The sequence below is a fragment of the Pogona vitticeps genome, chromosome 4, assembly GCF_051106095.1.
Source record: "Pogona vitticeps strain Pit_001003342236 chromosome 4, PviZW2.1, whole genome shotgun sequence".
NCBI classification, from domain to species: domain Eukaryota; kingdom Metazoa; phylum Chordata; class Lepidosauria; order Squamata; family Agamidae; genus Pogona; species Pogona vitticeps.
This window is the reverse complement of record NC_135786.1, coordinates 29293761-30447193: the sequence shown is the minus strand read 5'-3', so window position 1 is coordinate 30447193 and position 1153433 is coordinate 29293761. Positions and strand designations below refer to the sequence as shown.

Genomic DNA, 1153433 nt, shown 5'->3' with positions numbered 1-1153433 from the left:
AAAAGAACAATTCATACAGGACCCTGAATGGTACATGAAAACCTAGGGTACACAACTGAAAACACAGGTCCTTAATGCTTTGCCTTCATTTGGCAGAGGCAAGATACCACCTGCATATATAGGCAAACACTGACAGATGGTGTTGTAATGCTTTGTTTAGTGCACTTCTGGAAAAAAAAAATTAGAACAAGTTGTTGCTTCTGTATTCCATAGAAAACAGAAAATTCTGCTTTAATGTCTGTTCTCGGAAGGAGGACGATTATGATCATGCTTCAGGCCTGATTCGTTCTTCACCATCTTTATCCCCATGCAAGAGTGACACCATAGATATCAGCTGTTTTGTTCCCAATTTGCAGTGGCAAGAGCAAGAGGCGAATCAGCCCCCAGGGCAAGAATTTTGCAGGAGAGGTGACATTGTTTCAGGAATTTACAGTAATAGCAATTATCTGAATAATGAGAGGAGTGTCCAAATGGGCTTTTTAACCAAGCCCACAGCCACTATTAGGATGATGAGCGATCGAAATCCTTTACACAGAAGATACCAAGGGACTTTCTGGAATTAAGAAGGCAGCAGGACTCCAGGGACTTTCTTGTAGCAATGTTACACTGTGTGCTGTAACCATGTGTTACAGTAAAAATATTTCTTTTTCTACCTGACTCGCCTAATGAGCAAAAACAATACCAGGCACCTCATACTAGGCTTTCTTTTCCTTCTTTCCTTCTTCTTCTTCTTCTTCTTCTTCTTCTTCTTCTTCTTCTTCTTCTTCTTCTTCTTCTTCTTCTGGTTCTTTCATTAAGATACAGTATTTGGTGTGAATTAGTTAAAGCATTTACTATATATAAGCCCAGTGATTTTTAAACAATGAATTCTCAGCTGATTCAAGCTGACCCCAGATGAATTGAAAAGTCTAATTAGCAGCTTTGATTTAATTCTGTTTTGGAACAGAATCTTCCACTCACAGAATCTGCCATGGTTTTCCTGTTCTGGTCTACCTCTTTTACCATCGTCATCTGATTTTCACCGATGGAAGTGAAAGAAGCCGGATGGTAGCCAGTAGGATGGGCAGTGGACCTCAGCATGTCTGTGATGTTGGTTTCACTATAGTATTATCTATCTACCAATCTAATTTGCATTTATGTATTTATTTTGGTAATTTGCTTCCTTCCCATGATTCTAAAAAGATTTTAATCTATTTTGCCTCAAACATTTTCCCACTAGTCCAGCCCCTGATTCCTATGATGTGAGAGGCCACTCTGTTAGGCCCTGTTTTCACTGAAAAGGTGTACCTGAAATGTCATAATCCCCATCTGCCCTTCTGCTAACCTCTGTGACCATCTGTTTAATACAAACACAGCTTCTTATTGTACCCATAATGCTCCAAGTGAATGATGGCATGTCCAGGTGGTGAAAATTGGAGCAGTCTGGTTCGTGCTTAAAATGTTCTTGTCTTCAGTGTGATCTATACAGTGGTGCCTTGACTTATGAACTTAAACTGTATTGGAACGGTGTCCATAAGTCAAAACGTTCGTAAGTCAAAGCAGCTTTTCCCATAGGAATGCATTGAAAACCATTAATCCGTTTCAGCTGTTTTTTGTCCTTATATCAAGGCACGGTTCATAAGTCAAAGCATTAGTTCCCATAGGAACTAATGCAAAGCCGGTTAATCCGTACTCTACCACTATGGGGAGAATTTTTTATTATTTTTCTTTTAACCTAAGCATGAACCCAGGTCAAAAAAAGGGCAGGTGGTTTTTTTTCGTTCGTAAATCAAAGCTCCATTCGTAACTCAAAGGAATATTTCGCATCCAGAGCTGTTCGTAAGTCAAAATGTTTGTAGGTCATGGCGTTCATAAGTCCAGGCACCACTGTATTATGTCTTACTTGAGTCATTCCAGACACAGTGATCTACAGTTTTTCTCCCCTGTGAAGGGTCCAAGCAGATCCTTGGATAGCTCCAACTTGTTCCTCTTTCAATTAATGACTTACCTTTTCCTGTGGCTGCCATTTAGTAGGCCTCATCAACTTTGACATTTTTTTTTGTTAAATAAAATAAGTGAGACAGCGAAACAGCAATGAATCAACACAGCATTATACATATAATACCACCCATGTATCTCATTCATCTAGAATAGCTCTGCATCAACAGGAATACAGTGAGATGGGCACAAATCATGTTTTGGTGGTTTGGCCCAGTTCAATGAGGTGCCCACACAGATCTTCTGTGGGAGCTCCACATTTCCCTTCCCCACTTCCTTCACATGATCACTCATTTACCACCAGCAGCCTGCTTCCCTCCTCCACCTCCTCTTTGCCAACTCACTAGCAGCAGCACATGCTTTTCTCCTTCTCTGGTGTCTACCTTCTCTCCTTCTCTGGTGGCTACCCACTCAGATGAGGAGGTGAAGCAGGGAAGCCTGCGCTGCTGCTGGTGAATGCATGATTGTGTGAAGGAGATGATGGGAGAATGGGTGAGGTCCAGGAACAATAGGGGGAGAGATTCTGGAGAGACTTGCCAGACACTCATGTTGTGACTCCCTCTGCATGACTTCACACTAACCGCTTCCATGATGTCCCCAAAAAAGACCCCCTAGTCAAGAGACTCAGGACTAGACATATTTGGACATTGCCAACATACTCTGTTGTTGCCTCTGTGGCCCCCTGATTGAATTAGAACCATTTGAAGTTGTTACTGAGAATTAACTCCCTCAGTTAGTAAACTTCATTACACTTAAATATCAGCTATATCCTCGTGTCTCTTAAGGGGCAGAAGATTATGGGAGGGGAGGAGAAATCCACTCACAATGGAGATATGGAGAAGAGTATAGGTCCAGTATATGACACCCTTTCCATGTGTTCCTGAATATGTAAAGGAATAACGTCTAAAGGATCACTTCTCTATATGTTGTGGGTATGGTACAAGACGTTGTGTTGAGGGAATTTGGAAGATCGTGTTTTATATTGTCTCAGTCTTGAAAAAATTCCCCTTTGTAGCATGAGTCTTTTATAGGGCCTGTCTAGCATATTCAAATAACTGGTCTTTCTTTTCAAGCAAATATATGTTCACCACATAAGGAAAGGCATTATTTGCTAAAGCAGCTGGAAAGATTTGCAGTAAATATAGTCAGGCTGTGGCTCTAAACTATGAAGCTGATGATCTATTAATCTGAAAAACATGAATGATAACCTTTGTTTGCCTGAAGCAATCCTTCATTCTGTAGTTTTTACTTATTTTTCTATATTAAAACACAAGATGGTTTATATTGTGTCTATGTTTTGTTTCTTGTTAAAACAGTATTGCAATTGGATGTATTTTATCTATTGTCGTTTTATTGTCTCAGCTGCTTTGAATTCACCTTGTCAATAAAAGCAGGATGCAAGTTTCTAAATAAAAATGCATATTGATAATTATGAGTAATAAGCAATTAGCTATTTTTTCTTTATTTCCCTGGGGATGAATAAAATTTTCTGGCACATCCAAAATATATAACAGAGATAAGGAGAAAAAAGAAGGGACAAATAAAGATGCAATGAAAAATGTTAAAAATATTGACAATAAAAAACTACAAATAGAATATTGGATCTGTTTATAGATTATTGTACACATGCCCAAATCCCTGGGTGTGGTGAGTGAGTGGGAGTTTGTAAACAGTATAAGCAAAAGGAATTAAAGGGTGAAATGCACACCTAGTGGTAATTATCTTAACACTGGCCTTAATATAAGTTAATTGGGTAGCAACTCAGACATTATTGCACTGACAATAAATTTCGGCACTTTAAGGACTAACAGATTTGATTGCTGTTGTAGGTTTTTTGGGCTGTTTGACCATGTTCTGGAAGCTTCCTAACGTTTCACCAGTCTCTGTGGCTGGCATCTTCAGAGGAGAGGAATTAGAACTCTGTCTATGTTCTGGTATAGTGTGTGGGATAGTTGTGTATTTGTAGCTGTGGGATCAGCTTTTTGTCCTTTTCAAAAGATCGGGTGATTGTGGTGATCAGAGTGTTTTTTGTTATGGGTGTATTTTTGTGATTAGTAGGGAGATTATCTGTCACTGTGATTGATGGGTGTTGTTAGCTAATCTTTTGTGTGCAGTGATCACCAGTCCTTGTAAGGACCGGTGATAACAAACAAAACGGGTGATAACAAAAAACAGCCTGTCACAATTCCACGTGACTCATGTTTGTTTCACCAAACAAAGGAGCCCACGCTATGTGCCCCTCAGTTGCCACCAGTTCATTTCATCAACAATACCTATTATTAATAATCAAGGTTCAGGCCATATGTCATCTTTAAAAACCAAATAGAAATTGTTTATTGTCACAGATAGAATAAGCAATGTTATTCTCATTTATCCCTCTCAACTGCTACTCTCCCACCCAAGCTCTAGAACTTTCAATCTCTTCAACTCTAACTCCCTATCTCTCTATCTCAAAACCCTGTCTAAATTCCTCTTCCTGCTGCTAGTCTCTTATACCTTGTGACTCTGTCCCTCCAGCAATCCCATTGGTCTATGCAAATAACATATGAATAGTCATGACCTGGGCAATTGCCTGATCGCCATAATCACTCAATATCCTGAAAAGTACAAAAAGCTGATCCCACAGCTACAAATAATTAACTATCGCACACACTACATCAGAACACAAACAGAGTTCTAACTCCTGTCCTCTGAAGATGCCAGCCCAGAGACTGGCAAAAAGTTTGGAATAAAAACCTCCAGAACATGGCCAAACAGCCTGAAAATCCTACAATAGCCATCAGATCCTGACCATGAAAGCCTTCAAGAATACAATTAACACATTTATCTCAGTGTGAGGTTTTTGTAGAAAAAAATCTCAGAATGCTCAGTGATATCATCTCCATGGTAATGGGGATCATGACCCAGTGAGGGATTAAATAATACTGTTTTGTAAGTTATGTCTCCAAGAGGTGCTTATGTGACCTTTTAAATTTAATTTTCTGTAATTAAAGACTTCCTCCTCCTTTACCATGATTTGCCCCAACAATTTCATCATGTAGAAATTACAACAACCAAAGAGAGAGGCAGTCTTTCTGAAAGATTACAAATAAAATTCTTCACCAGATGATGTAATTAGAGGGGGCATTTTCAGTAATCAAATATTCCTTCCTTCCTTCCTGAAGCTCCCTCAGCTTCCACATGATGAAGAATAGTTGTGAATCAGAAAAAAAGGAATAAGTCTTTAATTACTGAAAATCATCCCCTGCTGATGATGTCATCACCCTTCCATAGGTGTAACTTTTTTAGGCATCCTTCAGTCTCAAGAGACTGTGGCAACAATCTCTGAATAGAGGACTTGCAACAGCATCTAGTACAGCTGAGGAGGCCAATTTGAAAGTGACACTGAAGACAAATACAATTTGTCCCCTGTCCAGCTCCCTGATTTTGCTGATTGCCTCTTTGCCTCAACCTGCTGGACAAGTGTCTCTTTGAAATTGGGAGAGGCCATACTGCACCACCTGTCTCCAGGCTGAACGCTCAGATGTCAATGTAATTCTCCATACAAGATCTCTTTTGGAATCCGACTGTCAGCCATTCTCATGACATGCCTGAACCAACATAGACGTCACTGCTTCAGTAATGTATACATGCTAAAAATTTCAGCTCATTCTAGGACTACTCTGTTTGGAACTTTGTCCCGCCAGGTGATACCAAAAATGCGTTGGAGACAATACATATGAAACGTGCTCAGCTTCCTCTCCTGCCATGCACAAAGGGTGCAGGACTCACTGAAGTACAGTGGGGTCTTGACTTGAGAACTTAATTCGTATTGGAAGGCACTTCTCAAGTCAAAAAGTTCTCAGGTCAAATCTGCATTTCCCATAGGAATGCATTGAAAACCATTTGATCCGTATCTGCTCTTTTCCGTCCATAGAAACTAATGGGAAGCTGCTATTCTGCCTTCGACCACTAGAGGGGGATATTTTGTTTCTTTTTTTCTTAGGTCAAGAAAGGTTCAGGGAAGGCAGGGAAAATACAGTCCAGGCAGTACAGTACCAGGCAGTCTGAAGACTGTCTCCCAATCCACTCTCTAAATGCTGGGAGGAGTGAGGAAGCAGACAGGCACCCTTTTCACTGGCCAACAGTTAACTGAAAGTTCAAATTTTGCACTTTCCCTGCCTCCCATGTGGTTTTTTTTCAGTTCTTAACTCAAATCTAAGTATGTAAGTCAAGTCAATATTTTCCTATGAGAGCAGTTCTTAAGTCAAAATGTTCTTAACTCAAGCCATTCTTAAGTCAAGACCCCACTGTACAGGAGTGTACTCAGGACACAGGATTTATAGACCTGGATCTTGGTATATGCTGCCAGCATCTTATTGAGCCATACTCTCTTTATGAGTTAAAAGAACATGGTAGCTGTTTGTCAATGCATTTATCCAGCGCGGCATGTAGAGGGAGAGTGTCAGAGATCGTTGAGCCAAGGAACACAAAGGTATAACTTACACAACAGCATTCCAGCCATAGTATACATTGTAAGTAATCAACATATCCCAAAAAATGTAATTAAAAGTAAATAAAAATTGACAGTCCCATTCATGTGTTAATGATGCCATGTTACTTTGTTTACTATGCAGATCCTCAACTAGTTATGATTGTATCATCGGGGTGATATGTATAAATGCAAATACCATAGAATAAACCCTCCACATTGAAACACTCTTGGTTTAACTTCTGCAGCATAAGGCTGACGAAGTCATAATGTTGAGCATTTTTTAAAAATAAAATATTTTGCCCTCCCAACCCCAGAATAAAGACGTGAGACAAGAATTGTGGGTGGGTGCCAGGAAAGGAAGAGGGTGGGGAGAGGGGTGAATGTCCCTTAAATAACCTAACGTTCCCCCTCTCTCCCAACCACTCTTGTGAGACTGAGGGTCTCGCGTTATCCAGGGAGGGAGGCAAAGGCGAGCCTCACTACCAAAGCTTTAGCTCAGCAGTGGCTCGAGCACTGCCTTCCCAACCCCGGAATAAAGACTCGAGATGAGAATTATGGATTAAAACATGGGCCACAGGGTAAATCATAGAGGTCTCAAAGGACCACCCCCCCCAGCAACAAATGGGCGAGTCCCTGGTCCCATGTTTTCGCAGTCTTAAAGACTGAGAACCCAGCTGGCCACAATTTGACTACCCCTGGACCTCAAGCCGGCTTCTCCTTGTTGAGTGTTGGTCTGGTTGTGGTCTCAGCACATCTTTCCCCCCAAGCACAGTAATTGCACCATCTGCAGCACTGGGAGATCAGATGGGCTGTAGCTTACCTGAGTTTGCAATGGGACTCACCAGAAAACCTGTTATATTCACACTACCTACCACAGCATAGGGACTAGCCATGCTAAGTCCCATGCCCACCCTCAAGTTCAGCAAGCAGGCCCCCCTTAATGTCTTCCAAGAAGACATCCAAACACAAATTGGAAAGATGTACACCATTGTTCTGAAAAAACTCAAGGCCTATCCAAACAGATCCTCTGTTGACCAATCACCAATCCAAGGCCACTGCAGACCACTCTGCAGACCTCCCACTTAACACACCTGTGTGCTGTGTTAATGGAGAAAAATTCCTGGCATTTCTCCATGCCAACCGAGGGACAATCGTCAACCACACAATATGCATGGCTGGTTACATGGCCTTCAACCATTTCAGTTTGCATAAAACATCCAGGATAAATGCCTTTCCATGATGCCTGACCAGATCATTGCCACCCAGATGTATTACCAATAAATCTGGTGGAAATTGGCCAAAGGCCACTGCCCTGCATAGCTGACTCCACAGCATTCTCCACAGCATTCTACGCAGCCCTCTCCAAACGACGTGGGCTCTGGCTCCAAGGCCCAGGTTGCTCCCCCATGGGGATGCAGCTGCATATAGCGCTGCCCAATAAACATAGCTGTGGCCCAAAATCAAAACATGCTTCTGCCTTGCTGTCGCCACAAGACCTGCGGAGATATAACAAAACCAGCCCCCTGCCTAGATATTAGGAAGTGTTCTGATGTATCTAAGATAGTTGGATGAAGACCACTGACCCAAATGCTTAATTTTGTCTGTGTTATATCCTAAGTCTGCAGTGGTGCACCAATTCTAAAGGAATGTGTGCTAAATCTCATTCCCTGCACGCCAAGCTTATCCAGAGCTACATCTGTCAGTTTCCAGAACTGGTACTTTGTTAGTGATGAATTATCTTCATATTTAAATAAATAACCTTGATCCTGTCCCCTAACCACTGAGTGTGCAATTGTGGCTTTCACAGGGCAAATGCTTTCCATATGGCAATGCACTCGTATAATTTGAGCACCGTTGCCGATGTTTGGAAAGTGTGAAGGCAAGAGGAGAAGGGGGCAACAGAGAAAGAGCTGGTTGGACTGTGTCATCAAAGTTACCAACATGAATTTGACCAAACTCCATGAGAGTCGGACTTGACTTAATGACTAAACAACAACAACTGTGATAAAGAGCCTTATAGGAGATAGAATTGGACCTCTTGATGGATTCTTCTTCAGCTGTTTCACTTTTACTTTACTTTTATTGGACTTTTACCCCGCCACCCTAGACAAAGTCTATTCGGAGCGGCTTACATGAGTGATAAAAACACAACTGTATAACATATAACATAACGTACATGATAAAATCCTACAAAACGTATTTCTATACAGATTGCTAAGATGGAGTGATCAAAGAAACAGAAAATGGGTTAATTGACTGGAGGGAAGGCCTGCCTAAAGAGCCAGGTTTTTAAATGGCTTTTGAAAACACCCAGCGAGGGAGCCAGACGGATTTCCGTAGGGAGGCTAGTCCATAGCTGAGGGGCCACTGCCGAGAAGGCCCGGTTTCTTGTTCTTTCTTTCCGGGCTTTTCTCGGCGTTAGGCCATCCCTGCTGGCTTTGTCGAGTGATTCGGGCAGACCTGGGTGGGAGAGGATGATCTGCCAAGTACCGAGGTCCCAAACCGTTTGGAGGCATTATATTTGACAGTGGCCACCTGAAGTTCTTTTGATGGTGAAGAGTTCCCCTGAATTTAGAAATAGGGAGATGAAATCCTAGTGCTAGTGCAACAAGGTGAAGTCCAACTATTCCTTAACTTACCCATAAACATACCTTTTCCAGTCTTTTAGCTAGAAACAAATTACCAAAATAAATGTGTAAATGAAGATATGATTAAAGGAGTCTGGAATAACTAGTTGATACCTATGTGTCAATATGTCCATGCTGCTCTTGCACTCACTTTTCACTTTCATTGCAGCAATATATTTCTTCACATGAGCAATGTAATGTCTGACTGTCAGCTCTTTCTGAAGTATAGTGTGAAGCTTCAGAGTTTGCAAGGCTTTGCTGGCTGACATCCAAAAACTATTATAGTCATATGTGATACTGCCTACATGTGTAAATGATTCCTGTGGGTGTAAATATGGCAATGTGTGAGTCTCATCTGACAAAGTCCTAACCCACAGACTAATCACTGCGGCTGATTGTAGTATTGTTAAATAATTGCTATTGCTACACGTATGACTTGTTTAAATGCTAAAGATATTTCTACAGAGTCACATTGTTGTTTATGACACATGCAATTTGTGAACAAGTCCAGGAACATCAGTGCTAAAGCCACACCATCCAGAGAGGACCATCTAAAATTGATCAGAGTCTTCTACAGTAAATAGGTTCAAGGATGCAGCATCAGGATGCTTCCGTTCTGATGTTCCTGCAGTTGCCGGACTTCAAGGGGAGAGAGCCAAAAGGCAGCCTTGAAAAGGAATTGAGATGGCAATCGGAGAGCAAATGAGAATAGACAGTTGGAATTTCCCACAGCTAAGTACTTGCGTGCAGCACATTAATACTGTGTAACAGCTCTGAATCTGCCACTGCTGATAGCCAAAGGGGAGCGAACTGAACAGCTGCCATCTGTGATTTGTAACTAGCTGGTTGCAATCTATTCCTCCCCTGCCCAAGTGAGAGTGTCTGTGTCCCACTCAGAGTCTTTCATGACTTGGTTTAACCGAAGACACAAAAGAACAGCTGAAACAAGTGAGGAACAGAGAGATGCTTTTTGACTTCTAGTTCTATCCATTGCTCACTCCCATTATGAGCCTGAAAAACAGCACAATGACTTTTCCATTTCTGAGCTGGAGCTTATTCACTATATGTGCATGTGGTAAACCTATACACAAAGGTTTTTGAAGGACTCAGAAGGACATGGGACAGTGTTCTCTGCCCTAGGCTAGCCTGATGATCATACAGATGCAAATCGAAAGATGGGAATATACGTGTGGACGTTTGCCAATTAGTTGTGTTTTGCATTGTGAAGAAGTAATGAGCTAAAATATCCCCCATACATCTTTTATTCCCTAGAAGGACTGGGCTTATCTTTGGCATCTACGAATTCAAGAGTATCTCCAAATGCAAAGTGTTTGTTTGTTTGTTTGACATGTGGAGGGCATTCAGTAAAAAGAAAACATAAATATTGCACTTCCCTCCTACAATATCTGTGGAGAAATTTTCTGGTGGGGTGTTGCCCAGAGGAACTGAAGTGCTGGAAAGAAAGGGTGAGAGCAGAATAATTATTTCATTAGTAGCTAAGATTCAAGACAACTCTCCAGATAACATAGAAGTAGAAGTCAAAGGATCATAGCTGTATAGCTGATATATAGCACATTCAGTTTTTTAATGATATATTGTTACCCTCTTCCTGCATCTCCTTGTTATCTGTAGAAGAAAAGATAAAAATAAACTTGAATTCCCAAATAAAAATGTATAACTGGATAAAAATCCCTCATAAAACAATGAGGAGTCGTAGTTTTAGAACAGGTAGCCGTGTTAGTTGGTGCTAGCATGTCAGACAAAACCAAAAGTAAAATAAAAAATTAAGCAGACAAAAAGGTTGTGGCAACTTAATAACTGCTATTTTTTAATGTGAACTTTCATGGACAAGTTCACTTCCTCAGATTACGAGGAGTCAGGCTTTCTTAATAATAGCCCCAGACTAGGAATCCTTCAGTCACGAGAGAGTATGGTAACTCTGTATGGAGAACTTGGAACAGTGTCTAGTGTGGCTGAGAAGGCCAATTCATGAGTGACAATCCCTTCCACACTGAAGACAAATGTAATCTGTTCCCTGTCCAGCTCCCTGATTTTACTGGTTTCAGGACTACCTCTTTGCCTCGGCCTGCTAGACAAGGGTCTCTTCAAAATGGGAGAGCCCATGATGCACCGCCTGCCTCCAGGCTGAATGCTCAGATGTCAGGGTTTCCCATCTGTTGAGGTCCATTTCCAAGGCCTTCAGATCCCACTTGCAGATGTCCTTGTATTACAGCTGTGGTCTCCCTCTGGGGAGCTTTCCCTGCACTAATTCTCAATACAGGAGATATTTTGGAATCTGACCATCAGCCATTGTCACGACATGCCCAAGACAATGTGGAAACAAAGCAAATGGGTGGGGTTTTGATTCTTTGTAAACTATCAGAGTAGTGTGAATTCATTAATTGGGAGTTATATACATGTATTAATTAATTCAATCACTATAGTATGGGACCAGCCGTTTGGCTTAATAGAACTCAAGGCAAAGAAATTATGGTGTAATTATCAGATAAATTAATAATCAACAATGACTCAAGGGCATGTAAACTGGTTGTTGTGGGTTCTTTGGGTTCTTTGGCCATGTTCTGAAGGTTGTTCTTCCTAACGTTTCACCAGTCTCTGCAGCCTGCATCTTCAGAGGACAGGAGTAGCACGCTGTGCTCTGGTCAGTTAGTTGGAAGTTGAGTATTTATAGCTGTGCTACTCCTGTCCTCTGAAGATGCTGGCCACAGAGACTGGTGAAACGTTAGGAAGAACAATCTTCAGAACACGGCCAAAGAGCCCGAAAAACCCACAACAACCATTAGATCCCAGCCATGAAAGCCTTCGCAAAGGCATGTAAACTGTTGCGGTCTTTACGTGGTGTTAAGCCACTTCCAGTTTATGGTGAAGCTATGAATTATTGACCTCCAAAAAGCAGGTAAATGAGGAGACATTTGTTTTCCAATATATAATTATGAAGGTTCTGCAATATATTATTTTCATGCCATAAGCACTAATCTACCCAAGAAAGGGCTTTCTGTGTGTATGTCCTTATTACTCTTAATGGAAATTGCAGTGAAGTTGTAGTTGTTTTTTTCAAAGCAGGTTTTAATGTTACTCCATAAGGCGGAATAAGTCAGGGAGAGGAACCAGAAATCTTTTTTATTGCCTTTCCATAAAATGCTCTTGACAAGTATGGTCTTTTCCATGACTGGGTTAATTTACTTACTCTTCCCAGGACACGTCTGAGAACCTTTTTCATCAGTGTTGAACTGTATCTCAACACCTATTTGGAAGATAAAGGTATTAAGGCAAAAGCAGCTATGTTTCCTCCTAACGTAAGTACACAGAAGGATCAGTATCAATGATATTATTTGTCAGAATGCACATATACTCTCAGAATTCTTCCCATGATAGCTGTTCATAGATTTTCTTTAAAGTCACTCATTCTCAATCAGTAGTTTAGAGCACTGGTTCTTAACCTTGGGTTACTCAGGGGTTTTGGACTGCAACTCCCAGAAGCCTTCACCACCAGCTGTCCTGACTGGGGTTTCTGGGAGTTGCAGTTCAAAAGCATCCGAGTAACAAAGGTTAAGAACCACTGGTTTAGAGTGAGTATCACAATGAACTGGGGATTTGAACCAAGAACCTTATATATAGGGGTGTTGGATCAGCACCCAGTTCATGGAGATTTGGGAGCCAAAACTTGGGAACAGGGAATGCACCCTCGTTGTGTCAGTGAAACAATGATAACCAGTACTGAAAGGAAAGGTGCAATGTCTGCTGAATCAGCTGATTGTGGAAATATAGGGAATCCAGGTAAAGAATCAAGGTACAACCATGTTAGTGAGGTAATAGATGAAACCTTTGGCAGCTGCGAAGGTGGCAACATGAACCCAGCAGCTTTAGTGGATCCTGTCATTCATTCTAGGGCTTGTGTCTCACACTGCCTTATTTACCACACACATAATGTGTAGGGACTTTTCACTGACCTTATTTTGTTTCTGGATATGTGGAAGGCCCACCATGGCAGAGTTTCCTTCCATAACTTATGTCTTTGTTAGTTCCAGGTAGTAATACTACATGCTACAATGGACATAATAGACCTAAATGCAGGCTTTCCAGGCTTTCCACCTTCTCCACTCCCTTTGCTCCTGGATTTTTCATGCATTAATGTTGCACATACACAACACCCCTATAAACAACCTAGTGCTGAGGCAGTGAGTCCTGGTGAAAACTGGAAACAGGTAGAGATGAATGCAGTGGCTTTAAAGCCACCTTTCTCACACAGAGAGATTAAACTTCTCAGTTGCAGTCGAAGGTTGGTCCCTTCATCCAGAGACTTGAGGATGTGTCGCAATTCCATGAGACTTCTGAGATCTGGTAATCCTGAGATGCATATGGTATGTTGTTATCCTTGTATCTAGGTTGCAGTGGTAGGGAAAAATGGATAATACTATCATAATTCCATCCCCAGCATCATATCAGATATGGTAAGTCCTTCTCAAGTCCTGCTACACAGTTATATTTAGGCATTAGGATTGTAGTCTCCACAACATTTGAAGCAAAATAATAGTTTAAGGGGGGCAGATATGGTTGTATGGCATACACAGTTTTGTTTTCCAACTGAGCAAACACCTAAAGAGCTTATGAGGAAAAGCTGTTAGGCTGACACTGTTGACCTAATATCTGCCACCTGAGGCAGTCAGCTTACTTTGTCCAGTAGCAGGACCAGTCCTGGTGGAAAGCAAGCCTGTGAAGAAAGGTTGAAAGAACTAGGTTACGTTTAGTCTGAACAGAGGGATGAAGGGTGGAGGGAAAGAAAACAGATGGATTGCATGATATAGCTCTTAAAATACCTAAAGGCAAATATTTATTCCATGCTGTCCCAAAAGCAAGATGATATTTCATGGGCTAAAGTTTCAAAAACATACATTTCAGTTGTGCATTAGGAGAAATCTCTTGACAGTAAGAGGAGCTGGGCAATGGAATGTAAAGGCCTGGTGTGTCAAGATGTGAAAGTCTGAATGTATATCATGCTAAACTAATTAAGGGTGGTGTAGAAAAAGCAATCCTGAAAATGTACACTGTCCTTTAAAAATAAAGTGACTAAAAGTCACTGGAAAAGTCACTGGAAAACAATCAACCAGCTCCAAGCAAGTATGGACGCAAATGCCTTGCAAAGGAATTTCTTTCATGCCTGCAGTTGAACATGCTTCTTGTTATGTGCTGTCAAGTTGGAACCAACTTATAGTGACCCTAATAGGGGTTTCAAGGCAAATGTGTTTTACCAGTATCACACCTAATGTGAGTCTTCATAATTGAGAAGGGAATCCAGGCTCTCTGGATCATAGTCCATCACTCTATCCTTTACACCACACCAAGAATGAACATATTTACAAATGGACAGTTGTATTAAAAGGGTATTGAAATAATTGGTTTATGTTATATAAGATGTCACAATAAGTTAGCACTTGCCAGTTTAGTAACTTATTCTACCTCTATTTTACTCCTTTAGTTATTTACACCTAGTATAATCCATTGGTGGCAGCTTGCTTCTAATTTACCGGAATTCTATTTTACAGTACTTGTAAAAGCAATTAATATTTCCACTATGTTTTTTTTTTACTGTGCATCTGGTCCTTGTAACTTACTGCACTGGCAAAAACGATCTGTTTACAGTTGAAGGGAAATGTGAACAGCTGAGAGAAGTATAAATATTGGAAGGCAAAAGACACATGCATGCAACAGAATTCATCGCCATGCCACAACATTGATACCAGGCATCCTCAGGCATCATGCAGAAGCAGCAGAAACAGTGATATCAGTTTCCAAAAACATAGATTTTCCTCCATAGATTCAAACTAGTTTGGCTGGGTGAGCATTTAGAGTAATTTTCTGTGTTCTTATAATATGTATAAAGGCTAAGAAAATCATTATATTTAATATATTCTTTGTTTCAAGAATGTTGATATTTTTAGAGTTGCATTCTCTGCTTTCTGATCCTGCATTTTTAGAATGTAATTACAACATTACTTTTGGAATTTTATTGTATTTTTATGCACCTGTATTTTGGATTGAATTCTGACAAGTATTTGCCTGCAACTCAAGTTTAGTTTTTATTTATTTTTTTAAGCAGTTGTGCTTCTGATTTTCTATAGCTGCAAGATTGGGATGTTTCCAGCAAACTGGAAGTATTTTTGTGCATATGGAACATAGAAACAACATAGATGAATAAAGCTTGTAGAACTATATGAGCTAATGTTGCCTGGAATCACTGCAACAATGAAAAAACTTGATACCCAGATTAATTTTGATATGATTGGAAATGGTTGTCTGATTGAACTGTAAATGGAATAAATGCCAGCTGTGATTAGTGCAGGCTTCTGATTTCCACCTAGAAGTCTATAAAGTTTTGCAGGACTCTTGGGGAAATGTTCAGATGTCAATCTCTTAGTCCTGCCAGGTGGGCTATCTGCTACTGGAGAGCTTCAAGCACAATCTGGACAGCAGTCTCATGGAAAACTCTGGCTCTGGATTATCTGCATGTGACAAGTATTGGCCTAAAGAGGCCATATGGCCCTTTCCAACTGTGTGTCTATGAAAATTTAGGCAGAAGAACTGTTACAGAGTAGTCTCAATGACCTGAGCATGATCTCCAGTAGACTCCAGACCACTTTGGTTTTATGCATACCTCCTCTTTTCTTACATGACAACTACCACAGAAGATACAATGCAAATTATGCAATATCATTTTGTCTCAATTTATATCATTTATTCACTTGTGCTTTTGTTGGTGCACAAGAAAATCACAAGTGCATCTCACACCCTATGATGCACCCTCTTCTACACACACACACATGTGATATAGGTTATACTACCCCATATTTCATGTATCTGTATATATTTCTTTTTATTGCTAAGTGCCAACAGCAATGACAAACCAGCGTTTTTACAGTTAGTGTTGACCAGCTATCTGCTGTGCATTAGGAAATGATGGTATTATGTATTTAAAGAGGATAGAGTTCTATTAGCATTTCCCTCTCACACTCCTTTTTTGGGGGAATGCAAGTTATTCCTTTGCCTTGATTGGCATCATCTCTTTTCATAGGTTCATTTGGTGCAACACGGTCTCAAGCTTGTCTGAATCTGGATGATAAGCTCTCCTTGTTAAAAGCCATTATTTTCACTCATAGCTGAAAATAATTCTGATGGACTGCCACATAGTTCTCTTCTTCAAGTAATTGAATTCATATTCATCATAGAGCAATGAAAAATAAATTGTCTATATACGTGGGTTTTTCCCCTTTTCATAAAGCAAGGCATGCTGCTGGCACCTTCTCATAATCTTCCTCTCTGCTTTATTGTAATAGAATTCTCAGAAACATAGAAGCTGAAATTGCATACTTGTGACCCATGTACCAGAAGAGGTGTATTTGACTGCCAAGCTGAAATTGTTTCTTTTTCTGATGCTTAAGGCTGCTTCCTATGCACACTAACCTGGGAGGATGTCCCTTGACTATGGGGCAGACCAAGGATGTGCTCTTCTGAAGCAACCATGAGGCAGACCAAGGAGCTGTTCTTCATCCCTCGGATGCAACAACATGACAACAGATCCTTCATATCCTATTCATCATTCACAGGGTTTCATATATTCTTCTCCAAGCCAACAAAGGCTGTAAAGTACTTGCAACTGTTCTCCATAAATTTTTCACAGCAGCGAGAATGCTATCTCATGCAAATTGGTGATTTATTTATTTTTTCACAAAATTTGGCAGATTGCCTAAAACTAGGATATACTGCTTTATTTTAAGGACAATGAAACATTTCAAGCATTGGATGAATTACTTGTATCTTTGCTAATAACCAGTCATTCTTTGCTTTTTTTGTTCACTTGCTTGCTATCTTTCGGTTTTTGTTTTTGTTAAGTTTGCTTTTCAAGGGGAAAGGAGACTAGTTTTACAAATATATTTTGTACAAATTATAGAGACAGAACTCCCTGATTTATTGAAGGCAAGATATTTCAAAGGACATTCAAATTTAGCATCAATGTGTTTTGTCAAGTAGAAACAGCTAAGTTAGAAGGAAGAATTTTGCACAAAAAACAAAAGGTATCTGTTGAGATGACATAAAGGAATATAAGAATGGCTCTTCTAGCAAAAGATAACAAGGACACCCTGTGTCCTCTTTTCTGTGCAACTCCCCATAGTTTGCATAAGAGATGCCAATAATATTTGGTGAATCATCATGGTAAGGATTCATTATTCTTACTCTTACTTTTATTCTTACTCTTAGTCTTAAGCCTTATAGTGTTCTTTATGGAATTACTAACTATTCCTGATGTGTTTTTGCTCATTTTACCCATAAAGAACTGAACCTATGATGCCCAAGGCCACTTGGCAGTCATTCTGGGTTCTACCTGGTCATCTCCAACATGGTAGAACAATAGCTTTTCTCTCTGACTTTTCTGAAGACTACATCTGCTATGAGAAGAAAGGAAATTCTGACTCTTAGATCAAGAAACTTCAAAATCTACAATTCAGAACTTCACATATGAATAATTTTGTCATTCACTTGTGGTCAACAAATCACTTTCCTTACAAAGGCGATATGTGGGGTGTCCATTCCTTCTCAAAGGTGAATGTGTGACTATGACATTAGGCAGTCCATCTGGTACCCTTCCTCAAGGGCCACAAGAAAGCCGTCTCTCTGTGCACATAATTAAGTCTGATAGGATTGCTGTAGCCGAGGGAATAGCTGAAAGTGCTGTCAGATCCTTTGACTCTAATAGCATAATTACATTCAACAATCTTAAAAATATCAGATCTCATTCATGCCTGTTGGGGAGATAATTAATGCATCAAAAACAGACATTAAAAAACCTGGTACAACAGCCCGAACCACCATTTTATAATTATCTGAAGGAAGGGGAGACAGGACCACATGGAATGAATGTCCCTGTGGAAGAAGCCCATATTTCATTTTTTTTCCCAAATAATTTTTCATCTTTCCATCAGCTAATAGGGTGCTAGAGATTGCCTAGTAGGGAAATCACCACTGGCTCCTTGAAGCATAAGATCTGGGTGTCAGAGAGTACAAGGGAGTGTTTTCTTCTCCTAAATCATAAATATCTTCTGTAATTTAATGTACATAGATGGATGCAATGTCAACTTCCTCTGCAGAAAAAAAAAGTCCTGAAAACACTCTTGAGTAGAGGCATTTTAAAATCCTAATTCTTCTTTTTATTACAGGGTACTGTGTATTTGACTTTCACATGTGTGTGCATGCATGGGCAGGCATGCACTCTCTCACACACACACATCTGTTTTGCTATGCATTAACAAACTGCTAGTTGACACATTAAAAAGCTTAATGATTGTTTCAAAAGTGTAGACTGAGGTAAAACAAACATTTCCCTGTTAAGGGCCATTGATCCACAAGAAGGGTCTATGGTATGGGGAGCCAGTGTTGGTTGAAGGATGATTAAAAGCAGATAGAGGCATAGTCAAAAACATTTTAGCATTGTGGGGGTTTATTAATTACTGTTGTGCCCAACTTTCCTTCTAATGAGCTCAAGGTGTCCTGCATGGTTCTTAAACTTCATCACACATTTTTCTACAATTTGAAAGCTTGGTGAACATTGGATCATGGACCCCTGAGTTATATTGTCACAAAGAGCCCCCCCCCCAGGAAAGCTTTCCCCAGGTACTTAGAGACTCCACAATCACAACAGAGCTTCCTATGTCTTTTCCCAACATGTCTGCCAACTTTGGTGAAGACTGGATATCGGAACTCCGAGTTATTCACTCACAAATTTGGTCCCCCCAAGAAAGTTAACCCCATGGCACAGAAGCCCATGGTATTGAGGGAGTTATATTTAGCCCCAGCACAATGAGAGGTCCCTTTGGCAGAGGAATGCATAAGGCATCAAGTTTGTCTTCAGCTCAGCACAACATTACATTTGCCAGTGAAGTAGAATTTGCCCTCAGGAGGACTGGAGGCAAGGAGATATTTGGCAGCACAGCAAGCTTTTTGGCTCCGTCGGGCACTGAGACACACGGCAGCATCAAAGTGGCGTGTGCTGCCCCATCGGGCACTGAGGAAGTTGGCAGCAGGAAAACAGGCTCTCTTGCCCACATTGGGCACTGAGGCAGTTGGCAGCAGCAAAGTACCGTGTCTTGACCCATGAGGCACTGAGGCACATAGCAGTAGCAAAGTGGCGTGTGCTGCCCCATCAGGCACTGAGGAAGTTGGCAACAGGAAAACAGGCTCTCTTGCCTGCATCAGGCACTGAGGTAGTTGGCAGCAGCAAAGTACCGTGTCTTGACCCATTGGGCACTGAGGTAGTTGGAAGCCAGAAAGCAGGCTTTGGGGCCCCATTGGGGCACTGAGGCAAAAAGCAGCAGAACGTATTCTGGTCTTCTTCAGCAACGTCAGATTTACCTGCAAAGGAAAGGCAACTGAGGTTGCTTGCAACTTCCAAAATCACCAGCAGCACCATCAGATGAACAGGGTCGGTGCTATTAAAAGCAGTTAATCCGTGAGGCTGTCAGAAACAGATCAGCTCTGCAGTCTGAAGCTGTGCAATGGGACAATGGGGCGACAAAGATGCTTATTTAAAACTAGAAAGCTGAGGATTGCAACTTGGCTGCTGAGACCATTTGGATATGATAAAGATAGCCCTTGGAGGTTTGGGGGGAGGGGCTGAGACAGGCCAGCCCTCTTGGCACGTTCAGGATGCCGGGACTGGCTTTGGGTGTGCCAAGAGGGTTGGCTAGCCCTCTTGCCACATTTGGGGTGCCAGGACCAGCCTTGGCTGTGCCAACTGCCAAGAGGCCTGGCTGGCCCTCTTGCCACATTCAGGTGTGCCAGGCTCGATGAGATGTCTGTCTGGGGCAGGTATGCTGGTCTGGTTTAACCTGTGCCAAGAGGGCCAGCCGGGTTCTGCCCCACCCAAAGCCTTTCTGCATGTCACCTCATCACCAAATTGCCTGGCTTTAGATTGCTGGTCTGATCTGGTTTAACCTATGCCAGGAGGGTCGGCCCCACCCACAGTTTGTCTGCGCATCACCCCATCACCAAATCGCCTCACTTCAGATTGCTGATCTGATCTGGTTTAACCCATGCCAGGAGGGCCGGCTGGGCTCTGCCTCACCCAAAACCTGTTTGCATGTCATCCCATCATCGGCCCGCTAGGCCGACTTGACTCAGTGGGCAGGCAGGCAGGCAGACGTTAATATAAAATTGGTGTGCTGGGGCTGATGTTCCTGTTGCCCCATGCAAGCATTGTGCTCCCAGCGCCCTGCAGACCTCAGTGAAGAGCTCCGTTCTCCAATCCTCGAGGTCTGAGGTGCATGCTACCAAGCCCCCCTTGATTTGAGGATCACAATGGCAGGACATGTGGTAAGCTCTGTCGCTGTAGACAGGATGGAGTCACTTCTGCAACCTCTTCATCAAAGCCCTGGTCCATGGAAGGAGGGAGGATCCTGGTGCCACAGCAGTCTCCAGGGACCAATTGAGGGCATGAATCAGGGGGATGACCTGCCCCAGGCTTGGTGTATAACCACACAAGATGTCTGTGGTTTCCAGAAAGGACTTGAGCACCTCCACCATCTGGGAGAGGGCCAGCCAATCCGTGGCACTGATGCCCACCTCTCTCACCCCCAGGCAGAATGGGCATGGAGGACATGATGTCTTCCAAAATGGCCTTCTTCTCCACCAGGCAGGACACCTGACCCAACTCCTCCAGCCTCTCACACAGCCAGCGGGCAGCTTTCAGGCTGTGGGAAAAGTGGCCCACCAGTTGGCAGCATTGCTCCAGGAATACCCGCGTGTCCCAAGTGCCTGTGTCCCACTCAGGCTTGACGTGGCTGCCCAGGCCAAGGTCACTGTGCACCACAAGATGCAATTTGTGTGCCATGCATACGGCGCCCTCAAAGCCTGCCACATTCAATGCTGCCAACATGTTCCACCCAGCATCTGTGAACCATGTGGCCATGGGTCACCTCCCCCTCCAGTGCCCACTCCTGCAGCGCAGACAGGAACTCATTGGCGATGTTCCTCCCCGTTGCCTGAGCTTCCATGTGCTGCGCCTGCAGCAGAATGGACCTGTAGCCTGGGGGCAAGGCAAAGGCTACCCCAAAGAATTTGATCCACAGCCTTCAAGATGATTTATAATTGAAAGCTCAATGTTTGTTTTCTCTTTTATATTCTTAATGGTTGATTAAAGTTATAACCACAACTTGCACATGTATAGAAGAAAAAGAAGAAGAGATAATGAGGATGTGATTCCAGGTTGAATTGGAGAATCAGGATCACAGTACCTATAGCATCACAGGATGCTGAAGCCCACATGAGATTAGTCTGAGGGCTTCATTTACCCCATAGGCCACAGGTTCACCATCTCAGCAGTGGACTGTGGAACTTCAGACAGATCATAAATCTCTTTTGATTCAGCCTCAGGTTCCTTTGATAGTGAACCCTTTGATAATGAGCTCAAGCTGGGATCTTTTCTGGAGATCTCATATTCTCTGAACTTTTGGGACACAGAGTCACTGAAAGACAAGTTGTGAGCATACTACCAACAAAAGAAGAGCAGCTCAAACCTTTTGAAAGAGTCTAAAACCTTCAAGGTTTATGAAGAGGTTAAAGTAAATACATGAAATAAGTAGTAGGTCTGATCCCTCTACCCAGAGATTTACAAGATGAAATCCCATGAAACTTCTCACTTCCATGTGAGAGCAAGAGAAAGTATTGCTTGTTTTAATCAGAAACTCTAATTTGTGTGAACTGCATAAAACTAGTGTTATATCCATTTGAGAAACCAAACACACTCACATGTGTGCATGCATGATATCTCTCTCTCTGTCACTCACTCACACCCACCCACCCACCCACACACACACACACACACACACACACACACACACACACACACACCAGAGCAAATAGAGAAACCTCTATGCGGATTTTTAAAGGGGCAGAAAAAAACCTCTCTGTTCTTTCCAATCCTTAAATGTCCATGCAACGAAACAGTATCATCATACGTCCATGCAATTTTTCAGGGTGATAACATTCATCTTGAGGTTTTTGGGCTTCTTGTGTGAGGATGAGACATGCAAGGGCATTTATGTGGTCATAAGCTGATTAATTTGTTCTGTGTTGTCATCACTCAGGGCCATGAAATATGACAAGCTTGCTTTGTAAATATTTTTAATTTTGGTTGGTTTGATAATTTTGGGTGTTGCTTTGCAGTAGAGGTCTGTTTCAATCTAATTAAGCTCTAGGCCTTTCTACTGTTTAACAAGCAGTTTCTTACATCAGTTAATTGCATATTGTGTACTATGATGCCTCAAGTTAGTGCATTTTTCTTTTTCTTAATTTGCTTCCTTAAACTTTATTATATGATTCTTTGTTACTGGTATTAAAAAGAAGAATATCAGTTTCTGTTTGCATAAATGGACTGAGCATTTTTATGCTTTGACGGTTATTGTAGGTTTTTCAGGATGTTTGGACGTGTTCTGAAGGTTGTTCTTCCTAACATTTCACCGGTCTCTGTGGCCGGCATCTTCAGAGGACAGGAGTGTGTTCTGGGTCTAATTCTGTATTTGAGAATACATGTCGAAATTTGTTGAATGCAACAGCAAGCTAATAAATATTTGTTTCCATAGATTTCAAAATGTGTTTTCATGCACAACAGCTGATTGACACTTTGATTTGTATTGGCGAAACAATTTAGGTTCACAACTAGTATGTACTGTATATCTAATAGATAGATTTATATTCCCCAATCACAGAAATGTCCAAGAAGTTTTCTTTCAAAATGCTAACTCTTATTCCAAAGGTGCTCATATGAGTGCTCATAATCTATGGGATTAGAGAATTTTTTTAAAAATGAAACAACAATGGTATTATAACACATAGGTTTCATCATGTTCAGAAGCGATCCTTCAATGATGCTTCTTTTTTCTTGTTTTTCCCCACTGTAGGTTGGACCACACCCTTGTCATTTTGACCTCGGATGTGGCAGATTAAAACAAAGATGTAATTATGTATCCACATTAGTCTTCCAGATCATCAGTCCTTTTTCTGAACCTTTCCCCTCCTCAATTTATTTTAACTTGGAAAAAAAGATGTAATAATCAACTGTTTTCATTTCTAATTGTGTGACTGAAGTATCCTTGCTTTCTGCATTCTAGGTGTTTTATGAAATTCTAGTCTTTATTCATTTGCATTAGTACTTCATTGGTAACTCTCTTAATCCAAAAAATTCTTAGCATCTGCAATAAATCCATATTGTAAATGATTATCTCTTATTTTAAATTGCCTGTGTTAAAGTCCAGAATTCCATGTGATCTGTCCATGTGCCTGACCCTCCACTGATCTGTCCCCTCTGTCTGTCCACCCATCCATGCATTCCAATGAGGGAAAAATCGTCGTCTTGTGAAAATGGTCCATAGAAAACATCGGCTTGCGAAACGCGGTTCCCCATTGGAATGCATTGAAATCTATTTAATGCGTTCAAATGGGGAAAAACCCGTCTTGTGAAGCATCAGTCTAAAAAAAAAACCCAACCCATCTTGTGAAGCATAGACTCAAACATTGTCTTGCGAAAATCGTCCATAGGAAAAACTGTCTTGTGAAGTGCAACAGTGATCGCAAAAACCAATCGTCTTGCGAGGCACCACTGTAGAAGAGGAGGATATGGAGGCAGTGACAGATTTTACTTTCTTGGGAACCATGATTACTGCAGATAGTGACAGCAGCCACAAAATTAAAAAACACCTGCTTCTTGGGAGGATCTCTTCAAACTGGGAGAATGGGCAGTAAAATAGAAAATGCATTTCAATGTAAAAAAAAATAAAGTAATGCACATTGGATCAAAAAAAATCAAAATGTTATTTATCAGCTGATGGGTTCTGAGCAGTCCCTGATGGATCAGGAAAGAGATCTTGGTGTGCTGGTGGACAGCTCAATGAAAATGACAACTCAGTGTATGGCAGAAGTGAAGAATGCCAATTCCATGCTAAAATGGGGATTGAAAATAAAACAGACAATATAATGCTATTGTACAAAATGCTGGTAAGGCCGCACCTGGAGTATTGCATACAATTCTGGGTACTGCACCTCAAAAAAGACATAGTAGAACTGGAAAGGGTCCAGGAGAGAGTGATTAAAATAATGACTGGGCTGGGGTACCTTCCTTATTAGGAAAGGCTACAGCATTTGGGGCTCTTTAGTCTAGAGAAAAGGTGCCTGAGGGGGGGCATGATTGAGACGTATAAAATTATGCAGGAGGTGGATAAAGTGGAAAGAGGATAGCACTTTTCCCTCTCATGCAGTACCAGAACCAGGGGACATCCACTCCAATTGAGTGTTGGGAGAGTGAGAACAGACAAAAGAAAATAATTCTTTACTCAGTGTGTTGTTAGTCTGTGGAACTCTTTCCACAGCATGTGGTGATGGCATCTGCCCTAGATGCCTTTAAAAGGGGATTGGACAGATTCCTGAATGAAAGTTCCATCAGAGGTTACAAGCCATGATGGGGATGTATAATCTTCAGGCTTAAAAGGAAGGTACCCTGAAATTCCAGATGCAGGGGAGGGTTATCAGGAGACAGGTGTCTAGTTGTCTCATGTGCTCCCAAGGGCATCTAGTGGAGCCACTGTGAGATACAGGAAGTTAGATGGGCCCTTGGCCTGATCCAGCAGGGCTCTTCTTACATTCTTATGTTCTTATGTTACCTCTCCACTGACAATGATGCTATCATTTGAATCAGGAAATGCTTTTCTATAGATGTTCTTGGAATAAAAATTGAAAAGCAGAGGCAACAGTATGAGTCATTGTTGTGCTCCTTCAGATTTATAGTTTGTCTGTTATCTGATCTTTAACTTTCACTGAAGCTTTTTTTTCTAATAAAGGTGCCAGTTATACAAATAACCCTTGTATTAGGAGTTTTGTTTATCAGCAAATCCATCAACTTATTATGTTGCATTTTGTCAAAGGTTTTCTTTTAGTCAGTAATCAAAACATATATATTGAAATCTAGGTTATGGCATCTCCTCTCCAATTATATGTAGACAGAACAGTGCTTTCCTGGTTCCAAATACTGTACTCCTTTGAAGACTGTATGTCTCCTTCGCCTTCCTTGCACTTACGCATATTAATTTTAAGTTAATGAGCATTAAGCTTCTTGTTCTGGGTCATTATGACTCTGACAGTTTCTTTTTTGGGTAATGTAATAAAGTTTAGTCTCTGAATGATTCTTTTCTAGTAAATGTGAATGAAAAGATTCACTAAAACAGCTAAAACTTCTTTTATTACCTTTAATATTTCTGCAAAAATGTCATTGAGTTCGGGTTTTGCCTTTTTTGTTAGCCATGTTGTATTTCAGACTTATTTGCTTCTTTACCTAAATAGTGGCATCTAGGACAATAAATTCTGTTGTATTATCATAAACAGTTATTTAATCTGCTAATCCACAATATGACATCAAGTACTGCCGCAACATCACATATGGCCGGAGTTTAATATGTAGAGAGTACTCAAAAGTTATTTCTCTTCTTCTGGAGACACTCTGGGCCTCTGCAGCTTGTCCCAGGCCTTCTTCTGAGTGGCACCTTGGGGAATTGAACTCCCAACTATTCAGCCCATGGCCAGAAACTGAACTCACTGAGCTATCCAGTCATGTGATTTTCTTCATATACATATCTTGCATTTTGCATGGCTTGCTTGGTTTTGGCTGTTGAGTGGTAAACATGAGCTTTCTTCTCAAGAATGTTTGGTGTGGCAGCTATAGGTAAGGGAAGACCATTGTGGGAGGCAGAACAGGTTGATTGTAGGGAAAACATATTTGCCTTAGTTTGAGGTTAAGTGTGTATATCATTGGAGATATCCTAGAGGTCTCAAACAAAATATTCATTGCTGCTAGAAATGTTGGGAACTGTAGCTTTAACTTCATCATTTCTTAGCAGATTAACATACAAAAACAGATTCTTCATGAATTCCCTGAAAGAGTTCTGAAAGAGTGGACTGAATATGGATTGATTTACTGGTGATGTTCCTGCTCACCCATCACAAGCAATTTCCAGATCCACATTATTATGCTAACTGGACAATCAGTATGGAAGCTCTCTTTTCCTGGTTCCCAAGCAGTTCATGCACACAATAAATATTCCTTCTAGTGAAGCAGTAACTGCTCAGTGCCTAAATGCACATCAGTTCTCTGATGCTTGAACTGATTGCATCAGCCATCCAACTGGTTTGCCCATGAATACCACTGGCCCTGCATCCAATTCATTTGATCTAGTCATCTAATCAGCTACCATTGAGCAAAGGAACAATATATTTTAAAGCACATTCACCTCCAAGCTTGCTCGCTGCCAGCACTTACTTCTGTGAGGACAGCAAAATCATCTGAGGTTAAGAAGCCAGGTAGTTTTGTAATTGAAATGTGCAGTTGTGTATTTTTTTTTTAAAGGACAGTAAAGTGCTGCAGGCAGGGTGCATTCAAATAGGGAATTTGATTTGCACATATTAGCATGTTCATAAAAGTTTAGCCAGTGCTGCGTTTTCTGAATTACAATGTGAGTTACTGTGTTCCTGAGGAAAATGGTAAATAAACAAAATAAAACAGAGAAGCTGGACCTGGAGGCCTTCTGCTGTTACTGCGGCATAGTGCAGATAGCTAGTGTTGCAGGCAGAGGAGACAACTTTGGGTAACAGAGCAGAAGGGTGAAAGCAAAAGGTAGCTGTGACTTTGGAAAGGCAAATCTCCTCAGTGAGAGGAATTGTTAGGGAAAAAAAAAAACCCACTGTGACATCAGCCAGATGACATCCAGGATGTTAGAGAGTGATACACCCAATAGAATCATAGATTGAAAGATGCTCATATTGATCATGTTACCCATGCTGTTGTCATAGTTTGAAAGAAATCCAGCATGCCAAAATTTACTAGCATAGAGTGTGTTTAGTACCACCCCTATTCCTTAAATAAGGATGGGGGACTTGAGATACTGCACAGGTGCTGCTGAATGCCAACCTTCACAAGCCCCAGCCAGCATGGCTAATATTCAGAGATTCAGATGGGTTTGGAGTCTATTGCAGTGGTTCTTAACCTTTGTTACTCAGATGTTTTTGAACTGCAACTCCCAGAAACCCCAGCCAGCACAGTTGGTGGTGAAGGCTTCTGGGAGTTGCAGTCCAAAACTCCTGAGTAACCCAAGGTTAAGAACCAGTGGTCTATTGAAATTAGGAAGGCTGTAGGTTCCCTACCCCCATTGTTGATGAATGCTGAACACTGAACATTATATAAAATGAGCTAATTACTCTCAAAAGATGTTAGCTATTCGGTCATGGTCCAGTAACAGAGGGGGTATTCGAGAGGGTTTGGGGAGTTTTGCAGAGGTTGGTATTTTGCAGGTCAGCTACTACTTGCTCGAACAAAGTACAAATGAAAGGAGTCTTTAAAGTGTGGTTGGAAGAATGTGTTCAAGGCATTACAAGAGAAATATATTTAGAATGTATTCTATTACGGTTTGATAAGATTATTTTCTTACAGAGATAATTGAAATGTTGCTGTACATAAAAGGTACAGACTCATGGGCTAAGGGTAGCCTACCAAGGCCACCTAAAGACTGGCTACAGTTCCACCCCCTACTTCTTGTGCCACACAGAGTGTGGAGGGAATGTAATCCCATTTGTCTCACTTCCAAGCATTACTGGGCACTCAGCAATCTACTAGAAGCAAAAGGTGTAAGAACATTGTCACTGTTGTAATTGTCATAATCATACACTGGATTCTGGAACAGTGTACCTTATAAAGAAAAAAGGCTGGAATTGGGTATATAGACAGAAGATATTTGTGAAGATTCTCAGTCATCCAGGTGTAATTATCTGGAAGTTGGCTCATGACAACTGGATTTCTTTCTTGTTAGGTTAAAATGTTTCGCTACTTAGACTGAAGAAGCTGCTTCGATGAGTAGCAAAATGCTTCAACCTAACAAGAAAGAAGACCAGTTGCCATGAACTTTCAATTAGACAGAAGATGCATTGCTGTTTTGACTCCTACCCAAACCAAAGTGTGCTCCAGCAGTCTGGCCTTGGAATAAATGGCACTAGGTCATGGAGATAAGGTTTCTCTGGAGAATTTGGGTGGAATTGTCCACATGATTCCTTTGCTCAAAAAAAGAGACTGGAGGATTCTGAAAGGACATTTGTGCACAGCTGTATGTCAGACAACAGGAGGTACTAGAGGAATCACACTATATTTTAAATATTATGAATAAGAACATCATAGAGAAGACATAGCTAGAACCCATTCCCCTGATTTCTTGATTTCTTGATTGACTATTCTGTATAGCAAGAATTTCTTTTTCTACAGGACATTTCCACTCTCTGCCATGCTTTTGCAAGAGCAGCACCATTCCGAAGCAGGTCCAAAGGAGACAGGTTGTGTGTGTGTCTGCTGAAAACTGGGGTGAACCTGCCTTCTGAACTTCTTCACATTGTTCTGCTAATGGCATTGACATTTATAAGCAGAGCTGGCAAATGTCAGAAGTTCTTGATGTCATCCCTAATTCTAATAAATGCATAAGATTTCTAAGCAAGTCTTCTGGAAGTGATTCAGGGTTATTTTTCCCTCTTTAGAAATAATTCAAAGATTAAAAAGATTGATTTGTAGCACTATTTACACAGCAGTGGCATTTTTTTAAAAAATTAAATGCTATTCTTAGGATTGAAAAAAAGAAATGGAATTAAGTTCTTATGTAAGAATTCTAAGTTTTTGTTTTGTTTTATTTACTTTAAATAAAAGTAAATTTTTCTGGTTTACCAGAAAAATCATTGTGGTTTTACATTCACTGATGCACTCATGGAAAAGCTAGCCTGTTCCATGCCACGTAAGCAGTAGCATACGTTATCCTGTCATATTGTATGGTCCTGCAACCTAACTTTGATGGACACATGGAGTTTGGAAAAGTTATTTTCCAGACCGAGTTCCCAGATTCCCCTGGCTAGCACAGCCAGCTGTAGGGCTTATTCCATTCAAACTTTCTCTTGTTTTTTTTTCAATATCAGTTCTTTCTGACTCCAGATTGGGGACACTGCAATCCATAGAAACTTGTGCCAAATAAAATGTGCAGGTGCATGGAGAGAAGAAATACAGTACACATTTGCTTTAGCCACTTTCTCCAATAATGCTCTATAGGGCTCCTTGATTTTGATTCACTCCACTAGTCAAGGTCCTGTTGTCTATGATACCATGTTGTGATTCACCACTCAAGAGTCCTGATCCTAATTATAGTACTGCGTCTTTTGTGTGTACTGGCCTATAATTTGAACCCCCCAACACTTGAGTGTGTAATGAAGCAAGGCTTTCTGGCTCATGTCCTGACATGCACCACTGAGCTGCTGATGCGTTGTTTCATGCAGACTCCAGGAATACAAAACTGCACTTGTTTAATAAAAAGAATAAAAATAGAACACCAACAAATATGGGGTTCTTTTGGGTGGAAGGAGAAAAATGTTATTAGGTTGGCTTTTAAAGCTTGCTTGGAACATGTTTACTTTAAGAGATAACCTGCAAAGTCTGGACTTTCTTTTTCAGTTCTCGTCACATCACATATTCTTGATCTCTGCTGGCCCAGAGCAAATACTGCAAGTAGGATATCAGAGTCATTTGTGCTACTGACTTATCAAGACAAACCGCAAACATGCACATACATCGAGAGACACTTGCTGGTGTCTGAATGCCCTTCCCCGAGGATGGGTAACAGAAATTCCCTGTCTTGCTTCTATAACTTCAAGGCTGAAATGCCAGCTTAGATCGAGAGTCAGATTCAGTGACTTCTGGTATTGAGGACTTTGGCTGTTTTCCTTACATTACAAATTACACACTACATTTTTACATCTTCACTTATTTTCTTCTTGCACATGAGAATGACTAATGTGAAAAGTATTCTTCCTGGTGAACCAGATGCATAATGTAATTTGTTTATTTGTTTCTTTGTGTGTGTGTGTGTGTGTGTATTTTGCATTTTGGTCTTTTTTTTTTTTTTGCAAAAATAATAATCACGGACTGTTTTGTGCAATAAGCACCTATTTTGTGCAAAAAAACCTCTTCCCTAGTATCCTGTTTTCAAATTTTACAAATATATCTTGAATGTGGGGTTGCGCTTTTCTGGAATTAGCTGCCTGCTTCCATGCTGCAGCTGCTTTTCAGCTGCCTCTGAGAACAATGTATGGCGTCAGGGGTCTTAAGGTTTCACAGGCCAGGGCATTGTGGGAGGGAGACCTTTCTCACATCTCTGTCTGCAGACCTGGGGAGTCAGGCACTGAGCGAGAAGGAGCTACACTATGGGGGCAGGCAACTGACCTTTCAAAGAAACAAAGCACCTTTTCTTTTTTTTCTTTTCTCCACTTCACGAGCATTGCCATGTGGTGGCAAGGGAGGTGAGAGAGTGAATGGAGTCAACACCCACAAAATTTCATGACTGTGAACAGGATCTTGCTACAGTCAACCATTTTTTCAGTGGGATGAGTGGATGTGTCAAGACACCCTATTTCAGTGGGGATGAGAACTTTTGGTAGTTTGTTAAAAATTGCTGGTTCATGTTGGTTCAGGTTCATCAAAACGGACAGACCCAAACCACAAATCTTTTTTGCAATTTAACAAATTTCCTGGTTTGTTCTCCCCCCACCTTCAAGGCATGAACATTTTAAAAAACCAAATCAGTCTGTGGTTGGTTTGTTTTTTTAAAAAAAGTTCAGATGCTTCGTGGTTTCTGGGTAGCCATGAACCATCATTTTTGTTGTTCATGCCCATCTCCATTGTTTATATATTACTTAGCATCCTTCATGATTAGTAGATGATGATTGGTTGTAAATGTATGCACTGGCTTCAAAGAAAAGTATTCAAGTAAGTTGGATCAGGAATATTTGTCCAATTCTCAATCAGCTACATGGTGGTTCAAGAAGCCACCAAGTGCCATTAGGTTAGTTGACCCATCCCTACAAACCACTCCGGGGATTTCTTTAGTTAGAAATGCTGAAATTTCAGGGGGAAAACTTGGTGCCAGTTGCTGTAGGAAAAGAAAGAAGTTCCAAAGTGAAAGTGAAAACCTCATGTAAAAACTTCAGTTTCTCTGGGAGGACTCAGACTGACTCACTGTATTCTCTATATATTCCATTCACCTGCTCAAGCAATCATTTTGCAAAAGGAGTTGATAACATCTCTTACTAGACTACCCATGTTCTGAAAGTTTCTTCCTTTTTTCTTTTAGGAAGCTACACTGAGTCTTCATTACACTTTGGATTGAGTGTGCGTATGTGAGATAGATGGCTTACTCTTTTGTGTGGGCTTTGACTGGGTAGAATGAAGTAGTGCTAAGAATTTTCTCTCCTCCCCCCCCCCCATTGTTTTCTATTTCATTTTATTGCTTAATGCCTGTTTCTGGCTAATGCCAAGTGGACCCAAGGAAAGGCTGGAGCAGGGTAAGCAGATTATATGGCTCTGGGGAAGAATGAAAGGAAAGAAGCAAGCAAACAAGGGAGCTGGTAGAAGCATTGCCTACATACTGAACATCCACCATATTCTCAAAATTGGTGGTGCCGAGCAGCATCCCTCATCCCAAGGGATAGCCCTTTGTTTTGACATTCACACATATTTTCTCTCAATCTAGAAACAAATAAACACATACAAATACCAGTGCAAAACTGAGAACAAATGGGTTAATGCCACCTCCAAACCAAGTTGAGGTATGTGTGCCAGTATCAATGTGTAAAGCAAAGGTGTGGATGCAAATCATATTGGACAGCACTCACACATCCCTCATTGATTGCTTTGGTCTTAGACTACTTCTTCTGTAGCTATAAACAAGATAGAATTGCTGGATCCTCAGGGCAGTGGATGGAACTATATGCAAAGGTTTTTCAGATATGGTTATAGGATTGCCAGATCCTTCTTATTATCTTAAATGAAGGAAATGGTTTGACTAACCAAAAAATAGATATGAATGAAACATTATTGTTATTTTCATTATTTACAAGGGGAAATGAGAAACTTGAAAATAAAGAATTAGTTGCAAATCTTATAGGCACCGCAAGATCTGAGATCACTAGAAATTGGAAAAACGCTCAAGGTCTCTCATTACAAGCATTTATGAGTAAGATATGGCATACAATGTTGATGGAAAAAATGACTAATAAAGTTAGACTATTTATTTATTTATTTATTTATTTATTTATTTATTTATTTATTTATTTATTTATTTAGCTTATATGTCGCCCATTCTACCCAAAGGTCTCTGGGCAGCTTACAACAATTAAAATTCAATTAAAATATAATAAAAGATAAAATGATTAAAATACAATTAAAATTGCCATCAGGACCCACAGTCCATGTTATTTCAATTAAAAGCCTTCTCAAACAGTAAGGTTTTGACCTGGCACCAAAATGTCATAAATCAATTCACTGAAAATTGGAAGCCTTTATTAAAATATGCCAATAAAATTAATTTCGAGACACGTGGTTTGGAAAACAATTTGGAGCATTTAGATCGTTGATCGATATTTCTTTAAGATATGACGCAGAATGGTGTAAGTGTGATTTGGAGAATTGTGTGGAATAGTCATTGGTGTACAGTTAAATTATATAACAATGTAAGCTGACAGTTGACTATGTTAAGCTTTGTATTTATTATTTGTAATATGATGGATTGTCTTTAGGAATAATTTAAAAAAATAAAGAAGAAAAGAAAAAAAAGGAAATAGAGCTCATTCCAGAACTACACATAAAGTGTAGAGGAATGAAGACATAAAACTGTCCTCTACTTCAGAAAATTGCATTTCTGGAGACAAACATTCTCATGTCAGAGTGTCCTTATTTTTGAAGCTTGGTCCATAATACTGAATTAGAAGAGAAAAGCAAATGTTATGCTTTATTTGCAGGCATGAAGCACTTTCTTATCTCCTGATTTCTAAAGAAACGTTCAATTTCTGAAAGTGCATTGTTCTAAGAAAAACTCTAGTACTGCACTGAGCCCTTTGACTGTCCAGACTAGAGATGGGGATGAACTGCCAAAATGGTTTGCCTTAGTTTGTGGTTCATCAACCACAAATTTCCCCAGTGAAGCAGCAAACCATGAATTTTTTTGTCAGTTTATTGTTGTTGCTTTTAGGCGGCTTGTGGCTGTATATAAAAAAAGTTGAGCCATAAGCCCCCTGCTCCCATAGCCTGCCCCCCTGCCCATTCCACTCCATCGCATGGATTCGATCTTACGACTGCTGGTCTTCTGACCCTGCAGCACAGGCTTCTGCGGTTTAGCCCACAGTGCCACCATGTCCCTCCAGTTATTTTATATGTATACATATATGTTGATTTGTATATGACAAGTTCTCACAACAATGAGTATACTTGTCACGTGTTTTATCAAATCATCTGGGAAGACCAAATCAAAACAAAGACAATAGCCCAACGTCTGTTGCTTAGCAATAGTAAATTGTACTTGAGTCAGCCCACTGAATCAACAGAGATTTGCTGTCAGCTCTTCCATAAATTCCATATATTCAAATGGCCCTGCACTAACTGCAATTTACTATTCTAATATTAGTTGCAGTTAAAGTAGGCCCGTTTGAATCAATATAACTTACACAGGCTACGCAAAAGCCTTTGACTGTGTGGACCACAGCAAACTATGAAAAGTTCTTAAAGAAATGAGAATGCCTGACCACCTTATCTATTTCCTGAGAAATCTCCATGTGAGACAGGAAGCAACAGTTAGAACTGGATATGGAACAACTGATTGGTTCAAAATTGGGAAAGGAATACGACAAGGCTGTATATTGAATTGATTCTTTTGAATTGTGGTGCTGGAGGAGACTCTTCAGAGTCCCCTGGACTGCAAGGAGAACAAATCTATCCATTTTGAAGGAAATCAACCCCGAGTGCTCACTGGAAGGACAGATCCTGAAGCTGAGGCTCCCATACTTTGGCCATCTCATGAGAAGAGAAGACTCCCTGGAAAAGACCCTGATGTTGGGAAAATGCGAAGGCAAGAGGAGAAGGGGATGACAGAGGATGAGATGGTTGGACAGTGTCACCAAAGCTACCAACATGATTTTTACCAAACTCCAGGAGTCAGTGGAAGACAGGAGGGCCTGGCGTGCTCTGGTCCATGGGATCACAAAGAGTCGGACATGACTCTTAACAACTAAACAACAAATGTACAGAGGAGGTGACTCACCCAAACCCACTGGTTTCAATAGGCTTATTTAGTGCAATTTTCTACATTAAGCAGCAGATTTTGGGCATTCTTTCATACTTTCATTCTGAATGGGCAACAGTTCTGCCTTGTTTTGCATAGGGGGTTTGTGTGTCTCCAAAATGCACTGCATTTGAAGATGGCATTTATCCGATGTTCAAATAAAAGATCTGGCACAAACATGACATGTATTTAAAAATTATATTCAAAGATGTCTGCTTATGAAAGTTGTGTTAATTAATAGGTGAAATTAGCCAGCAGCTCTTAACAGCATAATTGTAAATAATTTCCTGATGATTTGCACACTTTATCCTGCAAATACAAAAGCCTTGCTAATGATAATCTGGCAACCTCCAGCAAAATGACAAACATTAATTATGGACTATTATGATGTAATTTTCAAATGTAAGAGATTTTGACATTTGCAAAAAGAACCAGATAGAAGGACTTGTCTGATGACCTTCCAGTTCTCCAATACATCCTTGTAGCTGATGTTATTTTCAGCCTCACATCTTTGCCACTGCCATGATAATAGTACAGATTATTGGAGGAGAGAGAGTGAAATAGTTTGTAAGTTGGGTGCTTTTTGGAGTTAAAAATATATGCAGAAAGTAGGATGGAATATAATGGATAATGATTAGAACACTTGCCTAAATTTTCTAAATCTCCAATTCTACAGCTCAGCATAATCATCTTGCTTGTGAACATGATTGCTGCTGTGATCTTGGACCACGTGGGGTTATAAACGTCTGTCAATAATGACCTTATCACTTTATATCAAGTAGTCTATGAGTTGACGTGGTTTCCTTAATATGGTTTTATTTAAGAATACTTATGTAATTCTTCCCACCACCAGCCTTTCCCTATCTTCTTTCTCAGTTACAGGGTTCCAAATTTTCTGGCCCCCTGTATAGAGTGGCATTGATACATCAGCCTTCGTCCTTTTTTAATTTTATTTTTAAATTGGTGCCTGAGTTTAGCACTGGTTACTGTTCATGCTCTGATTACAGCAGGTCCTGGTTTCTTTATGATTTTTTGTTTGTTTGCTTATTTACCTGTACACCTCCTGCAACTAATGACATTGTGTGAATAGTGCAAAGCATCTATTGCTATCATAAGCCTTGCATTCTTGTGCTGCACATCACAGTGCAAACTATAGAATATGGATACAAGTGAACTGTACTGCATGGTTATTATGCACTGCATTGGTAACCAAACTTGGAACATGGGAATAAAATCAATAAATATAACTGTAGAGTTGTTATATCCTACTTTTGCAGTTTCAGCCCAGTCCGCAGGCTGGAATAAAAAGTCTGTTGCTGGACAATGAGATAGGATATGTGTAAATGATTCAGAATCTGAGCTACAGTGTTCTGGCTCTAAATCATTTACAAGTGATTTGTTTTCTCTCAGCCCAAACCCTTGCCAAGCTGCAATATGGGGACAATGGATGACATTTCTTTTACAATATGCAGTCCTTTTATTTTTTTTAAATAAAAAATAAATAAAATAAAATAAAATAAAATAAAATAAAATAAAATAAAAAATAAAATAATAAATATAAAGTGGAATTTATAAAATGCTTCATACTAATTAAAAGCTGAGGTGACCTCTTGCCATGTCTGCTACCTAAGGATTGAAATGGCATGCTAACACTCAGTCCTTTCTATATTAAAATCTTGGATTTCTCCATTGATTTTTATGGGCAGTTGTTATGTTTGTCCATGATGACACTTAAAAATATCTACTCAGTTCAGCCAGGAAGTGATATATTCAGACAATAAAATTATTCCTTTCCTTCATCCTTTTTATAGCCATGTGTTTCTCCTTTTGCTCTTCCTTTCCAGCCACTTAATTCACTTAATACTCTGCCTACTGAGCTTGCTCTGTTTTCATAGAGCAGGATGGAGAAAGGGGAATGTATTCACATTTCTGAAGATGCTAAAGTTCTCAGTGTGTCTTGCTTGCATGCCATTTTGACTATTTAATCAAAATTCGGATATATATTCACTTGTGTTTCATGAGAGGATATCAGAAAGTCTTCTTAGTTGCAAAATAAAAAAAATACATAAGTGAAATGGTGGAGACCCTTTCAAATTTGGCAGTTCTAGAGTTTCCCTGGGCCTACAAGGCCCATGAATTCTGTCCTGTGATTGTGAACAGGAGGTCTGCTTAAGTCGCATTATTTGAGTGTAAGCCACTTCCATTAACATGCTATGGATTTTACTATGTTGTAGCCTATTTCAAAATTCATCCATATATTTGATAGATTAGCCCGAAGCATGAACATGAAAAACCTTATCTCCACTTTCCTACATCACATATTTTATATCAGCCAAGGACATTATTGTTTAAAATGGCAGAGATGATCTTTGATAGGAAATGCTTTGCTATCTTGGGAATCTGTGCTGCTTTCCTCAATATTTTCTGCCTGAAGCCTGATAAATCATGCAATTGCATTCATGAAGGGTTAAATGCTGTACAGAGATTATATCTCCATGAATACTAATGAAGGAACATGTGACTGTCCTCATTCCTTGTGTACAATGAATCAACCACAGGATAATTACAGAGTTGCTATATTTATAGGAGTAGGGCGCTTTGTAATTGTTGCCTCCATATGGACCCGCGTCCTATAAATAACCGTAATTGGGAATAATCACTGCTGGAATCACTGACTAGAATTGCTAAGACACAAAAAGGCATACTGAAATTATTGCTGTTCAATTATTATTTTTTTAAAAATGTGTTATTCAATTAATTTTTTTAATGGGGCAGGGCGGGGTAGGGAGTTCAACATTTTAGTGCAAACCTATCCATGTTAGTCAGTGGAAACTTTGAAGCAGCCTTAATAATTGAACAGCTTGTATCTCACTAAAGCCAACACTGTCTAGGGAGCAGGACAGTTTACTACTTTTTGAAAATACTTGGAATTCAGCACACTTTGGATTTGCAGCAGAGTTTTAGCTTTGCCATTTAATTGCTAGAGGTTCATTTTCTGCATTTAATTGTCTTCTTTTTCAATTTACATTGCCTGGTATGTATAATAAAACTCAGGACTCTTTTTTAAATCACATCTAGATTAGCAAATGGAGTCAAACAAAAGCAAGGGGAGGTGTGTCCTTTTTCAGTATGCTGTTCGGATACATCTGATATGTCACAATGACAACTCTGTCTCTTTAAACAAGGTGGTCTGTGTGAACAACATAAAACAGATTCCAATCTGTGTATGGCATCAGTTCTTCAACAAGAGCGTTCGCCAAGAGAGAAAAAATGCCCCCTGTGTTTTTTATGTGAAAAATTTATTTTGTATTTTAAACCCTGATTTATTTTATTCCATTTTTTGCAAAATGCAGGAGTTTTAATGCAACATATAGGTTGGGGTGGGTTTGCACCAAAAACACTTTTTCAAAAAAAGTGGCAAAATATGAAAAATTTACAAAAGTGCTCATTTCACCTAGAGGACAGAAAATGTCATTTTCATTCATGAGAATGAAAAAATTGAAGACTTACATTCATACTGTGAATTATCTGGGGGTGTTTTTTTGGGGGGTTTTCTTGGCCAATTACCTTGCTTGAAGTATTCTCATGCTGGATAGCTCGGTTTAGGTGTCTTTGGCTGTGGAGCCAGAAGCTGGGAGTTTGATTCCCCCACTGGGCCTTCTTTAAGGGGCTGGACTTGATTATCTATAGTGTTCCTTCCAGGTCTGCAGTTCTAAGATGATTATGTGTATCTCCAGGTATCTGACAATGTCAGAGGAGAACAGCCCCTTGGCCCTATAGGCCTCTAATCCATTATTAAGCACTGATCAGTGGAAATAGTTGGAGTCTCCAGAGCTCACTCAGTAATCAGTGGCTGAAAACCTGTTGCACAGTTACACAAACAGTGTAATATTTAGAGATGAATTGCTTTACATCAATAGGTCTCCACAAGCATTAACCATTGCATATTGAGTCATGAGACTCATAGTATAAGAGATAATGCCTATAGAGATTTGTTAACATAGCAGCTAATAATAATTCAAAGCTATGCTGTCTGCATAACTGTCTAACAGGATTTCACCCATGGATTCATTCATTGAGATCCACACTTGATATAATAGTCTCCGAATACTAGCTCCTCAGCCACACTAGACGCTGTTCCAAGTCCTCCATACAGAGCACGTTACCATAGTCTTTCGAGACTGAAGGATGCCTAACTAGCTGCTTTCATGATAGATATGAAATAAAAAGCCTAGACTGGTTTTTGGCTGATCTGAAGCCAAAAGAAAGGATGGAGTTGCCCAACCACAAACCAGGTGCTATTAACAAATTTTTTTTTAACTAGTTAAGGGCTGCTTTAATCCAGATTTATTATCCATTTCAGAACCTTATTAATAAAACTGCAACCCAACCTACTTAACTCAAAGAGTTGTCTCATGCCTCCATATGATTTAAGCTAGTTTGGATGTCCACTAGTAGTTGGGCACAATCCTTTGGCTGAGTTCTCCAAAGCATTTGAACTAGGGCACCAAGTTTGATCCATAGCTCCACATATATCATCTACATCTTTCGTCAATCTCTTTCTTACAACAAGCAATATTCTCTAATATATACTTCAAGCCAAGTGATTTGAGAAGTCTCTGAAGTATCTGGCTCTGTTCTAAACAAGCCAGATTGCTTGCAAACTTACCAAACTATTGGAGAAGTTGCCTACTATTTTTTTTTTAATCTTATGGAAGTAAGAAGTTGATAGGCTACCAAGATGGCAGGCAAACATGTCCTTTTTCTGGGTAGTAACTCCACAGCCATTTCCTTTCATGGCAGCTAATATTTTTGCACCATGCTGAGATCCAGCTGCATGGCCTGAGCTGAGCGTGTGCATGCCAGCACCATCCAGTGCTGTAGAGCTCAGAACAAGGCATCTGAAACACACACAACTGGCTTGGATCCTAGAAGCTCAGCTTGAATTCAGCACCAGCCATCTAAATGATGTGACTGCCATTACTTACACAGGCCCTAAAGACAGGCTTTTAAATACAGGATGTTACTTTTTCTATAATTTCAGTTAAAGGATTGTTTTTCAGGATCATCATGATCTTAATATGATAACAAAATGCCATCATTTCCCTTTCCGTAGCCTCTGAAATGATGGCAGAAAGGATAATTGAGGTTTGCACTTGATCTTTTAGATGAAGTTGCTACCCACAAACTTTGATGACACTCAGTTGTCACGTGATAGTTCCAGCAACGTCAGCTGTTCCCTCTATTCAGAACTGGTTAGGTCTCATCTTTAGTACTGTGTTCAGTTCTGGCCACCACAATTTAAGAAGGATGCTAACAAACTGGAACAAGTTCAGAGGAGGGCAACAAGGGTGATTGGAAACAAAGCCTTATGAATCATACAGTGTGGAAAGGCTGGAAGAACTGGGAATGTTTAGCTTTGAGAAAAGACGACTAAGGAGAGATACAGTTTGATAGCTCTTTTCAAATACTTGAAAGATTATTATACAGAGGATGGGAAGCACTTATTCTTAGTCATCTCAGAGTGCAGGACATGTAATAATAGAACTGTAGAACAATCTTGAACTGTAGAGCTGAAGAATCATAATAACCCTGTAGAATCATGATGGGTTCTAATAATAGGAAGCCAGATTTTGGTTGACTATCAGGAAAAACATCCTAAATATTAAAGCAGTACAACAATGGAACCAATTACCTCAGGAGGTGGTGAGTGCTCCAACACTGGAGGCACTCAAGGGAAAATTAGATAACTATCTGGCAGATTTACTTTTATTTGGATTTCTGCACTGAGCAGGGCGTTGAATTTGATGGCCTTATAGGCCTTATAGGCCCCTTTGAAGTCCATTATTCTATGATTTATTATTTTATGTTGGCTCATCTCAGGCAATCAGATAAAGTATTGATTCAATTACATTGCCAATGGTAAACATGTGCCAAAATGTCTGTGACAGAAGAATAGTGAAAGCGTCAAAGTAACCTCTCAGAGTATGGGAAAGTATCCATGTCGGGTGAAGAGAATTAGACTCAGAGAATTGTAGTCCAAAAAACAAAACAAAACAAAAAAAGTTCTCAAATTCTGAATTACAAAAGTTTTCTTAGCTCTGTATCTGTCAGAACACAGAACCATTATTCCAAAAGAGGTGAGATCTCACTGTTGTTTCTCAGCTCAGGTTTTCTTCACAACTGCTCAACATCCTAATGAATGTTAACATATAGTCAAATATGAGGTTATTCTACAATTCTTTTGGCAAGCTGTATTGGTATGTACAATTTAAAGCCATCTGTTCAGCCAAGAGCTAGTACAAAACCCATTCCAGGGCAAAGAGAGGAGTGCTCTGGATACAAATTGAGTGAATGAATAAAAAATTAAAACCAGTGGGCATGCACATGTGTGTTAATGTGTATCCCTCTGTGTCTGTAAGACAGAACAGAAGGGCATGTTGATATGAAGTGCAGACTAAATTTAATGCATAATTGTCAGTCTTCCTACCACCAAAAACAACAACAACCCTAAGGTATTTATAACTGAAGGCAGAACAATCTGAATGTAGAAATGCTTGAAAAGGTTGAAGGCAATAGGAAAAGAGGAAAATCAAATTCAGGATGGATTGATTTGAAAAAGGAAGATGAGATGGACACGAACGGGAAAACCAGCAGTTCATGTTGGTTCATGATTTGTGGCTACCAATGAACTACAAACCACAAATTTTCATAAAGCCCTCCAAAAACAAACCAGTTTGTGGTTCATTTTTTGGGTTTGTGCCAGGGGGAACCACAAGGAGCTGGGCCTGCTTGCACATGTGTCCTTTGCTCAGCTGATAGGTGGGCACATGTGCACAGCGAATATGCCCAGCTTCTGTGCAAGGAGCTAGGTTTGCTGCCTCTCAAGATGGCAGTAACAGTGGTGGTGGCGGCGGCAGCATGTTAAAGACAAGGTAGGGAGCCAATGTAGGCAGGTGGAGGTAGAGGGGTGAGCATCCATTTTGCTAAAGGAAAACGAAGCAGCAAGTGGAAAAAAAGTTTGATGGTTCACTTTGTTTTGGTAAAATAGTTTGCACAAACCAACAAAACAAACCATGAACCAACCCAGTTCATGTCTTTTTTTTTTTTGTGGTATGTAGTTTGGTTCATTCCCATCTCGAAAAGGAAGCCATGATCTTTAGTTTGCAAGACTGAGTAGAGCTGGGAAGTAATTAAGAGAGTCATTGTAATTTGGAAACAGCTTGACAGTCCAGAATAACAACAAAAAAAGGCATTAGCTCCCCCCAGATCTTCTTTTCCAGTCTCATGCAAGGAAAAACTGGGAGGATCACATCCACCACCTTTTCAGTGGATGTGTCATTCTCTCCCCTTTCCATCTCATTGTAGTGTGTCTGCCATTCTTCCATGGTTTATTTAATGCATATATTTGGGCTGATCACATGGTAACAGTTTGCAAGAAGACAATTATAGATTTCTTCAGCATGTCTTTATCTTCCTGAGTTCTGCAGTGACGTAGTGGACACAGGACTCAGAATGTTGTCTTCCTTGCAACTTGTATTGGCAGGCCCATGATCTCATCTGTAACACACACACACCCAGCAACAATAATGCACCCAGCAACAATAATGGAAGCATTGTGCAATAGTGATTTATCAAGGAATGCTATGAATTTTGTGGATTGAGATCAAAGAAGAAATGCTAAGGTTGCTATAGAAAAGGCTAGAATACTGTAATATTCTGCTGGGCAGCTTTCCAGGAGTCTCTCCTCACAGCTACTTTTGGATTCACATTAGACAATCATCCAAGTCAGGGAAGTAACAGTCACTGGATAAGTAGTGTAGTTACTGTAAGTCCAAAAGCCAAAGGACAGGTCACTGATGGGGGAAAACAAATGCTAAACAGAGGAAAAAAAATCTACACTAATAATTTGTATCATCATTTTCAGAGATGAAATGAGAGTGATTCAAAATCATGTGACAGTCATGTTGTTTGAGTGACAGAGCCAACTCACAGCTGTTTGGCCCTGCCTGGGAAGTGGTGAGAAGCAGCAGAGCTGAATCTTCCCAACTGGGAGGAGGCCCCCTTTGCAATCCCAGCTGAGGGATTTGGCTCTGTGGCTTCTCACAGCTTCCCAGGCAGTGCCAAACAGCTCATGGTCAGCCCTATGGCTGCTTGAGGCCAATTGGAAGAAGCCGTGGCAGGGAATCCCCCATTTGGAAGGAGGCCCCTTCCTCCAACACTGCCACCCACCAAACAAGGTTAGCCATGGGCAGCAGGGGGGGGCAGGCACAATGGAGCAGGGAGAGGATGAGAGGGAAAGGAAAAGCGGTGAAAAGGGAAAGTGACAGCACAAGGTGAGGGTGGGAGGGCATGGGAGCAGGTGACTGAGGAATGGGCAGATGGCACTGCACTGTATCAGACGGAAGGAACTTTTAAGAGGCGGCATGGGTGTTCACATGTGTGGGATCAATTTTTTTTGGCATTTCAAAGAATTGATTCCACATCTGCCACAAAATAAACAGACCTTTGTCAGATGAGCAGAAAATCTTGCTCCCTTGGGACAGTAGTCTGTGCGTGCACGAGCCTCGTGTGTTGGCTAACATTTGTGTCACATTGTTTTAAAGAGAACTCAGTACAGTGAGATCAGGCTCGGAGTCAACCTGATGTCTATTGAAGCAAGGGCCCACAAATGGTAACAAATCATGAGATACAATCATTGTTCCCAGCAAAGAAACTCTGAATGCGGCAGTTCTTTTATCAGACCTGATGTCAATCCCTGGCCATTTCAGGTGCATCTACTTTGACTGTTCTTTGGTGCTGGAGCTCTCCCGAGTTGTGCTGGCTGGCTTGATGATCTTGCTCCAATACCTTAATCAACTGCTGCTTTTAGGGCAGGTGGGAGGGTGGGAGTTTGGCATCTGCCTTGCCCTCTTCCTCATCCTCCTGTGTCTGAGCTTCTCTTTCAGCTGATCTGGATCCTCTGATCTGCATCCTCCTCTCATCTTCCGAGTCTTTGGCAGGTTGGATATTACAGGTTGGAAATTAAATGCAACAACAAGAAGAATATGAAGTATTTGACAGTGGGTTTTCTTGACATGGTGCCGCTGCGGGTTAAACCACAGAAGCCTCTGTGCTGCAAGGTCAGAAGACCTGCAGTCTGAAGATCGAATCCACACGACAGAATGAGCCCCCGTCGCTTTGTCCCAGCTCCTCACCAACCTAGCGGTTCGAAAGCATGTAAAATGTAAAATGCAAATAGATAAATAGGTACCACCACGGTGGAAAGGTAACGGCGTTCCATGTCTAGTCGCGCTGCCCACATGGCCACGGAAGATTTTCTTTGGACAAACACTAGCTCTATGGGTTGGAAATGGAGATGAGCAGTGCCCCCTAGAGGCAGACACGACTGGATAAATTGTCAAGGGGAACCTTTACCTTTACCTTTCTTGACTGAGATATTAAAATCCATTAGCTTTACAAAAGACTTGCTTATTAGAAAACTATAAAATGCTACAATTATTTTAATAGTTACTGTTGGTTTAATATAAACATAGCTAGCCTGCATTTGAGTCTTCTCATTCAGACTGAAAACATAATGTACATAATGTACCACTTTGTCACTGCCACTGGTATTATTTCACACATGATAGTGCCTTACTGAAAATGAACCAACTTCCAGTCAGCCCTTTGCATCCAACCACACATGCAAGGGAACAGGAAATTTCAATTGATAAACATTCTACTAGCTCAAGAGCTGAGGAAACCAAAGCCAGTTTGAAATGCAGAACACATTGATTGTTTATGAAATTTCAACTTCCTTTTAATAAAACTGGGTGTCTAGAATTAAATGTCAACAACACAACAAAGACGATTATTGATTTCTCTGTCATATATTAATTTGCAGTCTCCTGAATACAAGGGTGAAAGGCAGCAAATTGAGAGCTCAGCCAGGATTGTAGATGATCTCTTCTAATGGAACAGGCCCCTGTCCTTGCAGAAAAGTGTGTGTGTGTGTGTGTGTGTGTGTGTGTGTGAGAGAGAGAGAGAGAGAGAGAGAGAGAGAAGGGGGATGATGGGATGATCTATGAGTCTCAAGCCACAGGGGATTCCTCAAGGACAGCATGAGATGCTAGTTCTTAGCAAGGGGGTAGATTTGGTAGTCAGAAGTCTCACTGTTGGACATGGTGGCGCTGTGGGTTAAACCGCAGAAGTCTCTGTGCTGCAAGGTCAGAAGACCAAGCAATCGTAAGATCGAATCCGCATGATGGAGTGAGATCCCGTTGCTTGTCCCAGCTCCTGCTGACCTAGCTGTTCGAAAGCAAGTAAATGTGAGTAGATAAAAAGGTACCCCCTTGGTGGGAAGGTAAACAGCATTCTGTGTCTAGTCATGCTGGCCACGTGATGATGGGAACTGTCTTCGGACAAAAATGCTGGCTCTATGGCTTGGAAACGGAGATGAACACCGTGCCCTAGAGTTGGACACGACTGGACTAAATGTCAAGGGCAACCTTTACCTTTACCTAGTCTCACTTGTATCAAGAACTTTGCATTAGATGACTACTCTAGAATACCAAGCTGTCTAAAAGTGAAATAAAATATTGCCATTATGAACAGTGGGTTGTCTGTTGGCATTTTCTTATTCTTTCCATAAATACAGTGTGCATGCGTTCTTCTGAAATGACATTTTCCAGCATCCTACCCTATCTTTTTCTCTTTCTGCTCATAATCATTTCTCTAAGTGTTCAAAGGCAGCTACCACAGAAAATACATCCTTGCTAGAATAAATTTAATGTCTCAAAAAAAAAAAACCTTCTGGTTTAGGAATGTAGGATTTTGTGCTTCTGTATCCATGACTCAGAACACCAGGAAATGGCCTGATATTGCTGCACAATATTGTGTCCATGTTGCCAGCAGGAAGAAGGATGCCATATAATGAAGGGCAGCCTGAATGATGACAACACAAAGGGCAACAGTGTACAAGATGCCCTCTTGTGTTCATTAAGCAAGAGAAAATCCTAGAAGCTGATTCCTTTTTTTAATCAGTTAACCACTTCTCATACAACACAAAGCAACTGTCAGGGCTGTTTTTTGACAAGTGTGAATGGTAGTGATATACATGGGTCATAATATATGTTGAAATACTTTTAATATGCCTTACAAAAGTGTACACTTAATCCCTGGAGATATGTGGCAAAATGTCACGTTCCAGAGCACTGTCGCTCCAGTTATTTTATTTAAAGTCTAGAGATGCTGTCACTTGCTGTCCTAGAAGACTGACACAGAGGAATTTCATATGATGAAACAGTTTGTTCCTGTGACCAAAAATCAGTTGAAAATTTAGAACATGTCACACTTCACTGTCCCATTTGTGACAGAGTATGCAAGACTCTAGAGATTGTTTTTTGAAACAGTACCCAGGAAGATCTGATTGAGACAGGATAAGACATTTTCCAGCATTTTCCAGGCAGCCAGTACTCAAAAGTGGTTTGCCATTCTCTTTCTCTCAGGGCTATTTGCTGTCATAGGCTAATATTAATCCACAATACATGAATAATTGTGATAGCTGATGGCAAAACAGAGAATAGTCCATGGGATATGGGTAGCCCTGTCCTTAAAATATTGAAATAAATAGAAATGAGAATGTTTTATGCTTTGCCACTTTGAAAAAGTACAAGAAATCTTAATGGACAATCAGTTTGCAGTGTTATACTGCAGAAAAATCCATCGGCTTTTCTCTTTCTAAGCATCTAGTGTTGGAGATCTGTCAAAGACAGGACAGTTAACTGGATTTTATTCAGATGTCTGTGGAATGCCAGCACCTGAGAAGTAATATGAGAGGAAAAACTAGGCTCTGTGACAGAACAAAAAGTGAAAAACTTAGGGAACAACTGAGTGTGACAGGAGCCACTGAAGAATCACATGCTCTTGCCAAGCAAAAAGTATTCTGTGGGAAGCAAAGAGACAGGAGGAGACAGGAGGAACTGCTTTTAGTCAGACATGTGTATTGTTCTGTTTTTTCTTTTTTCTTTTTCTGGTTTCTAACAGCCTATGAGTAGAATGGCTTTGCTGCACATATAAATATTCATTTCTCACTAATAACCAAAGCGTCACTGGACAAAACTTCAACAAGGCTCTTTTTTTTCTTTTTTTTTCCTTTTCTTTTCTTTTTTCTTTTTCTTTTCTTTTCTTTTCTTTTTTTTTTTTTTTTGGTCTGCAGTTTCATCTACGAGCAATCAGGTGAAACCCACACGAGGAGGTAAAGGACTAATGACAGTTCATTTTCTTCTTATCAAGAAAGCAATATCTTGTTCACTTAAATGTGAAGAGAGATATACTGCATCACATTGCTGAGAGGGAAACAGAAGTTTTAACAGAGCTGAGAAAGGAGCTATTGATATTAAGTAGATACAGCGAGCTGAGAAACGGGATGTCATTGTAACAAAAGAAGGCAACTTGGAAGTGATGTTAAGGCTTCCCTTGAAAGTTACAAAGTGCATCAACGTTAAATGTCCTGACCGTTACAAGGTTGAGCTCCAAGCAGTAGACCTTAGACATCTGTGACTGGGCCTCATACAATCCTAAACAAAGATGTAGGATTGAATAGGAGGTCTTTGGCTAGGCATCTGAATAAAGGAAATATAACTTCACACGTTACATTGTAAAATCTAGGTGTGATTAAAAACTTTCATATGTACAATGACATTCATGCACATATCTTGTCACAAAGGCACAAAGAAAATTAAGGTTGCTATAATCCTAGATAGTTCAGTGGCTTAGGTTGGGCCATATCATTCATAATGTTGACTAGGCTGAGGCCTAGGGGCCCTGCAGGAATTTGGGGCTTGTCAATTGACCAGGCTCAGGCTGTCAGTTGTAGCGGGGTGAAAGATTGACATGCTGAAGGGGGCTGAAATACCTGATAACCTAGGGGCCCATCCATGGGTTAACACAGCCCTGAGTTTAGGTATTTGGCTGTCGAGTCAGAGGTTGGGAGTTAGATTCCTCACTGGGAGAAGAGCTACCCTATGTAGTCATGGACAAGTCTCACAGTTGCAGGGCACCCTCAAAGACGGAAACAGTAAACCACTTATGTGTATTCTTTACCTAGGAAAGCCTGGAAAGGGTCACCATAACTCAGAATTGATGTGAAAGCCCACAATTATTTATTTTCATAATTCTAGGTCATACAGTTACTATTCTTCCTAGTAATTAGAAAGTCAAGTCCAATTGTGCACCTATTGAAGCTATTGAACTATGACTTGTTTAGTCGTTAAGTCATGCCTGACTCTTCGTGACCCCATGGACATAACCCCAAGGACCAGAGCACACCAAGCCCTCCTGTCGTCCACTGTCTCCTGGAATTTGGTCAAATTCATTTTGGTAGCTTCAGTGACACTGTCCAACCACCTCCTCCTCTGTCGTCCCCTTCTCCTCTTGCCTTCACACTTTCCCAACATCATGGTCTTTTCCAGGGAGTCTTCTCTTCTCATGAGATGGCCAAAGTATTGGAGCCTCAGTTTCAGGATCTGTCCTTCCAGTGAGCACTCAGGGTTGATTTCCTTCAAAATGGATAGGTTTGTTCTCTTTGCAGTCCAGGGGACTCTCAAGAGTCTCCTCCAGCACCACTATGAACTATGACTACAGAGCAATTAATGAAATAATGTTCTGGTTCCCGTAAATTCTTTAAACCAAATAAATATTGACATTTACTAATTAGCTACGCAGTTAGAAGGTGATAAAATGTTATCCCTCCACCTTCTGCAAGGGATACATTCTTGAAATCTGTTTTGTTTCCGTAATTACCATACAAAGAAATGCTGGAATATGTCTTCCAATGAGTGATCACTAAATGAATGAAAGCAAAAACAAGCCAACTTGCAACTGGTAAACTTGCTGGGGGGGTGATCAAGGTAGCTCCTCACTGAGGTGTTGCCTCTGACTGTCCATACTTGGCTGTCTCTGAATCATCACAGGCTCCATATATGTTGCCATGCCAAAATATGACAAAGATTGAAAACTGGAACTGGCTTGTACACATATAATTTCAATCCATCTTAATTCTGCTCAATAATGTTGAAGCAGAAAGTGATAACTTAATACACAGAGCAGTAGGACATCATAGGAGTGTATGGAATATAACTGTCTCCTGCTTTAGTTAAAGGAAAGTGTTAAATATATGTCATTTATAGAGACATAATTCCATGGGCATTGTGCCTTGTTATGCAGGGAGAGCCGCCCTTCTGTCCTGCTTTCCAAAATGAAAAATGTTTCAAATGGCTGGACCTCGCAATTAGTTAGAGAGAGGAGGTCAGATAGATGCACACATACACAAGCTGTCACCTGCTTACTCCACATGGGTTTTGCCCTCTTTGTTGATCATTTGAAGAGAGGAGGCTCATAACCTGAATTATCTCTGGGGTGGAAAAAAAATTAAACAAATATACACACCAACATAAAGGCAGAATATGTCTTGTGCCTGGCGCTCTGCCCCCTGAGGCGAAGGGCAAAAAAGAAGCAAAACCAAATCAGAAGGAGACTTTTCATGTGTCCCCTATTAGCAAAAGTACCAGACTGACAGGCTTGGAAATGGAAACTGTATTTCTCTGCTGAAGAGGAAGAGCACAGATAGCATCTGTTTATTCTTCCAATACATCCAAACTCCTGCTGTGAACTCCAGCCTTCATCTAAACAGAGCACACAAGATTGCAGAGTTGATGATATGTGTGTGGGTCAAAATAATGAATATATCCTCCAGAAGCCCTATATGCTGGAATGGCTCTGGATTAATTCTGATCTTATCCAGTTGAGTCATTTGTAGGCAAAATAGTTTACCTAAAACCTGCTGGGAGCCTCAAATTTCAAATAAGAGCAGGATATTGGATTGTACACTTGATGATATAGCTGTAGACCAAATTTTGAATATCTCCTTGCCAAATGCGCATACCCTTGAATTGCTGTGGGATAATGTTGCTATTATCAAACTCAGCTTTTTTTCTTCCCTACGGGGAGATGTGTTTTCTAAACTCCTGCTATTTTGTAGGATCTTTTTTTTCTATTTTATTTTCATGCCATCTTTTTTCCCAGCCTGCAATATCCAACAGTGGATATCAGATTGCACATTTGTTGATAAAATTGGAGCATGTGTGTGTGTGAGGGTTAAGCCACAGAATCCTGGTTGTAGGCCATTAGGCAAGAGAGATTTTCCTCCATCAGGAATAATGGGGGAAGGAAGACATGTACACAGATGCTTACTCCTTTCTGTGCTGAAATGTCAGATGCTTGGCCAATTGGTAGAGTTGACATGCCACTTTTTTAAGGCAAGTAACTTCCCACTCAGCTAGCTAGATAGCTCAGTGAGTTAGCTATCTGCTTGTGGAGCCAGAGGCTGGGAGTTCAATTCCCCACTGTGTATCCCAGAACAGCCAGCCTGTGTGGCCGTGGGCAAACTGCACAGTCCCAGGGTGCCCACAGAATAAGGGAATGGTATACCACTTCTGTGTATCATCTCTCTGGCAAGGGTCACAATAAATCAGAATTGACTTGAGGACGTTCGTTTAGTCGTTTAGTTGTGTCTGACTCTTCGTGACCCCATGGACCAGAGCACGCCAGGCCCTCCTATCTTCTACTGCCTCCCGGAGTTGTGTCAAATTCATGTTGGTTGCTTCGCAGACACTGTCCAGCCATCTCATCCTCGGTCGTCCCCTTCTCCTCTTGCCATCACACTTTCCCAACATCAGGGTCTTTTCCAGGGAGTCTTTTCTTCGCATTAGATGGCCAAAGTACTGGAGCCTCAGCTTCAGGATCTGTCCTTCCAGTGAACACTCAGGGTTGATTTCCTTTAGAATTGATAGGTTTGTTCTCCTTGCAGTCCAGGGGATTCTCAAGAGTCTCCTCCAGCACCACAATTCAAAGGCATCAATTCTTCGGCGGTCTGCTTTCTTTATGGTCCAGCTCTCACTTCCATACATCACGACAGGAAAAACCATAGCTTTGACTATTCGGACTTTTGTTGGCAAGGTGATGTCTCTGCTTTTTAAGATGCTGTCAAGATTTGTCATCGCTTTCCTCCCAAGAAGCAGACGCCTTTTAATTTCGTGGCTGCTCTCTCCATCTGCAGTGATCATGGAGCCCAGGAAAATAAAATCTGTCACTGCCTCCATATCTTCCCCTTCTATTTCCCAGGAGGTGATGGGACCAGTGGCCATGATCTTAGTTTTTTTGATGCTGAGTTTCAGACCGTTTTTTGCACTCTCCTCCTTCACCCTCATTACAAGGTTCTTTAATTCCTCCTCACTTTCTGCCATCAGAGTGGTGTCATCTGCATATCGGAGGTTGTTGATGTTTCTTCCTGCAATGTTAATTCCGGCTTGGGATTCCTCCAGTCCAGCCTTCCGCATGATGTATTCTGCATATAAGTTGAATAAGCTGGGGGACAATATACAGCCCTGCCGTACTCCTTTCCCAATTTTGAACCAATCAGTTGTTCCATAGCCAGTTCTAACTGTTGCTTCCTGTCCCACGTATAGGTTTCTCAGTAGATAGATAAGGTGGTCAGGCACTCCCATTTCTTTAAGAACTTGCCATAGTTTGTTGTGGTGCACACAGTCAAAGGCTTTTGCATAGTCGATGAAGCAGAAGTAGATATTTTTCTGGAACTCTGGCTTTCTCCATAATCCAGCGCAAGTTAGCAATTTGGTCTCGAGTGCCTCTGCCTCTTCGGAATCCAGCTTGTACTTCTGGGAGTTCTCGGTCCACATACTGCTGAAGCCTACCTTGGAGGATTTTGAGCATAACCTTGCTAGCGTGTGAAATGAGTGCAATTGTGCGGTAGTTGGAGCATTCTTTGGCACTGCCTTTCTTTGGGATTGGGATGTAGACTGATCTTTTCCAATCCTCTGGCCACTGTTGGGTTTTCCAAACTTGCTGGCATATTGAATGTAGCACCTTAACAGCATCATCTTTCAAGATTTTAAATAGTTCAACTGGAATGCAATCACCTCCACTGGCCTTGTTGTTAGCCAGGCTTTCTAAGGCCCACTTGACTTCACTCTCCAGGATGTCTGGCTCAAGGTCAGCAGCAATTATTATAAATAACATTCAACCCAGCCTCTTTATGACTCACAGTAGAATGCAGTCCCCATCTTGTGTAGTCACAACCCAGGTCTACCCGAATCACTTGACAAAGCCAGCAGGGACAGCTGAGGGGCCTTACGCTCAGAGAGGTCCAGAAGGAAAGAACAAGAAACCGGGCCTTCTCAGCAGTGGCCCCTCAGCTGTGAAACACTCTCCCAACAGAAATCCGCCTGGCTCCCTTGCTGGGTGTTTTTAAAAGCCATTTAAAAACTTGGCTCTTTAGGCAGGCCTTCCCTCCAGTCAATTAACTGACCTTCTTAATTATCCCATCTTGATAATGTATGTATGCATCAGTTTGTGGGTTTTTATCATTATGTATGGTATGTTATTTTATTGTATTTTATCTCTCATGTAAGCCGCCCTGAGTAGACTTTGTCTAGAGGGGCGAGGTATAAGTCCAAGTAAAGTAAAGTAAAGTAAAGTAAAAGTCACCTCAGAAGGTTACTCTGAGGAGATGAAATCATTTGGACAGCCATGGTGAACTCATTAAGACCCCTTTACAAGGAGATGAAAACATCTTCTACGGACTTGCCCTTTAAGTTCTGGGACTCAGAAGTGGGAAAGGGGATGACCAAGAGACAGCAACTCATCAACAAACTAGTAATCCTGGTTTGCACAGGTATGGCTCTCCTTGAGCTCAGCACCAGGAGAAAGGCAGGATTCAAATAAAATAAATATACTAGGACATCGGTAGTTCACCATAGGAACCTCATAAAACTGTGTGTTGTGGAAATAGTTGAGATAAAGTACCCCATTTAATCCAGCTACTGACTTCTTTCTTTCAGATGAGGGTAGATATGGCTATTGATTGATGTCTATCTTTATTCAGTATAGAGTAAGATAGAATTGCCCCCACTCCTGTTCTTTTTTGTGATTATTACTGTTATTACTCCTATGCTCCTCTATGTTTCTTCAGCATGTTATGTCTGTGAGATATTACACATGAGACGAAAACAAAATGTGTACATCTGGGATAAAATCACCACCAGTGCCTTATGCAGGCTGTAGGAGGCCATAGCTGCCATAGCTCCAAGTCCCCTGATCAGTTCCTCAGTTGCAATAACGTCCGTTCTTGCCCATTCTCACAACAGGGAGCTCATGGAGTTATTGTCGGGAGACTAGGCTGGGGCTGGCACCAGTGGAGGGAGATCTGGCAGCACTCACGGAATCTTGTTTGTCTTAGAAAGACAGTGAGGCATGAAAGAAATTGAAGATGGGAGGAACAGATCAAGAAACGTGACAACAGGAATAGGGGACGGTTTTGTGAGCAATGTCATGGAGCAAACAGTCACTGGTTCAGGCTTAGTTGGATGAGTTCAAAATGGCTTGAGATAGATATTTGTCTGGGTGGGTAGGTAGATAGTGAATAAAATCTATTCCAAGCATAAGGAGAAGCAGCAGCAGTGGGTAGTACAGAAGCAGGAGAAGCAGCAGTAGAGGTCAGTGGCAGATGAACAGACAGGGCAAATGGCAGATGTGTCATCCAATTCATTTTGGCTCTGCTTCCAAAAAATATTCATCAGAGAGATAAAATGCTGCAGCATTATTATTGTTAAAGGAGACAATGTGTTCCAGGTATCCTGCTGGTAGCCAGTAAGCCTGTGTAAGAAGAACTATCCATCATATGCCATCTCTTTTATAATGGTGTCAAAACGTGCCTCATTTGTTCACTGGTTTGCAGAATGGTCATCTTAAATTCAAGCTGGGAGCCTGAGGGGAGCCATTAGAAGAAATGTTAAGTCAGTAGTGGGCATGTGGAAGTGGCTGAAATAAAGTAAACCTGGTACATTGATGACTGCCTCTCTCCCACAAGCAAATCCATACATAACGCCAACACTTCTGTACTGATGCATCCTCAACAGCAGATGTTATTTGGAGTAATGTCATTTACAGCCTGCTCTTTACAAAGATCTTTAGAATCAGAAAGCAAGGATAGGTCCCTTTTCAGATTTTGGGATACAGGGAAATAGAATTCAGTGGTTAGAAAAAGCAAAATTCAAAGTATAGTGTGCAGGCACTTGTAGTGCACTTGAACACATGGTTTGGAAAAGAGAAACCAAGAGCATTAAGAGCATTTGTTGTCACTGTGGCATATAATAACATACAATAATAATATCAATGTTATTACTGTAATCTCTCCTTTAAAAATATGTCAGTTCTTATTTCATAAAACCCAAACCTAAATTACTTTATAATGGAAAATCACTGCTTATGATCTGGAATTTAAGTTTGTCAAAGTCATGCTTGGTCTTTAGAAATGTTTCTGGTTCAATAGAATGTTTCTTACACAGTACAGCAAGGTATGTGACTTTTATAATAAATTAAGTTGTTTCCAAATCGGATGTGTTAGTTTATCGAAGGGCATGGATTGAAGCTGTAGATCAAAAAAGTTTTCATCATGATAGGAAGAAGGACCGGTTCATACCACAGTGCAGCCAGCTTTAGGTTTTGGGAGAATTCATGGGCCAGGTATCTTCATCAGGCCTTCTCGCTGTCACTGCAGGTATTCATTCATTCATTCATTCATTCATTCATTCATTCATTCATTCATTCATTCATTCATTCATTAATATGCCACCTTTCTCTTAAAGGATCCAAGGCGCCTTACAATATTTAAAGAAACACCAAAAGCTAAAGTAATCAATTATTACAATATTTAAATAGATGTAAACAATATAATTCACAGATGCAAACTTAGAAATGATTTTTGTAACTTAGATAATGTCCATGCATCTCACCTGAGTGGGGAAAACCTGTTTGCTTGCTGAGTCTAGTGCCTAGAAGGTAACCATATATGGCGTCCCTGATCTTGCTTCTTCAGGAGTTTTATCTTTGTATCAGACTTGGACTGGATAGTCCTTGAAATGAAAGATTGCTTGAAAGTGAAGGAGAGTCCTTCAAATGGAGAATGACTTGAAAATGGAGGGCCCTTCAAATCAAGGATAGCTTGTCCTTTGGCAATCTTTCAAGTAGAAATCTGCCTTCCCTAAAAGAGGACATGTTGCCACCCTCCCCAAGGAGCTGTGTAGTCTACAGTGCACTAAATGTTGATGCATGAGACTTTGAAGGTGCCATACAGCACTAGCGACCACATCCCCGGTGTCACTCCTACATATGAATAAATTGGGTTGCATCCAGACATAATCATGCTGAGAGCAGACTTGTTGAAATTAATGGCATAAGTTAAATATAGTGCTAGTTTTATTCCACTGGATAGAAAATGAGGGGAGTACTTTACACATGATTAACCTACTGTGGGAATGTGTCATCGAATCCAGTTTCAGGACTTGCTCCAAGCTGGACTCAAATGGGGAAAAATCATGACCATTTGACCACTAGAATAAGTACAGGATTGTGAGTCAGGATACCTTTCAAATTAATGACCATGTAAGAGAAATCGTGGAAGTACATGTGGCTGTGTGGTGAGATATGTCTGGTCACTGCTACCTCTGTTAATGATCCAGCCGCTGGAGGGTCCATGACCTCGAACAGCGAGGCTGGCCTTGCCCTCCACCCGGGATATCGCGAGATGGGCCAACGCGACTTCCGGGTGGGAGGGGAAGGCCCTGGTATTTAAAGGGCCTTCCCCCTCCGGAACGCCCTCTTCTTTTCGGGCATCCGAGCTGGAAAGAGAGTGGTTGGAGCACAGCGATTTCACCATTTGAGCGGGACAAGCATTGCATCCATCTTGCGGCGGAAGCAGTGTGGAGGCAGCGGCGGAACAGATCGGCAAACGGAGCTTCGCTACGGCACTTCCTTCGGAACGGGAGAAGCATCTGCTTCTCCTACAGGCTGAGTAAAGCGATCGGAAAGGGAACCCTAACTGGGGGCTAGAGCGGCCACCGGGAACTTGCTGGTCTCTTCCCGCCTATTCCTTGATTATAGAGCAGCCCCGGGAGCCTTTCCCTGTCCCCCCCTTGCGCGGTAACATACTCTAGCGGCGGCGGCGGCGGCGATTTAGTACAGCTAAGCCTTCCCCTGGGAAGCGGCGCCGCCAGCACACCGGCTCTTTCCGTTGGGGGGCAGCGGGGAAAAAGGCTTGGGATCGGGGGGGTTCCTTTAACGTCCGCTGCTACTCAGCGCGGTCGGAGAAAGCCGTCCCCCACCCACCCACCCGTACTTTAGATCGCCCCGGGAGTCTTGCCTTTGGGCTTTTTTCCTTGGCGCCGCGCCGGGACGGGCTACACCGCCTCGCCTGCGTTAACAATCTATCGGCGGAGGCGGTGATTCCCTTCTGCTCGAACCGCTTGCTTATTAGCAGCGCCGCAAGTGTTTGCCGCACCTAGCCCGCTCTAGGATTTCCTCGTCCTCTGCGCAGGAACTGCTTATTCGGCTGCCCTCTTCCCTTAGTGCATCGCTCAGTACCGCGGCCGGCACCTAAAGGGCATCGATCCGCGGCTGCTTACGGGGCTTTATTTTGTCCGGTCGGAGCGCCGGCCGCCATCGCAACTTCAAATTTCCCGCCAATTTTTATAGCCCCGCCCACCCGCCTTCTCATTGCGGCGGTGCTGGTTTCCGGCCGCGGCTGTTGAACGCAACGCAATAAACGCTGCGAGCGTTCCCGGCGCTGCCATAGCACTTTGTTTACACAGCAGTGGGCAGAAGCACGAATTGTTGCTGGATTGTTGCACTGATTGATAGCAGATAAACATATACTGACCATTGCTTAGTTAAGGACAGCGTACTTGACTTACTCTTACCTAACGCATATTGTAATACCTTCATTTAGCCTTATTTGATACGAAGAGCTGCATTAATTGGGTGCTTACTGCAGCATAAATTGGACGCATTATAGGAGGAGCAATTACCTGCACACCACTGTATTTGCTATTGATGTTATATGCATTCAATTAGGCTTTGTTTTTAAATCCATAAATTGGTGGATTAATTGGCTGGTTGAATAGGAAAACCTCCATTGGGAATATTAATTGATTTAACTGTATATACAATCAACCTTGTGCAATTCATTTTATGCATTGATTACTTTTATAACTATATACATACATACGAATTAATTGGCTGGCTGCATAGGGAAGCCTACTTTGAGAATAGTACTTGATTAAATCTTTCAGGCAATCAACTTCATCTGCAATTAATTTTGTTGGATTAATTGGCTGGTTGAATAGGAAAACCTCCGTTGGGAATATTAATTGAATTAACTGTATATACAATCAACCTTGTGCAATTCATTTTATGCATTGATTGCTTTTATAACTATATACATATATACGAATTAATTGGCTGGCTGCATAGGGAAGCCTACTTTGAGAATAGTACCTGATTAAATCTTTTATGCAATCAACTTCACCTGCAATTAATTTGGTGCATTGATCAGTCTTACACAGCCATATATATAAACATTCGAATTAATTGGCGGGTTAGCGAGTAAAGCCTAAGGTGATATATAATTTAATAAGGTATCACACCCAATCTCAAAAACAAAACAAAACAAAACAAAACAAAAAAAACAAAAAAAAAAAAAAACACCTCAAACAAAGAGGGGAAAGAGGAGAACACGCTCTAGGGTTCTCATTCGCGCCAATCAATTGGTGGAGCGTGCCTTAGCCTCAAGGGGGGGCTGGAAGCAACAAAGTAACTATACACCGAGTGTAGCCCAGCCCTTGCTAAGGTAGCATAAGCACCTTGCTACATTTTTGATTGATCGTTCCACGCAAGGGCGGCAATCCAAATACGTAATTACAAAAATTTTTCTATTGGGTTTCTTACATAACCTAACCCGGCTAATTACCACCCAAGTGCGACTTGGGCAGCCCTATATATATAAGAAATCGAGCACAAGAGGGTAGGAGCAGTAGCACAGTAACCTCGCGATATGGCGCCACGAAAAGGGGTTGGAAACAAGAAAGGGAAGCAACCGGCCCAGAGGATCCAGGTAACCCATGCGTCACCACCTCATTCCTCTTCTGATGAGGAATCATGGCCGGTCTGGCAAAAATTGCAGGATAAAATTGAGGCCTTGGAGGCTCAAACAATGGGAAAGCAGCCTGCTCAACCACGCGGGGTGCGTAGATCGGCTAGGGAGTCCAAAGGCCACAGGAGAACTAGGCTAAGGGTCATGGCTCGCGAGCTAACACAGCGATGTGCTGCTATTGAGTCCACACAGGGCACGGATGCGGCTGCGGGGCAGGATGAGGATGGCGCGGTGCTCCCCGCAAAGAGGCGACGGACTACCGAACGGCGGCAGGTACCCCGGGAGGAGCAGGAACAGGAATCGGTGGTTTTGGAGGAACAGGAGGACATTGAGGAGGTTAACTGCGAAGCCCCACAGCGCTATGATGAGCCGGGCGGACCGTCAACATCATATGGTGAGTGCTCAAACGGGTCAGTCACACAAACGCTTCCCTCGGCATGGCCCTGGCCTGCGGGTACACCAGTAACATATCCAACAACCGCACCCCAGATAGCGATGGGCCCAGGTTTACCCAACACCCCCTGGCCTTATGCCACTCCGCATCTCACGGGTTGGGGCTGTCCTTCCGGGGCTCCTCCCGCGCATGCCCTGCCCGGGGTTGCAACTGGCTCAGGGGCCTGGCCTTACCCGTCGGTTCCCAACACGGGCTATAACACCGTGCCTATTACAGCGCTGCCCTATGGGGACTATTCGACGCCTCTGGGCGATCATTTGAGCCCGGCAACTAAGGAAAAAATTTGGAAAGGAGAGTACATAGATGTATTTGAACTGCTTAATAGGGAGGTGGAAAAGAAGGACCTAGAGGGGGAGGACGAGAAGGATAAGGAAAGGAGAAGGAAAAAAAAGCCGGAGAGAACGTGGGCTAATTGGCTCCCTGGGTACTTAATCTATGCTGGGGTTATTGTGAAGGCTCAGCCGTGGAGGGCGCAGGCCCTCTTCCAGTACCTGGACATCATATATAGGGCTTACACTGACTTTGCAGGGCAGGCTTGGTTACAATATGACCAGGCCTTCCGCATGAGGAGTGCAATCCAACCAAACCTGAGGTGGGACGAACCGCAACCAGGGCTCTGGCTGCAGCATATGGCCCCTTCTAGGCCCAACACTGGGGACCGATTTGATAGTGGGCACCTCAATAGGAGAGCGTTAGTCCCACAAGCCGCCCGCGCAGGTGCGGGGCAGGTGGTTCAACCCCGCCTGCCTTGTTTTCAGTTTAACGCCAGGGGCTTCTGTAGCAAGAAGCCCTGCAAGTTCAGACACGAGTGCCTCACATGTGGTGGGCAACATGCAAACTCCTCGTGTTTTAGGGCGGGGGCCCAGAGACAGAGCAGGAACGCAGGGGGGCCCAGGAAGCCTAACAACGGAAGTGGGAACAATGCAAAAGGGGCCCAGCCCAATTAAAGTACAGGTTTTGGAGGATTGGCTGAGGACCTACCCTCGCCACGATGATGCTAAGTATTTATTGGAAGGTTTCAAATACGGGTTTAGAATACCAGCAGAAGGGGAACGCAAGGCCTTCATGGCCCGGAACCTCCGATCAGTGTTAGGTATGGAAGACATAGTACGACAAAAAATTGACAAAGAGGTCAAGGAGGGCAGGGTTCTAGGCCCCTTCTCAGAACCGCCTATGGCAAACCTCCGAGTGTCACCGCTAGGTATAGTGCCCAAGAAGGCCCCAGGGGAATTCCGGTTAATTCACCACCTGTCCTTCCCGGAAGGGGCATCGGTGAACGATGCTATTCCTCAAGAGTTGTGCACGGTCAGGTACACCTCCTTCGATGATGCTGTGAGAATGATCAGGAAATGTGGTGTAGGAGCTGAACTGGCAAAATGTGACATTAAATCAGCATTTCGGCTGCTGCCAGTTCACCCTCACGACTTTAACTTGTTAGGCTTCCACTTTGGTGGCGAATTTTTTGTGGACAGGGCCCTACCCATGGGTTGCTCCGTGTCCTGTGCCGCATTTGAGAGGTTCAGTACTTTTATTGAGTGGAGACTTAGGCGCATGGTGGGAAGCAATTCAACAGCGCATTACCTCGACGACTTCCTTTTCTGCGGAAAGGGAGGCACAGGTAGATGCGGTGTCATACTCCGTACATTCCAAACATTAGCCAAGGAATTAGGGTTGCCCCTAGCGGAGGATAAAACGGAGGGTCCAGCGACATCCCTAACCTTCCTGGGTATAGAGCTCGATACGGTGCAGCAAACATCGAGGTTGCCATGGGACAAGTTGATTGACGTGAGGGCTCGAATTGAGGCTCTATTACACAAAAAGAAAGCTTCCCTTAGAGACCTGCAGGAAATAGTTGGGCACTTGAACTTTGCTTGCAAGGTCGTGGCACCGGGCCGAGCATTCCTCAAGCGCCTATGCACAGCTATGAGGGGTCTCAAGCGACCGAGCCACAGGACTAGGGTAACACGGGGCATGAGGGAAGACCTCCAGGTGTGGAGCATATTTCTCAAATCGTTCAACGGGGTCTCTTTCTGGAGGTCCCAGATAAATCTTAAGGCGAATTTCCAAGTACACTCGGATGCCGCTGGGTCACTGGGATTCGGTATATATTGCCAGGGCAAATGGTGCTCAGGCCAGTGGCCACGGGCATGGCACCAGGCTGGCATTACAAGGGATCTAACCTTCCTAGAATTCTTCCCGATTGTAGGGGCGCTATGGCTATGGGCGGAAGAATGGGCAAATTCTGTTGTACGCTTTTGGTGCGACAACCTGGCGGTCGTGCACATCATAAACAACCAGACAGCTCAATCGGAGCGGGTTATGAACCTGGTGAGGGCCTTCACGCTTAGGGCCCTGCAGTTCAACATAGTGGTACATGCCAGACACGTCCCCGGGGTAGACAACAGCATAGCTGATGCTTTGTCACGTCAACAGATCGCGCGGTTCAGGGAACTGGCTCCAGAAGCCAGGGAGGCGCCAGACGTCCTTCCCCCGGAGGTCTGGCGGATTGGCGTGACGTCGCATCCGCGGCAATAGGGATGGCCCTTGCGGAAAGGACAAGGAAGGGCTACTCCGCAGTGAGTACGGAGTTCATGCAATTTAGAAGGAGGGCGCATCTGGACGAGGCTTGGCCGGTCCCGGTGGAACACCTGCAGCAGTTCATGGTATACCTGTATAAGAAAGGGTTAGCACCGTCCACCATACAGGGTAAGCTGTCAGCTGTAGCATTCCAGGCAAAAAGCAATGGTTACAGGGACACCACCGGCGATTTCCGCATTAGGAAAATGTTAGAGGGGTGGTCTAAGGAAAGGGGCAGGACGCAGGACACTAGGGCACCCATATCACCTGGCATCTTGGAGAGTATCTGTACGCATTGGAGGACATTGTGCAGGGATGAGTATGAGGCAAGGTTATTACAGGCTGCATCGCTCATAGCCTTTTTCGGTGCCCTGAGGATCAGTGAATTGGTGGCTCAGGGTAAGGAAGACAAGGCAAGGGTAGCCCTGCAGTGGGGGGATGTGAGAGTGCAGGGAGCGACAGTGGAGCTGTTGATTAGAAGATCTAAAACTGATCAAAGGGGGAAGGGCAGGCAGTTAGTTTTAGGCCAATGCTCAACCAAGAGCATATGCCCGGTTAGAGCAGCTAAAGCGTATGTGGAATGTAGGGGTAGTGAGCCAGGTTATTTTTTCCAGCATGCTGATAAATCTCCACTAACGAAATACCAGTTCTGGACACTCACAGGGTTAGCCCTACAGGCGGTTGGTATCAGGGGTGCTAGGTTTGGCACGCATTCATTCAGAATCGGAGCAGCATCCACGGCGGCGGCCATGGGCTACAGCACACAGGACATAAAGCGGATAGGGCGGTGGGCCTCTTCCTGTTATAAAAGGTATATTAGACTCTTACCTACAGCGTAGGCGGGTGCCTGACCGATGTTTTCACAGGTTGCTCAAGCGCAAGTACACGGAAGCACATCTTGATCATCGGCCATAGCTATATATACTGGGCAGAGCGCTATGCGGCAACATCGCACTGGGGAAGCAACCTGGGGCTAGGAGCAAGGGCAACCATTACATGGCGGGGGCTGCGTGGCATGCAATGGGGTCAATTATGCAGAGCCACGGCGTTTGATCACTGCCCTCCTGACCTTTTACTAATACATTTGGGTGGCAACGACTTGCCCCGGCTGCCTGGCAAGGCATTAATACTGGACATTCTGCGCGACCTTAAGAGATTGAAGACGACATACCCGATGATGCGTATCATATGGTCTACAATCATACCTCGGTTAGCCTGGCGAGGCTCTGTGAGGTCCGCGGCAGTGAACAAGGCCCGGCGGGGCGTCAACAGAGAGGTGTGCAGAGGCGTCTGCAGCGGTATTGGAGCCGTGATAGGGCACCGCAGGATTCAGCCTGAGAGGTCACAACTGTTCCGGAGTGATGGCGTGCATCTATCGGATGAAGGCTTGGATGTATTTTTAGAGGATATACGGGGGGGCCTGCTTGCTGAGCTCACAGGGCTCTGTGGCGGGCATGGGACATAGCCAGGCTAGTCCCTATGCTGTGGCGGGTAGTGCGGAAAATAGGCATCTATGGTGGGTCCCGCAGTAACTTCAGGTAAGCCAACAGTGCATCCTACCGCCCGGCACTGCGGATCGTGCGATTACAGTGCCTGTGGTGGAAAGATGCACTGGGACACTCCAGACTAACAACCCTCAATCAAAGGGGGATAAAGGTCTGGGGGCGTTCGGCTAGCGGCCGGCCAGGGCCCCGCTATCCTTCGCGGTCGCGGGAGCCTGGGGGCCAGGGACTCGCCCTTACGTTAATCACTTTAAATGTTTCCGCACTACAGCAGGCCCCTCCTTCAGAATAAAAAACTTGATATATATGATTGTACAATTAATAAAGTGTGGCCCGTATTTAAACCCATATTATTTGTCTCGCGACTTATTCCGGGGTTGGGGGGGCAATGATCCAGCCGCTGGAGGGTCCATGACCTCGAACAGCGAGGCTGGCCTTGCCCTCCACCCGGGATATCGCGAGATGGGCCAACGCGACTTCCGGGTGGGAGGGGAAGGCCCTGGTATTTAAAGGGCCTTCCCCCTCCGGAACGCCCTCTTCTTTTCGGGCACCCACCCGCCCTCCCCTACTCCAGTGTGAGTGATCCTGGTCGCCGTTATGGGGCCGGATAGGAATTTTGGCCCCCATCCTGATTGGCTGGTGGAAGGGGGAATTTTTGCCTATCCCACACTGGACTGGGTTTTTTGGGGGCATGCAGGTGAGCTAGCTCCGGTCACACTAAGGCGGGTAGTGCGGAAAATAGGCATCTATGGTGGGTCCCGCAGTAACTTCAGGTAAGCCAACAGTGCATCCTACCGCCCGGCACTGCGGATCGTGCGATTACAGTGCCTGTGGTGGAAAGATGCACTGGGACACTCCAGACTAACAACCCTCAATCAAAGGGGGATAAAGGTCTGGGGGCGTTCGGCTAGCGGCCGGCCAGGGCCCCGCTATCCTTCGCGGTCGCGGGAGCCTGGGGGCCAGGGACTCGCCCTTACGTTAATCACTTTAAATGTTTCCGCACTACAGCAGGCCCCTCCTTCAGAATAAAAAACTTGATATATATGATTGTACAATTAATAAAGTGTGGCCCGTATTTAAACCCATATTATTTGTCTCGCGACTTATTCCGGGGTTGGGGGGGCAATTATCTTGCTCATTCACTACTTCAAGCAAGATGATGATTGAAAGCAACAAGGTGAGGGGGTGATTGCCATCTTGACCTCTCTGGTTTTCTGTAGATGACCACTTATATATTGTTATTCTTAGGTCACTTCCTCCATAGATAACTTTCACATTTTTCATTTCTTTTGTTTTGTATGCAATGGATGATTGGCCCAAAACCCAAATAATATACTTATCTGAAAAAATTTGCAAATCAGTTGAGGTAGACCAAATGTTTAGATCAAGGTATTTTTAGTTTCCAGGCAGAAATGCCAATTTACATTGCAATCGTATGCATTTCTATACAGAAAAAAAGTCCCTTTGAGTACAATGAGACTTTGTAAATGCAGATGGACTGCAGCCTTGGTAAATCCTCTCTTGAAAATTGTAATGTAGGGTTGACTATACAGCAGAGGAAACCTAGCTTGATTTCAAATAGTGAAAAATTTGCAAGTGAAATCACTGTAGCTGTGCAGGTGTATACAAACAATTAAGATGCTGCAAGAGTCAGCAGGGGCAGAAGCAGAGAGCTGTGCAAGCAGATCAGCAGGACCAGCCCTTCCCTTCACCTCTTTTTGTTTGCTTGCTTGCTATTTTCCACAATGACATAGAGCTAATGTGATGCATTACTAACTTTGGAAAACATTTTGAGAAAAAAGAAGCAAACACTGTTGGGGAGAAAGCTGAGAAAAGTCATGCCAGCTGAAGCAAAATCTATCTATCTATCTATCTATCTATCTATCTATCTATCTATCTATCTATCTATCTATCTATCTATCTATCTATCTATCTATCTGTCTGTCTGTCTGTCTGTCTGTCTGTCTGTCTGTCTGTCTGTCTGTCTATCTATCTATCTATCTATCTATCTATCTATCTATCTGTCTGTCTGTCTGTCTGTCTGTCTGTCTGTCTGTCTGTCTATCTACCTATCTATCTATCTATCTATCTATCTATCTACAGTATGTCTCCCTCCATGCATACATATACTTGATTATAGCTATATAGGAAGTGCTGACAATAAGCACCCAGTTAACATAATGATCAGCCAGTGCAAAATTGTTGAAATTACCTAATAAATAACTCTTAATATGTAGAATTGCCATTGCTCATAAATAAATTACTCATGGCAATTATGGGGCATTTCATCATAGTTGATAGGTCTCAAATCAACCTTTAGGAATTGTTCATTGCAATTCAGTAGATAAGTTATAACAGGATCAGAATTTAATGAGCAACATGTACCAAAGTAATACAGCTGAGTTAATTGAGACAGCTGTGGGACAACCAAGTTGATTGGAGCAACCAAGAATAAAGCTAGCCAAGCTTGCAGACACAAGTTGTTGGGTAGTTGGTGGTTGTGTAGTTGAGAGCTGTTTATTTGATTGTGGAAGAAATTTATGCTGCATCGCTGGATGAAGACTTGCTACATTGCAAGAGGAAGGTCCTGGAGGAAGACTATCTCCGTGGTGAGAGGAGAAGACTTCGTGGATGCTGGACTATTTATATTGGTAACAATCTTTGGATACTGAACCTGTAATTTACTATTGCAAACTGAAGAACTACTGTGAAAGACCAGGACTGTGTAAAGACCAAGAGAAGTTGTATCTTGTACCTGTATATATGAACTTTAATGTAAATAATTCTACCTACACTACAACAGTGTCTGTTTGGTTTCATTTCTGAGCAGTTCATTTCACCATAACGCCCCCTGGCATAGTCTGGTAATGCTGCACCTCTGTCAATAGTTAATATGGAAATCTGTATAGGAAGTTCGCTAAGCATTGTAGTTTTCCCACACACTTAATCATGGGGGAAATCTGTCATGGCTTTTTTTTTTCATCTGTTCTGAAATATGAAGGTAAAGTACTTCTGTATGGCATCTTCAGGAATGTTAATTAGTGACTGAGGAAAGTGATTTGCTTAATGAACTTTGAGGGGAAAATGCACATTTATGTTTGCTTCTTTTCTTCTTCTGTCCTTTCCCCTATTCTTCATCAGGTTCAGCTGTTGAGCAACATATATGAGTAGCATATATAATACACGATGTAATCATTTCATGTTATGCTGTGCAATGTAATCTAATCACCCACACAGTCCTCTAGGTATTTAAAACTGATTGTTTCATAATTTCCTTTAATATCTTCCCACATAGCCAAATTGCACTCCTTGCTTTGTTATTCCCTGGCTCACCATTCTTCATTTGTGGAAACATCACGAGTCCCACATTTACTGCTCTGTTCCAGTCTCTGATGCTGTCATTCTCCAAATGTTGCTTTCAAGCTAAGTTTCCAGCATCTTTTGTCCAAAAAATAATGTTATCATTAGGGTTGTGCACAGACTTCAGAAGAAGCCCCAAACAATAACTGAATTGGCTTGATTCAGACTGATTTTGATGAGTTCTAGAACAAAGCAGACTGGCCAGATTCATTTCTGGGGCAAAATGAAAGGTACTAGATTGCTTTCGGCTGATTCAGAAATGCTTTCTGACCTGTAAAATGGCAGAAGTCAAGCGGTGGCTGAAATTCTGTGTGGCCAACTGTATCACATAAGGTTGCCAGCAAAGTCATCCCAGAAATTAAATATTTTCCCCTCCATCAGTGATGCAACTGGAAGGGAGATGGCTTTGCTCACTAACAGCTCTAACACGCAATCTGAGGACAGAATCTTACCACTACTCTTCACTCATCAGGTTTGCAGGGAGGTATCATTTGAAGTCAGTAAAGTGATTTTCAATTATCCCATGCAGGGATTTTTTGTCATTTTTTTGCCACTTTAGCAGTATTACCAATCACAGTGAAAAACTTAAGAACATAGTTATGTTGACTGTAGTCTGAACTCAGTCAGAGTAATCTCCCTGTCTGGTGTCTTGTTAATTTGGCTTCAGTAGCATTTTGCTTAATCTTCCCTTTGCTTTTCTAATTTGATTATCTGAGTGGTAAGATTTATTTATTTTTGTATGCATCTCTCCCTGTGTGTTAGGTAATGAATCTTATTCTGTTCCTCAAGCTGCTAATTCCATTGGCTCTAATTCTTAGGTGTCTGGTTGGCTCTCTCCTTATGGTTCATTAAAAAAACAAATCTGTTCCATTTCTTTTCGTCCTTCAGCAACCTTTACATATATGCCACATAGTAAGGGGACTCCGTCTACTGAAATTATCTTTGATTTAGCTGATCATTTGTATCTGTTCACCTCTGCCAAGCATTGCTGCATGTCTGCCTGCCTACCCAGTGTCCACTATGTTGTCTTCAGTGCAGTAATGTAACCCATTTTCCCAACTCTTCGTATGTTTTTCTAAACTGTATCTTCTTATGTGCCATACCTCAATGTTAAAATTTGGGATTTTCCAAGAGATCCAGGGCACAAATTGTATCAAACGTAGCCTGAATCACTTTGGAAATAGGAATCATCTTCAGCCATAGATTTTATGCTTCTATCCCACTTTTTCTTTAGACAGTTTATAAATGCCTCTATAGGGATCTCAGTATGTGGCACCAACAATACTGTCTGACTGCAGTAAAATGTTTTCACACAACTTATTACACAAATTTATCTTAAATTCAGAACTGTGTATATGTATTTTTAGCAGTGTTCCATTGCATATCAAGTTTGAAATTAGATGTTATGTTGAGATTCTATGATTGGAACTCCGGATGTAGTTTTGTTGTTTCAGAATCGACCATGTTGGGTATGTGTGCATGCACATGTGAGTTCCTTTCTCATGAATCCTGGGGCCTGCCTGTGCCTCCGTGCATGTCCCCATGTATACCTTTAGGAATGTTTATTGCTGTAGCTCTATGGGGGAACACAGGAGGGTGGCCTTGGGAAGGGGCCTCTGGAAGGGCCTAGACAACATAAAGCCAGAATACACATTGCGTATCAGGGACAACCAGCACTGTCCTGAAACCAGTTGAAACCTGTTGTCCAGGCTTTGCCTCTAGCACCACCCCAAAAATACCCTTAAGTAATTAGTATAAAGAATAAGAAACCTATAAGAAGGGGCTTTTATTTTTGTAAGGGGTTTTTTTTTTGTTCACCTTTAGAGCATAGCCACTAGCATGTATCTTTTCGCTTTAATAAAACTGTGTTGCACAATGCTGGTCTACTTGTTCTTGCACCAGGGATGGTTCCTGCCTAAAATTGGGAAACACCTAGACTTGCATGTACCATAACCCTGATCCAGTTTTCTTCCCTCTGATTTTGCTCTTAGCCATAGGAGAAAATCATATGGGCAGAACAGGGTGGAATTTAAGCTGAAGTCTTAGGACCAAACCACAAATTACTGACAATGTGTCCTTGGAAGTTAATAATCCTTTCATCTAATGAAGTTCTATCTGTGATATATATTTTAAACCTTATTCACACTAGTAAAGTCTACTAAACCCAGACTTTTGGAGGCAATTTATTCAAAATGCTGAACATCTGCTGTGCTCTGTCTCCCCCCCAAAGGGCACATCCTGTGAGGGCTGTCCTAAATCCCCCACTTGTAAAAGAATTGCAGATGTGAAGAGATAGATATGCTGTGCCTCCCTTCCTTTACATTTCTGTGTCCCTCGCAATAAAGGTGCAGCAATAATTTTATGATTTATATCCACTCTCTTGCATTCTCCTTTCAGCACCAATATATCTTATATATGCTTCAGTGTACAGGGTCAGAGATGAAAGATTGCCTCATATAGTTTCCCTTTGTCTTAAACCACACCACTGCATCCTATGCTTTCATTTTTCAGCCTTCATTTCTCCAGGATAAGAAATAGGAAAGTTATAGCAAATTCTGCATTGTGTGGAGGGAGAGGGTGAAATGATGAATGCCTGTTTCACCACTTAATTGGTATGACAAAATTTAACGTAAATGACAGAACTTGAAATTTGTCATCAGTGTGTGCTAGATCAGTGGATTCTTTTACTGCCCAATTACCAGGATCACCTTCAAGAACAGCTTAGATTGCAGAATTCCAGGAATGGTACTACAAGGATCCCCCACAGCGATGTTCTTCCTATATCAATACTATCTTGCGATAACATCCTGATGCTTGTACCACTTAGAGGTAGCCATTTAGGACTTGGCCAGCTCTGTGGAGACCTTTGTGCCAGCACTGCTTCTCTCAAAAGGCAATAGCAGCTAGGTAACTGGGAGCTAAAGGCAAGGCAGGAAGATGGCTGCAGGTAAGCAAGATGATAGAATGAATGGAAGGAAGAAAGAGAGCTAGGTAAGCAATAAAAGAGGAAAAGATGGATGTTATCGTGATGGCAGTACTTCTGCTTCCATGTAAGGAAGAGGGAGATGTTGGACAACCGCTGAATGTCTGGAACAATAAAGCCTGTGTAAGCATAGTCAAATGAAACAAAAACAAAGCAAAAATAAAATGTATTCTCGAAGGCTTTCACATCCGGGATCTGATGGTTGTTGTGGGTTTTTCGGGCTCTTTGGCTGTGTTCGGAAGGTTGTTCTTCCAACCTTCAGAACGTGGCCAAAGAGCCTGAAAAACCCACAGCAACCAAAAATGAAATGCTGAAATATTGTGGCACCTTAAAGATTAACTTTTATATTCCATTGCATGGATTAAGCCACTTCGTCAGGTATATTAGAGTGGAATGAAACAAAACTACATGCATATACAAGCGAACACAGGGAGGTGATAATGGCTTTACTGACACAAGCAATTAACTGAAAGAACGTTGACTGCATATGTATCCTGGTTTAAATTACTAGTTTCATAGTTGTGGTGGGGTGCAAAGGCAGCAGATGTTTCCCTCTAGGGTCAACTCTTCCAGCAGCGGTTGATTGTTTTGTTGGTGTTTTTGTGAGGGCAGGTAACAAAAACTTATGATGACCGTAGAGATGAGAAATATCCAACATGTCCTATTCTAAACAGTCCTGCTCAACTCATCAATTGAGTACACTCATGCTTGTGGCTTTCTTTAGAGAGTCAACCAATCTCGCATGTGGTTTTCCTCTTTTCCTGCTGCCTTCAAACTTTTCCAGCATTATTGTCTTTTCCAGAGAACCTTGCCTTCTCATGATGTCCCCAAAGTACGACAGCCTCAGTTTTATCATTTTTTGCTTCCAGAGATAGCTCAGGCTTGATTTGATCTAGGACCCACTTGTTTGTCTTTCTAGTAGTCCAACACCATATTTCAAACAAATCATTTTTTTTCCTGACAACTTTATTTATGTCTGAGCTCTCACACTCATATATGGTGGATAATCTTGGTCTTGGTCTCCAGTGACACATTCTTACACTTGATTATTTTTCCTAGTTCCTTCACTGCTGCCTTTCTGAGTCTCAATTTTCTGATTTCCTGGCTGCAATCTCTGTTTGGATTGATGATTGGACCAAATATATAACATCTCTAATTATTTCAATTTCTTCGTTACATTACAATATTAAAGTTGTAAAGTTCTTTTGTAGTCATGACTTTGTTCTTTTTAATGTTCAACTGTGGTTATGCTTTGACACTTCCTTTTTTCAATTTCACTAAAATTTATTTCAAATCATTTCTGTTTTCTACCAGTAGAATGATATTATCTGTTTATCCTAAATTATCTTCCACCAATTTTCACTCCTCCTTCATCTGGATCTTGTCTGGCTTTTTGTATGATACACTTTGCATACAGATTGTGGATTGTTGCATAAGTGGATAAAATGCCAACTAGTCTAACACATTTGCCTATATGACACAAATCTGTCTCTCTGTATTCTGTCCTTACCTTGTTACATATAAGGCAAAAGCTTTTATTGCAACACCTTGAGCATCACCTTGCTTGCATGGGAAATTCAATGGTCCTCTGGTTACTGCCCTCCTTGGCTTCTCTTTTCACAGGACTTGGAATGTATATTGAATGTTTCTAGTCTGTGGGCTGTTTTGTTCTCCTTATATATTGGCATATTTTTGTTAAGATTTTGACAGATTCAATTTCTGCAGCTTGAAACTGTTCTATTGATATTCATTATACCCCTGGTGATTTATTTCTTCCTAGTGTATTCAGAAAAGCTTTCACCTCAGTTTATAGAATTACCATTGTTGGTTGTTTTAGTGCCCTAATAAAAATATCACTCAGTCTTGCCTTTGGATGATCTGGCAAAGTGTCTGATCCATGCAAAATATTGTTGGCGAACTACTTAGTAATATGTATATAGACAAAAGAAACCCTCATTGACATTTAATCCCTTTTTGACACTCTGAAATTTATTGATGAATCTGATTTCAGCTAGCTCTCTTTGTAATTTTTTTTGGTAGTTCCACCCCCCGCCCATAACAGTAACTTTCATATCATTTACTGAATCTTGGCAAACTGAAATGTTCTGAAACAAATTTTTGTTTGTCGCAATTTTTAGATTTATGCCCATTATTTCTCTTGTGTAGTGATTGTCCTATTTGTCTTGTGTAGAGTGCAGAAGGACAGTCCTGGCAAAGTATGGCATACATCACATAGTCAAATGTACAAATAATGAGCCTCTAAAATGATGTGTGACATTGTTAAAGCCTATGATTGTGCTGCCAGATTGGATGTTAGGGCAGAGTTGGCATCTTGATTTGTAGCAGAGTTTAGTTCCTCTATCAATGTTGCATAGTCTGTTGTGTCTCAGTAGTTCTGGGAAGTTGTCTGTAAGCAAGTACAAGCTGGTCTCCAAAGGCTTGCGACTGTGAAGTCCTGTTGTCTAGAATGGTTTGCAGATCATTGACGTTACATGTGAGTGATTGCAGTTATGAACTGAAGGTGATAAACAATGGGTTTTGGTAATTTTTTTCTTATGGGTCTGTCTTTAGTACGTTGTTTCTGGGTCTCAGTCTTGCCCTGTTAACCCGTTTAAACCATTTTGGGTGGGTATTGTAGTCTAAGTACTTTTTGTACATCTATGAATTTGGGGTCTCTACCCTGTGGATCTGAGCGGATGCTCTCTAAGGGCTTATCTGTAGAAAAATAATTTCTGGCAGGTTTAGGGTGCAAGCTGTAGTGATGTAAGTATGGCACTAAACATGGTACAGCATGGTACTAGCTTCAAAGTGGTATCAGAAAGTCCATCTGCTGTGTTCACTTGGTCCAGGCTAAGGTTGATTTTATGAGTAAAGTTACTGACATTCTTTTGGAATTTTTCCAGTACTTTTCTGTGGGTCCAGATAAGTAAAATGCCATCAATGTTTCTCAGATAGAGGAGATATTTTGGGCACAACAGTTTGAAAAATAAAGAATATTGTCTATGCATCTTCTTTCATGACCACATATTCAGGAAAACTTTATTTTTACAGGAACAGCCTGTTTAAACTGTTCTGATGAATAGTCAGTGGTTCGAATCTATACATGGGAGGTATATACAGCCTTTCGGCATTAGAACTATTACAGAAGAAAGAATTTATGATGAACATAACAAGGAGAATCTCTTTCCATCAGCATTAAATATATGATCTGTTGTTTTAATCTTTTAATACTATCTGCTGCAATTTTTAATCTTGTCCTGCTGTGTTAATATTTTAATGACTGCCATTTGTTATTTTTAAGTACTTTAGTTGAGGATTTTTCATTTATAAAACATTAGATTAACCAATATTTAATTAACCAGTGCTACATTTCAGATGTAACTACCAGTTCTAACTGTTTGTTATTACTGATTTATTCTTTTTAAAGCTTTGTACTATATGTCTTCTGTAAGCTGCTTTGATTTTTTTTTCCCCTTTGGAAAAAGTGAGATATAAATATTAAAAACTAATGTTCAGGCTTCTTGCAATGGTACCTAGCCTAGCTAGTGCATACCAGCAGAGAAGTGGATAAAGTAAATTTTCTCCTGGTCTTGGTAGGGAATCCCTAAGACATATGGATAATAATGGATTTGATAGGGTGGAGCTTTTTGAATGCATGCACATTGTCTTGAGACAAATGTGCAACATCAGGTTATTTTAGGGGAATTTGAGTAATTTGGGGGCAATTGTAGTAGGGGGAAGCAAGGAGTCCTTGTTCACTCCCAGGGAGGAGCAACACCAAAATAAACCTTTATATCCTATTCGTCAAGAAAAGGGTGAGTGATTTGAACAGAGGAAAGGTGAAATTGAACAGGAGAAACTGAAATAATACAGAAGAGTGAGCAGCCAGTGCTAAAGGAGAAGGCAGGTTTTGGCTGAACCCCACCCCTCATGAAGCCTCATATCTCCCCTGGACATTCCAACCACTGAAGTGCTTGAATTTTTAGTGGATAAAAAGCATATTTTTATTATGTTGTTTTAAATCTGCTTTAATTGTTTTATATTATTGGTTTAAATAGTATTTTAATATAAACATCTTAATTTATTGTGATTTGAAGGATATGTATTTTTAGCTGCCGTTTGCCTCCTTGAGTCCCTTGACTGGGACTGAGATAAAATCAGCTTCAATAAGCATGGAATTTATTCGTGTGCACAATGTGTGGACTTTTCACATCCCCATTTTCTTCATTTTGGGATGGCTGAAGAAGATCCATACTATCATTACAACTATTAGGCAGCTGAAACTAAGAGATGACAGTTGATTGATAGTCATTCAAAGAGCTTCATGGGTGAGCCAAGTCTGGAACTCTATGGTCCAGCGTCATGAAGGGTACTAGAGACGGACACAAATCACTAGTTCAGTGATTCATGCTGGTTCATTTTTTGGCTGAACAGGTGTTTGGTGCTTCCCTGCCCCATCTCCTCCAGCAGGCACACACTCAGGCAGTGCCCAGAGAAGGTGGGGGAGGGAAGCCAGGGTGCTGCTCCTGAGTGAGCACCTGCTGGAGGAGGCAGGGCTGGAAAGGAATGAGCACCTCTTTGGTCAATAAACAAACCCATCTTTAAAGGGTACCACACTGCCCTAGAAGAGTGAGGAAAAGCAAAGAACTATTTGAAAAACCTGGCTCAGAAAAAGGAAAATGGGAAGTATGAGGCTTCAGGCGGTATAGATTCCTAATATGAAGCTGTTACTCATGTTCTTTGGAGTAGAGGGAACAACTCTCACATGCAGCAGTTTCATCAGATTTCACGTGAAAGTCATTTAGTAAAATTACTTATTCTCATAATAGTTCCACTAAGACTTGTTTTTGTTAAGAAAAATAAAATGTTCAGCTCATAGACTGGGTTTTTTTTTTAAAAAAAAATTAAACATGATAGAGAACATGTTGTCTATATTTTGTTTCACCCTTGAGGAGTCTCAGCCCATTCCCTCTTGAACTGGGAGAGGTTTAACTTTGACAGTGTGGAAGTTGCTGATCTCCACCAGTGTTAGCAAGGATTTTATCATTGAAGAATGATGAAGCACAAAGATGTGATAACATTAATCATTCTGGAAGTCAGAGAGAACTTGAAAAATATAACATTATGGATACATCTACAAAATGCATTTCACATTATATATGACTAACCGTTGGTGTTTACTTTTGTGCATTAGCGAAAATTGTAAGCATAAATCATGGATGCTTATGAATTTGTTTTTCTCCTCCTTTTCATGTTTGTCAAAGAAAAGTAGCTGTATTAGATCATCTTCTAGCATTACAGTGTTGGCAATTTTCATGATCACAGCAGCTCGAAAAATTGCCACCCTGATTATGGGAATTTCATATCTTGATCCAACTTCAACAATTTGTCTCCTCAAAGGGAGGCCAGGGATTGCTCATGGGGTGCAGAAAAGGTTTCACATACATTAGGTTCAATGAGTAGTCCAGTCAAAAATCACTGTAATCTTTGGCCATGCTTTTTAAAATCCTGCTTCCTTACTAGCTGTTTCACCATGTGTTTTGATTACAGTGCAACCAGACTTCCCAGTTATAGGTAGCAGATAATGGGCAAAATCCTATTGGCATAGTTACACCAGTATAAACTGGGTCCAGGTGCTGGAAATAATTCATGTAATTAATTGAAAGCTTTCCTATTCACTTCCACCACCCCATACCTCAGGTTCTGGGGTTCCCTAGGGCTCCTTTTCGCCCTGAGGAAGCACTTAGAAGCCTTGAAATAGGAAGGTAAGCCTTTAATATTCAAGAACAGGGACTGCTGGCTGTGATCTGGCAGCAATTGTTGTTGTTGTTATTGTTGTGGTTGCTGCTAAATGCTTCCCCACTCATCATGAGGTTCCCAAAGATTTCCCCAGGGCAAGATGGGGAAGAGGACTTGGAATCTGAAGAGAGGAGTTTGATAGGAAACTTTCAATTAGTTAAACTAATTATTTCCAGCACTCAGAAATAACTATACCAACAAGATTTTGCCCAGTGTGTACACAATTCTTCATTTCGTTTAGTCGGTTACTCGTGTCCGACTCTTCATGACCCCATGGACCAGAGCATGCCAGGCCCTCCTATCTTCCACTGCCTCCCGGAGTTGTGTCAAATTCATGTTGGTTGCTTCGCAGACACTGTCCAGCCATCTCATCCTCGGTCGTCCCCTTCTCCTCTTGCTGTCACACTTTCCCTACATCAAGGTTTTTTCCAATGAGTCTTCTCTTCTCATGAGATGGCCAAAGTACTGGAGCCTCAGCTTCAGGATCTGTCCTTCCAGTGAGCACTCAGGGTTGATTTCCTTTAGAACTGATAGGTTTGTTCTCCTTGCAGTCCAGGGGATTCTCAAGAGCCTCCTCCAGCACCACAATTCAAAGGCATCAATTCTTCGGCGGTCTGCTTTCTTTATGGTCCAGCTCTCACTTACATAGATCACTACAGGAAAAACCATAGCTTTGACTATTCGGACTTTTGTTGGCAAGGTGATGTCTCTGCTTTTCAAGATGCTGTCAAGATTTGTCATCGCTTTCCTCCCAAGAAGAAGGCGCCTTTTAATTTCAGGGCTGCTGTCTCCATCTGCAGTGATCATGGAGCCCAGGAAGATAAAATTTGACACTGCCTCCATATCTTCCCCTTCTATTTCCCAGGAGGTGATGGGACCAGTGGCCATGATCTTAGTTTTTTTGATGTTGAGTTTCAGACCGTTTTTTGCACTCTCCTCTTTCACTCTCATTACAAGGTTCTTTAATTACGCATCACTTTCTGCCATCAGAGTGGTATCATCTGCCATCAGAGTGGTGTACATGATCCTTATGTGTATCCATTTCCAACATTTATGGCATTGTGATGTAAAGAATATTCAATGAACTCATCATTTTTCACTGATATAGGTGGTCTTGGCTCTGCAATATAACTTAAGAAGGAATCTTCAAGCCCTGCACGATTGCTTGCTTCTGAGAACAAAATGAGAGCTGTTTCCATAATCTATGCAAACTATTCATCTGCAAAACTAATTTCCATTTCTTTTGAAAGGCAATGCGAACACACAGCAAGAAAATAAGAACTAACTGATTCGTGTAAAGCAGCAACAGGCTTCACTGCTTCTAATCCACTAAAGTCAATGTGACAAAGCCAACACCTTCATCATTTAACATACAGTAGTTTGCATTAGTTACATTAAACCGTTATTTGTGTTAAAGTGCAAATTTATGGAAGTTTGTTTAATCTGCACAAAAATTCTCCTTCTCTTCCACAGCCAAGCAAACCACAAAACATCCTGACCTCTCATCAAGTAAGGAGAATAATTTTTCTGTTCCTTATCCTCATGTGTAAAGATGAGACAAGCAAGTTTTATATCATTGCAGCACACTTTTGCTTTGCTATTGTGGAAAGAGATTAGCAGTAGTTCCCTCCTTATAACTTCTGGCTATGTTGCTTCTTGAGACTAACTCTTCTTTCTTGTATGACTAAGCCTTAGTGAAGATTCTGCTATAATATATGGAGTTTTTAATAGTATGTGAAATTCAGAGGTGGATGACAACTTATTTTACGGCTACACACAAATGGTGATGCAAAAGTACCCACTGTATTTGGGGGCACAGAAATTTACATCACTGTGTTCCTTCCAGAGAGAAAAGAAATTGGCTCACATTTTCTTCTCAGTGAGACCAGTGCATTTGTTGGTACTGTAGCATTTTATAATCTTAGAAGATATGTTATAATTTTAGAATTTTACAGCTGGAGGGGACCCTATGGATCGCTGAGTGCAGCCCCTGTCAAGCAGGCACTGTGGGGAATTGAACTCCTAACCTTTGGCTCCACAGCCAGAGATCTAAATCACTAAGTTATCCATATTCAAAAAAATGGATATTTCTTCTTCTTTTTATGTTTTCCCTCCAGCAGCACAATCTTCTTTTGTTAAATGCATCTCAGCAGAGGTGTAAAACAAACCATATCTTACACTCCATTGATCAATTATGCTTCTGCTTTTAGCATGCTTTTACAATCAGATTTGTTTCACCACTGGATGAGGCATTATTTCTAGATATACAGTCAGCATCTTACCTAGTTTTGCCATGCGTTCGCCCTAATAACTTGTCTTGGAGGTAATCTGTGGCGGCTGTCTCCCACCAAATGATGGAGAATATGCAGAGAACATTCTGTAAGATGGCATTCTTGGGTGAGGAGATGTTGTGTTCTGGAGAGCACACACATATTGGTATTGGAACAATGTTAACTTGTTTGTTCAGTTCTTTGAAATTTGGAATACATCAGCTGAGCACACTTACCCCTTTGTAAAGGAATCACATACATATTTCTTTATAAGAAGTAAGAAAGCTTATGTTTATTAGAGAAATACAGTAGGAATAGAAAAAGAGATAGCTAAAACTAGGATTTCTAACTAAATTGGAGATGCCAGGAGCCATAGCTGCCCCTTTCGCCTATAGAGAACAAAGACAAGATGTCTCCTCCTGGAAGGCATATGAGAGAGGTGTGAAAAGAAAGGAAGTGATACCAGCAACTCTGAGAATAGCAACATATGATTGAAGGAAAGTTAGCACGGGTCACCACAGATAAAGGACAGTCTAGAAAATCTGAGGTGGCCCTCTCTGATCTTTCCTATGCAAACACATACATTTTCTTCAGTATGAGCTGAGTTGCACCCAGAAATCTAAGAAAAATAAGTCTTCTGAAAAATTTCTGCTTAACTCTAAATTACATTTTGAAATACATTATGCTGATTCGCAGACGCAACATGTAAAAAAAAAAAAAAAGAAATAATCTACATGCATAGGGATTTTATTATGGATGTTATTTTCTTACCACTTCCAAAGCAAAGGCAGTGAAAGTAACAAAGAAAATCTCCCCCACCAGCAACTTCCTTTTGAACTGTATTTCCCCAGTGTCTCTTTCTTCTACTACCGCCTTTGAAGAAATAAGGGTCTTCTCCTCCCACCTGGGATGCTGGTTTCCGCTTGACAAGCTGAAGAAATTTGAATACAATTAAAGGGGGGAAGTAACTTACAGATTAAAATAGTATCTTTGTTGTAGACTGAGGAAGAAGACTTCAAAAGAAAGATTTGGGGGGGGGGACTTGTCTTGCTCCACATTTTAAGGTGATATGTTCTTGTTTAAGCATCATTGTGAATCTTCTTATTTTTGCACATAACACACATTTCTTAAGTTAGTTATCATTCTGTGATCCTTGCCCTGCTGTCTCATAATTTTGGACAAACTTGTAATGGTTTCTGTGAGGAATATGCAGGTCTCCTGACACATTGTGCATCCAAATAAAGAATACATGAGTCAGAACCAACTCGCACAATGCCCTTTTCGAGACAAGCTGACCTGATCCTTATGGAAGTCTATTATAGTATTTTATGTTTTCACTTCTCCAAGAAGATCTTCTTCCTACAAGTGGAAAAATATGGTGCACACAGGACAGATGGACATCTGATCAAGGCAGTGAGAGTTCCAGAGCTGGACCTTCTATTTGATTTGTAATGTTTTCTTTTTATTTCCAAGCTGCCAAAAGAAAGCCCAAAGTAGTTTTCTTAAGGAAATGGAGCAAGGTCTTTAAAAGGTCAATGGGTATACTTGTCTTTGATTCTTTTTTCAAAGGGCAATGCAGGGGGCTTGTATTTTTGTCTGTGCTCTCTGGCTCTGCTCTGCCTGCATCGAAAATTAGTAGTGCTGTGCCCACAAGGTTTGGTCATTTAATATATTCGCGAAGGCTTTCACGGCCGGGATCTAATGGTTGTTGTAGGTTTTTCAGGCTCTTTGGCCATGTTCTGAAGGTTGTTCTTCCTCACATTTTGCCAGTCTCTGTGGCCAGCATCTTCAGAGGACACGACAGAGCACAGACTGCTGTCCTCTGAAGATGCCGGCCACAGAGACTGGTGAAACATTAGGAAGAACAACCTTCAGAACACGGCCAAAGAGTCCGAAAAACCCACAACAACCTTTGGTCATTTAATCTACAACTTTGCAACAGATGAGGCAAAGAAGGTTCATTTCTAAGCAAAGAACATACCTTCATCTTTCTTAGTTTTATTTCCTCTTCCCTTACTTCTAAATACTTAGAACACATTGGAAAGTTGATTGACTACATCCAAGCTGCCAATGAAACCCACTCCAGCTGGGCCTCAACAGAGTCCATCAATTGCAGGATTTAAATAAGGCATTTCTCAGACTTCAGTACTTTGCATCCAGAGATGTAAAAGAAAAACAAAACAAAACAGATCAGAAGAACTGACTGGCATTTGGGAACAATCTTCTATGGGAAAAATCCAACACAGGTGACTTTGTTGTAACTTATAGCTAAAACGAATCCACCATATTAGTAGCGGTCTGCAACCCATTCTGGACAGTGTCATTTTTTTGAATCTCTGTGTGGCCTCTGGAAGATCTTTGCTTGCGTGCAGACAGTCACCCAATCAAATAGATTACTTGTCATCATCAACAACAAATGATGTAACATACACAGAAACCAGACCCTGCTGCAAAGCCAGATGCAAACTCTTTTCCCTTGTTCACACTATTGTTGTGATGTGCTATCAGGTCAGAGCTGACTTACAGTGAACCTAAGAGGGCTTTGAAGGTAAGTGAGATGGTTAAGGAGTGGTTTTACAAGTTCCACTCTCTCAGCTTCCATGGCTGAGTGGAGATTTTAACCCAGGCTTCCTGAGTCCTAGTCTGTCACTCTTATCCATTACACCACACTGGGTACTCCCACATTATTACAGAACCTGAAATAACATACTGAACACCATCAGAAATTGTCATACCTCTTACTGCAATGCAGAAGATGCCATCTTTTGCCAGCATTACCATATAATTTTTTCTTAGGACAAATGGTCCAGTCTTTTCTTACCAGTTTATTCAAGAGAATAAAAACATGTGACACTGTTGTGGGTTTTTCGGGCTCTTTGGCCGTGTTCTGAAGGTTGTTCTTCCTAACGTTTCACCAGTCTCTGTGGCCGGCATCTTCAGAGGACAGCACTCTGTGCTCACCAGAGCAGAGTTCTGTCCTCTGAAGATGCCGGCCACAGAGACTGGCGAAATGTTAGGAAGAACAACCTTCAGAACATGGCCAAAGAGCCCGAAAAACCCACAACAACCATTAGATCCCGGCCGTGAAAGCCTTCGTGAATATATATGCAACACTGACATTAGAAGCTGCATTGTTCAGAAACAAGTGGGGGAAAAGTATTCACTATCAGGGCTACAGCACACAACAGGTCACTTCAGCAAAGGAAAATTCTAGAACAGAAATCTGTGCTAGTAATGATAACACAACTCTACACTTCACTGTTCTCCTACACAAAATGGCTGGTGAAGCAGCTGCACAGGGATCTATAGCACATAATTGCCTCAGTCTAAACCCTTATTAGTGCCTCGGTGGTTGGAGCATCCACAGGAAATCTTGGACTCAATTCTGGGAGTCAGCTTTCATTCCTTTGGTCCAAGAAATGCAATCTTTTCAAATTCCATCTATTCAAGTCAAACTACTTGGTATCTTTGCTAAAAAGCTTTTTAATGCGACAAATGCCACATGGATCAAGAAGATTTGTGTGGATGATGCTCCACCCTATGGGTGACCTGTGGCTCTTTTTTCTTCCCCACAGTCTCCTTGATTTGGTCCATTTTGCCCAGTGCTCCAAAGACTACTGTGTATTTTGTTGTGTCAAGTCTGAACCAACTTATAGTGTCTCTATCAGGATTTTCAAGGTATATGAGATTTCAAAAGTGGTTTTACCAGTTACATCTCATAATGAGTGTCCATGGCCAAGTGGGGATTCAAACTTTGGTCTCCTATGTCTTTGTCTGTGACTCTCTTCACTATACCACAATGGGTGTCCTTTCCAAAGACAGTAATCCCTCATAATTAGTATTTCTAGTATCTCATTTTCTTCCATCCAGTCCTCATAACTTTAAGCAGTGTGCACATAAACCTGAAGCTTATTTATTGTATTCAGTGCATCTGCATCTGTGGGCTATAACCATGAAAGTTCATGTGCAAATAAAATTCCTTAGTCTTAAACTTTCCAGAAGATTTTTCATTGCACCTAATTCAAGCATCTGCTGAAGAAAACTGAGTTCACCTGATCTACACTATATATCTTGCGAATGCTCACTGACTAATCAAAACTTTTCTCTCTCTAATGTGTGTAGCTCTGCCTTACCCTGCAGTCTACCTGTCAATAGATATCTCCTTATCCCTGCCTTGAGCTTTCTCTAGGGTCTGGTTAACCTTTACGCACATTGAACGAAGTGTTCTAACTTGGCAAAAAGAAAAGATCACCAGAAGACACTCAAGCCTTTTGAGGAACGAAAAGGCACACATCCAATCCAATCAGTTCACTTGTTCCTGGCTTTACGTTATTTGTGGAAAGAGTGAACTCCACTCTCTCTGCTTCTGGCAGTACAGACTGTGGGCAGCTATAGTCCAAATGCAGCAGAGGTGCTGTGAACCAACAAATATGTGAGAGTAGAAAGGTCAGATTGTAAAACAGATAGCTCATTTTCACTATGTTGGTAAGTTGACTCAGGCACAGAAATGGGCTCATCCATTCTGGCATGTGTCCTGCTTTAAGATAGCGGCTGGATAACTCACTCATTTGGGAACCTGGCCTTGGAGTCAATGGTCAGGACTCTGATTCTTTGAGGAGAAAGGGCCAAACTGTGCAATCTTGGGCAAACTACACAGTCTCAAAGTGTGTCCCAAGTATGCCTTTTAAAAAAAGGACTTGGTGCCAAGTGCCCCCCCCCAAAAGTGATGGAATTATTTTTGTAATAGAAGTGACTTGGGCACAAAGAAGGGCAGTAGACGCAGTGGGAAAGGGAGTGAAATAGATGGTGAACAAGAGTGAAGGGGAACAGGAAAGAGCTAGGTAGGTTCTTATGAGAAACTCTTGATGTTTACATCATTTATCTGTACACAAGGACCAGAATAAAAGATGTATGGATGCACAGAGTGATCAGTGCTGTCATGAAGTGTGAAGAAACAGTATAGAGATTGAAGAGTTAGGCACTTCAGATCACCCCCACCTGCTTCAGCCCAATGGGATAACTGCTGCGTATTCTACATGGGAACACACAAAGACCTTCCTGTTATTCTTTTCTGGAGAAAATCCACTATGTTGGGTGTGCTGATTTTGGACCAGAAAGCTCCTGTTTCAAATTACACATTTCCTTCCTTCCTTCCTTCCTTCCTTCCTTCCTTCCTTCCTTCCTTCCTTCCTTCCTTCCTTCCTTCCTTCCTTCCTTCCTTCCTTCCTGCCATTTCATTTCTATGTCCCCTTTCTCCCAAACGTGGTCACAAATGGTTTTAAAAATACAACTGAAAGCACAAGAAATCAAAACATGGAAAACTATTAGCTTCATAGCAATCTTGCAGCAATGTAAAAACAGTTTAAAAAAACAATAGGCATGCATTCTTGCACAACAATACTTATTTCTTCTGTCCAACACAATTGCTAAAAGCCTGCCTTATCTGTCACCTGAAGCACAGCAGGGAAAGGCCTAACCTGAGTTTCTGAGGAAAGACAGGAGGATACACTGAAAAGGCTGTCTCTCACATCTTTACTGAATGTGCTTGTGACATGACAGAACAAATGAAGGGGCTTCCTTAGAGATCTTTTAAAAAGAGACAAGTGCGTATGAAGACACACATTTGTTAATATAGCCTGAACCCAAGTCATTTAGGGATTTTTAAGTCTTGACCTAGCACCTTGACACGGAAATGGACCAGCAGCCAGTGAGGTTGTTGTTAATAGGGGATTTATAACATTCCCTGCAATTAGCCTGAGTCAAGTGTCTGTCTGCAGTATTTTGGACAACCTGAATCAGGAGTATTTTCCAGAAATACAGGGTGGTGAAAAAAGGCCAGATGTACTCTCTCTCTCTCTCTCTCTCTCTCTCTCTCTCTCTCTCTCAGAAACTAAGGAAGATTCTGAGCTGTGTTCACAAAGAAAAGTCTCCATCCTAGGAATGAGTCTTCCTTGCCTTTCATGCTCAAAGTCATTGATTAATCATCAAAGTCCACTGCCTAGAAACTTGTTTCTTCAGTTGTCTGTGTCTTATGTGTGCCCTCACAATCACAGCTGCAGTGGAAGAGGGCCACAACACCACTAATTTCAGATCAAGCAAGGGGGAGGAAGAGGAAGACAGGAGAGGACAAAAGAAAGAACAGAGTTTGTAGAGATACATTTGGAAGGTTTCTTCCATCCTCATTTTTCCATAGAAATAAAATGTTCAGTTTTTTTCCCTCTTGGATATGTCTATTTATTGGGCAGTAGAAAAAAACATGTCCAAAAAAATAGGGGGGCGGGGGGGACAGGATGAGATGAAATTGTTAGAGAAAATTATAATCTTACCTGCAACCTAACACTGGATTTCAGTAGGAAGCAGGCTTTATAGTCTAACATAACTATACCTTGTATTAACCAAGCAGCAAAGTTTTTCTTTTCCTGTTTCTTTTCTTTTCTTTTGTTGCTTATTTCTTCTCTTCTTCTCTGGTATCAGACAAAAACATACATGCAGTTCTCTGCTCTTGACCTCCAACCATATGTTTCATAATAGATTGAGTAGCCCACATGGTTGAACTCTAATTTCTTTTTCTTCCCCCCCCCCCCCCGTTTCTTTTATACTTCTAACTGTAACTGAAGATTGCAACAGGGAATAAATAAATATTTTTTCTGCTTAAAATGTTTTTAGAATGATTCTTGTTCTGCAAAGTGCTGACTGGTATAAAAGGGAGGTGGCTCTGGGACTTGAACTGGTCTCTTAAGCTTTCTTTGTGCAGTTGTTTATACAATGGTACCTCGACTTTTGAACTTAATCTGTCCCAGAAGATGTTCGTAAGTCGAAGCAGCATTTCCCATAGGAATGCATTGAAAACCGATTAATCCATTCCAGCTGTTTTTTGTTTGTATGTAGAGGCGCCAGTTGTAAGTTGAAGCATTAGTTCCCATAGGAACTAATGCAAAACCGGTTAATCCATCCTCTACCACTGGGGAAAAAATATTTTTAACCTAAGATGACTTAGGTTTAAAAAAGGGCAGGAAAGGAGGGAGGAAGGGAACGAACACCTTTTAAACAAAACACCTTTAAAACCAAGCAGATTTAAACCAAACCAATAACCTTTTAAACCAATTTTTACATTTCAGAATTACAGTACCAGGCAGTACCAGGCAGTACCGGGCAGTACCAGGCAGTCCAAAGTCAATTTCCTGCTTTCCCCGCATTTTTTGTTCGTAAGTCAAAGCTACGTTCACAAGTCGAAGCAAAATGTTGTGAATGGAGCTGTTCGTAAATTGAAGTGTTCGTATGTCGGAGCATTCGTAAGTCGAGACACCACTGTACTTTAAACTCTGTTAATTATAAAAGAGATAACAGTTTTCACAACAGAAAGTCCAGGTGGTATGAAGAAAGAGCAGGACCTCTACATTCCTGTTTTACAAAGGAATCAGAGAGGATCTTCCCCTTTTGAGTTCTTAACTTACTCCCTTCCCAGTGACTATCTCAGAAAGCCTCTATGTTCACTGGCAAGGTGACAGATTTCTCCAGAAGTCCAGGAAAACAAGAGAGAGGAGTAAGCAGAAATCCCAGCTCTGCAGATGGCCACTGCCATTGACAGAAGCTTTTCTTGTCCTGCCTGCACTTCAGGAACTCTCAAAACTTTGAGACTTGGTACAGCGGCAGAGCAATGGGTTTGTCCTAGAGATCAGGAAATTCACAAATAATATTGCGGACCTAGACAAGAACAGCAACAGTACTTCAAAAATATAGTTTATGCATCAATTAGTGTGGCCTTATTTGAGTACAGACCAGATGAGACAGCCAATACATATGTCTAACTGGAACTATTTTTTCCTGCTCATTCCTAAGCAAAATGCATGCATCTTAGGCTGATACTAAAGGTCTGACCATTCCATCTTGTTAGGAACCTGTACTCATAAAGAAGTCTACTCACTTGACAGCTAAAGTGGTTAAATGACTAGACTGATGCTTTCACACTTTAAACATATCATGAGAAGACAAGATAATTCTAGGAAAAGTTAGAGATAATAGGAAAGTAGGATAAACAAATATGAGATGGATTCACTTAATAAAAGAAGCCCCAGGCTTTAGTTTACAGGATCTGAGCACAATGTTGGTGACAGGCCCTAATTAGTTCACAGGATCACCATAAACACAAAACAACCGGATGGCATATCACAACAGGAAGCCATGCTTGCCCATTGCAGAAAAAAGAGGAGTCTAGATGCATGTTAAAGATCAATGTAGCACAAGCTTTTCTAGGCTACAGTCCATTTCATCAGGTGCATTTTGTGTTATCTGGAAATCCACGTATATAGACGGCATACATTGCTGGGGCTGAAATTGTTGGCCATGAGATCAGAGGGCAACAAAATGTATGAAATACAGACAGTCAGAATTTCCCTTTCAGCCATTCTCTAAACCTGTTGTCAACACAAGCATCCAAGTACTAGGTCAGCCAATTAACACATGTAATGCGCTAGGAATCAATTCTCCTAATCAATTATCCCGTTAGACTGAACCTGGCTTGTGGACTGTGACTCAGCAGCCCTCCCTCCCCATTTCTAATACTGGATATTTCTTTGCTTCACAGTAGGTACTTTAAGGTAGCTGTCAGTGTGATCATACTGTGCTCTCCCTGAAAGTCCTCTTGTGCAAGAATATCCGTTGAGTGAAACAGAGATTTTCACAAAGGAAGTCTAGTTAATCAAGCAAATACATTAATATCAACACAGGATACAGTCAAAAACAACAGAGTAGAGTGAGTTAGACATCAAATGCCAATCTAAAAAAAATGTGGATTTTTTTTTCCTTTAAGTCATTTAGAGTGGAAACAGATCACAACTCAGAAGGGAGTGACTCCCATAACCTGGAAGGCTCTCTCCCACATCTTGTTAAACAGGCCTCTGAAATGTTTATTTTTTTAAAGAGGACCTTTCCTGAAAATCTGGAAATCCTGATAATGAGATGGTCTTTTTGATAGCTACAGCCAATTAACACCATTAAACACATGCCTGGTTCTGTGGGTGGTATCTTTGGGTCTCATAATGGTGTGGCTTGAATTGGCGCCTTGAATTGCCACAGAGTCTGGTAATGCTTGTTGCCTGTTGTCGGTTCACCAGTACAACACAGAGACAGAAAGACATGGATAGATTTCCATTGCAGGATATGGCTGTAAAGAGGCAGAATAAATTCTTTCTACACAGATTCTGGGCTGCGAGCCACCGTAAATGCAAATTGAACTGGGTCCGGTAAAAACAAAGGCCCCCACTGTCTCTGCTAGCGGTGCTATTGAAACTTATAATGTATTTGCTCGTGTACTTTGAACACGGTGTGTAAATCATTAATGTATGTGCAATGAGCTCTGACTTTCCCGCCAAAACTGTAACCTTTTCACAATTAAAACCAACATTAATTCAGGGTAAATTTCTCTGTTCTACACATGCAGGGTCTGTATGATGGCCCTGACTAACCAGCCAAATTCTTCCCTTTTTGTTTCTTACTAAGGATGGGCAATCCATGACTTTTTGTTCCTATTAAAAATTTGCAAATTTTGAAGAAAGGACATGAAAGACAAAAGGAAATGAGGATGTGCCTTTTTCTCACATTCTCCAAGGTTTACTCATTGCAGAAGGGTGCATTATGACTCATGATGTGTGATACACAAGGGGAAAATAGAAGGATAATGTGCCCTTTGCCTTGTGCCAATGCACTTTTGTGACACACATGTATCAAAAAGTCAGGGATGATATGAAAAATGGTGACACAACAGAGTTTTTGTGTGATTTCATGATGTCGAATGTAGCTGACCACCACACAACAGAATTTTGGACTAGACAGGCCTTTGGTCTGATTCCACATGGCCTTTATTTTTTTATGAGTTGTGATCTGATTGCTGGATTTTGAACTATAGCCATTTACTTGTTACTCTTGATCAGATACTTATGCTGAGATTAAATTGATTAAAGGTATCTCGCAGCAGATGATTTAATCTGTTTAGAAAGCAAAGACTCTTGTCTGAGCCCCAAGAATGGCATCTAACCTGTTTATTCCTGCATCTATAGGGGGGAAAGCCTAGTCTATTGGGCAGAAAAAGTTTTTAATGCTTTGATCATTTTTTTCCCTTCAGTTTTTGAAGCTTTGTTTTTGATAGACCTCTAAAGTTTATCTGATCTTTTTCAAGGCTGCTGTCTTATCAATTAGTCACTTTATCCATCTCTGCAGTTCACTTGGGATCTGCTGGGGAAAAGGGGAAAGATGCCCTAGACTGGATCTCCTGCACCAAGGAAATTATAGCAAATTTTCTTTCTTTTATCACATTTTGCTTGTAGAACGTATTTAAACTCCTGCACAAATTAATGTTGTGTGGCAATGGCTAAAAAAATTATAGGGTTTATACATGCTGTCACAAACCACTCTACGAGATTGCAATCCATTTAGGAGTTCCAGGAGCATTGCAAAAGAACTGAAAACACAAGTGTTCCTTTTTCTTCTTCAAAGTGGCTCCATTGTTTAAATTCATTAATCTAGAGCTTCTTTCTTGGGGAGGAGGGGCTGGTTAGATGGAGCAGAAGCATTGCATTTTCCAGTGAAAAATAGAACTCCTAACTCTGCTCCCCTTTTTTGAAGGCCAACTCAAGACCTGGGGAAAAGGGAAGGTATAGGGAGAGGAAGACGTGCTAGTTCTCCTGGGTGAGCCACTAATTCTCAAGCCACTTCTAATTTCAAACCAAAGCTCTGTTTTGGCATTTGAGATGAGTGCACGGAGGTGGGAATCAGGGTTACTTGCAGTAGTTTTGCTTCCCAATTGATACAGTATTGGCTGCAAAGCGGAAGTAGCTGGTAGCTATTGGTAAGATAGATGTCCTGCTAACCTAAAGCAGATGAAGCCAGGAGCAAAGGTGGGTATTCATGAATACACATAGTATAAACAAAAATAGGTGGGCAAGCAGACATTCACCCCCTCCTTCATCTTCATCTCAATCAGGTCCTCCATACAGTTCCACAACACAGCTAAAAACAGTAAAATACACTGTGTCCCAAAATACGAAAGAGTCTTAGCTGCTGCTTGCTTCTGTGTCTAGTTTGAAAACTAGACAGATTATTCATACACATTTATTCTCTCATCTTCTTTCACTCAGCCATTCCCTCACATATATACTTAGACCATTTCAAGAGGCTGATAATTCAGCAGAAGGGGAACACAGAGAGCCCTGCAAGTGTGCATCTCCAGTAGTTGGACAGGTAGGAAGGTGCTGAGGAAGAACAGCCTGAAGTGGGGCAGTGCCCCATTTGTCCTGATTGATCAGACCCCACTTGTTGCTGAAAAACCTACATAGCTGAATCTCCACAGGACCCATACGTCCAATCCATTCTCTGGGAAATGGTGTGAACATGTAGGTTCCTCAAATACACAGAGAATTTATCTATGTTTGAGTATATGTATGCGTCAGCAGGTGATATTCAGTGTCACAAGGACACAGAAGAACTGGATCTGAATCCCTGCTCAGACATGGAAGCTTGTTGTTGTCTTTGTGGTGGAACTGATAAAAACAGATCTTTAATATGGTTGTTGTGGGTTTTTCGAGCACTCTGTCCTCTGAAGATGCTGGCCCGTGCAGTTGGCATTATTCTTGTCATGTGAATTGTGGAATTAGCCTGTCTGGTGCTTCCCCGCCTCCCCATGCAGCTGACCCCTCAAGAGCTGAGCGGGGAGATTCATTATCCCACTTCTTCACCAGAGTGATTGGCTGCATAGGGAGGCAGGGAAGTGCTAGCTGGGTGTACTTCCTCAATTGGCATGATGGGAACAATGCTGGCCACACATGCTGCGTGGTGACCAGTGATTGGACCTGCTGGTTTGAGGGGGGGAGGGACTTCCTAGGCACTTGTAGTGCCGATATTCATATTTATATTCCCAGGGATACTAATACAAATATCCCGTGCTAATCGCTGATACAGAAGCATAATATCCAGCATTCATAAACCAGAGGTTCAGAGTTGTTGTTGTTTTAAAGAATTGAAACAGCACATTGTCAAACATTTGCTTGGTTTATAAAGAATATAAACAATGTGTAGGGGATGCATAAATAATTGCTTAGCTGAATCACATATGATCTACCACTTAGGTGCTCAAGCCAACTGTTGGTTTCCTTTTTTTCAATGTTTCCATGAATGTGGATGTCAATGTGATTGGGCCATGCATGGTCCTTATGAGGACAAGTCACAATTCAATACACAATAATTCAGCTCACTTTAGTGCTGTGCATCATGTCTGTATTCAGAATAAAGTGCTTGTAAAACCCACTTCACCATAAACAACTTTTATCATACACACAGGAAATAGAACTTAATCCAGAAAGAAAAATAAACATTTGGACATAAATGTAAAGGATGAGGGAACCTAGGTTTTCACTAGTGTGACTGTTCATTCTGGCCTGGTTTTGGACTATAAGTAATGTCATGTGTGTGTGTGTGTTTAGTCGTTTAGTCGTGTCCGACTCTTCGTGACCCCATGGACCAGAGCACGCCAGGCCCTCCTGTCTTCTACTGCCTCCCGGAGTTGTGTCAGGTTCATGTTGGTTGCTTCGCAGACACTGTCCAGCCATCTCATCCTCGGTCGTCCCCTTCTCCTCTTGCCATCACACTTTCCCAACATCAGGGTCTTTTCCAGGGAGTCTTTTCTTCTCATTAGATGGCCAAAGTACTGGAGCCTCAGCTTCAGGATCTGTCCTTCCAGTGAGCACTCAGGGTTGATTTCCTTTAGAACTGATAGGTTTGTTCTCCTTGCAGTCCAGGGGATTCTCAAGAGCCTCCTCCAGCACCACAATTCAAAGGCATCAATTCTTCGGCGGTCTGCTTTCTTTATGGTCCAGCTCTCACTTCCATACATCACGACAGGAAAAACCATAGCTTTGACTATTCGGACTTTTGTTGGCAAGGTGATGTCTCTGCTTTTCAAGATGCTGTCCAGATTTGTCATCGCTTTCCTCCCAAGAAGAAGGCGCCTTTTAATTTCAGGGCTGCTGTCTCCATCTGCAGTGATCATGGAGCCCAGGAAGATAAAATTTGACACTGCCTCCATATCTTCCCCTTCTATTTCCCAGGAGGTGATGGGACCAGTGGCCATGATCTTAGTTTTTTTGATGTTGAATTTCAGACCGTTTTTTTGCACTCTCCTCTTTCACTCTCATTACAAGGTTCTTTAATTCCTCCTCACTTTCTGCCATCAGAGTGGTATCATCTGCATATCGGAGGTTGTTGATATTTCTTCCGGCAATCTTAATTCCGGCTTGGGTTTCTTCCAGTCCAGCCTTCCGCATGATGTATTCTGCATATAAGTTAAATAAGCTGGGGGACAATATACAGCCTTGCCGTACTCCTTTCCCAATTTTGAACCACTCAGTTGTTCCATGACCAGTTCTAACTGTTGCTTCCTGTCCCACATATAGGTTTCTCAGGAGACAGATAAAGTGGTCAGGCATTCCCATTTCTTTAAGAACTTGCCATAGTTTGCTGTGGTCCACACAGTCAAAGGCTTTCGCATAGTCAATGAAGCAGAAGTAGATATTTTTCTGGAACTCTCTGGCTTTCTCCATAATCCAGCGCAAGTTAGCAATTTGGTCTCGAGTTCCTCTGCCTCTTCGGAATCCAGCTTGTACTTCTGGGAGTTCTCGGTCCACATACTGCTGAAGCCTACCTTGTAGGATTTTGAGCATAACCTTGCTAGCGTGCGAAATGAGTGCAATTGTACGGTAGTTGGAGCATTCTTTGGCACTGCCTTTCTTTGGGATTGGGATGTAGACTGATCTTTTCCAATCCTCTGGCCACTGTTGAGTTTTCCAAACTTGCTGGCATATTGAATGTAGCACCTTAACAGCATCATCTTTCAAGATTTTAAATAGTTCAACTGGAATGCCATCACCTCCACTGGCCTTGTTGTTAGCCAGGCTTTCTAAGGCCCACTTGACTTCGCTCTCCAGGATGTCTGGCTCAAGGTCAGCAACTACATTGTCTGGGTTGTCCGGGATATCCACATCTTTCTGATATAATTCCTCCGTGTATTCTTGCCACCTCTTCTTGACGTCTTCTGCTTCTGTTAGGTCCCTCCCATTTTTGTCTTTTATCATGTTCATCTTTGCGCAAAATGTTCCTCTAATATGTCCAATTTTCCTGAACAGATCTCTGGTCTTTCCTTTTCTGTTATCTTCCTCTATTTCTTTGCATTGTTCATTTAAGAAGGCCCTCTTGTCTCTCCTTGCTATTCTTTGGAAGTCTGCATTCAAGTTTCTGTAACTTTCCCTATCTCCCTTGCATTTTGCTTCCCTTCTCCTCTCTGCTATTTCTAAGGCCTCGTTGGACAGCCACTTTGCTTTCTTGCATTTCCTTTTCTTTGGGATGGTTTTCGTTGCTGCCTCCTGGACAATGTTACGAGCCTCTATCCAAAGTTCTTCAGGCACTCTGTCCACCAAATCTAGTTCCTTAAATCTGTTCTTTACTTCCACTGTGTATTCATAAGGGATTTGGTTTAGATTATACCTGAGTGGCCCAGTGGTTTTTCCTAATCTCTTCAGTCTAAGCTTGAATTTTGCTATGAGAAGCTGATGATCAGAACCGCAGTCAGCTCCAGGTCTTGTTTTTGCTGACTGTATAGAGCTTCTCCATCTTTGGCTGCAGAGAATATAATCAATCTGATTTCGATATTGCCCATCTGGTGATTTCCATGTATAGAGTCGCCTCTTGTGTTGTTGGAAAAGAGTGTTTGTGATGACCAGCTTATTCTCTTGACAAAACTCTATTAGCCTTTGTCCTGCTTCATTCTGAACTCCAAGGCCAAACTTCCCTGTTGTTCCTTTTATCTCTTGGCTCCCTACTTTAGCATTCCAGTCCCCTAGAATGAGAAGAACATCTTTCTTTGGTGTCAGTTCTAGAAGGTGTTGTAGATCTTCATAGAATTGTTCAATTTCAGTCTCCTCAGCAATGCTGGTTGGTGCATAAACTTGGATTATTGTGATGTTGAATGGTTTGCCTTGGATTCGTATTGACATCATTCTATCATTTTTGAGATTGTATCCCATTACAGCTTTTCCCACTCTTTTGTTGACTATGACAGCTACTCCATTCCTTCTACGGGATTCTTGTCCACAATAGTAGATATGATAATCATCTGAGCTGAATTCGCCCATTCCTGTCCATTTTAGTTCACTGATGCCCAGGATGTCGATGTTTATTCTTGCCATCTCCTGTTTGACCACCTCCAGCTTCCCAGTGTTCATAGATCTTACATTCCAGGTTCCTATGCAGTATTTTTCTTTGCAGCATTGGATTTTCCTTTCACTTCCAGGCACGTCCACAGCTGAGCGTCCTTTCGGCTTTGGCCCAACCACTTCATTAGCTCTGGAGCTACTTGTACTTGTCCTCCGCTCTTCCTCAGTAGCATGTTGGACGCCTTCCGACCTGAGGGGCCCATCTTCCAGCATCATATCTTTTAGCCTTTTGTTTCTGATCATGGGGCGTTCTTGGCAAAGATACTGGAGTGGCTTGCCATTTCCTACTCCAGGTGGATTGCGTTTAGTCGGAACTCTCCACTATGTCCTGTCCGTCTTGGGTGTCCCTGCACGGCATAGCCCATAGTTTCTCTGAGTTACTCAAGCCCCTTCGCCACGACAAGGCAGCAATCCATGAAGAGGAAGTAATGTCATGACATGTTTGCTTCCAATGATGTAAAACCAAAAAATATGCACATTTTCACTAATAGACCTATGAATAAATTTGTTAGGCAGTCAATAGCCATTAATTCCTTTTCCATCCCTAGACATACAGAACATGACTAAAGAGGAAAATGCTTGAGTTATATCCAATGTAAGCCAGTTTGGGGAGCAGCCATGAGGGGTCAGTGATGGGAGAAAGAGGGATTTCTCCCCTTTCAGATTATTGAGAACATCAGCTCATACTACCTGTTCTTGTTAGGCCTTACTTAACTGCTGAGAGGGCCAAAGAAGATTGTCTCCAGAATTTGTGCCTTCTCAGTTGTGGCCCCATCCATGGGGTACCGGTAGAAGTAAATCAGGTCCCTTTTCTCTCATCCTTTGAGATCATGCTAAAGAGCTGCTTCAAGAGGCATTTTAAAACATCTTCATAAATGATTCTATATGTATTTCTGGTATTGCCATGATTTGGAGGTTTGCACTTATTGCTTGTTTGAGATGCTTAGTGCTGGATGGCTGGATGCCTGGCTTACTGGTATATTGTGCTACTGTAACCCACTTACAGGGTAGCTGGGGCTCGTCAGCCATGGAAGGCAGCCCATCTAGGAGAAGAAAAACTCCAATTTCAAACCTCCACTGACTTGTGGCTATATCCACTCATGGAAAAGGCTTCATGAGTTAACCTAGAGGCAAAATCCGGAGCTGGAGTCCCGAATACAACTTGTGTCGTTCTGCCAACTCCTGCGACGTTGCTGGAACCAGTCGTATTGGCTCTTGCCTTTCCATTGGACCATTTCAGCAATGTGGAGAGGGGGGATCTGCTGCTTGGGTAACAGCTTATCCTCCATATTACTTTACCCGAGCTTCATGCTCTGGAGAGGACACTCCTCGATTCAGAGCATGTTACCATAGTCTCTCTAGACTGAAGGATGCCTATGCTAAAGTAACCCACTTACTTTGTATTAAGTCAGCAGTACATACAGAGGTATTTGGTGAGAAAAGATTATTTCTGATTATTGGGGAGACAAGATTATCACTGAAAAGTCTGTGTCATTCAGGAGTACACAAATGCAAGAGTAAGGGAAAACTCTGCCTGCATTAGTCACAAGGACCTTTGAGATGACTACAAACTCACAAGGTAAAACTAATAATTTGACTAATTTGGCTATAATTGGCTGCTTTTTTATCTGGTAACTAAACTCAATTATAACCCCAACCTTCTATGTCTCTGCATTGTTTTTCCACTCCAACCTCCAGCCCATAAGAGTCTTTTAGTGTTCAGGGAGCACACAATATATGATAGGGGTTTTTTTTGGGGGGGGGAGGCAGTCATAAAAGTAATTTGCAAGGCCTTTGTTTGGAGTTTGGGATAGAAAATTAAAAGAGACAATGCTGGAAACCACACTTCCCAAATGACTTTACAACTTAACTCTGAATTCACCTCATTCCAGAAAACTCATCATGGACATCTGCCATGAATTTCTAAGACTCTAACTTGCAATTTTTCTGTACTATCTATGGAGGGATGGTGCCCAGGTTGATGAAGTGGGATTTTATCCATAGAAGCTTGCAAATTGTAGGATTTTTTTAAGTGCTTCAATAAAGATATCACCTTATTGTTGCAAGATTATTATTGTGCATGGTCCTACTTCATCCATTGTTGAATGGCCTTTTGATAGTATCCATATGGACTATAGGTACTAGCCAAGCTCCTCAACATGAGTAGCCAATTCATATGCTTTTTTCTTTTTTAGTACAGGGTTGAAAGGGAAAAATCAGAGCCTTAATATACTTTTGTTTTCATTTCTCAGCACATTTTATTCAATTTTATTAGGTCATTTAGCAAATAATTTTAATTTTCTGCTTAGATCTGAGTTTCTGGGAGTAATGTACTGTTGTACAGTTAATGAGTCTGCTAATAAGCTCCAAGAAAATGTGATTTGCAAATCATTGCCTGACATAACTGTCACTCAGACCCGATGCCGATTAGCATAACCGTTAGCAACTATCCCCTAAGAGGTCCTTGAAATTTAAATGAGATTTCCCCAGATCCCTCTTTACCATGATAGAAGATTCTTTCTTATATAAGGCACAACTAGAAAAAAAAAGTCACTCATTAATAAAAGTATAGCTTTAGAGGTAAATGGCCACCTGGGCTTCCAACCACTGAGCTGTCTTAATATGCAATGCATGTTTGTTTGCCCTGTTAATGATGTTAAAAGTGATTGTGGCTGAATAACTAATTGAGCTGCACATGGAAGCACAGCTCAGATAAGAGATGCATTTTATAATAAAAGAAAAGACACATTTGAAGCTATGTTCTACAACTATATTTTGTCAAACAAATACAGATTCCAGGGGAATTCCATCTATCTCTGGAAATTCAGAAGACTTTCACAATGACCAACAAGCAAATCAAATGATGATAACTGTAAGGGCTCCTGGAATAATATGCTGCACTATATAGTGCCCGCATTGCCAGCAGGAAAAAGGGTGCCAAGTTGTACATTGCAAAGGCCAGCCTGAATGCTGATAACACCAATGGCGGCAGTCAAGATGGTCTATAAGATATCCTCTTGTGCTCAAAACAATTTACAAAGTGACACCATCTCAGAAGATTACTTCATCAGTTAGCCACTTCTCACCTAAACATGACACAATTGTCAGGGCTGTTTTTCAACAAATGTGAATGGTAGTCTGTCTGCTACAGTACATCTGTGCCAAATTTGGTGTTGATCTGAGGTCCAGTTTCAATTTTATTTTTTTTTCTTTGTGATGCCCCCATTTTTGAGTTGCCTTATGAAACACAGCTGCACGATATCTATTGCTGCATTCGCCAGTCTTCCAACAATTTCTCCACCATGATTAGCAATCACTAATAGCACCTACTCCCTATTAATTTATTAAAGACCTTTTTAAAGCTGGCCAAATTAACAGGTATTGCTGTTTCCAGGAATAGCAGATTCACAGTTCAAGTAGCCACAGTATGACAGAATACTCTCTTTTCTCCACCCTGAATCTTGCACTATCCAGCTTCAGTGGACAGCCCTGGATTCTAATAGTACAAGAGAGGGACAGAAAATTTCCTCCGTGGTGCCTTGGGAATTCTGAGAACTGTAGTAAAAAAAATATAAATCTGCACACCCCCTCCTAAGTTTATATATCTTATGCTTTTTATTATGTGGCTTCTTTCCCTGCTAACCTCAAATGATGTTATGTTTCACAGGGAGCCTCTCCAGCCATTAGATCATTTTAGCTGCCCTTTCCTACACTTTCTGCAGTTGTGCAATGTCTTTTCATAACTGTCATGACTCATGAACAAAGTGTAGCCAGTTTTCTAAGTGTGTTGACACCATAATATAATAATAATTGCTTGCCAACAAGTCTTCTGACATACGGTGACACTTCCCAGGGGTTTTCTAGTTAGAAGGTACCCAGAAGTGGTTCACTGTTGCCTTCTTCTGGGGGCACTTTTCGACCGTGAATCTTGCCCAAGACTACAGGCTGATGCTTCTCCTGAGAAGCACAGGTGGGAATCATACTATACCTAACTCACTGAGCTGTCCAGAAAGCTATCAACCATAGTTATTCTACCATAATCATTATCGTTAGGCATCCGTCAGTCTCAAAAGACTATGGTAACATGCTCTGTATGGAGGACTTGGAACAGCGTCTAGTGTGGCTGAGGAGGCCGATTCGAGAGTGACAATCCCTTCCACACTGAAGAAAAATACAATCTGTCCCCTGTCCAGCTCCCGGATTTTGCTGGTTTCAGGATTGCCTCTTTGCCTCGGCCTGCTGGACAAGGGTCTCTTCTAATTGGGAGAGGCTGTGATGCAACACCTGCCTCCAGGTTGAAAGCTCAGATGTCAGGGCTTCCCATCTGTTGAGGTCCATTCCTAAGGCCTTCAGATCCCACTTGCAGATGTCCTTGTATCGCATCTGTGGTCTCCCTCTGGGGCTATTTCCCTGCACTAATTCTCCTTACAAGAGATCCTTTGGAATCCGACCATCAGCCATTCTCACGACGTGCCCAAGCCAATGTAGACGGCGCTGTTTCAGTAATGTATATATGCTAGAAATTCCAGCTCATTCTAGGACTACTCTATTTGGAACTTTGTCTTGCCAGGTGATACCAAAAATCTTTCATATAAAAGCAACAGGATCTGGGCAGTTTTATTGTTGATTATTTGTCTATTCTGCCTAAATAATCTCTCTCTTTTTTTAATGGTGCACACACCCTAGACTGACATTTGGGTTGTTCTGCTTACTCAAACTCCTACATTCGTTTCTTGGTTAGCTGCTGCCAGCTCAGTGGCTGTCAATATATATTTGAAATTGGGGCAACCCCCCCCCCCCATGTGCATCATATTATACTTCTATAAAATGAATTTTATTTGCCATTATAATACTAATGGCCTAAAACTTGAGATAATATTTTGGAACTCTTTGCACTCTGTTGTTGTTCTAACTATCTATGAGGGATTGGTAAGATTTTCCCCTCAGTTTGCACATCAATGAGGAATTATTAAATTCACATTTTATGAACCCAAATGCAACTGAGAGCACTTTTTGACCTCAGAATTCCTGTACAAAAATTCATATATTTTAAACAATTCACACATAAACATTTGCAACACCAGCCATGTGAATTCTTCACATCAGCCAGAGAGAACCAGAGTATGAACTTACACTGACCAGATAAAAACATTGATGTGACTTTCAGTTTGGTGCAATTGGCTATTTCTAACTGGTGAATGAACCAAGTTGTGGGTCCTCTCCTGATTTGTGCTGAAAGCTGTTCCATCTTTGTGTTGTCTTTTCCTACCCACACAGCTAAAGAAAACCTTTTTTCAAGCAAGCAATGGGGGGGGGGGAGAGACAATCACAGGATAATTCATAGCTCTTTGGTCTCAAGAGCCAAGGTGCAAAAATTCCAGACCTTGCTACAGAGACAGTAAGAGACCCAGTCTCACAAGAAGAATTGACCATCCAGATAAGTTACATCAATTTCTGGACAATTTTTCTGTACATCTGTGAAAGGGATGTGCTTAGAGACTGAGGAAGCAGATTTCATCCATGAAAGCTTACTATTTGTGTTATGTTCAATGATCCAATAAAAAGTATCACCTACTCTTGCATTTAGGTAAAGGTAAAGGTTCCCCTTGACAATTATTTTGTCCAGTCGTGTTCAACTCTAGGGGGCGGTGCTCATCCCCATTTCCAAGCCATAGAGCCAGCGTTTTGTCCGAAGACAATCTTCCGTGGTCACATGACCAGTGCGACTTAGACACGGAACGCTGTTACCTTCCCACCGAAGTGGTCCGTATTTATCTACTTGCATTTGCACGCTTTCAAACCACTAGGTTGGCAGGAGCTGGGACAAGCGACGGGAGCTCACTCCTTGGTCTTCTGATCCTGCAGCACACAAAGGCTTCTGTGGTTTAGCCCACAGCGCCACCACGTTCCTATACTCTTGCACTGACATAAACACAAATGAGTGTATTTTGAAAAATGCACATTAGAAAGAGGGTGGAATGAGCAAATGAAAAAAAAAATAAGAGTATGCATCCATGGTATAACCCTGTGACACTTGGCACCTGGGTGAGGCCATCAATTGTGCAACAAGCCCTTTTTTCAATGTGCAACTTTTTATACATCTTTGGGACTGCACTCACCCTGCTCCGATGCATATATGTTTCCTAGCTAGATTCAAGTATGTATGATGGAAAAGGACATTTGCTGATGGTTGCATTGGGAGTTTGTAACTCACAAAATTTGGATGTCTTTTTTTATCGGCGGTATGATAATGTGAGGAATAAAGAAGATAGCCATCTGAAGTCACTTTCATTCCTGGGAACTGTTTAATAACCTCTCGGTGTACGAGTTGATAGAATCTTCAACTCTGCAAGGATTTTGATTGGAATACTTTTTATCTAAGAACTTCAATCACTGAAGTTTATATTTGTATTTTGAATTTCTTTAGCATCAGACAGGAGATTTGCACACCCCTGGTAGAAATAATTTAACAGGAATGTAATTGGAGAGGGCCTTCAAATAGTTTCTCTCTTCTATAGTGTTTTTATTTCAAGACAAACAAATTCATGGGGGCTCATTTATCAAAGTACCCATAAAGAAAGAAGCATTAAAAGCGGGTGTTTTTTTCTTCTTCTGTTTTTTTTTCCTTTATTCATTGAGACAACAACAAAAAAAGTACATTAATGATGCTTTGCCCTTCTGTAAATCTTTTCATCTCAGGATCTAAAAGTCTTTTGCTATCATTAATTACAAGCAGAACTTTGATAATTAGCACTAATGAATGGGGAACCTACTCTAGATGACTGGATTTTTGCAAATCAGCAATTCAATGAAAAAGCTTCATTTAGCTCCAAATAAAAGATATAGCATATGTTGTCTAATTTTGCAGAATTCTTTACTCAGATTAGGCTAGAAATAGATTTTGAATATAATGCTTTTTTTTAACAGAAAGAGAGCTTGGGATTTTATCTCACAGAAATGTAGGAAGATAGAGGAGTGCACCAGCATTTGACAGTTTCTTCAAGTGGATCAGGACCATTAATGGAACAGTGTAAAAGCTGGACACAAGCCCTACTGTGGTTTGGAAAAGTGTGGCTTGGGCACCATTTTTGAACAGCAGTATGGTTTGTGTCATGTGCAGTGGCAACAGTTACTGCAACTTCTACCTGTTTTTTCTGAAGTATGTTGTTTCATCTTCAGAGATCTGCTGTGACAAGTCTTTGGGCCACTTTTCTTCTGGGTCAAATTCAAAGTGATAGTGCTTGCCTTTAAAGCTGTAAACTGCTTGATGCTCAAGCAGCATCTGTTGCAGCATCTCTTCCTGTATCAACCTGAAAATCTTCAATCTGCTCATGTCTTGTGATCCTCAGGGCTGACTCATCTCAAAGTACTCCAGAAAAGAGAGTCTTTTCTGCTACTGTGCCTCTAATTTGTGGAATACCCTCTCCGGCATCCAATTAAAACTCTCTTTTTTTTGTTTGCCCATGCAACTGTTTAAAGAGATATTAACCCATCTGTAGCAAATCTCTGATTCAAATAAGGGGTCAACTTAGGCAAAACTGTCATAGTAGCAAGAGACCTGTTCAAATAATGGCAGTCCTAACTCACAATACCATGAATGATCCCTGATACAACCAACTAGACCAGCGATGGCAAACCTATGGCATGTGTGCCACAGCTGCCATGTAGAGCCCTTTCTGCTGGCATGCGAGCCATAGGTTGCCAGATAGCTACTACTCCCCCCCCACACACAGCCAAAACTGAGGAGGTGGCTGCAGCTGGTGCTGGCACTTTTGCAGGTGGATCCAGAGCAATTGGTATTGACATTGGAGGGGCCTTGATAGGGAATGGCAGTGAGAGAGTTAGGACAGTGAATTGAGAGAGGTAAGACAAGGATTGGAAAGTTGGAGTGTTATTGAGAACAGGAAAGAATTAAAAGGAATAGCGAATAGATAGATGATTAAAGAATATTGTTAAAGACGTTACTGTGAATAGAAACACATACAAATAAATGTGTAATCAAATCCAATTTAATGAATGATCCTCAACAACTGTGATTTACATCTGTGATTTACATACCAAATAAATGATCAATAAATCCTGTTGTGTTGGTAGTATGTGTCTGAGATATACTGAGTATAGTGTGGACTAGAGCCACTGGTGGCAGCGTAAAATGAGGCAACACATGAGGGTAGACCTGAGTTTGGGGAGAACAAACAAATAATTCTCCCCTGAGTTTGGGGAGAACAAACAAGGGTCACTAGGGGGATGCGACACCCCCTTCTGCCACCACTTCTGGTTCCGGGTCAGCACTGACGGTGTTGTTGTGGAGCTGGCACACCGCCCACTGTTCTTTGTTTTTTCCCCCCAGTTTGGGCACGTGAGCCCAAAAAGGTTCGCCACCACTGAACTAGACTATACATGTAAATTCCTTGAAACTTAACTAATCTCTCTGGTCAAGTGTTCGGGGAGGAGATGATGGCAGACCTCATTACTTCCCTCTTTCTGCTAGCAAGTAGGCCCATTGGTTGATTGCTGTTGTTGAGAAGTGCTCCATATGTCTACAGCACCTATTCTTTACTTTATCATTGCAAAGTAACTTTCAAGCTCTGAATGAGACCTCATTGTTCATCATGCTGCACACAATACTAGCAAATCTACCAATAGCTTTTTGAATAGCTTTAAGGCTAGTAAGTTTTATTTGTTATATGATTTTGTGGACTGTTTCTAACATCATCACAGCTTAAGTACATACTCTAATCGATTTCACTGCTATTTTCTAGAAAGAGCACATATTTTGGTTTTTAGGTACAAAGGCTGAGCTTTCTCAAGCTCTGCCAAATGAGTGAAAAATAAAATTTAGTTTGTATTTGTAAACTAAGAAAAACAGATCTAAAAGGAACAGATGGGGAATAATTATGGGACATGGCAAGGCCATTCTATAGCCGTTTTTCGTGACCGCTTTTAAAAGGGTTATATTGGATTCCAAGGTGGTTCAGTGAAAGCACATTATTGTGCCACAATCATTAATTTCAAAGAATTCTGCAGTTACATGAAACATTTGATTGTTTAGTCCAAACACAACTCAGATGTTTAATCTTGTATCTTACTTCCAGTTCAGGGGACTTCAATGTTTATCTGCCACTTTATTTGTAAAGGCTACATCACAGTGGAAAACCACTAAAATGGCCTTAAACAATGTAAGCCTCTATGCTTTTATGATAATGTCTTTGTCTTAAAAAGCACCAGAGAAATCATTCAAGAGATAAGGGATGAACCATCTTATTGCCATGATTTGATTCTTCAACTGGACCGAATCAGAATGCAGATGATAATGCTAAGACTCAGGTTCCCTCTCCTCCCTCCCTCTCAGTAGAATAATTCATCTGTGGTCCTGGTATTCCAGTTTTCCTCTACATTAGGGCTATTTTTTTGTTGTGAGAACAACTATGAGAGTGCTTAGAAAGGACACAGGGAACACAACATGCCCTGCAGGTCAGTGCCAGTGTGGACATCCTGTTTGGGAGAATTAGAGTCACAGTTAGGCAGGTTGAGGTCATTTCTTGAGGTGGTCAAGGCTGGGATAAGGTAGCATCATGTCTGAAAAGATAGCAGTGTGCATGGCTGGCTCTACGGCTTGGATAGCAGTGTGCAACGCTGGCTCTATGGCTTGGAAACGGGGATGAGCAATGCCCCCTAGAGTCTAACATGACTGGACTAAATGGCAAGGGGAACCATTACCTTTACATATCTTGTTTGCAATCATATGAGGCTTGTTGTGGGTTTTTTGGGTCCTTTGGACGTGGCTTGGGAGTGGAGTATTTATGGCTGTGAGATAGGCTTTTGTCTTTTTCTGTAAATGGGTGATTAGTGTGTCCTGTTGAGGGTGTATTGTTGTTGACCGTAACATTTGTTGTATGTACAGACTGCATGGGGAAACGTTTGAAAAAACACAACCTACAAACAGTATTCATGCCCACCACAAAAATACAACAAATGTTACAGTCAGCAAAGGACAGAAGGGACCACTTCACCACTGCAGGAGTATGCCGGATGCCTTGCAGTTGGGGCCAGGTATATATTGGAACCGCAAAATGAAGCATACACACCAGAATCAAAAAACATGAGAGATACTGCAGACTAAAACAACCAGAAAAATCTTCAGTAGCTGAACATGCCCTAAAACATACTGGACATGAAATTCTATTTCAAACTACAGAAATACTGGACAACACCAGCAATCATTACGTCAGACTGCACAGGGAAGCCATTGAAATCCACAAGCACCAGCAGAACTTCAACAAAAAAAGAGGAAAGTTTGAAACTCAACAAAACTTGGCTCCCAGCTCTCAAAAATACAGAGTGCAAAAGGTCAATGAACTCTACCCAGACAAAAGGACCGAGGATCACTACACACAAAAGACCAGCTAATGACACCCATCAGTCACAGTGACAGATAATCTCTCCTCCTTATCACAACAATACACCCACAACAAGACACACTAATCACCCATTTACGGAAAAAGACAAAAGTCTATCTCATAGCCATAAATACTCCACTCCCAAGCCAACTACACCAGAGCACAGAGTGCTGTCCTCTGAAGATGCCGGCCACAGAAACTGGCGAAATGTTAGGAAGAACAACCAGAACACATCCAAAGAGCCCGAAAAACCCACAACAACCATTAATTAGATCCCGGCCGTGAAAGCCTTTGCGAATACATATGAGGCTTGTTTTGCAGAGCTGACTACAAAGCTTTAAGCAGAAGTTTCATACAGTAAGTGAATTCTTTTGATTCAACTAGACTATCACTGAAGTGCTGAATAACTTATTGAAGATTATTTTTTTTAAAAAAATCTTTGCATTGTGTGAAGTGCCTATTGAGAAACTGCACACAGCTGTTTCATGGCAAGACAGATTTGAAATGCATACAACGTCCAGTTGGGAAGGGTTTACTGATTATGCACGTAGGTTTCTGACAGAGTTAACCCTTTATTCCCCCCTTATGTTGTGTCTCCCAACATTCTTTATTTTTGTTGTTTATTGTCCAGTTCAATCCTAACCATTTTTCCAAAGAAATAAACAAAGAACATTGTTTGTATCTCCAAATGCCTTTTAAACTGCAGGGACATGAGTTTTGTACTTTTGAAAGCTGGAGTGGTTTTAGCTACTGTGTGGTTTCTTAACCCAAAATTATCTTGGAAGAGTACATATTTGTGTCTGACCAGAAGAATCAGTCCAAATGCCATAGTGCACTTCCAGAAGCACTTTTCGAGCCTTAATTAGCCTGATCCAAGGAGGAATAATTTCTCTGTGTAGACACACCCAGAAAGGAATTAATTATATATTTGAGGAAGCTGATGTAAATTGCTCATTATTATGTTTTACATACAGTTCCACAATATAGGCTCTTGGGAGGGTCACTCCACTAGCTCAATGGCAGATTTTTACAAAAAAAAATTCTTGCTGAATATAATCAATATGGTACAGAGATCAAAGAGACCCACTTGAATGCTGCTTAAAAGTTGAAAAACTCTAATTTTGTCAATAAAATAATGCCTGGAGTTAAATTCACTGCTAGGTATTATCAAGTATAGGTTGCCAGTTTTAATGCAATATTCCTTGCTATTCATTATTTCAACGGCACCACACAATTGCAAAACCTGGAACACTAATTGATGGCTTTGCCCAGTTCTCCAAGATCATCTCCAATCAGCTACTGTACTTTGTTTCTGAAGTTTAAATTAGGCATGTGAAAAACCTCTCCTTTTTTAATTTTGCTGCATTCTTCAATACCTGCTGCCAACCTTGTTTCGCATCTAGTTGTGAGATGTTTTCCTTCATTGAAATTCATACACATTTTCCTGCATTTTAGCTAATGTGAAACCTACTGGTGCATTTTATTTATTTTAGAGTTTTGTCTCCTTTAGCTAAATTCTGTTTCTGTGCCTTTTCCCCCCCAGTTACTGTGTTATTTTAGCCATTTCTTTTGAGGACACATTGTTTCTGTCAAACAGCCTGTAAACCTCACCAATTTGCAGCTTCTCGAGGCAGGATGCGTTTCTTCTTATGAAAAGTCTTAGAAGGTGTGAAGGTGTTACTATCATTGAGAAGGTCAAATCCAATGAAATACTTTTCTGTCACTAGCTTAGATGCACTTTTATAGGGTGCTTGGTCTGCAAGCTGTCTGGTATTAATTTATAGTGATCTTCACTCCATCTTCTTGTGGACGCAGAAAATAATGGTATCTGCCCTGGCTCAAGGGGAACTCACCAATTATTCCTGTCTTTTTTCGTACATGTTATGGAAGCTCCAATAAAATTGTCCTCAAAATATCCAGGGTTGCTCAGAGTGATATGCTAGTCTTCTAGAGCAGTGTGGCATACAGAAGTAGTATTTTTATAACAATGACTGAGAATTCATTTGATCCCCATAACTTTTTGCAAGTGTGATATGCCATGTTCTACCAATCTTACATATCATATATTATCTATCTGAAACCTTTTGAGATGCTAGTAGCAATTTTGGATACTCTTGTTTTTCTCCTAATCCTGTGTCCCCCCCCCCCTTTATAAATTTACACTACAAAAATGGAAAATAATATAGGAATAATAACAAAATGGTTAGATTCCTGTCAGGAATTTGCACCAGCAGAACCATAATTAGCTTAAATGCAGCAGCATATTCTCTCTAATTAATGAGTTGCCACTCACATTCTTGGTCCCGTGCCAAGTTGCAAAAATGGCACATGATCAGGAATGCAAGTGGCAACTCATTAATTAATCACCATTCACCACTATGAATTATGCAATTATATATAACAACAACAACTACTACTACATGCCATCCACTTGATCCCAATTTATGCCAATACTTTTCAGGGTTTCTAGGTAAGCAGTTCATAGAAGTGGTTTACTATTCACTTCTTCTAGAGATGCCCAAGGATTGCGCAGCTTACCCATGACTACACAGAATGGCTCTTCTCCCAGGATGCACAATGGGGAATTGAACTCTCAACATCTGGCTCCACAGCAAGGTACCTAAACCACTTAGCTGTCTAGCCAGCTTACACGAGTATAAATCCCCAATAGGATTCTGGATAATGCCTATAAACCCACCAGCCTCCTTCTATGGAAAAGCACGCTTTCTGTATTTACCAAGGTGGACTTGATTTCTTTGAATTCAAAGAATCATTTTATCAAAGTAGAGTTTAGAATACCAAAATCTGAAAACATTGGCCACTGGGTGTACATTCATGGTACACCCAGTGGCCAGTGCAGCGGCTGCAAAAGTAACTCACCTCTCTCCACTTATATTGTCACCTCCATTTGATGGCAACTGCATGAATGAGAGATCTCCACAATGTCCTGTCTTCAACAGCCCTGCTCTGCACTTGTAATCTCAGGCCTCTGTCTTCTTTTAGGGAGTAAATCCATCTTGTATTTGGTTTTTTCCTGCTGCCATCAACATGATAGCCCAGTAAGTTAGGCATCTGGCTGCTGAGCCAGAAGGGAAGTTCTCTTCCCACTGTGTGTTCCAGAAAAGCCAGCCTGTATGGCCTAGAGCAAGCTGCATGTTCCCAAGATGCCCCTAGAAAAAGAGAATTATAAACCAATTCTGAGTACTCTTTGTCAGAATATAGAAATTTTGTAGGCCTGAACATGTATAAGTGTATCATTAACGACCTGCCATTATGCACAGATATGAGAATGCTGAATCACTCTGGAGATGATGCAATGTCTTGAAACCAGAAGAAGACCAGGTGCAAAGGATGAAGTCATCTGTCTTCTGATTGGACAAAATATGCCATGTACATGTATATAAGTGGACTGTGTCTTTGTGTCTTCCTCTTCCTCTTCCACCACTTGCTGCCATGCATGCTGTCCGTTTGTATAAAGAGTTCCTGCCATGCTGTTGAGATGCCTGCCTGTAAATAACTGTAAATACGTGTAAATACAACCGTCTTGCAACAAAGAAGAACTTGTAAGTGTCTACAATAACTCTGTGTATTTCTACTGTCACCAAATTCCTGACACTCTTTACCTAGAAAACCCTGAAAAGGGTCACCATAAGTAAGAATTGATTTGAAGGCACACAATTATTATTACTCCACCTATAGGAATATATCAAAGCGAATCAGCTGAAGCCCTCAAGATATCACCAAGGATCCTAGTGTTCACATTTTTCAGAACTCTAGCCTACAAATATGATCAAATTTTGAGAACAATATTAGCTCAGTTGATTCCTGGATTTTCAAGTTGCATCCAGAGGTAACTTCCCCCTCCTGTCTGGACTCTTTCCTCTATCTTTACTACAGATGGCACTGGCAAAGCACCATCTGGAGCAACAGCTGGGATGGTGGAAAGGAGGTGTGCAGTTGGTTTTTGCCCACATAAAAAGTGAAAAGTGCATTGAAGAAAGAGAGCTGAACTAAAAGAATAAATCCTCCTGAGCAATTTTCTAGGTAATGGAGGAACAGAATTATAAAAGTAAATGATTGACAAATTAGAAGCACTTTGCACCTCATTTTAATGTGCTCAGATCTTGGGAGAAGAAATATGTTAAGTTTCACATTACTCATCTTGCCGGTAGCTGCCATCCTGAAAATCAGCAATAATCTCTGTGCTTTGCACAGAATTCTATAGAAACAAATGGTTCTCCATGGTACATTGCCCTCAGAAAATGGCTTTATTCGGAAATTCAGCCAAGCAAGTTAATTTAAGAAATGCAGCTGGTGGCAGCAGTCAAGCATCTATTGCAAAGGAACATCAGGTACGCTAGGATTTATTTATTTTTTAATGATTCTCTGGAACATGAAATGAAAGAGCTGGGAAAACCTCATGGACTCACAGTTTGACCACAGGCAGGATTCTCCATGGTTGACATTCTGACAACTTGGAGATGACCTAATACTATCCGAATTATGCATGGCCACAAGCAGAATGCTAGAGCAACTAAGGCAACATAATGAGTGCCTGAATGATAAAAAAGATTATTATGAAGCACAATTAGTATCCAAAGTACATTCTAGGGCGATAGGCAGTGACATAAGTTGCCTTTTCTGTTTTAGTTTGTGGTGTTATGCATTTTGATTTTTTTGATTTTATTAATTTATTTATTCATTTTATTCTATTTCTATACCACCCTATTAGTGTGAAAGCACTGTTCTGGACAGTTTAACAAATAAAATCCAAGTGCGTTAAAAACAATTTTAGTTGTTGTATGCTTTGTACGATTAGGGGACTTGGTGGCACTGAGGGTTAATCCACAGAAGCCTCTGTGCTGCAAGGTCAGATGACCAGTAGTCGTAAGATCAAATCCAGGTGATGGAGTGAGCCCCCGTCACTTGTCCCAGCTCCTGCCAATCTAGCAATTCGAAAGCATGTAAAAATGCGAGTAGATAAATAGGTGCCACCACGGTGGGAAGGTAACAGCGTTCCATGTCTAGTCGCGCTGGCCATATGACCATGGACACTGTCTTCGGACAAACGCTGGCTCTACGGCTTGGAAACGGGGATGAACACCGTGCCCTAGAGTCGGACATGACTGGACTAAATGTCAAGGGGAACCTTTATCTTGTTTGATTATGTAAGCTGCCCGGAGTTGTGTTCTCACTAAATCAGGCAGTCTGTAAGCATGAAAGAGAGACTGAGAGAGAGAGAGAGAGAGAGAGAGAGAGAGAATAGAATAGCTGATAAGAGACTACATTTCTTAATTCATTCCTTGGAACAACATCTAAGACATTTCTGCATGATAGCTACTTCTCCATATTACATTTATACCACACTCTCTAGAATGCTTATATGCCATTCGCGTGAAGTGTGGTAAGCTGAAACATTATGATAAGCATAGGGAGACTTTGGGCTTGTTTACACATAGCAATTGGAGTGAGCTGGAGCAGGCTTAACAGGGTCACTAGGAGGTATGGTATGTCATTTGATGCAACCCTCCCATCCAGATGGCATACAGAACTCCAGCAACCCTATTTGACTGAAGACTTAAATAGTTAGGATGAAGTCCTTCAGCCGTGCTTTCTGTTTTCTGAGCGGTAATTGCGAACAGGGTCAAGGCAATTGAGAAAATGCTTTAAGTGTCATTACTGTAATCAGACTTCTCAGAATCAATTATAATGCTACATGCAGGAACAAACTAGCAGAGAGACGTCAATATCAACCTTTCCCATTCTAAGGCTCAGAATCTGGAGTAAACAGGACTGCAATGCACTGGCAGTTAGTCAACACTGTAGTCAAGGTAGCCCATCATCGGTGGAATATTTGTCTGTAAAGATTTTAAGTAATATACTGTATAAAGAAAATGCAAACAGGATTTCTAAGTGTAGTTCAAATGGGTTGTTTATTTATGGATATTGTAAGGGACAGCAAGTTTCATTACTTCAAGCAGAACAAAGAATTGTATTTAGTTACGAAGACTGAGCATTCCACCAAATCTTTCCCTAGCCCCCAGTCTTTGCTGGAATACCATGCTGGAACATATATTGTTCCACTTTGCAGGACCAATTCAGGTGTCAGGGAAATGTGTTCTGTCAGCACACAAGGAGGTGAACATGTTAGACCTATCCCCTCTCCTTTCGTATGAATTGTCTGATTGTATGGTTCATGCATAAAAGACAACAATTCATCTGGGATCTTTTCCCCCTCACTCAATGGAAGAGGGACAATAAGGGCTGCAGCGGTGTTAATAAAGAGAGAAATGGCTTTGTCCTTCCCCATATCCTTGCTAATTGGAAGCAACAGAAATGGAGGCCTGTTGCAACTGAATATATATATTAATAACCTTTTCACACACTCCCCCACAAGTGGTGAAAAACACCTCCTTGATTTGGCGTGTTATGATCTTCATCTATGTATTTTATATCTAGCATGTTTTGTTTTGTAATTAATGACTAGAAGATAAATACAAGCTTCATTTGCAAGTCTGAAGCCTGCATGCCTGATGAAATTCCATTGTGGGAAGGAAAACACCTTAACTATAAGAAATATACCTTTTCTAACATGTAGTTTGATCTATTGGTCATTGCATTCTTTTCCAGCTAGATCAAGAAAACTCAAAGGTAGACTGAAAGTGTTGCATCACATCCATGCAAATGTGTGGAAATTGCCAGCTAACTAAATCAAAGTACAGGTTGAAAAATAGAGGGAGGTGGACTGGTGATTTCATTAATCAGAATGTTACCTTAGTGGGGAATTTAATTCCTTTCACATTAAATTTGAAAAGACAGGTGAGGTTAATGCACATTTTCCAATGATACATTTACGCTTTGTTTGTGATGAAAATTGCCATAGTTGACATTTTAATTTAAATTGCCATCATGTATTTTATTTTCCTTTTTTTTTTTGCTGCATTGTCAATTTGAAATGAATTTGCTTTCTCTTAGAAACATTGTGTTAAGCATTTATTTTTAAAAAGATGTGGGGGGCCAGTATTTTAATGGCTCTAAGTTCTCCAGATGTTTTTTGTGTGTGGAATACTTCCAAGCTTGAGATAACAGGAGGCCCTGAGTTCAATTTCCACACATTTACTAGCAACGTTACATTTCATACATGCATAGAAATGCTGGAAAGTGAGCATCCAGTCTGGCCAGGATTGTATTCAACGCTTATCCTGGTCATTATGCCACTTGGACATAACTGCCAAAACATTTTGCTCTCTAGGCAGACCAGCAAGTGCCTTTTCACACCAAATCACATTGCATAGTATCCAAAACAAATCAAGCTGGTTTCAATCATGAGGCAGATTATCCTAAAAACGCCTCTCCTCACATGTGGCAATGAAAACATAATCACAAAGTAAAAAAAAAAAAAAAACCATTTGCTGCCCTTTAACGGTAATCAAAGCCTTCCACCTTAGGCAACTTCCTTACTCTGCCTCACAGTATGCCAAGATCTATATGCCACCTCTCCCCACAGTTCTTCGTTCTCTTTTTCATTCAGAACATTTTTAACTGTATAATAATATTCTTGCTCTGTGGTAAATTAAGCAAATTGATTTCTAGGTGACAAATTAAATATAAATACCTTCTGGCCTTACAGAAAACAATTAGAAGTCTTTGCTTGTATCTGTGTATTTATCTATGGAATCACTGAGCTATAAAAACTCTGGAAGAGAAGGATGGAAAAAAAAAGTCTAACAGAAATGTTAATATGATTACCACTGCTGATTCATTCCAATCCGGCATATCATTTACTAACAAGGAGGCTGACAGAATGTCTAGAAGGGTTTCCTTCCACTCATCTTCCATTCTGAGCCAAATTAGTAACTGATTATAAGTCCTCACTGATGGTTTCCTATTATTTGGATACTCCAAAGAATATGTAATAGATAAATCTTTTGTTTCCCAAGTGCATAGCATTTACTTCTCATCAAACTGAAGTATCGACCCTCACAGGCACCATTTTATTTGGAGTGATGAGTCTAAGAATCTTTGTCCACTCAAATCATATTTTTGGGACACTAATTATGAGTTTCAGCTATGAATGATTTTTGAGAGTTCCAATTTGTTCATTTTCTTTGGTACATATCAATGGATGAGTACAACACCACTTAGGAATTGGAGCACAGGGACTAATACACAGTAGCACATTGCTCTCAAATGGGGCTGTGATTCTCATAGTGGATAGAGACAATTCTGGTTTTTAAGAGGCTTTGTATGTTCAGAATTGGAGATCTATAATATATTGCTTTTTAATGCCTTTCTTGTTTGTCTCAAGAACAAAGGGAACAAGATAAGGGTTATTTAGAGTGAAAGCTCTACCTGATCAGAGCTTAGAGATAACTACTTGCAAGTAACCTAGTTAAAATGATCATGTATCATCAGGTCAGTTCTGACTTATGAGTAACATAACTACAGTGGTCCCTCGACTTACGAACTTAATCAGTTCTGGAACTCCGGTCGTAACTCGAAATGGTTGTAAGTTGAAGCACCATTTCCCATAGGTACGCATTGAAATGCAATTAATCCATTCTGGCCGAAGGGGAGGGGGAAGAAAAGCAAACAAACCATGTAAGACCCTTCAGAAATGCAAAAAAAGCAAACAAACTATGCAAGACCCATCCGAAATGCAAAAAAAGCAAAGCAGAAAGCAAACAAACCGTGCAAGAGCCATCGAAAATACAAAAAAAGCAAAGCAAAAAGCAAACAAACCCCGCAAGACCCATCAGAAATGGGGGGGGGGAACCAAAAAAACAAACAAATCCTGCAAGACCCATGACAGCAGAGAAACATAATCCCACCACCCAGCCCAAAACCACGCTGCAAACCCCACCCAGAACAGTTTTTTTAAAAAGTAGAAAGCAGCACCTTACCTTACCAGGCAGTCCAAAGTCTCCTTCGATCGCACACTCTCTAACTGCTGGGGCGAAAGAGCTACAAAGAAGCAGCCTCTTCGCCACCAAAGGTTAACAATTTGAATTCCCCCCCCCCTTTTCCTCTGCCTTTTTCTGGTTGTAACTTGAAGCTCCGGTAGCAAGTAGAAGCAAAATTTTGCGGGCAGAGCTGGTCGTAACTCAAAATGGTCATATGCCGGGACGTTCATAAGTTGAGGCACTACTGTAATTAATTTTAAAGTAACAAGTGATATAACTAATGGTTACAGAGTTCCATTTCCATTCTGAAGTGAGCAAAACCTAGTTGTTGTTTAGTTGTTAAGTCATGTCCGACTCTTCATAACCCCATGGACCACAGCACGCCAGGCCCTCCTGTCTTCCACTGCCTTCTGGAGTTTGGTCCCGGAGCAACACCTAGGTCACTTATATATAATCAGTGATATTGAGTCATTTTCTAAAGTTACTTTTAAATAAAATTTGTAACCATATTTAGAGGCACTTTGACTGGAATGTGTCAGGCATCACACTATCAATTGAAAGTATCCAGGGAAATATTGTTTTTGTTCCTTTTATAAATATTTCCAAAATGCAATATCACAAGTTGTCACTGGACGGAATTAGAGAATACTTCCCTGTATTCCTCTGGCTGGCTGGTGATAACAATGGATTGGCTGTCTGTTTTATATGGGTCAGGCAGACCAGTGCTTCCCTTCTGGCTGTGAACCTTAGGATAGTCATTTCCTTCTCTCAAGAAAGTGGCAGTGGCAGCAGTAGGAGATTACTGACCCTCACATCTGCAGGTGCCAGAGTGTGGAGCAAACACAGGAAATTGGTAGAATAGCTTCACAACATATGATACAGTGCCAGCTTTTCCCTTGCAAACTAGGTCTCTCCCCCCCCCCCAAACCTCGTTGATCTAGTGTGTCATATAAGAGTCTGGAGCTGTGACCTAGAACCTTTGCAAGATGTTGACAATACAGTGCATTAATAAGGTGTAACACAACACATTGCTTGTAGCAGTGTTAAGGATAATGTGAACCCAATGTAGTGTAGTGGATAGAGTGATGGACTAAGACTGTGGAGATCCTCCATGGAAACTCACTAAGAGAGTGGAAATGGTAATACTCAAGTAGGCATGCTGCCTGCAAGGACCAAAAATGACCCAAAAATGTGGGCCAGGGAGTGGGGGTTCCTCCAAAAAGATCAAGGGAAAAAGGGCAAAAAAAAAAAAAGCATACAAGATGGAATCACAACATGCTGCAAATCAAGATGTAGGGCACCAAGGGCTCAGTACACATTATTCCCAAAAGGAAGTAATGAAACAAAGAGCACTCCTTACCGGGTTACAGGTCCTTTCACAAATTCAAAATTCCCATTCCCTGGAGATATTCTGATATGCTATAGATAGCCCCTGCAATGCTATTGGATGAAAACTTTCCCAGGTGATTTGGCAGAAAAGGGTGAAAGGGCAGCAAAAGGTACATGGACAAGAAGCACAAAAGAAATACAACACTTTTGTGTATATCTCCTTCATTTGTGCTTCAAAGGCTCTCTTTTGCCAGTTGTTGAAAGAACCACTCTCACAGGCACATTTAGATGGTGGCATGGGAGAAGGCCTTCTCTGTCACTGCAGCCAGACTCTGGAACTCCCTCCAATGGGAGGCCAGGCTGGCCCCATCTTTGTTGTCCTTTCACAAGCAGGTAAAGACCTTTCTCTTCAGGCAGGCTTTCCTTTAAATGACTGGTTGACCAAGGGAATTTTTGAAAAGGGATTATTGTACTCTGTTGTTTAACTTTTGGGGACCAAGTGATGCAGACAGGCCTGTTATCTGGATAACTTCAAGCCTTAATAAAGTCAGAGAAGAGAGTTAGTGATGCTTCATAAAGAGGCTACTAGGTGCACAAGACAGGCTGACTCAGGAGGAAACAGAATATAGACATACACCAGAATGAAAAGAATGGTTGTCTCACACCTTTCTATGGGATTCTTGTGGTGATTTGGTAAATTGATGTAAGCCGCCCCGAGCAGACATAGTCTAGAGGGGTGGGATAAAAAATCTAATAAATAAATAAATAAATAAATAAATAAATAAATAAATAAATAAATAAATAAATAAATAAATAAATAAATAGACTCAGAACTTTTGTAAATCATACTATAGATATCTTCGCTTTCTCTCCTGGTTCTAATCTCATCATAACCTTGCACATCTGGCTAATCCTTTATAATGGACAAAGCACCAGCAAACAATAGAATGGCTAATGAACAGCCACCTAGCTCTTGCTGGGAAATAACAGATGATATTATGCTTCTAATAACTTTGGCCTGCTAAAAGCAGAATGGAGGCAATTTCTTAGTAGAAGTTCCTGCCATAAGCAGTTTTTGCCTGGAAGATACTCATGTCTAATATCTCACTGACTGCGCTATCTATATTCTGGCAGAATCCATTGAATGGATTGTTCACAGTTATATTTTCTGTCATTTTCTGTGTCTTGGAGGCTCATCTGATAATCTGCTCAGCAAGACTTCACCCTTTTCCCTGTTTTTTTTTTTCCTTCTTCTTCTAGTTTAAACTTCTCTGTTCCGGGTCTACAGCCTCCAAAGTCATTCTTTCAAATAGTTCTCTAGCATATCTATGCAATGCATGCACACACAAGCGCACACAGAAGACATTGGCAGAGATAAGACTTTGTAGGGCTGCTGTTCAAACGTCATCATTTGGTAACATTGATCTGTTTTTATCTTTTAATTATGCTGGTCTTTACCTGAATTTTGTTAACTGAATTGTGTGCCATTTTCTTGACTGAACAGTGAGATAGATAGATAGATAGATAGATAGATAGATAGATAGATAGATAGATAGATAGATATAGATAGATAGATAGATAGATAGATAGATAGATAGATAGACAGACAGACAGACAGACAGACAGACAGACAGACAGACAGACAGACAGACAGACAGACAGACAGAGATAGATAGATAGATAGATAGATAGATAGATAGATAGATAGATAGATAGATAGATAGATAGATAGATAGATAGATAGATAGATAGATAGATAGATAGATAGATAGATAGATAGATAGATAGATAGCTTCTCAACATAAAGATTTATCTGGACCCAGTGAGGAGTGCTCTTCTTTTCTTTGGGTTTTGCATTGACCTGACAAATGCTTGTGACTGATATAAAATATACCCCATTAGACAAATATTCCTCATCCAGTGAAATCTGATAGTGTAAGACAAATGGAGAATTGCCCCCAGGTTTCCAGTGGAAGGAAACATTGCAGAGGTTGACTCAAGCCACTCAATAGATTGGTTAATTCCATACTATGCAACTGGGGGTGGGGAGTTTGTAGTTACAGAGGAAATTCTGAGCAAATGATGACACATATGGCTCTCCTTTTACCCGGCTCCTGGTTTCCTTTGCATGTAGCACCAAATTGTTTGGAATAAAAGGAATCATTTGGATCATACCAGTGTAAATGTTGCTCAGATTTTAAGAATCATTAACCCATTTGATAATGCATAGAAATTATATACTGTTTGACATGCATACCAGGGCTTCTCTGAATAATCAGAGCCAGAATATCTCTATCAGTGAATTATAGGGCTTAAGAGAAAGGTGGAAGGTTATTGGAGCATTAAAAAAAGGAGGAGGTTAAAATGTAGTACTGAGTCTGTTAAGAACTCTTCCAATAATGTTTATCTGAGGAAAAGTCCCTGCAGCATCACCTGCCAGGACTGCATGTCAAAATTCTGCCTCCCACTTTCTACATTAGATATAAAAGATTTGGTAAGCTGAAACTTGAATCAAAGCAATTACTTGTGTGGCTATTATTTTAGGGTTGTCTGAGGCATAGCACTCAGAGAAATTGAACTGTCAGAAACTAATACAGGAATAATAAGGGGGGCACATTTCATCATCATTGGACACTAGAGATGAATAGCTGGCAACTTTGGGGAAGAAATCAAATTGAATATGCTTTTGGCTTTAGTTTTTGTTAAAGGACTATAACATGAATAATGAATATATTAGAGAGAGAAGACCAGGCCTTCAATTTCTTTTAATAATGTTAGTGTTGTATGTACTGAGTTTGAATAAAATACATTTCATATATAACACCTACACACAGCACAGCAAAGCATTATGGATGGTCCCTCTTGAGAGATCACACACTGCTTTCAATTTTAACATAGTGATACAGTAATAATAGAAAATTCAGTAATAGTATGCAGACTGCTTCTCTTTTTTTAACCTTTCTTATTCTCTGCACTGTGCTGAGTGAGCACCAATACACTCTCCAGATGCTTCGCTCACCGATCCATGTTAAACTGTCGGCGCAGCGGCAGGGGGCCTGAAGGGTAGCTGGAGAGCTCCATCAAAGCCTTGTCAAAATCCTTCTCAGCTGGAGGTGAACTCTCTCCTTGCATCTTGAGCATCCTAGTGATGTGTGGTCAGATCTCAGAAGTCTGAAGGAAAGAAAGGAACAGCTCAGATGCCAGTTTTCTCATCATTACAGTCAAAACAAACATTCACGGAGCACTACACAAATGTGACAAATCTGCAGTTGATTTTTCAAATCCATTCCTATAGTACTTCGACCCATAAAAGACTGAAATGAGAATGCTTTCAGAGACCATTCCCACAGTTCAATGCCCTGTATCCAATTTTTAGTCCCATCTATAGAAGAATGAGTAATTGGTAAGTTGAACTATATATAAATCCATAGACTCAATGGGTCTATTCGGTTTGGGACTAGCATTTGGATTTAGGTGTATTATGTCCCATCATATTTTCTTCATATCAATAATGATATCTGTTTCCTAACAGCACAATGGATTCACTTGCACACGGCTGTTTGTGTAGCTCAGAATTCTTGGGGGGTCCAATTACATCCATTCCAACTCAATATTTTGTTAGCAGAAATTGGGCCCTCATGGCACCCCTATCCTACTAACACCACATTTTTAAAAATCTTACTTAGGAAACCGATCCTTCCCTTTACCCCTTCTCACCTCCACATTTGAAAAATTGTTTTTGAGTGGAGTAAAATTCCCCAAATCCCCTGTGCTAGTTGGGGGATTCTAGGAGTTGTCAACTCCCCAACATAACTTTTCCAAGTCCTTCCCTTTCTCCCACTGCTTCATACAATAGGTTTCTTCACACTACTGTATAGAAGAAAATATAAATCCTGATCTGATTTATCCCCTTGAAGTAAATGAGGTACCATATCATCTTCTCAACCTGAGTGGAAAATATAATATTCGTCAGAGAGAGAATTTGCTCATTTTCAAAACTTATTTTTGTGCTTTTCTGTAAATGTGCAAAAGTTAAAAACAGCTTTATACATCTCTGCTTATTGCCTATGGCCTATTAAAAAGGCATAGAATTGGATGAGTGATTTGCATCTTTTTGATCAATCTCTCCTACTGTGTTTTCTTTCAGTGTACATTTGGCTACACAAAGAGTAAATATGTTATTCTATAGAGGGACATTTTTGCACAAATTGTGGAAAACCTGACACTCCCCACACCCATTATATGGTGTCTCAGTATTATACTAGAGGGGATACCTCTTATAGGGCTTATCAGAAGCCCAAATGGTGACTTGTTTTGACTTCATGGCCTCACCAGCCCTGTTTTCCTCTTGTATCAAACCTCACTAAGGGACATTATTTGTCAGTCTTTTCCCTTTGAAAGAGACCAGTGCACACATTCTTTGTTGACTTGCAGTAATCCAAACAGGATATCCATCATTTGATACTGGTCATGTAGTCATTTCACTCATGCTACTTCCCAGTGGCATTTGCTTCAAAAAGAAATATGTCTGTCTTTAAGAGAAACAGCAATACCGAACAATACACTCTAGGCAAAGTAAAAGGAGCATGCAATAAGCATCTCTAAACATTTGTTATTTTTCCTGTATCAAACATTATATTTCCTCTGCCAGACGGCTGAACCAATTCTATGTGACACTGATGGCTAATTGCATACAACAACGTACAAAAAGTAACTGTACAGGGTAATTTGACCCCATGAATCAATTTTCAAAGAGCTAATGCAGGAGCAGAAATCAAACTTGTCCAATGACTGTCTCATTAATGCAAACAGCACTGTTAGTGATATAATTTATTTGCTTGAACAACCAGATAGAAAATGTTCCCACAGAGTCAAATGTAAATGGAAAACAAAACATTTTAAGAAACAATTAGCCACATATGCTGCGGATTCCCCCTTCTGTACATCTCCACCACGTAAAATCAGTAGTGCAAATGTCATCCTCAATGCTAAATTACAGAGATGAGTCTGAATATGTGCATTCACATATTTGTTAGCATTTTACTATGCAGCACTTTGCACATTTCACATGGAACTATTTGGAATTCAATCCAGGATTTTGTTGGCATTTCTGGACACATTACAGCCTTAAGTGCCTATTTGTTCTAGCATATGCTTTGTCTTATGCCATGCTTTATCTAGCTGAGTCCTCATCGTAGATGAGAAGAAAGAGGAGGTGGTTTAGGAGTTTCAGCCAGTTGGAGGGAGCGTCATTAAATTCTTGTAGTTCTGGTAGCATCCCTCAGAATATCAGGAGAGCAAAGAATGTGTTCTGCCCTCTGAGGATGAAAGATCTTGAGCCTTCCTGAACAAGACCATCTTGTAGGCTAAGAGTGTGGGAGAAGAGAAAGCAGAACGAATCACGTGCATGCCTTGTTTGCAGAAAATGTGTTTTATATGGATTTTATTTACCGTTTTTAATAATAATACTGGTGTAATTCTTTTTTAAAATATTTGTATACTTACTGTTTTTGTTGTTGTTTAGTTGTTTAGTCGTGTCCGACTCTTCGTGACCCCATGGACCAGAGCACGGCAGGCCCTCCTGTCTTCCACTGCCTCCCGGAGCTGGGCCAAATTCATGTTGGTAGCTTTGATGACGCTGTCCAACCATCTCATCCTCTGCCATCCCCTTCTCCTCTTGCCCTCACACTTTCCTAACACCAGGGTCTTTTCCAGGGAGTCTTCTCTTCTCAAGAAATGGCCAAACTACTGGAGCCTCAGCTTCAGGATCTGTCCTTCCAGGGAGCACTCAGGGTTGATTTCCTTTAGAATGGATAGGTTTGTTCTCCTTGCAGTCCAGGGGACTCTCAAGAGTCTCCTCCAGCACCACAATTCAAAAGCATCAATTCTTCGGCGGTCAGCCTTCCTTATGGTCCAGCTCTCACTTCCGTACATCACTACAGGAAAAACCATAGCTTTGACTATTTGGACTTTTGTTGGCAAGGTGATGTCTCTGCTTTTTAAGATGCTATCGAGGTTTGTCATTGCTTTCCTCCCAAGAAGCAGGTGTCTTTTAATTTCGTGGCTGCTGTCCCCATCTGCAGTGATCATGAAGCCCAAGAAAGTAAAATCTGTCACTACCTCCATATCCTCCCTTCTATTTGCCAGGATGTGATGGGACCAGTGGCCAGTGGCTTACTGTTTTAGCTCTTAAATATTGTCTTTTTAATGATGTAAGCCACCTTGGGTCCTTTTTAAGGAGAAAGGCAGAATAAAAATATTTTAAATAAAATAAAATGCCTTTTTAAAAATCTTAACTGCAAATCAAAAGCATGTGGAGGTAAAGGGGAAGCTATAAACCTCCCTCTCAAGGTATGGGTGATTTGCTGATGGCAACAAATGTGGCTCTTGGCCTCCTTGCTCTAAATTGCTTTGCCATTCTCCTTTGCTGCAACCCCTCTGTATTGGAAAGATACCTAGCTATGACCAACCCTATGGGCCTCTGAACTTTTCTGAATTTTGGCCCTTGTGGGCTTTGCATACTTGCCCACACACACCTTATTTCTGCATCTCACAGTCCAGTCTGCTTTGTATTGTGACTGGTCTTTGGAAACTGTTTTCTGTTTGTTAGTCTGATTGCTGAGGCATGTATCTCTGATGAAGATGAGCTGTGGAAGAAGAAAAATATGTGTCAATATAATGAAAGCAGGAATTGTTGTACAGAGTGAAAATAGTGCTGTATACAGGCACGGTGAAATCTGAAACATTCAAATGCTCAAAAAGCAACAGGAAAGAACTCTTTTTCTGACATTGCCCTCCAAAATAATCTTGGACTACATACAGTATGTCCATGATGCATGAAAGTGAGGGGGAGAGGAAACGAAAATGTATAAAAGTCATAATCATCTGCCTCTAGCTACTTTTGCAGGTAGATAGAACACTATATTGATAATCCTCTAAAAAAAAAAAAGTGCCCACAAAAGAACCTTGATGATTATGGAGAGCCCAACTCTCTTACTAGCACATTTATGGAGTGGTAGTATAGATGTGCAAAGACATTTGACAAGTTTTGTGCTACCTAATGTGTCATAAATATTATCCTTAGAAAACATTCAGTCAGTTATCTCTACTACTGAGCAAAATTTAACGCATAGGTTTTTAAATGCAGCCACAGTATGCAAAACCAAGGAGCCACTCTGCTCAGGAGCTGCTTACTCATGATCTGGACCTAAATTCAGTTATCCTAGTTAGAACAGTCCCAGTGGGTCAATGGAACTCATGTAAGTGTTGACTGATAAGCTCCCATTGATTCAATGGGTCTACTCTAGCTGGGAACAAAAGCTGGAATTCAGTAGTTGGGGACAGAAAAAAAAGTCATATACTGCAGTAGGATAAAAGAAATGAGAACTCATACCAATGATTTTGAAAGAAAAAAAGTGTTTTTATAGATCTACTTAGGGTGAACTGTTGCTTGGTATAAGAAAAATAAAGCAAATAAAGTGTCCCCTCCACAATATTGGGTGGATGTATACAAACACACACACATACACTAAGAATCATGACTGGAATTTGTTATTTATTGGCTAGGAAGGGATTGATTTTTTTTCCATTAAGTAACAGGATTTCAGTCATAGTGTCTTAAATGTTAAATTATGAAAAAATAAATATATGAAAAAAAATTAATAAATTGGGCAAAATCCAGTTGTGTGACTGCACAGGCACAACTTAACATTATGTTTGCTGTTGTTATTATAGCAATCCATGAAGCAATTCTACCAGAATATTGCATAGTTGGTCCTGCCAGCAAATTGTGTAATTTCCTGTTGTCAGGAGTAATGTCCAGAATATTTCCACTTTATGTTATGTTGGCATGAACAGGATGTTGCCCATTCATTATGAAATGTGTATTGCAGCCTTCTTTCACTAAACATGGATGGTCCTATTGGTTACCCCATTTCATCCCCATAACAATGTCAGTTAGGTGTTTAAAGAGGTTGTATCTATAAAAGCTTTGCAACAGGACTCCCGGTTTCAAATAAATCATCTTCTGCTAGCTTAAAATGGCGTTTACGTTGTCTAGGATTTCCTCTTGAGTAACCATGTGCTTTGTTGATGCAAAAACAACAAAGCGTGATTTATCCAGTGAAGAGGGCTACAGTCCATGAAAGCTGATGCCGTAACGTTTTAGTCTTCATGGTTCCGCAAGACGCTTTGTCGATACTTCCCAGACTCTCCAGTTGTGCCTCTTTTGTTCAACCCTCAATGAACTTAACGGTTTTACATTTTGACAAGACTGCCAGCTAGTCTTTGCACTCACTTGAACCATATAGACTTTGTATTTGATTTCATTCAGCATCACATGCTATTATCAGTACTCTAGAGACAGAAAACTTACAAATGCCAGTGATAGCACTCTGAGCAATAGAATTATTGTAATTCAAAAGGGAGGAAGGCATAGAAAGAAAATAGGAGGAAAATCTCTCTCTTCCTCTGACCTCTGCCAGTGCTTTTCTCTGGTGCTGCCTTTCTGCTGAGCCTTTTGTAGCACGGTAATTCAGTTAAGCTTTATTTTCTATTCTAGTAGGATACAGCACCATGATGGTCCAATTTCAGGTTTTAAAAGCAGAGTTGTGCTGGTGTCTCAGAAATGCTCCTAAGCTATCTGATGGCATTCAGTGCAGTCTATATGTGCAATGGACTTAGTGGGAAACAGTCTTGAGCATACTAATCAGTCTGAGAACATCATCTGGTGGTAGGTGATCTTCAATTCAGTAACCAGAAAGCAGTGTGAATATAAGAAAGCATCTAATACAAGAGATTTTGTTTGAGTTTCCACCACCCCTATTATAGATCAGGACATAGCAGGGAATATCAGCAAGCCTGGCTACCTCATCACTGAAGAGCTGCATGGAAAAAAGGAAAGATGTGGTTGTATAAACCTAGACATTTAATCCCCTCAGAGCCTTCAGTCAAGCAGATTCTAATGATAGTTGAGAATGGCAGAATATAACTATATGATGGCTAATGGATACAGAAGTCAGTACAGAGGATAACTCAGCTCTTCTCTCTGTGGCATGCAGCTTCAATTCTATGGCCTCCTAACAGCTGAAATGCCCAAGTTCTCAGTCACTATGTCCTTAGGCAGAAACCTGAGGCAAAGCTATAAAGCTGTTCCTGTCATAGGTGGACAAAGCAAAAGCAACTAGCAGGTGGGGAGAGGGACCACAGACCTGCCAAGCATGAAACCCATGAATGCATTTTTTAAAAACTGTTTGGGGCAGAACAAAGATGAGACATTCAGAGTTAATCATTATCTGAAGGATGCAGAAGGTTTTTGTTTAATTTGGTGGTCACAAGATCGCCACATGGAAAAATTACTTTTCATTCCTTCCCCAAACAAAGTCTGTTAATGTGCATAATGGGCTGTATAAAAGTCAAATTAACAGAGGATTTAACATAACGAATGCCACAATTTAAAAGTGGCAGTTTTATGAGATTGATGCAATCCTTCAAATAGCCTGGACTCAAGCCATATAGAAATTTATATGTAATAACTAGGACTTTGAATTCAGTCTGGAAACAGTAATCCAGAGAAGAGGCATGTGACACCATGGCCAGATAAAACTTCTCAAGGAAGGGGCACAGCTCAGTGTTGAATCGAGGAGCACAGAGCACAGCAAAGCTGTAAACTTGACTTTTTCAAGGAACAACTCCATCCAGTACAGGCTGGATCCCCATCCCCTGATTTGCCTTGTGACTGACTAGAAGCACTTCTTTCTTTTCTGGATTAAGCTTCAATTTGTTGTCCCTTGTTCATTCCATTACTGACAACAGACACTGGCTTAGGGACTGAACAACTTTCATGGAGTCAAAAGAGAAGGAAAAATAGAGTTGGGTGTCACCAGCATTCTGCTGGTATTGAACTCCCAAACTCTGGAGAACCTCTCCCCGCAGTTTCATTTAGATGTTAAATAATATGGGGGACAGAACTGAACCCTGAGGGAATACCACAAACTAATGGTTAGGCTGTCAACCAGGATCTTCGCAGTATCACCTTTTGAGTTTGACCATCCAGGAAAGATCAGAACCATTGTAAGACTGTACCCCCAAGATCCATCTCAGAAAGGTGCCCCAGAAGGATACCATGGTCAATGATATTGAAAGCTACTAAGAGCTCTGGCAGAACCAAAAGGAACACACTCCAATTCCCAGTATTTTTCATCCACCCAGGCAGCCAAAGCATGCCTGTTCAACAACCAGACCTGAAGCTACATTAAAACAGAACTGGATAATCTACTTCACCTAGGAACCTCTGGAGATTGTCCCCCCTCTCATCTTTCCAGTGACGGGTAAAGGCATTTCTTTTTTCAAATAGAGTATTAAAGCTGGACTTTCCTGAGATCTTGGGTATTGTGCTTTTTAAAGTGTGTTTTACGGGTTCTTTTAATGTTTTTAGATGATTAACAATTAACAATTGTAGGCTTAATTGTTCTTTAACTAAATAATTTATTGTATTTCAAACCTTGTATTTTCATCTCTGTGAGCCAGCTTGAGTTCCTTTATGGGAGAAGGAGAAAAGAGGGAAATGATATAGATAGGTAGATAAATAGACAGAATAATATAAAACAAAAAATATGCCATAACAAAGTTGAAATCTATTGTGCAGTTTGTTTGATCAAATCTGCAATTTTAACCTTGTATCACAACATTAATACTCTAAAAATGTTCTATTTATTTATTTTTTATTTATTTTAAAATATTTTTATCCTGCCTTTCTCCTTAAAAAGAACATATTCAAACTCACCTATTGATAAGCATTTAGAAAGTGGCACAATAATATGCATAACATTATTGTGGAAGTCAGTGAGGCTTGAGTTCTCAACAGATAATTACAACATAATAGAGTTTCTTTCATATACATATAAAAATGTCTGAGAAGAACACAAGAAGGTTTTTAGAAAAAAATAGATTCACAACATGCTTTTCAGAGAGAGGAACAACAAGGATAGCAGTAGCAGCTTTCACTTTTTTCTAGAACAAAGTAATATAAAATGCACACAAATCAATGTATTTGCGAAGGCTTTCACAGATGGGATCTAATGGTTGTTGTGGGTTTTTCGGGCTCTTTGGCCGTATTCTGAAGGTTGTTCTTCCTAACGTTTCACCAGTCTCTGTGGCTGGCATCTTCAGAGGGCAGCACACGGCCAAAGAGCCCAAAAAACCCCACAACAACCAGCACACAAATCAGTTTAGCTGTCTTCTTTTTCAAATGCAAGGGTGGAAAAATCAAATGTTCGAAACATGAAATTTCTATGTGAACCATGTGGCTGATTGATCCAGATTAGAACCAAAAATTTTGACTCACAGATGCCTGTTCTGCAGGTTAAACCATTATTATTTGCAGCCTGTAGATCACTGGTTCTTAACCTTGGGTTACTCAGGAGTTTTGGACTGGAGCTCCCAGAAGCCTTCACCACCAACTGTGCTGGCTGGGGTTTCTGGGAGATGCAGTTCAAAAACATCCGAGTAACAAAGGTTAAGAACCACTGCTGTAGATGATGTGTGTCTTCTAGAGATGTACACTATCTTTGGAGAAAAGTTGAAAAACAGACTGTCTGAGGTATTTGTACCTTTTGCATTTGATTACAGGGCAGTGCAAGATGTTGTCAGTCACCCCTAAGGCCAGCCATCTACCCTGAGAGATCATGTATATTCAGCAGTATTGGGAGTTTTCTATGAAAGGAGGATGCATCATAGAAGAAGACTGCTAGCTGAATGAGCAACGAAGCCCCACAGCTCTTCTGGCAATCAAACCACTGAGATTCTGGTAAAAGCTCACAGTGAGGTGGCTGGAGTCTATCCGATCCGTCCATTGGCTTCAATCAAGGAATGGCTGTGGTAAGAAGACTTATGAGGACTCTGCCCTTCTGGCTTTTATCACCCCTCCAGGACTAGAGAAGAGGCAGAATGGAATGGAATGGGGTGGTGTGGAGTTGAAGCAGTGTGGGATATGTAGTCAGATAAATGTAAGATGGAGTCAGATGATTTGAGAGACATTGGAATGTGTTTTTCTAAGTGCTATGAGAGTGTTTTTCTGAAGAACGGTACAGCGTGGTTCGAGATAAAGCTGAAGGTCGGACAAAGAGGCCTGTGGAAGATCCAACATTCTGAGCTAATTGGAGAAGAGATAAAACACCTGGATTTTCATGGGAATTGAGGGCGGAGGGCGGTGTTACAGCCCCTTGAGGCTAATTGGTTAATAGACATGAAGTGTCAAGAAGAAGGGAGGAGTTAGAGAATGTAGAAAATGGACGATGGGTTATGTGGGAGAAGTTCAATTCCATGGTGATGGGAGAGAAAAAGAACTTGATGGTTTGAGCATGCAGCTTGAAGGAGAGAGAATGTAAGTGAAGAGAAAGAAAGAGGTGGGGCTAGCCCAGCTTAGCCCAGCTTAGTAGTGTTTTTTATTTTAATGGGGATTAGTTATTTTATTTAACTGTAATAATCTTTGAATATGTTCTTTATGCTAAAGCTTGAGGAATATAAACTGATTCCATGAAACTCTATTTTTCTAATAAAAAAATATAAAAATTCTTACAAAAGGACTGGTCTCTTGAACAGCAGGGTCTGGCTAAATCCAGAGAGTGGAGAGGACCACAAACTAGCTACCTTTAAGAGTCCTACCTAACTGAGCTGTTGTGAGTACTAAAGAATCACAAAGTCCATATGTCTGTACTTGCTGGGTAAAAGTAAAGTGTTCTTTTAAGGTCAGACTTGTTCAAGGGGCTTACGCTATGCACTGCTGAGGTCTCGGGACTTGCCTCAGTGCAAGGTTGGTAGGTAAGTGGCCTGTCGAACTCTTTGCCTGAGTGCTAAGTGCTCCTTAGGGAGGCATGGGCTCCCTAAGTAACAGGATTTATTTAATAAAACTTGAGGCCAAAAATAGTGGGCTCCAATGGAAAAACATCAGAACAATGTTTTCAAACTCAAACCCTTTTAAAAAAATACTCTTTCACTTGCCCTTGATTGCCCCAAACTTGTGAGAATGGAACACAGCAGCCCAGAACAGAAACCTCTGAGTAAGATAATCAAACTGAATTCATGACACATCTAGGAGTAGATGAGGCAGATATAGCAAGCCACAAATCCTCCTCATGAGCAACATTCCAGTATGCATTCTGTACAGAACATCAATATTGCGAGAACAGCCTGTTAACTGTCACTTTTGAGTAGGGCACACCAATGAAATTCACCTGTCCCATCCAAGTAGAGGTAACTGGTGCAGCCAAACACAAAACAACCCTGAGAACGACATTGCAAAACATGATTTGGGCAGAAACAACAGCATGCACCCTTTCAGTCTTGTCTTCTCCAGGCTAAGCCAAAATGATAGACCTGGGACAACTGGCATAAAGCATACAGCCACAATCTTTTTCTTTTTGTGGGCTGTGGTTCAGAGCAAATATAAATAAAACATATACATTGAAATCAGTTTGTCCAGTGTTCTCTATGTATGCACTCCCGAATGTCCAGTGAGAGCAAGGGTAGAGCAAAAGTCATGTGTTTCTGTGTTTCATGATAGGAGCTTCCCCTGGAACTGCTTATGGCCACAGTGATAGTGAGTGTGATTACACAGGGAAATGTGCTCCAGCCTGACCCCAATCTATGGGGCTTCTAATTTGGACAGCCAGACTAAAGCAAAAAGCGTGCTGCTTATATACTGCCCCATAGCACTTCAAGCACTCTCTGGGTGGTTTGCAAGTTAATTATGCAGGCTACACATTGCTCCCCCAGCGAGCTGGGTACTCATTTTACCGGCCTTGGAAGGATAGAAGGATGAGTCAACCCTGAGGTGGCTACCTGGGATTGAACCCCAGATTGTGAGCAGATTTGGCTGCAGGAGAGCAGTTTAACCACTGCGCCACAAGGCTCTTCTAGTGTGATACCCGAGCATTGTGGATGGTTACCTCAGTCAGATGGGATGGGTCAATATCATTGGGCTATCTTCCTCAGAAGTCACCATTCCAGGCTGGATTTTTTGTTTTGTTTCATTTTGTTCCCCCCCCCCCCAATATTGTCCACTTGGAACACATACTAGTACGTTGTTCCCAGGGGCATTTTGGGGTTGAATGCATTGGTTCCCTGTAATCAGGGTAAATTTCATTGGGTTGCCCCACTCAGAAGTCACAATTCTGGGTTGTTTTTTGCAATATTGATTGTTTGAATGGAGCAGGTACTGCAAGATGATTAGTGGCTTGCTGCATCTATCTTATCCAGTTACACATGTGTCATGAATTTGGTTTTATTATGTTACTTGGAAGTTGTTGTTCTGGGCCATTGTATTTGTATTTAGGGCAATGAAAGGTTTTTGAGCAATAAATGATGAATGAAAGAGTAATTTGGGGGACTTTAAAATATCATTCCTCTACTTTTCCATTGCATCCCAGTATGTTTGGCATCAGTTTTTAATAAGACGTTCCTGTACTGTTCCATTTCATTTTTTTAACCTAGTTCCTTTAAATTTTTTTAAAATGCTTTTAATCTTGACTAATGTTTAATTATTCTTTAGTATAATGTTGTATTTTAAACTTGTTATTATTGTGCCGTTTTAATTGTGTGTGTGTGTGTTTATTCCAAATATGAACATGGTCCTCTGAAGAGTATTTATGCAGTGTTCTGTATTTTAATATTCATTTGGTTTCATGGAGCATTTTTATGTCCGTGGAAGACTTGAGATTAGATGAGTAAAAGGCTTAGCAATCTTCCTCCCATGTGTACTTATTTCCTACCCATTGTAGAATTCTGGCAGCATAGTCAACCCATGGCATTTAATTGACTGGAACAGAACAGCAACTGGTTCCCTATTCCCCCCCCACCTGCCCCCAGCAACGCAGTCAAGTCTCATAGCACTCTAGGTTCTTTTGGCATCTGAAGCAGAAAATTTCACAACTGCCTCTTCCCACTCTTGATGGTAAAAATACAACCACACTGACTACTAACAATTTGCTTTTCTTTCATGATGGCCAGCATCTAGGCTGCCAAAAGCAGCCAGTTCTTTATGTCTAATCTAATAATAGGACCAGCTCTTTCAAGCAGCCTTCATGTGCGTTCTCTGATAGTTTTCCACTCAGCCACCAAACCTGCTAAATTTCAACGAATGTACTGCATCACATGCTTTTTGAGCATGCTTTCACAAATTTCTCCCACTGAAATACAACAAGCCCGAAGACATGCAGGGTTTCTAACCCTTCCCACAGTGATCTGGATGCACTCCAACCTCCCTTCAAAGCTGCTGCTTCTCAGAATAAAAGGAAATGTTGAAAGACCCAGTCAGAATTATTCTATATTACATCTCACTTGCCTTTAAAATGTTTCCTTGTTGGGATTTCTTGAGGAGAATTTTGTTTGTTTGTTTGTTTTCCTGAAAAACTAGAAACCCACATGACAAAACATTCACATAAGCTTCATACACAGGAATGGAACCTTTATTGAAATTTGTATACTTAGATTTCTTGGTGCAAAATATAATTATTTGTTACACAATTATTGCACATTCTTTCTAGTCTCAATAAAAGTTTATATAATACATAATTTCCTATTTTAGTAATCCAGGAGAAACAAGGTAAGAGAACCTTACTAATAAAGAGAACATTACATTATAAAGAGTGGTCATATTGACCAGATAGGCAGGGTATAAATTAAATAAATAAACAAATAAATAAATTACACATACAAGTGCTCAATACATTTGAAGAGTATTTCTAAACTGCTGCTATTCTTCTACAGTTTCCTATTTGTATGGGTCTAATAAGAAGAATGTCCCATCCCTACACACACGCACACACAAACGTACACCCCTCATTTGCTGGACAGTGCCAAGACATATGTCATGGAAAGCACTATTTGTTACGGGATTTGACACCCCTGCCAGACAACACTAAAAGAAAATGAGTGATTAGAAGAGTCTAAAATGGTTGCTTGGAGGGGAAGAACTGAGGAACAAGGACAGCTATTTTTATTCTCTCCTCCATCAGTGGTAAAGCTGTCGGCGGCTTCTGCAGTGTTTCATTTGCGTTTGGCTTGATCGCTGTCTGCTTGTCCTTGGGCCTCTCATCCACTGGGGTTAAAGTAATAATCCATGTCCCGGAAATGCCTTAATTAATATCAGTCAAATAAGGAACTTTGGCTGCAATCCACAAACTACTCTTCGCTTCCAAAGTAGAGACTAGAAGCCAAACATATGAGGAAGTTTTTCTAAACAGGGACATTCATCCAATTGACGTGTCACTTGGTACTGCATACTTTTACCAAGACAATACCCAACTATTCTTCAAAACCTCCAAACCAACTGGCAGTCTAAAATATCTTTGGCCATACCAAGGAGCCATCTGCTGATATGCTCCCCAGGTTATAGTGCTATGACTTAAAGCCTTTATGTCTGGGAATAATTTTACAGACTGATACAATCTGGTGTGAAAGAAGATGAATAATTTGCATATTCTGAGGAGAATCTAGCACAATAAGCTCATTCTACCTGCAAGTAGGATGCAAAAGATAATTACTGAAGTATTCTAGCCAGGGCCAAATGATATGAGCTCCCAGCTTTGCAGTTACAAGGTGATAAAATATTATTTCTCCAGAGACAAATCTGTTCAGAGCTGCTATGTCTATATTTATCTCTCAATGCCCATTCAGAAAACAAAACTGACTCAGTTTGGAACTTGCTGAGCTGCAGAAACATGTAGCAGAATCAACAAGTATCTTTTACTTCTCAAGATAGCTCTGCTACTAATGATGTGGTAACAATATCATATTGCTTGAGTCCTAGAGGCTCCCACAGTCCCCAAACCAGGCAGCAACTGTGCTGAGTTGATGAAGGTCAGTGCATACACCCAAGAGTGACTCTCAAGATGCTGGAGGACTGCAGCTACCATTAGCTTTAGTCTATATAGTCAATGAGGAAGGTTGAGTGCAATTGCAGTTCACCAGCCTCTGGAATGGCACCTGTTTTCCATCACTAGTAAACTTTGGCACGCAGCTGCTGACAGTGCAAACCCCAAATTGAGAACTGCACTAGAGAACACAACAAATAACTTTAGAATAAGAACAGCTGAACTTTTCTGCAGGAACAAATCACACATAGATACTGTGGAAGTGAGATGAGATGTCAGCAATTAGATTAGACGGTCAGACAATTAAATATCAAGAACAAAGAGATGTTATAGTGCAAAGCAATGTTTCCTTAATTCATTTAAAAATAATTGAATGGAAATTGGTTTTATGTAGGCCACAGATGAAAGAGCAAAGAGACTCTGTTAATCATTAGCCCAGATTTCCATACTGTTTGACATTTCACAGATAAAAATAGGGACATGCTTGTACTACCCCTATTCTCACATCAAGGATTGCTGCTGTAGCCCCTTCGTATATTATTTTATACATTGCTAAAACCTCTAATGGACATGGTGGCGCTGCGGGAGAAACTGCAGAACCTCTGTGCTGCAAGGTCAAAGATCAGCAGTCATAAGATCAAATCCACTCAACAGAGTGAGCTCCCATTGCTTGTCCCAGCTCCTGCCAAGAAAGCATGTAAAAATGCAAGTAGATAAATAGGTACCACCTCAGTGGGAAGGTAACAGCATTCCGTGTCTAGTCGCGCTGGTCACATGACCACGGAAACTGTCTTCGGACAAACACTGGCCCCACAGCTTGGAAACGGGGATGAGCACCACCCCCTAGAGTCAGACACAACTGGACTAAATGTCAAGGGGAACCTTTACCTAAAGCCTCTAATGCTGCTTCCATACACAGTATTTGTTTACTCTGCAATAGAGTAGTCCTATTTGTGCATTCTCCCAAATATGTGAGGACTAAAAGTGGTAATTGCATACAGAAAGGAAAGGCTGGGCACTGTTGGAAGGATTAAACATTTAGCCACAACATTCCAATACAGAACCAATCTACAACCGGTCAGTCAACCTACAGAAAGGGGATGTAAAACCCATATATTGTGGTCCAATCAACACTCCATGAGCACATCAGCCAGCTTCTGCAATGCCCTGCTTTTCTGAGGCTATACCGTCATGCAACCCATATCAGAGGTTGCCCAGTTTAGCCAGGATAAGCTACCAAAGTGTTTATCCAAATATTGCCATTATTCCCTCCTCCTACTTTTGAGTTCTACCTTCTCCCCACTTCTTTTCCTCCCCACACAGTTGTGACAAGATAAGCTACATATTTAAACAAACATCAAAATTAATACTATTATTATATATTGTCATGTCACTTCTATCATATGGCAACCTTAATAGGATTTTCAATTGTATATGGAATGTTCAAGGAGTGATTTACCATTGACACTATTCCCCATGAGTTTCTAGAGCTAAGGAAGAATTTGAAACTATGTCTTGTGAATCCTGGTCCAGCCCCTTATCTACAATATCAGAGTAGTTCTCAAACACCCAAACTCAGTAACTTTTGTTATTTCCATTGTTATATGAATTAATTTTCATAATAATGATAAGTTCATAATTATACTTACAAAAATCATTATCTAAGTGTAGAAAATATTACAAGCTGGATAAAGATGTCCCATGAATGATGAAAAGACTTGCCATCTCTTCTTTGGGCATGCAAAATTCCTTCCCACACTGCAGTATCATCATCATCATAGAACTCCCAAACCTGCAGCTCCTCAAGCAGACATCTAAACCACTGAGCTATCCAGCAGTTTGACCAGCATCTGCCCAGGATGACCCCAATGTAGTACAGCGTAGTAACGCTGCTAGCTTTATTTTATTTTAATATCCCACCCCTCTAGACAGGCGTCTCAAAACATATTATGCACAAACAAATAAGACAACAATTAAAATCTACAATAATAATATGATCAAGATGGGAGAATAAAGAACAAAAGCAAGAAAGTACAATCAAGAATTGGCGTAATTGACTCTTAAAAAGTCAATCGACTCTTAAAAAGTCAACTTCACCTGAAATGGCTGAGGTCACATATGGGCTTGCTTTATGTGGGCCAGTTCACTGCAGTTCTTTCAAGGCACAAAAAAATCTGTTCCACATCTCACTGAGATTTCACAAATGCCAGATCAAATTATTATCACAAGGCCCCAATCCTGGACAGTAGTGTTGTGTATGAGTGACCCACATATGAGGTGAGAAACCACATCTCAGCTGCCATATGCAACATCCTTGCTCCACAGTCTAGATGGCACATATAACCTCAATCCCTGTCCCTAGTTCCATTCCTCAAACGTTTGGAAGAATGCATTTATATGCCTTCTATTCTTCATGGTTTTTTAACAAGCAGAGAAGTTTGTTCATTTTGTTACACACTTGAAAAACATCACTGCCATATAATATGTTATTAGAAGTTCAGCAGCTGCACTGTGTTAAATTAGTTATGCCTGAGTGTTCACATGGATGCTTCCATTTTCCACTCAGATATTTAAGCTTGCCTTTAAAAGCTGTTATTTAGTTTTCTATAGACTTCTTTCCAACTGACTGTATTTTTTTCAGCATTATTTAATGTGAGGGTTAGGAAGCTCAGGGCTCTGCTAGCTTCTCACCTAGATATTGTGATTCTCCTATAAATACATGATTACTGGAGCATAATGCAAAAGGTTACAATATGTTATTGTCAAAGGGATTACGTTACAAAAATTTTGCACAATTTCGCAACCTTTTAATTGCTATAGTTCAAAAACTGGTTGCTTTCCAGAAAAGACAGAGGTTTTATTGGTTCGGAATCCCCTGGACTGGTTGAAAGGTCATCTCTCTAGAGTGGATGGTTTTACACTTCCTTTTAGGTACAGAGTGCATGATTTTGGGGTGATTTTGGACCCAGTCCTCTCTTTGGAACATCAAATAATGGCCATGGTGAGATCAGCCTTTGTCTGATTACCCAGTTATGCCCCTATGTCAACAAGGGTTCAATGACCACCTTACTTCATGCCCTGATGATCTCAAGGATCAACTACAGCAATGCTCTCTATGTCTGGCTCCCCTGGAAATGGGGACAGAAAGTACAATGAATGAAGAAAATTTAAGAAATTGCTCAAGACCAGTGTCTTTGAGCAGAACTATAAAAAGATTACCTCTCCATGCTTACTTGGAATATGGCCCATCCATCTATGTATTCATGTATATTTGGGATTTTTGGGGGGATTATGCTGAATTTGCGTTGTTGGAGATTTGACTGAGAAGGTAGGGTGGTGGAGTGGGGTTTGATATTAGTGCAGATATTTATGTATATGATTGTTAACTACCCATAGTAGTGTTATTCACTAAATCGGCTGGCATAAATAAATAAGTAAAATAATAGTTGGGGCCAAATTGCAAAACCCATTCCAAAATTCTAAAATTTAGAAGAACTATTAATCAAAGGAATTACAGAATATTTTGTACTGAAGTCAAATATACTTCTATGTGGTGATTTATACATAGTATTGTTGTATGTCTCTAGTATAGGAATCTTGTTGCTTAGCAAAATAAGTCACACTAGAATAGGCTAATTAAGTAAGATTTGATGAATCAGTTCCACTGTGAGTTCCACTGATGCAAATGGGCTTACTCTAGTTGTGACTTACTGTGCTGAAATAAGTTGCAACTTTTTTGTTGCTATGTGCTGTCAAGTCATAACCAAATTATATGATTCTAATCAGAGATGAAGGGACATGGTGGTGCTGCGGATTAAACCACAGAAGCTTCTGTACTGCAAGGGTGGAAGAGCAGCAGTTGTAAGATTGAATCCACGTGACGGAGTGAGCTCCCGTCGCTTGTCCCAGCTCCTGCCAACCTAGCAGTTCAAAAGCATGCAAATGTAAGTGGATAAATAGGTACCACCACAGTGGGAAGGTAGCAGTGTTCTGTGTCTAGTTGCGCTGGCCACATGATCATGGAAACTGTCTTCAGACAAACACTGGCCCCACGGCTTGGAAATGGGGATGAGCACCCCCCCCCCCAGAGTTGGATATGCCTGGACAAATTGTCAAGGGGAACCTTCACTTTAAACAGAGATGAGGACATTTATATTCGTAAACAAATGCGAATATCTGGGGGCAGGAGGAAGAGTCTCCCCGCATGGCTGCTGAGTGGTCATCCAAGTGGACAGTGGGGCTACTGCCACATTTGGTGGGATGAGCAGAGCCTTTGCAGTGCCAGGATGCGTGAGTGGAAAGAAGTCTATAGAAAACTAAATAACAGCTTTTAAAGGCAAGTCCAGTCCAGTCCCAGGGGCCAGACCCACATTAGCTGCAACAGGAATGGGAATATTCGTATTTGTTTACAAATACGAATATCCCCATCTCTAACCCTAATAAAGCTTACAAGGTATGTGAGATATTTAAGGAGTGGTTTACCAATTCCACACCTCCAGTTAGCTTCTATGGCTGAGCAGGGATTGAACCCAGGCCTCCTGAGTCCATTATATAATACTGGGCATCTTACGCTGCAATTTGCGTAGACCTATTTGAAACAAAAGACTGTATGTAGGAATTACCTCACCAAGTCTCCACTGATGGAATGGACTTAGTCTAGTGTGACTTACAATGTTAAGCAACAGGATTTTAGCCTTAAACTGCTTATTGATGGCATACACTATATTTATAGGAGACAATTTAGAATTAATATATCAGACAGATATATTTATATTAACCTGTCTTTTACTGAGATGCAAAGTCTTTTTGCAAAGCCAGCTTGATCCAGCAGGCCACAACCAAAAGGTAATGGGTGTCAAAGAAATATACTAAAGGTTGGTTTGAGTGGCTTACTAACAGCTTTACCAGATGACAGCATGTAAAATTCCCAGTTATGTGTTGAGCAAAATATTATCCTAACTGAATGACCCTAAACTGAGGTTCATGAAAATTAACGCTACTACTTCTTATTATTTCTTATTCACATGACCATTGTCAGCAGCATGTGATGAAAACATTAACGTTAGGAGTAAAACTAGACAGTAAGGTTTTATTCATTTATCTTCGGCTGTCTATTTTAGTGCTGAAAAAAAAGAAAGAAACTCTAGTACTGAGCACACAGGAAATTATTACCCTTTTTTCGGTTGTTGCCATCCTTGACTTCTCCGTTAATTTCACCCAAAAGTAATTAGCACCTTTCAAATTAGTGACACTTTTTAATTTAGTGTCATTTACCATAGAGGCAAAATGAACACAACTGGCATCAAAGAGTGAATAGTCAGTGTCTTGCCACAGATTAGTTGTTAATGCGTTTAAACAGCACGGTCTTATATGAAGTCAAGGGTGCTAAAAAGTGGCAAAAAGATTTCCCCACTCTGTCAGTTCTTGTTCATGTACTATAAGAAGCTGAATGGAAGGAAAAGCAGCTTCACATAATCAAACTGGTATTGAGAGAGAACTGCTTCATCCATGAGCTTTTTTTCCCTAACTTTTTCATGTATATGTATAAGCCTGGGCGCCCCAGTCCATTTCTACCTGGGGCCCAGATTGTGGTCCAGTGAGACCTGGCCTTGCCAAAGCAGCTGCCAACATCTTCCCAGGAGGCTGTGAGAGCATCACGGCAGCTAGGTTTTCCTGTAGGATCCTGAGTGAACCAATCAGGAGAGATGGCTGGGAGCCTGAATCCTACTTGGTAGACCGAAAGGGAGCAACTTTCAATCCAAAGTGGTATATTAAGGGGTCCCTGGCTCACCTCTAGTCTTAGAGAAGACTTTGCCCACCTACCCCTTTTTAGTTACAATGGTTTGTGTCTATAGCTGTGATGGGGAAAAGGGAGAACAGCAGGGAATGTTTATGAGTTGCTTTTCCTGGTGGTTATGTGTAAGTAAATTTAGGTCACTGAATTCGTTAGATGCAGTGGGGGGACATTGTGTGTGTGTGTGTGTGTGTGTGTGTGTGTGTGTGTGTGTGTGTGTGTGTGTGTGTGTGTGTGTGCGCACGTGCACGCACATGCACACACGCACGTGCACGTGCACGCGCACGCGCATAAGAATGGATTCTTGATGAGGGAGATGGGAAGGGCACTATTCCAGGTTTGAGATCCCTTAGAATGATGGGTATCAAGGAATGTTGGGGAGCCTGACTTGGGAGGACAGCCATAGCACCCTCTCTCCACTAGGGATACTCAGTGGTTCCCTCTAGTGCTCTGGGAGGTAGTTTTGCAGGGTTTTGGATTTTGGTCAGAATCTTTTAGCTGTGCAGCAGAAGTGCAGGGACTGAAAGAGCAGAATTAGATTCAAGTGTCTCCAGAGTAGACCACCCTTTTTCTGCAATCAATTGGCACTTACAGTCTAAATAATTCACTTTGACACATTGGTAAGAGAAATAATATGTGTTTCATTTATTCGCAGTTTAACAAATCAAAAACATAATACTGTACAAAAATGACTGTTTGGAGCCTCGTGGTGCAGTGGTTAAACTGCTATACTGCAGCCAAAACTGTGTTTACGATCAAGGGTTCAACCCCTGGTAGCCAGCTCAAGACTGATCTATCCTTCTGAGTTCGGTAAAATGAGTACCCAGGTAGCTGGAGGGAGTGGGGCAATGTGTAGCCTGCATAATCAACTTGTAAACCACCCAGAGAGTGCTTTAAATGCTATGTGGCGGTATATAAGCAGCACAATTTTTTATTGATTGATTGATTGATTGATTGATTGATTGATTGATTGATTGATTGATTGATTGATTGATTGATTGATTGATTATTATTATTATTATTATTATTATTATTATTATTATTATTATTATTATTATTATTATTATTATTTGCAGCAACAAGGACTCAACAGATCCCAACTCTGGGATCAGCTTCATCTCTGGCCGCTTTGGAAGGAAGCTCAAACTTTGAAATATGATGCACGTTCCTAGAAGTCCATCCTTGTATGTCTTTACAGAGCAGAAATGAGATGGCTCAAAGAGAGTCACAGAAAGGCCCAACATGTAAACAGGCTATTTCCAAATGTGACTGTAGATGATGACTGAGAATCCCTCTTTTAGTTTACAGTGCCAAATTTGTGGAGCAGGATATATTCAAATGAGAATTCTGTTGTTTTGGGTGACTTTACCACATAAATCATCCTACAACACCTTTCCTTCACATGAACCTCCTAAAAACTCAACTGTAATGAACAACACAAAAGTACTGGGTTTTACTCAATAACACATATGATTGAGCTTTGGCAGTGCGGCTTGCCCTTGCCTTCTTCCCCGGATGAAGCGAGACCTCACAGCCTCACATGAGTAACTCGAAGGTGGGAACAGTAGGTTACTTAAGGGCCATTCTCCCCTCTCCTGTTCCTCTTCCTCTGATGGCAACCCAGCTGCCCGTCCTATATTCTAGTGTGAGTTTAGCTGGTTGCCTTGGGGGCCAGGTAGGAATTTTTGACCCATCTCCTGATTGGCCTTTGGATGCGGGGATTTTTCAGTTATCCCACACTGGAAGCAGTGCACGGGAACTTTGGCGGGGGACTTTCGGTCACACTGGCGGGTAAGGTAAAGGTAAAGGTTCCCCTTGACAATTTTTGTCCAGTTGTGTTCGACTCTAGGGGGTGGTGCTCATCCCCGTTTCCAAGCCATAGAGCCAGCGTTTTGTCCGAAGACAATCTTCCGTGGTCACATGGCCAGTGCGACTTAGACACAGAACGCTGTTACCTTCCCACCGAGGTGGTCCCTATTTATCTACTTGCATTTGCATGCTTTCAAACCGCTAGGTTGGTGGGAGCTGGGATAAGTGTCGGGCGCTCACTCCGTCGTGTGGATTCGATCTTACGACTGCTGTTCTTCTGACCCTGCAGCACAGGCTTCTGTGGTTTAGCCCGCAGTGCCACCACGTCCCTACACTGGCAGGTAGTACAGACTGGCGGGTAGTACAGACTAAACAGGTATTTTGGTGAGTCCCATAGCAATATCAGGTAATTATAGCTCATCTGAACTCCCAGCACTGTGAATCATGTGATTACAGTGCTTCGGGGAGAAGTATGCGCTGGAGACACACCCAGACCAACAGTAAACAGGCAGAGGATGGATTGAGGTATGGGGGTGGTCCAATTTGGGCCAGGGACTCACCCAGTTGTTTGTTTGTTAAAGGGTACATGAATCCGCATTATGGCAGGACCCCCCCCCTTTTGCCAAAGGATTGACAACATTGATTGTTTTCAATAAAGTGTGGCCCATGTTTAATCCATAAATCTGTCTCGCGTCTTTATTCCTGGGTAAGGGGGCAAAGAGAATTTTATGTATGTCCATTATCCATCTGAGCAAAAATCTTAGGGATCAAGTATTTTATTTTAAATAATGTACAAGCAGATCTAGAAAATCCTGTTTAATCTGTGGATTTGTATCGTTTGCTGACTACACTGAGACTTTTTTTTGCTGCACTTAATCCTTCAGCTTCTGAAGATAAATGGTTTATTTAAATATTTAGCTGCACTTTGTCAACATGAGAGGAGTTGGGAGGCGGTGAGGAGAAGTGATGGATGACAGCAATTATATAGGGTGCATCTCCATTAACACACCATTTTTGTCCAGGTATGAAGTCTGCTTCTCTGATGACTCGCTTAATGATGAGGACTCAGAAAGAATTTTAATGACCACTTTAGAGCGATCATGCCTATTTGCAGTTGGCTTTTAGAGTACTTGAGAATGGTAGTTATGGTGGTCGGATCTCTTGTGCAGTTTGTGCTGGATGTGAACTTTGCTTTTCTGCTTGACAGAATTGATTTGCAATGCCTGGTAGTCAAAATAGGCCATAACCTATTAGAACATAATAAATGTGATTTATGTGTTTTGTTGGGTTTTGTAAAGAAGGGTTTGTATCAGGATCTGTCCCAATCAGAGAAATAAAATTAATGCTCTAGAATTCTTGTCCCCCCACAATCCCTTCCTTTCTGTGGGACTTATGCTGATTCGCAAGTAATGTCTGTCAAATTGAAGTCTTTATGTAGAACACTCTATGTAGGACTTTTTAAAAAATCACCATCCTCACACCAGGATTGGGAAACCTTTTGACTTCATATGTTCTTGAGCAACACCCAATATTCTTTACTGTTGGCCAAGCTTCTGGGAATTGAAAACTAGGATATAGGTTCCCACCAACACTTTACCCCAATGATACAGATATTCCCCATAATTCTCTTCCTTTCAATTCCTCCTTAGATTCATATCTCCCATCCCCTCTTGCTGATATCATATATAAATTCTTAAGATTCTTTGTGTTTGGCATATCAACTACATATCTTTGTAGTTAAAATATTTTAAAAATTAGCAAACTGCACATTTTAATGGACCACTTATTATTTAAAACCCTCTGAATTTTTGCCAAATTAAAAAAGTGATGAATCTAAACCCTTGAGTTCAGCAAATGGAAACTATGCTAAATTAATTTCTTCAGATGATTACTTTGGATATAAGTCACAGTGGCAAATTGAGGAACGCATCGGTTGCTATGGGCAATTTTAATCAGTTGGCACAGCGCTCTAACTCAATTGTGTATTTCACCTGCTGCTATGATGAAACATACAGTGGCCTCCTTAAAAAGTAATTAAAGCCAGACCTCACAATATATTTGCCCAGTCTTGCCATCCATTAATGGGAATGATGGATGCTCTGCATTAATCTTGCCACAGTCACAACCCTATGTCAAATGCAGAAAAGAGCACTGTGATTCAGTAAAGTTACCTCCTGCAAATTGTCTCCATATTTCACCCAAGTAGCAGAAATCCTGTGTTGGTGAACTAATTCTCACTTTAACTTTTTCAATGCTTAGCAAGAGATGTAAAATTTCTGAGAATGTAGTCAGGGGCAGCAAAGATTTTGGCAAGCAAAACAGGTCTGACACTGAACATAGTACTCAAATTAAAAAGGGAAAAAGAAGGGGATCTTTCATAAAAACCCACAGCCCTAACGTCCATCAGTTCTAATCAAATTGTGCCTCCTGGTAGGCTTTCATTGTGCCTCCTGGTAGCAGAAGGGGCCGTAAGAAAAATAGGCATGTAAATCCTTGCAGATTTCATTCTTGAACACAAAAAGGGAAAATATAAGTAGTTTTCACACTATTTAGTAATGCATTGTTTACATGGCAGGGCTGGGCTGGGGAGCAGAATTCCCAACAGTAGTTTTTGTACAAAAATATTGGACTTTTTAAAAGTAAAAACTTTATATTATTGAAATTCTGTTGCTTAGTGTAATAAGTCACACTAAAGTAGGCCCACTGAAACAGTGGGGATTTGGTGAGTCAACTCCTCCAGGAATCTCATTGATTTAAATGGATATACTGTGTACAACTTCACAAGCATCAGTGCAATTTTGAAAGGGGAATGGTGCTCCATAGGAAAAGGAAGAAAGATTGTAAGTCCCATATTGCCCTGGGGGCAGGCACATGATTTATACTTTTTGTATTTTTTAATAAAAAATACAAAAAGTATAAATCATGCGCCTGTCCCCAGGACCATATGGGACTTACAACCTTTCTTCCTTTTCCTATGGAGCGCCATTCCCCTTTCAAAATTGCATTGATGCTTGTGAAGTTGTATATCCATTTAAATCAATGGGATTTAAACTGATTAAATGGGCTTACTCTAGTGCAACATGCCATGCTAGAATTTCAGCCATTATGTCTATAAAATTTATATATATATAAATGGATAGTTGTTATTTTCCCCCCTAATGCCGCTGATTATGCAATAAAACCCTGGTCTTCTTGTTCTAATTCAAGAATGAGAAGGCTTTCGGCCATTGAACTTTTTTCCCAACGGCTTTTTCAGTGTCTCAGGAAAGCTTTTTCTATTGAAGATAAGAAAATTTATGAGCATTCATTATGGCTATAAACAAAAGGTAAGGGGCCCAGTAGCCTCTGGCCCCTCTGTAATTTATGCACTAATCAAAGTCCTTTCCAGACAAACAAAAACAAACAAACAGGCAATAAAAGGAGGAATGGGAATACATCTTGCTAAATTACTTTTTTTTGCTGAAACAGGCTGCCTCAGCATATCACCTGTCAAGAGTTTGTTCAGTGATATGGCTTGTCTCTAGCACAAGACTGAGACAGCAAACCTTTTTATTGAAGTTGTTGCAACTTGTGCAAAATTTGTCTGTACAGAACAGGTGTCTTTTCCCCTTGTATATCTAAGTTTGCACATGGCAAATATTCAAGGACTGGACATGATTGATCAAAAGAATTCAAACAACCTGTCTGATACTTATGATTTTTCAAAGCGTGAGCCAAAAAGAAGCTGCTATCATAATTTAGCTGTACAATTCGTGGAATTTGTGCAGTTTAAGTGATAATCATTCTTAGAAATGCAGAGACTCTAACCAAAATACTGGGTATCCGAAGAAGTGGGCTACAGTCCTTGAGAGCTGATGCCAAATACCTTGTTATGTTTGTTGCAACAGCCTAACACAGCTACCTCACCCTGAAAATATTGCTGGAGATTTTACAACATCACATGTTACCTTTAGCAGGTTTGGCTAAGAGGGACCTTTCTGGGCTGAGATGACTATCAACCTATCTAGCACTAATATTCCTTGCCTCTTAATTCAAATAGAACCCAGACTCTCTGCTCAGTGGTTTTTCTCTCTCAGGAGTCTGTTAAAGTCTGCTGCTGAAGGCGGTCATGTTTGTCAGTTTGCTGTTTGATCTGTGCACAACTGTAATAAAGAAAACTATTTTTATTCTGTCTGCTACTAATGTTTTAAAGGGAGTTATTGAGACTGTAAATGCCAGTTAATGAGAAAAGGGGTGGACTGCTCTGGGGATGTTGAAGTTGTTCTGTTCTCTGAATTTCTGTACTTCTGCTGTGCAGCTGGAGGAATTTAACCAAAAATCCAAAACTATGCAACAAGTATTTCACATGAAAACAAGGTTTTCAAGGAGAGTAATAAGCAAGTTTTTAGTTCTAGATACAAACATGAAAGGCCAAAGTATACGTATGAAATATGGAAGACGTGCACAAAAATATAGAGGAGTGGCTTAGCCTAGACAAATGTGAGACAAGAATAGATATGCAGTCTCTGTTTTATGGACAGGGCATTTAAGCATTGCTTTAAGTGAGGAAAGGCAATACCAAAAGTTAATCCTTTCCCCCCACCAAAAAAAGAGGAGGGGAGGACACCAATTAGCACAAAAGAAGTACATCCTGAGTCATATGCATAGGTGAAAACTTGGGTATGATTACTATAATCTACACGAGGAGTTGGAAAAGTTATCATTGGGAACTTTAACTTCCAGAATACCCCAGCCAGCATTAGATTTTCTGGTTGCTGGGGTCCAAAGAAACAGCCTTTTCAAGCTCAGATTTAAACCGAAAGAGTAGAAGGAAGAATGGGAAAAACTGTGAGCAGATGATCTCTATGTGTTCTTGCTCGGTCACCTGTCCATATGCAAATTGCTGACGGTCAATATTGCGTCCACCCAGTGTCCTTAGGTTTATTTTCTCTAAACACAAGTCCACCTTCTGAATGCATTTCCTCTCTTCACGCTGCACCAATCAACCAGTGGATCTTATCCACACTATACCAAATAGATATATCTTAAACACGTGCTGCCAATGCAACAAGTTTATTGATCTTATAGTAGTTATGCAAATCACAGCCGTAAATCGCAGATGTTTAGGATCATTCATTAAATAACATTTGATTCCACGTTGGTTTGTATGTGTTTTTATTGACTTTAACAATATTCTTTGACTATCTCTTTATTCTCTATACTTTTTAACTCTTTCCTATTCTCTCAAGCAATCCAACTTTCCAATGTTTGTCTTAACTTTCTCAATTCAATCTCCTAACCCTCTCTCTTCAATTCCCTATCTCACAACCTCTTTTCTCCAACTGTCCCTCTAACTGTCTAACTGTTCTTTTGGTTCCGCCCCTCCTGTCCTATCGTAGGCTCCTGCCCTTGAGCTCCCCATCATGGACAGGTGTGACGTGGGGCATTCCGCCACAGTCAACTTCTCAATCTCTGCCTTTCTTTTCTACATTTATTTGTCTTTAAGTCAAATTTGGGCTGGACAGCCCATGAAATACCACACACCTTGAAATAGAGGAGTGTCATCTATTGATTAAATCACATGGTCTCATTATGTATGGCAACAACATAACAATAGTATCATTGGCTCAAACTAGCATCTACTGGACTTCATGCAATCTGTGACCTCATTTTGCAAACTTTTTTCCATTTCTCATTAATCTAGCCATGTTACATTTCTTTTTCATTTGAAACTTCACTCTCATTCTCATTTGACTTATTCCCAGCACACATTTCTCAAACATTTACAGTTCTTGAAAGTAAGATTGATAAGTTGCCCCATTAATAAGCACTTTGTTGATTACAGGATACAATTGTCATCTTAGTGGGAAGGCAATCAAAACATGGAGAGAGAAAACTTTCTAGTACTTGTCGATTGTCCTTGATTAAAAAGGAAGCTCTTAGATATCCCAGGCAGAATGAAGGAAGTAAACAGCTAGCCTAGTGATAAGGCACGTGTCACATTGTTGGTCCTGAACTGGGCACTCATTTGTGTTCATGTCTGAGTCATCATTCAAAGCCACTGTAATGTAATTATTAAGAACTACACATTTTATATAGCAGGGCTGCAGAATTTATTTGGAAAACAGAGCAAAACAAGACAATCCATCAGTTTCCAAGCTGATCTAAAGGGAATTGGGAAATCCCAAAGCAGCACTCCAATCAAATTGGGGTTTTCTGAAGGGCTGAATATTTGGCACTTTGGAGATTTTAAAAAGCTGAAATGTTTTAGGGAATAAAAAACTTTATGCCATAAGTCTCACTCAGAAAATGAGAGTAATATTTAAACCAAATGAGGAAGCTCAAAGATTGACAGCTCAAGTGCCAGGGAAAAGCACAAGCTCTCCTGGAAACCCCAATCACAGAGCTCACACGGGTCAGTTGCCCTGTCTCCATGTGGCAGGGTGAGGGAAGGGTGTTAGACATGGAGATTCACATTGCTTTACTTTTCAGTAGCATGGATATCGTTCTTCTTTTTTTGTAGAACATTTTATTTGTTTTGGACTATAATTTAGAATACAGCTGACTGAGTGGATGTATCATGTAAATGTACCATGGATGTCTGGAGTCTCTTGTGGGAGATCTTGGGGAGGGATAGGTGACAGTAGCAATAGGAATAGGACCTACAGTCAAACCTCGACCTACGAGCTTAATTCGTTCTGGAAGGGCATTCGTAGGTTGAAACGTTCGTAGGTCGAAGCACCATTTCCCATAGGAATGCACTGAAAACCAATTAATCCATTCCAGCCAAAGAAACGGAAGGCACTGAGGCTTTAAGAACGGGGGAACCTCCAACAATGAACAGTAAAACGACCTCTCTTGTTGACACTTTAAGAAGGGGGAAAACCTCCAATAACAAACAGTAAAACAACCTCCCTTATTGAGGCTTTAAGAAGGGGAAAACCTCCAAAAACACACAGTAAAATAACCTCCCTTGTTGAGGCTTTAAGAAGGGAGAAAACTTCCAACGACAAACAGTAAACTCAGCTCCCTTGCCGAGACATTAAGGGAAAAAAAGCCACCAACAAAACAGCACAGAAACATATCCTCCCCAGCAAAACCCACATTATCTCCCCACCCCTTGTACTTTTTTATGCATGCTGCTGCCTTTTATTTTTGCATCCTTTTACCTTTTCTTTCTTTCTTTCTTTCTTTCTTTCTTTCTTTCTTTCTTTCTTTCTTTCTTTCTTTCTTTCTTTCTTTCTTTCTTTCTTTCTTTCTTTCTTTCTTTCTTTCTTTCTTTCTTTCTTGATATACCTTCCTGTGTTCCAGAAGGGATGGGTGACAAACATAGCAAACAAGAAAGTGATAAGGTATTCTATCCACTGATATGTTGAAGTTCGTATTTGGGGGTATTCCTTCTCCCTTCAACAAACATTTTTGTTAACTAAAATTGAGTAAACTGCATGGCTTCTAGTGAAGGGAAGGAAGCAAGGAAGGAAACTGGTGGGTGCTTGGCCAGCATGCTAGAGACTGAGCCATAATTGATGGCACTGAGTTTCACCCCCCGCCTTTATTTTCCTCATTTTTATGCTTCCCCCCTCCACTATTCAGACACATATATGCCAATATTTGAAATATTCCGGGAAAAATCAAATTGGAAAGGCTACAAATTGGCTCAAAGCAAATCAGTTGTGATTTGTAGGACAATGAATCCATAGGAATAGTATTCACATTGTTATACTGTTATATGTTATATTCTCCACACTATATATTGGTATCACACTGTAAATATTTACTGAAGCTTGGAAAATTAAACTGCAAGCTTCTGGTACAAAACCTTAGCTCCTTCCTTCCACTTGTTGAGTAGATATCACTACACTACATGGTCAGAGCAGTTTGGTACCTCTTTAGCTTCTGTATTTTATTCTTACTGCTGTAATTCAAGGGAGAGTGGTAGAGCTATTTAGAAGAGAATTCAAAGTCACTGGCTAAACTATAGATCCCTGGATTCATTAGGATGGACCCATGGCAACTGAAATTATATCAAACTGTTCTGATCATATAGTGCAGTGGTCCCCAACGTTGGGCCTCCAGATGTTCTTGGACTTCAACTCCCAGAAATCCAGGCCAGCAGAGGAGGTGGTGAAAGCTTCTGGGAGTTGTAGTTCAATAACATCTGGAGGCCCAAGGTTGGGGACCACTGATATAGTGCATATTCTTTTTTCCCCTTGCCTCATCATTTTCAGTAAAACAACAGGCAGCAGCACATGACAGATCAGAAGCCAGCACTTGAAACACCAGCTATTCCTCTCCCACCATTATCACTGAATCATAGAATCATAGATTCATAGAATAACTGAGTTGGAAGGGGCCTATAAGTCCATCTAGTTCAGTGGTTAGGGAACAGGGATAAATTACCCCAAATGTGGTAAAAATGAAAATCCTGGGGGTAATGAGGACGGTCACAGCAGGCATTTTACACCTAAGCATTTTATTTCCAACAATGTTGTGTGTAGGTGGGTGTTCCATCATGGGGACAGCAAGCCCTGGTGAGGAACTGCACAGGGCAGCTGCCTGTCCTCCTCGCCTCCAAAGTGGGGGGGGGGGAGGGCGGTGTACCAGGCCAGCTGGAATCTTTGCCTGGTGGAGCCCTGCCTGGGGCTCTCCTTCCTGCCCATGCCCACCTGCCCAGTGCGCTCACCTGAGCTCATGGCCAGTGGACCTGCCGGCCCTGCGGTGCCCACCTCCCCTGGCCAAGGATGCACTTTCCCAGCAGTGTGGCAGCTCCAGACTGGCTGCCCGGATGGTGGCCACAGGTCCCAGGCGAGCACAGAAGCGGGGCGGGGGCTGGCCATGGACAGCAAGACCGGGTGTGTGTGTGTTAATGTCAATGTATATAAATTTGGGGGGGAGGTAAAAAAGTTCCCTGACCCCTGATCTAGTTCAACCACCTTGAATACGTCCTTTCAGCATTGGAATGCTCACCACCAAGGTAATTGGATCCATTGTCATACTGCTCTAACAGGTAAGATGTTTTTCCTGAAAATTATCTAAAATCTGACTTCCTGTAACTTGAGCCCATTATTACATGTCCTGCATTCTGGGAGGACTGAGAACAGATCCTACATCTCCTTTGCATGATTAGGTAAAGGTAAAGGTTCCCCTTGACGTTTAATCCAGTCGTGTCTGACTCTAGGGGGCAGTGCTCATCCCTGTTTACAAGCCATAGAGCCAGCGTTTGTCCAAAGACAGTTTCCGTGGTCACCTGGCCAGCGCGACTAGACACAGAACACCATTACCTTCCCACGAAGGGGGTACCTATTTATCTACTTGCATTTACATTCTTTCAAACCGCTTCTGCATGATTACCTTTCAAGTATTTGAAAAGTGCTAATATAACCCCTTTTCTGAAGCCACATCTTTCTAATTGTACAAATCCAAAAGTTACATTGAATCACCTTAATTTTACTGTTATTTTACTGTTATTTTATTTCAGACTGACTGATTGTAACTGTTTTATCTTACCATGGTCTATGACTGGTACAATAAACAAACAAACAAACAAACAGGGGAAATGTTATCCCTCTTTAAGTTGCAGCCTCAATGTAATATAGTCATACCTTTGTTATAGGAAAAAGAGACAGATTGCAAGTAGCTAGTTATTTGGAAACAGTTGCTTCCAATTTCTGAAGTCACATCTTCTGATATGTTTCTTATTTGACACATCTCTGAAAATAACTTTCCAAAAGGTTATTTTTCCTAGCATTCATTAAGAAACATCCTCCTTAAACCTCCTCCCATTCTGAACACATAACACTTCCTGTAAGGAGAGAAATGTCCACTGAATGTTCTTCCCTGATAACACTTCAAAGAGACAGTTCCATGACTTATTTCATCCATTACAGATGTAGTGAAAGCAGAGTGCAGCTGTGCAGTACTATTACAGTCAGTCAAACTCTCAAAATTGAACAGTTTAAAAGTATGGCAGCAGGCAGAGAATCTGTGTTAATTTGCTGAGTACTGAAGATTTTGCAAGAGGGCTGAAATAGAGTAAATATATCTATGTGGAATTTGGGAGTCATCAAAAGGGCACAGGCAACATAAAGGTGCAACATTCAATTAGCAAAAAAAAAAAGGTGGGGGGAGTCTCTGCCAAATTCAGACAGCAAATCTTGAGAGAATTTTCAGTAAAAATGCTTTCAATTTTCTCGTCCTCACTTCAGAAGGATGAAAGAAGAGCAAGTGTCATGTTGGTGTTGATTTTGTACTGTTACAACTCATTGTCTCTCTTTGAAGAAGACATGCTGTTGTACACTTTGAAAGGAGGACAGTGGGATGATAACTGGAAAACCAAGTGAGGTTTCAGATTGCAATTGACAGGATCTGCCCTGAAGGAAGTGTGTGTGTGTTGGGGGAAAGAATGAGGAATTAACATCAGGTGTAGAGACTCTAAAATGTTTAAAAACTTTTAAAAGAAACAGAGGATGCAACCAGATGGGGGAATGGTTTGTGCTTTGGACCACATGTGGCACAGGCTGGTGTGAGCTATTTCTCAGGGGTCATATAGCTTACAAGGAATAGAGATGCAGCCCAACCCTAATCTGGGCCCAAACTGGACCTTTTTAGTCCAGTGGCAGGGGTCCTCTTTTTGGAGTTGGGTGGTTGTTGCTTTGGTTTACATACCAGCCCCATAGTGCTATGGCTTTCTCTGGGTAGTTTTCAATGTAACTACGCAAGTAACACTTTGCACCCCAACAAGCCGGGTAGTCAGTTTCAGTAAACCTTGAGCAAGCTCCTGAATCCATCGGGACTGAACTCAGGTCATAAGCAGAATCTTCACTGCAGTACTGCAGTATAACTATGTACTACAAGGCTCGCCAGGTTGAAGCAGAGGGTCTCTTTAAGGGAGATTGCTCCCAACAAAACGACTCTTTCCAGTATGATCATATGCAATCCTCTCTCACTATCTGATTACCTCCTAATTTTCCTTTGGAGATTGGGAGGTTGACAGTGCAAAATGTTCAGCATGGTGATGGTCCTTAAATATAATTTTGCAGTCTTTTGAACATGACAGATACAGATCTTAAATAAAGTTAACTTAAATGAAGTAGCAGAAAATCTTGCTTTTGTTTTCTGTCCTGTTTAACTTTTTATTACATGCTGTAACCACCCTACGGGAGCCACATTTCTTCTGAGTGTGACCCACAGTATCCAGAAGAGGCATTATCTTTTGCATTCTGGTTCATAAGAGATGAAGTGGGGTCATCAAGTATGCCTCCCACTTGCTCTGAAAGGTTGTGTGAGGCTTTTAGAGAAGTTTGAAAGTGATATTGCAGACCACTTTTTAATTTCAAGTTAATAAAGTGGTGGCATTTGTTCACCCACAATGACACGAGTCTTCATCCAGAGATCAAGCACAATAGTTTCCCAGTAACTTCTACAAAATGCATCTTAGTATCTGTATTCTCAAGAGCTAAATGTGCTCCTAAATTAAATCTCACTATTGACTTCCTTTGTGGGAAACCTAAATTCAGATTTGTGCACTCTGAACACTTCAATAAAAGCTTCCAGCTTCTATCATTTGCTCCATTCAGATTTTAATTGAAATCAGACTTCAGTTTGGACTAGTTTGATTGGTTTGACTGGACTGTTTAAAACCAAACTAATTGAAGTCAAAAGATGAATGTCATTAAAATTCAGTCTGAGTATATGTAGACCTACAAAGACAGTCACAAGTTTGAAAGGTTCCAGCTGGGGAGTGATTGTCAGCAACTCTACTGAAATCTTAACTTGCCTGGAAACTTGGGTGAATAAGATCTAGGTAACACCTTGGCTGCTATTGTAACTAAAACCATATTCAGGTCTTATAGGTTTTCATAGAATGTGTATTACCCCCAAGCTTCACAGTCTCAGAGTGTTCCCATAAGAAGACAATTTCTAAGTAGTCTATGCTACAGATGAGCATGAACCACTGGTTCAGCTGTTCAACACAGTTCTGCAGTTCAGCGCCCTGCCCCCTTTGGCAAGCGCCCACTCAGAGGCAAGCACCCAGAGGAGGCATGGCAGGGATGCTAGAGCACTGCTTCCAAGTGGGTGCCTGCCGCAGGACACCTGTTGGGCCGTGCTGAACCACCAAACCATAAACAAACCACACTGAGCCACCAAACTGACAGTTGGTGCCTATCTCTACTCTACACCCAGACATCCCTGTTCCCACTGCCCCCATTACACTCTACCTGTTGCCTCCTCTTCTTTCTACGCCTCTACTGCCATCTTGATACAAAGTAGGCCTGACTGGGAGCTGGGACTGCAGTCTCTGTGCATACCCCCGCCTATCAGCTGATAGGCAGGGCATGTACAGAAACTGCAGGCCTGGCTTCTGGAAGGGAAGCTCAGCCTGTATCTCAAGATGGCAGTGGCTGTGGTGGCGGAGGAGGAGGAGATGACACTACCAGATGGGGGGTGACAAGGCCACTGGGCAGGCTGTGGAGCTACAAATGACTGATCTAGTGCTATATGATGCTGGATCAGGGCCCCACAGCACTGAATCCCCCATTTCCAGGCATGGAGGAAGAGGAGGATGTGGCAGGACCAGGTAGGGAAGTTTAGTTTCCCCTCCTCCAGACACTAACTTTTTTAAAAAATGTTCTCTCTCTCTCTTTTTTTCTTTCAAGTTCATGCGGTTCATGGTTCATGGGTAACCACAAACCACCACAAATCACCATTTTTGTGGTAAATGCTTATCTCTATTTGTAACATTGATTTTTACATAATATTTTAAACTTGTTTTTAAACAATGTCTTAAAACTTTTTAATCATTTTAATCTGTTTCTTGTTCATCTCTCTGAGAAATCTGATGGTCAGGAAAGCTGGAAACAAATACTTCAGATAATGAGGGGAAAGAGGGCCATATCCCATTACTCAGAATATTTTTGGTTTTCTTCGAGCGCAATACTTCACATTCTTAGGGACCTGTTAGATTTAGTCCACTAGCTTTGCTGGCAAGCTGACTGAACTACAAAATCAAAGTGACTCCTCAGTGTATAATGAACAACTCTGCCAAGAAAGGGACTGTTGTATCAGCATACTTTTCAACACACCAGTGTAGAAGAGCTTGGCTTCCAAGCATGACTAGCAGCCATTGTCAGCCTCCAAGTTTCAAAAACAGCAAAGACTAAAAGCAATAAGAAAATGCTTTTATGACCAGTAAAGGGTTGCTGAGATTTGATCTGACCCAAAGCTTTCCAGGAAATAAAATGCAAAGGGATGCATTAACATGCTGCCAAACGTTTTGAAAGAACATCACAAGGAACATTTGACAGTCCTTGATGAATTTGAAAACCTTTTTAAAGAGATGGATCCTCATTTTTAATAAAAGGAACTCTGTTTTGCAGTTGCAGCACTAATATGTAGATTGGAAAACATATCTTTCCAGTTCTAGATTTTCGTGGTTCAGTTCACAAGACAAAAATTGTGTACTGCAGTGAAGTCTCTGTTCATGGCCCGAGTTTGATCTTGGAGTCTGGCTGAAGGTCGATTCTACCTTCCATCCTTACTAGGTTGGTAAATTGAGTACCCAGCTGCTGGGGGACAATGCGTAACATAATTAAATTGTAAACCACTCAGAGAGAGCTTCGAGCACTATGGGGTGGTATATATGCCCCATAGCATATATAGATAGGAACACTGTATATGAAAATAAATATGAACTTTTGAATCTTTTACATAAAATGTATCCCAAAACATACTACTTGGCCCTGTAACTGAATTAATTTGAGATTCTTGTAGAGGTTGATTTGTACATCCCAAGTACTACCTAGTCTAGCATAGTGTACTCACCATGGCTTACTTACTTACTTACTTACTTACTTACTTACTTACTTACTTACTTACTTACTTACTTACTTACTTACTTACTTACTTACTTACTTACTTACTTACTTACTTACTTTATTTATTTATTTATTTATTTATTTATTTATTTATTTATTTATTTATTTGATTTTTACCCCGCCCCTCTAGATCATGTCTACTCGGGGCGGCTTACAAAATAAAACAGAACAGTATAAAAATATATAAAATCATAAAATTACAACTACAATTTCAATTTAAAACAATTAATTTAAAGAGAGGATTACCAAGATGGAACAGCAAAGAAAAGAAAAAAAGAGAAAGACTTAATTGACTGGAGGGAAGGCCTTCTTGAATAACCAAGTTTTTAACTGGCTTTTAAAAACACCCAGCGAGGGTGCCAGCCGAATTTCTGTTGGGAGGGCATTCCACAGCCGAGGAGCCACCGCCGAGAAGGCCCGGTTTCTTGTTTTTTCCTTCCGGGCCTCCCTCGGCGTCAGACCCCTCAGCCGCTCCTGCTGGCTATGTCGGGTGATTCGAGTAGATCTGGGTGGGAAAAGACGGTCTGCCAAATACTGAGGTCCCAAACCGTTTAGGGCTTTATAAGTGATCATTAGCACTTTGAAGTCAACGCGGAAACGGATGGGCAACCAGTGCAAAGCAGCCAGGGTGGGGGAGATATGCTGGTGTTTTCTCACCCCACTAAGGAGCCTGGCTGCTGCATTCTGGACCATCTGAAGTTTCCGCGTCAGCCTCAAAGGCAGCCCCACGTAGAGCGCATTACAATGGTCTAATCTCGAGATTACGAGCGCATGGACTAGAGTAGTGAGGGCCCCCCGATCAAGATATGGTCGCAGCTGGGCAATCCGCCATAGATGAAAATAGGCGGAGCGGACCACGGACGCCACCTGGGTTTCCATGGTAAGCGCCGGGTCCAGATGTATTCCCAAGCTGCGGACCTCACTCTTTGAGGCAAGGGTCATCCCTCCATAGGAGAGGGAGTCACCTATGCCGCTGACGGAAGGGCCGCCCACCCTCAAGACCTTCATGCCTTTAGGTAGCCTTGAAGTAGGGCATTTTGTTTTTAATTTCTGTATATTTCAAGTGGAAAGACTATGTTAAGTCTCTTGTAAATAAAAATAGATCTAATATAGTTAATGAATATTAAATGATAATGAGGACAATAGCAACTTGCCCTTCGTGTTCCCAATAGCTTATATTGATTGACACAGTCTCTGATACTGGAAGTCATATATAGCTGTCATAATTTGTAATTTTCTTGTTGTAGTTATTGCAACCTTGCATGCTGACTATTGTAGGTATGCCTAAGAGAGACCTTTCTGGACTGGGGTAACTGTCAATCTATCCCGCACTAAGCAGTTGTTCCTTCCCTGCCTCTGGTTTCAAAGAAAGCTCCGCCTCTCTCCTCAGCTGTGTTCCCTTCTGTTGTCTGGTGGAACTCAGTTAGTCTACCGAAGTCTGTTGCTCCACACAATCACCCATGTTGGTAGCTTGCTGATACTTGTTCAGAAACGTAAGTATTTATTCTTTCTTCTTACTAATGCCTCAGTTAGTAAGAAGTAATTACCTGTAACTGTAATTACCAGTTGATGAGAGAAAAGTGGTGGTCTGAACTAGGGGACTTGAAGGTAATTCTACTTTGTGAATCCCTGAACTTTTGCTGCACAGCTGGGGAATGTAACCAAAATACAAAACTCTGCACCAGTTTTATTCTCCATGAAATTGTCTAACCCTCTTATAAAGCAAGCCGCATTCAGGGCCACCCTTAAAATAGCATATTCTGTAGTCATCCAAAACTCTGTGTGAAGTTTTCCCCTCTTGCAAGCTTGAATCTCTCATAATTTGCCTTCCGTAGATAACATGGGTTCCAGTGTGATGAGAAAAAGAAAAAAAATGAAGTGTCTCCAGACCATGCATAACTTTATACACCTCTGTCTTTTACTCTGCCCTAAGTCAGAAGACCAGCAGTCATAAGATCAAATCCATGCGACAGAGTGAGCTCCCGTCGCTTTGTCCCAGCTCCTCGCCAACCTAGCAGTTCAAAAGTATGCAGATGCGAGTAGATAAATAGGTACCACCTCAGTGGGAAGGTAAAAAGGTGTTCCTTAGTCACACTGGCCACATGACAACGGAAACTGTCTTTGGACAAGCGCTAGTTCTACGGCTTGGAAAATGGGATGAGCACCGCCCCCTAGAGTCGGACATGACTGGACTAAAAATGTCAAGGGGAACCTTTACCTTTACCTAAGTCTTTTTGGGAAACTAAGTTGTTCCAGCTCCTTAATCATTTTAATGGCCATTTTCTGTGCCTTTTCAATTTCTGGAACATCCTGTTTAAAGTGCAATGACAGGGAAAATATGCAGTATTTTATATGTGGGCATGTAACTATGCCACCATCCTCTCTTCCATTTCTCCTTCAAGAATTACCACTCCAAATATAAAACCCTTGAACATTTAGTAGCCCATCTGGAGTCTTCATTCATTCATTCATTCATTCATTCATTCATTCATTCACCTTTCTCCCAGTAGAAGGGGCCAAAGGGGCCCTCTACTTACTGGAGTGGTGTTGATCCCAAGAGATCAAGACGCCCAACAATTTTAGTAGAATTGCACAGGTGCAGCAGTGACGAAGTTAATGTGCCCTTCTTGATTTTTTTGCCCTAAAAATAAATTGTTCTTTTTTAGAAGAAAAAAAAACCCAGAAAGGATGAATAGATCTCTCTGTGTGTTTAACAGATTAAAACAACCTTTATTGCTTCATTTAACTAAAGCATTTTTCCAGGCAAGTTCCCTTGCTCAAATGCTCCTTCTAATTACCATTTTCTTTTTACAATATGTTGTGTCACACTGTTTGGAAGGACGCGCATAGCGAGAGACAGCACCAGGGTTGCAAGAGAAATATGCCCTGGCTATTAGAAAGTTCAGTGAAGCACTGATTTTTATATCATCATGTAGGGATGGGTGAAACGGTCCAGAAAAAACTACCCCTAGCTGGGCTCCTAGGTGGCCTGGGGAAAAAATGTAAAACTCTCAGTGGTTGCTTCTTTTCTTGGAAGGAAAAACACACCAAGATTTCTCCAACAATTGTAAAGGGCTTTTGTACTCTCTGTAATGGTTTCATTCTAACAGTGTGAGTCCATGTGATGGAGATTAGCTGATACTGAATTTATATAGCCACTCTTATACATCCCTTCAGTTATGTTGTTTTATGCAGTACGTACTGCTGAGCCTCTCATTGGGGTGCACAAAAGACTTCTAAGAAGAAACAGTCTTATAACCCTGTCATATGAATGTTTGCTTCAAAGTAAGTGGTGCTGTCTTCAATGTGGCTTACCTCCAGGTCAACAGGATAGGATTCCAGTCTTACAGAAACAGCGTGATGCTTTAATTCACACCAACAGTCTCAGCTATGCGCAGCTGTTCATTTTACAGCAGAGCGTATTCATTTTCTTATGGCCACAGCATCTGCTCCAGTGGTGAGCTGAGACAATACCAGCTCCCATTAAAAGTAGAGAAGCCATGGGAGTTCGCTGAGTAGAGCCTGGAAGTTTGGACTCAGCATGATACCCTGGCTTCTATAATGTTATATGATCTGAGACAAGAAGTTCCTCTCAGTCAGATCTCAAACTCAACAAGAGGGAGCCATTTGGACTCAGTGTGGCTTGAGAATGTATACCAGTTGAAGATGCACAACAGAGGGTAGACATCATCAGCAATACAATTTAGGGAGACAAAAGGCCCATTATCAGGACCACCATCTTCCCAATTCTTTTCATTAGATATAAAAACAGATCACTTCTCAACTTCTTTTAAAATGCACCTTTTTTAAAAAAAAGCTCAGTTTTGGATTTTGCTTGAATTTTTATTTCCCTTAAACAGAAGGACAGTGATGGCCTTTCAGAACAGCTTTTGGTGTTGCTCTGAACATCTGAGTCATTTTTATGTAGCAACAAAGTAAAGGCTTCGACAGGAGTATTAGCACAAGGACACTCTTTGTAGAACAACTATGCTGCAGCAGACGTAACCCTGAGACAAATTATGAAGATGTAGGATGCCACACTGAACATGACTTCAGTTTATGTATATGGAAGAAAGCAAAAAAAAAAATAAATAAATAAATAAAAAAAAATTGTAAGCTGTGAATGGCTCAGTTCTGAAACTTTTTAAAAAAAGCATTTAGATGGAATGGGCCCTTTGACAAAGTGTACCACACTAGAAAATTCTTGTAGCTGGGAGCCAAAGGAAATCTCTTCCTTTGCCTCATGAAGGCTATGAGGTTTCACACAGATTGGGAATTTCAGGGTCCAGTGTTGCCCACCCCACATCTTTCTACAAATGAAAATGTTTCTAAGACTTTGCGCCTCACTCAGCAAAATAAATAAACAAGCTTGTTCAGGTTCTAGATATCCAGACACTGTGCTTCAGCAGTGGATATGTCAAGCTGCACGCCATTCCTACGTCAAGCTCCATTTGTTTTTGTTTCATTTCCTTAAAGTCAGTAAAGGTTTTAGACAATACCTGAAATACATTTTATAAAGCAAATTTAAGTGTATGTATAGCCATTCCGCAATTCATTTCATTCCTATTTCACTTTCTGCACTATTTCACTTTCTGGACTGTTTTGACATTTTATTTTTGTTCTTGGGGACATAGCTAGACAAAGGCAAAATAAAAACTGTTCATACATACTGTTTAATGGTATTTGCTTTGCCCTCCTCTCCCCTTTCCATGTAGGCTTGTCACCGATGTTGACACATAAGAATGGAAGAATTTTGAAAGCTGCATTTTAAGAAAAAATTATTTATTTGTTCAATTATTAGTCTTTCTTTTCCTGCTTTATTTGTGCCAGAGCTTTGCACAATTAAAAATTATGAACCTATGTTAAATATGAAAAAAATTCAAACAAGTTGAAATATTTAAATTATAAGACTATTTTTGACCAAAAGCAGGATACTTCAATAACATTATCTCGGCCATTTGCTAGGCCCTCTTTTGTGCACATGATACCACTCTGATGGCAGAAAGTGAGGAGGAACTAAAGAACCTTGTAATGAGGGTGAAAGAGGAGAGTGCAAAAAACGGTCTGAAACTCAACATCAAAAAAACTAAGATCATGGCCACTGGCCCCATCACGTCCTGGCAAATAGAAGGGGAAGATATGGAGGCAGTGACAGATTTTACTTTCTTGGGCTCCATAATCACTGCAGATGGAGACAGCAGCCACAAAATTAAAAGACGCCTGCTTCTTGGGAGGAAAGTGATGACAAACCTTGACAGCATCTTAAAAAGCAGAGATATCACCTTGGCAACAAAAGTCCGAATAGTCAAAGCTATGGTTTTTCCTGTAGTGATGTATGGAAGTGAGAGCTGGACCATAAAGAAAGCTGACCGCCAAAGAATTGATGCATTTGAATTGTGGTGATGGAGGAGACTCTTGAGGGTCCCCTGGACTGCAAGGAGAACAAACCAATAAATTCTAAAGGAAATCAATCCTGAGTGCTCACTGGAAGGACAGATCCTGAAGCTGAGGCTCCAATACTTTGGCCATCTCATGAGAAGGGAGGACTCCCTGGAAAAGACCTTAATGTTGGGAAAGTGTGAAGGCAAGAGGAGAAGGGGACGACAGAGGATGAGATGGCTGGACAATGTCTGCGAAGCAACCAACATGAATCTGACACAACTCCGGGAGGCAGTGGAAGATAGGCCTGGCGTGCTCTGGTCCATGGGGTCACAAAGAGTCGGACACGACTAAACGACTAAACGAACGAAAGAACTTTTGTGCACATGGCATGGGATAAACTGCATGCACATAAATACTGCATTAATTGAATTTCTCCACATTCACAGAAAACATTGTCCTAAATCTAAATAGCTCCATTTTACTTGATTATTCTTTGATCTTCCTAATCCACGTCAACATGTATTAAGTGTTGAATCCAGAATCTTGTCCTGGTTGGAAACAGGTATTCACCCATTTGAGAAGGTGTGTTGTTTTTTCTCTCCAGACGTTTAGCTTAGCTTCTTCTGGTTTAACATTCAGAGATTGAGATGTGTGAAGAAAACCTTTCCTCAATTTTAACCCTCATCTAGAGGGTTGGTTTCATGAAATGGATAGTTTTGGTGCGGTGTTACTGTATTTTATTTGTTATTTGGTAACACCTCTTAGTGTACTTCCAGAGTGGCATTGTTGGCCAAATAACAGACTTTTTAAATCGAGATAGGTTCCAGGCAGCCAGTAATAATCCTACATGATTTATTAAGGAGTACCTCCACTTGTTTGGCATATCGCTGATTTATAACATACAGCACTAAGATATTCTGTTGTGGAGTAGCACAGGGGATCTGGTTGAGGGGCAATCAGAAGCACAGCTGCTTTTAGCTTTGTTGCAAACTTTTAGCAGTTGGTTTTTTAAAAATATATATTATTATTATTATTATTAGTGGGAGCTTTATGTAATGGATTCACTCTTAGAGAAAATGATTGTTTTTTATGAGACTAGATTTTCAATGTCACTTTCTAATACTTACCAACAGGTATTCATAGGGCACAGAACATATTATAAAAGGTTGCAATAATGTACAAACTATGAAAAAAAGAATATTTAACATCTGCAAAATAAATAATCTCCTCCCAGCTTCTAGCAATACTTACAAACATGCAGGAATGTGAGACAAAGTCACTTGCATGACTGCTTCAGGTTTTTGGAACTTTCTGCCAACAGAGACCAAACCAACTCTTATGATCTTTGGTGGCAGCACAGATGGTCGTACTCAGACAAGTCATGGCTTTTAAGGTAATTTTATTTTGTTCTAGTAGGTTTCAGTCTGTGAAAGTTGCTTATTTCTTTCCTTGTGTATTTTTTATTGACATAATTCAAAATGTTTCTTGATGGCTGACTTTTATTCTGATTATAATGTTGTTCCACCTTTGAACACTATTTTTTTAAAAAGCCTGGCTATCTTGTCGTTTTTGATCCCTTACCAGATGATCAGGCCTGATCATCACTATTTAACTTTGGATGTGGTAATTTAGAGTAGAGGTGGGGATATTCGTATACGAATATCCCCATCTCTAGTTTCGAGCTACCACATTTCAGAGCTCTAGAAAGCACATTCTGTGTTTTAGGTGTATGTGGCCTTAGGCCAAAGGAGATCTTTTGGCTCTCCAGATGTTTTGGACCAGAACTCCCTTATCATTTTACCTTTGCTTCTGCCAGATTACACTGATGAGAGCTATAAACCAAAATATCTGGTGGGACAAATCTTTTCCACCTTGGTCCTATGCAGTTGCTGTTGATTTGGTTCACACTAAATTACACTTTGCCCCAAGATTAGTACAGTACATCAGAGATATTGAAGCCATTTTGCACAAATAAGTTAGCTGAATCAATTTTTATAATCCTGCAAGAGGCAGCTAAAGAGTGTTTTTCATAAAGTCTGCAGGAAACAGCAAGCCAGCATTTATATTAAGTCTGGTTTATGAATGTGGGATATTGTGCTTCTGTACCTAAGATTCAAAAGGCCAGGAAATGGCCTGATATTGCTGCATAATATCATACCCAGATTGATAGCAGGAAAAAGAATGCCAAGCTTTACATAGCAAAAAAGTAATCTGAATGTTGACAACACCAATGGCAGTACTTAAGATGGTCTACAGAATAACCTCTTTTGCTCATATCCATTCACAAAGTGACACCACACAAGGGAAAATCTGAGAAGTTAACTCCTTCTTTCAACAGTTAACTATTTCTCACCCAAACACAAAGCAATTGTTAGGGCTGTTTTTCAACAAGTATAAATAGTAGTGAGCAGAAGAGAGTATCCTGTAGACCATCTCAACTGCTGTCTTTGGTGTTGTTAACATTCAAGCTGCTCTTTGCTATGTAAAGTTTGACATTCTTTTTCCTGCAGCAGTATGGAATGCTAAATTCTGCTCTCACACAATATCTGTTGCTACACTCTTGTGCAGCAATAATGTCAGCATCTTCCTTTCTTTAGCTCTTACTGAAGTTCATCACAATAGCAGTAACAGCAAATATATATGAAAAACCCACTAAATCAGCTGTGATGGGATGAGGGCCAGATGTTGAACAAGGAAGAATATTTTGTGTGGCTACAGTTAGCAATGGCATTTAAACCTGAGCAGGAAAAAAAATCCAAGACATTGCTTTTCATTAGCTTTGCAGAAATGATAGTTTTGCTTTTCCTTTTAAACTGTGTTTATCCAGGAAAAGTATGGGAAAATTGCAGCAAAAGATGTCAATGTCGGATTTTAGCTCCTGAAACAGATTTTTCATTTGTCACATTTTTCTTTTATATCCCCCATTCCTTTACTGCAAAGAATTGGAAAGTGATAAATGCTTTTGCAAAGGGATGAAAATTTGAGTTTTACTCTGTGACATTTAAATTGGAATTCACATTTGATGCCATGAAGAAAATGTAAATTTATGCCATCAATGCAGCACTATAAAGAAGGTTTCTTAAATGCTTCCACTCCTTTATGGCTGCTTTTACATGTGCCTAGAGAGTGCTTTGATTCAGAAAAGCCATTCAAATAAACATCAATTATTGTTTTTTTCCCCTGGCCTGGAACGTAGATGCCTTTATATGATAAAACATATTCTTGGCACTATGTATGTCCAGTGTCAGGTAATCTTATGTCCTAGGCTTTTTTTAAAGTTCAAAATCTAAAAAGTAAGAAAGAACTATAAAATTCACTAAAGTATGTACAATGCTACGTTTTAAGCATAATACTTAAAAACTATATGCATATTTTCAATTATTATTCCAGTATAAAATAATTATTGCCTGTCCCTGAATGAAATGTAGCTAAATTCAATATAAAGGCTTGAATTTGTAAGAAGTTGGTCACACATATATACTATTGAAAATATTTAGGAGATGGGAGCAACATTTGGTTTGGTCTGTATTTTACACTCTAACCACTGTGCCACACTGACTCACACTGGTGTTATCTCACCCCTTTCATATCCATGTTGCTAGCAGTTAGAATAACATTTTTGGGAGCAACACAGTTAAGGCTGGAAAAAAACCCCATAGTCATAGGACTTATAGCTTGTTATGGTTCACTATCATGTGTTTAGGCCAAGTGAGAGAAACCTCTGGCATGTGGGTCTAACCCACAAAGATTTGGCCCACAGGATCCAAATCTGGCTTGTAAAAAGGCCAGTTCTTTTGTCCCCTAATTATTGAAGTTCTTCCTCAAAGGTCTACCCCATTACAGGTGAGAAGATTCCCTCACACGGTGCTTGCCTTCCAGCTGATAAAGCAAGTGGCATATGAGGTGGAGGAATTATGCTGTTACCTCTAATCTTAGACAGGGGATAACAGTTTCTACATCCCTCCATTTTCATATCCCTACTGATTCAGCTATTATCATTGCCCTTGGATCTCAAGCCTGAATATTTGCAGGTGTGTTGTTGGGGTTTTTTTTACAAGTCTATCTTTAAAGCTCTTCTTCTATTATAAACTAATAATCCCATTATTTCAAGCAGTACAGAACATTTTTTTTTTGTTTCTCTAGGTTAGTGGTTCCCAACCTAGGGTAACCCAGATGTTCTTTGACTGCAACTCCCGGAAATCCCAGCCAGCACAGCTTATGGTGAAGTCTTCTAGAAGTTGCAGTCCAAGAACACCTGGGTTACCCAAGGTTGGAAATCACTGCTGTAGATATCTCTAAAGCATAATGCATTTTTCCTACTTTAGGAAACTGGAGGAACCCCTGCTGAAATAAAAACTATCAAAACCTCTGGTTCTGCTTGGTATTCTGAGCATAAAATACACTTTTTTTTTAACTTGCTTAGTGAGTGAGGTTTTAAGTGCTTTCCAAAATGCCGTCTAGGGTACATAGGTTTCCTGGAAGTTATTGAGCCTTGAGAGCAAGGGAGCAGTGCAGTCTCTGACCTTTCTACTCAACCTTGGGCTAGTGCCCTGATATAAATTACTTAAAGTAAAGACTGATTTTTTTATTTGATTTTTTATTTTTGTATATAGTGTAGACCCCTTTAACTGTACCTATTAACAGTTCTGGTAGGAACAATAAATATCTCCAGTGTTGTTACAGAAGTTGACAAAGAATCTTATGAAGACTATGAACTTATTTGGAAACTTGACTGAACATGTGAGAAGGGAAGGAAATGGGGCTACACATATACCTGTGTATTAACCCCTACAACCCCACATCTACCACCTGCCCTCACTGTACGGTAAACTCAAAGCCCAGGTAAATCTAGACTGGAGGATCTGGTTTATTGTTTATCCAAAAACTTCTCTAAAACTTGCCAAGTGGTGTTCATTATAATCCTTTTTTTTTTAAATGAATGCTGCCCATCCAGAAAAGAAAACAACTATTTCAGATCACAAGATGACAAGCCTCATAAGATATACTTTCTATTGCCAGGTTTTGATGCATCCTTTTTTTTTAAAGTAGCATTAATGGGGCATTCGTTTCTCCACCTTCTTGTTAAAGATTGTAGTGTCTGAACTACCGCAAGGTAGAAATGCTGAAGAATTGTGTATATAGCCCCTGAAATTCATCTCATTTAAATATGACTTAACTGGATGTAATCAGCATACCATACCTTGCAAATCTCTATTCATTTACCACGCAAACAAAATTATTGGGATTCCAAATGAAATCAGAGTGGCTGATTATTTTATCAATACAACTAGACCAGCAACAGATTCTCTATCATTTGATCTGTTGTGTCAGGGAGAAAAAAGTCATAAGAAAAACTGGACCAAGAAAGCAGTCAAGCAAATCAGAAAATATTGTAATCCATATGAAAAAGGTTCAAGTTTCTGATAAAAGTTATTTTCTGAGTTGCAATGTCACCTTGAGGAATGTTCTCTTTGTGTAAACAAAATGTCAAGAAAAACCGGAGAGGGAATTTGAACACCCTTGTTATCTTCTATTTCAGTCTGAGGACAAGCAGAGTCAAGTTAAAGCATCTTAACGAAGAAATGGCTACATATGTGCTAAAGTTAAAACTTAACTATAACTGATGGAAGAAATAAAAGCTATAAAGATACAGGAACAGATGAATATAGAAAAACCTCAGATTAATCTACCAAAGGTAACATGGCAAAATATCAGTAAATGAAGACTGTTTCACTTCGCTCATATAATTTTGCCTTTGGGGGGGAATACAGAGATGAAATATTTGATCAATAATAATAATAATGTGAATCAAGTCAGTTCTGGCTTATTGCGAGTCAAGGCCATGCAGGTTGGCTTTACTGCAGGAGCCAGTGGTGAACTGAACTCCCAACATTAACCACTGAGCTATCCAGCCAGTCTATTTGATCAATTACATATACATAAATCCTTGTATTGTGTTTTACAGCCACTTCCATCACAAGAATGGCAACAGAAGAGAGAACAAAGGTGAAAACCAAGAAATCTCTTCTAGAAGATCTGAAAAATCAAAGGAAAATTTATTCCTAGATTAGGAATACTGAATGACCAACAGGGAGGCACACTATCTGACCAGGAAAAAATAAAGAGAAAGTGGAAACAGTACACTGAATACCAATATAGAAGAGATAAAAGGATGGCAGACATCTTTGAAGAAGACTCCTATGGCAAAGAACCTGTAGTTGAAGAAAATGAAGTAAAAACTGCTCTGAAAACACTGGAAGAAATAAATCACCAAGGGTAGATGGAATAGCAATAGAACTATTTCAAGCCACAAAAACTGAATCTCATTGAGTAGTGGGTTGGACTTGACGGTCTCAAGTCCAGATAAAGGAGGTCTGAAAATTGGTTGAAGAAACATCAGTAATTTAATATATGCAGACAATATCATCTTATTAGCAGAAAGCAGCAATTACTTGAAATGACTTTTAGTGAAAGTGAAAAAAGAAAGTGCCAAAGCAGGATGGCAGTTGAACATTAAAGATACCAAAATCATGTCTACAGAAGAATTACACAGCTTCAATATCAACAATGAATAAACTGAAATAGTGAACATTTTGTATACCTTGGTTCAATCATCAATCCAAATGGAGAAATAAGAAGGAAACTTGGAAGAGCAGCAATGAAAGAATTAGAATAGATCACCAAGTGTAGTGATCTGTCATTGGAACTCACGACCAAGACCAAGATCATCCAAACACTTGTATTTCCAGTCACCATGTATGGATGTGAAAACTGGACAGTAAAGAAAGCTAATAGGCAAAAAAGATTTGTTTGAAATATGGTGCTGGAGGAGAACTTTGCAGATACTCTGGGCTGCCAGAAAGATGAACAACTGGGTCCTAGAGCAAATCAAGCCTGAACTGGATTTCTGAAGGAAAAACGGATGAAAATAGACTGTCATACTTTGGATGCATCATGAAAAGACAGGCTTCTCTGGAAAATACAATGGGAAAGTTTGAAGGCAGCAGGAAAACAGGAAGACAAAAAAAAATAAGAGATGGATTGACTGCCTAAAGGAAGCCACAGGTTTGAATTTATGAGAGCTGAGCAGGACTGTTGAGGACAGGGCATTTTGGAGAGCATTCATTCACAGGGCTACCAAAAGTTGGATATGACTTCATAGCGTGTAACAGCAATAAACCATCACAAGTACATGAATTAAAATTATAAGTCTGCATAACATAGCATCTCTACAACTGTTGTCCTTTTTAAAAAAATGGGATTGTGAACAATGTGATAGGAATATATGGAGTCTGAAGAGATGTCTGCAAATGCAGGCCCAGTTGATACCTTTAATCGACCACTAAGTACATAAAAACAAAAAAACAAACAGTGAGTTTTCCATGACAAATGATCTCCTTCAAGGCTGTGCATCATGTTCCTGAGGTAGCTTCAAATTTATGTGTTGTTATTAATGTCCCAAATTCACATGGCTGATGGTATAGAGGCCGGGCTAGCTTCTTAGATAGAAATAGCTGCAGTATCCATGTTGATTTCAAACTCCTTCTCCTTTGGAATTTATGGCCCATCTCTTAAAATCATGGACAGTCACAGGCAATCTGTGCCCCCTTCTGCCTTTTTGAAACTAAAAGAGTTTCTTTTTCACCGGAGGAGGGATTATGTCTGTTATAGGCGGATGATATAGTGGCTACAAGGAAGGGTCAAGAGGTTATATAAGTCCTGAAACTTTCTATAAGGTCACAGAAAAGACCCATTCACAATTTTCTAACCGTGGTAACTTTATTTATCACAGTTTCATTTATAAGAGAGACTGCCGCTCTGTGACAGAACACATGCATCCCGACGTCTCCTCTTAAAGAAGTCTTGGTGAGAAAGAATTCTGCCTTCAATCCTGGGATGCCAGTGCTGCGTAGAGCATGATGATACTGAACTAGTAGATGGACAAGGAGTAATATCTGATGTACAGCACTGAAAACTGCTCTGGTATTAGTGCCAAATTTCAAAAGAGATAGAAATTCCCTTGTTCATATTATTTGTTTAAAGGATGTTAAAGAAAGATCCTTTACAGATACTGAGACTCAAGTTGTGCAGCAAACCCATGGACTCAAGTCCTGAACATATGAAGGAAAGGTTAATAGATGCAGATGAAAGAGCAACTGATGCTGTCAGAGAGTGATTAAACTGCAGAATAATCTTCCACCTGGAGCTGTCAAGCTGTTGCCTGATGTTCCAGTCAAAGAAAGCTTTCTCCATTCCTGATGAGTAAATGACAAAGAAGACTTGAATTAGTGCTGTAGCTGAGGCTCAGTGCTGTGACACATTGAGGTTTCCGTTACCTCCTGATGTTCTTTCAGCAATGCTGATCTATTATTAACACATTTACGATTTCACATTACAGGTGAGCTATTATTGTGGACTAGTAGCAGGTAGCCATCAATGCAGACATGTGTAGTTCTGGTGATGACAACTGCCTGTGTTTATTTATAATTTTATTATAAGAAAGGCAAGAATCTTTAGGCTGTTGATAAGGGAGTGACAAGCAGTTTGACTGAACTCCTACATTGTATCATAGAATCACAGAATAATTGAATTGGAAGGGGCCTATAAGGCCATTGAGTCCAACCCCCTGCTCAATGTAAGAATCCAAATCAAAGGAGATCTGACAGATGGTTGTCCAATTTTATCTTCAGTGTCTCCAGCATTTGGAGCACTCACCACCTCCTGGCTTAGACATACTCTACATGTTTGTATTTTTATGGTTTCTTGACTTACACATTTCTTTTTTATGCATCATGCCCATGAAACTTCACAAAGCGTCCTGTTGACCAAAGCCTGTTTTTCCACTTCTGGCAAATCTTCTTTTCAGTGGTGTCAAGTCAGTGAGTCTGATGCCTGAAAAATCTCTAAGAGCCCTACTGAACTTTATAGACCTCCAGGGAACCATCAGAAGCCTGTGTTCATCACAGCTGGCATTTATTTATTTATTTTATTTATTTATTTATTGGACTTATATACCGCCCCATAGCGCTACAAGCACTCTCTGGGCGGTTTACAATTTTAATTATACAGGCTACACATTGCCCCCCCAGCAAGCTGGGTACTCATTTTACCAACCTCGGAAGAATGGAAGGCTGAGTCAACCTTGAGCCGGCTACCTGGGATTTGAACCCCAGGTCGTGAGCACAGTTTTAACTGCAGTACAGCGTTTTAACCACTGCGCCACGAGGCGTCATTTATTCCTGTTAAGGGCTAATTCCAGAATGAACTCAATCATTTCCAGTCATACCAAACTTCATCCGGGTATCAAGGTATAAGTCCTTTTAATTTTTGAACTAATTCCAGGCAACATCAGCTTGTCTAATTCTGCAAGGTTTATTTATCCACGTTGCTTCTGTGTTTCATATGCTTGCATGTACTTCAAAACGAAGTCAAAATGTATTGAAAACTTTCTTACACGTATGAGAAAATCTGTAGGCACAAATCCTTAAAAATATATGAAAACTAAAGCTTCAGGCAAATATTTAAGTCAGAATTCAATCTGAAATACAGTTAATGAGCATGTAGCCCGACAGTGCATGAAATCAATCTGCACCCCAATTCCAAACAAGCAGCACTGGTCCATAATATGCCTACTCATTGTGGCTATCCAACTGTCTACAGTAGCATTCCAGAGGGAATTTTTTAAAAAATAAAATTCAGTATAACATTAAATAGAACCATACTGAATATTTGTTCAGTCCCACAGGCAGTGAAAAGATCATCCTGATTGTTCATATCCTAAGAATGCAGAACAAACTACCTCCAACGCCTAATATCAGATATAGTCATCCAAATGAATAATTATTGTTCTCTATTTGAACACAATCCCTTGGGCAAAGAAACAATTTCAGATGGGCAGCGATTAATTTCTTTGGTCTCAGAACGTAAAAGAGGTAATAAGACAAAACTCACTGAAGAATTAAACATCAAGAAACAGCCAAAAGACCTGGATATTATTAAAGCAGGTCCACAATATCCAAAAGAAAGACATGGAAACATTTCAGCAAATCAAATAGCCCACCAACGCCTCATGTGACAGAGCTGAACTTTGCCATAGGAAAGCAGAACTTGAAAGAAAACAGCAACAGTTTAGGTGGATTGGAAAAAGCTATTTGTACATGTAACTGGCTGGATAGCTCAGTGAATATTTGGCTGCAGAACCAAAGGTTAGGAGTTTGATACCCCACTGTGCCACCTGCAAGAAGAACCAGCTTGTGTAGTCATGGGCAAGCTGCACAGTCCCAGGGCATCCGAAGAAGAAGGGAATGGTAAACCACTTCTGGGTATTTTCTACCTGGAAAACCCTGAGGTTACCATAAGTCAGAAATGACTTGACAGCATGCAATTATTATTTGTAGGTGGAAAAATAGCAAGGCAGAAAAGTTGGATGACATCTGTGTAGAACAGATTAAAATGTTTGGTACAGTAACAACAACAAAAAGCTCCTTAATTTATTTAATCATTGCCTTGACTCTCTCAGGATTCTGAAAATTTTAAAAAAGCATGAGTAACTGCTATTTTTAAATCTAGTTAAACACTCACCGGCTCAAAAAGCTTCAGGCCAATCTCATTATATTGTCATCTTTATAGTCCTGGAAATAATGATTCTTCACCATCTAATGGAAGCAATGGAACCATCTCTCATCCCACAGAAGGCTGACTTTAGACCTGGAAAGAATTGTTCAGCAGAAATTCAACATTTAATACAACATATTGAGGATGGCTTTGAAACTAAGAAGACATCAACAAAGGAGTAGTCTTTATTGATGTCTTGGCCACCTATGACACTCTTCATTGAGTACTACTGTAAACATTCTATAATCCAACCAAGGATTGTAAGATAACTCTCAAGAAAAGTGACCATTGTTTCAGCAGCTGTGAAGGAATAAATTTGAATTCTCATATATTATTTGGACTAACTAAACAAAATGGTAAATGTATTGTAATTCCCCCAGAACAGACGGAGCAAAGTGAGCAATTAGAACCCTAATTCAGTATACATGTCACTCCTTTTCATCTTGTGGTTTGTGATTTCAAAGTGCCTTTGAAGTCAACAGTATTGTCCTGTGTGTACACTAAATTTTTTGTCCCCCTATTGTGTCCTTCGGCTGTGGTAATTGAGATAGCAGCACCCAGGGCCCAGGCTTTTGTTACATTCAACTTGTTGACTTCCAGCTGGGTTAAAAGAGGATTATAGGTAATTAATAGCTTGGCCATCTTTATATTAACTGAATGGAGTGTGACTTCTTGGTCTCACTTCCTGGGCTGACAGAAAAAAAATCATTCCAAGGAGGGAGTCAGAGGCTTGATTCTATGCAAGTAGTAATTCCCTGTAACTCGCAAGGAGACCTATTGTGAGAGACTTGTCTCTAGGTTAGAGTAAGTGAGAACTGGGGATTTCTGTTCTTATGTGTTACCCAGTCCTTTTCCCTTAGTCATTCAACTAGTTTATTTTTATCATTTTCCATTTAGAAGATATTGTAGTGTGTAATGAACAGGCAATTTGTAAGCAGTCTGAAATCTGTACTTGCCTTGGTGCATTGTAATTTAGCCCTGAACCCAGACTCTGCACTGTGACAACATCTGGGAAGCACCACAGCTGCCCCTTTGAAACACAGGCCTTTTTTCACCACTTTTAATAGAATATAAAATTTTACAATTGTTTGGTTCTTTTCCAGTAAAAGGGTTGTTGATACTCAAAACCAGACCTTGTCTTGAACATCTATTGGGAGCCTGTGCATTTTGTGGGTACTTTTGGCATTTCTACCTTGCAGGGTTGGCGGGAGAGCCGAAACACACAATGTTGTGGATTTTTGGTAACTCCCTGGATGACTAACTAGTTTGGCTGACTTAAGATACCAGGAGGGTATGAGGGAGGAATGTTTTCCCCAGCCATCAGCACATTTGGCCCTCCTAGAATTCACCCACACAAGGAAAGTCTGGACAATATGGCTAAGTGGTTAGTTTGAGCTGTTCTGATCCAGCATATTCTTGACAATAACTGAAGTAATAGTAAGACTTCTGAAAAATTGCAACAAATGGAGGACTCAAGAGAATGGTCTACCCTCAGAGCAGTGTAACGGCTCCTGTTTTGTTAACATGTACATCAATGATCAACAACTCCTTCAAAGAACGAAAAGTCTCATTGATCAACTGTGAACTTGCACCTTGCATGTTGGGTTTCCCCAAGTGAATCAGCTTTAGTCAAACAGACAGGAGTCAGCAGAGATAGAGGAGGAAATTGCCAACCAGTCCTTGTTCATAGCTTGATAAGGCAGCCATTCAGGTTTGCAGGAGACACAGATATAGAGACCTACCTTTAAAAAGCTGTAAACAGCAGCTGATTGCCATTTTCCTTCTCTCTCTCTCTCTCTCTCTCTCTCTCAATTTCATTAACACAAGGATCAGCTCAAAAAAGTGTGTTTTTGCTTGTGAGAGAGAGACAGAAAGAGAGACACAGAGAGAGGGGGGGAGAGGGAGAGAGGGAGAGATGGGATAGACCTTTGAGGCAAGGGGAGGGGAGTCTGCATTTGGAAAAACTGGAATGTTGAATTAGGAAAATAAGGGGTGCTCCGTTGACAGGAACTGACACTTCCACAAGTGTCCCTTTATTTCCTTTACATCCTCTCTCTCAATTCAGCTATCCCTAACACCCCTGCACATGTTTTGTCTGCATTGTTGCAAGCAATCACTCCACCTGAACCAATGTAAATACATCTGTATGCTATAGATATATATTGCATACAGATATATGTGTGTGTGTGTATATATGCATATATGCATATATGCATATGCATATATATATATATATATATATAGATATAGATATAGATAGATAGATAGATAGATAGATAGATAGATAGATAGATATAGATAGAGATAGAGATAGAGATAGAGATAGATATAGATATAGATATAGATATAGATATAGATATAGATATATACAGATGTATTTACATTGGTTCATGTGGGGTGATTTCTATGTTTGCATATAGAAGATCCAGCAGCAGAGGAAACCCTACAGATTAGTAAAGAAAATCTCCAGGCTGAATCACATTGTCTTCTACATAATGTAGTCAAAGGAAAACTATATTAATCTGACAATCCCAAAAAGAAACATGCTCATTTGCCACCTCTTTGATAAGAAAGTACAGTGGTGCCTCGCATAACGAGGTTAATCTGTTCCGGATTAACCTTCGCTATAGCGAAACATCGCTAAACGGAATAAAAAAAGCCATAGAAAAAAGCCATGGCTTGAAAACTCACCGTTAAGCGATGTTTCTCCATAGCGCCGCCATTTTCGCGCCCTCGGTAAGCGAGGGCAGGGCGCGAAAATGCGGCGCGGACCTTCCGGTGGCCATTTTGGAACCGCCGATCAGCTGTTCTCCCCCGCTTCGTTGTGCGAAAATCGCTAAGCGAATCGCTTAGCGATCATCGCACAGCGAAAAATCGCCATAGGGGCCATCGCTGAGCGAATGCTCCAGCGATGGCCCAGAGCGCCTCGTTAAGCGATTTCATCGCTCAGCGAGGCACTCGTTAAGCGATTTCATCGCTCAGCGAGGCACTCGTTAAGCGATTTCATCGCTCAGCGAGGCACTCGTTAAGCGATTTCATCGCTCAGCGAGGCACTCGTTAAGCGAGGCACCACTGTAATATAAAGAACATTTGGAGGTCTAGCATATCACTTCCATGATTGTCCTGATATTTTTTCTTATGTGTAGATTTGTTTTTGTTTTCCAGTTTTGAGGTTAAGTACTTACCCCTCCAGCAATGAAGTACATGTATATGCCTTTGTTCTAATTAAATGCACAGGGGAGAATCAGACAATTTACATGCATGCAAGCTATCTGATTCTTCAGTGGAGCTACTAGCATCTGCATGCATTGTGGAGACATTTGCAATACTTTACTAGCTTCAGAGGCCTCCGCTACTTATGAATGGACACAACAAAATATAGAGTGCTATCAGTGCACATTTCAATATGGGGGGGGGGAAGTCTTCTGAGGTCTTATTATATAACTTTCAACAGTGAAGAAGACAATCACAATAGAAAAAGAGAGAAAACAAGAATAGCAAGGGATGAACCTTGTACCTCTCTGTTTAGATAAGTTTCTCCAAGATTTTTGCTTCTCTCCTCCCCCCCCTTCATTAATAATAATTATGTGGCATCAAGTCAAATCCAACTTCTGGTGACCCCTTCCATTTTCTTCTTCTGGTGAGGGGGTTGTCTGGACACAGTTCATCCAAGTCTATACAAGTTGGCTCTCCTCCCAGAAGGCACAGTGAGAATCAAATTCCTAACCTCTGGCTTCACAGCCACGTACCAAACTTTGCAGCCATCTGAGCGAATTATTTGTGCTTCATTTCATTGTTTCCCTCCTTGAGTTAATTGCATTTATTGATTTGATTTGATTTTATTTACATACTGTTCCATTAGTGAAAGCACTACTCTGGGCAGTTCACAAGTCAAAACTTAAAACCCCATAAGACCCCACATGACAACATACATTTGAACAATACGGCAATACACAACTATAACCCATATGCCTTGACATATATATTTCATGAAGCTCAGTGCATATAATAGGAGCATCATATGTAAATAAACACCAAGTTTCTTCAGGTCAATGACTTCCACTCTATAGTGACAGTTATGTGCCTAATAAACTTTCTTATTCCACAACTGAACTAACTTAACCAAGGATAGTTTCTAAACACTGTTTACTTACTCATATTTCCTGCTGATCAAGAATCAGGGAATTTTAGCTTCTACTGCACACCCCTTCACGGATTGCTGCCCCCTTCACAGATTGCTGCCTTGTCGTGGCGAAGGGGCTTGAGTAACTCAGGGAAGCTATGCGCTATGCCGTGCAGGGAAACCCAAGGCGGACAGGTCATAGTGGAGAGTTCCGACTAAACACAATCCACCCGGAGGAGGAACTGGCAAGCCACTCCAGTATCTTTGCCAAGAACGCCCATGATCAGAAACAAAAGGCTAAAAGATATGACACTGGAAGATGGGACCCTGAAGTCAGAAGGCGTCCAACATACTACTGAGGAAGAGCGGAGAACAAGTACAAGTAGCTCCAGAGCTAATGAAGTGGTTGGGCCAAAGCCGAAAGGACACTCAGCTGTGGACGTGCCTGGAAGTGAAAGGAAAGTCTGATGCTGCAAAGAAAAATGCTGCATAGGAACCTGGAATGTAAGAACTATGAACCTTGGAAAGCTGGATGCAGTCAAACAGGAGATGGCAAGAATAAACATTGATATCCTGGGTGTCAGTGAACTAAAATGGACAGGAATGGGCAAATTCAATTCAGATGATTATCATATCTAATATTGTGGGCAAGAATCCCGCAGAAGGAATGGAGTAGCCCTCATAGTCAACAAAAGAGTGGGAAAAGCTGTAATGGGACATAATTTCAAAAATGATAGAATGATGTCAATACGAATCCAAGGCAGATCTTTCAACATCACAATAGTCCAAGTATATGCACCAACCACCATTGCTGAGGAGACTGAAATTGAACAATTTACAACACCTTCTAGAACTGACACCAAAGAAAGATGTTCTTCTCATTATAGGGGACTGGAATGCTAAAGTAGGGAGTCAAGAGATAAAAGGAACAACAGGGAAGTTTGGCCTTGGAGTTCAAAATGAAGTAGGGCAAGGGCTAATAGAGTTTTGCCAAGAGAACAAGCTGGTCATCACAAACACTATCTTCCAACAACACAAGAGGCGACTCTACACAAGGAAATCACCAGATGGGCAAAACCGAACTCAGATTGATAATATAGTCTCTGCAGCCAAAGATAGAGAAGCCCAATAAAGTCAGCAAAAACAAGACCTGGAGCTGATTGTGGCTCTGATCATCAGCTACTCATAGCAAAATTCAAGCTTAAACTGAAGAGAGTAGGAAAAACCACTGGGCTAGTCAGGTATAATCTAAACCACATCCCTTATGAATACACAGTAGAAGTGAAGAACAGATTTAAGGAACTAGATTTGGTGGACAGAGTGCCTGAAGAACTTTGGATAGAGGCTCGTAACATTGTACAGGAGGCAGCAACAAAAACCATCCCAAAGAAAAAGAAATGCAAGAAAGCAAAGTGGCTGTCCAACAAGGCCTTAGAAACAGCAGAGAGGAGAAGGGAAACAAAATGCAAGGGAGATAGGGAAAGTTACAGAAACTTGAATGCAGACTTCCAAAGAATAGCAAGGAGAGACAAGAGGGCCTTCTTAAATGAACAATGTAAAGAAATAGAGGGAAATAATAGAAAAGGAAAAACCAGAGATCTGTTCAGGAAAATTGGAGATATTAGAGGAACATTTTGTGCAAAGATGGACATGATAAAAGACAAAAATGGGACAGACCTAACAGAAGCAGAAGACATCAAGAAGAGGTGGCAAGAATACACAGAGGAATTATATCAGAAAGATTTGGATATCCCAGACAACCCAGATAATGTGGTTGCTGACCTTGAACCAGGCATCCTGGAGAGTGGGCCTTAGAAAGCTTGGCTAAAAACAAGGCCAGTGGAGATGATGGCATTCCAGTTGAACTATTTAAAATCTTAAAATATGACGCTGTTAAAGTGCTACATTCAATATGCCAGCAAGTTTGGAAAACTCAACAGTGGCCAGAGGACTGGAAAAGATCAGTCTACATCCCAGTCCCAAAGAAGGGCAGTGCCAAAGAATGCTCCAACTACCGTACAATTGCACTCATTTCCCGCGCTAGCAAGGTTGTGCTCAAAATCCTACAAGGTAGGCTTCCGCAGTATGTGGACCAAGAACTCCCAGAAGTACAAGCTGGATTCCGAAGGGGCAGAGGAACTAGAGACCAAATTGCGAACATGTGCTGGATTATAGAGAAAGACAGAGAGTTCCAGAAAAACTTCTGCTTCTGCTTCATTGACTATGCAAAAGCCTTTGACTGTGTGGATCACAGCGAACTATGGCAAGTTCTTAAAGAAATGGGAGTGCCTCACCACCTTATCTATCTCCTGAGAAACCTATACGTGGGACAGGAAGGAACAGTTAGAACTGGATATGGAACAACTGATTGATTCAAAATTGGGAAAGGAGTACGACAAGGCTGTATATTGTCCCCCTGCTTATTCAACTTATATGCAGAATACATCATGCAAAAGGCTGGACTGGAGGAATCCCAAGCCGGAATTAAGATTGCCGGAAGAAATATCAACAACCTCCAATATGCAGATGATACCACTCTGATGGCAGAAAGTGAAGAGGAATTAAAGAACCTTGTAATGAGGGTGAAAGAGGAGAGTGCAAAAAACAGTCTGAAGCTGAACATTAAAAAAAAAAACTGACATCATGGGCACTGGTCCCATCACCTCCTGGGAAATAGTAGGGGAAGATATGGAGGTAGTGACAGATTTTACTTTCTTGGGCTCCATGATCACTGCAGATGGAGACAGCAGCCACGAAATTAAAAGACGCCTGCTTCTTGGGAGGAAAGCAATGACAAACCTTGACAGCATCCTAAAAAGCAGAGACATCACCTTGCCAACAAAAGTCCGAATAGTCAAAGCTATGGTTTTCCCTGTAGTGATGTATGGAAGTGAGAGCTGGACCATAAAGAAAGCAGACCGCCGAAGAATTGATGCCTTTGAATTGTGGTGCTGGAGGAGGCTCTTGAGAGTCCCCTGGACTGCAAGGAGAACAAACCTATCAATTCTAAAGGAAATCAACCCTGAGTGCTCACTGGAAGCACAGATACTGAAGCTGAGGCTCCAATACTTTGGCCATCTCATGAGAAGACTCTTTGGAAAAGACCTTGATGTTAGGAAAGTGTGAAGGCAAGAGGAGAAGGGGACGACAGAGGATGAGATGGTTGGACAGTGTCATCGAAGCTACCAGAATGAATTTGACACAACTCCGGGAGGCAGTGGAAGACAGGAGGGCCTGGTGTGCTCTGGTCCATGGGGTCACGAAGAGTTGGAAATGACTAAACGACTAAACGACAGCGCACAGCCCAGAATCCCAGCAAATAGATTTGTTTAAAACAAAAATTTGGTTTGTGCACTTTTGTTTTATGTGAAATATCTACCACTGCTACAATCCAACAAATCACAAAGGACTTCCAAATGACGCACATGGGTGAATGCACCAGTTGGTATAAGAGTGATCAGGATGTGCCTTTAATGCCGTAAGAATAAATCTAAACCTTCTACAGTACATTAAGTTGAAACATAAGACTTTCCTTGACTTAAGTAACCCATCTCCTATAATCTCCTGGAGTATGGAGGGCGATTCACTCCACTGCTCTATCCTTAGCTTTCCTTAGCCTCTCATTTATATATGCATTTGCTTTTCTCTTTATCAGAATCAGTGATATTTCAGACTTTAAGGAGGTCATACCAACCGGAACTCATTTCAAGCCATCTGTCTCTAATATCTAGGCTGCTCAAAAACAAGAAATTGCTTTATAACCTAGACCCATGATCTCCCTAGCTGAGTGCTATCAGTGAGAATAGGTAACAGCAATCAAGATGAGCTCTCTTTCCTGGCAAATCCCAGTAACTCCATATGCTTCTTTTCAGCTTCAAGAATTAATTCCTGAATATAAAACATAAGTAGATTACCATCAAGGAAGGAAGTGGTATGGATATATAAAAGTTACTCCTCAACTGCAATGCCCTCTGACTCTTCAAAAGGCACAAAGATGAAGGTGGGGTTTCATGATTTGGAAGAAATTACAGCAATGCGGTGATATGTGGGATGAAATTACCTGTATTTTCAATTGTATTCCTGCTTGCCAGGGCCACATTTTTTCTTAACTGAAAGGCTCCAGGGATACATGAACCTAAAGTAAGGAAAAGCAGGAAAGCCATATATAATGCCTTGAGCTCTTTAGGGGGGTTGTAGGATATTAATATAAGCAAGCAAGCAAGCAGATAAACAAACAAACAAACAAACAAACAAACAAATAGTCAGTAGTAGGCATCCTTCAGTCTTGAGAGACTATGGTAACGTGCTCTGAATAGAAGTCTTGGAACAGCATCTAGTGTGGCTGAGAGGACCAATTCGAGAGTGACAATCCCTTCCATACTGAAGACAAATTTAATCTATCCCCTGTCCAAATCCCTGATTTTGCTGGTTTCGGGACTGCCTCTTTGCCTCGGCCTGCTGGAAAAGTGCCTCTTCAAACTGGGAGAGGCCATGCTGCACCACTTGCCTCCAGACTGAATGCTCAGATATCAAAATTTCCCATCTGTTGAGGTCCATTCCTAAGGCCTTCAGATCTCACTTGCAGATATCCTTGTATCGCAGCTGTGGTCTCCCTCTGGGGCACTTCCCCTGCACAGACAGACAGACAGACAGACAGACAGACAGACAGACAGACATAAAAAAACAGTGACTAAACAGTGAATGGACAGTAATTTAATAAATCTCATGCACACACCCACGTGTCCTTATACCTTTTGAGCTGACAAACATTTACTGGCTCATAAGTCACAATCTATGCATGAGCAACATATTCACACATGATGCTGTCTACATCATCATGTGAAAAGTTATTCAGGTCAGTAATGTCCGGTTATTTCATTTGAGAATAGTACTTTTCTTTTTTTCTGCACCAGAATCTCAAATGCAGTTTACATTAAAATAAGACATGAACATTTCCCCTTCAGCATAGCCTAAAGTAATTCTGTTCAGGGATTATTTTGTCTCCTTTAAAGCAGATTTGTTTGAACATTTTCAGGTGGGCATATTCTGAGAGATGTTGTGGTGGTGGGGAGAAATATATTTTCTTCATTTCAGAAAACCTTCGGCATTCCCATTTTAGGGAAAACTGTTACCATCCATTTCAGAAGTTTAATTGTGTCATATATAATTTCCACACATAATATGATCAATGATGTTTTGTCCATTACAGCAAATGGGACATGTGACTGTTTTAACTCACAGACATGGCTCGAATAAGGCAGCACTCCTGTGTTTTCCCAAGTAACATTCCTCTGTTCTCCCCAGAAATGTCACTGCATCGCCTTCCAACTTCTCTCTTCACTTTTGAACTGCCTATGTATTGTAAAGTACTTGTCATTAGGCCTCGTTGTCAAAGGTTGGCCATTTTGGAAGTTAGTGTCACATGTTAAAACTCCTGGAAGGAGTCTGAAAGACAATGAGGCTCTGTTCCCTGTTGGAATTTCTCTTCCTCCAGTCTCTCCTGGTTTTCCTGATTTACCACTGTCCTCCACCGGGTGAATCTTGGCAAGGAGCAGCAGAGATAAACATTTGAACACTTGGGAGCTCTGCTTATTTATACGGAATAAGTAGAGGTAAAGAAAGTAGCACAGGAGCTGAGCCTCATCTGGAGGGCAAGAGACTGTGCACCATTGATTCTTGCCTTATTGCTGCTTGTTTTCCCCAGAGGCTAAAGCATGGATTTGTAACTTCAGTCCCCCATGGTTATTGACTGGCCTTCACTTTAATGAGCACTCGGAGGGCAATTCAGTATTACCTTGCAGCCAAAAGGGCACAGCATCTGGGGAGATTTAAGACTTCACACCTTCTTTTCCACGAACAAGCCTGCTATAATCTTTAATCTTTTGGTGGCATTAAATAGGGAGGCTTAAGAAAAATAAGTTTGTGTTTCGTGGTTGGAATGCGCAACTCTGAACTCTCTTTTTGCAAGTCTATAATCTCTTGCAAAAATTCTTGCTTTTGCATTCTTAGGTTTTATTTTTATAAAACCAACAACCGCCACAACAAAATAAACCAGTAGCCCTATTTCACAGGAGACGTCTGTCCATATAAGCAGTCTTCCATAAGGCTAGCTGAAGTGAATTTATATCTTCTACAATGCTCATACAGGTTCAAATGAATCAGCTGGGACATGTCCATGTTTTGTAGACATCTTCATCATGTGGCTAGCGGCTCACGAATAGACCTTTATCCAGCCAGTAAGTTTTCATGGTCATAAGGAGCTTCCCATATTGTGCCCCTGAGTAAATAAAAATCAAGACAAACAAAAGACAACCATAATATTCCAATTTTAATGAAGGTGATCTCACTATGCTTCCGTATGTTACTATACTTTATATCCATCCCAATTTTGCAGTGCTTAGTAATGCTTGGGAGTATTCATGCTAATAAGTGCTCTTCATCCTCCATTAACTTGCAAGAGAGAAAATGAGATTATTATGCTATGATTTAATTTTTTTGAGTTCCATTGATACAATATTTTAGAGAAATAATCCTTTTATTGTATTTCAACTGTAGCGTAAGGCACCTTGGCTTTGAGGACATGGCATGGAAGCATATGTTTTGAGAAAGTTAATGAATAATAAACCAACTAAACAATAAATAACTAAATTCAATAACGTAAGTGTCTTTTAGAGATGATATTATCTCTAAAATATTAGTGTAATAACTAGAGATGGGCATGTACCACCAGTTTGGCTGTTTGTGCTGGTTTGTTTAACAGTTGAACAAGTGTTTGGTGCTTCAAAATCCTGACTCCTCCATTGGGCACCCACTCACAGGCAGCACCCAGGGGAGGTAGGGCAGGGAAACTAGGCTGCTGCCTACCAGGGGTGCCCACCAGAGGAGGTGGGGCTTTGAAGCATTGAACACCCATTTGACTGATACCAGTACAAACTGCTGAACCAGTAAGAATCATTATAATGTCTGGAACAGTGGTTCCCAACTTTGGATCCCCAAATGCTCCTGGACTACAACTCCCAGAAATCATGGCTAGCACAGCTAGTGGTGAAGGCTTCTGGGAGTTCTAGCCCAAGAACATCTGGGGACCCAAGGTTGGAATGACTGGTCTAGACAATACATTGGTTTAGTTTGTTTTCTGATTGTATGACTCAATGTAATATGTTTGGTTCTTCTAAAGGTGTGCTAAACGGCTTGGGCCCTGGATACCTGAAGGACCGCCTCCTTCCATATGAACCTACCCAGCAGTTAAGATCTAACCAGGGGGCCCTTTTGAAAGAGCCATCCCTTAAGGAGATAAGAGGGAGGGCTTGTAGAGAAAGGGCCTTTTCGGCAGCTGCCCCCAGACTATGGAATGCCCTCCCGACTGAGATTCGTCTGGCGCCGACGCTGATGACATTTCGGCGCCAGGTCAAAACCTTCCTGTTCCAAATGGCTTTTAACTGAAATAATATCAGCTGTAGGTTTGATGGCAATTTTTAGAATATATATTTTAATTGCATTTTAATTATTTTGCCCTTTTATTTTGCCTTTTTATTGTATTTTAAATGCTGTAAGCCACCCAGAGACCTTCGGGTAGTGTGGGCGGCATATAAGTTAAATAAATAAATAAATAAATAAATAAATAAATAAATAAATATAGTGGCCAGATTTCAGAAAATGTATGGCTTGCTCACAGTGAGACCAAAGTTGTATGCAGCCTGAAACTGAAAAAGAACATCTTCAATTTTAATAAAGTTTACTGCTGGTGGCAACTTCATTCCTGTTGCATAGGCAGAACCTGGTCAACATGATTTCAGCCAGTGCCTTATTTGACCCTGATTCAGCAGGGCACCAAAGCAGGCAGGTATGTCTCTGCATATTAGAAATAATTTTAAATATATAGGTGCCTGCATGGGAGATTTTTCACTGTACTGAAGGAGAGCATTTGGTTAACCGTGCATATGTTTAACTGCAAACCTGGCACTGGCTTTAAGAAATGGCGCTTTGTTAATGCTAAGTGGAGTCACTTTTTAATAATCCTTAAAATAAAGTAAGGGAGGGAGGGAAGGAATGCAAAGATGGAAGAACAGGGAAAGAGAAAGTGAATTTCCAATAATCATTAACTGCTGGACTCTCTTTGATAAACTGGACTTAGTGAATCTGTTTACCAAATGTTTACTAGCGGAGACACTACACCTAATGGGATCTCAGGGGAGGCATCTACTTGCCCGCTGATAACACATGGAAGAGACAAAGCTGTCAGCTTGCTCTGATTTACTGCTTTCTCTTGCAGAGAAGGGAGATAAAAGTTCACATATCTCCTAGCAAAGTAGGCAAGTGGTTCTCAAGCAGCTGCACTACCTTTGGACTGGAAAAACAGCACATGTCTGCTTTGAGAGGAGAGGTGATGTGAGTTTTAAACAAGTATGGAGGCCAAAGGGGGGAGGTGCTAAATAGCTTCACTTACTCATCCAAGTTATAACATAATGAAGCCAAAAAAATTCTCAGGCTATGTGAAAGAGTAGAGGTCATCCAATTCATACAATAATTGTTGACGTTGGGGATAAAATAACCACAAGGCGATTCACTTCATCTTAATTTTCAAAGCTCATGTATAGTTAAGACTATATATATATATCCTGCTAGGGAGATGCTATGGTCATAAAGTCGTTTTTTTCAGGGTGAGGCTCATCCTTTGCATTCCACATGTTCAGACTGTTGCAATTTCCCCAAATGTGGGAAACTCAACTGCATAATTTGTGGGCACTAAAAATGATGGCACTATGTTGGCTTATCTTGACAAGGATACTACTTATTTGAAAATTGAGGGAGTAAATAAAACCTGTGGTGAAAACAAATAGTAGCAGGGATTGACTTCGATTTAAGGTAGAGTTAACATGGGGTTCCTCCAGACACAGTATTTGTTCTCCATTTTGGATCTGGCTCACTGCTGATATTATGGATACCTTCCCACCCATTCATTTATCTCATTTCTTTCCAGGGTTCAGTGCTATGGCACTTCTTTCATTTTTGTGGTCAGATCTTCCAGTTAGAAGTTTTCAAGCAGGATGCCAATGAATTGAACACAAACACACACACACACACACACACACACACAGAGAGAGAGAGGCCTGCATCCTAATGGTGTTTGCATAAGTTTTGTTTAACTTGCTGTGACTAATTGATGAGGTACTGGAGTGAATCTTGGTTGCCCAACTGGGCTGGAATTAGCCACATAACCAAGATGTGCCCCAGCACCTCATCACTTTGATGCAATTAGCTGCCACAGATTATGCAAACCTTATAGAAACATCAAAGGGATTGGAAACGAAAACATAATCATAGAGGAGCTGTGCCAGCAGAGGAGAGGATTTCTAAATATTTATTAAGGATTTTCTTAAGATTTCCAGAAAACAAGAGGATACTGGAGGTGTAGGTTTTTAAAAAATGAAGTTTGCATTTGAATGCCAGCAAGCTTCATGCGCCTTTGTGACCAACCAGGGTTTTTACCCTCTCCAGAAGAGATCAGGCAGATAAAGAATATATATTTTAATATTATTTTGTCATTTTGTTGTATATTATTCATCAGTGGTGACAGGAAAAGAAAACATGAATTCAAAGATAATAATTGTAAATAAATACTCTTTTTCTTTTTCTTTCTTTCTTTCTTTCTTTCTTTCTTTCTTTCTTTCTTTCTTTCTTTCTTTCTTTCTTTCTTCTTTCTTTCTTTCGTTCTTTCGTTCTTTCTTTCGTTCTTTCTATCTTTCTTTCTAACATTTTACACCACCTTTCTCTTTAAAAACAACACAAGGCAGCTTACACCATTAAAAAGACAATGTTTAAAAGCTGAAAGCAGGAAGTATACAAATATTTTAAAATAATTAAACATCTATTTATCTAAAAATGCTAAATAAAACCAATATTAAAACACATTTAAAAGCAACAGGGCACACTAATCCATTAAAAATAAAAACCCTCCCAGATAGCCAGTCACTAAGGGAAAGTCTGCCTGCAGAAAAAGGTCTCATCTGTCTCAGAAAGACAGCAAAGAGGTGAGCAGCCTGGCCGCCTGTGAGAGGGAGTTCTAGAGTACAGGTGCAGCAACAGGTAAAGCCTTGTCCCCTGTTCCCACCAAATTCACTTGTGAAGGTTTTCACAGATTGTTCTGGCCACATGGGCTCCTCAGTAGCTGAAGCTGTTATCTGGTCAGCAGGACATGCTGCTGCCTCCTGACACTCCACACACCTGCAAACAGAACAAACATGGCCAACAAACAGCCTAGAATGCGAGCACACCTGGACCTCCTGGTGGTGTTTATCTAAGACCCAATGGCCCATCATCTTAATGCACCTAAGATATCATCCAGGGTCCTGAGCTGCTAGCCACACGATGATGTCTACAAAACAGGGACATGTCCCAGCTGATTTGAACCTGCGTGAGCATTGTAGAAGATGTAAATTCACTTCAGCTAGCCTTATGGAAAACTGCTTATATGGACAGACGTCTCCTGTGAAATAGGGCTACTGGTTTATTTTGTTGTGGTGGTTATTGGATTTATAAAAATAAAACCCAAGAAAGAAATAAGAAAATAAGAAGAAGAAGGTGAAAGAAAATAAAAATAACTGGATATTCGGTTATTTATTAATTGAAAGGGCGCAGGATTTAAGTACCGAAGCAGGGTCTCAGTTTGGTTTTATCAACGCCTTTGTTACGGGCCTCCCCCCATCGCTTCGAACCAATTTGAGCGAGAATGGTTGCCCGCTTCTCAAGCCTCCTTTACCACAGTTTAATCGGTTGTTCTCGCCCCCTTCATTCCTTTAATTGTTTCAGAGGCATAGGAGATTAGCGTACCGAAGGGTCAACTATCCCAATAATAATAATAATAATAATAATAATAATAATAATAATAATAATAATAATAATAATAATAATAATAATAATAATAATAATAATAATAATAAAGTAAAACAAACAGAAAATACAATATTTTTTAAAAAATAGACCAGGGGAGAGCCTCTTCCTATATGAGTAACTGCAATGTGCTATAAGTGCTCCACAGAGCTGTCCAAACCAGCTTAAGTCCCTCCCCAAGTCCAAATTCTTGGAACTCTGTACTCATGGCCGAATGACTCTTGTGCTTCCTCGAGGCCAGTGCCAACCTATCACATGCCCAGCCTCCTCCTCCCAATTTGCCAAACCTCTGGAGGCAGAGAGTCAAAGCACATCCCAGGGCAAAAACCCTGAACGGCTCAATCTGTTGACGGAACAGGGCATTGATGATACTGTTATTCAGCCCCAGGATATGTGGCGCATACACTACAATGTTAAACTGCAGGGCTTGCAAGTAAAGGCCTGAACTAGGCTCACCCTGTTCTAATCACAAAGTGTGTTGTTAATGATATGGAAAACTGCTAGGTTGTCACACCGGAACCAGATGACAGAATTGGCCCACTCCCATGATTGCAGTAAGAATGCTCCTAAAATAGGGAAGAACACCCCAAGTGTCAGGTCTTGAGTGAAACCTGTCCAATGCCAGGCCACCTGCCACACACCTGCATACCACCATCCTTTAAAATGAATTCTATACACTGATGAACTTGCCACTTCGGTCTGCTCCTGGAAGTCCGCCCCCAGGCGTATATCTGTCTTTCAGAAAGAAAACCCATTGAAGCTATCCAAGAATTGCACCCAAACCTGGGAGTCCTGGCATATGCCTGTTATTATGTTTGTCATATAAAACAGTCATACACCGTGCATGGTCTTGACCAGCCTCCAAAGGAAAGCTCTGCCTGGCACCACCACTTGGCAAACAAGATTGAGGTTCCCGAATATTTCCTGCAATTCCCTGAGCATCACTTATTTCCTATCAATGAGGATACCCAGACACTCCTTGAAAACTATACCAATTTGCTGTTGGGTAGCCTACATACCTGGGGCTGTGTGCCCTATTCTATTCATGAAAAAGTCAAAGAGTAAGTGGGGTCCTCCTCTTTTGCTCTGCCAGTGGCATACCCAACTCCTGGGTCAACAATTGAAAATCTTCTGAGAGAAGCTTGCACCATCCCAACCCCCTTACCCCACAGAAAAGAAAGTTATCAGGAAGATGGTCATTACTTGTGAGTCCCACCCTGCATCTGAGGTCCCATTCAAAAACTGAACTTTAATGTTCCAACTCAATGTGCGAGATGAGTAATCTAAACTGCCCTTAACAAGAAACCTGTCAAATCAAAATCCTTCTAGGTGGGCAGGGAGAAGGCGAAAGGCCGACCTGATATCGTACCTCACCACTTCTGCTCTGAAACTGCCCGCTGGAATGAAACACACTGCACTCTCAAATGAATTGCAGCGTGATGACATACTTCCCACAGAATGGCATCATTGAGCCACTGAGCCACCACCTGATACAAGAAATGATAAATCAGCTTAACCCCCCTTGTGCCCTCTGAATAAGGCAACCAAATAATCAGTTGCCCCAAGAGCTTTCCAACTTACACCTTCTGAACCTCCTTTATCCTACTCAGCCTTCTTCTGTAGATCCCTGGTATTAATATCCTTTCAGTTTATTCACCCTCATCCAATTCATAACAGGCATTAGACATTGATCTAGAATCAAAACTTCTTTGATTTAGATAGAAAAGAGAGGTAGAGTTGGGTGTCATCTGCATATTGGTGAGGCTGAACCCTGAAACTCCAGACAACCTCTCCCAGTGGTTTTATGTAGATGTTAAATAACATAGGGGACAAAACAAAATCCTGAAGGACACCACAAGCCAACAGCTTAGGTGTCAAACAGGAATCCACCAGTACCACCTTCCAAACTTCCCCCTCCAGGAGAGATCAGAGCCACTATAAAACAGTGCCTCTAAGTCCAATCCCAAAGGATGCTATGGTCAATGGTATCAAAAGCCACTAAGATCACCTTGCCCACAAATAGAACATTAGAGACTGGCTGGTAATTATGCCCTTACCACTCCTTCTACCTATTTGGCCAGTCCCTCTCTGGCAGCTTTTATAAGCCACGAAGAGCAAGGGTCCAACAGATATGTGGTAGCCTTCAAGACCCTCTCCAAGGGTCTTGTCCAAAGACGGGCATGAACCTTAGTTCCCTTCCCCTGCCTCAGCTGGATCCCCTGCTCACCAGCCAGTGTGCACCCCTCTCCTCTTCCTCCTCTTCGGCTGTTCATCTAGTTTCCAGTTTCCCTACCCCACTGCCTTGGCTGACAAGGAGGAAGGACAAACACACCCATGCTCCTGCCAGGGACTGGTTGAACACTAAGATGAGAAGAAGATGAGTGTGCTTTGACTGGTGAGTGGGTAATTGGCCAGGGAAGGGGTGGGGGAAAGAAATGTATGGCACCCATTGTGCTGCACATATGAACCAGCTCAAACCTCCAAATTAAGGTCCCTGCATATCTCTAGTTTTGTCCACACCATCAGACTTCAAAAATTGGAACTTATTCATTAATGCAGGAAAAGTAGAAGACATACTTACATTTGCAGGACATGTGATTTTCCCTGTATAGTGTTGTGCAAATTCGTCATAGTGGGCTACAGTGTGGCCTGCATTCTCTTCCTGTAACAGGCCCTTGATCACTTGAAAGAGCTCTGCCAGATGACTTTGCAGACACAGTAGTGGCAGAGAAGAATGGAATCCCCCCCCCCAACCCCAATGCCACGGAATAAGCCTTCCAATGTGCCCTAGCTTGTGTCTGGTCAGCTTCACTCTAAATTTTCCACCAACTCTTCCATCTATAATACATTTTTAAAAATTGAAATGAATGTTTGCTTTTTAAAAATAAAATGAGACAATTAACTAGCTATGAAGTGGTTTACCAGGAACCTAAATTTTTTCCTGCCTCTATTCTGCACTTACAAACACATGCCTATATAAGTTAAGAACTCAGTCGCTAATAACTGGACATATTTGGCCTGGATGAACGAATCTGTCAGTTTTATTTTACTTTATTTTTCACATTTCATGTTTTATATCTGAAGGTCTTTCCATCCTAGCAATGGAACCCATTTGTAAATTTGTATAAAAGTGAACTAAAATGAAATGTTCCTCCATCCCTAAACTCAGCTTCAGACAAACAATTTATGTGTTGAGCAACATCCACATGTTGTACGTTCTTGGCAGCAACCAAACATCACCATATCATTAGAAACTGAACAGTATAATAGCAATGCTATTGAAAACTGTGTGGCTTTACAAATCTATGTATGACTTACTAGGCATCATTATTTATTACTTCCCCACCATGATTACCATCCTAATTCTCATTTCTTGCCATTTGTTTTCTGTACATTAGTCACTTAGAGAATTCCGACAGACTTACTGTCTGTACAATAGAGCTTAATTAGGTATAGTGTCTCTATAGAATTAAATAAGAGCAGGCGAAGAAGCTGGCACGATAAAAATTATAGAAAGCCACAATGTAGTGGATAAATCAAAGCACTGATTTGTAAAGCCATTAAGAGAAAGACAGAAGGGAAGAAATTAATGGTCACAGTCAAGGGAGAAAGATGTGTTGTGAGAAATGAAAAAGCTGTGTAGCCAAGAGGGGTAGCAGATCTAAAGAACAGAAGAACTCTTTAGTTAAATGGTATTTCTAATTAATCCCATGATGATATCAGGAAACTGATAGTATTTTTATTTATTTACCCAGTGCCTTTATATATCTTCCTCTGTAGTGCAAAATTACATTTCCGGCATTCAAATGGCAGGTGGTCTGGTGTTTTTAAAAACCATGTCATTACCTGCTTTTTTGTTCTTAGATGTTTCAGAAAACATTTTGAAATGGTTCTTCAAAAGGCACGCAAGTTTCAGTGAGTCTGACAAGCTCGTGAGGTTCCGCATTCATGAGACCTAGAGCTGTGGTCAAACAGTACAAGTCTGTGGCATTCAGGTTCTTTGTGTCTCTTTGTATCTCTCCTACTCCATTATTTCAGACTCAATAACAGTGTGTGACAAAGGATTCAGAACACTAGAAGCTAAACTGTCATGAGCCCCAAAAGGGAAATATTGCAAGACCTTTCACTTCTCTCGCTCTCCTTTGCTTTCATGTCAGCCTGCATAGTTTCTTTGCCCACATTTTCAAAGCTATCGACCAATTATACAGAGCTCAGAAGTCTCACATTTTTCTGGTAAGTTGGGCCGAAACTCTCTGGTATAGCCATAAGGAGAGAGGTATTTGAGAAATGATGGTCTAAAAACAAAACAAAATATATCCAGTTTTGCATTTAACCATCACAGGCCTTTCAGGATTGATTTATAGAAACATTTTTTAAAAAATAAAAATTATAGCAAATTAAACAGAGGTTGCATTTCTCTATTCCATGCTTCCATAACCACTTATGTAACAAAGATCTGGAGGCCACCAATTAACTTCTACTCTTTTTTCTCCCAAAAACCATCCTAACCCCCATTGGAGCAATCCTAATCAAATACTGTTGTATCTGTTCCAGAAGATCATGGAAGACACAAAAAAATGTCTAAAGCAAAGCATGATGCTTATATACTGCCCTATAGCGCTTACAGCACTCTCTCTGTGATTTACAATTTAATTACGCAGGCTATACATTGCCCCCTCCCCCTGTAGGCTGGGTACTAAAATTTACCAACCTCAGAAGGATGAAAGGCTGAGTGAACTTCGAGCCAGCTACCTGGGATTGAACCCAGGTCGTGAGCAGAGTTTTGGCTGTAGTTCTGCAGCTTAACTACTGTGTCACAAGGCAGAAGGTAATTCTCACCCTGTTCTGGTTATTTACAACATTTGAGCGGGAAATGTTTCGCCCCCTCACCCATATCCTTCCAACCCACTCCAGTTAGCTCACTGATGTCTCTAAATGTGTCTGCAGACCTCTTTCCTATGTTTCAGGCTTAAGCTTTCCTGTAACATGACTGATGGGGAGAATTTAGCTTGAATAACGTGCAGTGAAAACGTGACCCAGCTTGAAACTTTAAGCCATTCTTGGTCTGATTAATAATGATATGATTGTGTTTTCTGATTGGTGGAGCACCTTTGTAAATTACTATCATAGAATAGATAGAGAACTTCTCAGAAATAGAATTTTGAATCAATAAAACAACAACATTGTAGCAATTCATAGGCTCATTATGATGTGTTGCCAGAAACAATGAGAGGACAGGAAGGGGTCATACAGGGTACGATGCAACAGCATCATGTATTTTTTGGCTTTAAGGTAGGTGAAGGAAAGAAAAAAAGTTTTACTACGACTATTGTTTTGTGTGTAAGCAGGAATCTGGAAAATGGGATGATGATTCAATGGTATAATTCTTCCAAAAATTCTAAGCTCATGGAGGCAGTATATTTGCCAGTTAATCTACTGACATATTGGTGAAAAACTTGTGAAGTTCTTAAGAACTTAAGAGTTTTGGAGGATCCCAAAGGCAATGATGGAATTAAGAGGACTTTGGGATTTCAGGACACTTACAGATCAATGCTGAAATGATACACACAAGAAAAGCACATATCCAGTGCTTGATTAAGAAAAGCAACGAGCTTTGTATTAGTCTTCCAAGCCAGAGTTACAGCACTTTGTGTATAACCTCCTTCAGTCCTCATGGCTCTCACAGCCAAGTGAAAAGATGGTATAATGAAGTCTAGTAACATCAGGAGTGGAGAAAAGCTGGGGTTTTTATGTTCTCAAGAGGTCACATGCTAGTTGAACAGCAGATGGGAATCACTCACTGTGAGATGCTTTAGCTGAAAGCTTCTATCATTTGGTGATGAGAGACCACTACAATTGCCTGATGCAGCTATATCTCTGCACTGTTTTTCTTCCTAGGCAAAAGGAAACTGCTTGGAGCCATGCTGCTGGGGAACTCATAAAGTAGCAGCAGAACATGGCTTTCTGGAAACAACACATGCTGAGAAAATAAAGTGCCTCTATGATATGGAGGATTCGGGGTTTTTTAGTACTGATCTTACAAATTGCTCCAAAAGTGGCATTTGCAGTACTATGGCAATCAAAACATTTGCATGTGACTAACTCCCAGAAGTACAAGCTGGGTTTCGAAGGGCAGAGGAACCAAATTGCTAACATGTAATGGATTATAGAAAAAGCCAGAGAGTTCCAGAAAAACGTCTACTTCTGCTTCATTGACTATGCAAAAGCCTTTGACTGTGTGGACCACAATAAACTATGGCAAGTACTTAAAGAAATGGGAGTGCCTGACCACCTTATCTATCTCCTGAGAAATATATATGTGGGACAGGAAGCAACAGTTAGAACTGGATATGGAACAACTGATTGGTTCAAAATTGGGAAAGGAATACGACAAGGCTGTATATTGTCCCCCTGCTTATTTAACTTATTTGCAGAATACATCATGTGAAAGGCTGGATTGGATGAATCCCAAAACGGAATTAAGATTACTGGAAGAAATATCTGAGTAAATGTCATTGGTGCATAATAGCAGTTCCACAGTATTATTATTTTAAAAGAACCCCACTATTTATTTTGAAAAGTGGCAGGTCATCCCTACCAGTTTGTGTACTGACCTTTCAGGTGATAAAGATGCTGCTGGATTTGGGCCACTATCACAATCTGGCATGATCTTCTGCAGCTCCTGATTGAATCCTGATGCCATCCAATTGTGTTCTTTTAAAATTGGAGAATAATCCATCATGCCTTGATTGGGAGCAGCATTAGATGTTGACAAACGAGATGGTTGCAGTGGTTATAATGGACTGATTGATGAGGGGGGTTGGAGAATTATAGCCACCAGGTCTCTTGCTTGTGAATAAGAAGGTTTGGCAAGATGTCATTGGAACAATAGCAAGCCATGCTTTTTAGAAGCTAAAATTTCCTATCTAATGTAATGAGAAGGTGAACAAAAAAAATTGAAACCAAAAGTTGGAACCAATCAGTCTTCTTGCAAAAATGTGGCAGAGAAATATTTGGAAGCAATATCCTGAGCCATGTTGTATGAATACCTTGAAGCCACATGAAAAAAAGGGGCCATTACTTCATCAGTATTGCCTGATAGCTCATTGGCACAGCAATCCTAACGAGAGATGAGGAGGCCAGTGAAGTGGCAGGTAATTTGGTACGCCTAGAGCCCTGTTAGATAATGCCAGCCAAAATGAGGGTTGCCAGTCTCGGGGGACCAGCTGAGGTCTTAGATAAACACTATACTTCCCTGCAAAAAGACAGATTTCCAGGCAGAGAGGCACATTTCAGGTTGACTTGAAGAAGTGAACATTGGTTTTTCTGTGTGTGATGGTGTTAATTCCTGCCTGAACACCCATTTCCTCATCATTCCCCACAGGTACTAGGCCTCACTGGCTCAGGGGGAAGGAGTGTGTACTGTGATTGCTACCCTCTCTGATATGACAAGGATTCATTTGTATGACATGACAAGGTCTCAAAGTCTCCCTACTCTGTCATCTCATGTTTTGGCCACAAAATCTCAGGGAATGGAGTGCTGCTGACCTGGCACACATACACACACACCACCACGACAGGACATTTTGAGCCTATATATCCCCCCCCTAGGAATTTACAGAATGCTTGCTAAATTCTTCATCTGTCTTTATTTATGCTGAATGCCTGCATCACCCACTGTGGAACACACATAGATAGCCACAGCAAGGAAAAATGCTTTTGCAAATAAAGCCCAACAGCAGGCATTGGAGGGGGTGTGAAGGGGGGGGGGGAAGAAAGTGGTGGAGGAGTTGGTGCTGCTTTGACATATCTGCTCAAGGCCTCCAAAAGACATAATTATCCATTACATGTTTTCTCACACACACTCAATCCCAAATGTGATGAAGATTTGTTGTAGGCATCCTTCAGTCCTGAGAGACTATGGTAACATGCTCTGAATAGAGGCCTTGGAACAGCGTCTAGTGTGGCTGAGAAGGCCAATTCGAGAGTGACAATCCCTTGAAGGTGATGAAGAATATGGATGGGATTTTCAGATTATCTGGAAAAGAAATATCATAATTCTCCATCCTTGGAGGCATCTGACAAACACCTCAATGTAATATACCTGGAACAACGACCTAAAAAAGAAAACTTTGAGATTTAGATAGACCACGTTCCTCTCAAATGCCCTGTTCCTGCTTAGGTGGTAGCTAAGAGCTGTTTTTCTGAGGAGGAACCTGAGCAGAGTTTTGTGGTTCAGAAAAATCTGATGCTTAAGACTCAGTATAGCTTCTTAAAAGAAAACACAAGAAAAATCCAGAATACAGGTAAACAAATCAGCAATGTAGGACCCTCTCCATGCCATGCCTGGAAACAAAATGGCGATTCAGTTGGGTGGCTGGGGGAAAAGTGAATGAGATGAGGTCAAGCCCAGCCCTTCCCAGGACTCAACAATTGGAGTTTCAGGGAATATTTTAGTTTTAATTGTGGCTTTAGTGGTAAAACTTCTTCTTTGGTTCTTCTTACTTTTCCTACAGCATCTGGTGTTAAGTATTTTATTTAAGGTTTAGCATTTTTTAATCTCCAAAATGCCAGAAAAAGCTTCAGTGATTTGCCAACCTGAGTGCATCTGGAGGCTACTAGATCTGTCCTGATGTGAAAGTGCACAAACTTCCTTGCTCGGCCACTTTGGGATTCTTTTTTCTAAAGTTGGTGCATATCCCTACGATTTAGGTAGCCAATGTCATAATCAGGAGTCCTCCCAGACTTCAGATCTGATCGATAAGGTGTGTGACACCATACGAAACAAACAATACACTAAGCAGTCAGATTGTTTATCATTTCCATCTCATATGGACCAAACCTTAGCTTTTGTCTTCATTCAATACATCATACTCACAAACATGGGAACACAGAGTATAGCCTTAGAGTGTAGTCAGACCTTTGCTCCAATCAGAACTGTAAAATCTGGTTGGCAGAAGATGCCCAGGGTTTCAGGGTGGATTCTTTCCTAGTCCTCCCTGGAAATTACTGGTTTCCTAACCTGGTGGTCTGCCATCCAAGTACTAACAAGGCCTGACCCTGCTTTGCCTCCAACAGCAGTTGAAATCAAATGTACATTATGGTGGCACGTCTCAAGGGAATCATTTCCCACACCTGGAATTCGATCAAGAGAGAGACTCAGAGGCTACAATGCTACACTTTATCAAAGAAAACATCTGATAAAGCTCTAGGTCTAAGAGGACACCCTCACTTCAAACTTTAAGAAGCAAAGTGTTAAACAGAATTTGTCATCCATACTATACACTAAAAATAGAATCAAAGGATACTGAGAAACTATGAGGGACTGATGTTTGGTAACAGATGATTGCATAAGAAGTCAGATATAGTATGTGTCCTATCTTTTAATTGGATCTCATTTTTTCACTATAAATATATATATATATTCTTCCCTCAGACAAAAGATTAATTTCTATGCATAATGACAATATCTATACTCAGATAAGTTAAAATTGCTTGCTGATATGCATCCTCATATGTAAAGCATATAATCCAGCCATCGGTAATCATGAGAGAGGTAAGGAAAAGAGATTCATGTTAGATGATTCTTTCAGTTTTTCTGACTAAGAACATTTTTGCCCACGATACTGACAAAAATCATGGCTATTGTCATGATACTGCATTATATGGGCCAGATGTTCTTATATTCTACAAAAGTATACACAAATGGTATACACATACACCACTCAAAATAGAACCTTTCTGCACACTATACACACCGTGTACTGTGGTGTATACATTTTCTCTTGCACTAGAGTAGTTTCAAGTGGACAGGGGCTTACAGTGATCACTCACACAAGAGAGTACATTACTGCAGGCCCTGTGCATGTAACCTTGTTTCCTGCTTTCTCAGCATTAATCGATCCATTTTGTTTTATGGAACCTGAGGATGTGGACAGGAGAAGGAGGATGTAGACAAGAGAGCCACCATGTGTATTTCTTGCCTTTTACAGATTATAAAAGTAGCTAGAGAATAAGTGGGCTGAGTGAGTAAGGGGAGTAGTGAACATCTGTTTAGAGCAGAATAGTTCTGTCTTGGCTCAAAGAGGTATTTGTGAGTCTTTTACTGAAAAAGCCCTCTCTGAACCCCAGAGACAAATACCAGCCAGTCTCTCCAATACTCCATTCTTGGGTAAGATTCTAGAGCAGGTGGTGGCCTTTCAGTTCCACACTACTTGAAAAAGGTAGTTTATGTAGAACCATTTCAAATGGGCTTTAGGCCTGGTTATAGAACAGACAATGCTTTGCAGACGATTCAGGAGTGGGCAATGAGAAGATAGAGATGATGCCAATAATTTAACCCAGTGCATCCATACATTGTATGTAGCAGCTGAAAAAGAACTGCCACCCCCCTCTAGATGTTGGGGAGTATATAATTTTTGGTAAATCTAATTTCCCCCCTCCAGCCACCAGGTTGTCTATTTATGTTTGCCAGTTATGAAACTGAGTATTATCTGGTTCAGTTGGGATGTTTGGAATAAAAACTAGACATCTTGGCAGGATAAACATTTTGACAATGCCAAAGTAATGACAGCCTCAGAGAAGCAGCATATCTTGACCACAAATGAAATGTTCAGAAAATACTCAGATCATTTCTTCACACTTCTCCCTCCCTCTCCCTCCACCATGTTTTTGTGATGCTAAGACTGATGAAGAGCTCAGAAAGATCTGAAAGCTTGCTTTTGAGGTCCACAACAGTTTTTTTGCCCAACTCTGATTTGCCATTAAAAGTAGATTTCCTTTCTCAAGCTGTCATTCCCTGATGAAAACAAGCCTTGGTTTCATTGTTTCTTCATTCTATCAAGCCTCCTGTCATGGCCCACCTCCAACGTTCCCTCTGCACTGCTCTGGTGCGCGGCCACACAGCACCGCATCGGTGCCATGAACCCACAGCCACTGTTACTGCCCATTGGGTTCTGGTCACCACCAGAAGCCTGTGCATGCAGGACAGGGGGCCCACCCAGTGCTGGTGGAAAATTAGAGGGAGTGTTGCCCACCTCACTAGGTTCTGCCATTCTCAAGCAAGAGCCTCAGAGAAGTAGGAGTTCTCTGGCACTTTCCCTTCTCAGAGGACTGCTACCTTAACACAGCTTAATAAAACAGCTGTTGCATTAGGTTAGTGCTGAGGGAAAGGCAAATCAAGCTCCTTTATATAACTTTATAGTACTATGGATGATAATAACCGTAAATCAGTTAGCAAGAAAGGATGGGGATTAGCTGGAACATAAACATGAATTAAAATCACATCTGCGAAAGGAGCCCAGGTGTGAAGTACTTCAACTAACAGTGCTAAGAACATAAATTGAACCCCTAAAACCATGACCTAAAAAGTAATTCTAGTTGTTCTAATAAAGGAGTAGCAGGAGAATTACAGGTGTCATGGAAGATTAAATATGTTTCTTGGTCTTGGACAGACAGTAAACAGTTATTGGATTAGAAAAGAAGGGAAAATAAAACATTTGGGGAGCAATTCCATTAAGTAAACGGTATTTGCCCAGAAGCTAAACTGGAACAGAAGTAATCCAGAGCACTTCCCTCACTAGTTCTTAACTGAGGCTGACTGTAGTAGGACAAATCATCATTCTAGCTCAATTATTTGTTTTTAAGTGGTGGTAAGAAAACAAGATACTTCTTTTAAGAACTACATACAATTTTTAATGCCAGGAGCCAGAGGGTTGTTCTCTTGATGGAACTGCTCCAATCAATGGAATCAAGAGGAGGCAAGTTACTCTTCTTCTACGGCCTCTAACATGGATGGGGACTCATGACATGCAGTTGAGTCCAACTTAATTCGCACTGTCAACTTACCTCAGATTTGACTTGGGTTGTTGTTTTTCAAGACTCAGACTCAACTTGGACCCATTTTTCAAATCATGTTTTTTGAGTCCCTATTGTTTTAATGGAGACCTGAAGGAGAAGCAGGCAAATGGCTCTCCTGCACGTCTCCATTAAAATAATAGAGACTAAAAATGTGACTCAGAAAATATGAGTCTGAGTTGCAAGCTGAGTCTCAGTCTTTAGAAAGAAGGAGGATGTAGCTCAATGACGGAAGCTTGAACAGCTGAGCTCCACCCTGTTTTTCCAAGCAGAGGCATAGCCAGGCAGTCATCCATCCAGGCAAGCCAAAGGGGATGGGGATGAGGTATTTATTTGAGCCTCTCTCCGTCCACTGGTGACCCCTTTCCAAGATGGCTACCTTGGTTTCATGAGATTGAGATTCTCCCCTCCTCTCACAAGATCAAGCTGAATCAGGGGAATCCCCAGTGTGTGTTTTTGGATGGGAGTTTTGCCGCTTTTGGCCAGTCTGTTGATATGCTGTGTCGGAGCTTTGCGGGTAAAGGGTCTGCTTTCCTTCTCCTCATTGGGCCCCTTGGAGTAAGGCACATCCCTTCAGCTCTCCTAGAGGGCTAAAAGAGGGGGGGGAGAGGAAAAAAAGGGGGCTACTTGGGAGGAGAAGATGGAATGTTTGGCCCATGAACTTAAAAGCGTTTTAATAAAAGAAAATTTATGAAAATTTATGAAAATTTATTAAAATTTAATAAATTTAATTTATTAAAAATCTTTTTGATAAGCACTTGGGACTTGGACTTAAGGTTTGGAATTTGGGACTTGGACTCAAAGATTCAGATTTGGGACTCAAACCCAAAAGACTTGGCCTCTCAAGTCCCTTTCAACACTTTTCTGGAAAGCTGGAAAACTTCCTGGAGCAGATTTTGGAGAGGTGTAGCATCGTGCTGAAGGAAGAAAAGGGGGAAGGAAGAAAGTCCTGCTGAGGTAGTGGACATCTTGGGTAGTGTGCTCTTGGAATTAGGCATTAGTCACATTGTTGAAGAGTATATGTGTGTTTGTGGGTACACATTTCTTACTGAGCTTCTAATAGGCTACAGTGCTGCATTTTAATAATTAATTATAATTGAATTAAATACTTTGTGTAGCTATGTGGACATAAACTCAATATACACCCACAGTAGCTACAATAATGCCAAGGAAGAAGTGCTATTGATGATGCATGTTTGCCCACACATTGCACAACAATCACAATGGGAATCACTCGACCAGCTGCACAATTGAATTGCAAAACCCCATTGCCACACTTTTAAACAGGCATAACTTTATTTTTATTTAATGCCTGTGTTGTTCCTGTATCTGCTCAGTATGTGTTGTCAAACTGATTCCAACTTTTGGTTGGTGTGCTCCAGAGTGTTCCAGGTAGAGATGGGCACAGACTGCCGGTTCAGCAGTTTGTACCAGATCACTTATTGTCCAAACATGTGCTCGGCACGTCAAAGCTTTGCCTCCTCTGGTGGGTGTCCACTCAGAGGCAGCACCCAGAGGAGGTGGGGGAAGGGAAGCCAGGCCGCTGTCTCTGAGTAGGTGTCTGCTGGAGGAGGCAGGGCTTCGAAGCACCAAACACCTCTTCAGCTGATAAATGAACTGGCACAAACCACTGAACCGACGGTCAATGCTCATCTCTATTCCTAGGTAGACTCAGACATGGTTTACCGTTCCCTTCTTTGGGGGATGATCTCAAACTGTGCAGCATGTCCAAGGCTGTACAGGGTAGCTCTTCTCCTGAGAGGCATAGTGGAGAACTGAACTTCCAATCTCTGCTTCTGCAGCCAGGTGCACAACTCACTGAGCTAGTCAGACAGTCAGAAGTGTTAAAAAGTGGTATTAAATGCATCTACTTCACAAAAAGAGTAGCACATCATTTTTTTTTCTCTGCCTGGCTTTATAAACAGACCTAGTACTCTTTCAGGTAGAGAACAAATAAGTATCTGGCATATTTCACAATTTAAAAATGTGTCAATTACTGCATACTTCAGATTTTCACACCTCAGGAAAAAATTAATATTTATAGTGCCATTCAGGTAGTAGTTTTCCATGGTTTCACACTGCTATTCATGTCATACTAGAAATATGGAAAGCAGGATGGTATTAGAATTTGATAAATAGGTAACTATCTCCATCCTGTGTCTTCTACTCCACGAGATGGACAACCCATAATTTGGTAAGAGCGGAAACATATGTAATAGTTCATTTGTGATTAAAGCTAAAACCACATTAGTGTTGGGAAGCTGTGAGGTAGTTCTTAATGTTTGAGAAGAGAGACTTCAGTGAAATCCTGGGCTTAAGCCCCAGAGATCAATCACAAAACCATGCAAGCGAATTTTCAAATTAAGTTAGGTATGAAAAACTGCTCTGCACTCTGATGTCTGTTTCTAATCTTAACTACCGGGTTCCATGCATATCTGCCCCTTGTTGTATGGATAGAAGGATGTCTTTTGGGGGAGGGTGTCTAAAAGGGGTTGGCTTAAATTCTTTCTTTTATTTACTGTAATAGGGACAATGATGCTTAGCTAACTCTTCAAAACACAGAATAGTGTTCTGTCATCAAAAGTGGTACAAAATCTATATTTTGTAAGTATTGAGTATTTGAATTTACTCAGAATCTGTCTGGTTGGTGACAAGACAAAGCTAAAATGTAACATGTATTACAGTGCATTTTTATCTTCAAAATGATTGACAAGCAATTAATTAATCAACTCTCGAGAGTCCCTTGGACTGCAAAGAGAACAAAACTGCCCATATTGAAGGAAATCAACCCTGAGTGTTCACTGGAAGGACAGATCCTGAAGATGAGGCTCCAATACTTTGGCCTTCTCATGAGAAGAGAAGAATCCTTGGAAAAGACCCTGATGTTGGGAAACTGTGAAGGCAAGAGGAGAAGGGGATGACAGACGACGAGATGGTTGAACAGTGTCATCGAAGCAACCAACATGAATTTGACCCAACACTGGGAGGCAGTGGAAGACAGGAGGGCCTGGCATGTTCTGGTCCATGGGGTCACGAAGAGTCAGACAGGACTTAACAACTAAACAACAAAGATCAATCAATGCTCCCAGTAGATAAAGATCATTTCAATTACACACTGTGTATGGGAAACCAAGTCAATCTATGGATAAGAAATGCAACACACTGTGTTGGGAAGGCAAAGGTTTGAAGTTCACACAGAAGGCTGAAATGATCTATAAACACAGTCACACATAGACAAACAAACACATATATACACACCTCACAGGAAATACTATTCCATAATGCAGATAAGGATAAAGATTGTTAGCACTGACTGGCTCATTCAGAGGTAAGAAAAGAATACCTTCATACTTCTTAGGAAATGCCTATCCACTTAGTAGTATACAATTTTTAGGAACATAATGCTGTGTCAGGGACTTTACAATATATTTCTGATACACTAAACTTGTGGGCATAATTCATCCTCCCTGCTGCCTTCAGGTATGAGAAAAATATATACTCTGGTGTGTGTGTGTGTGTGTGTGCGCGCACACACACACACGCGCGCGCATGCATGCTCATGTTTGTCTACTTGCTCCTTCATCCTCAGCAACCTGTGCCCAAATATATAGAATCATAGATAATTCCTTATATTTTACTTGTCAGCTGCTGGAGTTTATTGTGAGACTAAATGGCTTGGAGAAAGGGGATGTACAAATGTAATAATCAAAACAAACAATTTATGGATTTCATGCTCGGCGCCTACTCCTCTTGTTAAAGTAAATGGAGGGAAATCACAGGCTGTTTGGGAGCACAATGGTGGTCACCCTTGTCTCCTAAAACCCAGAAATGATGGTTGCAGCCATTAGTCAACAGCAAATGACAGCTTTCTAGAACAGATATTAGGTGCCAACAGGCTGGAAGGCAGAAGCTGATAAATGGATGCCTTTGAACTAAAATGCAATCATCAAACCATTAGCAATTTTTCTGATAAGGTCATGGCTAGCAGCAGGAGCACTGGGGGGAAAAAACACCCTCTGACATCCAAAGAAAGACACTCCCTGGAACTCTCTGCCAGTTTTCAGAGTCTGGCCCTTCTATCACTCAGACTAGCCATGGGCATTAATTCTCTGATTTAGACTGCCTTGAGGAATCATCTGTCTAAATGTCAGTTTCTGAGTAAGGACAGATAAGTCAGAGACAAAAGTCCATGTGGTTGAAGAGTCCTGTATGTGTGAAACTGGAGAATGCCATGCTATAAAACAGCAGTATCTTAAAGCAAGGCAGAGTTAAACAGAAACTAGTACAGGCTTATCAATTTCGCAACCTTTTCTCTATCAGTATTAAAAGATTAACTTAGATACACTCTTTAAACAAAGGATATTGCTTGGCAGATGGATTCGCTTTGTGTTCCAAACTATAGGTAGGTAAGGGTAAAGGTTCCCCTTGACAATTTGTCCAGTCGTGTGCGACTCTAGGGGAAGGTGCTCATCTCCATTTCCAACCCATAGAGCTAGCGTTTGTCCTAAGACAATCTTCCATGGTCACATGGCTAGCGCAACTAGACACTGAATGCCGTTATCTTCCCACCATGATGGTACCTATTTATCTACTCACATTTTGCATTTTGCATGCTTTCGAACCGCTAGGTTGGCATGAGCTGGGAAAAGCGACAGGGGCTCAATTGTCACGTGGATTCGATCTTACAACTGCAGTCTTCTGACCCTGCAGCACAAAGGCTTCTGCAGTTTAACCCGCAGCGCCACCACATTCCTTCTACACAATATATCTTGTATTAAAGATTGTGAATACTTAAAATGTGTGCAACAGTCACAAGGACATACTGGCAGTTCTTCACTCATCTGGTTACTGTCTAAAAATGGAGATATTGTTTATATTCAGTGACTACAGTTCTCCTACATGGGCATTCTAACTCATAATTACATTAACACAGGAGTTAGAGGAAGAATAAGCATGTTAGGTCCACATATACTTTGCTGCTATTCTTTTACTCCCATTTCATGCACAGGGTGAACTTTCGCAGTGGGGAGCTATTTGTATGCATAGAAATTCCTTATATGATGTAAACCCTGATTTCCCAGCATTCCAGATCACACAGGATGGATGCCCATCAACATTTATTATCCGTACAGGAAACTGAAGCAGGATATTCGTATTGAAATGATAAAAAATTACTCCTAAATTTACATGTATATATACAGTACATAAATTATTATTTACAACGTAAATTCAAATTGGTACCCTGTTCTTTTATGACTCTTTTCCTCCTTTTAGATGAGACATAAGTGGCTAACCTTGTATCCTGGGACAGCAACTCTACTAGTGAGTCTCCCCATCAATCAATCATTCCTTTATTTATTTTCAAAAACAGACATGCACGGGTGAGCATTTCATCATTCATAATGTTGAACCAAGTCCTTTTCTGCCTAGTCGATACATGTCCATGTTCCCAAATGTATTAGCTGGGTCCCTCTTGCATACATAGGTCTGGGACTGATAATGCCAGTGCAACGAAGACTCTTATCATCCATTTTTTAAAAGATATAAAGCTTTATTGGATGCCTTTAGATGCCTCTCTCAGCAAGCATAAATTTGCTAATTATCCCTGTCTTGGATGATTGATAATTGATTAGGAAGGCAATGGGATTCAAACTACACACAGCATGCCATCTGCAAGAGAAAATGGAGTACAAAATAACACCAGTCAAATGTAGAAACCCGCCTTACCATAGACCTAAATTGCTCCCTGTCTCTAGGTCCTGATATGTGCTGTGCATCAGATCTTCCTGCTGTATTAAATGTGTTAACACTGAGCTTCAAAAGCACTATGGCAGCTGAGACTCTGTTCTTTTATTCCCCGTTCAGACATGACTCCAATGCCATCCTTTATACTCCACTGTGCTTGGAGGCCCAAGAAACTGTAATTAGACATCATAAGAATAATGATTTCATTAAGACTTATTGGATGGATTAAGTCATGTACAAGGCAGGGTGTTGTAAGACACCGTCACACAGTTTATCTTTCTGCTATAATTGGAGTTGCAGGGATTAGAGGGGGGGAAAAAGCACCAAAAGGTAATTTCCAATTTGGTCAAGGCTTCCCCTTGATTCCCTCCAGGACTCAATTATCATATTTCTTCTTCTCCAAATCAGATCTCTTTTTCTGTTCTCAAGCTGCTTTAAGCTCAAAGCTATTAACAGCGAACTCTAATCCTCACACACAGCAGCCATCTTTCACTCTAAACGTTGCTTTATATTTACCCATGAACATCAAGAAGGATAGGGAGACATAGAAGGAGCCTCCTCAAAGAATGGAAGGCATTGCAAGTATCCTCGGGCACCCCCTGGGCAATGGCATACAGCTAGCCAATCCGTCACTTCCAGAAGCATTGCACTGCAAACACGCTGATGAGTAAAATGATTCAAAAACAGCCCTTTTAAGACCACAAATGACAACAATTTTCTAGCATTTTAATCTGTTCTTAATTTTTACCTATAATTCATATAAAACCATAATTTTAAAGTGTGCAGTGTTCTGATACAACTAAAGAAAGAAAGCAGGATTGCTGCGATTGCTGGCAAGGCATCGCCTTTGGCCGAAGCAATCGACCCTTGCTATCCACCCGGGATGGAGCGAGACTGCATTTAAGTCTCAGGAGAGGTTGTGCAAGAGGTGGGAAAAGCCCTGGGTACTTAAGGGGCTTTCCCCCTTGCACTACCCTCTTCCTTTTTCAGGCTCCCACCCGCCCTCCCTTTTTCTAGTGTGAGTTTGTCTGGTCGCCTTTCAGGGGCCGGATAGGAATTTTTGACCTTCATCCTGATTGGCTTTTGGATGGGGGGATTTTTTGCCTATCCCACACTGGATAAGGGTTGTTGGCATTTTGGTGGTTTAATTTTGGTCACACAGTCGGGTAGTGCGGAAATAACAGGTATTTTCAGTGTGTCCCAATTGTAATCTCAGTTAAGCCAACAGAGCATCCCACTTCCCAGCACTGCAGATCATGCAATTACAGTGTCTGTGGCAGGAGGATACTCTGGGCCACTTCTGGACCAACAGTCATCAGCGAAAGATGGCTTGAGGTCTGGGGGTGTTTTATTAGCGGCTGGCCAGGTTCCTGCTGTCTGGAGACCGCAGGAACTTGGGCCCGGGGACTCGCCCATTTATTGATTATGGGGTGTCGGCATACCCCTGCCTTTCACCTGTTTCTGCACTACAGCAGGCCCCCTCTTTTGGCAAAGGATTGCCATTATCGTATTTTGATGTTATCAATAAAGTGGCCTATATTTAATCCATATTGTTGTCTCGCGTCATTATTCCGGGGTTGGGATAGCAAGTGATTTCAGGTAACACAGAGACACACAAAGTACCCTGTCACTGAAAAAGCCACTTAGCATATGGTTTTAGATAGAAGTATACATTGGCCCTAGACCTGCATTATGCTTGTCTAAGGGTGCAGAGATTGGTTCTTGAGCCCCTCCTTCATGCCCTATTGGAAACACTGTGATTTGGTCCAAGCCAATATTTATGAGGTTATGGTTCTCTGGGAAGACCTCATTCCATTCAATGGTGGTTGGGCCAGGTCACAGGCTGAACAGTGCAGGCAGGACAGAAAGACTTCTAGTCAAGCAGTGGCCATGAGCAATGCTGTGTACTCTGTTATATATTTACAAAACCCTCTGCCTTTTTCCACTCACCAGGAGCAAGGCACCCTCAGCCACTGGAAGGGAGCTCAGTGCAGAATTTTAAAAGGTTGACTGGCACAGTTTTGTTTCATTACTGCTTAAAAGTGCAGCCTGCAGTCGTCTGCAATACTGTCCTTTTATCTTCCCTGCACATCCTTTTCAACCTCCCTTGTTCTGAAATGGCCACATAAAGGTCTTTGATGATTTTGCTGCAGAAAAGGCAGTAAAAGAGCATGCTCTCCTTCTCCTTTGCCACCAACTCAGTCTTGACCTGCATTTTTCCTTCTCTTTCCATACTTCTAGTTGTGATGTGTACTGCAAGGGGATTAACACAAGGGGTCTGTGGATGTGCCACCCTGCTTTGCCCTTTATTGCCCCTGTATTCTTTACTCCACTGTATGGGCTTCCCAGAAACTCAGAAATATTTTGGTTCAGTTTGTTTTTAGAAATTTTGCTGAAAGTAGCATTCCTCTCACATTTTGAATTTCATAAGACTTTTGGGGCTGACATGGGACCAGGTTGCTGCTGATCAATTTGAAAAGGGCTGAGATTAGATTCTTACCAAATACATCTAAAACTGTGTTAAAACGTTGTTTAAGAGCAATAGTAATTGTTATAGCAAAGTAATTTTGAATCCTGCCATTGATACTCGTTTCGAAATGTACCATCATTACAATTTGTCACCCAAAGGTAACTAGTTACTGGTAATTACATGACTTGTAATTTGTTCCATTCGTGCTCTGCATAGGTCACCTACAGAACATGAAAACTCTGCCTTAGGATGAGAAGCAACCAAGAGAAGCTAAAAAAAATCTTTCAGTTAATCTCAACAACTGTACTTTTATTAATGTTACTATCTGTGGACTTGAATGTACAGAAAAAGTAGTAGGATTTGGACTTGTTGGCTCAGACACACATGGAGTGTCTATTTATGCAATTAGGAACCCCGCAGAAAGCAAGGTCTCTGATCATGCAGCGAGGCCATATGTTCAGGCAATTTGTAGAACAACAAGATCTGTTCCAGCCTTTGGATGACAGCAAGGAGATCTGGTTGGGGGAAGTAGGTGTAATCAGCTGGCAGGTTGTTGTTGGGTTTTTATTTCTTTTTTTAGTGACTGCTTCTAAAGAAATTATAATTGCTTTGAGACTGACCTAAATATAATTGCTAGTCCTAGTTAGAGTGGATTTTTGAATGTTAAGTAAACATTTATGAAAATCCCATTGATTTAATTGAGTTATTCTAATTAGGACTGGAAACTGAAATTAGGCCTTTGATCCCACTTTGAATTAGCTTTAAATTCCGAGTGGACACAATGTAACCAAATCTGACTCGGTATTTATTGTCATAATTTCATCTCATTCAGTATGAGATTTTGACTTAGTTGTGATCATCCATGAAGACTGATCATGAAGAAGATGCAATAATGAGAAAGGAGAAAAAGGTTGACAACTCACCAGTAAAGAGGCAACACAATATTTATTTATTTATTATTTATTTATTTATTTATTTAAAATATATCTATCCAGCCTTTCTCTCAAAAAAATGACCCAAGGTGGCTTACATCATTAAAACAGTATTTAAAAGCTAAAACAAATATTTAAAAAGAATTAAACAAGTATTATATTACAATGGCAACTAAGATCAATAAAAAAACATAGTGTGATGGCAGAGAAAGGAAAGAAAAATGCTTTCTCACAATTTCAAGAAAGGAAATAGTTCCCCACTCTATGCATAATCATTACTTGCAGCTTAAAAATTGAAACAGGAGAACATTCAATGCAGTCTTGATATTCACAGCTATATGTGGCATTGACACTGTTTCTCCATATCATATTATGTTTCTGAAGCTGTCTTACTGGCACTTTTATCATTGCATCATTAAAGATCATGGCTCTGTCCGGCTCTTTTAAAATGATCTTCAAAACTTTCATTGATGAGGAGCTTCCAACAGACAACAAGAAATAAGTACTGAACACTAAGCCACTCAGAAATGGAACAGCATATCCGAAAAGGGCTTTGAGGAAGCCTTTCCAACGAGAAAAAGAAGAGCCAAGTTCAATAAAGAACAGTTTATCCATTAAAGGACGTGACATGGGTGGAAAGCACCACCTTTCAATAGAGGGACTCATTTAATGTATCCATTTAAATTGGGCACAATTAGAGCTTGGCTGTTCCCCCCCCTCTCATTTCAAAGCTGGGGTTTGCCAAGTTAGTCCATGTCAGACTTTGCTTGGCTGAAACATTTGAAGATGAATACTTCTTTGTGAGATGTCACAACTGTCTATGGCAAAAGTATCTGATTTCTCTGGATGAGTGTTAACCTCTGCCTTCTGGATAACTTAGTAGGATAGCCATCATACCAGCTTTATCCTGTATTCAGATCATCCTACCTCCAGGTCTTTGCTTGTTATTTAACTGGATTGTATTTCACTTGACCCTTGTCAGATTATTATTGTGGCTTGTTCTTGCTGCTATTCCTGCATTTGTTGTATTTTTTATATTTTATTTCAAAAGATAGAAAAGTTATTTACAGAGACTACAGTGACATAAAAATGAACAATGCTACATCCACTACAAAACAGAAGCATACTTGTGTTGTTCACCCTTTTAACCTCTTGTAAGACCAAAGCTTCAGCAAACTTACTAGCCCTGTCAGCCAGAAAATGCCCCAGAGGTTTCAGGAAGTTTTCATGTCATGTAGAGCTTTTAGGTGTCCTGAACTCTTTGTGAGGAAGGGTGAGGTGTATATAATAAAATTAAAACAGCTGTGATGCTACCTGTGTCCAGGATGTGTTGCAGGCAATGCACCAGCCTTCCGTAGTGAAAGATGCTTCATGTGTCACTAAATCTGCTTAAAAAAAAATAAAAAGACCCTCAGCTGAAATTTATCAACTCTCCCTAATTTTGTCTAACTAGCTCTAGGTTTTATTGTTACTTGTAACCCATTTTAATTCTGTTAACTGATTAGTCAACACATCACCCATGGTGTGCAGTGAGATGACGTTGTCATCGTCATCGTCATCGTCATTGCCATCATCATTGTCATTATGATGATGATGATGATGATGGTTGTTGTTGTTGTTGTTGTTGTTGTTGTTGTTGTTGTTGTTGTTGTTGTTGTTGTTGTCTTTTCCCAAAAATAAGACAGGGTCTTATATTAATTTCTGCTCTAAAAATACATTAGGGCTTATTTTTTTGGATTGTTTTATATTTTTCATGTACAACAATCTACATTTATTCACATAGTCATGTGATCTTCTGGTTGCTGCACAATGATGGAGGGTGGAGTTTCACTTAACTGGTTTTTATTTTTGGGGTAGGGCTTATATTACGAGTATCCTGTGAAATCATACTAGGGCTTATTTTCAGGTTAGGTCTTATTTTCGGGGAAACAGGATATTATTATTATTATTATTATTATTATTATTATTATTATTATTATTATTATTAGTAGTAGTAGTAGTAGTAGTAGTAGTAGTAGTAGTAGTAGTAGTAGTAGTCGTCGTCGTCGTCGTCGTCGTCGTCGTCATCGTCGTCGTCGTCAAAAACTCCAGGCATAGTCAAAATTATAAAAACATTGACTGGTATTATATAACAGATATAAGTTTTAATGAAAAACTTAAGTATCTGTAAAATATTGACACAGTATGCATGCTGTTCCTAATATTGCCAGTTTTTGTAGCTCTGATGGTGTGATTTCTGACATGTGCAACTGCTTATAGTACTGTGTGAAATTTCTTGATATTGTTCCCAAATGACTATGGGGACCACTGAAGTATGTTTTGTCCAAAGATTAGATGTTTCAATTGCCAAGTCTATGTACTTTGTTAGTTTTTCCAATTCTTTATTTTCAGCTCTGGCATCCCCTGGAATTGCAGTGTCAATGAGCCAGACCTGTCTTCCTTCTATTACTGGATGTCTATCAGTTTGCATCCAGAAACCCCACAAGATTTTGACTTCCTCACTTTCTGATACCTTCTCTACCTGATGTTCCCATGAGTTTTCGGAGGCTGGCAAGTTATATTTTTCCATAATGACCAGTGCACTAACTTTGACACTCTATCATGTCTAACTTGATAATCTGTTTCTGCAGTCTTTGGACATTCACAGATGTAGTATGACACTGTTTCATCTTTTTCTTGGTGGAGTAGATGTTTGCTATTAGCACTGATTCCTTGGATCTTAGCTTTCATCATGTTCGTTTGGAATGCTTGTTCTTGTGCAGCAAAAATCAAGCCTTCAGTTTCTTTCTTAAGGGTCCCCAGTTTTAGCCATGCCCATGTTGAATTATGATAATGATATCCATCAATATTTCTCAAGTGTTGTCCATGTAGTGGTTTGTTTTTCCAGCTACTTAATTTATTTTCAAGTTGTTGTTTCTTATATTGAGTCTTTGTTTCTGTTGTTTTAAAAATATTCTCCATTTTCACTGCCTTAAGTAATTTTTCTCTGCTTGTACTGATATAATCATTTCTCTTTTTTCCACCTCTACTACCTACTGTATTTGCAGTAACCCACAGCCTCCAATTTTTCATGGTAAATATAATCTATCCACATCACTTTTGGATGTAGTGTGTGATGCATGTCCATTAGTTTCCATGTTTTTCAATCCGATTCTTCTAATTCGTTTTGAGTCCAATCTGTTATTTCAGATGGGTATATAATTACTGGAACAGCCCATGTGTTCATGGCTTTGATTGTATTTCCCCCATTTAATTTTGATTTTAAGATTTTCTGCAGTCCTTTGATAAATTCCCTTTCTATCAGTTCTTTAAATTTTGTGTGCACCATGTTATCTGGTTCTAGTATTTCAAGGTATTTATAATTTTCATTACTTGAGAGTGATTTTATAATATTGCCATTTTAAACTCTATTCCATCTAGGTTTTGGATCTTGCCATGGTGTATAGACAGAGCTTCACATTTGTCAATTCCAAATTTCATTTGGATATCTTCACTGAATATTTGCACTGTGTTTAGCAGGATTCAATCTCCGTGGAACTTTTTGCATATAGTTTTAGGTCATCCAGGCCATCCGCCGGGTCCTGGATTCCCCCTCTTTATCAGCAGATTGAGCTGGGACGTCTGCTGCTCTGCCTGCCGGGAGAACCTGATACAAGTTCAGCCAGTGACATCAGCTGAGGTTGACAGGGTGCTTGACTGCTGTAGGGGCACCACCTCTTCACTAGATCCTTGTCTGTAACATTATATTGGGCTACTGCCATCATCAACAGGTCTCTTCTTGAGGGCAGGGTGCCCCTTACCTTCAAGGAGACACTCATTAGACCAATTCAGAAATTTGAAGTAAGTGGTTGAATTGCACTGCTATATGTTGATGGAGACTTGTTAGATGCTTTAACCAAACTCTGTGCAGCTCATCTGGACCAGGTGCACTCCACTTTTTCACATCCTTTACTTGCCTCTTAAACATTTCAGTTGTTATTACAATATCATCCATTTGTTTTCCTTGACTTTCTTTACAGTTATTTTAATGCTGCTTTTATTTTTTATACTCTGTAAGCCACCCAGAGGAGATTCCTGAATCTAGATGGGTGGGGTAAAAATGAAACAAACAAATAAATAAATTTACAAAAGTCTTTAATCTATGATGCACTTTTGTTATGGGCTTTCCCACATTTCTTTCCAAAATTTTAGAGCATCATCTTTACATGGGCCTTATTTCTTTTGCTCTGCATTTTCTTCTGGTGATGTATAGAATAATCATTGGTTATTTCAAAATACTATAGTGTGTTTTCTCTATATTGTTTCAAGTGTCCATCATATATTTCAATTTTATTTGTTGTAGCTGTTACCCGCTGTTTTAATTGATCCATAGTTTCAACAATTGTTTTCTTTTGGCTGGCTTTTACTTTTCCATTTTTACGTTTTTGAGTCTTTCAAGTGTTTTAAGTTGCTAATGTCTGCCTGCAGTTAGTTTATTTTTCTTTCCTGCCAAATTTTTCCATTTTGGAGTGGCACAAGTTTTCTGAGTTTTTATGCAGCTTGTAACCAAGTTCCATGGTTATTATGGTAACTGTGCTATACATGAGCTGGTTTGTTTCCTTTAGTGTGTTGGTTGGGTTGTTCTGATAACAACATTTACATAATTCAGTAGATCTTCTACTGGTTTACTTTGTAATTGAAGCAAATTGGGGAGCCTTTGTCTTTCTGTGTTCTGGCTAATATGGGTTACTATTTTTCCCCTCAGTGATGTTTGCCATTCTGTCAACTCATAATTTCTGGGTTGTTCCATAAGTTGTTCTTCTATTGATGTTTTCTTCCAGTATTATGCCTCTACCACTCATTTGTGGTTATTGTTCTGGGTTGATTTTGCCACCTTTTCTTGCAATTCCAGTTCTGAAAACACTTTATTCCAGATGATAAACCTTTTCTGGTCCATTAATCATTGTTCAGTTATGTCACTACTTGATTATTTCCTTTTCCAAATTTCCATCTTTCTTTTTTGAAAACCACAGGCTGTTGGGTTTGGATCATAATAACATTTCATAATTTCTCAATTTCGGTGGGAGTACAAGTTTTGCGTTTATGTTGTTCTAGTAGCTTTGCAACAGCCTGTCTTAGTTCCTCAACATAGTCTGCTTAGCCCTGTAGCCCATTTGTCATCAGATGCCCAGGGGCTATAGCATCTGACACAGTCCTTCTTGACCCAGGCGATTATCAATTTGGTATGGATTTCCATTTATTCTGTCTCATCATAATTAATGGTTGGTGGATACAATTGGTCTGGCTTCTCAGCTGAGACATATCTAGCTTGGGAGACCCTTAAGCATAGGTCTCAACCTCACTGAAGCAAGCAAGCCCCTCCGCCTCAAGGCCTGTGCCCATGGAGGGGATGATGATGATTTCAATTTTCTATGGCTTATTAATGATCAAGTATTGTGTTATGTCTAGGCATACAATTAATTAAATATTCATCTAAGTCATGATATGGTGAGTATTTATATTTTAGTAATGCTACTTTCCATTGTATGCATAACAATAAAGTAAACTTAACCTAAAATGTTATTCCAGATCATACCATGGGTATTTAGAGGGTTTATCATATTTTTTCTTTTTATAATTAAACATATGTAACAATAGGAAGGCAAACCACAATGATCCTGATGCTATGTGATCTTTCTCGAAGAAAGTATCCCTGATTTTATAGCTCAAAAGCTAACAATGGCCATCTTTCTGGCGAACATGGCATTAAGGTGGTCTTAATTATGGTGTTGAGCTGAAAAACTTTTAGTAATTTTTAAAAAAATAATAACAGTTTCTGCCGAGATGGCAAGCCATGGGGTTCTACTTCTTTAAGACTTCTGCATTTTTCTGTTCATGTCACATGTGTAAGATTTTAGAGGGGGGGGGTAGGAATCCTGCTAAAGCAACAGTGCCTTGACAACGCTTGCAACTGAAAACATCACTTAACTTGACAAACAATCTGTAATAGCTCCTGAGAAAATGCAAGGTTAGACAGGTACAGAGATAATGTATGAAGAACATGCTGAGCAAATAATAGCCTTTTGAGACTCAACATTAGCATAATTGCTAAACATGGATAATTGCTGAAATAGCATTTGCTGGCATCATTTATATTTTCAAGAGCTACATTTCTGCCTCCACCCTGACTTATGTTATACTAGAAGCAGGAATCCAGTTTTAGTAGAGAACTTATCAAGAGGGAATTGGCACCATTCAAAAGTTGGAGGCAATGAGAACAATCAATTAGTTAAACAAGTCTGAGCCCAACTATCTTTTCAGTCCCAAGTTGTCATTTCCTGCATTCTATTTTCTGAAAAAATCCATATGCAACACCATGTCCATCAATACTTGATAAGGCTGGACATTTTTGAATCAATTCCTATTGATTTCTTTCTACTAAAATTGGATAAGAAGATGGCAGAAACAATGAACATTTAGTAGAGTGTATTGAACCAGTCCAAGAGTTGGCAGAAGCTTGGCCATAAAACAAGAGAAACAAATGTAAGAATATGCAGGGGAAACTTTGGCTGCAATTGCCATAATAATTTCCTTTCCTTTCCTTTTCTTGAAAACAAACAAACGAACAACCCAAAGAATAAAACAAAACAGCCCACAGACCTTTTTGGCTATTTCAGTAGCAATAATCAGTCGCAAAAATCCACGACAAAAGGCAAACATATAGGGGAGGGGGATATAGGCAGAAACCCTGTTGCTAAGCATAGTAAGTTGCACTAGAGTAGATGCATTGAATCAGGGTGGATTTTGGTGAGAGAACTCCTCTATAACGTCCGCGGATAACTTCCACCCTAAAATAAGTTGCAACTAGAGGAGGCCGATTTGAATCCATGGAAGTTACAGATGAGTTGACTTAACAAATCCCCACTGATTCAAAGGGCCTACTCTAGTGTAATTTTCTACACTAGCAACAGGATTTCAGCCACTGAATATTTATCTAAAAGCAAGAGAATGCCAAATTTAAGGTTGCTGACGACAAAAATACATATACCTCTGCTGTTTTCAGTAAGGGCTATTTCCAAAATTCTCATTCCTATTTAAATTTTCTCCAGCAGGACAGCTGAAGGAATTATGATGATGATGATGATGATGATGATGATGATGATGATGATGATGATGATGATGATGATTTATGATTATTTATTTATTTTATTTATATCCCGCCTATCTGGTCATTGCGACCACTCTAGGCGGAAGTGATTGTGGATGTCATCAGTCAGAAATCCTACTACATCCACCCCTGAGCACGGGCAGATTTTCATTTCCTTTTCACTGAAATGGAACTTTGAATGCATTGTAGAATGAATGTGTGGTCATGCTGAAGAAGCTTTCTGTGTATCAGAACACATTCCACTGGGATGGAGAGTGAACATCTTTCTGATAGATGTGAACATAATGAATCTGGATGAAAAGACAGAACTGGAGCGACTGTACATGTAATACAGCCAGCTCAACAAACAATGAGCACAGCACAATCTAACCATGTAATATAAAACCAGGCTGTCCCCCTGATAGAAATGGTAAAGCAAATTTCCCCATGTACTCAGAGAGCTCCATCTGCCATAACTGGCCATATGAGTCCTATGCACATGCTGGGCTTTGCATTGCGATCATTAGGGATGGTGCATAGCAAAACCTTTCATTTATGTTTCGCTTCGGCCTCTCTTTGTGGGTGCCTTTTTCATTTTCAGCTTTTTCACACACTGGTTCTTTTATTAAACATGAAAGAGATCAGCTCTTTTGGATCATTTCGTTTTGTGTGGTTTCCCCTCCTCCCCCTCCCCATTCATGTTTCTTAGCACTAGTAGTTCAAAAGCTCTAAAGAACCCTTAAAAACCACTCCAAAAAAGCAGGGAGTGCCATCCAACAGAAAAATCAATCTTGTCCAAAAGTGGGCAGCTGTAGATGAGAAAGAAAAATTATTTTTTTAAAAACTCCACCAACTTGGCATCATACCTGAGGAAACTGTGCCCAGACTACATTGACCATCTATAAACTTTTGCTGGCATGCACACAGATACAAGGTTAAATGCAGAAGCCAATTGTATTTTTCAGATAGAGGAGTGTCCTTAGCTTTCAATATTTCTGATTTTGGCCACTTATTTTTGACATGCTGGCAGCCAAAAGCTCCAAAAAATTATCAAAATATTGTTCGGGGAAATGCTATCTATTTCCAGTCAGAACATGTGCTAAAAATGATACTTGCAATATGTTCCCTTAGTTGCCCTGGGAATATTTTTGACTGGCCTGCTGCAAATACCATTGCCAACAGGAGCACAGTATTTTTTTTTCTCTGTGGCTCTCTTTCTGAAATTAAAAGATGGTGTTTCCTCTTACACGTCGCCTTGCATGTGGCATTAGATTTCGGCAGCCCTTCTTACAAATGTAACTATTGGTCTGCAGAAGCAATGTCAGTGAAGATGATGCCCACTGGCAGGAAGCTTCTACACATAGAGAATTTGAACTGGAGGGACAGAAGAATATGTTGTTGGAACTAGCTTGCATTAAGTTCCTCAGAGAATACTCTATGACTTTTTGCCAGTATGTTCACAAAGAATGTTGGTCACCTCATAGATTATCTCTATCAATGAGACTCATGATCTTCATCAGGGACATTGACATTCCCCCATTAACTATAAAGGTTGGCTTGGCCCGCTGTCCATTATTTGTTTAGTGCCTTTCCTCAGAAGGCATGTGGAAAAATCTCTGACACTCAGAAGGCACCATGACAACACAGACATTAGGCACCATGTGACTGTCAAAGCCTAAAAGTAGCCTCTATTCCTCCTCCCTTTTGTTGGCTGCTTTGGAGTAATGAAGATATATTCCCCACGCAAATGACCTAAAATGTCCACTGAGGTAGCTGTGGTGGAGGCAGGAAGGGTCTGTTGGTGGGTTGACCAATGGATGAATCTCTTGAGTCCTCCCTACCCATGGCATTCCACATTGCATGGAGGAATAGGTGAGTCTATTAGCATCTCTGATTGTGGTGGACAGCCACAACCCAAAAGACCTGGTATGCCCAGAAGTTGGGTCAGAGGGAGAACCTTGTCAAATGATTAGCCAGCAGGGTGACCTGAGTAGAGCAGGTCCACAAGCTCTGACTCCATGAAGAACTGCCTGGAAGCAAGGAGCACTTGCTTTCTTTTTTTTGGGGGGGGGGGGGAATCTATAAGGCATAAAAAGTCAGGAGGCAGAGGTAGAGTAGAGCTGGAGGAGAAGTGGTGGCAGCTGGTGGTGACTGAAGAGGGAGGAGAAGAGGAAAGCTTGGTCAAAATCAGTGGCCATGACATATCCCATCCCAACACTGATGATGCAGTGGAGGAGGTGGCAGGGTCAAAGATTGTTTTAGTTCTTCCAAAAGAAGACTGAAGATGTTCAGACCATGCAAGGGCAGCCTCCATCCCCAAGAGGTTGAGGCAATCACCTGGTGCAACTGGGATGAGCACTCCCACTGACACTGCAGTCTGCAGAGGGTAACATGAAGAGTTCCCCATGAAGGACTAAGGACTGTGAGGACCTAGAGGCAGATTAGCATGGGGTCCAAGTTAATCCTGTTCACATTGTGTTACTGCTGGAGCTAGGAATAAATATTGGTGCTATATTCCAGCTGCATCTTCAAGTCTCATGTCTGGAATTGGGGCCTTCAACACACCTTTAGCAGTGGAGGACTTAGGGAGGGGCACACAGTAATCTATACTTAACCCCCCTATGAGTTTTCAATGAGGAAATTTCTGAAGCCAAATTGCAAAGATCCATTTCTTCCTAGGACAACATGAAGTAGTTGAAGAAGGTGCTCTTAGATGTCCATTGTGAAGGAAAAAGTCCTGCCTAGCCCTTAACACTCAGTTGGTAGAACACTTCAGTGAGCTATGAGATAATATTGGTTAGGTAGATCAATGGACTTAATAGATAAAATGTAATTTATAATATTTCTCCCTTACATATCTAGGAAAGAACAACAGCTCAGCTTTCCTTCTCTCAAAAAGAAAAAAATCACCCCACGGGCTGAAGCCCCATTGTCTAGCAGACATTACTGAACAGACTTTAGCCATGATCTAGTCCAGGTCATTGAAAAAAACATTTTGTTGTATCTATACTTTTATATATTTCTTTGTAGAAGATCAGTCTTTTGCAGTCAGTCATAGAGTTCACCAGACTAGTATTGATAGTTTTGTGACCTGTGGAATACTCTAATTGTTACAATAGAATAACACCTGGATGCTGTACATGACACCTCCTTTCAAAAGGCTAAGAAAAGGATTACATAGATCTGTAATGGGTAGATGCATTGATTTCTTTAGTGAACTGGAATAAGAATGGGATGAAAATTAAAAGATAACGGAGCCTGCAATCCTATATCCACTTACTAGGGTAAGCCCCAATGAAATCAGTGTAGCTTACCTTGAGTCAACTTGAATTAGCTTGTGTTGTAAAACACAATATTCCTTTCTGCTATTTCACAATAACTCTTAAAAGAAAGAAGAATGCTTCTTTTTAAGATTTCAAAATTATCTCAATTACCATGAAATATTTTTGTTGTGCTATTTGGTCTGACTAACATCTTCAAAATCTGCCCAGAATTAAATATCAAGCAACACTCCACTTGAATTACAATGATCCAAAATTGAAAGTGCCCCATAGCACTTAAAATACTCTCTGGATAGTTTACAATTTAAATATACAGGCTACATATTGCCCCCCACCCAGGGAGCTGGGTACTCAATTTACCAACCTCACAAGGATGGAATGTTGGGTGAACCTCAAGCTGGCTACCTGAGCCCAGGATTAAATTTACGTCATGGGGAAAGTCTTTCTTTCTTTCTTTCTTTCTTTCTTTCTTTCTTTCTTTCTTTCTTTCTTTCTTTCTTTCTTTCTTTCTTTCTTTCTTTCTTTCTTTCTTTCTTTCTTTCTTTCTTTTAACCCTGCCTTTCTCCTTTAGAAGGGCCCAAGGCAGCTTACATAATTAAAAAGACAATATTCGAAACTAAAAACAGTAAGTATACAAATATTTAAAAGGCTCAAACAAATGCCACACAAAAAGACAGCAAACGAAAACTACCCCAAAAACAGCAGCAAAGCACAATTATTCCTTTTAAAAAAATCCACTCTGGTAGCCAGTCCTTAAAGGAAAGCTTGCCTGAAGACAAAGAAAAGAATGTATTGTTTATACATACTAGGTGCAGCCAGAATTCAAGTGGCAAAACAATGGAAAGACAAGGAGGAACCATTGGAGGAGGATTGTTTAATAAAATTGCAGGAACTAATATTAATGGACAAACTAACAGACTCATTGAAAGGAAAGAGTAGAATGGAGCACGAATCTCAACGGGGGGAAGTAAAGAGTTATCTTAGAGATAAATGGAAGAAAGACTCCAAACCTGTACCAAGTGACTTAGGTTTAAATTACCCTGTTTTCCCGAAAATAAGACCTAACCTGAAAATAAGTCCCAGTTAAGTGAAATCCTGCACTCCACCATTGTGCAACAACCAGAAGAAGATCACACGACTGTATTTGAATAAATGTATATTGTTGTACATGAAAAAAGTAAAACTTCCCCTAAAAATAAACCCTAATGCATTTTTGGAGGAAAAATTTATATTAGACCCCGTCTGATTTTCGGGGAAATACGGTAGATGCAGAACTGATCTCAACAGAAGTAAAAACAAAATAAAGCAGATTGTTAATATGAATATAAAATAAGAATTAAGAAAGGTATTATTAAGGTTGCAAAGAAAATAAATGTCTGGTGAAAAATAAGAAAGTAAAAATGCTAAAGAGACAACAGAAAGTTATTTTGTTTATGTGTAAACATTGTGATAATTATTTACTTATTTTTATAATTTCTTTTTTAAATGCAATAAAGATTAAAAGTAAAAAGTAAAAGTAAAGGAAAAAGAAAAAGAAAAAGAAAGAAAAGACATATACCTTGATACTCAGATGAGTAATCGATATGTTTGGCAATGATTGTCTGATTTTATTCTGGAAATTAATCCTTAACTGAGATATATGCCAGCTGTGATGAACACAAACTTCTAATTTTTCCCTAAAGATCTATAAAGTTCTGTTGAGCTCTTAGGGATGTTATTTATTTATTTATTTATTTATTTATTTATTTATTTATTTATTTATTTATTTATTTATTGTGTTGTGTTGTGTTGTGTTGTGTTGTGTTGTGTTGTGTTGTTTTGTTTTGTTAGATTTCTATCCCTCCCATCTAGACCAAAGGTCTACTCTGGGAAGTTTACAAATTTAAAAACAATAAAACCAATAAGCATATATTATAAATCCAAGATGGCAAAGGTATAAGAAATTAAGATATGGCAAGAGGGAAAGCTGCCTGATGTTCAGGCATCAGAATCCCTGACCTGACAGCAGAAGGAATGAAAGTGAAGCTAGAAAGTAGGTTGCACTAATATGCCCATATGTTGAGTGAGGGCCTTTTCACTATTTGGAGTATAGTCTGATCCATAACCTTTTCCTTAAATTGAAGAAATTCTCATTCTCTCTCTCTCTCTCTCTCTCTCTCTCTCTCTCTCTCTCTCTTTAGGAACAACTATGTTCATTCCAAGTATGAGGTGACCCTTGCAGGGCCATAAGTTGTTCTTCAGCTCAAAATGAAAACAAGGAAGTATACAAGCTCAGATTCTGCCATGCCCGGCTTCTATCTCTCCCCATGTCAAACACCAGGTTTGCTGCTCTGATACCAGCAATAGAATGAAGGAAGGTTCTTTTGCTGGCTTGCCCCTGGCATTTTGCCCTTTGCATTTTGCTGTCACTGCCCATTGGGTATCCTACAGGAAGCACCAGTATAAGGATTTCCCAGTGTCATTGATGTATATGAACATTATACAGTGGTGCCTCGCTAGACAGTTACCCCGCATGACAGTTTTTTCCCTAGACATTGACTTTTTGCAATTGCTATAGCAATTCACAAAACAGTGATTCCTATGGGAGATTTTCGCTGGACAACATTTGGCCCCTGCTTCGCAAACCGATTTTTGCTAGATGAAGATTTTGACAGCTTCCTCCGCACTCACAAAACAGGTGTTTTCGGGACCTAAGCTTCGCAAGATAGCTATTTAAACAGCTGATTGGAGATTCGCAAAGTGGCTTTCCTATGGCCGATCTTCGCTAGACAACGACAATTCTTCCCCACTGGAATGCATTAAACAGGTTTCAATGCATTCCAATGGGGAAATGCTTTTCACTAGACAATGATTTAGCTAAACAGCGATTTCAGTGGAACAGATTATCATTGTCTAGCGAGGCACTACTGTACTGTAAATCTCATCATTGGAAATGATGAACTATTTAATTCTACATCAGCAAATCCTGAAGGAATTAAACAATAATTGGAAAAGTTAATGATTTTGACAAGAGCTGCCTGGACCACCATCCACAATTGCCTAGAGAAGTGTGGAGGTTCTAGACTAAAAAAATAACTTCTCCATGCTCTGGAGAAATCACATTGACAGTGCAGGCCCAGATGTGTTCATGTCAGCATGTCAGAAATGGAGAGACAATCCTCTAATTTCAGAGGTTTGCTGGTTGCATTTCTAGTTCCTCTCATTATAAGTTAGTGAACATGTGAGAATGAGGTAGGAGAAAGGGGTGATGCACTCTGGAACCAAGATGAGCCAGAGAATTTCTGCAATGGACCAAGTCCAGCTTTCTTTTGACCAGTCCCACTTCTAACATTCTTCTCCTTCAGTAGTGACTAGTTGCCTTTTCAGTTTATGCTAAAGTACTTTGTACACAGAAGTAAACATACCCAACTCATTTCTATTAATGAGAAATATGTCAATCAAGCTGTTGATGTAGCTCTGTGAAACAATTATCATGAGTTGTTTTGACTTAAATGTCTTCCAACTCAGACACACAGGCAAATTCATGATAGACTTAAAAATAAAACACGACCTGCTCCTATAGATAAGTTTTTTTTTTACAACAGTGCATGAGGGTATCAAATGACACCATGAGACAAGTGAAGCATGCTTATGTCACATTTCCTATTAGCTACAATCCATTTTTAATGAGATTCAGACTACACTCTCACATTTGGTGAAACAAGACACAGGTCTCATGACAAACAGCACCATGAACAGGCAATTTTGCAGTGCGCACCTTTCTGAAGTGGCTCATGTGCAAATGGCTTGGCTCTGAAGGGTCTTCAGAATGAGCTATTCTGAGGGAGATCACCACCAGCATGGAGGAGGTCAGCTCTACTGTGGAAGAGCACCTCAGACCCAGGCATTTAATATAAATCTATCATACTACCATGTTCCATGTTTATATATTTTTTTACACTTTTAACTGCATTTATTGTATTGTAATTTCATCCTCACTGCACTTTATGACTTTTGATTTACGTCCCTAATGTATTGATGTTGTTATTTGATGTTTTGCTACTTTGTAGTTTTATGATACTTGTTGTAAACCATGCAGAGTAGCCTTGGGTGCCAGATAGGCAGCATATAAATCAAATAAATGTGCTGGCCGTTTAGGGAGAGTCGGTCTGACCACTTTGTACAGCAGTTGATAGGCTGCACAAAATTCTGCTCATCTCATCTTGCTTCCAAAAAAAAAAAAAAAAAAAAAAAAACCCCACCCACAGAAAGTGGGTGATGATGTCAGGGTGGGTGATGCACTGTGAAGACAGCAAGAGTGAGGCAAAGTACAAAGTTATGTTTCTCTTCTATTATGTTGTAGGAGAGCTTGGTCTACCACTGACAGTCATTTCATAAACAAAATTCTGTTGACAGTGCCAGAGAATTCACTGCTGTCCTCATCAGTGAGAAGCACATTACCGTTCCCTCTCCTCATATATGAGAATAGATAAGTGAAGATTTACATCCCTGGTGGAAGTATAATCTGTAAGGAAAAGTACAATAAATGAAGCTGACCAGCCCAGGCTTGCCCCTATGCATAATTGGTTTTCATCAACAAAATTACTCCTGCTGTTATATTTGCTGCTGCTTTTGCCATTCAGCTAAAATGAGATAGTGACTCATCAATAATAGAGCAAATATGGCAATTACTAGAAAAACAAGAATGGAACACTAAAGAGCATTAATGATTTCCCTTTGGTTTTGCATCTCTCTAGGGCTAGATTTTACAAAACACCTTTCTGAGAAAAACTGGAAGCTACAACAGCATGCCATTAGATACCCCAGCTGTTGACCCAGAATAACTCAAGGAAATGAGGCTACAGGATTGAATGTTCACAAGGGAACATTGTTGAAGGACAAATTACTGGATAGGGTAAACGGCAGGGGGTTAAAATAAATTACTTTTGGGAAAAATGGAAGTAGCTACCAAAATTTAAAATATGGAAAGAAAAAAGAGGGCCTACCGCATCCTTCTTTCTCTAACTCAGGCTCAGGCTCAAAGAGACACCAGAGGTAGGCCATAATTAAGTATATTGATGTTCTAGAGAAGTGATTGAGGGAGTCTTTCTGAGTTTGTGAAATCAGGTTGAAAGAAATGTCATACATAAATCCTAGAGACCAAGCAATGCAAGCTAATCTATGCATTCCTAGAGGAGAAAGAGATTTATGTTATGACAGAAATACATTCATATTAGTTGAGGATTTCCCTCTTCCAGTCATGGGCTGGCTCTGATTTGTTTTTCTGCTTTGAGTCTAATCATTTGATCAATTCGATTGCACATCCTCGGATGTGTTTTGTTGATTCCAATCAAGACCAATTCCATGTCTTCACTTTAAGTTTGGGGGGTGGTATGGCTACAATGGCTGAATTTGGGCTCCAAATATCTACTTCAGTGTCAATCCACTTTTGTGCATGGCATCTATTTCATTAATAGGGGATGTCTCGTATGCAAATAAACTGAACAAAAGAAAAGTAGTTTTGTCATAATGTGGAAACTCCATCCAGTCAACTAGCCTTGCTACTAAAATATAATCAAAAGCAGATTTTAAAAAGATAACATTATATACATTATTTTCATGCCACCTGCAGAAGGGAAGTAGAGTTTGGTTTAACCTTCTGTTTTCTCTCTTTACTTGCCAAATTCCTGAGATGAGCTTTTGAACTTCCTGTGAGCTCTTCTCTCTTTACAAATGCTAAATTCCTGATATTAATTTTTGAGTTTGCCAGGAACTTCTGCCAACATGTCTCTCGTGTTCAGTACAGCCTCCAAAACAAATAGCGAGTGCAACCATTTTACAATCTTCTAAATGTGACACAAAATGGCCGAAGGTTTCTGTTACATACACCAGAAGAGTTGCAATCATTAGAGGCACTTTTTGACTGAAAAAGGGAGCTCATAAAGTAAACTAGATGATGTCTTAAATTTTAAAAGAGATGTTAATATTTTGTCTTCAAATTGTTTTTAAAAGCCATAATCTGGAGTTAATATCTGAACTTAGTAAGGGACCTTGGAAAAGGACCATTCAGGAAATAAGAACATTTAGGTGGGGTGTAAGAGAGAAGGAATAAGCATGCAAATAAGCACAGGCCACAAAAATTAACTCAGAACCACATTTTTTTGCGGTTGCACATGTGTACCACAGTCCTATGTATTTTGGAAGAGAGGAATCTTGAGCTTTGATATAAATCATAACCTCCATTTCTCTTCACCAGACACCTGTATGTGTGTGCATAAACTATAATGTGAACTATATAGTTTGAGTTCTCTTCACGCTAAGATGCTGCTACATAAAAAACCAAACAAAGCTTAGCATACTTTCATGGGAGTATGTCCCACTGAAAGCAGCAAAAAGTGTCTCTGTGTAAACACCCTACAGATTACTCTGTATAACAGGTATGGGAAAGCTTTGGCTGTCCTGACATTGATGCACTCCAATGCCCATCAATGGTCAATAGTCAGGGTCAATAGTCAGGGATCGTGAATATGGAAATCCAACACCATCTGGAGCATTACACTTTCTCCATCTCTGCTACATTAGACTACATCAGATTTTTATTTGTTTGATTTCTTTTTATTATTATTATTATTATTATTATTATTATTATTATTATTATTATTATTATTATTATTATTATTATTATTATTATTATTATTTTGTTATGCCTTTCAGCTCCAGACCAGCGATACATATTTATATACACAATATGAAAGATACAGGCTGAATTAGGATTGTATAAGTTGCATAATGAAACTTATAAGGTGGCGTACGAAGAATTGTTTCCAGTCTGTGACCCCCTTCAAATGTACCAGGGCCCCCAAGGGGGTCATATGGCCCCAGTTGAAAACAACTGGCTCAGCTTATAAAAAGTTAATGCAGACATTTGCTGTTGTGCCCCAAGTCATGTGACTCACTACACAAAAGCAAATGTTTATGCTAACTTCATATCTTAATGGAAGTTTTCCAATGAGACTTACTTCAATTGTGTTATATTTGCATAAAAAATTAATATGATTTTGATTAATATGTTTAGTATGGTGTGGAACTACTGCTTAAATTTCATGCATAGATGCTAGTGGAAAAACAGAGCAGCTAATACAGTCGAGGCAGTCCAGTATAAAAGGAATCTAGCTATCCTATTACTATTGAGCAGGAGGCTGGACTCGATCCATAGAGCAGGGTTTTGGACTCGATGGCCTTATAGGCCCTTTCCAACTTCATCATTCTGTGATTCTATGAACTATAATACCTTTTCTGTACTATTTTCTAGATAATCTTGGGAAAAGATTAGAAAATTTGCTTTTAAAAAGGAAGATTTTTTTCTTTAGCTTGACTGCATCCTTCACAATAATCAATAAAAATGAAATTTCAGATCTTTAAGCAGACTTATTGTCTTGGCATTCTGTCTGACTTATGATCTTCAAAACAGAGTCATTCTCAGTGATTTGTTCAGAAACCAAATGTCAGAGAGTGGGAAAAGAGCGACTGCCAAGTGATAATTTACACAGAGAGGAAGATGACATAATGAGAGAACAGTTCGATATTAGGAGTTGAGTCATTAAATGGCTGAGAAGATGGGTTGATGAGGTTAAACAAAAAATGCTGATAGCTTTGATGGCAAGCCTCTGAATAGAATATTGATAGCAACCAGATATGGGAAGAGGAAAGAAAGCTGGGGGTGGGATTTTTTTGGTGTTTGATAAAGACCCATTGTAGCTCTTCTTTAATTTCTCTCCCCTCTACTACTAAAAAAAGGAAGAAAAGAAGAAGAAAGCACAGCAGATTTTTACCGGTTTGGTCTATATGTTGGCATATCTTTATATATAACCCTTTTCAGCGTTTTCTAGGTAGAGAGTATTCAGAAGTTGTTTCTGGGGGTGCCCCAGTCTGTGCAACCTGTCCAAGGACACACCAGCTGGCTCTACTCACAGGAGGCACAGTGAGGAATCTCTGTGTCTCGTGATATCCTGGGAAGAAGATAATGGCGCCCCGCGCTGGTGAAGAGATCTCACCAGCGGACCGAACATTTTCTTCCTGTTGTCTGAGTAGCACTATTATCTAAGAGTATTTAAAAATGGGAAATACACTTGCATTTTTTAAAATGAATGTTATAAACAGTGGTTGTTGATGTCTTTGTTGTTGTTTGGCTCTAACCTGTTAGGAATATAGCTACAAGCGTGGAATAGTATGTGGAGGGAGAAAAAAAGTCATCTACTTAGTAATTATAGAAATCATAGAAATCATAGAAAAATGAAGTTGGAAGGGGCCTACAAGGCCATCAAGTCCAATGCCTGCTCAAGGCCATCAAGTCCAATGCCTTTGCAGGGAAGACCAAATTTTTCAAGGTTGAGCAGGGCTGAATTTTACACTATGGCCAAAATCTTGTTGCTTAGCACAGTAAATCACACTAGAGTAGGCCTATTGACTCAGAGACTTATTGAACAGAGTTTTAGTGAGTCAGCTCCTCTTTAACTTCCATTGATTCAAAAGTGCCTATTTTAACATCAATTACAGTTAGAGTAGGCCTGTTTGAATCAATGGAAATTACAGAGGAGTTGACTGAAAAAATGCCCATTGATTCAATGGGTCTGCTTTAGTAAGATTGACTGTGCTAAGCAACAGGATTTTGGCCTAAGCTAGGGTCACTTATACTTAATATGTCTCCTTCACAACAGGATAAAATGTAAGGGTAAAGCAGCCAAAGGAAAATATTGGTGGCCTTAATTATTACAGACACAATTTGTAGGCTTAGGTTATAGTTTTCATTTTAAGTTTAATTGGGAGATCGTTTTTAACAGTCCTAGATCTATTTAATAGATTGCTAATTTGCTTCCTTTCTAAGTTAGTGCAGTTTTATGTCAGTGTAGTAAAAGTGTTACATTGCTAATATTACATTAAAGTGTACCAATTCCCATTATGCTAAAATATGTTCTAACATTTTATCCCCTTGGTAAGATATGACAGAGATCAATTACACAACCATTAAACATCAATTAGTATATTTGGAAACTGTATACTGAATGATTTTCTGAGAGCAACCTTGTTATATGCCATTTGTATGTGGAAACGCTGGTTAAATGTTTAATGAACGTGTGGGGAGAGTAATTAGCCAATGCTCTGTTTATAGCATAGAGTAACAAATTCCATTACAGTTTGTTTAGACTGCACAAAATATAAGGACTAGATATTTTTATTTCTGGCTAACAGTGGAGGCTAATTGTGTGGGTTTTTAAAAATGATTCTTTGCATCTCCTCCACCCCCCCTTCTTTGCCTTCCTAAAATAACATAAAATCTTTATCAGTGTTTCTTTGTATATGTTAGTAAGCACAAGAGGGGATCCTGCAGACCATCTTGACTGCCGACATTGGTCAGGCTGCCTTTGCAATATAAACTTGGCATTCTTTTTCCTGCTGGCAATGGAGGCATGTTGTTTGCAAAGTAATGTTGGATGGTTTCCTGGCATTTTGAATCACGTAGCAAGATGCTTCTTGTCGACCTTCTCCCCTCAGCCAGGCACTCCCTCGAAACAAACCCATTGGTAAAATTGCTCTTCTTCCCAATTTTTCTTTTTTATTATTATTATCTATAGCCCGAACTGGCTGCCACTCAGCCCACAATCAAACCCGGAAGGACAGCCAGTGCTGCCCTTCGTTCAGCCGACACACTCTCTCTCCCCAGCAGATCTAGTATGCAGCAAATAATGAAGTCATTTGTTGAGTTGTGGACACTGCCCCCTTGCTGCCACCCCCTCCACCGCTGTGCCGCCTTAAGGCAGGCTAAGGGTATCCAGGCTGCCCTTTGCAACGAGAATTTCGCTAGTGACGCAGCTGATGCCAAATCCACCAGCACTCCTCTCTGAGCAGTTGCCTGAAATGAAGAGGAAAATGCGGGGTGGAGCAGTCTCTTAAATAAGCTAGTCGCTCCACCCCAAGCACGCTACACGCTCCCATGATGCCTTGGTCTTTCAGGGGTGGGCGGCAAAGCCAGCTTGCATGCTCAAAGCCCCTCAAATCCCTCTGGACAGGCTTCTGTAAATATATGGGCACCCTACTTTAAATCATTCATATCCAATACTGAGTAGGAGGTCCACTAGCCACTAATAGTAAATCACAGCATAAGACTGGAAATAAAGTTATGTGATTCATCCACCAAAGAATTCAGGAATGGAGCACATCTATTGCTGATTAGGTCTGAATCTAATGTTCCCAGCCAATTTCAAATTCATCAGGTCTCATTAATTTGCCTGACGTGAATTCAAATACGCATATTTCTCAAAGGAAGTAATGCCCGAGTTTGATTTGTGCATTTGAATAGCACTATTCATTTCTGGTGTGAACTTCTAGTGAGATGAATTGCATAGGTTTGTGCGGCACAACTCTGAAGTAGGGAATTTATCACAATTATATGGTTGGAAAGATCCTGCCCTAAATGTCACCCAGTCCAATCTCCTGCACTAACACCAGATGTCTCATACCAAAGATTTCTAAATGTATTTAACCCATGCAGGAACAATGAGGGAGACGATGGCTTGTGGCTTATAGAAAAATTTGAAATGTAAGAGAAAAAGTGGTTTTGGTTTTTTAACAGGACTAACATAAAAAGGAACTCTCAGTGATCGTGTAGCAGCTATAAGAGCTGACTTTGGTAAATTGGTTTCTTATCTGATGAATGCCAGCTTCATGATCACCATCACAAGAGATGAAATTAAAATGTTACTTGCTTTGATAGACATGGCCTGTTTATAAGTCTCAAAACACTTTTAAGCAGCCAGGAAAAAAAGCGCTTTTCTGTACGTTAGAGTGTCATTAACTAGTCTGATGCTTAAAACAAACAAATAAAATACCCCAGAAAATTATGAAAAGTGTGTTTGGCTGAGAGTTTCCTCAACCCTTTGGCCCAACTTACTAGAACCACATTTTTAGACAAAATAATGCCATTTGAAAGGGGATGTTTTGAATTCTTACCAAAAAAGTGGCAGTATTTTAATTGTTTTATCTTTTTATTGTATTTTAATTGTTGTAAGCCACCCAGAGACCTTTGGGTAGAGTGGGTGGCATTTAAGTTAAATAAATAAATAGAAAAATAGTGTCCTCCAGTGACAGCTGAATTTCAGATCCTAGCAAAGTTATTTATTTAATCCACTACTTAGCTCTCATCCTCCTGAGATATCTCATTTTATCTTCTAGCCTTGTTAAGTCTCAGAAACTGAAATGGAACATGATTCAAGTGTACAATCAAATCTGGAAACCGTGATGGCTCCATATTTATGTTTCTCAAATAGCAGCTGTCCTCTCCCCTGCCTAGTGTTATAGGACAAATCACATGTGGTGTGTGTGTGTCTGTGTGCGCGTGTGCGCGCACGCGCGTGTGCATGGGCATGTGTGCGTGTGCGTGTGTGTATGTGTGTGTGTGTGAAAAGCATTGATGGAAACATTGTTCAAAACTAAAAAAAAGGGAAATCTGTGTTTTCATTTGTTTAATTAATATGCTACTTTTGTCTCAATGGCATGAGTTAGGACAGCTTATGTTCTCCTTCTCTCAGTAATGGTTTACTTACAAACGATACCAGTGCAATAAGTTGCAGGGATAAGTTGCAGAAAACTGTTAATCACTCTCGTCTGACATTTCTACTTCTGGTTAAAAGTCCCCCTCTCCCAGTTTTTAGAATTTCTGCCTCCCATCTTGGGATGTGTTTAAATCTTTCTAAATTACTCATTCTTGGCAAGACATGCTGGTTTGACACCCCAAGACAGCTTGCTGGGTGTTCATTAACCCCTGTAGGATCTCACATCAAGCATGACAGCTTGAGTGAGACCTCTGTGATGAACCCTGTGTTCAAGCACGGGGAACACAGAAGGACTTCCTGGTTGATCGAAAAGAAATAAACAACTCACATACTGCCACAAGGCAGTATTGTCATAGTCTAATTTGCACAATTTGACCACATTCTGCAGTTTACCATCATTTGTGCAAATTGCACAAAAATTGTTCTTGCAAATGTGAAAAATTCTGTCAAGACTGACTGAAAGCTTGGTGGTTTCACATTGCCACAGGGCACAATGAAATGAACAAGGATTTGTTTCCTGCTCCACAAATAAAATGAAGATTGTCATCAACGGCTATTGGGAAGGCACTATCTATTTAGTCTTATTCACAGGTAGAAAATTGCACAGACATCTTGAGAAGGAAATAAGATGAACTGGATAGCAATATCTTACGTACTGTGCGATCTAATGTAGTAATTTTATCATTTAGAATTGTTTACTTGCATTGTTCTATATTATTTTATGGTTGTTAGCCGCCTAGAGTGGTCCTTTCGGACCAGATAGGCGGGGTATAAATAAATAAATAAATAAATAAATAAATAAATAAATAAATAAATAAATAAATAAATAAATAAATAAATAAATAAATAAATAAATAGTGGAGTCGCACCTTGTAAGAACAAAGCCTTGAGGTTTCTGTGTCCCAGTAGCCACACGTTCCTCCTCATGTTCTTGAAAATAAAGTGGTGTTAAAATGTAGCTTTATTTTAAAGAGGTGAGTCCAAAATTACTTCTGGCAGAGGCAAAATAATAATTAAAGAAAACAAAAAGTTCCTGCTCGGCATTCCAGGCTAATGACCCAGGACATCCTCACACCCCTACAGGATACAGGATGCTTGCCAGCATGACTAAAACAACCGTATAGTTACCTCAACAGTAGGTAAAGGTTCCCCTTGACATTTAGTCCAGTCATGTCTGACTCTAGGGCACAGTGCTCATCCCCATTTCCAAGCCATAGAGCCAGAGTTTGTCCGAAGACAGTTTCCGTGATCACGTGGCCAGCGCGACTAGACATGGAATGCTGTTACCATCCCACTGAGGTCCTACTTATTTATCTACTCACATTTTGACATGCTTTCAAACTGCTAGGTTGGCAGGAGCTGGGACAAGCGACGTGAGCTCCCTCCATTGCATGGATTCGATCTTACGATGGCTGGTCTTCCAACCTTGTAGCACAGAGGCTTCTGTGGTTTAACCCGTAGCACTGAATAGAGCCTAAATTAAACTTAGCCTAATGAGTGTTGTTAGGGAAGATTGGCAGGGGGAGGAGGGCAAGGAGGATGACTAGTGCAGGCCTGGCTCTGTTACTATGGCAACAGAGGCACCTCTACTTTTATCAGAATGATCAAAAGGTGTACTTTAGGGTGTGTTCTACATATGTTCAACAACCTGAGAAGATGAACTGTAGAATTCTTTGCAGGGTCAGAGAGACCAAAAGATAGAAGAGAGTTTGGGAGAGCAGGAAGAGATTAGTGAATAATTTTAAATTACTCCTTATATTCTGTGGCCCAGAGCTGGGAAGTCATGAGTTGCAGATAACCTAGTCACCTTTTGGGATAACTTTAATCATATTTTAAAAAATATAACAATGAGTAATATCTTATTTAATTTACTAATGTAATGAAAATTATTTCTGAGTTACTTTCAAAGCATCACAACAAAAAGACCCAACTTACTTTATTATGTAATAAGTAGCATTTCCTAATTACTTTAAAAATTAATTTCAAATATCACTTTAAGAATTTTTAGAGGTCTTTTTCTCCCCAGGTTTTGTGGATCTTAAGGTTCCCATTAAGGAAAGTAACTGAAAAGTAACAAGTAGTATGATAAATTATATTATTTTTTCACTGTTGGAATGTGGAAATCAAGAAGTAAAGTTTTGCTCCTAGAGAATTAATACAGAAAAATAACAAGCAGCACAAGTAAGATAAAAAGTAACTTTTTAAACACTGTAGGGAGCAACAGAAAGGTTGCTTTTCAGTGTCATGATTAATGGGAATAAATTGGTTTCTAAAAGTAACTTCCCACTATTTGCTGAGGCATAACTTCCCACTATTTGCTGAGTCATAAACTTAGGTGGCAAGAGCACAAGGGGGTGTAATGACTCCTTCCCAGTACTGCACCATCATGATTACCCAATTAGTCCCACCTCCAAAACTGACTAATAATTTTCCCTTTGAGATTCAGCCTTAACCAGGTTCATGCCCTGCCAAACTTAATCCACCCAACTAATTAGCTCACACAGAGGTAGCACAGGTAACAAGGAACTGAAGTCCCAGAACAGTTATTTAATAAAGCCGTATCCTTAATTTAATTCCATATCAGTGTCTTTTCTCTTTATTCTCGGGTGAAGAGGCAAGTGAACACATTTTAAGTAGTCTATGTTTAAGTATGAAGAAACAGGGAGGAAATGACTAGGGAACTAGAAACCAAAAGTGTCTGCTGAGCAAACAGGCTGATTACGTCAAGGGACAAGAGGAGCAGCACTTGGAAATCAATACAGATGAGGCTTTGAAAAGGTTGACTGAGTGCACTGGATTAGCTATCGATTTTTGTCATTTTCACAGCTAGTGCTGCACTCTCCACCCGCTGAGGCCATTAAACACAGAGACCTTAAACCTCTAATCCCTTGCTAATAGCAAACAAGACAATGGCCCTGAAAGCGAAGGATCTAACAGAATGTCCAATAGCTTCAGAGCCGCATCGAGTGCTCTGCTGCCCAGAAAGCAATCCAAAAAAAAAAAAAAAAAAAGCCCAGGGACACTGGTTAGAAACAAAATGCAGCTGTGGATAGAGCCATGGATCATTAACCCAGAAACTGGAGCTTAACGTTTCACTGTAACCAATGTGGTCTGTTTCCCGTCCATGTACTTTGGTAAAGGTGTGACATTTTCATTCTCTGGCAGTTGACAAGGTTGCTAACTCTGGAAATTAATACATTCAGGTGTCTGGAGGGGGTCTGAAAGAGATATTTGGAGGCAAGTTAATACTGGACCTCATAGGAAATCAGGGAGGAAAGGTAGGTCCCAAGAGGGTGGCCAATCATTTTATTTTATTTTATTTTATTTAACAAGGGGTGACAAAAAGGAAAAGGGGAACTGAGGTTAAATGGGAAGAGGAGAAACAATAACATACTAACGTCCATTCTATACATATTGCCATATCAAAATTCCAAATTGCTCTTTTTACTATTTTGTGCCTTCCAGATTTAAGTTCTCATTTCAATATATGCTCTTCATACGCTGCCTGTTGACTCAATCCATTTGTAGAATAAGTCCCATCTTTCTGTTGCCTTTTGTAAAGGACAGTCCTTCATCACTTCTGATAATATGTCCATTTCCGCTGTTTCCCATATCTTCTCTATAAGGTCTTCTTGTTTCGGTACCACCGGACTTTTCCAACTTTTGGCATAGAGAATTCTGGCTGCAGTAACTATGTACAGTGGTGCCTCGCTTAACGATTGCCTCGTTTAGCGATGAATTTGCATAACGATGTGTTTTTTTAGAAAATAATATGCATCGCATAACGATGTTTCCTATGGGCGATTTTCGCTTAGCGAAGTTTGGGACCATGCTTCGCATAACGAATGCGATTTTAGGTCCCCTGCTTCACTTAACGATGTTTTTTTTTCAATTTAAAAAGTGTCTTAGAAGGGTCAAAAACGGTTCTAAATGCTTGGATTCGTTAGAGGACCCCTTAAGTCATGTGCAAACCTGATTTGGCTTTGATAATAATAAATAAAAATTTATTGTCATTGTAAGTATATACACAGTATACCATACAACGAAATTGATCTGACTTTTCGTTAATGTTTTGTGAAATTTTTTTTTTGGCACATAGGAACCAATGGACCTGTCAAAATCTGACAGCTCCATGCTTTCCTATGGGGGAGAAAACAATTTACAAAAAATTAACGAAAGTTCAGATCAAAGCCAAATCAGGTTTGCACACAGCTTAGGGGGTCCTCTAACGAACCCAAGAATTTAGAACAGTTGCTGAGTCTTCATTAATTTTTTGTGAATTTTTTCTTCCCCCATAGGAAATAATGGAGCTGTCAGATTTTGAAAGCTGTCAAAAGTTGGGGGGAAAAAATTCACCATAAATTAATGAAAAGTCAGATCAAAGCCAAATTAACTTTTGCATCCGTTTTAGAGGGTGCAGAAGCTAATCCAAGCATTTAAAACCATTTTTTACCCTTGTATGACACATTTAAAATTGCAAAAATTGACTTCGCAAAGTCATTAAAATGTATTGAGTCAGCTTCAATACATTCCAATGGAGGATACATTGTTTCGTTTAGCGATGTTTCCTATGGGTTTTTTCGCTTAACGATGGCAATCCGTTCCAATTGGAACGGATTAACTGGTTTCCAATGCATTCCTATGGGAAATGGTGTTTCGCATAGCGATGGTTTCACATAGCGATGTTTTTTTGGAACCAATTAACATCGCTATGCGAGGCACCACTGTATATAACTATATACAGTGGTGCCTCGCATAGTGAGGTTAATCCATTCCGGATTAACCTTCGCTATGCTGAAGCATCGTTGAACGGATCAAAAAACCCCCATTGGAACGCATTAAACATCGTTTAATGCGTTCCAAATGGGCCAAATACTCACCGTTCAGCGAAGCTTCGTAATGGCCGGCAGCCATTTTCGCACCCTCGCCTCGCTTAACGAGGGCGCGAAAACACTGCGCGCGGCCATTTTGGGCCATTTCCGGGCTTCCGGCGGCCATTTTGGCCGCCGAACAGCTGATCGTCAGGCTTCGTTTTGCGAAGATCGGTAAACGAAACGCTTACCGGTCTTCGCAAAGCGAATTTAGCCCTATTCAAAAAACGTTAAGCGATCGCATTAGTGATCCGAAAAAACGGATCGCTATGCGATTTCATCGTTATGCGGTGCGCTCGTTAAGCGAGGCACCACTGTATTCCTTTGTCTTATCTATGTTATCAAGTATCATACTCAGTAAAAACAGTTCTGGGGTTAATGGCACCTTACAAAGCAATATTTGTTGCAACACAGCATGTACTCTTTTCCAATACTGTTTCGCTACTCTACATGACCACCACATATGATAATAGCTTCCCACTTGTGCTTCACATTTCCAACACACATTTGATACATCTGTATACATCTTCGACAGTTTTTCTGGAGTCATATGCCACCTATAAAACATCTTGTATATATTCTCCTTAAAATTAGCCGATCTTGTAAGCTTTATTTTATTTTGCCATATTTGCAACCATTGATCAATGTCAATATTATGCCCTATGTTTTGTGCCCACTTAATCATGCATTCTTTAACCATTTCATCTTGCATTTTAATTTCTAACAGATAGTTATACATTTTCTTAACAATTTTGTCTTTTGAACCTAATAAAAGCTTATCAAACATTGTTTGTTCTGTGTAGAAACCTTCTATTTTGTCTTTTATATATCCAGATTCCAGCTGTGTTCTGGACCATCAGTCTATATAGATATTCTGTTTCTTTACCTCTTCTTTAGACCTTAATTCACCATCCTTTTTAAATAAATCTTGATATCTTAAAAGTTTTGCTTTTGTCATGAGATTAGGTTGTGTAAAGGCCTCAATAGGTGATACCCATACGGGTGTTTTGTGATAAATTTGTTGTATAATCTTTCTCCACATTCTCAATAAAGCTCTTCTTCTCATATGTAAATTAAAATGCTTTTGCTCTTTATCCTTTTTATACCATAGATACGCGTGCCAGCCTAATTGTAAATCATGTCCTTCCAAGTTAAGTAATCTATCATTTTCCAAAGTTATCCATTCTTTTATCCAATTTAAAATACAAGATCTATAATACAGAACCCAAGGTGGCCAATCATTTTTAGAGGGTCAAAACTGTTAACGGTAACAATAGTTCTAACAATTCCAAAAACAGAATCCCCACACCTTCAATGAACCCCATAAGCTGTCAGTGCAAAGGTTCTCCATTCATAAAAGGCATATAGAATAAACAGAAACTGAACACTCTTGTTTCTCCAGCTACTGCCTCCAAAGCATATCAATCAATCCTGCCACCCAGTTTATTTCATGAGCAACTAGCAATCCTAGCTGTTAGCAACTAAATTTCTTGGTGGGGCACTGTCAAAGTTTTTATTTATTACTTTATTAATAATAGTATGAGATTATGCAGGTGATTCCCAGTGTGATGTAGTGGACAGAAGGAAGGAATAGGATTCTGGAGAACAAATCCCTACTCAGCCATGGAAACTGACTGAGGAAGCTGAACTGGTAAAGCTACTTCTTAAATATCTCACTTTGAAATCCCTGTTTGGGTCAGTGTAAGTCAGTTCTGACTTGATGGCAGGGGACCAACACACACATACAGGTGACCACTTTCTCCTTTCTTCACCAAACCTCACTACTTATTAAGATCATAGCCACTGACCCACAGTAAAATGTAACATGCCTTCACAGTTATTTTAAGTTTTACATTTGGAGGAGCTTTCCAAGGTAACTTTCAAAGTATCTGTTGTAGCACAATCCCATGCATATTAGCTCAGTAATAAATTTTGTGATATCCATGCATGCTAGGAATGGGAAAAGAATTCACTGAGTTTGCATTTTCTTGGGAAAATAATAATTTCACTTTGTTGAGACTGACAACGGAAGGAGCTGCATCTCGACTCAGAAGCCTGTATATGTCAAAAGCATGCATTTCAGCAAAAATAAAATGGGCACCAAAGACTGGAATATTTGAAAAATGAATACACACAACTAAAAATATGAGTATCTGAAAATATGTAAAGCCAAATACAGTCAATAGGAAACTTTTTTAAAAAAATGATTTCGCAAAATGTGGGTTACTCAGAGAATTTGCCCAATTTAGGCCCATTTATTTGAAGTATGAACTGAAGCAGAAAGGTCAACGCAGTTTAACGTGATTCTGTGATTTTGACATCTGAAATGTATGATGAAAAAGACTACACTGTGTGGAGAGATTATGTGAATGAGAGATGATGATGTGGTTGGGAGAGAAAAGAGAAGAGGTGGTAGCTCTAAAATGCCATCTGAGGCAAGGATTTTAGCACCTATTGCAGTGCTTGCAATTAGTCTGGTACAAGGCTATACCACTTCTTGAAGAGGAAAGTGTTGCCAGTCCCTTTCTCCTTCCCCCCATTGTCACCCATGGTACAGTATGACCCACTCCTCAGCTAAATAATGCCTGGCCCCAGGACTGTCACAACCAAGGCATTATTGGGACTGTTGAAGAAATTGTGTGTGAGAGTGGCTTGGCTTGGCTGTTTCCCCTCATAATGTCAGAACTTTCACAATCTTGAGACCAGGCACTATTTGCAGAGCTGGCCAAACAGCATCTCCGCTAAATATGTGGATGGTGACATAGGGCCACCTCCCCGACTCCTTCTCTTCTTCCTTCTCCTTTGAGAAGCCAGCTACATAAGTGACTGTGCACAAACTGAGAAAATGAATGGGCCAGACTGAGCACTCAACTGTGTACTTTCTAAGAATTGTATTTGCGTTTTCTTTTGGAAATGCTAAATTTAAAGGTGGCTGAAAAACAAACCCCTGAAGCTAGTTGTTTGAAATCTGCCACGGTTACCCCCCTCCTTAGAGTCTATTATCTGTCCAAGTGTTACATACATCAGTGGAAAACCAAAAAAGTTATAGACATTTTGGTTTTTCCAGCACAGGACAATGAGAGATTGACAATCTGAATTTCCATATTGATCAGGATCCAGGGCTCAGACTGAATGAGATGAGGCACCTCTAACCCCAGACCAAATCTTGGGAATCACTGAGAAATCCTAAATGGCCTCTGAACTGACCTGGGGAAGCTGTACATAATCCTTATAAATTGCATACAAAAAGTATACATTTCTGAATCTTTATGCACAAGATATACACAAATTCTGGGCAGAAAGAAGTCTTCCAAAGATGTATTTGGGCATTTAAGAAATGGTTAATTTGAAATAATGAGCAGGGCAAAATATTTAACCTGACTGTCTGGTGAGAGGGACTGTCTGCAGACATGGGATTCTTCTTGTGCAGTATGGGATCCTGAAAATCAGGGTTCCTTGATGGCACATGGATGTTCCATGTACAGCAGATTTGTTTCTGTTTCAGATTATCCTCATTCGTGACGGAAAAACACGAGACAGTGGGTGGAGGTAGAACCCGCTACCTGCTCACACATTTAGATTAATCCTTTTAAAAATGCTTGAATTTATTCTTCTTTATGGTCCCTGTCACCACCACATTAACACACTAGTCCATTTCTGTATTGTTCAGAATTTTTTAATCCACATAAATTTGTAGTTAATTACTTATTTGAGTATCTTAAAATATGTTTCCTCGACACACACATTTCTAAATGCATGTTCTTGAGACAAGAACTGCATCAAAATTTTCAACACATATGGGAATCAGTAGGGAACAAAGTCTTGATCCTCATTTTACTTGAGGGAGTGAGGATCAATTAGTTAATATCAAGATGTTACAAGACTGAATACTTCAGGCATCTGTGTCTTAATTTTCAAACTGTAAAGAATGTTAGAAATGTATCCTGGAGCACGTTTTAGAGGAGATAAGTCTGGATTCAGAGCATTTAACTGTGGCTAGAAGTAGTTTTCTCATGTAGGAATGTGGGTAAATGTGCCAAAGGAAGAACTATGAAGGATGATAGACAAAGGCAAAAACATGATTATCACAATATTTTTTAAAGCAGTCATCCCAACAAGAGAAGGGATTCTATTTCTATTCTCCTAGTAAAATATCCTACCAGTAAAACAACTATTTGCATGTAAATCAGAAAGCTTCCATGGTCATTCTTATCCACCATTCTTATGCCAAACCCCCACCCCAAATCATTTTATCAGATGAACACCATATAGTAGCTTTGAACTAGCATAGCTCTTGATTTCCAAGTCTGTATGGCTAAACTGATGATTGTCATGTCATGGGTGCTTCCACTGGAATCAAGAAGAAAAAGCTGAGAAAGTCTCGTTGCTGTATGCATGCAGCAAAATGCTCAGACTAAGGCCAATGTCACAAGCTTTATAAGACCAAGTGAACTCCAATTGGCTCCTGGAAATCACCTGACCTCTGCAGAGCTGGAGCTTGCAATAACATCCTTTGGCCGTATGTACCTACTAATGGAGATAAAGAACTTCCAGTTTTTATTCCAGTTTTAGCACAGTAGCACAGATCGTTTGTCTTATGTGGATGTCAGCATGTGACTAAGAGCTTTTAAATCACTAATTTCCCCTCCTTCCATATTATGGGAACAGTAGATATAAATGGAGAATCAGCTTCAGCTGCCTTCAGATGCATGTGATTTTTGTATTTCTGGGAGCCTGATGGTAAATGATGACAATTTTTATTCCTCTCCAATATTCATAGTTATTGTAAGGGCCTCTGCGGCAAAAGAATAAAAAGGGATTATTGCCACTATACAAAACAAATAGGTTCTGCTAGAATTCATCATTCTTTGGAAAAAGAGGAGTTAATGCCTTTGAAATAGCAAGCATCCCTGGGCACCCAAATGAAAGGATAACAAAGGCAACTTGAATGCATCTAGTGACAGAAATAATGCCTGTGTGTTCACAAATTGCTCTCAAATCTATACAGTGAAAGGATGCTCGGTCCCTAGATTTTCATTCAGACGGAAAAGAATGGTAACAAAAGTTAAAAAATGTGAAATACTCCTATTCTGTTATGATCTGCAAATGAGTTTCATAGAACTCCAGCCATTTCAATTTCAAGCTGTTGTATAGTCGTTAAGTTGTGTCTGACTCTTTGTGACCCCATGGACCAGAGCACACCAGGCCCTCCTGTCTTCCAATGCCTCCTGGAGTTGGGTCAAATTCATGTTGATAGCTTCGCTGACACTGTCCAACCATCTCATCCTCTTTCATCCCCTTCTCCTCTTGCCTTCACACTTTCCCAACATTAAGGTCTTTTCCAGGGAGTTTTCTCTTCTCATGAGATGGCCAAAGTGTTGGAGCCTCAGCTTCAGGATCTGTCCTTCAAGCTACTTAATTGAAACAAAACAGCTATAATTTTCCTTGGGTTAATGGATCTGCATGCCGACCAAATAGTTTAACAGCCCGGAGTGAACAACAACAGTCTAAGATGGACTGGCGATTCACAGCAAGTCTTCACCCCCTGCCAAATTGTATGTGCCACATATGGGACAGACTGCTGTGTCGGCAGTGTGCAATAAAAGAAGAGGGTGTTCACATATTGACTTTGTGTGTGTGTGTGTGTGTGTGTGTGTGTGTGTGTGTGTGTGTGTGTGTGTGTGTGTGTGTGTGTGTGTGTGTGAGAGAGAGAGAGAGAGAGAGAGAGAGAGAGACTTGTACTTCATAGTAAGTTTACAACTGAGAATAAGCACCACCAGGAGCAATTAAAAAGAGAGAGAGAAAGATTGGCTGTGGGATATTATTTATTATACTGAAAGCTTGATGTTCTTTCGAGTAAGTCATAGGTTTTCTAGCATTTTTCTCAGAAAGTAGTTCTTGAGCTTCACCTGTGCTTATAAATGCTTGGGGGTGGGAAAGGTTCCCATAAGCATTTTGGAGTTGGCAAAATGCAGCATTTTCTGAAATATTCTCTGTGAAAGGTGCAAGAGTTTGGGGAAAAAACATGCTCAGAAAATTCTGTTCTGACAAATTTCAGTCCTGTGAATACTGAATCAAACCACATTGGTAGTTTTTACTGATGACAGAAAGAATATGTCAGTCAAGAGATGTGGATGGTAAAGAGTGGGAATGAGACCTACTCCTCTCCTTGAACATGTTTAGACCAATTGGCCTGGCTCCACAGCCAAACCACAGTTAGATCCACAGCTCTAGACTGTCCACTCTGTTCACAGGCAACAAAATGTATTGGAGAGATTTTACAAAATATTGTGAAGGGTAGGGAGATATTCCAACAATTCAGGAAGAAGATCTTCCAACAAATTCTCAGATATTTTACCCATACGTTGTTTTTGGCAATGTTTGGACTCCCTATCTACTGCTACAATACAAAACAAAACAGTGATGCATGCCTGTGAACACACATATAGACAACACCATACACTGTTAATTAGAAAGCTAATGATCAGAATATTTTGGGATTTCAGTTACAACATGAAAAAGCAGCTCTTGGTCCCCAGATATTTATGACCATTGTTATCATCACAGTATCTTAAGCACATGTGTTGCACGGATATGGCCTTATCTGCGACATTCATGATGTTCCCTTGAGGAGAGAAATATTCACATGCTCTGTTCATCCATTTGCATGCTCCCCCCACACGTACACACTGAGGATGAACCGACATTCATGCCCATCCAGATTGCATTGTGCTCTGAGGCTCCAAAAGCCACAAGGTAACAGCAACACGCAGATCACTATTTATTTCACAGGAGGTGGAGCACATTTTTGTTTTATCTCTTTCCAGACAGTTAGCTTGGTTTAATGGACTGTCTTTCAGCCTGTGCATAATTCTTCTTCAAATTAAATTCTCTTAGAAGCCCAACATAATACACACCAGGTTGTCAGCTCATTACTTTTACATCCTTTCTTGTTCTGTTTATGTGAGCGGAGGTTTAATTAACAATAATCTACTGTGTAGGCAAAGGGAAGGAGCCTACCTGAAGGTGAGTATTCATGTCCTATTATTTTTGCAGCTATTTCTTACAGAGAAGTGATTTGCCTCTGTAGATGGGCAACTTTTTTCATTTAAAAAACCCTGCCACAGAACTCCTGGCTTTCCTCCTTAAAAATATTTTTTTAGTTAATCCAGTATGTTCTTAATACAGCCTTGGCACTAGCCTAAAGCTATAATCAGCTGATGCCTTAGCCTTGCAGTGTGAACATTGTCCTAAGGATTGGCAATTTGCACAACAAAATAAACAAATGTTTTGATTTTGTCAGGGCAGACTAGAAAATTGCCCACACTTAATAAAGCAGGCATCCTTACTCACAGGACACATTAATATATCCAGCCTAGTCAAGAAGACAGCAAGAAAATCAGTGACAGATATCTTAAAAATATATACAGTATAATACATTGCATTTCAACAAAATATAATTTACCCATTGCTCATGACTTGGCTTGCAGCCTTCCTTCTTTCCATGAATGTTAACAGAATTATCTATAGGTGAGTATGACCAGACAGCAAAGTATGATAGAAGGTGATAGTTCCCTACCCACGTTGTCCAGAAATGACTAAAAGTGGTGCATATGAGTAGACTGTCCAACAAGAGTTTTGGGGCTAGCATTCATATATTTTGCCACACAGAGAATACAATGATGGTGCAGCTTCTATCAGGATACTAGTGTGGAGTGGAAAGGCATACAGAGACAGAGAGAGTGGGGGAGAGAAGGAGAATGATTAGCTCAACCACATTCCTGTTCCTTGCCCAAATATGTTGTAAACTGCCCAGAGAGTGCCCTGGGGTAGTATATAAGTCAAACAAACAAACAAACAAACAAATGCTGTTTATATACTGCTCCTTTGTGCTTAAAGCAGTCTCTGGGCAGTTCACAATTTAATTATACAGGCTACACATTCCTCACCCCCCACCCTGAATGAGTTGGGTGTTCATTTTATTGACCTTGGAAGGATGGAAGGCTGAATCAGCCTCAAGATGGCTGCCAGAATCTGCTGGGATTGAGCAGAGTTTTAACTGCAATACTACAGTTTAACCACTGCTCCACAAGGCTCCCTAATTAAGATTGAAGACTTCAGGGTTAAAGTCTGAGACAAGAAGAAAGGACGCTTTGGATAACGCCAAAGTGGAGTCAGCAAGGGCTGAGAATGGTGCCAAATTGTTTTGCAGCCAGGTGATTTGTAACTGAAGCAAGAATTTCCAGAATCTGAGTAACCATTGACCATGATGATTCAGAGCAGGCTGAGTAGTGGTGGTATTGAATGCATGCACACACACACCCTTCTCTTAACTTTAAAAAAGAATAGGAGATCCAATAAGCCATGTCCCATTATCTTATCTAATCTTTTTCTCATCTCACTTGACCTTTATTTTGAGCTTGATGGTGATGGTATATATCTAGAAGCAAAATTAGCCCTATTCAGGTATTAAGGTTGAAAATACGGAAGGCTGAACTCATGCTGGGGAAGATGGCAGACATCTAAGCCTCTCCCTCCCCTCTCCACACAGAAGTAATGCAGACTTTTGGGTATTCAGTGTGAAGCTCTGCAGAAGCCCTTGTGAACATGTTTGCTTACTTCTTTGATTGGGACCCCTGCCTTATTATGTAAAAGTCTTCTTCACATGCTGGAGGGATAATAGGATGGAACGACATAGTTTCCCATATTTTTGCTACCCATTTAACTCTTCACATTTTCAGACTTAATGTCTGAACACCACTAGTTTTTTAGTGCTGTGGGTGCTTATTAAGAACCACCCCCTTCCAAAGGCTACATTCCCCAGAAAGCTTCTAACCATCAGTAAGAAAGCTTGTACTACATGGTCCTACAGGAGTTAGTATGTCCATGTAAGCACCTCATATTTGTTTCTCCTTTCTTTCTCAAGTGTAATAACCTGCTTGTTTATCCTGACAGTGTACAGCTCTTTACTTCTCACTGAAGACAACAGGAACTGAACGTTGAACTCTTCAGGCACTAGATGCTTAGCAGTAAGCAAGATTAGGCCATAAATTCCAGGCCATAGTATTATTAGCAAAGGAAGACAATATGAGGTATGAATTACGGAGCATCCTTCATTCCTTGTGAGTTATTAAGTGTAAGGCTAGAAGACTAAAAATATTCTCAGCACAAGGCCTTGTTTAATAAACCATAATTCAAGGATTGGAGTGTCTGATTGCAGGCCTGGAGCACTATGAAGTGTGATTGTGTGTTTTTAAAGCAGTCATATATGTTAATTAAGATGGTGGTGGGTTCAGAGTAATAAATTACTTGTGTTATTTCCACTGCCAGTACCTCTCATTAGCCTGTGCAGTTGCCTGATTTCTCCAGCTTGCTTTGTAGTACAGCCATGAGGAGAATAAACTTACACCATGTAAGTTATTCATGAGTTGCTTCTCCTGTACAGAGAACATCATAAAGACATTCACTGAAAGGACAAGTAAGCCAATAGCCCACACATGCATACTCTCTTCACAGTGAAGTAAGATTGTAAGAGTGTGGCCTCTATTTCTCAAAGTCACACATGGATCTTGAGTTGTAAGGCGAAGGCCTGCACATGGATGTGTGATTCATGCTAGCATGTCTCTTCAGGGAACAAGGGATGACAACACTCTTGAGATAGCATAGAGTGATTGACTTTGCTTATACTTGTGGCTTTGGCATCATACATTATATGGTGGGTGCAAGAGGAAGAGAGGGGTGTGATCATTTTAACCCTTATCTTTGATTATAGGGCTATGTTCATAATAGTAGAAATATTTCAAAGCAGTAGGATAAGAGGAAGACCCAACATGTGACGAATAGACTCAATAGACTGCCTTTTGTTTTCAAAATGTGAGCAGGACTGCTTAATCATTCAGGACCTTTTGGTCATAGGGTTGCTATAAAACAGAAATGATTTGATAACGCCTGCCAGCAACTTGCATACAGACATTTTCACCCTAAATGAAGGAGCCCTGGCACCAGTTGAAAGTGGGGAGGAGATGAGTGTCCTGGCATTAAAATCACCACACATTTTTTAAAAAAATCAAATTATCTCATTTTTCTGCACACCTTCCCCTAAGATTTATCTCCCTACTTAGGAGACCCAGAGAAGCAAAGTAATTTATGAGATGTCAGCCACTGTCTGTGACCCAGCAATCCCAGTAATAGCCACCTAACTTAGGAAACATGTGTAATCAAGTCAGTGAGAAGGAACAGGCAGGTTTCCATGAAGGGAAGGAGAGTTTCCCTTCCCTTCCCTTTTAAACAACTTTTTGATGACTACTTCGGCAATGTGAAGCCACACTTCGATAAAACAGTGAGCAAAAGAGCCACATCAAAGTAGCCTTCACTAGTGTGCTTGTGCCCAATGGAATCACAGAGATAGCAGAGGGTGGAAATATGTGTATCAACGAAGGAACATATAGCTATGGAACAATGTGCATCTGCCAGTTTCATTTTGGAACTTCATCTGGCTTAATTGGGATTCAAGAGGAGTAGAAGACAGAGGAATGTGAACCCGTGGAAGAATTAAACAAAGAAACTGGCAGAAATCATTTATGCCTCATAGCAAAAATAGAAAGAATATATGTTTGTCATCAACAGGTGTCAAAAACATATACCCCATGCGTTGGAATTAAAGAACTGTGAAATGAAGCAAAATATATGCATGACAAACACATGTAATAAAGGTTCCCCTTGACAATTTTTGTCCAGTCGTGTTCGACTCTAGGGGGCGGTGCTCATTCCCGTTTCCAAGCCATAGAGCCAGCGTTTTGTCCGAAGACAATCTTCCATGGTCACATGGCCAGTGCGACTTAGACACGGAACGCTGTTACCTTCCCACTGAGGTGGTCCCTACTGATCTACTTGCATTTGCATGCTTTTGAACCACTAGGTTGGCGGGAGCTGGGACAAGCGATGGGCACTCACTCCGTCGCATGGATTCTATCTTCCGACTGCTTGGTCTTCTGACCCTGCAGCACAGGCTTCTGCGGTTTAGCCTGCAGCGCCACCACGTCCCTAGGAATGCATGTAGTACAGTATTATAACAGGTTCTTAACTTCTCTAGCAGTTTCCCTGCTTCAGCAAATAAAAGAACATCATTGGCTTAATTTAGCTTTTCTTGCATTAACACCCTAGCACAGGGCGTAAAACAGCTCTTTCATGAAGAGGCCTTTGGGTCAAACTTAATTGCTTCAAAGGAAAGAAGAAGAAGAATCTCTACAGTTCTAACAAGGTTACAGTTTTTTATGTGTGTGTAAGTGATTTTTTCAAATGAAAAGTTAATTCAATCCATTTGACCAGAAGAGAGAATCAACCATTTATCTTGGAAATTTAACATTAGTAAAGTTTGCATGCATGTTGATTTATGGGGATAATCTATCTGTAGCATTCAGGGAAGAACAAGTAGGAATATAGTCCATACTCTGAAATATAAAGGTCTAAAAAGACCAAGGGTGGAGACCAGAAGTCAACAATTGCCAGCTAGGGGTAAAATTGACTTACCCAACTGAGTTAGTTTTCTGGACAATGTTAAGGGAAAACTCAGTCTATATTTACATTTCTATTATGTATTTACAGTTAGAGATAAACTGAAACTTAAGCTTGTTCCAAGTTACGTTGGAGCTTAAAACTGTTACTTTATTGCACTGAAGAAAGAGAAGTAGCACTGTTCCTTGCAAAGATACTGAGTTACAAACTGCTAGATCACTCAGTGATTTAGGAGAGACAGAGGCTGGGAGTTTGATTCCCCACTGTGCCCCTTCATGAGAGGGGCTGGACTTGATGATCCATAGACTCCATTCCAACTCTACATTTCAAAAATTACAATATTTACTGACTCTCCATCCTATCCCTGTGTTGAAGGCAAGAGAGCAAAAGTTAGCTTGGCTTTGGTATGGTGCAACATTTTGTACGAGGGAGACAAGTGGATATGAATTTGTCACTGGATCAGGATTGTTATGGATTGAAGATACAACTGCATTGGCTACTAGTCTGTTTCCAGGCCCAATTAAAAAGTGCTGGTCTTTACCTATAAAACCTATACACTTGAGTATTAGAAGATTTACCTGAAGAACAGTATCTCCCCATGTGAGCCTTCTTGGTGCTTAAGATCTTCAGAGGAGATCTCTTAGTCCAATTGCCAGCACAGTCATGGCTGACAGGGACATAAGAGACGGACTTCTCTGTGACAGCTCCCAGTTTATGGAATGATCTCCCTCTGTAGCAACATATATATAAACGTTTTAATCTAACAACTTTTCTTGAGAAGTCAATTTACACAACTTTTAGCCCCTCAAAATATATTACAAACAAAATTAGCTAGCTTATCTATGTGCCCTCGACCAATATGCCCAACCCATTAGGACTGGCTGTGTTCAGATGATACTGTTTTCTCTTTTATGTCATTGAGATTATGCATGCACACATGAAGCAATGTCATGTAAAGAAGGCATTTGGAAGAGATGACTGTTAATTATCACCCCACTTTATCACCCTGGATAATTTGAAAATGAAATTAGCATGAAATAACCACAGAGAAAATATGATAATGAATGTCAGTTACCTTGGTTGCCATAGAAACATGACCACTACTAAGTAGAAATTAGGGATGAGTTCAAGGTGAAACAAAAATATAGGTGCTTGACAAAGTGCCATTTCTTAAGCTTATTATACTTCTAGCCCTGAAGGCTACTAAGTGATTATCAATAGGATCCAATCCATTTAATAATCCAGCAATCATGTTAATTCAGTTTGCTTGGCAACACCATGCAATTAGTTGTCCAACTTAGTAAGCAGTTATCTTTTAAACAAATAAAAGTTGTCTTCTCATTCCATATGAAGCAGTGGTTTAAAATGCATTATTTCCTGCTGAAGAAAGGTGAACGTAGTAAATCTTGGTAGTTAGAGATGCATCATTTTAGTGTTACATATTCTTCTCATGATCTTTGACAGATACCAGCAAAATGGAGCCAAAGCAAATAACCCTTTCATATTGATGAAACAAATGTTATTGCTAGCTTTTTCCTGAGAAATAATTAAATGTATGTTAGGAAGGAAGGAAGGAAGGAAGGAAGGAAGGAAGGAAGGAAGGAAGGAAGGAAGGAAGGAAGGAAATTTCCAGGTCTGCTATGAACATTGACCATACTTACTGGGAATATTGGAAAGAAGAAAATTAACTTGTGATGCTTCTACAGAAGGCTTTTATCAAGCAATCACCTTGTTTTGTTCACAGCAATTTACTGGGGTTGGGTGAGAAATAAACTCTCTTGATGGTTTTCTACTATTCTTTAGACTTAGCAGAAAAGTCTATTGAGGAAAGAACTGCACAATGTTTTTGACTGGTAGTAAGAAGAGACAAGAGTAAGAAGAACTCTTAGAGCAAAAAGTTTATCAGATACAGCAATGTGACAATGATAAACCTTAATTGTGCTAATGCTGGTTATGAAATGGCAGTCTTATCTGAATGCCAAGAAAGGTTAATGGTTGTAATCAAGTGGTGTCAAGTAATCTCTGACAAGATAATTCTATCAATTAGTGGCCTCCGAAATGCCTTGTCTTCAACAGTCCTGCTTAGTTCTTGTAAGCTCAAGGCTTCCTATATTGAATCCATCCATTCAATATTTTGCCTGCCACCTTCAACTTTTCCTAGCCTTGTCTTTTCCAGCCTTCTCATTATGTGCCCAAAATTTGATAGTTTTCAACTATCAAACTTTGGTTTCAACACTTTTGCTTCTAAAGAAAGTTTAGTCTTGATTTAATCCCGCTCCCACTTACTGTATTTGTCTTTCTGGTAGTCCATAATATCTGCAAAGCTCTTCTTCAGCACTATATTGCAAACTATTTTTTTCTTCCTATCAGCCTTTTTTAACTGTCTGGATTTTATGTAGTAATAGGGAATACAATGATGAGGATGATTTTGGCCTCAGTCTCCAGTGACCTATCCTTGCACTTAACAAGCTTTTCTAATTCCTTCATTTCTGCTCCTCCAAATCACAGTCGTCTTCTGATTTTTCCCCCCCACAGTCTCCATTTGTATTGATGCCTGAACTGAGCTTTACAAAACCTTTAACTGTCTCTATTTCTTCATGGTCAACATGAAAGTTAAGTAGTTTTTCTGTAGTCATGATTTTTGCGCTTTTTATGTTCAACTGCAATCCTGCTTTGCACTTTTTTTTTCACATTCATCGGGATGTACCTTTCAAGTCACTGCTGCTTTCTAATGCTAAGAGAGTATCATCCCTCTGTCTTACATTATTGATGCTTCTTTCACCAAATTTTACTCTTCTTTCATCTGAATTTAAGACAGCTTTCCATATGATGTGTTCTGAGAATAGACTAAACAGCTAAGGAGATAAAATAAAAGTCAGATGCAGTTTGGTTTCCATATTAAATTTCCTCCCAGATATCTAGAAATGCACAAACAGTGGCATAAACACGGTCAAGGGTTGATGAGATTCTTTTCAAAGCACATAGAGTTGGTCATGCACCAAACTCTGTGCTCTTATTTAGGCATGGAGTGTTGGGGGGGGGCATATCCCTAAATTTAGGGATCTTCTCCATGCAAAGTATGCACTATACCATTGAGCTGTGGCACTTCTCCCATTAGTTAAAAGGCATAGCCCTTTTCTCCTCACTAAAGGGCTTGTTTAGAACTCAAAGATGGTCTCCCTCATGCCAAAGTGGGACAATCATGTTAATAAACAGGCAGAAAGAGTGTGGAGCATTCAGTCAAACACCTAAACTCCGGCTGCTCAGACCGACTGTCATTTACACTCTAGCCACCTAGAGTGGTCAAATTGACCAGACAGGCGGGGTATAAATTAAATAAAATAAATAAATAAATAAATAAAAAATTTACATGGATTACACGAAAACACATTGAATAACTGCTGACAGATTTTCTAAGCCACGAGCATTTCAGTGTATGGGGAGTCCACAGCAGTCAGGGTTTAGGGTTAATACTGCATGTATAGTAGGTTTTGTATTTCTAGAGTCCTCTAAAAATTAATATTTTCTCCCTTCCCCCTCCCAACGCACCAAATAGGGCCAATCCTCTTCTCAATAGTATGGTCTGGTGAAAAATGGTGTGCAATTTTTTATTTTTTTATTTTTTGGTCCCTGAACATTGTACTGCCTGGGACATTTGTGGACAATACTTTTTGGGCTGGTCATTTCTTTTGTTTTTGTTTGTCTTTTAAAAGAAAGCATTTCCTCTGGCAAATGCATGAAATGTGATAACATGGTTTACAATCCATCAGGTGGCAATGGCTGAAATTCTGTCGCTTCGCATGCTAAGTCATAAATAGGAACCCATTTGACTCAATGGAAATGAGAGAGGGAGTGACTCACCAAATCTCATTGATTCAATGAGCCTACTCTAGTGTGATTTAGCACACCAAGAAGAGGACAATGCCATAAAATGTCTTTCTTGTGGATCTAGTTTTGCATGAATTTTGCAACAAAATGAGGCTCTAGGGGCTAAAATATCCTGTCCGTATGTGTTAGGAGGATAATATAATGAGTAAATAACACAACCTGGATACTGGACCTTGCAACTCTGAGTAAGTTACACAACCCTAATGCTGGACCACTCATCTCTTTGCCCCAACAGATCAAAGTTGCAAAGCTATTGTCCTCACACTAATTGAAAAAGACCCTATAGATTCTCATGCACTACTACTAAATGCTCCCTCGATAGTCCTTTAGCATGAGGCCTAGGCACACAAACTGTGAATACAGTAATTATGGCAATTAGTTGGTGCTGTATGTGAGAGAAGTTTTTCTGGCCAAAATTTAGCAAACTCTTAACACGAACACATTTTGATATGATATTGATATCCCCTACTACCTTGGTCCTTAAAACAAATGGCTTGTCTCAAAAGCTGGAATTCCACATTCATGCACTTACAAATGAATAATTGCAGTTCCAATAGCAATCATTGTTGTGAACCCCTAATCGGTATAATGTTTAAGGCATGAGGCTTGTTCCCAATAATTAGTAATTAGCAGTAATTGTTTTGTGGCACATTTGATTATTGTTGTTCTGTCATCTGACATGACAAGTGGAAACTGCTGTTTTTTGGAAATGAAATACAAATGCAAGAGATTGGCTTTCAGTGGCTTTAAGTCCATCATAAATTCAGGGGCATGAACAGGATTAACCTTCATAGCTCAAGGGTAGTGTTTTCAGGAACTGACAAAAAAGTAGAAGGCTAGCTTTTCCTCCATCCTATTTTAAGATGGTTGGATAGATCAGTGGTTTAGGTATCTGGCTGCAGAGCCAGAGGTTGGTAGTTTGATTCCCCACTGTGTGTCATGTGAGCAGAGTCAGCTTGTGTAATTTTGGGCAAGCTGCACAACCCCAGGACACCCCCAGAAGAAAGGAACAGTAAACCACTTCTGTGTATTCTCTACCTGGAAAACCCTGAAAAGATTTGCCATAAGTCAGCATTGACTTGACGGTACATTTATCATCATCATCATCACCACCACCACCACCACCACCACCATCAAGATGGTCACTTGTTACAATTTCTCAGTGGAAAGGCAGTTATATGTGTGTGTTTTTTGGCAGAAAACCTGATACTGTGAAACAAAAATAATCCATATAATGTCCATCATTAGGCTTTGTGGTATAATAGGCACCAGCAGTGTGGTATAGTGGATAGAGTGATGGATACGGACTTTGGAAAACAGGGTTCAAATCCCCATATGGCCTTGGAAACTCACTGGGGGAGGTGAATTGGTAAAACCACTCCTCAAATATTTCACTTACTTTGAAAGCCATATTGGGGTTCCAACTTGACAGCATGAAACATGCACAGTCACGTGTCCAAACTGAAAATGAAGATCTATAGTAGTGATGGGTGAAATAATAATTTCACTTTATTTCTTATAAGAATTACTAACATTTCCAAGTTTTGTTTTGTTTTTCCTATCTATATTTGAGATGGAGAGAACTTGGTGAAAATATAACAATAACTCATTGGCCAAAATCCTACTAGTGTTTGCGTACAGCTTCTATAACTTGCCATGGATAATTACAGCTAATTGATGTGTTGTCTTTTGTTTCTGATCATGGGGCATTCTTGGCAAAGATATTGGAGTGGCATTGCCAATTCCTACTTCAGGTGGAAAAGACCTTGATGTTAGGAAAGTGTGACGGCAAGAGGAGAAGGGGACGACAGAGGATGAGATGGTTGGACAGTGTCATCAAAGCAACCAACATGAAATTGACACAACTACGGGAGGCAGTGGAGGATAGGAGGGCCTGGCGTGCTCTGGTTCATGGGGTCACGAAGAGTCGGACACGACTAAACAACGATGTGGTGTCAGGGCACATCTGAGTCTTGTTCCTGGTCACAGGCCTTATATTACAACTGAGATAAACTGTGGCATCTTGTTGATTAGCTACATTAGGTTACTCAAACTGTATGTGAACATCAAAAGGATGTAGGAAGCTTAAAGATTTTTCTATTATAGGTTTGAGTGCTTACCTCTTAAAAGACTAGGTTTGAAACCATATGTATTCATGTAAACAGCTCATTTGTTTCCAGTTGTGTCGATTCATGTTTATTGTTAAAATAGTCCGAGCTTTCAATGGCAATATCCTGTGCCATCTTTGTCAGGGAAGGCAAGATATCAGTGCAACCAAAGCTAACCTTAAATGCCTCCAGATACAATCAAAACCAGCTGGGTGGACATTTAAACCAAACCCAGGCAGATTAACATTAAAGAGCCAGTCCCCCACATTGGCCAGCCTTATATAAGGGCAACCTGCCAAGTCTGTCCAGTTTACTAAACAAAGGCCTCCAGCAGTTACTAAAAGTAATGCCACTATCTCTGTTGATGGAATGAGGCTCAATTTTTATTAAGAGAGGCTCAAGAATAATTATCCCAAAACTGACTGGTTTTAGTCAATACTTGTACCACATTCCATGGGGGTTGATGACCATACTTGATACAATGCTCAGCCAGTCACAATTTTTCAAGCTATTCTAATCTAATATATTGTTAATTTTATGATATTTTTTTCTGTAACACATCTTCCAGTCTGGCTGATATAAGCTTGACCACAGCAACAAGACCCTTGTCCAGAGGGTCTTTAACTGGACAAACCATTTGTTTGATTTTGTTAATAGGATGGAAAACAGGTTTGAAAGGAAGCTTGCAAGCCAATCTTCCTATCTTTGCTGAAACACATCTGTAAAAAGGAAAAATGACACGTGTAGTCATGGTAGTACTGATTTAGGGCGCTACTTTTCTTTTTCTGAACGATGCCACATCATGAACAGTTCCATCTCAGACTGTTTTGGTGGGAATTTTTGCATCTCATGACTTTGGTTTATGCAAGCTGAAGGAAGATTTAGTGTCACTTCATTTTTGAAAAAAATTGCCAAAATGTGCATATGCTTTCTTCGTATAAAGAATGTGAGATTTTAAAAAAGTTAATGTGGAAGAAAGGGAAACTGACAAAGTTTCCCATCCCTATTCTGGAATGCTGAAGCAGTCTTCTAATAACAACCACTGCTGTCATCTGTAAGGATCCATGAATGAGCCTGCAATACATTGTTCCTGTGTGTTCATGTGTATTTAGATTGCATACATTTCTCTGTACGTCTAAGTTGACTGCCTGGTATATTCTAAATTATATCTCTAAGGAGATTGATGAATGCAAGCTTGGCAAGATGACAAAAGTAACTATATTCAAAACTGTAACTTTCCAATCTCTCAAAAATGTGGAAGGATGGATAGATATGAAGAGAGCAAAGTATTGTTCTCCAGGTGCCAATTTTTAATCTATTTTCTTTTAGGAACCTAGGAACTACACTGGGTTTGTGGAACCAGGAAAGGCTATGAAGCAATGCACTGAGAAGAGGACTTTAGCTTGAACTATAAATAGCTATGCTGTATTAGATCAATAGTTTAGCTGGCATAGCATTCTAGCCACACAATGGCTAACCCATTGCCTCTAAGAGGCATGTAACACATGGGTGTTACAGCTTTCCTTTTTTTACTGCTTTTAGACACTATGGGCATAGTAGGGTTGACAGATGCCTGGATTCCATGCAAGCACACAATTTAGATTCACTTCCCCTGATACTTTAGAACATTCCTGCAGCAGCAAAGGTATAATGAGAACTTCAGATGTGTCTTCTGTAATGATGAAGGATGGGATACTTTCTTTTTTGCTGGAATTAATGAGGACTCTGAGATAAGACAACACACTAGCAGTAAAAACCACCAATTAAAACACAAAAGGGAGAGAAGTTTTTTTAAAAAAGTTTTCTCCATAATTTTTCAAATTGTGCAGTGTAACCTTAGATACATTAAATACAAAGAGATAGATAAAGTTTTAAAACTAAATAAAAATAAGATACGTGAAATTGGGTTTAATTTGAGATTTTCTTTGGAGAGACTACCTTTAAGGTCTCAGTTATGAAATAATACAGATAAGCAATCTTAGCAATTATTTTCTGTCAACATATATATTACAGTACTTTATATGTCAACATTTAATTCATTGTTCCCGCACAATGTTATTTTTTATTGATGTCTCAATAGGACAGAAGGCTCACATCTAAGATGCTGACAATAGATGTTTTCCTTGTACTTTATTTTAATATGCTGTGCCTAAAAATACAGGTATAACTGTTTCAAGGTCTTCTAAGTTCTAAGATGGATAATGATATAAACTATTGTATGTTGATTCAAAGCATGATATTATGTGTCAATAAAAAGGGGAAGATATGGAAGCAGTGACGGATTTTACTTTTTTGGGCTCCATGATCACTGCAGATGGTGACAGCAGTCATGAAATTAAAAGATGCCTGCTTCTTGGGAGGAAAGTGATGACAAACCTCGACAGCATCTTAAAAAGCAGAGACATCACCTTGCCGACAAAGGTCCACATAGTCAAAGCTATGTTTTTTTCCAGTAGTGTTGTATGGAAGTGAGAGCTGGACCATAAAGAAGGCTGACCACCAAATAATTGATGCTTTTGAATTGTGGTGCTGGAGGAGACTCTTGAGAGTCCCCTGGACTTAAATGAGATCAAACCTATCCATTCTGAAGGAAATCAACCCTGAGTGCTCATTGGAAGGACAGATCCTAAAGCTGAGGCTCCAATACTTTGGCCATCTCATGAGAAGAGAGATCTCCCTGGGAAAGACCCTGATGTTAGGAAAGTGTGAAGGCAAGAGAAGAAGGGGACAACAGAGGACGAGATGGACATTGTCACCGAAGCTATCAACACGAATTGACCAAACTCCAGGAGGCAGTGGAAGACAGAAGGGCCTGGCGTGCTCTGGTCCATGGGGTCATGAAAAGTCGGACATGACTTAATGACTAAACAACAACAAAAAGCTGAAATGATACACTTACGGTTTTTTATTTCAGTTGGAACATAGGTAGAGTTTGGGCCCCTGAGTTTCAGGAAGCAAGTTAAAACCTGACTCTTCACCCAGACCCTTGAGAAACATGCCCGTTTTTAATTTTATTCATGATGCAATTATGTGTTGGCTCTCTGGAGATTAGTTTACTGTCTAATGTTTGATTTCATCATTCTTACTGCCGGCTTGAGATCAAAGGACGCCTGTTAGAGTGATGGTTTTAGTGTGGGTTTTGTCTGTATGTCTTGTTGTAGCTCAAGCTGTAAATTCATGTGATATTTCTGTAGCCGCTGACTAGATGGACAGGATATAGATAGATAGATAGATAGATAGATAGATAGATAGATAGATAGATAGATAGATAGATAGATAGATAGATAGACAGACAGACAGACAGACAGACAGACAGACAGACAGACAGACAGACAGACAGACAGACAGACAGGAGAAATGGGCTCCCAAGGAAATAGTGCAGAAGAAAGAAAATAATTAATTCTTCTGGTTAACTGATACAGAATCAGTCTTTGGCTAGGATAAATTTCTAATAAAAACAGATTACTGGGAATGTGAGGGGGGAAATGAATGAAGTGTTGCTGTTTAGTTGTTAAGTCATGTCTGACTCTTCGTGACCCCATAGACCAGAGCACGCCAGGCCCTCCTGTCTTCCACTGCCTCCCGGAGTTTGGTCAAAATTAGCTCTGAGATGTTTTTTACCTCAATGAATGAGGTAAAAGACTATAAATATTGGGAAAGAATTCATAAGATAGGCATTCCTTATTTCTTGATGTACCTTGGGCAGGGGGTTCTATTTTTGCTCCATCTTGAGGCTTTGCTCTACAGCATGTACTCAATAAGAAACTGTAGAAAGAGTTTTCAGTTTTGGATGTTTTATCTAGATCTTTGTTTCTTCTGTTTCTTTTGTGAAACTTTGCATCTGTTTTCTAACAGGGTTTTATTATTTTGTCTTTCCTGTTTTTTCTTAACACTGTGAAAATTTTGCCTGAAAAATCTATATTGAACCCTCCAGGTTCTGCAAGGCTGTGTGTTATAAACTGATACTGATTTATAGGAATAAATCCTACAATTGGTCCTTCATTTCGGTCAAATATAACATCTCAATGCTAATTTTGAAAGCCTGTTCAGATACTATTCTGAGTATTTATGATCTAGTTCCTTTCTTCTAAAGGAACTGAAATCTGGCTGATTACAAAATCTTCATTTCTTTTTGCTTTTGGTAGAGCAAAGCATGATCCTTTTGTGTGTGTGGTTTTGTATATGCCTTCAAACTGATGACCTGGCTTGCTAGCAATGTCAAGGGCTACAACCTGAAAACGGTGTGCTTTGATGTCCACTGGGCTTGCTGCCATAGCCAATTTCTTTTCCTGTCTCCTATGCACATTCAGAACTTTATCTCTGGGGTGCAACACATTATAACACCAAGGCAAAGAAGGAAAAAGAGGCTACCTTTAAAACATAATGGAAACAAATGTCCTTCCCTCCAACAAACTTCAGCAATGCTCTCTCTCTCTCTCTCTCTCTCTCTCTCTCTCTCTCTCTCTCTCTCTCTCTCTCTCTCTCTCTGTGTGTGTGTGTGTGTGTGTGTGTGTGTGTGTGTGTGTGTGTGTGTGAGAGAGAGAGAGAGAGAGAGAGAGAGAGAGAGAGAGATTTGGTCACTTTTTAAAGTGCTGTTAGATCAAAACATATTTGTAAATAACAGTCAGGCATCCAGTGACCTAAATATTGCAGGCAAATGTAAACCAATCAAAACTCTGTCTCACAGCCTTTTCTAATATAACTAAATCATTAACCATTGTATATAATTTATGATCTGTTAATGAAAGTGCAGGCATATATTTCGGTTTCCCAGCATTGGAAAGAAACTCAGATTCTACTTCCTTCTTAAATTGTATACAAATACACGTGCACCATTAAAATGTGTATGTTTGAAAAAAATGTGCAAAACACACTTGGGGTGGGAAAGTGTAAAAATGTTTACATAAGCGATGTCCATGCCAAAGTCGCATAGATTAATGTGAAGTTAATAAAAGGGGAGCTTGCATCTGTCAGGGCGATTCAAATGGCTGCATTGCCGTCCTACAGTTGTGGTGTGTCCATCCTGCTTTTTAAAAAAACTTTTTGATTTGTTACATGATAAATAATGACAGTGTTAATTTAAAGGAGGGCAGCTTGTTTTAAGACCTAGAGAACTGAAGTATAGGATTTTCTGGAAAAGGAACCATGAGTAAGGAAGAGTGGAGATTAGGTAAATGCTGGAATGGAATGAAACAGGAGGAACAAGAATTTGCTATAAATAGTGGGATGCAATGGATAAACATCAGAACAATATTTTAGACCTCCAACCTAAAAAAAACTCTTAAAGAAAATCAGTGTTCTGGCTTTTACCTAGTCCCATATATTTGACACTGTCACATATCATTTTTCAGTGGTAATGCCAACAGATTGAGGGAGTGGAGGAGGATACAAGATAAACCAACTTATTCTAGTGTCTTCCTTATGATTTTTTTTGTGTTGAACATTCTTTTTTCTGCTTTTGTTCAATCTCAGTGAACATATGTTTTTGTCTTAGAACATGAGATCTTAGGTCATAGGACTCTTTTGTGAAAAACATGGGGGGGAGCTATAATAGAATCACAGTATCCACAATGGATCAGTTCCAAGCCCCCCACTACATAAATACCTGAGCTTATTACATTCACATGATAATTCAAGTAGAACAATAATAAGTAAAGGCTACCTTGGCTGAATTTAGAGTGTTATTTCCAAATCTTAGAACCAACAACAACCTATCCTTAAGGTCATGTGGGTAGCTTGGGTATGCCCTATTCTTTTAGATTCTTCCTTACACTAACCAGATAACTGAACACTCATCAGAGTGAAGGTCAGTGTGAGGGAATCTATTCCCACCCATGAAGTGGATTTTTCTGTACATCCATCCATTAAAGTTCAGAGGAGTACATCTTCTTTGAAGGGGGTTATTATTCTGATGTTTGTGTAGATCCAGTTTTTCTGGTTTTATCTGCATTCCCTTCTTTCCTCTCCTCTAATTATCTAATTACAGAGCTTGAACTGGAAAGGAAACTGGACAAGGCCAGAGTAGGCAGCTTGTCAGCAAAACTTCTAACTGTGTGATTTCCTGCCTCTTTCTGGGTGACAATGGGCAGAACCATTCTTGTGGGTGCACTGACCGAGGATGGGTCTTCATGGTGAGTATCCAATGTTCGTTTCATCCACCTCTTCCTTATGCAATCCTGATGCAGATTGCTTTTTCATTGTAGCAGGGCAAGGACAATTTGTATGAAATGATGGTGAGATTTTACAGTAGGAAGTCTAGAGGCACACTTAGAGAATTAGTGATCTGCAGGTTGTGGAACACATTATCCCAACACACTGGATTTTCTAATATGCCTAGGAGTATGCCTTGGAGTATACTTAAAAGGGCAGTGAGGCTGCAATCCTTGGTAGAGTTACCACAGCTGGCTGAAGAACTTGGTAAACCTAATTTTCGGGCAGTTGCTTCTTTCCAATGTCCATCACATACCGACATAGAATCACAGAATAATTAAGTTGGAAGGGACTGATAAGGCCATCAAGTCCAACCCCCTGCTCAATGCAGGAATACAAATTAAAGCAGATCTGTCAGATGCTTATCCAATTTTCTCTTGAATGCCTCCAGCATTGGAGCACTCACCATTCAATACTATATACTGTACTTCTACGTTTCCTTTCCATTCTAGATTGAAGAAGAGGATAAGTGGAAGGGTAGATTCAGAAAGCTTTTCTGCTTGTGCCTTATGTTTCCTTCATTTTCAACGCCTTTGGGGAACAGAGTTGGAAAGCAAAGCCTGAGCAAGGTGGGTGTTAACTGCCAATGTTTAAAGAGCTTTGTAGTGAATGGGCTTTTAAAACATCTTGAAAGCCAACTTCTCATCTCATTTCACATCTGTTGAACTTTCATTAAATTGCCACCCTGGGTTTTTCAAATGGCTTCCAGTTCCCTCTCTCTGTGATACCACTCAAGGAAGCCATGCAAAAGAAAATGAGGAAATAAACTTCAGACATTTTTTGTCCCTCCCTCTGCTGTAACTTTATTGAATCCAGTAGAAATGTGTTCCAGTAGTGGAGATGTTCATCCTATACTTTAAGGCTGTCAAGGAACAGTAACCAGTGAGAAGAGAGATTCTGATTATTTTGTGGCTGTTGAAATACATTATCCATATCGCAGCCATAAACATCAGCTTGCTTTCTTTTGTCCCCTCCAAGCAAAATAAAACTTTAATGAATTTCTGTGTCTTACATTTGGGAGATTTTTTCCCAGACAATAACCCAAGACTTAAGGGTAGCATTTTTAGAGTTACAATAGGCAAGAATGTGCTTTGGAAAGAAATTTCCCAAAGCTGCTGTTTATTAATAAACTGGACAGAAAGAACTTGGCATTTCAAAAAAATTAAAATTTGTGTGTCTAGTTCTTCAATTTGCATTTAAATCTCTATGCTTCAAAACAAGACATGCAGTGGGGTTTCATGTATGCGTGTGTGTGTGTTGTGTTATTTTTTGCTGTTCTGTTGCTAATTCATTCCCAAAATCTGGAGACCCAAAAGAATAATTGTTAGCATCACAACTACAGAAAATGAAAAATTTCTCAGCGGATCATATAATCCTACTGTATGTTTGTGTATATGTGTGTTTAGTCGTTTAGTCGTGTCCGACTCTTCGTGACCCCATGGACCAGAGCACGCCAGGCCCTCCTGTCTTCTACTGCCTCCCGGAGTTGTGTCAGGTTCATGTTGGTTGCTTCGCAGACACTGTCCAGCCATCTCATCCTCGGTCGTCCCCTTCTCCTCTTGCCGTCACACCTTCCTAACATCAGGGTTTTTTCCAAGGAGTCTTTTCTTCTCATGAGATGGCCAAAGTACTGGAGCCTCAGCTTCAGGATATGTCCTTCCAGTGAGCACTCAGGGTTGATTTCCTTTAGAACTGATAGGTTTGTTCTCCTTGCAGTCCAGGGGATTCTCAAGAGCCTCCTCCAGCACCACAATTCAAAGGCATCAATTCTTTGGCGGTCTGCTTTCTTTATGGTCCAGATCTCACTTCCATACATCACGACAGGAAAAACCATAGCTTTGACTATTCGGACTTTTGTTGGCAAGGTGATGTCTCTGCTTTTCAAGATGCTATCAAGATTTGTCATCGCTTTCCTCCCAAGAAGAAGGCGTCTTTTAATTTCAGGGCTGCTGACTCCATCTGCAGTGATCATGGAGCCCAGGAAGATAAAATTTGACACTGCCTCCATATCTTCCCCTTCTATTTCCCAGGAGGTGATGGGACCAGTGGCCATGATCTTAGTTTTTTTTGATGTTGAGTTTCAGACCGTTTTTTGCACTCTCCTCTTTCACTCTCATTACAAGGTTCTTTAATTCCTCCTCACTTTCTGCCATCAGAGTGGTATCATCTGCATATCGGAGGTTGTTGATATTTCTTCCGGCAATCTTAATTCCGGCTTGGGTTTCTTCCAGTCCAGCCTTCCGCATGATGTATTCTGCATATAAGTTGAATAAGCTGGGGGACACTATACAGCCTTGTCGTACTCCTTTCCCAATTTTGAACCACTCAGTTGTTCCATGACCAGTTCTGACTGTTGCTTCCTGTCCCACATATAGGTTTCTCAGGAGACAGATAAAGTGGTCAGGCACTCCCATTTCTTTAAGAACTTGCCACAGTTTGCTGTGGTCCACACAGTCAAAGGCTTTCGCATAGTCAATGAAGCAGAAGTAGATATTTTTCTGGAACTCTCTGTCTTTCTCCATAATCCAGCGCAAGTTAGCAATTTGGTCTCTAGTTCCTCTGCCTCTTCGGAATCCAGCTTGTACTTCTGGGGGTTCTCGGTCCACATACTGCTGAAGCCTACCTTGGAGGATTTTGAGCATAACCTTGCTAGCGTGTAAAATGAGTGCAATTGTACGGTAGTTGGAGCACTCTTTGGCACTGCCTTTCTTTGGGATTGGGATGTAGACTGATCTTTTCCAATCCTCTGGCCACTGTTGAGTTTTCCAAACTTGCTGGCATATGGAATGTAGCACCTTAACAGCATCATCTTTCAAGATTTTAAATAGTTCAACTGGAATGCCATCACCTCCACTGGCCTTGTTGTTAGCCAGGCTTTCTAAGGCCCACTTGACTTCGCTCTCCAGGATGTCTGGCTCAAGGTCAGCAACTACATTGTCTGGGTTGTCTGGGGTATCCAAATCTTTCTGATATAATTCCTCTGTGTATTCTTGCCACCTCTTCTTGACGTCTTCTGCTTCTGTTAGGTCCCTCCCATTTTTGTCTTTTATCATGTTCATCTTTGCGCAAAATGTTCCTCTAGTATCTCCAATTTTCCTGAACAGATCTCTGGTCTTTCCTTTTCTGTTATCTTCCTCTATTTCTTTGTATTGTTCATTTAAGAAGGCCCTCTTGTCTCTCCTTGCTATTCTTTGGAAGTCTGCATTCAATTTTCTCTAACTTTCCCTATCTCCCTTGCATTTTGCTTCGCTTCTCCTCTCTGCTATTTCTAAGGCCTCGTTGGACAGCCACTTTGCTTTCTTGCATTTCCTTTTCTTTGGGATGGTTTTCGTTGCTGCCTCCTGGACAATGTTACGAGCCTCTATCCAAAGTTCTTCAGGCACTCTGTCCACCAAATCGAGTTCCTTAAATCTGTTCTTTACTTCCACTGTGTATTCATAAGGGATTTGGTTTAGATTATACCTGAGTGGCCCAGTGGTTTTTCCTACTCTCTTCAGTCTAAGCTTGAATTTTGCTATGAGAAGCTGATGATCAGAACCGCAGTCAGCTCCAGGTCTTGTTTTTGCTGACTGTATAGAGCTTCTCCATCTTTGGCTGCAGAGAATATAATCAATCTGATTTCGATATTGCCCATCTGGTGATTTCCATGTATAGAGTCGCCTCTTGTGTTGTTGGAAAAGAGTGTTTGTGATGACCAGCTTATTCTCTTGACAAAACTCTATTAGCCTTTGTCCTGCTTCGTTCTGAACTCCAAGGCCAAACTTCCCTGTTGTTCCTTTTATCTCTTGGCTCCCTACTTTAGCATTCCAGTCCCCTAGAATGAGAAGAACATCTTTCTTTGGTGTCAGTTCTAGAAGGTGTTGTAAATCTTCATAGAATTGTTCAATTTCAGTGTCCTCAGCAATGCTGGTTGGTGCATAAACTTGGATTATTGTGATGTTGAATGGTCTGCCTTGGATTCGTATTGACATCATTCTATCATTTTTGAGATTGTATCCCATTACAGCTTTTCCCACTCTTTTGTTGACTATGAGGGCTACTCCATTCCTTCTACAGGTTTCTTGCCCACAGTAGTAGATATGATAATCATCTGAGCTGAATTCTCCCATTCCTGTCCATTTTAGTTCACTGATGCCCAGGATGTCGATGTTTATTCTTGCCATCTCCTGTTTGACCACCTCCAGCTTCCCAAGGTTCATAGATCTTACATTCCAGGTTCCTATGCAGTATTTTTCTTTACAGCATTGGACTTTCTTTTCACTTCCAGGCACGTCCACAGCTGAGCGTCCTTTCAGCTTTGGCCCAACCACTTCATTAGCTCTGGAGCTACTTGTACTTGTCCTCCACTCTTCCCCAGTAGCATGTTGGACGCCTTCCGACCTGAAGGGCCCATCTTCCAGCATCATATCGTTTAGCCTTTTGTTTCTGATCATGGGGCGTTCTTGGCAAAGATACTGGAGTGGCTTGCCATTTCCTACTCCAGGTGGATTGCGTTTAGTCGGAACTCTCCACTATGTCCTGTCCGTCTTGGGTGTCCCTGCACGGCATAGCCCATAGCTTCTCTGAGTTACTCATGCCCCTTCGCCACGACAAGGCAGCAATCCATATACACACAGACACACAGACACACAGACACACAGACACACACACAGACAGACAGACAGACAGACAGACAGACAGACACACACACACACACACACACACACACACACATACACAGAGTTAAGGTGGGATTCAGTGGGAATTAGTTCTGTACAACTGTACAAGGGACTGCTGTGCAAATCACACTCCTCCTAATTTCAGACCACTGTTTTAAATGACAAAAAACTAATGGCTCTTTACAGATAGAGGTTAAAATCCTGTTGAGGGGAAGGAAGGCACACACACACATGGGAAAGTGAGGGAATGGTTTCTTGTTGGCAGGTGTCCTTTGTGTGATCAGTTACATGACTGGTTGCCTGTCCAATTTTGCAACCAGTAGATGATGACCTGAATGAAAAAGAAGCCAGTTATCATCCTTCTGCTGGATATTTCTTCAACAGGAATCTGGACATAGTTGCCAACTTTTCAAATTGCTGCAGCAGCTGTTGCTGTAACAGCAACCTGATGTGGACATGTTAGCAAGTAAGCATATTTTTCTCCATGCCTTGAAAAGTATCATGGTTTTATTTCTGCATATTAGGCTGTTTTCAAATGAACAGGCGCAAACCAGTTCCCCCCTCCCCCGGTCAGTTGGCAAGCGCCTTGACACATATGGCTTGGCTTTTCTGAGATAAACAATAGCTCATTGCATGGACATGCCTCCCTGTATTTGTGTGCAAATAAAGACACTGAAATTGAATGGCAGACTCCAGGGAATCTCACCACACAATTTCTAATTGAAATAAGCAGTCAGACCTCAGCAGCTCAGCCTCATTTCATAAATGGACTCCTCTTTTCTTTACATTAGGTTATTTCCACAGCCTGCCTCCCTGCTGGCATTAAGTGATTCTTAGAGTTGCTCCCATCTTCCTAATAACAGCATGCTCTAGAGTTAATGTTGGACTCTATAGGACTGAAGAAGTCATGTCACATTTTGAGCATGTCAGCCACAAAACCTCTGCCATCTGCCTGGGGAATTTCACTTCAGTTTGCACTCAGTTCAGCTTTGTCTCCTGAGGTGAAGCTTCATTTCAGTTTCTGTAGTTCCACTTGAACAATTATAGCTAGACATCAAGGGCTTGTTTTTATATGCGCCGTATCGCTTTGCATGAAACAAGACACATTCAGTTGTCAGCCCCTGCTGAGATGACCCCAGTTAGAGATTAAGGAGGGAAATTAAAGCTTTCCTGTGGAAGCGTTTGTTTAAAGAAAAATAATAATAACAGAGAGAAAAAAAACTTCATCAAAAATATCTTAACAATTAAAATCAACCTTTTCAAAAAATACTCATGCTATTGAGAGACTAAAGTAAACTGAAAAAAGTTTTTATTAATGGACAAACTAGCCCATATTCATATTACACTGATTTTAATGGTTGCAAAGGACAGAGTTGGCCGTTTGTATTCTTTCCAATCCCAAGGGCAATTTCACTTATAATTTCCTACAATTTGGCTAAAAGGGTTGGGTTAAAAGACATTGCCAGTGCTAAGAGGGGCTTTTCTCCTGAGCCCTGAAGTCACATGGTATACAAGGGGACTATGGGTAAAACTAGAGCTAAAGGGAGGACGTAAGTTCCCCTTTCCATATACATAGTCCCATTAATAATGGAAGGCCCTTCTCCCAAGCAAGTTGAAACCTAGATCTTTGCTTTGGGTCAAGGAACATGTGACCTTCCATACTTGGAGTATAATATCCACCAGCCCTAGTAGGTGTAGCCAATTGTGAGGGATGCTGAGGGCCGGATATTACACATGGAGTGGTGTACCGAATGGAGTGCTGGACTAGGATTCAAGAGACATGGGTCTGAATCCCTGCTTGGCTGTGGAAAGTCTTTGTGGGGTGGAACTAGTAAAACCACTCCTTAAAATATCTCATTTACCTTGGAAACTTAAATAAGGTTGCTATAAGATGGTTCCAACTTGTCAGACCGTAACACACACAAAGTATTTTGAATTAGATTATTCCTTAATTTCTATTTAATTAATTAGATTTCAGCCCTAATTAAGAAATCTTGATAAATGTTTTAGCAATATAAAGAAAGAAGCAGCATACAATTACAGTGGGACATCGACTTACGAATGTCCCTACATGCAAACTTTTCAACTTATGAACAGCTCCATTCACAAAAATTGTCATCAACTTGAGAACAGAGCCTCGACCTATGAATGAGGTCAAGGCTCTGTTCAGATGTCAATGCCATTTTTTGTGAACGGAGCGATCGGTGCCTTCGGAGGTCTCAAGGGGCTTTCCCCCCAACATCGGAGGAAGCTGTTTGAGACCTCCAAATGCAAAAAAGGCAGTGGGAAAGGGCTAGAAATTCGACTATCCCACCCTTTCCCCCTGCCTTTTTGCCTTCAGAGGTCTCAGACAGCTTCCTCCAATGTTGGGGGAAAGCCCTTTGACACCTCCGAAGGCGCCGATTGCAGTGGCAGGGAACCCCCAGGGAGGTCTCCCATGGTGGCGGGCAAGCCACACATATACCCACTCTGTTATTTTATCCAACATTGTCAATGGGAAAGCCTTTGGGACCTCCTCCATCCAGTCTTTTTTCTCTTTTAAAGTATATCTGTAGTCTTTTAAGTGATTGATAAAGATAGGCTCGAAATGAACCACAAAGTAAGCAAACAAACAAAAAACCATGAATTGGGCTGTTTCATGGTTCATTTCAGGGCACTTTGGGAAATGTGCCTGCCCAGAACAAAACAAAAAGCCATACTATTATCAGCGAAAGCTATTCATATCCTTTGCGGCTTGTGAAATTTGGGATTCTGGGAGCGGTAGAAAGGCCACCACACAAGTTAGAGAAGCCAAACTCACAGCAAATGTTCGATTGAAGCTCCTCCCCACCCTCTCCATGTTTGGCACAGATTGAATTCAGGAAATCCCACAAAGCAGCTCCCCCAAGGAAAGTGCTCTTTAGAAGCTAGTACAGTAGTTTTTATCTTGTCTTCCTCCCCCACTACCACCTAAGAATGGAATATGGCATTCATTGCTTTTTATTCCCTTCTCCATTTATAGCAACTTTATGAAGTGGGTTTGTTTGAGAAAAAGCATCAGGAAAAGGTCATCAAATGAATTTCTAGACTTAGTCCAAGAAATCAGTCATCCTCAACGGGGACCAAAAGGACCCCTGAGAGGCCCTGGCACATTTGAATGGGTCCACAGACTGAAAAAAAATGTGAGGAGGGGATTTTTTTTATTCATCTGTACCCTTGTTTGACAAGGTCCCTGGAACCTGAGAAGAGGAAAAGGACCATGGCCAAAACTCACCATGATACAATCAAAGCCATAATTATAAATGTTGGTACCTGTGGAAAATGGTATTGTCTATCAATCACTCAGCCCTGAAGCATGAGCATGAAATCTTACAAGAAAAAAGGAGTGGATTGTGGTGGCCCCAAAAGAAAGAGAGGGGTTCAGCTTTCAAAACAGGGAAGTGAACAGGGTGGGAGGTATTGCCATTTATTTCTCAAGCACTAACCAAAAGAGTCATCTGTAGATTTTGGCATCCTATAACTGTTGGCTATAATCCCCACTTGCCCTGCCCTCATTGGTAAAGGTCCCCCTTGACATTTAGTCCAGTCGTGTTGGACTCTAGGGCGCGGTGCTCATCCCCGTTTCCAAGCCATAGAGCCAGCGTTTTGTCCGAAGACGGTTTCTGTGGTCACGTGGCCAGCACAACTAGACACGGAACGCCATTACCTTCCCACTGTGGTGGTACCTATTTATCTACTTGCATTTGCATGCTTTCGAACTGCTAGGTTGCAGGAGCTGGGACAAGCGATGGCAGCTCACTCCATCGCGTGGATTCGATCTTACAACTGCTGGTCTTCTGATCCTGCAGCACAGAGGCTTCTGCAGTTTAACCCGCAGCGCCACCCCGTACCTGCCCTCATTACAGCCCATCAAATTGGAATAGTGTTAGTGTTCAACTGTTGGTGTTCATATAATGCTTGCATAACTTACTTTGGCTAATTGACAAACTGTGCCTTGGTCACATGCATGGTCACATACCCAATTACACAACCAAGGTATGCCTCAGCACTTCCTCAGTTAGTCATAATTACTGCATTGACTTACACCAACTTTATGTGAACACTCAAAGGATTTTGGCCACAAACCTTTAAATTTAATTAGTAGAATATCCTGAGCAAGCACTGAACCCACATACCTCTCTAAGGTCAGCCTGAGGACAACACCTGAAATGAATGTAATACATTTTGAAGAAGTGTTGAAAAAATATTTAAAAACAGGGAATTTGCAAAGATAAGCATACAAATAGTTTCAGATCATAATATTATAATTGGTACTGTAACTGTTATGACTTGTTTTACAGTATTCTGGCTTTCATCCAGAGAACTGTGAGCTGTAGGAAAAGGCATATTAGTGCTAGTCGCATTAGTACTTCTAGATTTCAGCACCCTATAAATGTTGATGCCCTGAGGCAAGGCTCCGGTTATCCTGCTCTAGTTACTGCTAGTCCATAAAGTATTCTGCAAGCTAATGGAAGATTTCTGACTGTGTGGGACAACAGTGGATCCTGTTGCAGCACAAGATATATATATGATCAATAAGAAAAATAATATGTGAATTGCGGTTGGCTATAGAAAGGTCTTGAAAACTAGCTCGAGCAACAGAAGAACTTCTGTGGATTTGGCATTACTATATTCACTGAGATCCAAACAGATGAACACAGTTGTTTATTTATTTATTCAATTTTTTATACCGCCCCTCTGGCAAATTGCTACTTTGGGCGGTGTACACAAAGTAAAGCAAAAAAGGCTAAAAACACATTCTGAAATACAAAGATTAAAAACAACCAAATAAAACAGGTGGCAAGAAACTATTAGATGGCATTCCTCCTCCTCCACTCATGCAGTCAATTCAGGAGGACCTCCCTAAAGGCTTTCTTGAAATGCTGTTTTGAGTGTCTTTATGGGACAGAGGGAGGTGTTACTTCTGTGGCATCACATTCCATAAGGAAGGTGCCACATCAGAGAAGGCTTGCCTCCTGGTTCTTGTTTTCCAGGCCTCTCAAGGTATTTATAGTCATAGGCACATGGTCTGTGAGGACCTAGTTAGGCTGGCAGTCAAACATGGCAGAAGACATTCAGAGACATTGCAAGGACCTAAACCATTCAAGGCTCCACAGTGGTGCCTCGCTTAACGAGGATAATCCATTCTAGTGAAATCGCTGTAGAGCGAAATCCTCGTTAAGCTAAATAAAAAATCCAGTTGAAACGCATTGAAAACTCGTTCAATGCATTCCAATGGGCTGAAAAACTCACTGTCCAGCGAAGATCCTCCATAGGGGGGGCCATTTTCGGTGCCTGTAAAGCAAGGAATCCATCCAAAAACACAGCAGGAAGCCATTTTACACAGCGGGTGGCCATTCTGAAGCCACCGATCAGCTGTTTTAAAAACGTCGTAATGCGAAGAATCAGTCCACAAAGCAGGGAACCAACTGTCACAAAGCGGATTTTGCCTATTGAAACATTGTTTTGTGATCGCAAAAGCAATTGCAAAAGAGTCATCGTATAGCGGTTTCATCGTTTAATGAGGTAATTGTTAAGCGAGGCACCACTGTATATGTTAGAAAAACCAACAGCTTAAAACTAACATGGAAGTGGACCAGTAACCAATGCAGGCTAGCCAGGATGGGGGTGACATGATCATATTTCTTCACTCTGGAAATCAGTCTGGCTGCTGCATTTTGGACTTTTTGAAACTTCTATGTCAGCCTCAAGGGAAGCCTCATCATTAGCAGCATAGTGCCCTGAAATGATAAAAGACACCCAATAGTTCTAGCTCAAGCTTGCTTTACTCTGCATTTTGTTTTGTGATTGGGCATTCAGAGGAAAACACATGCTTCATTTACAACTCTGATTGTGGTTTAAAGGAACTGCCTATCTGGAAGAAAATGTCATATTAGGTTATACACAATTTCCTTAAACTGTGCTTTGACTCTGAGTTGCCCTTCTACTGAGCTCAAAACAGCCATTCTGTGAATTGAAGAGGCTTTGTATTATTGAAGAGCACCTTGGGATCCTAATAATCCGCAGGTTTTTTGGGGGTGGGGAGAAGTGTAGAATTCAGTTGATTTACAACATATTCTTTCCTTAGAATTTTTAGATAACTGTGATTCTGTTACAGCAAACTGAGATGGTAAGCACTGACATTCTCTTATCTTTATCACTCCTTCATAAGAACACCTTTAGTGATCTTCTGAGCCTGGCAAACAGTCTCAGTCCTGAGGGATTTATGATACACATGATTAGGTATGAAATGGACAAGAAGCTTTATTGTGGTACCTACTGGTGATGTTGAGAAATCAAATTAATGAGGACAAAAGCAAAGCAAAAGCAAAGCGTGCTGCTCATATACCACCCCATAGCGCTTCAAGCACTTTCTGGGCGGTTTACAAGTTAATTATGCAGGCTACATATTGTCCCCCCAGCGAGCTGGGTACTCATTTTACCGACCTTGGAAGGATAGAAGGCTGAGTCAACCTTGAGCCGGCTACCTGGGATTGAACCCCAGGTCATGAGCACAGTTTTGGATGCAGTACAGCGGTTTAACCACTGCGCCACGAGGCTCTTGCTACTTGTGGTTTGTCAAATTGGATGTTCCAAATTTATAGAAAAAAAGGAGAACTCTGTTATTCAGTCCTATTTGTCCTTACCTAACGTGTCTCCCCATGCCAAATTATTTTTTATTTATGGGAGTAGGAAGGATTTTCTGGTTCAGAAATGAGATCTTGTCTATTCTCTGTATGGTATATAAATAAACACAGAAAATATCCCACGTTCTGTTTTCAGACAAAGACTTTCTTTAAAGAAAGATCGATGGGCAAATGAAGCTGTTGTCTAGAGGTGCAGAATGAGATTTCTTTTTATTAGACACTTCTATAAAACATATATTTTAGAAGGTGATTGGTGTTCAAAGCCCATACAAAGGGCATGAAAGCTGATTGAAGGAGGCATTATTACAATGTTTAGAGCTATAATGAATTTGCCCCTTTGAAGTCTCCTGAAATTGTCTCTCAGGAATATTTATAACCAATATTCACTGAATATTGGATATAAAAATTCTCAAGTGGATCATTCTGAAAGGTTTCGCTGAATATTTGACCGTGTTCAATTTTATTACTTTATATCCAGTCATTGATGCTTGACAGCAATGAAGCTTAGCATTAGAAATTAATTTTTTTGAACTCTGAAAGTGCTGGATGTTGCTTTATTTGATGTGACACCAGGGGAAAGGCATGGCTCCATGCCTCAAGCGTGATGCTTGGGGTTGTATTTTCAGAAGGCCTTTGAGGATTCAGCTTTAAATTTTATAATCATATCAAGCTAATGTAATTCTGAAACTCCATAGAAAAATGAGGGAAAAAGTGATGATTTAAGTATCTGGTTGCAGAGCCAGAGGTTGGGAGTTTGATTCCCCACTGTACCTTATTATCAAGGGCTGGACTCAATGATCCATCGGGTCCCTTCCAGCCCTGCAGTTCTAAGTTTATGAAGAAGAGGAATATGGCAAGCAATAGGCTTCCATTTCTTCCATTCAAAGGTGAAAACCTAATTGGCGATTTCTCCTTACATTTGTGAAATTGCTAAAGTTGTAGTCATCATGCTGTCATCTAAAGACTTCTCTCTGTGTGAATCCAAATGTTTCTATCTTCACCAGACAGTCCATGACCTACATCTTGTTTGCAACCCTGTGTGTTGCATTATTAAGAGGTTTCTGCTAAATTCTAGAGATGACTTTAGAGGGTGGGTGAAAAACAATGGGTGGAATCTAGCTGGTGATTTATGCTTGCATAAATGAAGCTATATAAGCCCTAGAAGCAAATTGCCATTAATTAATGAGTTTCTGGTTGTGTTCCAGCAGTGGGGGGGAGTCACACAGCTGTACCCCAAAATGCAACCAGCATCTCATAAATTACTGGTATGTTGTGGCTACAATTTACACAATTTCACTTATGGAAGTGTACCTCACCAGTTGGATTCTGCCCTTTGAATTCATCCTGCATGAGTGGAAGCCCATTGCAGGGCATGTTCACACTTCTTTTCTCGTTTTTGTTTTGATTTAGGAAACCATGTTGCTGAAAAACAGAATTGACTTATTCTGGTTGTAAATAGGTTGGCCCTATTCAGGGGAGACACTGCATTTTTTTAGTGGTTCAGACATAGTCTTTAAGCCCTAGCACTATGAATAACCTTGTCCTTACTGCTAATTTTTAACACACTGGAATTCTCATGAGATCAGAAGAAACCCCAAAACTCAATGAGCGCAATAATAATAAAAATAATCCTGGTAGATTACTGAACAATCAAGAATTGCATTATAACATTCAAAAATTTGCAAAATGTTGCAAATAGTTCTTTCTGATCCTCATGTTGTCCAAGACACATAGAATAGGTAACTTCACACAGAAATTTGCAGATATCAGGTATCCTTATTCCTTATTTCATCTCTCAGGCTACTCACACTGAGAATTACACTCCAAAAATACTCTCTTGCATTATCTTTTTGTCCTATTATTAATGCATCTAATTGATCATAATAATTTCCTATTCATATGTCAGTTTCCATTAATTCTGACTTACATACACTGCATGACACAACTAATATGTTTGTCTCTTTCATTGTATTCCAAAGCTTCGTGCAATATAAATGCTTTGTTGAAACAAATCTACCGTAACCCAGTGATATACATAAAAGAATACAGAGGTAACCAAAGATATATTTTCTTTAAGGCATTAGAAGACAAATTCTACTCACTAAGTATAATCCTATTGAAGAAAATTAATCTACAGATAAAAGAAAGAAGCCCACACAACATTAGCATGACATGGCTCTAAGTGACTTCCTGTTTAGTGAAAACTTCAAATAATGGTCTAGTTACATCTGAATACGAATTTGTCCTATCCAATCCTATTCACAGAACAACATTCGGGATTTATTTCTTTGTGACTATTTTTCCCCTTTCTTTCTGAGTCAATACCAACTGCTAGAGGAAAGTGTGGACAATCTTTGCACACATGTCTTCAGGTGGTAGAGAAATCATTTCTTATTTGCTAGGAACTCCATGTGTGACAGAACCAGAAAAACAGGATCAAGAAGACAAGAAAGGAGAAGAATGATATTTGCTAGGCAACTTCATTTTAACCATACAGACAGACATTCAGAAGCACAACATGTCCAATCAGAGAAGAAGTTTCCTTTAATAAGCTTTCAAATAGAGCAATGCCCTATGCAAGTAAGACACCTGGGCAATTCTGCTTTGAACAATTTTGAAGAATGTTGGGGGGTTTACACATTTCACATTGGATGTGATGGGCCCCTTTGAGACCTAGATAACAAGCTGAAGATGGCACCAGCTTGTGGAAGTGCCCCATTACACTACTAGGCTAGAGTGTTTCTTCATTCCAATCACCACTTGGTGATTGCATTCAAGAGAGCTGCCTGTGGATCAGAAGTAGAAATATACGCAAATGTGTCATCACAAAATTTAATGAAGACTTCTCACATCAGCTGCCTTCCACTGGGCATGTGTACCACTCTCTGGATTCTATAAGGATATCGTTTGTTTGTGTGAGTATTGTAAACAGACAAAAAACTTTCCAAAGAAGTGAATTCACATTTCCCCCCCAAGTAACAGAAAAACAACAGGAAAAGAAATACAGCCCAAAGTGGATGCTACACCCTTAAGTTCCATTTACCGACACTTGGCCAGGGCATGAGTTGTTTGTAAGGAAAAATGAAGTACTGTACTGCAAATGTCTCTTTGAAGTAAAATGGGTCAGGAACAACATGTCCTCAGGGAGGAAATCTACAGCACAAAGGAAACAGCTCCAGATGTACAATCTTTAAGGTCCTAAAATAAAGTGCAAATTCAGATGCAAATAAATAACATCACTACATAGATTCAACCTTTCGGCTCCCATCCTGCACAAACATATTGAAATTCTATTCCCTAAGCTAAGCTGATCAGAGCCTATATTATTCTCTGGGGTTGAACAACAGCTCCTACCCTCTTCAGCTCTCCTTCTAAACTGAAATTCTGAATAACAGCCTCTTTCCCCACCTACTGGGCTGACCTAATTCATACATGGGGGTCACACATGCAGGCTGAGGATGATGGAAACTATGGTTCATGCTGCCTGGAGAACTCTAGATTGGAGAAGACTAACCAAATTGGAATTAATATAGATGCCAAAGTAACCAAGAGAGTATGCACACACATGAAAAGGTTATTTTTTAAAATTTTATTTAAAGGATTTCTATCCTATCTTTCTCCTTAAAAAGGACCCAAGGCAGCTTACATCAGTAAAAGACACATTGTAAAAGCTAAAAAGAGAAATATAGAAATGTTAAAAGAAAACAAAAACAAATAAAACAGTAAACAAAATCAACGCCAGACACATTTAGCCCTTTGGGCCAGGAAAGGGGCAGATAGTTTGGGAGAAAGAAAAGTAAGGCAAAAAACCTGCCATAACATAATGTGGAAAAGCACTGTTAATGATAGTCACAAAGGAATTGCTTTATATGTACAGGTTAGACAAAGTTACAAAGGAAAATGTAAGTCACAGTCAAATAGCATGTAGGGTAGAAGAAGGTTTGTAGGTCAGTTCTGAAAATGTAAGCAAATTAAAGAACAATGTGCCCAATTTATATGAATTTAAGCAGCAGGGGCTGATAAATTGCACCCCAGGAAGCTGATGAAAATTGTTGAGGAAACCAAGAAGTTGTTAGCATTTATAATTGTATACTCACTGGGGACAAGAAAGGTCTCAGATGGCTAGATACAAATAAATATAGCTTTTTTGCTTTTATAGAAAGGGAAAATATGGGGCAGTTGCTCATTTCATTTCCCCAAGGCTGCAGTCAAGCATTTTATTATTTTAAGAGCTCTTTAGTATGTCAAAAACATTTCAGGTTTCCCTCTACATGTTGGTAATCCACAGCGGTAAAATGTGGGCCATCTCCGCTGGCCCTGTTTCCATTTTCACACTATCTACCGGTCTTGTTAATGTCATTAGGTCTCAAGGAAACTGCTGTATTTTTGTAGGTCTTCAGGTGGGTTGCCAGGTCTCAAAATCAAAGACAATCAGGATTCCTATTCTTGTGAAGACAACCTGTAGCTCTGCATCTTCCTTTATATATGCTCATTTCATAGGAATGTTGAGTGCATGTTTGCCAAGGAAAGGGCATGGCCAGTGGGCATGTTAATGCAAGGGCATGGCTGAAATCACTTCCACCTCCGAGATGTTTCATGTCATCTGTGAGCTGATCCTTTCAGTGTATCAGAAACAGATCCAAAGATTTTGTGCCTGCATAGCGTGTGCATGAAGAGAGCTCTCCTCAGCCAGGGATGAATGACAGCAAATAGAAAAATGGCAGGAAAAGAACAGCAGCAAGAGGGAGGACAGTGTTAGTAACAACTAACAAGTGCCCAAAAATCATTGGGAATGAGAGGCACTTTTCATCACTTGTGAAAATGAACACAAAACTAGGTGAGTAGTTTCATCTCAGTTAGCTTCTCTATTTCAAAGAATCCAAAAACCTTGAAACTGTATTGTAGAACATGGCTGTGAAAAATCCAAGCTCTTGTACAGAATTGATGCCTAAAAGTGTGATGTCTTTCTCCAGGCACTGAGTAGCAAGCACCCACTCACCAACAAACGGAGCAGGTCATTTGCTTCCAAGCCAGATAAAATTTTCTAAAACTGGGGGGTGGGGAGGAGCAAATGACATTCAACAATAATAGGGGGCTAACTGACCACTAACAACAAATTTAAAACACACTGCTGTATGCCTTGCTAGCACCCTCTTCTGCTTTGCTGTCAGGAGCAGAACAAAATCCATGGGGCCCGGCTTAGCTTTTGTTTGCTCGAACAGCTTTTATTATGGTACAGCATTGTTTCCCTCTGCCTCCCCTCCTCCCAACAGTCTCACAGGACTAAATTATAGTCTCTAACCTCTCAGGCATCACATGCCAGCTTGGGGACCCAATTACCTTCACCAGAGTTCCCTGGAGTCCATGCTCTGGAAAGCAGGAAGGAGAGGAGAGCTGAGGTCGAGGAAGCATGCCTTTTAGGGAAGGTTTGTACAGGTGAACAAAAAAAGTTAGGCTCTGCAGCTGATCTCTACCCATCCCCTCCTTCAGCATGCCTGTCACTTGCCTCTCCGGGGTTGCCATGGTGTCCAGACTAATTTACCGGTAGCCTTGTCCATCCACATGGCTAGTGTCTGACTCCTGTCAAAAGGAAGCAAATCAGGTAAGGGTAGACAGCTTCCAGCATTATACTCTGTAGCATCCTTTTCTTCAGATAGACAAGGACACTCTACCTTCCCAGTCCTTCCCTTTTATTATCCCTGACCCTGCCTCCCCCATCTGCCTCTCATCAGTGAACTACCTTTCCTTCAGCTGTGCTGGCCTGCTCCTGAGAAGACTTGGCCTCCTCTCAGCAGCCTGATACTTGTGTGCTGGGGTCAGAAGCTCGCTAGGAGTGCACGCCTGCATCCCCTCATAGTTGGGTCTAAAAAAACCCATCACTTGTTGCTTCCTGAAGTTCCAAAAAAAGAAAAGAGTAAGCCATTCTCCACGAGGAGCCTCATGGCGCAGTGGTTAAAACCGCTGTACTGCAGCTAAAACTGTGCTCACGACCTGGGGTTCAAATCCCAGGTAGCCGGCTCAAGGTTGACTCAGCCTTCTATCCTTCCGAGGTCGGTAAAATGAATACCCAGTTCGCTGGGGGGGCAATATGTAGCCTGCATAGTTAAACTGTAAACTGCCCAGAGAGTGCTTGGGGCGGTATATAAGCAGCACGCTTTTTGCTTTGCTTTTGCTTTTTCCCTTTGGTGTATCTCAAAGGTCTTTTTATTCAGTAGACCTTCCACAAGACATTATAAGCATGTGTGTGCCCATGCCTGTGCATGCACACGAGTGTATTGTTTGAAAACAGGCATCAGAAAAGGCAGTTGGAACAGGCTATATAGTTTCCCCCGATATGGAGAACAAAACTCATCATCCTTTCATGTTCAGAAATTGGGAAGAGAGATAAAATAATGTGCTTTGAAGCAGTTTTTTGGCAGAACTAAACAAAGCTATCTGTGTAATGTGAGCTCCAAAGTGAGCCTGATTTAAAGTCCAGTAACTCAAGCTGTGATTATGAGGGCTTGGATTGTGGCATTAATGGCCATCTAGATTTTGAAAGGAGAGTGCTCAACTAAAGTGGATTTAAATATTACTCTCTCTCCCTGAATGTTACCAGTCTGGGTTGAAGCATAAGAGAGTTTAGCAGATGCTGAGTGAGCTAGATCTTAATTTCCAGCACAGTCCCTCATTTATTCAGCTAACAAAGGATGCCAGCTGCAGTAAACCCAGACAATATAGTAAAGAATTTATTTGCTGTGTCTTCTTTGTAAAGAACTTCAATAAAAAAAAAATTCTCTAGCAAAGTGATGGCTTTAAAGATATGCATTATGTTACATTGCCTGGTCTGAGATAAATGCTGTCTTCTGACTTTCAAGGTACTGGTATCAAGACCAGGGAAGTGAAGAATGCTCACTATATCCCTTATCTTTGTTGGCTTAGGGTGCTTCTTGGCTCAACAAGACACCTCAACAATGATTTGAAAGTCTGGGAATATTTGCTGCCTCATCCAATATCTTCCTCTGATTTAGATGGCAAGGAGAGAGAAAGTTGGGTGTAATTGCATACTGATGACACTGAACCTCAAAACTCCAGACAACCTCTCCCAGAGGATTCATGTAGATGCTAAATGACATAGACAAAAAAGAGCCCTGAGGGACCTTGCAGGCCAGCAGCCAGGGTGTCAATCAGGAGTCCCTCAGCACCACCTTACGAGTTCCCTCCTCCAGGAAGGACTTGAACCACAGTAAAATAGTGCATCCAAGTACCACCCCAGAGAGACAGACCAAAAGGATATCATAGTCGATGGTATCGAATGCTGCTGAGAGGTCCAGCAGGACCAACAGGGTCACTTCCTCATCCACCAAGGTGTCTACCAAAGCAGTCTCTGTCCCATAACCGGGCCTGAAGCTAGACTGCAATGGATGTATTTTAAATAATACTGTACATCTCATCCAGGAAGCCCTAGAGCTGAGAAGTCAAAATCCACTCAAGCACCATGCCCAAGAAAGGAATATCAGAGACTAGCTGATAATTATTCAGTATTGTGAGAATTGCCTTAGCCAAATATAAATTTATTTACATGATATTGGATGTAGCCCATAGCCAATATTGTCTGACTAGTCAAGAAAGCAGCTGTTTAGTGAAAAGACTAGCAACAGGGACTTCTCTGTGATAATACCACTGATAGCTGTGGAAGTATAAACTCCTTTTTCCTAGTATTCACCATGCCTCTCTAACATTACTTTTTCTGGTGTATTAAGTTTGTAGATTACACAATGTGAATGTAACAATAACCAAATCTCTGTGGGAATGTTACTGATTATTTTCATGTGTTGTATGTATTTTAAATTTTCCAGATTGCTCCAGGATGTTCTTTTGTTGTTACCTAATGTAAACAAAAATTGCTCCTGCCCAATAGCTCACCAGAGCTTCCCAGATATATTGTGTAGCAGCATCAGTAAGAAAGTTGATCTGTTCTGTCTACAACCATTACACATATATGCTGAAGGGAACAGAATGCAGAGTTGGGGGGGGGGGGGGGTAAATGAAAAGATTAATCAGTGCATCAGATCATAGTGGTCAGGATTAGAATCAGAAATTAATGAACATATTGGTCATGGAAACTTCAAAGGATGCTGTAGCAGACCAGAAAAATAGCCAGAATGTATGAGATTTTGAAATGTCTGATACCATGTTCATTTGATAAGGATTATCTGAAGAATAACGAATAGCTTGCAACAAATGAGCTTCTGGAGAGTAAAAAAAATAAGGAAATTGGGTTATTAAAATAAGGGGAACACAACATCTGAGAAACTATACTTAAAAATGCAGGACTTGTTGCTTTTTGACAAAATGTACTGAAAGTAAATTGGATTTAATTACCAGAAAAATTGTAGAGTTGACAGGTTCTAAGGACCGGCTAGACATTTATTTCAGTGGAAAGCATCATCCTGAATGTATAGTGGAGAGGGATCTTTTCTAAAAGCATGTTACCTGTTGTACATTATAATAATGAAATAAATAGAACATCTGATGAAGCTTACTTTTAGGTGACTGAAAACTGTTATTTGACAAGAAATACAGTAACTGTATTTATATGACAAAAGGAAATTAGCAGTGTTGCTTTATCTGAAATGTACCAGAGCAATGGCCAACTGGCAAGTATATTTGTTCATTGTATATAGTAGTCATAGCTTTGGTCTTCATGTGTGCCATTGTTCAAATAGCTACAGTTGTGCCTTGCAAGACGAACAGCCCATGGGACGAAAAACCTGCAAGATGAATGGTTTTTGTGATCGCTGTGGTGCCTCGCAAGACGGCTTCTTCTAGGGCCGTGCTTCGCAAGACGAATGTTTTTCGCAAGACTGATGCCTCACAAGACGAATGAATTATTTTCGTCTTGTGAGGTTCCCATAGGAATGCATTGCAATGGATTCCTATGGGAAACCACTTTTCAGAAGACGAAAATTTCGCAAGACATAGCTACTCGCAGAATGAATTCCTTTCGTCTTGCGAGGCACCACTGTATTTGTTGTATATCCAATCATAAATAAAATAGTAGTTATAGATCTAGGTGGTACAATAATGACGGTGGCACAGCAATGCAACAATGATGGCAGCATCGCAACATGAGCAGGTAGGCCCCCCCCCAGCACAATTCAAAAACTGAACAATAAACCATTTGGTTCTGGTTGGTTCGTGGTGGTTCATGGCTAGCCACATAACACAAACCATCACAAACCACAATTTTTCAGGTTTGTGCTCATCTCTAGTTGTTATTTTTCTCAAACAATAGGGCAGAGAGAACGTAAGACTGAACTTGCTCCTTGCTTGCTTGGAGCAATCAGGGATACTAGACTAAATTTTGGCACTAGCCATATTAGTCTAAATGCCTAGGTCAAAAACGGTAGCTGTTTATGGGACCAAGACCTTCAATTCATGAGAAATTTGAATGTGCTTTGTAGATAAGTGAATAAGAACCCTTTTGGCACTGATTAAGGCTAGTGCAGTTCTCCCTTTAAAGCTGTTGATAGAAAATGAAGAACAAAGGGGAAATGGCTAACGAAAAACAAAACAACTGGAAAGAATGCACAGGAAAGCCATTATTCACTAATTGCTCAATTGGTACTATTCATTGACATATTAATTGTGGCACAATGCCAAAAAAAGGATTGCTGTCATTGCTTTTTCCCCCTGTCTGGATTTCTCCACTGAGATGATGATGAGCACCTGATTGCATGATTTACAGAGTAAGAGAAGAGCAGGAATGTGAAAGCAGGAAATTGGGGTTAGATTTGCTAAATGGTCTAATTCTCCTCAGATTTAATGGAAATGAATCAAGCTTGTTGGGTAGCTTGGGGACACAATTACAGGGAAATAATGTAAGCTGTCTAGTGAAGCACTGATGTGGGGCTTACCAAAAATGATGAATGCTAACTGCCAGCTCCACTTAATAAGGACACATTTTGCCAATGTTTCCATGGACCTAGTTGCTCATTTACAAGGCTGTTCAACATACAACTAAATCCAGTTTGTGGGCTTTCCACTGACCATTTATCTTAATTGGGTAAATTGTGTTAACAAAAAACAAACAAAAATGCTTTTTGTATTTTGTACTTGTGAAACACAGATGTGCTCACATTAAAATATAGCAGTTAGTCACTCAGACTCAGACTACATAATTTGAGATTGTCTGCTTTGATAACATGGACTATAATCTGAGGATGTTGCTATTCTAGAGACAAAATTCTGTTGTGTAATGTTACACAAATGTAAACTGGAACTGGCGTTGGAAATAATTAATTTAAACTAAATGAAAACTTCCTAATGCCCACTTTCAAGTGGGCGCCTCAGGATTTGAATGTGAGTTTTCATGGACAAGTCTGAAGAAGTAGATTTGTTCATGAAAGCTCACATTAAAATATAGCAGGTAGTATTTAAGGTGCCACAACATTTTTGCCTTCTTCATTTTTTATTTTTATTTTGTTTTTGGCCTAGTATGGTAGACATATTTATTTGAAAACAAGTGACCATGAGTGAACATTCCAACTCCAGAGAAAACACTTGTGAAAAAAAATGTGAGTTTTTCTTAATATTATCTGAAAAACGTCAAAAATACCAAACCAATTCCAGAATGAGCAGGCACAAGGAGTTCCTCATCAGTATGTCAATCATTTGCATGAATCTCCTAAATAACCAGAGGTCTCTTGTGACCCTTAGATCTTTATGGACATTGAGTCTGATTTTGAGCATTATTTCCAGATAATGAGAGGTTTTTTTATACAGAATCTTCCTTGAAATTAAAGTATTTAGTGCGTTAGCATTTTCAGCATCTAATGCTCCCAAGTTAGGGTGCAACTACACAGTCAGGGAAATGCGATTTCACTCACATTCACTCACTGTCAACTTACAGTGGGAAAATGGGGTCTGTTCGACTGAAATGTCCACACTGAAATGAAACTTCTTGCAGTTCTACCTACAAATACAAAAATCTTACCTTTAGCAAGGCTCTAACATAAAAATAAAATCAGCCTAAAAGCAGAAATACTAACCTGCAGAGCTGAACTGAGTTATATATTTGCATTCTAGTTTTGCCTGATTGCTATGGTTGTTTAATCACTCTGATTTCCTTTCTACTTTTTTTTTTCCTCTCAAAGATCTCTAACTATGTATTGCAAAACCCAGTTCTGAAATAAGTCAACTATACTGAGATTAGCATATCTATTTCAGACAGCTCTTGGCTATTCATAAAAGCATCCATTGTATCCAGTAAATGGAGAGAAATTATATTTGTGCTTGTAGCAGCCATTGTGTGTTACCTACTTATTTTGATATCCGGGTTGTTGTTTATGCTCTGTAACTCACAAAAAATGCTGCCTCATCCCGAAAGGACTGCATGTTTTTGTTTTTATTTTGGGGTGAATATGATCAAATTCTATGCTGAATTTTAATTGGCTGCATGAATCAAGTTTAAATCCTCCATGCTCAATTATTAAGAATGTATATGATATCTTCGGAAATATGTTGTTAAATGTAATATAAAACATATTTTTAAAAACATTTCTGAGCATGGATTTTTCAATGAATATTCATTCAAACTATGGAAGTTTTAGTTTTGCAAGCCATGTTACTGTGAATACTTCGTCTCTTGCCCTTCTTCTTGTATATAATAAATTATGTGACTCAGTGAATCATAGCAGACTGCTGAACTCTGCTTTTATTTGCAAATCAATTATTTCTTACTACCCAGCCAACTATGATATATAAAGCAGCAATGATGCTGTCATTGAACACTGCAGTGATCTTACATTAATTCTAACCTCCACATCTGCAGGAAATACAATACATTTTGAAACAAAACCTGGTATACCAGAAATTGAATTCCTGGTATACCACAAATCGAATTCCTATCCAAAAGAATACATTCATATAACCCTGCTGTATGTTTTTTACTCATAATTGTCCAAGTATCCTTCAACCTGAAAGATATTTGGGGAAGCACTAGAGGGATTCTGGCTAGGGATTTTGATGTCTTTGATGGCTCATGGTTAGGTGGGAGCATGAGCACATGTGTCACTGAACAGCTGGCATGAGAGGTGGGGAAGGAATATTTTTGTTAGGCACCAGACAACATTATCGGACAGTGGGATGCATCAGCACAATCAGTTTATTACTTGGGGGGTGGGGAGCAGAGGGCCCAGCCTTGGACTTTTGTCAACTGTGAAGCCTGCTTGGTTTGTGGCTTGGCCACTTGATCTCTGGCTATCTATTGGTAGGAGATCCAAGAGGCTGGGGAAGTAGACAGGGATGCAGGTGGCTCTGGCATGAAGCCAACACTTGCCAGTTCCTTTGCTTGTATCTCACCTGGGGTGGTTGGGGCCCATTTGGACAAACAAGTAATGAGTTTGGCTGCACGGACCATACTCTCTCTTCTCCCCTTCTTGACCACAAGTAATGTTGCAAACTAGAAATGGAAGTATAGAAGTATTAACAATATTGACATACGGCTGATCCCATTCCCCCCCCCCACACACACAAAATCTGAGAAGTGCCATGATCACAGTTCTAAAATGAGCCATTGGAAGTCAACCCCTATTTTTGCTATTAAGCTCAATGTTAAAAAGGAAGGTCAGTTCCTTGTGATTTTTCAAACCATATAAATGCAACCTCAGCTGTCTTCTTGCCTCTCCCTCACACATCTTGCCTCTTGTCAGCTAGGCACTCCTCATCAACAAACACTCTCTGGAATACTAACACCTTTTAAAACCAAATGACTACAGACTCTAGGAGGGGTAAAACAGGCTTCACCCAGAATGTGGGACCTCGCTGTGTACAAATGTCCTTTCAAAACTGCCCATGAGACTACTAGGAAAAGAAACTGTGCAAACCGTTTCCTTGAATTTCTCCAGAAGGAGGGAAATTCTTCATAAATTTTCCCAGACATGGAGCTCACCATTAGCAATGTTTGAAGCACAGCTCTGTTTTCCCCCACCCCAAAGAGATTTTGTTTTTCCCATTACCACTGCAAGTGATAGCAACAGCAGCCATAGGGCATCCTAGCTGCCATTTTGTTTTCTGTACATTACTCTCTATCTAATGTCATCCCAAGGCAATGTGACAGCATTGAAGAAGCCATCAAGAAAATGGTGGAAAAATTTTGGAAATATCACTGCCAAGTGACCTTCTGTGGGGAAAAAAAAATCTTAGAACATTTCTCAAAAAAGAAATGTCTTCTGGGAAATTTTGGCTCACAACTTTTTGTCATGCTTGAGATTTTTTTGTTTTTTTCCAGCCCTACCTTTTTGGGGGAGTCTCTGTCGGCACATTTTGTCCTTACTGCAAATGCTTACAATGTGGTTCCTTCTGTGTGAGTCCTGTAGTGAATATGAGGGAAGGCACTATTGTGTCTAGCTCCAGGAAAAGAGTACCATAGTTTTCCTTCCGATTCCCCAAAAGTTTCATTTCCTCATGAAAGAGGTTTCCATTTGTTTGCCTCATTCTTGTGGCCTTTTTGTTGCTGTGTTTCTTTCTTTCACTCTGGTAATATCTTTCAGCTTGCCATAGGTTTGTAGGGTGCTGGGTTAGTTTTTTCTTTCTGCTACCCATTTCATTACCTCTGTGCAGCTTTCCCAGCTGCTCACCTTTCCTGACCTGAAAAAGCTCTGTTATGACATCTCCCTCAGGCTTTAACTGACATGGGAGAAGCAGGGAAGGCTGCTGGCTGACACATAAATGATTGCATCTGAAAGAAGACACAGACACAGCACTTCTCAACCACTTGAAATATGAGATTAATACAAGAACCCAGAGCTTCATCCATGAGAATTTCTTAGAAATTTTATCACTTCAAAATTCTTTTCAAAATGCGTTCATTCTCTATCAAATTGATTAACATTAGTCAAAATGGCTCAAAATGCTGCAGCCAGAATGCTGATTGGTACTTGGTTATAGAGAGCATGTAATTCATTTATTACAACATAATAAGGCTTCATTGACTGCTAGTCTGTTTCTGGGCCTACTTCAAATGCTTGTTATTACCTATGAAGTCCTATAGGTCCAGGCTATTTAAACGATCATATCACCCCATATGAGTCTTTTCGGGTTTTGAGACCTTCCGGGGAGGTTCTTTTCTTGGTTCCACCTCTTTCCCAGGCTCATTTGGAGAGAACACAAGAGAGGGCCTTCTTAGTGGGTGCTTCCAGACTTTGGAATGTACTGCCTCAAGAAGCCAGGTTGGCCCCTTCCCTCTTGTCCTTCCATCAAGCAAAGATCTTTCTCTTCAGGCAAGCTTCTAAGCAGTAAGTGTCTCAGGAATGCTTGTTTACTAACTTACAGATTTTTTAATGTTTCAAAACATCTCTTGGGTTTTTGCCAAATTCTTCAATGTATAGAAGGACAAGTAGCTAATGTTATATGTACCTATTTCACCAGATTTGGAAGTATACAGAATTTGTGTTTGTACGTGTAAGAAAAAGAGAGAATGATAAACCCTTCTCTGTCTAGTCCATAATCCAGTTATGAAGTGTAACCTGGTCCACTTTATTTAATATTTGTATTTGTGACTGTCACACCCCCAGCTCCTCTATACGTTCTCCCTAACAAAACAGATTTGCCTTTGGGTATGACAATTTCTCTTGTCTCCACTTCCGCTGCCACCAGGGGAAATCCTTCCTCAATTAACAATTAGGACCACAGACTCAATCGTGTCACATATAACGGTGTTTATTAACACATTAATATATTTAAGAATCAAGGCAATCATAGATGGTATTGTATTTGATGTTCATTAAACTTCTTTCAACTTAGAAATATGCTGGTTACTGAGTATTTAGTTTCAATAATTTTATAATGGTTTATTTATTTCTTATAGTTTTCATTGCATTCAGTTCTCTTATACGTTTCCTTCCAAGTGTTACTTTTTGACTTTAATAATCACTGTCTCTCTCTCTCTCTCTCTAAAATCTTCTCCTAGTCCTAATTCTTCATAACAGTTCTTCCAACTACCTAACTCTTTCCCTAACTCCTGACTAACTGTCCTATCTCATCACTAACTGAAACCTTAACTAACTTTTAACTGTCCTCCATTCTCTTCTTATATTTCCTTCGTTCTGCCCTCCTGCTCAACCATTGGTTACTAAATCAGTGTTCCATTGTGATGGACAGGTGTGGTTTCCGGCCTGTCCATCACAGTGATGTGCCCCAGCATGTCCCCAGCTTATTTCACTAGCCTGAGGCCCATGACATGTTCTCTCCTTTACTCTGCCACCAGTTGACCTCTGTCAACACCCTTTAATTAGAACTATTGAGGTTCATGCTGAGTGTAAAGTTGAACCAAACAGGTTTATTGGTTACAGATCACATAAACAGATTCTTCAAAGAGTTAAAGTATTCAGTAGTTTTGTAATAACTTGTTTCACTCTTAACTCTCTTAACACTGTATAAGTTCCACACTCTTAACTTACTCCCTTAACTGCTAACTCTACCACACTCTCTAACTCCCACAGACTAACTCTTCACTTTAGTCTCTTATTCTGACTGTCACTGACTCAAACTGACTGACTGAACTAAGTCCCTTTTCTTTGCCTTACCCCTCCCTTCTAGTTTCTCTGGCTCCTTTTCCCAACAACTCTCATTGGTACATGCAAATAACGTAATACCTGAGCCAAAGCAGGGTGATCGCCACAGTATTGTTCTGCCTCGTACACACAGTTCAGGCAAAACATGGGCAGATTTGTACTAATACTGAAGAAAGTGATAAACTTGAACATTTCAAATAAATGTTAGGAGTAGGAATTCCAGTTCTCAGAGTATAAAAATAACTATCATAAAAAGCTATCCTGAAGAAAAAAAATATTTTCACCTTTAACCAGCTGTTTTGTCTAAATAACAAAATAATAAATAATGAAATAAAAACTTCTCCCCCAAGCAAATCAGAGTCTGAAAGAACTACTTTGATGAATCAGGGAATTCTGGAGGCAATAAGGTTCATAAAGAAACTGAAATAAATTCCATTAAAAGCCCCACAGATAGAGCCATAATTGTGTTTCAACTGACTGCAAGACAGGCTTGGTTGATTACACTTCTTCCCAGTTATGGTGTCTTTGGGGATTCTAATGAGCCAGTAGTTTACTGTGTATCTGTTAGAAATACAGCTATGCACTGTATTGATGCTTTTGAATTGTGGTGCTGGAGGAGGATCTTGAGAGTCCCCTGGACTGCAGGGAGAACAAACTTATACATTCTAAAGGAAATCAACTCTGACTGCTCACTGGAAGAACAGATCCTGAAGCTGAGGCTCCAATATTTTGGCCATCTCATGAGAAGAGAAGACTCCCTGGAAAAGACCCTGATGTTGGGAAAGTGTGAAGGCAAGAGAAGGGGACAACAGAGGACAAGATGGACGGACAGTGTCATCGAAGCGACCAACATGAATTTGACCCATGACATGTTTGCAATAGAAGACAGAATAGGAGGTCCTAAAAAAAAAAAAAAAAAACAGGGGGGCCTTGGGTTGGCTGGTTGTAGGAACTATTTGTATGTGTGTGTGTGTCTTTGTGTTTTTTGTGTGTGTGTGTGTAGAGTGCACCTATGTCCACTTACAAATCCACTCCATCCTGTATTTAAATTAATCTGCAAAATTTTAAAAGGGGATAAACATTGTACAAATATTTAAATATTTCCTTTCCATGGAGTTGATTTCAGTGACATGTTTCATTTCCCCCATACACACTCTCAAGACATTTTTAATGAGCCCAATCAGCCAAATGAATCTTTCAATGTATTTCTATTAATTTTGTTTTAGCAAATATTGATGTCAGGATCTGTTCTCAATCATTCCAGAGTACAGGACAAATAATAAGGAGCTGAAGTTACAGGAAGCCAGATTTCAGTTGGATATCAGGAAAACCTTCCTAACTGTTAGAGCAGTACAACAATGGAACCAATTACCCTGAAGGTGGCGAGCATTCTAGCACTGGAGATATTCAAGAGAAAGCTAGATAGCCATCTGTCAGATAAACTTGGATTCCTCCACTGAACAGGATGCTGAACTCAATGGCCTTATAGGCACCTTCCAACTCCATTATTCTTTGAATCTATGATTCTATCATAAAAAGAGAAGAAGTATCTAATAACTCGCTTATTTTCCCAGGAGGTGTGGATCAATCAGGCCAGTTCACATCAGAATTACATCAGACTCCATAAAAATTGAAGTTCTGTTTAAACAAACTGTTGAGATAAACCCTGTGTATAGCTGGTTCCAGAAGATGTGGGAGCTGTCACACTTACAGCTATATTTATTTGTTTATATTACATTTTTATACCCATAGTACGCTTGCCTCATTCAGATGCAGACTGAAAATGCGTAATATTGTATCATGAAAAAAAATGTATCCATTGCTATTTTATGTGAAGATTTCATTTTCTTTGCCTCCCATTCTTCCACAACTGCTTGTTACCTAACAGATATGTTGAGTAATCCTGGATAAATCTTTGCCAGTTCCCCTTTTGGATACTATTTAGCTGAAAAGCCATATCCTTGTATATTCATTTATGCTAAAAAAAAAATCAGTTCTGTTACTGCCTAACCTTTCACTCCTCAAGACACAACCTCATGTAGCTATTTAACAAAATGTCATCCTGCCCTATGCATGCCGTACATCTCATAATTGCAAGTGCCTCCGCTTTCTCTTCTGTCCTGGCAGATGCAAGCCCACTCAGTCAAAGAGCTGTCACCCAGCTATCAATAAATCAAAATGTCATCAGTGGTACCAACCACACATATGTAAGCAGAGCATTGCTTGAAAGCCTTCTTAGCATTCAATCCTCCGTGCACTGTTAGAAAATACATTACAGATCAGTTCTTGCCTCTTTTTCTAACAGTTGATAATCCATCTAGAGCACCTAAAAAAAGAAAAGAAAGATCAAATGACAATCAGAGGATGAAGCTATGCAAAAGAACACTTTGTTCACACTTACTTTGGGACATATATCCTATTATTGTTCCTGCCTCTCTATCTTCTGCTTTGCACAAACAGAGTAATGCCCAGTGGTGGATTGAATGAACAAACCTCACCTTCCTAAATTAAAAACTAGGCCTTCTATCCTACTGATGTCAAGTTGCATAAATGTTGTGTATTATTCTGAGAACTGCGGAACTAGAAGGGACCCTATGGATCATCGAGTCCAGCCCCTGTCAAGGAGGCACAGTGAGGAATCAAACACCCAACCTTACCTAAACCACTGAGCAGTTCAATTGATTTCAATATTGATTGCAATATTGATGCAGGGTTGCACAACATATTGGGTGTCAGTAGGTCTTATCTAGGAGGTCATCCTTGAAAACCTTTGTAAGAGATGTCTCGGCAATAAAGTTATTTCTCCTGCCTACTAGACTTCCATTGTGCCTTTACTCTTTTTAATATATTACTTCATTATAGTCAAATCTTTGGAAGCATTTTGGTTTTAGAAGATAAATCTTGCTGCTATCCAGTTGGCTAATTATATTTGTCAGCCCCGCTTGATGCTACTCCTGTTGCTTTTAAAGAGATGGTTTAATGTGTTTTTAAAAGCAATTTGCATAGTATTGTGTATTGCACACATATTTGCATTGAATGTACTGATACTACCCCTAAACACATACATATCTAAAAGAAAATTATAGAGTAAATACTTTGGAGGAAAATCACAGTTAAAAAAATAATTCTTTGAGGTCAGCTGAACACCACAAGCATTCAGTTGCTTAAACTCAATAATTGTTGGTAAATATTCAATATCATTTTGAACATATAAAGCAGGAAAATGATGGGTTTAGGTGGCCTCATAGGTTTTATCAGCTTTAGTGCAAGTCCAAAATATATTATCTGAAGCTTAAACTATGTTTTCAGGTTTTTTTTTTTTCTGGTAATGAAAACAGCTATTATGGACTGCTGGGTGGAAAATTCTTATTTTAATATTAACCATAAAAGCCTATCAAGTATCTCTTAGTGCACTAGCCATGTGCAGAATTTATGCACAATATTGTATCATTCTTACCAATATGGAGTACCTCTAATATTCATTCATTCATTCATTCAGGTACTTAAATATCATCTTAATTAGTACATTACAAGAGCAAAATAGCTAAAACGAGGAACAAATAGGCCACAATGCCAGAAAAACCAGCATAAGCCAGATGGCACTAGAAAAGAAAGTATCATCTCAGAGATAAAAAAAAAATTCAAAAGAAGCTGTCTTCGAAGGCCCGTTGAAGATAAATGTCCAGCAGCCTCTTAACACTAGGGTGGGAGAGGGCCAGCTGCACCAGTATAATCAAACTTCCAAGGATTCAACCCTGTACAATTTAAGCCTACGGTGCAGGAATGGGAAATTCTGTGGATTTGATTTGGGGGGCACAAGGGGGGCACAAAGGGGGCACAGAGGGCACAGAGGGCTTTATCATAAGGAGGAATGGAAGAAAGGTCTGATTCTGCTGCTGTTGGATATAGAAGAACACCAATGTTAGTTTTTGAACTACAGCTCCCAGAACACAACATGACAACTGCTGAGTTTCCCTAAAAGTAATATGTCTGCTAAACAGACCAATGATCTGACTTGGTACAAGTCCTCTGGTCTACTATGTAGTCTCTTACCTATCCACAGAGCCATTGAGCTTAACTTTGCTCCTTTGGATGGAATAGAAAGCAAATCTATCCTGGAAAGGTAATACAATTTATTGGTGCAATGGTGACAGGTGTATTTGAGTGATACTGGAGATATTTAGGATCATACGAAGCTTCTTTACATGAGGTTGGATAATTTGACCAGCACTAGCAGTAATTCTCCTGGGTTTCAGGCAAAGGCCTTTCTCAATAATTTCTGCATTAAAGTTTAACTAGATATGCCAGAGGATTGGACCTGCAAATTTCTAGATAGATAGCATGTGTTCTACCTCTGACCCACAACTCCCTACCTTAAATAATTTAACATCTGAAGTTATCCACACTAAAGACAGAGACCAAATAGATATGTAATAAATTTGTGCCAGTTCCAGAATAGATGATATATTTTATTAGACCAATGCAAAATTTAAACAAAGAGCAAACTTTAATTAATAAAATCCACTTCCTCACGCACTAAGAACACCCCCTTCATCGATGGTGCAGAAGAATTTTCCATAAATTGATATTACATATTTGGGAGACATGATCTTCTTGTGAGGTTGAACTTTTACTGTCTGCAGCAAGATTTGGAATTTTTGCTCTTGAGACCAAAAGGTTGTAGATTACCCCATGACCAGCCCACACTCTCACACACACATTGTTTGCTTGAAACAAAGTTCTCTTTAGCTATGGAGGTGGGGAAAGACAAAACAAAGATCCATCAGCTTTTAGCACAAGTTAGGGTTCATAATTTAGTTCATTCCTCAAGTAGAAGCAGCCAACTGTGCCAAATTAAAATTCAGACTAATGTTTTTGCCTAGTGAGTAGAAATGGGCATGAATTGAAAAACAAATTTCAAAATTCATTTAAAAATTGCTAATTTGTCCATTTGCATTTGTACATATCAATGCCCATGACAAATAAGAATCAATGAATTTTTAGTGATTTTTATTTGTCAATTTGTTGGGCTAGAAAATTGGCCCTCAGACACCTAGAGGTACCAGAATTACTGGTTAGCTTCCTCTGACTCTCCTCTACAATCCCTCTGAGTTAGGTGAAGGTTGGATTTCAGATATCTGAGTTATACACCTTCAACACCTTCAAAAAGGCACTCCCAGGAAAGTTCTCCCCAGGCACCTAAAGACACTAAAATCACACAGAAGATTCCCATGACTCTCCTCTATGATAGCTCCCAGTTTAGTGAAGATTGGGCTTCCCCAAGCCAGCTGCTGAAGGGCACTTCCCTGGGGGAACCAATTTGTGAGTATATACCTTGGATGTCTTGTTACCCAGTTTTGGCGGAAACAGTCCCTGGTGCAAGACCAAGAAAAGGAGATGCAACATAATTTTATTGAAGATACACACTAGTGACTTTGCTCTAAAGTTGTGGGCATATAACTCAGACACTTGAAACCCAAACTTCACCAAATTTGCCGCCTTGTAGAGAAGAGCCAAAGAAAGCTTCTATGCTATTTTAGTGCCTTTAAGTGCTTGAGAGCATTTTATAGGATTTTAAAGGCAAAAATGAATTGACAAATCAATTTTTTGACTCATCAGAAAAAAATATTTGCTATTCATGATTTGTCACGTTAATGAATCATGAATCGAAACAAATCACAATTTTTCATGCCCATCTCTACTTGTGAGTATAAGTTCATATTCAAGTCATCTGTGAAGAATTCAGATGGCTGGTTTTGGGAGTCCATGATATCCTGTTGCTGTGTCCAGCCATAAATAATTTTTTTATGTAGTCCAGGAAAAAAAAGAGGGGGGAGAAAGGGCCAGTGTGGTCCTATTATTTATTTATTTATTTATTTATTTATTTATTTATTTATTTATTTATTTATTTATTTATTTATTTATTTACCACCCATCTGGCAGCGTGGTGAGGGACCTGGGGTCAAGGCAGGGATGTAGCTGGGCAATCCGCTTTAGGTGGAAATAAGTGGATTGAACCACAGACCCTATCTGAGATGTCATTGATAGTGATGGGTCCAAAAGCACACCCACGCTATGAACCTCAGCCTTCATAGAAAGAGTGCCCACCCAAAAGATAGGGAAGCACCCAGACCACAGACACTAGGAATCCCTGCCCACAGGATTTCCATCTTGTCTGGGTTCAGACTCAGTCTTTTGTTCCTCATCCATCCCAGCACCGCATCCAGGCAGTGCTCAAGGGATGAGACAGCATCCACTGCAGAAGGATGGAAGGAGAGATAGAGCTGAGCGTTATCTGCATATTGGTAACACAAAGCTCCAAAACTCTTGATTACCTCGCCCAGTAGCCTCATATAGATCTCAAATAGCATTGGGGATATGATTGACCCCTGCAGGACTCCACAATTGAGAGTCCACGGAGCAGACATCATCTCCCCAACTCTCTGAGGATAGTCCTCCAGGAAGGATCAGAGCCAAACCAAAGCCTGACCACCAGTCCCCAACCCCAAGAGCCTCCCCAGGAGGATACCATGGTCAACAGTATCAAAGGCCCCTAAGAGGTCAAGGAGGACCAATAATGACGTATTGCCCCTGTTGGCGTCCCTGAAGAAATCATCTTGCAGGGTGACCAATGCTGTCTCCATGCCATTATGCGTCCTGAACCCAGACTGGAATGGATCAAGGGCATTGGTCTCCTCCAGGAGGGCCTGAAGCTGATTGGCCACTACTCTCTCCACCAGCTTGCCAATAAAGCAGATATTGGCAACTCAACAAAAGTTATCTTGAAGATTACACAAATGCAAGTGTAAATCATATATTTTATTGGACCACTAAAGAATTAAATAAATAGCAAGCTTTCATTGATAAAATCCACTTCCTCAGACTATAAGCACATCTTTTCAATGGATGGTGCATAAAAAAAAGTCCAGCTATTGATCACATATCTGGGAGAGATGATAAGTGTGTGCAGGTTACCTTTCTCTTGGAATAATTGAAATATATCCAATACAGCTCTTTTGCTGTGACTTTAATGAAGGATATATGCTCTGCAAGTATACCCTGTGGCTCTTTTATTTGCTACTTGGCATTTTGCACTCTGAATGCTCATGCAGAAAGGATGCAGATAAAAGTCAAAGTAAGAGGGACTGCCTACTGTACTCGGTACATTAAACAATAGCACGAGCTTTTGATCTATCATGGCATACTGTTCATTTTAAAGAGACTGCTATTCCTGACATCAGCCATGTCTGGGATAAGTGCATAAAAATCCAGAAATAAATCATAAGCAGTTGATGGAAAGCTTGGAATGAGTTACACCACAGTTCTTCATTTAGAAAGTGATAGATGCCGGGTGTCCGCCCATGTGTATCAGTGAGGCTATCAAGAGCGGATGGCCCAAAGAGAAATGTGTATCGCAGAGCAGTGGTGAGAAAAGAAAACCTTGAGTACAGGATATGGAAGCACAGATTTGCCTCTGTTCAGGTGTTTCATATTGGGAAGAACTGATATGAGAACACATCAGAGCAGAAGAAATTGTGAGAGGAGTAGACACTAAATTCTTTTTCAGTAGATTTTCCATGAAGAATATGCTTTTATATGTGTATTCAGTGGAGATATAACAAATGTTTGTCTTGTTCTCATCAATTTAGCCCAATTAATTTCGTTGTGACTGAATAGGTACATTTACAAGAAATTGTCAACCCCCATGAGGTTCCTTACTTAAAGTTGAGAGGGGGAATTTCTTTTTTCTTGTCAAAGTCTCTATAATTTCCAAAGGTCCCTGTACAAACCAAGTTTTTTTATTTCACTTCCAGATGTAAAGCACAAACCCAGGGCAAATGGAATGCTAAAAAGAGAAACCAATACTGTATATGGTACTCCTCTTTGGTGCTCCTAATCCATACACATCCATGGAACAAAACAACACCATAGCTGTTTTGCACAATTGGTACAGCATGTTACAGACTTGCTTGCATTGTTTGTGCCAAAAAATATATCTTTTTGTCTTTTCTTGCAAACACCACAAAATAATTCACTTTCTTGCATGCCAAAAAGAATAATTTTCCAACTCCCTGTTCTTGAATAAGAGGATGAAATAAAACCATAGTGTACCTTTCTACTACAGAATATTGGATGATAAAAGTGGCTACCATCCTGTCTTCTTCTGTGTAGATCTCTCTAGAACAGTGATCACGTTGGCAAAAATCTGGCATGAAGAAGATGAAAGGAGGCATACACTGAAATATTGACCGAACCTTAAGAAATCTTCCAATTTTTTAAGTGACAAAGATAAGTATAGATGTTATGAAACATCTCTCTGCTTTCCTCTAGACCTTCTGAAAACAGAGAAGCTTAGTAACAAAACAAATATGCAGCTGGAAAGATGTATTTGGTTACAAGGACTGAAATACAGTGTGGTTTTATTGACCCATGCACATTTTTATATCCCTATTCAGTTCTTTTTATTCATGCCATAGCTCCTTGGAGAAAGAAAGAGTCATATAGAGAACCTACCAAATTGTGCCTAGTACTTATATTTTACATGCACTTCTACGGTACATGGATTTAATGTGTAGTAATAAATACCATAATAACATCTACATTTCTATTGCATCTTTTTATATTCCCCAGTCTATCCCACTGCAATTTGCAAATGTTGGGGCTCATTTTTCTTCCCATGTTAGTTATCCAGGGTCTATAGATTTTAACAGAGTTACACTTGATTGACGTTGGTATGAGAGAGATTGGAATCGGGCTCTTGATATGCAGGAACTACTCTATGCAGCACTGAAGGTGATTATGGAACAAGATTGTCCTGCATTACAGACACTCGAAACAGCAGTATGTATTTAGAAACAAACATGGGAAATTACAACTACATTTAGTTTGACTAAGATTTCAAGACCAGTATCAAGATCAGAATTGGCCTTACTTCTTGCACTATTTTAATACAGGACTTGCCATATTTTGTATTTTTGCATGAAAGGAGTAATCAACCATTACAGTCCACCTGATTATAGATTATGTCCAACTGTTTGAACCAGAGATAATTAATGTCAATGTCCACCTCCTTGTGCAGTCTCTTATCCCTTCCATTACACTTTTTTTTTTTGCCCTGGACAGTTGGAGGACTCAGCAGAACAATGGCTGTGGTAGATGCAGAAGGAGCAGGGAGCCATCAAAGATCTTGTCCAACTTTTGGACTTTTCTCAGTGTAATTCAATTCAAAGAATGTTGTTGCTTTTTGCAGGGGGGGGAAGGGGGAGCTATTACTTTTATTTTGTGAGAAAACATTTATATTATTTTCCCTGCACTACACTTTTTGAGTTCCAGAGTAAATGGAATTTTGACATTTTGATTAGCAAGCTAATTAGTTGTAGACTCTGTCAGATAGATACATGGTTGATTAGAGAGAGTTGATTAGAAAGAACCTCACCAATGGTTCTTTGAGAGGAGGTAACAAGTGAGGTAACACAATGCTCAGTCCTGAGCCTAGTGCTCTTCATCAGTTTTATTAATGGCTTGGATCAGGGGATACAGGGAATGCTCATCAGATTTGTGGATGACACAAAATTTGGTGGAATAGCCTGAAAGACAGAAACAAAATTCAAAAAGATTTTGACAAGTTTGACCACTAGGCTGAAAACAATACCATGAAATTTAATAGGGACAAGTGCAATGTGCTATCTCTGGGGGGGGGGGGCAGAATTTAGTTACAAGACAGGGCAATACTGCCAAATGAATCCCAGTTATATTATTTTGGCCATTTTAAAGATCATTTGATAATTTTCCAGTCACATGACAAACAGCCAACATTGTTTATTTTGCCCCAGCAATTGGTTTATTTCTTTCTTGCCAGGACGATTGTTTTACATTGTAACAATGATGTATTGCTTCATTCCTTATCATTTCATCATGTGTGAATGTTGCTGTCAATTTATTTCCTTTGTGAAGCTGTTGGGGTTTTGGGTGCTGTAGCCACTTTATGGCAACTACACTTGTGCTCTTTTTTTAAAAAAAATCTTTGAATGAATATTGGTAAATCACTAGTACTACTACTAGTGAAAACAGCATGAATACATTGCTCAGAAGACAGCTCAAAAAAAAACAGCCTTCCTCCTTCCCTTGTGGGTGAAAGAGGGCTTGAAAGAGGGACATTTCCTACTTTGAATTGTAAAGAAAGGGATGTAGCATTAACATCTACTCTCTATCCCTTTTAAAACACTGCTCTCCATGCTACTTTGAAGACCTTTACAAAATCTGCTTCCTTTTCCTGATGCTGTGTGAAAATGAAAAGAAAAATGAAAGCCAAGAACTGAAGAGGGAGGGATATGCAGGGAAATATGGAAAAGGGCATGAGTGAGCAAAGGAGGGAAGGAAAAAGTAGAGAAGGCTCGTACCATTCCATTGCTGTACTGATATATCACCTTTGTTATTTTTTAAAAAGGACAAGAGGGGCCCTGATTGCCCAAGAAACAGTGAAGAAAAGGAATCAATACAAAATAAAAACAGTGTAGCCTGCTCTAATGGTTCAAATAGCAAGAAATTAATTGATGCAGTAAAAATAATGTGAATGCTCCTGCCAATATATATATACCATGTGACCATTGGAAAAAAAATGTATTGGTACATACAGAAGTACGAAAAGAATCTATAACTGAAGTTCTTTTCTCATGTGTGGTCAAGTTCAATATTACTATGGCTGAGAATTGGAATTGTGGTAGATCATGAGCTGAAAACGAGTCAACAGTGTGATTTAGTTGCAAAAAAAAGGCAAATGCTATTTTGGGCTGCATTAACAGTCTCCAAATCCCGCGAGGTGCTAATTCCCCTCTATTCGGCACTGGCTAGGCCTCATCTTGAGTATTGTTTCCAGTTCTGCACACCATACTTTAAGAAGAATACCAACAAACTTGAACAAGTTCAAAGGAGGACAACAGAGATGGTCAAGGGACTGGAAGTCAACCCCTATGATGAAAGATTGAAAGAATTGGGCATGTTTATCCTTGAGAAAAGAAGAGTGAGAGGGGATATGATAGCACTTTTCAAATACTTGAAAAGTAGTCATACAGAAGAGGGTCAGGATCTGTTCTTGATTATCACAGAGTGCAGGACACATAGTAATAGGTTCAAGCTACAGGAAGCCAGATTTAGGTTGAATATCAGGAAAACATTCATAACCATTAGAGCAGTATGACAATGAAATCAATTACCTCAGGTGGCGGTGAGTGCTCCAAAACTGGAGGCATTCAAGAGAAAATTAGACAACAATTGGTCAGATACTTTGAGTTGGATTCTTTCATTGAGTATGGATTGGACTTGATGGCCTCATAGGCCTCTTCTAACTCTGTTTCTCATCAAACTCTCTGTAATTTGTATAAGGCTTCCACACAAAATTAGCGTTCTTTCCTTTCAAGAGAAACAAAGAGGAAAGGGGCGACACAAAATAAATAACTTTTTTTTTTGGAAGAGGATATAAACAATTCTGAATGCTTCTTGTTCTTAAAATTCCATACAACATAGCAGCAAGGATAATCATTTTCTGTAATTCCTATTAAAGCATTATTTGTGTTAATTGGGATAGATAGATAGATAGATAGATAGATAGATAGATAGATAGATAGATAGATAGATAGATAGATAGATAGATAGATAGATAGATAGATAGATAGATAGATAGATAGATAGATAGATTAGATTAGATTAGATTAGATTAGATTAGATTAGATTAGATTAGATTAGATAGACAGACAGACAGACAGACAGACAGACAGAAATGTTGCTTAATTTGTGAAAAAGAAAATCTTATTTTCTCATATTCCTATGTTAAGAGCTCCACAAAATATTTTTTGGTTCTTACATCAGGTGTGTTACGATGAGACAAATAAAGATTTACACCCCAATGGCAAAATACAAGAAAAAGCATATGTACATTTCACCTTTCTTATTGCTGTTCATGTTTTGTGGGCGCTGATCCTTGTTAGGTCAGCTGGCAGGTGGTGAGGCCCTGACTAGTTAAATCAAAATATACAAGCAGGCAAACTACCTTTCAAAGAACTTGTTTGTTTGAGCGACTGCTGTATAAGGAAATAAAACACAGACCAGGAAGCAGCAATAAAGCAGCTGAACTGGTGCAGCCAACTTCCCAGGGGAGCAATTGAGGAACGCTTGTGATATGTAGAGGTCTTTCTTTTCAGTTGACATACTAGGCTTATGATACTAAATGAGACTTCAAACTGGCTGGGTGAGACTAAAAGGCAACTTGTTGATGAATTGATTGAAACACTACCTCATTCTCCCTGGAGAACTCTTGCCTTGGAGCTGGTGGCTTTTGGTTTTGATGTGTTTGTCTGGTTACATGTGTCTTGAAGAAATATCCTCAATCAAATCTACAAGCTATGAAATTTTGAAATAGATGGTTAATTCTTTAAAATCAGGAGACAGGTATTTTATTTCCTTAGTTTGATCCCTAACCACCTTTCTCTAAAATCCTACTTACAATAAAGCGAAGGCAGGGTTAATGTGACACAGATGTATATTTGTATTAATCTAATCACATTCCCAAAAATACGTTACAGGCGCAAATATGTCAGATGAAAAACTCATTCTCAGCACACCAGAGCTGCCAGGTTAGTAGCATCGCATTCCTTGAGATTTTAAGCCTTTCTAATTTTACCGAATCAAATGTGTGAGGATCCCCCCTTTCTCCTAAAAAGCCTTTGTGTTGTTGTTGCTAGGACTTGTGATACAAGAAGTCTCGTGAGTCATGATGTTAATCCCTGTCCTTTTCCATATGGTACAATGGACCCAGGCTTTGACATATTAAGAAGGTTGAAATAAGAAGCAGAAACTGGGGAGAGAGATGGTGAATTGTGCACTTGGGCCCACTGTGCACAGACAAAACCATTCATGCTGAACCAATGAGTTCTGGCATCAGCTGACAATAGGTGGGGATGGGTTCTCATATCAGCCTATGTCTTTTTCCAGTACTGCTCATCTTGAGTGTTATCTCCCTGCCTGGAGAAGCTGAGCTATATACTGAGAATGGAGGCGGGGGGCAGATAGGTGCCCAGGGTGAAGCTTCAGACCTTTGCACTCCTGAGTGACTTCCAGGTTGGGAGGAGATACAGCAGGGCTTATGTGCATGCCCATTCATCATAAAGCTGAAACTGAAACGGATGGAAAAGGGTCCCAGTGTCAGAAGTTATCCCACCAACATAGAAAAAGTGGAAAGATCTGAGTATTCATTTGTATTTGGGTTGATTACTGATCATTATGTAATAACTGGAACGGGTTACTGTTAGTTCTAACCAGCTGTTCCTTCTTCTTGTTGTTATTCTTGTTCTTGTTCTTCTTCTTCTTCTTTATTAGCCTAATGACATCCAATGTTGGATATAGGTCACTACTTTTTGCTTTCACAAATTTCAGTTTTGCCACTATTCTAACCCATGCCAGTCCTACTGATCGTTTAATATCATCCATCCATCTATTTTATGGTCTTGCTCTACTCCTTGTGATTCAAGGTCATAATTGATGTAGTTTTTTATTTCATCATCCATCTATTTGTGTCATGGTGTGACCCACCCATCTCCATTTTAATTTTGTTATTTGTGGCATTTTTAATATATACATCTATTAAAACATAATATTTTTGCCTGACAAAAGAGAAAAAATACTGGACATAAAAGAACCAGATGTTTAAGATGAAATTATAAAAATTGCCTCCGGTAATATAAATTTCATTATTGTAGCTTTTTAAAGTGGAAAATTTTCTGTTTCTGCTTGAGGGCATGTCAGTGCAACAAAAAGGGCCTACAGCCCCCCTTTGGCCTCACAAGAAGAATGTGGATGGGCATCTCTCTCTCTCAAGCCTTACTAAGGGAGGCCGTTGGTATGCTACAGCTCCTGATATTCCCTCCAAGGGACTATAGGATTACACAAGGGGTGGGCCACTTTAGCGAGCTAGTAGGCCAAGATTTCATTTCCATCACTTATCATGGGCTACATCAAGCCCAAAAATGCCAGTGAATGGCCAATATGGGGTGGCGTAAAACCAGAATTGCTTAAACCTTTACTTCACATTTAACTTTTTGTGATACATCAAACTCAATGAAGTGGAGAGATTCAAATTGTTTACCTAGAACATTTCTGGGGCAACAGTAATAAAATTTCTAAAGGAGGGAAAAATCAGATTTTACCAGGAAAAGTGATGATTTTACCAAAGCAACAACTGAGATACACATTTAATTTCAGAGAAGGTTGGCTCCAACTAGATGAGAGGTTGTGGGGTTACAGATGCTTTCAGTGTTGTTGTCTATTCTCTGGTACCAGGGATATAGCCTAGTGCTACAATTACTTTGATGATGAGAATGCCTCATTATCATTTGCCTAACTATAGGAGCATGGCATCCTCCACGTGACATGACGCTCCTATTTAGAGAGAGCAGTGCAACTGAAGAGAAATGTCTCCACTGTAGGTGGGCAAGATTCTGATTTTCCAGGGTATCAAGATTAAAGATGGGGTTTTTCGTATACCCCTGCACAGCTGGATGTAATGAGGGTCTCTGGGGCTGGACCATCCACTCACTCATCTGCTGCCGGCTCCACTCTCCCTTCCAATTGCTCCGGAGCATGCAGTTGGCTATCTACTTGTAAGTCTTGCAAGGAGAGTGGATCTGGTGGTGGGAGCAGATATGAATACGAATACCCCCATCTCTAATCAAGATACACGGAGAGCCCCATGGCTAGCAGAGAGAGCACTCTTCTCTTCAGACATCACTCTTCATAGGAAACAGAAATGGAAATAGTGAGCACTTTATTTTACCTGGGAAGAATACACATTTTGCTAAGAACTGAATAGGGCGTAGCAGTTAAAACTGGGACTTCAGTTTGCATAGATTTCAGTGATTCTACTCCAAGCATGATATAAGTCTGGATCTGACCAATAATACATAACAGCTGGTATTTGGGACATAGCCTATGGCATAGTTAACAAAGAGATGAGAGCAACAAAGGAAGTGTATCTGCATGACAACAAGGGAGATACACTGCAAAATGCTATAGATGTGACATAAGCAACAGTAAGGCTTAGCTAGATAGAACAAACCTGGCAAAATATAGGGACAGGACTAGTACTTGTTCTACAAACTATTGGAAGTGCAAATAACCGGAAACATTTCTTTGCTGGTAAGAAAAATATCTGAATTGGGTGTTTAGGTCATCCAGTTCAGGAGTGTCATACTGCAACTATGAGTTACATGTCTGTGAGATAGAGAGAGAATGTGGAGGAATGGGAGGGAGATATCAACTCCATTCAGATAGAGAGTTGCAAACAATTTAGGAAAGTCTTTATTGAGGGTCATCTTTTAAAAGAAATCCTTATAATTCAATGAAACATCAGAAGGGCTGAGATCAAAATTTCTGTCCCGGAGAGTTTCATGTCTCACAAGTAAAAGTACAGTTGAAAGAAAAACATGCCACTTCAAAAGTATGGTTTCTCTTTGAGCTTCATTTTCTTACCTATTTCTTGATTTTTCATTCTCTCTGTCTCTGAAAACACAATATATATTTTAATAGAATCTCTTTCTCAGCAGGAAATAAAGAAGGTTGTGAGGAAAACTGAGTCAACGGAAATGACAGGGTTCCTTTTCAGGCAGGTGAACAGCTTTCCTGCCTTGAGATGGGTTTCTCTCTGATGAATTGCAGAAAACACACCAAACACACCCATTTTATTATTTCATGGGAGAGTTTCCAAAGGAGTGTAGAAACCAAACTGAAAACATTCTGAACTCTTTCTAGTGTGAGCAAGATTGACATGCTGGAGGTGGGAGAAGAGAATGTCTACAAAGGAAAGTCATTTTTCAAGGAATGTAGCAAAGCTGCAGTTGACTGTTCCATGATTTATTTAGCTGATATATGTATCAGAGTCCATTAATTGTGTGATGTTACCACCAGAGAAAACAAAAGAAAACTGAAACAAAGATAAAGAATCTGTGATGTATCATTAAGGAAATAACTGCCAAGTGTCTAGTGCTTGAATTAGGAATGTTTTGTTCTTCTGAGGCAGGAAATAGTTTAATGAATTATCCAGAATCCAGGATTACAATACATGTTAAGACAGAAAAAAAAATCAGAAAAAGGCTGTGTGGCCTACCTACATACCCAAAAATAATACAAATTGATGAGGAGGTGATACCTTTTGTTGGACCACTAAAAAATCAAGTAGACAGATAGTTTTTGATGATAATTCATATTCCTCAGGCTGTTCACCAAGATCTGATGTACAATTTATAAAAAAATATACTTTAGAGTCCCAGTGTTTCATGGTATGGCTGTTGTTAATGCCAAGCAAGTTTTTTGAGGTGAGTTGAGAGATAGTCTGCAAAAACCTGGTAGTTTTGGTAGTTAGAAACTCTTCCCCAACCAGCATTTTGGAATTTATCTCCCATCTCTTCTAATAAAAAATTACCAAGCAATTTGGATCCACTTCTCTCCCTCTCTCCTGCAATTGCCTTCTTTTGAATCTCAAGATTTCTGTTTGGCTGGAGGGGAAAGGTAATACAGCCATGTAATGGCGTCTGTCAGAGAGTTGGGATTCAAATTTAGTTTATCCACCAGATAAAGTCAATTTTAGCCAATTAAATAGTGTTACCTGGTTGGTGCTGATGTTTTCTTCATCATACAGTACTGCTTGGCTGATGTTAAAAGTCCATATTTTTCTCCAATTGGTGCCCCAGGGGTATCCTCTATAATTCAGAAAAAAAGTTAGGTTTGTGAACATTTTCTTCTGTAACATCACTATGCCTTCAGTGCTGTAAAAGTACTACCAAACTGGCCTGGTTTACACAACAGCCCTGAAGAGTGTTTTGCCTAGACATGTATGTGCATGCCACAGACAGTTTTAGCTGGAAAACTTGTCAGGCCAAGGAAAAGTATAGGTTAAAAACAGTGGCTGAGAAGAAATAACCTTAGGCCTCAAGGTAAGCCAAGCTCCCAAGACAAAATGGCAGAGATATAGCTCAAAATGACCCCTATTAAAATTACATAGAAAAAAAATTGATACTCCACCCATGGAGTCATCTCACAGGATAGGCTCCCTGTAGAGAGGCCAGATAGATTAGATCACCCACTTTTGTTTGTATGCTATAAGGATTGTCTGGAGTTTTGAGGAAGCAAGCATCCTAGAATGGCCTGCTCATCTTCTTCTTCCTGTTTAATCAAATGACCTATTCTATCCACATCCTCAGCCATGTGGGAAGATAATGATCAATACAAGAAAGGACACACGACTATAAAGGGTCTAAATCACTTTAGTCATGGTTGTCTTTTCCTGTAGATGGGTGATAGATCACCCAAAAGCCTATCTCACAGCCATAAATACTGCACTCCCAAGCCAACTACACCAGAGTACAGGTTGCTGTCCTCTGAAGATGCCGGCCACAGAGACTGGCGAAACGTCAGGAAGAACAACCTTCAGAACACGGCCAAAGAGCCCAAAAAACCCAGAACAACCATTAGATCCCGGTCGTGAAAGCCTTCGCGAATACACTTTAGTCATCCTTGCCAAAACTACATTAAAAAAAGGCACGCATTAAAAAAAAGGCACGCATTAACCGTATTGAGTGTTGGAAGGAAATTATGGTGTGAATCTTTCTGCCTGAATTCAGGAATCCAGGATTTAGCCAGAGATTCCTGCTAGCCAACATTGCTCTCCTGAATTCCTGTATTTCTGGCTTCTATTGGCTTGTTTTCTTTTCTGATCCCTGCACAAGAACTCCCTCACATTGGTCCACATGGAGTTCCAATGCTCCCCAACTACTCTGGAGCTCTCCTGCAATTGCCTTCTACTATTGTATTTAATAGTCCAATACACATCTCTCAGGAATCATGCTTTATTATTTAAAGTGCTAGAATGGTAATGGATAAAGAAAATACAAAAAAAGAGAGAAATAAACAATCAAGTCATACTGATGGATACACAGTGTACTAATGAAATAAAACAAGAGTTCAAAGGCTAAGAACAGCACCCTGGTATTTATGATCCTCAGTCTGTGACCTGAAAAGACGTCTCATTAACCATGAGATGTGATATTGACAGGCTGTAACATTTGAAATAAGTTTATAAATGATTTACAGTAAAACGCAAGTGACAACTAATTATGACCACCCAGCACAAACTGCCTGCCTAATTCTTCTCTTGCCATCAATCCTCCAATTCTCTGCATGTAATTAGAACTCATATTGACTAGCTATAAATTTACTTCATTAAACCCAGAAAGGAGCCTTCTGCTTTTCCATAAACCACATCAGATTCAGACATTTAAACTGGTGGGATTGGATTGATACCAAAGGTAAACTTATTGCCATTCATTCTGAAAGTAATTGGGTTGGTTAGGGTAGGGATGTAGGGATTTGATGTTACTGACTTGAAGCTGGAATAGTAAATAATTTTTTCTCAGCCAGCTCCACTCAATTATTAAATTGGTAAAATTTTCAGATTCTCCCTGGACATCTCAAAAATTAGTCTGAATTTCATACTGAGAAAGCATTGATTTGATGATGGAATCATTGCAAAACAGTAAAGGTCATAGCAGACTGAGCCTTCTGATAATTTCATTTCTCATCTAATAAGCTGTGGACATCATGTGGGGTAACGTGTGCACTGAATGGCATCAAGGAAATCTTTGCTTTGTTTCATAACAGAGTGTACCCTGATCAGATACTACAAGTACATCATGTGTTGCGGGACAAAGGAATGATTTACTTTCTATGGATAATGAAAGGTGGTGTAATTCTGAAATTGATGAGGGCAGTATTAGTCCATAACATTTTAGAACAAAGATGACATTGACCACAAATTAGTAAATGAGTGTTATCAGTTTTAAAAAAATATATTTGCACTGTAGGAAGCTCTAGAATACAGAAGAAAACACACCATCTAAAATGCAATGTGCAGAAGTGTTTCAGCTTATTTGTGAGCAACACCTAATTGAAGTGTTCCCCAATACTTTTACTGTGTTTAAGCTGCACTTGACAATGCCTATCACACGCTGTAAGCAGAAAGGAATTTTTCAAAGCTATCCTTTATTAAAAACAAAACAAAACAAAACAAAACAAATTTCAGTCTACCATGACTGAAGAGTGCTTAAATTCGTTATGCACATTGTCTCTAGAAAATGACATTACAAGGAAGCTTTCATATGACAAAACTGTACGTGAATATGTCAGTAGGAGAAAAAAAAGAGAATATTTTGTAAAATGTGCTTCATGTTGTATGTATTCTCAGAGCTGTTCTCATTGTTCTATGATGCATGTATATAAGACTTCTCTCATTTTTATACGCACACACCATAAAACAAAAACTACAAGCCATGGGACATTTTCATTCATACCTATGACTTTGATATGTGAGATAATGTAGTACAGCAGTTTTAATCAAAATCTGAGATGTAGTGGCTAAATTTAAAAAAAAGTGGTGATCTGTCATGAAACAAACCCACTGAAGAAGACAGCAATGGTTACTCCGACTTCATTGTTGGTTGTGAAGGGGCCCTCATAACAGCTCAAGCTTCACAGCCCCCAAAAATGTAGGTCAACCACTGGCCAGAGATGGCAAAAGGCAATTCATCCTACACCATCTGAGGTGAAACCTGATGTCACAAAGTGATGCGAAGTGATGCAACTCTGATGGACAGAGTTTCTACTCCAGTCCTCTGAAGATGCCGGTCACAGAGACTGGCAAAACATCAGGAAGAACAACCTTCAGAACACGGCCAAAGAGCCCGAAAAACCTACAACAACCTATGATGCAACAAGCTTAAAGTTTCCATCTTGGAATATTTTTTCTACAGAGAACAAGATCAGTCTGTAATTGACAATCTGAATTGAACAATCAATTGGAATTAAAATATCCCATAATCTTCAGACCACAAGCTTTGGCACTGCCATGTCTGTGCCAAAATCCTAATTCATTTTTATGCTTATATAAGAAGTCTTACACAACATTTACATTTCCTGCTGGCATATTCCACTTAATGCAAATAGGCAAATGACCATTAATGCAATCAGTGTGTGCCTGATTGAGCTAAGGAGATCTTGCTGAAAGTGGAGAAAAACGTATGCACTAGTCATTACATGATCATGTAAGGATCCTAACTCAAGAGTCTAAGCTTGGGCAAGAGAATTCTATTAAACTTTTCTGTTTCTCCAGCACTCCTTCAAGCCTTGCAATGCCGAGACTGAAGATGGTTCTAGACATGAAAGCCTGCTTTTAATATTTCAGTGATGTAGTATTTCGTAGTCTTGTTTGGGAGTTTGACCATATGACTTTTTTCTTTTTGGTATGTCTTGCAAGGTAAAATATTTAATATCAGGCTGCAGTTGCCCAGTGAAATGAATATATGAATAAATAAATGAAGCCAGTGCTAAGAACGAATTATAGCCTATGCTATGCAGTGGGATTTAAGTAACCGAATCTACGTACTGTAGCTTGCTTTCTGTTCATAGTCATTTTTCACATGTCCTTGCCACAGTGATCTCTTCTCATTTTATAGATTTTTTTTTTTTTTTTTTTGCTGGGGGGAATGTTTTTTATGGGAGACTAAAGAGGTAATTTTTGCATTGACTCCATTACCTGTGTATAATTAAACTCGTAAAAAATCTGTCTCTAGCGCAAAAGAACTTCCTCCGTTATGCTGGAGAAAAAGTTTCATAAAAAGGAAGACATCATCAGAATGTGCCACTAATTCTGTAAAATAAAAGAGAACATTTTTGGGGGGTGGGGAGTTTTATTACAACATTAGGGATGAGTTATCCTTTAGCTTTCCAATAGCTGTACAGGTAACACAAGTGACCAAACAACTGTTTTAGGGAGTTGCTCACGTTCTTATTCATGAAGATCACTGAAAGCAATACTCCGCATTTGGCTAAGGGTGTGCCCACACTAGCAGCAAGGAGCAAGCTAATGTGAGCCATTTGGGAACAGTGGAACTTGATAAGAATGATTTAATAAAATCTGATCATTCACACAAAAATGGCTCCTGCCAATATAATGAAGTGGCTTAAAAACTGCCCATACCTGAAGCCACCACCAACTGTAGGTGGTTCCTGGACTGGCCATTTGAGGCAAGATAAAGAATATATATATCAGCAATAATTTGCAACTAGTAGAAAAAAAGTTCAGTGATTAATCTGTTAATACCCTGAAGTGGCTTGCTTATTAAGACACTTCACGATACCAGCAAATTGGAAGAAGAAGGCGATGCAGGGAATATTTGGATTGGTTCCAGTGATCACGAGCGTTAGAACTGCTGCAAACAAAAATGATTCTACACAGACTAGAAAAGCAGAAGCCCCTTGACAGGAGCCTGAAAGTTGTGAGTAGGAACACTCAGGAGGCAGGCTTGTGTGCTCAAGCAAAGACATTGTCTGGTGATGTCTGTAAGAGTACACGGACCATCTCTGCAGTGCTCCAAACAGCAGGCTAAACAGCTTGTGTTTAGACTCTAAGCAGATTAGGCTCTCCAGGTTGTCAGCTGCAGTTTCTGACCTTGATGATACATATTCCTGTTGTTCAAAAAACAAAACAAAAACAGCAAACAAAGAAAAAGTCTTATAGACTGTTTTTAAATGTTGTGCTGGCCAAGATATCTGGGAATTGCAGTTCTCTAAGATTGGGAACCAAGGGCTTAGGCAATTCCGGCTTTGTATAGGACTTGACTGTATATTGTTACAGATAACATCAATGGGTTGCAGATGAAATTGTGCAGATAGATGTTTAACCCAGTTAAAGGAAGTTTGATGAAGGGGGCTATTGCCTTCTGAGCACAGGTAATACAAAACAAAATAAATCATCCACTGCCCTTGTTTTGAATGCAGTAACCGTTCATATCTAAATAGTGCACTAAGGACAGCCCATGAAATAGCAAGCACAGCAGAGACAGTTTTGTATTAATTAAATCAATAATGTGATACATAAGAATTTAATTTAATTTAATTTAATTTATGTGTGCGATGACAGTGATGAAATGAAACCTTAACCAGTGATCTGGTGCTGGTGGTAATTGTGTTCATGTGTACTAACCAAACCCAGAAGGTCTCCTATGAGAGGAATAGAAGGAATGGCTTTGTTTTGTTTTTGCTTGTGTCAGAAGCTGGGAGGGGTATCCATTGTCAGTTGCATCACCTTCTTAGTTGTTAACACAGTCCTCGGCTTATTCAGTTAAGTTTTACATTAGATGTTGCTCTGTGTTGTGAGGGATTGAATCAATGACAGTTAGTGACATAAATAAAACTCTCTGGCATGATTGGCTGCGATGCCAGTATGTCATGAAGGGACACAGAAGGTGGAAACAATCCTCGTGTCTGTCACAGGAAATATCCTGACTGGGAGCCATAAAAGAGCAACTGCAGTTTAATGCAGTGAACAGGATTTACCCTTTGCCTTCAAGGCAGATTTCTTAAGGGTTTCCAAAAATACAATCTATCTCTGAAGAGTTGGCTGGCTGGCAGTAGCTTGAAGTGAGGCACATGCCCTAAATAAGCAGCCCCCAGTGCCTATTGAAATTCTATATGGTCTGTGTGAGGTAGGCTTGGTACATGCTTTATATTTGTAAACACTTGTCCTACTGAAACCCATCTCTTTGCTGAATTTGTTTTCAGTATTTGTGCAACACAGATCTGTAAAGTTGAATGATTCTAATATTATCTGGAAGGAAGGAGTACCAGCTTCTGAAGTTGTCTGAAGAAAATGACAGCTCTTTTCAGTGAGCTTCAGTATTGCCTTTTTACAGAAAGAAACTGAAAGTAAATCACTGGAGTCACTGAATGTGAATCTAACATCTTGATTTTTGTTTTCATATTGGAAATAGAAATATTTATTGTACTTTTGTGACTTCTTTCCATCACTGCTTTCAGCCTTGCTATTTATCCTAGATTTGGCTTTGCTTTATCATTTCTTACCATTTTTATTTAGAACTAATCTTTTCTGCTCGTTCAACATGTATGGGAGGCAGGAGATTAATGTTTGACAACCAGAAATTCAACACGCAACTCCTGCTTTGAATAAAGTAGTCGCAGTCTGAATCTGTTTTTCTCTTATTAGAATTGGGCTTCACTCACATTGAAGTTGTAATGGAAAGTTGCATGATCCCTGGCTTCAAATAATGGAAGTTCCCACTTTCTAACCCCATCCCCATTGGAAAGGAGGAAGTGTTTCCATTCATCTGTTTTGTCCTTTAGCATACAGTGGGGTCTTGACATGAGAACTGAATCCGTATTGGACGGTGGTTCTCAAGTCAAAAAGTTCACAGGTCAAATCTGCATTTCCCATAGGAATGCATTGAAAACCATTTGAGCCGTATCTGCTCTTTTCCGTCCATAGAAACTAATGGGAAGCTGCTATTCCGCCTTAGACCACTAGAGGGGGATATTTTGTTTCTTTTTTTCTTTGGTCAAGAAAGGTTCAGGGAAGGCAGGGAAAATACAGTCCAGGCAGTACAGTACCAGGCAGTCTGAAGACTGTCTCCCAATCCACTCTCTAAATGCTGGGAGGAGTGAGAAAGCAGACAGGCACCCTTTTCACTGGCCAACAAACTGAAAGTTCAAATTTTGCACTTTCCCTGCCTCCCACGTGGTGTTTTTCAGTTCGTAACTCAAATCTAAGTACGTAAGTCAAGTCAATATTTTCCTATGAGAGTGGTTTGTAAGTCAAAATGTTTGTAACTTGGGCCGTTCATAAGTCAAGACCCCACTGTACATGTGTGTGTGCTAGGCTGGCAAAAGAAGACAGTCAGAGGCTAAGAAAATAACCCCAACTCTTCACAAGTGTGGGAAAATGTACATGCCCTGGGCTATGGAGTTCTTGATGTGTAAATGCTTGTCACCCTGTGTGCACTGTGACAAAAGCATGGAAACACCCTGTTATTCTTTAGCAGACAATAACAAATAACATAAATTTTGATGCTCAATGGTGCTGTCAGAGCAGGACTTCAAGACAAAATATATGTTTCTTATTCAGGAGAATGAACAGGAGGACCTCTACCATGCTCTAAATGGACCGGGTATACTTGTGATGCTCCAGATCCTGTTGGACTGCATCTCCCATCATCTGTAGACAGCACTGCCGATGGTGAATGATTGTGGGAGGTGTACTTCACCAACAAGGGATGAAGTTTCCAGCCACTACTTTAAAGAATGTAAAGTCATACATATTACAGTTTAAAGAACAGGCTCTCCTGTAAGATCATCAACTAAAGCATCTAACACCACCTAACTACGCTGGTGCTGCCTTGCGGTTGCCTAGCATCTACAGAAGGTAACCTTGGAGTCCATTTCATTCCAGTTTCATTAGACATGTCTATTTTGTTTTACAATGCTATAAACATGGGCTAGGCACTCACTGTTCCAAAAGAAAAATGTTCTGCCTGATTCACCCTCAGAAGACCTTATCCTACTGGAGGCATCAGTCTTGAATCTTAGAATCCTGTGGTCTTACCTGTTAATATAGCCTGAAAGTCATTGCTTCCCAAGCTTTAGGAGATTCATAAGGTCACTCTTCCTTTCTCCCCCTGAATTTGCATGTTAGTAGACTTAAAAGATAAAGGTAAAGGTTCCCCTTGACAATTTTTGTCCAGTCGTGTTCAACTCTAGGGTGCGGTGCTCATCTCCGTTTCCAAGCCATAGAGCCAGCGTTTGTCCGAAGATAATCTTCTGTGGTCACATGGCCAGTGCGATTTAGACACGGAACACTGTTACCTTCCCACCGAGGTGGTCCCTGTTTATCTACTTGCATTTGCATGCTTTCGAACCGCTAGGTGGGCGGGAGCTGGGACAAGCGACGGGCGCTCACTCCATCACATGGATTTGAACTTACAGCTGAAGATCTACAGATCTTACAGCACAGAGACTTCTGCAGTTTAACCCGCAGCACCACCACGTCCCTTAGTAGACTTAAGGACAAGCAAATTCTTCATCTGTTTCTCCCTTCCTTCTCTTCCTCTTTGATTTCAGATAAGGATATAACTCCAGACTTCTTTCACCTTTGTGTGGTAAATGAAACAATACAAAGCTTTTTTCTCCTCATTGTTAAACAGTGAGAAGAAAAACAACCATGGATGCAAAAAAGTGTAGTGTGCATAGTAAAATAAAATAAAATAAAGGTTTACCTTATAACTGGAATGTCTTGTTGCATTGGCTTTACTAAGAATAGTATTTCTGGATTGGTTCTTTGTATCTTTGTATTTAGTCCGCCTGTCCTTTTGTTCTTATATGTGTGTGTATGTGTGCATGTGTTTTCATATACAGTGGTGCCTGGCTTAACGGTGATAATCCATTCCAGGAAAATCGCTGTTAAGCAAAATTAAAAAGCCCATTGAAACGCATTGAAACCCCTCAATGCGTTCCAATGGGCTAAAAACTCACCGTCCAGCAAAGATCCTCCATACGGCAACCATTTTCGGTGCCTGTATAGCGAGGAATCCGTTCCTAAGCACAGTGGGGAGCCATTTTAAGCACCCGGTGGCCATTTTTAAAACCCGACAATCAGCTGTTTTTGATCATCGTAAAGCGAAAATCGGTTTCCAAAGCCGGGAACCGATCATCACTAAGCGAAATTCCCCGATTTAGACCATCGTTTTGTGATCGCAATTGAGATAGCAAAAACATCACCACAAAGCAGATTCGTCGTAATGCGGGGCAATCGTTAAGCAGGGCACGACTGTATGCGTTTTGCTTCACACAGGAATTCTTGATCACTTCTGTTTCCATGTCAAGAGAATGTCTTGAATAAAACCAAGACAATTGTGAAATTTCTTCATGTCCATTGTCTCCAACTCCACTATCTGACGTGTAATCCTTCAGTACTACCTTGGTGTGACTTCTTGTTCTTTCATGTCTTGCTACCTCTTCTCCACTCACCCTTTCTTCTCTTCTGGGGTAATCTTCGGTAACTTGACTGCATTTTTAAAGATTTGTATTTTTGCCTTAAGTTGAAACAATTTATAATTGAAACCTACTTGTCTTTGTCATGTACTGAAATCATAGCCCTGTTCTCCTTCACTAAGGACCTTAAAGGTCACCACACACTCTAGAGAAAAGTTCCAAGTTGACTCCTGAGGGCACTGCTCTCAGTTTCCCAGACAAACTCAGGCCCCCTCACCCTGTTAAAATATGCATCCAAAAGCGAGCGCCTAAACTCTGCTCTAGTGAATCATGATGATTTTTGGGATAGTTCTATGCTCACAACAGTCTACCCTCCATAAAAGTAGAGTAGAGCTTGGAAATGTTAGCATTTGAATCTGTATTCACAGAATTCTCTAGCCAGGCATGGGCGTGGGGATTCTGAAAATTAAGACTTCCAAAAAGAAATTGTTTAAGCCCTGGAACAGAGTAATAGCAGGAAGATCTTCCTTTAACAGCAGATCAAGTTCCCCCAACAACTGCCATTCTTTTAACTCCAGACTCAGTTTCTAGATTCTGTTTCATCCTTACACTTTCAACAGGGAGAATTGTCTGGATGTCTGTAGAGGAGTGAGTTTCAAGCATGTGTGTGGTAGCAGCAGTCATAAAAATGAGGGAAGCATATGTCCGTGTCTAGCTATACTTGACATTTCAAGCACATCTCCAAACATTCAAAACTGAAAGTTTTTAATTTTTAAAAGTAGTTAAATTTGAAAAAGTTAAATTTATTCAAGCCAGACAAGATGTGTGCGTCTGTTTACATTGGCTGGTGGCTGTTTGTGTTGTATGTGTGAGCTATGGGCCCAATTTAGAAACATGAGCAGATAACTGAGCATCCAATTACTGGCTGTGTCAGCCACAATTTTTTTGGGGGTGATCTGCATTGCATTTAGATGAAAGAAATTAACTCTTCATGTGGCCATTTTTAGAATGTATTGCTCACTGAAAATAAAATGGGCTTTAAAAACAACCTATAACAAAAAAAAAACCCTAAAACAATTACTTTAATCCTCCAGAAATAGTTTATTCTTCTCCTAGAGACCTGGAAGAATGACAAGACCTACCCAAGAATCACATCATTTCTGATGTTTATAGTATGTGTGTGTATAAAATAATACTAATATTTGCATGCGGTCAAGTCAACTTATGGAGATTCTTTCCAGGGTTTTCCAGGTAGAGAATACACAGAAGTGGTTTACTCTTCCCTTCTTCTGGGGGCGCCCTGGGACAATACAGTTTGCTTAGGGCCACATAGGCCAACTGCTCACACAGTGGAGACTTGAACTCCCAATGTCTGTCTCCTCAGCCAGACATCTAAACCACTGAGTTATCCAGTCATCCTGTGTGTATAAATGGTACTCAAGTAACTGCTTAAAGACAGATTCATCATAGGCATCCTTCAGTCTCGAGAGACTATGGTAACGTGCTCTGTATCGAGAAATCCTCTCCAGAACATGAAGCCTGGGTAAAATAGTATGGAGGATAGGCTGTTACCCAAGCAGCAAATCCCCCCTCTCCACATTGCTGAAATAGTCCAATGGAAAGGCAAGAGCCAATACAACTGGTTCCAACAACGTCGTAGGAGTTGGCAGTAGCTGTCATATATTGCCAAAATTATGGATGTGCTTCCAGAGGGGATGGCATGGATTACAAAAAAAGCTGTGTTGTGAATTATTTGTCCACTGCTGTTCTGATCCACAAAGGACTAGGTGTGGTTTATGCTGTTGCTTAACTCTAATAAAGAAGCAGTTTAACAGGAAAGGAACTCCTTTGGGGTGGGGGGAGTGAAAATGTGATACCCCTTTAACAAACTTGTAACACAGTCTTCTACAACAGTGTGCCTTTCAAATGTCCTAGGCAATGTACCAAGGCATCAAGCTGGAGCAGGCTGCTTTGTAAAGATGGACTGTAGTCTAGTCAGGCATGTGTGTCTACAGAAGGTTCTAGGTTCATATCCTGGCATGATCTGGTAGGACTCTGTGTCAAACGCTTCCAATGCACAAAATATTGGTTTTGCATTACGGTCACTGGCCATGCCTGCTGGGGAAATTCTTGAATCTTTATTCCAGAAGAGTAACTTCTTCAAGTAATGATCAGATTCTGCTGTGGAGACAGATTGTTGGCTGGACAGTATCCTTCTTGTGGCAATACACTAAGTATGAAGATCCACCTCAAGGAAGTCACTGTGGCAATCTTCTGTAATGTCTTCATAGATGTTGATTAGGGATGATTCCATTTTTTATATATATATATATATTTATTTTGGAACAGGGATACAAAAAGAAAGAAGGGATAGAGAAGGGAAAATGGTTTTGGGGGATAGGAGAGCTTAAAGTATAACATCATCCAATCAATTCATATTACTAATATATATCAACTTTTTGCTTTTTCACAGTTTGATTACCCTCCTGCTTTTATCTTATCATTTAATTTTAATTTTATTCTATGTTATTCCAACATTGTCTGGTAGCTGCTGCCATTTATACAATACATCCCATCGTTCATTTTCTTTTTGAATTGAACAGTCTTTCAGCCCATCTGACAGAATATCCATTTTTTTCACTTCCCATATTTTCACCATAAGATTGTCTGGTTTCAGTATCTCTGCCTCCTTAAGATTTTTATCATAATGCTTTTTAATTTTGGAAGCTGCATGGGTCACTGGATAACTCTCTACTGCATTCATATTACCTGGTGTCATGTCTAATACAGACGATTCTAAAGTTTGTACAACTTCATTTAAGTTTTGTTTGGCATCTACTGTCCCCTCTTTCGTCCCTTTCATCAAATCTTCTATTTTGCTAAGACCTGCATTCACTTGCTGGAACCCTGATAATATTAGCCTTTGTATATTAATCTGCCATTCCTTTTCTATTTCTTGCACCACTATTCCAGAACTTTGGGATTGAACAGACCAAGTCTCCATTTGTTCTTTTGAATTTTTGGGGTCCATCTCAGGCTTTGGGGTTTGTATAAATACCACAATAATCACCCCCTAGAAATCCTTCCACAGTTTCCACAATTTTATCAACAATTCAAACCCCTCATCATAATCCTCCCCTTAGATCTCCCTCCAATCTTTATCCAAATATTGTAATATAAAAATCAACTTTTAGCCCAGCAAATACAATATCAAATAGAACCGTGACGCAGTTATTTCTTCTTCTCCTGGGTTCAGCAAGCTTCTGTTATTAGACACACGTGGTCTGCAGTCCGGCAAACAAAACAACAATCGTAAAGTCTCAAACTGTCCAGTAGATTGTCCTTGGAGCTCGTCTTGTGATCTTCATTAACCCCTTAATGCTCCTTAGTCCAGTTGGCCACGTCAGCTCCTTCTCCCGAAAACCACCAAATTCTATTATTTATAGTTCCCAAAGTCCAGAGAAGGCAAAGAGTAACGTATCCCAGCCACACTGCATCCACCGAAGTCTCTTAAATCCAGTCAGACGGTGTTGCTGTCTGGGATTCTTTTCCAGAAACATAAGATTTATTTTTCCATCTCAGACTCTCGGCTTTAGAATCAGCCTGGCGTTTTAACAGTTCACTTGGAGAAGCTTAGTTTCGCTTTTGAGTCAGACTGATAAGATAAACCCGCCGCTGCATTTATTCTTTCAGCCAAATATTTTCATTCTTATTTCAGCTTAATGAGGCTGTTTCATAAATCAGAGGCTTCGGCTTACTTACTTGTTATATATTATTAGTTTATATTGATTGCTCTCCTCTCCCCCGGTAAAGGGTTCCTCGCGGCTCAGTGCCAAAAAATGGCACCCGCTCCAGTCCGTGCACGGTGATTTCTTCAGAAGAAAAAAGTCCGGGTCTGCCTCCCTTTCTTCTCCTTCTGCTGCTCACCATCTGCTTCAGAGAGACTTCTTCTAGACTCTCCTTTGATCCCCATTTCAAAAGGGGGATCCCGGGCCGGAGGGTTCCAGTTTTTTCCAGAGAGCTCCTCTCTGGAGTTGCTGGCAGCACCGCAACAAAGCCCCGCCTCCGATTAGGGATGATTCCAGACGAGGCTTGCATTGCATAATAGCCCTGAATCAAATATGGAATTTTACAAGGGATCTAATGTTTGGTTTTCCTGCTCCTGAGCAAAACCCTTGCATCACATATTCTGTCTTTCTCACCAATCTCAAACACCAAGAGGAGGAGGGAGGAGGAGGAGGAGATCAAGGAAGAAAGACAGGGTAATTATACAATATCTTTTGATTGAAAGCGCTAGTTGCTTTTTATTCTCCCAAGCTGCTGCTCTATTTTAATTCTTGTCTGACAGTGAATTTGTTTTATTGCCTTCTTTTAATGGCCCCTGGTTTTTTTATTGTAATGACATTTTAATTTCTGTAAATCATCACAGAGAGAATTTTTAGAGCTCAAAGGTGGTATATACATATTATTTAATGAATAAAATATAAACAGATGAAAGTTCCCCTTCAGCTCCCTGGAATGTACAGTTCTAAGAACAGAGCATGTGGTAAGCAAGCAAATAAGCAGGCTGCTTATACCAGATTGAACCTTCCTGCTGTGAGGCTTACCTAGATATAACCCACAAGACTTGCACATGTTTTATGCTCGCTTGCTTTGTGCGAGGAGAAGGCTTGTAGTGTGAAAAAGCCTCCTTTTTCACCACTTTCAGTTTCAGGCATTGATTTCGGACAGAGATGTTTGGAGGTAAGGGAGTGATGGTTAGGGTGCAGCTCAACACAAAATGTGTTGTTTAAAACAACTATCAGTTGGAAACTAGTAGATGTCCTATTGAGGAAACAGGGTTAAAATAGGTTTTGTAAATCTATTTAGTGAGAACTTGACAGGCAAAACCATGTAACACACATTTTAAATGAGGGTTGAAAACATTGGTGAAAGTAGTATCAATAATTCAAGATATGTAGATGACGCTACCTTAAGGAGCATAAAGCAGCAATGACTTGAAATGACTTTTAGTGAAAATGAAAGAAGAAAGTGCCAAAACAGAGCTGAACCTGAACCTCAAGAAGACTAAAATCATGACTACAGAAAAACTACACAACTTCAATGTTGACAATGAAGAAATTGAAATAGTCAGAGATTTTGTATACTTTTGTTCAATCATCAATGCAAAGGGAGACTTCAGCCAAGAAATCACAGCTCAGCAGGACTGTCGAAGACAGGACATTTTGGAGATGGTTCATTCCTGGGATCACTAGAAGTTGAGGGCAACCTGATGCCACATAACAACAAGAAGTGCTTGGTTTTCATGCGTAAATCAAACTGCCCAAATCATATTGGAATAACTTATATACTTACAATGACAATAAATTATTATTATTATTATTATCCTGGGTTAGAATCTCATTTTCTTCACCTTCACCAAGTTTGCAGGCCCTACAGAATACAGTAATCACAGAGAAAGGTGGGAAAGATGTGAGCAGAAATTTAGGCTTTACTTGTTCTTATGTGCTGTCAAATCACCTCTGAGTTATGGTGACCATAATTTCAGGGGAAGTCTTCCAACTTCTTGGACCACAAGCCACTTATATCAGTAGCCTCCATTCAGCATGATTGCTCACAAGCTGCACAGCCTTCCAATTTGTATTTTGAATCAAGTTTCAAGAATGTTAAGTTAGGAACATTATAGTGCTAAGGTGCCTTGTTGTCTTTTGTTCTTAATGCAAATGTGCCACTTAATTTATTTAAAATATCCAACCCTTCTTCATATCCCCAGTGCACATCTCTAGCCAGATAGTAATTTATTGGAACTCTGCAATCTATTGAGGGTGTGTCTACATGGTCTCAAGGGAGCAGGCTGGATCAGGCCAATTATGGTTGCAGAAGATCCAATATCCCATTTGATGTGACCCTTACATCCAAATGGCATATGAACTTCAAGCAATCCTATTGACAGCCTGCTGCCAATTTGGCAATATCATGAAGTAGCTGAAGAAGAGAGCCACTTCAGAATTTTGAGAAATAAAACACTTCTATAGCTCCCAGTGTGGCATAGTGGATAGAGCAATAGACTAGGACCTGGAGAACAGGGTTCAAGTCCTTACTTAGCTATTGAAACTCACAGGGGAAGTGGAATTAAATATCTCACTAACCTTGAAAGTCCTACTAGAATCACTATAAATTGGTTCCAATTTGATGGCATAAAACACACAGAGAGAGAGAGAGCTGTTTGGATGGGCTGAGGAAGTGAAAACATGTTTTGTGTTTTATAGCAGGACATTTGTGCTAACTTTTAAAAAAATAAAAGCCAAATTGGGAGGAGACAAAAGGGGGAAAGGAGGTGGAGTTTACTTGCCTTTCTCTTTAAGGTCTTATTAAGAAATTGGCCACAGATGGAGACGGCAGTTCTCAACCAGAAAGTTGAAGCCCTTTGACAGGGGCCAGAAAGGTGTGGGTAGGACCACACTGAGGATGGCCTGGTTTGCTCCAGCAAAGACATAATCAGGTCACCATTTTTAGGAACAAACAAACCCATCTCAGCAGCAGACCAAAAAATGGGCTAAATACCCATGTAGCCAGCCCCTGAGTTTACATTTCAACTCTCTTTGATGCTTTTATTTCCTCCAGTACAATGATGATACCATTATTGTTGCACGTTATAATATGGAGATACTACCACCATGAATATTAGATCTCAAATTATGGCTGTCTGGGGCAGTTTGAAGTTTATAAAGCAATGTTTAGATACAACTAGAAATGAAGAACTTTTAGATGCTCCCAGTAAGCACAAAGGGGCTAAGCCAGTTATGCAACAGTGAATAAGATCAAGCCATACAGAGCTGAAACCATAGGTCAGAACCAAACTCATCTGGCACCGGCAAGCATCAGCTGAGAAGAGGAAGAAAGCCAGCCAAACACCAGCTTAGAGTACTTTCTGGTTCTTGAATGAAGCCAGGATCTCAGTGGAAGTGCTGGGTGGAAAAGCTCCACATGCTGTTTTGGTTGTATATTGCATGTCATTAGAGGGTGTGATCATGGCTTTGATATCTCTGAGTTACAGGGCTGTGCAGGAGAAAATCTACCCCAACCTGATATGGTTCCCCTTCCTCAGTGGTAAGGAAACAGAGAGTTGTGTCCTGATATATACAAATATTTCATGATGTGTAAGCTATTAAAACCTGGCACACCAACAAGTCTTAGCTTTGGAAAGGGGGGGGTTAACTAGTAGTGAGGACACATTATGCACATCCCATCAACTTTGTCCTAAGTTTGACATTATGCTTATGAGCACAAAGGTATAGCTTTATTTTATGCTGCTTTGGGGAGAAAATTAGCAAGGAGGGCTAGAGGCAGGAAAAGAATCTAATGAATCCACCAGGGGCCCTTTTGAGATAGGGGAAGCGTGTACTTTGAGTTCTTCCATTTGCATTAGCTTCATTACCAAAATCTCAGGTAAGACACTAGGTGTCTCCCAAACAGCATGTCTTTCATGAGAGCAGGGATGAGAATGATGTAGCTCATAGGCCTCACATAGCTCCCCAAGGCCCTTCTTAAAATCCTGAACAGCCCTGAACACATCATCACAAAATTTTAGCAGCAGCTTGTGCCATTGGAACAAGAAAACCCACACCCATATACTTTTCAGTGGGGATGTAGTGCAAGTGCTCATCATGATAGCCCCAAAGCAACCCACCTCCTTATCACAAGAGTCCAAATAAATAAATAAATAAATAAATAAATAAATAAATAAATAAATAAATAAATAAATAAATAAAAATAAAAATAAAAATAAAAATAAAAATAAAAATAAAAATAAAAATAAAAAAAATAATAATAATAATAATAATAATAATAATAATAATAATAATAATAATAATAATAATAATAATAATAATAATAATAATAATAATAATAATAATAATAATAATAATGAACCTGGATAAGTCCATATCTACAAATGAAGATAGGTCTTTTAAAAAAAAATTACTAATTTTTAATTATCAAGCCAAACCAAATCACCTGCAAGTGCATTACAACAAAGATAGCTGGCAACAATGTACTGTTCTTGAAAAATAAGCTCAGGTTAGAGGGAACAGTCCAGTGGATGGCAGGTACTGTATTTAATGAAGGCCTTGGCAACTTCAGTAGCACTAGGGCCAATATTCTGCTTCTAGGACAGGAACCTTGTGGTAGAGTCTACCCAGAGTGGTAGTGTCTACCAGATGGGCGGGATATAAATAAATAAATAAATAAATAAATAAATAAATAAATAAATAAATAAATAAATAAATAAATAAATAAATAAATTGTGGCACAGTGCTTAAACTGCTGTACTGTAGCCAAAACTGTATTCATGACCCAGGGTTCAATCCCAGGCAACTGGCTCAAGGTTGACTCAGCCTTCTGTCCTTCAGAAGTCAGTAAAAATGAGTACCCAGCTTGCGGGGGGGGGGGGGGAGAACGTGCATCCTGCATCATTAACTTTTAAACCATTGAGAGAGTGTCTTAAGTACTGTGGGGCAATATATAAGCAGCATACTTTGCTTTTGCTCTATGTCTCTCCAAAGCTGGCTGGATACCTTAGTAGTTTAGATATCTGGTTGTGGAACCAGAGGTTGGGGGTTTGATTCCCCACTGCGCTTCCTGTGAATAGAGCCAGCCTGTGTGGCCTTGGGCAAGGTGTACAGTCTCAGGGCACCTCCAGAGAAGGGAATGATAAAACACTTTTGAGTATTCTCTACCTGGAAAATTCTGAAAAAAGTCACCGTAAGTCAGAATTTACTTGACAGTACATGATAAGGAGGAGGACTCTCCAAAGTTTTCACAGACTGCCAGAAATTCTCCAAAAGGTACACAATGAAACTGGAAGTGGTTCAATGTGAAATCTGAGGTTTTGAAAATTTGATGTCTGTGGTGGTATGGGATTGTGTATGGGGGAAAGCAACCTGTTTAAAGGGTGAATTGCTGCTAATGGAGCCTTCCAGAGGTAGCAAATAATCTTTTCTTGCCCAATGCGTAGGGGATGGGAAGAGCTGAGTTAAAAGAAGCATTTTAAAACTGATTGTTTGATTTAAAGTGTCTTTTCATAATTTGCCACCAAATTCCAGCAGCAAACCTCAACAGTGCATCTGAAGCCATTAAAACACATGTCTAAAAATATTTTTCTGACCATTGCTGCCAGATTTTCCTTATAGCTCTTTAGGGGTCCCATAACTGGTCTGAGTTCTCCTACTTTAAGGCTTTCCTGCCCCTGACAAGGTGGTGGAAGTGCTGGGTGCACTACATTTCCCCTTTTGTCAGGGGTTCGGCTCAGGAATCCTCAGGGCTCCCTTCCAGCTTACAAATCTTGGATTCTGATTCTGCAAGGAAAATCCCAACATTCTCACCACTTCCCCTTTGTACTGGCAGAAAGGGGTGACTCTGTTGTGATGTAGGCATCCTTCAGTCTCAAGAGACTATGGTAACGTGCTCTGTATGGAGGACTTGGAACAGCATCTAGTGCGGCTGAGAAGGCCAATTTGAGAGTGACAATCCCTTCCACACTGAAGACAAATGCAGTCTGTCCCCGTCCAGCTCCCTGATTTTGCTGCTTTCAGGACTGCCTCTTCGCCTTGGCCTGCTGGACAAGAGTCTCTTCAAATTGGGAGAGGCCATGATAAACCGCCTGCCTCTAGGCTGAATGCTCAGATGTCAAGGCTTCCCATCTGTTGAGGTCCATTCCTAAGGCCTTCAGATCCTGCTTGCAGATATCCTTGTATCGCAGCTGTGGTCTCCCTCTGGGACTATTTACCTGCATTAATTCTCCATACAGGAGGTCTTTTGGAATCCGACCATCAGCCATTCTCATGACATGCCCAAGCCAACGTAGACATCGCTATTTCAGTAACGTGTACATGCTTAAAATTCCAGCTTGTTCTAGGACTACTCTATTTGGAACTTTGTCCTGCCAGGTGATACCAAAAATGCGAGGGAGACAACACATATGGAATGTGTTCAGCTTCCTCTCTTGTCATACACAAAGGGTCCAGGACTCACTGCAGTACAGGAGTGTGCTCAGGACACAGGCTCCATAGACCTGGATCTTGGTATATGCCATCAGCTTATTATTAAGCCATACTCTCTTTGTGAGTCTAGATAACATGGTAGCTGCTTTGCCAATGCGTTTATCCAACTCGACATCTAGGGAGAGAGTGTCAGAGATTGTCGAGCCAAGGTACAAAAAGTCGTGAACAACCTCCAATTCTTGCGTGAAGATGGTAATAGAGAGAGGTGAGTCCATGCCCTGGCCCATGACTGGCCAAGGGTGACTCTGTTAGCTTCCCCAAATATCTTCTTGGTATCTTGACAATTCCCCAGTGAGCCTAAGCACCAGTTTCGCAGCTCATCAGTATACAAAATTCTTTACAACTCCGACCCCCCCCCAAAAAAATTAGTCCCAGAGGTGCAATAGCATAGCAGCAGTTTTGTCTTTTGCTGTTGTTGTTGCTGTTATGACTGACTGTCATGCTTCATCTTCTGGAATTTGATGCGCTTTCAGTTATTGCTCTAAATCAGCTCGTGTCTGAGAGTTGTTTTGATTTGAGCCAGATCCCTAGTGGCATCCCAGCATGCCTATTTGTTTGCAGATAAAGATTACAGACGATTCTGTTTCTTGCCTCTTTAGGTTTATCCTGTGATACAGATTTCCCCAATGTCTCCCATCGTGTGTCACATATAAGAAGCCCCACCAAAAAAATACAGGTGCTTTCAGTACCGGCAGAGGATTGCATGCATCCTCCTGTCTCCACAGAAAAGATCTGGGCATAGTTCTATTTGTGCTTTTTCTCCTGTTTTATTTTAAGATCCCTGCAGGCAGTTGCTTGATTGATGACATCTGAGCCGTATGGTTGAACTATCTCAGTGGATATCCTTGCAAAAACTGTATTGTACTGCAAAGTGGTTTATAGCTGACATTCACAGTTCCTCGTCTGAAAGCGCCAAGAGGTTGATACCTATTACAGTAAGGGCTGGGCCAGGTCTGCTGGGACACTTTACTTGTAGCGGAGGGTAGAGTGTATTAGCCATTTATAGGACCACGGCATTTTATGATGACCTTTCTCTAGTGTGGCCCTATCTTCATTGTTGCCCCAGGGGCACTTTGAACATAGGGGCTTGCATCACAGGGAGCTATTCCCAATCAACATGCTAGGTTCCTCTTTGAATTTTCAGTTGTTTCTTCTGTCACCACCCCCATCACCACTCTGTTACACTCTGGATATTGGTGCATAAAAGTATCAGATTCTGCAGTGAGCAAGCCCAATTTAGCAGGCTAAGAGATTTCAAATTTCCCCAATGTTTGTCGCCAAATTGGTAAATAGGTTTAGGTTATGTGGGGTATGCTGATACTAAATGTATGTCGGTTTTTATTTCTTTCATTTATTAGCTGTAGTCTCTTCTTCAGGTATTTTAACCCAGACGAGCTTTTGAATTTGGCAGCACTGATGATCTTTTATGAGTCCAGCCATTACCTCTGCTCTGATTAACTGTTCCCTCCTTTAAAATTGGGCTGAAAACTAGTCCGCAAAGTGCACAAATTATCCTTTGCTTCCTTACCACACCATCTGCAGCCTTGTGGCCAGGTAGGCACACTGAAAATTATATCTGGAGATGTGTCAGTGTTTGGTAAATGCCTCAGGCCTTCTGCTGACATTTCTTCACAGGAATGAGGGGGGGGGAAGCAGCCCTTTACTGGACTAGCTTTTCTTCTACATTCTTAGCCCCCGGTTGGTAGGAAATGTCATTGGGACCCTAAGTTCCACTGAAGAAAATGGCACCAAAAGAGCCATTAAAGTTGTTGCTAAACTCTGAGGTATTCGAGAAGGAACTCACAATGACATTTGAGTATAGGCATTTTCTTTAAATGTGGTAAGCGTGTGTTTTGCTTAGGCCTCGTGTTTGTCCTTTTGTCACCTCTTGATTCCCCCCCCCCCCGGTTTGCAGCTTTTTAAAAGATGCAAAAAGAACAAAGATCAACTCTTTTTGTTTGTCATTCCACACTGATGTGGAGGGTGGCATGGCAGAGAGAGAGAGAGAGAGAGAGAGAGAGAGAGATTTGCAATCCATAGCTGCATAGTTGTGCCAAATATTTGCTTCAGGAGTGGCAATTCATGCTGCAGCTCTGCCTTATCTACAGAGCACAGAAATTTCAGCAGGTTTCTAGAGGTCTTCTGAAATTTAAATGTGGACTTTTCCCTTCAGTGTTCATCTACCTGCTGACATACTCCATCTCTGGTGTGGTTTTATTTTCTCTTAAGAGGGGAATGGGAGCTCGTCACATTGTTATATCTGTAGATGATGAAAAGCGAGGAAGAAGAGCAAAGTTTATGAAGAACAGAATTCAAATTCAAAAAGAATGGGAGCAATGTAAGATATTTCACGGGAAAGGAAGCTCTTAATATTCTTTTAATGTCTTTATTTCCCTTCATAACAAATAAAACATGAGGGTAGTGGGAATAAATAGTATAAGAATCTTTTTCTGACACCATCTCAGGCCCCTTTCCTGCACTGACTTCAGAGCTCCCAGTTATATATTGTTTATTAACTACTGACTGTAGGGGATAACTAGGTTCAAATAGGAGGCAACACAAAATCACACATCTGTTTCTGAAGTTCCTTTAGAAACATGCTCAGGGGGCAGGGAACAGCAAAAAATAGACAATTGCAGCATCTGGAAAACTCCAAGAGTGGTAACTCTCTTAAAATAAACCAAACTCTGTCTTGCTTAACCCCCTCCCGAAATGTCATGGTACTGAAAACTGCTCTGCCAGAGAGCTGCAGCCTCCATCTTTATTTAGAGATGGACCAATTTTAATGATGCAGTTTCCTCTCAGCAGCTCATTTTGTTGATCTTACTTTTTTTTAATTAAAAATATGCTGACATTTATAGTTTCATTCAGGGGTTTAAATTTGGTTTTCGTATTCCAGCAGTTGGGATAGGATTGCCACTTGGGCTGATAATCTAAAGTCAGTTAGGGGATGGGAGGGAGGACATAGTTTGTGCAAAGATTCTAGAGGACAGAATTTTGGGTCCGTTTTTGGCACCACCGGTGGAGCACTTGCAAGTGTCTCCCCTGGGGATGGTACCAAAAAGACACCTGCTGAGTTTAGGTTGACTCACCATCTGTCCTTCCCAGCAGAGGACTCAGTTAATGATAAAATCCCACAGGAAGTGTGTGATACACATTGTCCCACGCTGGCGTACACATGGTGAGGAGTTGTGGAAGGGGGGTGGAGCTGGCAAAGTGTGACATTAAGTCTGCCTTCTGGCTGCTTCCAATATATCCAGATGACTGCAACCTTCTAGGTTTTGCCTTTGAAGGCAACTACTATGAAGACACGTCATTACCTACGGGGTGTTCATTGTCCTGTTCAACATTTGAGCAATTTAGCTCATTTCTAGAATGGGCACTTAAGCACTGGGTGGGTCTAGCATGTGTAGTCCATTATTTGGATGATTATTTTGTTTTGTGTATATGCCACTTCACAATGTAGGTACCTCATGGATGTTTCCAGGACTTAGCACAAGAACTGGACATTCTATTGGTGGAAGAAGAAAAGGAAGGCCCTTGTCAAGTTCTAACCTTCCTAGGAATGGAGCTGGACACTAATCATAATCCAGTCATTTACCAGAAGTAAAGTTGGCAGAACTAAAGCAAAAGTTTTAGAGTATCTTGCACAGGTCAAGGCTACCTTGAGGGAATTGGAGAAGTGGCTGGGCACCTGAATTTTGTCTGTAAAGTAGTCGCACCAAGCACACAGGTGCTTCTTAAAGCACCTGTGTGATGCCATGAAAGAACTCACTAAGCTGCATCATCGAAGAAGGCTGTCTAGTGGAATGAAGAAGGATCTGAGAGTGTGGTTGCAATTCTTAGACGGTTTTAATAGGGTTTCTTTTTGGAGGGAGGAGTAGTGTTTAAGGTCTGAATTTCAAGTGCAGATGGATGCAGTAGGATCGCTAGGTTATGACATCTATTTTAGGGGAAGATGGTGTACTGGGACCTGTCCACCTGAATGGCAAGTAGCCGGCGTGCTAACAGACCTTACTTTTTGGGAGCTTTTCCCAATAGCAGAGGCCCTGTGGCTATGGGCAGAAGTGTGGGCCAACTCAGTCATTACCTTCTGGTGCAACAACCAGGAGGTGGTGTGTGTGGTTAACTCCCTGACTGGGTTTAATCAGGGCCTTTACACTGTCCTGCCTGCATTTTAATACAGTTTTCAAGGCCCACCATGTTCCTGGGGTTGACAACGCTTTGGCTGATGCCTGTCCCATCAACAGATGGGATTCAGAGTGTTGGGACCGGGAGCACAGGCTCAACTGGATGTCCCACCAGAAGAGGTATGGAGGATTGGAGAGTTGAAGCCAATAGGATTATGAGTTTGGCAGTTTCCCCCAGCACTCACTGCAGCTACTTGGTGGCATGTGCTAAGTTCTTCATGTTTTGCGAAGAAGGTGGTCTAGGGCATGCATGGCCTCTCCCAGCTGAACACTTGATGCAATTTGCTGTTCATTTAAATAGGAGAGGATTGGCACCTAGGTCTGTACGGAGAAAAATGTCTGCTTTGGCTTTTTATGCTAAGGCACAGGGGTGCAGAGATCACATGTTTGACTTTCACATTTGGAAGATGATTGAAGGATGGAGTGAAGAGCATGGCTGCACAAAAGACACCCACATGCCCATATCACCAGCCATGTTGTGTAAATTAGGAAACATATGGGGCACAGTTTGTATAGATAGTTTTGAGGCATGCCTTTTAGGGCAGCAACACTGAGCCTTTTTGGGGGGCCTTTCGGGTGAGCGAGCTGGTGGTTGCCGCAAAAACAGATGTATCTCTATCCTCTTTGCAGAGGAAGGACGTAGTGGTGTCAGATGAGCAGATAGCCATTCACTTAGGAAAGTTGAAGACAGATCAGTGGGGAAAGGTTCAGGTTATCCTCAAGGGAGATGAAGAAGGGGACTTTTTCAATGTAAGGACAGGTAGCCACTTATGAGATACCAATTCTGGAAAGTGACTTCTCAAGCTTTGTGCAAAGCCAAGATACAGGGATGGCGATTTGGGATCCATTACTTTCATATAGTCCACTGGTTCTTAACCTTGGGTTACTCAGGAGTTTTGGACTGCAACTCCCAGAAGCCTTCACCACCAACTGTGCTGGCTGGGGTTTCTGGGAGTTGCAGTTCAAAAACATCCGAGTAACAAAGGTTAAGAACCACTGATATAGTCTACAGTGGCTGTCCTGGGTTGTGGAGTGGAAATATTAAGAAGGTTGGGAGGTGGTCATCCCACAGGTATCGTTCATATTTTTGATCCCTCCCACAGTTTTAGGTGCTTCCCTCTTTGTGTTGTGTTCTTCATTGCAGATCCTGAGATGCTGTTGTCCAGAGTTCAACAATTATGTGGCCACAATTAGATGTTCTGGGCATAAAGGTATGCTACTTGGACCAGTTGGGTTCAGAATTTAGGCCTTGGAGCATCGGCTGCACATGAATGAAGGGGATGGAGACACATGCTCTGGGACGGGTTCATTGAATTGGCATCCCAGGTTACTCTGGATGTGGCCCCTGATATCTTGTTGATTCATCTTGGAGGCAATGACTTGGTTTGAAAAGCGGGCAAGTTTTTGATTATACATGTCATCCATGACCTGAAATTGTGTAGAATATTTTAAGCAAAATCTTTACTGTTAATCCTGCCATGGTGAATCACATTATTTTCAAAAAGATTAAATCCATCTGCAAACATGTTTTTAAATTTATCTCTTAATTCAGCAGGTATAGCATGCTCTTATCAAGCCCACAGAGCTTGCCACAGGATTGATAACTCTTAAGTCTCTCCGGTTTTCACAAGCTGGCAAAGGAGAAGGAGAAACAAGCAAATTGTGAACAATTGCCTCCTGCAGCAGCAGATTTATCACCATCAAAATATGATGTGATCACCTGGAATATATGTTACTTTCAGATCTTGCTGTGCTCCCCTGCTAACCAAGAAATTACATCAGACAGAAGCTCCCACAACACTCCTTGCTAAACAAGCCCAAGTTTAGCATTGTTAGAGAGATAATTATGGTGAAGTTAGGAATTGCAGGCAGCTGAGAAATATGTGCAGAAGCAGGGTTGTTATTGTTTGGTGCCACTGAAATAAGCATCTCGATTCTTATGTGTTCACCTCCTTGGCTTCAACAAATTGAACTCATAGAGATGGCTTTCTTAAGGCCATAATTTAATTTGACATCAATGTATTCTCGAAGTTTTTTTTTAATTTGACATCCTTCAAATGCAGTCATCTTCAGCTCAACGTTTAAATGACTGGTTGACCGAGGGGATTTTTTTTTTTAAGAGGGAGCATTTTATTATGTGTTTTACTTGTGTTTTTAATATTGTTCTCGTCACGAGTTTTAATATGTTGTTTTTCTAAAGCTTTTAAAATATTGTAATAATATCTTATTTGGCTTTAAACTTTGTTATTTTAATACTGTAAGCCATCTTGGATTCTTCAAGCGAAAGGTGCCATATAAATATTTTAAATAAATAAATAAAAGCTGCCAGCTCACCTTGGGCCAGACTATACAAGAAACAGCTTTGGAATTGGAAGTAAAGAAGAGTAGAGGAGATTTGATTATCCTAGAATGAGCTATACAAAGCTTTTCAAGTTGAAATTAGATGGATGTTTCATCACGTGTTCTTTGAAAAGTGATTTATTTATTTATTTATTTATTTATTTATTTATTTATTTATTTATTTATTTATTTATTTATTTATTTATTTACTTTATACCCCACCCCTCTAGACCATGTCTACTCGGGGCGGCTTACAACATCAAATATATCAATATAAAATATATATAATCATAAAAAATGCAATTACTATATTTCTTGTATAGTTTGATTCTTAGTGAACACCTCCTGCTTTTTGGTGTGCCCAGTAGTTGGTAAGCAAAAGATATCCCCTTAGCCAAAATTTAGAAACGTTTCTTTTCGGAGCACTGTTTCCAGAATGCCAGTGGTCATGATTTCTGGGTGTCAACCAGAAGATACCTTTCAAAGGTTCTATTAAGTCTGATGGGAACTCTTATTTGTCCTGCAGTTTAACCATGGCACAACTGACAGATTGCCCCAGCACTGTCCAAACTCTTCCATAGGCTTGGGAGAGAGGCTGTCTTGCTGGCCGATCACTGAGTGCCTCCCTCCCCCGCAGGGCTCTGTAAACTATCAAGGAAATCAATACACAGTTCTTTGGAGAAAAGGCCATAACTGTTTTGTTACAGCAGCAATCTCTTGGCCAGCACTGGGAGGTTAGATCCGGTGCATCGAGACGCCCAGCACCATTCACTTCAGCAGCTCCTGAAGGCCGTCTTCTGGAAACTACCTGGGCATATGCCATTCCAGGATTCTCATACACCTGGGGCAGGGCTTGGGCTCACAGGCCCACAAGCTGGGCCAGACCGTGACCCTGCCCCAGTTTCCCTGTAGGGAGATTTGTTAGCCATTCTGGGCAAGTAGGTTCCTATCTTCATCCTTAAGCTTCTGGATCCAGCCATCATGCTCCATACCGCCAACTAAGTTGTGACAAGATTGAGTGTACATGCACATTTTAGTGAAAACACCTGAACCCTTTGCTCTGCCAATAGCCAATAACTACACATCCTTCCACCACTGGAAAAGAAGAATGGAGGAAAAAGAAGAAAGAAGATGGGTGCTGGCGAGCAGCAGACTGGATGGTGGGTGGCTGTATCTGCTACCTTTTTAGCTGGGCAGGCAAGCTGGGGTGAAAACCCTCTTTTTCCACCTACACTATCTGAACCCCCTCCCCTGACAGCCAATGCCAGGCCACACAGGATGCCCGGTCCCTGCTGGCCAATCAGAGCCAGTATGGGACCTTCTGGTGGCTGCCCCTCCTTGCTACACCTCATGTGGCTGCTGCCATGCCTGCCCCAGGACCCTGAGCCTAGGTGAGTCCTTCTCAGCAGTAAATAGGATGCCCAGGTAATTCTGGGCTCCTATTTTCATCTAAGAAGCCGCAGGATCCCTCACACTGATCTGCATCTTCTCCCTATATAACACACAAATAAAAAAACATCTCATTTCCTCAACCAAGCTCGTACAGGACTTAGGACTGTCCTAATCATGAAAAATGGGTAATTAGTAATCCCAGACAGGATTCATGAACCCTGTTTAATGCCTTAGTCCACCAGACGTGTTTGCTGAATAAATAAAAGAGTTAAAATAGATTACCTCATATGTGCTGCCCTAAGGCCCTTGAAGGGAAGATGATACAAAAATACATATTGAAAATGCATGGTTCTGGTGTTGTGAGGATAAGGGATATAAAAATTCAACAGTCTTGTGCCTTACTATTCTGCCAGTAATATTTTTCCCTTTCAGTTCTGTATTGGATGTCCCTCCCTTTTCACACATGGATATCAGTTTGCTTTTCTGCATCCATTTCCCCAAAATTTATGCATTTTCTATTGACTAAACCATGTTTGTGCACATATTTTCCAAATGTATTCATGCACATTTTCAACTGTTTTTATTCATTATTTTCCCTGAGAACAAAGAGAGAACCAAAAATTTTGTTTAAATGTATAGATTTTCAAAGCAAGATGGCCCCTATTCCATTGCAAAATGAGTGTTTTTCTTTACTGAAAAGTAAACACAACAAACTCTTTTTGGTTCTAGTGAGCCAAATGGAATAATAGTTAAAACTAAAAGTAGTCAGTTACCAATATATTGCATTGTGGCTTAGCTACCCCTTTCCCCCTTTCAGTAAGAACTTTTCTACAGAAAGAAATGAGCATATATATTATGAACTGATCACAGTCAGTTTTCAGTTTCATTACTAAAAAGATATTTGAAATGTTGTCATGAGCTAGACTTCCAAACTTTCTGGCTACCCTTGAAAAAGTCTGAATGACTCTTTGGACTTCCTGTCAAAACACGATACAGATCATTCTCTTCTTCTGTTTCCTGGCAACTGGGTTGCACAGTCTGACTGTCCTAATACAGTGGCATTACATACTGTAGAGTTACATAGCCTCTTCAGAACACTTACAGGAAGAAGAGAGATCCCATGCTGGGCACCTTTCTTCCCTTAATTCCCCTTTTAGTACCCTTCAAATAATCACCTATGTGGACTGGTTTATTCTGTCCATTCCAATAATTTATTTCTGGCTGTCAGAGTTCCTTCTACACTAAACTGCACCTGCCAGCAAACTTGTTAACTTCAGTGGCCCTATGACTCCAAATGTTTGAATCAGCACATTGGCCTACGTAGCCACTCATAATCCATGCTCTGTGACAATACATTGCCACAGCAGTCCGAGTATGGCATCTTCAGCACCATCTTAGGTAAGTCATAGGATTAGATCACTAGGGGCCAAATATTTTCATTATAAAATGGCAGCACAGTTAATCGGGTGTTTGATTCTATTTTTTAAAATAGTCTTACTGGCTATTGTGATGTCTAGAAACTAAGAAACTAGAGATGGGCATGAATGTCAGTTAGGAGGTTCATGCCAGTTTGTACACACAGCACCACAGGTGCTATGTGTTCCCTCTCCCTGCCTCCCTGGCCAATAAAACTCTCACCAGTCAGCACGTGCTCCTCTCCTCCTGCTCCTGCTTCTCTTCCTCTTTGGCTGTTTGACCAGTCCCCAGCAAGAGCACAGGTTTGCCTGTCTTGTCTCTTTGTCTGAAAGTGGGATCAGGCAAAGAGATGGGGCAGGGAAGTCCATACTCCTGCTGGAGACTGATGGAACAGCCAAAGAGGAGGAGGAGAGGAGTGTGTGCTGGCTAGTGAGTGGGGTATCCAACCAGGGAGGCGGAGCAATGGTGCCACATGTACGAACCTCCAAACCAAGGTTCTTGCCCATCTCCATAAGAAACTTATTTTGAGTAGGGCAGAAAGGGTTTCTTCCTAAGATGGGGAATGTTAGATTTTTAATTTTTCAACAAACTCATGCAAATATTTAATGCTTTTAAGTGTCCATTGTATGTCTAAGCATGTCCTAAGGCAGTCGTTCCCAGTGTTGGGTCTCCAGATATTCTTGGGCTGAAATTCCCAGAAGCCTTCCCAACTAGCTGTGCTGGCTGGGACTTGTAGTCCAAGAACATCTGGGGACCTAAGGTTGGGGACCACTGCCCTAAAGGAATATGCTCAGTTTGTGCCCTCTAATTTGTGTAATCTGAGCATAGGGGAGGGAAGGGGGAAAATGTCTGAAGTTTAGGAATGGGATGAAGAATTTTCTGATCTCTCTCTCTTTTCCATTCTTATATTGATTTATTTTGCATGGCTTGGGTTGACTTACTGTAATTTTAGAAAAGTTAGCCACAATGCTTACCTGTTTAATCCTTAGTGCAGCATCCTGTTCAGTATCTACCTGTCTTTGACACCCCGGCTGTTGAAGCCTCCAGAATCATTTGATGAGGTGTCAGTTGCACATGATCAGGTACACAACCAGCACATTGGGTACACAATCAGCAGCAGCTCACTATGACAGCTTCTGCAGCTAGAATTTCACTTCTATAAATATTGAACCGGATACCCTTGCTGCAATCTAGTCTTGCAGGGTAGCAGTGGTGGGGAGTGGAAAAAAGTAATTTGTGCTTTTACAGTGGCTATAACCGAACATTCAGGATGCCTCAAGTCTTTCTAAGCCTTTGACTGGAATGCTTGCAAAGGTTCTCCTTGACCTCTTTCATTGCAAACAGTGGAATGCTGACATCCATACTTTTTGATAATAATCCAAAATTTGATGCATGATTCACAAGCGCTATTCTGTTTCATCTTGTTGTTAAGGCCTTTCTCTGCCTCAGTCTCTTTGCTGGTGCTGTACACTAAGTTTTATTAGGCATAGGTTTTTTCAGGCTACAGTCCAATTTATCAGACACAGTTTATCTGATGAAGCTGAATGCTGTCCATTTATGTCAAATAAAACTTGTTAGGCTATTATCCTGTTGCCAAGGGGTATGCTGGAGAATAGTCATTTCCAAGCATGATTCCTTACTGGCTACTGCTCATGAGAATGTGAGTCCAGCAACATTTTGTGTGAACCAAAGCCCGGTTTAAAGCAACATGAGGATCTCCAGCTTCCACAATTGCAAGGAAAACCTTGGCAGGGCTAAGGTGGAGCTACTCTACTCATTGCCTGTTAAGCATCCTCTTATAGCCCTGCTGGAGGAGCATAATGTGGATTCCAGCCTTGTTCTTTAATGTACCAGAATTCTGTAGCCAGCTTCCTAGTGATCTCTGTGCAAACTCTGCATAACTTGCCATGGCTAAACCAACTAGTTGTTGAGGTGGTGGGCTATATCTCAATCACATGCCTGGCTATATACCCAACTGCATTGCATCCTGACATCTTATCAATTGGCTGCAAGTAACTGTCCAAAATTAAGCAAATTCTTTGAATACTGATGGTATTCTAGCCTCTTTGTCCTTTTTCTCCCCTGGTTGTCACAACGGATTCATTTTGATCTGTCCTAAGATATAAATACAAAAGGTTTTGTTTTCTTTTTCATCTTAAATCCTATCTGCTGCGCTTTTCAATCTGCTTGGGATCTCACCATCCTTAATTGTTTCATGTCATTACAAATCCAGTTGCTTTGCAATTCAGTCAGATCATTTAAGTAACAGAAATCCTAGGTATCACCATTATACGTACATTTGTAGATATGATTTCCAGGTAGATTTATCTGGCATTGACCTTCTGGTTTGTATGGTGACACGTCTAACTTTTCTCTTTCTCTTAACATATAAGGCGAGAATCTTGTTGGCTTGTGTGATCATGGGTGGCCAATTGTACAAGCCTGCTACTGGCTAGTTGTACATTTGACTGTGAAATCAGATGTGTGATAACTTGCATTAAAAATCATACAAGAGTGACAGGAAGAAAGTCCTGAGCAATTACTGTTGTTGTTGTTGTTGTTGTTGTTGTTGTTGTTGTTGTTGTTGTTGTTGTTGTTGTTGTTGTTGTTATTTATGTATTTATTTATTTATTTATTTATTTATTTATTTATTTATTTATATCCTGCCTATCTGGTCAACTCAGGACCACTCTAGGCGGCTAACAAGAGAAAATAATAAAAGAAAACATATATAAAATGGCATAGATAATAAAAACCTTACAGAGACAGAAAACCAGAGAAGAGGGGAAGAAAAGAAGCATCATAAATTATTTGGTGGGAAGGCCTGCCGAAACATCCATGTTTTTAATTGGTTCTTGAAAATACCCAGCGAGGGAGCCCCGCGAATCCCAGGAGGTAGATTGTTCCAGAGGCGAGGAGCCACTGCCGAGAAGGCCCGATTTCTTGTCTTCTCCTTCCGGGCCTCCCTTGGCATTAGGCTCCTCAGCCTCACCTCCTGGCTCGCACGTGTGACACGGGTAGATCTTGGTGGGAGTAGGCGTTCCGCCAGATAACAAGGCCCTAAACCGTTTAGGGCTTTATACGTGAGCATCAACACTTTGCAGTCGATGCGGAAACGGATGGGCAGCCAATGCAATGCGGCCAGAGTGGGCGAAATATGTTGGAATTTTTTCACTCCACTGAGTAATCTGGCCGCCGCATTCTGCACCACCTGTAGTTTCCGCAGCAGCCTCAAAGGCAGCCCCACGTAGAGCGCGTTACAGTGGATTAATCATGCATCAAGGTAGTGAGCGCCCCTACCACGTTTAGCATGATGCTCTTGCTAGCAGAATTCTAGCAAAGCAGTTTTATCGCAGCCTTATACTTTGCTTTATTATTGGCAATGCATGTTTTTGATCCAGCAGTCCCCCTTTGTTTTGGTTAACAGCATATTTTTAACAATACCTCTCCAATATGAAGTAAAAGAAAAGAAAAGCACCAATGCAATAATTTCTTAGTAAAACATTAATCTTGAATCACAAGTTTATTGTATGGATTTGCAACACAGCCCATATTACAAACATTGTCTTGGAAACATTTACAAGAATAAATAAGATGGACTTGCAGTTGTAAAAAAAAGTTTACACTTCACTGTAATGTACAGTCAAAAAATATATCTGATATTCATTGACTTGACATTATTTACCTTCCCTTCTTTGTAAATCAGAAAGAAAAGACAACCTCTTGCACAGTGCTGAAATTTCTGTAGTTATATTTTTAAAGTTTTTGTTGTTTTTTTAATACGTGCTTTATCTATCAAACATCCAACTGTACAAGTGAGCTTTATCAGTAAATCTAGGTTTCCAAGGGATCTTGCAAAAGAAAAATTTCGGCATCATGCAATGATCCCTCTTGGCTCCATACAGTTGGATCAAATGAGCTAATAGAGGGATCTTCTAGTTAGTGGGGGATGCTGCTGACACATGTTTACTCCCATCATTCTTATAGAGAGAGAGAGAAAGAGACAGAGAGAGAGAATAAAAGTCTTCTTGTTGCTGTTGTTACAATGACTCTGTTGGATGCCAGTAAATCTGAAACCCTATTTAGTTGCTACTATGCAGTTATCATCAACAGACACAGAGGCATGACAACATCTTTGTAGTGAAGCTCTTGTTCACGTGTAGGCTTTTCATATGACCAAGAAATCCAATTTTCTTGTGCGTAGAGTCTACATATGGGCAAGAGTTTCTTTTCATACAGGGGTTCTAAGGTTATTATATCCCCATTCACCTGACAAAGAGGAGGTACTAGTCATTTCACTCTATACATATTTGATAACAACAAAGTAGGTAATGACTTAGGTCTCATCCAAAGGATTTGCTCTGATAGAAATACCAGGTTCTGTGTTGATTTTACCAGCATTTCTCCTTCCATTCATATAATGTAAGGCTTTTCCTGATTTGTCAAAAACTGTCCTCACCTTTTAAAATCCCTCTTAAAAACAGTTGTTTTTTTTAAAGGAAGAGATTTATACAGGGGCAGAGTTCAGGTAGTAAGAATTTTCTAGTTGGTTGCTTTCAATTAGCACGAAACTCCTGCTCCAAGATAACAAATAAGCAAGGAAGCTCATAAAGATTTCGTACAGATGTCCTTCAGGCTGCTTAAATATATATTTTTAAGATGCCTAGTTTTAAAAGAGAACAGAAATTAGGTTTTAACAATATGGTTTAACACAAATCCTGATAAATCCTGCACAAATTCAGCACCCTAGAATGGGCATGGCAGGGGAGGGTAGAGTAGAATTGATGTTCTATGTGGAGAAGGCTTAAACAAAGCTTTAATTTCAACAGGGATTGGTATGGAGAAGAGACAGAAAGGTGAAGTCAGTGCTAATGCTTTCTCCACAGCAGAGTTTGGAAAACATACTTTTTTTTTGGATTACATTTCCCAAGAATTCTGCATTGCAGTCCACAATATTCATCTTTCCAATCTCTGCTCCCCACCCTTCACAGCTGGTCTGTAGTTGTAGGATTTGTTTTTGTTGTTTTGGTTGTTATTGGCTTTTTGGATGAATACGACTGCTTTCCATCTTGGAAAGGTCACTCAAACATGGTTTTCCCTCCCACTTTGACATTGCCATCTTGTATGCATGTTTACTGATATACTTAGAAGCATGGAGAACTTCAAAGAAGAAAATAAGATATGGCAAGTTGTAATCTTAACATACAAAGGACAAAATTTACAGTTTCACAATGCTTTCTCAAAAAAAAAAAAAATTCTGTCAGTTGGGCCATAGTCTTATTATAAAGAAACAGAGGAATGGCTGATAACAGAGCAAGAAATAGTTTTTCTCCAAATATCAACGATTAAATCTAGCTATATGCACTCAGATTTGTAGTAGCAGATCTTACATCATTTGCTTGGACAAAGTCAATCACATGGCATGCTGTTTTTCAACTGTAACCTGTTATTGTCCCTATGTGCACACTGAATACCAAAAATGGTCTTCCTTGACACCAGGCTACAATAGTTTTATTTTGCCCTCTGAATCATCATCAGTGTCACTACAAAAGCCCCCAGATTATGATCACATATCATTTCTCTTTAAAACAGCCTAGCACTGAAAGGTATTCCCATCGACATGAAAAGTTGCAGCAAATGAAGCAACATGAGATCCAAATTAGCTACGAGAGCAATTGTTAATGAGGGAAGAGAGGGAGGTTTTAAGACATTCTTTTGTTTCTCATTTTTATACATTTGTTCTGCCTGAAAACTTACAAAGCTCAGCCTTTTCGTGATATACTTCTTCATTACTGTGCTGAAATTGTTTTGGTGGCCAAGACATGGACAAGAATTTATGAGACAGGCACCTTTGTTGAAAAAGAACAAGAAAAATGATCTTTTTTTGAAAAGGGCAATCTGGTTGCTAGTAGAGCAGAAAGATTTCAGAGATTTACTGTTATCATGCTTACATTGAACTAGATGCTTGTTGCAGCTTCCAGCTTGTTCTCTTAAAACAGATGAGGCTGCTTTTAAAAATAGTCTCCGGTTGTTATATCTGCAAAGAACTCTTCAAGAAAGTAAAGCACTTCATAAGGTGAAGAGATGATCATGTTGACTCAGTGCTCAGAACCTAGAACAACACTCTTTCATTTGTGTGTGAAATACTTCATCTCGTCAGTAAGGTGTTTCTCCCTGTTCCTCTAATTCCAACCAGAGAGTGGCAGAAACACAGATACTAACAATTGCAGTTCTATTTTTGACGTAAGAAAGGTAAGTGAGAAAAATAGTGTTACTTCATTAGTTCCAAGACAGCAGCATTTTCAAAATATGTGGCACGAAGGTTATTTTTTTCCTTTTAAACAATCTCAATCAGTAATGATGGTTACTTCAGAAGCTTTAATGTGTTTTTGGATCTATCCAGGGCCTACCTGTGGGCATCCATAAAGACCACATAATACTGGCATGATATGATTTCTCTCATACTCTGTTCAGATTCTACTGCCCAAATTCTATTCCTAGTGTAAGCCAAATTGTAATGTTCAAAGCAAAGTGTGCTGCCATGATTCTTGGGGAAAGTGCATGCACACTGGCTTGGTGCAGTCATGCACACACCCGATAGGGATGCTTTGTTTACCAAGGAGGAACTGACTGAAAGTCACAATTTGGCTTACACTATAATCTTCTGGATTTTTAATGCACAGTTAATGATTAGCATAATTTATCCTTCTTTTCTCTCACCCCACAGGCCATTTATCTAGCTTAGTACTGCAAATAACTACATATTTTTGCTTTCACTCACACTCAAATTTGACATTATTGTTTCATTCCAGCCTTGTTGAATTAATCCGCTGTGTGTGCGTGTGTGTATTTCAATTGCTGCTGCTGATTGCTGCACTGTGTTAATGTGTTTGGAAGTGTGCTGTTTTGTACTTTTTGTTTCGTAGGATGGATTTCTTTTTTTAAAAAGGTGAAGTTTCTTTTTCTAGATATGCTCCTTGATTTTTAAGATAAATGGGTCATAATATGTAAAATTAATGATAATTCCAGTGCAGTTTTGCAAGATGAGCAATAAAACAGCTTTGCTGAAAATTATGTTCTTTACTCCTACAAACACCTCTACTGATTCTCAAGTACACTACAAGAAACAAAGTTTTCAAGCCTGTACATTAGTTTTCCTAAGCATTTTCCAGTAGAATTTCATCTATGATATTTTTTGTCTTTCCCTCTGTTCCTCTCTATTTAGTCATATTTTCTCTCATACCCCATATACTTCCGTCTACACTTCTATCCATATCCTTTTTTGTAGACTTGCACACTGGTTCACAATGCTCATAAAGGTTCACCAGTATGGATCTGCCCACCATAAATGGTGTACTTAAAGACACTGAGATCACAATGCTGGCATAGTATCTTTTCCCAGGTGCTGCTTCCTCAGTTTCTAGATTTATGCCAAACTAGGTACACAAGAAACTACATGCCCTTAGCTAGCCCTCAATTCTGCTTTTCTTCTGCCAACCTTTTCTTTAAATCTAAGCATTTTATGTTAGATTTACCTGGCATCTTTTCTGAACCATATCACTTCCACAACTGCATTAAGTACTGCTATTCATAAATCTCAATTCTTTCCGGTATAGTTCCTTAGTAGTCAAACAACAAAGCAATCAATGTCATCCAGATTACTTCCTGTCCCAGACAAACACTCCTCATTCTTGGGACATGTAGCTGGATGCACAGGAAATGTCTGGGTAGAAAGCACTTCCCTACATCATCACTGCACTAAAACTGGGAAGCCTGACATACGGATTGCAAAACCCACATTGATCTAGCAGTTATTCCCAGAGCAGACACATGAAAATGATGTGCACACATTAAAGCTCAGTGAACATATGGGTTGCAGGAAGTTTGTGCATATTATGTCAAGCACATCAAGTCTCAAAGGAATCAGCAGAAAATGCACCCCAGTAAGTCAGGACATCTGAAATATGTAAGAGCAAATTATCAAACATGCTTCATGTTCTGTGGCTTTTGTTGTTGAGGTGTTCTGCATTTCTAAGTGGACTCGATTCCTAGCATTGCGAACTACAACTTCAATTGCTGTGAATGAGCTACTTGCACCTTTAAAGCACAAATTGCTTCATATGGATGTAATGATTTTGTCCTGCCAGGCAACTTGTAAAAATTGTTCTTGGGACCTTAGGACACTAATTAATGGTGACTATTTAATGGTGCCATGTAAATGACAGTGCCTTGAAGGGATCACTGCTTTGCCTTTTTATTTAATTTTTTAAAAAAATACCTAATAAAATTAGCATCAACGTATTTCAAATGCTAAAAATCAGTAGGTCAAAGGCCTGCATATTCAGTTAATAGTGACATGACCAGAGGGTAAAACCAAATCAATAGGTAATTGTACAAAATATTTGTGTTAAAAGAAACAGCTTCTCCCCCGAGCTGCACCTGAAATAAGCCAACCAAGAATAGCACCAACTCCCATTCCAGATACTCTGCCATTTCTTGTGCAGAAGTACACATTATGGCAGCAATACTTAAATACACCTCTAAAGCAGAATCTGTTTGCCCAATTCCATGTTTTTTGGAGAGGGTCACACAAGGAGATATCCAATATTTCCTTTTGTAAGCATTAGCCCCCAAATGTGGGTGATCTCTAGATTAAATGGAAAGCCAGAAAATGTGAGAACTCTGTTGATGAAGTATTTCACCATGCCCATGGTAAACATAATAGAAAAGTAAATAGGTGAGAAGGTAACTAGGATGATCCCTCTTAGCTTTATACATTCACAGGTATCTGTATTTTTAAATGGTGAATATTTTCAAATCTGGTACAATGATAAACTTCCTTTGGCTTCAGGGGGTGGGTTTATGATAAAATTATTTTTTATGTATGATTTCCATAGTTTTATAATATGCTGGATTAGTTTAGTCTGGTCTGTTGTCTGTAACATTAAACTCTATCTATCTGTCTGTCTTTCTGCTATAATGAAGTGGATGTGTATAAAGCAAAATCTAAAACTGTAAGGGTCCCAAATGTATTACACAACTCATTCTGAATGACATATAAAATGACATGCTTTGCTCATATCTCTAGTCATGAGTCAAGTCCTGCCATAGGATGAGCAGATATGGTCAAAGGTTTTGGAAAATGCTATAGCTAAGCGTATCTTCAACTTGCACTTTCAACATGTCAAGTTTGGGTCATCTTGTGCAATGACTGCCCTTGTTTAGGAAGATGCTGCTGCTTCACAAACCCCATGGTAGCTAGCATGATAAATTGGGTTGAAAAAAATGAAAATAACCTTTTGCCTCCTTTGAACACCTTTTTAAAAGAAACATGGTGGCTAATAACGGATGCTAAACATATAAAACACTGAAGAACTGTAGTAGGTACATCATTGCAACAGGGCTCGGAGTCAACAATGAAGACAGAAACTGGCCATTTCATACTACCCAATTTGCACATGTTTCTATAGGTTCAAATATAATTGTTGACCTGAGGTAACAAGGCAGAATGGTCTGGTGTGCATTTCCAACAACCGCTTCTTGAGATTTCACAGTAAAATCTGTGAAATATAACAATGACTCTTTTCACCTCAATATACCAGCATTTAACATCTTTCTTTGTGAATTATGATAGGCAGAACCATTTTCATTTTGTAGGTGAAAGACATGGGATTATTGATAGATGTCTCCTGGCCTTCACAAAGGTAGAGAGTCAATACATTTTTTTTACTAAGAGTCCTAATAATCTATTTTATCAAGTACCAGTTATCAATCAGCATTCCTTGAAGATGCATCAGATAACTCAGTACTCAAGATTAAGCCATACTTTAATTCAGGTGACCTCCCTTATTCTGAAAAGAATGTCCACATCTCCTCTCCACTCTCATAATCAAATACTTATAGCTCTGATATGCCCAGTCTCTGAAGATCTTTGATTGGTAAGTTTAACCTGCAAAGGTAAACTTGACTACATCGTAAACCCCTACTGAGTTTACATAAAAATGCAGTGGATCAAAATATGTGAAATCGCTATCATCCATTCTTATGAGATTAAACATTATAGATCTATACCTCTTACCATGTCAGTTACATAAATCTGTAATGGTAATCCTGGCAGCTTGGCCATCTCCTCCCATGTATCAAGATTTGGAAAAAGATTGCAGAGATGGTAAATACAACCTTCAATATAATCGTACTTTTATAGAACCAGCAGGTATACATGATGCTGTTCTTCCCACTTTAACCTGCTTTATAAGAAACACTGCACACAAAACAAATACTTATGGTAAAATGAAAGCAACTTCAATACAAACCAGAGAACAATAATAGTATCATGAAGGCAATTTAAGAGCATCCTCAGTTTAGGTGGCTAGGAGGTATTGTTTTATTGAGCAGCTTCAGCAATGCTATAGCTGATAAAAACCATTAAGATGTAACCAACCCATGCAGAACATTGGAAATCTACTAGTCCTAATTGACTGCCAAGGCAGTAGATTCTTAGCTCTGTGGCCTGCTTCTACAACAATGGGAGCAGACAGGAAATTACAGCTTCAAGACAGTAGTTTTTTAATTCAAAAACTGATCACAAAGGCTTACTGTGCTAAAAGCCTTCATGTGAGTCTACTGAAGCTTTCCTCCTTTGCCAGACAGCTGATAAATGAAATTAAAAACATAAAGTGAGGATTTGAAACAGAAAGAGAAGCTGAAAGACAATGGATAATCCCAGTATTCTTTTCCCCCTTCCCATTTGTATTAAGGACACACATCCAAAATGGCAGAGAGAAGTAGTCGAAAGGGATTAGAAAGCAGAGTCTTCCAGCCTGCCTTCTGCTTTGCCAGTTTGTACAGTAGATTGTTTAAAAAGCAAGAGATGTTCCATAAAGCAGATGGTAGCAGATCTCTCCTCCTCCAATGGCACTGAGATCTGACCTGGTCTCTCACTCAAGGGTGAAGAGCTTTAGACTTCTCACCCATTGAATCCTTTGAAGGAAGCAGGGAACTGATGTCCTTCAAACATCAAGGCTTCTGAAATTCGGCAAGCTCCCCACTCTCATGGGCTAAAATGAACTCAAGTATTCCAGTGCAACCTCGTATACAAATTTATATTGTTCCTAAAAGAGAAGAAAAGGGGGGGGGGGGAAGTAAGTAAGTAAGTAAGTAAGTAAGTAAGTAAGTAAGTAAGTAAGTAAGTAAGTAAGTAAGTAAGTAAGTAAGTAAGTAAGTAAGTAAGTAAGTAAGAAAGAAAGAAAGAAAGAAAGAAAGAAAGAAAGAAAGAAAGAAAGAAAGAAAGAAAGAAAGAAAGAAAGAAAGAAAGAAAGAAAGAAAGAAAGAACACAGTAAGAAAGTGATGCTTCAGTGATTCTTCCTCCCCTTCCTACTTTGGCATACATATTTAGATTCAAAAACATTCATAAAGTTAATACACACAAGAGTCTTGATTTATAGTCAGTACTCTGCAAGACTGCCAGCTACTTCTATTTTTTAAATCAAGCTTTAATCTGGCTGACATCTATGATGTGCTAGTACTAAAAGATATGTTTTTCACCTACATTTTATGACTGTTAACAATGTTATTTAGAGCACATATGCTCATTTCCCCCCTAGTCTGTCCCAAATGCTGATGGTAAAAACCAACCGAAAGAGTTAACAGGTCTTATTTGGTACTAACAAATGTTAAAGGTTTCACTTCGATTAAAAATCAGTGAGTTCTACCCTCACCCAGTGTTATCTCTTTTCTCTCCTGGCCCAGATTCCATGAAATGCCTATGGTAAGTCACTAATGAATGCTAATTATCCAATGCACTTACTTGAGCAAGGAAATTAGTAAAATCTGTACAAAATTTTGATTCTTTGCTCTTACCGGTTCAAACAGAGAAACAAATGATCTGACATAACCTAACTAGTAGTAGTTGTTTTTTCATTTGGAAAACCATTAGTATGTGTGGAAAATATTTTTGAGCTGCTACTCTGAAATGCTAACAGCTCGAAAAATGATATTTTCTACATATACCAATAGGACAATCTTTTAGGACACAGACAGACAAGTAAATAAATAGGTCTCTGAGATATAATTTTGAGATAGAATCTACCCAGTTTTTTAAGATGGAAAAATCAGTAATTGTTTATGATTGCAAACTATTGTTTTTCTAGTTCTTATCATTTCTTCGATTTTTCTGGATAAGCAAGCAAACAAACAAAACTGGGGCTCTGGGAAACCAATTCTGAGATATAAACTTTCCAGTTTTTAATTTAGGAAGTTAGCAGTATCCACATCAATTTTTGTGTTTCTAGCTCTTAGCATTTTGGAGAAGATCTTTGTGGCAAAGTTTCACAAATTGCATCTGATTTCAGCATACACTTAAACACTTATGCCAAATAAAACGTTTCAGTCTGTTTTATACCTGAAATGTGTGTGATGATTGTCCCCTACTGAAAACTGGGTTTGCTTGTTAAAACTATCTATATATGTATTTAGAAACACAACTTAAAAATAATTTTAAAATGTAATAATACTACAATTAAAAAAATTCAAATACTTCACAGGGTGCTTTAGGAAGACTTTGGGCAGATAATTGAATTGTTTTCTCCTCCATAATTTAATAAAGTCCAAAATGGAAGTCTATGAGAGAAGATTTAATCCTTAAAGCAGATACGTGGGAGGTGAAATTCAGAATGTAATGCATTTTGACCCAAAGTATATCATGTCGGAGATGCATTCTTTTTAATGCCTTCTTTCCTGATGAACTTACCAATGTCTCCACCATATTGGATTTGTTGTTCCGTAAGGTTTTCACTATGTGGAACACGTCAATGATATTTTGTTGCTGGATCATTTCACACACACTGCATATGGCGCAGAAGGTGCCACTGCGGCCACCACCATTCCTAGGCATAGAAAATGTTGATTTAGACAAGCAAGCAAATTTGTATTAGTTGGTGGGCTTCTGAGAAGCTCCTCCAAAGGGCAAAGTCCCTCTTTGCATAATCAGAGCTACACAGACAACTGTGTAGCTATATCTATATTCTGTGTCCCTGTAGTCAATTAGTACATGGAAGCAGATGGGGATGGTATACATGCTGTATTCCCATAGTTCATGGGCTGATACACACATACTCCAGATATCTGTGCAGACAATCCTGTCTAATAACTTGAATCATTCTACAGCTCTCATAAATCAGGAGAATCTAGTAGAAAATGTCTTGCCTCAGGAGCATGATATTTAATTAGATAAAGAACTGACATCAGCACTTCACATCCATTAAGAAGCTGGCATAGCCCCCTATTCACATCTGCTTGTTTTCCCCTTATTTTTTCACTAAGCAGCTGGATCTAGCTACAATTATTTTTCCCCCACAATACCCTAGAGTGACACTACATTGTGACTTCTTGTGGGAAATACAAATCACAACTAGACCAAGCTGGCCAGCATGCTAATGATGTACCACTGGGCCCACTGATAGATGGGAAACCTAACCACAAGGCCTTGGTCTAGGGGCTGCTCAAAGCGACAAACACCATTTGAGCCATGAATATGGTGTTTTTTTTTGTGATCAGCAATTCCCTGCTTTTCAAATGGCCCACAATCATAGCACAGGGCATGAAGGAACAGAGGTACTTACAGGCAATGTACAACAGTCCGCCCATCACGACCGTCATACTGTTCCTGCCACTTCTCCAGCCGCCTGACCACTTTCAGTAGAGAGCGCTTGGAAGGAGGCGTGTCTCTGTACGCTGGCCAGCCAATATATTGCAGATGCTGAACAATACGGTATCCATCTTGTGGCTGAGGGAAATAAAAAGATATATTAGTTAGCTTGTGGAAAGAAAGTGTACAAAACCTGGTGATTACATTGGGAAGGGAAGGGCTGCCATAAGGTTGAATACAGCAGCCACTTCCAAGCATTGGAGTGTTCAGGATAGTGAACAACCCTTCCTATTTCCAGTGTCTCAACTCCCTCCCTGCCCCCATGCGTCAAGTTGCCATTTTACATCACTGCCTAAGCTTCTGTTGCTACTGTCTATGGTTCCCTTCTTTGAGGTGCTTTGCTTCTCAAAGCTCTTCTGGCAATATTCCTTCTAAGCTGCATGCATGCGTGCATGAAGAGAGCTTCATTGGGGCTCCACACTAGCAGCTGGTATTCCCACCTGTTCAGTACTGGTTTTGGCTGGAACTTTGGTTTGGCTAGCACCTCCCATTACCCCAAGGCAGGCAAATGCTATCTGGCAGGCAGGCAGGTGCTATGGCTGCTCTTGGGTATCCTAACAGAAAGGCAACTTTGTCTGCTGCTGAGGTGGTGTTTGTCTGCAAGGTTGCCATTTAAAGGAAACATCCGGGAGGCTGTGGATGGGAACCTTCCTTACGCTGTGCACTTTCTGGACCCACCTTGCCTAGCTGCCTCACTTCAGTAACAGAGCTCCTTCTTTGTAATGTAAAACACTCTCAGGAAAAGAGAGAAGTGGCTGGAATTTAATGGGGACTGATTCCAGCTTCTTGGGGGAGGTAAATAAGGGGTGCTGTGGGAATAAAATTGGGAAATTCTCTGGCTACAGGGACAGGAGGGGTGATTGGGAGCTGGAATTAGTGGTGGGGTAGATGGGGTGGTCTTCTCCTGCCTCAGGAAAGCATGAGCTGCCACTGGCTCTCAAAATATATTATATCGGGTAATATGAACATTAAAAAATCTCCACCTTCACACTGCAAAAGGATTTCAGAAGAAGTCACCATGACATCTGGCTATTTGGACATTAATTTCTTGATGTGTTTAGCTCAGCTGAAATTTTAACACATGTAAACCATTGCATTTTGCACTTATCTCAGAAGAAATGATTAAATCATGTTTTCCCCCTTTTGTTGATTCTGATACGAAGACTGGTGAAGCCATATCAAAAGAAAGCAAACCAGGCTTTTATAAGCAGACCTTCTGGGCAACAGAAAAGGGGATAAATATACCACTTTGAGGAGTTTTCTGGTGACAGAAAAAAAAATTATAGGACATTTTCCCGCAATACAATGAGTGAGCATATAGAGAAATAGAGTTCTTGTAATTAGAAGCTCATTTAAACTCTAGTTCTTCCCATTCACCACACACCTGAGGCTCACAGGATCTTTTTTTTCCTCCCAACAACAGCAACAAAATTAGAGGGGTGGTACTTAATTCTATGGGATGTATTATGCTCAGTGTCCATAGGGTGAACATCAAGGCTGTCTTTAGCATTGGCAATACAGGATTTCCTGAAACTGTTATGTGAGAATCTTAATTTGTAAGCACTAGCCATTTCCCTTTTATCTGCAGGCTTAAAAGTACTGATAGGCAACTGATAAAAGGGAATGTTATGTGTCATGTCTGTGATTAGAGGGATTATGGATGGGTAACACCTAGAGATAAGAGTATAGAGACTGTGCAAAGGAATGAAAGTAACTGGGAAATGGCAGAAAATTAAAATGAGATAAGTCTCTCCATTGTTCTAAACCATTCACTACTTTCAGTTGATTGAAATTCTGTATGTTATGCACGCCAAAAGCTGTTGTTTTATATATATTAAAAAATCATACTGTCTTTCATACAGAGTGGTCAGTGGACAAGAATGAGTTTGTAAGCTTTACCTCCTTCTTGGAGAAATCTGACCTAGTCAAGATGACAAGTGACTTAGCTGGATTTGGATTATTATAATACCCTATACATGGGACTGCCATTCGAAAGTGTTTGGAACCCAGGCTGTTGGCTATAGCCTTTTACAATGACAATACAAATTCTTTGTCACGACAGCTTAACTGGCTACTGGTCTATTCCTACATGTAGTTCAAAATGCTGGAGCTGATGTAAATGGCTTGGGTCCAGACTGTTCAAAGTACCATCCCTCCCTATATGGACCTATGTAGGTCTTTGGAGCCTATGGAGATTTAAATGGTTGTAAAATTACCGTATTTTTCACTCCATAAGACGCACCTTTCCATAAGACGCACGAATTTTTTAGGAGAAGAAAACAGGAAAATATAATCTGTTTTCTTTGCTCCATAAGACGCACAGACTTTCCACCTCCCTGTTTTGTGGGGAAAAAGTGCGTTTTATGGTGCGAAAAATATGGTAATTCAGAATTATTATATGCCATCAAGTCACTTCTGATGTGTGGTGACTCTATGAGCTAATAACCTTCGAAGTGTCCTATCCTTAACAGCTTTGTTCAGATCTTGCAAACCTACAACACTTCATGCTCCTGGCAATACTGTCTTTTCCAGAAACTTCTACTCAGGTCTGGCAAACTAACAGCTGTGGATTCTGTTATTGAGTCAACCCATCTCATTATAGGTCTTCTTCTTTTCCTAGTGCCCCTAGCACCACTTTCCCCAGCAATATTGTCTTTTCCAGTCATTTCTGTATTCTTATTATACATGCAAAGTAAAATAGCCTTGATTTACTTATTTTTGCTCTAGGAAGGGTTCAGACTTGACTTCACTGAGCACCCATTTATTTGCCTTTCTGGTGGTCTGGTCTGTCGTAAATGTAATGCTCACCTTCACCAGCACATTTGAAATGAGTTAGCTTTCTAATCTGCATTTTAGAGAGCAGGCATGCCAATATTTATTTACTTGAGAGGTTAAAGAGCATGTCTTTTTCTCTACTGTATGTGTTGCACTTACTCACACTTTTGCTTCACTGTTTCATTAAGTCCAAAACAGATGTCCAAAATAATTCGGCAACCATAGTACAGATCATGTGATTGCCTTTTGAGATTTTTTTAGTATCTTTTGAATATCAGAGTGATTATGGGTAGAGGGAGATAAGGCTTTGGCACACTTCCTACTCATTGCAGAAGAATGGTAAACAGATGTTTGAAGGGTGTTCACTGTTTTGGTATTGTGACCGTCAGAATCAAGGTAGTCAGACAAGCCATCTCTCCACTCTAAATCTGGTGCTGCTTAACACCAGGTCTGTATCCAATAAATCCCAGATTATTCAAGACCCTATCCTAGAGGAGGATGCAGACCTGGTATGCATAACTGAGACTTGGATGGGAGGGAAGGGGGTGTTCCCCTGACCCTTGCCTGCCCTCCAGGTCATGCAGTTCAGCATCAGGGTAGACTGGGGAGGCAGGAGGGAGTAGCCATTGTATATAAAAACACTCTAGAGGTTGTTAGGCGCTCTGCGGTGGCGATGCCAGGTCTTGAGGCCATCCACGTGTCGATTGGGGCCAGGGGTGGTATTGGGATCTTGCTGGGTTACCGTGCTTCCCGTGACCCAGTCACTTCCTGGCGGACTTTGTCTCTGTGGCACTGTTGGAATCCCTGAGGCTTTTGGTCTTGGGTGATTTCAACATCCATGTGGAGGTGGAAGTTTTTGTTCCAGCTCTTGAGTTCTTGGAAACCATGGCTTCCTTGGACATGTCCCAATATGTCAATGGCCCCACCCACGTGGGCAGCCAAACCTTAGATCTGGTGTTCTTTCCCTAGCGGAGGGAGTGTGGTCTTATGGTGGCTGACCTTGTGTTGGTCCCCTTGTCATGGTTGGATCATCGCCTAATTAAATGTAACCTCTCAGTGGCTCTCCCTCCCTGAAGGGACAAAGGACCTATTTTAATGGTCCGCCCTCAAAGGCTACTGGATCCTATAGGATTCCAGGATTCCATGAGAGGGGTTCCGGCTGGCCTGACTGGCACTCCTGTCTAGGCGCTGGTTGATGGCTGGCTTGCCGCCGTTACCAGGGCTGTTGACACGATTGTTCCTAAACGCCCTCTCCATTGCAGAGCTCGTCCAGCGCCCTGGTTTAACCAGCAGCTGCAAGCTATGAAGCAGAACAGGAGAAGGCTAGAGTGCATCGGAGACATAACCCGATGGAATATAATCGGAAAGCTGTCAGGATCGCGACTAACCATTACCTTACTAAGGTGAGAGCTGCTAGTCGAGCTCACAGGGGCACCCCACTCCCAGTGCACAGACCCCGCCCCCCAACCAGTCTGCAGTTCTGAAAAGGTTGGGGACCACTGCTGTAGACCATATTCATTGATGCCATTGGTATTCAGGCTTCCCCTTTTGATGTAAAGGTTGACATCTTTTTTCCAGCTGGCAACACAGACATGATATTGTGTAGCAATATTAGCTCATTTCCTGGTGTTTTGAATCATGGCTACAGAAGCTCCATGTCCTAGATTTTTGAGGAATTGAATGCTGAGATAGATGGGGAAACAAGTGTACCAGAGGAGAGGAGTCATAAATCCTGTGGTACAAACATTTGGTAAAAAAATATTCTGGTTCATGAACCAGGTGCCAAACCTTTACAACTAAACCTTCCTCTGTTTAATTGTTCAAAGAAACCTGTCATGCATGTTTGATGGGGATATGGAAGAGCGCCTTCTCTTAGGCTGCTTCTAGGTTGTGAAATGCCCTCTCCCAGGAGGCCAGGTTGGCCCCTTACTTCTTGTCCTTCTGGTTACAGGTGAAGACCATATCAGGCTTTTTACTAGTTAAATCGGCAATGATGACTTTGGGTGCTGCCTATTGTTTTATGTGTGCTTCAATTTGTTTCAAAAATGTTTTGAACAATAATTGAACTGATTAGTTTAATACTTATATATGTTAAATTCTTTTTTAATGTAATAAATTATTGTATTTTAAACTGGTTGCGTCTTTTAATAAGTTTTGAGCCAACTTGGGTCTCATTATTGGAAGAAAGGTAGTATTAGAGATAAAAAACATCAATAAAAATTATATGAAGGAATGATTTTATATATAAAGGTTGGGTGTGATAGGCAGAGAAGAGGAAGAATTTATGTATTTATGTATGTATGTATGTATGTATGTATGTATGTATGTATGTATGTATGTATCTATGTATGTATGTATGTATGTATGTATCTATCTATCTATCTATCTATCTATCTATCTATCTATCTATCTATCTATCTATCTATCTATCTATCTATCTATCTATCTATCTATATCTATCTATCTATCTATCTATCTATCTATCTATCTATCTATCTATCTATCTATCTATTTATTTATTTATTTATTTATACCCCACCTATCTAGTCATTTCAACCACTCTAGAATGGGCCATAAAGAGGCGACTTTCTCATATTCCAATGAGTTGTGCTGTCTTACATTCCTAGGCTGAACAGTAATGGAAAATAAGCTGGTTGCTCTTTACCCTTGCCATGTTGCAGATCCGGAATATCCTATTGATAATATCCTCATCTATGTCAGCAGAAACAAATTCCACTTGGATTGGCCCATAGCAGCAGGATGTCTTCTCTGGCCAGTACTGCATACAGAGCTAGTCACAGAAAGGGAACCAGATCACAGATTAAAAGAAATGAATGAGCAAAGTAGAACAGACCAGCTTTTAAGCAAAAATCACCCAATATCCAGAGAATCAGAAAACGGAAATGTTAAACATTGCCACTCTATAACATCAAAATATGAAAGCAGAAATAGACATTATAGGTAGTCCATAATTAGAAGAGAGCTGTTTGTGGGTGCCACAGCAGAAGCTTTTATCACCTCACAAAATCTGCAAATTAGCTTTCTTCTGTGACTGCTTTTTGCAAATAAAGCATGAAACATAAGTATTCCTATGAAGTCTGACTTCTCAAACAGAAAAGACTGCCTAGCCTTGTGATTTTAACACTGTGTTTTCAGATCTAACATCAATCTATGAATAATATCTACTTATGAGTAAAGAATACAGAAAACCATAACCAAAGCTGACCAAATCAACTCTGAGTTAGAACATGTCTATGTACAAGTATTAGAAATTCAACAAGTATTCTAGCTCATGTGTTCAGTGCCAGATAAGGGAATGGGAAAGGCATCCAGTGAGCTGATCTGTGCCTTGTGGCTTAATGTTGTTGGTCCTGGTTATTGGCAATGAAAGTTGTTAGTAACAGCTATATCTACCAGGAGCATGCTTCAGATTTGAATATATTCCTAATTCAGAATTAAACTGGGCTAATTAAAGAACTGCTGGATAGCTCACTGGTTTAGATATCTGGCTGCAGAGTTGGAAGTTTTATTCCCCACCGTTCCTCCTTGATAGAGGCTGGACTCGATGATCCATAGGGTCCAGCTCTTCAGGTCTAAGATGATGATGATGATAAAAGCAGATTTGGAGGGCATCCAAATCAAAACAGGACTCCCCCAGAGGAAATGAGATCCTGTTGTTTAATATAATAGGTGATACTAGAATAGGTCAACTGAATCAGTAGAAATTTGGAAAGTCAGTCGCTCTGTAACTTCCATTAAAATGCTAAATTAAGCTACAACTAGAGTAGTCCCATTTGAATCAATAAAACATAGAGACATATTGACTCATCAAATCATCACTGATTTAGTGGTCTTCTAATCTCACTTACTACTCTAAGCAATGGGATTTCAGCCCATTCGTTATCAGTTTCAATTTCGTTGGTCACTGAAAGTATGTCTTCAAAGATTAGTTCACAACTCCTCCACATATGAGAAACATCAGGATGTGAAGAAGGAAAAGCTCCAGTTTCTGATCCCACTCTAATCCACATGTTGAAGTAATATACCCTGGAGTGGGTCATGTTTTCAGTAGTCTCTGCTGCTGAGAATCTCATCCTACAAGAGCTGGGATGGTGAAAATGATTTGATCATGTTTCCGGGACTTAAAAGGGCACATCTCTTGGTGCTTGAAACAAAAATGCTAGATATTTAAGTTCTTTTTCTGCCACTAACATTCCACCCATAATTTTCCTTTAACATTTTTGTGTTTTTTTAATAAAGCAAAGTGGTTTTGATACATCATAACTCCTGAGCTTCTGTAGCTACTATTTTGAATGTTTCCACTGTCTTGTCATTCTTATACATACTGGCAAGAAAAAAAAAGTTGGGGAAGGCAAATATTTCCCCTCTACAGATCTGAGACAATGCAAAGAAAATGGTTTAGAATACAAATGACTTTTGAAGGGCTTAATTCTGAGAATTTTTGTGGTGGACATATTATAAAAGACATGGGGCAGAGAATTCTTCTATCCTTCCTTTTTGGTACTGCTAAAATAGGAACAACAGTAGATGTATGTAACTCTGCATTCCTCAGAGCAGGGGTCAGGGAACTTTTTTACCTTTTACCCCCCCCAAAAAATTATATATGCCAACATTACCCCCTTGATTTGAAAGTAAGGAAATCATACATTATTTGAATTCAAAATATTATTGAATCTACAAAGTAGATTGAACTAGCAGGATATATCATCAGTATCAATGGCTGCCAGGCTATTTACCGAACTATCAGGATGCACCAAATTTAATAAAGATGTGCACTATTTTTGCTGGAACACATTGCACTCCAGCCATGGGGTGGTATAGGGAGTACTAAGGTGTCCAACTTGCCTAGCTAGTTGCATTAAATTTTTGTTAGCTCGCAGAGGATTTAATCATCATCAATGGCTGCCAGAGTGGTGGTAGCAATAGGGGGCGCTTTTCCTACCACTTTAATCATTCTGTGTGTGGTTTGCAAAAAGGAACAAACTGGGCTAAAGATCATGTCACCCACCCTGGTGCCACAGCCCAACATCAAAGACCAGTGCACTATTTTTTTTATCATCATCAATGGAAAACTCAGCAGTGGCCAGAGGACTGGAAAAGATCAGTCTACATCCCAATCCCAAAGAAGGGAAGTGCCAAAGAATGCTCCAACTTCTGTACAGTACAATTGCGCTCATTTCACATACTAATAAGGTTATGCTCAAAATCCTACAAGGTATGCTTTGCTCATTACACCCAGGATTTTCATTTTACCCCATTTGGGGTAATTTACCCCTGTTCCCAGACCACTGCCTCAGAGTAACCAGAGATTTGATAGCAGCATCAGTGATATTAACCAGAAAATCTCTCAGAGGTGTCTGGAATTCTTCAGAGTCTATTAGTCTCTAGGGTTGGGTTATTTTCATGAAACCACTCTTCTTATCTCAAAAGCCAGGCCATTTTAATAAGATCCCTATGTTTGTAGATGGAGAAGCTGCTGTACGACTAAACTCAAGAGGAAGGATTTGGACTTTGACAAAGGAATTCATGCAAACTTTCAGATTAACAACCTCTGGCACAGAAAAACAGATGTCCCCCTACATGTGCAGGGCCAATTCATATCTCATGAGCCAACCATGATTAACAAAAAGGTCAGATCCAGACTTAGTTATATTTAGAACAAACCCGTCAAAGTCAATGAGAACTAAATCAGTCATGACAAACAGATTCCACAGATTTCAGTAGATCTGTTACAAGGATGACTAAGCTTAGGTCCAACCAACAAAGTGGTAGCAAATCTTAGAAGAGCCCCTGAATGCTGAAAAAGGCTCATTATACACCTTAGATCACAAGCAATATTCATAACTTCCAGCTGTATATGAATTGGTTAGAATCTATTTATTCCCCTTCCTTTTTGGCCAGGGTTTTCAGCCCAAGCCAAACAGTAGCTGAAAAAAATACCTGTTCTGCACATACTTGTATCCTCAAACCTCTACCCACCTGTGCAGCATCCATTTCATTCAACATCACGATGGAGGAACAGTTGTAATCGAACACCAGTCTCCAGAAATCTGCTACAGTGTTGGGTAATGGGTGCTGGGTAACTACAAAAGCAGCAGGTTGCTTGTGGCTCTGACAAAATCAGAAGGAAGGGAGAAAAATAACAAGAGAAAGAAAAACGCAGAAAGGATTAGTGTTAGCAGGGAAAACTAATCACTATTTATTCAGGAGAATCTCAAACCTAGGAGCCTGTGGGTGGGCAAACTGATCCATGTAACCAGATTATACAAAACAAACCACATACCCTTGTTATCACTGCACACTGAATGAATGAAGCTTTTGTAACTGGATTCCGATGAAGACATTTCATTAGAGACATGGCATAAGAATAAGGGATTATCCCTTATGAATTATGCATGTGTTAGGACTCAGCAATAATAATAATAATTAGAAGGAAATGATTGAAGGTGACAGCTGGTGACAACTAGAAGCAAGACTTTCTTTTCCCTAAAGATACTGAAACCAGAGATGCTGGGATACAAAGAGGTTTTTAAGCTGACACAATGAACTGAACGCAAATAGTTCCTTTCGTCATTTACAAGCTCAGCCCCCAAGTTGTAATAAAAACTCCTTTAGAACACTTCTTAATTGTAGAAACAGTTGTGATGGGGCATGCAAGACTACGTACATCTAAAGCACCTTTGGGATCACTAAACTACTTTTACATGGTTTTGGATTCTAGCCAGTCATAATGCTCATTCTCTTCTTCCCTTCTTGAGACTCTAAAGCAAAAGCAAAGCGTGCTGCTTATATACCGCCCCATAGCGCTTCAAGCACTCTCTGGGCGGTTTACAAGTTAGTTATGCAGGCTACACATCCCGCTCCCCCAACGATCTGGGTACTCATTTTACCGACCTCGGAAGGATAGAAGGCTGAGTCATCCTTGAGCCGGCTACCTGGGATTGAACCGCAGGTCATGAGCACAGTTTTGGTTGCAGTACCGCAGTTTAAGAACTATGCCTCCAGAATGAATTCCAAGTTCAGACAGACACTGCAGGGTTATTAGGTTCTGGCATCTATTTCTGGGATTGCTGGTGTGCAGGGGCTTGGCCTGAGGAGTGGCAGAATTCAGGCCTCACCAGGGACTTGATGTTCCTGGAATTTTCTCACATTCTAGGCACCATTTGGTTATGGGCTGAGGAATGGGCCAATTCAGTAGTCAGATTCTGGTGCGATAATAGGGCAATGGTGCATGTCATTAGTATGTTTTTGTTTTATTTTTATTTTTGTAGAGTATAGATGTAACTGCATTGTTTTTTAATATGTTTGTTTCAACTGAACTGTTTTAATTCATGTTGGAAGGATATCATGAAAGTGGGGAGATGGTCCTCCCATAGATACAAACATTACATGTGGGACGTGCCACGGCTGTAGGCTGCTGCTGGGTTCTTTGTCTCTATCTTTCAGATGCAGAGCGACTCAAATGGTGATTGAGGATCCTGTTGTTGGCAGTTTCATTCACTGGGCGGCAGATTATGCTGCCAGGACGGCATGGAGCTGAGATTTGGGACTGCAACCAGCAGCGAGCTTGACATGGCTTGGCTGGAGGAATGTGCTGGACATTCTGGCTGATTTGAGGAGCTGGAAGGCAAAGTCCCTGTTTTCAAGAATACAGTGGTGCCTCGCTTAACGGGTGCCTCGTTTAACGATGAATCTGCATAGCGACGGATTTTTTGCGATCGTTTTTGCGATCGCATAACGATGTTTCTAATGGGAAAATATCGCTTTGCGATGATCGGTAAGCTGTTTCGCTTACCAATTTTCGCATAACAATGTTTTCTCAACAGCTGATCGGTGGTTCCAAAATGGCCGCTGGGTAAAAAAATGGCCACCCGCTGCGCCCATTCCCCACTTACCGGGCAGCGAAAATGGCGGCCGTATGGAAGATTTTCGCATTAAGGTGAGTTTTTTGCCCATAGGAATGCATTAAACGGGTTTTAATGCATTCCTATGGGCTTTTTTAATTTCGCATAGCGACAAATCCGTATAGCAACAATTTTGGCTGCACAGATTATCATCGCTATGTGGAGCACCACTGTAGTTTGATCCATGATTATTCCTCGGCATAGTTGGAAAGCCAACAGCAATGCTGGTTGCATAAATAGAGCATGTAAGAAAGTTAATAAGGAAGTTTGCAGAGCAATGGTTGATGGCTTAAGATCAGTAATATCTGGACACCCGGAGATCTGATTGGACCGACCGGAGCTATGTAGAGGTGATGGGGTTCATTTAGTCTGAGGCTGGTTTAGAGATTTTCTTGAGGGATCTTTGTAGGGGCCTGTGTGCCAAATATTTTGGCTGGATGGGGGGAATGGAGCATAGCAAGCTTGCCCATTCGATGGTGGGTAGTGTGGAAGGAAACTGAATTGATGAGTGCCCATGGAGTTCAAGCAGTGCATAGTGGGTCTGAACTTTCAGCACTGCAGATCGTGAGGTTACAGTGCTGAGAGGAAAGACCTGCTGGGGCCCTCCCCGGCCTGAGGGCCGCTAAAGGCAGGGGGCTTGCATTCCTGGGAGGGGGGGCTTGATATTTTGCCAGCCAGGGCCATACTGTCTTAGGGACAGCACAACAACGGGGCACGGGACTCGCCAATAGAGCTCGATGAGGGGGTCCTGTGAGACCTTCAGCATCAAACCTCATACTGCACTAACGCAGGCCCCTGGTTTCTAAGCTGTAAGTTATGGCATGTTGATTTAATAAAGTGTGGCCCTATTTTTACCCATCACTTGCATCTCATCTCATTATTCCGGAGTGGGAGGGCAAAGCAAGATGTACAGATTTCTCGTCTCTAAGCAATTGTGTGTGGTACTTTCATTCAGTTACCATTTATTTATATAGATTAGAGGATGTGGCTTTTCTTAAATATAAAATTTTACTTACTTTAGAATGTTTGTTTATGCATTTTACTGTTACCCTGGAGACCAGAGCTGTGTAATTTCTAGAGATCCAGAGATAGCACATACCTATCATCAGTCTTTAGACTGTCAAATCTGGTCCTGTGACCCCCTAAAAATGTTTTCTTGTAAAATTTTCGTTAGAACTGGGAAACCTCATTTGAACCCTCTAGTGCAGCCAGCCTCAACTTTTTGCTGTTGTTGGGCATGACCATGAACACAATATGAAAGAAATTTAGGCCGAATCAGGATTGTATAAGCCACATAATGACCTTATATGGTGATTTGTGAAGAATTGTTTCCAGTATGTGGTCCCTTTCAAATATGCCAGGCCCCACCAGGGGGCCATATGTCCCCTATTGAGAATAGGTGCTCTAGTGCAGTGGTTCTTAACCTTTTTGAAAGAAACGCCCCCTTGAGCCATTGAGGAAGTTATCATCGCCCCCTCTCCGCGGTGATGATATCTTATTTATTTATTTATTTATTTATTTATTTATTTATTTATTTATTTATTTATTTATTTATTTATTTATTTATTTATTTAAGACACTTAAATCCAATGACCCCTGAAAACAAAATTAAATTCCAAGAAAATGAAATGCCCCCAAAAAAGTAACATTTAATGATTTAGTTGCGAGTGAATTTTAAGACGCAAAAAGAAATATAAAAAGGGCATAAAAACAAATGCAGGAACTAAAAAAATTTCAAGACAAAAAGTCTGAAACTAAATTAAAATTGGAGGAAAATATATATTCATGTACACTGTAAAAAGGCTGCAGCCATCTTCACAGGTTTGGCTTGCTCCAGCGCCCCCCTACCGCCCCCCTTCTGCTCCAGCGCCCCCACACCACCCCTTTTGTTCTACTGCCCCCCTGAGAAATGAAATCGCCCCCTGGGGGACATTATCGCCCACGTTAAGAACCACTGCTCTAGTGGACTATATATCTACTCCTATAGATTTAGACACAGATAATGAAATTGATAATTGGGATACTGGAGCGCCTTCAATACATGGCAAAATTGTTCCATCTTCCCTTAGAGGGCACAAGAGTTCACGGGTAAAAATGTGGTATGTATATGGTATTGGGTGGTGCATGGAATTGGGCGCTACTGTATATTATGGCTTCTGGAGTAACATGCAGCCCAAATCTGCCCACTCCTGTCCCAGACAATGGTCACTAGTCAAATGTTTTATTTCCAATGCCTTCTGAGTCGAAGGAAACAGCATATGAAAGACAAAAAGGTTCTTCTAGATTGCATGGAAAAAGCCATATGCGAAAACAGCTGAACACACATTATTCTGTGTTCATATCAGAAACTTCAGATGGTCCAGAATGCGGCAGCCAGGCTTCTTAGTGGGGTGTGAAAACACCAACATATCTCCTCCACTCTGGCTGCTTTGCACTGGTTGCCCATCTGTTTCCGTGTTGACTTCAAAGTGTTAATGATTACATATAAAGCCCTAAACGGTTTGGGACCTCAATATCTGGCAGATCATCTTCTCCCACCCAGATCTACCCGAATCACCCAACATAGCCAGCAGGGACGGCTGAGGGGTCTGACGCCGAGGGAGGCCTGGAAGGAAAAAACAAGAAACTGGGAGTCCTCGGCGGTGGCCCCTCAGCTGTGGAACACCCTCCCAACCGAAATTCGGTTGGCACCCTCGCTGGGCATTTTCAAAAGCCAGTTGAAAATTTGGCTATTCAAGCAGGCCTTCCCTTCAGTCAATTAAGTGATTTTTATTTCTTATTTTTTTCTTTTGATCTATGCCATCTTGGAGCTGTTTACTTTAAATTAATTAATTGTTAAAATTGTAAACTTATGATTTATATTTTATATTGCTTTGTTTTTACCTATGTAATAATTATGTATATTTTAAATTGTTTTTATTGTATATGTTGTGAGTCGCCCAGAGTAGACTATGTCTAGATGGGCGGCATATACCGTAAATGCAATAAATAAATAAATAATAAATATTCAGACAAGACCATTCCTTAGAAACTTTGAGGCCTACATCAGAGCAGTATATTCTAGAAGCCATTACAACGGGAAGCTGAATTTTTCCCCTAGCACTACACTGGCTGCACACAGGATTAAATTTACTTTTAGCCTTATTTTGACCTCATGTCCTTCCCTCCTTTTTTTTCTCTAGGGTGGTTGCAAGGAGACTGTGAGCTTTTTATTTAAACTGATAACCAGACAGGAAACTGTGGTCATTTGCTACATTTTCATGAAACAAGCTATGGTAGTTAACCATGATTTGACTTGTTTCACTACGCCATAGTTAATGCAATTCATAATTTATCTGAAGTTGGACATAGCAAATAACAGTGGTTAGTTGAAAGGATTTAATATTCTCATAGCTGTGCCAGAGCAAGGAGGAGAAAGCATATGATCTAGAGGCTAAATCATGTCACTGTAAACTACAGTTCAGCTCTACAGCAAAGGTGCAATTTTTGAAAATACAGTGGTGCCTCAACTTACAAATGTCCCGACTTACAACTATTTCAAGTTACGACCAGCTCCAGCCACAAAATTTTGCTTTGACTTGTGATCGGAGCTTCAAGTTACGATCAAAAAAAGGCAGGGGAAAAAGGCGGGAAATTCAAATTGCTAACCATTGGTAGGCAAAGAGGCTGCTTCTTTGTAGCTCTTTCATCCCAACGGTTAGACTGAATGCGATTGGAGGAGACTTCGGACTGCCTGGTAAGATAAGGTGCTGCTTTCTGCTTTTAAAAATCTGTTCTGGGTGGGTTTGGGCTGGGTGGGTTATGTTTCTGTGCTGTGATGGGTCTTGGGTTTTGTTGGGGTTTTTGTGGTATTTTTCCCCATTTCCGATGGGTTTTGTGGGGTTTGTTTGCTTTTTGGGGATTTCCCTCCATTTCCGATGTGTCTTGCATGTTTCACTTCCTTTTTGCTTTGCTTTTTCCCCATTTCCGATGTGTCTTGCATGCTTCGCTTCCTTTCTGCTTTACTTTTTCCCCATTTCCGATGTGTCTTGCATACTTGGCTTGCTTTTCTTTTCTTTTTTTCCCTTTGGCCGGAATGGATTAATCACGTTTCTGATCAGTCTTGCAGTGTTTTTTGGTGGTGTTTTTTGGGGTGATTTTTTTCTCCGGCCGGAACGGATTAATTGCATTTCAATGCATTTCAATAGGAAATCATGCTTCGGCTTATGACCATTTCGAGTTATGACCATCTTCCGGAATGGATTAAGTTCATAAGTTGAAGCACCGCTGTATTTTGATTTAGACATACCAGATATGAGCATTTACAACAGTGATCATTCATCATATAGGAAAAAAGAAAATCCCTTACACTGGGCATAATGGGGGATAATTAACATGTCCATGTGTCTGGCCAGATATAATATTGAAAGAGAGAGAGAGAGAATGGTTGTTGTGGGTTTTTCAGGCTCTTTGGCCATGTTCTGAAGGTTGTTCTTCCTAACGTTTCACCAGTCTCTGTAGCCGGCATCCTCAGAGTGCTGTCCTCTGAAGATGCCGGCCACAGAGAATGGCGAAACGTTAGGAAGAACAACCTTCAGAACACATCCAAAGAGCCTGAAAAACCCACAACAACCATTAGATCCTGGCCGTGAAAGCCTTCACGAATAAAGAGAGAGAGAACTCTCTGTAAATATAAAGTTTCATTAGCAATGTGTTGCAAGTTCCCATGTTTATTTGCTACAGCTGTGATACATTTTCGCTGTATTTTCATGCTGGCTGAGGGACTGTATAAGCTTGAGGGGGAAAGCAGCTTTTCCAAACTCTGGTTCTGTTTAGTGAACCCCCATTGTTTTGGTGGGAAAGATGTTGTTGACAGTTACATCCTAATTGGGTGGAATTTACAGACTTTCTGGACTTTATTTGGGCTCCAGGATAGAAGAAAATGCTAGCATTAAAAGAGATAGCATATGAAAGGTATTATTCCATTTTTATTGTGGCTTACAGTTTATGTCAGTTTGCTTCTAAACATCTGGAATGTTCTTGGATTAGGATGTGGGATCAGTCTTAAAAATAGACGTTTAACTCAAAACAATTAGCTGCTATAACTGAGACATACATGGCATACTCAAAAAGAGTTTACGGAACCACTTAAATCAGTGTCAGGCTGTTGGAAAGATTGTCAGAACATTGAAAAATTGAATACTGATTTGTATCTGTGTGTGTGTGGTAAAGGCCTGAAATTTGGAAACTGCCAACATAATAATAACCATGACCACTTAATATACAGTATATCAGCAAAAATTACCTAAATATAACTGTCACATATGACCCAAAAGACAGAAAATATATGTTTATCTCAGAGGATTTTATAAAATTAATCTGTGATTGGTCTCAGGTTTCTCTTTGGTATGTTGTTATTCATCCTTGGACTTTCACTCCAAAATATACATGCAATGATATTATCCCTGACAAAAATGATAACATTATACTGCTATTCGCTTCCTTGAGAATTCAAGTTCAGCAAAAGTATGGCATAACTGGTGGCTGTAGCTGAGACAAAATGCCAAGTAGCAAGAGTTGAAAATAAGGATATAATTCCTCGCTTCCCACTGAAAAGAATGAGGATCTCTATTTTCTTCCTCTTCAGCCGAGAAATGGCATGATATTTTCTGGCATTCTTGACAAGAGGTCTCCTATTCGTGAGAATTATTTTTGTGCAAACCAATCAGGTAGCATAAAACTATTATACCTGTAGCTGCATGAACTTCTAAAACTTAGGAGTACAGGACAGATTGTCTTCATCTTTTTGATAAATCTTTTTTTGGAAGGTGTTAGTCTTTTGGCTAAATCAGTCATGCTTTCTTTCTCCGCATCCACTGTGCTTCACGAACAGAAAAGAAACTAGCTTTTCAAGAGACATATTGTATAAATTATTGGAAATGAGACAAAAGAGGGATCCTGGTGCAAGATTCCCTACTTGTTCTCAGTCTAGAAGCAGGAACTCTTGAAGAGCCTGGTAATGATTCAAAAAGCTATCTCAACAGGTCAAGACTGCCTGTCTCGTTGAGAACATGTGACATCAGGAGCAAACAATTTTGTGAGCATTTTTCACATCCTTAAACAGCAAGAGGACACTACTATGCATTAGTAGGGGAAGCAGTGCAGTGAGCAAGAAAAGAACCCAATATCCTTCACAATAGGATACATAATATACTACCACTGGAGGCAGGGAGCAACAGGAATAAACATTTTGTATGTGAGTGGCTACTGATGGAGTAAGACCACCAGTTCTGTGCAGTGGCTTACAGATATTCCTAATCAGTCTGCACTCTGTGATTCCATCTGCCACCTGCTTCTACCTCTATTTCATTTCTCTTCCCAGTAAGATTGCTTGCTGCCCAGTAGCAATTCTCCCTTTCTGCTTTTATTTCCACTCCTTTAGCCACATTTATACATTAAACCACAGCCTTTGGTTTAACTCTTAGGCGCTCGGCTTTCTAGATATCATACAATCTCTCACAGTCCTTCAAGTGAACTGGGTCTGACTGGAACTTCAATCCAGCAATGGCCAAAGTTCTATTGTGGAACGATGTGCCCATAAGGGAGACTGCATAAGTAGTTTTCACAATCACCATCTGTTATGTACCTGGATATTCAACTGAGTGTGTGGCTGAGCATGCCAACAGGGCATGTTTAAATACATAGCAAACAGGTGGCACTGCTCCCTTTCCTCAATTTTTGGTTTGCATCACACAAATGTCATAGGATTCTGGCCATTATCTGGAGGATCAAACATTGCCCACCCCAACCTATGATTAATCCAAAGTGGTCCTGGCATGGATAAAAGAAAGCCCAAGGCTACTATGGGGACAAAGGGCAAAAGATCAGAAGGAGGATGTAAGGTGTGTGAATTGTGATAGCTTTGTAGTGGAACTGATCACTGTGCCTTCTTCATAAAAATGAATGAAAGATAGCCTTTTCCTTGCTGGCAGCTGCACAACTCAGAGTTAGACACAGACGGTTTGTGCAGAAAACAGCTTCTGCTCAGTGAAGCAGTAAAGGCTTCTGCGCACTCAACTGTTAGATAACAGATATATACCTACAATCACAGTACCTCTGAGTTGCTTTCACAAGGCTATATATTGTATCGGATAGCAACTTAAGTCTTTTATTGTTGTTATTTTGGGAAAAGAGACACACATCAGATTGTTAATCAATGCTTCTGAGAGCCTTAAATGAACACATGTTAAACCACAGAGAAGGAAGATAAAAATGCATCTGCAGGACCAGGACCTATAGCTAGGTTAAGGAGTAAATACCTCTATACCAAATGACTTGAAAGATAAGAGGCACCATGTATGGGAAATATGTTTCGGTGCTTGCAGAAGGAAATGAAGAAAGATATGTACAAGTGGGTACTTCCTTTCTTTCCACTGTGCTGTGACATTTTACAATCACCTTGTAGTGAACAGTGACTGCATCTCATTCTTAGGAATTATCATCCATAGGAGTAAAGATATCTGCCTTATATTGAAACAGGCTGATTGTCCATATAGCTAAGTGTCATCTACACTGACTGACTGCTGGAGGGAGTGGATGGAACAGTCTGTTGTCAGTCCAATGCGTTTTTGTTCCTAAATCTATTCCATCCCATTTTTTAATTAATCTGTGTAGTTATTTAAAATCTGCATGATCATTGGTATGCCCTGTGTTTCATCTTAAAGTCTGAATATTTTCCAGACACTGCCTTGTAAAGCTCAGGGACCTGAGACATCTGGAGGTTAACTGTGTTCAGTATTTGAATGAATGCGTGTGCGTGTGTGCGTGTCGCATGCGTGCGTGTGTGAATAAGGGAATCAGGTCAGGCCTCCCTCAAATGTGGAACAAGCAAAATTCTGAAGGATCACTACTGGCAGTGGCTCTCATGTGTTTCAAATGTGTGTGCTTCCTATTTGGAGGTGTACAATGCACATGCTCTACCATGGAGCTATGGCCTTCCATCTATCAGTGGTCACCCACTTTACAATCAGGGGAAAAGACAGCCTGATGTCCTACCGCTGGCAGTCCCGTGACAATCTTTGCTCTTACACTGGCTCTTACATTTGAATGTTGCCCTCTACAATTCTTTTATTTGCATCATAGTATTTATCCCGGAATTGCTTGCTGGATTTGTATTTTTTTTCTTATTTATGTATAGCCTTTGATTAGACCTTTTAAAAATTAGTTCAAAATACTCTCTATAAAAACCTACAATATTTTTATCAGTATTTAGTGACATTCTGTGCATTTCTCTCAGCTGCTGTCTTAGCATACACCACTGCAGAGTGTTTCGGATAAATAATCTTTAGATTGTCATTCTTTTTCGCAATCTTTAATGGGCAGTGGCTATAATGCAGGACTTAGACTAGAATAACCGAAGTAAAAATCCCTAGCTACCCATGAAGATAACTGTGTGACTTTAGTCCAGTCACTTATCCTAACATACAATATAAAAATGAAGGAGTGTGTGTAAGGAGGTGACGGATATTATGCTTCTCTGAGCTTCTTGGAACAAGGATGCAAGGATTCCTTGATGGTTAATAGCTGGCCAAATATGTCCTTTTTCTGTTTGGCTATATAGAGGAAAAGAAATCCAAAATTTAATTGTTACTTACATCCATTAGTGCAGCATTAATGTAGTTGCTTGATTCTCCATCAACGGAGATAAGGAAGGGGAGGCACCGATCCAGGGGCAGTACATCCATACAGCGGTTCTTGTCATGGTTCCTTGGCAAGAGTCCAATGCTGCAATCTTCTGGCCGTACTCGAGGTGTAACTATATTAAGGGTCTATAGTCAAGGACATAAAAAGGCATTGATACATATTTAACTCCAGAAACCTGTGATTTTACACATTGCTCAACACAATGTAGTGAGGAAGTTCCAGATGTTTGGGTCCACCTTTGCTGGCACCAGAGGCCACACAGCCCCTCCAAATGAAACCGAAAATAATCAGAGGTCTATTTTAAAAATATAAATAATTTTTAGGTTATCATTCTTTGTAGCAGTCAGTAATCTGCAATGAGTATAATGCTGGACTTAGAATAGAACAACTGAGGCATAAATCACTAGCCATGTTTAACTTTATTTAATGAAAAAAAGAGAGATGTGGATGCATAGGTTGTGCCAGAAGAGAATCATGGTCCTTGACGAACAATCATTGCTATAAATGAGTGAGGGGAGAGCCAGAGAAACAGGAAATGACAATCCTATCAGCCACCAAAATGTAAACACTCCTTTCTCTTGTTTCCAGGTTATGGTACTGACTAACTGTAAGTCAATGATTTAATCATTGTTGTTGCCTTATTCCCCATTCTCCGTTCCAGATTCTTAGGCTGCCCTGGCCTCCTTTTTGCCCTGGGAAAGCCTTTGGGATGGGAGAGAGGGAGACTTTAATTGTCAAAATTCACCACTGGCTTGCTGCCCATGGGGACTGGGTCCACTGGCCGTGGTCTCAGGACAAAAATGAGCCCCAGGAACTCAGAAGTTGAGGTCATAAGTTTCTAATTAGTTTCAAATAATTATTTCCAATGCTTGGATGCAGTTTATGCTGACATAACGATGCCAAAAGGATTTTGCCCGTTGAATAATTGTCATTCAGTTTTTTTTCCTATATAGATCCACAGAGAGTTCAATATTTTAATAAGGATCTGAATAAAAACACATCAAACTGTACAACAGGTGGGATGATTTATATCTGTGATCTCTGCAGGAAGTAATGAATACTAGATAGGTAGCCAGAGGTTCCCTGAAACTAAACAAATAAACAAAAAGTATATAGCCTAGAATACTCACCTTAAGTACTAAATCCCTTTAATAGAGTCCCATCAGGCAGCAATCCAGCAAAAAGAGCAATCTAAAATCCCATGTGATGATGATTCTCCTTTGCCCAGATGCACAAGATAAGCTGCATCACATGAATGGCTAGACATTTCACCTCTAAATGATTCATCCATGCCTCTTTTCTATTAATCTGATAAACGAACACTCATGCATGCCCACAGCCCCAGATTGTTCAGTTTGCTCTAAATATAAACAGACTTCTACCTATTAATGTCACCGTCATCTCTTTTCTCCATCCCTTCAGCCATTCCATTAATGTACATAATATAGATGTGAAAATCTGTCAGTCTCACTCTTTTTCTCAGAATCCTGCCAACCATTTTATTCCTTCTTGGTTTCATATTGGCTCGAAAAGACATGGATGCATTTATGTCTGCACTTCTCTAACATATGCATTTTCACATTGATCATGGTATTCCTGGGTTGATTTTTCAGAGATATACTTTTTCAGTCTATAATTTTTTCTTTCAAAGACATGTATGGTTTTCATTCTGAAATGTGGTGCAAAGCTTGGAAATGTATAGATGTGTTTTGTCTGTTGTCAGTCTTCAAGGCTATAAAATGGATATCTAACATTGCATTGCAAAAAAACAAAAACAAAACAACAAAACAACAATCAACAAACTTGTCTTCTATATATACAGCTAAGACTCAAGAACTGGAATCTAACGCCAGAATCCTACTGAGTCCTAATACTGATGGAAGAAGCCCCTCAGAAACATTCAGAGGTTGGAAATTTCCCCTTTTCCATACAGACCCTGAGCACCCATAATGAACCCCCTAGAGCAGAATTCCATGTGTGAAGGCCACATGTTGCCCACTTCCTACCGTAGCTTGTTTTTTCTTAGGTTGTCCTCATTACAGTTTTATCCCAGATGACTCTGGTGAATATAAAATTATCTACCACAATCACAGTCTTGCTTATTGATTTGAAATAATATTACATTGTATTAAAATAATATACTATCAACTAGAGCAGTGGTTCTTAACCTTTGTTACTCGGATGCTTTTGAACTGCAACTCCTAGAAACCCCAGCCAGCACAGTTGGTGGTGAAGGCTTCTGGGAGTTGCTGTCCAAAACTCCTGAGTAACCCAAGGTTAAGAACCAGTGAGCTAGACAACTTGCAAATTCCTCCAGGTTGCAACCAAAAATTGTTTCCAGGCCCATTCCTAAAACAGTTCGATGTGATCAGTTAACATGGGAAGTATATGCCTTCATCGGGGACATAGCATGGATGGTTGCAAGCTTCTAATTTGCTGAGATGCTAACCAAAAAGGAAGATTTCCACATCTCACTGTACAGATATATTGGTCTAACAAAATTTGCAGACTACTTCACAAGTTCCAGAGTTGACACATATCTAAGGGACCGTGAAATCCAGTCTGGGCTCCCTGTTCTACGTCAAAATGTTGGCAAAGCAGATTTTGTTTCCCAAGTGTTAAAATTATTTTTGCTTATTTCTAAAATGTGTGTTTGACTTCTCTGCAAGAATATTACTGATCAAAATAAAATATTAATGATTGAACTATATGTGTCTTGATCACATATACTTAATTTTAAGTCACATGTGAGAAGGCCATTCCATAACTGGAGATGATTTATGAGAAACTGCAATAGCTTCTACTGTTCATATTGCACTTCCCTGAAACCACAATAGATGTTGAATAGCATCTGTGACAGCTTTGTACAAAGAGGAATGCATGAAATGCATTTATTTCATGCAAACTTATGTTTCAGAAGTTAGATGTGTCTTCTGATTCTTTGTGCAGAAACAAAAAATATAGCAATAAAATAAATGTTAATGATGCTCTGAATGTGGCCTCGCTCTGAACTAGTCAAGGAAAAGAAAATCTATAGTCTAACTTCATAATGGTCATTTTTATGTCAAGCAAGGTGAACTTAGTAGTATAAAGCAATTCACAAGCAATTTGGTAAATGGAAATAGAACATTTTGTTCACTGCTGGTTGTTGCATTTTTGTTTCAGAGCTCTGGGCAGACATTAGCAAAATGTCCTTGGAACACAAATGCTTTAGTATTTTTTAATACTAAAAAATCTGTAACAAAAAAAGGTGGCACCCTTTGAACATCCTCTTCTCTGATTCACACAGAACAGGCATTTTTTCGGCATTCTTGCAAATGAGCAGAGATATAATGCAGTATGCAATTTTCCTTGATGTCTCTTACAAACAAACGATTAACCTCAGAGGTTAATTTATGAAAACAGAAATATCAAAGCTTGAATGTGTCTGGAAGGATCATGCATTGTAAGGGCTGAATGTAGGAGGTTTAACAGAGATGGAAGACACTCATACTCAGAACCCCATTGCTTCACTTCTATCTGTGTTACGTGGCTGAAATTTGATGTTTTATGAAAATCCTTTACATCTTGTTATAAGATTAATTTAAATACTTAGAAAACAGAGAGATGTGTTGAGAGTTGCCATACTGATGAAACAGACAGTTTGTCATTCATTCATTTAAAACACAACCAAATGGAAAGTGTCTGTCCTGAAGGCATACAGAGAGGGCAACCAAGTTCCCTTTGGTTGGGAGGAACCAGATATTTGGTCATCAGGAATTTCCTTTAACTGGCAGTTTGACTCCTTGCTCAAAGCATAGCTCATCACCTTTCGCACAATTACTTCAGTGGTAGCACCCCATCACCCACCCTTACCCCACCCCGCTTTTTTTTCATCCAAGCGTATTTCCACAGATTAATACAATACCAAGTACTACTTGGACGACTTGTCATTGGCTTTTTTTTTTGTTATTTAAGAAAAAAAATTACCTGGAATTCATCTTTTATTTGGCTGGAATTTGTCTGTGGATCCAATCTGCTGATATTGTAATATATGGATCTGAATTCACAAACAGGGATGGCAGTGTTTCCACAAAGGCATGCTTCGAGAATAGCATCATGAACAAAAACATATTGCTCCTACAAAGCAAGAAGTTAAAACACTCACCACTGTTGGCTTCTTGAAGTTCAATTGTATATTTTCTGCTTTAATACAAGAAATCCCAAATGTTTTCCTCTCAGATTTCTTAGACAAACAAGGAAAACAATACACTTCCTTCCCCTAAGATTATGTGGGGTGGGAAGTGCTTATATTACAGAGCCACAAGTGTGATCCTCTGCAAAAAGTGAGCTGGATAAATCCACAATAACAATAACAAAAGCCTTGTGGGCAGTAGGACCTACAACCTATCTTCAGAAAATGGCCTTATGGGCTCTCTACTGTCAACTGTGAGGAAAAGTATACATGCCATCTAATTCTCTTTTCTTTTGTTCACCACAGCATATTCCTGTGACCTACTGTAATTTTCAACTTCCAGGGTCCCTTTGAAGCAGCTAACAGTTACTGAGCTCCACCAGTTATAAAATAATTGTGTAGCAGCAAAGCCAGATAAAAACAGTGACAGAGTGAGGAAGTGTTTGGTATTTAATGGGCTGGAAGCACAATTATAATCTTGTATTGATACTTAATCTTTGTCTTGAAATGGCTAGATTTTTGCCACAGCAAATTTCTTGAAGCAGGGAGTTCAGTTTTTCTCAAGCCATATTCAAATTCTTGTGTATCTAATGATGTATGATTTGTTAGTATTTGTGACATTTCTTCTGTTCTTTTGATACTGACTTCCCCATAGTTAGTTTCTAGTTCACACCACAAGAGTGTTCCTGCTCAAAATCAAATTCAGTTCAATAAGTATTGACAGGGATTTTCCACATCACACTCCAAAAAGAAAGGAAATTGCTGCTCTTAAAACATATACCTTAAACAGGCATGTTGTTTAGGCAACATGGCTGTGGTATGGTTGCCTGTTTCAGTTTCATTACTATACTGGAGATGGATAACTGTCAGTGGCAGACTGGTGGACTGAAGTCCTACATTTATCTTCTCAGTGGAACAGACACATGAATTATATGCCACTAAAGCTACAACCCTACCAACTGACAACTAATACCAATAACCAATTTATGTAACCATACATTTATTTACCTCCATTTATGTAACCATTGATATAAAATGATATCAGTAATACTGGGAGCATCACTATAACCTCTGAATTCCTGCAATAGGAAACTGCAACCAATCACAGCTCCTTAATAAATATACCTGTACATTATCCATCTATCCCTTGAAAAACTGCATTAAATAGAGAGGAAGAGAGAGAGATAGCTAGTTGAAAAATTGAGCTGAACATGCAGCGTATTGGGATCCATAACTGCAAATATGTGTTTGCTACAATCAATACCTTGCATTTCAGTGCAATCTGGGGGGGAAAACGCTGGATCTATAACTAAAAATATAATACGTGAAGTAACTGTTGAAACATTGTGCCTTGGGAAAGGAGATAGGAGAGACATGAGATCCTCTTGTAATCCTCTGGTTCCTTATAGAGGCTGCAATAATTGAATCTTAGGCCATAAAAAGATCATGACTATCTGAAGACTATTAGACCATAAAGCAGACTTCAGTTCACTGGTGGCTGGGGGAAAAAACCCTTAGGAGCTGAATATGGTATTGGCTGTATTTCAGCTCATGCCAGCTGTTGTGCTTTAAGTATGTCAGCTAATGGAACAAAAGGAACCCAGAGTGAATCTTAAATATGATATTGTACATTGTAAATGATGTTCTATAAATCTGCTGGCAAAATTACATTAAACATGAAGTTTAGTGCATTAATAGCTAATATTCATGAACCATCTTAATACCATATTCCCTTTGGTATTGCATAGGTAGGATGCCTTTTTTTGGATTATGTCAAAAACCTATTTGTAAATATTTGTATTTTAAAAAGGGCTTTTTAAAACATCTAATGTCCAACTGATTAAGTTCACTGTTAAACTGCTCCATATACATGCTTAAATGAAACTAAATTATTAATTGCCCGAATAGCGCAGCATTAATAGATTTACTCAGACAGATTCTACCTTTTGTGCCATTAAATAATCAGTAATATACGATCTGGCAGTGCTGAGCTCTTTCTTGGGAACAGACTAAGAAATAAGCAAAATAAAAATTCTCACACATACCTCTGTCTGCACCAAGTTGACCCTCTGGGATCGCAGTTCCCGCACACAGTTAAATATGTCCACCACACCTTCATTCTCTGCCATGTCAAGCATGATGTCAATGGCAATAAAGCACCCTGTCCTCCCAGCACCAGCACTGAAGGAGATGGGGGGAAAGAACATGATCAATGGACCATGAAAAAGCAGAAAAAAGCATTTTGGAGGTGGGGGGGATGTTGTAAATGCAGCTGTCTTCCTTCATTAGTCCCTCTGTGCCCAAAGGCTGGGGCCTCATTACTGTGTAGCCATAGCTCTTTGAGGAGGGCAGAACTGGGAAACCCAGGAATGGGGATGGAATAAAAATGCCGAGTGAGAGAAAAGAGAAAATAAAACACCAAGATTACAGCCCTGTTTTCTTTTACACCGCAAATTAAAAGAGACATACATATATATCTCCAAGGCTTGGAACAGCAAGCTAGAATTCAGTTCTTTTGAGGAAGAGAGAAAGGCTGACTTAGAAAGCAGATATAGCAATGATCTTTCCCACTTTCTTGTTTCTGGGGAAGGTGCAAGATTTGAGAGCAAAGCTTGATGGTTCAAATTGCAAATCCCTCATGCACCTTGACACATACAAATTATCCTGGTCCTACGAATAACAATTGAATTCTGGCTTGAAGGTGTTTCAAAGTAAGCATTTGAGTACCTGAGATATTAAGACCCCTTATCAACTTGTGTAGTGCAGTGGACAGAATGATTGACTAGGACTCAGGACACTTGGTTTCAAATCTCCATTCAGTCATAGAAGCTCACTGGGAGAGTAGGACTGGTGAAGTCACTCCTTAAAGATCTCATATACCTTGAAAGCCCTATTAGGGTTGCTATATGTCAGTTTTGACTTGATGGCACATAACATATGCACTTGCAGTCAACAGTATTCTCAGTTCCACAGAAGACCAGATTATCAGGCATTAGGTAAAGGTAAAGGTTCCCCTTGACAATTTTTGTCCAGTCGTGTCCGACTCTAGGGGGCGGCGCTCATCCCGCTCTTCAAGCCATAGAGCCAGCGTTTGTCCGAAGACAATCTTTCCGTGGTCACATGGCCAGTGTGATTTAGACACGGAACACTGTTTACCTTCCCACTGAGATGGTACCTATTTATCTACTCGCATTTGCATGCTTTCGATTATGTTGGTTGTAATGTGCCATCTCACCAAAACAAGAGTATCCACTCTTGAAGAACGATGTGGTGCTATTTTATCTTGCATAATCATATGGAGTCAAGGCAAAGCATGAGGCTTATATATTGCCCCTAGCACTTAAAGCACTCTCTGGGTGGTTTACAAGTTAATTATGCAGGCTACACATTGCCCCCTCCAGACAGCTGGGTACTCATTTTACCAAACTCAGAAGGATGGAAGGCTGAGTCAACCTTGAGCCAGCTACCTGGGATTGGCTGCAGTACAGCAGTGTAACCACTGTGCCACAAGGCTCCATAATGCACACTCCCTTCTACTCTCGTATAGACATAGCAGGTAGAAGGATTCTGTTGAATATATACAAGTCACACTTGCCAGGGAGAAAGCTATGGTAAAACTTTCTCCATGATAGACTAATTCTGTATGCTGTTGTTTTGTGTATGGTATTACCATTTAACATTGCAGCAAAAATGCAGTTGTAACTTCCTGTGATTTTCACATTTTTCAGGCTGCCTGTCATGCCAATTTTGTGTCCACCTTACTACCATCATCAATGCATGATGAACAGCTGGGAAGATAGTTTAAATTGCCTGTGCAATTGCCCTAACATAACTATGGAGCTGACAGAATTGTAGCCAATTCAGTTGCTATCCCCAACTAGGGAAGACCCATAGAAACAACTACTGAATACTGACTGCTTATTTAAATCTCATTAATTCAACAGATTTACTCCAGTAGGTGCTAGCACTTGGATTTAGCTCTATTTCTTCAACTGCAGAACTGGCAATGCAAAGCAATGCCATGAAGTACAGATTTATTTATTATACTTTTATACAGCACCATTTTTATTGATGCGAGAACTCCATCAAACGTATCATTTTTACCAACTGATTACTTGTTACTTGTTTTTTCCCTCCAATCTTGCATGCTGTATTTTCTCATCCTTGTGACAAAGCATGGCAAGCAAGAATTTACCTCTCTGGGTTATATACTTTGCCATTATTGAAGATACTATATATACTATTCATTCCATATTCAATACTGATTCCCATATTCAAGGAGTGAACCATAATACTGCAAATCAGTTTCTGAAAGAGCCCTAGATATGGTGCTGGAATTAACTGGAATAATCATCTACCATTTGTGCCTAGGGACATCAAAGAGTATAAAATCACTTCATTAGTTTCCCATGTAAACAAAGACTTATACCATATGCATAGCAAGAAATGGCAAATGTTCAAGTTGGAACCTGAAAAGGAAGAGGCACCAGACATCAGTGAATGGAGGTCGGATAGGTGGGTGCATATTCCGCAAACCTCTCAGAAACCTCTTCAGGGGTAAGATGAGAAAATAAATGAGAAGCCTCAGATGCCACAGGCTGATATGAGACTATAGCCAAAACATAAATTTCCAACATTGAGTGGGCCAAACCTTGATCAAAGAGATAACGAAGGAACTTGAGAAGCCGGTAGGCTCCATCAAAGGGCTACTGGGTGGGCTGGAGGGTTTGAGGGACTTTTCCCAGAGATATGACTGAAGTCTTTGCAAATGAAGCTTAAGAACTGGTTTACTTAATTTTTTTCACTCCATACAGGAGTGAGTCTGATGTCTCTATCCTAGACAAAATAAACAGTGATTGTGGCCGTCGGTGAAAGGCATCTTATTGGCACACGATGCACACCTCTTGAATAGTGTCAAAGAGGCCATTAAAAAGGGGGGGGAGTTCAAACAGGGGGAAGGGAATAAAAGAACTCACAGGGAAAACGTCCGATATCCAAAGCTGTAAAAGTAAAACAGTCCAAGATAGTATGCCGTTGGTTAGGAATGAAGTCCATGATCAGAAATCGTAAATGAAAAAACCTGAATGATTAGGATAGGAATAGCTCTAATAGTCACTAAAGGTGTCCGAAGTCAGCAGCGGCTAAAAGGAACTGAGGTATTTCGGGCGGGCGGAGCATGCGCGCCACGGGGCAACATCCTACTAATTATGTCTTTTTAGGCTCTAGAATATTCAGAGGAGTCCTACGCAGGCGCTGTAAAAGCCATTTGTGTGCATTCACAGAGGCCACGAAGAAGAAACTGTTGTATTTGGACATATTCAGAGAAGACAAGACTCACTGGACAAGACAAAGAAGTCATAGCCTTTGGGTTGCCAGGCTCAGCAGTGTAGTTAATGATAGGACATTCTAAAGGCATTAATTCTTGGAGTCAACATAAGTCAGATGCAAAGTGATGGCATGTAACAACAACATGACTAGTGGTGAATTACACCAGTAAGATGCACCAGCTGTTACTGTATGGCAGGAACCATAGCAGTTGGAAAGGGATAGGGGTAGGAAGAGTCTTAATCTACAATATGAATATATACATTTTCTTACTGGCTTCTCATTCCAAGTAAAGTCAGCAGCCTCCATCAAAGGAACACAGTTTGCTAATAATGTCACAGCTGCAAGCTGATGTATCTATCTGCCTTCATCATATAAACTGATAATTCACTTTTTCCTGATCTTTAACCAGCTACCAGTCTATTTTATCCACAAATACAAAGTTGGATCAGGAACCTTTGGTGGAGAACTTGCTCAAAAGCCTTTTGAAAGTCCAAGTAATTTGCATTTTCAGTTGAACATCTGGCTGCACCAGTTCATAACATGTTGGTGAATCTGGTGAACTACGCTCATTCAAAAGCTTTGCAACTGACTGTTTGTGGCAGCACTTACACTAGTGGAGCACAGCAAGCCTACTTGTTCTTCTCTAGGATAGTATTTTGCAACAGGACTAACATTTGAAATAATTTTAGTTGGTATATGTTGGATCCTGTTGTAAAGCAGGGTCTTAGATAACAGAATATTCATTCTTGTGTGACTCTCTAGCACAAGCTAGTGGAATGCCTACTGAGTGAAGGAAACAAACACCACAGTAGAAAACAGATGAGAAGAAATGACAGACAGAAACAAATTGTATACCTGCAGTGCACAACAATAGGTCCTGCCTCTGGCGGATTGAGGAACTTCACTTGTCGAACAAAGCCCAAGAGGCCTGTGGCATAACAAGGAACCCCATGATCCGGCCAACTGGTGAAGTGGAACTGTCGAATCTCTCGGATTTCATGGTAGCCTTTCTAAGGAAGATAAGAAATCCTCTATTTTCCACCATAGCAGCAGCAACAACAACAATGCTAACAATTCTGTTATTCATTCCCTGCCCCCTACCCAGTTCCATATGTAGGAGGGGGTTACATGTATCTTTTAAATCCAACTACAGTATATCCAAAGCAAATTGCACAATCGTATTTCTGGCATTTTGAGGGGGTGGGACAGATACATTATTTGGAACATGAAACAGAACATGGAGAAGTTCTGATTGTGTACCTGCAGTGCACAACAGGCACTGCAGGGGAAGGCAAGGATTAAAACCACCAGATTTATCCATTCTGACTTTCCCAACTTCTGATTCTAATATAGTAACATATTTCCAGTTATCATTTAAAAAAAGAGGTTGAAGAACAGAAACTATTAGAATGGGAAAGGATGAACAACAGCACAAGCAATTGCACGCCAATCACGGCTTTGCATGGAGAAGCAAATGAATGTTAGCAAACTGATTAAGGCTTCACATACAGAATAATGATGAAAGCTCAACAAAGATTTAACCAGAGAACATTCTATTCAGTATCAAGTAAATTAAAAAAGGAAATTATATAAAGGTGCTCCTTTCACTTCCATGGTGTACTATTAAGCTAGGTATCTGCTCCCTTTAGTGAGGTATCATGACCATTAAAAGATACAAGAATCAAAACTAATTTAAGAAATATCATGATGAGTAACAACTGAAAAATTCCTACTGTCTCTCGCCTTCCATCCAGCCTAGGAGAAGTATGTGTGATAAAAGCAGTGTGGGATAATGCTTTTGCCTTAAGATCATTGTCACTCCATACTGTTTCTATCCTCCTTTCTATGACTTCCACCCCCTTGCTTTTAAGATTCAAAAGAGAGAAGGACTATTTAGTTGTTACTCACATGAATATACTTGGCATGTTTGGAGGCGAGCAGGCAGCCCCTCCTCTCTTTGGCTTTCTCCATGTGGCAACAGACATGTCTGCAAAGTGGACATTCCTGCTTCTGTTCACTCTACATGCAAGAAAGAACCTTTTAAAAATGGGGTTCTTACTCACATCTAGTATTTGCATGTAAACATCTCCTGTGCAGATGCCTTGCTTTCCACCTGAAGAAACAGAATCGGCCATTTCCAAATATGGTCCATCTGTACTCGCCATCATAAATCAGAATGAAATATGGGAAGAGCCTGACCTACTGCAAGGTCAAATTATCTCAGGGTGAAAGAAGAACCAAGCCCCCCCCTTACCTTTTGGACTGTAAAAGTACGTATGACATACTCTGCCAATGGTTCTGTTTCAATTAAGGTGACTTTGATGTCTCCATAGACTTCTGTATCATCTGGCCAGTATCTGACACATTTCACCTAAGAGATGAAAGATCATACAGGAGATGCTAGTAAAAGATGCACAACTACAAACTTCTACACTATATGTCTTCTCTGCATAAGATCATAAAATGTGTATGCCTGCAATAGAACTAAATTAGATATGTGCATTACCCTCATATTTGGCACTGAGCTTCACTCTTATCTTACATCAGTCAAAGGCAACACTGAATCTCTGCACACATCACAAATACTGTATGTAACAGACACTAATGAGACCCCCAGTTAAGTAGCTTCTCATCTAGTTTTTATACATAAATTCTATTGAATACAAATACAGGAATAGGTGATAGCTTTATAGACCACTAAAGGAATCACACAATTGCTACCTTTTGTGGATGTCAACTTCATCACACTTGCACCAGATGAAGTGGACATCCTGATGCATGAAAGCTAACAATTGTGTGATTTTTTTAGTGATCTATACAGGTGTCACATACTCCTGCAATTGTATTGTGTAATGACCACAAGGGGCTCTTTTATTTCAATGGAATCCTACTGGATAAGTGTGCTACTACACAGCAAGCGACATGTAAATTCATTCACATTTACTCACTCTGAGATAGTCCAAAAGGAATTTGGGTTTATCGAATTAAGTGGTGACATAGAACACAGGAGAATGCATTTTTTTGTTTTTTGCTTGCAGTTCTCTCTGTGGCCCAGCAGGTGGTGGCATTACAAAGAACTGCTTTTCAAATGGTAATAAGACTTCTACTTCAATTTCCTCACATAGTGATCTCATTACAGTATCTTCTTTAAAAATAACTCTAACCCAGGGATACAAGTTTCATTCTTAACCTGTAAAACAAAAGCAAAATCCAGAAGTGTTGCCCATGGAGGAGAGATATTTTTTTAAAAGAGGGGGGGAGATGTATCTTGGGAAAGAGATGAGGGGCAAAATGCTTTGGCAAAGTTCCACTTTCTCTGTCTCTCTCTATGTGCATGCATGTGTGCACACATATGCTCAGCTCATTCTCTCTTCAGCATCAGTTCAAGGAATTCCACATCTGAACTCATCCAAAAGGATGCATTTTTAAAAAGCAGAAGGTTCCCTCATGGAGAGGAAAAACTACAAATTGGAAGTGGGGGATTCTGTGTTGATCTGCATTTCCCTTTGTGTCATGTGATCAACGGGGGAAATGTGAATTAGCTACCACAAGCCCATAGTATTTCTCACATTTTTTGCTAATTTTTTCCCTCTGAGACCATAGTCAGCTGTTCTATAAGTATGTGTAAACCACATGTGATGAGGAGAGTCTGCTGATTCCTCCATGTCATCTTTCTTTACATGCAAAAGTGAAAGTATGAAGAAGGGAACATTGTATCTGGACAGCCTCTCTACATGAACCAAAACCTGTAGTGCCCCCCCTCAACACATGTGCATTACACGTTTCCATGTCCTGTATGAAACCATCCATCCTGCACTTTCCCCCATGCTACTCAATAATGTATACATTTGGATTAATTCCACCTAACAGATAAAATGCATATTTGAGCTTATCAAATGTGCCTGTAGTATGATTTGTTGAACATGTTGCAGGCAACGAACCCTATTATCCTGCCAATACTATTCCCTATTTTAAAAATAGATCATTTCCCTTTCAACTGAGAAACAGATGGAGCATGTTGACCATTGCAAACCATTCATTCAACTGTTCAGTGAATGATTAATTCTGATGGTCCACTTCTTCCATTGTGCAATGGGCTTGGCAATCACTTGACATGATAAGAATCTTGTGGAATTGTTTCTTTCAAGTGGTTAGTTTAACCCACAGAACACTCGTAGCAAATTCCCTCTTGCAAGCATAACATATTGTGGTATTCTTAAATCCGCGTAGTTATTGTGCAGAAGCTATAGTACAGTAGGAAAATGTAGGCCATTTGAATCCATCTCTCCATTTATCAGATTTGAAGACAATGATTTACTGAGGTAATTAAGATAACATGAGCAAAAGACTTTCCTGAAAAGATAAGCAGGTAAGGTGAAAAATGACTGTTGCATGGCAGTTGCTTAAAAGTGCTGCCATTGTAGATCTAACTACATGGAGCCTTTTTTCCCCTTAAAGGTTACCGGGCAGTGAACCAAAGATTATGATACCTCTGCAACAGTTTGAAAATGTTGAAATGGTGGTAACATAAGGCACAAGGTAGCAATACATGTGGAATTCAGATGGTGCAAATGTGGATGTGAAGTGAACTAATCTGCACCTCCTGAAAAATCTGCAGACTACAATGTAGTTATGTTTCATGTTTTGCACTTCTCTGAATTTTGAATTCTCCACTCAACAAAAATGCATGTTTCAGTGTAAAACACATTTAGAAATGCATCCCTTGAGAACAAATAATAAATAAGTGAGTTTTGCTGGCAATTTTTTGTTTGTGAAAGTTTCACTTAAAAAGACACCTTAGTGCAGAAACAGGATAAACCTGCCTTAGTAATGAAATATGAGATCAATATGGGTCATAACATGTTACTGAAAGCTTTGGGCAATCATCGCCATACCCTGCCAACTTCTACCAGGTTGGTGACCATGACAACACTTGCGGAGTTCTCCTGCCAGATCATTCTCCAAAAATCCTTCACCGTTTCTTGCATTGGTCCTGATGGGCAAAGAAAGTAAGAGAGAAACAACACCCATGAGACGATTTAATACTAGCAATTCTTTATTTGCTCTGCCAGACCCGAAATGCTAAGAGTCACTCCACACTGGCATATCGTTATGATATATGGTTCTCTGAAAGCACTGTTCGGCATGGAAAAAAGACTTTGTCCATTTGTGTTCATTCTTCCCCTTTAATAGCTGGCCCATATCTTTCTGGCATAGGACTAGGGTATGAATTTTTTTAGAACAATTCATTGAGATGCAAAATACTGTAGTTCTTTGTTCTGCCTTTGCTGGTGGTTAAAGGTAAAGGTAAAGGTAAAGGTTCCCCTTGACAATTTTTGTCCAGTCGTGTTCGACTCTAGGGGGCGGTGCTCATCCATGTTTCCAAGCCATAGAGCCAGGGTTTGTCCGAAGACAATCTTCCGTGGTCACATGGCCAGTGCGACTTAGACACGGAACGCTGTTACCTTCCCACCGAGGTGGTCCCTATTTATCTACTTGCATTTGCATGCTTTCGAACCGCTAGGTTGGCGGGAGCTGGGACAAGCAACGGGTGCTCACTCCGTCACGTGGATTCGATCTTATGACTGCTTGGTCTTCTGACCCTGCAGCACAGGCTTCTGCGGTTTAACCCGCAGCGCCACCACGTCCCTTTTTTGCTGATGGTTACTTGTTAAAATAGACTGAACTTTTAAGATTGGACAGGCTGTAAGTCTCCTAAGATTTAACTCCTTGGCTCAGGAGCAAGAATCCTTGAATCAAAGAGGCAACAGAGATTAAAAATGGGAGCAATGCAATACATGCTGTAAATGATAAAAATGTGCACAATTTCAAATCAGTTTGGAGCAATACTATGGAGAAGTATGGAAGCTAAGCTACTCCTTAGTCAAAGTATAGACTATATTTCCTGTGCAAGGTCTGGGTAGAATAGTTATTAGTCACCAGCACATATAAATGCTTCATGACCAGAGTGGATAATAGAAGTACAATTCTTATCATTCTCCTCAATTATTTGATGGTATTTTAGAGTGATGATACCCTAGTGAGAACTCTGGAGACCTGGGTATGATTCCCTGCTTGGCCATGAAAACTCAATCGTGGGATGATGGAACTCATAAAACCACTCTTTTAAATCACTTACCTTGAAAAACTTAATAGAATCACTCTAATCATTTCCAACTTGACAGCACCTAACACACATAGTTTAGGGTATCTTCTCTGAGACACAAACCCAGGATCTTCAGATTATGTAGATCTCAATCATGGCTCAATTAAAAATAATGCATTTTTTTTAAAAAAAATCCCTTTGGGGATCCCTGCTGCCAGACACTTCTCCAAAGAGTTCTTGAAATTTTTGAAATGAAAGCATATACAAAACTCAAGACTTTCCTGCACATGATGGTATCTTTTATGCACAAGGCTTTGGTTTGACATTTTGTGTATAAAGAGGCATCACCTCATAGAAAATAATTTTATCTATCAAAAACAAAAAAACCCAACAAAAATGTTTCTATCATAAAAAGAGTAAAAATCTGTCACGCATATTGACAGATGTAATTGCACATCCTTCAAATACATATCTGTGCAACACAGATATTCTTCACCAACATTGCTAAATCTGATAAAAACATTCCCAAAGTAACCAGTTCTCTGCACAACAAAAGACTTATCCTGTGATAGGATACATATCTGTGTGCCATTAGCTAGGAAATGGAATATTTGAAAGCCTGTATTACATTATTTTTGGCAAGGAAAATCTTCCCAGTTTCTCTGAAATCCTATCAGGGTTACCCTTTAGGTACCTTTCAGGAAAAAAGTTCTCTCCTATGCGGAACACACTTCTGTCTTGGGTAGGCTTGAAAATAGGCTATTTGAAAGCTCGAACACTTCATTCATTCATTCATTCATTCATTCATTCATTTTTATTTGGCACAGGAAATCAGAAAAATAGTGAGAAACAAGATAGAGAGAAAAGCATGAGAGCAGACATGGTAGGAGCTGAGAAATCTTGCAGGATGTGGGGGGGGGGGGCTTTTGACAGAGAACTCTAGCCTAGGGAAATAGGGAAATGCTCCAAAAACAAATATTTATTTTTGTTCCAACAATAAACTATAAAGCTGCTGCCTCGTTGCATGGCCTTTCAAAAAGCAGAAGCACTGGAGGGTTTCTTCACATCTTTTTGAACTATCAGCACTCTTTCCATGTGTGCTTAGAGTCACAAAGGGAAACAAGCCTAGTGTTGTGCAGAGGCATTTTGTAAACAATGTTGATATTGATATTTTTAACAAAAAATAAATAGATAAGGTGCTTTCTCAGTCCTATGCTGAAAGCAAGAAATCTTGCAGGGGGTTAATGAATTTTCTATAGACCAGCATGATGTGTTAGGATGGTCTAATCTTGATGTGAACAAGAAAATTTGTGAAATTTGTTCACATCCCTAGATTGAACAGATTCAAAAACTGACAGAGGAAGAAAACAGAATGATTTGCCCATGTCTGTACATTATAATTTTCTTTTAAAAGTACCCGAGCATATTAAATGTCTAAGTGGGTTGTGCATTCGTGTTTACATGAAGATAAATATATATTTATATTTATATTTATTTATTTATTTATATTGTGGCATTTGGACAACTGCCTAACAATATCATACTGACCTTGAGTTGCAATATAATGGTGAGGTCGATGGTATCCCTGGAAAGAAAAGAAGAAAAAACAGACATCCATTCACTATTTTGGAATCTTGTTTGGTACCATATATTTCAACTGCACAATCTAAAAAATCAGTGAAACTTTGGAATGGTAGGAACTCACTCCTTCCACCAATGGTTTAGCAAGTCTACTACTTGGTTTGGAGTGCTCAGCAGGGAGGGGAAGAAAGATAAACTGGCAGTTATTTTCTGGCTCAAATTATTATATCTTAGTTAGAAAAGAATTGTGGACCTTCTTGGATAGATTCAGGCAGCCACCTCAGGTAGAAGGCCCCCAGGAACAGTGAACTGCATCTTTCCCCCCACCCCACAGGGTCCCAACAATATTGCCCACTCTCCAAATTCCCAGCCTAAGGAATCTACTTCACTCCTCATTCAGCACATATCTCTCCAGCCTCACTCCCTCCTGACATCATCACTCATTCACTCACTTGCTTGTCTTCCCTATCTGCCGGATATCAACTGGAAGTTGTGGGATAGCATGTGTTGAGTGGCAGGCGCAAGCTCAGTGAGGGAAAGTTCCAAAGACAGGGGTCAATTATATCTCTCCTTCTGTAGCAGGGGAGTTTGAGCGACCACTGCCCTTAAGATCTCAAAGCCCTTATTGAAGCTCAGATACACTGGTGATACACTTTTGAAGGGCCCTTCTTCAGTTGTCTAGCAGCCTTCCAACAAGAATGCATAATGTGGATTTTCAGAGAAATAATTTGTGCCAGGAACTGCTATGATTTATCCTATAATATTTGAACTTTTTCTCTTCTGTCCAAGCAATAGTGGAGGGAGAAGAAAGAATGTGACGATGGACAGACCAAGAAAGAAAGAAAGAAAGAAAGAAAGAAAGAAAGAAAGAAAGAAAGAAAGAAAGAAAGAAAGAAAGAAAGAAAGAAAGAAAGAAAGAAAGAAGCCTTTGAATTTCCAGATTAGCTGACTAACCCCTTATTATTTTGTTCTTTAACTGTATAAACGTGAAGAAATCTGTATCCTTTCCTCTGACAAACACACATCTGTTTCTTGTCAAAAATGAATCAGTGAATTTTAACACCATGTGGGTTGTACTATGTTACATATGGCTTTCTTTTTCCTTAATTGAAAAATCTTTTTTAAACATTGTGATATAATTAAAGATTAAAGAGGCTTACACAAGAAATGAGAATGTTGCTAAATACTTTGCTAACACTTAACAGACCTTTCATTTCTCATAAATCCTGTAGGTCTATATTAGTGAGATGGTGGGTATTTAAAGTGATGTCTGCACTATTCTTTCCATTATCCCACATTCATTGAACACACGATACACATAGGTAGAGGGCTTAAAACCCTGGGCTTTGTTCCTTGCTACATTTATTTGCGAGCATGTCCCACTCACAGCCATAATGATACATTGGATCAAATCCTGTTGGTTAGCATAGTAAGTCACATTGGTGTAGGTCCATCGAATCTGTGAGGATTTGGTGAGCTGGCTGCTCTATAAGTTCCATTGATTCAAATGGGTCTACTCCATTTGTGATTCCTCTAACACAGCGATCCCCGGTCTTTTTGGGACCACAGACCATTTGGGGGTGTGAGCTCTGTGCACGGACTGGTTGTGGGCGGGGGCACCCCCATGCTTGCGGGTGGACATGTCACACTCATGGAGGGGCGTGTCATGCTTGCGGAGAGGCATGTCATGCTCACGGGTGGGTGTGTTGCAGTTGCAGAGGGGTGTGTCATGCTCGCTCACATGCACACAAGCACAACACGCCCACCCACAAGTGCAACACGCACACCCACTCTCAAAATCTGCTTGGCTTCTAATTTCAGCCCAACCGGGAGAGGGAGCAGCAACAGCGGCACCTACTTGGCGAGTGTGGGGCTTCCTCATCAGGGGCTCCAAGAAACTCCCTCCTTCAGAGTTGTCTCCCTGGTCCTGAGAGGCACAGGAGCAACTCTGCTGCCAACCCTCCCTGCCTCGTAGGGGCTGGGTCCCGCCTGCCCCCCCCTGAAGCACCTGCGCATCCAGAAGGGGAGCCCTCTCCCTGCTGGGCAGTGTTCTCCATCTGAAGCGACAGAGCTCGTGGGTCAGGGATTTGGCACCACTGGGGCTTCTGGTTTTAGGTCTCCCTCTCTCCCCCCCCTGCTCTTCACAGGTCACCTGGCAAGGTGCTCCGAAGCGCTCCAATGATGTGCCAGGGAGGGAAGGAAGGGGCAACATGGGGCCCTTACCTTGAGGGCCTTATCGGGCCACCTCTCTGGGCGCCGGTGCCACCACAGCTGCTGCTGTCACCTCATCCTCTCTGCACCTGGGGTGAAGTAGGGCCCTCACTCACAACCTGGCCATGCGCTTCTCCTTCCTCCAACCTGGCGCTCCTCCGCTCCCTGCCCAGACGTGCTGTGGGAGGGGGTGATGCCAAGAGAACGGCCTTCTCACACACACTCCCCTCCCCCAGTTTCTATTCACAGCCTGCCATGGAGAGCTTGCGCCCATCCGTCCATCGGTCTTGAGGGTCTATCACTTGTTCCCTCCCTCTCTCTTCCTTTCCTTTTCCTTTCCTACAGCTGCTTGTTTATGCCGCCACCAGGGCTGAAGAGCCGCAGCCAACAAGTGGGAACAAATGTTCCGTCCAAGAGAACAAAGCGGCTAGTAGCAGGCACCACTAGGGGCCCGCCCGCCAGCCAATGAGGAGCTGCGAAAGCACAACACGCCCACCCGCGAGCATGACACGCCCACCGTGAGCATGATACGCCCCTCCACAAGCGCGACACACACCCCTGTGCAGGCAGGTGGGGGTGAAGATCCATGTCCATGGCCCAGTTGAAGGAAGCCCAGAGTCCGGCACCAGGTCACAGACCGGAGGTTGGGGACCCTTGATCTAAACAAACCATGCAGGGAGTGCCCCCAGATCACTTTACACCTAAATCTGTGGAGAAAGTTCTCCCCTTAATGGAGCTTCCAATGGGAAATAAATTAGTTCTGGCCCATACCCCATTCCACACTGCTGATTTATTTAACTGGAAACAAGATCTTCCACCATATCAAGAGGCCCTTCAGAAGTACCTGGACTTGATCCAACGGATCATTACTATTCACCACTCTTCTGAGCAGCCTCCTAAGTGAAGATGAGAAATGAAATGGCAGGCTCTTGCTAAGACCTACACCTAGTATATTACTCATAGGGTTCAACAAATAGCCAATGGCAATGGAACAGTTGATTGGCCTGAAGCAGCAGCCCTCATAACCCAAGTTATTGATCCCAATCCTAATAAGCTTGCTGGGGCCTGCCTGCTGAAAAAGCAAGAAATGCTGTAATTTATGGCCTCAAACTAGGAGTGTCAAAGGCTGTGAAACCTTCATAGAGTATATGAGATTGTTTAAAAAACCCCACAGAATCCCCAAATGAATTCCTGACAAGGCTCAAGGATAGTTTTGCCAGTACACTCATCTTGATCCGGATTTGGAATCAACAGCCAGCTGTGCTACAGGTGCAGCTCCAAAAGCACCCAGCCATGTGTGACTGCAGCTACTGAACTGCCCGGGTCCTGCAGCTGGTCTGGTTAGACAGCTATGCATCAGCTGTAGCACAGCTACACAAAAGCACTTTGCACATGTCTCTCTGCTGTCTGTCTACTCATTGTCTAAGATACAAGGGTGCTTCTGAGGAGAGATACCTGCTCAATAAAATGCTATGTGCAACAACTCTGAGTCAGATTTCTTTATTAGACAAGGTAGCTCAGGGCCATACTCCTAGGGAAGGTTTTCATTGATAATGATGGGAAGGGTGGGAAGGCATGCATGGTTTGTCAATCATGAGCTGTGTGAATGCGATGACTCATGAGGCTGAGGGGGCGGGAAAGACACTGGCATGGATACAGGCTGGTGCCCTAATCAATAGCCAGGAGGTAGGGGGTGGGCAAGATATCATTGGGATGGATACAACCTGGCCCCACCAATCATGAGACAAGAGGAGAGGGATTAAAATTGCCCCCCCCAAGTCATGAACCAGGAGGTAAGGGGCAGGTGGATTGACAGTTGCAGGAATTCAAGCTGGCCCTCCAATTATAAGCCATATATTTAGTGTTGTAGAAAGGACCCAAGCTGCCCAATTGTGAGTAAAAACAGAAGGAAGAGTCCAAGTACAAACTCAACATTACCCAACCAGGAAGGAGAGCAGGAAGATGGACAGTGAAAGGGCCAGGCCTTGAACTGTGTAGAGTTGTGTAGAATTGTGTAGAGTTGTGTCAGATGGACAACAGACTATAGGATCCCTGGAAAGCACAGCCTAACAATTCTTGCCTGAAGTATAACTTTACACAGCTCTAGTCACTAATCTTGCTACTAATCATGAGCTAGGGTAGGGGGAAGAGCGCGTAATGTGAGGCCATCCTATGGAACAATAAACAGAAGTCATGGGGGCACTCTGACTGCACCAGATGCACTAGGAGGGACTTAGCCTTCTACGGCACAAACTGCTGTTGCAATGGGTTTCATGGCAGCAGCAGGACTTGCATTTGGGGGAAATAGCACACTGTACCTTTAACAGTCATCTCCCTCTTAATTGTGAGAGTCTAATTCAGCCAGCCTAAGGCCAACCTGGCTAGTTAGGATTGTGCCCTAAGTCAGGACAAGAAAAAGAAAGAAAGATTTATTTTAGTGCTAACATTTTCTGAATTTGGGCCAGGGTTCTGTGACATAAATAGTGCTTTGAATGGCAATTAGTTCTCCAACATCTTCTCATATTCCATTCTTGACTCTTGACCTAAAAAGAAGTAAGTAAGTAGCTCCACATCATTAACTAAGATAGTTAATGGATGCTCATTTATGAGCTTATAAGAAAAAGAAAAACAAAACAGCCAGACAGCAGCCCATGCAGAAGTATTTATGATCCACAGGGCAAGAGGTTTATTTCACTCTTGCAAGCAGCCTGGTTGGGCTTAAGAGTGTGAGAGTCATTTAAATAACTATTGACATACTGCTGAGGACATAATGAGAGAAGGTGTCACATGACTTCTGAGGTCACATGATTGCTGGAGCAACAGTGCTTTAAGTTCCTTACAGTTGGTCTTTGCCCACTTGCTGCTTTCCTGTCCCAACAACCATTGGGAGCAGAGTGAGTAAGAGAGACCTTGGCTTTTCAAAATTACTTACATTTATCTTTCATCCAGGCTTAACTGTGGACTTGCTATGCCATTCAGGATCATAGTTTGTAGAGATTATGTTGTTGTTTTTTACTCATTTAGTCATGTATGACTCTTCGGGACCACATGGACCAGAGTATGCCAGGCCCTCCTGTCTTCCACTGCCTCCCGGAGTTGGGTCAAATTCATGCCCCTTCGAAATCCAGCTTGTACTTCTGGGAGTTTTTGGTCCACATACTGCTAAACCTACCTTGTAGGATTTTGAGCATAACCTTGCTAGCGTGTGAAATGAGTGCAATTGTAGTTGTCACATGACCTCTGAGGTCACATCGTTGGAGCATTCTTTGGCACTGCCCTTCTTTGGGATTGGGATGTAGTCTGATCTTTTTCAATCTTCTAGCCATTGTTGAGTTTTCCAAACTTGCTGGCATATTGAATTTAGCACCTTAACAGCGTCATCTTTTAATATTTTAAAGAGTTCCACTGGAATGCCATCACCTCCACTGGCCTTTTTGTTAGCCATGCTTTCTGAGGCCCACTTGACTTCACTCTCCAGGATGTCTGGCTCAAGGTCAACAACCACACTATCTCGGTTGTCCAGTATATCAAAATCTTTCTGGTATAATTTCTCTGTGTATTCTTGCCACCTCTTATTGATATCTTCTACTTTTGTTAGATCCCTACCATTTTTGGTCTTTATCATGTTGCACAAAATGTTCCTTTAATAGCTCCAATTTTCTTGAACAGATCTCTGGTTTTTCCTTTTCTATTATTTTCCTCTATTTCTTTGCATTGTTCATTTAAGAAGGCCCTTTTTTCTCTCCTTGCTATTCTTTGGAAGTCTGCATTCAATTTTCTGTAACTTTCCCTATCTCCCATGCATTTTGTTTCCCTTCTCTTCTATGCTGTTTGTAAGGCCTCATTGGACAGCCACTTTACTTTCTTGCATTTCCCTTTCTTTGGGATGGTTTTTGTTGCTGCCTCCTGGACAATGTTACGAGCCTCTATCCAAAGTTCTTCAGGCACTCTGTCCACCAAATCTAGTTCCTTAAATCTGTTCTTTACTTCCACTGTGTATTCATAAGGGATTTCATTTAGATTATACCTGACTAGCCCAGTGGTTTTTCCTACTTTCCTCAATTTAAGCTTGAGTTTTGCTATAAGAAGCTGATGATCATAGCCACAATCAGCTCCAGGTTTTGTTTTTGCTGACTGTATAGAGCTTCTCCATCTTTGGCTGCAGGGAATATAATCAATCTGATTTTGGTATTGCCCATCTGGTGATTTCCATGTGTAGAGTCGCCACTTGTGTTGTTGGAAAAGAGTGTTTGTGATGACCAGTTTGTTCTCTTGACAAAACTCTGTTAGCGTTTGCCCTGCTTCATTTTGAACTCCAAGGCCAAACGTCCCTGTTGTTCCTTTTATCTCTTGACTCCCTACTTTAGCATTCCAATCCCCTATAATGAGAAGAACATCTTTCTTTGGTGTCAGTTCTAGAAGGTGTTGTAAATCTTCATAAAACTGGTCAATTTCAGTCTCCTCAGCATTGGTGGTTTGTGCATAAACTTGGATTACTGTGATCCAAGATGTACTCAGATGTACATCTCTACATCTCTCAAGATATAGAGATGTATTTTGTATCAACGGGAAGGATTGCTTCCTGTTTTGTCTATAGCTCTGGAACCTACATTAAGGCATTGCCTGGGTAGTATAGGTTTAAGGTGGTGAGGTCTGGTAGGGCAGTTGATATGGTACTTTTGAGAGGTTGCTGTTGTTTTTAAATGGACATAAATGGGTTTGTTAGGGGGCAGTCAGATGTAAGCTGGATTTCAATAACAGACCCCACACAGATGGGAAAGATCAGCATTTGTAGGGATCCTTTTCTGGGTGCCCCCCTTTCTGATGGAGCCATGGGTGTAGTTGTTGGAAACGAAACAGAGATGTTTCATTTCTGAAACATTTGCCCACTCTGCATGATTAATCTGTGTATTTCACCCCTAGCATTCATTAGATTGTATTTGGTTAATCTCCTTCCTTAGTAACCATAATTAGAAAAAAGGTTTTGTTTATGTTGTTCAGAATTGAACAACAGACCTCTTTACAGATTATTGTCTGAAATATTTACCCATTTAATGTGTTAATATGCCAGGATCTATTGACTTGTTCAGCTTAATAGTTCTCTTCCTGGGTTGATTTATCTTGTATTTATTTCCATATTCATGATGTTAATTATTTGCTCAAAATTTAAAGAGATAGTGGTTTATAAATGTTAATGCATATCACATAACTATCTTCTAGGTAAAACAACATATCTTATGGTTAGGCACTGACCAGGTAAGGGATCAAAATTAAATTTAGATTTAATTATTTTTTTTAACTACCTTCCCTTCTCATACAGGCCAAGACACCGACCAGGTAGGAGATAAAACCTAATTTTGGTTTATTTTTTCCCCATTTTTACCACTTTCCCTCCTGATGCAGGTGAAGACATTGACCAGGTAAGGAATCAAAACCAATTTCTATTCATTTTTCCCATTTTAACTGCCTTCCCTCCTTATTCAAGTAAAGACACTGAGAAGGTAAGAGATTAAAACTATTTTTGGTTTATTTTTTGCATTTTTACCACCTTCCCTCCTTATACAGGTAAAGACACTGACCAGGTAAGAGATCAAACCTAATTTTGGTTCATTTCTCCCTTTTTAACTGCCTTCCCTCCTTATACAGATAAAGACACAAACCAGGTAAGAGAGCAAACCTAATTTTGTTTTGTTTTTTCATTTTTACCACTTTCCCTCCACATACAGCCCAAGACGCTAACCAGGTAAGAGATCAAAACTGGTTTCGTCTTATTTTTTTCCATCTTTACCACCTTCCCTCCTTATGCAGGTGAAGACACTGAGCAGGTAAGGAATCAATACCAATTTCTGTTCATTTTTCCATTTTAACTGCCTTCCCTCCTTATTCAGGTAAAGACACTGAGAAGGTAAGAGATGAAAATTAATTTTGGTTCCTTTCTTTCTTTTTAACTGCCTTCCCTCCTTATACAGATAAAGACACCAACCAGGTAAGAGATCAAATCTAATTTTGGTTTATTTTTTCCATATTCAAAACCTTGCCTCCTTATACAGGCCAAGACACCAACCAGGTAGGAGATCAAACCTAATTATGAGTTTTTTTAATTTTTACTACCTTCCCTCCTTATACAGGTAAAGACACCGATCAGGTAACAGATCAAAACTAATTTTGGTTTATTTTTTACCACCTTCCCCCATTATACAGCCCAAGATGCCAACGAGGTAAGAGATCAAAACTGGTTTTGGTTTAGTTTTTCCAGTTTTACTGCCTTCCGTCCTGTGCTGTGATGTTTTTTTTTGTGTTTTGGTGTGGTTTTTTCCCCAGCCCCATTGTGTTCCGCTGGGGCTGGCTGTGTATGTGGGGATTGTGTTTTTTTTAACCCAGCCCCATCGTGTTCCGCTAGGGCTGGCTGTGTATGGGGACACTGTGTTTTTCCCCTGGCCCCATGGCGTTCCGCTGGAGCTGCCTGTTTGTGAGGGTTTGTTTTTTTCCAACTCCATTGCATTCCGCTGGGGCTGGCTGTGTTTTTCCCCTGGCCCCATGGCGTTCCGCTGGAGCTGCCTGTTTGTGAGGGTTTGTTTTTTTCCAACTCCATTGCATTCCGCTGGGGCTGGCTGTGTTTTTCCCCCAGCCCCATTGCGTTCTGCTGGAGCTGGCTGTGTTTTTTGTTTGTTTGTTTGTCCTGCTGTGTTTGTTTTTCAGCCCCAGCGCATTCCTATGGGGCTCCCAGTGTTTTTTTATTTTATTTATTTATTGGTATTTTTTTTTCCTGCCGGAGCAGATTAATGGGGTTTCTATATTCCTATGGGAAATGGTGCTTCTACTTATGACCATTTTGAGTTATGCACATCTTCTAGAATGGATTATGGTCATAAGTGGAGGCACCGCTGTAGTGTGGTTGCTGACCTTGAGCCAGATATCCTGGAGAGTGAAGTCAAGTGGGCCTTAGAAAGCATGGGTAACAACAAGGCCAGTAGAGGTGATGGCATCCCAGTGGAACTATTTAAAATCTTAAAAGATGACGCTGTTAAGGTGCTGCACTCAATATGCCAGCAAGTTTGGAAAACTCAGCAGTGGCCAGAGGATTGGAAAAGATCAGTCTACATCCCAATCCCAAAGAGGGGCAGTGCCAAAGAATGCTCCAACTACAATTGCACTCATTTCACACGCTAGCAAGGTTATGCTCAAAATCCTACAAGGTAGGCTTCAGCAGTATGTGGACTGAGAACTCCCAGAAGGCAGAGGAACTAGAGACCAAATTGCCAACATGTGCTGGATTATGGGGAGAGCCAGAGAGTTCCAGAGAAACATCTACTTCTGCTTCATTGACTATGCAAAAGCCTTTGACTGTGTGGACCACAACTAACTATGGCAAGACCTTAAAGAAATGGGAGTGCCTGACCACCTTATCTATCTCCTGAGAAATCTATATGTGGGACAGGAAGCAACAGTTAGAACTGGATATGGAACAACTGACTGGTTCAAAATTGGGAAAGGAGTACGACAAGGCTGTATATTGTCCCCCAACTTATTTAACTTATATGCAGAATACATAATGTGAAAGGCTGGATTGTATGAATCCCAATCCGGAATTAAGATTGCTGGAAGAAATATCAACAACCACAGATATGCAGATGATACCACTCTGATGGCAGAAAGTGAGAAGGAATTAAAGAACCTCTTAATGAGGGTGAAAGAGGATAGTGCGAAAATGGTCTGGAGCTCAACATTAAAAAAAAACCAAGATCATGGCCACTGGTCCCATCACCTCATGGCAAATAGAAGGGGAAGATATGGAGGTAGTGACGATTTTACTTTTTAGGTATCCAGGGTCACTGCAGATGGAGACAGCAGCCACGAAATTAAAAGACGTCTGCTTCTTGGGAGGAAAATGATGACAAACCTAGACAGCATCTAAAAATGCAGAGACATCACCTTGCTGACAAAGGTCCACATAGTCAAAGCTATGGTTATTCCAGTCGCAATGTATGGAAGTGGGAGCTGGACCACAGAGAAGGCTGACCACTGAAGAATTGATGATTTTGAATTGTGGTGCTGGAGGAGGATCTTGAGAGTCCCCTGGACTGCAAGGAAACAAACCTATCCATTCTGAAGGAAATCAACCCTGAGTGCTCACTGGAAGGACAGATCCTGAAGCTGAGGCTCCAATACACTGGCCATCTCATTAGAAGAGAAGACTCCCTGGAAAAGCCCCTGATGTTGGGAAAATGTGAAGGCAAGAGAAGAAGGGGATGGCAGAAGACAAGATGGTTGTACAGTGTCATCGAAGCTAGCAATATGAGTTTGACACAACTCTGGGAGGCAGTGGAAGACAGGAGGGCCTAACGTGCCCTGATCCATGGGTCACAAAGAGTCAGACATGACTTAACGACTAAATAACAAAATAGGTTGTTGGCAGAAGAGGTAAGTAAAAGTTTGGGAGGAACACAAGGTCCTATCCAGACCTGCTCTCTCCCATATATACTTCACACATGTCATCTCCATCTCACTCTTTATAAAAATCCTTACCCCCCATTCAGCCCTACATCTGAATTCATCCACTATTACATTGTCCTGCCCTTCCCACACCTACCTCCCTCCAGCAACCAACAGAACATGTCTCTTCTCCTCCTACCCACAATCCCCCATCATTGCTCTTCATATGCACATATCGAGACATACTATTACTTTTTCAAAAAAAAAATCACCTCTAGACCCACCCAACTCCCCTCTCATACATACATATGGCACCTTCTTCCCAGCTGTATGGCTCCCTTACAGGAGATCTTCCCCTCCCAATCCCACACCATGCCACATGACGCCTCCTCTGCCCCACATAGACAAAAAGCATCCCACTATGAACTCCCCTCATCCCTTCCATGCCCCACATGCCTGACAGCCCTAACCAAACCCTCATACCATTTATTACATGCCCCCCCACAACCCACCCCACAATAGAGGGGTTAAAATCAGCTAAGTGTGTTTCTAGTTAAGTCTAACACTTGAGTCCATCTCTCTATTTCTGTAGCTGGTGGGCAATGTATACCTCTGTCGGCGTGGATTCAAATGCTGGCTTGGAATTATTTTTCCCACATCCCCTGATCTGACATAGGCAAGTAGAGGCACCAATTGGCGCTTCCCACAAGTCTGTGCTGGGGCTGAATGTTGGTGCAATTATAAGATTCTTCTGCCCCCACCCAGCCCTTTTTTCTTTTGAGTTAACCTGCTCGCCCTGGGTCCAGTGTGGCTGAGGTGGTCGCTTTGGGGCCGGATAGGAATTTTGGGTCCGTCTCACCTGATTGGCACATAAAAGGTGGGCGGACGTATTTTTGCCTATTCCACACTGTTTACCCATGGGATTCTGAGGGCTATTCTAGGTTTGAGTCACATTTAAATAGGTCAAACTATCAGGTAGTGCAGAAGAGAAGGTGAGTTTCAGTGAGCTCCCAAAAAGTAAATGGGGTCCTAATGCACCCAGCATCACAGCAACTAGGATCTAGCATTTCACTTGCTGGGATTTGGAGATGAATAAGGTATAGTCCCATCCATAGCATGTCTTAGTTCTAGACAATTGGATGGATGGCAGATAGGGAGATTTTTCTTCCCAGTCTGTGGCCAGCTGGGTACAAGCTGTTCAGGGGACAGCTCTGACCAGGGGCTTGGGACTCACCCGCTTAGGATTGGAGAGGGGGTAAGAGATACCCCTAGAGCCTGCCCCAGGGATCCACATGACATCCAGGCTCCTCTGCAGGATGAGAGTGATTGGAGGTTAAAAGCAATAAAGTGTGGCCCTAGTTAACTCCAACATCTGTGTCTGTCTCTTTATTTCGGGAGGGGGTGGGCAGAGATTAAATAACAGTGGTGGAGGAAAACATTGAATATTAATTTCATGAACTTTAAGATATCATGTGAATAAATCTAGTGTTTTGGAAATTCATAGTATTACTGTATATTTCAAAGTGTCAATAGTCAAGAAGGGACTACAGCGGAATATTTTAACCAAAGAAAATTCTCAAATGCTTTCCAGACAGTTTACATGTCTCCTGTACATTTTCTCTTTTGCATTCTTTTAGCAGCTCCACAGTTCATCCCAAAAGCAATCTTGACTGCCACTAGCAAAGTTCCATCTCCCACCCCTCCAAATGTAGAATGTCCACAAGAATAATCACAGGCCTGACACTATACTGATTTCCTACTGATTCTGCCTCTTATCACACAAGAGGTGAATTATTGAGACAGGACTCACATGATCAGCATTTCTGATTTATCAAGAAAACATCAAACTAGTGGCATTCCCATTTGGACATAAGAAACAAAGCTCTCCTTTTTCTCTTGATCCTGAAGGATAGAGATCCAAGGGTTGGACCCTTATAAATTTTAAACAGAAGTTTCCAAGAGCTGCACATGGAGATGGTATTTGTAGCAATCTGTGACAGATTGTTACCACTGATCAAACAGGTAAAAGGCAAAATCAATGGAAGAAGCAGTGCAGGAAGAATAATCAATTATTGGTCTGGATACAACACAATATCAGTGTTTAGAGTTGTTGCATGCATGGTCAGAATGGCCACAACGACATCCAGCCTCTAATAGGAAAGGGATGAGAAGACCACTCTCTCTTCAATCGGACGTGTTGGAGTAAGATGTTCCTTGCTTAAAAATTGAATTTCCTTTTTTTCCTCTTTTAGTTTGCATTTTATTAGGCAGAAGGGGATGGGTGATTCAGAAGTCATACACTGGGGAATGGAAAGGAATAGTGGAGTAGATGGTAGAACTATTTGTGGTACATGGTGGGTCCTACATACAACTTTGTTCTCTCAGGCATGTCTTCAGGCATGTTGCGCTTGCGAGTGGCCGTGTTGCACTTGTGCAAGCATGACATGCCCATCCACAAGCATGACATCCCCATGCATGCGTGCAGGGGTGGTGGTGGAGATCCATGTCCATGGCCCAGTGAAAGGAAGCCCACGGACCAGTGCCAGGCCACAGACCAGGGGTTGACGACCCCTGCTCTAACATAATGTTAAAACTAGAATAGGCCCATTTGAATCCATAAGATTCACACTATGCAACATGATTTCAGCCAAGAGAAGAGACACCAAATCTCCTGATTCCCCTTGTCTCTTTGTCCTATGTAGGAAAAGCACCACAGTTCAAGTGTATAACATATACTCTGCATTTCCAGTGCTAGGAGCATATAGTCCCAATCATGAGAATACAGGAGGATACAGTGTGGTGCACTGGATAGAGTGAAGGACTAAGGAGACCTGGGTTGAATTTCTGTTCAGCTATGGAAACTCACTGGAAGGTACTAGAATTAGTAAAACCATTCTTTAAACATCTCTCTTACCTTGAAAGTCGTTTTAGGGTCACTGTAAGCAAGTCCCTCCCGACTTGAGGGCACATAACACACACATCTTGCACCACCTAGGCCAATGGTTCCGAACCTTGGGCCCCAGATGTTCTTGGGCTGCAACTCCCAGAAGCCTTCACCATTGGAAATTTTTCCAGATATGCAACCCAAATCTGACTTCCTGTAACTTGAATGCATCGTTGCGTGCCCAGTTTTCCCCAATAGCCCCAGTCTTGGTCACTTGTAATTGGTGAGAATACACAGCAGGTGGGGCTCACCTGGCACAAGACATCAACACAATGACAATCTTCCTCCTGCTATTGTTATGTTCTGTCAAGTCACTTCCTATCATTAACAAGACTGCTCAGGTCTTCAAAAGTGCTTTATTTAGCTTAGACCATCTCAAGTTAGACCATCCTCTGTCACCATTGCCTCCCACTTTCCCTAACATTACTGCTTTTCCTAATGAGTCTTTCTTTGTTTCTTTAATTTGTATTCCACCTTTTTTCCCTCCCTTATCTCTTCATAATATGTACAAAATAAAATAACCTTAATCATTTTAACTTCTAATGGGAGTTAAGGCTTTATTCACTCCTCAAAATCCTTCTAGCAATCAGTGGTATCAGTGAAGCTCTCCTCTAGCAACACATCCCAAATGAGTCTTTTTTCTTTTCTTTTTGTCTTCTCAGGTTTCTTCATTGTTTTTGCATTCATGCGCAGTATCCTAATCACCACTGCATGGATGACCTTGGCCTTGGTCACCTAAGGAACTCTTCCAGTTCCAGCTCATTAGTATTCTTTTTGAAGGACACAGTTTTCATTGAACTTACTTACATCTATATAGTTGGCATTTATGTAGTCTGAATGAGGATCTCCATCCAGCAACTGCAATCTCACCCTGGAGTGATCATCTAAAAATAATAAAAGGAAAATGTAGCATTATTTAAAGAAAGGAAATTGAAAGGCATACAACACCCCCACCCCCACACCCCCAGAATAGTTTTTTTAAAAAGGAACAAAGAACATGGAAAACTCTGGGGAAAGGGTGTGATTTTGCTAAAAACCTCGACAGATTCCTATATTCAGAAAACTATTTTGTCATTTGTCTCAGACACAGCCTTCACATTCTCAGCCATGTTTAGTGCAGCCACTCATTTAAAAATGCTTTGGTCCAGACTTAACATTTCATTCTAAATGCTTTAAAATATTAGCTTTTTTTCAAATACTAGCTTTTCCGAGTCATTGTTGGAACACTGCAGAAGAGAATCATGCTCACACACAGATAATGTACATGCATACACAAAATGTCCCTATACCAAATCTAGCTCATCATCTTTTTTTTAGGTGGCTAGAGGCTTGAACTTTTCACTACCTTTTTCAGCTTGAGAACCTAGACTCTTATTTTATATACTGAAAAGGAAGGCAGATAACAGACTTGGAAATTGTCCAAGGGAGAAAGAAGCTAAATTATCATTATTAATTTTGGAGTTTTATTTGCCACCTCTCATGATGACTATATTTTGTGTGACTGGCAGGGACTTTTCTGAGCAGTGGTGATTGTATATCCAGGACTAACCAATCATTCCTTCCAGCCTTTATTTTCAAATAGCGCCTCATCTCTCTGCTGAGCGCTTTTCTCAACTTCTCTTTTGTCTGTTTGCTGTTGGTTGTTAAATATATGTTCAGTAAAGTGGTCCGGTGGTCCAGATCGGTGGGGTATAAATAAAATAAAATAAAATAAATAAACAAATAGATAAATAAATAAACAAATAGATAAATAAATAAATAAATAAATAAATAAATAAATAAATAAATAAATAAATAAATAAAAAAGTAGCATGTGTAAGTCTATAATTTCAAGAAACTATAAGTAAAAAATGGTTTTTATTCTTTCTCCTACAAATGTTTCAGAGTGAGTTAAGTGCCAGTTAATGAGAAAAAGGGTGGACTCGGGGGACTTGTTGATATTCCTCTCTGTGGACCTCTTTACTTCTCCTGTGTAGCAAAAAGGAATTTAACCATAAATTTAAAACTCTGCAACAATTACCATTCATTCCCCCCTCCCCCACCACACACACCCCTACAATGACTCTGCGCTGTAAAGACATTTTAAAGAAGAAACTTTGGTTATCCAGGAGCATAGATTTAAAAAGGTAAGGAAAGCAGAGAGGAAGAGCGAGGATCCATGATTGGACAAAAGCATTTCAATACACAACTAAACAAGGTTATGAGAAGCATGTCCACAGCACAGAATATTATAATGAAACAAGAAAGAACCTACATCTTAGTTAAGCATTTGTGAGAACTGGCCATTTATTATAGAATATGTTTTCATGAAATGTGAAAATAAATCTTAAAATGCTGGAGATTTTATTTTCATTTTGTGGTCTGGCCTTCTGGGTTTTAAGAGTTCTTGGTAATAAATGCTGTTGCCAAGGCGCTGCACGCTGCAATGGTTAAGACGTTTTATCTCCCATGGGGATTTGTTTTGCTCAAAAGTGTGAACAGCAAGAAAGAACTCTTTGCTTATAAAGCAAAGCTAAGAAATACTAATGATCATCGCTCACTCTTCAGAAGGTAATGAGGCCTTTTATTTTACTCATAGTTTTAGTATGCTATGCTTGGTTAAAGCTAACACTATAACTTCCTAAATTCTTCATTCTATATGTATGGAAGCAGTTGGGAAGATATAAATATATTTCATTGCGCAACAAAAGGTTTATGTATTATTAATCCCTAATAACTAGCAGTGAAATAGAATCCCCTGAAAATAGACTGAGATACTGAAATCTGCCCATACAGAGAAATGTCTACCATCCAGCTGAGTCCTTCATGCATAACTCTTGAGTTGCCCTTTCAGCATACAGGCCTCACAGCACCAATTCTACAGAAATTGTCCATAACTGCTACTTCACTAGTCAAAGAGTTTCACTATACTTTCTGTTCTTATGGTGAGTAGAAAATGCAGCAAAGGAAGTGTCTTGGAAGCTGTGTCTCTCTTTGTTAAACTTGCTGCTGAGCCCTGGAGAGGGACACTGGGTCACCAGGTTCAAATTATGCCCATCCTTCTTTAGCCACTAGTGATGCATTCTGCAACCCTAGATACATCAACCTGCAAGGCCACATATAGAGCTTCATAGTCAAGTACAAGATTGCCCAGTAAGATTATGTGGAGAGACTGAGCAGGGCTGCATTGGCACCAAGGCATCACTACTGGCCAAGTCTGCAACAGGGAAGGCTGCTGATGGTATAAATAGGTTCCTTTGGTGAGGTAGGACTTGGATCACACAGGGATCCATGTCAGAGACAGAGCCTGCATGCATTCAGCAAAAAAGCGAACACAAAATTACTATGGCCCCTATGAGACTAGCACATTTATTTTAGCGCAGGCTTTTGTGGATTACAGCACACTTTCTCAGACACAAAAACTCACTCCAGGAGAGTCACACTGAAGTAATTTGGTAGTCTTAAAGATGCTACAATACTTTCCTGCATTTTGTTTTTGCTGAAACACAGGAACACACGTGTCTTTCTCAAAACCACACACATTCAGCAGGCTTCTCTGTGGCAAACATGCTTACATATAGACAATGTGAGGCCAGAGTCAGCAGGAGATATAACGGCAATGGTGAGGATGATTGACCAATTAAAGAAGAGGGCTCTTTTTTTCCAACCTTAAGATATTTTAAGCACATTCGGTTATAACTGAGGCCCAGTGAAAGGAGGTTGGGAAGCAACAAGATGCCACCTTCGTAATTAGAAAGTAATAAAACATTATCTCTCCAAAGATACAATTTTTCAAAGCTTTCTTGGCTGCTCGTTCAACTTGCAAATGAATTTCATGCTTATCTCTCAGTGATTAATTACTGACCAGAAGCATGCTAATTTGAAATGCAAAACTGTGAAATATCACAGCATTAGAAATAAACATCATTTATCTGTTAAGGGAGCTTCATTTCCAACTACAAAGTTGGCTTCACATCTGTATCTGCCCTGGCATAAGGTTCACTGCTTTCAGTTGGGTTTAGCCATAGATTTAGACCTACAGTATTTGAATTAGTTATGATTTGAGAGAATGGTCTGAAGGCATGACATTCCTCTTTACTGATGCAGCTAACCTAAGCAGGTACAGTCCCTTCAGGCTGTTTAGATAGCTTGATGCCAAGAAGCCATGTTGCCTTGAATTATTTTTCTTGAGAAAGGCAGGGATTTGTTTTTGTTTATTTAAACATTAGCCCAGTATAAATGAATTGTTAAGGAATTACTGAGCTGCGTATTTTATATTGTAATGTATTATGGCTCTTGTAGTTCGTCATATGTAATGTTATACCAGATAGCTGACATTTTCTGCTTTGGGCATAGTTGTATTTGTAGAAAATATCATTATAAATAAAACATGTGCAATTAATAAACAACAAATACAATTTGAATCTTATTGGCTTGGAAAAAATCTATGATATAAAAGATTAGAAGACAGCAAAAAGCTTCCAAGCAATTGTAAATGGAGCACTGTAAGGCATTAGCCTTGAACTGGCCTAACTTCAGTCATGCAGCAACACACTGAACATGATCTGATGCTTCTATTGATGCCCCCGAATTTGTTTATTTGCTGTATTTTCTATTATTGCATAATTCATGCCATTTTAAAGAAACCCCATTATCAACGTATTACTTCAGTCCAACAGTCCAATTGTCATTATATTCTTATTTATTTAAAACACTTTCATATTTACATTCTCTATGTTTTCTTATATATTCATCTCCCTCTTCTTCCCCTGCCATTCTTCATTGCCATCATCCTGTGGACTGAATTTAGGGCCTGTTCAGATGGAGGAATTTGGAGCACTTTAGTTCACCATTAAAAAGTTAGTGCAGTCTATTTTGCCTTTCACTTGACCAATCCTTTCATTCACAATGGATATGATTATTCTCATGTGACAAGGATAGATCATAGGTTTTTGGACTGTTGGTTTGCTGGTAAGCAAGGTTTACCTCATTTACTCATAAATAAAGAGGCAGCGGCAGTGTGGCAAGCTTGCAGTGATGGCACTGGTGGTAATGGCATGAGAGGAAAATATGGGGTGAAGACTGGGTAGATGGAAGAGAGTTAAGGTCCCCTTTCCCCCACGTTGGGCTTGGATAGGGCTGCTCTGCCTTGTAGGAGTGGAGCCCATTGAGTTGGCATAGCCTCCCTCGCTTTTTCTCATGGCCATTTTTCAGCAGGTCACAGTGATTGTCCTTTTGTTAAATAATCAAGTGGCATATTGAAGGTAAAGGTAAAGGTTCCCCTTGACAATGTTTGTCCAGTTGTATTCAACTCTAGGGGGCGGTGCTCATCCCCATTTCCAAGCCATAGAGCCAGCGTTTGTCTGAAGACAATCTTCCATGGTCACATGGCCAGTGCGACTTAAACACGGAACGCTGTTACCTTCCCACCAAAGTGGTCCCTATTTATCTACTTGCATTTGCATGCTTTCGAACCGCTAGGTTGGCGGGAGCTGGGACAAGCGACGGGGGCTCACTCCGTTGCGTGGATTCGATCTTATGACTGCTTGGTCTTCTGACCCTGCAGTACAGGCTTCTGCGGTTTAGCCAGCAGCGCCACCACGTCCCTATTGAAATAGCAGTGCATCAATCTAGCATGGTATCAGAATTGTGCTGTGTCAGTTTGAGAAATATTTTTTTAAAAGAAGATGAAAACAGAGGATGAGGTTTTTCTCAGACCTCCCTTTCAATGTCACAACCAACATAATATGTCACATGCTTGTCACTTCAGATAATGCCGCCCACAGCTTCATTTGGGTACAAAATAACCATCCGCATAGGTTACACAACATAATAGAAGTGCACTGAATAGCACCACTCTCCCTCCTGTGAAATAAAACTGAACCAGAAGCTCTAGCACTATGCGAGAGAGGAGTGGGCCAGCTCTTAAGGGGGCAGGATGCATCGATCTAAGTAGAAACACATGTTGATGCCATAATTTGGTTTGAACCAAACCACACCAAAAGTAATTAAAATAATGATTAATATACCCATCTGGACAGGCCCTTCATCAACTAATATTTTGTACCTTTTACATGTCTTTATTCAGATACATCCATCTTCTTTTTTATCCCTGTAGTACTATGTATATATTTATAAACATTTCCCATTGTTGAAGAATAATTCTACTTTTTGAACATTTTCCTGTGTTTCACTTCACTTTTATCTGTTGGATGTTGCTTTCTCAGCTCCTTCGCATGCACTTCATTTGAATGGAAGGTTCCTTTCCCCGCAATCATAGTAAATGGTTGCTCCTTCTTAATGAATTTATTCACTGTTGTTTGTTTATTGCAGAATCTATTTATTTTAAAATATAGTTTCCTTACACAGCTTACTATGCCCACCAAACAAACACAGCTGCATTGAACTAAGTATTTGCATCACAAAAATATGAACTCTTTTGTTATTGTAATACAATAACATGTAGTGTTGTGCTGAAGTTTTGTATGGAATCTTTTTTCAGCACATTTGGTTGGGGTTAAAACGTTCCCAGAGATTAGAGTGAGATTATTTCTGTTAGAAGAGCTGCCGAGATATCTTTTCTTTTCCTTTCCTTAAAAAAATACATGGACAGCCTTGAAATTAAGATGAATTAGCAGGTGATAAAAGGCCATCACTGCAGAGATGCTTTCTTCCCAGCTACCATATGTTTAGACAATGGATACATGAAAACAGAGTTTTTGGTTCCTCCTGATGACAAACAAAAGCAAACATTTTTTAACTTGAGAAAGGTGAAAAATGTTAGAGGTTAATTAAAAGTCCTTTATTACTTAAGTCAGCGCTGCTTCTAATTGCACACACAAACACAAACACACATACATGTATACGTATATGATGTATATGTATGTATATATGTATATATATGTATGTATGTATATGTATTATGTATATATGTGTATGTATGTATGTGTGTGTGTGTGTGTGTATGTATATATATATATATCTGTGTGTGTATATATATATGTGTGTGTATGTATGTATGTATATGTATATGTATGTGTGTGTGTATATATATGTGTGTATATATGTATATGTATGTATATATATATATGTATATGCATATGTATGTATGTATGTATGTATGTATGTATGTATGTATGTATGTATGCATACATACTGTATGTATATGTATGTATATGTATGCATGTATATGTATATATATATATAAAATTTATTCCCATGTAATTATATTTGGAACTGTAGTTTGACTTAATGAATGGATCAGATTAACAATCATAAAATACAAAGCAACTGACAAAGTAAAAGAAAAAAAAGTCCCTTCAATTCAATGGGCAGTTCACTGCATACGCATATATATTGTAAACCTGGAAACACTCAGACACAGATACAGACACACACACATTTCCAAGTCATCTGGATAGCTCAATGAGTAAGGTATCCAGCTGTGGAGACAGAGCTTGGGAATTTGGTTCCTCACTATGTCTCCTGTGAGAAAAGCCAATCTGTGTAGTCTTGGGCAAGCTGAACAGTCCCAGGGCACCCCCAGAAGAAGGGAATCGTAAAGCACTTCTGTGTATTTTTTACCAGACACACTCCATCAAAATTATAAAAACACTGACAAGTTTTACCCCAAAACCTAAGAATCTGTTAAATATTGGCACATTTTATGCTGTTCCTAATATTGATCTTTTTCGAAGCTCTCATGGTGTTATTTCTGAGATCTGCAACTGCTTATAATACTGAGTGAAATTTCTTGATATTTTTCCCAAAGCCCTGATGACTATGGAGACCACAAGCAAAATGTTTCGATTGCCAGATTTTTCTTTTTGTTAGTTTTTCCAATTCTTTATTTTCAACTCTGGCATCCCCTGGAATTGCAAAGTCAATGATCCAGACATTTATTCATTCTATAACTACGTCTGGTGTGTTATGTTCAAGATGTCTGTCACTTTGGATATGGAAATCCCACAAAATTGATTTCATCATTATCTGACACCTTTTTTACCTGGTGTTCCTATGGATTTCTGGAGGCTGGTAAGTTATATTTTTTGCATGATAACCAGTGCACTAACTTTGCCACTTTATCATATCTTTGTAATCTGTTTAATGCAATCTTTGGGTGTGACGTAGTTTCATCTTTTCTTGGCAGAGTCCACACTTGCTATTAGCACTAATTCCTTGGATTTTAGCTTTCACCATATTGGTTTGGGGTGCTTGTTCTTGTGCAGCAATGATCAAGCCTTCTGTTTCTTTCTTAAGGGTCTCCAGTTTTAGCTATACCCATCTCGAATTATTATCATACTTTCCATCAATATTTCTCAGGTGTTGTCCACGTAGTGGTTTATTTTTTTCAACTCTTTAATTCATTTTCAATTTGTTATTTCTTATATTGAGCCTTTGTTTCTGTTGTTTTCAAAATATTCTCCCTTTTCACCGCCTTAAGTAATTTTTCTCTACTTGTACTGATATAATAATTTAGGTTTCTTTTTTCCCCTTTGCTACCTGCTGTATTTGCAGTAATCCACGGCCTCATGGTTTTAAATCTAATCTGTCCACATCATTTTTTGGATGTAGTGCATGATGTATGCTTATTAATTTCCATGTCTTTCGATCCAGTTCTTCTAATTAATTTTGGGTCCAGACTATTATTCCAGATGGGTATCTAATTACTAGGTATATAATTACTGGAACTGCTGATGTATTTATGGTTTCAATTGTATTTCCTTGATACTTGGCGGAACGCCTGCTCCCACCAAGATCTACCCGTGTCACTCGTGTGAGCCAGGAGGTGAGGCTGAGGAGCCTAATGCCGAAGGAGGCCTGGAAGGAAAAGACAAGAAATCGGTCCTTTTCGGCGGTGGCTCCTCGCCTCTGGAACAACCTACCTCCTGAGATTCGCGGGGCTCCCTCGCTGGGTATTTTAAAGAATCAATTAAAAACTTGGATGTTTCGGCAGGCCTTCCCATCAGATAATTCCTGACACCCCCTTTCCCCTCTCCTATAGCTCTCCCTTCCCGTTTACGTTTTGTTATGTAAAAATTGTTTTATATATATATTTATTGTACCATTTTATGTTGTTAGCCACCTAGAGTGGTCCTGATCTGACCAGATAGGCAGGATATTAAATAAATAAATAAATAAATAAATAAATAAATAAATAAATAAATAAATAATCATTTAATTTTGATTTTAATATTTTCCACAGTCTTTGATAGATTCCCTTTCTGTCAGTTCTTTAACTTTTCTGTGCACAATGTTATCTGCTTTTAATATCCCAATGTATTTATAATTTTCATCACTTGATAGTGACTTTATAATATTGGCATTTTAAAACTCTATTCCATCTAGTTTTTGGATCTGTGTGTGTTTAGTCGTTTAGTCGTGTCCGACTCTTCGTGACCCCATGGACCAGAGCACGCCAGGCCCTCCTGTCTTCTACTGCCTCCCGGAGTTGTGTCAGGTTCATGTTGGTTGCTTCGCAGACACTGTCCAGCCATCTCATCCTCGGTCGTCCCCTTCTCCTCTTGCCATCACACCTTCCTAACATCAAGGTTTTTTCCAAGGACTCTTTTCTTCTCATGAGATGGCCAAAGTACTGGAGCCTCAGCTTCAGGATCTGTCCTTCAAGTGAGCATTCAGGGTTGATTTCCTTTAGAACTGATAGGTTTGTTCTCCTTGCAGTCCAGGGGATTCTCAAGAGCCTCCTCCAGCACCACAATTCAAAGGCATCAATTCTTCGGCGGTCTGCTTTCTTTATGGTCCAGCTCTCACTTCCATACATCACGACAGGAAAAACCATAGCTTTGACTATTCGGACTTTTGTTGGCAAGGTGATGTCTCTGCTTTTCAAGATGCTGTCCAGATTTGTCATCGCTTTCCTCCCAAGAAGAAGGCGCCTTTTAATTTCAGGGCTGCTGTCTCCATCTGCAGTGATCATGGAGCCCAGGAAGATAAAATTTGACACTGCCTCCATATCTTCCCCTTCTATTTCCCAGGAGGTGATGGGACCAGTGGCCATGATCTTAGTTTTTTTGATGTTGAGTTTCAGACCATTTTTTGCACTCTCCTCTTTCACTCTCATTACAAGGTTCTTTAATTCCTCCTCACTTTCTGCCATCAGAGTGGTATCATCTGCATATCGGAGGTTGTTGATATTTCTTCCGGCAATCTTAATTCCGGCTTGGGTTTCTTCCAGTCCAGCCTTCCGCATGATGTATTCTGCATATAAGTTAAATAAGCTGGGGGACAATATACAGCCTTGCCGTACTCCTTTCCCAATTTTGAACCACTCAGTTGTTCCATGACCAGTTCTAACCGTTGCTTCCTGTCCCACATATAGGTTTCTCAGGAGACAGATAAAGTGGTCAGGCACTCCCATTTCTTTAAGAACTTGCCATAGTTTGCTGTGGTCCACACAGTCAAAGGCTTTCGCATAGTCAATGAAGCAGAAGTAGATATTTTTCTGGAACTCTCTGGCTTTCTCCATGATCCAGCGCAAGTTAGCAATTTGGTCTCGAGTTCCTCTGCCTCTTCGGAATCCAGTTTGTACTTCTGGGAGTTCTCGGTCCACATACTGCTGAAGCCTACCTTGTAGGATTTTGAGCATAACCTTGCTAGCGTGCGAAATGAGTGCAATTGTACGGTAGTTGGAGCATTCTTTGGCACTGCCTTTCTTTGGGATTGGGATGTAGACTGATCTTTTCCAATCCTCTGGCCACTGTTGAGTTTTCCAAACTTGCTGGCATATTGAATGTAGCACCTTAACAGCATCATCTTTCAAGATTTTAAATAGTTCAACTGGAATGCCATCACCTCCACTGGCCTTGTTGTTAGCCAGGCTTTCTAAGGCCCACTTGACTTCGCTCTCCAGGATGTCTGGCTCAAGGTCAGCAACTACATTGTCTGGGTTGTCCGGGATATCCAAATCTTTCTGATATAATTCCTCTGTGTATTCTTGCCACCTCGTCTTGACGTCTTCTGCTTCTGTTAGGTCCTTCCCATTTTTGTCTTTTATCATGTTCATCTTTGCGCAAAATGTTCCTCTAATATGTCCAATTTTCCTGAACAGATCTCTGGTCTTTCCTTTTCTGTTATCTTCCTCTATTTCTTTGCATTGTTCATTTAAGAAGGCCCTCTTGTCTCTCCTTGCTATTCTTTGGAAGTCTGCATTCAAGTTTCTGTAACTTTCCGTATCTCCCTTGCATTTTGCTTCCCTTCTCCTCTCTGCTATTTCTAAGGCCTCGTTGGACAGCCACTTTGCTTTCTTGCATTTCTTTTTCTTTGGGATGGTTTTCGTTGCTGCCTCCTGGACAATGTTACGAGCCTCTATCCAAAGTTCTTCAGGCACTCTGTCCACCAAATCTAGTTCCTTAAATCTGTTCTTTACTTCCACTGTGTATTCATAAGGGATTTGGTTTAGATTATACCTGAGTGGCCCAGTGGTTTTTCCTAATCTCTTCAGTCTAAGCTTGAATTTTGCTATGAGAAGCTGATGATCAGAACCGCAGTCAGCTCCAGGTCTTGTTTTTGCTGACTGTATAGAGCTTCTCCATCTTTGGCTGCAGAGAATATAATCAATCTGATTTCGATATTGCCCATCTGGTGATTTCCATGTATAGAGTCGCCTCTTGTGTTGTTGGAAAAGAGTGTTTGTGATGACCAGCTTATTCTCTTGACAAAACTCTATTAGCCTTTGTCCTGCTTCATTCTGAACTCCAAGGCCAAACTTCCCTGTTGTTCCTTTTATCTCTTGGCTCCCTACTTTAGCATTCCAGTCCCCTAGAATGAGAAGAACATCTTTCTTTGGTGTCAGTTCTAGAAGGTGTTGTAAATCTTCATAGAATTGTTCAATTTCAGTCTCCTCAGCAATGCTGGTTGGTGCATAAACTTGGATTATTGTGATGTTGAATGGTCTGCCTTGGATTCGTATTGACATCATTCTATCATTTTTGAGATTGTATCCCATTACAGCTTTTCCCACTCTTTTGTTGACTATGAGGGCTACTCCATTCCTTCTACGGGATTCTTGCCCACAATAGTAGATATGATAATCATCTGAGCTGAATTCGCCCATTCCTGTCCATTTTAGTTCACTGATGCCCAGGATGTCGATGTTTATTCTTGCCATCTCCTGTTTGACCACCTCCAGCTTCCCAACATTCATAGATCTTACATTCCAGGTTCCTATGCAGTATTCTTCTTTGCAGCATTGGATTTTCCTTTCACTTCCAGGCACGTCCACAGCTGAGCGTCCTTTCGGCTTTGGCCCAACCACTTCATTAGCTCTGGAGCTACTTGTACTTGTCCTCCACTCTTCCTCAGTAGCATGTTGGACGCCTTCCGACCTGAGGGGCCCATCTTCCAGCGTCATATCTTTTAGCCTTTTGTTTCTGATCATGGGGCGTTCTTGGCAAAGATACTGGAGTGGCTTGCCATTTCCTACTCCAGGTGGATTGCGTTTAGTCGGAACTCTCCACTATGTCCTGTCCGTCTTGGGTGTCCCTGCATGGCATAGCCCATAGCTTCTCTGAGTTACTCAAGCCCCTTCGCCACGACAAGGCAGCAATCCATGAAGGTTCTAGCCATGCTGTATAGACAGAGCTGCCCATTTATCAACTCCAAATTTCATTTGGATATCTTCACTAAATATTGACACTGTATTTAGCACTGATTCTATCTGTATTCTATGATGATGATTCCAAGGGGGAATGGTTTTTAACAATCACCAAAACATATCCAAAATGTGGGCGATGCTTTCAGCAGAAGCTGGACATCTAGAGGAAGTTAGAAGTATTTTATGAAAATCTGAAATATTTGTGAAGTTGTTTATTGAGCTGCTGCCCGAGGAGCTTCATGCTTTAGGGATTGTTGGGATCACAAACTCAAGATGGTTAATCATCATAATAGCGCCATAACAAAAAGAAACAAGTAGCACAGCCATCTGGTCCCCCAAGCAAAATCCAAACATATGAGAAAACTTTAATGCCAAATATGCCCTGCAATTGAAGGTGACGCTGTTTTCCAATGGGGACATGAAGCTTTGTGTGAGCACAAATAGCCTCATCCTTTCCATTTTAAAATGCAACTTGACACTGATGGAATGCACTATTGTACGCATGGCATTTTCACAATAAAAATTGGAAATTTACAATGACCATTTCACTTCACAGTGAATGTTCTCTGTGTGGTAAGACCACTAGGGTTGATATATAAAACAAAGGTTCCATTCCTTTATTGACCCATCACAATAATGTTTTCAAAATATAGTGCCTCCTTTGATAGTGGGGCTTTAACATATGAATGTCCAAATGCTAAAAGTCTCCTTTTTGTAAAACCAATAAAAGTAGAACAGCCGAGCGCCAAATTGAATCTAGCAGCTCTATTAGCACTAAGTCCCCCATTTCTTTCAATTTTTTTCTTAATTTTCACTTTATTTTCAGGCTAGATTTCTCCCTGGTGAACTCACCTAAATTTATTCTTTGAGGATCATTATTTTCTATCTGGCATTTGTTAGATGTCCTGTCCTTCCTTAGACAGAATCCACAGCAAATAAGACAAAATAGTGGATGTGATTAGTCTCCAGAGAGTCTGTGTTCACCACTTATCTGTAGCTAAATAATAAACCTTTCTCTCAGTGGAAAAAAATATTTTAGGCATGAAGAGCTGTGTTGTTATGAGAGCCAAAATGTCTTGATAATACCAACAAATGGTGAAAGAAGACAAAGCTTGTGTACATTTAACCCCTTGTTAATCCTTTCTGAAGGAAGTCATGAAGACTGACATTCTAAATCTGACTTAAAGGAATAATGCTTTAAAAAGATGACGGCTTAGTAACAGGAATAGAGATGGGAACAAAATGAACCAGAAAGCAAAAAACCCATGAATTGGACCGTTGTGTAGTTTATTTTGGGGTGTTTCAAGGAAATGTGCCTATCCAAAACGAAATGAAACAAATCATCAAACTGTTATTACGGATGGGAATTTGTACCTTTCATGATTCATGCAATTTGGGAATTTCAGGAGTGGTGGAATGGTCCCCACATAAGTCAAAGATGCCGAACTTGCAGCAAGTCTTCAGCTGACTCTCCTTCCCACAGATAAATTCAGTGAAGATTGAATTTGGAACATCTGAGTTACAGCCTCCCAAACAAAACCTGGAAGGAGTGGGAACGAGAGTCAGTTGAAGACTCGCTGTGAGTTTGGCATCTCTAACTTGCATGGGGGCCGTTCTACTGCTCCTGGAATTCCTGAATTGTATGAATCGTGAAATGGTTTATTTTGTTGGAAAGTTCAAGGTCTGAACCACGAACGACCACACACCACATTTTTCCCAGTTTGTGCCCATCTCTAAACACGAATAATGAAAAAACAACCAATCAACTATTTGTTTTATAGACAGCATCTGATTAGGAAGTATATTCTCTCCCACAAACATCTGAAGCTGCAGTTCTGCCCAGTTGTTTGTTTGTTCAGTATACCCGATCAGTGCATATTTTGTGCACATTTTTCCCAAATATGTCCTTTTATTGTGTGTAGGCATCCTTCAGTCTTGAAAGACTATGGTAACGTGCTCTGAATACAGGTCTTGGAGGAGTGTCTAGTGTGGCTGAGAAGGCCAATTTGAGAGTGACAATCCCTTCCACACTGAAGACAAATACAATCTGTCCCTTGTCCACCTGATTTTGTTGGTTTCGGGACTGCCTCTTTGCCTCAGCCTGCTGGACAAGTATCTCTTCAAATTGGGAGAGGCCGTGATGCACCACCTGCATCCAGGCTGAATGCTCAGAGGTCAGGGTTTCCCATCTGTTGAGGTCCATTCCTAAGGCCTTCAGATCCCACTTGCAGATATCCTTGTATCGCAGCTGTGGGGTGCTTTCCCTGCACTAATTCTCCATACCGGAGATCCCTTAAAGCAGGCTAATGGAATCCAGGCTGCCCTTTGCAAAGATGGCAGCTTCAGCTTCCCTACTCTAAATGAAGCCACAGCTGCCATCTTTGCAAATGGCAGCTAGTTTCCCTTTCTACAAGCCATGGCTGCGGAGGCCTGTTGGAGACCTTGGCAGCAGCGGTGATAATTATGGTAAGGGGGTGTTGGTGGGGGTGTCAGGAGGTGGGGGTAGGGTGGAGGTGGGTGGCAGCAGTGCTGCAGTGGGGGGTGGTAGTGGGGGGTATGGTGTGGTGGTAGCAGCAGGGGGTGAGGAAGGTGTGTGCATTTTTTTAGCAACCCCCCATGAATCGACAAATAAATTTGTTATTTGTCGGTGCATGGGGGCAACTTCGTGCTTTGTGAGTTGTCAACTGGTAAAACGCTTCCATAGATAACTCATTGATAGCTCTGTTAGGATTGCTGTAAGTCTGACTTGATGGCACATAATAGACAACAGTCAAAACAGTACCTCTTGCTAACACTACCCACAAGATTCTTATCCCCATGAAGAGCTGTAAACAGAGGGAAAAACTGTCTCATATGCTATACTGTTACATTGAGAGAAGAACCGTGAAACCAGGAAACCATTGTTCTCCTTCCTGTTTTCATATATACTTTGTGGTGGAGAAAGATTCTGGGAGTTTTAATCCAAGAACATCTGTGAACCCAAAGTTGAGAATCACTGTAATAAAGTAAATATGAAAATAGGAAGGAGACCCAAGGTTGGCAACCATTCCTCAATTAAATACGATGGAAAGGAAGAGCAGAATACTCATTCTACTGAGAGAAATCAGAATTTTCAGAGAGAAAATTCAAAAGAGAGAGAGAAAATCGGAAAGGGGGAAAAGAATAACAAAGAAACTGAGTTTAAAACTATCAAATGGAAATGTTAAAAAAAACTAGGAATATTTGTGCTCTTGTTCTTCTCTTGCCCCCCTCCCCCCCCCGTTATCCTCTCAAACATAGCCCCTCTCTGCTAGATGCTTACAGATACAGACAGGAAGTTCAGTTCAGTTTGAATTTGCACCTACAGGAGATGATGTTGCCATATCTATTCTTATTGCGGTTTTCGTCTTCCTTGGCTGTGTCCCAAGACGCTGTCTGCCCCTCGGGTAGAGCCTGCAAAATAAACAACAGCAGAGTGTTTATGAAATAGCCAATGCCTTGAGGTGTTTTAACATAACAAAGTGGGGGTAGGAAAATGCAGCATATAATTTAGCACTCAGCCAAGCCAACTGTTTTTCTCAAGGAAAGGGCACATTTAATAATACAGTGATGAAGAGACCATTAGCATCCTATGGCTTGTGTTGGCTTACAATTGTTTTCCCAATGCAACTGGAACAAAAACAAGTGGGAAGGATTTTGCTTCTGGCTTTGTAATCATTAGGTTTTGTTTTAAATTAATGTACCATCTCTAACATGGGGGATGCAGATCGTTTCTCTTGTGCCTGTGAAAAATACCAGCATGCAAGTGAAATATTTAAATTATAGATGGAGATGGTGTTTCTGTAATAAAAATTAAGAAGTAAAGGTATGTCAAACTCTTGAGTTCTATAAATCCCGCCTCTACTACATCTATGTACATAACAAAGATGCATACACACTCGCACCCTACTCCTGTGACAATTTTAGGTGCCAATTTTGATACATTAGTTCAGCTCAAGGCCTTTCTAATTAAAGAAGAGCTACTACATTTGTTCCACTACAGCCTTTAATTTCATCCAAGAACAGACATGAATGTACAATCCTTGCACCAACCCCGTAGGACAAGGACATAGAGTTGTTTTCCTAGCAGTTGCCCTACTAGAGCAGAACTTGCATTACTCAACTGTTGCTAAAATTTGAGCCAGAAGTGATTGTTGCTATTTATTTATTTATTTATTTATTTACATTTCTGTCCTGCCTTTCTCCCACTAAATCTTCTAATCTCAATTGCTTGCTGAGTCCCAAAAAGGCTCAGCTAAAGAGGCAGACATTCAATTGCTGATAAAAGGAAGGGAGCCAAACTTAGCAAGAGAGTGAGTTCCATAATCTGGGAGCAAAAAACAACCTTTTTCGAATCCTCACCAAGCTTGTTTGTGAAAGCAGTGGGAGTGAAAGAAGAGGCTGTCTTGCTATTTTGCTTAGACATGGAGATATGGTCTTTAAGATAGCATAGATCCAAGCCATAAAAGCCATTAAAGGCCATGACCAGCAGTTTGAATAGAGCCAAGAAACAAACCGGCAGCCAGTGAAATACTTGTACACGGGGGAGGGAGTGTCACACAATCTCAGTAACTATCCCTAATCAACAGGTTTGTTTTATTAAAGTATGAGATTAAATGCAAGTTTAATTTTAGAAGTGTAAGATCAAATGCCTGTGTTGTTGGGCAGGGGAAAAGATATTTTGAATTAATATAGAATTTCAGTGGGTAGTTTTATTGGAAGGAAGGAAGGAAGGAAGGAAGGAAGGAAGGAAGGAAGGAAGGAAGGAAGGAAGGAAGGAAGGAAGGAAGGAAGGAAGGATTGATTGATTGATTGATTGATTGATTGATTGATTGATTGATTGATTTAGAATAGGCAAAAAAAGATCTTGGATGGCTATATCACTCTGTGATAAAACAGACTAGAAAGTGATGTTGGTAATCGTAAACTGTATTAAGACCAATCAAGATGAAGCTCACTTTGGAAAACAAGCAGCATCTTCCCTGTCCAATTTTCACATCCACACATAGTGACAGGGAATATCATAATTAATACTTGGCTGGGAGACTACCAGAGAATTTCAGGTACTACACTGGGGAAAGACTTGCAGCAAATCACATGCTTTGCATGCAGACAGTCAATCATCAGCATCTCTAGATAAGGCTAAGAAAGAATCCCACCTGAACCCCTGGAAAGTCACTCTCACTCAGAAGTTGTCATTACTGGGCTAGATGGACCATTGAGATGATTCGTTATAAGACAGCATCTTGTTATGTTATGAAGTTGCCCCGAGTTCTTGCACTTGGGAATCTATTCCCATAATTTGAGTACCAACCACTATTTAGACGAAAATAGAAAAAGAAAGTGGTCATATCCCTCTCATGAAGCTGGCTCTGTCAGAATACTGAATGGCAGCATTAAAGTTGGCACAGGTTTAGGATTCCTAGAATAGAGCCTTATCCTGTAATCACAAATTATGCTCAATTTTCACTCATCATTAGGAAGCCACTTTTCCTACTGCTAGAACTAATAGGCAATTTGCTAAAAGCCACAAGTGCTAATGCACTTGCTTTTTTCTTGCAGTGCTAGCTGTTTCACTTGTGATGCGAGTGAAATATGCTAATGTGAGATTATAATTTCATTGCTTAAAAGGGCTCCTCGAGACATAATGTACTACAGATCCTGTTCTGGATAAGGAGAGATCTAGCTCAAATCAGCAAATGGGGAGATCTTTGATCATACATCCATTTCCTTGTACAAGGTAAATGCCACCTAACAGGATCTAATGTCCTGCATGGGTGTGGGAGACAACAGAAAAAAGTAGATGAAGGAAACTATTTTTTTCATCAAAGAGAGGAATAGATGTGTTGTTTGTACAGCAACTTGAATTCTCATTATCTGCAATTGATGCAACTCCCCATCACATTATATACCTACTTCTCCAAATATCTGTTTAGTTTGTTATCGGATATACATTGCTCTCACTTTAAAGCTTCTCATCAAAGCAGTGGGATTTTGCTTCCAATTAAAACAACAACAACCCTGGGATTCTGTTTTTAAAAGTCATGGATATAACACAGACATGTCAGGAGATAACTGGTAACAACAACTCACAAATTTTCTGCCCATTAAAATTATAAAGATGGTTGTTTGCATAATCAGATCTCAGTCTCCGTATCCCTAGTATAAAATTTTGCTGTGAATTAATTTCTATAACTGTATGGGAAAGGTGAGAGCTGGGTGGATAGCTGAGGTTTAAGTATCTGGCTACAGAGCCAGAGGTTGGATGTTTGATTCTCCACTGTGCCTCCAGGGAAAAAGAGCCAGCATGGGTGGCCTTGGGCAAACTGCACTATCCCAGGGTGCCCCCTGAGGAAGGGAATGAATGAATGAATGTTTATTCTACTGCCAAAGGTGCGATAAAGGAAGGGAATGGTAAACCACGTGTACTCCCTACTTAGGAAACCCTGGAAAGAGTCACCATAAGTCGGTATTAACATGACAGCACATAATTATTATGGGAAAGATGCAGTAAAGCAATGCTGTGAAGTATACTGTTTTTCTCCCTAACTTTCCTCATAGTACAATTGGCATTTGGAATATTTTGAGGCAAAGGTACTTAGGGTGCAATTCTAAGGAGCCAAGGTGAGTGACTGAAGGCCAGTGGAACTGACACTGGACCGCTGACGGTTGTGCTGAATCCAAACCCTTTCCAGTTTAAGGGTTTGGGGAATGATGATGTGGATAATTCTGAAATGGAATCTAATGTGTTAGTTATAACATCGGAATATTTAAAGAAAAGGACAGAAATACATTTCACAGTTTGGCAGTTGTTATATGACCAGTGACCTCATTTACACCATGAATTTATGAGAAAAGTGGAATATGAAAATTATATTCAGGCACTGATTTAAACAACATTAACAGCTATGTACAACATTCATGACCATGAGTGGTTCACTGGCTGAAGCCTAGAAGAAAGGTGTTTTTGCTGTTCTCAACTTTAAATATATTTGCATTTTTTTCTGAGATGAAGTACAATTTTGCAGTAATACTATAAAACGTTTTTGTTATTATCTTTCTATATAGATGCTACAATTCCCAATCCTATCCATTTGTATTTCACTGTAAGCACAACTGATCTGAAAGAAATAAACGAGTATAATTATAAGAATTCTGAGTTATATTGTATGTTGGTTGTTGTAGGTTTCTTCAGGCTGTTTGGACGTGTTCTAGGTTTTTTTTCTTCCTAATATTTTGCCAGTCTCTGTGGCTGGCATCTTCAGAGGACAGGAGTTAGAACTCTGTCTGTGTTCTGTTCTACTCCTGTCCTCTGAAGATGCCGGCCACAGAGACTGGTGAAATGTTTGGAAGAAAAACCTCCAGAGATGGCCAAGCAGGCAGAAAAACCTAAAACAACCATTGGATCCTGGCCATGAAAGCCTTCAAGAATATATACTGTATGTTAATTGGTATCAATGGTCATTGTGAAAAATAGGTTTAGCCACTAAGCATAAGCAATGAAGATCTCAAGAAGCTTTCAAGCTTTCAAGAATCTCTGTTCCTCATCCTTTCTGAGGCCAAAACTACACATGAACTAAATGTATGTCTTAAGCACATCAACATTATTTTGAAGCAGATGAAGGGGAATCTGATAGGAAACATGGTGTGCAGGGAAAGGAGATGTATCTGTCTTTCCTCAGCTATATCCTGGAGTAGATTGCCTCCTATTGTCATAATCCTCCTCCCCAAGCAAAAGAAAAAATAATCCCCAAAACTCTTCATATTGTTGTCAATAGGAGTTTTAAAGGGTTATTAGCATAGGGGGAGACAACTCTGTAGCAACCATACAGCAGACAAGGTAAGAATTTAACTTCCCTTCCCAACACACTGTGGCTATAACGGCCATTGTATATGCATTTATCTACAGTATTTTCATAGATGACTAGAATGGGTGGATTGCTCACCCCAAGACAGCAGGTTGAGATACTCCCATGTTCATACCATGAGTCACCCCAGCTCTTTTTAAAAAAGAAATCTGATATGCTTCTCATTGACCACCCATTCCCAAAATAAAGAGATGGACACAGGTATTGGATTTAACAAGGGCCACTTTATTAACTATACATTTCCCACCCTGAATTTCCAGAGGGGCCTGAACATAGTGCAGATACCTAGGGAAGGCTCCAGGGGTATCTCCTACCTCTTTCCTAACCCCTAACGGGCAATTCCCATGGCCCTGATCTGAGCAGTCCCCGGACAGCTTGTACCAGACTAGCTATTATTGGGGGTCCCTCGCCAGCCACCAACTGTCCATTTCTCCTTACTATGGACAGCCAGCGGTCAGGCCCCGTAGACCCTCCTTATTACGGCAAGCGAATCTCATGGCAAGTGAAGCATCCAGTATAATAAAGTGGTAGAAACAGCTGTGTACCATTTTGGTCAGTAAGTAAGTGTTAATATTTTGAATAATCTCACCATGCAAGGAGGCAAAAAAAAAAAAAAAAAAACCCCATACACACATCTCCCTGTCAATGAAAACTAGAAGAGCAGGCAGAAGGCGGCCTATGACAGACAGCTGTTTACACAGGGAAGCATTCCAAATTGGGCCACTTACAATATGAAGTGATGCCATCCACTTCACCACCTCTTGACTTTACCATTAAACTCTTTTGCGTCTCACTGGAAATTTGCTGAGGACTGTAACAATTGAGCAGGTTGAGTGCATCCAATTTAGTGCTTAACTAGCTTGGTGATGGAGAAAATGAAATTTTGGTGGTTCATAGACTTTATATGATCAATCTTTAGAGGGCAATGAAATAGCCATAATAGAAAGACCAAAAAGAGAGGTGGGAATAAAAGGGAGAAACGGTGCAGCATGGTAAGCTGTGCTGCCTGCTGGGTTCATGACCACTCATGTTGAGTATGAACCTTGAAATTGTTTCCTTGGCATCTGTTACCAAGGTTTCCTTGATAGTGTTACTACCTCCTCCTTCTTTTTTAATGTCCTTGCATTTGGAAGCACCAAACAATTAGTTTGGAGGAGCAGGAATAGATTTTCATAAGTGGCAAAGCTCCTTGAAGCTGGAATTGAAAATTAAAACCTGGATCTTACTTGCAGTTAAGAATTTAAGCAACTTTATCGGAGGTTATCTGTTAAGAACAATTCAGTTCATCACTGTCCATTAAACCCCATAAGGAATCTTACCTATATTTTACAAAGCTGCTTAGCCTATGTCGCAAACAATTCTAATATCTTTCAGAAGTCATGTTTAGTTTCAGAGATTACTGCCATTTTGTGGCCGAATGGGTAATGCATTATTTCAAAACATATTCCCAGGTATACAATGTACAGGCAAACCCACATCTGTAATTTTGTTACAGTATTTCAAATTAACATTGCTGAATTTGTCAAATGCATGACCAATGGCACAAATGGGGCCACACTTGGGCTGACAGTCACCAAGGGGAAGGTGGCTCGAGGTCTGGGGGTGGTCAAATTTGGTCCAGCCGGGGTCTCACTGTCTTCAGGACTGTGAGACCTTGGGGCTTGGCACTCGCCCATTTGTTCAGTATGGGGTCCCGTGAGACCCTGATGCAAAACCTGATTCCGCACTAATGCGGGGGGGGGGCTTTTACGATTGACTATAATGGTTATTTAATAAAGTGTGGCCCATATTTTATCCCATAAAACCTGTCTCGCCTCATTATTCTGGAGTAGCGGGGCAAAGACACATAAAACAGGACAGTCACAAATGGGCCCACCTCAACTTGCGTTATAGCAATTCATCTAGCACATTTACCAATTATTTATTTAAGTGGAGATGAGAATATACCGTTTTCCCGAAAATAAGACCTAACCTGAAAATAAGCCCTAGTATGATTTTTCAGGATGCTCATAATATAAGCCGTAACACAAAAAATAACCCCCAGTTAAGTGAAATCCTGCCCTCCACCATTGTGCAGCAACCAGAAGAAGATGAAATGACTCTATTTAAGACCTTGTCTTATTTTCGGGGAAACACGGTAGTTGAAATTTAAGTTTGTGTGTGTGTGTGTGTGTGTGTGTGTGTGTGTGTGTGTGTGTGTGTGAGAGAGAGAGAGAGAGAGAGAGAGAGGTGTCATATACAGCTGAAACAAGAAATGAAGGGAAAAGAGCAGTCAATGGGAATCAATGATTGATGAAACCAGCTCACAGTAAAGTTTCATAATAGCAAAACCATTGGCTGTATGTCACTAAATAGATTGTAATTTATGAAACTTGCGAAGAGAATTAAGGACAGAATGGGATCTTAAAAGGCCAAGTAAATTTGTATGTGACATAGACATGAACTTCAAACACTGCCTTTTAAAAGGTAAAATGATTAATTAGCAGACACACTGAACTACAGGCTTGAAATACAAAGCTCAGTATCCTACTGCTGAAGTGTGGAGCAGACAGGCAATCATATAGTCATTTCTTCTGCTCCAGTAGGCTTCCCAATGCATGACCAGTCTCACAACGAATGGAAAAACAGGCTCAGGATATGAAGTCTGATGGAGAAGGAAGGCAAATATATATGTGATTATCTGTCTGCTCTACATTTAGTGAACAGGATATTAGCCAAGATTGTTGACCTCATGTTTTTCATTACCATGAAGTGGCACACAAAAGATTTGCCTGAGGGTTTTGCCAGGTGAGCAATATAATAAAAATTTAAAGGGTGGTGGTGGTGGCAAACTCTCCTGAGGTCCACACACCTACATTTGGATAAGGGTGACACCCATGTACTACAAAAACATGTTTTTCTTACAAAAGGATGTGTGTTTTTTTAAAAAAAACCCTCATCAATGCACTATAAAAAACAGAAAAGGACAAAGCAAAACAATTACTTGGGGTTGTGTGGGCCTAGAAACGCTGTAGTGGGGGGGTGAATATGGCAAAATTGCTTCCTAGGCCCATAAGAGCTAAAATAAAGTGTGGGCAACTTGGGGGGGGGGTCAAAAGGGATGCTGAGGGAAAGCCCATGAGCCCCTGGAGGATACTTATGGCCCACGGGATGCACTTTTCTGTCTTTTTTTAAAAAAATAAGCAAATAAATATATAGCTATTTTCCCACAGATTATGCATTCCTGTTTGCACTTGCCTTACACATCATCAGAGAACAGCCATTTTGTATACATTTCATTTTAAAATACATTATTTCCATGGCAGTTTGTGGTGTATAAGAGAGAACCAAACATGCCACAAAGTTCAGAGAAATGTAGGAGTGAAGGATAGCTGTTTTTCTGATCTGCATATAAAATAGGACTAAATGTATTTTTCCTAAAAATGCTTTCTCAACTAAATTCCAAAGCAATGCTGCTGTGATCATCTAAGCACTAACTTGGCCTACATGAAAGATAGTAGCTTGCACTTGTCCAGGATGAATTTTCACACTTAAAACCCAAAGTTAGCAAAGGAGCTTTGGTGTGAGTTTAATTGTATCTTTATTGTGGCAAGAAGTCTATCTCTGAGCTTGAGAAACCTTGTATACATATTGAAATACAGCTTGTAATATCACCAATAAATAACACTCCTTGTAACATTTTTATTTATTTATTTATTTGACTCCTGGTTAAAGCTTGTCTTTTCCTCTAAATGACCCAAACAAAATCTCAATGTATTTTTACAGAATAGGGCCATAATATGTAGAAAAAGAAAAAAAGACACATCAGACAGACATCTTATTGGAGATATCTTAAGTCCAAAAAACTAATTCCCACCATATTTGAAACAATAATTCTCCCTCAAGGGAAAAATTAAGAGAACTTTCACACAACTCAGTATTCCCCCTCTGTCTGTTCCCTCCTGTACTTACATGATTTCTTTCCCAGTGAGAAAGTGGCATGAATGTGCCCCAGCCATTTTAGAAGTAATGGTGTCTGATTGGAAAGGAATTCTGTATACCCCACTCCAAGGGTGGCATGTGTTCCAGAGGTGGCATACATATTCAGGAAGACATGTCAGGGGAATGGAAATTCTAACTTACTTGTACCTCCAAGTCTTCTCCTGTCCTAGCATGCCCACTGATTTCCCTGCTTCTCCCACCTCATCTGAGAGAGGCCAAAGCTGTAGAAATTGCTGTGGTAGCTGGGGAGGGATCTGTAGTCTGCACCTCCCCTGCAACCTTGAACCTCTGTCTCCAGCCTCAGAACAAAAATAAAATGTGAGTTCCAAAATGGTTGAGACACTTTCATGCCATTAACAAGCTTAACATTTGGGACACATGAAGTCTAAAACTGAGAAATTTCTATATATCGTTCATATACATGTAATGTTTGATTAAGCCATGTGGAAGATTTTCCTCCAGAAAGTTGCTTTCATATGCAAGGACCAATTTGGAGACTTCCAGTTGTTGCTGGACAGCAATGCCCATCATACTTTATCAGTAGTGATACCAGCCATGCCTGACAGGAGCTGTAGTCTAACTATATTCTGATAATTATCAATTATTTTAAGTTTTTTCTCCATCTGCTCCTCTATACTTTTCATGGTTCTCTGAGTGACAAGCAAGACACTGTCACTTTCAGAACCTCTTCCTCAGATTTGAGCTTTTCCAGTTTTGGTTCAATTGCTTATGTCCAGAACTTGTACTTAATCAGTGAAGTGCAAGCTGGGGGGGTTGCTTGTGATGGGTTAAGTTATTTTTATGCACTTCTACAGGAAATAAGATTTCTTTACAGGCTCAAATCACACCTGTTTGATCCCAGGGAGTACCTTAAGAAAATGCCCACCCACAACCTGACTGTTTGGAAACTGGGCATTGATTATCTGAATCTTTCAAGTAGCATTCCAGCCTTTCAGAGAGGTGATGTGATATGGCATTACTGCAACTACCATTGATTTTTCTTGCTACTTTTGTATGTGAGTCCTGAAACCTTTAATGGCATTTACAAGTTACAACAACACAAGCAAAATAGGAAAAGGAAAATTACACAAATTTCACAAATTAGGAGCGAGAAGCAGGGGACAATTTCAAAATTGCAGATATGAAACCTGCAACAGCAACGGTCAGGACATTACATTCATCGCTCATGAAAATAGAAAGAACTGACTCAGAAGAATTGGAAAAATAAGAGAACCAAGGTTCAAGAAAAAAAATTTCGGAGGTGGGAATGAGCAGGGCATTGGAACAGTATATGAACCAGGGTGTCAGGCGTCTCTAAACAAAAAGAACAAAGTCTTTTTTCACAAGGGATATTGAGAAATCGATCGGCATGGGTGGCCGAAGGATAAATGTTAAAACGGGCTAACATAAAAGCTCTTCTTAGATGTGGGTTTACTAGGGAGTGGAAATATTTGGGTGAGTGATCCTGAGATGGAAAAAATCCAACAGAGAGAGGGGAACATACAGGGTTAAGGTTATTGCATAGGTGATTGAATTTGGCATGACAGAGCTTGTCCTTGATTATGGAATAAGCCCTAGTGAGATTCATATCTACTAAAGATTCCAGGGATATGTGAAGAGAAGAGAGTTTCTTTTCAATAAGCTGGAACCAAGAAAAGGAGTAAGAATCACACAATAAATCATATATCAGGGATCCAGAATGTGAATTTAAAAAAAGACGGAGCCAAAATTTAAATGTAAGTAACCAGGCAGTTGTGGAAGGTAGGTGAATGCCCAATTATAAAGAAATAGTAGAAAGCCGAATTAAGTTAGGAACTCCTAATATTCTGTGAAAAAAGGTTGCTGCAACTTGATCAATATCCAAATTAGCCGAGTGTATCCATATAGGCACACCGTAGAGCAAATGAGAATCTTAGACTGAAAAATCTGAATGGCTGCTGGGATATATTGGTTTCCGGAAGAATAATGAAATTTAGAAATAGTTTTTAATTGGGGAAAAATTGAAGAAATGGCAGCTTTTTAATGAAATGTCCAACTGAGTTTATGATGAATATGAAGACCCAGATACTTATAAGAGTGTACTTGACGGTAGGAAGAAGATCCTATTGTCCAAGATGTAGGGGACCGAGAGCGGGGAAAAAACAAAATTTGGGGTTTATTAGGGTTAATGGATAGATAATTAAGATCACAGAAATCCTGAAATTTAAGTAAAGTGTGACGAAGACCTGATTTAGTACGAGACATCAGCACTGTATCATCAGCATACAGGAGTATAGATAAGGGAACACCATTAAGGGCCGGAGCCGACTGATTGCAAGGGGAAAGAAAAGAGGGAAGATCAGCTAAAAATAAATTAAATAACAAAGGGGCCAAAATGCAACCTTGGTGAACACTTTTGAAAATTGGAATTTTTTCGGTAAGAGTGTTGGAATCAGGTAAACGAACCTGACAGGAATTATGGGAATGCAATTGGCAGAGCAAAAATAGCAGGCGTGGATCAATACTCCAGTTGGAAAGTTTTTTCCATAGTAGATCTCTGTTGACGGAGTCAAATGCCCCTCGGAGGTCCACAAAGGCAACAAAAAGTTTGGGTTTGTTGTGTATTGCGTATTTTTCAGCAAGAAAAGTCAGCAAAAAGATATGATCCAGAGTGGACGCTCCGGCACGAAAGCCTATCTTTTCCTTTCCAGGAAGATCCTTGTCAGCAGCCCATGTAGAGAGTTTTTTCAAGAGATATTTAGAATATAATTTTCCAAAATTGGATAATAAGCTTATTGGGCAATAATTTGAGGGTTGAGAGGGATTGTCTTTTTTATGAATAGGTATAAGTATGGAAGATAACCAGGAGTTCGGAAAACAGCCAGAATGATTTACCGTATTTGCCGGTGCACAAGGTGACTGGCCGTATAAGATGACCCCTCCAACAGGAGAAGGAGGAAGGGGGGAAATGGGCGGGTGGCGAGCGAGCGAGGGCGTAGCTGGCTCAGTGGCGCAGGGCAGCGGGCAGCCCGGCGGCGGCTCAGGCATGGCAGTGAGAGGGTGAGGAAGAGCGGAAGAGGGTGAGCGGGTGGCGGCAGGAGGAGGAGGAGGAAGAGGGAAATGGCCGGGTGGCAGGCGAGCAAGCACGCGGCTGGTTCAGCGGCGCCAGGCGGTGGGCAGCTCAGCAGTGGGATCTGGCCACTCAGGCATGGCAGGCTGTGCTTCCCTCCATCCATCCTGCCCGCCTGCCTTCCTCCCCGGCCAGCGCGGCCCCACATCATTCAGTGCACCCAGTGTACAAGACGACCCCCCCACTTGGAGGCATGATTTTTGGGCCCAAAAAGTCATCTTGTACGCCGGCAAATATGGTATCATGGTAAAAAGAGTAGCTAAAGGCTCTGCCCACCAATGAGGGTTTATGGTCAAGATCTCATTAAAAATGAGATTGGGTCCAGGAGCTTTCTTTAAAGGCTCAAATCACACCTGTTTGATCCCAGGGAGTACCTTAAGAAGATGCCCACCCGCAAGCTGACTGTTTGGAAACTGGGCATTGATTATCTGAATCTTTCAAGTAGCATCCCAGCCTTTCAGAGAGGTGATGTGATATGGCATTACTGCAACTACCATTGATTTTTCTTGCTACTTTTGCATTGAGACAATTTTGTCAGCATCTGCCCTTTCACAATTCAAAAAAACAAAACAAAACACATGTACAGTTCAGTTAACACAGAAAGGAAACAAGAGCCGCAAGAAAAGTAAATCCTCTTGGTATCTCTAATAGAATCTAGCACACTCTGTTCATCTGTTATGCCATGAAGGCTGTTCTGACAGCAAAGCAAGAATGTAGAGGAATGGAATAAGTGTTTGTCATATTTTTAAATCTTGCTTTCCCATCTATTGCGGTGTTGTCCTATGAAAACAAGAAAAGGTCACCTGATAACCCTGTGGCACCATTTCATTAGAAAGTACTCTGTGGAGGTGGACAGGAGAGAATCATTCTCTTCTTTGTAAGATGGCAAGGCAATCTCTACTCTACAGTTAATAAACACAAATACATGTATCCCAAGTCTAAACTAATCTGGCGTCACCTCAACACATATTCAAGTACAGCTTGTCAATAACTGCCCATCAGTACTGCCATATGCAATGCCAGACTTTGCCTTGAATTCTCTTTTCTAGACAATATTCAGTAACTTTCTCCACAAGACATAAAATTTGGATTTCTCCAATCTTAATTCTAGACACCATAAAACAGTAGTGGGAAGAAGGGAGATTTCTGGTAGATATTAGCAGATTTCTGGGTGATTTATAGTACACCACCAAAGGTTGTTGAAATTATACTGTGAATGCATTCTATCCTAAGTCTGCAACCCTGCAAAAACTTTAATAAATGCAAGAAATCTGGGATTATAATTAATGTGTAAAGTCTCAAAGGCTCACCACCTGTGGTTTCAGGCTATTCATTCCTCTACTACAAAGGTCTCTGGTGGCCCACATCTCATGGATAAGAAATCAAATCTGTAAGAACAACTTTGGTCTCTAAGTCCACCAGGCTTTACTATATCTCACAGAGAGATCAGAGATTTCTCAGAAGGAAGATATCCCAAAATCGTGATTAGTGTAAGAAGTGCAACACAAAATCACCTGTGAATAAGCCTTTGTGGGGTGAAATGATTTTGCGGTGTTTGTTCCAGGTAACAGTTCTTCCGGTAGATATTTGTCATAAGTGGAAAGTCCTTTTCCAGCTCTGCCACCTGTTGCCCTCACCTCTGGTAGTATCTGTTGGCAGGAAGGCACTATGAAGGGAATCTGTTTGTCTATCAGTTTTGGTTTTTTCTTCTTTTTTCATTTTTAGGTTCATTCTATCCTGTTTCCACAACATTATGCCCATTTTTAAAATGAAGTCTGCAGAAACTTTTGCATGCATTTTCTAGGCATACCTATACCATGTGACATTGATTCCTACCATCTCTGTTTTATATGCAATTGCATGCACAGATGTTCATTTTTGCAAGTACACCCCTTTGTTTGTTAAACATATGCATTTTTGTCCTCAGGATTTTTGATTAGAGACTAACATTGCAAAATACAAAAAAATGCGAAGACTGAAGGATAGGTACTTTCTACATGTCATTTAACCAATGTGTCATGAGGAAAGAATCTCATGGTACAGTGGTTAAACTGCAGTACTTCAGCCAAGACTCTGCTCACGACTCGAGTTCAATCCCATTGGGCTCAGATAGCTGGCTCAGGGTTGACTCAGCCTTCCATCCTTCCAAGGTTGGTAAACTAAGTACCCAGGCTGCTGGAGGTGGGACAATGTCTAGCCTGCATAATTAAATTGTAAACCACTGAGTGCTTTAAGCACTATGGAGCGGTATATAAGCAGCACACTTTCCTTTGTTTTTACATTTCATTCATGTCAACAAACTGGGGACATACCATATAGTACGGGAGTGGCACACAATTTAATCAGATCTGGCAAGATGGTCTTTGTTCAATCCATTTGCACATTAAAAGCTCAGAATTTGGAGCAACCCAGTTGTAAAGATTTGTGGTCAGCTATTCCGTAGCAATATTTGGGTCACTAGTGATATAGCTCTTGTTATTTTGAACTTACAAAAAAAAATATAACCTACTATTGAGGGTTGGGTGGTTACAGCTGAAACATCTCCTAACAGTGATTTTTGTTTCTTTTGCCCCAAGTGCTTCTGGGTAGGGATGGATCTTTCATTTTACATGAAAAAAAGGCATGGAACAGGCTGTTCTTGTGTGTTTGTTTTTCTGTTCTTTCCTTGACTCCCAAAATGGGCCTTCTAAAAATGGAATGATTAGTATTAATGAAATGGGGGTTTTATTGTGTCTTCGGTGCCCCCTCTTTTGTATAACCTTTATTTCACCCTTTCTGTGTCAATTTTTTGTCTGATTCTTTGTACACAATATTTATTACAACTTTTGTATGTTGCATTACCTGATAAATGTTTCATCCAATAATATCATGCCGCCTACTGGACATGGTGGAGCAACCATCAAGGACTGTCTATAGCCAATCAGGACATCTTGGGAGAGAGGGAATGTTGACTCTGTAGATGGGCCTAGAAACTAGTTGGGCCTGTCATTTTTGTATTACAATCTTTCCTTGGAGGGGTGGGATTATTGTATGCTGCTGAGCTGTTGTTGCCCTCAGTCCAGAATTACTTTTACTTCCTGTCTGCCTGTGTATCCTGTTCTTGCTAGTCTTAATTTCTTAATTTTTTGGGGGGAAGCCCCTCTCAATTTCTTTGGATTATTTTACCTGCTGGTGCCTAGCAGCTTGCCCATGCCACCATGCTTTCTTTTTTGGGACCTCCTTCCTTCCTTCCTTCCTTCCTTCCTTCCTTCCTTCCTTCCTTCCTTCCTTCCTTCCTTCCTTCCTTCCTTTCTTTCTTTCTTTCTTTCTTTCTTTCTTTCTTTGATCTTGCTGCTGCCACTTGGTAGATGCAGACAGGTATAGAGAAGGCATTAAGTGAGGTGGGGAAATCTCCTTAAATGTTAGCATTTCTAATCTGAGAGAATAGGGGTTTGATTGCAGTTTTGCCTTTATTTGCTTGCTTGCTTGCTTGTTGTTTTTTCTTTTTCATTTTTAGGTAAGGGGACTATTTGTGTTTTTTATTTAAAATCTAATTTCCTCCCTCTTTGTGGGAGTAAGTGCTTTCCCCACTCGATTGATTTTTTTAAATGTTATTAAGTTAATTTGCTGTGAATTTATGTAAAAGTTGTATATTTTGGTGGATTCATTAAATATTTTTCTTTCTCATACATGTTTCCTGCTTTTGGGGTAGAGTCTCTGTTGCCTTGCCTCTCTGCTTTGATAGAGTAGTTTTTAAAGGTTTTTGTAGGGCTTAATTTGGATGAGTGTCAGAAACACGAGTGGGAAACCTGAAATGAAATAACCACCTTGTTTGAGAGATTTCTCAGTTACTGCTGACCATCTTACAGCCTGTAAATTCTCCATGGAACAGTGTAATTTGAGTATGTGGGCCCTGCTTATTGTCAAGCACTAGATCTTGCAAGAATGACAATCCAAATAATCTTTGTAAGTTTATCAGTGGCCATGAGAACTAACTGCTCTTTCTCTTTTCATCATCTTTTAAATATACTATATGCTAATACATGATCCATACAAAGGTATTTGGGACACATCTACAAATCTATATACATCAGCTATTGTTTCATTAAGGTTTGGCTGTGAGTGATATTCCTTTCTCTTTTCATCCGTTTTCCCCTTCTAAGATTTTCTCTACATTTTTCCTTTTTTTCTTCTCTCCCACATTTTTCTTTTTGCAATCTGTACAAATGTACCCAATTGTATTCACCCATTATACACTCACTAAAAATTCATACATGCTTTTAAAAAAAGTCACAAAATTGTTTTTACTGCAACCTATTGAGAGCGCTACCCACCTTGGAAATTTCTGCAATGGGCTTCTGACTCCTAAATGTTTAACAATAGCAGCAACTCCGAACTGTTTTAAGTTGTGCTGCTGAAATGAAGCAAGTTTCATTTAGCGAAGTGCATGGAAGGATTGTGGGCTCCGTTCACATAGTCTTTACAACGAATCTATAAGCTGATGGGTCTTCATTTTAACAGTCTTTTGCACTAGCTCCTAGTTAGTGCAAAACTAACTCCTAGTTAGTGCAAAACTAAAATCTCAGTGAACAAAAACAGGACAGACCTTGCAAGCCTGAAGCCTGCCCACTCTTGCTGCTGAGTTCCAATGAAAGAACAAGCTTTTTGTCACATGTCATTATAGATTATAGATGGAAAGCCATTGTGTGAAGGACATCAATGTCTCCACATCACTGGTCTGAGGCAGAAGCCATTAGGTTCTCAAAAGTAGGATGGCAAGATGCTACATGTAACAGAAAAGGAGCTCAAACACAGATTCAGGAGCAAATGGAGGGAAAACATTAAAACCAACATAGAAAATAAGCCTCTTTAACCATCAAGATGTGTCTCCAGAGTACTCATTCTGATTTGACAGTAGCCTTAATTCCATCCTTTATCTTGGTAGTCAAGTGAGTTAACATTCCTCTCACCTCATACTCCTCTTTAAATCCATAGCCCTGTCCCCGTTTCATCTGAGTGATGTGCTGCAACAAGTCGGCCACTCGGATTGCTGGCTGGAACTGTCCCCTGGGGTAGGACATTTCCACTGGGTCACAGCTTCGATAGGGATGGGTCTGGATTGTCAGTGTCGGCTGAGTCATCTCCCCATGGCTATTGTCTGTTTTAAAGATAGGGAGGCAAAACAAACTTTCACCTAGCTGTTATTTGTTTACTTGTTCTCTTCCCCAAAAGGTTAATTTCTCCCCATGGGCAATATAAAGCACAGCAGGGAAACCATTCATGCCCAGAGCCACCCCCAGAAAAGCTAATGCATATTCACTGGGTTCCATGAGATGGTGACAGGAGAAACTCCAGAAGGAGCAAATGATGAAACAGTTCTAATAAGAACAGGCAGAAATATGGTTATTGGGTGCCCCTTACATGACAGATTGTATTCTCCTTTTCTATGCTACTTACTTGCATTAGAGGCAATTCCCATCTGTTGCTCTCCCTGTTACTTTTACCACTTGAAGTTAAAAAGACATTATAGAGAAACAGCATGTCCTTTCTCTGGTCATATCTCCTACCTTCATCTGTGGCCAGCAGAAGCAAGCCAGATTCCAGTGGGGAGAGGGAAATTGGTTGGAAAAAAAATTGTAGACTTACACACTGCTCCAAATGATGAAATGTTTCACCTCACACCGAGGACAAAAGGGAACACAGGTTTGCACAAACTTTATTAATACTCAAATATAATGTGTAAATCTAGATTTGAATTATTATAACCATTGCCTTGTGGAATAAAACATTTCTTCATTTGGAGCTCCACATGCTGTAGCTGGAGGAATGGAAGGAACAACAACAATGGCAGAGCCAAAGGTGACAGACAGAGTCAGATGCAAAGGCAAAAGGGGATATTGGGGGGGGGGAGGGCAAAGAAGCATGAAGTCACAAAAACATATACACAGGCAGGCTACTCAGACTCTGAACACTCCATTCATTTGCCCTGTAGTTCACCGGAGAAGAAGAAGGAAAAAAAAAGACTTTGGCATAAATCAGAAACATTTTTATTGGCTGCTCTCTCTGCCTGGTCTCAGAGCTGGGCACTAGGCTTATTCATTCACATTCATCCTCTCATTGAGTTTCTCTCTTAACCGCATACACAGAAGACTTATTCAATATTATTTAGTCTGGCTAAACATGCTTATAGGCTAAACATGATTAAACCCTCACTAATATCATGTTCTTCTTCGTGGCCTCTGTGAATACACACATATGGGTTTAGTCTGTGCCTGCGCTGACATTCTCAGAGCATTCCAGAGCTAAAAGTAACAATTTTATGGGATGATCCCCCATGAGGCACAAGCTCCTCCCACCCAAGACTCCCCTCAGTTCCTTTTTTCCGCTGTGCTGTAAAGTTCTACAGAGTCATAGAGCTATTTCCACAGGGTTTTTCCCTTAACTTATTGATCAATTCCCTCTAAATTGGATTGACCTCAACATGGAGAATATTTTTGTTCTTGCTTTTTCTCTACCATATCAACACTTTGGCAGGAAAAGATGCTTTCCAAATTCCAATCCATCTTGTGTCGAGGCCCATTAAAGTTCCAGGTCTAAAAAGTAGAACCCAGACTTTTGAGATTCTGGCTCATGAACAGAGCTTAAACAACTTTTCTTCAGACCTAATGTTGTAATTATGTCCTTTTCTATCCATGAACTAAAACTCCTGGAAACTGCTGCACAATATTGAATCTGCACTGCCAGCAGAAAAGAAGATGCCAAACTTTACACAGCAAAGGACATCCTGCATGTCAACAACTTCAGTGGCAGCAGTCAAGATTGTCTGGAGGACACTCTCTCTGGCTTATTACCATTCACAAAGAGATACCAAACTTTTCATCAGTTAACCACTTCTGACCCAACACAAATATTGCTGGGGGGGCAGCAGGAAGAGAGAATGGCTTAACATGAGAGTCAACAAAGAAAGAAATCAATGTTGATTTGCAAGATATAAGCAGAGCTGTTAATAACAAGATGTTTTGACAGCCATTCATTTATATCATCAGCATACATCACAACTGACTTGAGTGGATATAACTTCAGACCTTTTTTTTAATCGTCAAGAAATTGCATAGTGAGAAGACAAGTGGAGTGGTTGAGCTACTGAACCAACAGCTGTAGACTATGACAAGATGTAGAGACAAAACCTCTGTTAACACTGAGTAAGACCATTCTCAGCCACAAAGAAAAAACAGAAATTTCATAGTTTAGATGAGTGAGCTACCGATTATTTGTTCGTCACACATTTCTAAAAAAATATACAGTGGTGCCCCGCTTGATGACGATTGTCCATTCCGCAAAATCGTCATCAAGCGGAAAAAAAACCCCATTGGAATGCACTGAAAACCGGTTAATGCATTCCAATGGGGAAATACCTCATAGTCCAGCAAAGATCGCTGATAGAGAACCACTGATCAAATGTTTAAAATCGCTGTCTTCTGAAGCAGGGGTCCGGAAAGCAGCCATTTTGCGAAGGGAGGGAAGCCATTTTGCAGAACTGGAAAATAATCATTTAGTGAACAAACAGTTCGTGAAGCAGGCTCATAATCAATATAATATGAAAAAAACCCATTGGAACCATTGTTTTGCAATCGCAATAGTGATCGCAAAAAACTCATCATCAAGTGATTTCGTCATCAAGCAGGGTCGTCGTCAAGCGAGGCACCACTGTATATCTAAGTTTGCATTTTTACAACCAGACACAGAAACCTTTTGCAAACATGAATACCAAACTGCTTGTTTGGCCAGGAAGGAGTTTAAGCTAGTTTGGTCCTGTCTGACAGGTTCAAAAGTTCAGATTGCCTAGATGTGGAGCCAATTTTTCCCTTGAAAACTTGTATCAAGAGACAGTTTGGTCTCAGAAATCCTGAGAGAATGTTTACTGAAAGCATTTTGGGTGAGACAAAACACAACTGCAGTGCTTTACAGAAATACTCTGAAGATAGCTTACAAATTGCATGCTCTTTCCCTGAAGATGCATGACAAAATGTCACCCTTTCTGGAGGACTGAAAGGGACAGAGGAAACAACTCGTTATGCTCACAAAGTAAAAATATTATTTGAACTTTAATTTGGCACAATTGGCTATTTCTACCTGATGAATATACCAAGCTACTGTATAATCCCTAACTTGTGCTAGAGGCTGCTATGTCTTTGTGTTGTTCCTCCTGATTCCAACAGTCAAAAAGTTGTGAAGCAGGCAATGTGAGTGTGAGGGGGGGCAATTACATAGTAATTGGCAATCTTTTGAGCCTAAGAGAATGGTGTAAAAAATCCAAACTATGCTGCAAGGATGCTTGAGACAGTAGCCTCAGCAAGACAAACATAAAATTTCACAGATATGAACCATCAATTTTTGGACTCCTGTCTACAGTTTTTCTGCACTGTCCATGAAGGGGTTGTGCTAAGCCTGAAGAAGGATTTTTCCCATGAAAGCTTGCAATTTGTTTGATTTTTTTAAGTGGTCCAATAAAAGCCACCACTCACACTTATTTTCAAACTTTAATTGTCCTACTATTCTCCAGACCACCTTCCTCTCCTGTCCACTATCTATTAAAGTAAACATCACCAAGTTTATTTTTACTTGGTGATTTTTTTAAAAGAAAGAAAAGAAGTAGGGTAATGTGGATGCTTATCCTGGTTAGAATTGCACTTAAGTGGCACTATGTGGAATCAATTGGCAGAAAAGGGGGAGGGACAAATACTCTGGATACATCTCTATCTATGGAAAGATCATGTCACCAGCAAACATCAGCAGAGGGAATTATTTCATAACTAAAGACCTTCTCCTTGTCTCCCCCTGGGTAGTCCGACTTTCAAATAATCTATTCCATTGAATGGAAGCCTTGAGAGCAGTGGCACAACAGAAAATATTTTTCTACTTTCTACAAAAGTCTCCCTGCTAGACTATATTCCTTTATGAGCTGAATCCCACTGATAAAGGAATACAGTCTGGAAGATTTTTCCCGCTACCAAAATACAAGCAATGTCATAGAAAGCAAGTTGTAACTATAATACATATGAAAGCACTGAGCATTAACACACATTTTAAAATACTATCAATGTAGACATATTAATTGAACATGAAAAATAAACATTTATTGGCTTGTGGAAAGCTATAATTATGTCCATGTGCGTTTCTGTTGGGAGATTTTAGTAGAAGAGTAGCAAGCTAAGCGTTTATTCATATAATAGCCGGCCTAATGTTATTACTAATGATAATGTGAGAGAAATCTGAACAGAGGGGATTTTCAAGGCTTATTAGCTTGCCAAACTGGATTTACTTTCCCAATGCAGATTTTGTCATTCTCTTCCTCACCAACCTTTTGTAATAAAAAGGGGAACATTTTAAAAATGATTACAGCCAATTTCCCATCATTAGGGTGAATTGAAACCCAATTTTACAACTGGCTTTTCTTCAGATTCTTCACTTTCATCAGCCTCAAGTTAAAAAAAAAAACACTGCATGATTCCATTTCAAGACAGAGTTATAAAGCATAAAGTGCAAGCCTACGAAAACACACTTAAAACCTTTATACTTTTCATAAAAGACAACTTGAAACTACTCAGTTCAGTGTATTCAGATTTAATTATTTAATTATCCCTGTATCCCGTATGAATTCCATTTTTTGATGTCCCCTGCCTATGTTTTTATTATCAGATTTATTTATTTTTTAGGGGTAGAACCTATTGGCACACTTTTGGCTTTAAACTACATCTAACAAATGAATGTCTAACCAGAATAAAAAAAAATTATGATACATCTAGATTGGTGGCTCCCATCCTTGTGTTCCCAGATGTTCTTGGACTACAATTCCAAAAAAGCTAGTCAGCACAGCTAAATCTGCTACTGCTGCAGATTTTAGTCCAGGAACATCTGGACCCTAGGTTGGGAGCCACTGATCTAGACAGAAGCAAAAAAGGTGGTATCGCAAGAATTGGACACTAGCAGTTTCCTAGAAACTGCATGTAAAGCATAATATATAAATCATACAGTGAAGCTTAAACAAATTGAAAATCCCAAATTCACACTTTATTTCTCAATACTGTGTTTGAGGTTCTGCTACTGAATATAGTGATGGTTCATATGAGTTGGTCAAGTATATAATAATGAAGCAATGCATAACTCTGCCTCTCCACTTACTGGGCATAGAGTCTCATCTTCTCTCATGACAGAGTTCTCTGGGAGTACAGTAGGGCTTCTGACACACAATACAGCCATGCTTCTGTCTGAGACAATTTGATCACTGCTTGCTGACCAATCAGAGGGGCCTGCTGGCCTAAGAAAGCCTGACCATCAGTGGATGGGCCTGGGAGGACCTAAACTAGGGAGAACCTGCAGTTAACTTCCAGGTTCAAATTAAAATCCTGGCACATCTTCTCCATAGGGTGGAAGAGCAGTGGAGCTTCTTCACCCCATTTAGAAGCAGAAGTGAATGCATGCTGATGTTTTCTAAGTGGATTGGGTGGGGAAAGGTAAATGTCTGGATTTCAGCAGGGAATATCAGGAGGTGATAATTTTCTTGCAATATATGGAATACCTAGACAGAATGGAAAATATATGGAACCAGAACCAGAGGGTGAAATATTTTGTTCTACAGGTAAACTGAGTGCAAAGCAAGACTTTTGCTCTGATGTGCTGCCAATAATTTATAATGGCAAAAACATTATGGTTCCCAGTATGTCCAATTATACTGAATGCAATCAAGGTTTAGCAGGGCTGTAGCCTTCTCTTAAGAATCACAGCTTATAACACCTATATGAAAAATTCAGTGTGTACCAGAATGTAGCCCATTTCTAAACTAGAGTAATAAATAAGAGAAAGCTTCTGAGGGTGACTTCTGAACTTTCTCCTTTCTCCTCCTTTATTTTTCTTTATTTCAACCTTATGGAAGAATTAAAATGCATATTAACACTACTCAGATAACAGCTCAGTGAAGTGGTACATGACATTAACAAACAAGTTTAAATAAAATATCTGAACAGATCTTCAATATTTGTGATTTTCCTGGTTCTCATTCATGGGACTTCCTCCATTTTTGCTCCTTTCATTTGTAGTCCACACTCCATCCTCATTCTCTGCCAGTCTTTAAGGTCATGTATTGTGTGAAGAACACGTATTTCATCTCCCAGTTATCTATTCTGTGGGTAGAATGAATTACATTTCACCCATTTGTGTTTGGAGTGTCATCTACATACATCTTGTTCCCTGTCCTATCAGTGGAAAAGATGCCACTTGCTGCTATCACTCATAACACCAGTCTTCCTCCTTATGATCCATGCCATGTCTTTTATGGTGCATTGTACTAGTGCAGAAAACCAGAGTTTAGTCTATACCACTCAATACAACATTGGCACATCAACTCTTAGACCAAATCCAAAAAGTGTTTTGCTTTTTTACAATGAACAACAGAATTGTTCTGTGACATTAAAGCTTTATCTACAGCTATCAGTTTCAAAGAGGTATTTGTCAGTTTCAGCTTATATAACAAATACAAATGAATGCTGGCATCTTAAAGACTAACAGATTCATTTTAGTGCAAACATTAGTGAACTACAGTCCTTGTGTCTGAAGAAGTTGATCCATGGAATCTCAGACAGAAATATATCTGTATTCTCAAAGGCTTTCATAGCTGGGATCTGATGGTTGTGGTAGGTTTTACGGGCTGTTTGGCCGTGTTCCAGAACACGGCCAAACAGCCCAAAAAACCTACAACAACCATCAGAAATATATCTGCTGATCTGCAAGTTGCCATAAACATTATCAACTTCCAGGTATCCAAAGAAGAGTGTTTTTTGCTTATGAACACAAATTTTTAAAATGCATTAACAAACAGGTGCTCTACTAAAACAATGATGACGACAACAACAACAAAGTATTTATCCCCACTCCAGGTCCCTATTTCATGGTACATTGTATTTTCATATTGCTTAATATGCTCCAGTAAGATTAAAGCTTACAAAGTTAAAAGGGAGTAAAATAATCCATATTTTTCCTTTTCATGACATAATATTAATCTTCTGAAAGGAGAAGAGGATGGGAAGCCTTTTTAGGCTCTGTTGAAACAACTCAAGCACTACCACAGTGATGTCTTGAATATAAAAAACAAAGTTTTGTTTCAAAATTATTCTCTCAATATCCACAACCTCCATCTGATTTTGAAATGATAAGCCTTTCATATCCATTTATATTTTTATTCTGTTAGCTGTGGCAAGTGTGTAACATGATAAGACATCCATTCTACAAAATAAATTATTTTTGGAGTGGTGTTTGCAATGGATTTAATTACACACATTTCCAATCTCACTCTATGGGTGTAAGAGGACTGTCATTTATATGACATTTCCTAAGGATAGCTCCAGAATGACTAATATCACTTTCTGCATTGCTCTGTTGGTAACAGAAACACATGCAATGTTATCTTACAGTCTGCCTTTTGTTTTCTTGTGTTTCTGGGTTATTATATGAGAAATGGCTTCATTTACTGGCATATGCTAATGTTAATAGGGACACATGTTAATTGATAAACCTTCCTATTATGGACAATACAATGGAGATGTTATTTCCCACCCCCAAAATACCCTTGATACCAGCAACATTGTGTATCAACAAATTAGTTCCCTGTGCTGCTGGAGGGTGTTTTATAAGACAGGCAAAGACTTTACTATAACAGTCCATGAACTCACAGCCAGATGTTGTGTGAGGACCAGTCTTGTGTTAATGAGGTATATAAAGATATAAGCACTGTGTTACAGACCAGAGGATTTAATTCAGTATCGACAATGTGTTATGGGGGAATAGACTGAACTAGACAATATCCTCTAATACAGGCAGTCTTTGTGCATTATCAGAAACCATTCACCATTTCTGATTATTGCTTTCCATGTGGACAAAGTGATGACAGGCAGTGCTAAGTTAGAGTACTTCCTCCCTTCATGCATTCAGATCAGTCATTCCCTAAACGCCTTCAGCATCACAGTAAACAAAAATAATTTCAGATAGTATAGTCTCCATATATGCTGAAAAACACTTCAGTATACCCACAGTTCCACATTAGAAGCTGAAGTGAGAATAGCACTAAACGAGAACAGAGAGAGAGAGAGAGAAAGAGAGAGAGAGCTCTTTTCCACATGAATCAGAAAAATCTTAAAGATCTCTATCCCACTGCTGTACATTCCTGTTAGTTGTGCATCTTGGCATGGCTATTCTCCACCTAGTACATACTGAAATTCGAAGAGGAACCCTGGACCCATATGTGCAACAACCGTAGGCAGCAAAGAGACAGATATTACTTTGAACTTATAATAGCAAGTGACTGTCACCAGTTTAAATGCTAATTGTGTGATAGTGATGTTAAAGAACCCTATAGAAGCAATCTCTCATATATTAAAGGAATTAGAGGAATTCTCTGAGATTTCCGGACTCCAAATGAATTTTAGGAAATTACATTTCATATGCTTCAATGTACTTTCCTCCATTTTAAAAAATATCACAAAGGTTAATAGTCCCATTTACAAATAAAGGCTTTAAATATTTAGAAATCTTCATAGCTAAAAATCCCACCAACCTTCTTAAATCCAACTATGCAGGTATTTGGAAGAAATTCAAATGGGGGGGAATGGGATAAATGTAAGCTATCATTATGAAGCTGGATTGCTTCTGTTAAGATGACAATGATTTTACCTCAGTACACATATATTTTTTTATGTTCTGTCTTTAAAAAATCAAGACGCCACATTAAAAATGTGGCAGAAAGGAACAGAAATTTTAAGTTTTCACAGGAAAAACCCTGGGACAGTTGAATCACTTCGCTACCATCCGATCAACAAAGGGTGTTGGGGTATTTTACTGCTCCGCATATATTAGGAAACCTATCAAGTCCATCATATGATAGATGCATGATCTGGCCAACCACCTGGTTTCAAATAGAAAAGGAACTACAGTACTTGGGTATATCTGAGCTAGGAAAAATACTTTTTGTGAGGAAAGCCTTAAAATATCAGCGTCAAAGTGTCAATAGATCCTGCAATGCAACTGTGGCAGCAAAGAAAGGAGAAGTTCATCCTATCTCTCCTGTAATATCAATACACTGTCATCCAGGTCTCTTGTAGGTGATGAGGTATTTAAACCATAGATATTTTAAAAGATTGATCTTATTAGGGTCTTAGAGGCCTCATGGTGCGGTGGTTAAACTGCTGCATTGCAGCCAAAATTGTGCTCACGGCTTGGGTTCAATCCCAGGTAGCCGGCTCAAGGTTGACTCAGCCTTCCATCCTTCCGAGGTCGGTAAAATGAGTACCCAGCTTGCTGGGGGGGGGCAATGTGTAGCCTTTATAATTAAAATTGTAAACCGCCCGGAGAGTGCTTGTAGCGCTATGGGGCGGTATATAAGTCCAATAAATAAATAAATAAAATAAATAAATCAACAAGCTCTTCCTAGTGAGTTTAGGACGGATCATTTCAGAGAATGGGGCATATTGTGGATAATTTGGTATCAAGTAAATAATCTTATTGGACTAGCTGAAATCATGAAGCAAGCCACCAGGTGCCTCACTCCCTTTGGATATACAGTGGTGCCTCACTTAACGAGTGCACCGTTTAACAACGAATCCGCATAGCGATGTGTTTTTTGTGATGGCTAATGCGATCGCATTGCGATGTTTTAAGTGGCAAAACATCGCATTGCGGTGATCGGTAAGCGTTTCGCTTACCGATCTTCGCATTGCGATGTTTAGAAAACAGCTGATCGTCGGTTCCAAAATGGCCACTGGATCAACCAAATGGCTGCCTGCAGCGTTTTGCGCCGATTCCTCGCTTACCGAGGCGGCAAAAATGGTGGCCCTATAGAGGATTCCCACTTAGCGGTTTTTCCCCAATAGGAACACATTAAATGGAGTTTAATGCGTTCCTATGGGTTCCCCCCCCGCATAGCGACAAATCCGGATAGCGACGTTAATCCTGGAACAGATTAATGTTGCTATGCGGGGCGCCACTGTATTTTCCAATTTCTTGGTGAAATAAATAAAGGAACTGTCAAAACTGTATTCATTGTTGATTGAATCAGATGTACCCTCATCAAAGTCAATGAAGAGAAGTGGTAAAAAATGTTTACAATATTTCTATATAAAGAGATCACTGTTACTATTTGACCCCACTTCAGCTTTCACATATGAACCCTGCAATGCCACCTATGTATTGGAGAAGTGCAATGGTTAAACTGCAGTACTGCAACCAAAATGCTGCTCACAACCTGGGTTCAATCCCAGGTAAAAGGCTTGAGGTTTACTCAGCCTTCCATCCTTCTGAGGTTGGCAAATTGTGTACCCAACTTGCTGGGGGATGGTAATGTGTAGTCTGCATAATTAAATTGTAAACCACCCAGAGAGAGGTTTACACACTATGGAGCAGTATATAAACAGCACACTTTGCTTTGCTTTGTAAGTATAAGGGATCATTTCAATACCACTGGTGGTACTGCAAAAGAGTAGACCAGTTTTGAGAAAAGGTTTAATAAAGTAAACAAAACCACAAATCAGTCAATACTAAATCCCCAAAGTTACCACTTCTTACCATTTTCTTAGGGAACAATGAGTCCATTTCACATAAACTTTTTAGCAGGCTATCTTCTAGTAGCAGCAAGACAGACTATAGCCAAAGGGTGGAAAAACATGCAGGGAACATTAATCGCAGCATAGTACTGTAGAGTATGGCAGGTAGCACTGCAGGAAAAATTAACCTCCAAACTGCATGTAGCTAAAGGGATAAAACATTTGGATTCTTTCACAACTGACTGACATTCTTTTATTGTTTATATGAACGGAATGGATAATAAGGAATCCCCAATGCATACAGAATTTATTGGTCTTTATATTATAATTGGAAGATGCTTATATTTTTTCCAGGAAAGCCTCATAAGAATATGGATACGACTCTGTCACAGGGAATGTGAAAGAGAGGAAGAGAGGGAAGAAGGGCACAGAAATGTGTGAATGGATATGTGAGTGCATATATTTATTAAAAGAATAAAATTATTTTTAAAATAGAAAAGAAGAGCATATCATCACAAATTCTAAATTTCTAAATTCTATAGAAGTCGTTTCCACATTGCATTACATTTCATAAAGATAAATTACAGTGCCATTCTCAATGTGTAATTAATCTTATTATTTAATCTTATTGTTTAATCAATACAGTGGTGCCTCGACTTATGACCATCCCTACTTACACCCAATTTGACTTACAAACAGCTCCGATCGCAAAATTTTGCTTCTACTTGTGACCGGAGCTTCCACTGATGAACAGAAAAAGGCATGGGAAAAAGGTGGGAAATTCAAATTGCTAACTGTAGGTGGCGAAAGAGTCTGCTTCCTTGTAGCTCTTTTGCCCCAATGGTTAGAGTGAGTGCGATCAAGGAGGGACTGCCTGGCTTCTGCTTCTGAGTGAGCGTGTGTGTGTTTGCAGAGAGGCTTGCAACTGCCTGTTAGGTGAGGTAAGGTGCTGTTTTCTGCTTTTTAAAAACTGTTCTGGGTGTTTGTGCAGCATGGTTTTAGGCTGGGGGGTTATGTTTCTGTGCTAGTGATGGGTCTTGGGGGTTTGTTTGTTTTTTTGGGTCCCCCCATTTCTGATGGGTCTAGGGAGGTTTGGTTGCTCTTTGGCTTCCTCCCATTTCCAATGGGTCTTGGGGAGTTTGGTTGCTTTTTGGGGTTTTCCCCCCATTTGCAATGGGTCCTGCATGCTTCCCTTACTTTTTCCTTTGTTTTCTGTGCATTTCCGACCTTGTCCCTTTGTTCTCTGTGCATTTCCAATCTGCTCCATTTGTTTTATGTGCATTTGCAATGGGTCTTGCATGCTTGATTGCTTTTCTGCCCCGCCCCCTTTAGCCGGAAGGTATTAATCATGTTTCCAATGAGTCTTGCAGTGATTTTTTTGGGGGGTGATTTTTTTCTTTGCCCGGAACAGATTAATTGCATTTCAATGCATCCCTATGGGAAATGGTGCTTCAACTTATAACCATTTTGAGTTACGTCCATTTTCTGGAACGGATTATGGTCATACTGTAAGTCAAGGCACAACTGTATTTTGTTCTGTAATAGATTTGTGTGTGTGTGTGTGTGTGTGTGTGTGCGAGAGAGAGAGAGAGAGAATTCTACTAATGTCAAATCTTCTCTTGAAAGCTCAATAGAAAGCAATTCCAGAGTTCACTTCTAATTAGAGTTTTTTCCATTACCAATATCTATGTATGCATTTCCCCTTTAATTACATTATCAGTCTATAATTCTCTGTAATTCAATCTATAATGTTTTCCTCTTCTCTCTTCCATAAAAATGAATTATTTACCCTTACTGGGATCAACTGGTCTGTCACTTTCTCAGATCAGTTTACATTTCTGTTATCTATAAATAGATCACCCTTTTAAAGGTTTAAAATGTAATGATAACAAGTAAAATAGCTTGTCCTGCTTTTCTTCAGGCATTTCTTCTATGCACCATTCTTCACCAAATTCCTTATTGACATCTGGTAACTTTGTAACCAAAATCTTTGGAATTCCTCATAGCCATTTAAGATTGTAAGTACTTTTCAGACTTTTCAATACCAAAAAAGATCTCTATCAGTCGTTTTGCTTTGACATCACACTCCAGATGAATTGATAGACCCTGCCCCTGCAGCAACTCTGGAATAAACTGCAGAATGACAGCTAATTTATCAGTTTTTAAACTCCCACTTAAAAAAAGAAAATCCCAATCTTCAGATCAGGTTAATGATGCTGAAATTCAGTTATCATGAACTATTATTAGCTTCACTTTTTTTTAGTTATTAAGATGCACATGACAGGGAAGCAGTACTTATCAAGAGACAACTCAGCAAGTGCACGGAATCCTTGCTATTTTTTAACTTTATAAATCAAGATGTGACTGTTTTCCGCTACTGTATTTTTTTATTAAAAGGACAGAAGACAAAATAACTTGGACTTTAGATTTCAGAGCAGAAGGGTCGTAGATACTCATTTCAAGGAAAATTGGAGTTTTTAAAGCTACATATTTCACTGGCTTTGATTAGTATCCGGACAAAATAATAATAATTTGTGGCTACCTTACTTATATACCAACCTATTTACAAAACATCAATTCCATCAACCCCCATTCTCATCATACTCTTTCTCCTCCTTTTTACCTATTCCAGAAGAATCTGGGGTGGAAGAAGAGGAAACTCTGAACAAGAAGGTAAGTCTGATTGGTGCTCCTTCTCTATTGCTACATGAATGTTTATCTCAGATCTAAGACATGAGGGTCATAGCTCAGTAGAAGAAGACAGGCATGACGCAGGACACAGATTCAATCCCTGGTGTTTTGAGCTGGTAGCTGCCTGGCTTCTAAAGATCTTGTCTGGAATTGAAGAGCTATGGATATTACAAAACTAGTTGGACCAATCCTGGACTGTTTATAGTTAGGGTATGATCAGACAGTGAGAAAGGCAGATATCCAATTGTACAGGAAAGGGTCACTTTGCAAGCAGCAATCACCCTTAAAGCAACCCTTCTGTCTGTCAAGGAATTTTTCCAGCCAAGCTCCCAAAAATAGAAGCTCAGCTGCTGACACAAAAAGTCCAGCCTGGACATGGATTGGAGTCAGACTGCAGCACTATTTCCCATACATTGTATGCTTGCAAGAATGTCTATAAGATTATACCCTTAGGTATTTGTTTCTCAATCACACAATGGTAAAAAAAAATACTGGGTCAGCCATGCAACCCATTGGATGATCTTGTTTCAGCCATACTCTATCAGAGTCACTTAAATGATACACTATACATTAACTGTCCAGTTAATGGCATCTTCTTTTGCGCAGAAGGCTTCATGCTTCTTTCAAAAGTGGCAAATTTTTATGTTAATATGTTTGTACTGCATGACAGTACAGATTTGTACAACTGGAAATTAGATTGTATTTCTTCATCTGAAACAACATAATAATTCCAAAAGTAGGCAAAGGGAGATAGTATTGTTTATGGAAAAACGTAAAATTACTGTGTCAGAGGGTGATTATCCAGATGTCACTGGAGGACTGTCTGGCCTGATCCTGCACTCCTCGGTGGATCTGATGGAGATACCATTTGTTCGGTCCAGGACAGTGTAGACAGGATGATGGAGGCCATGGGTGGGAGCCCAGGAAAGGCCAGCCACATCTGGGCAGGGAGGCAATGGCTGGGCTCATCTGTCAGGAGTCAGATATAAGGGAGGAGCAAGAATACTAGGGGGAGGTCTTGTCACCTTCTTCTGAATCTAGGGGAAAAAAGTGATGCTGAAGAATAGCTGAACTTAGTCTTCTGTGCCTTGGAGAAGAAGAGCATATGGAAGTCCAGAACCCTTAGATAGGGTTGAGTTCCCTGTGGCCAAAGAAAGGGGATGTGGCAACAATAACCCCATCTTCAATCCACTGATATCTCCAACTTCTACTCACCATGGAGAACACAGCACCTGGCCCCCGCCCTGAATCAAAGGAGGTGCTGGAGACAGAAGCAACAAAGGGAGTGTGGGAGGCAGCAGCATGTGGGACTGAGGAGACCAGGGCAGTGTCCTACAAACTCTCCTTAAATGGTGTGAGTTGGCTTAGGGCCAACACCCCCAACAATGTGAATAGACAGCCCAAGCCCAGTGCCAGAAACCTGCATTCAGACTAAGAATGGAATCGGTAGAGATTCATGAACTAAAGTCACCCTTATCTCCCAATGAACTGGTATCTAATCCTTCCCTTGTATCCTGTTCCCCAACATTAATAAAATCTAGTTCCTGTAGCTCTGGGAGTCTGGACTATAGAAGCCAAGACTGAGGAGGGTCTCTCCTCAGTCATACTGTGCTACATACAAAATTATGGTCTGGATGTTGAGAAATATGGAGTATGGCAATGCAACACCACACACACACACTTTTATGGCTGAGATATTAACTTTCCAATTCAAAGTATCATGCAAAAAATAACCCAAGACCCCTTGGTATGCTGTCTATAATGCACAATGACTGCTAAATGAATAATATTTGGTGGGTTGAGTTTCTGGAGTTTCATCTAAGCAAGCAACCTTGACATAATTTATTAATCAAATGGGGACTGTTTAATAATATTTATTGCTGTATCTGGATGCTTACTGAAAGCATTCCAAGATACCAGGTTGCATAAATATGACAAGATAAATTTTATTTGTCACCATAAATTTTATATGTTCAAATCATTTCAGCTGCCCTTTGCAAATTTCACATACACAGTGGCTACCAGGTTCCTCAAGCGATACTTCAAATCACTAGGCAATTATACATTTTATTTTCTCCTCAAATAAATAATGTGATATACGATTTCGTAGATCTATTCTGTAAAGCATGAGTGGGCCATTTCAGTGGGTCCTGTGCTAATGTTTGGCTTGCAGAATTCTCTGGGGGCCACACAAATTACCAAAAATGCTGCCAAAGTAGACCCAGGGAGAGCTGAAATGGTCAGATGTCCACCTCCAATTCTAAATTCTATTCTATTTTTTATTACTCAATCATCTGTATGTGTTAAGGGTGTTTTCTTCTTCTTCTAATCTTAAAAATGAAGCACAGAATGGCGAAAATAGGCTGTGAATCTTATTTTAAAATATATTTAAAGGAAAAATCTGTGATAAAAACTGAATATCATAATGTGATAATAGCCATGCATTTTTGTTGTGCTGGGCTGATGGAATAAAATGCTCCTAAATCTGGTCCTCTGAAACTCATGTTTTCTCGCATGGAATTCCATCTTTTAGTAAAAAAGTGGAATTGAGTCCTACCATTTTTAAAGTGTTTGTTTATGAGGCCACATCATATTAAACAAGGTTTGGAGGATGAAAATTTATAAGAGAACATAGTTCTGACTCTCTGCATATGATAAAACATGCACATACATAACTTTCTCAGTGATGCAGGGAGGTGTTTATTGCTGACAGAGGCCCTTATCTCTTATAAATAATGTTTTAGAGTTTGTTTGTCAATTTTCTATTGAGTCATTTTTGGAAAGAATGAATGTGTTTTCTCATCAACAGGCTATTGTGCATCATAACAGTTCTCTTACCCAACAGTGTGGTCGATGGAACAGTGTCTGATGATACTTTTGAGATGAAATTCCATTTGCGCACAGAATACGGATCAATGGAACCCAATAGAAGGTCAACAGGAGAATAAATGTGGAAAATAAAATAAAAACAAAAGGTTAGCTGTTTCTAGCATTCCAAACAGTTCTTCACTGCCATATTTATGTTATCTACAGGGATATGCATAAAAGCAATCATAGACAATAAGTACCTGAGTAGTAGGATTTCAACAAAGATTTGCTCTGAAGAGTTTTGCTTTGGACAGAAAATGAACAAGGAGAAGATGGAGCTAGGTAAGAAAGACACAAGGAAGAGACTTTAGAAATGTATACTTGGAAAGATAACAGGACAGGGAATGAAATTCCTCAGAGAAGAGTGCAGTATTGAATACTCCAGACTTTGCCTAATTAAAGTGAATAGAAGTAAGCATACTTGCTCAATGTGAATAATTCTCTTTTTTAATAAACATGATGTATTCTAGTACTGTTAATATACAGTAGAAGTTACAAACCCATAGAGGACATGTTTGGTATGCCTTGCCATACTATGCTATATATGTTCTCCCTTCTCAGATACTACACCACACATCTATTCTGATAACCTCAACACTATAAAAGTATACAATCTATCACTGAGGATCAGAACTACCCTGGACAATACAGACTATTTGAATTATTCTGGACTATTGCATGATAATGTAGGTGGACTCGCAACCATATCTTTTAGTATTGCGGATTATTTTTTTGCAAAGTCCTCAAAATTAAAAAAAAAGTGGTAATGGCTTTTTCACTGAATATGTTTTGTGGTGTTAGGGTAAAAAGAGTTTAGGATGTTGAACATGTACACCAAAACACAATCTGCAAAGGAATGAACAGAAAAGCCTGCCTCTCAATCAAATCCATCCCACCAACATATACTTGCTATGAAGAATCTGAAGACACATTCTCTGCATATTAGACTGCAGATATAATTCCCAGGGTTAGAACATTCACTGGTAATTAAATCAGTACTTTTCCTTTTTTGTGTGTGCGCTATACATCAAAGCCAAAACCACAGCCCTAAACCTTAGCTATATTCTGGCACCACTCTTGAATATATTCATCACATGAGCAGAGGTAGCTCTGTGGCCCTTTACTTCTGTATTTATATGTTCCCTGACATCTGAAGAGGAAGAGTTTTTGTTCTCCGTGGAAGTTTTCCACATGAATTAGAACTAGAGATTGACACGAATAGCAGCTCAGCTGAATTCTGAACTGCACCCACACGTGTTCCATAGACACCACATATTCTCCCTTCCTGCCTCCTCTGTGCATGTGTCCATTCCTGGGCAGTGCACGCTTCCTTCCCCACTTCCTCAGTGTGACTGCTTGCTCACCCCCACAGCGTGAGTTTCCCTCCTCTTCCTCCTCTGGCAGCTGATCATTCAAAGGCAGCATTGCAGGCTTCTCTGCCCTGCCTCCTCATCTGAACATCAATTTCATCTGATTCTGGGACAGTTCCAAATTAGGCTGGCAACTAAGTTGGTTAAAAGCAACAAAACTGTGCTGAACACAATGTGTTCTTATTTGTGTTGTTTGAGTCTTCCAGACTCTCATAACTTCCTCCCTTTTTTAAAGTACACCATTAATTTTTTGTACAGAGCTTTAGCCAAAACCTTGAGTACAGTTCCAGACAGTTATTCCTAAGAGATAGCATAATAGTACAGTAGTGACGTGGAGATGGAGATATGGCTGGGCTGCCGGCTTCCAGGCATGAAATATTGCAAGACCAATTCGCTGAATGCAGTCACAAGTGCTGCTGCAGACCTCAGCTGTGAACAAACAAAGATCTGTCTGAATTCTGGGTAGGGTAGGCACATAGGAGGTAGGACTAATATGCACACCCCTGTCCCACCACACTTGAAACTCAACAAACCCCTAGCTATTATCGCTGGATCTTGTCCATACATCAATTCCATACAATCCTTAAAATGTGGAAGTCCAATATATAAGAAAATGTGTTCTCGAAGGCTTTCATGGCCGGGATCCGATGGTGGTTGTGGGTTATTAGGGCTGTTTGGCCATATTCTGGAGGTTTTTCTTCCTAAGGTTTCGCCAGTCTCTGTGGCCAGCACCTTCAGAGGACACCTTCTAGCTCCTGTCCTCTGAAGATGCTGGCCACAGAAACTGACAAAACCTTAGGAAGAAAAATCTCCAGAACATGGCCAAATAGTCCAAAGAACCTACAACAACCATATAAGAAATTGTGTCTTTCCAAAGGATGCGTTTACTTTTGTTTTTATTTAAGCAGAAAAGAGTTATTCCTCTTCACAGACTTAATCATTAAAGTTTGCACAGAACTCTTTCTTTTTCTCTGTAAACATGAATGAATGCTATGAATGCATTCTAACCATTTTAAAGGAACAAGTATGATGAAAGTCTTGTGGATTTCCCAAGGCTTTCAGGATCTGGAGGAAGACTTCATATGCTGCACAAGTTAGATATTCAACCTGAATTCCACAACTGCTCAATTTTAGTACCAACTCCAAAAACTCCCATAAGGAACTTGCTTATGCCTTCACATCTTTTAATAGATCATCATTGCCCTGATTTTCCTATATAAGCTCCCAGTAGACAAGGGTAACTTTATAATTCTACATGGTAGCACAGCTTTGAGTGCAACGTCAGATGTCCGTTTCCCTCTCTCCTAACGCAACTTCCTCCCACAGACATCCCCAGGCAACATTCTCTGTTTCAGAAGTGACATTTTCACGCCCTTCATTTTCAAAGCAAAGTTGCTTGGCTTCCTTCCAAATTAAGATTCCTGAATAAGCAACCTATAATAAAATCCTACCTTTTATCTTTCTTCTTCTTTTTTCTCTCTCTGTTATCAGCCTACTTGTGTCCATAATGCAGAGCTGTTACTTAGATCACTCCTGCCAGGTCTGCTTTATCTATGACCTACTGCATGACAGCCCATCAGCATGGTGTCAGCACAGCAGTGCCTCTGAGCAGGATATATCGTCAGCGTATCATTGTTCATTTGATACAGTGCTTCACTCATCATGCTCGTGGGACACCAAATTACATGAAGCGTGTTCTCTGTAATGACCTTGCATGTACTTCATTGGATGCCACGCACACTTGTGGATAATTTTAGCTCCCTGCTCTGATGTTCTCTGTCATCTCCCTTCTTCACTGAGCTGATACTTTTATTCACTTGTAAAGCACTGCGTAAAATCACATCACTTTCAAAGGAAGACATTTAATACCAAAGAGCTCTTACAAATTCAAATATACTCCTGATAATTATTGGCCATTTCCTTGATTTTTTTTTTTGTGTGTGTGTGTGTGCATAAGTTATATTTACAGATAAAAGAAAAGTAGAAGGGACTGCAAGCTTTTTGAATGCCAGCTTTTCAATTTGGATGAATCCTGAGTCCAGAACAAAATTGGGCTGATAGGGAAAAATTAAGGAGATCTCTGAACCAAAGCAGGACACTTCCAAAATGGACTGAATCTTAATCTGAAAACTTGTGGTTTTTATTCAGAGGGAACTAAAAAATGTCAGTCTCTCTCTCTCCATACAGTCCACATAAGGAAAGGATAGAGGGGGAAAAGAGTTAGGGGGGAGAGGAGGGAATGCAGTTTTATGACAGGCAGCTCTAGGACAATCACAGTGAATAGTTTCATCAGGACATGCCAAGAGAAGTACAGCACTTTGGAGAAGGGATTTTGAAGTGCTATATTGTAGGATTGATCCAGTGTTTATTGCCTTTTGCTACATTTCTCTCTAAAGAACAGAAAATTTTGATGGAGTCTATGTAAGATTTTGTGCTTTCTTGGAAATGATGGGGTGCTATTTTAATCTCTGCCATTGTATGCTCCACATCCATCAGCCAACTTGTCCTATTGTACTTCCAGTGATTCTGCTACTGAGTAGAAATAAATTCCTCTTCCTTTCATCATAATGCTCAAATCCCAACACTTATACTATGACTGAGATGTCATCTATTTCCTAGGAACTGGGGGAGGCGGGAAGAAAAAGCTAAAGACATTTGATTTCCAATGACAAACCTGGGTGTCTTACACCACGTTAGATGGGAATTTAAGTGCTGCATCCAAGACATTGGATGTGGATGAAGTACACTGGAAATGTGGTCTGCACTTTCTCGACAGAAATCTCACTCCTGTACAAATCTTTAAGTTTCACTTATCTCCTCCTTTCCGCACCATGAGCAGGAAGTAATGCATGAAATGGGCTTCATCATGATTATATGTTCTGCTTCAGAAGGAACAGGGATTTCATTCAAATAGTTGAATAGTTGGAGATGACTAATTTCCTCTCGCTACAGCATTATCAAGAAAAAAAAGTGAGTGGCACATGTTACTGCCCTACAATCACAAAACTCCATTAGAATTAACATCCTTTGCATCTTTGTGCCTCTGCTCTGTGACTAGTCCTGTTACTTCAGTTTAACCACAGTTAATCACTATATAGTTTTCACTAAAAGATGCAGTTGTGTGATATGGGTGCAGAATTATAATTTCCCCTTTAAAGAGCATTCTTCTCTCCAATTTACTATGATACAAATATTTCCCTAGGGTGACCGTAATCACTGCAGTCAAAGAAAGCAAAATATGGAAACAAGGACTTCCTTATATGACTTTCCAGGTCTTGGCCATCATTGTTAAGAAAGAAATCTGTGATGCTATTTGCTTTTCTTCATATCAGTAGTTTGCGGCCAGCTCCAGTGGAAGGTAGCAAGTAGGAACAAAATCTATATTTGTCCCCCATATATAGTGATATGAAGAAAATCAAAGAATGAGATCATAGGGCTCAGCTTACATCAGCAGCACTCCTAACTGTACACCTTTGCATGCCATATTGCATCCTTCACAATATTCAAAGTTCCTGCTAAGATGGGTGCATGAGTGTGTGCATGTGTGCGCATGACTCTGCTTCCCTCTACACAGCTGTCTTCATCCTCTGCACAGGAATTATGTTAGGTTCCAGTTGCAACAGAACCTAGTGTGTGGGGACGAACCCGCGTACACACACAGGGGCAGAGTTGTGCATGACAGAGGTGGAGCCCCACCCAGCGGGGCTGAAAATTAGAGGGTACGTTGATGGTATTGGATCGGGTGGGCAAATTGCAGCCCCAGAACTGCATTCTATTTCTACAGGCTATTTCTGAGGCTCCCCAAGGGTTCTCCTGTCACCACCACTGATTTTGATAACAAAATTCTGTGGCACAGCAGCAAAAATTGACATGACATTTTACTGCTTGAATGTCAATTCCTCACTTTAACCTCTTTACTGATATGTACATTAGTACTTTCAGTAACATTTCAGAATGGCTAATCCACCTGTACACCTGGCAGAGCTACCTGACAAAGCAAGGAGGGAAACATATCTACAGTGGTACCTCGCTAAATGAGGACCTCACAAAACAAAGAATCCACATGACGATGAGGTTTTGTGATCACTATAGCAATTCGCAAAACAGTGATTCCAATGGGTGATTTTCGCCGGATGATGTTTGGGTCCCTACTTCGCAAACCGATTTTCACAAGACAACGATTTTGCCACTGATCGGCACTTCGCAATCGGGTGTTTTCAGGACTGATGCTTCGCAAGACAGCCATTTTAACAGCTGATCGGTGCTTCACAAAATGGCTTCCCTATGGGCGATCTTCGCAGAACAACGAGGATTTCCCCCCATTGGAATGCATTAAACAGGTTTCAAAGCATTCCAATGGGGAAACATGTTTCGCTCGATGATGTTTTCGCTAAACAGTGATTTCAATGGGACGGATTATCGTCGTCATGCGGGGCACCACTGTAAAGTGAAAATGCATTCCTGTCCTATCATGTTGTACCCATCTCCATGGGCTTCAGAAGAGGGTCATCCAGAGATCTGCATAAACTGCCCATCTCTGCTTTAAGTCATATTAATAGTAGAACCACATGCTACTATGGAAACATTCTATAGAAAATATAACTAACATAACACAGAAGATTGCAATAAAACTGCAAAGCCCTGTTTTCTATGCTTTTGATCAGCCATATAAATGAAACATTAAAATTTGAGGATACAGTCCTAGACCACATTGTACCTATGTGACTCCCTTTCTCTTTCAGAGGAGGTAGACAAATCCCAGCTCATCTGAGCACTAAACTACTAGAAGGGTCTGCTCAACAGCAATCTCAACTAGCTCTCCTCTACTAGTCTGCTCCCACCACTCGTAGGAGAAAATATTGTTATGAGCATCCACCATCCTGCCTGGAAATGATGTCTGAAGTTGAAGCTACAATTGTTCTGGCTATTTATAACACTGCAGCAATTGCCATTAGGCTGCAGAGCCAAGAGGAATCTCAGCTTTCAAATGCAAATTCCAATGGTAGTTCATGTTCATAATTGCTCAACTCATCCCAGAATTCAGTAAGATGGACACCTGCCTGCATTGTCCAGATGGTAAAATGAAACTTTTCAGTAAATAATTCAAACAAGGTTAGAAAAATCTCTTACCACTAGTGAGAGCTACGATAAAAGGACTAACATGAATTGAGATGGGTCACCTTCTCATGAATAGCATTACCAGTTTGCCCTGTATATTTAATTTCAAATTCTAATTTTTTACTCCCAAAGGATATGTTTCTTTTAAATTCCTAAATGTAGAAGTACCCACTGCAAACAAGGAAAACTTACTGAATCCATTAACATCTTGGCAGCTTGAAGTAAACGCTTCTTCATTATGAACGGCACTGAGTTTGGTAGAAGTCTTGTCTGAAGTAGGAACAGGCCCCATCTCTCTTTGACTGCTACTCTGAGTCTCTTTTTGCTTCTTGGCTAGTTTCCTTCAAGATGGTTCAGAAAGGGAAGAAAAACATATTAGTTGATTTTTCTTTATGAACCAAATGAAAAAACATTGGGATTATTTTTTTTAAATAGTCCTTAAAAAGAATAAGCATTTCCTGGCATGAAACAACATGCAGAGCTTGTAGAGAATGGGAAGAAGCAATCACATTGCATCCCCATTGTCAGAGTTACCAATGGAGAGTGCATAGACAAAGCAGCAATGGAAAAACATGGAAATTAGGAGCAAACAAAAGCTGGCCAAGGAAAAGAAAACTCAGCAGAATGGGACAATAATGGGATAGTACCAGGCAGTTATTACATTCAGCCTGGATTGTTTCATTGTTCATTCACAACGGATCAACATCTGGCAGTCCAGGACCAAACTTGCTTCCTTGATACCAAACCAGAGAGAAACAGCAGACTCTCAGGTAGGACAATGACAGAAGTCACTTTGAGGTCTTGTTTCCTCTCTACCTTTCCATGGTAAACCTTAGGAGGGTAGAGTTTGCTGTCACACCCAGTACGGTAGCATTGAGGTAATATTAAAACTTTCATTTCTGAAGGGAAGTGTCACCAAAAAGTCTGCTCTGTATAAGAATCATTTTTATATCAGTTGCAAGAGAGTATACACAAGGAGGGTAACATTGCACTTGTGTCCTGTTTTGGAACTTATCAGAAGCAACTGATTGCTTGATGTGTGGGCAGATCGATGTACAAGATATCAGAAGAGGCGAATCCTTAACTATGGAAGCATTACAGTAGCACAGCAGAGCTTCTTTCACTTTTGGGATTATGCAAATTAGCTTGCTTAGTTTAAAATTAGGCTTGAGGAATTAAGCACAGAATTCCTTTGAAATCTACTTTCCAAACTCAGTAATAACACCTAATGTTGGCTTTACTGTATTAAAATAAACATGTGGAAGGGCCCTCTACAATGGTGTGGAGCTGCTGGGTTGGAGCTTCTTTGTCTGCCCGTCCAGTCAGGATGAGAACAGGCAGCGCAATGCCAGAGCCCTAACAAGGATCATTACCCTCTGGGATCTGGACATAAGTGAATTCACTACGTGCACAACTGACTGATTGTCACACCTGAAGGTAACCACCGAGTTGGCCCATAACCAAATGGCCCCCACAATTGGAAAAAAGGTCCAAGAAGATGAGGTCCCTTTTGATGCTGGTGGCCTGCCAACTTGCTGGCCACATAGTGTTCCACGCAAAACATATCCCCAGAGTAGACAACACTCTAGCTGATGCCCTGTTCCATCAACAGATGCACTGGTTCAGGGCGTTGGTGCCAGGGGCACAGTCTCACCTGGACATCCTACCAGATGAGATATGGAATCTTGGAGGGTAGAGGCCAAGAGAGCCATAAGCCTAGCTGTGGCCCCCAGCACTCGATGTAGCTATGCCACGGCATGTTTTTTCTCATTCCGGCAGGAGGAAGGGCTGGGCAGCTGAGGCCTGTCCCAGTTGATTATCTGAGGCAATTTTGTGTATTTTTGCACTCGAAAAGATTACCCCCTAAATCAATACAAGGGAAGATGTCAGCACATAATATATTTTGTGAGCAGTGACAAATCTTCATGCCTCAGAAACCTCTGTCCATCTCATCAGCTCAGATCACTTTGAGGTCTGCCTTTTTTGGGGCAGCAACATTCATAGCTTTTTGGGGGAGCCCTCAAATAGGTGAACTGGTTGCAACAGGAAAAAATGATAAATCTCTATCCTCTTTGTAGAGGAAGGATGTGAGGGTTTCTGATGAGCAAGTAGTTATTCAGTTGCGGAGATCCCACACTGACCTGTTAGGAAAAGGTCAGGTTATACTGTTGGGAAGATGTTTGAGAGCATACTATGGAGTATGTGAGGTTTAGAGGAGATGAAGACAGAGGTTTCCTGAGGCATGAAGATTCGTCACTGCTCACAAAATATCAATTCTAGAGGGTCATTTCTCATGCCTTATGAAAGGCCAGGATTCAAGGTTGGCAATTTGGCACCTATTCATTTCGTATTGATACAGCATCTACAGCAGCTGCTCTAGGTTTTAGCATAGAGGACATTAAAAAGGAAAAGAGGTGGACTTCCCACAAGTACTGTGGGTACGTGCAACCAATGCCACAGTTGTAGGTTCTGGCATTCTGGTTTTGTTTTCTTATCATTGCAGGTTAAGGGATGTTGTCATCCCAAGTTCAAGTTCATCTTTGTGGCCAAAGCTATGTGTTCTGGGCAGCCAAGTATGCCAGTCAGACCAGTTGGGGATGAAGCCTGGGCCTTGGTGCATGGGCTACACTGGAGTGGAGGGGATGGAGAGGCATGCTCTGGGACAGGTTCTTGGAATTGGCATTCCAGGGTACTTCAGATGTGCCCTCTGACATTGTGTTGATCCACCTTGGTGGCAATGACTTGACCCAGCATGGGGCAAGTTGCCGATATTGCAGATCATTGTGGACCTGCAGGCTTTCATTCAGCACTTTCCCAGAAAACGTGTAGTGCAGTCTGCGATCATACCACGATGTGATGGAGCACCAGATGCGATCCTAGATGCATTGATAGGGCCCAAAAAGGAGTGAATCAAGAGGAAGGGCCAGAGGGCTGGATTGGGATTGGTGATTTTGCATCCCAGCATTAGAGTTAGTCATCCAGAGTTATACAGGGGCAATGGGGTGCATTTACTGGATTTAGGTCTAGATTTGTTCCTTTGGCATTTGCAAGGGGGTCTTAGGGGCAAAATTTTCAGCTTGGTGGGCCCCTTTATGCTAAAAGCATAACCTAAAATCATAAAGATTATTAACATGTCAAGCACAGTGAGCTCAGATCGTTGTGATGGTATATCCACCCATTATGGTACAATATTTGGACAGTATATCTAGCAACATACTATCCTGTCTTCGGTACCAGCGATTCTCAAACTCTAATGGTGTTGGGCTATAATCGCCAAAATCCTTCACCACTGGCAATACTAGCTTGTTGCGTGTGGGAGTTGAAATCCAAAGCAGAGACACAGGTTTGGGAAACACTGTCATACATCAGAAGCCTTTATGAAATGGGACTGCAAACCTCAGTGGCTGTGGAGACAGAGGTTGGGAGTTTGACTCCCCACTGTGCCTCCTTTACAGGGGCTGGACTTGATAATCCATAGGTTACCTCCAGCTCTACAGTTCTATGATGATTATGATAGAACAGGAATGTTTTCATTCACAGAGACAGTCTAACTGCAAGTTGTACTCAACTCTCCCCTGCCACCTTCCTTAAGCAGATGGAGATACAATAATAAGGCACTGGGATTGTAAAAAAAGAGAGAAGGTGCATTTAATTCACACATCCAGCTATAGAAGAGTCACTTGTGTGAATGTCAAATGCTCAGTTGATTGAGACTGGCAGCAAAACCTTTGTCAAAAATAAGAACCAGCACCTGTGTCTCCTTTAAAAACACACTTCCTCTCTCTCTCCCCCCCCCCCAATTATACATCACAATTTTTGCTTCTAGCTCCCAGAAGCATGAAAATGGAGAGGAACTATCAACTAAGCTCCTGTTGACATTTGTCTGTTCTAGTCTGCATTTGCATCAGAAGAGAGAAATTATTTTTATAAATGTTCTCTGACATTCTATAAATCAGCAGCTTGGAAACATTCCATATAAATCATCTGCACCAGCAAATAGGTTTGCTCACATGGCCCCCATTGATAAGAAAATAAAATACAGAGAGGAAAGAAAAACAAAGAAATATGAATGCAAATAAAGAATTTATATACTTTTTTTCTCTGTTACTGAAATTTAAATGATGAAATTAAATTACATTACTTCTTCCTGTGGACAAAATTGATTTTCTCACAAGAGGAATGCCTCCCTCTTTGCTAATTTGATCCTTCCATAGGAAATCCATCATTGCAATGATTTATCAACCATGCTTATTTAACACTGCAGACATTTACAGCTGAATAAGCCACAGTGAAAACAGTGGCCTGCAGATATACCTGTGTTAGATCCTCCAGGACTGCAGACTGCACTTCATACAGAAAAGTCACAGTACAACTGGAAATTTAAAGTGAACAAAGCACAACAGAACAAATGAATAAAGTATGGGCTGAAGCCTCGTTAAGCAATGGGAAGCAGGATACAGAATCTATTTTGTCAACTTTTCTTGCTGTTTTTCTTTACAAATACTGGCTATGATTACATCACTCCATTATCTACTGTTGCCATGATTATTTCTTCTGTACAGGTTCTGAGACTATTTTTATCATGCCAAAAACTACTTGCTTTCAGGAATGTCATGACAACAACATCACACACTTTTTTTTCCTGATTAGCAGGTTCAAAACTGGAATCTGGTGTTGGAGACACCATAACAGGCATATGTCAGAAAGGTTCCTCAAACCACCGAGCATGCCTACTCAAACCCAGAGGCTTTGGATCATGTGCTGTTGTTGCTCACATTGCTACAAACTCGCGCTGTCTTTCTCTTCAATGTAAAATGTGTGAACAAAAGAAAAGAGCAGAAGTGCCAATCATTTCTGTTGAGCATTTCTTGTAGGTCATAATATGGCTGAGCACAAAAGGAGAAAAAAACTGAGTAGTGACACGTGTACTGAGGTGCATGAACACAATCTGTTTTGTTTGAATTATTTCTCCTGTAAATCACAACCAATTTGCTCCGAGCTCACCTGCTTTGATTTGTAGCCAGAGGTTATTATGTATTTGTATGGTTTTGTTATATCTGAGCAGTGGTAAAAACATAAAAGTGGGGAAAAATAAAGGGCTCTGGAGTGGGAAAGGGAAAAAACCTCATTGGCATCAACTGCTACTGACCCTCAACTGCACAAATAAAGCTTCCACCATTTTCTGTCCTTCTTTCTTTCCTTTCTCCAAGAGCTATGCAAATTCGGTCTTATTTCTAATGCTGTTCCAGCTTAGGTCTTATTCCTAATGCCAGAGTGACCTACCCACTCAAATCCTGCACAACAGCACAAACTTCACACAGAGAAGTACTCCATTAATTTAAGTGAGATTGGCAATTAAGAAGAACAAGTGTGAGGGTCCGTTATTCTTCACCTCCCCCGCACCAAATAAAACAGGAGACGTCTTTGAACCAAACAATTTGTCTTCATTTATTAACTGGGGTAAAGGAATGGAAATGTCTATTAACTTGGGAATAAACTTCTCCTGTGGGATCAACGGCACGTACAGGGGCACCCAATCTTCATCAAATGGGTTGCTTGACTTCGACACCCATGGGCCAGCCTGAACCTGGGAGGGTTCTTCGGGTTCGAAGTCATCTGGGTCCGTCGTCAATAACGGGGTTGTCTCATCATGCCCTGTATATCCCCAGGGTACATGGTTCTCAGCCCCGGTGAAGCCCCAGGGTCCTGGTAGCAACCCAGTTTCCTCAACTCCTCCAGATGCCATAGTTTCTTTTCCTCTCTCTCTTTCTCTACTCTCCACTTCTCCTCAACCAACTTGCGTCGCCACTCTCTGGTCTCCCTTTCTCCCCAGTATGAGGGACGTACTGTCATTTCCCTCCTTCTCTTCTCCTTGGCCTCCCGCTTAGTGAGTCGCACCTGTTCCCACTTGCCGGTCCAAGGGTCTTGGATGGACGCCCATTCCCATCCACCCTCCTCTACGTCCCTCCGACAACTGACTTCCCCTACAGCCCCCTCCTCTGGACTTTTCCATTCCTTTCCCGCCCAAACCTGAGGAGTCTGGGTAGAGATTGTTAATCCCTTCATTCCCCGGTCTAAATCCAAGGTGTCCACTGCCTGATGAAGCATCCGGGGTGGGAAAGGCATGGGAGCTGTCTGGGTGCCCACAGAGGCCCTAGGGCGAGACGGCACTCCTAACATCACCTCACAACCCGGGGCACAGGTATCACAACAAGCAAGCCTCCAATTCTCTTTATAGCCTGAAAAATGAAAAGTTGGTGAATCATAAGCTTTCTCTATTTCCCAACATGCTGCCCTCACAAAATGGCCACTGATCACTTGAGCACAATAATTCCCTCCAAGGAACTCAAGATGGGGGTTTACAGGAATGCCTGAACTTTCCATTACAGCTTGATCTGTCTGGTTCGAATGTCTTTTTCCCAGTGAATTTAAAGTAAAGTTTTCAACCCCCAATGCACAGAAGCAATATTCAGAACTTCACAGAACCATGCCTTGATTCAAGAGTTGCTTCAGTTCCCTTGTTTTGCGTTGATCCATTTCGGAATCTAAATAAATTCCAGATCTGAAGCGCATGCTGAATTGTTATGACTAATCTACTCAGGTATGCTCACAAAACAAAACAATACTATTATCAGAAAAGAAAAAAAAGAAAAAACAATACTATGATCAGAAAAGAAAAAAGGACTATGAGTGACAACATTTAAAACACTGGGATGTCTCTATAATTATTACCTGTCCTATCTATAATATGGATAAAATGGGTATTTATCTATCGATGGAAAATAGATCTATGCTAATTATCTACAATAACAACTAAAAACATGTTTGTAAAACACATACAGAGCTCTTATTCACAGGATCTTCTCAAGGTCATTAATTAATAGGCTGACTGACTTGTTGGCATATTACAAGACATAATAAATGGATAATATTGTTAGAATGAATTAAATGCTCACAAAAGTAAAAAGGTCTCACAGAAAATCATGGAATAAGAGATGTGGAATTTCACGTAATGCAAATCTCCCCTAGACATTTTGCCGCTATGCTAATTTCCTCTCAAAATATAGCATATTGATAAAAGTATGAATGTGTTTTACTTTTAGCTCAATGTTGTCTACTGTATACAGTAACTAAACAAATACATTTTGGATAAAAATCTTCCTGGGAAAGGCAGGATAATATAATTCAAAGGTAAGAGAAAGAGATACACTTCATGCTGCAATACAGTGTTCAGTTGGACTTATTTCCACATGAAGGTACAGTGTTGAAACCACATCCTGTTTTACATTTAATCTTAAACAGGCATTTTATTTTCAGATCATGTAGATGGTAACAAGGCTGTGGACATGAGGTTCACACTTCCCACTCCTGACCTCCCCATGCAGTCAGTCAAAGTCTGAGAAGAAGCTGCTACCATTTACAGCTCAGCATCCTCACCATATACCATGTGATTAGAACCCTGATAAGGCAGGTATTATATTGGCAAATAACGTGGGAAATGCTGCAGGATTGAGACAGTGTGATTTGCATTATTTTCCATTGACTACCTGATGTATAACTCCATGTGAATCAGCTTGCAATTCCCCACCACTCATCTGTAGATATTTCCTTTCCTCTCCTGCTTGGGCTTTTGCTTTTTTGAAATTGAATACAATTGAATCAGTTCACACAGTGTGATCACTTCACTTGACTCAGTTTGGAGGGAATTGCAGCCATTCTATCTGATGCAATTCCAGCTGGCAGTCACAAAAGAGGCAGGACTGTGAGGAAACTAGCTATCATTTGAATCCTCTCCTTCACAAACCTGGTACTTGAGTCTCCTTCCTTCCTTCCTTCCTTCCTTCCTTCCTTCCTTCCTTCCTTCCTTCCTTCCTTCCTTCCTTCCTTTGCCTTGCTAATCTAGTGCGAGGGTGGCTAGACAACCAAAGGTGGCGGGGGGGGGGGGAGAGGAAGGAATCAGCACAGAGAGAGAGAGACAGAGAGAGAAAGGGAAAGGAAATTTTCAGTCAGCCTTGTTTTCAGCTTGTTAAGGCACCTCTGCCCTGTGTCCCCTGCAAAACTGGACAGTTGGAAAGTAGGTACCTTTACAAAATGCAAACAAGGCTGTTGAGTGTCAATTTTCTCCTCTCTCTCTGCTGACAAAACTTCCTGGTGCAACTTTACATCAGATCCATTTGAATTTTTTTTTCCAGAGGAGCTCCAAGAAACATACAGCTAGATGGAGGTGAATGTCAGCTTTCTCTTTGTTGCTATGAAAAAGGCATATCTAGATGTATACTCATTTTGCTTCAGTGATTGACCAAGATGCTTTTTCTGCCAGAGACAAAGGATAAGATGTACAAGAGCTTTATACAAAAGAGCTTAGTCTAATAGAAATAACTTGATGGTCACTTGACTCGGGCAAAAGGACAGAGGCCTGAAACACAGCCCAATGCAGCAAACTAACTCAAGGAGTGTGAAACAAGTTGTGTGACACAGACAACTCTGTCTTCCAACAGCAGGGGAGCTGCCATCTTTGCCTCCCAGCTCTATTACCTGAGGCTATTGCCATACCCTGCCTAATGGTTGTGCTGACCTCACTTTGAATTTATCAAACTGATCCTGAAATGTCAACCAAGGGGAAAACTCACAGTGTTTTAGTTTGTGGTAATTTTTCAAGATACAACTCCCACATGCACACAGAGTGCTACTCTTAAATCTGAGCTGATCCTGAAATTAATAGTGCTCAGATATTAGCTCCTGCTTCATGCACAATCCAGTACATGCAAATGACTGCAATCCATTGCAATATGATTTGTGCTGTTAATCTGCACTATTTCAACGTAATACACTAAAATAAAAAAAATCGTGACTGACCTCTTTGTTCATACCTCATCTATTTTAGCTATCAAGGCTGCTGAGAGGCATGCACAACTTCACACAGGAAAACTACACTTTAAATTGTAAGCAGGAGAAGTTGTTCTCATTTATTATTCCATGCACTTACAATGCCCTTGTCCGGGGTTCTACTGACACACCAGATATGGCATAAGGGGAATTTCTGAGCCAAATAATTTTTGAAAGGTTTGGGGTATGTGTATGAGTCTTATATTGGTCTATCCCTGATGTAGACCAATCCCAGCCACCTATGCTACCTGTCTCTGCCAGGTGATATACAGGCAGGTGTGTTGAAATTTGTGTGGCAGGTATTGCATTTTTACACAACTTACAGAAATTGCTTTTTTCATTTAATAGCTCTCAGAATCCTTCAGCCAACACAGTCATAGGCTATGTCAGCTAAGGATTTCCGTGAGTTGTAGTCCAAAAAAAAAAAAAAAAAAAGGAATTTCTCAAGGCCTTCTTTTTCAAATAGTGAGAAAAGGAAGCTTCTTTTTCCCATTTTCTGTGTTTAAAGTTTTCAGGGAAAAAAAAGAGAGACTAGATGAAAACACTGTATAGATAACATCTTCAAAGAAAGAGGAAGAAAACTCCACTAGATACATCATAATACACCACAGATGACAGAACTAACAGTATTTAATAATAAATGGTGAGGTGAATGCTGGCTTTATTTTTATAATTTACATAACAAAGATTTCAATACTCTTGCCCTTATGACCTCACAAAATGAGACTTTTCTGGGTTTTATTTATGTAACAATATTTTGTTCCTAAAGTTATGTGAATTGCTTGGCACCAGAAGAAATCCCTTAGGTTTCTCTGTGTGAAATGGTAATCTAAAATGAATGAGTCCTTAATAATGAGTACTCTGGACTGCTGGGGCCAACCTCTATTGATGCTTTAATAAAGATTGTAAACAAAAGTGAGGACTGCTTATTACATTTCATTTAAATTATTTCTGGCAACAAATGGCTGGATGCCCTGATGCTTCAAAGTCTTGTAAAATAGGTTGAGTGGCAAAGGGCTAGATCTGCAAGCTTAGCTTCCTTTTCAGGACAAGAACAATACTGTTTGATTCTGGATAGAATAAATGACCTTCGTCTGCCACACAGCACTTCCAAGTGATCCCATTGCTTTATAGACTGTCCAAGGGAACCTGAAACACTCATCTGGTCTGTGATGCCAAAAGATTTGGTAGAGATTGATGAACTCACATGTCAAGGAAACTGATATCCTGGTTTGATATAATGGATGCTAACCAACAGGATGCATTTTGGGATAGCTAAGTACTAAGGAAACTTGCATGGAGCAAGTCATGCAAGACAAAGATGAGGTCAACTGCTACATCTTGATTCTGAGCAACTTGTTTAGAGAGAAGTGTCTAACCCCTCTCTTATCCCTCACAGCCTTTTCCACATGGATAGCAACATGCAGGAGGAAGAGAATGTTCCTGCTTGCATGCAGGTTCCACACATGAGCAAAACCACTGGAAATCTGTCCTCTTGTGTGGAGAGCCTATACTCATGCACTTCTTTAGACAAGTTGACATCTTCACGCAAAGTAACAATGAAGAGGAGTGGTGCTAGGCACTCTTATCAAAGTGTGTTGCTGCAACTCAATAAACAATGACTGAATTGAGCAATATATTTTTTTAAAGATCATAGGCATAGGCATCCTTCAGTCTTGAGAGACTATGGTAACATGCTCTGAATCGAGGAGTGTCCTCTCCAGAGCATGAAGCCCGGGTAAGGTAATATGGAGGATAGGCTGTTACCCAAGCAGCAGATCCCCCCTCTCCACATTGCTGAAATGGTCCAATGGAAAGGCAAGAGCCAATACAACTGGTTCCAGCAATGTCGCAGGAGTTGGCAGAACGACACATGCTGCCTTCGGGACTCCAGCTCCGGATTTTGCCTCGAGGTTAACTCCTGAAGCCTTTTCCATGAGTGGATATAGCCACAAGGCAGTGGAGGTTTGAAATTGGAGTTTTCCTTCTCCCAGATGGGCTGCCTTCCATGGCTGACGAGCCCCACCTATATTTATCCCTGCAAATTGTTCCTGGTCCCTAAAAGAACAGTTATATATTTCATGATATATTTGTCAATATATCAGAAAAAAGGTGATTCAAACATATGGCTTACTGAGTGTAACAGTGGTAGAGAAAACAAACACATACTAACATATTTATACCAGCCTGTAAAAAGGCAGATGATGATGTTTTAGAGCCTCTGCTTTGCTTAACTGTAGGGTATCTCACACTGTCCTTTCAGGGTAGCAAGACACAGCTTGTTCCATAGTGCACTTAGCAAACTGTAAAATGGTCAACTGTTTATCATGTATATCACCATGCTGAACTCCATGTAAATTTACAGTTCATTCAAATCTAGCACACCTTGCAGAAAAATGACATTTTTGATGAGTTTTTGTAAGGGTGGAGTGCTAACAACTTTATAAACTGAAATAATAGGTTTCAAATGTGCATTCCCCCAACACCAACATTTGCACATTGTGGCTATTGCAAAATGAATTTGAACTTCCAAAACATTATTCCTCTGAATTCTCATACGAAGTTCAGGGATTTTGGGGTCACTTTTTGACTTTAATTCAATGGAAGGCATACTGTAATATCAAATTAGATTTTCAGCTAGATTTCCAACCTAAACCCCATATAGCAAACTGTGGACAATTAATCTATTCTTTTTCAAGCTGATGAAGGCTTCAAAATCTTGCTAGGAAAAAATAATAATAAAGGGAGCAATATTCAAAAAAGTTAAAGCATCTAACATTGCTAGAGCTTGAATTCTAGCCTGCCAGGTTGTCCAGGTGTTTTTTTTGAATGACAGAAGCACTTATCTGAAAGTGCTTCCCTTCAACAAATAAGGCAATTGGAAAACTATAACTGAAGTCTTGACAAGCTGTATTAATGATAATTCCCACTCTCTTCTCTGACCAGCTTCTCATAAACACAACACCTGAAACATCCAGGGGAAGGTAGCTTTCATCATATTAGTGTCAAATATTTTCCAGATCACAGGCTGCATGATGTGAGACACTGGCAGGAAACTCACCAGCCAGTTACCAGGCACTGAAAAAATATCTATGTGTGTGTCCCTACGTGTGTTTTATTCATTACGCAAATAAAAAGATACATAGCAGAAGAGTTCCTGGATTGTTGCTTTAGAGAAGAATGTAAGAGAAATAATCAATTTGGCATAAATTAAATAACAAAACGTCAGTACAAATGATGAAGGTGATTATGACGACGACAATGATTTGCAGGCAAGGGGGTTACTATGTTAGCATATTGCAGCAAAACAGTGAATCTTGAGGAGCCTTAAAGTCTAAAAGTTTTATAAAGCATATAGTTTCATGGGCTTGGACCTACTTCATCAGATGCAGTATCAAAGAACACATTTATTGTTTTCACTTGCTCAAGAACAAAACAAAGATTTAATGAAGCTTGTTATCAAAATGTTTTCTAGGCAACAGACTAGCCCGCTTGGCATCTAGCAAAAGATTTCAGTTAGCTTAAATTAGATTTCAGTTAGAACACATGATGGCTACAAACCTGTTTAAACACTGTATTGGGCTTTGAACTGTCTTCAGTGTCTGATTTCTTTACAGAAATGAATCAGACAGAGCAAACTGTAAGGCAGTTAACACTCATAGCAAACAAACAAACAAAAACCACCCACCCTGTAGGTGCTGCTTCTGGGAAGAATCTTCACAACAAAAGTAGTAAGACAAAGAGATGGGGCTGAAGAGTTTGAGCCAAATTTGGTACTGCCATTAGTGTCAGAATTCAACCAGGAAGCTATGGGCTAATGAGATCACTCTGCTGTGCCTTGAAAATAAGCTCAGGCCAACCATTGACTAATGGAGTAGGATTGTTATGAGAAGGAAGCCTATGTTTCATTTTTTATGGAAAATGAAAACATCCCTGAGGCTACTGGGTGGGTAACTAGCAGTTATTCCAAATGCTAGACAATTCCAAATAGCCAGGAAACACTGGACGGTTAACAATGCCTAAAATTAAATGGTCTGGAGAGAACTGAAATAAGAAATAGTAGGATTAGAATTCCTTCTTTGAGGGTTTGCCAATGCTATTCTAGCACCATTCTTAAACCAAATGCTAAATGCTATTAAATGCCTAAACTAAATGCTAAATGCTATTCTTTCTTACTGGTTGAGTTGACATATTTTAAATCATGTCCATATTATTGATGTGTGAACAAAGAGAATATAATTTGTTTTATAAAGCAAACTCTATCAATACACTTATGAATTTCTTTCAGTTAGAAATGAGTCTGTGGCCCTTGACAATGGTCATGCTTTGTACCTGGACTCCACTGTGTGGCAAAGATACAAATTCTCACATTGATTAGATCACTGGATTAAGGGATGGAGTGAGGAAAGTCGAGGAAAACAGATTATGGAAAGAATTATGGATGATTCCCTAATTCCACAATGAAGGTATACCCAAACATAATCCTTCTAGAAAAGACTGCTGCTATTTATTCACCTTTCTGCTCATTTGAAAGCTGTTTCCCATGGGAACATTATGTCAGCCCTTTAAAAAGTGTATAAAGAATGATAACACTGCAGTCCTTTCTGCACTGTTTCCTAAAACAACAACAACAATAGAAACGAATCAATGTTTTATTTATTCTAATATATTCCAGAGAAGGCACAAACAGATTTATGGCATCATTTTTAAAATTGCTAGTACAAATTTATCCAAATAATTCTACTCGAAGAATTTGTTTTCAGAACAACTCCATCTATTACCTTATACATGAAATTGCTGCAGAAATCAAATGTATTCTCTATACAAAACCAATAAACTGCACTAGATGTTAAGTGAAGGAATCATGATATGGTGGCTAGGGACTCAAATGAAAGCTGTAGAAGTCTTCAAGTATCTTAGGAGAAATAAATCTACGTGTAATAGACTCTGTAGCTTAAAAGAAAGTTCTAGCTCTGTGACAACTAAGGACTTAGCCGAGGGAGCCATGGGCAAAAGTTATCCCTGGGGGGAAGGAAAAAAACATATAAACAAAAGTAAATACATCAATTGGCAGACTAAATGAAGCTTCTGAGTTGGATCACGACATGGTAATACTGCAAATATGATTTATGCAGATCTGGACGTAGTAATCACTTGAGCAGTAGATGCTGCTTTCAGTTCAGTCATGTTAGAAAGCCATGATATTATTATACATTTTGTAATACACTTTGTGTCTTGCCTAGAGAGAAAAATATATAGGTTGGATCCGGATTACACTAAATTTGGTTATGTTCAATGGCAACTTTCTCTCTGATTTTCAGCCCTGCAGGTCAGGGCTCTGCCCCTCGCATGCACGACTCTGCCCCTGTGTGTGACTCTGCCTCTCCCACATGAGGCTCCACTGTGCCCGGGAACCAGATAATGATCATTGTGGGTGTGCAGAGGAAGAGGAATGCTGCATAGAGGGGGCCAGAGCTGTGCGTGTGCACGCAGGTGCACACATTAGAAGGAACCTTGTTAATGGGCATGATTTATTGGTGATTTAAATGAACCTCAATTCAATTAAATGTGAGTTAAGTGCCACTAACTTTACCTGGGCCCAGCACTACAAGCTTGACCTTCATCTCTGCCTGGATAACACAAGCAGTATAGTCCAAGCTCCTCCAGTTTGAGCCACTGATTTCAAATGCTCTTAGTTAGAAAGTTCCAGGCATAGACTTGGTTGCAGCTGCCCACAAAACAGATATGTAGAAATCCTTCAGTCTCAAGAGACTATGGTAATGTGCTCTGAATAGAGGCCTTGGAACAGCATCTAGTGTGGCTGAGAAGGCCAATTCAAGAGTGACAATCCCTTCCACACTGAAGACAAATATAGTCTGTCCCCTGTCCAGCTCTCTGATTTTGCTGCTTTTGGGACTGCCTCTTTGCCTTGACCTGCTGGCCAAGGGTCTCTTCAAATTGGGAGAGGCCATAATGCACCACTGGCCTCCAGGCTGAATGCTCAAATGTCAAGGTTTCCCATCGGTTGAGGTCCATTCCTAAGGCCTTTAGATCCTGCTTGCAGATATCTTTGTATCCCATCTGCGGTCTCCTTCTGGGGCAATTTCCCTGCACTAATTCTCCATACAGGAGATCTTTTGGAATCCAAACATCAGCCATTCTCATGACATGCCCAAGCCAACGTAGACAAAACAGATATCTTCTGTCATATTCTAGGTTTCAAAAGATCTGAATTATTTTGCAGCTAGCCCCGTTAGCCCAATGACTGAATAGTACTATAGATGTCTACTATGAAGGAACTGAAAAAACCCTGTAAGAAAACAGAATTAGGGAGCTGGAATATCTGAAATATTTATAGAGAAAGGTATTGATATATTATGGGTTTCCCCCATGCTGGATCACTGGCCAAAGTAATATTAACCCATCATGCCATTATAAATACACACTTACTCAAAGCTGCAAGATAATCAACTTTCAGACAGCTACAGAAATAAATGAATCATCAGAGGGGAAAGCATATATATATATTCTTGTGTTGTATTAAATGGAAAACAAATACTGTATTTATAAATGGTCATTCAGAAATCAAAATGATCATTCAGGAATCGTTCAGGAAACAAAAATCCAGCCTACCCAAAATATCACAGCAGCTACATGTTTAGGGCAAAGGCTGTTGTAAAGCACTAGTACCATTCTTGGGGATATGAATGCCATGAAATAAGAAAGAAAACCAAAGAAATACATATATGATTTTTTTCTGAACAAAGCAACATCTGGCTCTTTCTTAATACACATTAGAAAATCACAGTTGGCTTAAAGTGGAATCAGAACTTTTGCAAAATCTGAGAAACAGAATAATCCAAGCATCTTAAATTTCTCTCGATAGATAGATAGATAGATAGATAGATAGATAGATAGATAGATAGATAGATAGATAGATAGATAGATAGATAGATAGATAGATAGATAGATAGATAGATAGATGATAGATAGATAGATATAGATATAGATATAGATATAGAGAAATAGAATAATCTATTCCTAATCTAATCTTTATATATATAAAGTTTGTAAAACAAAGTTAATTTAAAAGTCATGCAGTGATCAAAATGATAGGGGAGTTATAGCTTTTCGGAAGGAGTTAAAAATTATGCATGCTTAGTATACTCAATCCTTTCAGCTGGTCTGAGTTTCTTCTTTTGCGCGCGCACACACACACACACACACACACACAAAACACACACAAAACCCCTTTGCCTGGAAAAAGGAACATTAAAAACAAAAACAAACTAAAAATAACTTTTAAAAACTAAAAATAAGTTTGTAGCCTCTTTGTAGCTGGACAATCCTCATTGCATAGCAGAATCCAAAAATTGCATGCAACCCAACAGCTCTTCCATAAGTCCCTAACTTTTGCATCTTGGCACAAAGTATCTAGAACAGTGGTGCCCAACCTTGAGTTCCCAGATGTTCTTGGACTAAAACTCCCAGATGCTTTCACCACTAGCTGTGCTAGCCGGGATTTTGGGGGGTTGTATTCCAAGGACATCTGGGGACCCAAGGTTCGAAACCACTGATCTGGATGATGGGGAATATAGAAAAAGACAACCTCTCTTCTCCCACATGGCTGCTGTTTCTGCTCTTGATAACCCTGCTACCTGCCTGAAAGGAAACAAAGAAAAGGGGGATCATGTTTTGAGAAGCACCAGCATGCATGGCTGGAGTTCACACCCACATTAATGTGAGCAGGAAAATTATGTCAGGATCTGCAATGCCTGTTTCCTTCCCTGCAAATCTGTGAGCTCTTGAGGTTTAGGTTAGAGAGGTTTGCTAAATCCTTTGCCTCCAGGAGGTTTCATACAGTGTGCAAAAATTTATGGTAACATCCATGGCATCCTGAGGTGCACAACAAAATGTTGGTCCTCCTTGTGAAGCAAGTAAAAAAAAAAGACACCAACAAGCAAACAATTCATCCAATGTAGGATTTGGAAAAAAAATGCTAAATTCCTTATTCCCGTCAATATATTTTATCTCAATATAACAAGACACCTGGATGAGATTAATTTTAAAGCCTCATGAGGTGCATCAACACCAACTGAGACAAAACAAAAAGATTTCTCTTTTTTCATGTCAAGGTATTTATAATTGCATCTCCATGATCCTTTCTCTTTGGGCAACAATGCACACACATACACACAGAGCAAGTACAGAAGGACTGGATGATGAAGGACAAAGAACCCACCCAGTGCTCCAAACTGTTAGAGAATGAACCAACCATCCTAATTGTGGGCCATATGTCCCATTCATGCACAATTCATGGAACTGTGCAAATTGCAGTTTTGCAAAAAGAGAGAAGCAATTTTGTTTGGAGCATCCTTGTGACAAGAATATTGAAGCTCCTTTTCCTCCTGCACAAGAAAGGATTTGTATTATTAATCTGGATTTTTATATATATTTTTCAGAACCCATACAGAAAGGGAGGACTTAACATAAGTCTCATACCTTTCTAGAAAGGAAAACCAATTAGTCTTGTATATGTGCAAATTCTAAGACTGTATCACCAACAAAAATTCTTGTCTTGCAGCAAGGAGAAATATTCTTATGCTTGTTGAGCATGAGATAAGGAACAAAATCTCATTCCTAGCGGCAACCACATACTGCAGAGAATGACTAAAAAAGCTTTATGTTTAGTGTGCTACAAAGCAGGTGAGTAAGAATTGATTATATCATCATCACCACCACCACCACCACCACCACCATCATCATCATCATCATAATCACCACCATTATTATTATTATTATTATTATTATTATTATTATTATTATTATTATTATTATTATTATTATTATTATTATTATTATTATTATTATTATTATTATTATTATTATTATTATTATTATGCAAATTTCCTCTGTGAAACAAATGTATGCATTTCCCTAAACACATATTTCAGCCAGCCTACAGGAATACATGCCCATTAAGATAGATTACAAACCATACTGTAACCACACTTCACAACAACTCATAGAATCATTCCTACATGGTTTGAACAACATAGCTGATGTGTTGCATTACCCATTTTATACTAGCAAAATTTGGCCAACAGAATCATGAGAGCATAATAAATCACATACAGAGATTGCATGGTGGCAATGGACTACCATGGTATGAGTCAAAAAAGGCCTATACCCGTCTTCTGTTACTCAGATGTTAGTACTGCATGCCATTTTAACTCATATCTCATCCAAAAACAGTATTTTTAGGCACATACAGAGGATCTTTGGAACACATACTTCCCCCTGTGAATCAGTCAATGAATACCTTCAGACACATCTGATGGGAAGCTAGAAACAAGCAAGGTTTCAGAATTCTTTACTTCACTTTTCTCCTCTGTTTCTACTTCATACATCACATTACAGTGGTGCCTCACTTAACGATTGCTTCGTATAACAAAAAATTCACTTAATGATGGCTTTTTCGGAGTGATCTTGTGCTTCACTTAACGATTTTCCCTATGGGCGATTTTTGCTTAACGATTTTGGGACCATGCTTCACTTAACGATGACAGTTTTAGGTCCCCTTGTTTCGCTTAACTTTTTTTTTACAGCCCCGTTTTTGCTATTTTTAAAATATTCTAAAATGTTTAAAAAATGTTTAAAATGCTTGGAATCGTTAGTGCACCTAATAAAACCTTCGTTAACTTAATTTGGCTTTGTTCTGAGTCTTTTTGAATTTTTTTGTTAATTTTTTCCCCCCATTGAAATAGGCTTCAATGCATTTCAATGGGTTTCGCTTAACGTTTTTTCCTATGGGGATTTTTGCTTAAGGATGGTAATCCGTTCCAATTGGAACGGATTATCCGGTTTTCAATGCATCTCTATGGGAAATGGTGTTTCGCTTAACAATGTTTTCACATAGCGATGTTTTTTTTGGAACCAATTAAAATCGTTAAGCGAGGCACCACTGTATTTAAATCAGAGTATTCAGCGGCCTTCCAAATGTTCTTGAATTAACATTAGCCCTAGAGAGCATAATCAATGGTGTATTATTGACAATTCCAATTGGCAGTGCCTGGAATGCCATAGATTTCCCAGTCACAATTTAAATCAATTCCTGAATCAAGAAGTTTGTTTTTCCACTATATTCCTGGATTAGACAGCTGCGGTTTCACAGGTGAAGAATGCACGGCAGTCAGCCAGACCTGAACCCCTCCTTCCATATCCTTTTTTACTCTTACTATGTATCCCTGACAGGTCAATCTAAATAACATTTTAAGATCACCACTGGATGTGGCAAACACTCTGGGTATTTATGCCTTCCTGAATTTGCTTTTAAAAACAGCACCAGAAGGTAAAAGAGTCAGATAATGACTCAGATGCTGTTTTGGGAAAATGGGGGACATGGTACCTGCAGATGTTCTCCTTGAGGTACACAGCAACTTTGATGGGGACATAACAGGGGGAAAGACAACTGACAAGTTGTTCAAAAAGATATCCAGATCACCATGGTTCTATCTCACATCCCTCACCTGTTGCCAAACCATGAACTATAGGCTGTTCATGACCCGAGTACATGACTACTCCCCTTGAAATTTTGAGGTAAGTTGTCCCTCTACTGAGTCTACATGAATAACCTCCATGGTAGATACAAGGAATGTTTCTTTTTAACGTAAATGGGCCTAGATACAGATTGTCCTCTATGTAGCATCTAGCTCAGTTTTTGTGCAGCTGCTGTATATACAAGTTTCAAACATTTGCAAGAAATATCCCCAAGGCTCTCTTGTTTTAAAAGGGTTCAGTAACAGCACACTAGCAAGAAAGGAACAGGGGTCCCAGCACCGTTTAAACAGTTTCTATGAAGACAGCAAGAACCCTAAGATGCCAAAAGTCTACTTTCAGAAATACTGTTTCCTGAAGGAAGAGGAGGACAAGTAAGATTGTTGTGAATTACCCCTTAATTTATAGCAATATTTCTGATAAAGAACTCAGTACAGTAAAAACAGGTTTGATGGAATAGGTTTCAAATGCGCAACAAGGCAATCATGTTGGGCTTCTATGCTTTGTTTTGAATTGGAGGTGGAGTATTGATAGGACACTATTGTTGGGTATATTGGATAGACAGTGTGCTTTATAAAATACTATTGGAAAACTAATAAATGGGGGAAATCATGACTGGTAAAAGAAAAAAGGTGTGCAACCAAACAAGACAAAACAAAACAAACCCTTTGTAACTATAATGAGCATGCTCAAGAAAAGTCCAGCTAGGTACTTACAAGTAATAGGAGTAGGAATATGCATTTCTTCTAAATATGCAGTCAGATGAAGAAAATGTCCAAAAGTAGGGAAGAAGGAAAAAAGTATCATTAGACTTTATTCTGATTATTTTAAAGCTTAAAATGTACACAGTATTCCAGTGCTTCCCTCACTACCCAATTTGATTTTTATTTCCTGTCATTTCGAGCACTACTCTAATAGCTGTAATAGGTAATCTTTTATACCAGGAATTCCTGGGTTCCACAGCTATAACTGCCACAAATGTATTGCATAGTCCTGGGCAAGTCACTTCACTGTGCTGGATTCCTCACCAAGTGTTAATGATGCCTACCCACTGCTACAAAGCAATTTAAGTCTATCAATGCTAAACACAAAAGAAGAAAAATGTAGTGCTATTAAAAACCAGAGTATAAGAAATAACTAAATGTTAGGGTTGAAACGAACACTCACTAGAAAACTTGAAGATGGGGACTTTACAGGGAAGCAAAAAGATTCACAAAAGCTTTCCTTGGTTGCTAGTTTGCAGTTGTGGGAGCAGTAAGTTTCTACTGTGAAACACAAATTTCCCCATCCATTTTTTTTTTCTATGTAAGAATCCAGAGTGAGGTCAGGAAAAGCACTGTGCTTATTCCCAATTATCTCCCACTGTCTTTACTATGTAGTCCAATCCCAATACAATCTAGATGATGATATTTGGTTTTGTGAGGAGTGTGTGGGTAATATTTCCTATTCTCACTCTCAGATCTTGTGGTCAAACAAATGCAGAGGAAAAAATGGTGCTACAGCAATGGAAAGAGCAATGGTCACCATAGTGAATGGAGTATGCCTATGATTGCAAGACCACGCCAAAAATCACTGAGAGGGAAAATAGCATGAAAGGAATATAATGAAATGGGGCCATTTTGGAGCAGCCCTGTTAAATACAGAGGACTAGCTTATTTCATTTCATACACAGTCCAGGAAAGCAAGTGTTTCTGAATGTGAAAAAAAGAAAAAAGAGCAACAAATAAAGTCTGCACATCATGGCTCATACGTATGTGTTTCAAGCACCAATGTAATGGGTATGAATATTTTAGGGTAGAATAATGTTTTGGAAAGAGTATCGGATTACTAAGCATTATAAGCCTGCTTCAACCACTGGCACTAGACAGTTCTACACAGGCACATATGTTCAATCTGTTTGCTTTATCCACAAATGCCACCTGTTCGCAAGAAATACAATTAAACCTCCATGTAGATTTCCATGCATCATGATCACACATGCACACACATCGTGAACAACTACACAGAGTACCCCACTGATGCATTGCTTGGTTTCACTACTGCGATGTCAATTATCTGGCTGTGTCTAGAGAGTGCTGCTTGCGGATATTGTTTTGTCTCTGTAGGTTCTGCGTTGTAGAGTCCCACAGGGGTCAATTATCTCCCCAATGCTATTTAATATCTATATGAGGCTGCTGAAGGAAATCATCCAGAGATTTGGAATTTCTTGCCATCAATATGAGGATGATGCACAATTCTGTCTCTCCATTTCATCATCATCAGTGGAAGCTGTGTGGACCCTGAAGCAGTGCTTGACCTTAGTTATGGACTCGACAAGGGCTAATGAGCTGAAACTGAATCCAGACAAGACGGAGATCATGTTGTTGGGAGGAGAGCCTGCCTGGTTAGGAAGTATTCTGCCTGGTCTTGATGGGGTAATGCTTCCCCTAAAGAACCAGGTTTGCAACTTGGGGATGCTTCTGGAGCCATTTCTCTCCATGAAGAAACAAATATCTGCTGTGGCCAAGTCTCCATTTTTCATCTGTGGCAGATTACACTGTAGCTTTTCTGGGCAAGAACTCCCTAATTACACTGGTCCATGAGCTGGTAATCTCTAGGATCAATTACTGCAGTGCTCTCTATATAGGGCTGCCTTTGAAGGCAACATGGAAGTTCCAACAGGTACAAAATACGGTGGCCAGGATAGTATCATGAGCAAGGAAGTATAATTATATCTCTCCAATCCTTATTTGCCTGCATTGGTTGCCTGTTTGCTTCCTTGCCAAATTGAAAATGTTAATGCTAACTTATAAAGCCCTTCACAGTTTGGGACCTCATTACTTGTTGGAGTGTCTCTCCTTAAAAGCAGCCTGATTAATCCAGGCTTCATGATTGTGGTTGATCACCCTTAGAGAGGCCCAGAAAACCACCACCAGGAACCAGGTTTTCTCACTGGTGGCTGCAACACTATGGAACGTGTTGCCTGTTGATGTTCACCAGGCTCCTTCCCTTCTGACTCTCAGGAAATAGGTGAAAGCCAAGCTTTTTGAATAGGTCTTTGGTAACATCTCTCCCAATTCACTGCTTGCGACACGGCTTATTCCCCCACTGAGCTGATTACCAATTGTGTAACAGAGCTACACATCCAGCATCTTGGCATCTATGGGGTCGTAGGCAACTGCAGTCAATAAATATAACATATTTAATTTTCTTCTTTAATAAGAACTTGTGAGCACATCTCTAAGGTACTCCTTACCAGCTAACAACAGATAGGTCCTATTCAGGCATCAAAACTGCAGGTGTTTAGGGCTCAAAGGGTGGTACGGATGGGGGCATATGAACCCCCCTCCCACATCAGCCAGAAGTCCTGCAGAGTTTTACACATAGACTTTATTTAAAAAAACCCTTCCTCCCTTCCTCCCACCTTCCTCCCTTCCTCCCACCCTAAACACCTTCAGCTTTAACACCTGATTATGGCTCCTGCTGAATCATACCGAACCTGTTAGCTTCTAAAGAAATGATATAAAATTTGAGACATTTGAGAGTTTGTCCCCAAATCTATATCTGTGAAACAATGCATCATGGTACAAGTTGTCATCTCTTAATACATGTGACATCACATACTGTCACAGGAGACACACAAGAACAAAAGCAATACAGTGAGGCATGAGGTTCAGCTGAACATTTAAGTCCTTAAAACAAGTTTTTATAGTTTTCCTTGTCCAAGAAAATGGATGAAATTGAACACATTAATCACAACATCAGAAATATTTTCTCTGCAGTGAACCACTTGTTCCAAAACAGAGAGGACTAGCTATATAGAAGCTTAGACAAAGGTGAGAGTTCTTCATGTCAAGCATTTATGGTTTCATATGTTCACTACAACTCCAGTTCCTGCATTCTGGTTTAACTGGTGCCATTTTGCAAATTCATTGATTTTGGAAGGAACTGAAGCCTACAAAGCTCCTTGTCTATGTTATTAAGAGTCATGTGCATAATTGGGGAAATTATGTTGATGTCTTTGTCATATTTGGAATTGTATTAAAATCTGCTTTTGTATGGTGTTTTGCTGACATTTGCATGCAGTACACTATGTAAAGAGATACTTCTCCTGTGCATTATGTTGTTACTGCACACCAGAGTACAAAGAGATTCTCAAAAAGCCACAGCAAAACAATCATAACAGATTTTCATGTGTGATTATATTAAAACTAGGTATGGTGTTTTGGTGCATTTTGGGGAGTAGGGAGGCTTTATTAACTCATATCAGAAACACAGACATGGGGAAAAGGTTTCAACTGAGCTTCATTAGAAAAGAAAAGAAAAGAAAAGAAAAGAAAATAAATTTCTAATGAAGAACGACAGTCTGTAGTTCCACTCTGGAAACAAAACCAAGCAAACTGGAATTCCAAAACTCCGGAGATGAATTAAAAGGAGTAGAATTTTGGATGTTCATTGAATTGATCCAGAATAAATGCTTTATAGATTGGAAGCAGCAATGGTGACAGATTTTGTCATATCTGAGGTGTAAAGCAGAATACAGCTGAATTCTGATGAATTTGTACTAAAAGAAGATATTCCACCACTCCCCTGTCATGCATGACTCTGGACAGAACAGTTTCCTTCACCTCTCTTTCAACCATTACAAATGTGTTCTCCGGATGGTATAGAAATTACATAAAATTATCTTCTAAATTGGGAATCACCACATGATTTCCCATTCCACTAAGAAAACCTACACTTCCTAGGTACGAGGGTGAAGTTTTAAGATAATGATATAGCTGTTTCTGTTTGGATTTCTAAGAGGTCATGTTTTTTAATGATGGTGTCAGTCCAGATGATATTTAACTAATATTAATGTATGTCATTTGCTCTTTTGAGACCTTTGTGCATGTGCGTGTGTCTGTGTGTGTTCTAACTGAAACCAGAGCATAAATATGCCACACTTTTCTGGTGACATTTCAATAAATGTGCTAGTAAGAAACCTAGAGAAAGACATATTCTTTCCAAAGGAATGTCATCAGAATGTCATCAGAATGAATAAGATATAATATTACTGAAGGAATAAGAATAAGAATATGTATTTGTTTTCTTAACAAAAGGAACAGAAGGCAAATACTAGGCAATTACAGTCATGTGGAAAAGAAAAAGTATGCCTTCATTGAATGTAGGAAAAAATAAAAATCACCTGCTCCTTAGCAGGTCTGAAAAATAGGTAAATACGACCTTGGATGAACAACAACACATGACATAGTACATTGTGTCATGATTTATTTTACAAAAATAAAGCCAAAATGCAGAAGCCATGTGTGAAAAACAAAGTGCATCTTATAATTCAATAGCTTGTAGAACCACCTTTAGCAGCAATAACTCAGAGTAATCATTTTATGTATGACTTTATCAGTCTCTCAAATCATTGCAGAAGAATTCTGGCCCACTCTTCTTTACAAAGTTGCTTCAGTTTATTGAGGTCTGTGGGCATCTGTTTATGTACAGCTCTCTTAAGATATCCCGCCACAGCACTGCAATTGGGTTAAGATCTGGATTTTCACTGGGCCATTGCAACATCTTGATTCTTTTCATTTTCAGCCATTCTACTATTAATTTGCTGGAGGGTTTGGGATCATTGTCCTATTGCATGACCCAATTTCGGCCAAGCTTTAGCTGTCAGACAGTCTCACATTTGACTCTAGAATATTTCAGTATACAGAGGAATTCATGTCAACTCAATGACTGCATGTTGCCCAGGTCCTGTGGCTGCAAATCAAGCCCAAATCATCACCCCTCCACAATGTGCTTGACAGTTAGTATGAGATGTTTGATATGCTGTGTTTGATTTTTGCCAAATGTGGTACTGCACATTATGGGCAAACATCTCCACTTTAATCTTGTCTGTTCCAGAAGTCTTGTGGTTTGTCTAGATGCAACTTTGCAAACCTAAGCCATGCTGCCATATTCATTTTAGAGAGAAGAGGCTTTTTCCTGGCAACCCTTCCAAACAAACCATACTTGTTCAGTCTTTTTTTTTAAATTATACTGTCATGAACTTTAATATTTAACATGCTAGCTGAGGTCTGTAGAGTCTGAGATGTAACTCTTGGGCTTTATGCAGTTTCACTGAGCATTGCGCTGTCTGACCTTGGGGTGAATTTGCTTGGACAGTCACTCCTGGGAGGCAACTGTTGGCAACTGTCAAATACTTTCTACTTCAGAATGATCTCCTTCACTATAGAATGGTGGACTTTAAATTGTTTGGAAATGGCCTTATGACCTTTCCCAGATTGATGGGCAGCTACAATTGTTTCTCTATAAACTTTACTGGTGAGTTTCTTCCTTGGCATTGTGTTAACACACACCTGAATGCTCCAGACCAGCAAACTGCTAAAACTTTGGCTTTTATAGAGGTGGTTACGCTTGCTGGTAATCAATTACTCAAGAGAAATTGGTTAGTGGCACCTGGCTGCTACTTAGCCTCTTAATTCCTGTTGAAGCAGTAAGGGTGTCCTTAGTTTTTCACAAATGCCTTTTCCATTTTGGGTTTATTTTTGTAAAATAAATCATGACACATTGTACTATGTCTTATGTTGTTGTTCATCTGAGGTTGTATTTACCTAATTTTCAGACCTGCTAAGGACTGGATGATTTTTATTTTGTCCTGATATATAAAACTATAGAATTCAAAGAGGGTGTACTTTCTTTTTCACATGGCTGTAAGTACATGATATTTGTTCACTCCATTTTTATCTTTTAGGAAGGAATTATATAGGAAAAATCATTAATTAGCATACTGAACTCATATAATTTGAATAGCTTTATATATGAGGGTTGTAGAGAATTTTCATTTGGATATTCCTGTCTTATGTAATGTTTAGCCAGACAATAAAGTCCATTCATTTCTTTTATTGTAGACCTTCCTAAGTCATTGTGGGGATAAAAATGTCTACTCCATTGTTCAGCTGCAGGACATCAGAGGATTTGACATATATTTATGGTACACCATCAGGAATGCTTAAGATCCAGTAAGGGATACAGGTCTCACAATATGTGTGCAAGAACACCCCAAGCGGATACCTTGTGAAAAAGAAACACTTAGCACTTTACAACAGGTATCCTACAAAAAGAGAAACCAACAAACAAATGAAAGACACATGGGCTTTCTCAGAATCTGTAGAGTTCCGCAGACTGGCAGCAAGACACACACAACAAATGTATGCAAAGGAGTGAGTGCCCAGTTAGAATGCAGAGACAATTTTCCAAAGGAGGATATCTACACTGATTTAATTCCTCCCCAACCCACTAGGAATGAGAGAAAGGTACACATCTTAGAACCTCATGGGCAAAGAATGTCTTCCAATTGTCTCCCATATGTAACAACAGGCAACTGTGTAATGTTTAAGCAACCAGCACCTACCATACTCACATGCAAAGCTCCATATGCAGTAAGTGATATCAGAAGTCTCTTTGAACACATCCCTGGTACAAGGCTAATTTTTCCTTTTTCTATTTTAAATCAGATATGCACAGCTGGGATGGGAGAGAATCACTCTCTAGCCATAACCCAAACTCACAACTAGGAATCTTAATTTTTTTCCTTAGCTTTGACATGCAAGCACCAGCATACGTAGCAGTGGGCGTGGAGGCCAGCAGCATAATATCCTAGTGTGTCTCCCATTATTCCTGTGAAACTGGACTAAATTTTTGGGCTTCTTGAAGGGGAGGCAGTAAGCAAGATATATTGGTAGAACCCTCATAATCCTAATGAACACGGGCAATGTGGAATGGTATAAAGTGGGCTGAGTAAAATGGGTCAAGATTGATGAGGTTGTTCCTTCAGTGAAGCTGCCGACTCATATGTCACTCAGATCGGCCATCACATTAAACTCTTACACTGTGTGTGTACACACACAGAGAGCACATATTTTTCTCTACATTGTTCTTGAGGATTATACGTAGTGTTGGGCACCCAGGAATTCCTTTTTCTAGGTCTGTTTTTATACACTGCACTGTAGTTTCATTTCCAGCTTTTTCAGTACATACATCTGGCATCTCTGGATGACCCTACATGAGTTCACACAGATTGGAAAATGATCTGTGCACACAAAATCAGTAGTTCAAGTACATACATTGCCAATATTTAATAAATTAAATCGAAATCTAAGCAATTTTTTAACATACCTACTTTCCTTCATCCTAATAAAATGTAACACAATGATTTACTCACAAATTTTATTTTCACTTTCAGCTACTGCTGAAAGAGACAGTGTCCTTCTATATTTTGGGCAGGTTAATCTTATAAATGGACAAATTCATTATTATTGAGGAAATTAAAGCTAAATTTCTTTACTTGAGTAGTTCCTTCTTGCTTTGGGGGTGGGGAAGTACAGCTATAATTTTCTATATGCTGACATAAACATAACACAAACGTGCTCTACATAACAGATAAAAATACGTTATTCCTTTTCTCAGACAAGGCATTAATATATTTTACAGTTTCTGCTTCTGATAATAATCAAGAAAAGTATTCCCAACTATATTAACATACTTGTGGCATGATTTCTCACTTTGCAGCTCTGTTAAAGAGTCTCAAAACAGTAATTCAGAATTAGGCCGATGCATGAGAGTGTTAAGAAATTAAATTAAGCAAATACTCTCTTTTTAATAAATATTTGTTTTCCTCTGACATTTTGGGATTACACCAGGTGGGAAAAAACAGGCATCTGTGGCCTGGGAAGCGCAGGATTTAACTGCTGAGTTTTCTTTATATAATTCTTAGTTATACATAAGGCCTTTCTCTTCTGCCATTTCTGCTGTCTCTGTGTGAAAAATATTCACCACACATCAGTTCTTGCTGATCAGTAATGCTAATATATTCTGAAGTGTTATATGAGGATTGCTTCTTGAGGCTGAATACTATGATGTACTAGTGGAAAATGCCCCAATTCCCACAACAGCAAATGAAAATAAACAGCTGTGATAAGTATCACCTCAGCTTTAAAGCTTTTTAGACTGACAGCCTGAGCACACGAGCCAAATGAATCCCAGTTATACCCCAGTTAGATTGTTTCATAAATTGCCAGTCACATGATGCACAGCCATGATTAGCTTATTTTCATGGTCAATTGTTTATTTCCAGTTTATTTCCCCCTCACTAGGAGGGATGCTTTATTTTGTACTAATGATTAATTGCTTTATTCCTTACCACTTCAGTATGTGTGAACATTGCTGTCAATTAATTTCCTTTGCAAAGGGGTCGGGTTTCTGGGTGCTGTGGCCATTTCATGGCCAATGTGTCCCCCCCCCCCCCGTTTCCCTTCTCTTTTAAAGGTATGTTGACAAATTGTCTAGGAGCGAGGCTGGCAGTCCCTCAGATAGCCAAGTAACATCTGCTGGCAAAAATAGCAGGAGACAGCTTGAAGAAGAGATTCTTCCCCTCATCTCTTTGAAACAGGGCTTGAGCAGAGGCATTTCCTGTTTCTCCTCTCTTTCTTTTTAACCCTTGCAAAGGGGCTGGTTAAAGTGAGTAAAGGAGGGAAAGGGAAAAAGGAAGGAGAGAGGGCTCGGACCTCTCTTATACCCTGTCGATGCATCAGTTGTTATTTTTTTTAAAAGGACAAGGGGCAGCTGATTTCTCCAAGAAACAGTAGACAATACAAATTGATACAAAATTAAGAGCAGTATAACTTACTATAATAGTGGAAGAAATTTATTTATTTATTTATTTGTTGGACTTATATACCGCCCCATAGCGCTACAAGCACTCTCCGGGCGGTTTACAATTTAATTATTCAGGCTACACATTGCCCCCCCCCCAGCAAGCTGGGTACTCATTTTACCGACCTCGGAAGGATGGAAGGCTGAGTCAACCTTGAGCTGGCTACCTGGGATTTGAACCCCAGGTCGTGAGCACAGTTTTAGCTGCAGTACAGCGTTTTAACCACTGCGCCACGAGGCTCAGTGAAATGAATTGGTAATGTTAAAACAAACGGGAATGTTACTGCTGTATATATACCATGTGACTGCAACTTAGTAAAATGGTGGTATAAAAAGAATCAATAGAATTGGGGGGGGGTTGCTCGTGTAATCAGGCTCTAAAACAAATAAAGGCTGAAATCCTATGAACACTTCCATGAGGACGCAGGTCAAACTAGATGGGATGATTAGCTCACATTTAGAAGCTGATGGCATTTCATCCTCCAGAGACAGGATTCCCTCAAAACGTTGTGCTGGAGCAACAAAATTTACAAATTGAGCACAATCTTGATGACCAATCACAAAACACTGTAGGGAAGGGGAAAGTATTGTAGGAGAAACAAACATCTCCCATGACAAAAGTGAATTCTGCTTCTAAATGCAAGGTGAGCTCCTGAGGTGCTGATTTCCAAGTAACTATGTACAGAATTATAGTGTTTATGACTTACCATGTTCTCAACCTGCTCCTGTAGCTGAGAGAAAACTGACCTCTTCCTAATTTTTCCTCTGCTTGATATTTCCACATTATGCTATTTCCTCAAACATTCATAAAGAAAAATATCATGTATAGTTCAATTTCAGATAGCGGGTATTTTCATATTTTATTTATTATTCCATGCATCTTCTTACCCACAACCCTTCTAAACAAGCCCTGCCCTTGGAAAATCTAATAATTCTGGACAGATGTGCAATACATAAATGAGTCTAAAAATCACCAGATAAAAAAACTAGAAGTGATAAACTATAAGTCAACCTCATTGCCAAGGACAGCCTCATAACTAATCTGGGAGGTTTTCTTTATTTCCAAACTGCTAATATAACTACATGAACTTCAATCACCATTCCTTTCAAAATCCTTTTAAGTCCCTCTTACCTCCAATTTCACAGCACATATTTCTTCTCCCCATGTGCATAAGGTATAAGTGTATTTAATGCATCTGAATTAGTAGCTATTGCACAATCACTGTCTCAATCTCTTCTGTTTCTGCTTATTTTTTCTTTTTATAACCTATTAAACTTTCCCTGAAACTTACAATTCACTGCCTAGCAAGCATAATTCCTCAGGGATATGGGCTTCACTACAAGACATGCAAAAGGAATATGGTAGAGTTGTTCACAGTTTGTCAATTTTAGGTCTGCTTTCAAACACAGGGCTGTCCAGAGAGACTTAAATTATTCTGGGGCCTTAGTGATTTCATATCAAGCCCGACATAGATTTTGACAATAAATGAGGCAATATGGGTAACTTTTTCTGATCTTCATTTGTGCTTATCAGCTCATGAAATTGGAAGGGAACAAGTGGAGAAAAGGAATCCATGTGCAAGGTGAAGTCAACCTCTTATCTACCCTGGCTCACCTTCACCTGGAAATAACATGTTTGAAGAAATCATGAGAGGCGCTCTTAAAAAAATGTTCTTCAAAAGAATTTCCGAGGAAAGATGGGGAAGTAGCCTGCTTATTTCTGAAACAAAAGGACTTTAAATAAGACAGACATGACACGTCCTTTTCCTTTAGTCATGAGCAGAAATTCTGCCTCATCTTATCTACTTGGTCTCTTCATATTTGTTAATCAGAATGTGACCAGAAAAATCAGCCATTATGCAAAAAAAAAAAAAAAAAAAAAAGCAATCGAGGATATCTAGGGTTAAGAATATTAGCTCTTAACTCATAACATTGTTCATGAGCCTGTATATTTATGCTGAAAAATGATGTATTTTTAATGTATAATGGCTTAGGAAGTCTATGAATAGGGCAAGAACTAGGGCGGGAAATTAGCAAGGTTGAAAAATCCATGAAATCAAGATAAATGTGCAAATGTACTGTGCAACATGGTGCATACAGTGAGCATTTGAAGGGGGTGCAGTTGAGATAACAAAGTAAGTCAGCTTCATATTATATTAAATAAACAATTTATTTACAAAAATCCTTCAATGTCCTGCTGTCCTGTATTCATGCATTGCATACAGAAAGCCTCCCTATCCATAAAGGCTCTTCAGATCAATTTATTGACTTAAATAGATTAATGATATATTCATTAGCATAGTCATTCATGGGTCATCATCTCCACAAGTTTTGTATGTGAATCAAAGCATCCATAGTCACTAGATGGACTATTCACTAGAGAAGTGAAGTTCACAACATATTCTTCTCAGTGAAAAACTGAGTGGGGAAAAACAATTATTTTCTCCTCATTGTGTGATTTTTTAAAATGTTTTTTTTGTTTATTTCTGTGTGAAATCCTGCAGCTTTCCTGCTTGTTTCCTGTTCATTTTCTTTTCTCAGAAGAAATGCCAGTTTTGCTCACAATTATTAGAATTCCTCACAAAATGGCATATTTCCTGCACCTGACTCCCTAGAAAGGGCACTGAGCTGCAGAGAATGTGTCACCTCCATCAGCAAATGAACAGGAGGAAAAAGGAGGTGAAGGAGAGAGAAAAAGAGGAAAGAGCAGTGTCTCCTCCGAACAGGAAGCTAAGAAAACATGCTGGTATATGGGAAGTCTTCATGAGATGTCCCAGCATGCTGAAACCTGAAAAAAGCCCTGAGAACAATTTTTTTTCTTCAAGTATTCTTCACATACCTACTCTTCACAATGTAAGCAGAATGCCAGAATTTAAAATGCCAATATTATTCCTTACCCACTGTTTACCTTATTTAAATATAATCAAAATTCAGCTTGAATAGCAAGATGACTGATTATTAAAGTAGACAAGTAGGATAAAAGAAAAGCAAGAGGAAAAAGAGAGTTCTCCCCTTTCTTTTATTCTCATTCTCTATTAATGTCTCATGCTTTCTGAAGAAGTACCCAGCTAGAGTACCGAAGAAACCGAAGCCGGAATTAAGATTGCCGGAAGAAATATCAACAACCTCCGATATGCAGATGATACCACTCTGATGGCAGAAAGTGAGGAGGAATTAAAGAACCTTGTAATGAGAGTGAAAGAGGAAAGTGCAAAAAACGGTCTGAAACTCAACATCAAAAAAACTAAGATCATGGCCACTGGTCCCATCACCTCCTGGGAAATAGAAGGGGAAGATATGGAGGCAGTGTCAAATTTTATCTTCCTGGGCTCCATGATCACTGCAGATGGAGACAGCAGCCCTGAAATTAAAAGACGCCTTCTTCTTGGGAGGAAAGCAATGACAAATCTTGACAGCATCTTGAAAAGCAGAGACATCACCTTGCCAACAAAAGTCCGAATAGTCAAAGCTATGGTTTTTCCTGTCGTGATGTATGGAAGTGAGAGCTGGACCATAAAGAAAGCAGACCGCCGAAGAATTGATGCCTTTGAATTGTGGTGCTGGAGGAGGCTCTTGAGAATCCCCTGGACTGCAAGGAGAACAAACCTATCAGTTCTAAAGGAAATCAACCCTGAGTGCTCACTGGAAGGACAGATCCTGAAGCTGAGGCTCCAGTACTTTGGCCATCTCATGAGAAGAGAAGACTCCTTGGAAAAAACCTTGATGTTAGGAAAGTGTGATGGCAAGAGGAGAAGGGGACGACCGAGGATAAGATGGCTGGACAGTGTCTGCGAAGCAACCAACATGAACCTGACACAACTCCGGGAGGCAGTAGAAGACAGGAGGGCCTGGCGTGCTCTGGTCCATGGGGTCACGAAGAGTCGGACACGACTAAACGACTAAACACACACAGAGTACAACACTATATCTCCAGCTCTCATGGTTTTCCAAATGGTTTCACTAGTTTCTGCAGTGGGGTGCATGACACAGAGACAGAAGCAAAGAGACACACAGAAAGTTTATCCTACTCTTCAGTCTTGACACCATCATATTTTAATAACACTCCATACAAAATGCTGGCAAACCTCTTTACTCATTGAGTGCCAAGGCTGCACAATATTCAACTGTAGCATATTGACAAACTTCCTTACCTACAGAACTTGAATGTTGTCAAATGGATCTGGGGTGCTAATATTCATCGATCACTTTAATTTCCTAAGACAATTAAGCTTCTAAGGAGTATATCAGTTTGTGTGTATGGTTATGTCAATCAGATGAAATCTTTGACTATTCGCCCATACCTAATGTAAGTCATGTTTACTCCTGCAGTGTGTCTTTGTCAGTCTGAAACAATTTCAGATACACAGTTCCACACTGCCATCATTTTCCTATTTTGTTAGCAAATTGCTACATTCAGGAAAATTAAATGATTTGTGTCTATTACAGATCAGCCATAATGCCCTGGGCCATGAGCAGATGTCACTTTGATACCTGATGGTAGTACCTCAAGTTTGTCTAATTAAATTACTACTTTTCTGCCTCATTGCCTTCGAAGAGAAAGGAATCTTGTACTAGCTCTTATCTGGGTTGAAAGATTATTCTTTGTATGGAACCCTGAATTCAAAGGTGATAAGCTGCATATGCTTGTTTTTTTTTTTTTTTAAAGACTAAGCTCTGTTTAAAAAGTTGTTTATTTAAGGAGTTGTTGTGCAATAAATTAAGCTATTTATTGCACAAATTCTCCCAGTTTATGCATATCTTTGGATTGATTTTCTCCTCAATAAAATTGTTCCAGCCCATCAATATCTTTGGATAGCTTCTTGTCTCATCTCTGGAATGTATTCTTTCAAATTAGGTAAATATTCTTCTTTAGAAAACCACTGTTATCCAATTTATTTGCAATGCCTGAGAACCTTCCAGTCCAAATAACAGAACTTTCAAAAGTAACTTTTTTTTGGACTGTTATTCCCACAGTTCCCCAAGCCAGCATGATTACAACTTATCTGAGCTCTTGAACCTATATATCCACTGTGTATGATCTGCTGCAAGTGCTTTAAATAAATAAATACTGATGAAACTTTTGGAACATCATATAAAGTGGCTCATATAGTTCTTTCTTATTTTTTGGCTGAAATGAAAGTGGGGAATAATTTATAGGATATTATATTAGATAAACAGATCTAGTGGTTATGCTGGACGACTGCAGAACTTTGGCACCAGGTAGTTGTTGAGATTATTTGATATTTGTACTGTCTGGGTGTCGTTGCCTAGTGCTGAGCTTGTGACTCCTGGATGGAAGTGCCCAGTTATGGAAATAGTGTTAAAGAAGAATCTTTCTGGACCAAATCCTATTGTTTACATATGGAATTGTAAGGACCAGCAGCTGGCCCACTCTTCTTTGCTATATTATGTATTAATTTCATTAGTTAAGGAGTCACTGCTTGCATTCCATGTTGCAACCCAGTCACATGATTTGGAACACAAATCGTGACTCCTTAACAATTTTTTCCTTGGTGAACTATTCATTTCCTTCGACATGGCATCCCATGATCTCAGTCTAAATCACACACACACACATACACAAACAACTGCAGTATACAATAAAACAAAGCAAGACAAAACCAAGCACACCAAATCAGACTATGTGTATGTTCTCAAATGTAATTTGGTTTTAAATTACTGGTAGGACTAAATGTATTAATAAATCAGTGTAAGCCCATCATTCATGACATGGAATGAATTCAAGGAATGAATTCTAGTTTCTCTTGCAGAGAAATGAATCCATTTGGATTTGTTTCAGCAGCATGATCTGTCCACATAACATTGGTAACTAGTTATAGTGAGGTTATAGTGAGGTTTAGCATTGTTATTCACAATTGAATCAATGAAATTGATGGAGAAGCTGATTCACCAAATCCTCACAGATTCAATGGACCTACTCTATTTGTGACTTACTACCCTAAGCAGCAGAATTCCACCCATCATGTCTACCAGTAATAGTGGAAAGAACCTTAAAGGTATAAATATTGTAAACAATTGCTTCTAGGAATTTAGTCATATACTTTGTAATCTATGGCCAGAGCCTGGAATATTATGTTTGAAAACTAATTCATTATTGCTAAAATTTGGAAAATAGGAGATAGATTTCTTGTTGCTAATGATAGGTGGTGAACTCAGTTAATCAGTTGAATTGAGTGTTTATTTTCACTAATTAAATCAGTAGTTTCAGAATAAATAGTGGGATTTGTGCAAATGGGATATAGGTTATCATCACTGATCTGTATCATCACTGACCTATTAGTTACTTACTCATTAAATGTACTCTTTGTTGTTTTAAAATTGTCTTCCCCAGACAGACAATGGCATAATGCAGGTTTTGACTGTGGAAGGAGGGGCCCAACATGTATGGAAAGGGGTAGCAGAATCCTGGGTGATCCTAGTTTGCTATCAAGGGGAGAAAAATTCAGTGTTTCATTTTGCTTTGGCAAAACTGAACAATTTCCGAATTGGGTCATGGAATGAACTACGAATCAGCCGGGTTCATTTGGTTATTTTTGGTTTGTGGTTCATTTTGTGCCCATTTTTGTCACTTTCATCATTTTTCCTTTTCCTCTTACCACCTGCATCCAGCCACACTAAGTAGCCATAATTCTTAACTTCAGAATCATTCATTGTCCCCACCAGTACTAATTGGAAAGGGGATATTGCATTTAAAAATAAATAAGCAAGGAGTATAATTCACATTGAGCATGGTCTGTAATATTTTGGAATCCCATTAAAACCATTTCAATTTTTTTAGAAGGGTGTTTTCATTAATATATTTATGATGTATATTAAAATAACTAACATTATACTGTTATTACATGATATTTAGTAGTATAAAAATATAAAATAAAAGTGTTAGAAAAATATCTCCTAGGTCTTTACAATCTATGCACATCTGGCGAATTCAGTATACAAAAGGATTCTGCTGCACTATTCTACCCCAAAGAGTATCGTTCTTCATATGAATGAGAATGATTACAATAATGAGACAGTAAACAAGAGCACAGGGAGACATCAGATTTCAAAAATGGTGGTAACTTGACAAGTACATAAAAGTGAAATACAATTCCACGCAAAACAGTTCCTGTACATAAGACTCCTGTATGGTTTTTCAACTTGTTGATTTCATGGTGTTCAACTGGAATTAATAAAGAATGGAATATAGAACAGTACTAAGTAACTGAAACTTTAGTAGAACTATTTAATTTTTTGGTTGTTGTGGGTTTTTGGGGCTCTTTGGCCGTGTTCTGAAGGTTGTTCTTCCTGACGTTTCACCAGTCTCGGTGGCTGGCATCTTCAGAGGACTGGAGTAGGAGCTCTGTCCATGTTCTGTTGCTGTTTGTTGGACAGTTGAGTATTCATAGCTGTGGGAACAGCTATTGTTCTTTTCAAGAGATCAACAATAGCTGTTCCCACAGCTATAAATATTCAACTATCCAACAAACAGCAACAAAGCATGGACAGAGTTCCTACTCCAGTCCTCTGAAGATGCCGTCCACCGAGACTGATGAAACGTCAGGAAGAACAACCTTCAGAACACGGCCAAAGAGCCGAAAAAAACCCACAACAACCATCAGATCCCGCCCGTGAAAGCCTTTGAGAATACATATTTAATTTTTTCTTTACAATATTCTCTTTCTCCCCTCCCATCTAAATTTTAAAATAAAACTATATTAAACAGTATAAAAGTTTTGATCCCTTTCTTTGAAAGTTCTGCACAGTTACAAAAAATGTATGCAGGATAAAAAAAAGAATACCCTAATCTTTGTGGAGAAGGTAGTATTTTTGCTGAAGCGTGCCTAAGGATCTCCCTCTGACCGTTACTGATGCAAAGAGAGTTGAGGTCATTTTCAGTGCACTAAGATTTATTTTGTGTATGCTACTGAATCAAGCAGATGTGAATGAAAAATCCCTTGAAATCAGAGAACACGGAACATGGAAAGAAGTGTGTTTGATCAAGATGTAATGAGAATTCCCTAATTGTAAAACAAAATACACAGAATATATTATAATCACATTCTGGAGAGGTGACATTATAAAATGATTCATTCTCACCAGTGAGTATAAAATATGCAAATATTTAATCTAGAACCAGATGTAAAAGTGATCTTCTCAAGGTTACAACATTTACCTCAAAACAGGTTTCATGCTAGATAATCTACAATTAAAGCACATATAGATTTGAATTTTATTTTATTTTTGACAAGAAACTGTACTGCTACAATTAATGTAATTTAAGATGGAAAACTGGCCTACTAGCAGGTGGCTATGGACACAGTTGAAGCCTGGCCAAAATTTGGCGGACAGTGGGCTTTCTTTGAAATTATGCTTTGAAATATGAGCATAATAATAAACAAACAAAAAATGACCTCTTATAGAACAAATGTAAAAATGCCCCCTTGGTGTCAGACACTGCCAGTTTAACTGAATCACCAAATCACAATTATGTAGGTGAGGTGGTTATAAAATGATTGCAAGGAAACTCAGCTAACATGCCATGCTGGTTTAAAATGTGAGAGAGCCAGTGGTTCACGCAGAAAGCATACACAGATGGGGAAAAAAAATGATGGACTGCTTCAAAACTTTCTTTCCAAGTCATGCCAGCAATAACTTCATAAAGTGGTGGTCATATATGAGCTGAAAGAAATCCTCAGACAACCCTTCCCAAGGTACGTTTTTAATAACTTTATCCATCTGAATGGATGATTCCAGAGGGAACGGCTGTCGGTGAGCATGCATAGTCAAGCCACACTTAGAACATTAATAATCACCTTGGATCTACTGCACCGCTCCTTCAAAAAAGAATAGAAAGGCAGTTTTTGGTAGCATCCCACACATTTCATAGGTTGTAATATTGATATCAGAGGGGAAATGTCATACAACTACAAAATGTATATTTTGCCCTTATCCGAATACATATATACATATTTATACATATACATGCACAAGTACAGTCAGCAAATAAACTCTTGCAGAAAATGTCCTTGTATTTTGCTATTCCAGTGTGAAAACAACAAAAATTCAACTTCAATAATACTGCTTGTGTCTACATATAGTTGATCATCTGAGGGAGTGGAAGTGCTTGATAATTAATTACTTTCCTCAGCACCTCCATGAGGCACTGCTTTCCAGTTTATATCTAAGTGAAATGACTTGCTCAGGTAGTACAAAGTGGCTGATTGAAACTATAGGCATGTAAGTTCTAAGAATATTGGTTTATTCTTAGAATAAAATATTAACAGTCTGACTTCCACCAAAGAATCTTGTGAACTGTGGTTTAATAAAGTGTTTCTAATTCCCCTAGAGATCACTGTTCTTCCCTTCAAAACTCAGAGAACCACAATTCCCAAAATTCCCTAGGAAGAAAGAATAACTGTGTAACTAGTAGGAATCTGTAGCACAGATATAACCAGTGACAGAATTGGGTCTAGAACCCAGGCCCTCCTTTTTTAAAAAAGTGACTGTGTACTCCCATTATCCAAAATATTCAATACCCTTTGCACACTTACCAAGCCAGGTGCAAAGGAACCAATGGTGAGGTAAATACCCACATGATTCATCACACCCACTACTTGCAAAACACCAGGGGTGGGCAAAGTGCAGCCATCCATATACTGTCAGCATTGGCTATGCTAGGCAGGGAGGAAAGTAGCTGCAATTCAACAACACCAGGAGGTCTACATTTTGTCCATCTCTGTAGTACACACACACAGGCATAGCCTAGTCACATTGGACAGACCCATGGAGGAGATTCCATGTATTAGTGAGGGTACAAAGAGAAGCTATGATATCATATAAATATCCAAAATTTCACTGAACCCCCCCCCCATAACCCTGAAGTACTGTACCATCTGTTCCCGCAAATGAGCAGAAAATATGCTACTGTATAGTCCAAATTCAACAAATGAAAGGAAACTGAACAATTCAAAGCCAACTAGAGATCTTAAAGACTTACCTTCTCTTGATTGTAAGCATTGCCCCCAAAAGGATAATTACAAACATAAGAAGCCCCGCAATAACTCCAGCCATTTTCACTGTGTTGTCAACCTGCTTTTCTGGCTCCACTGCATTGGAATTTTGTGTAGAAGCTCCTTAAAGGGTTACAGAAAAGAAGGAAACGGTGAAAAACGTATTGTTGAAATAGTCCAGGCAAATCAGGATTCATTAGTAGTTTAAACAGAGGGGTCATATTTCAATAGACCAATACGGCATATGTCCATAACAGAAAGTACAAACCCACCCACAAGTATGATGTAAGGATTTTCTTCTTACATGGTATCCAACAGTGAACATCTTTTTTACATTTTAGACAGTCTCAGAAATGCTGCAAAGTTTAATTTTTGTTTTGTTTACCTAATTGTTTGGAACCTAGTCGTTTAGCATCTCTAAGTGTTATTTTGAGGTTCTCAGTCTTACTTATGCTAATTTACTGTCACTACCTTTAATTCTTGAATTTTTCTAAAAACTGAAAATGTAGGTATTAAACTTATGGAATTTGAGTGAGAGATGAAAAGAAATGGTATATTGCTCTCCTATACATGAAAAGCTCTGAGTCTGAAGATAAGAGCCTCTGCTATCTGTGGGAATTCTCCACATGAGCAGGGCACTGATTTCCCAGAGTTCTGACTTGTGTGGAGAAACATTATGGATATTCTCTCCCCAATTGTAAGGGAGCAATGAAACTCAAAACGCTCCTAACATACTCTACATATGATAGATACATACAATTTGCTAACAATTGGATGGGTCCATTGTTTCGCTCAACCAGTTTCTATACTATTGTTAAATTCAATAGACAGAGCATCCTATCTCAAGTCTCAGAGGCTTCAATAACTTTGTCACTCCATCATCACCACTATCCATTATAGAATACCATTTTAATTGACAAGTCCTGATTTTTGGAAACTGGGAGGAAATCAGCTTACATACTAGAAACCAATAGCTAACCCAACTTCACATTCCTCCATTTCTGATTACTAAGTCTTTCAGCTTAGCTAGCCAGGTCTCAGTAACTAACATAAAGAGAAAACTCAGTTCTGCCTGCCTGCCTACAATTTCAACAATTCTACCCATCTTCCCAAATGGCTCACAGAAGTCCATTCACCTAAGATTCTGATATGATCTTATATCTATTACTGTTATAATATATAACAGGGGTGGTAAGCATTTGAGTAAACCTTCCTCCACCTACTGAAATTGTACAGAAGTGTATTTGTAGCAACAGTGGAGTTTCTCGTGGTGTTTAGAATGATTCCCAGTAAACCATGAGACAGATGAAATGGGCATGACAGGAATCTTACTCTCTGGAGACATTTAAATAAAATCAAGTGGCAAAGTGACAAAAAGAAGATGGGCTATAGGGATATACAGAGCACCTTTTGAAGAAAATGCAGAGTTTTTGATTATTTATCTAAAGCAGAAGAATCATATTTACAGTAAGCAATATTCTGTACTGCATGCCACTTTGAGTGTGTGTGAAAAGATGCTGGGCATATAAAGTAAATAAGAGATTGTATCTATGTGGCAGTTTTGGCTCTATAACTCTTACAAGGATGGATTGTGTACTTTATCTCAAAAACATGGTAAAATTGTACGTCTGATGGCTTTTCACTACTCATTTTTTTCCCTGCATACTGTTAAATAAGTCCTCCAGAAAGTATAGGATAAAAACAGAAGAACATCAACCAGAAGTCAAAAAGATAAAGAAATACTGTACAGGTGTTTCAAAATAATACTGATTTTTAAACACCAGACATGTTCAATAAAAATAACCTGGATGTCACAGTTTGTCAAATTGTTCTGAAACTATGATTATATTTTGATCAAGGAATTTCAAGGGTATCTACAAAATTATATCCAGTTCTCGAGGTGCCCTACTATACATAATACAGTAAAGACCCCTTAGCAAGAGAATTAAATTAAAATTCTTCTTTTTGAGAGAAGCGTGAGATTGATTGCTTTGTGTAAATAATAAACTATAAAGGATCTGGGGCTGGGTAGGCAACTGTAAGGACAAAAATAAATGTTAAATACAGTTCAGATTCAGTTATTATGCACCCCAAAAGAGCTAGCATGTTTTCCCTTGGGCAAGCTGCACTGTCTCAGGATGCCCCCAGAAGAAGGGAATGGAGAATTACTTTTGAAGATTCTCTGCCAAGAAAACCCTCAAAAGGGTTGCCATAAGTCAGAATTAACTTGATGGCATATGATTATGATTATGATTATTATTATTTCACACTGAGGGCCAAAGCACTAATTCAGATAATCTGAAACAATGCACATTCAAGTGGCAAAAAAGGTATACAGTCAACCCTCAACTTACGAACGGCCCTAGTTACGAAGATTTCAACTTATGAACCGCTCCGTTGGAAAAAATTAGCGTTGACTTGCAAACAGAGCCTCGACCTACGAACGAGGCTCCGTTCACAAGTCGATGCCATTGGAGCGATCGGCGCCTTCAGAGCTCTCAAAGGGCTTCATCTGATGTCGGGGGGAAAGCCCTTTGAGAGTTCCAAAGGCTAAAAGGCAGGGAGAAAGGGCAGGAATTCGAATTGCCCACCCTTTTGTCCTGCCTTTTAACCTTCAGAGCTCTCAAAGGGCTTCCTCTGATGTCGGGGGGAAAGCCCTTTGAAACCTCCAAAGGCACCGATCGCAGCGGCGGGGACACCCAGCAAGGTCTCCAACGGTGGCAGAGAAGCCCTGGGAGCTCCGCCATTGGAGACCTCCCTGGGGTCCCCCACCGCCATGATTGGAGGCAGCGCTCACCCAAAGCTGGGAGGCTAGAGCTGGCCGGGCACCTGACCGCTCACCCCTGGCCGCGATGGAGGCAGAGGAGCGCCGGGAGGCTAGAGCTGGCTGGGCACCTGGCCATTCACCCCTGGCTGCATGTAGGCAGCAGAGCACCAGCAGGCTTCGGACTGGTAAGTCCTTTAAAAAAAACTTTTCTGTGTGGGTTTTGGAGGGTGGGTTTGGACTGGAGGGGTTATGTTTCTCTGTTTTTTTTGTGTGTTTTTTTTCAGTCCCAGCGTGGGGCTTGCTCTTTTTATTTTTATTTTGGTATTTTTTTGAAATGCTGGAACAGATTAATTCCGTTCCCATGCATTTCAATGGGAAATGGTACTTCAGCTTACTAACTTTTCGACGTACGAACGTCCTTCCGGAACAGATTAAGTTTGCAAATCGAGGGTTGACTGTAATTGTGCCTCGGCTTACGAACATCCCTACTTACGACCATTTCGAGTAACGGCCAGTTCTGGCAGCAAACTTTTGCTCCAACTTGCGGCCAGAGCTTCCAGTTACAAACAGAAAAAGGTAGAGGAAAAAGGCGAGAAATTCAAAGCTGCTACTTTGTAGCTCTCTCACCCCAGCAGTTAGCAAGTGTGCAATTGGAGGAGGCTGCCTGGTAAGGTAAGGTGCTACTTTCTGCTTTTAAAAAACTATTCCGGGTGTTTTTGCAGCTTGGTTTTGGGCTGGGGGGGTTATGTTTCTGCGCTGTTTCTGTGCTGTGATGGGTCTTTGGGGGTTTGTTTTTTGGTTGGTTCCCCCCATTTCTGATGGGTCTTGGGGGTTTGGTTGCTTTTTGAAGTGATTTTTCCCATTTCCAATGGGTCTTGGGGGGTTGTTTGTTTTTGCCCCCCCATTTCCGATGAGTCTTGGGGGATTTGGTAGCTTTTTGGTTTTCCCCCCATTTCCTTGGTGGGTTCCCTTGGGTCTTGGGGGGTTCGGTTGCTTTTGGGGTTTTTCCCCCCATTTCTGATGGGTCTTGCATGCTTCCCTTGCTTTTTGCTTTGTTTTCTGTTCATTTCCAACATGCTCCCTTTATTTTCTGTGCATTTCTGATGTGCTCCCTTTGTTTTCTATGCATTTCCAATGGGTCTTGCACGCTTGATTGCTTTTCTCCCCCCTCCTTCAGCCGGAAGGGATTAATCACGCTTCCAATGAGTCTTGCAGTGATTTATTTTTTGTTTGGTGATTTTTTTTTCCTTTGGCCAGAATGGATTGATTGCATTTCAATGCATTTCAATAAGAAATGGTGCTTCGACTTATGACCATTTTGAGTTATGATCATCTTCTGGGACCAATTAAATTCATAAGTCGAGGCACCACTGCATTTGTTTGATTCTTTTCAGTATTTTAATACTTATTGTTTTTAGTTTACATATTGTATTTGAATGATGTAAATCACCTTGGGTCATATCTGCATCACATGCAATTGCTATTCAATTTAGTCAATAAAGATTAGTCTTATAACAGAGGATGCTGTACTATGTGTATATTTCAAATGCAAAGGATGGGATACCATACATGGAGGGAAGAATACAAAAGCATTGATGCTTTTTACCTCCACTGTCAGAAACAGAGGTGCTAAATAGGACATAAAGAATACTAAGGATTTCATATTCTGTGGTGGGGCTTGGGCTGTACAGACCTATGCCCCTGATTCAGCATAACCATTCAGCTATTAGTAAAAAACCCTATTCATTGTTTTCAGTCATGCACTTTTTGATGAACAACTGGTCTTTGCACAATGTCTCATCTAAAAAACATGCCTACATGCCTTATGTGTACATTTCCTAATTTGCTTCATTAGGAACTGCAGCATCTCTTGATCTTATGACTAATCTTCGAGCAAAACAGCAAACGAACATTTTTATGCAATGAATTGCATTACTTCATTTTTCCTAACACCACTTCTTTTTTGCATAATTATTCAAGAAAGGGTTTAGCATATTTGGATTTGAGCCATGGAAGTCACTTATATTTTAATATTGTTCATTTCAAAACTGAATTACAAAAGCTGTTGCCTCATAACGTGTTCCCATCCATCAACCTTCATTTTATTTCAGGTTATGCTGAAGTAACATGCAGAGTTCAAATAAAAAAACAACAGCAACATTTCCTGCATTTCTAGAAATGTTCTTTTCATGATAGGTAATTTAAAAGCTGTAGGAAATAAAGTAGAAAAAGAAATTAATTGAAAGCTGGTGAAGAACAAATGGAGTAGAAAGAGACTAGAAAAGAGAAAAAGGAATAGGAACAGAAGAATACGTGTCAGTTCTAGTAGAAGAGAAGAGAGAGGGGGAATTAGAACCAGTTGCTATGGGTGAAATAGAACTCCTATTTCAGAGCAGGAATCTGAAAGGGGTGGCTATTGTAGAAGCCAGAGAAGAAGCTCAGAGAGGACCAATATAAGCAAGAGAGAGTGGGAAAAAATAAAAATCCTGAAGTTAGAAAAAAAAGATTGCAAGATAAGGAGGAACATGAAAGGAAAGGAAATAAGACTTGTTTAAATAGAGAACCAACTAGTTAAATATGACTGTTGTGTAAAATGAAATTCACTAAAATCAGGGATAGAGCATTTAAAACTCAAGTGCTCTGTTGTATACAGATAACAACAGGAAGAAGAGTCAAGGCAATGGAGAGGACTGGTGGCAAGTCCAAGTGGAGGGAGGAGCGAAGTGGTCAAGTGAAGATGATAGCACCATGGTCAAATTCCAAAGGTGTATTATTGGATCCTATGTGTATTACTGGATGGTGTATTATTGGAAACAGGTCATTTCCTCCTTCTTATGGATCTTAAAAGCAAGGTCTGGAAAGCCAGAAAGCCTTCTGGTCCAGAATCTTAGCAGCACAGAGAACTGCAATGGAAGGCTGAGGAAAAAAGTCTCACCTTCACAGGTGCTGGATACTGAAATGCATTGTGGGATAGTGGTGAATGTATTTAGAAGAAATCTAAGAGTAGACTGTGACTAGTGAAGCCATAAGGAACAAGAATGTAAATATATAGGAAGAAAAATTGTAGAAAATCAGTTGAGTAAGCACTATGAAACTGGCTGAAAGCTCGTTGCTTAGTGTAGCAAGCTGAAGCTAGGGTAGGCCCATTGAATCAAGGGGGGGCTTGGTGGGTCAACTCTAAGTTTATAGATCTATTTCAGTTGCTACTTGCTATGCTAATCAACAGGATGCCAGCCTAAATCTGAGAAACAACGAATGAAGAAATATGAGAAATAGGGAAAGAAAGCAAATAAAGAAAAAAGAAAATAAGGTGTTAATGATGTGAAAGAGTAAAACTGTAAAACATGAGTCCAAGGCAACCGAGGGCTTTTATTGCCAGCCAAACAAAGAGAGCAAGGAATTCACTCTTAAACCCAAAGATGTAAGATGTGAGAGGGACTGCTTGAAAGAAAATATTAATATTATAATCAACATATATATTGATGTCTTCAGCGATAGAATTGACAATGAGAGAAGAAAAGAAAAATAATCAAGATCAGATATAAAATAAGAAACATGAGCAAGACAGCTAATATCTTTTAAGCAGGGGAGAAAGCCTGTGTATATTTGGAAGATGTAGACAAGGAAGAAAAGTACAAAAATTTAAGGAACAAAGTACAAAACTTTAAGAAAAAAAAATAGAAGAAACCCAGGATTTTTTTAAAAAAATAAGATCTCATTACTATTGGCAACAATGGGACAGCAATATTTAATCTTCTTAGTATGCACAGGTCATGGAGAGTTGAGATACAAGAAGTTAAGCATTAATAATTTAGTTTTAAACTGAGTTTGGATCTTTCTTTTACTCAATGTTCCTTCCTACCTTCTTTCTTGAGAGAGAATATGTTGTAATCAGGACTAGGCTTTATTTCATCCCTACCCAATACAGTATTCTGAAAGAGGTCTTCCTTCATGCCAATTTTAGAGGCAAGTTCCTGTTAGCAGAGATCCTAGGCTTTTGATTAGGAGGCTTTCCAATCTTTAGTTTCTACTCTGTTGTCTCCAGTCTTCCAATTTCTTCACCTTAGCTGGAGTCCATGCTCTTGAAATCCATACTGTTCATCTGTCAAAAGGATAGAGCAAGGTCTCTCATCTGAACCAGCTATGCCTTCTTAGAATAGCTCTTTTGTAGTCTGTCAGGAAGGTGCTACTGTCTATTGTACCAGCAAGAGCAATTTCACAGATTTATATATCATGGGAATTTGAAATAATATTTTGTTTATTTGACTGCAATATAATACTCTGCAATAAGATCCAAGTGCTAATCATTTCAATAGACCCATTCAATCAATGGGATTTGACAAGTGTTAACCCGTCATTGATTATTCAAATGGCTCCTTCTAGATGGGATTAGCGATTTGATTCAGGGTTTTGTGTTCTCATAAAGAAACATTCTAATTTTACAAAAGTAATTTGGCATGCCATATTACTTTGACACATTACAGTACTGCCTTTGTTTCACAACCAATCAACAGCAGAGGCATACGTTTCATCTCCATGGATTTGGACAAGCAGATATTGGCAGTTGGCAGAATGGTATTTGGTGCCCCAGGAAGGCCCCTCATCCTTATACTGTAGAGTCCTACTGCTCATTTAATTCAGAAAACAGTGGTATCAATCATCTAGGTGCGATATCTCAAGACAGAATGAAATAGCATGATAAACCTGAAGCACTCAATTACCCATTATTTTGGCTTTGCTTGTGACTCAGGGGTGCCAGTTAGAGTGAGGGATCCAAAGTATATGACAACAAATCCAAGTATTTTATTGGAAGCATTTATTGGATAACAAGTCCAAGAATTTTATTGATGGAGTGACCAATACCATGGAACGCACTTGTTAAGTGACAAGTGGCTGTTGGACATAGACAATGCTTCAAGTTCCTCCATCATCATCAGAAGAAAGCATGTAGCATGGCAGATACCATTCAATAATTAGGGTTTTATAAATCTTGAAGCACTATTATTTTAGCCTACAATTGTTTTTTTGGAATGCAGCCGGGAAATTGTCCATGATCTATATGACTTCTACTATCTAACTCCCACCAGAATTAATCATGGACTTTCCCACACACTAAAAGCCCTTACACTAACATTAATGTTTTTGGTTCTTATATTTTCCTGGTTCTTGAATATCATGGGTGGTCATTTTTGTTGTTGCTGGCGGTTATAATTGGAAACGAGAAGTAAACAGATGGTAACACCCCCATTGCTATTTTCACCAAACCATAAAATTATGTCCTTTTTGACAGATCGTTGGTCCATAAGTAAGAAATGTACTTTGGAACTGATCTCTGTAAAATTTCAAAAGCCATCAATCTAACATACAGAGCTCAGATGCAGCTTTTATAAAACACATTTCAATTTTGTCAGGATGTGAGTTTCCAAAGCTCTCCAGAGCTTTCAACTATTCTAATTCACTCTGTTCATTTAGGCCATGAACACCACTGGCACAGCAATGAGTGATAAGTTAACAATGTAATCACTGAAATTTTGAACTTCCATATGTGAAATGCATTTTGTTGTATCAGGACTCCCTCTAACTGCTATTTCCAAAACATATATATTGTTTGTTATAAGTTGAAGCTTCTTCAAAATCAAAACAATTAGTGATATGCAAAAAAGAAATGGCTTTTGTATCACAAACTTCCTTAATCACTGATGTGGTTTGGGAGTAATTGACTCTCAGGAGACCAAGCCACATCCCAGAAATTTACTTATCAAGAGATGGAAAATAGTCTGTGCCGGATTCTGCATAACAAATAACTTGGGATAAAAAGATGGGAATTTGATGTATTGCAAGGAAAATTGAAATGCTATTTTATCCTTCTTTAGTCCTGTGAGATACAGCTTAAGTGGACAGTGGGATTCAAGAAGAAAACCAAAGAAGAAAGAGGCAGAAGAAAAAGAATTTCAGGCCTTTATTATTATTTTTTAAATACTGAGCTGATTCTCATAAAATGAAGATCAAAATCCTGTTGTGTCACATAAGCAAAGTCAAGGATTTGGTCTGTTCCCTGCTAATAAACGAAGAGTCCTTGCTACAATTCTTAGGATGTATGTTTGCATATGAGTGTTCACCAAACCACCATGAATATGTGTCCCTAAGAAACACAGTGGGAGCTATTTATTTACTGACAAGGAATGGACCAGAAATTATACTTTGCTTACATTATGCAACAGGATTGTGGCCAAAAATTCCCAACCTGGTGTTCTCCAGATGTGCTAGAGTGCAACCCCTCTCATAGTCAACAGAAGTACCAATTATGAGAACTGTACTTCTAACACACCTAGAGAGGACTAGATTGGGGAAGGGTGTCATAAACATTCCTGATAAGGAAAATTTTGCTGTCATATCCAGCTTAAAAATGCTAGAGAACTGTAGTAGCAGTAAAGAAGGGTTGGAATATCAAAGAGGAATATTCACAAACTGTGTTGAGTTTAAAGGTATACCATATGTCTGTCTGTCTGCTTACATACTGTGTGCTGTTCTGTATACAAAAACATCCAAATTTTCATGCAGTATTTTTCCAGCTGCCAGATGGATGGTATATAACTCAACTCAACTTAACTCAATCAATCAAATAAAAATACAATTTTATTTTCCTGATATTTGATGGTTTTAATGAAATTGAGTTAGTTCACATTAGTTAGCCTTCTCAAATGAATATACTGTTTTCTAATCTGCAAGAGTACAAATGGATGAGTATGTGTATGGTTGCCATGTAGTGACACTAATTCACACAAATAGGTTTTCAGTATGATTACTTCCTGATTACAAGATCCACGCCTAAAGTGTTCATCAGGTGATAAGGAGTGACTACTATCATCAGACCTTCTCTAACTCTTGCCTCCTCCTTGTACCATTATTCAAATTATATTATTACTACAATGGTTTCAAAACATCATATCTGAAATTTGAATATTAAGGCATTAATAATAATAATGGCTGCATATGGTGCTGGTCTTAAAGGAACTATGTATAGAAATTAAGGCATGATGCAATAATAATAATTTTGGGATTTTCATTCCTTTAGAAGTTCAAGTATAAGGATGTTAAATGACAACAATATATTCATGGAAACCTTTTGAAGCAACCCAGAAATAATGAATAATTGAGATTTATATTCCAAATGAACAGTTTTGCTTGTTTGAACCAGGACAGCATACATCATGCCATGTTGTGCAGCTATCTAAATTAATAACAAAATGTCAACTAGTGGCTGTTTACAGACACATGATCTTCCAAAGCTGTTGTATTCATTCAGGCTCATCATTCATTGACTTTTCCCCCCTTCAAACATATGGCAAGTCTCTTAATGAAGCTGCAGTTCACTGTGATTCTAGATAAATAATCATACAGTACTTGCAAACCATTCTGCTCTTTTTCAATTGTTAGATTTGCTATTTAGTTTATTTGCAGATTTTCTACTATGTAAGCACTATTGCAGTTGAAACCATTTAAACAGTATGATCTGGAATTCAGAATGCCAGAATCCCCATAAACCAAAGCAGTGAGTTGTTCTTTTAAGCTGGCAGATCACTCTATAAGTGTTACTGCCATTGTTGCTATACATAAACTTATAGTCAGAATATTTTTAGGGAAGAAATTATAGAAGCAGGATCATGGATATAATTTAGGAACAAATACATTAAAGACATTTGAAAATGAAGTATATAATGCGATAAAATTATCAAAGCAATAACTTTCAAGTACTGTATATTAAAAGACAAATTACGATAATAATTTTGGTATGAGATTAGGTCTGTTCGAAGTGTGAATTATTTGTCTATGGAGCTATAATACACTAAAAAGACACTATTAGTAAATCAGCAAATATTCTAAACAATAACTTCTGGAATTACAAAGCTGTTCATGCATTGAAGAGGGGAATCTGATTTTCTCATATTGTTTTAATCACAATTATCTCTGTACATGTCAATATTCTGTTTATTATAATTACTGAGTTCTTTGTTTCAATCCAGTGCGTACTCAAAGCAATATAGAGATCTTCTCTGTAAACTAGGTTTCTCCATTGACTTTGCCATAAACACTTGTATATATACAGTAAAAGTGTACAGATTTGTCCCAAAAGTTAAAAGAAAAATGTCAATGGAAGAACAGCTTTTTCAGCTAAATTAGGTTTTGCTTATAACATGCTAGAGAAAGAATCCATATTAATCTCAGGCACAGCTGCTGAGCATTTCTGCAATGTTAACTATGCTCTAGTCAAAGTAAGTATATAACTACTCCCACGTCTCCCATTATTTATGTCTAGTAGTACTATCACATATTGCATTTTGCCCCTCAATTAAGGATTGTATTTATCAACATTTCTCAAGTCTCTCTTGCCTGAAATCTTCCAAGGCATAGAGAACAGCAGTTTCTTCACATATTCCAAACATGTGGAACCCCACCCCCATCCCCAAATTCAATCCAGATCCTGAAAATGAAATAACAACAACATGGTCCATCACATTTTACATTAATGTAGGCAAGCAGAATCACATGTATTGCCCATGTTGCAGATCTCCACAGGATTGCTGATTGGATCCAGATGTATCGTACCCAGCAAGGACACTGAGTTCACTGAATTCATTCACTAGAACACATGAATCCATTCTACCTATTCAATTGTCCCAATGAAGGCAAAATAATTTAGTCATGCCTGTAACAACTTTTATATTTCAAGTGTGACTTACTCTGGATCTAACCCATGGTATGGATATGTCTGTGCACCCAAGACCACACACCCAAGAAAATAGTGGTGGTCAAAATAGTTGGTGGTGTTTGCATGAGAATTTTGTTTCAGTTCATTTTCTATAAGAATGCATTCTAAACTGTACATTTCTTTCTATTACAAATTTCAAGAAATTGCATTTTTAAAAAAACTGCTGAATTAGGGCAGCCAACTCTTTCTTTTTTTTCTTTTTTTAAATTAAAATTTAAAATGAGAATCCTCATCTTTACCAGTTATGGGACAGGCAGATATAACATGATCCTCTCCAGAAATTGTTGTTTCTATTGAATTTAGTGAAGAAAAATGGGTGGAGCACTTCAGTTTGCCTTTGAAGAATTTATTTAAATGGGCAGGTACTGAATTTCCTGTGAAAACAGGCTAATGGCTACATTAGGGTGAGAATCAAGGAATAACTTTATAGCATGTAAAGCTGGGTATTGGCTCATAAAATGGCAAGGAAGGAGTTCAGTTTGCATCTTAGTACTTGGAATAAGTGAACAATTGTATCTATACATTTTCAGCTGTATTAGAAATGGGCACTTAAAACTTGTTGAAAAGTACCAGTCATAAACCAACATATCTCCACTGATGTAAGTGAATAACATCTGTCTTTATTTTACAATTTTGTGTGAAATGTAGGCTTCACATTTTTATCCAGAGCTTCAAAACAAGCCATTTCACTTTCTATACTTATAACATTTTAGGCCTTCAATAAAGAATTATAGTAGTTTTCAAGGTGTCTTCAACTGGTTTGTATTTTGTAATATAAGTCTATCTACATATTTTCACCATTCTTACCATGTGCATTGACTGGAAATATTTGTGGCAAAATCTAATAGGAGAAAGAATAATGCTTCTCAATGCTATTTAAGTTGAAAGCAATGCATGTGTAAGCAGAAAATCAGTTGAAAATGTTTATGTTTAACTTGAAAAGTTGACTGAAACTGACTGGCTTAACATATCAGCAAATATTCAGACGAGATATATTACAATGCTCCTCTATCTTCATAAGTCACTTACCTATTGAGGATGCTACCCTCTGCTTTTTCTATGCTTTCTCTTACACTATTTTGGTGTTAAATAAAAGTATAGATATGGCACCAATACCTACAATGTTTTGATTGTCTACCAGAAAAATATCCAGCATTGAAATTAACAAAAAAAACCCATAAGCAATTGTTCTATGGACTTGCACTCTAAGTTCAAATTGCAAATCAATGTGATACTTTTATTAGACCAACTTTTCTATAAGTTGGCATGTCAAGTCAGAAAGTCTGATGATTGAACATCTTTTCTAAGATGTTCTACCAAAAAAAAAAAAAAAAAAAAAATCAGAAGCCTTTGTTCACCACTTTCATGGATAAATCAACTGTGACATACCCGCACAGACTCAAATTACCAGAGTGCTATAAAGTTTCAGAGTGCTCTGAGATCATTGTTCAAATGTCAAACATTTGACCTTGGTAGGTTTAATAAAGGTATCACCTTCATAAGCAATTAGGACATCAGTTATTGTCCAACACAGCTCCCTCTGTATACGAAGTAAACGAAGTCTTCAAGGCTAGTTTCGCAGGGTGAACTTATTTCCAGATAATTCTAGGTGTCATTCCAAGTGTAGCAATCCAATATGAAGCTATCACTTAGTGACTACTTGCAGAAATTCAAGTTGGATCTGTGCTGGCCTAGAGCAAAATTGTTGACAAATCTGACCAACATCATACTTGTTTCAACATGCAGATAAAATATATGACAGTCTAGTGGCTGCCAATGTTAGCATTTTTATGACATTCCCTTTCCTGAGCTGATAATCACCTGTGCTCATGAGGCTGGGTGGGTTTCGGGTGGTTACCTGTTGCCTACTTATTACTGCTAAGAACAAGGAAAACGGTTCCCAGGCAGCATGCACAAGAGAGAAAAGAAAAAAGGAAAAATGAAAATAAAAATGTGCCACTTAATAAAACTGCATTTTAATTCCAAGAACTTGCACTCAGAAAAAAAAAGAATGTTGAGAGATATGGAACCATTTATGAACTCTCTGCTTCAGTTTCAATTAGGCGCTGAAATTAATGAAACACACTCTGAGAACATAGGCAGTGATTGTTTTCTGTTTAGCAACGCGGATGCAATTTTCACTAATAAAGTGTCAATACTAATGTATATGGTTTGGGAGGAAGGGGGAAAATAGGTTCATGGAAAAAGAACAGCTCAATTACATTGTAAGAACATAAGGTATATGTCATTAAGAAAACAAAGGGGGGGGGAACTGATTATAAACCAGTTTGAATTAAAATTCTGTGATAGAGTACTGGTAAATTAGGATTTAATTATCAGCTTGTTTTAAAAGGTTGCCTGTTACACTAATGATACAAATTTAAGTTGACAAAAATGTTAGCTGTTTTTTATCCCCAGCAGACTCCTGCCTCCTAATTTAAATACAGCTAGTCTGCTTGTTGGTATGATGTTTATGTTGAGGAAGAAAGGAACAAAAGATATCAGGGAGACAAAGCACAGAGTAAATAAAAGAAAGAAGGACAGTGGCTTTCTGCTTCAAATCAGAATATGTAATGGAATACCAAGTGTCAAAAAAAAAAAGATAAATAATACCTGTGAGACCTCTAATGTAAAAGAAGGAAATACATTTTAGAAATATGGGACTGGGATAAAATAAAATGAATGCAACAAGTTATCACAGACATTTTACCCTCAAGTGTAGCTAAAGGAAAATATTTCTTTATGTATGAACATCCTCACCACTGAGAAACATAGTGTTCACCACGTGGAGTACAAGAGGAACATTAGTTGGCCACTATCAAAGACAGAATCCCCAATAAGATGGATTTTCAGATTGATTTGGGCAGATATTTCAGGAGTGGATTGAAGGATATTAAATTAAGGTAAGCTGCTTCAGTCTGACTCTTGAATGGAATAGAGGGGCAAAAAACAGTGCAGTTTCTTACTTCTATTCTTTTTTTCTTTTGTTTTAAATGTATTATGATGGTAATCATAATCATGATCATTATACTGGATGTTGGCTTTGTTTGTGGTTTTAGCAATCTGGTGGCAGTAACAGCAATCTGGTGGCCACATTTTTTTCCTTGAATGAAAAACACCTCCTCCCAGTGGAAAGCACCTATACATATACTGTACCTATGTAGTTCTCCATAAGAATGATGTAAGTTATACACTGCCCAGTAGTTAGTGTATAACATCTAAAGTTATATGTTGGCTTCTAGGGTATGCAGAAAACTTATGCATTATCAGTCCATGCATTTGCTACTCTAGGTACCACGTGCCTGAATAATGATTCTGGGAAGGATGAATGGCAGTTGTTGTGATTGCCATGTTGCTGAATCTGGTAACTTCATCTTGTCACATCTTGGAAGAGTGTAGGATCAGAGCTTTGAATGGTCAAACAGTAGAGTTGACAACTTAGTAGTGAACTGATCTACTCAAATTTAGGGAAGAAATGAGAAAGGGAGAAACCAATCACGCAAGATATGAATGGCCCCAAGCAGATTTGGGCCAACCAGTTCTGTGATTTTCAAAGGAGAGGGAGAGTTTCATGGTAGATGTCATTTCAGCTCTCAGACTGTCTCTAGTTCAAGTCACAGAGCATATTGTTTTTCCAATATTACAGCAAAGACTGCAAAAATTAATTCCAATACATGTAGTTAATGATTATGAAGGAGGGCAAAGCTGTACAAGAAGTAGAGAGCTGAAGCAGTTTACAGACTGGGAGGGAAGTCATCCCATAATTTTGGAGGAAATCTCTGTGAGCTATCCATGTTGTACCAACTTTAATAGAATGTGCTTTCTTTTCCACTCAAAATAGCACTATGTTCTCCCCTAATTATGTATGCTACACAAAAGCATCTTCCCATCCTTATAGATTTTCAGAACTGATTTGAAACAAATTCAGACAATTAGGAAAGCTAGGCTAGAGGATTACTTGTGTCACTAGAGGTAAATCACTGTAATGCCCAGAAGAGGAACATGGTATCCTTTCCTTTTTTGGCAACTCACATTTCAAATGTGTTTCTCACTGTCTTCAATAAAAAATTTTTTTTTTAAAAAAATTATATATAAAAAATCCTCTACATTTCCCTACATTTCCTAGGATGAAGGGAAAAATGCATGAATGGTTTTATTTGGACAGAACAGCAAAAGCAAGAGCAGCATCAATAATAACAACAAACATGCACAACATTATATTGTGATAATAATAACAAGCTTATCAAATTGCTGGCACTCCGTTATAATTTTGTCTGCTATTGTAGAAAAACAGAAACATATTACCACAGTGAAGATAATTCACACACGACATTTAGCTCTGTTGCAGGATAACTATAGCAAACAAATCATGCATGGGAGGAGGGGCAATGGGGACCCACACACACACCTCGGACAAGGACAGATAAATTAAATCAATAGGCAGCACAAATATAAGACAGATGAGTTTTCCCATATCACTTCAGTAAATTCAAATCTTTTCCTCCTCATCCCAAGAACAGTGGGATGAGTGATGAGGGTGTCTGTATCTCTGTGTTTGTATTTGCTGATACTGGTTTGTTACATTCACATTTTATATTGTTAGCATGGGCCTTAAAATCTACGAAGAGGAACTTAAGACTGATTTTCTAGTTTTCTATGAAATATATGGATGTGCTCTTAGGATAGTCTAATATTCAGATTATAACACATATAGTTTAAAGGGCTTAGGTCAGAAACAATAAAGTTATTTTTAAAAAAACATATGGAAGAACCACTAGAACATTGCTTTACATTAGTCTTCTTTTCAGCGTAGACATGTTCTGTTCTATACTTATGTCATATAATGAATCTTTGGAGAGTCTTCTGCTATTAATTTCAAAGTGGAGGTAAGGTCTCAGTTTCAAAAGCAATATGAAGTTTCTCCACCCTCATTTACACTGTAACAGTATTTCAAGAGCTCCCTTCTCATGCAGTTTGTTATAGAGTGTAGCAATGATTTTCAAGATATGGAGAAACAGATAGTGTAGTTATACATTACAATCTGTGAAATGTATTGTTTCATATGTATTCTCAAAGGCTTTTCATATGTATTCTCAAAGACTATTGTTTTATATGTTACGTATTTCATTGGTTAAATGTTTCCATGTATGGACTACAAAAGTATTGAAATCTGAAGGTCTTCAAAGAATAAAACTTCTAATCCCTCCTGCAAGGTTTACAATATATGGATATTTGGGAGGATGTCCAAAATTCATGGTGCATTTCTTTCTCTTTACTGTAGCTACCTTCCATTTTTTTACACTATGTTGCCTAGAGCATGATACATAAAGTTTACTGTCTAGACTTTTAAAAACTAAGTTCTGAAATATATGGAGATGCCACTTGGAAAGAATGTTCGTTCATAGTTTTTGCTGGCGGAGAAAAGGAAGCCAGTGTGATCTTCACTCTTAGCCAATAGGAGTACTATAAAGATACCCATTGTGTGACCAAAAGTTACCATGAAGTCATATTAGGGCTGCAATGGTGGCATATCAGAGAGAAGGAAAAAGCAGATTCAAGGCAGTGGGTAATCAAGACTACACATTGAGTCAAGCTAGAAGTCAATGCAAACTGTTTTGTTGTTTTTCACTCACATGGATCACTTGTGCTAAAGATGTGAAAATCAGCTTTCACATATTTAGCAACATTCATACAATATTCAGGAATAACAGATTAAAAAGACTTAAGTACATATGTTCAACAGTATTAAAACATAATAAACTTGCTGAAGCATATGCTCAATATCTCCTAACTGTATAAGTTCAAAATAGGACTAACCTCTAGGGAACTTTCATTTTTTAATCCACACACAAAAATAAAGATGATAGATTGACAATGTGCATTTACAGAGGGAAAAAACACATGGAAGGAAAATGAGAAATATACAAAAGAGCTTTACAATAAAGAATAACACATAAGAAAAAAGGTGGCACACTCTCTTTCAAGAAAATGACATGCACCATTCACAGTATCCTCTGTTACAATGATGTCATCAGTAGAAGCATCTCTACCATATTCTGTGATGCTTTACGGGGAAGCTGAAGTGCTACACACCACCAAGCTACCTATTAAAAACTGGTGACCTCTACTAAGGCCTGGTGAGCTCTACAAAATTGTCCCAGTTTGTATACAGATGTAATGTTAAATAATAAAGAGGAGTCTTGGGATCCTTAAAAACGAACAAGTTTCACCTGGGGTAGGCTCAATTATGAAGGGGGCTGCAATCTGCAGAAGCTTAAGGTTTAAATCTTGAGATTCTTTTCTGTCTGATTTTAATGTGAGTTAGATAAGAATTTCAGGCCTTGTCTTTTCATGTGATGTGTATTGACCATCAGATTTGATCCCAAGTAGTGGTGAGCAAATTTTACATTTCCTAGAATTCTCCAGTCAGCACACAATGTTTTCGCCTAGCAGACAAAACAAGTACATTCGCATATGAGTCAAATAAATGGAATTCAGGGGAAGTCCTTCTTTTCAAAAGGAAAAGCAGACTTTGAGAGAAATGGGATCTGCTAGAAATATAAACTTCTAGTGTGAAATTCATTCTCTGTTCCTAAGAGACTAATTCATTTTCCACCCATGATGTTATCAGTATCAATTTTCTTGTATTTTTTTTTTCCTGGAATGTATTTGTCAGAATGCCCTACAAGGCCTGATGTGTGTACAAAGTTTGGACAAAATTCTGACAGCAGAAAACTGCCTTTTAAGCAGTTCTTAACTATATATCTGTTTATTTCTGCAACTGCATTGAAAGACATATTTATTGAGGATGTAGAACCAGCAGACAAAAATTCTCCCTTTTTTACTTTGTGCTACAAATAAATTGCTTTATTGACACCTTTGCTGGCAAAGCTAACTCCAGGGTAATTCTCTTCCATTCTCTGAGGCTCATAAGAACTACTATAATCAAAAAACATACTAGGACACTTGTAATGCTTTTCCACAGGAGTCAAAACCTTGTCATTTAGACTGAGTGGTGACAAATGTATTATTTTAACAATGCACTGCCATTCCATTTGGAACAAGCTAATGCTGGTATGTGGCCAGTGGTTTGATTTAAGGTATTAGTGTTACTATTAAGTCTTTCTTTTCAAGGTCATGGCAGACATACTGTCAAAAGTATGACGGCCAACATCAAAAGTCGGCCAACATCAAGACTGAATTTTAAGAAAATCTTCAATTGAGAAACCACGGTATATGTTATCTCAGAATTCTCGTACAAGGGTAACAATAGCCTTTTGAAGAAAATTAGAGAAAGCTCAAAAGATAAAATGCTGGGGAACAAAAACAGCAACAAATATGGTCTATTTGGCTGAAACCAACAAATGAAGATTTCACCTCTACCCACCAGCATATTTGCAACTTTTCTTTTTCTGAAATGAGCACATATTCAAATGACACACATGGTTTTGGGAACAGCAGGAGCATTACTCTGTTGTGATGAATTTACAAGATATCCTACAGCTTGCTAAAGGTCACCTAGTGAGTGTGTTACATATAATACATACAGAACTGATTTCCACATTCCATATTCTACTCAGAACTAAAAGAAAAAAGTCTTTAACATACCTTTTGTTGCCAGTCGGACACAGTTGATTTTGGTCTCCTGTAAATGACAGAACACACAAGTGCATCAAGAGTGATTATTTCTATATTCATTGACAGCTTAAGAAGTAGCATTCTCAATAAGCTGCAGCTGGACACATAAACACTTTACGGAGCACATGTTTTTAGCACAATAAATATAGTTTTCATGAACGGTATTCTGATATCTTCCTTTCCAGTTGTGCATCCGCTACAGTAATACCACATGTTTTTGTCACAATATGCTGTACCCAAGAAAATATGATGACGGCCAGAAACCAACTCAAGAATTGTGCTGGCTTAAGCCCACTGGTGTACAATTTCAGCAATGAATTGCTATTAGTTAAGAAGGCAGCATAGTTATTTGCTGTCATGTGCCAAATCACTAGAGAGGCACTGAATATCTACCCACACTTATTAACTAATAGTCATCCACTTCTGAAATTCATGCCAGTAGACTTATGTCATAAGTAGATCTGGTCAGTGATGTACAATTAAGGACATTTCACAGACCAGGACTTCTATCTCAATTTTCTACAGGGATATTCAATGTGACATATTACAAAAGCTAAAGCAATAATGATTTCACAGCTCTCTGTTGTCCTGTTCTCTCCTGTCCACTCTGTGTTTGGGTGTGTGCAGATACCCAGGTGAATTAAATTGTTCACATGGAGTTGCTAGAATGCTGCTGAAGGAGGAAACAGGTTTGTATTGGTCTTTGGAACCTAAACATCAAATGCAACTTTTTTAAACCACAACTTCTGTAATTTTCTGAAGTATGCAATAAAATTCACTCACCCACCCATGCCACAAAGCATGCAAAAATACACGTTTGAAAAAGCGAGTAGCAAAATGGAGACACTCTGGGGGAAATGCACACAAAAATACTTTATTCAGTTAAGAAATTCCCAGAGGTAGATGTGTCAACATGTTGCAACAAAAACAAAATAGAACTTTTATACAGTACTGTGCAAATGGTCCTAGGCTCGACTGTATGCACCTACAAAAGTGGGCTATGTCCAATAAACCTGCATCAATTTTTTTTAAAAAAAGTCTTTCAGGTGCCATAAGATTCCTTGTTGAAAACATTTAAAATATGCAGGCAGAAGTGGGTACCAGGGATGTGTGGGAAAAAAAATCTCACAAATCTCTTGTTTCTTGGATGAGGTGGGCTGCCTTGATGTGCTGTAACAGCCTATCAAGGGTTTTCCAGTCACCATGAAAGTTCTTGCTACACAAGCAAGACCCAAAGTGGTTCCCTCCATTGAAATGTTCACAGTTGAATGTGCACAGTTCAGGCAAAATGTATCATCCCTTACCAAATTAAAGTGTCTATCCACAACACTAGCTTCACCTTTTTCCTGAATGTGGACAAAATACTGTTCTCCTTCATATTTGCTATAGGACTTATAAGGGAAAACAGGGACGTGGTGGCGCTGCGGGCTAAACCGCAGAAGCCTTTGTGTGCTGCAGGGTCAGAACACCAGCAGTCGTAAGATCGAATCCATGTGACGCTCCCGTCGCTTTGTCCCAGCTCCTTGCCAACCTAGCAGTTTGAAAGCATGTAAATGCGAGGAGATAAATAGGTACCATTTCGGTGGGAAGGTAAACAGCATTCCATGTATAGCCGCGTTGGCCATGTGACAACAGAAACTGTCTTTGGACAAAGGCTGGCTCTACGGCTTGGAAACGGGGATGAGTGCTGCCCCCTAGAGTCAGACATGACTGACTAAAATGTCAAGGGGAACCTTTACCTTTACCTTACAAGGGAAAGAATGACATCTGTAGTTCAGGCAAAATGATCCTACAACTGAATGCTTACTATCTTTTTCAACTCATTCAGAGTGAATTGTGCTACCACTAGTGTTCCAGACCTTCTGTCTCCTCCTGTACTATTTAATGAGACAGTTTCTGCTCATAAGGTCCATGACCCTGTTATATATCACAGTATGCCTTTGTGGTTCTGTAAAGTTACTTTGTCAGGCAATAATAAGGTTTCTTGTCCACTTCTGATTTTACATTGCCATGTACATGTCTCTGTTGTAATGGATATTACATAAATTATGGTATGTTACAGATCTCTATTAATACGGACATCTTATGCACATTTTGCAAGCATAACCATGGGACCACGGTGTAGCTTAATAGGAAATTTAAAAGATTAAAATATTGTTCGGTTTCAGAAACACCGTCTTCTAACAAATGCGTTCTCTGTGAGGAAAAAAAGAACAGTTTTGGAGATACTTCAATGCACTTTTTTCCTTGTTCAATCCACACAATAAGCTCTAAAATGTATGCATTTCTAAACATAAAACTGTTTTTGGAGGTCCACATTTGGTTGTGCAGTATGAGAATTGGGTAATTTCACATGAAGTTATGAGCTCAGCTTTCTAACATTTTAGGTTAGAAAGGTTACTCAGTCAGCTATGTCCACCTCTTTGATTTTATCCAAAGTAGCAGAAAAGGAGAGGAGAAAACATCAAGAAACAGACTTCAAATTGAGAACACATACAACATAACCACAAACTGTCTGTACTTCGGTAGATAACATTTGATTTGGAAGGCTTCATCCCTCAGGCATATTATGCCTGCAAATTTCAATGAAATTGGAAAAAAAAGTTTAGAAGTGATATTTATTTATTTTATGTATTTTATTTTATTTGTACCCCACCTATCTGGTCATTGCGACCACTCTAGGTGGCTTCCAGACAAAAAAAATACAAAAAAATACATATAACAAAATAAAAAATGTAAAGCAATAAACAATAAGCAATAAACAATAAACAGGTACTTCAAGATGGCAAGATGACGAGAATAAATTGAGAAAGAAAAGTTAAGTATTATCTGGAGGGAAGCCAGTGTTGGCCATTTGTTTTAAGCCACAACAATATTGACAATACATGGTTGTGTAAGGGAAATCACGTTAACTCTTGCTTCTCATTAAGGAGGAACTAGCTGCATTCCTAGGCACACACCCGCTTGGATGATCAGGTGCACAATCAGTCTCTGGTTAATGAGCAGCAGTTTGCTACCAAGCCTTATGCAATTACCTTTGCACAAATGTAAGTCAGCAATAGGATTCTGGCCAGTGTGAACCCAAGACATCAGAAACCAAGAAAAAGAAATGTTTTGCCTCGGATCACAACCAAATCATGATGTCATTTCAAAGCTCCAATCCAAGAAAGTGTGGTGTGAAAGCTTATTTGGAGGTGCACATTGCCAGTGTCCACTCCTTTAGTCAGAAGGAAATAGTTCATGAAAATTTTAAAAATTACTCCTTTTCTGCCCTTTCACTGGTGGTTACGCTAAAAACTTTGTGGGAAGAGAAATAATGGCTCTCTCGGAGGGAAAACTTCTGGTTCTTTTGAAGAACTTGTTGAAATGATCTGGAACAACCAAACTTCTTCTCATGCAAGTGGAATTGCAAAAATTTGCTTCTTGCCCATAAGACAATAAGGTATTTCTTGCTGCTCTCAATGAAACTTCTCAAAAGAATTTTTTGTGTAAATTGTAAAAATTATGCAAAGCCCTCATAGCTGCTATCTTGTCGCATAGACTGAGAATTAGAAATGTAGGATGAAGCCCAGCAGCATAATCCATGTTGTGTACCTCTGCTGACACTACACTGCTGGATTTCAGCCATTAGCTGGATTGTTTGCATCTTTTTTGTGAAATCACCCAGGCTTTCGGAATGAAGCCTGCAGGGCCTTTCCTGTCATCAGCAAGCATTCACACTTCCTACCCAATCCTGTCTCAGAAGGAAACATTTGCTTAGAAAGAAAAGAACTGGCATAGTAGAGTGGTTGCTGGTGTCAAACACAAGACAAGTCAGGCAGTTTACGAACTCCTCTAGTTTTAAATTTGACTGCACTGAGAATTATAGCTAAGTCCAAGGTGACCTTGGACGTGTTCAACCTGGATGTGAATATCTCAATTTCTCTAAATCTCAGCAGCATTTTCTTCCTGACCTTGTTTTGCATCAGATTGTGAGGTTTTATTGGTTTTTTATGTGGAAATTAATGTACATTTTAATACACCTTTCCTGATGTGCATGTTTATTTATGCATTTTACCTGGTTTGTTCATTTCTTCACATAAGTTATTACTGTCCTTATTCACCCCTTGACCATAGTGTATTTTGCAGTTGCACATATTTAAGGCATGCACATTTTACAAAATACCCGTATGTTTTATGTGCACTTATTTTTATAAAATATGCCATAAATACTGTGCTTCCAAAGAAGCGTAGGGAATTGAAATTGTTAGCTTGTTAAGCTGGATAGTATATCACCTCTCAACTAAGTATGTTATACAGTGGAAAGAGCTATGCCTTTATGACATATGTTCCCATACTATAGAATACAGTTTGAATAAAAAGAGGATCAACTTTGAAAGTGTTGTTTCCAACCAATCCTGAAAGTAATTTTAACATAGCAGTCCTTATACAGTTCACCCTAAACTTTGCTTTGTTTCTTTTGAAATAAATTTACTGAAAGCTACAACAGTGTACGATTTTTGTGTTGCTGCAGCTCTGCTTTGTGTCAGAGTGAGCTCTGTTCCATGTTCTCATACCTTCTGCCACCATTAGATATGATTGCTGCACTGAAAAAGAACTAAATTAATAAGTAGTTATATAACAAGTGTACTAAATTGCAGTAGAATTAGATCAGAGTCTCTCTGGTATCTGTTGCAGAGTGCTATATTTGTTGTTTTTGTGTGTGGCAGGATAAGAGAGATGTTCATTTGAGTTCCAGGCTATGTACTGTCATAGGGGAGTTGGATTGTCTGCTGGGTCTCCAAGAAGATTCTCTAAATGTGTGAAATAGAACATTCTTTAGATCCATAGTATAAAACGCCTGTTTCTGAATGGCACAAATTTTGTTCCTTAAGCTTGTCAAGAGCCAGATGGTTAACTGAAATGTATCAGAATTCAGTGCAAAAGAAAATCAACAAAACAAAAACAGACGTCTAAGCCAAGTTTTATACTTAGGAGTGGGAGGGAAAAACACTATTAGTTCTTTCTGATCCAATGTGAATCATGTAATAAATTGACATGATGTGAAACAACCTGTAGGCTACCAAAAATAAATAAATAATCCATGCAAAGTGTGCAGCTTATACAACACCCCATAGAGCTTAAAGCACCCGCTGGACAGTTTACAATTTAATTATGCAGGCTACACACTTCCCCCACCCCCTGCAAGCTAGCTGCTCATTTTACAGAACTCAGAATGATGGAAGGCTGAGAGAACCTCAAGCCGGCTGCCAGAATCTGCTGAGATCGTACGCTGTCTGTGAGCAGAGTTTTGACTGTAATTAGAGATGGGGAAGACACGCCATTTTGGCGAGCTGTCCCACTTCGTGAGTCATCAAAAGTTGACAACTCACAAAGCACGAAGTTGCCCCCATGAAGGGATGAATAATGAAGTTATTTGTCGATTCATGGGGGTTTATTTAAAATACAAGCCACCCCCTGCTGCCACCCCTACAGCCTCATTGCTGCCACCCCTCCACCCCATCTCTGCTGACACCCCTTACCGTAACTGCTGCAACCACTGAGGTCTCCATCTGTCCTGCGCAACCTCGGTGTGTAAAAAGGGAGACTGGCTGCCCTTTACAAAGATGGCGGGTGCTGTTTCATTTAGGGTAGAGAAGCTGCAACTGCCATATTTGCAAAGGGCAGCCTGGATTCCCTTAGCCTGCCTTAAGGGAATCCAGGCTGCTCTTTGAAAAAGATGGCAGCTGCAGCTTCCCTACCCTAAATGAAGCCACATCTGCCATCTTTGCAAATGGCAACCAGTCTCTCTTTTTACATGCCATGGCTGTGGAGGCCAGATGGAGACCTCAGCAGCGATTATGGTAAGGGGGTGTCATCTGAGGTGCGGGGCTAAGGTAGGGAGAGGAACGGGGTGGGGTAGGCTGTGGGTGTGAATGGCTGCCTATCGGCCCGACAATCAGATGATTGACGGCTGATAGGCAGAATGTGTTTTTTTTTTTAAAAAAATCTTTTTTTGGAAAGATGAATAAAAATGTGAAAATATTCATCAATGTGTTTTCGTTGGGACTTAAAATTTGATGAATACAGATCATTGAATATTTAACGGATCGTCTATTTTCATTTGGGTTTAGGCAAAGATGACAGGAATGTTTTATCTCCTTAAATTAGTCCATTGAGAAATCTAAATATTCCTTATTCAGTTTTGGAAATCTCTGTTTTACACACACCAAATGCAGCCAAAACAGCAACACAAAACCAAGGTAAATAAAACTAACATTTCCATTCCCATTGACTTGTTTATGTCTGAATGGTGCCTGATACGTAATTCATTTATTTAAAACATTTCTACTCCACCTTTTTCCTTAAGGAGGACCCAAGGGGGATTGTATCATTCAAAGACAATATTTTAAGCAAACCAAAACAAAACCTTATAACTGTACAGATATTCAAAAGGAACAAACAAATATGACAGTAAAATATGGTAATTGCTCCAAATGTATATGGATGATTGAGCGCACCAGCACATGGATTACTGCAGTTGGTATAGATTTAATTACCAAAGTCAGTGACTTTATGTTAAAGTATAATTATCAACACATTTAATTGAAATAAGGTGTAAACTACTGACACACGGTTTACCACAAAATGGGTAATAATAATGTGGGTGCAATGCTGTATGAACCAACATGCTTTCTCTTGCTTTGTTGCCTAAATCCACTGTTGTTGTTGTCAGACATATGCCTGTGAAAATAAAAATGCAGGCTTGTCTCTTCCTATGCAGGATGTAGATGTTACTAAGGAACAGGAGCTGGGAAAGGTTATGAAGAAAACTGAAGCATCATAGCAGTGGTGGGGAACAAAAGAAGTGCAAGGAAAGAGGGAAGGTCACTTTTTCTTTCACATTGAGCTACCTTGCTTGTGGCATTTGATTTAAATGCATCTGTTGCAGAATCCTAGTCCATTGCTTTCTCCACTACACCACACTAGGAATCACATCTGTCTGTGTGAAATCCTCTACAGTGGACCCTTGACTTACAGACGACTTGACTTACAGACTTTTTGAGTTACAGACTTCTCTGGCCGCAAAATTTAGGTTTGACTTGCAGCCTGAGAATTGACTTACAGACCAGAAAAAAACCAAAATGGAACAAAAACGGCCTGTTACGGGATTAATCGGTTTTCAATGCACTGTAGGTCAATGGAGACTTGACTTATAGACTTTTTGACTTGAGAACCGCCTTCCAATACGGATTAAGTTCTCAAGTCAAGACCCCACTGTATAAGTATATTCAAAATTGTTCAGCTACTTTTTTCAATTTAATTTGCTAATACGGACTCTCCAATTCAAATTAGCAAACATGCCAGGACAACTATCCCTAGTGAATAGTTCAGTCCAGCTCCACGTAGGTCACCTGTGCTTACATTATGATGATTTTTTTAAAAAAACCCTCTAACTAGTAGGTAGATACTCGAGTGTGGCGTAGTGCACAGAGAATAGGACTTTGGAAGCCAGGATCAGAATTCCCGCTCAGCCATGGAAATTCACTGGGGGAATGAAACTGGTAAAACCACTCCTAAAATATTTCACTTACCCTGAAAGGCCTATTAGGGTCACTATAAGTCAGTACTGACTTGATGGCATATAACAAGTACAATTGCTGGCTTTGGCTTAAAATAATGAATACTCTGACTCATAAAATACATATTTTAAGGTGCATTTTGTTATGTGAAAACTGAAGGATAGGTACATTCTCACCTGCAAATTAATTTGGGAGGTAGTACAGCTTATATGAGAATTTCAGCTTATATGAGAATTTCTAGAAAACAAATCCATACAGAAAACATCCCACCTTTTTGATCCCAGCCATTAAAGTACATATGTTGTGCATATCCCTAAGAATAAAATGCAATTCACTCAGCCATATATTGTCGTCTTTGACACTTACATAGTTGTACACAATTGTCCAGCGACCAGCAGTATGTTCTATGAGTTAACTCCCTAACTAACAACTGCTTGGCCCACTGCACTCATGTCTTTAAAACAAAGCTGTTACTATCAAATATGTGAAATACCAAGGCATATGCATTTTTATCAAAATGCTTGATGAAGCTGACCTTCTCAGGCCACAATTACATGGCCTACTAGGCCAGAAAGCTAACATATTTAACACACTTACCCCATTTGCTTTACTGAGTGCCTGAAAGTAAATGCTGTAACTTTTCAGTGGTGAAAGTGGAGCATTCCAATAGCCATTATAGGTTTTGTTGTCTCCCACTGTGAAAGGCTGTGTGACAGGAAGGTTGACCGGCTTCAATTCTGCTGCAAAGTAATGGGGAGAGTCGACACTTGAGGCATTTTTGAAGCTCACAGGAACAGAGAAACATTCAATGATGTCTGCAGCTCTTCGTGATTTCTGTGGCCTTTCTTCTTTCACAACAAGCTGGTAAACACTGAAAGAAAAAGAGGTTTATCACAATAAAGATGAATTGTAAGTAGCAAAGCAAAAGTTACACCCTAGAAGAACAACTTTTCATAATCCAGTAGAGAATGTAATGTGTCAAGTAAGTAAGGTAGAGCCCAAATGGCTGCATTTATCCAAGAGGAATCCTTAGTAAGATGGATGTAGAATGCCTAAAAAATCCTACAACACAGGTGGGCTTGCTTGAGAGACCTAGTCAATGACTATCCTTTCTTTCAGTGGAAAACAAACCTGCTGGACTAGTCTTTGAAGTGTAGAGGAAAAGACACACAATCTGAATTTGGTGCCTTTGGCAAAGTCCCATGTGCCTCCCCCTGGCTATAGCAGGAGACAGCTAAGGAGTTGGAATTCTATTTTAACATGTTGTAAGTATCTTTGATGACATATCTCACTTTTTAGCTATATCATAGCTAAAAAGTGAGATAGATCTAAATAAGTGAATAAATAACCAAATGGTTCATATCTTGGACCTAAAAAGCTGGAGAGAGAATTTATGGCAGTCTTTGCTAGGATAATTGTGGTAATTCTGGATGTCCTGTTTGGCAAAGTATAATCCCTAACCCTAACCCTTAGTGTAATTATGTATTGGGATTTCTAATTCAGTTTTTCATATTCAAGAAATGACTGCATGCCATCCAAATATAGCATGCTTTGTTCTCTCTTTCATTCCTAAAGCTCTCAGGCTTGGCACAGACAGAGCAGCAGGCTTACTTGAGTCTTAACTGTAGTCACCCATCTGACAAAGAGAAAGGTATCATGGCGTGTCACTTCACTTCTCATCAGGGTATTCATATATGCTGCCCTCAACTGTCTATATAAATAGTTTCTTTGTCTTGTCAGACAAAAGGGATCGATGGAAGGCCTGGAAACAGCCGTTCACCCATCAACCAGTTGCTGTTAGAGTGTTGTGGCAGAAAGACAGGTCTTTTTTGCAAAATCTTGCCAACATTAGTGTTGGAAGCAATGAAATGGCAGCTAAAGCAGGAAAGAAAATCCTAATCCACCTGTGTAAATCAATCACTGTCTCTTTTTCTGACTGCACACCATACTCTTCTCTAAAGGAGAAGGAGGAAGGGGAGAACGGGTATTCTTCAAATGACTGTCATTTATGGAGAAAACGGAAATTTAGAGGGAAACATACATATTTTATACTGCAGGATGTCTGTAAACTTATGCATGTATCTTTTATAAACAGAGGTATAAGGGACGGGGTGGTCAGGACAGTGTCTTCTCGATTCAGCCTCTGAAATCTGCACATTCAAGGTAATGCCTGTGCTGGGACTGATGAAGATACATCCCAATGTGAACAGGGTAAGAACCTATCATTTAGGCATGTACAGTGGTACCTCGCAAGACGATGACCCCGCTAAATGACGAATCCGCATAATGATGACTTTTGCGATCGCTATAGCGATTCAAAAACTGTCATTCCAATGGGGGATTTTTGCTGGACGTTGATTAGGTCCGTGCTTCACGAACCGTTTGTTCACAAGATGACAATTTTTCAGATGATTGTCGGCTTCGCAAAATGGCTGCCCTGTGTTTTCCGGACCCATGCTTTGCAGGGCAGCCATTTTTACAGCTGATTGACGCTCGCAAAATGGCTTCCCTATGGGCGATCTTCGCTGGACAACAAGGTATTTTCCCCATTGGAATGCATTAAAGCGGGTTTCAATGCATTCCAATTGGGAAAGGGTTTTTGCATGATGACTATTTCGCTAAACAGTGATTTCAATGGGACAGATTATTGTCGCCATGCGGGGCACCACTGTATACAAAAATCATGGAAAAGATTCTAAGGGAAGTTAATCTGTGCATGCCTGTAAATGTTTTGTTACAAAGAGTGAAGCAGAACATTTTTCTTGTAGTACTACAATAGCCAGACATGACATAGTCCATCAGTGTTCATTCCTCTTGCAAAACTATCTCAGGCTAGCTGAAGGAAAATACTCACCACCTAACTGCAAGGAATTCACATACAGTGTATTGATTACTGTGGACTTCAATATGCTTACATGTACTTGCATACTTTTGATTCACAATACTAACTATTGCCTCTTGGCCATTATATCTGGAGGTGATAAAATAATATAAAGTACTGCATGTATATTCTTGCATAGAAAATATAAATGTGGCATATCAGATATATTAATCAATGCTGTGGTGGCATTTGAGGTCTAATCCACTGTGGTATAGTGCACTGGTTCTTAACCTTGGGTTACTCAGGAGTTTTGGACTGCAATTCCCAGAAGCCTTCACCACCAGCTGTCCTGACTTGGGTTTCTGGGAGCTGCAGTTCAAAAGCATCCAAGTAACAAAGGTTAAGAACCACTGGTATAGTGGATAGAGTGACAGATTAGAACTCAGGAGGCCTGGGTTCAAATCTCTGTTCAGCCATGAAAGCTCACTGTGTGTAGTAAAACCACTCCTTAAATATTTAACATATCTTGAAAACCCTATTAGTGTCATTTTAAATCAGTTCTGACATGATGGCACAAGACAACAAAGGGTCAAATTGACCATTCTACTTACATTTTCTAGCCTGTAGTATGTCTCCATAAATCAAAAATATTCTCATTTTTATTCCAACTGCTAAAATATTTCAACAATTTACACTAAAAATTGTTTTTGACTCTAAAGCTGAAATAAACTAGAAATGTTTTTAATCAGTATGTACAAACCAAAATTGGCTCCATTTTTAGGTACTCACATATGCATAAAGCAGAGTTGGACAATGTAGAACAGCTATATAAGTCACTCCCCATTTTTTTACTTCTCTGATATGTCAGAAACCTCAGTACTGCAGATTTATGGGGGATGTTGTTGTTAAAAATCAGCATGTTTTAATTAAAGGCACATTTTTTCTGTGTATGTTAAAACTGGAAGTGATACTCCAGCTACTTCCAATTTTGACTCAGCCTTCAAAAACCACATGACAGGTTCTACATAATCAAACTTCCCTTCCTGACATCCTGAAAATGAGTAAATAGAAGGGCAAAAGCTTCAAAATATTCACAGCAGGCTAGCCAACCAGCCAAGTAACCAACTAACCAATGATCAAATTACACTACAAATCCTTAAAATTTGAGTTAAATTTTGAATTATTGTAGGATGTGTTTCAACTTATGGTTTCATTTGCCATGCAGTAGCTGAAACCCTGATAGCATAGTTATGGCTGAGGAGGAATGATACCGTCACCAGCTGTGATTTTCAGTAATGAAAGACTTCCTCCTTCTGCCCCACAGCTTTTGTGGCTTCCAAATATTGGAAGTCAAAAAACTGTAAGAGAGAAGGGGTACTAAAAATGTCCTCCTGCTGGTGGCATCATAACCCTTCCGTAAACATAGCTATCAAAATTCTGTCAGTATGCATTTAAAGATGTTGCTCACGGTTCTCATCCAGAGGAGGCATTCTTAGGCAAATAAATAAATAAATAAATAAATAAATAAATAAATAAATAAATAAATAAATAAATAAATAAATAAAGAAAGAAAGAAAGAAAGAAAGAAAGAAAGAAAGAAAGAAAGAAAGAAAGAAAGAAAGAAAGAAAGAAAGAAAGAAAGAAAGAAAGAAAGAAAGAAACTGGCCAGTACCTTCAGGCTTACAATAACTTGACTGGCTCACGTATTATGATTTGTTCTCTTTTTAGTTCCAGTCCAGTTATCAAGGACTCAAGTACAAATCTTCAGAAATACCTCCTAGTCATAATGAGTATATTCTTAGCAGTATCAAACAGACTCTTGCATGCAGTTATATACAATTATTATAATTAAATAATTTTTTGCTAAATGAATCTTGACTTCCTAGTTCTAAGAAAAACTCCAACATTATAATCCTTCAAATTGGACACATAATTTTGGCTGTGAACATTAAGCAGCCTTTAGGGCTAAATTTATGCAACTCAAGTCCCTTTCAATCCATTGTCCACAAATATTTGACAATCTTGGTTCTTCAGAGCATGGCTTAAGACTTTTAAGATATAACTGACTAATTTAGGTACACTACATTCTGAAAACTATTGAAGTGAAGTCACTAAAAATGCATGAAAAAATACAATAATCCCATTTTGGATTTAAAACACAGAAATGTTTGGCATAAACTATAACAATTTGTTTTTGAAAACTTGCATTTCTCAGTGGAAAATGCACATACACTTTTAACTGCCTCCTGTCTACAAATACACTTCTACACCAAAAGAAAAAACTTCCTTTCAAGAAAAACAGTTTTCCTCAGAAATCAGAGATGCAGCTTTCAAGCAATGGAGGTGGTTATACAGGTAATCGTAAAAAACGTCCTACTTTTCAGACCATAAATTACATCAGAAATCTGGTTACAAAGCCAACTATTTTGCTGAAATGCTACCCATATACCTGTTTTTCAGATTACAGCCAAATATTTAGCACAAATTGCATGCATGCAATTTTCTGACTTTTTTGGTATCATTAACCAAGTTATCAGAGATATTAGGTTATCAAGTGTTCTTAAATAGGACATGGTTAGAGATGGGGACGAATATAAAAACAGATCAGCTTTTTCGATGAAAATAGCCAATTCATTAAATATTTGTCTCTTCATATTAGTGAGATCCAGAGACCCCCATGAATACAAAGGGACAAATATTTACCCATTTTTATTTACCCTTTGCATTTTTTAAAAAAACATTGTGCCTTCAACTGATCGGTGGCTGAGAGGCAGCCACCACCCACAGCCTACCCCGACCCCATTCCTCTCCCTACCTTAGCCCCCATCTCACCCTAACTGACACCCCCTTACCATAATCATCGCTGCTGAGGTCTCCGTCTGGCCTCCCAGCCACAGCATATAAAAAGAGAGACTGGCTGCCCTTTGCAAAGATGGCGGCTGTGGCTTCAATTAGGATAGGGAAGCTGCAGCTGCTATCTTTGCAAAGGGCAGCCTGGATTTCTTTAATGCAGGCTAAGGGAATCCAGGCTGCCGTTTGCAAAGATGGCACCTGCAGCTTCCATAACCGAAGTTAGGGAGTTTTGTTGTGGTGGGGGGTTTTTTTGGTTGTTGTGGGTTTTTTGGGCTCTTTGGCCATGTTCTGAAGGTTGTTCTTCCGAACGTTTCGCCAGTCTCTGTGGCCGGCATCTTCAGAAGATGGGAGTAGCACTCTGTGCTCTGGTGCAGTTTGTTTGGGAGTTGAGTATTTATAACTGTGGGATCAGCTTTTGTCCTTTTCAGGAGATGGGTTATTATGGTGATCAGTGTGTTTTTGTTGTGGGTGTATTGTTGTGATAAGGAGGACAGATTATCTGTCACTGTGATTAATGGAAGTCATTAGCTGGTCTTTTGTGTGTAGCGATCACTGGTCCTTGTGGCTTGGTAGACTTCATTGACCTTTTGCAGACTGTATTTTTCAGTGCTGGGAGCCAAGCTTCCTTGAGTTTTAAACTTTCTTCTTTTTTGTTGAAGCTCTTCTGGTGTTTGTGGATTTCAATGGCTTCTAACATAATCCAGTCTCTAGTTTCTATCCTGTCCCCTATTTTCTACAAAATATGGCACTCCACCTGGTTCCCTTTTTATTGAAACATGACTTCATTTTTTTCAAACTTTTGATTACCCCAAGGAGAAGAACTGTTATCCATTTTGACACTTAGTTTGATCCTAATGCACTGTAAAAAGATGTTACAATGTGAGTGAGTTTGCACCCGTGCCAATGTCAGACAACAAGTTAAAGGGCTTAAGGAGGATATAGAGGTCAGAAGGTTTAACTCAGGAAGCAGATGAAGGGAAAACATCATAACAGGTTTTGAAAAGCCACCCAAGAAAACAGAATATTTCTTTTGTGGCCCCACTGAAATATGTTCCCAGTGCACATGGGCTAATGCTATTTAGTGAATTTAGTCACCCAAAAGGGAACCTGTTACAACTCTATGTACAGTCATATTAATACAGTTTTTGTAATTTTTGAAATCATGTTGCACATCAGTAATGCATGAGGCAAAATCACAAAATAATATTTCAAATTTTCTACCTGAAAGCCAGTCTTCTCCCTGCTTCCTTTTAAAAAAGTAACATATAATACTTTTGCATGTTGTTGTTATTATTGGTTATTTCAACCTTAATCTCTCTGTGTAGTCTAGTTTTTATTTTTACCTAACTAGTGTAGACAGTAGAACTGTGGGAGAAATATCATAATTGCTACTATGTTTTCTTTGTATCTTTGCTGTGTATTTATGACAATCCCTTCATTCCATCTGCAGCCCACGCATTAATACAGCATCCCCCTTTTTTGGTTCTAAGAATTATGCATTCATTATGGAAGAAAATTAACACCTCAAAGCAAACTATAATTAGGAATTCTTCAATTCAGTTTATGCTTTTTCAATTAGGCCCTCTATAATTTTAATCATGGGAGCATTAGCATGTTTCTGTAATTTATATACCTGTGGTATAATTAAGTCCTGAAATGCTTCAGTGAACTGCAGCAAAAGTGGAGCTTCGTCATCTCTTTTTTCAATTGTATTTAGGAGCAAGTGCCCTACATCGAGCACCAGGTGGCCTGGGTGGAAAGCATGAATCAGTGCAGAGATCCGACTCTTTGGCTCATCAGAGACTTATTTATTTATTTATTTATTTACAATATTTTTTAGCCGCACCATTGCCAGTGGCTTCTGGGCGGCTTCTTGGCTGTCACTAACCTGTAACAATTAGTGGAGTCCAGTCCCTTGAGGGATAATTGTTACTCAGGTGCCATCTTTAACTCATTTTCAAAAAACATGGAAAATTGTGGAGAGACATGGAGCTATGGAACTGGGAAAAGCGCTTCATCTTGAACTACAAAGCATCTGCTCAATTAGATCAATGGCTTAGTTGGTCCAGCAATCTGGTCAGGCAATAGATGATTTATGTCAGGGTTGTAAAAAAATGGGCAAAATTGTTTTCTGTATTACACTATGGACTTGGTAGGCCTAATAGAAGCCAAGGTTCTGCGCAAGCAGACAGTTTTGGTTCAGTTTCCATGAAGCTTTTCATGATGTGACATAGTCTCTTTGCAACTGTGCATCGTATGTTGAGAAATACATATGAGTCTCCAATAAGAAGACAGGACACTCCTTTTTCATTGGAATTAATGAGGACAGTTTCCAGATAAGGATCCTATAGTAAATGGCTTTTGAAAATGTCCAATTAAAATATTAAAAGGAAAGTTTCTGTTTAAGATGCTTGGATATGAAATAATACTGACAAGTAACACTTTTAATATGTTTCCTATCACTGTATATACCACTCCATATCTTAATATTTGTTTATTATCCCCACATAGTGTTACAGTGCAGTGGTTTCTCGGTGGGACATATTCTGTAAGTCACAGACATCTAAGATGCTGATCACAGATTTTTCTTTTCTTTCTTTCTTTTCCTCTACACTATTTTATTTTTTTAATCTATGTCAAATGATATGGAGATTGCCACTCCAAAGTCTCAGAAGCAGTTCTATGTTAGTTCAAAGCATCAGTTGCCAATTAAAAGTGAAATGATAGATTTAAAGTGCTGATAGTCAGGCTGAACTGCTTAAGTACTGCTGTTCTTTTAGCACTTCGTGCACACAAAACTTCACATCTTGACACTGGGAAGAAAAATAGTTCCCAATTAAGAGAGAGGGAGGAAGGGAGGGAGGGAGAAAACAACAGGAACTGTTGAGGCAATGATTAATCAGTCCAGAACTAGTCTTTGGATAAATACAGTGGTACCTCGGCTTATGAACATCCAGACTTAAGACCATTTTGAGTTGAGACCAGCTCCGGCCACAAAATTTTGCTTCGACTTGTGGCTGGAGCTTCAAGTTGTGACAGGAAAAAGGCAAGGGAAAAGGTGGGGAATTCAAATTTGCTAATTGTTGGTAGGCGAAGAGGCTGCTTCTTTGTAGCTCTTTCGCCCCAACAGTTAGAGTGACTGCATTGGAGGAGGCTTGGGACTGCCTGGAGCTCCTTTCTGCTCCTGAGTAAGTACATTTGCTTTGTTTTGCAGGGTGGGTTTGGGGGGGGGTATGTTTCTGTGCTGTGATTTTTTGTGTGTTTTGGAGTGTTCCCCCCCAGCCCCATAGCGTTCCTCTGGGTCTGGCTGTTTGTGTGGGGGTTTTTGTCCCCCCCAGCCCCATAGTGTTCCACTGGGGCTGGCGGTGTGTGGGGGGATTGATTTTTTTCCCAGCCCCATGGCATTCCCCTGGGGCTGGCAGTGTGTGTGTGTGTGTGTGGTTTTTCCCCCCAGCCCCATGGCATTACACTGAGCCTGGCTGTGTGTACTGTATACAGTGGTGCCTCGCATAGCGAGGTTAAACCGTTCCGGATTAACCTTCGCTATAGCGAAACATCGGTGTGCGGGAATAAAAAAGCCATAGAAACGCATTGAACTTTGTTCAATGCGTTCCTATGGCTTGAAAACTCACCGCTGTGCGAGGTTCGTCCATAGCGCCGCCATTTTCGCGCCCTCGGTAAGCGAGGGCAGGGTGCAAAAATGCGGTGCGGACCTTCCGGCCGCCATTTTGGAACCGCCGATCAGCTGTTCTCCCCGGCTTCGTTATGCGATATTCGCTAAGCGAATCGCTTAGCGAATATCGCAAAGCGAAAAATCGCCATAGGGGCCATCGCTGAGCGAATGCTCCAGTGATGGCCCAGAGCGCCTCATTAAGTGATTTCATCGCTCAGCGAGGTGCTCGTTAAGCGAGGCACCACTGTATATGTGTTTTTCCATTATTTTTTTCCCAGCTCCCTCATGTTCCACTGGTACTGGCTGTGTATGGGAGTTGTGTTTTTCCCCCTAGCTCCATGCATTCCACTGGGGCTGGCTATGTGTGTGGGGGTTTTTTATTATTTTTCCCCCAGCCCCATCATGTTCTGCTGGGGCTGGCTGTGTGTGGGGGGAGTTGTGGTTGTTTATCTCTATCTGGCTGAGTGTTCCTCAGAAGGAGAGCCTGGCCGGGCTGGTGCTCAGGGTGCCAAGAGAGAAAGAGAGCCGCGTCCCTGGAAGAGGTGGTGGCGGCGGCAGCTGCTGTTGGCAGCTTGGAGGTGCTCTTCGAGGACAGGCTGGGAGCAAGCTCTGCTCTCAGGCACTGCGCGGCAGGGCAGTGAATTGTGGTGCTGGAGGAGGCTCTTGAGAATCCCCTGGACTGCAAGAAGAACAAACCTATCAATTCTAAAGGAAATCAACACTGAGTGCTCACTGGAAGGACGGATCCTGAAGCTGAGGCTCCAATACTTTGGCCATCTCATGAGAAGAGACGACTCCCTGGAAAAGATCTTAATGTTGGGAAAGTGTGAAGGTAAGAGGAGAAGGGGACGACCGAGGATGAGATGGCTGGACAGTGTCTGCGAAGCAACCAACATGAATTTGACACAACTCCAGGAGGCAGTGGAAGATAGGAGGGCCTGGCATGCTCCGGTCCATGGGGTCACGAAGAGTCGGACACGACTAAACGACTAAACGACGATATTTTGTATGTCTTTGAGAAACTACGTTCATAAAATTGACCTGAAGACAATTCAGATATTAGAAGTAAAGGGGTTTACAACAACTAGCCTGATAAATGCAGTCCCCCCTAGTTATAGACTGTTTTATTTCTATATCTGTGTTTTATGCCAGTGAGTTATTTCACATATATCTTTTCACTCATATCATTCCTCAACACTTTAGAAAAATTTAGTAATATATATTCACAGTTTTGCTTTATTGGATTAGAGAGTTTGTAGTTATATTTGCTTTCATTTAGCAGTATCATTTAGCGTTCCCTTTGTTTAATAATATGCATTTTATGAAGCAATAACTTCTAAATTATTTCCTATCTTATTGAGCCACTGCTTTCTTTAGTAATCTCAGTATAACTACTTCATCTGACATGCTTTAAATATTATAGCCTTCCTAGCAATCATATTGCTTTCCTAGTAATCATAGTGCATCTGCTTCATTAGCTATGATTTAAACATTCCTATTATTGCTATTTTTAATACAATATATTGTTCATTTTCTATTTTATGAGCATTCACAATATTTCATCTTTTTGTCCATTATTTCAATAAATTTCATGTTGGCCTACTTTTTGATGTGGTTCTGGCTTAATAGCCACTCTCCATAAATTTACTGGAGCAAAATATTGGTTATAAAAGAGGCCCATTTTCAATATTCATATCAATTTATTCATAAATAATCTGAAGCTCAGGTGACCAGTAAAGCAGGCAAGTGTAGAGATGACAACACATAATTCAGGAAGGCCATAATCAAATCAAAATGGGTGTGAAGTGCTACAAAAGCCATTCAGGCTCAGCGATTCTCCAGATTCAGTAACTGGCCAACCATGTAATGCAAATGCACCATAATGCATCATAGGAGCCGAGATCCTAACTTCACATATACCACTGGTTATCTGAAATATCAGTGACCAGAAAAGACGTCTTGGGACCATCATGGACAACAATAGTGGTAGCATGATCAATATTGTTAAGGAGAAAGGAATTAAAAATAAAAGTAATTATTTTGCTGTTAACTAACTCGGTGATAGAGCAACATTTGAAATGCTATGTTCAGGTTCTGATAATCTGCTATAAAAAAGTAGGTCCTTGATCTGGAAATGGGGCAGAAAAATCTAATCCAACTGATCAAATGATGAGAATCCTTTGTTTGAAGAAAGGTTGAAGCATTTGCCGCTTTGGAGTTTGGATGGGGATGAAGATGAATCAGAACTTCCAAAGCGACAACAAAGAATATATGGCACAGATTCGAAAAGCCATTAATTGGTATAGCAAAAGTGATTAAACAGGATAGTACAAATGCGACTTTCATTTGAACCAAGGGTGGGAGGGCGAGGATGTTGTTTCTTTCCCTTTTGTGTTCTTTTCTTAAATTTGAAACACAGCTTCTAAAACAAGCATAATTCATATTAATGAAAGAGGGATTCACTAAAGTTTCGTGTTTCTTTGCTGTTCCCTGTAAAATTCCATCCTTTGTGTGTCAAAATCACCTGATCATTTTTTGTATCCAATAGCATCACAGCAGCAATAGCAGAGATGTGGTGGTGTAACCCACCATAGTCATTGGCATCCAATCAGGAGGCCCAGGGGGAAGAGGGATGTTAAATCTGTAGAAGAGCCTGGAATCAAGTGAGGAGTGTTCGTGTTTCACAGCCATTCTTTAAGGGTTTGCTACTGACCTCTTGGCGTCCTCCACCTATTGTGGCTTCAACAGAGAAGTCCTTCAGTAAAGACAAGCCTGAGAAACTGGAAAATCCAAAGCTGGATGAGTGGAAAACTTGCTTGACCCTGGAGAACCTGAACCTTCAGGGAACCAGGAACCTGAGCCTGCAGATGCATTGGAGGCTTAAGCCTATGGATGGGTGGGTGGGGGGCTAGGAGCTGAGTTTAAGAAGGTGGTAAGACAACCACTCAGAGGTGAAGAAGGCTGGAGGCATGAGCTTTGTATGGAGTCCCAAGAATGGTCCTTGTGAGCAAGTGGTCTTCTCACGAGTAGGCTCTCTCTTCCAGGGAGAGTCTGAGCCAAACCCTGCAATTGAGTTATTCCTTTGCCACCTGAACACCTGGAACGGTGTGCTGGATAGGTTTCCAAACAGCTGTTGAAAGCAAATTGTCTGACAGCTTTTGTATTGTTTCTGTGTGCCTAAATCCCTTGCTCTAGATTGCTTAACCTTGTCTGATCATTTGAACTGCTTCTTTAACTATGGCTTCAGATTGCCCTTCCTGGGAGCCTACTTACAGTGAGATTCCCAGTTTCTGCTCTCCTCCTTCCTTGGTCTGGGATTGTACTGGCCATCAGCTCTACTTATCCGACACAGTGTGGAACTGGACACCATGTTGGATTGCTGCCTGCACCTCTTAGATCCACAAGCAAGATTATTTTTTTCTTTAGAAGGAAAGGATTCTTGTCACTCGACCATTTGAATGGACTTTTGCACATAATTTCCAGACTGAAGATACCCTGACTGTTGCATAGTTAAATTTGATGTAGGCAAAATAAGATAGAAAACAAACTTCCTCATTAATGTTGCCAGTTCTCTACCTGTACTTTCTTAGTGCATTTCCTTGCACTTGTTTGCTTACAGAGCAAATATGCCTTTTTATTTGAGAAGAAAAACATACAAGAAAGCAGATACTCAATATTAATGGAGAGCTGTACAGAAAGCCTGCCTCAGCAGTAAGCACTTTCCTGCCTGTCTCATCTGTAGCGAAAGCCAGTAACATATTACATCCACATCTCAATTGTTTGTCCTTAGCTTCTTTCTTGATCTATAGCTGTAGCTACCAAATCAGCATCCAACAATAAAGTTACTTTGTGAAGGTAATGAACTCTCCCCCAAAAGATTTCTGACAAGAATTCCTTGCCCACTTTTTGTATTGTTTCTGATGTGTTCAAAACAAGTAGGAAAGCAATATGCAGTGACATTATAATAGTCTTAAAAATGCATTGCTGGAAGGGACCCTCACTGATTATTTAGTCCAGTCCCTATCAAGGAGGCACAGTGGGGGACTGAACTACTAACAACTGGCTCCACAGCCAGATACGTAAACCACTGTGTGGTCACTTTTTGTGTATTATCTGCCATTAAGTCAGAACCAACCTATAACAAACCTAATAGGATTTTCAAGGTAAGTGAGGTATTTAAGGTGTAGCTTTACCTGTTACACACACACACAAAGTTTCCATTATAACTAATTTCAGAACCTTTTAAAAGGGAAAGGCTTGTTAGAGTTATTGTTTTGCTTTAAATCATAATTAGCATTAGACTCAACAAAACCAATTTTTTGAAATAGATTTGGTGGGTCAACTGCACATGGATCTGATCTGATTAGACTGGGCTCCAGACAGTGACTCATCTAAAAATTAAGCTGGATCTGATGCTACCAGGGCTGGCCATGCTGAAACAACATCACCACATGGCAGATCACTGGGACCTTAGATGAGGAATGGGTCTTTTTTCCTCACTAGCATCCAGGCAACAGCAGGCCAAGAAGTGGCCAAACCATGTAGCTTTGTCTTATCTGTAGCGAAAGCCAGTAACATATTACATCCACATCTCAATTGTTTAGATGCTTGAGCAATTCGCCAGCCAAGCTCTAACAAGGAATCGGGAGGGGGGGGGACAATAACTTTTCTCTGCCCTCCTTCCCCATCCTCACTGGAGGGCCTAAAGCAAATGCACTTAACCTACTGTTGTCTCAGACCCTGCCTAAGAAATCTAAGTAGGGTTCTTGTACTCGGGCTAAGAAGCCTCTTCTGTGCGAAATATGTACAACAGTAATGATATGTGAAGACCTAACTTCGGAATCTGGATCAACTCTCTAAAGGACTTGCTATTAAAGATGAACATTCTATTTCCAGCTTGCATCACTTTTTACAGTATATGTCCATTCATAACCCTATTCTACAGTATTTCATATTAATTTAAGGATTTTAACAAAATTCTGCATAAAACCTGAACTTTTAAAATTTTATTTTTTGGTTTATTCATTTGTATTATTTTATTTTTACTCCACCTTTCTCCTTAAAAAGGAGAACACCTTTTCTCACAATATATGTATTTCTAAATTGTTTAATCTCAATGTGTATTTCTAAGTGTATATGCATTTGGATTTTGGAGAAAAGTGAAAAACTGAAATTGAAAGCTAACTACATTTGTATCCATGTCTATGACCAAGTCAATCTGTAAATGTATTTCACACATATATGTGATCACTTTTTCAGGGACTCCTGAATAATTTAAGTTTAAAATAATGTTTGTGCTGTACACAGTAGATGCCAGATGTGGAATGTGTGACATTAGCTCAAATTAAAAATGAAAGCAGTGAAACCAATTGAGAACATTGGCTAAGGCAACTTCTAAAGCTAGAACTATCTGGTTATCTCTTCCCTTTTTGGTACGTTTTCAGTTTTACACACAATTTTATGGGAGACAGGGAAAGGAAAAACTTCAACACTCCTCATTAACTTTGCAAAACAACTGGAGTCCTATCTATGAAGAAAACATGATCTTTATAATAGGCCTATCATACATTGTAAACAACGTGTGGATTTATATGCAACATTTCAATTATTTCAGGAGAAGACACTATACTGAAATAAGAAATTGCACTACAATTTAGTAAAAGTGGTCTCAGAAAGATTTTCATAATTGGCTCCTTTTTCCACAGACATTTACTGAATATAGAAAAAGCATAGCAAATTGCACTTCTTCCACCCAACCTCCTTTTTAAAAGGGAAAACTGTTCAATAAAAAAGAAGAATGGCAAGACTTATGACAGCAGGTGGCAAAATGAAATAATTTTCCCCCTGATTCTGATTTCTCTTCCCCCGCCCCCTGCTCTCCAACAGCATCTTGCAATGTGCATTCACTACAGTCATGTGACGGAATCCTTACATCTAGACTCCTAGAGAGTTTTATTTTTAATACAGCTGGCGTAAGCCAATACAAAGTAAGTTTTATTCTTCATATGCTTTAATAAAGAAAATGGAATATTTGTTTACACCACAGTATTTCAGACTCCATCGTTTTTGTGTATTTTCCCTAAGAACCAGAGATTGCAAAAACATTGCTTCTATGGAAACATAATAGGAGGTAATTTGGTTTCTGAAAGCCACTGATATCATCAAAATAGTGAAAACATTTGTCCTCTAAGAGATCTTCCTGCAATGATTTGGTTTCCATGGAATTCCCATCAACACAGTTCTTTTGACAAATCAGGTATTACTATTAGGGAATGCTCAAATTAATCATCATCATGTGCTATTAAGTCAATTCTGCCATGGCAACCCTTTTAATGGATTTCCAGGTGGAAAATATTTGGGTTTCCATTCCCTTCTTCTGGGAGAGCCCTGGGACTATACAGCTTGCTTAGAAGCACATAGGCTGGCTCTAGTTGTGTTGTTCTCAACCTCTGGTTCTGCAGCCAGACACCTAAGCCACTGATTTTAATGTCAAAGAACTATGCATATTGTAGACTGGCTTGTGGTCTGAGCAGGGTAAAGTAGCTCATTCCAAAATTGGTGGCTAGGGTTCCCTTTCCTCAGCTGGACTAGAGGGCACCAGTAACACATGATTTATTTGCTTTCAGAAATCTCAAACTGATGACTGTGCTTAATGTTGATGTTGATAAACTGATTTGCAATTACTGCTTTCATATGAACAATATACTTACCTGGCATATTCTACAAGCAGGCTACCTTGGCCAGAACAAAATCATCATCTGGAGACTAGATTTATGCATCCTTCCTCTCCCTTCTACATTCTCTCCTCTGCAATGGGCATTCCCTGTTCATTTCACTCTTAGAGCAAACTGTAATTATGTAGCTGGGAGAAAAATACCTGAGCTGAGCATTTACTAGCGATAATTTTAAGTATCTCACCAGGCTACATACTCCAGGATTCCATAGAATGAAGCAGTATCAAACTTTTGTAATGGTAGAATATAGGTACAGCCTAAATGAGAAGAGAGTTAAATTTTGCCTAACAAAACCAACAAAAGAGTTTTGTGGCACCTTCGATACTAGAAAATTTTATTTGGAGTAAGTCACTGACTGCCACAAGACTTTCTGTTGTTTTTGCTATCTTCCCATCCAAAATTTTTACCTGACAGGGGCTCCACGAGACTGTGCAGGCTTCAGCATGACTGTGATGGTGGTCTCTGTTTCATTCAGAGGGGAATCTGTATCATATTCAGGCATTGATGGTGCTAGGAAGAGAGAAGGAATCCATATGTTAGCTATCATCTCTGGGACATCATAACATTTGATGGAACACATGGATGATGTTCAAGAATCAGCACTAGCCTTTTTATTTTTGGATTTTGATGAATTTGTCTTTAACAAGAATGGATCACTCCAGTATTTTTGGCAACTCAGATTTGCTATTTTGGAATATATTATGTTCTTGCATATCTGCCAATGTTATATGAACCAGGGGATAGAGGCTAGTATATAAGTGTTAGGGACGTGGTGGCGCTGTGGGCTAAACTGCAGAAGCCTGTGTTGCAGGGTCAGAAGACCAAGCAGTCGTAAGATCGAATCCATGCGATGAAGTGAGCGTCCTTCGCTTGTCCCAGCTTCTGCCAACCTAGCGGTTCGAAAGCATGCAAATGCAAGTAGATAAATAGGGACCAGCTCGGTGGGAAGGTAACAGCGTTCTGTGTCTAAGTCGCACTGGCCATGTGACCACGGAAGATGGACCAACGCTGGCTCTATGGCTTGGAAACGGGGATGAGCACCGCCCCCTAGAGTCGAACACGACTGGACAAAAATTGTCAAGGGGGGCCTTTACTTTTACCTATATAAGTGTTACATTTTATGCCTGCTATTATGGTTGTGCTCACATATGCACATTCCAACGTGGTGCACAGTTGCACAAGGAATACCACAATTGGTTGCACAAGCAGTATTGTCTGTGGAACTATGAGAACAAATGCAGTACCGCTTATGCAACTGAAAAAGAACAAAATGTCATTAACCCAGTGTTATACTCTTTTAATTTTACACTTGATTTTGACCTTTATATTTCTGACTACTTTCTGGTAGTTCTGATCACTTTCCTATAAATCATTTTCAAAATCAGGGGGGAGGGGGTACATAAATAGAAAATAAACTATGGGCATTTTTTTTTACATATAATGCAGTGCATTTGCACTCTTTAAAAGGTGTAGCCCTTGCAATCCTTGTAATTTGGCACCAAGTTTTCAATCAATGTGGATTCACCACATTTAGGTATAAAATTATGGAACTGGATATATGAAGCCCAGAAGAAGTCAGATGTTGGGGATCCTACAGTATGACAGTTTTGTGGTAAGGATGAGGGGTACCACAGAAGGTGTATAAGGGGCTGCTGCTTTGTTAGAACTGAGCCAAACTGACCCAGTGTAAAGGGGTTGCTGACAGGGCACCCCTAGAGGTTTGTCTAGCCTCAGCCCTGTCCCCAGGAAGCCTGGTGCAACCAAGACTCCCACCCCCCCTGGGTCTGGATGGGTACTAAGGAAAGCAGGGCCCAGAGTGTACAAACCCAAAACAGAGGATGAGGTGCCAGAGAAGGCAAGAAGAGACCCACAAATCGGTATAGAAGGAGGGGCAGAAGAAATGGGACCCTAAAAAAACTGAGAAGGGGGACTACATATGAGGGATATAAAAGAAACCCTGGGAGGGGTAGATGGCAAATCAGGATAGGAACAGGCCAGTCTGAGGGAGGAGCAGACTAGGGATCTCTCAGACTAGGAAGAGGAAAGGGCCTGGAAAGGGAAGAGAGAGAACTAGAGGTGGTATACAAAATGGAGGAAGACCTCAAGCTGGAGGGCAAGTGGAACCTTGGACTGGAGTCTTGGTCCAATTGTGGATGCCAAAACGAGAAGGTGAAAAAACAACAACACTAAATGCTGGCCCAAAGCCTGATCTACTGGGGGGAAGGCAAGGTCAGTCATTCCAACCTGGGTCAGGTACAGGGGAGCCAATCCTAACACAACTGTGACACCTGAGCAGTAGAAGGAGTGATGACTCCAAAAGCAGTGGCAGCTGCAGCCACCCCAGACCTGTACCCAGTCAGCCCAAGTGCACATAATTCCCTGCCCCCACTGACAGCCATCATTCCTCTGGGCTTTCAGCTTCGGCACCTTGTAGCATTTCCACATAAGAAAAGGCAAAGATTTCCACACCCCAGTGCAGTCAACTTGGGGTGCTGAACTGAACACAACTGAGATGAGGTTAATGGCAACAACTACCTTTATGAGAGAAAGGTCTCCTATGCCCAGCTAAACATTTTGTTGGAACCCCTGCCCAAGTTTTAATAAACTTTTCTTTGTTTGAACCACCTAAGGTCAAGTCCATGGACCAGGGAATGGATGAGAGGCCACATGTTGATCCAGGCCAGGCTGGCAGGTCTCACACCTAGCTACACTCTTAGATATGATCTTATCTCCATACAAGCTATGCCAAAATGTGTGTTTAGCATAGTTTTGATAATGTCGGACCACTTGTAAAGTAAATTCCCTTCAATTATGCTAAGCACACTGTTAGGAACCACTATTAACAGAAGACTTTATGGATAACGGCCAAACCCGACTGAGTTTTTATGCTGGCATAGTGCAGTTGGCATAAATCTCATGAGTAAATTGCCACAAGTTAAGAAGTTGGCATAGGCATTTGCTGGTTTCTTCCAAGCTGCACTGCTCCATGTGCAACAGAAAATGCCTCCAGTAAGTTTTTGACTTGAAGAAATTTGCCAGTGAGATTTATACCAACTGTGTTACAATGGTGGATGTAAGTAATGAAAACACTGGCTGAAATTTTATTGTTTTGTCATGTAAGCAAATGGTGTTAATTTTCAATACCTTCTAGCTGTCAATTAACAAGTCCCTGCTGTGATTCGCAGGCATGTGTGCCCCAGAGAATCTCAGTGGTGACTTGTTAATAGCCAGCTAAAAGAGACAGAATGTTACACCATTTGTTTTCTGTGTATACAAAAAACAATAATATTTCAGCCAGAAATTGGTACTGAAACTTTGTTGCTCAAGATCAATCTTTTCACAAACTTTGGATGATTTGCAAAAACACATTCCATGCTCAGGAAAAATAACAGCCTGGAACCCTGTTCAAAGAATTTATTAGCCAGAGGGGATGAGTGGAACAGGGGGGCAAAAGGTTTTATGTACAGAGTTTTATACAGCAATCACTTATAATTCAGGAGATCCTTTTGGGTGTGTGTGTGTGGGGGGGTAGTACTATACCAGCTTTCTTGGTAAGAAGGAATCATTCTTCATCCAACAGCACCATTTAGTCATAAATCTGGAAGGTGCTTACTGCTAGGTGCCTCAGAAAGGGAAAAAAACTCAAGTTTGACAAAACTCAGTAGTGTGGGTTGCCTTATCCAGTATCAATTTTTGGCTGATGGAAATAGCTCCAGGAATTAATATGTGACTTAAAAAAGGCAAAATGTTTCACAAACCCCGAAGAGCTAACCTTCAGACCTATTACCTTCAGTGATATGTGACTGAGTGGATTATTATTTTTTTCCACATTTGCCATACCTTCTTCCCTACAGATATATTTCTGTAAAAATCTATTCCAGAAATCTAATTACTTTCAGCTTCATTTGCTCATACCAGACCAGAAAGTGACGTTTTCTCTCTCTTTCTTCTTAAGTATAATACCTGCAATTTTCGTTGCAATCCGTGTGGTGATGGGAGGTCCAAAACCCTTAACTGTGCTGGCTTTGATGGTGAATGAGTAGGTAGTTCCTGGATATAACCCTACAAACAGGTGATGAGTTTCATTTCTTAGTTTGAAGACCTTTCCTCTCTGATTTGACAGGTCAGCAGTGGGATCTAGGGATCCAACAGCCTTGTATGTAATCTGAAATGAAGGAAAGAGAAAATGAAAGTTCCTGCATAATTTATAATGTCTTCTTAATTCTCTAGCCCCTCCAAATACAAATTCTAACTTTCAGCTAGAATGACTGGAGAAAAGAATACAGCAGATATGAATAAAACTGTATCTGAATGCTACAGTCCTAAGCAAAACCCTATTTGGGCATTACATTAGCTGCCATTCCTGAGGTAATTTGCTATAAAACAAAATACTATTTTCATTATGCAAGTGTAATGAGGCAAGAGGGTTTTGGCCATTGTTTCTTAGGTTACCATAATAGTTTAAAAAAACAGCACAAATGCACTAGTGGAATTCTTGACTAAAATCATGTTTGGATCTAGGTAACTGGAAACATCACAACATTTGTATTAATTTATGGTCAGAGTTAATTTGTAACATTTTTAGAGGCAAATGGATGTGGTATCAGAGAGGACCCTGCTTCCAAGTCTAGTCCAACCCAGAGCAGGTCTCCAATCTGACAGCCACCTTCCAAGGATTTTCCCACCTGCAGCTCCATGGTGGACTGGTGCTGTAATTAAGGAAGTGGTGGAATCATGCAAGAGCATAAGCCAAACAGAATGGGAGGGGCCAGTGGATGTGAAGAGGGAGCCCTTAGAGAGAGAAGATAGAAGAGAAGACGAGGGGAGGGAAGAGGCAAACTACAGGGAGGAAGCTTCAGAGACAGCTGAGTGAGAAGTCTGACAGGCAGAGGCACCTGAGAAGGTAGACATAAACTGTTTTGCCAGCTGGGAGGTGGTGTGGTGTCAAGCTGATAATACCACCTGAGGAGGCCAACAGGATGCAGCAAACACAGAAATGACAGTGGCTCTCCTGTTTGGGAGAGTGGAAGTGCTGCCACCAAAGATGTTAAAGGTGAGGGAAGGGACATCCTGGGACTGATGAGACCCAAGAGAAGTTGACTCCTGGGAATCCATCAACCAGCCATAAGACATCTAGATGCCTCCTGTTTCCAACAGCAACCTGCACTCTTTCAGATGTACGTCTGGCCAAATGACTCAACCTCTGCAGCTACTGTCCAGCCAAAGGCCTCACTGCACCTGAAGCTGATCGCTGGAAGGATGCTGAGATTACATCTGTGCTGTAACGTGCTGTGCCTAGCACACATCCAGGGAGTCCTCAATATCCTGGTGGATAACGGATTCATCCTCCCTCCCTGAGTAAAGGACAAGGAGAAGCAAATCCCCTGCCCCTTGTTAAGAGGGAGTTAGTGTACGGAGGCCTTTATTATTCATTATTAATACTGTATGGTACTTTGTTTGTGTCTACCTTTATCCCAAGTTGTAATCAACCCCTTGTTTAACAGCAATCCTGTCTGTGTTTCATGGAGGGAAGAGCTGGGACCACTTACAGTACAGAACATCAGAATGTCTGCTGGTCTATCAAACATTTTACAGTTCCAGTGACAGAACTTTCTAGTTCATAGATCTGATAAATTATGATCTTACAAAATCTACTCATTTCATAATGCTTATGTCATGAATTGAATGACAAAGTCGCTGATAAGCCAAGCCAGGCTTTGATCGGCGTTAACGGTGCCTTGCCCCCCCCCCACAGATGGCGTGAGACTTCTTTCAGTCTCTCGAGAAGTTGAAAAGAGCAGGAGGACGCCCTTAGGCATAAAAGGGGCGTCCTCCCAGTGAACCGCCTCTTCTTTCTCAGGCACCCACCCACCTGCCCTATTTCTAGTGTGAGTTTTTCTGGTTGCCTTTTAGGGGCCGGATAGGAATTTTTGACCTTCATCCTGATTGGTTCTGGAATGGGGGGATTTTTCGTCTATCCCACACTAGTAGGGATTGTTGACAATTTAGGGTGGAAATTTCGGTCACACTTGCGGGTAGTTCAGAAAAACGGGTATTTATTGGTGAGTCCCAATTTTAACATCACTTAAGCTAACAGTGGATTGGACTTCCCAGAGCTGCTAATCATGAGATTCAGCACCTGGGTGGGAAAGATGTGCTGGGCCACTTCCGGACCAACAGCCATGAGTGAAGATGGCTTGAGGTCTGGGGGTGTTTTAATAGTGACCAGCCGGGTTTCTGCTGTCATTAAGACCACGAGAACCTGGGGCCGGGGGACTCACCCGTATGATGATGGATTTATCTGTTTCTGGACTACTGCAGAGCACCCTCCTCTGCTAATTGATTGGCAAACATTTTTTCAGAACGGTTATTAATAAAGTGTGGCCCGTGATTTAATCCATACTTATTTGTCTTGCGTCTTTATTCCGGGGTTGGGGGGCAAAGGCATTTTGTTAAGATTCTTTCATCTTAGCGGGAAGATAATCACAGAGGCAAGTAGAGGTGTTTTTTCCCCCTCCAGCCTACATGTATATTTTATGGCCCTTTCCCCAACACATATATTTTACTAAAATCTTCCAAAATTATATGTGAAGTGAAACTTGGTTCCCCTTCAAAACTGGAACTTATTCATATACAGTACTTTAAAGGAATTCTAAAGTTTAAAGAAGTAGGAAAACCTGGTATATGACGATAAAGTGCACACAAAATTGTCTGTATCATTAAAGATAATGTCAAAATGCATTAGAGGATGAAAATTACTTTAAAAATGGATATATTAGATCAAAAGTATGCATTAGAAAAGAATGCATTCCAAGAAGTGTGCAGAAAAAGGCACATAAATTTTAATGCATTAAAAAAAGTATCACTAATATTCACAATTGTTGAAAAACAGTACTGACAATTGTTTTGTGTTTGGGTGAGAAGTAGTTGATGAAAAAAGAAGTCAGCTTCTGGGATTTCCCCTTGCTTGGTGTCCCTTTGTGAATGTTAGTGTGCACACAATGATATCCTATAGGTCATCTTGATTGTTTTCATGAATGCCATCAAGATTCAGGCTGCTATTTGCTATGTAAAGTTTGGCACCTCCTTTCTTGCTAGCAACACAGACATAATATTGTGCAGCAATGTAAGGGCATTTCCTGTGGTTCAATTGTTGATACAGAAGTACAACATTCTACATTCATAAACTGGAGTTTGTTCGAAAACCTGAATTGTCTTTTCTTGATCGCTGTCCTTGGATTTCAGAGTTTCTACACAATTTCCACCTCAAAAAGCTGGCATAAACCCGAGCAAATATTCATGAGTATATTTACTACTGCAACTAGTAACACACCCTTAAGAACTACAACCCCAAAATACATGTTTGAAATTCACTCTGAGTTCTATTATTATGTTTATTAATAGCAACTGTGCAGATGTACAAACGTATTCAGAAGTAAAACTCATGACTTATTTACTAGCCAATTTCTTCTCTGTGTTCTAAAACCAGTCTAAAGGTGGCTCAATTTCAGCAGAGCTGTCAATAAAATATACCATGCTCTACTTTCCCCTTAACCTTTCCTGGTACTACAAGAGCCTTACTTATGGGTAATGCAACATGGTGAATAAATCAATATATGCTAATATACATACAGATCTTCAATTTTTTATCAAGGGCTTCTCAAAAATCAAATTCACAGATATGAAAAAATCCTTAGGGAAAACAGGAAAGCACTATTTTTGTACTAGGAAGAAAATATTGCATGCCAAACAAATATCAAAAGAAATGGAAAATAGAAAACAAAGAATAGCTACAGTCTGTCTTCTCTGAATTTGAAAAAACACTGCTTTAAATAATGTGAATGGGAATGATATGGATGAGTGAACATCAAAATATGGTGGATTTCTTTATTTGAATGAAAATGATTTGATCACAAAATATGCTATAATTTATATCAGGTAATATTGATAGTCCCAGGTTAGAATTTTGTGCTGGTAAAAACAAGCAAACAAAATGATGCTATTATGCATTTTTATATATTTTTCCTATCAATGTAGATATAATCACCTCCATCTGAAAGCATTAGGCTGCAGTAATGTTCTTATTCAGCTTCATCGTATCCAGAGGCGGGAAAAGAACTTTACCAGTCACGTTAGAGGCAAAGGAAAATCACACATTAAGCTGAAAAAAACCTTCCCACTAATTTCAAGTGTTAGTGCATGCAAGACTGTTCTTATCACAATATTAAATCCAGTGGTTCGGCTAGGAATGATAGTCCAGGATCTTGTAACCCAGGAGGCCTCTCAAAAATACCCAAGGGATGGCTGACAATGGACCAAGTGGAAACCAGGCATTTGTTTTAGAGATGTAAATCTTCACTTGTCTCATCTTCATAGCTCAGCATAAGAAATCATTACATTCTTCTACTCACCTGCAAGAGGTGGTCAAGATTTCAGGTTGCTTTCTAATGGTTTTTGTAATTATTTCTTGCATAAAATTAATCTATTTGTACAAATTAACTGCAAAGTACTGGGTTAACCTCCTAGTTTTAAGGATATTTGACAGTTTTATATTGGGTTATTTGTGCCTTTGTTACAACAAGCCAGTCCCTTGTGCCTCCTCTGTGTTCATACTGTTTTTTTTTCCCCAAGGGGGAAGGCTTCTATCCAAAATACAGAGACCTTAAATGAACCGAATAAAAGCTTTTTGTCTCATTTTGGCAGGAAACAAAGAATCTCACCAGGCTTTCAGGCTCCGCATTGGTGCATCTCATTGAGTTGAGGCAGACAATATCAATAGGAATCAGGAATTCTGCAAATGATTTTCACATCCTTATTCAGCACCTCAGCTGGCTTGGATATGCAAAGACTCATTGTGACTGACCTTACTCAATATATCATCCTTCCTTCCTTCATATTAACCAAAACAAATTACAGTCAGGGGCAATGGAGACCGTGCTCACATTTACTAATGCTTGTTTCACTGCTGTTACTTTAAAATATATCATTTCCTCTAACAACATTCTGCTTATTCCCAAGTAAATGTGCTTAATGTGTGGCCAGCCAAATGGGAAGTGAGGTATTGTTAGTTGTATGCTTCAAAACTGACAGTTTCCAACATGAGAACACAAGGCCTCTGTATGGAAAACCAAAGAGATCTAAGGGCTGCACAAGGCCACCTCTGAACCCCACTGCTAACCCCTAAAATATTTTCTTTTAAAAAGGCATCTAAAACAAAATAAACCCTGGATTCAACATATGTGTGCTAAGGACCCTCAAAATAAGACAAAGCTGCTTCCAATGCTCAAAACAGCCAATCAAAAAGAAAAAAAGAGAAAGTGAGTGTTAGTGTACCGGAAGAGCCCAGAGCCGCTGGCGTGGTGCATTTGGGCCATGTGTTGCATTTTGCCCATATGGTATGGCTACATACAGCTCACATTAATTATGCTTATGTTTCTGGCTGTGGAGCCAGAGGTTAGGAGTTCAATTCCCCTCTGTGCCTTCTTGAGAGGGTCTGGAGAAAATGTTTTCCAGCTCTGCAGTTCAAAGATTAGGATGATGATGATGATGATGATGATGATGATGACGACGACAACAACAACAACAACAACAACAACAACAACAACAACAACAACAACAACAACGATATCTGGCACTAATTATGAGGCAAGTGTTTACACTAAACATTTCGCCTAGAGTGGTCGAAATGACTAGATAGGCGGGGTATAAATACAATAAATAAATAAAAATAAATAAATAAAAAATTTTCAAGGACACCTGCAGAACCATATATAATCCTGCTGCGTGTGGACTAAACTGGGGAACCCAGAAAGAGAAAAATAATGGGGAAAAGATGTGATGAGTTGACCATTTATTCCCATTTCTGATAATTATGTGAGAGCTCATGTGCCTGTTACTAATTTGATTTTTATGATGTACCTGAACTTGAAGGTTAAACTGTTTCTCCTGTTTTTCTGAGCCAGTGAACAATTTCAGCCCATTTAGCTTTAATTTTATCCTAAGCAAGGAGAACTAAAGCCACTGGATCAACATTTTAGGTATTCATGTATTCTTCGCTGTTCTACTTAGCATATCTAAATTAAACAAGAGATATCAGTTTTATTCTATGTCAGTCTTTTTCTAGCCTTTCAACAATTTCTTTAGCTAAAAGAGTAAAAGCTTAAGAACATGAAATGTTGTATGGATTACATCTATTGCAGCTATTCATTGCTATTTTAGAACATTTATAGCCTGCTGTGTGTCACAGGATCTCAGGGTGTGTTACACAGCTGTATGAAACAATTTAAAAACATAAGATATTTAGAAGAATATAAAATCAAACAGATTAAAACCATTGCCTTAAAACCTCTGCAGGCCACGATCCAAAGGCTCTAATAAAAAAGTATGTTTTGACTTGGTGCTGAAATGAGGTCAATGTCTTTGCCAATCAAGCCTTTAACAGGGAGGAATTCCAATTTACAGGTGTAAAAGCCCTCCTCCACATCTCTAGATAATGAACTTTCCTCAATAGCGGTACATGGAGGACAGCCTCCCCAGTAGATCTTCATGTCTGGGCATGTCTATATATTGCCAAGAATAATAAAATAAAATAAAATAAAACAACAATATTAATACAATTGAAGATAGCAGATAAATTAGGTACTGGCAGGAGGGAAGGCCTGCCTAAAGAGCCAGGTCTTGAGTTGGCTCTTAAAAACACACAGCAAGAGAGCCAGACAAATTTCTGGGGGGAAATTGTTCCAGAGGTGAGGGGCCACTGCCGAGAAGGCCCGCTTTGTTGTTTTTTCTCTTTGGGCCACCCTTGGCCTTAGGCCCCTCAGCCACCCATCTTGACTAAAGCTAGTGATTCGGGTAGATCTAGGTGGGAGGTGTTCCACCAGATATTGAGGTCCTAAATCGTTTAGGGCTTTATATGTCATCATTAGTACTTTAAAATCAATGTGGAAATGAACAAGCAGCCAATGCAGGGCAGCCAGAGTAGGGGAAATACAGTGGTGCCCCGCATGATGATGATAATCCGTCCCATTGAAATCGCTGTTTAGCAAAATCGTTGTCATGCGAAATCCATTTCCCCATTGGAAAGCATTGAAACCCAGTTTAATACATTCCAATGGGGGAAAGACCTCATTGTCCAGTGAAGATCGCCCATAGGGAAGCCATTTTACGAGCACCGATCATCTGTAAAAATGGCTCTCCTGCGAAGCATGGGTCCGGAAAACAGGGCAGCCATTTTGCGAAGCCGACGATCAGCTGTAAAAATCTCTTCTTGCGAACAAACGGTTCGCGAAGCATGGACCTAATCAACGTCCAGCGAAAATCCCCCATTGGAATGACTGTTTTGCAAATCGCTATAGCGATCACAAAAAGTCATCGTTATGCAGATTCGTCGTTTAGCGGGGTCGTCATCTTGCAAGGTACGACTGTATGTTGATCTTTTCTCACCCCACTAAGAAGTCTGGTTGCCACGTTCTGCATCATTTGAAGCTTCCGCATCAGTCTCAAAGTTAGCCCCACATGCAGCGCATTATGGTAGTCTAATCTTGAGACTACTTACTTTGGTTTGATTCATAGTTGGGTTGGTAATCATATCATATATATAACTGCATGCTGTCAAGTCAATTCTGGCTTATGGTGACCCTTTCCAGGGTTTTCTATGTAGATAATCCACAGATGTGGTTTACCATTCCCTTCTTTTGGGGGTATCCTGTGACTATGTGGCTTGCCCAAGGCAACACAGGATGGCTGTTCCCCTAGGAGGTACAGTGGGGAATCAAACTCCCAGCCTCTGGCTCCGCAGCCAAGTACCTAAATCACTGAGTTATCTATTCTTTATTGGCTTGCAATTCTTTGTAAATGAATACTATATGTCTGGCAAACATGCACATTCTCATTGTGCAGGTTGGGAAATGCAGTACTATGGTAGGGAATTATGGTGTGCTCAAGAGGCAATGCTGTTGCTGTTTTTTTTAATCAACTATACTTGGACTTGTTGATTGTTTTAAAAGTTCCCATTTACATGGTGCATTCCCTTCAGTTAAACTTACTTTTTCATACAACAAGAATCCTTGTCAAAATTGATTGCTAGGAGCAAAGGTAAGGTAAAGGTAAAGGTTCCCCTTGACAATTTTTGTCCAGTCGTGTTCGACTCTAGGGGGCGGTGCTCATCCCCCGTTTCCAAGCCGTAGAGCCAGCGTTTGTCCGAAGACAATCTTCCGTGGTCACATGGCCAGTGCGACTTAGACACGGAACGCTGTTACCTTCCCACCAAAGTGGTCCCTATTTATCTACTTGCATTTGCATGCTTTCGAACCGCTACGTTGGCGGGAGCTGGGACAAGCGATGGGCGCTCACTCCATCGCGTGGATTCGATCTTACGACTGCTTGGTCTTCTGGCCCTGCAGCACAGGCTTCTGTGGTTTAGCCCGCAGCGCCACCACATCCCACTAGGAGCAAAGGTATTATTCTGTAAATTGCATTCACATTTAGGGAATACCTCAAAGTCAATTTCAGCAATCAGCCACAGTTTCATTGAAAATAAGGGTTAAAACAACAGCAGCTGCCAGATTTGGGCTACAAATTCAGTCAATGAATTGAGACTATCCAGAACACAAAATTAGCACATAAAACAAAAAGTAATCTCTAAAATGTAAGAAACAAGATGATTTTTAGAGTGAATTTCTTTTCTAAATATGGAAAAATGTAGGAGAAGGCACAGAAAACCAAATAATGACAGAAGAGACCTGCACTTCCCGGAACGGCGGTATTTATTATACCTTCTCAATGCGCTTCAGAAAATTATTATTCCTTCTTCAAGGGCCATACTATAAAGAGCTTAAGTACTGTAATATACAGTTTGAGAAGACTCAAACTTGAAAAAGATTGAAAATGATGAACTGGAGAAAACGAGATTCCGAATATATAATTCTGATAGCATCAATAATCCCTCCTGGAGGAATTGTCTCTGTTGCATAACTTAGCAATCTCAATGGCTGTGGCAGGGAGAGTTCAGTTAGGGCTTCCTTTGGCACAGACTGATGAATGAATTCTCTGACCAGGCTTTAAGGAAGGAGAAAAAAGTGAGTGCCCTTCCTCTCAGCATGAGTTCTTCTACCATAAAGGGGAGAACAGGCCTCTTCCTCTTTGGAAAGGATTAAGGTATCAGACTGGTCGAGATGCTGTGGGACTGGGGGAGTGGCAATTCTACGAATCACAAGAAGCATGAATATGGAGCATTCAACTCATCCTTTCTTCTTTGGCCTGTTCTTTGTTTCGGGTGTACTGGAATATGACAAAGAGCAATATATCAGGCTGCATGTGCTGTGGATATCATCCTTAATACTTTTCGCCTCTTTATTCTGAAAGCAACAATTTAGCCTCTCCCACCGAGAGCACCAGTGTGGTGCTGGAGGAGACTCTTGAGAGTCCCCTGGACTGCAAGGAGAACAACCCTATCCATTCTGAAGGAAATCAACCCTGAGTGCTCACTGGAAGGACAGATCCTGAAGTTGAGGCTCCAATACTTTGGCCATCTCATGAGAAGAAAGGACTCCCTGGAAAAGACCCTGATGCTGGGAAAGTGTGAGGGCAAGAGGAAAAGGGGACGACAGAGTACAAGATGGTTGGACAGTGTCATCGAAGCAACCAACATGAATTTGACCCAACTCCGGGAGGCAGTGGAAGACAGGAGGGCCTGGAGTGCTCTGGTCCATGGGGTCACAAAGAGTCGGACACAACGAATAAACAAAAACAACCGAGAGCACCAGCCATTAAGCCAGTAGTTCTCAACTTTGGGTCCCTAAATGTTCTCGGATTAAAATTCCAAGAAGCCTTTACCACTAGCTGTGCTGGCCAGAATTTCTGGAAGTTGTAGTCCAAGAGCCTATGGGGACCCAAGGTTTGGGAACAACTGCATTAAGCAATCTTTTTCTGCTTCTTATAATTCAGAAGTTCAGTAACACTTCTTCTGAACCAAGTAAGCCGTCACTGTTCTACAGCTTTTGCAACTCCTGTCATTTCTGTTCTTCAGTCTTTTACTGGTGTGGTTTCAAATTTGTTTTTAGTAATATGATGTGTTTTAACATCATTGTTTTCATTTTAATCTCAGTGCAAGCTACCTTGAGGTCCAGCTTTGGAACTAAGGCAGGCTATAAATTAAAGTAATTAAAATTAAACAAAAACATCTTGAATAAAATGAAACTCATTTACCAAGAGGCTAAATCCCCATTTCCTAACTAGACTTTGAATCCAAGCAGAAAATGCCTGATGAAATCCTATAACCAGCCTTAAGTGGAAAGACTGCACCTAAAAATCTCAATTTCCTTGTTCCACTTAGCAAACAAATAACCTGCCGTAACCTTGTTCCCTAATAAAAGATCCCCAAATCTAGTTTATCTTTCATTTTCAGAAGACAGATAAATAGATTTATAGCAGCCTGGCACAGAAATAAGTTTGATCGCAGTACAAAACTCTGTTTTGCCTGCAGTCTGACATGTCCCTGCCAACTCGCTTGCACAGTGTTGCTAACTCATTTCTCTCTCAAAGTGAACCCTCTAACCAGATTTAGAGTTCATAGTACTCTGGAAGGAAGCTGTTTTCTTTGATTTCAGTTTGCATATGTGATAGCAGAGGTCGGTGTTAGGAGAATACCAGCCCTTCCAGTGTTCAATTCTACCACACACCTGCCAGTTTTTGCTAGTTTCCCATGTGATGTGACATTTCAGTGCAAAATATTTGAGCTACTTTGTGCATGAAACATATCTTTGTAACAATCACACAGTGGCATAGGTGAAGCAACACAAGACAGAGCTGGATCACACTTGGCAGCATAAATACTAGACAATGGATGCAACTTAGTATTAAGATTCAATTAGAGCAAGCCCAATGTGGAGATTTGATGAGAATACCTATGCCAATTGCATTGATCAATTCGGTCTACTCTAGATGCAACGTATCACTGAATTTCAGCCAATATGTTTTAATGAAGCCACGGTTCAGTAGAACCATGAGATGACCAACTGGAACAGATGAGCGTACTGTGACCTGCGCAGGATTTTTTGTGGTCAAACACAAAAGGCAACCTGAATCGCGTATCTCCAAGACTAATGTGCTTTCAGATCAAATCACATGCTTTTTATAATACCCGTTTCTTGTAGGATTTGGGTATGTTAGGTTTTTCTGCATAGTTTAATTCCAATCAACCCTGCACACGGCATATAACATAGCTAATCTCTAGTGAACACTTGGGCATTAAAACATCTCCCTCTCCAGTTACTTTGTTCATGACTTCTTGCAGTCCCAAATGGCTCCTGGGATGGTTTTACATCCCTATCATGGGATGGTTTTGCATCCCTGTCATGTTTAATATCACAGAAAGCTGATACATTTCCCCCATCCATATTAGCATGGAATGCTACTCTTTTCTGTTGTTCCAGAAGTCTCAGAAGCACCATTCAGCCTTCTCCTTCACAGTCAAGCTGGTCTATTCAGATCCAAACACAATGGCCTAGTTTTCAGGCCTCATAACTCTCACTTTAAACCATAAGTGCATATCTCAGCTAATTTCACCACAGTGAAGCTTGATTTACAGATTTCCATTTTATCTATTTAATTTTGAGCCTCATATTTTTAGTATGATCTGTCAGATTATCTGTTGCCTATGAATTAATTAATTCCCTACTAGAGTTCATGAAATTAGAATGCAAATTCTAAAGCAGTGATTGTTGTGCACATTTAACATTCTTTTGGGCTAACTAAAAACCTCCTGGAAAGTAAGTCTGTGTTAACAGGGACAAATCTGCTAAATTGCATGATTGCCACACTTTTAAAATTCCTTTATACACATGTATTTCAGGATGTGTATAGCTTTGTATATGTTATGGAGCACACACAATAGCATACGACCCCAGTTATGCATGTGGTTACATCACTGAGGGCAGACAAAGTTAATGCAGACTGAGGCAAAATCCACACAAGACTCAACACTGAAGAGCATGTAAACAAATTGAGTTTAAAAAATCGCAGGAAGAGACAGATTACAAGGGCTTCCTCGTCTAGCATGGTGGAGAAAATCTGTTTGTTCCAGTATTCGTTCCTCTGGCAAGATGAAAAAAGAATCTAGATTTTGAGGGAGGGCAAATTTTAAAGGTGGTTATTTCAAAGGGGTGCCTGTGTGAGGGGAAACAGAAAAGGTCAATGAGAAGGTCACATCTAGTCAGTCTCTCAGTCTGTTAGTTCTTCAGGAAACGGTTAATATCAAATTGCCCCCAAACAGATTTTCCTTCACACTGTCACTTACAAAGACACTGTTATCATCCCCAGGCTGATTGCATTGACATTCATGAAGCTATCCTCTTCCAGACTTGTGGAGAGATAATGAAAAATGATGGTTGCTCTGGTAGGAAGCATCCTTGACTGAAATTTGCAATAAGAAGCAGGGGTAGCCAATCAAGGATCCTCGCTGGCTGAAAAGAATAATTTTCTGTACTAGTATAGTTTACCACTGAGTTTCCTTTAAGATGGTAGAGTGACAAAAAGAAAAAGAAAAAGTGGAAAGCATGATCATTTCCTGCCATTGTCTGTCAGAAACAATGACACTGATGGCTGTTTGTAAAAATGCTTTGGTGAGTTACACTGTGAAGTTGTTCTAATACGGGTTTCAGCTCAGCAAGACGGATGGAGAGGAAGCTGTTTCTTTGCAAAGGAACCAAAGTAATAGCCTTTGCAATTTTCTAAACCCATTTGCCTATTTTTAAAAAATTAATACTTATAAACTGTTGGAGAAATTTTTGGTTAATTCATTTAGTTTGCAGACCAGAAAGTACAAAAGTCAGCTCCATCACAAGAGAACTGTGAAGAAAAATAGCTTAAAGTCACAGCTTCCACCCAGCTATTTTTTTCTCACAGTGACAAGTGTCTTCATGAGAAGACAGGAAATTTCACCAGTGAAGGAGATGGTCTCAACATGTAGTCTTATAATGGCAAGAGTCAATGGCTGAAATCCAGTAGTAAGTGACAACTACAGTTAGGCCGACTGAATCAACAGAATTTACAGAGCAGTTGACTCACCAAATCCCTGTTGATTCAACAGTCCTACTCTAGTGTTGACCCACTACTGAATTTCAGCCAGAAAAATACTGAAAAAGAGAGAGAAATTTCTGTGTAGTCATATCCTAACCGCAAGTCACACTTGGTGGCTAGACCAACTTTCTTTTGCTTCTGCAACAGCCTTCCCTCACAAGTTAATAGGAGGGGAAACAGCAACACAGAGAAGGGAAGGAATCATCTAGGATGAGGAGAAGTGGGAAATCACCACCAGTTTGCTTGAGGAGTGACATTTCCACATAAGGTCCTCTCTTAATTTTTAATACATTTGGTAAAGGCTTTTTTCTCACACTCACCAACCTTGTGGCTACTTCCAGGCTGGCTCCATCCTTTTTCTTCCACCAGCGAGTAAAAGAATTTCTGTTTTGCCAGGTGCTGAACAACTGGTTAAATTCCATGGATTATTTTTTTAAAAATAGGAAATATTATACTTTTAGACATATTTTTCATTTTTTTATTTTTTAAAAAAATTATTTATTGTTCCAATGGCAATATGTTTATAATTTTTTTAAAAAACATGTAAGTTATTGTAATTTTTAAGCTGCATTTGTTTTAAAATATTTTGGATGTTCTCTGAAGTCCCTTTGGTAGGATGCAAATAAAAGGAGTGAATAAATTAATTTTAGAGTGTTATTTGTTTACTCCTTTTTAATATTTATAAACTTACTGTTTTCATCTTTAATACTGTATGTTAACAATATAAGCTGCTTTTTTATACTCATTGTTCTTGGCTTTAAATATTGTCTTTCAATGATGTAAGCCACTTTGGGTCCTTTTTAAAGAGAAAAGCTGGGGTAAAAAATATTTTAAATAAATAAATGAGTGTTCCCCAACCCTGGCCTTGGCCAGACCAATATGTAAATATTAAGAAGCTGCTAAATTATTTATCTCATGTTCTTGTACCCATCTCTCTAAATTGAAGGTATTAGGTTTGGGCCATTTAAGAAACAGCAGCTTGACAATATAGCTAGAGAATCCTAAACAGAAAAGCCACAGTTTCAGAGACTTCTGAAACTAATTTTCTAAAATGAGAGTTCATATAAAATGCTGTGTGACCTCCTATTAAAGAAATACAAGATAGCAATAGTTACAGGGCAGCAAAAGAATCAAATTAATATGAATATAAATGTATGTTTTGGGGCATCTTACATACTTCTCCCTGGGGGACATTCCACTTTTTTGCCCTTTTACTAATGAGGTGGAAAATCCACCTCCAGGAGACTGATAGATAAAACTGATGGGCTGTCCATCACTAAGCCAGTAGTGTCCAAATCAGTTAGTCTACAAATGGAAAATAGAGTTTTGTTAAATAATTAGAAAAGAAAATCCAGCACTTTATAATTTTTTTGTGTTTACAATATTAGTACTGTGAAATGATCTACTCTGTTCGTCTTCACTTTGCTGGGAGCTTCTGCTAATTTTCTTCTTGACCAATAAACTCAACAAACAAAGACAACTATTTATGTCTCTGCCCTTTAGGTACTGTTAATAGCATCAGCTCCAAGTTCTGGAGCATAAGTGTCTGGCTTTTAAAAGGCAGCTGGAATGCTTGCACCTTGGTGGGTAGCCCACAGAGGAAGCAAACTGTTTTAAAATTATGAGTGGTATGGAGGTGAACAGGGTTAATTGCTAGGGAATATAGACTTAAGCTTCTTTATGCTGAAAATCTCAAAACCTAACTGATCTTGATAGGATTTGGCAGTTCCTTAAAAGTTATACCTCATTAGGTTTCAGTAGCAAAGGAAAATTGGAAAGCCAGAGAAGGAGACATTTGGACAATTTCCTTCCTGAAAAAGAAATTATTTTCCTAAGCCCAATGTATTTGTAATGTACACTCGCTCTTCAAAGTAGTTTCACCCTATTCTTTTCCGTTTAACAACTCCCATCTACAAACGGCCTAGACTTGATAGTGGAAAAGAAAGCAAAAGTACAAATCAAATGGTCCATTTGCATGTTTCCTTATGAGACAGGGTAAAATCTGTTCTATACTAAGAACAAATCTGTTGTATAGTAAGAACATGTGCTTCTCTCCACTGGGGAACTTTACTGTCACAGTTTCATGTAAGAGATCTAAAGAAATGTTTATTGACCCATGCAAAGTAGCACAGAGGCCAAAATCCTGCTACATAGTATAAGACAAATTGTAACTTTCACTTAATTGCTCTCTGGTATATAGCCTCCCCAACATGATTCTTGGACATACATGTGGTTGCACACACCCCCCCCCCCAGGAATCGTGGCAGACATGGTTTGTTTACAGGGGAGGAATGTGCCAAAAGTTATGATTTGGTTTACTAAACAACAGAATTGAAGCCAGCGTGTATTTTTGTTCCTTACTACCAAATTGCTTCTAACTTATTTTGAACCTATGAATTAGTGACTTTGAACATTCCTGTTAAGGTGTTGCAAACTAAAGACCATGCATTCTTTTATTGAGTTAATCTGTCTCAAGAAAAGTCTTCCTCTTTTCTTGCTGCCTTCAGTTTTCCCAGCATTATTGTCTTTTCCAGAGAGTCTTGTCTTTTCATGATGTGTTTAAATATGACGATCTAAACATAGCCTTTTAAATGAACTAAATACTGTATAGAAATAAAGGTAACAATTAGAAATAAGGGTAATTTTGGAGGTGATCCAGAAGTTCTCAGTGTAGGTTTTTTAGTCTGATTGCCTCCTCTCCTTCTGAGGATATTCTGAGAATGTCTTCTCTCCCCAAAAAGAGACATTTTGTAAAACATTTCCCACCATGTTTTGTGATGACTTACAGGATATACAAAATCTCAAAAGTGTTGTGGAACAATGCCAATAGCATCCCCATCTGTTACAGGATGTCTAACAACGTTATCCTTGAAACAGTTTTCTGAAGTTTTCACCTGTTTTACTTCCTTTGTAGTGTGGCAGGCCATTTTTCTCTCAGCTCCATGCATTTTTCAGTGTGGTACAGCATGTGTGAAGATGACCTTAGAACTCAGAATATGAATCTCTCATTAGAACTGTGTGAGAGAGGGGATCTTGAAGAAATTAATAACTGTACTTTTGTTAGGGGTGGCAGGGATCTCATTACCTATTTATAAGGCTTTTCAAGAATTTAAGGTGTCTTATAATTCATCTGCTGAGGAACATGGAAGGTTACCAGAATTCTCAACTTACTATAGGATCCATCTTGAAACATCTCATTCTGTCAGTATGTTGTTACTTTGTGATCTTGGACCCATTTTGCTTTCATATATGTTATCTCTGCTCTTAGCACTGTGAAGGACTGATATACAGGTGGCAAGCACCTGTCTGCCTTCTTTTTTATTATTACTATTACCTATATTTTGTTACCTGATCTTGAGGCAGATTTCCATGTCCCATTATTATTTATTATAGGCTTAGTTTTAAAAAGATTTAAAAAGTTTTTTTAGGAAATAGCTAGCACAGCACGAGTACATGTTGTGTAGTTCTCTTCAAGCAGAACAAAAACATTTGAGGAGAAAAGCACACTTAACACTTATGCTGTTCTTGTGGGGAATAACAAATCTGAAGATAAGTTTCTAGAATACCTGGAGTCTCCCCATGCAACTGTAAATCTTATAAACTTAGATTTCTCAACAATGGAAAGTGTCTACATGGTAGTTGAATCATTCCCTATTCTGAAAGTTGGGAGTGTACGAGGAGATGTAGGTGTACACCCCTAGCATGCTGTCTGGCCCCAGCACACAAGTAGTAGAAAGCCAGGAGCAAGGGAAGTTTTCTCAGGATCAGGATGACACAGCTGAAGGACAGACAGTTCCCTGATGAGAGAGCTGGGGAAAGCAGGGTCAGAGAGAATAAAAGTGCAGCACTTGGAAGGCAGAAAGTTCTTGCCTATATCCAAAGAAGAGGATGTGTAGGAGGATAGAACAGAAGATACCACTGGAAACTGCCTACCCTCATCTTACTTGCTTGCCACAGAAGTCAGACATCAGAGATTCCACCCACATGTGTGGACAAGGCTACATTAGCCTGGGCAGTTCTGAAGCCGTGGAAGACAAGTGACAGGTATGCCAAGGGAGGGGATGGGTAGAGACAAGCTGCAGAGCCTGACTTGTTTTCCTTATCTATACAAGCCTTCCCTCTAAAAGGGGTACTTCCTGTACCTAAGCTCTCCTCTACTTTCTCCTTTCCAGAACCTGGACTCTGTGAACCTCCAGTAAAGTTAACTGGGTCACCAAGTTGACAAGTGGTACTCAAGGATTTAGATACTATAATTCAGTCCTGTGAGACTGCAGGGGGAAAGGCAGAGGGAAGTGATGCTCTATCACTAATGAAAGTTTGTCTCCCCATGAAGTTATTGTTGGGGGACCCAGGTCCCACTGGTATCACAAGAGAGGGTGCAGTGGGGCACACAAGCAGGTAGAGATGGACCTCTGCAGTACTTTATTTTTGGATGTATGTGTGTTCAGGGGCAGTACAAGTAGTAGCTTAGAGAAAAATATAGAATATAAGTATAATGGTGAGAGATACATCGTGGGATAGATACATTTCAACTGCATAGTCTCAACTTAATGATATAGTATTTTGCCTTTACCCATATATTCATGAAAGGGGCATGCTCTGAACAGATTTTACTTATTCTTATGAGCCTAAACAAGAGGCCTGAAAATAAAACAGTCCTACTGATACAGTGGGAAGTTAAATAGTAATGTAATAAAAAGCAAAACTGTTACTTTTTGGAAAAAAATTAACCCATATTAAAGGTAATTTATTGGACAAGTAATAGTTTGCTTCAAAGTCATTGCCTAAAGACACACCAACCAGAGTTGGCTTTGGTACATTTTATACATACATATCAACACCCCATCAAATAACACCCAGCTGATTGACCTAAATAAACAGAAGTTGTTATTTCACAATCACAAAAACCTAAGCTGAACAACCAGCTTCTCTGTCTGTCAGCTCCTGGCAAGAAAGAGATCACTGGTTTATTTACTCCAGTGTTTTAAAATTACTGATTGACAAGGTCTGTTAATCAAACTACTCAACAGCAACACACCAACAAAGTTAATAGAACCAATGGTTAGCTGAGATCCAAATGAGTAGAGAACTTGTTGAAAAACAGGTATCACTATTATTTTGTGTTTGAAGGGGGCTAAAAGGGAACTTCCTTTGCTAGGTGACCCTTTGTGAATGGCAGGGAGCACAAGAGGAGATTGTGTATATCATACTGACTGCTACCATTGGTGTCATCAATATTCAGGCTGGCCTTTACTACGTATATAAAGCATGGCATCCTTTTCCCTGCTGGCAGTGTGGACATAATATTGCAGGGCACAATCTGTGGGGGTTTCTGCAATCATGCATGCTGACTCCAGTATGTGTGACTAGGAGGGACCTTTCAATCTATCCAGCGCGAACTAATAGTTCTCTCCTGTCTCTGAGTTTAAAGAGAGTCCCACTGTTCTGCTAAGTTCTCTTTCCCTCTCTAGAGTCTGTTAAAGTCTGATGGAAGCAGTCATGTTTGTGAGTCTTCTGTTTGTTCTGTTCACAGCTGTAAATAAAGAAAAATCTTTTCATTCTTTCTACTGCTAATGTCTCAGAATAAGATATTTGGACTTCAAATGTCAGTTAATGAGAAAAGGGTGGGGTACTCTGGGGAACTTGAAGCTATTATCCTCTGTGAATCCCCAGACTTCTGCTGCTCAGCTAAAAGAATTTGACCAAAAATTCAAAACTCTGCAACAACATCAGACCATTTCATGAAGTTCTGAATCATCACAAAATCAATATCCTATATGCATAAAGCAGAGAATTTTCAGGGACTGAATTGTGTCTACCTTGATATTACAATGGATACTGCATACATTTTGGTTAACCATAATTCAATAAAATCCATAATTTGGTTATTAGTCTTGAAAATAAAGATGCACCAAACATATTAGTCAATTAGATGGAAGCTTGCATTATTACAGAATAAATAAAAACAGCTCTGATGGGTCAGTTTACACAGACATTTAATTCACCATGCCGTTACACACATGTTATACAATAGCCACACCCTATTGTTTCCTTCCCGCAGCTGTTATTCTGTGGCATCCTACTTTAAAGATGTAAGTAGTGATGTAAATCTCAGTGCTTTCCACCCTTGGAGAGAAACCAAGAAAACCTGCCATTCTTCCTTACAGTCAGGTTTCTCTTAAGGCATTATCAACCTGGGAAATCGCATAGAATTTCTCAAAACGTTCTATAGTCATTTTTACTTCTAAAAGAAATGTTTGTTTGTTTGTTTGTTTTGTTTGTTTATTCATTTATTCATTCATCATTCATTCATTCATTCAATTTGTATCCTACTCCCATTAAAATCACGACACTACTCTGGGCAGTTGACAACATGTAAAACAGAAAACAGTAAGAAAAATAGAGACATTAAAACCACCAGCAACAACCAACCAACCAACAAACCAACCAATAAATAAATAAATACATGGCAGAAATGTTAAGCTGCAAAAATTACCACCATTCCTCTATAGGATGACATCTTTTCTATACCCCCTAGAAAGGGCAGAATAAATGCCCATCTGTAGAGGGGAGTACCATTTCTGTGCAGAATATAAATCTGGGTTAATCTGGAAAGAGTACTAAGCACCACAGAATTTGGCTGTTTCCTGTGCAAAATAACAGAAGGAAAATGAACAAATAAAGAGGAAAAACAAGGCCAGGGTCTTGTTTTCACAAGAAGCTTAGAAATCTCAATAGAGCAGGGAAATCAGCAGGGAACCCTGGCATGGAAAGACTTAGGAAATCACTGAGAATGATAACTTTTGTGGAGACTTGTCACATTCCTCCCTGGAGATACCATTCTACCACAGTATAAGTCCAGAAAATTAATAGGGATGTGTGTTCTGGATTTTTCGACCATAAATCCCATAATTCTCCTTTTTGGGAGTCCCACCTGCCAGACCCAGACCTCACTGACTCCCAAATTGTGATTACCTGGAGAAAAGGTCCAACTGGCAGGCTTCATGCTTTTAATAGGCCTAGCATCCAGTTTCAAAAGAAAGTTTCCAGGCAGCTCTTTATTCAAACAGGACATTAGACCTTCCAGGCAGTTGGCAGGCAGGTCATTTGATGCCTGGATTTTTGTGTTACATTTTACCAAGGCATTTGAGTTGTAACCAATAAAACTGTGGCCACGTTATAATCCATGCAAAATGTTTGTATCGTTACTCTGCCCCAGCCTTTACCACAACAGTGATATGTAAGCAGAAAGTGATTAACCTTAGCTGAATAGTGCCAAAAATTTGTAAATCTGATGTGCAGAGGAATATATGAAATTGCTTTTGCTTCGCTAATATGTGAAAATTAAATTGTAGCACTGGAAACATATAGAAAATCTCAGACAAGATTGGTTTCAATATTATTTCCGCACTCAAAGTGCACCATGCTAAGCCACAACCATTAAATATGAAAGAAACATTTCCACCCCTTAATAGTGCACCAGACAGATGTGAAAATCTGAGCCTGCTTTGGGAAGAAAATACTAAAGTATCATTAATAGATAAAAATCCTGTGACTTCATCCATGGAGATAAAAGATGACCCAATATCAACAAAGCATGCAATTTATTCTACAGAAATAAATCTGGGGTTGGATAAAAGATCACTTATACAGTAGTGATTTTTTTTCTTCTGACATTTTGTTTTATTACAGTTGCATTTTAAACTGAAAGCTTGAGGAAACAATGCAGGCAGCTAGAAGGAAATGTCAATGAAAGGACATTTCTGGGTATGCGTAGGAACAGCAGAGCTTCAAAGACCTGCTGGAATGTTTTGATTGTAACAACTTTTTTAAAAAGATAAAACAATTATTAGCTGATTGTGTTTAAATGTCTTCCTTTTAGAAAACTCTTCCCTTTAGAAAACCTTTTATTAAGTAGCATTTGAGAAACCCTTACCTATTAGCATTTTAAAACTAACTGCTAACAAGTACATTCTTTGCAAGCTTTCTTTGAATGTTACTATACTAATCATGACTGAAAATTTTCCCTAAACTCTGTACTGTATGGCTTGTGCAGGCATAAGAATGCCCCAAATACTCTTATACTCTTTATTAACAAAGATGGGAGTGGGCTAGTTTCAGCATCCCTGGCCATTATGTCAGAGCCCAGTTTGAGACAGATGCATTTCATCCACTAAGTCTGTGAAGGACTAATGGGTTCTTGGAAGTAACAAGTAACACAGTTACTTTTTTTGCGGGGTGTGTGTCTTTTTTAAAAAAAAATTATTTATACAAACTTAAAAACATTAAGACTCTAACAAATAATTAACAAAAAAATTACAAACTAAACATCTATGCTTCCCCTGTGGATCAGAGATTTCACCGTTGTCTGGCCATCGGAGTACTGTATCTTCAAAGACTCCGGTGTGCACTGATTCTCTATAAACTGATTTCTCCCCCTAAGTTCCTGTCTTTTTCTGGGCCCAATTATATATCAACTTCCAGCTTTGCTTTACAGAGTCTCTTGGTTAATCCCATAGTGCCTCTGAAAGCATATCTAGTTCTGCAATATCCAATAGCTTCTTTAATAACTTATCCAACGTTGGTGTCTCTACATTCTTCCATTTTTGGGCCCAGAGTAACCTAGCTGCTATGAATATATACAGTAGACTATATTTTATGTTCTTATCAATAATTTCTGGCATTATATTCAATAATAACATTTCAGGTTTAAAACTTAATTTTTGTTCAACAATCTCTTTTGCCATTTCCCAAACCTTTATCCATTTTCTTTCTTTTTTGCTTCTTCACATGACCACCACAATGATAATAAGTCCCTGGATTTTTTTTACATTTCCAACAAACATTACTGATCCCTTCTGACATTTTTGCCAATCTTACAGGAGTAAAGTGCCATCTATGAAACATTTTAAAGATAGTTTCCCTAAGATTCACTGGCTTAATCATTTAATGATTCTCTTTCTACATTTTTTTCCATCCATCAATATCAATATTGTACCCAAAGTTTTGTGCTCGTTTTACCATTGCCTCCTTCACCCTCTCATCCTCTGAATTGTATTCTAATAAATATGTATACATTTTTAATTATTTTATCATTGATGCAATAATCATAATTCATCCACCTGGACTTTCCCCTCAAAGAAGCCCATAATTTGGGTAACAGATAAGCATATGAAAATCTTAAATTAGAATGTCTCATGTTAAATATAACAATAGAATTGTTTGAATAGAAGATCAATATAGGTCTAAGTTTATATTTTAGATAATGTATGTATGTTAATCATTATAAAGTTAGGAAGTCACATTTTTATCTTAATAATGGTCTAAATATGTTAGTAGGGTAATATGGTTTATGTAGTCAGAATTATATACTAGATGGATATATGGAAATTATCTCCCCGCATATATGTTTGTGTTTGTCTTGTATGTTTGTTTGTGTTATAATAAAAAAAGAAGCCCATAATTTTATCCCTTTTGTATCTCGATTCTAATTTTGTCATTGACCACCAATCGGTAGCAAGGCCCAGTTTCTCTAGATCTTGTTTATCTTTCATATTCTGGTCTTTAGTTAATAAGTCTTTGTACACGAGTAACACTCCCTTCTGATTCAATACTTTCAGTATAAATGCATCTATTGGAGCTACCCATATTGGAATTTTCTTATAGGTTTGTATTTGAATTTTTTTCCCATACTAAACAGAGTGCCTTCCTCAGAATATGTTCTGTGAAATGTGATTCTTCTTTGCGTTTCCCATACCACACATATGCATGCCAACCCATTTTCAAATCATGACCCTCCAATTTCAATAATCTTTGATTTTCTAATGTTATCCATTCTTTAATCCAGACCATGGCACATGCCTTATAATATATAATAGCCAATTCGGTAATCCTGAACCGCCTCTTTCTTTTAAATCTTGCAATATTCTGAGTTTTATTCTTGGTTTCTTGGCCTTCCATACAAATTTCGAAATCAGGCTGTCCAGGTCCTTGAAGTATTTATTATTTAATAAAATTGGTAAATTTTGAAATAAAAATAACAGTTTTTGTAATATCATCATCTTTATTATCGAGATTTTTTCCCATCATTGAGATTTGTAGCTTATTCCGTTCTTCAAAGTCTCTCTGAATTTCTTTCTATGTTGTAAGATAATTTTCTTTCATCAAATTACTTGGGTTTTTTGTAATAATAACTCCTAGATATTTCAGTTTTTGTACCTCCTTGAAGTTAGTTATCATTACCAATTTTTCCACGTCCAGGTTTTTAAGCAGAGGCTGGATGGCCATCTGTCGGGAGTGCTTTGATAGAATTCCTGCATGGCAGGGGGTTGGACTCAATGTGGTCTCTTCCAACTCTGTGATTCTATGATTCTAAGTGTGTGTAACCATCAGTAGGTTTCTGGTATAACACACTGCATATATATTCATTATCCAGCTGTACAGCTGTGTCCAGAAACTGCATCTTAGACTGATGGTAGGGGAAAATATATTGAAATTGCGATGGAACCTCTCTGGTGAGTTCTTTCTTTGAATACAGATGTCACCAATGTATCTCAAGTAGAGAAAATACTTTTGGGAAAAGCAGCTAAGGAAACATTGTTCCTGGTCAGCAATAATTTTGTTTGCAAACTGTGCAAGTGTTGCTTATATATCTGAGGTTTAAACCAGCGAGATCTCTACCATGGTTGCAGAGGGTGGGCAAAGCTACTGAGAGACTTAGAAATAATCTCTCTGCCATAACAGGCCTTTGCTGTCTGCAACAAAAATCTTGTCCTTTTCAAGGCACTGCAAAAGTTTAGCAAGCTTACAGCAGATCACAGAGTCTTTAGTTGCTGGCAGTATTTGCAAGCAAAGCATTTTATAAGCAAATATATTTATATGCAGTAAAGTTCATGAGCGGCACATTATTAAATGTAATATTAAACATGACTCTATTGCATTGGCTGAAAGATCTCTGAGACCAGCAGTAAGAGGCAACGGGAATCTTGGCATATTTGGGGGAAACAAGCGTATCTGTCCGTGTACATGTCCCTGCATAGTAATTCGTGAAAGCCATTAGACTTCTTAAATCAATTGAGGGAAAATGATAACTGTTCCTGTTGACTTTTTCATCCGGCTCCATCTTATCCCTTTTTTCACAGCTCCTAATTAAGAGCATAGGAGCTTTTAATACTCCCTGCTCCTTTCCTACTTCGATGTTTCTCTTGTACATTCTTTATACTAATAACTCCACCCAGCAACCTTTTGCTGTGAAAATGATTTCAATTTAAAGAACCTAGCAAATGAGATTATGAAGTACAGAAGTACTATAATAATAATGAAGAAAACTGAGAGCAATAATTTTATTTTAATCATTTGACTAGTCTTTTTTCCAGGGAATTTTAAACAATAGTAAATACACCACATTTATAGTACTTGATGGAAAAGCACTACAACCTTGAAATACATCAAGAGACCAGCCTGAATATGACAGAAACAAGTACACATCTCCTAATATTTTTTCAAAAAGAGAAAAAAATAAAGCAAGAACAACCCAAGGAAAATGCTTATAACATTCAGTAAGTGCTCTGCAGGGAAGAGGGTGTAATCACATAATTCCTGTGCCATTCCTTCACACTTGAGCTTATGTTTATTGCAGAGTTTTTGAATTTTTGGTTAAGTTCCTCTAGCTGTGCAGCAGAAGTGCAGGATTCACAGGGCAGAATAGCTTCAAGTTTCCCCAAAGTAGTCCACCCCTTTTTCTCATTAATGGGTGCTTACAGTTTCAATAACCCACTCTGAGGCATTAATAGCAGAAATAATAAAAAACATTTTCTTTACTTACAGTTGTGAACAGATCAAACAGCAGACTTACAAGCATTACTGCTTTCAGCACACAGACATCAGCAGCCTACTGACTGCAAACAAAAAAAAGAAAACTGAGCAGAGAGATGAGTCTCTCTTTTGATTTTGAGGCAGGAAAGGAATTACTGTTTAGCGCTGGACAGATTGATAGCCATCCAGGCCAGAAAGGTCCCTCTGTGTGAAATCTACTAAAGGCAGCATAAGAAGTTGCAAAACCTCCAACAATATTTCCATGGCTATTTCTCAGTAAAATTTCTCATTGGCTGCCTCTCAGAGTTTGTTTTCAAGTTCAAAAGCTGTTTTAACATTCAAAGCCCTAAATTTCCCAAGATTTCAATGCTTGATGAGTGTCTCTCCTGATATATAACTGTTCAAGCATTGGCAACTGCTAGAGAAGCATTTTGCTGTGTCCTCCCAGATTTCACTGTTGTGGCATTATATCTGAGGAATTTATTCTCTCGAAACTCCCGCTGGTCTTGATACCAGTCATATTTTGCCACCAAGTCAAAACTTCACCCCAAATCACAACCAAAGATTTTGGAGTCTAGCACTTAAAACCTGATATCATTGTTGAGTTTTTTAATATATGGAACACACTCACTCTAAAGCTGTTCAAACCATTCTAGTTATTTTTATTAGTCTAGATATGCTTGTATTTTATAGTGCTTGAAATGGTTCTAAATTGTTTACAGGTGTTTAATGTCTGTAACCTACCTGGAGATCTTTGATATAGGGTCAGAGCTAAATATTAATGAATATAGGAATCCTAAAATAAAATAAAATAGAGAACTGTGATATACTTCTTGCTGTACAGTATTTAGCCCTGTTTTACAGATTATTTCACTAAGACATCTTTATTGTATCTTTGGATAGCTGATTTTCTGTAAAATGCTCTTAAAACCTGAAATGGTAGAAGCCACACCTCTAGAGAGTTGATAATAGCAGATGACACAGAGCTAGGCTAGCTTCTGCCTGGAGCCATTCACCTTCCATCTTGCACTGTTCCAATTTTCCCTAAAGGTTGCTGAGGCAAACACTCCCGTGGTCCTAGCTAATATACACGGATGCTTCAATTTGCTGGAATTTGATCTATAATAAAGTTATGGCCTTCCTGGTCTCCTTATAGCTGTTGGTTTCCTCTGCAGATCTAAGAAACTCTTGCAGTACCCACACATTTTTTTTACTTAACACCCCCTTAGCCTCTCAATTCTATCCACAATTCTGTGACTTCAATGGGTTGTGAATTGTAATCTCTTTCCATTACAATTCCCCACTGTGCCTCCTTGACAGGGACTGGTCTCGATGACCCACAAGGTCCCTTCCAGCTCTACAATTCTAAGGTTATTATGATAAAACAAGCCAACCCCAGGCTTTTTGTTTACAAGGAAAAATAGCAGTTCATCAGTATGACATCTTCACTGGAAGAGCATAAAATAGCTAACAATAGCTTTCAGTCTGTGGTCCAGCTAGGCTTCAGTAAAAGCTTGTAATATTTGCTTTTCTATACTTAAGTTTCTCAACAAAAGCCACTAAGAATAGCCCTGGCTTCCTTGCTGTCACAGCCATGTTGCTGCTAGGATTACACAAGCAGTGAGGGACTTCTTAAAAACTTTTTTTAAATAAGCAGCCTTCTTGGCACTTGATTACCATGACAGAGGAAGCTGGGAATCTAAGAAACTTAGCTGACAGCAGAGCAGACCTTTGCCTCAGGCAAAACAGAATGAGCTCCTACAGTTCCCAAATCAGTGTGATTTATAGCCCAAGGCTATGCCTCATTATTTTTGCCTAGCCAAGGTCGTTAGAACATTGTGCGCTGGGTGTGCAATGGGCTTGCTGATTCCTTTGCCAATGCTGCTGTCTCACAGTGGCCAAGAAGTCTTATCATCATGGGAAAGAGGTGTGGGCTAGTTTCAAGATTTACATACAGTATTTACGTAGTTCATGATTACTTCTAACTTCAAGAAAAAGGACAGGATGTGTATGTTCTATTTGGTCAAAATACAAACTGGAAATCCACTTCACTAATATGGCATGTTGAACAGGTAAACCAAAGGAAAGCTGCTTCCATGAGCATTTAGAGATATATAGATTAACGATCAGTGCCTTCTTATCTAAGCAATTTTCTGGGCAATCATGCTATTCATATTCTTCTATTGTTTTAAAATATATATATAAAAAAAGCAAAGCGTGCTGCTTATATACCGCCCCATAGCGCTTCAAGCACTCTCTGGGCGGTTTACAATTTAATCATGCAGGCTACACATTGCCCCCCCCCCCCAGCAAGCTGGGTACTCATTTTACTGACCTCAGAAGGATAGAAGGCTGAGTCAACCTTGAGCCGGCTACCTGGGATTTGAACCCCAGGTCGTGAGCACAGTTTTAGCTGCAGTACAGCGGTTTAACCACTGCGCCACGAGGCTCTTACAAGGGATATACCTTCAAAATATATTATATTGTCTAGGTCAGAAATAAATTGTGGAAAACCAATGCTATTATCATTGAGCCTTGTGGTGCGGTGGTTAATCTGCTGTACTGCAGCCAAAACTGTGCTCACGACCTGGGGTTCAATCCCAGGTAGCTGGCTCAAGGTTAACTCAGCCTTCTGTCCTTCTGAAATCAGGAAAATGAGTACCCAGCTTGCTGGGGGTGGGCAATGTGTACCCTGCCTGATTAACTTGTAATTATGAGAGTGTTTTAAACACCATGGGGTGGTATATAGGCACCACACTTTTTCCCCCTGTTACCCAGTCTTAGGGGTGGAAGAACTTGGAAAGCCACTCTCTTCTGACCTTACTCAAAATCAGAAAGCGACACTAGAATCTATATAAAGATGAAATTGTGTAATCTAAACCACAGCACCTCTTTCTTGGAACACAAGATGAAGGGCATAAAGTGAACCCCACCAAGATACCTGGCAAGCAAAGCTCTGCAGAATAACATTTATCTGTATGTGTTTCTATTTGTTTCTTTGCCTTTTCCCCCCAAAACATTGATGCTTGTATATTAGATGGTCTCTGATATTTATTGGCAAACTCACATGAACACACAAAAATATCTCTGTTGCTTTCTCTGGAAGGTCAACATCTCTTGCAATATACGCATGATTTTTCATTTATGCTACCTTCATTTTTAATTCTACTCCCATGTAGTGAACTGTATGGGATTTTAGCTTAGAAAGATTTTAAGATTAATGGTTTCAGGAGGGACAATAAGGGAAAAATAACCTTTTGTGGCAGATAATAATTTGATAAAACATTCTTGGAAGTGAGATATAAGCTCAAATCCGGAAAGCCAGAAGCACGGAGAGACCCCATGGCTGAAGACAGAGCCGGGGGGAGGCAGGCTGGCAAGGGAGAGCGGGCAGGCTGTCAGGGCTGTACAGAGCCCTCCTCGCCTTGCACTATCGCCTGGGCTCCTGCCTCCTGCAGGGTCTCTCCCTGCTGCTACCCGCCCGCTCTCCTTTACAAGCCTGCCTTCCCCCCCCCCACCCGGCTCTGTCTCCAGCCACAGGGTCTGTCTGTGCTGCTGCCTTTCCAGCCTGGTGCATAGAGTCCATACCCCTCAATGGTCTGAAAAAGGTTGGGGAACGCTGTTTTAGGGCTTTAAGCAGCCTAGGAAAAATGAGCTTAATAAGTAAGATAACAATGTGGCGGGGAAGCTGTTTTAAACTACATTCTCAAAGTGCAGCCCAAAATTCTAAATCATTCTGCATATGACGGACAGACATACAGGTAGGTCAGGAGATGCATAATACCAGATATGTATAAGGACCTTCTTGGTGGAAAACACAGTAACACAGATTAAATGCCATCTTCACATTGCTAATAGCTTAGCCCTTTATGATCCACACATCAAGGTACTGTATTTTCTGAATTCTTACTAATATCATTCTATGCATACTGGAAACAGTATAGGTAAATGCAAAAATGGAAAAAATGAAGTGGCTAACAAACCAACTCTGTGCTCTGTTCTGGGGTGTGTGTGTGTGTGTGTGTGTGTGTGTGTGTGTGTGTGTGTGTGTGTGTGTGTGTGTGTGTGTGTGTGAGAGAGAGAGAGAGAGAGAGAGAGAGAGAGAGAGAGGGAGGGAGGGAGAGGGAGAGAGAGAGAGAGAGAGAGAGAGAGAGAGAGAGAGATCATTAAGGCTTTCATTAAGTTTACTAAAAGGTCATTACTGATAAAATATTTCCCCTTTCTTTTTAAAATTTTACGTACTTCCCAAACATTAAAGTCAATTCTGCTTCCCAAGCTCCATAAGCCATTGACATTAATTAGAAAGATATATATTAGAAGCACACTTTTAATGAGCTGTTATTTCAAATTGTTTTATTGGCAAACAGCATTGTTCAGTTTAAGATCACATAAAATGACAACTATAGAAATTGTGTTGATAAGATTAAAGCACCAAGGGGTTGTTCAGTTTCCTGTACTACGCCTCTCAGTGCTCAGGGCTACAAATATTTTACTACACATACACATATAACTTGCTTTGCCAGCTCTTGTCTCCTGCTCTGCAAATCACTTTTTATTTTATATAGTTTTCCTCTCCTCCCCAGGTGTCTCTCCTGTCATTTTTTCTTTCTATCTCCTACTCCACTTGTCTTACAGTATTTCTTCTCTACACTACCATTTTAGTTTATTTTTGTTAGAGATATTGTGGGACGGGGGGGGGACAGGGATGCTATGTTGAAAAGCACTTGAAAGTGGGCTAAGTGCTATAAAGGCAGAATGGATTCGTCTCACTTGGAACATGTGAGTATGTGGCTGTATAATACACAGATATTAAAAGCAGCCTATCAGCTCAAATTCAAGGTCAGCAAGGAAAGAATTGTGGGAGGTGTATACTAATGATTGTTCAGTAAATTCAGAGCCTTCTTGATGACAACCAAACAAACTAAAATATGAAACAGACATCAAAAATTGTGACACTTGGGACCAATTTAATTTCCCATTCTATATCATTCAATTCTTTAAAAACCTTCTGGTTTATGAATATGGGATATTGTGCTTCTCTTTTTATTATTCAAAAAGCCAGGAAATGTCCAGATACTGCTCTGCAATATTGTGTCCACATTGCCAATCGGAAAAAAGATGCCAAGCTTTTACACAGTAAAGGACAGCCTGAACACTGACAATACCAATGGCAGTAATCAGAATGTTCTACAGCAGTGGTCCCCAACCTTGGGCTTCCAGATGTTCTTGGACTTCAACTCCCAGAAATCCTGGCCAGCAGAGATGGTGGTGAAGGCTTCTGAGAATTGTAGTCCAAGAACATCTGGAGGCCCAAGGTTGGGGACCACTGTTCTACAGGATACCCTCTTGTACTCACTACCATTTGCAGAGAGACACTAAAGCAGGGGGAAACTCCAGAACCTGAATCACTTCTCAGTTAATTTTTTTGTAAATCTGAATACCATTTAAAAAGTTATCGTTTTTGGTATGGACACTTCTGTTTTTAGAATTACCTAATAGAATGCTGATATGCTCTGCCACACAATATAATATGTCATAGTTGCCATATTCTAAGAAAGCTTCAAAGAAAACTGAAGTGTAAATCCACTGGATTGGAATTCATTCATTTCGTTGTGTGCTCTGTAAATGACTTCCCACAAGAAAATAAAAATAAATATCACATGAATGGAACTATGGTACAGCCCAGCTGCCAGTGTTCATTTTAAAATAATTTATTCTACCTTCCCTAGATAGTTACGAGATATGTCATCCTGATATGAATATTGTTTTTTTTTCAAGAATAGTTATTCAGTTGAAAATACCAAACAATGCTATAATTTGGATTGAAGAAATAATACCAAGCTTTCTAAATTTCTTTGTTTGATTTTTAGAGGAGAGATGTTATTTAAAAACAGAATTGCTTATATTCTTAAAAACCTGCATTCAGAGTGCCCCTTGGGAAAACTAGAAACTCTTAATAATCTGTTCTTCTGCACTGAAGGAAAAATCATTTATGAATAAGAAATTTTTGAAAATCAAACAGACTTTCCATCTAGTTTGAAGAACAAACCAGAATATGAGCCCCTTTCAGGCCTGTATGGATCAAATTTTCCCAGAGGGATTCTGGAAGTCTGCATTTAAATGCTAACTAACAGGCATCACTAGAAACTACTTTTGCCTCAGAGGAAAGCAAACTGAACATTGTGAAATGAACCTTTCTCAATTCTTCCCCTTGCAAACACAGGGCTTAATATTCCATTTGATTCTCATAATTACAACATCTACAAAGGCTTTAGGGGCTTAGTATGAAGAAAAAGCTAGAAAGAATGGTAGACTTGAATGTGTGAGGTAAAACTGTTTGGTGTTTTGGTTTTTTTTTTAGCTTTTTAATGGTCAGACTTCATTGATTCTTTCTAAATTACCTTGTTTTGTTTTCTTCTGAGATGTGTAAAGTAATTATATTAATTCAGCAAATTCTTTATCAATAGTTCATTTCAAGTAATATTTTTGAACATCACTGGACTTTAAATCTCTATAATGATTAATCAATCATTGAAAGAATACCTCACAACTTTTGAAATGCTTATTTTAAAAACCTCTTCCCCATAAATGACTGGACAAGAATGCAACCGTAGTGGCATCTCCAGACTTTGACAAGTCAAGAAACGGTTAGCTGGATCTTTCTAACAAAGAATTTGTCTTCTTGCTCCTTTGACCATTCATTTGAGCCTATTCAGGTTTTCAAAACAGGAAAAGTCAACTTGAGAGTATGAGCAGAGTGAAAGTTCTAGCCCACTCCCAGTCTGTCACTGTCTGCACTCCACAGGGAGAGGGACTGCTGGAGTTTTTGCACACAGTTTGGGATCCTGAAAACTGAAAACACACCCCTCTCTGTAGAGAAACTCCAGATGCAGTGGACTATCCCCCTTTCCAACTGTCTTTCATCACATGGAGATAATGATGGGCTGGATGATTGGGCTGGAACCCGGGTCACATTTGCAAATGGATACATTTCTGAATTCCCAAATAGAACTTTGCCTTCTCCTCTTCCCTCATCCACATCACTACTCAAAAGAAAAGGGTAATCCAAATGGGGACTGCACTTGCTCCATGCTGTTAACCACTGTCCGTGCACTTGGAAAGGACAGGTGAATAGGTAGCAAAAAAAAGTTGTGGACTGGGAGGCAGGCTAGAGGTTGAAAACATGTAGTGAGTCTTCTCCTGAAATGGGGGCTTTAACTATATCTCAGCAGTACTCACTCTGATCTGATCTGGATCATCTCCATAGCATCTGATGTAGTGAATTATATCATTACCGCTTAACACAACCGTCTCCCTCACACTTTTCCTTCTACAGTATTAGTATACATTTAGCACAACATTTCAAAACCTTGCAGCAAACAAAGATTAAAGGCTAGAATTAAAAACAACAACACCGAACAAAGCCTGTGCAAGAAATCCTGCATATATCTAAGGGGTCACTGCATTTGTTTTTTGTTTTGTCTTTTCTATTTGTTTCTTAAAAACATTAGAATTTGTGGTTTCTTTTAACACACTCACTGTATTGTTGATTGGTTTGTATTCTGTGGGCATAAAAAAAGGGGGGGGGTGATCCTGCACATACAAGCCAAGATCTTCCATAGTCAACAATGCAACTGTAGCAGAATGAAGTTATCTTGGATGTTGGTAAACTTCAGGAGAATGTTGCTAGTGTTATCCAATACAGTGATAGCAGCATACTGAATCTCTCCCTCGCTTCCTACTCCTATGTTTCTTTCTGATCCTTGCTTTATATACACAAATGACAGCTGCTCCAGTGAGCTCAGAGCAGTATACCTCATTCCCTCAACTCAGTAGTCAACTTTCAGATAGGTGATTGGTTAAAACGCTGTACTGCAGCTAAAACTGTGCTCACGACCTGGGGTTCAAATCCCAGGTAGCCGGCTCAAGGTTGACTCAGCCTTCCATCCTTCCGAGGTCGGTAAAATGAGTACCCAGCTTGCTGGGGGGGGCAATGTGTAGCCTGTATAATTAAAAATTGTAAACCGCCCGGAGAGTGCTTGTAGCGCTATGGGGCGGTATATAAGTCCAATAAATAAATAATAAATAAATAATAAACTTCACGGGGTTTTGTCTTTCTCAATTAGCTAATAGGCAGGCAAGAAGTTTGGCATCCTTTTTCCTGCTGCCAATGCAAGCACAATATTGTGCAGCAATACTGGGCCATTTTGGATACATTTTGGCACAATATTCCACACCCATTAAACAAGTGGAGATTTTTTTTTTATTCTAAAAAAAAGGAATTGACTTGCCTGGCTTTTTAAAATGGAAGTTTAAATATGCATACACTACACTCAAATGCTAGCAGATAGTTTCTTAATGTAGGGCTACTACTAGAAGATAAGCACATGCTATGTACCATGGTTGCTGGGAGAGAACAGAAGCAAGAATAGCTGGGATGTGGCTGTAGTCTCTATGTGCCAGAATATTTTAAATGGCTGTTCTTGGACTTAATAAGATGGTGAAGCAAAAGTGTTAAGTGCAACACATATAGTGGAGAAGCATACACACTCTTTAACCTCTCTAAACTAATGTTGCCATGCCTAATCTGCAAAAGTAGACCACAAAGTTATCTTACGATTTTCAAACTCTTTACTTCAGGTTGGTAACCTGAGGGGAAGAAAAGTTATATTGGACCAAAAGCTCTATAAACGTGTCCAGCTTGTTTAAGGGCATGTTCAGCTACTGCTGATTTTTCCGGTTCTTTTAATCTGCAGTGTCTCTCATGTTCTTTGATTCTGGTGTGAATGTTGTGTTTTGTGGTCCCGATATATACCTGTCCAGAACTGCAAGGTATCCGGTATACTCATGCAGTGGTGAGGGAATCCCTTTTGTCCTTTGCTGACCGTAACATTTGTTGTATTTTTGTGGTGGGTCTGAATACTGTTTGTAGGTTGTGTTTTTTTCAAAAGTTTTCCCATGCAGTCCGTGACCCCTTTGATGTATAAAAAAAAAAAATCGTAAAAATTCCCTCTAGTGGTCTAGGAGGCAATTTCACCAGGCGAAACTGCACCAGAGCACAGAGGGAGTTCTGACTCCTGTCCTCTGAAGATGCTGGCCACAGAGAGTGGCAAAACATCAGGAAGAACAACCTTCAGAACACGGCCAAAGAGCCTGAAAAACCCACAACAGCCATATTAGACTTCTTGGTAAATATAAACAGATTTTGCTTTAAAAGAAAGACAACTGAGAGGTATAGTGGTGAGTGATATGTATTATCTAGTGAAACATCTGAATGTGTAAGCCACAATAACAGCACAGTAACACTTCCTATGGATTTTGAGCCAGGTTTACAGAGCTGAAGAAAATAAAATGGCCAGAAAGGAACAATGACCCAGTCTTTATGATAGAGTGGACTTTCTCAGAAAAGAGACATTTTGCTTTTAAGGACTCAAGATCTAGAAAAGAGTTGCTCTTTCATCAGTACTGCTAGCCAAAGGACATGCACTATTTTACAAGACATAGATTTTCATGACTATTTGATTGTTAATAATGTTGATTCCATCTTTATAAGCTTACTCTAGATTTGAATAGCAGTCACTTGGAAAAACTGAAAATGGAAACCGGTATGAATTTTTAAATTTAGATTATATATGACAAGCTTCATTAATTATTTTGTTTAAAATGTGTGAAATATTTCCCTTTATTTCTTGTAGATGGCTGGATGCTCAGTGGTCTAGGTATCTAGTCGCAGAACCAGAAATTGGGAGTTTAATTCCTCACAGTGTGTCTTCTGAGTAGAGCCAGCCGGTGTGGCCTTTGCCAAGATGCATAGTCCCAAGGCACCTCCAGAACGATAAAGCTCTTTTAAGTACTCCATACCTAGAAAAATCTGGAAAGGATTGCCACAAATTGAAATCACTTTGATGACATGCTAATATGCTTACGCTTGGGCTTGTATGATTATTGTAATACATTGGATATATATTTTCTTAAATTATATAATTGACATAAATTATATGATTGAACGGTGAAGTGAGAGCAGAAATTTATATGGCTCAGATTTTAAAGAGAACCCACTTAGTTTGAACTTCTGGTTGTCAACTCAGTTTGAATAGAAATACAGCTATCCTTCAGCACCCACACTTCCTTGATTTCTACAAAGCAGCATTCCAATAAAGAAAAGTGTCCAGAAATATGCCCATTAGAGGAAAATGCTGACAAAAATGAATATGTTAGTAAAAATAACACACCAATGCATTTTGATGACAGAAAACTATTTTCAAAAATGTCCGTATTGAGAAAAACTGCGTACAGTTTAATGTTGCCTACAAAAAAGTATAAAAAAATTGCATACCTCTGTGAGGAAAAAAAGAAGATAATGAAAATCAGGGAAGCTTAATTTTTCTTAGGATTCAGCAGTGAAGTGCTTTGTGGCTCCTGGCAGCTTTTGTTTTTCATGCTGCTTTCAAACCCTCACCAGGAATCAGATAATAAACAGATGTAAAGATTCGCTTTTCCCAATGTGTTAAGTAATTCGTTGCATTTTCTCAGACTGTGGAACTTCCTTTCAAAGGAGGTTAGGCTAGATTTCCCTGCTCTCCTTTTACCAGCGGTCAGAACCATTTTTATTCAAAGAAGTATTTGGCCACTGACTGGTCTCTGAGGAAACCATTTTAATACTGGGTATTGCATTTCCTCTCCCTGACCCTATTCTGCTTTTAAGTCAGCTGTTTTAATTCACATCTCGTTTTTATGTAATAACTTTACTAATCGTGTTTTCATATTGCAACTTATTGGCTACAATCATGATGAAATTTTTGCATGCAGAATATTAGTCACACAAAAGTTTTGCACTGATTAGTGAGAAGCCTTGGTTGAGAAACGTTAGCGGAATTCTGCAAGTTGTGTTTATGACTGTTATCTGTTTTTATTCGTGTTGTGAACTTTCTTTGGGTGCTGCACTGGGAGAGAAGTGGAATATCATATAAAAAAGCAAATAAATGAAATAAAAAAAACAGGTTGGGAGAAACAGAGGACATTACTATAGAATATGACTTGGGTATATTGAGGGACGTGGTGGCACTGTGGGCTAAACCGCAGAAGCCTGTGCTGCAGGGTCAGAAGACCAAGCAGTCATAAGATCAAATCCACGCAACGGAGTGAGCGCTCGTCGCTTGTCCCAGCTCCCGCCAACCTAGCGGTTCGAAAGCATGCAAATGCAAGTAGATAGATAGGGACCACCTCGGTGGGAAGGTAACAGCGTTCCGTGTCTAAGTCGCACTGGCCATGTGACCACGGAAGATTGTCTTCGGACAAAACGCTGGCTCTATGGCTTGGAAACGGGGATGAGCACCACCCCCTAGTCAAACACGACTGGACAAAAATAGTCAAGGGGAACCTTTACCTTTACCTTATGACTTGGGTATAACAGATTCTTACTGATTGATTTGATGTGTTTGAAATGTGGTGCTTGAAGAAAGCTTTGTGAATACCCTGGACTGCAAGAAAGACAAACAAGTGGGTCTTAGATCAAATCAAGCCTGAACTCTGTCCTCTGAAGATGCCGGCCACAGAGACTGGTGAAATGTTAGAAAGAACAACCTTCAGAACATGGCCAAAGAGCCCGAAAACCCACAACAACCACAAGCCTGAACTATCTTGGAAGGCAAAGATGCTGAAGCTGAGGCTGTCCTACTCTGGGTACATCCTAAGAAGGCAGGATTCTCCGGAAAAGGTGAATAATGCTTGGAAAGATGGAAGGCAGCAGGAAAAGAGGAACACCCTAAATGAAATCACAGCCTTGAGTTTACAAGAGCTGAGCATGGGAATTGAAGACAGGACACCTTGGAGATTACTCATTCATATAGATATCATGGGTCAGAGGCAACTTGATGGCGCATAACAACAGCAGTACTACAGTATTAAATGGCCAAAATGCCCAAGGAATATATGAGCTACCATTAGTGCGGAATTTAGAACCTTTTCAGCATGTCAATATTGGAAATTACTTAGGATTTATCTCCTCCTGGCCTTACTTGCCAGCATTATGGCTACATTCCTAGGCTGAAGGAAGTATGGATTTAGAGGATTTCATCCCTTCCCTGCCTCTGTTTTGGCTCTTCTGTCATCAGATCTATGTTGGGAGAGCACTTCTGCCACTAGAACCCTCAGATGAGCTTGCAGAAGAGGGCTGGACTGACAGTGACAATATGTCATTCCTTCTGGCATAAAGAGATTGTGCCTCATCCTCACAACCCTATGACCAGCATATCTTCCTTCAAGCCTTTTTCCTGAAAGATTCTCTCTCCTTAGCATTTCTGTGAGCTGCTGGAAATGGGGAAGAATTCAATTTCAATTTTACAAGGAAAAAAAAACCCAGAAATTTTCAGATGTCTTTACATTTGGAATAGACAGAACTTTAGATTTTCTTTTGAAACCTAAACATTTAAATGCAAGAAAAGGCTGACTTGACAGGCTTTCACTCCCTATTATGCAGCAAAATGTTTCTTCAAACACTGAAAAGTTTTCTTTGTTCACTGTGATTGCTGTTTCTTTATCGTCAGTCACTCAACAGTTTATTTATTGATTTAAAATATTTCTATGCCACATTTCTCCCCAAAAGAAAAAAAATCTGCATTGAAGTAATATTCAAATTAGAGTTCATTATGTGTCATTATGTGTATTGATACATCACAACTTTGAAGGACATGATAAAAATGGAACTGTCTTATTTCACTTGCAAGTTCTTTACCTCTGCCTATCTGCCAAATGTTTAAATAGTAACATCTATCACAGTTTTTCTGTAATGTACAATACACCTAACTGAGCATTTCCTAGGTGTAGAAATGACTGGCAACAGCAAATTGTGTTACATGTCACCAGCCATTTTGATGGCATGACCAAATATCTATCAGAACTTTACTTGAAAAACATTCAACTGATGGTGGTAGTGGTGATGATGATGATGATTTACTCTGACCCAAAGCACTTTGCAAAACCATTCCCAGACGTGAAAGGCTCAGTGCATTAACCTTACTGGAAACGCCTGGCCGTCTGCCATCTGCTTTTACAGTACAAGCAATTGGTAGAATTGCTATAGTCATAGGAGTGCCTAAAATGAGACAAACAGACGAGACCATGTTATTTCCTACACATCTGCTTTGCCTTATGAAATGGGCCTTTCAAGAAGATTACAGAGAAGAAAATAAATGGAACTTTAGTGTTCACAGTTAATCTCTTGATGCACAGCATAGCAGACAGAGGTCAGAACCTCAGCAGCATGTATGAGTTTCTAGTCTTCATGTAGTTACTTTATTAACATTACTGATTTTTCACTACTACTGTGATATTTGCTTTCTTTTATTTAGGTACTTACTATCTCACTCTTCAGCACAGCAGTACCCACCTTTAAAGGTTCCAAAATTGCTAGGAATTCCCCTAGCCAGAAATTTTGGAACTGTTGCCAAGAAAAGTTCCTACAGGAGTTTTTAATCAGCATTAAGTACTAACAGGAGTTTTCAGTCAGCTCCATGTGGCCCTTGCCTCAGAGCTAAAAAGTTGTTGGGATGGGCTAAATGCCAGAGGAACTGCAAGGCATTATAAGATTGGTAGTCTCCCAGCCCATCCAGCTGCCTTTGTAAGTCCCATAACACCCTGCAGTTCCTCAGGAGCTTAACCTCTCTCAGCAGCTTCCCTGGTCTTCACAGCAACATCATGACTCCAAGAGAGGTCCTGACTGGAAATTCCTGTAAGTACTTGTGCCTGGTTAAAACCTCCTGTATGTATGTTAACATTTTGGCTACAGTTCTCAGAATTCTGGATGGGGGAATTCCTAGTGAATGTTGTGATATGTAGTCAAAAAGATAATCAAAGTCCCATGTCTGGTACTCACATAAAGGTTAACAATGAAAACAGCAATGACCCTGCAGGGATGGTTCCCTCATCTCCACTTCCTTCTATGACCAGAAACATGCCACACATGATAAAAAAAATAATCCCAAAGTACTTACTACATATGCTAATAGAAAGAAACTACAAAATCTGCACAAAGACTCAACAAGCAGTTTGGTAAACCAAATGAGATTAGCAAGGTCTGAGGCCTTGGAGGCTAAATTCTAGTTTTCACTGAGGGGTTGCATGGGGACGGGTGGGCATTTGATCAAACAGCCATTTTCTTAAGGGATACAGAAACAAATCCAGGGCTTGGGGCCAAAAACTGCTTTTCCTGAAGGCATATTTTGGCTAAATACCTAATTTTGCCCTTTTCAAAAAACCTTGAGAGATTCTGGTTGGCCTGGAAGCTACAAAAATGTTCCTGAGAGTCACATTTTGCCTAATCAGATAAAGTTACAGAAGCCCTGTCCTCCCACCATCCTTCTCTCACTGTTCAAATGCCACTGCAATTAAGTAAAGATAGTACCAACAATCCAGAAGTCACATTTTATGACCCTTGTTTGTTTTCTACAAACATCAGAAGCATCTGCATTTGTGAAAAGATGTCATGACATGAATATGGATATGTATGCTTGCTTTATCGACTACAAGAGAGCCTCTGAGAAAGTCCAACATAGCAACCTAAGAACCTTGTTGGTAAATAAGGATCTTGAGGGAGTTTTTGATAAACAAAGATCAAGAGATATTTGTATAATTGGAAACCTGTCCTCACAACACACAGCTGCATGGAAAACTGAAGATCAGATGACAAGGTGATTGACATACGCCTCTCCATCTCTCTAAGATGAATACTCTCACTACTGCTTTTCACTTGCTTCTAGGATAACATTTTTGAAAAATACTTGTGGGCATCAAATGATGGTATCATTGCCAATGGAGGGGTAATCTTTAAGAAACAAAATGCACAATATTATTAGCTGCCAGTTTAGATGGTCTACCAAAGTTATGCAATACAATGAAGTAGGCAATAAGCACAGTAAAAAACTAATAACTACTGATTGTTGTAATTCATAATTTGCAAGAAAATAAATGGGAACTGCACAAATTAGTATAACTTAAATGCTAAAAAAGACTGAAGGCTGGTTTGGCTATAGAAAACATCACTCTTTATCAAGATGTGAAACTTTGTGTGTAAAGAGTGCTAAAAAAATTAAGGTGTCCCAAAAACATATATCATGCTTTAAAAATTAGGTCTGAATTATGGTTTGCTAAAAGTCTAATTCAGAAACAAGGTCAATCAATGTACAGTATCAATGTCTTGCAAAAAAAATCTTCCATGGCGCGAAGTTGAACTTGTACACAATGATAAGGAAATGCAAAACAATTGAGGAGGAAAGATTCCTTGAGTCCTAAAGTGTGGATAGAATAAATTGGTACCTGACTGATTTAATTCACCAAGACTTTATGCCCACAGCATATTGCCTAAAAATGGTACCCAAACAACTTACTAGAGTATTTGTTCAGGAGCAGCATATTGCCTACCTGTTATAATGGTACCCAAACAACTTATTACAGTATTTGTTCAGGAGCAGGGATTTATTTACTCAAAGTAATAGCTGCTATCTTCTATAAGGGCAACTTGCCAACCTCCTAAGTTACAAGAGTCACTTTTTGCCATTCTGGTAAAAGTAATAGAGATTTCCACTGAAAAAAATTCTGAATGTTTGTAAGGATCAATAAATTACTACACCAACAAAATCCAGAAACTTATTTCACTTTTGCCACAGGTGGAAAGAAGTATAACTTGTTTTTTGACTATCCCTTTTTACCTCATAGAGTGTAATGATCCCATTTGTTTCATTTGGAGGCTTCCACTGAACATAGATCTTCTCTTCAAAGGGTCCTCCTTGAATGGACTCAAGGGGGACAGATCCAGGAACTAGGAAAAAATGAAGACAGTTACAAAATCCTCCCTTTGCCTTGCCCTAAATATCTTATGCTTTACAGTTACCACAGCATACATGGGGGGAAGAAGGGGATGTTCAGAAGTCCCCGGGTTTTCCTCTTATACTGTATAGGATATTAAGAACAGCCACATCTGCATTCCAGTAGGCCCTGTCTTATGGGTGTGAGTATAATCATTAAAGGCATCGGAGACAATGACAGTAATACTGGCAGAGCTGATGTGAACATGCTTTCAAGTCTGAAATGATCACCTGCTTTATTTCCAAAGCAGTAAAACTGGTCAGTAATCCGAGCTCATGAATAATTTTTGTGCTTTGAATTTGTGTCTGGCTTCACTTACTGGGCCACTGAGTTCAATTGAGGGATTTACAAATGTAATCAATATGTAGCCCTTATAACCATGGAACAATGGTTCCTGGTTTCACTCGGCAGCATCAAAGAAGGAAAACTGTCTTGTATAGCTTAAGTTGTTGTAAGGCATATTTGCTAAAAATTAGGAACCAAAAAGCTCTGGACAAATCTTCCTTTAAACATCAAACTCACCAAATGGAGTCATAATGCACCCCATTGCCTTGTGTTAAAAACTATTGAACAGATATGAAAAACACAATTTACAGTTGATCAGAGATTGGAAGGCGAGTTATCATAAGAAAACTAATTTTAAAAGTGAGATCAGCAAATTTCCTCTCCTCTGCCAAAACCTGTTCAGACCATTGGTGAACATGTCAAACTCAGTCTTGTTCAAGTTCTCATTTTTCAGCTGTTGAACTCATTCTATCCCAGTTTCATATGCGATTGTGAGTTAGCCACCCTCCTTTCTTTGATCCCACACAGAAATTTCTGTCCATTATGGTTCATAGTGTTCAAAATATGCACATTTTTACATCTGCATTATCCAAGTGCAGCTATTTTGGTGAACATTTTTCATTAATTAATGTGAACTTTCTCCAATGTTTTTAAATTGCTCTATGTGTGCAAGAGAAGCTGAACACATCATAAACTTGGAAGAGGACAGATTTCTAATTTCAAATTGCACTGAGGCCTGAATGCACATTTTGCTGTTCATTTAGTTCCAGCAAGTGAGATCTGGATAATCACATTGGCTGAAATGCTGTTGGCATAATTATGGCTGCAGAAGAACAATTATATCACCAGTATGGAGTCAACATTTGGTAATTAGAAACTTCCTACTTCTGTCCCACAGCTCTTCCAGCTCCTGTGCAATGCCTTTAATTCCATGGGAAACATGGCATGAAAGGAGGAAGCCTTACATTACCGAAAGTCACTGCTGTCAAACAAAGTTACTAGCAGGGGGAGATTTTCAGTAATTAAACACTTCTGTTTTTTTCTGTCCTGTGATTCCCACAACAGCTATGCAATTAAAGCTATAGGAAGGAAGAAGTATCTTAAAAAATATAAGAAAATTTTATTTACTAAAAGTTGCTCCCTACTGGTGAAACCACTCTTGCACAGGTATAATTTATGTAAGCATGAAGGAATGAATTTATTTATTATGGTCAGATAACCTGCTCATAATTTATGTAAGAGGATTTAAACCACTAAAATGAAAGCCCCACAAACTTCTCATGCATTCCTACACCTGATGCATGTTGACCCTACCAGAGCAGTGTAAGAAATTCTCCCCACAAAACTCTGAGGAACCAAATTTTGCCTTTGAAGGTGCATTATCTAGAACTTTTGTTTTTAAGTAACATATGTAGAGTTTGTACTTGCAAACAAACTTTAACTACAGTGTCATCTCATTGTGTGTGTATGTGTGCACACACTATGTACTGATTTTCATAATTGCAGTTTTCATTCATTTCTTACCATCTTCCTCAGTTTGAACCACCAGCTCCTCACTCTCCATTTTGCCTTCTGGGTTTGAAAGAGCCAGTCTAAGTCGAATAGTCATGAAGGGGCGCAGGCCTCGCAAAGTGTAGTGTGATGATGTTTGAATCAGTTCATCTGCCTCATACTTCTGCTGGTTGAATACATACTGGTAATGGACTGTCAGATTATAGCTGTGGCAACGGGTCACTGCATAACCAAAGGGTTCCCACTGCAAAGTCAACTGTCGAGATCGGATGTCAACAACCTCCACGTTCTGGGGACCATGCACTGGATCTGTGGACCAAACACATGATTCTTTAGATACTCTGAATCCTTTCAGGCCAATTTTCAATTAAAAATCCTTCTATTACATCACTAGAGTAACTATTACTTGTATATCTATGTACTTCAGAAAAACAGGTACTTTGGTCATGTAGGCGGTTAAAATATAGGAAAGAAAATGTGAAGGAATCACAGAGTAGGGTAGCTTGCTTCCGAAGGTAAGCTCTGGGTCAACGAATGGTCAGTTATTTAGTTTATCATTACATTCTTCTACCACAAAAGATGCCACTTGGATTTCTCCCTCAAGCACCTCTGAGAGTCTTGTGGACTCTCAGAGAATGCTTTAATTTATACCAGAAATGGATATAAGCTTCACCATCCTATAAAGGTTTCTACAACAATGCGTTTTGAACAAAGTCACTATGAATATTTTTAATGAATATGCAATCTGCATGTTGGCTTATTTTCTTAGAGTGATCTAAATCTTTTCTGCAGATATTTTGCTCTGGTGGACTTCCTTCTATCTTAATGTTATTGATCTATATGAGGAAGGGTGAAACCAATTGTTGGTCTCAGCCAGACCACTGAATCAAGGAAATCAACATAAATGTCCTTTTCATTAAGTGGTCCTTTTCTAGTTGGAAGTAACAATTGGTTTTGCTGCTTTTTTACAACATAACAATCTTATAATTTCCCAAGCAACTGAGAAAATTCGAAAATAAAACATTTCTGAGAAAAAGCTCACAAGAAGTTCAAAGTAATGTAGATTCTCCATTTGTACAATTAAAGGAGAAGAAAGAGGCTGCCCCTCTCAATTAGAGATGGATTTTTGGAAGAATGAATGAATGGTTGGTTAGTTAGTTAGTTAGTTAGTTATAAACTATTTTTATCCCACCTTTCTCCTTGAAAAGGACCCAAGACAGCTTACAACAGTGAAAGACAATATTTAAATGGTTGTTATAGGTTTTCAGGCTGTTTGGCCATGTTCTGCAGGTTTTTCTTCCTAACATTTCACCAGTCTCTGTGGCCGGCATCTTCAGAGGACAGGAGTTAAAACATAATTCTAACTCCTGTCCTCTGAAGATGCCGGTCACAGAGACTAGCAAAACCTTAGGAAGAAAAATCTCCACAACATGGCAAAACAGCTTAAAAAACCTACAACAACCATCAGATCCCGGCCGTGAAAGCCTTCAAGAATATAATATTTAAAACTGAAAACAATGTGTATACAACGGTAATTAAAATCATTAAAAGACAATATTTAAAATAAGAACAATGAGTATAAGGAGGCAGATGACATCATTTAATAATAATAATAATAATTTATTGTCATTGTAAGTATATACACATACAACGAAATTCACAGACACCCAGAGACCAGACACATGCACACACATAAAATTCCCAAACACTCCCCACCCACTAAAAGTCCCCCACTAAAAATACAAACATCTACACCGCAGGCCAAGTTACACAGTCCAACTAATTATTCACTACTGGTGGTCTTTAAGCTCATTATTAATTGCAATTATAGCTCTGGGATAAAAACTATTGAGAAAACGTGTGGTCCGAGTCTTAATTGTTCTATATCTTCTGCCAGATGGTAACAGTTCAAAAAAGTTATAAGCAGGATGGGAAGAGTCTCTCAGGATGCTATGTGATTTCCTTAGACAGCGGGATGTGAAGATGTCATCCAGGGTTGGTAGCTGGAGCCCGATGATATTCTGGGCAATTTTAATGGTTCTCTGTAGAGCTTTTTTGTCCGCTACAGAGCTACTCCCAAACCATGCCAGAATGCCATAGGTTAGGACACTCTCAATGGTGCTACGATAGTATGACAGAAGCAAATGCTGAGATAAATTTAACTTGCCGAGCATTCTCAGGAAATACAGCCTCTTCTGTGCCTTCTTCATTAGCATGTTGGCATTTATAGTCCATGAGAGGTCCTCTGAGATGTAAGTACCCAGAAATTTAAAACTACCAACTCTCTCCACTTCCTCACCGTTTATGTACAGTGGTAAATGTACATATCTCTTCCTCCTAAAATCAATTATGAGTTCTTTAGTTTTTTTGATGTTAAGTGTGAGATGATTTTCTTTACACCAAAGTATCAACCTTTGTACTTCCTTTCTATAAGCAGACTCATTGTTCTTATTTATGAGCCCCACCACTGTCGTATCATCCGCAAATTTAATAATTGCATTGGTGTTATACAGTGGGGTGCAATCATGTGTGTACAGGGAATAGAGGAAGGGACTTAGCACACAGCCCTGGGGAGCTCCTGTACTTAGTACCAGGGTAGAAGAATGGTGAGATCCCATCCTTACTGACTGTGGCCTATCTGTCAGAAAATCCTTTATCCACATGCATATCTCCTGAGGTAATCCCAGGTTGATCATTTTAAAAAACAACCTATTTGGTAGAATGGTATTAAAAGCAGAGCTATAATCCACAAACAACAGCCTCGCATAAGTTCCCTGATGTTCTAAGTGGCTCAATACAGTATGGAGTACAATGGACACAGCATCATCAGTAGATCTATTTTTCCTGTATGCAAATTGCCATGGGTCCAAAGAAGGTGGAAGACTAGCCTTAATGTAATCCAGCACCAATCTCTCAAAACATTTCATAACAACAGATGTTAAAGCTACTGGTCTGTAATCATTGAGAGATACCACAGCTGACTGCTTGGGGACTGGCACTATAATAGATGTCTTCAGGCAAGTGGGGACTGAACACTGCAACAAGGATAGATTGAAAATATCCGTAAAAACTCCAGCTAATTCTGCAGCACAGCCCCTAATAACTCGTCCCATGATTCCATCTGGTCCAGCTGCCTTTCGAACATTAATATTCTGGAAAGCGCGTCTCACATCTGAAATCTGCAGTACTAGTGGTTGTCTGTTGATGGTAGATTCTAGTGATGTATTATAGACAGTAGGTGCTGGAATAATGGTTGTTCCTGTTTCCACCTCAAAACGGCTGAAAAATTGATTTAACTGCTCAGCCAAAAAATCACTGCTGCTACACAGACTGTTTTTGTTACTCTGACCAGTGATTTGTCTTAGGCCGTGCCACACTCGGCGAGTGTCAGAACTTTCAAGGTGTTGTTCAATTCTCTGGCTGTACATAGCTTTGGCATCCTTAATGCCCCTTTTCAGTTTAGCTCTAGCCTCTCTGTACTGTAGTTCATCACCAGAATGAAAAGCAGCATTTCTGGTTTTTAATAAAAGGCGCACTTCTCTATTTAGCCAAGGCTTGTTATTAGAAAACACTCGTACTTGTCTGGTAGTAGTAACAACATTGATGCAGCTTTTGATATAAAACAGTACTGTTGAGGCATAAGTATCAACATTGTCCTCCTCAAACAGTGCCCAATCAGTGCTCCTAAAGCAATCTTGAAGTTGCTCAGATGCATCCACTGGCCACACTTGTATTTCTCTAATTGATGGTCTGATTCTTTTAACAAGAGGTCTGTATGATGGAATCAAAAAAAGAGATATATGATCTGACTGTCCCAAGCTAGGCAATGGCTTCGTCTTATATCCATGTATGATGTTACTATATACCTGATCCAAGGTATTTTCCCCTCTAGTGGGACAGTCCACATACTGATAAAAGTTAGGGAGGACGGTCTTTAAATTGGCTTGATTGAAATCACCTGCTACCACCAGCACTCCATCTGGGTAGGCCTGCTGCTGTTTGCTGATAGCAGTTAACAAACAACTCAAAGCTGTGGTTGTGTTAGCATCAGGAGGTATATATACTGCTGTTATTATAATAACATTAAACTCACGAGGCATTTAAAGTCAGTATTAAAGCTAAGGACAATAAGTATACAAATATTAAAAAGAGGAAAAAAAATGGCACTCTAAGAAATGCAATCAGCAATCTGATTGCTGAATTTTGGAGCCGCTGATGTTTCCTGACACTTTCCATTAGCAGCTTCACATAGAGCATGCTACAGTAATCCAGCTGGAAAGTAACTAAGGTATGTGTCACAGTAACCAGACTAGATCTCTCCAGAAATGGACATACAGTGATGCCTCGCAAGTCAAATGCCTCTCGCAATGAAAAACTCGCAAGACAAAAGCGTCTTACAGTTTTTTGTGACTCGCTAGATGAATTTTTCTAGTTTTCGCAAGGACATCTTGTGAAGCATGACCATAGAAAAATTTGTCTAGCATGAATGTGGAGAATTCCCTCCCTCCCTCCTTCCTTCTCTCTCCCCCCCCCTCTGGTTCCTGAGGGCTCTCCCTCACACCGTCCCCCTCACAGGAACAAGCATGGGCCTTGGATTGAGGTGCCGCTGCCACCCACCCACCCCCACTTTCAGAAGCTTCCTGGGGCTTTTTCAGCAGTGAAAATGCACCTCTGAAAGCCCTGCTTTGCCGTGGGGAGTGCAAGGGGGCACTGGGGGTGGTGGGGGTGACAGGCACCGATCAGCTGTGAGGTGGGGAGGGCAAGGGGCTGGCTCCCGGCTCTTTTCTGGGATGGATTCATTGCAAGATCGTGCGCCCCTACAATCAGCTGTGCAAAAACGGGGTGTTTGCGATGATCGCTTCCTCCCCTCATCGCAAACGCCCCGTTTTTGCACAGCTGATCGGTGGGCCTTTGCAAAGATCACATGGCCCCGCCGATCAGCTGTGCGAAAATGGGACATTTGCGATGATGGGGGGAAGCCATCATCGCAAAGTGATTTTTCCCCATAGGGAACATCGCATTGTGATCGCAAAAGCGATGGCAAAATCTTCATCGCTATGTGGATTCGTCATTAAATGGGGTGCCCGTTAAGCAAGAACCACTGTATCTGCTCAGATGTAACTAAACAATATCAAATCCGCATGCTTCAGTTAAACTAGTGCAGCTTTCTCATGCAGAGACTGATAGCTTTTCCAACCCCATGATTCCTGTAATACCGCAGGAAGCACAACTGAATAAGCATGTAAAGCAATTAATCAAAGAGAGATTCTTAGCATGAAATTTCTGGAAATAAAAGAAAAAAGGTGCAAACAAAAATCAATCTTATCGCTCCTTAGCTGACATTAGAAATTACTTCCTAAGCAATCCTTTCATTTCTCACACATGCTTAGCCAATCAGGTTTACAGAATGTGAGCAATAAATATTTTGACAACTAACAGACAATTAAAACTATATTTTTTTCTATAAAAGATAAAGCCCTTGGAGAAGAAAGGCATAGAAATGGCACTTAATGAAGAGTCAAGGAAAGCATTAGATTTGTCATATATTTCAAACAGCTAGCCTAGCTCCTGTTTTTAGTAGCCCAAAGTACTATCTCCTTCAGAACAATAATCTGCCACTATAGTTCACATTGCAAAACTAAGGTATCATGGCACACAAAGGCTGTGATTCACCAAGGCAAATGTAGTCCACTAGACATCTATAATAGCCAGAGTTTGGACACAATGCTCTTTTTAGAGTCTCATTCCAAGAATGGAGATTCTGGGAGGTGCAGAAAGTACTGTTCATAAGTTCTGGTGGTAGCCCACAAAGGGCTTAATAAATCTGTGGTATTCTCTTGCTGCCAGCAGATAATCAGCCACTTAGTGGGACACAATGTGCTACTATTTGGCTAAATTTGGTTGGTAAAGGTAAAGGTTCCCCTTGACATTTAGCCAGTCGTGTCCGACTCTAGCGGGCGTTGCTCATCCCTGTTTCCAAGCAGCAGAGCCAGCATTTGTCCGAAGACAGTTTCTGTTGTCACGTGACTAGCGTGACTTAGGCACGGAACGCTGTTACCTTCCCACCGAGGTGGTACCTGTTTATCTACTCGCATATGCATGCTTTTGAACTGCTAGGTTGGTGAGGAGCTGGGACAAAGTGACGGGAGCTCACTCCGTCACATGGATTTGATCTTATGACTGCTGCCGCACAGAGGCTTCTGTGGTTTAACCCACAGCACCACCACGTCCCTTTAAATTTGGTTGAGGGTGAATCAAAATCAACCATAGAGCCCTGGGCCTAGACCTTCGTGGCACAGTGGTCAAACCACTTACTGCAGCTAAAACTGTGCTCACAACCTGAGGTTCAATCTCAGGTAGCCGGCTCAAAGTTAACTCAGCCTTCTATCCTTCCGAGGTCAGTAAAATGAGTACACAGCTTGCTGGGGGGGGGGGGATGTGTAGCCTGCATAACTAACTTGTAAACTGCCCAAAGAGCGCTTGAAGCAGTATATGGGGCAGTATATAAGCAGCACACTTTTTTTTTCTTTTGCTTTAGTCCCAACTAGTTTAGGTCTATTGAATCAAAGGGAGGCAAACCCATGTAAATTCAATTGATCAATGTGTTTTGTCTAGTTGGGACTAACAATTGGATTTTAACTCTCTCTGAGCTATGGAGTACTGTGTTCATATATGGAATTAAGTGGGGCTGCCAATTAGTTAATTTGATTCATTTTATTTCATCTCATTTCTCTTCTCACCGGGACTGTGATATTGCCGTAGCCATTTGTTTATAAGAGTATACATCTGTGCAGAGGGCTTAGCTTTAATTTTGCTCCTGTACAGCACCTTCTTTTGAAAATAATTTCTATATAATAAATATGCATTATTTGCTATTAATTATTCATCATGATTTTGATGACAGACACCCAGACCTATAATATATTCCATGTCCAATAAATGGCACTGAGATTACCTGCTCTCGGAGACCGCTATAAGCTGATGCACTTCCATCTTCTTTCAGAGGTACTTGGTTAAATGACAAGGAATCATGTTTTCCTTCACCCTTACTCAAGAAATGCTTCAATCAGTCCACAAATAATTTGTTTAACTTGTCAGAAAACTGCAGTGAGGAACAACGGGTAGCAACAATCAGCATGGGCCCCTGCTCTTCAGAAGAGACTTGACGTATTGGTCCTGCTAGCTGTTTCTCAAAGGGAACAGAACCCTGGTTTTGCCGGAGCAATTGAGGCAGCAGCCTGCTTGGTTCTTATTCCACCCAGCTCACAAATAGAAATGGGATACTCTGTCAGTTCTGTTTTCTTCTGCACACAAAATGTTTAAAATCTCACATTCCTCCATTCCCATACATATGATCCATACATTTTTTTTTCAAAGAAGCACTGAAATAGTATCTGTACAGGGCATATACAGTAGGTGCTGCCATTTCCATGGAGGGGGGGACCATGTTCTGGGGATGTGCATCACACAGCCGATCTCACTTGGTGGGAAACTGAGGGGGGAATCCCTCTTTTCTTCTCACAGTAAGATTTCTCTGCATGAAGATTTCTATCCCATTTTCACAGGGAACAGAAACATCTTGCTGGTGTAGGGGGAAATCTCAGTAAGAAGTCATGGCATGAAAAGGCTTGGAAAGTTGCTGAGTATATATTTTAACGAAATCAAGTATTCTTCAGATTCCTAGCATGTTCGACCTGCTCTATATGAGTTAACGATGAGAAGATTCTGGGGGGGGGGGGGGGGTAGATGATGCAGCTATTTGAAGACACAGCAGTTTAAGGTATTTAAGAGTTAAACACTCAAAGCCTTGGGCCTGGCGAGGGGGATCTGTCAATCTGTTTCTTCCTCAGATTTCGCTCTCTATTTCTTTCAGTTCTGAATATGAAGAAATCTGAAAATTGTAGATCTCCACAAAGCAAGCATGCTGTGGCCAAAACAATCCCATAGCACCCCTAGAGGCCATGCCAAAACGTTTGCATAAGAGAAGCTGTGATTCTGTTATCTTTTCCACAAGTTAACTATGACAAATTGAAAGACTGAGCACATTTTCACCCTGAAAATGTTTCCGTTTTACTAACCAAAGCGATCTGCTCTTTAGCTATCTGCAACCTACGCTGCATCCACGTTGTATGCTAATTATGAGCTAAACCGGTTAGCCAAAACTTAAAATCTTAATCCATTAGTGAGACAGAGCATGAAGTAAGCAAAACGCTGCTGCCTCTGTCAGCCAGTACTGAAAGTACTCTCCCATCTGGCAACTAACCTCCAACTACAACTCATAAAAATGGGGCAAGAGTGGGTTGCTGCTCAGAGACATTGAGGTAAAACCGAATGGGTTCTCAGCTCTAAACTCATCCAGTGCATAGTTCCTATTGCCTATCATTCCCCTGTTTAGTGAAGAAAGCTCATTCTGCTTCCTCATCCTATAAAAAAAGGAAGAATAAGCTCATGCTAAATGCTAGGGAAGAACACCATACCTATAACTGATTCTGTGTTCAGAAATGTCCAATCTGACTCATTAGACGGCAACACTTGCAGGTCTCAGCACATTGCCACAAACATACAGTGAAGATGGTTTTCTATGGTCTCCAGTGGCATCATGGAGGTTTTCATTACTATGGTGGATACATTATATATGATGGTACATCAACACTTATCACTTCAATATGATATTGATATCATGACAATATGGCAAACAGAACAAGCCGCCTACATTGGAATGTCCCATTTTTATTAGTACCAGGTGGTCCATGCAAGAGAAATAGTCCAATTCTCTGTGTAAAATGGAGGCAAAATATTCAAGGTAGGCAGACATATATATGTCATAGAGCCTTCATGCTTCCAATGGAATGAGGTTAATTGTAGGCAAGTCTTAGCCATACATAAATTATTGTCCTGGCTTCCTGGATCAGTTAAGTATCTAACCCTTAAAATTGGTGAGAACCCCAGAAAAGCCAACACCCAGTCAAACAAAGAAATTAGTTATTTGGTAGTCACTGAATAGGCTACAGACTGGCATTGTCAGAACCAAAGTTCTGACAACCTAAGAAACTTAAGCGTTTTGCACTGACACAGTCTTATGTGAGCACTGGGGAAAAACAATGTCACACCTATGTCAGTGTATTATATGCCCCTCAGTATATGTAAAACCGGATGCTAGCTGCTCCAAATGCTCTTGATCTTGCCCATGATTGTTGAAAATTATCTATTTATTAAGTGCACTGTGGTATTTGTGATGCAAACAAAGGAAAAAGACCACTACCCTTTAACCACTACATAACGTCAGTCTGAATGCCTCTTATCTCACAGCATTTTATGTTGTTTCCTCTCTCCAGTTAAATACCAAACTGGGCAAACACTGGGCTGTGAGGCATAATCATTTCTTTGTTCAGCAGTATATATATATATCGATCAAAGAGAAACAGTTCTATTTAAAAGCTATTCCATGCTAATTTCTTTTCATTCTGAACTATCCTTGTGCAACTTAATGGGTGGGAGATGGAATTCAATCAGTGTTCATCTGCACTACTAAAAACTGCTGTGTGTATGTCATTGACAGGTCCACAAAAGATGGGCTTTGAGGGGCCTCTGAGCAATATGGACATCTTCTACTCAATGTTCTTTCATTAGTAACAGGAACAATTTCTTGCAATTAGGCTCCTGCAGCAGGTTGTTAACCTAAGGGGCAATGGCTGATTGTCTGTATTTAGCTTTGTTACTCAGCTGAGGCCTCTCATCCAGAACACAGTGCTTTGATGAGAACTTTGCTTCCCTCCCCCTCTGCTTCCCTGGCTGTGGGAGACAAAGCAGATAGCTGTTATTAAGAGAAGTCTAAATCAAAATTCCCAATCCCGCAGCTTGCTATCAGCCAGCATCACTGAAGAGTAAAGAAAATCATTTTCATCAGTCAAAAAGGAATGACAGGAAAAAGGAGTTACAGAAAGTAGGAGGCTTCCAGCTGTAGTAGATAGTTTTCCTTCAGAGTTTGTGAAGGCCTGGAAATAAGCAGAAATCAGGGCCTTCAACCAAAACACATTTTTTTTATTTTTATAGAATGGTGAAACAGAGCACAAAGACGACAGGATTAAAATGCAAAAGAGTTCCCCACATTCTCTACTGAGAATCAGCCTGTCAGCTTTTCTGTCTTTATGGCTCGAGAAAGTGAAATCTGCTGGTACTGCTGGAGGTTGTCTGTCCTCGTTAACAATCTTTATCCTTCTCACATAGAACTGATAGTTTCATTTAGGGGTGAAGAAACACCACACTAAATGAAATCCCATTGCACAGTTACACTTTTTTGTAACTTTTAAATATGAATGGCCACCCGTTAAGACATCACACACACACACACACACATGACATATTGTCTGTCTGTCTGTCTGTCTGTCTGTCTGTCTGTCTGTCTGTCTGTCTGTCTGTCTGTCTGTCTGTCTGTCTATCTATCTATCTATCTATCTATCTATCTATCTATCTATCTATCTATCTATCTATCTATCTATCTATCTAACCCTAAAGCATTCTAGCCACAGAAAATTCTGCTCGTGGCGAGGATGAGAACATTGCAATTTCTTCCCCTTCACTGAGACAATGACAATGTAAGGGTTTTGACAGGTCTCAAAGTCAACCTAGGGAATTGTTCATTGCAATTCAGTGTATAAGTTGTTACAGGATCAGGATTTAGCAAGCAACATGTTACAAAGGAGCACAGCTGAGTTAATTGAGGCAGCTGTGTGACAACCAAGTTGATTGGTTCATCCAAGAATAAAACTAGCCAAGCTTGCAGAGACAAACTGTTGGGTTGTTGGGTAGTGGTTGTATTGTTGTGTTGCTGGTGATCGTGTTGCTGAGAACTGTATTTACTGCATCGTTGGATGAAGACTTGCCATATTGCAAGGAGAAGATCCTGGAAGAAGACTATCTCCGTGGTAAGAGGAGAAGACTTCGTGGATGCTGGACTCTTTATATTGGTAACAATCTTTGGTTACTGAAACTGTAAATTTACCATTTCTAACTGAAGAACTACTGTGTATGACCAGGACTGTATAAAGGACCAAGAGAAGCTGTATTTACCCTGTATATATGGACTTTAATGTAAATAATACTTTCAACACTACAACAGTGTCTGTTTGGTTTCATCTCTGGGCAGTTCACTTCACCATTACGCCCCCTGGCGTAGTCTGGTAACGCAGCACCTCTGTCAGGTTTACATCCTATGCTGGATTAGTTTTTGGCTCTACCAGAGCCCACTTGAGGGATGACTGCATTGGTTCCACTGAAGGATGAACATCTTGCACTGTCACATATCCCACCATTTCCTCTTTCTTCCACAGCTGTTTCCTCTAACAAATACTGTTAGTCCATCGGGAGCATCTAATCCTAATTTGATGCTATCCCCAGGGTAGACCTCGGTCTGAGACAGGAGGGGCCATATTCCAAAATGGTAAGGTGATTTCCCCTGTCCCATTGAACTATGGAATGTATGTTGTTTTTCATCATCACTGCTGTTGGATGAGTATAATAGGCTACTCTGTTTTAATTGCTCCCAAACTGTTTCTTACTGGTTTGTTTGAGCTGTTATTACTGTGGCTGCACTATAGGTTGACTGTAAACCATGATCTATATTGCAATATTCTTCAGTTGATGTCGTGATCAGAGTATTTAACAATCTACCCATAAGCACACAACTAAAATCACAAATTTTAGTCACTGATTATTTGAATTTTATCTGGTGCTCTGCATTGGCTTTCCACATAACCCTCAGTGTTCAGGACCTATGTGGAGGTAGGAACCCTGTGATTATTTTGTGGTCAGTGGGGCACAAAGAAGCACTAAAGCCATTGGGCATTCTAACGACAGAGGTTGATGAGGGATGGAGGAGAACAGCCAGCTGAGACTCCTGTCACTACTGGAAAAGGAGCTATTTTTTAATCTGTGTCTCCTTGAAGCAATACGTGTAAAGTGAGTAACACAAACTTTAAGACGAGGGTGGAGGCAGTCACCTTTGAGTATTTTTTTAAAAAAATGAGGTAGAAAGATATGTGGCAAGCAAGCTAAAATCCCAACACATACCTCTGTCATTTAAAAAAGTACTGGCAAAATTAAATATATTAGGGCCAGGGATAATTCTTTTCTGTCTTACCAGTCAAAAGAGTGAATGTTTGATGGTAAAAAGGCATTGAATCATAGGTATAACCATCGCACACTCAGGATGTCTTCAGTAATGGGTGTTATAGAGAGATCTTTCTCTTTTTCTAGGCATATATATATTTAAAGGAATGAAGGAATATGTGGTTTTCAATTTGCCAAGGAAAGAAACACTTTGGAGATTCAGGTTCATGAAACAGTAATGACCTTAGACCTGCCTTTCTGCCTGACTGAACATCCTCACACAGTTGTTCTGAGGTTAATGTTAGAATATCTACTTTCAAGTGTGCACTGTTATGACCTCATGGAGAAATGGAGGGAAATAAGTGGTGATGATGAAGGTGAAGATGATAATGATGAAGTCTTGGTGGGTCGGAGCAAGTGGAGGCTGAGTTTGGGAAAATGATGGTGTTGGTACATGGAAATGTTACTAAAAGAAGCAGGATCATGAAACAGTTTATACACTTTTATGTTGTTATGCTATTTTGCTTCATTATGGTAGAAAATCATGTTGTATACTTTCATCGGAAGTGAAAGATGTTGAATAAATATACTGTATCTTTAACTCTTCAAATAACTGCATCCTTACTTCACCATGTGCCACTCAAATAGGTGAGGACAAAGGTACACTTCTGTGCAATCATGTCATGGCTTGAAAACTGATGTAGAATGTTGCAAAAGTGCTCTGGGATGTGCTATTATCATCAGCAAGAATCACCACCAATAATCATGCAAAGCAATATTGTAACATGAGTAGTACCTCCACTCTGAACATCACTGAACTAACTGTACTGTTGCAACCATATGCAATTTGTACCAGATGTTAAACTTTTTCCAAGGGTGTGATGGTTCCTTTCTCATATATAATGCCTGGGAGGCCAAGAAATCTTTTGTAATGTGGGGCTCAAATCTTTATAGGATTTGCTATATGGGTGAAATAAAACAGCAAGTGGTTCCTGGTCAGGAATGCCAGTTTTTGATAGAAAAAAAAACTCATTGGTCTATATTTACTAGGGTTTAAGGGATCACCTGATTTTTAGATTGGAACTACCGTTGCATTGGTCCAAGCTTCTGGTAATAGGCCCGTTTTGTCTACCATGGTAAAAAAAAAGGCAGCCAATGCTGCCATACACCAATCCATATTGAACTTTAATAGCTCTGGGGATATTTGCCCAGTTTTAACTGAGAAATCAGTTCCTTTATCTCTGTAGGGGTGACTGGAGCCCACTCTGGGAACTTGCCCTTAACACTGGTGGAGTTGTCTTTATAATAAAACAAGGCTGAGAAATGTCTGGACCAAATATTTGGTTCAATGTTAGCAGGTCTGAGAAATTGCTTTTAGCTGTGTTATTTACTATGCCCCCAAATAATATGGATTTTCTAAAGGATATTGCAGTGAGTAATTGCTTCCATTGGATATGAATGGAAGCTTGTCTTTTTTCCTTACACAATATACATATCTGATTCTTTAGTTCGTAGAATTCGTGTAGTATGTATGCTAGCTCCTGTTGCTTATATTGTCTAAAAATCTTCCTTAGGATAACTTTTCGGTCTTTACACTCACGATCAAACCAATTCCATTTGGGATGGTTTGGCCTGTTGTGTTCTTGGGCTGGATTGTGACTTAATGTTTCCAATAGGAATGCTGTCAGTCTTTCATAGGAGCCAATTACATTACTAGGATTGTTTGATGTTTGATGTTGTAATGGAGAATTTGAAGTCTAATAGTGCTTTAGATATTAACAGGTGGGCAAACTTTCCTTTTGTTGTTACATTCCAACTTATCTTTCAAAGTACCTCTAAGCTGTTATTCAGTTTTACCAGTGATATTCTACTATCCCTTCCCAGATTAAACTAATACTTTGTGGAAGCACCTTTTGAATTTTTTTCAGGACTCAGCCTTTTTGGGTATGAGTCTATCAGTATGGCACATGTTGACTTGACAAGTGGGAGATTGCTGGCCAGGCATAGCATTGACCGGCGCAATCGTCATTTGCTGCCCACCTAGGATTAGAGCGAGACTGTTCTCGCAGCTTCTAGAAAATCATGCAAGAGGCGGGAAGCCCCGGGCACTGCCCTCCTTCGTTTTCGGGCTCCCACCTGCCCTCCCTTTTTCTAGTGTGAGTTTTGCTGGTCGCCTTTTGGGGCCGGATAGGAATTTTTGACCTTCATCCTGATTGGCTTTTGAATGGGGAGATTTTTTGCCTATCCCACACTGGATGAGGGTTGTTGGCATTTTGGTGGAAAACATTTTGGTCACTTGGGCGGGTAGTGCGGAAATAGCTGGCATTTTTGGTGTGTCCCAATGGTAATATCTTGTAAGCCAACAGCGCATCCGACTTCCCAGCACTGTGGATTGTGTGATTATAGTGTCTGTGGCGGAAGGATGCGCTGGACCACTCCTGGACCAACAGTCATCAGCCAATGATGGCTTGAGGTCTGGGGGTGTTTATTAGCGGCTGTCCGGGTTCTTGCGGTCTGGAGACCGATGGAACTTGGAGCTGGGGACTCGCCCATTTATTGAGAGAGGGGTATAGGCATACCCCTACAGACCAGCTGTTTCCGCACTACAGCTGGCCCCCTCTTGTGGCATAAGATTGCTGTTTATTTGACGTTATCAATAAAGTGACCCATATTTTATCCAATATTTTGTCTCGCGTCTTTATTCCAGGGTTGGGGCAGCAATATTTGCCCACTCTTCTTTCCAAAAACACTCCAAATCTGTCCAACTGCAAGGGCATCTCCTGTGTACAGCCCTCTTCAGATGACTCCACAGATATTCGATTGGATTCAGGTCTGGGCTCTGGCTGCGCCATTCCAAAACATTAATCTTCTGGTGAAGCCATTCCTTTCTTGATTTGGATGTATGCTTTGGGTCGTTGTCATGCTGAAAGATGAAGTTCCTCCTCATGTTCAGCTTTCTAGCAGAAGCCTGAAGGTTTGGTGCCAAAGACTGGTATTTGGAACTGTTTATAATTCCCTCTACATTGACAAAGGTCCCTGTCCCAGCTGAAGAAAAACAGCCCCAAAGCATGATGCTGCCACTACCATGCTTCACTGTGGGTATGGTGTTCTTTTGGTGATGTGCAGTGTTGTTTTTGCACCAAACATATCTTTTAGTATTATGGCCGAAAAGTTCAACCTTGGTTTCATCAGATCATAACACTTTTCCCCTCATGCTTTTGGGAGACTTCAGATGTGCTTTTGCAAAAATTTAGCAGGGCTTGAATGTTTTTCTTCATAGGAAAAGGCTTCCATCCTGCCACTCTACCCCATAGCCCAGACATATGAAGAATACGGGAGATTGTTGTACCACATGTACCACACAGGTAGTACTTGCCAGATATTCCTGCAGCTCTTTTAATGTTGCTGTAGGCCTCTTGGCATGCTTCCTTGACCAATTTTCTTCTAGTCTTTTCATCAATTTTGCAGGGACATCCAGTTCTTGGTAATGTCACTGTTGTGCAATATTTTCTCTACCTGATGAGGACTGTCTTCACTGTGTTCCATGGTATATCTAATGCCTTGGAAATCCTTTTGTACCCTTCTCCTGACTGATACATTTTAACAACGAGATCCCTCTGATGCTTTGGAAGCTCTCTGCGGACCATGGCTTCTGCTGTAGGATGTGACTAAGAAAATGTCAGGAAAGTCCTACTAGCACAGCTGATCTTTATTTGGGATTTCTCAGAGGCACTTTAAATGGTGGCAGAGGTATACTGACTCCTACTTAACATGAGCTTGAATGTGATTGTTTACTGCTGAACACAGCTACATCCCCAGTTATAAGAGGGTGTGCACACAGAGGCAACCATATTATTTCAGTTTTTTATCTTTACTTCCTTCCACCTAAAAGATTTCAGTTTGTTGTTCAACTAAGTTTTACAGTTCATAGGTCTCATTAAAGGTGGAAAAAGTTCTGAAATTATTTACCTTTGTCTCAGTTTTTTACATCACAGACACTTGACATTTTAACAGGGGTGTGTAAACTTTATGTACAGTATGTGAATTCTCACTCAGACGAGGAAGAACCAAATAAGGATTTATATTCCTACAAGAGGCATCTTAGGTAAGTACATTTTAGTTTGCACCAATGGAAATCTATTATGGATAAGGTGCTATTAATAAAACTACCATAAATTTTCTTTTTACATTTCTATGTTACATGTATTACTTTTTTGTGAAAAGTAGTCACATTTTGTAAGATGTGTTTTTTAAAAAATCCCTCAGTCCATGTCATATTGAGTACTTCATTGTTCTCTAAACATCTAAAGGGAAAAAAGAGCAATTAAAAACAACCCAGCAACAATAAAGACAATTACTGACTTTATTAAAAGCATCCATCATATATTCACAGAAAAAGATTTTTATTTCACAGCTAGCAAGGGAATATGCATTATTAACCATTTGTAGGATTAATTATAAAATAATGATTAATACGTTAATGGACATGGGACTGCATTGAGAGGTAACTTCCCTAGTTTTTAGAAAACATTATTTGTTGAAACAGAATCTTGTGGAATGGAATATTCTTAATTAAAAAAGCTTCTTCTCATCTCATTTCAAGAATCCACACACTTTAAAATGCAAAGAGTTGAAACACATACAGCTAAAAAAAACCCACAATAAATTAGGAGAAATGATAAATTATGTGTAATAAATAAATAAATGAGTACATTAAGTAAAATGCATAAATAAATGCATCTATTGGAAACATTTGTATGAATGTCAATGCAGGAACAAAAACAGAATGTAAGAGAACAAGGACAGGAAGGAAATGCAGATGCTATTTGAGAGATGCAACAAAACCAGGACTGAAAGAAGTGCACATCCCTTATCTGCATCTAAAAAGTAAACAAATTATGACTGTTTCCAAGCAGAATCAATACTTGGGAGCCAGTAAGCTTCCATAAGTGTATGGTGGATTTGGAAAGACTCAAACGCAGCCTCTCTAGTCTATGAAAAATACAGCCTACACAACTATGCATAATAGGGCACTGGAATGTAGGCTCTTAAGTGGAAATGCTCCTTCACAATTGCTATTGTGTTGATTTATACTAATAGTAAAACCACCTGAAAACAAAACAAAACAAAAAGAAGCAGAAGTTTGTTTTTTGTTGATAAGCATTTCTCCTTGATAGTTATGGTTTTGTTCTCTGTTGAACAATTTGCATGGGTAAAGCTTTTTTCCTTGTCCGCCAAATTTTCTGTAACCACAGAGTAAAAGGAAAAGATTTCTTTCTTTAGTTCTGCCCAGGTTGGAACCACATATGTGGTAAGATCCAGGGTTTTCCTGACTGAAAAGAAGATTTCTTCCTCATCCCTTCCTCATCATCAACTTGACCAGTGGGAGACTGGCCTATACATGTCAATTGCTTGTGGTAGAAATGGTGGTGGGGGTGGGGTTTTATATGCTGCCATTTTGGAGTGGGGGTACCATCCTGCTTCAGTTATCATCCATTATAATCCATATTACAATCAGTACAGAGCATGCACTCTGCCTCTTGAAACTATCAGAGCAGGGAATGGGAAGAGCTGAAGAGAAGCACCCTCACATCCCATAATGAATGTATACAGTTCCTCAGATCTCTCTCTCATCTTCTGTTTTATAAACCTATCTAGTTTTGGTTGAAGCTCAGCAGTTTTTCATTTTCACTTAACATCTTAGTATTTATTCAGATACAACGAATGGGCAATTGGCTTTTTATGTACACAAATTAGATCTACTAATGAGAATGCATTTTTGCATACTCAATTCTGCATTGTAGGCTTTAATGTTCATCAAGTGATTTAAAATATTCATAATTCAGGACATTACTACAGGAAGCCAGATAAGGGATGCCTTTTCATATAATGTTAATCTTCCTAGTGTCCATTTAAAGAAGCTGCTGACTACAGTCCTTAGCCATTATCATATCAGCAGTTTTTAGCTGATAAATATTGTTTCAGCTATAGCTTGTAAAAAACAAGTACACCATAATCCTGAACAGAGGATGATTACGTCAAATAGCTAACATTGATAATAATAAACCCAACTACAACAGAAAACTGCTTACATGAATTACTTATGGTCTCCTTTATCACAAATAGAAACACTTCTAACAAAAAAAAACAAAACCAAGCCAATCATTATCATTTTCATTAATTAACAGGCAGGGGGGTCATCATACCGAAATGGTTATTGTAATAGGTTATTCCTCTGCAGTGTGTACTAGAGTTATTTTTGTTCCTGTTCAGCAGCTCTGAAACTTTATGGTTGTCAATTTTGTACCTTGATTCTTTACTTCCTTCTAACTATAATACTATTCATAGTCAGTGTAGTGTAGTGGATAGAGTGATTGACTAGAACTCAGGAGACCTGGGTTTAGATCCCTGCTTGGCTATGGAAACTCCCTTGGAGGGCAGAAATGCTAAAACCACTCACTAAATATTTCACTTACCCTGAAATCCCTCTTAGGATTGCTGTAGCCAAGTTCCAACTTTATAGCACATCATATAACAACATAACATAGTACTATTTAGCGTTTTATCAAGCATTTTATGGAGTATTCCAAGCACTTCAGATGCTTTAGTCAGCAATTCCTTATGCCATCTTTTCCAAGCAGGTCTGTACTGCTTATTCACATGCTGCAGATGCAGGGAATGCAGAATCTTACACAAATACAGCTCTGGTGAAACCAGAAGTATTTGTGCAACAAGCTAAAATGCTACATAAGATCTTCTGGGGCAGTAGTTCTCAAACGGGGGTCCCCAGATGTTCTTGGACTGTAATTCCCTGCAGCCTTTGCTACTTGCTATGCTGGCCAGGATTTCTAGGAGCTGCAGTCCAAGTACATCTTGGGACCCTGGTTTGAGAACTACTGTTCTAGGGAGTCCCTTCTCTTGGTTCCACCATGTTCTCACACTCATTTGGTAAGGACACAAAAGATGGCGTTCTCAGTGGCTGCCCCCACGTTTTGGAATGCCCTGCTCCGAGAAGCCAAGTTGCCCCCTCCCTTTCTGTCCTTCTGTTGCCAGACAAAGACATTCCTCTTCAGGCAGGCTTTAAAGCAGTAAAGCATATCAGGAATGTTGGTTTTTAACTTACGGATTTTAAAATGTTTTTGAATTGTTTTAAAACTTGATATTTTAATATATGTTTAGTTGTTTCTAAACATGATGTCTATAACGTGTTACAAAATATGCTGTTTTATTTGTTGTGCATTGTATTGCATCCCCATGGAAAAAAGGTAGCCAATCAATCAATCAATCAGTGAATAAATGAATGAATGAATGAATCAATCAATTAATCAATCAGATGAGAGTGTAAAACAACGTATCACATTCCAAGAGTCTGGAAGAAAAGAGCAGAAGGAAAATTGGGAATTAGTAGGAAATTGGCATGGGTCAAGGCCTTAAAAAAAGAATAGTAGAAAGAATTGTAAGTTAATTGTAAGAAACCCAAAAATAATCCTAATATATGTTAGAGGAAAGAATAAAAGTTTTAACGTCTTAGTTTTGTCTTTTAAACTTTTAATTTTAAATTGTTTAAAAAATCTTATATTTTCTTTCTCATAATTTTAACCCATTCATGTTCTCAGCACTCATCCAGTTATACAAAGGTTCCCATTTTTTTCTAGCCTCAGCAATTTCTTTGTCTTTTAATACTTCAGCTAAAATATCCATCTCTGCTGCTTCAGAAAAAAATTCTATTAATATCTGGGTTGTTGGAGTCTCTTATTTTTCCCAGTATTTTGCATATAAAATTCCTGCTGCTGTAGTTACATGTATGATCAAATATGTTTTTTCTTATTCTATTGAGTATGGTATTATATTCAACAAAAACAATTCAGGTTCATATGGAATTATAGAGGATAACACTTTTTGTAAAAACTCATGGACTAGCTCTTAGCTTCCCTACAAGTCCAGAACATATGACAAAAACTACCTTCTTTTGATTTGCATTTCTAACATTAGAGGTACTGTACTTTGATATCTTTTCTATAATATTTCAGGTGTCATATACCATCTATAGAACATCTTATACATATTTTCTTTGTAATTAATTGCTTTTGTTAGCTTAATATTACCTTGCTATATTTGTGACCATATCTTTAAGTTAATATTGTGGCCCACATTAGGGGGCATTTTATCATTCATTCTTTAACTATTTCATCTTGTGTTTTTAATTCTAGTAGATAATTATGCAACATTTTAATCAGTTTTTCCTTTATATTCAGAAGTATCTTATCTAGTGGTGTCTGTTACTTACAAAAGCCTACTGCTTTATCTCTTGTATATTTTGAATCTATTTGTGTTTTTGTCCACCAATCAAGTATTGTACCTTGTTCTTCTAGTTCTTCCCTTGATTTCATACTTAAGTCCTCTATAAATATTTCAATGAATGAATGAATGAATGAACAGAAGGAAGGAAGGAAGGAAGGAAGGAAGGAAGGAAGGAAGGAAGGAAATGCTGTGGGAGATAACAACCTGGGAGCAGATCATGGAGGTATGTGTAGTGATTGGATGGGGTCATCAACTTAGTTAACTAAGCAAGTTGTACAGCACATTTTATATATGTACATTGTTTTCAAGTTTTTCTGAATAAAAGTAAATAGACAAACAAATGGATGAGAAAAAAAACATGTAGACAATGTTAACGAAACAGGGAAAAATGGTAAAGAGAGAAAATGAGGCACGGAAATAGGATCAGATAATTGCAATTTTTGCAATGTAGAAGGAAGCAAAGTCCTGGGCAGAAAGGAAGGAGACAGCGATTGGCAGACCATCATGAGTTAAAAATAAGATTCTGAGGATTACTAGAGTTAGTGTGGATCAAAGAGGTATAATATTGCTGCTTAGCTGAAGACTAGAGCATGAAGTCAGTTAAGTCTTCTGTTACTCCAGGGGCACTCAACTGCAAGAGAAGAGAAGCCACAGATTCAATAGCTAAGATAATGTGCCAATTCTGACTTCTAACAACCATTTCCAGGGTTGTTTTTCTTAGATACAGAATACTCAGAAGTAATTTACCATTCTCCATTTCTTAGGGTGCTCTAGGATTGTGTAGCTTGCCCAAGACTACACAAGCCGGCTGTTAACCCTGAAGGCACAAGGGAAATCAAACTCCCAAACTCCATGAGCAGTTCTTTGTGAAAGTTGCACATAGGTATGAGGGGGAATTCACTCCTATATTCCCAACTGTGTGGACATACATATATAAAAACCATAGTAGGGTTTTTTTGTACTAAGGATTTCACGAAATTTATAAGCCTACTCAGCTGATTTCCCCTATCAACAGGAGCTCTGCTTGATCATGAGTTGGTTTGTAACCACATACAACTAAATGCACTTATTGTTATATAAAAAAAATTGTGCATGGTCTCCGTGACATTTAGAAGTATGTTTGAGAGGCCTTTGTTCTATTATCATGTGCAGCAGAAGCAGAATACATTGTATACACTTGCAGGCATCACAGAATCCATTTTTGAGACAAATTTGGCATGGTAGTATAATATTATACCTATACCCACTTGTGCATTTTATATGCCCCAAAATGTATATTATGTACACCCAGACTTCAGTCCACTAAAACTTCTATCAACACAAATGCAACTAGAATCTCACCTCCACCTCCTTTACTCTGAATGCAATACTAAACAAACCAGGAAGTACAGATTTATCTATTATGTATTTGTACTGAAAAGCAAAGAAATATATGGAATTGTCTCAAGCTCAATACCCAAAGTTTTTAACAAATTAATTTGCATTTCCTGGACAGGACTTTAGTTGTTAATGGTGATAACAGGGAATCCCTGAGAAGGAGTGAAGTGAAACAATTTTTTGAGCAGACAGTGATGGGACGGGGTAAATAATGAGGGGCTCTGTTGATGTCATTGGACTTCAGTTCTTCACCACTCTTGCCAGTATAACCAGTGGCAAGAAATGCTGGGAATTGCTGCCCCAAAATATCTGAAGGATCTCTGTCTCTGCTATAGAATTATACATTGCACGACCCCTAAAACCATTGCCAGTACTGGTATTCAGCAATGAAAGATGTAAAATAATAAAGAAGCCCAAAATCTAGTTGAGGAGAAGCTGCATGATAGATATGGGAGCTTCATGCTCCCAGGGGAGAGGAATATGAAGCCCGCCAACAAACGTGTCCCAGCATTCTTTCCCCACCCCTGAGAACCAGAATGGTCCACTTATCAGGCTTCTCAGTGCATGCACGCCCAGCGGCATTGCCATCATACCAACAGCAGGCATAGCCCCACTGGTGCTGCTCTGCCTCTCTTCATAGCTGACCAATCCAGTGAGGAGACAGGAAGATTAGATTAGCAGTTGGCTGAGAGGAGAGGCGGGGCAATGCCAGCAGGGCTATGTCCACAATTGGCACAATGTTGCCACTGTTGGGTGTGCACACACCAAGGTGCCCAGTAAGTGTACTAGGCTGGTTCTGGGTGGTGGGGAAGGACCTCAGGACACCTGTGCTAGCAGGCTTCGTATTCTCATCTGAGAGAGAATACAAATCTCCCATATTTACATGCTTACAGCCAATTGTGCATGGATCTTCTTATGTCTCAGGCTACTGATCATGTGACTGGTCAAGTGAACAATTGTGCAACCAAAGGATAACCTGACATGTTACAGACATGGCAGTCAGCCAGGAAAACTACTTTCATCACTTGCATCGTTCCTCTCACACAATTATATGTGAACAGGATTCAGTCCAAAGAGTGGAAAGCTTACCAATATACATGCCCTTTCAGCCAATGGGCATTGAAATCCTAACTCAAGTATGTACTGGCTACAGTGGAGGAGTGTTAGGCATAACCAGAACCTTTGGTCCCTCAGTTTCTTCTTCACTTTGAATTTGAGGGTTCCCATTTCCATCAGCACCTTGGAGCTCAACTTGTGCCTCCATTACCAAATTTTTACTTCATTTGGGTGGCATAAACATTCCAATTTCTTACTAAATCAGACTGGTTCTTTTTCCTCAAAAGAGCCAAAAGGACTTCTTCTTGGGATTCCTAAGATCTGGTTCAGAAGCCCCGAAATAAAGTCTTCCACAAGATTCTAATGGGTAACTACTTCTTACACCACAGATCCTAACCCCTTTTCCCTCAAGACTCAAGAAAATTCAATTTCATACTGGATTGTTTTGGCTTCGACTGCTATGCCACCAATTTGTCATGTTCCCACCCGACCCTTGGTTGATTCACCAAGCACACAAGCTACTTGTCGTTCAGCTGCCACCAGTTGATTACATCAACTTTGTTCACTATTAATGACAGAGGTCCAGACAGCGCATCATTTAAGAACCAAGTAGAAATTGTTTGTTGTTACAAGTGATAAAAACTCCAATGTCATTAACTCTCAATTAAACTCTCAACCACCTACTCTACTCTCTCCCTCTCCTCTATTCTTCACCCCCCACTTAACTCCACTCCCACCAACTCCTTTTGGTGCATGCAAATTTCAACATAAATATTCATAAGCAGGGTGAACGTTGCAGATCAATATAAAGAATTCTCATATTTCCTTTTGATTTTCCTTCCCCTACATCCTCCACTTAAAACCTGAAAGAGTGGGGTAATCATCTGCCCCCCAAAAATAATTCCACTAAAACATCATGATAAAAGGTTATTTCCAGGAGCATGTTGTCATGAAGTGCCTTACAGCAGCCAAGTCACAGCATAAAGCTGATATTTTCTATTGTTGTTTCAGTATTTTTCTTGAAAATTAAAAAGAAAAAAAATCAAGATGTTTGGCTATCTTATTTCTAAAGAACATAAGGCAAATATTAAAATTTTTCTTGCCTCTGAAAACTAATGTACACTTGGAGATGTGTTCATCTGCACCCATCCCCCAAAACCTAACAAAATGATCTGGGTCAAATACTTTGTCTCAGCACTAATACAGATCTCGGAATTAAAGTTTTACATGATTTACTAATTTGTTACACACCCACATTTCCTCCAGTGAAATCATATTGATTTGATGGCTTTTCTTTTTCCTACTTTACCCATACAGGCCCCTATGAGGCCGAGAGGGTGTAACTGCACGAGCATATCTTAAAAGTATTTAATGATTTGGGTGGCAGACTGACAGGAATTGAACTTGGATTTTCAAGTTCCTATTCCAACATTCAAACCATTAAATCATACTGGTTCTTTTATGCACATCTTACAGAATCCTGACTCCTTAGCTAGTATAATCTTTACAGCAGTTTTGTCAATCTTGAAAGTTACCATCCAGTTCCTAATTATTTGAGGGTAAGCCAATGAATTTAGTGGCATATGCAGTATAATGTATACAATAGTGTATAATATGTATAATAATATGTATAATAATACAATAATAACTTTTCAGGACCACATCCATTGCTTCAAACAAATTGCATATGTGCATGTCTTTCTGAAACAGACAGACTGTAAGAGACCTTGGCTCATATCTATTTTGTCATGGCATTATAACAACAAGACTGCAAACAAATATATGATTATCCATGTGCAAATAACAGCCAGAGTTGTTTTTTTTAATAGAATTAGGCAGCTGAGCCCATTTCCACCCCATTAGGATCAGAATATGAGACAGGGCCACTGAAGAAAAGCATGCACAAAGGATTAGTTTTCCTCCTCACTGCTTTAAACGAAACACCAAGCTACAAATACAGAAAGGGATGCTATACAGGGAAATTACAAGACCCAGTGTGAATACAGAAAGAGCTTCTTCCTGCACTTCCTTTTGAAGCATCATTTTAATGCTTATGTTTTCCCAAACCATGTTTTACAGTACTAGTGCCATACACTGTAGAGGAACAGGGAAAAGAGGAACAGCAGACAAAGTGTCTGTTTCAAATTCTACTTTGATTGAACAGCTGTAGAGAAGCTTATGGCTGCAAAGCTCCAGCAACTCCCACACAGATGTGACATTGTTCATCTGTAATCCAGAAAGCCTTACCTGATGCTTGCAAAGGTAATTCATTCTCCCTTTGTGTCCCAAAGGGAAGAGGCAGCAAAGATTCAGTTCCTCCATTGTGGAATAACTATATGGAAGGCCTGTCTCATGGAGAGAAGATGGATGGGGTTTTCAACACTTCTTGCTTTTTAATGATTTCGTTCTTCCTCTTATGACAGAGAAAAGATAGAGGGGCAAAGCTTAGGAGCAAAGTGCATGTCATAGCTAGCACGCCATTAGATGCTAGAATCTGTCAGTGTTTCTGGGATGTGGTTCCAGCAGACCTTCATGACTGAGAAATCACACTAACAAATGCTGTGCTTCCCAACCACAAAACAAAGAAAGCTAATTTGGAAGCCAAGGGAGGTGTGGAAAGTGTCTGCTGTAACAACAACACATTCTTTTTACCCAAGAAATTTCCCTCTTCCAAACACATATAATACATAGTTTGACCTATTTATCCTCAAAGGCAGTGAATTGATACATTTTTTTCTTCTCTACGACAGATAATACATAAGTTGATCAAATAACTGAAACAGTTGGACAGTAATTCAGTTTACTATTGAAAATGCCATTCTCAGATAGCCAATAACAACAATATCATGCCCTCAGCTGTGTAGTGCAGTGGTTCTTAACGTGGGCAATAATGCCCCCCAGGGGGCAATTTCATTTTTCAGGGGGGCAGTAAAAAGAAAAGGGGCGGCGTGGGGGCGCTGGAGCAAAAGGGGGCGGTAGGGGGGCGCTGGAGCAAGCCAAACCTGTGCAGATGGCTGCAGCCTTTTTACAGTGTACATGAATATATATTTTCCTCCAATTTTAATTTAGTTTCAGACTTTTTGTCTTGAAATTTTTAGTTCCTGCATTTGTTTTTATGCCCTTTTTATATTTCTTTTTGCGTCTTAAAATTCACTTGCAACTAAATCATTAAATGTTACTTTTTTGGGGGGGGGCATTTCATTTTCTTGGAATTTAATTTTGTTTTCAGGGGTCATTGGATTTAAGTGTCATAAATAAATAAATGAATAAATGAATAAATGAATAAATGAATAAATAAGATATCATCACCGTGGCGAGGGGGGCGATGATAACTTCCTCAATGGCTCAAGGGGGCGTTTCTTTCAAAAAGGTTAAGAACCACTGGTGTAGTGCATCCCTAACATTCTCACAAGCTGACCTAGATTCACTTATACTGAGCAGAACAACCCAATGAAGACCTTCTACAGTACTTGTGTTTCCCTGAATACGAGTAGAATCTTTCATGTCTTTGGGCTGATCTACAGAATTCTCCTTGTGTTTTTAACAAGTTGGGCTACCTTCTGGTTTTCCACTGTGAAGACTTTTGGGAGACTCTACAGTCTCTTTTTACATAAAACTTGAAAATCTAAATGAATTGTACAAAGTTTAATGAGATAATTTTTCCATAGTGATGTTCATTCTAATCAAGATTAAAGGTTAAACAATATAGCCACTGTACCAATCAGGTTACTTATTGCACACGGAGGAGAAGTTATGGAAGTAGCCACCACTATTAGAAAGATGCTAGTTGTTCCTGGCTGCTTGCTTGGTTGTGCAAACAGCACATGACAGTCACCTCTCAGAACAACTAGTCATGTCCATAATTTCTGTTCCATATAATCTAGCCGCCCCGAGTAGACATGGTCTAGAGGGGCGGGGTAAAAATCAAATAAATAAATAAATAAATAAATAAATAAATAAATAAATAAATGAAAAGGATACTGTTCTATGAATAGTGTGTGTCAGTACTAGTTTTCCTGCCGCTAAGATAGTCTCCACTTTGAAGAACAACGGTATATACTACAAAATGAGTAATACTGATCTAAATATAGATCAGTATTACTAATTTTGTAGTATATACAGTGGTGCCCCGCATAGCGAGGTTAATCCGTTCCGGATTAACCCTCACTATGCGGAATCGTCGCTAAACGGGTAGGGAAAAGGTATTGAAACGCATTAAACTTAGTTTAATGCGTTCCAATACCTTGCTTACTTACCCGTTCAGCGAGGATTCCCCTTGCCGGCAGCCATTTTCGCGCCCTCGCTAAGTGAGGGCAGGGCGTGAAAACGGCTGCCGGCAGCCATTTCCGGGCTTCCGGCGGCCATTTTGGAGCCGCCGAACAGCTGTTCGGCGGCTCCAAAATGGCCGCCGCAATACCCGATCTTCGCAATGCGGGTTTTCCCCATTGCGAAGATCGGGTATGTTTCCGTATAGCGATCCCGAAAAAGGGATCGCTATACGGAAACATCGCTATACGGTGCACTCGCTAAGCGAGGCACCACTGTACCTTTGTTCTAATATAGATCAATATTACTATATGCAGTAATCAGTTTAATTACCCCAAATAAATGAATGACAAAATTAATAGATTATAAGCAATGAAACATAATACGCCAGTGCAGTGGTTCTTAACCTTGGGTTACTCAGGTGTTTTTGAACTGCAGCTCCCAGAAACTTCAGCCAGCACAGCTGGTGGTGAAGGCTTCTGGGAGTTGCAGTCCAAAAACACCTGAGTAACCCAACGTTAAGAACCACTGTGCCAGTGCACAGTGTTTTTGCACTGTCATGCAAAACAAAAATACTTGCTGCCAATCATACTCATATTCACTCCAAAGTAAATTCTATTTCTTCATTAGGGATCAGTTTCTGTTAAACGTATTGAGGCTTCTATGATAGCTTTTGCATAATGAAAGGACCTCAGACTTTTAAAATGTGACTCACAAACACATGATTTATTTCAATATGACTTACTTTTCCAGAAGCCAAACATATTTCAGGTTGCAAATCAAGAGAAAGACAAAGCAAACTATCCTTTATAAAGTATATTTACCACCTTAATTCTGTGATTGATTGTGTATTTGACTCTCACTTAAACTGTTACCGCATTGCATTTATCTAAGATATGGACAAAGTGTGCTCTGATAAAAACAAGCAATAAAAGAAAAAAACCCAAATCTTATCATGTTTCAATTTTTCTTCTGCGTCTGCATCATATGTATTATTAAATTATTATACCATAGTAGTGAGAAACAATAGTAGTACTGTATTAAACTCCATCATTTGTGAGAAAATCTACATCACTTTTAACTGTTTTGGTTGATTTGTAGTCTACAAATTGGAATCACCGAAGAGTCATGGGACTCTCTAGAAATGAATGAAATGGTCCCAGGACTGTTAATTTTTGAAATGTTTCTAATCAATTTGGAATCTGTGTTTCAAATTCAGCCTGTCATTGGAATGAAAGCTGACTTATATGTAACTAAAATCCACACTGGATTCTGGTTTGCCGCTGCCACCAGGGCTATTGATACGATCTCACCTAAACGCCCTCTCCAGTGCAGAGTTCTTCCTTCGCCCTGGTTCAACCAGGAGTTGCGATTAATGAAGTGAAACAGGAGATGGCTAGAGCGCATATGGAGGTGGAGCCCGATGGAAAATATTTAAATAGCTGTTAGGATCGTGACTAACCTTTACCAATCTAAGGTGAAGGCTGCTAGTCAATCTTACTTTGCTATCCGGATAAGCAACGCTTCCAGTCAGCAGGCAGTACTCTTCCATATAGTCCATGATCTATCCAGAGTTGGTCATAGTGACTGGCCTCCCACTATCATCTCACCTGACCAATTTGCAGCCGTTTTAAAATCAAAAGTGAGGCCATCCACCGGGATCTTACCCCTATTTGAAAGTGATGGATTGAGCAGAGACGTCCAGCGCGCCGTCTTGCCCGATGAAATTTAACCACTTTATGCCTGTGATGTCAGAAATGGTGGACAGACTGCTTGATCGCTGTTGCGCCACCACCTCCTCCCTTGACCAGCCTGGCTAATCAAAACAGCCAGGCCTATAACATCTGAATAGGCTACGGCAATAATTAATGGGTCTCTCCAGGAAGGCAAAGTTCCCCTTGCCCTCAAGGACACACTCATTAGGCCCATTAGGAAGAAACCAACCTTGGCGGCAGACAATATTGGTAATTATAGGCCCGTTGCCAATGTTTCTTTCCTCAGCAAGGTAATTGAGAGGGTGGTGGTCAACCAATGCCCTGGATCCTTTCCAGTCGGGCTTCAGACCACAGCATGGCACAGAAACAGCATTGGTCACCTTGCTTGATGACCTATTGAGGGAGCTGACAGGGGCAAAATGTCTCTGAAGGTCCTCCTTGATATCTCAGCCGCCTTTGATACCATTGACCATGGTATCCTCCTGGGGAGGCTCTCTGAGTTGGGAATTGGTGGCCTGCCTCCTGCCTGGATCCATTCCTTCTTGGAGGACCATCCCCAGAGAGTGCAGGTTGGAGAGAGTTTCTCGGCCCTGTGGGGCCTCAATTGTGGGATTCCGCAGGGCTCAATCATCCCTCCAATTCTGTTTAACTTCTATATGAGGTCTCTTGGAGTGGTCATCAGGGGATGTGGGGCTTCATGTCCCTTGAGTGCTGCCTGGGGGCTGTTCAGCATTGGATGCAGGAGAATGGACTGAGAATGAACCCAGGCAAGATGGAGTTCCTGAGGGTGGGTGGCCCAGACATCAGTGGTTTGGGAAACTCCCTCTCTTTTTTGGGGGTGTGATTCTTACCACTAAGTGAGGTTTGCAGTTTGGGTGTACATCTGGACCCGGCGCACAGCATGGAAACCCAGGTGGCATCAGTGGTCCATTTCTCACACTTCCATCTCCAGTGGATTGCCCAGCTGCATCCCTATCTTGATGTGGGGGGAGGGTCTCACAACCTTGGTCCATGTGCTTGTAGTCTCGAGATTAGACTACTATAATGCGCTGTATGTAGGGCTGCCTTTGAGACTGACCCGGAAACTTCAGATGGTGCAGAATAGGATGGTCAGACTTCTTACAGGAGTGAAAATGTACCACCATATTTCCCTCACTTTGGCCGCCTTGCATTGGCTGCCCATTCGCTTCCACGTTGATTTCAACGTCCTAACAATGACATATAAAGGCCTAAATGATTTAGGACCTCAATATCTGGCAGAGGGCCTCTTCCCACCCAGTTCTGCCAGAGTCACTTATTCTAGACAGGCCAGGCAGCTGAGGGGCCTAACACTAAGGGAAGTCCAGAAGGAAAGAATGAGGAAACAGGTCTTTTCGGTAGTGGCCCCTTGCCTCTGGAAGAACTTGCCTGTGGAGATCTGCCTAGCTCCCTCTTTGGGTGTTTTCAGAAGTAAAGCTAAGACCTGGCTATTTGGGCAGGCTTTCCCTCCTGCTGTATCTTAAATTTTGACATTTTTGCCATCTTGGTTTCATTTCATTCATTTATTGGTTTCACTGTTTTTAAAACTTTGTAATGCCACCCAGGGTAGACCTTTGGACTAGATGGGCGGGGTAGAAGTCTAACAAACAACAGCTTGTCTATGTTCCGGTAGTGCAGCATACAAGTGATCTGCTCTAGGAAACTTTCTTGGTATTTATGTCAAACTGATTCACTGGTGGTTGCCCAGATTTCTCAGATTTTTGAAGATGGAGATTATAGTCTTCAAGGCCCTAATCTGTCCCCAAGAATTCTCAAAAGTTATAGACAGAGCCTGTGTGATTACACCTACATGTTTCTTCAGTAACACTGAACGCAGTTTATCAGGCCCTGTAGATCTCAGTTATTTAAACCAAACCAATATTCCCACACCATCTCCTTAACTATCTCGGGCAACTGCCTGTTCTTTGTCTCATTTTTTCCTACTTGTACTAGGTTAAGTCTTGTATTCTTTTGGGAGAAGATGGAAGCAAAGTATGTATTCAGCAATTCTCCCTTCTATCACTCATTAGCATTTCCCTATCTTTTCTATGCTATGTGCTTTCCAATACTGTATTCTCCCTCTTATTCCAAGTATTGCTGAAAAACCTCTTTTTGGTTTTTTTCTTTCTTTTACATGATGCTAATTCCCTCCCTAAAAATACTGGGTATTTTTTATACTAGTTTTTGGTAATCTGCCCTGCTTCTGTGTCCTGTAAACATCCTTTTTAAGTCTTAGCTCATTTGAAAGCTCCTTATGCAGCTTCCCTAGTTTCTCTGCATGTATCCCACCTTTCTTTTTCATAGGAATTTTGTGTCCTTCCAGTGAATATAACTGGGAGGAAGGAGGACTCTGACTTAAACATCACCAGAGGTGTCTGAGCAGTGCAGGGAACTTGCACAGGCACAGTTGAAGGCAGTTCTGCTGTAAATCCCCAAGCTGTTGTAATAAGCCCTGTTTTGATTCAACCTGCCATGTAGTGGTCTATGGATGAAGGGATGGAGCAGAGAGTCCCTATGGACCCAGCCAGGGTCAGCAGGGCCCACAGATACTAACATATTGTGAATGATTAACATAACAAATACGCTCTGCAATATTTGCTGGAACAATCACTATTAATTTTTAAATTAATATTGTTTCAGTGAACAACAAAAATAACAATAGGATGAATCCATTAGTTTTAATAACAATATTTCCAAGATGTACAACCAACATCATTCGTAAAGAATGACAGTGAAACAAATAACTTTTTAAAAAGTGGAATCTGATGTTTTGACAAGACTATGGGTACGGTTCTTTAATCATGCAAATTTGAAACAGAAAATGAGAAACTCAATAGAAAAAAAATGCTTATCACTTATATTAACAAGTCACAGATCACTTAGAAGAGTAAGAATTCAGATACAACTTGAGGAAAATTGCACCTTGAAATTATCCGCTACAAGAGTCCAAGGACAAATAATTCATTTTCTAAGCAGTAACCAGAAAATAATTAAAAATAATAATAAAAACTCCCTCGCATAAGACCGTACCACATAGGACAAATGAGATCACCTTCAGGAATATCACCTGAAGTGCAATAAAACTGCTTAGATTTAAGGATGTGCTGCTGAAGGCTACATATATTGCCACATGCTGCACAATTTTGCACAAGAGGATTTTGGCCACTTTCAGTAACTGATAATGCCCAGCTCAGCTCAGTGACTGCCTGCTACCATTTTGTGGATAGTTCCATCCAAGCATTACCATTTTATAACTGGCAGGCTTCAGTCACTTCTAGTTATCCCAGGGAGGCTCTGGGCTTAGTAATATCTGAATTAGATAGCACTGACACTAGAAGTGAACCTCGCAGTTATTGAGAGAGGAGTGGTCTAAATAGTAACAGATAATAATTTCTTTGCACAGCAGAGAGATGTGGAGAGGGATAGCTGTTTCCTCCCCTCCCCCCAAAAAAAGATGAGGGAGGATCTTAATATGATAAACACATGATATCCCTTAAATAATTAAAGCACAGAGCATGAATGGAACAGATATTCAAACTGTGCATATGTGTGTATACACACATACGAGAAAGATACAGAAAATATACATGATTGCATATGTGTGTACTTTAGAAAGAGAGAGAACAAGAAGAGAAAGAAACTGTTATCCTAGGTCAGGGAGATGGCTTAATATTCAACTTGCTCTAGCAGTAGTCTAATGTTTGTTTTGGATATTTCATTAACCACCTCTGATATTACACAGATCTCTAAATAGTACTGTATCTAGCTAAATGGTTCAGTAGAAGGTCTCTTTCACTTAAAGACTGGGGCGCAGAGAAGGAGCTTCCCTGAAAAAAATGCAGGGACTGTGAACACATTTGGATGCCCCGTGGGCACCCTGTCAGCTGATCATTCCACTATGGAAGTATTGATGGATTGCTTTTGACACAAATGAAGAAGTACAGGCTATGAATGGACTGCAATCCAACGTGGTATGGCATTTTACATGTGTTGCATTAGGGCTGGATTTGACTCATGTTCAAATCCCCCCACTGGTCCTGAAGCTTACTGGATGACCTTGGCCCAATCTATACTTCTCCGTGTGACCCTTTAAAGGGGTGCTATGAGAATAAAATGGGTTGGAGGAATAAAATATGCAACTTGCATGCAGCAAAGCAGTGGGAGGCATCAGGCAGGGGCTGTATTTGATTTATTAGATGCAAAATGATCATGCTAAATGGCATACAGAGAAGGCTGCTCTTATTGCAAGCCTAACCCTCTGCTGTGGTTTGCATTAAACATTTCAATTACTGTTATAGCTTAATCAATTTATATCCAATCAAATGTGGTAAGAAAGACATGTATTGACACACTGCAACAAGATTGCTGTCGGAATCCGTGAGTAGACTACAAAACAGACCAGGCTTCCTGCAAGAACAGTAGTTACATTGTCAGCATTGATGACGGTACCAAAAATATGCAAATCTGGTAGTCTAATAATAAAGATGAATGAGCTTTCCTCTCCTCTCCTGATGGTACATGGTTTTGATCTGCAGGAATTAAAGGATGAGCAGACACATATGTCTCATGTTGACGATGGCCCCAGAATTAAAAGAAATGGGGGGGTTGAGATTAGGGGGGTTAGGGAGAGCTAGAAATCTTTAACTGCAGGGCTAATATTTTGTTAAAGCTAATTCCTCTATCTAAGATGTGACAAACCATGCTTCTTAAGGGATGGTTTTGAAAACTGAACACTGAACGTGGCAGCCACTGGCCATGAATGTGTCTAGCACTGCCTTCTACATAAAGGAAATTAATATGAAGTTAGAAATAACTATAAATCAGGCTTACTGAGCCATCAACGGAAATACCAGCCTGTGCATGATAATGTATGTTGGCATTTCCAAGCTGATATTTCAAATGTGATGCTGGGGTATGGTGGAGGGAGGTGTTGGGAGCAGTCCTGTCAGTAAATCCAGGTTTGCTAACTGCATATAAAGCCACAAGAGAGCCAAGAAGCTTCGCTCGCAGCTTGCTATTTGCATTAAGAAATAATGACAATGTTGGGAACCGTTTGGTTTAAAACGCAGCTCGGCATTTGTCACCGTACTCAAGCCCAGTGGGAGGGCAAAGCACGGGATCCGCAAGCATGTCAATTTCGGAAATCTGCCAGGCAGGTAGTCGGCACTTTAGGCTTGATCCAGTGAGAAAGTTCCTTTGAAGCTTTGAGTACAAGGCTTTAAATTACAAGGCTGTTATAAATATGAGCCATGTTGGCTGTAGCTGGTTACGGGTTGCATGCATTAGCTTTAGAGACAGATTCCTGTGTTAGCTGTACTCACATTTTCGTACACCCAGTCCTTTATGACTTGTAGAGAATGACAGAGGAAAGGAGAAAGAAGAAAATACTAATGCAGCCAGCTCTTAAGCCTGGCATGATAGGAATATGAATGACAGCACTACACATGACATATTAGACCTTGAATATAATAAGCATATGGAGGAAGGCGTTTTCTTTGAGCTACAAACCCCACATACTCACAGCTGTCAGAAAATCCTGACAGAGAGTGGGGTGAGGTGAACAATTAAGTACTATGAATCTCCAGGGTAAGAAGATGAGTACTATCCTTTAGTCAGGGGAGAGGTCTGGATGACTTGCTATTATGCCTAACATCCAAAACAGTGTCCTTCAGGCAATTCTTTCTAGGAGAACTTCTTCCAACAGCGGTGGGTCTATTTCCAAAGGATTGGTGCTTTCTAATTGGAGCATGGAAGCCATGGATTTGCTCCATGCTCAGGCACAACTTTTGTAAATGACAAATGCAACACAGAAAAGCATTTGCCACAAGAGGAAAGGGGGACAAGCAAGCAGGTGTATGGAAGTATGTTTATCTTCCACAGAACAGTGTGTGTGTGGTTTTGTGTGTTTGTGTACTGAAGGTAAGTGGGTAAATTGGTGGTGGAAATATTCAACCTCTAGGGTTACATGCTGCTCCCAGTGTCCCAGTCAAAGCTATCGCTGTTTAGGACACTGGTACTCAACACTATAAACACCTTTTTGTTTTTTAGTTCATAGTCATTGATGACCTCTAGATGGTGGTTGGCCCTCTTTTATCCAGTTTTGCACACTGCCTGGATCTCTGGGATTTGTCACTTCCTGCTGTTCAGCAAGCCAGCAGTGACAGATTAACATAACCCTTCGACGTAAGGCTGAAACCAGAGATTCTACAGGGTGATAATCACTCCTATGGATATTGACCCAACTGCGGGAGGCAGTAAAAGACAGGAGGGCCCAGCGTGCTCTGGTCCATGGGGGTCACGTAGAGTCGGACACGACTAAACGACTAAACATGAACAACAACATGGATACTGAACTCATTGTTTCATGAACTCATTGTTTCATGGATTGAACTCATTGTTTCATGGACTAAACTCATTGTTTCATGGCTACACCTATTGTAGCCAAAGCAACAGTAATTGTGCACAAGATACACAGGACTGATTAGAGGGATCACACTGCCCCCCTTCCCCATTACAGCAGCTCCACTGGCTGGCAATCCATTTCCAGGCACAACTCATAGTGCTGGTTTTAACCTTTAAAGTCCTAAACAGCTTGGATCAAAGCTATCTAATGGACCGTGTCTCCCTTTATGATCCTGCCTGGGTGTAAAGATCATCAGGGCAGGCCTTTCTCTTGGTCACACCACCTTCACAGCTTCATTTGGTGGGGACACAGGACAGGGACTTCTCTGCTGCCACTCCCAGACTCAATAGCTTCCTTCTGCTAAAGGACAGGCTGGCCCCACCTTTGTTGTCTTTCCACAAGAAGACAAACCCTTTTCTCTTTTGGCATCTTTCCTTTAGTGAATGATTGCCTGAGGCCTCAGTCACATAGCAGATTGATATCAATTCCAGTCCTGACTTTTTAAAACCTGGTGTGAATGTATGTGGCATATAACTCCGTAGGCAAGGTCACATTGGCTTAAATTACTTTGATTCATTTCTATTCTGTTTGTGCAGCACACTTGTTTTTTAAAGTGTTACATTATTATATTGAATGTCTTTTAATGATGCTTTTGGCATGGCAACTATTCTTCATGTCCTGGCATGTTTGCTTTGTAGGCACAGAGGGGGCACAGAGGGAGTGCAGACCTTTATCCGTGTCCTGTTATGCTCAGTCTGTGGGTGCACATTGTCCTCTGTGGCCTGGCATGCTCATTTTGCAGGCGCAAACCAAATTCAGACCTTCCTCTGTGTCCTGCCATGTTCATTTTGTGGGTGCAGAGCAGATGCAGAGCGGAAACATCAGAACATGTGGGACGGTCTGCACCCATTCCGCACCTGCTGTGTGCCCATTGAACAAGTGCACCAGGACATGGAGGACAGTCTGATAATTCTTGAAAGTTGCTTCACCTTTTTGTGCCTTGACGGTCCCTTCCTAACTTTCCTTGCTCTGCCTGCAAACTTAAATTCACATTAGCACAAATTAAAATAACAGAGTTCACATTCACAAAACCAAATTGAAGTGAATTGATTTAGAAGCGAGGTATTTCAAAAAGCCTCTGCTGGCCAATTGGGGGGAGTAAAACTAAAAGAAAAAAAATCATCTTGCAACCCAAATAAATAAATTTCCCCTTTGCATCGTGTGCCCAGGAATTTATAAATCTATTTAAATATGTTACAATGTGTGAATATGGTGGTTTTTGAGAAGTATTGTCTGCTGGTTCAATGTGCCTTTTTCAATCTTTAAGTTCCTTTAGTTTGGAATTCAAATATGATTTGACTTAATTTCTGCCTATAACTTTTATTCTTGGATTATTTCTTATTTGCTACTTTTCATGTTTTTAAGACTTGTGAATGACAATTCTTTTTTAAGCATTTGTGCCTAAAGTTTTCATGACTGTAAGAATTTATTCAGTACACACCACTTTTAAGTACAGTACTTTGAACAGTTGGAGCACAGAAGCAATGTAGATAAATAAAGCTTATATGTAGAATTGAACAAGCTGATATTGCCTGGAATTATTGCAACAATGAAAAGACTTAGTCAAATGGATTTTGATATGATTGTAAATGACTGGTTTCATTCTGAAATTAACCCATTTTGGGGATAAATGCCAGCTGTGACAAACAGAGGCTTCTGATTTTTCCCTAGAGGTCTATAATGTAGGGCTCTGAGGGACATGTTCAGATACCACAATACCAAGGGGAACAGTACTTTTTAAAAAGTGTTTTTCTATGCTATTCTTTGTCTAAGGAGGTTGCCTTGAAGATAAACAATTGTTGAATCAACAGACACCTCAGTTGGGGCCCTTATCTATTAGGGGTTCTTTATATCTTCATGTAAACTGAAGAGAAAACAGCTGGTACGCTTGTGACTTTTCAATTACATGCATAAGATCACAGAACAAATACTTGATACTGAACTGTTAGTGACTATGTAATTGTTCTGGTATGGTAGGTACCATAATAAAAACTATGAAATCTCCTTTGCTAAGCATGAATACATTTTGTTTGCATGCATATTTGTTAGTGCAATGCTTATTTTGTATTTCAATGGCATCTGCTTTCTATCTGAATGCAAATGGTGGATGATTTACATCTACTTTTATGGCTTTTGCTTTGCATTCAAATAAACAGAAGCTTTCATGCATATTATGCTACAAACAAAAAACAGCAACAGTTAGTGCTAGAACGAAGGCATCATTATTGAAATAAATTAAGCTAGACCTCTCACTGTTGTCCCTGATGGAGTGACCTGCCCTGTGATCCAAAGATGCTTTGGCATAATTAGCAGTGAAGAAAGATTTGTGGTGTTCAAATGATGTGAAGTAAATGCATCGGTTAGAACTCACCTAGAATACTACGGGCACAACATTTTCAGAAGAATATCAAGAAACAATTGGAACATTCCAAGCAAACAGAATGATAAAGGATATGGAAATCAAGTCCTACGAAGAACAGTTGAAGGAGCTGATGTGTTCAATCTGGTGAGGGGAAGACTGAGAAATGATATGAAACTACCTTCAAATTCTTGAAGGGCTATCATGTAGAGTAAGCTTGTTTTCTGCAACTCAAGAGACTGGGACCCAAACTAAGAGATTTCCATTAAAAAGAGAAAGATTTTAACTGAATATTAGAAATAACATTCTAACAGTGAAAGCTGTTTGACAACGGAATGGAGGTATTTTACATACTCTGAAGGTATTCTACATCATTTCTATTACTTAAATACATTTCTAAGAAATTTAAAGATGCTTTCAAGATCAGTAACACCAACAAATGAAAAGGGACACAGGTTATTTCCTATGTTCCTTTTCTGACACACACCTGCTCTGTCACTTTCTGTCAGGATGCATCAATGCCATAAAAACTGTTGGTCTCTGGACCAATGTGATAAGGCTTTAATCTTCTTTTTCCTTAAATTGCATCCCAATTCCCACATAGACTGCATTTTGTTGTTGTTGTTTAGTCGTTAAGTCATGTCTGACTCTTCGTGACCCCATGAACCAGAGCACACCAGGCCCTCCTGTCTTCCACTGCCTCCTGGAGTTGGGTCAAATTCATGCCGGTAGCTTTGATGACACTGTCAGACCATTTCCTCTTCTGTCGCCCCCTTCTCCTCTTGCCTTTACACTTTCAGGGTCTTTTCCAGGGAGATTTCTCTTCTCATGAGATGGCCAAAGTATTGGAGCCTCAGCTTCAGGATCTTTCTTCCAGTCAGCACTCAGGGTTGATTTCCTTCAGAATGGATAGGTGTGTTCTCCCTGCAGTCCAGGGGACTCTCAAGAGTCTCCTCCAGCACCACAAATCAAAAGCATCAATTCTTTGGCGGTCAGCCCTCTTTATGGTTCAGCTCTACATACATGGCTACTGGGAAAACCACAGCTTTGACTATGCAGACCTTTGTCGGCAAGGTTATATTTCTCCTTTTTAAGATGCTGTCTAGGTTTGTCATCACTTTCCTCCGAAGAAGCAGGCTACATTTTACCTGTTGCCAATTACTGTGACCTGTCCTCCTTTTTCACTCTCATTAGTTATTTCTAACATATGCATCCCACTGTAGTCTTCCTTCACATTGCTCTGGGCAACACAGAAGGCCACATACATTTTATCCCTGCAACAACCCTGACCTTCTTCCAAGGACCCCAGGTTGGCATACCTTAATTACTTACATTATTCATGCATTCAGACATTTATATCCTAGCTTTCTATGACAATAGTAACAAACCAAATACAAAATATAAATGATTCAACATGTTCCAGATTAAGCAAAACATAACAACCAGCCAACATCAAACTGTCACACAATGAACTCCGTATACTGATCTATCTGGTTTGAGACCAGAATTCTTGCTAACTAGGGCTAGGCCATTGGGCAATATTGAAACTTTGAAGAGTATGACGCACATCCAGATACAAAAATTAATATAGTTCTTTAAGTCCCGGTAAAATTATTGAAGATAGGCTCCCCACCCCCTTTGTTTTGTTATTGTCGTTGTTGATAACAGAACCCATAATTAACTGTCCTAAAGTCTTATCTGACAAATGCACACCTGACAGACTCCTAAATAGAGCTCACCTGTAGAGAGCTGGAAAGCTTTGAGGCCTAGATAGACCTAGTTCCACCCAGCTTCCTGTTCAGAAAGTAAGTTTTCAATTATCACTGGGGCAGGAACAGGAAGCTTGAGTGAAGCTAGGTCTCAAAGCCTTCAGTTGAGGCCTTTCTCTACAGGTGAGCTACATTTAGGTATCTGTCTGTCAGGTAGGATTTCCAGAATAGTGAGTTGTGGGATTTGTCCCAAAATTCCATCCCTAATCATAACCTCTGCACATGATTTCTGTCTACAGTTTATACTTATAGCGCAGTGTATGTGGCATGTTACTTCTTAACTTGCCACACACACTGCATTCAACTTTACTTCATCCAATTAAATGTATATAGATTGCAACCTTACATTTCTTGCCAAGCAAGATTTTTTAAAAAACTAATAAACAAATACAAAGCTGTCCACAACATTGATGTTAGCACACTGTTATTTGTGCTGAAATGTTAGCACCTCAAAAGTAATGCCATTGTTGAGAGGTTAATATTCATACTGTTCCAAAAAGCACATTTCAAAAAGTGTCACTCAGAATCAGCATGGTGCATGCATCGTTCATTGGAGCAATCAGAGGAATGTATTCCAGTCAACACCATTCATCAGTGTCATCTACATGAGCAATTATATTTCAGCCAAAAAAAAAAAAAAATAGAGAGATGACAGGCATCATATCCTAAATGACAAGCAGAACTATCTCCTGTAACTATATGTCAGTCTAGTCCTGGCTGCAACAGGCTTGTTTAGGAGCATCAACTGCTGAAAATAGATAGTATTATATATGAATTCTAAGCTTAAGTGCAGTAACTCTCATTTTACTCAAAACCCAGAATTCCACCAGGGACTTTTAAGTATCCATAACCATCACAGGAGTACAGAATCATAAAAATATAGGATTATAGATAAGGAAAGGACCCTATGGTTCATCTAGTCCAACCCCTTGCAAGTACATGAAATCTATAGCTAAACCATTCCTGACAAAAATCCACACAACCTTTATTTGAATAGCTTCAACACAAGAAAGTCAGTCATAATTTGAGGAAATCTGTTCCACAGTTTGTACCATAAGGAAGTTGTTCATAATGTTTAAGTCTGAATCTTCCTCCTTGTACAGTGGGGTCTCTACTTAAGAACTTAATCCATATTGGAAGGTGGTTCTCAAGTTGAAAAGTTCTTATGTTGAATCTGCATTTCCCATAGGAACGCATTGAAAACCATTTAATCCGTATCTGCTCTTTTCCGTCCATAGAAACTACTGTAATTTGAACGAATATATTCAGGTCCTAGTCTTTGGAACAGGAAAAAAAAACAAGCTTGATACACCATTTATGTGATGGCAGATATCTTACGATATCTATTCTATCACCTAATAAACTTTTCTTCTCCACACTAAACGTATTGTTCCTTATAGAGCTTGGTTTCTGGTCTCTTTACTGTTGTGGCCACTATCCCCTGGCCTCTTTCCAGTCTGTTAATGTCCTTCTTAAACTATTCCAGGAAGGTATGACCAAAGGAGAATACGGTGGTACTGGTAATTGCCTTGATCTGGACATTAAGATTGAAAATAATATTTACTAAATTCCTTGTTTGTTTCAGTTCATGCTGTCCCAATATCTCAGTGAGCAATTTTAAAGACTAACAAGATTCCTTAACTCCAACTGACAGGACAACAAAAATCTCACCCCATCACACCCCTCATATTTGTACTGGTATGTAAAATGTCCCAAGTGTCCCTTGATAAGGAAAGCACACAGAAATTACAGGGCTGGTTGATAGTCAAGAAACAAACCCTGTCTAGTCCTTCAACTTCTTGAATAAAGCAATACTCATTATTGGTTGTTCTGGGTTTTTCGGGCTCTTTGGCCATGTTCTGAAGGTTGTTCTCCCTGACATTTTGCCAGTCTCTGTGGCTGGCATCTTCAGAGGACAGCAACCTGTGCTCATTATTCTTTTTGGACAATTTGAAAACATGATTTTATAAACTCTGCAGCTTCATCTTGGGAGGAATTGTGCTTGAGATTTATTTCAGTATAGGAAAGGGATTTCTGCTGCTGCCCACAACCTCTGGAATGTTGTCTAAAGATCACAGGATTGATCTCTGTGAGTCTATTGCTGGAGTGTACGGTAATAGTACAAAGCTGCTTATGCCTTTTTAAACAGATGCATTCAATAATAACTACATAGCCATCTTTCAGTTGAGAACATTGCATCGCAGACAGGGAGCACATGAAAGGGGGGGGAGGAGGGAGGGAGGGAAAGCAGTTGAAACCAAGTTTCAACTGAGGTACAATAAATGTCTTGAGAAGCAAAAATGATTGTGGTAAGTCTTGTGGACTTTACCTTCTTGGGCTCCATGATCACTGCAGATGGTGACAGCACACAAGAAATTAAAAGACATCTGCTTCTTGGGAGGAAAGTGATGAGAAACCTAGACAGCATCTTAAAAAGCAGAGACATCCCCTTGCCGACAAAGGTCTGCATAGTCATAGCTATGGTTTTTCCAGTAGTCATGTATGGAAGTGAGAGCTGGACCATAAAGAAGGCTGACCACCAAAGAATTGATGGTTTTGAATTGTGGTGCTGAAGGAGACTCTTGAGAGTCCCTTGGACTGCAAGGAGATCAAACCTATCCATTCTGAAAGAAATCAACCCTGAGTGCTCACTGGAAGGACAAATCCTGAAACTGAGACTCCAATACTTTGGCCATCTCATGAAAAGAGAAGACTCTCTGGAAAAGACCCTGATGTTGGGAAAGTATGAAGGCAAGAGGAGAAGGGGACGACAGAGGACAAGATGGATGGACAGTGTGATCGAAGCTACCAACATGAATTTGACCAAACTCTGGGAGGCAGTGGAAGACAGGAGGGCCTGGCGTGCTCTGGTTCATGGGGTCACAAAGAGTCGGACATGACTTAACAACTCAACAACAACAAAAAAAGTCTTGCAGACCCTCTTTGTATAAGGGTAGTAGAGGCAACTTATTTATGTGTATAGGCAATGGGATACACCGATTCTCTCTATCATCCCCATGTCCAGGAAAGTAAAACCTTACTTGCCTCATCTTTATACAGAAAAACGAGGAGCCACAAAATTATTCTGCTCATCCCAGTAGAGATTGACGTATATTGTTGCATTTTGACAAGTGAAAAGAATGAGATTTTGCATGTGTGTATGTGTGTAAATTAAACAAAGGCATGAAAATAAGACGTATGTTTTAACACACATACCAGAAACTGGTAGAATTATGGTATGACTGCTGCAATGGATTTGAAGCAGTGGGTGACTTGTTTATATCCTTTTGAATCAATTAATGGGTTGTTTGTATCCCACAAGTGAGGAATCCCACATGGCTTGAAATTTTCTCTGAGTTGCTCTTTTGAGTACAGAGAATTCAATGAATATTTAGATATATATTCTATATGGCTGAAGACATTTCACCTGTTAATGACAGAAGTACAGTAGATTTTCTTGTAGAAATTTTAGCAGCATCCCAGTTATATTCCTTAAAATGCTAATTAACAACAGGAAATAACTTTTCTTGTTTTGTGTACAAACCTGATTTTCTAAATGCAATGAAGGAGAAATAGCAAGGTGATTAATTAATTTCTCAGGTGGTTAAAACCAATTAATCTTCAACCTGCTACCTTTCAGTTTTACCTGAAGATTATAATCACCACTACAGCAACATTGCATGATGTGCTTTAAGTCTTAATTATCAAGGTGAGGCGCTCACATTTAATTACTTGTTCAGTCAGTAACACACAAATATCTAAACATTAGTATTGCCCAAAATTTATTTGCTAAATAAGACTATTTATCACTTTTATTTACTGCTTTCTTCTTCTCCAGTATTAAAGTATACCCCACAACCCTATAATTTAGCTCTGCTGTGTAGTTTTAGTAAGATGAACAATTGCAAAAATCACGGCTTCCATGTATATACGTGAAAGCAGTAAAATAATGAGGATCTCAGGTCAACTTTACCCATCAGTCAACTGACAGAATCAGTCATTGTCTGAGCTAGTTGGAAGCAGTAACATACTAGACTTCCAGGATGGTGGCCGTTTTTGTAAATTAAGCTTAAGAAATTATGTAGGTACATCTTTTTCCCCCCATTCTTATTGACAGACACGTCAATTCTGTGAAGCGTCATTATCTATTATTCACTTTATTTTAAAGCCCAAAGCACTTACAGGTTTTGTAGTTGAAAATAATGATTTACACTCTAAGAAACACAATAAAAAAGTGAGAGAATTTGAGGCTATCCAGTGGAGTTTAAGGACATGAATTTAGAAATCTAGACTGGTTTGGAAATTTATGTTTGCATCAGTGAGACTGTGTATGTCCCAGTAGCGATTTGCTACTTGTTAACAAGATGGTTACATGCCCAGTTGCACAATAGGCATATAACCGGGATTGCAAGTGAAAATTAACTGTCACTCCACCTTATCCAATTTCACATGCATGAATAAATTGCAAATAGAATTCTAGCATGTGCTTGCGTGTCGGTGAAGGAATGTAATTTATATCGGTTTAAATCAATTGTGGGTCCCACCAAACTTACTCCTGGGCCCTAGTGGCTGAAAAGTTCCCCGACAAAAATCCCATGGGTTGCAGAATTTTGAAATATATTTGGTTAAAGTAACAAATGTTACTTTCCATGTTTATATTATCAAAGGATGCAGTCCCTAAGAAAATTGCTATTCAAAGCATTCTTTCCATGAGAATCTCTCTGACTTCATACTTTTGTATATCAAAATGGGGAAAGTTACCTAGCAAAACACAAAGATGTCTTGTGATTTAGAGAGATAACTCAAAATGTCTAGTTCACGAGCTTTAGCTACAGGGATCACTATACAAAACTCAATTCATTATTTGGTCTAAAGGATTCCGAAAGAAAATGTATTGAAAACTGCTAACATGAAAAAGACCATAGTCACTTACTGTTATAGTTGGTCTAGGAAAAAAAAACATATATCCCTGCTTGATGTTCTTTATCATTTTATTTCATTTTCTTAAGAAAAATATTTTAGGGTTTAAGAAAACCTCTTGAGAGGATGCTATTAAATGAAATCATTGTGTATAAAAAGTAGGGGGAGGTTGTATCAAAACTATATTTTTAAAAAATAATATTGCTCTTTGTTCCACAAAGCACAGTTAAGCTCTTTTATCAAAAATGTTTACGATCCTGCTTCCTCAAGTGTGTGAAACTTATTATTGGTTACAATGGAAATCCTTGGGAATGATTATAACACTGATTAGAGTAAATTAAAGTCTGATTGTACAATATAGTTCTGGAGTCCACAATAACAAACAGGAGTTTCCATAGCTTTATGTTTTGTTGTACAATACAGAGAATCCAGTCCTAGTTATGTTTAGTCCAGTACGAGATCACTCATTTCAGTGGGACTTCCAGGTAACTGTGTATATGATTGCAGGGTTGTTAGTCTAACAGAAACAACAATTAAACACCAATGGCAAGGAAGAATTTTGGTGATTTCAAGATGTTCACTAAAATTATATCTTACTGTCTGTCCTGAGAATTGTTTTGAGAAAAAGAGCATGTTGCTTTACAAATCTGCACATTGGTGAGGTTTTATGTATACTTCATCCATAAAATCATGTATAGAATCCTTAAAATGTGAACATCCAAAAAAGTAATGAAAAATATGCCTCAGTCAGTAGTAGAATTGTACTTTACAAAAATGTTTCAATAAACGCATACATTACATAAAATACATACAGATTTGAATGCAGGAAGGAAAAACTGAGTCTTAAAGCTGTTATAAATGAAGAATAGTATAGGAATGTCATGAGGATTTACATGCAATTTTGCAGGAATTTTGGGGGGGAGGGGAAAGCTGCACTGTAATATTTCAGCATAACATGTATGCTAAGTGTGTTCTAGTACAACACAGTAGGGAAAGAAAGAAAGAAAGAAAGAAAGAAAGAAAGAAAGAAAGAAAGAAAGAAAGAAAGAAAGAAAGAAAGAAAGAAAGAAAGAAAGAAGTTAAGGGGCAAGGGTCCCCTTCCCCTCAGACACCAGTGGAGATTTGGGAAATGCAACAAAACAGAGACAGAGAGATTTTCACATCCCCCTTGGCCACTTATAGTGAAACCCAGTTTATGCAAAGGATCTACTTATATACACTAGGATCAGAAGGCATCCAAAACCTGTGAATTCTTAGTCACTAGCAGTGAGGAGAATTGTCAGTGGCAAGCCTATCTATGAGGATCTGAAGGTAAGCTAAGCAGTCCTGGGTATAGTCAGAATCAAGATGAGAGGTAACCAGTACTCATCCTGCACTCATGTTTCACAGAAAAAAAGGGAGATATAAATGAAATAAATACATTGGTATACAGTACATCTAAGTGTTGACTTCTGTTAATGTTCCTAGGGGAGTAACCATGTTAGTCTGTTGCAGCAGACTAAAGTTCTTTAAAGACTAGCAAGCCAAGATGCCCCAAGACTTATTATTGCTTCCATAATAGCCTCCTTTTACCTTCAATTCAAGCTGGGATTGATAACAGACAAACACTCATTCAAGGCTGTAAACTCGCCAGTACTAGGATCAACTGTATATCCATACAGAACAGTTGTCCCTGGAGCCAGGCAGTAGATCTTTGCCAAATATAGTTTCCACAGAAATGCTGTGGAAAAATCAAGATTCCGCTAGTATTCAGGGACATAGATGTTCAGATATCCCTGTGGAGTATGTGTTCATACTTGCTAATATTCCCAAGTTAAAATAAATGTCAGAAATATTATTATATTCTGAATGTATCAAATGAATAATACTAAGCGTTTACTAAAATCATTATACTTGACCAAGCAACCATTCTGAAATGAGAATATTTTGAACTATTCCATCACACTCCTTGATTTATTAAAGCACTGCCAATTAAGACTAGGCATGGCACAGTCCAGAGTGCTTGGAGGAAAACACTGGATTTTAAAGATACACCTGACATGCCAGCAACTGACATTCAGGTAATTTATCAACTGGTTCTGTTTTAAAATGGAGCAGAAAACATAAAAATCAGATTGAGAAGAAAGAAAAGAAAACAATATGGAATACATGTCTCACCACCAGCCATATTATTAAACATATGCAATTCCAATTATTCCAATTTGACACACAACCACTTTTCACAAAATGGTATTCCAGGATCTACAGGAGTTGTGTGTTTTTTTAAGTCATGCCTAGGCTTTTTCAGGGAAGAACACAACATTAAGAATTAACTGATAATGCTCAAGTAAAGTGAACACAAGAGAGGAGACTGGAGAACGAGAGAGAGAGAGAGAGAGAGAGAGAGAGAGAGAGAGAGAGAGAGAGAGAGAGAGAGAGAGAGAGAGCAACATATATACCATTACATGGGAAAAGATTCAGAATAAGAGCCCCATCTTCCATCATTGCAAAAACAGCAAAGAAACAAAGAAACTACATTTTCTATTTAGCAAACTTTCTGGATTCCATTAAAGGTGTTAAATGAACAGAGCAGCTTCAGGGTAAGATGACAGTAAAATAAATGGAAATGTCTACTTCATATAAAAAGAGAGGTTTTTGTTGCATTTTTTTTAACCAAGCAGTTTTTCAACTATGATTGCACAGCAAAATGGTTCATACACAACTGTCCCTACCCATGTTTTCCTCTTTTTACATGTTTGTCCCAACCCCATGTCTCCACACAGTTTTTTTAATAGCTAGCTAATCATGCAGATAGTTTTCCCACTCAAATATTTTATATACAGGTTAACTAAACAAATGTGAAGGCAAATATGCTAGTTCTGCTTTATCTCTCCTGTTCTGCTCATGTAATGAAAGTAATGAATCAAAAATGAAGAGTTTCCTGTATCCATGAAATCCTTCCACAAGAATGTGAACCTTGATTTTACAGGGGTTTGGTCTTGTACAGACAGCCTCCATGCATATAAGAAGGTACTTGTTCTAGACGTTGCTTTTTATGTAAGGAGATGATAAACGTGAATGGAGTAGCATGCTTTTGGCTTATTTGGTCAACTGTTATATAGATGAAGGCTGGCTAGTTAATACAGGCAGCAGGTAATGAAGCAAAACAATAATATCAATTTTTGTTTTATTTTGTTTTTTAGAGCGGGGCCTAGTCACTATAATCCAAATTATCCATAGTTCAAAATATTCATAGTTAGTCAACAACAACAACAACAGTGACATTTATTTATGTTGCACCCTACACCAGAGTGCATTCCAGTAAAATCAATAATGTACAAAGAAGCGGCCAGTATATTTTTTTTCCTTTCTGATCCTAGAAATAAACGAATGAGGCAGGCTGAATTGCAGCTGTGGCTTTTTGTACTAGTTCTTTCTTTGGTCCCTTCCTATACCTTTATCCCATTTCCTAGAATCCAAGTAGGATTCTAGACATAACACATATAAAGCTGGAACAGGGGATGGACCAAAGAACTGGGAAACTGGCTCAGAACAACTTTAGAAGCTGTCACCCTTCCCACCTAGGAATATCATATCTTAAGTTTTCAGCCTAAGTTCTTTGTTGAGTACGTTATGGCCTTATGCAGTTCTCTGAACTGAAGGAACCCAATTTCTTTTCAGATGTTGCAAAACATGTGGGCGTACCATCTGTATGTGTGTCTTTCTCCAGATACTTCTCTCTATGCTAAGCACTAAAAAACAGAAACTGATATCTGAACAAACATACAATCAGCTATGCCAGGGCTCCAATTGCACGGGAGAATACATCATGTTCAGCTGAATCCAAGGAAGGGCCACGATACGTAAATGTGTCATGCATTCAACCTGTGGATGTTGGGATGGGTTTGGCAGAGCACCTGGTCTACTTCCCTTCCTTATGTTACCACTCTGCGTACAGGATCATGCTTGAATATATATTTAACAAGTATCTCAAAGTACATTGGGGCTAACAGTGTTTTAAGACAGAGAACTTAAACTTTATAATCAAAATGACACAGCTATAATTTTAAATAAATTTGCTCAAGAACCATGAAAATGACAAGAGTACAGAAACAAATCTTTTTTCTGTCTCCTACCTAACCTTTGCTGTGCTGATTTCTGCACCTGGAGTGATTCTTCCTTCCTTACACTCTGTGGGTACTATTTTACCGACCTAAGAAAGATGGAAGGCTAAGTGAATCTCTAGCCAGCTGCGAAAATCCTCTGGGACTGAACACTGATTGCGAACAGAGTGTTGACTGTAATACTACAGTTTCATCACTGCTCCACAAGGCTCATAGCATAGTGTGACTCTTCCTTGCCCTATTCTTTAATTACCATTACACTTTCTTGCTTCTTTCTGTTTAGGGACTCTCAAAATTTTTTACAGCTTTAGGCAGAAGAAAAAGTTATACAAGTAAAAATGTAAAAACCTTGCCTCAAATACCTAATTTTTATCAGTTTAGGTTGTTTAGGTTGTCTCACAGTATGAGACACCTTGGGGATGGGTGGGGAGTCAATTTCTCACCCTAGAGCAACAGAGAATGCTTCTTTTGTTCTTATGCTCGGCATATCCAACCTTAAAAAAATACTATTATATTTTTAACTTCCGAGTTCATTCTTTTAATCATTGCAACTAAGTAAACAAACAAAGTGTGCACATCTGTAAGTTCCAATTATTCAAAAAGGCCTAGCCGAGCTGTGACTTACAACATTCAAGTAAATTGCAAGACAGCCTGTTCTGTCACAGCTGAGGGCCAGATTAGCTCAGTGACCCTAGAGCAGGCCATGTGGTACATATAGCTCTATTCTTTCTCACCCTCCTGTCATTTAATTGTCCCTGAGTGAAATGCCTAATCACTACATGATCAAACTCATACTGTAATGTGATGTAATGGCAATGCTACCAATATATGAGTAGAGCAATGTATATGCCCATGTAGTGCCTCCTAGAGTATATGAATTGGATCCCTTTACAAATGTCCCTATCTGTGGCAGGTTGAATGGAGACCACTCGATAAGACAGCCACATAGCCAAACTAGCACAGCACCTTTGTTGTCCTGACTCAGGAAGATATTACATTCAAGTTGCTCAGGAACAGTTCTGTACTAGAAAATACTGAAGAGGAAATATTCACCATTTTAGTTTCTATGGCACAATGATTTCTATCTCTGAGTTCCCAGATGTTCTTGGACCATAACTCCCAAAATCCTGGCCAGAACAACTAGTGGTGAAGGCTTTGGGGAGTTTTAGCCCAAGAACATCTGGAAACTCAAGGTTGGGAACCACTGCTATAGCAGATCGCCAAAGTGAGTCCTAAAATGCAATCAGCAGTATTGACATAACAAATTCTAGAAGTTTTTTACATTTGCAAGAAGCAGGCCTTTTGTACAGCTAATGCTTTTAATGATCCATTCGATAGCAAGCCACTCTTAAAGTCTTTGCCTTGCAAGAGAATAGTTTATAACAATGTATTATTGTCAAATAAATCCAGCTCCCATGGAGAACTGCAGCTAAACTCAGAAAGCATAAGGCAGCTGATGGCATGCCAAATAGTGTAAGTGTCCCTGCCAATCAAAACGGCCCAGCAATGTGACTCTGTGAGTCCTGATTCCACCAAATTATTCCTTAAGAGAAACAGCTGATGAGAGGGGACTACTTCTACTTATCCCCCAACAAAACTCTGCATATGCTACCTACCTGCATATGCTACCTCACTCACCCTAAAGTTCAAGGCAGGCTCGACCTTTGCTCACACTGATGGCTGTCTGACATGCTGTGCTACCACCTCTCTTGTATACAGTATTGTGGGTAAGAGAAAATGCACTCCTGTTCTCCTCTCATCCCCAAACTAAAAACTAGAATTTGTATTATTATTAGAAATTTCATGGTTTGCCAACAAGCTTCATTTGTTGCAGAGTACAGTGGTGCCTCGCTTAACGAGTGCACCGTATAACGATGAATTCGCATAGGGATCCCTTTTTTGGGATCGCTAATGCGAAGGTACCCCAACCGCCGCAATGGGCAAAACTCGCATTGCGACTCCCACAGATCAGCTGTTCAGTGGTTTCAAAATGGCCGCACGCAGCATTTTCGCGCCCTGCCCTCGCTTACCGAGGGCACGAATATGGCTGCGGATGGGGAAAACTTCGCTTAACGGTGAGTACAGAAGCCATTGGAATGCATTAAACTAAGTTTAATGTGTTCCAATGGCATTTTCCATCCCGTTTAGCGATGTTTTCTTATAGCTAAACTATGCGGGGCACCACTGTATATTAGAAATTAGAATAGGTATTGATTAAGAGTTCATCTGGTGCATCTAAACTCATTTCACATTTTAATGTTGTGTATTTTCTTTTTGAAATATGTCATATGAATGTAGATTGATTTATCTGATTAGAGAAACAAGGTTCCATTTTTCCCCAAAAAAAGATTTCAAAACAAAACAAAACACTATGCATTGAAGTCGTAGGTCAGACTTGTTTTTCTTCCCGATTTGAAAATGATACAGTGAAAAGTTTAAACACAGCCTTCTTTTCTTCTATACTGAACTTAATGATAAGCCAGAACTCTTTAGGAAAGAGTCAGAGTGCTGATACATGCTGCATGATCACTCTTTCTCAGCTCCTCCTACCAGTGGGAGTGGCTAAAAAAACCAGGAAAATTATCTTCTTGTTTTGTGCAGTTTTATGTTTAAACAAATATCTGTGACTTCTCGTCCTTCCAACAAACTAGCATCATAATCCAAAATTCATACTTTAGAATTCTAGCTTGTTATGAGAGGAACAAGTAGCAATCCCGATTTGGATATACAGTACTCCTTAACAAAACCTGGAAATAAATGAGAGGAACCTTTCTGCCTAAAACTCATGCAGACCAGAATAATAAGAATATAAGAAGAGCCCTGCTGGAACGGGCCAAGGCCCATCTAGTCTAGCTTCTTGTATCTCACAGTGGCCCACCAGATGCCTCATGAGACAACTAGATACCTGTCTCCTAATACCCCTCCCTTGCATCTGGCATTTTGAAGTACCTTCCTTAAGCCTTCAGATTATGCATCCCTATCATGGTTTGTATCCTGTGATGGACTTTTCCTCCAGGAATTTGTCCAATCCCCTTTTAAAGTCATCTAGGCCAGATGCCATCACTGTGGCAAGGAGTTCCACAGACTAACAACACGCTGGGTAGAGAAATATTTTCTTTTGTCTGTTCTCACTCTTCCAACTCTCAATTTGAGTGGATGTCTCTGATAGTGCGTGAGAAGGAAAAGAGCTTCCTCTGTCCACTTTATCCAACCTCTGCATAATTTTATACATATCAGTCATGTTCCCCCCTTTTCTCTAGACTAAAGAACCCCAAATGCTGTGGCCTCTCCACATAAAGGTGCCCATAAATTGATAAATCTTAAATTCATCAATTAGGTCTAAAACATTTTCAGACTAACCTCTCCTACCCTGAAAAGACTGAGCTAATTCTGTTGGTTGAGTATATAACCTCCTCACACCCTGGTTATAGTGGCAGAATGCAATCCATCAGACTTCACCTTAACATAAGGCAACTCTAGTGGAATTCTTTAAAGCATATCTGAATATTCAAATAGAGATGATACAAAATTGGGGGGGGGAAGGCTGCTAATCTTTGATTGTACTCATAATTTCCCTCACAAAATAAAACATAGAATTTAAACATGTCTTGTCTTATAGAACTGTATTTCTTAAAATAATTTCTTTGCGTAGGTCTATTCAAATATGGCATGCTAGTTGTGCAACAACTGCATAAAGAATCCTTTAAAACTTGCTGAACCTATTTGGATAAGCATAATATAATCTACAAACAGAAACTGCAGTCCTTTCATCCAGCATTTTCCAATCATCTCAGAAGAAACAAACCACATAATGCTTATTTCTCTCATGCAGTTTTCAAGAACAGTAAAAACTTAGTTTATAATGTTTTAATATGATATTTGTTTAATTCTTTCTAACATGGTAACAATTTATTATTTTAGATTTTACTTTATTTCTTTCAATACTGTAAGCCACCTTGGATCCTTTAGGATAAGGTGTCATATAAATATTTTAGATCAATTAATAAATTAAAAATCATATTGGCCAGAATTCTATTGGCAATTTATTCATGCATGAGTGAAATTGCTTATGTTGAAGTTGCAATTTGCTGCTAACAAGGTGCAGATCACATTCCTCATTGTCCACCTCTTTGTGCAACAGTCATGTCACCAAGAACACAGCCAGCATCTCGTTAATTAGCAGTAGGTGACATAAAAGCCTCTCTGAAGAATGGAAGAGCATTGTGAGTACACTTGGATGTCTCCTAATAGCATGCAGCCAGCCAATCCTTCACTTTCATAGGTGTTGCACTGTAAAATGCTATTGAGGTGGTCCACATTCGGTCGAAAGTGGTCTAATTATCTTGACATTTTGGCTTATTTTTGTTTTTGCTTATGTTTCATGTACACCTATAGTTCTGGGTTAAGCAATGTTCTAATATGAATGAATCAGAAAGATTAATTAGCCCAAGACTTATACGATTTTACTTAAGCATGCACTGATCATCAAAAGGGTTCTGGCCATTCACTCTGAATAAAGCCCCACTGAATTCAATGCAATGTAATAATTCATGTCCACAAAGAATAATAGCCTACACACCTATTTTCCCCCATTACTATAAATTATTTGCAATGCATTTATATTGACAAATATGCCATATATTGTTATTTTTCATTTAGAAATCATTCATTTAAATTAAAAGCTTAACAAGGGGGGAGACTAAATTAACTTTAAAAATCGTTTAGAGGTGTCTTTTAAAAGTCATGTAATACTTACAAGATTTAAAATGATCGCAGAATGTTTAAATAAAATTTAATTCCAGAAGAAATTTATAGAATAATTGATACCTTCTTTTTTGATGGATGAATCTCTGCAGAGCTATATTAAATGCTCATACTGTGTTATCAGGTATATCCTTTAGGATTATACTGCAATGGTCTACAGAGCTTGTATAGCATAAGAAGCAGTCTTGATAACAATTGAATTCTAAACAATGTGGGTGAGTCACAGCTTTTAATGTAGTTTCAAGATTGATAATTCGGATCACAACTTGACAAGAAATAACAACAATTCAGAACAAAAAATAAGTTTGGTTTCATGATGTCTGCTCCATGTTCCCTTTAAAAATGTAGCAGGCTGGGCAGTACAATAACAGAGTAACTGCTTTTATGGACTCGTGGCTCAGAATGATCTGGATAGCTGGATAGCAACATAGGAAGTTATCATATTCAGTTCACTGGACCACTTTTTCTGGTACCGTTGAAATTGACTGGCAGCAACTCTCCAAGGTTTCAACAGAGGTTTCTCCATCCCTACTTGGAAATGCCAGGGACTGTCCCTCAGCCATTCAGGATACAAAACGTGTGTCCTCCTAATGCCCTATGCTTATTTCTATAGAGAAATAACAGAATAATTTTGTCCTGGAAAAACCCCTTCTAGATTTCTCAAATAAAGCCTATGAGGCACTTCCCATAAAGCTGCCATTGAAGCTGCAGTTCCTGTTTGCCTGGAACATTGTGTGCAAACATCGTTTCACCAGTTTTAGAGCAACTGTGCTTCCTACCAATATGGTTCCAATCCAGGGAGTTGGAGATGGGATTCCATGGCATGTTTTATGTGCAAAAGATTGCAGGTTCAATCCAGAGCTTTTCCAGGTAAAATTAGGAAAAAAAAATCCTTCCCCCAAATCCTCTAGAGCTGCTAGTCAGTGTAGACACAACTATGGTACTTGGACCAAGGATGTGATTCATGCAGCCCCCTATGATTGTGATACAGTACTTGAAAACTATATTTCTTTATACAGTGCCATACCCTCACCAAGCATTAAGATCTTCTGAGAAAATTTACCCAGCAAATCATGATCTGGAACACTGCACTACATGTAGATATGGGAAATGACCTTGGCTTTTGTACTTGACTGTAGATTGTCCCCTTGGAGACCCAACTGATGCTGATATTCTCTTCATTTCAATGAGAGGTTCACCCACTCTCTTGAGGCTTGGTGATCTTATCTCAGTTGTGGTTTGCTAGACATTGATGATGATGGTGGTGATGATGATGAATCATTCTATAGTGTTTAAATTGTTATATTGCTTTGAAGTAGCTTTTAACCATTTTTTGAAAGGTACCCCCCACTACATCTGGGACACAGCAGCATAAAATAACAAAGGGGAAAACAAAACAAGAGGTTCAGAGTTGAAAAATCAGTTCCCCTTATTGTGCTGCTTAAGTTAGGTGGACAGCTCACTTTTAAAGCAATTTGTGTTGAAGACATTTTATATTTGAAGATGTAAGCAAACTAGGCAAAGTCTTGTTTAAGAAAAAAAGGAGAAAAGACGTCTTGGCGTCATCCATCAAGAATAAGCAACAGAGGCCAGTCTTCTCCATTATATTGTGTGACAGTATATTTCCATTTAAATTACAATAATTATTCCAAAATTTGCATCCATCCATACAAATTAGCACAAACATTTATGCAAATATGTATCTTTTTTTCCTTTTAAATGCTGCTCTTCTTTTTTGATGCTACATTCAACGACTGCTCAGCACTGGGTTGTGAATAAGAGTTCCTTAAGCAACTATCTATGAAACTCAGATGATCCGAATCAGCTACTCTTGAAAATAAGTATTCCAGCAAGCATGCATAAACCTTTCAGGAGGGCTATCCTATGACATTATTTTGATGCACAGTAGTTTGAAATGGTATCTATTTTTACATCACTAAGGAATAAGCCATTCCTGATTTTATACATAACTCTTTATGATAGACTAAAATTTTAAATAACTGTGTTATCCATCATGATGAAAGACAGATTAAAACAAATATTACCACTATCAAAGTAAGATGCACTTTGATGGCTGACACAGATAAAATAGCAGGCACCATCTCTAAAAGAAATTAACTCCTGAATCACTTTCTTATAGGTCTCATTTGTGTTAGAAGTATCAACTGGAAAATAAGTAACTCAGATTCCATCATTTTTCTTTTTTCTTTTTTTCTTTTGTTTGCTTTTTTTTTTAAAGGTTTGTTTCCATTATTACACACACAGTATGTCTACCTGAAAGGGAAAGAAACACTGCATAGCAGGGATGAGGAAATTTTGGCTCCCTAAATATTGTCTACTCCGACAATCCCTTATCAGTAGCCATACCAGCTGGGTCAGATAGGAGTAGTAAGCTAAGAGGAGGTCAAGCATCATTCCAGCAATTGAATGCCAAACCTCTTTAAAAGGCAAGACCAGGAGGCTTCAAAACTCAATAGGGTTTGTTAGGTCTCAGCATGTGGTGCTTTCCCCATATCAGACACAGTAAAAACATCTGGATATTGGAAGTGGGGATGTGTGTAACTTCATGCATCATTTCATATACATACCATTATCATATTCCTTCTTTTTCCTAACCTCACCTGGAAAGCCCCAAACACCATCAGGGATAGAAATGACAATGGCCCAAATCCTGCTGCTTAGCATAGCGAATCACATGAGAGTAGACCCATATAATCAATGGGAATTTATTTATTTATTTATTTACCACCTTTCTCCAGATAAGGGGACCCAAGTGAGTCAACTTAATGAATTAAGCTCCATTAATTCTTGATTTACCATGCTAACGTATGTTGTAAGTAGAACAGGCCTATTTGAATCAACAGAACATACGGAAGATTGATTCACCAAGTCTCTATTGCTTCAGTGGGCCTACTCTAGTGTGATTTACTATCCTAAGCAAAGCAAAAGGAAAAAGCAAAAGCAAAGTGTGCTGCTTATATACTCGCTGGGTGGTTTACAATTTATATATTCAGGCTAGGCATTGCACTCTCCCCCCCTCATTTTGCCAACCTTGGAAAGATGGCGAACTTAGCCCTTCAAGATCTAACTCAGATCATGAGCAGAGTCTTCACTGCACTGCACCACAAGGCATGAACCAACAGGATTTGGGACAATGTTGTACCACATTTCCTGTTATTCCAAGAATAGGCAATGTTATTAATTAATTAATTTGATTTGTATATCACCCATCTACCCTAAGGCCACTCTGGGTGGTTCACAACATGACCAAACTGTGAAACAATGCTACAGATATAAAATAAAATCAACATATACATATCATAAAATAAAACAATAAACAATTACAAATGAACAAATTACACATTAAGCATTACATATTTAAAAGGCGGTAGAAGTGATTCAGTGCCTGAAATCTTTAACAGGCTTCCACTGATGGAAATGCCTGTCTAAACAACCAAGTCTTTAGAACTGTTTTGAAGGCATCCTGACCCTACCAGAGAAATCAAAGTAAGCAAAATTAAGTCCAGCCCGCCATGGGGAAGTTTCCTTACGAAACACAAGATATCCCCTTATCCTGTTGAAGAGCCAGTTAAGATTTCCATCTTGCCACAGTAGAGATCGCAGAATGGAAAAGTGCAAGCTCAAGAAACCTCAGGGAGATGCTAGCCCTCATTTTGTTAGCTTCACTGGTCAGCTTGAAAGCTCCATAGCATGCCCAAAATAGATGAAAGATGTAATTCACACTTTTCCAAAACTTTCTGTGGTACAAACAAATGGGGATAAGATACTTCCCAAATATAGGCAGGGTTCCTGAGGGGAAAACACTGTTGTGAAAAGCACATCCTTTCATATGAAGACAACCAGTTATAACAGCCTAGCCTTTGGGACGCCTCAGCACCTCTGACTGCTATAAATACTATTGTAGAGATGGGGCAAGTTCGTTTTTAGTTGCAGTTACCAGAAACCTCCCCCCACCTGCCATGGCATTTAGAAACTCTTAATCCTAAGGAGTATTAGATACCTAGTGTGTTGTAGTGGATACATTGGTGGACTATGGCTCAGGAGACCTGGGGGCCATTGAAGGATAGTAGCATTAGTAAAACTACACCTTAAATATCCCAGTTACTTTGAACGTCACTGTAGGGTCAATGTAAGTCAGATCTGACCTTGATGAAACATAAAAACAATCCTAAAGAGTCAATTTCCCTTAATCTATGATGATGCAAGAGCCTCATCTCTTTTTCAGAATTTCTCACAAGCAGAACAAAACTCACATTCAGCAATTTGCAGATTTTTTTACTCAACCTTATTTGGAGACAGTGCTTTACATTCTTCAGCCTGTATTCACAAATTCAAAACAATAATCTTTCTCCCTCACTTATAGCCACCACCAACCTATCTGAAATGGGAAGATCTTGTTCCATCTGAACATGATTTAAACTAGAATCTTGGACTGAAGTCTTGTGTATTAAAACTTCCACTTTTCTCTAACACAATACATTACCTGTGAACCTTTTCTTTTTAAAGCAATTACTTCAAGACTGAGAAATCGCTAATCCGCAGCTAGCAGATTGGTTCAAGATTACTTCAAAGAAATTCCGAGGCATACCTTCATCTATCTATTTTTTTTAAAGATCCTTTTAAAAATAGTAGTTCAAACTGTAACATAAAGCACAGAGATTTTGATAAAACAGTATGCAAAACCTGGAAATTCTGATAAGAGGTGTCAAGGATTTAAAAAGGATGCAGGAATGGAACAATACAGTTTTATTCTCTGAAACATTTGGTGGAAAAATAGGCTATGCTAACTGAAACAAACTGTGCTTAGTTTTGAACAAATTGCTTTTTAAAGCAGAAAAATATTAACCTGTTAATGTGAAACAAAATTTTCACTATAAATAATATTTTTTTCCTTTAAGGGCACAAAATATATCACCATTTGCAGCTGCAATCTATGCAAGGCACCTACATTGTGTCTTAATATTTGAGGTCTCACTATTACTGTTCTGTTTATAGTTTCATGCTGTTTGCATGGGTGCACCATGCTGCTTTCCTTATATTTTAAAAACATCGGCTGAAACCAAACCCTTTAAAAACACAGGTCTGTGTATCTTCCATTTATAGAACAGAGAAGCAGAGAGGCAAATCCAAGTTGGCTCAGAAAGCAAGACTTTGGAACATTGCCTAATTAGTGATTGATTAGGTGTTTGTTTTTTTTACACATTGGAGGCCAGTAAAAATCAGGTTAAAACAGCATGTGGTAGGGGAACAAGAGGCTTTGCATGATATTAAGGGCTGAGGGTGGGGCAAGATGCTTATAAATAGGAGTCTCTGCCTTCACCTCTTCCTCTTGCTGGGAGAAAGCGACTCACCTGCCCACACATGGGTCCAGTGCAAGACTAGCTGGCTAGAAATTTTTGGCCCAATTCATACTGAACTGGTGGGTAGTGTGGAAGGGAAGGATCAGTGGTGATTTCCAACATCCCTATGACACGGATCATGAGATTCCATTGCTGGGGGGGGGCATGTGAGGAGGCTGGCCCTGGCCCCTGCTTGCCTAAGGTCACGTGACCTGTGGGAGGGTTGCCTGGTGTTTACTGACCAGAAATGACTGCAAATAAAACAGCACAGATCCAGGGCTTCAGACTCATCCACATGAGTGGCAGAAGAGGAGGTAAGGTGGGATTGCTGGATCCTGACCCAGGTTTCTGCATTAGGGTAGGCCCCTCTGCATGATTTGGGTGGTACAGTTTAAATGTTTGATAAAATGGTGGCTCTAATTAAACTCATCATATGTGTCTTGTCTCATCTCAGTATTCCAGGAATGGGGGAGGGGCAAGAAGTTGAATCCAACTACTGTTTGCTTTGTTTCACTGGTTTGTCCCACTAGAGAACCTGTCTCCAGTATGAAGCCTCATCCTTTGGCTAGATTTTAAGTTTTCCATGGATGAACACATTTCTATATGTACCAAAGAACAAATGCAAAATGCTAAGGACAAAATACTTTGCAGTTCTGAAGCATCCATTAGAGATCTGAGAAGACTGATTATGACATACTCATAAACCATTATACTATTGTATTATAAGTTGTTGAAATTGATTGGAGAGGCAAACTGATTTAATTAATGTAGTTGCTCCGCTTACAAATCTCATTAGGAAGGTAAGGACGCCCTGAGGAAGAAGTACCATTTAGCTCAGATAAACACACCTTTCACTGGAAAGCTTGAGAGTTACAGACCTTGGAAAAATAAATTTTTGGATGTTGACTACCAAGGTTGGCTTTGCTGGCTGGGGAATTTTCGAATTTGTCATCGAAGTGTCTTACTTTTCCAAGCTCTGGAAAGCTGAGACAAGACAGCTTCATATAGGAGCTTAATACAACATCAAACACTATCCAGTTCTAAAAGATTTGGGATAATGAATGCTTTAGTATATTTGTGGAGCTGATGTAATGGCAAAATCAGGTAGGAAGAAGAGAAAAGAAAGAAGTTAATTTTGTTATTGTTTCCACTTAAATCGTTTGGCATCTTTAGAAACGATATCTACTAATCTACTGACTTTTCCAGTATTAAATGCACATTTATTTTCTGTGAAAAAAGAAGATAATAGCTAGTGCTGAAAAGCCATTAAACAAGGCAGTTAAGGAACAGTGATTTTCTGAAGATGTTTACATGACAAGAATGGAGGTCCTGCTGTCTCATTTCTCCAAAACTGAGAAGTACAAAGACATTTTCAGTGCTTGTTTTCCTCTAACAGTGAGCTGCCCATATCTACTTTTATAATAATATCGGAGAAACAGATGTATGAGGAGCACATAGAGGCCCAAGTGATCACCAAACCATGATGACTTTCAGTAATACACTTTGCATGTATTCAGAAAACTACTATGTAGCTTAATGGCAACAAACTCGTATTCTGTGGACGTCTGCATATAGAGTAGAAACAAGAATATATTGTTTCTGAATATACTGGCATGATAATTCTAGTTCTTGATGGTTTTTTTAAAATTGTAAAGAAAAACAATGGTAAGATTCCTTTTCAGTTGCTGAATATTTTATGATTCATGGAAATCAGTGGTCATAGCCAGATGTGTCATAGCCCAGAGGGTAAGAAGCAGCAAGGAAAGTAGTTACCTCCTAAGAAAGTTTCCTGTTTATTAGCCCCTCATTCTTTTTGGCAATGTGACTAGGATCAGACCCTATAAAGTTACTCTTTCAACCTCAACTTCCAAAAACCTCTAGGAGGTTGTAGTCCAAAAAAGTAACATGTCCAGGTTCTGGCAAAAAAATCTCAACAATGACGAATACAAGGTGCAAAGTAGGTTTGTTAAAAAGATAATTTCTACATTCTTTAGACGCTGGAAGTGCTTGCATTTTCTAAGGTCTGGAAACGTTTGTTGATGTTGTTTTGGGCTACAGCTTCCAAGATTCCTTTGCCAGCTTGGTCCATGGACATGTCTGTTAAAAGGTTCTGCTAGCTGATGTTTTGGTAACTGTTCCAGCTATAGTGCATTAAATGCATGTTGTATGTTATGGTGTTGACTCATGCTTGGACCACTCTCCCTTTTTTTCTGGCTGGAGTTTCAAAGAACACATATAATCCTGGTATTCAAGGTGGAGTCTCTCTCTCTCCAACCTTTCTAAACTCCACTGTGAATACCATATAGCATATTATTTTTGAAATGAGTAGAACACATTTAGATACACTAAAGTAGCCCAACAGTTGTTCTCCTTTTCAAAGCTTTTTCTTAAATATTTTCAGGTCATTGGCAGTACCTTTGTACACAAAAAAAACTTTCTGTACAAAAGTACTGCCAATGACCTGAGAATATTTAAGGACAAGCTTTGAAAAAAGAGAAGATGGCCATGCATCTTTTTGAAAGGAAACTACTGATTAATTGCAATAATGAACCAGGACAAAATGTTTTTACCCTCATAAATTGGCCAAATCTGACAGCTTTCGTAATTATGGATTACACACTGAAATTGATTCGGCCTTTACAATTAATGCAGATTTAAATGGTGCACTTAAATGTTTGTTTTACTTATTAGGCTTTATTTATGCACAATTCTCTGAGGCAAAAGCAATGGTAAACAGTAGCCTAAAGCTGGTAGGAGGAAACATGTATTTCTTATTTAGATCAGAATGCACACATACATGCTTGTATTTCTCAGCATGGATTTGCACACACTATTTCTACAAGTTGGGAGGCAGTGCAGTGTAGTGGATGGAGTGCCAGGCTGGCACTCAGGAGATTTGGGTTCAGATTCTTAGAAGTTGTTTTCTAGGTCACTTGCAGCATGGTTTCTCACAATTAAGCCCCTCTGAATGCAGGGGTACTTACACTGAAATACGTATATGGGAATTTAGCTATTGTAGGCATGGCTTATTGCCATTTTTTCATGTTCAATTAGAACTAAGTTTTCTTAACACCTTGTCCCCTCCAGATGGAATGGCTTTGATTTGACTGGCATGATGCTGAAGTTGTTAATTTGCTGATGACCCTGTCTATTTGCAGTTTTGTATCATGATGATGCGTTGGTCCACTTTTTATATATTCATGGTGTCTTTGTGATTGTTTTTATTGTGAACTGTGTTTACTTTAATACATATTTCCTCAACAAATGACATTAATATAATAACAGGGACACATCTCTGTTACCATTCCACTGATGTCTTCATATCTGAAAATACTTGAGAATAACAACTGTCACTTTGATTATTTTCTTTTCTCATAGTAATAGTGTTTCCCTGTCATTTGAACAGAAACAAAACTCCCCAGCCTTTTCAAGGACCCATCATATAGAAAATGTACTATGAAAAATTGGAAATACTAACTTTTCTAACTAGTGCTCTAAGAATCCTTCACCCAATATGGCTGCAATCATCTGATAAGATATCCTGATAGCTGTTGTAGAAGGTACATTAAAAAGAAATAACTGGGGGTATAAGCATAAAGAGAGTCCTGCTGGATTAGTGCAAAAAGTTTGCTCCGTCCAATGTCCTACGTATTTCCACAGACGCCAGCAGGATCCCAGTGAAAAATCCACAATCATAACTTGAAAATAATAGAATTATTTGTATCATGAAACATGAATTCATAGACACATAGTATCCTGTTGCTGGTGGTAGCATGTTACCATCATTTATTTATTTTATTTATTGAAGATATTTTTATCCTGCCTTTCTCCTTCCAAGGTTCCAAGGTGGCTTGCATCATTAAAAAAACAATTGTTATTTAATCGTTAAGTCATGTCAGACTCTTCGTGACCCCATGGACCAGAGCACGCCAGGCCCTCCTATCTTCCACTGCCTCCCAGAGTTTGGTCAAATTCATGTTGGTAGCTTCGATGACACTTTCCAAACATCTTGTCCTTTGTCATCCCCTTCCCCTCTTGCCTTCACACTTTCACAACATCAGGATCTTTTTCAGGGTGTCTTCTCTTCTCATGAGATGGCCAAAGTATTGGAGCCTCAGCTTCAGGATACGTCCTTCCAGTGAGCACTCAGGGTTGATTTCCTTCAGAATGGATAGCTTTGTTCTTCTTGCAGTCCAGGGGACTCTCAAGAGCCTCCTCCAGCACCACAAATCAAAAGCATCAATTCTTCGGTGGTCTGCTTTCTTTATGGTCCAGCTCTCACTTCCATACATCGCTACGGGAAAAACCTTAGCTTTGATGATGCAGAGCTTTGTCGGCAAGGTAATGTCTCTGCTTTTTAAGATGTTCTCTAGGTTTGTCATCACATTCCTCCCAAGAAGCAGGCATCTTTTAATTTCATGGCTGCTGTCACCAACTGCAGTGATCATGGGGCCCAAGAAGGTAAAATCTGTCACTGCCTCCATTGTCTTCATAAAAGACAATATTTAAAGTTAAAATAATTAGACAAATACTAATAAATATCAAACAAATACCACTCTAAGAAATGGTAAACAAAAGCAAGACTAGAAATGCATTAAAAGCAGTAAGGCACAATCCAATTAAAAAGCCCACTCAGGCAGACAGTCACTCACAGAAAGCTTGCCTGTAGAGAAAGATCTATGCCTGCATGTGAAAGGACAGCAAAGGTGGAGCCAGTTGGCCTCCTGTGGGAGGAAGTTCCAAAGTCTAGGAGCGGCAACAGAGAAGCCCCTCTCCCTATGTTCCCACCAAACATACCCATGAAGGTTGTGGGACTAAGAGGAAAGCCTCTCCTGATGATCTTAACACCGAAGCAGACTAATAATGGGAGATGTGGTCCTTGAGATAGCTTGAACCCAGCTATTTCAAGACTTATAAATGGTATTAAACAGTAACTGTTAGGCCACAGGAAAAACTATTCTAACTACCTGTGTGTCCCTGCAAGAAGTGCCTCCATTGGGAGATGTCAGACATACGCTTGTGTGCACACACATACACTTTCCCTATATTTTGAGAGATCCTCTGGGACAGGTTCTCTCTGCACTTCTGTTTGTGACAATGTCAAAATTGTGTTTCCCTTCATGGTGCCACTCTTTAATCGAAACAAAGAATAAGAAAAGCTAGAGGCTCTACTCTATGACTTTGGTATCTTTCAGGCAAACTTTCAAATGAACATGGGTTGTTATTTTTTTATTTTTAAAAAAAGTCAAGATTGGATGCCATCCTGGGACTGAAATAATCTAAGTGCTGCAATTAGGGAAAAAGTCTGAAATGCACACATGAGCTTTACTGCCCAGGGCTCTGTGTGGTGTGCACTGAGTACAAGAGGCTGTCAGCAAACAAGAAAGCATGTTCCAAGAGAACAGTAAAAGCAATTATCTTTCTTGGCACCGTTGCTTTGAAAAACAACAGTGTTGTAGGGCAGGGAGTTAATTGTTCCATCTGTTGCTTGGATCCATAAGGAAGAAAGTGCTGTTTTGGGTCATTGTCTAATGCATGCAATGCCCAGTATGACTGGTCACACCAGATAAGAAAAGGAGATGGGTGGGTGCGTGGGTGGTTGGAGTTAAATCTGCTGTTTCAAAAAGCAGAAAGGCCTTGATGGGTTTTTAAAAATTAAAATGTATTGTATTTGCTGAGTAATTTTAATATAATATATATATGTAATCACTTTTTCAATAATTTTTAAAATCCTGGTCAATAGTAGTAGTTTTCTAAGCTGTGCTGAAGCAAGCAAAGACCTTTTTCTTCAAGCAGGCTTTCCCTCAGTGCCTGCCTACATGAGTGTGACTTTTAAGTGGATTGTTATGCATTACTGCTCTGACTGGATCTTTAGTATTACAGTAATCGTGTCGACCATATCAGAGTGGTATTTGTTTGCTCCTTTTTAATATCTGTCTACTTATTGTTTTAGCTTTAATAATGTATTTTAATGATGTAAGCTGCTTCTTTATGCTCATTCTTCTCAGCTTTAAATATTGTCTTTTAATGATTTTTTTCCAAATACTTTAATCTAAATTGTCATTTGCGGCAAATGAACTATCCAATTAATTTCTTAGAGACTCCCTTAAATCAAATAATGATTAGAAATAATGATTTCAAGTTGACCTCTACAAAAAGTGGGAAATATAATATGCTGTATTTAAGAGACTCTACCACAAGATGCAACAAAAGAAATTCCCTGAAATCTTCCCATTAGCAATACAGTAAGAATGAAATTTGAAAGTAGCTAATATTAAAGAACATAGATATTTAGGACAATGCAGGGTTCTTTAGTCGAATGATTAATCCTAATTTCTACATTTAATATTGTTATCTATATGCACATTTTTGCAACTATACTTTTTTACACATCAGAGAACATCACAAAATATGGATAAACATTCAAGATAACTGCATTTTGTTTCACATGTTGCTTTGGGAAATGCAAATTAATTGGGCTTACATTAAAAAGCAAACCAAACAAATTTCTCTCCATGCCTGGTTTTGGATTAGAACTGCAAATTCAAAAAGTTGCTCTGTCAGCATAAAATATCAACCCAATATGCTTTCCTTTTTATTAGATAAGTTTGAACTAATTAACAAAGCAACTTGTTCAATAGCAGAAATATGTGGTGAAACCGACAAGTAAACCAAAATGCTACAAAATTCTTGCACATAATCTAACACAAAACACAGTGGCAAGGCAGTTCAAACTACAGGCTATACCAGTTTATTAAAAAACAGAAACTTTAAGAGTGCTGCCCTCCCAAATCCAGCCAGAGTTAGGGTGCTATGCATGGGAGCTGTGTGGGAGAAATGAAGCTACCGGAATGCAGGTGAATGCAGAGTGGAGATTGATGATTTGCTAAGCAGACTTCATATATTGCACAGGTCATTGAACAAGAATGCTACCAAAACTTAACATGTTAAGTCCTGTAGTGCAGTAGCAGTAGCAGTAGCACTACTACTACTACTACTACTACTACTACTACTAGTAGTAGTAGTAGTAGTAGTAGTAGTAGTAGTAGTAGTAGTGGTAGTAGTAGTAGCAGCAGCAGCAGCAGCAGCAGCAGCAGCAGCAGCAGCAGCAGCCTCCTTAACAGCAATGGCATAAAAGATGTACAATATCCACTTTAGAAAAATATCACAAGCTGTTCACCAGAATCTAAGAGTCCAAGGCTGAGATGGACTACGAGGCCGAGAGCCCTTTGGCTCTTCACCTTTTGCTCGTGCCAAAAGGGTTGGTAAGCAAGTGAGGAAAATCTTTCCTCTTTCAACCTCTAGTATGCCAGAAGAAGAAAGGAAAACAGAGTAAGTGTCCTTCTTAAATGGGCCAAAAATTCACCATCTTGTCATCCACTGGCAAGGCCATAGACATTATAAGAAACTGAAGAAGCATGATAAGACATTGAGATGGACAAAGACTCCCTTCCCTTTTCCAATCCCAAAATATTGTATTTTCCCAATACATGTGATACAGAAGACAAGACAAGGAGAAAGAAGGGGAGATTAAAGTTTCATTCATTGAAAATGAGTAAACATTCTCTTTTGTCAAGAAGGATGGAACTAGACTGGGGGTGGGTAGAAAAACAATAAGCCACTTCATCACACAAATTGGCTATTGGGGTACTGAGAGGTTGAAACTAAAAACCTTACACTTGAAACATGTATAATCCACTAATTACTAAAGAGCTCCTGACTTTTAAAAGTCATTCTAATGCTATCTTACCACCATTTGATCACCATTCCTTGCCAGGTAATTGCCCAGTATTAAAAGGGATTAGTATATCATTTACCTAAATCCACACGAAGCACAATCTGCTGGTGCTGTAATCAAACACGTAATTGCCACTGGCTAAAAAATAATGCGAAATGTGTCCTAGAATATCTCTATTACAAACATTGGTTATATTCCCAAACCATAACTCTGCGGTCGTTTCAGGTAATATTCTGTTCTCAACATTTCCTGAGGACAGAGAGATCATATAATGCCCTCTGCTGTTCTTCTATTGGCTGGCAAAGAAAGACCTTTCTCTTCAGACAAAAGTTGCCCTTCTCATAGAAGTGAATGTTTGTTGAGAGCATACATAAAAAAACAATTTTGACACCAAAATACTAAACAGACATTGTACAATTATGGAATGTCTCTAGCCATCATAATGAGAAATGTCTGAAAAAACAGATGGTTAGTGGGCCACCACCTCAATCACCAGGCTTTCAGCTAGTTCAATCTTCACCTCATGAATATCTCTTTTGTCACAAACCGCAGAAGCCTGTGCTGCAGGGTCAGAAGACCAGTAGTCATAAGATCGAATCCACGTGACGGAGTGAGCTCCCGTCACTTTGTCCCAGCTCCTCGCCAACCTAGCAGTTTGAAAGCATGCAAATGTGAGTAAATAAATAGGTACCACCTTGGTGGGAAGGTAAAACGGCGTTCCCTAGTCACGCTGGCCACGTGACAATGGAAACTGTCTTCGGACAAGCGCTGGCTCTACGGCTTGAAAACGGGATGAGCACCACTCCCTAGAGTTGGACACGACTGGACTAAAAATGTCAAGGGGAACCTTTACCTTTTTTTAGCAACTGAGGAAGAACAGTTGATATTCTTGTTGGGTTTGGCCCAGGGGCCTCCGGTTGCTGACCCCTATTGCAAAGTATTATATCATTTAATGCCACTGCTGTCATTTGACTGGCTAGCAAAGATTTGTCATTTCAGGCAAGCTTTTGGCAACTGAATAGGCTGTGAAGATAAGGAGATTTTAATGGAGGATGTTGCATTGCTTTTTGAAGCCTTTTAATTTGTTATTGATTTTTTTTTTACTACAAGTCGTTTAATTGAATTTTAATATCATAACTAAGGTATCTTTTCTGAAAGACAAAAAAGGTTTTGTAACTGCTCCATGTATTTAATGTTAGTTAGTTAATGTGAATGCTGTTTTTATTAAATTGTGCTTATTTTTTTATTGTTAAAACCTTGTAGTGAAGTAAATGCAGCCAAAGTAGCTTTGAGGGATGGCACTTATCCAAGCTGGAGAGGCACTTATTATCCAAATGTCTTCTTTTCTAATGAGTGGTATGATAAGAATACCTGATAGTCACAATGCCAGCAGAACACACTGCAATCATTTTCATATTATTATGTCCCACAGAGTTGTGAAGAAGCTACGATAAAAGTTCACAAGTGAATCCAAAACCTAGCATCAGCATTAGAAATTCATTCCTGAGGGCACTTTCTGTGATGGTATAAAATCATGTTTTGTGTTTCTTCTCTTTATTATGATCTTTTATTTGCTTTTCTTCTTAGCTGTCCACTTTGATTTAAGGAATGTTTTCCCCTCTAGACTGACAAGTCAGCATGATACAACTGTATCAAAGCTGAAAAGTTATTTACTTGAGAAAGGCCAGCTTTGAACATCTCTTCCTCTCTGCTCAACCCATCGAAATGGTGCCTTTTAAAACCTGGTCTAAGCAGCTATCCGCTGAGTCAAATTATCCTCGGTCTCTTTCATACAACCACTTTTGGGCAACAAATCTGCATTATATGATCTGTCCAGTGACTGAGGTGATTTACAAAGGTGGCTTAATGGAATTCAGAGAGTTAAGACAAAGCACATTTCTCTACAAAGTAAAAGCAAAACATAAAGCTTTAGGGGGAAATATATCTCAGAACAACATGACCCGCTGCTGTTGCAACCTTCCTCCTCTTTCATTGCATCCATGGAAAATACAGAGCCTTAATATCGGTCTAGGTTTATTCCTGTCAAAATAAAACAAGAAGTACACGGTTTCCCGAAACTGCTAACAAGACAGTGCTCGGATGTCTGAAGCAGATCTTGAAGGTAACACTCTTGCCCTTCAAAAGCTTCTGCTCCAATAACTAGTCAAAGAAATCTACTGCATCTTAATATAGAGTTTTCATATGCTTTATCATGGAATACATGGATTGTTATAATTGCTCCAGGCATGGAAATCATTTCCACCTTTTGACCAGAGTTGCTGACCACCCAGATAAATAAAATAAATACTCTGCCCATTTTGGTTCTTTGGTTGCTAATTAGGTTATTTTGAGAGCTGATTGCTTGGAAAAGCCGTTTAAAATGCTATGGTGAATAGATAATTTTTATGCACTCTTTTCCATCTTTCTGAAGTAAGAAAACACTAGCCTGGGCTCACACACTTGCTAGAAGTCACTGAACTCTGATGCTGGATTCACTCACAACCAATTGGTTTAGTTCCTGTTCCTGGCTTTACACCGGTTAATAGTACCTAACTACTTCATATTGATTTCTGAGGAAAAGAGGTGCCTGGGGTAAAACATCTGCTTCCTTACCTGTCTCCACATCATGGCAAAGGGCTAATCCAGACCCATTAATGTAAAGAGATTGGTTACATTTAGGATTGCCAGTTTTGCACTTCTGAATCTGTGAGATTTAGGGACAAAACCAGAGACCAAATGAAAGGCCCATGCAATAACGCTGAACCCACAGAGGCTGGTCAGTTGTGTAACAACTGTGAAATAATGTGTGCTGGTATTTGTCAGCAACAAAAAGGGTGGCAATTTGCAGTGATGCAACTTCATTCCTCGTCTTGGGGCAAATGGGGAGAAAAGCCCACATACATGCCCCTGCAAACTTTTTCCTTGGTGCCCGTCCTCCAATTCTGGATTTTTGGATGCACCATTATTTCCCAAGCACAACAACAGAACTGTAACTAGATGTTTTGGCAGCACGGCAAACACCACTGCAGGCTGTCCATCCTGAGAAAGAAAATCATTATAGGCAGTGGCATAGGCAGTAGATTCTGATGGTGCCAGACACAGCAAAAATAGCCTCAGGTGTTATGATCCAGGTGGTAGGTCCAGGGCTACCCATGATGCAGACAAAGAAAGAACAAAAGAACAAAATGAATTTCCAATACTTTTATGCATATGTTCTTTAAAAGGTATTTGGGAGTATTATTTTTCCATGGAGCATGGAAAAGCTATGACCTATTTAAAAGGCAAATCACAAGTCCTGGCAGTTTACAGCAGCTGCAACTCACTTCTTTTGTTTGGCCAGACAAGAGGAGACTTGTAGGAGTCATGAAATGAGAAGGCTGATGGGCTAGGTGATCACCAGATAATTAGGAGAGCAAATAGTCTTAGAGATAGAAGTTAAAGGATCATAACATATGTCTACCACAAGTCCTCCTGATGGGCGAATAGTAGAAGAGGACCTCAAATAAGACTGCCCTGCCCCCAGGAGGACTGTGTTTTATTAGCATTGCAAGGCTTTGAAATTAGCTCCCTATCACTATGAGAAAGAAGAAGAATGGGTAATAGCTCCTCCTCTCAGAAGCAGCTATGACATCATCCAGGAGAGTTTGCTCTACACAGAAGAATCAGCCAACAGCTTAGCAACTTTGGGGAGGGGCATTCCCCCACAAAGGCTGAGAACGGACTGCAGGCTGGAAAAAAGAACCTTGAAGGCCACATGAAGCACCTATACCTGACAGAGCTATTACTCAAATATTTATTTATTTAAAATAATTTTAACCCAACTTTCTCCTTAAAAAAGGACCCAAGCTGACTTACAACAATCAAAAGACAGTACTCGGTGAGCAAACAATACTAAAAAGATTACTGAATACAAAAAAACATAAGCAACACAAAAACACAGTCAATGTGGTTAAGGTACAACATTTCTAAAAATCTACTCAGCAGCCATTCACCCAGGAAAAGCTTGCCTGAAGAGAAAGGTTGCAGAAGGATAGTAGGATGGTAAAGATGGACCCAGTCTAGCCTCCTAGAAGGAAGGAAGTTTCAGAGTTTGGAAGCAATGACAGAAAAGGGCCACCCAGCATTAATTTGATGTTAAGCAACAAAGGAGACAAAGCAGAACCCTAAGGAACCCCAGAAGCCAGTGGCCAGGGTGTTGAACAGGGGTTCCCCAGCACCACCTTCTCAGTTCTCTCCCCCAGGAAGGAGATGAGCCACTGTAAAACAGAGCCTCCAAGTCCTATCCTAGAGAGACAGGCCAGAAAGATGTCATGGTTGATGGTATCAAACGCTGCAAAAAGTTCCAATAGAACCAACAGGATTATATGTACTACCATTGTCCAATTCCTGGCATAGGTCATCTTCCAAAGAGATCAGAACAATTTCTGTTGCATAACCAGGCCTGAAGCCAGATTGAAATTGATCTAGATAATCACTCATCCATAACCCCCTAGATTCTGGAGATGAGAAGCCATGCCTGCTCCAATGTAACTCCCCCAACACACAAATGACCTCAGACTTTGAAGAGTTTTCCCCTTCCCATGTAAACAGAAATCAGTTTTTCTAGGTTTGACAAATAGTTCATAATGTGACTTCAGCTTCAGTTTTATCCCCTCAGCCTTTATTGATAATAATTTGAAAAACAGCAGGTAGAAGAACTAATTGTCTTCCACGCTGCCCAAGGTAACTACTATATATGATATGTGAATGTATAAAATATCAAGCAATATTGAGAGAGGCTTTTCCATAGCTCACTGTTCTGTTGTTTGATCTCCACAAAAACAAACAAACAAAAACACTAATTATTATTTATTACAGTGGTGCCCCACAAGACAATGTTAATTCGTTCAGCGAAAATCGCTGTCTTGTGAAAACATTGTCTTGCGAAATGCGGTTCCCCATTGGAATGCATTGAAATCTGTTTAATGCGTTCCAATGGGGACAAATTGTCACCCTTTAGCGAAAATCGCCCATAGAGGAACCGTTTTGTGAAGCGCCGATCAGCTGTTAAAATCGCTGTCTTGCGAAAATCGGTCCCAAAAACACCCGTTTTGCGAGGTGCAGACCTAGCTGGCAAAATCGTCATCTTGCAAAAATCGGTCCCGAAAAAAAGTCTTGCGAAGCACAGACCGAAACATCGTATAGCAAAAATTGGCCATAGGAAACACTGTTTTGCGAAGTGCTATAGCGATAGCAAAAACTCGTCATGTGGATTTGTCGTTTTGCAAGATAATCATCTAGCGCAGAGTTCCCCAACCCCCAGTCCACAGCCCAGTGCTGATCCGTGAGGTGACATCAGCTGGGCCGCGGGGACACAGCGGCAGCCATTACAAAAAGGGAGGGGCAGAGTGGGCTTGCCTGGGCTGGAAAATCTGTTGCTGCTGCAGCTGCTTCCTCAGAGATGAGAAGGCCTCAAAGCCATGGAACTTCTATCTAGGGGGTGGGCGGGGCTTGGGCAAAGGGAGGAGGGAGGCCAGCTCAATGCCCCCAGGAGCAACCATTATAAGAAACAGGGTTTTTTTTAGCTTGCCTGGGCTGGAAAATCCTCTGCTGCTTGTCCCCTTTCTGCCTTTTACCAGAACAGAGCTGCAGCATATGAGCAAGTCTTTTGGAAAACTAATAGATCCAGATTGTACCCCAGACAGCATGGCTAATATTTGGGAATGATGGAGATTGTAGTCTGAAATGTCTGGATGGGCATCAGGTTGCCTGCTTCTGTTCTTAATGAGTCTTAATGTGGACTTATTTACTTAAAATATTTTTACCACTTCTTTTTCCTTGAAAGGAACTAAGGCAGCTTACAACTTTAAATGTCAAGTGTCTGTGATGTAAAAAAGAGACAAAGATAAATCATTTCAAACCTTTAATAAGACCTATGAACTGTACAACTCAATTGGCCATACCACAATTTGAGTCCTGCTCCTGAAATATCATTGCTTTGAATTACCTCCAATTTGTTGGACATCCATAGGACTTCTGATTATGATAGCAAATTATGTACAAGGTGAGGACCAAGATATCAGATTTAACTTGATTGACTTAATGCCTTCTTGACCCACAGGCTATTAGCAGCTTCCTGAACCCCAGACTCCTAAATAACCACATCTTCCTCAGTTTGTTTTTCCAAAGGGCACTGAACCACAGTACAGTGGGGTCTTGACTTAAGAACGGCTTGAGTTAAGAACATTTTGACTTAAGAACCGCTCTCATAGGAAAATATTGACTTGACTTACATACTTAGATTTGAGTTAAGAACTGAAAAAGACCATGTGGGAGGCGGGGAAAGTGCAAAATGTGAACTTTCAGTTAACTGTTGGCCAGTGAAAAGGGTGCCTGTCTGCTTCCTCACTCCTCCCAGCGTTTAGAGAGTGGATTGGGAGACAGTCTTCGGACTGCCTGGTACTGTACTGCCTGGACTGTATTTTCCCTGCCTTCCCTGAACATTTCTTGACCTAAGAAAAAAAGAAACAAAATATCCCCCTCTAGTGGTCGAAGGCAGAATAGCAGCTTCCCATTAGTTTCTATGGACAGAAAAGAGCAGATACGGATCAAATGGTTTTCAATGCATTCCTATGGGAAATGCAGATTTGACCTGAGAACTTTTTGACTTGAGAACTGCCTTCCAATACGGATTAAGTTCTCAAGTCAAGACCCCACTGTACCTTGATAAATCCCAAGATAATTCCTAAGATACACAATGCACAATAACAGACAATGGCTCAAAGAATGCAACAAAGAAATTGTGACATACAAAGGAATTTCCTGAGAAATTAAAATCACAATCAAGCACTGGAAATGTCTCTGAGTTTTCAAAGAATAACCAGACTTGTTCAGCCCCGGAAGCCCATCTAAGAGAAGGAAAACTCTGATTTCAAACCCCCACTGAGGCGCCGCCATCATCCTCCATGCCATGAGGGAACAGGCCGGGTAGGTGGGACTTGTTCAGCCCTGGAAGGCAGCCCATCTAAGAGAAGGAAAACTCTGATTTTAAACCTCCATTGCCTTGTGGATATATCCACTGATGGAAAAGGCTTCAGGAGTTAACCTCGAGGCAAAATCCGGAGCCGGAGTCCTGAAGGCAGTTTGTGTCATTCTGTCAACTCTTGCAATGTTGCTGAAACCAATTGTATTGCCTCTTGCCTTTCCATTGAACTATTTTAGTGACGTGGAGAGGGGGGATTTGCTGGTTGGGTAACAGCCTATCCTCCATATTATTTTACCTAGGCTTCGTGCTTTGGAGAGGACACTCCAGCTTCGCGTACAGCGTCAAAACACTAGATGCTGTTCCAAGTCCTCCATACAGAGCACGCTACCATAGTCTCTCGAGACTGAAGGATGCCTATGAATGAATGAATGAACCAGAGTTGTCAACTAGAATGTTCTCACAACTCAATATTAACAAAGTTTTTTTGAGGGGGGAAAGGAGCATAAGCAAGTTTAAGGCAGAGTGTGAAACTGATGGGGGAACATGTCGGCTAGATGTACAGTCATGCTGAAAACATATATGTATATATATTGTGCATATATATTAATCCCCTAGCCCTGTTTTATTGATCTTAGTGGAGACAATTTAATCTTACATTGGACAATCTTTTTGTTCTTATCTGGAATAACTCCAAAATCAGGGTTCTAGCTCACATGGAGAAAGCATCTAGATACAGAAGCCTTCCTTCCTTCTGACAGCCATGTTTCTGTGATAAAAGAGACAACAGAAGGGCTAGCACTCTCTCTTCATGTACAATGGAACAGTTCTCATTGTGGCTCTATTTCTATTGGAATTCCCCAGCTGAGTTCACTGTTAGAAAGAATGATTTAGAAGCAGGACCTAATAGTTTGAAAGATTTGAGAAACATTGTCCTTATTGTCTAATTAAGGTAATGTTGGATATTGACTTACATGGTCATCCTTCTTCTTGAGATTACCCTATGTTTGACAATTAACTTAAATTGCCTTCCCCACAGTTTAAAACATCATATAGACACTGCTACCTAACTCTTCTGCACTTCTGAGTCATAAGACCCGGAGTAATGATTTTACTTCAAAAATACCAGAAAACCTGTCTATTAGCTCATGGTAAACTTGCTCAACATTATCTGTCTCACAGTGAACATTTAATGATATTGTATCACTTGGGTGAATATGTATTTTCTATAATAAATAATCTACCAGAATAATTTGATTTTTCTATCATTCTATTTGCTATTATATTAATGTAATAAATCGGATAATATGAATATATTTCTTAAAATTAGCATTCTTCTCCCTTCTTTTCTTTAAAGAAACAAATGTAGTCATTTAAGCTTGAGGGGATAATTTTAGTTCTGCAGAATAAGTCAAAACATGAATCAACACTCCTTTTATATCATTAGTGCATAAGTTTATTCTGGCTTCTTCAGAATAAGAGAATTTTCAGAGATATGTGAGCAATAGGATCCCTCAAGGATCTGTGTTGGGACAGATGATTTTTAGCTTGGTAATAAGTTATCTGAAGAGGTTAGGAGATAGTAGTGAGGTTGGTAAGTTTGACAACATGAAATTGTTTAGGACCATGAAATAAAAATAGAATGTAAAGCTCTTTGAAAGGATTCTTCCCAACTGGGAAATGGAGGCAGGGTCAGAAGGAATGGCAAATGAGATTTATATAAGCATGTATTTTGCACAGAAGAGCCAGTACTGATGATTGAACCAAGGTAAACAAACTACTCTGTGTGTGTGTGTGTGTGTGTGTGTGTGTGTGTGTGTGCATGTGAGGGGGGCGGGCTTTCATGGAGACGTGCATGCGGGCGGCGGGCAGGCAGATGTGCGTGCATGCATGCAGGTGAGCATCTGTGCATGCGGGGGTGCATGCATGCATGTGCGCACACATTCCTTCGGCCTTCAAACATGTTGGAAAAATATACGATGTAGGCCTTATGCTCAAAAGTTTGGAGACCCCTGCCCTAGATCAATGTCAACAGGAGTATCAAGAGCTGGTCATTATTGCCTAGAAGATTTATAGCTTAGGTCCAAGTAAATTACTTTTACTTTTTTTGAAATTTAACTGTTTCTCCCTTCTTGGTTTATGCTGTTGTTCCTGAGGTCACAGAACTCTGATTGAAGGCTAACAGCTGCTAATAGATCACCTACCTTAAGCTAAAACCTGTCAGCTACCAGATTCAACAACCACAATTGCTAGTTGTTGATGATGATTACACGGTGCTTCTTATTTCTCAGCCTTGCTTGTGCATGAGGGCAGACCAAAGGGTCAAGCCTAAAATTGGGAACCATGTCCTAAAAACTGGCAGGTGAGATGGCATGTTCACAAAATCACTGATTTGGGGATTTCAAGAAGCAAATTAGCAGCTATTGGCAATTATTTTAAATTGGTAACTAAAGATTTTGGAATTTCTGTCAGTTTTGAAATTACTATGGGTAGAAGACTGACCTGATCTTCTATCCATAGTAATTATTTAAAATAATTTCCCATCCAAACAAAGTGATGCTCAAAGTATTGTAACAAAGGCTTTTACTGTATTTTATATGGAATGAGAAATATTTGATATTCAAGCTGGATTCCATAAAAGGAAGAGGCACTTGAGGTCATAGTGCAAAAATCTGCTGGCTACTATCATGCTGAAACATTTCAGAAGAACATCAGTCTATGCTTGATAAAAGGTAAAGGTAAAGGTTCCCCTTGACAATTTTTGTCCAGTCGTGTTCGACTCTAGGGGGCGGTGCTCATCCCCGTTTCCAAGCCATAGAGCCAGCGTTTTGTCCGAAGACAATCTTCCATGGTCACATGGCCAGTGCGACTTAGACACGGAACGCTGTTACCTTCCCACCGAGGTGGTCCCTATTTATCTACTTGCATTTGCATGCTTTCGAACCGCTAGGTTGGCGGGAGCTGGGACAAGCGACGGGCGCTCACTCTGTCGCGTGGATTCGATCTTACGACTGCTTGGTCTTCTGACCCTACAGCACAGGCTTCTGCGGTTTAGCCCGCAGCGCCACCACATCCCTGCTTGATAGACTACAGCAAAGTCTTTGACTAAGTAAACCATGAAAACCTATGGAATACTGTGAAAAAAATGGGTGTGCCTCAGCACTTAATATCTGGATATGTAACCTGTACTGTAGACAGTACAGGTTACACAGATACAGTTAGGACAGAATATGGAGAAAAAGAATGATTTCCTATAGATAATGGTGCCAGACAATAGTGTATTTTACCCACTTATCTGTTCAATCTGTACACAGAATATAGACCTCTGGGTAGTGTGGGCAGCATATAAATTGAATAAATAAATAAATAAATAAGAAGACCAAAATCACGTATAGTTCAAAAGAACTACACAACTTTAAGGTCAACAATGAAGAAAATGAAATAGTGAAAGATTTTGTATACATTGGTTCAATCATCAATCCAAATGGAGACTGAAAACAAGAAATTAGAAGCCCGAGATTCAGAAGGGCATCAGCGAAGGAATTAGAAAAGTTCAACAAGTGTAAAGATGTGTCATGGAGATCAAGACGGAGATAATCTGCACTCTTGTATTCCTGACCACCATGTATAGGCTTGAAAGCTGGACAGTGAAGAAAGCTGATAGGAAGAAAATTGATTCATTTCAAATATGGTTCTGATGAGAACCATACTTTGGGCACATCATGTGATGATTCTCTGGAAAAGATTATAATGCTGGGAAAGTTTGAAGGCAGCAGGAAAAGAGGAAAACATGGGATGTATTTAATACCATTGACCACAGTAACCTCCTGGGGAGGCTCTCCGAGCTGGGAATCGGTGGTCTGGCGCTAGGCTGGCTCCAGTCCTTCTTGGAGGACCGTTCCCAGAGAGTACAGCTTGAGGAGAGTGTATCAGCTCCATGGAAGTTTAATTGTGGGGTTCCATAGGGCTCGATTATCTCCCCAATGCTGTTTAATATCTACATGAGGCCGCTGGGTCAGGTCATCAGGGGGTGTGGGGCTTTGTGCCATCAGTATGCTGATGACACCCAGCTCTACATCTCGTTTTCTCCAACAACAGTGGATGCCGTTTCATCCCTTCAGCACTGTCTGGAGGCCATATTGAAATGGATGCAGGTGAGGCTGAACCCGGACAAGACAGAGGTCCTGAGGGTGGGTGGCCCTGATGTCAGTGGTTTGGGGAACTTCCTCTCTCTACTCTGGCTGCCCTGGCTGCCCATTCATTTCTGCCTTGATTTCAAAGTACTAATTATGACATATAAAGCCCTAAACGGTTTAGGACCTCAATATCTAGTGGAATGCCTCCTCCCACCTAGATCTACCAGAATCACTCGCTTTAGTCAAGATGGGTGGCTGAGGGGCCTAATGCTGAAGGAGGCCTGAAGAGGAAGAACAAGAAAGCAGGTTTTCTTGGCAGTGGCCCTTCACCTCTGGAACAATCTCCCCCCAGAAATTTGTCTGGCTCCCTCGCTGGGTGTTTTTAATTTGTCTTTTCATTCCCTATCTGCTTATGCCCCTTCAGATCAGCTGTTCCTTGGGAACATAAGCAGAGAGGGCGTTTCCTTTCAGGTGGGTTGCTAAAGCCTGCCCAAAGGGAATCCCGTCCCCAGGGTTGGTGGATGGCTTGGTTCCCCTTTCCTCTTCTTCCTATTCCCACGTGGAATAAGAAGAGGAGGGAAGGGATCAAAGAGGGATCAAAGTGATGCGGGATCACTTTGATCCCTGCTTTCCCTCTTCTTGCTGTGTCCCATGGGGCTTAGCAAGAGGAGGCCAAAATGGATCAAAGTGCTATGAAATTGCTTTGATCCCTGCTTTCCCTATTCAGGGAAAGGGATCAAAGCAATCCCACAGCCGTGGCTCACAATCACTTTGATCCCTGCTTTCTTTCCTCTTGCTATGCCTCAAGAGGAGAGAAAGCAAAATAAATAAAGACCTGACAAATGATGAATCAATTTGTTGTTAGTTGGGTCACTGAGGGGCATCTCTAGTCAGGGCCATTCAGTGTCAGGATCATCCAATAAATGTGATTGTTAAACCTCAGGTCAAATAGATAGCATTTTTAAACCATGCAGTGCAAGTATTTACACACATTACAGAGATGTATATTTGTTGTTTAGAATAAACCAATTAATGGGGTAAAAATGGGAAATTGGAATGTAATGACATTTTTCTGCTGATGACATTGTTTCTGTCCATGAAACCAGGAAGGAGGCAATTCCATCTTTCCTTACAGTCCTGTGCACTCCCTTAAAGATGAATGAGAAGCCTTTGGGGCAGATTCTGGAGGAGCACAAGTTGTATTAGGGAGAGGAGGAAAGTTCTACTGCATGAGCAAACTTCCATGTGCGTGCTGTTCCATTTCACCATAGAAACAAGCATAACTGATGTCTGTTAATCATATCAGCTAAAAATGGACCTCTGTATTTGGATAGGTTAACGTCTGAAATATTTATCTCATAGTTAATCATAACTATCATCATCTGCATGCCAAAAGTCCTAGGGACACTGATGAACGACGAGGAAGACAGATGTTCTGTCCATCCCAGCAAAGCCACAATTAGTCTTTTTAGAAGTGCCACATTCCAACACTCTCTTTCATTCCCCAAGTTCAACACAGTGACAGTTCCTGCCATGTACATGTACATATTATGGGAAAAAATTAAATTTCAAATAGTTCTGATTTTATGCATTATTCTGACCATTTTGCAACAACTTGTCTTGGAAATGACAAGAACTTGTTTCCTGTCCTAAAACCTATGTACATCAATGCAAAATTCATGTCCTTCAGACCCTTCGAATGATGACTTTATTGGAAATAGTATGTTACATGAACTTAATTCTTCTAGTAGAATTGAAGGTTTATGACATTGTGACATGAGATCGGAGGGAAAAGTAGAAAATGTACATCAAGAAAGTATTCTGATGACATCAGACTCAGATGTAAATAACCTGAAACCTCAGAGAACACAGCAAAACAAAACAAAAACATAGAATAAATGAATTGGAAGTGGCCTATAAGGCTATCAGGATGAACCCCCTGCTCAATGCAGAAATCCAAATCAAAGCAGATCCAAAAGATGGTTCTCCAATTTTCTCTTGAATGCCTCTAACTCTGAACATATATGACTATGAATAATTTCTGCAGCAACATCAAACACTTGGCTATAAATTTATAAACTATATAGAAGACTGATCAGAATTAACTTCAGGACAGACAAATATATAGGTAGAGAAGGAATTTAGACATTCTTGACTGCTTTATTCGAACAGAAATAGAAATTGTCTTTTAAACCTTCTTAAAGCCTAGTGGCGCAGTGGTTAAACCACTGTACTGCAGCCAAAACTGTGCTCATGACTTGGGGTTCAATCCCAGGTAGCAGCTCAAGGTTGACTCAGCCTTCTATCCTTTCGAGGTCAGTAAAATGAGTACCCAGCTCGCTGGGGGGGGGGGGGCAATGTGTAACCTGCATAATTAACTTGTAAACCGCCCAGAGAGTGCTTAAAGTGCTATGGGGCGGTATATAAGCAGCACGCTTTTTATCTAAAGGTAGCCAAGAAGAATAAATACAGAACTAAAAATACATAATCACCAGAAGACAATGTTCAGTGGTTCCAATCCAGGGCTAGGATTTTCACGTTTTCCAGTCTTAAATTTGTTCTATCCTGATTCTGAACAAAACTTCACAGACTTTTTCATGCACATTTGTTGTCATACACTAATTTCTCCACATAAATCTAAGATGTGCATTATTGCAAGACATTTATTAGAGTATAGCAGCACAAAATGAAGAGAAATGTGTCATCAGAAGGATGATTTGTGTCTTCTCTATCTGCAACTTACATTAGCATATGTTGTAGTTTGATTAGGCCCATTTGAATCAACGGCACTTATGGAGGTATTGACTCACCAAATCCCTGTTGATTCAATGGGCCTAACTCTAGTGTGCTTCACTAAGCAGCAGGATTTTGGCCACTGAAGACCAATTATGAGAACATAGGAATCCTTATAATGAGTTATAATATTTAGGCCAGTGCTGATCAGATGCTGACACCATCTTATTGGCAGAAAGCAGCCTCAACCTGAATTGACTTTCAGGGAAAGTGAAAGAAGAAAGTGCAAAAGCTGGACTGCAGCTGAACATTAAGACAACAAAAATCAAAACTACAAAAGAACTACATAACTTTAGTAATGACAATGAATAACTCACTGGACATCAAGACCAAGATAATCCACACTGTTGTACAGTGGTGCCTCACAAGATGATTGCCTCATGAGACAATCCGCAAGACAATGCATTTTTGCGATCGCTGTTGCGCTTCACAAGACGGTTTTTCCTATGAATGATTTTTGCAAGATGATGTTTGGGTCTATGCTTCACAAGATGGGTGTTTTTGTTTGTTTGTTTGTTTTGGAACGCATTAAATACATTTCAATGCATTCCAATGGGGAGCCGCGTTTCGCAAGATGATGTTTTCGCAAGACAGCAATTTTCACGGAACAAATTAACATCGTCTTGCGAGGCACCACTGTATTCTCAGTCACCAAGTATGAGTGTGAAAGCTGGACAGTGAAGAAAGCTGCTAAGAAGAAAACTGATTCATTTGAAATATGCTGCTAAAAGGAAGATTTGTGTATACCCTGGCCTGCCAGAAAAACAAATTGTTTAAAATTGTATTCTAGATCTCTCCAAAATGAGGAATTCATTTTGGAATGAAAGTTAAAAAAATAATTAAAGGAGCTATCAAATTCTGCATGCTTTCTTGTGATTAGTGCACACCTGAAGATTCAATGTTCAGGAATTTAGGAATGATTCAGTATATTCCAGAAACTGCCTTAGGAAAAAGAAGTTGTTGAAACACTGACCTGATAAAGATATTGGTTAGCAAGTGTGCTTAGCAAGAGATACAGCAAAGTTAGCAACAAAGCCCTCGCACTTACAAGAGATTGTTGGTCCTTGCAAAAAAAATGGACAATCTGGATTTTACTATATAGTCCTTGCTATTTTAATTGCAAACTTTCATAATTTTATTTCTTTATTTATTTTGGTTTCTAAGCCTGAGAAAAAGTAGGATCATGTGTGCAACCTGTTATTTAGTTTTGGACTGCTAGATAGATATCTTCAGCTGGTGCATTATTTAAATAATACAAAGTTGGTTGTGGATCCTCATATGTGAAATTATTTGGGGACAAAATAAATAGTTCTGGCTGTGTCATTGCTAAGGATGTAACATTTATTAGACTTTTTTCTCATCTCTGATGAAAAGGGGTGCTTCAACACATCATGACAACCTGTCAAAAAGGTCTGCCAATTCTCAAGATTTTTTTTTACTCCTGTGTAAGAGTAAAATGATTTGTTTCAGTAGCAGTAGCAAAAGCTGTTGCATTTTGCACAGAAATGCAAAAAAAGCTCATTTCTCCCCTCCAAATATGTTTTCTACCAGAAATTCCACTTACACCATTTTCATCAAAAAATTCTGAAACATGAAAATGCACAAAAAGCTTTGTAATCATGCCCAGAGGGAAGAAAAGTTGTTGTTTTTTCATTCTCATTAAGTGAGCAAAATAAGCAAAAATTTACCTCCCTGTTGCTAACGGCAACTTGTCTGGTGCAAGTGAACCTTTTGTGACTGGAAGGTAATGCCACTCCTCACCTCCCATCCTTGTTGTTGCTTCAAGAAATGGAAATCTAGCATTCTTTTAAAACAGTGGTTTCTATGTCTCACTGAAAATGGAGCGCAAAATTGATAAAAGACATCAGTATTTGCCAGAAAATATACGACTTATCTGAAATCCAAAAGGATGATTGGCTGTCTAAGTTCTCATTCCCCTGTTGGTTGTATATCAGCATTAAAAATTAAGATGTTTGGGGGAACAAATTTGGATGCTTCGGAGTCTACTGTAATCGTTTACAGGCATGAGGTCTACAACATTCAATGTTCATTGCAATACTTTGTTATTCATGGGCTGAGGTTAAGGGAGCAATGAAACATTTATCTTTGACATAATGAAAATCAATCTAACATGCAAAGAAAAAACCCTCAAAATGGCTTACACATCTGAGGTTAAAGGCATAATACTATAAAAATGCATTTAACAATGTCCTTTTAAATAGGCCCCCTTTTTCACTTTCTGTATTACACCTTTGAGCTTCCAAAAAGGCAATTAAAGTGCATTATATTCTGTGTAAGGACTAAAATTGGACACTTTAAGTGTGTAAACTAAAATGCCTCTTATTATTTGAGTGCTTTTTAATGCAGAGTTATGCACATTAAAATACATTTGAAAAAATGGAAGTGTCATTTAGGTTTCAAGCTGTCTTTAGAAAAGTGAATGGTACAAACAGATTAGCAGGAAATTGGAGAACAGCTTTCCTGTTGTAAGTGTGTTGACTGAAAAACACAATCTGTGTTTTAAAAGTGATTTTTAGTGCTTTTACACATATTCAGTCACCTGCAGATGTTCTTTAGAACTTCAACAACAAGATTTTATTCCCATATCTCCTGATGGAAAAAAAAGACCGGAAGGACATTGACAACTGTAGAATAACTCCTGCATTTATACTTTTGACATTCTTGGATGTACTTCACAGCTTCTAAAAAAATTCTGCAACCTTCAACTGTTGTAGCTTTTGCTATGGCCTGATTTTGCCATTTCTGTTTCCCAAGTCATAGGCATGTAGTTTTTCTGCAGATCAGGAAGCACATAAATAGTCCCACAAACGAAGACAATAACAAGGTTAGAGTATCTCTAAGAGGGCACATAGTGGGTGGGTCATCAATTTATGTGGCTTTATTTCGGCCTCAACTGAAAGGAGGTCAAATTTCAAATTCTAAGCAAAATCTTGTTATAGTTTGTTGCCTGCACAATAAAAACTTCCTTTCGATCTGGATTACAGTGAGATGAAACTATTCATGGACTATACAATTTTGAGCCATTTAAAAGTTGCATATTTGGTTTCTATCTGAAGTGGTGGGGAAGGAATGCCCCATGCAAGTGAACTAGCATATCAGGAAACAATCTAAACTAAAAGTATATTTTCTCCTCTTACTTCTGTACTCATTGAAAATCTGATGCACAGAAATAGTGGCATGCATTTAATAAAGCGGTGCTATTCACAAAAGGAAGTTCATGGCTCATGGGGGTGCTGGCTGTACAGCTATATTCTGACAGCATCATGTTGCTGAGTGTGACTTGGCTTGTGCCTATTCCTAGAGGGACCAAAGACCTATCATAGTCAATAGTAGACAAGGGGCAAGGTTTGTCTGGCAGACCTGAAAGAAAAAGCCGCCTAGAGTGGTCTATCGACTAGATAGGCGGGATATAAATAAAATAAATAAATAAATAAATAAAAGTTTCCCGTGTCATCTGCCTGAGGAACATATACGCAGCACCAATATTTGCCAGATCCTCTCTACCCCCACTCCCCTTGGTTGTACATTTACTTTAAGTGTGCAAAGTTGTTGGTGGTAAGAGAATGGACAGTGCTTATATGGGGGTACTGACTGTATACATTGCATGTTCTCCTTTTGTTTATGTCACAACATGTGGAGCATTTGGGTGAATACAGATTTTGGTGGAAATGGTTTCTGCATGCCTGTCTTCTCCCATTTTGCAGATCTGCTAAAGTAATAGTTCCCAGCTTTTGATCTCAGATGTTCTTGGACTAAAATTCTCAGAATCCTTCACTGCCAGTTGTGCTGACCAGGATTTCTGGGAACTGTAGTTCAAGAACATCTGGGGACCCAAGGTTGGGAACCACTGCACTAAAGGGATCTTGGAGTACCAAGAAAACCATGGAACAGCTCTCATCCATGTGATGTTCCATATTTTATTATTCCATGGTATTTCATTAGTAGATGGGCTAGGACTGGGTAATTCATAGGTTAGCAGGTAGATTGTCAGATACCTGGATCCTTGCCATATATTCCATCAAGACTTTTCAACTACGTCGTGCCCATTTTTATTCCAACAGTGTGATTTGTGTTTCCTTCTACTCCCTGCTTTTCACTCATCTTGCCCCTCATCATTGCTAAAGCCACCAGCTGCCTTAGCACTTAATGAGCTGTTTATCTTCTGTACTATTTCCAGATAATAAATATATTTGAGCTTAATAAAAGCACTAGAGATAGGCAAGGACCGAACCATGAACCAGAAAAAAACCACAAACTGGGCTGGTTTGGTCCATGGATCCAGTTTTCCCGAAATGAAATGAAGCACTGAACTTTGTTCTTCTTAGTGCTTTGGCAAAATGGGATGCTCACCCCTCCCCTTTCCCTTGTCTCTATCACTTCTCTACCTTGTCTTGAAGCTGCTGCCTCTGCTACTGCTGCAGCCACCCTGAAAGGCAGCCAGGCCTGCTGCCTGTTCACATGCACCCACTGTTCAGCCCATAGGCAGTCGCGGCACACAGCAGCAGTGGCATGACAGGAGTATGTAGCCTGGTCCATCAAACCGCAACCCGAACATCAAACTGGTTCAGTTTTCTGGTTGGTTCATTGTGGCCTGTGATTTGTTGTCCGTGGCTATCCATGAACCACGAATCATCACGATCCACTATTTTTCAGGTTTGTGCCCATCTCTAAAAAATACCCATTCTGGTATCTTTGAAGAAATAGTTGCATTACGGGCTGCTATTTTCCCCCCATTCCCGTTCGTGTTCTTCATGAATCCTTCAACAAACTTTAATGTAGTGATCAGACAGACTGAAGAAATGAAAATTGTGAATCTTTGGACATAAGTATTCACAATACAGAGAATATCTCAGAAAATGCTGGAAACAAACTCATAGCATCTAGATTGTTGTGGTTAAATTTATCCAACATTATCCACTTTCCAGATTCCCACTAGAAGAAAGAACACGAAGAAAAATCAAGAAACCTAATCTCATCCGTCACAATGATGATGACGATGATATGGCTTATGAAAAATGCCACTACAACAAACAATACAAGACATCTTGCAATTTGAGCAAATTGCTTTTCGCTGAAGATTTTATGACAAGTGAAAAGAAATTTCTATCCTATTTCAGAGTGTATATAATGAGGTATATACAGATTTGTGTGTGTGCGTGTTGAGCCAGAACTTTTTCAGCCACTTTAATTCAACAAATTCAGTGTAATTACATGTATTCTCACCTCTTTTATTTTAAAAGAGATATTTTAGCTAATATTTTATTAAAAATAAAAACTAAGTCCAGAATCTTTTTCAAATTGAATTGTTCTCTGTTGCTTTTGAATGTGTTTTAGTATTGATCTTAGCTACTCTTTTTAATATACTTGTTTAATTCATTTTTAATATTTATATACCATATTTACTGTTTTGAGCTTCTATATATTGTCCTTTTGATGATGTAAGCTTTTAGGTCCTTTTAAGGAGAATGATGAGGTAAAATATTTTAAATAAATAAACAATCTTTTCATGGCTGTAGCATTTTGCTTACATGCACTGTACATGCATGAAGAGTTGTTTAGTCATGTCCAACTCTTCATGACCCCCATGGACCAGAGCATGCCAGGCCCTCCTGTCTTCCACTGCCTCCTGAAGTTGGGTCAGATTCATTCAATTGATGTTAATGGATCTAGTCTACGCATGAGTCAGTCCAGAAGAGATTCTATAGCTCTACAGTGGTAAATATAACAGGAGTCTCAAATGACAAGTTCTAATAGCATGGCCTGGATACCATACTGGAGCATCATAATTTCACAGGCAGAGGGAACATGTATCCTGATCACTGAAGTGACCAGAGATGGCATTAGTTCAGCCAGAGGAGATACTTGAGAGAATAAGATGACCATGGCTCTCCAATACAACTAATACTTCATGCAGGGTTGGACCGCTCCATCTATTTGTCCATCTACTTGGAGTCTGTGCTACCTCTTCTCTGATATCAGCTAAGCAGAGTCTGGTTAATACATGGATGGATGACCAGGGAATATCAGGGATCTTCAGGCATAGCTGGGAAGGAATCCTGCCTGACCACCTGGAGGGCTGCCACTACTAGGGATGTGCAAGGGGAAAAGCTATTGGTTCTGCTTTCATTTCAGGTTATCTCAGGGGGCTTCTTCTTGGTTTTCAGGTCCTGGTCTTTTGGGAAACCCAAAAGGGATTGAATCTGTTATGTATGCTCTTTCCAGTTTTCCTCAGGTGGATTTCTGGCACTGGACTGAGTGAAGCCCTGCAGTTAAACTCTCAAAACCACTCCAAAAATGTCAAAGTAACAGACAGTCGTCCTCTCCAAAAGCAGGCAACACAGTAACAATGCCTGAAGAACAAAAATAATCAGCAGACCTATGCAGCGGGCACTTTACAGCACACTACCTGATAAGATGTAGCAAGCAGAACAAACCTGCAAGCAGAACAAACCTATCCATTTTGAAGGAAATCAAGCCTGAGCGCTCACTGGAAGGATATATCCTGAAGCTGAGGCTCCAATACTTTGGCCATCTCTTGAGAAGAGAAGACTCCTTGGAAAAGACCCTGATGTTAGGAAAGTTTGAAGGCAAGAGGAGAAGGTGATGGCAAGGGGATGAGATGGTTGGACAGTGTCATTGAAGCAACCAACATGAATTTGACCCAACTCTGGGAGGCAGTGGAAGACAGGAGGGCCTGGCGTGCTGTGGTCCATGGGGTCATGAAGAGTCCAACACACCTAAATGACTAACTGACGATGACAACGACCTCATAAGAAGCATCAGTAGGTAACAGTGCAGATGAAAAAAGAAACATCATCAGATTCATCAGATTTCATTGTCACAATTTACTCAACTTTTCATCTTCAGGAGGACATATGAGTAAAATATGATAGTTTTGTTACAATCTCTTTCAGAAATCCCAAATCTATTTCACAGACTTTTTACTGTAAAGCCACAAAGACTCCAAAAACAAAAAGAAGTGTCTCTTTTGTTCTTCATCCCTCCCCCTAATTTGGGTTAACCTGCAAGTCCCACCCCTAGGTGCCAGTACTGGTCTAGATGGAATAACTGTCTGACTCAGCATAAGGCAGCCTCGTCCTTAAATCGATTCCATCCTGTTTCCATATTAATTTGCATGTGGGGGGGGAAGTTTGCACAAAAATATACATTTGAATATATTTAAATTCCCAATTCTAAACATTTTTTTCAACAAACTCAATTTTAGAAATATCCTGGGCTGTTTGTTTGAGACGGTATTTGCAAAGGTAAATCCAGGAGTTGTGAGAGCTACTGAATAACCATGTTTCCAATAAGCAAATTCATCCAGGAATACAAGCCTGTGCAGTGCTTCCAGGATACTGCAAAGACCAAATTATACAAATATGCCAGCTACAGAACTAGTTTCTAGTTACTGGTCAGAGCATCTCTCCCTGATATTGTCCACATAGGCAACTCATTCTATCCAGGTGCCACAGCTGCAGCTCCCATCCTTCTGATCGTCAGGAAATGGGCAAAAGCTGAACTTTCAAAGAGGCATCTGTTTTAACTAATTAAGAGTTTGTGTTTGGTGTGTGGGTGTTTTAATTGTTGTTAGCCACTCAGGGTAGTGATCTGCCATTAGATGGGTGGGATAAAAATGTAAGAAAGAAAGAAGGAAAGAATGAATGAATGAATGAATGAATGAATGAATGAATGAATGAAAGAAAGAAAGAAAGAAAGAAAGAAAGAAAGAAAGAAAGAAAGAAAGAAAGAAAGAAAGAAAGAAAAGTGCTAAACAGATACAGTGGGGTCTTGACTTAAGAACGGCTTGAGTTAAGAACATTTTGACTTAAGAACCACTCTCATAGGAAAATATTGACTTGACTTACATACTTAGATTTGAGTTAAGAACTGAAAAAACCCACGTGGGAGGCAGGGAAAGTGCAAAATGTGAACTTTCAGTTAACTGTTGGCCAGTGAAAAGGGTGCCTGTCTGCTTCCTCACTCCTCCCAGCGTTTAGAGAGTGGATTGGGAGACAGTCTTCAGACTGCCTGGTACTGGACTGCCTGGACTGTATTTTCCCTGCCTTCCCTGAACCTTTCTTGACCTAAGAAAAAAAGAAACAAAATATCCCCCTCTAGTGGTCGAAGGCGGAATAGCAGCTTCCCATTAGTTTCTATGGATGGAAAAGAGCAGATACGGATCAAATGGTTTTCAATGCATTCCTATGGGAAATGCAGATATGACCTGAGAACTTTTTGACTTGAGAACCGCCTTCCAATACGGATTAAGTTCTCAAGTCAAGACCCCTCTGTACTGCTTATCTCAGTTCACCTCTGCAACACTTGCGAGTTTCAGAACCGAAGAACTAGCCTGTTTTAGAGCAAGTGATCTGCCTTCTATCACTGCCTGCCTGATTTGTAGAGAAAGGTGGGTACATGTATGCACACACACACACACACACACACACACACACACACACACACACACACACACACACACACACACACACACAGAGAGAGAGAGAGAGAGAGAGAGAGAGAGAGAGAGAGAGAGAGAGAACATGTTGCAAACATGACTATGGATCTGGGAATCATTGTATATAAAAAGTCATCCCCCCCAAAAAAAGTTCTATCCATTACAGCATTTCCTTCTGTTTCCTATGGACCCCCCTGAACCATACTTAATGGGACAAATAAGATGTGCTGAAGAACAGAGAACAGAGAACACAGTAAAGGTAGAACTGCCTACACGGAATCCCTTTTATATCATCCCAGGCCTATGATATTATACAGGGGTAATAAGGGTGGCTTCTTGTTTGAGTTGTATTACTTGTTTAGATCTTGCCCAAATTAGCATTTCTCACCCCTCCCGATCCCACTGAATGTCTGTATTTAAAATAAGGTGTGAGAAAGCTTTGAGTTTAAAGGTTTTTGAGCAGAGGACTTTGAGTGGTCAACTTTTTCTAGGCTTGACTGTCTATACATTCAGCTATGTTTATGGTGCTGAATTAGAGTTGCCACTGATTTTTTTTTCACCCTGATGCTATCACTACTGAGCTGTTATGCATTATTGAGAACAAAAAGGTCTGCAATGTATTGCTAAAAATTGCAAGATAGCCATTAAAACAAGAGGGGTTATTTTGCATAGGGAGAACATTTGTGCATACCATCCAAACGATGGTCTCATTTTGGAACAGTCACCATACTGATATCATGAGCTTTGCTATTTTGACAACAGCCCTTGCCAGCCTACCTTTTCACAACAAAATACTGAATTCACAACTCTCTGGAAAGAAGCCAGAAGCTGGTGCTCTAAAAAGTAATTAATCAAAACATAGCTTGGTATGTTATTTAGTAACATTGGTCTCTGGAACAATAAAACAAAAATGTGCATTGATGGAAAACAAATTCTCATTAACTAGGGTTTTTAAATACATTCATCTAGTTCATTGTCTGCACGAACAAAAATTTGCATGTGTTTTTTGGCTTCCTTAAGAGAAAAACATGAGAATCAAATTCTTTACCATCTTCTTTTCCAAATATAAGCATGAAAATGACTAAATATGTGTATTTGGGGGAAGAAATCCCACAAGCACCCTTTAGTTAGGGGGGACGTAAGTGTAAACAATGGAGTATGTTAAGAAAAATGCATTAAGAAAATGTGTGTTGTCATTATATGAATTATATTCCTTCTTTGGAGGAATCCAAGGGATTCTACATTTTTTTAAAAAGTGCACACATTTAAAATCGCACTTCACACATATTTAAAATCATTGTTTAGAAATGTCTGATAATATAGAACAAAAACAATGGTTAAAATCTGCAACAGCCTAGTGTAATAAGTCACAATACGAGAAGCCCTACTGAATCAGTAGATATTTGGTGAGTCAACATGTCTGTAAATTCCACTGATTCAAATGGGCCTACTTTAGTTGTGAAGTTACTCTGCTAAAGTAAGTCACAAATAAAGTAGCCCATTTGAATTAATGCAACTTACAGAAAAGTTGACTCACAGTATTCCCACTGTTTCAATGGGCTACTCTACTGTGCCTTATTACACTATGCAACAGGATTTCAGCCAATATTTCAGCCAAAATAATCAAGCAGCAACCAGCAAATAAAATACTATTATATCTCTAAAATTTTATTAAATAATTATTGCCACGTCACCTTCAACACACGTGATATTATCTGCTTGTGGAAGCTAAGTTGGGGGGGGGCTGGCTAATATTTGGATGCAAAATATAGACAGATTACAGAGGTTCCAGGATTGGGGTACTATAGATTCTAGGGAAGTTAACTAGTCCAACCTCTGAATAAATAATGACTAAAGACCACCACCATCACCACTGCTACTATACTCATTATCCTACTTATTAAGGATAGGATAATGTACCTAAGATAGACTTTTGTCATCCATTTGCTGTGTGTTATTCATGAAATCTTATGGCACAGTGAGATAATGTTGCTTCCCATTTGTATCTCTGTATTTTTTTAGTGTTTCCTCCATATTTTCCCCCTGAAAAGTCAATTAAGGAAGCAATGTCAGAATAAGTGCTTGATGTGTTTTTAATGTGGGTATTAGGGAAGCACCCCTGGTACATTCTCCTTTACAGATATCTTCTTCATTCCTTTTATAGCCAATGGTAGCAAGAGTTGAAAAGGCACCTCCAGGGCACAGTTGCTTACATGCTATAGAAGCCTCAGCTACGCACAGTAAAGAACATAGCATTGTCCTTTTGGACAGCTTCATCTCCACAGAAACATTAGACCCATAATGTGCCCATATCCCAAGGAGAATTGAACAAATCTTGTTAAGTGTCCCTAAGGTCCATTTCTTCTCATTTAATCTCACATCTCTTTCTGCCCTTAAATTCTACTGATGGCCAATATGTCTTGGTTAATTTATCACTGCTTGCTGTGACATGGTACTGGCAAATTAACTTAGACTTCATTCTTGTTCCATCTCCCATGATGCACCCAATTGGTTTATTACACACCTGTGCCCTTTCTGCTAGATTTCTCTCCACTGAACATCAAGCTGACATCTGTCCATGGCACACAGATGGCACCGATACACAGCACCAAACTCAGAGACAACGGTTTCTAAATTCCGGCCAATGAGTGTCTGTTTCCAGAACTAAATGTTTGAATAATTGCTCCAGGTTCTGTTCTAAGTGGACTCGTTCCCAAAACGTTTTTACATTTGTTTTCTTCTAGGGACAAATTTTCACTTGAATTACTATTTTGGCATGATGAGGTGAGAATACACCACATGTCTCTACTCAGTGCTGGAGTATGTGGAGCTGGGGACTCAATCTATTCCTGAAAGAGCTCCTGAACAAGTCTTCTCAAGTTAAGTTACATTACTTAAAATATTAAATAGTTTTGGAACAAGTTACTGAGAGTTTGCTTCGTCAATGTTACCTGTGACTTTTATACAGTGTCCAATGCCTATACCATTTCTTACACTGGTGCTGTCAAGTTGTCTCCGACATAGTGGCATCCTACGAATGAGCGATCTCCAAAAATGTCCTGTTGTCAACAGACCTTCTCAGCTCTTTTAAACTCAAGGCTGGGGTTCTCCTATTTGGTCTTCCTCTTTTCCTGATGCCTTCAACCATTCCCAGCATTATTGTCTTTTCCACAGAATCTTACCCTTCTCGTGATGTGCCCAAAATGGGACATGTTGGTAAGCTACCTCAAAAACATATTTACAAAGTTTTTGGAGACAAATTTTTAAAGAATTAAGTTGTATCTGTGGAAAAGATATAGAATGTAAGGCTGAGATTGCTTTGTTATCAATATATGAGAATGTGTAATATGACAAAATGATTAAAGAATTGATAACTAATCTAATAACAGCAGCTAGATTGATTATTGCTAGACAGTGGAAATTAAAGACTGAATTACAAATTGAAGAATGGTATAAAGAAATATGGAATATAGCATTAAATGATAAATTAACTTGTAATTTAAAGATGAAGAAAGGAGAGTTGAAAAAGAATAATTTTTATGTAATATGGGGCAAATTTTTGGAATATGTGTTAATAAGGGGAAAAGGGAGAGCTCCAAATCAAGAATCTATGCAGTTCTGGAGAGGAGGACAATAGAAGAAGAAGAATGAGAAGAAGAAGAAAAAGAAGAATATGGCAAGAGGTCCCGTATATGGTGGTGGGGAACACTGTTATTGTGTTGTAAGTGTATATGTTTTATGTATATGATATTTTTGTTATAGTTATAAATAAATAAAAAAAAATATATTAAAAAAAACATATTTACACACTCATTTACTTTCTAAGTAATGTAATAACCAACAGCCACAATGTTTCTCTTAAAGATAGCGGATCAGGAGGCTGTCATGAAATGTTGTAGCTATGAATAATTATGTGCCATCAAGCTGTCCATGGCACAAGAGTAAGAAAGTTTGTAAGTCTACAACATAATTATTTTGAACTTGAAATACTGAAGAAATTTATTTAGATCTTTGTGTTGTTTTAACCTTTATCATTCATATTCAGGAACCTGCTTTTCCTTTGTATCGATTATTTCTGTTCCCTAAATAAAAATCCTGTTTGATTGTTTAAACCAAATTCTCTTCATTGTTTACTTTATTTGTAACAAAGAATAAGGAGCCTGGACTAATAATGCATAAAAATACACACACATAACATGAAGCTGCACTTCACCAATAGGAAAATGGAGTTTGATTGTGATTAAGAAACCTTTCACAAAATACCTGAATTATCTAAGACATCACCTAGGGATAAAGGAGGGACTGTATAAATGAAACAACCCCAAAATACACAGAAGGGGCTTTTTCGTGGGTGGATGTTTTTGCAGTTCAAGCACCTTCGCTAGTGGTTTTAGGGAGCAATATCCAGGATTATTGGCATTAAAAGGTATAAAAAGATACCTACGTGGTGCCTCTAAATGACCTGAGCTATGTGTGACCCTGGTAAACTGAAAATTAGTGGAAAGGTCAGTATCATTCCAAGGAGAAACACTGCAGAAAGTACTCAGAAGTAACTTACTATTCTCTTCTTGGGACATGCTGATGCTTTCTAGCTTGCCCAAAGTGACACATAATTGGATCATCACCAACGAGGAATCAATCTCTTGATTCCTGGTTCAACAGCCAACTTCTCTAACTCATTGTGCCTTTCAGCCATTTAACAGTTAGAGTTAACACTCAGGTTTGATTTCCTTCAGAATGGATAGGTTTGATCTCCTTGCAGTCCAGGGGACTCCCAAGAGTCTCCTCCAGCACCACAATTCAAAAGCATCAATTCCTCAGCGGTCAGCCTTCTTTATGATCCAGCTCTCACTTCCATACATTGTTACTGGAAAAACCATAACTTTGACTATGCGGACCTTTGTTGGCAACGTGATGTCTCTGCTTTTTACCATGCTGTCTAGGTTTGTCTTCGCTTTCCTCCCAAGAAGCAAGTGTCTTTTAATTTTGTGGCTGCTGTCACCATTTGCAGTGATCATGGAGCCCAAGAAGGTAAAATCTGCCACAGCCTCCATATCTTTCGCTTCTATTTGCCAGGAGGTGATGTGGCCAGTAGCCATGATCTTAGGGTTTTTTAAATGTTGAGCTTCAGACCCTTTTTTGTGCTCTCTTCTTTCACCCTCATTAAGACGTTCTTTAATTCCTCCTTACTTTCTGCCATCAGAGTGGTATCATCTGCATATTGGAGGTTGTTCTGGAAATCTTAATTCTGGATTGGGATAGAGCCAACCGAGCATAATTCTACATGTTACAAATTACATGCATTCCAACTCCAGTAGTTCTCCTCTCACATCAGCAATAAGTAGGTACAAGAAGGATTGTAAACAGTTTCTTTTTCTTGAGAACAAGAGAGGGAGACATAACCTCTTGGAAACAGAGTAGTTTATGCAGATTTCAACATACTCTAGTCTACACATAGAGAAATGGAACAAATCAGAATCACACTCAATGAGATTGAACTGCACATGGCAAATATCACAAAGAAAAAACTGGACAGCAGGGATAGGCAACACATTGTCTGTGACCAGGATCTTTTTCCTGTCCCACTTCTTTGCATTACATTATGGAGCTCTAAGAAGTATAGTAAAGAAAGGGAGAATTGAAAGTGTATTCAAGTGAGCCTCATGGCGCAGTGGTTAAACCGCTGTACTGCAGCTAAAACTGTGCTCATGACCTGGGGTTCAAATCCCAGGTAGCCGGCTCAAGGTTGACTCAGCCTTCTATCCTTCCGAGGTTGGTAAAATTGCTGGGGAGGCAATGTGTAGCCTGCATAATTAATTTGTAAACCATCCAGAGAGTGCTTGAAGCACTATGGGGAGGTATATAAGCAGCATGCTTTGCTTTTTTAAATAATTGGTTTGTAATATGTAAAACACTGATGTGGCCAGAATGTGGCATCTGCAGATCCTGTGGCTTGCTCTACTTTATTTTAGTAGATACCGTAATTTACACCACATTTAGTTTACATCCAGTGTGACTCACGGGCTAAGTAATTGCTAGCAAAATAATATAAGTTATCATAATCGTAGCAGCTTGCCAGATTTGTAGGAATTATATTTCCAGGAGTTGTAAAAGCAATAGAAATGTCCATTATAAATTTCTGACTGTGTATTCAAGCTCATGTAACTTACAGGTCCAGCAAAGGTGAGTTGTTTACAGTTGAAGGGAAATTGTAAACATTTGAGATAGGGAGGCAAGAGACACATAGGTGCAACATAACAATGCAACATAACAGAACATACCAAAGTTTTCAATAATAATAGTGTGTTTTAGAGATCTTTTCTCTGCTTTTTGATTGTGCCTCTTTAGGCTATGCACTTTTGTTGTTGTTTTGACATGTTGTTTCAACCAAGTAGACTTCGGTCTAGACGGGCGGGGTATAAATTAAATAAATAAATAAAAACTTATGCATTTTTAGAATGTAATTAAAATATTATTTTTGATATGTTATTGTACTTTTTATGCACCTGTATTCTGGATTGAACTCTGACTTTAATATTAGTGTGCAACATAAATTAAGTTGGTATGCATATTTTATGCATTTGTGCTTATGGTTTTCTATAGCTGTAATATTTTTGGATGCTTTTCAACAACTTTGAAGTATTTTTGCGCATATGGAACATATAAACAATGTAGATAAATGAAGCTTGTAGAATTAGTCAAGTTGATGTTGCCTGGAATTATTGCAACAATAAAAAGATATATCTTTTTATATCTTGATACTCAGATAAATTTTTATATGCTTGGAAATGGCTATCTGATTCCATTCTGGAATTAATTCTTTTTCTGGGATAACTTCCAGCTGTGACAAACACAGGGTTCTGATCCCCGCCCCCCCGCCCCCCGTAGATATGTAAAGTTCAATAGGGCTGCTAGGAGGATATTCAGGTGTCAGAGGGCATTTTCTGTTTCTTTACTCCTATTGGTACACTTTTTTATCTGTGAGCTGAAAAATCATAAAAAGAACAACCTGTCTCAAACACTTGGTCAGCATGGCCACTGGCTAGTTCTACCACCTGAGGCTTCCAGGTAGCTGCCAACCAAAAAGGTAATTTTACAAGCTCTGAGAAAGGTAGTAACTTTGAGCAAGATGTTACATGTACAGTGTAGTGTTTAGTTTAGCCCTGAATATATATTTTCCTTTAGAAAAAGATGTTTGACAGTGGGAAAGAAGAAAGAAAAGAATGTTTGACACTATAAAAGGAAAGGAAACAGAACAGAAAAAAACGAAACTACTTTTCAACCAGATACAGTATCACTATTTCACAGGTTATAAGCATCATGCAGTTTTTTCTTACCGTCACAGCCTGCCTGAGCACATGGATTTCATGGGCCAAGGAAGGTCAAAGGAAATGGAAAAATGAAGAAATGTGTACTTGGCCCAATGAAAAACTTTGAAGGTTCCCATTAAAATCTTCTCTAGGGCATGCTGTTCCTTTGAACATAAAAAGAGCCCTCTCTGTCCAGGGAATCACCTACATACTAAGTGCAGCTCTGTAGAAAAGTGCAGGGAAAACAGAGACACTCAGTGAAACTTTCATTTGAAAGCTGGTCAAAGATCTCTCTCCCTTTTTCAAAGGGAAAAAATGCAGAGGAAGGGGAATGAAACAATCTTTTGACATTTAAAAGGAATGGGTCTTTAAAGATATATGTTTGATTCAAGAGTCAATCTTACACATATGGAAATATGTGATTAACTTACCATATATGGAGTGTAGCAACTTTTGTAACTTAACTAAATTTCATTTCTGTTGTTTCCAGAGGTTACAAGACTTGAATTAAAAAAAAAAACACTGAGTAAGCGAGAGCTAGTGTGGCATAGGGAACAGAGTGTCAGATTAGGACTCTGGAGAGACCCTGATTCGCATCTCTGCTCAGCTATGGAAACTCACTCGGGAAGGCCATGATAAACCACTCCTTGAACATCTTACATAGCCTGAAAACTCTATTAGGGTTGCCTTAAGTCAGGAGAGACTTGGCAGTAGCTGACACACATATGTACCATAAATATAATGATTTCCAAGACAATAGCCATGCTATTCTGCAAAAAAAGCAGAGTACCCTGTCAGCTTAAAGAATAGCAGGTTTTATTTGGCAGCAGGTTTCATGGATTGTGAACCCAGTTGTTCAGATGCATAGTCAGCTTCAGTTAACTGACACACATATAAACATGTAGAGTAATGGGGGCAGGGAGTTATCGGTGATGTTTTTATTGGCTATAATTAAATGTTGTTAGCAGTCAGGCTGTACATATTTGTAATGGACAGGTACACATCTCAGTGGTAGTCTTGTTGTTGAAAGATCACTGTTGAGTAATAAAATGATTTGAGGGCTCAAAGAAGGCATTTCTCAGACTGAAATATCCATCCAAGGGGAGTGAGCAGATCAATAAGACCAGATGATACCCAGAAACAAACACAAAAAAAGCAAAAGAATGTTACATATTTGTTTGTTTTGCTTATAATACTTTTAGCCCACCTTCCTCCTTAAAAAAGACTTAAGGGACAGCTGAGGGGCCTGATGCCGAGGGAGGCCCGGAAGGAAAAAAGAAGAAACCGGGCCTTCTCGTCGATGGCCCCTCGGCTGTGGAACACCCTCCCAACTGAAATTCAGCTGGCACCCTCGCTGGGTGTATTCAAAAGTCAGTTAAAAACTTGGATATTCAAGCAGGCCTTCCCTCCAGTCAATTAAGTGATTCTTATTTTTTCTCTTTTCTCCTTGAATCATGCCATCTTGGTACTGTGCTGTTTGGAACTAATTATAATTGTATTTTTGATGATTTTATACATGTCTTGCTTTTGTGTTTTTATCCATGTAAGCCACCCCGAGTAGACATTGTCTAGAGGGGCGGGGTAAAAATTAAAGGAAGGAAGGAAGGAAGGAAGGAAGGAAGGAAGGAAGGAAGGAAGGAAGGAAGGAAGGAAGGAAGGAAGGAAGGAAGGAAGGAACGGCGGCAGGGGAGGGCCGGCCAGGGAGGAATCGGCTCCCTCCTTCTACTCAGCCCAGCAGGAAGCGGACTCTGCATCTGTTGCAAGGAGGGAGCCGATTTCCTTCTGGCCACATGGCTTGCTTGTCCAAACAAGAAACAAGCCGCACAGTGGGGGGAAAATTGACTCCTTCCTTGCAACAGATGCAGAGTCCGCTTCGCGCTGGGCTGAGTGGAAGGAGGGAGCCAATTCCTCCCTGGCTGGCTGGCTTGCTTCTCATTTGGAAAAGCAAGCCAGCTGGCCAGGGAGGAATCAGCTCCCTCCTTTCACCCAACGCTGGGTCCTCTTCGCGCTGGGCTGAGCTCAGCCGACGCGAAGGGGACTCACCGTCGGGTGGAAGGAGGGAGCCGATTCCTCCCTGGCCCGCCGGCTTGCTTCCGAAGCCAAAAAGGCAGGGAGAAAGCGCGGGAAGTTCAAACCTGCCACATTTTCTCACTGCCTTTTTGGCTTCAGAGAGCTCCGAAGCTGCCCATCGTGGCGGTGGGGACCCCCAGGGAGGTCTCCCAGTGCTTGCACGCCACCATGGGAGACCTCCCTGGGGGTCCTCGCCGCCATGATCGGTGCCTTCAGAGGTTTCAAAGGGCTTTCCCCGAGATTGGAGGAAGCCCTTAGAAAGCTCCAAAGGCAGCGGAGCGCTGGGTGGCTAGAGCAGGCCGGGCCCCTGGCCGCTCCTCCCTGGCCGCACGGAACCAGCGGAGGGCCGGGAGGCTAGAGCAGGCTGGGCCCCTGGCTGCTCGCCCCCGGCCGCAAAGTTTAATGCGTTTCTATGGGGTTTTCCCTCCCGCACTGCAATGTTTCCGGATAGCGACGATTAATCCGGAATGGATTAACGTCGCTATGCGGGGCACCACTGTAAATTGAAAAACCCAATTCAGGCAACCAGTCACTTCAGCTTGCATGAAGAAAAAGATATTTGCCTGCCTGCAGAAGAACAGAAAAATGGGGCTAGCTTGATCTCCTGTGGGAGGGAGTTCCAAGGTCTGGAAGCGGCAACAGAGAAGGCCCTGTTCTGTATCCTCGCCAAATGCAATTGTGAAGGTGGCGGGACCAAGAGGAAGGCCTCTTCTGATTATCTAAATCCTGAAACACACTCATAAAGGGAGGTGCAGTCCTTGAGATAGCTGAAGCTGTTTAGGACTTTATTGATTAGAACCAGAACTTTGGACTGTATCCAGAAATGCATCAGCATCCAGTGGGGCTGCTGTAATGGGGGGGGGGGGCACAGAGCGTACAGTAATCCAGCCAGGATGTAACTAAGGAATGCATCATCCTGACCAGATCACACTTCTCCAGGAACCGGGGCAGCTGGCATATTAGTTTTAACTATGCAAATGCTTTCCTGACCACTGCTGAAGCCTGAGTATCCAGACTCAGGTATGAATCCACGAACTATCCCCAAGCTGTGCACCTGTGTTTTCAGAGGAAGTGCAAGCCTATCCAATACAGGCTGCAACACTATTCCTTGATCAGCTTCTTGACTGACCAGGAGCATCTCTGTCTTATCAGGATTAGGTTTCACTTTATTCACTCTCATCAAGTCAATAATTGATACCAGATATTGATCTAGAGCTGAGACACCTTTCTCGGATTTAAGTGGAAAGGAGAGATAGAATTGGATGTCATCTGCATACTGGTGACACCAAATTCCAAAACTCCAAACAACCCTTCCCAGCAGTTTCATGTAATGAAATTATTAAGACATTGACAGCCAGTCAAATGCATCACCAACAATCCACAGCTCATCTTAGACAATAGAATTCTCTTCTCACAGGCTCTGAGTCAAAGTTCCCATTCAAGCTAAAACTTTTGCTCACAAGCAAGCAACACATTTCACAATAGAGATACTGGCACGGGAAGCAGCTCCCATGGCAGACCCAAAGGTCAAAACTTCCCTCATGTCTACATTGCACACATTATGGCAGGACTCAATGATGCAATCCACAACTTCAGGTTCCATAAACCCAATCATCTTCCAATATGACATACACCATCTTTCCCACAGATTGTCTATCATCCTGCCACATTTCATGGTGGTATCTAAAGAATGTTCTCAGTTACAGCTATTTGTATATTTCCATTCAAGTGACCATGAGCTTTGGAAATTTGGAAATCCAAATATTTGTCTAGATCAGGCAAATGGGTTGGACTGGGGGAATATGTCAACAGCCCCATTCAAACACCATTTGATTTAAAATCTTCAAGCTCGGCAAACAGTACGAATAAAAAAAACAGGTAAGTCTAAGCATTTATTAATATAACTAAACCACTTTCCAAATTTACCACTGAGACATTTAAAAAAACCTAAGGTTTCCAAGTACATCACTCTGGAGCTCATAGATAAGGAAAATAACATATTTTAGAAACATATGTCTCTTCCTCCTCTTGAACAGAAATCTATTTTGTGCACCACTATCTCATAACAAAATGGCACAAACAATTGCACCTATTCTAGCAGTATTGATTAGAGCAATAGCAGTAATTAAGAGAGATTTCCATCTATGGTACATTTCTCCCTGCTTCCAAAAATTTAATGCAAACTCAACTTTAAAAAGTGTTTCTACTACACTATGCTACTACTTAAGTACCATTTCAGGAGTAGTGGTGAGTATGAGATTGTATTAATTTTATTATCAATATTGTGGAACCTTGCTCCTGTAAATACAATGGGACCTGTAAAGAGGACTTCAATACAGTCCTATTAAGAATGAAATGGGACAGAAAAACATACCATTGTATTGATAAATGACAATGGGATAGAAACCATGTCTGGGACACAGTTATTGATCTATACAAGTTAATAGTTTATATAAGATATGATAATTGTGGACGTACCCATATCCACCATGTGTTTTCTCACTACATAAGCATTCCAAGTGGTAGAAGTGGCTCATATCATTTTAAAAAGCTATAGAACTTTAAATAATCTGCATTCATTATCATTATAGTGATAACGCTGGAAGTGATATCAATGTTTTCTATTCCAACCCTCACTGACGATGGAAATCCAATACTATAGCATGCAGTAAAGGGAAGTGTGCCATTATTCCAGGCAGTTTCACTTTCAAATTCATACTGCTGCGATGTTCCCCATGCCAAAAGGAAGGAAGGAAGGAAGGAAGGAAGGAAGGAAGGAAGGAAGGAAGGAAGGAAGGAAGGAAGGAAGGAGGTTTTATCAAAATGCTCTTGCATTTCAGCCACTGATTCAGGTCTTATCCTCGGAAGAAAGAGAAAACAAACTTACTACAATCTTCTATGTGATGGATTTTCAAATATTTGGAGAAAGGTATCTGTTGCACAAGCTAAATATTCACTAATCTTTCCAAGTTTCCACAATGTATTTCATTTTCTGGCTGTCACAGTCTTTGACATGTGAACATACAGTATTCCAGTTTGCTGATATCTTAGTACTATAAGGGCTTAATCACAGGTGAGAAAAGAACCCCAGTTATATCGATTCTTTTCATACCTCTGTTGTACCAATACATTTGTTCAGCTATCATGTTATATTATTGTTTTTAACTGCGTCAGTTAATGTTTCCCTATTTGAACTGTTGTAGCAGACTACACTGCTCTTAATTTTGTATCAATTCATTTTCTCTAGTGTTTCAGCTCTCCCCTTGTCCTTTTTTTAAAAAATAACAAAAGTGATATATTGACAGAGCAATAGAGAGATCCAAGTGTCAAGAGGACGAACCAGATTTTGAAAAACTTGCAAAGTATTGTGGAGAGTACGGAGGCGGGGACAGACTGTCTCCTTTGAGCTGTCTCCTTCTGAGCAAAGTATTCCTGTTTTTTTTTTCCTCCTGGCATCTTTCTTTTTCCCTTCAAACAATCCCAAGCAGGAAAAGGCCCTTTCTCTTCTGCAGAGCTTTCTTTACCCACCCGTAAGAGTGCTTCCGAGCAATGTATTCCTTTTGTGTGTGGTGGCTGCTTTGATGTATCAATATGCCTTTTAAAATATTTTTAAGGGGGGGGGTACGTACACAGTGGCCGTGTAATGGCCACAGCACCCAGAAACCCAACCCTTTGAGAGGAAATAGATTGGCAGTAATGTTCACACATGCTGAAATGACAAGGAATGAAGTGATTCATCATCGATACAAATTAAAACCACACTTTCAGTGAGGGGGAAATAAACTGGAAATAAAATGCTGGCCAGAAAAATGAGTCGATCTTGGCTGTGCATTGTGGGTTCAGAAATGTGTGAAACAATCTAAAAAACCCTGGCCATATTGGTATAACTGGGGTTATTTGGCCAGATGTGATCAAGCCCTAATTCTGTATAACTGAACCCATTTTGTAGGGATATTCCTAATGACTGAATGTGCCATCTCTGCTGAAAGTGGATACTATGATTCACTAATCCTTTTTTTTCTTCACAGTGCATACCATTCATGTAATGAAATCTATGACATTCACACAAACAGTTTCTTATATTTTATTTTTTCCTCAATATAAAGAAGATTAAGCAAGCTGTATAATACTTAAAAATTGGAATGATACCCCACACAAAGAAATGATGGATATGAGACTTAAATTCCTGACTCAAAACCCTTAATGAAAAAGGTGCCTGGTTGAAAAAATAATTGTTTAAATTGAAAATATTAAATCAGTTATAACTGCAGCTGGTTATAGAATCTGAATCTGTTAGATTCTGCCCTTTGATCTGAAATTCTGAAGTGGAATCAAAACCTTTGGAATTCATTACTTTGTAAGAGAACAGGGGACATTTGTCTTCTCCATATGGGTGTATTGTTTTCTATTTTTTTCAATAGGAAGACAATTATGCCTGGAAAACCTGAGAATTTTATACATGCTGAATACATTTTGCTGCAATTTTGTGATTTCCATTCAACCCTGTAAGGAATTAGAAGGAAACTGGGACTTGTAGTCATACAAAGATCGAGTCTGTTAGGTTTGTTGTGAAGTTGGATTTAAACTACTGAAAAGTTCTCATGGGATTGTTATTCCAAGCTTCTCTGCCTGGCATTGAGATAAGAAGCAAGGCCGAGGAGACTGGGGGAAGACGAAACAGTACATACCACTTAATTGGGACAAGATAAACCCGAAGAAACCAAAACAAAATCAAGAGTGTGTTTGTATTACAGATACTACACTTGATCTTAGCCAAAAGGCTGAGAAGCTATATACAGAGCAATTATGTTCTAATTGCCTCGTGACCGGAACACAATGGCAAAAGTCAGGTAATTTCTTTCCATCTGTTTTTTTAAAAAAATATTATTTTGTCTATATCAGATTTTGGAATTGTTTTGTTTTGAAACAAACATGTTTTTTTAAAACTAGGAATTCTGAATACTTGGAATAAATTCTACCATGATAATCATTCATCAGAAAGGAGCCAAAGACATGTTGGCATTTCAGAATAATTATGGAATCCAGGTTAGACTAGCTTATCTAATATTTCTTTGAGACTGAGATATTGTTCTTAGAGGGACAGTAAGCCACCATCTGAAACAAAGCACAGATTAACTGTTATTCTATTGTTATCTGAATGCTTTTACAGTTTCTTATTCAAAAGTTTCACAAAGCATACTGTGCTATTCAGTCCTTCCTACTGACAGAATGTGATATGTCCTTTTAGTCTAGGATTCTGGGTCTCTCCACTTCTAGCCTCCTTGGACTGTCCTTGTGAATAGAGATGCAGATACATTAATGTCACACAGATATAATATACTGTAAAACCATGGCTAGTTTTGGCATAAACCTTCCAGGTCTGGAGGCATAAACCTTTTACATCCGTAACAACATGGTAAAATTGTCTTTCAAGTTCAACAAGTCCTAGGTTCTCAAACTTTCCCCCTTCATCACCAATGATGAAGAAATGTAGAACCAAACTCTCAGAACCATGCTTGCCATTTCACCAAATAGCTACTGTAACTGTGCTTAGCGCTAGATGCTTCTCTGCAGCCTCACAGAAAATGTCCCTGCTCTCATTTGAAAAAGTTCTTTCACATGCAAATAAAAGTTAGAATGTGGAATATTATTTAAAACACGCTAGCTGTTGGACACAATCCACCTACTCAGTTGAAATGATGTCACAATCAGCAGCATATTGTCAAACAGGAAACACTTCCTTTCATGTTTGAGGCTCCACACACCTCACCTCATGGTTATGAATCACAGGCACCCTGAAATAAAAAAGGAAGTCTTTAATCAGCAGCAATATGCTGCTGACAGTGACATCATCCACATTACTCAGGCTGAACACGATTTTGGCCATTAAAATGCAGACAACACAGCTGGTATATGTAGGCAGATAGAGTAATGTTGATGACTGCACTAATATTTAGTTTGTGTACAAATGTGTTATTTCATTTGTGAAGCTTATCCTGTAGCTAAGGGACATGCTGTGAACCATCTTTTTCTATTATACCTCTCATAACCTCAGTATAGGCTAGACTTTAGATTAGGAAATAAAGTATGGCAGACTGATTCTGATTGTAGATCAACAGACATCATCTCTAGACCACCCTCTGATACAATGTCCCATTTCTGTTCCTCTTTTCAGACAGAAAGCTTCTAAGATCTGACATTCATATGCCAACATAGTATTCCTCTTAGCATTTAGGCTGACAAACATTCTTCTTCAGTGAGCGTACACTTGTTACACCAATGGAAAGATAGACTTAATTTATTTTGAATATAATTTCTGAACTTCAAAAGCAGCAAAGAACCATAAAATCCTGTCTTGCCACAAAATTAATTTAACTGTATCAGTGGAATTAAAAAAGAGAGAGAAGAGAAGGTGAGGAGGGAGCTTCTTCTATGTAAGGATATGCAGAAGCTTCTGAATGCAGATAATATTATCTTGTTTAATATAATGCAAGACTTCTCATAATCAGCATTTGATGTGAACCCCCCTTCACAACTTTTAATAAATCAAAAGCTTTTGTAAAGTTCAGGAAGAAATTATTCATTCTGTAATCAAGCATCTTACTCACCAAGAATGGTACTGAAAATATTGATGTCACAGTTTCTACAATTCCCATTTTAAAGTTTGAACTTTCAGAGGGTGAGAACTCTGCAACAGCATACTTAAAATCAGAAATTATAAGCAAAGAAAATGACTTAATTGGTGCTGTGAAACTGGGGTGCAAAATCCACTGTTAGTCCCAAATGGAGCGGACCCACTGAATCAATGACAATTCTACAAGTGTCACCATTCTATAGCTGGTTCAGTGGGTCTGTTCTGGTCTACAATGGAATTTAGGTGTTTGTTTCATGAAGTCCTGTTCACATTGTACAATGGGGGAATGTGTGTACATTTCAGATTAGAATATTGAAATCCTTGTCATTTCCTGTGGTTGATTGCTGGTGAATGTTCCCCTTCATAATAAAACAGATGTTCAATCATAGATTTGCTTTATGGGATCCAGACACAAGTGTTTAAATCCTGAGTAATCTCCCTTTTATGGCCCCAGGGCTGCATTAATCTGGACAGAAAAAAAATAGATGCAAATATGGAGCTTGCATGAAGCAGAGCCAATGCACCATATTTAAGTATATTAATGCATCCCATTTATTTAATTATTGCAAATAAAATGCACACTGCTAGTGTTACATTGTGACTTCTTATGATTAGCAAGGTCCTAAATTAAAAAATAACAAAAACAAAATGTTGATCTGTGGCTGACAACTCTCTGCCTCAGGTGTTTTTGTATTATAGAGCAACCCCACCACCCCCATTCTCTGTAGTTTTGATTTTTCAAATTCACTTTGGTCTTCCACTGGAGTAATTTAAAACAGTATTTTTACAAAATGAGTTTTGACTGCAGGCTGTAGCACTTGACAGTGACTTGGTCTTTGGGAGGATGAACAGAGGATGAGCCTGACATGCTCACCAATAATGAGCCAGTTGGGATGTTCAAATCCATCTTTCTTACCTCTCCCTCCACCTGTAGTTCCAAAGGCAAGTCCCTCTTTCCTTCCATTACCCAAAGCCATCTGCTGATGAATTGACTGTGATGCAGTTTAAAAAAGGAACCAGACATCTGTTTTTGGGGGGTCATTTTTCTATATGCCCGAACTTTGAACAGTTTTTTTTTCTACACCTAACATGTCACTCCTTTTTTTGACTACAGATTCCAAAATTGTTCCACTAGTAGCACCTGTTTCTTCTCAGGACATTTGTATTTGTTTATTGTCCCTTAACTAGCACATCACTTGATTCAGCTGACAAAAAAAGAAAAATAGGGAGTGCCATCAGCAAGCAAACAAAACTTTACTTATAGTCAACTAGCCCTTCACTATTCGCCTTCATTAGCATCAGGTGTTACCCAACTTATTTAGATACTTTCTTTTTCCCCAGGAAACCACAGCCTTTCCACTTCTAAGAACAGCCTTATTTCCCTGCTACTGATATGGCAAGAGTTCCTAGTGGAATAGGTGGAAGCACTTCTTCTGCTTTGGATTCCCCTTCTTCCACCTCATGGGAATATCCCATGCATTATTTCAAACCACTCTGAACTTGACATGAGAAAACAACATGAAACAAACTTTTCCTAAAACGAATGAAAAGCTATGCACCTTGAGGAATGGAAAGATGATAACCAGAAATATAAAAATTGTTACGGCGGATACTTAATCTGACCAGCGATCAAGTGTCAAATATAAGAGCCAGATAGCCTCTATATAACACTGACCATTTTTGTCTCTCACAATGCGTTTGCTGTTAAAAACAAAACTAAAATGCCTTACCTGCACATTTTGTTCTTGTTGTGAGTGGAGGGCCAGGTGGTCCAGTCCCTCCTTCTCCAGGACGGGTAAGAAGCACTCTGATCTCATACTCCACATCGGGATCTAGATGCCATAACTTGTAATTAGGTGAATCAACAATGTGAGTTTCAGCCCAGTTCCCATTAGTCGTACGGTATTCCACCTCTTTCAGGATTATAGGTCCATCTCCAATTATAGAATTTGCATTTGGCTTGATCCAAAGATAGGTGGCTCCAACAGCTAGAAGTTCAGGGGGTGCAATAGGTGTGGGAGGTTCTGTAGGTGAAAAAAAGAATCTATATAAATTTCTAGATGCTATTTTTTAAAACTCTTTGCTTTATTTAAAGAGAGCTATTGTTATGTGGTACAACTGGAGGTATAGACATATTCAAGGGTGATACGGATTGCCATCCATGATGAAAACACATATTCAAATTTCACTTCCTTCACTTTCATTTACATCAATGCTATTTTATTTTGAACCCAGGTCTCCTGAATTTCAATCCATCGCTATATCCACTACACAACACTGTGTATTTTAAAGTAAAAACAGACAAATATATAAACAGAGATAGCTATAGCTATATGGAACACTGAGACAGACTTTTTTTGGTATGTTTCATGCGCCATCGAGTCAGAAATGACTTATAGTGACCATAAGAGAGATTTCAAGGTAAGTGACATACTTAAGATTTGTTTTACCAGTTCCAAACCTCCCCTCTCCCAAAGAGTTTCCATTGCCAAGCGGGAATTTGAACCCAGGTCTTCTGTATTATAATTCATCACGCTATCCTTTACACTGCACTGGGTACCCTATGTCCTGAATGTTGCTGGACTGAAATTTTCATGAACTCTGTCACTTTTATTGTAACCCTAAGCTGAACAGCTGAATAAAGCTAATATTGAAGTTTAAGCCCCCATGATTAGGAAGGTTTTCTATGGGCATTCTTCTGAAAGAGTATTTATTTTAAACGTGATCAACATGATTAGAACAGAGCTGTGACATTTCTCTCATTCATTACTGCTGTCATTTAAAATGCCTGAGTTCAGGCAACTCTCTTGGTATTGATCATGGTTGTTTTAGACTTAGTGGCCAAAATTACAGTAAATTGATATATAAGTTCATTGCACAAGGAGGGGTGGGAGGGAGAAAACATGCCTAGCCAATTAAGAATCCCTAGAGAGAGGAACTACAATAAGTATGCTAAGTAAGCTGTATAGATATTCAGATAATTAGTCCAGAAAAAAAGAGTGCTGTTTACATGAGGTTACGTTCTCTTAGGCCTGCACACAGAGAATTAATATAAATAATTGAACCATGGATAATGATGATGTAGATTCTATGCACTTCTAAATTAGTAGCCAAAAATAGGGCTGACAGCTGTGGTGTCCCAATAGAACCCTTACAGTTCATTGTCTGTGGTTCAAGCAAATATTGGCTAAAGCATGAGATGAGCAGCCATGTTGTACCAAAATAGTACCAGGGCACAGGACACTGATTATTCCCCTTTCTCCCAGCCCGTCTAAATAATTGGAAAGGAAATGAAGCGTGACGCAGGTTGCTACTTGCCACTGAAAGTTCCTGGCTATTGCGAATTTGCTACATCCAGAGAGCTGGTTGACCCAAGAATGAAAGTAATGCAGAAGTACTAGGTCTTCTTAAAGTGTGTGGAGCACACAGACAATTAGGACACCACACTCTCTATTCGGGCTTTGATCCTGGAAATACAACAATGTGGAGAGGAAGATAATGTTTTATCCAGGTAGCTTTTCCACATGAACCACTGGAGTGGAAGGGCTGGCTGACAAACATTAACTAATACAAAGAAAATCAGGTTCTGGATATTTCCATTGCTTGATGTCTCTTTGTGAATGGCAGTGAGTACAAGAGGGAGCCTTTTAAACCTTCTTGGCTGCTGCCATTTTCTGGCATTTTGAATTATAGGTACAGAAGGACTATCCCATATTCATAAGCCAGAAGTTTTCTGAAAGTATTGAATTATGACTAAATTCAATACGAGGAACCTACCAGAATTCAACTGGAAAGATGGCATTCTACAAACCACTCTGATCAGCAGAATTAGAAATAAATGTGCTAAAATGCAAGCCTGTGTTTATAAACATTTCTTCTCCCCATGAAATGCACATTCACATATTTATGTCCACATAAAATGCATATATATTTGCATTTAAATGCAAAACACTAGTCATATTCTGTGTGATGAGTCACTAGTTATGAAAATCAAGAGCTAGAACCAGCCAAATCATGGCATGCAGCAATTAGGGCAATGATGTTGCCAGTGTAGTGGGCAACACAACAATGACAACATGAAAGCTTCCTTAACAGTCATTAAAATCACCATGAAGACAAAACTGAATGGCTCTATGGCAGTGATGCAAAGAATTCTAATTCAGTTCTTAATTTTTCTCAAATTAGGCTAAAACTGCTTGACACAACACTTTGGCGATTTTCATCACCATGATGAGATTCTTCACCTCCTAGAAAGAAGGCAGAAATAGGAGGTGTTGTTTATTTTCCAATCAAAGTGTCTGCTGTCTGTGCAAACTACCTATGCACAAAACTAGTTATGATTTCCCTTTGAAAAACAACACACACACACACACACACACACAAGAACTGAATGACCAGTTGACTGATAAAAAAAGTTGGAAACCACTAATTCTTAAAATTTCATCTGATAAATTAGCCAACACCCTAATTTCCCACAGTTTATAGTACAGTAGGATACCCTTACTCATGGAATCAGTATTTGGTGATTCACTTATCCACAGCCTGAAAATATTAAAAATATTAAAAGAGAAATCCCCAATATATATTCAACTTAATCGACAGGCAGGTTTGAAACCAATCCCCCACAGCTATGGGGGTCCTACTGTATTATTTCAACGTTGCTTAATAAGCACAGATACAAAAACATTCCCATTTTTCCTGTCAAAAGCATGGGAATATATCTTGTCTTTCTGTGATTAGAGGAGAACAATTTTCCCATTTCTTGCCTCTACCACAAGAAATGACAAGTGACACTTTGGCCCGACCATATATGAGGTAATCATATTCTCTACATAACCCCAGGATTTCAGTAGATGACAGTGAATCAGCAGTAAATTATGGAAAACAATGCCTTCAGGTAGATGCAACAATGCCCAGAACAGCTAAAGAGGAGCTTACAACGTTCATATTAAAATCAATCAATATGTAAATATGGCATAGTGCTGATGCAAATGTGTACTAATATTTTAAAATGTAGAGTTGTGCACATAGAGTTGTGTGCAAATAGCCTCACAAAATGTTGTGGCCAGAAGAAATGGAAGGGATTGTTTCAGTTTCCAGCAGTTTCTCAGTGGTAGGGCTTCCCAGGAACAATGCCATTAGCACATCTAAATACATGGTTTCTAAGTAAAGGAAGCAGCAACAGAGTTTGCAGTCTAGCCATGATCTGGGACCCACCACAGTGCTTGGTTGGTGATATGGGAAAATTCACTGAATCTTTGTCAGAAATAATTTTCTTTGTTTAGGACCCAGTGGAATCATAAGAAGAAAAATCATGGACGTTTTCTCAGGAAAAAAAAATGTCTTTTTGAAAAGATTAAGATGTCATAGCAATTGGCTTGATTCCACTGATGTGGAAGGGACTATGCATCACATGTTCACCTGCGTAATTAACTTAAACACACATTGCAGCAATTTCCTAGTCTTCAAATGCCATGAATTTCACAAAGTGAAAATCCTCCGTTTAAGAGATTGAAGCTCATTCACGACACAAGTGAAAACATCTATAGATTTAACAATGATATCGTTTGAATCACGATTAAGAATTTATCTTCCTGCTCTATCCTGCATGTGAAACATTTTAAATAAAATCATACATTTCAATAAAATCAATCTTTTAACTTTCAATGGGGGTGATGGTTTCACAGCACAGATATAGGGGATCCGAGTCTCACTGTTCTGAATATGCTATTTTGGATTAGCTATTCTGGACTGCCAATTTTAATAATTGTTGGCCATCCACTTCTAGAATTAATTCTAAATATATCTTAAGTAGTGGCATTTATTGCAGGAATTCAAGAGTTGACACGGTCACAGTAATAAAACCTTCCCTTTTAAGAATCTTTAATTTATAAAACACTGTAAAAATGTCAAGCCTGGAGCTGAATCTATTGTACATGGCTTTTGGATATGTGTACAGTTGTTCAGCCTACCAGCCAAAATGGGTTTCTTAGTGATTCATAACCTTAACATACAAGGAGAACATGATGAAAACCCTACTAAAATGTTTGGATTTTTCTTTTTTTTTCTTTACAACAAGAAGGACATAATAAAAACCCACTAAAGTGTGGTTTGTTTTGTTTTGTTTTATTTATTCCTTTTGTTGGGGGACAGCTGCACCATCTTCATTAGAATTGAACACAGCAAAAGAAAAGGCAGAGAAATATACATTGGCAAAGGAAAACATATTGCATTTACAAATACACAATCAGTACTAATTTCAAAATGGTGAACTAGTTTGGATGAATCCCAAACTGGAATTAAGATTTCCGGGAGAAATATCAACAACCTCAGATATGCAGATGATAGCACTCTGATGGCAGAACATGAGGAGGAATTAAAGAACCTCTTAAAGAGGGTGAAAGAGGAGAATGCATAAAAATGGTCTGAAGCTCAACATTAAAAAAACTAAGACCATGGCCACTGCTCCCATCATCTCCTGGCAATTAGAAGGGGAAGATATGGAGGCAGTGACAGATTTTACTTTGTTGGGCTCCATGATCACTGCAGATGGTGACAACAGCCACGAAATTAAAAGACGCCTGCTTCTTGGGAGGAAAGTGATGACAAACCTAGACAGCATCTTAAAAAGCAGAGACATCATCTTACCGACAAAGGTCCACATAGTCAAAGCTATGTTTTTTTCCAGTAGCAATGTATGGAAGTGAGAGCTGGACCATAAAGAAGACTGACCACCTAAAAATTGATGCTTTTGAATTGTGGTGCTGGAGGAGACTCCTGAGAGTTCCTTGGACTGTAAGGAGAATAAACCTATCTATTTTGAAGCAAATCAACTCTGAGTGCTCATTGGAAGGCCAGATCCTGAAGCTGAGGCTCCAATACTTTGGCCATCTCATGAAAAGAGAAATCTCCCTGGAAAAGACCCTGATGTTGGGAAAGAGTGAAGGCAAGAGGAGAAGGGGGTGACAGAGGACAAGATGGTTGGACAGCGTCATTGACGCTACCAACATGAATTTGACCCAACTCCAGAAGGCAGTGGAATACAGGAGGTCCATGGGGTCACAAAGAATCAGACATGACCTAAAAACAACAACAAATTTGGAAAACTGAAATTCAATCTTCAGTCTAGCTCCTGTAATTTAGTCATTGAATCATACATCTAAAAGAGTGACTACTTATAGATCACCCAAGAGAGGACACGTATCAAAACCTTAAATAGCTAACTAATCTTGAAAGTCCTATTAGAATCACTATGTCAGTTCCAGATTGACTGCACATTACACACATGATACTAAGCAACACTAATTAACATATATCTTATAATAATAAACCTTGGCATTGTTGGAATCCCACTCTATTTCAGTACTTTAAGTGTCCCTTGGCCTACTTCGGTGTCTATTAGATTACAATTTGCTAGTATAGTTCACAACACAGTTACTTTTTTGATTGCACAGATCACTGAATTTTGCACGGCAGTTCCCTGCTCAAAAATTCCATACAAAATGCATATAGGAGGGGAGGCTGCATACAAAATGTTTGTTATTAGAGAGAGTTGTACCAGCTTCGGAGTCCTAATTTTCAGGCAAAAGAATAAGTACGTGTGACAAACCCAGACCTACTGGGATCTGTCACACGTTAACTAAGCTGCCACCAACCATTCCCTATAAGAAGTCACACAGACCAGGGATGGATTTTTAAACAATAAAAAGAATAAGGTTTATTTTAAATACAAACAGGGTAAATAAAACAATCAGGTGAATAAAATAAAGTAACGTGGCTTATTCTCACACACACAAGCATACAGTTTGGTTCACCTAGAACCTTTAACTTAAAGCACAGACCCTGAACCCATCAGTTCTGGCTAACCCACAGACACCTGAACTTATCAGGTTGGTACTCTGACACACAGTAGTACCCTGTCAGACACCCAGACTCCCACAACAGCTTCTTCTTCCCCAGCTGCTGCTTCGTCCCAACCCAGTGTCTCACAGTCTGTCTCAGCATCTCCTCTTCACCACACAGGCATCACATATTTATACAGTACAGCCCCTCCTCCTGATGTCCCGCCTTCCACTCCCCATAGGATGGAACTTTCCCTCCAAACCCATGACAGACAGGTAACATCAGTGCTGTTATGTAACACCTCCCCTCTTTAAAAGTTGTTTTGTAGGGGGAAAGCTAAAAGTGCTTTTCACCAAAAAAACAACCTGCATAAAATACACAACAACATTTATACATACCATATAATACTTACATATACTTACACTCCAAGTTAACCATAGCAAATATGCATTTAAACATTTTACCATATACAGTACATCAATTTACCTTTATTAATACCAACCAAATTCAAAACCAGGTACATTTTAACTTTTTGTTTTCATTATATACATATAGTCCATGTTCTTTCGCCGTCTTCAGTCTTCAGGTCTTCTTGATAAGGCGTCAGCAACATAGTTCACTGACCCTCTGACCACCTTCACTTCAAAGTCATAGTCCTGTAAGTTCAAAGCCCACCTCATAAGTTTGCTATTGTGGGTTTTCATCGTCTTTAACCATTGCAATGGTGAATGGTCAGTACACAGAATAAAATGTCTTCCCCAGATGTAAGGCTTGGCCTTCTGGATCGCGTAGACTATGGCCAAACACTCCTTCTCCACGGTTGCCAAATGTCTCTCACCTTTTTGAAGTTTCCTACTCAGGTAGGACACTGGATGCTGGTCACCATTCTCATCCTCTTGGCACAGAACTGCTCCTACCCCGCTGTTAGACGCATCGGTGTAGATGATGAACTCCCGGTCGAAGTCTGGAGCACGCAGGACAGGATAGTTGATTAACGCCTCCTTCAACCTCTGGAACGCCGCCTCACAGTCGCTGGTCCACGGGATGCGGTCATCAGCCTCCTTCCTCGTCAGATCGGTCAGCGGAGCCGCAATCTCGCTAAACCTCGGGATGAACTTTCTGTAGTAGCCCACCAACCCAAGAAATGATTTGACCTTTTTCTTGGTGTTGGGTCTAGGCCAATCACGAACAGCTTCTATTTTGGCCTCCAGGGGTTTTATCATTCCTCCCCCTACCATGTGACCTAAGTATTTTATTTCTGGGCTACCCAGCTGACACTTGCTGGCCTTTACTGTTAGCCCTGCTGCACTTAACCTCTGCAGCACTAACTCCAGGTGTATCAGGTGATCTTCCCAGGTATTACTGAAGATCCCTATGTCATCAATGTAGGCCACTGTAAAGTCACTGAGCCCTGCCAAGGTCTGGTCCATCAGCCTTTGGAATGTGGCTGGTGCATTTCTGAGACCAAAGCTCAGGACTCGAAATTCATAGAGACCAAAAGGGCTGCAAAAGGCAGTTTTTTCTTGATCCCTGGGATCAATTCTTAATTGCCCATATCCCTTTACCAGGTCCAATGATGAGATGAACCGACAACCCCCTATGGTTTCAATCAGGTTGTCTAGCCTGGGCATTGGGTAGGCATCAGGAGTGGTTACACGGTTTAATTTCCTGTAATCAACACAAAACCTAATGCTCCCATCAGGCTTGTCCACAAGGACTATCGGAGAGGACCAAGGACTAGAAGAGGGGACGATTATGTTCTCCCTCAGCATTTCGTCCAGCTCCTTCCGCACCTTGTCCCTATAGGGTCCCGTTACTCGGTATGGGGATACTGCCTGCGGGGGTGCATCCCCTGTGTGGATCCGATGCATCACTCCCTTCACTATCCCCGGCTTGTTGGAAAACACCTGTTGATATTTACTAAGCAGCATTTTTAGTTCTTGCTGCTGGTCTTGGGTGAGTGCAGGACTGATCTTTACCTCCTCTGGGTTGTATTTTACTTCCCCTCTACCCTCCCAGAAGGGTAATTCAGCTTCCTCACTCTCAGCTGCTTTTATCGCGAATAAAACCCTCTGTTCCCCTCTGTAGTAGGGTTTTAGGGCATTCACGTGAACCACCCTCCTTGCTTGGTTCTCCTCTTGCTCTATTAGGTAGTTCAGGTCTGACATCTTGGAAATGACCCTATATGGTCCTGCCCATTTGAGCTGCAGCTTATTCTCTCTGCAGGGCCTAAGCCAAAGCACCTCCTCCCCTGGGTCAAAGTGCCTCTCTCTAGCTTTGCGGTCATACCATGTTTTCTGTTTGATCTTCTGCGCTTGCAGGTTTTCTGCTGCCAGCTCTAGATTTCGCTTTAGGTCATTCATCAAGGTGTCTATGTAAGTCACAACGTCTTGTGGGTCATCCTGGGCGATCTGCTCCCAATTTTGTTTGATCAAATCAAGGGGCCCTTTCACCCTTCTCCCAAATAAAAGTTCGAATGGACTGAACCCGGTACTGGCTTGTGGCACTGATCGATAAGCAAACAAAAGGGATTGCAGCTTCTGGTCCCAATTGTTTGGATTCTCTGCCAAGTAAGCCCTTATCATGCGCATCAGAGTCCCATTGAACTTCTCAGTTAACCCATTACTTTCCGGATGATAGGCAGTGGTTTCCTTGTGCTTAATTCCACAGATTTGCCATAAGCGTTTCATGAGCTTTGACGTGAACGATGTGCCCAAATCTGTGATTATCTCTGAGGCAAATCCCATCCTGGACATGTACCCCACCAAAGCATCGGCCACTGTGTTAGTTTCGATGTTTGTCAAGGGTATGGCTTCAGGATACCTTGTGGCATGGTCCACAATTGTTAGTATGAACCTATTCCCCCTCTTTGTGGCCTTGGGCAAAGGTCCCACAATATCCACCCCTATGCATTTGAACGGAGTGTCAATCACAGGCAAAGGGCACAACTTTGCTTTGGTCCTGTCGCGGTTATTCCCCTGCCTTTGACACACATCACATTGTTTACAGAACTCCCTGATCTGCTTCCCTATGTCAGGCCAGTAGAAATTCTGTGTGATTCTCTGCTGTGTTTTGTTCACTCCTAAGTGTGCAGCAAACATGTCAGAGTGACCCCTTTGTAAGATCATGGGGCGATACTTTTCAGGTACCACTAGCTGACTCCTGATCCCATCTCCCCCTTTTGAGATATTCCTCAGGGTCTCTCTATACAGAATCCCCTTTTTCTCCAGAAATCTCACTGGGGTTTCAGGTGTTAGCTGGGCGTCAGTCACCTGTTCAAAACACTTTTGGAGAGTGGCGTCTGCCTTCTGCTCCTGTCCAAATCTGCTGTCTGTGGTTAAGGTTTCCACCACAGCTTCTGAACTCCCCTCTGCTTCCGTCTCTGGCTCATCATTACCCCCCTGAACTGTCCCTGTGGTGGCTTGTGAGCGTGTAATCACTAGCACCCGTTTCACATGTTCAGCCAGGTCATTTCCCACGAGCACGGCTGCTGGCAGAGTCGATGAAATTGCTAGGCGCCAAGCTCCCCTCCAGCCTTGAAAGTTGACAGGTACCTCAGCTACTGGCAGAGAGATTACCTGCCCCTCAATCCCTGCCACCTTCATGCTCTCATTTGGGATTATAAACTCCCTAGGGATGATATCTGGATGGCACAGGGTTACCTGGGAACAAGTGTCCCGCAGCCCCCTATACTGACGGTCAAGTATTCCTACGTCCACCCCTGCTGTCTCAAACAACTGAGAATCTGTTTTTATCAGCAAGCAGCGCTTTACCTCCACCAGAGGACCATTTTCCTCAGCCTGATCAGCAGAGGTAGCTGTTCCAGACTGAGTAGCTATGGCAACAGGCTCCCTCTGTGACACTGAGCCTTGCTCTTTCTGGACACAGAACACAGCTTTTGGCTTGGTCCCACTAGAATTCTGAGGCACCATTCCTTTTAGCTGCTTCAATTTCTCACACTCTGAGATCAGATGACCCTTTCCCTGACAGAAATAGCATTTTCTGGTGTATTTTGATTCTCTCTCCTCTTGTTTGGGTTTTCCCTCCAAATTCTGAGGGCTTGGTTTCATGCCTGAGGGCTTCCCTTCACCATGGGCCCCTCTCCCTTGCTGGCTTTTCCCTGGTCCCTGAGAGTACTTGCTGTAGGTTTCTTTGGGTTTACCTACAGATTTCCCCTCACCCAAGGGCTTTCTTATTTGGGAGATAAAATCCGCGATCTCTGCGGCTGCTGCCACAGATTTCGGTTTCCTTTCCCTCACCTGGAATTTCAATTCCCCATGCAGAACTGAATAGAACTGTTCCAGGGCTATCAAGTCTTTAAGCTGTTCATAGGTCTCTGTTCCCTCCTGCGACAGCCATTTCTCAAGCAGCCTCACCAATTGGGCCCCCACTTGGGTAAAAGTCTGTTCTGGCTTCTTGGTGAGGGACCTGAACCTTTGTCTCAGCTGCTCTGCATTTATCCCATGTCTTGCGAACACCAGTTTTTTAAACTCTGCAAAATCTTTCATCCGTTCCTCAGGCATCTCGGCATAAACCTCAGCCAGGCTACCACTGATTAAAGAACGCATGATGGTCATCTTCTCAGTTTCCCTCACTGAGAAGTCCACAAACGCTCTTTCCACTAAGGAAAAGAACACCTCAGGACAATCTCCCTTGTGGTACACAGGGAATTTCTTCAGGTCAGCCTTAGACAGTTGGCCTCCCTCAGAATCCCTATTATTATTATTGTTCTGGTTCATCATTTCCAGTTTTCTTAATTCAAACGCCATTCTTTCTTTCTCCAGAGCAATTTTCTCTCTCTCTCTCTCTATTTCAAATTGCCGCTGTTTCTCTCTTTCCCTTTCCTCCATTTCCCTCACCCTCAGTTCATGCTGTTGGGCTAGGAGTAATTTTCTGAGTTCTGGGTCCTGCTCTCCTGTGCTGTCACCTTGCACTGAGCCAAATTCATCCTCAGAACCTTGGTCAATCTGGGGGTCTTTCACTTCACCCATGTCTGTTACTTGACTTCGAGTCAAGGGCATAATCCCCCCTCAGAACAGGCTGCTTTAAAAAGTCAAGCCTCAAAATAAAACGACCACTTTTTTCCTTCTTGCCTCAGAACCAGCTCTCCTAGAGATTGCTGCTGTTCTTCAGCACTAAATTTGCAACAGTATCGAGTCAGAGCCTACCCCCCTCTGCTGGGCCTCTCAGCTGGCAAGCTAGCTCACTGTTGCTACGCAGTTTTGCCTCAGCGTTTTCCCGCCAAAATCAGGCTGCCTCAGAGCACCTTAATCTAAGTCTCCCCAGTTGGCACGTTCTTCTACTAGCGCACCTCCCCGTGAGGTACACCTAGAAGATTACCTACGCGCCTCAGACTGTCCCTGACTAGACCCCCCTTGCTCTGGGCACACTTGCCAAGGCTTTGCTGGACCGCTGGACAACTGGACCAGTCGTATCCCACACGCTGGACACCAATCAATGTGACAAACCCAGACCTACTGGGATCTGTCACACGTTAACTAAGCTGCCACCAACCATTCCCTATAAGAAGTCACACAGACCAGGGATGGATTTTTAAACAATAAAAAGAATAAGGTTTATTTTAAATACAAACAGGGTAAATAAAACAATCAGGTGAATAAAATAAAGTAACGTGGCTTATTCTCACACACACAAGCATACAGTTTGGTTCACCTAGAACCTTTAACTTAAAGCACAGACCCTGAACCCATCAGTTCTGGCTAACCCACAGACACCTGAACTTATCAGGTTGGTACTCTGACACACAGTAGTACCCTGTCAGACACCCAGACTCCCACAACAGCTTCTTCTTCCCCAGCTGCTGCTTCGTCCCAACCCAGTGTCTCACAGTCTGTCTCAGCATCTCCTCTTCACCACACAGGCATCACATATTTATACAGTACAGCCCCTCCTCCTGATGTCCCGCCTTCCACTCCCCATAGGATGGAACTTTCCCTCCAAACCCATGACAGACAGGTAACATCAGTGCTGTTATGTAACAGTACGTTTTTCTATACATTTTAAAATAGCTGTGTACATTGGAAATTTACTAACATGTAAAACTAACTGGAGATAGATTGGGTCATCATTCTTACCCCTTATACTCCCTCAAAAAGCTGTTTGCTACTGACAAAAATGTAAGCTCATCTCTCAAGTTTGTATTTCAGAAAAGAAATGGACAAAAGTACTTCAGTTTCTAGGGCAATGTATTGTGTAACAAGCCTTAAAAGTAGTAGAAAATCTTTCTTTACTGAAGCTATGATAACGCTACCCAAACAAGTTTGTATAGGCAACTTCACAATAGCTGCAAGGTGAACAAGATAAAGGCTGTTATAACACATGATGGACATCTTCCATTTGGACTTGAAATGTCAATGAGCTTTTTCTGGTAAAAAAAAATGGGAACATACAAAGTCTTCTGAGAAGAAATGTCACTACCAGTCCCTTACTGTTTTATGAGTGTGGTTTTATGGCTGTTACCAGCTGTTAATCTTTCACACTCTCAGCTGAGCACTTATTTGAAATTATTGTTCCTGGGCTTTGTTATTTTTTTAAATAGCCACTTTAATAATCAGTAGTCTGAATTCTCTAAACTGCAGTATTTATACTAGCAGCTGCTAGAAGGCATTTCTATGGTGTGCACTCTAAACCTGATATGTCTGTTAGTAGCTATCTTCTTGAAATCCAAATCTATTTATTTCAGAGATTATAAGACGCACAGATTTTTATTGCAACTTTCAATGGAAGACTGTGTCAGTATAAAAAGCAACAAAGGGCAACAAGACATCTTATTTCGAGCTCAGCATTGGTGACATTGTTTGGTTAAAATAACATATTGTGTGGACCAAAGCTGATCCAGCTGAGTAAAGCTGATGGAGGTCCCAGGCAGCAATTCATTTCAAACAAGGACAGGACAAATGAGGGGCTTTATGAAGCACATGTGATGGAGGGAGGAAGCTATAAACCATGCTAGCTTAGTCTTGCTGTATATGTGACTAGCATATACAACCTTGAAAAATTCAACAATGTATGATTAAGGATGGGCCTTTCATGTCTAAACAAAAGACCCAAAACACACACAAAAAGAGGCTCTCTTTCATGCAATTTGTGTTCTTTCAGCAACTGCTGAAACACATCCTCTAAACATGAATGATTCATGTCTACAAATGAGAGATACATGAAGCTTTGTGTATCTGTCATGTTCCATCTTTTATGTAACCTTTCGTACATTTTCACCCTTTGTCAGCCAAATTACTGGACACATTTTCATCCAATAGCATTTCAAAGGCTGTCAGCAGCCAATCAGAACATTCATATATTTTATAATAGACAAACAGGCCAAACTCTATATAAGGAAGTAAATGGTGGGCATAAAATGTACATCAGAAATTGAAACATCCAGAAACCAATGGGTGAACACTCCACTTTCCTAGACACTCTCTAATCTTAAAGTCCTTGAAGAAACAATTGCTTTGTACTCAAGTGAGAAGTAGATTATGGATGAAAAAAGGAAAAGCTTCTGGGATTTTTCCCTTGCTTGGTATCACTTTGTGAATGGTAGTGAGCAGAAAAGGGTATTCTGTAGATCACTTTCATAGTCCTTTGCTATGTAAAATTTGGCATCCTTTTTCCTGTCGGCCATGATATTATGCAGCAAATTGGGCCTTTTCCTTGCTTTCTGAATACAGAAGCACTATATCCCACATTCAGGAACCAGAGAGTTATTTTGTTTTGTTTCATTTTGTTTTGTTTGAAGAATTTAATATATTTGTTGGTTGTAATTCCCAGAATTCTTCCTGGAGAATGCTTGGTGAGTTCTGGGATTTGTAGTCCAATATATATATTTTTTAAAAGGTACACCCCTGCTAGCAATTGAACACTTGACTCCTGTGTTTTTTTCTGCAAATATTTACCTGTTCTTTGCTACAGGTGTCAAAGGAGGCAACCATTTTCATGATAGCTGCCACTGTGCAATTCGCAAAAGAACCCCACTGCAAACAACGCTTTTTGAGGCAAACAATAGTAGCTGTTCTTCTATTTTGAGAAATACTTTGCTTTGACAATATTGGAAAAACAGCCCATTTTGAGGACAGGGAAATGGCTGGGCCATGATCTTTAATTTCTTGGGGCCCAACTTTAGAGAAATGCAAAGCCCTCAGGGCTTTTTTGATTAAAAGTGTAAAAATAGGTGATCTTTTCACATGGATTTCACTGCTCTCCTTTGAAAGTATGAATTTTAAATCTGTCAAGCTGAAAATGATGGGTCAAGGCGGCATAAGTAAAACTGATGATAACATTTCTGTCTACCCAGCAAGTCATTTTATTCACTTGCACAGAATTTTTGGTATTCACCCACAGTATTGCTTTCAAAAATTCTCTCTTACTTTTAAAAAGGGGAAGGTAGACCACCCAGCACACACAAAAAAGCTGACTTTGAAACTCAGGAAAGTTATAAAGCATCTTCTCATAAAATACTAGGCAGGCATGGGTGTTGTTAAAAGAGAACAGATATTATTGATGCCTGCCCTGATCTTCTCAGACACCCCTCTGGCTTAGAAATTGCACTGAGTAATATGCAAGACACAGCTATGGGCAAAGACAGAGCAATATACAGTGTTGGAGGACAGTTTCCCTTTGAGGAAGAGCTTAAATAATCCATAATAGCTTATGTACTAACATTACAAAATGTTCAGAGCTGTTGTACAGGAAGATGGCCAAGGTAGCAAAGGCTCAGCATTTCAGTATGACCTGTCTTTCCCTGCCATTGCAACATATGGCATTATCTATTCAAACTATTTAGTTGTTGAAGAAAGAAAGAAAGAAAGAAAGAAAGAAAGAAAGAAAGAAAGAAAGAAAGAAAGAAAGAAAGAAAGAAAGAAAGAAAGAAAGAAAGAAAGAAAGAAAGAAAGAATAAAACTGGTGTGTATATACACACACAGGTATAGCGGGTTCTCAAAAAACAAACCAGATGAAGGTACAGTGGTGCCTCGCATAACGAGTGCACCGTTTAACGATGAATCCACATTGCGATACGGATTTCCCCATCGCTAATGCGAGGGCATGCTCGCATTGCGATGGGGGAACAGCTGTTTGGCGGTTCTAACATGGCCGCCGGACACCCAAAATGGCCACCGGAACACCAAAACTGGCCGCCGGGACACCCAAGGTGGCCGCCGGAACATGGGGAAACATCGGAGAACGGTGAGTTTAATGCGTTCCAATGGGTTTCCCTGTTCTACTTAACGATGTTTCCCCATAACGAAGGTTAATCCGGAACGGATTAACCTCGCTATGCGGGGCACCACTGTATATACTGGGATACAAAATATGTGGCCTTCCAAATGTTGTAGAGCACCATTCCCATTGTCTTTCACCACTGGCTACACCAACTAGGACTGATGGGAGTTGCAGTTTTGACCACTCTGGACCAAAGTATACAAAACGCCATCCACACGGTTAGAAGCTGACAAAAGGTTGTCCCTCACAAGCTGCTATATCTGCACAATCCGCTTGCAAAGAAAACCTGCAATGACCTCCCAATGACCAATCACCAAATAAAAACAGATTGATTTGTAATTTATGAGGCTGCAAAATCTTGTGCTAGAATAAATAAACTTGTTTTCTTTTTTAAAGAATCTCTGCCTCTAATGATAAAATTGGGTTCATACATAGTCATTCCCCACCACTGTTTTATGGTTTGTTTTCAAACCTTCCTAAAATTACACACAGACAGCGACACAGACAGCGACACAGACAGACAGACAGACAGACAGACACACACACACACACACACACACACCTTGTAGTGGAGAACTGATGGCAATGACACATTTCTAGTACCCACACATATAATTCACAACTGTGTTTATGAATAACTGAAAAGGAATAAACAAAGTACACTAGGAGCCATATGACACTGAAGGTATAGCATCCAAGACAAGTTCAAGGGCACTAGATGGATCTTCATCATACCAGTATATACATACAAACATTCAGGAGATCAGAAATGCCAAGAATTAAGTTAGTTGAATTAGGACAGCAAAAAAGTTAATTGTCTCAGGCTTTACAGAATGATGCTGCACCCCAGGGATAGAGGCAAAACTTTCATATAGTGGACAGGAGAGGAAAATTAATTGAGAGACTGAGAAATAAATTAACTACACCAGTTTCAGGGCTGATGGAGGAGGGGTTTCAAAGAACTGAAGGGACTTTGGATCTTTTCCAGTATTCACCATTTCAAGCACCTTGTCTCCTCAGTTGACCTACATGTATACATGTCAACCCAGAGGTAATCATCCTTCTCTAGTACTGCTACATAACATATGGCTTCTCAGCTGGTCTTTAGAGAAGCTTCAAATTCCTTCTTTAGTTGGCCATTTTATGTGGGCCAATTACAAATCTGCCTTATACCAAGTTATATATTTGGCCCATCTAGCTCTTGTTGTCAATTAAATAATTACAATTAAATGATTAATAAATTATAAAACATTATATTAAAAATTTAGATACTTTAATAGAGTTCAGCTTCCTATTAGTGATATACAGTATAAAGAAATTCTACAGAAATATGTTCTTTAAATTAAATCACTAGTACCTTTTCTTTTCCCTGTAGACTGAATTGGTTGTTGATTTGTAGTGGGGTATATTGATTGATGTAACTGAAGTGCACAATATTAAGTCAAGTGTGTTATTTTATAAGATGTAATCAGGATGAAAGTGACATGAATGTGTTAATTAGCAAAACAGACTAAGTTAAATGAACTGATAGGAATAAAAGAAGAATATTATTATGGTGAAAGCTGATTAATTTGTTTTGAAGTAATAAAGCATAGGATGAAGAACTTGCTTGAACTGAAGGGCTTAAATTGGAATTTACACTAAGAAAATACTTATAATTTGAATGACTATCAGGTAATTGGTTTTCAAACTTAAAACATATAATTAATTGATTTAAAATATGAAGTTGTCTTATGACTGTCAGAAACGGATTTAGACACACGTAATATTAATTAATAAAAAAAGGGAGGACAACCCTACCATTATACAGATTATAGAAGTTTTCTGTAAGCACTTCTGTTCTTTGGAGATAATTATTGTAAATTAGGAAGTAAAATATCTGAGGCAGAAAAGAAAACAATACATTTGGAAAATAAGGTGTTGTCATAGACTCCCTTGAGGGCTGTGCATTTCTCCAAGGGGCGATATTAGGCCATCAAGTCCAACCCCCTGCTTGATGCAGAAATAATGTACAGTGGTGCCTTGCTTGACGATGTTAATTCGTTCCAGCAAAATCGCTGTAGAGCGAAAACATTGTCAAACAAAACAAAACAAAAACCACTGAAATGCATTGAAAACCGTTCAGTGCATTCCAATGGGCTGAATACCTGCTTGTCCAGCGAATGTCCTCCATACGGCGGCCATCTTCAGTACCTGTAAAGTGAGGAATCCATCCTAGAAAACAGCGGGGGGCCATTTCCTTCAGCCGGTGGCCATTTTGAAACCCGACGATCAGCTGTTTGCTGATCGTCGTAAAGTGAAAATCAGTTCCCGAAGCAGGGAATCGATCATCGCTAAGTGAAATTCCCCCATTTTAAACCATTGTTTTGCGATCGCAAAAGTGATCGCAAAAACATCAACCTAATGTGGATTCGTTGTAGAGCGGGGTAATCGTCCAGCGGGGCATGACTGTACAAACAAAGGATATCTGCCAGATGGTTATCTAAATTTTTCTTGAATGCCTTGCACTCAACACCTCTCGAGGTAATTGGTTCCACCGTCTTACTGCTCTACAATTAGGAATTTTTTCTTGATATTCAACTGAAATCTGCTTTCCTGTAACTTGAGCCTATTGTTGTGTGTCCTGCACTCTGGGATGATTGAGAACAGATCCTTCCTCTCTTCTGTGTGACCACCTTTCAAATATTGGAAAAGTGTTATCATATATTCCCTCAGTCTTCTTTCCTCAAGACTAAACATGCCAAATTCTTTCAGAAAAATACTAAGACATAAAACAAAACAAAAATCAATGATATTAAACAGGACAATGAAAGGAGAATATTATAGAACATAGACTATCAATGAGTTTCTGACAAACCTAAATAATTACGTAAATAATTTCAAAATTTTATTCGTTGTTTTATTCGTTGTGAATCACCTTGGGTCTCTCCTATGGGGCGAGAAGGGGCATACGAAAACATTTAATAAATTAAATAAATTACCTTTATCTGCTTCTGACATGGCACTATTATATTCTACATATATTTATCCTACTTGATTTTTATAAAAGGAAAACTAACATAGATGAAGGTGGGACGTGGTGGTGCTGCGGGTTAAACCGCAGACGCCTCTGTGCTGCAGGGTCAGAAGACCAGCAGTCGTAAGATCGAATCCATGCAATGGAGTGAGCTCCTGTCATTTGTCCCAGATCCTGTCAACATAATAGTTCAAAAGCATGTAAAAATGTGAGTAGATAAATAGGTACCACCTTGGTGCATAGGTAATAGCGTTCCGTGTCTAGTTGCGCTGGCCACGTGACTATGGAAATTGTCTTTGGACAAACGCTAGCTCTACGGCTTGGAAACTGGGATGAGCAGCACCCCCTAGAGTCGGACACAACTGGACTAAATGTCAAGGGGAACCTTTACCTTTACCTAACATAGATGAAAGTGATTTCAAATAGACAATGGCTGAAATGCTGTCACATTTTTGTATATGTGAAAAAAATGGTGCAATATTCTTTCACTTTTGCAGCAATCACTGCTGCAATTCTCGGGGGTGCTTGTAGCAATTGGTTGGTGTGTACTCAAGAGTCCCATCAGAGACTCATTAATAACCAGTTAGAAGCTAGTGAATGTTATGCTGTTTGCCTTCTGCATACAGAAAAAGGTAACAGGATTTCAGCCAAGAAAATCAAATCCTTAAATCATGTCAACATATATCTACATTACTCAACAAAAAAAATATTAGCTACATCCAATCAGAGTGAAAGCACTGACAAATGAATATGGTTTTATGATATCCACAACAATGAGACAAAGTTTTCTGGGTAAAAAGCATCCTAAACAACAACATGGCATCTGAATGTCCTTAGCCATAAGTTGCTGGGGAGCATTCCATAGGTTCCATAGTAACCTTCTCTTTTTGCTAGCTCCCAGATCTCTTAGGAATTTGGATAGAGCTTTTGCTGATGAATTGAGCAAGCAAAGGAGAATGTAAGGAAGAAGGCAGCTCTTAAACTACATATGACACATTACAGATTAAAGTACATTTAACATATACCTTGTATCAGGCTGGAGAATAAAGAATTTAAAGAATTTCACATGTTTAACCTGGACAAGATGCAATGGGATGGCCATCTTAAAATATATGGAGGGTTGTTGCATGCATGGTTGATGGAGCAAGTTTATTTTGTCTTGCTCTAGGTGTTACAATCAAAAGAAATTAGCATTATGAAAAAAGGGGATCTCAACAAAATATCCTGATGGTACATGGCACAGTATAAGTGGAACAAACTGCCCATTTCCATGCTCAGTATCATTAAAACAGGGATTGAAAATAAAACAGCCAACATTATAATGCCATTGTACAAAATGATGGTTAACGCCACACCTTGAGTATGTATGTATGTATGTATGTATGTATGTATGTATGTATGTATGTATGTATGTATGTATGTATGTATGTATGTATGTATGTACGTATGTATGTACGTATGTACGCATGCATGCATGCATTTTTTGTTTGTTTGTTTGCAAGATTTTTTAGCTGCACCATTACTAATGGTCTCTGAGCGGTGTACAACAATATTAAAACTTTAGAACACATTAAAACTATTAAAACAGGTATTATTATAAGAATACCCTATATTAAAACAGTGAATTTTCACATAGTGTGACTGGAAAAAGTGCAGAAGAGAGTGACTAAAATGATGACTGGGCTGGGGCACCTCCTTTATGATGAAAGGCTACAGTGTTTGGGGAGCTTTAGTCTAGAGAAAAGGTGCCCGGGGGGGGACATGATTGAGACATATAAAATTATGCAACGGATGGATAAAGTGGATAGAAGGAAGCTCTTTTCCCTCTCACACAATACCAGAACCAGGGCACATCCACGCCAATTGAGTGTTGGGAGAGTGAGAACAGACAAAAGAAAATATTTCTTTACCTAGCATGTTGTTAGTCTGTGGAACTCCTTGCCACAGGATGTGGTGATGGCATCTGGCCTAGATGCCTCTGAAAGGGATTGGACAGTTTCCTGGGGAAAAGGTCCATCACAGGTTACAAGCCATGATGGGGAGGTATAATTTCCAAGCTCAAGGAAGGTACCTCAAAATGCCAGATGCAGGGAAGGGGTATCTGGAGACAGGTATCTAGTTGTCTCTTGTGTTCCCAGAGGTATATGGTGCGGCCACTGTGAGATACAGGAAGCTGGAATAAATGGGCCCTTAACCTTGTCCAGCAGGGCTCTCCTTATGTTCTTATGCCTTGGGAAGTGGTAGGCTCTCCAATAATAGACACCCTGCCAGTTCTGATATAGTAAAGGACTTCCCAGATTAGCAAAGGATGATTTTTGACATTACCACCTCAAATCAATTATGATTTCACAAACTGTTTCAGCATCTTAGATATCTCAGCACTGCAGATACATTTGGATTAAAACCCAAAGCGTATTAATCCACACCATCAACCCACAAATGAAATCAGATTATCAGCCTTCTCCACTGCTCTGTTTGTTTTTCAAACATATACAGGCAATTAACTGAAGTCTGTGACAGGGTATACATTATGCTGCACCTAAGGCTTTGCTGAATCATGATAGCTGGCTAACCGAGTCACAAGGATATAAAAGTGACACTTGGCAAAGCTGCCAAGCTTACTGTGGAGTGGATTAATATAATCCCAAATGGCACCAGGTTCCTTTCAAAAAGAAGGCTCTTTGCACTAGTAAGTAGTCTGTCCTAGCTTTAGTTGTGGCTCATATTCTTAATACTGTGTCTCGCTCTGGTTCATCTATCATACATTTTAAAATCCATTTCAGCTTTCTGCACGAACAAGTTGCTAATCTCCCACAGGTACCGGCGATTTATACCCAACATGCTCAATGTAGAAAAGGGAGGGGGAGATAATGTCAGTGGTTAGGGAGGGGAAAAAACCTGCATACTGTGAAACGTGTAATTTCAGGTCAATTTGAGTTCAAACAGCTTCATTAGTTGCTATGTTACCTGTTTACAAGGAAGGAAATGATTAAGCCAGTGAGATATTGAAGGGTTACCCATAGAGGCAATTTTAAAACTTTTTGCTCTGCAGCAGATTTCTATGTACAAGAGAGAAAAAGGATATTGCTGGTCTTTAAGCTGATGAAATAGCAAGTGACTGGAGGTATTCATAACAGAAGGCCCATATATGAATTTGTTTGGATTGATTAGGCAGCTTAATCCATGTGAACCTGCTGTGTTGGCAGCAAAGAGCCTAGAGCAGATTCCGTTTTAACCCACCCCTCGTTTTAGTTTCAGGAATAGTGAAAACTCGCCTTCCATATCTCTTGTTTCTTGCCTGTGACCTCAGCTTCCCAGCCACACAATTAAAGGTACAAGGAAAACTAATGAAATAAGTAGAACTGAGACAAGTGCCTGTGAGCCATAATTGCATTATGAGCAATGACAACAAAAATAGCAGTGGAAGCAATAAAGCACTCCCCGTGAAATACATTGATCTATATCAGGGGTCTCAAACATGTGGCCCGGGGGCCATTTGCGGCCCGCCGGATGATAGTTTGTGTCTCCTGCCTTGCCTGTTCCCCCAAAGCACCCACACATCCTCTGCTGTCAAGAATCAAAAAAGCCTCACTTCGCTCACCTGCTCTCTTCCAAGACAGCACCTCTTGCACCCTCCATGTGGAACTGCAGCCTGCCAGCCAGCCTGCCTGTCTGCCGGCTGGCAGACTGCAGTTCCACATGGAGGGTGCAAGAGGTGCTATATTGGGGGAGAGCCAGCGAGTGAGGTGTGCTGCCAGCCCTTTTCCCCAAGTGCCCGAGCAACTGCCGAGAGGAGCTCGCTCCTGTCCTTGAAGAGCGCCTCCAAGCCGCCAACAGCAGCTGCCGCCGCCTCTTCCAGGGAACGGCTCTCTGGCTCTCTTTCTCTATCGGCACCCCCAGCACCAGCTCAGCCAGTGGCTGCCTCAGCACCCAGCAGTGCTTCCTCCTCCTCCTCCTCCTCCTGCTTCAGTCGCCTCACCTCTGGAGGCTGCCTGGTCTCACCTCACAAAGTTTGCTCTTCTGTCATGGTGGGGGTAGCTGATGCTGCTGAGTGTGCCTTTTTTTGACGGGGGCCCTCAGAGGAAGGTTGCCAGACCTCCAAGTGTGTGTGTTTGTGTGCGTGCGTGCACCTGTGGGGAACTCGCCCCATTCTGTTTAATTTTGCGGCTACCGGTGGGGGCTTTTCTCCTTTGGCAAGGTGATTCTGTGAGGGGTTTTTTATGTTGTGCCTTCCTCCCCCCCCACTAGGCAGTCGCTGGTGCTCCCTCCCTTCTCCGCTTCTTCGTCCTGCTGCTGGTGGTGGTAGTGAAGAAGGAGCCGGAGGGGGTTGTGGCCGGCAACGAGGGCTTGCACGCCTTTCCTCCTCCTCCTCCTCCTCCTCCTCCTTGGAGCCCCAGCCAGGCTAAGGAAACTCCTGGGTGGCTTCCTCGGGCTCTTGCTCTGCTTGGTGGAAAATCTGATGCGGCCCAGCCTCACCCAGAGTCTGCCTCCAGCAGCCTCCAGGAAAATTGAGTTTGAGACCCCTGTAGTATACTAAGCAACAGGACTTCAGGCAGATTTCATAGGCTACTTCCTGAGGAGTGTCAAACTCAATGCTCTCCTTTCCAAAAACCTTAACCTTAAGGAAGTTATTTAATGCAAGAAATATGAAAAAGGACAAGAGTCTCATAATACGTATCCATATTAAAATGGGGCGTTGTTTCCAGTTAATCCTTCCCTTCTCAGTATCCGTGGTAACTGATGATTATCCAGGGTAGCAATGGGAATAGATTGCCTAAATATTCTTGACTCAACAGAGCTATAAGTAACAAATAATCCCCCCCCCTTAACAAGAAAGAAGAAGCAATTGTTTACTAATGGAGAAAGAACTAGTGTAGAGTGAAGCAAACCCACACTAAAATGATCCCAACTGCCTGTTTCATCACCAAATCATGTGGCATTCAGTTAAAAAGGGAGGAAGAAATATGCTCCATAAAGGTGAGATATAAGAGAACATGTCTTTCTGAAATGATTTTTTTAAAAAAACATAAGTATGCCCACCTTATCTAGTGGAAAAGCCTGCACCTGATATGGAAGAAATCCTAGATTCAATCCTTGACATCTCTAGAATTGGGATGAGAAGAGAGCCAACACATACAGTATATACTAGGAGCACGCAATCATATCCCTCCAGGACATTTCTTTGCTAACAACTTCCACCAGCCTTAGCAAGCACAATTGAAGGATGGATCATGAAGGATAAGCAGTCTGATGACATCTGGAGAAACATCTTTGCCCTCTCCTGCAGTATACAATATTGAGCAAGATGAAACAAGGGTCTGATCCACTGACAGACAAGAAAACTTGTTCTCCATTGTTTGCAACTACAAGTCAAAGGAAATGTTTGCATTGAAATAAATGTCAAAGGACCACATAGGTTGTATGAAACACAACACAATACCTGTTACCATTATGACCTGACGTACTTTGTGTACTAAATGGAAGAAAATACAAAATGGGCCACCAGAATCCAGCTGTACTTGTGCTTTTAAGCCATAGTTTGAAAATTCATCTAGAAAGCTGTTCAAAACATCCACTCACCCACACATACCACAAAACCTTTCCATTATTTCTACCTGCTTGGTCTCATTTAGAAAACACCTGAAAGTGAGCCTTTTTTTCCTTGACCATGTGTGTGAGCACAAAAAGGCATTTTTTCCAGAGTGCTTTCTCTGCCTATTTCAATTTGCCTGAACAATCTTTGAACAGGTCTGCATCCTCTGAAGCACAACCGCCTAAAATGTCTGACAGGACTGCAGAGACTGTGAAACCCTGCCAATGTTTCAGAAATAACTCAGCTGAGAAGGGTATGAACTGTTATTTTCCTACCCCAACGTATAGTATTTTCATATATACATATATTTGATAGGTGCACTCTTACATTCTGAAAATAAGCATGTCAAACTTATGTATATATGAAAATAAGATTAATTTTTGACAGTCTTATGAAGCACATTAGTACAGACTCTGACTCTTCAGTCAGAAGGAGCCTCATTCAGTTTTGAAGCTGAATATTTTAACTGAACGAACTGGGCCTCTGGACGAAAATCCAAAATACAGATCTCAAAGACTACATTCTACACAAGCATTCAACTAAATTATGAGAAATTTACATGCAGCAGATACTGTACATATGGTAGGAACCACATATTCTCCTATGATCAGAACCTAAACCTAGAATTTTAAACATTTTATTAGAATTCAATAGCACTGTGAACACATGTATTTCTTCTGGGCAGAGTACTGTGTTTCTCTTGGGCACATTCCTCACAGGCACAGATGTGCTCTAAAACTGAAAGTTTTCTGAGGAAAAAAAACTAGGATGCCCCCTGTGCTGCCTGAAGAGCACATGGGTAATTTTTGCTTAAAAAAAAAAAAAAAACTAAGGAGGCCTTTCCTTTTTTGTTGTTTAAACAAACATTTTTATATGGACAAAAAGTGGTGACATGGGGATTGTAGTATAGCTTCCAATGAGGGAGACATGTACCACGCCCAGTTCTATGGAGAGTGTGCTCTAGCACACTGTGAATAATATTTTAGATGTTGATTTTTTTTTAAAGAGATGCCCCTCCACAGTGATTTTCCATGGCTTTTCACACTGAAACTTCATGCTAAGATTTCCCCTTGAACCATTAAGGCCTTGGCTTCCCAGGAAAATAAGTTCTCCATCTTTCCTGTCCTGTTCTGCCTCTTCTTTTGTGCAACAAACTGTCAGATGATGCACAGCTCAACACCCTATACAGGGAAAACACACACACACACACCACACCCACACCCACCCACCCACCCACCCACACACACACACACACACACACACACACACACACACACACACACACACACACACACACACACACACACAAAGCCATTTTGTATTATAATGCTGTGCAGGTTGGTGTTTCTTCTGGGAAAAATTTAAAAGACTACAAAATATCCAAGAATTCCTGTGAGATTTTGTTCTCCCTTCTCACTGAGAAAGCTCTAAGATTCATATCCCCAGGTTACGTATCCCTGGGCTAAACACAATTACACAAGATAAGATTACTCACAGAATCTTGTTGAGATGTACATGAAGTAAAACATCTGAATATTCTTGGGCTGCCTCTCCCTTTAAATTATTAACAAATAAAGACAAAGCACTGCCCTAAAATATTGTGTGTGTGTCTTCCTAGACTCTGCATTTACGTGGATGATCTGAACATGAACAACTGTGCTTCTCTCCCTCACATTTTTTGAACACATAGAATTCTCTGATGTCTACAAAGATCCTAAAAGGAATGTTTGTCCGTCCCCCGACCCACCTCTATGAAAATAAGGGATATAAAATATATAATAGCCCCATATTTGCAGGATTAATATCCACAGTTTTATTTATCTGCAATCTGAAAATATTAAAATTATTCAATTAAAAAAACCTAGAAATATGGCTTTTCAAGATGTAATCATTAGAACTGGCTACTAGAGGGACCAGGACACTATGCTGTATAGGTAAGCCACCATCATTTTGCTCAGTCTCCAACTAGACATGGGGACGAATATAAAAACAAATCACCAGATATTCAATGCTTCGTATAGTTAGGGTCCAGAGACCCCGATGAATACAAAGCAAAAAATGTAACCCCTTTATATCGGTCCCTTTGTTCCTTATCTGCTTATGCCCGCACAGATCAGCTGTTCAGGCAGCTTGCTAAAGCCTGCTCAAAGGGAATCCCACTCCTGGGGATGGGGGATAGTTTGGGTCCCACTTTCCCTCCTCTTCCTATGCTCCTGTGTCATAGGAAGAGGAGGGAAAAAGGGATCAAAGGGATCCTCCAACCCGCCTGCCATTGCAAAGAATGTGGGGCTGGGGGATCCCTTTGATCCTTTTTTCCCTCCTCTTCCTATGATGAGGGGGCATAAGAAGAGGAGGGAAAGTAGAACCCAAGCCGTGGGCGACCTGTTCAAGGCCACCCATGAAGTTCATGTATCTAGAGGAACTGAAAAGCAAATCCAAAATTGATAAAGCTTAGCCTCTGGATTTTGCAAAAAAAAAAAAAAAGGGGGGGGAAATCAGAGTTTTCAATTATGTGAGTACTTTCCTTGATTGCATGCAGAATTTCCTTATTGTCTTGCTGGTAACGAGAACATTCTTGCTTGTTTTTTATCTTCAGGAGTCAGGACAAGAGAGCCAAGGATTCAAATGTTAAACTTTTGTGCAATTTAAGTCTTCTAGATTTCAACTTGACTAAAATAGTCTGATTCCAAACCATTGATTGCTAGATGACATTGAAATATTAGAATTTTATACAATTTATATGTAGCAATTAAGGTTTGGTTAATAGCACTTGATTATAGGGCAGAATCAAGTGCCATTAACAAAGCATGGCAGTTGATAAGGCAGAATCAGGCTCTTTGTCAATTCTATTCCTTCTTCAGATCTATATGTTGAACATCAGCCATTCCATTGGCAGGAAAGAATATGTATCCATGCCTGCAAGATGCTAATTCAATGTAATACTCTTAAATAACACCTGATGGTTGCAAATCACAAGCCAGTCTATGTAAAGATATGGGACAATGACCTGGTGTATCTCTGGAATAAAATGGTAGCACGTCTTTGTGAACTTATTTTATATTTTAACCATCAACACTATTATAACATTGATTTCAAAGTTCTTACGATCACATATAAAGCCCTAAATGGTTTAGGACCTCAATATCTGACAGAGTGCCTTCTCCCACCCAGTTCTGCCAGAGTCACTCTTTCTAGCCAGGCCGGGCAGCTGAGGGGTCTAACACCAAGGGAGGTCTGGAAGGAAAGAATGAGGAACCAGGCCTTCTTGGCAGTGGCCCCTCACCTCTGGAACAACTTGACCATGGAGATCCACCTGGCTCCCTCTCTGGGTGTCTTCAGAAGTAAACTTATGACTTTGTTAATTGGGCAGGCTTTCCCTCCTGCTGTATCTTAAATTCACATTTTAACATATTGGATTTATTGCATTGCATGTTTATTGGTTTTACTGTTTTTAAATTTGTAATGCCGCCCAGAGTAGACCTTTGGTCTAGATGGACAGGGTATGTATGCATACATGCATACATGCATACATGCATACATGCATACATACATACATAAAGGAAATCTAATGCCAGGTTTTCAATAGGTGGTACACTATCCCTGAAATTATTTACCTAATATCCTGTTTCCCTGAAAATAAGACCTAACCTGTAAATAAGCTCTAATATGATTTTTCAGGATGCTCGTAATATATTCTGTAACCCAAAAATAAGCCCCAGTTAAGTGAAACCTTGCCCTCCACCATTGTGCAGCAACCAGAAGAAGATGACATGACTGTATTTGAATAAATGTAGATTGTTGTACATGAAAACAATAAAACATCCCCTGAAAATAAGCCCTAATGCATTTTTGAACAAATGCATTAGGGCTTATATAATTTACATGTACCGGGGAAACACGGTACATGTAAATTATAATCAATACTGCATTCTCTTTCATTAATACAAGAGTTTTTCCCCATTTATTAGTATCACTTGTATTGATTTTAGCTATGTTTCTCTTTGTATTTTAATATTTTGGTTGCTATTTTGCATTTTATTTTATAGCTTATAGTTGACAGCCGCCTTGAAGCATCATAATCTAGGGTATCAATTTAACAAACACAAATAAATACACACTAATTTTAAGAGAGAATTCTATCAGGCTAATTCAGATGAATTGTCTTAAACGTCACGCTACAGCTCTTTTCAGTTTAGGGGATCCCATCCAACAATGGCTTTATTCATGTGTAACTTATTAGGCACATTGTCTACAATGAACCTCCAGGGCTGCCACTACAATGGAGATATCCTTAGTGAAGAACAAGCACTTTCACAGATATCACAGCTTACTATAATGCCTGTATCACAGCACAGTGGCTTTCATGGAGAACAGAAATGGAGAGATAAAGAGCCACTTTGCATGATTATTCCAATAGATGTTGACCTTACTGTTCTGGTTATCTATTGAATTCTTGGTCTCTAAATCCCTCCTCGATTTATTCTAATTCTTGAATACAAAGCTTCCAGTTAAGCATTATTAACCTCATTTTTCCCCTTATGGTAATAGGTTTGGAGCACATCCCAGGTCTCCATGAAGCTCCCTGGCCAAACGGGATGCCGCCTTTTCCAACCGTTGGATCCTGGTATCATTGATAATGATGATTACAATTCCATCCAGTTGCAATGCTTTTCAGGGTTTTCTTTACTATAGAGTATTCAGAGGTAGTTTACCATTCCCTTCTTCTGAGGGCATTCTGGAACCATGCAGCTTGCCTGAGGCCACAGAGACTGACTCTTTTCCTACAAGGCACACAGGCAGATTGAATTCCCGGACCCAGATGCTTCAACTTACTGAGCTATTGAACCGGTTCCTAATATTGTTACAACTGGGAAAATGAATGGGTATGTTCACAGTTGCGAGCTGGGTTTAATACACACATTAGGTTAAGAAAAGGGATCAGTTGCTATGGGGATCTTTTAAGAATCACTACCTTTCAACCAAATGTGTGCTGTCACATAGACCTGGAATTGGAATACAGAGAGAGAGAGAGAGAGAGAGAGAGAGAGAGAGAGAGAGAGAGATGCACGCACACACACACACAAGCAGTTTCAACCCAGCAAGATCAAGGGGAAGATAGAAATGGGCCCCATATCTTGTTTACCTTGTCCATATCTATTTGTATATACTGTATAGCATAGAAGCAAAAAAGCTGAGGTGCCTAGAGTCAGCACCAGCAGATTAAAGGTGCTGATTAAAGGTGATTTGGGAACACATGTAACCCATACACAATGCAAAATCACATGCATCCCTAAATACTCAAGGGAAGCTTTTCATCAGTGGCAATCTGAGGCTACTCCTGACATCATTACCATTGTGCATGCTGAGCTGTGCAACAAGTTTTCTGCCAATATTGTAGACATAATCTTGTCAAGAATAGAGATGGGGATGAATATAAAAACAGATTGGCTTTTTCGATGAAAATAGCCAATTTGTTGAATATTCGTCATTTCATATTCGTGGGTTCCAGAAACCCCCACGAATATGAAGGGGCGAATATTTACCCATTTTTATTCATCCTTCAAATTAAAAAAAAAACAACATTCAGCTGATCAGCAGCCAATAGGCAGCCACCACCACCCCACAGCCTCCCACCACCTAGATAGGCTAAGGGAATATAGGTTGTCCTTTGCAAAAATGGCAGCTGCAGCTTCCCTACCCTAAATGAAGCTGCAGCCACCATCTTTGCAAAGGTCAGCCAGTCTCCCTTTTTACATGCCGTGGATGGGAGGCCAGATCAAGACCTTGGCAGCGGAGATTAAGGTAAGGGGGTGTTGGTGGGGTGGGTTTGGCTAAGGTAGGGAGAGGAAAGGGGTGGGACTAGGCTGTGGGGGTTGGTGGCGGTGTGGGGGTGGATGGCTGCCATCTTTGCAAATTGGCTGCCGATTAGCTGATCAGTGGCCAGTAGGCAGAATGGATGGGATTTTTTTAAAGAGGATGGGGGTGTTGGCAGGCATGGGGGATGGAGGGAGGTGGTGGAAGTGCAGCGGTGGGGGGGGTGGCAGCAGTGGCACGATGGTGTTTTTTAAAATAAATCCCCATGAATTGATGACTAACGGAATCATTCGTCGATTCATGCAGGCAACTTTGTGCTTCGTAAGTCATCAACTTTTGATGACTCATGAAGCAGGACGACTCACTAAAATAGTGAGTCGTCCCCATCTCTAGTCAAGAACTATCCCAGATAAGATCTTGGAAATGTAAACATATAATTTGTTTTAGCCCACTGGATTAAGTTATGCAAAGTGACTTTTCTATGCTATTTTTTTTTTACTTTCCAGGGCTATTGAGAGCCTTGGTTCACAGTGTTCCTCTGCTGGATAATTTATGTATTCTAAAGACAGCTTTAAAGTTCATCAGCATGTAAGACTCCATTCAAAATGTAGCATTGCTATAAGAAAATTAAAATTGATCGTAAATGTCAAATTTAGGTGCATGCAGACAGAACAGATGGTTGTGCTCTGTTGCTTATAAATGTGTTTTTAGTATTGATTTTAATTACGGTTTTCAATATAATACTAGTTTAATTCTTTTTAATATTTTTATATTTACTATTTTTAGCATTTAAATATTGTCTTTTTAATGATGTAAGCCACCTTGGATCCTTTAACGGAGAAATGTGGGGTAAACATATTTTAAATAAATAAGTAAATAATAAATGAAACACTCCAGGAGAACAATAATTAGATTTCATACAATTTTCCAAGCAATTAAATATAAGCACTAATAAATATATGTTCACACACAAGAGAAAGCAGCAGATTTGTTTCCAAGCTGGCCATGTTCCAGAAATCTCCACAAGGCATTGGGAGCTCTTTCACATGCTTTGTCTGTGACTCTGCAATTCCCTTTGTCAATCCTATTTGATGGCATTACTTAATTTTTTTATCAATGTTTTATTGAAAGTTGTTTGGGCAAAATATAGAATGTCATTAATTTCACACAGTGATTTAAAACCACTGTGCACATATCTGTGATCAACTGCTCCTTTCAGTGTTGTGTGCTATCTGAAAGCAGGTCAACCTTTTTAATTACTGTTAAACTAAATATCACAGAATACCTGAGGAAATTATAGCAGTAAAGTATTGAAAAGTTTACTAATACAATCATGATTTAAGAAAAACAGTGTGTCAAATGTTCTAACTTGGTGTTTGTTTTTGGGCTTTCTTTTCAAACTGCAAATCCTGTTCTATTACCTGTATAGAAACAGTTTAGAGGACCTGTCCTGGCTTGTTTCTCCTGATTTGTCCCAAAGGATGACTTTTCTTATTGCGAAATACTGATCCCATTCAACACCTTTTTGAAATAAGCAGCACTATATGGGAAAAAAACAATTAGATTGTCCACAGAGGCTAACTCCGGCTAGGTTGCCTGGGTACATCTTGACTGCGCAGTTGTGCACATGGACAAACATGTAACTAAGATGCACCTTGGCAACTTGGCTCCAGAAAGTTATAGGGAATAAAAAAACAGTGGGATTCTGGCTGTATTTTTTAATGTTACAGGTTTTTAAATCAATACAATAACATTTTCCTGGAAGACAGGAACAACATTCTAAAAGACCTTGATAGGCTTAAACAGTGTGCTGAAAAGAAGAGAATCAAATCTAACAGGGATAAGTACAAAGTCCTACACTGGGGGGGGGGGGACAAATACACAGTTACAAGATGGGAGACACTTGGCTTATTCAGTATTACTACAAGTGAGAAGCATCTTGGAATCTTGGAATTGTTGTAGATTAGAGATGGAGGTATTCGTATTCGTATACAAATATGAATAGACCCGCACAGCTGGATGTAACAAGGATCTGCCCCCTGGCACCAGACTGTCCACTCATGCGCCCATTGCTGCCACCAGCTCTGCTCTCCCTTCCAATTGCTCCACAGTTCATTGTCAACTATCCACTCCTGGCAGAAAGAGAGAAGATGAGTCTACCTACCAGGCTGACGAGTGGATAGCTGGCCATGAGCTCAAGAGAGATTGGAAGGGAGCGTAGAGCCGGTGGCACGAGCGGGCTCATGAGTGAACAGTTATGTTCAGCTGTGAAGGGGTATTCATATGCAAATATGAATACCCCCATGTCTATTGTAGATCACAAGCAGAATATGAGCCAACCGTGTGATGTGGCTATAAAAAAGGCAAACGCTAATTTAGGATGCATTAACAGAAATATAGTCTCCAAATCCCATGAGGTACTAGTCCCCTTCTATTCTGTACTCGTTAGGTGTCATTGAGAGTACTGTGTACAGTTCTGGACAACAAGGATAATCAAGGGACTGGAAACGAAGCCCTCTAATGAAAGACCAAAATAAATGGGCTGTTCTGCCTTGACAAAAGAAGACAAAAGAAGAAGGGGGCAAGAGGATAGCACTTTTCAAATACTCGAAAAGCAGTTATACAGAGGAGGGGCAGGATGTATTTTCAATCATCCCAGAGTGCAGGACACATAACAATGAGCTCAAGCTACAGGAAGCCAGATTTCACTGAATATGAGGAGGGGAAAGCTCCTTAACAGTTATAACAGTATCACAATTGAACCAGCTACCTCAGAAGGTGGTGAGTGCCCCAACACTGGAGGCATTCAAGAGAAAATTAGACAACCATCAGTCAGATGAGATGTGGATTTCTGCATTGAGGAGAGGTTGGCCTCACTGGCTTTATAGGCCCCACCACTGGCTTTATAGGCCCCACCAACACACTTATTCCATTATTCCATGAACTTGTATGATCTTATCTGTACTTATTTTTATCATTTTTATCTGTGTACAATAACTTTGTATGGAGCCCACTTGGGTGCCAATTCTGGAAGTAAGGTGGAATGCAACTGCAAAGCAAAGCAATAGAACAACCAACCAGTTCAAAACAAGAACAGTATGTAATGACGGGTACACACATTGCCAAGTTATTTTAGGTAAGCAATGCTCTAAACATCTTTTAAAAGCACCTTTAAAAAAACCTAGAAAACATTATGTATGATGCCAATAAAGTAACTTCCTTCATATTCATACATGTTACATCTTAATAACCTCCCTTAAATAAGTTGTTACAGGTAAATTACATTATTGGTAAGTTTAGCTCCATGCTCTGTCTCTACCTGATTTTTTTATACTAGCAACTCTGCCAGTTTTAAGAGGAACAGCATTTTTCTTTTGCTCATGCTACTATTTTAGCAATATTTTTCTGGTTGTATCTTCTTGTCTTTATGTTTAAAACGTTTAAGAAGGTTACTGGAACATACTACCCTCAACTTCAATAGGATGCACTTGTACATAAGTGTGCTACGAACAGGGATAAGAAATAGAAGATTATTGCACGGGAATAACAGTGTGTGCAGATGATGCATAGCTGAATTGCACAGTCATTTAGGTCAGGAGGATACAAAACATACCAAACTCAGATGATTCAAACAGACAAAGAACAGATTGATTTATGATATCTAAAAACCTCTCCAAAATATTGTCTAAGGAAATTGATCACTAGGCTCAGCAATTCAGCTATTCATCACTGGTCTCTGCCATAAACTCAGAGGTCACTGTCACATAGTTCAGCAGGAACATTTTCACATGCCCTTCAACATTTATGATGAAAACATGGGCATTTTTGTAGACTGATGGCATCATATACTGCCAGAGAAAGTTACTGCCCCACTGCTCTCTCTCACTCTTCCTCCCCCATGACAGAGTATTATCCTGAAAGTCTTCTCGCTGCCAGCTATATTTACTGATCTGGGAATAGCTGTTACATACAGCACTGATGTTACCTGTCTGTCATGGGTTTGGAGGGAAAGTTCCATCCTATGGGGAGTGGAAGGCGGGACATCAGGAGGAGGGGCTGTACTGTATATATATGTGGAGCGTGTGTGGTGGAAGTTTAGATGCTGGGAGATGCTGAGAGACACTGGGATGTGACGAAGCAGCAGCTGGGAAGAAGAAGCTGTTGTGGGAGTCTGTGTGTCAGACAGGGTACTTCTGTGTGTCAGAGTACCAACCTGATAGGTTCAGGTGTCTGTTGGTTAGCCAGAACTGATAGGTTCAGGGTCTGTGCTTCAAGTTAAGGGTTCTGGGTGAACCAAACTGTATGCTTGTATGAGTGAGAATAAGCCACGTTACTTTATCCTATTCACCTGATTGTTTATTTTTCCCTGTGTGTATTTAAAATAAACTTTATTCTTTTTATTGTTTAAAAATCCATCCCTGGTCTGTGTGACTTCTTAAAGGGAATGGTTGGTGGCAGCTTAGTGTAACTGTGTGACATATCCCAGTAGGTCTGGGTTTGTCACATTGGTTGGTGTCCAGCGTGTGGGATACGACTGGTCCAGTTGTCCAGTGGTCCAGCAAAGCCTTGGCAAGTGTGCCCAGAGCAAGGGGGGTCTAGTCAGGGACAGTCTGAGGCGCGTAGGTAATCTTCTAGGTGTACCTCACGGGGAGGTGCGCTAGTAGAAGAACGTGCCAACTGGGGAGACTTAGATTAAGGTGCTCTGAGGCAGCCTAGTTTTGGCGGGAAAAAGCTGAGGCAAAACTGCGTAGTAACAGTGTGCTAGCTTGCCAGCTGAGAGGCCCAGCAGAGGGGGGTAGGCTCTGACTCGATACTGTTGCAAGTTAGTGCTGAAGAACAGCAGCAATCTCTAGGGAGAGCTGGTTCTGAGGCAAGAAGGAAAAAAGTGGTCGTTTTATTTTGAGGCTTGACTTTTTAAAGCAGCCTGTTCTGAGGGGGGATTATGCCCTTGACTCGAAGCCAAGTAGCAGACATGAGTGAAGTGAAAGACCCCCAGATTGACCAAGGTTCTGAGGATGAATTTGGCTCAGTGCAAGGTGACAGCACAGGGGAGCAGGACCCAGAACTCAGAAAAATACTCCTAGCCCAACAGCATGAACTGAGGGTGAGGGAAATGGAGGAAAGATTAGAGAGAGAAAGAAGGGAGGAAAGGGAAAGGCAATTTGAAATGGAGCAAAGGGAAAGGGAGAAACAAAGGCAATTTGAGATAGAGAGATTGGAAAGAGAAGAAAGATTGGAGAGAGAGAAAATGGCGTTTGAATTAAGAAAACTGGAACTGATGAACCAGAACAATAATAACAATAGGGATTCTGAGGGAGGCCAACTGTCTAAAGCTGACCTGAAGAAATTCCCTGTGTACCACAAGGGAGATTGTCCTGAGGTGTTCTTTTCCCTAGTGGAAAGAGCGTTTGTGGACTTCTCAGTGAGGGAAACTGAGAAGATGACCATCATGCGATCTTTAATCAGTGGTAGCCTGGCTGAGGTTTATGCCGAGATGCCTGAGGAACTGATGAAAGATTTTGCAGAGTTTAAAAAACTGGTGTTTGCCAGACATGGGATAAATGCGGAGCAGCTGAGACAAAGATTCAGGTCCCTCACCAAAAAACCAGAACAGACTTTTACCCAAGTGGGGGCCCAACTGGTGAGGCTGCTTGAGAAATGGCTATCGCAGGAAGGGACAGAGACCTATGAGCAGCTTAAAGACTTGATAGCCCTGGAACAGTTCTATTCAGTCCTGCAGGGGGAATTGAAATTCCAGGTGAGGGAAAGGAAACCGAAATCTGTGGCAGCAGCCGCAGAGATCGCAGATTTTATTTCTCAAATAAGAAAGCCCTTGGGTGAGGGGAAATCTGTAGGTAAACCCAAAGAAACCTACAGCAAGTACTCTCAGGGACCAGGGAAAAGCCAGCAAGGGGGAGGGGCCCATGGTGAAGGGAAGCCCTCAGGCATGAAACCAAGACCTCAGATTTTGGAGGGAAAACCAAAACAAGATGAGAGAGAATCAAAATACACCAGAAAATGTTATTTCTGTCAGGGAAAGGGTCATCTAATCTCAGAGTGTGAGAAATTAAAGCAGCTAAAAGGAATGGTGCCTCAGAATTCTAGTGGGACCAAGCCAAAAGCTGTGTTCTGTGTCCAGAAAGAGCAAGGCTCAGTGTCACTAAGGGAGCCTGTTGCCATGGCTACTCAGTCTGGAACAGCTACCTCTACTGATCAGGCTGAGGAAAATGGTCCTCTTGTGGAGGTAAAGCGCTGCTTGCTGGTAAAAACAGATTCTCAGTTGTTTGAGACAGCAGGGGTGGACGTAGGAATACTTGACCGTCAGTATAGGGGGCTGCGGGACACTTGTTCCCAGGTAACCCTGTGCCATCCAGATATTATTCCTAGGGAGTTTATAATCCCAAATGAGAGCATGAAGGTGGCAGGGATTGAGGGGCAGGTAATCTCTCTGCCAGTAGCAGAGGTACCTGTCAACTTTCAAGGCTGGAGGGGAGCTTGGCGGCTAGCGATTTCATCGACTCTGCCAGCAGCCGTGCTCGTGGGAAATGACCTGGCTGAACATGTGAAACGGGTGCTAGTGATTACACGCTCACAAGCCACCACGGGGACAGTTCAGGGGGGTAATGATGAGCCAGAGACGGAAGCAGAGGGGAGTTCAGAAGCTGTGGTGGAAACCTTAACCACAGACAGCAGATTTGGACAGGAGCAAAAGGCAGACGCCACTCTCCAAAAGTGTTTTGAACAGGTGACTGACGCCCAGCTAACACCTGAAACCCCAGTGAGATTTCTGGAGAAAAAGGGGATTTTATATAGAGAGACCCTGAGGAATATCTCAAAAGGGGGAGATGGGATCAGAAGTCAGCTGGTGGTACCTGAAAAGTATCGCCCCATGATCTTACAAAGGGGTCACTCTGACATGTCTGCTGCACACTTAGGGGTGAAAGGGCCCCTTGATTTGATCAAGCAAGATTGGGAGCAGATCACCCAGGATGACCCACGAGACGTTGTGACATACATAGACACCTTGATGAATGACCTAAGGAGAAATTTAGAGCTGGCAGCAGAAAACCTGCAAGCTCAGAAGGTCAGACAGAAAACATGGTATGACCACAAAGCTAGAGAGAGGCACTTTGACCCAGGGGAGGAAGTGCTTTGGCTTAGGCCCTGCAGAGAGAATAAACTGCAGCTCAAATGGGCAGGACCATATAGGGTCATTTCCAAGATGTCAGACCTGAACTACCTTATAGAGCAGGAGGAGAACCAAGCAAGGAGGGTGGTTCATGTGAATGCCCTAAAACCCTACTACAGAGGGGAACAGAGGGTTTTATTCGCGATAAAAGCAGCTGAGAGTGAGGAAGCTGAATTACCCTTCTGGGAGGGTAGAGGGGAAGTAAAATACAACCCAGAGGAGGTAAAGATCAGTCCTGCACTCACCCAAGACCAGCAGCAAGAACTAAAAATGCTGCTTAGTAAATATCAACAGGTGTTTTCCAACAAGCCGGGGATAGTGAAGGGAGTGATGCATCGGATCCACACAGGGGATGCACCCCCGCAGGCAGTATCCCCATACCGAGTAACGGGACCCTATAGGGACAAGGTGCGGAAGGAGCTGGACGAGATGCTGAGGGAGAACATAATCGTCCCCTCTTCTAGTCCTTGGTCCTCTCCGATAGTCCTTGTGGACAAGCCTGATGGGAGCATTAGGTTTTGTGTTGATTACAGGAAATTAAACCGTGTAACCACTCCTGATGCCTACCCAATGCCCAGGCTAGACAACCTGATTGAAACCATAGGGGGTTGTCGGTTCATTTCATCATTGGACCTGGTAAAGGGATATTGGCAATTAAGAATTGATCCCAGGGATCAAGAAAAGACTGCCTTTTGTAGCCCTTTTGGTCTCTATGAGTTTCGAGTCCTGAGCTTTGGTCTCAGAAATGCACCAGCCACATTCCAAAGGCTGATGGACCAGACCTTGGCAGGGCTCAGTGACTTTACAGTGGCCTACATTGACGACATAGGGATCTTCAGTAATACCTGGGAAGATCACCTGATACACCTGGAGTTAGTGCTGCAGAGGTTAAGTGCAGCAGGGCTAACAGTAAAGGCCAGCAAGTGTCAGCTGGGTAGCCCAGAAATAAAATACTTGGGTCACATGGTAGGGGGAGGAATGATAAAACCCCTGGAGGCCAAAATAGAAGCTGTTCGTGATTGGCCTAGACCCAACACCAAGAAAAAAGTCAAATCATTTCTTGGGTTGGTGGGCTACTACAGAAAGTTCATCCCGAGGTTTAGCGAGATTGCGGCTCCGCTGACCGATCTGACGAGGAAGAAGGCTGATGACCGCATCCCGTGGACCAGCGACTGTGAGGCGGCGTTCCAGAGGTTGAAGGAGGCGTTAATCAACTATCCTGTGCTGCGTGCTCCAGACTTCGACCGGGAGTTCATCATCTACACCGACGCGTCTAACAGCGGGGTAGGAGCAGTTCTGTGCCAGGAGGATGAGAATGGTGACCAGCATCCAGTGTCCTACCTGAGTAGGAAACTTCAAAAAGGTGAGAGACATTTGGCAACCGTGGAGAAGGAGTGTTTGGCCATAGTCTACGTGATCCAGAAGGCCAAGCCTTACATCTGGGGAAGACATTTTGTTCTGTGTACTGACCATTCACCATTGCAATGGTTAAAGACAATGAAAACCCACAATAGCAAACTTATGAGGTGGGCTTTAAACCTACAGGACTATGACTTTGAAGTGAAGGTGGTCAGAGGGTCAGTGAACTGTGTTGCTGACGCCTTATCAAGAAGACCCGAAGAATGAAGACGGCGAAAGAACATGGACTATGGGTATATTTTGATGACAAAAAGTAAAATGTACCTGTTTTGAATTTGGTTTGTATGAATAAAGGTAAATTGATGTAATGTATATGGAAAATGTTTAAATGCCTATTTGCTATGGTTAACTTAGAGTGTAAGGATAAGTAAGTATGATATGGTATGTATAACTGTTGTTGTGTATTTTATACAGGTTGTTTTTTGGTGAAAAGCACGTTAGCTTTCCCCCTACAAAACAACTTATAAAGAGGGGAGGTGTTACATACAGCACTGATGTTACCTGTCTGTCATGGGTTTGGAGGGAAAGTTCCATCCTATGGGGAGTGGAAGGCGGGACATCAGGAGGAGGGGCTGTACTGTATATATATGTGGAGCGTGTGTGGTGGAAGTTTAGATGCTGGGAGATGCTGAGAGACACTGGGATGTGACGAAGCAGCAGCTGGGAAGAAGAAGCTGTTGTGGGAGTCTGTGTGTCAGACAGGGTACTTCTGTGTGTCAGAGTACCAACCTGATAGGTTCAGGTGTCTGTTGGTTAGCCAGAACTGATAGGTTCAGGGTCTGTGCTTCAAGTTAAGGGTTCTGGGTGAACCAAACTGTATGCTTGTATGAGTGAGAATAAGCCACGTTACTTTATCCTATTCACCTGATTGTTTATTTTTCCCTGTGTGTATTTAAAATAAACTTTATTCTTTTTATTGTTTAAAAATCCATCCCTGGTCTGTGTGACTTCTTAAAGGGAATGGTTGGTGGCAGCTTAGTGTAACTGTGTGACATATCCCAGTAGGTCTGGGTTTGTCACAATAGCTTCTTCTAATTTTGATTCTGTTAGTAAGCTAGTACAATTTCATTTTTAGAACACAGTTTTATCATGATATAATGGATCTAGATGTATTTTTACAAGGCAACCTAGCATATTTGAATATGAGAATTCAAACCTAGCAGGAAAAATCCACTCCCACTTGACATACCCCGTATGTGTTAAAGACATAAACTTTCACTTTTTACTTAATAGGCAAGGAAGAGGAATTGTAATATTCTTATCTTCAAGTGGGTGCCATCACCCGCACCAAGAGTTGAAGGGCAGGCATCCCCCTCTACATCATTATCTATAGGCTCCACACTGGAGAATTGAGATAACTCCAACTTTATTGGGAGATTGATGGGAGACACACACCTGGTTTCATCACCAGTAACCCTTCCTCTGAGTCCTGCCTTCAGGGAGCCAGGTTTCCTGCACCAGTTTCCCTGCAAGCTTAGTTGCCAGTTGACTTCACTGGGGCTGATTGGAATAGGAAATGAGGAGCCATCAACATCCTTGTCCTAGTCCATCCTCCATGGCTAATTTCAAGAAGTGCTTATACCACCTTCTAGACCCTCATGTTTCCCTTTTAAGTTTCAAGCTACTTAAGCTCTGAATTTACCCATACAGAACTCTTGACTGCTTACCCTGTGGGTGCTCTCCCTGGTGTTGGAGTTGTCTGTGTAGGTGCTGGATTGAGAGTACATGGGTGGTGGTGGAGGAGAACATGCCTTTCAGTGGTTGGAACATCTCAGGCAGGATCTCCTGCTCTGTGGGGCAGTGTAGACTCTTGTTTCCATACTTCTCCCCTGTCCAGGGATCCTTTTCCAAGACACCCTCAAAGAGCTCCTCCAGGATATAAGTGGGCATGGGAGAACCCACCTATATCCTGACCTAGTACTCTTTGTCTCATGATCCCACTGTTTCAGCCTCCTCTGACTCCTTCTCCCTACCCACCTCCTCCACCTCATCCTTATAGGTCACATCTGCACAAACCACCCAGACCTCTCTGCATGGCTCTCCCACAGCTTACTGATTATGTGCCTCTTTGAGAGGAGCTGGACTCGATGATCCATAAGGTCCCTTCTAGCCCTGCAGTTCAAAGATTATAAAGGTTATTTGGAGAATTGCATAAGTTGAGGTGACAAATTGTTGCTCATTAACAATGATTTTGCTCCTCACTGTGTACCTGATCATGTGAATGGATACATGTCCAGAAGGGTAGCCAGTGCATAATGAGCAGGTATTTGTTGTTGGGATTTAAGCAATTTGCCTTCTATAAGTGCTAATTTCCTACATGATTCTGGTCATTTTCCAAAAAAATTACAGAGCACTTGAGCAGTCTTATTCTCAATTGGAGTCAAGGAATGCAATGATTATTCAAAATTCCCTAAGATGTCTGCTTCTGTTATTTTGAGTATTCTAGTATTCACTTAATATAATATCCTAGTTTATGTAGGCTTGGTTACACTATCCCTATTGTATACTGGGTTTGATAAGAATGAATTCCAACTAGTTAAATAGGTCTTGCAGAGACTAAACTACAGCATGTGAGAGAGATCTAGAAAGTAAGGACTCAAATGTGCATTTGTGTATTCTTATATATAATTAACACAATTTGTTAATCCCCTGCATTGTCACAAAAAGCAAAATAGATTGCTCTCTTAGCCAGAACAGCTATGTAATAGAGACTGTTATTTACTAAAGCATAGTGTTTGTATTGTGTGAGACACATTTGTAAAGAATATTCACCAGCCTCATTGTTCTCACTGAATGAGACTCTCTTGACTCGAAGAAACACAAGGACAAAGATTTGAAGAAACACAATGACAAAGAATTTTCCAGCCCTGGAAGAATCTTTGCTTCTAGGTGAGAGCAAAGGAGCACTATAACTTTTTTTATCAAAGTCTCCAAAATTTGCTCCCTGCATAACTAATGTCTTCTTCCTTTGAAAAGCAAAGTGTGCATACATGCATACACACACACACAGAGAGAGAGAGAGAGAGAGAGAGAGAGAGAGAGAGAGAGAGAGAGCACAAAAAAACCAAAAAAATCCTGGCTGATTGTTTTAAAAGATGCAAACAATGCCTTTGATGTGTCTGATTGTTAAACGTCCATGCAAACAAAGAAGGGCCCTTCATCATTTTGCACAAAATATGTTAGCAGTGTCAAAGCATTATTTGTGTCAAAATGTTGTTTCAATAATTTTGCTAAAATTGTAGCAGGAAAAATCACTCTTGTTCTTCTTTCTTGTTTAAAGTACCACAAAATACCTTGCCCTGTTGTGGGAAAAGGGGAATAATTTTGCATGTCTCCACTCTTTTATGCTGCAACAAGACAAGTAAGGATTTACATCCCCATTAGGCACACCCCACACAGCTTCTATACCAACTGTCACTGTCTGATTCCTGTTTATGAAAAGGACACACAGACAGATACTTATAAAATGGTCAGGGGCCAATTTCAGCCATATAAAAATATCCCAAGTCTCCTCTCCTGATTTCAGCAGAGCCACAGAAGGATTAGGGATTTGTGAAATGAAAGGATAAGCTTTCAGAAGTTTATCCCTTTTTCAACCCTGTTCTGCTGCCATTTGTGCTTAATATATATATGTGTGTGTGTATACTTCAGTGCTTTGTGTGTGTGTGTGTCTGTGTGTGTGTGTGTGTGTGTGTCTGTGTGTGTGTAATTGTGCATAGGGAAAGAGGTAAGCATCTTCTATTAGTTGCTGTAGCTGCCTTTTGTGTGAAGAACTGGCCTGAGAAGTAGTCAGAGTGGTTTGGCTGAAAATGTAGGCCAAAGGCTTATTAAGAACTTACCTAGTACATATCTGAAACGTCAAAGTAGTAAGGTACTTGGAGGAATTTATTCCTCCTGATAAGCAGAAGCTATTTTGCAAACATAAACACTCAACGGGGTTTTCAGTAGTTTCAAAATAAATGGATAATAAGTATGCTAACTGAATATCTGATGTTAGCCTTTGACTGTGACACCTCATTTCCCCACAGAAATCTCGTCAGTACCACTGTTCTTTGGTCAAAAGTGCTCTCCATAAGCTAACACTGATAATTGAAGAACTTGACCCTAATGACTTTTGAAAGTATCTTTAAAGTGGATTTCACATAAATTGCATGTTATGAATCCACATTTTCCTTTTTGATTTGCGTACTGCCACCTCCGCACTTAATATAATAAGTGTATGCCAGCTCTTCAAATCAATACCATCTCTCCAGAGGGCCCACAGAAGCACATGAAAGGGAAATAGCCACATTAAAGTGGCAGCTTTGTGAAATTCTACCAGATACAAGGTAATTACTTCTTTAGATTAATTTATCTGTGAATCACAGTGCCCTCTGCCTCTTTGAATGCATAGCAAGGAAACATTCAATGCTAAACGTCTTCCACCAAATTAATAGGGACCTGGGAAAACATATTGTCTTGGACATCAAAGGTGCAGAGATGTGAAAATACATATAGTCAGTGCCTTTTTAGAACAGAATATGGCATCAATGCAACAAGACAAACCCATTCATTCTTATCTAGTTTTACTTGGTTCCTGGCAGCCATCAACACATGAAATTCAGCAGGCATGTGAAAGACCAATTGTCAATAAAGCATTGGCTTAAAGCAAATTAATCAGCTTTCAGTTCAGTTTAAGTTACTCAGTAACATGATACTCAGAGGGCACTTTGCTAATTTCTGTTTTTTCAAAATATCATGATTCGCCATTGTGAACCAAGATGGTACATTGCAATTCCTTGATATCACCTTTTATTGCAGGACCCAACACAGAATTAGACCTACACTGTGGGTATTCTATGACACTGTTAACTGAAGACTTGCAAATGAATTTGCTTTGTTTTGTTAAAGACAACAAATATTTGGGAAAGAAATTCTTCCCAAAAATCTACTAAATTTGGCTTTTCTCTCTTGGTCAATTTAATGTTATATTCCATGTCATCCTCCAAATGGAGACTGCAGCCAAGAAATCACAATAATACTAAGACTTGGAAGGGCAGCAATGAAAGAATTAGAAAATATCATCAAGTCTAAGGATGTGTCACTAGAGACCAAGGCCAAGATCATGCACACTCTTGCATTCTTTATCACCATGTATGAGTTTGAAAGTGGACAGCAAAGAAAGCTGACTGGGGGCAGGGGAAGATTCATTTGAATTATGGTGCTGGAGGACAGCTTTATCAATACCATGGATTGCCAGAAAGAAGAACAAGTGGGTTCTAGAGCTAATTGAACTTGAACTGGATCGTAGATACAAAAAATGATGAACCTGAGACTGAACTACTTTGGGCACATTATGACAAGGAACCTTCCTTCTCCTCCTGGGCTCAGCAAAACTATAAGCAAGAATGATCTTGAAACTGTTGTAGATCTCAAGCTAAATATGAGACAACAGTGTGATGTGACTACAAAAAAGGCAAATGCTATTTTAGGCTGCATTAGTAGAGTACAATTTCCAAATCCCATGAGGTGTTTGTTAGTCCCCACTGGTTAGGCCTCATCTTCAGTATTGTGTCCAGTTCTGGAAACCACACTTCAAGAAGACTGCTGACGAATTGGAACAAGTTCAGAGGAGGGTGACAAGGATGATCTGGGGGCCGGAAACCAAGCCTTACGAGGAAAGGCTAAAAGAATTGGGCATGTTTAGCCTTGGGAAAAGAAGGCTGAGGGGTGATATGATAGCACTTCTAAAATATTTGAAAGTCTGTCATACAGAGGAGGGGCAAGGTGTGTTCTCAATCATTCCAGAGTGCAGGACACACAACAATGAGCTCAAATTAAAAAGGCAGATTTCAGCTGAGTATTAGGAAAAACTTCCTAACTGTTAGAGCAGTACGACAGTGGAACCAGTTACCTCAGGATTTGGTGAGTTGCTCCAACACTGAAGGCATTCAAGAAAAACTTAGATAATCAGCTGGCTGATATGCTTTGATTGTATTTATTTATTTATTTATTTATTTATTGGATTTATATACCGCCCCATAGAGCTACAAGCACTCTCCGGGCGGTTTACAATTTAATTATACAGGCTACACATTGCCCCCCCCCCAGCAAGCTGGGTACTCATTTTACCGACCTCGGAAGGATGGAAGGCTGAGTCAACCTTGAGCCGGCTACCTGGGATTTGAACCCCAGGTTGTGAGCACAGTTTCAGCTGCAGTACAGCGTTTTAACCACTGCGCCACGAGGCTCTTCCCATAATCCCCAACCATCCTGCTGCCTTAATATTACAGGAGTTGTAGTTCAATATATATATATAAATGCCACTGGGTTAAGGAAATATGTTGCATACTATACATGTGGTCCTGGACATCTTGATCATGTCACCACCTTTGTTCTAAATTTAAAACATTAAAACCTCAAAGAAGGTATGGTCCAGTCCCAATAATGGTTACCCTTTCCCAGCTCTACCTTTCTGAACGTTGCAAACTGGCTAACACGTCATGCGCCAGACTGAGTTTCAACCTGTAGTAATCACCAAAATAAAAACTACAGATAAAACAGGCTAAAACAAACAAACAAAAAAAACAAAAAAAAAACTGTGGCACCTTAAAGACCGATTGATTTCAGTGTGATCTTTTTGCGCTGAGCAGGGGGTTGGACTTGATGGCCTTGTAGGCCCCTTCCAACTTAACTTTTCTATGATTTCTATGATTCTCTGGAAAAGACAATAATGCTGAGAAAGGTTGGAGGCAGCAGGAAAAGAGAAAGACCAAATATGAGATGGTCTGACTCCCTAAAGGGACCACTGTATTGAGTTTGCAAGAGCTTAGCAGGATTGTTAAGGATAGGACATTTTGGAGATTTCTTATTCACAGATTTGCCATAAATCAGAGGCAGCTTAATGGCACATAACAACAACAAAAGCAACAACATGCCATTTTCTGTAACCTATCATGCTGAGAAGGAGAAGCGACATAAATGTTTGACTGTATGTTGGTTCCATTCAAGATAACACTGCAATTCTCAACCGTCTCAAGAAACAAAATGTACACATTGAACCCAAACACGAAACAAATTCCTAACTTGATCCACAATCCTAATCCAACCCTACTTTAACCTCCAGTGGCTGAATCCTGTTCCTTTTTTACACATACAGAAAGTAAATGGCATTATATTCTGTTGCTTCTAGCTGGTAATTAATGAGATGCCACTAAGATTCTGGAGTGTGTGCCAAACCAGCATATGTCAGCACCCCCGAGAATCCCAGTGGCGACTTATTAATTGCCAGCTAGAAGTGTCTAAATATTATGATGTTTGCCTTCTGCATGTATGACAAAACAATAGTTCAGCCAACACATTTGCATTTTAAAGGGGATAAAAAGAATCCGACACCGAGTTGAAGTTGTTTTATTCTGATATATGAAAATCAATAAACGTTGTGTGGCATGTGCATCTTAGAGTAGGGAACAGATTCTTCACATCACGTTTGTTTGTTTGTTTTTGTATTAATACTGACAGACAAGAAATATTATAAAGGTGTGACAGGAAGACCAAGCTAGTGTTGCCTAGTTTATTTCTATTCCTGTGTTCTGTCTCGTCATGTTATCTTTAAAAGAAAAATCAAGCATTCAAGAAATCAGTAAAGCCTGGGAGTTATTTACACAACAATTAGTATGTGTGTAACTCAAATGCTGAATGGGCAGCAACCATTCAATGTATTTCATTGCTTAGGAGATTATGGACAGAAAGCCCAAGGAGAAACCCCCTCCCTATTCCGGCTGAGGTCCAGCAACAGAGGCTATCTTTATAGCACAGCATCCTAGTAATCAAACTCATGCTGACATGGGCTGGAATCTAACACACTGATTGTTCCAGAGCTCCTCACAGCAAATAGTGGTGGAGATAGATCTGGGTTCATTTAGTTCAAGGAAATGGCAGGCCACAACAATCCCAAATCAGCTGCTGCTGTTACACAGTGCACCCTTACCCTGTGGGAGTTCTGCTTCAAAAGCACTCAAGAGGTCGATGTATTCAGGTTGCAACCAGAATCGTGACCCATTTAGAACTTTCACTGGGCGAGTTCATCCACTACAATTCCTGGTGAGTGACCACAGATTATTCATTATTTCTTTCCCACATGGGCATGGAACTAAATCAGTAAAATAACAAGAATCAGTGATCCGTGCCAACAGCATGTGGATTCTTTGTTCTGTGTTTGGTTCATTCACTCTTACCAATGGCTGTACCACTTGCAAAAAAGATAAGGCATTTTTAAAATAAATTTTATGAACAAAAATCTCAAATGTGAAGTCTGTTTTTTTCAAGAAGAGCTACCTGACATCTAATGTACCTACTCATAACAGCAAACATCTGATATTGTATATATGATTGCTGTGCATGAACAGTCTACTTGGAAGCAAAGCTCATCTGTCTTGTATTTCATTTTATTCTATTTCACTTGAAAACTCTCTCTCTCTCTCTTTTTTTTTCTCTCTCTCTCTCTACCCCAGTATGAACATCCTGGTATGATTGGCAAGATTTACATGTAGTTTCTTAGAAACAATGGCCAAGATCCTTAGGCTAGTTTATTGCACTACAGTAGGTCCATTGAATCAATGGCAATTTGATGAACTAACTCCTTCAGAAGTTTCAATGATTCAAATGGGTCTACTCTATGACTTATTATGCTAAGGTACTTAATCAATGCAACTTATAGAGAAGTTGACTCGCCAAATTGCCATTTATTCAAGTGTAATTCTAGTGTGATTTACTACACTAAGCAACATTTTTTTCTAATAATTTTCCATGAGAATGCATAATATAACACTATAAAGACATTTCCACCAGAAGACATTGAGGATTTGAAGTATATCCTCTAAGTAGAAAGAAAAAGGAAAAGTTGATAGAAGGCATCTTCCACAGTCAAAATTTAGAAAGAACACAGTTTAAAGAGAAGGAACAAGTTGATTCTCATAATAATTGATGAGAATGAAAGCTACACCAAGAAGTTTTGAATGTTTACATTATCTGCCATCTCCAGTTGTCCTCCTTGATCTCTACACAGACAAGTTCCTGATCATTTTGTACAAATGCTGTACACTGTAGTGCTCATAATGAAAAGGAAGCAAAAAAGACAGAAGACCTCTCTCTTATCTTTCATTTTGAGAGAGTAAGCCACTTAGCAGAAATTGTACCTCTACATGTACAAGATAAGGATGTGAATTTTCAGGCTCTTGCTCTGACAGAGGAACCAAGGGAAGAAAACACCAGTCTTTTCTACTTGCAGCAAGGTATCTGTGATTTTCCCCCTCTGAGAAATTCTGTACAAAATCTCACAGGACTTATCAGATATCTTATGATCATTATTCCCACCAACTCCCAGAATTAATGTCAAGTTGTGCAGGATCATTACAATTCCTGGTCAGAATTGTATCTTTCCCATGCAGGATTCACTTAGAAAAGGACAAGGAAAAACAAAACACCTTTTCTGTAAAGGATTAGATGGGCAAAAGAGCAAAATAAGAAAGGGAAAATGAAACTGGATACTTATTTTCACAGGAAGCCAGGACATTTGTCTGGTGCAGTAGGAAATCTCAGCTCAGGTGCTGGAATAGGAAGACTCAGAAATTTGTAGAGAAAAATAAATTTTGAAAATATTTGTCACATCTTCTGTACAAGGTGCCAGGCTTAACCTCTGGAATTTTTTGTTCAAAAACAGAAGAGTTGAAGGTCATAATGGCAAGCCAAAAATTGAAAACTACTTGATTTCAAACAATGGCAAATTGTTTGAAATTAAGTTGTCTTCTTATGCTAACTTTATTCTCCCTCCTTTTCAGCTACAGTTGTGCTGTTGCTATTCAGGAGAGATGGGAAATTCATTCTGTTAACTTTCAATTAAACCCTCACAACTCCTAACCCAATAACTGCATTGGTACAAAATTGTACACTGAATTCGGCACTTTTCTTGGAGTGAGAATGTAGCTTGTTGGGGGGGGGTGGAATGTGACAAAATATACATATTAGTGAAAATAGTGCATGGATTGCCTTCATTTAAATGAGTTAAAATGTGTCACATCAGTTGAAAATAGCTGGAACAGATATCTTAGAAAACTGCAAACAAAGTGGAAAACTTTAAACAAGAAATGACAAAATTCCACACATACTTTAAAACAAATAGAAAAACAACCAACTGTAAAGAAATGTTGCTGAAATTGAATACGAACAAACCTAATCCTGAAGAACTGACAATCTCTGAAAGAGCTGCCGATTCTTAGTTATTATACCCAGTGTTCCGAATCCTACAGGCTGCTAACCACAACAAAATGAGTTAAGATGTAAGAATTGTCATTTTGTCTAGGAGCTGATGGAGCATGTGGATATGATGTCTGAGCAGAAGCAACAGGAGGGTTAAGGTAAGAACTGTCAACATATGCTTTCTTTTTAGAAGATGGGGGAATTTCATAGGCTATTGTTCCTTAATAAGTCTTTTCTACCAGCTGTTGCGGTAGCAAATAATAATAATAATAATAACCAAAGTGACATGGCTTACTTAGGATCTGTGCTAGTAAGATCAGATTAGAACGATGACTGATTTGCTTAAATCCTTAATAGTGAGTTCCACTTAAAAGAGAGAAAGAAAGCCCAGGGAAAGTGCAGTAATTGCACCCTGAGTGGGATAATTGGGAAAATCTGTGCCACTTCTGCCTTTGAGTGCCAGTTCACTAGTCTTCAAAAAAGAGATCTAAAATTCTTTAGGCAGAACAAGGTTACAGAACACTAGATGCTATGTTTAAGTGAAAAATCTGTTACTATACAATATTGGTTTTTAAAAATGTAACATTGATGCATACCTTGTGACTTCTCGTCCGGAAGACATTAATGCACTTGATGTAAGACAATGTACAGTTATCTCCATCTCAGGATGGGGAGATCACAAGTTTTTCAGGCAGCTCATTACTGCTCAGAAAAATGAAATGCACCAAAGGAACTATGACCTATAACTGGTAAGAAAAATAAAAACTGAAGTCTCCGCTATAATTTTGGCAGATGAGAAATTAGGGAGTGTCAGAGTAAAGACATAATAGGTTTAAAGGGAACTGGGTATCCACCCACCTTGGTCCAGACAAAACTGAAGGGGACATACACAACCGGCTATTTCCCTTTCTGGTCCTTGCTGGTTGACTGCTTATATTTAGCTTTTTCTTTCCTCCAAAAAAGGCACTTTCTTCTGAATACCCAGAAATAGACCATCCAATCAGACAAAAAGTCAGTGGTTTAGTGATTCTGACTTTCCTACTAGGCTGGCTGCTATCTATGATATGAAACCCAGAGGATGATGAAAAAGATCAGGGCAAGTTTGGAGATAGACTGAAAGGCTTCTTTGGAGTCTTTGTTGTGCCTAAAGATAGCTCCTAAGGCTATCTTTAGCCCCCAATGGTTTCATTCCTCCAAATCTTCATTGGGAACAAAGTCCCAGCTCTCTTTTTCTGAAGAGGTGTCCTTGGAATCTGGATGAAATAGATTCCTGACAAATTTTAAGCATGTCTTCTACCCAACTACTATTTCAACAACTCTTCATTAGCCTTGAAAGGTATTTTCCATCTAGTAACTAGATTCTAGATGACTTGAGCATTTGTTGTTGTTTAGTTGTTAAGTTGTGTCCGATTCTTCGTGACCCCATGGACCAGAGAATGCCAGGCCCTCCTATCTTCCACTGCCTCCCGGAGTTGGGTCAAATTCATGTTGGTAGCTTCAATGACACTGTCCATCCATCTCGTCCTCTGTCATCCCCTCCTCCTCTTGCCTTCATTCTTTCCCAACATCAGGGTATTTTCCAGGGAGTCTTCTCTTGTCATGAGATGGCCAAAGTATTGGAGTTTCAGGATCTGTCCTTCCAGTGAGCACTCAGGGTTGATTTCCTTCAGAATGGATAGGTTTGTTCTCCTTGCAGACCAGGGGAGTCTCAAGAGTCTCCTCCAGCACCACAGTTCAAAAGCCCTGCATGGCATAGCCCATAGCTTCTCTGTATTACTCAAGCCGCTTCGCCACGACAAGGTAGCAATCTGTGAAGGGGACTTGAGCATAATACTTGCCAAAGGCTAATAGGTCATATAGCCCAACTGACCATCCTAAAATAATAAACTGTACACTAAATCAATTCATCACATGGCAAGCTTCAGAATCCAAATTTCAGTACGCTATGAGCAGTATAAATATTTCTAATTTATAATAGCTATATCGACCAGAAGTGTTTTTTTTTCAGAAAGACAACTACAAAGGTACAGTGGTGCCTCGACTTACAAAATTAATCTGTATTGGAATGGTGGCCATAACTCAAAATTTTCGTAAGTCGAAGCACCATTTCCCATTGTAATGCATGGGAACAGGATTAATCCATTCCAGCATTTCAAAAAACAAAAACAAAACAAAACCCAAAATTTAAAGCAAAAGAAAGCCCCATCGGAAGGCACTGGGGCTTTAAAAAAAAAACCCAAAAATAAACAGAGCAAACCCCAAAGGCTCCAAAAAAAAAAGACATCAAAAACAAACAATACAGCACAGAAACATAACAGCCTCAGCCAAAACAAACCCTGCAAAACCCACCCAAGTTTCTAAAAAGCAAAAAGCAGCACCTTACCAGGCAGACTGAAGCCTCCTCTGATGGCAGTCACTCCCTGGTGGGTGGCGGCCGGCAACAGGCCCCAGCGGGCACATAGGGCAGCCGAGGTGGGAGCCTTTACTCATGAGTAGATCCACACCAGGGATGGGAAGAGAGTGCACCCGCCTCTCCTTCCTCCTCCTGCCCCGCAGGAGTAACAAAGTTCCCTGACCCCCTGCTCTAACCGTTGAGGCGAAAGAGCTACAAAGAAGCAACCTCTTCACCACCAACGGTTTGAATTTCCTGCCTTTTCCCCCTGCCTTTTTCTGTTCTTATGTCGAAGCTCTGCTCGCAAAATATTATTTCGACCCGCAAGTCAAAGCAAAATTTTGTGAGCGGAGCTGTTTGTAAGTCAAAATGTTCATAGGCAGGGGGCGTTCGTAAGTCGAGGCACCACTGTAATGGCTTCAGATACTGAAATTAAGTGCACAAACGTTATGCCCAATAAGTTCAATATCGATGTGAGTGGAATGTGGACTGTGCCAGCTGCTGTGCTGATCTGATGATCTATAAACTATCCAGTCACATTGCGAAAGCAGCTTCTGCAGTGGACATTCTGTCTGTGTATAAATTTATTCATTCATTCACCTTATATACTACCCCATAGTACAAAGCACTGTCTGGGCTGTTCACAGTATAAGCATACAAACAATAGGAAACAACACACATTAACCTGTTTAATATTTTAGGAAAGTGTCAGTTCTATAAGGAAAAGCACATAAAAATTTAGAAGTCTTAACACTAGAATGGGCTTGCTTCTCTGGTCGTGCCATGTATTTGGATGGCTTCAAGGATGAAGTATACAGTTGTGCCACCAGGTGCGCAAAATGGCTCCGCTCTGTGTTTTTGGACGGATTCCTCGCTCTACAGGCACCAAAAATGACAGCCCCTATGGAGGATCTTCACTGGATGATGAGTTTTTCAGCCCATTGGAACACATTAAACGGTTTTCAATGTGTTTCAATGGGCTTTTTAATTTCGCTTTACGACATTTTTGCTCTACAGCAATTTCACTGGAATGAATTAACATCATTAAGCGAGGTACTACTGTATTTGTTTCCCCCAAGAGAATAGGGATACTAGGTACATCAGTGATCCATGTGTTGTTAAGCATGCCAAACACGGCCCAGTGCAGTGCTTTTTGTCACAAAGTTCACTGTCAGGCAAGCTACCAAGAAAAGGGGGATGTGAGGTGACAACATAATTAGCAGCTGCTTTTTTATTATTATTTTAAGAAATTAAATAATTCTAATGTCTGCCCTGCAGCTTCTGAGTAATTCCTTGCATCAGCAGGAAGCCAAAAGAGAGCGATGGGACCGGAGAGGGGGAAGTCTTTAATTACTGAAAACCACCAGTATGAGGACATTGCTTATGGTGGCAATTTTGAGTAAGTAAATACTGCCCTTTTCCTGCCGGCAGTTCCCCTGCAGTGAAAGGGACAACACCGGAGCCTTGGGAGAGAAGTCAGAAACATTTAATTTTTTTTTTGGGGGGGGGGAAATGCAGCTCTTGATAAAGTCATCTGCCTTACTGGCATAAAGCATGCCAACAGGATTTCAGCCATTATTGAAACATCATTCAAGAAACCTGATCGAATGAAAGGGTCTTTGTCTAATCCAAAAAGGTCCTCATCTAATGCATCCATTGGGAGGGAGCACTGATATGGCCTTGTATTTGCTCCCTACCCACATTACTTCCATTGGCAAAAGAACATTAAATATCTCTCTTTTTTTGCTTAGAATCCTAATGTCTGGGCAAATTCAAGCAGCCCTTGAGATGTGCCAGTCAAAAAATGTCGCAGTTATGACTAGAATTTTGGATTATTGCCTGGAAGAACAATAGCTTCTGGGATTGTTTAAAAAAACCTGGTGAAATATCTTCTTGTTCTCATTTTAGGAAGTAATATTTTGGCATTGTTTTTCCCCCCAGCAACACCCTCAAATAGTTTCCAAAGCACCATGTACATCTTATTACAGTAATCCAAATTCGATGTTACGGGACCATGGATAGTCACAGCCAGACTATCTTTATTCAGGAGAAGTCATAGCATATCTACTTTCCAAAGCAATGAAAAGAGTTTTGTGCCACAGAAGCCATTTGAGTTGCCAAGAATGAGGTCAAATCTAATAAATCTGCTAGACTGAGAATATGATATATTAAGGTTCCAGTTCTGTGAATCCTTTCTTAGTAACTGGTCTCATTGACTTTATTGACTTACAACATTCACAATGCACTTGTCTATCCCCCTTTTAAAACCATCTACTGTACTGTAATTTGATAACTCTTACCACATCATATATTACTAAAGTTCACATTGTCCCTAATGCAGAATAAAGAAGTGAGACAGAGTGCAATTTACTGATCTATTTAAGCCATCCATCCTTATTGAGACTACCCATACTACAGCAGGGGGAAGGAATCTTATGTGATCAGCTCTCTTGCTCTTAAACAATGAGCCCCACCCACAGCCTTGGTTCCTGGCTGTATATTTATAGATCAGTCCTGGTGTATATTTAAAGACTAGCACACTCATGGGATAACTTCCTGGACCTGTTTCCTTCCTAGGTCTTTAGGTCATGACAGTGTTAACTCTCTCTATATATCCACCAGACTAGCCCCTGAAGACCATGAGCTGCTCACCTGCTGGGTCCTCTGCCCACAGGAGGGGAGAAAGATGGTAGAACGTGAGATCCTTGGCAGTACCAGCTGTCACCTATTCAACCCTCAGCACACCAGCATATCTAAAAGTATACTCAAAGGCCCAGTGCTAACTGCATTGGCATGGACATGTAACTCTATGTTAGGCAAACTTTCTAACACCAGAAGAACATCCATTCAGCCTGGTCAGGATCTACACCTACACCACTAGATCAAGTGCCATGTGATTATCACCCTCCTCCTGTGTGATGAGTCTATGCACAACTTTTGCACAAGCTCTTAAGAAAGTCCTTGCCCGGTGCCACCATCTTGCACACAAATTTATAGTGGCCTGCCATCTTATTTATTTATTTATTTATTTATTTGTTTCTTTGTTTGTTTGTTTATACCCCGCCCATCTAGACCGATGTCTACTCTGGGCGGCTAACAATAATAGATAGAATAAAATATATTTTGTATAAAAAATAAAAAAAACCAAGAGTAGTAATATAGTCCAAGATGGGAAAAATATTCAAGGGATGACAGTAGGAAAAGCCTGCCTAAAGAGCCAGGTCTTAAGTTTGCTCTTAAAAACACCCAGCAAGGGAGCCAGACAGATCTCTGGGGGCAGACTGTTCCAAAGGTGAGGAACTTCACAACTCCTTCAGCATGACATGCTTCGGACTGAGTATGCCCTTTGTTTTAACCTGCAACTCAGCCAGCTTGTCCTCAGACAACTCACATGCTTGTTGGAACAGGTTGATTTCTATGCCTACTAGGGATGGGGACTTGCTGTCAAATCATACTTAAGTAGCATAGGTGACTCAATTCATACTCAATTCATACTTGGTTCTCTCCCCACCACCACCACCACGTTACTCAGACTCTACTCTTGACTTGGAATTCACCCCCCTCTTTCTTTTCCTGGGGAATATCTATAAATGCATTCTTGAAGGCTTTCACAGCCGGGATCCAATGGCTGTTGTGGGTTTTCAGGGCTGTTTGAGAACATGGCCAAACAGCCCGAAAAACCCACAACAACCTATATCTATAAATCTTCTTTGTTGTTAGAAAGGTCATCAGCTAATCTCTGATGCTGGAGTTGAACTGTAAGTTTACAGTTTATCTGATTTTTTTTAAATTTTTATGTTCTATGTCCTGCTTCTCTAAGAGCCTTTACATTTTAAAAGCAGAATATATCAGGGATGGGGACTTGAATCTTGGAACATTCTGTCAAGTCAGAAAGACTTAAGTTGCACTGGTGACTTGACTCAGCGACTCAAGTTGAGGTTTGTCTGTTTTTCAATGGCTGGGGCTCAACTCACAACTTGGAACCCATCCACCCTTTCCTTTTTTTTCTGGGGGGGGGGAAGCTTTTTTAAAAAAAATAGGGACTCATGCCTGGAGGTTGGAATCAGGACTTGGTAGTAAAGACTTGGACTTGGGACTCAGACCCAAAGACCTGCCAACATTCCTGGAATATATATGCATTACATTGGTATCTATGCTGTGTGGCAGCTGAAGAATTTTAAAGTTACAGTTTTATGTCCATTGACACTAAAGTTAGTGTGACCTATTTTGGGGCAGATATATATGGGAACTATATTACAAATAGTTCATGTAAAATCTTTCACCATTTATTAAAACATACTGAAACAGCACCGTCTACGTTGGCTTGGGCATGTCATGAGAATAGCTGATGGTCGGATTCGAAATTATCTCCTGTATGGAGAATTAGTGCAGGGAAATTGCCCCAGAAGGAGACCCCAGCTGCGATACAAGGATATCTGCTAGTGGGATTTAAAGGCCTTAGGAATAGACCTCAACAGATGGGAAACCTTGATCTCTGAGCGTTCAGCCTGGAGGCAGGCGGTGCATCATGGCCTCTCCCAATTTGAAGAGACACTTGTCCAGCAGGCCGAGGCAAAAAGGCAGTCCTGAAACCAGCAAAACCAGGGAGCTGGACAGGGGACAAATTGTACAGTGGTGCCTCGCATAACGTTTTTAATTGGTTCCAAAAAAAAAAACCCTTATGCGAAAAAAACTTTATGCGAAACACCATTTCCCATAGGAATGCATTGGAAACCGGTTAATCCGTTCCAATAGGCACGGATTGGCGTCCTTAAGCGAAAAAACCCATAGGAAACATTGTTAAACGATACAATGTTTCCTCCATTGGAATGTATTGAAGCCGACTCAATACATTTCAATGGCTTTGCGAAGTCAATTTTTGCAAATTTAAGTGTGTCATAAAAGGGTCAAAAATGGTTTTAAATGCTTGGATTAGCTTCTTCACCCTCTAAAACGGATGCAAAAGTTAATTTGGCTTTGATCTGACTTTTTGTTAATTTATGGTGAATTTTTCCCCCCAACTTTTGACAGCTGTCAAAATCTGACAGCTCCATTGTTTCCTATGGGGGAGAAAAAAATTCACAAAAAATTAACGAAAAGTCAGATCAACGCCAAATTAAGTATGCACACATTTTAGAAGGTGCACTAACGATTCCAAGCATTTAAAACCGTTTTTCAGCATGTTAAGACACTTTTGTAATTGAAAAAATGAACATCGTTAAGTGAAGCAGGGGACCTAAAACAAAAAACGTTAAGCGAAGCATGGTCCCAAAATCGCTATGTGAAAATCGCCCATAGGGAAAAACGTTATACGAAGCACAATCTGACTCTGAAAAAATAAACGTTAAGCGAAAAAAACGTTAAACGAAGCAAACGTTATGCGAGGCATCACTGTATTTGTATTCAGTGTGGAAGGGATGGCCACTCTCGAATTGGCCTTCTCAGCCACACTAAATGCTGTTCCAAGACCTGCATACAGAGCACGTTGCCATAGTCTCTCGAGACTGATGGATGCCTACACCTATTAAAACACATTTTTCTTCAGAAACAAAACAGTGGAATTTGGAGTGCTTCATAGTGTTACACTTCTTTTGTCAATCCAAAGGTCCTCTGGATTTCAGAATAGATACACTCCAACATTATGCATCACTCATCTATCTGTTAAGTGCTCCACATGTGACTGCAATCGCCCGTTCTTTAAAGGCAGAACATGGGTCATATCTCATTGGATGCAATGCATAAACTACACATTAAGACACTTCTAACTTCAAAGTCTAACCTCACTGGCTCTCTACAAGATTTATCACTGAAATTCTTCAAGTACTTTACACAGCAGTACCTCTGGCTTTCCTGGGTGAAGTTCAAATTACTTCATCATGACTTGAGGGCTTTCAGACCCAATTATGGGATTATTCTGCAGTAAGTGGTTTAAGCTCCTAAAAAGGCTTCTGAAGATGGGATTTAAGCATTTTCAAAATCCTCCCCACAATCAGAATAATTAATAGTCCCTCTCCAATGTGATTTAAGCAGAGCTTTCAATAACCTAGAACATATTAATATCACTACCTAGGATACAGAAATTATCGAGACAATCAAATAAATGGTATGCAACAATTAGCAGACTAAATATTTGTAAAGTTTAATGTTCAAACACCCTGTTTCCATCTTTTACGACTGGGAAATCAGATTACAGAAGATTTACTTGAAATCTGAATCTTAACCTTGTTTTCCAATTTTATTCTTTATTTGTTTATTTGGGGGGGAAACTCTATAACCACTTTTCATTTTTTGTTTTAAATGCAATGGTGTGTATACAGAGATAACATACTTAAAGTATTTAATACCAGTTGCAACAAAAAAAAATCAGATAGAAAAATAGCAGGAGGAAATTTAATTTGCCGGTTACCTCAGATCTCCTTTGGAAAAGGTAACACCAGCATTCACCCAGTGACCACTTGAAAAAAATCAGGGGAGAAAACTATGCTTCTGTGCTTTGGTATATAATCAAATGCTATACAGAAATCCACCCCACTCCCACCCTGAGAAGTTCAAAATACACAGACAGCAGAAATTATGAAAGATACTGCTCTGTTTCAGTCCCCAAGTTTCCATTCCATATACTGTATATTTTGATGCATTACAGAAAACAGATTCTGCAGAAATTAGAGGTGCTTTTTTGTCTTTTGATTTTATTTAATAGGCATGAACCTGACTGAACAGATGATGTCCCTTATTCCAGAATTTAGATATGGCTATTGTTTCAATGTTGGACCACTTATACATTCTGTTTCACAATGCTATTTCTTTTACAAGATAAAGCAAAAGCAGGGAGAGTTTACAGCAATCAATAAAAAATTATAGTTCAGAGGCAGGTGGTGATACACTGCAAGGAAGATGAGATGATGCCTACAGCTAAATGTCCATTCTCATCCTTTGCTCATATGGTCCCAGGTTTTTTTTCTTACATCTCCTCTTAAAAAGATTTTAGGAAGTGGGTGAGGAAGGAAGTGGCCTGTATATCTGAGATAACTGGTGAGGCCTGAAATGCCAAACTAGTCTAAAATATACCAGAATATAAAAACATTGCCTTTTTGGACTGTGGCACCTTGAATCCTCAGGTTGGCTGAAGGTTCTTGGGTGTTATAGTTCAAAAACCCACAATTTTTCCCATGCTCTGAAGTCAACAACCTCTCCAGATCCACCATTCTCATTCAATTTCATAGGAGAACAATTGCCATAAGTGATTTCAAAGGATAAATTTTTTTGAGAACTTCTCATGAGTAAGATGCAGGATTCTTGCAGTTACCATAGTTACAAGGTAGCTAAAGAATGTATGAACATGTCTTGTATTTAACAGTATGGTCATCTCTACGGGTGCCTGTATGCTCCAAAGCTCCCCTAATCTAAGGCCAAGTGCTAAAAAATCTCTTCAAATTTGAGGGAGTGAAAGTTGGAAGACAAATTATAGCACAGTGTTAGTGTCAGCATTTTCTCAGACCTGGGCCAATACTGGCCTTCCTTATTATTGGATTGTTTCCATGTCTCAGGAAGGATTCTAACTGGAAGCCTCAGATATTTGCAACCTTGTCTCATAAAACACATTATTTTCACATGAGATCCATATAGATCCCTTTAATTACTACTAATCAAGCATTTACAGTTATTATCCTTAGATGGATACCAGACTGAAAATGGTTTTGAAATATATAAAATAACCCAATCAACATTTGTCACGCTCACAGCAGCATATGATTCTGTCCACCTTCAATTGCTGCTGAAAAAACTCTGCCTCCTTAACTAAAGATAATGGACTAACAGAAATGGTCATCATTGTACTTCAAAATGAAAGTTTTTTTGCTGAATGTCAAGGGAGGCACAATTCCTGGAGAAATCAAAGGAATCTTCTCCTACAAAGTAGCATTCTGGCACCATTACTTTTTAACATTTACACAAATGATCAACCAATGTTCTCATACTCCAGGAGTTTTATCAATGCTGATAACCTTGCCCTGAAAGTCCAGAGGAACACCTCCGAGGCCACTGACACCAGTTAACCTCTATATTAGAAAATTGTTGCTCATATTATACAAACAACAAACCAACCACAAACCTGTGCTTTCCATTTAAAGAACAGAAATGCAGAAAGGAAGCTCTGAGTTAGCTGGAGAGGTAAGATTCTGGAAAAGAGATGGGGTATTCATATACAAATATGAATATCCCTTCACAGGTGCCATTAACAAGGGTCCAGCCCCATGAGGCTGGATGGTCCAGTCACCGATGCACCACAGACATGGGCAGCACGATTCTACAAATGGCTCTGCAGCGCGCGATCCACTTGCCACTCCTGGTAGGAGGCGGAAGGACAAGCCTCACTGCAAGGTCGAAGAGTGGCGTACAAATACAAAAATGTATTTGTATATGAATAGTCCCATCTCTATTCTGGAACACTGTCCTACCCAAAAAAATATCTGGATGTCACTTTAGATCAAACCCTCATCTACCAAAAATTATTATCTAAAAATCAAACAGAAAGCTGCCACCAGAAATAACATACTTAGGATGCTGGCTGGGTCAGACAGGGGTGGACACCCACAAACAATAAGAACAACAGATTTGTCCCTGTGCTACTCCACAACAGAATATGCTAGTGTTGTATGTCATAAATCTGCTCATATCAAACCAGTGGAGGTAGCTCTTAATGAATCATACAGGATTATTACTGGCTGCCTGTAGCCTACCCCACTGAAAAAAAATCTGAACTATTAGCTGGCATTATTCCTCTGGAAGTACATTGAGAGGTGTTAGCAAATATTAAACAGAATAAGGTAATACAGCACCAAACTCATCCACTTAATGGACTACAACCCCTAGAGGACAGGTAAAGTTTTCTGCACACATCTCAAGTTTGAAATATTGAACCCAAAGCATCTAGGCTAAATCTATGGACAGCAAAAACAACATACCTTGCTGAATGGATGAATGCTGAAGACTGTCTCCCCCCAGGTCAAGATTCTGGCTGGACTATCTGGAAGTCACTTAACTGATGTTGAAGCAAAGTAGGAAGATCAAAAAATAATCAAGTAAAAGGGGGCTACTTGAATGCAGGACAAATTTCTGTGAATTCAATCAATACAGCATACATTTGCATGCGATTTATGCCCCACTGGATGTCTAAAGAAGAATGGGTGAGATAATGCTATTGAAGTAGCCCACATGTGGTCAAAGACAGTCTAATTATTTTAACATTTTAAATTTGTTCAGACTTTATGTTCTGTAATAATAATATACCTTATTTTTCCGTGTATAAGACGACCCATGTATAAGACACCCCCACTTTTCTAACCCAAAATTAAGGTGGGGCTTAGCAAGCAGAGGGGAAAGCAGGGATCAAAGCCCTGCAGGATCACTTTGATCCCTGCTTTCCCCTCCACTTATTTTTGTTCTCTCCTCAGCTTACTTCTATGTATAAGATAACCCTCAATTTTTACTCTAAAGATTTTAGACAAAAGTATAGTCTTATACATGGAAAAAATATGGTAATCATGTGCTGTCAAGTTAATTCTGATTTATGGTGACCTTTTTCAGGGTTTTCTTGGTAGAGAAGTCTCAGAATTCCCTTCTTCTGGGGATGTCCTTGAACTGTGTGGCTTGTCTAAGGCCACACATGGTGGTTCTTTTCCCAGAAGGCACAGTGGGGAATCAATCTCCCAACCTCAGGCTCCTCAGCCAGATATCTAAACCACTGGTTCTTAACCTTTGTTACTCAGATGTTTTTGGACTGCAACTCCCAGAAGCCTTCACCATCAGCTCTGCTGGCTGGGGTTTCTGGGAGTTGTAGTTCAAAAACACCTGCGTAATGAAGGTTAAGAACCACTGATCTAAACCACTGAGCTATCCAGCCAGCTTTATATTTTGTATACATCCATGATTTTAAATTGTGGTATACTTTGGTTTGAATAAAAAGGAAAATTATGCTACATTCGACACAATGATAACAGGGCAATCCGGTTTAATTTTAACCCCAAAAATACAGTCTTCCCTCATGATCTTTCCCAGATATCATATCAGCTATAACACTCTGTGTGCTACAAAACCAAAACTTCACCTGCTTCTTTCCAGCTACTCACATCACTTCTTTCCAACAACACTTCTAGCTCCCACTGTTTCATTCAAGCACCATCCAGATACAAATGCACTCCACAACTTCCATTCACTTTATATACATGACTTGCCATCCTTACCCTAAGAAACACATAACATATGCAAGAGAAACCATTGCACAAATTCATGTAGGAGCATACTCCACTTAAAGTTCGGACACATTTTTCACATTAAAAAGCATGTCTGCTGAAGAAGCACGTGTTACCATAGTCAAGATTTCTTGATCGGCAAAGGGTTTTCTTCTATGACTGATAGTCCCTGTCTAATATTGTAGCCTAATATATTTTGGCTAGTACAAAGTACAAAGATATGCACATACCAAATTATGCCCTGTTGAAGGCAAACCTGTAACCCAAAAGATTGGTCTGAAAGATTCCTCTATCATTCAATTATCGCTTGCATTTTCAAACCACATTCTTCGTCCATTTCAAGAGTAGGCAAACAAATGGCCATGTTATATAATGTAAACTTTAAGCAAGCTCTTCCCTTCTCCTCAGCTCTGCCACCAAAATGTTCCATAAAAGTGATACAATTTTAATGTGGTGTTTGGTGGTTCATTTATCAACTTGCAGGAAAGCATTTTGTATTAAAATACACCATTACAATATTCAAGTTGACCTTATTAAAAACACCAAATCTAATTTTAACTTATATGAAAACAGCTTCCCCTAAGGCTTCTTTTAAAGTACAGGAGAAGCGTTTGTTGACTAATGAAATTTGCAACCTTTTCAGAGGGTTGGGAAATAGCATCCTAATTGGTCAAAAGTGATGTTCAGAGCTCTCAGGCAATTTAGGGCCTTCTTGCTTTTAACCACTTCCAGTAACTTAGACAGAAAATAAATGAATGATGGGACAAAATTAAAAATAATTTCTTAAACACAGTTAACAACCTCGGCTATAAGACATGGCCACATTCCACATATTTAACATCTCTTTCCCAAAGGAAATATAATTCTTCCATATATTCCTACTTGAACACCAATTCTTCACAAGACATTGAACATTGCTTGTAATCAGTCAGAACTTATGTCAGTTATGTTGTTGCTTGTGTTGTGAGAATGGACAACTGCCACAGTTTTCAAACAAATGTTTTGCGTGTTGAAACTCTTTGGATTTTATTTGCAACCTTGCATGCGGTCTGTAATTTGAGTGACTGGGACTGAGTTTTCTGGGCTGGAGTGATTATGTATCCAGCACTAACCAATTCAAACAGAGCCTCACCTCTCTGCTGAGTGCTGTCTCTCCCTCTTTCATTGGCTGGTGGCAGTTGATTACTATTGATCTGTTGGGTTGGTTGCAATAAGGAAAGCAGTATGTACAAATCTGTAATTTCAAGCATAAGTAATAAGTATTTTTTTCTCCTACAAATATTTCAAAATGAGTTACGACACTTTAAGTGCCAGTAAATGAAAAAAGGGTGGCCTCTGGGGAACCTGTATTCTCCCCCATGAATATCTATATTTCTGCTGCATAGCAAAAAGGAATGTTAACAGAAGTTCAACACTCTGCAACACAATTAGCCTGTCCTCTTGTGTCTGACATGTGTTTACTTAGGTTCACAAGAGAGGGGGGATGCCAATTTGTCTAAGATACATTTTTATACAAATAGAAAACACATTGGTGTGTTTTTTGTGCTTTTTAAAACATATACAGTAAGCATTATAATGGAGCAAGAGGAACTGAGAAAAGGTGAAAGGGGCATCTTCATGGATGCCCCTTCTCCCTCATCCTCCCATACCACAAGCTATTCCACAGTGCATGCCCACTATGTAGAATTTTCAGAAGACTGCAAAATCTCCCTCCAAAATGGGTGGAGGTTTCTAAAAAAGAAAATTCTAAAGGCAAAACTACAAACAATTCCAAGAAGAAAAAAAGATGGAAGACAGAAAAAAAAAAAAGACCAATGTGGTTTCACAAAAAGCTCAGAGAGGCTCTGAAAACAAACAAACAAAAAATGACGAATATAAGAAGTGGAAAGAAGGCCAGAATACAAAGGAAGAGTACAGACAAATAGCAAACAATTGCAGGGATATCATTAGGAAGGGCAAAAACTGAAATGAGCAAGAGATGGTAAAAGCAATTTTTTAAAAAAGCATTCTTCATGTATGTGCATGGCAAAAGGCAAAGAAAAGAAAGAGTGACTCAGCTACTCAATGGGGATGGGGAAATGATACGGCTGGAGTCATTCAAGAGAAAATTGGAAACCATCTGTCAGATCTGCTTTGATTTGGATTAGGGGGTTGGATCCGATGGTCTTATAGGCCAGTTCCAACTCAGTTATTCTATGATCCTATGATTCTAAGAGTGGAAAATCCACTTCCACCAGTCCAGTTGTACATACTAAAATCTGAATCCAAGCAAATGATAAGCATGAGTCTAAGTATGAGAAGCAATGTGATAATACTAGACAGAATAAGACTAAGGAGATCTGAGTTCAAATCGTCACACTGCCGTAGAAGTTCACTGGTACTGTAAGTGGCAACAGTAAACTATTCCCCTGATATATCAAATGCCTTGAAAACTCTATCACTCTTCATAGTTTGGAAGCAATTTGATGACATGTAACAATAAGTCTAGGCATGCCCAAGCCTTGGTCATGCCTAGTTTATAATCTTGTTTATAATCATTGATTGTACCAAACAATATATTGCACAATTATGGTGTTGCATCTCTACAATCCAGGTTATAAAAAGGCACATGAAGGCTCAGGCAAATTTTCAGCACAGAACATTAAAAAAATTAAGTGTAAACAAGTGATATGAGGTAAAAATATGTCTGAAAGTAAAGGGGGAAAGTACACATTATCATTCATAAGACTCATATTTTACAACAGAGATAAATCTCTTGAGTATGACTCATTGCTACAAAAAATGAATCTAAGCACCACCAGGTAGCAGTAATCATTGTACGTATTTGCTTCAAAAATTACTGATAATGACAAAAATGGTACTAACGCCTCATAGCAATCAAAGTAGAAAAGGTATCAATGATGGAATTAAAAACTTTTCCAAAAGCTTATATGAAAGGAATAGAGAAAAGAGAAAACAAGTCATTCATGGCTTGCTACAGAGCAATTACTTGATACATCATGTTCTATTGTGTAATATTAGCTCCAGGCCAACAAGCAGGGCAGTAAAACATATACTGTGAATGAATTATAGGATATAAGGACAGATAATCCAGGTCCTTCAGCTATTTGCAGCTCCACCAGGGAGAAAAAGAGAAAGAGAGTTTAACTGAAACATATCCTATTCCAGGCGTACAGGAGAAAAGATATAATTATGACTGAGACTGTAGCATGCCTGAGGAAAATGCAAAGAGTTGGATGGAGAAGTCAAATGCCAGAAAAACTAAGTCTAAGAGCAGACTCCATTTTGTGAGTCTCAAGAATTGTCAAGTCAGCAGCAAAGGGATGTGTCTTTGTGATATCACATGAGTGACACAGCTACAACAAAATTATCAGAGATACAATGATGAATTTAAAGGCCAAATAATTATTACTGTGAAGTAAGGGTGCAACTGTTTAGCCTCTCTCTCAATGAGAAATTGTTGGGGGTGGGGGAGAGTCTTTTCTCCTTGCAGTAAGTGTTCTCTGTACAAAAATTTTTTCTCTAAGGAATCTTGCATAAAATCTCTGAGTTTTCTGGAATAAACACCAGTCTATACAGTTTTCTTCTGTTCTAGTGCTTATCATAATTAATAACCTAACCCCAGTTTTTCCCCCAAATACTTTTGCAAAAACAATGGGCAAACCACCTGAGTATGACACACTTCCTGTACCCTATAGATGCACAAAGAGATTTTGATAAATAAATTCTCAGATATGCACAGATCAGGGAGATGTGGAAATCAGGGCTTTGGGAACACATTGGGCTACCAAGGTGGCTATGTAAAGCTCATGGACTGCAGTTTGCCCACTCTTGATCTAAGTTAAAGTCAGTGCTGGAATGAAACGTAATAAGAAACATGTTCAAAAACATCAGGGTGTATTAGGCAAGAAACAGTCATATAATTGGGGATGCTTGGAAATAAGAGTCCATCACTTCAAAGGTGAAATATTAAGGGAAATTTGTATTGTCAAATTTGACTCCAAGACATTCAGGTTGACAGCAAGTCTCAAAGCAGATTAATAGAATTAAGAGGCAGGAGATCCAAACACAGGTAAGCAGACCCAGTTTAACTCTTTTGTTTATCAGTCTTTGAGAAGCTGCTTCCACCTTCTTTTGGAAGGGAATGAGAGGGATGGCGGGGGGGGGGGGAGAGAGAGAGATGGAATTCTTACCAGTGTTCTTCTCTAGTAATGATTATTTATTTGGCATTAGTCTCTTTTCCGAAATCTCCATAGGAAAATTTGTGTATATTTTTTGTACACACTTTTGCTAAAGTACACATTTTATCCATTCTTCTTCTCATACATGAACACTTTTAGTTGTGTCCTTTTTTTTTCAAATGTATGCAACATTTTGTGATTTTATTTTATTTTTTAAACTCTTTGCAGAACCACATTCAAAGCCTAGGAAACCTACGCGCTTCTTAGGCAAATGATGCTCCTGAGGCAAAAGGTGCTTCCTCCCATTGCCAGTCTTGGGAGCTATGAAATGGATACTTCTGTAGGAAAATGTGAACACAGCAAATGTATTTTCCATTCCTAGGGGCTGCCAGGAGGTTAATGCCAATGAAAGTGCAAAAGTATAAATGTTCCTGAAGGCTCCTGTGGGAAGTGTTCCATTTTGTATTTCACAGTTTTAGTCACAGGGCATGTGCTGACAAAAGATCTTGAAACAGTCCACTGCATTTGGCCTAGAGTGAAATTATATATTACAATATCTTTTCATATATTTAGATTTTTAATTGTATGTGTGTGTTTTTTCTACCAATCACGCTATATAATCATATATTTATCTACAATTATATGCAATCTTATGATGGCAACAGATTTCTGCCAGACAGCAGATTTCGAAGGGCTACAACTATGATATTAAGTTCATAAATATTATTTTCATTTTTTTCATGAAATAAAATAAAACAAGACCAAGACCAACAGAACTGCAGGGCTGGGAGGGACCCTAAATATAATTGAGTCTAGCCTCTGTAAGGGAGGCACAGTGTGGAATCAAACCATCAACCTCTGGAGCCAGGTACCTAAGTCACTGACTTATGTAATGTTATATTTAATGGCATCTTGTATTAACTCTATAGTTAATCTTTTTCATCTACACACAGTAGCTCTTCTCTCAGAAAGTACTATGGGGAACTGTATATCCAAACCCCTGGCTATGGAGCTAGGTACTCCAACTCACCGAACTACCCACATAGCGACAGAGGGGATGTACAGAGACATAAAGTAAGTGAAGTATTTGTGAATGGTATTGTGTCAGAGAAAATAGTCATTCCTACCATGTCCACCACCATTATTTAAACATATTTACATATGGACTTTACAGCTTACCAGTAAGGTAAAAAATGGACTATTTTACAACTTGTTCCTGATGCTATTCAGTAGCATAGAAATAAACAATAAAGCTGTAATCAGAAAAAAATAATAATAACGTGACCACTGTGAAATGAAGCTCTAAGTAATAGCTTGGCTTCTAAATGCCTCCTCCCCCACCCCACCATCTAACACTTCAGTTTTAATAAGACTTTGCAGCCTCATTTGCAGAATTAAAGGAGTGGGAAAGAGAAAATTGACTTGGGGTGAACAGCTCAGTTGAAACAAAAAACTACAACTGAGCATAATCAAGCTCCATTCTTCTTGCACTGTTGAATGCTGCCAGCAATGATGAAAGCACTCGCTGTATTGACTCTGAGCAATTAGTCATGGCTGAAGTTTCACTACAGCTTGTTCACATCATTCTTGGGTCAACAGTTTTTCACCACCTTTCATATGTGAATTTTGCTTATATGGTGTATCAATCACTGTAGTAATGCCGTTGGAGAAAATCTCAAATACTAGGCAAATATTTTGAAGAAGGTCCAGCATTTTCCTTTTTATTTAGCCCTCTTTTTGGTGGAAGCAGAATTCACTGCCAGAGCAACACCTTTTGCCTATTGATCCTTGCTTAACTGTAGATATATTTGACTTAGACCACTACATTGGAATGGGCCAGTCCTGAAGCAGAAGTCCCCAAGTTCAATCCCTAGCTTTTCCAAGTGGGGCTGGGAAAAGGCCTCCATCTGAAACATTGGATCACTGCTCCCAAATGATAAAAATAGCATGTCATTAACTTGATTCCAAATCATGTCTACACAGTGTTCAGAAGTGTTTCATCAGTCCCTTCTTCTGGCAGGACTGTAGGACTATATAGCTTGCTTAAGTTCACACAGGTTGGTTCTTCCATGAGACATATTGGGGAATTGAACTCCATTGTGCTTCCTCGCTCCATGAAAAGGTGGCCCAACTCCATGAGCTACCAGGCTATCCCAGATGATACTGAGCTAGATGATATAACTCTGAATATAAAATACCTTCCCCTGTGCTTCCTCTCTAGGTCAGCAAAGCTCTTAAAAGCTCTCTTAATGATAAAAGGATTTTGTTTTCTAAACCAAATTTATAAAATGTATTACCTCATTTTGCTTCTTCTACGTAAAGTGGTGACTTGAGTTGCAAACTTTTAGGTCTGGGATGATGGTTGTAACTCAGGTTGGTTGTAACTCAAAGCACCATTTTCCATAGGAATACAGTGAAACACAATTAATCCGTTCCAGCCATTTTTGAAGGCTAAAAAAAGGGCAGGAAAGGAGGGATGGAGGGAACAATGGGGAAAAGAGGAAAGAAAGAAGGTCATTATTGGGGTACATAAACCCCTCAGACAAAGGTTTGTCCTTTTAGGCACAAAAAGAGAGAGGATAGAGAGAAAGAAAACAATTGTGTGTGCGGGAGAATTTGGAACCTAAAAAAAAAAAAAAAAAAACCCATTCTAGCAGGGACTAATGCAAAAGCAGTTAATCCATCCACTAGGGGGAGACTTTTTAAAAAAAAACAAACTAAGATGACCTCTAAGGTTAAAAAACAGGCAGGAAAGGAGGGAGGGAGGGTGGGAGCAATGGGGGAAAGAGGCCTTTTCTCCTGTTATATCTCAAAGCGCCGGCTGCAAGTCAAAGCAAAATGTTGTGACCGGAGCTGGTTGTAAATCAAATTGGTTGCAAGTCAAGACGGTTGTAAGTCAAGGCACCACTGTAAATGGATTGTACATGTTTGTCATGCTGTGAACTTGGAAATGACAGCAGCCCTAATAGGACTTTCAAGGTAAGTGAGATATTTAAAGAATTATTTTATCATTTACACACACACCCTGGAATTTCCATGGCTGAACAGGGATTTGAACTCAGATCTCCTGAGTCTTAGTCCATAATTCAACCCACTATACCACTCTGGGCACTCCCTGGCTTCTACAGTGCTTACTGAATATAAAAGATACTTTCAGTTTAGATATGTTAAACTTTTCTTATTAGGTTCACCTTCACTCTACACTATAGATAATTAAAAGAAACATTGTTACCAACTGGTAGCTCAAAATTAAGTGATAATGCAAATGTAAAACAAGGTATCAAGGGGAATGACCTAATACTTTGAGTTGCTGGATACAGGTACATAAATTTAAACACAGTGAGAAGCTGTGCTGAAGACTTTTTAAAAACATTTTGCGAAGAACCACAAATGGAACATTTCTTTTCATCTAGGATATGAGATGATAATAAAAGTCAGTGAACTTTTTGCCATTATTAATAAGACAATCCCACTAATTTTGCACACAACTGAAGGTCAAAATCTCACAGCAAAGATTTTTACCATATATAAAGTGAGAAATGTACATGTTCATCCTGGATTCAGAAAAGAAAGAGGCACTAGAGGTCACAATGCAAGTAGACTTTGGATTCAAGAGCATACTAAAAAAAAAAAATGAATAAACTCAGTTTGTACTATATAGAGTAGAGTAAGCCTTTGACCATACAGTAAACCTTCATGTGCATTAGGAAAACCACGGGTTGTGCAAAAACACATGATCTGTCACATTTGAGACATAACTTATATTCTGGCCAAGAAGCTAATGGTTACGAGAGAGTATGGGGAAACAGAATGGTTTTCTGTTGGCATAGAGGTAAGACAAGGATGTATTTTAGTTCTCTCTCTCTTCTATGTATATGCAGAACATATTGTGCAAAAAGCTAGATTCAGCTGGGGGAATGAAAATTCTTGCAAGTAATATCAATAATTTAAGATATGCAGATTATATCATATTATTAGCAGAAAAGCACAGTGAACTGAACAACAGATGAATGTGAACAAAGTGCAAAAACAGCCTTACAGCTGAAATGTAAAAAGACAAAAATAATAAACCTAGAAGAGTTACATGACTGTAATGCATTTTATGAAGAGATCAAAACTGTTAAAGATTTTCTATTAAAAAAACTGAAATGTGGAAGATATGAACAAACTAGCAAGGACCTTTAAGTGTAAGGATGTCTCACTAATATCATTCATACTGTGATAATTCCCAACAGAAGGAAGTAGGAAAAGATGAAAACCTAACATGAGTTGACTCAACTCAATAAAGGAAACCAGAGTCTTCAGTTTTCAAGACTTGAACAGGATTGTTAATGACAAGACCCTCTAGAGAACGCTAATTCATACACAAATCAGATGCAATTTGATGGCACATGACAACAACAACATTAATAATGAATGGTTGAACAGGATAAACAAAACATTAATAATGTTCAATGGGGGGGAATCTTGTAGATTAGGATATATTATACCCAAAAAATCCCCAAGATTAATGTACATAACATTCTGAAGCTGTGACCAAAAAAATATAAAAAATCACTTCCACATGGGTCAACAGTAAAGTGCATTTTCCAAGGTTCAGAAAGTATGATTTTCTTCAGAAAGCCTTTCTATAAACAACTTAAAATTATGCATACAGCAGATTGCAGTCATGAAACAAAGGTCACCACTATTAGATCTAACTCTCATCATGTTTGCCTATTCATTTGTTTAGATTAAGGAAAAGAGAGTTCCAAAGCATCTAGGAGTGATGGGGGGAGGGAACAGAGAAGGAAAGAGGATGCATGTCTGAAATCTCTCTCTACTTCAAAGCTCTGACCAATTATTATAATTCTTTCCTCTCGGAGCCACACAGACATATGAAAATCAGGGCTAAGCAGGTTATTCCCATTTTGTTGTCACCCTTGAACTTTCAGAAGATGGTGTGATACAAATTGAATTGAATGAGTAAATTAAAATGACCTTCTATTCATTCTGTCCTCTCCTTGTCTTGCCCATTAACTCAAAAACAATTCCACCACCAGCCCACGAAGCTTCCTACAACGACAACATAAGAATAAGGGGAAATGATGACAACCTTGCACATTACACATGAACACAGACCATAGAAGAACAGCTCTTAGTCGTATGAATAATTTCAGAACAGTTTACACACAAAACGATTACATTCATGTGTGCCCAGAGAGAACAGAAGGGAGCAATCACATTATACAGCACATCAAAACCACTGTAAAGTTTTCATAGCAAGCAGCACGTTCATATTCCATAGACTGAATCTAATTTCCTGAAGTGGAAAATATCATAGCAGGCAACCCTGGGGGAGAGACCCTTATTACTGTAGCTTAACTAGTGTGGAGACTATGCAGGCACAAGAGGTTCCATTTCGTTGTATGTTAGATGATAATGTGGGTAGTCTTAATTAATATCCATCATTCGAGAAATCGGTTTGGTCCAGCATCCTTTTTCCACTTTAGAGGCATCAGGTAAGTCAACATGAAGTCCTAACTCTCAAGATAAGGTCCAGAACAGAGACCCTCACATACCACTCAGTCGCAGTGTCCCGACTTTCTTGGTGTGGGTAATTTCCAGGAGAGTCAATGTATCTATGGCTAGGGCAAATCTTCCTGCCTGGTACCCTTACCCAACACTCTTGAGTCACCCTGAAACTCAGTACTTCGGGAAGACACCAAACGTGCACACTGATTCTGTCAGGTAGGAATACCAAAACATCCAAAAACTACAGAGGATCCAGAAGGGGCATGAGATAAGGCCCTTCTTTAGTAACAGCAAACCCCACTTTTTTCTCAGAGTAATCAAACTGTTGTAAATGTTATCTTATTAAACATGCTGCAAAAAATACAAAAAGAAATAAAGTCACAGGCGGTTTCAAAAAAGTAGTTCTAAAAACTTCAAAAGCAGCCAAAACGTCTGTGAAATACACATACATTGGGAAAAATGTGAGGCTAAGGCAATTTCAGAACAATTTCCACAATAAATAAAAAAAGCTAGCTATTGGAGACTACTTATATAGAAACAGAGCTTCAGCATAGTTCCAGAGCATATACAGAGTAGCAAGACAGCAGGAGACTATAACATTCTCCTTAGAAAAATGAGGCTAGGCTAAGCTTATTCCCCTGGCAAAATCTTACAATTATTAGGTAGTGTCTCCCCTTTTCTTCTGGCCTTCTCTTAGCCAGCACAAGCTAACAAGCCCATGTTTTAAAGGTACTGAAACCATCATCCTCTCATTTGTCACTCTTTTGATACTATTAAATTATTATCCAGGATATTTCAAGCATCCATATTTAAGAAATCAGACAGAAGCTAGATCCGCTAATAAAGTTGTTCTGGAACCAAAGTGGGTAGCTGTCTTTCTTGCAGGAAAAACAGTATTGCAATGTGTTAAAGGGTAACAACTTTATTTGGCATACGTTTTTGCAGAATCAGCTGTATGCCCCCCCAGGTCCTCCATGGGGAGGGAAATATCAAAGGGACCCATGGGGCCTAATGTAAAGCTGGAATGGAAACATCTTTTCTAACTCAGCTATTAACTAAACCAACAAGATAATTCTAAACTGCTTTAAATGACCCAGTCCTTCTTTACTCTGCCCCAATCAGTCCAAATTTGGGCAACCCATGAGTCCATAGATGAGTGATTATTTTAATATGCTCATGCTACTTCATGCTGTATTTCAACAGATATTTTTCAGTTCCCCTTGCCTTTTCATTTTTAACTTACTAATCTATTATATTAGTCTAACGCTGAGGGAGGTCCAGAAGGAAAGAACAAAGAGTAGGGCTTTCTCGGCAGTGGCCCCTCGCCTTTGGAATAACTTGCCAGTGGAGATCCACCTGGCTCCCTCTCTGGGTGTTTTCAGGAATAAACTTAAAACCTGGCTATTTGGGCAGGCTTTCCTTCCTGCCATATCTTAACTGCCATACCTTAATTGCTTATACTTCACCATCTTGGACTTATAATATATGTTTTTGGTTTTATTGTTTTTAAATTTGTAAACCACCCAGAGTAGACCCTCGGTCTAGATGGGCGGGACAGAAATATAATAAATAAATAAATAAATAAATAAATAAATAAATAAATAAATAAATAAATAAATAAATAAATGAACGAACGAACGAACGAACGAACGAACGAACGAACGAACGAACGAACGAACGAACGAACGAACGAACGAACGAACGAACGAATGAATGAATGAATGAATGAATTTTAGTATGTCCCCGTATCATTTTTTAAAGAAAACATATAAGTCAAGGGCATAACTGGAAAGGAATATATTTTATATACCTAAAGAAACATATACTTGAAGCAGACATTGATTCGGAGACATGGATGGCATGAGAAATAGCATCATTACTGAGATATCTTTTTTTATTTACTGTAAACTCCAGGGTGAGGGCTTGGTCTGCTGACACATTTCATTACAGTGTGAGATCCACCCTATCTCAATAGTTTTTAGCTCACGACCACATTTTTGGAACACAATACTAAGGACCTATTTTACTTGGTTATGCAACTGGAGGCATGTTGAAACCATTCTACTGATGGAAATATTTTTATCGTTAAAACAGGAAATAAAAATTCTCCTTGGTGCCCTATGTACAGTACCAGAAACGTTTTGGAGAACTGGGAAGCCCTGCACAGCAGGATTTGAATGGCACAAGGACTGAGTGTAGGGAGGAAATGAACGTCCCAATGTATTAGTGAGCATCATCTAGCATAACATGAGATTCATGACTTAATGTATCTTGACCCTATAGCCTTATTCCAAGGGAAGGACTGTAACTCTGGTGGAGATGTGAATCAGCATATAAGTCTCGCCCCCATCCAGATGTCAGTCAGGTTTTCACATATTCCATGTGAAGGTCTGAAAAAGCACTTTCAGGCATGTTCTGGCTTATGCTGCTTATGTGATAAGGAGCCTGATAAGGAATTACTTTCCCAAATCAAAATAATCCCTCTTTTCCTTGCAATATTTCACACAGGATTTCAAGCCTCAGTCCAGCATGAGAAAACACACAATTTTGCTTCTATCTACATATTGAATTCTAGTGCTTTTGTTCGCTTCGACCTAGGTTGCAGTAGCACATTGTCATCAGACCTAGCCTTCAATTATAGATTAATACAATATATCTAAACACATTTACCTAGAATTTAATAAACAGCTCTTTAGAATTAAGCTGTTCCAATTTGCTTTCATTTCAGCTTCTGTCCATGCACGTCATTGCCAATTTCATATTACCTTCACCAAATTAGTCAGACCTTTGCATAAGCACTGATCCATACAATTCCAAAGAGACATGAGAATCTCATTAGACTAAACTCAGATCAAGCACTCATAAATTTGTTTGATGAAAGGGGGGGTTGAAAAAAGAAGAGAAAAAAAGAAAAACGTATTGGCAAAACAATACCTAATTCACCCATAATTATCTTTATCATTTTTTTATCAGCCCTGCCTGCCATGACAACATCTCTGCCTCCCAATCTGTTTATTTCCAACATCAAATCCATCAATGCCTTCTCTACTGGATGGCCATTCATCACTGCCTACACCTCTTATTACTGTATAACAACTACAGTAACACTTCTGAACAGTGATCTATGCTTGCCTTCTTTTCCTATGGAATGATCTTACAGATTTTGCACCCCTTCATTTCATAGAGTAAAGATTTTTCAGTATAATTTCCAATGGTGGACTGAGAAGACTCTAAACAAGCAAAGCATACTTTAAAGCAGCCATTCTCAACAAGGACAAAATGGCCCCCTGAGGTGCCGTAGCACATTTGAGGGGGGATGCAGACTGAAAAATGTAATAATGAGTTTTTCTATCATCTGTATCCTTGTTTGATGGGGGCCTTGGAACCTGAGAAGAGCTCCTTAAAGGGCTGTGGCCAAAGGGAGGGAGAGATTGGGACGGCGTACTTTGAAGGTTATCACATGATAGTCCTAACAGTTTGGATTTTATTTTCGACATTTGAGAATACCAGATTAATGTAATAGTGGTATAACTAAAAGTGAATGGTTTCCCATGTAGAAAAATCTACAAACTTTGTGGCAAATTCTGAAGAGCCTATTTCAGAGGTGGGGGTCTTGTCAACACAGCCAACAGAGAAGGATGACAGCAGCAGCAGTCCAGTGTCAATTTGCTGCTATCAGTCCTCTAACAAAGCTTCCAGGAATTTTGACTGGAGATCCAGGTTGCAAAGCTTTGTAATTATACATTATTACAATGTCATACCTATTATGAGTTATTTTAAGGAGAAAGGTGGGATAAAAAAGCAGACAGACAGACAGACAGACAGACAGACAGACAGACAGAAAGAAAGAAAGAAAGAAAGAAAGAAAGAAAGAAAGAAAGAAAGAAAGAAAGAAAGAAAGAAAGAAAGAAAGAAAGAAAGAAAGAAAGAAAGAAAGAAAGAAAGAAAGAATAAGGTAAGATATCATTAAGACCTCTACACTGCCAAATTTCAGAATTTAGGGAAACTGTATATCCTCCCTTACGTTTATTTTCAATATAAACTTCAAAAACAGACAAAGCAATAACTATAGTACCCACCTGAGGTGAAATAAGGGGTTTCACTTATTCTGTCAGGTTACTCATAGGTAATCTGTACTTTTTAGACTTATATCTCCAGATTCCAGAGAACAATATAGCATAGCTTTCACATATTGCTTCCACAAGGATAGATATTAACATCGCCACAGAATGAAACAATGGAATTATACCAAACTATTATGAGTTCTGAAAGAGATGGTGATGCCTCTTACAAACCTTTTAAGAATTATTTCTCTAAGTAATGCAAGTGGCAGAGCTTCAGTCTTTGACTTGAAACTATACTGACTTTTTGAAAAAATGACATTCTGTGGAAGAATCAATTTGGTTAGAAATGGATGGTTTAAATACAGACTAGGGAGTTAACTTCTCACCTATCTCATCCTCACAAGTAAGTGATAAAGGACTGCAACCTTCTCCTCTTCCCTGGTGAGAATGAAATTTTTTTTCTTCTAACCAGTAGAGTTCTCCCATTGTAGGAATGACGTTTTGTTCAAAAGTTGCCCATTTTGCACAAAATCTGTCCAATGTTGTGCAAAACTGTGCAGCTTGTATGAATTGCACAAATCCTAGAAAGTAGTATAATCACTCCTTTTTCAAGAACTCAAAGCACTGAGTAGGCTTTTTGTGTCTTTCCTTCTGTGCTTGCTTTATGTGTATGTACTTTGCTTCTCAAGGAAAAAGGGGCATTTTGCACTAATTACACAAATTTTAAGGTGGAAAAAAGCTCTCTGTCTTGCTTTTAGCTGGAAACAAGGAATCTCATAGAGCCTACGTGTCTTTTACAAAAACAGCCTAAATCAACAGAATTTTTAAAAAATATGGGAAACATTATCTTTTAGCCTTATACACATCTTAAGGAAAGGGAGAACCTTAAGACTAATGAACCAAACATTGATTTATATTAACAATCTCCCCAAATTGTATCCAAATGTCATTTGTATAGTGGTGCTTTGTTTGTTCGTTAGATTTGATAAGTCTCGTATGCTTACTTGCTGTACTATGATAATTGAAAATTACCTGTATTTTATTCAATATTCTTCAATTTTGGAAATTAATAATTTTAAAAATAAGGGAGATCTGGAACTCAGAGCTTCAGTATCAAAGTCTAAACCAAAATTGAAAGGTTTGCTGGGACTATTTTTTTTATAATTTAATAAGTGTATAAATAATAAAATAATAGAGTAACCAAACACCTCTTTACATTTAGAGATCAAAATTCAAGGACAAATAGAGACTCTGTTTCAAATATAAAAATATCAGAGTTGGGATCTAACTGCCTTCATCTTAGACTCATTATCCAATAATCGATCAATCTGTAGGAAGCTTTTCTTTAAGACATTCTTGTTTCTTGTGTAGATCTGAAAACATCATAGATGTGCTGTCACTTACCTTTCACTATTAATTCTGCATAATTGGAAACCCCTGATCCACCATCTGAGCGGATGACACATCGATATTTACTGATGCTTCGCTGGGAAGTGTCAGCTACACTGACAGTAGCAGAGAAACGTCTGTGGTTGACTACTCTGGTGACCATTAAAGCTGTATCCCTGCCATTCCATTGCTGCCAGATAAGAGATTAAAAACACACACACACACACACACACACAAAGTTAATATAACAATTCAAGAGAACTCTTTCATTATATTTTTGCTGTCACAATCCCAATTTAGAACATAAGATTAGGCACAATTTCCTCTAAATGAATTTCTAGTGTGAAATTGACTAGTTTTTAAAACTCAGTGTACATCTTTAAAATATATAAATCACATATTCTTCTGAGGGCATATCTCAGAATTTCATTTTGAATAGACATCATGCATTTTCTCAGACACTTGTACCTGTTACCATTCCTTAGATTTTTTTTTGACCTTTAAATTAACTAGTAATAAAATACAGTATGTTCTATACATAATGTCAATCCACCATCTGTTACAGTACTCAGGGAAGTCAAAGCAACTTACATTATATCCATCAAGTCTATGAATTCAGCAATAACTTGGAAGTAACAAGTTACAAAAACTTTTGGAGTTAATGAGCAATACTACCTTCAGTTTCAAGGCTACATCTTAGATGTAACAAATAACATTTAAGTTACTTAAGTGTAATAAGTAACAAGTAGTTACTTTAAAGTTTCTTTTAACGCCATTTTGAAATAAAGTCTTTAGATTTTTTAGCACTCTCTTATCATTCTTATGTGGCAAGAAAATTATTATGTAGTTTTGTTTTGCTACTTTTATAAATATTTCCAAGGTGCAATATCAGAATTAGTTAGAAGAAGGAACTAGAGAGTATTTCTATGTCCTTTTTGTGCTGCTGATAAGGACTAATCAAGCCATTAATAACCCACGGGGCATCAATTTACTTTTGTGATCAGAACAATAATGATAATGGCAACCTAGCTGCCAAGAACTAACAAATAAAGCAACAAATATCTTTTAAAATGAGCTCCAGTTTCTCTACTTAAGTTACATACAATCGACAGGAAAAGAGGACTGATGCCATCTCTTGCTCTTCAATTGTTTACAAGGACTTCACAGCTTTCGTCCTTTTGTCCAATTATGAAAGATAACTTATACACACATATTCATATGGCTCTGTGCAATTTATATATACATAGGAGTGCGCCGGGGGGGGGGGAAGAACTTCCAGTTCCATAACTCAATGGGAATCCCCAGGCCAAATTGTGGGATTGGGGGCCATCAAACAGCAGGAGTTAGAGCATCCCTCTTGCCTCCATGCCATTTCTGCACCACGGGGATTCCCTGTGACTCACACAGGTGCTTCTCTTCCTCCTTGCAACTTGCACAGAATCCTCATGACTCACAAAAGTGCAGCAGAGTGCCCTTCAGAGGTGCAAAATATTGGCACAGCTGCTGTACCTCCTGCCTTTTGATCGCCTCCAGTCCCTTAATTAGGCCTGGGGAAATTCCCACCAAATTATGGAAGACTTCAAGAGTAGACTTCAGTCTAGATAGGCGGGGTATAAACAAACAAACAAACAAACAAACAAACAAACAAACTAACTAACTAACTAACTAACTAACTAACTAACTAACTAACTAACTAACTAACTAACTAACTAACTGAGAGTACCTTTTCCCCAAAAGTCCCACTCCTATTCGCATGTTTATATTTCCAGCGTACTTAATCCAAAGAACAGCCTTACTCTACACAGTAAACCGGTCTGTTTGCCCTTCTTTCTTATCCTGGCAGGTTCTGCAATCCTAGATTGCACTTTATTTGCTGTTTAATACAATGAATTCTTTACATCATCAGTTTAAATTGCTACCTTGAGGTGTTTGCAAGGGGGAAACAGCCAATAGCACAATACATAATTTACAATCTATAGTTTTGTAAAATATGATCTACTTCTATTTTTCATTCATTGAGAAACACTTGCAACCAAACAGCTGCCTATGGGAATGAAAATAAAGTTGTTGCACATAAAATTTAATCTAAAATCTCACATATTTAATAAGGGATTTTAATCCTGTATACTCAGAAGAAATTATAAGTGCGGTGCAATCATGTGTTTATTTACCAGGAGGTAAACTACAACTGAATTTACTGACTGCCTTTGGGGCCACAGTGTAAACTTGTTCCATAATATATATATATTTGAATGAAAGTTTTCATGGGGGCTAGTCGTGTCAGTCTATTGCAGCCAATACTCCAAAAACATTTTGTAGCAAATTAAAGACAAATAGATCAGTGCATAAAATTTATAAGTCTTTAAAATTCCACAAGACTTTTTGTTGTTCATAAATGTTTGGATTTGCAGAAATGCAAAAACAATGGAATATATGCTATTTCTGAAGTATCAAAGGCCACCCAGTGGCCAAGATGCATGAATTTAATTTATTCCTGGCAATATAACAGTACCTCAAATATTTACTTTAGCTGCCATTGTGTGTGCCATGTGCTGTTGAATCAGAACTGACTTAGAGTGACCCTAATAGGGCTTTTGAGGTAACTGTGTTATTTAAGTATTGGTTTCATCAGTTCCACACACACACATATTTCCATGGGTTCCCATGACTGAGCGGGAATTCGAAGTGAGGTCTTTTGAGTAGCTGGCTGTCACTCAATCTACTACATGTCACTGTCCCAGACTGGAAATATGTCATTTTGAATGAAAGAAAAAAAGACTGCAAGGACATGGGATGAACAATCAGGCCATAAACTAAATTGGATTTTGTTTCATTATATACTATGATCCTACATGCTTATTGTGAACTAAAACAATAAACATATGAGGAATTGTTTTTAAAAAAATCATCGTGACAAACATACAGCATACTACATTTCTTTAGTATAAGGTAAAGGTTCCCCTTGACATTTAGTCAGTTGTGTTTGACTCTAGGGGACGGTGCTCATCCCCATTTCCAAGCCGTGGAGCCAGCGTTTGTCTGAAGACAAACGTTGTCACACATGGCCAGTGCGACTTAGACCCAGAATGCTGTTTACCTTCCCACCGAGATGGTACCTATTTATCTACTCGCATTTACATGCTTTTGAACTGCTAGGTTGGCGAGGAGCTGGGACAAAGTGACGGGAGCTCACTCCGTCACGTGGATTCAATCTTACGACTGCTGGTCTTCTGACCCTGCAGCATACAAAGGCTTCTGCGGTTTAGCCTGCAGCGCCACCACATCCCCTTTCTTTAGGATAGAAGATATAATTATTATCTACACTACAGAACACTTCTGGAATACAGCAAATGCAGGACTGAGTATTTAAGAGTCCAAATTTTTGTCTCCTGTTGCCCCCCCCCATATTCTACAAGCATCAACTTTCTAAAAGTCACTTGTATCAAGGGACATTTAATATTCATTTTGTTTTAGTAATGTAATTGGTTAATTCTGTTTTAATATTTGTGATTTTATTGTAGTCTAATGTTCTATTATTTTACCTTATTTTTAATCTTCCCTGAGTTCAAATAAATATAAATAAAGTATGTATACAAGATTTATTTTTTATTCTTTTTTTAATCCTTCCCCATGACCCAGCCCTTTTCTTCCTATCCACACAATAGAAATACAGAATGGAAGATAGATCAGCCCTACATTCGCTGGCTTTCCAGGGCGATATTCTGTATATGTACAACAATTCTAGCAAAGAGTACAAATATCCTGCTGCTCATGGGAAAGCACTTGAAAATTAAGACACTTGTTTGTGCTTTGAAAACAACAAAGGCTTCATGTCCACTTTACCTGTAGCCACAGTTTGTCATGCTGAGACCACTTTCCTCCAGCAATACACTGGAATGTTGCATTCTGTCCAACGTTAACCTCCACATTTTGAAGCCGCAGGAAATGAGGAGCTTTTCCTAACAAAAATACGAAATATTACCTGGGTAGAGCATCACAGTATATAATAATAGCACAGAGGTACGCTGCGATAGCCCGCCATTCAGAACAACTATTTCAGCTTTTTTACAGAACAAATAGTTGGGCAACACTCTGCCAGGATCTGTATATATTTTTCTTTCTTTCTTTCTTTTTTTAAAAGAGACTTTATGTCTCTATTGCTTTAGCTGAAACCAATGAAGAAAAATATTGGCTATCTTGGCACAACAGTATTCTAGAAATAACAACATGCAATAAAGAAATTCAGTGTGCCCCAAGAGTGCATTTCAATTAATGTTTGTTGCCAGCAAATTTCTTCTTTGGAAGAATGGCCAGGGGGGACAAAAAAGAAAGAAATAACAGAATCATTCACAAGGAGAAGCCTGCAAAGAAAAAAAATGTAGCAAAAACATTTTTTTCAGCTAAGGCCCTGATAGTCCTCCTGGTAGGAGATGCTCAAACTAATTATGTTCAGGTGTTATGCCAGGCCATAAATTTCCAAAGAGAAAATCACAGCAAGCCTTGGGTGTTTTAAATTTGCCTTCTTCCTCTCCAACATGAGTTCAGGAAGGTTGCAATTTTTTTGTTTCTGTATAACATTGACCACAGTTTAGTGTGTCTCTCAAACTTAAAAAAGCAGTTAATCACAGAAGAGTTGGAAGAAGCTTGTAAGGCCATCAAGTCCAACCCCCTGGTCAATGCAGGAATCCAAATGAAAGTAGATCTGATGTTAATGACATCCTTGGTCTATTTCAAATAAAGCCCAAGTCAGTTATTCTAGACAATGCAATAAGCTTTGATTAAACAAACAAACAAAAAAGTGAAAGCCTCCACATTCCTCCAGAATAGAGATAAGCACTTACTATGACTCAGTAGTTTGGCATCGTTTGGTAGACTGGGCCCACAGGTGTTGTGTGGGCACCCCAGATTCTGCCTCCTCCCTCAGGTACTCCATCAGAAGTTGCACCGTGGGCTTCCCTGCCCTGCCTGCCTCATGAGTGAGTGTGGAATTCAGTGTGCCCGAGCAACACTTGTGGGGCCAATCCACCGAACTACCAAACCATGGTAAGTATCTATTTCTACTTCAGAGGTGCAGAATAGTTGAGTTGGAAGAAGTTTGTAAGGCCATCAAGTCCAACCCCCTGGTCAATGCAGGAATCCAAATGAAAGTAGATCTGATGTTAATGACATCCTTGGTGTATTTCAAATAAAGCCCAGGTCAGTTATTCTAGACAATAACTAGAGTAGAATGCAGTGTGAGTGGGAAGACTGAGCATGTGAACCCACAGATCATTGTGGCAGATCATCATTATTGCAAGACAACAATAGGTGATTATGGCATCCAAACTCTCTGTTATACCTGTAAATTAGAGGTAAGTTGTCAAAGTAAAGCATTTACTCGTGTATTTAAAACGTGTACAGTGGTGCCTCGCTTAACGAGTGCCTCGCTCAATGATGAATTCGCATAACATGGCCTTTGCTGAAATTTTGCCACCTCACCTAACGATGTTTCCTATGGGGGATTTCCGCATAACGATGTTTGGGACCTTGCTTCACTTAACGATGACAGTTTTAGGTCCCCTGTTTCGCTTAACGTTTTGTTTTGACAGCCCTGTTTTCGCTATTTTAAAAATATTCTAAAATGTTTAAAAATGTTTAAAATGCTTGGAATCGTTAGTGCACCTATTAAAACCTTCGTTGAAGTAATTTGGCTTCGTTCTGAGTCTTTCTGAATTTTTGGTGATTTTTTTTTCACCATTGAAATGTACTGAATAGGCTCCTATTGGAACGGATTAACCGGTTTTCAATGCATTCCTATGGGAAATGGTGTTTCACTTAACGATGTTTTCACATAACGATGTTTTTAATGGAACCAATTAACATCATGCGAGGCACCACTGTATTTTCTTTCCAGAAAATCCCCCTCAGTTGTTCATGGGTTAAAAAAAAAAAAGAAAAGCTTCACGCATTCTTGTCAAGGCACCACTGTCCGAATTTTGCATACAACTAGATCTGATGTGGCTATGGCAGGATACGTAATGGGTTATAGGAATTGTGGAATGAAATTATGGCTGCAACACTGAAGTAAGGAAGATTTATGCCCCTTTTCTCACTGAAAATTCAGAAAAGCCCAAAACTGGCATTTGCTCAGAACACAGAAAAAACAGACCCTGTAACAAAAAGCTAGCTAATATGTGGTGTGCTGCCTTTATCACATTCCTGAACATCAGCCAGTGCAGTTAAATAGTGCTATGCTGTCCCTTTTGCTGGTCAGTAGTTTATCCATGTCACAATTTATTGATGTACTGGGTGTTGGCTGAGACAGGGTCATAGATCTGTCACATGAAATGGAGAGGCCTTGGTACAAAACAATACTGCTTCTGCAGACTATTTACAGCAAACAACTTTGACAGTTAGTACCTTCCATTCCCTTCAACTTCAATACATCAAAATAGGCCTCTTTAACTGACCTATGTATGTTCCTATTTTGGATCCCCTCCAGTTACTAAGAGAGAAGTAAAAGAAATAAAATATTTGGATGATGACTTCATGTTCAGGCCAATAGTTCCCAGACCTAATGTGAACATCTGAATAGTACATCCTAGGGCCTAAAAATCTGAAGAGTTTTTTTTCAAAGTCATATGTACAAACATACCAGAACAGAGGGCTGGGAAGGATTAAACCTACTCTCTCTGTTTGCTGAGATGTATGGAGTATATGAGTGAATGTGTGTGTGTGTGTGTGTGTGTGTGTGTGTGTGTGTGTGTATGTGTAGGTGAAAGTTGTTTCTACCACGATTGTTAGTATAGCCAGCAAAGATCAGTCCCTGAAGCCAGGGAATATCTTTGCACTGCAGCCCAGTTGATCAGCTGAGCTATGGCAGAAACTGGTTGGGGTCCCTCTTGATCTGAGGCCGCACAAGCAGCAAAGCCATGGGCTAGGCATCCTACACTGAAAAGTGCGACCTAGGCATATCTGGTGAGTAGTATAACAGGTGACTCCCCAATTGTTGCTGGAGCAACAGCCCCTAAGCCATCAACAAGGTGAGAGAGGGCCAACACAGTGGTTCCCATGGGGCTGCTCAAGTCTACTAAGAACGCTGGCAGAAGGTGTAGAGCATTCCTCATTGGCCTCCCATTGGCCAATGGGGAAGAGTTTTCTAATCTGGCTCTAGAGTGGCTGGCTGACAAATTCAGTAAATGCTGCAGATATGTGGAGCACGGGATCAAGGGTTCTACTCTGATCTATCTGCCTGATTTAAAAAGAGTGGGGACAGGAAAGAGAACAATTTCAGCCATTTTTGTATCTCACCACCTTCCCTTCCCTTTCCCTGTTTTGTAGGTAGTGGTATGGCGATTTCGATTTGGGTGTTAGAGGGTTACTGGTTGGTTATTATGGGTACTATGGGTCTCTTTGCCTGTGTCACAATTCTGTTGGTAATTTGGGACACTGGGGTTCGATCCAGAGGGTGTGAGGGCAGCAGGAAGGGACCTGCTCATCTGGGTGGTTAAAAGGAATCTCTTGGAGGACGCTGGGGTATGGCCATGGTTTGTCTAGCTTTGGGGTTCATTGGCACAGCCCTGCCTTCAGATGGCAAAGAGCCATGGAGTAGTGAATGCCTGTATAGTGTCCAGAAGACTGCAACTCCTGGTGGAACCTACGGCTGCTGCTGAAGAGGTCAGTGGTGGATATTAGGGGACACATGGATCTCTTGATGGAACATCTCCAATTCCCCAGTGCTGGGCCAGGAATTGCTGCTGCAATCAACAAAGTTGTGGCCTCGTATTCCAAAGAAATTTGCATTTTCTTCTTGGTTTGATGGCACACAGACAGGTACCTACACAAAAACTCCAACCACCACCCACGGCAAAAAAGAGGCATAATCAAAACACTGGTAGACCGTGCAAATCGGAACTGTGAAGCTCAGTTTCTCAACACTGAACTTGACCACCTGAATTGGGCCCTACAGGCAAATGGCTACTCCAAAAATGAAATCACAAGAGCCATCAAACCAAGAAAACAACACGGAACTGAAGAAGAAAAACAGCCACCCACAAACAAAGTATTTCTGCCATACATCAAAGGGGTCACAGACCGCATGGGGAAATTTCTGGAAAAACACAACCTAAAAACAGTATTCAAGCCCACCACAAAAATACAACAAATGTTATGGTCAGCAAAAGACAGAAGGGACCCCCTCACCACTGCAGGAGTATACCGGATACTTTGCAGTTGTGGCTAGGTATACATTGGAACCACAAAACGAACCATCCACACCAGAATCAAAGAACATGAGAGACACTGCAGACTAAAACAAACAGAAAAATCTGCAGTAGCTGAACATTCCCTAAAACAAACTGGACATGAAATTCTATTTCAAAATACTGAAATACTGGACAACACCAGCAATCATTACGTCAGACTGCACAGGGAAGCCATTGAAATCCACAAGCACCAGAAAAACTTCAATAAAAAAGAGGAAAGTTTGAAACTCAACAAAACTTGGCTCCCAGCTCTCAAAAATACAGCATGCAAAAGGTCACGAACTCTACCTAACCACAAGGTCAAGGGGATCACCACCATCAACCACAGTGACAGACAATCTCCTTATCACAACAATACACACACAACAAAACACACTAATCACCCATCCACAGAAAACAATACACTCGCAACAATACACACTAATCATCCCATCTCACAGCCATAAATACTCCACGCCCTAGCCAAACTACACAAGAGCACAGTTTGCTGTCCTCTGAAGATGCCGGCCACAGAGACTGGTGAAATGTTAGGAAAAACCACCTTCAGAACACAGCCAAGAAGCCCGAAAAACCCCTCAGTGAGAAGCTTTAGAAATCACTTGATTCTAGCTGAGAGATAAAAAGAGCCAGATGTTGGAGACTTTTATCCTTTCAAAGTCTCTATAATTTGCACAAAATTGTTTAGCTTTCTTTCCCTTTGAGAACTAAAGCATGCATGTGTTCATGTGTGTGCACGCATGCAAAAGCACAGAAGGCCTGTCTGACTATTAGGAACAATGCAAAAGCCCATCTAGTATTTGAAAAACCTCAGATAAAATAGAATCCAGCTTAAATTTGGAAAATTTGCACAATTTGACACAGAAACAAGGCTCTCCCCCACCCATAAACACAAAATGGGCAGTTTTCTGCAAAACATTGTTCCTCATTAATGCAAAAATGCTACTGAGAAATTGGAAACATATGGTACTTCCTTTTGCTTATGTGTATGGACAAGACAAGCAGAGACTTACATGTTACTCTATACTTTCAAGTATAATGCTTGTATAGTATCTCTCTCTCAACTCCTTGAAGTTCACCCTGCCAGACCAGAAAGGACACAGCAGAATCTACTGATTATTCTGGAATTTTTGGCAGTCCCCTAGAAGCCTGTATCTGACTGTCTTTTGTAGAAATCAGTGGGCCTTAAATGTGGCTGAATTGTTCCAAATGTTACACTTTTCACGGGAACCAAGAAGCTAGGCAACCCCTGTGAGCATACAGAGCAGCAAACGGGACACCTCTGTTATCTCAGTATTATGAAATGGATAACTCTTATGACAACTCGATACAAATTCCCGATTAAATGCTTTGAAATAAATTGGGATGAAACAGCTGAAAGGAAATACTGCAATCCAGGGAACGTAGTGAAACAATCTTTGACTTGCTTCTCTACTTCACAGTATGAACCACATGCTTTGAAAGTGATACATATTCTTTAAATGCTTTCATAGAGCCACTGAAAAGATTTGCATTCCTTTAAAGCAAAGGCACTCCAGGGCATTTCTTCCAGAGTGAATGTTGCACTAATTTGCTTCGCTGTGTACATGAAGGCTCCCCCACATTCCCACTTTATGTTAGTTCTATAGGGTACTATCAGAACCCTGTAATTCTTCCTTTTCAATGGTCTGAATCAGAACTAACAATCAAGGCTTTATATCTCCTTAATAATGGACTAGAATTTTGGCTCTAGCTGTACATTCATAGCAGTTCTGCCTGTTGCACAACTTGAGAAATTACGTATTTATTCAGGGTTGATTGCTTCCACTCTGCAAGCTCTTGGAAAGGATAAAAGATGTTTCAGAACTGATTGAATTGGATGAATTACTCCTCTTGACGCAAGGCCGAAAGTAACACATCACTATGGGGGGAATGAAGCAACAGAGAAAGTAAGTGTGCTTACTGCATGGATGGGCAAGGACTCTCACTTCATCCACAGCTATGTATCCAGGATGCCCCTTCAATGAAACAGATTCAAATATCACCTGAAATATGTAAGAGGAAAACAAGCTGCTTTAGTATATTCTTTGAATTTCTCTTCAACCAGTCTTTCTTATATAAAGGTCAAATGTCCCAAGTTCCAAATCTGATAAGAGAGATTTGCAATGCAACATATTGGATATTTTCACAGATTAGCCCCTCCCAAACATAAAAAATGAAAGAAGGAAGACAAGTATATGAGTTAATAGTTCACAGATTAAACCATTGGGCTGTGATAACAGGATTGTTCTGGAAACACATCAAACATGGCAGACCTATTTTGAATTCTCTTTTCTTTCATGTCGTATATTGCAATGTAGCTGCTATCCTGAATTAATTATGCTTCACACTTCCTGTTCCTGCTAACCCAAGGGGAGCAGGGACTGTGAAATATATGACACAGTGACACCAGATCAAGAGGTATGTGTTATACATAATAGACAGCAAAGGGGGAACTGTAGAGGATAGCCATTTGGGATTCCTCATACTGCAAAGTGCTGTTCAAAAACATTTGCTGTTCACTCCATTAAGACAAGCACATAACTGGGAATTAAAACGTCATGACCGCTATACTGATAATTAGGTCTGAAACAAGGGTGGGACATCCAATCTATGTTTTTTTTTAAAAAAACTTCACTTTTTGACATTTTTCTTTGATAATCTCCTACCACATGTACAGTCTCAGATCAATCCTTAGCTAGAGTTGACATTCTTACTTTTGATAAGTATATATCAAAATGTGCCTGACTGATAAGGTAACAAACTTGCTAAGCAAACTGCATTAAAGCCAATGCATTTCTTTGTTTTCCATCCAAGTCTTTGACACTAACTATATCTTAGAAAGAGTCATGCAAATGCTGATATTTAAGGTTCTTTAAAACCAGAAGGCTGTGATCAAGCCCCACATCTTAGGTAATCTGTAGTAAGGTGGGGAAGCAATCTTAGAATAGGACTGCTATAGCTCCATGGAAATTATAGGGGAAAGTGTTTAAAAAATGCCTCTGTATCTAAGCTTCAGCTGAGAATCCTAGGATGTAGAATTTTGTGAGATACTTAGAATTGTCTGCTAGACAGCTCTATTGCTATAGTTTGGGGGAATATACTGGCAGTCTCTAGAAAAAAATTCTAAGTGTATTCGTGAAGGCTTTCACGGCTGGGATCTAATGGCTGTTGTGGGTTTTTCGGGCTCTTTGGCCGTGTTCTGAAGGTTGTTCTTCCTGATGTTTCACCAGTCTCTGTGGCCAGCATCTTCAGAGGACAGCACTCTGTGCTCTGGTCCTCTGAAGTGCTATCCTCTGAAGATGCCAGCCACAGAGACTGGCAAAACGTTAGGAAGAACAACCTTCAGAACATGGCCAAAGAGCCTGAAAAACCCACATCAACCACAAAATTCTAAGTGCTTTACCAAACTATAGATCCTATAATTGTACAGAACAGAGCCATGGCAATTAAGCTGATACAGTGAGTTTCTAAACCACAAATCCCAGTGTTTTACAGAACAAAGTCATGGCAAATGGTACAATGGTATACAGTAAATGGTTTCAAGCAGTGGGTCCAAAACATGGCTGCCAGATTGCTAACTGGGGCTAGTCATAGGGATCACATAACACCTCTCTTACATCAGCTCCACTGGCTGCTGATCTGTTTCCAGGCATAATTCAAAGTGCTGCTTCTAACCTACAAAGCTCTAAACGGCTTGAGTACAAGCTGTCTCCAGGACTGCATCTCTCATTATGAGCCTGCTCTGGGGTTATGATAATCAGGATATGCCTTTCTCTCAATCTCAGCTTCTTCACAGGCATCTTTGGAGGGGACACAGGAGAGGGCCTTCTCTGTTGCTCTAACCGTAGTTCAAAAAGCTAACTTTCCCAAATTCTGTTTTCACTGCAGCAAGTGATTTATTTAAGTCTGTGCAAGGCCTAAAATCCCCAATTATATATGGTTTGAGCACTGGAATGAAAAAGATTGTTACCATAACCAGACTCTGTTGGCATCATTATTGACCCAGATACTCCTGACAGCAAAGCTCAGATTGAGTTCAAAGAACTGCCTTTGCACTGAAATGCTGAATCATGGGAAAGTGAGAGAATATATTTAGGGCAGCTGGTAAGAAAGGGCCTTTAGGATACATTTAGCTGGGCTCTGCATGTCAAAAATATCTGCCTCCCTTCTCTGCCCCTCAAATAATTAAATGAGGGTGGAACTAGGCTTTACCGTCATAGGGTTGCTGCCAACAGGCACAGGAGGAAATTTGTTGGATCCACACTTTCTTCCAGAAATAGCCAGTGTTCAGAAAATGTTTACTTGCACTTGCACTGCTTGAGACTGGCAATGGGACAAAAGTACATGTTGCTTGGGAAATAGGAAAGTAAATCTTCACTTCCATCATTTTTCCAGGAGAGAACAATTTTTTTTTTAAAAAAAAGACATTTCTCCCACTGGGCAGGACTATTTGGCGCAATTTTCACATTGTGGCCCTCTGTTTTGTTTCTTTCTTTCTTATCAAAACACTTGCAGATTTTTTCCCCCACAAAAACACATGCAATTTTTTTTTGCGCAGCGCCCCCCCCCCCTCCACAGGTTATTTTAACAACTTGATGCTGGGGAAGGAAAGTGCTGGTCTTCTTGTTCTCATGCATAAACAGAAAATTCTCACAGTCATTACCTAATTCCCTTATTCTTCACAGGCTTTTTTTCAATGAATCTGGACATGCTTTTTCATTCAGGATGAGAAAATATGTGCTCATTCATTAAGCTTTTATAGTGCAATTGATACAATTGTGAGTGAAACTGATACATTTCTGAGGCTCCTGTGTATTTTCAAAATGTATAAAAGCAAGCTTTAGTTACCAGTATGAAAAATCCTCATTAGTGAGCATATCATCAGTATAAATGAATTGCAAAATGTGTATGTATTGTTAACGTACAGAGAAGTATCCACATGAATTTCCATGTTGGAACAATGTTGCAAATAAAAGTCTCAAGGCCGTGTCTGCCATTATGAGCCTGTTCGAGTGTTAAGATCACAAGTGCATCTAATGAGGACACAGGATTCTACGTTGCTGCTCCCAGACTTTGGAACTCCCTCCCACAGGAGGCCAGACTGGCTCCATTTTTTCTGTCCTTCCTCAAGCAGGCAAATATCCTTCTCTTCAAGCAAGCCTTCCTACAGTGACTGGCTGCCTGAGTGGGATTTTTAATTGGATTCTCATGCATTACTGCTTTGTGTTTTTAGTCTTATTTGTGTTTACCATTTCTCAAAGTACTGTAGTATCTGTTGTTTCTTTTAGGTATTTGTATACTCCTTCTTTTTAGCTTTAAATATTGTATTTTAATGATGTTAGCCACCTTTGTACACTCATTATTTTAATGAGGTAAAATATTTTAAATAAATCAGCAAAATTTAATTGATTGATTAATTAATTAATTAATTAAACAAACTTAACAGAGTGCTGTCCTCTGAAGATGCCGGCCACAGAGACTGGTGAAACGTTAGGAAGAACAACCTTCAGAACACGGCCAAAGAGCCCGAAAAATCCACAACAACCAAATTTAACATCTTATATGGAAGTGGGAGATGGCAAAAATGCTGCTGGGATTCTAAGAAATACAGTGAAAAAGAGATGGGCACATTTCCACATCCCTAGTTGCAAAACAAACAAAACAAACAAACAAACAAAAACCCTTTAACTATTCTCTTCCTTCTTCAGAAACATCCTGTGAAATATCCACTGAAATGGAGAGTCACCAGTATCTGCAAGTGGGACATTTGCCCCTTCTCCAGAAATCCAAGATTTGTTTCATTTTTACTTGTTCTTATTTATTGTATTATTTTAGTACTCATAGGTAGACACAGTGTGTTGCATTAATGCACACTATGTTGGTGAACTGTGCTAGCAGACCGCCGTGTAGGTTGCCCCACCTGGAAATATCCCTGTAGACATTCTTGCTCAGAGGATGCTGGCATGTCACATTGGGACTTCCATATTTCTTCACCACAACATTAGTTGGAGATGGAGAAGTCCACAGCATGAGGTTAAATCACTGCCTTGTGAGGTTTGTTAGATATTACACAGGAGATGGGGAGAACAGATATGGGCAATTTGTTTCCAGCAGCTGCCCTTATGTCTTCTGTAAAATGTGTTTGTTCCCTGAAGATATCTTCTGGAAGGTTTTACAGAAAGTGGTTTTTGCTGCTGTTGAAACATAGGTTAAGGCCAGACAATGACCCTCTTGATACTCAATAATGCCCGCCCTTTTTTTTTCCTTGCCAGGTTTCAGAAGCATTAATCTTACAATAAAGTACTGTTTTGCCAATTAAGCTTATGGGAAGCTTAAAAGCATTTAAAACAACTGAGTTAATGATTTTATTACTATTTAGTGTAGAATTATACATTTTATTTTAATCAGTGAAGTTCCTTCCATTTCAAAGAGAAAGTGTGTCACCTTTCTCATTTATAACCTTTCAGTCTTCTGTCAAAATATGATTATGCAGAAAGGATTAATAATCAGAAACAAAACAAATGTGTCTTTCATTGCTAACTCATATGCATAAGCCTAATTAAAAAATAAAAAGCACTTCATGTAACACACAATTCTTATTTATTTGGTTGGTTGGTTGGTTTAGACAAGTTTTCAAAAACATTGCTGTGAATATGAAGTTGTTGCAAAAAATCTTTTAGGATTTCAGAAGCCCCTGGTAATATGGCTTAGCAGTGACTTTGACATCCAGTTTGGGACAATGCTGAGAGTCAAGGGAAAATGGAAAGCATAAGAGCAGGAGTTCTGGAACCTTCATATTATTTTATGTTGTTACTGCTGAAGAGGCTTTCATTCCTTTCTATATAATCTGTTTGGGCATACAACCTGATGATACAATAGCATATTTCCCCCCTCCCTATGTCTGTAGGCTGCATACAATTTCATAGAACTGCACAAAATGAAAAAAAAGAGAACCCTTTTAATTTCAACAGCCAATGACTTCACTCAGATGATACTGGCTGCCATTATCTCCATCGGTGGTCGAATGTGGGTTAAACAATATGTTAGATTAATTGTGTGAATATGATTAATATGTTCATTTTCTATTGAAATCAACCACAAACAACCTTTGAAATGCATAAAGCAACTAACAGACTGGACACTTGTCAAGATTATGGCATGGAAAGATTGGAAAGGAAATTAAACTCCATATTCTACCTCCACAATCAAAAAGCAACACTGGATTTATATGATTTTATATGGTTTTATCTCTTTAAACAAGTTTGTAAGCAGTCTTAAGCACTATCTTTTAGTGGACAGAGTATAAATGTAAATACTAGTACTACTAATAATAATTTATTTACTTATTTAACAAAACTGCTCACATTAATTGAATACATGCATTTAATACCACTTTTTAATAATAACCAGATGTTATTAAATGAATTCTGACTAATGCCAAACCTTTCCAGAGTTTTCTAGGTATAGAGCAGTGGTCCCCAACCTTGGGCCTCCAGATGTTCTTGGACTTCAACTCTCAGAAATCCTGGCCAGCAGAGGCCACCAGAAGGCTTCTGAGAGTTGTAGTCCAAGAACATCTGGAGGCCCAAGGTTGGGGACCACTGGTATAGAGTACTCAGAAATGTTTACCATTCCCTTCTTCCAAGGGCACTCCGGGATTGGGCACCTTGCCCAAGAGAATGCAGTTTGGCTCTTCTCCTTGGGAGGCAGACACTGAGCAATCCAGCCAGCTAACGTTCAGCCTTATAGTTTTCCCTATTAAAATTTCTCCATATTGTATCTCTCCTCATTCCTTACAATATAAATGCAATTCACTATTTGGTGTGGGGCTACAACTTACTGTAGAAGCTTTGCTTAAACACTTTCATTCACAGAATCTGTGCCTTCCAGGCCACTTGACTGATTCATGTAATATAGTGGTTCTAAAATTTGTCCCAATGCAACTGTTTTGGCTGTGCAAAGCGGGACACATGTCACAGAAATAAGGGGACCCAACTTAACAGGCCACCCATTTGTGGCCAGAGTGGCAGCTTGGGCGATGAGGGAAGCCACATGGTGCTAACTGCACAGCTTGCTGGAGTGTGTATCGGGGGGCCATGACACAGCAGCCTCCCATTGGTCAGCTTTTTGGCTTAAAACTGGAGCCACTGTGGCCCCCCAGCCGGTTTGTGGCTCATTGGCCTTAAAGTTGTATCCTTTCCTTCCAGAAATGTGCCCGTGTGTTTAATTATGGTTAGACATGTTATACACCCCATGCTTGCTCAGCCCTAGGCCAACAATATAATTTTGAGTGTTTATTTCCCCCCCCCCGCCCAGACACTTGAAGCTACATATAATTCTGCTTGCAAGCTTATTCCTAATATATATTTCAGCTCTAACATTTTGCCTCTTTACAAAAACAGACATATGGGGTGGGGAGTAGGAACTCTGCTTTTAACCATCGCAGATTGATTCATTGTATGACTGTCTTTTACTGAGAAACAGGAGTGTTATTGTGCATGGAGGAAGTTCTCTTTAACACCTTGGGGGAAAGAGCAAAGTGGTTATCAATAAAGAATTACCAACGCACTGGAACCAAACAGCATCAATGGAACAACTGAGTGAGTAGGAGGGATGGGGAAATCTTAAACGCACCTGATAAAAATGTGGCCAGAATGTGCTGATAGCAAGTTCTGCCTTCACCCAACCTTCTGTAACAATCCCAGAGACATTCCAGACAGGATTGCCTTGAGGTCCACCATTAACTTTCACATAAACATTCAATGATCCAGGGCTGGAGCGGTCTCGGCTGGATAAGTAGTAATGGAAGTCAATGCAGTGTGTATCATTCTCTTTCAATGTTGGTAAAAGCAAGTGAGCTTTTTGTCCAGAAGCCCTCCCAGAGCTATTCACCATCATGAAGGAGCCTAGAGATAAAAGAGAGGCAAGAAAGGGAGACAACAGAATGGAATATAAGGACGGTGTTCACTTTTACTCCCCTCAAAACAATTCTATGATGAGGACCAATATTTCTAAACAATCTGCCCAGCAATCAGAAACAAAACAGGTATGCATCTCAAAGAATTCAAGCCTATTATTTTATGCCGGCACTTATCTAAAAAGACAAGACATCAAAATTACACGAGTGACAAATAAATTTGCACCCACCATCTATAGCATCAGTTAAAGAAGGTTATTTATTACTATTTTCAATTTTCTACCCCAGATTTTAAATTGGCTGACAGTAAAATATTCACATCAAACATGAAAAGCATACACATTTCTTCCTCGTTCCACTAAACTCTTATCAAGGGACCAGAGCTTCCCATTTGCATATATAAGCATATTAAGCTTGCTACCTTTATACAGTTCGAAAGCATGTAAAAATGTGAGTAGATAAATAGGTACCACCATGGTGGGAAGGTAACAGCATTCCATGACTAATCGCGCTGGCCACATGACCATGGACACTGTCTTCGGACAAACGCTGGCTCTACGGCTTGGAAACGGGGATGAGCACCATGCCCTAGAGTCAGACATGACTGGACTAAATGTCAAGGGGAACCTTTACCTTTACCTTTACCTTACCTTTATATTAGCTCCGAAATCATTGACAACAATGAATTATTGAAAAAGTACTGCCTTCTCCATCACGCAATAATAAAAGAAAGCACAGGAAACCCTAGTAACATAACATGATAAATTCATTTGAACTTCTTCCCCTGTGACTGTACTAATAATATACAGCAGTAGTAAATTAATGCATTCCTACATAAATTACATTACAAATAATGAGATCATTAAATTAATTGTATTTAAAGTGTTGGAGTTTTGTTTGAAACCTCAGGTATTATCTGCAGTTTGTGCAACTGGGAGGCAGTTTTCTGGGATGAGGTGACTGTATATCTATCTAGCACTAACCAATTGTTCATTCCAGCATTTGGATTCAAAGAGAGCTCCACTCTCTATTGAGCGTGGTTTTCCTCTCTCTTTCCTCATCTGACCTCAGTTGTTTGTTTGCTCTTGATCTGTTTAGTTGGTTGCTAAGTTTGTGTGCAGTAAAAAAAACAGCATATGTAAGCCTGTAATTTCAAGTATCTGTAAGTAAAGAAACATTTTTATTTTTTCTCTACTATAAATGTCTCAGAGTAAGTTACTGAGACTTTAAGTGTCAGTTAATGAGAAAGGGGTGGACTGTGCTGAACTTGCAGCCATTCCTCTCTGTGAGGCTGTACTTCTGCTGTATAGCAAAAAAGAATTTTAGCGGAAATTCAAAACTCCTCAACATAAAGAACACGCTCCGTGGATGTGTGCACATATGGCTTCAGGAAAACTAGCAAAAATAATGAGAGATGTGAGAGGGGACTGGAAGAAGGAGGAATCTTTTCATTGCAGCAGTCAGGCATAGTAATTTTTAATCAAATGCAGCCCTCCTGACATTCTGAGTTCCATGCTGCTTGCCAAGTCATGCTACAAATGTATTTCTCTGCTGCCTCTCTTGCAGTTCACAGAAGATTGAGTTTGGCAAGGCTTGCCTCACTTCTAACCTACTGAAGTTTGCTTTCTTTTGTTTTGTGTGCCATATTGCAGAAGTGTGACAGACACCCGGATGAGCCAGATACTCATTCTGATCAATTCTGCTCAGTGAGCAGCCATATGCATTATAGTTAGAGGAAAAGACACTGGCAGCCTTTGCCTAGAGCATCCCCCCCCCCACTACACTTGGTGTACAAGTCTCAAAACACAGACAATGTATGTGTGTTAACTGCGCCTGTGCAGATGCAGATGCATCCTATGTGTAGGCGTGAGTGGGTGGGTGGGTGTAAGTCAACCTATATTCTGTTCGATCTGCCCAATGCAAAATGCATGATCCCTGCTAAGGCATTAAATTAAGCCTGCAAGCAGATGGAGCTATGACTTTTGCAGGAATGTGGGGGCTTCACAAGTCCCACCTCCAACATCTGCCTCATTCAAGTGTCAATCACATTTGGTTGAGCATGTTTATAGCACTTCTGTGATTAACAGCCCTGCCACAAAAGGGCTTCTGATCATGGAAGAGTGTGTTCAGCACAATGCATTTGCAAATGCCTCTCTGTCCATGAAATGGACAAAGAATTGATTGACACCAAGGTGGAGACGACATTACAGGTGAGACCTGGCATACATCTCTCACCGCAGGAATGAAGTCAGGCAGAAACTAATTAGGATGCAATCAGGAGTACTGAGGACTGCAGATAGTGGTGGCGGGCTCTCTCCTCTGCCATTTAGAACTAAACTGTGGTACTTTGAACCAGTGTCCATCTTGCTCAGATGTCCTACCCATGGTTTGCTCAATGAGTGTGGTAGCTAAAGGGAAACAAGAATGTCACCAAAAAAATTGCTTTGTCCGCTCTGGCTACTTTCAAACATGGAAGAGGAGGTGTGCCTGTGTTACCTTCCATGAAACAGGCTATCAAAGTCTGAAAAAGAACGAGGGAAATCTAAACACCCTGGACCAGGTGAACCTGTGTGGACCACCATGTTCAAAAAGTTTCACAGTTTCAGAGAATACCCCCCCACACACACACACACACAAAAAACCCCTCCAGCAATCTGTCACTCCTTTCTGAAGAAAGTTCTTTGCTACATTTTTCCTGTCCATTTGCTAGCAGGCACAAACATTTTCATTCAGGCAAGTCTTTAAAATATAAGCTGATCTATTACCAAAGCACTTTAATGCTAGTTGTTGCTTTTGATCTCTTTCTGTTTCTCCTTTTAAAATTGATTGGATGTTTTTATGATGATTTTAAATTTTTAATCAGAGTTTTACATTGTTCAATCCTCAGCATCTCTGCGTAGGGATAGGGATCACTGTCAGCCGAAGTTGAAAATGTTAGGCTACATGGATCAATGTTCTTCATATATTCCTGTTGTTCTTCTTGCCAGTTGTCATGATCACTGTTTATGGTGGAAAGGCAGGAAGTAAAGAAAGCAAAAGACCCAGGCCTATCCGTATATCCAGTGAGGCATTGTGGATAGATTGATGGACTAGGACTCAAGTGACCTGAGTCCAAATCATTGTTTGACCATGAGAGTGTATTGGCTGTGTGTGAGAGACACCAGTAAAGCCAATCCTTAATTATCTTGCTTGGCCTGAAAACACTATTAGGTTCATAAGAAGTTGGTTCTGACATGATGGGCTATAACTCATGTTATTCCTAAGCACTATTTTCTGAGCACATGTATAAAATTGATCCAGAAATGTTAAATATGCATAGAGGTTGGAACTACCGCAAACAGTACTGATATACATTCATCCAACACAGATACATTGCCTTAATGTGTTGAATAAATGAGTGAGTGCACAAGCCTCTTACATCGTAGCCCTGGTTTATTAAAAAAAAAACACAAAATAAAACAACTTGTTTTACTTTGGCCAAAATCATTCCTTACTGGTGTAAATTTTATAGTCAGATTGCCACAAATTAAGAAATTAGAGTAGGTGTTCGTTGTTGTGTGGCATGTTTTCATTGTTCAGGTACAAAAACAAATGCATACATTAACTTCTGAATCATACAACTGCATTTATTATTATCCCCCCCCCCTTAGATTATTCATTCAACTGGCCATATTGTCATTTGCTGTTTACATCTGAAAATCTGTAAACACACCAAGGCTGTGGGCAGTATAATCCCAAAGCTGAGAAGAATATACATTTTGCATGCTTTAAAAGATCAAGCTTTTGGTACTTATTAATGTAGACACAGGGGTACATAATCATCAAACAGATTGGATACCAGTTCAGATGAATTAAATGTGCTTTGATCAACAGGTTAACATAATTGATACCTTGCTGTGGCTACCAGTTTCCTGATGATTTTTTTAAAAAATACTCAGACAAATCCAGATTAAAAAAGAGCAAGATATTTTTTGTAATCCTCTAAAATGACAGGGAGCATGAAATGGTGTTCACATTGCTACATTTATTGAGTATATCACTAAAACTGGGGAATTAAAGCATGGAGTGCTCCCTAGATACCCATACATTTCATTCCCTCTCCACTCCTTGGTGCATAATGATGCCTTGATAAGCCTCCTATTATTTATGCATCTGCAACATATATCCTCTTTTCAGAGCTGAAACTGCACTTGGTAGCAGATGGTGTCTATTGTGTTTACACATCAGCACTTTATGATTGCATTTTCTCACGTCTACAGTAAAAAAGAAAGCCATAATTGAGTTTTTAATGGCTTTGCACATTGTTCATTAAGATTACATGACAGTGTTCCTACAGATGACAGCTGAAGAAATGAGCCACCAAGAAGAACTTCTCGCAAACAGCTCAGACTGATTGCAGTTGACACAGCTTCAGCATCACCTTTCAGCTGCCGTACTACCTTGAAGTTAAATTATGGAAGACTCCATAAAAGCAAATACACACTTTAAAGTACAGACGCTAAATCAGGGCACCAAAAATATTTTAGCTACTTAAAAGTGATTATGACCAAACAGGAGAAACTATAAGAGGGACAAGAGGTCTGAAGATAGGGATAGGATTTTCAAAATTAAAGGATTTCCGGCAATGAATTTATTATGGCAATGAAAGTTCTCAAGCCAGCAGGAAGTAGAACTGCCCCCCTCAACTCCATGCCTTTGTCATATTCCATTGATAAGAAAAGTGTCTCGCTAGCTTGATGCACTGTGGAATATTCCGTAAGACCCACAACGGTGAACAGAAGAACAAGTCCCAATAGAGGCTACCTCCTTACAGGGTAGAAGATGAGGGAGGGCAAAGAAGGCAGTGGAACAGCATGGAGGTCTGGAGCTCCTCTACCTCCTGCTGGTTCAAGGGCTTCGGCCTACATAATTTGATATGTGGGGTTATCACCAGATAGGATCCTTCCACACCCTCATACATTTTGCAAGTATCTCAGCACTGCAGTAAAGGCTGGGTGCACAAATGGCTTCAGACATCGTCAGTAAACAATACAACGTAATGATTGAGGCCTGGAATTTCTGGTTTAAATCCCGATGTCCTGCTATGCAGCCTGAAATACAATCTTACGAGTTTTTAGTCAATAGAAATTCCAGCTAATAAGTGTATATGACATATTTGTTTTTATGTGTTGGTTTCCTTCCTCATTATTCACCTGTTTATAAGAATGCACACACATGAGAAGTAAAATTTATTTGAGGGATGAAGAATTGTGTCCTCTTTGCCATCCACTCACAAACCGTGAAAATAGGAACATGGCACCCCAAGGGATTTATGGGATAGTGAAGCAAGGGGGGGCAAAGAATGGCAACTTTGCTGGCAACTATTTTACCCCTAACTGAGCTCCAGGCTACTTTTGGATGCCTTTCTTTATGTAACTTGTTATTTTTCCTCAACTTTTGACAGGGAGCTATTTTCTCCCATTCTTAGAGTAATCGTGTCTGTCCTGAAGACAGATCAGAGAGAAGACGTTAAGTGGGAATCAGTGCTTCCTGCCTCCACTTGGGTGTCTTCTCTCTGGACAACAAATTGCTGTCAAGTTTGATACTTATTATAGATCCTATTATAGATATAGTTTGACACTCATTATAGATCCTACCCTATGACCTGCTGAAAGCAATTTCCTCTGTACATCTTCTACTTCTCCAAACAGTAGGAATGGATGGCTTCTACAATTTTAGTTTTTCTTATTTTCTAACTTTTCCTGCATTCACATTATTCCGTCTCATTTCTGCTTAAAATTGCATTTTAAAAAGCCACAAGGACATCAGTTTAGACTTTTCTATGCATTTTTCCAAACATGCATTTTTACATGCACTTCTGCTATATGCAAATATCATTAGATATTTTTAATCTAGTACTGTATATGCATTTTTTCTATGTTTCTTTACTTAATGAATTTTTGTCTTTCCCTAATACAGTATATCTATGTTTGTGTAGACGGTTCCCCAATATTCATGTTTCCCTGCATTTAAAAAATTCAAATGCAAATACCGGAGAACAATTGTGTTGCAATTTGCACAATAATTTAGGAAAGGCTAAGTGGTAAGTGCATGAGCAAGATGAACAAAATTCTGCACCAATATTAAACACTACACTAGTTTACTTACTGGAAATGTCTTTGCATAATTTGACCCATTGTTTAGAATCACCAGGATAGTTAGTTTTGGTTAGGTATCATTCTAGATTGATTGAACCACTGAAAAACGTGGTTTTTATTTATTGCTGTTTCAGTTGAGCAAAACCTCTGTTTTTGTTTTGTTTTATTGCAAAACTGCAGGGAAATTGTTTGATGTTGAGTTAGGATGATATTCCCATAAACCCTTAAGGAATTGATTTATGTGTAGTTGTTTTTAAAGACATTGGCTGAAATCTTGTTGTGTATATTAATCCATATACAGCGGATAACATCATCAGCCATAGTGATTTTTCTGATACAAAATATTTCAGATTTCTCCCCTAAAGGTGCTTATGCTTCCATGGAATTCCTTTCATTGCCAGAAAGCTGTTCTTTGCCAGGACAGGAGGGCTAACTCTTTCATTACTGAAAATTGCCACTAATAAAGTCACACACACACACACCCCACTTCATGGATTGCTCCCTTGTCATGGTGAAGGGGCTTGAGTAATTCAGAGAAGCTATAGGCTATGCTATGCAGGGACACCCAAGATGGACAGGTCATAGTGGAGAGTTCTGACTAAACGTGATTCACCTAGAGCAGGAAATGGCAAGACACTCCAGTATCTTTGCCAAGAAAACCCCATGAACAGAAACAAAAGGCTAAAAGATATGACACTGGAAGACGAGTCCCTCAGGTTGGAAGGCATCCAACATGTTACTGAGGAAGAGTGGAGGACAAGGACAAATAGCTCCAGAGCTAATGAAGTGGTTGGTCCAAAGCCGAAAGGACACTCAACTGCAGACGTGCCTGGAACTGAAAGGAAAGTCCGATGCTGCAAAGAAAAATACTGCATAGGAACCTGGAATGTAAAATCTATTAACCTTGGTAAGCTAGATGTGGTCAAACAGGAGATGGCAAGAAGAAACATTGACATCCTGGGCGTCAGTGAACTAAAATGAAAGGGAATGGGCGAATTCAAATCAGACAACTATCATATCTACTATTGCGGGCAACAATTGTGTAGAAGAAATGGAGTAGCCCTCATAGTCAACAAAAGAGTGGGAAAAGCTGTACTGGGATATAATCTCAAAAATGATAGAATGATTTCAATATGAAGATCATGGCCACTGGTTCCATCACCTCCTGGCAAATAGAAGGGGAAGATATAGAGGTGGTGACAGATTTTACTTCCTTGGGATCCATGATGGTGACAGTAGCCACGAAATTAAAAGATGCCTGCTTCTTGTGAGGAAAGTGATGAGAAACCCTAGACAGCATCTTAAAAAGCAGAGACATCACCTTGCTGACAAAGGTCTGCATAGTCAAAGCTATGGTGTTTCCAGTAGCGATGTATGGAAGTGAGAGCTGGACCATAAAGAAGGCAGACCACTAAAGAACTGATGTTTTTGAATTGGGGTGCTGGAGGAGACTCTTGAGAGTCCCCTGGACTGCAAAGAGAACAAACCTATCCATTCTGAAGGAAATCAACCCTGAGTGCTCACTGGAAGGACAGATCCTGAAACTGAGGCTCCAATACTTTGGCCATCTCATGAAAAGAGAAGACTCCCTGGAAAAGATCCTGATGTTGGGAAAGTATGAAGGCAAGAGGAGAAGGGGGCAACAGAGGACAAGATGGATGGACAGTGTGATCGAAGCTACCAACATGAATTTGACCAAACTCTGGGAGGCAGTGGAAGACAGGAGGGTCTGGCGTGCTCTGGTTCATGGGGTCACAAAGAGTCGGACATGACTTAACAACTAAACAACAACAAAAAAGTATTGTAGACCCTCTTTGTATAAGGGTAGTAGAGGCAACTTATTTATGTGCATAGGCAATGGGATACACCAATTCTCTCTATCTTCCCCATGACCAGGAAAGTTTAACAACTAAGCAACAACAACAAAATCATCCCATCAGCAGTGATTTTCAGTAATTACATCAAAGGAAGTTCTGAGGGGATGCAATCTTTGTTTGTTTTACTCTTACACAGTGAACGGGAAACCTCTTTTGGAGAAAGACTGTGCATTTTGTGAGTGGCTTTTCCACATTTTTGTACCAGAAAAAGTGAGCACTATTGCCTTGTTCCGTAAACTAATAAAAGTAGCAGCATGAAATGATTTATTACTGTCTTTGTGATCATATAACCTGTTGCCTTGTTGCTTGCTATGTGTGTGTTCAATGTGATAAAAGGAACAGGCAAGGTTTTGGGGCAAGATTCTTATACCAAGTATATTTTGCACAAATTTGAAAAGCCATGACGAAAGAACCCACAACTCTTTGGTGTCCCACTCTTGTACCAAAAAACTACCATCCATCAAGGAGGCAGGAATATCGTTCAGGAACTGATGACTTAAGTCATGAGGGTTTGTAATTATTCCATAGTTGGAGGCCTTCCAGAGACAGAGAATGATAATTTTACAAAAGAAAAATAATACATTTTTTTTCTTTTCTTGTTTTTTGAACTGCTGGAGAAGAAACGTGTGGACAATAACTGGTAGAGGGACACCAGCTGTGTGAATGGTGGAGACATAAAATAATGCCTCCCACACGTTTGTAGAAACATTTAGATAGTTGCATATGGTGATTACAAAACTGCTGGATTTTGCAGCAGTTTGCACATTCAATTGTATCCTTTTCAAAATGAGTTGCTTCCTGAACTACTATTCCCTGGGCCACACGGAATACTTGAAGGAAGGAATTCAAGCTTTCCCACAGCTTCATAATTACAACACACAGATGTTCATTGGAGATACCCTTGATTGAGCAACAGCTGATTGCAGACATTTTCTGTGGCTTCCCAGGCCTGGGCACTGGTCAATTACAGGTATTATCAAGCTAGATGCTGGTTTTAAAAGGCCTCCAACAGCTAAATAAAGGCATTGTTAAATCATCAGCATCCTTCACTGATGTCTTCCAACCAACTAATAATTTGAGACCAAATGGAAGAATAAATGTGTTCTGATAGGAAGGTGGTCTGTGTTACACAGCAGGAAAAGGTAAGCTTAGCACAGGCAAACAGAGGATGGCAACAGGCACGACCCCAGCAAGGATGACGGCCCACACCAGGAGAAAGAAAATCTTAAAAAATAAGAGTTTCTTATGATTTCTCCCCCACCACTACCATGTGTAGAACGTTGCATTTATCCCTGTTAAATTTCATTCTGTTCTTTTCTGCCTGGATGCTCAGTCCTCTCAATATCTTTTTGAATTTTGTTTCTGTCTTCCAAGGTATTGGCTATTCTACCCAATTTTGTGTCATCTGTACATTTGGTCAGCATTCCCTGTAGCCCCTCTCCACGTCAATAATAAAAATGGTGAAGAACACCAGGGTCAGTTCCGGGTTTTGTGGCTACCCCATTTGTTACTTCCTCCCAGTTTGAGAAGGAGTCATTTATAAGCACTTTCTGAGTACGATTCTGAGCCTGGATACCTAGGTTTTTGCTTTGCATGTCTCCCGTTAACTTCAGATCATTTTCAGCTTTTGCCCTTCTAATGCCATTCCTGCAATTCTTTGTACTCTTCCTTTACGGCTTGGCCTTACTTTTTTTTAAAAAAAAAAAAATCAGGTCTTGTACGTAGTTCAGCATCATTTTTTTCCCACCATATAAAAAGAGTGAAACTTGGAACTTTATCTCTGCTTCTTTACTGTTACAACAAATATGCACCTGGGTTGTCTATGTATCATATACTCCTTCCCCTTTTTTGAGCTAGATGTTTCAAGACTAAGTCCCAATAATGAAATTGTTTCAATGGATCTGAAAGTGCTAGAAAATGCTAGACTCTTTTAGATGTGCAGGCTAGGGGTTCAAATATTTGCTTATTTAATTCTCGCAGATGAGAATGGAAGATTTCAAAAGTTTTTTGCCCACTGGACAAGATTTCAAGAGCTTCTGCACATTTTCACAATTAGGATCTTTTTCAGGAGGAAAAATTGAAGAAATGGTTTTTTGTTAATGTTTTGCACAAAAAAACTTTGTATTTTGCCTCAAATGCATTCCAGCACAGAATTCTCTCTCTCGCTCGCTCGCTCGCTGGCTCTCTCTCTCTCTCTCTCCTCCAATCTCTGTGTTGAAAACACAAGGCTATTTTAAACAACATTGCTGACCAAAAAGCCATTAGTCTTTTCATTCTCATGTAGGAGCAAACCCACATAGTTGACAGTACAGTTTAGTTTAGTTTTTAAATCGGATTCCATGTTACAGCAACTACACTGACTGCTGATGCATTTCCAGGCACAAATCAAAGTGCTGGCTTTTACCTATAAAGCCCTAAATAGCTTGGATCCAGGCTGTTCCAATAACTGTGTCTCTCTTTATAAGTCTGCTCAGGTGTTAAGACCATCAGTGGAGGCCTTTCTCTCAATCCCATCACCTTCACAGGTGTGTTGTTGGGGACATGGGAAAGGGTCTTCTCTGTCCCTGCCCCCAGACTTTGGAACTCCCTCCCACTGGAAGCCTGGCTAGCCCCATCTTTCCTGTACTTCTGCAAACAGCCAAAGACCTTTCTCTTCAGGCAGGCTTTCCCTATGTGATTGGCTGTCTTAGAGAGGTTTTTTAATCGATGGTTATACCTTATTGCTTTTAAATGTGTTTTTAGTACTGATTTTGCCTCTCAATTCTTAGAGTGGTATTTGTTTGAGTCTTTTTAATTTTTTGTGTACTTAGTTCTTAGGTACTGTCATTTAATGATGCTAGCTGCCCTGGGTCCCTTTTAAGGAGAAAGGTGGAGTTAAAATATATTAAATTAAATAAATAAATAAATAAATAATTGAGATATACTTTTTTTTAAGAATGAGTATACTCACGACTTGCCTGGCACTAGCAGATTTTTATTGGCCCTTGCAATTGCCTCTCCTTCTTCACCTCCCCTCCATACTCTTCCTAGTACCCTACTTTACCTTTCCCTCCAGTATCTGTTCATTTGGCTCCCTGTTCCACTAAGGATATTCTGGCTACCATCGGTCCTCCTCATGCCAGGCCTTCACATTATCAACCATTTGATCCTGGAAGATGCTATTAGCCATTGACAAATTTGCAGTTGGCCTCATAACTGGATGATTAGAATTTTCCCCCATTGGTGTGAAATGTGTGTATAATGTTGACTATGGAACCTGGAGGACTGTTGGTTAATTATAAGCTTCTGGCAACAATCTAATTAGCCATCAGTAACTAATAAAAGCAGTGAACCCAACAAAGTTTCAGATAACACAAGAAGTGCTTTGAAGCGAATAAGCAAAAGACCCCTTTTAATGTCTTTAATTTTAGTCTGAAGTAGGAATATTAGAGTATTCTCACTAAGAAACAGATGAAATGTCAGGATGGGAATGCAGGTATGTCTAAAGCATACATTTCCATGAAGAGAAGATACATGGGTTGCTGGTTCCATAAAGAAAAGATGCATGGGTTGCTGAACAAAAAAATATGGGTACAAAGGGATAAGCAATATTTCAGCAATTCCTGCACCCTCTGAATTGTCATACAGTTCACTCAGGGGAAAAGATCTATCACATACAGAACCATCCCTAAATCAAATACTGACTAAGGTTATTGGTAGCCAGGGATTTTCTTTAGGATCCCTATTTCTCTGAACTGCCAAAGATTATTAAACAGGTATTTGGCAAGGGACGTGACTTGAGACAGATATTTTAACAATGAAGACATGATTGTTTATTTTCCCAGCTTCGCATTAATTTCAGATGGTGTGAGGTTGACAAGAGGGATGACAAAGCCCTGTCAACGGGCTGTCATGCTTCTCCCCAAGGCCACTGGAGTTTTCAACATCAAGTTCACCCATGGATTGCATGGAAGAAAATGATTATTTCAAAAGACATGCCAGAGATCGATCAGTTGGGCAAAGGCAATGAATCGGAGGAAGGACAAAACAGAAGTAGAGAAAGACGACCCCTAGGGGAAGACAGGGGAAGGGAGAAGGAGGAGATAAAAGGAGAGGAAAAGGCAGGAAATGAGAACGTTGAGGATATAAAAACAGAAAAGAGGAGAGTTAGAAGGACGTGGTGGAAGAAAAGGTAGTGGAAGCCCATCTGGTACAGACAGTGGCTCAAGAAAAAGAAAAGGCTATTGAAAAATGGGAAGAGAATATAAAGGAAGACCCCTGGGCATGAAAATTAGTAACATTTTGAGTCCCTAAGTAATTGAGGCGGTTACCTGGCCCAGACCCAAGAAAGGGTTTGTCAGATCAGTAACTGTGGTGGTAACCTGGCCCAAAACAAAAAAAAGGGGCTGTCAAACACTCCCACCTCAAGAAACATCAATGGAGAAGAGGGAGGAATCAACACACTATACCCAGTGGGGTTGTATATGCCATTCCTGTTTTTGCACCCTTTGTCTCAGCTACATAAATTAATACCAGGGATCTCTGAGCAGGGCTAGGAAAGAATGCTGCTTGAACCTGTGGAGATTTGCTGCTAATCAGAGTTGGGAGTATTGGGCTAGATGGAGCCAGGATCTAACGCAAAAGATAGTTTCCTATGTATATACATAGAAAGCATGTTCTATATACATCTGTACGAGCAAATGAAGATAAAAATAGACGGATGAACAACCAAGTGACAATTGAATAAACATTTATAGTCATTTCTCCTGGTGTGTAGGACTATGTAGGTATACTTTGTTGTGCAGGAGAGGGAGTAGTATCCAGCCACTGTGTCAAAATTTTAGATGCATGAAAATGTTTTGAAGTGTTGTTGCCTGTTCCCTAAAGTGCTGTTCCATCAGGTTCTCTCTAAATGAAGAGCTCTGCTATTAAGAATTCTGCTGCACTATTATCTTTTTAGAATACAAATTTTTCAAAAACATAAAATCTATCTAAGTGCACCATCAGGGAGTTGATGTGGTGCATGAGAAACATTTTATGTCAAAATGCATACCAAGAGTGCCACCTCTGTGCCATTTTCGTAACATTTCAGTGGACCTACTAAAACAACAACAACAACAACTCTGGTATATATAATATTTCTGTTTTTAACTTTGGACCATATGTTCACTTTGCTGTTGACAGAAAACTGCACGACACTTCACAGAGAGATAGTAACAAGATTCTTCTTCAGCTGCATAAAATATTTCAATTCCATACATCCTCAATGGTATCTAGCCGAGGGCTCAGTTGACAATTGAGATAAGCAGGTTTAGTGAGCTTCTAAAATCTGTTTTATAATGTTTATGTATATGTAATTTTAAAAAAACACACATTTGTGTATATAATTTTACATTTTTACTTAGCATGTTCAAATCATTTTTGTATTTAATTATTTTTTGTAAACCACCTTGGATGTCCACAAGGGAAGCAAGGGTATATAGAACATAAAGAAGCCAAAGAAAAAACACACAAGTTTAGTTAGCCAAAATCCAGTTGGGTTGCCCTGAGAGTGTGAGAAGAGACTGAATCACAACAGTTTTAAAATAATGGCTAAATAATGGCTGTCTTTCTTTCAAACTTTTAGACAATCAGTTTCCCCCTAACTATTAAAATATTAACTACTGTTGTCAAGTTGTGTAATTGAGCAATGGTGAGCGAGATCCACCCAAAGGCATGCTTAGTCATATCAAAAGCTCAAAGGTTGCTGCTCACCCCTGTGTAGTCAAGAGGAAATCAAGCAGGCATTCCTTGCACAACATTTGCTTCTTCTGCTTTCACAAAATGGATTTTGACACCCAGGAGCCCTACTCTTCAACTGTTACCTCCTACAATCTGTGAATCAAAACTAATTTGACAGATGCATCCATTTATTCCACTTCCATTTATCTACTGGAATATGACACTTCCTTCTCCGCATGCCTTTATGCGCACTTACAGAAGACAAGCGCCTTGCACAGTATATGTTCAATCAGTAATTAATTTCTACTTTTCTCATTATGTTAGAAAACCTCTGTTATTTACTAGACAATTAACTTTTACTAATGCTTTTTGTCATGCTGCATTTGGAGAAAAACTAGTATTCAATTAAAATGCAAAAAAGGGGCTTTTTAATATTGTTTTCATTGTAAAATAAAATTAACTTAAATTAGTTGGATAGACAAATAAGGTGGCAAATTGAAAGTGGATCTACATCTAAATTTGTTCTGCTAATCCAAAATTATGGAGCAATAATGAAGGCATGAGCTCTGCTGCTCAAAGGAAAGGAGAGCACTGATATACTGAGAGGGAAGAAAGTTTCCACACCTCCATCCAGGATGGGATTTGATTATTTTGGGAAACTCTTTTTTTTTTCAAAGAAAGGTTGACCAGAATCCAGCTGCTCTGGCATAAATCTCACCAGAGGATCAGTGCTACTTAAGGAGCTGAGGCTTGTATTCTTTGTTGGGTGCCAAGTAAAGAGACTGGAAAAATGATCAGGAAACAATCCGTAATTCCTTAACTAGCAGTAATAGGTGCAATTTACACTGTTGTGTGTAAATTGCACCTATTGCTGCTAGTTAATGAGAGTGAAAGAGGAGAGTGCAAAAAACGGTCTGAAACTCAACTTCAAAAAAACTAAGATCATGGCCACTGGTCCCATCACCTCCTGGGAAATAGAAGGGGAAGATATGGAGGCAGTGACAGATTTTATTTTCCTGGGCTCCATGATCACTGCAGATGGAGACAGCAGCCCCGAAATTAAAAGACGCCTGCTTCTTGGGAGGAAAGCGATGACAAATCTTGACAGCATCTTAAAAAGCAGAGACATCACCTTGCCAACAAAAGTCCGAATAGTTAAAGCTATGGTTTTTCCTGTCGTGATGTATGGAAGTGAGAGCTGGACCATAAAGAAAGCAGACCGCCGAAGAATTGATGCCTTTGAATTGTGGTGCTGGAGGAGGCTCTTGAGAGTCCCCTGGACTGCAAGGAGAACAAACCTATCAATTCTAAAGGAAATCAACCCTGAGTGCTCACTGGAAGGACAGATCCTGAAGCTGAGGCTCCAGTACTTTGGCCATCTCATGAGAAGAGAAGACTCCTTGGAAAAAACCTTGATGTTAGGAAAGTGTGATGGCAAGAGGAGAAGGGGACGACCGAGGATGAGATGGCTGGACAGTGTCTGTGAAGCAACCAACATGAATTTGACACAACTCTGGGAGGTAGTGGAAGATAGGAGGGCCTGGCGTGCTCTGGTCCATGGGGTCACGAAGAGTCAGACACGACTAAACGACTAAATGAAACGACACTGTTGTACTTACACTGGCATAAAAGTAATAGTATTCTTGTCACCATTTTCATTCCCATCCACTCACTGACATCTGAAAATTACAGCACCCATACACTTAACTTTGTTGAGTTTTTTTTTTTCCTTCCTCACCATTGAATTACTTCAGGGTTAACAAGATCCCAGCACTTAAAATTAACTTTTTTTTTAAAAAAAAAAATATTAGTTTTTCTTCTTTTATTTAAAAAAGGGCAGCATCATTATTTTGAAATGTTTTAATAACAGTAACATTTTAAAAATTGCATAATAAATGAAATTTACTCATTACTTCAAAAACACTATTTGGAATGAGAAAGAATGAGGACACATTTTGGCTGTTTATAGTGTGTTTATGTGAGTGTTTTTTTAAAAATAGGGATAACACTGAGCACGTTATATTATTATGTTGTTGTACCTTTCATGTAGAGACAAAGAGAACTACTACAATAACCAGTGCAAAGAAATAGAGGAAGACAACAAAAGGGGGAAAAGAAGAGATCAAAGGGGAATTTGAGCCTAGATGAGGAATGCTGAATGACCAACAGGGAAGCACACTATCTGTCCTGGAGAAAATAAAAAGTGGAAAGAGTACACCGAAAATTTATACAGGACAAAAGGATGACAGACACTTTTGAAGAGGAAGTTATGATGAAGAAGCTGTAGTTCTAGAAAGTGAAGTGAAAGCTGCTCTGAAAGCACTAGGAAGAAATAAATCACCTGGGGTAAATTCAATATAAATAGAACTGTTTCAAGCCATAGAGACTGAATCTGTCAAAATCCTAACAATAATATGTTAACAAACAGGGAAACAAAACAATGTCCCACAGACTACAAATGTTCAATATACATTCCAATCCCTAAGAAAGATTATGCGGAGGGACTATAGGACTATTTCTTTAATTTCTCATGTAAGCAAAGTGATACTTAAGGTGTTGCAATAAAGGTCTTTACCTTATATGAAGCAAGAAATACCTGACGTTCAAGTTGAATTTTTAAAAGGAAGAGGCACTCAAAATTATATTGTAAATATCCACTGTCTACTGAAGAGCACCAAAGAATTTTAGTCTGCACTTTATAGGCTACAGCAAAGCCTTTGACTGTGTAGATCATAAGAAATTATGGGTTGTTCTGAAAGGAATGGGTGTACCACTGCACTTCATTGTTGTGATGCATAACTTGCATTGTAGATAAAATGCTACCGTTAAGACTGAATATGGAAAGACAGAATGGTTTTCTATAGGCAAAGATATATGAGAAGAGTGCATTTTATTCCCTTATCTATTCATCTGTACACAGAACTTATCATACAGAAAGCCAGACTAGATTCAGCTGAAGGAGAAGTGAAAATTAGCAGAAGAGACATCAATAATTTAAGATATGCAGATGACACCATTTTATTTGAAAAAAGCAGCTATTACAGTAGTGCCTCACAAGACAAAATTAATCCGTTCTATGGTTAATGCTATCTAGCGAAAATTTCATCTTGTGAAGCATGGTTTCCCATAGGAATGCATTGAAATTTAATTAATGCGTTCCTATTGGGGGGGGAGTCAGAAACCAAAAAAAAGTCACTTACCAGGTACAGTAGACCAAGCCCCGCTCCTCACAGTGCCTTGGTAGCCCCAGAACAGTCAGACTCTGTGTGAGCAGAGCGCCAGACAGATGAGTGTCGGCAACCAGCAGAGAGGCGGCAGCTATTTTGAGAGCGGCCACATGGCTGCTGTCTCTCAAAATGGCTGCTGCCTCTCCTTTCTGACTTTTTCCCCATAGGAACACATTAATTGAATTTCAATGCATTCCTATGGGAAATCTGCCTCGTAAGACGAAAAATATCCAACTCATTCATCTTGCGAGTTTTATGTCCCGTGAGGCATACGTCTTGCGAGGCACCACTGTACTTGAAATCACTTTTAGTGACAGTGAAGAAAAAAGTAGGCAAAGTAGGACCGCCACTGAACATTAAGAAGACAAAAATCATGACTACATAAGAAATAGGTAAAAGTTCCCCTTGACATTTAGTCCAGTCGTGTTCGACTCTAGGGCGCGGTGCTCATTCCCTTTTCCAACCCATAGAGCCAGCGTTTGTCCGAAGACGGTTTCCATGGTCACATGGCCAGCATGACTAGACACAGAACACCATTACCTTCCTACCGAGGTGGTACCTATTTATCTACTCACATTTTTACATGTTTTCAAACTGCGAGGTTGGCAGGAGCTGGGATAAGCAACGGGAATTCACTCCGTCGCGTGGATTCGATCTTATGACTGCTGGTCTTCTGACCTTGCAGCACAGAGGCTTCTGAGGTTTAACCCGCAGAGCCACCACATTCCAGTACAGAAGAAGTACATAACATTAATGTCAGCAGTGAACCAATTAAAACAGTGAAAGATTTGGGGTATTTTGGATTCAATCATCAATCCAAATGGAGACTGCAGCAAAGAAATCAGACAAAGAAAGTAAGGAAAGAATTAGGAAAGATAATCAAGAGTAAGAATGAGTTATTGGAGACCAAGGCCAATATCATCCATATTCTTGTGTTTCTAATCACCATGTCTGGTGGATCTTTCAGGTTCTTTCAATTTACTCTCCCTCATTCAGGTCTCTGGCACTAGACCACGTTAGGTCCAACAGATCCCTCATCACTACTTCATAAAACAGGAGGGTAAGGTAAAAAACAATTTAATTCAAAAGAAGGTAACAAAATTGTGCCTGGGAAAGAAAAACAAGCCATCATCATACCTAGGCAGCAGCACTTTACATCACACAGCATGATTCACAGCACATCCTTGGCAGCATAGTATACATTAAAATCAGCACCAGCAGGAAACAGTACTTAAGAGAAAGAGAAGCATCAGACACATCATCAGATCATCACCATCTGTGATTCATGACCATTCACCAGACCTATGCAGAGTGGTACTCCTTTATTTTATTTTATTATATCATGATCAGCCAGAAGTCATCAAGGCATCAAGGCATAACCTTTTGCTTGAAAGATGCCATCAAGCCACCTCTGACCTATTGCAATCCTAGGAATGAGCAATCTCCAAAATGTCCAGTCCTCAGCTATCCTGCTCAGCTGTTGTTGACTCAAGCCTGTGGGTTCTTTTAGGGACTCAATTCATCTTGTATTGGTCTTCCTCTTTTCCTACTGCCCTCAAACTTTCCCAGTATTCTTTTCTTTTCCAGAAAATCTTGCCTTCTCATGAGGTACCCAAAGAAGGACAGCCTCAATTTCAACATTGTTGCTTCCTGAGATAGTTCAGGCTTAATTTGTTCTAGGGCCCACATGTTTGCTTCTCTGGCAGGCCAGGATATCCGCAAAGCTGCTCTTCACCACTATATTTTAAATGGATCATTTCTTTCCTGTCACCTTTATTAGCTGTCGAGTTTTCTAGGGTTTCTAAGCACTTTTCAAAAACAGAAATTCCAGGATGCTATAGGACATGGCTCTGAGAGTTAGAATGATATTAAATATCATAGGTGTTTCTTCTTCAGAAAATATACAGAATTATTCCATCATAACAATTTATCTAAAAATTACACTCAGGTATCCAATCACTGATGGAATGCCTGCCTGAAGAGAAAGGTCTTGGCCTGCTCGTGGATGGACAGCAAAGATGGGGCCAGTCTGGCCTCCTTTGGGAGGGAGTTCCAAAGTCTGGGGGCAGCAACAGAGAAGGCGCTCTCCTGTGTCCCCATCAGATGCACCTGTGAAGGTGGTGGGACCAAGAGAAAGGCCTTTCCTGATTATCTTAGCCAACTCATAATGTGAGATATGGTCTTTAAGTTAGCGTGGACCCGGGCCATTTAGGGATTTATAGGTTAAAACTAGCACTTTGAATCGTGCCTGGAAACTGATCAGCAGCAAGTGGACCTGCTGTAACGGAGGGTTATGTGGCCACTGTAACCAGCTCCAGTTAGCAATCTGGCTGATGCATTTTGGACCCACTGAAGTTTCCTGGCACTTTTTATCAGCAGTCCCACATAGACCATGTTACAATAACCCAACCGGGAAGTAACTACGATGTGTGTCACAGTGGTCCCATCTCTCAAAAAATGGATATAGCTGGTGCACCAGTTTTAATTGTGCAAATGTACTCCTGGTTACCACCAAAACCTGGGCATTCAGGCTCAGAGATGAATCCAGGAGCACCCCCCAATCCATACACCTGTGTTTTCGGGGGGGGGGTGTAACCTCATTGAACACAGGTTGCAACCCTATTCCTTTATCTGTTTTTCAACTGACCAGAAGCATAAGTTTTAAAAATGTCACAGTATTTTTGTTTTCCTTTTTCTTGTTGTTGTCTTCCCTTGTTTTGTTTTTTGCTAGCCATCTCCCATGGAAGAGACTCCGGGAAAAGTCCTTTGATGAGTTTCTCAAAGTATGACAGGTACATGTGCAGAAATCACAACTTTCATTTACCTTGGACTCAAGCCATGACATGAATGGCTTCATTCTTAAGGTTAAAACCAGCACTTCACATTAGGCCTGCAGATGGATTGGGAATCAGTAAATGTAGTGAATCGCTTGTATGCTGTACACAAAGCTGCTTCCCAGAACACTGCTGTGACACCACTTCTTTTACTTAATTCAGTCCTACAAAACTGATTTTATTCCCAACAATAAGAAAGCCTCAGAGCTGGGAGCTTTTTGCTGGTTCAGACTGGCAAACTAATGACACAACCTTCCCTCTCAGATTTAAACCTAGTCATGATCATTCATAGTTTATTTTTCTGGGGGAGTGGGGAGTAGCCTGAAGGTTTGACTTCTCCAGAAGTCTCTGTAAAGGAAATGAATTACGTCTGGAAGAAATCCTCTATTAACGAATCCTCAGGAAAAGTAATGAAAGTTATATGGAAAACTATATGATTAAAAAAGGGGGGCCTTCGAGGCAGATACTCATGAAAATTAATAGAAAACTACATAATATAGTTAAACTTCCTCTTACAAAAGTGTATTAAAAGTTAAGCTCTCTACATGCAGTGCATGAATGTTGCCATTTTGTAACCTGATGCTTAATTCGATGTGTTAATTTTGTGTCTCAATATTCTGTTTTCATTGAAAACTAGCCCTACCCAGGCATTCATAAAAGGCTTAATTTTAAAGTCTGAGTAGGAGTTCTAGCCCCTTCCCCTGCCTATCATGTGAAGACAGACAATCTGAAGAGGACCGAGTTTGCTTTATGGGGAGCATGCTCATGTGACATTTTAGGATCTTCAGTCATGTGGAGAGACTCTAAGGAAAAAAAATGTCCTGTTCAAATACTCCCTTTTCCTTCTGGAGACAATTAAAGGCAGAGGGCAGGGCTAGAGTTCTCTCCTCACTCAGGTTTCAAACTTGCTGTTTTTCAAATACCTGAATAGGACTATTACCTTTTGGTACGTCTCCCCCATCCCCAACCCCAGATTTGGCTGTAGCGTGCCTAATCTTAACCAATCAAACTGCATCACATTTATAGTCTTATTTGCATAAGGGCTAAAATCCAGCTAGAAAAAAATAATGGGTTGAAGTTGCCATCAGATGAGGTTTCACTCCTCCTTCAGGCTGTTTTGCATATTCAGACAAGCAATCTGTTGTGCAGGGCTTCGTTTCTATTCCCATGATCATCCTTGTTGCTCTCCTCTATACTTGTTCATTTTGTTTGCACCCTGCTTAAAGTTCAGTATCCAGAACTGGAAACAATATGTATGATGAGGACTAACCAGTGTCAGAGAAAAAGGAACCAGTACTTCATGTGATTTGGAGATTATACAGTGGTGCCTCGCATAACGAGCGCACCGTTTAACGATGAATCCGCATACCGATGCAGATTTTGCTATCGCTAATGCGATCGCATACCGATGTTTCTTCACATAGCAAGGGGAAACAGCTGTTGCAGTGGCCGGAACACCCAAAATGGCCGCCGGAACACCCAAAATGGCCACCAGAACACCCAAAATGGCCGCTGGAACCACCCAAAATGGCCACCGGAACTACCCAAAATGGCCGCCAGAACCCCCAAAATGGCTGCCGGAACACCCAAAATGGCTGCTGGAACATGGGGAAACATCGCAGAACGGTGAGTTTTGGGCTCATTTGGAACACATTTCAATGGGTTTTTTGATCTGTATAGCGATGTTTCCCCATAGCGAAGGTTAATCCGGAACGGATTAACCTCGCTATGAGGGGCACCACTGTATTTCTGTCAATGTAGCCTAAAATAGCTTTTATATGACTGCATTCATGTAAGTAAAAACAACAACAACAAACATTTACATGACTGCCTTCATAAAATGGTCGGGGGAGAGGCAAGAGACAATCCCACCCACAGCCACTCCTAACTACCAGTTCTTCAGCTAAAGATTTTAATACAGGTAAACTTTGATAAAGTGGTGCAACTAATGATAATAATAATATTTATTTATTTATTTATTTATTTATTTATTTATTTATTTATTTATTTATTTATTTATTTATTTATTTATTTATTTGACTTGTATTCCGCCCGCACCAATAGCAAAGATTGCTTGCAGAACTCCATCAGACTATCTCAAATATAACATCTGAAGTCATCTACTCCACAAAAATGTTTCAGTGTGGAATTTATCTTATACTGTACCTTATAAGAAGGAATTACAACCTTAGTCGTGTAGCTTCATAAGAATGGGGTCTGCCTTTCTTGTTTTAGCCCCCTCCCCATGCTGAAGGAGGTGAATTCATAGGAAAAAAACAATTGTGGAGATTCAAATCTCCATTACTTATGGGATTGTCCCAAACTCAATAAGCCCACATGCTTATTTATCAATTGAAAAAGGGGGAACAGACTGCACACGGTGGCCAAAATCCTGTCTGGTAATTACATCAGTATAAGGGAAATGATATAATTTTAATTTAAAGGGCTAATTTCTGACAGTTGAAGAGTCCCTGTTTGGATTCGTGGTTCTATGCCAAACCACCCAACTGGCATGGAATGATGAAGTCAAGCACAGGCTTGTTAGTTAGTAGCAAGCAGCTGCTATAAGTTGTTTTGTTTAGCCTTCAATGGCCTAACTGTGGAACAGGATTATGGCCTATATATGTAATTTGATTAAAAACAAAGAGAAAAAAGAGGAGATTCTCAGTTAGTATCATTATGCATTTTTGGACATTAATCATAAATGCTATTTTAGGATGCATTAACAGAAGAATAGACTCCAAATTCTGCAAGATACTAATTTCCGTGTATTCAGCAGTGGTTAGGCCTTATCTTGAGTACTGTGCCCAGTTCCGGACACCACACTTCAAAAAGGACCCCAACAAACTGGAGCAAGTTCATAGGAGGGGAATGAGGATCATCAGGGGATACTTGAAAGGTAGTTTTGCTTGTTTGTTTCTATCCCACCATTCTCCCCAAAAGGACCCAAGGTGGTTTACATCATAAACAGTATTTAAAAGCTAAAAAGTATACAAATATTAAAAAATTAAACAACCACTGTATTAAAATGGTAATTAAGATCAATATTAAAACACATTTAGAACAACGAAGCACAACAACCCATTCAAACCCCCTCTCAGACTACCAGTCATTAAGGAAAAGCCTGCCTGAAGAAGGTATTTGCCTGCTTGTGGAAGGACAGCAAAGATGGGGCCAGGCTGGCTTCCCATGGGAGGGAGTTCCAGAGTCTGAGAGCAGCGACAAAGAAGGCCCTCTCCCATATCCCCACCAACCACACCTGTGAGGTTGATGGGACTGAGAGAAAGGCCTCTCCTGATTATCTTAATGCCCGAGCAGGCTCGTAGAGGGATATGTGGTCTTTTAGATAGCTTGAACCCAAGCTAGGGCTTTGTAGGTTAAAACCAGCACTTTGAATTGTGCCCAGAAACAGATCAGCAGCCAGTGCAGCTACTGTAACAGAGGAGTTATACATTTCCTATAATCAGCCCCAGGTAACAATCTGGCTGTGGCATTTTGGACCCTTTGATGTTCCAAACATTTTCCAATGGCAGCACTAAGTAGAGCACATTACAGTAATACAATCAATATGTAGCAAGGGCATATATCACCATGGCTAGATCAAACCTCTCAAGAAATGGGTACAGCTGGCACACTAGTTTTAACTGTGGAAAGGCACTTCTGGCCACAACTGAAACCTGGGCATCCAGACTCACAGATGAATCCAGGAACACCCCAAAGCTGTGTGGTTGTGTTTTCAGAGGGAGTATAATCCCATCCAGCACAGGCTGCAACCTTATTCCTTGATCTGGTTTTTGGCTGACTAGGAGCACCTTTGTCTTGTCTGGATTAAATTTCAGTTTATGACCCTCATCCAATCCATTACAGACATCAGACACTGATTTAGAACCAAGAGAGCTTCTTTGGAATTAGATGGATAGGAGAGAGAGAGAGCGCGAGCTGGGTGTCATCAGCATAATGATGACACTGAACCCCCAAACTCTGGGCAACTTCTCCCAGTGGTTTCATGTAGACGTTACATAGCAGGGGACAAAACAGCATCCTGAGGAACACCACAGGCCAATGGCCAGGGCGTCGAACAAGAGTCCTCCAGCACCACCGTCTGAGTTCTTCCCTCCAGGAAGGAATAGAGCCACTGTACAGCAGTGCCTCCACGTCCCAGCCTGGAAAGATGATCTCTGGAACCACTGGAATGGAAATTGAGACATCCACATTTAGGAATCTGCATACTGCTAGGTTCTGGGTTTAGCACCACATCCTTGCTCTATTTCCTGGCCTTGGTGTTTATCTAGCTGGCTATGAATTGGGGAGGGTGGTGAGCTGCAAGTATTACAAATGAACTAGGAACCAATCAAATTGATGAATATGTTGATGCAATATTTTGCTCCAACATTTCAATCAAGGAAGAAGGTGAGTGAAAGTTGCCCCCCTCTCTGTTTGAATTCATACCACTTTATCTGAAATAACCTGAAACAGATCTATCGCAAAAGGCCTATTTTAAAACAAATATTAAGGGTGTGGGGGATTTTTTTCTGTCTGTCTGTCTGTCTGTCTGTCTGTCTGTCACTCACTCACTCACTCACTCACTCACTCACTCACTCACTCACTCACTCACTCACTCACTCACTCACTCGCTCCCCCCTTCTTGTGGCAGTTGAAAGAAACAGGTACTAAAATGTTTCCACCACTTAAAGGTTTAGTGGGGAAAACATTTCAGTATCTGCTGGTGCCACAAAAACAGTAGCAAGTAAAATGTTCTTAACAGCACTTTAGAATCTCAGTAATCATTGTGGGAAGTAATCATATAGCTTTGAAGAAGAATCTAAGAATGTCTCCGTGTAAGTATTGTTCTTTGAACCTATAACACAAATGGAAGAACTGTAACAGTGTTGTGAAGAAACTTTAAATTTCAACTATATTTTTTTCTGGTTGAATGGCATCACATCATAATGGGTATAATGAAATTCAAAATAATTTCTTCAATTGGCTTTGAATGGTCCGTGAGGGTGCAAACATTCACATACAGGAATAATATAATTTTCCCAGAATACCAAAGATATCTGCCCTCTTGAGGTTTTTTATATATTTTATATAAGTCTTATCTAATGGAAGATGGTAGGTTGGAATACGAAATAAAACAAAATCTGCCCCCTTGAGCTCTCTCTCTCTCTCTCTCTCTCTCTCTCTCTCTCTCTGTCGGTGTGGGTGTGTATGCGGGTGTGATGGCCAACATTCCACACCAGCCTGGAAAAGAGTTTTCTGGAAAAAGTAAAAATCATTCAGCCAAATAGAACACGGAATATCTCAATTTATTCTCCCTTGCTCCTCAGTCATACAAGCTAGTTCCTTGTCTACAAGGTAGGTGGCTTGGGTGGCTCTCTCACATTTGGGGGGACCACCTTCGCTGCGAAGAGTGGGGTCCGCAACCTCGGCATATATTTGGACCCGACGCTCACCATGGAAACTCAGGTGGCGTCGTAGTCCGCACCGCATTTTTCTATCTTTGGCGGATTGCCCGGCTGCGACCCTATCTCGACATGGGGGCGCTCACTACCTTGGTGCATGCGCTCGTAATCTCAAGATTAGATCACTGTAACGCGCTCTACGTGGGGCTGCCTTTGAGGCTGACACGGAAACTTCAGGTGGTGCAGAATGCGGCGGCCAGGCTCCTTACAGGAGTGAGAAAATATCAACACATCTCTCCAACGCTGGCCGCATTGCATTGGCTGCCCATCTGTTTCCGTGTCAACTTCAAAGTTTTAATGCTTACTTATAAGGCCCTAAACGGTTTAGGACCTCAATATTTGGCAGAACGCCTCCTCCCAACAAGGTCTACCCGGATCACCCGTGCGAGTCAGGAGGTGAGGCTGAGGAGCCTGACGCCGAGAGAGGCCTGGAAGGAGAAGACATGAAACCGGGCCTTCTCGGCGGTGGCTCCTCGCCTCTGGAATAATCGCCCTCCAGAGATTCGCGCGGCCCCCACGCTGGGCACCTTTAAAACCCAATTAAAAACATGGCTGTTTATTCAGGCCTTCCCTCGAGCCAACTCTTGATTTTTTCTTACTTTTCCTTTTTATTTTTACTGCTGTTCTTGTTTGATTATTATGTATTTGTCTATGTTTTATTATTTGATTTTATATTTGGAAGCCGCCTAGAGTGGTCCGGTGGGCCAGATAGGCGGGGTATAAATTAAATAAATAAATAAATAAATAAATAAATAAATAAATAAATAAATAAATAAATAAATAAATAAATAAATAGGAATCCAAATAGGGTGAATCATCTCGCCACTGCAACCACAACCTACAATTTCTGGCCCAATACCTGGCCTTTCAATTTGTGACTTACCTCTGCTACAATACACATGCTAGATTATGATTCCTTCATATGAAGGAGAAACATAGTGGCACAGAAGCTTCCATGAAGATTTTTACAAATGGAAGCAGCCTCCAAAAGAGAAAGATTAAGGAGGCTATTTATACTGATTAGCTGAAGCCTGATGTGAGTGCAGTGGAAGAACGATAACCTGGCTGTGACTTTTTTTAAAATGGGGCTTTGATGGTTGTTTAATGCAGGTGTTGATGTTTGTCTGTTCTTCCCTTCATTCTTTTGGTTTATAAGACTCACATTTAAAATATAGCTTGCTAAAGATAGCATTTTATTGTAAAATGATTTAGATTTTATAAAATACCTATAAACTTTTTTGTTCTTTCCATATGTAGATAACCTTTTTTCCTGTGAATGTTTTAAGTATGTGCACTGCATTCATAAATTTATTCAGCACGATATATGTAAAACCATTCCCTGCTTCTTCCATGTGTTTTATTACTACATATCATTAATATAAAAGGGGAAAAACTCACTGTAATGAAGGAACTAATGGATATGACAAATGATGTCCTCTGTACAAAATTTGGAAATACAAAAATCAAAGAAAAAATGGCAACTGAGGTTTCATAATAAATCCTTAGACATGTCTTAGGAAGACATGTCAGGAAAATCAGAACTTCAAAATCCTGATAAAAAATTGGATGAGAAGAGTTTTGGAAGCATCAATACTCATTTGCAGTTAGCCATTCACTAATATTTTGGAAGAGAAAGTACACTGACAAAGACAATCATTCTGTCTAGCTTATTACTATCTGTGTTGGCTTCAGTGTTGTCCAAGCCCTGAGGGACAGAGATACCGTACTTCCCAACCCTGATATCCAGGTTTGCACACACATAAACCTACACATAAACCTACACATAAATCTACAAACACACACACACACACACACACACACAGAGAGAGAGAGAGAGAGAGAGAGAGAGAGAGAGAGAGAGAGGATGTTTGTTAAGAAAGAAAAAATAACCCTAATCAAAGCAGTTTTGGGAAATTTATTCAACTCACACTACTTTGCACAAAAAACCCCACAATTTTGTGTAGAACATTTTGCACAAAACTTTGTTCCTGCCAGTTTGTGAATGCCACAGAGATCACCTGGAATTTTTTCTCATCAAAAAGAAGAATGTTACATTTCTTCTTCCTCCTGTGGCAAGGATAAGATAAGAAAGGAATTATATGTGTATGTTATATATTATATTATATATTATATATTATATGTATATATCTCTGCCCGCCAGGGATGGGGTCCGCAGCTTGGGGATCCATCTGGACCCGGCGCTCACTATGGAATCTCAGGTGGCGTCTGTGGTCCGTACCGCTTTTTTCCATCTTAGGCGGATAGCCCAGCTGCGACCCTACCTTGATGTGGGGGCGCTTACTACCTTGGTGCATGCGCTCGTAATCTCAAGGTTAGACCACTGTAATGCGCTCTACGTGGGGCTACCTTTGAGGTTGCTGCGGAAACTACAGGTGGTGCAGAATGCTGCGGCCAGATTACTTAGTGGAGTGAGAAGATTCCAACATATCTCGCCCACTCTGGCCGCACTGCATTGGCTGCCCATCCGATTCCGCATCGACTTCAAAGTGTTGATGCTTACCTATAAAGCCCTAAACGGTTTAGGACCTCGATACTTGGTGGAACGCCTTCTCCCACCAAGTTCTACCCGTGTCACTCGAGCGAGCCAGGAGGTGAGGCTGAGGAGCCTAACACCGAGAGAGGCCCGGAAGGAGAAGACCAGAAATCGGGCCTTCTCGGCGGTGGCTCCTCGTCTCTGGAACAACTTACCTCCTGAGATTCGCGCGGCTCCCTCGCTGGACATTTTTAAGAAACAACTAAAAACATTGATGTATAGGCAGGCTTTCCCAACAGAAAACTCCTGACGATTTTTCCTTTCTTATATATTTCTTTGATTTCTATCTTAGTCTAAGTGCAATGTTTTAAAATTATATTGTTTCTTTTATTGTAAGCCGCCTAGAGTGGGCTAACATGTCCAGATAGGCGGGATAGAAATAAAATAAATAAATAAATAAATAAATATCCCTTTGCTCTAACACCAACCCATGGTTCTCTCCACTGAGAAAAGCAAAAGCAAAATATGCAAGAACAGAAAAAACTATTAATTTAGCCCAAATTTTTCAATACAAAATGTAAGATGTGAAGAGCATAGTATTTATTTGTTGTGGTATAGATAAGCAAGTATCCTAGCAATGGAAATTTATATCATTCAGTCCAGACAGTTTTAATTAAAGTAACATTGTACAAATAACAAGATTCATTGTTAGAAGAAGAAACACACCTTGTTTCAAGAGCTCCTAGGTTTGGAAAGCTTGTACCATGTTTTGGAGAAACAAAATATGTAGAAAACAGCACACATGTTGAAATCGGAATGGCTACAAAATACGATTTTAAAAATTGCACAACTGTATTTAAATCAATGAGGGGAATATACACATGAGACAAAATGTACAAATGAATGTACATGTTAGGTAAAATATGCAGACATCCCTATGAACTTCAATCAAAATGGAAAAAAGAGCACAAAGTCTTGTGCCCTAAAGTGAAAGACAGGTTTCAGAGAAATGCAACAAAACTGAGACTCAGATTTTCATATCTTTAACATAACCTCCCAGCTCTTGGTGGACTGTACCCATTTATCTAGTACAGATAAACAGAAGCAGGGAAGAATAACTAGCCCGTCAGTGTTCAGCTTAGCTGTTTTGCTGTTATAAAAGGTCTATTTTTGCAAACATTCACCCTTTCACATTCAAGAATTTAGACATCTCAGGATGCTAAGAGGAACAGGGGGAAAGTTGTGGCATGATGTACAAAAACAAATATGCAGAGTTTTGTATTGGAAGAACTCTGTAGTCCTTTAAATTTGATATGCTCTGTGTACAGCAGCTCTTGTTCCAGGGGAAAATAAAACCTAATGACTCAAGCTACCTGTGCAACTCTGTGGAAGGGTAAACGATGCATTGCTTTATACTCCAACCCATGAGGTGATCAATTGCTGTGCATACGCCAAGTTGAAAAGATTCACTGTAGTGTAATTATATATTGCTGCTGAGGATATGCTTTGGCCAGCAAGAAAATAGAAATGTTAATACCTTGAAAGATTACCTTTGGTGATGTTTTATTCTGAACAGCTCATCAGCTTTGGAGTATTGTGTCAGTGACTGGCTAGGGGATTTGCTCAAGATGGGCTACTGTTGCTTTGTAGTGTAAAAATAACATTTAAACCCAAATTCACAAAGCTTACCCATTTCTTTTCTCCCTTTTATTACTGCTGGCATATGGACCATCATGATACAAGCTGCTGGAGGGAAAGAATCTTCTGAGCAAGCTCCTTTTTGACAATTTACTTCGTAAATTTGCCTGTGAGAAAGAATCCAATTCCCCCCGATCTGCAGGCAGCCCATTTTAAAAATGCATCTTCCCATTTTTAACACCCGTGGACTGCAGCTCCTGCTTTTAACACATCCAATTATACTTCCCTTTAGTAAGGCAAAGGCTCATCACATCCTACCATAATAGCTGGAAACCTATACCATATTTCATTTTCCAAGAGAACACTCAAAATGCTGCAGCGGCAGAAGTCTGATTGATGATGAAGGAGTTTGTGATGGCAGAGTCTGGGACCTTTAGCAAGAAAAGCCAGAAATAGCACTTTGGTCCGACTATGACTTAGCTTTCTCAGTGTCTGTTCTCCCAGTATCCTTATTGGAGGAAGTAGGTAGGGGCTCTTGGTCAAAAACCTTTTGAAGCCCACTGACTAGGTGTCACAATGTACATTCAGAGCCAAGCTGATCAAGACAGTTCTGCACTGAATAAAAGTACTCCCTAAAGTGATAAATGAACTCTGATTGTCCTAAGATGAGCTTTTCTCACCTCCATGTTTTTTAAGTTAACTTTGTTTTGTGATTGGCCACTGGAAGTGTGTGTGAGGGTAAACATGGGCTTCATTTGCAAATATAATCACTCAGGCACAAATCGGTTCTCTGAAGGAAGCCCTGCAGTTTCAGCATCTCATCTTGTTTGACCCCCACATTCTTTTATTTTTTATTATTATTTCCTATGCATTGATTGTTTCTAAAACTAATGTTTAGCCTTTATCATCATCCCTCCAGTTCACTTACATCACACAGAGCACAAATAATTTGCATTTTTTTTACTTCTGGAAGTTGTACTGCAATTCGTCCCCTGCAAGCTCTCATGCTATCCATATCCCAACTTGCCCCCATTACAAAATCAGTTTGTCCATGTATTAAATAATGTGTGTGTTGCAAGGGTGCTACAGTTAAGCAGCGAACCTATGTCAAAATAGGGATCAAGTAGTAGGTGATAGAAACACAGCAAAATGCTTCTTTAAAAACCCCAAACTGGATCAATACCGTAATTGCCCAAACCATTCAACAACCATAATGTTCTTTCCACATGGCTATTAATAGATATAGGAGTAGGAAATTAGCTCCGGGTAAAATGTGATTCTTTGTTCTGTGTGAAATCATTCCCTCAGAAAAATGCTAACTATACCAGGTTATACTTATCCTAAAATTCCCAAGTCCCCTTTGCACTGAATTCACTGTCTCAGTATATGTTCTAATGCCAAATCCTGAACTTCATACAAGTACCTGAATAATTAAAAATAAAGGAAACTGTCCTAATATCCTGTTTTCCCGAAAATAAGACCTGACCTGAAAATAAGCCCTAGTATGTTTTTTCAGGATGCTCATAATATAAACCCTACCCCAAAAATAAGCCCCAGTTAAGATGACATGACTGTATTTGAATAAGTGTAGAATGCTACATCTCCTGAAAATAAGCCCTAATGTATTTTTGGAGCAAAAATTAATATAAGATCCTGTCTTATTTTTGGGAAATACAGTAAGGAGACAGCTGGCTATTAATCTGAAGCCATTTGCTTATCACATCTGCCCTGTTGGGTGCATTTTAGCTGAATTGTTTGCACCATTAAATGTCAGTTTCAAACACATCAAGACTTGGAATAGGATATATCAACAGCCACATCACTGTACTGTCACGCAAAGTGACTCTGCAAGAATGTGTGCTAGGGCCATACTGCCAAACAATGTCAACAACACTCAAATGCATTTTAATTTTCATTTGAAAATAGCTAATTTTCTGAAGCACAGACAGGGATGTGGAAAGTTACCTCTTTTTTATCCACAATTCCCAAAAATTCTGAGAGCTGTAGTCCAAAAAAATAACATCCCCACTTCTTGTTAGAAATATATAGATGCTCACTTCTGTTCAGTAACTACCTATGCCACATTATCTTCTCTACCAATAGCCTCTCGAGAGTTCCCGCCCAAAAGAGCTGAAATATCCTTTTTGCAGGTTAGTCCCACAAATTAATCCATCATATTTGCAAGTGATTTGAAACTGAGATAAAGAAAGGAAGGGTATTTCCTATGATTGCCATGCTTAGATATTTCAAAGATTTCCAAAACTAGATATGGGATGCTCAGGAATATCATTATCTTAAGGGGCTAAACCTGGACCAGAAAAGAATATGCAAATGTTGCCCTGAAGGAGAGGCTTTGTGAAAGAATGATACTAGTTTCATTTTCATCTTCAGCATTTCTATAGCTAAGATCTGAATTTTAAGGGAAATCAGCTAGGGGGAGGCAATTCTGAATTATTTTAAATATTAAAAACTACCACTGTATATGTGATATATAAAATGCACCTATCCCTTTCTCCTCTGATCACCCACCATTTTCCCCTTGCATATTACATAATGGAAAGACATTTCTATACCAGGAGAAAAGGGGGGGGGGGAATACTGTTTACTCTTTCAAGAAACATGCTGCTTTCAAGTAACATAATTTAAATGATATATCCTAAAGATATATAAGCCTTATTCAGATTATAAGGCTAAATAATGCTGAATAATGAAAGCAGAGAGGATTGTAAGCATGCTGGGAACAAGGGCATGCATGAAAATCCCAACTCAACATAGACTTACATGCATTCCCACATTCCCACCATGGTTACAGTCCTCCCTGCTTTCAGACTATGAAACCTGAACAGGGCTGAAATATTACATTATTTAGTTTACTGTTTCTGGAACTGCAGGACATAACATTGTTCATCTTGGCCTATTCAGAGTACTGTAGTTGGAAAGAGTTGTCAAGGTAGTTCGCTGGAGTTGTCAACAGAGCAGCTTTCTGAGGCTGCAATATGACACAAGGCCAGAATCCTGTTTGTGACCATATAAGTAAAGTTACAGAGATGGAACTATGCCAGATGTTATGCTTAGGCAACAAAGACTGGGCAATTCAATCATGCAATCAGTTGTACAGTTCCCATCATCACTATTGTGTAATGTGCCTGCAGAAGTGCTTCATGGATAGCACTTCTACAACAAGTGATGCACACATAGCTACTCAAGAGTATTTCTGTGATTTTATTGCAGTAAATCTGTTCCTATCTGCTTTCTTTCTGAATTATTCCTTTAACAGTGCAGATTCTCCAGAAGGAGATCTCTTAACAAGTACTGCCTTCTGCGTAGAAAACTGTCAATACTGTACTGAAAAATACAGATGCTAGAAGGTGGGGAAATGGATGCAGTCGCCCTCCCTGTGCATTTATTCTGTGGGGAAAATGTGAAGAAGGCTAATGTTGACTAGTGCATATAACTGATAACGTGATTTACAAGGGACTTGCATATAGTCCTGAAGGACAGTTTTGGACTAACTCTAGCAATGGGTTCTACTGCTGACAGACCTTTCCTCTAATGGCAACTCTACTTTCTCAGCAAATACACATTCAAAAATGCTACAGCTGGCATATAACAGTCCCTATGTATTCAGTGATCTTTCAACATTATCTGCTTAGTAATTAACACGGATTCACAAAATAAACATGAAAAACAATGAAAAGACACTGGAGGTTAAAGTAAGTAGGATCTCAGAAAAAGAGATGGGATTAAAATGAGTGTAAGCCTCAAACACAAATCTTGTTTTATCAGCAGGAATTCGGGGCTGCAATTAGCAATGCCTTAACAGAATCATTTGACTGAGGGCATTCACAAGTTGACAGCATTTAACAGTGTTCCAAATTCATAGATGTAATCAGGTTGTAAAACAGTAAAATCCCATTAATAGACTTTGACCCACAGCCAAGATTATAATCTCTTCAATAAAACATTGTGGAAAACAGCCAATCCAAAACCCAAAATTGGAAGAGCTAAACTTAACTTTCTTATTAAATTGGGCACTAACTGGGTGTCCAATTTCCACAGAGGACAAGTTGGCTGAAGACAACTATTCATGTGGCAGACATCAAACAGATCAAATATGTCATTTGACAGCTCTTGACTCTTAAATAAAACATGAAATAGCTACAGCAGTGCCTCGACTTATGAACGTCCATATTTACGACCGGCTCCAGCCGCAAAAAATTGCTTTTACTTGTGACCGGAGCTTCCACTTACGAACAGAAAAGGGAGGGAAAAAAGCGGGAAATTCAAATTGCCAACTGTAGGTGGAGAAAGAGGCTGCTTCTTTGTAGCTCTATTGCTCCAGAAGTTACAGAGTGTGTGTCATCGTCAAAGGCTTGGGACTGTCTCCTTTCACGTCTGAGAGCGTATGTGTATGTGTGCAGGGAGGCTTCGGGCTGCCTTTTAAGGTAAGGTGCTGTTTTCTGCTTTTTAAAAATTGTTCTGGGTGTTTTCACAGCATGGTTTTGAGCTGGGGGTTATGTTTCAATGCTGTAATGGGTCTTGGGGTTGCTTGTTTTTTGGTTTTTTTCCCATTTCCGATGGATCTTGGGAGGTTGGGTTGCTTTTTGGGGTTTTCCCCCATTTCTGATGGGTCTTGGTGGGTTTGTTTTTTGGCTCCCCCCCCATTTCTGATGGGTCTTGGGGAGTTTGGTTGCTTTTTGGGGTTTCCCCCATTTCCTATGGGACCTGCATGCTTCCCTTGCTTTTTCATTTGTTTCCTTTGTGTTTCTGACTGCTCCCTTTGTTCTCTGTGCATTTCCAATGGGTCTTGCATGCCTGATTGCTTTTCTTCCCCCCCCCCCTTTGGCCAGAAGGGATTAATCACGTTTCCAATTAGTCTTGCAGTGATTTTCTGGATGATTTTTTTTCTTTGGTGGGAACGGATTAATTGGATTTCAATGCATTCCTATGGGAAATGGTGCTTCGGCTTATGACCATTTCGAGTTACGTCCATTTACTGGAACAGATTATGGTCGTAAGTCGAGGCATCATTGTACTTGTATTTATTTCACAAGCCCAAGATTCCTCTGAATGATTCGTATGAGAGATACATTTTCCTTAGATCTGCAACCATGAAAGTACAAAACCAATTTTGTACTTTCAGAAATCTTGATGGGGTGGAGTCACTGGTTAACAGCTCTTAAAATGTGTATTTTTGAAGTGCCTTAATTATAGTGTAGAATTGACTCAAATCAGCTCCATGTTTATCTTACCAAACCAATACCTTTTCTTGTTTCTGCCACTCAGCTCTCTACCTGTCACCACCAAGAACTATTAATGGCCCTTAATGGCCACAATTAAGATTACTACTATGCTGAACTTACATTTCTATTACAATTGACACATCCCTCTTCCCCATATTTGACAAACATTTACCTATTCAGGCAACACTGTCTGTCTAAAGAAGAGGGTTACAATCCATGAAAGCTTATGCCAAATAATATATTAGACTTGAAGATGACACAGGATACTGTGTTGGTTTTGCTTCAGTATTACAGTAGTGCCTCGACTTATGAACATCCCAACTTATGACCATTTTGAGTTACGACCAGCTCCAGCTGCAAAATTTTGCTTCGACTTGCAGCCAGAGCTTCCAGTTATGAACACAAAAAAGCAGGGGGGGGAGGTGGGAAATTCAAATTGCTAACTGTTGGTGGCGAAGAGGCTTCTTCATCCCAGCAGTTAGAGATTGTGTGATCGGAGGAGGCTTGGGATTGCTTGGCTTCTGCTTCTAAGAGTGTTTGTTTGCATTCCAGTGCATTTCAATGGGAAATAGTGCTTCGAGTTACATCCATTTTATGGTCGTAAGTCAAGGCACCACTGTAGTTTGTTGTTGTTTCTACTTTTTAAATAAGCTTTTATAAATGACCAGCAGTGATCATTCACCCTTTCAACAAGTCAGAGGGCACCCTGCGATCATTTTGCACCAAAATACCCATTTTTCAAAACTGGAATTGAATTTCCAGACATTTCTGGTTTCATTTTTTTAAAATATCTGCTTTATTTTATTTTGGTTTTACAATTTAGGTGGTTCATGCAACCCTTATATGTTCTTAATGAAGAAAATTAGCTCCCAGACCCACTGAAGTCTGTTCAGTGTTATACCTCAATGAAGACATTGAGTGGCTTGAAAAATGCCAGTCTAAGTGCTTTATGTAAACCATTAAGTGCTACACTATGGTTGATATAATATATAGCAATCATTAATATATAGCAATCATATATAGCAAACAACAGAGGGGGCTTCCCCCCAACTTCTCTCATGATTCTTTTCTTCTTACACCTGATTGGAAACGGTTTTGCTTTGACAGTCACAGTCCCATATGCTAATTCCTTCTTTTAAAAAATGTTTTTCAGAACTTTGTGCTCAGTGAAAGCCCAGCAAGTCTTTTGATAATCCTTTCTACTTTTTTTCAGAGGAATAGGGAATACTGACTTTAAAAAGACTAGGGTTTTTTTTTTTTTTGAATGATCCATGGAAATTCAGGTGAACAAAGGAGAATAATTGGATTTACTTGGCACCCCATCCCATTGAGCACCATACTGAGAAGACAAAGGTTGCAAAATCAAGCACAAAATATCGCTCCTATGATGATATGAGGGCTTGCTTTGCTACAATGCTTTGTAGATTTTGAAAACTGTTTGGTTTTCTTATGATTTCTGTCTACTTAAAATGAAGTCATCTGACCTGGCCACAAGCACATTTAAGAGGCATTTATAATCCCTTCTAAATGCTCTAATAATGTGTGCTAACAGTCAGAGGTAGCTGCACAGAACTGTCTGCCCAGGTGGCTGAGCAGTGAGGCAGTGACCTTTCCTGGGGGATGAATTATTTAGGTCATGGAGGTGGCCATAGTTGGAACTTCATAGGGAGATGCCTACCTTATTGGTTCTATCACATAATACTTGTTTCACTAGGAACTATAAAACCACATTAAATCATTTGGGATGATGGTGATGGAGATACAGTGCACCCAAGATCTAGCTCATTGTGCTTTCTGTGTTGAAGCAGCCAATGTGGAGCACGGATGTGGCTGAATCCCACTTAAAAAGTGCATTATTTTGGACCTGCAGCATCTTACCATAGCCACTTTGCATACTAAATATTCACAGCTTTACCGTGTAATTTATGAGGCAAATGAATTATTTCAATATGTGTAGAGAGAACCTGGGGGTCATTACAACTTTCAACAGTGCAAGCATACAAGCATGCAGTACTGTAGAATAGTATGAAACAGATTGTTACAGAGTTTTCCACAAGTATCCATTATGCACCAGCCAATTTAATGTGTGAAGCAGCAAAACAACACACATTATTTTATTCAACTCCAATTAACTAATATTAAAAAGTCCCATGATTGGGTAAAAGTTGTCATTTTGGATAACATTTTTAAAAAGAAACAGTTTCCGGTTGTTAATAAACAAAAGAATGAATAACTACCAGATTAAATTAAACTGGATGGATATATTAGTTTGACTACTCTCTCTAAGAAGTTGGTTTCCCTAAGGAACCTGTCAAGATCCTTAGGAGAAATGTCTTTTGAATATGTGCTTATTATAAAAAGGTTACAACACTACAGAAAACACTGGATAGGCTACTGAGCATTCATGTGGGATTTGATGTTTCTTTGAAGTAGCAGATATGTAGAGCTTCCTGCAGCAACATGTCTCAAAAGGGACCACGGCCAGAGCAGACTCCTGGCAGCTTTAAACTTTTATAGGTCCCCACCCCCACTTTCATTTTATGAAATGTAATCAGAGAATTGTCCCTAATGAATGCTGCCATGGAACATCGCTTAATTGGGAAATGTCTCTGGAGACAATGATTAGTCAAACAAAATCACACAAATAGAATGTACATTTCTGATCCAAGCTCTTTATCCTGTTACTGCTCCATTTACACTTTTGTGTTGCTGAAACAGAGCAAGAGTTGTGGTCTTTTGTGAATTTTTTGGACCTGAGAACTGTGTGTAGATTTGCTGGCCAGTGGCAGGGCCATAATTTTTCCTAAACAACTTCCACCCAATTGCTGCAACAAACCCTGTTAAACTGTTGGAAATCATTCACTGAAGCTCCTACAAATAAGCTACATTTTGGCCTTTTGCATACAAATCAGCATGGACCATCCTAAAAGCAGCTTCGCCTACAACTGCCAAGCATCTCATCATTCTGTTGAGCCATCTTCTGGGCATGAGCTACAGAAGCTACTCTCATTTCTAGCTATATTGGTGAGATTTGATGCCTTTAGCTCTGTTCTCTCAGGTGACCCTATAATTGAAAGGCAATAAAGAACAGGTCATAGTCATGGATTGCTGCCTTGTCATGGCGAAGGGGCTTGAGTAATTCAGAGAAGCTATGGGCTATGCCGTGCAGGGACACCCAAGACGGGACAGGTCATACTGGAGAGTTTTGAAGGCATCCAACATACTACTGAGGAAGAGCAGAGGACAAGTACAAGTAGCTCCAGAGCTAATGAAGTGGTTGGGCCAAAGCCAAAAGGACGCTCAGCTGCAGATGCATCTGGAAGTGAAAGGAAGGTCTGATGCTGCAAAGAAAAATACTGCATAGGAACCTTGGTAAGCTGGATGTGGTCAAACAGGAGATGGCAAGAATAAACATTGACATCCTGGGTGTCAGTGAACTAAAATGGACAGGAATGGGCGAATTCAATTCAGACGATTATCATATCTACTATTGTGGGCAAGAATCTCATAGAAGAAATGGAGTAGCCCTCATAGTCAACAAAAGAGTGAGAAAAGTTGTACTGGGATACAATCTCAAAATGATAGGAAGATTTCAATATGAATCCAAGGCCGACCTTTCAACATGACAGTAATCCAAGTGTATGCATCAACTACCAATGCTGAAGAGGCTGAAGTTGACCAATTCTGTGAGGACTTACAACACCTTCTAGAACTGACACCAAAGAAAGATATTCTTCTCATTATAGGGGATTGGAATGGTAAAGTAGGGAATCAAGAGGTAAAAGGAAAAACAGGTTAGGCCTTGGAGTTCAACACAAGGCAGAATTTTGTCAAGAGAAAAAGTTGGTCATCACAAACACTCTTTTCCAATAACACAAGAGGTGACTCTACACATGGACATCATCAGATGGGCAGTACAAAATCAGGATGATTCTGTTCTCTGCAGTCAAAGATGGAGAACAGTCAGCAAAAACTGAGTCAGCAAAAACAATCAGCAGAAGATGGATACAGTCAGCAAAAACAAAACAAAACAAAACAAAAACCTGGAGCTGATTGTGGCTCTGATCATCAGCTTCTTATAGCAAAACTCAAGCTTAAACTGAAGAAAGTAGCAAAAACCACTGAGCTAGGCAAGTATAATCTAAACCAAATCCCTTATGAATACACAGTGGAAGTGAAGAACAAATTTAAGGAACTAGATTTGGTGGACAGAGTGCCTGAAGAACTATGGATGGAGCTTGTAACATTGTACAGGAGGCAGCAATAAAAACCATCCCAAAGAAAAGGAAATGACAATAGGAAGAAGTCTCCTATTTTCTTCTGTAACATTGCCTAGTGGTTCACTTTACATAACCAATGCAAATCAAAGAAAAGCAAAGCGTGCTGCTTATATACTGCCCCATAATGCTTCAAGCACTCTGGGCAGTTTACAAGTTAATTATGCAGGCTATACATTGCCTCCCCAGCAAGCTGGGTACTCATTTTACCAAACTCAGAAGGATAGAAGGCTGAGTCAACCTTGAGCCGGCTACCTGGGATTGAACCCCAGGTCATGAGCACAGTTTTGTCTGCAGTACAGCGGTTTAACCACTGTGCCACGAGGCTCTTGTGCATTGCCCCCACAAATCAATGTGCATTGCCCCCACAAATAAACTCTCAAATTGCATGGCTTGCATGGCTTCTACAACTGCTTGCCTTCACTTAGACAATCACCTTGCAGATATCCTTTGATTTGTATTCCTGCATCGAACAGGGGATTGGACTTGATGACCTTATAGGCCCCTTCCAACTTCACTATTCTAGGATTCATCAGGGTGGAAAACTGCACTGCACTGTTACAAAGTCTAGAAAGGGAAAGTCAAGACTTTAGCATTGTTAATTATAGCTCATATCCACCCACATGTAGTGCGAAAAAGAAACTATTTGTATTGTCATCTATCCTAGGCACCAGTACTAATTACCTTGGTAGAAAGAAACAACTTTTCTGGTGAAACTACATTTATGATTTTTGTTTTGGATAAGAAACTTTGTTTGTACATGTGATACATGAGAGCCAGAGGCCAGCACTGACATTTCTCCATATGGTCCTCTTAAAAATCTGTTCACATGATTTCCAGAAGCTTTGACATTCTTTGTCACTTCCCACAGAGAACGCAACCTTCCCAGGGCAGGCAGGCAGGCAGGCAGGCAGGCAGGCAGGCAGGCAGGCAGGCAGGCAGGCAGGCAGGCAGGAAGGCAGGAAGGAAGGAAGGAAGGAAGGAAGGAAGGAAGGAAGGAAGGAAGGAAGGAAGGAAGGAAGGAAGGAAGGAAGGAGAGCTTTGTGGCATGTTGATGGCATGCAAAATTAAAAACGTATTTTGCAATAAGTTTTTGTGGACTGAGGCCATGGTTGAACTGGGATGAGATCCGCAAGAGGTTGTACTCAACAAGCCATGTTTTATCTTTAAGGTACCACAAGGCTTTTGTTGCCTTTGGAGAAGAAAGCTATGGCCAAGGAAAGTATTAACTTTATCTCTCTCCCTTCTGATGCCCTCAAAACCAACCAACTCAAAAAGTATCATTCCTCAGAATAAAACTGGCAAATGAATGCCAAATAGAGCCAAATTCCTTCCTTGATCAATGTATTAAACAAAATCCATCATTAGAAACAAAAAGAAAACAAACAAGCACAGAAGCATACAGTTAGTGCACAATGTGACTCAGTGTTGTGACTAGAGCAAGTCAAAATGTTCATATAAAGCAATTTGCTCCACAAAATGGGCCTTTCTCATATACATATGAATCATTTCATTATCTGCAGCTTGTTATCTGTAGAATTTCCAGGAATTTTATAGCAACCTTTATGTAAATGCAGCTTGGCTTGTAGACTGCTGCAAAAACTTTTCAATGTGACTGTTAATTTTGCAGGAGCATTTATAATTATTTTGCTTCTTTGACTTGATTGAAACTCCACATTCGCTTCCTAATTTGTCAGTTTAAAATGAATTAAGAAAACTTGTATCAAATGCTCTCAGTTAATATATATTTAGGAAAACAATGGTGAACTGCTGAGGCTTCTAAGCTCCATCAAACTGGGAGTAATACAGGATCTAGAAGCTTTAAATCCTTCTTGTCATCTCCCTTACTCGGCATTGCTTAATTAAATAGAAAATGGAACATTAATGGAAAAAGACCCACTAGGGCTTCAGTAAGTACTCAGATGCTGCCTTATAGAGTTTTTCTGAAACATCCAGACATCATGGCAGTTCTAACAACCATGGTCTTCAGATGACGCGACCTATTGTTGAGATCCCATTCCTATCCTAGGTGGGATCCTTTGTGTCAAATCCCAGTACACATCTCAGGCAGAACCAATTTATCTCTCAGATGTAGCTCCTCACTAGTCCTTTAGACTTGAGAATGGGAGATCCAGGATGAGTTTAAATTCTTTCTAGGCCACAGGTCAAGGTAGCTTTCCATGGATTATTATACAATTGATAAATAATCATGGCAACTAGTAAACCTATACATAAGATTGTACTCCTGTTCAATTGTTTAATGAAGTAAGAAGGGGGTTGTATACACCCATTTCCCCTAAGTTAGATTCATAAGGTCCTGTTTACATAGAAGATCCCTAAGTCTGTATTGTATACTGTATGTGTACGTAAAAGCAATCTTTTAATCCTTCTTACACTATCCTTTTTCTTCCTTCATGCTTTTATACATGCCCAAAAGGGGCCAGAGAGGATGATAAAATGGATTTAACAAAGCCAGGGGAAATACTTAATAGTACAACAAATTATTAACAGTTTTATCTCTTTATCCCTGTATGTAACAGTTGTCTCTCTGTCATACACACACACTTCTGTATGTGTGTATGTACATGTGCGTGCGTGCATGCGTACACACACACATCATGACCCCCCCCAACACCTTCTTTTTTTTATTTCTTTCAACTTTAAACAGTAGAAGCAATAGAAACAGAGTCAGCTCTATCATGGGGCAAAGTGAGACAACTTGAGTTTTTAATCAGGTTGCCATTATACTACAGGGGATGTGGGATTTTTATGTGCCAGAATAACTTGGGTGGCTTTAAGCACTATGCACAACTTCCCCCTAGATGAAAGGGGCTGTCACCCTCCTGCAGGAAAGTATCTTTGGCCAGCCCTGTGTAAAAAGATATATGTGATACCGCCTAGAACAGGAAACACTAGAAGAGTTTTGTGGCAACTGTGTTTCATACCCAGTTAACAGTCCATCAATAAGAACTGAGATCCGGACTAACATTTGATGCAATACACAGCATTAATTATTGATACTGCATTCCCAATTAAGAATACAAAGCAGATATTATACAGGTGCTTATTGTCAGTAGAATTTGATTGTTGTTTTTTTCTGCTCCAAGCTGATTTTGCTCCTACACTTCCCCCAATAAATATATGACGCCAAGTAGCACAGCACAAGGGGAAAAAACCCAGTGGCAATATAGTTATATTAGATCTATCTTAGTCCAGTCGAAGCAAAACAAAATTTATTGTACTCATGTGCAATAAACCAGAAACCTCCTAAGAGCCTTCATTCCTCTGATTAGAATTGGAATTCACCTTCCAACTGTTTTGCTTCACTAGGCTGAATGGGTGCTATGGGTTGATTCAAAAGAACTAAAGAACACTTTTGCATCTGCCACAAATTTAGAAAATAAGGCTGACAGCAAGCAAAAATGTTTGTTGCTGTTTTTTTTCCCCATTAACAAGCACAATATTCTTCATACTCATCATCATCTTGAGTTCTGATGTAATGCAGATGTGAAAAGGTGATACATTCTAAATGAAAACTGTACTTTTAATGTTTGGGCCAGGCTAACATTAGGCAAAGCAAAGCACCCCTTTTAAAAAATCTCCCACTCCTTCTCTTCTGTTACAGGACCAAAGGGCTTTCTGTCCTCAGGTGGGATTAACGGCCATATAACACCTTTAAGTTTCTTGGCTAGTTATCTTTTGTATATATGTTGGAAGGATTTTTTTTTTGCTTGCTTGTTTGCTTGCTTGCTTTAGATAGAAGACTTACACTTACCATACGTACTTGAGAACTACTGTGATTTATTGGCTAAAATGTTAGGCTAGGAGATCTGGGTTCAAAATCCCCACTTAAAAACAAAAACAAATCTCCACTTATCTATGCCTTGATCTGGACCAGCTTAAAGTCAGAGTAGGTGGCACAGTAGTTTAGATACATTTTTAAAAGGAACTTTTTTCCCTAATGGTTATCAAGCAAAGAAAACAAAAGAAGACTCTTGGTTGTTTCGATTTATTTCTACCCCCTAGAAAAGCAGTATGCTATTGTATGCAGGTATGTGCTTAACAAACACAGGCTCATTCGATTTTGAATCTAAGCATATCTTCAAAGCAAATATCTACAATTACCCTTGTATTTATCAGTGAGGATTCTCAGTCATCCAGGTGAGGTTATCTGGAAGTTGAGTCATGGCAACTGGAATTCTTTCTCATTAGGCTGAAACGATACGCTACTCATCCCAACAGCTTCTTCAGTATGAGATGAGTAGTGAAACATTTCAACCTAACAAGAAAGAAGTCCAGTTGCCGTGACTCATTTTCCAGATACCCTTGTATTTGCATGCCGTACACTTGAAATAAATATATTTGTACATTTTAGAGGGCCCTGCTAAATAACAGATTTTCCAGTGATGACAAAAAATTTGGTAGGTAACTTAGAAAATGGGTCTACAAGCTGCACCTGTTAATTAACTGATGGACCTCACTTTAGCTTGCTTTACAGTCCTGCTCTCAGGCAGGCTAGTCCCAAGAGGCTGAGCCAGAAACAGAAACAGCCAGGGGAGTCCAAAATCATAGTCAAGAGACAAACCAGAGGTTAAGCAAACAGAGTCCTACTGGAGAGTCCATGAAGAGTAGTCAAGCCATATCAAAAGTCATAAATGGTCACGGAGTCAACAGCAAGGGTTGAGACGCACATCAGGCAGGGCCTGGGACTAGAGAAGACATTGGCTGAAATTCTTTATTGTGCAAAGGCACGGTGAGCCATCATTCCTAACCAGCAATTAATGAGTCTCATTGAGATACTCAAGTATGCACCAAGCCAATAGGCACAGACCCTCAAGAATCCCAGTGGTGACTCACTAACTATTGGCTAGGAATGACTGAATGTTATGCCTTTTGCCTTCTGCATGCATAACACAGCAACAGGATTTCCTCTACTGTCTCCAAGAAACTCAATAGTCCCAGACTAAGGTTTATGCAGCTACCTTGAGTTCAACTGCAGGCATTTAACCAGCTGTTGGAAGAGCTTAGCTGCAAGATTCGGACTAGGGTTCTCCCCAGGAGGAAAATTTTCCCCCACAGTAAGAAAACAACCCCTACTCTTCAATAACCCTTTTCTCTGGAAGATTCTTTTGCCATAAGCAAGCAATTCACCTGGGACTTCTAGCCAAGCTAATTGTTTCTTCCTGTGGCATTCTGATTGGCTAGGAAGGAATCTAGCCTCCTCCTCTGATGTGGGCACCAAGCCATTTTCATCTGTGAGTTCATCCTCCTGGATCCCTAGAGGTCCAGGTTCTGCATAATGCAACTCGTTCTCAGATGTGACTCATCTCCACTAAAGGACTCATCAAGTGGGGCCATAGCAACAACAACGGCAACATACAGTGTCTAAGTGACTATGTTTAACATAATTCACTACAATGTATCTTATTTTTCCCTCTCTTGCTTTCTATTATCTAGTGAAGATGCTGAAATTATGACTTACTTTGTCTATATACATAATTTCATTATATCATCAGCATCATTATCATCTTAGAACTGCAGAGCTGGAAAGGGCTCTATGGACCATAGACTCTGGACCCTGTCAGGGAGGCACAGTGGAGAATCGAACTCCCAGCTTCTGGCTCTGCAGCAAGATACTTAAACTGCTAAGCTATCAGCAATTCAGTCATAGATACCTATCATAGATATCATTCCCTCTTTAAAAACAGGCTGGTCATTTGATGGGGCCTTGCTCTCTGGGCTAAAGATGAAATGTATAATTTTATTATGAACATGCACTGCATATACAGTAATCATTAATCCTGCTATTTAAGTATTCAAGGAAAGCATCTGCAGTACATTACTTCACAGCCAGATGTACACAACAAATTGGTACATGTATTCAAACATCCATTTACAGGGGGAATAAAACCCACCCCATTTTGCTGCTACCAGTTGTACCTCTGAAGGCAGGAACAGATGCAAACAGTCTACTAAACCTGTTATAATAGGCAGCTTCAAATGGGAGTGGACAATTTGGCTAGTTTCTTAGTCCCAGAGCTTGGAAAAGATACAGTGACCATGCTGGCTGTTGCATTTAATAATCCTACAAATCTGTCTAGGGCTTTAAAGGCAATGAGTTGTAATTGGCAACAAACTGATAGCTGATTAGGCTGATACAGCAAGGGGCTCCCATAACTTGTCCCTAATTGAGTTTTTAATACAAGCAGCACTCTGAACCTATTAAAGTTTCCAAGGACGAATCCATGTTAAGTATGTGAGGGCAACCGCACAAGTGATTTTACCTATTTCATAGACCATCCCTCACATTAAGGTTACATCGTGTCCATGTAACAGCCAGCAAAAAAAGGAGGGGAGAAACACTGCAGGACTATCCTTACATGCATGGGTTTTCCTTAGCAGAATTTAGGCTGGTGTACAGAATAAAGTCGGGGACGTGGTGGCGCTGCGGGCTAAACCGCAGAAGCCTGTGCTGCAGGGTCAGAAGACCAAGCAGTCATCACATCAAATCCACGCGACGGAGTGAGCTCCCGTCGCTTGTCCCAGCTCCCACCAACCTAGCGATTTGAAAGCATGCAAATGCAAGTAGATAAATAGGGACCACGTCGGTGGGAAGGTAACAGCGTTCTGCGTCTAAATCGCACTGGCCATGTGACCACGGAAGATTGTCTGCGGACAAAATGCAGGCTCTATGGCTTGGAAACAGGGATGAGCACCGCCAACCTAGAGTCAAACACGACTGGACAAAAATTGTAAGAGGGAACCTTTACCCTTACCTTACAGAATAAAGTACCTCTTAGTCATCATAATGTCTATGTGGTAACTCCATATCCAGAGGCGGTAGGCCAGTGAACAGCAAGTACCAGAGAACACAACAAGGAAGAGCTATTTCACTCATGCTGTACTTGTAGGCTTTCTAGAAATAGGTATTTGACTACCGTGAGAGGTAGACTTGATAAATTGTGCTTCAGTGATCATCCCATCAGTCCAAAGTATTTTTCGTCTTCTTTTTCCTATAGGCACAGAAAGGAAGGGATGGTAGGACAGAGATGTTTCGCTGCTCCCACTGGGATACAGAATTGATCCACCACTTGCTCACGGAACAGAGAGTGGCTACAGCATCTTATGTCAGACATAAGCTGTTAAGTAGATGCTCGCAAGATTTTTCTTTTCCAAGTCCACAGGTGGAATTGCCTTCAGAGTCTAAGCATATTAACTGGAGAAAAGCCCCTTAAGCAAAGTAACCTTTTCAAAATATTGTAAACAACTCAAATGGCACTTGTATTTCCACTTGCTTGAGACAGAAAAGAGGAGGTAAAAAGGCTAACATTTCCATTTTGGGGCCAGGCTGCCTTCTTGCCGGCGCAAATATCTATTTAAAACAACAGTTCCTCTAAATGAAGAGGGCGTTGCCAGCATCGTTTGAAGTACAGGAGTGCTAAATCTTGGGCATATGCTTCTCAAACCCACATTTTCATGCACAGCAGGGGAAGAAGAGAGAAACTGCTATCAAGGTTCCCCAGACTTTCATGAGCAACATGGAAAACTCTGTAATTTAAACCTTCAACATAAGGTGAGCGCACAGTTTCAAATGTGTGCATTGAAGAGGAAATGAATGAAACTGAGCAAAAGAACATTTATGTTGGCTATCATAGAATACTCTCTGGCAGTGATGTCTATTAGACTGTGAAATGATCACCCAGGGGCAGTTCTGGAACTCCCATCACTTGAGTTCTTCCAAGTAAACTGGACAGACCTATCATGCATATAATGTAGTTGGGAATCACGTATCATCAGCAATATGGACATGCTAATTACAGACCCGTGTATTCGACTGTATCCTTTTCATGTGAGCTAAATTAACACAGAATTTTTTTAAAAAATACTTTCTCTTTGGTCTGTACTCATCTTCATCAACACTGTTTGACATTAATTCACCTGAGTTCATTAAAAATATAGAAGACAACATACTTTTTAAAGCCTCAGCACTGACAAGACCACAGAATTAAAGGCCAAATCACCTGCATAAGATTATATTCAACATCTTGTCATTCCTTACTAAATCATTTTAAAAAAAGATTTGTGTACATCAAGCAGTGCTACACAATTCATTAAGGTTGTGAACAACATTCCCTCTAACTTTCAGCTTGTGAATGGACTGGTAAACCTGGACAATCCTTTGAGTTAACTATTTCTCCATCCTTTGTGCTAACCAGCCCTTAGTTTTCCAAGAGAAGAGATTTCTAGAAATATAGAACAGTTACGAAGAAATCTTCTCCACATATTTGTCTTTTGGCATGGGCTGATATTGTGAATGATGATCCCCATCATCTTGGAAAGTGACAAAATGGAGAAAAGAAGGTAGTCAACAAGGCTAGGATCATCCCAGTTGGTTGCTAAGATTAAAATACATTTACAATACACAGGGATGCTAAGATTCTCACAATCAGCACTAAAGAATAACCAACTTCCTTTTCACCCACTGAGAATCCACTAAGATGTAATTGAGTATAGGTTCTCAAAGACAGTTTGTACACATGGGAGTTTGAAACGTAGTGCATGTACATGAGTGTAGCATGGACACTAATGGCAGTGAGCTTCCCAAATTACTTTGGAGAACCAGCTACAATAGCTTTTGAGAACCAGTTCTATGATACGTAGGGTCCCAAGTGGTTGTGTTTGTATTCGTGGCATCAAAACCAAAACTCTGAGAGAAGTTTAGACGCAATCACAGACTGAAAAGAGCTGTACATTGGTTGGAAGTTTTGTGCTGTAACAAATCAAACACACCATTCCTATTATTGTTACAATTCCACCTCTGTAATATAATTCCTTAGACAGGAAAATTGGTTACTAGGGTACATGACCTTCCTAGCCCTTTAATAGGGAGCTAGAATGATATAATCCAGTTCAGTGTTACTAGTTTTATTAATTCCAGAGGTATTTGCTTTCTGGAATGGGCTTTTCAAAGTTTTTCAACTCTGTGCTTGAAGGCAGCAGCTTCACCCTCCGCCCTCCATTAATCTTTCCTACTGTACAAGTGCTGAGAAGAGAGTGTCTTGTTTATTTTGGGACTTTGCTTGATGCTATCAATTTATTCCATTACATGCTTTCACCCAGAATGACCTAGTCTTTGCCCCTTCCTTTCCCTGTCCCAACAAAGCCATCGAGGGTTTATTGCTCTTTTGATTTTTACCGTCACCTGAAGAAGAACTGAGAGGATCACCTTATCACAGCCTTTTTAATCTGCTGCCACTTTATAGAATAAAATGGCTGTCCTAGAAAATATCCCTGTGGAACTTCAGTAATTGTGTTTCTCCAGTTCAAAATGCTACTGCTATGTACTTCTCAGAGATCTTTTTGATATTTAGATCCATTGTGTAATTATCTCATTTGAACTTGTACATATTTTTTTAGAACTTCAGCAGTGGCCTTCAGAAAACAGCCATTACGCTGAAGTGTTGCTTGTGTTTTGCACATTCAAAACAATCCATGGTTTTACATATAGTTGTATCTTCTTGGTGTAAACTGCAGAAAAATTACATTTTTAAAGTCTCATTAAAAACTCTGAAAGTTATGATTTAACTGACCCACATGATCTCATTTGATTTCAACATGCTCCAAAGCAAGGCAAGGATTTCAGAGGAAGAGAAGAATCCTATTGTGAGCCCTAACATTATACAGAGTTTAGCAGTTCTGACATAAACACAGCCTGTCACTGCCATTTGCAGAAATACCCTGCTTGAACAGACTGCAGGCTCAGGAAGGACAATGCAGAGCAAATGACCTCATCCTCTGCAGTTCCAGATTCTCAAAAAATCCTTCCGAGGAAGGAAGGAGAAGCTGTAGAATGTCTGCACAGAAGGCAAGAACTAACAGCAGAATCCTCATCTGACAGCACGATGTCATTCATCCTTGCCCAGGGTTCTATTCATGAGGAAGTCTCCAGACAATGTTGAAACATCTGGCCCTGCTGTGACTCCTATGATGTCTTGCTGGACAGCTCCCTTGCCATCCTGAATACCCTGGTAGATTGAACTGAGACAAATACCAGCACTGTGGAATATGCACTAGAGTGTTGATGATCAGGAGTGTATGATCATTGTTCCTTACTGATTTCAGTGGAAGATCATCAACAACCTATTCCTACTAGATTTTAGTATCTATATTTCCTAATATACATACATATTAAGAGTAATCAGGTCTCCCCCCCCCAATTTCCAGAAGCTCAGAATGAGACTGATTTAAAGTCTAACAGCCCTTAAAGTGAAAAAGTAGGCAATATTTTTAGATCTACTAGGAAAAAAATTTCTGTTGGAAAAGAGATGAAATCAAAGCCTGTAATGGGCAGACATAACATCACATGTCCGTCACAGCTGGGCAGTGAGTCATCAGCCTATGGTGTGACGGAGGGTGGAACTTAAGGGGAGGAGCTAGTATAAAAAGGGGGGTGAAGAGTGTGTGGGTGGAGATTGGAGATGAGAGCCTGAGCTGAGAGTTTAAAGTGATTGTTAGTTTTAGTGAGTGAGAGAGCCTGTCAGTGTGAAATAATCTGTGTGAGCCAGTGTTTATTAACAGTGATTGATTACCTGATTCTTTACCAGTGATTTACTATTTTTATTTTCATAATCAATAAACCAGTTTTTGTTTTTAAAAGATATACTTGTCCTTTTATGATTATTTTTAAGGATATGTTGGTGGCAGCAGAGGTTTTTTGAAGTGAAGTAGCAACCACTCTTTTAGGTTTGAGGGTGGCTGTTACAAAGCCACTAAAAGTAAAAAATATTTGGAACAGCAGAATTCTGCTCTAAGAAAGATTCTATCCTACCTCTCAAATTGACATCTGCAATAACGAACATAACAATGAGGCAGAACAAATGAGACTGTTCTGAAGATTAAAGAAAATAAAAACATCCATATACATGCTTTATTTTCATTAAGCATAGTTATCATTAGTCATGTTACTGGTGTGCTGTAAGAGATTTAAATTATTGGTTAAAGTTTACTTATCTTAAATTGAAGTTGTTATGTGCCATCAAGTCAGAACTGATGTATAGTGACCATAATGAAAATTTCAAAGCAATATTTAACAGTTCCACACCTCCAGAGAGTTTCCATGGCTGAATGGGGATTTGAACCCAGGCTTCCTAAGTCTATCATTCTATCTACTACACCACACTGAGGATCTAAAATGCCTTCAAATCAGAACTGACAAATAGCAAAGCTAATGAGGTTTCCAAGGTATGTGAGGTATTTAAAGATTGGTTTTACTAGTTCCACACCCACAGTGAGCTTCCATGGCTGAGTGGAGATTTGAACTCATGTTTGCTGAATTCTAGTCCCTCAGTCTATCCACTGAACCATACTGGGTATGTATTTAGTATACTATGATTATTACTAGCCAGGTGAAATTAGGCTACTGGTTTAATTCTTCCCTTTTACATTCTATCACTTGAGAGATCAGAATTAAAATACGAAAAGTATTTTAAAACACAGTTTTATTTTGATGTTAGAACACTCAGTTAAAATTTTGGGAAGGAAATATGACGAATATATTGCAATGCAATATCTGGCATGAATATTGAGGTTTGGAATGAAACTGAGTGTGTGAATTTAAAGAGCAAGTCTGTATTTCCTATTCAAACTTCAGCTCAATACTAGCACACTTTTTAAAAACAGACCAATTTCTCTTTAATACAATGACTTGATGGAACACTGAGATATTGAACTGAATTTCAGTACATACAACCAGGACACAATTTTATATTTCAGCTTTCCCACACTAACATTGATTACTCCACTTGTTTTCAAAAGAGATCAGGAAATGCAAAACAAAACCACAATATTCCATCTTGTTTGACATCTAAAGTAAAGTTGGCATGCAGACTTCATTATTCTGCAGTTAAAATATTAAGCCACAGCACAATCTCATCACTGATATTTTCATCACACACTAGAAAGAGATAACAGACAATTGCAGGTGGAACTTTTAAATATAGATTTGACAATTGCTGTGAAAGTAGCTTTTCAACATATATTTGTAGGTTTGCAGGGAAATTATTTCTGTTCCCAGGAAACGGAAATCAAGTGCATATATTTAAAAATGTGAATAACTTTTACATAAGCATAATTGTAACAAGTGGCCAGAATTCCATTCAGGCAGTGAACTAGAAATTGCAGAACTAAATTTGCTTGTTCCAGCTATCTGTTATATGTTCAGACATAAAAGACATTGTTGCATACCTGCTCACACACTCAGGCATGTGACAATACTGAAACTATTGTACTGTATTGTATCTCCCAGATATTTTTCTTTCCTTTTCTAAGGCAAAACAGATTCCACTCTGTGAATTTCGTTGTATGGGTATACTGTGTATCTACATACAATGACAATAAATTATATTATTATATTAAATTATATTATATTATTATCTTGTGTTCATCCATTGTCTTGGGTAATTCATATACTTTACAAATGATTACAAAGCAAAACTTGTGGGAGACAGTTAATCTAGGACTACAAATAGCCTGCTTAACATCATTGCTACTTTACTATCCTTATCTTGCCATTGTTACTTTATTATTGTTAATCTATGACAGAAGTTTTCACATTCCTTACAACATAAGTTTCTACTAAGACTTGCATAGCAAAGAAACAATAATCAAAATATCCAACACTCAGACTTTCTCACCAACCAACCAACCAACCAAACGCAACCTTGATGCCATATAAAAACATCTGCTGTGTTATGCCTCCTTCTCTTATGTCTGATGAAGTAGACTTGTCCACGAAAGCTCACAGTAAAAAAATACAAAAGTTTGTCGTTGAGGTGCCACCATGTTTTTGTTTTTATTTTTACTTTCACCTATAATGCTTGTACAGAGTAATACGTATACCCCTTCTACAACATTTTATAATGTGACAGTTCTGAAAAACATTGGAATAATGGAATAAATCTTGATGCAAACATTCTGTGTAATTTTTCCCCCTACGTTGTCTAGTCGTTTAGTCGTGTCCGACTCTTCGTGACCCCATGGACCAGAGCACGCCAGGCCCTCCTATCTTCCACTGCCTCCTGGAGTTGTGTCAAATTCATGTTGGTTGCTTCGAAGACACTGTCCATCCACCTCGTCCTCTGTCGTCCCCTTCTCCTCTTGCCCTCACACTTTCCTAACATCAAGGTCTTTTCCAGGGAGTCTTCTCTTCTTATGAGATGGCCAAAGTACTGGAGCCTCAGCTTCAGGATCTGTCCTTCCAGTGAGCACTCAGGTTTGATTTCCTTTAGAATTGATAGGTTTGTTCTCCTTGCAGTCCAGGGGACTCTCAAGAGCCTCCTCCAGCACCACAATTCCTCCCCCTACAGAGAGGTCCCAATTCAAACTTCCACACTATTTTCCAGTAGAACAAGAAAGATGCCCAACACAATGCAAACCAAGATTGCCACTAAGTACTAAAATATCCACAATGACAAACCTAGACAGTATCTTAAAAAGCAGAGACATCACCTTGCCGATAAAGGTCCCCATAGTCAAAGCTATGGTTTTTCCAGTGGCGATGTATGGAAGTGAGAGCTGGACCATAAAGAAGGCTGTTTGCCAAAGAATTTATGCTTTTGAATTGTGGTGCTGGAGGAGACTCTTGAGAATCCCCTGGACTGCAAGAAGAACAAACCTATCCATTCTGAAGGAAATCAACCCTGAGTGCTCACTGGAAGGACAGATCCTGAAGCTGAGGCTCCAATACTTTGGCCATCTCATGAGAAGACTCCCTGGAAAAGACCCTGATACTGGGAAAGTGTGAAGGCAGGAGGAGAAGGGGACAACAGAGGACAAGATGGTTGGACAGTGTCATCAAAGGTCCAAAAATGAATTTGACCAAACTCTAGGAGGCAGTGGAAGACAGGAAAGCTTGTTGTGCTCTGGTCCATGGGGTCACGAAGAGTCGGACACGACTTAATGAGTAAACAACAACCACAACTGAAATATCAATTAAACAATTATTATTATTATTATTATCTTCAATTTTTATCATTCCTTTCCACTAAAAGATCGCAGTCAACTTGTCTAACAGAAATCAGCAAAAATGACTGAAACAGAAAAACCATTAAAGAGACCACAACAATCAAAACTGCAAAAAGGTCAGGATGTATTTTTTACTTCCTTCCAGAAAATGATGAGAGCAGAAACTGATTACACCTCTCAGGGGAGTAGATTCCACAATCTGCAAGCTCTGATTGAGCTCACCTAGCATGTTCATTTAGATACTGACTAGAATGGGAGACAGGATGCAACCTTGTGGGACATCATAAGCTATATTTTGAAGCAATTATTCTCCCCGCCCCATTATTAGCCTCTGGGTAGGACCCGGAAAAAAAAATTAAACAACAGTAGTATATTATCTCCAATACAAAGTCAGCCAGATGGTCCAGAAAGATACCGCGGTTGATGATACTGAAAGCAGAGCTTGGAATGTTGCTGTTTAGAATTAAACTGAGCATCTTGATCATTGTTCGGAGATAGCCAGGTGGACATTATTATTTTCACTACTCTGGCAGGAAAATTATGCATTGGAGGTTATTGATACATTATGTTGATGCCACAGTTACACCAGAAAAAAGTACAGGGAAATACTCTGTTTTTTTCTGATGATCAATGTTGTTAATGCACAAGAAAAGACAAAACAAAACATTGCCTTCCTTGCCACCTGATTCTTGCTTGAGATGGGGTTTTTAGATAACTGTATCTGAGAAGTGGAGCATGGCTAGAGTTCTAGAAGAAGGTACTTCATAACGTATCCATTCAAATAAACATGAGAACAATATGCCTCCCAGTTTATCCACCTGGTAACGATCAGGAATACAGCATCAGGGCTGCCTCTGGGATATATTTGGAAACATCAGCTAAAATGTGGCAGTCAGATTGGTAACTGGTGTTGGTCACAAGGATCACATACCACCACCACCACCTAGTTACAACAGCTCCACTGGCTGCTAATCCATTTCTGAGCACACTTCAAAGTACTGGTTCTAACCTCAGGCGTAATAAAGGTATAAAATTGAAAGATACCTACCAAAATGCCTCTAAAATGCCTTAAAAGGCCCTTTGAATACAATTTTAAAGAGCTAGTTGAAAGTAATTAGAAAACTTAACTTGTATCAACAAAGTTAAAACAATGACAATAAATTTATTATTATTATTATTATTATTATTATTATTATTATTATTATTATTATTATTATTATTATTATTATTATTATTATTATTATTATTATTATTATTATTATTATTAAAGTAGTTTTGTTCCTATTTGGTTACATTGCTTGTGAAATATAGCTCTGATACATCCTCACCTTAAAAAGCAACTAGTTGCAGATAACTATTTTGTTAATAATTGGTTATTACCAAGCTCTGCCTGAAAGTTGCCAAGAAGTCCAGGAGACTACATTCGCCTCATTCCAGTCCCTGGCAACCAGAATAGTCTCATGCCCATATCAGGGCAGAAAGCTCAACTAAAATAGTTTCAGATAATCATTGTTATCCAGAAACATGTGGCATTGCAATGCCACCATCTTTTCAGTCACTATGTTCAAGAATAGTAAATTCAAGGACGGCTTATTGCTGCTCAATATTCCCAGGTTGAGGGCATATTTCTTAAAAAAAAAGAGGGGGAATCAGCCATACATATGGTATTTGTTGCTACACTGTAAATATGCATATGTACATAAACACATCACACATTTAAAAACATGTTAAATTCCCATTTTAAAAATGTCTTATGCTGCCTTAATACATCATAAATGATGTGCAAGGAAATTCATGGTGGAAGCAATCTGTCAATTCTGATTATCTCTTTGTTAATTTGAGATATTTCCCTATACCTTTACAAACTGCATTTCTACTAACCAATCCAAGCTTTATTTATGCCTTTTTCTCCTACTAGCCTTAAACTCTGCAGATATGTATCTCAGTTTTTAGAGCAGGATGAATAAAATGCTTCATTTGTATTTAAGGCTAACAATTTTGGTCAGGTTTTTGGTTTGTTAGTGGCGTATCTAATCATCAGCTATTGTATGCTCCGAAAAATCTGTTATAGTAGTATTTTTCCCTTGCCGGCTTAAATGCGTATGTTATTACCTTGAGATAGATTGTGCTGAATGATAAGCAACACAAACTGTCAGGAAATGACAAAAAGGCAATTAGTAAACCACTTTTTTTGGAGTTGATGAAATTGTAAGCCTCTCTTTCTGTCCCTTTCTAACTGCTTGTTTCTGCCTTCATGAGCAAGGCAACACCTGGGAGGAAAATCCAATTAACTGAAGCTTTTGAGAAGTGGCAAAAAGATGTTTTCTTCTGAATTATGTCCCTGGTAAAATATGGTAGAAGAACACTTCACACCATAATTCCAGTTCGTTGTTTGCTGCTCTGGCAAAAGCTGTGCTTTTAAAAAATAACCCTTTCCATATCCTGTATATCATTATGAACAAGATGTGATTCACTTCAGACTTACAAGAATCTACTTTCTGGTGTGTTTTTTCTCCTACAAGCCCAAGATTTACAAACTGAAGCAGAATACAAAAGAGTAAATTAAACAAAGAGGCAAACAAATGTGAAACAGAGGTAGGGAATTTGTAATTGTACAGAGGTTGTTGGACCCACCTGGAAGGTCCTGTCTTAGTATTAAGAATCATGGAATCTCTGAATTAGGAATGCAAAGAAATCTTACCCTCACTGAGAATAAAACTAGATGTGTTAGCTTGGTGAAATAATAATCTGGGGATTTTCTGATCCTCTCAAGAGATTTCATTTCAGTGTGAAGTCATTTGTGTGCTTTTATCACTGTCTGCAATTTATAAAAGACATATGTTGCATTCAACTTCAGCCTCAGCATATCATTTTTTTCACTTTATGAAATTAGCACACACATACAGCAATCAGTCCAGCAACAAATAGCTTGTGAGTGGCTGATGACAATGTATGCTCTTGTGGCAAATGGATTAAAAAGACATGCAGACAGACATGCACATACACAAATTCAATGCTACTATTCTTGCTGCTTTTTCTTCTTTTTACAAAAGTGCAGGAAACTAGGTATGAAAACGGACAAATTCTTTCTGAGACTAATCAAAATGCCTTCCATATTATGGTAGTCCAAATCAAAGAGATTATTTTTTAAAATTTTCCCATTTACTACACAATGATGAAATCAGGTCGGAATTGGCATCCTTATGGAGAATCTTTCTCAGCTTTGGAAACTGTTTTGGATTCAAACCAGAACACACATTTGACTTGAAATTAAATTGTCTCATCCGTACTCATGAGTGTTCTGATTCCAAGCTGCAAATGTTAGTAAGGGGTAAGTCCCTGTGAATGGGAGTCCAAAGCCAAGCCAAGACAGTACACAGAGGAAACCTTTGCAGGTTTTTGTGGAACAAGAAAAATAATAGTCAGAATTCAAGCCAGGACCCATCCGTAAATCAGTGCCATGCAGGGTTCACAGAAGTGAGGTCAGTAAGCAATCCAGATCAGGTTGACAAGATATCTATGGCGCAGGGGGACAAGAAACGTTGAGAACAGGGCAAAAAACAGGCTAAACAAGAAGATTATTGAATACTAGACTAGAGGTTGAGCTGGACAGTCATCTAGATGTAACACAGGCAACCTCCACCCAGAACTATTTACCTAAACTCTACAGCTGGAATGTTCTGGACAGACTCCAGCACCCCATCTTGTCTGTGTCCAGCTGTTTTATACTCAGAGATGCCATTTTTCTCTGTGGCTTGGGATTGTTGTTCTCTCCTCATCTAGAGGAATTGGGTGCTGTCTGGGGAAGAGCTGTAAGCTGAAACCTTGAATAGGTACGGGTGATCTTGCCTTTGATCTCCAGTGATACATCCTTGCTACACAGTGATGCCTTGTCAACTTTAATGCTGACAAAGAAATGAAAATTATTAAAGATTTTCTATACCTCAGTTCTATACGTTGATTGAACCAAAAATGAGACTGCAACCAAGAAACCATAAGGCGTTTGAGAACTGGGAGGCAGTCACAAAGGAACCAGAAAAAATATTTAAGTACAGTGGTGCCTCGCTTAACGATTGCCTCGTTTAGCGATGAATTCGCATAACGATGTGTTTTTTAAGAAAATAATATGCATCGCATAACGATGTTTCCTATGGGCGATTTTCGCTTAGCGAAGTTTGGGACCATGCTCGCATAACGAATGCGATTTTAGGTCCCCTGCTTCACTTAACGATGTTTTTTTTTCAATTAAAAAAGTGTCTTAGAAGGGTCAAAAACGGTTCTAAATGCTTGGATTCGTTAGAGGACCCCTTAAGTCATGTGCAAACCTGATTTGGCTTTGATCTGACTTTTCGTTAATTTTTTGTGAATTTTTTTTTTTGGCCCATAGGAACCAATGGACCTGTCAAAATCTGACAGCTCCATGCTTTCCTATGGGGGAGAAAACAATTTACAAAAAATTAACGAAAGTTCAGATCAAAGCCAAATCAGGTTTGCACACAACTTAGGGGGTCCTCTAACGAACCCAAGAATTTAGAACAGTTGCTGACTCTTCATTAATTTTTTGTGAATTTTTTCTTCCCCCATAGGAAATAATGGAGCTGTCAGATTTTGACAGCTGTCAAAAGTTGGGGGGAAAAATTCACCATAAATTAATGAAAAGTCAGATCAAAGCCAAATTAACTTTTGCATCCGTTTTAGAGGGTGCAGAAGCTAATCCAAGCATTTAAAACCATTTTTGACCCTTGTATGACACATTTAAAATTGCAAAAATTGACTTCGCAAAGCCACTAAAATGTATTGAGTCAGCTTCAATACATTCCAATGGAGGATACATTGTTTCGCTTAGCGATGTTTCCTATGGGTTTTTTCGCTTAACGACGGCAATCCGTTCCAATTGGAACGGATTAACTGGTTTCCAATGCATTCCTATGGGAAATGGTGTTTCGCATAGCGATGGTTTCACATAGCGATGTTTTTTTTGGAACCAATTAACATCGCTATGCGAGGCACCACTGTATAAGAATATGTCTTGCAGACCAAGGCCATATCTTTCAGACCACAGTGTTACCCAAGTACTATATGTGGATATGAAAACTGGTCAAAGAAGAAAGATGACAGTTGAAATGTGATGTTGGAGGCAAGTATCCAAATATGGAACAGTATCCAAATAGATAAGTAAATGAGCTGTACATGAAATCAAGCCAGACAGCAATAGTATAGGGAAAAGCTGAAATAGATGGGGTGGGGGGAAGAGAGACCTAACATGGCATGTGGCGACTCCATAAAAACAGCCAGGGCCCTTAGTCTGCAATACCTAAATAGGCTTGTGAATGACAGAAAGTAAATGACACTAATTCTGTGCAAATATAGTTTCTACAAAACACAGAGACAAAGAAGGGGAAAATAGTACATTGATCGTGCTGAATCTTATCAAGTTTGAAAACTATTTGTAGAGATATCTCCATGCATTGAAACAATCTAGATAGGCAGCAACAAAGTATTTAGTGACGACTTAGTGAACTATTTTCTAAATGAATTAGAAAAGATTTTATTCTGTATTGTTCAATGGATTTGTTCTGCTCTGTGTTGCACTCCTCCTGAATTCAGCTTTAATTTAATTTAATGTACAGATTAGTTCTGTAAGTTTACCATCCCTTCCATATACATGTTTAGCTGTTGTGCACATAAGGTCCTTCACATCTGGAAAGTATTACATTAAAAAAATCTTGAGACAAACATGAATACAATTCAATCAAATCTCTTTTTTGATAATGTTGTATTATATCAGTTATGCGTGTGTACACAATATTATTACAGCAAAGGGAAGAAAAATTACTGAACTGAAGAGATTAGAAGCTGCAGCAGACTGTGGACACTTATATTCTAGCCATGCTCTGGAGATATACAATGTGGGGAAGGGAAAAGAAGAGAAATGAATCAATGCATTCCTGGTAAATTTACTCTTCTTCTAAAACAAAACCAATAATTTAAGACATCTCACATGGCAAAGAAAATTCCAATGAAAATTCTGAGTGCGGTTTTCCAATGATCGGGCAAGCAATGCAAACTTATAGTGGAGGGCCATCTGCAGATATGGGAAAATCTCTCCCGTTCATCAGTATGTTTTTTTGTAGCTGCTGAAACAACTGAGTAGTAAGAGCAAACATTTTCTCATACCCCCCAAGACTCTTCGCGAGTGTCACTTATATTTCTCAATATATTGGTCAGGAGAGACAGGTTCAGTATCTGTACATCAACAGATCTGTTTGCAAGGGAGAACTTGCAAATCCAAAAAAAAAAAAAAAAAAAAAAAAATTTAACATTGGAAGCTCCTTCCAGTTACTACAGCCCAGAATCATTTTTTGCTGAAGATGTGATGCTTTTGAAGACGCTTGGCTTAATTAATGTTATTTCCTAAAAATGCAACTATTTTACTGAATCTACTTTATATTCTGAGAGGTACTAAAAGTAAAAGAGGATAATACTGAGTTTCATGGACTGAAGGCCTCAAAGAGGCTGATCCCATATCTAAAAGCACTGTAGCATGAAAAGTAAAACACTGTGTTGTCCTTGTGTCACAAGCCTGCTTCAAGTCTATCTTTGGCAAAACAGTTTGTTTCTGTATTGTAGTTGCCAATTAGGGGATCACAAGCCTTTATTTGTTTCTCTGATATCAGGTGGGTAGCATTGAAATATTTGCATTCCTAGTGGAATAATGTAACAAGTGGAGATATGGATCTACCACAAGGTATGATGTGACCTTGTTATAAAAGTTATACAGAGCAATACTTTTATGGTTTCAGCTTTAAAAATGAAGAGGTGTAAAAGCTCATGGCTTCCTGGTAATGCCTGTTTGAATTCTGTCCTCTGTGTGTTTAGAGCCAGCTGTGGCAGTTCAACAAAGAAGAAAAAGCATGTTGCATGCAGATATAATCAGTTAGCCTTCATTTCCACTTTTCATTCATCAAAACTAAGTCCTAGCATTGAAAATAGGTTGTAAGGTGTCCCTTGGAGCAAATTAAGCCCCAAGCAATCACCCTACCAGTGCTAAATCCCTTAAAGTCCACCTGATCTGTAACACAGCAGTAGGGCCAGCAGAAGTACTGTGTGCATTTGTACTTATTAGTCTGGAGTTACAGCTCAATCAAAAAATGCTTTGCCAGTTCAGAAGCTGCACACTAATTAATACAATTGGAAGCAAGATGTTTCTGAAGTCTCCTAGCAGTGCTCATTAACATACACCACGAGACAGTTCCTAAAGTTCAAAGCTTATCTTGTAGCCTTCATGCTCCACATGTGCTCAGAACAGCTGCCCAAGTGTTCTCTCTCATTCCCTCTTTCTCATTCTCTCCCCTCTTTTGCAAATAACAAAATTAAATTAGATGAGATCCTCATCTTTTCTCCTTGTAGAATTCAAATTGTGCCAATTGGCTTCCAGAATGCACACCCTATCTGATAGTCGACATGCTGAAATATAAAAAGGGATATTTGTAACATGATCCCAGCTGCAAAGCAAGATATGTGACATTTTCATGGCAGAATTAATTAATTTCATGAAAAGAGGATGCTTTTGGACATGGAGTTCTTTAATTGTAGATGATGAGAGACTTGAAGAAAAGGATTTAAAGATCTGAAGGAGCGTCCTCCATAAAGGTGAAGATTATAGGGAGATAACATGGAAACATTATTCTAAAAAAATCAAGGGTGAACAATCCCTTTGTTGAATCACCAAAATATTACATGAGGCTACCATCCGAGGCCGTCAGGACCCATGTTCAGACTTGCAGAGCTTGATGGGAAGGGGTGCAGAACAAGATCAGCCCAAAATCATCATTACTAATGTCAAGATCTGAATTAAAATAACTTCAATTGAGATGACAAGATGGAGACTGTAAGATTGTTGCATCACTTTGTGATAACCAGATTCCTCCTCAGGCAATCTAGGACAAACCGTTTCCCCCATCTCTGAGGACAAAGCACTGCCAGTCTTTGAGTACATTTTCCATTGCCTTGTATGAAAGCATATAGCTCTGATTTGGCTGTGAACATAGGCACACAAGATGCTGTTTGGGCCAAATTGTGTGTATTTTCTAGTGTTTAGTGGAAGATTGAGTCCTCAGATGGAAAAGTCCTTCCTGAGTTACAGTGGTAAATCTCCCTACTCTGAGTGCAGATCATTCTCTGAGCAACTATCCTGGGTATTTGCTGGGGGGGGGGGAGCACTGTGGTCCTTCCAGAAGTTCCAAAAACAAGGTTGGTAAATATCCTTTATTAAAATAATAAACATGGGCAATCTTTCAAGCACAGCAGGGCATCAGACTGGGCATTTCAGAGCCTGAGAAAGAGGGATGGAGAAACGGGATAATCCCAAAGTAATTATTTCTGTTGTTGATAATGGGAAAATGTCCAAAATAGCTGCTCAAATCAGTCTAAAACCAGAGCAGGGCACACACAGAAACTCCATACATGTTAGTATTGAAAGGCCTTGCCAAAACATCTTCCTTAGCTTCAAATTCCATCCTGCAAATTACTTTTATCTTGACTTACATCTGTTCACATAATTCAAAGAAAATTGGATAACGAAACATAAGCAACAGCAAGAGACTATTAGAATTCAGTGAACAATGCTTTTTATTTGAAAATCCTCAAAATATATAAAATTACTTCACTGTGCTTCATTTTCCAACATTCACAAACATAATTGCATTTATTTTTCTAGGCAAGGCTGCAAAACAAGTGATAATTTACAATATTATAGGTTGCATCTCCTAGGATTACACATGCTATATCTGCTACCCATACTCATAAGAATGCAGCACAGAGAGACAATTTCTACAGATTTGCCCCTCCCGCCAAGGAAGTTTTCTATGCCATTATCATCAGCTGCCTTTTCTGCAAAAAACAAAAACAAAATACTCTTGGAAACAGCACATTTGTTAAGTGAATCCATTTTCCACTTATCAAGTAGAATCTACATATACACTACTAAAGTTGACTTAGTAAATAAAGTATCTAAAATAAGTTGTATTTCAGCTTGGTAATGATCAAGCCAATGTATTTAGCTCCTGAGAAAGTGCTAAGAAGTGATGATGATACTCTGGGTAGGGATCTTCAGAATGGGTTTGTTTAAATAATCCTTTCTAACAGGCCAAGAAAATCATGTTAATCTCTCTCTCTGTGTGTCTCTTTCTTTCTCCCACTTTTCTTTTAGATTTTAAAAGTACACAAGTAAGGCTATGCAACAAAAAATGGTGTAACAAGTTATCAGTACTTAATAGCAGAGTTCCTATGTATCCTCTAGCCACTCTTCAACAGGTAGTTTGTAATGTTCTTCAGACCTCTTGAAGCATATGAAATTCTGAAATGTGCAAAAGGACATTTACAGTGGGGTCTCTACTTAAGAACGTCCCTACTTAAGAACAATCCAACTTAAGAACAGCTCCATTTGCTAAATTTTGCTTCTACTTGAGAACAGAAATCCAAGATAAGAACAGGAAAAAAAACCTTTCCTGCTCTTTTTTTATCTTAGGTTAAAAAAAAATCTCCCCCTAGTGGTAGAGTACGTATTAAGCAGCTTTGCATTAGTGCCTATGGGAACTAATGCTTCAATGTACGAACGCACCTCTACATAACAAAAAAACAGCCAGAATGGATTAATTGGTTTTCAGTCCATTCCTATGGAAAATTCTGCTTCAACTTAAGAACGTTTCAATTTAAGAACACCATTCCAAAACGGATTAAGTTCTTAAGTAGAGGTTCCACTGTAGTTTCTATGACGGAAAAGAGCTGATACAGATTAAATGGTTTTCAATGCATTCCTATGGGAAATGCAGATTCAACATAAGAACTTTTCAACTTGAGAACCACCTTCCAATACGGATTAAGTTCTTAAGTAGAGACCCCACTGTATCTTCTACTGTTCCTACTGAGAGATTTTCCATTGCTGTCTTGTTAGATGTACCCTTAAAAGTAACATTTTAATATTATACAGTTGGAAAGGTCCTGAGGAGTGGGAAAAGGATTAGTTACTCAGCCATGTGCTTTTTACTTTGTCAAGGTTTGGGGACTAGACTGTGATTTGTTATAATTTTTCATTGGTTGAGGTTATTTTCCAATTGAAGGGTCTTTTCTTTGTAACAGGTTTTCTGCAGCTTCAAGTGGTGTTTCAACTGGTATTAGAAATCTATTAGCCACCTTCTTACTCAAATAACGGGGACACTGCAGAAAAGACACTCTGAAGCTGTAGTCCTCCTGAAGATGCTGTAGACTTACGTTCTCAGATGGACCAACTAGCATGACCAGTAGTAAGTCAAAAACATCCGGAGGGTGAAAGGCTCTCTGTCCTGGAGGGACAAGATCTGAAAACACTTTCCTAAGTTCTGAGGTTCCTGCAGTAACCCTAGGCAAGCTTTTGCATCCAAACAGTCTCTTCATGGGCTCTAGGTCATACCAAGCCTCAGCTCTATCCAGAAGCAAAACATGAGTCATATCTTCACATGATGTGTCTCTTACACCACATCATGAGAAGACAAGACCATGTAAAAAGGATAATAGTTCTGGAAAACATTGGAGGCAGCAGGGACAAAGGCTGGAGAAAGATAATTTGTGACAAGACTATTTGGAAGTCATTGGGTTTGCCAATGTGGCATCAAGTAACAAAAACAAATCAAGAGATCTGCAGCCTCAGAGAATCTGAGCTCACACTCTCTCGTTTATACTGCCAGAACCAAAGAAACAAGCAGCAGTAACAACAAAAATTCCTCCACAGGCTGACATGATAATATAAGCCCCAAATCTTCCCTTGATTTCCCTCCCTCCCTACCAGGTCCTCCCTCCCTACCAGGTCACATTCTTGAGTCCTTGATGCTGCTATTGTCCCCAATAACAGTGATAATAAGAAGGTGCCAATGTTTACAGCCAGGAGTGTTTTCCCTGATTACATTCACCAAAACAGCAGAGGGGAGCATCCTGAAAACAGCTTAAGTCTACCAATTAACACAGACAGAGTGTCGTTATTTTCTAGACCTCCAAAGAGAACAATTCATTTTGGGCTATTAAAAGCCTCCCGGGGAGTCTCACATTCATAAAACACTTCTTTCTCCCTTCCATTTTTTAGGGAGATGGTATCTATGGACAACTGATTAAGAGTCTCTGCAGCTCTGTGGGTGACACATGATTTCAGAACACATATGCTACACAAGAACCTCTCCTCCTCCTCCTCTTTCTCCTGATGTATTCTATGGGGGGGTATTTGTAATTCTACCTATATTTCATTAGTACTATCTAATGAAGAATCTCTTGTTTAGTATGAAAGGTATGATAGGTAGATAAATCATGGTGTTTTAAAAGTCCTGTCGACAAGGACATTTAGTATTAAAGCTACAAAAACCATCATTTTCATATCCTGTTGACTATAAGATTGTGTATGCAGTAGAGTGGGCCTAGCAAGGTCCCCCAGAGCCATAATTATAAGATTCCTGCTGAACTGCTGGAGGTTGAAAGGAAGAACTATACTCTCCTCTTGCACAAGGGCATTCCTCCGGAAGCCATTATGCCTTCCTAGGAAAGAAAGAAAAAAAATCCTTGAGCTCATCTAGCAATACCGATGCCTATTTTCTAATTTTATTCTTTGTTGATACTTTCCTGCTCTACCAACCTTATCTGTCAATCTTCATTTCTGCTCCTCACCAACTTAGAGAGTCAACAACATAAGGGAGGACGTATGGATGTGTCCATATATAGGCATATGCACATGTGTATCTGTACTGCCACTGGAAGATGACATTGAATGCCCTCCCAAGTACTCTATTCCTGTGTTATATGAATAAAGACCTAGACTCTGACTGTGACTTACTGATGCAATGCTTATCCCCATTCCAATCTGAAACTTTGCACAGTCAGGTTATATGAAGACAGGTTGAAACTTAACCCCTCAGTTCATCATATTTAGACTAGATCCATTGAATTCATGAAGATTTGATGAATAAAAAAAATGATATTAAACTACACTATCTAGTTAGCCCTGTTTAAGTCTTTACTGTGGTTACTTAGTTAATGCTTATAACAATTCCTGAATAGTTAATGTGAAGATTTTTTAGTACCATAAAGGTGATTTAGACAGACTGCTCCAGGGTACTCTGAATGCTAAACACATCTTGACATGTCTCGTAAAAAATCTATTTCTGCCTGGTTGCCCAAAGGACAGATTTTTTATTATTTATTGTCTTTTGTAGAGGATAGCTGTTAGAAACAGAGATCTCTGGGCACCTGGAAACAGGTTAGACTGAACCAAAGCATATCTTTCAGGAGAAGGAACTATATGAGCTAACATCGAAGACCGTACAGTTGAAATCAAAGTGAAATAAGTCTTTACCTAGCAAATCTCAAAAATGTATGATACAGACAATAACTGATAAGCTCTTACTGACCTCACTCTTACTCCAAACACACAAAGAGACACGCACTCATACAGAAAAAAACTAGCAGAACCTAAAGACATGTTTTAAGTATCTATGTTAGAGGCCTGAATGTTATCTTCTCAAGGCAAAAACATTGGACTTTGCCTGTTTTGTCAGCTAACTTGTGCTCCACAGCTACAAAGCTTGAAGGACCCTCATTTTTGAGAACAATAAAGACAACAAATATATTAGAAATTGATTTTACGTGCATGAATGGCTTATTAGCTGCATTTGGTTTTATTTTAGTGACTGGAGGTACAGACGCAAACCAATTCATGTCAGTTACTCATGTTTAAATCCGTGTTTCAAAATTAGGCCAGGAGTTTCTCAAAATGACAAAGAGTTGCAATGAGACACCATGAGTATGAATTAACCAAGACAAAGTGAAGGGAAATGAACTAAAGTTTCATCAGGCTTTCTTGGAGCATTAAAAAAATTAAGAGAGAATGCCTTCAAAAAGAAAGCTAAGTGAGGAGGAAATCAATATTTGCTGCTTAATCCTCTAATTGAGTCATTCCTTTTACCCCAACCCTGAGGAACCTATTATTTAAAAATGAACTATTTGCCTGTAATGATCTAAGACAAATTGTCTATAAAAGCATGTGGGGCTGACAATGAAAGAGTTTAATCCGTTCTTAATTTTCTGTGGTTCAAAAATAAAAAGCAAAGAACTGTACTGTTTACAGTCCCTTCTGGTGGTCTGGGAGAACAATGGCTGCTGTAGCACCAGAAGAGTAAGATAAGGACCACTTTAAGCCAGCAATACAAGCTCACTATATTCTAAAAACTGCTCTAGAACACTCAGAGCAGTTTAGAATGGCCAGAAATATTTAAATGGATCAAACACTTTAACAAAGCCCTATCTGTTACAACATGCTTTTATATTAAATCAACTTAAGGATAACTTCCAAAGTGCAAATATTTTGGCGGGGGGGGGGGAAAGAACCTAATACACAATGTCTAAAACAGAGACAATTAAATATAGGCATATATACTATGCCTGAGGAGGAAGCTGAGGCAGGAGATGAGCTGTGCTTGGGGGGGTGGGGGATTTTATTTTATTTTTTGGAGATGTATTTTCTTCTAGGCTGACCTTTTTTCTCCCTGACCACATGGTCTGACAGGACAGGGTTTTAGCTTTAAATGAGTTTGAGCAGAAGCACTAAGCCCTTTTCCTGAGAAAGAAGCTGAGGCAGGAGGTGAGCTGTGCTTGGGGAGACATTTTATTTTTTGTGATGTTTTTTCTTCTAGGCTGACCTTTGTTCTCCCTGACCTCATGGTCTGAGGGGGCGGGATTTTAGCTTTAAATGAGTGCGAGCAGAAGCTAACGCCTATTGCGCATGAAATTATCTGGTTCTATTTTTTTACTCTAATCTGGTAAATAGAAAGCCAAATTGTGTTGCATACACCTGGGGGGCAGGAAAGGTTTAGGGGTAGGATCATACTTCTGCACTATTAAGGAGCAGGCCGGGTAGGTGGGGCTCATCATCCTTGGAAGGCAGCCAATTTAGGAGAAGGAAAACTCCGATTTGAAACCTCCACTGCCTTGTGGCTATATCCATTAATGGAAAAGGCTCCAGGAATTAATCTCAAGGCAAAATCTGGAACCGGAGTCCTGGAGGCAGTTCATGTCGTTCTTGCAACTCCTACGACGTCGCTGGAACCAGTTATATTGGCTCTTGCCTTTCCATTGGTCTATTTCAGTGATGTGGAGAGGGGTGATTTGCTGCTTGGGTAACAGCCTATCCCCCATATTATTTTACCCATGTTTCGTTCTCTGGAGAGGACACTCCAGCTTTGCATACAGCGTTGAAGCAAAATCAGGGAGCTGGATAGGGGACAGATTGTATTTGTCTTCAGTGTGGAAGGGACTGTCACTCTCGAATTGTCCTTCTCAGCCACACTAGACGCCGTTCCACATCCTCCATGCAAAGCACATTACCATAGTTTCTCAAAGACTGAAGGATGCCTACACAGATATACTATGACCAAATGTTTCAGTAAGCATAATATTTGTAGGTAGGAAATGTTAGGCTTTTTGTTTTTTTGGAGGATCACAACTTCTAAAATCCCATAGCCAGCATGGAAATAAAATGTCCTGCAGGATTCTAGAAGCTGTAGCATACTTTTTTCCATCATAAATATGGAGAAGAAGAATACTGAACATGAAAAAGTAGATGTCAGATGCTTCCAAGCCTAGCTTTCTCATCAAATCAGTTGTTATTCTGTAGGAAACATGCCATCAGTGTGTGCAGCTTTTTAGAGGAACATTTGAAAGTGGATGTACTCAGTATAAACCCATAGACGCCCCTTCCCCAGGAGAACCCAAAACTGCAGGCAGCTACTTGATCTCTGTCAACAAACCAATTTTAGTAACTTTGGACTGAAATCTTGTTGCACAGCTCTGTCTGCACAATGGAAGTTATGTCAGCAACAGCAGCCAATCACTGCTGATTAAAGGTAAATTGTCATTAAGTAAAGGAGATTTCAGGGTATACTTGATCTGTATACAATGCAGGGAACTCAAATTTGTCCCAAAATCCTCAAAAAAGGCTTTAATCAACTGTTATTTGCCACTGCTGATGAAGCAATCACAATTGATATCTCAGTGGTTTAGGTATCTGGCTGTGGAACCGCAGGTTGGTAGTTTGATTCCCCACTGTGCCTCCTTGGCAGAAGCTGGAATTAATGATTCATAGATGATCCCTTCCGACTTAGCACTTCTAAGATTGCACATGAAGAGTTGCACAACAGGATTTCAGCCTTCACATCCACTAGGAGTAGACATTATATAAAATGTCTGGTTCCAGATTCAAGATAATCCATTCCAAAATACTTTGCATATTCGACAAGGATAATTCAGAATGATATAGTGTCACCTCCCAACTGTATTTCCTGTTCTCTTGTGTGTTTTGCCCTGAATCCCTGGCATCAGAAATTCCCTGAATGATGTACAGCCTAACCCAATTCCAAGAGTTTTCATGAAGATAAATAAAACATAAAAATACATAAATGGGATCTGGGAGAACCAAGAATGCATGTTACTGGGAGGAAAACTGGGAAATGAACATAGTAAACATGAATAAATTACATTTCCAAAAGGTTAGAGAGCCAATGAAAGTAATAAGGAATACATCACAAGGTTGTACAATTATTGTGTTTTAGTGATGAACTGTTACGTGGAAAGAGCATGGTGCACAAATGAGTTGCCTCCCATATTACAAAAAGGTGGTTCCCTGTTGGCAGGAAGCTAACACACCTGACAAAATTTGTTCACATTTGTCCCTAAACAAGTGGTGCGTATGTCTGGTGGCTCTTGAGGCAAATTCGACCACACCAGGACCTGTTGAGGGCCATGCCTCCTACCATACCTCAAATGTTGGTATTGGACCAGAAAAAACTATGGAGACAAGCATGAAATGCCTGTTTTAAGGAGATTAAACCACAAAACACCCTTAAAGCAAGCTTTTGTTTCTTTTAGACGTTGACATTTTGTGACTCATTTTGGAGGGAAAGTGACACGAATCCTTCCATCCATAGAATCTTTCACAGCCACTTCCATGCTCTCTACTGCTAACCGCTCCCTTAAGTCAGTCCATTAATGGATAGCAAAAACAAGGATGTACAAGGAAAGACTGTTTATTGTACAAAGAAGGAAGCAGGTACCAGAAAAACAGTAAAATTAGGGAGGTATCACTAGACTTCAGACAAAGCAGAAGGCTAAGTTGTAGGGAGAGAAACACAACCATGCTGATGAAGATCGTTGCTTTAGTTACCTCACCAGGGCTTTTGATATGCCAGGGCAAGCTTCAGTGGATGGACAGAGGAATTACTTGAAGGAACAAAATAACTTCATCTACACCTATTTCACAGCCATTCATATAGTCTGGTATCTTCCAGAAACCAAACAACAAAGAGAAGTACTTCAAATACAAGCCATAAAGATGAAACTGATGTCTGATTAGAGCAATTTACAATACTACCTGTATACAACCACTATGTCTGGCATTTTTCTGTAACAAATGAATATAGGATGTGCTGCTGACTTTAGAAAAGGGATGTGGTGGCACTGTGGGTTAAATTGCAGAAGCCTCTGTGCTGTAAAGTCAGAAGACCAGCAGTCATAAGATCAAATCCACATGACGGAGTGAGCTCCCATCACTTGTCCCAGCTTCTGCTAGCCTAGCAATTTGAAAGTATGTAAATGCGAGTAGATAAATAGGTACCACCATGGTGGGAAGGTAATAGAGTTCTGTGTCTAGTCGTGTTGGCCACGTGACCATGGAAACTGTCTTCGGACAAATGCTGGCTCTATGGCTTAGAAATGGGGATGAGCACCACCCCCTAGAGTCGGATGCGACTGGACTAAATGTCAAGGGGAACCTTTACCTTTACCTTACTGACTTTAAGTCAGCCTAGACTGTTCTTCCACATATTATTTCTCTATGCACAAAGATGCTGAAGAAATCAAATTGAGACATTAAAACTCATTTGTTTTCAATATCATCTGTTAGCATAATTATTAATGTATACTGTCTTGTCAAGGCAATACATTATTCCTCTGAAGTTTTTATTTAAGACTTCTCAGAATCACAGTTAATACTGAGATGTTATGTGCTCTTTAGACCTTCTCTTAGAAGTGTGGCGGCCTCTTATAAAAGAAAATTTATTTTAAAAGTGACACCTAGGCAAGTCTCCTCCACCCAAGTGGATGAATTATGAAGATATTACTAAGAGGTAAGTGACTCCCACACTTGGAAAAACATTGAAACAGCACTTGATGCTTGTTTAGAAGAAACATAAGTAATATTTGATGTCACACAAACAGATCCATGTTTCTATTGACAATTAGAGGCAATTAAAGTGAAGTTCCTTGACACCAATATTTTCTACTTGCTCATACTCAAGAGGTTTATCAATCAAAAAAAGCTGCAACAAGAAGATGGTCCGAGATCAAGGAGTTACCCCAATTGAAAGAGAGAAGGCTGTCTTTAAAGGCAGTATCATGGGCTTCCTACAGTAACATTATAGAACTACTTCTTACAAAAGTTCTGATGACTTCCTGCATTATTTATTTGCTTCTGTTGCATAAAGAAAACTTGAAAGAAACTTGTTCTTTCCTTCTTTAACCCACTGTATTTTGAACTATTCAAATAAACATTTCTGAACACTTCTCTGGTAGTGATGGGAAAACGTTTCAGTTAAAGTTTCTCCAGCACTTGAATTCTTTATATGCCTAGTTCTTTCTAACCCAGACATAATTAAATCTGTGAACGTTGACAAAAAGAAATTCAAATAGAATTCTATTCCAGTTTGCACCAGCCAAAATCAATGGTGCAGCTATTTGCAGTATGAGGGGCTCCGTTTTATTGGCTTGGCACAGAATAAGCCTTTCTTTAAAGACTAGGACTCTTTTCTTGGCTTGCGGGGGCATGGATAGGTTTGGCATATATATTCTTTAAAGATTAGTAGTCTTTTTGGCAGTGAGGCATTCATCACTGATATAAGTGAAAATAAATTAATTCAGATTCAGATTTAATAATTAAACATCCAGCAGTCACATGTTTCCATTTTGGAAACTACATGCACTTATCAAAAATCTCAAACGTTCTTCAATCTTGAAGATGGAGGAATGTGCACATTTTGCTAATTTCTATATTAACAATGAAATTAAATGAAATTTCTAGTTAGACAGAAGTGTTAGTCTGTTCCAGCAAAAACAGTGTGTTTTAGCATCTTAAAGACTGGGGAAGAGGGCAAAAGTCCATGGAACTTCATGACAAATAAAATGTATAAATCTTTAAGATGCCACACATATTTGTTTATTTTTTTAAATGCAATTCTAACCCATTCCTACTTACATGTATATTAAAAATATAGAATATGAAATCATAATAAAAGTGGAATGAGATGCCATCAGCAGCAGAGGTGTAAAAAAATTATACAATATAACAAAGCCACAGTCAAGCTACTACCCAAAATGGGGGAAAGTGCAGAAGCTTTCATAAAAGCATTGAAATGGTTCTTAAAATATTCAGGGACTAAAACAAGGTTTAATATACTGTAGTGTTGGAAGCACAAAGGTCTCAAGCATCTCTCTCTGGAGGGCATTCTACAAATAGTACTACAGAATTGAAAAAGTCCTATCTCCCACTGATTTCAACTCATTAGACAAGGTCATATTGAGGGAGGTCCTAAATCTTATGGTCAGAGTGGGTGTTTTTAGAACCATTTTTTGTCTCTGTGTGTCTGTGTATTCTGCGCTGACAGGTCTGAACTGACTTACAGCAACTCTAGTAGGGCTTTCAAGGTCAGTCAGCTATTTAAGGAGTTTTTACCAATTTAGCTCTTCCAGTGAGTTTCCATGGCCAAGTGGGGATTTGAACCCTGTTCTCTAGAGGCCTAGTCCATCAATCTGCCCACTATCCTATACTGGGAATCCTTTCAGTGCCTACTAATTATAATATTATATATGTTTAATTCTTTGTTTATATAATGCAATAATTTACTGTTTTTAATGCTTAATATACTATTTGTTTTTAATACTTTAAGCTGCCTTATGTCCTTTCAGGAGAACACAGGGTAAAAATACAGTAGATATATACATGTATTATAATCTCTAAAATTAAAGGAGAGATAAATGGTTATGTTAACAGTGGTTCCTAACTTTGGTAACTCACTGCACTGCAACTACCAGAACCCTTGGCCAGCTTAAGGTAAAGGTAAAGGTTCCCCTTGACATTTTTAGTCCAGTCGTGTCCAACTCTAGGGGGCAGTGCTCATCCCGTTTTCAAGCCGTAGAGCCAGCGCTTGTCTGAAGACAGTTTCCGTTGCCACATGGCCAGCATGACTAGGGAACACCATTTTACCTTCCCACCAAGGTGGTACCTATTTATCTACTTGCATTTTTACATGCTTTCAAACTGCTAGGTTGGCGAGGAGCTGGGACAAAGAGACGGGAGGTCACTCTGTCACATGGATTTGATCTTATGACTGCTGGTCTTCTGACCCTGCAGCACAGGCTTCTGTGGTTTAGCCCACAGCGCCACCAGCTGGTAGTAAAGGCTTCTGGGAATTGCAATCTAAGAACACCTGGGTTACCCAAAGTAGGGAATCTATACGTGAATAGGGTAAGTTATTAATTGAACCACTGCAATATAGTATCCCCTAGTCCAACATCACAGACCTAGTCCAAGAAGATATTACCATGAGTGGCCCTGAAAGTCTCTAAGAGGTCAAGTGGTATTCAGATGACTGTGTGAGTAGTTGTGCAATTAAAGGAGGTTTGAGTTACATCTTCTAGATGGCACTAAACTAAAAGTGAAAAATCATTGTGTTCTGTTTTTAGTTAGTCTAAAACTGTAAACTAACGAAAAATGATAAACTACCATATAAACAGAATCAGGGTGCCATGTTCTCCTGCTCTCTGAAACCACCAGTGCTACTCCCTAAAGGGAACTATGGTGCATTATTCCCTCAAAGCAAAATCATTTTGCAGAATAAACTTCTTCCAGAAATAAAGGCAAAAATCTATGGTTAATTTGATATGTGAAGATTCTTTGCATTATAAACTACTAGGAAAATTAGTTGACAACAAACAGTTCCATAACAGTATATGTTGCCTGGGCGGTGGGAGGTAGGAAAAAAAGATAATAATTGTTACCTATTAGGAACATAGGAATCTGCCTTATACTGAGTCATGTCCATTGCCTATCTAATCTAGTACACTGGTGCCTCACTTAGCGATGTTAATCCATTCTGGAAAAAACATCGCTAAGTGATTTAATCGCTAAGCGATATTCAAAAGCCCATAGGAACATATTAAAACGCGTTTAATATGTTCCTATGGGCTAAAAACTTACCTTAAAGCGAAATTCCTCCACAGCGGCAGCCATTTTGGGTGCCTCTAAAGCGAGGCAAAACAGCAGTGGCCATTTTGATTTTGCGGTGGCCATTTTGGAACCGCCAATCAGCTGTTTAAAAAAGTTCGCTTTGCCATGATCGCTTCCCTGCGATCATCGCAAAGTGAATTTTAGCCATAGGGGACATCACTAAGTGATCGCTCCAGCGATGGCCAAAAGTCCATCGCAAAGCAATTTCATCGCTCAACGGAGCGATCGCTAAGTGAGGCACCACTGTATTGATGACAATGACTGGCAGCAGCTGCCCAGGATTTCAGGCAGGAATTTCCTGCCTTAACTGGAGATTCTGGAGAATGAATCTGGAAAGTATTCAGACCACCTTTGAGGCCAAGCACTGACTGGGATGGGAAGGATTTTTGTTGTAAAATAAAAAAGGACTACGTGGTGGTGGTGGAGGGGTTGAGAAATTGCTCTCTTGGAACCATTGGAGGCTCCAATACCAGAATGTTCAATTGTCAGAGCTTTAAAAGAGGTTATTACAGTTTTTCATGGCACCATCAATCTACATACTCTGCCTCATACTATCAGAAGACAGAATAATACAACGTACTAGCTATGCCCAGTTATGAGACAGAACACATAAGCTGACAGATAGGAAACAGCTAGTGTAAATGTATCATCCTGCATGTCTCTCAACACGACCTGGCAAAACTGCCATAGCCATCAGCCCAAATGGGTTTGCATGTGAGATGTCAACAATCAGCACCACCACAAGGTGCAACATCATAACAGTAACGCCCAGAGCAATATTACATGACTTCCTTGCTTATGTGTCAGCATATATATATATATGTCTGCCTTTCCACCTCCTTCTCTCTCTCTCCAGAATCAACCTAAAGAGTATCTTTGTTCAGTTATTTTTCTAAAGTTTTCAACAAGTTGTTCTTTCACAACATTTACAGATAAAGAGATTAAAAAGAAAATCTGCACTTGACTCTCATCCCTCTTTGGATGTTAACATCCTGTTTCCCAAAACCAGTCCTAGCTTTGGCACGTCTCCAAGACAAAAGATGCAACTAGGCATGCGTCTGAGAGCAGTCAGAATTTTAATCCATAAACCTTGGAAATTCCACTCAAGTGAAAAAGTTGTACCTCACTTCAAAAAATGCTGACTCTTGTTGTGCGTAGAGTGGAAAACATGGAATTGGACTGTTGCCAATCCAGATTATGGGTGGGAAGAGCCCCCTCATGTGCTGCAATATTCAGATATATGCAGGAGCTTTCAAACTGTGCTTCTTCTGATACAAAGAAAGTTTCTTTTTAATAAAATGATATTAGTCTTAGAACTGCAGATCTGGAAGGAACCCTATGGACCATTGGGTCCAACCCCTGTCAAGGAGGCATCAAACTCTGGCTCTGCAGCCAGATACCTAAACCATTCATCAAACTGAGTGTGGACTTAGTCATCTGAAAGAAGAGGAAGAAAAATGAAGAATGTAAGCCTGAAACCTGTACTCCTCTCTTCTAGTGTACCATACATGAAAAATTAAACTGACCAGAATCCTGTTGCCTACACATGCTGGCATAATGCAGCTGGTATGTGTCTTATTTGAAAATTGCTCAAATTAAGAAGATAGTGTAGACATTTTGAATATGGCATCTCCCAGGATCTTCCAGCTGCATGGATGCTGGTTCTGTGATTGGTAGCCCAAGAAGAGAACTTTTTGGAGCGTTGTTCATTTCTTATTGAGCTGCAAAATTTGATATGGCAGCACAGAAACTGATAATCTTTCCTATCAACTAATGTATATAATCATAAGGTCCCTTAATTTAAGTAGCTGGCTGGATAGCTCAGCGGTTAAGGCACAGATGTGGGGAGTTTGATTCCTCACTGTACCTCCTGGGAGAAGAGCCAGCCTGTGCGGCTTTGTGCAAGCTGCACAGTCCCAGAGCACCCCTAGGACAAGGGAATGGTAAACTACTTCCGAGTACTCTCAACTAGAAAACCTAGAAAATGGTAAACATAAGTCAGAAAGTGCCTTGACAGCACACTATTATTATTATTATTATTATTATTATTATTATTATTATTATTATTATTATTATTATTATTATTATTATTATTATTATTATTATTATTATTTAAGAATTTTACTATGCCAGATAAGTTAAGACTTTACTGATATAAAGAGTCATTAGTTGTAGCACAATTTTCTTGTCACGCTGATATTTGAAGAGAGTTTTATAGTGACCTCATTGGTTGAAAAGTGAATTTGGGAGTTTTCAGTTTGCTTTGTTTTGGTTTTCACAATCAGTTTATACCCTTCCTTTCTCCTTTAGCATGTGGGCAGTTTATATTAACCATGGAAAGAAATTTAAAAAAATCCCTTCCTCAATAATGGAACAACAGCAACGAGGGACTAAATACATTTCTCAGAAAGAGTTCCAAAATTTAGGCACAGATATTGAACACAAATGTTGGTCATCAAAAGGGGGCCAAATCAGACATTAAGACAAGTATGAATTATTTCTGCTCACCCCACGATTTCCTCAGAAATACACTCCTGTTTATCTCCAAGCATGAAAGAAAGCATGACAAATGTAATGGTGTGCTATGACAAAAAGAATCCCTTCATCACTTGAAGGTGCATTTATTTAAATATGTGCTAAATGTACTTTCAAACTTGGCCTGTGCCTTAGACATTGCTTCCTCCTTCCATAACAAAAGAAAGGATGGGATTAAAAAACCTAACACGCTTTCAATAAATATTACTGAGTGATATCTAAAGCTGAACACTCTTGGTGCGGCATGCAATGCGATTCTTCTCCCAACAGTAATGTCTCAATGTCTATATTACTCTGTAAAACCACATGAAAAATGGAATTATATTAGTCATGTCATCACAAGCTAATACAAACATAACTCTGGAAATTCTCACTGTGAGATGAATAGTTTTGTTTAAAAGCCTCCCTGTCCAACACACTTCTTACTCACCAGTAGGAACAGCTGGATCCATTGTTGGCTTCTCCCAGGTATTAATCTGCTCCCAGGTAAATCCATTGGTCCCCAGTGCCACGCTATAACCACAGTTACTGTAGTGTTCATCAAAGGAACAACCGCCTAAGGAGAAAAGAGATGAATGAATACTTCTGTCTTAATTACTTCTGTCTCATTATGTTACTCCATTTAAATCAGTGGCTTTTTATAAAAACCCTGCAAGGCAAAAAATTAAAATGAATTCCTGGCACATTAAGTCCTTGTCATTGCCTTGAGGGCATCTAGCAAAAATTTCTGGATCTTAAATATAACTTGAAACATATGGCTTGCCTCCTATATTTTAATAAGCAATTGTTTCTTAGGTCACTTTTCTTTGTAACAGCATTAAATCTTCACAGTCCAAATAGCACTGTCATATGGCAAGCATTAATCCGAGGATTTGCACTCGTATCTTCATTAACTGTCCCCAGGCATTATACAGTAAAACCTAATGTTCATAAAAGATCATGTAGAGAGGAAAGATAAAAGTTTGTCTTTTGATAAGTAGCATATTAAAGTTTGATGTTCTCTTGCCACATCAGTTTCCATTTGAAAGTGCAAAAATTTTTTTACAAAATGCTCTCATTTTAGGTGTATTTCCAAATTTTGTTTACAATGCCCATATGTAGTGTATATTTAGTAACATTTGAAAATGATGTGCTAGAACTTTATTATTATCATTTTTCCAACTGAGAGAACAGGAAAAGGCTGTAAAATGATGCGGTTTTTGGCTTTGTATCAAAAGGAAACAAAACAAAATCTCTACTGGCATGGAAATTCTCCATCCTTATATGTTAAAATAGGCCAGTGAGAATTTAATGAAAAACATCCACTAATTATTTATATCCAATATTAACTGTTCAGAATTTTTCATCACAAATGAACTTAGGAACAGCCCTGCCAGATCAAACTAAAGTCCATCATTGTATTTCTCATAGTGAACAACCAGATGTGCTCAGGATATTTAAAAGCAAGCCTGAAAACAATAGCTATCTCCATGATTGTCCAGCAACTGGTACTAAGTAAGATACAGCCTCTGGCCACACTGTACTTCCTCAGTACTCAACACCATGTGGCTCAGACTTCTGATAATCGAAGTCCAAAATATCTAGTAGGCCAAAGATTGAGATTCACTGATCTAAGTAGCACAGAGAGACTAAATTCAATACACCATAAACTGTCCTATACTAAGTCATTATTCCAGATCATTCTCACACTCCTTGGGATAAATGAGCCCTCAGATATGGTACTATAAATATAAGAGTTTTTAATTAACCAGTTTGCAAGGTAATTTGTTTCGTAATATGTTCTTGTAGAAAAATCACAATTTCTTCCAAACCACACACACAGTATACCTAGTATAAGAGGAGTTCATCCAACACATTCTATGCAGATGTTTTCACCAGTCAGATCATAGAATAGCGTAGTGGAAACAGATGCTCACTTACCCTAGGAGATACAATTGCTACATAATGGTGCAGATACATAAGCAATTATATCTGTAGATCACCTTAGGGAATACCAGAACTCAGCTTTCTTATTTAAGGCTATCTATTGCGGATATGCAAAAATCATAAGCAGCACTGTGAAGGATGCCAAGAACCGGGCTGAAGAGATACATTAACCAATATCCTCTTTAAGCTGCCCCAATCATTTTTTTTTAAATACACCTCTTGAAAACTAGAATATAAATATCTGTCATGGTAATTATAATACAATTTGCTTCCTCATTTCACAAAGCTATCAAGATGGTGCTCTTGTCATTCTGCGGACTTCAGGAGTTGCTTCAAGCAAATCACTGTTGTTGAAAACACAACTGAATTACTCCACAACCAAGCGGCACTGTGAAGGATGTCAAGAACCGGGCTGAAGAGATACATTATTTGACCTCTTAGACACACTCTCTATGTAGGTGATATGCAGTGTAAGTAACTTGGAGTGGCTCTGCATTGTTACTGGACAACAACAGAGCATCAATAAAAGCACTCCTCAAGGTCTCTCTGTTTAGCATTCACCATCTGCTGCATTTTAAATCATTCCAAGGAAACAAAAGCACGCACATTTGCCTTCAGCTTGTTCAAATTGTTAAATCTCCAGCACTGTTTTCCTTTCTCTTCAGTAAAGGAATAGAACAATTTCCTGCCTTTGCTTTCAGAAAAGAGGAGATAATCCAGAAATCTCTTTATGAAAATTGGCCAAGGCTAGTTTGAACGCATATAGAAAATTATGCACTTTTCATAGAAACACTTGAGAACACTCATTGTTTGGGGCTGTAATCGAAACAAAATGTCAAGATAATTACACAGGGTTGCTTCTTGAATGAAATCACCAAGTTATTTCATATTTCATTTTTTTAAAAAAACTGTTTTGCTACTCTTTGGCAAGAAATTTAGGAACGCAAGTCAAGCTGTTTACCCACTAGGTTAAGTTTTGCTTTCCTAGGCTAACTGGTAGCAGTTCCCCCATGCCACCTGAATCTTTTTCAAGGACCTAAACTATATGTTCCACCACTATGAAACAGCTACACTTTCTTGTAGAGGAGATTATAGGGAGATTCATACAGCAAACTATATATCCAAAACAGTACTACACTACAACCAAAGGAAGGAAAATCCTGCCAAGTCAAATACACTTCTTCCTTGCACAGCATGGTTTTGGTTACACAGAGATTTTTTTCAATGAATAGATATGCAACAAAAACTGCTCCTGGCCACCCAGAACTGCATGAGTTCAACACTAAAGGTCTCATAGTGGTTTACGTACCCCCAAACACATCTCTAGTGTTCAGCCTCTAGACCAAGGGGGTTATAAGGACCTTTAAGGCTCATTACACATTACAGTGGTGCATCGCATTACAACATTAATTCGTTCCAGGATCCAAAAGGGGTCACTGAGGTTGGTCCCTATGTTGGCAGGATGTCTAACTTGAAGGGGATGAGCTGGTCCTCTAAAACCAACCAGTGGGGCAGGGGCTCCACTATCTACTTAAAATTCCAAGTGGAGGGAAGCCCTTGCCCAGTTTGAACTATCTTAGCCAGTCACCCACTAGGGGATGGTCCCTTCTTGATCCATGAGAACCACACACCACTAACCTAATTTGCAGGGCTCCTTCAGGCTCCACTGGTCCAGGCAGGATTTCCACCTAGCAAATTGTCCTCAATATATTCCCAGACAGGATCAGGGAAATTGGGAGTTGGCATGTGGCTGCTTACGTGACATATGTTCACACAACCCTGGCTAACTACCGATGTTCTTCTGTCTCTCAGTCTCTATTCCAGATGGCCAGTAGGAGATCTAGATAATCGGCCACAATATCATTCACTGGGGTGCAAAATATGCAAAGGAAATCAGCTGGGGATCTGACTTGAGCCTGGGCAGACTGGTCAACCTCAGATGGATGGGACATTAAGTAAGGCATTAGAACCAACTTCTGTCCTGAATAGGGTGCCAAATCTGCTCCAGTGGACTCCCTAATGGGATCTTGATACAACTGGGGGAGAATGACCTGCCAACCATGAAGGGGTTGGAACTCACATATTCCATTAAGTCTGACTTAGAATTTATGCACTTCTCTCACCCAACCATTGGCATTTTCTGGTCCAACCTCCTTGAGAGGTTTGTGTGGTGGGGCACACAATACCCACACAAAGTGGACATACCAAGGCAGATGGTGAATGATGTGGTGGGTCACGTGGTGGCTGCCTGGGACGGTAGCTGGATCTGGTAGGCAAACAGAGGCACCTTTTTTGTACTGATGGAGTTCACCTCTCAGACTCAGGCCATGATCTGTGGTTAAAAAATTTAGAAAATCCATAGCCACTTGCTTGCAGCTGCATCTGTCTGGCTGCAGGGCCCAGTTCTTGTGGTAGTTTGGAGCATTGCGGTGCATCCAGGCAGTGCTAATGGGCTGAAGGTCAGTCCTGCAGCTCCCAGAAATTAAGGGAACCCCATAATGGGAGCTGGGGGGTTGTGTGGTTTTGCCTAACTCTAGGGCCATGGGCTTGCCACTGTCCCCAGATGGCAGGGAGGCATAGAGTGGGGTACACCCACATGGGCTTCATGGTCTGTCACCCCATGTCACCCTGCTGATGGGTGGGCAGTATCAAAAGGAAGGAGGGTCTCTTGATACCCTGGATCTATCCTGAATGCTAAGCCAGCACCTGCTGCTTTAACTAATAAAGCTGTGCCCTTTTTTCTTCCAGAACTGTGTCTCTGTGTTTCATTATGGTAACAGGTGTAGGGAAGGGACCCTTGCTTAGCCATAGGTCAGTAATAAATTTTATTATCAACTATGCTTTTTTTGTAGATTATAGTCTTTTGCATCAGGTACATGAAATAACAGCTCACTTGACAGATTACAGCACACATGGTCGAGTAAGCATGGGATGATAATCAGTGCAGCCAGAAGAAACTATAATATAAAAAGTATAACTAGGAATGATTTTTCTAACAATGGTCATTAATAAGTATTAAAGCAGTTGGCATTAACAAAGGCTAATATAGTCCTTCGACAGGTAAACTGATTAACACATACTGTGATAAAGAAAGGTCTACTGACTTACTGCATGCTACAGGAGACATCTCAATGAATTCTTGATTAGTTGTTTCATATGATCTATCTTCATTTTTTTTTCTGTTCAGTAATGGCCACCTTGAGGTCATAGTTTCTTCTGATGTTGAAATTAAAACTCACAATGAAATCATTGTATCCACTTACTCTTCTTCACAGAGGTCATCTTGTAAGGATGTGAATACTCACAAAATTTCCCATTCTCTGTAATTTTCTAATTCTCTCTGTGATGAGATCCACCCACCTCAATTCAAGTCTCTCTCTGCATCATTGAGATTTCATACACCCCATGAAAATGGGATCCTGTTTTGTTTTGTTTTTCCTCTTTTCCCCCACTGTTCTGTGCAGAAGACTTCAAGGTTCCGGTCAGCTTAATGCCCTTTTTCGTGGATCCTGGGCTGTAACAGTCCTGTTCAGCTTCATATTTCTTAGCCTCTTTGCAGGTAGATCCTATGCAAGACATATGATTGGTATTTTCTGCCTTTCTTAGGGGAATCTTGCATAGGAAGGACACCATTCTGCATAGGAATTATAATGATCCTGTGTAGATTACTGTTTCTGTGGCCCTTTCCAGATAAATCCTTTACAGGAAAGATGCAGTGTGGGGAGATAATAATCATCTTGTACAGCTTAGAATTTTTCCAGGGGGAAAAATGACCTCAGCATTTTGGAAAAATCCCACAAGACTTATTGAGTGATGGAGGAGGCCAGTAGTAGAAAATAAGCAAAATACTGGTGAAACTGAACCCCAGGACATAGACAGGGGCTCTGCCAGACGTTTTGAATTTGGAGGTATTCAGGAAATCCACAGCCGCCTCCCTCATGTATGCATGAAAAATGATGAACCATTCTGCTTGATGTTGGGGCATCAAGATTACTTGAAAGAATGAATGATGGATGTCTTTAAGACCAGAGAAGACAATACTGAGATTTCCAGTTACTAGGGTTGGAAGCGTTAGGAGGACAAAGAGTTCATTATGGTATAGCAGAAAAAACAGCCCATATTGTCTCATATAGAATATTGACTGTCTCCTTTGCACATACAGAGACACAAATTTATTGCCCAATCTTCTTGCAATCTGCTAATGTACTATTCAAAGTACTATTGGACAGCTGATTCCAAGCAGGCATTGCACACAAATCCCACCTTCCATATTTCTTTTTAGGTTAACTTCTCCTGCTGAGTTCCCTGGAGTATAAATCCTTTTAACGTTATAATTAAACATTTCTACAACAGGCCAAAAATTAATTGCTTGTCAATGTCATGATGTAAACCAAATAAACAGGGAGTGAAAGCTTCACACATAAAGGATATGATTACTTTATGAAGCAGAAAGCTCCAAGAATGTGAAAGTACTTCCAGTTTTAAATTGAGGCTAATCAGATGTGTCATTGGTATCTGAATTTTGGATACATACAGAGGATTAATGGATCTTAGAAGTAATTAATAATGATGGAGAATATATTTTCTCCATAGTCATGAAGAATTGTGTGTTTTTTTCTTTTTTCTTCTTTAGAATCTCAGACATTTTAAGAGAGAACCTAAAACTAAACATGTGTCCTAGAAAAACTCCACACCTTAAAGATGTAGGCCAAATCCAACAGATAATCTCAACTAGAGTAGACCTACTAAATCAATGAAAGTGGTGTAAGTGTTGATTTGACAAGCTCCTATTGACTAAATGAGTCAACTCCTGTTGGGATTAACAACTGGAGTTAGACTCTGGTAATCAGAAGTCTGGGATTTGTTGTTATTTTTTTAATTGAAATTAATAACAGTGACTACACAAATTATTATTGTGAAATAAGGCAGATATGCAAACAGACAAATTGGGCAAGGAAAAATGCAAACAGAAAAGTAGAATTAGATGGTATTAATTTAGTAAATTTTGGAAGAAAATATACTCTAGATGCAATTGCATTGCTAACATGTTGAATAATCCTATTCTCATGGAAAAGATGTCTAGAAAATAAACAAATGTAACAAATTGAGTATTTTATTTATTTATTTGTTTGTTTGTTTGTTTGTTTGTTTAATTTATATCCCGCCTATCTAGTTGGTTAAAACCACTCTAGTTGGTTAAGACCACTCCCAAGATTGGGACACAGTGCTAGGGTCTGGAGCAAATATTTGTTCTAGAGTCAACCACACAAATGGGTACCACATCCTCAGGAAGTCTTCCATATCCCTCCCTCTGTAAAAGCTCCCCACATCTCCCTCAACAAGTCACTCTTAAAACCTGGGACAAGCATTTTCACTAACTCAAAACAATGCAAATAGGTACACCACTAAAAAAATGTCAACACTTGCGTGTTGTGATTTAAATAAAGTTCGCACGCATACTCCATTAACTAACTGAAGCATTTAGACCTTTCAAATATCCTTATGAGACCATTCATAATATGAGCAGCTGCAATGTTATTTTTTAGGGAAAGGAACAGAGGGGAGATGTTTCTTACAAATAAGTGGAGGAGCCGAGTAACGTTTGGAGCTGGAGAATTATAACATTTATGGAGTAGGGGAAAAAGATGAAGAATTCTATTCACTTAGACTAAAGATTAACCTATTCCAGCATCCTGTTTCCAACAGTGACCAGCAGGATGTAGCTGGGAAGCCCATGAGCAAAGAATAAAGATATTATTTTTCTCGGTTGCATGTCTACAGGAAACTGGCATTTCAAGGGCACAATGCCTCTCAGGATGGAATTACATTCAATTATCATGGCGATGCTCACATCAGATCTGTTCCCAAGCATCTGAATAAGATGCTCACCTTGATCGATTAGTAATACAAAACTATTTCTCCTTCCCTGTCCATTTAGATTCAGTGATCATAACAACAATGTTTATAACCGCCTCTTTGAACCTAGTCAGGCAAATATCTAGAAGAGGATTGTAGCGGAATGCAAAAAGGTGACTTCATTCCTGCCTGTCCATCACAGGAGCTCAAGGGGGAGGAGCTGAGGGTAGAGCAGGAGGGGCGGAGTTAGAGAGGCAGTTAGGGGGTGGAAGAGAGACAGTTAGACAGTTGGAAGGGGAGAGAGATAGAAAGAGTCAGGGACCAGAAGATGTGGAGAAAGTGTTAGGGTTTAGGAATAGATTAAAGGGGTTTAGGAGAGGAAATTGAAAAGTTTAAAACACATTGAACAAGCAGGAATGAATGTGTAAACACCACCTGAGAGATATTGATTCAAAGCATACAACAGTTCAGAATAAAAGTGATTGACTACATGATCCAATATATTTTAACACCTGAAACAGTTCTATTGTGATTTTCCTTTTGATTTGTCCAATAATAAAAGAATACCTAATTAAAACCCCTGCTTCCTAAGTTATATGACCCTTTGGGGTGGCAGCACCTGTGTGGGACATGAATTGATATTAGGAGAATACCTGGTGGCAGCGAAAAGGGTGTGTGTACCTTTGTGGAGCCCAAGGAAATAGGGGCCACAAAGGGTTGATCACCACAAGGATTGATTCCTACTTTGCCCACTGATTATGTCACTTGCCAGGTAGATAGACAGATGACAAGCCAAATGGGTGGTCACAAGGAAAGTGTCAGGGTCTGCTTGGCTCCAGTTATTTTAATGAGCAAGCCGTTCTGCATAAATACAAGGTATAAACATAGTCATTGGAAGTGGAGCTAATGTCTAGGAAGTACTGAGCATTTTTGGGCTGGTTTTTGGAATTGTGGTTTGCAGTTTTACAGTTGAAAAACCCAAGCTGGTCTCAACTTGCCCGTTTATTTGTTGTGTCTTTTAAGTTTGTTGCTTGGAGAGTAGACTTATGATTCATTCATCTTGATTACGTTCTCTTTTTAATAATATCCATACATTACTTAAATATTGCTCAGGCATGCCAGTATTGTCTTCTCAGGAGGTGAACTGAGGATCTAGACATTGATTATTCTAGTTAAAAGAGGTTAGGGTCTTCTCCTGCTGTCAATATCATCTCAGGTGCTTTTTGTCCTGCCATTACACCTTAAATAAAACCCTAACACACCAGGCAATGGCCAGGAACGGAATTAGCTCTGCTATTCTGGCTTGGGCTTCACCATTTGATGGCAAATGGCAACCAATGAACATATACCTTTACATTGTAATGAAAATGAATGCAAATAATTCATTCATCTTTTCTGTAATCTATCCTTCCTTGGCAATCCTTTCACATATTTATTTTTAAAGGCTCCAACTGGGCTTCTTTATTGCCAATTTTTTTTATTTGCCATTTAAGAGACTTCTCAAAATATTTGTTCACACATTTACCATATGATTAAACTTCTATTCTTTTGCCTAATGTTGTCCTCCTTCAGGCTACAATCCTATTTACCTATTCACCAGGAAGTAAGACCCATAGAGTTCAATGAACTTTATTTCTGCATAGACATCTGCAAGACATACTGTTAGGTTTCCATACTTGGGGGCAATGGCTATATTCTTCAAAAGCTTATGTCATAAGCTTTAGTTTTAGTTTCAAGTTACTATAAGGACTTATGTTCTGGTTTTTGATTCAAGTCTCTTTGACTCTGCTTGTTAGCCACAATAGCATATTTGCGCAAAGCCTTTCTAAACCATGTTATAATTATGGCTAAGCTATCATTTCCATGGTTTTCAGTTCTTTGCTTCCATTCACTGCTACATCTCTTTCCTTTCTTTCTCTTTCTTCATTGTTTCTTCTTCTCAAAAGTAGACACATTCAAGGATTTTCTAACGTCTAAATCTTTATACAAACTGTATTTTTAAATGACAACACTTCATAGAATAATATGAAGACTGAAGAAACAGTTGAATTTCATCAAAGGAATCTAGGGGCACCTAAAAGATTAGTAAATTTAAATGGGCATACGTTTTTCTCCTTCAGATAGACTACAATCCACGAAAGTTTATGCCTAATGAACTAAAACTTGCTAGTCTTAAAGGTGACTAATAATTTAGTGTTGTTTTTACTGTAGCAGGCTAACATGGCTACCACCTGAAGGTTATACTTCAGTCCCTTTGAATTTTATAATAGTCAAATTGTGAAAATACAAAAAAATCAAGGAAACTGCTTCTGGATTAGATTATTGGTCCATCCTGCCCAGTATGATCAACTAGCCACAGTTTTCCATGGTTTCATGCAGGGTTATTTCTTAGTTAAGGACATAAGAAAATATGAAGAGCCCTGCTGGATCAGGCCAAGGGCCTATCTAGTCCAGCTTCCTGTATCTCACAGTGGCCCCACCAGATGCCTTTGGGAGCACATGAGACAACTAGATACCTGTCTCCTGATATTACTCCCCTGCATCTGGCATTTTGAAGTACCTTCCTTTTAAGACTGGAGATTATACCTCCCCATCATAGCTTGTAACCTGCAATGGACTTTTCAAGGCATCCAGGCCAGATGCCGTAACCACATCCTGTGGCAAGGAATTACACAGACTGTGCATGTGGTGATCCTTGCTATTATTTGGCAATCTCCTGTCCAAGTACCAACCATACCAACCAAGACTTGCTTCTGAAATGTGTCAAAATCAGAAATCAAAATCAGTGTGTTTAGGATATTAATGTTGGCTGTTGGGTAGGGAAGTAAAATAAAACAAAACTGTTCTGTTTCTTTGGATTTTGCCTGATATGCTTGCACAGACTAACACAGCTACCTCCTCCAAAACTGCAACTTATATAAAATGTACGTAATTTGGTTTGAAATGCACAAAATACTGCATACATTGAGATAAAATAGCTGAAATCCTGTTGAATGTAGCATAATATAAAATTGCACCTGTGGAACTGTTCAGGTAGTCCACATCACACAAATCACAACTGATCATGTAATTCACAATATGACTGTTGTGCAGTGCACCTGCAGAAGTCATTCATAAATACAGTGGGGTCTCGACTTACGAACCTAATCCGTATTGGAAGGTGGTTCTTAGGTTGAAAAGTTCTTAGGTCGAATCTGCATTTCCCATAGGAATGCATTAAAAACAATTTAATCTGTAGCTGCTCTTTTCCATCCATAGAAACTAATGGGAAGCTGCTATTCCGCCTTCTGCCACTAGAGGGGGATATTTTTTTCATTTTTTCCCCTTAGGTTCAGGAAACCAGGAGGAAGGCAGGGAACAGTTTGCAAAGCACTTTAGAAAAGTTTTTTTCAATGAAGCCAATTTTAAATCATGTTTTAAAGCATGTTGTGCTGATTTTTTCAGCACAAAGACACACAGGCAGGCTTTTTAAGTGCTGAGCAAGCCTCCCCAAGCCTCTTCAGAGCCAGCCCATCAGCTGATAGTCAGGGAGAGGAGGGTGCAGGAGCGGGGGAAAATCACAAAATGGCTGCCAGGCTCCCTTCTGGGTGTCGGCTTTTAGCTGTTTCCTGCTCTTTTTCCTGCTGTTTGGGGGCTACCAAGGCCTGGTAAGTGACTTTCTTTTATTTATTTTAAAGTTTCTGACCCTTTTTTCCCCTCCAGAAACCTCTAAGGGGAGGGAGGGGGCACTTTTTTTCCTGTACGCAACTCGAGGGAAGTTCGTATGTCGAGTCCTTATTTCTCCTATAGGGCGGGTTCGTAAGTTGAATTGTTCGCAAGTAGGGTCGTTCGTAAGTCAAGACCCCACTGTATGAATATGACTTCTGCCTCAACACAAATTTCCCTAACCTTGAGTGTAACTATACGTTATGCAAGTATTGCATAGGTTTTCAGCCAATGTGTTCAAAATGTATATTTGTAGAAAATTTGGGTGGGTAAGGAATGCTCACTGCTGGGTATTTTAAAAGCAAATAACAAGGACCAGAAATAGACACTTCTATCCATCCTTAAAAATAAACTTTACTATTCAAACAATGAATATCTAAGTAAGTGCAAGTGCACCTACTTCCATTCAATTTCTTTCATTTGGAGTGCTTTCACCCTCCTCTTTCTTTTGTTCACATTTCTGCATTAATAAAACAGATTGTTACTTCCTTATGGCAAGTATCTTTGGAACTTTGCTATTTTTCAGAGCACCGCCACATGTATTAGTGGCTTTATATAAATAATAACTTACCATTAACCATCTTTAAATATATAAGGTTAGTAATTGAAATAGAAAATTTTTCTACTAATCTGAAAGTTCTTGAAAAATTATTTTAAGATGAAGCGGGTGAGTGGACTAATAGACTGGATGGAAAAAAATGAGATCGAAGAGACAAATGAAACAAATTCTTCAAAGTAAAGATCTAACTTGGTTAACTGTGAATAATTAGAGAAATGGACTAAAGAATGGATAAAGAATAATAATACATATCGAGAATTTACAAACTATGAACAATTCCTTTTAACCAATAAAGAAATACAAAAGGATAAGTCAGTGAAAGATGTAATAAGCAAAACATATAAAATAATTCTGGAGTTAGAGGAAGATGAGACTGATGTTGAAGGATTGAAACAAGTATGGGGGCAAGAATTTAAAAAAGAAATAAAATAAGAAGACTTGGAAATGATATGGAAAATAAAGATATTTACTTATTTATTTTTAAATAAATTTAACTGGGAAATGATATGGAAAATGAGGATATTACAATGTATGTCAGTGAGAATAAAAGGAAATTTCTATTAAATAGTTTTAAGATTGTACTTAACACCAGTTAAATTGAGTAAGGTAAGGTAAAGGTTCCCATTGACAATTTTTGTCCAGTCGTGTTCGACTCTAGGGGGTGGTGCTCATCCCCGTTTCCAAGCCATAGAGCCAGCGTTTTTGTCCAAAGACAATTTCCGTGGTCACATGGCCAGTGCGACTTAGACACGGAACACTGTTACCTTCCCACCGAGGTGGTCCCTATTTATATACTTGCATTCGCGTGCTTTCGAACTGCTAGGTTGGCGGGAGCTGGGACAAGCGACGGGCTCTCACTCCGTCGTGTGGATTCAATCTTACGAATGCTTGGTCTTCTGACCCTGCAGCACAGGCTTCTGCGGTTTAGCCCGCAGCGCCACCACGTCCCTTTAAACTGAGTAAAGTAAATACTAAATATTCAAATGTTTGTTGGAAATGTGGTAACGAAAATGGTACATATTTTCATCTGTGGTGGGAGTGTGAGAGGGTACAAAAAATTTGGAAAATAATTACTAAGGAATTGAGACATATTTTTGATAGAGATATACAGTTGAATCCAGAAATGGCTTTGTTATCAATATTTATTATGGAAAATTATGGTTTTATAACTAGAGAATTGCTTACTAATTTATTGTTTGCTGTGAAATTAATTGCAGCTAGGAATTGGGAATCTAAACGAACTGGAAGGATGGTACAATGAAGTTTGGAATTTTGCTGTAAATTATAAATTGACTTGTATCCTAAAAGAAAGAGGAGATTTAAAAAAAGACATTTTAATGCTATATGGGGTAGATTTATTGAATTTGTGTTAATAAGAAGAAAAGATAAAGTCCCAACACAAGGATCAATACCGTTCTGGAAAGGAAGACATTGAGAAGAAGAGCTTTCCAGAAGGTCCCAATGGTGGTGGGGAGCACAATTATTTTAGTTTTTTATCTTGTATTTTACCTCTTGTATTTTGTATCTTGCATCTTTTTTTTTAAAAAAGGACAATTTCATTCCCCACTCTTTTTAGAGATTTCTTGTTTAATTTTACTTTCTAGAAGAGTTGGGTTGCCATACTGATGGTTATATGTTTCTCTTTATTTCATCTTATATTATGTGATTGGTGTAATGTTTTGAAAGCTTCAATGCCACTGGCTAACTTAGAACTTTTTTCTTAACTTTAATGTCTTAAACGAGCCAGACAGTGCATGAATGGTGACATGTCTCATCCAATGTCTTTTGGTATTATGTGATATTACACGATTTTATCTAAATAATGTATTTTTATCTTCCTGGCCATTTACCATAATAAATAAATATGTTCTCCATTCTCATTAATCATCTAAATTCTCTGCTCTCATTTTGTCTTGAACCCATAACAGATGAAACCTACTTTTTATATGGACATTTGTGTGAAAATTTGCTTTCGTGTTTTTACAGAGGTATGCATTTTGGTGTGTATTTTTGGAATGTATGCCTTTGGGCATTAATTTAAACATATGTGTACATATTTTTGAAACAAGTGCATTTCTAGATCTGTATATTTTAGCAATGCATGTATGCTTCTGTGCCTGTTTCTCCCCTGAAAAATACCGTATTTTTCCATGTAAAATGATACTTTTTCCTAAAATCATTGGAGGAAAAATTGAAGGTTGTCTTTTACACAGAAGTAAGCCAAGGAGAACCGTGTGGTAGCAAAACTGCCTACCCTATGATCATCAGTGGGGTCTAGAGGCAACTCTGTGCCAAGACCAACCCCCTCCATTTCTGCTTCTGCTTCACAGATCTAAAGCAGTGGGTGCTGTTCCTCCTCACCTGCAAGCAGATCCAGAGTGAGGTGTGCATGCACACTGCAGGGCTTAGGAAATGGAGGGGTAAAGCAGTAATGAAAGGGCTGCAGGATCAAAGGGCTGTGATCCTACAGCCCTTTCATCACTGCTTTACCCCTCTACTTCCTAAGATCTCTGCTTTACCCCTCCACGTCCGCAGCCCTCTGATCCTGCTTTCGCGGGGCTTAGGAAGTGCAGGGGGAAAAGGAGTGATCAAATTTTCTTATTTGTGGTTGGAAAAGTGGGGATCATCTTATACACTGGATCATCTTATACACGGAAAAATACGGTACCACAGTTGTGCTAGTGTACAGACCTCAAAGACAAGATGAGTTTTGTTCCACTGGCAGTCTCAAGAAATATAAAATTGATATTTCTATTTGGGAATCTGAATTCATATCCCCAAGTGATTACATGTTACCACATGCAATAAAATTATGTACATAAAGAAACTGGACAGAATTTTGTGTGCATATGTGTGTGGTTCTAAAAACGAACTTGCCATACTCATAATTTTAAGGACAACCAATGAAGAAGAAAACTGTGAGATTTTAAAAATAATGAATTTATTCCACATGAAGCAAATAAAATGGGTATGTAACCTCTCAGCAGTGTAAAAGAAATCCAAGACAACAAAGGCTCCCTTGTCCAGCAATGAGCTTGTGGTGGTGATTCATGATAGCTGAAGTTGAAATAACCCCTGTTTTGCATTGCACGCTGGTAACAATGCTGCTGCTACTCTGAATGATCCTAATTAATTTTGAACAGACCTATCATCAGTTACTGAGTCTTGCCCCCAGATTAAATGTAAACCAGCCTTGCATAAATTGAGTGTTTTCTTTGAATATATAATTGAATTTGCAGAAGTGTGCACCAAGGGCGTGTTTAAATAAGTGCACAAATATGATAAAAAGGACTTCACGCCATTATATCTAATTCAGTAAGCAAAAATAATGGCAGGGCACATCCCAATTAGCTTTTGATTTATTTATTTTAACAAATCCAATTAGTAGAATGTTGGATAAAGTCATCCAATGTCAAAAACTCATGGACACATTGAAGAAAGGATACTTCTAAAACTGGAGAAGAGATTTAAATAGGTTCTTTGAGTAAGTGTGGTGTTTTTAAATGGTGCACAGGAACATCAAAGGCACCAAGTATTATTTGAATGAAGATTATCAGCATTTCCAGGAGAAATAAAGGGAATGATCATAAAGTTGTTTATAAATGTCAGTGATCCAAATATTTCAGCTCCAGTATCACATATATTTGCTTGGCTCCTCTATCAGTACTGCCTCCATTCTTATCTGTAGTGGGACAAGAGATGTAGCCATGTTCAGGCCTGATACTGCTACCAGGCAACCTTGTTCTACATCTGTCAGGACACATGATAGATCAGCAATCCCCACTGACGTTCCTTGTCTGGACTGAAAACCATAGTTTCTCAAAATGCAATGCTCTGTAAGTCTCATTCTCTCACAGAAAGAACGTGACAGTGTACTCAAAAATTTCCCATTCTCATCTATTTTTCAAAACTTGCCATGCTGAGACTACCTGCTGAGATTTCTGTGAGATTTCTGGCTTCCTTAAGAAGCAAAACTCTGCCCAGTCTTGTTTTTCCTGTCTCCCTTTTTTCCTTCTGTTGTGTGCGTGAAACTGCCAAAGTCTGTGCAACTTAATCAGTGAGTGCTGCACAGGAAAAAAAATTGTTGCACACAGGAATTGTAAAAATCTAGTAGAGTTTGGCTTTTCTTTCAGAAATGTTATGTCAGAAAACACCTGCAAGATTTTCTGTGAGATTTCTCTCTAGAAGAAAAGATGAACCCCCTTCTCCCTCTCAATTTCTCACCAAGATCAAGAGGCTGAAAGATCCACTTTCCTCTGTTGTAGCATCATAACAAAATATAGGTGTATTGGATTTTGAGAAACCTAAGATGTTAGATGCAACAGTGCCAACTGTGGGCTCATAGATGGTCAACTCACTGCTGAAGGCAGTGGGACATATCTTAACCATAATTTTTATTTTTTATTTTATTTTATTTTATTTATATCCCGCCTATCTAGTCCCTCAGGACCACTCTAGGCGGCTTACAACAGACATATAACAATATAACTAAAACAATTTTAAATAAAGGGAAAAACATTAAACAAGATGGGGCAAACACTAGGAGAGGAGAAAAGGGAAAATCATTAGCTGAAGGGAAGGCCTGCCGAAACATCAATGTTTTTAATTGATTTTTGAAAATACCCAGCGAGGGAGCTGCACGAATGTCAGGGGGAAGGTTGTTCCAGAGGCGAGGAGCCACCGCCGAGAAGGCCCGATTTCTTGTCTTTTCTTTCCGGGCCTCCCTCGGCGTTAGGCTCCTCATAATACTATGTGGTAGCCAAAATAAGGCAAAGACTTTTTGCAATGGCTTAAGCATTTACACGTCCAAGTCCACTTCATCAAACGCATCATAAGATCGGTTCTCTCACATTCCGATGTTAGGACTGTATTGGTACTATCACATCCCAACTTTAGGACTGTATGGATTCTTGATCTTAGAGCACAAGCCAAGAAGTATCCATACCAATCAAAATGATTCCACTAATTTTTTAAGACTGGCTTTACTCCATCACATGCTTCCAAGACTACGACCTGCATCTGGTTGAGCTTCTGCTCAGCAGAAACTCTCATCAGCACAGTCAAGCAGGATTGCACCACTTGTTCAAGCACTGACACCGAGCAAGAGAAAGACAGGATTTCTTCATCAAGATCACTATATATACAATCCCAGTGCTTGTGCACACGGCAACATCCTACATTACAATGCTGGGGAACTTTCTGCTCAGCAGAAGCTGATCAGTATGCAGGCCTGAACATGGAAATGGACACAATTTGGCATTCAAAATCTATACAGTTTCAGTCTTGTGATACAGTCCATGAAACAAAATGAATATACTAATATGTTCAGCAACGTATGTCTGTTTAAAAAACACACCGAAAACAGTACACACGCTTCTGAACTATCATATTAATGCATTTTGACCAATGGAGAAATGGACTATAAATGGATCAAATTCTAAAAGTTCATTTTTACAAAATCTATGGATTTTTTCTTCGATGAAAGAGAAACAATTCACATAGAAGTGATATAGGAGTGGTGGCGGCGGGAAGGCCATGGAAATGGCATTGATAGATCTTCAAATCCTTAGTGCAAAGCTGATAAAATGAAAAAGGAAGAGGACTATACCTGGTATGGAGACCCTATGTCCTCATCAGCTTCTGGTTTTATCAGTGGGATATAACCAATGAAACATAACTATGTCAAGCCTTGGTGCTCCACCATCAGGTGCACTTGCTCCAGATGCTAATTTATACACCCATGACCCTCTTCCCTACCACAGGGAGAAACAGAGAGGAACTTATTTCAGATGACAGAAGGGGGGCATGCAACTAGATAAGAAGGCAGCATCAAGGGGATAAGTCTCAACATCTTTGATCAGATACCACCCAAGGGGCATCAATTCAGTGCAGGAATGGGCAGAGATATTATAAAACCTGGAACAAATTTAATCTCTTTGCCATTATTCCATGCCAATATTTAGCTTTTGTCCATACCTCTCCTTAGTACATTTTAGCTGTCTTTCATTTCCCACTGTTTTAAAATCCAGAAGAACACAATCACATGCTGTTTTATGTTGGAAGTACCTCCTATTATTTGATGTGATGGAATCCAAAGATATTTCAAGAGAGCAGCGACCATGACCTCTCATTTCTCAAACTACATTGTAATTTAAAGTAATTAAGGAAGAATGTCAAAGTACCAAAAAAAGAGTGGAAATATCTTGGAGAAAGATAATGGGTATCTTTGCAAGCAATTGCCATAGCAATTAATTGAAGAAGCAAAGATTTCCTGAAACTCTAAAATTTTACGATGAATTCAGATCAAGAGTGATTGAACAGAAGAACGATAAAAGGTTCTGGTAGGTTAATGCTAAGCCCATTAATTATGATAGCTTTGCCTCAAATTATAATTTTAATTGGCGCAAGAAAGATGCTGTTAAGAATGAACTCTTTACTTTGCTGCACTGTCCAAGAACTTTTGGGAAACCATACATTTAATCATATACTCTAAAAGAGATAATCAAGAAGACTATTCTGAGTTCAAACGCTAATGCTGAGGATGGCTGTTCACTCCAAACTTGCATATAATTATTTAATCAATATCCAACTGTATTTGAGAAACTGAAGGCGAGAAAGTAATTCCTTAATTACTTTAAATTCTTTCAAAACCCATCATAATCAACAGAATAAAACAACGGGACATATTTGATACTTGTGGGTTTTTCAATAATTGAACTGGCTTACTTTGATTATAAAATGGAAGTGAAAAATCCAGGCTTTCATAATCAGAGAATATGCTGAAAAGTTCATGTGCTTTGAGGTCTAGTAAATTTACCTTTCTCTTTAATTTCAGGAGGGGGGGGGTTACCACAGTAGAACAACATTGAGAGTGGCATTTTGTTTCATTCTCAAGTGGAAGAGCTTAGGCCATCCTTATTTTAAAAAGATTTTGCTAGGGAAGGGCTGTTATTCCTGAAGAGGAATCTGTTACCTCTTTTATTTTCCCTTGTTTGTTCTTTGTAACTGTTTCCTCTTTCTTTCCATCTCTCTGCCAGAGTGTGCATGCAGAGGCATGACCAATCACTGGGAGAAATGAATGGCCTGTTGCTTGTACTTACCAATAGAAATGGGCATGAACTGAATTGTGAACAAGAAAAAAATGATAGGGCAAACAGGATCACGTCCACCTACTGTACACCTGTAAGTTCCTTTGTCTCTTCTTATGCAAGGTAGGGCTGCCCCACAATGCCTTTACTACCCTAACTTTCTCCTCCTTCCTAGACATGGGATGCGGGGGGTGTGCGCTACGACTGCACCACTCCTTGCCATTGTTTCGTAGGGCAGAGGATGGGTAAAATCATACCTTTCTCCTTCCTTTTGGGAGCGGGTACAGTATACCACAGTAGAATAATATTGGGAATGTCACTTTGTTTCATTTTCAAATGGTGGAATTGCTCAGGTCACCTTTGTAGAGAGTGCCTTTGAAAATGAATAGCAATGGGACTTGCTGCTGTTTATTTTCCTGATATTCTCCAGTCAAAACACATCTAAACTTATTTATTTATTTATTTATTTACAATATTTTTTAGCCGCACCATTGCCAGTGGTACCTTCTAAATGTTGACATCTTGGAGAAAAGATTCAATTCCTCTATACTAGCTGTCATTCTTGAATATCTGTTTCAGTGTTTAAAATTAGTCTACAAATGTTAATCTTAAAGGTGTCACAACTTTTAAAAACATTATTTGATTTGTTTCAGTTACACACAGTGAAACAGACAAACACAGCTACCTCTCAAAAATTGCCAAAATAACACATCATTAAAAATTGTCCATTGCTATTCACCAAATTTGCAAAACTGTAATGGTTTGTCAGTAAAAGAATTTGAAGTAAAGCAATATATTGTCCATAAGTTAAACACTTCTAATCCTTATTGCTTTGCAAAGATGTTTTGCTTGATAATGATCTAGGCTTAGTTAAATCCAAGAATGCAAGAGGATTGGCAAAAAAAGCAAAAAGGAAAAACAAAACCCATGTTTGATTCACCAAAATGCTTGTTCTGTTTTTTCCCTTCTCAACCTCGCGCAAGGTCATCTCACAATTCTCGTAAGAAGCTTATTGACCAAAGAAGGACAATTAATGCCTACTATACAGTAAAAAGTCATGTCTGAACAATGAAAATGCTACAATATTTGTGCTGAATTCCTGGTTGTTTATTATCATAGTTCTAGCAATAGTTACAAAAAGAACCCTTTTGTTAGCTGGTACTTCTGACCAGTTAGGTTGCTGTTATTGTCGTTGCACCTACAGTGTAAGTAATCCATTGTGTTGCAGAATACAGTATTAAGACATTGTGTTGTCTTTGCCAATAGGCCAGAAATATACATGAAAATAATCTCTGGTTCTTTCCAGTCGTCAGTTCAAAAATACTTACAAAAATACAAAAGCCAAAGCACCTCCCTTTCCACTGAGGATTGATAAGAGAACTGAAAAAAATGTCAAAATGCCTCTAAAGATGCTCTAAAAGGATCTTTACAAATATATTTTTAAAGTAATTAGACATTATTTTCAAATCTATGCAACTTATATATCATTTATTACACATGAAGAGTAACATAATAAATACTATTTACATTATTTATTGCTCAAAAAGTAACTAGTTATTTCCTGATCCAGCTGTATAATTCACTCCAAGTCACTTACAAGTATTTTTTCTTATTCTTAACAAAAAACTTTAATTTCCCAGGGTTCAGCCCAAGATGCCTAACATAAACTGAATTACCACCTATTCATCTTTCCTTCAGCAGCAGTTTAATCTACCAAAACGTGGGAAACATTTTTCTTGTATAGGAACATTAAATGCCATTTACTTAAAATATATCACATCCAGTACAATAATGGAGTATATAGATCATCTAACATAGAACTCTTGACCTGAAAATGAACATTCATGTTGTATCAATTGTCACAGTATGTATACATTGAAAAAACATTTCTAACCCTAGGAATATTAAGTGGATATACACATTGCTAAAGTTTGGTGCTCTACTTCAACTTATGTTATGCCTCCCAAGCCCCCGATGTTATTAAGTCATATTTTTCTAGCAATCTTTCCAAGCATATCCATTTTTGTACGTTTGTTTTGTAATACAAATGTTTCAGTATGCCATGCATATGGAGTACCATGTTCCCTATTTTCCATTTCTGTTACTAAAGAGAGTCTGTAAATATATTCATTGTCTCTTCTCATCTTACTATCGTCAATATTTTTAGATAATGAAATTTTGGAACAAATGTCATTAAAAATCAGCATTTGTATTAAAAATACCAGCAGCTGATGTTCTGACCAAATGGTGCACACTATGTGGCATATATAACAAACCAAGATATGTGTGTTACAGTGGCTGAGATCCTGATCCCTAGCATAGTACATAACAGCTAGAATAGGCCTATTAAATCAATGGAGCTTACCGAGGAATTCTTATCCAATCGCCACTGATTCAATGGCCTACTCTACTTGTGATGTCCTTCACTGACTAACAAGATTTCAGCCAATATACCATTCACTACCCAAATTAAATTAAGCATTGTGAAATCATGCTCTTTGGTTTCTTTGCCTATGTTTATGAGATTTTGTCACCATCAAAATCAAGATTTTGTACCTACTCCAGCCATATCTCTTACAGATACACTTTTAAAAAACTCACACATATGCAAACAGTTGATCGTGCATTTGTTTCCCAAAAACAGACGGCTTTGCATACACAGCCTAAACTCTTTATCTAGGCTCACTACTTCTTCCATGCATTTGGCCCATCTGATTTTACAGCAAGGTTAGCAATGCAAAACTCAAGGGAGATAGCTAAACTTAGATGTCTGTAAAATCTGTAAAATAAAGGAATACTATGGAATATTTATTATATCAGAAATACCACTAGTAAAATAAAGGAATATTGAATTTCTTATATTAAGGAATATTATTAGTAAAATAAAGGAATACTGAAAGAAGATGTTATAAAACTATGCATAGAGAGCAAAGAAGGTGACACGGTACCTCCCTATATGTTTTATATGATATTCAAGAATATTATCATAGAATAGCATAGAATAGGAAAGAATTGCAGAGTTGCAAAGTACCTACAAGGGTCATCAAGTTCATTCTCAAATGATGCAGGAAATCCGCAAGTCTTGCTAGATGGCTATCTCACCTCTGTTTATTGGCATGACATTTTGTTGCCTGCAACACTCTCCCCATTCCACTCAGAACAGCTGACTGCACAGTTCACTGTCCTGCAATATTCCTGAGAACAGCAGGCTAGCTCAGGCAGGCTATGTGGTACATATAACTCTGTCACCTATCATCATCTTGCCATTGCTCTTCCCCTCCCCTGACAGCATCTGTCACTTGAGACTGCTGCCTCTCAGTCTCATTGTAGGACTGGTGCTGAACCAGACTTTGCATCCGCTCCCCCCTTCATCACTCGCTATGTGATTGGCCCCTTTGTGGGACCCTCTTGCATGGGGGGGAGGCTCTCAATGGGAAACTAGCAAAAATTGCCTCCTGCCCTTGTATAACTGGACTCCTTCTCTGCATCACAAGCCTTCTACATGCAGAAAAAACAGTTCTGTTCCTGAGAAAGTAAACTACAGTCTAACTCATATATAACTGCATATTGTTCATATATTTTTAATTTTCTATCAGAAATGGGGAGATAAACTATTATTTTCCCTCTTTAATGCACAGTACAGAAAGCCCTGCTGCCTGAGGATAAATGTCCAAAGGTTGACCTTTACCCCTTTTGGATAAAGCATTAGACATTTCTCAGAATAACTCAGTATTGTGTTGTGTATAGGATTACTCTACAAAGAATATTACATTTAGCTGTACTTTTTTGATTAACTTTTCTTCTGCCAAGGGTTACCCTACAGGGAAGTGCTTTGTGATTTCATATTAAATAGGAATTCAATTTTAGATTAATGCAATTCTGTTTGAGAGAGCACGGAAATAGTTATTTCCATTAAATAACTATTTAATTTTAATCAATACTTTCATCATAAAAACTATAGCATAACTATATTATATTTCAGTTGTAACTTAATGAGTAATAACAGAACACCTTTTGTGGTATAACTAACATTTAGTTGCAATAGGAATGTAGCTTTATAAAATAGAGTTTGAGGGATATCATATGGCTCAAATGTGGGTTAACTTTATGCCTCATGACACTGCCATACTCTGTTATGGATGTTGAGATGACAGACAGTTTTTTCCTAAAGATTATGGCTGGGATCCTACTAGTTGTGCCTACCACCAGAATGCCAGCAGCATGACTCTCACCAACAATAAAAGTTGCCATAAAGCTGGTGTAGGCAATGATCACACACCAACTGCTTGTAGGTGACAGGAATTGCTCACTCTTGGCTCCTTAACTTTCAACAATTCTCAGCCAGCATTACACCTGTGAAAATAGGTTTAGAAAATACGGTTCTGGCCCTTGTATTTCAGCATAAAATACAACTTTTATGTAATGTGTGTGTGTGTGTGTGTGTGTTTGCTAATGCTGACAACTAGAGATGGGCACAACCGGTTCAGCGGTTCCTGCTGGTTCATTCACTGGCTGAACAGGTATCTGGCAGATCCCTGCCCTGCCTCCTCCAGCAGGTGTCCACTCTGAGACAGCACTCTGCCTTGTCTTTTCCAGGAGCTGCCTCTGAGTAGACAGTGGGAGTCAGAGGGGAAAAAAATGAAAAAGAAAGCTGATCATTTCACTGTTACACAGGAGTGAAGAATCTCACACTGGCTGGACTCTTGTTCACACATCTCCACATGGATTTTAATTTAAAAATTCGTTTTACACACACACACACACACACACACACACACTCACACACAGTTCCAAGGCTTTGTACGAATCCCTGCCAACCTTGGGAATTCTTCAAGTGCCTCAGGATTGGGAAGGAAACCTTTAATATCTGAAAATCACAGTCACTGATTAGGATGCCGGCCACCAAGTGTTTGTTCGTCAACTGAGCATCTTCATGGGCCAACATTCTTTTTTCAATGAGGACAAGAATATCTGGAGTATTCTTACATCCTTACTGGCTCTTCAGTGGCTGGCTGTGCACTGTATTTTCCCTCCCTCTAAGGCAGCCTGAGAACAAAGGCAATAACAATGCAAAGCTGATGCACTATTCCTGACTGGCATTCTCTATGAATCACCTCCAAAAACTCTAGCTTCAAGGCAGCTGCTTTTAGTTATGCATTATACCTTTACAGTACAACACTGAAGGCTCCTGGCGTGGTTCTACTGCATCAATGAAAACTGCACAGAGCAGACTGTGCACAAGTAATGTGGAAGAAAAATGAGTGGAAAGCAGAGGAAGGATGCATAAATTCTTGATATTTTATTTGAGAGTCTGCAATACTTCCCTGACAGTAAAACGTAAGACAGAGAACAGAAGGGCTTTAGGACTTCTGTCCTGCAAGGTGAATTTTAACAATTCCTTTATTAGAAAAAAAAATGTAGAATTAATTAGGTACAAAATGCACATATATTTTAGAACTAGCAGCACTAATCACTACAAGCACTAATCTCTACAGACATCAACTGCCTCCTTGCAGATTATCTTAAGCACATTTATACATGGGAAAGGCACGCTTCATCATTAATTTTTGACACAAATAATTATGATAGCCCATTATCCTCTAACAGCATACAATAAACACAAAATTCAAGATTATTTTTTATTTTTTAGAAAAGCATTTTCTGAGCACAAAACCAAATAAAGGTTGGCATGAAATATATTTATTGAACTTGAATAGACTGTCATAACTATAGTTGATGTATTTATTTATTTATTACAGAATTCTGAGGATCAATGAATATTAATTCATCCTCAACTCTACTTCCTTATTAAATTTACAATAGTTCATAAGGAATATTTAAGGACGCTGTTCTTATTGCATCTTTATGCAGACCGCTATCGTATTTCAATACACAAATGAAACTCAATTAAGAGCTAACTGTGTATCACTGACTATTGCATTCTTAGGATCTTTGGTATCAATACTGTTAACAGGGAAAGGGTGTAAGCTGAATGATGAACTTCTATTAATAGCACTTATTGCTTATAACTGTTTCTAGGCTACAGATGACTAACTTGTTTGCCATTTTATAGAAGACAATTATGTTGTGCTGGAAAATTACTTAATGGTGAGTTAATGACCTGAAAAGATGTGTCAGGTGTACCTGAGGGGCGGGACTCGGAAGTGACAATGTGCATATTAAAATGTTGTTCCTATTCTGTTGCTGAATTGATTAACAAGTAGCTTATGGCATTCTACTGTTATTAATATTTTTAAAGTGGTTTTACAATTAGTTCATCAGAAAATTTTGATCAGGGCTGTAAAATTCTTGCTTGTCTTTACTGTAGGGATAGGAGAAAAGTTTTGCTTAGTTTGCATTTTGATAAGCATGTATCATGTTTGGACTTCCCAAATCAATACAGAAACCAATAATAGTTAACCTTCAGCATACTGTATCTGCTTTCAGAATTGTTCAACACATCTATGCAGCCAAAAGTGCACCCAAAATATTGATACAATATTAGGTAAACATTAGTACAAAAATCTGGAGACTGTCTATAATGCTTGGAGGATGGAGGCATTAAAAAGAAGTATGTCTGTTATAATTGCTTGAAAAACAATCCTGCCTATCTTGGGTAAATTTATATTCAAGATATGTATGTTAGACAAACATGTGGAACGATCACAGCTATTCCTTTAGTTTGCCATTTTTGACCAAACACCATCACCCCCAACTTTTGGGATGATTTTTCATTAAACACTCTTTTGTCACCATTGAAGAAGTTCCATTCCTTTTTTTTCCCCAATTAAAAAAACAATCTCAGCTAAGGATGGCAAATATGCATTCTCTCACCTCTGAAAAGTAGCAGAAATATGTCACAGAGGAAAATAAGAGCTCAAAGTTGGTTTAAATTCTTGGTGAAAATTTAGAAAGCATCAGTAAAATAATACTGCAACAATTAAGCTATATTTAGAAACAATTCCATTATAACATAGTAGTGAAGAGTAGTGATCTGTGTTTGGTGCTTGCTAAGTCTGTTGCTTAGGTGCTAATTTTTCATAGGAAATTTCAAGAGCCACTGATCTCTCTTCCTGGGATTCTTTAGCCTTAATCCAATTTCATGCTGACAAAGCAAAAATCCTAATACTGTAGTTGTGCTGGATTACAACACTGCACTAGTGTTACTGTAAGCGTACGATGTATATTGTGTAACTGCTTCCACAATATAAACTGCATTGGACTTCATCCTCACACTAAATGCATCTCTAAAAGTGCAGGAGCAAACAATTTCAAGCGGCAGGGGGCAGCATATGCACCTTGGAAGGCTGTATCTGATCATGTGCCCCCCTATGTAATTCTTAAACAAATCTTTGTGCCCTCTGGTGGTTACTGAGAGCAACTCTGACATTCTTTTGGCTGCTCCAGAGCCATTCTAAATGTCTTCTCATTTTCAAAAAAAAGTATCCCACAACTTACTGGGGTGGCAAATTCCCCTCAGTATCCCTAAGCAACTTGTATTTTAAATGGATGACCAGAGTACTAGAGGCACTTGGGCCCCTGAGGCCACATACAGTTCATGAGTCACAGTTTGTCCATCTCTGTATTAGCGCAATCACCTTTGTGTTAGTGCAATGACACCACTAGACATAGCCTTTATCCTTAAATCCTTTCAAGTAAAAGACTTTTCTCTGTCAAATAGGGCACATGACTAACTGAATACTACCTGTCAGACAGTATACTTGTTCTACCTGTCCATCTGTAAGTAATTCATTGGAAAAGCCACCATGAGTTGCTAGTACATTTTCCTCAAAAAGGACCTGACACTGTAAAACGCTGCCCCTTAAATTCTTTGCCACTTGATAATAGCATATATCACAAAACAGGATAAACTAGTAGTAGAAAGAATGGCTGTAATTTGTTCCTTTCAACAATTTAGACTGTCTCAACATGAAAAGACATCTCAATGAGGATTTTAAAAAACACAGACAGTCAAGAGTAAAGCAAACAACTCTTTCTTCTAACCTCTGTGTCTCTGAAATTTGTGGAGATTGTGTCTAGCATTCTTGCCCTCTGAGATGCTTAGCAGAAGATGAATGGCTAATTAATAAGAAAGGCACAAACAACCCATCTGCTGCTTCAAATTCTCAAACAAAATTGCAGTCGTTCTAGTTTGTGACAATTTGAATGATTCACACTATTGTGATTTTGTTGCACAACTGAGCAATTTTACACAAATATTGTACACACTTGTTGATGCAAGAATTCTATCTAGAGTTTCAGAAAATTCCTCGCTGGTTAAAAAAAACAAAAAACAAACCAACAACCCAAAAACACTGCAGGTCTTTGCATGCAAGAATAAAACAAGTAATGCAAACAGATCTAGTCCAAATGAATTGAAATAAAACTGCCTGTGTGTAGGTTCTAGACATCCTTTGGTTACCTATTTTTAAAGTAAGTATATTTCTTCATGAACCTCATAGAAAAAATTTGGCTCCTGTGGAGTAGATTTCTTGAAGCAATTAGATTTGCCTATGTTGAGTCAGCAACCTCTATTCCTTCACTGGATATAACTGGAACTAACAAATGGATTTAGCCCCAGAATTGTTGTTTATAAATGAAAGTGGGAAGGAGTAAAACAACCAAATTTGACAATTCTGACAAATGTTTTGGGGTGCTACTGCTTAGCTCTTCAAAAGATGGGTTTGAATGCTTGTATGTTCAACTTTGTTTGGAGTTGAAAATTTGCATTACTTCCTCTCCCCCTTCCCTGCAGATAAACTCTTTTTCTTTAATAGCTTACTTAGAAAGCAATGCAGAACAGATGACTAAGAATTTGCCTGCATTCATTTCTAGCGTGAATTTTCCAAATGTTGCAAATTATTTTGTAGACTGGATAGAAAGAACTTGAGGGTCTTTAAAAAATGGGGTAAAACAGCCTGTCAGATTTGTCCATTTGTGGGTTATACAAATAGTTGTTCTCTTGCCTAACTGCACTGTGTACTAAAAAAAATAGCCTACCCCTTTGGGCATCATTAAAAAACTGTGTACCATTAATATTTTCATTTAATCTTGTATTTCCACCAGCATGGGGGATATTAGTTGAATTTTTTAGCAATAACACCTTTCACCACTTTTGGTTATAAATGATATTTCCCCCACACATGGAAAATTGAAAGCTATGAAATTTCCTGGATTCTTCTTAGGACCTTGCCTCATTCATTAGAAACATTATCTCATTCTGCATTTCTTGGCCAGTCTAGACTGTAAAAAGCCAATTATGCTGCACTTACTGTACAGCACCATTACAAACAAATGGAACAAATCTCAATTGATGAAGCTTCTTTCAAATCCACAGAGATATGCTCCTGTTTAGTCAACTTTTCTAGTTACAAATACACAGCTGGAGATTTTAGATTTAAAATATCTGATCCATGGCACACACATCAAGTCCCAGCTGTTTTGTTCTCCAAAAAGCATGCTATTAAAAGCAAGAACAGCAGGTGGGAGAGAGAAAAAGAAATATGCACCTTGTAACATTAACAACAGCAACAGCAACAACAAAAAACCACGATTGCCTCTATAGAGACATTTTTTATAAACAAAATATTCTGAAGTGCAGTGGAAAGAAGGGTAAAAAAAAGTAAAAATATCCAGCAGCTATAGCAACTGCCAAATAACTTTGTTGGAAACATTTGTACTGTTGACAGCCAGAGGAAGACAGCAATTCATATTGTTCTCAGGTCTGCTGAAATGTGTTCACGTCCAGCCACAATGCTTCCCATCACCACCCCTATGGGCTTCTAACTGTCCCTGCTACAATTATAAATCTACACCCCACCACCAAAAGGCTAAACCAATAAATAAACCAATAAAGGGTTATTTATCCCTTATTCATCACAAGGGATCCTTCTGCTGAGTTCTGTGAGGTTTTTCCCCAGCTTAAGTGGCTGCAGTGGGTGGAAAACTACCAATAACCTAAAGTCATTGGGTTAATTTTGGCCATGTTTCATGGCATAGATCACACTGTTCAGAGAATCAGGAAATTTCCACTATGTATTTACAAGGCTAAAAGGGTTGCTATATTTGCAATATTTTGGACAGCTTAAAATCATCCTACAAAAACATTCTTAAACTATACAGTTGGGTAATACGTAACACAAATATCATTCTAGGGAACACGGGGGCGGGGGGGGGGGGAAGCAACCATTCAACTGAATGGTGCCACTATAAAAATTAGATTATCCTACAGTAAAAAAAATACTATTCCACAGAGGTTATGCTCCTAATTTCATTCAACATAAAATCTCTTACATTTAAACATATAACTTTTAAACATTTAGCCAGTGTGGTTTGTTGGATAGAGTGTTGGACTAGGATTCTGGAGAACCTGGATTCAAATCTCTACCAGCCCACAAAACTTCACTAGAAAGGTGTGTGTGTACTGGTAAAGACACTATGACACTACTAAAATATCTTAAATATGCACTATGAAAGCTTCATTAGTTTCACCGGAAGTAAGACCCAATTTGATAGTTTGTAACACAGATTAAACATTTAATTGCTAACTAGCTCTGTCATATTCCTATGAGATACAATGGCAGTTACATAGAAAGAACCTTAAATTCATCTGAAAATGAGGCCAACACAAAACAGTATTAGGGATCTGCACTCAATACAAAGTTCCATTTGAATGCTGCTTCCTGATATGGAAAACAGTTTGTACAGATTTAGAGGCCACCTAATAAGACAGAGGTCCAAAACTGATTCTAATAAGTATTACTGGGAACTAGCAAAAAGCGTGTTTTTTCCCCGTTTGTCCAAACTAGAAGGCATTTGCAGACACAGTAGTGCAAAAGCAGGAGACTATGCCAGTCATATTCCAGATGTGTGGAGGTGGTTTGCTTTGTATTTTAAATTGTTAAAGAAAACTGGCAAAATTTATACTTTCTGCAAAAACTTCTTTGCAGATTGGATTACATTTTCAAAGATACTTGCTCCTTGTGAGATGAATAAACCTGCACATTTTAGAAGAACACAGTGTGGATTTTGACCTAATAAATCCATCACTGACATGGTATTTTCCCTCAGACAGCTGCAGGAGAAACGTAGGGAACAGCGACAGCCACTCTTTGTGGCCTTCATAGACCTTACAAAAGCATTTGACTTGGTTAGCAGGGATGGCCTTTTTAAAATACTTCCCAAGACTGGATGTCCACCTCAGCTCCTTAACATCATCAGGTCCTTTCATGAGGAAATGAAGGGCACTGTTTTTGTTTAATGGCTCAGTATCAGATCCCTTTGACATTTGAAGTGGAGTGGAACAGAGCTGCATCCTCGTGCCGACTCTGTTTGGGATCTTCTTTGCTGTCATGCTGAAGCACGCTTTTGGAACTGCAACCGAAGGTGTCTACCTCTAGACTAGATCAGATAGAAAGCTCTTTAATCTCTCTAGATTGAGAGTGAAGACCAAAGTCCATCTGTAATACATGCGGGATTTCCTTTTCGCTGATAATGCAGCTGTTGTTGCCCACTCTGCTGAAGACCTCCAACAACTTATGAATCGTTTTAGCAAGGCTTGCCAAGATTTTAGATTAACAATCAGCCTGAAGAAAACACAAGTCATGGGCCAGGACATGGACTCACCTCCCTCTATTACCATCTCTACACAAGAATTGAAGGTTGTTTATGTGTACCTTGGCTCAATTATCTCTGACACACTCTCTCTAGATGTCAAGCTGGATAAACGCACTGGTAAAGCAGCTACCATGTTCTCTAGACTCACAAAGAGAGTATGGCCACACTAGACTCTGTTCCAAGACCTCTATTCAGAGCACATTACCATAGTCTCTTGAGACTGAGGGATACCTACTTTAGAAGAACATGAACAGTTTTATGCAAGACTAGCCTTTTAGGTTGACTATTCTTTTTAAAGAATACATGTTTATTCCCTTTTTTAAAATGAAGTATCAAATGTAAATTAAAAAATGACATTGAAAGAAAAGGATCCTAGGATCCTATTTTAGGAGTTAAGGGTGAAAATCAGATTGATAGGTCCAGGGTCCTTTTATATTGTTTTGTTTTGTTTTGTTTTGTTTTGGTAGAAGAAGCTATTAAGAGTTTTATTGATAACCTTGCATATTTTCTGTAATTTGTGTGACTGGGAGGAACTTTTCTGCGATGGGGTGATTGTTTATCTATCCAGCACTAACTAATTGTTCCCTTCCACCTTTGAATTCAAAGAGAGGCCCACCCTCTGCTGAGTGACTCTTACCCTCTCTTTCTCTGTTGGAGGCAATTGTTCATTTGTTGTTGATGTGTTCAGTTGATTGCTAAGAATGTGTGCAATAAAGAAAGCAACATACACAAGTCTGTAATCTCACGTAACTGCAAGTAAAGAAATGTTTTTTTCTTTCTCCTACAGATGCCTCCAAACAACTTAAAGTCTCAATAACTCATTCTAATTGCCAGTAAATGAGAAAGAGGTAGACTCTGGGGAACTTGTAAATATTTTCCTCTGTGGTTGTCTGTACTTCTACTGTGCAGTAAAAGGAAATTCAACCATAAATTTAAGACCCTGTAACAGAGGCTCATGTCACAGAATAGTCAGTTAGTTTCTTGTGATTTACATAAAAAGGGGGTATGAAAAAATTCTAAAGGATAAATGCATGGTGTAGGGAGTTACAATTAATGGAAAGAAGGATAATGCTTTTTAGTTTTCTCCTTTGTTGACACAGACAGTGGCAGACAGTGCAAAAAAAGAGAGAGAGAGAGAGAGAATGGGCAAACAACATGGAGCATACTGCAACAAACACCTAACCTACATCTTTACAGTTCTCACAGATCTCATAGCAAGACATATCACCACTAGCAACAACAACAATATATTATCATGAGCAACAGCACCATCTTAGAAAGGTTCCTTGCTTTCAAGGCAGAAAATCATGCCCAATTAAAGCAAGTCTTTATGCCATTCAAATTGAAAGAAATGTATAATGATCTTAAAGAATCCAAACTAGCTTGCAAAATAATAATTTGCAAAGCTAGATCCTTGGGGATAAAATACTGCCTATCAGCTGTTGTGGATCAATGTGCTGAACGTGCAATGTCACTTCAGCAAAGTGGAACCATCTGCATAAATAATAGGAGAAATTTTGCACTTCTCCAGATAGTGCCATATGCAGTCTTTCACTGAAAAATTGAATCCAGCACTGAGACTGCACATCTCTTCCCATGGCGGAGCAAAGCATTTCCTCCCATGTGTAACTTCATATTCAAGCCCACGTTAGGTTAGCAAAACTTGAAACGCCTTTGCAAGAAGTGTGATCTAATAGGCAGAATGTGTAGTGAAATCCAATTATAAAGTCTTCACTCCCAGAACAGGAACATATGGTGTAATACTGTTATTTTAGATGCACGTTTGAGGATCATTAGGAGTTACAGAAGATGAAAAGTTCACATACCCTCTCCTTCTAATTTAGTGATGTTGTGAAATGTCAGATTGTACTGGTCCCCCTCCCCCCGCCAATACCCATAACCCACACTGTGATCTCTTGCCACTGGATTTTAGAAATCTAAAAATAGGACAGTTAAACTGTGAGACACTAGCATAGTTAACCTGTGTCAAGATTTCTCCCTTAAGGATATTAGATTAAATATGATTTAATTCAACAATTAATGATAGCTTGTGGCCTTGTGGATTTGTATTCGTGACAGAAAAATGTGTGCCATATTTTAATTACCCTAATATCTCTGGTTAATTTACCTCAGGATAAAGAAGGATATCTACATTTATTTAAGACACTTAATACAGAATAGTCCCGTTAGCATTGGGTGCCACACTTCTATTCCAAGTGTGGGGAAATCCAAGTTGGGTATATTTTAAGGTGGTTTTCTCAGGGATGGGGACAAATATTTCTGAAAGAAATTGCTGATTAGACCACATAGAATAGCTAGTTTTGAATGACATTTCAAAGTACTGTAGCATTGTCATTTAACATATGGGAAGACGTGTACAACATTCTCTCTAATTTCCAGCCGTGCTGGGCAGGGTTCTACCCCTCGTGCATGTGATTTTGCCCACACATGTGATTCCCCCCCCCCTTGCAGGGTTCCACAACCAGAAACAAAGTGGCTGAAAATAATCATTCTTGGTGCACAGAGGAGGAGGAAGGCTGTGCAGAGGGGGGTAGATGAGGGTAGAGCACACCTTAGAGGGAACCTTGTTTCTGTGCCATCAAGTTGGAACCAACTTGTAGCAATCCTGTAGGGTTTTTCAAGGTATAAGAGATATTTAAGGAGTGGTTTTACCACTTCCATGTCTGAACAGAGACTTCAACCCAGCCCTCCCAAGTCCTAGTCCATTACTATATCCACTACATTAAACTACACTACACTACACTGAAGATATAACCATGGATTATTGTCCCTTATCTTGTCCCAGTGCCTATGGGGACAAGATAAGGGAAAGCCAATGACTGGAAAAATCCAAGATAATATGGAATACGGTATTTTTCCATCTATAAAATAACACTTTTTCCTTAAATAATTAGACAAAAAAATGAGGATCATGTTATACACAGAAGGCAGCCACTTTCCTTGCCTTTTGCAAAACTACAGGGCTTAGCAAAAATGAAGGGAAGGCTCCATTTGGGTAAAGCAGTCGTGAAAGGGCTACACAATTGCAGCCCTTTGATCCTGAAGCCCTTTCATGGCTGCGTCAGGATCAAAGGGCTGCGATCATGCAGCCATTTCACTGCTGTGTTACCCACTTCCTACCCCACAGGGCATAGGAAGTGGATAAATCAGCCGTGAAAGAGCTTCAGGATCAAAGAGCTGTGATTGTGCAGCCTTTACCCAAAGGGAGCCTTCCCTTCCTTTTTGCTAAGCCCCATGGCTTTGCAAAAGGTAAAGAAAAGCAGCAGTCAAAGGGAACCCGTGGCTTAGCAAAAGGAAGGGGAAAAGCACAGATCAAATTTTTAAATTTGGGGTTAGAAAGGGGGGGTCATCTTATACATTGAGTCGTCTTATATACAGAAAAATACGGTATCTTTGAAAAGTCCAGATATTTGGAAATGCAATTATTCTAGCTTGCCCTTTCCCACTGTTTTCCACAATAATTTTTGGAACCTGTCTTTGCATACTATAGAGTGGTTTTATTTATATCTTCTGAAGGGCAGCAAGCAAGTAATTCAGGACTGTAAACATTTCAGATGCTATACATACGTTCCAGATAGTATCTCCATTTTTTCCTTATATGTAGGTGCCCTGAAATAATTCACTTTCATTTCCACGGTGACATCAATATATTAGTTACAATCCATCAATCTGTTCTATTTATCTTTTCAAATCTTCTATATAGCACTATATGTGCAGAGTTTGCTATAGCTTTACATCCTTTTAGTGTGTAGAAACAGTGGTAGCTCCCTTGTATTAAGTTAGATAATTTATCCATCTAGCACAGCATCATGTCCACTGACTGGCAGTGGTCCCAGGGGATCAGGCAGATGTCATGTTTCATTACTTGGCCCCAGATTATTTTAAGTGGGACATACCAGGAAATTAATATAAAAGCCTTCTGAAAGATAACCATGAAACCTACCCACTAAAGCAGTGGTCCCCAACCTTGGGCCTCCAGATGTTCTTGGCCTAAAACTCCCAGAAGCCTTCACCACCACTCTGCTGGCCAGGATTTCTGGGAGTTGAAGTCCAAGAACATCTGGAGGCCCAAGGTTGGGGACCACTGCACTAAAGCACAGGCCTTGCTTGCCCATTTGTGTTTTCCAAACACAAATATTGTGCTATAAGTGTTCACTCACTACAGCTTTTAAGTCTTTGCTTTTTTTTATTCCTGCAAGTGGGAACAAAACTTTCCAGAAGTTTCTTCCTGCGTAAGATTGCAAGAGGTTTTGTGATTTGATGAAAACCTGTTCTGCAACTACACAAATGGAATAACATTTAGAATCAAACTGCCTCAAGTTAAGAAATCTCTGTAAAAAAAATAATCGGCTATACTCTTGAGTCACATGTCTCAGTACACAATAGATAAATATCTACAGAGAGTTTTTTTAAAAAAAAACTTGGGGCACTTGAACACCAAAAGGTAGGTCTTCTATGTAGCAGTACAACAAATGTGCAGCATTTGTGATATTGCAAGTCCTTTTTTTGGGTGTGTGTGTAGAAGTATTGTATTTTGCACAGAAAATATTGTGTTTTTCAAAAGAAGTTACATTTCGTGCAAATTACAAGGTTTTTGTGCAAAATATACCATCTTTGCTTATGGCACTGTGGACAAAAAAAAAAATCTTGGTCTCAAACAGGAGTAAAATCATGTAGAAGCTGACAATTACTTTGACAATATTAATACATAGTAAAAAAGTGATCTTACTTTATGAACTATTATATTATGAATATTTGGGGTAAGCTGAAAGTGTTATGTTTTGTGAATAACCGTGAGCACATGAACAATTTCATCAAGGTACCTCTTTCATAGAACACGGGGAAAGTTAGCAGTAATATAATACTGAACCACCACTGATCAAGTTAAATACAAAAATAGAGATCCACATCTGTTGGAGCATAGCCTAGGTCCCCTTCATAGCACTCAGGAGAGTGATAAAATGGCCATTTAAATCTCAAGCTTTCGTATCATGGTTGCAATGAGGTCTATATTCTTCCATAGAGTCCCATTACAGTTCAGTAATTGAACAAACAGCTGAGGATTTTGTTCGACTTGGGACAGTGATTTTGAATCAATTGTTCCTGAAAACACCGAGCTGTAGTAGCACTATTTTAATTGTCTGTGAGTCCTGGATAAGTTAGGAAGTAAAGATAAAGTTCATCTTCTTCCAGATCTATTCTATTCTTAATCTATAAACTATTACCATGGTAATCAAAACTATAGGCCTGACTGGATCTGGCATGTTTTGCCACCATCTCTCTGGTAAAGAGGAATAAATAAGATCTATGGTTCCAATTATTTGTTTCAAACATTTGTGCAGGAAATGATGCTGTTTGTGCATGTGATTTTCCACTGATGTAATGACAGCTAGGGATATTGGCACATTTTTGGGCCCAAGTCCCAAGTCAAAGTCTTTTGTATCAAGTCCCAAGCCCCAAGTCTGAGTCCCTATTAAAAGCAAGCTTTTTCCCCAAGGGGAAAAAAAGGAAGGAGTGGTGTGTTCTAAGTTGCAAGTCAAGTCAGAATCACTGGTGGGGGAAACTGAGTCGAGTTGCTGGTGCAACTTAACAGCAAGTCCTATGATTCAAGTATCCATCCCTGATTACAGCTATCAAAACTGATGTCAAGAAACCCAGTTAACCCACTGGGATAGCAACATTCATATTTCGGTCCCTGACAGTGAGTAGTACCGTCTCATCAGACATACCAACAAGGTGATGGGGAGAAGAACAATACATACGATCTGGTTAACTAGAGTTCTTGGGTCAGAAGAGATAATGAACAAGGTGATCAAAACAGGAAAGAGGATGTGAGTCAAGCTAATGGAGCTTGTATTAGAGTGGCTGATACTATTTTTGTAAGGATGTATCATTCTTAAGGTGACCAACTCTTGAAAAAGAACATTCTTATATATGGACAAGACTCAGAATTAAAAGCTATTGATGTTCAAAGAATCCATGGCTGAATCCTGATGGAGCTTCAAACAGATGTTTTTAGTAATCCTCCCACTGTAAAGAAACATGATAGGAATATTCACAACAGCATTATGTGCAAAGAGAACCATGAACATGACATTTCCCATCTTTCTTGGCATGAATTCCATGAATCCATGAATTCTAAGTCTCCATCTTGTGAATCCAAACAGTTGTTATCATTGACAGTACATAATAAGTTTCCAGCTTCCATGCTGAACTCATGTAAGTATACCTTATGATCAGCAAGTTTCTAATATAAAGTGATGCTAAATATATTTGCTGTAATGACAGCAGTGTCCAGAAAGTGCACCTAATGTATAAACTGCCCTAGGCTAAAGTTAATAGAAGGTCAAAAGTTATCAAAATTCTAGTAGAATTTCTCTATTGATTGCTTTCCATAAGTAAAGATGATATAGATGTCTTTATTCTATCTGTAGAAGACAGGTTTTGGAGCACAGGAGCAGATAAAGCATTCCAGGTAGTCCAGGATTATGCTTCTGTACTATGATAACCCCCCCCCCCCCTTCACTGATTGCTGCCTTGTCATGGCAAAGGGGCTTGAGTAACTCAGACAAGCTATGGGCTATGCCGTGCAGGGACATCCAAGACGGACAGGTCATAGTGGAGAGTTCTGACTAAACGCAACCCACCTGGAGCAGGAACCGGCAAGCCACTCCAGTATCTTTACCAAGAAAACCCTATAGACAGAAACAAAAGGCTAAAAGATATGACGCTGGAAGACGAGCCCCTCAGGTCGGAAGGCATCCAACATGCTACTGAGGAAGAGTGGAGGAAAAGTGCAAGTAGCTCCAGAGCTAATGAAGTTGTTGGGCCAAAACCGAAAGGACGCTCAGCTGCGGACGGACCTGGAAGTGAAAGGAAAGTCCAATGCTGCAAAGAAAAACACTGCATAGGAACCTGGAATGTAAGATTTATGAACCTTGGTAAACTGGATGTGATCAGACAGGAGATGGGAAGAATAAACATTGGCATCCTGGGTGTCAGTGAACTAAAATGGACAGGAATAATTCAGATGATTATCATATCTACTATTGTGGGCAGAAATCCAGTAGAAGGAATGGAGTAGCCCTGATAGTCAACAAAAGAGTGGGGAAAGCTGTAATGGGATGCAATCTCAAAAATGATAGAACGATTTCAATGCAAATCCAAGGCAGACCTTTCAACATCACAGTAATCCAAGTTTATGCATCAACCACCGATGCCGAAGAGGCTGAAACTGACCAATTCTATGAAGATTTACAACACCTTCTAGAACTGATCAAAAGAAAGAGGTTCTTGTCATTATAGGGGACTGGAATGCTAAAGTAGGGAGTCAAGAGATAAAACGAACAACAGGAAAGTTTGGCCTTGGAGTTCAAAACGAAGCAGGACAAAACTAATAGAATTTTGTAAATACAACAAGCTGCTCATCACAAACACTCTTTCCCAACAACACAAGAGGCGACTCTACACATGGACATCATCAGATGGGCAACACTGAAATCAGATTGATTATATTCTCTGCAGCCAAAGATGGAGAAGCTCTATACAGTCAGCAAAAACAAGGCCTAGGGCTGATTGTGGCTATGATCATCTGTTTCTTATAGCAAAACTCAAGCTCAAATTGAAGAAAGGAGGAAAAACCACTGCCTAGTCAGGTATAATCTAAACCAAATCCCTTATGAATACACAGTAGAAGTGAGTGCTCACTGGAAGGACAGATCCTGAAGCTGAGGCTCCAATACTTTGGCCATCTCAGGAGAAGACTCCCTGGAAAAGACCTTGATGTTGGGAAAGCGTGAAGGCAAGAAAAGAAGGAGATGACAGAGGATGAGATGGTTGGACAGTGTCATCAAAGCGACCAACAATAATTTGATCCAACTCCAGGAGGCAGTGGAAGACAGGAGGGCCTGGTGTGGTCCATGCGGTCATGAAGAGTCGGACATGACTTAACGACTAAACAACAACAACAACAACAACAACAACAACAACAACTATAATACCAGTTGTGTGCCCGTAGCTATGCCGTTAATCTGAAATACCTGTGTGGAGTGCTGTGAACTTGACACCAGCTCCAAACAATGGATATTGATGGACTACTGACAAAAACTGAGACCCACATACAGTGAGCAATGGAATGTTATTTAATGGAAATTACAACTTCTGTGGGATGCATCCATTTTGGAGCTGTTGTCAAGTTTGCAGCACTCCACGCAGCCCCCCGAGTCACCCTCAGTGAAAGCTAATAATTTCAGGCCAATGGAGGCCCCCCTGCCCCAGCAGCTTGTCCCACTCTGGATCAGGTGTAGCTTACCACTATTCCATTCAATAAATGGAAGCCTCCAGTTGGGCACCTGGGTCACCACTGCAAGGCAGAAGAACTTGGGTGCTCTCCTTTCTTGGCCTCTACCACAAAACCTATTCTCCAGTCAAAAGATTCTGGAGGAGCAGGGGCTGATTTTCACTCAACATACAGAAGATGGGTGGTAGCGGTAGTCTCCACCCAAGCCTCTGACCAGTCCTCCAATATATTTCTGATGAAAGTGATGAACCATCCCCTTCTTCCTCTCCCTTTCAATCTGGTATCTCTCATTCCACCCCAGCTGTGGCCTCAACCCCAAGGCACAGCTCATCTTTCTGGCTCCCATCTTCCATGTCCTCAGGCCACCCTGCTGATAGGGTTTCCAGGTAGTCCACCAAGGGGCATGGGGACAAAGCAGGTGGCCTGCCAGGAAAAGCTGAAGTGTCCCCCTCACAGTCACATTGCTCTGACTCTCAGCTTTATCTACAGACTCTGATAACAGCTGTTTTTGGCATTGGAGTGGCCATGGGGATACAGCCTACCTGCTGCTGCCCACAAACATAATAATAATTGTCCCTCAGTCTCCTGTCTTTAGTCTAATTTGTCCTTAGTAGAGAAACAGCAACAGCCACTATTTCCTTTTTTTGCAACTGTACAAGTAAATGGAGTGGCTGTGGTACAGCGTTCATTTTAGGACCTCTCAAACCAGGTAAGCTTCAAGAGTAACACTATCACCAGCTGTCTTGGGACTGAAACATTTAATGCCAGTATGTTTTGCATAAACGATCTGATGACTCTATAACAAAGGTAGGATTTTAAAAAAATACAATCCCAAATCATTCACTAAAATCTGTTTGTGTTTACCAAGAATCCAAGAAGAATTGAATTTAGCCAAGGAGATGAAAGAGATGTTGGTTTGTGTACCTTATCTGTCTTCTTTAAAGTGTATTCTGTAGGTTTTACACAATTTTAAAGCTAGCTGGCTAAAGGAAAAGGAGAGGAGAATGAAAATTAATTGTTCCTAGCACTTGAAAGTCTAGGAACAAAGTGTGTGTGTGGGGGAGTGGGAATGAGGATACCTCTCTAAAACAAAAGTAGGGCAAAGTGTCTAGTGGATCGTCCTTCTTTATGCAACTATTCAGCTTACTATATGTGTTATCAGGTATTTCAATGCTTTACTTGAAGGGCATCTGCATTATGCAGAGCAATAAGTCCCTGCGCCAGCACAATTAAAATGCAGAAGTACACCATGGGGTGCACGAACACAGGAAAGCCGCCAGAGGGAATGTGCGAACAGAAAGAGTGCCTTGGTTCCTGCAATTACCTCCCCAGCAGAGGCCCCCCGGAGTTACTTTATTACTGCAATAAAGCTGTGTAATAATTATGTTGATGGAATTCATTTAAAAAGGAAGCCTAATGTTGACTGCACTTTCAGCAGCAAAGTCTGTGACTGCTATATTAAGTCTATCATTTCCAGACTACAGAGAGCCCAGTGAGAATCAGCTACAACCTATAATCCGTGACAGCCTCACAAATACAAGGGGATTGGAGTAAGGTGGGACGATAACTCTATTTGGCTGTCAACAGCTGCCTACCTTTCCAATGATGCTTTAGCTGTGCTACAGGCATCACTTAATGCCCTTAGGTAGCAGTTCCCCTTTCCCCCCCCACCCAATCCTTTTTACACACAGCAGGAACAAAGTGAAGAAATGCACTCCTCTCACATGGTTAAGAAATTAATGGGCTATTGGCCTCAGGAACCTCAGGCAGGTGGTTTTAGAAAAAGAATTATTATTCTGCTTCCATAACATAGGCGTATGGTTATTTCTCAAAGAAAATGCTCACCATAAAATGCCCAGAATATTGGGCTAGACAAAGATATAATTGCTTTAACCACATATAGTCATGCCCTACTTAAGGATTACCCTGTATAATGATGAATCCGCTTCACGACGATGTTTTTGCGATCGCAACTGCGATCGCAAAATGATGTTTTAAATGGATTTTTTTCGCTTTGCGAAGATCGGTTCCCTGCTTCGGGAACCGATTCTTCACATTATGACGATCAAAACAGCAGATTGTTGGGTTTCCAAAATGGCCACCGTGTGCTCAAAATGGCCCCCCACTGTGTTTTTGGACAGACTCCTCGCTCTACAGGCACTGAAAATGAGTTTTTCAGCCTACTGGAACACACTGAACAGTTTTCAAGGCGTTTCAATGGGCTTTTTTATTTCGCTTTATGATGTTTTTACTCTACAGCAATTTCGCTGGAATGAATTAACATCGTTAAGCGAGGCACCACTGTATTTGGAACTCAGAGAGAATTGATAGGCCAATGAGTTGATGAAAAGATTGACAGAAAGCAATGTGTTATGATATGTGGGAATCTATCTGAAATGAATTTCATTTTTGCTGCAAAAATAGTAATAATTGTATAGTAGAATGGAGTAGTCCTTTGATGTGTGGTATATGGCTTGATATAGCCCTGATTTGAGCCATAGGACAAACCCTACCTATATATGTTTTCCATGGTTTTATCTAAATACTGTTCCCATATGCATCACAGATATCTGTATCCAGCTGTATTAAGTGACACAGCTCAGTGGGAGTATCTGGCTGCAGAGCCAGAGGCCAGCTAAAATCACCTTGATTGTGTGAGGTAACCTAAACGTATCTGGAGTATGCTCTCTGGAGAGAGAGTTTGTACAAAGCATATATACAGTTATGACAGAAAAAAAATAGCACTCCCAGTCCAGCTTTCAGCTAGAGGCAATGAATCATGGGGCTTCAAGATTCCTCGGAGACATATATAATCAGGTTGAGACAGTCTACACTGAGGAAAACAAAAAAAAATTAACTAGTATTCTTGATTCTCTATCCACCACATAAGGTAAGAACATTTTTAAATGAGATAGGAGCCGTATGGGTGCTCATATTGCATTTTTTTAATTTGCAGGTGGGGTCCTGTTGAATTCAAGGTCAGTTATGGATGTTCGAGGAATTCAATATTTGTGGATTCTAGAGGTTCTTAAGTCTTATTTCTTGAACTGAAATGTGGATTAGAATTTCAGTTATCTTCTGAATAACAATAAAGAGTCTTCTGGCAACTTCCGGCAAAATCTTTTAGGGAATGCAGCCCATCTCTCCAGAAAGAAACAAGAAGCACACAAAAAACAACAAAGAGTCATATGATAGTTGTAGTGGGTTTTTCGGGCTCTTAGGCTGAAGGTTGTTCTTCCTAACATTTTGCCAGTTTCTGTTGCTGGCATGTTCTGAGGACAGCACTCTGTGCTCTGGTCACTCAAATGCTAAAGTCACCTTCCCCTTCCTAGTCCTGCATAGATGTTCAAGAACTGATCAGCATCAGCATTTCATTTTTTTAATCCACACTGCTTAATCGCTAAGCATTATTCACCTTTTACCTGGTATACTCTCAAAGCACAGGTATGAACTCATACATGCATCCTGATAAACCTGCATGGGATGGTTTGAGCCATGATAGTACTGTGTCTCAATACAGATTAAGTTTCACTAAATCATATTCACACAGAGATATTCAAGCAGGGAATTTTTCTTGGTCATATGAGAATCAAACTAAATAGCACTGCTGTGTTGCAGAATAGCCCAGATTACAGTAGAATTGCATAAATGGAAAACAATAAGCAATGAAACTGAACTTCCAAGTGTTAAAAAATTCTAGGATTGCAATTGCTATTGCAAGGCTTGAATAAACTGTAGATGACTGAATTCAAAGTCCATAAGATAGCAGCGAAGCTCTCACATGTGTTTCAGTCTTGGACCTCACTTTGGTACGCACAGAAAATTTCTCAGTGAAATTGCTCAGAGGCAAACGGATCAGAATTTGTCACTGGATCAGGGCTGTGTGGATTAAAGACTTTATTCATGGGTGCAATCAATACTGAGGAGATGAGGCTCCAGGAATTGTCTGAGCTGCTTATGGATCTCTCCTTTAAACATACATTGGTCTCCAGTCATGCCTTCTCATATAATTTCCCCATGCAGCAAATCCCTACCTATGAGCCTGCAGGCTTGGTGAGTAAGATTTAGGAGATTTTGATCTCTTTCTCAACAGGAAATTCTCTTGCTTGATAACTGCAGATACAGTGGTGCCTCGCATAGCGAGGTTAATCCATTCCGGATTAACCTTCGCTATAGCGAAACATCGCTAAACGGAATAAAAAAAGCCATAGAAACGCATTGAACTTCGTTCAATGCGTTCCTATGGCTTGGAAACTCACCGTTCAGCGATGTTTCTTCATAGCGCCGCCATTTTCGCGCCCTCGTTAAGCGAGGGCAGGGCGCGAAAATGCGGCGCGGACCTTCCGGCGGCCATTTTGGAACCGCCGATCAGCTGTTCTCCCCGGCTTCGTTATGCGAAGATCGCTAAGCGAATCGCTTAGCGATCTTCGCAAAGCGAAAAAACCCCATAGGGGCCATCGCTGAGCGAATGCTCCAGCGATGGCCCAGAGTGCCTCGTTAAGCGATTTCATCGCTCAGCAAGGCACTCGTTAAGCGAGGCACCACTGTACATCTTTATCAATCATTGTGCAGATAATCTGGGTGGGGATGTTCCCTCACTTTTTAAATTACACCTTAATAGATGGTGATTAAAGACATTTAGAGCACACTTCTTCACACATCAACTCAGAAGCAGGTTCCACTGAGTTCAAGGGTTCAAGGTAAGCAGATACAACACTGCATCTTTAATTTTGATTACAAGGGTGGGAAGGAATCATGATATCCATCTCCTATTTAGCACAGAATGCAGTGACAAGAGGAAATATTCTTAATATCAGGATTTACTTCTGCTGTGGCATGTGAAGAATTCAGTAGCAATAGTAGTAGTGGTAAGGTAAGGTAAAGGTTCCCCTTGACATTTAGTCCAGTCATGTCCGACTCTAGGGTGCAGTGCTGATCCCATCTCCAAACCACAGAGCCAGTGTTTGTCCGAAGACAGTTTCCGTGGTCATGTGGCCAGCACGACTAGACATGGAACGCCGTTACCTTCCCACTGAGGTGGTGCCTATTTATCTACTCACATTTATGTGCTTTTGAATGGCCAGGTTGGCAGGAGCTGAGACAAGCGATGGGAGCTCACTCCATCACGTGGATTCGATCTTATGGCTGCTGGTCTTCTGACCCTGCAGCACAGAGGCTTCTGCGGTTTAACCCGCAGTGGTGGCAAAAACCACCACAAGTGCCTCTAAGCATCTGCAAAATTAAATTCCACCACATATTAGGGAAAGGGATGGTGCTTCTTAATAATTAAATCTCATGCTTGAAGATTGTCACAAGGTATCTAACTCATGAGTAGAACTGAACTTTGACCCTCTGCAACTGTATATTGCTAGACTATACTTCACCTACTGCATGCCTTCCTTGTTTATCCTGTATTAATATATCAAAGGATGTAACCAATATAAGAAAATACTAGGGTTTTTTTTTTATTAATTTAAAGGAAGAAGGGCCTGAAAATCACTACTCTCCTATGATATGGTACCAACTAGAGAAGGGCACAAAGTGCCAGTTTGGCAGTTCATGATGTTTTATTGGTTGAACAAGTGTTTGGCGTTCAAAGTTCCACCTCCTCCAGTGGGCACTCACTTGGCGATAATAGCCTCGCTTCCCTGTCCAGTCTCCTCTGGGCACTGGCTCAGCACATATTTTCTACCTGCCATTCCTACCTACATTCAGAGCACTTGTCCCATTATTATTTTGCCTCAGAATTCGCAAAAGCAAAACTGTGTATAAAACATTATTGTCCTTGAACATTTGATACACATTTTCAGACAAAGACATTATTCAGATATCGGGGTTATCGCCAGGTACAGTACTTTGGATATATGCTTGTGTACATATATAACCAGTGATATTTAGAAGTCCTGACAGCAGCATTCACTGGTGTCAAGTATCATTGACATTGTTTAATGGATAGAAAGCTCTTCATGGCATCAGGTGGCCTAGCTTCTGTTCCATTTAAACTTCTCTATTTTGACTCCCATCTTTGTGTGCCACTCACCAATACTATTTATTCCACCACTGTTATGAAAACAGCTATCTTTCAAACAGAAAAAAAATCCTAACCTAAGTAAAGAACTAATAGAGCTCCAAAGGATTGCCCTGAAAATAATGAGGTCCTGCAACCTACTTTCTGTTGTCATCATCATTTTTTTTTATTGTAGCAGAGCCCAAGGCACTAAATGAATAGATGTAGTCAAGATATAACACTCTGAAGATCTGACCGCTGCTTAACAAAACTACTTTCTGTGGAAATTGAATGGTCAAGCAGTTATAACAAGAGAAATAATATATGATGTTTAATGCTGGCCCGATTTCTTTTTCATTTGACAATGTCACACTGGAAAACCAACAGTCCAACAACAACTGGAAAATAACATTCTGCAGGGTAGCTTTCAGTTAATTGTAAACACGTGTACTACCACTTTAGGTGTGTTTTGACATTATAAATATAGGGAGAATAAAACATGTGAGAAGAAACATCTTGCCCCAGTACACTTGATTCTCATATTCATGGAAGCTGCTCAAAATTATGCTCAGAAGCTTGTCTACTGATGTTTGTCCAGTTGGTTCATATACCCTGATGCAGTATTTCCATTTATTGGGGCATCATATATTAATGCCTTGCTGTTTAATGGTATTTTCTTGTTTATAATACTCTGGGTGTTCCCTGTGGATTGTTTGGTGATGGGTTGGATTGGGGTAGGGTTGGGGAAAGAAACAGGTCTTGCAAATTAGTGCCCACTGACCACTGTTTGCAAAGCTCAAAAGCCACGAGTTTATGGTCACTGTATTCATAGTACTTTGTTAATAATGATATATTTTAATCTGTCATTGTTTATAATGACTTTTATGAACAACTTTGGTATTTTCTTGAATTTAAAAGTGGTATTCCCCCCCCCCTTTAAATTAATGAATAAATGAACTCAATCACGATGCCCATCCTATTTCTTCTCCCCGTGTGAGCATAGCTTAAGGAATGTTTCCTTTGTTGTGAACAGAATTGCTTAAGCATTCAGAAGTGCTAAAGATGGTATATGACAAAAATTCTGGGCCTGGGACCACGAAGCTGATCTGCCTCAAGCATCTGATTTGGAGATACATAAAAGGATGGCAATTTCTTAAACATTTCATTTATTATGACTCTGTTTTCAGGGACAGGAAGAGGCACGTGAGATTTTGTATCTCAGGTGACAAAATCACTTGACCCACCTTCAAACTCTGCACCTTCATTTGGGATATTATTTGTTGCTACTGTTTCAGGCCTCAACATGTCCTAGAGTGGCCCAGACAGAACGGAACACTTGAGGCAGAGCAAGTCCTCCCTATCCCCTGCAGGTATATGACTGGACCCTGGAGGGGATGTGGCACCTTGCCAGCCTCAGCCTCTGGAGGTCTGCTGCTCCCCAGATCATTGGCCAGCAGCTATCATGTGGTTGGATTGCTCCTGGGGGCAGCACCTGGACTTTGTAAAGTTCCCCAACACAACTCAGGTGGTGTTGGGGAACCTTACTGCTAAGCTGTTCTTGGATTCGAACAATACAAAAGGTTCACTGCACCTCACCAAGGGCACAAAGCAAAAGATAAGGGGCTCAGAAAAGATGCGGCTTGCTACATAGCCACAACATCTCAATACCATGTTTCCATGTATTTGCCATTCAGTCCTCATACTCAAAAACACTACCATATCCCAAGTACTCCATACTATCCTTTCAGGCCCATCATATACAGTAACTTAAACTTAGATCCCAATGATGACAGTCTCATGTAACACCAATACAATCATACAGCTGCCATAGCAAGGAGCCAAGAAGCTTTCCTGGTGGCTGCCTCTAAACAGTGTATGCTAACACACACATTACAATTTTACAAATGCATCAACTCTGAGTGCTTCTGAAAAGCTTTGGAACTCAGGCTTCAATTTAAAAAGAGAGATTAATGCTGTAGACAAGGGAAATAATTTGAATAGTTCTATTCTGCTTGGCAAGGAAGGAAGTGCTCTAATCCTCTTTAAACTGAGGACAGGTGGGCTATAAATCTAAATGAATAAACAAAAAATAAAGTATGAAAGATAGATGATACTCATTTCCTTCCCATTTCCCTGTGCATCTGGGCACTAAGGATATGCAGAAGTCCCTGAGAAATATGCTTAGTCTTCTTGAAATTAATTGGCTTCCCTTGAAATTCCTCAAAGTAATTCATGTCCAAAGAAACCTTAAAATCGACATTATTGTATATGAAACTTTTAGTGGCAGCTGTACTGGGTCACTTCTCAATCTCTTAAGAATACCAGGCCACAGACATAATTTGCCAAGTGTAGGCCATTCTAGGGTTAGTGTTGTCATGTTATTGAAGAAGAATGGGACTTGTAGTCAATGAGAAGGAGAGAAATTGGATTTTGTTAGGTTTCAAAGTGAAAGGAGTTGGAAGACATGGGAATGTGGAAAAGGCTGAGAGGCTGTTTTTCCTAATTTACAGCCAGGCTGGTACACAGTGAATCATGATAAGAGTACAAGGTCAGAGAGGCCCCAGTGCAAAAGACCCACAAATTCTATTCTAATTGGAATGGAGATGACACACCTGCATCTCCATGAGAATTTGAGGTGGATAGAACAGTTATGCCTCTTTGAGTTAATTGGTTTACAGCCATGAAGGAGGTCTGAGGAATGTAGAAAAATGGACAATGGGTTATGTTTGAGAGATCACCATTGTGTGGAAGAGAACTTTTATCTGAGAAATGTTCTTGATGGTTTGTGGTATGTAGCTGAATGGGAAAAGAATGTAGCATGGTAAGCAAAGAAGGAGGTGGGATTAGCCCACCTTAGCTCAGCATTTAATGTTTATTATTTTAATGGGAAGTACAGTAGTTGTATTTAACTGTGGTAATCCTTTGAACATATCTTTATGCTATGCTTAAGCAAACTTTCTACGAAACTATATTTTGTTAATAAAAATAATTATAAAAATTCCAACTGAGGACTAGTTTCTTGGACCAGCAAGGGTTTGGCTAAATCCAGAGGAGTGGTAAATGCCATTGATTAGCTACCATAGAGAAGTCCAATTTAAATGAGCTGTTGTGAGTTGTAAGGAATCATAATGTTCATGTTGCAGAACTTGCAAAGTGCTGAGTAAAGTGAAGTGTTCTTTAAGGGTCAGGCTTGTTCAAGGCACAGATGCTATGCACTGCTAAATGTTGAGGACTTGCCTCAGCGTAAAGTGGTAGATCTGTGGCCTGTGGAACTCCCTGCCCAAATGCCATATGCTCCTTAGGGAGACTTGAGCATCACAAGTGTTATATACCCAGTTGGAACCACCTGCTGCTGTTCTCAAGTGGCTCCCACTGGGCAGAAAGGATATTTCATTGATTGTTGTTGTTTAGTCGTTTAGTCGTATCCGACTCTTTGTGACCCCATGGACCAGAGCACGCCAGGCCCTCCTGTCTTCCACTGCCTCCCGGAGCTGGGCCAAATTCATGTTGGTCGCTTCGATGACACTGTCCAACCATCTCATATTTCATTGATAGTTCACTTATTTTGTTTTTATACTATTGCACTTTGCTGCATTAGTGTTATTCTTTGCTGAATTGACAGTATTGCTTTGCACTATTCCACTTAAGCAGCCTTTCCTTTGAAGAGGCTACTTTAAAATGACAGATTTTAAACTTTAACCTTTTTAACCTTCCTTTTAATAAAAAGCAACAACATACCAAGGATAGTATTTTACGTTCGTTCCAGGAATTTGTTGCAACACTTCTCTTACAGAAGATGATGTGAAAGATGGAAACTGAGATGGAAATGGCGCCTCCTTTCTGTCCTGCAGATTCATTGGACCACAGCTCCCATCACTGTTGACTACTGGTCAACCTGATGGGAGTTAAAGTCTAGCAGCACTTTTCCTAATGTTGCTGCTATTGTGTCATCTTATGATGATTCATTCTGTCTGATTTTTCTGCTATGTTTTTCCATATTGTCCATTAAACTTTCGTAATCTTCCCTTACTAGTCCACTTACTACCTCTCAAATCCAAAAGGACCTACTGCCCCCATCCTACCTCAGGCAAGACATCTACCCAACATGGAGATGCCAGAGATTAAACTTGGGACAATTTACATTCAAAGGATGTGTCATCAGTGAGCTGCAATCCAAAAGAAAAGAATGCAAAAATTAATTAACCAATCAATCAATTAATTAAAAGGTATCCACCATGCCTCATCAATGATCTCAATTGGAGCAACAAAACAATGACCCTTCAGCTGGGTAGCATTGTTCTCACAGATGAACTGCAGTTGAGGATGCAGCTAATTTGTGATGAAGAGATCCCCCTTTTCAGTCCTTACAGTGTTAGCACACTTGCCATTTTGCTGCTCCTTCCATCCCACTCTACTGAAGATCAAAACATCTGTTACTTCATTTGTAAAGAACTTAAATATCCATAGATCCTTGAGTTTTGATTACCAAAGGCCTGATAAAAGTTTTTAAGTAGCAGCTGTTGTCCTCAAGATGGCTCCGGGGACTTCTTCCGTGTAATAAGAAGGGTAGAAAGAAACAGAATGACAGTAAAACTTTCATCGGGACTATAACGGATGCCAAGAAATTGCACTGCACAGCCACCATAGCACCTGCAGATCCAAATATTAGTCAGAAAGGAATGGAGAATCCAAAAATGGAATCTCTCTCTCTCTCTCTCTCTCTCTCTCTCTCAAAAAAGGGAGAGTAGGCAACAGAAGGGATGAGCAACATTTATCTAACTTGGTACAATAAATCTGTCTTTAATAGTCAAAACTTGCCACCAGAACACTGTTACTGATATGAGGATCACTGGCAGTGATCCAGCTGTGATTATTTTTGACTGTTAAAGGCTCCCCCTACCCATTCTTAAGGCTTCCAAAGATTTCCCAGAGCCTTAGAGAGCCTTGGAAATTGAAACAGGGGATAGGAAGCTTTCCATTAGGTTAAATTAAATATTTCCAGCACTGCACCTGGTTTCCACTTAGATAACTTTATGTACCAGGAATTTGGCCACTATTTTTGCCTTCTTAATGTTCACCTGCAATCCTTTTTTACTTTCCTCATCAGTAGTCATTACAATTCCTTGCTAACTTTAACTAGTCATATGGTGTCAACCTGTGTAGCTTGAATTATTTATGTTTCTTGAACCAAATTTCACTTCTCTGTCTTTTCAATCTAATCAGATTCCTATATAATACATTCTGTCACCCTTGTCTGATGTTTTCAACAATGAGAAACCATTCTGTTTCTCCATATTCTATCCTAATGGTAGTTTCTGCTCCTCAGTATCAGATATTGTGATTCACCCATTTCTTCTAAAATGATCCAGAGTCTTTCATTATCTGAATAGCCAGAGGCTGAGAGGGTGGTCGGGATGAAGGAGTAAAAACAGTATTGTTTATAAATATTTATGCGCATATATATAAATTTATATAAGTTACAGAGAGAGGGAGCTTTGCTTTGTTCAATTTGCAATGTTTCCTTAATTACAAATGTGGACAATAAACTTTCAAATAGCATTGCTGATCTATGAGATAAGAGAACGAATGACTCCAGGATGATATGAATGATGATGCTATTATGTTCAGTAATACCCACTTAGTTTAAAGGAGTGAGTGGAGACCAACTATTGTGCCAGGGCACGGCTCCTTGAGGTTTATCTGCTGTTTTACTTCTCATTTGATTTTGTTATGTAACCGTATAATTCCTCTGACTTCATTTTTTTTTGGATAGTTGTTTTATCCCCAATAATAAATATTATACAAACATATGGCAAGGCAATCCTCTTTGAAGATTTCAGATGGTCTCAGAAGGAATGCAGATGTATATGGCTTTCAAGCAGAGAACAGACCTATCTGGGAGACTTCAGAGAACTCATCAGGACACTACACTGTAAATAAGACTGAAGGTTGACTCCACAAAGGTCCAGGACCCAGGAGTAACTGAGGGAAGTCCTGCCTAAAAGCATTCTTCAAGACCTCTTTGATTTCAGTAATTTCTAGATGGAGACGCCGAGGATAATATTATATTTCTAATGGATGAAATATCATGATAGGTAATTACATTTCTTAAAACTGAGTGGTTATCTTGTTTGTTTGTTTGTTTGTTTGTTTGTTTGTTTGTTTATACCCCGCCTATCTAGTCGAACGACCACTCTAGGCTGCTTCCAACATATAGAACAACAATATAACAAAATTGCAATATAACAAAATTTAAAAAAACATCATTTTAAAGATGCCCAGCGAAGGGGCTCCATGAATCTCCAGAGGAAGATTATTCCAGAGATGAGAAGCTACTACCGAAAAAGCTCAGTTTCTTGTTTTTTCCTTCCGGGCCTCCCTTGGTGTCAGCCTCCTCAGCCTCACCTCTTGACTCAATCGGGAGATAAAGGTAGATTTTGGTGGGAGTAGGTGTTCTGCCAGGTATCGAGGCCCTAAACCGTTTAGGGTTTTATACGTAAGCATTAAAACTTTGAAGTCAATGTGGAACCAAATGGGCAGCCAATGCAAAGCAGCAAGAGTAGGAGAGATAGGCTGATATTTTCTCACTCCACTAAGGAGTCTGAGTGCCACGTTCTGCACCAATTGGAGTTTCTGCATCAACCTCAAAGGTAGCCCCACGCAGAGCGCATTACAGTGGTCTAATCTCGATATTACAATCTCGATATTACAAGCACATGTACCAATGTGGTGAGTGCCCCAACATCAAGATAGGGATGCAGCTGGGCTATCTGCCAAAGATGAAAAAAGGTGGTATGGACCACCGACGCCACCTGAGTTTCCATGGTGAGTGCCAGGTCCAGATGGATCCCAAAGCTGCGAACCTCACTCTTTGTGGTAAAAGTCACCCCCCCCAAAAAATGAGAATTTTCCAGAACGCTGATTGTGGGGCCACCTACCCTCAGGTTTCTCAGGATTTCGCATGTATGTTGTATAACACAGAATTCCACAAACTCTTTTTATATTGCCAGTGACTATAAGCAGAAAAATGAAAAGACTAGACTTTTCTTCAGAAATATACTTTTGATTCACAGTCAAGGTATATGAATTTCAGCTAGGAAGTCTGCAATTTATCCACTGCTAAGGAAATGGAGGCCATTGCTATATGAGAGGTGCAGGACTACAGTTAGCAAGTGGACAGATGACAAACCTGCATCTAGCAAAAGGTAGGGTGTTCATAAGTTCACCTTTATTGACCTAGCGCCATAGTGAGAATAAATAGGAGAGCAAATTGCTTTCTAACATCTCTGTTTTTAACACTGGCTGTCCATTCACTTTATTTTCTACCCAAACCACAACATTTCTTCTCATGTCCAGTCACATTTACAATGATCTGTGTTTTATTCCACATTTGTCTCATCTCTTCCACCTTCACTTTTGCTTTTACACACTTTTGCTTTTACCCACAAAAAAGGGGGGGATCTTCACCCTGTGCCAGCTTTTTGTTGTTGCTGTTGTTTAGTCTTTAAGTTGTGTCCGATTCTTCGTGGCCCCATGGACCAGAGCACGCCAGGCCCTCCTGTCTTCCACTGCCTCAAGGAGTTGTGTCAAATTCACGTTGGTGGCTTCAATGACACTGTCCAACCATCTCATCCTCTGTCGTCCCCTTCTCCTCTTGCCGTCACACTTTCCTAATATCAGGGTCTTTCCCAGGGAGTCTTTTCTTCTCATGAGATGGCCAAAGTATTGGAGCCTCAGCTTCAGGATCTGTCCTTCCAGTGAGCACTGAGGGTTGATTTCCTTCAAAATGGATAGGTTTGTTCTCCTTGCAGTCCAGGGGACTTTCAAGAGTCTCCTCCAGCACCACAAATCAAAAGCATCAATTCTTTGGCGGTCAGCTTTCTTTGTGGTCCAGCTCTCACTTCCATGCATCAGTACTGGAAAAAACCATAGCTTTGACTATGTGGACCTTTGTCGGCAAGGTGATGTCTCTGCTTTTTAAGATGCTGTCTAGGTTTGTTATCGCTTTCCTCCCAAGAAGCAGGCGTCTTTTAATTCTGTGGCTGCTGTCACCATCTGTGGTGATCATGGAGCCCAGGAAAGTAAAATCTGTCACTGCTTCCATATATTCCCCTTCTATTTGCCAGGAGGTGATGGGACTAGTGGCCATGATCTTAGTTTATTTGATGTTGACCTTCAGACCATTTTTTCTGCTCTCCTCTATCATCCTCATTAAGAGGTTTTTAAATTCCTCCTCACTTTCTGCCATCAGAGTGGTATCATCTGCGTATCTGAGGCTGCTGATATTTCTTCCAGCAATCTTAATTCTGGTTTGGGATTCATCCAGTCCTGCCTTTCACATGAGCTTTTGCCAGGTTTTAAAGCACTATGAATTAAATAGGAACTTACTAATTGTTTAATTAAGCAGGAAGAGACATTAAGTACTGCAATATCTAATTCCTCCCTCCAAGTGCACAACTGAGGTAAAACTATGGAGCCCCAAGAATGAAATATGCATATTAAATGTAGCTTTGTAAAGATTCTTGTACTTTCCTTCATCTCCCCCTTGAAAGAAATTAGGAGATATTTAAGGTGATGTTGGGTCATCAGTGTTCCATACCAAATTAGTTATAAACACAGACACAGCTTAATAGTTATGCTATCAGTCATCCCCTGTACTATGGATAAAACAGAAAAGAAAGCATGGTTCATTTGAATATTGAAACAGTACTGATTGCACAAAGTCTAAGAACACTAGCTTTCAGATGAGTCTCCTTGTAAGCTACTAATTATAATAGATCATTTAAAAACAGACTTGCTGTACAGACAGGCAGATTAAAATGCACTGGTATGATCCCATGAAATAGTATCTTGGCTAAATATCTGCATGTCAGGTTGTGTAGACATCTTACTAAACTTTTCATACTGATTTAGACAGCTCATTGAGAGTTCATTAATGTCTGCAACACATCGCACCTCCAGCAAGAGAATGAGACAATTAGCTCTTTTTTTGCATTAGGTCTTCTACAAGATGTACAAGATGTCTCTATGTAAATTAGAGTCTTTTCCCTTTGTGCAGTACAACACAGAGGAACTTGCTGATTTATCAAAAGTATGCTAACAAGCCATTTAATCTCTGCAGTTATTAAAACCAAAGGACTATCCAACAAAGCAGAAACTATCACTGTTTGGCTACATAATTTGCAAAATTTGTACAAAAATTAAACTCCCAAATACACAGATGCTTGTTCAGACCAACAAAAGAGAATTGCAGTTTCTTATTTTGGCATATGAGAATAGAAGAAGACAGAGTTTACATTCCTATCGAATCCAATGTCTTCATGTGCATCATTTGGTCCTGTAGAGAAGCACATCTTTCCTTCCCCTACCTTCCCCCCTAGTTTAGTGGGCATAAGAACCAGGCCTGAAGAAGGCTTTTGAGAATCATTGTTCTATAGCAGCCACTGAACCTTGGATTATTCAACACAAACACAGAGGTATATTCAATGGAAATGGTGCATTATATATTGCTATTATGTAGATGGTTACTGGCTTTTATGGGTTTTAAAGGGGATTGGAGAAATCGTTGAAGACTATGTCTATGGATTCTTCGTATTTACCACTATGTGAAGTTTGTGTTCAGAAGCAGTATGCTAAAACACATGTTGTTAGGGGACCACAGCAAAGAAGAGCTTTCCTTTCATGCTGTGTTTATCAATTCCATGGAAACTGTTAGTTGGCCACCATGGGAAACAGGGTTCTGGATTTGATGGACCTTTGACAGGTGCAGCAATGCTGTTCTTAAGGCTGCAACAATGGAAGCAAATTCCTTTATGTACTGTCACAAATGCCTGCTTTGGCTTTTCCCTACTTCTCCCAGGATACTTTATCTGCCTGTAAATCTTTGGTTTCCATAGAAACAGTAGTAGTGTAATAAAGTGAAGACAAAAATATTGTATTCTGTCAACGTAGATTGTTCTGCTGGTATGAGAGCACACAGCCTGGAATCTGTATTACTTACTCACTTTTGACTTTAGCTCCTGCCCTGTCAAGATTCATCTACTATTAATGAGCACCGCAATCCCATAACCCTGGCTTATTGCAAGCTACCTTTGTTCTCTCTGAGAAGAAAAGATGAACCTGCTCCCTTTGTCTAGCATTCAGTGAATATGCCAAGGTCTATCAAAGGATATTTCCAATGGATATGTGGCACCAGAGAAAATCTGTCCTCTAAAAGGGCAATAGCATATCAAACTCTACAATCCTTGGCATGTGTTATTCCTCTGGGCATCAATTACTCAGCTACCTATCAACAAGAAAAAGTTGGTGAAATGTTAGGCGCAGGTTGCAAAACACCTGCAATTATGTGTGTATCTGTACTGTCAATTGTTTCTGTTTTGTGGCAATGATAATAGGAGTTTCAGGGTATGAGAAATGTTCAAGGAGTGGTTAACATGCCCCAGGAGTTTCCATGGCTGAGTGGAGATTGGAACCCAGCTCTCCTGAATTCTACTCCAACATTCTATCCACTATCAATCATCGGTTTGCACTATGTGCGATCAAGTTGATTGTGATCCTTCCTAGTTTTTTCTCAACACAACGTACTAAGAAATGGTTCACCCATCCCTCCTTCTGGTGGCACTTTGGAACAGTGCAGCTTATCCAAAGCTGCATGGGCTGGCTCCACAGTCAGTTGTCCCACTTGACTGAGCTATCTAGCCATTACACAGAAAGCAATCTGTTTACTTATTATTATTTATTTATTGAATTTGTACCCAGCACCATGTGGCAACCAGGCCATTCTGGGCAGCTAACAACAGTATAAACAACGATACTGTACTAAAATACGATAAAAATAAATAAATTAATACAAGCCAAATAGGGTAAATTAAAACAGACAACAATAAAGTAAAAAAGGATGGTAAAAGGGAGGCTGAGAATGCTCTGGGAAAGCCTGACGGAAGAGCCAAGCCTTCCAGGCTAATCTCAAAGGGCAGGTTGTTCCATAGGTGGGGGGGCAACTGCCAAGAAGGCCCGGTTTCTTGTTCCGGGCCTCCTTCAGGGTCAAGGTTCTCAACCGCCCTGCCTGTGAGGAACGGGTATTATGGACAGATCTGGGAGCAAGCTGGGAGCAGGTGTTCTGACAGGTACTGAGGTCCTAAACCATTTAAGGCTTTGAATGTTTTAATCATAACCTAGACATCGATACAGAAATGAACTGGTAGCCAATGAAGGGCGGCCAGAGTGGGGGAGATGTGCTGGAATTTCTTCACCCCAGTTATTAACTGGCTGCCGAATTTTGGACCAGTTAAAGTCTCTGCATCACCCTCAAGGGTAGCCCCATGTAGAGAGCACTGCAGTAGTCTATTCTTGAGATTATGAGGGCATGAATCAGTGTTGTGATAGGGACGCAGTTGGGCAATCCTCTGAAGATCGAAATGGGCTGCCCGGACCACAGATGCCACCTGGGTTTCCATGGTGAGATTTGGACCCAGGCAGATGCCCAAGCTGCAAACCTCACTCTTCGTGGGAAGAGTCAATCCCCCAAATGAGAGGGAGTTTCCCAACCCACTGACACCAGGGCTGCCCATGCGCAAGATTTCTGTCTTGTCTGGATTCAACTTCAATCCATTTGCCTTCATCCACTCCAGAACAGTCCCCAAGCAGCATTCAAGGGTCAGAACAGCATCCACTGCAGTTGCAAAAAAGGAGAGGTAGAGCTGGGTGTCATCAGGGTACTGATGACTTCGTTTATACAAAAAAAAAATGATTAACTTTATACAAAAAGTTTGGACACAGTATTGTTCTGGTCTCCCATAGCTTCCCAAAAAGAACATCACAGCAATGGGAAGTCAAAATGAGGAGAAGGTTGTCTCCGAGCTCTTTGCAAAACCTTCCTTTGTTATGTTCTGTAAGTCTAGCAGGGATTATCTTACTATTTACGTATGTCTTATCTTTTGGGTATATTTTAAGCTCTATAGCAGAGATAGACACAGTGGTCATGCTGGCCAGATTATCGTCTGAACAGTACTTAGAAAAATATTAGGTGTACTGTAAATGATCAATAACCTAACGTTTATATTAAAATAATCAAAGCTGAGACAGCAAAAAGAGAGGAACAAACTATAAAACACATTGGCTTCCCAATTATACAGTGATAAAACATAATTCCCCCTCCCCCAGAGATGCATTTCATCCATTTGTGAATGAAGCACAGTGTGGGCTTCACTGTGTGCAACAAACAAACAAATAAAAACAACAACACCAAACTGAAGAGGAAAAACAGCCACCCACAAATGAAGTATTTCTGCCATACATCAAAGGGGTCATGGACCGCATGGGGAAGCTGTTGAAAAAACACAACCTACAAACAGTATTCAGGCCCACCACAAAAATACAACAAATGTTATGGTCAGTAAAGGACAAAAGGAACCCCCTCACCACTACAGGAGTATACCAGATACCTTGCAGTTGTGACCAGGTATACACTGGAGCCACAAAATGCAGCGTCCACACCAGAATCAAAGAAATTGGCAATAGCTGAATATGTGTCACGTTCCCGGGGGTTACAACAGCCGAAGTCCGATAAACCAGCCCAGGATCAAGAATACCAGGAAAGCAAAGCCAATGTCCATAAATCAACTCACAGAATGAAGTCCAATGTCAAAGTCCAGAGTCCGATACACAGCGTAGTCCAGGGTCAGAGTCCAAAGTCCAATACCAGCGTAGTCCAGGGGCAGAGTCCAGAGTTCAGAAACACGGTTCAAGAAGCGTGGATGCAAGCCAAGGTTTTGACTCTTTGCTTCCACAGAATTTCTGGCTTCACTGTGAGCTATTTTATAGTAAAACAGCTCATTGAGCTGCTGGAAAGCTTTCTATCCTGTTAATACTCCGGACTAGATGAATGTAGGTTTCTGTGGACAGCCTTTGAGCGATCCTCTGATCTTCTTGTCCTAAGTCTTTCCCGAAGCCTGGCCCGAAGCTTGTCTGCTATGGAAGGAGAATCTGGAGGCGGTTCAGGTGTTTCTGATCTCTCAGCATTCTCTTCAGCCTCAGTTAACCCTTCTGGTTCCAGGTCTTCGGATGCACTCATGACAATATGCCGGAAACAAGCTGGACATGAAATTCTATTTCAAAACACAGAAGTAGTGGACAACACCAGCAATCATTATGTTAGACTGCACAGAAAAGCCATTGAAATCCACAAACACCAGCAGAGCTTCAACAAAAAAGAAGAAAGTCTAAAACTCAACAAAGCCTGGCACCCAGCACTGAAAAATACAGCCTGCAAAAGGTCAACGAACTCTGCACAGCCACAAGAACCAGTGATCACTGCACACAAAAGACCAGTTAACAACACCCATCAATCACAGTGACAGATCATCTCTCCCCCTTATCACAACAATACACCCACAACAAAAAACACGCTGATCATCATAATCACCCAATCTCTTGAAAAGGACAAAAAGCTGATCCCACAGCTATAAATACTCAACTATCCCACAAACTGCACCAGAGCACAGACAGAGTTCTGATTCCTGTCCTCTGAAGATGCCGGCCACAGAGACTGGCGAAATGTTAGGAAGAAAAATCTCAAGAAGACGGTCAGGCAGCCCAAAAAACCTGCAACAACCATCAGATCCCAGCCGTGAAAGCCTTCGAGAATACATACAACAATTTAGTTAGAGAAAATATGAAAGATGAAAATTGAGATAGAAATGGCACCTCCTTTCTGTCTTGCAGGTGCCAATGGGTTACAGTTCTCTTCATTGTTGACCACTGGCCATTCTGATGAGAGTTAGAGTCTAGCAACTCTTTTCTGCAAGCTCCCAACCTCTGATTTACACATTTGAACAGGTATTCATAAAGCTGCATTCTGTATTCTGATTTTCAGTCATTACAGTGTATGGGTAGTTGCTCTGTGGAGGATCCTTGTGGTGGAGTATTGCAGCCAAAACTCTGCTCACAACCTGAGTTCTATCCCAAGTAGCTGACTTGAGGATGACTTGATCTTCCATGAGGGCAGTTATGGGGCAGTATATAAGCAGCACATTTTGCTTTGCTTTGGTTGGAGCCACATGTATCTTGGGGATAGCTTCCTCTTTGGCCCACAGGTAGCCTAGGCACCCGTACCAATTCCTCTTTCAGTTTCTGCCCTTCTGCACCTTTTATCCTTTGGAGCTTTTCTGCTGTATTTCACTGCAATCTGTAGCTTATAAAAATGACCACTGAAAGAGAAATCAATAAAGCAAGAGGGCGAGCACTCAAATTCCTATGCTTGATGCATGACATCTTCCCATTTCACCTTTCCCCACATTTTTAAGGGGGAAAGACTGCTCAGGTTTCCATCCTGCTTCTGAATTTTAATTATTATTTTCTTATTATTTATTCAATTCTTATCAGAAATAGAACTGAACAAAATTTCCTCTTATCCCTACAAATAACACAATGTCTCATTTTAAGGGAAGGGTAGCAATAAAACTCATATCTTACTTTCCTGTCTTACTCTGTTAATAACACCAACAAATATTATGCAGAAAGAATTTACTTTCCAGTAGAGATGAGTGGATCTGCCAAACTTCATCTGAACAAGGTCCTTCTATTTACATTCCTAAGCTTACTCCAACTTGGGTTCATATAAAATTGTGAACCTTTCCACCCAAACATATGTGTTTTCCTGCAAATATCATTATGCAGAATATCATCTTAAAACTGCAGAGCTGGAAGGGACCCTACAGATCATCAAGTCCAGCCCCTGCCAAGGAGGCACAGTAGGGAACTGAACTCCCAACCTCTGGCTTCGCAGTCAGATACCTAAACCATTGAGCTATCCAGCAGTCCAGTCCTGTAGATTTTACATGTATGCATTTGTAATTTTGTGTGTGAGAAAGAATTGCAAAATGCACAGACGTCTGGCCTCAAACTGTTTGTAGTCCATAAGCTATGAATTGGGTAACCTTGCATTCTTTCCATGCACTTATTAACTAGCAATGCCATTCACAAAATAAATCTGAACTTCCTTGAGTAACAAAAGATCAAGGATTTCCAATGTCCTCCCCAACCGCTAAGATTTATTTATGTATTTATAGGCTTTGCAGACAAAGTGTACATTGCCTCTTTTAATAAATCAAGGCTCTGTCTATCATTGTGTATTTTCCACTCATATGTATAGACCAATGAGTCAAGGAGTGAAAGAAGGAATCTCTGTTTTCCAAGGGAATGCCAGGAAACAGATGTACATGAGCCTCTCTTATTCCATCTGCTTCTCTTTTATTTTCCTCCTGTCTTACAGTTCTGGGAGGAGACAGGATGATTGTTAATATATTACATTCAAGCTAAAATAAGATGTTATTCTCTGAGGTCTATAAGAAAAACTGGCAGTAAGCAGAGCAGATCAATAGGGACAAAACGTGGAAAGAAAAAGTCATGTAACTTAAAGTGAAACTGATAAGGCGCCTGAAAAATTGAATGAAAACTTCCAGGAGAAAATCAGAACTGGAGCTATATGCAGCCTTCTCAATGATTTACCATGTTAACAAACGTGGATTCCCGCTGTGCTTATTGAAGCTCTTATCTATTAGCCTAAATATTCTCATTAGCCAAAATAAGATCTGACTAATTTCTGTGATTAAAGAAAAACAAGAACATCATTCTCCAATAAGAAGCTATGCCCGTTGGAAGAAAAACAATACCAGCGCATGCTGCATTTCTACACAAGCAAATGTGTGTGCATGCACATAAGCATGTGAAATGACCTTCTGAAAATATATGGGGAATGAAGCAATAGATAAACTTCTAAAATGGTGCTTATGTCCCAAGCTCCTTTGTGAACTTGTTTTTGTGCACATCCCTGAATATTTTTCCAAGTCACCAATTACCATTTTCCTAACCAAAGAAGGAGGCAGGGAGGAGCCTTCCAACAAGTCTCTCAATAACAAAGGTGGTTGTTGTTGCTATCATTGTTGAGTAAGTGCCTTAAGTTTTGATTCAGGAATAGAGGGGGGTGAAAACGTGATCCAAAGAACCCTGGAGTAAAACTCCACTTGGACTATAATGATCAAAGGGCAAAGAGAAAATCAAAGGGAATTGAGTAATATTAAAAACACTAAACCAGAATCACACATAATATCTGTCAAGCACAAAAACAGATTCATTATTTGGTCTGTGATACCTAGACCTCAATGTATTGCAAGAAGTCCAAATGGGGAAGATGGTGCCCTTGCCACCAGCAAGGATGCCCCACATTGTCCTTCTACTGGACTGCTTCATGATACATCTGAATATAGTATATAATCAGCAGAATTTGTTTGTTTAAATTTTTATCCCACATACAGTATCTACTGGCTAGGCCATTACTCTAGATGGATTATAATACCATAATGGAAACATGTAATGAAACTGCAATAATAATCTAATAAAACATAATACAAGGAAAACCCAATCTCCAAATACAATGAAAACAAATGTAAAATAGAAGGTGGCAAAATGAAGATGATTATTCAAGAATATAGGTGATAATAAGCAAAATTTAGTCTGGGGTAAGGCTATGAACATCCATGTTTTGAGTTGTTTTCTGAAGCCAAGGAAGGAAGGGTCCAGCTACACCTCAAACAGGAGAGAGTTCCATAATTATATGGCCACCACAGAGAAAGGCCAGTTTCAAGTTGTTGATTTCTGGGCCTCCCTCAGGAGCCACCTGTAACATCCCAGTATATGAGGTGTGGGTGGGACAAGTGGTTATGCTGAGGCAGAGGAACTCAGACAAATAGCAAGACCCTAAACTGTTTAGGGCTTTTAATGTCAACATAAGCTCTTTGAATTAGGTCCAGAAGCATACAGGCAGCCAGTGCAAACATGTTAGGGCAGATGATATATAATCAAATTTTGATGTCCCTGTTATCAGCCTGGCTGCTACATTTTGCACTTGCTGCAGCTTCCAAACCACTTTCATGTCCAGCACCACAGAAATTTTTGCAATAGTCTAACCTCAAGATTACCAGCACAGATGTACAATCTGCCTAATATGAAAAAAGGCAGACCTGGGGACAGCTGAGATTTAATTCACCATTGAGAAGGCCAGGGCCAGGAATACAACCAGATTGTGAACCAGTACATTCCTGTGAATTGATCTGTGCTCTGTTTGTTGCTTACATCAATTATTCCACTTTCTCATGTTCTGAATGAGGATATTTGAAAGACCACCTCTTGGTTATGAGCCTGCCCAGAATGTGAGGTCTTCAATATCAGCACAGATGGATGTCCCAACCAAGCTGAGATTAAGGTTAGTAAATACACAAGATTTTCTCTTATAGAGCTCTCTCGCAAGAAAAGCTAAGATAGGTAATTCCCTGATGAGCTTCTGGTGGGCAAACAAAACCTTTACTACACCATATGGACTTCAATTTTTTAAAGTGAGCTTTTAAGTATAGTTTTAAACCTATTCTAAATAACTTTTTTTTCTTTTAATCTGTTCTAAAGCACATCATTTTGAGAGCCCTAATGGAAGGAAGGCATCCAACATGCTACTGAGGAAGAGCGGAGGACAAGTACAAGTAGTTCCAGAGCTAATGAAGTGGTTGGGCCAAAGCCAAAAGGACGCTCAGCTGTGGACGTACCTGGAAGTGAAAGGAAAGTCCAATGCTGCAAAGAAAAATACTGCATAGGAACCTGGAATGTAAGATCTATGAACCTTGGGAAACTGGATGTGGTCAAACCGGAGATGGCAAGAAGAAACATTGACATCCTGGACGTCAGTGAACTAAAATGGACGGGAATGGGTGAATTCAGTTCAGATGGTTATCATTTCTACTGTTGTAGGCAAGAATCCTGTAGAAGAAATGGAGTAGCCCTCATAGTCAACAAAAGAGTGGGATACAATCTCAAAAGTGATAGAATGATTTCAATACGAATCCAAGGCAGACATTTCAAAATCACAGCAAACCAAGTTTATGCACCAACCACCGATGCCAAAGAGGCTGAAATTGACCAGTTTTATGAAGATTTACAACACCTTCTAGAACTGAGAACAAACAAAGATGTTATTGTCATTATAGGGGACTGGAATGCTAAAGTAGGGAGTCAAGAGATAAAAAGAACAACAGGTAAGTTTGGCCTTGGAGTTCAAAATGAAGCAGGTCAAAGGCTAATAAGGTTTTGTCAAGAGAAGAAGCTGGTCATCACCAACATTCTTTTCCAACAGCACAAGAGGCAACACTACTTGTGTTTGAATCCTAGTTTCTCACAGGATGAGAAAAAGGATAAAAATATGTGTCTCAACTTTACACCACATACTTGATGTCATTCTTGTCACTCTGTCATATCTCTCTTAATTGCTTCTTTCCTTCACATATATAAAGATGTTATACAAAACCCTTCAGTTTTCAGAAACTCAACTTTTCTTACTACAGTATGTTCCTTCTATGATCCTTCCCTATAGCCAAGTTATCCCACTGGCAGCCTGAATACAGCAGCTATAGAGTTAATAAAAACTGAAAATAGGGATGCACAGATGTATCAACAGCTGAAATATTAACACAGTTTTCTTTTGTTCATCTAAAAACTATTCACAAAGACATTTGAGGGGGATCCTGAGGAAAGGGCAGCGTTTAATCAGACTGTATTTGTTTTAAACTATAGGAAAGCAGGAAACTTAGTGTGCGCAGCACTGAATGCAAGATGATGACACAGTACAGAGTAGAAAAGCCACTTATCCACCAAGACTGTCACACAATATAAAGCTTTCCATCAGAGATTCAATAGCAAAACCTCTGGTTTCAGCTTAACAAAATTATGTCCTATCTGATTCTGCTTGCTACTAGGAAGGAAAAGAAGCTAACTGTAATATCGTTGCCTAATTTACCCAATTAAAATAACATTTCAGTTTTGCCTTTCCTAGCTAGCAGGCCAGATCCCAACAAGTGGAACAGAATGGATAATATAATGAACTAGGTTGTCTTTGACCTGCACATTTCAAATGCAGCTTGTGACTATATGAGATTTTACTCTGTTTTCCTTTCAGTAGGAGAGCGGGCATGACCTGAATATAACTGCTCTTTACTAGCCACAGTGCTTTCAGGACGGATGAAAGAAATGCATCCCAAGACAGTTTTATGACCTGAATAATCTGAAGTTCAGTTTTATAGATGCTACTTGAAACCTGACTGCAAGTATGACTTGGGGTTGTACTAAAAAGAAACAGCAGCCCTAACAAGGAATTCACATCACTGAATCCTGTGTCATATTACTCTCTCTTCCCCCTGATTACACTGGCATGGATTTAGAAAAGGCAGAATCTCTCATCAGAAACAAGGGATGTTGGAAATTATCATTTGTTAAGTGAACCATCCTAATTTGGATTTCCTGCTGTATTGTGAAGAGTGGAATACATCTCTCCTTCGACTGTACTCTTCTAAATGGTGTATTCTTAGCTCAGAAAATACATACATAAATTGTATTTCGGGGGAAATGTTTACAATTCAATCCAATTTAACTTAAGATTTTCTAAAGAATGCAGAAGCTGAAAAGTAGGGATGTAAAAAGCTAGCTTGTCTTCTTCCTGCAGGTGAGAACAAGGAATTATGGAATTAGAAATAGAAAATCCACTCAATTGTTGACAAAACAGCACTTCCTATCTTGCTCTCACTCCAGAATTAGGAACCTTATGAGGCTTTAAAATTCTTCATCAGTGTCTCATCAAATTGAGGCAGTCTAAGCCAGTAAGAATCAGGAATTTAGAAGGTATAACCCACTCTGATATAAATCTTGGCTTACTTTGTTTTTGCAGAAAGTAATGAAAAAATTGAAAAGGATTCTCCTCACTAGCAAACATACAAGAGTTTATGTGTTTTTCATGTTTCAGGATTTGTTTGGGGGAGGGATCTCCCATACTGGATTTTATGCAAGAAAATCTGTATTTTGTGTAAAACGCAAATATTTGTATGCAAATTGAATTTTTTTTTAGTGCAAATGCATGCTTTACCCTGTGGCACCATTGATGAGGGGGAGAAAAGCTGGTCTTTTCACTCTTGTGTCAGAGTGAAAAATCTCATTGTAAATCTCATTTTTTTTTCTGTGACATGTCTCAATATACTTTATTGCTTCATAACTACAGGCTGTATGCATAAACAGAAATTAAACCGCTCTTAGCATATATCAATATGTTGAGACATCCTTTTTTTCATTCTGTATGCATTCATTACTTCCTTAGGTGCTACTTACCAAACCTGATCCAAAACCCAATCCACCTCTGGTTATATAACTTAATAATGGCTAATGGCCTCCTGATATCATCATTTTCACCTAACCCTAATTTTCAGAAAAACTGAAAAGTATTATCTTTTCCCATTTGAGATTCAAATATGCACTTTATACTCTTGTGTAAACCTCTTATGAATAGGAAATGAAAGAACGCCATGTAACTGATAGGTTTGCAGCAATGACTGATCTGGATTCCTCTATTTTTTTGGCTGAAATCCCATCAATATGGACAAGAGGAAATATTGCCTATAGTTAATGGAGTGTCACACAGTGTGGTAATAGTGGTTATTTTTATTCTTAGTTTGCCTCAAGCAAAATAAAATCAGTGCACCAAAGAACCTTACATACATTTCAGACTGAAGGACGAACATTTTTTAAATCAAATTCAAAGGGGTGGTGAGAGTTAAATGGGAAACGGCATCAATAGCATAACAGAGCCCCTTTACAGTGGCTTCTGTTAACACCAACACTGGAGCTTTGAGGTATTTTTTTTTTAAAAAAAACCTGCTTTAAAGCTGTGATTGCCCATTAGATGTAAATCTAGAGTTGCTCCACTAAAGAGAAAGGGATGGTACTAATGCCCTTTCAGCACCCAGACAGATCAAGTGCATGTCAACAATAAGGAAGTGTAACAAAAGCAAACTTGGAATTGTCAGGTCACAGTGTGTAGAATATTCTAAGATTTACACTAATTTAGTGGAAGATGCCCCCTTCACGGATTGCTGCCTTGTTGTGGCAAAGGGTCTTGAGTAACTCAGAGAAGCTATGGGCTATGCCGTGCAAGGACACCCAAGATGGACCGGTCATAGTGGAGAGTTCGGACTAAACGCGATCCACCTGGAGTAGGAATTGGCAATGCCACTCTAACTAAACGGCGACGACGAGTGGAAGATACATGACAACATGTAGTTGTCAATGAACAATATTCTATGAATATTCTATGAATTGTGCATAGAGCACAATGGAAAGTTTTAGTAATAATAATCAAGGGTGTGGAAGTAAATCGCTATAAGAAATTTTGTTGTTGTTTAGTCGTGTCCGACTCTTCATGACCCCATGGACCAGAGCACGCTAGGCCCTCCTGTCTTCCACTGCCTCCCAGAGTTGGGTCAAATTCATGTTGGTAGCTTCGATGACACTGTCCAACCATCTCGTCCTCTGTTGTTCCCTCTCCTCTTGCCCTCACAGTTGCCAAACATCAGAGTCTTTTCCAGGGAGTCTTCTCATGAGATGGCCAAAGTACTGGAGCCTCAGCTTCAGGATCTGTCCTTCCAGTGAGCACTCAGGCTTGATTTCCTTCGGAATTGATAGGTTTGTTCTCCTTGCAGTCCAGGAGACTCTCAAGAGTCTCCTCCAGCACCACAATTCAAAGGGATCAATTCTTTGGCAGTCAGCTTTCTTTGTGGTCCAGCTCTCACTTCCACACAAGAAATGTATTTGGTTGTAATTAGTTGCTTTTGAGGGTAATGAGCAATGTAGCAAAAAGTTACAAATTTACATTTAAGTATGATAAGTAATTTGAGAATCACTAGAAAGTTCAGAGTTACTTTTAAAGGGCATTTTAAGGCATTTTGATAGGCAGTTTCAAGGATTTGTGCTACTTTTTTATCTATCCTAGTTGACAAGAGAATTTTTCTGTATTGCCTTTTGCTTTCTTGTAAATATTTGCCAGAGGGAAGGAAACCAGAGAGTATTTTCCTGTTTTACTTGAGACTTTGATGAGAAAAAATATATTACACTTGGCCATACACTTGCACAGTGACAAAGGCGCTCACAGGGCTCCTCATTTAGATGTCGCCTTGAATCCGGACAACCTAAATTCAATCTGACTGAAGAATTTAGGCAATTCTCTATGTTCTTATCCACACTAAGGATGGTGGACATGACATACTTACCACGTGCTTCAAAATATAATTTCTTTGCTGAAAAACTGCAACATTTAAAAATATCATCTGTGACTTTTTTATTCTACAAGTCTCCCTACAGCCATTTTTAATCAATGCTTTTGCAGTATTATTTATGTATCAGGCAGAAATGTTTCTCTTACATTTTCATCCCATGGCTTCTTGAAAAATTGGTATCATCAGGCCCCTCAAACTGGCTGGAAAAAAAACAACAACAACCCAGATACTGTGCTGTGAGTTTAACCACAGCTACCACAAACAAAGACTACACAAAGTCTTTACTGCTTCCAGAGGATACTGCAGCACAGGCTATGTGAAGATTACCACAGCTGATGAGCTTAAGTGGATTTTCTCTTTTGACCTCATTAAGACAGGGAATTAAAAAGTTGTTTTGAACTCATCAGCATCTAAATACACAGTTCCTGCCTGGTATGTTAGCAATGACCATGTTCACAAAGCAGTGCCGAACACAGTCAAAGATGAAAATGTTCCACAAATAATTCTGTGTTGTTTGTTAGCATTTTTGGAAGTTTGTTAAAGAACAAAAAAAAAGATCTTTGTACCAGTAGAGTCAATCCAGAATGTTGAGGTATACTTTATACAGATGCCATGTGTGTATGGGGGGCAGTAATAGAGAAAAGAATAAATGAACCCATTCTCTTTATGCTTTGTGGCTAAAGACAACAAAGGATCAATTTTAAGAACAATAGTCTAAGTGCCATGCTCTTCTGCTACAAGAGTTCGTCTCTAATAAGGACACAAAACTCACAAGAAAATAGTCCCCCTCAGAAGCCAGTGGAAAGGAAGGTTCAGGAGAATTGTGTGCCCTCAGGAAGGATACCTGAAGGCTCACACCATCAGGATGAGTACTGCAACAAAGCAGACCTAAGAGTTACCTGGGGAGGCAGAACACTTACTAAATGCTTTGTCCTCATCAGTTTCCGCTATTTCAGTCTCTACAAGAAATCCCATGAGACTTCTTGCCTTTAAGGGTGAGAGAAACAAGAAGTATTCTTCCTTCTCAGAGTCTGTAATTTCTGCAAACTACTTATGTGGAAAGCCAACCTCCACTCCATTTGAGAAAGAAGAGAACTGTTTAAAAAGATACAAGCAATCATTTTGGAAAATAAGACCAAATATGAATGAGCAATTTCCAAAACGCCCTGTCGTCAGCAGCCCTGCTCAGCTCTTGTAAACTCTAGAGATGGTTCCTTTAAGAGAGTCAACCCATCTCGTGTTTGATCTTCTTTTCTTGTTGTTTTCAAGCTTTCCTAACATTATTGTCTTTTCCAGAGAATCTTGGTTTCTCATTATGTTCTCAAAGCAGGACAGCCTCAGTTTCATCATTTTTGCCTCCAAAGATAGTTCATGCTTAAGATGATTTGGGACCAATTTGTTTGTCCTCTTAGCAGTCAAGGGTAAAACTCTCCTCACCAAACAAAACTTTTTTTCTCCTGTCAGCCTCAGGGCACAGTGGTTAAAAACCACTGTACTGCAAGCTAAAACTGTGCTCACGACCTGGGGTTCAATCCCAGGTAGCCGGCTCAAGGTTGACTCAGCCTTCTATCCTTCCGAGGTCGGTAAAATGAGTACCCAGCTTGCGGGGGGGGGGAGGAATGTGTACCCTGCATAATTAATTTGTAAACCGCCCAGGAGTGCTTGAAGCGCTATAGAGCAGTATAAAAGCAGTACGCTTTGCTTTTGCTTTGCTTTTTACAGTCCAGCTTTCACACAATGCCAGGTAATTAGGAACACAAGAGTATGTCTTAGACTCCAGTGACACTTCCTTACACTTGATGATTTCTAATTCCTCCATTGCTGCCCTTCCAAGGCAGTCTTTTAATTTCTTGGCTGCAGTTTCCATTTGGATTGATGACTGAACCAAGGTATACAATATCTTCCACTATTTCAACTGAAATTAAAGTCATGCACTTCTGTGGTCATGATTTTGCCTTCTTGGTGTTCAACTGCAGTTCTGCTCTGTCACATTGTTTTACTTTCATTAGCAGTTGTTTTGAGTCATTGCTGCTTTTTTGCCACAAAGTTGGTGTTGTCTGAATATATGAAGTTATTGATTCAAGATATGCAACTGTTATAGCAGCTAGTTCACTGGTTCTTAACCTTGGGTTACTCAGGAGTTTTGGACTGCAACTCCCAGAAGCCTTCACCACCAACTGTGCTGACTGGGGTTTCTGGGAGTTGCAGTTCAAAAGCATCTGAGTAACAAAGGTTAAGAACCACTGAGCTAGTTAATAGCAGTTGTTGTAGGGTTGTTCCTGCTGAATGTTAGAAACAGAACCCAAACTTTCATGTGATGCTTAGAAACAAGGTTTGCTCCTGATCCGCCTTGCTCCATTGTCTTCAGTATTCCTTGTTCCCCTGACTGATAGACCTCCAGATGCAGAAGGACAGGGATCTAATAATTAATTATCTTCAAAGGATACTTTTTTAGCATTCCATTTAGGATGATAACAGGACAATATCGTTAATTAAAGATATTTTATGTGGATAATATTATTCAAAATTTTATTTCTAAAAATGAATAATTAATAAGCATTATCCTTAAAGCAAAACAGGATTTAAAAAATAAAATCAAGAGAGGAATTTACATTCCTTGCAAAGACTTCACTAAATGACTACGGTGTGGAATTTTACATGAAAGAAAAAGAAAACTTGGGACATGTTCTATCCACAGGTATCTGAAAAATTTAAACACATGCATTAAGCTGTCCTCTGGGGGGGGGGAAACAATGAGACTAAAAAGCATTGATCTTGGAGTGGACTGCACCCATGAAGAGAACACAAAATTTAAAAAGTCTCCTCCAAAGATATACAGTACTTCCAGGTAGCTCTCAAAGATGGTGCAGTTTTGGATGACACAAAATGTTTTTAATGAATTGTTGGGTAGGATTTAGATATGGGGACGAACCTTCAAAATGGTGGTTCATCTTGGTTTGTGGGTCCGTCCACCCCACCCCCCCATAGCCTGATGAACCAAAAATTACTTTGTTGGTTTGTTGGTTCTTTTTTTTTTCAGACAGCCCATAGGGCTATAAAGAAAAGGGGGGGAGCTGAGCTCCCCACTCCCACAGCCTGCCCTTCCCACTGCCACTTACCTTGTCCTGCTGCCTCCTCCTGCTCTGCCTCTGCCAAAACAGAAGCTAGGCTGCTCTAACTACCTGCAGTTTCTGTTCCAGTAGCTTAGCTTTTGCAAACAGCAGTGGGGAGGGCTTCCCTTTGGGCAAGACTGACCAAAGCAATTCCCCCGCCACACACGTTGTTTGCAAAAACAGCAGGGTAGGAGAATCCCTTGGGTCAGATCTCCCTTGCCTTTCTATGCCCACGTGAGCATAGAAAGACTGAGGAAGCCCAACCAAAGCGATCCCTCACACTGCTGTGACAGGGAGGAGCATTGCTTGGTTCACGTTTCCTCTTTCGTGCCCCATGGCATAGACTGGGGAATCCTGATTAAGCAATCCCCCACCACTGTTTGCAAAGACAGAGGACGGGAATTCCTTCAACCGGGCTTCCCTGTCTTGAGCAAGCTGTCCAAAGGGAAAATCCCTATCCGCCTATGCCCACAAGGAATAGCTGATCCATGGGGCCATATTAAGAGAGGGACAGATGTGGGGATGCCTTTGAAGATGGTTTGGAAACTTCAGCTGGTGTAAAACTCTGCAGCCAGATTACTGACTGGGGCCAGCTACAAGGATCATATAACACACCTCTTACAAGAACTGCACTGGCTACTACAGTGGGGTCTTGACTTGAGAACTTAATCCGTATTGGAAGGCGGTTCTCAAGTCAAAAAGTCTGTAAATCAAGTCTCCATTGACCTACAGTGCATTGAAAACCAATTAATCCCGTAACAGGCCGTTTTTGTTCCATTTTGGTTTTTTTCTGGTCTGTAAGTCAATTCTCAGGCTGCAAGTCAAACCTAAATTTTGCGGCCAGAGAAGTCTGTAACTCAAAAAGTCTGTAAGTCAAGCCGTCTGTAAGTCATGGGTCCACTGTACCAAGACTCCTTCATGAGATTTCATCCAATATTTCTTAACTTCCTGTGGAAATGAAACCTCCAGTTCCATTTTCCCTACTTTGTTGTCGTCGTCGCTCTTTTTTGCAAGACGCTGACAAATTCTGCTCAGTTCAATGGACAGGGCAGATGCCATTTTTGTCAATATTAATTAATCTATGGACACCTGAGTTCCTTCCGGGGGGGAAATTATCACAAAACAAGAGAAATCATGTGAAATTTCCCATAAGATTTCCTTGTGGGATTGGGAAATTTTGTTGTGATGAGAAGAGACAGCTTTTTTCTGGATTTGTGAGGCTGAAAGATTCATATCCCTACTGCAAACATCTATTCCATCAGTTACACTTGAGATACCAATTTCTAGGAGTTTTATCCTTCAGTCAGCAGTACTGGCTGAGGAGCAGGACTGAAAAGCAGTGGCAGCTGATGACTCCAACTCTGGGGATGTTACAAATCCACTCTGGGGCTTAGTCTGTACTTTAAACCTTTTTAAGGGATAGGATCTATCATCTCTGACAGCTTTAATAAATTGCAGATGAAGATACAGTGTGGATTCACAGCACCTCCAAAATTGGAGTCACCAGCCACCATTGTTGCATAGCCCATTATAACTCACTTTTTAAGTAAAGCAGCACACTGGATCTACTGTGTTCCTCTTATTTAAGATTCATTGGGCCAGACTGCAACCACTCAACAGAGAAGTGGTAATGAGCTCAGGGCCTTGCAACAGCATGAATACTGAAGAGGAGGACTCTATTTGCTACATATGTACACACATTCCCATCATCTTCATTTTGTTGCATGGGTGGTCAAATCTTGCATATTTGGGGACCAGTTTTCCTAATCTAGGGCCATATCAACCTCTCCAAAAGCCACATCAATGTATCCAATTGAATTTGGGGAGGGGGGGCAGAGGATCACTTCTTTTTTAAAAAATCAAGAAGAACTTTTCTTTTGGAAGAGAAACTGTGCCTTCCAGAAGCATGGCTCTCTCATTTTTTTCTCAAAACAATGGGGATAATAAATTTTTTATTGTTTTGGTTTGCTTAAGGTCAGCTCCAGAACCATTTCAGGAATTGGTCAATGATGGAGAGAGCCTCTGGGCCCCATGGTACCCGACCCTCTTTTTTTTTTTTTGGTAGTGCTAATCACATAGTTTATGGAGAAACAAGTGCTGCTATAAGTCAAAGAGTACTTGGCACTACTTTCTTCCTCAGTCCCTAAAGCTAAGTGATTCAGGCTGGAGATGTGTGAAGAAGCAGAACAGAACACTTGAATACATTTTGTAGCTACCCAGTGGCTAGAGCAGGTACAATCCCTTGAACTGAGAACTGTAAAAGCTTGATCCATTTCGGACTGAGTGCTGGGATGTTTGTGAGGCACCGCAAAAAGAGGGGAATTTATAGAGAGTGCCTAGTATATCCAGTGAAAAAATAATTGTAGACAGACACTCTTTTTTTTTTAACCAAAAACAAAACTAAGAAAAATTACTTTATGAAAAACTGGCAACAGTGAGCTATGTGAATACAGTACAAGTAGGAAGGACCAGAGGCAACTTGAAAGTGTAATCAATTTTTAAAAAACGAGTTCAAGTTCACAGCATGTAAACACCACATACATCCAAACTAGTTAAAATCTTATTAAATCCCTAGCAAAGCTACAGTATAGTCTAAATCAGAAAAGGACAAAATGTGGCCCTCAAGATGTTGCTAAATGAGAACTCCCAACACTATTGGCTATGCTGGCTATTGCTGATGGGAGTTGAAGTACATCTGGAGGGTCATTCTTTGCCAACTCAAGTCTTAAAATTAAGGAAGTGAGAGAGTTCTTAGCAAAAGGCTTACAGGTCAGTTCTTATGGAATCATGTATGTGGAATCTGAGGAAATTTCAACCACTGATGGCATGAAAATCCCTTAATGGCAACACACAACATTTGAAGTTTAGAAAATGAACCCTAGCTGTATTGTTATTCAAATTCATACTTCTGCAGTAGGAAGGAACAAAATCAAGGAATTACACATTTGAAGGAAGTACAGATATAAGTAAAAAAGTAATCTTGTTGTGAGATCTGAATGGCTACCATGCCTCTATTTTCAGATTACAGAGAGAAAAGCATGGGGGGGGGGAAGAACCCATGTATACACAAACAGAATAACACTCTTTTCAGAATGGATACACCACATATTTGCATGCTACAATGGAGAGCATCTGTTTTGGTCAATGTTTTGGTAAGCAAAAATGACAGATGCGGGATGGAGTCCCAGGGAGAGAGCTAACCTTAAAACCTTTGCAGATTGCCCACTCCAGATCACTCCTTAACTGTGCAGTGAGGTAGTGGTAAATTTCGAAGACTACAATCTCAGCATGACATCTTAACAGCCACATATAAAGGAAAGAGCAACCATACTAATTGTAACCAATTTATTAGGAACAGCATGAACATAATGCTATATTACTTCAGAAATGGAGCCAGAGGTACTTTTTTCTTACCACAGTTGTTCAGATTTATAAATCTCATTAAGACTTAACAACAGGTCATCCATCTGAAAAGCATCCTTAAGTTTTTAATTGGATATGCCAACAGCCTTGCAAAGAAGTGTTGCTTATAAAACTGCTAATCTGAAGTAAGATCTAGGGATGTCAAAATGTCTTAGTACGTTGTGTTTACTAAATCCTACCTGTACTTTCTTTCCATCATTTCGTATCGGTTTGAGACTTTTGCCAAAATCCTGTTGTGAAATTACATGTGTGCCCCTTATGTTTGCAACCATGGTAGTTGCACAATGGCTGAAGTGGAAATGTGATCCCTAAAGAACTTCTGCTGATACATTACATAGTCAGATAGGCTGGGGACATGCGACCGATTGAGCAACTGCATAATGCAATCCTTTGTTTCTGGGCGTGATGTCTATACATTAATGGTGGTGTAACAATACGCTGCACTGGCACAATCAGGCCTTCGGGGGGGTTGCACCAGTAACAACAGTAAAACCTGAACACCTGCTTACAGTCTCATTCACTTCCCAGAGCAAGGATAACCTGTAAATTACCCCAGTGCCTCAGTTTACGATATTGTTTCTACTCTGAAAAACTTCTACTCTATCTTTAGTCCACAAGGCAGCATATCCAGAACAGGAACACACCCAAAGAGAACCAGAAATGCGCCACCAAAGCAGCACAAGACGCTCCGTATATTCTAGAGATACAGATAATGAATTCATTCACTTTTATGTAGAAAGGCCAAAACAGCAGAAATACATCCATGTCTAACTTGAATGTGGCTTGTAATAATTTTACACAGTTAATACTCAGAATAATATTCTCATTACTGATTTGGAAGCAAATTTGTCTGTACTCTGATCAAGAGACTAAGAAGAATATATAACCATCCCCACAGAATTGGATGATTCGTCTATCAGAGAATCAGGTTCTGTAACTAGTACATCAGTTGACTCAGAGGCAAATTTAAAGTATTGCCACATTATTCTGCTACACAATTTTACTTCATTATTGATATATCCAAGAGTTAATATTCTGAGCCATGACAGAATGATTGTCTACTGGGCAAATCACAGATTACTTGTTTCAACAGAAAACATTTTAAAAAAGAAAGAGATCAACTACTAGCACAATTTATAAAGGAATCCGTTATTCAGATTGCACATGCCAATGTTTTCCTTCAAAACTGCAAAATAAACATAGCTGGCAGTGGGAGGAGGAGTCTGTGTGCAACCTAGGCTTTATTCCATCAAACTCCCTTATGGAGTGGAGAACCAAGTACATCAAATTAAACCCTGAAGGAAGGAAGAATTGCTAGCATAGCCTTGGAGAGACAGCTCTCAGTCCGATGGTCTTTGATTCAAAGAATATGTGACAAAAATGCAGCTAGAAGATGGAAAAGCTTTTTTGATAGCTGTGTGATACAGTCATTCGGAGTTTTATAGACATACTCCATTTGAGAGTTCCTAAGCCTCTAGGTTAGTTGTCTGTGTGTGCTCCTTCTGCATGTCAATAGGGACTTTTCTCCCTTAGGAAAGATATGAAAGAGAAGCAACTCTCTTCCCCATGGCTGGTCTGTGCTAAATGACTGTTTTAAAAATGAATCAAAACATTTCACATAACTATGTCTGAAATGTGTCTGGTCTCGTGTAATGGAAACTGCACAGAGATAACATTCAGCACTGAAAGTAAAGCGAATATGAAGCTGAAGGAATCCCAGATCTACAGTATGTTCCTGGTAGCATGACTAAGAAAAGAAAAGACAGCCATAACACTATGTTCAAATCTTAAAAAAACAAAAGAAAACTTCAGTTTATGAATGTGGGATATTGTGCTTCTGTATCCATGAATCAAAACACCAGGAAATGGCCTGATATTGCTGCACAATATTGTGCCCATGATGTCAGCAGGAAAAAAGATGCCAAACTTCACATAGTACACAGCCTGAGTGTTGCCAACACTTGTATCAAAAAATAACTGCTCTGTGTCTGGGTAAGAAGTGGTTAACTAATGAAAGAAGGAGTCAGCTTATGGAATTTCCCGCTGCTTGGTGTCCCTTCATGAATGGTACCCTGGAGACCAATGGTTCCCAATCTTGGGTCCTCAGACATTTTTACACTAAAACTCCTAGAAGTCTTCACCAATAACTGCTGGCCAGGATTTCTGGACGCTGTAGTCCAAGCTTCTCCCAAGCTATCTATCTCCCATGGCAGGTCAATCTGGTCCTCTCTTTGCTGTTCTTCTGCCAGCAGACAAAGACCTTTCTCTCTTTTCTCTTTTTCCAGTCTTTTTCCAGTAGCTGGCTGCCTATGTTTGTTTTTCTTTTTGTTTTATAAAAAACAGGACTGTCACATCTTTTTAATTTTCATTGTGCTGATAATATTGTTTTAAACCATTGGTTTTAATAGCATACTAGTTTAATTGATTTTTAATATCGTAAAATTTTATTGCATATTTTAGTTTTTAATATTGTCTGTTCTAATACTCTGACTCACCTTATATCCTTTTAGGTACATTATAAAAATTAAATATTAATATTTGGGCAGAGTATAAATATAAATATTTAAAATGAGAGAATGAATGAACAAAATATATCATGGTTGTTGTGGGTTTTTCTGGCTCTTTGGCTGTGTTCTGAAGGTTGTTCTTCCTAACCTTTTGCCAGTCTCTGTGGCCGGCATCTTCCTCTGAAGACACCAGACACAGGGACTGGTGAAACATTAGGAAGAATAACCTTCAGAAGACGGCCAAAGATCCTGAAAAACCCACAACAACCATTAGATCCCAACCGTAAAAGCCTTCGTGAATACAAAATATATCATGTTTAGAAAACGTGCTGTTGCTTAAAGACAGGTGTGAACAACATACGTTGTGAACAATATAAGCTGATGGCAGAACGTGAAGAGGAATTAAAGAATCTCGTAATGAGGGTGAAAGAGGAGAATGCAAAAAACGGTCTGAAACTCAACATCAAAAAACCTAAGATCATGGCCACTGGTCCCATCACCTCCTGGGAAATAGAAGGGGAAGATATGGAGGCAGTGACAGATTTTACTTTCTTGGGCTCCATGATCACTGCAGATTGAGACAGCAGCCACAAAATTAAAAGACGCCTGCTTCTTGGGAGGAAAGTGATGACAAACCTAGACAGCATCTTAAAAAGCAGTGACATCACCTTGCCGAAAAAGGTCTGCATAGTCAAAGCTATGGTTTTTCCTGTCGTGATGTATGGAAGTGAGAGATGGACTACAAAGAAGGCTGACCACCAAAGAATTGATGCTTTTGAATTGTGGTGCTGGAGGAGTCTCTTGAGAGTCTCCTGGACTGCAAAGAGAACAAACCTATCAATTCTGAAGGAAATCAACTCTGAGTGCTCACTGGAAGGACAGATCCTGAAGCTGAGGCTCCAATACTTTGGCCATCTCATGAGAAGGGAAGATTCCCTGGAAAAGACCTTGATGTTGGGAAAGTGTGAAGGCAAGAGGAGAAGGGGATGACAGAGGATGAGATGGTTGGACAGTGTCATCGAAGCAACCAACATGAATTTGACACAACTCCAGGTGGCAGTGGAAGATAGGAGCGCCTGGTGTGCTCTGATCCATGCGGTCACGAAGCATCAGACACGACATAATGACTAAACAACAACAAGAACAAGAACCGCTACAGTTATTTGAAGGAGGATGGCTTCCTTATTGCTTTCTCCTACCTTTTCTGACAGAGATATATTAGGAGTGGCATTTTACATGAAAGAAGGAATTGCCCAGTTTCAAGATGTATCTAAAATCAAATTGGCAGAGTTCCTTAGGAAAAAGCAGACACCTCACACTTCCTATTTTATTTGCCAATCAATGATACCCACACAGTCACAATTGGATTCCTCTTCCTCCCTCTTATATGCAAGTATATCAAGAATTTTGATTTGACAACAGATGATAGATTTGCTGAACTTCAACGGAAATCTGTGTCACCTTAAAACACTGTATGAGATGCTTTCCAACAACCAGAACTGTTTTGGAGTATCTGCTTAGTCGAGTTACGTTTAACTGAAAACATGTATCACATAAAAAATGAAAATAGCTAAACTGAGCCCAATACACATCTGTGACCTCCTTACATGTGTAAGGAGTAGACTAGACTGGAAATGTGTTTTTACTGATCTGCCTTCCTCCAGCAAATGGGTTTTTCAGCTTAAGCATAAGCTAATATATAAAGTTCAACCCTGAGTACTCACTGGAAGGACAGATCCTGAAGCTGAGGCTCCAATACTTTGGCCATCTCATGAGAAGAGAGGACTCCCTGGAAAAGACCTTAATGTTGGGAAAGTGTGAAGGCAAGAGGAGAAGGGGACAACAGAGGATGAGATGGTTGGACAGTGTCACCGAAGCAACCAACATGAATCTGACCCAACTCCGGGAGGCAGTGGAAGATAGGAGGGCCTGGCGTGCTCTGGTCCATGGGGTCACAAAGAGTCGGACACGACTAAACGACTAAACGAACGAACGAATATATAAAGTGGGTTTTTTTGGGTCTGTTAACAGGCTAGAGGCACACACACACACAAACACCCTGCAATATTTTTACTTCATATGTATGTAAACAATTGTAATAATTTTGCAAACATCAACCAGAGATTGAGTTTTTCTTTCACAGAAGGATCCATTAGAATCAGGTGGGCTATAGCAGAAAAATATAGTTCTGTCAAGGATTTCATCATGTAGTCTAGTAAATCTGTAGGGCATTCCCTTGGTTGGAAGAGGTGTGACTTTCACTCTTCACTCCGGTCTGTCACTGGTTCTTCTTCTCAAAAAAAGGGTGATAAAATATTACTGTTTGGATTCTAGCCTGGAATGAACAATGGCAATGTCTACCATATCCGAATCTCAGGTTGTCCTCGGGTTCTGAAATCCCTACCATTTCTCCTGTATCATGGGCTTCTTTTTGTGCACTTTTGTGAATGGTTGGGTTTCTGAAACAAATCTGTAGAACTGAGGTTGGTAAGAGGAGAGGAGACAGCCTTTCTGTGTGACTGGAGGTTTTCTTGAGTGACACTGGATTCTGCCCAGTGTTTTAAGATAGTGATTCTACAGCAATGATTCCCAACCTCGGGTCCCCCAATGTTCTTGAACTAAAACTCCCAGAACCTTTCACTACTAGCTGTGCTGGTCAGGATTTCTGGGAGTTGTAGTACAGGACTATCTGGGCACCCAAAGTTGGGAACCACTGATCTATGTAGTCTGTGATATATTGAAATTTATTTTTCACTTTTATTATGTATGATGCAAGAGGAAAGATGTCTGGGGCTCTGCCTTGACTGACCAAAAGTATGCTGCAACAGGAATGTCTCCTAAATATATAGATCATCTGTAGTTCCACAGGCCCAAAGGCATCTATATGAACGAAAAAGTTTTGCCCTCTGGGAATTAACCTGCACTCAACGGCCAGAAAATCTTTAATACGCAGGAAAATCTAACACATAGTAAGAGGATACAGTAAATATACATGCATGGGAGAAACATCTACATTGTTAGTTCTAACAAAGCATCCACAGTCAACTCTTCACTATGCAGTCCATGCAGTTTAGCACAAAATTGGGGCATCCATTATGTGCATGCACTCTCATTGTGGACTTGTAACATCTTGGCAATCTGGAGTGGTCCACAGATGTTAAATGCTATTAGAACACTTCAGGGGAAGCTCATGAAACACTGCTATGTCAAGTTCACAGCTGCTGTTCCATGGAATTCGGTGATGAATTTGGCACAAAACTCACTTTTATGCTGCTGAGTTTTGGATGAATTAAAAAAAAATATGTAAGTATTTGTGGACTCCAATATATCCTGTGTAAATCCTTGTGTTAAACCTGACTATGGCTTATTTAATGAAGTAGCTCTTTCATACAGTTTGTACTTGTACAGAAATGTGAGTGGACTGGAGGAGATTATGGAAAAAGCCACTGTTGACAGAATAGCTTTTAGACAGAAAACACAATAGTGTCAAGAAATGGAATGTTGAAGTGGTATTATGGTAAAATGCTAAAAAGAAAGAAGGAGCCAAGTTCTGTTGAAATAAACTGCTACTCCCATGGCTGCATAGTGTTCTGTGATAAAGAATACTTAGATACAGTAATTGGAAATAAAACAAAATTAACAAAATTAGTTAATTCTGGCTAAAGAGTATTTCCCAGGGAGACTTGCTTTGTGGGGCTACAACACAGATGTCTCAAATACAATCTTTGCTAAACTTGGAGGGCATGGGAGAAGAATCAGCCCAAGATTCAGTCCTCATTTGGAGAAGATTGGTTTTGTCTGTGTTATCCCCCATGTACAAATTACCAATACTGTACCAATAATAGTTCAGCGTTTCATTTTGTTCTGGGCAGGCACATTTCCTCAAAGAGCACGAAAACAGACCACAAAATGGCCTGATTCATGGGGGAGGAGGGTTGCTTTGTTTTGTACCTATCTCTATTCATGGGAGTTCTTGCCTCCATTGCCAGATTGAGATAAGTGTGACTTTTTCTTTCTGTAATATGTGCAAAATGCCTCTGGGCGAAACTAGTGTCTTCTTTTTTGAAGGTATAGACACAACAAAGACAGAAGGACTGGCTAACTGATCCACTACTACCCCTACACACACCTCAACAAGTATCTCACTCAATGGTTCTACTTTTGAAAATTCCATGCTGCAAGGCAGAAGTTACTGAATGTGTGGAAACCAGTCTTGAGTTTTGTGCAAAATTCAGCCTTACAATGTATGCAAGACTCTATCCCACACATGTGAAAACTCCCAGAAAAGTAAAGATTCAATGTGGAGCTTTTCTAGGACCAGGCATTGTATAGATGCTACCGTCTGTTTGTTACGCTTGCTGTAGAAGTGATTGGCAAAGTACAGACCTTGTTGGATTGCAATGCCTAGCCTTCCTCAGCATTGACTATGCTAGCTGAGACTGTTGAGTCTACCAAAATCTGTAGGGACCCCTTTTATTCACTCAAGCCATATAGAATTAAGCTGCTTCATGTGGTGGATTTTTTTAAAAAAATATTTGAATCAGGAGTAATCAAGAAGATGAGATTTGCAGAGAACAAAATTCATTAATTCTGACTTCAAATAATAGTAAAATGAACCTCTGAAAAACCGCTAGGCATTTTGGATGAGTATTCACCAGTTCAATTTCATCTGGATATAACTCAAGACTGGGCTGTAAAAATGAAGTTTTCAAATTTCATACCTCTTGACTTCATTTTCTTTCAAAGAGATTCTAATCACAGCTCAGATACCCTGGAGACACTCCATCTGAAACTGGGTCACGGCTTTCCTGCAACCATGATAACCCTAGCTCCTAAGAGAGAGTGTGCATTCAACGGCACAATCAGTGAACGCTTATTTACATCCTACCACAATCAGCATATTGTGTATGTCTCTTGAAAGGTAAATCCATCTGAATTCAATAGAAACTACTCCCAGTTAGCTGTGTATTGGGCTGCAGCCTTATATAGCAACAGCAATTTTGCAAGATTCACTAAATGTTCAGTAAGAATAAAGTTCTTGGGGCATACTATATAAAAGGCAGAATTAACTAGAAAGAAAAGAATCTGAATCCATGAACTACAAGCAAAAAAACCCTCCAGAGCTTTATGTAGCAATTGAGGAAGTAAGATGTTAAACACTAGTAAAAGAAATGCATGGGCAAGTATAATGGGTTTTAATTAGACGTTGCAACGAGAGATGGCCATGAATCGGGGGAAAAAGATGATTTGTTTTGATTCATGATTTTTAAAGGTCAACGAATCATGAATTTACATTTTTTTCTGACAAATTGATTCATCAATTGATTTTTGACTTTAAAACCCTATAAAATGCCCCCCAAGAGCCTAGAGCCTCCAAAACAGAGAAGCTTCCCTCACTACAAACCCTCCAAATTTGGTGAAAACTGGGTTGACGTCCAAGTTATACACCACAAAGTGGGTCACTCTAGGACCAGTGCCTTTAGCACTGGCTTAGGGAAACCAAATCTTCACCAAGCTTGGAGGGATTGTAGAGGAGAGGCAGAGGAAGCTTCCCTGCCATTTTGGTGTCTTTAGGTCGTTCATAGGCCAACAAATTAAAGAATCAAAAATCATTAAAAGTTAATTGATTCGTATTCATTGCAGCCACTGATTTGTATAAATATGAATTGATGCCTTTGCGATTACTGAATAGATTTCATGCCCATCTCTAGTTGCAACTTTCATGTATCATTCCAGAGCAGAAGTCCCTTTCCATTTTTGCCTACTGGTATATAGGAATGATTAAAACTGCTGCTAGAGGGTGGCATAAGACTGACACAAAATGGCAGCCATTGAAGATATTGTCAATCACATTTGAGGAGTGCTTCCTACTTTTTATTTTCTCATGTACCACACACAGATGTATGTGCTAACTAATTACATACAATTAATACACATATAATTAACTTCAGAACCTGGGACAAATTGAGTCTCTCAGCATAAAGTCCAGATAAATAGACTCACATCTCATATTTGAGAACCCCATTATACCGCTTCCAACATTTCCCCACAACATGAGAATGTTGGTCATTAATTATTGTTTTTAATCTTTTAAAATGTTACTAATGCTATACTCCTTTCCCAAAAGGAAAAGAAAAACACAGTCTCTGGTTCCATAATAAATTTTGATTCAGGAGACTGAATTGGAATCACTGGCAATTTGATTTGAAATGCAGAGGCGCAGGGTCTCAGAGTACACACTTTCAGAGTGATTCATATTGACTTCAACCTAGTCAATATGAATGAGGGAAACTCACAAATTTCCAGGGTTGAGGGGTATGCACTTGTAGCATGCTCACTGATATTATTGTCTCATCTCTCTTTCCAAGAATGAACAAAAGCATTCAAAGCATACTGGAGATCTGATGTGGAATGAGGCATACTTCAAATTAAAGGCTGCTATTAATACAACACACTCATAAACATTTCTTGCTAAAAATTGTATAGAAAAAGAAGCGAGGGATTAACCTTCTGTCATGCCTTCCTTCATCTGCGACCAGCCACTGGCTAAGACTTACAGATGTTACACTACATGCCAACCTCCAACAGCGGAATGTAATTAGAAAAGGCTGAGACTCTTTCCAGCTCATTTGGCCAGGGTGACCAAGGTTTGGAACTAATGCCTACAACTGTCACAGTTTAATGGAAGATTCAACAACACTGGTATTTTTCTCTAAGAGTGGCTTTTCTTTCCAAGCTGTGAAGGCTTCATTCTCTTACTTTAATGCTACACTGTGCCTGCCAAACATGCCTACCTCAGAAACGTCCTCAGAGTCTTGGATTCCAAGTCACTCAAAACATCTCTGCACAGCTCAGCTCCTAAGAGTGAATTAAGAATTCCAGGAACAATATTGCAAGGAAACAAATAACGTATCTTGCATTCCAGGGCAGAGGCAGAGAGATAAGACTATCAAAAGATCACACTTATTTTTGCATGATAATAGAAAGAATTTACACAATACCCAGAAATCTGGCATGCAAAATTCAAGCAGCCCTGTAATCCCTGTTTACAATAGACACAGAGAAATTATAGCTGGCTTAACTAAGCAGTGTTTGTGAATATTAATAAACCTATATTCTAAATCCAGGTTTTTAGAAAAGGCTGAGAGAGGATTGTTTTCAAACTAATTTATATTTACCCGGACCACTTTGTATGTGAGATCATTAGAACAATACACATGTGCCAAAGCAAGTTTAAAGCTTATTATAAAACCAAAGGATCAAACTGTGATTAAATTGCCTGAGTGATGTTCAGTTAGCAGATCATAACATGATGTGCACATGAAGCGGTATTGTGCCCATCCATACCATAGGGTCATCTAGGCCAGGACCAGAGGAGGGAAAGTTACTTTCTAGAGTACAACTCTCATAGTCTCATACTGAAGGAGTTGTAGAACACAGGGTGAATTTGGTGGTGCAATTCCCTCACATGTCAGCTGTGGAATTCTGAGAGGTCTATGCTTGAACTGGTTCTCCAGGGATGCAGTCAGACATCTTGCCCGACCCATCGCCCAAGACACTTCATAGGTGGATATGTAGAAAACTACGGAACCTGGGATCTTCTACATTAAAAAAATGTGTTTTGCCACTAAGCTTTCTTCCTCCAGTCACCCTGCTGCCATTACTTCCCCTGTCCTATTTCTTTATGGCTCACAATTATCAACAATTCATGTCAACAAGCTGCTGCCCTGAGGATGAAAATTTAGATGGAAGAGATCTGTGCAAAACAGGTTGTATTGGTAACATAGTGCCTAATTCATGTGCCCAGCTTGCAATCCAGCTTGGCTTCAAATTGCTTTCAATTATCGCACTATCAGGTTGCACCAGATGGTCTGTCTGTTTAACCTCGTGGCGCAGTGGTTAAAACGCTGTACTGCAGCTAAAACTGTGCTCACGACCTGGGGTTCAAATCCCAGGTAGCCGGCTCAAGGTTGACTCAGCCTTCCATCCTTCCGAGGTCGGTAAAATGAGTACCCAGCTTGCTGGGGGGGCAATGTGTAGCCTGTATAATTAAATTGTAAACCGCCCGGAGAGTGCTTGTAGCGCTATGGGGCGGTATATATAAGTCCAATAAATAAATAAATAAATAAATAAATAAGAAAACCAACAATCTAATGCATAAAATATCAGGTGAAGACAAATATCAATCCTACCTCTCTGTTGATGCTTAAGTAAACAACTTATTCTTATAATTCTCCTGAACAAAACATCATCTAAGCTTATGAATGGTTGTGGTAAAAAGAGAATCACCATTGTGATAGATTTCTTCTGAATACTGGTGGGTGGGAGCACATTTTCTCAGTGGGATCCTTCTGTAAATCAATAATAACAGATATTTAACTCTGGAAGAAATGTAGATCAGCCAGTATAAAATACAATGGCAGACATTGGCTGTTTCCTCTACTTGCCTTTGATATCTTGATTGCACTATTACAGAAATATGGAAAAGGGCATCCAAAATGACCAAGGGGCTGGAACAACTCCTCTGTGTGGAATGATTACATTGTTTCAGGCTGTTTAGCTCAGCAAAAAGGCAGAAGAACACCACAGAGGTATATAAAATAATTCGTGGTCTAAATAAAGTGAATAGGAGCTTTCCTCTCCTTCCTAATACTAGAATGGGTGTCATCCACTAAAGGTGAAAGATGAAAGATTTAGGAGAGAAGGGGGGAAAAGTACATCTTCACATTGTGACACAATGTGTCTCCATGGGAGGTAGTGGCAGTCACCAATTTAACACTAAAAGCCTTAGAGAATGGAACTACATCGGTGGCTACCAGTTCTGACAGAGACATAATTCCTTCCAAGATCAGAGGCATTAAGCTTCTGTATTAACACTTGCTGGGGAACAAGAGATGGATTTTGGAGTTGCACTCCATGTCAGTGCTTGTTGACTTCCCATAGGGCGAAATATGGAAATATGGTCTGACCACTGTGTGAATAAAACTGCTGGACTAGATCAGCCTTTGCTTCAATCCAGGAGGGTTCCTTGTATGTTGTAAAAACTGCTGATTATGTTTTGAGAAATGATTTTCTAAATATGTGTTGGGTACTTTGGGCTGCGTAGTTCATAGATGGCAAACCAATCATACAGTCTCATTTCCACATGCCAAAGAGTCTTAATTTTACTCTATCCTTTCAGTACACTGACTGAGTAATCCATGTTTTCAACACATCAGTTTGATTGCTGTGTGTGTGAGCTTCACAAGACCATTCTGGAATGTTAAGATATCATTTACCTGTAGCAAACCCCTCTTGGCTCCCCTAAGGCCTGTTTACAATGCTTAATGAATACCTTCTTCAGCTCTTGCATCTTTTCAGCAAGAAACCGCAAGTCTCTGTGTGGTCTGTGATGACATGAGATTGAAACAATGAAAAACAACTGTTGGGATTCTCTACAATTTATCTGTTTACCTGTGTTATATTTCTACTAACAGTAACCAATACTAATAGCTATAAAAAGCCTGACCCAAGACATTTGCTGCTGTGTCCCATTTTCAAGGAAAGTGGAGAAAATCTGGCTGGTACTGGAAGAAAGCTCGTCAAGATATCTCAGCATGGCAGAACTTGGGAAATGGCCAAGAATAAGACATTTTTAAAATATTCTTCATCTCTCCAGCTTCTAATAAGAAAACGAAAAGAAAGAGCATTTATCTCTATGTGAAAGAAGAATCTGGGAAAGAAGTCAGTGTTGGAGCATCTGCCAGCTGGACAAAACTATTCCAGTAACATGAAGGAGAGATCATTGTAGACAATTCTGCTGACTTCCACTTCAGTGTGGTAAAAGATCTGATTATTTGAATTTATAAGCCACCAGAGCTAGTGATATATTCTATGTCATCTGTTATTCCAGACTACTTTACCAGGTATCTTAATATCATCCGAAGCTTTTCAAAACTATATAAAACCAACAACAGATATGTACTTCTGCAGACCAGCAGAATAGATTACATCTTCCTTCACAACTTATTCTCCATTCCTTTTCTAGCATGAAGTATCCATGCGTCTCATGACTGTTAAAAAGGAGCAGCTCAAAGTAAAGAGCAATAGCCTGAAGCACAAGACCTGTCCATCACATTTCTGAATATAAGCCGATCAGTCTTCAGAATCTTCTTGTAACAAGTCTTCCTGACCTCGATCTATAAAACTGGATTTCTCTTCCTCTATTTTCACATCTCTATCAGTGCCAATGGCAGGAGTGCACACAGCTGTAGCCCATATTATTCAGCTTAAGTGGAGAACATCACTAACTAGAGCTCAAATGGTTCATTAACTTGTCATGTCTGTTCTGAGGATGAGACTGAAAGCATGAAGAAAAAAAATGCATATACATATACACAGATGTTAACAGATCCTAGGATGAGCAAGGCAGGGATTTCCCCAAAGGTTTAGGTAACAGAAGGAATGAACATTCTTTCCCGGAGCTATAGATGCTCTGAAAATACAGCAGGCGCTTAGGGTTTCCTCTGATTTAAACTGTCACTATTTTCATGAGAAGGGTCCCATTTTCATGAGAAGCTGTGACATTTCACTGATGCAGAGCAAAGTCTTGGCAGTGGATATTGGCATGAGGAGACAAAGAAATTTTGCAAGTAGTCTTCACAACTCTACCCATGATTTTCCTCCTGGCCAAATGGGAAGAATCATTTTGTCTGTTCCTCCTTTCCCTCCAGTAAAATCTGCTCTACGGGGCTCCTGGGAAATCCTCCTGGGGCAGACTTTAAGTTGGTGTGGATTTGGGAGGCAAGAGGAATTGGTGAAAACTGCTTCTTCTCTTCTGCCAGAGGGAGATATTTGCAAAGTGAACAAACTTACATGGAGCAGATCAGATTTCACTGCAGCTCCTTTATCAGGTAAAGGATAAGAAAAATCAACTAATGCAAAGTAGGTTTGTTCAGCTAATTTTCATATTTCAAAATATACTTTTATTCTTCATGAGAGACAACTGAACACAGCATAGAACAATTAAAATGATGAAATCCATTCACAAAAGAATTAAAATACAAAGCTTTCCCCTTCATTCTAAACACACTGGGAAATCTGAAAGCCAGGTTGTTAACACATTAGTCGTACATTTACTGGTGTTGCTGTATCATTTTACTGCTTTTTCTTGCAAGTTACATTTCTCTTAATCACTCGCTATTGTTTAACAAAGCAACAAACAAAATGAAATGGACGTATTTTGTTGCACTTCAGGTGAAAGTCACTGAGGAACAAAGGCAATTTTGTTAGATTGGCTTTCAAAAGACTGGGAGACAGACTGTGTTTTACTGCAGAAAGGAGAAGGCTAGTTGAATTGTTTAGAAATGCCCTTGTGAATAAGAAAAAGCCTCACTATACCTATTGCTATGGCTGGAATGAAGATGGAAACAGACCTTAGCCGCCTAGAGTGGTCCATTGGTCCAGATAGGCGAGGTATAAATCAAATAAATAAATAAATAAATAAATAAATAAATAAATAAATAAATAACCTGTCAACAGAGCAGGAGAATCCTTAAGTGTTGATTGCGTGGAGGCACTGCTATAGAAGCTTCCCTCATGTCCTGCAGTCTGCAAATTAGCATGTTTGGTTTGTTGCCTGGTCTTCAGTTTTGAAGCAGGGAATTCCTTTGGAACATAACTTCTCAAACCACAAAATTCTGCCTGAGTCATGTCCTTCCAACATTAACATGTTTTCACTTTTAATTATCTATCTCTTTCTGCTCACATAGAAACACTGAAAGCAGCAACCTATGTCATGGTAAATTTCCTCTTTTTAACCCATAATACAAAGATATAGGAGTGTATGATGCAACATAAGTTTCCTCCACCCACCCTCAAAAACAACAACCAAAGACATGGCACACTGGCAGGGAAACCTAATGTGTGATGATGTCCTATGTCAATTTGCTGCAACTATATGTTACTTAGGCACCCGTGGTGGGTGACATCAAGGTCAAGGGCTCAAATGAGGGGGAGGCATTAAATCCAATCTCAACTTTATTTGCAGTTTAAAGGGGCTATCAAATATGCTCTGAGGACAGGGTTCAGCACCTCAGATAGTTCCTGTAAAGCTCAAATTAAATAAAGATTGGCACATATTTACTGTCCCTGGAAAACTAGAACCTTCAGAGATGGAAGAAGACTCAATGTTTTTCATCTGATTTTTGTTGATATTCCACCCTAGGACACTGTCCACTTATCTTTGAATTGACCATAGTCTAAATACAACATGATCTGAAAACTGGCAAACCTGATTCGTTATATAACAATGATAAAGCAGCTTACCAAGAACCACTGCTGTTGGCACATTTTCAAATTAAAAGGAGATTTGTAGTATCAAACATAGAGTCTCTCAGTGTGTGTGCTTGTGAGTGTGAATCACAATCAGAGATGTGAACCTCCAAGAAACAACCCCAATTTCAGGTATTTCTATATCACACAAAGCAGCTAAGTGACATCAACAGTCTTCTTGGCCAAGAAGGCTCCTAAGTATCTCTCTGGAGCCCTGAAACTCAGACAGGTTAAATGCCCTAATCCTTATTTAATCAGACCTCCTTTAATCAACGCATTTGCTTTCATACATTCTGGCTATTACACTTCCCAGTTGACCCCATAATAATGCACATTCTCAAGCCGGCAGGAGAAAACCCAGGTGTTGTTCCTTCTCAGACCTCTCAAATTATAGGGAAAGCACTCATTTATTTCAGTGCTGCCAAACACAGCAATATTTGCCAAAGTTTCAATTTAATTCATCTTGTTCTGCAAAGCCCCATCTCCCAGAGGTAAATACTGCTGCCTAATGAGGGAGAGTCATGCACAATTACACTGTGAAGCGGCAAATGGCCAAATAGCTTGCAAAAGCGGATTCTGCTCTGCCCCTTTACCCCCTCCCCCAACTCCTGGATGTAAAGATCTGAGCAGCAGTGACATGACTGTGAACTTAACGAAATCCCAGAGGTTAGTTTAAAAAGTATAAATTTCCTGGGAACGACCAAGGTAGAAGTGATTAAACATCCTGTGAAGAAGAAGTGGAAAACAATGAAATTATGCCTACCACAGTACACAAAACCTGGATTTACAAGTAACAGAGTGTTGTCATAGTCCAATGTTGACCATGTGGGTGAGGATTTTGGTCGATTTTTAAAACTTGTTTCTGATGCTATCCTGGATCCCCGAGTACAAAATCATAAGCAAGAGATCAGAAATTAAAAACCTGCAGAATAAAACTCCTGAGTAAAATGAGCAATCAAGCATTGTGCTTTCAATAGTTCTGCTCAGAAGCACAACATAAAACCACCACTGATACCCAACCCTTAGAAATATAAAAAAACATAGATTCTGGCAGGTTTTGCTATATGCCTGGTTGAACGTTTGCTCCTCTGCTTATTTATTCCAAAAAAAAAAAAAAAATCAAATTACATGACACTTGCCACCCTCTAGCAAGCATAAGTTATATGTCTACAGCCATTTTAGAATGTATATACTACTTCAGAAGGAAAATGGGAAGGGATGAAGGGCAACCAGTTGCAACCTAATGCTACAAAGAAAAAGGTGCATAGGTCAGGAATGCTTTGAAGTCAGGAACAGGTGACTTAGCCTATTTTCCATACACTGCACTCTCTGCTGAAGATCAGTTACCTTCACTTAATTAGTTGCCTTCCATGGGTGCCCAAATGCCTGTATTTGCTCCATTGGTGACCTTTCCTAGAATGAACTGACCTGGCAGTTATCTGAGACTTCTTTGCCTCTGTTGCAATGCTTTATATTGGAATCTATCCTTAAAAGCAGTTTAGAATCACCAGTCTGTCTGAAATGGAGTATTCCATTGGGTGCTTCCAGGCTGGAAAATATAATTCTAACACTATGTCAACTTAAAATTGTTCCTGGATCAGGGCATGGGTGGGCATTGTCAGTGGTCACAGCAAAGCTTTATACAGTATTTTTAAATAAATTGTGCCCAGTACTCCTACATCTTTTTTCAACTGATTTGTTTCCTTTATACCTTCCCTTCTACAGTTTTTAGTGTAGGTCAATTAAGTCTGCCATTATCTCCATCTTCGCTTTGATTTTAAATGTACTTTTAAATGCTACATATTACTCCAGTAATTGACTTGTTATGATTGTATTTGATATATGTCTTGTTGTAACCTTTGGAATATTACAGTAGAGTAGAACGCTGCAAGTAATATACATAATTATGCACACATACATTCACATTATATTTATTAAAGTGCTCCAACTAATTTACATAATTCCATCCTAATGCATAACAAAAACCCAGTAGGGTTGGTCACTATTATTATCTGCATATTGCAATGGAAATATCTGAAGTGACTGAACAGTCAAAGTGCAGTTAGCCAATGAAAAATTTGAGATCTGAATCAAGAATATATTGATTTATATCCCTATATCTTAGCAACAAATCTGCTAAACTATTGTTTATAGCACGGAATGATTGGTGTCCCAAGATTTTCCTGCTAACAACAAAACAAAGAATTATTGTTATGGTTGTTGTGGGTTTTTTGGGCTCTTTGGCTGTCATATCAGCTTATATCCACATTCAGCCCCAATTGAACACCATAAGGGAGAGAGGTGTGGTATAGTAGTTAGAACATTGGACTGGGATTTGAAAGAGCTAGTTTAAAGTGTCCCTGCAGCCATAGCACTCATTGAGTTGACTCTGAGCCATTTATTCTCTTTTAGACATGGGCTATTCGTATTCGTATCCCTGGGGATACAGATACATAGGTGCAATGGAGGGCTTCCTTTCCCCCAGAACTAGGGGGACTAGGATCCTTTGTCATCATTGTTAGGCCAATCTGGGAAGGAACCCAGATGGCGCTTCTCCACTTCATGCAGCCAGCCACTTATCAGCTGAATGGGGAGACCCCCCCCCAACCTGACTCCTCGCCACCGTGGGCAGCTCTGCAGAGAGGCAATGAAGAGTCAGCTGGGCTCCTTCCCAGATTGGAACAACAACAACAATGAAGGACCCCAGCTCTGATCAGCAAGCACTGAGTGGACTGGCCAGTTCTGGGGGTGGGAATGGGCTTCCATGGCACCTGTGCTGCACCTATTCCTATTTGTATCCCCAGGGATATGAATACATATCACGTTGAAGTAAATGCATATTTTCTCCTCTTACATCATTGCAATATACAGTATTTTTCAATGCAATAACCTGGGATGTCAGATATATAAACAAATCTCCCAATCCACCAATCATAAAACAAAGGCAAATTAATCAGCAAAATGCAAATCAAGGGAAGCTCATGTACATAAGAAACAGTATTTTCCTCTTAATGATGCATGGCCTCCAGATAAGAAATCGGCATCTTATCTAGTGAGGTCGTGAGGAAGTAGAAAGATTTTGTGATTAAGAGAGCAACCTTGACAATAGTCCTCAAGGAGCTGTTGGATGTAGCAAACTTTCCTTTCCACTGGAAGCCTCACTGGTACTATAGTGGAAAGCTCCACCATCATCACTGCTCTGTCACTGACACTCTGAGGGCCTCATGTCTCAAAGTGTGGCATCCTGAGGACAAGTAAAGGATAACCTTGGATTGAATGGTTTCAAAGCCACCTGTATCACTGGTATACTTACTGTCAAGTGAAAGCACTTTAAAAAAATAGGGGGGATAAATTTGGAGCAAGGTTGCTCTCTGTTTTAATTCCCCTGACATGTTTCCTTTTTCCTTTCTCCTATGCCTTCAAAATTCCTGGAAATCCTACATTTCTAAAAGTGGCTTCTACCACATATATCTCCAGACACCACCGTATGACTTATCATTCACTTCTACCTCATTTTGCTTATAGTTTTATGCTGCTTGAATTGCAATTCCTAGGTGATCCTGGGATATTCCTGATTTTTTTTTCTTGGATGAAGGAACAGTCCACAATCATTTATGTATAACTCAACACCTTCTTCTGAAGAGGGTTATAGGATTCCATTATGATTGGCTTGCAATGATCTATCTGGGCTGTGACCTGACTATGGGAGTGCTTGAATAGGAATGCCATTTTGAGTGTTCAGAGCTTTGCCCATCATTAATCGGTGCCCCATTTTTTAGTACTACTAACAAGAAAGAGCAATCCCTACCACTGTTGATCCCTTTGGCAAACGTGCTTTTAATTAATCCAGAAGGGAAAATGGGATTTTTTCCCCAGTACCTGTTTATGTTCACTTTACAAACAGGCAAAAGCTAATTACTTTGCAGTGCCAGTAAAACCTACCCAGGGAATATGATGCTTTTATCTAATGCCACTGGCAATGGGACTAGACTGCTTTGAATTATACCTAAGATCAAAGCATGTCTCTATGTTACATTATCATATTTCCTCCTTCTTCCACCCACCTTCCCTTCAACATCCTCTTCATTCCAAAAGGCTGGTTTACATTTCAGATCATTGCATTGGCTCAATTTGTTGCATTTAATTAGTAGCTGAGCATCCCCATTTCTCACCCATAATGTCCACAAATCACAGCAACATGAACTCCTCTGTCATTATAGCTCAGAACACACGTGGATGCAACTGTCTTATGCACTTCCATAACAAGTTAAACTGCTTTTTAAATTTTGCTTTGTCTTCACCTTTGTGAAGTGAAGGCTGCCAGGTAAGTCATCTGCCAATTCTCAAGTCTGCAACAGTCATTCATACACACAGTGATCCCTGTTTGCTGTTGCTAATAAAGGATAGGTTAGGTATGGAGCAGCATTAATTAGCCATTAATTGAAAGTCATTACCATAATAATGAAAAGATGTGTGAATATGAAATTTACTTTCCCCCTTCCCAGTGGTATATACAAAAGAAGGATTAATAAGGTAATTTGTATTAAATTCTTAGGAACAAACCTGCTAGGAATTCAACATATGTATCACGCTGGATGAGAAGCAACCAGGAGAAAGCATTAAAGTGCAGACCGATAATGTAGGACACTGTCCCTCAATAGTTAATGGCATGAAATATAGATGGTGGCTGCAGGGGTTCATATATTTAACGAGCAATGCTGGATTAAATGCCACAGGATTCCTAGATACAGTTATAGTGTTTAACCTCATAACACCATCAAAACCTACTTTTCTGCCTTTTGATATTCAGGAACATGTTAGGCTGCTAATGACCACCTTCAATATAAAGGTGTTTTTTTTTCCCAGATATTCTTACTTTCAAAACCTGGAGAGGCCTAAATACACCACCCGAAAATTGACAGAGCCAGAACTTTGAAAACTTACAGAATCCTTGAAGTTGTAGTTCATCAACTCAACTTCTCCAAGATCTGGACAGAACAGACACTTATCATATTATACATTTTCAGGCTCTGTGAAGAACCAATCAATATATGGCAATCAGGAGCAGGGACAGTGACTGGAACATAGGAAAGTGTATTTACCCCATCACACTGAGAACCCTCTTGTTAATATACAGTTGTGGTATACTGGAGGGGGGATTGTCCTCTAAAACATGCTCATCAAAAAATGAGCATATTTTCATTTTTTTTCTCCCCAATGCTTGTTCCTCTAAATCAGTGCTTCCTAACTAGAGATGGGGGTATTTGCATTCGAATACACCCACACAGGTGGACATAATAAGGGTCCATCCCCCTGGGGCCAGACCGTCCACTCACCTTCTGCTGTTGCCACAAGCTCCACGATCCTTTCATATCACTCCGGAGCTCACGATCTGTGAGCCACTCGTCAACCTTGCTGCGAGGCTCATTTTCCTGCCTCCTGCCAGGAGTGGCTTGCAGACTGCAAGCTCCAGGGCAATAGGAAAGGATCACAGAGCGGAAGATGAGTGGACATAATAAGGGTCCATCCCCCTGGGGGGCTGGACCCTTGTTATATCCACCTGTGCAGGGGTATTTGTACACAAATACTCCCAATCTTTGTGCCTAACTTTGGGTTCTCCAGATATTTTTAGACTACAATTCCCAGAAATCCTAGCCAGCACAACTATTGGTGAATCTTCTGGGAGTTGTAGTCCAACAACATCTGGGGGATACAAGGTTGGAAACCACTGCTCTACATCTTTCAAGCAGCTTAAAAGGACAGCAGAAATAATACAGCCACAGATGGCACTGTACAAAAATAATCAATAATGAAGATGCAAACAAAATAACTTAACAATTAACACACAAACACATACAGTAAGTCAACAAGTCAGAAAAAGTAACAACTAATCCTTCTGATCTCATTTTGAAAAAAGGTGGATATAAGCTGACATCATTTCCACTCCCCTTATGGGCCAGACTATCATTTCTATGTCTCCTAGACACATACACAGCACACAGGATGCAATTACAGGCATGAACCATGCAGTATATAAGGAAATTTCTATTGCTTTATTTTTTTTCTAAATCCATATTTCCAAATCCATTGTACTATAGCTATAATATTTATAGGGATCAATTTTTTATTCAACCTTAGTGTTCTAATAGCTTAAATAAAGAATACTTCTACATACTAAAGTTGCCGTGTCGAGTTTCTCAAACTCTAATTTAATTTTTTTACCATATACATCATTACTCATATCCTGTAGAATCATTAGGTCTTAGCTAGAGAAAATGATCCCACCTTCACTTATTAAAAAAGACATCCATGTCAGTAACTACACAATTAATTCTACATCTTCAGATTCCACTAACCCTTTAACACGGTTAACAAAATTCTGTTATTAAAGGATCAAAAAGCACAATACAGTCTGTTGCACTTTCTTACACAATGGAAATCCAAGTTCTTCTGATTAATACATATGATCCAAATATACTGTACATACATGGACCTGCTACCCCACATCTCCAGTAATTATTAGTCTTTCTTGGGAAGGTTACAAGTGTGAACACAACAGATTTGCCCTGCTCTTCCTATATGGATGGGTTCAAACACATGGCCCAATTATTCTTCCCAAGCATCATTTCCATACTGATAAGCAGGGCAGGGCAACAGAATTACATATAATTCTCCTGGCAAACTCTTCTATTCTGCAGCTGCTGGTGACCATGATATTCATGCTCATCAGTGGGCACTGTGGGGAATGACCCCTCTGCAGCTCATTGGATTGCAACCAAGGCAAACACTCTCTGCCACCCACACAAAGTGAAAACAAGTGCTGCACCAGGACTTCCTGATGTACACATCTCCTGTCTCACATAAGCTTAGCAGAACTCCTCATAGTAATAATGTCTTCATCATCATCATCATCATTTATAGTTAAAAGATCAGTACATCAGTTAATAAGACACATATTAATAAATTAAAAATAAAAGTTTGTAAAAATGGTGAACATTAAGTGTCTGTATATATATATACAGTGGTGCCTCGCTTAACGATTGCCTCGTTTAGCGATGAATTCGCATAACGATGTGTTTTTTTAGAAAATAATATGCACTGTATAACGATGTTTCCTATGGGCGATTTTCGCTTAGCGAAGTTTGGGACCATGCTTCGCATTACGAATGCGATTTTAGGTCCCCTGCTTTACTTAACAATGTTTCTTTTTTCAATTAAAAAAGTCTCTTAGAAGGGTCAAAAACGGTTCTAAATGCTTGGATTCATTAGAGGACCCCCTAAATCATGTGCAAACCTGATTTGGCTTTGATCTGACTTTTCGTTAATTTATGGTGAATTTTTTTTTTGGCCCATAGGAACCAATGGACCTGTCAAAATCTGACAGCTCCATGCTTTCCTATGGGGGAGAAAACAATTCGCCATAAATTAACGAAAGTTCAGATCAAAGCCAAATCAGGTTTGCCCATGACTTAGGCGGTCCTCTAACAAATTCAAGCATTTAGAACAGTTGCTGAGTCTTCGTTAATTTTTTGTGAATTTTTTCTTCCCCCATAGGAAATAATGGAGCTGTCAGATTTTGACAGCTGTCAAAAGTTGGGGGGAAAAAATTCACCATTAATTAACAAAAAGTCAGATCAAAGCCAAATTAACTTTTGCATCCGTTTTAGAGGGAGGAAACATTGTATCGTTTAACGATGTTTCCTATGGGTTTTTTCGCTTAAGGATGGCAATCCGTGCCTATTGGAACGGATTAACCGGTTTCCAATGCATTCCTATGGAAAAGGGTGTTTCGCATAACAATGTTTCACATAACGGTTTTTTTTAACCAATTAAACTTGTTATGCGAGGCACCACTGTATATTCAAACTATCTCATGTGGTTTAGTGAGAATTGCCCTATTCAAACACCACTTCTTCAGTGACCGACTTGTTAGATACCCTTGGCAAATTAATCATAAGGGGACTCAAAACAGTTCAGATCAACCTTCGAATTGAGGGCAGGTAGATTATATTCAGTTCCCAGTGTGGTATATTGAATAGAGTGGTAGACTGGGACTCCAGAGAAGAGGATTTAAATCCCAAATGTGTTCATGAAAACTCACTGGGGGAGTAGAAATGCTAAAACTGCTCCTTAAACATCTCACTTGTCTTGAAAGTTCTGTTAGAGTATGTCAGTTCCAACTTGAGGGCACATAACACATACACACACATTTTATTCAGTCTCCAAGGGATCAGAGATACCATCTACATTGTAGCTGTCCACATTTCATATTTCATATCAATACTGCTCAAGCATATTTTAGTCAATGAAGGAACGTATTCAAGCAATGCATATAATTTAAAATACACATAAATAGCAATTGGGGGGCAGGGGTAAAAACTAAAGGAAATAAAATTGTTCACTTAAAAACATACGTGATATTCAGCTGTAAAGAGAAGACATCTGTGGTTGCAGGCTTTATGTGTGCACCTCCTTAGATCAGATTATTTATGTATCTAACCCATTCTGATTAGTAATTGCTTACCTTCATTCCAGGTATCACCTGAACCTTTTCACTGTAGATGCCAGAAATTGAACAAACAACTTTGAACATTAAAGTTGTACCCTCCATTGAGGGTACCTGCTGACACTGATCCCCACTCCATGCCCAGTATCCTATCTACTGTGAGGGAGAGTGAAATGCTCCACCTGTAGCACTCCTGCAATCTCCACCTTGACAACTATAAGCCAGACAGTGCCCTCATTGACTGCAATGGGACTTATAACCACACAAGGATGTATTGGATGCTATCTTGCTTGAGCTCTTGAAAAACCCTACAAGCTCTACAAAGTACACATGGTTAAAAGATTCTGGCTCATCTGTCTATTGCATACAATTCAAAAGCATGTGCATTTTGGGAACATATGCATAAATAATCTGTGTGATGGACTATAAAAACTATGATGATAACAACACAGTCACATAACTGGTATATGGTACAGCAACTTCAGTATGAGTATTTCATTTTCCTTGCATAAAGAGAAAAACTAATAGATATTTGCTCAGAAGCAGGAATGTGAAAAGTGATTCCCTGGCATAAGAGGCTGCCATTATTTCACAAACTAAGGAAACGATAAAAATTTAAGGCAGACTAGGATGCAGAATGTGGGTACTCAAACATCCATACTATGCTCTGTACCCAGACTAACAATTTACAGGAAGCCTAAATGTCTTGTGAAGACAGGACAGAGGCTGTTGATGATGCTGGATGGAAGAGAGGGTTGCATTAGGCAAACGCACTCCCTCTTCTATGAATACCATTTTTGTTACATTACACTAACAGCCTTTGACTGCAAGCAGTTGGGCACATAGCAAATCTAAGATGAATCAATAAAGTCACAGCCAGTACATTATTTCAATGCTTGTCATCTCTATCTTCCTCTCTTCGTGTTTGAAACCATTGTGCATTTACAGTATGGACCTTTGCTGCATCACACTGCAGTCCAAATTCTGCTTCCTTACAACTACAGACAAGTAACTCCAGAGACTCATTTTGTAGCAGCAGTGTGATGGAGCCACAAATCTTTCCCATGCTGTAGAACAATAAAATGCTCATTACCCCTTCCATGGGTGACTGCCTGAAGTAGAATTAGCCAGTGACAAGTGATACTCACTAGCACATTAGAAACAACCCTAGGTTGGCATGTTCACATCTCTAATGCCAGTATATATATATATATATATATATACACACTAGTTATATATACAGGCCAAAACTCCTTTCTTCAGTGAAAGAAGTATTCTAAGACACCTCACAGAGGCTTTCAAAGCCCATTTCCTGCAAAATCTAAAAAGACCATTTCCTGCAAAATCTAAAAAGGCTGGCAAAGATTTTGATATTGAAGAAGACACCAGCTTAATAAAACTGACAACAATGAGAGGCAGTATTTAGGTTTGGGGCAATGGCCTCGTTATGAATGAACTGTTATTCATTTTATTTATTTATGAAGCTTATAATATCACTTGATTCAGAGAGCTCAATATTTGGGGAAATTCACATGATATGAACTAAAATTATACGGAACCAAACAAAAATAAAATTCTCAGCATCCCTCCCAACAAAATTACAACCATAATGAAAAGATGCATGCCTGAGGACACCTGACCTGATATAAAATTGAAACTCTAACAAAATTACAGTAAACCCAACACACCACATAAATATGCAAAATATAACAAAATATTAAAAACAAAACAAAATATGGGATCATGAGTCAGACTATGGCATATAGATGAAGGCCTCCCTAAACAATTTAGTTTTAACAAATTTTCTAAACATTCATAGGGAGGAGGCTTGTCTTACTTCCAAAGGAAGTCTATTCCACAAAGAGGGTGTCAGTACTGAAATTGCCCGATTTGTGGTGGAATTTTTCTTTATTTCTCTCAGGGTGGGCACACTCAACAGTAGGACCTGGAAAGATCCAATTAACTGGGTAGATATTCTTGGAAGAGATACTCTAACAGGTAAAAAGATTAAAAACCATTAAGGGTTTCATAAGACATAACTGATACCTTGAATCTGGCATGCAAGCTAACAGGATGCGAGTGCAAGCAAACCAGGATTGAGGAAATACGGTCAAGCATCCTAGCCCCAGAAATTGAACCACATTCTGAACCTGCTGGAGCTTCCGTAACATCTTCAAGGAAAACCCCACACATATAACATTGCAGTAGTCAAAGATTACCAATGCTTGGGACAAAGTCTTTAGGGATTTCTCATTCAGATAGCAGTGCAACTGAGCAATATGCTTAAAATGAAAAGGGTGGTCTAAGTCACAGCCAAAAACATATAAAAGATGCAGCAAGCTTTTATGTTGCTCCACAAAGAGGACATTCCAGCAAAGAATTCAAAAAATAATGTGGCTAAAATTTCCTAATCCTACACAGTAACAGGCTGTTGGTTCTCCTTAGCTGGAAATATTTAAGCAGAGCCTGAGAGATCTTTTGCCAAGGAGGATATAGTTACATCCTGTATTTCAGATCCTATACTGATTAGGAGGCTGGACTATACAACTTCCAGAGACCTATCAACTTGGAGATGCACAAGTAAATGCGCAAAGCAAATTTGTGGCCCTTTCCAGTGGGGAAAATGAATTTTTGCATGTGTTGTGGCTCAACATTTGATCTCCAGGGAATCAAATCCTCATGCTCTGGTGACAAAAGATTCCCACAGAAGCTTCATGAAGGTTAATAATAAACATTCATAAAGGGTTTTTTATCTAAAACTTCCAACACAGTATTGTTGAGATGTACTACTCTAGCAAATTATCCAAGTGCCAAAAGAGCTAGAAGTGCAATAACTCACATTCTTCCCAGTTCAATATCTGAAACTTTTTGGACTCACAGGAGTGAAGCCTATGGCTGCCACTGATCACTGTTAACACCATTCATTGTCATTAGAGTAAGGACGTTATAGGAAAGAAGTGCAGTGTTATTGGTTTCACTTGTCTTCACAGTTGTCATTATCAAGGTTTAGAACTTGGCAGATGTTTCGCACTGAGCTTGTTACTATTGACTCATTGATCCTGATGCAGTATGAGACAAGAAAGTCGAGGTCAGCTTTCTTGTTTACTTTGCACTATCTTAACGTGTGACTTTGCCATCAGTTCAGTGGAAATTAAGATGTGTTCCAACATGCTCAGACAGCACTTTCAGAAACTAAACTGCCCCCCTCATCTCTCATGCTGATGTTGAAGCCAGCACCATAGTTTAAGAAGACCTTGCCAATTGTTCTAAATTCTCTAAGTGATTACATAGGGTTAGAAGTAAAACATTATTTCATCCCACTATCCACCTCCTTATCCATTTCAAATGATAGTTTAATTTCCAGACAAAGAAAACAAATTTTCTTCTTTTACTGAACCTCAATGGCATGATATATAAACCAAGTTAGATACTTCCAGAAATTTTAATATCAGAGAAAGAAAGTGAAAAGGGATCCTAGATAATATTTCTTCCAAGCTTGAGAAACACCAGTAGGTAAATTATTGTAAATTGAATAGCTAGAATCCTGTTGTTGTGGCACTTTATTGACATTAAAGGCCCCAATCCTAAGGCTCTCAAAGGTTTCTCCAGGTTAAGAAGGATCCCTAACCGGGGGGGGGGGGGGGAGAGAACTTTTAATTAAAAAGGCAGCAGAGCTACCCCAACAAGATTCCAGCTGATAAGTAATTTCTTGTTTGAAATACAAGTTTTCTTTGATATTGTCACAATTCTCTTCACAATCACATTTCATTCATAATAAAAGCAGGACACAGAGCAGATGCTTATTCACTTCTGAGCTAAACTAAAAGAAATCAATACTGTAGATGAGAAGCAAGGCATGTTAGGCTGTGGCATGTGGAGAAGCACTAAACTAATGGCAGGACAGGTGATGTCTTGTGACAACATTCCCTCCTCTTACCACATATCAGGCTTTTTTTTTTTGTATTTTTGATGTGTCCCTCTCCAGCCCTTTGAGAAACAATGCAATGTTCACCAGTCACATAACTAGTCAAGTGAAAAGTATGTCAAACTGTAAAATATATTGGTTGTGGTTTGCTGAGCATGGGTGTCTACACAGACATGTTTTGTTAACCCAAGTATGAGACTATCAGGCTGTTAATAACTTGAGTTTGCAGGTCCAAGCCAGGGTGATAAGGTGTATGCCAGGTAGATTCGGCTATCACATAAATGCGAAGAGTATTTTCCAAGACCAAAGTCAGAGTCTGTCAAGAGAGAGAAGTATTTTATTCCCATACAATAGAAAGATGAGTTATTAATATTTGCAGTGCTCTAAGAAGCCTTTGTCATGTCTAGGCTCTTGGAGATCTACTCAAATTTATCATATAGGCAATTTCATTGTTTCTTTCTCAGGTCTCAGTCTAAATCCCTGCCTCCACCGGCCAATCGGGAGATGGGTCAAAAATTCCTATCCGCCCCCCCCCCCCCGATAGGAATCACACACTAGAATATAGGGCGGGCAGGTGGGCTGTCGCTCAAACCACACAAAAGAGGGTGACAACAGGGATGCTCCCCTTTAAATAGGCCCCACTGTCCCCACGCCCCTCGGCTACTCTCGGGGCAGTCTTGCACAGCCTACGGGACACATCCCCACCGGCATGAGCATTCTTAATATCAGTTGTGTGTCTATTCATTTCAGAGAGATTGTTCCGTCACTCCTATGTAGAATTCAGAGTAGCATTTACTGACTAGTAAATAAGCTTAGTGTTGCAGTCTTAGATATGTACCTGGAATCACTTTATTCCTCATTACATTTCAAATCTCTATTTATTTTAAAATAAAGAAAATAAAAAAGAGGAATAAATTCTTAGCTACAAGCTAATATTATAGTAACCTGTGTATTGGTTATAAAAATCAGGTTGGAAAATCATTGCCCTCTCTGATGAAAGACCTTCCTCTTTCTTGACAATATTAAATGCACAATTATCCTTCTCGCCCTTCACCTAAAAGCCTGCCCTTATGAAATCAGCCAGCATTGACACTGGATGAATCCATAAACACCAATAAGTGATTCTTAAACACAGCTACAAAACATTGTTTGAATATTCAGCAGATGCTCCTGCTCAAGGATATAAAGGTACAATCTCCTTTCATTTGTTATAATATCTATCCAAAGTATTAAGAGTTCTTGACCCAAAAAGCTATCTCCTGAAAAAGGAAGGAAGGAAGGAAGGAAGGAAGGAAGGAAGGAAGGAAGGAAGGAAGGAAGGAAGGAAGGACAGGAGTTTTTGTGCTATGGAGATGCTGGTTCCAGAAAGAAAAGATAATCATTATGTTATACAGAGCTTTGTAGATCCCTCCTTTGAAAGAAGGTATGCCAGTAATTTTTGCATCTATCTTGTTGAAAATATCCCCAGGCTCTACCAGCCTATAATATCCATTCACATGGTACATTGACCCAAAGAAGAATACCAAGCATGTTTTTGCACATTATGGGAAATATGAATTTCCTACTTACAACATTTATCTCCAGGAAACCAGTTCCTTCAAAGTTCTGTGCATCATCTGTCACAGCTGTAATTGATGGCCAAGCATTTTAAAAAGGAGGGAGCAAGAAAAGTTCCTGCTAGGATAAAAAGTAAAGTGTACTGTTTACATTTTTTTCTGGAACTCTCTGGCTTTCTCCATAATCCAGCACATGTTAGCAATTTGGTCTCTAGTTCCTTCTAAATTCTAAAAGAAATCAAACCTGAGTGCTCACTGGAACAACAGATCCTAAAGCTGAGGCTCCAATACTTTGGCCATCTCATGAGAAGAGAAGACTCCCTGGAAAAAGACCCTGATGTTAGGGAAGTGTGAAGGCAAGAGGAGAAGGGGATGACCGAGGATGAGATGGTTGGACAGTGTCATCAAAGCTATCAACATGAATTTGACACAACTCTGGGAGGCAGTTGAAGATAGGAGGGCCTGGTGTGCTCTGGTCCATGGGGTCATGAAGAGTTGGACACGACTAAACGACAACGACTGTTTACATACCACACCATGGGGCTTAAATACTCTCTGGGTATTTACAATGTAATTATAAAGGCTACACATTGCCCGCCACCCAGCAAGCAGAATACTCAGTTTACCAACCTCAGAAATGTGCAAGGCTGAGTCAATCTCAAGTCGGCTATATGAGCCCATTGGGATGAAACCCAGGTCAGGAGCAGAGTCTTCACTCCAGTACTGCATTTAACTACTGTGCCACAAAGCTCTTAACTATAATAAACACATTCCTTCACCTTTTAAGGGGTGACCTGGCATTTCCATCACTTCCTGATGGTGGATTTTCTGCTTTTTAGATTCTTGTATCTGATATATGTTTTAATATGCCTTCTTGTTTTAATCAGCTGGGTAGCTAGCTCAATACATTATGTGCCAGGCTACAAAGCCAGAATTTGGGAGTGTGAGTCCCCACCGTCCCTCCTGCAAGAAAATTTATTCTATGTAGCCTTGGCAAGCTGCACAGTCCTAAAATACACCCAGAAGAAGGGATTAGTAAATTACTTCTCAGTTCTCTATACTCAGAAAACACTGGAAGGTTCACCGTAAGTTGGAATTGACTTGACAGAATGTTGCAGCAACATGCTGTATATGATTCTGGATGTCCTCAGATAGATCAGCAAGATGAAAAGTATGAGAAAAGAAGCAAACAAAGGCCATTTTGTTTTCTGATGACACACTGTCACGCACAATACACTGTATGGGATAACATAAGTCAGGATTTGTGATACCTCTTGATTCACTAGTAAATTAGAGTACTTGATATTTAATATGCTCTATTGTTTTAATCCCCCTTCATGGATGGCTGCCTTGTAGTGGCAAAGGGACTTGAGTAATTCAGGGAAGCTATGGGCTATGCCATCCAGGGACACCCACGATGGACAGGTCATAGTGAAGAGTTCCGACTAAACACAATCCCCCTGGAGTATGAATTGGCAATGTCACTCCAGTATCTTTGCCAAGAACACCCCAAGATCAGAAACAAAAGGCTAAAAGATATGCTGCTGGAAGATGGGCCCCTCAGGTCAAAAGGCGTCCAACATGCTACTGAGGAAAAGAGGAGGACAAGTACAAGTAGCTCCAGAGCTAATGAAGTGGTTGGGCCAAAGCTGAAAGGACGCTCAGCTGCGGACGTGCCTGGAAGTCAAGTCCAATGCTGCAAAGAAAAATACCGCATAGGAACCTGGAATGTAAGATCTATGAACCTTGGCAAGCTGGATGTGGTGAAACAGGAGATGGCAAGAATAAACATCGACATCCTGGGCATCAGTGAACTAAAATGGACTGGAATGGGCAAATTCAGTTCAGACAATTATCATATGTACTATTGTGGGCAAGAATCCCATAGAACAAATGGAATAGCCCTCATGGTCAACAAAAGATTGGGAGAAGCTGTACTGGGATACAATCTCAAAAATGATAGAATGATTTTAATACGAATCCAAGGTACACCTTTCAACATCACAGTAATCCAAGTTATGCAAAAACCAACAGTGCTGAAGAGGCTGAAACTGACCAATTCTATGAAGACTTACCACATCCTCTAAAACTGACACCAAAGAAAGATGTTCTTCTCATTCTAAGGGATTGGAATGCTAAAGTCAGGAGTCAAGAGATAGGAAAGTTTGGCCTTGGAGTTCAAAAAAAAAGCAGGGCAAAGGCTAATAGAGTTCGTCAAGAGAACAAGCTGGTCATCACAAATACTCTTTTCCAACAACACAAGAGGTGATTCTACACATGGTCATCATCAGATGGGCAATACCAAAATCAGATTGATTATATTCTCTGCAGCCAAAGATGGAGAAGCTCTATACAGTCAGCAAAAAGAAGACCTGGAGCTGATTGTGGCTATGATCATCAGCTTCTTATAGCAAAACTAAAGCTTAAACTGAAGAAAGTAGGAAAAACCACTGCACTAGTCAGGTATAATCTAAACGAAATCCCTATGAATACACAGAGGAAGTGAAGAACAGATTTAAGGAACTAGATTTGGTGGACAGAGTTCCTGAAGAACTATGGATGGTGGCTGTACAAGAAGCAGCAATGAAAACTATCCCAAAGAAAAGGAAATGCAAGAAAGCAAAGTGGCTGTCCAACGAGGCCTTAGAAATAGCAGAGAAGAGAAGGGAAACAAAATGCAAGGGAGATAGGGAAAGTTACAGAAAATTGAATGTAGACTTCCAAAGAATAGCAAGGAGAGACAAGAGAATAATGCAAAGTAATAGAAGAAAATAATAGAAAGGGTAAAACCAGAGATCTGTTCAAGAAAATTAGAGATATTAAAGGAACATTTTGTGCAAAGATGGGCATTATAAAAGACAAAAATGGTAGGGACCTCACAGAAGCAGAAGACATCAAGAAGAGATGGCAAGAATGCACAGAGGAATTATACCAGAAAGATCTAGATGCTACGGACAACCCAGATAGTGTGGTTGCTCACCTTGAGACAGACATCCTGGAGAGTGAAGTGAATGGGGCCTTAGAAAGCATGGCTAACAACAAGGCCAGTAGAGATAATGACATTCCTGTTGAACTATTTAAAATCTTAAAAGATGACGCTGTTAAGGTGCTACACTCAATATGCAAACAAGTTTGGAAACTCAGCAGTGGCCAGAGGACTGGAAAAGATCCATCTACATCCCAATCCCAAAGAATGCTCCAACTATCGTACAATTGCACTCATTCTCACGGTTAGCAAGCATATGTTCAAAATCCTACAAGGGAGGCTTCAGCAGTATGTGGACCGAGAACTCCCAGAAGTACAAGCTGGATTTCCAAGGGGCAGAGGAATTAGAGATCAAATTGCTAACATGCACTGGATTATGGAGAAAGCCAGAGAGTTCCAGAAAAACATCTTTGAATGTGTGGACCACAGCAAACTATGGCAAGTTCTTAAAGAAATGGGAGTGCCTGATCACCTCATCTATCTCCTGAGAAATCTATATGTGGGACAGGAAGCAACAGTTAGAACTGGATATGGAACAACTGATTGGTTCAAAATTGGGAAAGGAGTACGACAAGGCTGTATATTGTCTCCCTGCTTACAGTGGACCCTCTACTTTCAGAATTAATCTGTACTGGAATAGTGGCTGCAGGTCGAAAAGTCTGTAGGTTGAGTCTCCATCGACCTACAATGCATTGAAAACTCATTAATCTGTAACCAGCTGTTTTTGTTCCATTTTTGTTCCATTTTGATTTTTTTTTTTGGTCTGTAGGTCGATTCTCCAGCTGCAAGTCGAACCTAAATTTTGTGGCCAGAGAAGTCTGTAACTTGAAAAATCTGTAGGTCGAGCCGCCTGTAAGTCGAGGGTCCACTGTATTTAGCTTATATGCAGAATACATCATGCGAAAGGCATGACTGGATGATTCCCAAGCCGGAATTAAGACTGCCGGAAGAAATATCAACAACCTCCGATATGCAGATGATACCACTCTGATGGCAGAAAGTGATGAGGAATTAAGGAACATCTTAATAAGGGTGAAAGAGAGTGCAAAAGCTGGTCTGAAGCTCAGCCTCAAAAAAAAAACTAAGATCATGGCCACTGGCCCCATCACTTCCTGGCAAATAGAAGGGGAAGATATGGAGGCAGTGACAGATTTTACTTTCTTGGGCTCCAAGATCACTGCAGATGGTGACAGCAGCCATGAAATTAAAAGACACCTGCTTCTTGGGAGCAAAGCGATGACAATCCTAGACAGCATCTTAAAAAGCAGAGACATCACCTTGACGACAAAGGTCCCCATAATCAAAGCTATGGTTTTTCTATTAGCCGTGTATGGAAGTGAGAGCTGGACCATAAAGAAAGCTGACCGCCAAAGAATTGATGCTTTTGAATTGTGGTGCTAGAGGACGCTCTTGAGAGTCCCCTGGACTGCAAGGAGAACAAACCAATCAATTCTAAATGAAATCAAGCCTGAGTGCTCACTGGAAGGACAGATCCTGAAGCTGAGGCTCCAATACTTTGGCCATCTCATGAGAAGAGAAGGCTCCCTGGAAAAGACCCTGATGCTGGGAGAGTGTGAATGCAAGAGGAGAAGGGGACAACAGAGGATGAAATCGTTGGACAGTGTCACCAAATCTACCAACATGAATTTGACCAAACTCCAGGATTTAGTGGAAGACAGGAGGGCATGGCGTGCTCTGGTCCATGGGGTCTTGGAGAGTAGGACACAACTTAATTACTAAACAACAACAACAATTGTTTTAATCAGTGTGCAGCATAACATAAGCCAGTATTTGAATCAAACAATATTCTTCCTCCACCACTTAGTGAGGCCATATTTCTCTAATGAGAAATTTTAAACATTACAGACACACCACTGCTATTTTTATCTTCAAAGAAAGATAAAATATCAATTTAACTTAACACCTTTGCTATTGAAAAAATAATTATAAATAATTCATTAATTCCAATCAATTTCTTAATTGTAAATAAAAATAATGTTTTGAAACCTTAATTACGTTCATCCCCTGGTTATGTCATCCTTTAATGTCCAAGATAAGAAAATAGGATCCATGTAACTGGTGTTTTCCCGAACTCACTACTTGAACACCAGGATTCACAGGAACTACTTCTCCCTCTGTTTCCTACACTTAGGATATGCTTCACAGGTCATTATATTTCCATTAGTGCAAGGACCCATAAAGTTCCCCTGATTGGAGAGTGGGGGTTGTTAATGATCAGGCAGTTCACAGAGGCTGGGAAGCCTTTAAGCTACATTGCTGCCCATGAACCTGTTGGGAATGTGACAGAATGGATGTGAAGGCAAGAGCTACAGTCAGTGGTTTAGGTATCTGGTTGTGGAGCTGTAGAATGAGAGATCAATTCCCCCCCCCCATGCCTCCTCAACAGGGGCTGGATTTGATGATCCATACAGAACTCTGCCGTTCAAACATCATGATGATGATGATGATGATGATGATGATGATGACAACCACTCCACCCATCACAATTAATGATATGATGAATCTTTGATAAGTGTAAGCATTACACTACATTGACCTAAATCTAGTTATTAATTCCAATTAGACTAGATCTGTGCAATCACTTGCTGGATGGCGAGTCACTACTTAAGTAAATCTCATGGATTCAATAAGCTTGCTTTAGTGGGGCAATCTGGATTCAGGCCACTATCTCTAGTGTAAAGTTAAAGCATATTTCGTAAGTCTAGCATATCATGTTCATACACGTTTTTCTCCAAGACAGCACAAGGAAATGAAGAAGATTCCAATATGCAACTACTGAGACTTGGGCTCCTGGGCAAAAAAATAACTGGGTACACAGCATGTCAGAAATTAAATAGTGCCCAAAGTTGTAAACCAAACCTAGATTTATTTGTTACTGTACGTGACTGAAAACTTCTTACTTTCCCCTTAATTACTACAAGCAATTTTATTAGTGTACTTTTCAACATCATTAACTATTACTTTAGGCTTAACATTAAAAATAATGAGCTAATACAATATTAATGATATTAATTAATACCATCAAAGCTTCACAGTCCCATGCTAACTCACCAAGCAAGGCCCTGAAAAGTCATTCCCATCAACTCTTCACTCTTAAGAGGAAACAGAGCTGGGAGGTTGGAGAGGACTGGGTACAGAAAAGAACAAAGGGGACGTGAGAAGAGTCCTGTTGACAAAGCAGCACTGTGTTACAGGCCTTGCCAGAAAAGATGACAGTATCAAGAAAATGAACTAGCAAAAACAAAAGGAGGTCCCCTCCCTCTGTACTTCCCAGGACCCTACGAGCATAGAAAAATACAACATGGCCACCAAATAAAGATAAAACAGCATCAAGATGTGTACCAATATGGCAACCTGACTAGCGTTAGGTGTGGGGATGAGAGAGATGAGGTAATCTCTCTTCTTCTTGTGACATGGGCGAAGGGCAACACAGAGGACATTGCGGCCTATCAGAATATAACAAGGTAAGATTTAGAGACATCCAATAAACTACTTAAAGGGATGGCTGAATTGATAGTTCTCATAATCACCAGTTACAGGAAAAAGGGGGAGAAAAAAGGGGGAAATATAGCAGGCTTCAAGATTATTTAACTTTGGAGTAAGAGCTAACAACTCATTCTCTCACTGATGGGGCAGTCATGTGACAGAAGATGAATTCGTTGGAGAATTCTAGTTTTATCACATTTAACAGGCCACGGGGATTATGGCCAATGTTTTAAAATAAAATGTCTTACAATGTACAGGAATGAATTTAGAGGGGAGGCGATATTGCATGTTGAATATGCACTGAATCCAAGCCATTCATCACATCTGGTGGACTCACTCAAAATAGGTGATCACGGAATACATGGGTGCATTCAGGAACTCAACGGGTATCTTTTATTGACTGATCTTTTATTGCCACTCAATCTTTTTTTTTTAAAATGTAAATTAACAAGTATAAATTAGCAATTGGATATATTTTTGGCTGTTTTAATGTTTTTTTTTAAAAAAAACAATGTTTCAGAAGCTGCCTTAGCACAAATATTTGCAAAATATTTTATGGCTGCTTAGAAAAATTACAAGGCAACAGCAGGTAGTATTCCTCCTCTAATCTTGAATGGGCCACAGCTTAGAATCAGTAAACTAAACATGAAATCCCTGTAAAGAAATCACTTGGAAGTTACACCAAGTTTGGAGGTCCTTCTGTGCAAATATGAGTCAGTCAACAACCATCCGCCAGTGAAAAGTAGCAACCATTTCTATTCAGTTCTTAATTGGGCTTGATTCTGGGCTGTTTACTTAGGAAGTAGGATGGTGACTCAAATATTTGTGAATTAAGCTACAAGCCCATTTGGCATTCCACTCCATTCCTAATTACATCCTATGATGTGAAATGTTGCAGTTTTGAATTTTTGGTAAACTTCTCTTTTTTACTACTCAGCATATATACAGAGATCCACAGAGGAGAATAGTTACAAGTTCTCCAGAGTTTACTCCTTTCTCATTAAGTGGCACAAAAAGTCTCAAGGATTCACTCTGAGACATTTGCTTGAAATTACAGACTTGTGCATACTGCTTCCTTTACAGCACACAAACTAGCAACCAACTAAAATAAATCAACAGCAACAAACAATAACTACTAAGCAATGAAAGAGAGGAACAGAACACTCAGCAGAGTGGCAGAACTCTCTTTGAACCTCAGAAGCTGGAAGGTCTGATTGGTTAAGTGCTGGATAGCCAATCACCACAGCCCAGAAAAAATCCCTCCCAGTCACTCAAATTATAGACAGCTTGCAAGGTTGTAAATGAAACTTCAAAATGAAATTGGTCTAGATTGTTGCTCAACAGCCTACCCAAACCTCTTAACTGGCTACTGTTTTTATATTTGGATTTCACCCCTTCCTTTTGGTTGTGGCAACTGCAGCAAAGTAAGGGAGGCTATCTCCTTACGAGCATTTAAAACACTGCTGTAGCAGCATGCCAAGTACCAGACATGGAGAAGATATAACTCTTAGTAATATAATACTATCTAAGTGGAAGCCATAAGAAAAATCTGCACTATGTATCAGACAGCCTAGGGCAGTGGTGTCGAACTGTGGCCCTCCAGATGTTCTTGGACTTCAACTCCCAGAAGCCTTCACCACCACCTCTGCTGGCCAGGATTTCTGGGAGTTGAAGGCCAAGAACATCTGGAGGGCCACAGTTCGACACCACTGGCCTAGGGGGTCCGTATTAGATACATTACATCACCATATTGGTGTCTCCTCACTTCTAAAGGAAGAGCATGTTGGCTTCTCAGATCCAACCACCCCTTGTTTTTTTTTTTTTAACTTAAATAGCAAGACACCAACATCTATTCTGTGATCCTTACATGTTAGTTCCCACAGGATCAATCTAAAAGTAAGGATCACAGAATAAATGTTGGTGTCTTGCTCTTTAACTTTTTTTTTAAAAAAAGCAAGGAATGGTTGGACCTGAGAAGTCAACATGCTCTTCCTTTAGAAGAGCAATTTAGTAACAATTTGTAACACAAGCGATTCAAATGGAATCATCATAGGCCACAGAATCTCCCACTCAATATTCTAAAAAAGGTCAAACTTCAAAAATAGGGCTGATACATCTGCTAAGTAGTGTAATATAAGCTTTGAAAATTTTCAACTCAGTTCTAAAATATTAAAAACACTGATGCCAAACCTTGGTTTTGTATGGCTCTATTATGCACCAATGTTTGTGACTACTAAACCCATTGAGGGCATATGCATGGAGATTGACACTGAGATCTGATGGGAAACAATGCGAGGAAAGGGGTGAGCTCCTTTGTGAAGTAGTGCACTTTCCCACCTTTTTAAAAACCATTCCTGTAGAGAAAAACAGACCAACATCCAGTGAAAGAATGTGAAAGAACATGGAATGCATCCTAGAACTCAGTGGGTTATGATAGCCCTCCACACTTTAGTTGGAATGCTAATCTTAATTTAGGATAACATTTCAAATGTCTCAACAATCAGTGATAAGAGAGTTTATTCAAATTAAACATAACAGTTCCAGACACAGAGAAGGGGAAAAGAGCAATTCTTTTGAAAGGAATGTTGTGTTTTTCACTGTAAGCGTTGTCCGTACTCCAAGATTTTAACCTTGCTGTCTAATTTCCTCACACCCCATCACCATATCTTATAATTAATTCATCTATAGCCAGGATGGATGGCGGTGAATCAGCAATGAAGGGCTTTTCAAGCATTCCAATGGTTCACTCATTTCCTGGAGTTACAATGCAAATTGAAGACTAAGCAATAATGAATGAGCCGTGAACTTGAACTAATGCACAGCAGGGTTACAACTGAGGGCCAAGCCAGGCTTAGTGCCCAAAACAAATTATTTTGGTTCTTGGAATGTGAAATGTATCTTGCTCTAAACAATTACATTTCTGAGCCAGCTTTACGAAACTTAGTAACAATTTGTAACAAACAACTGTAAAATAAACCTTCCAGCCCAAACTAGAAGATAATGCCTGTGGCTCCATATAACCTACTAAGCATCCTTCCTGATCTACAAAGCTGGAAACCAAAGCCATCTTCGGGTTCATTAGTTCCTTCCATTTCAATTAACACATTCTTTTGAATTAGCACTTTGTCATACGAATTGTGAAAAATAGGTCTTTCTATTTATGTGAAACCTTTGAAACTTGTTGAAAAGTTACATGGTCAGTTTTAACAAACATCTCTCTAATAAATCTCAGTTTAAAAAAAAAAACCACTGCATTTTTAACAGTGCTTTGTTACCTGATTTTCTATGACTCCTATGTCTTGAAGGTGTCCCTTAAATGGTGGAGTGAAGGGGAGTTAGCAAATTTTGTACTGGCTCTTTTGTTTTCAAATCCTTCGCTGTACTTCATTGCTTGTTATATTCCTTCATAAAGACTTGTCTTTCAATTTGCATCTGAGGCTTTAAAAAGAAGCTTCTGATGAGTAAACAATTGCTACAATCAGTATTATTGCAGCATGCAATGATGTTGTATAGCAGAACAAATCAACATTCTACAAGGCAACTGTAAAAATGAAGGCGGTTTTGTAACTTTTAAATTTAGCTATGGATCAGGACCAAGCCTGCTACGGGTGGACCAAACAGTCTTCTCTTAATATGTGCCTATTTGAGAGGGGTTTGGACAAAGGATATTCAAATTACGATGTTTTAAATGCTAAACTTCCCCTCCCATTCAGAAATTCCAACTTACCCCAGATTTTAAAAAGATCACATAAACTGAAAAGACCAATCTTGCTCATCTTGAAAGAGAACTGTAGGTGCCATCTGCTTTTCTGAATTTAGAAAGAATCCAGGTTGCAGGGGCTGAAACACTGGTTTGCAAAAAGGCCTTTCAAATGGGAGAAACAGCAATTTTGTCGACAACCAGCCCTGATACTTGCTTTGTGTTTGGGCAAGCATTGGTTCGCTGACTGAAAAAAAGAGTCAGGTTCTGGGATTTTCCCCTACTTAGTGTCTCTTTGTAAATGGTAGTGAGCACAAGAGGGTATCCAGTAGGCTATCCTGACTGCAAACATTGGTTTCATCAACATCCAGGCTGTCCTTTACCAATTTACATTCTTTTTTCCTGCAGGCATGACATTGTACAGTGATATTAAGCCATCACCTGGGGTCTTGAAGCATGGATAGAGAAGCACAATATCCCACATTCATACACCAAAAGGGTTTTGTTGCTGAAGAATTGAATAAGAATAGAACATGCTGTCTCACATCACTGGGATTTAATTCAATGGGAAGTAAAATGACAGGCACTTGGGTTCTCCACAGCCCGTTTGTTTCAAGGACTAGATGAATCAGCATGTGGGCTAAGACCACATCTTGAAAAAAGTACAGTTTGGACTTATTGTAGCTATGCTAGCCAGAAGAACTGCAATGCATAGAATAACTTTCCGAGACCATGTCAGAACGTTCTAGGCCACCTCATCCAGGATACTTATATGATATCCCAATCTGAATATCCTACAAAGGAAACCTTTCTGGTCATGGTTGCAGAGGGCTCTGGGGACTTCCTCATCTGATATTCTGGCTGATTCAGAGACTGGCTTATTACTGAGCCATTTTGGACTTGGATGTCATTATGTGCTATCTATAATATAATGAACAGAATTACTACTCACACTTAATCAAAATGTAAATACTTTAAAATAATAATTATAAATTAAACAGGAATGCAATGAACCGGGGGGGGGAATACGGTGGCCTGTGCATTTGCCTGAACAGTTTGTGTCAAGTACCTTCAGGGCCACTGTGTCCCTCCCTGTATCTTCTTATGACTCTTTATGATTAGAATACTGGGCAGCCTTTCAAATAAAGGCCATCTCCAAAAAGATTACCATTCTCTGACAGCCCTGAAATAAAATGCTACCCTCCGTAAAGGAGGCCATAGGGCCACCCCATAAATTCTAGATCTTGCAATGGGATACTGTTTTGTGATGTTGCAAAACTACAAGATTGTGAACAAACTCATGTTGCTAACAATGCAAACCACAGGTTCTATGGTAGTTTCCCAGAGCTCATCCTGAATACTGATAAATTCTATTCCACCATTTAAACTCAGTTTGTAGGGTCTGCTTTTGAATTATTGAGGTCAAAGAATCTCTGCATCTCCAGAGATCATTTCTCCTCCCTTGCCAAGAACTGAACAACTGGATGTGTGTTTTTAAGTTCTTTTTTTATAAAAAGAAAAGCTACAAATAACAGAAATAAAATTAAAATACAAACACAGTGGTGACTGCATGCAATACACATTGAACACATTTACCCATTTGAAAAAACATATTCCAAGTATAGAATCCATGCATCTTTGAAATCATTAGACTTTACCATTCCTCTTATTTTCATTTCACATGTTAACTTATCATTAATTGCTAAACTCTACATTTCTTTATACCAGTTTTCAAGATTAATTTGTTGCTTTTCCAATTCTTTGCAAATATTAATCTTACTATCATAACTAGAGATGGGGATGAATATAAAAACGGATAGGTTTTTCCAATGAATATAGCCAATTCATTAAATTTTTGTCTATCCATATTTGTGAGTTCCAGAGAACCCCATGAATATGAAGGGACAAATATTTACCCATTTTTATTCATCCTTCATATTTAAAAAAAATTCTGCCTACCTGCTGCCGATCAACTGATCGGTGACAGAAAGGCAGCCATCACCCCACACAGCCACCCAATACTACAGCCTACCCCTTCCTTTCCCTACCTTAGGCCCCCACCCACCCCCACCGACACCCTCATACCTTAATCACTGCTGCCAAGGTCTTCTGGCCTTGAAGCCACACATGTAAAAATGCAGACTGGCTGCCCTTTGCAAAGATGGCAGCTGCAGTTTCCCTACCCTAAATGAAGCCGCAGCTGCCATCTTTGCAAAGGATATCCAGTCTCCCTTTTTACATGCCATGGCTGCAGAGGCCTGATGGAGACCTTGACAGCAGGGATTAAGGTAAGAGGGTGTTGGTGAGAGTGGGGTGGGGGCTAAGGTAGGGAAAGAAAGGGGTGTGGGGTAGGCTGTTGGGGTGGGTGGCTATGTGGGAGGTGGCTGGCTATTGGCTTCTTTTTGATCAGGTGATCAGCAGCCGGTAGGCAGAATGCGCTTCTGTGCCATGTGGTAAACTCTCCTAGGTAAAGGTAAATGTTCCCCTTGACATTTAGTCCTGTCATGTCCAACTCTAGGGCATGGTGCTCATCCCCGTTTCCAAGCTATAGAGCCAGCGTTTGTCCATAGACAGTTTCTGTGGCCATGTAGCCAGCGTGACTACACACGGAACACCGTTACCTTCCCACTGAGGTGGTACCTATTTATCTACTTGCATTTTTACATGCTTTTGAACTGCTAGGTTGCTAGGAGCTGCGACAAGCGACGGGAGCTCCCTCGGCCGCGTGGATTCAATCTTACAACGGCTGGTCTTCTGACCTTGCAGCACAGAGGTTTCTGCGGTTTAACCTGCAGCGCCACCACATCCCTTACTCTCCTGGGGTGGGATCTAATTTGTGGGTGAATAACTTGGATGTCCAATATTCAATCTTCACCAACGTTGGCAGTTGTGTTGAGGAAAGACATAGGAAGCTCTGTTGTGATTCTAGCTTCTCTAAGTACCTGTGGGGAGTTTTCCTGGGGGTTCCTCTTTGTGACTATATAACCCAGGGATCTATGATCCAATGTTCACCAACCTTTCTGGAGTTGAAAAGCGTCTAAGGAAGCTTCCTGCAAATTTGGTGTCTCTAGATCACCAGGGGCCACTGTTATAACTGTTTAAAGTGCAGACAAATGTTCATATTTTTATGAAGACTATTCAATATATTTGTATTTGTTAATCCGTTAACCTTGACAAATAATGGATCAAAATGAATCGCCATTTTTTTTATTTGTCCCCATCTCTAATCATAACCATTATAGCAACTAACTCTTTCTGATATTTTTTTCAAAACAACTGAATGTTTCAAAGCAGTGGTTTGCAGATTTCATACAGTCTGGTTCAGAACTTGGAAGAAACTAGGAACAAACAGCAAGTTATTTATAATCTGTATTTCTTTCAACAACAATGATAAAAAATAAGTTACATTACAGTTATAACTTAACAAGGGATAACTGCTCTTTGAATAAAAGCTGCAGCTTTTAAAAGTTGCTCTTATGGTAATGATATCGTAGCCACACAATTAATGGAAAAGGATTATCATATGATTCAAAGTCCGGCCTCTGTTATGCCTCATTGTGACGAACAGGTCAGTAACCACTCCTGTCCATCACAATGGAACCCTGATTCAGGAGCCAATGGCTGTACAGAAAAGGCAGGACTAGGGATATATAAGAGAATGGATGACAGTTAAAGAGCAGTTTTAGAGTTAGAGTCTGAGTTTGAAGCAGTTAGGGAAGAAGTAGGGATGAGTTAGGGACTGGTGTTGGAGAAAAGTAGTTTAGGCAGTTAGGACCAGCCTTGTGTTAGTGAAGAGTAATAGAGAGATAGAGAATGAGAAAAGAAATGTATAAATACCTTGATTAAAATGATTCTGTCTAAACAACCATAAATGTTACCAAAGCACAGTTGACTGAATGAATAAAATAAGACCATCCATGATTTACTTTACATGATTCACCTGTGAACACTTTAATAAACATTGTTTAATTGAATAATACTGATTGAAGAGTATTTGATATAGTGAGGAATATCACCTTTGGCGGCAGCGGAAAAGGATTGAAAATTAAATTTCGCACCCGAAAGTAAACCTGGCTTGTGTGGAGAAACAAACAGGGGAATGGGTGCATGACACTCATGCTGCTAAATTCAGGTATTTTAAGTAGCAAAATGTAACTATTGTTAGTTACTTTTAAGCTTTACTTATCTCCAAAATGTAAATACATCCGTAAGTACTTTAGAGGGCTTCCAACCATAATTGCAGATAATTACTTTTTTAAAAGGAATTTCCAAGCTCTGTTCTATTCTACATCTAAACAGAGAGGATAAAATAAATGCAACTTTTTTGAGCTACTGGTGGCCTAATTGGAAATGTGGAATAAATGAGGACACAAAAGTGCCCAGGGATACTTAAAGCAAAATTTTTCTTTTAGCAGCTTTGCATATTTAAGCACAAAGCAGGAAGAAATTAACTGATACTCTTCAGTGCAAAATGAATGTCATTTGTCATATGGAACCTACTTTTGGCACAGTTAGTTTTACAGTTTTTACGAACAGTGACATATTCCAGTGCCAAAATGACCGCAACTTTCTCAGTGATTACTTGTTTTATGAGCAGAAAATGACTAGTTCACTTGTTACGGCAAAATAGACGCACAAAGTTTTAGTATTATTGCCAGTGGATGAATATTATACTGGAACAAAGATGGAGTATTTGTAGTCCCTAAGGTCTCATTCACGCAGCTGCAGAAGTTTGTTAAAAGCTCATGAGCCTCAGTGCATGTGCTGTCTCTACTTTATCAGAATAATTTTTTTAAGTTGCAAAGTGTGATATCAGATCTCTTGGATGCAATTCTCTGCAGGAAGAAGGTAATTGAACAACACATTTACCACACAGAAAGCTGACAATCATATTTTAACTCTTAGACCTATTCATTACTCCCTTTTTCTCCCTTTTTCTCCTTTCTCCTTTGTTTTAAATTGAAATTGTAATTGTAATTTTATGATTTTATATATTTTTATACTGTTCTGTTTTATTTTGTAAGCTGCCCCGAGTAGACATGGTCTAGAGAGGCGGGGAAAAATCAAATAAATAAATAAATAAATAACTTTTGGGCAGACACTGGGCAACTGTCATTACCGTCATTTGTACTATAAATGTAATGCATTACATTGCACATGTTGCATTGTCCTTACTAGAGATGGGGGTATTCATACATGAATACCCCGCGCACAGCTGGACATAATGAGGGTCCAGCCCCCTGGGGCCAGACTGTCCACTCATGCATCCACTGCTACCGCCAGCTCTGCTCTCCCTTCTAATCGCTCCAGAGTTCGTGGTCGACTATCCACTCCTGGCAGAAGGAAGGAAGTGGAAGCTCCCTGCCAGGCTGATGAGTGGATAGCTGACTGCAAGCTCCAGAACGACCGGAAAGGAGCCAGTGGCAGCAGCAGACACGTGACTGAATGGTCCCTCATTACGTCCAGCTGTGCGGGGAGTATTCGTATTCATATACGAATACCTCCCTCTCTAGTTCTTACCCACCAATGCAGAAAAATACAGGGACATGCATTCTGGTTGTCTCTAGTAGCCAATTCTGATATCGTATCTTGGAAATACTTCTAAGAATTCAGAAGACAAAGCCTAAGAACATGTCCCCTGCCATATAAAATTTATAAGAGAATGATATGACATCTGAAAAATACCTGCTAAAATGCCTCCAGCAAGGCTTCGAGATCCCCTTGAAGTAGTTTTTGATAGTAGCTGGTTATTATGTATAATATCCTTGAGTGTTATTCAAGACACTTTAAAAATAACGCCATAATTATTAGTTAATCAGCTGTTATTCAAAAGCAACATTGCATATAACTACTTCAACACTCCGATCAGAAGTATCACACAAGGTTTTTAGGTGGAATATAGTATTCAACATAATTTGCTTAAAGAATCATTCCTTTGAATTGTTTCCTTTTCATGTAGGATATCATTGGATACATAAACATGAAAACAAAATCAGAATTGCCAAGCCTGGGCTGAAACTTTTAAATGGCTTTTTGCACTGTTGGGCCGGGAATCACCCTCAATGGACTTTGCACCTCTGATTAAATGATCCTATAATCAAATTTTCTAGAAGCGGCACACCTTCATAAATGCAAAAAAATAAAGCTCTCCTGTTTATGGATAACTACTCTTATTTCATCCTCTAATCTAAATAGGTATCATAATAAAAGGAACAGTTCTCTGAAGGTTTGGTTAACTGCTTGCAAATGCACAGACTCACAGATATCTCACAGGAGCTCACAACATTACATTACCTGAAACCTTCTAAATTCTTATCTTCGTGAGTAGAATATATATTTCTTTCTTTTATACAAAATAAGACCTCCTGAGTGTTATTTCATAAGTGCTAGTGTTTGGTGAGGGACGGGTACAAAGGGGAACTTCTAGCTAAATTCTGCCTGAACCGGGTGGCACTTCTGCTGTGCATTTGTACTGGAATTCAGTACAGTACCAAAACTCTCAACAGGTTATGGGCCCAGAGAGTGACTAAACAGCCAGCAAAAAGGGAAAAGATTAGCTAAGAAGTATTTTTCGGGCGTTTGTTGTTTTCCAAGTGTATATTGCGTTTCTTTGCGTGGCGCAGTGGTTAAAACGCTGTACTGCAGCTAAAACTGTGCTCACGACCTGGGGTTCAAATCCCAGGTAACCGGCTCAAGGTTGACTCAGCCTTCCATCCTTCCAAGATCGGTAAAATGAGTACCCAGCTTGCTGGGGGGGCAATGTGTAGCCTGTATAATTAAAATTGTAAACCGCCCGGAGAGTGCTTGTAGCACTATGGGGCGGTATATAAGTCAAAAAAAAAATAAAACATTATTTGAAGGCTATCTCTGTACCTCCTGACTCCCTTTTACAGTTAAGACCTTCTTTTCCTTGCAAGGTATGGGTTCATTTTGTTTTCAGATTTCCCTCAAGGTTACTTTTGTCTCTTCTTTGTACCCACTTGATTTAACAAGTGACAGGCATTTTCTTTTTACAAAAGTGACCTCTTTCATAGGTGGTTTACATTACACCAATACTGTACACAGTTGACTTGGAACCTTTACTGTCAGAACAGAAGATGTAAAATAAGAGATTTTCCTTTCTACCAAACCATACAGAAGAAGCTGTCTAATACTGGTGCTTCTAATGCAGTTTTGCTAACAAGAAAAGTTGGCTCTTCATTATTTCAGGCCGGACTAAACTGGGGAGCTTTTGCATGTGAAGTACCAGCTCTAACTCTGAACACAATCCTTCTCCTGTAACTCAAGGCACTGCACATATATCAAATGTAATCAAAGTACACATTACAATTTAAAATGTTTTTGTTAAAACAAGCAGCAGGAAAGAGATCAGAAATGAACTTCATTTCTCTAATGACTCACACTGGGAGAAATGAACACACTTCTGTTCTCACAGATCTGACTGTAAATGTGTGTGTGTGTGTGTATCTGTAGAAGATATTTATGTAAGGGAGATGTAAAATTGTTCATCTATTTCCTCTAGATCTCATAATTGTAGAATGCAAGCTTATTCACACATTTGGAAATATTCAAAGGCAACTAATGTTTGAGCTAGGAGGGGCACATCCCCCAAATGTTGAGGTGAGACATTGCCACTGACTCCATGAAGTGTTCTATGCAAAGCCTAAATTCTGGAGGCAAATTGCCTCAAATGAATAAATCACCCATAGATATTATCTGTTGTGAACCAAGTCATCTGACTCAGCTTGACAAAACTACACTGAGTCACACAACACTGTGGCATAACTGCACCCACATAGCTAAGCATGAGGATTTTACCAAGTGTTTCCTTTTTAGTAAAGTGACAACAACAAGTGGAAACAGATACTATATATTCAGATCATTGGGCAACAGATTATGCCACATCTATCACTAAAGCTTTGCTCAAGGAAGCAGCTGAGCAGGTACTCTATCTTCCAGACTGAGAAGCCAGAACAAAAAATCACTGAAAAAGCTATAACAGAGGCAATGTCACATGCTGAGAGACTTAGCATGTGACATTGTCTGGTCCTTTTTTTCATTCATCAATCAGCTTGAGTGCTACATGGCGCAATAGACACAGAAAAATGCAATGATCATGTGCAGTATGCTTGAACCACTGAGACTGTGCTGGAAACATCATCTATGAGCTGAGATGATAGTGGCCAAAATCTTCTTGCGCAGTTATACTGATGTCATGATAAGATATTGTGTTGCTCAGCTCAGCACACAACAGAAAATAATCAAGAATCCTTGCGTGTAAGCTTATGCAGTGTAGGGGAAATGACATCACAGAAGTGTGACCTGGAATTCAAGCAGGGAACTTTTTCATTACCGTTTGCCAATTACAGTGGCACAATGAAGAACCGCAGTGGGACTCCACTGAGTAGCTGCAAATGAAAACAGCTTTTGTTTAATTTGTTTGACTCAATTTTTACCTCACCCATTTGGTGGCCAGGCCGTCCACCTTGGGATTCCAGAGCATGCCACTACAGATGATGCCATCTATGGGGCATACATTTACACAAGAAAATACTGGGTAATGTGTATGGTAATTTCTTCACCTTTGGCAATTCCCCTCCAAAACTTAAACCGTTAGCATTTGACCAGTATAATGAATCATCATCATCATCATCATCATCATCATCATCATCATCATCATCATCATCATCATCATCATCATATTTTCTACCCATAAAATTATATCCCAGAGCAGAAGGCTGCTCACAAGGTATAAACCCAGAGAACAATGGATTTTATTAATTTGTATTAACAATTTCTGTTTCACTATAGAAAAAACGTTACGGATACATATTCTCAGAAGAATATGTGTGTCGATCCTTATTTCTAAATAAAGAATAGGTGAAGACAGTGAGGTAGCCACATCTGCTGATGGCACAAAAAAGGCCTAACAGCACGTATATTCTGTATCTGAGGGCTTCCATAGGAATAATATTGGACATCCTCTGGGTAAATGTATTAACAGTGCAAGCATGTACATGTCTACTCAAAAATAAGTCCCCAAAATTTTAATGGAAGTTACTGTCAGGTCAGTAAACAAAAGACTGTTGTTTAGTCGTTAAGTTGTGTCCAACTCTTCATGACCCCATGGACCAGAGCATGCCAAGCCCTCCTGTCTTCGACTGCCTCCCGGAGTTGGGTCAAATGCATGTTGGTAGCTTCAATGACACTGTCTAACCATCTCGTCCTCTGTCATGACCTTCTCCTCTTGCCTTCATTCTTTCACAACATCAGGATCTTTTCCAAGGAGTCTTCTCTTCTCATGAGATGGCCAAAGTACTGGAGCTTCAGCTTCAAGATCTGTCCTTCCAGTGAGCACTCAGGCTTGATTTCCTTCAAAATGGATAGGTTTGTTGTCCTTGCAGTCCAAAGGACTCTCAAGAGTCTCCTCCAGCACCATAATTCAAAAGCATCAATTCCTCGGTGGTCAGCCTTCTTTATGGTCCAGCTCTCGCTTCCATACATCACTACAGGAAAAGCCATAGCTTTGACTATGTGGACCTATGTCAGCAAGTGATGTTTCTGCTTTTTAAGATGCTGTCGAGGTTTGTCATCGCTTTCCTCCCAAGAAGCAGGTGTCTTTTAATTTCATGGCTGCTGTCACCATCTGCAGGGATCATGGAGCCCAAGAAGGTAAAATCTGTCACTGCCTCCATATCGTCCCCTTCTACTTGCCAGGAGGTGATGGGGCCAGTGGCCATGATCTTATGGATTTTTTTATGTTGAGCTTCATATCATTTTTTGTGCTCTCCTCTTTCATCCTTATTAAGAGGTTCCTTAATTCCTCCTTACTTTCTGCCATCATCTGCATATCGGAGGTTTTTGATATTTCTTCCGGCACTCTTAATTCAGGCTTCAGATTCCTCCAGTCCAGCCTTTTGCACAATGTATTCTGCACATAAGCTAAATAAGCAGGGTGACAATATACAGCCTTGTCATACTCCTTTCCCAATTTTGAACCAATCAGTTGTTCCATATCCAGTTCTAACTGTTGCTTCCTGTCCCACATATTAGTTTCTCAGGAGATAGATAAGGTGATCAGGCACTCCCATTTCTTTAAGAACTTGCCATAGTTTTTTGTGGTCCACAACGTCAAAGGCTTTTGCATAGTCAATGAGGCAAAAGTAGATGCTTTTCTGGAACTCCCTGGCTTTCTCCATAATCCAGTACATGTCAGCAATTTGGTCTCTAGTTCCTCTGCCCCTTCGAAATCCAGCTTGTGCTTCTGGGAGTTCTCGGTCCACATACTGCTGAAGCCTACCTTGGAAGATTTTCAGCATAACCTTGCTAGTGTGTGAAATGAGAGCAATTGTATGGTAGTTAGAGCACTCTTTGGCACTGCCCTTCTTTGGGATTGGGATGTAGACTGATGTGTTCCATTCCTCTGGCCACTGCTGAGTTTTCCAAACTTGCTGCCATATTGAGTGTAACACCTTAACAGCGTCATCTTTTAAGATTTTAAATAGTTCAACTGGAATGCCATCACCTCCACTGGCCTTGTTTTTAGCCGTTCTTTGTAAGGCCCAAACAAAAGATTACACAAATCCAAAAGGCCAGCCTATGCTGCAGCTGTAAAAGGAACAGAAACAATGCAATGTTTTATAATTTCACTGTAACACAAGTGATGAGGGTAGTAAAATGTATGTCTGATTCAGTATTATCTGATTACCGTCCTATTTAGGTCTTTAAAAAAAATTAGAGTGAGCCTCCTGGTGCAGTGATTAAACTGCAGCACTGCAATCAAGCCTCTGCTCACAACTTGACTTCAATCCTGAGAGGTTCAGGTAGCTGGCTTAAGGCAGACTCAGCCTTTCATCCTCCCAAGGTTGGTAAAATGAATATCCAGCCTGCTGGTGGACAAAATATAATTATTGCATGTTGTAAATTGCCCAGAAAGTGCTCTAGCACTATGGAGTGGTATATAAGCCAAAAACAAGGATTAGGCAAAGTCTCTCTATCACACACTCACTTTCTCTCTTTCATACTAACTTCTTTTCCCCAACATCCCAACACAAAACACTGGCGTACTTGCAAAAATATTGAAAACGCATGTATAAGAATACTTTAAAATGTCAATCTAACAACACTCTGAACCTCAAATGTGAATGGGAAGCCCCATACAGTGGACCCTCTACTTAAGGAATTAATCCGTATTGGAATGGTGGCTGCAAGTCGAAAAGTCTGTAAGTCGAATCTCCATTGACCTACAATGCACTGAAAACTGATTAATCCCATAACCAGTGGTTTTTATTCTATTTTTATTCCATTTTGGTTTTTTCTGGTCTGTAAGTCGATTCTCTGGCTGCAAGTCGAATCTAAATTTTGCAGCCAGAGAAGTCTGTAACTCGAAAAGTCTGTAAGTCGAGCCGTCTGTAAGTCGAGGGTCCACTGTACCATTAACTTCCAAGGCACTTCTATGGAGCCAACATACGCACTGGACTGAGGCCCTGTTTGCTGAATTTACATTTGCAGTACTTCCATGTGCCCATAAATTATTCACAGTCGAAGCTTTACTGTTCTGCTCTATTAGATGGAGTGTACTTCTTGCCAGTGCAAAAAATCCTTCCCAGCAGGCTATAAATGTGCATGTTATTAGATGTAAGAGGTAGTCCTTGTCCATTTTGTGTAATTCATTATGGCTGCAGTGCAGCTTCAGTTGGCCTCTTCCTACTTTCTTTTGACAACATCAGTAAATCTCTCACCAGCTTTAAATAAGAACAGCATCAACTCTAGTATCTAATTTACTTTCTAGTTTAAAGGATTTTGCAATTATTAACTTTTCCACAGTGTAGCGGCTTCGATCGCGAAATGTTTTAATATTTCCAGGCAATTGGTTTTGAAATGCTGAACTAGTGACGGGATTTAAAGCTTGCAACGCACACACACTTTGTTTCGTACATTACAGTCTGTGGGGTCTCAAGACTCCTGCAGAAAAGGACATTCAAGGAAACTGAAAGTGAAGAATGCTCCATAATCCCTGGGAAATACACTCAATGCCTTCCTTCTTTAGTCCTCACTAGGCCATTGCTTCCCAACCTTTTTTTCTGTTTGCATATCCTTGGCAACCAATTTCCATAAATAACCGATAAATTGACCCATTAGGAGGATCAGGATGGGGGAACTCTCTAACCTCTTGTCTTCAGGCTGCTTCCTCATCACCTGTGTGCATGAATATGCCAGCCAAAGGCTTAAAGTCTGTAAGGAATTTTATCCCGCATAAACTGCCATCAATAAGAAAGCAGCAGGAAGCACAACCTCCCAGGTGACTCGCGGAACAAGAACAGACTCTGCTTGGGAGTGAAAGCTGATTGCCTGGGCCCTCACATGATGGGTTGGGGGAGAAGGAAGAAACCAAGGGGTTTCTCACTGCGCAGGATATAAACAAGCAAGGTACACTGTTGATTTATGTCCCTTTTCCCACCATTATTCACTTATTTTCATGTACCCGTAAATGTCCTGGTTTGTATCCCTGGAGGCACAGTGGTACCTCGATTTACGAACGTCTCCACTTGCAAATGTTTTGAGTTACGAATGACTCCATTCGCAAAATGTTGCTTCGACTTGCGAACGAAGCTGCGACTTACCAAACAAACAACAAAAAACCCCGAGAAAAAAACTTTCCTTTCCTTTTTTTGATCTAAGTTCATCTTAGGTCAAAAAGAAGGAAAGAAATTAAAAAATTATCCCCCTAGTGGTAGAGTATGGATTAACCCCCTTTGTATTAGTTCCTATGGGAACTAATGCCTCTATCTATGAACAGCACTTTGACATACAAACAAAAAAAAGCAGGTACGGATTAAATAGTTTTAAATGCATTCCTATGGAAAAGTTTGCCTCGATTTACGAACTTTTCGATGTACAAACACTGTTCCAATACAGACTGGAAATCAAGGTACCACTATACACATATCTAGGTTGGGAATCACTGAACCAAACAAGACAAACTTTCTACTGGCAGTTCTGTATTATTGATTATACTAGATTCTTATCACAGAGCTACAGAAAGCACCATGTGGCTGCATAGCTCTGTGACTTGGAGTACCTAGCCATGACACCAATGCTTGGAAGTTAAATTCCCCATTGGGTCTTCTGCAAGAAAAGCCAGCCTGTGTAGCCTTGGGCAAGCTGCACAGTCCTGCAGCACCACAAGAACAAGAGGCTGATAAACCATTTCTGAGTACGTCATACCTTAGGAAACCTTGGCAAGGGAGACCATAAGTCAGAATAGTGCTGACGGAACTTTATTAATCATTAAGGAAAGATAACTACAGAAATTTGCAGAAAATAAGGTTTCAGATACCTAGACATTGTAGGAGTGTTAACTATAATGAGAACGCACCTCACATGTCAAGTTATATAGTGCAAGGTTATAATTCTGTATCAGAGGAAAATAATTTACTTTCGTCAATAGAAGATACTGGAGGCAATTAGCTATCAAATGTTGTGATCAAGTGCTCATTAGCATATCATCAAGCTGAGTTTACTTTCTCTTATAAACAGATCCATCAAACTCTAATGGATTGCAGGAACAAATTCCCTATCCAACAAAAGTCAAGAGGTGTTTATAATTAGAGTAGTTATTGAAATTTCAAAGTTTTGCAACAGAGTGGAACTAGAGGCTCTTCATCAGGTAGAAGCTGAACCTCTCTCTATTAGACTTATGAGTGTTCTATTCATGTGCTGAATATCCACAACACTTATTTTGATTCTGTATGCATTTCTTTCTGAACTGAAAGCTAGGTGGACCTAGGCCATGCTATATACCTCAACGGCACAATACTTACAGAATATTATCATGTACAACTTGTTTAGACACTGTTTACCACAAAGAGATATGGCTCCTAAAACACCAGAAAGTTTTTTTAACATATGTAGCAATAGTATGGTGATAGAACTAACTTAAAATGCATACATGGCAGAATGGTTTATGTTTTGTCAAATTAGAATTGTCTTACAGTGTCCCTAAAATGGTTTTTGAGGTAAATGAGATACTTAAGGATGACTTTTGACAGTTCTATAGGATGAGCAGGGATTCAAACCCAGGTCCCCTTAGTCCTAATTCATCACTCTTTCCACTACACCACACTGGGTATCCTATGTCATTCTCCCATTATAGAATTAATTTGCTAGAGTAGCAACATCTCCCTGAAAATAACTCTTTTGGTGATAACATAAGATATAAAAGCTTTGAAAACCATTTCTTTTTAGTAACATTGCTACTTTCTGTGGATATTGTTGCAGGCTCTTTGTGGTTGCCCATCAAGAAGATAAATACTGGATTATTTAAAAGGACTTTCCAACTAAGGGGTATTTAAAGTTGTTAATTTCTTTCATATCAGAGAGATATATAGCCTTGTTTACATTCTGTGTTATTACTCCAGTGTGCAGAAATAAATAAAATCCATCTGTTGCAGAAGTTTTGCCTAACAGTGGTTCTCAACTTTGGGTACCTGGCTGTTTTTGGACTAAAACTCCCAGAAGTTTTCACCATTAGTACTGCTGGCTAGAATTTCTGGGAGCTTAGTCCAAGAAAATCTGGGGACCCAAGGCTGGGAAACACTGATCAAAAATAAAGTGGCAAGTCACTAAAATACCTAAACACTGGATACTGAGAAGCTTCACCCAAATAACAGGTATGTTGACACATAATATGCTCATGATCGTAGCACTCCAATCAACCATTAATCCATTATTATAATAGCATTTAGAGTATTAACAGCAGCTCCACAGAACATAAAGAAAGATGGCCTTTGAAAGCCATCTGCTACTAATCGGAAAGGATGATGCTGTCAATGCAACCTTCATCAACAAACTACAGCTCTGGGAAGTGCTATACCTTCCTAATATTGATTTTCACTTTGTAGGACTTGTTTAAAGTCTCTTTAAGCTTTATCAGCTCAATATGTGAGGAGAAGAAAGAGCCTATAAGGAAGTATGTGCGACCATTTTAAAGAAACAGATCCACCAACACTCACTAGATACATTTATCTGATACAGAAGAATGGTTTTCTCCTTCCTGTCAAGCTTGCTCTAATTAGAATCCATTGGCCAGAGTCATATAGCTAGCTCATGCTTCTGTAACAAAAAGTGCCAAAGCCATGGCAAATTGCATCTTATTAATACAATTTATATGGAGGTGCTGGTTGTGTCCATATAATCACCAATACCTCATTCATGATCAAAAATTTGCCTCTTGCCTATGCAATTTTTCATATGCAAACATAGGCTGGAAATAGGATTCTGGACAATATATGCAATGATGCAGAGGCCATACAATCCTTCTATTCCAGGGCTGCTTGATCATCTGTAATGTTATAATTCACTGAGATACATTAAAAGTTTAGAAAGGTTTTTTTTTTAATTGTTTTGTTCCTCATAGTATCCTGCCTGACTTGTTACAGCTAAGATTGCAAGAATTTCTTTATATTATACATTACTTTTTTTTAGGATGGGAAACAATAAAAAATAAGGGGAAAAAACTGAAATTCAACAAAAACAAAGCCTTAAGAAAGCATTTTAGCCCTATTTGCATGAAAAGTAATCATGTTTGTTATGCAGGGGGAAATAGTGACATTGAAATTAGTGGCCAGAATCCTGTTGGTGTTTTGTGAAAAGACTGCATAACTTGCCATGGCTAATTATGGATAACTGTGACTAACTGATGAGATGCCAGGGTGTGTGCCAGCCATGTAACAGGAGGTGGGAGCTAGCACCTTGACAATTCTGTAATTTTATTTATTTATTTATTTATTCTATTTATATCCCGCCTATCTAGTCGATTAAGACCACTCTAGGCGGCTAAGTTATGCAATCCCTCCATGAAAACCAATATGATTCCAGACTATATGTTATTTGTCCTATTATGCAACAGCCAGAATTCTATTATATATTTACACTGGTATAAGTCCACAAATGCAAATTAAGAAGCCAGTGTAGGCATTTGCCATCATAGAGCAAGTCACATGACTGGTATCAATTATATATCCCTACGCCAACTGTATAACTTGCAGAAATTCATAAATGAAATCTAGATGGAGGCATAATTAATAAGATTATGTTTAGCAAAGTGATGCATTTCAGACAACCCCCTTACATATAATGCATTACTTCAGGTTCTAGATAAATATTACTCTGTACGATAGAGAATATTTGATAACCCATGTAATAAAATGTATAGACTTGCATGCTTTCTTTTTCAAAATTTGTCAGCACACTTTCACAAGACTAATCAAACAACACAATGCTTAAGAGCCTAAAACCTTAAATCCTCTGCACCATAATCTTGCATACACTCAGAATTAATGTTCCCCATGAATGTTTGCAAGCTGTTTGCTAGTTATTCAACCATAAGTGTACCAGGGCCCTTTTAGTTTTCTCCAGATTTGCATTCTACCATATATTTTAATTTCTGAGAATAGGAAACTAAGTAAAATCAGTTCAGGAGTATGGCTAACAGATGGCTTCTTAACGTCCATGTAAACTGGAATAAAATAAATAGCTAGATAGAGGATTGAAGATACTCTTCTTGACCTAACTCACTAGATATAGGACTCGTAACACAAGCCTCTTCAAGATGATAAAAGGAAATGTGTTGAGTGGGATTTTTGAATCTCTGCCATTTAAAAAATATTTGTAATTATGGTTTATCAGCATAAGTTCCATCTACTCAGACTTCTTACATTACAATAATGAAAGGCGACCCTCTGCTCACAGACTCCCGTGGTAGAGTACGACACCCCTATGTAGAAAGCAAGCCTACTCTTTGAATTAAGATTGCCAATCATCTTGTTACTGAAACAGTACACCTGAGACAGTAAATATGTCCCATTAGTACAGCCTGAGACAGCTCTTGCAATCTCAGTTCAGTACAGCATCATTGAAATGAAGGAAAAGTATGAAAATAAAAGCCAGGCTTCACTTTCCCCTTTAATTTCCCTTTAATCTATGGTTCTGTGCTAAAAATTGCCGGGTTCTGTTCAGCTAGTGAATCCTGTGCAGGAGATTCCACACAGGAATTTTAAGAATTCTGCGCAGTTTGGTGTTTCTTCTGCTTCTTCCAAGTGAATCAGAAAATAATGCCATTCTGAGTGAGAATTATAATAATTCTGCATGGCTTGGTATTTCTTCTAGAGAAAAAAATTATCAGGAAACATCTGATTTCCTAAGGAAAAACAAATCTAACACAGAGGAGGTATCACTGTGAGGAGAAACACTTTTTTTCTCCATCAGCCTGTCTCCAAGAGTGTGATATGATATTAACACTATTTGGTTATCTATCTGTAATGATGTTCCATACAATGTTCCATACAATGGAACATAGACAGATTTAGCTTCTGAATGATGCTGAATCATGCCAGCAATTCCTTCTATCGGTGGGTGTTTTTTGAAAGAAAGAAAAGGCGATCAGAGGAGATGATGATGATGATCCTAGCACATACAGCAGAATCTAATTCCTAGCATACTGACATGAATACAGTGCATCATTGTGACAGCCTCCTCACACGTCACAAAGGAGGTGTCACGTCACTCTCACATAAACACACTTTATTCATGCTGCCACCAACCATACACTCAACTGACTCCTCAGGCAACTGTATGGATTTTTAAAATAAAAACTTAAGTTTATTTGTAAGAACAAAAGGAATGGTAAATCACTGTATCAACGAAATAATAAGGCAATCAATATAAAGTATCACACACACGCTCTCTTTCAGACCTTCTCTCAAAATATAGCACAGTACTACACAACAGGTATAAGCCCTAACTCCCTAAGTCCCTAACCAGACCCTAACCAAGTCCCTATCTTAGACCCTATCTGACTCATACTGTACCTCATTCACTCCCCCCATAAATACCATGGCTCCACCCTCTGAAGTCCCACCTCCCGTCATGCTATAGGCAGATGAACTCCAGCCACAGCAATGACAGGCAGATGACATCATCGCTACCATCACAATCATAAACAAGGTGTTCCAACTAAGAATAGCTACAACATGAAATCAATTCAGCACTCTTTCTTTCCATACTGCATTCCTCCTGTCCAGACAGAAAAGAAGTAGGTATGTGTCAAGTGAATTAAGAAACTGTCTAATGCAGGTGGCCCTGCACTTCATCTGGTCCTTATACAATGGCTGCACATCATTGCTGGCAACCCTGTGTCTTGATAGATGCATTTACAAGTGCACTAATCACATTAGGTAATATGCTTTATTAATTTTGAGTCCCACACATTAGTACAAAATAAGAAACCTTGCAGACTTCAGCTAGAATGCTGCAAAGCAAAACAAGAACTCATCTCACTTGATGGGATTTCTTCCTTTGTTCTTTCTCTCTGAAGTTATCCATGCCCCCTTCCCCAAATACAAGCAATGAAGCTAACCTCTTGATATCATGTGCAGTCAGAAGCAGAGCCATTACTAACCATCTGAGCTCTTTGCTGCCCTATTAGTTAACCCTGGATCATGTGACGTTGTAATATGTAAGGAAGGCATGGAGGATTGGGTAGGGTTTCAGCATGCAACAACTATATTGATTCAACACTGAGCCCACTTGTTTAGTGTTTCCTTCCACCCAGGATGAGCACAATTCACACAGAAAATTGCCACAAACTTTTTTTTCATTAAATATATATTTGTTTCTAATTTGAAAACAAACTCTATTTCCCAGTTCTCCCCACATTTCACAGGTTTTTTATCTTTAAGAAATATGAAAGCTTCGAGGTTTTATAATTTGTACTTCATTTGAACACTAATGAAAAGAAATGTTCTTCTACTCCAAACTATTTCTACAGTCAATTAGACAAATCCTCTAAGTGGAGCTTGTGAAGTGATTCGTATCCAGAAACTTAATTAGTCCCTAATTCTAGAACTTGCAGCCTTCTAACTCACATTTATCTGTTAAGTAAAGGCCACACAACCTGGACTACAGAGCTCAACAGACCGTAGGAAGCAACTCATAGGGTCACTATGGGGCAGGGAAGTCTCCTCCAGAATATGGTAAGTCACATGTGAATAAGCCTATTTGAATCAATGGAATTTATGGAGGTGACACATCAAATCCCATTGATTCAATAACCCTACATTAGTGTGATTTACTACACTAAGCAACAGGATTTTGACCATAATATGACCTAACAATATATCTTAGGAATACAAATGTACAAAGAAACATACTATATGACCTAATTGGATAAAAACACATTTTGTAATATGTCTACAAACAGAGTAAAAATCTCCACTAGCACAGTTTTGCTGGATGACGATATTATGCAAGAGGCTGTGGACATAGTTGTATGACTGATCGTGCAACTGCTTTTACATCAAAGCCAGCACTAGTTACACTGCTTGCACTGATGTACCAGCACTGGCAGAATGGGTGTTGCACTCTCCCACAACATTACTGTTGGGCTAGAATGGGCAAATCAGACTGAACTTCCCCTTCAGCTCACTGGGTGACCTTAGCTGAACAGTTCTAGCTAGCCCTATTTGGCCATTATAAATTCTAATCCTCAGAACACACTTAGAGAGGAGCACCCATCATGTTCAACAAAGTTTCAGGGCTGAATGAGAAAGGAGAGAACTTTGTTCCATATAAGATACACAAAATCAGAAATTATGGCTCTTGTTTGCAAGTGGAGCCCATATGTGAGTAGGAATTCTTCCCCTTCATGCTCAGTGCTGAAGCTAAGTAGAACATAATAGGGACGCCTAAGTACTCCTCTCTAACCTTCGATCTCCATCTCATCTGCCTCACAGGATTGTTGTGAGGATGAGAACAGAGAAGAGGAAGGTCACATACAAATGGGATATAACTAACTAAAAACTAACAGAAACAATAATAATATTCCATCTGGTGTTTAAAATGTTTTAACATGTTATTTAACATTTAAATAATATTTTGTGTATTATCTCATACATCACTTGAAGGGGGACTGAGGAGAGAAAAGAAATCAATACCTTTTTTATATTTGTTGTTTGTTGTTTAGTGGTTAAGTCGTGTCTGACTGTTCGTGACCCCATAGACCAGAGCACACCAGGCCCTCCTGTCTTCCACTGCCCCTCGGAGCTTGTTGGTTCTCCTTGAAGTCCAGGGGACTCTCAAGAGTCTCCTCCAGCATCACAATTCAAAAACATCAATTCTTTAGCGGTCAGCCTTTTTTTTATGGTCCAGCTCTCACTTTCATACATCACTACTGGAAAAACCATATCTTTGACTATGTGGACCTATGTCGGCAAGGTGATGTCTCTGCTTTTTAAGATGCTGACTAAGTTTGTCATCACTTACCTCCCAAGAAGCAGGCATATTTTAATTTTGTGGCTGCTCTCATCATCTGTTGTGATCATGGAGCCCAAGAAGGTAAAATCTGTCACTGCCTCCATATCTTCCCCTTCTACTTGCCAGGAGGTGATGGGGCCAGTGGCCATGATCTTAGGTTTTTTTTATGTTGCGCTTCAGCCCATTTTTTAACATACATTTATGCAAAACAAGTCTGAAGGAATCTAAAGTACTCACTTGGACCATAAGGACAGTCAAGATTTGGAAAAACACTCTGATGTTCAAGGTTATTGTTTTTTTAAATCATTTCATATTGATGATGGTAGAGGAAGAAAAGACAACCTCTCTCTCACACACACACACACACACACACACACACATTCCTTATAAAGATTTTAATAGTTGCAACCTTGCACAGCTGTAACAGAAGCCCTGACAGAATATGTGAGAACAGCACAGGTGTCTCCAATTTAATCAGCTCTGCAGCTGAGGGAAAACAAAGGAATTGGCATTGCTCAGATGTTTCTTGAGGTCAGTGTCAGGATCCTGGCAGGGAAGATATAACAGCACTCCTTTTGCCAAGAATGTACTCGTGAGAGTCAAAAACCAGGAATGGTCAAGGAATGTTGGCATTCAAAGGAAGTTGTGAAAACTGATTTTCTGCCTTCTACATATAATTTTCTAGCAGTAAGACTACCACAGGGCATAAATATTACATTAGTTTTGAAGAAAATGAATTTTTAAAAAAAACTAGAGAGAAGCTTTTAAAAATCTGTGATACAAACACACACATAGTTTTGCCACCGTTTCTCCTGCCAAAAGAAATATTATTGATGTTCTCCAACTGCCAGCCAATAAACCTCACACTATTCGTTTACGCAGACAGCAACAGACAGAAAAAGATAAGTAGCATCATTAATTTGAAGCATAAACTTTAATGCATTTATGTATTTGGCAGCAAAGAAGTTTGGCTAAAACTAAAACCTGTTTGGAATAAACACCAGCAATAGGAAAATCACACACATATGCAGCACAAATCTTCACGCTTTTTTAAATAAAAAAGATAATCAGCAATTCCAGTTATAGTATGCATACGTATTATTATATAAAGATGACGTGCAGCTTCTCTTTGAAGCACTGCTTCCACATGAAGACTACACAGAGTAACAGGCACAAAAGAGCACAGTCAGTTATTCAATATGAATTCTGTCTGTAACAGAATTCTGGAAGCAAGCATACTCTAGATTCAATCTTTCAAAAACCCTCCAGTTTATGTATGTGGGATATTGTGCTTCTGCATCCATGAATCAAAACACCAGGAAATAACCTTATATAGCTTCACAATATCACGTCTGTGTTGTCAGCAGGAGAAAGGATGCCAAACTTTACATAGCAAAGAGCGGCCAGATAGGCGGGATATAAATAAAATAAATAAAAAATAAATAAACACCAACTGCAACACTTAAGATGGCCTACAGAATCACCACCTGTAGGTAGTGGCTCACTACCATTCACAAAGTGGCACCAAGCAAGGGAAAATCCCAGATGAATGGAAAAGAAAATCTAACATCAGACCAATTGACTTGGTAAATGAATCCACAGCAGTTAGTTTGCAACACCTGCACAGAACTTACTGTACTGGAAAAGAAAATTTGGCTAAAGGGAGGGAGAGAGAGAGAGAAAGGAAGAAAAAACAACCTAATATGAGATGTTGTTTTGAGAGCTTTGTATTCATATTAATGGGCCAAGGCGTGGATTCACTTCCCTCTACTACCATCTCTACACAAGAATTGCTCATGATTTCATGTACCTTGGCTCAATGATCTCTGACACACTCTTTCTAGATGTTGAGTTGGATAAATGCATTGGCAAAGCAGCTACCATGTTCTCTAGATTCATAAAGAGAGTATGGATTAATAAGAAGCTGACAGCATATACCAAGATCCAGGTTTATAGAGCCTGTATCCTGAGCACACTCCTGTACTGCAGTGAGTCCTGGATTCTTTGTGCATGGCAGGAGAGGAAGCTGAACACCTTCCATATGTGTTGTCTCCGACACATTTTTGGTATCACCTGGCAGGACAAAGTTCCAAATAGAGTAGTCCTAGAATGAACTAGAAGTTTTTAGCATGTATACATTACTGAAACAGCGATGTCTACGTCGGCTTGGGCATGTCGTGAGAATGGCTGACGGTTGGATTCCAAAAGATCTCCTGTCTGGAGAATTAGTGCAGGGAAAGTGCCCCAGAGGGAGGCCACAGCTGCGATACAAGGATATCTGCAAGCGGGATATGAAGGCCTTAGAAACGGACCGCAACAGATAGGAAACCTTGACATCTGAGCATTCAGCCTGGAGGCAAGTGGTGCAGCATGGTCTCTCTCAATCTGAGGAGACACTTGTTCAGGAGGCTGAGGCAAAGAGGCAGTCCCAAAAACAGCAAAATCAGGGAGCTGGACAGGGGACAGATTGTATTTGTCTTCAGTGTGGGAGGAACTGTAACTCTAGAATTGGCCTTCTGAGCCACACCAGATGCTGAATTCAGAGCATGTTGCCACCATCTCTCGAGACTGAAGGACGCCTACAGAGAATTCATATTCTGGGAGATATGAATATGGAGTATGGCACCAGAAGTGCTATGGAGGTCAATTTCCTCCCCCCAGAACCAGCCCATATCTACTCACTGGGCTTCGCATCGCATGCTCAGCCATCACCGGTAACATCGTGTGAATCATAGAAGTAGCCCAGTTGGCGCTTCCCTAACTCCCTGCGCTGCAGACCAATCCAGTGAGGAGGTGGAATGATGAATCTCCCTGCTCACTGCTGAGTGTTTAGCAGCAGAGGGAAGTGGGGAAGCACTGGCTGGGCTACGTCCACAATTGGTGTAATGTTACTGGTGATGGCTGCCTGCATCACATGAAGCCTGGTGAGTGGACTGGCCAGTTCTGGGAGGAGGGTCAAAGGGGACTGGCCACCTGTGGCAGTGATATTCAAATTCATCTCCCTCAGGAGAAAAAAATAAGAATATTCCCTCTCTATTTGCAAGTTCTGAGCAAAGCTGTTAACGACAGGATATTTGGGAGATCACTGACTCATATCACATCAGAAGTGATTGATTTGATGGCACAACATATTTTGGAGCCCCCCCCCCTTAATTATCAGAAATTGTACAGTGACAAGATGAGTGAGGTGGCTGAAACTATGACAGGATATAGGCACCAAAACTATACTAACACACACAAACTGCATTTTGCTAGTGGTGAATGTTCTGAAACTCTTGATCATGTCCAACAAACATTTGCTATTGATCTCTTGGTCTCTATAATTAAAGGCAAGTGCCTCAGTTCAAAACTAGTGTACTGTACTTTCCTTTGGCAAGCAAAACACATGCAATAAACATGGGGCAGAGACACTCAGGACTGATAAGAGAGTTAACACAAAACCTGAAAAATTCCCTTAAAATACCATTCAATGTTAGGAAATTTTGAACTTTTGGAAGTAAATGGGTCTTGCTTGTTAGTTACATGTTGCATGTTACATTAGAAAGTAACTTTGAAATCTATGTTTAGTATCTATTATTTAATTATTTGAAATATCTATATCCCATCTTTCTTCTCAAGAGACCCAAGGTGGCTTACAATTTTGAAACATGTGATATTAAAAAAAAAGCTAAAAATTATTACATTACCAAAAAAAAATCCCAAATATTAAACCTGGTAGATTTAAACAGTAACCTGGTAGATTTAAGATATTTTTAAAACCACATTTAAAAAAAAATCATAAGCAGCCAGTTACTCAGAAAAAGTCTGCCTGAATAGTCTTTGCTTGCTTACAGAAGGAAAGCAAAAGGTGTCTCTCTCTCTCTGGTGTGTGTGTGTGTGTGTGTGTGTGTGTGTGTGTGTAAGTAGACAGAAAAAGTTCTTCTGTATCCACATTGTCCACATCATTTACACTTCTATCATGCTTCCTCTTGTGTATATTAAAAATAAAAATGAAAAGGAGCAAAGAGAAAAGTTTTGAAATTCCTCCACCACCTTATGTGTGGGGTCAAGACAAATAGGATTTATACCCATAGTTAACATATATGGTGGATTTTTAAAAGAGCTGTACAGCCTATTACTGAAGAATGTACTCACACCGCTAATGTTTGAAGACGCATGCTGTGGTTTAACAGTTTTTTGATGCTTTTGCTCTGAACATTGCCAGAAGATGTAATTTTCGATTTTGGAATTTGTAACCTTTTATTATAGCTGTTCAGGAATGTGTCAGTCAGAATGCATGCCACAGTTTTCTTTGCGACTACATGTGAAATAGTGCTGAAGGAAACTTCTGTCATTTATTTCAATTAGTTGAGTATTTATAGCTGTGGAGATTGGGTGATTATGGTGATCTGAGTGTTTATGGGTGTGTGTGTGTTCAGTCGTTTAGTCGTGTCCGACTCTTCGTGACCCCATGGACCAGAGCACGCCAGGCCCTCCTGTCTTCTACTGCCTCCCGGAGTTGTGTCAGGTTCATGTTGGTTGCTTCGCAGACACTGTCCAGCCATCTCATCCTTGGTCGTCCCCTTCTCCTCTTGCCATCACACCTTCCTAACATCAAGGTTTTTTCCAAGGACTCTTTTCTTCTCATGAGATGGCCAAAGTACTGGAGCCTCAGCTTCAGGATCTGTCCTTCAAGTGAGCATTCAGGGTTGATTTCCTTTAGAACTGATAGGTTTGTTCTCCTTGCAGTCCAGGGGATTCTCAAGAGCCTCCTCCAGCACCACAATTCAAAGGCATCAATTCTTCGGCGGTCTGCTTTCTTTATGGTCCAGCTCTCACTTCCATACATCACGACAGGAAAAACCATAGCTTTGACTATTCGGACTTTTGTTGGCAAGGTGATGTCTCTGCTTTTCAAGATGCTGTCAAGATTTGTCATCGCTTTCCTCCCAAGAAGAAGACGCCTTTTAATTTCAGGGCTGCTGTCTCCATCTGAAGTAATCATGGAGCCCAGGAAGATAAAATTTGACACTGCCTCCATATCTTCCCCTTCTATTTCCCAGGAGGTGATGGGACCAGTGGCCATGATCTTAGTTTTTTTGATGTTGAGTTTCAGACCGTTTTTTGCACTCTCCTCTTTCACTCTCATTACAAGGTTCTTTAATTCCTCCTCACTTTCTGCCATCAGAGTGGTATCATCTGCATATCGGAGGTTGTTGATATTTCTTCCGGCAATCTTAATTCCGGCTTGGGTTTCTTCCAGTCCAGCCTTCCGCATGATGTATTCTGCATATAAGTTAAATAAGCTGGGGGACAATATACAGCCTTGCCGTACTCCTTTCCCAATTTTGAACCACTCAGTTGTTCCATGACCAGTTCTAACTGTTGCTTCCTCTCCCACATATAGGTTTCTCAGGAGACAGATAAAGTGGTCAGGCACTCCCATTTCTTCAAGAACTTGCCATAGTTTGCTGTGGTCCACACAGTCAAAGGCTTTCGCATAGTCAATGAAGCAGAAGTAGATATTTTTCTGGAACTCTCTGGCTTTCTCCATAATCCAGCGCAAGTTAGCAATTTGGTCTCGAGTTCCTCTGCCTCTTCGGAATCCAGCTTGTACTTCTGGGAGTTCTCGGTCCACATACTGCTGAAGCCTACCTTGCAGGATTTTGAGCATAACCTTGCTAGCGTGTGAAATGAGTGCAATTGTACGGTAGTTGGAGCATTCTTTGGCACTGCCTTTCTTTGGGATTGGGATGTAGACTGATCTTTTCCAATCCTCTGGCCACTGTTGAGTTTTCCAAACTTGCTGGCATATTGAATGTAGCACCTTAACAGCATCATCTTTCAAGATTTTAAATAGTTCAACTGGAATGCCATCACCTCCACTGGCCTTGTTGTTAGCCAGGCTTTCTAAGGCCCACTTGGGTGTATTGTTGTGATAATGGGGGGAGATGATCTGTCACTGTGATTGATGGGTGTCATTAGCTAGCCTTTTGTGTGTAGTGATGTATTTCATAATACAGAAGTACTGGACAACACCAGCAATCATTATGTTAGACTACACAGGGTAGCCACTGAAATCCACAAACACCAGCAGTGCTTCAACAAAACAAAAAAAGACAGTCTAAAACTCAACAAAGCCTGGCTCCCGGCACTGAAAAATACAGCCTGCAAAAAGGTCAACAAACTCTACCCAGCCAACAAGGACCGGTGATCACTGCACCTATCCTTCAGTTTTTCAAAACAGATGTGACTATATCTGAAATCCTGCTCATGTGTGGATTATGGAGTTGACTCAATGAGCCTACTCTAGTGTGACATACTATGTTAAGCCACATATGTCATATGTCAAGACAGTGTGTAGGGAAGGAACTGTATTATAATTTGACAGTGAGTCCACAGAAATATGTTTCTTCAATGAGAACATCATAAAAGCCATGCCGTGTCAAGCCAAAGGCCTCTGTAATCCTGCATCCTTTTTCTTACAGAGGACAGATGTGAAGTCCATAAGCAGAACATGAGTACCACAGCATCCTCACATCTCTCAGGAAGTGACTCTGATACTGTGCACATAATATAAAGTCTAGTAGACATTGGTAACCTTTTTTTCCATGATCTTCCACAGTCCCCTTTTACAACTAATTAAAAAAACCAATGTATAGGATGTATGTCTTCATCTTATTTCATGAGGAGAAAGAAGGATTTCACTAAAAAGAACCACCGGTATGAGTTTGCAGGTCTTCAAATACTGCTACATCCTTTTTATTGGAACAGAAAGAGATTTCATGCTCTACATGGAAGATAATATAGTGCTGTTGACTGACACCTGTAAGAGAGTTATGAGATTTCAAGAGCATGTTCTTTAAACACCATCCGGATTTTCCCACAGAGACTGGTCATAAAAAAAGCAATGTTGAGAATAGTGTAAGAAAATTTTACCCTGTAATGAGACAATGGGTCTGAGCTGAATGCATGCATGTATCCACTTTCTCTTCCCAGTAGCCATCAAGAAAGACCGGGGGGGGGGGGGGGGAATTCACCCTGCATTTGCTACCTGACTATCCACAGCCTAATATCAGCTGGTCTGCTTGTACTGCTCTGTCCCTTAGAACCTACAGTGGTGCCTTGCTTGACGACGTTAATTCGTTCCAATGAAAGCCGCCTAGAGTGGTCTCAATCAGACCACATAGGCGGGATATAAATAAATAAAATAAATAAATAAATAAAATAAATCACTGTAGAGCAAAAAAGTCGTAAAGCGAAATAAAAAAGCCCATTGAAACGCGTTGAAAACTGTTCAATGCACTCCAATGGGCTGAATAATTCACCGTCCAGCGAAGATCCTCCATAGGGGCAGCCATTTTCGCTGCCTGTAAAGCGAGGAATCAGTCCAAAAACACAGCAGGGAGCCATTTTGAGCAGCCGGTGGCCATTTTGAATTTGATTGTCGTAATGTGAAGAATCGGTTCCCGAAGCAGGGAACCGATAATCACAAAGCGAAAAAAACTCATTAAAACATTGTTTTGCGATCGCCGTGAAGCGGATTCGTCATTATAATATAATTGTTAAGCGGGGCACGACTGTATTTGTAAGAATACAGGGAATCTTGCCAGTGCATGCTCTGAATAGCAATACAACAGCACTGGCTGCAAAGGCATGGTACCCTGTTTCCCTGAAAATAAGCCCTAGTACGATTTTTCAGGATGCTCACAATATAAGCCCTACCCCAAAAATAAGCTCCAGTTAAGTGAAACCCTGCCCTCCACCATTGTGCAGCAACCAGAAGATGGCGTGTATTTGAATAAATGTACAGTTGTGTTCAAAATTATTCAACCCCCACTGAAATTGAATGTTTTGGCCATTTTGACATTGATTTTGATCATTCAGTCATCTTGCTTACATTTACATGAAAGAGGCACTTGTAGGTCAGAGAAATATAACCTTAAGTTTATAATGAAATGTTATGCCAAACAATCACCTTAAACAAGAGACTGAGGCACGAAGGCTTTTCTATTGAAGTTCATTTTATTTACATGAAAAGGAAAAACAAAAAAAATACAACGCCACTGCAGTTGGCGGGAAGAAAAACCAATTTCACCTTAATTGTGGGTGATTAGGATTTCTTCAAAGAACAAAGGAATTGGTACAGTCTTATAGCTGTCCCCTCAGGGGGAGAGGGGTGGGCCTTTGAGGTCATTAAGTTAGTTAGCAACAATTCATTGGATTAGTGAAAACACATTTTAGACATGCGCAGAAAAATTCACTTTCCCTAAATTGGGCCTTTGTCTCAACATTCCATGCTTATCTCAGAAAAGCGTGAGACCTTGAACAGAGAAGAAAAAGCAAGGAGAAAGGGGGGGGGTCGAGGAGCCTGTTTTTACAAGGCTGGCTAATCTCTTCTGAATACACACACACACACCAAACAACTTGTTTTTCTTTTTCAAGTAAGAACAATCTTTTATGAGGCAATTGCCTTAATTGAATAAGTCAAACCTTTTGCTTCTATCAATTCCCCCGTTTTTCTTTTTATAATTTCTTTTGACTTATTCACAATTATGAAAACTTCCCCCCTCCCCCAGACCGACCAAAGGTGTCTTTCACTTGGACAATTTTCATAGGAGCCCCAGGTACAATCGAACTTTACAGGCACCTTCCTGAGGCTTGCAGGGCGTGGTTCCAAATTCTCTCGGGGTTTTCTCTAGGGTCATAACAAGTTTGAGTTCCAAGGGAGTCCTGACAAACTTTGTACTTTACCTTGTCAAATGCACAGGAGGTAACATTATCAACACAATTGAAGATGGACTTATAGGTTAAGGTCTGCTGTTCCCTGCTTCCCTGCCTTGTCGTTATTACACAGGGGCAGGTGGATCCTGTAGCTTGTAGCACAAGGCTCAAGAAGAGCCCTCACACTATCATTATTTTGCCATCAACCCGTGGTCTGCCAATAAACAATTGCCTGATATTTCTCCAAGACATTAGAGGGGTGGGCTTTACCTCCGCTTGTAGTGGGAATTCCATTCCTCGTCCTCTGAATCTAGACTGGGCACTGACCAGGGGCTTGCGTTCTTGCACTTCTAACACGTTTCGTGGTGCACCGAAGATGCGTAACGGAGCCATCCCTTGGGAATTGGTCTTTGCCTGCGCCGAGCTATCAGATTGAATTCTCCACAGACAGCTTGCAATTGGCGTTTTTACAGCCTACAAGCTTCAGTCCACAACCCTTCAGGATATCTCACCTTAAGCACATACCACCTCAAAGCCGGGTTTTCGTCAAATTTAGTTATTCTGGCACTCCAATGGTGAGGGCAAAAATGGCAATACAAATAACAGTAAGGCTCAAAAGGATCCAATCCTATCAGGGGGTCTTTTAAGTTTCAGATATCACCTGATACTCCGAGTAAACTGCCGGGAGGTGAAAGTATGAGAGTAGAAAGATCACTTTCTTCGGGGAATGACCTAGTCGGAGTCTGACTCTGATCCAGGGCTGATGTTGCTATCTCTGATTTTAATGAGGGGGCACTGCTTGCAATCTCGGTTATGCCAGAACTCTAGACTTGAAGCCAACTCAGTGCTGGTATACAAAGTTCCACGGCCCTTACCTCGTACCTCTTTGCGTACCATCAATTGGTTACCACAGGCCAACCCTTTGTATTCAGTGTCCCAATAGGAAGTGGTTTGTATTTGTACCTTCCACTCTTCCACCTCCCCTTTTGGTGTTCGACTAATTGAACAGGAAAACCAGGGACAAATTCTACCTGTTATATAGGGAGTTATAGACATTACTCTGACAGCAATTACCCAAATAGTGGTAACCCGGGCAGGACAATGAAATCCGACAATCCTCATTCAAAACCCTTCTTCTTCAGAGCAACTATCAGTGTCAGTACTTTCATAAGGTTCTTGATCTTTCGTGATAGGGCAAACCTTGCAGTACTAATTGTGACACCACCGAGAATCCCACAAATCTGTAAAAACTTCGTTAAAGATTTTCCTTTCCTCCTCCCAATCAATGGTCCCCTCGTCCTCCAACACTACTTGATCACCAATTGAATATCCTTTAAAGAAATAGAGTCCCCTACCCGCTTCTGTCTACTTTTAAATTCACCTTCCGAGTTTGGACCAGATTATTAACTTTTCTTACTTCTATATACACACTAAAGAAAGGACAATATTTATGCGCTAACCGACTAATGGACATTACATATGTCATTTAAAAATAGTCTTTTAGTCCGTCCTTGGACACAGGCACAACTTTTCACCGTCCCTCAGGGTCGACTGCGCGCTTGGCTCTGGTATAGTGAGTCCAACCAGCTTCCTCAGTTTGGATGACAGTCTCTGTTGTCAACAGAATCTGGAACAGACCAAGCCATCTTGGGGCGAGCGGTTTACTCTCCCATGCCTTGATATAAGCCCAATCCCCGGGGTGGAAGGAATGCACTGCTACCTCCAATGGCGTCTGTTGCACTGAGATGCCTCGCTCCCTGTTATCGGAGAGAATAGAGAATAGGGCCAGCAAATACTTTCTTATAAAGGCATCCTTGAACAAATCTAAATTAAGGCTCACTCTCTGTGTATCTCTGTGCATTAACATCCCAAATTTCCATTCTACACAGGCTTCAAAGGGCGAGAGTCCTGTAATGCTATGCAGCTGCTAGGGGCAAACCCTTCGGCCAGGGCAACTGCGCTTGTTGCATCAACTATTAATTTGCTCTTTCAAAGTCTGGTTCATCCTTTCAGTTTTTTTACCCCTGTTGCTAACCATTGATTGGATTAACCCATATCTACAAATAATTTGTTCCAATAAGATTTTACAAACTGTCCCTGTCGTTGCCCGAGCCGTAGGGTATGCTTCTACCCAGCCAGTGAGCTGATCAGTTATTATCAAACACTGATTCCAAAGTCCTGACTTTGGCATATCAATAAAATCACATTGCAAATATTCAAAGGGGTGGATGGCCAGAAGTCGTCCACCCATTTCTGTTTTTCTCAGGTTATTCTTATTTACTCTCTGGCAAAGAATGCAGTGGGCTAAAATGGTGTTGGCGTGTGACCACACTTTTCTTCCCTGTATATTTTTGCAGAAAGGCTGAGACCAGAGCCTTAACTCCCCAGTGTCCTCCCTCGTACAATGCCTTGAGGACTTCCCTGACCACCCCCTCGGGCAGCCATTGTCTTCCATCTCTCAACTTTAGCGTGCCGTTCACCATTGTAGCTCCCTGCTCCTCTGTCAATTCAAGCTCCTTTGTGAATACACCAAAGGGGCAGTGATCTCTTTACTGGTAGGAATAAGGGCTGCTAAGAGGGCGGGATTCAATTCTTTTCCTGCCACCTTTCTTGCCACTTCGTCAGCCAGCCGGTTTCCTACTACCTCCGGGGAGTTTCCCTTTTGGTGCCCTGGAATGTGGATAATAGCTACCTTGGATGGGAGGCTCAACGCTTCCAGAGTGTCCAGTACCAACTGATGGTGGGCCAAATTCTTTCCCTGGGATGTAAGTAGTCCTCTTTCACTCCAAATTTTTCCAAAAACGTGGACTACTCCACATGCATACTTAAAGTCTGTCCAGATATTTACAGATTTTCCTGTGCTTATTTCTAAAGCTCTTTTAGGGCATATAATTCTGCTGTCTAAGCTGACATGGACGGGGGAAGGGGTCCAGATTCAACTTCGAACCCCTTATCCTCTCTACCACTGCATATCCCGTTATTCTTTTCCCATTCACTACTCTAGAGGAACCGTCAGTGTACAGATTCCATGTTCCCTCTATTGCCTCTTCCTGTAGGTCTTCCCTAAACTTTATCTGTAGACCAGTCAGGGCAATACCATCATGTTCATTACACAGTTCCTTCCTGACAGTTTCTGATAAACCCTCAGTATTAGATCGAGTTTTTCAAGGAGAATAGCCTCGATCTGTAGCAGCCTACTGACCATCATCCACCGCCAAGGATAGTCCTATGCTGGTGTGAAGAATGCAGGACAATCGCTTCCTTTGTTCCTATGTTGCATTTACTCCTGTTCTCAAATTCTTCACCTTAAAACTGAAATATATATTCTCCTAACAATTTCCGGGTTTAGGCTCGATGTAGTTGTTTGTTATAGGAATTAAACCATAACCCATAGTTTGCAAGGCATTCATGCCAATGATTAGATCCTCTGTGGCTTCTAGATAATTCACTCTCAATAAAAATACTACACATTTTAATCTCTTAAAACTGGTAGTGACCCCTGAATGCAAAAGTGACTTCTAAGGAATTCCCACAGAAAGTGCCTATGTAAAACAGGCAAACCATTCCTGGTGTGAAATCAACCCCCCTTGTCTCTCCAGCTCCCACTTTGTGCATCTGGAGAAGCAAGGAGGGGGATCTGAACATTCCCAGCAATTCTGCTTGCTATCTCTTATCTACTAACCTATTTCTTTCTCCTGTCTCCAAATTCTCTTCCCTTGCATTTCTCTATCACTGCCAACATAGTTTAACTTGTGCTTTGTCCTTCACACCTCCAAAGCCTCCTTTTCAATTCAGACTTTTAAACACGTACTTCTGCCAATCAATCCACATACTGAATCTGTCATTTTCCTGCATGATTTTCTGTGGGATTCCATAGTCAACAATTCCCCTAGTGTCTTTTGTGTGTGTGTGATTTTCCCCATTTTCTGAAACCCATTTTCTTAGCTTTTCAGTAGGCTTTTACAGCCCCTTTAGATGGAAAAGAATTACCCTGTTAATCACTAAAGTCTGCATGTGTTTATACAGTCCTAACGCTGGCCGGGATCTCCCTCCCTCAACACCAGGCGATTTTTTTTTTTCCCTACTCTGTGCCTACTCTTAACCTTTTATACCCCAGTAAGTTTAACAAGCCAAAAGAGCTTTTTCTCATTCCCTGTTCTCCATTCGCTCCTATTTCTCTTAGGACTCTTCCTGAGGATTCCATTTCATATACACTTTTGGATAACATTCTCTGTGTTTTTCATGAACTTTGAGAAAGTTACGTTCCTTCTTCTCTTTTTAATCCTTTTTCCTGTCAGCTAACTGTAGTGCTCAGCTTAGAGCAAACAGTTCTGCTGTCCGAGCTGGCATGCACTATTAGTTTTGTTAAGGACTCCTTTCCTGAATCTCCTTCCTCCTCTAGCTGCATCGCTTGTTGATACACACTTATTTTTCCCTCCTCTCTAGCCTTTCCTTTCCCATTTCCCCTCAAAACTCTTTATCTGATCTTGCAACAACTTTCCTTGCCTTCTTTACAACATACTCTCTCTCTCTTTGCCTAGCTTCACCTAAGTATTTCCTGAGCCACCTTAAAAGTGAACACAGTCAGGGCCCCTTGCCCCCCTTTCTCTTCCCCCCCGCTTCTTCATTCCCTTCTCTTCTGAGCGGGTAGGGCAGAGAAAAACTCCTCCTGTTTTCTCTTCTTGCTACCACTTTTCCTGAATCTTCTGGGTCCAGCCCAGTGTTCCTTCGCATATTGTGTTTTAGCCTTTCCAGATATTCAACTGATATTCTTTTCCTTAGGGTTGACCAAAAAGCCAATTTCATGCTAACAGTCTTAGGGACTGTTGCCTCCAACCCTTTCAACAAGAACTCTTTCATTTCTGCACTTCGCCCTCTGATATTTTCATCCTGAAAATCCCAATCTCCAGGGGTTACTTCTGGAAGGGATTCCCCGGCCGCCTGTTCTGTTCGAGCGGCAATTGCCAGAGTCTCCTATGTGACTCCGGCCAGCTGCTTACAAATGTGCAGCAGCTCTGTGGGCTTGTAAATCATAATCCCTAAAGCATCTCTGAGACTTCTCTGAGTGGATACTGGGCACTAACTCCCTGCTCTTTCATCTGCCGTGCCTGAGAACGGGTCACTGGTCCCTCGGACAGCGTCCCGTCTTTATTTTCGCCATCCTCTTCCTTTTCTTTTACTGAGGTGGAGCAGTCCAATTTACAAACTCCAATTTTGTCATTTCCTCACCTTGTAACTTAGAACCTATCAAGTCTCTACTTACTGCCAGTTTTATTCTTTCTCCAAATTTGATTAGGTACCATATCCAAAAATCTACATAAGGGACACGGGGCGGATGGGCCAAATTTTGGCCCTTTAGAACGAATATCAAATTGTGTCTAAACTCCAGAGCACATGGACCATTTCCTTCTCTGTCTGAAACTCCTGTACCTTTTTACAGACTCCCAATGCAGCAACAGCTTGCCCACCGCACTGTTGCCAGGAATTCCTAACTCATTACCACCCCCACAAGGGCCTGGAGTCGGGGCGTCCCCCTCGGAATTCCTACCTCGGTCCCCTCTGGACCTCCCATGGTCCCCACCGGACCTTCTGGACCCCCCGCGGGCCCTTTTGGAAGTCTGTATTCCCATCCCACGGGAGACAAAGACACAAGGATAGGGAGGTTGCGTAGAGAGTAAGGGGTCTCTCTGACGCAGACACAAGGAGGGTACAGACAACAGTCGCACACCTTGGCCCAGGGCCCCGGACTACTTCAACGGCCACCTCTGGGAACCGCAAGGTCACTCACTCTTCATTCACACAACAACAACCAACCCTTTCAGAGTTTCCCACTACGACTTACCAGGTCCGTTGGTCTGCTGGCTCGTTGATTCGTTGGCCGGCCGGCTTGAAAAAAACCTCTCGCGTTCGTGCCTCTTTCCGAGTTCTTGATGCCAAGCAGCCAAAGCGTCGGCAAGGAAGCGGCTGCCTTAAAAGAAGGCAGGGGCGCCTTCCGATTCACTTCACCACCGCCTGTTCTGCCTGACCTCAACTGGATCAAAATCCAGCCCCAATCGGGGCGTTTAGAGCATCCCGGACGAGCCCCCAAATTGTTATGCCAAACAATCACCTTAAACAAGAGACTGAGGCACGAAGGCTTTTCTATTGAAGTTCATTTTATTTACATGAAAAGGAAAAACAAAAAAAATACAACGCCACTGCAGTTGGCGGGAAGAAAAACCAATTTCACCTTAATTGTGGGTGATTAGGATTTCTTCAAAGAACAAAGGAATTGGTACAGTCTTATAGCTGTCCCCTCAGGGGGAGAGGGGTGGGCCTTTGAGGTCATTAAGTTAGTTAGCAACAATTCATTGGATTAGTGAAAACACATTTTAGACATGCGCAGAACAATTCACTTTCCCTAAATTGGGCCTTTGTCTCAACATTCCATGCTTATCTCAGAAAAGCGTGAGACCTTGAACAGAGAAGAAAAAGCAAGGAGAAAGGGGGGGGTCGAGGAGCCTGTTTTTACAAGGCTGGCTAATCTCTTCTGAATACACACACACACACCAAACAACTTGTTTTTCTTTTTCAAGTAAGAACAATCTTTTATGAGGCAATTGCCTTAATTGAATAAGTCAAACCTTTTGCTTCTATCAGAAATAACCACAAATGTCTTTTCTGTGCTCACATCATTATTAGTTTTTATTCAACCCCCAAGTGACATTCAATCTTAGTACTTAGTACAACATCCTTTTACAGTTATAACAGCTTTTAAACATGAAGCATAGCTTGACACAAGTGTCTTGCAGCGATCTACGGGTATCTTCGCCCATTCTTCATGGGCAAAAGCCTCCAGTTCAGTCAAATTCTTAGGCTTGCGCACTGCAACTGCTTTCTTTAAGTCCCACCAGAGGTTCTCAATCGGATTTAAGTCTGGTGACTGCGATGGCCACTCCAAAATGTTCCAGCCTTTCCTCTGCAACCATGCTCTAGTGGACTTGGAGGTATGCTTGGGATCATTGTCCTGTTGAAAGGTCCAACGTCTCCCAAGCCTCAGGTGTGTGACGGACTGCATCACATTTTCATCCAATATCTCCTGGTACTGAAGAGAATTCATGGTACCTTGTACACGCTGAAGCTTCCCTGTACCTGCAGAAGCAAAACAGCCCCAAAGCATTATTGACCCTCCGCCATGCTTCACAGTAGGCAAGGTGTTCTTTTCGTCATATGCCTTGTTCTTCCTCCTCCAAACCTAGCGTTGATCCATGGGCCCAAACAGTTCTAATTTTGTTTCATCAGTCCACAGAACACTATCCCACAACTTTTGTGGTTTGCCCACATGACTTTTGGCATACTGCAGTCGACTCTTCTTATTCTTGGGAGACAGCAAGGGGGTGCGCCTGGGGGTTCTGGCATGGAGACCTTCATTACGCAGTGTGCGCCTTATTGTCTGAGCTGAAACTTCTATACCCACATCTGACAAATCTTTTTTCAGTTCCTCAGCAGTCACACGGGGACTTTTCACCACTCTACGCTTTATGTAGCGCACAGCAGTCGAAGTCAGCATCTTCTTTCTTCCACGACCAGGTAGCATTTCAACAGTGCCCTTTGCCTTGAATTTGCGAATGATGCTTCCTATGGTGTCTCTTGGTATGTTTAACTTCTTTGCAATCTTCTTATAGCCATTGCCCTTCCTGTGAAGACAAATCACCTCTTCTCTTGTCTTCCTGGACCATTCTCTTGACTTCACCATGTTTGTAACCACACCAGTAAATGTCTAGAAGGAGCTGAGTATCACAGTCATTTTAAAGCTGCCTAATTGGTGCTTATTATGCTTGATTGGTGCTCGGTGACATCCACAGGTGTTTTCAATACCTGATCGAAAACACCTGAATGAACCTCTCTTCTTCAGAGTGGTAGTCTTTAAGGGGTTGAATAATTGTGGCAATGAAGAAACCACAAAAGAAACATTTACTACTGTATTACATAAACAATTGATGTTATTTTAGTTGCATTTGGTTCTTTAAAACGTCCTTGTAGGATTTCATTCTGAATACAATTCCAAATGTACACTATAGTCCCTAAACCCCTTTACAGCATTGGGGGTTGAATAATTTTGAACACAACTGTAGATTGTTCTACATGAATGTAGATTGTTCTACATGGAAAAATAAAACATCCCCTGAAAATAAACCCTAATGCTTTTTTTGGAGCAAAAATTAAAATAAGACCCTGTCTTATTTTCGGGGAAACACAGTAGCTACAGCTCCCTTAAAGGGTGTGTTTAAGATGAAACTGCCATTAGAAAAATGCAGAGATCCATCAAGCACAGACCTACTTGTCTTGTCAGCAGTATCAGTCAGGTACAAATGTGAATGCTAGCTCATGGGGAGTTTGATGGAGGGAAGGAAGGAAGGTACCTCCTGTTCCATATGGTGTAACAGTGGAGAGGTTGTTCCCCTGTACGTGTGAAAAGCCCAAATGGATCTTACTGAATTAAAGTCAGATGGAGGTTAACAGATATGAAGTGATATACAGTGGTGTGTGAGCAATAAAAAATGACTGGAGATGCGGTGAATGACTTAGGGTGAGGGAGATGAATTCAAAAGAACAGTTTCTGCATTTCTTATGAACATCTGCAGGGTTTGGATGAGAACTGCATATCCTTCAAGTTGTTCAGAGAGGAATACAGGGACACTTTTGTTAGCAACACTATTCTGATATCAAAGATCCCAAGTCTCCAATCATTCATCACTCACATGCTCTTATTATGCATATTCTGAAAGGTCTACTCTGTCGTATACTGTAATTATTTTCCCCATAGTACCCTACCGCTTATTGCTTTAAAAGTTAAGATAGTGTGTAGTTTTGTTTTGGTTAAAGACGTAATTATCTGCAATGTACCACCAGTGTTCAAAATGTATCTCAGCAGCTGCAGTGTGTAAAATTGCATAATCTGCATCATTTGGTGCTTTAGTGCTCATGTTTGTGCATTTATATGAATGTGCACTTGGTATATCTACATTTCACTCGGAGATGCAACCCTGGACACCCCCAGCAGTTCATCCTAACAATATTCTACCTAGGTGTGTGTCAGAGTTAAAAATAAGTAAAATTGTGGGCACTCCCAAAAGGCACAGTTTGGAAGAGGGAGTACAAAAATGGGAATTTCCCCTGGTGAATAGGAACCCTAAGGATCATTTCCTTCTATACCACCCTGCCTGTCCACACCCTAGCATCGGGTGGAAAGACCCTTTTCTCTGTCCTCCAATGGAACTTAGTTGATGTCAAGAAGAGAAAAGGCCTTCTCAGCAACAATATACAAATGATATATTTCTGTGCTCTGAGTCTTGGCTAGCTCCCATACTTCTTGCATTCTGTTGGATGGTGAAATCTTTTTGAGAGCTTTCACTAGGACATTGCTCTTCTATCCATTGCCTTGGCTATCCATATAACTCATGATTGTTTTATCATACTGTTGTTTTAAAGGATTTTTGTAGTCAGTTTAAATTGTTGCTAATTTGCACAGGGCAAGATACAAATCCTCACAGATAAGTGGACAGCTACCTGTCTCAGTATCCAGACTCTTAAAACAGTAATGCTATATGTTTAGAATATAAATATTCAAGAGTATCATTCTTCTCCATGTCAAATATCATCAACTATTCGATTCAAAGTTCAAACACATGTCTGTTTCCATCTGAATCTAAGAGTTTCTGTAGGATGTAAAACAGCAATATATTGTCAGAACAATGTTACTACATGTTATTTTGTCTGACTTGGAGTTGCACATGTTTTATTTCTACAATGCAGAATGCACAAACCTCCCCTAACAAGTAGATTAGCAGTTGCTAAAAACTGATTGCAAATCAGCATGTGTTGCATCAGGCCCCATTTCAAGCTTAGCCTTTGATAAATTTTTTAAATGGTATCTTTAAAGCAATTCTAAAAGTGTGATAAAGTTGCTAGATAAAAAGAGAGGGACATCTTGAAGCACTGCTTGCAGAGGGGAAATATCTCTAGATTTATATGCAACTAGAAGAGCGTGGGTGGTAGCAAAAAGTCTGCAGAGGTTGCAAATATCATGAACACAGTTATTCATCACTTTAAAGGATGTTTGCTCTGCATAGAAAAAAAGACAATGTACATATTCTTTCCTAGTATTTCTTGGAGAAAAAAAGAACAGTGTTATAAGAACTTGGTTTTTCCACAGTAAAATAAATATACAAGACATAATTCTCTTAGCACAAGAATGTAAATACCTCTGAAAATGCCAACATTGATGCTTACATATATTACTTCTTTTTTCCCCAGTACTTTGAGTAGTAATAGAATAATGCTGAATAACCACAGACTTTGAAAAAGAAGAGTCTTTTTATATTAAAAGTGATGTTTCCTAAAGTTTTTGGAATATAAAATATTTTTCTTTCAATATTATAATCAATCTTTCCAATTTCACTGCAGTTCCTGTGGTTACAGGGAATTATATAGAAAACTTTAAGCCAGATGACATAATAATTTTTGTACAGTGGTGTCTCAATTTACTAAATTAATCCATATTGGACCGGTGGCCGTAACTCAAAAATTTCCCAAGTCGAAGCACCATTTCCCATAGGAATGCACTGAAAACCGATTAATCTGTTCTAGCCAAAGAAAAACAAATCCAGGGCTTCCAAAGCTGCACCCGCTGCCTTCTGCTTCCTGTCCCCACTGCTCTCTGTGTCCCATCTCCATGGGGATGGGAGGCAGAGGGTAGCGGGGACAGGAGGCAGAGGGCAGCAGGTGCAGCTTTGGAAGCCCGGGAAGCCGAAAGCCACCCTGGCCTCCGCGTCCAAACCCCCTCCGCGGCCATCTGCCTCCTGTCCCTGCGGAGTGGGGACGGGCAGTGGGGACGGGAGGCAGAGGGCAAAAGGGATGGGAGGCAGAGGGCAGTGGAGGGGGTTTGGACATGTAGGTCGGGGAGGCTTTCAGCTTCCCGGGCTTCCAAAGCTGCACCCACTGCCCTCTGCCTCCTGTCCCCGTTGCCCTCTGCCTCCTGTCCCTGCATTTTTCTTTTCATAACTGGAAGCTCCGGCTATAAGTTGAAGCAAAATTTTGTGGCTGGAGCTTTTTGTAAATTGAAATTTTCGTAATTCGAGGCCCCACTTGTACTTGACCCAAAAGAATTTGATTTGATGTCTGGAACATCTTTATGTATGATTATTTCTCACTTAAAGAAAAAGAAATCAATGGATCTTACCCATGAATCAATGTATTTCAGATTCTTTGAAGCTGTAAAATAACAGTAATGAGTACTTTTGATGCATCAGAACAGTGAGTGTAGGTAATACCATATTTACAGTGCAAAAGGGGAATGTATATATTTCTAGACACGGCTGAACTAGAATTCTCAGCATTTCTGACCATTGACCTTTTTTGCAGGTCCTCTTAGGAATCCAGAGCAATAGAGGACCACAAATTTTTCTCCTTAACAGTATTTTTCCTGCAAGCCACAAAGCATTCTTCTTAGTTTGCTTCATCCAGTGCTTTTTCTTGTCTTTTTCATTCCTTTTCCTTTCTCCTGAAAGCAACATTTACTTTTAGTATCACTTTGTACTGGGGCGGAGTTTAAAAATTCTCATTTACTGCTGATGTACATAGTGAGAGCATTTGGACAGAAGGATCAAGTTAGAACTCAATTAGCACTCTTAACTGAGAAGATAAAGCAGAGGAGCTCCAGCAGATACGTGGATTTCTTAAAGAAAAGTAAGGTTTTTAAAATAATTTGAGATTACAAATCCCAGTAAACCTCATACTTCTTCAGCATTAAGCAACAGAAAGGGCAGTGGAACAACTGCTTTATCTGGAAAATCTCTGTCGACCAAATGAATTGACTAATAAATGTATCATTCTTAAATGGTTATCTGTGGAGGACTGGGGATGAGGTAGGAAAAAGGTGGGCAGTTGAACTTGGGGCTGACTGAAGAACAAAAATAAATGTTAATAATCCAGGGTAATAAAATTGTACAAAGCACAGATCACCTTCTCAGCTCAATTGAAAACTGACTTTTTAAAAGGACTATTTGAATAAAAACGCTAAATTCTGAATGAAACTTAAGGAGAATTGATAAAATTTGTAAACAGACCCACAATCCTCACAATCTTTGGTGCACACCAGCCAGAAACTTGTTCTGAAAACATGGAGGTCAAAAGCAATCACAAAAACACTTTCCCCAGTTTTCTTCATTATACCTAATGTGTTTTAAAAGTTACTAATTCTTCTTTAATATTTGAATAATTTACTGTTTTTGGCTTTTTAAAAGTGTGTTTTTAATTATGTAAGCTGCCTTGGATCCTTTTTTAGGAGAAAGGCGAGGTAAAAATATTTCAAATAAATAAATAAATAAATAAATAAATAAATAAATAAATAAATAAATAAATAAATAAATAAATAAAATCATGCCAAAAACAAAAAGTCTGACTTCCTCTCTCTATATAAAAAAGTCTATTGACACAGCATAAGAGAGAAGAATGCAAGTGTTTCTAAAACCATTCTAAAAACAAATCTCACAGAATATCATGTTGGTATCTTACTAAGACACAGTAGAGTTAATTCTAGTGTTCTTCTAAGTGAAGTTTCTCCCCAAATTTTTGGTAGTTTGTTCTCTGGGAACTCCTCCAGGAAACTAAATATCTTGCTCGTTCATAAAAATAAAAGGATTTTTTTTCCAAATGGGACCAATTCCTTGGGAACCCTCAATTGTTCAAACTCTTTTATTTATTAAGTCTGCATCTGCAATTTGCCAAACTTTTTGGTTTCTTCAGTTCATTTGTACCTTCCCCGCTTCCTCTGTATGAATAATAGGCAAGTAGACATTGCCAAAGAGACTACAGAAAAGGCATCTTCAACCATAAGTATGATCCCATAATGACTATTATTGGGCTTGTTTGTCTGTTTGCAGTGCTTTGTTAAGTCCAAAACAAAGCATTGATTTCACTATGATCCATTATGCATACTCCAATTGATTCACTATGCATGCTTCAATTCTAGAATTCATGCCATCACCTTTCAAAAGCTCTGCTCAGATGTTCTAATTTGAGACAAGTAAACACTGAAATTAACACCATTGTTTGGCTCACATGATGAATTGCATGTCTGAAGCAAAGAGCATGCTGTAAGCATGGCGGCTTTCCACATTAAGCAGAACCTCATCTGGATCATTCAGATAACTCACCCACATAGAGGACATTCTTTAGACCTGCTCCAAGAGGTCTGGGATGGGGAGCACTATTATAGCAACACCCAAGGCATTTACTAACTCAGACAAGAACACATGAATCTGAGCGTATAGGAAACAATGAACATAGATCAGACTGAACCTAATAACGGGGCAGAACTCCTGCTGCTTTGTTACATGTGCAGAAGGCATACCATTCAATCACTTCAGGTTGGCAATTAACAAGTTCCCACTGTGATTCTCATGTGTGCATTGGTCATGCGCCTCTGAGAATCCCAGTAGCAAACAGAGGCATTCTCTGGAGAAATATAACACCCCATAATAGATCCACAAATGGTGCCTTTCAATAGCTATCAACAAAAAAAGGCCAGTTTATTTGTTGGTTTGGCAGCAAGTACATTCTTGTGCCAATGGGTTGTGTATTATTTCTCTCTTTTAAAACAGCAGCCTAACTTTGGAGGACTACCTGTTCCATGATTTAGTCCCAAGCTTCTATTTCTCTCCACTTATGGATTAAATGTACAAATGAAAGAGTACAATGTGCCTCCTTCTTGGTAGAATTAACTAATAAAGTTAGGAATTCTTTGGGAGGTGGGTTGAAATAAGCTAATTTAAGTCTTTCTAAATACAGTCCAGGCCTTCTGAGATTTATGATCAACTTCCTCTATGGATAAGACGATGTTAAATCCCAGTCTAATATCTAAGACTGATATAAATTCCATGGCATCTTCCTTACTTACAAGTGAATTTGCTTTATTAAAAAAGTAATGAGCTATTAATTAACTGCACTCATACAAAGCTGTTTAATTCCCAATCCAATTAACAGCAATCTGTTGAAGGAGTCTAATGATTATTTTAAATTTGCTAAGAGAAACATCTCTGTGTCTTTCTTAATAAGTTATTTATATAATGGCTCATGGTACAACCTGACAGAATTTTAACTTGGCCACCTGTATATTATTATATACTCTTCTCTGTACAACCTAATCAGCTAATTGTTTTGATCCAGAGCCATAATTTACTACTACAAATATCATAGAATACAAAACATCATGCTTTTCACTTTGCTCATTACAAAGTCAGAATTAAATTTAAAACCACAGAGTACAAAATAGCTGAAATCCTGTTGCTCTTCGTAGTAAATCACAACTAGAGTAGGCCCATTAAATTTAGTGAGTCAATTCCTCTGTAGATTCCATTGACTCAAATGGATTTACTCTAGCTGTGCCTTACTTCAGTGTAGGTAATCACAATTAGAGTAGGCCTATATAAATCAACAGTACTGCAGAGGGGTTGACTCACCAGATCCCTAGTGATTCAGTGGGCCTACTCCAGGTCAACTTACTCCAGAAAGTAACTTAATTTCAATCATTAAGAGAGAAAAATAAAGCAAAAGGATATCCTGCTCCACATATTTGTGGGCATCTTTCTCAAAGATGGGGACTCCCCATTATCGGTAGTTGTAGCCCAGCTTTATTTTGTCTTGCTCTGCTTTGTACTGAACTGCTAGTAGCAACAAAGGCAAACATGCTAACCACTTGGTCACCTTTTTCATTCTCTAGAACAATGGTTCTTAAACCTTTATTACTCAGATGCTTTTGAACTGCAACTCCCAGAAACCCCAGTCAGGACAGCTGGTGGTGAAGGCTTCTGGGAGTTGCAGTCCAAAACTCCTGAGTAACCCAAGGTTAAGAACCAGTGCAATAATGTCCATCTTGTGCCATTCTAGGTCATTGTCCTAGCTGCCTCTCCTTGTATTGTGGGGAGAGGCAGTTACCTACTGCCAAAGAAAAAATTGTGTAGGAAAGCTTGCAGTATGACCTTCACTGTCTAGGATAGGAGGGGTATAAGGATAAGAAAAAGTCTGATTTTACCCCTGAGCACTATTTGCTCAGCAGTAGTTCCCATTCTTCAAGGTTCTTCAGGGTCTCCCACGTATTGCATTTTAGGTGGAAAAGTCATAGTAGACACACTTCACCTTCATAACAGAAACTACTTCTAAGCCTGTTTAAAGGATCAGAAAAAGCTCACACTGCTGCCAGTGCAGCCATGCCGCTGGTGGTTGACATTATATGGGCAAAATCATAAGGAATGATGATACTCATCATTTACTAAGGAAGAAAGGAATGAATTTCCCCTCTCCACGGAAGGAGAAGTAAGAACTGTACAATTCCCCTTCTGCACACCATGAAAAGCACATGCCATTCTAGGGTAGATTAACAGTGATGGTTCCAAATTATTTCATTTCTAGCTTTCCTGGGAGCAATACTGATTTTTTTTGGGGGGGGGGCATCCGTCCTCCTATTAAAAAGAAAACACAACTAAATTTGCATCATCAATGCAACTGCTGGACTATGTTAGCTAAACCTATTTAGTACATACAATTAATAAATACAGCATATTTTACTTCTTTTATTTAAACAACACCCCGAAGCAAGAATTGTATATGTTTTTAAAAGGCTGTAACAGAGTGATCGAGATAGAGATCTGTATTTTCTGGCTGAAAAATCATAGAGAAATAGATTCTCAAATGGATAGCAAATATCAAAAACTTCAGAGGAGCAGTTTATGAAATTTGTTTCATAATTCTAATTAAATATTAGTTTAAGTTATTTAGTTTTTTTTTACCACCCAACTTAATGGCACCTCATTATTCTGAGTGGTGTGCAAAGAAACAGAAAATCACAATGAACAATACAGTAGAAATACAAAATTAATCACACAATATAAATACATCACTATCAACCAAAGAAGAAACAAAAGCATTAACAGAAACATACAGCGACAGCCAAACAGTTATATAAGTGCCTACTTTCTAACTTCACTAGGAAAACAGTGATGGTCCTATTTGTTTTTGAACCACCAGTCACTGAGATATTTCTTTCTTTCTGAAACAGATTGTAGAACAAAAACATGACTTTGGCTATACTAACAGAGGTGGTGAAGGAAAGATAACAGAGGTGGTGAAGGAAAGAAACTCAAACCTCAAGCGATTGTGAAGATCTCTCTTTGCAATTCAATCTTATGTGACACAATTCAGCGGCTGCATCTTCACTCAAGAGCTCTTATGCAAGTGCCATTCATTTCAATGGAGCTTGTGCTAGAAAAACTCGCACAAGGTTGAGTCCATGTCAACAACAGCACTCCCAGATGTATTGACAGACTATGTCTCTTGACAGACCTTCTAATTCCTCATTTCTCTAGATCTTCAGTATTTTCCACAAGATGCAGAAAGGCAATCTAATCACAGGATGGATATAGAAGCCATTAAAAGCTGTGAAGAGTTTTTTTTAATTAAAAAAATTTTACAAAAGGCTTTGTGAAAGTAAAAATATTTCAGAGAGGATGCGACTGGATGTCGCCCTTGAAGTGTGGACACGTACAGGCTTTGGACCTCTGAAAGCTGCCTGCTTCTGTTGCACTAGTAGGCTTAATATTCTCCCTTTCTGTCATATTGGTGCCTACAAGCAGAGAGTTCAGTTTTTGACAAATGAGAAACATCTCTGAGTTTAAGCCTCTCTCTCGTTACCATTTTGTGCCATCAAGACACTTCCAGCTGACAGCAATTCTGTGAATTTAGTGACCTTAGCAAATGGCAGCTCACATGTTTCTTACTATTAACAGCCGTGCTCAGATCTTGCAAGCTCAAGGCTGTGGTCTACTTTATTGAATCAATCCATCTCATATTTGGCTTTTCTCTTTTCTGGTTGCCTTCAACTTCTCCTATCGTTATTGTCTTTTCCAGCAAATCATATCTTCTCATGATGTGCCCAAATTATGATAGCCTCAATTTAATCTCCCTTATACACAGTTTATTTTGAATGGCTCCAACAGTCATTTTCATTCATAACAGCTTCCATCCAGGTGATGACATTTGTTGATTTATTAGCATTTCCCTTTGACTGAACCACAGAGCATTTCTTTTTATATTATTATGTAGAATGTAAACGAAGGACATATATTTCCTGTGGTGCATATATTCTCTTCACAAATCAATGTTATAACTTTTATTTTAATCAGGTAAACTATCCACCCTTATTGATCCGTTCACTTTTTCGTCCCATTGACTGTGCCATCTCAGACTCCACAGAGTGCCCTTCATAGCCAACAATGCACTAATTATATTACAGGTCTTTGTTTAACAGAAATGACTTTTGTAAACATATCATCTGATCAATAGAGCCAGTGAACTTGAGTAGTAACAGAAACTGAGAGAAGTGTTGCATAATTACTGAGCACTCAAAAGGTTAACAAACGTAATCCTTGTAACCCTTGCAACACCCTTTTAAGAGACATCCCTATTATCCATCCTACACAGAGAGGAGACTGAAGACAACATTGCAGAAAACTACTGTATTCTCTGTTTATAACACACACCCGTTTATAAGTCGCCCCTCGCCCACTTTTCTAACCCAAAAATTAAGAAAACTTAACTTCGAGTATTCAGCCTCTGGGCTCTGAATGTTGTACATTATGAGTCCCTGTTGAATCTGAGCCTACAGGCTCCACTTCCAACAAGGTGTGTTCCAATTGGTATGTTCAGCATCAGCTGAAGTCAGTTCCATAAGGCTCCTGATTGGAGGAAGTTTGGTCTCCTGACTGTAGGAAGTTAAAACTTATGACTGAAGGAAGCGTGTTTACAGAGGCTAGGTATGTGCCGTTTTGTTCTCTCCTCAGCTATCTCAGCTTAGGTAAAAGTTCCCCTTGACATTTTGTCCAGTTGTGTCTGACTCTAGGGTGCGGTGCTCATCCCCGTTCGCAAGCCATAGAGCCAGCATTTGTCCTAAGACGGTTTCTGTGGTCACGTGGCCAGCTCGACTAGACATGGAACGCTGCTACCTTCCCATCAAGGTGCTACCTATTTATCTACTTGCATTTACATGCTTTTGAACTGCTAGGTTGGCAGGAGCTGGGACAAGTGATGGGCACTCACTCTGGCACGTGAATTCGATCTTACGAGTGCTGGTCTTCTGACCCTGCAGCACAAAGGCTTCTGCAGTTTAATCCGCAGCACCACCACGTCCCTTATCTCAGCTTACTTCTGTCTAAAAGACGCCCCTCAATTTTTATGTCATGATTTTAGGAAAAAGTAGCATCTTATACACAGAATAATACTGTATTTGGTAGTAAGTCCCACTGCACTCAATGGGGATAACTTCTGAGAAAATGTGTAGGGGAGTCAATTTCTATAACAATTTGATGATTGAATTCTCAACTGAATCCATGACAATACAAGACGCCATTGTACATTTAAACAGAAACTTAGCTCATGTCTCATATTTGTATCCATAGTGCTGTTTTAGGTGTCAGTCCTCTGGCCACTATCATTCTTCAACCCCATACTTCTGTCATTGTGGATTGATGTAACAGAGCAGGAACCATCAATACCAATAACATATTAGATATATAGAATATGTGAAATTCTTTAAATGTTTTCATTAGGGCTTCTCCAATGTCCCATCGTGGACTGCATCTTATTGTGCTCTACTGGTTCATAGCCTGAAAAGGTGTCTCATGTTTGGGAAACACCCAACACACTATAGAGATAAAGCATTGTGGAATGAAACTGGAGACCCTAATAAACACACCGAGAAAAATGTCCTCTCATGGCAGTTCAAATCCTTGCTTTATGGTGAAATTTCACAAAGCAAGTTACCTGCGTTTATGGGTAAGCAAGAAATACTGCAAACCTGTAAGCGGGTGAACAGTTCATGCACAGCTAAAGGAGCAGGGAAATGGGATAAGTGAATTTATGGTTTTAGAGTTTTGACAATTTGCAGTTATATCAGGCAAAAAAAAGTTAGGGCATCATAAAAAGCAACTTATCACACCAAAATTCTATCATGTGTACAATACATAACAGGTTTATTCCCAGATTGACTTTACTACAGGTCCAACCTTAGGATTTCCTTTCCTGTTTTCCTCAGATTACTTTCTCTTCCCTCTTAACCCATGATTTCCTGCTGAGGTTTAGCTACTAAAAAATGAAACCAACAGAAAGTAGAATAAAGCTACAAATGTTTAAGTGTCACTTTCATGTTCACAAGAAGTTATTGTATGCCTTTGTAAAATCTGCACTGTAAAAACAACACTGTCCTTTTCTGTAATGATGCCAAAGGCCCTTCAGTTCCCTTGTTAGAGTTTGGAAATTTGTTTTTGAAAGGAATTCATTATATGTATACCATAGCACAAAGGTGCCATGGCAGTAACCTGCAACTTGCAAAAAGATAGCAAGATATCCACATGTATATAGATCTACCTTTCTTTTTTTCAGGGGTGCCCTGAAAATAGCCCAAGAAATAATCTTAGTCAAACAGAAGTAATAAGAAATATTAATAAATGAATAAAAACAAATCAACCTGATTCATTATTCAATAAATGAATAAAAACAAATCAAATGACTAAAAACAAATCAATAAAACAAATTTATTTATTTATAAATACATGTATTTATATTTACAGCATACCTATAGAGAAATGTTGCTCATTCATGAATATGCCAGATGTTCATGAATGAACTTGTTTTATTTGCTAACAATATATTACCAGCACTTGTTTTATTTGCAAACTCAACAATCAGTATGCCTTTGACACTATAAAAAATAGAATGTTGCAGACAACTTCATTGCTTTCAGGTTTTTTTCCAAGCTCTGTTCCATGTAGTATCTTTATATGGAGCTGAAGTCTCATTTTAAGCTTCATGCAGCATGAAAAAAGAAACAAGCTATGCTTAGGTGATTTTCTTCCTAATCAGCCCTCTCTGAAATGAACCTTTGCCTCAAATTCCGTTTCTCCCTGAATCAATTAAGTGACTGAAAAAGGATTCTCTGCTTCATTTCACCATCACTATAAGATGTGCACCAGGTCTGATATCATATTGCTATATTAATACCATGATAGTATAACTATAAAGGCTTGATGTAACTGGGAAGAGATTCAGAAAGCTGCTCCAGTGAATAATTTAACAAAAATGGCTGTTGCAACAACTCTGAGTGTTTTCAGCAATGAATTAACTTTCAGTCAATGTTTTCAGGATGAAAGATTAAAATTCTGTCGATCATTAGTTGCAGTTAAAACGCTATGCATTGGGTGATTTAAGCTATTTATAATTATGCTTCTGTGCTTCTCTGCACCACATTCCTCTGCACCTATGCTCATCCACAATGCCAAATGCAATAAGATCCCTTAAAGTTACATTACCATACCTGTGGCAATGTACATCTTCCTCACCTGTGTGGATTGTAGAAAGAATATCAGATAGGATAACAAATTGAATCTGTGTTCTGGAGGAATCGTACAAGAATACATCAAATGGAAACATGACAATATTCTTTATTGTTTTCACGCCTCAATTGTAAGCTTTCCGGAGACAGTAGGCTATACACAGTTTCAATGCTGGATAAAGGGGGGCCTTGATCTGATTCAGCAGGATTCAACTTATATTACTAAATCACTTTCCTGTGGTACATCCATTAGTTTGTGGTCATGAATTAGCAATTTCATTCCTTAGTAATTCTAACCAGCATCTCTCACATCATGGCTTTGCTCATATTTCTCTCTCTTATTTCATCCATCTGCATCTTAGTGTTTTCCTGCATCCTCAGCCAGCATCATCCTCAATCAGAAAATTTATAGGCTTCTTTACAGTAGCTTTACAGATGAATTCAGCAAGTCTATTCATCAGCATAGAGAATGTCCACCTTCTACCTAAGCAAGGCTCTCAAAGAGAAAACAAAACCAGGACAAGCTTTCAAAATTAATTCCAGCTGAAAGTGAAAAGCTCAGGATTGCAAGCCCCCAATTTTTGATCAAAAACGTTCTCTTTCATGTCTGTAAAAAAGTTGCTTACAGCATCAAATCTCAGGAGACAGAATTTCTAAATCTGCTGTTATACAGCTAGCACTGATTCCAGGCTTTCAAAATAACTTTCACAGAAGAAATAAAATCTCTGTATATATTACACTCGCATGACATGCATGCATGTGCACACACAGAATCTTGATTACTTAACTTCTGTCCCTTTGAGGGATGAGCCAAATTTCAAACATAGGTTGCACATCCATGTGAACAAGCAGAACGGAGTTGAGAATTCTTGCTTTTATACGCTTAGAGCCCCTTGAGGCTCAGCAGCCTCCACCATCATAACTCTACCAAGAAAAAGGTCTTTTGGCCTTAAGGCAGTGGTTCCCAGTCTTGGGTCCGCAGATGTTCTTGGACTACAGTATTAATAATTGCATCTCCAATGATATGAATACGAATATCCCACGTCTAGTCGGGAATCACTGTCTTAAAGGAAGATAAGAGTAGATAGACCTACTCAAGGGGGCTTTTTACCTCTATATTTTAAACTAGGGATGTGACAAATTCTTGCAAAATATCTTCTCCTGAGCCTAGACAGACTATCCTAACATGTCAAGACAGCCTGTTCAGAAATCACTAACTCCTGCAAGACTACTTCTCTCCAAGTGTAAGAATGAGACATTTTCTGGTTGACTTCCCCGTCTTTTATACAAAACATCTCCACACACAATAGAAGTCTTCTCCCTTTGTGAAGCAAGGCATATACATAAAGCAGGCAGAAAAAGAGTAGATGATTTATTCAAAAGGCACAAACAACCCATTCAATGTTTTGCCTTTTAAAGATGTCATATAACAAGATAGCAGTTGTCATAATTTGGACAATATAGATATTAAAAACCCACTGTTTCTGTAGATGCAAAATCCTTGCCAAGAATGACAGACTCTTGCAGATGAAGAGAAAAGGAATTACACATTTTTTCATTCTCACAAACCACTTCAATTCCTTAGAAAACCTCAACAAAAAGGAAAGCAACCATTCATTCTTAACGACTTAGAAAAACTGATAAATTGTTCAACGTACAAGACAGTCTCAAATTAAAGAATCTTCATTAGTGTGTCCCATTGCCATTTTTATGGTCATCCTTCCCCCCCACACACACACACATTATACTCTCAGCTAAAGCAATGATATATTTGTATTATTCAGTGGAGCCAGGACACAAAAAGAAATTACTCCAGGTCTGCCAGCCTAACAATCAGCAGGAGAATACTGTAACTTATTTCTTGTTAAGACTGCTTCTAAACTTACAATTTATGAGAAGAAAATCACAAAATACCATTACAACTCAACAGATGGGGGCTTTAAAAGTAAACTGCAGATTGACGAATTACAGCCCAAACCACTGCCTAGGACAAGAAAAATCATGAAAATCATCAACTACCAATATCACATTTGCAAAAAAAAAAAAAGCAAAAAGAGTTCCAACAGAGAACACATAAAGGCATGCATCCTTTATCTTGCTAATTTCTCATCCTTGTACCTTGAAATTATGGAAACACAGATTTAAAGAGAAATCTCGTAAAGGAGAGCCACATGCGGAGGCCAGCACAGCTGTTCCAAATATCAGAAGAGCAAAAAAAGACATTTTAAAGCCTTGTGCTCAGCTGCTTGCTCTAGCAGCACTGAACACATGAGCTGCCCCTGTTGCCAGCTTCTCTGCAAGCAGCTATGTCTTTAGGGACAAAACTACAGTATATGGTTTCTAGAGAACTGTCACAACTGCTGCTTAACCCACTGAAGCAGCAACACATCCAGACAAGAGAAAAACAGATGTACAAGCTAGATTTTTTAAAATGGAAATCAAGATACAGGAAAACAAGAATCATAATTCTGCATTTTGGAGAAATTCTATGAAAGTCCCTGTGATGTGTAAATACAGTCCTTGATGTACGACTACAAAAGGCTTCCCCGAAAGGCTATTTTCTCAAGATTTTGGAACTGCCATAAAGTCTTGCCAATATGAACACTTCTCAGAAATATATGAAAGATGCTATCAAAAATACCTGGTGTGTGTACCACATTGTGGAAATCTATGCTAAAATTTTAGGTTGTGTTGAACAAACAGGAATAAAACCTTAAACAAGAGCAATGTCCTCAACGAAGGAGGGGAAATATCTGTACTCATAATATATACATTTTAAATGAGACGAAAAAGTGGAGACATAATGGTAAAGCCCAACACTTCTGTTTTTTTTCACAAAATACTGTAAAAGGCAAAAGAAATACTGTACAGTCTTAGTTTTCACTGGGACTGATGTAAAATAAACCTATACAAAGTCAGCACTTCCTTTATGACTCTGCTACAGTTCAACATTTATTTGGCAACAACAATGCTAAACCCCTCCCTGTCAACTGAGTAAGCATACAGTTGCATTCCCCTTGAAAGAGTAGGCACATCTGAAAATGCTCTCTAATTCAGATTTGTCACTGATGGCCCTACTAGCAGAGTAGATTTCCTTAATTTCAGCCAGCAGCTGCCACTCCTAGATAGAAAAAAAAAATCTCAGGCATAGTGACTACTGCTGTCATGATTTGAGTAGAGTACTGTAATGAAATTTCTATGGGGCTGCTCTTGGAGATGATATGGAAATTACAGTTGTTACAAAATGTAGCAGTTGAGAAAATGACAGGCAAAACTATAAGAGACCATATAATCCAAAGAATGGGACCATAATTTCAGTGGAGAGGCAAGTAATGGTTTGTTCAGGAAAAAATTGTAAATCCATGGTTTGTAGACTTCCATGAACCATGAAGTGTGCCCATCTCTAAATATGATACCAGAAATATGAGCTTTAGGGTTGCACATTCATTAGTAAAGGGGATGCAGCCTGGCAGATACTCAATCCCAAGAAGGTGCTTTAGATACAGATACAGATCTAAATCTAGAAATAATGTCATTGCAGATAATTTCAAATCAGACCATCAGTCCACCAAGCAAATACTGGATTTCCAAGCTCTCAGGCAGAGGTTTTTCCTAGCTTTGCTGACATCTCCACTTTTAAATGGAGATGTCAAAGGATTAAGTCTGGGAACCTCTGAATTCTGATCATGCATCCTATCGCTCAGCTATGGCTGACCCAGCTGTCATTCACAGAATGGTAAAGATCAGCACTCAAAGATTATTCTGCTGAGAATTCCCTGGATGGCCCCAACAAGTCATTCATCAGCTTTACAGGTCTTTGGCTATAGAAAGGAAAACAGCAATGATGTATTTTACAGGTTTGTTATGCATGAATGAAATAAAAGTCCATGAAGCAAGTTTCATATTATTAATGTGCAGAATAAAAAAAATTAAATACATGGTCCCAAGATTATTAGCAACTGGAATTGAAGGCATTTCAATTACTCTATACTTGGCATGACATGCTGGCCACTGTTCATGCTAAATTTCAAAACTCAACAGTATACTTTTCTTTTCCCTCCTAAGGAATCCACGCGGTGTTTCTAGGTCACTAATAAATTAAAGACTAAGTTTTGAAAGTGCTAACTCCAGCAATACTTTGGCAAGCTTCTTTTCCCGTTTATGTGTAGCAAATAACTTCCATCTCTTGCAGAGTCTTAACAATAAAAGGAAGTTTGAGGAAGAAATCAAATTGGAACCATCACTTAGTGGTTCACATCTCTTAAAAGTAACCAGGTCTACTGATTAAAAAATCCATTTACAGTTATGAAATATTACCTTCAACTACCTTCCATCCAGTCAAAGTGATAAGAAAATTCCACAAAACTAAAATCCCATACAGTTTTTTTCCCTATAAACTGTCTCGGTGGTCAGCGAGTTGACTGCAAGTCGAATGAATTAAGCACCAAAAACTGTCAGGAACCTCAGCTGGACTGCTAAGTCAGCAGAGAAGATGTGAAGAGTTGAAATTTCAGATAGCAATGACAGGTCTCTATTCACATAGAAATGAGAGTAGTTTTACAGCAGTAGAAATCACAGGGATTAGACCCTGAAGAGAGGTCAGTTATTTATTCACCAGACCAATCCCAAAACATCTTGAAGCAGGAAGATTGTTTTGTAACAACTTTCTAAACTTTACAGCCTAAAACACCTACTGAGAAAAAAAAAATCCATGAGGGATCAGTGTTCTACAAATCCAGTCACATACAGAATGCAAAAACCAAAAAAGAAGTCTTGTGGCACATTAAATACTTTAGATGTGCATTTTGGATTTGTTTGGACTACAAACCCATAATTCCTCTTTCTGGAGGTGCTCATCTGGTGAGAAGGCCAGCAATCAGGCTTCATGTCTTGAAGGGGACTTCAATTTCAGTTGCTAATAATCTTGGGACCATATTTCAAACCTCCTGTTTGAAAAAAAAGTTTTCAATATGGGTACTGGGAAGCTTCCTGTTCAAAAACAGTTTGTGTCTCCCTAACATTTGTATCCTGAAGGCGGGACTTCAAGAAAGAATAATGAGATTTGTAGGCCAAAAAGAAAAAAAAATCAAAATGCACATCCCTGTTGAATACTCAGAAGTTTTATTCGGCATCCACTTTTCTGAGCTTCTGTCCCTTTCTTCAAATGTACTAAAAAAACAGAGGTGAGGTTTATGGTAGCTTATGTCAAAGAAGATTTCCGAGAGCTGCAAGACTTTTTGTTGTTTTTGCTGGAAGTGAATGGCTAGAAGTTAGTTCATTCCAGAAGACATGTGTCTTTGCATGGGGAAAAATAGCAAGGGAACTCCACAGGTTTGTTGGGCTGTTCTTTACTTCCTTTGACCCGTATTGACCTTCCTTCATCCTTAGATTATTAGTTTCAGGTTTGCTGATGTCACTTTCCATCTCTCATGCCTCTTTCTTGTTCCACCAAGGAGGAGACATCTTGCATTTGTCCTCTAGAGATGAAAGGGCCTGACACCAACTTGGTTAGCTAGACTTAGGGTTTCTGCTATCTGTTCTATTACAAATGTACTTCTCTAATAGTCACAAGTGTTCATATTTTCGTGGAAAGAAGTGTGGATGTGATTCCTTTACAAAGGGGAAAGCATGCCCAACTAATCATTCTGCCTTTCAAAGGACTGAACCCACAAGTCAGCATAGCTCCTGTGTGCTACTGCTTGATTATTCTCCAAATCCGACTGGTTTTGAAATAACAGACTAATATGGTTACCCACCTGACACCTTGGGTTTGGGTGGCTAGTTCTACCTTGACTCAAGAAGGAGCCTATACTTTAAGTGTTCTAAGGCACCATGAAATGTTGCAGTTCCCTTCTAATTCCTCCAAATTCTCTTTGCCTCCATCCCCTACTACCACACCTCTTGTAGAGAAGAACTGAGAGAATATCACCATTTTTCTTACTGGGGCTCAGTGTCACGGTCTTTAATGCTTCTCAGTGTCAACCCGTCCCTGCTGCACAATATGGTATCCTCCCATCTCTAGTAGTGTCCCTCTTCTAGCTGATTTAGCTTAGACATAATGTTCTCAATCCCTTAACCATGAGTTTGGAAATTAAAAGTGTATTCTCTGTACTGTTCGAACCATGGCACACTTTTAAGATCTGCACTAATGTGATTGGCACCCAAGGCTATTTTCAGATTAGGGTAATCTAATGGGACACCAGTTTTGTTCTAGCCCTGGTACTGTAACTACTGCCTCAAAAGCAACACACTATGGTTCTAATTGAAAAATTAGATTGAAAAGGGGGGTGGGCAGAATTCATGTACAAAAAGTGACATAGGAATGGAGAGTAGAAGAGCATACAGGGATTTCTAATCTCTTTGCTATAACTTTATGATTTGGGCACTCAGGGCAGGGCTAACTCCAGGATTTTGTGTGAAAGAAACCTATTGTGGGTCTCTTATAAATGGATGCAGAGTGCTAGATACAGGGTTTGTTGCTGTAGAGTCCATTGATGTTTACCTCTTCCATCTGTGTTTCAGGTGGAAGAGAAACAGCAGTGCTCACTTACTGCGCATTTATCAAGCAGACCCCAAATAGCTCCATATTATCCTCCCTGCCGATTAATATCTCTATCATATGCTGAGACAACAGACCACCTGGCTACATAACTGTGAATGCAGACTTGCCCACTGCCCAAAGAACTGGATCACTGGCCCACATTCTCCACATTACACATATCTTTTCAAAATTTATTGTGAGACTTACCAAAAGAATTAGCTGTGATTTCATGTGATAATGATCTATGTTCCAGTGCGAAGGAAAAGGTGGCTATGAATGGTAGCCAGCCAGCAGACATGCCTTTTCAGACTGCCACAGAACTTTACATATCTCATATGTGGCTTAATGTTTCCTAGTAATATTGAACATGCCCACCATTTCAGAGTGTTTGCCTCTCTGCTACATTGCCGTAAGATAACACAAGATACAGAGAATCATGGAAGAAGCAAATTGGCGGTGATGATGGTAACCCATTTAATTTCGTGCTAATTGCAGTGACAGTGTAAAAAAAAACAGAAATTCTTAATGGAACAAGAATCAAGATGTTCACTTGAATCACTGGAGTTTTACCCTTTCTTACCCTTCTCCCCCCCACCTGGCCTCCTATTTGTACCATGAAAATGAATAAAAATATATTTTAAAAAAAGAATATTGATGCTGTCAGACTATGACATCAGTAACTGAGAACATTACTTGCTGTTTTAAACTTGCTGACTCTTTTCTTTGCAACACTTCAGCATAAGACAAAATGTGCATACTTAGTGCTTTTTAAATGCTGAACGAGATTGACAACCTGAATGGCTACTTCATGGCAAAGAATGTGATGGCTATACGATGTCTTGTTTCACAAAATGAGGCAGGCAGCAACTGGGGATGGGGTCTCTTTGGCTGTTGTGCTCCATTTCTGACATCTTCTTCTCTGGGGACAATTGGCAGACAGCCACTTTGCTACAGTTTCATCACCAAGTCAAGATATTTTTTAAGCACCAGTTCATAACATGTTAAATTGTGTTTTATTCTGTGTCCATACCACTTCTTTCCAAGTCCTTATACCTTTTCTTTTAAAAACTGGTAATCATTAGAGCATTAATCAAGAGAGTTATAGAAATACACTAAAACCATAAAATTAAATGGCTATAATATGTATTTTGTTCTACGCATGAAGACTCTTGTGATATTTTTAATCCCCAGTTCTCCTAACTATGATTTCACCTTCTGCCTTTACATGCTCAAGTTTTAACCTTTTGGTTAAACAGATAATTTCTTAGATGTCCACAATACTTGGTTACCATATTGAACCCCTCCTACCACTAAGATTCACATCAATAGAATCATGTTAAAAGATATCTGGAATCATCCTGTTCCTCAGTGGACAACATACACTGAATTTGTCGTTGGTGGGAACTGTATGATATTCTAGGCATTTTTTGCTGCAACTCCCACCAACCTATCCAGCATAGCCAACAGTGAGGAATGGCGGGAATAACAGTCAAGCAAAATGTGAAGAGCCAGACATTTCACATCCCTTCTCCAGATGAACTCACATCATTTTTAGAATCCAATCTGGCATTGTCCAGATGTTTGGATAAGATCAGTGTTAAAAAAAAATAACAGGCCTTGTCATTTAACTTCTGGAGGATAGCAAATTAGTGATGGTTGCTTCTGAAAACTTTTTTATTTTAGTTTATTGTTTATTTGTTTCATAGACCACCTTTCTCCTAATAAGGAAACTCAAGGGGGCTCACAATATTAAAAAGAATAGAATTTTTTAAAAGTAAGCTATATATTAAAAAAAATAATAAAACTGATTATAATGCACTGAATAATTAAACACATGTAAAATTTTAAAACCTATCTTAGTTTTAAAATGGCATTCAGGGATTCAGTCATGATTGTTAAAAGCCTACCTGAAAAAGTGAGTCTTCAGCTATCAGCTGAAGAGGCTCCTTTGGCCCTTGAAAATATGGAAATATATTATGTGGCCCTCACTGTGAAAAGTGTGGAGGCCTGAGACAACACACAGTATAGCATTATGTAATGCCAAACTGGGAGGTTCTGTAATACAAGTAATCTTCTGGGAGTTAAGATCCTCAATAGTTGACTTCTACTATGATTCAAACTGAAACTCAGCTGATAAAATGCAAAAGGAAACACCTAGTATATAAAGGCCAAAGCACCATTTTATTATAGAACATAGAGATGGTTCTTACAAACAGTGAGCTTCCATTGCACTTAAATTCACTCAACTAAAAAAAAAAGCCACCTATGTGTCAGGATTTATATTTTTTTAAAGAACCCTGAATAGCAAAAGATGTACTTTATCTCTTCTGTAAACAGAAAAGAAAGCACTTGTAAATGAAGTGGCAAATCATCAAGTACATAAACTTGGGATGAAGAACAACCTCAATCTATTATAAGTGTTCCCATCACTCAAAAGAAATGCATTAACTTTTTCCAAACACTATGACACAGAAAACAGACACAAAGAAAGGTGGTCTCAAAAATGAAATCCATTCTTTGTAGCCTCTCAAAACATTATCCTATTTACCAGCATTCAGCATTTGTTCTTCTAGTGTCCTTAAGGGAATACTGTGTTGACTTGCCTCTGCAGAACACCAGTTAATGATTCTCAGAATAATGCAGACTAGCCCATTCCCCCAAGTACTCCATTAAAAAGATACTTGAATGCACCCTTGCACACAAACTGAGAAAATATACCTAGCAATGCATTTTCAGACTACTACTACTTCCATGCTGTCAAGTCAACTCTGACTTATGGTAACCCTCTGAATGAGTTATCTCCAAAACATTCTGTCCTCAACAGCCCTGCTCAGCTCTTGTAACCTCAAGCCTGTGGTTACAAAGTCAATGTACAGTATCTGGAATTTGCTTTTTTGGAATTTGGTATTCTGCTTTTCCTGCTGCCTTCCACCTTTTCCAGCATTATTGTCTTTTCCAGAGAATCTTGACTTATAATGATTTGCCCAAAGCCTCATTTTCAGCATTTTTGTCTCCAGAGATTCTTCAAGTTTGATTTGCTGTAGGATCTATTTGCTTGTCTTTCTGACCATCCAGGTTATCAACAAAACTTTCTCCCAGTACCATGTTTCAAAAGAATCTTAAATTTTAAAGTGCTGCCAAGTCAGCCCCAGCTTATGGTGACCCTATGAATGAGCAACCTCCAAAATGTCTTGTCCTCAGCAGCCCTAATCAGCAATTGCAGAATCAAGCCTATGACTTCCTTTAGTGTGTCGATCCAGCTCCTCTTTCATCTGAATCTAGTCTGTCTCTCTGTATGATACATTCTGCATACAGATGGAACTGATAAGGGTAGGAAGGAAAATTGGTGAAAGAAACGTTAGTAATTTAAGATAGGTTGGAGATACCATCTTGCTGGCAGAAAGCAGCAATGACTTGAAATGACTTCTGATGAAAGTGAAAGAAGGAAGAGCCAAAGCAGGACTGCAACTGAACATTAAGAAGATCAAAAAAATCATTGCTACAGTAGAACTACACAACTTTACTATTGACAATGAATAAATTTAAATGGTTAAATATTTTGTATACCTAGTTCATTCATCAAGTGGAGACTACAGTCACAGAATCAGAAGAATACTGAGACTCTAAAGAGCAACAATGAGGGAATTAGAAAAGTGCAAGAGTGTGTCACTGGAGAGCAAGACCAAGATAATTCACACTATTGCATTCCCTATCATCACATATGGGTGTGAAAGCTGATGGGGGGAAATGATTTTGGAGCTTTCACTTCATTCATTCATTCATTCAAGAACTGCAGGTTCTTCATTATAGGACTCCTCTCCAAAGGAGCCTTTCATCCTTTTATCTCTTCTGTATAGGTATTATGCATAGGTATTCAGAATACTGTTTCCACCTTCACTTTATTTTCTTCTGGTCAGATAATGTGCTTCCCTGTTGATAATTTAGCATTACTAATCTAGGTTTCGATTTCTCTATGATTTCTTGGATCTTCGTTGTTCTAGATTTCTTTATATTGATGCCATTAATAGTTCTCTTTATCTCTACTATACAGACAGTTTTACTCACTGCAAAATTGTATTCAGGGTTCAGACCCTATTTCTGTCACCTTTTGCTTCTTGCTTGTCCTTTCAGATTATGTGTTTCAACCATCTAGGAGTTTCTTTTTTTTTACTATTTTATTTATGTATTTATTTATTTATGTATGTATTTATTTATTTATTTATTTATTTATTTATTTATTTATTTATTTATTTATTTATTTATTTATTTGATTTGATTTGATTTGATTTGATTTGATTTGATTTGATTTGATTTGATTTGATTTGATTTGTATCCCACCTATCTGGGCCACCAGCCCAGATAGGAATTGTCTTTTTGCATGCATCCCTAGTAATATCTTAGGTTTCACTCCTAGTTCTTCTGGTTCAAAGTCCATTTAGCAGTCCAAATCTGTTCTTTATGTTGACTTTAAATGCATCAGGAATGTTGTTTAAATTATATTTTGGCACTACAATTCTTGTAGTGTTCTTTTTCAGCTTTACTCTAATGTTGGATAGTATCAGTTCATGATCACAGTCTGCTCCTGGCCTATTTTTGGCAGAGATATGCTGCTTCCAGTAACAAAGACTATTTGATTTCTATATTGACCATCTGATGATGTCTACATGCACAGTACTGTTCAGTTGCTTGAAGCATGTATTTGCAATGAACCAATTGTTCGTTTCACAGAATAATTTTCTTGTTTCATTTCTAACACCTAGGCCAATTTTTCCCAGGCTTTGTTTCTTACTTTTGCATTCCACTTACCTATGATTATAAGCATATCTTCTTTGGTGTGTGATCTATTTGCTCCTGAATGTTTGTTTTCAATAAAAGCTTTCAGTTTCATCTTCTTTCACATCTGTAGTTGAAGCTTAGATTTAAATGAGTTTTGTTTATAGATTTTCCACACAATCTAATCGATATCATTTGGTCATTATAGCCCCAACTGCCTGTGCTACATCTAGTATTTCAGATTAGTAGCTAAGTTTTATTTATGAAAGTAATTATTATGCTTCCAAGAGAATATCAGCATGATGCAGTTATACTCATTCGGCACCACTTTTCAACGCTGTGGCTCCAACATACAGACTATGGATCTGCAGTCTGTTGAGGCACCTACCATTGCTGTAGGACAGAGGAGTACTCAATGAAATAGAAACACCACAGGAAGGAAGCCACAGCACTGAATGCAGCATCAAACCTCTGTAAGTGCACATTGCAAGAAAAGTCCAAGAAACCCTCCCTAACCTCACAACAACATAAGATGGGAAAGGGTGACAGCGGGTTTGATATATAAAAGTCCACAAATAAGTGGATCAAATACAGCCTGAATTCTCTCTGGAAGCAAAGTAAAGTAAAAATGACCAAAACTGAGGCTTTTATACTTGAGGCCCATCAGGAGAATTCCCTGCATGGAATTTCAGTTGTTTTTAAATATCTTTCCTAATGTAAGCTTTTATTGTTCAGGATCTGTGTTGCTTCACTTCATTTCATAATTTATTTGCTGTATGGCACTACCTTCCTCAGCAGAGGAAAGGTCCAGGGTTAGAAGGATTTTGATTTTCCTTGAAAACACCACTTCAATTTTAATACAATTGACAGTGGGTTTGATATATAAGTCCACAAATAAGTGGATCAAATACAGCCTGAATTCTCTCTGGAAGCAAAGTAAAGTAAAAATGACCAAACTGAGGCTATCATACTTGAGGCCCATCAGGATAAGGCAAGATGTGCAGGAAAAGACGGTAACACTGTGAGAAATTGAAGGCAGTAAGAAAAAGAGGAAGGCTGAACATGAAATTGATTGATTCAGTAAGAGAAGCCACATTCTTTGGTTTGCAAGATCTGAGTGGGACTGTTCATGTTAAGACATTTTGTGAGTACTAATATAGTATGTAGGGTCAGCATAAGTCAGAAACAACTTGATAGCACATAACAAGGGTGAAAGTTGATTTGCTGAAAGTTACCCATATGGAAATGAGGGCATATACAAATGTAGGCCTCCCTACACCTGGTCTCAGACTAGGAGACTTAACACTTCTGGATATAAGTGAGATGCCAGTGATACAGAAGAGATTCTGTACTAAAGCCTAGTGAAATATTGCTGCCAAAGGAGGAGGTGAAGCTTGTAATCGGGCAGATCTCCTGGGCAAACTTCACAGCTTGTATTTATTTTTAAGCTTTATATCCCACATTTCTTCCAGACAGAATTCAAGGCAGTTTACAGCAACCGATAAAGCTAAAGTAAATCCTCTGACAGCCGTATCACACAGCAACATGAGATGGAGACAGCATACTGTCCTTAAATGTTACATACCTAACAACCTCAAGCATTTAATCCTTTCCCCCCCTCAGGAAAACTTGCAAAAGCACCTCGCTCCAACTGAGCATTCAGTCTCCTATCAATCCATCCCGCTCCTCCACACTGTGATGCGACTATCTGCCGTTGTCTCCGAAAGACTGTTACTTATCTGGACTTCCCGTTTTCTAATTATTTGATGAAACTAAAAGCAAGAAACTTCCCCACTGATGCCAAACTCAGTATTTAAATAAAACTTCAGGCAGCCATATCTGCCAACAGGATCACGATGTATATGACCGTCATCATCCTTAAAATTTTATGTGCCTCACATCCCTGTGGATTAAATGCTTACTTCCCTACTCACTCACCACTAAAGGAAAAAGTGCCAGAGGTATATGAAAAATTTTTTGTCCATTTTCTTGCTTTCTCTGAATCTTACCCACATTATCTTCAAGTCTTCTAAACTGGGTTGCAGTTCTCCCTGTGTAGGTGCTTTTCCCTGCATGGAATTTCAGTTGTTTTTAAGTATCTTTCCTAATGTAAGCTTTTATTTTTGTAACAGTTTCTGTTCAGGATCTGTGTTGCTTCACTTCATTTCATAGTTTATTTGCTGTGTGGCGCTACCTTCCTCAGCAGAAGAAAGGTCCAGGGTTAGAAGGATTTTGATTTTCCTTGAAAACATCACTTCAAATTTAAGACATTTGTATAATGTTTCCATTCCTACCAGTCACAGCTCTACTATATACTGTACATTCAAATCCACAGAGAAAGGTACCTACAAATCTCTCTCTCTCTCTCTCTCTCTCTCTCTCTCTCTCACTCACTCACTCACTCACTCACATACACACACACACACACACACACACACACACACACACACACAGACACACGCTGGCTCTGCTCACAAGAGTCACACACACACACACACACACACACACACACACACACACACACACACACACACACAGTCATTGCTAAAATTACATGACTTCACATTTTCCCCCTACATTAACAGGGCTGTCCACATTCTCAAAGATGACCAACAAGACAAAGAATTCAAGACAAATGTTCAGGTTTCTTTTTGCCATTAACTTCCAAGAGGAAACATCAACAAAACACTCTGGGACATTAGCAAGAAATCCCTATAACCAAGGAAAACAGGCCTGTTGAAACATTATTCCTAAAATCATTTTATGTCAGCAGTTGTGAACATTGGGGAAAGGTATTTTTAAATATCTTAATAAATCAGGGCCTAAGCAACCATTAGTTGATTGGATAGTTACAGCCTCTTGAATAATGTCTGCTAGAATAAACTATGTGTGAATGCACAATTGGCCATTCCTGATTTATATCTTAGTGCAAGAACTCTTCAATTCCCCCCTAAGCCTACATTACTCTGAAGGTGACTACCTTACTCTGAAGAACCAAAAGCTTTGGGGTGATTCCAGCATCTTGTAAACAATACGGAAGTGTGTTCAAAACCTGACACATGCCAGCTCCATACACATACGTACTCATCATGATACAAAAATCAAGCATGGAGGAGGAAGGAAAACATGGATATTCATTGTATCCAGAATACGCTAGGAGGGTTTAATGGGTGTGTGTGTTTTTTTTATTTGCTAACTGATGAGACCATCTAGGAAATAGCTTTAAAAGAACACCAGCTAATAACCCTGAATAGCTGTGCTAATTAATCCTAAATGATTTTTAAAGCAATAGTTTAAGAAAAGAAATTAAAAAGTAATTGCACAAATATACAAGCGCTGACTGCTCTTAACTAGTGAATTGTCACTTTCTTAACACAATAAAAGCATTCTATACTGCTGTTGTTTATACGAAAGTCAGAGGAGAGCTGCCCTCCCCAAAATGGTGATCAGTACATTAAAGAAATTATGAAACATCATTGAGTTTTCCTTCATCTCTGAATTCAAGTCAAACATCGTATAAACTCAGCCTTGATGGACATGTGGCTGCAGATCTAGATGTATTTTATTTATCGTAGACAACAGGGGCAATATGCTGCAACTACCATGCAGTGGTTAATGCTTTGAAATTTGTTTTTTTTTAACCAGTCATTTGATCCGTTGACTCCAGTTAAAGTTGATGGCTCTAGAGCCTACTCCAATTGCAACTTACTCTGTCAAGCAACACAATTTCAATCATTACTTCATATCCAGTTATCCACAGGCAGAGTAATTGTTTCATACCCATGACAGCCACTAGAAATAGTGAAATACGGTATACACATCAAATCAATTCAGGCACCCATATTATTTCATGGCTTCATCAAATAACCTCCAACAACCATACCATGTCCCTCCTGGAGACAATATGGATTTCATGTTTATTTATGCCATGTTTTAAAGAAATAACATAAAGGGCAAAAAACTTTCAATAAACCCAAGCTCCAACACGTGACAGAAGACTCCTGAGGTTACCCATTCAAAAAATGATGCAGTTCCTCAATAAACTTCCTCTCGTAAGAAAGAAAGAAAAAAGATGAGAAGCAGTAGTGAGGGAAAACAAAAAGATTACAAAGGGAGGATTGCAACAACTGGATTCTCCACCATATTAAATGTTTAGTGCAGGGCAATTTGCACTAACCAAACCACTCGGTTGGAGGCAGCTCAGGAAAAACAGTGCCATGCCCTCAGAAAGATTGTGTGTGGATTTTTTTTAATGATGCAAAGCCTTACAGCACATTGGGAGATGGGGGAAAGAAATAAATGAGAACTCAATACAAACAAGGGACGTGGTGGCGCTGTGGGCTAAACCGCAGAAGCTTGTGCTGAAGGGTCAGAAGATCAAGCAGTCGTAAGATCGAATCCACATGACGGAGTGAGCGCCCGTCACTTGTCCCAGCTCCCGCCAACCTAGCGGTTCGAAAGCATGCAAATGCGAGTAGATTAATAGCGACCACCTCGGTGGGAAGGTAACAGCGTTCCGTGTCTAAGTCGCACTGGCCATGTGACCACGGAAGATTGTCTTCGGACAAAACGCTGGCTCTATGGCTTGGAAATGGGGATGAGCACCGCCCCCTAGAGTCGAACACGACTGGACAAAAATTGTCAAGGGGAACCTTTACCTTTACCTTTACCAATACAAACAAGGGCTACAAACCATACTGAGTTTAATGTGATGTTCTTTGTAAATATCAAAAACATTTTCAGCTGCCAACCTAGCCATCCCTATGCTAAGCTAAAAATTGTCAAAAACACTGAGAATCAGGCTTGCTACTTTAGGTAACATGGTACAATGTTGCCCAGATGCTTTTCCCTTGTGTCTCCTTATTTCAAAGTGTCTGAAATAACATACTGTACATATTAAACACACCATCTAGAATATTTCGGAGGGCCAGTCCAATGCCTTCATTAAAATCAGGGAAGCAGAGAACCTATGCCTAATTTATAAGATAGGTAAGTGAATCCCCACACAGTTAAACCACCAGTTTCCATGTGTGGAACTTAGAAGGTGGCTTTCTGCTTAACAACAAATTTTGTCCTGAAAAAGTATACGGCCTTTCTGTAAAAACAACCAAGACAGTCCTGGTGTAGTATAATAATAATAACATTTAAACCAACAAAATCATCCTGGATTTATAATATATGCTTACTGGTTTTATTGGTTTTAAATTTGTAAACGCCCAGAGTAGAACTTTGGTCTAGATGGGTGGGACAGAAATCTAATAAATAAATAAACTTCATGGTTTGTAAGTACTACAATCCACTTGCAAATACTTCCGTGAGGTGTATGTGCAGGATACAGGATGTCCGTGTAATAGTGCAGTCATAGTGAATTTCTGGATGATTCCTGTTATTTAGACTGAGTTGAAGGCTGGATTGGCCTTGATTAAACTAATGAATTAGCCAGGTGGGAGTGACAGAGTGCTGCCATGCAGTTCTTACATGATCTCTCAGCAGCTTTTGATATCATCAACCATGGTGTCCTTGTCCTGACAGAACTCAGTGAATTGAGAACACTGTACCTCAGCAATTCTTCTACTACTACATACAGGGCAAGTTCCACAGCATGATCCCTTAAAGACTTTTTCTTGGTTCCCTGACAATTTTGCTATTGAATGCTGCAGACTCTCATGCTGTTTAATACCTCCATGAAGATATCAGGAGATTTGGAATAAACACCCAACCATATTTCAAGTGAAGCTGTGATTTATGTAGGTTCCCCTCTACCAATCCTGGATCAGTGGCTAAGTTCAGTGATAGGCTGAATGAGTGATAATAAATTAAAGGTGAATTTTGGGAGGACAGAAGACTTGTTGGCAAGTGATTCACATATCTATGAAACAGGAAGATTTACCTGCTCAAAATGGAGTCCTTCTGTACAGTGCAGTGGTAGTCCTGGATCTATATTACTGAAGGCCAAGGTGACTTCAGTCCAACCTACCATCTATTTCAAGGACAACATAAATCATGTATTTTCATTTTGTACAGATTTTCTTTTTACTGAACACTTTCAAGTCTTCAGATCCAAATGGTTTATAAATATGCAGAAATAAACTGAAAAAGCACCACTTGAACATTACAAAATAAAACCATTAAAATAATTTAAAAAGCCAAATTCAAGTCAGTGTTTTAACACCTTTTCTAAAAGCAGAAAGAGCAGGGAATAATGAGAATTCTGAAGGGAATATATTGCACAGTTTGGAAGCACCAGAAGAGAAAGCTCCCTGTTTATCTGATCCTCAAAGCGCTTCTAAATATAATGGTATCCTCAGGGGGGCATCTATTCAAGTGCATGTTTAATAGTGTCATGTAAAATAGTTTCTAAAATGGTTAGTATACCATCCATATGTATTCAGAAGACAGGTTCTCCCATTAAGAGGTCTGTAGTTCACACACTAACAAAGGCAAGCAAAATGTTCATTTTCACCTCTTGATGACAACATTAAGCTGCTTTGATATTGATTTTATCAAGAACCATACCACATTCTCTCTGTAAAATAAACTAAAAATTGCTGACATTTGAGACTAATGAATGATGAATACTACAAAGAGATGGTAGGAAAAGCAGAGGGAATGTCCTCTATTCATATTCATCTTGGAATGCTTTATTCTTTAATCATCATCTTCATATAATTACATGTATCATAGATAATGCATTTGTACTGGGTCATATTGCAGTACATCATCGCCATGCAAATGCCATCCTTAACTCTGGTGAACAGAATGAACTATTTTCAAGAATATGTACAGTATTTCACTACACTGGAGAGAACCAGTTTCCCCTCTCTCCGCTAAAGTTTAGAAAAGTCATATCATCTCCATGTTCCCAACTTGTATGCCTCTGATTTCTATAATAACTTCTCATTATACAACCCCTGTTTAGTAGCTTTCCAGGCTGGCTACTTGATAGACTTCCAACTCTCCCCCTCCACTTTCCCCCAGTGTGTGTTTTGTAGATAAAATTATGTATGACATACATTCTCTATACAAATGTTTTTTCCACCACTTCTAATTGGCAATATTTGATGCTATTTTTTAAAATGGCTTTGAAAAGGATCCAAATCAACAGAGGACTAATATGCACATCTACTTGGAAGTAAATCTCAAGGCACACAACAGGGCTTATCTCCTGCTAAAGAAAATAGCCATGATAAATGACTAGATGACATGTCATTCATTCCAACCAGTATGGAGTGCTATTACCTTACGATGGATCTTACCCATTCTTTGTATGTAATGTCTCTAAAACCAGTTCACAATAAGCAAGTCAGAGATTCCTAAGCAGATGTTACTATCGTCACAGTTAAGATATAGGATAACAGGTGCTGCTAATCTTACGAAACAATTCTACACTGTAACACTTAGCTCTTATTCCCCTGATAAATGCTGATAGCAAAGGAGGCACTTTTCAGAGTTCTTTTTCCAGACCAGCAGTATTGCACCCTAGTGGCCAAGGGCATGGGAAAATCAGAACAAACAGAGGAATAGAACTGGGACGGAAATGGCCATATCCTTTATTGATCATAGCTGATAAAAGCAACACACACAATACTGGAAAAGGATCCAGTTATTGGTCTTCCATTCAATACCACTATCTCCAGTCCGCCTGCTAAGTGAACCACAATGGGGTGGCAAGATAAGGGACACATAAGATGTGGAGCATTGAATGGGTACTGTGGCGAGTATATTCATTTTAAATAAGTGTGTGTGTGTGTGTGTGTGTGTGTGTGTGTGTGTGTGTGTGTGTGTGTGTGTGTGTGTGTGTGTGTGTGTGTGTGTGTGTGTGTGTGTGTGTGTGTGTGTGTGTGTGTGTGTCCTGATACTTGTAACAGATTCCAGTGGCATATGGCTGTGGATGTATCATATGCTGAGTGCTGGAAAGACTGGCAGATGAATAAAAAATGATAAATACAGGGCTGAATCTTGATTGGTTGATGCATCTGGAATGTGATGTAGAATGACAATCACTCAGTTTACACAAGTCACTCTGTTTTGCATAATAGGAGAGCTGGTCAGAGACAGTCATTGTTTATTTTTAAGCATAATTTTAAAGATACTTAGCAGTCAGAAGAACAGAGAGTATAACACCCACATCTCCTCGGGTTACACAAAACCAACACTTGACAAAGTCAAGAAGACTCAGCATACATTAAATGAAAAACAAAAAAACTTTTCACTTAACCAGATAATTTTGATACCAGTTGGGGAAAAAAGCCGTTTGCTGAGTACCCCAAAAAGGGTAACTTTGAATGGGTTTGGGGGTGGTTGTCCTTTGGGCTGATGAAATCTAATCTAGCGGCAATAAGAAGAGGTGGCTGTGTTTTAAGGTAAAGCTACTGGAAGAATACCTGGAGAGTGTGTAACTCACCAGCATGCCAGTTAGTGGGAAGGGACAGCTCCCCAAGGGTGCCACAGGTCCCTCTAGTCACAATCACATTTTGGGCCCCTCTTAAAGAATTTATGAGATGGACCGAAAAAGGGACTCTCCCTCCCAACCCTACCCAATACTCTCACCTGTCATACACCAGCCTGGTGTCTTACTGGCCCACAAGGAGTTTATTTATTTTATTTATTTATTATTCTTATTTATAGGCCACCTTTCTCTTGGCAAGGGGACCCAAGGTGACTCAAAATATTAAAAAGACTAGAATTTTTTTAAAAATTCATTTAAAAAAACCTATAAAACAGATTAGAATATAACTGAATATTTTAAAACAGGTACAAAGTTGACAGCTATCTTAACCTCAACAATGGTTGTTGGCCTTTCCAGTCTGTAATATAGTAGTGCCATCTTGGAGTTCCTCCTGCTATGGTGGTAACGCAAGATGAGCAAGGGATGCAGCTAGTAAGCAGAAAGCCACCGTTCTCTCTGCTACTTCTGCACCTGCTCTTAGTGAAAGTTATCCTGGGCAAACTTCAGGATTGTGGGACTTCCAGTTTCTTTTTAATTCAAACCCATTATTTGTTATTGCTTTATTTAAATCATTTTTGTTGTTCTTGTTATGGGCCATCAAGTTGTAACCAACTTATCGTGACCCTAATAGGGCTTTAAAGGTAAGTGAGATAGAGTGGTTTTACCAGTCCCATGGCCTTCCATGGTTTCAAATCCAGGCCTCCTGAGTCCTAGTCCGTCACTCTCTCCACTACACCACACAGAATATCCTATGACATTGTCTCAACATATAATTAATTTGCTACAATAGCTGACCTCTTGGGTATCCCAAAGCATTTTTAGTCCATCCTATATTGCAGAATTTCAGGGATGGTTAGAGATGTCCCATAGGTCAAATCTGTAGATCACCTAGGAAGATATGCAGATATGATGAAGCCAGATTCCCGATGATGTCTGATTGAGTAAATCACCTTAAACACGCACCCAAGATCATATGTACAAGTGTAAATCCACATCGGAGTGACTACAGACTGCAAATTCTAACACAAAACTGTAAAATTGCAAAGACATGCACCTGATATTCAGATCTCCCAGGTGATGAACAGTGGAACCAAGTAGCTACTGTGCTTACTGCAATGTTAGGCATGACAGAGATTTTGTTTTGCTATTCTCTTATAGCCCCACCTGGCAATTGTTAAACCAATGGCAATGTACTGTGAATTACTCAGAGATCTACCTGTAGATCCACATCTAACCCCTGACCACTTCCAGATGATAACTCACTGAGATTCGTTCCAAATATACAAGAACTGAGTCACACATAGATAATAACTGCCCAACAAGGCATTGCCTGGAAAAACTGAAGATTACAACCAAATGTAGCATGCTGACAGCTAAACCAAATGTTAGCTGCTCCACCTAGAGTAGACCTCAAACAGTATATCTAGCCTACAGTAACTGATAGAATGTCAGTGAGTCTACTCTAACATTGTATTTACATGTGAATGCTTTTGGTGAATGATTCATGGGACTAGAACTGTTCTAATTAGGAAGTCAGTTGTTTTGGGTGGCGAATACGAGCATTCACTTCTTATTCCTCTTTCACTGCCATCTATCTATTGCAATGGTGTCTTAACTGAAATAATAACTGATCATGGTAAATAACAGAATGACTTAACACTATTACAAAGCCAGAATTATCTGTGCACTAATGACCCAGAAAACAGACATTTTTTATCTCCATCTCAATGGATGAATACCTTTGCCCTCTTTCAGGGCTGCAGCTGGGAAATCAAAGAAATGAGAGGAGGACTTTTCATAGTTACTGAAAAGTATGAGAAACATATCTTTCTGGCACAAGCTTTATCTTTAGAAGACTGATGACAAATCTTTCAGCTCATTCTCTTCAAAGCAAGGGTGCTCATGAGATCCTGTTACCAAGATGGCTGTAGTTGCCAAGTTCAATCAATGTAAAGATGCTTCACATTTCTACATAGTTCATAAGGTTTTGCAAACAGGACTAAAACATTTCTTCTCCAACATTCTTACTAAGCTCCACTGCTGAAGAATATCAGTGTTACATAAAATAGGGGAAAACATACATTATGTTTGTATTATACCAACATTCTTATGCAAAAGATCTATTTACTTAGCAAGTTCATGTAAGGACAACTAATTATTCAGCTGCTGTTCTCTGACTTCTAATTTCTCTAGCTCTGGCAGCCTCTGGGGTTAATTCCGTGCCAGAAAAGAAAGCATGTTTGCTTATTTGTGAGATTGCCACCTCTTTGTTGGTATCAACCATGTTCCCCTTTTGCCTAATACTCACTCATATTCCCAGATTATTACAGCATGAAATATAAATGGGAACTGAGGCCATGCTAACAGTTCAGGAAACACTGTATTCAGATAAAAGCCTCAATAAAAAGAACATTAAAAATCACACAGCATAAAATCCTATTCATTGAAACTTAATGAAATCCAGCAAATGCCACGGGAAAGGGAACAAAGCAAGATTTCCAGCTAGTCATGAAATAGTTTAGAGAGAGAACCATTCTAGAGGGCATGTGGAAGCATGGATCAAGAATCTGCTGCATGTCCCCACCATATCATTCTGCACATTTGTATGCAAAGGGCCTCTCACAGATCAAAGATGGAGTCCTCAGAAAAGCATTACACACACATCACTGATACAGAAAGTACATTTAATTGTACAGAAACTGCATGGTAGCTTGTAATGCTCCACTGACATTTCCTCAAAATGTAACAAATTACAGTATATTATAATATTTATTTAAGAACAATATGCATGTTATTTATGATTTTGATTCCATACATTACAACACAATGTAAAATATCTAGAACTTGCGCTAAGCCTAAAGGGGAATCATCACAACAGCACCCTGCAGTTACTGGGTCCCAATAGATTAATGTAAAATGTTCAAACTCATGCTGTTATAACTCCACGATTTGCTTCTGCAGAAAGAGTTTAAACCATCACGGTAAACAATTTACAAAACATTTGTTGGAATTAGAAGCATGCCTACATATCATCAATTTCAGGATCTGCTATTAAGCTGACAGAAGCTTTGGCAGCAGGATTTGTGTATGGCATTATTTGCCAAAAGCCCAGTCAAATAAAACACACATATAGAGACAAATAATTATTCTTAAAAAGGAAGGAAACATTTTTCTTTCCTTTTTTGTACACCACTGACAGTCAGACTGACAAACTAATAGTAGAGCACTAACTTCAATGAACTGAGGATTTAAGGGTGCAAGTAATGGATTTTAGGATTTAGTTCAATTCATGCATCCATGTTACTGATGTATAAAAGCCAACAAGTAAGACAACAGAAGTTGGGGCACCAGAGATTAATAAATACATTAGCCACAATCCTGTTGCTTAGAATAGTAAATCACACTAGTGTAGGCCCACTTAATCAATGGGAATTTGATGAGTCAACTCCTCCATAAGTTCTACTGATTCAAATGTTCCTACTCTTAACAGTACTATTCATGTGAGTTTTCCCATCATCTGGAGAAGCTTCTGTAGCATGCAGGACTCAAGGGACTAATTCTCTGCTGTCAACCCAGCCTAAAAAGTGACTGCTAGAGTTCACAACCACCAACATGCCTGCCCTACCCAGTAGTTTTTAAACTTTAACTATGGTATTTATTGGTTTATTAATAACATGGCATGAATAATAAAACAGTAACAGAAAGCAGTTGTCATATGTATTCCACTGCTGTCCTGAAGCACATCAAATCTATCTTGCATATCCTTCCATACATCCATAAGTGCTGTTTGTGTTATACACAGTTACCAAGCCTGTTCATAAGTGAAATAAATTTGCATCATGCCTGATAGAAAGCAGAATGCTGTCACAATGTTCCCAATTTCTACAACTGCTTAGTAAGCTTGTCCATGAGAGCAACACACACAACTCAATATATCTATCTACCCATATTTTTGTCCCTAGGCTGTCCGCACCCATTACAACACAGGAGGTTTCCTGCTGTTTTGAACGTTCCCTTCCTATGTACAAGATAAAGAAACCTCAGGCATTAAAGTGTGTAATTCTTGGTGCCTGCTGAAAACTCTCAATTTGTCTCATGCCATGCAATTTGGTTTCCTGTGCCATTCAGTGAGTGGTTACAGAAGGTTTTGCCACATATCAAGAATCTGCAAAGTATAATGAGTTAGTGGTAGCGTATATCCAGTCATTTTTTTAAAGATTTAGTGCCATAAGAAAAAACATCTGAACTCTTCTCTCTCAGCCAGGCTACAGAACCCTTATCCATAACACTTTAAGGCCGAGATGTCTCTAAGACTTGAAATTTCTTAACACTTTACATGGATACAGTATGAGACTTCATGAGACCTTGTTTAGGGTGTAGAAGAGGAGAGAGGTGGAAGGAATATAAATTTTCTGTTGGCTCATTTATACAACAGTGTCAACACTATTACTACACTCAGCTGATTAACATCCATGTGCAAACAAAGAGAAGATTGAGGGTAAAGGTGGAAAAGATAGAAGATGGATTTCTTGGATGAGTAACGTCACAGATTGACAGTCTTAACAGAGAACAACTAATCCATGTAGTGAGAGACAGGTGGAGATATGCCATGCTGGTAGAACCACCTTAATATCTCAAATGGTACCCAGAGACAGAGAGAAAAAGCAAACTGGCCCATCATACACAGATGTTTGCTGAGTCTTTGATGTTACAACTTTCCTTCATGTCAACAGTATTTCTGCTCGCTGGATAAGTCAGTGAGCTGGAGCACGTGGCTGTGGAATCAGAGGTTACGAGTTCAATTCTTAGTGTTCATCCTGAAAGAAGAGACCGCCTGTGCAGGCTTGGGCAAAGTGCTCATTCCCAGATCACCCTCAGAAGGTGACACTGGCAAACCTTTCCTGAGTACTTTATACATAGTAAACCCTGAAAAGGATCGCCATAAATCAAACCCAACCTGTCAGCATGAAATTTTTACCAAAAATTCTTCTTCCTTTACTTCACTTAATGGAAAACATTTTCATTAGTTAAGGAGGTCAGTCACTTTTTGGACTACTGTTGCATAACTCTAAACCATGAAGCAAAGAAACATAACAGTTCCTACTTTTCCAAAGCAATTCACTGCAATGAAAAAAAGATGAGTTAAAAATCTGCTCTCTCGTGTTCTTGTTTTTTGAAAGAGGGAAGTAAAGGAAAGCAAGAGGTTATCCCAGTTAAGGTCTGCACTTCCTTGGCTACAAGGCTCTATCCCCCAGAAAACAGAACCACTTAAATTCTATTTTCCTTGTGCTGTGATAGATTATCAGTAGCACCGGCATACTTTATAGCAAAGGGTTGCACTGCATATCAATTAAGTCATCACAATCTCACTTCTCGTATTATTTAATGCACCAGGATCTGGTTTTCAGTGTTTCTGGCATTTTAGAATTACTGCATAATGAGATTATATGCACTTATCTGCTATTAGAAAGGAGACGGGGAGGGGAGTAGAAGCCCTGATTAAAAGATACAAGCAATATGCTTAGTTTACATTAGACATAACACTTTTCTCTCCCCCGTAAAAGAAATACGATCTTGCCTAGTGTAATAGCAGGCGGAACTTATGCAATAATTGGGCCAGACTAGTGAGCCTGACTCATGAGAAAGTAATTGCTTATATGCAGAATATTATTCATTAGCAAGAGTGTCTTGGTATTTTAATGGGCATGACCTTGCAACAGTGACAAAGAAGAGTTTGTTATGCTAGAGGGAGGTTGTCCAAAAGGAAAAGACAGAATCTTCACTGAAATGGGCAGTGAAAAGTGAAGGGGGAGGTACAGCATGCTAAATGGTACTGCATGGTGAGAACTGGGAGTTTTTATTAGAAGAGTCTAAGAAAGGAAAAGTGAATGATCTTATTATACAATGCAAAGTGGAAGGCTAGTCTATTGTTAAAAAAAAATCCAACATGCAATTTAATCAGTACTGTACATTAATATCCTTTTATTACGGCAGTATCATAAGCCTCTCAAAGAAATTTAACATAACTCATTCATATAATATTCTGTCCCCAAGGATTGGAGATCAGAGAACCACACTGTTTCCCTCACTGTTGGTCTTGAAGAGAGTATGGCGAGGCTGCAAGCAGAATTCCGCTCTGTATCTTTACAAACAGCATTAAATCCAGGATGTAGGGCATGGCTTCTCTGACTGGTTCTGAATGCCCCACTTCATCCGGATCTAGTCACTCTTCTGCTGTTCTTGTTTTCACAAATATACTCTCCCACAGTTTACAATCTAATTATGCAAAGAACACTTTGCCCACCCTCAGTTAGCTGACCATTCATTTTACTGACCTCAGAAGGAGAGTCAACTTTGAACCAACCTTGAGCTGAATACCTAAATCCATTGGGATGAAATTTAGATCTCGAACAGAGGCTTGACTGCAATACGGCAGTTACTGTGCCACGTGGCTGTTTGTACCAGCTTCTGCAAAGAGTTTTCCAGGTTTGTTACAAATTATTATGGAAGACAGGTTAAGGGAGAAATGGGCCCTCAATATAATTGGGGGGGGGGAGAGATATGGGGGAGAACAACAGCTTCCCTAATTCCTTATTATTGACTATTTAACCTAGAGCTAATGAAAGATGCAGCCCAGGAGTATCTGAAGAGTGAGATATGTTTGGCTGCCATTCCACTCCAAACTTTTCTGAATTTGGAACCTAATCACTTTAACTGTTGTCATGCGATGCCACAACTACTCTTTAGAACAGAAAGCACAGAAAGCATTGAATGGCTCCAGTTAATACATATAATACATCTTAACCTAACCGTAGCCATCTTGCCTTCTGTAATAGCTTTGCTGCATGATTAGGTTTTTGCTGACTAAGACAAGAATAGATAAATAAGGGAGGCCACCTGCATTCCGTTACTTGTAACTAGCCTAATGAAAAGTCCGTCCTTGAGAAGAGGGGCGTTAGACCCCTCTTTCATGTTATGCCTTATAAAAATGAATACTTTTGTATCGGGGGTGCGCTTCTTCTCTGCATGTTTTCTACGTGTGAAGTTTGCACCTATTTGCTTGCTTTTAGCTGAAAATAAACAAATATCTGTTGGTTCTCTCCATCTCTGGCTGATTGATTAATGTGTTAGAAACAAGCAAAAACCCAAGAATTAGTCCTGGGCCCTTCATTTATTGATATTCGGACCCTTCAGTATCCTTGGATCAATTTCTTTTCTAAACAAAGATTGTTTCTTTACCATATCTTAATCAGGCCTAAGCTTATCGGTCTTAAATACTGCAGAGCTGGTTCATTTTTACCCTACCACCCGGAACGTATTTCATATTTTCTAATTCAAGCAAGCTACAAGACTTGGTTACTACTTTGATGGGAGACCACCAGAGAATGCCAGATATCTCCCAGTGAGTAACGAAATGAATCTTTGCTGAAATGTGGAAAACTGCAGCTGATATTGGGCAAGCTGGACCAATGGCCTACCTCAATTTAAGGCAGCTTGTTCTGTCCCCAAAGGCCCACCCCACAGCATGCAGATTTCAGGTTCCCTAGTGACAGGACCAGCTGCTCGCCTCACACCTCTCTAGAGTGTCATATGTCGCATACCTTAAAGGCAAGCCTTTAAGGCCTTCCAGTTTTGGATGTGAGAGTCAATCAAGCCCGAAGAAGAGGACCCTCTAGCCTCACAGTAGCAAAATGGAAAGGTCTGAAGGTACTCTCTGCAGCCAACCGGTCTGGCCACTCCCCAGGATAAGTTGAAGAAACACCACTCCATCCACCAAGAAGGTTGAGTTCTTGCCAGCATTTCATGATATTTTGTCACTAGAGATTCTCCCGAATGCATGGGCCTCTTCATAGACAAGTGGACCTCACACAGCTGGAAGAACATCAACAAGGCATGTTGTTCAAATGCAAATTCTAGATTAGCCTATACATACATACCATTCACATAAACCGTAAGTCTGGAAAACATCCAGACTTGGTAGTCCTTATAGTTAAGGAATTTAAGTAATGTGTACCCTTTTTTCATTCCATGAAGTGGTCTGTGGAAAGATACATCTGTTTCTCCAGATTAAAGAGAAGACATGGCAATCAATGTACCCTCTGTGACACATGTGGCTTCACCTCTGCATATGTGCACGACTACACACACCTACACACCTACACCTACACACACACACACACACACACACACACACACACCTTGGGTTCCATTGTGACTGGAACCTAATGCAATCACTGCACAGAGGAGGAAGACAGCTGCGCAGAGGGAAGCAGAGTTGTGTGTGCGCACACACACGCCCAGCTTAGCAGTAACCGTGGTGGGAAGTTTTGATTACTAATTCATTGAAGCAGTCAAATATTACCACCCTCCGTTATCAGAAAACAAGTTTTTGCAAACAAGTCTATGTTGACAATGAGGTCCCATTCCAATATTTTCTTCTGTGCTCACAAGCTTCTACAATTTTGCTTACGCATGTAAACAAGCCCAACATACTACAGTTCTGCACGCTTAGAGACAATTATGCTTGACCCAGTCTCAAGGGTGCAGTCCTTTATCCATCCCATTCAAATAGAATATAGTGGACACAAAATATAATATAATGTTAGAACTGCAGAGCTGGAAGGGATCCTATGGATCATTGAGGCCAATCCCTGCCTTAATTAACTGAGTCCTGGAATGTCTCCAAAAGAGGAAAGGATACAAATGTTACACCCTTACAGCTATGTGCACCCAATGTAAATTGCTGCTCAATAGGGTATTTGGTGCCAAGGGAGGGGTTGGTAAGGGTAAGATAGGGGAATTTTGCAAATAACAGGTGAGAAGAAGTTTTCCCAAGACATATATAATGGTTCCAATCTGAGTTGAAGCCCCCATCTGGACTACACTCATTTGGATGAAAAAAGAAGAAGAGATAGTGAGGGAAAGAGGTACCGTCCTTTATCCTTGCATTGCCCACCTGATCAAGAAATTTAGAAAGAAAAATGTGAATATTCTAATCCAGTGTTTCCCAACCTGTGTGCGTGCGTCACAAAATGTTGTCTGGGGGGGTTGTGAGTTGCCTTATATGTGTTGCAGTCCGTTTTTAATAATATATTCAGTGACCTTTCGGAACCAAATGTTAAAGCTAGTGTGTATGAGAAAGAGGCCTTTTGCAGGGAGAAAGATTTCTACTTTCTGAGAAGGAATAACTTGACCCCATTAAAATGGCCTTTTTATGTGAATGTGGTGGGGGTCACAGGTAACTTGGCTATTATAAAAGCAGGGTGTGACTGGAAAAAGGTTGGGCACCACTGATCTAGTCTATCCATATATAAGAGAGCCTTGAAAGCAGCAAATCTTGAAAATCAATCTATCGTGTTTAGTCTATTAACAACAAATGGTTTTAACACATACTATAAATAATTGCTGCTGAAATAAATCACTTTTGCCCCAGTCCTTGCTCTACGAGTTCCACAAAACTCTTTATCTACCTTTTCGGCAGCACAGTAGTTTCCATAGTAACTAACGTTAATCCCTTTTTTTTAAAGAAACAATACTTCAGTATTCTATAATAATTGTCTAGCGCACATGATTGTGTCAAGGATTCAAGAGGCAGCATGCTCTAGGGATCCCAACACCGAACTCAGAGGAGAAGAGACTGATGGAGCTATGCCAGGACAAGGCAAAGCAATTGCAAAAGGAAAGATAAGTTAGAGGTACAGGAATGTTTGTTTTTTACAGAAAAAGAAAGAGGGAGGAAAAGATCCATTTTCTGCAGTTGGAGGGAAAAGCTCATTTTTCCAAGTACCTTTTAAGCATTAATTGTTCTTTCATGAGACGAGAAAACAAGCTAGCCAAAAAGAAAAACAATACCAAAGCATACAGCTAACGCTCCCATCAAGGAAGAAGAAAAGGAGAGCATCATTCAGTTCACTTATGGGTGGCTTCCATATATCATTATAGCCATTCCATTCGGAAGCAGATCTTCAAACTCTGAATTGCTATTGCATAATATCTACCAGGTACAACAGCTTACATGAGGCCAGTGAAAGCTGAATTGCATCTTCCCATCACATTGACGGCAGCGGGCAGAGCAGCAGACTGATTATGTTAGGGCTCCTCTCTAGGTCCCCCAAACATTTCCAACTTTCAGTTTTCTCTGCCTGTAAGAATACTCTACCACTTCATGTAAGGATAGGATGCCCTTCTCAACGATCCATCTAGCAGGATTCAAGCACTCAAAAATGGCACCAAGATTTCTAATGAAAAGGATAGGTCGAAGAAATGAAATGTGTAGGCAGAATGAGCCTCAACACACACACAATATCCCCCCAGATAATTTAGGGAGATCTCTCCCCCTAAATTGGTTCATAATTAATGAAATTAACAATAAGTCATGCAAAGGTACTGGGTTAATTCTGGAATGTTTCAAAGGATGGTTTCATTCATACATCCAAAACAGGACCAATGGCAAGCAACATTGTTGAACCTCTTCCCCACCACTGTTCAAGTAGAGTGGAAACTGAATATCCTAATGACAGTCACAGAATCCACACAGTTTCGAACAATAACCCACACACTGTAGCCTCTACTCAGAAGTGTCCACTGCTATTGTTTTCGGCGTCTTCAAACACACATGTATATTAAGAGCACCCACCAAATTAACTCCTCCGAAGTCTCCCACTGAGGAAAAATGGGGAGGAAACCCTGTTCTGCAGTGTCTGAAGTAGATTTGAGGATGCAGAAGGAAAGAAGGCCAAGAAAAATGCTCTTTTTCACCCACAGAAATGTTCTACTAGCTCAAAAGTCTAAATGGACAGAAAGAACCCTTCCATAAGCAGAACACAAACTGATAATATTTCTGATGGCCCTTCCAATGGTTCTTTCCAAACAACTCCAATCTGACATCATTTCATTTCCTGAAGATCTCAGATCTAATTCTTAATTTTTTTCCCTTTGATATTCCCACTAAAAACAACTGGCTATGCTTCTGTAATGCTTCCCTGCAGTTCATTTCATAAAATAATAAACAACTGAAAAAGAAGAAACCCACAAAATGAATCTGGAAGCCTGAAGAGAAGAGCTACAGGCTCATACGTGTAACAGCATATTTTATTGCGTAAACAATAATAGTGAGAATATAGATACTTTAATGTGTATATGTTGCAAGAAATAGCAGCAGTATTCTAGCAAGGAAACTATAAGAGTAAATGAATCCATATAACTATTTAATAAGCAGTACACAAAACTGTGAGATATGCCATTGTTTATAGCATCCTGCTGAGGAGTAAGGAGTATTACATGTTATCCTAGTCATCTTATAAGTTCATGTACTGGGGAAATTCTCCTAACCTACCATGCATTTAAATGATACTTGTGCTACATCAGGGTCATGTTTTTATCCATAAGTACTAAGTCAAGTATTTGCAAACTTGCTTCCATGGAACACAGCGTTACAAGTTAAACAATACCAAAATTACTGCCTTTTCGCACTGTGCCTTCAAGAGACAATGGACCACTAGATGATGATGATGATGATGATGATGATGATGATGATGATGATGATGATGATGATGATGATGATGATGAAGATGAAGATGATGATGATTTTGGCCTTCCATTAGCCCCACCCAGACTAGCAAATGATGTAGGATCATGGGAACTGCAATCCAGAAACATCTAAACAGCCACATAATTGCCCTTCTGCTCTTTGGAAGGCAAATAGGTAAATTCATGGTGAAAATCTATCATGGTCAGTAGCCATCGGCACACCTACATAAAAATTGAACAGAGTTGTAAACTAAAGCTGTACCACTTGCTAAAGAATGTGAATAAACTGCTTGGAGAATGGGATGGACTACCCTGAAAAAGAGGTGCACCTTCCTTCATAAACAGTGGTTGGCTGCTTTAAGCTGTGGGTTTCCTGCTTCACCCTTATTATTTCCACCTGTGCGGGAATATTCGTATACGAATAAGCCCATCTCTAATGTCAACCTTTCTCATCCAATACACAGCAGCAAAGACATTTTCCTCTAATGCTTCCTACAACATTACATTCAGATCATGCTTGTGCCCTGGACAAGTGGCCTTACAATTTACCACCAAGCTCTCTGCAACACAGAACTTCCTCAGTAAACAAGCCTTGGTGGTAAAGGTTTCCTGCACGCATTGTGTCTGAGGAATAGTGTTAGGCTCTAACCACGTTACACTACTTTCACAGCTTACAGTCAAATCATGAGATTTTAAAATTTCAGTCCTAAGGACAGAGGAACACGTCCCATCAGGACAGCAGTGCACAAGACAGGGTGGAAGTTTACACTTCCCCTTTTCAGGTTCACTCCCAATGGAACTCACCTAACCTCTAAGCTACGGGTATGGGAGGGTGTTTAGGTGTATCTACTGCTACCTGCAGTTGAAGAGAGTACTTTTGACCAGGATTATGCCTGCAGTTGAAAAGGTTAAAACTCCCATCCCCATGCATTGCAAATGGTCCCCTTTGACATTAGGATTATAATTTGTTTTCTAATTTGGCTGCAGACCATGAAATTTATGTAACATGTAATTAGCCCCCAAGTGCTCAGTTCATCATTGTAGCTCAGAATAGTGCTTTCTTCCCCTCCCCTTGCTTATGCAAGCCACTATCGCAGCTGCAAATTGACTCCAGGGGGTTTCTCAGGGCACTTGAATTGGTTTTGGGTCTCCTGGTAGGCTTGAAAAGAGAGAGGGAGAGTCGCTCTTCCTGATTTTGCTGGATCCCACTATTCTGCCATTAAAACTTGCCCCAAATTCACTAGCAGCTGCAACTGATGCTAGATAGCATTACTGAACTCTGTTGAGTGTTGTCACCCATTCTGCAAGAAATAACATAGCATTTATTTCTCTGCTGTTTGTAACACAATTCTCTGAGCAGCTCATGAAGACAAAACTGTCTAAAATATTATGAATACTGTTGCAGCATAAACATTTCTAGCAGAGAAAAAAACTAAAACCAAATACATAGTGTATATTATAAAATAAATGTGCAAGTACACAAGAGGTAGGATAAATATATAGCCTGGCCTTAAAAACAGAACTTCACTTGATGCTAAAAAGCCCATTCAAAGGTAACCATGAGAGCCTCTGTGAGTGGCTACTCCATAGCCACTACCAAAAAAAACCCCTTTCCCTAACAGCTGCCCACTTTACTTCCATGGGCACCTCTTGAAACAGGTCTCACCATTCAGGTAAGTAAACACAGGACCTCGACAAAGATTCAAATATGAAATCAACTCTTAAATCTTATTTTTTTTCACCTTTGTACAACACTCTGAGCTACCTTTTACTTTTCCCAGCCAACAATAACAAAACTCCAGCAGTCAGTGTCAAAAAGTGGGTGCACTGGAAATGTTGACAGAAGACATAAAGCGACTGAAAACATAATTCAGTAGCAAAGCAATTGTGTTCTAATAGTTGTGAAGGCAGCACCATCTGATGGGCAACAGGAGAAGTACATTAGTGGTGACAGATGGAAGCTTTCATAGGGTTCAACGTAAAAATCCATCACAGAGGTGCAGAGTTCTTCAACAGTTTTTCTCCATCTTGGCTTTCATTTTCTGAGCATCAGCTCTGAAAATCGGTTGCAGGGCATTAAGTCTTTGGTGACTGTGGAATCTTAAAAATTAAAGGTGCAACACTTGCCATAACCTTATCAGAGGAAATGTCTCACCAAGTCAGGTCTATTCATATAAATAAGATGCCTTTATCTCTCTTTTTTTCAAAGCAGCAAAGCCAGCACAGGGAGTAAATACTGGCTTTCTTCCTTAACAAACAGTGATAATGGAAACATCTGACCCATTTGCTAATCCTTGTTACCCAATTCACTTTAATTTTATAATTGCATTTGTTTGGCCTCTCCTATGTCTCAAGTTCTGTCTGTATCCCACTCTTTTCTTGCCATATAAAGTTTGGAGATTTGTTTTGAGACTCAGATTTAAAAATACAGTACTGTTGTTTGATGATATTCATCAGCCTCTTTTCTCTGTCTTTAATATTGTTTCTCTTATTCCCATCCAGACAGGAGTTATATCCCTAGCATGTCCTGCAGAACACCTTCAATAAATATATGCACATTATGCCAGTGCTTGGTTCCACTGGAACCCAGTGCCATGTAAATTAGCTTATAAGTGTGACCACATATACAATATCATTTGCAATTCTAAGCTAATAATTAAGGAAGAAAATTCTATAAACATGTCAAGATTCATGTATAAAGTTAGAGTTTATGTAAACAGCTCCTTGCATGGAGTACACATCTGAACAGCAACAGGATTTATTTCTTAGTTGATATGTTTAGGATCATTATATTAGGCACAGAATAACTTCCTGTGAAATTTACACATCTCAGAAATCCTCTGGTTTCAAAACGATAGTGACAGATAGAGGAAAGGATGTTTTCAGTTGCAGTCCTATACCCAGTGACCTTGGAGTAAATCCTACTGAAGTCAGTGGAACTTGCCTGTGAGTAAACTAGTATAGAACTCCACAGTAAGATGCTTCCTCATCATAGAGGGTCAACAAGTTTAGCTACTGATGTTTTCAAACTAAATTTAAAGATATATTCAAGTCCTAGATGGAACATAGCATCTTGATTACTCTAAAGAGTGCATGGTGTATATCACTCTGTGCTTTACAGAACTTAACTGGGCTACCTCCACGCCTATTATTTCTATATAAACTTTCCTTGAAAACTTATACTAAAATGTAAGAGTTCGTTTTAAGCTTCTCAAAAGTGATCTCCCCATTCCTGGTGTTTCCTAATACAGCTATGTGTAGGAAAGGAGAACAGAAGTGTTTAATTCCCTAGCATTTTCTTAACAAGAGAGGGTTGTTTGTAAAAGTTTGATCAGCCTGGAGTTTCCAGGAGCAGATGGTCCCAATGATACATCATACTCATTCGCACAGAAAGCTATATCTTGCATATAGGTTTCAAACAGTGCAGATGTTTTAAACACTAATCTTCAGTATCTAGCTTGAAATAGATCTTTTTTCAATTCAGGTGACTAAAAATATGTTTCTCCACATACACACTTTTCAAAGTAGGACAATGGAAGCACATGAAGAGTGCCATACAATAAGAAAGGTGGGAGTTATTACAATTAAATTTCAATATGTAGTCTGATGTTATTAATAATAGCAATCTTAGAACTGCAGAGCTGGAAGGGACCCTCTGGATCATTGAGACCAGCCCTTGTCAAGGAGGCACAATAGGGAATTGAACTCCCAGCCTCTGGCTCCACAACCCAATAACTAAGCTATACTGGGAATTCCAACTGAAAAACAAAGGGAAAGAAATTCGAAAGGTTTTCTAATTTTTAGCTGGATGTGTTCCTAGACTCAATCTCCCTCAGATTTTGACAAGTGTGAAAGAACAAGCCCAAAGTTGTGAACCATCCAGAGAAAGTTATTTCAGCTCTGTGACCCAAAGATGTAGTACTGAACTTGGGGAGAGGAAAAAGAAGTCACCCAAGGAGCTTCTAAATAGGCTGTCCAAATTTCAACCCAAGGTACATTAGAACTTCATATGTGGATGTCACACATTTTTGAAATACTTGTTCCTCCTCCCTTTTCTTTGATGCAGACCAACTGTTTACTATAAAAAGGACTGGAGCATCTTGACACCAAGAATGAGGAGATGCCTTCAGGGTCATAGATGGCATAACATTTAAGGAAATGAGTCTCAGAAGGACACCTCTATAAGGGAAACTAAAAAAAGCCTACACACAGGGAGAGCTTATTTGGAAGTTCCTTCTCCCAGGCTGAGAATGCTATACAATTTGTTGTCAGCTGCCTTGTGAAGCCGCAAACATTCCTCACATACCACCCTCATCCATATACTTGAAGACAGCCGAAAACTGCAGTTCTACAAACGCTTGCCCGCCCGGGGTTTGCTCGGAAGTAGGCAGCCTTCGACTCAATAGGTTTATTAAGAAATCAGCCTCGATGAGTTCAAGGGGACATACTCCCAGGTCAGCGGGCACTTGGGTGCCACCTCATCGGCCTTCTTATTGCTTACACGGACGTAAGGGAAAGCCAAGATCCATTAAGTGTATAGCCTACGTCAAGGTTCTACCTTGAGATTCTTACTCAAGTACAAAAGCCTCCCCCGACAACCCGAGACGTTACACCCAGCCAACCCCACGCCTCTACCTGCAACCCACTCACCCCAAAACTTAACCATCTAGGAAGAACCAGCGTAGGGAAGCTACGCGCGCGCGGAAGGACCGCGGCGACCCCTCGTCACCTTCCCAAGCGCTGGCCCAGTTCGAAACCCAGCGTCGCCCTCCTCCAGGTCTCGGGAATGGGTGCGCTGGGGAAGAAGGGGGGGGGGAGAGAGAGACGCTGTCCCTTACCTGCGAACCCCTGCCCTCCGCTCGTCCGCAACAGCTGCAAAAGAATAGCAAGCGTAGCAATCCTAGTCATTCTTTAATTTCTCTCTTTTTTTTTTCTTCTTTTTTCTCTCCTGGGAGTTCACATCCCCTTTGCCCGGTAGGAGTAGAAGCAGCAGCCGCAGCCGCACCGGTGGCCGCCGAGCCGATTCTCCGCGCGCCTAGCCCACATCCCTCGCATTTGGAGCAGCCCGGAGAGTTGGGAGCCGCGGATCTCTCGCTCCAGCCCGGCTGAAGGCTCGGCTTTCCCTAATCTGAGGAGTAGCACAGCGCTGAGTGAAGAAGCGGCGGCGGGCGGGATTCGGAGTCGGAGAAGGGGGGGGCGGGGGAGAGAAACAGGAGGAGGGGAGAGAGAGAGAGAGAGAGAGAGAGAGAGAAGGGGGGGCGAGATTTCCCCCGAGTCCTAACGCTTGCCTTTTCTCCCTCTTCTTCTCTGGCGCTTATAAAGGGACGGCCAAGGGGGGGGAGGGAGATAAAAAATGGGGGGGGGAGTAGTACCACGCAGACGCTACCGTCACTTGTGCCCGGCTCTGCTGTTGACCACCCCCTTCTTTTGCACTGCTTTTTTTTGCTGGGGATGGGAGTGGGGAGGACGAGCAATGTAATTATGAATGAGATTTTTCCAGACCGGACGCGAAGAGGGGGAAAGGCTGCTTTCAGAAAGAAGTGTTCCGACGCCGCCGAAGCGGAGAGCGGCAGAAAGCCAGCCGTGGCAAGGAACGGCGGTTCGTGGGGCCCGGGGGGAGTGTTCTCTGAGCCCCGCCAGCGGCGGCACCAGAGGCATCCGAGCGTCTCGTTCCCCTTTCGCGAATAGCGGGAGCCGAGGTGGGCGGCTGAGCCTCTTTGATCAGCCGCGGGGTCCTCGGCGTGAGGGATGGAGAGGAGGAACCTCGCATGAAAGGAGACGAGGAGCGCCACCTTCACAGATAACACATATTATCCCTCCCTTCCTCTCTCATCCTCCTCCGGAGAAGAATCAGGATTGCCGTTAAGCTGCGCTCCGGAGAGTAAAAGAAGAGAGGAGCCCCCCTGCTAAGAGCATGAAAGTCACCAAAATGCAAGGTTGCCGGGGGGGGGGGGGGGGCATTATTAGATCAAATCTTCTCCAAAGCGCTTACAGCCATTTCCAGCTGAAAATAGTAATTTTCGTCATTATTCACTTAACTTGGGAGAGAGTTGGCGGCTAAATACCTGCGCTCAGCGGGCGCGCTCGGGATCCAGACATAACGCGCTCGCGGGTTTTTAGCTGGGTTTTCTTTTCCCCCTCCCCCTTTAAAAACAAACAAACAAACAAACGCCTGTAATCGGCTCAGGCGCGCGAATAAAGCGGGCGGCAGCGCCTCTTCCGGCGGCACACTGCGGGCTTCGGAAAGAGGGGCCGCGGGGCTCGGAGGGCATTGACGGGTGCCCTCCTCGCCCCCTTCCTTGGCCCTTGGCGAAGCCCCGAAGCTCAGCCGCGCGAAGGGACTCCCGGGTGCGCCGTTCCTGGCGCCATCGCGTAACTTTCCAAATGCGTTTTTATCTGCGCTCGCGAGGGGAGAGTCTCTGCCTGCACCGGAATGAAAAAGCTTTCCTATGCAATTACTTCAACAGGTCGCTGAAGGGGGCTCCCTATCCTCCGCGGTCCCTCTTGCCTCCCCCTAGTTTTTACCCCTCCTCGTCAAAAGAAACCCACTCCCGTCCCGCTCTCGCCAAGTGCGTCCAATACGTTAGAACGGTGTTATTCCTCGCTTTTCCAGTAGGGGGTGCTAGTGCACTAGGAGTAACTCGCTACCTTAGTACCCCGGTCCCACCCCACGCCCATTCCTACCTGTTCCTTTGACGGCTCTGCAACAGGTGGCTCCTGGGGGTTTGAAAAACCCAGGGGAAGGGAGAATAGAGCATATATGGTGGATGGAGAGCGAAAGAAGGACAGAGAATGTATTTCTGAGTAGAGTGGCAGCAAGGAGGAGGGAATCTTAATCATATGGAAGGGCAACATCCTGTATAGCACTGGGGTCCAAAACCTCCCCCAGATACCAACCTACTGAAGCAGATGGGATGAGTACTCAGCATCTTTCTGGATGATAAACATTTCAAAGGAAAGTCACCTGTACTATGATGCTTATTCAAAATTAACTAAATAAACTGGAATAAGAATACACTGTAAGGCATTGTGTCCACTCTGCAGAATAAAAGTGGTAATTCAAAACTACTAGTCTTTTTGGCACCTAAGTTTTATTTGGCACAAGCTATTCTCCACGAGAGTCTACTGCTTCAGATGCAGGTGGGCTGCAGTCTGGGAAAGCTTATGCCAAATACCAGTATCAGCCCTGCAGACTGTTCCAAACCGCACCCTGTAGGTCTGATGGTTGCAACACTGCCTCTACTCTGTTCAATGAACGCAATAAATGCAGCAAGACCGTGTCAACATCACTCAAGATTATTACACCTGTGAAGTCTTTCAGGTGAAACCTCCTGTAAGGTCTGCAACAGAGTAACATGGATGTTTCAAGACACTGGTCGTCGTCGTTTAGTCATGTCCGACTCTTCGTGACCCCATGGACCAGAGCATGCCAGGCCCTCCTATCTTCCACTGCCTCCCAGAGTTGTGTCAAATTCATGTCAGTTGCTTCGATGACACTGTCCAATCATCTCATCCTCTGTCATCCCCTTCTCCTCTTGCCCTCACACTTTCCTAACATAAAGGTTTTTCCCAAGGAGTCTTCTCTTCTCATGAGATGACCAAAGTATTGGAGCCTCAGCTTCAGGATCTGTCCTTCCAGTGAGCACTCAAGGCTTGATTTCCTTTAGAATTGATAGGTTTGTTCTCCTTGCAGTCCAGGGACTCTCAAGAGCTTCCTCCAGCACCACAATTCAAAAGCATCAATTCTTCAGCGGTCAGCTTTCTTTATGGTCCAGCTCTCAATTCCATACATCACTACAGGGAAAACCTTTGACTATGTGGACTTTTGTTGGCAAGGTGATGTCTCTGCTTTTTAAGATGCTGTCAAGGTTTGTCAAGACACTGGTTTGTCAAGACACAAGGTTTGCTGTCAAGACACTGGTAGATACCATCAAAAACAATTAGAACACTGAATAGGGGTTGCCCGTGGTTTGACCAGAGAACACTTCACTCTGTATGGTGGAATGAAGAACCCCTCTCCCTTCTCCACTCAGACCACTGTAGAGTCAAGGTTATGGGTTTTCACAACGGATGTAAAAGCACCAAATCCACAAGTATAGGGAAATAAGGACCATTGTTCACAGCTCTTTACATAAACAGTTCATTAGATGAGATATTGTGCCATAAACATCAGTGTCATTTGAAGGTTCTAGTCCTGTATGCATATAGGGGGTGTGCCTATGAGGCTTAGAGCTAAGATATGTATAGGTTGCACTGTGAGTCAGGATAGGGGAATCTGTGGCCCTCACAATACTATTTGGTTCCAGTTCTCATCAGCCCTTGCCAATCTAGCCATTGCTGATGCATAATAGAGACAGGAGTTCTTCAATGTAGTTGGAGGGCCACAGGCTGTGTATCCCAGTAAGTTTCTTGGCACTCCTGTCCTCCAGATTCCACCATGAAAAAGCTCTGTGTAAATGTGTTCGTTATAAAAGACAGCTATGGTAGACTCATAACTTTTTTCATGTGTCACTGTAGCCAAACAGAGAAATATACTTCCTTCAAAAAACAAAAAAACAAAACAAAAAAACCAGAAAGAAAAGAAAAGTCCCACCTTCCTCTCATTCTGAAAAGGATCTGTTGCATTCCCCATCAGACCCACCCAGTAGCTGGATACACCTTATGTGCTACATCATTTCTAAATTCACTGGCTTGAAATATCTTTCTTGCATGCCAGGAGTGCTATGGCTTCATAAGATAATAGCTTGTTCTTCACATGCAGGCTACAGGCTTCAAATGAAACGCATGAACTCTGACAGTGGCAGAAGCAAGTTCCTCATCAGTTGTGCAGTGTGTTTTTCATTCTCATACCCTCAGTTAATTAGAAGTGGCCCCATTAGTGCACTATATTGAATGTAATTTTCTAATCCTTTCAAAGCCTTGTTCTGCCTTACCTTGAAATTCTATTCCAGTTCTCTTTATTCATTTCACCTGACAGTGTGCTATCTCACAGTGAACTCAGACAACCACTTCGCAGGTTTATTATTTCAAATATAGCAATGCAGAACCAATTTTTTTTAATATTAGAGCAAAATTAGCAGTTCTTTTGGGTGAAAACCTATCCAAATCTTACTACTGCTTCTCATTCCCTTTCTAATGGAGGCGGAATGCCATCATGGCTGTTAATATTCTGGATGACCTAGATCTAAATAATGTCTTGCATCTAAAATCAGTCTTGAAGGTTTCTATCTAAGAAGTTCGTCATCATACATACATACCAATACCATGCTTACTATCTGTCAGATCTGCATTGACTTAGATTCCTTCACTGAGCAAGTGGTTGGACTCAATGGCCTTATAGGCCCCTTCCAACTCAGTTATTCTATTATTCCATTTCAACCTGTTTAATATCATTATTTTTCAAGTTGCTGCTTCTTATTAACCCTGCCTCCCCCAACGGTTTCATCTTCACACCATGAATAGTTACACAGATTATCCTGTCCAATCAACAGTCCTAGTGATTTCAAAACATGGATTCACAAATGTTTTTGCTGGAGGAATTAACAATCTTGCATGCAATCTAACCTTGGGTTTTAGTAGAAAGGGGGCTTCAGAGTCTAACATAACTATGCCTTGCCAATAATTAATTAGCAAAGTTCTTTCTCCCAGGTTTGATGCAAGCCCCCCCCCTTCCTGTTTGTTTGCTTCTTTTGTTGTTTTTTTGGGGGGTTTGCTCTCTTCCTCTCTGACTTTTGACCTGAGTAGATGTGTAAACCTTTCCCTACTGTTCTCTGTCCATGCACCCAGCATGGTGGGTTTCAGTTTCCCAACATGGTTGAGAACTGGAATTTCTTTCTTTACCCTTTTTTTACACTACTAACCACCACTCAAGTTTCACAATTGTAAGTAAAAATGTTTCCCCCACAGACACTCTCTTTAAGCTACCAGTAGCATTATTTTTATATATAAAGGGCTAGGCAATGTGAGAAAAAAAGAGTCTAGGTGGAAGCTGAGTTTTCTTGGCTATACTTCAGATTTCCCTTGTGCTGCAGCTGTTTGTTTGTGCTTCTTTATGCTCTGCTAACTAAGAGGAATTGATAAAAACAAAAACAAATTTTTACTTTGGTAGATTTTGACTGCTATGGGCCCCTTGGGCTTTAGTCTGAGAGAAGCTTCAGTTTTCACATAGGGCTAGATTACTCCTTCTGGGAGAGTCTTCGCTATTTTATTTTACATTTTTCGTGCTGATTTTCCCATCTGGATTCTCCTGGATCAATTGTCCTTCATGTTTCCCTGACTCTTCAGGAACCTATTCCTCTTCAGGACCAGGCAGCTACTAGAGATGACGGTCTGGACTTAACAAGGGGCCGGCCTCTGTGGCCAGCTCATCCACTCACGCATTCAGCAGCAGTGGCTGCTTTTCTCATCCTTCCAGTTGCTCCCAGAGCTCCACTTGTTAAATCCAGCTGCACTGGGAAATTCGTATTCGTATATGAATACCCCAATCTCTAGTAGCTACATGACTTTCTTCCTGGCCAAAGACTACTAAACAGCTGGGAACAGAGTTAGCATCAGCTACAGGGCTGGTAGAAGATTATGGGCAAATGTGCTGTTTTGTGAAGGGCTAACTGGCTAATTTTGCATAAGTATAATTTCATCTGATACTTTAATCCAGATTGTTCAGCTTTCTACTTTTCATCTTGTCATTGCACTGCATCAGAAATTTGTTGATATTCCTTTATTTTCTATTGTGCCTTCATTTCATGGATCTTATTCCCTGTTTATCTGCTGTGATTTCAATAAATCTTCAAATTATTGCACTTGTGAATAGTCTCAGATCATCTCTGGTTACCATGTTTGCTCACTGGGACAAATTAAAGGACCTATGCTTATGAGGGCTTTGGGGTATTGTACTCCAAGAACAGATGAAGCCTCAAGTTTGGAATCCACTGAGTTATTACATAGTGGAAAGGATGATGGGATGTCCAGATGAAATCAACTGTATTTCTTTACATGTGGTACTTCTAGCTTGGTACTAAAGCATTGTGTGATGAAATCACTGCTGCCAAGGAAAGGCAAACAAAGACTGAAAGTGAAAGCAGTTTAAAATAAACAATTGATTCCATCTGTGCTAGCTGGTTACTCCAATTTCAGAGGTGCTGAGAATCTGGTCTGAGTTTTAGTTTGCAATTTACAAGGATTATCGAAAATGCTAAATGTATTTAGGCACAGGGTTCAGAACCAGTGAACTGCAGACTAAAATCCAGAACTGATTTACAGGCTCTCCATAACTGGAATCACTAGCTGCCATATGTATACTCCAATAAAAATAAGGCTGACTAATAAAGGAAGCATTTTTTCCCCTGGCATAGATGAAAATGAAACAACCGTTACTGGTTCCAGGCCAGCTCAGTTATAGTTTCAGAATCTGCTTGCTTTTCCTCTGCTCTTTTCGTTTACCCTGAATGTAGGTGCAGTGAAGCAGTCATCTAAGCACCATGTATGCAGATTTTACTGGCGTGTATTACAGCAAACATTTCCAAATAAACATTTGCAGTGGTACAATGACTCTCTGCACATGGCTTCCAAGTTTGAAACTGGGACAACCATGCCATTGTGCTAACCTGCATTCCAATCTAGGGCAAGCTTTAAAAAGAAAAAGAAAGTCAGTCTGCTTGAAAATAGACTTTGGATTTGGTTGTGTGAGTTGGCTCTAGAAAGCCAGAAAATCAGATGGTGTTTAAAAGAAAAAAAAGAAAAGAACTCAAAATGACTGCACAAAAAGAAGAGGGTATAGGCAGAACCAGCAGAGAGAAGTGGCACTAGGCAAAAAACACAGGACCTATAGAAGCATAGACAGAATACATCAGTAGAATACTTGTCCTGCTCACTACATTCATCTGCACCTACAGCCACAAGCCCATGATGCTGCTGCTGCTGCTGCTGCTGCTGCTGCTGCTGCTGCTGCTGCTGCTGCTGCTGCTGCTGATGATGATGATGATGATGATGATGATGATGATGATGATGATGATGATGATGATGATGATGATGATGCTATGGACATGGAAGAGAGGACACCACAGGATATGGGACTGGAATAAAGACAGGATTACAATAATATGATGACGGCCAGAATGCAGCCTCATAAAAGCAAGCCATTGTATTCTGGCAAGGGTCCAATTTCTGACAGACATTGGGTTGTCTGCAGGATTTGGCCCAGCTTGATGGATAGATGAAGTCATAAAAGTCATGCCACGAACGACTTGTGCTGTTCCCACAAGTCCCAGTCATATCTTCCATCAGTGTGGAGTAACAGTGCCAGTCACTAAGATTAGGTGGGTCCATGTCTTGCCCCTCAAGTACGAGGCTGCTCCCTGGATGAGAGAGTGAGGGGCTCACCACAATTCCTTTTGACTACATTGTAATGCCATTGTAAGATACCTGGGCAGCCCTGCAGACGCCACAGGACATAGACAGGCAATTAAGATGCTATGTTAAAGGGAATAAGCCTAAGATCAGGTAAGTCAATTAAGATCCAGTACAAACACCTTTGGGGTCATGAAGAGTTGGACATGACTAAATGACTCGACGACGACAAACACCTTTCCCCGGATTTATTAACCAGTAACTAAAGTCCATAGCAGGTCACATTTGCTAAAGAAAACTTAGTTAAAACTGAAATAGAATGATAGAGTGCAAAATAGTCAACAAGGTCATGTTCTGCTTGAAATAATTTCATCGGTAGGGGTCTTTGGAAGTCCCCAGCTTGCTCTGTATTATCTGGTTAAAGGGCCACAGATCTGGGCCAATCCACACTGTAGCCTTTAGGAAGGCATGCCAACCTGCTCCATCCATGGGTTGTTGATATTCTCTCTGGATATCCATTTAAAAAGACATGTGCAAATGGGGATGGGAGTTACAAACAGCTATGACAGGATTTTATGATCTTTCAACTTCAAGGCTGTAGAACATCCTTCCACAATCATATGCACACACAGTCCTATAACAGTATAATAATGTTTCAGTAAAGTTTAATAAACTTAGCTGAGTGTGGAAAGCAAGAGAAAGAAAAATATTCCAGAATAGAAAAAAAAAGCAACACAAATACTTTTACCTCACCCTACAGTCACATAAAATGGCTGGTGGACTGTAGGCAATGTTATGTATATATCATGCACTAATCTAGTCACTCAGAGCTTCCAGAAGAGCTAGGACTTGGGGGTAGGGGCAGGGTGTTAGCTATCATGCACCTTATCCCTTGGCACCATCAGCTAAGATCCTGTACAACTCTGATTTCCCATTTCCTCAATTCAAATTGTTGACTATCTTTCATACCCTTGTGAATACTACGTACGCATTATGATGTTGTAACACTGTGAGGGTGAATGGAGGCTCCTTGCTCTGCCTCACAGTTGCTCAAGAGTTGCCTATAGTTGATTTGGTCTATTTTTAGAACATTTTTCTGAAGATAATGCACATGCCTGCCTCCAAATAAACATAGTCAGTATGGTATTTCTAGTCTCAAATGAAAGCAGATCCATATCCTCAATCTTAATAACAATAACCACCATGTGCTGTCAAGTCAATTCTGACTCATGGCAACCCTTTTCAGGTTTTCCAGGTAGACAGTACCCGGAAGTGGCATTCGGTTCCCTTTCCTGGGGGCACCCTGAGACTGTGCCTGCTGCCCAGTTGGCATTACTCGTAGGAGGCACAGTAGGGAATCAAACTTACCAACCCCCGGCTCCACTACCAGATACCTAAACCACAGCTTATTTAATCAATTAGTGAATGGTAAATCAACACGTATGTAAATCTCATTGAGTTAACAAGATTAGTGTATTATAGACTAATTATAGGATGCTGGCCAATGTGTAATGAATCTATAAGTAACACCTCCAGCTATTCACTAACCATGCTGTTATGTATTCGCTGTGCTTTGCTGGCATTCTACGTCTTGGCTTCCTTTTTTGTCTTGTTCCTCAGGGGAGGTTGTTGTGAAGAACAAGTCTGTTACAAGCCCGTGCTACTGGATGGATTTCCAGATCAATAAAAAAGTATGAGCCTCATAGCAGGTATCACAGTGATGCTAACATGATGCTAATTAGGAGATACAGCATGTAAATAAATTCCCCGAGAGCTATCATATGAAAAGCACATCCAGAAATCCTAGCACAACCCAATTCAGCCAGCTAGCAGGCTTACCTACATTAAAGATACAGGTTTTGGCAAAAGAAGCAGAGCGATTTGGAAGAACTCATACACAGCAGCCACCCTGAGTGACCGGCTAAAGCCGATATTATGGACCCAAAACTAAGGGAGTGGAGGGAGGGCTCTTAGTTTTCAGCGAGATCTGAACAAGATACAGTACAAAGGTTAGTTTTTACTACTCGCAAACCACTTACATACTTAAGAATGCATTTATGCTCAATTTAAGTTCAGGTTGTCATTTGTTATCCCTTCTGGCAAGGGATTTTTGTGAAAGAAACAGGATCCAATCATGTGACATTCATTGTTAAATTCAAAATAGAGAGGGGCAAAAGGAAGGAAGGAAGGAAGGAAGGAAGGAAGGAAGGAAGGAAGGAAGGAAGGAAGGAAGGAAGGAAGGAAGGAAGGAAGGAAGGAAGGAAGGAAGGAAGGAAGGAAGGAAGGAAGGAAGGAAGGACGGACGGACGGACGGACGGACGGACGGACCAGGAAGGACCAGGAAGGACCAGGAAGGACCAGGAAGAAGCCTATGTGCCATACAGTGCTTGAACTAGGATACACAGTTCCCACTGGCTGTCTGGTTTAACCATTCCCTCCTTGAAACTACTGCATGCAAGGTTACAATGGCTGAATTCTTGATCACATCATCAGTGGCACATTGCCACTGAATAAAGGCTTCCTTTGGCAATTTGAGGTATATGCAACTTTGTTGTATTCAATTACAAGTTGCATGCACCCTAAAATTGTTTTTAATCACCAGCAATTTGCAACTCAATTTGTTATTAAAGTTTATGTCTTGTATACTGCCTTATGTTCCTTCTAAGGCAGAGAGTATTTTCTCTCTTTATTACACATCTCATAGAGGAACAACTCAGAAATCTGTGGCATCCTGAAAGGCAGCCAGTTGGCATTAAGCTGTCAGAAGAAACAGCTGACCAGCTGACTTCACCCACTATCCACTGCTAGTCTGGGCTCAGCTCCCTCTCCTTGAGTTGTCATAACATTTGCAGCTAACTAGGAACATAAACACACATTTTGTTGTTTAGTCGTTAAGTCGTGTCCGACTCTTCGTGACCCCATAGACCAGAGCATGCCAGGCCCTCCTGTCTTCCACTGCCTCCCGGAGTTGGGTCAATTCATGTTGGTACTTTGATGACACTGTCTAACCATCTCATCCTCTGTCGTCCCCTACTCCTCTTGCTTTCACATTTTCTCAACATCAGGGTCTTTTCCAGGGAGTCTTCTCTTCTCATGAGATGGCCAAAGTATTGGAGCCTCAGCTTCAGGATCTGTCCTTCCAATGAGCACTCAGGGTTGATTTCCTTTAGAATTGATAGGTTTGTTGTCCTTGCAGTCCAAGGGACTCTCAAGAGTCTCCTCCAGCACCACAATTCAAAAGCATCAGTTCTTCGGTGATCAGCCTTCTTTATGGTCCAGCTCTCACTTCCGTACATCACTACAGCTTTGACTATGCGGACTTTTGTTGGCAAGGTGATGTCTCTGCTTTTTAAGATGCTGTCAATGTTTGTCATCGCTTTCCTCCCAAGAAGCAGGCATCTTTTGATTTCGTGGCTGCTGTCTCCATCTGCAGTGATCATGGAGCCCAAGAAAGTAAAATCTGTCACTGCCTCCATATCTTCCCCTTCTATGGTGATGGGACCAGTGGCCATGATCTTAGTTTTCTTGATGTTGAGCTTCAGACCTTTTTTACGCTCTCCTCTTTCACACTCATTAAGAGGTTCTTTAATTCCTCCTCACTTTCTGCCATCGGAGTGCTATCATCTGCATATCTGAGGTTGTTGATATTTCCTCCGGCAATCTTAATTCCGGCTTGGGATTCCTCCAGTCCAGCCTTTTGCATGATGTATTCTGCATATAAGTTAAATAAGTAGGGAGACAATATAAAGCCCTGTCATATTCCTTTCTCAATTTTGAACCAGTCAGTTGATCTATATCCAGTTCCAACTGTTGCTTCCTGTCCCACATATAGATTTCTAGGAGGTAGATAAGGTGGTCATTTCTTTAAGAACTTGCCATAGTTTGCTGTGGTCCACACAGTCAAGGGCTTTTACATAGTCAATGAAGCAGAAGTAGATGTTTTCCTGGAACTCTCTGGTTTTCTCCATAATCCAGCACATGTTAGCAATTTGGTCTCTAGTTCCTCTGCCCATTTGAAATCCAGCTTGTACTTCTGGGAGTTCTTAGTCCACATACTGCTGAAGTCCCCTATTATAAGAAGAACATCTTTCTTTGGTGTCAGTTCTAGAAGGTGTTGTAATCTTCATAGAATTGGTCACTTTTAGCCTCTTCAGCATCAGTGGTTGGTGCATAAACTTGGATTACTGTCATGTTGAAAGGTCTGCCTTGGATTCGTATAGAAATCATACTATCATTTTTGAGACTGAATCCCACTTTTCCCTCTGTTTTGTTGACTATGAGGGCTATTCCATTTCTTCTACAGGATTCTTGCCCACAATAGTAGATATGATAATAATCTGAATTGAATTTGCCCATTCATGTCCATTTCAGTTCACTGACGCCCAGGAAGTCAATGTTTCTTCTTGCCATATCCTGTTTGACCACATCCAGTTTACCAAGGTTCATAGATCTTACATTCCAGGCTCCTATGCAGTATTTTTCTTTGAAGCATTGGACTTTCCTTTCACTTCCAGGTGCGTCCACAGCTGAGCGTCCTTTCGGCTTTTGCCCAACCACTTCATCAGCTCTGGAGCTACTTATAATGGTCCTCCACTCTTCCTATGTAGCATGTTGGATGCCTTCTGACCTGAGGGGCTCATCTTTCCTATCTATTAGCCTTTTGTTTCTGTCCATGGAGTTTTCCTGGCAAAGATACTGGAGTGGCTTGCCAGTTCCTGCTCCAGGTGGACTGTGTTTAGTCAGAACTCTCCACTGTGACCTATCCGTCTTGGGTGTCCCTTCACAGCATAGCCCATAGCTTCTCTGAATTGCTCAAGCCCCTTTTGCCACAACAAGGCAGCAATCCATGAAGGGGTAAACAGACATACCAGCTGTCTTTTTTTATTCTAGCAGCAATATGAAATTGCTAATAGAGACCTGACACTTTGGCACTGATCTCCTGCCTACGATTCTCCTTAATATACTCTCTCCTTGCCTAGGGAGAAGTTAAGCAATGGTGCATAAATAATTCAGGGATATCAATTTCACCTTTACAATAACATATTTCTTTTATTTAAAAAAAAGGCCTTTACATTATATTTAGACTTTTATTATGCTGCTGGGAGTGATTCTGCTCCCAAGGCACTCAGCCACCTGGAAAGTGATATTTGCCCACACCTGTTCCCTCTGGCGCCACCAGTGTGTTCAAGGCAACTGACCTAGGGATTCATTTTAACCCTCAGGAGGAGAACCTGAGGGGCTAAAGGGAGAAAGGGGAAAATGTGAAGAGGGCTGGTAGAATTCTATTCAGCCAGTATACATCTCTGTTGTATCAAAGGCATCCTACTGCTAATGGAACAAAATTGTGGGTTGTGTAATTAAACCACTAACAGTTGCAAAGAGGATAAGCTTTCAAGCTCTCTGAGTGCATCCAACAAAGATATTATGTAGTCTTTCTACTAATAGATCACATAGTTACTTTTCAGGCCAAAAACAAAATAAAAATTTAGAATAGAGAAGACAAAAACATTGTGGCACCTTAAAGACTGTTATATTTTAATGGGCGGTTTCATGGACAAGTCCACTTCCTCAGATCCAATTACTATTGTTATTCTATGTCCTATGAATGGATGATGTCTTCCACTCATGAGAGGACTGCTTGATTGGAGAAAAATGTATGAGAGATTTCGGCAATGCAGATGTGCCATTCCTATAGTTGTGAGGCAATGACATTTGAGGAGAAGGAGGAGGATTCACAACAAGAGTCAAATACTGCTCTGGGATACATTTAAGGTCGTACTGGCAAATGGAATCAGTACATTTGAAGAACATTTGTTTTGGCTGCTTCCCCACCACCACCCCATACATCATTGTTTCTCATATAACGTAATGTCTCTTAGGGATGTACTATTTATTTTTACTTTTGAAAATTCCAGCTGCATCCCCCAGTCCTGTACAGCAAGACAGAGGTACAGTCAGTGGATCAAATTCTAATTTTCAGCCTAATTAGTTTCATTTCTCAGAAAATGTGAAGAAATAAATAGAGAAAACATTGTGGGATAATTATCCTCGTGTGGAAAGTTCCTTTTGTGAAATAATTAATTTGTAACAACATTGAAAAAGGGGCACATTGCATTTCCTATTGCACTGGTCCTTCATTTTCATTACATTTTTTTAATAGATTGGAGACTGTACTGATGAGAGAATGCTATAGAACTGGAGCAATTCCTGTTAAAGTTCCTCTAAAATGCATTGAAGTGTCCTTTAAAGATAACTTCTGAAAGTAACCTGACATATTGTTACAGCAATAAAGTGACTTTGATCCTCCTCATAATACTTCTTTTAAAATGTAACTTCAATACACCCTCATTAAGCCCAAAAGTGAATGCGTTTGCATCACTCCCTTCCTCGTAATTTCTGTTACTTCTATGCTCTGGTATTAATAAAGAGAGGAGGAAAACTGCATTTTTAAGGACAATTTGTGCATATGTACATTGCCCTCTTATTTATTTCAAAATATTCTGAAAATAGCTCCAAACTATGCCATGCATGGGAAGAAAATTGTGCCTATCCAAGAGTCGTACATAGTAGAGCCCTTAGACATGGGTGCTTCATTACTTGCAACTAAGACAAAGCACGGCACTACAGGTGGCACACATTCTCTATTCCCACCACCCAGATTGGCCTGGCCACTAATTGGCTCTGTGTGTCACTGGTGTCCTTTGGTGGCGGCAGTGCACTGATCTCAGCAGCAGCCTGGATGCTTTGGCCCTGCCTCCCCAGGCAGCTGACCACTTTGGTAAGGAGACAGAACAGGAATGACCACTCCTGTAGTAGGAAAGTCCCCAACAGTTGCTGCTTCCCCTGCATTTCACAAGCTTGTGAATAAAGGGTGGTGGTCTCCAGATAGCAGCATTTCCATTCCCTCCCTGCCTGCCTCTCCTCCCTGTTAATGACAGCTAAGTCATAGTTTGTAGTGTGTGTATGTTTGTGCATGCACACTCAGGAAGGAAGGAGAGTGTAATTAAGTTTCATTTAGGAACCTTGCACTTCTGAATCTGAACCTTACACTACTAAATACATCACACTAGACCTTATGATCCAAGACACTGAATTTCAGCTCTGATTGTTTAAGTTACAGTTCACCATTCTGGCCACTGTGATCAAATGAACTATGCTGATTTTGTTTATGATCATTCAAGGTACTAATACACTGCTAATCACATAATCTTCCTATTTTCCTTTTGTAGAGACTTATGCCTGTAAGAATTGACTAATGCAGAGCTTTCATATTATTAATATCAAGAACGATAGATCTGTTCCAGGACTGAAAGATTTGCATGATGGTTACTGGTTTAAGATTATTTCCCCAGGCTCTTTTAATGACACCAACTTCTAGCATTTGGTGATGCTTCCAAGGGAGGTAGATATCCCCTGTTATGTTAATACTGTATATAATGCTGTAGGTGGAAAGAAGAAATAAATTTCTTCCTGATCCCCTCAGGCGATCAGTTTATGCCCTGAAGCATGTGATTTGATTACCCATATTATCTCAGTCAGTGTAGCTGGTATAGTTTCTAACAGTGATAAAAATTATGCACCATTGTCGAGTCTTCTTGTACCACTGTGGGAGCTTTCTGAAGGGCAAGGCAAAAAAGCAGCATAAGACAACCTTCATTTTCACACAGATCAGCTTTGCTTCAAATGCTTTCCCTGGAACAGCCCTTGGCCCATTCTATCTTGTAATAATTTAGGCCATTCAAGGCCCAGTCCTCAGTCATTTTTGAAATCACTCTTGATGAGCCTTTCCCTTTGATTTTTCATCCATTCTTTCTTCTCAGAAGCATCCCAAACCTCTTCATGCTGTGTGTATTGCAAACATCAATAGGCCGTCCTCTTCCAGGTCTTCCCACCATTCTACCTCCAAGGTGACAGATAGATAGCACAATGCCACTTGTTCCAGGGGCAGATAAGACAAAACAAAAGCTGTTCCCTGGACAGTCAATTATAACTCCACAGCATTCACTGACATACACATACTTCACCTTCCTTTGTTGTGTAGATGTTATCTAGACCAAATGCTGGAATATTATTTTGTATTCTGACCATCCAACACTTTCTGGATCACAGCTGTATGTTGTCTTATATCTGGATAGTTCTACCAATAGTTCACAGCCATGATTTAAATGTTCAGAGATAAACTTCATGTTAGAGACGCTGTAACACTGATCACTGGATTCGTTTGATGATAATCAGTCTTCACACTCTGCCAAGGTACTTGTAGAGGAAATTGACCAGCTACTGTTGAGCGCATTATATAGAGCTACATAAATCTTGGTCTGATCCTTCAGTAAGGCTAAATTAATGAACAGAGTCAAGACAAATCTAAGGCATCTCCCTGTAAGAAACCAAGGTCTTACTGAAGTAATAAGAATAAAAGCAAACCCAAACCCTGGAAAGGTAAGCGTAAGTTGAAAATAAGAAAGAAATGAAAATGCTTTTGCTTAAAACATTTAAAATATTTTATATCTGAAACACAAAATGAGCAGCTTGGGAACTCATTGTCAGCTTGCAAATGACAAATGTTTAAGTTTCAGAAGGAGGATGGGAAGATTTTAGAGAAGTGGAGCAAATTCTCAGCACTGATAGAATTGTTCAGAACATACCCATCCGTGAACCACTTCCCCACCCAGGGGGTGGTGTCTGAAGAGTTTCAAATAAATAGATGTGACAGCCAACCTAAAAGCAATTTTTTAAAACAGTATTCTAGGGAGACACTCAGAAATTCACCATGACAAACATTAGGCTGATGGAGTTATAAACTAAGTGAAAGAATGCACACAAATGGTCTTTACGCAAAACTAATATCCTTTGCACAATCATTTGCACAAATGGTCTTTATGCAAAATTAATATCCTTTTCCTTTGAGAAACTAAAAAACAGACATAATAGAGAAAGAGGGCGAATGACCACAGAATGGCTAGCTGATCTTTTAAAGTGGTGGCCGAAATATGGCCTGTAGTTCTCCAAGTACTTAGCATCTCCAGCACTTAGCATCTATCCAAAAGGAGGTTTTGGGAGTAGATGTTGTAGCGTTCAGCCCTGCCCTCACCTGTCCGTCACAGGTGAGCAGTGGAAAAGGGGCCAATGAGGGAATGGAAGGGGGTGCTAAAGGGGGAGGGGCTGGGATATAAAGGGGTGTGTATGGAGTATGTGGAGAGATTTGTGAGTCTGTGGGCCTGAGAGCCAGAAAGTCAGTGAGAGTAGGGTTCTGTGTGTTAGTGAGTTCAGTGAGTGAGAGAAATTGATTATCAACTTGTGATTTACTTATTATATATTACTGATCAAATAAACAAGTTTAAGTTTTAAAGCAACACATGTCTCACTGAATAATTAGTATTGAAACTGAAATATTGGTGGCAGCAACTGTGTAGAAGAGTGAGCACCTCCTGAAGGCCTGAGATAATAGAGGCTTCAGTGAGCTCGCTACAGATGTCTGGAAAGGATTTCCCATCACCTTTAACTCACTAACTTCTGTTTCCTTCCTACACCTATTGTTAGCCTGATGCGCAATCCTTGTTTTCTGCAATTCACGTTATTTGTGTCAAAGCATTATTTTTATTCTGCACAAAACTGCTTGTTTTCTTCTCTTGTCTACAGCCCACAATCACTCACACATACACGGGACAAAGAGAGTAGTTTTGCAGTTCATCATCTCTACATGAATGGATTAAACAAGGAGAATGTATGCCAGTTGGGTAAACTTGACGCCTGACTGGACAATTTACTAGTGCAGCTTCCCAATCATGCAGAGAGTCAATGTATCATCTACCTATATATAGGAAGGCTTCTCTCTTCACATGTTCTACTGAAATCATGGGTATAACAGGCTGGATTTGTAAACAGTTTATGTATAGAAAGTGAGGGGGGAGAAGGAGAGCATGGTTACAGAAGAAGGAAGAATAAACTTGGAGTTTACATGGGATATCCCTGCTGAATCCTTCTTCTGGGATTCTTTGAGTGTCAAAATGCATGTCATATAGACCTTCCCACAGAGCTGTTATCTAAAGTGGTCACCAAACCCAGGAGGAATGTGATAATATGAGTGGTTTCTATATTATAAACAAATAAAATAAGAACTGGCATGTAGTAGGAAATCAGGAAACACTGGCTGAACACACCCGGTGCTAAGTGTGATAAGTTGCCCCCCTTTTTGTTTTTATTATTATTATTATTATTATTATTATTATTATTATTATTATTATTATTATTATTATTATTATTATTATTATTATTATTATTATTATTATTATTATTATTATTATTATTATTATTATTATTATTATTATTATGGTGTTTTAGGCATCCTTCAGTCTTGAGAAACTATGGTAATGTGCTCTGTATGGAGGACTTGGAACAGTGTCTAGTGTGGCTGAGAAGGCAAATTCGAGAGTGACAGTCCCTTCCACACTGAAGACAAATACAATCTGTCCCCTGTCCAGCTCCCTGATTATGCTGCTTTCGGGACTGCCTCTTTGCCTCAGCCTGCTGGACAAGGGTCTCTTCAAATTGGGAGAGGCCATGATGCACCACCTGCCTCCAGGCCAAATGCTCAGAGATCAAGTTTTCCCATCTGTTGAGGTCCATTCCTAAGGCTTTCAGATACCTTTTGCTTGCAGATATCCTTGTATCACAGCTGTGGCCTCCCTCTGGGGCGCTTTCCCTGCACTAATTCTCCATACAGGAGATCTTTTGGAATCCGACTATCAGCCAGTCTCACCACATGCCCAAGCCAACGTCACTGTTTCAGCAACGTATACATGCTAAAAGTTCCAGCTCATTCTAGGACTACTCTATTTGGAATTTTGCCCTGCCAGATGATACCAAAAATGCGTTGGAGACAATGCATATGGAACGTGTTCAGCTTCTTCTCCTAAAGTAGACCCACTGAATTAATGGGGATTTGGTGAGTCAATTCCTTTATAAATTCTAGTGATTCACCCTATTCCAGTTGTGACTTACTATGCAAATAAGTTGCAGTAGAGTATGCTCATTTGAATCAATGCCACCTATGACTTACCAAATTCCCATTGATTCAATGGGTTTAATGTAGTTGTGATGTACTATGCTATGCAACAGGATTTCAGCTAGAGAGTAGGAATAGATAGTTGGACAATTCTCACAATAAAACAGAGAGAGTGGTCATCCCAGATCTTCATTTGTGGATAAGGTTTTATCTAGTCACAAAAGTCATGGGAACAGTGAGGTAAATTAATTTTGTTTGTGGACAGATTGTCCAGGAAGCAAACCATAAAGAGATATTTCTAGTATTTTAACTGGCAATTCAAAATAATGTTGCATGAGCTACTCAAGAAACAACAATATTGGGGTCATACTGAATAGCTCAATAAAAACAACTCAGTGTGTAGTAGCAGGAAAAAAAGATGCAAATTCTATGGTAGGGATTATTGGAAAGAGATTAAAAATAAGATAGCCATAATCATAATGCCTTTATATAAATCTCTGGGGGTTGCATTCATGATGCTGTGAAGAATTACAATTGGTTTGTATTAAGATAACATTGTACAGGGAAATATTTTCTTATTGTAGACACACCATTTTCCCCATCTGAACATGGGTGTAAAAGAGAAGGACACAGGACAAAATATGGCTTGTTAGCCATAGCATATCTAGTTAGCCTGCCATACTCTAAGCACCACCACTTAGTACCTATCCAATCCAAATAACCAAAAGGGGGAGTTAAGAGTAGATGTCAGCAAAAGCTCATCTATCACTTTTAACTCTCTGGCTTCTACTGAAGAGGTGAGCTGTAAGCGAGCAAAATCTGTGATGTTTGCAGTGCCATTCCTGATCATGGAGCTCACTTCTTAGCTTCTTGCCATTGGGAGGGGATGGGCAATGGAAAGCAGAATGATATTTCACCCACCACCCCAACCAGACATAGCATGGGGATGGGGCCACTGCTGCCTTCCTCTACATTTCTGCACCCAGTAGCCCATGCATATCCACCCACCTTGCCAGACTGGAGGGAGGGACATATCACAGAAGAGAAGGTAGTGATACTGTCACCTTTGTTGTATAAAGATGGGGAGGGGATGAGAAGAAGGCAGCTTATTTGAAAGTCAGCAGAGTGTCAATCAAGGCCCCCCTCACACACAGTGAATGGCCACTACTATAGGGCAAAAACAAAAGGGATGGGGAAAGCAAGCAAGCTCTACTGCTCTGCTGCCTGTAGAGGAGGAGAAGGCAGCTTCCTCGAAAGTATGCCAAGCAGCAGGGGCAGCAAGCAGGGGCAGCCACTCCCAAGCCCACCTATATGCTATGCATGCTATCTCCTTGTATAAGAAGAAGGAGGAAAAAGCGATCTTCTGTTCTTCCTATGCTCCCACCACCTTCCTCAGAGCCAGGCATTGGAGAAAGAGTGGGCTGTGTATAGAGATGGCCTCTGATGAGAAACTGTCTCCTCCATCTCCTCTTTTGGCAAGGGGGCAGATGGCACAAGCCACAGCCGCTGTCTCCCACCATCGTTGCTCATTTTACATTCGAGAAAATTGCTTTCTCCTCCTCTATAGAGAGCTGGTGTTTGGTAGCAGGTACATGGTTGTATTCTCTCCCCCTACTTTTGTGTGTGTGTGTGTGTGTGTGTGTGTGTGTGTGTGTGTGTGTGTGTAGCCTTGGTTCCTGCTGCTCTTCTTCCATTCAAGTAAGCCAATATCCCCCCACTTCCATCTCCCTGGAAAATGGGATGAGGCTGTTGCCTTCCCCTTCTCCACATTGTGCACAGGTCTTCTTAGGACAGGGATGGTGCAGAGGCTTCAACATCACACACATACCCATTCTGCCACCCGAGGCAACCAGCACACATGGTCTCATGATACAGCTGGCCTAGTCTGTAAAACATGAATCAATGTGTGCCGGCTTTAACCCTGGTTTGTGTTGCAGAATTTTTGCTTAAATTCCTCTAGCTCTACAGCAAAACTGCAGGGATTCACTAAGCAGAAGAATTTCAAGCTCCACGGAGTACACTACCTCTTTTCTCATTAACTGGCACAGTATCAGTCACACACTCTGAGACATTACTAGGAGAAAGAATAAAAAAGTTTACACTACTTACAGTTGTGAATAAATCAAACAGCAAGCTAAAAAAACCCCAACTGACTGCTTTCGACAACAGACCTCAACAAACTCAAGTGAAGGAAAAAGACACCTGGCAGAGAGGCATGGGTGTCTTTGAATTTGCCGGGAAGGTAGGAACAAAAGGTTAGTGTTGGATAGATTGATAGTCACCTAAGCCCAAAAAGGCCCTTCCCAGCCAAACCAATGCAAGACTGTAAAAACTCAAACAGTTTTAACCTGGCAGATTTTAACATCTAATGCCTTGTCATTTTCAACACTTTTCAACCAGCTGTACTTTGGGCAATTGTCAACATATCAGTCTGACATTTAGCACAGTCGTAGACTTTATCAGGTGCATCCAGGTGCCAAGTTTCAAGTTATTACCTCAACAGGTGCCTTCTTATATAAATGAAACACTTCTGAGATTTATAATGTCAGAACCTTTTTCTTGTGAATCATCTCCAATAAAGGGGAAAGCCAGTGTGGTGTAGTGGATACAGTGTCAGACTAGGATTTACGCAATCCAAATTTAATCCTGTGCTTGGCTGTGCAAACTCACCCAAGGTGGAGGGGGTGGCAATGGTGAATTAATCCATGAAGAACTCACATAGGGAAAAAAAACCTATTAGCGTCACCATAAGGAAACAAGCTGAAGGCACACAACAACAGCAACTTTAAAAAGGAGGGAGTGGACAGCCACATCCCTTTAAATCTATTGTTTGCATTAGATAAATGAGTGCATTTTTGCTAACCTTGCTTAATAATGGTGCTACATGATATAGTGAGTGCTCAGCTAATCTAGGCAAACCCTGTTTTCCTACTCTTGAGAAGTTGAGGTTGTAAACAAAGGCGTATCATCTATATCAGGGGTCCCCAAACTTTTCAGTGAAGGCCACATCATACATTTTATACATTTTCAAGGGCCAAGGAGGGAAGGGGGACCCAAGCAATCCTCAATCCCATTGTCTTTGCAAAGACAGAGGGGCTGGGGGATCGCTTGGGTGCCCCTTCCTCCTCCTATGCCTGGGCTGTATAAAAAGGCAAGGCGGGCTGGATGTGGCCCACAAGCCATAGTTTGGAGACCCCTGGTCAATAGGGTTGATTTTAAAATACATTCTGATATTTCAAGAAGCATACTTGTGAATTTCGTGAATTTTGTGAATGCCTGTGAATTTCGTTGTATGGTATACTGTGTATATACTTACAATGACAATAAATTATATTATTATTATACTCTGCAACACATATATGAATGGGGCTCTTCGGCTTTGTCAAGGGTCAAACAAATTCCTTGGTCCCTTTCATTCCCAAGCTCTCAACTGTTCACAAAGCAATTTGTTGATGTCAGGAGGACACACTCATAATCGTAATAATGCTTAGTTTTGTTAGCAATCTGTTGATGTCATGATAAGACTCTCATAATTGCAATAATAATTAGGCACTGTGCTTTTTAACAACCTGCCCTCTCTTTTCTTTTTGCAAGCCAATCCCACTCATTATTAGGAATTCTCCTTGCTCTCAGTCTCAGTAAATTATTAAGTAGCTGTTTTAAAAACCATTCTCTTGTGAAGCTCAGTGATATATTTACAACGAATACAGAATTGCCTGGAGGTCTCAAAGAGCACATCAATGAGATCTATTTAGTACCTTAAGCAACATGCCTGAATAATTATCAGCAGGAATTTATAGTAATATTCTGCACTCCCTTATAAGGGTGTGGAGGAAAGTATGTTTTAAAAACATGGAGAACATTAAGTTATTATTAAGGTGTAGGGATTTAAAGACATGATTAATTAAGTAGCAATATACATATTCTTCCCTCAGTTATTTTAGTTTCTTTCCAATGAATCAGGATGCATTTGAACTTTGTTGTCGCTCATTCCAAAGCAGGAATCTTTGGCTTTGTAAAAATCAGTAATGAGGTCACATAAAGGAGAATTTATATTAGCTTCCTTGAACAATTTGGCTGAAAACAACAGGTCCTCACCATCTTTATGCCTCCAGCCATTAGAGGGCGAGATCTCCCCACTCAAGTATTCTCTGGGTAGTTAATGTCTCTTTGTTCTTTTTGCAACCACTCGGAGTTGTTAGATTCCAGCAGTTTGGACTAAAAAGTCCTTCAGGAAAGAGGCCGAAGAAGCTATACAGGAACAACCATTTGTCCACACTGTGCTGCTTTAGGCACAACTGTTTTGTTCATTCAGCTCGACTTATTAGTGAGTTATCAAGACAGACTACATGCACAGTATGGATCTATGCAGCCAGGAATCTCAAAGAGAACATTTCTGTGTCCAATAATGGCAGTCCTTGCAAACATGACACACAGAACTGGTTCATCACTTGCTGCTGCTTCTCATCTTTTCTTCCAGCTGCTATGTTTCCAGGCAAACATCTAAAAAGTTGACAACATGATACTGGACTGTTCTCAAAATGAAGAGCCCAGGAAAAAAAATAGGAGGTTGCATTGAAATATGTAAACACAGAAATTATTTTTGAGCATGCAATTTTGTATTTTAATTTTTTTTCCATGCTCACAACAACTCAGATCTTACCTTTATCTGAAAAGGGTTAAAGTCTTCCCAGAAAGCAAAATCCAACATTCATAGGTAGTTAACAACAACAAGAAGAAGAGTCTTTGAACTGCAGAGCTGGAAGAGACCCTACGGATTATTGAGTCCAGCCCCTTTCAAGAAGGCACAGTAGGGAATCACATTCCCAATCTCTGACTCTACAGACAGATGCCTAAACCACTGAGCAGTTCTAATACAGTGGTGCCTTGCTTAACGATTGCCTCGTTTAGCGATTAATTCGCATAACGATGTGTTTTTTTTAGACAATAATATGCACCGTATAACGATGTTTCCTATGGGCGATTTTTGCTTAGCGAAGTTTGGGACCATGCTTCGCATAACGAATGCGATTTTAGGTCCCCTGCTTCACTTAACGATGTTTTTTTTTCCAATTAAAAAAGTGTCTTAGAAGGGTCAAAAACGGTTCTAAATGCTTGGATTCGTTAGAGGACCCCCTAAGTCATGTGCAAACCTGATTTGGCTTTGATCTGACTTTTCATTAATTTATGGTTAATTTTTTTTTCCGGCCCATAGGAACCAATGGACCTGTCAAAATCTGACAGCTCCATGCTTTCCTATGGGGGAGAAAACAATTCGCCATAAATTAACGAAAGTTCAGATCAAAGCCAAATCAGGTTTGCACACGACTTAGGGGGTCCTCTAACGAACCCAAGAATTTAGAACAGTTGCTGAGTCTTCATTAATTTTTTGTGAATTTTTTCTTCCCCCATAGGAAATAATGGAGCTGTCAGATTTTGACAGCTGTCAAAAGTTGGGGGGAAAAAATTCACCATTAATTAACGAAAAGTCAGATCAAAGCCAAATTAACTTTTGCATCCGTTTTAGAGGGTGCAGAAGCTAATCCAAGCATTTAAAACCATTTTTGACCCTTTTATGACACACTTAATTTTGCAAAAATTGACTTCGCAAAGCCTTTGAAATGTATTGAGTCAGCTACAATACATTCCAATGGAGGAAACATTGTATCATTTAACGATGTTTCCTATGGGTTTTTTCGCTTAAGGACGGCAATCCGTGCCTATTGGAACGGATTAACCAGTTTCCAATGCATTCCTATGGAAAATGGTGTTTCGCATAACGATGTTTCACATAACTTTTTTTTTGGAACCAATTAAAATTGTTATGCGAGGCACCACTGTACTTCTACTGGGGATCAGCTACAGTTCCACAAGAAGTGGACAAACAATTGATGCCTCTAGAACTCTTCAGCAAGTTAAAAACATGGTGGCACCTTAAAGACTAACTTCTTTTTTTTAATGTGACCTTTCATGGACAAGTCCACTTCATCAGACCTAGGAGAAAAAGAATCAACATGGCAAATATTTATACTGTACTTGGCATCACAGTAAAGATATCCAATGAAGAGATTGTGGTTGGTTGGTAGGAAAGTCAGTGGGTTATAGTGTCTGTGATATGCAGGTCTTTCATTGACGTTTATGCTGTAAAGAATGTGAGAACCTCTGAATATTTATTTATTTAATATTTAATCAGCTGTGAAGTGTGTAAATTGCCCCAGGCAATGGGTGACCACAAGGGAAGAGTAAAGAATCTATTTTACCTTTGATGTTTCTCAGGTGGATCTGTTAAGAAAAATATCTGGGAGATGCAACACAGTACAATATTTGCAGTGTTTATATCTGGTAGTGCCTTAAAAAGCCTTGGCTTATATTGTGTCCATTGATGTGTGTATTCAGCATGTGTGTATATTTTATCTCAGCTATTTCTCTATGGATTCTAGTCCTGTAGTTTCTTTTTTCTAAGATGGTCTGTGGAATTCTTGATAAATTGAAGTGCAGATAGGCACTGTTGGCAAAATATGGTATAAATAACATTGGTAGAGGAACAGGTAAAAGTACCTTTGATATTGTGTGTGATATCGTTAGGTTCAGTAATTGTTTTGCTCAAATAGATGTGGGAGCAGAGCTGGCATCTTGGTTTATAGCTGGGTTTCGTTCCCATCTCTGTGTCAGTATTGCATAATCCATTGTGTGTCAGTAGTCATTTGAAGTTGGAGGGTTGTTTATAAGTCAGTATAGGTCTGCCACCAAGGACTTGGGAGAGTGAAATGTTCTTGTCGAGGACGGACTGGAGATCATTTATGATGTGTGTGAGTGCTTTCAGTTGTGTACTGAAAGTGACAACTAGTGGTGTTGGATTATTTTTCCTTCTGGATCTTTCTTGTAGTATTGCTTTATCAATTTGTTTCTTAATCATATTGGCTGGGTATTGTAGTGTAAAGAATACATTTTGTAAATCCTTGAGTTTGGATGCAATCGTATCTGAAGACTTGGCTGTAAACAATGGATTTTGTTGTGTGTTTGGGATGGAAGCTAGAAGCATCGATTCTTGAGGTTTTGGTACAGCATGGTGATGAAATGCCCATGTTATAGTTTTACAGTGGTGTCTAGAAAATACACCTGTTGTGTAGATTGCTCCAGGGTGAGGTTGTTGGTCAGCTGGAAATTACGGAAATCTTGGTGGAATTTTTCTAGTCATTCCTTTCCATGGGTCCAAATTATAAAAATGACATCAAAATATCTCAAATAGAGGAATGTTTTTTTTTGGGTGCTATGGTCAGCTATATTGTGAGGCCATGTGTGTGCCTGCCGCAGCTCTGTTGATCTGGAGGTATATTTTATTGTCAAAGATGAAATAGTTTTATGAAAGTACAAAGTCACAGAGGGTGGTGATTACAGTATGTGGGTTCTCCCTTGTTTTGAATGGTATTTGTGATAACCTGTAGTCCATTTCTGTGTGGAATGTTGCCATAGAATGCTTTTATATCCGTTATAGCGAGGATGGTGTTGTCTGGAGGGTTGTGTGTAGACTGAAGTTTTCCTATGAAGTTTATGGTATCTCTCACATAGCTAGGTGCATTGGCGGCATATGGTTTAAGGACAGAGACCAAGTATCCTGTTTCCTGACCATTACTGTATTGATGCTTGATACAGTGGGTTTTCCAGGGTTTAGTGGTTTATGCATTTTAAGTGGTAGGTAGAAGGTTGCTGTTTGAGGTTCTTGTGGTGTATTAGCAGGGATTTGTTCGTATATGTCTTCAGGAAGGTTTTTCATAAGATTTTGTAATATTTTGATATTTTGTGGTTGGGTCTGTGGCTAGAGGCTGGTAAAATTTAGAGTTGGACAATTGTCTGTGAGTTTCTTATGTGTAGCTTGATTTGTCCATGATAACCACAGTAAGTGCGCCCCTTGTCTTCCTCTTTGATGACTATATTGGAATTGCTTCTGAGGCTGTTCATAGCATCATGATTAGAGATGGGGATGAGTCACCATTTTGGTGAGTCATCCCACTTCGTGAGTTGTCAAAAGTTGACAACTCATGAAACACGAAATTGCCCCCATGAAGCTACGAATACCGAAGTTATTTGTCTATTCATGGGGAGTTCTTTTAAAAAACACACCCCGCTGCGACCCCCCACTGCCACCACCACCCCCCACTGCTACCGCCGCGTCACCCCCACAGCTGCCCCACTGACACCCCCTATCGGTCTGCTGATTAGTTGATTGGCAGCTGGTAGGCAGAATGTTTTTTTTTTAAAAAAAACGAAGTACGAATAAAAACTGGAAAAATATTCATCTCTTCATATTCGTTGGGACTTAAAATTTGATGAATATGGATCAATGAATATTTAACAAATCAGCTATTTTCATTGAAAAAGCCGATCCTTTTTTATATTTGTCCCCATCTCAAATTAGAATCCGTTTGAGTGAGGCTGTATAGTGAGTTATGTTCCTTGTTGATCATCTCAGTCCAAGCATGGTGAGGGAAACATTCAATCTAAAAGGCCAATTCCTTGTTTCAACCTTCTAGAGGAGTCCATGTAACAGTTCTTCTTTTTGTGGTGCTTGGAAGAAGGTGGATGTGGGTTGGAATACAATTCCTCCTCCTGTTGTGGAAAGTGTGGCACTGCTTGTGTGCCATCATTCTGGTGATTGTCACAGCTGAGGAAAAATTCTTTGAGTCATACTGTTAAAAAAAGGCTTCTCGGTCACCACAGAATTTTATCACTGTGTGGGTTTGGTAAGACAAAAGGATAGGCCAAGTGAAAGATCCTACTCTTCTGCTTGGCCCGGTGTGTGGCTGGATACATTTATTATGTTATTTTGTAAGTCTGTGGTGTTCCTGTTGTGGGCAAAGCAGCTCTGTTGTAGATTAGATAGCTTGTTTTCTTTCTTTTTCCTGAAGGAGGTGAGATGTGCATTACTGATGTGTTTTTCTCATGGTGGAGAATATTTGTGCAGTATTCAGTGCAGAAGACTGGTTCTTTATGTATGGTTCAAGATCTGTAGTAGCCTTCTGCATTTTCCTCTGTTTGCTGTATAAGATGCTGATAAGGTGGTTAAGTAGTTGTTTTTTTGAGAGAGAGAATGTTGCATAATTTTTCATCATAGTCCATGGGGTATGTGGAATGCAAAGGGTTTTTCATTGTAAGTCCCTTGGGGGTGTAGTTGTAGTTTTACAGTGGTGTCTAGAAAATGCACCTATTGTGTAGATTGCTCCAGCAGTGGGTTGATGTTCAGGTGAAAGTTATTGAAATCTTACTGGAATTTTTCTAAAGATTCCTTTCCATGAGTCCAGATTAGAAAAATGTCATCAGTGTACCTCAAATAGAGGAGTGGGTTTTGGGTGCAGTGGTTAAGAAAGGGTTGTTCTAGGTCAACCAGATATGTAAATTAATCTTGTAGACTATGTCTAGATGGGCGGCATATAAATGCAATAAATAAATAAATAAATAAATAAATAAATAAATTGTGTCCTTTCCAATGAGCCATTACAGAAGAGAAAACATTAATTAAAAAGGTATGTAGAGTGAAGAAAAACACATGCTGTGACAGACAGAGGTCTCTCACTTCTTGTGAAGAATCTCTGCAGAAAAAATAACAGGTGAATATCCTTTGGGTTGGTTTCTTTTAATTTGACCCACAAACAACGCAGCTTCCAAATGGTATTCTGCATCATACTTCGCGCTTATTTTAGGCATAGCTTCTTCTTACTGTGCACTAGCGACTTAAAGCTCATTGTTCTTGCTGATTTCTGTTGCAGAAGAATGTGAACTCTCATGGTACTGGGATCCATGCAAACAAGCTATCTTAAAATAACCTAACTTTGTGATTTTTCAGGATAAACTGTGCTTATGCATTTAAAATAAATCAGGTAATCTGTGCTAAACGTTTGGCCTTCATGTACTGTAGTTGGATGGCTTGTGGGGCAGGGCAGATCATTAGCTACATAGGGAACTTCAGGTACTGTAACTAATAAAGTGACATTGTATTATGCAGAGTGGAGAAATTGCAAAGCACAGACATACAACTCCTTAATGTCACTTTACAACTTTAATGGACTCCTCCATTTCAGAATGAAATCCAGGTTGTTTTTCCCAGAGGAGCTGCCTCATTGCCTTTCATTGGAGGGCAACTGGAATAATGATGCTTTATAATGAGCATATTATACATTTTAGCAGAGAACAATTCAGCTCTAGATTCAAACAATGGAAGAGAATGAATAAAATCTGGGCATCTTTCTGTGACCTATAGACCTCACCCTGCAAGCCAGAGGGATTGTACAGGATTTTGTAGCACAGATAACCAAAGGTGAGGAAAAGTGCCCTTCTTTGAAATAATGTCAGCGTAGATCTGTTATTTTACCATCCTGCTTCGAAAAACAAATGGATGGTTCAAAGTGTGTTTTAAGGTTTGCATTATCTGTGTGACATAATCTTGAATAGATAGTCTTCAGATCCTTCATTCTTTCTTTTCACTGAAGAGCAAAACAGAATAACAAAGGTACCAGATGTGTCTTTCATCAATTAATATATCTGATGAGAAGTCAGCAAACAGCCTAGAAATTTGTTTGCACTGCACAAGGAGGCTAATCCTTAATGGATGTAGGTCAGTACAGTTCCTTAGTTGTCAGGGAAGCTCAACCAAGGCTCAACCACTCCAGGAGTTTGTCCAAAGTGTTATCAGATCTCTATGAATAATGGATGAATTCATAAAGCTGAAAGTCTTTCCACAGATAACGCATGGACACAAAAGGGATGAAAATTTGTTGGATAAATTATTCTTGGTGCAATTTTGCCGGCTTTAGTTTTCAGATATTATGTAAAGTGATTTTTAAATCATAGTTTACACAGCCTTTATAGCTAAATAAATGAGGAACAAATTATATGTAAATCAATGTAAATCACTCATCTATATACACAATATTTTCCATGTGAGGTATTTTTTATAATAATAATATTTTATTCTTTCTTGGCACCTTTCATCAGACCAGAAGCAAATGAATTACAAACACTGACTAATTAATTTCTCACAGGATTATACTAGTGATGTCCATTCATGTTGCTTCGTTCCCTAATGCCCTGCTCTGTTCAAAGTGGGAACTGAAGATGATCAGCATCATAATAGGTACCGCTTTCAGCAGGTAAAATTACATTCCTAAGGGGAGAGAAGGATGTCTTTTATCTGTGGCGTCGTTCCTTCAGTTGCAAGATTCGGCCAAGGAATCAGAGAGCATTTTCTTTGACCTTGTGAATAAACCTGGGATTAGAAGACAAAATGCCAGCCTGTGACTGATTTCTCTCTTTTATATCCCTGTGAAGTGCATATAATTCGTGGCTGCTTTCTGAGCACACAGACAGAAAGAGATACAATGCACATACTGTGTCTCTATGACTCATATGTGGTTTATGGCAAGGGTGGCTCAGGGCTAATGAATAACAGAACTACCTGAAATGGGTGAATCATGTGGGACATTCTTATATTGGTTTCAGCTGCCCTGGAACAGTGCAGAGCTGATATAGAAATGTTGAAACAAAGGTGGACCAAGCCCCCTGTGCCAGTTGATCTCTGTGTAACGTTGCGACTACATTGACAAAAAAAGGTGTGAGAAATGCTATGTGCTCACGACCTGGGGTTCAATCCCAGGTAGCGGCTCAAGGTTGACTCAGACTTCTATCCTTCCGAGGTCAGTAAAATGAGTACCCAGCTTGCTGGGGGGGGGGGGGGAATGTGTAGCATAATTAACTTGTAAACCGTGCTTGAAGCACTATGGGGCGGTATATAAGCAGCACGCTTTGCTTTTGCTTTGCTATTGGATTGGGGCAATCTGACTCACAAAGGCTGGTCTAGAGCTGCTCTACAGTCCCTGGAATTTGATGCTTTGATAACACAACACAATGGAAAAGTTGGTTGGATTAATCTAATCAAGCCTGTTTTAGGCATGGGATTTTTGTTTGACAACAAATGATAAATACAACCACAGAGGCCCAATTTTTGAGAAACTCATACAGAAAACGGTTACTTCAAGTTATTGCTGCTAAAGGTGGTTCTACAAGCTATTGAATCATAAGGTGTACTTAGTTTTTCACACATAACCTGCACTTTGGCTTTATTTTTGTAAAATAAATCTTGACACAGTGTAATATGCCATGAGTTGCTGTTCATCTGAGGTGGTATTTACCTAATTTTCAGACCTGCTGATACATAAAAACATAGAATTCAAAGAGGGTGTACTTTTTTTTTCACATGACTGTAAGAGAAGTCATCCAGTGGGGGGGGGGGAGAGGCTTTAATGCATTTTACCTATATTTGGTTCCTTCCTTTTGTTACTTTGTGAGACATGGAGCAGCTGTGCTTTTTATTTTGCATTAAGTCCCCTGTGTGTGGTGGCAGTGGGGGTCCTGTCTGCTTTCTTAAATTACATGATCTACTAGCAATTTCCTGTCCTTATGATAATCACTTTTTCTTTCTTGCCAGTACTTTTGCCAGATGGCAGTGATGATGATGCATATAAACTACTGTCACCTACATAGGAATGATGGTGATGATGACTCATGTACTGTTGCCCACTTTTTGGTAGTGCTGCCTCTGTGGCTTTTGTTTTCACTGGTTCTGTTAAGACTTTAGCACAGCCAAAATGAAAGACCCCCAAAATGTGGGTCATTTCATGTGAAATGTGTGGGGCTGGAATAGAAATAATGGGGCTTCAGAAAGAAAATGAAGTGAATATTTATTTATTTATTTAATTTTCTGCTGTGCACATACCTGGCCTGGCCCAGTGACTGTCACAAAAAAGAAGTTTGAATACTGAGGAATCAGGAAGAAGACAGAGTCACAAAAAGGAGACAAGTTGCTATTGCCACATAATGGAAGACTCTGGCACTGAAGGTCCAAATGTAACATGGATGACTTGGAACTTAAATAATCTTAGAACTGCAAGGCTAGAAGGGACCCTATGGATCACTGTGTCTAACCCCTGCCAAGGAGGCACAGTGGGGAATCTCTGGCTCTGCAACCAGATTACTGGTTGGCCAACATAAAAGGCATGAATTGAGAATTGGTACTGTAAAACTTAGAAATATATAGGAATTTTGCGGTGCTGCTTTGATTGATCTTCTAGAGGGTTCTATAGCAAATTCTTCCCTAGTTTTAAGTTTCAAGCACCATTACACATCTCAGTTCTTGGCTCAATTTAATAATCAGCTATGTAGGACATCCCCTTGTTTGAGGATACTTAAAAAAATTATAGCAGTATCCCAAATATCACTCTTTAGTCAGATTTAGGAATATCCACTTTCTTCTTACATTTTCAATTCTAAGGGATCCAATTTCATATCTTATTTTATCATATGATTTATCTCAAGGATTCAAAGCCAGCAGCTCTTTTCTACTATGAGCTTTAGCAAAGTGCAGTATATCGAAAGGAGACAGAATGCTCTTGTGTTACGTTTATTTAGTTCAGAAGCTATAGGGGCAATTGTCTTTGAGTAAACTCATTCCCACATAATAACCTCTGAAAGCCCACCAAGCATGCATTTAACGGTATTTACCTTAACCAAAGATTTTTAGATGACTTTTGATGCAAAGATATCCTACCCTTATAGAAGAATGAACAGTACCAAAGAGCCTCAGAATATTGGCTTTTTAAAAAAAGATCATAGCCATGTGGCACTGCTATATGAGTAGTGTGATTTGCTTATGAGTCAATAGCCATCATTATTTAAAGCCAGTTAAACAACTAAAAAAGAGTGTTATTTTCAACGCATCCCCGCCAACTATGATCCTAAAGATGGCAAAGCATTACATAAAGGGAGATTTGAAGGGAAGGCATCTTTGAAGGGTGAAGCAGGAAAACAGAGTTTGTGCTGATTCAAGCAGCAAGAAGACAAGCTTGCCTATGAGATCCATAACTTTTGGGAAAGCTATGGCAGCTGGGAAGTGAATTTTTTTTTCTCACTTTAATTTTATCTTTTCTCCCTAGAGAAAATCATTGTGATTACTTAAACTAAACTACAGTGGTGCCCTGCATAATGGGTGCACCGTTTAACGACAAATCCGCATAGCGAAGAAGATATTGCGATCGCAAAAGCGATCGCATTGTGATGTTTTAGATAGTGAAAATTTGCTTTGTGATGATTGGTAAGCTGTTTCGCTTACCGATTTTTGCATAGTGACGTTTTAAAAACAGCTGATCGGTGGTTCCAAAATGGCCACTGGAAAAAAAATGGCCACCCGCTGTGTTTTCGTGCCTTTTCCTCGCTTACCAGGCAGCGAAAATGGAGGATTTTTGCTGAATGGTGAGTTTTTTGCCCATAGGAACTCATTAAACGTGTTTTAATGCATTCCTATGAGATTTTTTGTTTCGTATAGCGACGATTCCACATAGCGATGATTTTTCCAGAACGGATTATCGTCGCTTTGCGGGGCACCACTGTATCAGAGTTTACATTTATAATCTATAATAATCTAAGAACTACAAGGCTGGAAAGGATCTTATGGATCATTGAATCCAGCCCATGTCAAACAGACACAGTGGGGAAATCAAACTTCCAGTTTGACAGTGACTCCTGTGATTTGAGTCCGCATTCCTACCAATGGGCTTCCAATGACACAGGGAGATTCTGTGGGAGTTTAGAAACCTTTGGGTGGGGTGTAGGGATTATTTCAGAAAAATAACTGTGGCTGATGATGTCCTCAACCTTATGTGACATAATTTATAGAACAGAGTTTCAGCCACTGTTTACCTCCCAATGACCACCAAACAAAAGCAAGCTAATTTGAAACTTGAGGCATGGCAGAAACCTCATGGCAGCATAAACAATTATTTGGCCTTCTGAAAAATTAGCAGATTAACGAAGTTTGATACATTTAGTGAAATTCAAATCCAAGCTGTCAGGTGCTTTCAAAGCACCTTGAAAATGTCCAACAAAGGTGGAGAGGTAAGGGAATAATGCGAACTATGCTGATGCAAGTAGTAGCATCTGTTCCATCATAAATGTCAGTATTATTTCACCTGCCTCTTTTACCCCACTGGAAATGGGGTTGCATCTCTGAAACAGGCAGAATGATTTTTCATCTGCTCCTGATGTAAATAACACAGCATAAAGCTTCCAATACAACCCTGGCATGGCAGATATATATTAAAAATAAAAAGATCTTACATTGTAAAACAACGTTTGGGAGTCATATTTACTTCTCTTACGATATAAAAGAAAAAAAGAGATGTGTTGTATATCACAAACAGATACTACCAGTTACACCTAGCGTATGTAAATCACACTAGTGCGGAATGACATTACTGCACAGCACAAGGCTGCTTGCTTTAAACAGCTGTCAATAGTTACAACTGTAGGAGTCCAGCAATAGATGAGTATATAATCTGTTCTGAGCTACATGGTTTAGAGAATTTACTGGATCTATTCCAGCTATTGAATTGTCATAAAGAGCTCTGTCAGGCTGATGCCATTCTATCAAATCAGCATGATCTGCAAATTCACATGCACGTCTTACCCAGTAGTGAAATAACATTGGCTGGCATATGTTATATATCCAGTCTCATGAGACAATGAGTTCCATCAGGAAGTACAGAGTCTCATATAACAGAATGATCTACAACGGCCTCTGTATCATATACACAGGAGAAAAGGAAAGAGTAAAAAGAGCAGTAGAATAAAACTATGAACTTGGTTAAATCCAATTTCTTTTTTGCACGCATGCATGCTTGCATGCAAACACTTTTCTGCATGTGTGCATGCAAAGACATGCAAACACTCAAAAGCCAGCTTGATCTCAACTTGCTTGCTTATTTATTCATTTAGAAACATTAATTACCAAATGATTTAAAGGCAAATTACAACTGTTTGTTATAATGCAATACAAAGCATTTAACATGTCTGTCTGTAGGCAGGTAGCTAAGAGAGAAGCTAGGACTATTATAGTGTGAAAGCAACTTTATACCTCTTACCAATGTTACTGCTGCTGGTGGTCCTATAGACTTTGGGCTTAAAACTGAGCTGAATAGTCCCCATGATATAGAACCATTTATCCCCAACAAATGAGAGGAATATATGATAATAGGAATTCTATTAACATCAGCAGGTTCTTTGCCTGTTTGGGTCCAGGCCTGGAATGCCTTCATTTCATGTTGGACTAGCAGGACAGAGAAGGAAATGTCAGTGTACCACTCACCCTGAGAACCAACACTCTCCCTACCAGGACTGATGGACTTTGTTTCTGGTGCACTGTTGAGGTCCCCAGACTTTTACTTCTGGGGCACTTTAACATCCACATGTATATACAGGTTGCTGAGGCAGCCTTATAGTTCATGGATTCCGTGACATCCCTGGACTTGTCCTAACTTGTGGCAGGTCGCACCTTAGACTTGGTGTTCACATTTGGCCAGAGAGAAGATGATATGAATGTGGTGAACCTTAAGTCTTCCACCTTGTCATGGTCAGATCATCACCTGCTAAGATTTGGACTGTGTAGAGCAGTGCCCCTCCATAGGGTAGATGAAAGTGGTTTACAGAAGAGATGAAGGTGATGAAACAATTATGAAGACAGCTAGAGAGCAGATGGAGGAAAGTCCCCACAGAATGCAACCTGGCTGCAATCAGGGAAATATCCAATAAATATTCTAATTTTCTATCGCTTCTGTTCCAATCAACAGGTGGCACTCTTTCAAGCTGTTCATATCTTTACAAATTCCACACAGAAGCGAACAGTACAGCCAAGTGCAGTCAACTGCAACTGACCGGAAGCCCATTTCAGATCCAAGACCGAATGCATCTGTTAGGAGTCAGACCTTGACTCCTTATTTATTCCACTAGATCAGATCAAAATGTCCAGTGCACCATCTTGTCAGGTTTATTGGATCAGTTTAGTTAGTAAGGCCTGGGGATATTGACTTGCATACTTTAAAGCTACTAACTCTTTTTTAGATCCTTGCCCATCCTGGCAATTAAAATCCACCAAGATTATGATGTTTGAATGTGCTACTCACATCAATGCTTCTTTTCAGGAAGGCTTTCTGCCCTCCTGTTTAAAATAAACCGTAAGGTCCATTCCTAAGAAAACGTAATTTTGCAATGAATGATTTAAACAACTATAGACCTGTCTCAAATATTCCTTTCTTGAACAAGTTAATTAAGAGGGTGGTAGCTAATCAGTTTCAAGCAAGGCTTGCATGTAACCTCACCTCCCTCTGCACAGCTTTCTTCCTCCTCCATCCAGCAATCATGTTCAACCCCTTTGGTTTCGGTCACGACAGAACCCTGCATGCGGGGGGGGATGGAGTCACATGTGCACACAGGGTGAAGTCACATGCAAGAGACATAGAGAAATCAGAGATACATTGGTTTCAGCCATTCTTGAAAGAAACTGATAATCTGGATTCGTGTCAATTGGGGTTTAGGCCATAGTATGGAACTTAAACTACATTGATCACCCGAAAAGATAATTTCCTAAGAGAGGAAAAAATCTCATCCCTAAAGGTTGTGCATGCATGGTGATATCTTAGCTTTGACAACAGATGTGACTTTAAAGTTTAAATATTATGTTGCAAAACTGTTTTGAAATCTTAAATTAGCAGTCATGCATCAATCCCATTTTTCTGTTTTTCATTTCATGATATATTGAAACAACTGAGAAAGAGGTTGCACATTTTCCTATATTTCCTCTAATGTTTCTGTGTCTGGAGCACAGTGGAAAGGACAGGATGAATATCAAATTAATGTTCTTGTTACTGTAGCAGCAGAATACAAAGCAGCTAGATTTTAGTGGCCCTGAAGGCCCCTTGGATTGTGGGTAGCATACTTCAACCTTTCTGGATTGGTAGCACTGCAACATAATTACATGCCAATTCTCTTGTTGCGAGACCTTAGGGACAATGTTAGCCCTACATTTCTGCCACTGCAATCAGCAAGAAACAACAAGGAAACTATGTTCTACCTGCCAAAGACAGTAACACTCCATTACTGTCTAATGGGACTCTCTGGGATGCATGGATACAATGGGTCACTTGGTGATATACTCACAATCCTCAGCTGCATCCAGTCAAATCCCTTGACTCTCTTATCTTTTCCTATTAACTCATTTATTTCCCTTCCGTCTTAGCAATGAATGCAACTTCAGATTGGAAGACACTATTTCATGCACATTTTTTGTTGATGATGATGGTTAGGTTTATATAATTCTGATGAATCAACGATTCTGCCCTGATCATCTCTATACATCATTTTGCTTTATGCCCTGACATAAAGTCTATTTCATGATGTATTTGTGTTTAGATGCCTCAATAACTTTATGTTGCATTCAAGTGACAGTGAAATTTTTCAATTGATTTTTTTCATTGCATTTAAACTTAAATAGAAGTTCATAGATCCTCCCCAGCAGCACCACCACCGGAGTTGTTCCAGAGACATTCTGATGAGAATATTCTGGGTTACAATAGACAAGTGTGGATTTGAGAGAGGCAACAAAGAAATCAGCAATGCATAAATATATATATGGAAATTATTTAAAATTTATTTAAACTGAAACAGGAAATGATTTGCTTGAGATTACCCTCTGTATATGAAAGACAGAGCCTATTGACAGGGCCTTTATCTATACTAGGGAGTTCATGGGATACTCATTCATCATTCAGATAAGATAAGATAAGAAATTTATTTGTCATTGCACTCACAGGTGGGTGCAATGAAATGAGGTGCTCTTCCCCAAGGTAAAACTGGACAACACCACTACAAAAAAAAGTAAAAAATATACACAACACTCACTATACAAATATAGATACCCCGTTTCTCCCAGCAATTAAAATTCCACCAAAAACTTATGACCCCGCATTTAAACTCAATACTGCACTTGGGTAAAAGCTGTTCTTGAATCTGCTTGACCTTGCTTTCAATACCCTGAATCTCCTTCTCGATGGCAATAGTTCAAAGAGCTGATGTCCCGGATGAGAGGAGTCTTTCAGTATATTAGATATCTTCCTCTTACATCTGTTCTCATACAATTCTTCCAAAGAGGGGAGTAAACAGCCAATGATGTTTTGGGCCGTCTTGATCACCCCTTGAATTGCCTTTTTCTCTGCCACTGTGCAGCTCGTAAACCATACACAGAGAGAGTAGGATAATATGCTCTCAATCGAACTCCGATAGAAGGTGATTAACAAACTCTCAGTCAATTGTTGCTTTCTAAGAGTCCTTAGGAAATACAACCGTTGTTGCGCCTTCCTGCTTAACGCAGCGGTGTTTGCACTCCAAGTCAGGTCATTTGTTATGATGGTCCCAAGAAACTTACATTCAACCACCTGTTCCACACAAACTCCATCTATATACAGTGGCTGAATGTCTGCTCTTTTTTTCCTATAGTCCACTATAAATTCCTTGGTTTTTTGGATGTTAAATAGAAGATTGGTTTTTTTGCACCAGCGGGATAGCTGTAATACCTCATCCCGATACGCAGACTCATCATCCCCAGAAATAAGTCCTACTAGTGTAGTGTCGTCTGCAAATTTGATAATTCTATTACTGGGATAGTTATTGGTGCAATCCGATGAATAAATGGAGAACAGTAGTGGACTGAGGACACAACCTTGTGGAGTGCCAGTGCTGAGAATCTTGTCAGTAGAGATGTAATCATTCAATTTAACCCTTTGTGGACGATTTGTTAAAAAATCCAAAATCCACAGACAGATAGAATCTGGAAAATCTAGATCTTTCAGTTTGACTATTAATCTGTGGGGTATAATGGTATTAAAAGCAGAGCTAAAGTCCGCAAACAGCATTCTTACATAATTCCCTTGTGTTTCCAAGTGGGATAAAGCCATATAAAGCACAGTATTAATTGCATCCTCAGTTGATCTATTTTCTTTATAAGCAAACTGAAGCCCATCAAAGGAATCAGGAAGGCAGGAGATAATATATTTCCGAACTAACTGCTCAAAGCACTTCATTATGATTGAAGTTAGTGCCACCGGCCTATAATCACTCGGACTGTTTGCAGGCAACTTTTTAGGCAGTGGAACGATGATGGAAGCCTTGAGACAGACAGGAACTGCACATGATGTCAGGGATCGATTAAAAATTACAGTCCATATCCCGGCTAGCTGATCAGCACAGCCTTTTACCACCCGACCAGGAATTAAGTCGGGTCCAGCTGCTTTTCTGGAGTTAACCACCTTCATAGTCTGTCTGACATCCTGCTCATTCACAATGAAGGGGGGACTCTGCTGAGTAAATGATGGCAAACGAACAGTTTCAGTTTGATCGATCTCGAATCGAGCAAAAAAGTTGTTCAACTCCTCAGCCACCTCCACGCCTCCGCCCGAGGAAACCTTTTTTGCTTTGTAGTTTGTTAGTTGTTGAACCCCCTGCCAAACTTGCCTCATGTTATTGCTGAGAAAACAGTCTTCAATCCTCCTCTTGTATTCGGCCTTAGCTTGCTTAATGCCTCTCCTCAAGTTCGTTCTTGCTGCACTGTAGTCTAGATCATCCCCAGACTTGAAAGCCTTATTTCTAGCATACAACAGGCGTCTAACCTTCCCGGTCATCCAAGGTTTTTGATTGGGATAAACCCGGATACGTTTATCCACTGTGACAGTATCAATACAGTGTGCCATATACCCTAACACTGCAGCTGTATGTTCTTCCAAGTCAGGATGGTCAAAAACTTCCCAATTCGTCTGTTCAAAACAGTCCTTTAACTGCTCCATTGCTCCCTCCGGCCAGCTTTTCACTATCTTGACTACTGGCCCTGACTGTTTTCTCAGAGGAATGTACTCCGGAGCTAGTAACAGGGACATATGGTCAGACTGGCCCAAATGTGGCAATTGTAATGTCCTGTATCCATTTGCAATATTCGTGTAGACCTTATCTAAGGCGTTCAACCCCCTAGTAGCACACCTTACATGTTGATGGAATTTAGGGAGGACTGCATGTAGGTCTACATGGTTGAAGTCTCCTGCAATAATGTATACAGCATCCGGAAATTTACTTTGCAAGTTGCCAATTTCATCGCCCAGATGACCCAGCGCCAAATCCGCGTTTGCATCCGGCGGAATATAAACAACAAGAATAATAACAACGCTGAATTCCCGAGGAAGGTAGAAAGGTCTGCATTTAACAGACAGATATTCCAGCTCCAACGAGCAATGACATGTTATAATCTCTGAGTTTGTGCACCAGCTCTCTCTAACAAACACGCACAATCCTCCTCCTCTGCACTTCCCCACATTCCTGTCCCTGTCCAAACGATGTAATAAAAAACCTTCCATATCAATAACAGTATTTGGAATAGTGGGGTTCAGCCAGGTTTCAGTGATCAACAACATGCAACAGTTTTTCACAAACTTACTTGAGGAGACCTGTAACCTTAAGTCATCCATCTTGTTTGCCACTGATCTGGCATTAGTCAGAAAGAGACTTGGGAGTGGTAACCGCTTCGTTTGTTTTTGCAGCCTATACAAAACACCAGCCCTGCAGCCCCTTTTCTTTTCTTTCGTTTTCTTTTCCTTCTCACTCTCACTCTTGCTGGAATTACAGTCCACAGAGAGCCGGGGGACCTTGCAATCTCTGACAGTATGCCATGTTTCCAAATAAACTTAGCTGTTATCTCTTGTTTACATTGCAGTCCAATCCTCATAAGTTCACAATTGCTGTAGAGTATATTCACTCCGCCGGAGGTATTCACAACACAAGATAATACACACAAAAACATCCATAAAGAACGCCAAGTCGAAGAGCACTGAGCTGCAGCACCTGAATGCGCGGCCATCTTAGAAGAAGTTCAAGTGAATATGGCAGACACAGTCAGAACAGTGCTGGTGTGACCATTGAAGTCCTGCAATACACTTCCATTGTATTGAAAAGGCACATGCCTTCCATGAAAATGTAATGCAAGAGTCTGTATGAACACAGTAATACCAGAGCAACTAATTACTAGTAACTAATTGCATTTAATAACTATGGGTTCCTAGGTACAATCGTGCCCCGCTGAACGATTACCCCATTTAACAACAAATCCACTTAATGTTGATTTTTTTGCAATTGCAAAAGCAATCACAAAACGATGTTCAGATTGGGGTTTTTTGGTTCCCTGTTTCGGGAACCAATTTTTTGCTTTACGACGATCAGCAAACAGCTGGTTCTCGGGTTTCAAAATGGCCACCGGCTTTCAAAATGGCCCCCCGCTGTTTTCTAGGATGGATTCCTCGCTATACAGGCACTGAAAATGGCCGCCGTATGGAGGATCTTCACTGGACGAGCAGGTATTCAGCCCATTGGAATGCATTGAACGGTTTTCAATGCGTTTCAATGGGTTTTTTAATTTCGTTTGATGACGTTTTTGCTCTACAGCGATTTTGCTGGAACGAATTAATGTCGTCAAGCGAGGCACCACTTTATAGGATACTCGGAAGTGGTTTACCTTTCCTTTCTTATGGGGCGCTCTGAACTAGGTAGCTTGCCCAGTGCTACACAGACCAGCTATTTTGGGAAGTACAGTTGGGAATTGGACTCCTGATCTATGACTTCATAATCAGGTGTTGCAACTTACTAAGTTATTCAGGCAGCTTAATTGCTTTTGAGTAAAGAGCAGTTGTTGGCTGGATAGTTCAGTAACTTAAGCCTCTGGCTGTGGAGTCAGAGATTGGAAGTTCAACTCCCCACCATGCCTCCTAGAAGAGCCAGCCTGTGTGGCTTTTGTGCAAGCTGTACAGTTCCAGGATGCATGCAGAAGAAGGGAATGATAAACCACTTCTGAGTACTCTCTACCTAGAAAAATCTGAAAAGCATGCTAAGCATGAAGATGCATGATTAGAACTTAGAACTGCAGAGCTGAATGTATCCCTATGGATCATTGAGTCTCCGCCCCATCAAACAGGCAGAGTGGGTAATCAAACTGCTAACCTCTGGCTCCACAGCCAGATATTTAAACCACTGAGCTATTCAACAGGGATCATTTGAAATAGCAGTTATATTGTAAACGTAATTTATAAAATACTGTAGTTACAAAGTTACCTTTTAGGTGGAGTGTAATATTTTAAAATGATTTTAGTACCATTTTAAGAGGGACGTGGTGGCGCTGTGGGCTAAACCGCAGAAGCCTGTGCTGCAGGGTCAGAAGACCAAGAAGTCCTGCAATCCACACGACGGAGTGAGCGCCCATTGCTTGTCCCACCTCCCGCCAACCTAGCGGTTCGAAAGCATGCAAATGCGAGTAGATAAATAGGTACCATCTCAGTGGGAAGGTAAACAGCATTCCGTGTCTAAATCACACTGGCCATGTGACCATGGAAAGATTGTCTTCGGACAAATGCTGGCTCTATGGCTTGAAGAGCGGGATGAGCGCTGCCCCCTAGAGTCAGACACGACTGGACAAAAATTGTCAAGGGGAACCTTTACCTTTACCTTTTAGTACCATTTTACCATGAATTTGTCAGGTTTTACACTACTTTTTTTTTTTACTCTCAGCTGGCAAAGAGTTTTTTATTTTATTTTATCTTTTGTCTTTTTGTAAATATTTGTGGGGTGCAATGTCAGAATTGTTCACTAGAGAGAACCAGAGAGTATTCTATTTTTCTGTGTATAAGACACTACTTTTTCCTAAAATCATTACACTAAAAATTGAGGGAGTCTTTTACATGGAAGTAAGCTGAGACAGCTGAGAAGAGAACAAAACAGCGCATACCTTGCCTCTGTGAACAGGCTTCCTTCAGTCATGAGGCTTTGCTTCCTACAGTCAGGAGACATAGCTTCCTCCAGTCATGAGCCTTATCGAACTGATGTCAGCTGATGCTGTACAAACCAAATGGAACACACCTCATTGGAGGTGGAGCCTGTAGGCTCAGATTCAACAGCGACTCATAATGTCCAACGTTCTGAGCCCAGAGGGTGACTATTCAAAGCTAAGATTTTTTTAAATTTGGGGATTAGAAAAGGTGGTGTCTTATAAAAGGGGGCATGTTATAAACGAAAAAATATTGTGTTTACTTATCTATTAGAAAAGTGCAACATGTTACGGACTTGCAAAGCAACTAATTACTGTTCAGTGAGAACAATGATAATGACATTCTGGCTTGATAACTGTAAGGACAACCTGGTTGCAGAAAAGCAATGAGTAATACAGTGTGTGTCTTTTTTTAAAAAAAGTTCTAAGCTCTGGTAAAGGTAATGGTTCCCCTTGACAATTTTTGTCCAGTCGTGTTCGACTCTAGGGGGCGGTGCTCATCCCCCGTTTCCAAGCCGTAGAGCCAGCGTTTTGTCCAAAGACAATCTTCCGTGGTCACATGGCCAGTGTGACTTAGACATGGAACGCTGTTACCTTCCCACCATGGTGGTCCCTATTTATCTACTCGCATTTGCATGCTTTCAAACCGCTAGGTTGGCGGGAGGTGGGACAAGCGACGGGCGCTCACTCCGTCATGTGGATTTGATCTTATGGCTGAAGATGTACAGACCTTACAGCACAGAGACTTCTGTGGTTTAACCTGAAGCACCACCACATCCCTCTAAGCTCTGAGCCAAACTTAAGTCTGCATCATTGTTTTGTGTGCCATAATTGGACCATGACATACTTTGTGCCATATGGAGCTTAGTGCTGAGCTCAAAAAGAGCTGAATTTCATGAACATTTTTAAGTCCTAGAAAGTCACATCCAATTTCAGCCATTTTAATGGCTGAGGTCAAATTAATGAAAATATTTAGAAAGAAGATTTTAATGCATATTACAGTACAGCAACAGACTGTTTAAAAATAATATTTTAATGTACGTTAATGTCAGAATTATTTTGAAAACCAAGCATATGTGCATGTTAGTATATACCAAGAGGCTAAAAATGTGCATTAATATGCACTCCAACTCCCAGCAACAGGGATGAAAACAAAATGGGGACAATAACTTTTCAAGTAAAAACATGTGCCAAAGCAGCCACACACCAGCTCCTGAAGACCAACAATGAAACAAAGTTAGATGATCTGCAGACTACAGGAGGTGATAAAAGATAATGCTTTACAAGAGTTAGACAATTTTTTCTGCTAATGAGTTTTCTGTAGAATATATTTTGGGCCAAACAAGTTACAATTATACCGCAAGGGGGCTTAAATTTTCCTTTGTTAAATTGCTGTTGTAATCCAATATAGTTATGTTTTAAATTCAATTATGGTGTTTGACAAGAAGTTTACTAATATTATGTACTGTCATAAAGACAATTAAGTGGATTTTAGAATCAAACAAGGCTGAATTGATTGAATTCACTAGAAATAAAAATGACTAAACTGGGGCTGTTGCATTTGGGGCACATCATGACAAGGCTCTCTAGAAAAGTGTTATGAAAAGTTGAAGGTAGTAGGAGAAGAAAATCTGGATGGATTGATTCAGTCAAGTGTGTTGATGCTGCAAATATATTCTGCATATAAGTTAGTATCAGCATCAGCATGTATGGTAAGTGACTGGGGGTTGATTGACAGTTGTATTTTGGACAAGTGCCAGATCTGACACATTAAAAACAGTTGAGAAATGTGGAAGAATGTTCATGAATGAAACTGTGATCTGAATGGTTGGCATGATTCCTGGCTGGAGCGATGCCATTTTGCTTCAGATTTAAGAGAAAAATGAAAGAGCTGTGCTAACAGAACTTAGCATGGTTGGTTTTTATGAAGCTGTGAAATAAATAATTATGTTCTCATTGGCACGTCTGACAAAACAAGCATCCATCTAGACAGATAAATAGATACACACATACAACTAAAAGGAAAGAAACAAAGTATTAAAGTAGAATGGCTTGACAGCTTGTATCACTGAAACTTTTTTATTTTTGTGGGTGAGTGTTTTTCATAGAAATAATTTTGTTTTACAAGCCACATATATTATTTTCAGAGAAATCAGTCAAAGAGCATTACATGCATGCAGTGCTGGGACACATGGTTTATGTTGTTGTCATCAAAGTAACTAAGGCTGTATGTTTAACTAAAAGAATTCTTACCTCTTTTAAAAGTCCATTGTAAGGTCAGCCATTAATTATGATAGTACTTCAACAGCTGCAAAAAGGAATTTCATCACTTAGTTCCTATTCAGTAACTTAGTGTTAGGGTTTGAGGTGACTGTCACTTTGCTGGAGGCCCACGCAGGTAGGAAGCTGAACATGTTCCATATGCGTTGTCTCCAACACATTTTTGGTATCACCCAGCAGGACAAACTTCCAAATAGAGTAGTCCTAGATCGAGCTGGAATTTTTAGCATGTATACATTACTGAAACAGCGATGTCTACACTGGCTTGGGCATGTCGTGAGAATGGCTGATGGTAGGATTCCAAAAGATCTCCTGTATGGAGAATTAGTGCAGGGAAATCGCCCCAGAGGGAGACCACAGCTGCGATACAGGGATATCTGCAAGCGGGATCTGAAGGCCTTGGGAATGGACCTCAACAGATGGGAAACCTTGACCTCTGAGCGTTCAGCCTGGAGGCAGCATGGCCTCTCCCAATTTGAAGAGACCCTTGGCCAGCAGGCCGAGGCAAAGAGGCAGTCCCGAAAGCAGCAAAATCAGGGAGCTGGACAGGGTACAGATTGTAATTGTCTTCAGTGTGGAAGAGATTGTAACTCTCAAATTGGCTTTATCAGCCACACTAAACACTGTTCCAAGTCCTCCATACAGAGCACGCTACCATAGTCTCTTGAGAGTGAAGGATGCCTAATCTAATCTAACACAGGTAGAGAAGGTACCTCAAAATGCCAGATGCAGGGGAGGTATCGTGTGCTCCCAGAAGCATCTGGTGGGGCCACCGTGAGATACAGGAAGCTGGACTAGATGAGCCCTTGGCCTGATCCAGCAGGGCTCTTCTTCTGTTACTGTTCTTAAGGTGTGTGGGAATCACAGAAAGCCAGGTCTGTTTGCCTGTAGGACCCAAGCAGTGCTGTTAATCATAAGATGCTTTGGAAGTATCATTGGGTCACCCTAATTCCTAAATAACATGATGGCACATAATAATAACATACCATTATTATTTAGGAAATAATTTTAAATAACTGCAGATAATTAGTTTGTAACTAGCTACTTCCAAGCTCTGTGTAAGATGATTAATCTGGGAGAGGTTCTGTTGCCCATTAGTAACACCTCTGTGATTAATGGCCTGGGAAGCTTGCTTTTTCCAGCTTCTGTTCCAGCCCGGCACACCACAAAATTCAATGCTCTCACAGAATAGAGCCAGGGAGGTTCCATTCCAAAATCCCTTAAAGAGAATTTATGAAACAAGTGTCTATTTGAGTTTCAGCAGCCACCAATGCTCTAGAGTTTCCAACTCCAATCTCATTTCTGATTAAACCTTTCCCCCTCCATCCCATTTGTAACCCATGCTTGGCACTATGATTTGTGCAGCTCAGTATAAATATATGCTTTGGCATTAAATTGGGTCAGCAATTCTGACAACGATTTCTCTTGGAAATTGGGATGGACAATTTATTTGGGTTGCAGAAAATCATTTGAAACATATACGATGGAAAGACTATAAAGTGCTTTTTGAGTACAGCCTGGTAAGAAATATTATGGATGAAGATCTCATTTGTGTCTCCTTTCAAGGGTACAGTGAAAAATCTCCACAGGAATATACTGCCCTCTGGCAGGAAGTGAGAATAACAGTGTTAAGCCAGGAAGCAAAGCACATAAGGGAAGCACCAAGATCTATGTACTGATAACGCCTTACATAGGCCTAGAGTGTAAAATCAAGTTGGATGAAGCCATTTTAACAGAAATCAAACCATTTATTTATGAAACAGCCCACAGTGCACATCTCTAAGTGTCCCAAAATAATACACCAACATTAAGCTTTCAGTAAATCCCAATATGGCCAAGCTCTTGCCACCCTCACTTAAAAAAATAAAATATAAATAATAAACTTTCCATCTCAACCACATTTTCCTTAGCTAGGAGACTATTATTCCAGCAATGTTCCTGGATTAATTTATATAGATATAAATACATATATATTCTCTCTCTCTCTCTCTCTCCACACACATACACACACACACACACAATTGTTCAATCACAAAAATGTAATATAATTTAAGAAAACCACAAACAGATACCAGCAAATAAACAAATCAACAAGGTGAACAACCAGATCTCTCCAGGAGGGTTTCCATAGAAAAAGGAGACCTTCCATATGTGGTTGTCCTACAGGCTATAGTCTTCAAGTGCTGTACATAAACAGTCTTCCCAAATGTTCATGCAACTCATATTGGTTGATGTTGGGCCAGGGTAATCCTTCAAGTACTAGGGCTCTAAGCCATTTTAGACTTCATACAGCATTGTTACCCAGTGTTAGGCAGGGACTGTCCCTGGTGGAAGACCAAGAAAAGGAGATCAACAGGATGCAACACAATTTTATTGAAGCCCAGAAATACATGCTAGTGGCTTTGCTCTAAAGGTGAGCAAAAGCCCCTTACAAAGACAGAGAAGCCCATGCTTATACCTTGCTTATCAGTTTCTTATGGTAAAGAGTTAGGAGGATCAACTCAGATAACATCAGAGGTGAGGCCTGGACTACAGGTTTCAGCTGGTTTGGGAGCAGTACTGGATATCCCTGATAAGAATTTGTGTATTCAGCCTTATGTTGTCTAGACCCCTCAGGAGGCCCCTTTCCAAGGGTATCCTCTCATCTCCCCTTACAACCTATACAACTACAGCAATAAACATTCTCAAGAGCTATCTTGGGACTGGAGTTGGCTCACTTCACGGCTCCCCAGCCTTAACTGGCTGTGTCAGCTTTTCAGTAGGTTTGTTTTAATTGTCTGTGCATTGCTTTTTGCTTGTTGTTGTATTCACTGTCTTCCTTTCCTCTTACAATGTATAAGAAAACCACTAGCAAATATCTGCAGCTAAACAAATGAATCTCATCCAGCACTCCCAAGCCAACTATACCAGAGCACAGAGTGCTGTCCTCTGAAGATGCCGGCCACAGAGACTGGCGAAACGTTAGGAAGAACAACCTTCAGAACACGGCCAAAGAGCCCGAAAAACCCACAACAACCAAATGAATCTCTTGCCTATTTCTTGGAAACTTACATTTTTAATTAATGCTGAAGTGACAACAACAAGGTGGACAACCAGAACTTTTTGCTGGCTCTATGAACATAGAACTATCTTCTAGATCATCATCAAGTGAAGTCCCATGTAGAAGTCCCATGTAGAAGTCATCACAATGATCCAATCCGAAATTACCAGGACATGGACTTTTGTCACCAGTTTTCCAGGATCAGATATAATCAAGATTGGCAAACAATAAGCCATAGGCAGCCATAAGCTGTTCTTACAAGTGAAGTAGAAAATTTGACTCTTGTGACAGCTTTGAACTAAGGAACACACTCAGGATCTATACCTTCTCAACTGAAGGAGCACTATTCCAGACAGATAGTCGAAAAGACCATCCAGAATAAGCCAAAAGCCCTGCGGTTGCCATTCAGTGTTGACATTCTGTACAAGTATCACTACAGAAACAACAGAATGAATGTTGAATCCCAACACCATACCAGGCAGTTTCTGCCACTTCAGCCAGGAAGGTCATTGGGCCAGCAGTATATTAACATCATCCTTGTTTTCTCTCTCCACCCCCAAAACCAGCTATCAACCCTCATATCCAGTTCCTTGGCAGATTGGTTTCAAAATGAAAAAGGTGTAATTTGTATAACAATAAAATAAAAAGTGATTGGCTGAGCAACTTTGCATATAAGGTAAAGCAAGGGCATGAAATTCTCTTTTGCATTAATTGGTAATGTTAAATCCAAAACTTTTACCTGATATATGTACCTTTTTCAAATAAAGCATTAAAAATAGTTCTTGGTAAATCTTTTCATTGAAGTCTCACTGAGGTGGACAGATTGAATAACACCCAGAGAACTTCGACCTTTATCCATTTATCTTAAATTTCAAAGGCATGTATTTGACAAGTAACACATCCGCTTCAAAGAGAAAGACAAACACCCAGCTTGTGTAATTGAAATGTAATTATAGGGTTCATCTCAGAGAGCTGTTTCTGAAATGCCTATCATAAACCTGAACAAATGGAAGAGGTGCATAATTACTTGTAAAGGACTTCATCAGGTACATTGTTCAACAAATGTGCATTAGACAGTTTCTAGATGAAATGTCTCTGCTTCTAGATAAGCAGAGACTCCCTTATACACTGCTGTTTGAGGTTTATGATTCACTGTGTGCACATTCAAAAATGGCTAAAATGTTTAAAAAACCTTACTTGCAAGGTTCCATTGTGGATTTCAACTTTAAAAGACCTGTCTTCTGCATATTGGACAACATTAACTGAATGAAACAATAAAGGGGAAATAAGAGTAAGGGCATAGTAGCCATACTATCTGAACTATCTCTTGAGATGTTAGAAAAAGAAAATCCATGCTGGAAAAACTAGATATGTAGTGATGCATCAGAAAGAAACTGACTGGTGTGTAGATGGAATAAGCTAGTGAAACAAAACCTTAACTGTGGACCCTCAGTAGAAAACATATATTGCACACATTATATCCCACTTGTTATGTGCTATCAAGTAATTTCCAGTTTACAAGGACCCTATAAATTGATGATTTCCCAATATCCAATTATGAACAGACCTGTAGATGTCTTCCTCTTTTCTTGTTCTTTTCCTAGCATTATGATTGTTTACATTGAGTCTTGTCTTCTCATTATTCTCAAAATATGATATTAACATATTCATTTTAGCTTCTTTTGAGAATTCAGGCTTAGGAATGTGCTTATGTGACTTTCTTTTGGTCCATCCTCTCCTTAAAATTCTCCTCCAACATGGTCTTTCAAGTGAGTCAGTTTTTCCCCCTTTCAGCTTTCTCATCCAGCTTTCACATCCATCCACTGTTGAACACCATAATATGTATCATCTTGCCCTTGCTTGCCAGCAACACATCCTTACACTTCAAGATCTTTTACAGTCCATTCAGAGCTGTCCTTCTCAGTCTTAGTCTTCTCCTGAGTCCTTGGCTGCAAGATCTGTTTAGAAGAATGATCCAGTCAAGGCATAGGTAATCTTTACAACTTCTGTTTCTTCATTGTCAACATTAAAGGTAAATACTTCTTCTGTCATCATGATTTTTGTCTTAATCCTCAGCTATAATCTTGCTTTGCCAGTAGTCATTTCAAGTCATTGCTATTTTCTGTAAGTAAAATGGTCTCATCTGCACATCCTAACTTATTGATGCTTCTTCATACACTGTTTATAAAATGGGGCTCAACCATGTAGTCACTTTAGTTGCTGCCCCCTTAACAAGCAAATTGCTGTTGGTGTATATAGGCAGAAGAGATGTTAACCTAATTGAGCCATAGCTGGCATCTCCATATTAAGGAGATTCATGCAACAAATGGTGTTGTAGGGGCACATATCAGCTTCTGGGATCACCAGGTGCTCCACTTTCAATTTCCATGACTTAAACATTAACATTTGTAAAAGTATACAAGGTAGACTGGATAAACTTTTCTGCACATGACTTTACTTCTTTTTTGGAACATTGCAAAATCTGAGATCTAAGACAGTTACAGTGGGGTCTCTACTTAAAAACTTAATCCGTATAGGAAGGTGGTTCTCAAGTTGAAAAGTTCTTATGTTGAATCTGCATTTCCCATAGGAATGCATTGAAAACCATTTAATCCGTATCTGCTCTTTTTCGTCCATAGAAACTACAGTGGAACCTCTACTTAAGAACTTAATCCATTTTGGAATGGTGTTCTTAAGTTGAAATGTTCTTAAGTTGAAGCAAAATTTCCCATAGGAATGGACTGAAAACCAATTAATCCGTTCTGGCTGTTTTTTTTGTTATGTAGAGGTGCGTTCGTACATTAACCAAAGCTGGTTAATACGTACTCTACCACTATGGGGAGAATTTTTTTTAACCTAAGATGACCTAAGGTTAAAAAAAGAGCAGGAAAGGTTTTTTTTTTCCTGTTCTTATCTTGGATTTCAATTCTCAAGTAGAAGCACAATTTAGCAAACGGAGCTGTTCTTAAGTTGGATTGTTCTTAAGTAGGGACGTTCTTAAGTAGAGACCCCACTGTAGTATGCTTTTGTTCATGAGGGTCTATGGGCATGAGATTTCCTTATAGACTTCTGTGTTTAATGTATCGTCAAATGGAGTCATACCAAAGCAGCTCTGTAATAGAATTGGAGACCTGTCTGTGGCACCATTGTTCATATGAAGGGGGATAGAATTTTCATCTTCCCAGGGCCTGTGTTTTGTGCTTTCTTCATCTGGTTAAATTACTTACACCCCTGTAATTGATGGGCAAGGCTGCCTCTTAAAGAGATGTTCCAAGTTTTTGTTTTAAACCTCAAGTTTTAGTGGAACAAATGATATTTTGAAAGCAGGAAGTCAGAACCTTTAGTTTAGTACATTGTAAAAGCATGGATCATCTCATATTTGCAGGAGTTTTGTGGATTTTCATTTTTCTATTGCTGGAACTACAGAACATCGAACCTATCTGATAAGAGATAAGCAGAAATAAAGCAATTTCATGTCCCTGTATGGCTTAGCAGAGAAGAAGCTACAACAACAAAAATCTATTTTCTTCAATCCTATGCAGCCAAATAGCCCAACTGGGGCACTGAGTTTAACCTCACTACTTTTTGTTGCACATTTCTATCCAATGTAATAACTTCTATGCCTTTCCAGACAGTGTCTTGAAGCAAAAGAATAATTGAAGCACTCAGAACATTGGTACTGACTACTTTTTGTCTGCCATCATGACAAAGCTAAATGGCTGTACTTAAGAAGAAATCTCTTCACCTGGATTAGGCTCCTTCCCTTCCCCATCCCTTCCTCAGAGGACTTTAAACATTTGCACATTATTGTCAAATAAAAATAAATTCCTTACTGAACTCGGTTGTTGCTTCATGGGATAATGTTGGGGAAAGAAGGAGAAAAGCACAAAGAGAAGGCTATGCTTTTGCAGTCAATAAAGTATCTCTGACCACAGGTAGAGAAAAATGATTAAGATGCAAGATGGTTGCTAAAATTCCTTTATCCACATGTGTCAATGTTTCTCACCTAGATTTATTGAACCCTAAGGCGTGCTCTGGTCCATGGGGTCACGAAGAATGAGACACAGCGACTAAACAACAACAACAAAACGGAAGTCTGCAATTTCTATATGATGCTATAATAAAATTTTTAAAGGATTTTCAAAGGTATCAAGTGGATTAGGTTCCTATAATATAAGAAGGAAACCATTTAAAGGAGGGAAACCAGTTACTCTTCAGTAATGAATGTAAATGAGGTAATAACCTGCCTTTATGTAGTTATGAAATGCTTTTTAGAAAGCTTCCCCAAACTCTAAATGGTTTGAGCAATTACAAAAGGGCAGATGAAAACAGGGGCAAAAAAGTCTATTCATTCATAGGGAAGATATAAAGTAAGGGTGTGTGGAAGCCCCCAACCCACTCTGTATCTTGTAGGAGATATTCCAACCTGCTCTGTCATAGAATCATAGAATAGTGAAGTTGGAAGGGGCTACAAGGCCATCAAGTCCAACCCTCTGCTCAGTGCAGGAATACAATCAAAGCATATCTGCCAGGTGATTATCTAAGTTTTTCTTACCTCCAGTGCTGGAACACTCACCAACTCCCAAGGTAACTTGTTCCACTATCGTACTGCTCTAGTAACTGGTTTCCTGTCATACTGCTTTAACTGGTTCCACTGCTCATACTGCCTCTGAACCTGTGACATTATTTGTTGATGGATAAACATCCATCACTAATAATAGTGCAATAATTTTAGGAAAGCTTTATTTATTTATTTATTTATTTATTTATTTGTTTGTTTGTTTGTTTGTTTATTTATTTATTTATTTATTTATTTATTTATTTATTTATTTATTTATTTATTTATTTATTTATTTATTTACCCTGCCTTTCTTCTTAAGAAGGACCCAAGGTAACTTACATCATTCTCTCTCTCTCTCTCTCTCTCTCTCTCTCTCTCTCTCTCTCTCTCTCTCTCACACACACACACACACACACACACACACACACACACACACACACACACACAAGGTAAACAGAAGAAACATCAAAACACATTCAAAGCAGTAAGGCACAATAATTCATTTAAAAACCCCACTCAGGCAGCCAATCATTAAGGAAATGCTTGTTTGAAGAGAAAGGTCTTCACCTGAGATAGATAGATATATTTATTTATTTATTTATTGGACTTATATACCGCCCCATAGTGTTACAAGCACTCTCCGTTTACAATTTTTTAATTATACAGGCTACACATTGCCCCCCCAGCAAGCTGGGTACTCATTTTACTGACCTCGGAAGGATGGAAGGCTGAGTCAACCTTGAGCCGGCTACCTGGGATTTGAACCCCAGGTCGTGAGCACAGTTTTAGCTGCAGTACAGCGTTTTAACCACTGCGCCACGAGGCTCTTATGAAATACACACATACACACATACATACACACACAAACATACATACACACACATACATACATATATGAAAGAGAGAGAAAAATAATCATGACACCACGATATATATAGCCTTGGATACTTTTAAGGCAAAGTGGCAATTAAGAAACACTAGAAATATGTAAATTAAAATAAAGGACAAAGTGTTCAAAAATTAAAGAGACTTCAATAAATGCAGGCACACACTTTGTGATAGCCTTTTCGTCAGGGATCTATGACATTTTAATGTCAGACTAGATCAAAGGGCTAAAAGATAATGCAGCATGAGGTGATCAGTAAAAGGTTGCAAGAGATGAATTTTTCAATCTGAACCAAACCAAGTGCTGCTTTATTTCATTTGACTGTTTTCAGCTCATCCAATCAATATTTCAGAATGGAGACATCAATCAGCAAATGACTTTTTCAATCACTTCTGAGAATGGAGGAGGGAAGCGAAAGCAATATTTTTTTAAAAAAAAAAACTTAGATATTTGTGTGTGCAGCACTCCTTTAAAAGCCAATCCTAAAGGGTACTTTTCCATGTTCTGACATTCTACCAAGAAGCTTGTTGCTCACCCTTGTATTTGAACTAGACCAAGAAAGTTCATCTTGAATTAAATCAATATAAAATGCATTATTGTGCCATTATGTTATATCTTCACAGCTGGGTTTAATTCAATTGTTTGTGTTTCAGAGTTTGTGTCCTACCATATTCTGTTCCTTAGCTAAGCTTAGGGGAAGGAAAGTGGGAAAGATAAAGAAAGGGACAGGGACTGTAAAAAAATTATATAATAATAGATTATGGTTTTGTTCCAGATCTTCTGTAGCGTGATCTCCTTGCCAAGGACACATTAGGCAGGATAATCATGTAACCATTAAAAAAGTCAGACACACCCAACAACAATAACAAGATACAATGGCAATACTATTTCTGGAATCTTGCTAAACCATCAGTCCACTATATATTGGGAGCCATACTATGGCTTACTCCACATCACAAATATATACTCTTTCTTTCTTTCTTTCTTTCTTTCTTTCTTTCTTTCTTTCTTTCTTTCTTTCTTTCTTTCTTTCTTTCTTTCTTTCTTTCTTTCTTTCTTTCTTTCTTTTGCAATAGCTGTAAGTTTAGATAGATGCCAAAAGAGAAAACACCTAAGGCTGGGATCAGCAAAATCATACAAGGTACCATTCTGCTGAGTTTGATCAACAAAGAAGAAAAGAATACAAACTGATAGACTCAGATTTCTCTCTAATATCTGAACAGTGAATGCAAATAATATCCAAGCAAAAGGGCATGGAAATGTGAAGTGCGTCTCCAGCACCAATGAGTGACATTTTAGTCTCTTTTTATCTTGTTCCTGCACTAGTCACATCCATTGGAAGAACAACACTTTTAGTAAAAGCAGAAGGTGAAATACTTCCTGCACGGCATGCTCTCTGGAACAAAGTTTTATGACTGCTAAGGGTTGTTGAGCCAAGAAGAAAGAAAATTTGGATCTTGCCCTGTTGTCTTTCATGTTCTGGGTAATGGCTGAAATCAAACAATGTAAAATTATGCCATGTGATCAGATGAGGTCATATGTTGTGGCTGTATTTGGTAATTACATGTTTCTTATACCCCTCACAATGTACGTACGTTGTAACAGGAAGTCTTAAATATCTGAAAATTGCTGCCACGAGTCCCAGATGATAGGACCTGCAGTGGTGATGTTCAGACATTTAAGACTATCCCTGTCCCATGGTTCCTCAGAACCACAGGGATCCTAAGGGAGCTTAGGAATTTGGAGGTTGGAGGTAGGAAAGATTTCATTATTAAAATATGGTAATGACATCACCAAATATCAGCTTTAGTCTGAGACAATTCTCTTCCAAAAGTTACATTGTTAGTTTTGCACTAGTATAAATAAATAAAAAATTGAGTCAATACCCCTTTTTCCCTTTTTATTTTTGTGTTCAAATTACACTTGATGTTTTAGAAGTGCCAGAGAGTGCATAATGAAATTTCTCCCCTCAGTTCCTTAATGAAATGCAAATACTTATTAAACTAGGAAAACTTATCTTCCCATCTTAGTTTTAGAGCAGATGTTCTCTTAGACAATGCATTCTGTATTCTGAAGAATAACAAGACATCAGAAGAAACACATTAATCAGGAAATCACTGACAAGATGTCTGTGGTAAATGTTTACTTAATTGCTACTAAAAATGAACATTACAAGAAACATTTGTGAAATGGGATTTTGCAGGAAAGGAACATATTTTACACAATGGTGTTGGTTTTTTTTTAAAAAAAAAATACTACCAGAAGTCACATTGACATCAAAACAAAGAAAGTCAACATTCTTCATAGGTTGCATACTAAAAGAGCAGAGCTTGCTTGATTTGGCTAGAGTGTGGGTGCATGTGTGCATATATATGTGTCTGAATGCACAGAACAGCTCTTAAATGCCACCAAATGTCATTCCCATGTCTAGTTTTGCAGTTCTCAACAATTCTGTCTTGGTTGCTCAGGCTACACTTCAAGTACTTCTTTAATTCATTTTTTTTGAAATCCATCTCTATGAATAAACATAGCAACTGGAATTTCACCTCGTATTTTCTAAGCAGTTACTTCAATCCCTTATTTCCATAGCATTAAATTCTTAAAATGTTCTGAGCCCATGAGGAATGAGGCAAGGTGAGAAGATGAAGGATTACCATGACAGTTCCAACCTCACCATAAACCGGCTCATGGCCATGCTACCAAAATAGTCATTATATTAGTCAATTCTGGTTTCTAAAAAAAGATATCTCTTTCTCTCTTTCTCTCTCTCTCTCTCTGTGCGTGTGTTCTGTTTTATGTTGTTTTTGTTTTTGTTTCTCTCCAAAGGCTCACAAGATGCAATTACATTTATGTAGCAAGGCAAAAAACGGCCTGAAACTCAACATCAAAAAAACTAAGATCATGGCCACTGGTCCCATCACCTCCTGGGAAATAGAAGGGGAAGATATGGAGGCAGTGACAGATTTTATTTTCTTGGGCTCCATGATCACTGCAGATGGAGACAGCAGCCACAAAATTAAAAGATGCCTGCTTCTTGGGAGGAAAGCGATGACAAACCTTGACAGCATCTTAAAAAGCAGAGACATCACCTTGCCAACAAAAGTCTGAATAGTCAAAGCTATGGTTTTTCCTGTAGTGATGTATGGAAGTGAGAGCTGGACCATAAAGAAAGCAGACCGCCGAAGAAATGATGCCTTTGAATTGTGGTGCTGGAGGAGACTCTTGAGAGTCCCCTGGACTGCAAGAAGAACAAACCTATCAATTCTAAAGGAAACCCTGAGTGCTCACTGGAAGGACAGATCCTGAAGCTGAGGCTCCAGTACTTTGGCCATCTCATGAGAAGAGAAGACCTTGATGTTAGGAAAGTATGAAGGCAAGAGGAGAAGGGGACGACAGAGGATAAGATGGCTGGACAGTGTCTGCAAAGCAACCAACATGAATTTGACACAACTCCGGGAGGCGGTGGAGGATAGGAGGGCCTGGCGTGCTTTGGTCCATGGGGTCACGAAGGGTCGGACACGACTAAATGACTAAACGAACGAAATGAGCAAGGTATACAGATTGGGGCCACCTGAAACTGTATCCTTTTAGGAGACATTTTGACTGTATCTTCCCTGAGTCCTTGACATGAGGGAAATGCAAATGACTGTGACTTGGGATGAGACTGCACAACATTGTAGTTGCGTGACCTATCCACTCAAACAACTTCTTTTGCACCAGCAACTCAGTCTCCTATCTTAATTTCGATTTTCTTATTTCTTCATTCAAATCACTGGCCATCTTTTTAACACTGTGAATGACAAATGGGATTTGCTATGTATTGTTCTGCCTTGCTCCTTGCTTCACTCCATAGTCCTCCCCAGCATTGTGAAAATACTCTGGATTTGGTCCATTTTTGCACATTTACCCAAACATAGTACAAGAACCCCTCCAGGCCACAACTATATACCCAATGATGTCTCTTTCCTAGGCTTTTATTCATTTCATTAAAAATAAATAAAAGCCATGTGTAACTCTGTTTAACTTACACAAAAGATCATAGTCAACTAAAGTTTTGTTGTCTCTAGAGTAGTCCAGCGAAACTATTTGATATATCTGATAGGCACAATAGTTCCTGCTATGTTTCAGACTGCAATCACAAGCAATTCTTTGGTGCTTGTAAAAGAGTCTTGTGAAAACAAGAAAGAACAATACATACAGCACTCTCCAATTTACTTTCTCGTTATGTTCCCTTTCTCCTATATCTTTTTGAACAAATAGCTTCATTTTCTTGTCTCTGGATATTGAAAATCTTCATGCATTTTTTAAAAAGCCTAGAAATAGGCATTTTCATTGAAATGATGTTTATATTTCTCTTTTGAGATTGTACCACATCCATCATTCAGCAATGTAATAATAATTCTTAAACACAACTATTTGTGTTGTGATTGGTCTGGTAACACATAAGAATACCAACTTTTCTGCTTTCTGTTGTATTGTACTTTAACTTTTTAGAAGAGGAAGGCTTAATTTGTAGCAATTGCTTACACAAGATTTTGTTTGGCATAAACTCTTCCACGATTTGAAGACACTAGATTGTGCCCAGTTGTTAATTCTTGCAGGAAGTTTTAAGTGAGATTCTCATTGGTCATCTTAATCCGCTTTTTGTTCCAAAACTGCTATGAACATCACTTGCAGAAGGAGTAGAAATGCCGTTTATTTAGTCAACAGAGAGATAGCAGATTTTGTTGATAATTACAAAATGCCAATAATCAAAACATGTAGACATGATGGATAAGTATCTCAGTTCTCTAGAAAAAAAACTACACTTGCTCTAATGGACACCCCCAATAGAATCTTTTAGGATGTATCCTTGACATCTGCAGTATGTGTATTCCTACCCCTAACCCCTTTGAGTCAACTCGTAATGGAGAACAGCTAATGATAGTGGGGTGCTTCAGCTGCAAATTTCATGCTAAAGTCCTCTTCCTCATAAAAAGAAAGTTTGTAGCAAACAAGAAGGTAGATTTAAAAAATAACACAGCATAGTGGAACTGCACCGGATTGCTTATAAAAGTGAGTTTCATCTTCTGTATGAAACAGATATAGCTCTGAAATTTGAATCCATCATGTATTTCATACAGAGATATTGAAAAAAGTGTCCTTCAATATTTTTTAAACCCAATCTCAAGTGAAATCAACCCTGAAGACAAGAAGTAAAGGTTTGCAAAATTAATGCTACTGAGCCTTATTATTTTATTTTATTTTGGATCAATTCCCAACAGAATGAGAAATGAATGAGAATTTTTGTTTTGTACAAATTAAAGACTTTTCCAAAACTGAGAAATTTCTTCAAGAATTCAAACGAAAGAATACCTTTTAAAGTAACTACATATGGGAGAAAGTGAAACCAAAATATTTTCCATCCCAGTTTTGAGTGCTTACTGGTTAAAACCTGGTCATGGGTTTAATCACAATTTTATTGTTGATTTAGGGCCACCACCTCTATTTTCTGATTGGCTCCTCATCACTAAATACTACACAGGTTCAAAAGGTTTGTTTAAACTATAATTCCCAGAATCCTCTAGCCAGTTGCATATGGCAGCTGAGGGGATTCTCGGAGTAGTTCAGAAAAAAAGGGAATGTTTTCAGACTGTCAGTGTTATCTTTTATATGCCAGAAATAGCTGGTAATTTCCTGGATAGCTGAGAATTTATTTTAGTTCCTGTGAGAGGAAAACTAAGAGATTTGCAGTGAAACACAACATAATTCACATACTTTCTGATGAGCCTCCAGTTAGCAGGAAAAGAGATTTCCTAATAATTACTAATTCCTAACCTATCCCATTGGCATGACATTTTTTTTTTTAAAAAAAAAGTTAACTGAAGCAAGCCTGATGCCCTTTTCACTGTGCTCCAGAACTCAACAGTTGGCCCATGAGAGATTATCTCAGGCTGCACAGAACAGAAAGGCTTGTCAAAATGAATTATTCTTCAGACGTTTATCTCCTTGTGATAAGATTTTATGAGAGAGATTAAATAATGGCCATGCATGTGTACTAAACCTGAAAGAGTCCCTAATCTGACTAGTTATTGAAAACCATTTTGTCATTGTACACTTTCCTCTGGCAGAATAATTACTCCAGTCTGAAGATTTCGTGGAAATTCATGCTATAAAATTACAGGCAAACACTCTTAAAGAAACTAGCCTTTCCCATTAATTTTTATATCAGTTTACATTTCTTTCTGTGAATAGATCAAATGGCTGAGGATACAGGTACACAGATAATCATCTAATATAGGTATTTGAAATTCATTGTTCATGTCAAGTCATTAAATCATAACCTCAGTTCTTATTCTTACGACTAAGTGTACATTCTTTGATGATTTTCTATTACGGAACATATACTTTAGAGCCATACAAAGTAAAAGTAAATAAAAATGACAAATTCATCAGTGATATAATTGAAGGATTTTATAACATTCATGATATAGCTCTTCAACCTATTGGGAAAATAACAATCCGGCATGCACTAACACTGGGTATCAATGGGAGAGCATTCTTCACAACCTAAAGTTCTTTTCCCCATTTCTGCCTTGCCCCATCTCTTCCTATTTTGCTTGTTTCATTTCCTTTGTTAATCCCTCTCTCTCCTTTTCCATGACCTCCAAGCATGTAGCAACCACGGAGAATATCTCCACATGGTGAAGACTCCATTTTCCCTCACTTTTATTCTTCTGTTTGTAACTACTGATCACAGCTGTAAGCAAAGATATTTTCTTTCCTTTTTCTATTTAAAATGCTTTCAAAGTGATTTGTAATATATACAGTGCTAGTTACTGTGAATGGGGCAGGTCTAAGATTGACCTATTTGTTCTCTTATGCTGTCTTGTGCAGTTGTTGTTTCTACTTTAAACTCTGTTAATTATAAAGTGGCTATTATCCATAACATATTCTATTCTGATATGGGATTCTCCTTGTACTTTTCATTTTGACAGAGGTGCTGCGTTACCAGACTACGCCAGGGGGCATAATGGTGAAATGAACTGCTCAGAGATGAAACCAAACAGACACTGTTGTAGTGTTGATAGTATTATTTACATTAAAGTCCATATATACAGGGGTAAATACAGCTTCTCTTGGTCTTTACACAGTCCTGGTCATTCACAGTAGTTCTTCAGTTAGCAATAGTAAATTTACAGTTTCAGTAACCAAAGATTGTTACCAATATAAATAGTCCAGCATCCACGAAGTCTTCTCCTCTCACCACGGAGAAAGTCTTCCTCCAGGACCTTCTTCTTGCAGTACAGCAAGTCTTCATCCAGCGATGCAGTATATACAGCTCTCAACAACACGATCACCAACAACACAACAATCCAACCATCCAAACTACCCAACAATTTGTGTCTGTAAGCTTGGCTAGTTTTATTCTTGGTTGAACCAATCAAATTGGTTGTCACACAGCTGCCTCAATTAACTCAGCTGTGTTACTTTTGTTACATGTTGCTTACTAAATCCTGATTCTGTAACAACTTATTCACTGAATTGCGATGAACAATTCCCTAGGTTGACTTTGAGACCTGTCACATTTGAACATTGTTTTTTTCTTCTTCACATTTTATGCAATTGGAACAGATAATTTAAATTTTAATCTTGAGGTAAGGACAGGACATATAATCCAAAATGCAAATTATAACAAGCACTGTAGTGTGTAGACTACCCTGAACAACCTAGGGGCACTATGGGATAAACATGGGATCTATGAAATAGGAATATTAATTAATTATTTTCCATCATTAACAGAAGGTGGGGAGAAAATCTTTCCACTGTTTGGTGCCTGCAGCTAATTATGCAAGGGAGGTGAACATAATTATTCTCATTACTACATGGAGACACATCACAGAAACAGTGTTCTTGTTTGTGTCCATAAGGCTGGGATTTAAATGACATGTCCAACATCTCAGCCCAGTTCATTATCCCTGGATTCAGGCTCTGATTAAATCTCTCTCATGAACAACATATTTTTTCCAAACTAAAGTCAAATAGCTACATACTGATAGATGAAGTAAAGGCAGTCTTCTAGTTCCTGAAACCAGTGAACAGTTTTGGCCTAGAAGACTTTTTGGTGGCCAGGAGTCATCATTTCCACAGCATCCATAGATGGAAAGAGGCATCCATAGAAAGCATCCATAGAAAGAGTTGATGGCCACAGCTGAGCTGGCTGGGCCTATAATAACTGACACACATGCCATAGTTGGAGAAAGTGATGGAAGTTGCCTCTGAAGGCCATGTGGATCTATGCCACTTCATAGCAGCAATGCTACCTGGGATGGGCACAAATCCCCCCCCCCGTGAACTGGAGCAGATCAAGCTCCTCTGCCCCTGGTTCCCATGTGGGGATTTCTCCCCCACCCGGACATGCAGGTCCCCAGCTGCTGTCTGACACTGGCTGGATCCATTCCACTGCCTGCAAATGCCCACCACGTTGTGATGATTGAACATAAACTAGCAAACCTAACAAAAGAAATTCCAAAACACCACGTCCACCTCTGGAAGTTAATACAAACAAGGAGGGTGGGAGGGTTGGGGAACTTCTGTTCTGGTGAACTGAGGCTCTCTGTCTCAACTCGCCCCTTTTACACATTGCTGGTAGATTGGATTGGAAACCCCATCCTTCAGGTCTGCTCGCAGGAAGCCCCTGCCCCTCACCCACACCAGCCAATCCCCCATAAGGGGGTGGCACCATCAGGCCAGACATGGGCCTCCTAAGGTCCCTTTCCCCTTCACCACTCAGTGGCCGTCATCTTGCCTCCTGGCCGCTTCCTTGTCTCGTGGCCCCAGCAGCCCCTCTGGTCTCAATGTGGGACTAGGTAAATCTGTATCCCAGCCTTCGCTCCTTCAGACAGAGCTGGTTAATAGTGGCACATGTTGCAGATGCAATCCCATGCATTTGTACCTGGAGCTAAACCTAACTGAACTCAACAGACTTGGCTCTGAGTAACCTATTTATTTATTTATTTATTTATTTATTTATTTATTTATTTATTTATTCATTCATTCATTCATTCATTCATTCATTCATTCATTCATTCCCTGCCCATCTGGCCTAAAAGGCCACTCTAGGCGGTTTCCAGTGAATATAAACAATAAAATAATACAAAGAATTACATAAATCATACTATAACATACACCATACAAAAATAGAATAAAAATACTGTAAATAAAGGGAGAACAAAGAGAAAAGAGAAAAATCAAGTGTTAGCTGGAGGAAAGGCCTGAATGTATAACCATGTTTTTAGTTGGCCTAGATAAACCTATATAAAATTGTAGTCTTGTCCTCTACTTATCCCTTTTAAGCGCCAAACTTTTTTCTGCTTTGTTTTGCTTCAGCAAAATGAATGCCTGCACACTTCCTTTCTGCTGCTCCCATTGCCTCCCTATCTGGTCCTGTCACCTCCTCCTCTTCCTCTTCCAATGCCACTATCTTCAGACATAGTGATCTGGCTTCACTTCCAGGAGCTGGCCTATTATCTATGCACATGTGCATGCCTACCAGCTGATAGGCAGGTGCATGAGCCCAGGTAGTTGTTTCAGTTTCCCTTTCAGCTGATAGGCATTGGAATGGCAGTAGGCCTGGCTCTTGGAAGGGAAGTCAGGGTGGCTGTCTCTGAAGATGGTGGCAGTGGAGGCAGTGGAGGAGGCAACAGAACCAGGTAGGGAGGCAATGGGATCAATGAGAAGGTGCAGGTGGGCAGCAGAGAACATGGAGGTGGAAGGTTCCCCTTCCTCCAGGTACAAACCATGAACCAGTTCATTTTTCTTAGAGTTCATGGGTGGTTTGTGGGTACCTATGAACCATGAACCAAGAACCATCACAAACTGCCAGTTTTCTGATTTATGCCCATCTTTAGTTGTGATGGCTCTCTCTTGTTGAAATTAAGATGACCCAGAATCAATAGAAAACTCAAAATATGTAAAACAAAGAAGCATCCTTCGTACCACAGCCAGGAGCATTTGAGTATGATGAAGTGCTTATTTATTTTATTTATTATTTATTTATTATTTGACTTCTACCCTGCCCCTCTAGTCAGAGTCTACTCGGGGCGGCTTACAAACAGTTATAAAACATCATAAAGTATAATCATATACTTACTGATTCAGACATATGTTTATGGGTTGATTAACAACTGCTCCTCTGCATCCATTTATAAACTGCGGAGGTTTTGATATATTATAACTTACATAAAAGTACATATGTGGACAATTTGCTACACCATAAAAATGCAGCACAGTAACCATAGGAAAATTCTTCGTTAGCCACAGGTAAAATAAATAGTTATTAAATGTTCTATTTTTCCTAATTAAGAGTAGCAAGCACAATAGGTCTTGAATCAGAAAGTGTGAAACTTAGGTATATTCATTCCCGGTGTATCACCAGAGGCACTTGCTGGAGATAAGAATTGATGGGCAGTCAAAACAAGACACTAACACAGCAAGCTAGAAAGATTCTTATGACTAGGAATCGGATGATCCTGCTGAGCCCATCACATGCCACTTTCTTTGATGGCACTCCTTGTTCTTCTCCATACCTGTGGAGTAATTGATTTATGTCATTTGTGGGGGATCCTAAAGAATGGGCCTCTGCTCTTGTCTTGATTTACAAAGAGAAGTGGAGAATGAAAGCTGTTGCTTCTCAAGCAGCAGGAATGAAAGCACTAGTCACCTTTATTTAGGTAATGACATCTTCAAATATGTCTGTTAAGTGGAGTGTGAAGGACAAATTTTGTAGTGGGCAGTGCCTGTGTGTTTAATTAATCATCTCTCTCTCTCTCTCTTTGTGTGTGTGTGTGTGTGTTTGTGTGTGTGTAATTAATCCAGAGTTTTAAATGCCTACCAGTTGCAACTTTTGGGTTCTTTATATATTGAACTTTTCTAGATAAAGGTTTGGATGACAATAACATCCTGATTCCTGAATTATGGGAATAAGGAGACTTCATGGAACAAATGCCAAACTGTTCCTACAATGGTACCTGATACAGTACATGGATCTTAGGAAACGTATAGGAGCTACATATATCTTAAGGGATATACAGTGGTGCCTTGCTTAACGATGATAATCCGTTCCAGGAAAATCGTCGTTAAGTGAAAACATCGTAAAGTGAAATAAAAAAAACCCATTGAAATGCATTGAAACCTGTTCAATGCGTTCTAATGGGGTAAAAACTCACCATCCAGCGAAGATCCTCCATATGGCGGCCATTTTCACTGCCCGTATAGCGAGGAATCCGTCCCTAAACACAGCAGGGAGCCATTTTAATTACCCAGTGGCCATTTTGAAACTGCCAATCAGTTGTTCTAAAAACATTGTTTTGTGAAGAATCAGTTCCCGAAGCAGGGAACCAATCATCGCAAAGCGAAATTCCCCCATTTAGACCATCGTTTTGTGATCGCAATTGCCATCGCAAAAAGATCGTCATAAAGCGGATTCGTCGTAATGCGAGGCAATCATAAACTGAGGCACCACTGTATGCAGTATATATGTAGTGTTCAGATGGGATATGTTTGCCTTCACTGAGAGTGTGTTTACAAATATAAATACACCACACCTCAGAACTGCAATTCCACAATTCCAACAAACAAAGTAACATGCTGCTCCTTCATACATCAACCCAACAAAATAAGCTTAGTAAGCACCTTGCTTATGTAGTGTAGTCTGATGCAATAGTGACACAGCAAATTAACTCTGCACATGTGCAGCAGTGTCACATGACTTTCACTCTGGCTAACCACCAACCTGAGTGACTAAGCCGTTTCTGGTTTCCCACAAACCACCAAGACAATTCCATATTTCATTTTATACAAAATACTGACATAGCCACTAGATGATGCAACTGTATCTGTGCTCCATCTTCTCAGAAAGAGTTTTTGAGCTGCATCCAGGACCCAATGTCCTGGCATCTTCAAAATCAACACAATAGCATTTTGCAAATCTGATTATCAGATGATAGAGTCCTAGATGATTAACTCATGTGGTGCAGTGCAGACGCTTAAGCATAGTATCTGTTGTCCCCACAGGCCTGTCTCAACACATCTAGGTCTGTTACATCATGGCCCACTAAGCCCCATCTTCAGAGTTAGCTTACAAGTTTGAGCAGCACATCAGCACAAACAGCAGATGATGGAGACCAAACTGTTATGGACTATGGCTTAAGTGCCATTCCTAGTTCTAACCAAAGTGGACCGATTGAGTAAATGGACTTGCTCTTCAGCAATTCATTCAATGAGCCCGTTGTAGTTGGAAACAGCAGCAATTGAATTGTGTGCTGAATGCAGAATCTTCCAGATGTCCAAATTCTGTTGGTTTACAGCGTAGAGCAACTATAGCTACAAAAAATAATATCTGATGCTATGATGTCCCTCCTCCATTGGCCCCTGACCTTCGATCACACTTGTTTGGATTATCCTTCTTCTTTTGCCATTCAACTGCCATTCTCTTTCCTCCAGACTTGGCTTTTGCCCTCAGCTTCAGCACCTGACAATCAAGAGCAAATTCCCATGAAATCTCTGATGTATACTCATATTTGACCTGAGCAGTCGGCTAAAAGGTGATGGACTGAAAGGCACACGTTTAACAGTTATGTAAATCTCATGCTGCCACATACAGTGTGAAATGTGGTGATTTTCTTGAGACATCACAGTCATTTTTAGATATTTCAGCAGATGTTAAGGCAGCACTTGTTTAGAAGTATGCGTTTAAAAAAATCAGACAAAAACAGTTTACCAATATGTGTGATTTCTTTCCATCTTGAAAAATAACAATACAAAACAGCAAAACACAAGACGCTATCAAGTCAGAAAAGGGTGTCAAAACCCCCATTGCGTGTTTATGACTGCATACTTAGTTAAGAGTTTATTTTTATGCCACTTCTGGCATTTCTCCCAAAGTTGTGCAGATAGAATTAAAAAGTAAAGGAGGGTTGATGAAGCCATGCTTTTTTGCATATTTTTATCACTTCATCTTTCTTTCAGAATAAATACTTAAAAGAAATCAAATCAGACATAGAAATAGTATTAGAGAATTTGGAGCCTTTCAGAAAATCTGTCAGCCAACTGCTTTGGTTGCTGTCCCTCAATGCATTAAATCTAGAGTTATTGCCAAAAAGTTCCCCATTTCAATTTTTTTGTGGGCCAAAAGCACAGATTTCTTCCCGCAGGCGTGTGGGATTCTCTCCCCCTCAACAAATACGTCGAGATTTTTCATCTTTCAACTTACAAACTACAGGCACTTCAGCATGATTCCCTCCCCACAGCCCTGCATGCTAAGCACTTTCTCTCCATAGAACAATCCCAGATAATCAGGGGTCAAATAGGCAAAGCATCTATGACATAGAATTACAAGAACATTTAAGTTCTCTGAGTAACTGTAATGCTTTAGGCAATAAGATCTTTGTGCCCTTTATCTATTTGGTTAATTTAATTTTCCACAAATTCAGGAAAGAGTTTACTTTAGCCCAATTTCATGTCTTGCCCTCTTTGTTCTCAGAGGGGAAATATCATGGAGTGCCTTATCAGGGTTTTTTTATGTCCCTGTAAAAGTGGAGAAGTGGAAACTGTGGGGCATGTTCTTTTAAACCGTTCCTTCTGTTGAGATCTTCATAAAGAATTTCTCTTATCTATTCTTCAAAAATTCCCAGGTAGATCAGAAGAATTTATATTTTATTGTTTCTTTCTGATCAGCTCCTCCACATTAGTAACGATGTGGCAAAATTTTGTGTAGCTGACATAGCTTGCCACAGTTCTCTGCTAACACAATGATTTTTTCCTCCCATTTTGAATACTTAAATGTTATATAATATGTGGATGCAGTGTTTAGAATGCTGTGTGTTGCATGTTCTGTTTTGTACTGTGCTATTTGTTTGGTACTGATCTTTGACCAAAATAAAGTAAATTATTTTGTTCACTAATTCATCATCTACATGATGGCTTATTTTATACTGCTTAAAACAGCTTCCTAAGTTCTGTTCATTTGGAAGTGATTCAAACCTAGACATTAAAGGATGTGCTTTGCTTTCCACCAAAGTAATAAAAAAATTAAAAAGACAGATTTGCTAAAACAGTAATAGGTAGAATGAACTGTAGATGTTATGAATGACAGAGTGTGACAGAGTGTGTGTGGGTTCCAGAAAGACCAGCACCCCAGACCTGAGAAGAAGATGGAGAAATTGCAAGGGAAGATGGGATAGTGTGCCTAATTGTTTCGTTTCGTTTAGTCGTGTCCGAGTCTTCGTGACCCCATGGACCAGAGCACGCCACGCCCTCCTATCTTCCACTGCTTCCCGTAGCTGTGTCAATTTCATGTTGGTTGCTTCGCAGACACTGTCCAGCCATGTCATCCTCTGTCGTCCACTTCTCCTCTTGCCTTCACACTTTCCTAACATCAAGGTCTTTTCCAAGCAGTCTTCTCTTCTCATGAGATGACGAAAGTACTGCAGCCTCAGCTTCAGGATCTGTCCTTCCAGTGAGCACTCAGGGTTGATTTCCTTTAGAATTGATAGGTTTATTCTCCTTGCAGTCCAGGGAACTCTCAAGAGTCTCCTGCAGCACCACAATTCAAAAGCATCAATTCTTCGGCGGTCAGCCTTCTTTATGGTCCAGCTCTCACTTCCATACATTGCTACTGGAAAATCCTTTGGCGGTCAACCTTCTTTATGGTCCAGCTCTCACTTCCATACATCGCTAATGGAAAAACCATAGGTTTGACTATTCAAACCTTTGTCGGCAAGGTGATGTCTCTGCTTTTTAAGATGCTGTCGAAGTTTGTCATCGCTTTCATCCCAAGAAGCAGGCGTTTTTTAATTTCGTGGCTGCTGTCTCCATCTGCAGTGATCATGGAGCCCAAGAAAGTAAAATCTATCACTGCCTCTATATCTTCCCCTTCTGTTTCCCAGGAGGTGATGGGACCAGTGGCCATGATCTTAGTTTTTTTGATGTTGAGTTTCAGGCCATTTTTTGCACTCTCCTCTTTCACCCTCATTACAAGGTTCTTTAATTCCTCCTCAATTTCTGCCATCAGAGTTGTATCATCTGCATATCGGAGGTTGTTGATATTTCTTCCGGCAATCTTAATTCCGTCTTGGGATTCCTCTAGTCCAGCCTTCCACATGATGTATTCTGCATATAAGTTCAATAAGTCGGGGTTAATATACAGCCTTGTTGTACTCCTTTCCCAATTTTGAACCAATCAGTTGTTCCATATCCAGCTCTAACTGTTGCTTCCTGTCCCACATATAGGTTTCTCAGGAGATAGACAAGGTGGTCAGGCACACCCATTTATTTAAGGACTTGCCATAGTTTGTTGTGGTCCACACAGTCAAAGGCTTTTGCATAGTCAATGAAGCAGAAGTAGATGTTTTTCTGGAACTCTCTGGCTTTCTCTATAATCCAGCGCATGTTAGCAATTTGGTCTCTAGTTCTTCTGCCCCTTTGAAATCCAGCTTGTACTTCCGGGAGTTCTCGGTCCACATACTACTGAAGCCTACCTGTGAAATGAGTGCAATTGTACGGTAGATGGAGCATTCTTTGGCACTGCTGGCATATTGAATGTAGCACCTTAACAGCATCATCTTTTAAGATTTTAAATAGTTCAACTGGAATGTCATCACCTCCACTGGCCTTGTTGTTAGCCAGGCTTTCTAAGGCCCATTTGACTTCACTCTCCAGGATGTCTGGCTCAAGGTCAGCAACTACATTGTATGGGTTGTCCGGGATATCCAAATCTTTCTGATATAATTCCTCTGTGTATTCTTGCCACCTCTTCTTGATGTCTGTTAGGTCCCTCCCATTTTTGTCCTTTATCATGTCTATCTTTGCACAAAATGTTCCTCTAATATCTCCAATTTTCCTGAACAGATCTCTGGTTTTTCTTTTTCTGTTATTTTCCTCTATATCTTTGCACTGTTCATTTAAAAAGGCCCTCTTGTCTCTCCTTGCTATTCTTTGGAAGTCTGCATTCCATTTTCTGTAACTTTCCTGTCTCCCTTGCATTTTGTTTCCCTTCTCTTCTCTGCTATTTGTAAGGCCTCGTTGGACAGCCAATGCTTTCTTGCATTTCCTTTTCTTTGGGATGGTTTTTGTTGCTGCCTCCTGTACAATGTTTTGAGTCTCTATCCAAAGTTCTTCAGGCATTCTGTCCACCAAATCGAGTTCCTTAAATCTGTTCTTTACTTCCACTGTGTATTCATAAGGGATTTGGTTTAGATTATACCTGAGAAGCTCAATGGTTTTTCCCACTCTCTTCAGTTTAAGCTTGAATTTTGCTATGAGAAGCTGATGATCAGAGCCGCAGTCAGCTCCAGGTCTTGTTTTTGCTGACTGTATAGAGCTTCTCCATCTTTGGCTGCAGAGAATATAATCAATCTGAGTTCGATATTGCCCATCTGGTGATTTCCATGTATAGAGTCGCCTCTTGTGTTGTTGGAAAAGAGTGTTTGTGATGGCCAGCTTGTTCTTTTGACAAAACTCTATTAGCTTTTGCCCTGCTTCGTTCTGAACTCTAAGGCCAAACCTCCCTGTTGTTCCTTTTATCTCTTGGCTCCCTACTTTAGCATTCCAGTCCCCAAAAATGAGAAGAACATCTTTCTTTGGTGTCAGTTCTAGAAGGTGTTGTAAATCTTCATAAAATTGTTCAATTTCAGTCTCCTCAGCAATGGTGGTTGGTGCATAAACTTGGACTATTGTGATGTTGAAAGGTCTGCCTTGGATTCGTATTGACATCATTCTCTCATTTTTGAGATTGTATCCCATTACAGCTTTTCCCACTCTTTTGTTGACTATGAGGGCCACTCCATTCCTTCTACGGGATTCTTGTCCCCAGTAGTAGATATGACAATCATCTTAGCTGAATTCACCCTTTTCTGTCCATTTTAGTTCACTGACACCTAGGATGTCAATGTTTATTCTTGCCATCTCCTGTTTGACCACCTCCAGCTTCCCGAGATTCATAGATCTTACATTCCAGGTTCCTATGCAGTATTTTTCTTTGCAGCATTGGACTTTCCTTTCACTTCCAGGCACATCCACAGCTGAGCGTCCTTTCGGCTTGGCCCAACCTCTTCATTAGCTCTGGAGCTACTTGTACTTGTCCTACGCTCTTCCTCAGTAGCATGTTGGACACCTTTCGACCTGAGGCGTCCAGCGTCATATCTTTTAGCCTTTTGTTTCTGATCATGGGGCGTTCTTGGTAAAGATACTGGAGTGGCATTGCCATTTCCTACTCCAGGTGGATTGCGTTTAGTCGAAACTCTCCACTATGTCCTGTCTGTCTTCGGTGTCCCTGCACGACATAGCCCATAGCTTCTCTGACAAGGCAGCAATTCATGAAGGGGAGTGTGCCTAATACAGAACTTCAAAAGAAGATGCAAGTTGCAGACAGAGACTCTTTCGTTATTAATAAGAGACCGCTGTGTGGGCAAAGGTTTGAATTTTTGCAGTAGTTGTGTCCAGACAAGAGGGAAGTGAATGGAAGCAAGAAGTCCAAATATAACTAAAACTGGAGAAAGCAAGCTTAAGAAAAAGGAAGCAGGCTAGCTGAAGCCAAGTCTGTGGCAGATGGAATAATCTGTACACATGAGAGGAAGCATTCCTGCATGACAACAGATTGTATCTGCCCAGGAAGCCAGTGTCTGCCCCCCTCCGGTGTGGTTGTGCCAGCCCGGGTTTAGCCCATTAACACAGCCCACAAGGAAAAGACCTATAAGAAGAATGACCCAGGAAGAGACAGGTGGGCTTTGTAACAACGCTGGAATGACCCCCATTAACCTTTCTGAGATCACCCTAATGAAGGACCTTTTGGATGAGAGAGTATATCGTGTGTGAATGGGAAGTATGAAAGAGAGGCCTCTTGGTACCTTTTGTCTTATATCCTATGTCTTATGTCTCATCAATAAATGTTACATGAATAGCGCTTAACCCAAAATTATTGGTGTATGGTCTTCTTGTCAGTAGTCTGGCTGGGCTCTCCCTCTCTCCTCTCATGGTCCGTCTCCCCAGGATATAAAGAACAGAAACCCCTTTGGGATAACTTAAAAAATAAATAGCCAGGGTACAACAAATTAAAGAATAACGATACCAAGACTGCAAGTGTATTTCCTCTCTATACACACAATGTCAAGGTTTTGATATTGTAATACAGTTAGAATTTATTAACACAAATAGATGTGTGGTAAAGGTCAAGCACAACAGGTGCAATTAATGAGGAAAAAGTGAAGAATCATGCTGTGTAGGTGGATGATGCAGGAAGCTGATGTAATGTGACTTGTCATTGGCTATTGTGAGTATAAGTCTGAATACATGTACAATTTGGTTCAGTTTGAGAGCCTATGCTGTCCTGAATGCATCTCCTGCTGGTTTGTCTATTTGTGTCTTTGTAAATAGACTTTGGTGATGGGAACTATGTTGTTGGGGTCTTTGTTGTTTGGTCCTCACCCGACCAGATAGGCGGGATATAAATTAAATAAATAAATAAAATAAAATAAATAGAACTGGAGAACTTGGGGAGCTGGAGAAGCTACGCAATTTTCCTTGACGTTGCCTACAACACACTATAAAGCAGAAGAAGAAGAAGAAGAAGGAAAGGCAGTATTCTCTTTTCATTTCCATGAGTGACAGATTTGTTACTGATTTTGAAGTGAATATTTAGCACTTTTCAAAAAAATAATTTATTTATTCCTTTAGCAATCTATAAAGTTTGATCTCTTGACATTCTGCTGAACAGAATGAAGACCAAATTCCTTTTCCTACTGTGTTTAGTCTCCACAGGCAGAGAGAGGGGAAAGACCTGCTCTCCTCCAACACCATTTATGCACACATGTAACCAGTGGGACCAATTTAACTGGAGGCTATTCACTCACATGATGGAAGACAGAAAGCAATTCTCTAGTACTGGCTCAGAGAGGTTTAAATTACATTAGGCTGGGAAACAGGAGTGAGAGGCAGGGGGGCTATGTATAACTGTTTAATTGCAGATCCAGAAGGTCTACAAAGGAGACAGTCAGACCCTTTATGACCAATGTAATCTTCATCCTGAATCCCAACTAGTCTCATCCTGAATCCAAGTCTGAGTCTGAGTCTTTGGTACCAAGTAAATATGGGCTATTCGTATCCCTGGGGTGCCACGGAGGCCCATTCTCTCCCCACCCGAACTGGCCGCTCCACTCTCTGGTTTCTATGCAGCTCTAGGGTCCTTCATCATCATTACTGAGTGGGAGACTCCTTGCCAGAGTGGTTAGCTGTACAGGGAGGCAGGGAAGCGCTGTCTGGGGTCCATCCTGGATTCGCATCATGATGACAATGAAGGACCTCAGTGCTGAGACCAGAGAGTCCCCAGCCAGTTCTGGGGGGAGGGATATGAATATGAATAACCCATGTCTAGTCCCAAGTCTCAAGTCCAAGTCCCTATTAAAGACAAGCTTTTTTTCCCCCCAGAAAAAAAAGGGAGGGTGGGTTCTGAGTCTTGACTTGAGTCCGCTCATGGAAATAAAAATCCAAGTCGAGTCCAAGTCAAGTCACAGTGCGACTTAAGTCTGACTTGACAGCAAGTCTCACAAGTCAAATCCCCATCCCTGATTTTAACAGTTATATTCTTCAGCATCCCGTTTCTGTCCCCAAATGTATACTACACAGTGAAGACTGGGGAATCTGGATGCAGTAAGTGTACCCTCCCCACTACTAAAATAGTATCTATAGTTTCCACTGCTGTAGATGCTCCTTCCATACTCAGAAAGATCTCCTTCACTGTGGAGGAATGCTTACTGGTTATAACTGATGGAAGATACCATGCCAACACAATCTCAACTGGAGTGGGGTCAATAAACAGACTGATAACTTGGTGGGCTTAAACATATCGCCCCCTTGTCTTTTCTGAGCAAACACTTATGAAAATGCTACACTAAGGCTTAATTTTCTCTTTCACCCTAGAATTCAGTGTAGTTGTTCTTCCCCTCTGCTGAAGATACAGTGCATCAGGTCTTCTCCTTGGTGGTTATCAGGGACGAGGACTCAACTTACTGGGGAAATAAACTTATTTTTCATAGGGACTCTGACTTGAGACTTGGAACTCAGGACTTAGTACCAAAGACTCAGACCCGGACTTCGGACTCAGACCCAAAGACTTGCCAACATATCTGGTGGCTATAGGCATATTCTCAAGCATACGTAGAAGCCAGCATTAACAGGAGCAGTTTCTTCCTGTGCTATCTTTGAATGGATTTCTTGAAGCAATAACACATTCCTTTTGTTTTAATCCCTTACTAGTTTCTGGAGTAGCTGTTATTGTTTGGTAACCACAAGCATTGCCCACTGCATTCTGCTGGTGTAAATAGCACGGACACATATATTTACAGTTAATGTGCACAGCCCTGTACTAAATGGTCTTGTGTAGACTGAGTTGCAAATGAAGGTGGGACAGAGATTGACCGCTTTGCCTCACTGCCCCAGCATCATGTATAAAGAGACTTGAATCGGAAAGACTGGGACTGTGAAAAAGATCCACCACTGCTACATAATTTGTACAGTAAAGCTTAAATAAGGGCCACTTAAACAGGATGAAAACTTGACAGATGATGAATAATTTTCCTCATCCGGAGAACAGGATCTGCATGGTAAAAAAAGATTTCTGTGCTCAGTTCAATTCTGTTTAAATTTATTCCCTTGTTTAAAATGCAAACTATTGAAATGTTCAAGATGGTAAAAATGTCTTCACTTGACACCTTAAAAATAATTCAGTGAGCTCTAGGCTGGTCTCTCTGATGATGACAGCATTGTGAGAAATGAAGATCTTCCTATAAATGAAAGCCTTCGTATTTAAGCAGGTTGATATAGAAGAAAGCAGTTCTTAAGATCCCAAGCTGTGAGGCGCTTTAAAGATTAAAACTGGGATAAGAAGTAAACCTGTCACCAGCAAGGATCCCTCAAAACTGGTAAGATATATTCCCAGCAAACCATTCCTGTCTTGTTGCAGCTTCTGAACTGCCTTCAAGGGCAGCCCCATGTACTGCCTCTATATATACACTTGCCCAGTCACTAAGATCTGCTAGAATGGGTCTCCTTTGTGTCCTGACAGAATGTTCCATTATACAGAGACGTAAGAGAAGTCTTTCTCAGCCATAGCACCTCAGTTGTGGAATGCTCTTGTCCTACAGGCTCAATTGACACTAACATTAACTTCAAAGTACAACAAGATGATTCACTAAAGTCTTTGGGGATGAAGAATTATAGCTTGATTGGGTTGTGAAAAGTCCTCTCCTGTTGTTATTTTAATATATGTGGCTTTTGATGTTCTAAATAGTTTAAAATTATTTTAAAGCATTGCATTGGTTTATGGTGTGTTTATTGTGGTACTCCACTCTGAGATCTCCGGATATATGGTGGAATATTAATGTCCTAAATAAATAAATTTGTTACAGAAGTATAAATGGATGTTAACAGAGCATAGATCAGTCTTGCCAGGCTATTATTGTTCAGAAGATGTTGCAGCTCATACACCAGCCTATGCTGGTAGAAAGAACTCTATGCTACTTGGGATGCCTCTACCTCAAGCTAGATCAAGGACTATTCTAACCTTTGTATATGACTTTTCGGAATGTATACAGCTGATTCAGAACAGATTGAATCCCCTCCCCATCTTATCGGAACTGAATTCACCCAGACAATTACCAAATTCAGACCATGATTCCATACTTCTATCACCTGCTCTGGTTTAGGTATCACAGAGTTTTGAAGATACTTTGCCCCAAATCCTTGGATGACCTCTCTCACTACAACTCTCCCCCTTGGTATCCCACTGAATAATAATTCCCATCTCCCGTATGCCACGCTTCTAAGTCAGCGGCTATGTTTATTTTGTTATCCATCCTTCAGCACGCCTCTTCCCCATGTAATTTTCACATTCCTAGCAGGTACCTTAGGCTGAGCAAAGAGTCATATTTGGCCTTTTCATGTGATGGAAAGACAGATTTCTCAGCAAGACCTCTCTACTTGGAGTTCTTTCCTCTACACAGGGCTAGCCCACTTCTTGCGACCTTGGACAAAGAATAAGATGGCATCCCCTCCCTCTCCAGGCACAAAATGTGACATTTCTCCAGCACTGGTCACAGACTTGTGTCATCCACTCTACTTGAAGACTAAGTTAATTTAGAGTATGCACTAGCCCAGGATCATAGCATAGATATCCTTCAGTCTCGAGAGACTATGGTAACATGCTCTGAATCGAGGAGTGTCCTCTCCAGAGCATGAAACCTGAGTAAAGTAATATGGAGGATAGGCTGTTACCCAAGCAGCAGATTCCCCCCTCTCCACGTTGCTGAAATGATCCAATGGAAAGGCAAGAGCGAATACAACTGGTTCCAGCAACGTCGCAAGAGTTGGCAGAATGTCACAAATTGCCTTTGGGACTCCAGCTCTGGATTTTGCCTCGAGGTTAACTCCTGAAGCCTTTTCCATGAGTGGATATAGCCACAAGGCAGTGGTGGTTTGAAATCAGAATTTGCCTTCTCCTAGATGGGCTGCCTTCCATGGCTGACGAGCCCCACCTACCTGGCCTGCTCTTTAATGGTGCGGAAGCATGATCTGACCCTTAAAACTTTCCTGCCTCCCAGGTGTATGCAAATCTAATTAGCTTTCCTATTTACCATATTAAGGCCAGAGATAGAATCAGAGAATTTGGCGCGGTCCTGGGACACGCTCTTTTAAAGCAGAAAGTCCCATCCCCTAGGCCCCAGCCCCAGGCCATGCAGTGAGGAGACAAAAAGAAAGCCCAGAAAAAAACTCAGCAAAACGTCCATGCAAACATACCTGGCCTTCACCCTCAGGCCAGCTTTGTAGGGAAAAGGGCCCAAGGTCCTGGGACACACTCTTTTAAAGCAGAAAGTCCCATCCCCTAGGCCCCACCCCCAGGCCATGCGGTGAGGAGACAAAAAGAAAGCCCAGGAAAAAAACCTCAGCAAAACGGCCATGCAAACATACCTGGCCTTCAAGATCAAGCTTTGTGTATCACACAGCTCCCCCTTCTGACAGCAGAGTACCATTTCTAAGACAGCTTCACCCTGCCTAATGCTATTGTTAGGGATGGGCCTACCTATGTAATTTAGAATATAGAAAATTAGGTTGCAGAGAGTCCAGTTATATGATACAATTAGCATGTCACTGGATGTTTTCCCTCAAGCAACTTATTTCCTTCTCAACTCACTGTCTGAGCAATCAGACTTGCCAGCAAAGCTTCATTTTTACCTCCCAATGACTAGTCGCAAAATAAAACAAGCTAATTTTCAACATGAAGAGCAAAGCCCTTGCTAGGACAGAGAGGTTTCTTTTGTCTCTTGAGCGAGTTTGGCTTTTAATGGCTTTCTAATAGTATCATAGCACCATTTTAATACCTAAGTTAAAAATGATTTATAATAAGATAATGGAAGGAGAGACAATACCAGCTTCATGGAAGCATTCATTAACGATTCTCATTCTAAAACCCAATAAGGATCAAACAGATCCGGGATCCTATAGACCTATATCTTTAATAAACCAAGATGCTAAGATTTTTACCGCTATATTGGCAAATAGATTAAATAGATTTATAGCAAATTATATTAAAGAAGACCAATGTGGTTTCATTAAGGGTAGACAAATGGACAATTTAACTAGACGAGTTTTAAATATTATACATGAAATAGAAAAAGAAAAAATAAAAGCAATGATTTTATCATTGGATATATTTAAAGCCTTTGATTGTGTTGAATGGTCAACACTAAAACTTCTTATAAGAGGTTGGGGATTTGGTAAAAAGTTTAGAGGTGTTATAGATCAATTATACTTAGATAATACTTCAGAAATAATAGTTAATGATGGTATAACGGAAAAGATCTTTCTAGGCCGAGGTACTAGACAAGGCTGCCCACTTTCACCAATATTGTTTTGCATGATTATAGAATTATTAGCTAACGCAATAAGAAATGATAAATTAATTAAAGGAACAGGTAAAAATGAAATGATTAAAATTAATTTGTTTGCTGATGATTCCTTACTGACTATTAAAAATCCATTAGAGAGTATGGAAAACATTAAAAACCATTTAGAAAAATTTGGGGAAATAACAGGTTTAAGGATTAATTGGCAAAAATCACAAATGATGATGTTTAACTATAATATACAGGAGCAAGACATGTTTGTGAATAAATATAGCGTTAAAATGTGTAATCTTATCAAATATTTAGGTATAAACATAATTAGAACAACTCAAAAATTAAAAGAGAAAAATTTTAATAAATTAAAAAATGAAATTAAAGATAAATTGCAAGAGTACGCCAAATTGAAACTATCATGGTTTGGGAGAATCGCTTTAATTAAGATGAAAATATTACCGAAGATCACTTTTTTATTTAGGATGCTCCCAATACGATTAGAAGAAGAGGATTTTAAATATTGGCAGGGATTAATTAATGGATTTTGTAATCAAGGCAAAAAATCTAGAATAAATAAAAGATATTGGTATAAGGCTCAAAAAAAAGGAGGTTTAGGTATGCCCAATGTTAAAAATTATTATATAGCAAATCAATTAAGAGTTATTGGAGATATTATATTCAATAAAGAAAAATTAATTTGGTGGGAGATGGAATCTTCAGAAATAAATGGAAATGCTGAAGGATACTTGTTTAATATACTAAAGAGAAGTTCAATAAATCAGATTAAAAACCCCTTTTTAAGAAACCTGTTAAATATTTGGAATAAATATAAAGAGAAGTTTTGTCCCTTAACTTCACCATTAAAACTAGTGACTGAGACAGAAAACTTTCCTACAAATTTAAAGGATTTAGTAGAATTATTTAAGAATAAAAGGGTTGCAAGATTGAAGGACTGGATGGGTAACATGAGATCGAAGGAGTTGATTATGTCTAAACTGCAATCTAATAAACTATCATGGTATAATCTTATTCAGTTAGACACCTGGACAAAGGATTGGTTGAAAACTAATGGTAAATGTAGAGAACTTACTAAGTACGAACAATTTCTGTCATCACATGAAGATATGCAAGATACAACTTTGAAAGGAATAGTAAGTAAAATATATAATATAATTTTGGAACAAGAGGAAAAAGAATGGGGAATAGAAGGTTTAAAATTAATTTGGGAAAACGATTTAAAAACAGATATTAAAATAGAGGATTGGACAAAAATGTGGAGGATGAGAGTGTTAAGATTAATGTCAACAAGAATAAAGGAAAATTTTTTTAAAATCTGTCTAAGGTGGTATTTGACTCCTGTAAAATTGAATATAATAAATCCAACATACTCCAAAGCATGTTGGAAATGTGATGAGGAAATTGGTACGTATTTTCATATGTGGTGGGAATGTAAAGTGGTTAAGAAATTTTGGGAATTGATTTTTAAGGAAATGTGTGATATATTTGGTAAAGATATTGATTTTAATGCCAAAATTGCTTTATTGTCAATTTTTGATAATACAGATCTGGACCATCACTCGAAAGAATTAATCACTAATTTTATGACAGGTGCTAGAATATTAATAGCTAGATTTTGGAAAGACAAGAATTATATTAAAATTGAAGACTGGTATTGTGAAGTATGGGACATTGCATTAAATGATAAATTGACTATGGAACTTAAAATAAAAAGAGGGGAAATAAGATGTAACAATTTCTATGATATTTGGGGTAAATTTGTGGAATTTGTGTTAGTGAAAGGAAGGGGGAAAGCCTCTAAAGAATACTCAATACAATTTTGGAGAGGTAATCTGTAAGAAAAAAATTATTATAGTAAATAGAGTCCCGTGGGTATGGGGTGCACATTAGAATTTAGTTTATAATAAGCACTATTACTTGTATTTTTTTGTATTTTTGTTATGTATGTGTTCTTTTGTGTATTTTTTTTTGGTATAAAATAAAATATTAAAAAAAAAAAAACTAATAGTATCATAGTTTTCATTATGTAAATGATGACAGTGTGAAACCGTCTGCACCCTCTCTTTGTATTGACTGAAGCTTGTTAAAATATTGTGTGGGAAAGAATAGTGATTATTTCATTAATAACAATCTCCCTACCACTTCACTCACATATGGTTGTAGCACAATCCTTTTAAAGCAGTGGTATAAATAATCAAATGAAATTGGTCAGGAGATTAAGGAACATGAGCTTGGATTCCTTTCTGATATAAATATCAGACAAAATATTATCAACAGATGGCACACTGATGGCACCTAAACTCTATTCCAGGAGAATAGTTTACCTCATTTCCATTATGCTATAGTCTTTTTCGCAGCATGAAGGAATCAGGCCAAGTGGATTGGCTTTGTTTCTATCAAAACAAATCCACCAAGAGGAACATCATCATTGGGAAAGCTGATCCCAGCCGAATACTTATGTGAATCATGTACTTAGTGCTCAGTACAAAATTCGCAACCCAATCTGCAGTCCATGATTTTCAGATTAGGACCCAGGTCCCAGAAAGGGGTCTTGTGAGCTGGCGAAGTGCTGTTCATGACATATTTAAAAAGTGCTGGTCAAGAACAGTTTTCAAGTGGGAGCCAGTAACAGTTAAGAATAGGTGTATAAGAATAAGAGATTAGTTGTTGTTGTTGTTTAGTCATTTAGTCATGTCTGACTCTTTGTGACCCCATGGACCAGAGCATGCCAGGCCCTCCTGTCTTCCACTGCCTCCTGGAGTTGGATAAAATTCATGTTGGTAGCTTCGATGACACTGTCCAATGATGTCATCGTCTGTCGTCCCCTGGCCATCAAAATTTCACGACATCAGGGTCCTTTCCAGGGAGTGTTCTCTTCTCATGAGATGGCCAAAGTATTGGAGCCTCAGCTTCAGGATCTGTCCTTCCAGTGAGCACTCAGGGTTGATTTCCTTCAAAATCGATAGGTTTGTTCTCCTTCTCAAGAGCCTCCTCCAGCACCACAATTCAAAAGCATCAATTTTTCGGCAATCAGCTTTCTTTATGGTCCAGCTCTCACTTCCATACATCATATAGGAAAACCATAGCTTTCACTATTCGGACTATTGTTGGCAAGGTGATGTCTCTGCTTTTTAAGATGCTGTCGATGTTTGTCATCGTGTGAAGTACACCTGGGGACAATAGACAGCCTTGTCATACTCCTTTCCCAATTTTGAACCAATCAGTTGTTCCATATCTAACTGTTGCTTCCAGTCCCACATATAGGTTTCTCAGGAGATAGATAAGGTGGTCAGGCACTCCCATTTCTTTAAGAACTTGCCATAGTTTGCTGTGCTCCACACAGTCAAAGGCTTTTGCATAGTCAATGAAGCAGAAGTAGATATTTTTCTGGAACTCTCTGGCTTTCTCCATAATCCAGCGCATGTTAGCAATTTGGTCTCTAGTTCCTCTGCCCCTTCAAAGTCCAGCTTGTACTTCTGGGAGTCCTCAGTCCACATACTGGAGAAGCCTACCTTGTAGGATTTTGAGCATAACCTTGCTAGCGTATGAAATGAGTGCAATTGTACGGTAGTTGGAGCATTCTTTGGCACTGCCCTTCTTTGGGATTGGGATGTAGACTGATCTTTTCCAGTCCTCTGGCCACTGTTGAGTTTTCCAAACTTGCTGGCATATTGAATGTAGCACTTTAACAGCGTCATCTTTTAAGACTTTAAATAATTCCACTGGAATACCATCACCTTCACTGGCCTTGTTGTTAGACATGCTTTCTAAGGCCCACTTGACTTCACTCTCCAGGATGTCTGGCTCAAGGCCGGCAACAACATTATTCGGGTTTTCAGGGACATCCAAATCTTTCTGGTATGGTTCCTCTGTGTATTCTTGCCACCTCTTCTTGATGTCTTCTGCTTCTGTTTGGTCTCTCCCATTTTTGTCCTTTATCATGTTCATCTTTGCACGAAAGGTTACTTTAATATCTCCAATTTTCCTGAACAGATCTCTGGTTTTTCCTTTTCTGTGATTTTCCTCTATTTCTTTGCATTGTTCATTTAAGAAGGCCCTCTTGTCTCTCCTTGCTATTCTTTGGAAGTCTGCATTCCATTTTCTGTAACTTTCCCTGTCTCCCTTGCATTTTGTTTCCCTTGTCTTCTCTGCTATTTGTAAGGCCTCGTTGGACAGCCACTTTGCTTTCTTGCATTTCCTTTTCTTTGGGATGGTTTTTGTTGCTGCCTCCTGTGTAATGTTATAAGCCTCCATCCATAGTTCTTCCAGCACTCTGTCCACCAAATTGAGTTCCTTAAATCTGTTCTTCACTTCCACTGTGTATTCATAAGGGATTTGGTTTAGATTATACCTGAGTAGCCCAGTGGTTTTTCCTAATCTCTTCAGAGCTTCTCCATCTTTGGCTGCAGAGAATATAATCAATCTGATTACGGTATTGCCCATCTGGTGATTTCCATATGTAGAGTCGCCTCTTGTGTTGTTGGAAAAGAGTGTTTGTGATGACCAGCTTGTTCTCTTGACAAAACTCTATTAGCCTTTGCCCTGCTTCGTTTTGAATTCCAAGGCCAAACTTACCTGTCATTCCTTTTATTTCTTGACTCCCTACTTTATCATTCCAATCCCCTAGAACAGAGGTGGGCAAAATGCGGCCCTCCAGATGTTGCTGAACTGCAACTCCCATAATTCCTAGCCCACACAGCCAATAGTGAGGAGATTTGGTCCTAGCCCACACAGCCAATAGTGAGGAGTTTGGGGCCTAGCTCACACTGTGAGGAATGTTAGGATTTGCAGTTCAGGAACATCTGGAGGGCCACACTTTGCTCAGGTCTGCCCTAGAATGAGAAGAACATCTTTCTTTGGTGTCAGTTCTAGAAGGTGTTATAAGTCTTAATAGAATTGGTCATTTTCAGTCTCCTCAGTATTGGTGGTTGGTGCATAAATTTGGATTATTGTGATGTTGAAAGGTCTGCCTTGGGTGTGCCTGCCACGTCCATCTTGGGTGTGCCTGCACAGCCTAGCCCACAGCTTCTCTGAATTACTCAAGCCCCTTCACCATGACAAGGCATCAACCCATAAAGGAGAGAGATTAGTAGATGAGCTTGATTTTATCTTGAAAGAACAGTTAGCATTTATGAAAACCTGAGACCAGGGGTGGGTGGATTAGCTCTTGTGGTGTCACAGTAATTGGACAGAGATGAGCACAAACTGAAAAATGAGCCATGCACAGAGACAGCTGGCCTGGGCCCTGGAATGGAAACTGGGCTGTTGTCAATACAGCAGAAGCAAGGGAATAGGAGGAGGAAGATGAGAAAGCAGCAGGACCAGGTAGGGAGGCAACGGGGCAGTGGGAGGGGGAGGGGCAGGCTGTGGGGGTTGAGGTTTCTGTTCCTTTTCCCCCAGGCACAAACATTTGGGGGGAAAAAGAACCCGTTAATTATTTCCTTTACAAAAAAAGTTCAGATGGTTCATGGTTTGTGAGTAGCCATGAACCACAAACCACCATTTTATGGACCCTTATGTAACAATGGCAAATTAATATGTCTCTGTGTGTGGAAGAGACAGATAATGTGGGTTTCCTGCATTGCCTCCTGAACAAATATTATGTGTGCAACACATACAGGTAATTTACAATGTACATGCAAATGAGCTTGTTCACTCTCAGCGCATACATCACCTTCTGTCATACAGAGGGAGATCAAGGGAAGGATTAAGGACTTGGGAAATCAGCATGCTGAGTAGTAGTGAAGTACTTGAGTCATATACTCCAGATGACTGCCAGACCAGTATGTTGGGGTGAGGTTTCAGAAAATGACAACTTTTCTTTCATGTTTCATACATTTGAAGACTGTACCTGATGAATCTGCATAAATATCGATGCATTCATCAAAAAATTGTGCATATAAATATTATCAATATTTTTCATTTACAGTATATGGAGGGAAGGTATATAAGCAGATGTGTAGCTTTTCAATTGAGTTATTAGAGTGAGTTATGTTGATTATACAGTCCCCTACAAATTCAGGTCTATTTGTGTGTAGTGTATGAAACAGATCTCAGAGACGTCTTGTTTCTTCACTGTCTCGGATACAGAACACCCAAAGGATAGTGCTTTAAAAATGATTGTCAGCATTTCCTGCTGTGTCAACCTATCTGGTTCATCTTCTCCAGCAAAGTATATGAAGAAATAAACCTGCAATATAGAAATTCAAAAGCTACTACACAATGGTGGCATATAAATACAGGAATATGAGGCATGACTAAATAAAAAGGAAGGAAAGCCACCTATTGAGACAGATGATTTTTGGCCCCATGAAACCATTTTAATGGCACAAGCTGTGCTATTTTCAGAACAAACCCATAATACCTCCATTCTTTCTTTCAGCAAACAATGTGAGGGTTTTAGTCAGACTATACAAACAATGATGCCCCCAAAATTATAAACCATATTAGCAGAGTTCAGTAAGAGTTATTTTGTTGACTGCAACTTCCAGAGGATCCCAACCAGCATGGCTAGTAAGAAGTAACAGTACTGGCTAGGGAAAACAGTGAGTTTGTACTGAACATTGGCCCTGAATAATGAAGCCAAAAAAAGGGTCAGTTTTAAAATTAGGGATGTTTTCAACCACATCGGCTTCCTACCTATCTATGCTAAAAAGGCCTTTGGGGTTTTTTCCCCCCAACAAGTTCAAAACAACCAGACTACCAGTAACTTCCAGTCAGCATGAGTACTGTTGGTAATACTGGCTGTGAATTCTCCTATTGCCACTAGCCATGCTAGATTAGAATCTCTAGTGTTTCCCAATCATGGGCCCCCAGATGTTCTTGGATTACAACTCCCAGAAATCCCAGCCAGCACAGCTATTAGTATTGGGGGTTTTTTAGTCGTTAATTCATTTCCGACTCTGAACCAGAGCACGCCAAGCCCTCCTGTCTTCCACTGCCTCCCAGAGTTTGGTTAAATTCATATTGGTTGCTTCGATGACACTGTCCAACCATCTCATCCTCTCTCGTCCCCTTCTCCTCTTGCCTTCACATTTTCCCAACATGAGGGGCTTTTCCAGGGAATCTTCTCTTCTCATGAGATAGCCAAAGTATTGGAGCCTCAGCTTCAGGATCTGTCCTTTCAGTGAGCACTCACGTTTGATTTCCTTCAGAATTTAGCAGCTTGTTCTCTTTGCATTCCAGGGGACTCTCAAGAGCCTCCTCCAGCACCACAATTCAAAAACATCAATTCTTTGGTGGTCAGCCTTTTTTATGCTCCACCTCTCACTTCCATATATTGCTACTGGAAAAACCATAGCTTTGACTATGCGGAGCTTTGTTGGCAAGGTGAGGTCTCTGCTTTTTAAGATGCTGCCTAGGTTTGTCATCGCTTTCCTCCCAAGAAGCAGGCGTCATTTGATTTCATGGCTGCTGTCACCATCTGCAGGGATCATGGAGCCCAAGAAAGTAAAATCTGTCACTACCTCTATATCTTCCCCTTCTATTTGCCAGGAGGTGATGGGACCAGTGGCCATGATCTTCGTTTTTTTTTTTTGTTGTTGTTGTTTTTTATATTTAGCTTCAGACCATTTTTGCACTCTTCTCTTTCACCCTCATTAAGAGGTTCCTTAATTCTTCCTCACTTTCTGCCATCAGAGTGGTATCATCTCCATATCTGAGGTTGTTGGTATTTCTTCCAGCAGTCTTAAGTCCAGTTTGGGATTCCTCCAGTCCAGACTTTCGCATGATGTATTCTGCATATAAGTTTGTTTGTTTGTTTGTTTGTTTATTTGATTTATATCCTGCCCATCTGGTAAATTCTACCACTCTGGACGGCTAAATAAGCAGGGAGACAATATACAGCCTTGTTGTACTCCTTTCCCAATTTTGAACCAATCAGTTGTTCCATATCCAGTTCTAACTCTTGTTTCCTGTCCCACATATAGATTTCTCAGGAGATGGATAAGATGGTCAGGCACTCCCATTTCTTTAAAAACTTGCCATAGTTTGCTGTGTTCCACACAGTCAAAGGCTTTTGGGTATTCAATGAAGTAGAAGCAGATGTTTTTCTGGAACTCTCTGCCATTCTCCATAATCCAGTGCATGTTAGTAATTTGGTCTCTAGTTCCTCTGCCCCTTTGAAATCCAGCTTGTACTTCTGGGAGTGCTCGGTCCACATACTGCTGAAGCCTACCTTGGAGGATTTTGAGCATAACCTTGCTAGCTTGTGAAATGAGTGCATTAGTATAGGCTTCTGGAAGTTTTAGTCCAAGAACATCTGGAGACCCCAAGTTTGGGAATTAGACATAAGCTATTTGTATTTGTATCCCCGGGAATACGAATATGAATGGCAGTACCACAGGGGCCACAGAGGTCCATTCTCTTCCCTGACAACAGGCCAGTCCACTCACTGGTCGCCATGAAGCACCTTTGTCGTCATTGTCGCATCAATTGAGAAAGGAGCCTGGCTGGCTATTCCCTGCTTCCCCACACAGTTGACTATTCCATTAAGGAGGTGGGACAAGGTGGTCTCCCTGTTCTGCTGATGAGTGGTCAGCTGCACAGGGAGGCAGGGAAGAATACAAGTTCCCAGGGAGAGGAATACAAATAGCTCATGTCTATTGGGAACCGTTGCTCTAGGAGCTATAATCCAAAAAGTGTGAGTCTTGCTACAGTTTTATCTCTTTGGGCATTGTCATTTGTATGGTCTGAGAGTCCTAATTCACATTATTGCCATCCTCTGTGGCTCCAGCCAGCTGATCTGTATGTCTCCAGAGCCTGTTGGCAAGGTGATGGGTTTGGGGCAGTGATAGTGGCAATGTCAAAGCCTCAATGTCTCTCCTCAGAGGCTGTCCTTCCTGTCAAGCTCAGTCTATGCCTTTGTCTCATAAGAAAAAAAAATCAAGCATGGTCTTCAGATACAAAATAAAAGAGCAGAAGGACCACTGAGTTAACAAACTTAGGGCTTGCTCCTTTTGGGTTATTTATGTACCTATTGTTTCCCCCTTTCCCCCTTGAGTCAATTAAGCCAAGGTTTCCTTGGCAACCAGAATGAGACCAGTACTACTACTTGCAATCAGACCAGCAGATAGGACCTCATGGAGTCATTCCCTCATAAAAAGAAGTGCTAATAATGGCCTTTGGCTACTGTCCTTTATTGTGGTCTGATTCTTGACCACCTTGGTAGAAAAGGGACCCTTGGCCCTTAAGAAATCAATAGTGAGGCAACACTTTTGAATTATGGCCCAAACTGGACATAAGGATTATCTAGCGTTCCTTCCATTCAGCATGGGTGAAGGATAATGGGAAAGGGAGGCACACCATTTCTATTGATTTTCCCTGCTGTTCCATCTACTTAGCTGTATTTCAGGAAAACTGAGAACCAGGTTAAAACACAGTCTTCAGGAAATAATATTTTTTTTCAACTTCAGCAATGTTATCATGGGACAAGGGGAAACACTAGTATTAAAAGAGGCACACAGAGAGTATATTGACAAAAGGCGAAGACTCCTGTGTTTGGGCGGGAGGATGGTGGCAGGGTTCCATTTTATTTGATCATCTTTCTGTTGGGTAGATTCTAGGCTTCCCACCTTAGGCCCTGGTTGCTCAAATACCTCTAAATGGGATCTGCAAAGCAGTGTGCAGAGGATGATTAGACAAGGAAGTGCATTGTCTGTTAAACTTTGTCTGTTGTATTAAGGCTCCACACCAGTGCTGGTAATTGAATTGTTTATTCACAAGATTATAGCTCCCTGGTAGAGCTTCTAACCCAAGACTAAAGACAAAGTTCCCATTGAGGAGGTAGTGTATTCTTAATTGTCTCAACTGAAAACGTTACTCAGTGCTAGCACAAGTCATTATGTAGATATTTATGTGGTTATACATATACCCACAAAGACTGGAACCTTTGGCCTAGAATCACTGTGCTACATGGTAAAACTGATATTTCTAAAATGGAGGATAGCAAAATAACAACAAATCAGCATTTAAGGCACATGAGGTTTCATGCAAAAACAGGCAGAATAATTATAGGGGCCACATTCAGGTGGAACTAAGAAGTACCTGAGTAAATTTAAAGAAGATGTTGGGAAGACCAAAGGAGAGAGAGGAGATTGTCATTTCCAACAGATGCCCATGTTATAGTATTACTTAAAAATTAAAAGGAAGGTGTTTGCAAACGGAATGAAGCAAAAGGTGGGGAAGATGATAGTGATGGCTGAGATTTGATTTTGTCACCATGTGTAAAAAGATTCTGGGTGCAAAAAGTAGAGGTATGCGTATTTTGAGTACAGATTCCTTCTTACAGTTGTAAAATGTATTCCTAAATTAGTCAGTTTCATGGCGTTTCCATGTGGTACCATTGCCCATTCAGAAATCAATTAATCAAAGCACAGTGAAATTTGATTAAATTGGAAATTAATGATCATGATATACTGTAAATTTGATTCTGACCTCCCATGACTCTCTCATGGTTTTCTAGGTATAAAGTATGCAGATGTGGTTTACTAGTTCGTCATTTTTGTGGCACCCTGGGACCGTGAAGCTCACACAAGGCCATACGAAATGGCAAGGCATGTGTCCCTATTAGCTGGCCCCTCTCCTGGGTGGCACAGGGGGATTCAGACTCCTAGCATCAGTTTGCTTAAATTGGATCTGAGTAGGAATTTATAATTAAAGTTATCCTGCCTGGGTAAATAAAAATACTTATTTTACCATCTGTGCCAGTACAGAAGATACAGTATTGTGTAGCTTCACAATGTAAATATGCTCTATGTGACTATTTATTTATTTATTTTATTTATTTATTGGACTTATATACCGCCCCATAGTGCTACAAGCACTCTCTGGGCGGTTTACAATTTAATTATGCAGGCTACATATTGCCCCCCCCCCAGCGAGCTGGGTACTCATTTTACCGACCTCGGAAGGATGGAAGGCTGAGTCAACCTTGAGCCGGCTACCTGGGATTTGAACCCCAGGTCGTGAGCACAGTTTTAGCTGCAGTACAGCGTTTTAACCACTGCGCCACAAGGCTCACCAATTCTGTATTGGATTTTTTTCCAGCAAAATTTGAAAGTCCCCCCCCTCTTTTTTCCAAGGTGCAGGTGAATGTGCTACCTTGATGGCAACAGAAATCACAAGATGCTCTTCTGAAGTTTTTTTTTTAATTCCTTTTCTGCTCTGTGGTGACAGAGGCAAAATGTTTCCTGCTTAGTGGAGAAGAAATGTGGAGGAATTATGTTTTGTTCGAGAAGCAATGAAACAAGAAGCACAACCCAGGCCTTGCTTGGTGACTTCAAGTTCAAGACTGGAAGGTTTTCCCAAGTGTGTTCCTCCATGGTTGAGTCCTGGCAAGAATTAGCTGAGATACTGGAGAGAACTGCCAAAAGCAAATATAAATGATGTGATTATTGTTTTGCCACAAATGAAACTCAGAGTGCAATCAAATGGAGATTTGTGCCACGGTTTGGTCCACTATGAGGACAGGCTGGTTCACCTTCAGCGCTGCCTGGGGACTGTACTGCAATGGATGCAGGAAAACGGGCTGAGGGTGAACCCGGACAAGACGGAGATACTGAGGGTGGGCGCCCCCACAGTTGGGGGCCTGGGAAACTCCCTCTCTTTTGGAGGGGGTGACTCTTGCCACCAAGGATGGGGTCCGCAGCTTGGGGATCCATCTGGACCCAGCGCTCACTATGGAAACTCAGGTGGCGTCGGTGGTCTGTACCGCCTTCTTTCACCGTCGGCAGAGAGCCCAGCTGCGGTCCTATCTCGATGTTGAGGCGCTTTCTACCTTGGTGCATGCACTCGTAATCTCAAGATTAGACTACTGTAATGCGCTCTACGTGGGGCTGCCTTTGAGGCTGTTGCGGAAACTCCAGGTGGTGCAGAATGCAGCGGCCAGACTCCTTAGTGGAGTGAAAAAATTCCAACACATATCACCCACTCTGGACGCATTGCATTGGCTGCCCATTCAGTTCCGCATCGACTTCAAAGTGTTGATGCTTACGTACAAAGCCCTAAACAGTTTAGGGCCTCAATACTTGGCGGAACACCTACTCCTACCAAGATCTACCCGTGTCACTCGTGCGAGCCAGGAGGTGAGGCTGAGGAGTCTGACGCCGAGGGAGGCCCGGAAGGAAAAAAAACAAGAAACCGGGCCTTCTCGGCGGTGGCTCCTCGCCTCTGGAACAACCTACCTCCGGAGATTCATGTGGCTCCCTCGCTGGGTATTTTCAAAAATCAACTAAAAACATGGATGTTTTGGCAGGCCTTCCCTCCAGTTAATTCCTGAAGTTTTCCTTCCTTCTCCTTTTCTACTGTTTGTTTTCCATTTTGTTGGATTTTGTTTATTGTTCACTATGTAATAATTTTATATTTATCTGCGTATTTTATGTGTATTTTATTCATGTTTTAAGCCGCCTAGAGTGGTCATGACTGACCAGATAGGTGGGATATAAAATAAATAAATAAATAAATAAATAAATAAATAAATAAATAAATAAATAAATCATTCATTCATTCATTCAATCAATCAATCAATCAATCAATCAATCAATCAATCAATCAATCAATCAGATAGAGATTTGTGCCATGGTTTGGTCCACTATGCGGACAGGCTGGTTCACTCCTTTTCCTAGCAACCACATGATATATGGGGCATCAAGAACCAGCCCATTCCTGATCTTTTCCTACCTGCACCTTTTGGATTCCCTGTCAGGGGCTATTGTTCTTTGCTGTGCATAGCATTGCTCCATTTTAGGTTGGTTCCAGCATCTATGATCACTGGGATCTAACCAACCAAAGCATCCACTGTCCCTTTGCTTAAACCACTTGATGATATTCAGAAACTGAAAGCTTCCTCCCAGTCCCATAGGGAGCAGGAGAGAGAGGAAACTAAGGTTTGCTTGTTTTAATGATGCAATGTGTCACTTAGGAAAGAAAATTTGAAAGCTTCCTCTCTCCCCCCTGCTATAGGGGAGTGGGAGAAAGCTTTCAATTTCCCATGATTTATCATGAAGCAGTTTAAACAAAGCACAGAGGAGAAAACAGAGGTGATAAGGATGGATTTTTTTTATTTCTCTCTCTCTAACCAGAAGTAAAATTTGAAGTCACCTCACACAACCCTATTTAGCCCTTCTTTCCCTTTTAAATAGGGTCGCTTGAGGTGAGGTGTGGTCAGTCCTTACATGTGGATGTAAAGACTGCCCCAAATGTTCAAAGTGATGCTCTTAAGCATGTTCCAACCTGAGCCAGGCAGGAGTAATTTGATAATCTAGTCACACCCTAACTTGCTGGTATTGGCTAAACTCTGCTGTGTAAAAATTGTAACAGATTGGTTTCACCTGTGACTGGCTGCACCTTCAAGCTACCGGCTAAGCCAGGAAATAAAGACTGGTGTTTTCAAATGTTGCTTTTCTGATAATAAACATTGCTACTTACTTCCTGAAGCCTTTGACTGTGTGGACCACAGCAAACTATGGCAAGTTCTTAAAGAAATGGGAGTGCCTGACCACTTTATCTGTCTCCTGAGAAACCTATATGTGGGACAGGAAGCAACAGTTAGAACTGGTCATGGAACAACTGAGTGGTTCAAAATTGGGAAAGGAGTACGGCAAGGCTGTATATTGTCCCCCAGCTTATTTAACTTATATGCAGAATACATCATGCGGAAGGCTGGACTGGAAGAAACCCAAGCCGGAATTAAGATTGCCGGAAGAAATATCAACAACCTCCGATATGCAGATGATACCACTCTGATGGCAGAAAGTGAGGAGGAATTAAAGAACCTTGTAATGAGAGTGAAAGAGGAGAGTGCAAAAAACGGTCTGAAACTCAACATCAAAAAAACTAAGATCATGGCCACTAGTCCCATCACCTCCTGGGAAATAGAAGGGGAAGATATGGAGGCAGTGTCAAATTTTATCTTCCTGGGCTCCATGATCACTGCAGATGGAGACAGCAGCCCTGAAATTAAAAGACGCCTTCTTCTTGGGAGGAAAGCGATGACAAATCTTGACAGCATCTTGAAAAGCAGAGACATCACCTTGCCAACAAAAGTCCGAATAGTCAAAGCTATGGTTTTTCCTGTCGTGATGTATGGAAGTGAGAGCTGGACCATAAAGAAAGCAGACCGCCGAAGAATTGATGCCTTTGAATTGTGGTGCTGGAGGAGGCTCTTGAGAATCCCCTGGACTGCAAGGAGAACAAACCTATCAGTTCTAAAGGAAATCAACCCTGAGTGCTCACTGGAAGGACAGATCCTGAAGCTGAGGCTCCAGTACTTTGGCCATCTCATGAGAAGAAAAGAGTCCTTGGAAAAAACCTTGATGTTAGGAAGGTGTGATGGCAAGAGGAGAAGGGGACGACCGAGGATGAGATGGCTGGACAGTGTCTGCGAAGCAACCAACATGAACCTGACACAACTCCGGGAGGCAGTAGAAGACAGGAGGGCCTGGCGTGCTCTGGTCCATGGGGTCACGAAGAGTCGGACACGACTAAACGACTAAACACACACACACACACTTACTTCCTGACTATGCTAAATTTCATTTCAACTCTTTATCTGTTAAGAAATGCGGCACAGAAAAACTTCACAGATTTGGATAATAAAAGAGAAAAATTGAGGGCAAATGTACACAGACAAAGATACTGTGTTTTTAACTGACCTAAAGGAAGGAAAGGAGGAGAGAGAGAAGTCATTAAATCCAAATCACCACCCATAAAAAGAGATAGCTTTATCATTTCTTGGGAAATTGTGAACAAGAAAATAAGATGGTAAAACAAGTTCTCAGCACACTGCCTGTACACTAATAATTCTGTTATTTGAAAAGTGGGAAAAAATAGATTGGTTCATAAATATTTATATATATATATATGATATTAACTCAGCAATTGGTCTTTTAATCTGTATCGGTTTCATAGGACATAGGGCAAAAGGCGCAATTGCCTCCAGGGAATTTTTTCTTAGAGAACATATAAAGGTTTTCATTTGCTTTTGTCCAAAAGATAATAGAAAGTAGCAGATGCCTGACATCATAATAGAGTTCAAGTACTTTAGCAGTACATCTGCTCTCAAAGAATTATAAAATAACAAAGAAATGTACTATTCAATAAGTATAGGAAAGACAGAATGTTTTTGTTCTGTTTCTACATATAAACAACGTTTTGCTTTCCTTCTTCATCAAGTGCTTCTGAACAATACTATATCACTGATCGAAACTGGATCTCTGGAAATCAGCTAATGACAGTGTCAAAAGAAGAGACAGGAGAAATACATATGAAGCAGTGCTAATTTCCACAAAACATACTCGTTTGTTGTATACTCTTTTCCAGACACAACATAAATAAAGTATTTGTTCCTCCACCCCAGCAAATTCCTCTGTGGGAAACACAGAAGTCTTGATTTCATAAAATGGTTTATTTCTTCTTTTTCATAATGTGACTATTTGTATGCAGTTTTGTCAGACACAATTCTAGTGCAATAAATGTAAAGAATCGGGTTATTTAACAGATGACCAATCATCTGTCCCATGTTAAAACCGCCTTACAAAGAAATATAATTTTGCCAAAGATGACAATTTGGATTGCATCCATATTCCATTTTCTTTCTGTTGCTTTGCAGTCATGTTGCTGATTTTTTCAGCCTAAAGTAGGAAAGTTTGTAAGTCTGATTTTCCCCTCCTAGTCCTCTATTGCTGCTAACCCACAGCAATTATTTCCAAAATTTAACTGGATAAAACCTTTATCCCAAGACAGAAGTGAAGTGTACGATGAAAAACTAAGGTGCCATGTTGGAGGTATCTACCACTCTGTGTCCATTGGAGCATGACTGAGAATTACCATGCCAATGTTATCCAACTCAGATGTCTCTTTTCTGTGGTGGCTCTGGATATAGAGCAGCAGCTTCCTCAGAGATCTCAACATTGCTCCAGGTTAGGACAGTTTTATAATCTCTCAATTTTAGAAGCACTTAGTTATTAACGAATCCAAATTGTCATGCCAAATTTGGGTTGGATCATAACCAGCATACTTTAGAACATGCAGTTTTCAGCTTTTCCCTTTCGGAAGAAAAGTAGAAGGAAGAAGATAAAGCTGCTGCCATTCTTTACTTCCACTCTTTCTTAGTGACTGAATGTTTAGTGACTGAATGTTATAAGCATGCTTGAAAGCTTCATTCGTTAAAGTCACGAGGATATTATTTAAATCCACCTTTTCCAATGTGTTGAACAAGGAGAAATTGAAATGACGCCACTCAACATTCCTGGTGGTAATGGAAGTTCTGAATATCTATTTGGAGCACAAGAAGGTGAAACATGACCCCTCTACTATTTCTGAACTTTTCTGCCTTTTGTTTGTGATGACTCCCTCTCTAAACCCCTGAATTCGCTGGTATCCTGCAGAAAATTCAATGGGAAGAACTGCAACTGCTGGGTTTCACACTGTCATCCATATCTTTACAAAAACACACACATTTTGAGTCAGCGGTTAACAGCTATAAACACCTCCACAGTAGTTTGATTGTGTAAGCAGCAATTATTAAACAATGATGCGATAGAATATCCACACCAGAAGTATTATCTTGTAATGTCAGCTCCATACTGATGACCATTTTTATGTGTGGAAAATACGTGAATCTGTCCTGCACAGTGAACGTCGCCCCAACATGTACGATATATATAGGCACAGTTCCAGAGCAAAGATTTCTGCAATACTCTGTCTCACGAGGAAAGTGAAAAGGCGCTGTTAACACTGAAACAGAGTATAACTGAGTGATAATTATTTGGCAAGTATTTTTAATACAGTGAAAAATCTCTGGGGAAGGCTACATGTAAAACACAGATTTTTGCAGTTAAGCCAAAAAAGAAGGGGAGGCATGTAACAGCAATAGAGTTACGCTCATTATAAGTCTAGTCCATCCTAATTTCATCAAAGGCCAATGTGGGAACAATTCAGGGCTAACGTATTCCGCATGGTAACACCTTTCAAGTTCTGTAGCCATCTTACCTATAGTCTTTAAAAGGAAGTGTCCACATTATTCCACCTGTAGAAAGTCTTCCTCTCAGGATGACTTGGGACTCCTCAAGCCAAGAAAGAACACTCCAGGTTGGAGGGCCTCTATCAGTCCATCGACTGTCCACTTCGGGAATGGAGTTTTTGTGTTTGAAACAAAGACTCAAAATGAGAAAGAAGCCCTCTTTCCTGTAATTTGTGTTCTTTAAGTGATTGCTGAAAGAGCCTCTTAAACGCAAACATTTTGTATTTAAGAAACACTGGTACTTGGAAGTTTTATGTTTCTTTCATTTTCTATTGTGTAGCATTTAGGTGTTCTTTTCCCCTTTGTCTTTCAAATTGCCCAATAATTTTTTTATTTAATTTTTTTACTCACTAGGGTTATGCAGGCTGTCAAGCAGTTGCCCAGTCAGAGTATCGGAGAAGGACAGAAGTTTTGAAAATATAAAAGGTCCTGGAGCACAGTGAAGAATGGTTTTTGCTTCAGTCATTCATTGTAGGATTACTTTGCTCCTGCTGTCCTCCACCCTAGAATGTGCATCCATCTTGTATCCTTTACTTATTTGTCTTTTTGTCTCAGTTTTTTTTAAAATTATTCTCTGTTTGTTCTTAAAGGCTTTCCAATGGTTGTTGTGTGTTTTTCCGGCTGGGCTGTTTGGGCTGTCCGGAACACAGACAAAGCCCGAAAAACCCACAACAACCATGTTCCCCATTTCTTCAGATTGTGTCCCAGTGTGCCTCCTTGGAATTATTTTTTGGATCCCCCTTCCCCAATTTCTGTGGGGATTTCTCCCCCTCTTCATTCCCTCGCATGCACCCCCCCCCCAGCTTTGGTATTTTGTTTTTAGATAATTCTCCCTGATGCTTAGCTTGCCTGTTGCTGCCTACTAGAAGGCATCAAGTGGTAGAGAAGAAGGAAATCTACTTGTATTCTATTAGTTTTGTTTGGGGTGGGCTTTGATAGTACTTTTTGCCTTTACTTGATTGGATTCTTTGATTTTGGGGAGAAAGGCCTTTTTTGTTTTTGCTGTTTTTTCCATGTGTGCGTGTGCGTGTGCGTGTGCGTGTGCGTGTGCGTGTGCGTGTGCGTGTGCGTGTGCGTGTGTGTGTGTGTGTGTGTGTGTGTGTGTGTGTGTGTGTGTGTGTGTGTGTGCAGGAGGGTGCTTTCCCTGTTGGTTGGTTGGTTGGTTGGTTGGTTGGTTGGTTGGTTGGTTGGTTGGTTGGTTGGTTGGTTGGTTGGTTGGTTGGTTGGTTGGCTGGCTGGCTGGCTGGCTGGCTGGCTGGCTGGCTGGCTTTTAAAAAATATTTTTTGTTTGATTTCATGTTGTAAGTTGCCTGTGCTTGCTGGGTGGCACTGAAATTAATTTGTTTTGAATGTAACCTAGGCTATATTGCTATGATAATTTTTATTTCATGTATATTCTTGCATGCTTTTAGAATATTGTCTTGCCTCTGTTTTTTGTGCCTACTGCCTAAATAAATAAATAAGTAAGTAAATTATATTTATAAATAGAGAATGCAAATATTTTGCATAATATTTGCATAAGCTGATTTACTGTTTAAATTGCTGCAATTAATAAATAAATGCATATTTATTAATTGCAGCAATGTAAACAGAACTACAGTACAGTTCCTCATAATGGAAAGCCTGTGACTTGTTGGCCCATGTGATCACTCCGTCCTCTGCCCGAGCACTAACTTTTCATGGGCGTGCTTTCCCTCCTACTGGTTCTTCATTTTCCAACCAGCGTTGGACCAGCCTGCCCTTCAAACAGAGGATTGTTGTCAGTGTGAGACATACACTAGAGATGGGGGCTTCATATTCGTAGATGAATACACAACCCACTAGTACAGGTGGCCAACCAGATTATCTCCCACCCCCACAACCCACCAGTCCACTTAAAGTGTAGCACATGGTGCATGTTGCCAGTGTCTTTGTCAACATGCCAATCACATCAGCCTTGTCTCCCTGTCCACCCAGCCACCCAGGCAAGGGGGCAGGAGGATGAGTCTCTACACTCAGCTGTGAAGTGGCTGGGCTAGCAGGGACATGGGGCTGCAGCAGCTGGGCTACTGCCATGACAGGTGTGCTGACAATGATGCCGCCCATGTGCGCTGCACACAGTGCTATAAGTGGACTTGTGGTTTCTGGGGGTGGGAGGTTATTCAGCCAGCCACCTGTGCCAGCAGGCTTCATATTCATCTACTAATATGAGGCCCCCTTCTCCAATAGCCACTCTATTTTGGATTTATGTTATTATAACTGTATATTTTTGTGTTAGCCACTCAGAGTGGTATTGACTTACCAGATGGGCGGGATATAAATCAAATAAATAAATAAATAAATAAATAATAAATACCCTGGCTGTAGTGAGAAAAACTAGTAAGTCAGACTGGTCAATCAGACTTCAGCGAGGGATCAGTTTTGCACCTGGTCATTGAGTGATGATGCTAATAACCTTAAGTATGCATTTAATAAAAAGAACATATAGACAACTGTGAGGGTTCAGTGGTTACCTCAGGCTTACCAGACACAAACATCGGAGGCGCGTGATCTTGAAAAACAGAACTGGGGTTTATTGGAACATCAAATAAAGAATTATCAATGTTAAACTTGTCAGTATTCTTTTCTCTCGCCGCCAACAGGTCAAACGAGGGTGTCCACGCTTCTTGTAAAAAGGGGTTGAAACTCGGGTCATACCAAGGTCCCTTGGAGAACGGGTTAACTTCACCTGGTCCTTTCGCCCCAATGTCCACCTCGATTAAGGGTAAGGTCTCCTCATCTCCCATCTCCGGGTCGAAGGGGTCAACTCCCTCAGAATAGAGGTCCCAGGGTCCGGTGAATACCTCCTCCGGTGAGCCTCCTCCAGAAGCCATGCTCTCCTTTCCCTCTCTTCTTTCTCTACTTTCTCCTTTTCCTCCCTCAAACGCCTCCTCCACTCTTTCGCCTCTGTTTCTCCGCCATAAGATCGTCTGGGGGGCAAACCTATTCTTCTTCAGTAATCTGCCTCTTCCCGAGGCACCCTGACCTTTTCACATCTCCCTGTCCAGGGATTCTCTATCCAGATTAATTCCCAACCCCCGGGTATCTTGTGTTTTCCTTCCCTCAACTCTCCAAGCCCCGCCTCTTCTAACGGTCGCTCCTCCACCCGGGTTCCCTCCTTTTCTATCCTGTTCCGGGTAGCTACCGGCATCTTCTTTACCCCCTGTTCCAAATCCCCAGTGTCTACACCCTGATGTCTGAACGCGACGCGAGTAGTCGTGGACGCTGTCTGAGTCTCCTTCTCTCTTTTAACTGAGGACAGCACTCCGGCGAGGACTTCTATAGCCTCGCCTCGGGTCTCACAACAACACTGATTTGGATTTTGGATTATTTATTATCACAGCTAATTCTTATGTTGTCCTTTCTCCCCTCTTGTATTCTTTTGAAACTGTTTGTACAATTTTCTCTTTCGGAAAATCTTTCAGTGAATATTAGACTTTCTAAAACAAAATTACAGAAAGAAAAAGAGCAAGAGCTCACCATCACACATTTTGCTTAAGATGAAGGTTTCCCCTCTGCTAAAAAGATGAGAGTACGGTTTAATTTCTTCTTGTGTGCTTGAATTCAGCCAGCCGGAATGGAATTGATTAGGTCTTATTTGAGGGAATCTGATTCAGAGGCGTCATCAACCCGTTACATTTTTGCTTCTGTCAGGGAACACTGGTGGCTCTGTAACTAATCTATTGATTTGTTTGTTGGATAGTGTTTGTTGCAATATAGACTTAACTGGGATATTAAGGAAAGCATCTGCCTTAAATAACAAGCTATCTTATGCCTAGGCAAATCAATGAAGCATCTTCTGTAGCTCGAAAACTGGAAAAACCAATTGCCAGTGGTATATCAGGTTTTCAGATTGAGCTTCCCTACAAACAAATCTGTAACTGGAAATATCAGTAATTTGGCTGATATGACACTGTCTTGTGATGCTTCGCAACATGCTTATCAGAGAATTGCAGAATAGTTGAGTAGGAAGGGCCCATAAGGCTATTGAGTCTAACCCCTGACTCAATGCAGGAATCTAAATCTAAATCCAAATTATGCCTTCCTCTTGTTACTGAAAATTCTACAGACACTCTGGGACTAAGTTCAGTATGATCTCCCATTCAATACCAAGTCACTCCAAATATTTTCACATTAGAACAGTAATAACATACAATTATATATAAACATTCTACAAACATTGTTGGAACTATTTACATGGTAGTAGACACACTCTTTAATGGTTTTTAAACAAAACATGTGTTACCACATGATGCAGTCTTCCTTCCTTAAGTGGTAAAAGACATCTGTTTGTCATAATATGTGCTTTCCCTCACTTTTGTATCTTGTATTTCAGTGAGCTTTACTATATGATTTGACAATGTAAACACTGGCTTAATTTGCAAGTTTGATTGTCAAGGCATTTGTTTGTAAGGAAACTGCACCACTTGAGAGAAGACAGGGCTAATCACAGGAAATGTGCATTTCCCCCAATGTCTAGTTTGACTCTTAAATGTTTTATTTATTTATTTAAAATATTTTTACTCTTCCTTAAAAGGACCCACATACAAATACTAAAAAAGACTCAACAAATACCATATTGAAAACATAAGCAATATCAAAACACATTCAAAGGAGTAAGGCACAACAATCCACTTAAGAACCCCACTCATGCAGCCCATCGCTGAGGGAAAGCTTGCCTAAAGAGAAAGGTATTCAACTGCTTGTGGAAGGACAGCAAAGATAGGGCCAGCCTGGCCTCCTGTGGGAGGGTGTTCCAAAGTCTTGTAGAAGCAACAGAGAAGACTCTTCCCTGTGTCCCCACCAAGCACACCTGAGAAGGTGGCAGAACTGAGAAAGACTCCTCCTGATGATCTTAACACTTGAGCAGGCTCATAAAGGGATATGGGGTCCTGAGATCGCTTGCGCCCAAGTCATTTAGGGCTTTATAGTTTGGAGCCAACACCTTGAATTAAACCTAGAAACATATCAGTAGCAGTGGAACTGCTATAACGTGGTGTGTTTGTGTATATGTGTTTGATCCCTCTAACCACACCCAGTCAGTAATCTGGCTGCTGAATTTTGGACCCACTGAACTTTCTAGTCTCATAAAGAGCACAATACAGTAATTCAGCCAGGATGTTATTAGGGCATGCAATACCATGACCACATCAGACTTCTTGAGGAACGGGTGCAGCTGGTACACTAGTTTTAATTCTTCAAATGCATTCTTGGCCATCACCAAAATCTGGGCATTGAGGCTCAGAGGCAAATCCAAGAGCACCCCCAAGCTATGCACCTTCACAGTTCATCCTTCAAATGCCTGTTTTAAAATGGAGGGGTGGTAATGCTGAAAATAATTGCACCTTAAGGAATCAGTTTTTCTCCCCTTATCCTTTTTTTGAGTACAAGGTGAACCCAAAGATTAGGGTCTGATGGGAAGAAACAAACCAGGCTCTTCTAAACTGGCATAGCCATGCCCACCTCCGAATTCATTTGCTGGGGGAGGCAGGCAACTGGAAAATGAACTTCACTATACTTCTTTGCCTTCTCCTTTCCCCCCAAATCTAATAATACATTTGCAATACCTAGTCTGGAAGTATCAAAACAGAGAAAAGCCGTGACAAGTGAAGCAGTTTCAAATTAACCTTTGGAATTATGCTTTCTCAGCAGAGCCTTCTCCCTTCTTCCCAGTCCTCCTTTCAACAGACCAACTATCTCCCCTGCAATTCTATTAAACATGTTCCAAAATAAACCCTTTAGCAGCTACAACAGGGCAAATTAATGTCAACACACCAGGACATATGTCTAATTTCAGAGCAGAGACTTAAAGATTGGAATCCTCATTATAGGCCTCGTCAGCTGTTTTCAAATACCCTTCAGGTTCAGAGAGATTTGTTTCAAATGAGGAACACCAGCGCAAAGGAAAGAGATAAAAAGAGGGAACAGTTCAGATGGTGTGTTAATTTCTATCACTCAGCAAGGGCTGCGATGCTCATCATTTTGAATTTAATAATTTCTGCTAAGTTGCTCATCATGCAGTTTTGCAGGACATAATGTGCACATTTCTGATCCACTGGAAATAGCCAATAAAAATGCCATCTACTGCTGTCACTCATGGGGAATTTTAATGAAGACATGCTGCTAAAATAATGATGGTGCCACCAAAACCAGCATCGCCATATTAAAATTATTATTTCATATTATTGTTATGTGAATTTCTCCTATTAAGGGAACCCAAGACATTATTATTACTTCTACTATTATTACTACAATCATTATTACTATTTACAATTATATTATGTCTTTCCTCTCACGTACTCAAGGAAGCATACATGAGTCTCTTCCTTTTCGCTATATCCTCACAACAACCGTGTGAGGTAGAACATGATGAGAAATTGAACAGACACAATGCCATCCATCAGCTAAGCAGAAATTTGAACTGAGGTCTTTCCACTCTATCTATCTATCTATCTATCTATCTATCTATCTATCTATCTATCTATCTATCTATCTATCTATCTATCTATCTATCTATCTATCTATCTATCTATCTATCTATCTATCTATCTATCTATCTATCTCATACTGATTCCACTACATCTTTCCCCCTTTAATGTGCCATTTCACATCTCCCAGTTTCATGTGATTAAATGTCAGGGTAGGCAAAAAAAAAAGTGTGATACAGTAACAGTAAGACATGATGTTGCTTCTTGTTACACAAAGAGCTGTCATTTTCGTTGTGTCCCTTCCCCGCCTTTAACCCTATTCAGTTATGATCTACCTGGGTGGCGGCCGCACATTTGGAAAGGAACAACCAGCCCCTCCATCTACCCTGTTTTCCCCAAAATAAGACCTAACCTGAAAATAAGCCCTAGTATGATTTTTCAGGATGCTCATAATATGAGACTTACCCCCAAAATAAGTCCCAGTTAAGTGAAACCCCATCCTCCACCCCTGTGTCACAACCAGAAGATGACATGACTGTATTGGAATAAATGTAGAATAAATGTACATGAAAAAATAAAACATCCCCTGAAAATAAGCCATAATGTGTTTTTTGAAGCAAAAATTAATATAAGACCCTGTCTTATTTTCGGGGAAACACATTATGTACTTCCTTTCTCCTCATGGATAACAATGTATCTGATGAGAACAGGTTCTAGCTCACATCTAGATCCCACATGTGAGGAGGCATTTCTTCTCTTCAGAAATGCCGGTCTCTTTGTGGAGAAAGCAGTGATGGAGAGGAGATGGAACAAACACTCCTCTTTAAGTGTACTGGTAAGTTCCAAGTAAATAATGACTGAACTGACTTTTTTTCTTCTTCTAAATATTGAGGTCTTCCAGATGGGGTCATTGGACCACTTTGTTTTCTCCTCTTAAGTTCCCTTTTGTCCCTCAAGGCATGAGATATACCAGGATGTGTCTCTAAAGGAGCTGAAAAGATCCAGAGGGTGAGGTGAAAAAAGGTGGTCAAAAGCTATTTGCTTTGGGAATAAGCAGGGAATTCTATTTCATTTCATTTCATTTCATTTTCAGTGTCACAATTCCTTCAGTATAGGAATCCAAGGCAGCTCATAAATACTTAAAAGCAGGTAGTTGTGATATTACTGTAAACAATTAAATGTAAAGCAATGTTAATACTGTTAACAAAACAACTTAAAAATTATTTTTTGAAAAAAGAGAATCTGGTGAGAGGCAAGTATGTGTTCGTAAAAGCTTGTGTGGAAGCAAATAGCCATTTCATTGAAGCTGGCAAGTCACATATGCAGATAAGAAGGAAGTGATGCATAACAGAGAGCGAAGCATGTAGACAGATAGGGAAGTAATAGGTAACATAGAAAAGCAGATGTACGAATGCCTGACTTTGTAAGCATCTGAGCTGAAGTGATTGTTTAGGAAAAATAAGTTTCATTTGAAATACGGTGCTAGAGGATACCCTGGACTGCCAGAAAGATGAACAAGTGTGTCTTAGATCAAATCAAGCCTGAACCAGCTCTGGAGGCAAAAATGATGAAACTGAGGCTTGTCCTACTTTGGACACATCACGAGAAGGCAGAATTCTTTGCAAAAGACAATTATGCTGGGAATGGGTTGAGGGCAGTAGGTAAAGAGGAAGACCAAAGTATAAGGTGGATTTACTCCCTGAAAGAACCACAGGCATGAGCTTGCGAGAGTTGAACACGACTGGTGAGGACAGGCCATTTTGGAGATTGCTCACTCATAACCCCATAAATTGGAGGTGACTTGATGGCACATAACAGCTATTGTTTATATGATTCTTAATATATAAGGAGAAATCTTTATAATTGCTTGATAGGCTTAACTGAGCAGTTATAAAAGAATCATACTAACACCACGAAGAGAAATGGGACCTCATCTGGTGTGATCTGCACTGCAGCCACATTGCCATAATAATAATAATAATAATAATAATAATAATAATAATAATAATAATAATAATAATAATAATAATAATAATAATAATAATAATAATAATAATAATAATATTCTCATTGTAAGTATATACATAGTATACACATACAACGAAATTCACACAGATACCCAGAGACCAGACCCACGTGCGCACACATAAAAAAATCCCCAAACACACCCCACCCACTAAAAATCCCCCACTAAGAACACAAACATCTGCACCACAGGCTAAGTAACTCTGTCCAACTGTTCACTGGTGGTAGTCTTTAAGATCATTATTAAGTGCAATTGTAGCTCTGGGATAAAAACTATTCAGAACACATGTGGTCTAAGTCTTAATTGTTCTGCATCTTCTGCCAGACAACAACAATTCAAAGTAGTTGTGAGCAAGAGGGGAAAAGTCTCTAAGGACGTTGTGTGACGTCCTCAGACAGCGGGATGTGAAGATGTCATCCAGGGTTGATAGCTGGAGCCCGATGATATTCTGGGCAATTTTAATGGTTCTCTGTAGAGCTTTTTTGTCCGCTACAGAGCTGCTCCCAAACCATACAAGAATGCCATAGGTTAGGACTCCCAATGGTGCTACAATAGTAGGACAGAAGTAAATGCTGAGATAAATTTAACTTCCCAAGCATTCTCAGGAAATATAGCCTATTCTATGCCTTCTTCACTAGCATGTTGGCATTTATAGTCCATGAGAGGTCCTCTGAGACGTAAGTGCCCAGAAATTTAATCCAGGTCATCGCGCAGGCCTTGTAATATAGTAACCAATTCGGCAAGCCCACTCCCCCCCCCCTTTATTTCAGATCTTGTAGCAGTTTAAGTTTTATTCTTGGCTTCTTAGGTTTTCAGAGAAAATTTGATGTTAATCTGTCCAAGTCCTTGAAGTATTTAAAATTCAGTAGTATTGGGCGGTTTTGAAACAGGAATAGGAGTTTGGGTAAGATCATCATTTTTATTGCTGATATTCTTCCCATAAATGACACACACACAAAAACACATACTAGGGAAGAGAGGACAAGCAGGTTAAAGGGTGCCATGAAAATATCCCAGAGTACAATTTACACCTTAATGTTTGTATTTTAGATTCCAAAAAACCCAGATTTACCTTGAAAACAAAAATGCCCAGCCACGCATATAGACTGGGACTCCACACTGTATTGATGTTTTATTGGCCACCTATTGTAGAAACCAATAAAGCAACAACCTATAATTCAAGTTCTTTTTGTTTCCCTGAGTTGCAGCCTTGGGATTCCAAAGCCTTTGAAAGGCTAAAATGCACTATAATTGTACTAAAAATAGAACCAAGGGCTACACAGTTGTTGTTGCTCCTGCTGCTGCTGTAGCTCTACTTGTAAGATACAGACTTGAAACTATAAGTTAGGCTGATGCTTGGTTGAAAGGACTGTGAGCAAGGGGAATACTAGCTGTAGATTTTGTCAGCAGTGCAGTACAAGCTGTTTTCCCTTCCAGTCACATTTACTGAACTATCAGATGAAGGTGTGTGTGTTGTGAAATACATGCAAAGATTTTTTTGTAAAGAATGGTTGTTGTGTTGCACTTGGGATCAATGTAAACAGTTTATTTGCTTGGGGACAGCTCCGGAGAGGCTGGGAGACTTTTTTTTTTGTATACAATTCCCAGAATCCCTCTCACCAGGGTCAATGACATCTCTACCTGGATATGTCATTGACCCTGGTGAGAGGGCTTCTGGGAATTGTATACAAAAAAAAGTAATGGAAAGCACTTTGTCTGAAATCTTGGGGAGCTAATGACAGAGAGTACTAAGTTAGATGAACTGAATCAGCAGAAGATGTCTTCCTAAGCTATAAAAAACAGATACGCTGCAAGGTCAGTTTGTTCACATTATGCTTCTAGGACTTGCTGGACTAGACAACACTGTATTTTTGCAATGTGATATCAACTGACTTGTTTCTTAAAAATTTACACACTCTTTGCCACTGATGTACAGAGCACCAGAAAGCCACCTTAGATCCTTTTTAGGAGAAAGATGGGGTAAAAAAACACATTAAATAAAAAAAAAAGCACATCAGCATTTCTCTTAAATCTTCTCACATTCATCGTGGGTTTTTTATTATTATTATTAAATAAATAAATAAACCAAAGCCAACCTACAGTTTATTTTATCAAGATAGAAACTATGCCCAAGGTGGTAGTGTTCATCTACCTGAAGAGAAATATAGCAGTGCTCCGTCACAAATCTGAAATGATCAAAAACAGTTCTCCCCTGTTTTTTTCCACTGCCTCCTCTTGCTTCCCTTCTTATTTGACAGATGCAAATATAACCAGCAGGAAGCTGCTTCAGTCTTGATATATTCGCTGCAGACAATCCGAAGCATAAATATTTCCCTTTATTCCCTTCAGCAAATGTATATAAGGTGAAAGATGGTGTAGAAATATGTAGCATGGTGAAGGAGACCGTAATTGATCCAATAAGATACAATACATATTTTGTGTGTGTGTGTGTGTCCCTTTATTATATCTGAAAAGTCCATGTGACTCCAAGTGATGTACAATGCAAATTTTTCAAGATGATGGACATGTTGACAATGATAACTTTAAAAATACAAGTTCCAAATCTGTAGACTCCCATTTAAGTCATATACTATAGTTCAGTAGTTGATCCTGGGCAGGTATTGCTATCACCATGAACTGTGGCTTGGGTTGGGAAAAATGTTGCCCTCCAGATGTTTGTTATTCCAATTCCCATTAATCAGTATGGCCAATGGTTGTAGATTATGGGAGTTGGAGTTCAGCAGTTCAGTTGTTTTTCCATGTCTAGGAGAAAGGGGATTTCTATTCTCCTGGTTGTTCTCCAAAACAGAATGGTGTTTTGAAAAATCTGTATTGAATTCCACTCAAATAATATAAAAATGAATGTGTTGAGTCAGACCGATGCGTTCAGAACCATAGTCATATTTTGAGCAGGTCCACAGAAATCAATGAGTCTTATTATTTATTCTATTTATCATGAAAAACATGAATACAAAATGCATGTGGTAGCCTTCAAAAACCCAAAACTCCTCTCTACATCACTGTGGGTAAACAAATTGAACCTAGTCACAGAAAAATGACAAGATGCTGCCTCTGAAGCCTCTACTTTTAGACCTTTCTCTAAGTTGGAATCTAAGTCAGCCTGAATCAGTGAGATTTTCTCAAAAATATATATTAGCAATCATATCAATACATTGCTGATCATCTTCAAGAGGCCACACATTAATTGAAGTTATACCTATACGTTTTTCCATTAATAGTTCTCTTGAACCAGAATGGATCCTTTGCTATTCTGCCTGTTTAATGCATTCTTTTAGCAGCTGTGACTGCTTTTGAATAGGCACACATTAACTTTCTATATTAATCTTTAACTGAAATGGACTGATACTTGCTCCACTTTTTAGGTGCTGGCCAAACCTTTTCAGTTCACCAAGCTCTTCAGTAAATGAAGGAGCTGGCTTCCTTTCTCTTGGTTGGAGGCACTACATCTGAGTGATTTGATCAACAGCCTTGGTAGTCCCTCACTCTAGGAGCTTATGAGATCACCAATCACCTTGCTGTCCATGACTCCAAAATCCCTCAAGGCTTCAGAGAAACCAAGAGGATCCATCAGCCTATTGGGGCAGACCATTCTAAGGATGTCCCCACCCTGCAGGTTTGAGGAACTTTGACTATTCAGGACTCGTAAGGAAGTAGTCAGACCATGGGACAGGCCAAATTTTCAGCCTCCCATTAAGACCACAAGAAAGCTACTCAGTTCAGAAAAATAGGGCTGTGATGTGTAGGGCCCATCACAACCTGGGCCAGTCCTATAGTCCCATGGATGTCACAAAGCCGTGAGTTAAACCACTTGAGGAGGACTCAGTGTGGATATTCAAGTCTCCAAGGATTATAAACCTTCAGGTCTTCAGCACCAGCTCCAAGATCACCTCAGCAAGCTCAGCCAGGGCACTCAAGTGGTGAGCTGGGTGGACAGAATGCCAGTAAGAACCCCAGACTGTCCGTGGCCACAAACACAAGGTACAAAAATCAATGTTAGTC

The 1153433-nt window shown here is 39.9% G+C and overlaps 1 protein-coding gene, 1 long non-coding RNA gene and 1 pseudogene across 40 annotated transcripts; all 3 read right to left on the bottom strand.

The window, feature by feature from the left end:
- Positions 1-281266: 281266 nt before the first annotated feature.
- Positions 281267-307639, bottom strand: LOC144589139 (uncharacterized). Its single transcript, XR_013545044.1, has 2 exons — positions 289442-307639; positions 281267-282331 (listed from the first exon to the last, which is right to left on the bottom strand). It is a non-coding gene; the product is annotated as an uncharacterized LOC144589139 (long non-coding RNA).
- A 22908-nt stretch (positions 307640-330547) lies between these two features.
- On the bottom strand, positions 330548-1047181 carry PTPRT (protein tyrosine phosphatase receptor type T). Of its 39 annotated transcripts, none has more exons than XM_078393145.1 (36): positions 1046970-1047181; positions 849084-849209; positions 772572-772843; positions 765859-765940; positions 759520-759635; positions 755692-755866; positions 679271-679564; positions 572853-573149; positions 570887-570996; positions 530256-530457; positions 526700-526802; positions 510809-511082; positions 502620-502656; positions 496833-496889; positions 483462-483597; positions 482278-482298; positions 464488-464517; positions 444521-444669; positions 438041-438118; positions 437811-437846; positions 421665-421852; positions 418230-418364; positions 405084-405171; positions 389955-390031; positions 375527-375563; positions 372768-372865; positions 370127-370243; positions 368728-368882; positions 364590-364725; positions 362340-362489; positions 358322-358495; positions 347764-347895; positions 344429-344554; positions 338903-339066; positions 338032-338167; positions 330548-336393 (listed from the first exon to the last, which is right to left on the bottom strand). In XM_078393145.1, the coding sequence occupies exons 1-36, from the start codon at positions 1047037-1047039 to the stop codon at positions 336340-336342; spliced, it is 4632 nt and encodes a 1543-aa protein (XP_078249271.1). In that variant the 5' UTR covers positions 1047040-1047181; the 3' UTR covers positions 330548-336339. The 39 variants fall into 39 exon arrangements, with proteins under 39 accessions (XP_078249271.1, XP_078249272.1, XP_078249283.1 ...); XM_078393146.1 differs by having other exon boundaries at positions 496833-496886; XM_078393157.1 differs by lacking the exon at positions 418230-418364.
- Positions 675570-675699, bottom strand: LOC140707197 (U2 spliceosomal RNA; annotated as a pseudogene).
- Positions 1047182-1153433: the final 106252 nt, after the last annotated feature.

What these genes read in the sequence shown, in the direction of transcription:
- PTPRT (XM_078393145.1), bottom strand. Translation starts at nt 1,047,039, where the DNA reads ATGACTAGGATTGCTACGCTTGCTATTCTTTTGCAGCTGTTGCGGACG. An exon ending in GATTGCAACGAAAATTGCAG is followed by an intron (nt 526,803 to 530,255) that starts GTATTATACTTA and finishes CTCTCTTCCTAG; the next exon opens with CACCATCAATGCCTGAATAT. An exon ending in TTAATGCTGCACTAATGGAT is followed by an intron (nt 347,896 to 358,321) that starts GTAAGTAACAAT and finishes TGATTTTGTCAG; the next exon opens with AGCCACAAGCAACCTGCTGC.